The sequence below is a fragment of the Schistocerca gregaria genome, unplaced genomic scaffold (assembly GCF_023897955.1).
Source record: "Schistocerca gregaria isolate iqSchGreg1 unplaced genomic scaffold, iqSchGreg1.2 ptg000166l, whole genome shotgun sequence".
In the NCBI taxonomy this organism is placed as follows: Eukaryota; Metazoa; Arthropoda; class Insecta; order Orthoptera; family Acrididae; genus Schistocerca; species Schistocerca gregaria.
This window is the reverse complement of record NW_026061722.1, coordinates 1,370,236-2,523,668: the sequence shown is the minus strand read 5'-3', so window position 1 is coordinate 2,523,668 and position 1,153,433 is coordinate 1,370,236. Positions and strand designations below refer to the sequence as shown.

Below are 1,153,433 nucleotides of genomic sequence, written 5' to 3'. Positions count from 1 at the left end.
GCTTTAAGTCGATTCGATAACAAATGACGAAAACGGACGGATTTCTCAGGTTTTTACTACATATGGACACATTTCACATTCTCCCGTGCAACTCGGCTGCTAGTCCTCCTTTCATGCAGAATCTTAAGGTCCTAGCTCATGTCCAAGGCACCAAAGCCAGCTAAAAAGTCAATAATCGATACCTAAAACTTGAATTGTACTACTTCTTACTGGCTGTTACATCATCATAGAAGCTTCATCTGTGTTCTACTATGGTGCTTTTAGTGTCTCCGCATACCGCAGCACGCGACATAGCTTTGCAGACGATAAGTACAACCGTTTCAGAGAGAAGAGCGGCCAATGTGACGATCTGGCTTTAAGTCGATTCGATAACAAATGACGAAAACGAACGGATTTCTCAGGTTTTTACTTCATATGAACACTTTTCACATTCTCCCGTGCAACTCGGCTGCTAGTCCTCCTTTCATGCAGAATCTTAAGGTCCTAGCTCATGTCCAAGGCACCAAAGCCAGCTAAAAAGTCAATAATCAGTACCTAAAACTTGAATTGTACTACTTCTTACTGGCTATTACATCGACTTAGAAGCTTCATCTGTGTTCTACTATGGTGATTTTATTGTCTACGCATACCGCAGCACGCGACATAGCTTTGCAGACGATAAGTAGAACCGTTTCAGAGAGAAGAGCAGCCAATGTGACGATCTGGCTTTAAGTCGATTCGATAACAAATGACGAAAACGGACGTATTTCTCAGGTTTTTAGTACATATGAACACATTTCATATTCTCCCGTGCAAAACGGCTGTTAGTCCTCCTTTCATGCAGAATCTTAAGGTCCTAGCTCATGTCCAAGGCACCGAAGCCAGCTAAAAAGTCAATAATCGATACCTAAAACTTGAATTGTACTACATCTTACTGGCTATTACGTCAACTTAGAAGCTTCATCTGTGTTCTACCATGGTGCTTTTAGTGTCTCCGCACACCGCAGTACGCGACATAGCTTTGCAGACGATAAGTACAACCGTTTCAGAGAAAAGAGGGGCCAATGTGACGATCTGGCTTTAAGTCGATTCGATAACAAATGACGAAAACGGACGGATTTCTCAGGTTTTTACTACATATGAACACTTTTCACATTCTCCCGTACAACGCGGCTGCTAGTCCTCCTTTCATGCAGAATCTTAAGGTCCTAGCTCATGTCCAAGGCACCAAAGCCAGCTAGAAAGTCAATAATCAGTACCTAAAACTTGAATTGTACTACTTCTTCCTGGCTATTACATCATCTTAGAAGCTTCATCTGTGTTCTACTATGGTGCTTTTAGTGTCTACGCATACCGCAGCACGCGACAAAGCTTCCCAGACGATAAGTACAACCGTTTCAGAGAGAAGAGCAGCCAATGTGACGATCTGGCTTTAAGTCGATTCGATAACAAATGACGAAAACGGACGTATTTCTCAGGTTTTTAGTACATATGAACACATTTCATATTCTCCCGTACAACGCGGCTGCTAGTCCTCCTTTCATGCAGAATCTTAAGGTCCTAGCTCATGTCCAAGGCACCAAAGCCAGCTAAAAAGTCAATAATCGATACCTAAAACTTGAATTGTACTACTTCTAACTGGCTATTACATCATCATAGAAGCTTCATCTGTGTTCTACTATGGTGCTTTTAGTGTCTCCGCATACCGCAGCACGCGACATAGCTTTGCAGAAGATAAGTACAACCGTTTCAGAGAGAAGAGCGGCCAATGTGACGATCTGGCTGTAAGTCGATTCGATAACAAATGATGAAAACGGACGGATTTCTCAGGTTTCTACTACATATGAACACTTTTCACATTCTCCCATCCAACGCGGCTGCTAGTCCTCCTTTTATGCAGAATCTTAAGGTCCTAGCTCATGTCCAAGGCACCAAAGCCAGCTAAAACGTCAATAATCGATACCTAAAACTTGAATTGTACTACTTCCTACTGGCTATTACATCATCATAGAAGCTTCATCTGTGTTCTACTATGGTGCTTTTAGTGTCTCCGCATACCGTAGCACGCGACATAGCTTTGCAGACGATAAGTACAACCGTTTCAGAGAGAAGAGCGGCCAATGTGACGATCTGGCTTTAAGTCGATTCGATAACAAATGATGAAAACGGACGGATTTCTCAGGTTTTTACTACATATGAACACCTTTCACATTCTCCCGTGCAACTCGGCTGCTAGTCCTCCTTTCATGCAGAATCTTAAGGTCCTAGCTCATGCCCAAGGCACCAAAGCCAGCTAAAAAGTCAATAATCGATACCTAAAACTTGAATTGTACTACTTCTTACTGGCTATACATCATCATAGAAGCTTCATCTGTGTTCTACTATGGTGCTTTTAGTGTCTCCGCATACCGCAGCACGCGACATAACTTTCCAGACGATAAGTACAACCGTTTCAGAGAGAAGAGCGGCCAATGTGACGATCTGGCTTTAAGTCGATTCGATAACAAATGACGAAAACGGACGGATTTCTCAGGTTTTTACTACATATGGACACTTTTCACATTCTCCCGTGCAACTCGGCTGCTAGTCCTCCTTTCATGCAGAATCTTAAGGTCCTAGCTCATGTCCAAGGCACCAAAGCCAGCTAAAAAGTCAATAATCGATACCTAAAACTTGAATTGTACTACTTCTTACTGGCTGTTACATCATCATAGAAGCTTCATCTGTGTTCTACTATGGTGCTTTTAGTGTCTCCGCATACCGCAGCACGCGACATAGCTTTGCAGACGATAAGTACAACCGTTTCAGAGAGAAGAGCGGCCAATGTGACGATCTGGCTTTAAGTCGATTCGATAACAAATGACGAAGACGGACGGATTTCTCAGGTTTTTACTACATATGAACACTTTTCACATTCTCCCGTGCAACTCGGCTGCTAGTCCTCCTTTCATGCAGAATCTTAAGGTCCTAGCTCATGTCCAAGGCACCAAAGCCAGCTAAAAAGTCAATAATCAGTACCTAAAACTTGAATTGTACTACTTCTTACTGGCTATTACATCGACTTAGAAGCTTCATCTGTGTTCTACTATGGTGATTTTATTGTCTCCGCATACCGCAGCACGCGACATAGCTTTGCAGACGATAAGTACAACCGTTTCAGAGAGAAGAGCGGCCAATGTGACGATCGGGCTTTAAGTCGATTCGATAACAAATGACGAAAACGGACGGATTTCCCAGGTTTCTACTACATATGAACACATTTCACATTCTCCCGTGCAAACGGCTGCTAGTCCTCCTTTCATGCAGAATCTTAAGGTCCTAGCTCATGTCCAAGGCACCAAAGCCAGCTAAAAATTCAATAATCAGTACCTAAAACTTGAATTGTACTACTTCTTACTGGCTATTACATCATCTTAGAAGCTTCATCTGTGTTCTACTATGGTGCTTTTAGTGTCTCCGCATACCGCAGCACGCGACAAAGCTTTCCAGACGATAAGTACAACCGTTTCAGAGAGAAGAGCAGCCAATGTGACGATCTGGCTTTAAGTCGATTCGATAACAAATGACGAAAACGGACGTATTTCTCAGGTTTTTAGTACATATGAACACATTTCATATTCTCCCGTACAACGCGGCTGCTAGTCCTCCTTTCATGCAGAATCTTAAGGTCCTAGCTCATGTCCAAGGCACCAAAGCCAGCTAAAAAGTCAATAATCGATACCTAAAACTTGAATTGTACTACTTCTAACTGGCTATTACATCATCATAGAAGCTTCATCTGTGTTCTACTATGGTGCTTTTAGTGTCTCCGCATACCGCAGCACGCGACATAGCTTTGCAGACGATAAGTACAACCGTTTCAGAGAGAAGAGCGGCCAATGTGACGATCTGGCTGTAAGTCGATTCGATAACAAATGACGAAAACGGACGGATTTCTCAGGTTTTTACTACATATGAACACCTTTCACATTCTCCCGTGCAACCCGGCTGCTAGTCCTCCTTTCATGCAGAATCTTAAGGTCCTAGCTCATGCCCAAGGCACCAAAGCCAGCTAAAAAGTCAATAATCCATACCTAAAACTTGAATTGTACTACTTCTTATTGTCTATTACATCAACTTAGAAGCTTCATCTGTGTTCTACTATGGTGAATTTAGTGTCTCCGCTTACCGCAGCACGCGACATAGCTTTGCAGACGATAAGTACAACCGTTTCAGAGAGAAGAGCGGCCAATGTGACGATCTGGCTTTAAGTCGATTCGATAACAAATGACGAAAACGGACCGATTTCTCAGGTTTCTACTACATATGAACACATTTCACATTCTCCCGTGCAAAACATCTGCTACTCCTCCTTTCATGCAGAATCTTAAGGTCCTAGCTCACGTCCAAGGCACCAAAGCCAGCTAAAAAGTCAATAATCGATACCTAAAACTTGAATTGTACTACTTCTTACTGGCTATTACATCATCTTAGAAGCTTCATCTGTGTTCTACTATGGTGCTTTTAGTGTCTCCGCATACCGCAGCACGCGACAAAGCTTTCCAGACGATAAGTACAACCGTTTCAGAGAGAAGAGCAGCCAATGTGACGATCTGGCTTTAAGTCGATTCGATAACAAATGACGAAAACGGACGGATATCTCAGGTTTTTACTACATATGAACACTTTTCACTTTGTCCGCTGCAACTCGGCTGCTAGTCGTCCTTTTGATGCAGAATCTTAAGGTCCTAGCTCATGTCCAAGGCACCAAAGCCAGCTAAAAAATCAATAATCGATACCTAAAACTTGAATTGTACTACTTCTTACTGGCTATTACATCAACTTAGAAGCTTCATCTGTGTTCTAGATGGTGCTTTTAGTGTCTCCGCATACCGCAGCACGCGACATAGCTTTGAAGACGATAAGTACAACCGTTTAAAAGAGAAGAGCGGCCAATGTGACGATCTGGCTTTAAGTCGATTCGATAACAAATGACGAAAACGGACGGATTTCTCAGGTTTTTACTACATATGAATACTTTTCACATTCTCCCGTGCAACTCGGCTGCTAGTCCTCATTTAATGCAGAATCTTAAGGTACTAGCTCATGTCCAAGGCACCAAAGCCAGCTAAAAAGTCAATAATCGATACCTAAAACTTGAATTGTACTACATCTTACTGGCTATTACATCGACTTAGAAGCTTCATCTGTGTTCTACTATGGTGATTTTATTGTCTCCGCATACCGCAGCACGCGACATAGCTTTGCAGACGATAAGTACAACCGTTTCAGAGAGAAGAGCAGCCAATGTGACGATCTGGCTTTAAGTCGATTCGATAACAAATGACGAAAACGGACGGATTTCTCAGGTTTTTACTACATATGAACACTTTTCACATTCTCCCGTGCATCTCGGCTGCTAGTCCTCCTTTCATGCAGAATCTTAAGGTCCTAGCTCATGTCCAAGGCTTCAAAGCCAGCTAAAAAGTCAATAATCAGTACCTAAAACTTGAATTGTACTACTTCTTACTGGCTATTACATCATCTTAGAAGCTTCATCTGTGTTCTACTATGGTGCTTTTAGTGTCTCCGCATACCGCATCACGCGACATAGCTTTGCAGGCGATAAGTACAACCGTTTCAGAGAGAAGAGCGGCCAATGTGACGATCTGGCTTTAAGTCGATTCGATAATAAATGACGAAAACGGACGGATTTCTCAGGTTTTTACTACATATGAACACTTTTCACATTCTCCCATTCAACGCGGCTGCTAGTCCTCCTTTCATGCAGAATCTTAAGGTCCTAGCTCATGTCCAAGGCACCAAAGCCAGCTAAAAAGTCAATAATCGATACCTAAAACTTGAATTGTACTACTTCTTACTGGCTATTACATCATCATAGAAGCTTCATCTGTGTTCTACTATGGTGCTTTTAGTGTCTCCGCACACCGCAGCACGCGACATAGCTTTGCAGACGATAAGTACAACCGTTTCAGAGAGAAGAGCGGCCAATGTGACGATCTGCCTTTAAGTCGATTCGATAACAAAGGACGAAAACGGACGGATTTCTCAGGTTTTTACTACATATGAACACCTTTCACATTCTCCCGTGCTACTCGGCTGCTAGTCCTCCTTTCATGCAGAATCTTAAGGTCCTAGCTCATGCCCAAGGCACCAAAGCCAGCTAAAAAGTCAATAATCCATACCTAAAACTTGAATTGTACTACTTCTTATTGTCTATTACATCAACTTAGAAGCTTCATCTGTGTTCTACTATGTTGATTTTAGTGTCTCCGCATACCGCAGCACGCGACATAGCTTTGCAGACGATAAGTACAACCGTTTCAGAGAGAAGAGCGGCCAATGTGACGATCTGGCTTTAAGTCGATTCGATAACAAATGTCGAAAACGGACGGATTTCTCAGGTTTCTACTACATATGAACACTTTTCACATTCTCTCATCCAACGCGGCTGCTAGTCCTCCTTTCATGCAGAATCTTAAGGTCCTAGCTCATGTCCAAGGCACCAAAGCCAGCTAAAAAGTCAATAATCGATACCTAAAACTTGAATTGTACTACTTCTTACTGGCTGTTACATCATCATAGAAGCTTCATCTGTGTTCTACTATGGTGCTTTTAGTGTCTCCGCATACCGCAGCACGTGACATAGCTTTGCAGACGATAAGTACAACCGTTTCAGAGAGAAGAGCGGCCAATGTGACGATCTGGCTTTAAGTCGATTCGATAACAAATGACGAAAACGGACGGATTTCTCAGGTTTTTACTACATATGAACACTTTTCACATTCTCCCGTGCACCTCGGCTGCTAGTCCTCCTTTCATGCAGAATCTTAAGGTCCTAGCCCATGCCCAAGACACCAAAGCCAGCTAAAAAGTTAATAATCCATACCTAAAACTTGAATTGTACTACTTCTTACTGGCTATTACATCGACTTAGAAGCTTCATCTGTGTTCTACTATGGTGATTTTATTGTCTCCGCATACCGCAGCACGCGACATAGCTTTGCAGACGATAAGTACAACCGTTTCAGAGAGAAGAGCGGCCAATGTGACGATCTGGCTTTAAGTCGATTCGATAACAAATGACGAAAACGGACGGATTTCTCAGGTTTCTACTACATATGAACACATTTCACATTCTCCCGTGCAAAACGGCTGCTAGTCCTCCTTTCATGCAGAATCTTAAGGTCCTAGCTCATGTCCAAGGCACCAAAGCCAGCTAAAAAGTCAATAATCGATACCTAAAACTTGAATTGTACTACTTCTTACTGGCTATTACATCATCTTAGAAGCTTCATCTGTGTTCTACTATGGTCCTTTTAGTGTCTCCGCATACCGCAGCACGCGACAAAGCTTTCCAGACGATAAGTACAACCGTTTCAGAGAGAAGAGCAGCCAATGTGACGATCTGGCTTTAAGTCGATTCGATAACAAATGACGAAAACGGACGGATTTCTCAGGTTTTTACTACATATGAACACTTTTCACTTTGTCCCGTGCAACTCGGCTGCTAGTCCTCCTTTTGATGCAGAATCTTAAGGTCCTAGCTCATGTCCAAGGCACCAAAGCCAGCTAAAAAATCAATAATCGATACCTAAAACTTGAATTGTACTACTTCTTACTGGCTATTACATCAACTTAGAAGCTTCATCTGTGTTCTACTATGGTGCTTTTAGTGTCTCCGCATACCGCAGCACGCGACATAGCTTTGAAGACGATAAGTACAACCGTTTCAGAGAGAAGAGCGGCCAATGTGACGATCTGGCTTTAAGTCGATTCGATAACAAATGACGAAAACGGACGGATTTCTCAGGTTTTTACTACATATGAATACTTTTCACATTCTCCCGTGCAACTCGGCTGCTAGTCCTCCTTTAATGCAGAATCTTAAGGTCCTAGCTCATGTCCAAGGCACCAAAGCCAGCTAAAAAGTCAATAATCCATACCTAAAACTTGAATTGTACTACTGCTTACTGGCTATTACATCATCTTAGAAGCTTCATCTGTGTTCTACTATGGTGCTTTTAGTGTCTCCGCATACCGCAGCACGCGAGAAAGCCTTCCAGACGATAAGTACAACCGTTTCAGAGAGAAGAGCAGCCAATGTGACGATCTGGCTTTAAGTCGATTCGATAACAAATGACGAAAACGGACGGATTTCTCAGGTTTTTACTACATATGAACACTTTTCACATTGTCCCGTGCAACTCGGCTGCTAGTCCTCCTTTAATGCAGAATCTTAAGGTCCTAGCTCATGTCCAAGGCACCAAAGCCAGCTAAAAAGTCAATAATCGATACCTAAAACTTGAATTGTACTTCATCTTACTGGCTATTACATCAACTTAGAAGCTTCATCTGTGTTCTACCATGGTGCTTTTAGTGTCTCCGCACACCGCAGTACGCGACATAGCTTTGCAGACGATAAGTACAACCGTTTCAGAGAGAAGAGCGGCCAATGTGACGATCTGGCTTTAAGTCGATTCGATAACAAATGACGAAAACGGACGGATTTCTCATGTTTTTACTACATATGAACACTTTTCACATTCTCCCGTGCAACTCGGCTGCTAGTCCTCCTTTCATGCAGAATCTTAAGGTCCTAGCTCATGTCCAAGGCACCAAAGCCAGCTAAAAAGTCAATAATCAGTACCTAAAACTTGAATTGTACTACTTCTTACTGGCTATTACATCATCTTAGAAGCTTCATCTGTGTTCTACTATGTTGATTTTAGTGTCTCCGCATACCGCAGCACGCGACATAGCTTTGCAGACGATAAGTACAACCGTTTCAGAGAGAAGAGCGGCCAATGTGACGATCTGGCTTTAAGTCGATTCGATAACAAATGACGAAAACGGACGGATTTCTCAGGTTTTTACTACATATGAACACTTTTCACATTCTCCCATCCAACGCGGCAGCTAGTCCTCCTTTCATGCAGAATCTTAAGGTCCTAGCTCATGTCCAAGGCACCAAAGCCAGCTAAAAAGTATATAATCGATACCTAAAACTTGAATTGTACTACTTCTTACTGGCTATTACATCATCATAGAAGCTTCATCTGTGTTCTACTATGGTGCTTTTAGTGTCTCCGCATACCGCAGCACGCGACATAGCTTTGCAGACGATAAGTACAACCGTTTCAGAGAGAAGAGCGGCCAATGTGACGATCTGGCTTTAAGTCGATTCGATAACAAATGACGAAAACGGACGGATTTCTCAGGTTTTCACTACATATGAACACCTTTCACATTCTCCCGTGCAACTCGGCTTCTAGTCCTCCTTTCATGCAGAATCTTAAGGTCCTAGCTCATGCCCAAGGCACCAAAGCCAGCTAAAAAGTCAATAATCCATACCTAAAACTTGAATTGTACTACTTCTTACTGGCTATTACATCATCTTAGAAGCTTCATCTGTGTTCTACTATGGTGCTTTTAGTGTCTCCGCATACCGCAGCACGCGACAAAGCTTTCCAGACGATAAGTACAACCGCTTCAGAGAGAAGAGCAGCCAATGTGACGATCTAGCTTTAAGTCGATTCGATAACAAATGACGAAAACGGACGGATTTCTCAGGTTTTTACTACATATGAACACTTTTCACATTGTCCCGTGCAACTCGGCTGCTAGTCCTCCTTTTGATGCAGAATCTTAAGGTCCTAGCTCATGTCCAAGTCACCAAAGCCAGCTAAAAAATCAATAATCGATACCTAAAACTTGAATTGTACTACTTCTTACTGGCTATTACATCAACTTAGAAGCTTCATCTGAGTTCTACTATGGTGCTTTTAGTGTCTCCGCATACCGCAGCACGCGACATAGCTTTGAAGACGATAAGTACAATCGTTTCAGAGAGAAGAGCGGCCAATGTGACGATCTGGCTTGAAGTCGATTCGATAACAAATCACGAGACGGACGGATTTCTCAGGTTTTTACTACATATGAATACTTTTCACATTCTCCCCTGCAACTCGGCTGCTAGTCCTCCTTTAATGCAGAATCTTAAGGTCCTAGCTCATGTCCAAGGCACCAAAGGCAGCTAAAAAGTCAATAATCGATACCTAAAACTTGAATTGTACTACATCTTACTAACTATTACATCAACTTAGAAGCTTCATCTGTGTTCTACCATGGTGCTTTTAGTGTCTCCGCACACCGCAGTACGCGACATAGCTTTGCAGACGATAAGTACAACCGTTTCAGAGAAAAGAGGGGCCAATGTGACGATCTGGCTTTAAGTCGATTCGATAACAAATGACGAAAACGGACGGATTTCTCAGGTTTTTACTACATATGAACACATTTCACATTCTCCCGTACAACGCGGCTGCTAGTCCTCCTTTCATGCAGAATCTTAAGGTCCTAGCTCATGTCCAAGGCACCAAAGCCAGCTAAAAAGTATATAATCGATACCTAAAACTTGAATTGTACTACTTCTTACTGGCTATTACATCAACTTAGAAGCTTCATCTGTGTTCTACTATGGTGCTTTTAGTGTCTCCGCATACCGCATCACGCGACATAGCTTTGCAGGCGATAAGTACAACCGTTTCAGAGAGAAGAGCGGCCAATGTGACGATCTGGCTTTAAGTCGATTCGATAACAAATGACGAAAACGGACGGATTTCTCAGGTTTTTACTACATATGAACACTTTTCACATTCTCCCATCCAACGCGGCTGCTAGTCCTCCTTTCATGCAGAATCTTAAGGTCCTAGCTCATGTCCAAGGCACCAAAGCCAGCTAAAAAGTCAATAATCGATACCTAAAATTTGAATTGTACTACTTCTTACTGGCTATTACATCATCTTAGAAGCTTCATCTGTGTTCTACTATGGTGCTTTTAGTGTCTCCGCATACCGCAGCACGCGACAAAGCTTTCCAGACGATAAGTACAACCGTTTCAGAGAGAAGAGCGGCCAATGTGACGATCTGGCTTTAAGTCGATTCGATAACAAATGACGAAAATGGACGGATTTCTCAGGTTTTTACTACATATGAATACTTTTCACATTCTCCCGTGCAACTCGGCTGCTAGTCCTACTTTAATGCAGAATCTTAAGGTCCTAGCTCATGTCCAAGGCACCAAAGCCAGCTGAAAAGTCAATAATCGATACCTAAAACTTGAATTGTACTACTTGTTACTGGCTATTACATCAACTTAGAAGCTTCATCTGTGTTCTACTATGGTGCGTTTAGAGTCTCCGCATACCGCAGCACGCGACATAGCTTTGCAGACGATAAGTACAACCGTTTCAGAGAGAAGAGCGGCCAATGTGACGATCTGGCTTTAAGTCGATTCGATAACAAATGACGAAAACGGACGGATTTCTCAGATTTTTACTACATATGAACACTTTTCACATTCTCCCGTGCAACTCGGCTGATAGTCCTCCTTTCATGCAGAATCTTAAGGTCCTAGCTCATGTCCAAGGCACCAAAGCCAGCTAAAAAATCAATAATCGATACCTAAAACTTGAATTGTACTACTTCTTACTGGCTATTACATCAACTTAGAAGCTTCATCTGTGTTCTACTATGGTGCTTTTAGTGTCTCCGCATACCGCAGCACGCGACATAGCTTTGAAGACGATAAGTACAACCGTTTCAGAGAGAAGAGCGGCCAATGTGACGATCTGGCTTTAAGTCGATTCGATAACAAATGACGAAAACGGACGGATTTCTCAGGTTTTTACTACATATGAATACTTTTCACATTCTCCCGTGCAACTCGGCTGCTAGTCCTCCTTTAATACAGAATCTTAAGGTCCTAGCTCATGTCCAAGGCACCAAAGCCAGCTAAAAAGTCAATAATCGATACCTAAAACTTGAATTGTACTTCATCTTACTGGCTATTACATCAACTTAGAAGCTTCATCTCTGTTCTACCATGGTGCGTTTAGTGTCTCCGCACACCGCAGTACGCGACATAGCTTTGCAGACGATAAGTACAACCGTTTCAGAGAAAAGAGGGGCCAATGTGACGATCTGGCTTTAAGTCGATTCGATAACAAATGACGAAAACGGACGGATTTCTCAGGTTTTTACTACATATGAACACTTTTCACATTCTCCCATCCAACGCGGCTGCTATTCCTCCTTTCATGCAGAATCTTAAGGTCCTAGCTCATGTCCAAGGCACCAAAGCCAGCTAAAAAGTCAATAATCCATACCTAAAACTTGAATTGTACTACTGCTTACTGGCTATTACATCATCTTAGAAGCTTCATCTGTGTTCTACTATGGTGCTTTTAGTGTCTCCGCATACCGCAGCACGCGAGAAAGCCTTCCAGACGATAAGTACAACCGTTTCAGAGAGAAGAGCAGCCAATGTGACGATCTGGCTTTAAGTCGATTCGATAACAAATGACGAAAACGGACGGATTTCTCAGGTTTTTACTACATATGAACACTTTTCACATTGTCCCGTGCAACTCGGCTGCTAGTCCTCCTTTAATGCAGAATCTTAAGGTCCTAGCTCATGTCCAAGGCACCAAAGCCAGCTAAAAAGTCAATAATCGATACCTAAAACTTGAATTGTACTGCATCTTACTGGCTATTACATCAACTTAGAAGCTTCATCTGTGTTCTACCATGGTGCTTTTAGTGTCTCCGCACACCGATGTACGCGACATAGCTTTGCAGACGATAAGTACAACCGTTTCAGAGAGAAGAGCGGCCAATGTGACGATCTGGCTTTAAGTCGATTCGATAACAAATGACGAAAACGGACGGATTTCTCATGTTTTTACTACATATGAACACTTTTCACATTCTCCCGTGCAACTCGGCTGCTAGTCCTCCTTTCATGCAGAATCTTAAGGTCCTAGCTCATGTCCAAGGCACCAAAGCCAGCTAAAAAGTCAATAATCAGTACCTAAAACTAGAATTGTACTACTTCTTACTGGCTATTACATCATCTTAGAAGCTTCATCTGTGTTCTACTATGTTGATTTTAGTGTCTCCGCATACCGCAGCACGCGACATAGCTTTGCAGACGATAAGTACAACCGTTTCAGAGAGAAGAGCGGCCAATGTGACGATCTGGCTTTAAGTCGATTCGATAACAAATGACGAAAACGGACGGATTTCTCAGGTTTTTACTACATATGAACACTTTTCACATTCTCCCATCCAACGCGGCAGCTAGTCCTCCTTTCATGCAGAATCTTAAGGTCCTAGCTCATGTCCAAGGCACCAAAGCCAGCTAAAAAGTATATAATCGATACCTAAAACTTGAATTGTACTACTTCTTACTGGCTATTACATCATCATAGAAGCTTCATCTGTGTTCTACTATGGTGCTTTTAGTGTCTCCGCATACCGCAGCACGCGACATAGCTTTGCAGACGATAAGTACAACCGTTTCAGAGAGAAGAGCGGCCAATGTGACGATCTGGCTTTAAGTCGATTCGATAACTAATGACGAAAACGGACGGATTTCTCAGGTTTTCACTACATATGAACACCTTTCACATTCTCCCGTGCAACTCGGCTTCTAGTCCTCCTTTCATGCAGAATCTTAAGGTCCTAGCTCATGCCCAAGGCACCAAAGCCAGCTAAAAAGTCAATAATCCATACCTAAAACTTGAATTGTACTACTTCTTACTGGCTATTACATCATCTTAGAAGCTTCATCTGTGTTCTACTATGGTGCTTTTAGTGTCTCCGCATACCGCAGCACGCGACAAAGCTTTCCAGACGATAAGTACAACCGCTTCAGAGAGAAGAGCAGCCAATGTGACGATCTAGCTTTAAGTCGATTCGATAACAAATGACGAAAACGGACGGATTTCTCAGGTTTTTACTACATATGAACACTTTTCACATTGTCCCGTGCAACTCGGCTGCTAGTCCTCCTTTTGATGCAGAATCTTAAGGTCCTAGCTCATGTCCAAGTCACCAAAGCCAGCTAAAAAATCAATAATCGATACCTAAAACTTGAATTGTACTACTTCTTACTGGCTATTACATCAACTTAGAAGCTTCATCTGAGTTCTACTATGGTGCTTTTAGTGTCTCCGCATACCGCAGCACGCGACATAGCTTTGAAGACGATAAGTACAACCGTTTCAGAGAGAAGAGCGGCCAATGTGACGATCTGGCTTGAAGTCGATTCGATAACAAATCACGAGACGGACGGATTTCTCAGGTTTTTACTACATATGAATACTTTTCACATTCTCCCCTGCAACTCGGCTGCTAGTCCTCCTTTAATGCAGAATCTTAAGGTCCTAGCTCATGTCCAAGGCACCAAAGGCAGCTAAAAAGTCAATAATCGATACCTAAAACTTGAATTGTACTACATCTTACTAACTATTACATCAACTTAGAAGCTTCATCTGTGTTCTACCATGGTGCTTTTAGTGTCTCCGCACACCGCAGTACGCGACATAGCTTTGCAGACGATAAGTACAACCGTTTCAGAGAAAAGAGGGGCCAATGTGACGATCTGGCTTTAAGTCGATTCGATAACAAATGACGTAAACGGACGGATTTCTCAGGTTTTTACTACATATGAACACATTTCACATTCTCCCGTACAACGCGGCTGCTAGTCCTCCTTTCATGCAGAATCTTAAGGTCCTAGCTCATGTCCAAGGCACCAAAGCCAGCTAAAAAGTATATAATCGATACCTAAAACTTGAATTGTACTACTTCTTACTGGCTATTACATCAACTTAGAAGCTTCATCTGTGTTCTACTATGGTGCTTTTAGTGTCTCCGCATACCGCATCACGCGACATAGCTTTGCAGGCGATAAGTACAACCGTTTCAGAGAGAAGAGCGGCCAATGTGACGATCTGGCTTTAAGTCGATTCGATAACAAATGACGAAAACGGACGGATTTCTCAGGTTTTTACTACATATGAACACTTTTCACATTCTCCCATCCAACGCGGCTGCTAGTCCTCCTTTCATGCAGAATCTTAAGGTCCTAGCTCATGTCCAAGGCACCAAAGCCAGCTAAAAAGTCAATAATCGATACCTAAAATTTGAATTGTACTACTTCTTACTGGCTATTACATCATCTTAGAAGCTTCATCTGTGTTCTACTATGGTGCTTTTAGTGTCTCCGCATACCGCAGCACGCGACAAAGCTTTCCAGACGATAAGTACAACCGTTTCAGAGAGAAGAGCGGCCAATGTGACGATCTGGCTTTAAGTCGATTCGATAACAAATGACGAAAATGGACGGATTTCTCAGGTTTTTACTACATATGAATACTTTTCACATTCTCCCGTGCAACTCGGCTGCTAGTCCTACTTTAATGCAGAATCTTAAGGTCCTAGCTCATGTCCAAGGCACCAAAGCCAGCTGAAAAGTCAATAATCGATACCTAAAACTTGAATTGTACTACTTGTTACTGGCTATTACATCAACTTAGAAGCTTCATCTGTGTTCTACTATGGTGCGTTTAGAGTCTCCGCATACCGCAGCACGCGACATAGCTTTGCAGACGATAAGTACAACCGTTTCAGAGAGAAGAGCGGCCAATGTGACGATCTGGCTTTAAGTCGATTCGATAACAAATGACGAAAACGGACGGATTTCTCAGATTTTTACTACATATGAACACTTTTCACATTCTCCCGTGCAACTCGGCTGATAGTCCTCCTTTCATGCAGAATCTTAAGGTCCTAGCTCATGTCCAAGGCACCAAAGCCAGCTAAAAAGTATATAATCGATACCTAAAACTTGAATTGTACTACTTCTTACTGGCTATTACATCAACTTAGAAGCTTTATCTGTGTTCTACTATGGTGCTTTTAGTGTCTCCGCATACCGCAGCACGCGACATAGCTTTGCAGACGATAAGTACAACCGTTTCAGAGAGAAGAGCGGCCAATGTGACGATCTGGCTTTAAGTCGATTCGATAACAAATGACGAAAACGGACGGATTTCTCAGGTTTTTACTACATATGAACACTTTTCACATTCTCCCCTGCAACTCGGCTGCTAGTCCTCCTTTCATGCAGAATCTAAAGGTCCTAGCTCATGTCCAAGGCACCAAAGCCAGCTAAAAAGTCAATAATCGATACCTAAAACTTGAATTGTACTACTTCTTACTGGCTATTACATCATCTTAGAAGCTTCATCTGTGTTCTACTATGGTGCTTTTAGTGTCTCCGCATACCGCAGCACGCGACAAAGCTTTCCAGACGATAAGTACAACCGTTTCAGAGAGAAGAGCAGCCAATGTGACGATCTGGCTTTAAGTCGATTCGATAACAAATTACGAAAAGGGACGGATTTCTCAGGTTTTTACTACATATGAACACTTTTCACATTGTCCCGTGCAACTCGGCTGCTAGTCCTCCTTTTGATGCCGAATCTTAAGGTCCTAGCTCATGTCCAAGGCACCAAAGCCAGCTAAAATGTATATAATCGATACCTAAAACTTGAATTGTACTACTTCTTACTGGCTATTACATCAACTTAGAAGCTTCATCTGTGTTCTACTATGGTGCTTTTAGTGTCTCCGCATACCGCAGCACGCGACAAAGCTTTCCAGACGATAAGTACAACCGTTTCAGAGAGAAGAGCGGCCAATGTGACGATCTGGCTTTATGTCGATTCGATAACAAATGAAGAAAACGGACGGATTTCTCAGGTTTTTACTACATATGAACACCTTTCACATTCTCCCGTGCAACTCTGCTGCTAGTCCTCCTTTCATGCAGAATCTTAAGGTCCTAGCCCATGCCCAAGACACCAAAGCCAGCTAAAAAGTCAATAATCGATACCTAAAACTTGAATTGTACTACTTGTTACTGGTTATTACATCAACTTAGAAGCTTCATCTGTGTTCTACTATGGTGCGTTTAGAGTCTCCGCATACCGCAGCACGCGACATAGCTTTGCAGACGATAAGTACAACCGTTTCAGAGAGAAGAGCGGCCAATGTGACGATCTGGCTTTAAGTCGATTCGATAACAAATGACGAAAACGGACGGATTTCTCAGATTTTTACTACATATGAACACTTTTCACATTCTCCCGTGCAACTCGGCTGATAGTCCTCCTTTCATGCAGAATCTTAAGGTCCTAGCTCATGTCCAAGGCACCAAAGCCAGCTAAAAAGTATATAATCGATACCTAAAACTTGAATTGTACTACTTCTTACTGGCTATTACATCAACTTAGAAGCTTTATCTGTGTTCTACTATGGTGCTTTTAGTGTCTCCGCATACCGCAGCACGCGACATAGCTTTGCAGACGATAAGTACAACCGTTTCAGAGAGAAGAGCGGCCAATGTGACGATCTGGCTTTAAGTCGATTCGATAACAAATGACGAAAACGGACGGATTTCTCAGGTTTTTACTACATATGAACACTTTTCACATTCTCCCCTGCAACTCGGCTGCTAGTCCTCCTTTCATGCAGAATCTAAAGGTCCTAGCTCATGTCCAAGGCACCAAAGCCAGCTAAAAAGTCAATAATCGATACCTAAAACTTGAATTGTACTACTTCTTACTGGCTATTACATCATCTTAGAAGCTTCATCTGTGTTCTACTATGGTGCTTTTAGTGTCTCCGCATACCGCAGCACGCGACAAAGCTTTCCAGACGATAAGTACAACCGTTTCAGAGAGAAGAGCAGCCAATGTGACGATCTGGCTTTAAGTCGATTCGATAACAAATTACGAAAACGGACGGATTTCTCAGGTTTTTACTACATATGAACACTTTTCACATTGTCCCGTGCAACTCGGCTGCTAGTCCTCCTTTTGATGCCGAATCTTAAGGTCCTAGCTCATGTCCAAGGCACCAAAGCCAGCTAAAATGTATATAATCGATACGTAAAACTTGAATTGTACTACTTCTTACTGGCTATTACATCAACTTAGAAGCTTCATCTGTGTTCTACTATGGTGCTTTTAGTGTCTCCGCATACCGCAGCACGCGACAAAGCTTTCCAGACGATAAGTACAACCGTTTCAGAGAGAAGAGCGGCCAATGTGACGATCTGGCTTTAAGTCGATTCGATAACAAATGACGAAAACGGACGGATTTCTCAGGTTTTTACTACATATGAACACTTTTCACATTCTCCCATCCAACGCGGCTGCTAGTCCTCCTTTCATGCAGAATCTTAAGGTCCCAGCTCACGTCCAAGGCACCAAAGCCAGCTAAAAAGTCAATAATCGATACCTAAATCTTGAATTGTACTACTTCTTACTGGCTATTACATCATCATAGAAGCTTCATCTGTGTTCTACTATGGTGCTTTTAGTGTCTCCGCATACCGCAGCACGCGACATAGCTTTGCAGACGATAAGTACAACCGTTTCAGAGAGAAGAGCGGCCAATGTGACTATCTGGCTTTAAGTCGATTCGATAACAAATGAAGAAAACGGACGGATTTCTCAGGTTTTTACTACATATGAACACCTTTCACATTCTCCCGTGCAACTCTGCTGCTAGTCCTCCTTTCATGCAGAATCTTAAGGTCCTAGCCCATGCCCAAGACACCAAAGCAGGCTAAAAAGTCAATAATCCATACCTAAAACTTGAATTGTACTACTTCTTATTGTCTATTACATCAACTTGGAAGCTTCATCTGTGTTCTACTATGTTGATTTTAGTGTCTCCGCATACCGCAGCACGCGACATAGCTTTGCAGACGATAAGTACAACCGTTTCAGAGAAAAGAGCGGCCAATGTGACGATCTGGCTTTAAGTCGATTCGATAACAAATGACGAAAACGGACCGATTTCTCAGGTTTTTACTACATATGAACACTTTTCACATTCTCCCCTGCAACTCGGCTGCTAGTCCTCCTTTCATGCAGAATCTTAAGGTCCTAGCTCATGTCCAAGGCACCAAAGCCAGCTAAAAAGTCAATAATCGATACCTAAAACTTAAATTGTAATACTTCTTACTGTCTATTACATCATCTTAGAAGCTTCATCTGTGTTCTACTATGGTGCTTTTAGTGTCTCCGCATACCGCAGCACGCGACATAGCTTTGCAGGCGATAAGTACAACCGTTTCAGAGAGAAGAGCGGCCAATGTGACGATCTGGCTTTAAGTCGATTCGATAACAAATGACGAAAACGGACGGATTTCTCAGGTTTTTACTACATATGAACACTTTTCACATTCTCCCATCCAACGCGGCTGCTAGTCCTCCTTTCATGCAGAATCTTAAGGTCCTAGCTCATGTCCAAGGCACCAAAGCCAGCTAAAAAGTCAATAATCGATACCTAAAACTTGAATTGTACTACTTCTTACTGGCTATTACATCATCTTAGAAGCTTCATCTGTGTTCTACTATGGTGCTTTTAGTGTCTCCGCATACCGCAGCACGCGACAAAGCTTTCCAGACGATAAGTACAACCGTTTCAGAGAGAAGAGCAGCCAATGTGACGATCTGGCTTTAAGTCGATTCGATAACAAATGACGAAAACGTACGGATTTCTCAGGTTTTTACTACATATGAACACTTTTCACATTGTCCCGTGCAACTCGGCTGCTAGTCCTCCTTTTGATGCAGAATCTTAAGGTCCTAGCTCATGTCCAAGGCACCAAAGCCAGCTAAAAAATCAATAATCGATACCTAAAACTTGAATTGTACTACTTCTTACTGGCTATTACATCAACTTAGAAGCTTCATCTGTGTTCTACTATGGTGCTTTTAGTGTCTCCTCATACCGCAGCACGCGACATAGTTTTGAAGACGATAAGTACAACCGTTTCAGAGAGAAGAGCGGCCAATGTGACGATCTGGCTTTAAGTCGATTCGATAACAAATGACGAAAATGGACGGATTTCTCAGGTTTTTACTACATATGAATACTTTTCACATTCTCCCGTGCAACTCGGCTGCTAGTCCTACTTTAATGCAGAATCTTAAGGTCCTAGCTCATGTCCAAGGCACCAAAGCCAGCTGAAAAGTCAATAATCGATACCTAAAACTTGAATTGTACTACTTGTTACTGGCTATTACATCAACTTAGAAGCTTCATCTGTGTTCTACTATGGTGCGTTTAGAGTCTCCGCATACCGCAGCACGCGACATAGCTTTGCAGACGATAAGTACAACCGTTTCAGAGAGAAGAGCGGCCAATGTGACGATCTGGCTTTAAGTCGATTCGATAACAAATGACGAAAACGGACGGATTTCTCAGGTTTTTACTACATATGAACACTTTTCACATTCTCCCGTGCTACTCGGCTGATAGTCCTCCTTTCATGCAGAATCTTAAGGTCCTAGCTCATGTCCAAGGCACCAAAGCCAGCTAAAAAGTATATAATCGATACCTAAAACTTGAATTGTACTACTTCTTACTGGCTATTACATCAACTTAGAAGCTTTATCTGTGTTCTACTATGGTGCTTTTAGTGTCTCCGCATACCGCAGCACGCGACATAGCTTTGCAGACGATAAGTACAACCGTTTCAGAGAGAAGAGCGGCCAATGTGACGATCTGGCTTTAAGTCGATTCGATAACAAATGACGAAAACGGACGGATTTCTCAGGTTTTTACTACATATGAACACTTTTCACATTCTCCCCTGCAACTCGGCTGCTAGTCCTCCTTTCATGCAGAATCTTAAGGTCCTAGCTCATGTCCAAGGCACCAAAGCCAGCTAAAAAGTCAATAATCGATACCTAAAACTTGAATTGTACTACTTCTTACTGGCTATTACATCATCTTAGAAGCTTCATCTGTGTTCTACTATGGTGCTTTTAGTGTCTCCGCATACCGCAGCACGCGACAAAGCTTTCCAGACGATAAGTACAACCGTTTCAGAGAGAAGAGCAGCCAATGTGACAATCTGGCTTTAAGTCGATTCGATAACAAATTACGAAAACGGACGGATTTCTCAGGTTTTTACTACATATGAACACTTTTCACATTGTCCCGTGCAACTCGGCTGCTAGTCCTCCTTTTGATGCAGAATCTTAAGGTCCTAGCTCATGTCCAAGGCACCAAAGCCAGCTAAAATGTATATAATCGATACCTAAAACTTGAATTGTACTACTTCTTACTGGCTATTACATCAACTTAGAAGCTTCATCTGTGTTCTACTATGGTGCTTTTAGTGTCTCCGCATACCGCATCACGCGACATAGCTTTGCAGACGATAAGTACAACCGTTTCAGAGATAAGAGCGGCCAATGTGACGATCTGGCTTTAAGTCGATTCGATAACAAATCACGAAAACGGACGGATTTCTCAGGTTTTTACTACATATGAACACTTTTCACATTCTCCCATCCAACGCGGCTGCTAGTCCTCCTTTCATGCAGAATCTTAAGGTCCCAGCTCATGTCCAAGGCACCAAAGCCAGCTAAAAAGTAAATAATCGATACCTAAAACTTGAATTGTACTACTTCTTACTGGCTATTACATCATCATAGAAGCTTCATCTGTGTTCTACTATGGTGCTTTTAGTGTCTCCGCATACCGCAGCACGCGACATAGCTTTGCAGACGACAAGTACAACCGTTTCAGAGAGAAGAGCGGCCAATGTGACGATCTGGCTTTAAGTCGATTCGATAACAAATGACGAAAACGGACGGATTTCTCAGGTTTTTACTACATATGAACACCTTTCACATTCTCCCGTGCAACTCTGCTGCTAGTCCTCCTTTCATGCAGAATCTTAAGGTCCTAGCTCATGCCCAAGGCACCAAAGCCAGCTAAAAAGTCAATAATCGATACCTAAAACTTGAATTGTACTTCTTCTTATTGTCTATTACATCAACTTGGAAGCTTCATTTGTGTTCTACTATGTTGATTTTAGTGTCTCCGCATACCGCAGCACGCGACATAGCTTTGCAGACGATAAGTACAACCGTTTCAGAGATAAGAGCGGCCAATGTGACGATCTGGCTTTAAGTCGATTCGATAACAAATGACGAAAACGGTCGGATTTCTCAGGTTTTTACTACATATGAACACTTTTCACATTCTCCCATCCAACGCGGCTGCTAGTCCTCCTTTCATGCAGAATCTTAAGGTCCCAGCTCATGTCCAAGGCACCAAAGCCAGCTAAAAAGTCAATAATCGATACCTGAATCTTGAATTGTACTACTTCTTACTGGCTATTACATCATCATAGAAGCTTCATCTGTGTTCTACTATGGTGCTTTTAGTGTCTCCGCATACCGCAGCACGCGACATAGCTTTGCAGACGATAAGTTCAACCGTTTCAGAGAGAAGAGCGGCCAATGTGACTATCTGGCTTTAAGTCGATTCGATAACAAATGACGAAAACGGACGGATTTCTCAGGTTTTTACTACATATGAACACCTTTCACATTCTCCCGTGCAACTCTGCTGCTAGTCCTCCTTTCATGCAGAATCTTAAGGTCCTAGCCCATGCCCAAGACACCAAAGCCAGCTAAAAAGTCAATAATCCATACCTAAAACTTGAATTGTACTACTTCTTATTGTCTATTACATCAACTTGGAAGCTTCATCTGTGTTCTACTATGTTGATTTTAGTGTCTCCGCATACCGCAGCACGCGACATAGCTTTGCAGACGATAAGTACAACCGTTTCAGAGAGAAGAGCGGCCAATGTGACGATCTGGCTTTAAGTCGATTCGATAACAAATGACGAAAACGGACGGATTTCTAAGGTTTTTACTACATATGAACACTTTTCACATTCTCCCGTGCAACTCGGCTGCTAGTCCTCCTCTAATGCAGGATCTTAAGGTCCTAGCTCATGTCCAAGGCACCAAAGCCAGCTAAAAAGTCAATAATCGATACCTAAAACTTGAATTGTACCACTTCTTACTGGCTATTACATCAACTTAGAAGCTTCATCTGTGTTCTACTATGGTGCTTTTAGAGTCTCCGCATACCGCAGCACGCGACATAGCTTTGCAGACGATAAGTACAACCGTTTCAGAGAGAAGAGCGGCCAATGTGACGATCTGGCTTTAAGTCGATTCGATAACAAATGACGAAAATGGACGTTTTTCTAAGGTTTTTACTACATATGAATACATACCACATTCTCCCGTGCAACTCGGCTTCTAGTCCTCCTTTCATGCAGAATGTTAAGGTCCTAGCTCATGTCCAAGGCAACAAAGCCAGCTAAAAAGTATATAATCGATACCTAAAACTTGAATTGTACTACTTCTTTCTGGCTATTACATTAACTTAGAAGCTTCATCTGTGTTCTACTATGGTGCTTTTTGTGTCTCCGCATACCGCATCACGCGACATAGCTTTCCAGACGATAAGTACAACCGTTTCAGAGAGAAGAGCGGCCAATGTGACGATCTGGCTTTAAGTCGATTCGATAACAAATGACGAAAACGGACGGATTTCTCAGGTTTTTACTACATATGAACACTTTTCACATTCTCCCGTGCAACTCGGCTTCTAATCCTCCTTTCATGCAGAATCTTAAGGTCCTAGCTCATGTCCAAGGCACCAAAGCCAGCTAAAAAGTCAATAATCGATACCTAAAACATGAATTGTACTACTTCTTACTGGCTATTACATCATCTTAGAAGCTTCATCTGTGTTCTACTATGGTGCCTTTAGTGTCTCCGCATACCGCAGCACGCGACAAAGCTTTCCAGACGATAAGTACAACCGTTTCAGAGAGAAGAGCAGCCAATGTGACGATCTGGCTTTAAGTCGATTCGATAACAAATGACGAAAACGGACGGATTTCTCAGGTTTTTACTACATATGAACACTTTTCACATTGTCCAGTGCAACTCGGCTGCTAGTCCTCGTTTTGATTTTAGAATCTTAAGGTCCTAGCTCATGTCCAAGGCACCAAAGCCAGCTAAAAAATCAATAATCGATACCTAAAACTTGAATTGTACTACTTCTTACTGGCTATTACATCAACTTAGAAGCTTCATCTGTGTTCTACTATGGTGCTTTTACTGTCTCCGCATACCGCAGCACGCGACATAGCTTTGAAGACGATAAGTATAACCGTTTCAGAGAGAAGAGCGGCCAATGTGACGATCTGGATTTAAGTCGATTCGATAACAAATGACGAAAACGGAAGGATTTCTCAGGTTTTTACTACATATGAACACTTTTCACATTCTCCTATCCAACGCGGCTGCCAATCCTCCTTTCATGCAGAATCTTAAGGTCCTAGCTCATGTCCAAGGCACCAAAGCCAGCTAAAAAGTCAATAATCGATACCTAAAACTTGAATTGTACTACTTCTTACTGGCTATTACATCATCTTAGAAGCTTCATCTGTGTTCTACTATGGTGCTTTTAGTGTCTCCGCATACCGCAGGACGCGACAAAGCTTTCCAGACGATAAGTACAACCGTTTCAGAGAGAAGAGCAGCCAATGTGACGATCTGGCTTTAAGTCGATTCGATAACAAATTACGAAAACGGACGGATTTCTCAGGTTTTTACTACATATGAACACTTTTCACATTGTCCCGTGCAACTCGGCTGCTAGTCCTCCTTTTGATGCAGAATCTTAAGGTCCTAGCTCATGTCCAAGGCACCAAAGCCAGCTAAAATGTATATAATCGATACCTAAAACTTGAATTGTACGACTTCTTACTGGCTATTACATCAACTTAGAAGCTTCATCTGTGTTCTACTATGGTGCTTTTAGTGTCTCCGCATACCGCATCACGCGACATAGCTTTGCAGACGATAAGTACAACCGTTTCAGAGATAAGAGCGGCCAATGTGACGATCTGGCTTTAAGTCGATTCGATAACAAATCACGAAAACGGACGGATTTCTCAGGTTTTTACTACATATGAACACTTTTCACATTCTCCCATCCAACGCGGCTGCTAGTCCTCCTTTCATGCAGAATCTTAAGGTCCCAGCTCATGTCCAAGGCACCAAAGCCAGCTAAAAAGTAAATAATCGATACCTAAAACTTGAATTGTACTACTTCTTACTGGCTATTACATCATCATAGAAGCTTCATCTGTGTTCTACTATGGTGCTTTTAGTGTCTCCGCATACCGCAGCACGCGACATAGCTTTGCAGACGACAAGTACAACCGTTTCAGAGAGAAGAGCGGCCAATGTGACGATCTGGCTTTAAGTCGATTCGATAACAAATGACGAAAACGGACGGATTTCTCAGGTTTTTACTACATATGAACACCTTTCACATTCTCCCGTGCAACTCTGCTGCTAGTCCTCCTTTCATGCAGAATCTTAAGGTCCTAGCTCATGCCCAAGGCACCAAAGCCAGCTAAAAAGTCAATAATCGATACCTAAAACTTGAATTGTACTTCTTCTTATTGTCTATTACATCAACTTGGAAGCTTCATTTGTGTTCTACTATGTTGATTTTAGTGTCTCCGCATACCGCAGCACGCGACATAGCTTTGCAGACGATAAGTACAACCGTTTCAGAGATAAGAGCGGCCAATGTGACGATCTGGCTTTAAGTCGATTCGATAACAAATGACGAAAACGGTCGGATTTCTCAGGTTTTTACTACATATGAACACTTTTCACATTCTCCCATCCAACGCGGCTGCTAGTCCTCCTTTCATGCAGAATCTTAAGGTCCCAGCTCATGTCCAAGGCACCAAAGCCAGCTAAAAAGTCAATAATCGATACCTAAATCTTGAATTGTACTACTTCTTACTGGCTATTACATCATCATAGAAGCTTCATCTGTGTTCTACTATGGTGCTTTTAGTGTCTCCGCATACCGCAGCACGCGACATAGCTTTGCAGACGATAAGTTCAACCGTTTCAGAGAGAAGAGCGGCCAATGTGACTATCTGGCTTTAAGTCGATTCGATAACAAATGACGAAAACGGACGGATTTCTCAGGTTTTTACTACATATGAACACCTTTCACATTCTCCCGTGCAACTCTGCTGCTAGTCCTCCTTTCATGCAGAATCTTAAGGTCCTAGCCCATGCCCAAGACACCAAAGCCAGCTAAAAAGTCAATAATCCATACCTAAAACTTGAATTGTACTACTTCTTATTGTCTATTACATCAACTTGGAAGCTTCATCTGTGTTCTACTATGTTGATTTTAGTGTCTCCGCATACCGCAGCACGCGACATAGCTTTGCAGACGATAAGTACAACCGTTTCAGAGAGAAGAGCGGCCAATGTGACGATCTGGCTTTAAGTCGATTCGATAACAAATGACGAAAACGGACGGATTTCTAAGGTTTTTACTACATATGAACACTTTTCACATTCTCCCGTGCAACTCGGCTGCTAGTCCTCCTCTAATGCAGGATCTTAAGGTCCTAGCTCATGTCCAAGGCACCAAAGCCAGCTAAAAAGTCAATAATCGATACCTAAAACTTGAATTGTACCACTTCTTACTGGCTATTACATCAACTTAGAAGCTTCATCTGTGTTCTACTATGGTGCTTTTAGAGTCTCCGCATACCGCAGCACGCGACATAGCTTTGCAGACGATAAGTACAACCGTTTCAGAGAGAAGAGCGGCCAATGTGACGATCTGGCTTTAAGTCGATTCGATAACAAATGACGAAAATGGACGTTTTTCTAAGGTTTTTACTACATATGAATACATACCACATTCTCCCGTGCAACTCGGCTTCTAGTCCTCCTTTCATGCAGAATGTTAAGGTCCTAGCTCATGTCCAAGGCAACAAAGCCAGCTAAAAAGTATATAATCGATACCTAAAACTTGAATTGTACTACTTCTTTCTGGCTATTACATTAACTTAGAAGCTTCATCTGTGTTCTACTATGGTGCTTTTTGTGTCTCCGCATACCGCATCACGCGACATAGCTTTGCAGACGATAAGTACAACCGTTTCAGAGAGAAGAGCGGCCAATGTGACGATCTGGCTTTAAGTCGATTCGATAACAAATGACGAAAACGGACGGATTTCTCAGGTTTTTACTACATATGAACACTTTTCACATTCTCCCGTGCAACTCGGCTTCTAATCCTCCTTTCATGCAGAATCTTAAGGTCCTAGCTCATGTCCAAGGCACCAAAGCCAGCTAAAAAGTCAATAATCGATACCTAAAACATGAATTGTACTACTTCTTACTGGCTATTACATCATCTTAGAAGCTTCATCTGTGTTCTACTATGGTGCCTTTAGTGTCTCCGCATACCGCAGCACGCGACAAAGCTTTCCAGACGATAAGTACAACCGTTTCAGAGAGAAGAGCAGCCAATGTGACGATCTGGCTTTAAGTCGATTCGATAACAAATGACGAAAACGGACGGATTTCTCAGGTTTTTACTACATATGAACACTTTTCACATTGTCCAGTGCAACTCGGCTGCTAGTCCTCGTTTTGATTTTAGAATCTTAAGGTCCTAGCTCATGTCCAAGGCACCAAAGCCAGCTAAAAAATCAATAATCGATACCTAAAACTTGAATTGTACTACTTCTTACTGGCTATTACATCAACTTAGAAGCTTCATCTGTGTTCTACTATGGTGCTTTTACTGTCTCCGCATACCGCAGCACGCGACATAGCTTTGAAGACGATAAGTATAACCGTTTCAGAGAGAAGAGCGGCCAATGTGACGATCTGGATTTAAGTCGATTCGATAACAAATGACGAAAACGGAAGGATTTCTCAGGTTTTTACTACATATGAACACTTTTCACATTCTCCTATCCAACGCGGCTGCCAATCCTCCTTTCATGCAGAATCTTAAGGTCCTAGCCCATGTCCAAGGCACCAAAGCCAGCTAAAAAGTCAATAATCGATACCTAAAACTTGAATTGTACTACTTCTTACTGGCTATTACATCATCTTAGAAGCTTCATCTGTGTTCTACTATGGTGCTTTTAGTGTCTCCGCATACCGCAGCACGCGACAAAGCTTTCCAGACGATAAGTACAACCGTTTCAGAGAGAAGAGCAGCCAATGTGACGATCTGGCTTTAAGTCGATTCGATAACAAATTACGAAAACGGACGGATTTCTCAGGTTTTTACTACATATGAACACTTTTCACATTGTCCCGTGCAACTCGGCTGCTAGTCCTCCTTTTGATGCACAATCTTAAGGTCCTAGCTCATGTCCAAGGCACCAAAGCCAGCTAAAATGTATATAATCGATACCTAAAACTTGAATTGTACTACTTCTTACTGGCTATTACATCAACTTAGAAGCTTCATCTGTGTTCTACTATGGTGCTTTTAGTGTCTCCGCATACCGCATCACGCGACATAGCTTTGCAGACGATAAGTACAACCGTTTCAGAGATAAGAGCGGCCAATGTGACGATCTGGCTTTAAGTCGATTCGATAACAAATCACGAAAACGGACGGATTTCTCAGGTTTTTACTACATATGAACACTTTTCACATTCTCCCATCCAACGCGGCTGCTAGTCCTCCTTTCATGCAGAATCTTAAGGTCCCAGCTAATGTCCAAGGCACCAAAGCCAGCTAAAAAGTAAATAATCGATACCTAAAACTTGAATTGTACTACTTCTTACTGGCTATTACATCATCATAGAGGCTTCATCTGTGTTCTACTATGGTGCTTTTAGTGTCTCCGCATACCGCAGCACGCGACATAGCTTTGCAGACGATAAGTACAACCGTTTCAGAGAGAAGAGCGGCCAATGTGACGATCTGGCTTTAAGTCGATTCGATAACAAATGACGAAAACGAACGGATTTCTCAGGTTTTTACTACATATGAACACCTTTCACATTCTCCCGTGCAACTCTGCTGCTAGTCCTCCTTTCATGCAGAATCTTAAGGTCCTAGCTCATGCCCAAGGCACCAAAGCCAGCTAAAAAGTCAATAATCCATACCTAAAACTTGAATTGTACTACTTCTTATTGTCTATTACATCAACTTGGAAGCTTCATTTGTGTTCTACTATGTTGATTTTAGTGTCTCCGCATACCGCAGCACGCGACATAGCTTTGCAGACGATAAGTACAACCGTTTCAGAGATAAGAGCGGCCAATGTGACGATCTGGCTTTAAGTCGATTCGATAACAAATGACGAAAACGGACGGATTTCTCAGGTTTTTTCTACATATGAACACTTTTCACATTCTCCCATCCAACGCGGCTGCTAGTCCTCCTTTCATGCAGAATCTTAAGGTCCCAGCTCATGTCCAAGGCACCAAAGCCAGCTAAAAAGTCAATAATCGATACCTAAATCTTGAATTGTACTACTTCTTACTGGCTAGTACATCATCATAGAAGCTTCATCTGTGTTCTACTATGGTGCTTTTAGTGTCTCCGCATACCGCAGCACGCGACATAGCTTTGCAGACGATAAGTACAACCGTTTCAGAGAGAAGAGCGGCCAATGTGACTATCTGGCTTTAAGTCGATTCGATAACAAATGACGAAAACGGACGGATTTCTCAGGTTTTTACTATATATGAACACCTTTCACATTCTCCCGTGCAACTCTGCTGCTAGTCCTCCTTTCATGCAGAATCTTAAGGTCTTAGCCCATGCCCAAGACACCAAAGCCAGCTAAAAAGTCAATAACCCATACCTAAAACTTGAATTGTACTACTTCTTATTGTCTATTACATCAACTTGGAAGCTTCATCTGTGTTCTACTATGTTGATTTTAGTGTCTCCGCATACCGCAGCACGCGACATAGCTTTGCAGACGATAAGTACAACCGTTTCAGAGAGAAGAGCGGCCAATGTGACGATCTGGCTTTAAGTCGATTCGATAACAAATGACGAAAACGGACGGATTTCTCAGGTTTTTACTACATATGAACACTTTTCACATTCTCCCCTGCAACTCGGCTGCTAGTCCTCCTTTCATGCAGAATCTAAAGGTCCTAGCTCATGTCCAAGGCACCAAAGCCAGCTAAAAAGTCAATAATCGATACCTAAAACTTGAATTGTACTACTTCTTACTGGCTATTACATCAACTTAGAAGCTTCATCTGTGTTCTACTATGGTGCTTTTAGTGTCTCCGCATACCGCAGCACGCGACATAGCTTTGCAGACGACAAGTACAACCGTTTCAGAGAGAAGAGCGGCCAATGTGACGATCTGGCTTTAAGTCGATTCGATAACAAATGACGAAAACGGACGGATTTCTCAGGTTTTTACTACATATGAACACCTTTCACATTCTCCCGTGCAACTCTGCTGCTAGTCCTCCTTTCATGCAGAATCTTAAGGTCCTAGCTCATGCCCAAGGCACCAAAGCCAGCTAAAAAGTCAATAATCCATACCTAAAACTTGAATTGTACTACTTCTTATTGTCTATTACATCAACTTGGAAGCTTCATTTGTGTTCTACTATGTTGATTTTAGTGTCTCCGCATACCGCAGCACGCGACATAGCTTTGCAGACGATAAGTACAACCGTTTCAGAGATAAGAGCGGCCAATGTGACGATCTGGCTTTAAGTCGATTCGATAACAAATGACGAAAACGGACGGATTTCTCAGGTTTTTACTACATATGAACACTTCTCACATTCTCCCATCCAACGCGGCTGCTAGTCCTCCTTTCATGCAGAATCTTAAGGTCCCAGCTCATGTCCAAGGCACCAAAGCCAGCTAAAAAGTCAATAATCGATACCTAAATCTTGAATTGGACTACTTCTTACTGGCTATTACATCATCATAGAAGCTTCATCTGTGTTCTACTATGGTGCTTTTAGTGTCTCCGCATACCGCAGCACGCGACATAGCTTTGCAGACGATAAGTACAACCGTTTCAGAGAGAAGAGCGGCCAATGTGACTATCTGGCTTTAAGTCGATTCGATAACAAATGACGAAAACGGACGGATTTCTCAGGTTTTTACTACATATGAACACCTTTCACATTCTCCCGTGCAACTCTGCTGCTAGTCCTCCTTTCATGCAGAATCTTAAGGTCCTAGCCCATGCCCAAGACACCAAAGCCAGCTAAAAAGTCAATAACCCATACCTAAAACTTGAATTGTACTACTTCTTATTGTCTATTACATCAACTTGGAAGCTTCATCTGTGTTCTACTATGTTGATTTTAGTGTCTCCGCATACCGCAGCACGCGACATAGCTTTGCAGACGATAAGTACAACCGTTTCAGAGAGAAGAGCGGCCAATGTGACGATCTGGCTTTAAGTCGATTCGATAACAAATGACGAAAACGGACGGATTTCTCAGGTTTTTACTACATATGAACACTTTTCACATTCTCCCCTGCAACTCGGCTGCTAGTCCTCCTTTCATGCAGAATCTAAAGGTCCAAGCTCATGTCCAAGGCACCAAAGCCAGCTAAAAAGTCAATAATCGATACCTAAAACTTGAATTGTACTACTTCTTACTGGCTATTACATCATCTTAGAAGCTTCATCTGTGTTCTACTATGGTGCTTTTAGTGTCTCCGCATACCGCAGCACGCGACAAAGCTTTCCAGACGATAAGTACAACCGTTTCAGAGAGAAGAGCAGCCAATGTGCCGATCTGGCTTTAAGTCGATTCGATAACAAATTACGAAAACGGACGGATTTCTCAGGTTTTTACTACATATGAACACTTTTCACATTGTCCCGTGCAACTCGGCTGCTAGTCCTCGTTTTGATTTTAGAATCTTAAGGTCCTAGCTCATGTCCAAGGCACCAAAGCCAGCTAAAATGTATATAATCGATACCTAAAACTTGAATTGTACTACTTCTTACTGGCTATTACATCAACTTAGAAGCTTCATCTGTGTTCTACTATGGTGCTTTTAGTGTCTCCGCATACCGCATCACGCGACATAGCTTTGCAGACGATAAGTACAACCGTTTCAGAGATAAGAGCGGCCAATGTGACGATCTGGCTTTAAGTCGATTCGATAACAAATCACGAAAACGGACGGATTTCTCAGGTTTTTACTACATATGAACACTTTTCACATTCTCCCATCCAACGCGGCTGCTAGTCCTCCTTTCATGCAGAATCTTAAGGTCCCAGCTCATGTCCAAGGCACCAAAGCCAGCTAAAAAGTAAATAATCGATACCTAAAACTTGAATTGTACTACTTCTTACTGGCTATTACATCATCATAGAAGCTTCATCTGTGTTCTACTATGGTGCTTTTAGTGTCTCCGCATACCGCAGCACGCGACATAGCTTTGCAGACGACAAGTACAACCGTTTCAGAGAGAAGAGCGGCCAATGTGACGATCTGGCTTTAAGTCGATTCGATAACAAATGACGAAAACGGACGGATTTCTCAGGTTTTTACTACATATGAACACCTTTCACATTCTCCCGTGCAACTCTGCTGCTAGTCCTCCTTTCATGCAGAATCTTAAGGTCCTAGCTCATGCCCAAGGCACCAAAGCCAGCTAAAAAGTCAATAATCCATACCTAAAACTTGAATTGTACTACTTCTTATTGTCTATTACATCAACTTGGAAGCTTCATTTGTGTTCTACTATGTTGATTTTAGTGTCTCCGCATACCGCAGCACGCGACATAGCTTTGCAGACGATAAGTACAACCGTTTCAGAGATAAGAGCGGCCAATGTGACGATCTGGCTTTAAGTCGATTCGATAACAAATGACGAAAACGGACGGATTTCTCAGGTTTTTACTACATATGAACACTTTTCACATTCTCCCATCCAACGCGGCTGCTAGTCCTCCTTTCATGCAGAATCTTAAGGTCCCAGCTCATGTCCAAGGCACCAAAGCCAGCTAAAAAGTCAATAATCGATACCTAAATCTTGAATTGTACTACTTCTTACTGGCTATTACATCATCATAGAAGCTTCATCTGTGTTCTACTATGGTGCTTTTAGTGTCTCCGCATACCGCAGCACGCGACATAGCTTTGCAGACGATAAGTACAACCGTTTCAGAGAGAAGAGCGGCCAATGTGACTATCTGGCTTTAAGTCGATTCGATAACAAATGACGAAAACGGACGGATTTCTCAGGTTTTTACTACATATGAACACCTTTCACATTCTCCCGTGCAACTCTGCTGCTAGTCCTCCTTTCATGCAGAATCTTAAGGTCCTAGCCCATGCCCAAGACACCAAAGCCAGCTAAAAAGTCAATAATCCATACCTAAAACTTGAATTGTACTACTTCTTATTGTCTATTACATCAACTTGGAAGCTTCATCTGTGTTCTACTATGTTGATTTTAGTGTCTCCGCATACCGCAGCACGCGACATAGCTTTGCAGACGATAAGTACAACCGTTTCAGAGAGAAGAGCGGCCAATGTGACGATCTGGCTTTAAGTCGATTCGATAACAAATGACGAAAACGGACGGATTTCTCAGGTTTTTACTACATATGAACACTTTTCACATTCTCCCCTGCAACTCGGCTGCTAGTCCTCCTTTCATGCAGAATCTTAAGGTCCTAGCTCATGTCCAAGGCACCAAAGCCAGCTAAAAAGTCAATAATCGATACCTAAAACTTAAATTGTACTACTTCTTACTGTCTATTACATCATCTTAGAAGCTTCATCTGTGTTCTACTATGGTGCTTTTAGTGTCTCCGCATACCGCAGCACGCGACATAGCTTTGAAGACGATAAGTACAACCGTTTCAGAGAGAAGAGCGGCCAATGTGACGATCTGGCTTTAAGTCGATTCGATAACAAATGACGAAAACGGACGGATTTCTCAGGTTTTTACTACATATGAATACTTTTCACATTCTCCCGTGCAACTCGGCTGCTAGTCCTCCTCTAATGCAGGATCTTAAGGTCCTAGCTCATGTCCAAGGCACCAAAGCCAGCTAAAAAGTCAATAATCGATACCTAAAACTTGAATTGTACCACTTCTTACTGGCTATTACATTAACTTAGAAGCTTCATCTGTGTTCTACTATGGTGCTTTTAGAGTCTCCGCATACCGCAGCACGCGACATAGCTTTGCAGACGATAAGTACAACCGTTTCAGAGAGAAGAGCGGCCAATGTGACGATCTGGCTTTAAGTCGATTCGATAACAAATGACGAAAATGGACGTTTTTCTAAGGTTTTTACTACATATGAATACATACCACATTCTCCCGTGCAACTCGGCTTCTAGTCCTCCTTTCATGCAGAATGTTAAGGTCCTAGCTCATGTCCAAGGCAACAAAGTCAGCTAAAAAGTATATAATCGATACCTAAAACTTGAATTGTACTACTTCTTTCTGGCTATTACATTAACTTAGAAGCTTCATCTGTGTTCTACTATGGTGCTTTTAGTGTCTCCGCATACCGCATCACGCGACATAGCTTTCCAGACGATAAGTACAACCGTTTCAGAGAGAAGAGCGGCCAATGTGACGATCTGGCTTTAAGTCGATTCGATAACAAATGACGAAAACGGACGGATTTCTCAGGTTTTTACTACATATGAACACTTTTCACATTCTCCCGTGCAACTCGGCTTCTAATCCTCCTTTCATGCAGAATCTTAAGGTCCTAGCTCATGTCCAAGGCACCAAAGCCAGCTAAAAAGTCAATAATCCATACCTAAAACATGAATTGTACTACTTCTTACTGGCTATTACATCATCTTAGAAGCTTCATCTGTGTTCTACTATGGTGCCTTTAGTGTCTCCGCATACCGCAGCACGCGACAAAGCTTTCCAGACGATAAGTACAACCGTTTCAGAGAGAAGAGCAGCCAATGTGACGATCTGGCTTTAAGTCGATTCGATAACAAATGACGAAAACGGACGGATTTCTCAGGTTTTTACTACATATGAACACTTTTCACATTGTCCAGTGCAACTCGGCTGCTAGTCCTCGTTTTGATTTTAGAATCTTAAGGTCCTAGCTCATGTCCAAGGCACCAAAGCCAGCTAAAAAATCAATAATCGATACCTAAAACTTGAATTGTACTACTTCTTACTGGCTATTACATCAACTTAGAAGCTTCATCTGTGTTCTACTATGGTGCTTTTACTGTCTCCGCATACCGCAGCACGCGACATAGCTTTGAAGACGATAAGTATAACCGTTTCAGAGAGAAGAGCGGCCAATGTGACGATCTGGATTTAAGTCGATTCGATAACAAATGACGAAAACGGAAGGATTTCTCAGGTTTTTACTACATATGAACACTTTTCACATTCTCCTATCCAACGCGGCTGCTAGTCCTCCTTTCATGCAGAATCTTAAGGTCCTAGCTCATGTCCAAGGCACCAAAGCCAGCTAAAAAGTCAATAATCGATACCTAAAACTTGAATTGTACTACTTCTTACTGGCTATTACATCATCTTAGAAGCTTCATCTGTGTTCTACTATGGTGCTTTTAGTGTCTCCGCATACCGCAGCACGCGACAAAGCTTTCCAGACGATAAGTACAACCGTTTCAGAGAGAAGAGCAGCCAATGTGACGATCTGGCTTTAAGTCGATTCGATAACAAATTACGAAAACGGACGGATTTCTCAGGTTTTTACTACATATGAACACTTTTCACATTGTCCCGTGCAACTCGGCTGCTAGTCCTCCTTTTGATGCAGAATCTTAAGGTCCTAGCTCATGTCCAAGGCACCAAAGCCAGCTAAAATGTATATAATCGATACCTAAAACTTGAATTGTACTACTTCTTACTGGCTATTACATCAACTTAGAAGCTTCATCTGTGTTCTACTATGGTGCTTTTAGTGTCTCCGCATACCGCAGCACGCGACATAGCTTTGCAGACGATAAGTACAACCGTTTCAGAGATAAGAGCGGCCAATGTGACGATCTGGCTTTAAGTCGATTCGATAACAAATCACGAAAACGGACGGATTTCTCAGGTTTTTACTACATATGAACACTTTTCACATTCTCCCATCCAACGCGGCTGCTAGTCCTCCTTTCATGCAGAATCTTAAGGTCCCAGCTAATGTCCAAGGCACCAAAGCCAGCTAAAAAGTAAATAATCGATACCTAAAACTTGAATTGTACTACTTCTTACTGGCTATTACATCATCATAGAGGCTTCATCTGTGTTCTACTATGGTGCTTTTAGTGTCTCCGCATACCGCAGCACGCGACATAACTTTGCTGACGATAAGTACAACCGTTTCAGAGAGAAGAGCGGCCAATGTGACGATCTGGCTTTAAGTCGATTCGATAACAAATGACGAAAACGGACGGATTTCTCAGGTTTTTACTACATATGAACACCTTTCACATTCTCCCGTGCAACTCTGCTGCTAGTCCTCCTTTCATGCAGAATCTTAAGGTCCTAGCTCATGCCCAAGGCACCAAAGCCAGCTAAAAAGTCAATAATCCATACCTAAAACTTGAATTGTACTACTTCTTATTGTCTATTACATCAACTTGGAAGCTTCATTTGTGTTCTACTATGTTGATTTTATTGTCTCCGCATACCGCAGCACGCGACATAGCTTTGCAGACGATAAGTACAACCGTTTCAGAGATAAGAGCGGCCAATGTGACGATCTGGCTTTAAGTCGATTCGATAACAAATGACGAAAACGGACGGATTTCTCAGGTTTTTACTACATATGAACACTTTTCACATTCTCCCATCCAACGCGGCTGCTAGTCCTCCTTTCATGCAGAATCTTAAGGTCCCAGCTCATGTCCAAGGCACCAAAGCCAGCTAAAAAGTCAATAATCGATACCTAAATCTTGAATTGTACTACTTCTTACTGGCTATTACATCATCATAGAAGCTTCATCTGTGTTCTACTATGGTGCTTTTAGTGTCTCCGCATACCGCAGCACGCGACATAGCTTTGCAGACGATAAGTACAACCGTTTCAGAGAGAAGAGCGGCCAATGTGACTATCTGGCTTTAAGTCGATTCGATAACAAATGACGAAAACGGACGGATTTCTCAGGTTTTTACTACATATGAACACCTTTCACATTCTCCCGTGCAACTCTGCTGCTAGTCCTCCTTTCATGCAGAATCTTAAGGTCCTAGCCCATGCCCAAGACACCAAAGCCAGCTAAAAAGTCAATAACCCATACCTAAAACTTGAATTGTACTACTTCTTATTGTCTATTACATCAACTTGGAAGCTTCATCTGTGTTCTACTATGTTGATTTTAGTGTCTCCGCATACCGCAGCACGCGACATAGCTTTGCAGACGATAAGTACAACCGTTTCAGAGAGAAGAGCGGCCAATGTGACGATCTGGCTTTAAGTCGATTCGATAACAAATGACGAAAACGGACGGATTTCTCAGGTTTTTACTACATATGAACACTTTTCACATTCTCCCCTGCAACTCGGCTGCTAGTCCTCCTTTCATGCAGAATCTTAAGGTCCTAGCTCATGTCCAAGGCACCAAAGCCAGCTAAAAAGTCAATAATCGATACCTAAAACTTAAATTGTACTACTTCTTACTGTCTATTACATCATCTTAGAAGCTTCATCTGTGTTCTACTATGGTGCTTTTAGTGTCTCCGCATACCGCATCACGCGACATAGCTTTGAAGACGATAAGTACAACCGTTTCAGAGAGAAGAGCGGCCAATGTGACGATCTGGCTTTAAGTCGATTCGATAACAAATGACGAAAACGGACGGATTTCTCAGGTTTTTACTACATATGAACACTTTTCACATTCTCCCGTTCAACTCGGCTGCTAGTCCTCCTCTAATGCAGGATCTTAAGGTCCTAGCTCATGTCCAAGGCACCAAAGCCAGCTAAAAAGTCAATAATCGATACCTAAAACTTGAATTGTACCACTTCTTACTGGCTATTACATCAACTTAGAAGCTTCATCTGTGTTCTACTATGGTGCTTTTAGAGTCTCCGCATACCGCAGCACGCGACATAGCTTTGCAGACGATAAGTACAACCGTTTCAGAGAGAAGAGCGGCCAATGTGACGATCTGGCTTTAAGTCGATTCGATAACAAATGACGAAAATGGACGTTTTTCTAAGGTTTTTACTGCATATGAATACATACCACATTCTCCCGTGCAACTCGGCTTCTAGTCCTCCTTTCATGCAGAATGTTAAGGTCCTAGCTCATGTCCAAGGCAACAAAGCCAGCTAAAAAGTATATAATCGATACCTAAAACTTGAATTGTACTACTTCTTTCTGGCTATTACATTAACTTAGAAGCTTCATCTGTGTTCTACTATGGTGCTTTTAGTGTCTCCGCATACCGCATCACGCGACATAGCTTTCCAGACGATAAGTACAACCGTTTCAGAGAGAAGAGCGGCCAATGTGACGATCTGGCTTTAAGTCGATTCGATAACAAATGACGAAAACGGACGGCTTTCTCAGGTTTTTACTACATATGAACACTTTTCACATTCTCCCCTGCAACTCGGCTGCTAGTCCTCCTTTCATGCAGAATCTTAAGGTCCTAGCTCATGTCCAAGGCACCAAAGCCAGCTAAAAAGTCAATAATCGATACCTAAAACTTAAATTGTACTACTTCTTACTGTCTATTACATCATCTTAGAAGCTTCATCTGTGTTCTACTATGGTGCTTTTAGTGTCTCCGCATACCGCAGCACGCGACATAGCTTTGAAGACGATAAGTACAACCGTTTGAGAGAGAAGAGCGGCCAATGTGACGATCTGGCTTTAAGTCGATTCGATAACAAATGACGAAAACGGACGGATTTCTCAGGTTTTTACTACATATGAATACTTTTCACATTCTCCCGTGCAACTCGGCTGCTAGTCCTCCTCTAATGCAGGATTTTAAGGTCCTAGCTCATGTCCAAGGCACCAAAGCCAGCTAAAAAGTCAATAATCGATACCTAAAACTTGAATTGTACCACTTCTTACTGGCTATTACATCAACTTAGAAGCTTCATCTGTGTTCTACTATGGTGCTTTTAGAGTCTCCGCATACCGCAGCACGCGACATAGCTTTGCAGACGATAAGTACAACCGTTTCAGAGAGAAGAGCGGCCAATGTGACGATCTGGCTTTAAGTCGATTCGATAACAAATGACGAAAATGGACGTTTTTCTAAGGTTTTTACTACATATGAATACATACCACATTCTCCCGTGCAACTCGGCTTCTAGTCCTCCTTTCATGCAGAATGTTAAGGTCCTAGCTCATGTCCAAGGCAACAAAGCCAGCTAAAAAGTATATAATCGATACCTAAAACTTGAATAATACTACTTCTTTCTGGCTATTACATTAACTTAGAAGCTTCATCTGTGTTCTACTATGGTGCTTTTAGTGTCTCCGCATACCGCATCACGCGACATAGCTTTCCAGACGATAAGTACAACCGTTTCAGAGAGAAGATCGGCCAATGTGACGATCTGGCTTTAAGTCGATTCGATAACAAATGACGAAAACGGACGGATTTCTCAGGTTTTTACTACATATGAACACTTTTCACATTCTCCCGTGCAACTCGGCTTCTAATCCTCCTTTCATGCAGAATCTTAAGGTCCTAGCTCATGTCCAAGGCACCAAAGCCAGCTAAAAAGTCAATAATCCATACCTAAAACATGAATTGTACTACTTCTTACTGGCTATTACATCATCTTAGAAGCTTCATCTGTGTTCTACTATGGTGCCTTTAGTGTCTCCGCATACCGCAGCACGCGACAAAGCTTTCCAGACGATAAGTACAACCGTTTCAGAGAGAAGAGCAGCCAATGTGACGATCTGGCTTTAAGTCGATTCGATAACAAATGACGAAAACGGACGGATTTCTCAGGTTTTTACTACATATGAACACTTTTCACATTGTCCAGTGCAACTCGGCTGCTAGTCCTCGTTTTGATTTTAGAACCTTAAGGTCCTAGCTCATGTCCAAGGCACCAAAGCCAGCTAAAAAATCAATAATCGATACCTAAAACTTGAATTGTACTACTTCTTACTGGCTATTACATCAACTTAGAAGCTTCATCTGTGTTCTACTATGGTGCTTTTACTGTCTCCGCATACCGCAGCACGCGACATAGCTTTGAAGACGATAAGTATAACCGTTTCAGAGAGAAGAGCGGCCAATGTGACGATCTGGATTTAAGTCGATTCGATAACAAATGACGAAAACGGAAGGATTTCTCAGGTTTTTACTACATATGAACACTTTTCACATTCTCCTATCCAACGCGGCTGCTAGTCCTCCTTTCATGCAGAATCTTAAGGTCCTAGCTCATGTCCAAGGCACCAAAGCCAGCTAAAAAGTCAATAATCGATATCTAAAACTTGAATTGTACTACTTCTTACTGGCTATTACATCATCTTAGAAGCTTCATCTGTGTTCTACTATGGTGCTTTTAGTGTCTCCGCATACCGCAGCACGCGACAAAGCTTTCCAGACGATAAGTACAACCGTTTCAGAGAGAAGAGCAGCCAATGTGACGATCTGGCTTTAAGTCGATTCGATAACAAATTACGAAAACGGACGGATTTCTCAGGTTTTTACTACATATGAACACTTTTCACATTGTCCCGTGCAACTCGGCTGCTAGTCCTCCTTTTGATGCAGAATCTTAAGGTCCTAGCTCATGTCCAAGGCACCAAAGCCAGCTAAAATGTATATAATCGATACCTAAAACTTGAATTGTACTACTTCTTACTGGCTATTACATCAACTTAGAAGCTTCATCTGTGTTCTACTATGGTGCTTTTAGTGTCTCCGCATACCGCATCACGCGACATAGCTTTGCAGACGATAAGTACAACCGTTTCAGAGATAAGAGCGGCCAATGTGACGATCTGGCTTTAAGTCGATTCGATAACAAATCACGAAAACGGACGGATTTCTCAGGTTTTTACTACATATGAACACTTTTCACATTCTCCCATCCAACGCGGCTGCTAGTCCTCCTTTCATGCAGAATCTTAAGGTCCCAGCTAATGTCCAAGGCACCAAAGCCAGCTAAAAAGTAAATAATCGATACCTAAAACTTGAATTGTACTACTTCTTACTGGCTATTACATCATCATAGAGGCTTCATCTGTGTTCTACTATGGTGCTTTTAGTGTCTCCGCATACCGCAGCACGCGACATAACTTTGCAGACGATAAGTACAACCGTTTCAGAGAGAAGAGCGGCCAATGTGACGATCTGGCTTTAAGTCGATTCGATAACAAATGACGAAAACGGACGGATTTCTCAGGTTTTTACTACATATGAACACCTTTCACATTCTCCCGTGCAACTCTGCTGCTAGTCCTCCTTTCATGCAGAATCTTAAGGTCCTAGCTCATGCCCAAGGCACCAAAGCCAGCTAAAAAGTCAATAATCCATACCTAAAACTTGAATTGTACTACTTCTTATTGTCTATTACATCAACTTGGAAGCTTCATTTGTGTTCTACTATGTTGATTTTAGTGTCTCCGCATACCGCAGCACGCGACATAGCTTTGCAGACGATAAGTACAACCGTTTCAGAGATAAGAGCGGCCAATGTGACGATCTGGCTTTAAGTCGATTCGATAACAAATGACGAAAACGGACGGATTTCTCAGGTTTTTACTACATATGAACACTTTTCACATTCTCCCATCCAACGCGGCTGCTAGTCCTCCTTTCATGAAGAATCTTAAGGTCCCAGCTCATGTCCAAGGCACCAAAGCCAGCTAAAAAGTCAATAATCGATACCTAAATCTTGAATTGTACTACTTCTTACTGGCTATTACATCATCATAGAAGCTTCATCTGTGTTCTACTATGGTGCTTTTAGTGTCTCCGCATACCGCAGCACGCGACATAGCTTTGCAGACGATAAGTACAACCGTTTCAGAGAGAAGAGCGGCCAATGTGACTATCTGGCTTTAAGTCGATTCGATAACAAATGACGAAAACGGACGGATTTCTCAGGTTTTTACTACATATGAACACCTTTCACATTCTCCCGTGCAACTCTGCTGCTAGTCCTCCTTTCATGCAGAATCTTAAGGTCCTAGCCCATGCCCAAGACACCAAAGCCAGCTAAAAAGTCAATAACCCATACCTAAAACTTGAATTGTACTACTTCTTATTGTCTATTACATCAACTTGGAAGCTTCATCTGTGTTCTACTATGTTGATTTTAGTGTCTCCGCATACCGCAGCACGCGACATAGCTTTGCAGACGATAAGTACAACCGTTTCAGAGAGAAGAGCGGCCAATGTGACGATCTGGCTTTAAGTCGATTCGATAACAAATGACGAAAACGGACGGATTTCTCAGGTTTTTACTACATATGAACACTTTTCACATTCTCCCGTGCAACTCGGCTGCTAGTCCTCCTTTCATGCAGAATCTTAAGGTCCTAGCTCATGTCCAAGGCACCAAAGCCAGCTAAAAAGTCAATAATCGATACCTAAAACTTAAATTGTACTACTTCTTACTGTCTATTACATCATCTTAGAAGCTTCATCTGTGTTCTACTATGGTGCTTTTAGTGTCTCCGCATACCGCATCACGCGACATAGCTTTGAAGACGATAAGTACAACCGTTTCAGAGAGAAGAGCGGCCAATGTGACGATCTGGCTTTAAGTCGATTCGATAACAAATGACGAAAACGGACGGATTTCTCAGGTTTTTACTACATATGAATACTTTTCACATTCTCCCGTTCAACTCGGCTGCTAGTCCTCCTCTAATGCAGGATCTTAAGGTCCTAGCTCATGTCCAAGGCACCAAAGCCAGCTAAAAAGTCAATAATCGATACCTAAAACTTGAATTGTACCACTTCTTACTGGCTATTACATCAACTTAGAAGCTTCATCTGTGTTCTACTATGGTGCTTTTAGAGTCTCCGCATACCGCAGCACGCGACATAGCTTTGCAGACGATAAGTACAACCGTTTCAGAGAGAAGAGCGGCCAATGTGACGATCTGGCTTTAAGTCGATTCGATAACAAATGACGAAAATGGACGTTTTTCTCAGGTTTTTACTACATATGAATACATACCACATTCTCCCGTGCAACTCGGCTTCTAGTCCTCCTTTCATGCAGAATGTTAAGGTCCTAGCTCATGTCCAAGGCAACAAAGCCAGCTAAAAAGTATATAATCGATACCTAAAACTTGAATTGTACTACTTCTTTCTGGCTATTACATTAACTTAGAAGCTTCATCTGTGTTCTACTATGGTGCTTTTAGTGTCTCCGCATACCGCATCACGCGACATAGCGTTCCAGACGATAAGTACAACCGTTTCAGAGAGAAGAGCGGCCAATGTAACGATCTGGCTTTAAGTCGATTCGATAACAAATGACGAAAACGGACGGCTTTCTCAGGTTTTTACTACATATGAACACTTTTCACATTCTCCCCTGCAACTCGGCTGCTAGTCCTCCTTTCATGCAGAATCTTAAGGTCCTAGCTCATGTCCAAGGCACCAAAGCCAGCTAAAAAGTCAATAATCGATACCTAAAACTTAAATTGTACTACTTCTTACTGTCTATTACATCATCTTAGAAGCTTCATCTGTGTTCTACTATGGTGCTTTTAGAGTCTCCGCATACCGCAGCAAGCGACATAGCTTTGAAGACGATAAGTACAACCGTTTCAGAGAGAAGAGCGGCCAATGTGACGATCTGGCTTTAAGTCGATTCGATAACAAATGACGAAAACGGACGGATTTCTCAGGTTTTTACTACATATGAATACTTTTCACATTCTCCCGTTCAACTCGGCTGCTAGTCCTCCTCTAATGCAGGATCTTAAGGTCCTAGCTCATGTCCAAGGCACCAAAGCCAGCTAAAAAGTCAATAATCGATACCTAAAACTTGAATTGTACCACTTCTTACTGGCTATTACATCAACTTAGAAGCTTCATCTGTGTTCTACTATGGTGCTTTTAGAGTCTCCGCATACCGCAGCACGCGACATAGCTTTGCAGACGATAAGTACAACCGTTTCAGAGAGAAGAGCGGCCAATGTGACGATCTGGCTTTAAGTCGATTCGATAACAAATGACGAAAATGGACGTTTTTCTAAGGTTTTTACTACATATGAATACATACCACATTCTCCCGTGCAACTCGGCTTCTAGTCCTCCTTTCATGCAGAATGTTAAGGTCCTAGCTCATGTCCAAGGCAACAAAGCCAGCTAAAAAGTATATAATCGATACCTGAAACTTGAATTGTACTACTTCTTTCTGGCTATTACATTAACTTAGAAGCTTCATCTGTGTTCTACTATGGTGCTTTTAGTGTCTCCGCATAACGCATCACGCGACATAGCTTTCCAGACGATAAGTACAACCGTTTCAGAGAGAAGAGCGGCCAATGTGACGATCTGGCTTTAAGTCGATTCGATAACAAATGGCGAAAACGGACGGATTTCTCAGGTTTTTACTACATATGAACACTTTTCACATTCTCCCGTGCAACTCGGCATCTAATCCTCCTTTCATGCAGAATCTTAAGGTCCTAGCTCATGTCCAAGGCACCAAAGCCAGCTAAAAAGTCAATAATCGATACCTAAAACATGAATTGTACTACTTCTTACTGGCTATTACATCATCTTAGAAGCTTCATCTGTGTTCTACTATGGTGCCTTTAGTGTCTCCGCATACCGCAGCACGCGACAAAGCTTTCCAGACGATAAGTACAACCGTTTCAGAGAGAAGAGCAGCCAATGTGACGATCTGGCTTTAAGTCGATTCGATAACAAATGACGAAAACGGACGGATTTCTCAGGTTTTTACTACATATGAACACTTTTCACATTCTCCCGTGCAACTCGGCATCTAATCCTCCTTTCATGCAGAATCTTAAGGTCCTAGCTCATGTCCAAGGCACCAAAGCCAGCTAAAAAGTCAATAATCGATACCTAAAACTTGAATTGTACTACTTCTTAATGGCTATTACATCAACTTAGAAGCTTCATCTGTGTTCTACTATGGTGCTTTTACTGTCTCCGCATACCGCAGCACGCGACATAGCTTTGAAGACGATAAGTATAACCGTTTCAGAGAGAAGAGCGGCCAATGTGACGATCTGGATTTAAGTCGATTCGATAACAAATGACGAAAACGGAAGGATTTCTCAGGTTTTTACTACATGTGAACACTTTTCACAGTCTCCTATCCAACGCGGCTGCTAGTCCTCCTTTCATGCAGAATCTTAAGGTCCTAGCTCATGCCCACGGCACCAAAGCCAGCTAAAAAGTCAATAATCCATACCTAAAACTTGAATTGTGTTACTTCTTAATGTCTATTACATCATCTTAGAAGCTTCATCTGTGTTCTACTATGGTGCTTTTAGTGTCTCCGCACACCGCAGCACGCGACAAAGCTTTCCAGAAGATAAGTACAACCGTTTCAGAGAGAAGAGCAGCCAATGTGACGATCTGGCTTTAAATCGATTCGATAACAAATGACGAAAACGGACGGATTTCTCAGGTTTTTACTACATATGAACACTTTTCACATTGTCCCGTGCAACTCGGCTGCTAGTCCTCCTTTTGATGCAGAATCTTAAGGTCCTAGCTCATGTCCAAGGCACCAAAGCCAGCTAAAAAGTCAATAATATGTACCTAAAACTTGAATTATACTACTTCTTACTGGCTATTACATCGACTTAGAAGCTTCATCTGTGTTCTGCTATGGTGCTTTTATTGTCTCCGTATACCGCAGCACGCGACATAGCTTTGAAGACGATAAGTACAACCGTTTCAGAGAGAAGAGCGGCCAATGTGACGATCGGGCTTTAAGTCGATTCGATAACAAATGACGAAAACGGACGGATTTCTCAGGTTTCTACTACATATGAACACATTTCACATTCTCCCGTGCAACGCGGCTGCTAGTCCTCCTTTCATGCAGAATCTTAAGGTCCTAGCTCATGTCAAAGGCTCCAAAGCCAGCTAAAAAGTCAATAATCGATACCTAAAACTTGAATTGTACTACTTCTTACTGGCTATTACATCAACTTAGAAGCTTCATCTGTGTTCTACCATGGTGCTTTTAGTGTCTCCGCACACCGCAGCACGCGACATAGCTTTGCAGACGATAAGTACAACCGTTTCAGAGAAAAGAGGGGCCAATGTGACGATCTGGCTTTAAGTCGATTCGATAACAAATGACGAAAACGGACGGATTTCTCAGGTTTTTACTACATATGAACACTTTTCACATTCTCCCGTGCAACTCGGCTGCTAGTCCTCCTTTCATGCAGAATCTTAAGGTCCTAGCTCATGTCCAAGGCACCAAAGCCAGCTAAAAAGTCAATAATCGATACCTAAAACTGGAATTGTACTACTTCTTACTGGCTATCAAATCAACTTAGAAGCTTCATCTGTGTTCTACTATGGTGCTTTTAGTGTCTCCGCATACCGCAGCACGCGACATAGCTTTGCAGACGATAAGTACAACCGTTTCAGACAGAAGAGCGGCCAATGTGACGATCTGGCTTTAAGTCGATTCGATAACAAATGACGAAAACGGACGGATTTCTCAGGTTTTTACTACATATGAACACTTTTCACATTGTCCCGTGCAACTCGGCTGCTAGTCCTCCTTTTGATGCAGAATCTTAATGTCTTAGCTCATGTCCAAGGCACCAAAGCCAGCTAAAAAATCAATAATCGATACCTAAAACTTGAATTGTACTACTTCTTACTGGCTATTACATCAACTTAGAAGCTTCATCTGTGTTCTACTATGGTGCTTTTAGTGTCTCCGCACACCGCATCACGCGACATAGCTTTGCAGGCGATAAGTACAACCGTTTCAGAGAGAAGAGCGGCCAATGTGACGATCTGGCTTTAAGTCGATTCGATAACAAATGACGAAAACGGACGGATTTCTCAGGTTTTTACTACATATGAACACTTTTCACATTCTCCTATCCAACGCGGCTGCTAGTCCTCCTTTCATGCAGAATCTTAAGGTCCTAGCTCATGTCCAAGGCACCAAAGCCAGCTAAAAAGTCAATAATCGATACCTAAAACTTGAATTGTACTACTTCTTACTGGCTATTACATCATCATAGAAGTTTCATCTGTGTTCTACTATGGTGCTTTTAGTGTCTCCGCATACCGCAGCACGCGACATAGCTTTGCAGACGATAAGTACAACCGTTTCAGAGAGAAGAGCGGCCAATGTGACGATCTGGCTTTAAGTCGATTCGATAACAAATGACAAAAACGGACGGATTTCTCAGGTTTTTACTACATATGAACACTTTTCACATTCTCCCGTGCAACTCGGCTGCTCGTCCTCCTTTCATGCAGAATCTTAAGGTCCTAGCTCATGTCCAAGGCACCAAAGCCAGCTAAAAAGTCAATAATCAGTACCTAAAACTTGAATTGTACTACTTCCTACTGGCTATTACATCGACTTAGAAGCTTCATCTGTGTTCTACTATGGTGATTTTATTGTCTCCGCATACCGCAGCACGCGACATAGCTTTGAAGACGATAAGTACAACCGTTTCAGAGAGAAGAGCGGCCAATGTGACGATCGGGCTTTAAGTCGATTCGATAACAAATGACGAAAACGGACGGATTTCTCAGGTTTCTACTACATATGAACACATTTCACATTCTCCCGTGCAACGCGGCTGCTAGTCCTCCTTTCATGCAGAATCTTAAGGTCCTAGCTCATGTCCACGGCACCAAAGCCAGCTAAAAAGTCAATAATAAGTACCTAAAACTTGAACTGTACTACTTCTTACTGGTTATTACATCAACTTAGAAGCTTCATCTGTGTGCTACTACGGTGCTTTTAGTTTCTCCGCATACCGCAGCACGCGACATAGTTTTGCAGACGATAAGTACAACCGTTTCAGAGAGAAGAGCAGCCAATGTGACGATCTGGCTTTAAGTCGATTCGATAACAAATGACGAAAACGGACGGATTTCTCAGGTTTTTACTACATATGAACACTTTTCACATTGTCCCGTGCAACTTGGCTGCTAGTCCTCATTTTGATGCAGAATCTTAAGGTCCTAGCTCATGTCCAAGGCACCAAAGCCAGCTAAAAAATCAATAATCGATACCTAAAACTTGAATTGTACTACTTCTTACTGGCTACTACATCAACTTAGAAGCTTCATCTGTGTTCTACTATCGTGCTTTTAGTGTCTCCGCATACCGCAGCACGCGACATAGCTTCGAAGACGATAAGTACAACCGTTTCAGAGAGAAGAGCGGCCAATGTGACGATGTGGCTTTAAGTCGATTCGATAACAAATGACTAAAACGGACGGATTTCTCAGGTTTTTACTACATATGAATACTTTTCACATTCTCCCTTGCAACTCGGCTGCTAGTCCTCCATTCATGCAGAATCTTAAGGTCCTAGCTCAAGTCCAAGGCACCAAAGCCAGCTAAATAGTCAATAATCGATACCTAATAGTTGAATTGTACTACTTCTTACTGGCTATTACATCAACTTAGAAGCTTCATCTGTGTTCTACTATGGTGCTTTTAGAGTCTCCGCATACCGCAGCACGCGACATAGCTTTGCAGGCGATAAGTACAACCGTTTCAGAGAGAAGAGCGGCCAATGTGACGATCTGGCTTTAAGTCGATTCGATAACAAATGACGAAAACGGACGGATTTCTCAGGTTTTTACTACATATGAACACCTTTCACATTCTCCTATCCAACGCGGCTGCTAGTCCTCCTTTCATGCAGAATCTTAAGGTCCTAGCTCATGTCCAAGGCACCAAAGCCAGCTAAAAAGTCAATAATCGATACCTAAAACTTGAATTGTACTACTTCTTACTGGCTATTACATCATCATAGAAGCCTCATCTGTGTTCTACCATGGTGCTTTTAGTGTCTCCGCACACCGCAGCACGCGACATAGCTTTGCAGACGATAAGTACAACCGTTTCAGAGAAAAGGGGGGCCAAAGTGACGATCTGGCTTTAAGTCGATTCGATAACAAATGACGAAAACGGACGGATTTCTCAGGTTTTTACTACATGTGAACACTTTTCACATTGTCCCGTGCAACTCGGCTGCTAGTCCTCCTTTTGATGCAGAATCTTAAGGTCCTAGCTCATGTCCAAGGCACCAAAGCCAGCTAAAAAATCAATAATCGATACCTAAAACTTGAATTGTACTACTTCTTACTGGCTATTACATCAACTTAGAAGCTTCATCTGTGTTCTACTATGGTGCTTTTAGTGTCTCCGCATACCGCAGCACGCGACATAGCTTTGAAGACGATAAGTACAACTGTTTCAGAGAGAAGAGCGGCCAATGTGACGATGTGGCTTTAAGTCGATTCGATAACAAATGACGAAAACGGACGGATTTCTCAGGTTTTTACTACATATGAACACTTTTCACATTCTCCCGTGCAACTCGGCTGCTAATCCTCCTTTCATGCAGATTCTTAAGGTCCTAGCTCATGTCCAAGGCATCAATGCCAGCTTAAAAGTCAATAATCAATACCTAAACTTGAATTGTACTACTTCTTACTGGTTATTACTTCAAATTAGAAGCTTCATCTGTGTTCTACTGTGGTGGTTTTAGTGTCTCCGCCTACCGCAGCATACGACATAGCTTTGCAGACGATAAGTACAACCGTTTCAGAGAGAAGAGCGGCCAATGTGTCGATCTGGCTTTAGGTCGATTCGATAACAAGTGACAAAGACGGATGGATTTCTCAGGTTTTTACTACATATGAACACTTTTCACATTCTCCCGTGCAAATCGGCGGCTGATCCTCCTTTCATGCAGAATCTTAAGGTCCTAGCTCATGTCCAAGGCACAAAAGCCAGCTAAAAAGTCAATAATCAGTACCTAAAACTTGAATTGTACTACTTCTTACTGGCTATTACATCAAATTCGAACCTTCATCTGAGTTCTACTATGGTGCTTTTAGTGTCTCCGCATACCGCAGCACGCGACATAGCTTTGCAGACGATAAGTACAACCGTTTCAGAGAGAAGAGCAGCCAATGTGACGATCTGGCTTTAAGTCGATTCGATAACAAATGACGAAAACGGACGGATTTCTCAGGTTTTTACTACATATGAACACTTTTCACATTCTCCCGTGCAACTCGGCTGCTCTTCCTCCTTCCATGCAGAATCTTAAGGTCCTAGCTCATGTCCAAGGGACCAAAGCCAGCTAAAATGTCAATAAACGATACCTCAAACTTGAATTGTACTACTTCTTACTGGCTATTACATCATCATAGAAGCTTCATCTGTGTTCTACTATGGTGCTTTTAGTGTCTCCGCATACCGCAGCACGCAACATAGCTTTGCAGACGATAAGTACAACCGTTTCAGAGAGAAGAGCGGCAAATGTGACGATCTGGCTTTAAGGCGATTCGATAACAAATGACGAAAACGGACGGATTTCTCAGGTTTTTACTACATATGAAAACTTTTCATATTGTCCCGTGCAACTCGGCTGCTAGTCCTCCTTTCATGCAGAATCTTAAGGTCCTAGCTCATGTCCAAGGCACCAAAATTCATCTAAGAAGTCAATAATCGATACCTAAAACTTGAATTGTACTACTTATTACGGGCTATCAAATCAACTTAGAAGCTTCATCTGTGTTCTAGTATGGTGATTTTATTGTCTCCGCATACCGCAGCACGCGACATAGCTTTGCAGACGATAAGTACAACCGTTTGAGAGAGAAGAGCGGCCAATGTGACGATCGGGCTTTAAGTCGATTCGATAACAAATGACGAAAACGGACGGATTTCTCAGGTTTCTACTACATATGAACACATTTCACATTCTCCCATCCAACGCGGCTGCTAGTCCTCCTTTCATGCAGAATCTTAAGGTCCTAGCTCATGTCCAAGGCACCAAAGACAGCTAAAAAGTCAATAATCGATACCTAAAATTTGAATTGTACTACTTCTTACTGGCTATTACATCAACTTAGAAGCTTCATCTGTGTTCTACTATGGTGTTTTTAGTGTCTCCGCATACCGCAGCACGCGACATAGCTTTGCAGACGATAAGTAGAACCGTTTCAGGGAGAAGAGCGGCCAATGTGACGATCTGGCTTTAAGTCGATTCGATAACAAATGACGAAAACGGACGGATTTCTCAGGTTTTTACTACATATGAACACTTTTCACATGCTCCCGTGCAACTCGGCTGCTAGTCCTCCTTTCATGCAGAATCTTAAGGTCCTAGCTCATGTCCAAGGCACCAAAGCCAGCTAAAAAGTCAATAATCGATACCTAAAACTTGAATTGTACTACTTCTTACTGGCTATTACATCAACTTAGAAGCTTCATCTGTGTTCTACTATGGTGCTTTTAGTGTCTCCGCATACCGCAGCACGCGACATAGCTTTGCAGACGATAAGTACAACCGTTTCAGAGAGAAGAGCGGCCAATGTGACGATCTGGCTTTAAGTCGATTCGATAACAAATGACGAAAACGGACGGATTTCTCAGGTTTTTACTACATATGAACACTTTTCACATTCTCCCGTGCAACTCGGCTGCTAGTCCTCCTTCCATGCAGAATCTTAAGGTCCTAGCTCATGTCCAAGGGACCAAAGCGAGCTAAAAAGTCAATAATCGATACCTCAAACTTGAATTGTACTACTTCTTACTGGCTATTACATCATCATAGAAGCTTCATCTGTGTTCTACTATGGTGCTTTTAGTGTCTCCGCATACCGCAGCACGCAACATAGCTTTGCAGACGATAAGTACAACCGTTTCAGAGAGAAGAGCGGCAAATGTGACGATCTGGCTTTAAGGCGATTCGATAACAAATGACGAAAACGGACGGATTTCTCAGGTTTTTACTACATATGAACACTTTTCATATTGTCCCGTGCAACTCGGCTGCTAGTCCTCCTTTCATGCAGAATCTTAAGGTCCAAGCTCATGTCCAAGGCACCAAAATTCATCTAAGAAGTCAATAATCGATACCTAAAACTTGAATTGTACTACTTATTACGGGCTATCAAATCAACTTAGAAGCTTCATCTGTGTTCTAGTATGGTGATTTTATTGTCTCCGCATACCGCAGCACGTGACATAGCTTTGCAGACGATAAGTACAACCGTTTGAGAGAGAAGAGCGGCCAATGTGACGATCGGGCTTTAAGTCGATTCGATAACAAATGACGAAAACGGACGGATTTCTCAGGTTTGTACTACATATGAACACATTTCACATTCTCCCATCCAACGCGGCTGCTAGTCCTCCTTTCATGCAGAATCTTAAGGTCCTAGCTCATGTCCAAGGCACCAAACAGCAAAAAAGTCAATAATCGATACCTAAAATTTGAATTGTACTACTTCTTACTGGCTATTACATCAACTTAGAAGCTTCATCTGTGTTCTACTATGGTGCTTTTAGTGTCTCCGCATACCGCAGCACGCGACATAGCTTTGCAGACGATAAGTAGAACCGTTTCAGGGAGAAGAGCGGCCAATGTGACGATCTGGCTTTAAGTCGATTCGATAACAAATGACGAAAACGGAAGGATTTCTCAGGTTTTTACTACATATGAACACTTTTCACATTCTCCCGTGCAACTCGGCTGCTAGTCCTCCTTTCATGCAGAATCTTAAGGTCCTAGCTCATGTCCAAGGCACCAAAGCCAGCTAAGAAGTCAATAATCGATACCTAAAACTTGAATTGTACTACTTCTTACTGGCTATTACATCAACTTAGAAGCTTCATCTGTGTTCTACTATGGTGCTTTCAGTGTCTCCGCATACCGCAGCACGCGACATAGCTTTGAAGACGATAAGTACAACCGTTTCAGAGAGACGAGCGGCCAATGTGACGATCTGGCTTTAAGTCGATTCGATAACAAATGACGAAAACGGACGGATTTCTCAGGTTTTTACTACATATGAACACTTTTCACATTCTCCCGTGCAACTCGGCTGCTAGTCCTCCTTTCATGCAGAATCTTAAGGTCCTAGCTCATGTCCAAGGCACCAAAGCCAGCTAAAAAGTCAATAATCGATACCTAAAACTTGAATTGTACTACTTCTTACTGGCTACTACATCATCTTAAAAGCTTCATCTGTGTTCTACTATGGTGCTTTTAGTGTCTCCGCATACCGCAGCACGCGACATAGCTTTGAAGACGATAAGTACAACCGTTTCAGAGAGAAGAACAGCCAATGTGACGATCTGGCTTTAAGTCGATTTGATAACAAATGACGAAAACGGACGGATTTCTCAGGTTTTTACTACATATGAACACATTTCACATTCTCCCGTACAACGCGGCTGCTAGTCCTCCTTTCATGCAGAATCTTAAGGTCCTAGCTCATGTCCAAAGCACCAAAGCCAGCTAAAAAGTTAATAATCAATACCTAAAACTTGAATTGTACTACTTCTTACTGGCTATCACATCAACTTAGAAGCTTCATCTGTGTTGTACTATGGTGCTTTTAGTGTCTCCGCATACCGCAGCACGCGACATAGCTTTGAAGACGATAAGTACAACCGTTTCAGAGAGAAGAGCGGCCAGTGTGACGATCTGGCTTTAAGTCGATTCGATAACAAATGACGAAAACGGACGGATTTCTCAGGTTTTTACTACATATGAGCACTTTTCACATTGTCCCGTGCAAGTCGGCTGCTAATCCTCCTTTCATGCAGATTCTTAAGGTCCTAGCTCATGTCCAAGGCATCAAAGCCAGCTTAAAAGTCAATAATCATTACCTAAAACTGGAATTGTACTACTTCTTACTGGCTATTACATCAAATTAGAAGCTTCATCTGTGTTCTACTGTGGTGGTTTTAGTGTCTCCGCCTACCGCAGCATACGACATAGCTTTGCAGAAGATAAGTACAACCGTTTCAGAGAGAAGAGCGGCCAAGTGACGTTCTGGCATTAAGGCGATTCGATAACAAATGACAAAAAGGGACGGATTTCTCAGGGTTTTACTACGTATGAACACTTTTCACATTGTCCCGTGCAACTCGGCTGCTAGTCCTCCTTTTCATGCAGAATCTTAAGATCCTAGCTCATGTCCAAGGCACCAAAGCCAGCTAAAAAATCAATACTCGATACCTAAAACTTGAATTGTACTATTTCTTACTGGCTATTACATCAACTTAGAAGCTTCATCTGTGTTCTACTATGGTGCTTTTAGTGTCTCCGCATACCGCAGCACGCGACATAGCTTTGAAGACGATAAGTACAACCGTTTCAGAGAGAAGAGCGGCCAATGTGACGATCTGGCTTTAAGTCGATTCGATAACAAATGACGAAAACGGACAGATTTCTCAGGTTTTTACTACATATGAGCACTTTTCACATTGTCCCGTGCAACTCGGCTGCTAATCCTCCTTTCATGCAGATTCTTAAGGTCCTAGCTCATGTCCAAGGCATCAAAGCCAGCTTAAAAGTCAATAATCATTACCTAAAACTGGCATTGTACTACTTCTTACTGGCTATTACATCAAATTAGAAGCTTCATCTGTGTTCTACTGTGGTGGTTTTAGTGTCTCCGCCTACCGCAGCATACGACATAGCTTTGCAGACGATAAGTACAACCGTTTCAGAGAGAAGAGCGGCCAATATGACGATCTGGCTTTAAGTCGATTCGATAACAAATGACGAAAACGGACGGATTTCTCAGGTTTTTACTACATATGAACACTTTTCACATTCTCCCGTGCAACTCGACTGCTAGTCCTCCTTTCATGCAGAATCTTAAGGTCCTAGCTTATGTCCAAGGCACCAAAGCCAGCTAAAAAGTCAATAATCGATATCTAAAACTTGAATTGTACTACTTCTTACTGGCTATTACATCAACTTAGATGCTTAATCTGTGTTCTACTATGGTGCTTTCAGTGTCTCCGCATACCGCAGCACGCGACATAGCTTTGCAGACGATAAGTACAACCGTTTCAGAGAGAAGAGCGGCCAAGTGACGATCTGGCATTAAGGCGATTCGATAACAAATGAGGAAAACGGACGGATTTCTCAGGTTTTTACTACATATGAACACTTTTCATATTGTCCCATGCAACTCGGCAGCTAGTCCTCTTTTCATGCAGAACCTTTAAGTCCTAGCTCATGTCCAAGGCACCAAATCCATCTAAGAAGTCGATAATCGATACCTTAAACTTGAATTGTACTACTTCTTACTGGCTATTACATCAACTTAGAAGCTTCATGTGTGTTCTACTATGGTGCTTTTAGTGTCTCCGCATACCGCAGCACGCGACATAGCTTTGCAGACGATAAGTAGAACCGTTTCAGGGAGAAGAGCGGCCAATGTGACGATCTGGCTTTAAGTCGATTCGATAACAAATGACGAAAACGGAAGGATTTCTCAGGTTTTTACTACATATGAACACTTTTCACATTCTCCCGTGCAACTCGGCTGCTAGTCCTCCTTTCATGCAGAATCTTAAGGTCCTAGCTCATGTCCAAGGCACCAAAGCCAGCTAAGAAGTCAATAATCGATACCTAAAACTTGAATTGTACTACTTCTTACTGGCTATTACATCAACTTAGAAGCTTCATCTGTGTTCTACTATGGTGCTTTCAGTGTCTCCGCATACCGCAGCACGCGACATAGCTTTGAAGACGATAAGTACAACCGTTTCAGAGAGACGAGCGGCCAATGTGACGATCTGGCTTTAAGTCGATTCGATAACAAATGACGAAAACGGACGGATTTCTCAGGTTTTTACTACATATGAACACTTTTCACATTCTCCCGTGCAACTCGGCTGCTAGTCCTCCTTTCATGCAGAATCTTAAGGTCCTAGCTCATGTCCAAGGCACCAAAGCCAGCTAAAAAGTCAATAATCGATACCTAAAACTTGAATTGTACTACTTCTTACTGGCTACTACATCATCTTAAAAGCTTCATCTGTGTTCTACTATGGTGCTTTTAGTGTCTCCGCATACCGCAGCACGCGACATAGCTTTGAAGACGATAAGTACAACCGTTTCAGAGAGAAGAACAGCCAATGTGACGATCTGGCTTTAAGTCGATTTGATAACAAATGACGAAAACGGACGGATTTCTCAGGTTTTTACTACATATGAACACATTTCACATTCTCCCGTACAACGCGGCTGCTAGTCCTCCTTTCATGCAGAATCTTAAGGTCCTAGCTCATGTCCAAAGCACCAAAGCCAGCTAAAAAGTTAATAATCAATACCTAAAACTTGAATTGTACTACTTCTTACTGGCTATCACATCAACTTAGAAGCTTCATCTGTGTTGTACTATGGTGCTTTTAGTGTCTCCGCATACCGCAGCACGCGACATAGCTTTGAAGACGATAAGTACAACCGTTTCAGAGAGAAGAGCGGCCAGTGTGACGATCTGGCTTTAAGTCGATTCGATAACAAATGACGAAAACGGACGGATTTCTCAGGTTTTTACTACATATGAGCACTTTTCACATTGTCCCGTGCAAGTCGGCTGCTAATCCTCCTTTCATGCAGATTCTTAAGGTCCTAGCTCATGTCCAAGGCATCAAAGCCAGCTTAAAAGTCAATAATCATTACCTAAAACTGGAATTGTACTACTTCTTACTGGCTATTACATCAAATTAGAAGCTTCATCTGTGTTCTACTGTGGTGGTTTTAGTGTCTCCGCCTACCGCAGCATACGACATAGCTTTGCAGAAGATAAGTACAACCGTTTCAGAGAGAAGAGCGGCCAAGTGACGTTCTGGCATTAAGGCGATTCGATAACAAATGACGAAAACGGACGGATTTCTCAGGTTTTTACTACATATGAACACTTTTCATATTGTCCCATGCAACTCGGCAGCTGGTCCTCTTTTCATGCAGAATCTTTAAGTCCTAGCTCATGTCCAAGGCACCAAAGCCAGCTAAAAGGTCAATATTCAATACCTAAAACTTGAACTGTACTACTTCTTACTGGCTATTACATCAACTTAGAAGCATGATCTGTGTTCTACTATGGTGTTTTTAGTGTCTCCGCATGCCGCAGCACGCGACATAGCTTTGCAGACGATAAATACAACCGTTTCAGAGAGAAGAGCGGCCAATGTGACGATCGGGCTTTAAGTCGATTCGATAACAAATGACGAAAACGGACGGATTTCTCAGGTTTCTACTACATATGAACACATTTCACATTCTCCCATCCAACGCGGCTGCTAGTCCTCCTTTCATGCAGAATCTTAAGGTCCTAGCTCATGTCCAAGGCACCAAAGCCAGCTAAGAAGTCAATAATCGATACCTAAAACTTGAATTGTACTACTTCTTACTGGCTATTACATCAACTTAGAAGCTTCATCTGTGTTCTACTATGGTGCTTTCAGTGTCTCCGCATACCGCAGCACGCGACATAGCTTTGAAGACGATAAGTACAACCGTTTCAGAGAGACGAGCGGCCAATGTGACGATCTGGCTTTAAGTCGATTCGATAACAAATGACGAAAACGGACGGATTTCTCAGGTTCTTACTACATATGAACACTTTTCACATTCTCCCCTGCAACTCGGCTGCTAGTCCTCCTTTCATGCAGAATCTTAAGGTCCTAGATCATGTCCAAGGCACCAAAGCCAGCTAAAAAGTCAATAATCAATACCTAAAACTTGAATTGTACTACTTCTTACTGACTACTACATCATCTTAGAAGCTTCATCTGTGTTCTACTATGGTGTTTTTAGTGTCTCCGCATACCGCAGCACGCGACAAAGCTTTCCAGACGATAAGTACAACCGTTTCAGAGAGAAGAGCAGCCAATGTGACGATCTGGCTTTAAGTCGATTTGATAACAAATGACGAAAACGGACGGATTTCTCAGGTTTTTACTACATATAAACACATTTCACATTCTCCCGTACAACGCGGCTGCTAGTCCTCCTTTCATGCAGAATCTTAAGGTCCTAGCTCATGTCCAAGGCACCAAAGCCAGCTAAAAATCAATAATCAATACCTAAAACTTGAATTGTACTACTTCTTACTGGCTATCACATCAACTTAGAAGCTTCATCTGTGTTGTACTATGGTGCTTTTAGTGTCTCCGCCTACCGCAGCACGCGACATAGCTTTGAAGACGATAAGTACAACCGTTTCAGAGAGAAGAGCGGCCAATGTGACGATCTGGCTTTAAGTCGATTCGATAACAAATGACAAAAAGGGACGGATTTCTCAGGGTTTTACTACGTATGAACACTTTTCACATTGTCCCGTGCAACTCGGCTGCTAGTCCTCCTTTTCATGCAGAATCTTAAGATCCTAGCTCATGTCCAAGGCACCAAAGCCAGCTAAAAAATCAATACTCGATACCTAAAACTTGAATTGTACTATTTCTTACTGGCTATTACATCAACTTAGAAGCTTCATCTGTGTTCTACTATGGTGCTTTTAGTGTCTCCGCATACCGCAGCACGCGACATAGCTTTGAAGACGATAAGTACAACCGTTTCAGAGAGAAGAGCGGCCAATGTGACGATCTGGCTTTAAGTCGATTCGATAACAAATGACGAAAACGGACAGATTTCTCAGGTTTTTACTACATATGAGCACTTTTCACATTGTCCCGTGCAACTCGGCTGCTAATCCTCCTTTCATGCAGATTCTTAAGGTCCTAGCTCATGTCCAAGGCATCAAAGCCAGCTTAAAAGTCAATAATCATTACCTAAAACTGGCATTGTACTACTTCTTACTGGCTATTACATCAAATTAGAAGCTTCATCTGTGTTCTACTGTGGTGGTTTTAGTGTCTCCGCCTATCGCAGCATACGACATAGCTTTGCAGACGATAAGTACAACCGTTTCAGAGAGAAGAGCGGCCAATATGACGATCTGGCTTTAAGTCGATTCGATAACAAATGACGAAAACGGACGGATTTCTCAGGTTTTTACTACATATGAACACTTTTCACATTCTCCCGTGCAACTCGACTGCTAGTCCTCCTTTCATGCAGAATCTTAAGGTCCTAGCTTATGTCCAAGGCACCAAAGCCAGCTAAAAAGTCAATAATCGATATCTAAAACTTGAATTGTACTACTTCTTACTGGCTATTACATCAACTTAGATGCTTAATCTGTGTTCTACTATGGTGCTTTCAGTGTCTCCGCATACCGCAGCACGCGACATAGCTTTGCAGACGATAAGTACAACCGTTTCAGAGAGAAGAGCGGCCAAGTGACGATCTGGCATTAAGGTGATTCGATAACAAATGAGGAAAACGGACGGATTTCTCAGGTTTTTACTACATATGAACACTTTTCATATTGTCCCATGCAACTCGGCAGCTAGTCCTCTTTTCATGCAGAACCTTTAAGTCCTAGCTCATGTCCAAGGCACCAAATCCATCTAAGAAGTCGATAATCGATACCTTAAACTTGAATTGTACTACTTCTTACTGGCTATTACATCATCATAGAAGCTTCATATGTGTTCTACTATGGTGCTTTTAGTGTCTCCGCATACCGCAGCACGCGACATAGGTTTGCAGACGATAAGTACAACCGTTTCAGAGAGAAGAGCGGCCAATGTGACAATCTGGCTTTAAGTCGATTCGATAACAAATGACGAAAACGGACGGATTTCTCAGGTTTTTACTACATATGAACACTTTTCACAATCTCCCGTGCAACTCGGCTGCTAGTCCTCCTTTCATGCTGAATCTTAAGGTCCTAGCCGATGTCCAAGGCAACAAATCCATCTAAGAAGTCAATAATCGATACCTTTAACTTGAATTGTACTACTTCTTACTGGCTATTACATCAACTTAGAAGCTTCATGTGTGTTCTACTATGGTGCTTTTAGTGTCTCCGCATACCGCAGCACGCGACATAGCTTTGCAGACGATAAGTACTACCGTTTCAGAGAGAATAGCGGCCAATGTGACGATCTGGCTTTAAGTCGATTCGATAACAAATGACGAAAACGGACGGATTTCTCAGGTTTTTACTACATATGAACACTTTTCACATTCACCTGTGCAAATCGGCTGCTACTCCTCCTTTCATCCAGAATCTTAAGGTCCAAGCTCATCTCCAAGGCACCAAAGCCAGCAAAAAGTCAATAATCGATACCTAAAACTTGAACTGTCCTACTTCTTACTGGCTATTACATCATCTTAGAAGCTTCATATGTGTTCTACTATGGTGCTTTTAGTGTCTCCGCATACCGCAGCACGCGACAAAGCTTTCCAGACGATAAGTACAACCGTTTCAGAGAGAAGAGCAGCCAATGTGACGATCTGGCTTTAAGTCGATTTGATAACAAATGACGAAAACGGACGGATTTCTCAGGTTTTTACTACATATGAACACATTTCACATTCTCCCGTACAACGCGGCTGCTAGTCCTCCTTTCATGCAGAATCTTAAGGTCCTAGCTCATGTCCAAGGCACCAAAGACAGCTAAAAAGTCAATAATCAATACCTAAAACTTGAATTTTACTACTTCTTACTGGCTATCACATCAACTTGGAAGCTTCATCCGTGTTGTACTATGGTGCTTTTTGTGTCTCTGCATACCGCAGCACGCGACATAGCTTTGCAGACGATAAGTACAACCGTTTCAGAGAGAAGAGCGGCCAATATGACGATCTGGCTTTAAGTCGATTCGATAACAAATGACGAAAACGGACGGATTTCTCAGGTTTTTACAACATATGAACACTTTTCACATTCTCCCGTGCAACTCGGCTGCTAGTCCTCCTTTCATGCAGAATCTTAAGGTCCTAGCTCATGTCCAAGGCACCAAAGCCAGCTAAAAAGTCAATAATCGATACCTAAAACTTGAATTGTACTACTTCTTACTGGCTATTACATCAACTTAGATGCTTAATCTGTGTTCTACTATGGTGCTTTCAGTGTCTCCGCATACCGCAGCACGCGACATAGCTTTGCAGACGATAAGTACAACCGTTTCAGAGAGAAGAGCGGCCAAGTGACGATCTGGCTTTAAGGCGATTCGATAACAAATGAGGAAAACGGACGGATTTCTCAGGTTTTTACTACATACGAACACTTTTCATATTGTCCCATGCAACTCGGCAGCTAGTCCTCTTTTCATGCAGAATCTTTAAGTCCTAGCTCATGTCCAAGGCACCAAATCCATGTAAGAAGTCAATAATCGATACCTTAAACTTGAATTGTACTACTTCTTACTGGCTATTACATCATCCTAGAAGCTTCATATGTGTTCTACTATGGTGCTTTTAGTGTCTTCGCATACCGCAGCACGCGACATAGCTTTGCAGACGATAAGTACAACCGTTTCAGAGAGAAGAGCGGCCAATGTGACAATCTGGCTTTAAGTCGATTCGATAACAAATGACGAAAACGGACGGATTTCTCAGGTTTTTACTATATATGAACACTTCTCACATTCTCCCGTGCAACTCGGCTGCTAGTCCTCCTTTCATGCAGAATCTTAAGGTCCTAGCTCATGTCCGAGGCAACAAATCCATCTAAGAAGTCAATAATCGATACCTTCAACTTGAATTGTACTACTTTTTACTGGCTATTACATCAAATTAGAAGCTTCATCTGTGTTCTACTGTGGTGGTTTTAGTGTCTCCGCCTACCGCAGCATACGACATAGCTTTGCAGACGATAAGTACAACCGTTTCAGAGAGAAGAGCGGCCAATGTGACGATCTGGCTTTAAGTCGATTCAATAACAAATGACGAAAACGGACGGATTTCTCAGGTTTTTACTACATATGAACACTTTTCACATTCTCCCGTGCAACTCGGCTGCTACTCCTCCTTTCATCCAGAATCTTAAGGTCCAAGCTCATCTCCAAGGCACCAAAGCCAGCAAAAAAGTCAATAATCGATACCTAAAACTTGAACTGTCCTACTTCTTACTGGCTATTACATCATCTTAGAAGCTTCATATGTGTTCTACTATGGTGGTTTTAGTGTCTCCGCATACCGCAGCATACGACATAGCTTTGCAGACGATAAGTACAACCGTTTCAGAGAGAAGAGCGGCCAATATGACGATCTGGCTTTAAGTCGATTCGATAACAAATGACGAAAACGGACGGATTTCTCAGGTTTTTACTACATATGAACACTTTTCACATTCTCCCGTGCAACTCGGCTGCTAGTCCTCCTTTCATGCAGAATCTTAAGGTCCTAGCTCATGTCCAAGGCACCAAAGCCAGCTAAAAAGTCAATAATCGATACCTAAAACTTGAATTGTACTACTTCTTACTGTCTATTACATCAACTTAGATGCTTAATCTGTGTTCTACTATGGTGCTTTCAGTGTCTCCGCATACCGCAGCACGCGACATAGCTTTGAAGACGATAAGTACAACCGTTTCAGAGAGAAGAGCGGCCAAGTGACGATCTGGCTTTAAGGCGATTCGATAACAAATGACGGAAACGGACGGATTTCTCAGGTTTTTACTACATATGAACACTTTTCATATTGTCCCATGCAACTCGGCAGCTAGTCCTCTTTTCATTCAGAATCTTTAAGTCCTAGCTCATGTCCAAGGCACCAAATCCATCTAAGAAGTCGATAATCGATACCGTAAACTTGAATTGTACTACTTCTTACTGGCTATTACATCAAATTAGAAGCTTCATATGTGTTCTACTATGGTGCTTTTAGTGTCTCCGCATACCGCAGCACGCGACATAGCTTTGCAGACGATAAGTACAACCGTTTCAGAGAGAAGAGCGGCCAATGTGACAATCTGGCTTTAAGTCGATTCGATAACAAATGACGAAAACGGACGGATTTCTCAGGTTTTTACTACATATGAACACTTCTCAAATTCTCCCGTGCAACTCGGCTGCTAGTCCTCCTTTCATGCAGAATCTTAAGGTCCTAGCTCATGTCCAAGGCAACAAATCCATCTAAGAAGTCAATAATCGATACCTTTAACTTGAATTGTACTACTTTTTACTGGCTATTACATCAAATTAGAAGCTTCATCTGTGTTCTACTGTGGTGGTTTTAGTGTCTCCGCCTACCGCAGCATACAACATAGCTTTGCAGACGATAAGTACAACCGTTTCAGAGAGAAGAGCGGCCAATGTGACGATAAGGCTTTAAGTCGATTCGATAACAAATGACGAAAACGGACGGATTTCTCAGGTTGTTACTACATATGAACACATTTCACATTCTCCCGTGCAACTCGGCTACTACTCCTCCTTTCATCCAGAATCTTAAGGTCCAAGCTCATCTCCAAGGTACCAAAGCCAGCAAAAAAGTCATTAATCGATACCTAAAACTTGAACTGTCCTACTTCTTACTGGCTATTACATCATCTTAGAAGCTTCATATGTGTTCTACTATGGTGGTTTTAGTGTCTCCGCATACCGCAGCACGCGACATAGCTTTGCAGACGATAAGTACAACCGTTTCAGAGCGAAGAGCGGCCAATGTGACGATCTGGCTTTAAGTCGATTTGATAACAAATGACGAAAACGGACGGACTTCTCAGGTTTTTACTACATATGAACACATTTCACATTCTCCCGTACAACGCGGCTGCTAGTCCTCCTTTCATGCAGAATCTTAAGGTCCTAGCTCATGTCCAAGGCACCAAAGCCAGCTAAAAAGTCAATAATCAATACCTAAAACTTGAATTGTACTACTTCTTACTGGCTTTCACATCAACTTAGAAGCTTCATCTGTGTTGTACTATGGTGCTCTTAGTGTCTCCGCATACCGCAGCACGCGACATAGCTTTGAAGACGATAAGTACAATCGTTTCAGAGAGAAGAGCGGCCAATGTGACGATCTGGCTTTAAGTCGATTCGATAACAAATGACGAAAAGGGACGGATTTCTCATGTTTTTACTACGTATGAACACTTTTCACATTGTCCGATGCAACTCGGCTGCTAGTCCTCCTTTCATGCAGAATCTTAAGGTCCTAGCTCATGTCCAAGGCAACAAATCCATCTAAGAAGTCAATAATCGATACCTTTAACTTGAATTGTACTACTTCTTACTGGCTATTACATCAACTTAGAAGCTTCATATGTGTTCTACTATGGTGCTTTTAGTGTCTCCGCATACCGCAGCACGCGACATAGCTTTGCAGACGATAAGTACAACCGTTTCAGAGAGAAGAGCGGCCAATGTGACGATCTGGCTTTAAGTCGATTCGATAACAAATGACGAAAACGGACGGATTTCTCAGGTTTTTACTACATATGAACACTTTACACATTCTCCCGTGCAACTCGGCTGCTAGTCCTCCTGCATGTAAAATCTTAAGTTCCTAGCTCATGTCCAAGGCACCAAACAAGGGTAAAAAGTCAATAACCGATTCCAAAAACTTGAATTGTACTATTTCTTACTGGCTATTACATCATCTTAGAAGCTACATCTGTGTTCTACTATGGTGCTTTTAGTGTCTCCGAATACCGCAGTACCCGACATAGCTTTGCAGACGATAAATACAACCGTTTCAGAGAGCAGAGCGGCCAATGTGACGATTTGGCTTTAAGTCGATTCGTTAAAAATGACGAAATCGGACGGATTTCTCAGGTTTTTACTCTATTTGAACACTTTTCACATTCTCCCGTGCTGCTCGGCTGCTTGTCCTCCTTTCATGCAGAATCTTAAGGTCCCAGCTCATGTCCAAGGCACCAAAGCCAGCTAAAAAGTCAATAATCGATACCTAAAACTTGAATTGTACTACTTCTTACTGGCTATTACATCAACTTAGAAGCTTCATCTGTGTTCTACTATGGTGCTTTTAGTGTCTCCGCATAGCGCAGCACGAGACATAGCTTTGCAGACGATAAGTACAACCGTTTCAGAGAGAAGAGCGGCCAATGTGACAATCTGGCTTTAAGTCGATTCGATAACAAATGACGAAAACGGACGGATTTCTCAGGTTTTTACTACATATAAACACTTTTCACATTCTCCTGTGTAACTCGGCTGCTAGTCCTCCTTTCATGCAGAATCTTAAGGTCCTAGCTCATGTCCAAGGCACCAAGGCCTGCTAAAAAGTCAATAATCGATACCTAAAACTTGAATTCTACTACTTCTTCCTTTGTATTACATCAACTTAGAAGCTTCATCTGTGTTCTACTATGGTGCTTTTAGTGTCTCCGCATACCGCAGCACGCGACATAGCTCTGCACACGATAAGTACAACCGTTTCAGAGAGAAGAGTGGCCAATGTGACGATCTGGCTTTATGTCGTTTCGATAACAAATGACGAAAACGGACGGATTTCTCAGGTTTTTACTACATATGAACACTTTACACATTCTCCCGTGCAACTCGGCTGATAGTCCTCCTGCATGTAAAATCTTAAGTTCCTAGCTCATGTCCAAGGCACCAAACAAGGGTAAAAAGTCAATAACCGATTCCTAAAACTTGAATTGTACTATTTCTTACTGGCTATTACATCATCTTAGAAGCTACATCTGTGTTCTACTATGGTGCTTTTAGTGTCTCCGAATACCGCCATTCGCGACATAGCTTTTAGACGATAAGTACAACCGTTTCAGAGAGCAGAGCGGCCAATGTGACGATTTGGCTTTAAGTCGATTCGATAACAAATGACGAAAACGGACGGATTTCTCAGGTTTTTAATCTATTTGAACACTTTTCACATTCTCCCGTGCAACTCGGCTGCTAGTCCTCCTTCTATGCAGAATCTCAAGGTCCTAGCTCATGTCCAAGGCATCAAAGCCGGCTAAAAAGTCAATAATCAATACCTAAAACTTCAATTCTACTACTTCTTACTGGCTATTACATCAAATTAAAAGCTTCATCTGTGTTCTACTGTGGTGGTTTTAGTGTCTCCGCCTACCGCAGCATACGACATAGCTTTGCAGACGATAAGTACAACCGGTTCAGAGAGAAGAGTGGCCAATGTGATGATCTGGCTTTAAGTCGATTCTATAACAAATGACGAAAACGGACGGATTTCTCAGGTTTTTACTACATATGAACACTTTTCACATTCTCCCGTGCAACTCGGCTGCTAGTCCTCCTTTCATGCGGAATCTTAAGGTCCTAGCTCATGTCCAAGGCACCAAAGCCAGCTAAAAAGTCAATAATCGATACCTAAAACTTGAATTGTACTACTTCTTACTGGCTATTACATCAACTTAGAAGCTTCATCTGTGTTCTACTATGCTGCTTTTAGTGTCTCCGCATACCGCAGCACGCGACATAGCTTTGAAGACGATAAGTACAACCGTTTCAGAGAGAAGAGCGGCCAATGTGACGATCTGGCTTTAAGTCGATTCGATAACAAATGACGAAAACGGACGGATTTCTCAGGTTTTTACTACATATGAACACTTTTCACATTCTCCCGTGCAACTCGGCTGCTAGTCCTCCTTTCATGCAGAATCTTAAGGTCCTAGCTCATGTCCAAGGCACCAAAGCCAGCTAAAAAGTCAATAATCGATACCTAAAACCTGAATTGTACTACTTCTTACTGGCTATTACATCATCTTAGAAGCTTCATCTGTGTTCTACTATGGTGCATTTAGTGTCTCCGCATACCGCAGCACGCGACAAAGCTCTCCAGACGATAAGTACAACCGTTTCAGAGAGAAGAGCAGCCAATGTGACGATCTGGCTTTAAGTCGATTTGATAACAAATGACGAAAACGGACGGATTTCTCAGGTTTTTACTACATATAAACACTTTTCACATTCTCCTGTGTAACTCGGCTGCTAGTCCTCCTTTCATGCAGGATCTTAACGTCCTAGCTCATGTCCAAGGCACCAAAGCCAGCCAAAATGTCAATAATCAGTAACTAAAACTTGAATTGTACTACTTCTTACTGGCTATTACATCAACTTGGAAGTGTCATCTGTGTTCTACTATGTTGCTTTTAGTGTCTCTGCATACCGCAGCACGCGACATAGCTCTGCACACGATAAGTACAACGGCTTCAGAGAGAAGAGCGGCCAATGTGACGATCTGGCTTTAAGTCGATTCGATAACAAATGACGAAAACGGACGGATTTCTCAGGTTTTTACTACATATCAACACTTTACACATTCTCCCGTGCAACTCGGCTGCTAGTCCTCCTGCATGTAAAATCTTAAGTTCCTAGCTCACGTCCAAGGCACCAAACAAGGGTAAAAAGTCAATAACCGATTCCTAAAACTTGAATTGTACTATTTCTTACTGGCTATTACATCATCTTAGAAGCTACATCTGTGTTCTACAATGGTGCTTTTAGTGTCTCCGAATACCGCCGTTCGCGACATAGCTTTGCAGACGATAAGTACAACCGTTTAAGAGAGAAGAGCGGCCAATGTGACGATCTGGCTTTAAGTCGATTCGATAACAAATGACGAAAACGGACGGATTTCTCAGGTTTTTACTACATATGAACACTTTTCACATTCTCCCGTGCAACTCGGCTGCTAGTCCTCCTTCTATGCAGAATCTTAAGGTCCTAGCTCATGTCCAAGGCATCAAAGCCAGCTAAAAAGTCAATAATCAATACCTAAAACTTCAATTGTACTACTTCTTACTGGCTATTACATCAAATTAGAAGCTACATCTGTGTTCTACTGTGGTGGTTTTAGTGTCTCCGCCTACCGCAACATACGACATAGCTTTGCAGACGATAAGTGAGACCGTTTCAGAGAGAAGTGTGGCCCATGTGACGATCTGGCTTTAAGTCGATTCGATAACAAATGACGAAAACGGACGGATTTCTCAGGTTTTTACTACATATGAACACTTTTCACATTCTCCCGTGCAACTCGGCTGCTAGTCCTCCTTTCATGCAGAATCTTAAGGTCCTAGCTCATGTCCAAGGCACCAAAGCCAGCTAAAAAGTCAATAATCGATATTTAAAACTTGAATTGTACTACTTCTTACTGGCTATTACATCAACTTAGAAGCTTCATCGGTGTTCTACTATGGTGATTTTAGTGTCTCCGCATACCGCAGCACGCGACATAGCTTTGAAGACGATAAGTACAACCGTTTCAGAGAGAAGAGCGGCCAATGTGACGATCTGGCTTTAAGTCGATTCGATAACAAATGACGAAAACGGACCGATTTCTCTGGTTTTTACTACATATGAACACTTTTCACATTCTCCCCTGCAACTCGGCTGCTAGTCCTCCTTTCATGCAGAATCTTAAGGTCCTAGCTCATGTCCAAGGCACCAAAGTCAGCTAAAAAGTCAATAGTCGATACCTAAAACTTGAATTGTACTACTTCTTACTGGCTATTACATCATCTTAGAAGCTTCATCTGTGTTCTACTATGGTGCTTTTAGTGTCTCCGCATACCGCAGCACGCAACAAAGCTTTCCAGACGATAAGTACATCCGTTTCAGAGAGAAGAGCAGCCAATGTGACGATCTGGCTTTAAGTCGAATCGATAACAAGTGACGAAAACGGACGGATTTCTCAGGTTTTTACTACATATGAACACATTTCACATTCTCCCGTACAACGCGGCTGCTAGTCCTCCTTTCATGCAGAATCTTAAGGTCCTAGCTCATATCCAAGGCACCAAAGCCAGCTAAAAAGTCAATAATCGATACTTAAAACTTGAATTGTACTACTTCTTACTGGCTATTACATCAACTTAGAAGCTTCATCTGTGTTCTACTATGGTGCTTTTAGTGTCTCCGCATACCGCAGCACGCGACATAGCTTTGAAGACGATAAGTACAACCGTTTCAGAGAGAAGAGCGGCCAATGTGACGATCTGGCTTTAAGTCGATTCGATAACAAATGACGAAAACGGACGGATTTCTCAGGTTTTTACTACATATGAACACTTTTCACATTCTCCCGTGCAACTCGGCTGCTAGTCCTCCTTTCATGCAGAATCTTAAGGTCCTAGCTCATGTCCAAGGCACCAAAGCCAGCTAAAAAGTCAACAATCGATACCTAAAACTTGAATTGTACTACTTCTTACTGGCTATTACATCAACTTAGAAGCTTCATCTATGTTCTACTATGGTGCTTTTAGTGTCTCCGCATACCGCATCACGCGACATAGCTTTGCAGACGATAAGTACAACCGTTTCAGAGAGAAGAGCGGCCAATGTGACGATCCGGCTTTAAGTCGATTCGATAACAAATGACGAAAACGGACGGATTTCTCAGGCTTTTACTACATATGAACACTTTTCACATTCTTCCGTACAACTCGGCTGCTATTCCTCCTTTCATGCAGAATCTTAAGGTAATAGCTCATGTCCAAGGCACCAAAGCCAGCTAAAAAGTCAATAATCGATACCTAAAACTTGAATTGTACTACTTCTTACTGGCTATTACATCATCATAGAAGCTTCATCTGTGTTCTACTATGGTGCTTTTAGTGTCTCCGCATACCGCATCACGCGACATAGCTTTGCAGACCATAAGTACAACCGTTTCAGAGAGAAGAGCGGCCAATGTGACGATCCGGCTTTAAGTCGATTCGATAACAAATGACGAAAACGGACGGATTTCTCAGGTTTTTACTACTTATGAACACTTTTCACATTCTTCCGTGCAACTCGGCTGCTATTCCTCCTTTCATGCAGAATCTTAAGGTAATAGCTCATGTCCAAGGCACCAAAGCCAGCTAAAAAGTCAATAATCGATACCTAAAACTTGAATTGTACTACTTCTTACTGGCTATTACATCATCTTAGAAGCTTCATCTGTGTTCTACTATGGTGCTTTTAGTGTCTCCGCATACCGCAGCACGCGACATAGCTTTGCAGACGATAAGTACAACCGTTTCAGAGAGAAGAGCGGCCAATGTGACGATCTGGCTTTAAGTCGATTCGATAACAAATGGCGAAAACGGACGGATTTCTCAGGTTTTTACTACATATAAACACTTTTCACATTCTCCTGTGTAACTCGGCTGCTAGTGCTTTTTCATGTAGAATCTTAAGGTCCTAGCTCATGTCCAAGGCTCCAAAGCCAGCTAAAAAGTCAATAATCAGTAGCTAAAACTTGAATTGTACTACATCTTACTGGCTATTAAATCAACTTAGAAGCTTCATCTGTGTTCTACTATGGTGCTTTTAGTGTCTCCGCATACCGCAGCATGCGACATAGCTTTGCAGACGATAAGTACAACCGTTTCGGAGGGAAGAGCGGCCAATGTGACGATCTGGCTTTAAGTCGATTCGATAACAAATGACGAAAACGGTCGGATTTCTCAGGTTTTTACTACATATGAACACTTTTCACATTCTCCTGGGCAACTCGGCTGCTAGTCCTCCTTTCATGCAGAATCGTAAGGTCCTAGCTCATGTCCAAGGCACCAAATCCATCTAAGAAGTCAATAATCGATACCTTAAACTGGAAGTGTACTACTTCTTACTGGCTATTACATCAACTTAGAAGCTTCATCTGTGTTCTACTATGGTGCTTTTAGTGTCTCCGCATACCGCATCACGCGACATAGCTTTGCAGGCGATAAGTACAACCGTTTCAGAGAGAAAAGCGGCCAATGTGACGATCGGGCTTTAAGTCGATTCGATAACAAATGACAAAAACGGACGGATTTCTCAGGTTTTTACTACATATGAACACATTTCACATTCTCCTGTGCTACGCGACTTCTAGTCCTCCTTTCATGCAGAATCCTAAGGTCCTAGCTCATGTCCAAGGCACCAAATCCATCTAAGAAGTCAATAATCGATACCTTAAACTTGAAGTGTACTACTTCTTACTGGCTATTACATCAACTTAGAAGCTTCATCTGTGTTCTACTATGGTGCTTTTAGTTTCTCCGCATACCGCAGCACGCGACACAGCTTTGCAGACGATAAGTACAACCGTTTCAGAGAGAAGAGCGGCCAATGTGACAATCAGGCTTTAAGTCGATTCGATAACAAATGACGAAAACGGACGGATATCTCAGGTTTTTACTACATATGAACACTTTTCACATTCTCCCGTGCAACTCGGCTGCTAGTCCTCCTTTCATGCAGAATCTTAAGGTAATAGCTCATGTCCATGGCACCAAAGCCAGCTAAAAAGTCAATAATCAGAAGCTAAAACTTGAATTGTACTACATCTTACTGGCTATTACATCAACTTAGATACTTCATCGGTGTTCTACTATGGTGCTTTTAGTGTCTCCGCATACCGCAGCATGCGACATAGCTTTGCAGACGATAAGTACAACCGTTTCGGAGGGAAGAGCGGCCAATGTGACGATCTGGCTTTAAGTCGATTCGATAACAATTGACGAAAACGGACGGATTTCTCAGGTTTTTACTACATATGAACACTTTTCACATTCTCCCGTGCAACTCGGCTGCTAGTCCTCCTTTCATGCAGAATCATAAATTATAGATCATGTCCAAGGCACCAAAGCCAGCTAAAAAGTCAATAATCGATACCTAAAACTTGAATTGTACTACTTCTTACTGGCTATTACATCAACTTGGAAGCTTCATCTGTGTTCTACTATGGTGCTTTTAGTGTCTCCGCATAGCGCAGCACGCGACACAGCATTGCAGACGATAAGTACAACCGTTTCTGAGTGAAGAGCGGCCAATGTGACAATCTAGCTTTAAGTCGATTCGATAACAAATGACGAAAACGGACGGATTTCTCAGGTTTTTACTACATATGAACACTTTTCAAATTCTCCCGTGCAACTTGGCTGCTAGTCCTCCTTTCATGCAGAATATTAAGGTCCTAGCTCATGTCCAAAGCATCAAAGCCAGCTAAAAAGTCAATCATCGATAACTAAAACTTGAATTGTACTACTTCTTACTGGCTATTACATCAACTTAGAAGCTTCATCTGTGTTCCACTATGGTGATTTTAGTGTCCCCGCATGCCGCAGCACGCGACATAGCTTTGCAGACGATAAGTACAACCGTTTCAGAGAGGAGAGCGGCCAATGTGACGATCTGCCTTTAAGTCGATTCGATAACAAATGACGAAAAAGAACGGATTTCTCAGGTTTTTACTACATATGAACACTTTTCAAATTCTCCCGTGCAACTCGGATGCTAGTCCTCCTTTCATGCAGAATCTTAAGGTCCTAGCTGATGTCCAAGGCGTCAAAGCCAGCTAAAAAGTCAATAATCGATACCTAAAACTTGAATTGTACTACTTCTTACTGGCTATTACATCAACTTAGAAGCTTCATCTGTGTTCCACTATGGTGCTTTTAGTGTCTCCGCATACCGCAGCACGCGACATAGCTTTGCAGACGATAAGTACAACCGTTTCAGAGAGGAGAGCGGCCAATGTGACGATCTGGCTTTAAGTCGATTCGATAACAATTGACGAAAACGGACGGATTTCTCAGGTTTTTACTACATATGAACACTTTTCACATTCTCCCGTGCAACTCGGCTGCTAGTCCTCCTTTCATGTAGAATCATAAATTATAGATCATGTCCAAGGCACCAAAGCCAGCTAAAAAGTCAATAATCGATACCTAAAACTTGAATTGTACTACTTCTTACTGGCTATTACATCAACTTAGAAGCTTCATCTGTGTTCTACTATTGTGCTTTTAGTGTCTCCGCATAGCGCAGCACGCGACACAGCATTGCAGACGATAAGTACAACCGTTTCTGAGTGAAGAGCGGCCAATGTGACAATCTGGCTTTAAGTCGATTCGATAACAAATGACGAAAACGGACGGATTTCTCAGGTTTTTACTACATATGAACACTTTTCAAATTCTCCCGTGCAACTTGGCTGCTAGTCCTACTTTCATGCAGAATATTAAGGTCCTAGCTCATGTCCAAAGCATCAAAGCCAGCTAAAAAGTCAATAATCGATAACTAAAACTTGAATTGTACTACTTCTTACTGGCTATTACATCAACTTAGAAGCTTCATCTGTGTTCCACTATTGTGATTTTAGTGTCCCCGCATGCCGCAGCACGCGACATAGCTTTGCAGACGATAAGTACAACCGTTTCAGAGAGAAGAGCGGCCAATGTGACGATCTGGCTTTAAGTCGATTCGATAACAAATGACGAAAACGAACGGATTTCTCAGGTTTTTACTACATATGAACACTTTACACATTCTCCCGTGCAACTCGTCTGCTAGTCCTCCTGCATGTAAAATCTTAAGTTCCTAGCTCATGTCCAAGGCACCAAACAAGGGTAAAAAGTCAATAACCGATTCCTAAAACTTGAATGGTACTATTTCTTACTGGCTATTACATCATCTTAGAAGCTACATCTGTGTTCTACTATGGTGCTTTTAGTGTCTCCGAATACCGCAGTACGCGACATAGCTTTGCAGACGATAAGTACAACCGTTTCGGAGACAAGAGCGGCCAATGTGACGATCTGGCTTTAAGTCGATTCGATAACAAATGACGAAAACGGACGGATTTCTCAGGTTTTTACTACATATTAACACTTTTCACATTCTCCTGGGCAACTCGGCTGCTAGTCCTCCTTTCATGCAGAATCTTAAGGTCCTAGCTCATGTCCAAGGCACCAAAGCCAGCTAAAAAGTCAATAATCAGTAACTAAAACTTGAATTGTACTACTTCTTACTGGCTATTACATCAACTTGGAAGTGTCATCTGTGTTCTACTATGGAGCTTTTAGTGTCTCTGCATACCGCAGCACGCGACACAGCTCTGCAGACGATAAGTACAACCGTTTCCGAGAGAAGAGCGGCCAATTTGACGATCTGGCTTTAAGTCGATTCGATAACAAATGACGAAAACGGACGGATTTCTCAGGTTTTTACTACATATGAACACTTTTCACATTCTCCCGTGCAACTCGGCTGCTAGTCCTCCTTTAATGCAGAATCTTAAGGTCCTAGCTCATCTCCAAGGCACCAAAGCCAGCTAAAAAGTAAATAATCGGTACCTAAGACTTGAATTGTACTACTTCTTACTGGCTATTACATCATCTTAGAAGTTTCATATGTGTTCTATTATGGTGCTTTTAGTGTCTCCGCATACCGCAGCTCGCGACATAGCTTTGCAGACGATAAGTACAACCGTTTCAGAGAGAATAGCGGCCAAGGTGACAATCTGGCTTTAAGTCGATTCGATAACAAATGACGAAAACGGACGGATTTCTCAGGTTTTTACTACATATGAACACTTTTCACATTCTCCCGTGCAACGCGGCTGCTAGTCCTCCTTTCATGCAGAATCTTAAGGTCCTAGCTCATGTCCAAGGCACCAAAGCCAGCTAAAAAGTCAATAATCAATACCTAAAACTTGAATTGTACTACTTCTTACTGGCTATTACATCAACTTAGAAGCTTCATCTGTGTTCTACTATGGTGCTTTTAGTTTCTCCGCATACCGCAGCACGCGACACAGCTTTGCAGACGATAAGTACAACCGTTTCAGAGAGAAGAGCGGCCAATGTGACAATCAGGCTTTAAGTCGATTCGATAACAAATGACGAAAACGGACGGATTTCTCAGGTTTTTACTACATATGAACACTTTTCAAATTCTCCCGTGCAACTCGGCTGCTAGTCCTCCTTTCATGCAGAATCTTAAGGTCCTACCTCATGTCCAAGGCACCAAAGCCAGCTAAAAAGTCAATAATCATTAACTAAAACTTGAATTGTACTACTTCTTACTGGCTATTACTTCAACTTGGAAGTGTCATCTGTGTTCTACTATGGTGCTTTTAGTGTCTCTGCATACCGCAGCACGCGACGTAGCTCTGCAGACGATAAGTACAACCGTTTCAGAGAGAAGAGCGGCCAATGTGACGATTTGGCTTTAAGTCGATTCGATAAAAATGATGAAAACGGACGGATTTCTCAGGTTTTTACTCCATTTTAACACTTTTCACATTCTCCCGTGCAACTCGGCTGCTATTGCTCCTTTCATGCAGAATCTTAAGGTCCTAGCTCATGTCCAAGGCAACAAAGCCAGCTAAAAAGTCAATAATCAGAAGCTAAAACTTGAATTGTACTACACCTTACTGGCTATTACATCAACTTAGAAGCTTCATCGGTGTTCTACTATAGTGCTTTTAGTGTCTCCGCATACCGCAGCATGCGACATAGCTTTGCAGACGATAAGTACAACCGTTTCACAGAGAAGAGCGGCCAAGGTGACAATCTGGCTTTAAGTCGATTCAATAACAAATGACGAAAACGGACGGATTTCTCAGGTTTTTACTACATATGAACACTTTTCAAATTCTCCCGTGCAACTCGGCTGCTAGTCCTCCTTTCATGGAGAATCTTAAGGTCCTAGCTCATGTCCAAGGCATCAAAGCCAGCTAAAAAGTCAATAATCGATACCTAAAACTTGAATTGTACTACTTCGTACTGGCTATTACATCATCTTAGAAGCTTCATATGTGTTCTACTATGGTGCTTTTAGTGTCTCCGCATACCGCAGCATGCGACATAGCTTTGCAGACGATAAGTGCAACCGTTTCGGAGACAAGAGCGGCCAATGTGACGATCTGGCTTTAAGTCGATTCGATAACAAATGACGAAAACGGACGGATTTCTCAGGTTTTTACTACATATTAACACTTTTCACATTCTCCTGGGCAACTCGGCTGCTAGTCCTCCTTTCATGCAGAATCTTAAGGTCCTAGCTCATGTCCAAGGCACCAAAGCCAGCTAAAAAGTCAATAATCAGTAACTAAAACTTGAATTGTACTACTTCTTACTGGCTATTACATCAACTTGGAAGTGTCATCTGTGTTCTACTATGGAGCTTTTAGTGTCTCTGCATACCGCAGCACGCGACACAGCTCTGCAGACGATAAGTACAACCGTTTCCGAGAGAAGAGCGGCCAATTTGACGATCTGGCTTTAAGTCGATTCGATAACAAATGACGAAAACGGACGGATTTCTCAGGTTTTTACTACATATGAACACTTTTCACATTCTCCCGTGCAACTCGGCTGCTAGTCCTCCTTTAATGCAGAATCTTAAGGTCCTAGCTCATCTCCAAGGCACCAAAGCCAGCTAAAAAGTAAATAATCGGTACCTAAAACTTGAATTGTACTACTTCTTACTGGCTATTACATCATCTTAGAAGTTTCATATGTGTTCTATTATGGTGCTTTTAGTGTCTCCGCATACGGCAGCTCGCGACATAGCTTTGCAGACGATAAGTACAACCGTTTCAGAGAGAAGAGCGGCCAAGGTGACAATCTGGCTTTAAGTCGATTCGATAACAAATGACGAAAACGGACGGATTTCTCAGGTTGGTTTTTACTACATATGAACACTTTTCACATTCTCCCGTGCAACGCGGCTGCTAGTCCTCCTTTCATGCAGAATCTTAAGGTCCTAGCTCATGTCCAAGGCACCAAAGCCAGCTAAAAAGTCAATAATCAATACCTAAAACTTGAATTGTACTACTTCTTACTGGCTATTACATCAACTTAGAAGCTTCATCTGTGTTCTACTATGGTGCTTTTAGTTTCTCCGCATACCGCAGCACGCGACACAGCTTTGCAGACGATAAGTACAACCGTTTCAGAGAGAAGAGCGGCCAATGTGACAATCAGGCTTTAAGTCGATTCGATAACAAATGACGAAAACGGACGGATTTCTCAGGTTTGTACTACATATGACCACTTTTCACATTCTCCTGGGCAACTCGGCTGCTACTCCTCCCTTCATGCAGAATCTTAAGGTCCTACCTCATGTCCAAGGCACCAAAGCCAGCTAAAAAGTCAATAATCAGTAACTAAAACTTGAATTGTACTACTTCTTACTGGCTATTACTTCAACTTGGAAGTGTCATCTGTGTTCTACTATGGTGCTTTTAGTGTCTCTGCATACCGCAGCACGCGACGTAGCTCTGCAGACGATAAGTACAACCGTTTCAGAGAGAAGAGCGGCCAATGTGACCATCTGGCTTTAAGTCGATTCGATAACAAATGACGAAAACGGACGGATTTCTCAGGTTTTTACTACATATGAACACATTTCACATTCTCCTGTGCAACTCGGCTGCTAGTCCTCCTTTCATGCAGAATCTTAAGGTCCTAGCTCATTATCCAAGGCACCAAAGCCACATAAAAATTCATTAATCGATACCTAAAACTTGAATTGTACTACTTCTTACTGGCTATTACATCAACTTAGAAGCTTCATCTGTGTTCTACTATGGTGATTTTAGTGTCCCCGCATACCGCAGCACGCGACATAGCTTTGCAGACGATAAGTACAACCGTTTCAGAGAGAAGAGCGGCCAATGTGACCATCTGGCTTTAAGTCGATTCGATAACAAATGACGAAAACGGACGGATTTCTCAGGTTTTTACTACATATGAACACATTTCACATTCTCCTGTGCAACTCGGCTGCTAGTCCTCCTTTCATGCAGAATCTTAAGGTCCTAGCTCATGTCCAAGGCTCCAAAGCCAGCTAAAAAGTCAATAATCAGTAGCTAAAACTTGAATTGTACTACATCCTACTGGCTATTACATCAACTTAGAAGCTTCATCGGTGTTTTACTATGGTGCTTTTAGTGTCTCCGCATACCGCAGCATGCGACATAGCTTTGCAGACGATAAGTACAACCGTTTCAGAGAGAAGAGTGGCCAGTGTGACGATCTGCCTTTAAGTCGATTCGATAACAAATGACAAAAACGGACGGCTTTCTCACGTTTTTACTACATATGAACACTCTTCACATTCTCCCGTGCAACTCGGCTGCTAGTCCTCCTTTCATGCAGAATCTTAAGGTCCTAGCTCATGTCCAAGGTACCAAAGCCAACATAAAAGTCAATAATCGATACCAAAAACTTGAATTCTACTACTTCTTACTGGCTATTACATCAACTTAGAAGCTTCATCGGTGTTCTACTATGGTGCTTTTAGTGTCTCCGCATACCGCAGCATGCGACATAGCTTTGCAGACGATAAGTACAACCGTTTCGGAGAGAAGAGCGGCCAATGTGACGATCTGGCTTTAAGTCGATTCGATAACAAATGACGAAAACGGACGGATTTTTCAGGTTTTTACTACATATGAACACTTTTCACCTTCTCCTGGGCAACTCGGCAGCTAGTCCTCCTTTCATGCAGAATCTTAAGGTCCTAACTCATGTCCAAGGCACCAAAGCCAGCTAAAAAGTCAATAATCAGTAACTAAAACTTGAATTGTACTACTTCTTACTGGCTATTACATCAACTTGGAAGTGTCATCTGTGTTCTACTATGGTGCTTTAGTGTCTCTGCATACCGCAGCACGCGACATAGCTCTGCAGACGATAAGTACAAACGTTTCAGAGAGAAGAGCGGAAAATGTGACGATCTGGCTCTAAGTCGATTCGATAACAAATGACGAAAACGAACGGATTTCTCAGGTTTTTACTACAAATGAACACTTTACACATTCTCCCGTGCAACTCGGCTGCTAGTACTCCTGCATGTAAAATCTTAAGTTCCTAGCTCATGTCCAAGGCACCAAACAAGGGTAAAAAGTCAATAACCGGTTCCTAAAACTTGAATTGTACTACTTCTTACTGGCTATTACATCAACTTGGAAGTGTCATCTGTGTTCTACTATGGTGCTTTTAGTGTCTCTGCATACCGCAGCACGCGACGTAGCTCTGAAGACGATAAGTACAACCGTTTCAGAGAGAAGAGCGGCCAATGTGACGATTTGGCTTTAAGTCGATTCGATAAAAATGACGAAAACGGACGGATTTCTCAGGTTTTTACTCTATTTGAACACTTTTTACATTCTCCCGTGCAACTCGGCTGCTAGTCCTCCTTTCATGCAGAATCTTAAGGTCCTAGCTCATGTCCAAGGCACCAAAGCCAGCTAAAAATTCAATAATCAATACCTAAAACTTGAATTGTACTACTTCTTACTGGCTATTACATCAACTTAGAAGCTTCATCTGTGTTCTACTATGGAGATTTTAGTGTCTCCGCATACCGCAGCACGCGACATAGAATTGCAGACGATAAGTACAACCGTTTCAGAGAGAAGAGCGGCCAATGTGACGATCGGGCTTTAAGTCGATTCGATAACAAATGACGAAAACGGACGGATTTCTCAGGTTTTTACTACATATGAACACTTTTCACATTCTCCCGTGCAACTCGGCTGCAAGTCCTCCTTTCATGCAGAATCTTAAGGTCCTAGCTCATGTCCAAGGCACCAAAGCCAGCTAAAAAGTCAATAATCGATAACTAAAGCTTGAATTGTACTAGTTCTTACTGGCTATTACATCAACTTAGAAGCTTCATCTGTGTTCTACTATGATGATTTTCGTGTCTCCGCATACCGCAGCACGCGATATAATTTTGCAGACGATCAGTACAACCGTTTCAGAGAGAAGAGCGGCCAATGTGACGATCTGGCTTTAAGTCGATTCGATAACAAATGACGAAAACGGACGGATTTCTCGGGTTTTTACTACATATGAACACTTTTCACATTCTCCCGTGCAACTCGGCTGCTAGTCCTCCTTTCATGCAGAATCTTAAGGTCCTAGCTCATGTCCAAGGCACCAAAGCCAGCTAAAAAGTCAATAATCAGTACATAAAAATTGAATTTTACTACTTCTTACTGGCTATTACATCAACTTGGAAGTATCATCTGTGTTCTACAATGGTGCTTTTAGTGTCTCTGCATACCGCAGCACGCGACATAGCTCTGCAGACGGTAAGTACAAAAGTTTAAGAGAGAAGAGCGGCCAATGTGACCATCTGGCTTTAAGTCGATTCGATAACAAATGACGAAAACGAAGGGATTTCTCAGGTTTTTACTACATATGAACACTTTACACATTCTCCCGTGCAACTCGGCTGCTAGTCCTCCTTTCATGCAGAATCTTATGGTGCTACCTCATGTCCAAGTCACCAAACAAGGGTAAAAAGTCAATAACCGATTCCTAAAACTTGAATTGTACTATTTCTTACTGCCTATTACATCATCTTAGAAGCTTCATCTGTGTTCTACTATGGTGCTTTTAGTGTCTCCGAATACCGCAGTACGCGACATAGCTTTGCAGACGATAAGTACAACCGTTTCAGAGAGAAGAGCGGCCAATGTGACGATTTGGCTTTAAGTCGATTCGATAACAAATGACGAAAACGAACGGATTTCTCAGGTTTTTACTCTATATGAACACTTTTCACATTCTCCCGTGCAATTAGGCTGCTAGTCCTCCTTTCATGCAGAATCTTATGGTCCTAGCTCATGTCCAAGGCACCAAAGCCAGCTAAAAAGTCAATAATCTGTACCTAAAAGTTGAATTTTACTATTTCTTACTGGCTATTACATTAATTTGGAAGTATCATCTGTGTTCTACTATGGTGCTTTTAGTGTCTCTGCATACCGCAGCACGCGACATAGCTCTGCAGACGGTAAGTACAACCGTTTCAGAGAGAAGAGCGGCCAATGTGACCACCTGGCTTTAAGTCGATTCGATAACAAATGACGAAAACGAACGGATTTCTCAGGTTTTTACTACATATGAACACTTTTCACATTCTCCCGTGTAACTCGGCTGCTAGTCCTCGATTCATGCAGAATCTTAAGGTCCTAGCTCATGTCCAAGGCACCAAAGCCAGCTAAAGAGTCAATAATCAGTACCTAAAACTTGAGTTTTACTACTTCTTACTGGCTATTACATCAACTTGGAAGTATCATCTGTGTCCTACTATGGTGCTTTTAGTGTCTCTGCATACCGCAGCACGCGACATAGCTCTGCAGACGGTAAGTACAACCGTTTCAGAGAGAAGAGCGGCCAATGTGACCATCTGGCTTTAAGTCGATTCGATAACAAATAACGAAAACGAACGGATTTCTCAGGTTTTTACTCTATATTAACACTTTTCACATTCTCCCGTGCAATTAGGCAGCTAGTCCTCCTTTCATGCAGAATCTTAAGGTCCTAGCTCATGTCCAAGGCACCAAAGCCAGCTAAAAAGTCAATAATCGATACCTAAAACTTGAATTGTACTAGTTCTTACTGGCTATTACATCAACTTAGAAGCTTCATCTGTGTTCTACTATGATGATTTTCGCGTCTCCGCATACCGCAGCACGCGACATAGTTTTGCAGACGATAAGTACAACCGTTTCAGAGAGAAGAGCGGCCAATGTGACCATCTGGCTTTAAGTCGATTCGATAACAAATGACGAAAACGAACGGATTTCTCAGGTTTTTACTACATATGAACACTTTTCACATTCTCCCGTGCACCTCGGCTGCTAGTCCTCCTTTTATGCAGAATCTTAAGGTCCTAGCTCATGTCCAAGGCACCAAAGCCAGCTAAAAAGTCAATAATCAGTACCTAAAACTTGAATTTTACTACTTCTTACTGGCTATTACATCAACTTGGAAGTATCATCTGTGTTCTGCTATGGTGCTTTTAGTGTCTCTGCATACCGCAGCACGCGACATAGCTCTGCAGACTGTAAGTACAACCGTTTCAGAGAGAATATCGGCCAACGTGACCATCTGGCTTTAAGTCGATTGGATAACAAATGACGAAAACGAACGGATTTCTCAGGTTTTTACTCTATATTAACACTTTTCACATTCTCCCGTGCAATTAGGCAGCTAGTCTTCCTTTCATGCAGAATCTTAAGGTCCTAGCTCATGTCCAAGGCACCAAAGCCAGCTAAAAAGTCAATAATCGATACCTAAAACTTGAATTGTACTAGTTCTTACTGGCTATTACATCAACTTAGAAGCTTCATCTGTGTTCTACTATGATGATTTTCGTGTCTCCGCATACCGCAGCACGCGACACAGTTTTGCAGACGATCAGTACAACCGTTTCAGAGAGAAGAGCGGCCAATGTGACGATCTGGCTTTAAGTCGATTCGATAACAAATGACGAAAACGGACGGATTTCTCAGGTTTTTACTACATATGAACACTTTTCACATTCTCCCGTGCAACTCGGCTGCTAGTCCTCCTTTCATGCAGAATCTTAAGGTCCTAGCTCATGTCCAAGGCACCAAAGCCAGCTACAAAGTCAATAATCAGTACATAAACATTGAATTTTACTACTTCTTACTGGCTATTACATCAACTTGGAAGTATCATCTGTGTTCTACAATGGTGCTTTTAGTGTCTCTGCATACCGCAGCACGCGACATAGCTCTGCAGACGGTAAGTACAAAAGTTTCAGAGAGAAGAGCGGCCAATGTGACCATCTGGCTTTAAGTCGATTCGATAACAAATGACGAAAACGAAGGGATTTCTCAGGTTTTTACTACATATGAACACTTTACACATTCTCCCGTGCAACTCGGCTGCTAGTCCTCCTTTCATGCAGAATCTTAAAGTGCTAGCTCATGTCCAAGTCACCAAACAAGGGTAAAAAGTCAATAACCGATTCCTAAAACTTGAATTGTACTATTTCTTACTGCCTATTACATCATCTTAGAAGCTTCATCTGTGTTCTACTATGGTGCTTTTAGTGTCTCCGAATACCGCAGTACGCGACATATCTTTGCAGACGATAAGTACAACCGTTTCAGAGAGAAGAGCGGCCAATGTGATGATTTGGCTTTAAGTCGATTCGATAACAAATGACGAAAACGAACGGATTTCTCAGGTTTTTACTCTATATGAACACTTTTCACATTCTCCCGTGCAATTAGGCTGCTAGTCCTCCTTTCATGCAGAATCTTAAGGTCCTAGCTCATGTCCAAGGCACCAAAGCCAGCTAAAAAGTCAATAATCTGTACCTAAAAGTTGAATTTTACTATTTCTTACTGGCTATTACATTAACTTGGAAGTATCATCTGTGTTCTACTATGGTGCTTTTAGTGTCTCTGCATACCGCAGCACGCGACATAGCTCTGCAGACGGTAAGTACAACCGTTTCAGAGAGAAGAGCGGCCAATGTGACCATCTGGCTTTAAGTCGATTCGATAACAAATGACGAAAACGAACGGATTTCTCAGGTTTTTACTACATATGAACACTTTTCACATTCTCCCGTGTAACTCGGCTGCTAGTCCTCCTTTCATGCAGAATCTTAAGGTCCTAGCTCATGTCCAAGGCACCAAAGCCAGCTAAAGAGTCAATAATCAGTACCTAAAACTTGAGTTTTACTACTTCTTACTGGCTATTACATCAACTTGGAAGTATCATCTGTGTTCTACTATGGTGCTTTTAGTGTCTCTGCATACCGCAGCACGCGACATAGCTCTGCAGACGGTAAGTACAACCGTTTCAGAGAGAAGAGCGGCCAATGTGACGATCTGGCTTTAAGTCGATTCGATAACAAATGACGAAAACGGACGGGTTTCTCAGGTTTTTACTACATTTGAACACTTTTACATTCTCCCGTGCAACTCGGCTGCTAGTCCTCCTTTCATGCAGAATTTTAAGGTCCTAGCTCATGTCCAAGGCACCAAAGCCAGCTAAAAAGTCAATAACCGGTACCTAAAACTTGAATTGTACTACTTAATACTGGCTATTACATCAACTTAGAAGCTTCATCTGTGTTCTACTATGGTGCTTTTAGTGTCTCCGCATAGCGCAGCACGCGACATAGCTTTGCAGACGATAAGTACAACCGTCTCAGAGAGAAGAGCGGCCAATGTGACGATCTGGCTTTAAGTCGATTCGATAACAAATGACGAAAACGGACGGTTTTCTTAGGTTTTTACTACATATCAACAGTTTTCACATTCTCCCGTGCAACTCGGCTGCTAGTCCTCCTTTCATGCAGAATCTTAAGGTCCTAGCTCATGTCCAAGGCACCAAAGCCAGCTAAAAAGTCAATAACGATACCTAAAACTTGAATTGTACTATTTCTTACTGGCTATTACATCAACTTAGAAGCTTCATCTGTGTTCTACTATGGTGCTTTTAGTGTCTCCGCATACCGCAGCACGCGACATAGCTTTGCAGACGATAAGTACAACGGTTTCAGAGAGAAGAGCGGCCAATGTGACGATCTGGCTTTAAGTCGATTCGATAAAAAATGACGAAAAAGGACGGATGTCTCAGGTTTTTACTACATATGAACACCTTTCATATTCTCCCGTGCAACTGGGCTGCTAGTCCTCCTTTTATGCAGAATCTTAAGGTCCTAGCTCATGTCCAAGGCACCAAAGACAGCTAAAAAGTCAATAATCGATACCTAAAACTTGAATTGGACTACTTCTACTGGCTATTACATCAACTTAGAAGCTTCATCTGTGTTCTACTATGGTGCTTTTAGTGTCTCCGCATACCGCAGCACGCGACATAGCTTTGCAGACGATAAGTACAACCGTTTCAGAGAGAAGAGCAACCAATGTGACGATCTGGCTTTAAGTCGATTCGATAACAAATCACGAAAACGGACGGATTTCTCAGGTTTTTACTACATATGAACACTTTTCACATTCTCCCGTGCAACTCGGCTGCTACTCCTCCTTTCATGAAGAATCTTAAGGTCCTAGCTCATGTCCAAGGCACCAAAGCCAGCTAAAAAGTCAATAATCAATACCTAAAACTTGAATTGTACAACTTATTACTTTCTATTACATCATCTTAGAAGCTTCATCTGTGTTCTACTATGGTGCTTTTAGTGCCTCCGCACACCGCAGCACGCGACATAGCTTTGCAGACGATAAGTACAACCGTTTCAGAGAGAAGAGCGGCCAATGTGACGATCTGGCTTTCAGTCGATTCGATAACAAATGACGAAAACGGACGGATTTCTCAGGTTTTTACTACATATGAACACTTTTCACATTGTCCCGTGCAACTCGGCTGCTAGTCCGCCTTTTTTGCAGAATCTTAAGGTCCTAGCTCATGTCCAAGGCACCAAAGTCAGCTAAAAAGTCAATAATCGATACCTAAAACTTGAATTGGACTACTTCTTACTGGCTATTACATCAACTTAGAAGCTTCGTCTGTGTTCTACTATGGTGCTTTTAGTGTCTCCGCATACCGCAGCACGCGACATAGCTTTGCAGACGATAAGTACAACGGTTTCAGAGAGAAGAACGGCAAATGTGACGATCTGGCTTTAAGTCGATTCGATAACAAATGACGAATACGGACGGATTTCTCAGGTTTTTACTACATATGAACACTTTTCACATTCTCCCGTGCAACTCGGGTGCTAGTCCTCCTTTCATGCAGAATCTTAAGGTCATAGCTCATGTCCAAGGCACCAAAGCCAGCTAAAAAGTCAATACGTATACCTAAAACTTGAATTCTACTATTTCTTACTGGCTATTATATCATCTTAGAAGCTTCATCTGTGTTCTACTATGGTGCGTTTAGTGTCTCCGAATACAACAGTACGCGACATAGCTTTGCAGACGATAAGTACAACCGTTTCAGAGAGAAGAGCGGCGATGTGACGATCTGGCTATAAGTCGATTCGATAACAAATGACGAAAACGGACCGATTTCTCAGGTTTTTACTACATATGAACACCTTTCACATTCTCCCGTGTAACTCGGCTGCTAGTTTTTCTTTCATGCAGAATCTTAAGGTCCTAGATCATGTCCAAGGCACCAAAGCCAGCTAAAAAGTCAATAATCAATATCTAAAACTTGAATTGTACTACTTCTTACTGGCTATTACATCAACTTAGAAGTTTCATCTGTGTTCTACTATGGTGCTTTTAGTGTCTCCGCATACCGCAGCACGCGACATAGCTTTACAGACGATAAGTACAACGGATTCAGAGAGAAGAACGGCAAATGTGACGATCTGGCTTTAAGTCGATTCGATAACAAATGACGAAAACGGACGGATTTCTGAGGTTTTTACTACATATGAACACTTTTCAAATTCTCCCGTGCAACTCGAGTGCTAGTCCTCCTTTCATGCTGAATCTTAAGGTCATAGTTCATGTGCAAGGCGCCAAACAAGGGTAAAAAGACAATAACCGATTCCTAAAACTTGAATTGTACTATTTCTTACAGCCTATTACATCATCTTAGAAGCTTCATCTGTGTTCTACTATGGAGCTTTTAGTGTCTCCGAATACCGCTGTACGCGACATAGCTTTGCAGACGGTAAGTACAACCGTTTCAGAGAGAAGAGCGGCCAATGTGACGATTTGGCTTTAAGTCGATTCGATAACAAATGACGAAAACGAACGGATTTCTCAGGTTTTTACTCTATATGAACACTTTTCACATTCTCCCGTGCAATTAGGCTGCTATTCCTCCTTTCATGCAGAATCTTAAGGTCCTACCTCATGTCCAAGGCACCAAAGCCAGCTAAAAAGTCAATAATCAGTACCTAAAAGTTGAATTTTACTATTTCTTACTGGCTATTACATTTACTTGGAAGTATCATCTGTGTTCTACTATGGTGCTTTTAGTGTCTCTGCATACCGCAGCACGCGACATAGTTTTGCAGACGGTAAGTACAACCGTTTCAGAGAGAAGAGCGGCCAATGTGACCATCTGGCTTTAAGTCGATTCGATAACAAATGACGAAAACGAACGGATGTCTCAGGTTTTTACTACATATGAACACTTTTCACATTCTCCCGTGCAACTCGGCTTCTAGTCCTCCTTTTATGCAGAATCTTAAGGTCCTAGCTCATGTCCAAGGCACCAAAGCCAGCTAAAAAGTCAATAATCAGTACCTAAAACTTGAATTTTACTACTTCTTACTGGCTATTACATCAACTTGGAAGTATCATCTGTGTTCTACTATGGTGCTTTTAGTGTCTCTGCATACCGCAGCACGCGACATAGCTCTGCAGACGGTAAGTACAACCGTTTCAGAGAGATGAGCGGCCATCGTGACCATCTGGCTTTAAGTCGATTCGATAACAAATGACGAAAACGAACGGATTTCTCAAGTTTTTACTCTATATTAACACTTTTCACATTCTCCCGTGCAATTAGGCAGCTAGTCCTCCTTTCATGCAGAATCTTAAGGTCCTAGCTCATGACCGAGGCACCAAACCCAGCTAAAAAGTCAATAATCGATACCTAAAACTTGAATTGTACTAGTTCTTACTGGCTATTACATCAACTTAGAAGCTTCATCTGTGTTCTACTATGATGATTTTCGTGTCTCCGCATACCGCAGCACGCGACATAGTTTTGCAGACGATCAGTACAACCGTTTCAGAGAGAAGAGCGGCCAATGTGACGATCTGGCTTTAAGTCGATTCGATAACAAATGACGAAAACGGACGGGTTTCTCAGGTTTTTACTACATTTGAACACTTTTACATTCTCCCGTGCAACTCGGTTGCTAGTCCTCCTTTCATGCAGAATCTTAAGGTCCTAGCTCATGTCCAAGGCACCAAAGCCAGCTAAAAAGTCAATAACCGGTACCTAAAACTTGAATTGTACTACTTAATACTGGCTATTACATCAACTTAGAAGCTTCATCTGTGTTCTACTATGGTGCTTTTAGTGTCTCCGCATAGCGCAGCACGCGACATAGCTTTGCAGACGATCAGTACAACCGTCTCAGAGAGAAGAGCGGCCAATGTGACGATCTGGCTTTAAGTCGATTCGATAACAAATGACGAAAACGAACGGTTTTCTCAGGTTTTTACTACATATGAACAGTTTTCACATTCTCCCGTGCAACTCGGCTGCTAGTCCTCCTTTCATGCAGAATCTTAAGGTCCTAGCTCATGTCCAAGGCACCAAAGCCAGCTAAAAAGTCAATAACGATACCTAAAACTTGAATTGTACTATTTCTTACTGGCTATTACATCAACTTAGAAGCTTCATCTGTGTTCTACTATGGTGCTTTTAGTGTCTCCGCATACCGCAGCACGCGACATAGCTTTGCAGACGATAAGTACAACGGTTTCAGAGAGAAGAGCGGCCAATCTGACGATCTGGCTTTAAGTCGATTCGATAACAAATGACGAAAAAGGACGGATGTCTCAGGTTTTTACTACATATGAACACCTTTCATATTCTCCCGTGCAACTGGGCTGCTAGTCCTCCTTTTATGCAGAATCTTAAGGTCCTAGCTCATGTCCAAGGCACCAAAGACAGCTAAAAAGTCAATAATCAATACCTAAAACTTGAATTGTACAACTTATTACTTTCTATTACATCATCTTAGAAGCTTCATCTGTGTTCTACTATGGTGCTTTTAGTGCCTCCGCACACCGCAGCACGCGACATAGCTTTGCAGACGATAAGTACAACCGTTTCAGAGAGAAGAGCGGCCAATGTGACGATCTGGCTTTAAGTCGATTCGATAACAAATGACGAAAACGGACGGATTTCTCAGGTTTTTACTACATATGAACACTTTTCACATTGTCCCGTGCAACTCGGCTGCTAGTCCTCCTTTCATGTAGAATCTCAAGGTCCTAGCCCATGTCAAAGGCACCAAAGCCAGCTAAAAAGTCAATAATCGATACCTAAAACTTGAATTGTACTACTTCTTACTGGCTATTACATCAACTTAGAAGCTTCATCTGTGTTCTACTATGGTGATTTAAGTGTCTCCACATGCCGCAGCATGCGACATAGCTTTGCAGACGATAAGTACAACCGTTTCAGAGAGAAGAGCGGTCAATGTGACCATCTGGCTTTAAGTCAATTCGATAACAAATGACGAAAACGAACGGTTTTCTCAGGTTTTTACTACATATGAACAGTTTTCACATTCTCCCGTGCAACTCGGCTGCTAGTCCTCCTTTCATGCAGAATCTTAAGGTCCTAGCCCATGTCCAAGGCAACAAAGCCAGCTAAAAAGTCAATAAGTATACCTAAAACTTGAATTCTACTATTTCTTACTGGCTATTATATCATCTTAGAAGCTTCATCTGTGTTCTACTATGGTGCGTTTAGTGTCTCCGAATACAACAGTACGCGACATAGCTTTGCAGACGATAAGTACAACCGTTTCAGAGAGAAGAGCGGCCAATGTGACGATCTGGCTATAAGTCGATTCGATAACAAATGACGAAAACGGACGGATATCTCAGGTTTTGACTACATATGAACACTTTTCACATTCTCCCGTGCAACTCGGCTGCTAGTCCTCCTTTCATGCAGAATCTTAAGGTCCTAGCTCATGTCCAAGGCTCCAAAGTCACCTAAAAAGTCAATAATCGATACCTAAAACTTGAATTCTACTACTTCTTACTGGCTATTACATCAACTTAGAAGCTTCATCTGTGTTCTACTATGGTGCTTTTAGTGTCTCCGAATACCGCAGTACGCGACATAGCTTTGCAGACGATAAGAACAACCATTTCAGAGAGCAGAGCTGCCAATGTGATAATTTGGCTTTAAGTCGATTCGATAACAAATGACGAAAACGGACCGATTTCTCAGGTTGGTTTTTACTACATATGAACACTTTTCACATTCTCCCGTGCAACTCGGCTGCTAGTCCTTCTTTCATGCAGAATCTTAAGGTCCTAGATCATGTCCAAGGCACCAAAGCCAGCTAAAAAGTCAATAATCAATATCTAAAACTTGAATTGTACTACTTCTTACTGGCTATTACATCAACTTAGAAGTTTCATCTGTGTTCTACTATGGTGCTTTTAGTGTCTCCGCATACCGCAGCACGCTACATAGCTTTGCAGACGATAAGTACAACGGATTCAGAGAGAAGAACGGCAAATGTGACGATCTGGCTTTAAGTCGATTCGATAACAAATGACGAAAACGGACGGATTTCTGAGGTTTTTACTACATATGAACACTTTTCACATTCTCCCGTGCAACTCGGCTGCTAGTCCTCCTTTCATGCTGAATCTTAAGGTCATAGCTCATGTCCAAAGCACCAAAGCCAGCTACAAAGTCAATAACTATACCTAAAACTTGAATTGTACTATTTCTTACTGGCTATTATATCATCTTAGAAGCTTCATCTGTGTTCTACTATGGTGCGTTTAGTGTCTCCGAATACCGCAGTACGCGACATAGCTTTGCAGACGATAAGTACAAACGTTTCAGGGAGCAGAGCGGCCAATGTGCCGATTTGGCTTTAAGTCGATTCGATAACAAATGACGAAAACGGACGGATTTCTCAGGTTTTTACTACATTTGAACACTTTTCACATTCTCCCGTGCAACTCGGCTGCTAGTCCTACTTTCATGCTGAATCTTAAGGTCCTAGCTCATGTCCAAGGCACCAAAGCCAGCTAAAAAGTCAATAATCGATACCTAAAACTTGAATTGTACTACTTCTTACTGGCTATTACATCAACTTAGAAGCTTTATCTGTGTTCTACTATGAGGATTTTCGTGTCTCCGCATACCGCAGCACGCGACATAACTTTGCAGACAATAAGTACAACCGTTTCAGAGAGAAGAGTGGCCAATGTGACGATCTGGCTTTAAGTCGATTCGATAACAAATGACGAAAACGGACGGATTTCTCAGGTTCTTACTACATATGAGCACTTTTCACATCCTCCCGTGCAACTCGGCTGCTAGTCCTTCTTTCATGCAGAATCTTAAGGTCCTAGATCATGTCCAAGGCCCCAAAGCCAGCTAAAGAGTCAATAATCAATATCTAAAACTTGAATTGTACTACTTCTTACTGGCTATTACATCAACTTAGAAGCTTCATCTGTGTTCTACTATGGTGCTTTTAGTGTCTCCGCATATCGCAGCACGCGACATAGCTTTGCAGACGATAAGTACAACGGTTTCAGAGAGAAGAGCGGCCAATGTGACGATCTGGCTTTAAGTCGACTCGATAACAAATGACGCAAACGGACGGATTTCTCAGGTTTTTACTAGATATGAACACTTTTCACATTCTCCCGTGCAACTCGGCTGCTAGTCCTCCTTTCACGCAGAATCTTAAGGTCCTGGCTCATGTCCAAGTCACCAAAGCCAGCTAAAAAGTCAATAATCGATACCTAAAACTTGAATTGGACTACTTCTTACTGGCTATTACATCAACTTAGATGCTTCATCTGTGTTCTACTATGGTGATTTTAGTGTCTCCGAATACCGCAGTACGCGACATAGCTTTGCAGACGATAAGTACAACCGTTCAGAGAGAAGATCGGCCAATGTGACGATCTGGCTTTAAGTCGATTCCATAACAAATGACGAAAACGGACGGATTTCTCAGGTTTTTACTACATATGAACGCTTTTCACATTCTCCCGTGCAACTCGGCTGCTAGTCCTCCTTTTATGCAGAATCTTAAGGTCCTAGCTCATGTCCAAGGCACCAAAGCCAGCTAAAAAGTCAATAATCGATACCTAAAACTTGAATTGGGCTACTTCTTACTGGCTATTACATCAACTTAGAACCTTCATCAATGTTCTACTACGGTGCTTTTAGTTTCTCCGCATACCGCAGCACGCGACACAGCTTTGCAGACGATAAGTACAACCGTTTTAGAGAGAAGAGCGGCCAATGTTACGATCTGGCTTTAAGTCGATTCGATAACAAATGACGAAAACGGACGGATGTCTCAGGTTTTTACTACATATGAACACTTTTCACATTCTCCCGTGCAACTCGGCTGCTAGTCCTCCTTTTATGCAGAATCTTAAGGTCCTAGCTCATGTCCAAGTCACCAAAGCCAGCTAAAAAGTCAATAATCAATATCTACAACTTGAATTGTACTACTTCTTACTGGCTATTACATCAACTTAGAAGCTTCATCTGTGTTCTACTATGGTGCGTTTAGTGTCTCCGAATAGCGCAGTAAGCGACATAGCTTTGCAGACGATAAGTACAACGGTTTCAGAGAGAACTACGGCAAATGTGACGATCTGGCTATAAGTCGATTCGATAACAAATGACGAAAACGGACCGATTTCTCAGGTTTTTACTACATATGAACACCTTTCACATTCTCCCGTGCAACTCGGCTGCTAGTCCTAATTTCATGCAGAATCTTAAGGTCCTAGCTCATGTCCTAGGCACCGAAGCCAGCTAAAAAGTCAATAATCGATACCTAAAACTTGAATTATACTACTTCTTACTGGCTATTACGTCAACTTAAAAGATTCATCTGTGGTCTACTATGGTGCTTTTAGTGTCTCCGCATACCGCAGCACGCGACATAGCTTTGCAGACGATAAGTACAACGGTTTCAGAGAGAAGAGCGGCCAATGTGACGATCTGGCTTTAAGTCTATTCGATAACAAATGACGAAAACGGACGGATTTCTCAGGTTTTTACTACATATGAACACTTTTCACATTCTCCCGTGCAACTGGGCAGCTAGTCCTCCTTTCATGCAGAATCTCAAGGTCCTTGCTCATGTCCAAGGCACCAAAGCCAGCTAAAAAGTCAATAATCGATACCTAGAACTTGAATTGTACTACCTCTTACTGGCTATTACATCAACTTAGAAGCTTCATCTGTGTTCTACTATGGTGCTTTTAGTGTCTCCACATACCGCAGCACGCGACATAGCTTTGCAGACGATAAGTACAACCGTTTCAGAGAGAAGAGCGGCCAATGTGACCATCTGGCTTTAAGTCGATTCGATAACAAATGACGAAAACGGACGGATATCTCAGGTTTTGACTACATATGAACACTTTTCACATTCTCCCGTGCAACTCGGCTGCTAGTCCTCCTTTCATGCAGAATCTTAAGGTCCTAGCTCATGTCCAAGGCTCCAAAGCCACCTAAAAAGTCAATAATCGATACCTAAAACTTGAATTCTACTACTTCTTACTGGCTATTACATCAACTTAGAAGCTTCATCTGTGTTCTACTATGGTGCTTTTAGTGTCTCCGAATACCGCAGTACGCGACATAGCTTTGCAGACGATAAGAACAACCGTTTCAGAGAGCAGAGCTGCCAATGTGATGATTTGGCTTTAAGTCGATTCGATAACAAATGACGAAAACGGACCGATTTCTCAGGTTGGTTTTTACTACATATGAACACTTTTCACATTCTCCCGTGCAACTCGGCTGCTAGTCCTTCTTTCATGCAGAATCTTAAGGTCCTAGATCATGTCCAAGGCACCAAAGCCAGCTAAAAAGTCAATAATCAATATCTAAAACTTGAATTGTACTACTTCTTACTGGCTATTACATCAACTTAGAAGCTTCATCTGTTTTCTACTATGGTGCTTTTAGTGTCTCCGCATACCGCAGCACGCGACATAGCTTTGCAGACGATAAGTAGAACCGTTTCAGGGAGAAGAGCGGCCAATGTGACGATCTGGCTTTAAGTCGATTCGATAACAAATGACGAAAACGGACGGATTTCTCAGGTTTTTACTACATATGAACACTTTTCACATTCTCCCGTGCAACTCGAGTGCTAGTCCTCCTTTCATGCAGAATCTTAACGTCATAGCTCATGTCCAAGGCACCAAAGCCAGCTAAAAAGTCAATAATCGATACCTAAAACTTGAATTGTACTACTTCTTACTGGCTATTACATCAACTTAGAAGCTTTATCTGTGTTCTACTATGAGGATTTTCGTGTCTCCGCATACCGCAGCACGCGACATAACTTTGCAGACAATAAGTACAACCGTTTCAGAGAGAAGAGTGGCCAATGTGACGATCTGGCTTTAAGTCTATTCGATAACAAATGACGAAAACGGACGGATTTCTCAGGTTCTTACTACATATGAACACTTTTCACATTCTCCCGTGCAACTCGGCTGCTAGTCCTCCTTTCATGCAGAATCTTAAGGTCCTGGCTCATGGCCAAGGCACCAAAGCCAGCTAAAATGTCAATAACCGATACCTAAAAACTGAATTGTACTACTTCTTACTGGCTATTACATCATCTTAAAAGCTTCATCTGTGTTCTACTATGGTGCTTTTAGTCTCTCCGCATATCGCAGCACGCGACATAGCTCTGCAGACGATAAGTACAACGGTTTCAGAGAGAAGAGCGGCAAATGTGACGATCTGGCTTTAAGTCGATTCGATAACAAATGACGCAAACGGACGGATTTCTCAGGTTTTTACTAGATATGAACACTTTTCACAGTCTCCCGTGCAACTCGGGTGCTAGTCCTCCTTTCATGCAGAATCTTAAGGTCCTGGCTCATGTCCAAGTCACCAAAGCCAGCTAAAAAGTCAATAATCGATACCTAAAACTTGAATTGGACTACTTCTTACTGGCTATTACATCAACTTAGAAGCTTCATCTGTGTTCTACTATGGTGATTTTAGTGTCTCCGCATACCGCAGCACGCGACATAGCTTTTCAGACGATAAGTACAACCGTTTTAGAGGGAAGATCGGCCAATGTGACGATCTGGCTTTAAGTCGATTCGATAACAAATGACGAAAACGGACGGATTTCTCAGGTTTTTACTACATATGAACACTTTTCACATTCTCCCGTGCAACTCGGCTGCTAGTCCTCCTTTTACGCAGAATCTTAAGGTCCTAGCTCATGTCCAAGGCACCAAAGCCAGCTAAAAAGTCAATAATCGACACCTAAAACTTGAATTGGACTACTTCTTACTGGCTATTACATCAACTTAGAACCTTCATCAATGTTCTACTACGGTGCTTTTAGTTTCTCCGCATACCGCAGCACGCGACACAGCTTTGCAGACGATAAGTACAACCGTTTTAGAGAGAAGAGCGGCCAATGTTACGATCTGGCTTTAAGTCGATTCGATAACAAATGACGAAAACGGACGGATGTCTCAGGTTTTTACTACATATGAACACTTTTCACATTCTCCCGTGCAACTCGGCTGCTAGTCCTCCTTTTATGCAGAATCTTAAGGTCCTAGCTCATGTCCAAGGCACCAAAGCCAGCTAAAAAGTCAATAATCAATATCTAAAACTTGAATTGTACTACTTCTTACTGGCTATTACATCAACTTAGAAGCTTCATCTGTGTTCTACTATGGTGCGTTTAGTGTCTCCGAATACCGCAGTACGCGACATAGCTTTGCAGACGATAAGTACAACCGTTTCAGAGAGCAGAGCGGCCAATGTGACGATTTGGCTTTAAGTCGATTCGATAACAAATGACGAAAACGGACTGATTTCTCAGGTTTTTACTACATATAAACACTTTTCACATTCTCCCGTGCAACTCGGCTGCTAGTCCTCCTTTCATGCAGAATCGTAAGGTCCTAGCTCATGTCCAAGGCACCAAAGCCAGCTAAAAAGTCAATAATCGATACCTAAAACTTGAATTGTACTAGTTCTTACTGGCTATTACATCAACTTAGAAGCTTTATCTGTGTTCTACTATGGTGTTTTTAGTGTCTCCGAATACCGCAGTACGTGACATAGCTTTGCAGACGATAAGTACAACCGTTTCAGAGAGAAGAGCGACCAATGTGACCATCTGGCTTTAAGTCGATTCGATAACAAATGACGAAAACGGACGGATTTCTCAGGTTTTTACTACATATGAACACTTTTCACATTCTCCCGTGCAACTCGGCTGCTAGTTCTCCTTTCATGCAGAATCTTAAGGTCCTAGCTCATGTCCAAGTCACCAAAGCCATCTAAAAAGTCAATAATCGATACCTAAAACTTGAATTGGACTACTTCTTACTGGCTATTACATCAACGTAGATGCTTCATCTATGTTCTACTACGGTGCTTTTAGTTTCTCCGCATACCGCAGCACGCGACACAGCTTTGCAGACGATAAGTACAACCGTTTTAGAGAGAAGAGCGGCTAATGTTACGATCTGGCTTTAAGTCGATTCGATAACAAATGACGAAAACGGACGGATGTCTCAGGTTTTTACTACATATGAACACTTTTCACATTCTCCCGTGCAACTCGGCTGCTAGTCCTCCTTTTATGCAGAATCTTAAGGTCCTAGCTCATGTCCAAGGCACCAAAGCCAGCTAAAAAGTCAATAATCGATACCTAAAACTTGAATTGGACTACCTCTTACTGGCTATTACATCAACTTAGAACCTTCATCTATGTTCTACTACGGTGCTTTTAGTTTCTCCGCATACCGCAGCACGCGACATAGTTTTGCAGACGATAAGTACAACCGTTTCAGAGAGAAGAGCGGCCAATGTGACGATCTGGCTTTAACTCGATTGGATAAAAAAATGACGAAAACGGACGGATTTCTCAGATTTTTACTACATATGAACACTTTTCACATTCTCCCGGGCTACTCGGCTGCTAGTCCTTCTTTCATGCAGAATCTTAAGGTCCTAGATCATGTCCAAGGCACCAAAGCCAGCTAAAAAGTCACTAATCAATATCTAAAACTTGAATTGTACTACTTCTTACTGGCTATTACATCAACTTAGAAGCTTCATCTGTGTTCTACTATGGTGCTTTTAGTGTCTCCGCATATCGCAGCACGCGACATAGCTTTGCAGACGATAAGTACAACGGTTTCAGAGAGAAGAGCGGCCAATGTGACGATTTGGCTTTAAGTCGATTCGATAACAAATGACGAAAACGGACGGATTTCGCAGGTTTTTATTACTTATGAACACTTTTCACATTCTCCCGTGCAACTCGGCTGCTAGTCCTCATTTCATGCAGATTCTTAAGGTCCTAGCTCATGTCCAAGGCACCAAAGCCAGCTAAAAAGTCAATAACGATATCTAAAACTTGAATTGTACTATTTCTTACTGGCTATTACATCATCTTAGAAGCTTCATCTGTGTACTACTATGGTGCGTTTAGTGTCTCCGAATACCGCAGTACGCGACATAGCTTTGCAGACGATAAGTACAACCGTTTCAGAGAGCAGAGCGGCCAATGTGACGATTTGGCTTTAAGTCGATTCGATAACAAATGACGAAAACGGACGGATTTCTCAGGTTTTTACTACATATAAACACTTTTCACATTCTCCCGTGCAACTCGGCTGCTAGTCCTCCTTTCATGCAGAATCGTAAGGTCCTAGCTCATATCCAAGGCACCAAAGCCAGCTAAAAAGTCAATAATCGATACCTAAAACTTGAATTGTACTAGTTCTTACTGGCTATTACATCAACTTAGAAGCTTTATCTGTGTTCTACTATGATGACTTTCGTGTCTCCGCATACCGCAGCACGCGACATTGCTTTGCAGACAACAAGTACAACCGTTTCAGAGAGAAGAGTGACCAATGTGACGATCTGGCTTTAAGTCGATTCGATAACAAATGACGAAAACGGACGGATTTCTCAGGTTTTTACTACATATGAACACTTTTCACATTCTCCCGTGCAACTCTGCTCCTAGTCCTCCTTTCATGCAGAATCTTAAGGTCCTAGCTCATGTCCAAGGGACCAAAGCGAGCCAAAAAGTCAATAACCGATACCTAAAAATTGAATTGTACAACTTCTTACTGGCTATTACATCATCTTAGAAGCTTCATCTGTGTTCTACTATGGTGTTTTTAGTGTCTCCGAATACCGCAGTACGTGACATAGCTTTGCAGACCATAAGTACAACCGTTTCAGAGAGAAGAGCGGCCAATGTGACCATCTGGCTTTAAGTCGATTCGATAACAAATGACGAAAACGGACGGATTTCTCAGGTTTTTACTACATATGAACACTTTCCACATTTTCCCGTGCAACTCGGCTGCTAGTCCTCCTTTCATGCAGAATCTTAAGGTCCTAGCTCATGTCCAAGGCACCGAAGCCAGCTAAAAAGTCAAAAATCGATAAATAAAACTTGAATTCTACTACTTCTTACTGGCTATTGCATCAACTTACAAGCTTCATCTGTGTTCTACTATGGTGCTTTTAGTGTCTCCCCATACCGCAGCACGCGACGTAGGTTTGCAGACGATAAGTACAACGGTTTCAGAGAGAAGAGCGGCCAATGTGACGATCTGGCTTTAAGTCGATTCGATAACAAATGACGAAAACGGACGGATTTCTCAGGTTTTTACTACGTATGAACACTTCTCACATTCACCCGTGCAACTCCTCTGCTAGTCCTCCTTTCATGCAGTATCTTAAGGTCCTAGCTCATGTCCAAGGCATCAAAGCCAGCTAAAAAGTCAATAATCGATAACTAAAACTTGAATTGTACTACTTCTTACTGGCTATTACATCAACTTAGAAGCTTCATCTGTGCTCTACCATGAAGATTTTCTTGTCTCCGCATACCGCAGCACGCGACATAGCTTTGCAGACGATATGTACAACCGTTCAGAGAGAAGAGCGGCCAATGTGACGATCTGTCTTTAAGTCGATTCGACAACAAATGACGAAAACGGTCGGATTTCTCAGGTTTTTACTACATATGAACACTTTTCACATTCTCCCGTGCAACTCGGCTGCTAGTCCTCCTTTCATGCAGAATCTTAAGGTCCTAGCTCATGTCCAAGTCACCAAAGCCAGCTAAAATAACAATAATCGATACCAAAAACTTCAATTGGACTACTTCTTACTGGCTATTACATCAACTTAGATGCTTCATCTGTGTTCTACTATGGTGATTTTAGTGTCTCCGCATACCGCAGCACGCGACATAGCTTTGCAGACGATAAGTACAACCGTTTCAGAGAGATGAGCGGCCAATGTGACGATCTGGCAATAAGTCGCTTGGATAACAAATGACGAAAACGGACGGATTTCTTAGGTTTTTACTACATGCGAACACTTTTCACATTCTCCCGTGCAACTCGGCTGCTAGTCCTCCTTTCATGCAGAATCTCAAGGTCCTAGCTCATGTCCAAGGCACCAGGGCAGCTAAAAGGTCAATAATCAATACTTAAAACTTGAATTGTACTACTTCTTACTGGCTATTACATCAACTTAGAAGCTTCATCTGTGTTCTACTATGGTGCTTTTAGTGTCTCCGCATACCGCAGCAGGCGACATAGCTTTGCAGACGATAAGTACAACCGTTTCAGAGAGAAGAGCGGTCAATGTGACGTTCTGGCTTTAAGACGATTCGATAACAAATGACGAAAACGGACGGATTTCTTGGGTTTTTACTACATATGAACACTTTTCACATTCTCCCGTGCAACTCGGCAGCTAGTCCTCCTTTCATGCAGAAACTTAAGGTCCTAGCTTTTGTCCAAGGCACCAAAGCCAGCTAAAAAGTCAATAACCGATACCTAAAACTTGAATTGTACTAGTTCTTACTGGCTATTACATCAACTTAGAAGCTTCATCTGTGTTCTACTATGGTGCTTTTAGTGTCTCCGCATACCGCAGCATGCGACATAGCTTTGTAGACGATAAGTACAACCGTTTCAGAGAGAAGAGCGGCCAATGTGACGATCTGGCTTCAAGTCGATTCGATAACAAATGACGAAAACGGACTTATTTCTAAGGTTTTTATTACATATGAACACTTTTCACATTCTCCCGTGCAACTCGGTTGCTAGTACTCCTTTCATGCAGAATCTTAAGGTCCTAGCTCATGTCCAAGTCACCAAAGCCAGCTAAAAAGTCAATAATCGATACCTAAATTTGAATTGGACTACTTCTTACTGGCTATTACAACAACTTAGTTGCTTCATCCGTGTTCTACTATGGTGATTTTAATGTCTCCGCATACCGCAGCACGCGACATAGCTTTGTAGACGATAAGTACAACCGTTTCAGAGAGAAGAGCGGTCAATGTGACGATCTGGCTTTAAGACGATTCGATAACAAATGACGAAAACGGACGGATTTCTTGGGTTTTTACTACATATGAACACTTTTCACATTCTCCCGTGCAACTCGGCAGCTAGTCCTCCTTTCATGCAGAATCTTAAGGTCCTAGCTCATGTCCAAGGCACCAAAGCCAGCTAAAAAGTCAATAACCGATACCTAAAACTTGAATTGTACTACTTCTTACTGGCTATTACATCAACTTAGAAGCTTCATCTGTGTTCTACTATGGTGCTTTTAGTGTCTCCGCATACCGCAGCACGCGACATAGCTTTGTAGACGATAAGTACAACCGTTTCAGAGAGAAGAGCGGCCAATGTGACGATCTGGCTTTAAGTCGATTCGATAACAAATGACGAAAACGGACTTATTTCTAAGGTTTTTATTACATATGAACACTTTTCACATTCTCCCGTGCAATTCGGTTGCTAGTCCTCCTTTCATGCAGAATCTTAAGGTCATAGCCCATGTCCAAGGCACCAAAGCCAGCTAAAAAGTCAATAACGATATCTAAAACTTGAATTGTACTATTTCTTACTGGCTATTACATCATCTTAGAAGCTTCATCTGTGTTCTACTATGGTGCTTTTAGTGTCTCCGCATACCGCAGCACGCGACACAGCTTTGCAGACGATAAGTACATCCGTTTCAGAGAGAAGAGCGGCCAATGTTACGATCTGGCTTTAAGTCGACTCGATAACAAGTGACGAAAACGGACGGATTTCTCAGGTTTTTACTACATATCAACAGTTTTCACATTCTCCCGTGCAACTCGGCTGCTAGTCCTCCTTTCATGCAGAATCTTAAGGTCCTAGCTCATGTCCAAGGCATCAAAGATAGCTACAAAGTCAGTAATCGATAACTAAAACTTCAATTGTACTACTTCTTACTGGCTATTACATCAACTTAGAAGCTTCATCTGTGTTCTACCATGGTGCTTTTAGTGTCTCCGCATACCGCAGCACGCGACATAGCTTTGCAGACGATAAGTACAACCGTTTCAGAGAGAAGAGTGGTCAATGTGACGATCTGGCTTTAAGACGATTCGATAACAAATGACGAAAACGGACGGATTTCTTAGGTTTTTACTACATATGAACACTTTTCACATTCTCCCGTGCAACTCGGCAGCTAGCCCTTTCATGCAGAATCTTAAGGTCCTAGCTCATGTCCAAGGCACCAAAGCCAGCTAAAAAGTCAATAACCGATACCTAAAACTTGAATTGTACTACTTCTTACTGGCTATTACATCAACTTAGAAGCTTCATCTGTGTTCTACTGTGGTGCTTTTAGTGTCTCCGCATACCGCAGCACGCGACATAGCTTTGTAGACGATAAGTATAAATGACGAAATCGAACGGTTTTCTCAGGTTTTTACTACATGCGAACACTTTTCACATTCTCCCGTGCAACTCGGCTGCTAGTCCTCCTTTCATGCAGAATCTGAAGGTCCTAGCTCATGTCCAAGGCATCAAAGCCAGCTACAAAGTCAGTAATCGATAACTAAAAATTCAATTGTACTACTTCTTACTGGCTATTACATCAAATTAGAAGCTTCATCTGTGTTCTACTATGGTGCTTTTAGTGTCTCCGCATACCGCAGCACGCGACATAGCTTTGTAGACGATAAGTACAACAGTTTCAGAGAGAAGAGCGGCCACTGTGACGATCTGGCTTTAAGTCGATACGATAACAAATGACGAAAACGGACGGATTTCTCAGGTTTTTATTACATATGAACACTTTTCACATTCTCCCGTGCAACTCGGCTGCTAGTCCTCCTTTCATGCAGAATCTTAAGGTCCTAGCTAATGTCCAAAGCACCAAAGCCAGCTAAAATGTCAATAATCAATACCTAAAACTTGAATTCTACTACTTCTTACTGGCTATTACATCAACTTAGAAGCTTCATCTCTGTTCTACTATGGTGCTTTTAGTGTCTCCACATAACGCAGCACGCAACATAGCTTTGCAGAAGATAAGTACAACCGTTTCAGAGAGAAGTGCGGCCAATGTGACGATCTGGCTTTAAGTCGATTCGATAACAAATGACGAAAATGGACGGATGTCTCAGGTTTTTACTACATTTGAACACTTTTCATGTTCTCCCGTGCAACTGGGCTGCTAGTCCTCCTTTTACGCAGAATCTTAAGGTCCTAGCTCATGTCCAAGGCACCAAAGCCAGCTAAAAAGTCAATAATCTATACCTAAAACTTGAATTGGACTACTTCTTACTGGCTATTACATCAACTAAGAAGCTTCATCTGTGTTCTACTACGGTGCTTTTAGTTTCTCCGCATACCGCAGCACGCGATATAGTTTTGCAGACGATAAGCACAACCGTTTCAGAGAGAAGAGCGGCCAATGTGACGATCTGGCTAAAAGTCGATTCGATAACAAATGACGAAAACGGACGGATTTCTCAGGTTTTTACTACATATGAACACTTTTCACACTTTCCCGTGCAACTCGGCTGCTAGTCCTCCATTCACGCAGAATCTCAAGGTCGTAGCTCATGTCCAAGGCACCAAAGCCAACTAAAAAGTCAATAATCGATACCTAAAACTTGAATTGTACTACTTCTTACTGGCTATTACATCAACTTAGAAGCTTCATCTGTGTTCTACTATGGTGCTTTTAGTGTCTCCGCATACCGCAGCACGCGACATAGCTTTGTAGACGATAAGTACAACCGTTTCAGAGAGAAGAGCGGCCAATGTGACGATCTGGCTTTCAGTCGATTCGATAACAAATGACGAAAACGGACGGATTTCTCAGGTTTTTATGACATATGAACACTTTTCACATTCTCCCGTGCAACTCGGTTTCTAGTCCTCCTATCATGCAGAATCTTAAGGTCCTAGCTCATGTCCAAGTCACCAAAGCCAGCTAAAAAGTCAATAATCGATACCTAAAACTTGAACTGTACTACTTCTTACTGGCTATTACATCAACTTAGAAGCTTCATCTGTGTTCTACTACGGTGCTTTTAGTTTCTCCGCATACCGCAGCACGCGACATAGTTTTGCAGACGATAAGCACAACCGTTTCAGAGAGAAGAGCGGCCAATGTGACGATCTGGCTTTAAGTCGATTCGATAACAAATGACGAAAACGGACGGATTTCTCAGGTTTTTACTACATGCAAACACTTTTCACATTCTCCCGTGCAACTCTGCTGCTAGTCCTCCTTTCACGCAGAATCTCAAGGTCCTAGTTCATGTCCAAAGCACCAAAGCCAGCTAAAAAGTCAATAATCGATACCTAAAATTTGAATTGTACTACTTCTTACTGGCTATTACACCAACTTAGAAGCTTCATCTGTGTTCTACTACGGTGCATTTAGTTTCTCCGCATACCGCAGCACGCGACACAGCTTTGCAGACGATAAGTACAACCGTTTCAGAGAGAAGAGCGGCCAATGTGACGATCTGGCTTTAAGTCGATTCGATAACAAATGACGAAAACGGACGGATTTCTCAGGTTTTTACTACATATGAACACTTTTCACATTCTCTCGTGCAGCTCGGCTGCTACTCCTCCTTTTATGCAGAATCTTAAGGTCCTAGCTCATGTCCAAGGCACCAATGCCAGCTAAAAGGTCAATATTCATTACCTAAAACTTGAATTGTACTACTTCTTACTGGCTATTACAAACATCTTAGGAGCTTCATCTGTGTTCTACTATGGTGCTTTTAGTGTCTCCGAATACCGCAGTACGCGACATAGCTTTGCAGACGATACGTACAACCGTTTCAGAGAGAAGAGCGGCCAATGTGTTGATCTGGCTTTAAGTCGATTCGATAGCAAATGACGAAAACGGACGGATTTCTCAGGTTTTCACTACATCTGAACACTTTTCACATTCTCCCGTGCAACTCGGCTGCTAGTCCTCCTTTCATGCAGAATGTTAAAGTCCTAGCTCATGTCCAAGGCACCAAAGCCAGCTAAAAAGTCAATAATCGATACCTAACTTCTTACTGGCTATTACATCAACTTAGAAGCTTCATCTGTGTTCTACTACGGTGCTTTTAGTTTCTCCGCATTTCGCAGCACGCGGCACAGCTTTGCAGACGATAAGTACAACCGTTTCAGAGAGAAGAGCGGCCAATGTGACGATCTGGCTTTAAGTCGATTCGATAACTAATGACGAAAACGGACGGATTTCTCAGGTTTTTTCTACATATGAACACTTTTCAAATTCTCCCGTGCAACTCGGCTGCTAGTCCTACTTTCATGCAGAATCTTAAGGTAATAGCTCATGTCCAAGGCACCAAAGCCAGCTAAGTAGTCAATAATCGATACCTAAAACTTAAATTGTACTACTTCTTACTGGCTATTACATCAACTTAGAAGCTTCATCTCTGTTCTACTATGGTGCTTTTAGTGCCTCCGCGTAGCGCAGCACGCGACATAGCTTTGCAGACGATAAGCACAACCGTTTCAGAGAGAAGAGCGGCAAATGTGACGATCTGGCTTTAAGTCGATTCGATAACAAATGACGAAAACGGACGGATTTCTCAGGTTTTTACTGCATATGAACACTTTTCACATTCTCCCGTGCAACTGGGCTGCTAGTCCTCCTTTTATGCAAAAAACTTAAGGTCCTAGCTTATGTCCAAGGTACCGAAGCCAGCTAAAAAGTCAATAATCGATACCTAAATCTTGAATTGGACTACTTCTTACTGGCTATTGCATCAACTTAGTAGCTTCACCTGTGTTCTACTATGGTGATTTTAGTGTCTCCACATACCGCAGCACGTGACAGAGCTTTGCAGACGATACGTACAAGCGTTTCAGAGAGAAGGGCAGCCAATGTGACTATCTGGCTTTCAGTCGATTCGATAACAAATGACGAAAACGGACGAATTTCACCGGTTTTTACTACATATAAACTCTTTTCACATTCTCCCGTGCAACTCGGCTGATACTCCTCCTTTCATGCAGAATCTTAAGATCCTAGCTCATGTCCAAGGCACCAAAGCCGGCTAAGAAGTCAATAATCGAAACCTTAAACTTGAATTGCACTACTTCTTACTGGCTATTACATCAACGTAGAAGTTTCATTTGTGTTCTACTATGGTGCTTTTAGTGTCTCCGCATAGCGCAGCACGCGACATAGCTTTGCAGACAGTAAATACAACCGTTTCAGAGAGAAGAGCGGCCAATGTGACGATCTGGCTTTAAGTCGATTCGATAACAAATGACGAAAACGGACGGATTTCTCAGGTTTTTACTACATATGAACACTTTTCACATTCTCCCGTGCAACTCGGCTGCTAGTCTTACTTTCATGCAGAATCTTAAGGTAATAGCTCATGTCCAAGGCACCAAAGCCAGCTAAGAAGTCAATAATCGATACCTAAAACTTGAATTGTACTACTTCTTACTGGCTATTACATTAACTTAGAAGCTTCATCTGTGTTCTACTATGGTGCTTTTAGTGCCTCCGCGTAGCGCAGCACGCGACATAGCTTTGCAGACGATAAGTACAACCGTTTCAGAGAGAAGAGCGGCCAATGTGACGATCTGGCTTTAACTCGATTCGATAACAAATGACGAAAACGGACGGATTTCTCAGGTTTTTACTACATATGAACACTTTTCACATTCTCCCGTGCAAGTCGGCTGCTAGTCCTAATTTCATGCAGAATCTTAAGGTCCTAGCTCATGTCCAAGGCACCAAAGCCAGCTAAAAAGTCAATAACCGATACCTATAACTTGAATTGTACTACTTCTTACTGGCTATTACATCATCTTAGGAGCTTCATCTGTGTTTTACTATGGTGCTTTTAGTGTCTCCGAATACCGCAGTACGCGACATAGCTTTGCAGACGATACGTACAACCGTTTCAGAGAGAAGAGCGGCCAATGTGACGATCTGGCTTTAAGTCGATTCGATAACAAATGACGAAAACGGACGGATTTCTCAGGTTTTTACTACATATGAACACTTTTCACATTCTCTCGTGCAGCTCGGCTGCTTGTCCTCCTTTCATGCAGAACCTTAAGGTCCTAGCTCATGTCCAAGGCACCAAAGCCAGCTAAAAGGTCAATATTCATTACCTAAAACTTGAATTGTACTACTTCTTACTGGCTATTACATCATCTTAGGAGCTTCATCTGTGTTCTACTATGGTGCTTTTAGTGTCTCCGAATACCGCAGTACGCGACATAGCTTTGCAGACGATACGTACAACCGTTTCAGAGAGAAGAGCGGCCAATATGACGATCTGGCTTTAAGTCGATTCGATAGCAAATGACGAAAACGGACGGATTTCTCAGGTTTTTACTACATATGAACACTTTTCACATTCTCCCGTGCAACTCGGCTGCAAGTCCTCCTTTCATGCAGAATGTTAAGGTCCTAGCTCATGTCCAAGGCACCAAAGCCAGCTAAAAAGTCAATAATCGATACCTAACTTCTTACTGGCTATTACATCAACTTAGAAGCTTCATCTGTGTTCTACTACGGTGCATTTAGTTTCTCCGCATACCGCAGCACGCGACACAGCTTTGCAGACGATAAGTACAACCGTTTCAGAGAGAAGAGCGGCCAATGTGACGATCTGGCTTTAAGTCGATTCGATAACAAATGACGAAAACGGACGGATTTCTCAGGTTTTTACTACATATGAACACTTTTCACATTCTCTCGTGCAGCTCGGCTGCTAGTCCTCCTTTCATGCAGAACCTTAAGGTCCTAGCTCATGTCCAAGGCACCAAAGCCAGCTAAAAGGTCAATATTCATTACCTAAAACTTGAATTGTACAACTTCTTACTGGCTATTACATCATCTTATGAGCTTCATCTGTGTTCTACTATGGTGCTTTTAGTGTCTCCGAATACCGCAGTACGCGACATAGCTTTGCAGACGATACGTACAACCGTTTCAGAGAGAAGAGCGGCCAATATGACGATCTGGCTTTAAGTCGATTCGATAGCAAATGACGAAAACGGACGGATTTCTCAGGTTTTCACTACATCTGAACACTTTTCACATTCTCCCGTGCAACTCGGCTGCTAGTCCTCCTTTCATGCAGAATGTTAAAGTTCTAGCTCATGTCCAAGGCACCAAAGCCAGCTAAAAAGTCAATAATCGATACCTAACTTCTTACTGGCTATTACATCTGTGTTCTACTACGGTGCTTTTAGTTTCTCCGCATACCGCAGCACGCGGCACAGCTTTGCAGACGATGAGTACAACCGTTTCAGAGAGAAGAGCGGCCAATGTGACGATCTGGCTTTAACTCGATTCGATAACTAATGACGAAAACGGACGGATTTCTCAGGTTTTTACTACATATGAACACTTTTCAAATTCTCCCGTGCAACTCGGCTGCTAGTCCTACTTTCATGCAGAATCTTAAGGTAATAGCTCATGTCCAAGGCACCAAAGCCAGCTAAGTAGTCAATAATCGATACCTAAAACTTAATTTGTACTACTTCTTACTGGCTATTACATCAACTTAGAAGCTTCATCTCTGTTCTACTATGGTGCTTTTAGTGCCTCCGCGTAGCGCAGCACGCGACATAGCTTTGCAGACGATAAGCACAACCGTTTCAGAGAGAAGAGCGGCCAATGTGACGATCTGGGTTTAGGTCGATTCGATATCAAATGACGAAAACGGACGGATTTCTCAGGTTTTTACTACATATGAACACTTCACATTCTCCCGTGCAACTCGGCTGCTAGTCCTCCTTTCATGCAGAATCTTAAGGTCCTAGCTCATGTCCAAAGCACCAAAGCCAGCTAAAAGGTCAATATTCATTACCTAAAACTTGAATTGTACTACTTCTTTCTGGCTATTACATCATCTTAGGAGCTTCATCTGTGTTCTACTATGGTGCTTTTAGTGTCTCCGAATACCGCAGTACGCGACATAGCTTTGCAGACGATAAGTACAACCGTTTCAGAGAGCAGAGCGGCCAATGTGATGATCTGGCTTTAAGTCGATTCGATAACAAATAACGAAAACGGACGGATTTCTCAGGTTTTTACTACATATGAACACTTTTCACATTCTCCCGTGCAACTCGGCTGCTAGTCCACCTTTCATGCAGAATCTTAAGGTCCTTGCTCATGTCCAATGCACCAAAGCCAGCTAAAAGGTCAATATTCAATACCTAAATCTTGAATTGGACTACTTCTCACTGGCTATTGCATCAACTTAGCAGCTTCATCTGTGTTCTACTATGGTGATTTTAGTGTCTCCGCATACCGTAGCACGCGATATAGCTTTGTAGACGATAAGTACAACCGTTTCAGAGGGACGAGCGGCCAATGTGACGATCTGGCTTTAAGTCGATTCGATAACAAATGACGAAAACGGACGGATTTCTCAGGTTTTTATTACATATGAACACTTTTCACATTCTCCCGTGCAACTCGGCTGCTAGTCCTCCTTTCATGCAGAATATTAAGGTCCTAGCTCATGTCCAAGGCACCAAAGCCATCTAAATATTCAATATTCAGTTCCTAAAACTTGAATTGTACTACTTCTTACTGGCTATTACTTCAACTTAGAAGCTTCATCTCTGTTCTACTATGGTGCTTTTAGTGTCTCCACATACCGCAGCACGCGACATAGCTTTGCAGAAGATAAGTACAACCGTTTCAGAGAGAAGAGCGGCCAATGTGAAGATCTGGCTTTAAGTCGATTCGATAACAAATGACGAAAACGGACGGATTTCTAAGGTTTTTACTACATATGAGCACTTTTCACATTCTCCCGTGCAACTCGGCTGATAGTCCTCCTTTCATGCAGAATCTTAAGGTCCTAGCTCATGTCCAAGGCACCAAAGACAGCTAAAAAGTCAATAATTGATACCTAAAACTTGAACTGTACTACTTCTTACTGACTATTGCATCAACTTAGAAGCTTCATCTGTGTTCTACTATGATGATTTTCGTGTCTCCGCATACCGCAGCACGCGACATAGCTTTGCAGACGATAAGTACAACCGTTTCACGGAGAGAGTGGCCAATGTGACGATCTGGCTTTAAGTCGATTCGATACAAATGACGAAAACGGACGGATTTCTAAGGTTTTTACTACATATGAACACTTTTCACATTCTCCCATGCAACTCGGCTGCTAGTCCTCCTTTCATCCAGAACGTTAAGGTCCTAGCTCATGTCCAATGCACCAAAGCCAACTAAAAAGTCAATAATCGATACCTAAAACTTGAACTGTACTACTTGTTACTGGCTATTACATCAACTTTAAAGCTTCATATGTGTTCTACTATGGTGCTTTTAGTGTCTCCGCATACCGCAGCACGCGACATAGCTTTGCAGACGATAAGTACAACCGTTTCAGAGAGAAGAGCGGCCAATGTGACGATCTGGCTTTAAGTCGATTCGATAACAAATGACGAAAACGGACGGATTTCTCAGGTTTTTACTACATATGAGCACTTTTCACATTCTCCCGTGCAACTGGGCTGCTAGTCCTCCTTTTATGCAGAATCTTAAAGTCCTAGCTCATGTCCAAGGCACCAAAGCCAGCTAAAAAGTCAATAGTCGATACCTAAGACTTGAATTGGACTACTTCTTACAGGCTATTACATCAACTTAGAAGCTTCATCTGTGTTCTACTATGATGATTTTCGTGTCTCCGCATACCGCAGCACGTGACATAGCTTTGCAGACGATAAGTACAACCGTTTCACGGAGAAGAGTGGCCAATGTGACGATCTGGCTTTAAGTTGCTGATAACAAATGACGAAAACGGACGGATTTCTCAGGTTTTTACTACATATGAACACTTTTCACATTCTAAAGTGCAACTCGGCTGCTAGTCCTCCTTTCATGCAGAATCTTAAGGTCCTAGCTCATGTCCAAGGCACCAAAGCCAGCTAAAAAGTCAATAATCGATACCTAAAACTTGAATTCTACTTCTTCTTACTGGCTGTTACATCAACTTCGAAGCTTCATCTCTGTTCTACTATGGTGCTTTTAGTGTCTCCACATACCGCAGCACGCGACATAGTTTTGCAGAAGATAAGTACAACCGTTTCAGAGAGAAGAGCGGCCAATGTGAAGATCTGGCTTTAAGTCGATTCGATAACAAATGACGAAAACGGACGGATTTCTAAGGTTTTTACTACATATGAACACTTTTCACATTCTCCCGTGCAACTCGGCTGATAGTCCTCCTTTCATGCAGAATCTTAAGGTCCTAGCTCATGTCCAAGGCACCAAAGACAGCTAAAAAGTCAATAATTGATACCTAAAACTTGAACTGTACTACTTCTTACTGACTATTGCATCAACTTAGAAGCTTCATCTGTGTTCTACTATGATGATTTTCGTGTCTCCGCATACCGCAGCACGCGACATAGCTTTGCAGTCGATAAGTACAACCGTTTCACGGAGAGAGTGGCCAATGTGACGATCTGGCTTTAAGTCGATTCGATACAAATGACGAAAACGGACGGATTTCTAAGGTTTTTACTACATATGAACACTTTTCACATTCTCCCATGCAACTCGGCTGCTAGTCCTCCTTTCATCCAGAACGTTAAGGTCCTAGCTCATGTCCAATGCACCAAAGCCAGCTAAAAAGTCAATAATCGATACCTAAAACATGAACTGTACTACTTGTTACTGGCTATTACATCAACTTTAACGCTTCATATGTGTTCTACTATGGTGCTTTTAGTGTCTCCGCATACCGCAGCACGCGACATAGCTTTGCAGACGATAAGTACAACCGTTTCAGAGAGAAGAGCGGCCAATGTGACGATCTGGCTTTAAGTCGATTCGATAACAAATGACGAAAACGGACGGATTTCTCAGGTTTTTACTACATATGAGCACTTTTCACATTCTCCCGTGCAACTGGGCTGCTAGTCCTCCTTTTATGCAGAATCTTAAAGTCCTAGCTCATGTGCAAGGCACCAAAGCCAGCTAAAAAGTCAATAGTCGATACCTAAGACTTGAATTGGACTACTTCTTACAGGCTATTACATCAACTTAGAAGCTTCATCTGTGTTCTACTATGATGATTTTCGTGTCTCCGCATACCGCAGCACGTGACATAGCTTTGCAGACGATAAGTACAACCGTTTCACGGAGAAGAGTGGCCAATGTGACGATCTGGCTTTAAGTTGCTGATAACAAATGACGAAAACGGACGGATTTCTCAGGTTTTTACTACATATGAACACTTTTCACATTCTACCGCGCAACTCGGCTGCTAGTCCTCCTTTCATGCAGAATCTTAAGGTCCTTGCTCATGTCCAAGGCACCAAAGCCAGCTAAGAAGTGAATAATCGATACCTAAAACTTGAATTGTACTACTTCTTACTGGCTATTACATCATCTTAGGAGCTTCATCTGTGTGCTACTACGGTGCTTTTAGCTTCTCCGCATACCGCAGCACGCGACACAGCTTTGCAGACGATAAGTACAACCGTTTCAGAGAGAAGAGCGGCCAATGTGACGATCTGGCTTTAAGTCAATTCGATAACAAATGACGAAAAAGGACGGATTTCTCAGGTTTTTACTACATATGAACACTTTTCACGTTCTGCCGTGCAACTCGACTGCTAGTCCTCCTTTCATGCAGAATCTTAAGGTCCTAGCTCATGTCCAAGGCACCAAAGCCAGCTAAAAGTTCAATATTCAATACCTAAAACTTGAACTGTACTACTTCTTACTGGCTATTACATCAACTTAGAAGCTTGATCTGTGTTCTACTATGGTGTTTTTAGTGTCTCCGCATACCGCAGCACGCGACATAGCTTTGCAGACGATAAATACAACCGTTTCAGAGAGAAGAGCGGCCAATGTGACGATCTGGCTTTAAGTCGATTCGGTAACAAATGACGAAAACGGACGGATTTCTCAGGTTTTTACTACATATGAACACTTTTCACATTCTCCCGTGCAACTCGGCTGTTGGTCCTCCTTTCATGCAGAATCTTAAGGTCCTAGCTCATGTCCAAGGCACCAAAGCCAGCTAAAAGGTCAATATTCATTACCTAAAACTTGAATTCTACTACTTCTTACTGGCTATTACATCATCTTAGGAGCTTTATCTGTGTTCTACTATGGTTCATTTAGTGTCTCCGAATACCGTAGTACGCGACAAATCTTTGCAGACGATAAGTACAACCTTTTCAGAGAAAAGAGCGGCCAATGTGACGATATTGCTTTTAGCCGATTCGATAACAAATGACGAAAACGGACGGATTTCTCAGTTTGTTACTACATATGAACACTTTTCACATTCTCCCGTGCAACTGGGCTGCTAGTCCTCCTTTTATGCAGAATCTTAAGGTCATGGCTCATGTCCAAGGCACGAAAGCCAGCTAAAAAGTCAATAATCGATACCTAAATATTGAATAGGACTACTTATTACTGTCTATTACATCAACTTTGAAGCTTCATCTGTGTTCTACTATGGTGCTTTTCCTGTTTCCGCCTACGGCAACACGCGACATAGCTTTGCAGACGATAAGCACAACCGTTTCAGAGAGAAGAGCGGCCAATGTGACGATCTGGCTTTCAGTCGATTCGATAACAAATGACGAAAACGGACGAATTTCTCCGGTTTTTACTACATATAAACACTTTTCACATTCTCCCGTGCAACTCGGCTGCTACTCCTCCTTTCATGCAGATTCTTAAGGTCCTAGCTCATGTACAAGGCACCAAAGCCAGCTAAGAAGTCAATAATCGATACCTAAAACTTGAATTGTACTACTTCTTACTGGCTATTACATCAACTTAGAAGCTTCATCTGTGTTCTACTATGGTGCTTTTAGTGTCTCCGCATAGCGCAGCACGCGACATAGCTTTGCAGACGATAAATACAACCGTTTCAGAGAGAAGAGCGGCCAATGTGACGATCTGGCTTTAAGTCGATTCGATAACAAATGACGAAAACGGACGGATTTCTCATTTTTTTATTACATATGAACACTTTTCACATTCTCCCGTGCAACTCGGCTGCTAGTCCTCCTTTCATGCAGAATCTTAAGGTCCTTGCTCATGTCCAAGGCACCAAAGCCAGCTAAAAGGTCAATATTCAATACCTAAATCTTGAATTGGACTACTTCTTACTGGTTATTGCATCAACTTACTGGCTTCATCTGTGTTCTACTATGGTGATTTTAGTGTCTCCGCATACCGCAGCACGCGACATAGCTTTTCAGACGATAAGTACAAGCGTTTCAGAGAGAAGAGCGGCCAATGTGACGATCTGGCTTTAAGTCGATTCGATAACAAATGACGAAAACGGACGAATCTCTCAGGTTTTTACTACATATGAACACTTTTCAGATTCTCCCGTGCAACTCGGCTGCTAGTCCTCCTTTCATGCAGAATGTTAAGGTCCTAGCTCATGTCCAATGCACCAAAGCCAGCTAAAAAGTCAATAATCCATACCTAAAACTTGAACTGTACTACTTGTTACTGGCTATTACATCAACTTTGAAGCTTCATATGTGTTCTACTATGGTGCTTTTAGTGTCTCCGCATACCGCAGCACGAGACATAGCTTTGCAGACGATAAGTACAACCGTTTCAGAGAGAAGAGCGGCCAATATGACGATCTGGCTTTAACTCGATTCGATAACAAATCACGAAAACGGATTTCTCAGGTTTTTACTACATATGAGCACTTTTCACATTCTCCCGTGCAACTGGGCTGCTAGTCCTCCTTTTATGCAGAATCTTAAGGTCCCAGCTCATGTCCAAGGCACCAAAGCCAGCTAAAAAGTCAATAATCGATACCTAAAACTTGAATTGGCCTACTTCTTTCTGGCTATTACATCAACTTAGAAGCTTCATCTGTGTTCTACTATGGTGCTTTTAGTGTCTCAGCATACCGCAGCACGCGACATAGCTTTGCAGACGATAAGTACAACCGTTTCAGAGAGAAGAGCGGCCAATATGACGATCTGGCTTTAACTCGATTCGATAACAAATGACGAAACCGGACGGATTTCTCAGGTATTTACTACATATGAACACTTTTCACATTCTCCCGAGCAACGCGGCTGCTAGTCCTCCTTTCATGCAGAATGTTAAGGTCCTAGCTCATTTCCAAGGCACCAAAGCAAGCTAAAAAGTCAATAATCGATACCTAACTTCTTACTGGCTATTACATCAACTTAGAAGCTTCATCTGTGTTCTACTACGGTGCTTTTTGTTTCTCCGCATACCGCAGCACGCGACACAGCTTTGCAGACGATAAGTACAACCGTTTCAGAGAGAAGAGCGGCCAATGTGACGATCTGGCTTTAAGTCAATTCGATGACAAATGACGAAAACGGACGGATTTCTCAGGTTATTACTACATATGAACACTTTTCACATTCTGCCGTGCAACTCGGCTGCTAGTCCTCCTTTCATGCAGAATCTTAAGGTCGTAGCTCATGTCCAAGGCACCAAAGCCAGCTAAAAGGTCAATATTCAATACCTAAAACTTGAACTGTACTACTTCTTACTGGCTATTACATCAACTTAGAAGCATGATCTGTGTTCTACTATGGTGTTTTTAGTGTCTCCGCATACCGCAGCACGCGACATAGCTTTGAAAACGATAAATACAACCGTTTCAGAGAGAAGAGCGGCCAATGTGACGATCTGGCTTTAAGTCGATTCGATAACAAATGACGAAAACGGACGGATTTCTCAGGTTTTTACTACATATGAACACTTTTCACATTCTCCCGTGCAACTCGGCTGCTAGTCCTCCTTTCATGCAGAATTTCAAGGTCCTAGCTCATGTCCAAGGCACCAAAGCCAGTTAAAAAGTCAATAATCGATATCTAAAACTTGAATTGTACTACTTCTTACTGGCTATTACATCAACTTAGAAGCTTCTTCTGTGTTCTACTATGGTGCTTTTAGTGTCTCCGCATACCGCAGCACGCGACAAATCTTTGCAGACGATAAGTACAACCTTTTCAGAGAGAAGAGCGGCCAATGTGACGATCTTGCTATAAGTCGATTCGATAACAAATGACGAAAACGGACGGATTTCTCAGGTTTTTACTACATATGAACACTTTTCACATTCTCCCGTGCAACTGGGCTGCTAGTCCTCCTTTTATGCAGAATCTTAAGGTCATGGCTCATGTCCAAGGCACGAAAGCTAGCTAAAAAGTCAATAATCGATACCTAAAACTTGAATAGGACTACTTATTACTGTCTATTACATCAACTTAGAAGCTTCATCTGTGTTCTACTATGGTGCTTTTCCTGTTTCCGCCTACGGCAAGACGCGACATAGCTTTGCAGACGATAAGCACAAACGTTTCAGAGAGAAGAGCGGCTAATGTGACGATCTGGCTTTATGTCGATTCGATAACAAATGACGAAAAAGGACGGATTTCTCAGGTTTTTACTACATATGAACACTTTTCACATTCTTCCGTGCAACTCGGCTGCTAGTCCTCCTTTCATGCAGAATCTTAAGGTCCTAGCTCATGTCCAAGGCACCAAAGCCAGCTAAAAGGTCCATATTCAATACCTAAAACTTGAATTGTACTACTTCTTACTGGCTATTACATCAACTTAGAAGCTTCATCTGTGTTCTACTATGGTGATTTTAGTGTCTCCGCATACCGCAGCCCGCGACATAGCTTTGCAGACGATAAGTACAACCGTTTCAGAGAGAAGAGCGGCCAATGTGACGATCTGGCTTGAAGTCGATTCGATAACAAATGACGAAAACGGACGGATTTCTCAGGTTTTTACTACATATGAACACTTTTCACATTCTCCCGTGCAACTCGGCTGCTAGTCCTCCTTTCATGCAGAATCTTAAGGTCCTAGCTCATGTCCAAGGCACCAAAGCCAGCTAAAAAGTCAATAACCGATACCTAAAACTTGAAATGTACTACTTCTTACTGGCTATTACGTCATCTTAGGAGCTTCATCTGTGTTCTACTGTGGTGCTTTTAGTGTCTCCGCATAGCGCAGCACGCGACATAGCTTTGCAGACGATAAGTACAACCGTTTCAGAGAGAAGAGCGGCCAATGTGACGATCTGACTTTAAGTCGATTCAATAACAAATGACGAAAACGGACGGATGTCTCAGGTTTTTACTACATGTGAACACTTTTCACATTCTCCCGTGCAACTGGGCAGCTAGTCCTCCTTTTATGCAGAATCTTAAAGTCCTAGCTCATGTCCAAGGCAAAAGCCAGCTAAAAAGTCAATAATCGATTCCTAAAACTTGAATTGTACTACTTCTTACTGGCTATTACATCAACTTAGATGCTTCATCTGTGTTCTACTATGGTGATTTTAGTGTCTCAGCATACCGCAGCACGCGACATAGCTTTGCAGACGATAAGTACAACCGTTTCAGAGAGAAGAGCGGCCAATGTGACGATCTGGCTTTAAGCCGATTCAATAACAAATGACGAAAACGGACGGATGTCTCAGGTTTTTACTACATGTGAACACTTTTCACATTCTCCCGTGAGACTAGGCTGCTAGTCCTCATTTTATGCAGAATCTTTAAGTCATAGCTCATGTCCAAGGCACCAAAGCCAGCTAAAAAGTCAATAATCGATATCTAAAACTTGAATTGTGCTACTTCTTACTGGCTATTACATCAACTTAGAAGCTTGATCTGTGTTCTACTATGGTGCTTTTAGTGTCTTAGCATACCGCAGCACGCGACATAGGTTTGCAGACGATAAGTACAACCGTTTCAGAGAGAAGGGCGGCCAATGTGACGATCTGGCTTTAAGTCGATTCGATAACAAATGACGAAAACGGACGGATTTCTCATGATTTTACTACATATGAACACTTTTCACATTCTCCCGTGCAACTCGGCTGCTAGTCCTCCTTTCATGCAGAAGCTTAAGGTCCTAGCTCATGTCCAAGGCACCAAAGCCAGCTAAAAAGTCAATAATAGATTCCTAAAACTTGAATTGTACTACTTCTTACTGGCTATTACATTACCTTAGATGCTTCATCTGTGTTCTACTATGGTGATTTTAGTGTCTCCACATGCCGCTGCACGCGACATAGCTTTGCAGACGATATGTACAACCGTTTCAGAGAGAAGAGCGGCTTATGTGACCATCTGGCTTTAAGTCGATTCGATAACAAATGACGAAAACGGACGGATTTCTCAGGTTTTTACTACATATGAACAATTTTCACATTCTCCCGTGCAACTCGGCTGCTAGTCCTCCTTTCATGCAGAATGTAGAGGTCTTATCTCATGTCCAAGGCACCAAAACCAGTTAAAAAGTCAATAATCGATACATAAATCTTGAATTGGACTACATCTTACCGGCTATTACGTCAACTTAGAAGCTTCATCTGTGTTCTACTATGGTGCTTTTCCTGTTTACGCCTACGACAACACGCGACATAGCTTTGCAGACGATAAGCACAACCGTTTCAGAGAGAAGAGCGGCCAATTTGACGACCTGGCTTTAAGTCGATTCGATAACGAATGACGAAAAAGGACGGATTTCTCAGGTTATTACTACATATGAACACTTTTCACATTCTCCCGTGCAACTCGGCTTCTAGTCCTCCATTCATGCAGAATCTTAAGGTCCTAGCTCATGTCCAAGGAACCAAAGCCAGCTAAAAGTTCCATATTCAATACCTATAACTTGAATTGTACTACTTCTTACTGGCTATTACATCAACTTAGAAGCTTGATCTGTGTTCTACTATGGTGCTTTTAGTGTCTCCTCACACCGCAGCACGCGACATAGCTTTGCAGACGATAAGTACAACCGTTTCAGAGAGAAGAGCGGCCAATGTGACGATCTGGCTTTATGTCGATTCGATAACAAATGACGAAAACGGACGGATTTCTCAGGTTTTTACTACATATGAACACTTTTCACATTCTCCCGTGCAACTCGGCTGCTAGTCCTCCTTTCATGCAGAATCTTAAGGTCCTAGCTCATGTCCAAGGCACCAAAGCCAGCTTAAAAGTCAATAATCGATTCCTAAAACTTGAATTGTACTACTTCTTACTGGCTATTACATCAACTTAGATGCTTCATCTGTGTTCTACTATGGTGATTTTAGTGTCTCCACATACCAGTGCACGCGACAATCTTTGCAGACGATATGTACAACCGTTTCAGAGAGAAGAGCGGCCAATGTGACGATCTGGCTTTAAGTCGATTCGATAACAAATGACGAAAACGGACGGATTTCTCAGGTTTTTACTACATATAAACACTTTTCACATTCTCACGTGCAACTCGGCTGCTAGTCCTCCTTTCATGCAGAATCTTAAGGTCCTAGCTCATGTCCAAGGTACCGAAGCCAGCTAAAAAGTCAATAATCGATACCTAAAACTTGAATTGTTCTACTTCTTACTGGCTATTGCATCAACTTAGAAGCTTCATCTGTGTTCTACTATGGTGATTTTCCTGTTTCCGCCTACGGCAACACGCGACATAGCTTTGCAGACGATAAGCACAACCGTTTCAGAGAGAAGAGCGGCCAATGTGACGATCGGGCTTTAAGTCGATTCGATAACAAATGACGAAAACGGACGGATTTCTCAGGTTTTTACTACATATGAACACTTTTCACATTCTCAGGTGCAACTCTGCTGATAGTCCTCCTTTCATGCAAAATCTTAAGTTCCTAGCTCGTGTCCAAGGCACCAAAGAAGGGTAAATAGTCAATAACCGATACCTAAAACTTGAATTGTACTACTTCTTACTGGCTATTACATCAACTTAGAAGCATCATCTGTGATCTACTATGGTGCTTTTAGTGTCTCCGCATACCGCAGCACGCGACATAGCTTTGCAGACGATAAGTACAACCGTTTCAGAGAGAAGAGCTGCCAATGTGACGATCTGGCTATAAGTCTATTGAATAACAAATGACGAAAACTGACGGATGTCTCAGGTTTTTACTACATGTGAACACTTTTCACATTCTCCTGTGCAACTGGGCTGCTAGTCCTCCTTTTATGCAGAATCTTAAAGTCCTAGCTCATGTCCAAGGCACGAAAGCCAGCTAAAAAGTCAATAATCGATTCCTAAATCTTGAATTGGACTACTTCTTACTGGCTATTACATCAACTTAGAAGCTTCATCTGTGTTCTACTATGGTGCTTTTCCTGTTTCCGCCTACGGCAACACGCGACATAGCTTTGCAGACTATAAGCACAACTGTTTCAGAGAGAAGAGCGGCCAATGTGACGATCTGGCTTTAAGTCGATTCGATAACAAATGACGAAAAAGGACGGATTTCTCAGGTTATTACTACATATGAACACTTTTCACATTCTCCCGTGGAACTCGGCTGCTAGTCCTTATTTCATGCAGAATCTTAAGGTCCTAGCTCATGTCCTAGGCACCAAAGCCAGCTAAAAGGTCCATATTCAATACCTAAAACTTGAATTGTACTACTTCTTACTGGCTATTACATCAACTTAGAAGCTTCATCTGTGTTCTACTATGGTGATTTTAGTGTCTCCGCATACCGCAGCACGCGACATAGCTTTGCAGACGATAAGTACAACCGTTTCAGAGAGAAGAGCGGCCAATGAGACGATCTGGCTTTAAGTCGATTCGATAACAAATGACGAAAACGGACGGATTTCTCAGGTTTTTACTACATATGAACACTTTTCACATTCTCCCGTGCAACTCGGATGCTAGTCCTCCTTTCATGCAGAATGTCAAGGTCCTAGCTCATGGCCAAGGCACCAAAGCCAGTTAAAAAGTCAATAATCGATACCTAATACTTGAATTGTACTACTTCTTACTGGCTATTACATCAACTTAGAAGCTTCGTCTGTGTTCTACTATGGTGCTTTTCCTGTTTCCGCCTACGGCAACACGTGACATAGCTTTGCAGACGATAAGTACAACCGTTTCAGAGAGAAGAGCGGCCAATGTGACGATCTGGTTTTAAGTCGATTCGATAACAAATGACGAAAACGGACTGATTTCTCAGGTTTTTACTACATATGAAAACTTTTCACATTCTCCCGTGCAACTCGGCTGCTAGTCCTCCTTTCAGTCAGAATCTTAAGGTCCTAGCTCATGTCCAAGGAACCAAAGCCAGCTAAAAAGTCAATAATCAATACCTAAAACTTGAATTGTACTACTTCTTACTGGCTATTACATCAACTTAGAAGCTTTATCTGTGTTCTACCAAGGTGCTTTTAGTTTCTCCGCATACCGCAGCACGCGACATAGTTTTGCGGACGATAAGTACAACCGTTTCAGAGAGAAGAGCGGCCAATGTGACGATCTGGCTTTAAGTCGTTTCGATAACAAATGACGAAAAAGGACGGATTTCTCAGGTTATTACTACATATGAACACTTTTCACATTCTCCCGTGCAACTCGGCTGCTAGTCCTCCTTTTATGCAGAATCTTAAAGTCCTAGCTCATGTCGAAGGCACCAAAGCCAGCTAAAAAGTCAATAATCGATACCTAAAACTTGAATTGTACTACTTGTTACTGGCTATTACATCAACTTAGAAGCTTCATCTGTGTTCTATTATGGTGCTTTTCCTGTTTCCGCCTACGGCAACACGCGACATAGCTTTGCAGATGATAAGTACAACCGTTTCAGAGAGAAGAGCGGCCAATGTGACGATCTGGATTTAAGTCCATTCGATAACAAATGACGAAAACGGACGGATTTCTCAGGTTTTTACTAAATATGAACACTTTTCACATTCTCCCGTGCAACTCGGCTGCTAGTCCTCCTTTCATGCAGAATCTTAAGGTCCTAGCTCATGTCCAAAGCACCAAAGCCAGCTAAAAAGTCAATAACCGATACCTAAAACTTGAATTGTACTTCTTCTTACTGGCTATTACAACATCTTAGTAGCTTCATCTGTGTTCTACTATGGTGCTTTTAGTGTCTCCGAATACCGCAGTACGCGACATAGCTTTGCAGACGATAAGTACAACCGTTTCAGAGAGAAGAGCGGCCAATGTGACGATCTGGCTTTAAGTCGATTCGATAACAAATGACGAAAACGGACGGATTTCTCAGGTTTTTACTACTTATGTACACTTTTCACATTCTCTCGTGCAACTCGGCTGCTAGTCCTCCATTCATGCAGAATCTTAATGTCCTAGCTCATGTCCAAGGCACCAAAGCCAGCCAAAAAGTCAATAATCAATACCTAAAACTTGAATTGTACTACTTCTTACTGGCTATTACATCAACTTACAAGCTTCATCTGTGTTCTACTACGGTGCTTTTAGTTTCTCCGCATACCGCAGCACGCGACACAGTATTGCAGACGATAAGTACAACCGTTTCAGAGAGAAGAGCGGCCAATGTGACGATCTGGCTTTAAGTCGTTTCGATAACAAATGACGAAAACGGACGGATTTCTCAGGTTTTTACTACATATGAACAATTTTCACATTCTCCCGCGGAACTCGGCTGCTAGTCCACCTTTCATGCAGAATCTTAAGGTCCTAGCTTATGTCCAATGCACCAAAGCTACCTAAAAAGTCAATAATCGATACCTAAAACTTGAATTGTACTACATCTTACTTTATATTACTTCAACTTAGAAGCTTCATCTGTGTTCTACTGTGGTGATTTTAGTGTCACCGCATACCGCAGCACGTGACATAGCTTTGCAGACGATAAGTACAACCGTGTCAGAGAGAAGAGCGGCTAATGTGACGATCTGGCTTTATGTCGATTCGATAACAAATGACGAAAACGGACGGATTTCTCAGGTTTTTACTACATATGAACACTTTTCACATTCTCCCGTGCAACTCGGCTGCTAGTCCTCCTTTCATGCAGAATCTTAAGGTCCTAGCTCATGTCCAAGGCACCTAAGCCAGCTAAAAGGTCCATATTCAATACCTAAAACTTGAATTGTACTACTTCTTACTGGCTATTACATCAACTTAGAAGCTTGATCTGTGTTCTACTATGGTGCTTTTAGTGTCTCAGCATACCGCAGCACGCGACCTAGCTTTTTAGACGATAAGTACAACCGTTTCAGAGAGAAGAGCGGCCAATGTGACGATCTGGCTTTAAGTCAATTCGATAACAAATGACGAAAACGGACGGATTTCTCAGGTTTTTACTACATATGAACACTTTTCACACTCTCCCGTGCAACTGGGCTGCTAGTCCTCCTATTATGCAGAATCTTAAAGTCCTAGCTCATGTCCAAGGCACGAAAGCCAGCTAAAAAGTCAATAATCGATTCCTAAAACTTGAATTGGACTACTTCTTACTGGCTATTACATCAACTTAGAAGCTTCATCTGTGTTCTACTATGGTGCTTTTCCTGTTTCCGCCTACGGCAACACGCGACATAGCTTTGCAGACGATAAGCACAACTGTTTCAGAGAGAAGTGCGGCCAATGTGACGATCTGGCTTTAAGTCGATTCGATAACAAATGACGAAAAAGGACGGATTTCTCAGGTTATTACTACATATGAACACTTTTCACATTCTCCCGTGGAACTCGGCTGCTAGTCCTTATTTCATGCAGAATCTTAAGGTCCTAGCTCATGTCCTAGGCACCAAAGCCAGCTAAAAGGTCCATATTCAATACCTAAAACTTGAATTGTACTACTTCTTACTGGCTATTACATCAACTTAGAAGCTTGATCTGTGTTCTACTATGGTGCTTTTAGTGTCTCAGCATGCCGCAGCACGCGACATAGCTTTGCAGACGATAAGTACAACCGTTTCAGAGAGAAGAGCGGCCAATGTGACGATCTGGCTTTAAGTCGGTTCGATAACAAATGACGAAAACGGACGGATTTCTCAGGTTTTTACTACATATGAACACTTTTCACATTCTGACGTGCAACTCGGCTGCTAGTCCTCCTTTCATGCAGAATCTTAAGGTCCTAGCTCATGTCCAAGGTACCGAAGCCAGCTAAAAAGTCAATAATCGATACCAAAAACTTGAATTGTTCTACTTCTTACTGGCTATTGCATCAACTTAGAAGCTTCATCTGTGTTCTACTATGGTGATTTTAGTGTCTCCGCATACCGCAGCACGCGACATAGCTTTGCAGATGATAAGTACAACCGTTTCAGAGAGAAGAGCGGCCAATGAGACGATCTGGCTTTAGGTCGATTCGATAACAAATGACGAAAACGGACGGATTTCTCATGTTTTTACTACATATGAACACTTTTCACATTCTCCCGTGCAACTCGGCTGCTAGTCCTCCTTTCATGCAGAATGTCAAGGTCCTAGCTCATGGCCAAGGCACCAAAGCCAGTTAAAAAGTCAATAATCGATACCTAATACTTGAATTGTACTACTTCTTACTGGCTATTACATCAACTTAGAAGCTTCGTCTGTGTTCTACTATGGTGCTTTTCCTGTTTCCGCATACGGCAACACGTGACATAGCTTTGCAGACGATAAGTACAACCGTTTCAGAGAGAAGAGCGGCCAATGTGACGATCTGGTTTTAAGTCGATTCGATAACAAATGACGAAAACGGACTGATTTCTCAGGTTTTTACTACATATGAACACTTTTCAAATTCTCCCGTTCAACTCGGCTGCTAGTCCTCCTTTCATGCAGAATCTTAAGGTCCTAGCTCATGTCCAAGGTACCGAAGCCAGCTAAAAAGGCAATAATCGATACCTAAAACTTGAATTGTTCTACTTCTTACTGGCTATTGCATCAACTTAGAAGCTTCATCTGTGTTCTACTATGGTGCTTTTAGTGTCTCCGCATACCGCAGCACGCGACATAGCTTTGCAGACGATAAGTACAACCGTTTCAGAGAGAAGAGCGGCCAATGTGACGAACTGGCTTTAAGTCGATTCGATAACAAATGACGAAAACGGACGGATTTCTGAGGTTTTTACTACATATGAACTCTTTTCACATTCTCCCGTGCAACTCGGCTGCTAGTCCTCCTTTCATGCAGAATGTCAAGGTCCTAGCTCATGGCCAAGGCACCAAAGACTGTTAAAAAGTCAATAATCTATACCTAAAACTTGAATTGTACTACTTCTTACTGGCTATTACATCAACTTAGAAGCTTCGTCTGTGTTATACTATGGTGCTTTTAGTGTCTCAGCATACCGCAGTACGCGACATAGCTTTGCAGACGATAAGTACAACCGTTTCAGAGAGAAGAGCGGCCAATGTGACGATCTGGCTTTAAGTCGATTGGATAACAAATGACGAAAACGGACGGATTTCTCAGGTGTTTGCTACATATGAACACTTTTCACATTCTCCCGTGCAACTCGGCTGCTGGTCCTCCTATTATGCAGAATCTTAAAGTCCTAGCTCATGTCCAAGGCACCAAAGCCAGCTAAAAAGTCAATAATCGATACCTAAAACTTGAATTGGACTACTTCTTACTGGGTATTACATCAACTTAGAAGCTTCATCTGTGTTCTATTATGGTGCTTTTCCTGTTTCCGCCTACGGCAACACGCGACATAGCTTTGAAGACGATAAGTACAACCGGTTCAGAGAGAAGAGCGGCCAATGTGACGATCTGGCTTTAAGTCGATTCGATAACAAATGACGAAAACGGACGGATTTCTGAGGTTTTTACTACATATGAACACTTTTCACATTCTCCCGTGCAACTCGGCTGCTAGTCCTCCTTTCATGAAGAATGTTAAGGTCCTAGCTCATGTCCAAGGGTCCAAAGCCAGCTAAAAAGTCAATAATCTTTACCTTAAACTTGAATTGTACTACTTCTTACTGGGTATTACATCAACTTAGAAGCTTCATCTGTGTTCTACTATGGTGCTTTTAGTGTCTCCGCATACCGCAGCACGCGACATAGTTTTGCAGACGATAAGTACAACCGTTTCAGAGAGAAGAGCGGCCAATGTGACGATCTGGCTTTAAGTCGATTCGCTAACAAATGACGAAAAAGGACGGATTTCTAAGTTTATTACTACATATGAACACTTTTCACATTCTCCCGTGCAACTCGGCTGCTAGTCCTCCTATCATGCAGAATCTTAAGGTCCTAGCTCATGTCCAAGGCACCAAAGCCATCTAAAAGGTCCATATTCAACACCTAAAACTTGAATTGTACTACTTCTTACTGGCTATTACATCAACTTAGAAGCTTGATCTGTGTTCTACTATGGTGCTTTTAGTGTCTCAGCATGCCGCAGCACGCGACATAGCTTTTCAGACGATTAGTACAACCGTTTCAGAGAGAAGAGCGGCCAATGTGACGATCTGTCTTTAAGTCGAATCGATAACAAATGACGAAAACGGACGGATTACTCAGGTTTTTACTACATATGAACACTTTTCACATTCTCTCGTGCAACTCGGCTGCTAGTCCTCCATTCATGCAGAATCTTAATGTCCTAGCTCATGTCCAAGGCACCAAAGCCAGCCAATAAGTCAATAATCAATACCTAAAACTTGAATTGTACTACTTCTTACTGGCTATTACATCAACTTACAAGCTTCATCTGTGTTCTACTACGGTGCTTTTAGTTTCTCCGCATACCGCAGCACGCGACACAGTATTGCAGACGATAAGTACAACCGTTTCAGAGAGAAGAGCGGCCAATGTGACGATCTGGCTTTAAGTCGATTCGATAACAAATGACGAAAACGGACGGATTTCTCAGGTTTTTACTACATATGAACAATTTTCACATTCTCCCGTGGAACTCGGCTGCTAGTCCACCTTTCATGCAGAATCTTAAGGTCCTAGCTTATGTCCAATGCACCAAAGCTAGCTAAAAAGTCAATAATCGATACCTAAAACTTGAATTGTACTACATCTTATTTTATATTACTTCAACTTAGAAGCTTCATCTGTGTTCTACTGTGGTGATTTTAGTGTCACCGCATACCGCAGCACGTGACATAGCTTTGCAGACGATAAGTACAACCGTTTCAGAGAGAAGAGCGGCTAATGTGACGATCTGGCTTTATGTCGATTCGATAACAAATGACGAAAACGGACGGATTTCTCAGGTTATTACTACATATGAACACTTTTCACATTCTCCCGTGCAACTCGGCTGCTAGTCCTCCTTTCATGCAGAATCTTAAGGTCCTAGCTCATGTCCAAGGCACCTAAGCCAGCTAAAAGGTCCATATTCAATACCTAAAACTTGAATTGTACTACTTCTTACTGGCTATTACATCAACTTAGAAGCTTGATCTGTGTTCTACTATGGTGCTTTTAGTGTCTCAGCATACCGCAGCACGCGACCTAGCTTTGCAGACGATAAGTACAACCGTTTCAGAGAGAAGAGCGGCCAATGTGACGATCTGGCTTTAAGTCAATTCGATAACAAATGACGAAAACGGACGGATTTCTCAGGTTTTTACTACATATGAACACTTTTCACATTCTCCCGTGCAACTGGGCTGCTACTCCTCTTATTATGCAGAATCTTAAAGTCCTAGCTCATGTCCAAGGCACGAAAGCCAGCTAAAAAGTCAATAATCGATTCCTAAATCTTGAATTGGACTACTTCTTACTGGCTATTACATCAACTTAGAAGCTTCATCTGTGTTCTACTATGGTGCTTTTCCTGTTTCCGCCTACGGCAACACGCGACATAGCTTTGCAGACGATAAGCACAACTGTTTCAGAGAGAAGAGCGGCCAATGTGACGATCTGGCTTTAAGTCGATTCGATAACAAATGACGAAAAAGGACGGATTTCTCAGGTTATTACTACATATGAACACTTTTCACATTCTCCCGTGGAACTCGGCTGCTAGTCCTTATTTCATGCAGAATCTTAAGGTCCTAGCTCATGGCCAAGGCACCAAAGCCAGTTAAAAAGTCAATAATCGATACCTAATACTTGAATTGTACTACTTCTTACTGGCTATTACATCAACTTAGAAGCTTCGTCTGTGTTCTACTATGGTGCTTTTCCTGTTTCCGCCTACGGCAACACGTGACATAGCTTTGCAGACGATAAGTACAACCGTTTCAGAGAGAAGAGCGGCCAATGTGACGATCTGGTTTTAAGTCGATTCGATAACAAATGACGAAAACGGACTGATTTCTCAGGTTTTTACTACATATGAACACTTTTCAAATTCTCCCGTTCAACTCGGCTGCTAGTCCTCCTTTCATGCAGAATCTTAAGGTCCTAGCTCATGTCCAAGGTACCGAAGCCAGCTAAAAAGGCAATAATCGATACCTAAAACTTGAATTGTTCTACTTCTTACTGGCTATTGCATCAACTTAGAAGCTTCATCTGTGTTCTACTATGGTGCTTTTAGTGTCTCCGCATACCGCAGCACGCGACATAGCTTTGCAGACGATAAGTACAACCGTTTCAGAGAGAAGAGCGGCCAATGTGACGAACTGGCTTTAAGTCGATTCGATAACAAATGACGAAAACGGACGGATTTCTGAGGTTTTTACTACATATGAACTCTTTTCACATTCTCCCGTGCAACTCGGCTGCTAGTCCTCCTTTCATGCAGAATGTCAAGGTCCTAGCTCATGGCCAAGGCACCAAAGACTGTTAAAAAGTCAATAATCTATACCTAAAACTTGAATTGTACTACTTCTTACTGGCTATTACATCAACTTAGAAGCTTCGTCTGTGTTATACTATGGTGCTTTTAGTGTCTCAGCATACCGCAGTACGCGACATAGCTTTGCAGACGATAAGTACAACCGTTTCAGAGAGAAGAGCGGCCAATGTGACGATCTGGCTTTAAGTCGATTGGATAACAAATGACGAAAACGGACGGATTTCTCAGGTGTTTGCTACATATGAACACTTTTCACATTCTCCCGTGCAACTCGGCTGCTGGTCCTCCTATTATGCAGAATCTTAAAGTCCTAGCTCATGTCCAAGGCACCAAAGCCAGCTAAAAAGTCAATAATCGATACCTAAAACTTGAATTGGACTACTTCTTACTGGGTATTACATCAACTTAGAAGCTTCATCTGTGTTCTATTATGGTGCTTTTCCTGTTTCCGCCTACGGCAACACGCGACATAGCTTTGAAGACGATAAGTACAACCGGTTCAGAGAGAAGAGCGGCCAATGTGACGATCTGGCTTTAAGTCGATTCGATAACAAATGACGAAAACAAACGGATTTCTCAGGTTTTTACTACATATGAACACTTTTCACATTCTCCCGTGCAACTCGGCTGCTAGTCCTCCTTTCATGCAGAATCTTAAGGTCCTAGCTCATGTCCAAAGCACCAAAGCCAGCTAAAAAGTCAATAACCGATACCTAAAACTTGAATTGTACTTCTTCTTACTGGCTATTACAACATCTTAGTAGCTTCATCTGTGTTCTACTATGGTGCTTTTAGTGTCTCCGAATACCGCAGTACGCGACATAGCTTTGCAGACGATAAGTACAACCGTTTCAGAGAGAAGAGCGGCCAATGTGACGATCTGGCTTTAAGTCGATTCGATAACAAATGACGAAAACGGACGGATTTCTCAGGTTTTTACTACTTATGAACACTTTTCACATTCTCCCGTGCAACTCGGCTGCTAGTCCTCCTTTCATGAAGAATGTTAAGGTCCTAGCTCATGTCCAATGCACCAAAGCCAGCTAAAAAGTCAATAATCGATACCTAAAACTTGAATTGTACTACTTCTTACTGGATATTACATCAACTTAGAAGCTTCATCTGTGTTCTACTGTAGTGATTTTAGTGTCTCCGCATACCGCAGCACGTGACATAGCTTTGCAGACGATAAGTACAACCGTTTCAGAGAGAAGAGCGGCCAATGTGACGATCTGGCTTTAAGTCGATTCGATAACAAATGACGAAAACGGACGGATTTCTGAGGTTTTTACTACATATGAACACTTTTCACATTCTCCCGTGCAACTCGGCTGCTAGTCCTCCTTTCATGAAGAATGTTAAGGTCCTAGCTCATGTCCAAGGGTCCAAAGCCAGCTAAAAAGTCAATAATCTTTACCTTAAACTTGAATTGTACTACTTCTTACTGGGTATTACATCAACTTAGAAGCTTCATCTGTGTTCTACTATGGTGCTTTTAGTGTCTCCGCATACCGCAGCACGCGACATAGTTTTGCAGACGATAAGTACAACCGTTTCAGAGAGAAGAGCGGCCAATGTGACGATCTGGCTTTAAGTCGATTCGCTAACAAATGACGAAAAAGGACGGATTTCTAAGTTTATTACTACATATGAACACTTTTCACATTCTCCCGTGCAACTCGGCTGCTAGTCCTCCTATCATGCAGAATCTTAAGGTCCTAGCTCATGTCCAAGGCACCAAAGCCATCTAAAAGGTCCATATTCAACACCTAAAACTTGAATTGTACTACTTCTTACTGGCTATTACATCAACTTAGAAGCTTGATCTGTGTTCTACTATGGTGCTTTTAGTGTCTCAGCATGCCGCAGCACGCGACATAGCTTTTCAGACGATTAGTACAACCGTTTCAGAGAGAAGAGCGGCCAATGTGACGATCTGTCTTTAAGTCGAATCGATAACAAATGACGAAAACGGACGGATTACTCAGGTTTTTACTACATATGAACACTTTTCACATTCTCTCGTGCAACTCGGCTGCTAGTCCTCCATTCATGCAGAATCTTAATGTCCTAGCTCATGTCCAAGGCACCAAAGCCAGCCAAAAAGTCAATAATCAATACCTAAAACTTGAATTGTACTACTTCTTACTGGCTATTACATCAACTTACAAGCTTCATCTGTGTTCTACTACGGTGCTTTTAGTTTCTCCGCATACCGCAGCACGCGACACAGTATTGCAGACGATAAGTACAACCGTTTCAGAGAGAAGAGCGGCCAATGTGACGATCTGGCTTTAAGTCGATTCGATAACAAATGACGAAAACGGACGGATTTCTCAGGTTTTTACTACATATGAACAATTTTCACATTCTCCCGTGGAACTCGGCTGCTAGTCCACCTTTCATGCAGAATCTTAAGGTCCTAGCTTATGTCCAATGCACCAAAGCTAGCTAAAAAGTCAATAATCGATACCTAAAACTTGAATTGTACTACATCTTATTTTATATTACTTCAACTTAGAAGCTTCATCTGTGTTCTACTGTGGTGATTTTAGTGTCACCGCATACCGCAGCACGTGACATAGCTTTGCAGACGATAAGTACAACCGTTTCAGAGAGAAGAGCGGCTAATGTGACGATCTGGCTTTATGTCGATTCGATAACAAATGACGAAAACGGACGGATTTCTCAGGTTATTACTACATATGAACACTTTTCACATTCTCCCGTGCAACTCGGCTGCTAGTCCTCCTTTCATGCAGAATCTTAAGGTCCTAGCTCATGTCCAAGGCACCTAAGCCAGCTAAAAGGTCCATATTCAATACCTAAAACTTGAATTGTACTACTTCTTACTGGCTATTACATCAACTTAGAAGCTTGATCTGTGTTCTACTATGGTGCTTTTAGTGTCTCAGCATACCGCAGCACGCGACCTAGCTTTGCAGACGATAAGTACAACCGTTTCAGAGAGAAGAGCGGCCAATGTGACGATCTGGCTTTAAGTCAATTCGATAACAAATGACGAAAACGGACGGATTTCTCAGGTTTTTACTACATATGAACACTTTTCACATTCTCCCGTGCAACTGGGCTGCTACTCCTCTTATTATGCAGAATCTTAAAGTCCTAGCTCATGTCCAAAGCACGAAAGCCAGCTAAAAAGTCAATAATCGATTCCTCAATCTTGAATTGGACTACTTCTTACTGGCTATTACATCAACTTAGAAGCTTCATCTGTGTTCTACTATGGTGCTTTTCCTGTTTCCGCCTACGGCAACACGCGACATAGCTTTGCAGACGATAAGCACAACTGTTTCAGAGAGAAGAGCGGCCAATGTGACGATCTGGCTTTAAGTCGATTCGATAACAAATGACGAAAAAGGACGGATTTCTCAGGTTATTACTACATATGAACACTTTTCACATTCTCCCGTGGAACTCGGCTGCTAGTCCTTATTTCATGCAGAATCTTAAGGTCCTAGCTCATGGCCAAGGCACCAAAGCCAGTTAAAAAGTCAATAATCGATACCTAATACTTGAATTGTACTACTTCTTACTGGCTATTACATCAACTTAGAAGCTTCGTCTGTGTTCTACTATGGTGCTTTTCCTGTTTCCGCCTACGGCAACACGTGACATAGCTTTGCAGACGATAAGTACAACCGTTTCAGAGAGAAGAGCGGCCAATGTGACGATCTGGTTTTAAGTCGATTCGATAACAAATGACGAAAACGGACTGATTTCTCAGGTTTTTACTACATATGAACACTTTTCAAATTCTCCCGTTCAACTCGGCTGCTAGTCCTCCTTTCATGCAGAATCTTAAGGTCCTAGCTCATGTCCAAGGTACCGAAGCCAGCTAAAAAGGCAATAATCGATACCTAAAACTTGAATTGTTCTACTTCTTACTGGCTATTGCATCAACTTAGAAGCTTCATCTGTGTTCTACTATGGTGCTTTTAGTGTCTCCGCATACCGCAGCACGCGACATAGCTTTGCAGACGATAAGTACAACCGTTTCAGAGAGAAGAGCGGCCAATGTGACGAACTGGCTTTAAGTCGATTCGATAACAAATGACGAAAACGGACGGATTTCTGAGGTTTTTACTACATATGAACTCTTTTCACATTCTCCCGTGCAACTCGGCTGCTAGTCCTCCTTTCATGCAGAATGTCAAGGTCCTAGCTCATGGCCAAGGCACCAAAGACTGTTAAAAAGTCAATAATCTATACCTAAAACTTGAATTGTACTACTTCTTACTGGCTATTACATCAACTTAGAAGCTTCGTCTGTGTTATACTATGGTGCTTTTAGTGTCTCAGCATACCGCAGTACGCGACATAGCTTTGCAGACGATAAGTACAACCGTTTCAGAGAGAAGAGCGGCCAATGTGACGATCTGGCTTTAAGTCGATTGGATAACAAATGACGAAAACGGACGGATTTCTCAGGTGTTTGCTACATATGAACACTTTTCACATTCTCCCGTGCAACTCGGCTGCTGGTCCTCCTATTATGCAGAATCTTAAAGTCCTAGCTCATGTCCAAGGCACCAAAGCCAGCTAAAAAGTCAATAATCGATACCTAAAACTTGAATTGGACTACTTCTTACTGGGTATTACATCAACTTAGAAGCTTCATCTGTGTTCTATTATGGTGCTTTTCCTGTTTCCGCCTACGGCAACACGCGACATAGCTTTGAAGACGATAAGTACAACCGGTTCAGAGAGAAGAGCGGCCAATGTGACGATCTGGCTTTAAGTCGATTCGATAACAAATGACGAAAACAAACGGATTTCTCAGGTTTTTACTACATATGAACACTTTTCACATTCTCCCGTGCAACTCGGCTGCTAGTCCTCCTTTCATGCAGAATCTTAAGGTCCTAGCTCATGTCCAAAGCACCAAAGCCAGCTAAAAAGTCAATAACCGATACCTAAAACTTGAATTGTACTTCTTCTTACTGGCTATTACAACATCTTAGTAGCTTCATCTGTGTTCTACTATGGTGCTTTTAGTGTCTCCGAATACCGCAGTACGCGACATAGCTTTGCAGACGATAAGTACAACCGTTTCAGAGAGAAGAGCGGCCAATGTGACGATCTGGCTTTAAGTCGATTCGATAACAAATGACGAAAACGGACGGATTTCTCAGGTTTTTACTACTTATGAACACTTTTCACATTCTCCCGTGCAACTCGGCTGCTAGTCCTCCTTTCATGAAGAATGTTAAGGTCCTAGCTCATGTCCAATGCACCAAAGCCAGCTAAAAAGTCAATAATCGATACCTAAAACTTGAATTGTACTACTTCTTACTGGATATTACATCAACTTAGAAGCTTCATCTGTGTTCTACTGTAGTGATTTTAGTGTCTCCGCATACCGCAGCACGTGACATAGCTTTGCAGACGATAAGTACAACCGTTTCAGAGAGAAGAGCGGCCAATGTGACGATCTGGCTTTAAGTCGATTCGATAACAAATGACGAAAACGGACGGATTTCTGAGGTTTTTACTACATATGAACACTTTTCACATTCTCCCGTGCAACTCGGCTGCTAGTCCTCCTTTCATGAAGAATGTTAAGGTCCTAGCTCATGTCCAAGGGTCCAAAGCCAGCTAAAAAGTCAATAATCTTTACCTTAAACTTGAATTGTACTACTTCTTACTGGGTATTACATCAACTTAGAAGCTTCATCTGTGTTCTACTATGGTGCTTTTAGTGTCTCCGCATACCGCAGCACGCGACATAGTTTTGCAGACGATAAGTACAACCGTTTCAGAGAGAAGAGCGGCCAATGTGACGATCTGGCTTTAAGTCGATTCGCTAACAAATGACGAAAAAGGACGGATTTCTAAGTTTATTACTACATATGAACACTTTTCACATTCTCCCGTGCAACTCGGCTGCTAGTCCTCCTATCATGCAGAATCTTAAGGTCCTAGCTCATGTCCAAGGCACCAAAGCCATCTAAAAGGTCCATATTCAACACCTAAAACTTGAATTGTACTACTTCTTACTGGCTATTACATCAACTTAGAAGCTTGATCTGTGTTCTACTATGGTGCTTTTAGTGTCTCAGCATGCCGCAGCACGCGACATAGCTTTTCAGACGATTAGTACAACCGTTTCAGAGAGAAGAGCGGCCAATGTGACGATCTGTCTTTAAGTCGAATCGATAACAAATGACGAAAACGGACGGATTACTCAGGTTTTTACTACATATGAACACTTTTCACATTCTCTCGTGCAACTCGGCTGCTAGTCCTCCATTCATGCAGAATCTTAATGTCCTAGCTCATGTCCAAGGCACCAAAGCCAGCCAAAAAGTCAATAATCAATACCTAAAACTTGAATTGTACTACTTCTTACTGGCTATTACATCAACTTACAAGCTTCATCTGTGTTCTACTACGGTGCTTTTAGTTTCTCCGCATACCGCAGCACGCGACACAGTATTGCAGACGATAAGTACAACCGTTTCAGAGAGAAGAGCGGCCAATGTGACGATCTGGCTTTAAGTCGATTCGATAACAAATGACGAAAACGGACGGATTTCTCAGGTTTTTACTACATATGAACAATTTTCACATTCTCCCGTGGAACTCGGCTGCTAGTCCACCTTTCATGCAGAATCTTAAGGTCCTAGCTTATGTCCAATGCACCAAAGCTAGCTAAAAAGTCAATAATCGATACCTAAAACTTGAATTGTACTACATCTTATTTTATATTACTTCAACTTAGAAGCTTCATCTGTGTTCTACTGTGGTGATTTTAGTGTCACCGCATACCGCAGCACGTGACATAGCTTTGCAGACGATAAGTACAACCGTTTCAGAGAGAAGAGCGGCTAATGTGACGATCTGGCTTTATGTCGATTCGATAACAAATGACGAAAACGGACGGATTTCTCAGGTTATTACTACATATGAACACTTTTCACATTCTCCCGTGCAACTCGGCTGCTAGTCCTCCTTTCATGCAGAATCTTAAGGTCCTAGCTCATGTCCAAGGCACCTAAGCCAGCTAAAAGGTCCATATTCAATACCTAAAACTTGAATTGTACTACTTCTTACTGGCTATTACATCAACTTAGAAGCTTGATCTGTGTTCTACTATGGTGCTTTTAGTGTCTCAGCATACCGCAGCACGCGACCTAGCTTTGCAGACGATAAGTACAACCGTTTCAGAGAGAAGAGCGGCCAATGTGACGATCTGGCTTTAAGTCAATTCGATAACAAATGACGAAAACGGACGGATTTCTCAGGTTTTTACTACATATGAACACTTTTCACATTCTCCCGTGCAACTGGGCTGCTACTCCTCTTATTATGCAGAATCTTAAAGTCCTAGCTCATGTCCAAGGCACGAAAGCCAGCTAAAAAGTCAATAATCGATTCCTAAATCTTGAATTGGACTACTTCTTACTGGCTATTACATCAACTTAGAAGCTTCATCTGTGTTCTACTATGGTGCTTTTCCTGTTTCCGCCTACGGCAACACGCGACATAGCTTTGCAGACGATAAGCACAACTGTTTCAGAGAGAAGAGCGGCCAATGTGACGATCTGGCTTTAAGTCGATTCGATAACAAATGACGAAAAAGGACGGATTTCTCAGGTTATTACTACATATGAACACTTTTCACATTCTCCCGTGGAACTCGGCTGCTAGTCCTTATTTCATGCAGAATCTTAAGGTCCTAGCTCATGGCCAAGGCACCAAAGCCAGTTAAAAAGTCAATAATCGATACCTAATACTTGAATTGTACTACTTCTTACTGGCTATTACATCAACTTAGAAGCTTCGTCTGTGTTCTACTATGGTGCTTTTCCTGTTTCCGCCTACGGCAACACGTGACATAGCTTTGCAGACGATAAGTACAACCGTTTCAGAGAGAAGAGCGGCCAATGTGACGATCTGGTTTTAAGTCGATTCGATAACAAATGACGAAAACGGACTGATTTCTCAGGTTTTTACTACATATGAACACTTTTCAAATTCTCCCGTTCAACTCGGCTGCTAGTCCTCCTTTCATGCAGAATCTTAAGGTCCTAGCTCATGTCCAAGGTACCGAAGCCAGCTAAAAAGGCAATAATCGATACCTAAAACTTGAATTGTTCTACTTCTTACTGGCTATTGCATCAACTTAGAAGCTTCATCTGTGTTCTACTATGGTGCTTTTAGTGTCTCCGCATACCGCAGCACGCGACATAGCTTTGCAGACGATAAGTACAACCGTTTCAGAGAGAAGAGCGGCCAATGTGACGAACTGGCTTTAAGTCGATTCGATAACAAATGACGAAAACGGACGGATTTCTGAGGTTTTTACTACATATGAACTCTTTTCACATTCTCCCGTGCAACTCGGCTGCTAGTCCTCCTTTCATGCAGAATGTCAAGGTCCTAGCTCATGGCCAAGGCACCAAAGACTGTTAAAAAGTCAATAATCTATACCTAAAACTTGAATTGTACTACTTCTTACTGGCTATTACATCAACTTAGAAGCTTCGTCTGTGTTATACTATGGTGCTTTTAGTGTCTCAGCATACCGCAGTACGCGACATAGCTTTGCAGACGATAAGTACAACCGTTTCAGAGAGAAGAGCGGCCAATGTGACGATCTGGCTTTAAGTCGATTGGATAACAAATGACGAAAACGGACGGATTTCTCAGGTGTTTGCTACATATGAACACTTTTCACATTCTCCCGTGCAACTCGGCTGTTGGTCCTCCTATTATGCAGAATCTTAAAGTCCTAGCTCATGTCCAAGGCACCAAAGCCAGCTAAAAAGTCAATAATCGATACCTAAAACTTGAATTGGACTACTTCTTACTGGGTATTACATCAACTTAGAAGCTTCATCTGTGTTCTATTATGGTGCTTTTCCTGTTTCCGCCTACGGCAACACGCGACATAGCTTTGAAGACGATAAGTACAACCGGTTCAGAGAGAAGAGCGGCCAATGTGACGATCTGGCTTTAAGTCGATTCGATAACAAATGACGAAAACAAACGGATTTCTCAGGTTTTTACTACATATGAACACTTTTCACATTCTCCCGTGCAACTCGGCTGCTAGTCCTCCTTTCATGCAGAATCTTAAGGTCCTAGCTCATGTCCAAAGCACCAAAGCCAGCTAAAAAGTCAATAACCGATACCTAAAACTTGAATTGTACTTCTTCTTACTGGCTATTACAACATCTTAGTAGCTTCATCTGTGTTCTACTATGGTGCTTTTAGTGTCTCCGAATACCGCAGTACGCGACATAGCTTTGCAGACGATAAGTACAACCGTTTCAGAGAGAAGAGCGGCCAATGTGACGATCTGGTTTTAAGTCGATTCGATAACAAATGACGAAAACGGACTGATTTCTCAGGTTTTTACTACATATGAACACTTTTCAAATTCTCCCGTTCAACTCGGCTGCTAGTCCTCCTTTCATGCAGAATCTTAAGGTCCTAGCTCATGTCCAAGGTACCGAAGCCAGCTAAAAAGGCAATAATCGATACCTAAAACTTGAATTGTTCTACTTCTTACTGGCTATTGCATCAACTTAGAAGCTTCATCTGTGTTCTACTATGGTGCTTTTAGTGTCTCCGCATACCGCAGCACGCGACATAGCTTTGCAGACGATAAGTACAACCGTTTCAGAGAGAAGAGCGGCCAATGTGACGAACTGGCTTTAAGTCGATTCGATAACAAATGACGAAAACGGACGGATTTCTGAGGTTTTTACTACATATGAACTCTTTTCACATTCTCCCGTGCAACTCGGCTGCTAGTCCTCCTTTCATGCAGAATGTCAAGGTCCTAGCTCATGGCCAAGGCACCAAAGACTGTTAAAAAGTCAATAATCTATACCTAAAACTTGAATTGTACTACTTCTTACTGGCTATTACATCAACTTAGAAGCTTCGTCTGTGTTATACTATGGTGCTTTTAGTGTCTCAGCATACCGCAGTACGCGACATAGCTTTGCAGACGATAAGTACAACCGTTTCAGAGAGAAGAGCGGCCAATGTGACGATCTGGCTTTAAGTCGATTGGATAACAAATGACGAAAACGGACGGATTTCTCAGGTGTTTGCTACATATGAACACTTTTCACATTCTCCCGTGCAACTCGGCTGCTGGTCCTCCTATTATGCAGAATCTTAAAGTCCTAGCTCATGTCCAAGGCACCAAAGCCAGCTAAAAAGTCAATAATCGATACCTAAAACTTGAATTGGACTACTTCTTACTGGGTATTACATCAACTTAGAAGCTTCATCTGTGTTCTATTATGGTGCTTTTCCTGTTTCCGCCTACGGCAACACGCGACATAGCTTTGAAGACGATAAGTACAACCGGTTCAGAGAGAAGAGCGGCCAATGTGACGATCTGGCTTTAAGTCGATTCGATAACAAATGACGAAAACAAACGGATTTCTCAGGTTTTTACTACATATGAACACTTTTCACATTCTCCCGTGCAACTCGGCTGCTAGTCCTCCTTTCATGCAGAATCTTAAGGTCCTAGCTCATGTCCAAAGCACCAAAGCCAGCTAAAAAGTCAATAACCGATACCTAAAACTTGAATTGTACTTCTTCTTACTGGCTATTACAACATCTTAGTAGCTTCATCTGTGTTCTACTATGGTGCTTTTAGTGTCTCCGAATACCGCAGTACGCGACATAGCTTTGCAGACGATAAGTACAACCGTTTCAGAGAGAAGAGCGGCCAATGTGACGATCTGGCTTCAAGTCGATTCGATAACAAATGACGAAAACGGACGGATTTCTCAGGTTTTTACTACTTATGAACACTTTTCACATTCTCCCGTGCAACTCGGCTGCTAGTCCTCCTTTCATGAAGAATGTTAAGGTCCTAGCTCATGTCCAATGCACCAAAGCCAGCTAAAAAGTCAATAATCGATACCTAAAACTTGAATTGTACTACTTCTTACTGGATATTACATCAACTTAGAAGCTTCATCTGTGTTCTACTGTAGTGATTTTAGTGTCTCCGCATACCGCAGCACGTGACATAGCTTTGCAGACGATAAGTACAACCGTTTCAGAGAGAAGAGCGGCCAATGTGACGATCTGGCTTTAAGTCGATTCGATAACAAATGACGAAAACGGACGGATTTCTGAGGTTTTTACTACATATGAACACTTTTCACATTCTCCCGTGCAACTCGGCTGCTAGTCATCCTCTCATGAAGAATGTTAAGGTCCTAGCTCATGTCCAAGGGTCCAAAGCCAGCTAAAAAGTCAATAATCTTTACCTTAAACTTGAATTGTACTACTTCTTACTGGGTATTACATCAACTTAGAAGCTTCATCTGTGTTCTACTATGGTGCTTTTAGTGTCTCCGCATACCGCAGCACGCGACATAGTTTTGCAGACGATAAGTACAACCGTTTCAGAGAGAAGAGCGGCCAATGTGACGATCTGGCTTTAAGTCGATTCGCTAACAAATGACGAAAAAGGACGGATTTCTAAGTTTATTACTACATATGAACACTTTTCACATTCTCCCGTGCAACTCGGCTGCTAGTCCTCCTTTCATGCAGAATCTTAAGGTCCTAGCTCATGTCCAAGGCACCAAAGCCATCTAAAAGGTCCATATTCAACACCTAAAACTTGAATTGTACTACTTCTTACTGGCTATTACATCAACTTAGAAGCTTGATCTGTGTTCTACTATGGTGCTTTTAGTGTCTCAGCATGCCGCAGCACGCGACATAGCTTTTCAGACGATTAGTACAACCGTTTCAGAGAGAAGAGCGGCCAATGTGACGATCTGTCTTTAAGTCGAATCGATAACAAATGACGAAAACGGACGGATTACTCAGGTTTTTACTACATATGAACACTTTTCACATTCTCTCGTGCAACTCGGCTGCTAGTCCTCCATTCATGCAGAATCTTAATGTCCTAGCTCATGTCCAAGGCACCAAAGCCAGCCAAAAAGTCAACAATCAGTACCTAAAACTTGAATTGTACTACTTCTTACTGGCTATTACATCAACTTACAAGCTTCATCTGTGTTCTACTACGGTGCTTTTAGTTTCTCCGCATACCGCAGCACGCGACACAGTATTGCAGACGATAAGTACAACCGTTTCAGAGAGAAGAGCGGCCAATGTGACGATCTGGCTTTAAGTCGATTCGATAACAAATGACGAAAACGGACGGATTTCTCAGGTTTTTACTACATATGAACAATTTTCACATTCTCCCGTGGAACTCGGCTGCTAGTCCACCTTTCATGCAGAATCTTAAGGTCCTAGCTTATGTCCAATGCACCAAAGCTAGCTAAAAAGTCAATAATCGATACCTAAAACTTGAATTGTACTACATCTTATTTTATATTACTTCAACTTAGAAGCTTCATCTGTGTTCTACTGTGGTGATTTTAGTGTCACCGCATACCGCAGCACGTGACATAGCTTTGCAGACGATAAGTACAACCGTTTCAGAGAGAAGAGCGGCTAATGTGACGATCTGGCTTTATGTCGATTCGATAACAAATGACGAAAACGGACGGATTTCTCAGGTTATTACTACATATGAACACTTTTCACATTCTCCCGTGCAACTCGGCTGCTAGTCCTCCTTTCATGCAGAATCTTAAGGTCCTAGCTCATGTCCAAGGCACCTAAGCCAGCTAAAAGGTCCATATTCAATACCTAAAACTTGAATTGTACTACTTCTTACTGGCTATTACATCAACTTAGAAGCTTGATCTGTGTTCTACTATGGTGCTTTTAGTGTCTCAGCATACCGCAGCACGCGACCTAGCTTTGCAGACGATAAGTACAACCGTTTCAGAGAGAAGAGCGGCCAATGTGACGATCTGGCTTTAAGTCAATTCGATAACAAATGACGAAAACGGACGGATTTCTCAGATTTTTACTACATATGAACACTTTTCACATTCTCCCGTGCAACTGGGCTGCTACTCCTCTTATTATGCAGAATCTTAAAGTCCTAGCTCATGTCCAAGGCACGAAAGCCAGCTAAAAAGTCAATAATCGATTCCTAAATCTTGAATTGGACTACTTCTTACTGGCTATTACATCAAGTTAGAAGCTTCATCTGTGTTCTACTATGGTGCTTTTCCTGTTTCCGCCTACGGCAACACGCGACATAGCTTTGCAGACGATAAGCACAACTGTTTCAGAGAGAAGAGCGGCCAATGTGACGATCTGGCTTTAAGTCGATTCGATAAGAAATGACAAAAAAGGACGGATTTCTCAGGTTATTACTACATATGAACACTTTTCACATTCTCCCGTGCAACTCGGCTGCTAGTCCTTATTTCATGCAGAATCTTAAGGTCCTAGCTCATGTCCTAGGCACCAAAGCCAGCTAAAAGGTCCATATTCAAACCTAAAACTTGAATTGTACTACTTCTTACTGGCTATTACATCAACTTAGAAGCTTGGTCTGTGTTCTACTATGGTGCTTTTAGTGTCTCAGCATGCCGCAGCACGCGACATAGCTTTCCAGACGATAAGTACAACCGTTTCAGAGAGAAGAGCGGCCAATGTGACGATCTGGCTTTAAGTCGGTTCGATAACAAATGACGAAAACGGACGGATTTCTCAGGTTTTTACTACATATGAACACTTTTCACATTCTGACGTGCAACTCGGCTGCTAGTCCTCCTTTCATGCAGAATCTTAAGGTCCTAGCTCATGTCCAAGGTACCGAAGCCAGCTAAAAAGTCAATAATCGATACCAAAAACTTGTATTGTTCTACTTCTTACTGGCTATTGCATCAACTTAGAAGCTTCATCTGTGTTCTACTATGGTGATTTTAGTGTCTCCGCATACCGCATCACGCGACATAGCTTTGCAGACGATAAGTACAACCGTTTCAGAGAGAAGAGCGGCCAATGAGACGATCTGGCTTTAAATCGATTCGATAACAAATGACGAAAACGGACGGATTTCTCATGTTTTTACTACATATGAACACTTTTCACATTCTCCCGTGCAACTCGGCTGCTACTCCTCCTTTCATGCAGAATGTCAAGGTCCTAGCTCATGGCCAAGGCACCAAAGCCAGTTAAAAAGTCAATAATCGATACCTAATACTTCAATTGTACTACTTCTTACTGGCTATTACATCAACTTAGAAGCTTGGTCTGTGTTCTACTATGGTGCTTTTCCTGTTTCCGCCTACGGCAACACGTGACATAGCTTTGCAGACGATAAGTACAACCGTTTCAGAGAGAAGAGCGGCCAATGAGACGATCTGGCTTTAAATCGATTCGATAACAAATGACGAAAACGGACGGATTTCTCATGTTTTTACTACATATGAACACTTTTCACATTCTCCCGTGCAACTCGGCTGCTAGTCCTCCTTTCATGCAGAATCTTAAGGTCCTAGCTCATGTCCAAGGAACCAAAGCCAGCTAAAAAGTCAATAATCAATACCTAAAACTTGAATTGTACTACTTCTTACTGGCTATTACATCAACTTAGAAGCTTCATCTGTGTTCAACCACGGTGCTTTTAGTTTCTCCCCATACCGCAGCACGCGACATAGTTTTGCGGACGATAAGTACAACCGTTTCAGAGAGAAGAGTGGCCAATGTGACGATCTGGCTTTAAGTCGATTCGATAACAAATGACGAAAAAGGACGGATTTCTCAGGTTATTACTACATATGAACACTTTTCACATTCTCCCGTGCAACTCGGCTGCTAGTCCTCCTTTTATGCAGAATCTTAAAGTCCTAGCTCATGTCCAAGGCACCAAAGCCAGCTAAAAAGTCAATAATCGATACCTAAAACTTGAATTGTACTACTTCTTACTGGCTATTACATCAACTTAGAAGCTTCATCTGTGTTCTCTTATGGTGCTTTTCCTGTTTCCGCCTACGGCAACACGCGACATAGCTTTGCAGATGATAAGTACAACCGTTTCAGAGAGAAGAGCGGCCAATGTGAGGATCTGGATTTAAGTCGATTCGATAACAAATGACGAAAACGGACGGATTTCTCAGGTTTTTACTACATATGAAAACTTTTCACATTCTCCCGTGCAACTCGGCTGCTAGTCCTCCTTTCATGAAGAATGTTAAGGTCCTAGCTCATGTCCAATGCACCAAAGCCAGCTAAAAAGTCAATAATCGACACCTAAAACTTGAATTGTACTACTTCTTACTGGATATTACATCAACTTAGAAGCTTCATCTGTGTTCTACTGTGGTGATTTTAGTGTCTCCGCATACCGCAGCACGTGACATAGCTTTGCAGACGATAAGTACAACCGTTTCAGAGAGAAGAGCGGCCATTGTGACGATCTGGCTTTAAGTCGATTCGATAACAAATGACGAAAACGGACGGATTTCTGAGGTTTTTACTACATATGAACACTTTTCACATTCTCCCGTGCAACTCGGCTGCTAGTCCTCCTTTCATGAAGAATGTTAAGGTCCTAGCTCATGTCCAAGGGTCCAAAGCCAGCTAAAAAGTCAATAATCGATACCTTAAACTTGAATTGTACTACTTCTTACTGGCTATTACATCAACTTAGAAGCTTCATCTGTGTTCTACTATGGTGCTTTTAGTGTCTCCACATACCGCAGCACGCGACATAGCTTTGCAGACGATACGTACAACCGTTTCAGAGAGAAGAGCGGCCAATGTGACGATCTGGCTTTAAGTCGATTAGATAACAAATGACAACAACGGACGGATTTCTCAGGTTTTTACTACATATAAACACTTTTCACACTCTCCCGTGCAACTTGGCTGCTAGTTCTCCTTTCATGCAGAATCTTAAGGTCCTAGCTCATGTCCAAGGCACCAAAGCCAGCTAAAAAGTCAATAATCAATACCTAAAACTTGAATTGTACTACTTCTTACTGGCTATTACATCAACTTAGAAGCTTCATCTGTGTTCTACTATGGTGCTTTTAGGGTCTCCGCATACCGCAGCAGGCGACATAGCTTTGCAGACGATAAGTACAACCGTTTCAGAGAGAAGAGCGGCAAATGTGACGATCTGGCTTTAAGTCGATTCGATAACAAATGATGAAAACGGACGGATTTCGCAGGTTTTTACTACTTATGAACACTTTTCACATTCTCCCGTGCAACTCGGCTGCTAGTCCTCATTTCATGCAGATTCTTAAGGTCCTAGCTCATGTCCAAGGCACCAAAGCCAGCTAAAAAGTCAATAATCGATACCTAAAACTTGAATTGTACTACTTCTTACTGGCTATTACGTCAACTTAGAAGCTTCATCTGTGTTCTACTGTGGTGCTTTTTGTGTCACCGCATACCGCAGCACGCGACATAGCTCTGCAGACGATAAGTACAACCGTTTCAGAGAGAAGAGCGGCCAATGTGACGATCTGGCTTTAAGTCGATTCGATAACAAATGACGAAATCGGACGGATTTCTCAGGTGTTTACTACATATGAACACTTTTTACATTCTCCCATGCAACTCGGCTGCTAGTCCTCCTTTCATGCATTATCTTAAGGTCCTAGCTCATGTCCAAGGCACCAAAGCCAGCTAAAATGTCAATAATCAATACCTAAAACTTGAATTGTACTACTTCTTACTGGCTATTACATCAACTTATAAGCTTCATCTGTGTTCTACTATGGTGCTTTTAGTGTCTCCGCATACCGCAGCACGCGACATAGCTTTGCAGACGATAAGTACAATGGTTCCAGATAGAAGAGCGGCCAATGTGACGATCTGGCTTTAAGTCGATTCGATAACAAATGACGAAAACGGACGGATTTCTCAGGTTTTTACTACATATGAACACTTTTCACATTCTCCCGTGCAACTCGGCTGCTAGTCCTCCTTTCATGCAGAATCTTAAGGTCCTAGCTCATGTCCAAGGCACCAAAGCCAGCTATAAAGTAAATAATCAGTACCTAAAATTTGATTTATACTACTTCTTACTGGCTATTACATCAACTTAGAAGCTTCATCTGTGTTCTACTGTGGTGCCTTTAGTGTCTCCGCATACCGCAGCACGCGACATAGCTTTGCAGACGATAAGTACAACCGTTTCAGAGAGAAGAGCGGCCAATGTGACGATTTGGCATTAAGTCGATTCGATAACAAATGTCGAAAACGGACGGATTTCTCAGGTTTTTACTACATATAAACACTTTTCACGTTCTCCCGTGCAACTCGGCTGCTAGTTCTCCTTTCATGCAGAATGTTAAGGTCCTAGCTCATGTCCAAGGAACCAAAGTAAGCTAAAATGTCAATTATCAATACCTAAAACTTGAAGTGTACTACACCTTACTGGCTATTACATCAACTTAGAAGCTTCATCTGCGTTCTACTATGGTGCTTTTAGTGTCTCCACATACCGCAGCACGCGACATAGCTTTGCAGACGATAAGTACAACCGTTTCAGAGAGAAGAGCGGCCAATGTGACGATCTGGCTTTAAGTCGATTCGATAACAAATGACGATAACGGACGGATTTCTCAGGTTTTTACTACATATGAACACTTTTCACACTGTCCCGTGCAACTCGGCTGCTAGTCCTCCTTTCATGCCGAATCTCAAGGTCCTAGCTCATGTCCAAGGCACCAAAGCCAGCTAAAAAGTCAATAAACGTTACCTAAAACTTGAGTTGTACTACTTCTTACTGGCTATTACATCAACTTAGAAGCTTCATCTGTGTTTTACTATGGTGGTTTTAGTGTCTCCGCATACCGCAGCACACGTCATAGCTTTGCAGACGATAAGTACAACCGTTTCAGAGAGAAGAGCGGCCAATGTGACGATCTGGCTTTAAGTCGATTCGATAACAAATGACGAAAACGGACGGATTTCTCAGGTTTTTACTACATATGAACACTTTTCACATTCTCCCGTGCAACTCGGCTGCTAGTCCTCCTTTCATGCAGATTCTTAAGGTCCTAGCTCATGTCCAAGGCACCAAAGCCAGCTAAAAAGTTAATAATCAATTTCTAAAACTTGAATTGTACTACTTCTTACTGGCTGTTACATCAACTTAGAAGCTTCATCTGTGTTCTACTATGGTGCTTTTAGTGTCTCCGCATACCGCAGCACGCGACATAGCTTTGCAGACGATAAGTACAACCGTTTCAGAGAGAAGAGCGGCCAATGTGACGATCAGGCTTTAAGTCGATTCGATAACAAATGACGAAAACGGACGGATTTCTCAGGTTTTTACTACATATGAACACTTTTCACATTCTCCCGTGCAACTCGGCTGCTAGTCCTCCTTTCATGCAGAATCTTAAGGTCCTAGCTCATGTCCAAGGCACCAAAGCCAGCTATAAAGTAAATAATCAGAACCTAAAATTTGTATTGTACTACTTCTTACTCGCTATTACATCAAATTAGAAGCTTCATCTGTGTTCTACTATGGTGCTTTTAGTGTCTCCGCATACCGCAGCACGCGACATAGCTTTGCAGACGATAAGTACAAACGTTTCAGAGAGAAGAGCGGCCAATGTGACGATCTGGCTTTAAGTCGATTCGATAACAAATGACGAAAACGGACGGATTTCTCAGGTTGTTACTACATATGAACACTTTTCACATTCTCCCGTGCAACTCGGCTGCTAATCCTCCTTTCATGCAGATTCTTAAGGTCCTAGCTCATGTCCAAGGCATCAAAGCCAGCTTAAAAATCAATAATCAATACCTAAAACTTGAATTGCACTACTTCCTACTGGCTATTACATTGACTTAGAAGCTCCATCGGTGTTCTACTATGATGCTTTTAGTGTCTCCGCATAACGCAGCACGCTACATAGCTTTGAGGATGATAAGTACAACCGTTTCAGAGAGAAGAGCGGCCAATGTGACGATCTGGCTTTAAGTTGATTCGATAACAAATGACGAAAACGGACGGATATCTCAGGTTTTTACTACATATGAACACTTTTCACATTTTCACGTGCAACTCGGCTGCTAGTCCTCCTTTCATGCAGAATCTTAAGGTCCTAGCTCATGTCCAAGGCACCAAAGCCAGCTATAAAGTAAATAATCAGTACCTAAAACTTGTATTTTACTACTTCTTACTGGCTATTACATTTACTTGAATCTTCATCTGTGTTCTACTATGGTGCTTTTCGTGTCTCCGCATACCGCAGCACGCGAAATAGCTTCGCAGACGATAAGTACAACCGTTTCAGAGAGAAGAGCGGCCAATGTTACGATGTGGCTTTAAGTCGATTCGATAACAAATGACGAAAACGGACGGATTTCTCAGGTTTTTACTACATATGAACACTTTTCACATTCTCCCGTGCAACTCGGCTGCTAGTCCTCCTTTCATGAAGAATCTTAAGGTCCTAGCTCATTTCCAAGGCACCAAAGCCAGCTAAGAAGTCAATAATCGAAACCTAAAACTTGAATTGCACTACTTCCTACTGGCTATTACATCAACTGAGAAGCTTCATCTGTGTTCTACTATGGTGCTTTTAGTGTCTCCACATATCGCAGCACGCGACATAGCTTTGCAGACGATAAGTACAACCGTTTCAGAGAGAAGAGCGGCCAATGTGACGATCTTGTTTTAACTCGATTCGATAACAAATGTCGAAAACGGACGGATTTCTCAGGTTTTTACTACATATGAACACTTTTCACATTCTCCCGTGCAACTCGGCTGCTAGTTCTCCTTTCATGCAGAATCTTAAGGTCCTAGCTCATGTCCAAGGAACCAAAGCCTGCTAAAATGTCAATAATCAATACCTAAAACTTGAATTGTACTACTTCTTACTGGCTATTTTATCAACTTAGAAGCTTCATCTGTGTTCTACTATGGTGCTTTTAGTGTCTCCGCATACCGCAGCACGCGACATAGCTTTGCAGACGATAAGTACAACCGTTTCAGAGAGAAGAGCGGCCAAGTGACGATCTGGCTTTAAGTCGATTCGATAACAAATTACGAAAACGGACGGATTTCTCAGGTTTTTACTACATATGAACACTTCTCACATTCTCCCGTGCAACTCGGCTGCTAGTCCTCCTTTCATGCAGATACGTAAGGTCCTAGCTCATGTCCAAGCCACAAAAAGCCAGCTAAAAAGTCAATAATCGGTACCTAAAACTTGAATTGTACTATTTCTTAGTGGCTATTACGTCAACTTAGAATCTTCATCTGCGTTCTACTATGGTGCTTTAAGTGTCTCCGCATACCGCAGCACGCGACATAGCTCTGCAGACGATAAGTACAACCGTTTCAGAGAGAGGAGCGGCCAATGTGACGATCTGGCTTTAAGTCGATTCGATAACAAATGACGAAAACGGACGGATTTCTCAGGTTGTTACTACATATGAACACTTTTCACATTCTCCCGTGCAACTCGGCTGCTAATCCTCCTTTCATGCAGATTCTTAAGGTCCTAGCTCATGTCCAAGGCATCAAAGCCAGCTTAAAAGTCAATAATCAATACCTAAAACTTGAATTGTACTACTTCTTACTGGCTATCACATCAACTTAGAAGCTTCACTGTGTCCTACTATGGTGCTTTTAGTGTCTCCGCATACCGCAGCACGCGACATAGCTTTGAGGACGATAAGTACAACCGTTTCAGAGAGAAGAGCGGCCAATGTGGCGATCTGGCTTTAAGTCGATTCTATAACAAATGACGAAAACGGACGGATTTCTCAGGTTTTTACTACATATGAACACTTTTCACTTTCTACCATGCAACTCGGCTGCTAGTCCTCCTTTCATGCAGAATCTTAAGGTCCTATCTCACTTCCAAGGCAGCAAAGCCAGCTAAGAAATCAATAATCGATACCTAAAACTTGAATTGCACTACTTCCTACTGGCTATTACATTAACTTAGAAGCTTCATCTGTGTTCTACTATGATGCTTTTAGTGTCTCCGCATAACGCAGCACGCTACATAGCTTTGCGGACGATAAGTACAACCGTTTCAGAGAGAAGAGCGGCCAATGTGACGATCTGGCTTTAAGTCGATTCGATAACAAATGACGAAAACGGACGGATTTCTCAGGTTTTTACTACATATGAACACTTTTCACATTCTCCCGTGCAACTCGGCTGCTAGTCCTCCTTTCATGCAGAATCTTAAGGTCCTAGCTCTTGTCCAGATAACCAAAGCCAGCTAAAAAGTCAATAATCGATACCTAAAACTTGAATTGTACTACTTCTTACTGGCAATTACATCATCTTAGAGGCTTCATCTGTGTTCTGCTATGGTGCTTTTAGAGTCTCCGCATACCGCAGCACGCGACATAGTTTTGCAGACGAAAAGTACAACCGTTTCAGAGAGAAGAGCGGCCAATGTGACGATCTGGCTTTAAGTCGATTCGATAACAAATGATGAAATGGGACGGATTTCTCAGGTTTTTACTACATATGAAAACTTTTCACATTCTCCCGTGCAACTCGGCTGCTAGTCCTCCTTTTGATGCAGAATCTGAAGGTCCTAGCTCATGTCCAAGGCACCAAAGCCAGCTAAAAAGTCAATAATCGATACCTAAAACTTGAAGTGTACTACTTCTTACTGGCTATTATATCAACTTAGAAGCTTCATCTGTGTTCTACTATGGTGATTTTATTGTCTCCGCATACTGGAGCACGCGACATAGCTTTGCAGACGATAAGTACAACCGTTTCAGAGAGAAGAGCGGCCGAGTACGAACTGGCTTTTAGTCGATTCGATAACATATGACGAAAACGGACGGATTTCTCAGGTTTTTACTACATATGAACACTTTTCACATTCTACCATGCAACTCGACTGCTAGTCCTCCTTTCATGCAGAATCTTAAGGTCCTATCTCATTTCCAAGGCAGCAAAGCCAGCTAAGAAATCAATAATCGATACCTAAAACTTGAATTGCACTACTTCCTACTGGCTATTACATTAACTTAGAAGCTTGATCTGTGTTCTACTATGATGCTTTTAGTGTCTCCGCATAACGCAGCACGCTACATAGCTTTGAGGACGATAAGTACAACCGTTTCAGAGAGAGAAGAGCGGCCAATGTGACGATCTGGCTTTAAGTCGATTCGATAACAAATGACGAAGACGGACGGATTTCTCCGGTTTTCACTACATATGAACACTTTTCACAATTTCACGTGCAACTCGGCTGCTAGTCCTCCTTTCATGCAGAATCTTAAGGTCCTAGCTCATGTCCAAGGCACCAAAGCCAGCTATAAAGTAAATAATCAGTACCTAAAACTTGTATTTTACTACTTCTTACTGGCTATTACATTTACTTAAATCTTCATCTGTGTTCTACTATGGTGCTTTTCGTGTCTCCGCATACCGCAGCACGCGAAATAGCTTCGCAGACGATAAGTTCAACCGTTTCAGAAAGAAGAGCGGCCAATGTTACGATGTGGCTTTAAGTCGATTCGATAACAAATGACGAAAACGGACGGATTTCTCAGGTTTTTACTACATATGAACACTTTTCACATTCTCCCGTGCAACTCGGCTGCTAGTCCTCCTTTCATGCAGAATCTTAAGGTCCTAGCTCATTTCCAAGGCACCAAAGCCAGCTAAGAAGTCAATAATCGAAACCTAAAACTTGAATTGCACTACTTCCTACTGGCTATTACATCAACTGAGAAGCTTCATCTGTGTTCTACTATGGTGCTTTTAGTTTCTCCACATATCGCAGCACGCGACATAGCTTTGCAGACGATAAGTACAACCGTTTCAGAGAGAAGAGCGGCCAATGTGACGATCTGGTTTTAACTCGATTCGATAACAAATGTCGAAAACGGACGGATTTCTCAGGTTTTTACTACATATGAACACTTTTCACATTCTCCCGTGCAACTCGGCTGCTAGTTCTCCTTTCATGCAGAATCTTAAGGTCCTAGCTCATGTCCAAGGAATCAAAGCCTGCTAAAATGTCAATAATCAATACCTAAAACTTGAATTGTACTACTTCTTACTGGCTATTTTATCAACTTAGAAGCTTCATCTGTGTTCTACTATGGTGCTTTTAGTGTCTCCGCATACCGCAGCACGCGACATAGCTTTGCAGACGATAAGTACAACCGTTTCAGAGAGAAGAGCGGCCAAGTGACGATCTGGCTTTAAGTCGATTCGATAACAAATGACGAAAACGGACGGATTTCTCAGGTTTGTACTACTTATGAAACCTTTTCACATTCTCCCGTGCAACTCGGCTGCTGGTCCTCCTTTTGATGCAGAATCTGAAGGTCCTAGCTCATGTCCAAGGCACCAAAGCCAGCTAAAAAGTCAATAATCGATACCAAAAACTTGAAGTGTACTACTTCTTACTGGCTATTATATCAACTTAGAAGCTTCATCTGTGTTCTACTATTGTGATTTTATTGTCTCCGCATACCACAGCACGCGACATAGCTTTGCAGACGATAAGTACAACCGTTTCAGAGAGAAGAGCGGCCAATGTGACGATCGGGCTTTAAGTCGATTCGATAACAAATGACGAAAACGGACGGATTTCTCAGGTTTCTACCACATATGAACACATTTCACATTCTCCAGTGCAACGCGGCTGCTAGTCCTCCTTTAATGCAGAATCTTAAGGTCCTAGCTCATGTCCAGAGCACCAAAGCCAGCTAAAAAGTCAATAATCGATACCTAGAACTTGAATTGTACTACTTCTTACTGGCTATTACATTAACTTAGAAGCTTCATCTGTGTTCTACTATGGTGCTTTTAGTGTCTCCGCATAACGCAGCACGCTACATAGCTTTGCAGACGATAAGTACAACCGTTTCAGAGAGAAGAGCGGCCAATGTGACGATCTGGCTTTAAGTCGATTCGATAACAAATGACGAAAACGGGCGGATTTCTCAGGTTTTTACTACATATGAACACTTTTCACATTGTCCCGTGCAACGCGGCTGCCAGTCCTCCTTTCATGCAGAATCTTAATGTCCTAGCTCATGTCCAGATCACCAAAGCCAACTAAAAAGTCAATAATCGATACCTAAAACTTGAATTGTACTACTTCTTACAGGCAATTACATCATCTTAGAGGCTTCATCTGTGTTCTGCTATGGTGCTTTTAGAGTCTCCGCATACCGCAGCACGCGACATAGATTTGCAGACGAAAAGTACAACCGTTTCAGAGAGAAGAGCGGCCAATGTGACGATCTGGGTTTAAGTCGATTCGATAACAAATGACGAAAACGGACGGATTTCTCAGGTTTTTACTACATATGAACACTTTTCACATTCTCCCGTGCAACACGGCTGCTAGTCCTCCTTTTGATGCAGAATCTTAAGGTCCTAGCTCATGTCCAGATCACCAAAGCCAGCTAAAAAGTCAATAATCGATACCTAAAACTTGAATTGTACTACTTCTTACTGGCTATTACATCATCTTAGAAGCTTCATCTGTGTTCTACTATGGTGATTTTATTGTCTCCGCATACCGCAGCACGCGACATAGCTTTGCAGACGATAAGTACAACCGTTTCAGAGAGAAGAGCGGCCAATGTGACGATCGGGCTTTAAGTCGATTCGATAACAAATGACGAAAACGGACGGATTTCTCAGGTTTCTACTACATATGAACACATTTCACATTCTCCCGTGCAACGCGGCTGCTAGTCCTCCTTTCATCCAGAATCTTAAGGTCCTACCTCATCTCCAAGGCACCAAAGCCAGCTAAAAAGTCAATAATTGATACCTAATACTTGAATTGTACTACTTCTTACTGGCTATTACATCAACTTAGAAGCTTCATCTGTGTTCTACTATGGTGCTTTTAGTGTCTCCGCATACCGCAGCACGCGACATAGCTTTCCAGACGATAAGTACAACCGTTTCAGAGAGAAGAGCGGCCAATGTGACGATCTGGCTTTAAGTCGATTCGATAACAAATGACGAAAACGGACGGATTTCTCAGGTTTTTACTACATATGAACACTTTTCACATTCTCCCGTGCAACTCGGCTGCTAGTCCTCCTTTCATGCAGAATCTTAAGGTCCTAGCTCATGTCCAGATCACCAAAGCCAGCTAAAAAGTCAATAATCGATACATAAAACTTGAATTATACTACTTCTTACTGGCTATTACATCATCTTAGAAGCTTCAACTGTGTTCTACTATGGTGATTTTCTAGTCTCCGCATACCGCAGCACGCGACATAGCTTTGCAGACGATAAGTACAACCGTTTCAGAGAAAGGAGGGGCCAATTTGACGATCTGGCTTTAAGTCGATTCGATAACAAATGACGAAAACGGACAGATTTCTCAGGTTTTTACTACATATGAACACTTTTCACATTCTCCCGTGCAGCTCGGCTGCTAGTCCTCCTTTCATGCAGAATCTTAAGGTCCTAGCTCATGTCCAAGGCACCAAAGCCAGCTAAAAAGTCAATAATCACTACCTAAAACTTGAATTGTACTACTTCTTACTGGCTATTACATCAACTTAGAAGCTTCATCAGTGTTCTACTATGGTGCCTTTAGTGTCTCCGCATACCGCAGCACGCGACATAGCTTTGCAGACGATAAGTACAACCGTTTCAGAGGGAAGAGCGGCCATTTTGACGATCGGGCTTTAAGTCGATTCGATAACAAATGACGAAAACGGACGGATTTCTCAGGTTTTTACTACATATGAACACTTTTCACATCGTCCCGTGCAACTCGGCTGCTAGTCCTCCTTTCATGCAGAATCTTAATGTCCTAGCTAATGTCCAGATCACCAAAGCCAGCTAAAAAGTCAATAATCGATACCTAAAACTTGAATTGTACTACTTCTTACTGGCTATTACATCATCTTAGAAGCTTCATCTGTGTTCTACTATGGTGCTTTTAGTGTCTCCACATACCGCAGCACGCGACATAGCTTTGCAGACGATAAGTACAACCGTTTCAGAGGGAAGAGCGGCCATTTTGACGATCGGGCTTAAAGTCGATTCGATAACAAATGACGAAAACGGACGGATTTCTCAGGTTTTTACTACATATGAACACTTTTCACATTGTCCCGTGCAACGCGGCTGCCAGTCCTCCTTTCATGCAGAATCTTAATGTCCTAGCTCATGTCCAGATCACCAAAGCCAGCTAAAAAGTCAATAATCGATACCTAAAACTTGAATTGTACTACTTCTTACTGGCAATTACATCATCTTAGAGGCTTCATCTGTGTTCTGCTATGGTGCTTTTAGAGTCTCCGCATACCGCAGCACGCGACATAGCTTTGCAGACGAAAAGTACAACCGTTTCAGAGAGAAGAGCGGCCAATGAGACGATCTGGCTTTAAGTCGATTCGATAACAAATGACGAAATCGGACGGATTTCTCAGGTTTTTACTACATATGAAACCTTTTCACATTCTCCCGTGCAACTCGGCTGCTGGTCCTCCTTTTGATGCAGAATCTGAAGGTCCTAGCTCATGTCCAAGGCACCAAAGCCAGCTAAAAAGTCAATAATCGATACCAAAAACTTGAAGTGTACTACTTCTTACTGGCTATTATATCAACTTAGAAGCTTCATCTGTGTTCTACTATGGTGATTTTATTGTCTCCGCATACCACAGCACGCGACATAGCTTTGCAGACGATAAGTACAACCGTTTCAGAGAGAAGAGCGGCCAATGTGACGATCGGGCTTTAAGTCGATTCGATAACAAATGACGAAAACGGACGGATTTCTCAGGTTTCTACCACATATGAACACATTTCACATTCTCCAGTGCAACGCGGCTGCTAGTCCTCCTTTAATGCAGAATCTTAAGGTCCTAGCTCATGTCCAGAGCACCAAAGCCAGCTAAAAAGTCAATAATCGATACCTAGAACTTGAATTGTACTACTTCTTACTGGCTATTACATTAACTTAGAAGCTTCATCTGTGTTCTACTATGATGCTTTTAGTGTCTCCGCATAACGCAGCACGCTACATTCCTTTGAGGACGATAAGTACAACCGTTTCAGAGAGAGAAGAGCGGCCAATGTGACGATCTGGCTTTAAGTCGATTCGATAACAAATGACGAAAACGGACGGATTTCTCCGGTTTTTACTACATATGAACACTTTTCACATTTTCACGTGCAACTCGGCTGCTAGTCCTCCTTTCATGCAGAATCTTAAGGTCCTAGCTCATGTCCAAGGCACCAAAGCCAGCTAAAAAGTCCATAATCGATACCTAAAACTTGAATTGTACTACTTCTTACTGGCTATTACATTAAATTAGATGCTTGATCTGTGTTTTACTATGGTGGTTTTAGTGTCTCCGCATACCGCAGCACGCGACATAGCTTTGCAGACGATAAGTACAACCGTTTCAGAGAGAAGAGCGGCCAATGTGACGATCTGGCTTTAAGTCGATTCGATAACAAATGACGAAAACGGACGGATTTCTCAGGTTTTTACTACATATGAACACTTTTCACATTGTCCCGTGCAACTCGGCTGCTAGTCCTCCTTTCATGCAGAATCTTAAGGTTCTAGCTCATGACCAAGGCACCAAAGCCAGCTAAAAAGTCAATAATCGATAAATAAAACTTGAATTGTACTACTTCTTACTGGCAATTACATCATCTTAGAGGCTTCATCTGTGTTCTGCTACGGTGCTTTTACAGTCTCCGCATACCGCAGCACGCGACATAGCTTTGAGGACGATAAGTACAACCGTTTCAGAGAGAGGAGCGACCAATGTGACGTTCTGGCATTAAGTCGATTCGATAACAAATGACGAAAACGGACGGATTTCTCAGGTTTTTACTACATATGAACACTTTTCACATTCTCCCGTGCAACTCGGCTGCTAGTCCTCCTTTCATCCAGAATCTTAAGGTCCTACCTCATCTCCAAGGCACCAAAGCCAGCTAAAAAGTCAATAATCGATACCTAAAACTTGAAGTGTACTACTTCTTACTGGCTATTATATCAACTTAGAAGCTTCATCTGTGTTCTACTATGGTGATTTTATTGTCTCCGCATACCACAGCACGCGACATAGCTTTGCAGACGATAAGTACAACCGTTTCAGAGAGAAGAGCGGCCAATGTGACGATCGGGCTTTAAGTCGATTCGATAACAAATGACGAAAACGGACGGATTTCTCAGGTTTCTACCACATATGAACACATTTCACATTCTCCAGTGCAACGCGGCTGCTAGTCCTCCTTTAATGCAGAATCTTAAGGTCCTAGCTCATGTCCAGAGCACCAAAGCCAGCTAAAAAGTCAATAATCGATACCTAGAACTTGAATTGTACTACTTCTTACTGGCTATTACATCAACTTAGAAGCTTCATCTGTGTTCTACTATGGTGCTTTTAGTGTCTCCGCATACCGCAGCACGCGACATAGCTTTGAGGACGATAAGTACAACCGTTTCAGTTAGAGGAGCGGCCAATGTGACGTTCTGGCATTAAGTCGATTCGATAACAAATGACGAAGACGGACGGATTTCTCAGGTTTTTACTACATATGAACACTTTTCACATTCTCCCGTGCAACTCGGCTGCTAGTCCTCCTTTTGATGCAGAATCTTATGGTCCTAGCTCATGTCCAGATCACCAAAGCCAGCTAAAAAGTCAATAATCGATACCTAAAACTTGAATTGTACTACTTCTTACTGGCTATTACATCATCTTAGAAGCTTCATCTGTGTTCTACTATGGTGATTTTATTGTCTCCGCATACCGCAGCACGCGACATAGCTTTGCAGACGATAAGTACAACCGTTTCAGAGAGAAGAGCGGCCAATGTGACGATCGGGCTTTAAGTCGATTCGATAACAAATGACGAAAACGGACGGATTTCTCAGGTTTCTACTACATATGAACACATTTCACATTCTCCCGTGCAACGCGGCTGCTAGTCCTCCTTTAATGCAGAATCTTAAGGTCCTAGCTCATGTCCAAGGCACCAAAGCCAGCTAAAAAGTCAATAATTGATACCTAATACTTGAATTGTACTACTTCTTACTGGCTATTACATCAACTTAGAAGCTTCATCTGTGTTCTACTATGGTGCTTTTAGTGTCTCCGCATACCGCAGCACGCGACATAGCTTTCCAGACGATAAGTACAACCGTTTCAGAGAGAAGAGCGGCCAATGTGACGATCTGGCTTTAAGTCGATTCGATAACAAATGACGAAAACGGACGGATTTCTCAGGTTTTTACTACATATGAACACTTTTCACATTCTCCCGTGCAACTCGGCTGCTAGTCCTCCTTTCATGCAGAATCTTAAGGTCCTAGCTCATGTCCAGATCACCAAAGCCAGCTAAAAAGTCAATAATCGATACATAAAACTTGAATTATACTACTTCTTACTGGCTATTACATCATCTTAGAAGCTTCATCTGTGTTCTACTATGGTGATTTTCTAGTCTCCGCATACCGCAGCACGCGACATAGCTTTGCAGACGATAAGTACAACCGTTTCAGAGAAAGGAGGGGCCAATGTGACGATCTGGCTTTAAGTCGATTCGATAACAAATGACGAAAACGGACAGATTTCTCAGGTTTTTACTACATATGAACACTTTTCACATTCTCCCGTGCAGCTCGGCTGCTAGTCCTCCTTTCATGCAGAATCTTAAGGTCCTAGCTCATGTCCAAGGCACCAAAGCCAGCTAAAAAGTCAATAATCAGTACCTAAAACTTGAATTGTACTACTTCTTACTGGCTATTACATCAACTTAGAAGCTTCATCTGTGTTCTACTATGGTGCTTTTAGTGTCTCCGCATACCGCAGCATGCGACATAGCTTTGCAGACGATAAGTACAACCGTTTCAGAGAGAAGAGCAGCCAAGTGACGTTCTGGCTTTAAGTCGATTCGATAACAAATGACGAAAACGGACGGATTTCTCAGGTTTTTACTACATGTGAACATTTTTCACATTCTCCCGTGCAACTCGGCTGCTAGTCCTCCTTTCATGCAGAATCTTAAGGTCCTAGCTCATGTCCAAGGCACCAAAGCCAGCTAAGAAGTCAATAATCAATACATAAAACTTGAATTGTGCTACTTCTTACTGGCTATTACATCAACTTAGAAGCTTCATCTGTGTTCTACTATGGTGCTTTTACAGTCTCCGCATACCGCAGCACGCGACATAGCTTTGCAGACGATAAGTACAACCGTTTCAGAGAGAAGAGCGGCCAATGTGACGATCTGGCTTTAAGTCGATTCGATATCAAATGACGAAAACGGACGGATTTCTCAGGTTTAACTACATATGAACACTTTTCACATTCTCCCGTGCAACTCGGCTGCTAGATCGCCTTTCATGCAGAATCTTAAGGTCCTAGCTCATGTCCAACGCACCAAAGACAGCTAAAAAGTCAATAATCGATACCTAAAACTTGAATTGTACTACTTCTTACTGGCTATTACATCAACTTAGAAGCTTCATCAGTGTTCTACTATGGTGCTTTTAGTGTCTCCGCATACCGCAGCACGCGATATAGCTTTGCAGACGATAAGTACAACCGTTTCAGAGGGAAGAGCGGCCATTTTGACGATCGGGCTTTAAGTCGATTCGATAACAAATGACGAAAACGGACGGATTTCTCAGGTTTTTACTACATATGAACACTTTTCACATTGTCCCGTGCAACTCGGCTTCTAGTCCTCCTTTCATGCAGAATCTTAATGTCCTAGCTCATGTCCAGATCACCAAAGCCAGCTAAAAAGTCAATAATCGATACCTAAAACTTGAACTGTACTACTTCTTACTGGCTATTACATCATCTTAGGAGCTTCATCTGTGTTCTACTATGGTGCTTTTAGTGTCTCCGCATACCGCAGCACGCGACATAGCTTTGCAGACGATAAGTACAACCGTTTCAGAGGGAAGAGCGGCCATTTTGACGATCGGGCTTTAAGTCGATTCGATAACAAATGACGAAAACGGACGGATTTCTCAGGTTTTTACTACATATGAACACTTTTCACATTGTCCCGTGCAACGCGGCTGCCAGTCCTCCTTTCATGCAGAATCTTAATGTCCTAGCTCATGTCCAAGGCACCAAAGCCAGCTAAAAAGTCAATAATCACTACCTAAAACTTGAATTGTACTACTTCTTACTGGCTATTACATCAACTTAGAAGCTTCATCTGTGTTCTACTATGGTGATTTTATTGTCTCCGCATACCACAGCACGCGACATAGCTTTGCAGACGATAAGTACAACCGTTTCAGAGAGAAGAGCGGCCAATGTGACGATCGGGCTTTATGTCGATTCGATAACAAATGACGAAAACGGACGGATTTCTCAGGTTTCTACCACATATGAACACATTTCACATTCTCCAGTGCAACGCGGCTGCTAGTCCTCCTTTAATGCAGAATCTTAAGGTCCTAGCTCATGTCCAGAGCACCAAAGCCAGCTAAAAAGTCAATAATCGATACCTAGAACTTGAATTGTACTACTTCTTACTGGCTATTACATTAAATTAGAAGCTTCATCTGTGTTCTACTATGATGCTTTTAGTGTCTCCGCATAACGCAGCACGCTACATTCCTTTGAGGACGATAAGTACAACAGTTTCAGAGAGAGAAGAGCGGCCAATGTGACGATCTGGCTTTAAGTCGATTCGATAACAAATGACGAAAACGGACGGATTTCTCCGGTTTTTACTACATATGAACACTTTTCACATTTTCACGTGCAACTCGGCTGCTAGTCCTCCTTTCATGCAGAATCTTAAGGTCCTAGCTCATGTCCAAGGCACCAAAGCCAGCTAAAAAGTCCATAATCGATACCTAAAACTTGAATTGTACTACTTCTTACTGGCTATTACATTAAATTAGATGCTTGATCTGTGTTTTACTATGGTGGTTTTAGTGTCTCCGCATACCGCAGCACGCGACATAGCTTTGCAGACGATAAGTACAACCGTTTCAGAGAGAAGAGCGGCCAATGTGACGATCTGGCTTTAAGTCGATTCGATAACAAATGACGAAAACGGACGGATTTCTCAGGTTTTTACTACATATGAACACTTTTCACATTGTCCCGTGCAACTCGGCTGCTAGTCCTCCTTTCATGCAGAATCTTAAGGTTCTAGCTCATGACCAAGGCACCAAAGCCAGCTAAAAAGTCAATAATCGATAAATAAAACTTGAATTGTACTACTTCTTACTGGCTATTACATCAACTTAGAAGCTTCATCTGTGTTCTACTATGGTGCTTTTAGTGTCTCCGCATACCGCAGCACGCGACATAGCTTTGAGGACGATAAGTACAACCGTTTCAGTTAGAGGAGCGGCCAATGTGACGTTCTGGCATTAAGTCGATTCGATAACAAATGACGAAAACGGACGGATTTCTCAGGTTTTTACTACATATGAACACTTCTCACATTCTCCCGTGCAACTCGGCTGCTAGTCCTCCTTTTGATGCAGAATCTTATGGTCCTAGCTCATGTCCAGATCACCAAAGCCAGCTAAAAAGTCAATAATCGATACCTAATACTTGAATTGTACTACTTCTTACTGGCTATTACATCAACTTAGAAGCTTCATCTGTGTTCTACTATGGTGCTTTTAGTGTCTCCGCATACCGCAGCACGCGACATAGCTTTCCAGACGATAAGTACAACCGTTTCAGAGAGAAGAGCGGCCAATGTGACGATCTGGCTTTAAGTCGATTCGATAACAAATGACGAAAACGGACGGATTTCTCAGGTTTTTACTACATATGAACACTTTTCACATTCTCCCGTGCAACTCGGCTGCTAGTCCTCCTTTCATGCAGAATCTTAAGGTCCTAGCTCATGTCCAGATCACCAAAGCCAGCTAAAAAGTCAATAATCGATACATAAAACTTGAATTATACTACTTCTTACTGGCTATTACATCATCTTAGAAGCTTCATCTGTGTTCTACTATGGTGATTTTCTAGTCTCCGCATACCGCAGCACGCGACATAGCTTTGCAGACGATAAGTACAACCGTTTCAGAGAAAGGAGGGGCCAATTTGACGATCTGGCTTTAAGTCGATTCGATAACAAATGACGAAAACGGACAGATTTCTCAGGTTTTTACTACATATGAACACTTTTCACATTCTCCCGTGCAGCTCGGCTGCTAGTCCTCCTTTCATGCAGAATCTTAAGGTCCTAGCTCATGTCCAAGGCACCAAAGCCAGCTAAAAAGTCAATAATCAGTACCTAAAACTTGAATTGTACTACTTCTTACTGGCTATTACATCAACTTAGAAGCTTCATCTGTGTTCTACTATGGTGCTTTTAGTGTCTCCGCATACCGCAGCATGCGACATAGCTTTGCAGACGATAAGTACAACCGTTTCAGAGAGAAGAGCAGCCAAGTGACGTTCTGGCTTTAAGTCGATTCGATAACAAATGACGAAAACGGACGGATTTCTCAGGTTTTTACTACATGTGAACATTTTTCACATTCTCCCGTGCAACTCGGCTGCTAGTCCTCCTTTCATGCAGAATCTTAAGGTCCTAGCTCATGTCCAAGGCACCAAAGCCAGCTAAGAAGTCAATAATCAATACATAAAACTTGAATTGTGCTACTTCTTACTGGCTATTACATCAACTTAGAAGCTTCATCTGTGTTCTACTATGGTGCTTTTACAGTCTCCGCATACCGCAGCACGCGACATAGCTTTGCAGACGATAAGTACAACCGTTTCAGAGAGAAGAGCGGCCAATGTGACGATCTGGCTTTAAGTCGATTCGATATCAAATGACGAAAACGGACGGATTTCTCAGGTTTTAACTACATATGAACACTTTTCACATTCTCCCGTGCAACTCGGCTGCTAGATCGCCTTTCATGCAGAATCTTAAGGTCCTAGCTCATGTCCAACGCACCAAAGACAGCTAAAAAGTCAATAATCGATACCTAAAACTTGAATTGTACTACTTCTTACTGGCTATTACATCAACTTAGAAGCTTCAATAGTGTTCTACTATGGTGCTTTTAGTGTCTCCGCATACCGCAGCACGCGACATAGCTTTGCAGACGATAAGTACAACCGTTTCAGAGGGAAGAGCGGCCATTTTGACGATCGGGCTTTAAGTCGATTCGATAACAAATGACGAAAACGGACGGATTTCTCAGGTTTTTACTACATATGAACACTTTTCACATTGTCCCGTGCAACTCGGCTGCTAGTCCTCCTTTCATGCAGAATCTTAATGTCCTAGCTCATGTCCAGATCACCAAAGCCAGCTAAAAAGTCAATAATCGATACCTAAAACTTGAATTGTACTACTTCTTACTGGCTATTACATCATCTTAGGAGCTTCATCTGTGTTCTACTATGGTGCTTTTAGTGTCTCCGCATACCGCAGCACGCGACATGGCTTTGCAGACGATAAGTACAACCGTTTCAGAGGGAAGAGCGGCCATTTTGACGATCGGGCTTTAAGTCGATTCGATAACAAATGACGAAAACGGACGGATTTCTCAGGTTTTTACTACATATGAACACTTTTCACATTGTCCCGTGCAACGCGGCTGCCAGTCCTCCTTTCATGCAGAATCTTAATGTCCTAGCTCATGTCCAAGGCACCAAAGCCAGCTAAAAAGTCAATAATCACTACCTAAAACTTGAATTGTACTACTTCTTACTGGCTATTACATCAACTTAGAAGCTTCATCTGTGTTCTACTATGGTGCTTTTAGTGTCTCCGCATACCGAAGCACGAGACATAGCTTTGCAGACGATAAGTACAACCGTTTCAGAGAGAAGAGCGGCCAATGTGACGATCTGGCTTTAAATCGATTCGATAACAAATGACGAAAACGGACGGATTTCTCAGGTTTTTACAACATATGAACACTTTTCACATTCTCCCGTGCAACTCGGCTGCTAGTCCTCATTTCATGCAGATTCTTAAAGGCCTAGCTCATTTCCAAGGCACCAAAGCCAGCTAAAACGTCAATAATCAATACCTAAAAATTGAATTGTACTAATTCTTACTGGCTATCACATCAACTTAGAAGCTTCATCTGTGTTCTATTGTGGTGGTTTTAGTGTCTCCACATACCGCAGCATACGACATAGCTTTGCAGACGATAAGTACAACCGTTTCAGAGAGAAGAGCGGCCAATGTGACGATCGGGCTTTAAGTCGATTCGATAACAAATGACGAAAAGGGACGGATTTCTCAGGTTTTTACTACATATGAACACATTTCACATTCTCCCATGCAACGCGGCTGCTAGTCCTCCTTTCATGCAGAATCTTAAGGTCCTAGCTCATGTCCAAGGCACCAAAGCCAGCTAAAAAGTCAATAATCGATACCTAAAACTTGAATTGTACTACTTCTTACTGGCTATTACATCAAGTTAGAAGCTTCATCTGTGTTCTACTATGGTGCTTTTAGTGTCTCCGCATACCGCAGCACGAGACATAGCTTTGCAGACGATAAGTACAACCGTTTCAGGGATAAGATCGGCCAAGTGACGATCTGGCTTTAAGTCGATTCGATAACAAATGACGAAAACTGACGGATTTCTCAGGTTTTTACTACATATGAACACGTTTCACATTCTCCCGTGCAACTCGGCCGCTAGTCCTCCTTTCATGGAGAATCTTAAGGTCCTAGCTCATGTCCAAGGCACCAAAGCCAGCTAAACAGTTAATAATCGATACCTAAAACTTGAATTGTACTACTTCTTACTGGCTATTACATTAACTTAGAAGCTTCATCTGTGTTCTACTATGGTGCTTTTAGTGTCTCCGCATACCGCAGCACGCGACATAGCTTTGCAGACGATAAGTACAACCGTTTCAGAGAGAAGAGCGGCAAATGTGACGATCTGGCTTTAAGTCGATTCGATAACAAATGACGAAAACGGACGGATTTCTCAGGTTTTTACTACATATGAACACTTTACACACTCTCCCGTGCAACTCGGCTGCTAGTCCTTCTTTCATGCAGATTCTTAAGGTCCTAGCTCATGTCCAAGGCACCAAAGCCAGCTAAAAAGTCAATAATCGATACCTAAAACTGAATTGTACTACTTCTTAGTGGCTATTACGTCAACTTAGAATCTTCATCTGTGCTCTACTGTGGTGCTTTTAGTGTCTCCGCATACCGCAGCATACGACATAGCTTTGCAGACGATAAGTACAACCGTTTCAGAGAGAAGAGCGGCCAATGTTACGATCTGGCTTTAAATCGATTCGATAACAAATGACGAAAACGGACGGATTTCTCAGGTTTTTACAACATATGAACAGTTTTCACATTCTCCCGTGCAACTCGGCTGCTAGTCCTCCTTTCATGCAGATTCTTAAGGGCCTAGCTCATGTCCAACGCACCAAAGCCAGCTAAAAAGTCAATAATCAATACCTAAAAATTGAATTGTACTACTTCTTACTGGCTATCACATCAACTTAGAAGCTTCATCTGTGTTCTATTGTGGTGGTTTTAGTGTCTCCACATACCGCAGCATACGACATAGCTTTGCAGACGATAAGTACAACCGTTTCAGAGAGAAGAGCGGCCAATGTGACGATCGGGCTTTAAGTCGATTCGATAACAAATGACGCAAACGGACGGATTTCTCAGGTTTTTACTACATATGAACACATTTCACATTCTCCCGTGCAACGCGGCTGCTAGTAATCCTTTCATGCAGAATCTTAAGGTCCTAGCTCATGTCCAAGGCACCAAAGCCAGCTAAAAAGTCAATAATCGATACCTAAAACTTGAATTGTACTACTTCTTACTGGCTATTACATCAACTTAGAAGCTTCATCTGTGTTCTACTATGGTGCATTTAGTGTCTCCGCACACCGCAGCACGCGACATAGCTTTGCAGACGATATGTACAACCGTTTCAGAGAGAAGAGCGGCCAATGTGACGATCTGGCTTTAAGTCGATTCGATAACAAGTGAAGAAAACGGACGGATTTCTCAGGTTTTTACTACATACGAACATTTTTCACATTCTCCCGTGTAACTCGGCTGCTAGTCCTCCTTTCATGCAGAAACTTAAGGTCCTAGCCCATGTCCAAGGCACCAAAGTAAGCTAAAAAGTAAATAATCAGTACCTAAAACTTGAATTGTACTACTTCTTACTGCCTATTACATCAACTTAGAAGCTTCATCTGTGTTCTACTATGGTGCTTTTAGTGTCTCCGCATACCGCAGCACGAGACATAGCTTTGCAGACGATAAGTACAACGGCTTCAGGGATAAGATCGGCCAAGTGACGATCTGGCTTTAAGTCGATTCGATATCAAATGACGAAAACTGAAGGATTTCTCAAGTTTTTACTACATATGAACACGTTTCACATTCTCCCGTGCAACTCGGCTGCTAGTCCTCCTTTCATGGAGAATCTTAAGGTCCTAGATCATGCCCAAGGCACCAAAGCCAGCTAAAAAGTCAATAATCGATACCTAAAACTTGAATTGTACTACTTCTTACTGGCTATTACATCAACTTAGAAGCTTCATCTGTGTTCTACTGTGGTGGTTTTAGTGTCTCCGCATACCGCAGCATACGACATAGCTTTGCAAACGATAAGTACAATTGTTTCAGAGAGAAGAGCGGCCAATGTGACGATCGGGCTTTAAGTCGATTCGATAACAAATGACGAAAACGGACGGATTTCTCAGGTTTCTACTACATATGAACACGTTTCACATTCTCCCGTGCAACGCGGCTGCTAGTCCTCCTTCTATGCAGAATATTAAGGTCCTAGCTCACGTCCAAGGCACCAAAGCCAGCTAAATAGTCAATAACTGATACCTAAAACTTGAATTGTACTACTTCTTACTGGCTATTACATCAACTTAGAAGCTTCATCTGTGTTCTACTATGGTGCTTTTAGTGTCTCCGCACACCGCAGCACGCGACATAGCTTTGCAGACGATAAGTACAACTGTTTCAGAGAAAAGAGGGGCCAATGTGACGATCTGGCTTTAAGTCGATTCGATAACAAATGAAGAAAACGGACAGCTTTCTCAGGTTTTTACTACATATGAACACTTTTCACACCCTCCCGTGCAGCTCGGCTGGTAGTCCTCTTTTCATGCAAATCTTAACTTCCTAGCTCATGTCCAAGGCACCAAAGCCAGCTAAAAAGTAAATAATCAGTACCTAAAACTTGAAATGTACTACTCCTTACTGGCTATTACATCAACTTAGAAGCTTCAACTGTGTTCTACTATGGTGCTTTTAGTGTCTCCGCATACCGCAGCACGCGACATAGCTTTGCAGACGATAAGTACAACCGTTTCTGATGGAAGAGCGGCCATTGTGACGATCGGGCTTTAAATCGATTCGATAACAAATGACGAAAACGGACGGATTTCTCAGGTTTTTACAACATATGAACACTTTTCACATTCTCCCGTGCAACGCGGCTGCTAGTCCTCCTTTCACGCAGAATCTTAAGGTCCTAGCTCATGTCCAAGGCACCAAAGCCAGCTAAAAAGTCAATAATCGATACCTAAAACTTGAATTGTACTACTTCTTACTGGCTATTACATCAACTTAGAATCTTCATCTGTGTTCTACTATGGTGCATTTAGTGTCTCCAGATACCGCAGCATACGACATAGCTTTGCAGACGATAAGTACAACCGTTTCAAGGGAGAGGAGCGGCCAATGTCACGATCGGGCTTTAAGTCGATTAGATAACAAATGACGCAAACGGACGGATTTCTCAGGTTTTTACTACATATGAACACATTTCACATTCTCCCGTGCAACGCGGCTGCTAGTCCTCCTTTCATGCAGAATCGTAAGGTCCTAGCTCATGTCCAAGGCACCAAAGCCAGCTAAAAAGTCAATAATCGATACCTAAAACTTGAATTGTACTACTTCTTACTGGCTATTACATCAACTTAGAATCTTCATCTGTGTTCTACTATGGTGCATTTAGTGTCTCCGCACACCGCAGCACGCGACATAGCTTTGCAGACGATATGTACAACCGTTTCAGAGAGAAGAGCGGCCAATGTGACGATCTGGCTTTAAGTCGATTCGATAACAAGTAAAGAAAACGGACGGATTTCTCAGGTTTTTACTACATACGAACATTTTTCACATTCTCCCGTGTAACTCGGCTGCTAGTCCTCCTTTCATGCAGAAACTTAAGGTCCTAGCCCATGTCCAAGGCACCAAAGTAAGCTAAAAAGTAAATAATCAGTACCTAAAACTTGAATTGTACTACTTCTTACTGGCTATTACATCAACTTAGAAGCTTCATCTGTGTTCTACTATTGTGCTTTTAGTGTCTCCGCATACCGCAGCACGAGACATAGCTTTGCAGACGATAAGTACAACCGCTTCAGGGATAAGATCGGCCAAGTGACGATCTGGCTTTAAGTCGATTCGATAACAAATGACGAAAACTGAAGGATTTCTCAAGTTTTTACTACATATGAACACGTTTCACATTCTCCCGTGCAACGCGGCTGCTAGTCCTCCTTCTATGCAGAATCTTATGGTCCTAGCTCATGTCCAAGGCACCAAAGCCAGCTAAAAAGTCAATAATCAGTACCTAAAACTTGAATTTTACTACTTCTTACTTGCTATTACATTTTCTTAAAAGCTTCATCTGTGTTCTACTATGGTGCTTTTCGTGTCTCCGCATACCGCAGCACGCGAAATAGCTTTGCAGACGATAAGTACAACCGTTTCAGAGAGAAGAATGGCCAATGTTACGATCTGGCTTTAAGTCGATTCGATAACAAATGACGAAAACGGACGGATTTCTCAGGTTTTTACTACATTTGAACACTTTTTTCATTCTCCCGTGCAACTCGGCTGCTAGTCCTCCTTTCATGCAGATTCTTAAGGTCCTAGCACATGTCCAAGGCACCAAAGCCAGCTAAAAAGTCAATAATCAATACCTAAAACTTGAATTGTACTACTTCTTACTGGCTATTACATCAACTTAGAAGATTCATCTGTGTTCTACTGTGGTGGTTTTAGTGTCTCCGCATACCGCAGCATACGACATAGCTTTGCAAACGATAAGTACAAACGTTTCAGAGAGAAGAGCGGCCAATGTGACGATCGGGCTTTAAGTCGATTCGATAACAAATGACGAAAACGAACGGATTTCTCAGGTTTCTACTACATATGAACACATTTCACATTCTCCCGTGCAACGCGGCTGCTAGTCCTCCTTCTATGCAGAATCTTAAGGTCCTAGCTCATGTCCAAGGCACCAAAGCCAGCTAAAAAGTCAATAATCGATAGCTAAAACTTGAATTGTACTACTTCTTACTGGCTATTACATCAACTTAGAAGCTTCATCTGTGTTCTACTATGGTGCTTTTAGTGTCTCCGCACACCGCAGAACGCGACATAGCTTTGCAGACGATAAGTACAACCGTTTCAGGGATAAGAGCGGCCAAGTGACGATCTGGCTTTAAGTCGATTCGATAACAAATGACGAAAACTGACGGATTTCTCAGGTTTTTACTACATATGAACACGTTTCACATTCTCAAGTGCAACTCGGCAGATAGTCCTCCTTTCATGGAGAATCTTAGGGTCCTAGATTATGTCCAAGGCACCAAAGCCAGCTAAACAGTCAATAATCGATACCTAAAACTTGAATTGTACTATTTCTTACTGGCTATTACATCAACTTAGAAGCTTCATCTGTGTTCTACTATGGTGCTTTTAGAGTCTCCGCGTACCGCAGCACGCGACATAGCTTTGAAGACGATAAGTACAACCGTTTCAGAGAGAAGAGCGGCCAATGTGACAATCTGGCTTTAAGTCGATTCGATAACAAATGATGAAAACGGACGGATTTCACAGGTTTTTAGTACATATGAACACTTTTCACATTCTCCCGTGCAACTCGGCTGCTAGTCCTCCTTTCATGCAGAACCTTATGGTCATAGCTCATGTCCAAGGCACCAAAGCCAGCTAAAAAGTCAATAATCGATACCTAAAACTTGAAATGTACTACTTCTTACTGGCTATTACATCGACTTAAAACTACATCTGTGTTCTACTATGGTGATTTTATTGTCTCCACATACCACAGCACGCGACATAGCTTTGCAGATGATAAGTACAACCGTTTCAGAGAGAAGAGCTTCCAATGTGACGATCGGGCTTTAAGTCGATTCGATAACAAATGACGAAAACGGACGGATTTCTCAGGTTTCTACTACATATGAACACATTTCACATTCTCCCGTGCAACGCGGCTACTAGTCATCCTTTCATGCAGAATCTTAAGGTCCTGGCTCATGTCCAAGGCACCAAAGCCAGCTAAAAAGTCAATAATCGATAACTAAAACTTGAATTGTACTACTTCTTACTGGCTATTACATCAACTTAGAAGCTTCGTCTGTGTTCTACTATGGTGCTTTTAGTGCCTCCGCACACCGCAGCACGCGACATAGCTTTGCAGACGAAAAGTACTACCGTTTCAGAGAAAAGAGGTGCCAATGTGACGATCTGGCTTTAAGTCGATTCGATAACAAATGACGAAAGCGGACGGATTTCTCAGGTTTTTACTACATATGAACACTTTCCACATTCTCCCGTGCAACTCGGCTGCTAGTCCTCCTTTTGATGCAGAATCTTAAGGTCCTAGCTCATGTCCAAGGCACCAAAGCCAGCTAAAAAATCAATAATCGATACCTAAAACTTGAATTGTACTACTTCTTACTGGCTATTACATCAACTTAGAAGCTTCATCTCTGTTCTACTATGGTGCTTTTAGTGTCTCCGCATACCGCAGCACGCGACATAGCTTTGAAGACGATACGTACAACCGTTTCAGAGAGAAGAGCGGCCAATGTGACGATCTGGCTTTAAGTCGATTCGATAACAAATGACGAAAACGGACGGATTTCTCAGGTTTTTACTACATATGAACACTTTTCACATTCTCCCGTGCAAGTCGGCTGCTAGTCCTCCTTTCATCTAGTATCTTAAGGTCCTAGCTCATGTCCAAGGCACGAAAGCCAGCTAAAAAGTCAATAATCGATACCTAAAACTTGTATTGTACTACTTCTTACTGGCTATTACATCAACTTAGAAGCTTCATCCGTGTTCTACTATGGTGCTTTTAGTGTCTCCGCATACCGCAGCACGCGACATAGCTTTGCAGACGATAAGTACAACCTTCCAGAGAGAAGAGCGGCCAATGTGACGATCTGGCTTTAAGTCGATTCGATCATAAATGACGAAAACGGACGGATTTCTCAGGTTTTTACTACATATGAACACATTTCACATTCTCCCGTGCAACTCGGCTGCTAGTCCTCCTTTCATGCTGAATCTTAAGGTCATAGCTCATGTCCAACGCACCAAAGCCAGCTAAAAGGTCAATAATCGATACCTAAAACTTGAATTGTACTACTTCTTACTGGCTATTACATCGACTTAAAACTTCATCTGTGTTCTACTATGGTGATTTTATTGTCTCCACATACCGCAGCACGCGACATAGCTTTGCAGACGATAAGTACAACAGTTTCAGAGAGAAGAGCGGCCAATGTGACGATCGGGCTTTAAGTCGATTCGATAACAAATGACGAAAACGTACGGATTTCTCAGGTTTCTACTACATATGAACACATTTCACATTCTCCCGTGCAACGCGGCTGCTAGTCCTCCTATCATGCAGAATCTTAAGGTCCTAGCTCATGTCCAAGGCACCAAAGCCAGCTAAAATTCAATAATCGATACCTAAAACTTCAGTTGTACTACTTCTTACTGGCTATTACATCAACTTAGAAGCTTCATCTGTTTTATACTATGGTGCTTTTAGTGTCTGCGCATACCGCAGCAATCGACATAGCTTTGCAGACGATAAGTACAACCGTTTCAGAGAGAAGAGCGGCCAATGTGACGATCTGGCTTTAAGTCGATTCGATAACAAATGACGAAAACGGACGGATTTCTCAGGTTTTTACTACATATGAACACTTTTCAGATTCTCCCGTGCAACTCGGCTGCTAGTCCTCCTTTCATGCAGAATCTTAAGGTCCTAGCTCATGCCCAAGGCACCAAAGCCAGCTAAAAAGTCAATAATCCATACCTAAAACTTGAATTGTACTACTTCTTATTGTCTATTACATCATATTAGAAGCTTCATCTGTGTTCTACTATTGTGATTTTAGTGTCTCCGCATACCGCAGCACGCGACATAGCTTTGCAGACGATAAGTACAACCGTTTCAGAGAGAAGAGCGGCCAATGTGACGATCGGGCTTTAAGTCGATTCGATAACAAATGACGAAAACGGACGGATTTCTCAGGTTTGTACTACATATGAACACATTTCACTTTCTCCCGTGCAACGCGGCTGCTAGTCCTCCTTTCATGCAGAATCTTAATGTCCTAGCTCATGTCCAAGGCACCAAAGCCAGCTAAAAAGTAAATAATCAGTACCTAAATCTTGAATTGTACTACTTCTTACTGGCTATTACATCAACTTAGAAGCTTCATCTGTGTTCTACTATGGTGCTTTTAGAGTCTCCGCATACCGCAGCACGCGACATAGCTTTGCAGACGATAAGTACAACCGTTTCAGAGAGAAGAGCGGCCAATGTGACGATCTGGCTTTAAGTCGATTCGATAACAAATGACGAAAACGGACGGATTTCTCAGGTTTTTACCACATATGAACACTTTTCACATTCTTCCCTGCAGCTCGCCTGCTAGTCCTCCTTTCATGCAGATTCTTAAGGTCCTAGCTCATGTCCAAGGCATGAAAGCCAGCTAAAAAGTCAATAATCGATACCTAAAACTTGAATTGTACTATTTCTTACTGGCTATTACATCAAATTAGAAGCTTCATCTGTGTTCTACTGTGGTGGTTTCAGTGTCTCCGCCTACCGCGGCATACGACATAGCTTTGCAGACGATAAGTACAACCGTTTCAGAGAGAAGAGCGGCCAATGTGACGATCTGGCTTTAAGGCGATTCGATAACAAATGACGAAAACGGACGGCTTTCTCGGGTTTAGACTACATATGAACACTTTTCATATTGTCCCGTGCAACTCGGCTGCTAGTCCTCCTTTCATGCAGAATCTTAAGGTCCTAGCTCATGTCCAAGGCACCAAATCCATCTAAGACGTCAATAATCGATACCTAAAACTTGAATTGTACTACTTCTTACTGGCTATTACATCGACTTAGAAGCTTCATCTGTGTTCTACTATGGTGCTTTTATTGTCTCCGCATACCGCAGCACGCGACTTAGCTTTGCAGACGATAAGTACAACCGTTTCCGAGAGAAGAGCGACCAATGTGACGATCGGGCTTTAAGTCGATTCGATAACAAATGACGAAAACGGTCGGATTTCTCAGGTTTCTACTACATATGAACACATTTCACTCTCTCCCGTGCAACGCGGCTGCTAGTCCTCCTTTCATGCAGAATCTTAAGGTCCTAGCTCATGTCCAAGGCACCAAAGCCAGCTAAAAAGTCAATAATCGATACCTAAAACTTGAATTGTACTACTTCTTACTGGCTATTACATCAACTTAGAAGCTTCATCTGTGTTCTACTATGGTGCTTTTAGTGTCTCCGCATACCGCAGCACGCGACATAGCTTTGCAGACGATAAGTACAACCGTTTCAGAGAGAAGAGCGGCCAATGTGACGATCGGGCTTTAAGTCGATTCGATAACAAATGACGAAAACGGACGGATTTCTCAGGTTTCTACTACATATGAACACATTTCACATTCTCCCGTGCAACGCGGCTGCTATTCCTCCTATCATGCAGAATCTTAAGGTCCTAGCTCATGTCCAAGGCACCAAAGCCAGCTAAAAAGTCAATAATCGATACCTAAAACTTGAATTGTACTATTTCTTACTGGCTATTACATCAAATTAGAAGCTTCATCTGCGTTCTACTGTTGTGGTTTCAGTGTCTCCGCCTACCGCAGCACGCGACATAGCTATGCAGACGATAAGTACAACCGTTTCAGAGAGAAGAGCGGCCAATGTGACGATCTGGCTTTAAGCCGATTCGATAACAAATGACGAAAACGGACGGATTTCTCAGGTTTTTACTACATATGAACACTTTTCACATTCTCCCGTGCAACTCGGCTGCTAGTCCTCCTTTCATGCAGAATCTTAAGGTCCTAGCTCATGTCCAAGGCACCAAAGCCAGCTAAAAAGTCAATAATCGATACCTAAAACTTGAATTGTACTACTTCTTACTGGCTATTACATCAACTTAGAAGCTTCATCTGTGTTCTACTATGGTGCTTTTAGTGTCTCCGCATACCGCAGCACGCGACATAGCTTTGCAGACGATAAGTACAACCGTTTCAGAGAGAAGAGCGGCCAATGTGACGATCGGGCTTTAAGTCGATTAGATAACAAATGACGAAAACGGACGGATTTCTCAGGTTTCTACTACATATGAACACATTTCACATTCTCCCGTGCAACGCGGCTGCTAGTCCTCCTTCTATGCAGAATCTTAAGGTCCTAGCTCATGTCCAAGGCACCAAAGCCAGCTAAAAAGTCAATAATCGATAGCTAAAACTTGAATTGTACTACTTCTTACTGGCTATTACATCAACTTAGAAGCTTCATCTGTGTTCTACTATGGTGCTTTTAGTGTCTCCGCACACCGCAGAACGCGACATAGCTTTGCAGACGATAAGTACAACCGTTTCAGGGATAAGAGCGGCCAAGTGACGATCTGGCTTTAAGTCGATTCGATAACAAATGACGAAAACTGACGGATTTCTCAGGTTTTTACTACATATGAACACGTTTCACATTCTCAAGTGCAACTCGGCAGATAGTCCTCCTTTCATGGAGAATCTTAGGGTCCTAGATTATGTCCAAGGCACCAAAGCCAGCTAAACAGTCAATAATCGATACCTAAAACTTGAATTGTACTATTTCTTACTGGCTATTACATCAACTTAGAAGCTTCATCTGTGTTCTACTATGGTGCTTTTAGAGTCTCCGCGTACCGCAGCACGCGACATAGCTTTGAAGACGATAAGTACAACCGTTTCAGAGAGAAGAGCTTCCAATGTGACGATCGGGCTTTAAGTCGATTCGATAACAAATGACGAAAACGGACGGATTTCTCAGGTTTCTACTACATATGAACACATTTCACATTCCCCCGTGCAACGCGGCTACTAGTCATCCTTTCATGCAGAATCTTAAGGTCCTGGCTCATGTCCAAGGCACCAAAGCCAGCTAAAAAGTCAATAATCGATAACTAAAACTTGAATTGTACTACTTCTTACTGGCTATTACATCAACTTAGAAGCTTCGTCTGTGTTCTACTATGGTGCTTTTAGTGCCTCCGCACACCGCAGCACGCGACATAGCTTTGCAGACGAAAAGTACTACCGTTTCAGAGAAAAGAGGGGCCAATGTGACGATCTGGCTTTAAGTCGATTCGATAACAAATGACGAAAGCGGACGGATTTCTCAGGTTTTTACTACATATGAACACTTTCCACATTCTCCCGTGCAACTCGGCTGCTAGTCCTCCTTTTGATGCAGAATCTTAAGGTCCTAGCTCATGTCCAAGGCACCAAAGCCAGCTAAAAAATCAATAATCGATACCTAAAACTTGAATTGTACTACTTCTTACTGGCTATTACATCAACTTAGAAGCTTCATCTCTGTTCTACTATGGTGCTTTTAGTGTCTCCGCATACCGCAGCACGCGACATAGCTTTGAAGACGATACGTACAACCGTTTCAGAGAGAAGAGCGGCCAATGTGACGATCTGGCTTTAAGTCGATTCGATAACAAATGACGAAAACGGACGGATTTCTCAGGTTTTTACTACATATGAACACTTTTCACATTCTCCCGTGCAAGTCGGCTGCTAGTCCTCCTTTCATCTAGTATCTTAAGGTCCTAGCTCATGTCCAAGCCCCGAAAGCCAGCTAAAAAGTCAATAATCGATACCTAAAACTTGTATTGTACTACTTCTTACTGGCTATTACATCAACTTAGAAGCTTCATTCGTGTTCTACTATGGTGCTTTTAGTGTCTCTGCATACCGCAGCACGCGACATAGCTTTGCAGACGATAAGTACAACCTTCCAGAGAGAAGAGCGGCCAATGTGACGATCTGGCTTTAAGTCGATTCGATCATAAATGACGAAAACGGACGGATTTCTCAGGTTTTTACTACATATGAACACATTTCACATTCTCCCGTGCAACTCGGCTGCTAGTCCTCCTTTCATGCTGAATCTTAAGGTCATAGCTCATGTCCAACGCACCAAAGCCAGCTAAAAGGTCAATAATCGATACCTAAAACTTGAATTGTACTACTTCTTACTGGCTATTACATCGACTTAAAACTTCATCTGTGTTCTACTATGGTGATTTTATTGTCTCCACATACCGCAGCACGCGACATAGCTTTGCAGACGATAAGTACAACCGTTTCAGAGAGAAGAGCGGCCAATGTGACGATCGGGCTTTAAGTCGATTCGATAACAAATGACGAAAACGTACGGATTTCTCAGGTTTCTACTACATATGAACACATTTCACATTCTCCCGTGCAACGCGGCTGCTAGTCCTCCTATCATGCAGAATCTTAAGGTCCTAGCTCATGTCCAAGGCACCAAAGCCAGCTAAAATTCAATAATCGATACCTAAAACTTCAGTTGTACTACTTCTTACTGGCTATTACATCAACTTAGAAGCTTCATCTGTTTTATACTATGGTGCTTTTAGTGTCTGCGCATACCGCAGCAATCGACATAGCTTTGCAGACGATAAGTACAACCGTTTCAGAGAGAAGAGCGGCCAATATGACGATCTGGCTTTAAGTCGATTCGATAACAAATGACGAAAACGGACGGATTTCTCAGGTTTTTACTACATATGAACACTTTTCAGATTCTCCCGTGCAACTCGGCTGCTAGTCCTCCTTTCATGCAGAATCTTAAGGTCCTAGCTCATGCCCAAGGCACCAAAGCCAGCTAAAAAGTCAATAATCCATACCTAAAACTTGAATTGTACTACTTCTTATTGTCTATTACATCATATTAGAAGCTTCATCTGTGTTCTACTATTGTGATTTTAGTGTCTCCGCATACCGCAGCACGCGACATAGCTTTGCAGACGATAAGTACAACCGTTTCAGAGAGAAGAGCGGCCAATGTGACGATCGGGCTTTAAGTCGATTCGATAACAAATGACGAAAACGGACGGATTTCTCAGGTTTTTACTACATATGAACACATTTCACTTTCTCCCGTGCAACGCGGCTGCTAGTCCTCCTTTCATGCAGAATCTTAATGTCCTAGCTCATGTCCAAGGCACCAAAGCCAGCTAAAAAGTAAATAATCAGTACCTAAATCTTGAATTGTACTACTTCTTACTGGCTATTACATCAACTTAGAAGCTTCATCTGTGTTCTACTATGGTGCTTTTAGAGTCTCCGCATACCGCAGCACGCGACATAGCTTTGCAGACGATAAGTACAACCGTTTCAGAGAGAAGAGCGGCCAATGTGACGATCTGGCTTTAAGTCGATTCGATAACAAATGACGAAAACGGACGGATTTCTCAGGTTTTTACCACATATGAACACTTTTCACATTCTTCCCTGCAGCTCGCCTGCTAGTCCTCCTTTCATGCAGATTCTTAAGGTCCTAGCTCATGTCCAAGGCATGAAAGCCAGCTAAAAAGTCAATAATCGATACCTAAAACTTGAATTGTACTATTTCTTACTGGCTATTACATCAAATTAGAAGCTTCATCTGTGTTCTACTGTGGTGGTTTCAGTGTCTCCGCCTACCGCGGCATACGACATAGCTTTGCAGACGATAAGTACAACCGTTTCAGAGAGAAGAGCGGCCAATGTGACGATCTGGCTTTAAGGCGATTCGATAACAAATGACGAAAACGGACGGATTTCTCAGGTTTCTACTACATATGAACACATTTCACATTCTCCCGTGCAACGCGGCTGCTATTCCTCCTATCATGCAGAATCTTAAGGTCCTAGCTCATGTCCAAGGCACCAAAGCCAGCTAAAAAGTCAATAATCGATACCTAAAACTTGAATTGTACTATTTCTTACTGGCTATTACATCAAATTAGAAGCTTCATCTGCGTTCTACTGTTGTGGTTTCAGTGTCTCCGCCTACCGCAGCACGCGACATAGCTATACAGACGATAAGTACAACCGTTTCAGAGAGAAGAGCGGCCAATGTGACGATCTGGCTTTAAGCCGATTCGATAACAAATGACGAAAACGGACGGATTTCTCAGGTTTTTACTACATATGAACACTTTTCACATTCTCCCGTGCAACTCGGCTGCTAGTCCTCCTTTCATGCAGAATCTTAAGGTCCTAGCTCATGTCCAAGGTACCAAAGCCAGCTAAAAAGTCAATAATCGATACCTAAAACTTGAATTGTACTACTTCTTACTGGCTATTACATCAACTTAGAAGCTTCATCTGTGTTCTACTATGGTGCTTTTAGTGTCTCCGCATACCGCATCACGCGACATAGCTTTGCAGGCGATAAGTACAACCGTTTCAGAGAGAAGAGCGGCCAATGTGACGATCTGGCTTTAAGTCGATTCGATAACAAATGACGAAAACGGACGGATTTCTCAGGTTTTTACTACATATGAACACTTTTCACATTCTCCCCTGCAACTCGGCTGCTAGTCCTCCTTTCATGCAGAATCTTAAGGTCCTAGCTCATGTCCAAGGCACCAAATCCATCTAAGAAGTCAATAATCGATACCTATAACTTGAGTTGTACTACTTCTTACTGGCTATTACATCAACTTAGTAGCTTCATCTATTTTATACTATGGTGCTTTTAGTGTCTGCGCATACCGCAGCACGCGACATAGCTTTGCAGGCGATAAGTACAACCGTTTCAGAGAGAAGAGCGGCCAATGTGTCGATCTGGCTTTAAGTCGATTCGATAACAAATGACGAAAACGGACGGATTTCTCAGGTTTTTACTACATATGAACACTTTTCACATTCTCCCGTGCAACTCGACTGCTTGTCCTCCTTTCATGCAGAATCTTAAGGTCCTAGCTCATGCCCAAGGCACCAAAGCCAGCTAAAAAGTAAATAATCAGTACCTAATACTTCAATTGTACTACTTCTTACTGGCTATTACATCAAATTAGAAGCTTCATCTGTGTTCTACTATGGTGCTTTTAGTGTCTCCGCATACCGCAGCACGCGACACAGCTTTGCAGACGATAAGTAGAACCGTTTCAGAGAGAAGAGCGGCCAATGTGACTATCTGCCTTTAAGTCGATTCTATAACAATTGACGAAAACGGACGGATTTCTCAGGTTTTTACTACATATGAACACTTTTCACATTCTCCCGTGCAACTCGGCTGCTAGTCCTCCTTTCATGCAGAATCTTAAGGTCCTAGCTCATGTCCAAGGCACCAAAGCCAGCTAAAAAGTCAATAATCGATACCTAAAACTTGAATTGTACTACTTCTTACTGGCTATTACATCCACTTAGAAGCTTCATCTGTGTTCTACTATGGTGCTTCTAGTGTCTCCACATACCGCAGCACGCGACATAGCTTTGCAGACGATAAGTACAACCGTTTCAGAGAGAAGAGCGGCCAATGTGACGATCGGGCTTTAAGTCGATTCGATAACAAATGACGAAAACGGACGGATTTCTCAGGTTTCTACTACATATGAAAACATTTCACATTCTCCCGTGCAACGCGGCTGCTAGTCCTCCTATCATGCAGAAACTTAAGGTCCTAGCTCATGTCCAAGGCACCAAAGCCAGCTAAAAAGTCAATAATCGATACCTAAAACTTCAGTTGTACTACTTCTTACTGGCTATTACATCAACTTAGAAGCTTCATCTGTTTTATACTATGGTGCTTTTAGTGTCTGCACATACCGCAGCACGCGACATAGCTTTGCAGACGATAAGTACAATCGTTTCAGAGAGAAGAGCGGCCAATGTGACGATCTGGCTTTAAGTCGATTCGATAACAAATGACGAAAACGGACGGATTTCTCAGGTTTAGACTACATATGAACACTTTTCATATTGTCCCGTGCAACTCGGCTGCTAGTCCTCCTTTCATGCAGAATCTTAAGGTCCTAGCTCATGTCCAAGGCACCAAAGCCAGCTAAAAAGTCAATAATCGATACCTTAAACTTGAATTGCACTACTTCTTACTGGCTATTACATCGACTTAGAAGCTTCATCTGTGTTCTACTATGGTGCTTTTATTGTCTCCGCATACCGCAGCACGCGACTTAGCTTTGCAGACGATAAGTACAACCGTTTCCGAGAGAAGAGCGGCCAATGTGACGATCGGGCTTTAAGTCGATTCGATAACAAATGACGAAAACGGACGGATTTCTCAGGTTTCTACTACATATGAACACATTTCACTCTCTACCGTGCAACGCGTCTGCTAGTCCTCCTTTCATGCAGAATCTTAAGGTCCTAGCTCATGTCCAAGGCACCAAAGCCAGCTAAAAAGTCAATAATCGATACCTAAAACTTGAATTGTACTACTTCTTACTGGCTATTACATCAACTTAGAAGCTTCATCTGTGTTCTACTATGGTGCTTTTAGTGTCTCCGCATACCGCAGCACGCGACATAGCTTTGCAGACGATAAGTACAACCGTTTCAGAGAGAAGAGCGGCCAATGTGACGATCGGGCTTTAAGTCGATTCGATAACAAATGACGAAAACGGACGGATTTCTCAGGTTTCTACTACATATGAACACATTTCACATTCTCCCGTGCAACGCGGCTGCTATTCCTCCTATCATGCAGAATCTTAAGGTCCTAGCTCATGTCCAAGGCACCAAAGCCAGCTAAAAAGTCAATAATCGATACCTAAAACTTGAATTGTACTATTTCTTACTGGCTATTACATCAAATTAGAAGCTTCATCTGCGTTCTACTGTTGTGGTTTCAGTGTCTCCGCCTACCGCAGCACGCGACATAGCTATGCAGACGATAAGTACAACCGTTTCAGAGAGAAGAGCGGCCAATGTGACGATCTGGCTTTAAGCCGATTCGATAACAAATGACGAAAACGGACGGATTTCTCAGGTTTTTACTACATATGAACACTTTTCACATTCTCCCGTGCAACTCGGCTGCTAGTCCTCCTTTCATGCAGAATCTTAAGGTCCTAGCTCATGTCCAAGGAACCAAAGCCAGCTAAAAAGTCAATAATCGATACCTAAAACTTGAATTGTACTACTTCTTACTGGCTATTACATCAACTTAGAAGCTTCATCTGTGTTCTACTATGGTGCTTTTAGTGTCTCCGCATACCGCATCACGCGACATAGCTTTGCAGGCGATAAGTACAACCGTTTCAGAGAGAAGAGCGGCCAATGTTACGATCTGGCTTTAAGTCGATTCGATAACAAATGTAGAAAACGGACGGATTTCTCAGGTTTTTACTACATATGAACACTTTTCACATTCTCCCCTGCAACTCGGCTGCTAGTCCTCCTTTCATGCAGAATCTTAGGGTCCTAGGTCATGTCCAAGGCACCAAAGCCAGCTAAAAAGTCAATAATCGATACCTAAAACTTTAATTGTACTACTTCTTACTGGCTATTACATCATCATAGAAGCTTCATCTGTGTTCTACTATGGTGCTTTTAGTGTCTCCGCATACCGCAGCACGCGACATAGCTTTGCAGACGATAAGTACAACCGTTTCAGAGAGAAGAGCGGCCAATGTGACGATCTGGCTTTAAGTCGATTCGATAACAAATGACGAAAACGGACGGATTTGACAGGTTTTTACTACATATGAACACTTTTCACATTCTCCCGTGCAACTCGACTGCTAGTCCTCCTTTCATGCAGAATCTTAAGGTCCTAGCTCATGCCCAAGGCACCAAAGCCAGCTAAAAAGTAAATAATCAGTACCTAATACTTGAATTGTACTACTTCTTACTGGCTATTACATCAACTTAGAAGCTTCATCTCTGTTCTACTATGGTGCTTTTAGTGTCTCCGCATACCGCAGCACGCGACACAGCTTTGCAGACGATAAGTAGAACCGTTTCAGAGAGAAGAGCGGCCAATGTGACGATCTGCCTTTAAGTCGATTCGATAACAATTGACGAAAACGGACGGATTTCTCAGGTTTTTACTACATATGAACACTTTTCACATTCTCCCGTGCAACTCGGCTGCTAGTCCTCCTTTCATGCAGAATCTTAAGGTCCTAGCTCATGTCCAAGGCACCAAAGCCAGCTAAAAAGTCAATAATCGATACCTAAAACTTGAATTGTACTACTTATTACTGGCTATTACATCCACTTAGAAGCTTCATCTGTGTTCTACTATGGTGCTTTTAGTGTCTCCACATACCGCAGCACGCGACATAGCTTTGCAGACGATAAGTACAACCGTTTCAGAGAGAAGAGCGGCCAATGTGACGATCGGGCTTTAAGTCGATTCGATAACAAATGACGAAAACGGACGGATTTCTCAGGTTTCTACTACATATGAACACATTTCACATTCTCCCGTGCAACGCGGCTGCTAGTCCTCCTATCATGCAGAATCTTAAGGTCCTAGCTCATTTCCAAGGCACCAAAGCCAGCTAAAAAGTCAATAATCGATACCTAAAACTTCAGTTGTACTACTTCTTACTGGCTATTACATCAACTTAGAAGCTTCATCTGTTTTATACTATGGTGCTTTTAGTGCAGCACATACCGCAGCACGCGACATAGCTTTGCAGACGATAAGTACAACCGTTTCAGAGAGAAGAGCGGCCAATGTGACGATCTGGCTTTAAGTCGATTCGATAACAAATGACGAAAACGGACGGATTTCTCAGGTTTTTACTACGTATGAACACTTTTCACATTCTCCCGTGCAACTCGGCTGCTAGTCCCCCTTTCATGCAGAATCTTAAGGTCCTAGCTCATGCCCAAGGCACCAAAGCCAGCTAAAAAGTCAGTAATCCATACCTAAAACTTGAATTGTACTACTTCTTATTGTCTATTACATCATCTTAGAAGCTTCATCTGTGTTCTACTATGGTGATTTTAGTGTCTCCGCATACCGCAGCACGCGACATAGCGTTGCAGACGATAAGTACAACCGTTTCAGAGAGAAGAGCGGCCAATGTGACGATCGGGCTTTAAGTCGATTCGAAAACAAATGACGAAAACGGACGGATTTCTCAGGTTTTTACTACATATGAACACATTTCACATTCTCCCGTGCAACGCGGCTGCTAGTCCTCCTCTCATTCAGAATCTTAATGTCCTAGCTCATGTCCAAGGCACCAAAGCCAGCTAAAAAGTAAATAATCAGTACCTAAAACTTGAATTGTACTACTTCTTACTGGCTATTACATCAACTTAGAAGCTTCATCTGTGTTCTACTATGGTGCTTTTAGAGTCTCCGCATACCGCAGCACGCGACATAGCTTTGCAGACGATAAGTACAACCGTTTCACAGAGAAGAGCGGCCAATGTGACGATCGGGCTTTAAGTCGATTCGATAACAAATGACGAAAACGGACGGATTTCTCAGGTTTTTACTACATATGAACACATTTCACTTTCTCCCGTGCAACGCGGCTGCTAGTCCTCCTTTCATGCAGAATCTTAATGTCCTAGCTCATGTCCAAGGCACCAAAGCCAGCTAAAAAGTAAATAATCAGTACCTAAATCTTGAATTGTACTACTTCTTACTGGCTATTACATCAACTTAGAAGCTTCATCTGTGTTCTACTATGGTGCTTTTAGAGTCTCCGCATACCGCAGCACGCGACATAGCTTTGCAGACGATAAGTACAACCGTTTCAGAGAGAAGAGCGGCCAATGTAACGATCTGGCTTTAAGTCGATTCGACAACAAATGACGAAAACGGACGGATTTCTCAGGTTTTTACTACATATGAACACTTTTCACATTCTTCCCTGCAACTCGGCAGCTAGTCCTCCTTTCATGCAGATTCTTACGGTCCTAGCTCATGTCCAAGGCACCAAATCCATCTAAGAAGTCAATAATCGATACCTAAAACTTGAATTGTACTACTTCTTACTGGCTATTACATCGACTTAGAAGCTTCATCTGTGTTCTACTATGGTGATTTAATTGTCTCCGCATACCGCAGCACGCGACTTAGCTTTGCAGACGATAAGTACAACCGTTTCAGAGAGAAGAGCGGCCAATGTGACGATCGGGCTTTAAGTCGATTCGATAACAAATGACGAAAACGGACGGATTTCTCAGGTTTCTACTACATATGAACACATTTCACTCTCTCCCGTGCAACGCGGCTGCTAGTCCTCCTTTCATGCAGAATCTTAAGGTCCTAGCTCATGTCCAAGGCACCAAAGCCAGCTAAAAAGTCAATAATCGATACCTAAAACTTGAATTGTACTACTTCTTACTGGCTATTACATCAACTTAGAAGCTTCATCTGTGTTCTACTATGGTGCTTTTAGTGTCTCCGCATACCGCAGCACGCGACATAGCTTTGCAGACGATAAGTACAACCGTTTCAGAGAGAAGAGCGGCCAATGTGACGATCGGGCTTTAAGTCGATTCGATAACAAATGACGAAAACGGACGGATTTCTCAGGTTTCTACTACATATGAACACATTTCACATTCTCCCGTGCAACGCGGCTGCTATTCCTCCTATCATGCAGAATCTTAAAGTCCTAGCTCATGTCTAAGGCACCAAAGCCAGCTAAAAAGTCAATAATCGATACCTAAAACTTGAATTGTACTATTTCTTACTGGCTATTACATCAAATTAGAAGCTTCATCTGTGTTCTACTGTGGTGGTTTCAGTGTCTCGCCTACCGCAGCACGCGACATAGCTTTGCAGACGATAAGTACAACCGTTTCAGAGAGAAGAGCGGCCAATGTGACGATCTGGCTTTAAGCCGATTCGATAACAAATGACGAAAACCGACGGATTTCTCAGGTTTTTACTACATATGAACACTTTTCACATTCTCCCGTGCAACTCGGCTGCTAGTCCTCCTTTCATGCAGAATCTTAAGGTCCTAGCTCATGTCCAAGGTACCAAAGCCAGCAAAAAGTCAATAATCGATACCTAAAACTTGAATTGTACTACTTCTTACTGGCTATTACATCAACTTAGAAGCTTCATCTGTGTTCTACTATGGTGCTTTTAGTGTCTCCGCATACCGCATCACGCGACATAGCTTTGCATGCGATAAGTACAACCGTTTCAGAGAGAAGAGCGGCCAATGTGACGATCTGGCTTTAAGTCGATTCGATAACAAATGACGAAAACGGACGGATTTCTCAGGTTTTTACTACATATGAACACTTTTCATATTGTCCCGTGCAACTCGGCTGCTAGTCCTCCTTTCATGCAGAATCTTAAGGTCCTGGCTCATGTCCAAAGCACCAAATCCATCTAAGAAGTCAATAATCGATACCTAAAACTTGAGTTGTACTACTTCTTACTGGCTATTACATCAACTTAGAAGCTTCATCTGTTTTATACTATGGTGCTTTTAGTGTCTGCGCATACCGCAGCACGCGACATAGCTTTGCAGACGATAAGTACAACCGTTTCAGAGAGAAGAGCGGCCAATGTGACGATCTGCCTTTAAGTCGATTCGATAACAAATGACGAAAACGGACGGATTTCTCAGGTTTTTACTACATATGAACACTTTTCACATTCTCCCGTGCAACTCGGCTGCTAGTCCTCCTTTCATGCAGAATCTTAAGGTCCTAGCTCATGCCCAAGGCACCAAAGCCAGCTAAAAAGTAAATAATCAGTACCTAATACTTGAATTGTACTACTTCTTACTGGCTATTACATCAACTTAGAAGCTTCATCTGTGTTCTACTATGGTGCTTTTAGTGTCTCCGCATACCGCAGCACGCGACATAGCTTTGCAGACGATAAGTAGAACCGTTTCAGAGAGAAGAGCGGCCAATGTGACGATCTGCCTTTAAGTCGATTCGATAACAATTGACGAAAACGGACGGATTTCTCAGGTTTTAACTACATATGAACACTTTTCACATTCTCCCGTGCAACTCGGCTGCTAGTCCTCCTTTCATGCAGAATCTTAAGGTCCTAGCTCATGTCCAAGGCACCAAAGCCAGCTAAAAAGTCAATAATCGATACCTAAAACTTGAATTGTACTACTTCTTACTGGCTATTACATCCACTTAGAAGCTTCATCTGTGTTCTACTATGGTGCTTTTAGTGTCTCCACATACCGCAGCACGCGACATAGCTTTGCAGACGATAAGTACAACCGTTTCAGAGAGAAGAGCGGCCAATGTGACGATCGGGCTTTAAGTCGATTCGATAACAAATGACGAAAACGGACGGATTTCTCAGGTTTCTACTACATATGAACACATTTCACATTCTCCCGTGCAACGCGGCTGCTAGTCCTCCTATCATGCAGAATCTTAAGGTCCTAGCTCATGTCCAAGGCACCAAAGCCAGCTAAAAAGTCAATAACCGATACCTAATACTTCAGTTGTACTACTTCTTACTGGCTATTACATCAACTTAGAAGCTTCATCTGTTTTATACTATGGTGCTTTTAGTGTCTGCGCATACCGCAGCACGCGACACAGCTTTGCAGACGATAAGTACAACCGTTTCAGAGAGAAGAGCGGCCAATGTGACGATCTGGCTTTAAGTCGATTCGATAACAAATGACGAAAACGGACGGATTTCTCAGGTTTTTACTACATATGAACACTTTTCAGATTCTCCCGTGCAACTCGGCTGCTAGTCCTCCTTTCATGCAGAATCTTAAGGTCCTAGCTCATGCCCAAGGCACCAAAGCCAGCTAAAAAGTCAGTAATCCATACCTAAAACTTGAATTGTACTACTTCTTATTGTCTATTACATCATCTTAGAAGCTTCATCTGTGTTCTACTATGGTGATTTTAGTGTCTCCGCATACCGCAGCACGCGACATAGCTTTGCAGACGATAAGTACAACCGTTTCAGAGAGAAGAGCGGCCAATGTGACGATCGGGCTTTAAGGGATTCGAAAACAAATGACGAAAACGGACGGATTTCTCAGGTTTTTACTACATATGAACACATTTCACATTCTCCCGTGCAACGCGGCTGCTAGTCCTCCTTTCATGCAGAATCTTAATGTCCTAGCTCATGTCCAAGGCACCAAAGCCAGGTAAAAAGTAAATAATCAGTACCTAAAACTTGAATTGTACTACTTCTTACTGGCTATTACATCAACTTAGAAGCTTCATCTGTGTTCTACTATGGTGCTTTTAGAGTCTCCGCATACCGCAGCACGCGACATAGCTTTGCAGACGAAAGTACAACCGTTTCAGAGAGAAGAGCGGCCAATGTGACGATCTGGCTTTAAGTCGATTCGATAACAAATGACGAAAACGGACGGATTTCTCAGGTTTTTACTACATATGAACACTTTTCACACTCTTCCCTGCAACACGGCTGCTAGTCCTCATTTCATGCAGATTCTTAAGGTCCTAGCTCATGTCCAAGGCATCAAAGCCAGCTAAAAAGTCAATAATAGATACCTAAAACTTGAATTGTACTATTTCTTACTGGCTATTACATCAAATTAGAAGCTTCATCTGTGTTCTACTGTGGTGGTTTCAGTGTCTCCGCCTACCGCAGCATACGACATAGCTTTGCAGACGATAAGTACAACCGTTTCAGAGAGAAGAGCGGCCAATGTGACGATCTGGCTTTAAGTCGATTCGATAACAAATGACGAAAACGGACGGATTTCTCAGGTTTTTACTACATATGAACACTTTTCACATTCTCACGTGCAACTCGGCTGCTAGTCCTCCTTTCATGCACAATCTTAAGGTCCTAGCTCATGTCCAAGGCACCAAAGCCAGCTAAAAAGTCAATAATCGATACCTAAAACTTGAATTGTACTACTTCTTACTGGCTATTACATCAACTTAGAAGCTTCATCTGTGTTCTACTATGGTGCTTTTAGTGTCTCCGCATACCGCAGCACGCGACATAGCTTTGAAGACGATAAGTACAACCGTTTCAGAGAGAAGAGCGGCCAATGTGACGATCTGGCTTTTAGTCGATTCGATAACAAATGACGATAACGGACGGATTTCTCAGGTTTTTACTACATATGAACACTTTTCACATTCTCCCCTGCAACTTGGCTGCTAGTCCTCCTTTCTTGCAGAATCTTATGGTCCTAGCTCATGTCCAAGGCAACAAAGCCAGCTAAAAAATCAATAATCGATACCTAAAACTTGAATTGTACTACTTCTTACTGGCCATTACATCAACTTAGAAGCTTCATCTGTGTTCTACTATGGTGCTTTTAGTGTCTCCGCATACCGCATCACGCGACATAGCTTTGAAGACGATAAGTACAAACCGTTTGAGAGAGAAGAGCGGCCAATGTGACGATCTGGCTTTAAGTCGATTCGATAACAAATGACGAAAACGGACGGATTTCTCAGGTTTTTACTACATATGAACACTTTTCATATTGTCCCGTGCAACTCGGCTGCTAGTCCTCCTTTCATGCAGAATCTTAAGGTCCTAGCTCATGTCCAAGGCACCAAATCCATCTAAGAAGTCAATAATCGATACCTAAAACTTGAGTTGTACTACTTCTTACTGGCTATTACATCAACTTAGAAGCTTCATCTGTTTTATACTATGGTGCTTTTAGTGTCTCCGCATACCGCAGCACGCGACATAGCTTTGCAGACGATAAGTACAACCGTTTCAGAGAGAAGAGCGGCCAATGTGACGATCTGGCTTTAAGTCGATTCGATAACAAATGACGAAAACGGACGGATTTCTCAGGTTTTTACTACATATGAACACTTTTCACATTCTCCCGTGCAACTCGGCTGCTAGTCCTCCTCTCATGCAGAATCTTAAGGTCCTAGCTCATGCCCAAGGCACCAAAGCCAGCTAAAAAGTAAATAATCAGTACCTAATACTTGAATTGTACTACTTCTTACTGGCTATTACATCAACTTAGAAGCTTCATCTGTGTTCTACTATGGTGCTTTTAGTGTCTCCGCATACCGCAGCACGCGACATAGCTTTGGAGACGATAAGTAGAACCGTTTCAGAGAGAAGAGCGGCCAATGTGACGATCTGCCTTTAAGTCGATTCGATAACAATTGACGAAAACGGACGGATTTCTCAGGATTTTACTACATATGAACACTTTTCAGATTCTCCCGTGCAACTCGGCTGCTAGTAGTCCTTTCATGCAGAATCTTAAGGTCCTAGCTCATGCCCAAGGCACCAAAGCCAGCTAAAAAGTCAGTAATCCATACCTAAAACTTGAATTGTACTACTTCTTATTGTCTATTACATCATCTTAGAAGCTTCATCTGTGTTCTACTATGGTGATTTTAGTGTCTCCGCATACCGCAGCACGCGACATAGCTTTGCAGACGATAAGTACAACCGTTTCAGAGAGAAGAGCGGCCAATGTGACGATCGGGCTTTAAGTCGATTTGAAAACAAATGATGAAAACGGACGGATTTCTCAGGTTTTTACTACATATGAACACATTTCACATTCTCCCGTGCAACGCGGCTGCGTGTCTTCCTTTCATGCAGAATCTTAATGTCCTAGCTCATGTCCAAGGCACCAAAGCCAGCTAAAAAGTAAATAATCAGTACCTAAAACTTGAATTGTACTACTTCTTACTGGCTATTACATCAACTTAGAAGCTTCATCTGTGTTCTACTATGGTGCTTTTAGAGTCTCCGCATACCGCAGCACGCGACATAGCTTTGCAGACGATAAGTACAACCGTTTCAGAGAGAAGAGCGGCCAATGTGACGATCTGGCTTTAAGTCGATTCGATAACAAATGACGAAAACGGACGGATTTCTCAGGTTTTTACTACATATGAACACTTTTCACATACTCCCCTGCAACTCGGCTGCTAGTCCTCCTTTCATGCAGATTCTTAAGGTCCTAGCTCCTGTCCAAGGCATCAAAGCCAGCTAAAAAGTCAATAATCATTACCTAAAACTTGAATTGTACTATTTCTTACTGGCTATTACATCAAATTAGAAGCTTCATCTGTGTTCTACTGTGGTGGTTTCATTGTCTCCGCCTACCGCAGCATACGACATAGCTTTGCAGACGATAAGTACAACCGTTTCAGAGAGAAGAGCGGCCAATGTGACGATCTGGCTTTAAGGCGATTCGATAACAAATGACGAAAACGGACGGATTTCTCAGGTTTAGACTACATATGAACACTTTTCATATTGTCCCGTGCAACTCGGCTGCTAGTCCTCCTTTCATGCAGAATCTTAAGGTCCTAGCTCATGTCCAAGGCACCAAATCCATCTAAGAAGTCAATAATCGATACCTAAAACTTGAATTGTACTACTTCTTACTGGCTATTACATCGACTTAGAAGCTTCATCTGTGTTCTACTATGGTGATTTTATTGTCTCCGCATACCGCAGCACGCGACTTAGCTTTGCAGACGATAAGTACAACCGTTTCAGAGAGAAGTGCGGCCAATGTGACGATCGGGCTTTAAGTCGATTCGATAACAAATGACGAAAACGGACGGATTTCTCAGGTTTCTACTACATATGAACACATTTCACACTCTCCCGTGCAACGCGGCTGCTAGTCCTCCTTTCATGCGGAATCTTAAGGTCCTAGCTCATGTCCAAGGCACCAAAGCCAGCTAAAAAGTCAATAATCGATACCTAAAACTTGAATTGTACTACTTCTTACTGGCTATTACATCAACTTAGAAGCTTCATCTGTGTTCTACTATGGTGCTTTTAGTGTCTCCGCATACCGCAGCACGCGACATAGCTTTGCAGACGATAAGTACAACCGTTTCAGAGAGAAGAGCGGCCAATGTGACGATCGGGCTTTAAGTCGATTCGATAACAAATGACGAAAACGGACGGATTTCTCAGGTTTCTACTACATATGAACACATTTCACATTCTCCCGTGCAACGCGGCTGCTATTCCTCCTATCATGCAGAATCTTAACGTCCTACCTCATGTCCAAGGCACCAAAGCCAGCTAAAAAGTCAATAATCGATACCTAAAACTTGAATTGTACTATTTCTTACTGGCTATTACATCAAATTAGAAGCTTCATCTGTGTTCTACTGTGGTGGTTTCAGTGTCTCCGCCTACCGCAGCACGCGACATAGCTTTGCAGACGATAAGTACAACCGTTTCAGAGAGAAGAGCGGCCAATGTGACGATCTGGCTTTAAGCCGATTCGATAACAAATGACGAAAACGGACGGATTTCTCAGGTTTTTACTACATATGAACACTTTTCACATTCTCCCGTGCAACTCGGCTGCTAGTCCTCCTTTCATGCAGAATCTTAAGGTCCTAGCTCATGTCCAAGGTACCAAAGCCAGCTAAAAAGTCAATAATCGATACCTAAAACTTGAATTGTACTACTTCTTACTGGCTATTACATCAACTTAGAAGCTTCATCTGTGTTCTACTATGGTGCTTTTAGTGTCTCCGCATACCGCATCACGCAACATAGCTTTGCAGGCGATAAGTACAACCGTTTCAGAGAGAAGAGCGGCCAATGTGACGATCTGGCTTTAAGTCGATTCGATAACAAATGACGAAAACGGACTGATTTCTCAGGTTTTTACTACATATGAACACTTTTCACATTCTCCCCTGCAACTCGGCTGCTAGTCCTCCTTTCATGCAGAATCTTAAGGTCCTAGGTCATGTCCAAGGCACCAAAGCCAGCTAAAAAGTCAATAATCGATACCTAAAACTTTAATTGTACTACTTCTTACTGGCTATTACATCATCATAGAAGCTTCATCTGTGTTCTACTATGGTGCTTTTAGTGTCTCCGCATACCGCAGCACGCGACATAGCTTTGCAGACGATAAGTCGACCGTTTCAGAGAGAAGAGCGGCCAATGTGACGATCTGGCTTTAAGTCGATTCGATAACAAATGACGAAAACGGACGGATTTCCCAGGTTTTTACTACATATGAACACTTTTCATATTGTCCCGTGCAACTCGGCTGCTAGTCCTCCTTTCATGCAGAATCTTAAGGTCCTAGCTCATGTCCAAGGCACCAAATCCATCTAAGAAGTCAATAATCGATACCTAAAACTTGAGTTGTACTACTTCTTACTGGCTATTACATCAACTTAGAAGCTTCATGTGTTTTATACTATGGTGCTTTAAGTGTCTGCGCATACCGCAGCACGCGACATAGCTTTGCAGACGATAAGTACAACCGTTTCAGAGAGAAGAGCGGCCAATGTGACGATCTGGCTTTAAGTCGATTCGATAACAAATGACGAAAACGGACGGATTTCTCAGGTTTCTACTACATATGAACACTTTTCACATTCTCCCGTGCAACGCGGCTGCTAGTCCTCCTATCATGCAGAATCTTAAGGTCCTAGCTCATGTCCAAGGCACCAAAGCCAGCTAAAAAGTCAATAATCGATACCTAAAACTTCAGTTGTACTACTTCTTACTGGCTATTACATCAACTTAGAAGCTTCATCTGTTTTATACTATGGTGCTTTTAGTGTCTGCGCATACCGCAGCACGCGACATAGCTTTGCAGACGATAAGTACAACCGTTTCAGAGAGAAGAGCGGCCAATGTGACGATCTGGCTTTAAGTCGATTCGATAACAAATGACGAAAACGGACGGATTTCTCAGGTTTTTACTACATATGAACACTTTTCACATTCTCCCGTGCAACTCGGCTGCTAGTCCTCCTTTCATGCAGAATCTTAAGGTTCTAGCTCATGCCCAAGGCACCAAAGCCAGCTAAAAAGTCAGTAATCCATACCTAAAACTTGAATTGTACTACTTCTTATTGTCTATTACATCATCTTAGAAGCTTCATATGTGTTCTACTATGGTGATTTTAGTGTCTCCGCATACCGCAGCACGCGACATAGCTTTGCAGACGATAAGTACAACCGTTTCAGAGAGAAGAGCGGCCAATGTGACGATCTGGCTTTAAGTCGATTCGAAAACAAATGACGCAAACGGACGGATTTCTCAGGTTTTTACTACATATGAACACTTTTCACATTCTCCCGTGCAACGCGGCTGCTAGTCCTCCTTTCATGCAGAATCTTAATGTCCTAGCTCATGTCCAAGGCACCAGAGCCAGCTAAAAAGTAAATAATCAGTACCTAAAACTTGAATTGTACTACTTCTTACTGGCTATTACATCAACTTAGAAGCTTCATCTGTGTTCTACTATGGTGCTTTTAGAGTCTCCGCATACCGCAGCACGCGACATATCTTTGCAGACGATAAGTACAACCGTTTCAGAGAGAAGAGCGGCCAATGTGACAATCTGGCTTTAAGTCGATTCGATAACAAATGACGAAAACGGACGGATTTCTCAGGTTTTTACTACATATGAACACTTTTCACACTCTTCCCTGCAACACGGCTGCAAGTCCTCCTTTCATGCAGATTCTTAAGGTCCTAGATCATGTCCAAGGCATCAAAGCCAGCTTAAAAGTCAATAATCGATACCTAAAACTTGAATTGTACAATTTCTTACTGGCTATTACATCAAATTAGAAGCTTCATCTGTGTTCTACTGTGGTGGTTTCAGTGTCTCCGCCTACCGCAGCATACGACATAGCTTTGCAGACGATAAGTACAACCGTTTCAGAGAGAAGAGCGGCCAATGTGACGATCTGGCTTTAAGTCGATTCGATAACAAATGACGAAAACGGACGGATTTCTCAGGTTTTTACTACATATGAACACTTTTCACATTCTCCCGTGCAACTCGGCTGCTAGTCCTCCTATCATGCAGAATGTTAAGGTCCTAGCTCATGTCCAAGGCACCAAAGAGAGCTAAAAAGTCAATAATCGATACCTAAAACTTGAATTGTACTACTTCTTACTGGCTATTACATCAACTTAGAAGCTTCATCTGTGTTCTACTATGGTGCTTTTAGTGTCTCCGCATACCGCAGCACGCGACATAGCTTTGAAGACGATAAGTACAACCGTTTCAGAGAGAAGAGCGGCCAATGTGACGATCTGGCTTTAAGTCGATTCGATAACAAATGACGAAAACGGACGGATTTCTCAGGTTTTTACTTTTCACATTCTCCCCTGCAACTTGGCTGCTAGTCCTCCTTTCTTACAGAATCTTAAGGTCCTAGCTCATGTCCAAGGCAACAAAGCCAGCTAAAAAATCAATAATTGATACCTACAACTTGAATTGTACTACTTCTTACTGGCTATTACATCAACTTAGAAGCTTCATCTGTGTTCTACTATGGTGCTTTTAGTGTCTCCGCATACCGCAGCACGTGACATAGCTTTGAAGACGATAAGTACAACCGTTTCAGAGAGAAGAGCGGCCAATGTGACGATCTGGCTTTAAGTCGATTCGATAACAAATGACGAAAACGGACGGATTTCTCAGGTTTTTACTACATTTGAATACTTTTCATATTCTCCCGTGCAACTCGGCTGCTAGTCCTCCTTTCATGCAGAATCTTAAGGTCCTAGCTCATGTCCAAGGCACCAAAGCGAGCTAAAAAGTCAATAATCGATACCTAAAACTTGAATTGTAATACTTCTTACTGGCTATTACATCAACTTAGAAGCTTCATCTGTGTTCTACTATGGTGCTTTTAGTGTCTCCGCATACCGCATCACGCGACATAGCTTTGCAGGCGATAAGTACAACCGTTTCAGAGAGAAGAGCGGCCAATGTGACGATCTGGCTTTAAGTCGATTCGATAACAAATGACGAAAACGGACGGATTTCTCAGGTTCTTACTACATATGAACAGTTTTCACATTCTCCCGTGCAACTCAAGTGCTAGTCCTCCTTTCATGCAGAATCTTAAGGTCCTAGCTCATGTCCAAGGCACCAAAGCCAGCTAAAAAGTCAATAATCGATACCTAAAACTTCAGTTGAACTACTTCTTACTGGCTATTACATCAACTTAGAAGCTTCATCTGTTTTATACTATGGTGCTTTTAGTGTCTGCGCATACCGCAGCACGCGACATAGCTTTGCAGACGATAAGTACAACCGTTTCAGAGAGAAGAGCGGCCAATGTGACGATCTGGCTTTAAGTCGATTCGATAACAAATGACGAAAACGGACGGATTTCTCAGGTTTTTACTACATATGAACACTTTTCACATTCTCCCGTGCAACTCGGCTGCTAGTCCTCCTTTCATGCAGAATCTTAAGGTTCTAGCTCATGCCCAAGGCACCAAAGCCAGCTAAAAAGTCAGTAATCCATACCTAAAACTTGAATTGTACTACTTCTTATTGTCTATTACATCATCTTAGAAGCTTCATATGTGTTCTACTATGGTGATTTTAGTGTCTCCGCATACCGCAGCACGCGACATAGCTTTGCAGACGATAAGTACAACCGTTTCAGAGAGAAGAGCGGCCAATGTGACGATCTGGCTTTAAGTCGATTCGAAAACAAATGACGCAAACGGACGGATTTCTCAGGTTTTTACTACATATGAACACTTTTCACATTCTCCCGTGCAACGCGGCTGCTAGTCCTCCTTTCATGCAGAATCTTAATTTCCTAGCTCATGTCCAAGGCACCAGAGCCAGCTAAAAAGTAAATAATCAGTACCTAAAACTTGAATTGTACTACTTCTTACTGGCTATTACATCAACTTAGAAGCTTCATCTGTGTTCTACTATGGTGCTTTTAGAGTCTCCGCATACCGCAGCACGCGACATATCTTTGCAGACGATAAGTACAACCGTTTCAGAGAGAAGAGCGGCCAATGTGACAATCTGGCTTTAAGTCGATTCGATAACAAATGACGAAAACGGACGGATTTCTCAGGTTTTTACTACATATGAACACTTTTCACACTCTTCCCTGCAACACGGCTGCAAGTCCTCCTTTCATGCAGATTCTTAAGGTCCTAGATCATGTCCAAGGCATCAAAGCCAGCTTAAAAGTCAATAATCGATACCTAAAACTTGAATTGTACAATTTCTTACTGGCTATTACATCAAATTAGAAGCTTCATCTGTGTTCTACTGTGGTGGTTTCAGTGTCTCCGCCTACCGCAGCATACGACATAGCTTTGCAGACGATAAGTACAACCGTTTCAGAGAGAAGAGCGGCCAATGTGACGATCTGGCTTTAAGTCGATTCGATAACAAATGACGAAAACGGACGGATTTCTCAGGTTTTTACTACATATGAACACTTTTCACATTCTCCCGTGCAACTCGGCTGCTAGTCCTCCTATCATGCAGAATGTTAAGGTCCTAGCTCATGTCCAAGGCACCAAAGAGAGCTAAAAAGTCAATAATCGATACCTAAAACTTGAATTGTACTACTTCTTACTGGCTATTACATCAACTTAGAAGCTTCATCTGTGTTCTACTATGGTGCTTTTAGTGTCTCCGCATACCGCAGCACGCGACATAGCTTTGAAGACGATAAGTACAACCGTTTCAGAGAGAAGAGCGGCCAATGTGACGATCTGGCTTTAAGTCGATTCGATAACAAATGACGAAAACGGACGGATTTCTCAGGTTTTTACTTTTCACATTCTCCCCTGCAACTTGGCTGCTAGTCCTCCTTTCTTACAGAATCTTAAGGTCCTAGCTCATGTCCAAGGCAACAAAGCCAGCTAAAAAATCAATAATTGATACCTACAACTTGAATTGTACTACTTCTTACTGGCTATTACATCAACTTAGAAGCTTCATCTGTTTTATACTATGGTGCTTTTAGTGTCTGCGCATACCGCAGCACGCGACATAGCTTTGCAGACGATAAGTACAACCGTTTCAGAGAGAAGAGCGGCCAATGTGACGATCTGGCTTTAAGTCGATTCGATAACAAATGACGAAAACGGACGGATTTCTCAGGTTTTGACTACATATGAACACTTTTCACACTCTTCCCTGCAACACAGCTGCTAGTCCTCCTTTCATGCAGATTCTTAAGGTCCTAGCTCATGTCCAAGGCATCAAAGCCAGCTAAAAAGTCAATAATCGATACCTAAAACTTGAATTGTACAATTTCTTACTGGCTATTACATCAAATTAGAAGCTTCATCTGTGTTCTACTGTGGTGGTTTCAGTGTCTCCGCCTACCGCAGCATACGACATAGCTTTGCAGACGATAAGTACAACCGTTTCAGAGAGAAGAGCGGCCAATGTGACGATCTGGCTTTAAGTCGATTCGATAACAAATGACGAAAACGGACCGATTTCTCAGGTTTTTACTACATATGAACACTTTTCACATTCTCCCGTGCAACTCGGCTGCTAGTCCTCCTTTCATGCAGAATGTTAAGGTCCTAGCTCATGTCCAAGGCACCAAAGCCAGCTAAAAAGTCAATAATCGATACCTAAAACTTGAATTGTACTACTTCTTACTTGCTATTACATCAACTTAGAAGCTTCATCTGTGTTCTACTATGGTGCTTTTAGTGTCTCCGCATACCGCAGCACGCGACATAGCTTTGAAGACGATAAGTACAACCGTTTCAGAGAGAAGAGTGGCCAATGTGACGATCTGGCTTTAAGTCGATTCGATAACAAATGACGAAAACGGACGGATTTCTCAGGTTTTTACTACATATGAACACTTTTCACATTCTCCCCTGCAACTTGGCTGCTAGTCCTCCTTTCTTGCAGAATGTTAAGGTCCTAGCTCACGTCCAAGGCAACAAAGCCAGCTAAAAAATCAATAATTGATACCTACAACTTGAATTGTACTACTTCTTACTGGCTATTACATCAACTTAGAAGCTTCATCTGTGTTCTACTATGGTGCTTTTAGTGTCTCCGCATACCGCAGCACGTGACATAGCTTTGCAGACGATAAGTACAACCGTTTCAGAGAGAAGAGCGGCCAATGTGACGATCTGGCTTTAAGTCGATTCGATAACAAATGACGAAAACGGACGGATTTCTCAGGTTTTTACTACATTTGAATACTTTTCATATTCTCCCGTGCAACTCGGCTGCTAGTCCTCCTTTCATGCAGAATCTTAAGGTCCTAGCTCATGTCCAAGGCACCAAAGCGAGCTAAAAAGTCAACAATCGATACCTAAAACTTGAATTGTAATACTTCTTACTGGCTATTACGTCAACTTAGAAGCTTCATCTGTGTTCTACTATGGTGCTTTTAGTGTCTCCGCATACCGCATCACGCGACATAGCTTTGCATTCGATAAGTACAACCGTTTCAGAGAGAAGAGCGGCCAATGTGACGATCTGGCTTTAAGTCGATTCGATAACAAATGACGAAAACGGACGGATTTCTCAGGTTCTTACTACATATGAACAGTTTTCACATTCTCCCGTGCAACTCAAGTGCTAGTCCTCCTTTCATGCAGAATCTTAAGGTCCTAGCTCATGTCCAAGGCACCAAAGCCAGCTAAAAAGTCAATAATCGATACCTAAAACTTCAGTTGTACTACTTCTTACTGGCTATTACATCAACTTAGAAGCTTCATCTGTTTTATACTATGGTGCTTTTAGTGTCTGCGCATACCGCAGCACGCGACATAGCTTTGCAGACGATAAGTACAACCGTTTCAGAGAGAAGAGCGGCCAATGTGACGATCTGGCTTTAAGTCGATTCTATAACAAATGACGAAAACGGACGGATTTCTCAGGTTTTTACTACATATGAACACTTTTCAGATTCTCCCGTGCAACTCGGCTGCTAGTCCTCCTTTCATGCAGAATCTTAAGGTTCTAGCTCATGCCCAAGGCACCAAAGCCAGCTAAAAAGTCAGTAATCCATACAGAAAACTTGAATTGTACTACATCTTATTGTCTATTACATCATCTTAGAAGCTTCATCTGTGTTCTACTATGGTGATTTTAGTGTCTCCGCATACCGCAGCACGCGACATAGCTTTGCAGACGATAAGTACAACCGTTTCAGAGAGAAGAGCGGCCAATGTGACGATCGGGCTTTAAGTCGATTCGAAAACAAATGACGAAAACGGACGGATTTCTCAGGTTTTTACTACATATGAACACATTTCACATTCTCCCGTGCAACTCGGCTGCTAGTTCTCCTTTCATGCAGAATCTTAATGTCCTAGCTCATGTCCAAGGCACCAAAGCCAGCTAAAAAGTAAATAATCAGTACCTAAAACTTGAATTGTACTACTTCTTACTGGCTATTACATCAACTTAGAAGCTTCATCTGTGTTCTACTATGGTGCTTTTAGAGTCTCCGCATACCGCAGCACGCGACATAGCTTTGCAGACGATAAGTACAACCGTTTCAGAGAGAAGAGCGGCCAATGTGACAATCTGGCTTTAAGTCGATTCGATAACAAATGACGAAAACGGACGGATTTCTCAGGTTTTTACTACATATGAACACTTTTCACACTCTTCCCTGCAACACGGCTGCTAGTCCTCCTTTCATGCAGATTCTTAAGGTCCTAGCTCATGTCCAAGGCATCAAAGCCAGCTAAAAAGTCAATAATCGATACCTAAAACTTGAATTGTACAATTTCTTACTGGCTATTACATCAAATTAGAAGCTTCATCTGTGTTCTACTGTGGTGGTTTCAGTGTCTCCGCCTACCGCAGCATACGACATAGCTTTGCAGACGATAAGTACAACCGTTTCAGAGAGAAGAGCGGCCAATGTGACGATCTGGCTTTAAGTCGATTCGATAACAAATGACGAAAACGGACGGATTTCTCAGGTTTTTACTACATATGAACACTTTTCACATTCTCCCGTGCAACTCGGCTGCTAGTCCTCCTTTCATGCAGAATGTTAAGGTCCTAGCTCATGTCCAAGGCACCAAAGCCAGCTAAAAAGTCAATAATCGATACCTAAAACTTGAATTGTACTACTTCTTACTGGCTATTACATCAACTTAGAAGCTTCATCTGTGTTCTACTATGGTGCTTTTAGTGTCTCCGCATACCGCAGCACGCGACATAGCTTTGAAGACGATAAGTACAACCGTTTCAGAGAGAAGAGCGGCCAATGTGACGATCTGGCTTTAAGTCGATTCGATAACAAATGACGAAAACGGACGGATTTCTCAGGTTTTTACTACATATGAACACTTTTCACATTCTCCCCTGCAACGTGGCTGCTAGTCCTCCTTTCTTGCAGAATCTTAAGGTCCTAGCTCATGTCCAAGGCAACAAAGCCAGCTAAAAAATCAATAATTGATACCTACAACTTGAATTGTACTACTTCTTACTGGCTATTACATCAACTTAGAAGCTTAATCTGTGTTCTACTATGGTGCTTTTAGTGTCTCCGCATACCGCAGCACGTGACATAGCTTTGAAGACGATAAGTACAACCGTTTCAGAGAGAAGAGCGGCCAATGTGACGATCTGGCTTTAAGTCGATTCGATAACAAATGACGAAAACGGACGGATTTCTCAGGTTTTTACTACATTTGAATACTTTTCATATACTCCCGTGCAACTCGGCTGCTAGTCCTCCTTTCATGCAGAATCTTAAGGTCCTAGCTCATGTCCAAGGCACCAAAGCGAGCTAAAAAGTCAATAATCGATACCTAAAACTTGAATTGTAATACTTCTTACTGGCTATTACATCAACTTAGAAGCTTCATCTGTGTTCTACTATGGTGCTTTTAGTGTCTCCGCATACCGCATCACGCGACATAGCTTTGCAGGCGATAAGTACAACCGTTTCAGAGAGAAGAGCGGCCAATGTGACGATCTGGCTTTAAGTCGATTCGATAACAAATGACGAAAACGGACGGATTTCTCAGGTTCTTACTACATATGAACACTTTTCACATTCTCCCGTGCAACTCAAGTGCTAGTCCTCCTTTCATGCAGAATCTTAAGGTCCTAGCTCATGTCCAAGGCACCAAAGCCAGCTAAAAAGTCAATAATCGATACCTAAAACTTCAGTTGTACTACTTCTTACTGGCTATTACATCGACTTAGAAGCTTCATCTGTTTTATACTATGGTGCTTTTAGTGTCTGCGCATACCGCAGCACGCGACATAGCTTTGCAGACGATAAGTACAACCGTTTCAGAGAGAAGAGCGGCCAATGTGACGATCTGGCTTTAAGTCGATTCGATAACAAATGACGAAAACGGACGGATTTCTCAGGTTTTTACTACATATGAACACTTTTCACACTCTTCCCTGCAACACAGCTGCTAGTCCTCCTTTCATGCAGATTCTTAAGGTCCTAGCTCATGTCCAAGGCATCAAAGCCAGCTAAAAAGTCAATAATCGATACCTAAAACGTGAATTGTACAATTTCTTACTGGCTATTACATCAAATTAGAAGCTTCATCTGTGTTCTACTGTGGTGGTTTCGGTGTCTCCGCCTACCGCAGCATACGACATAGCTTTGCAGACGATAAGTACAACCGTTTCAGAGAGAAGAGCGGCCAATGTGACGATCTGGCTTTAAGTCGATTCGATAACAAATGACGAAAACGGACGGATTTCTCAGGTTTTTACTACATATGAACTCTTTTCACATTCTCCCGTGCAACTCGGCTGCTAGTCCTCCTTTCATGCAGAATGTTAAGGTCCTAGCTCATGTCCAAGGCACCAAAGCCAGCTAAAAAGTCAATAATCGATACCTAAAACTTGAATTGTACTACTTCTTACTGGCTATTACATCAACTTAGAAGCTTCATCTGTGTTCTACTATGGTGCTTTTAGTGTCTCCGCATACCGCAGCACGCGACATAGCTTTGAAGACGATAAGTACAACCGTTTCAGAGAGAGGAGTGGCCAATGTGACGATCTGGCTTTAAGTCGATTCGATAACAAATGACGAAAACGGACGGATTTCTCAGGTTTTTACTACATATGAACACTTTTCACATTCTCCCCTGCAACTTGGCTGCTAGTCCTCCTTTCTTGCAGAATCTTAAGGTCCTAGCTCATGTCCAAGGCAACAAAGCCAGCTAAAAAATCAATAATTGATACCTACAACTTGAATTGTACTACTTCTTACTGGCTATTACATCAACTTAGAAGCTTCATCTGTGTTCTACTATGGTGCTTTTAGTGTCTCCGCATACCGCAGCACGTGACATAGCTTTGCAGACGATAAGTACAACCGTTTCAGAGAGAAGAGCGGCCAATGTGACGATCTGGCTTTAAGTCGATTCGATAACAAATGACGAAAACGGACGGATTTCTCAGGTTTTTACTACATTTGAATACTTTTCATATTCTCCCGTGCAACTCGGCTGCTAGTCCTCCTTTCATGCAGAATCTTAAGGTCCTAGCTCATGTCCAAGGCACCAAAGCGAGCTAAAAAGTCAACAATCGATACCTAAAACTTGAATTGTAATACTTCTTACTGGCTATTACATCAACTTAGAAGCTTCATCTGTGTTCTACTATGGTGCTTTTAGTGTATCCGCATACCGCATCACGCGACATAGCTTTGCATTCGATAAGTACAACCGTTTCAGAGAGAAGAGCGGCCAATGTGACGATCTGGCTTTAAGTCGATTCGATAACAAATGACGAAAACGGACGGATTTCTCAGGTTCTTACTACATATGAACACTTTTCACATTCTCCCGTGCAACTCGGCTGCTAGTCCTCCTTTCATGCAGAATCTTAAGGTCCTAGCTCATGCCCAATGCACCAAATCCAGCTAAAAAGACAATAATCCATACCTAAAACTTGAATTGTTCTACTTCTTATTGTCTATTACATCATCTTAGAAGCTTCATCTGTGTTCTAATATGGTGATTTTAGTGTCTCCGCATACCGCAGCACGCGACATAGCTTTGCAGACGATAAGTACAACCGTTTCAGAGAGAAGAGCGGCCAATGTGACGATCGGGCTTTAAGTCGATTCGAAAACAAATGACGAAAACGGACGGATTTCTCAGGTTTTTACTACATATGAACACATTTCACATTCTCGCGTGCAACGCTGCTGCTAGTCCTCCTTTCATGCAGAATCTTAATGTCCTAGCTCATGTCCAAGGCACAAAGCCAGCTAAAAAGTCAATAATCGATACCTAAAACATTAATTGTACTACTTCTTACTGGCTATTACATCATCATAGAAGCTTCATCTGTGTTCTACTATGGTGCTTTTAGTGTCACCGCATACCGCAGCACGCGACATAGCTTTGCAGACCATAAGTACAACCGTTTCAGAGAGAAGAGCGGCCAATGTGACGATTTGGATTTTAAGTCGATTCGATATCAAATGACGAAAACGGACGGATTTCTCAGGTTTTTACTACATATGAACACTTTTCACATTCTCCCGTGCAACTCGGCTGCTAGTCCTCCTTTCTTGCAGAATCTTAAGGTCCTAGCTCATGTCCAAGGCAACAAAGCCAGCTAATAAATCAATAATCGATACCTAAAACTTGAATTGTACTACTTCTTACTGGCTATTACATCAACCTAGAAGCTTCATCTGTGTTCTACTATGGTGCTTTTAGTGTCTCCACATACCGCAGCACGCGACATAGCTTTGAAGACGATAAGTACAACCGTTTCAGAGAGAAGAGCGGCCAATGTGACGATCTGGCTTTAAGTCGATTCGATAACAAATGACGAAAACGGACGGATTTCTCAGGTTTTTACTACATTTGAATACCTTTCATATTCTCCCGTGCAACTCGGCTGCTAGTCCTCCTTTCATGCAGATTCTTAAGGTCCTAGCTCATGTCCAAGGCACCAAAGCCAGCTAAAAAGTGAATAATCGATACCTAAAACTTGAATTGTAATACTTCTTACTGGCTATTACATCAACTTAGAAGCTTCATCTGTGTTCTACTATGGTGCTTTTAGTGTCTCCGCATACCGCATCACGCGACATAGCTTTGCAGGCGATAAGTACAAACGTTTCAGAGAGAAGAGCGTCCAATGTGACGATCTGGCTTTAAGTCGATTCGATAACAAATGACGAAAACGGACGGATTTCTCAGGTTTTTACTACATATGAACACTTTTCACATTCTCCCATCCAACGCGGCTGCTAGTCCTCCTTTCATGCAGAATCTTAAGGTCCTAGCCCATGTCCAAGGCACCAAAGCCAGCTAAAAAGTCAATAATCGATACCTAAAACTTGAATTCTACTACTTCTTACTGGCTATTACATCATCATAGAAGCTTCATCTGTGTTCTACTATGGTGCTTTTAGTGTCTCCGCATACCGCAGCACGCGACATAGCTTTGCAGACGATAAGTACAACCGTTTCAGAGAGAAGAGCGGCCAATGTGACGATCTGGCTTTAAGTCGATTCCATATCAAATGACGAAAACGGACGGATTTCTCAGGTTTTTACTACATATGAACACTTTTCACATTCTCCCGTGCAACTCGGCTGCTAGTCCTCCTTTCATGCGGAATCTTAAGGTCCTAGCTCATGTCCAAGGCACCAAAGCCAGCTAAAAAGTCAATAATCGATACCTAAAACTTGAATTGTACTACTTCTTACTGGCTATTACATCAACTTAGAAGCTTCATCTGTGTTCTACTATGGTGCTTTTAGTGTCTCCGCATACCGCAGCACGCGACATAGCTTTGAAGACGATAAGTACAACCGTTTCAGAGAGAAGAGCGGCCAATGTGCCGATCTGGCTTTAAGTCGATTCGATAACAAATGACGATAACGGACGGATTTCTCAGGTTTTTACTACATATGATCACTTTTCACATTCTCCCCTGCAACTTGGCTGCTAGTCCTCCTTTCTTGCAGAATCTTAAGGTCCTAGCTCATGTCCAAGGCAACAAAGCCAGCTAAAAAATCAATAATCGATACCTAAAACTTGAATTGTACTACTTCTTACTGGCTATTACATCAACTTAGAAGCTTCATCTGTGTTCTACTATGGTGCATTTAGTGTCTCCGCATACCGCAGCACGCGACATAGCTTTGAAGACGATAAGTACAACCGTTTCAGAGAGAAGAGCGGCCAATGTGACGATCTGGCTTTAAGTCGATTCGATAACAAATGACGAAAACGGACGAATTTCTCACGTTTTTACTACATTTGAATACTTTTCATATTCTCCCGTGCAACTCGGCTGCTAGTCCTTCTTTCATGCAGAATCTTAAGGTCCTAGCTCATGTCCAAGGCACCAAAGCCAGCTAAAAAGTCAATAATCGATACCTAAAACTTGAATTGTAATACTTCTTACTGGCTATTACATCAACTTAGAAGCTTCATCTGTGTTCTACTATGGTGCTTTTAGTGTCTCCGCATACCGCATCACGCGACATAGCTTTGCAGGCGATAAGTACAAACGTTTCAGAGAGAAGAGCGGCCAATGTGACGATCTGGCTTTAAGTCGATTCGATAACAAATGACGAAAACGGACGGATTTCTCAGGTTTTTACTACATATGAACACTTTTCACATTCTCCTATCCAACGCGGCTGCTAGTCCTCCTTTCATGCAGAATCTTAAGGTCCTAGCTCATGTCCAAGGCACCAAAGCCAGCTAAAAAGTCAATAATTGATACCTAAAACTAGAATTGTACTACTTCTTACTGGCTATTACATCAACTTAGAAGCTTCATCTGTGTTCTACTATGGTGCTTATAGTGTCTCCGCCTACCGCAGCACGCGACATAGCTTTGCAGACGATAAGTACAACCGTTTCAGAGAGAAGAGCGGCAATGTGACGATCTGGCTTTAAGTAGATTCGAAAACAAATGACGAAAACGGACGGATTTCTCGGGTTTTTACTACATATGAACACTTTTCACATTCTCCCGTGCAACTCGGCTGCTAGTCCTTCTTTCATGCAGAATCTTAAGGTCCTAGCTCATGTCCAAGGCACCAAAGCCAGCTAAAAAGTCAATAATATGTACCTAAAACTTGAATTGTACTACATCTTACTGGCTATTACATCGACTTAGAAGCTTCATCTGTGTTCTACTATGGTGATTTTATTGTCTCCGCATACCGCAGCACGCGACATAGCTTTGCAGACGATAAGTACAACCGTTTCAGAGAGAAGAGCGGCCAATGTGACGATCGGGCTTTAAGTCGATTCGATAACAAATGACGAAAACGGACGGATTTCTCAGGTTTCTACTACATATGAACACATTTCACATTCTCCCGTGCAACACGGCTGCTAGTCCTCATTTAATGCAGAATCTTAAGGTCCTAGCTCATGTCCAATGCGCCAAAGCCAGCTAAAAAGTCAATAATCGATACCTAAAACTTGAATTGTACTACTTCTTACTGGCTATTACATCAACTTAGAAGTTTCATCTGTGTTCTACCATGGTGCTTTTAGTGTCTCCGCACACCGCAGTACGCGACATAGCTTTGCAGACGATAAGTACAACCGTTTCAGAGAAAAGAGGGGCCAATGTGACGATCTGGCTTCAAGTCGATTCGATAACAAATGACGAAAACGGACGGATTTCTCAGGTTTTTACTACATATGAACACTTTTCACATTCTCCCGTGCAACTCGGCTGCTAGTCCTCCTTTCATGCAGAATCTTAAGGTCCTAGCTCATGTCCAAGGCACCAAAGCCAGCTAAAAAGTCGATAATCGATACCTTAAACTTGAATTGTACTACTTCTTACTGGCTATTACATCATCATAGAAGCTTCATATGTGTTCTACTATGGTGCTTTTAGTGTCTCCGCATACCGCAGCACGCGACATAGCTTTGCAGACGATAAGTACAACCGTTTCAGAGAGGAGAGCGGCCAATGTGACGATCTGGCTTTAAGTCGATTCGATAACAAATGACGAAAACGAACGGATTTCTCAGGTTTTTACTACATATGAACACTTTCCACATTCGCCCATGCAACTCGGCTGCTAGTCCTCCTTTCATGCAGAATCTTCAGGTCCTAGCTCATGTCCAAGGCACCAAAGCCAGCTAAAAAGTCAATAATCAGTACCTAAAACTTGAATTGTACTACTTCTTACTGGCTATTACATCGACTTAGAAGCTTCATCTGTGTTCTACTATGGTGATTTTATTGTCTCCGCATACCGCAGCACGCGACATAGCTTTGCAGGCGATAAGTACAACCGTTTCAGAGAGAAAAGCGGCCAATGTGACGATCGGGCTTTAAGTCGATTCGATAACAAATGACGAAAACGGACGGATTTCTCAGGTTTTTACTACATATGAACACATTTCACATTCTCCCGTGCAACGCGGCTTCTAGTCCTCCTTTCATGCAGAATCTTAAGGTCCTAGCACATGTCCAAGGCACCAAAGCCAGCTAAAAAGTAAATAATCAGTACCTAAAACTTGAATTGTACTACTTCTTACTGGCTATTACATCAACTTAGAAGCTTCATCTGTGTTCTACTATGGTGCTTTTAGAGTCTCCGCATACCGCAGCACGCGACATAGCTTTGCAGACGATAAGTACAACCGTTTCCGAGAGAAGAGCGGCCAATGTGACGATCTGGCTTTAAGTCGATTCGATAACAAATGACGAAAACGGACGGATTTCTCAGGTTTTTACTACATATGAACACTTTCCACATTCGCCCATGCAACTCGGCTGCTAGTCCTCCTTTCATGCAGAATCTTCAGGTCCTAGCTCATGTCCAAGGCACCAAAGCCAGCTAAAAAGTCAATAATCGATACCTAAAACTTCAGTTGTACTACTTCTTACTGGCTATTACATCGACTTAGAAGCTTCATCTGTTTTATACTATGGTGCTTTTAGTGTCTGCGCATACCGCAGCACGCGACATAGCTTTGCAGACGATAAGTACAACCGTTTCAGAGAGAAGAGCGGCCAATGTGACGATCTGGCTTTAAGTCGATTCGATAACAAATGACGAAAACGGACGGATTTCTCAGGTTTTTACTACATATGAACACTTTTCACACTCTTCCCTGCAACACAGCTGCTAGTCCTCCTTTCATGCAGATTCTTAAGGTCCTAGCTCATGTCCAAGGCATCAAAGCCAGCTAAAAAGTCAATAATCGATACCTAAAACGTGAATTGTACAATTTCTTACTGGCTATTACATCAAATTAGAAGCTTCATCTGTGTTCTACTGTGGTGGTTTCGGTGTCTCCGCCTACCGCAGCATACGACATAGCTTTGCAGACGATAAGTACAACCGTTTCAGAGAGAAGAGCGGCCAATGTGACGATCTGGCTTTAAGTCGATTCGATAACAAATGACGAAAACGGACGGATTTCTCAGGTTTTTACTACATATGAACTCTTTTCACATTCTCCCGTGCAACTCGGCTGCTAGTCCTCCTTTCATGCAGAATGTTAAGGTCCTAGCTCATGTCCAAGGCACCAAAGCCAGCTAAAAAGTCAATAATCGATACCTAAAACTTGAATTGTACTACTTCTTACTGGCTATTACATCAACTTAGAAGCTTCATCTGTGTTCTACTATGGTGCTTTTAGTGTCTCCGCATACCGCAGCACGCGACATAGCTTTGAAGACGATAAGTACAACCGTTTCAGAGAGAGGAGTGGCCAATGTGACGATCTGGCTTTAAGTCGATTCGATAACAAATGACGAAAACGGACGGATTTCTCAGGTTTTTACTACATATGAACACTTTTCACATTCTCCCCTGCAACTTGGCTGCTAGTCCTCCTTTCTTGCAGAATCTTAAGGTCCTAGCTCATGTCCAAGGCAACAAAGCCAGCTAAAAAATCAATAATTGATACCTACAACTTGAATTGTACTACTTCTTACTGGCTATTACATCAACTTAGAAGCTTCATCTGTGTTCTACTATGGTGCTTTTAGTGTCTCCGCATACCGCAGCACGTGACATAGCTTTGCAGACGATAAGTACAACCGTTTCAGAGAGAAGAGCGGCCAATGTGACGATCTGGCTTTAAGTCGATTCGATAACAAATGACGAAAACGGACGGATTTCTCAGGTTTTTACTACATTTGAATACTTTTCATATTCTCCCGTGCAACTCGGCTGCTAGTCCTCCTTTCATGCAGAATCTTAAGGTCCTAGCTCATGTCCAAGGCACCAAAGCGAGCTAAAAAGTCAACAATCGATACCTAAAACTTGAATTGTAATACTTCTTACTGGCTATTACATCAACTTAGAAGCTTCATCTGTGTTCTACTATGGTGCTTTTAGTGTATCCGCATACCGCATCACGCGACATAGCTTTGCATTCGATAAGTACAACCGTTTCAGAGAGAAGAGCGGCCAATGTGACGATCTGGCTTTAAGTCGATTCGATAACAAATGACGAAAACGGACGGATTTCTCAGGTTCTTACTACATATGAACACTTTTCACATTCTCCCGTGCAACTCGGCTGCTAGTCCTCCTTTCATGCAGAATCTTAAGGTCCTAGCTCATGCCCAATGCACCAAATCCAGCTAAAAAGACAATAATCCATACCTAAAACTTGAATTGTTCTACTTCTTATTGTCTATTACATCATCTTAGAAGCTTCATCTGTGTTCTAATATGGTGATTTTAGTGTCTCCGCATACCGCAGCACGCGACATAGCTTTGCAGACGATAAGTACAACCGTTTCAGAGAGAAGAGCGGCCAATGTGACGATCGGGCTTTAAGTCGATTCGAAAACAAATGACGAAAACGGACGGATTTCTCAGGTTTTTACTACATATGAACACATTTCACATTCTCGCGTGCAACGCTGCTGCTAGTCCTCCTTTCATGCAGAATCTTAATGTCCTAGCTCATGTCCAAGGCACAAAGCCAGCTAAAAAGTCAATAATCGATACCTAAAACATTAATTGTACTACTTCTTACTGGCTATTACATCATCATAGAAGCTTCATCTGTGTTCTACTATGGTGCTTTTAGTGTCACCGCATACCGCAGCACGCGACATAGCTTTGCAGACCATAAGTACAACCGTTTCAGAGAGAAGAGCGGCCAATGTGACGATTTGGATTTTAAGTCGATTCGATATCAAATGACGAAAACGGACGGATTTCTCAGGTTTTTACTACATATGAACACTTTTCACATTCTCCCGTGCAACTCGGCTGCTAGTCCTCCTTTCTTGCAGAATCTTAAGGTCCTAGCTCATGTCCAAGGCAACAAAGCCAGCTAATAAATCAATAATCGATACCTAAAACTTGAATTGTACTACTTCTTACTGGCTATTACATCAACCTAGAAGCTTCATCTGTGTTCTACTATGGTGCTTTTAGTGTCTCCACATACCGCAGCACGCGACATAGCTTTGAAGACGATAAGTACAACCGTTTCAGAGAGAAGAGCGGCCAATGTGACGATCTGGCTTTAAGTCGATTCGATAACAAATGACGAAAACGGACGGATTTCTCAGGTTTTTACTACATTTGAATACCTTTCATATTCTCCCGTGCAACTCGGCTGCTAGTCCTCCTTTCATGCAGATTCTTAAGGTCCTAGCTCATGTCCAAGGCACCAAAGCCAGCTAAAAAGTGAATAATCGATACCTAAAACTTGAATTGTAATACTTCTTACTGGCTATTACATCAACTTAGAAGCTTCATCTGTGTTCTACTATGGTGCTTTTAGTGTCTCCGCATACCGCATCACGCGACATAGCTTTGCAGGCGATAAGTACAAACGTTTCAGAGAGAAGAGCGTCCAATGTGACGATCTGGCTTTAAGTCGATTCGATAACAAATGACGAAAACGGACGGATTTCTCAGGTTTTTACTACATATGAACACTTTTCACATTCTCCCATCCAACGCGGCTGCTAGTCCTCCTTTCATGCAGAATCTTAAGGTCCTAGCCCATGTCCAAGGCACCAAAGCCAGCTAAAAAGTCAATAATCGATACCTAAAACTTGAATTCTACTACTTCTTACTGGCTATTACATCATCATAGAAGCTTCATCTGTGTTCTACTATGGTGCTTTTAGTGTCTCCGCATACCGCAGCACGCGACATAGCTTTGCAGACGATAAGTACAACCGTTTCAGAGAGAAGAGCGGCCAATGTGACGATCTGGCTTTAAGTCGATTCCATATCAAATGACGAAAACGGACGGATTTCTCAGGTTTTTACTACATATGAACACTTTTCACATTCTCCCGTGCAACTCGGCTGCTAGTCCTCCTTTCATGCGGAATCTTAAGGTCCTAGCTCATGTCCAAGGCACCAAAGCCAGCTAAAAAGTCAATAATCGATACCTAAAACTTGAATTGTACTACTTCTTACTGGCTATTACATCAACTTAGAAGCTTCATCTGTGTTCTACTATGGTGCTTTTAGTGTCTCCGCATACCGCAGCACGCGACATAGCTTTGAAGACGATAAGTACAACCGTTTCAGAGAGAAGAGCGGCCAATGTGCCGATCTGGCTTTAAGTCGATTCGATAACAAATGACGATAACGGACGGATTTCTCAGGTTTTTACTACATATGATCACTTTTCACATTCTCCCCTGCAACTTGGCTGCTAGTCCTCCTTTCTTGCAGAATCTTAAGGTCCTAGCTCATGTCCAAGGCAACAAAGCCAGCTAAAAAATCAATAATCGATACCTAAAACTTGAATTGTACTACTTCTTACTGGCTATTACATCAACTTAGAAGCTTCATCTGTGTTCTACTATGGTGCATTTAGTGTCTCCGCATACCGCAGCACGCGACATAGCTTTGAAGACGATAAGTACAACCGTTTCAGAGAGAAGAGCGGCCAATGTGACGATCTGGCTTTAAGTCGATTCGATAACAAATGACGAAAACGGACGAATTTCTCACGTTTTTACTACATTTGAATACTTTTCATATTCTCCCGTGCAACTCGGCTGCTAGTCCTTCTTTCATGCAGAATCTTAAGGTCCTAGCTCATGTCCAAGGCACCAAAGCCAGCTAAAAAGTCAATAATCGATACCTAAAACTTGAATTGTAATACTTCTTACTGGCTATTACATCAACTTAGAAGCTTCATCTGTGTTCTACTATGGTGCTTTTAGTGTCTCCGCATACCGCATCACGCGACATAGCTTTGCAGGCGATAAGTACAAACGTTTCAGAGAGAAGAGCGGCCAATGTGACGATCTGGCTTTAAGTCGATTCGATAACAAATGACGAAAACGGACGGATTTCTCAGGTTTTTACTACATATGAACACTTTTCACATTCTCCTATCCAACGCGGCTGCTAGTCCTCCTTTCATGCAGAATCTTAAGGTCCTAGCTCATGTCCAAGGCACCAAAGCCAGCTAAAAAGTCAATAATTGATACCTAAAACTAGAATTGTACTACTTCTTACTGGCTATTACATCAACTTAGAAGCTTCATCTGTGTTCTACTATGGTGCTTATAGTGTCTCCGCCTACCGCAGCACGCGACATAGCTTTGCAGACGATAAGTACAACCGTTTCAGAGAGAAGAGCGGCAATGTGACGATCTGGCTTTAAGTAGATTCGAAAACAAATGACGAAAACGGACGGATTTCTCGGGTTTTTACTACATATGAACACTTTTCACATTCTCCCGTGCAACTCGGCTGCTAGTCCTTCTTTCATGCAGAATCTTAAGGTCCTAGCTCATGTCCAAGGCACCAAAGCCAGCTAAAAAGTCAATAATATGTACCTAAAACTTGAATTGTACTACATCTTACTGGCTATTACATCGACTTAGAAGCTTCATCTGTGTTCTACTATGGTGATTTTATTGTCTCCGCATACCGCAGCACGCGACATAGCTTTGCAGACGATAAGTACAACCGTTTCAGAGAGAAGAGCGGCCAATGTGACGATCGGGCTTTAAGTCGATTCGATAACAAATGACGAAAACGGACGGATTTCTCAGGTTTCTACTACATATGAACACATTTCACATTCTCCCGTGCAACACGGCTGCTAGTCCTCATTTAATGCAGAATCTTAAGGTCCTAGCTCATGTCCAATGCGCCAAAGCCAGCTAAAAAGTCAATAATCGATACCTAAAACTTGAATTGTACTACTTCTTACTGGCTATTACATCAACTTAGAAGTTTCATCTGTGTTCTACCATGGTGCTTTTAGTGTCTCCGCACACCGCAGTACGCGACATAGCTTTGCAGACGATAAGTACAACCGTTTCAGAGAAAAGAGGGGCCAATGTGACGATCTGGCTTCAAGTCGATTCGATAACAAATGACGAAAACGGACGGATTTCTCAGGTTTTTACTACATATGAACACTTTTCACATTCTCCCGTGCAACTCGGCTGCTAGTCCTCCTTTCATGCAGAATCTTAAGGTCCTAGCTCATGTCCAAGGCACCAAAGCCAGCTAAAAAGTCGATAATCGATACCTTAAACTTGAATTGTACTACTTCTTACTGGCTATTACATCATCATAGAAGCTTCATATGTGTTCTACTATGGTGCTTTTAGTGTCTCCGCATACCGCAGCACGCGACATAGCTTTGCAGACGATAAGTACAACCGTTTCAGAGAGGAGAGCGGCCAATGTGACGATCTGGCTTTAAGTCGATTCGATAACAAATGACGAAAACGAACGGATTTCTCAGGTTTTTACTACATATGAACACTTTCCACATTCGCCCATGCAACTCGGCTGCTAGTCCTCCTTTCATGCAGAATCTTCAGGTCCTAGCTCATGTCCAAGGCACCAAAGCCAGCTAAAAAGTCAATAATCAGTACCTAAAACTTGAATTGTACTACTTCTTACTGGCTATTACATCGACTTAGAAGCTTCATCTGTGTTCTACTATGGTGATTTTATTGTCTCCGCATACCGCAGCACGCGACATAGCTTTGCAGGCGATAAGTACAACCGTTTCAGAGAGAAAAGCGGCCAATGTGACGATCGGGCTTTAAGTCGATTCGATAACAAATGACGAAAACGGACGGATTTCTCAGGTTTTTACTACATATGAACACATTTCACATTCTCCCGTGCAACGCGGCTTCTAGTCCTCCTTTCATGCAGAATCTTAAGGTCCTAGCACATGTCCAAGGCACCAAAGCCAGCTAAAAAGTAAATAATCAGTACCTAAAACTTGAATTGTACTACTTCTTACTGGCTATTACATCAACTTAGAAGCTTCATCTGTGTTCTACTATGGTGCTTTTAGAGTCTCCGCATACCGCAGCACGCGACATAGCTTTGCAGACGATAAGTACAACCGTTTCCGAGAGAAGAGCGGCCAATGTGACGATCTGGCTTTAAGTCGATTCGATAACAAATGACGAAAACGGACGGATTTCTCAGGTTTTTACTACATATGAACACTTTTCACATTCTTCCCTGCAACTCGGCTGCTAGTCCTCCTTTCATGCAGATTCTTAAGGTCCTAGCTCATGTCCAAGGCATCAAAGCCAGCTAAAAAGTCAATAATCGATACCTAAAACTTGAATTGTACTACTTCTTACTGGCTATTACATCAACTTAGAAGCTTCATCTGTGTTCTACTATGGTGCTTTTAGTGTCTCCGCATACCTCATCACGCGACATAGCTTTGCAGGCGATAAGTACAACCGTTTCAGAGAGAAGAGCGGCCAATGTGACGATCGGGCTTTAAGTCGATTCGATAACAAATGACGAAAACGGACGGATTTCTCAGGTTTTTACTACATATGAACACATTTCACATTCTCCCGTGCAACGCGGCTGCTAGTCCTCCTTTCATGCAGAATCTTAAGGTCCCAGCTCATGTCCAAGGCACCAAAGCCAGCTAAAAAGTAAATAATCAGTACCTAAAACTTGAATTGTACTACTTCTTACTGGCTATTACATCAACTTAGAAGCTTCATCTGTGTTCTACTATGGTGCTTTTAGAGTCTCCGTATACCGCAGCACGCGACATAGCTTTGCAGACGATAAGTACAACCGTTTCAGAGAGAAGAGCGGCCAATGTGACGATCTGGCTTTAAGTCGATTCGATAACAAATGACGAAAACGGACGGATTTCTCAGGTTTTTACTACATATGAACACTTTTCACATTCTTCCCTGCAACTCGGCTGCTAGTCCTCCTTTCATGCAGATTCTTAAGGTCCTAGCTCATGTCCAAGGCATCAAAGCCAGCTAAAAAGTCAATAATCGATACCTAAAACTTGAATTGTACTACTTCTTACTGGCTATTACATCAAATTAGAAGCTTCATCTGTGTTCTACTGTGGTGGTTTCAGTGTCTCCGCCTACCGCAGCATACGACATAGCTTTGCAGACGATAAGTACAAGCGTTTCAGAGAGAAGAGCGGCCAATGTGACGATCTGGCTTTACGTCGATTCGATAACAAATGACGAAAACGGACGGATATCTCAGGTTTTTACTACATATGAACACTTTTCACATTCTCCCGTGCAAATCGGCTGCTAGTCCTCCTTTCATGCAGAATCATAAGGTCCTAGCTCATGTCCAAGGCACCAAAGCCAGCTAAAAAGTCAATAATCGATTCCTAAAACTTGAATTGTACTACTTCTTACTGGCTATTACATCAACTTAGAAGCTTTATCTGTGTTCTACTATGGTGCTTTTAGTGTCTCAAAATACCGCAGCACGCGACATAGCTTTGCAGACGATAAGTACAACCGTTTCAGAGAGAAGAGCGGCCAATGTGACGATCTGGCTTTAAGTCGATTCGATAACAAATGACGAAAACGGACGGATTTCTCAGGTTTTTACTACATATGAACACTATTCACATTCTCCCATCCAACGCGGCTGCTAGTCCTCCTTTCATGCAGAATCTTAAGGTCCTAGCTCATGTCCAAGGCACCAAAGCCAGCTAAAAAGTCAATAATCGATACCTAAAACTTGAATTGTACTACTTCTTACAGGCTATTACATCATCATAGAAGCTTCATCTGTGTTCTACTATGGTGCTTTTAGTGTCTCCGCATACCGCAGCACGCGACATAGCTTTGCAGACGATAAGTACAACCGTTTCAGAGAGAAGAGCGGCCAATGTGACGATCTGGCTTTAAGGCGATTCGATAACAAATGACTAAAACGGACGGATTTCTCTGGTTTTTACTACATATGAACACTTTTCATATTGTCCCGTGCAACTCGGCTGCTAGTCCTCCATTCATGCAGAATCTTAACATCCTAGCTCATGTCCAAGGCACCAAATCCATCTAAGAAGTCAATAATCGATACCTAAAACGTGAATTGTACTACTTCTTACTGGCTATTACATCGACTTAGAAGCTTCATCTGTGTTCTACTATGGTGATTTTATTGTCTCCGCATACCGCAGCACGCGACATAGCTTTGCAGACGATAAGTACAACCGTTTCAGAGAGAAGAGCGGCCAATGTGACGATCTGGCTTTAAGTCGATTCGATAACAAATGACGAAAACGGACGGATTTCTCAGGTTTCTACTACATATGAACACATTTCACATTCTCCCGTGCAACTCGGCTGCTAGTCCTCCTTTCATGCAGAATCTTAAGGTCCTAGCTCATGTCCAAGGCACCAACGCCAGCTAAAAAGTAAATAATCAGTACCTAAAACTTGAATTGTACTACTTCTTACTGGCTATTACTTCAACTTATAAGCTTCATCTGTGTTCTACTATGGTGCTTTTAGTGTCTCCGCATACCGCAGCACGCGACATAGCTTTGCAGACGATAAGTAGAACCGTTTCAGAGAGAAGAGCGGCCAATGTGACGATCTGGCTTTAAGTCGATTCGATAACAAATGACGAAAACGGACGGATTTCTCAGGTTTTTACTACATATGAACACTATTCACATTCTCCCATCCAACGCGGCTGCTAGTCCTCCTTTCATGCAGAATCTTAAGGTCCTAGCTCATGTCCAAGGCATCAAAGCCAGCTAAAAAGTCAATAATCGATACCTAAAACTTGAATTGTACTACTTCTTACTGGCTATTACATCAAATTAGAAGCTTCATCTGTGTTCTACTGTGGTGGTTTCAGTGTCTCCGCCTACCGCAGCATACGACATAGCTTTGCAGACGATAAGTACAAGCGTTTCAGAGAGAAGAGCGGCCAATGTGACGATCTGGCTTTACGTCGATTCGATAACAAATGACGAAAACGGACGGATATCTCAGGTTTTTACTACATATGAACACTTTTCACATTCTCCCGTGCAAATCGGCTGCTAGTCCTCCTTTCATGCAGAATCATAAGGTCCTAGCTCATGTCCAAGGCACCAAAGCCAGCTAAAAAGTCAATAATCGATTCCTAAAACTTGAATTGTACTACTTCTTACTGGCTATTACATCAACTTAGAAGCTTTATCTGTGTTCTACTATGGTGCTTTTAGTGTCTCAAAATACCGCAGCACGCGACATAGCTTTGCAGACGATAAGTACAACCGTTTCAGAGAGAAGAGCGGCCAATGTGACGATCTGGCTTTAAGTCGATTCGATAACAAATGACGAAAACGGACGGATATCTCAGGTTTTTACTACATATGAACACTTTTCACATTCTCCCGTGCAACTCGGCTGCTAGTCCTCCTTTCATGGAGAATCTTAAGGTCCTAGCTCATGTCCAAGGCACCAAAGCCAGCTAAGAAGTCAATAATCGAGACCTAAAACTTGAATTGTACTACTTCTTACCGGCTATTACATCAACTTAGAAGCTTCATCTGTGTTCTACTATGGTGCTTTTAGTGTTTCCGCATACCGCAGCACGCGACATAGCTTTGCAGACGATAAGTACAACCGTTTCAGAGAGAAGAGCGGCCAATGTGACGATCTGGCTTTAAGTCGATTCGATAACAAATGACGAAAACGGACGGATTTCTCAGGTTTTTACTACATATGAACACTTTTCACATTCTCCCGTGCAACTCGGCTGCTAGTCCTCCTTTCATGCAGAATCTTAAGGTCCTAGCTCATGTCCAAGGCACCAAAGCCAGCTAAAAAGTCGATAATCGATACCTTAAACTTGAATTGTACTACTTCTTACTGGCTATTACATCATCATAGAAGCTTCATACGTGTTCTACTATGGTGCTTTTAGTGTCTCCGCATACCGCAGCACGCGACATAGCTTTGCAGACGATAAGTACAACCGTTTCAGAGAGGAGAGCGGCCAATGTGACGATCTGGCTTTAAGTCGATTCGATAACAAATGACGAAAACGGACGGATTTCTCAGGTTTTTACTACATATGAACACTTTCCACATTCGCCCATGCAACTCGGCTGCTAGTCCTCCTTTCATGCAGAATCTTCAGGTCCTAGCTCATGTCCAAGGCACCAAAGCCAGCTAAAAAGTCAATAATCAGTACCTAAAACTTGAATTGTACTACTTCTTACTGGCTATTACATCGACTTAGAAGCTTCATCTGTGTTCTACTATGGTGATTTTATTGTCTCCGCATACCGCAGCACGCGACATAGCTTTGCAGGCGATAAGTACAACCGTTTCAGAGAGAAAAGCGGCCAATGTGACGATCGGGCTTTAAGTCGATTCGATAACAAATGACGAAAACGGACGGATTTCTCAGGTTTTTACTACATATGAACACATTTCACATTCTCCCGTGCAACGCGGCTTCTAGTCCTCCTTTCATGCAGAATCTTAAGGTCCTAGCACATGTCCAAGGCACCAAAGCCAGCTAAAAAGTAAATAATCAGTACCTAAAACTTGAATTGTACTACTTCTTACTGGCTATTACATCAACTTAGAAGCTTCATCTGTGTTCTACTATGGTGCTTTTAGAGTCTCCGCATACCGCAGCACGCGACATAGCTTTGCAGACGATAAGTACAACCGTTTCCGAGAGAAGAGCGGCCAATGTGACGATCTGGCTTTAAGTCGATTCGATAACAAATGACGAAAACGGACGGATTTCTCAGGTTTTTACTACATATGAACACTTTTCACATTCTTCCCTGCAACTCGGCTGCTAGTCCTCCTTTCATGCAGATTCTTAAGGTCCTAGCTCATGTCCAAGGCATCAAAGCCAGCTAAAAAGTCAATAATCGATACCTAAAACTTGAATTGTACTACTTCTTACTGGCTATTACATCAACTTAGAAGCTTCATCTGTGTTCTACTATGGTGCTTTTAGTGTCTCCGCATACCTCATCACGCGACATAGCTTTGCAGGCGATAAGTACAACCGTTTCAGAGAGAAGAGCGGCCAATGTGACGATCGGGCTTTAAGTCGATTCGATAACAAATGACGAAAACGGACGGATTTCTCAGGTTTTTACTACATATGAACACATTTCACATTCTCCCGTGCAACGCGGCTGCTAGTCCTCCTTTCATGCAGAATCTTAAGGTCCCAGCTCATGTCCAAGGCACCAAAGCCAGCTAAAAAGTAAATAATCAGTACCTAAAACTTGAATTGTACTACTTCTTACTGGCTATTACATCAACTTAGAAGCTTCATCTGTGTTCTACTATGGTGCTTTTAGAGTCTCCGTATACCGCAGCACGCGACATAGCTTTGCAGACGATAAGTACAACCGTTTCAGAGAGAAGAGCGGCCAATGTGACGATCTGGCTTTAAGTCGATTCGATAACAAATGACGAAAACGGACGGATTTCTCAGGTTTTTACTACATATGAACACTTTTCACATTCTTCCCTGCAACTCGGCTGCTAGTCCTCCTTTCATGCAGATTCTTAAGGTCCTAGCTCATGTCCAAGGCATCAAAGCCAGCTAAAAAGTCAATAATCGATACCTAAAACTTGAATTGTACTACTTCTTACTGGCTATTACATCAAATTAGAAGCTTCATCTGTGTTCTACTGTGGTGGTTTCAGTGTCTCCGCCTACCGCAGCATACGACATAGCTTTGCAGACGATAAGTACAAGCGTTTCAGAGAGAAGAGCGGCCAATGTGACGATCTGGCTTTACGTCGATTCGATAACAAATGACGAAAACGGACGGATATCTCAGGTTTTTACTACATATGAACACTTTTCACATTCTCCCGTGCAAATCGGCTGCTAGTCCTCCTTTCATGCAGAATCATAAGGTCCTAGCTCATGTCCAAGGCACCAAAGCCAGCTAAAAAGTCAATAATCGATTCCTAAAACTTGAATTGTACTACTTCTTACTGGCTATTACATCAACTTAGAAGCTTTATCTGTGTTCTACTATGGTGCTTTTAGTGTCTCAAAATACCGCAGCACGCGACATAGCTTTGCAGACGATAAGTACAACCGTTTCAGAGAGAAGAGCGGCCAATGTGACGATCTGGCTTTAAGTCGATTCGATAACAAATGACGAAAACGGACGGATTTCTCAGGTTTTTACTACATATGAACACTATTCACATTCTCCCATCCAACGCGGCTGCTAGTCCTCCTTTCATGCAGAATCTTAAGGTCCTAGCTCATGTCCAAGGCACCAAAGCCAGCTAAAAAGTCAATAATCGATACCTAAAACTTGAATTGCACTACTTCTTACAGGCTATTACATCATCATAGAAGCTTCATCTGTGTTCTACTATGGTGCTTTTAGTGTCTCCGCATACCGCAGCACGCGACATAGCTTTGCAGACGATAAGTACAACCGTTTCAGAGAGAAGAGCGGCCAACGTGACGATCTGGCTTTAAGTCGATTCGATAACAAATGAGGAAAACGGACGGATTTCTCAGGTTTTTACTACATATGAACACTTTTCACATTCTCCCGTGCAACTCTGCTGCTAGTCCTCCTTTCATGCAGAATCTTAAGGTCCTAGCTCATGTCCAAGGCAACAAAGCCAGCTAAAAACTCAATAATCAGTACCTAAAACTTGAATTGTACTACTTCTTACTGGCTATTACATCAACTTAGAAGCTTCATCTGTGTTCTACTATGGTGCTTTTAGTGTATCCGCATACCGCAGCACGCGACATAGCTTTGCAGACGATAAGTACAACCGTTTCAGAGAGAAGAGCGGCCAAGTGACGATCTGGCTTTAAGGCGATTCGATAACAAATGACTAAAACGGACGGATTTCTCTGGTTTTTACTACATATGAACACTTTTCATATTGTCCCGTGCAACTCGGCTGCTAGTCCTCCATTCATGCAGAATCTTAACATCCTAGCTCATGTCCAAGGCACCAAATCCATCTAAGAAGTCAATAATCGATACCTAAAACTTGAATTGTACTACTTCTTACTGGCTATTACATCGACTTAGAAGCTTCATCTGTGTTCTACTATGGTGATTTTATTGTCTCCGCATACCGCAGCACGCGACATAGCTTTGCAGACGATAAGTACAACCGTTTCAGAGAGAAGAGCGGCCAATGTGACGATCTGGCTTTAAGTCGATTCGATAACAAATGACGAAAACGGACGGATTTCTCAGGTTTCTACTACATATGAACACATTTCACATTCTCCCGTGCAACTCGGCTGCTAGTCCTCCTTTCATGCAGAATCTTAAGGTCCTAGCTCATGTCCAAGGCACCAACGCCAGCTAAAAAGTAAATAATCAGTACCTAAAACTTGAATTGTACTACTTCTTACTGGCTATTACTTCAACTTATAAGCTTCATCTGTGTTCTACTATGGTGCTTTTAGTGTCTCCGCATACCGCAGCACGCGACATAGCTTTGCAGACGATAAGTAGAACCGTTTCAGAGAGAAGAGCGGCCAATGTGACGATCTGGCTTTAAGTCGATTCGATAACAAATGACGAAAACGGACGGATATCTCAGGTTTTTACTACATATGAACACTTTTCACATTCTCCCGTGCAACTCGGCTGCTAGTCCTCCTTTCATGGAGAATCTTAAGGTCCTAGCTCATGTCCAAGGCACCAAAGCCAGCTAAGAAGTCAATAATCGATACCTAAAACTTGAATTGTACTACTTCTTACCGGCTATTACATCAACTTAGAAGCTTCATCTGTGTTCTACTATGGTGCTTTTAGTGTTTCCGCATACCGCAGCACGCGACATAGCTTTGCAGACGATAAGTACAACCGTTTCAGAGAGAAGAGCGGCCAATGTGACGATCTGGCTTTAAGTCGATTCGATAACAAATGACGAAAACGGACGGATTTCTCAGGTTTTTACTACATATGAACACTTTTCACATTCTTCCCTGCAACTCGGCTGCTAGTCCTCCTTTCATGCAGATTCTTAAGGTCCTAGCTCATGTCCAAGGCATCAAAGCGAGCTAAAAAGTCAATAATCGATACCTAAAACTTGAATTGCACTACTTCTTACAGGCTATTACATCATCATAGAAGCTTCATCTGTGTTCTACTATGGTGCTTTTAGTGTCTCCGCATACCGCAGCACGCGACATAGCTTTGCAGACGATAAGTACAACCGTTTCAGAGAGAAGAGCGGCCAATGTGACGATCTGGCTTTAAGTCGATTCGATAACAAATGAGGAAAACGGACGGATTTCTCAGGTTTTTACTACATATGAACACTTTTCACATTCTCCCGTCCAACTCTGCTGCTAGTCCTCCTTTCATGCAGAATCTTAAGGTCCTAGTTCATGTCCAAGGCAACAAAGCCAGCTAAAAGGTCAAAACCAGTACCTAAAACTTGAATTGTACTACTTCTTACTGGCTATTACATCAACTTAGAAGCTTCATCTGTGTTCTACTATGGTGCTTTTAGTGTATCCGCATACCGCAGCACGCGACATAGCTTTGCAGACGATAAGTACAGCCGTTTCAGAGAGAAGATCGGCCAAGTGACGATCTGGCTTTAAGGCGATTCGATAACAAATGACTAAAACGGACGGATTTCTCAGGTTTTTACTACATATGAACACTTTTCATATTGTCCCGTGCAACTCGGCTGCTAGTCCTCCTTTCATGCAGAATCTTAACATCCTAGCTCATGTCCAAGGCACCAAATCCATCTAAGAAGTCAATAATCGATACCTAAAACTTGAATTGTACTACTTCTTACTGGCTATTACATCGACTTAGAAGCTTCATCTGTGTTCTACTATGGTGATTTTATTGCCTCCGCATACCGCAGCACGCGACATAGCTTTGAAGACGATAAGTACAACCGTTTCAGAGAGAAGAGCGGCCAATGTGACGATCTGGCTTTAAGTCGATTCGATAACAAATGACGAAAACGGACGGATTTCTCAGGTTTCTACTACATATGAACACATTTCACATTCTCCCGTGCAACTCGGATGCTAGTCCTCCTTTCATGCAGAATCTTAAGGTCCTAGCTCATGTCCAAGGCACCAAAGCCAGCTAAAAAGTAAATAATCAGTACCTAAAACTTGAATTGTACTACTTCTTACTGGCTATTACATCAACTTAGAAGCTTCAACTGTGTTCTACTATGGTGCTTTTAGTGTCTCCGCATACCGCAGCACGCGACATAGCTTTGCAGACGATAAGTACAGCCGTTTCAGAGAGAAGAGCGGCCAAGTGACGATCTGGCTTTAAGGCGATTCGATAACAAATGACGAAAACGGACGGATTTCTCATTTTTTTACTACATATGAACACTTTTCATATTGTCCCGTGCAACTCGGCTGCTAGTCCTCCTTTCATGCAGAATCTTAACATCCTAGCTCATGTCCAAGGCACCAAATCCATCTAAGAAGTCAATAATCGATACCTAAATCTTGAATTGTACTACTACTTACTGGCTATTACATCGACTTAGAAGCTTCATCTGTGTTCTACTATGGTGATTTTATTGTCTCCGCATAGCGCATCACGCGACATAGCTTTGGAGGCGATAAGTACAACCGTTTCAGAGAGAAGAGCGGCCAATGTGACGATCTGGCTTTAAGTCGATTCGATAACAAATGACGAAAACGGACGGATTTCTCAGGTTTTTACTACATATGAACACTTTTCACATTCTCCCGTGCAACTCGGCTGCTAGTCCTCCTTTCATGCAGAATCTTAGGGTCCTAGCTAATGTCCAAGGCACCAAAGCCAGCTAAAAAGTAGATAATCAGTACCTAAAACTTGAATTGTACTACTTCTTACTGGCTATTACATCAACTTAGGAGCTTCGTCTGTGTTCTACTATGGTGCTTTTAGTGTCTCCGCATACCGCAGCACGCGACATAGCTTTGCAGACGATAAGTAGAACCGTTTCAGAGAGAAGAGCGGCCAATGTGACGATCTGGCTTTAAGTCGATTCGATAACAAATGACGAAAACGGACGGATTTCTCAGGTGTTTACTACATATGAACACTTTTCACATTCTCCCGTGCAACTCGGCTGCTAGTCCTCCTTTCATGCAGAATCTTAAGGTCCTAGCTCATGTCCAAGGCACCAAAGCCAGCTAAGAAGTCAATAATCGATACCTAAAACTTGAATTGTACTACTTCTCACTGGCTATTACATCAACTTAGAAGCTTCATCTGTGTTCTACTATGGTGCTTTTAGTGTTTCCGCATACCGCAGTACGCGACATAGCTTTGCAGACGATAAGTACAACCGTTTCAGAGAGAAGAGCGGCCAATGTGACGATCTGGCTTTAAGTCGATTCGATAACAAATGACGAAAACGGACGGATTTCTCAGGTTTTTACTACATATGAACACTTTTCACATTCTCCCGTGCAACTCGGCTGCTAGTCCTCCTTTCATGCAGAATCTTAAGGTCCTAGCTCATGTCCAAGGCACCAAAGCCAGCTAAAAAGTCAATAATCAGTACCTAAAACTTGAATTGTACTACTTCTTACTGGCTATTACATCGACTTAGAAGCTTCATCTGTGTTCTACTATGGTGATTTTATTGTCTCCGCATACCGCAGCACGCGACATAGCTTTGCAGACGATAAGTACAACCGTTTCAGAGAGAAGAGCGGCCAATGTGACGATCGAGCTTTAAGTCGATTCGATAACAAATGACGAAAACGGACGGATTTCTCAGGTTTCTACTACATATGAACACATTTCACATTCTCCCGTGCAACGCGACTGCTAGTCCTCCTTTAATGCAGAATCTTAAGGTCCTAGCTCATGTCCAAGGCACCAAAGCCAGCTAAATAGTCAATAATGGATACCTAAAACTTGAATTGTACTACTTCTTACTGGCTATTACATCAACTTAGAAGCTTCATCTGTGTTCTACCATGGTGCTTTTAGTGTCTCCGCACACCGCAGTACGCGACATAGCTTTGCAGACGATAAGTACAACCGTTTCAGAGAAAAGAGGGGCCAATGTGACGATCTGGCTTTAAGTCGATTCGATAACAAATGACGAAAACGGACGGATTTCTCAGGTTTTTACTACATATGAACACTTTTCACATTCTCCCGTGCAACTCGGCTGCTAGTCCTCCTTTCATGCAGAATCTTAAGGTCCTAGCTCATGTCCAAGGCACCAAAGCCAGCTAAAAAGTCAATAATCGATACCTAAAACTTGAATTGTACTACTTCTTACTGGCTATTACATCATCTTAGAAGCTTCATCTGTGTTCTACTATGGTGCTTTCAGTGTCTCCGCGTACCGCAGCACGCGACAAAGCTTTCCAGACGATAAGTACAACCGTTTCAGAGAGAAGAGCATCCAATGTGACGATCTGGCTTTAAGTCGATTCGATAACAAATGACGAAAACGGACGTATTTCTCAGGATTTTACTACATATGAACACATTTCACATTCTCCCGTACAACGCGGCTGCTAGTCCTCCTTTCATGAAGAATCTTAAGGTCCTAGCTCATGTCCAAGGCACCAAAGCCAGCAAAAAAGTCAATAATCGATACCTAAAACTTGAATTGTACTACTTCTTACTGGCTATTACATCAACTTAGAAGCTTCATCTGTGTTCTACTATGGTGCTTTTAGTGTATCCGCATACCGCATCACGAGACATAGCTTTGCAGGCGATAAGTACAACCGTTTCAGAGAGAAGAGCGGCCAATGTGACGATCGGGCTTTAAGTCGATTCGATAACAAATGACGAAAACGGACGGATTTCTCAGGTTTTTACTACATATGAACACATTTCACATTCTCCCGTGCAACGCGGCTGCTGGTCCTCCTTTCATGCAGAATCTTAAGGTCCTAGCTCATGTCCAAGGCTCCAAAGCCAGCTAAAAAGTAAATAATCAGTACCTAAAACTTGAATTGTACTACTTCTTACTGGCTATTACATCAACTTAGAAGCTTCATCTGTGTTCTACTATGGTGCTTTTAGAGGCTCCGCATACCGCAGCACGCGACATAGCTTTGCAGACGATAAGTACAACCGTTTCAGAGAGAAGAGCGGCCAATGTGACGATCTGGCTTTAAGTCGATTCGATAACAAATGACGAAAACGGACGGATTTCTGAGGTTTTTACTACATATGAACACTTTTCACATTCTTCCCTGCAACTCGGCTGCTAGTCCTCCTTTCATGCAGATTCTTAAGGTCCTAGCTCATGTCCAAGGCATCAAAGCCAGCTAAAAAGTCAATAATCGATACCTAAAACGTGAATTGTACTACTTCTTACTGGCTATTACATCAAATTAGAAGCTGCATCTGTGTTCTACTGTGGTGGTTTCAGTGTCTCCGCCTACCGCAGCATACGACATAGCTTTGCAGACGATAAGTACAACCGTTTCAGAGAGAAGAGCGGCCAATGTGACGATCTGGCTTTAAGTCGATTCGATAACAAATGACGAAAACGGACGGATTTCTCAGGTTTTTACTACATGTGAACACTTTTCACATTCTCCCGTGCAACTCGGCTGCTAGTCCTCCTTTCATGCAGAATCTTAAGGTCCTAGCTCATGTCCAAGGCACCAAAGCCAGCTAAGAAGTCAATAATCGATACCTAAAACTTGAATTATACTACTTCTTACTGGCTATTACATCAACTTAGAAGCTTCATCTGTGTTCTACTATGGTGCTTTTAGTGTCTCCGCATACCGCATCACGCGACATAGCTTTGCAGGCGATAAGTACAACCGTTTCAGAGAGAAGAGCGGAAAATGTGACGATCTGGCTTTATGTCGATTCGATAACAAATGACGAAAACGGACGGATTTCTCAGGTTTTTACTACATATGAACACTATTCACATTCTCCCATCCAACGCGGCTGCTAGTCCTCCTTTCATGCAGAATCTTAAGGTCCTAGCTCATGTCCAAGGCACCAAAGCCAGCTAAAAAGTCAATCATCGATACCTAAAACTTGAATTGTACTACTTCTTACTGGCTATTACATCAACTTAGAAGCTTCAACTGTGTTCTACTATGGTGCTTTTAGTGTCTCCGCATACCGCAGCACGCGACATAGCTTTGCAGACGATAAGTACAGCCGATTCCGAGAGAAGAGCGGCCAAGTGACGATCTGGCTTTAAGGCGATTCGATAACAAATGACGAAAACGGACGGATTTCTCATTTTTTTACTACATATGAACACTTTTCATATTGTCCCGTGCAACTCGGCTGCTAGTCCTCCTTTCATGCAGAATCTTAACTTCCTAGCTCATGTCCAAGGCACCAAATCCATCTAAGAAGTCAATAATCGATACCTAAATCTTGAATTGTACTACTACTTACTGGCTATTACATCGACTTAGAAGCTTCATCTGTGTTCTACTATGGTGATTTTATTGTCTCCGCATACCGCATCACGCGACATAGCTTTGCAGGCGATAAGTACAACCGTTTCAGAGAGAAGAGCGGCCAATGTGACGATCTGGCTTTAAGTCGATTCGATAACAAATGACGAAAACGGACGGATTTCTCAGGTTTTTACTACATATGAACACTTTTCACATTCTCCCGTGCAACTCGGCTGCTAGTCCTCCTTTCATGCAGAATCTTAAGGTCCTAGCTCATGTCCAAGGCACCAAAGCCAGCTAAAAAGTAGATAATCAGTACCTAAAACTTGAATTGTACTACTTCTTACTGGCTATTACATCAACTTAGAAGCTTCATCTGTGTTCTACTATGGTGCTTTTAGTGTCTCCGCATACCGCAGCACGCGACTTAGCTTTGCAGACGATAAGTACAACCGTTTCAGAGAGAAGAGCGGCCAATGTGACGATCTGGCTTTAAGTCGATTCGATAACAAATGACGAAAACGGACGGATTTCTCAAGTTTTTACTACATATGAACACTTTACACATTCTCCCGTGCAACTCGACTGCTAGTCCTCCTTTCATGCAGAATCTTAAGGTCCTAGCTCATGTCCAAGGCACCAAAGCCAGCTAAGAAGTCAATAATCGATACCTAAAACTTGAATTGTACTACTTCTTACTGGCTATTACATCATCATAGAAGCTTCATCTATGTTCTACTATGGTGATTTTAGTGTCTCCGCATACCGCAGCACGCGACAAAGCCTTCCAGACGATAAGTACAACCGTTTCAGAGACAAGAGCGGCCAATGTGACGATCTGGCTTTAAGTCGATTCGATAACAAATGACGAAAACGGACGGATTTCTCAGGTTTTTACTACATATGAACACTTTTCACATTCTCCCGTGCAACTCGGCTGCTAGTCCTCCTTTCATGCAGAATCTTAAGGTCCTAGCTCATGTCCAAGGCACCAAAGCCAGCTAAAAAGTCAATAATCGATACCTAAAACTTGAATTGTACTACTTCCTACTGGCTATTACATCATCATAGAAGCTTCATCTATGTTCTACTATGGTGATTTTAGTGTCTCCGCATACCGCAGCACGCGACATAGCTTTCCAGACGATAAGTACAACCGTTTCAGAGAGAAGAGCGGCCAATGTGACGATCTGGCTTTAAGTCGATTCGATAACAAATGACGAAAACGGACGGATTTCTCACGTTTTTACTACATATGGACACTTTTCACATTCTCCCGTGCAACAGGGCTGCTAGTCCTCCTTTCATGCAGAATCTTAAGGTCCTAGCTCATGTCCAAGGCACCAAAGCCATCTAAGAAGTCAATAATCGATACCTAAAACTTGAATTGTACTACTTCTTACTGGCTATTACATCAACTTAGAAGCTTCATCTGTGTTCTACTATGGTGCTTTTAGTGTCTCCGCATACCGCAGCACGCGACAAAGCTTTCCAGACGATAAGTACAACGGTTTCAGAGAGAAGAGCAGCCAATGCGACGATCTGGCTTTAAGTCGATTCGATAACAAATGACGAAAACGGACGGATTTCTCAGGTTTTTACTACATATGAACACTTTTCACATTCTCCCCTGCAACTCGGCTGCTAGTCCTCCTTTCATGCAGAATCTTAAGGTCCTAGCTCATGTCCAAGGCACCAAAGCCAGCTAAAAAGTCAATAATCGATACCTAAAACTTGAATTGTACTAATTCTTACTGGCTATTACATCATCTTAGAAGCTTCTTCTGTGTTCTACTATGGTGCTTTTAGTGTCTCCGCATACCGCAGCACGCGACAAAGCCTTCCAGACGATAAGTACAACCGTTTCAGAGACAAGAGCGGCCAATGTGACGATCTGGCTTTAAGTCGATTTGATAACAAATGACGAAAACGGACGGATTTCTCAGGTTTTTACTACATATGAACACTTTTCACATTCTCCCATCCAACGCGGCTGCTAGTCCTCCTTTCATGCAGAATCTTAAGGTCCTAGCTCATGTCCAAGGCACCAAAGCCAGCTAAAAAGTCAATAATCGATACCTAAAACTTGAATTGTACTACTTCTTACTGGCTGTTACATCATCATAGAAGCTTCATCTGTGTTCTACTATGGTGCTTTTAGTGTCTCCGCATACCGCAGCACGCGACATAGCTTTGCAGACGATAAGTACAACCGTTTCAGAGAGAAGAGCGGAAAATGTGACGATCGGGCTTTAAGTCGATTCGATAACAAATGACGAAAACAGACGGATTTCTCAGGTTTCTACTACATATGAACACATTTCACATTCTCCCGTGCAAAACGGCTGCTAGTCCTCCTTTCATGCTGAATCTTAAGGTCCTAGCTCATGCCCAAGTCACCAAAGCCAGCTAAATAGTCAATAATCCATACCTAAAACTTGAATTGTACTACTTCTTATTGTCTATTACATCAACTTAGAAGCTTCATCTGTGTTCTACTATGGTGATTTTAGTGTCTCCGCATACCGCAGCACGCAACATAGCTTTGCAGACGATAAGTACAACCGTTTCAGAGAGAAGAGCGGCCAATGTGACGATCTGGCTTTAAGTCGATTCGATAACAAATGACGAAAACGGACGGATTTCTCAGGTTTCTACAACATATGAACACATTTCACATTCTCCCGTGCAAAACGGCTGCTACTCCTCCTTTAATGCAGAATCTTAAGGTCCTAGCTCATGTCCAAGGCACCAAAGCCAGCTAAAAAGTCAATAATCGATACCTAAAACTTGAATTGTACTACTTCTTACAGGCTATTACATCATCTTTGAAGCTTCATCTGTGTTCTACTATGGTGCTTTTAGTGTCTCCGCATACCGCAGCACGCGACAAAGCTTTCCAGACGATAAGTACAACCGTTTCAGAGAGAAGAGCAGCCAATGTGACGATCTGCCTTTAAGTCGATTCGATAACAAATGACGAAAACAGACGGATTTCTCAGGTTTTTACTACATATGAACACTTTTCACATTGTCCCGTGCAACTCGGCTGCTAGTCCTCCTTTTGATGCAGAATCTTAAGGTCCTAGCTCATGTCCAAGGCACCAGAGCCAGCTAAAAAAATCAATAATCGATACCTAAAACTTGAATTGTACTACTTCTTACTGGCTATTACATCAACTTAGAAGCTTCATCTGTGTTCTACTATGGTGCTTTTAGTGTCTCCGCATACCGCAGCACGCGACATAGCTTTGAAGGCGATAAGTACAACCGTTTCAGAGAGAAGAGCGGCCAATGTGACGATCTGGCTTTAAGTCGATTCGATAACAAATGACGAAAACGGACGGATTTCTCAGGTTTTTACTACATATGAACACTTTCCACATTCTCCCGTGCAACTCGGCTGCTAGTCCTCCTTTCATGCAGAATCTTAAGGTCCTAGCTCATGTCCAAGGCACCAAAGCCAGCTAAAAAGTCAATAATCAGTACCTAAAACTTGAATTGTACTACTTCTTACTGGCTATTACATCATCTTAGAAGCTTCATCTGTGTTCTACTATGGTGCTTTTAGTGTCTCCGCATACCGCAGCACGCGACAAAGCTTTCCAGACGATAAGTGCAACCGTTTCAGAGAGAAGAGCAGCCAATGTGACGATCTGGCTTTAAGTCGATTCGATAACAAATGAAGAAAACGGACGTATATCTCAGGTTTTTACTACAAATGAACACATTTCACATTCTCCCGTACAACGCGGCTGCTAGTCCTCCTTTAATGCAGATTCTTAAGGTCCTAGCTCATGTCCAAGGCATCAAAGATAGCTAAAAAGGCAATAATCGATACCTAAAACTTGAATTGTACTACTTCTTACTGGCTATTACATCAAATTAGAAGGTGCATCTGTGTTCTACTGTGGTGGTTTCAGTGTCTCCGCCTACCGCAGCATACGACATAGCTTTGCAGACGATAAGTACAACCGTTTCAGAGAGAAGAGCGGCCAATGTGACGATCTGGCTTTAAGTCGATTCGATAACAAATGACGAAAACGGACGGATTTCTCAGGTTTTTACTACATGTGAACACTTTTCACATTCTCCCGTGCAACTCGCCTGCTAGTCCTCCTTTCATGCAGAATCTTAAGGTCCTAGCTCATGTCCAAGGCACCAAAGCCAGCTAAAAAGTCAATAATCAGTACCTAAAACTTGAATTGTACTACTTCTTACTGGCTATTACATCGACTTAGAAGCTTCATCTGTGTTCTACTATGGTGATTTTATTGTCTCCGCATACCGCACCACGCGACATAGCTTTGCAGACGATAAGTACAACCGTTTCAGAGAGAAGAGCAGCCAATGTGACGATCGGGCTTTAAGTCGATTCGATAACAAATGACGAAAACGGACGGATTTCTCAGGTTTTTACTACATATGAACACTTTTCACATTCTTCCCTGCAACTCGGCTGCTAGTCCTCCTTTCATGCAGATTCTTAAGGTCCTAGCTCATGTCCAAGGCATCAAAGCCAGCTAAAAAGTCAATAATCGATAACTAAAACTTGAATTGTACTACTTCTTACTGGCTATTACATCAAATTAGAAGGTGCATCTGTGTTCTACTGTGGTGGTTTCAGTGTCTCCGCCTACCGCAGCATACGACATAGCTTTGCAGACGATAAGTACAACCGTTTCAGAGAGAAGAGCGGCCAATGTGACGATCTGGCTTTAAGTCGATTCGATAACAAATGACGAAAACGGACGGATTTCTCAGGTTTTTACTACATGTGAACACTTTTCACATTCTCCCGTGCAACTCGCCTGCTAGTCCTCCTTTCATGCAGAATCTTAAGGTCCTAGCTCATGTCCAAGGCACCAAAGCCAGCTAAAAAGTCAATAATCGATACCTAAAACTTGAATTGTACTACTTCTTACTGGCTATTACATCAACTTAGAAGCTTCAACTGTGTTCTACTATGGTGCTTTTAGTGTCTCCGCATACCACAGCACGCGACATAGCTTTGCAGACGATAAGTACAGCCGTTTCAGAGAGAAGAGCGGCCAAGTGACGATCTGGCTTTAAGGCGGTTCGATAACAAATGACGAAAACGGACGGATTTCTCATTTTTTTACTACATATGAACACTTTTCATATTGTCCCGTGCAACTCGGCTGCTAGTCCTCCTTTCATGCAGAATCTTAACTTCCTAGCTCATGTCCAAGTCACCAAATCCATCTAAGAAGTCAATAATCGATACCTAAATCTTGAATTGTACTGCTACTTACTGGCTATTACATCGACTTAGAAGCTTCATCTGTGTTCTACTATGGTGATTTTATTGTCTCCGCATACCGAATCACGCGACAAAGTTTTGCAGCCGATAAGTACAACCGTTTCAGAGAGAAGAGCGGCCAATGTGACGATCTGGCTTTAAGTCGATTCGATAACAAATGACGAAAACGGACGGATTTCTCAGGTTTTTACAACATATGAACACTTTTCACATTCTCCCGTGCAACTCGGCTGCTAGTCCTCCTTTCATGCAGAATCTTAAGGTCCTAGCTCATGTCCAAGGCACCAAAGCCAGCTAAAAAGTAGATAATCAGTACCTAAATTTTGAATTGTACTACTTCTTACTGGCTATTACATCAACTTAGAAGCTTCATCTGTGTTCTACTATGGTGCTTTTAGTGTCTCCGCATACCGCAGCACGCGACATAGCTTTGCAGACGATAAGTACAACCGTTTCAGAGAGAAGAGCGGCCAATGTGACGATCTGGCTTTAAGTCGATTCGATAACAAATGACGAAAACGGACGGATTTCTCAGGTTTTTACTACATATGAACACTTTTCACATTCTCCCGTGCAACTCGGCTGCTAGTCCTCCTTTCATGCAGAATCTTAAGGTCCTAGCTCATGTCCAAGGCACCAAAGCCAGCTAAGAAGTCAATAATCGATACCTAAAACTTGAATTGTACTACTTCTTACTGGGTATTACATCAACTTAGAAGCTTCATCTGTGTTCTACTATGGTGCTTTTAGTGTCTCCGCATACCGCAGCACGCGACATAGCTTTGAAGACGATAAGTACAACCGTTTCAGAGAGAAGAGCGGCCAATGTGACGATCTGGCTTTAAGTCGATTCGATAACAAATGACGAAAACGGACGGATTTCTCAGGTTTTTACTACATATGAGCACTTTTCACCTTCTCCCCTGCAACTCGGCTGCTAGTCCTCCTTTCATGCAGAATCTTAAGGTCTTAGCTCAAGTCCAAGGCACCAAAGCCAGCTAAAAAGTCAATAATCGATACCTAAAACTTGAATTGTACTAATTCTTACTGGCTATTACATCATCTTAGAAGCTTCTTCTGTGTTCTACTATGGTGCTTTTAGTGTCTCCGCATACCGCAGCACGCGACAAAGCTTTCCAGACGATAAGTACAACCGTTTCAGAGAGAAGAGCGGCCAATGTGACGATCGGGCTTTAAGTCGATTCGATAACAAATGACGAAAACGGATGGATTTCTCAGGTTTTTACTACATATGAACACTTTTCACATTGTCCCGTGCAACTCGGCTGCTAGTCCGCCTTTTGATGCAGAATCTTAAGGTCCTAGCTCATGTCCAAGGCACCAAAGCCAGCCAAAAAATCAATAATCGATACCTAAAACTTGAATTGTACTACATCTTACTGGCTATTACATCAACTTAGAAGCTTCATCTGTGTTCTACTATGGTGCTTTTAGTGTCTCCGCATACCGAAGCACGCGACATAGCTTTGAAGACGATAAGTACAACTGTTTCAGAGAGAAGAGCGGCCAATGTGACGATCTGGCTTTAAGTCGATTCGATAACAAATGACGAAAACGGACGGATTTCTCAGGTTTTTACTACATATGAATACTTTTCACATTCTCCCGTGCAACTCGGCTGCTAGTCCTCCTTTCATGCAGAATCTTAAGGTCGTAGCTCATGTCCAAGGCACCAAAGCCAGCTAAAAAGTCAATAATCAATACCTAAAACTTGAATTGTACTACTTCTTACTGGCTAATACATCAACTTAGAAGCTTCATCTGTGTTCTACTATGGTGCTTTTAGTGTCTCCGCATACCGCATCACGCGACATAGCTTTGCAGGCGATAAGTACAACCGTTTCAGAGAGAAGAGCGGCCAATGTGACGATCTGGCTTTAAGTCGATTCGATAACAAATGACGAAAACGGACGGATTTCTCAGGTTTTTACTACATATGAACACTTTTCACATTCTCCCATCCAACGCGGCTGCTAGTCCTCCTTTCATGCAGAATCTTAAGGTCCTAGCTCATGTCCAAGGCACCAAAGCCAGCTAAAAAGTCAATAATCGATACCTAAAACTTGAATTGTACTACTTCTTACTGGCTATTACATCATCATAGAAGCTTCATCTATGTTCTACCATGGTGCTTTTAGTGTCTCCGCATACCGCAGCACGCGACATAGCTTTGCAGACGATAAGTACAACCGTTTCAGAGAGAAGAGCGGCCAATGTGACGATCTGGCTTTAAGTCGATTCGATAACAAATGACGAAAACGGACGGATTTCTCAGGTTTCTACTACATATGAACACATTTCACATTCTCCCGTGCAAAACGGCTGCTACTCCTCCTTTAATGCAGAATCTTAAGGTCCTAGCTCATGTCCAAGGCACCAAAGCCAGCTAAAAAGTCAATAATCGATACCTAAAACTTGAATTGTACTACATCTTACTGGCTATTACATCAACTTAGAAGCTTCATCTGTGTTCTATCATGGTTCTTTTAGTGTCTCCGCACACCGCAGTACGCGACATAGCTTTGCAGACGATAAGTACAACCGTTTCAGAGAAAAGAGGGGCCAATGTGACGATCTGGCTTTAAGTCGATTCGATAACAAATGACGAAAACTGACGGATTTCTCAGGTTTTTACTACATATGAACACTTTTCACATTCTCCCGTGCAACTCGGCTGCTAGTCCTCCTTTCATGCAGAATCTTAAGGTCCTAGCTCATGTCCAAGGCACCAAAGCCAGCTAAAAAGTCTATAATCAGTACCTAAAACTTGAATTGTACTACTTCTTACTGGCTATTACATCATCTTAGAAGCTTCATCTGTGTTCTACTATGGTGCTTTTAGTGTCTCCGCATACCGCAGCACGCGACAAAGCTTTCCAGACGATAAGTGCAACCGTTTCAGAGAGAAGAGCAGCCAATGTGACGATCTCGCTTTAAGTCGATTCGATAAGAAATGACGAAAACAGACGTATATCTCAGGTTTTTACTACATATGAACACATTTCACATTCTCCCGTACAACGCGGCTGCTAGTCCTCCTTTAATGCAGAATCTTAAGGTCCTAGCTCATGTCCAAGGCACCAAAGCCAGCTAAAAAGTATATAATCGATACCTAAAACTTGACTTGTACTACTTCTTACTGGCTATTACATCAACTTAGAAGCTTCATCTGTGTTCTACTATGGTGCTTTTAGTGTCTCCGCATACCGCATCACGCGACATAGCTTTGCAGGCGATAAGTACAACCGTTTCAGAGAGAAGAGCGGCCAATGTGACGATCTGGCTTTAAGTCGATTCGATAACAAATGACGAAAACGGACGGATTTCTCAGGTTTTTACTACATATGAATACTTTTCACATTCTCCCGTGCAACTCGGCTGCTAGTCCTCCTTTAATGCAGAATCTTAAGGTCCTAGCTCATGTCCAAGGCACCAAAGCCATCTAAAAAGTCAATAATCAGTACCTAAAACTTGAATTGTACTACTTCTTACTGGCTATTACATCGACTTAGAAGCTTCATCTGTGTTCTACTATGGTGATTTTATTGTCTCCGCATACCGCAGCACGCGAGATAGCTTTGCAGACGATAAGTACAACCGTTTCAGAGAGAAGAGCGGCCAATGTGACGATCGGGCTTTAAGTCGATTCGATAACAAATGACGAAAACGGACGGATTTCTCAGGTTTTTACTACATATGAACACTTTTCACATTCTTCCCTGCAACTCGGCTGCTAGTCCTCCTTTCATGCAGATTCTTAAGGTCCTAGCTCATGTCCAAGGCATCAAAGCCAGCTAAAAATTCAATAATCGATACCTAAAACTTGAATTGTACTACTTGTTACTGGCTATTACATCAAATTAGAAGCTGCATCTGTGTTCTACTGTGGTGGTTTCAGTGTCTCCGCCTACCGCAGCATACGACATAGCTTTGCAGACGATAAGTACAACCGTTTCAGAGAGAAGAGCGGACAATGTGACGATCTGGCTTTAAGTCGATTCGATAACAAATGACGAAAACGGACACATTTCTCAGGTTTTTACTACATGTGAACACTTTTCACATTCTCCCGTGCAATTCGGCTGCTAGTCCTCCTTTCATGCAGAATCTTAAGGTCCTAGCTCATGGCCAAGGCACCAAAGCCAGCTAAAAAGTCAATAATCGATACCTAAAACTTGAATTATACTACTTCTTACTGGCTATTACATCAACTTAGAAGCTTCATCTGTGTTCTACTATGGTGCTTTTAGTGTCTCCGCATACCGCATCACGCGACATAGCTTTGCAGGCGATAAGTACAACCGTTTCAGAGAGAAGAGCGGAAAATGTGACGATCTGGCTTTAAGTCGATTCGATAACAAATGACGAAAACAGACGTATATCTCAGGTTTTTACTACATATGAACACATTTCACATTCTCCCGTACAACGCGGCTGCTAGTCCTCCTTTCATGCAGAATCTTAAGGTCCTAGCTCATGTCCAAGGCACCAAAGCCAGCTAAAAAGTATATAATCGATACCTAAAACTTGACTTGTACTACTTCTTACTGGCTATTACATCAACTTAGAAGCTTCATCTGTGTTCTACTATGGTGCTTTTAGTGTCTCCGCATACCGCATCACGCGACATAGCTTTGCAGGCGATAAGTACAACCGTTTCAGAGAGAAGAGCGGCCAATGTGACGATCTGGCTTTAAGTCGATTCGATAACAAATGACGAAAACGGACGGATTTCTCAGGTTTTTACTACATATGAATACTTTTCACATTCTCCCGTGCAACTCGGCTGCTAGTCCTCCTTTAATGCAGAATCTTAAGGTCCTATCTCATGTCCAAGGCACCAAAGCCATCTAAAAAGTCAATAATCAGTACCTAAAACTTGAATTGTACTACTTCTTACTGGCTATTACATCGACTTAGAAGCTTCATCTGTGTTCTACTGTGGTGGTTTCAGTGTCTCCGCCTACCGCAGCATACGACATAGCTTTGCAGACGATAAGTACAACCGTTTCAGAGAGAAGAGCGGACAATGTGACGATCTGGCTTTAAGTCGATTCGATAACAAATGACGAAAACGGACGGATTTCTCAGGTTTTTACTACATGTGAACACTTTTCACATTCTCCCGTGCAATTCGGCTGCTAGTCCTCCTTTCATGCAGAATCTTAAGGTCCTAGCTCATGTCCAAGGCACCAAAGCCAGCTAAAAAGTCAATAATCGATACCTAAAACTTGAATTATACTACTTCTTACTGGCTATTACATCAACTTAGAAGCTTCATCTGTGTTCTACTATGGTGCTTTTAGTGTCTCCGCATACCGCATCACGCGACATAGCTTTGCAGGCGATAAGTACAACCGTTTCAGAGAGAAGAGCGGAAAATGTGACGATCTGGCTTTAAGTCGATTCGATAACAAATGACGAAAACGGACGGATTTCTCAGGTTTTTACTACATATGAACACTATTCACATTCTCCCATCCAACGCGGCTGCTAGTCCTCCTTTCATGCAGAATCTTAAGGTCCTAGCTCATGTCCAAGGCACCAAAGCCAGCTAAAAAGTCAATAATCGATACCTAAAACTTGAATTGTACTACTTCTTACTGGCTATTACATCAACTTAGAAGCTTCAACTGTGTTCTACTATGGTGCTTTTAGTGTCTCCGCATACCGCAGCACGCGACATAGCTTTGCAGACGATAAGTACAGCCGTTTCAGAGAGAAGAGCGGCCAAGTGACGATCTGGCTTTAAGGCGATTCGATAACAAATGACGAAAACGGACGGATTTCTCATTTTTTTACTACATATGAACACTTTTCATATTGTCCCGTGCAACTCGGCTGCTAGTCCTCCTTTCATGCAGAATCTTAACATCCTAGCTCATGTCCAAGGCACCAAATCCATCTAAGAAGTCAATAATCGATACCTAAATCTTGAATTGTACTACTACTTACTGGCTATTACATCGACTTAGAAGCTTCATCTGTGTTCTACTATGGTGATTTTATTGCCTCCGCATAGCGCATCACGCGACATAGCTTTGGAGGCGATAAGTACAACCGTTTCAGAGAGAAGAGTGGCCAATGTGACGATCTGGCTTTAAGTCGATTCGATAACAAATGACGAAAACGGACGGATTTCTCAGGTTTTTACTACATATGAACACTTTTCACATTCTCCCGTGCAACTCGGCTGCTAGTCCTCCTTTCATGCAGAATCTTAGGGTCCTAGCTCATGTCCAAGGCACCAAAGCCAGCTAAAAAGTAGATAATCAGTACCTAAAACTTGAATTGTACTACTTCTTACTGGCTATTACATCAACTTAGGAGCTTCGTCTGTGTTCTACTATGGTGCTTTTAGTGTCTCCGCATACCGCAGCACGCGACATAGCTTTGCAGACGATAAGTAGAACCGTTTCAGAGAGAAGAGCGGCCAATGTGACGATCTGGCTTTAAGTCGATTCGATAACAAATGACGAAAACGGACGGATTTCTCAGGTTTTTACTACATATGAACACTTTTCACATTCTCCCGTGCAACTCTGCTGCTAGTCCTCCTTTCATGCAGAATCTTAAGGTCCTAGCTCATGTCCAAGGCACCAAAGCCAGCTAAGAAGTCAATAATCGATACCTAAAACTTGAATTGTACTACTTCTTACTGGCTATTACATCAACTTAGAAGCTTCATCTGTGTTCTACTATGGTGCTTTTAGTGTCTCCGCATACCGCAGCACGCGACATAGCTTTGAAGACGATAAGTACAACCGTTTCAGAGAGAAGAGCGGCCAATGTGACGATCTGGCTTTAAGTCGATTCGATAACAAATGACGAAAACGGACGGATTTCTCAGGTTTTTACTACATATGAGCACTTTTCACCTTCTCCCCTGCAACTCGGCTGCTAGTCCTCCTTTCATGCAGAATCTTAAGGTCTTAGCTCAAGTCCAAGGCACCAAAGCCAGCTAAAAAGTCAATAATCGATACCTAAAACTTGAATTGTACTAATTCTTACTGGCTATTACATCATCTTAGAAGCTTCTTCTGTGTTCTACTATGGTGCTTTTAGTGTCTCCGCATACCGCAGCACGCGATAAAGCTTTCCAGACGATAAGTACAACCGTTTCAGAGAGAAGAGCGGCCAATGTGACGATCGGGCTTTAAGTCGATTCGATAACAAATGACGAAAACGGACGGATTTCTCAGGTTTTTACTACATATGAACACTTTTCACATTTTCCCGTGCAACTCGGCTGCTAGTCCGCCTTTTGATGCAGAATCTTAAGGTCCTAGCTCATGTCCAAGGCACCAAAGCCAGCCAAAAAATCAATAATCGATACCTAAAACTTGAATTGTACTACATCTTACTGGCTATTACATCAACTTAGAAGCTTCATCTGTGTTCTACTATGGTGCTTTTAGTGTCTCCGCATACCGCAGCACGCGACATAGCTTTGAAGACGATAAGTAAAACTGTTTCAGAGAGAAGAGCGGCCAATGTGACGATCTGGCTTTAAGTCGATTCGATAACAAATGACGAAAACGGACGGATTTCTAAGGTTTTTACTACATATGAATACTTTTCACATTCTCCCGTGCAACTCGGCTGCTAGTCCTCCTTTCATGCAGAATCTTAAGGTCCTAGCTCATGTCCAAGGCAACAAAGCCAGCTAAAAAGTCAATAATCAATACCTAAAACTTGAATTGTACTACTTCTTACTGGCTAATACATCAACTTAGAAGCTTCATCTGTGTTCTACTATGGTGCTTCTAGTGTCTCCGCATACCGCATCACGCGACATAGCTTTGCAGGCGATAAGTACAACCGTTTCAGAGAGAAGAGCGGCCAATGTGACGATCTGGCTTTAAGTCGATTCGATAACAAATGACGAAAACGGACGGATTTCTCAGGTTTTTACTACATATGAACACTTTTCACATTCTCCCATCCAACGCGGCTGCTAGTCCTCCTTTCATGCAGAATCGTAAGGTCCTAGCTCATGTCCAAGGCACCAAAGCCAGCTAAAAAGTCAATAATCGATACCTAAAACTTGAATTGTACTACTTCTTACTGGCTATTACATCATCATAGAAGCTTCATCTATGTTCTACTATGGTGCTTTTAGTGTCTCCGCATACCGCAGCACGCGACATAGCTTTGCAGACGATAAGTACAACCGTTTCAGAGAGAAGAGCGGCCAATGTGACGATCTGGCTTAAAGTCGATTCGATAACAAATGACGAAAACGGACGGATTTCTCAGGTTTCTACTACATATGAACACATTTCACATTCTCCCGTGCAAAACGGCTGCTAGTCCTCCTTTCATGCAGAATCTTAAGGTCCTAGCTCATGTCCAAGGCACCAAAGCCAGCTAAAAAGTCAATAATCGATACCTAAAACTTGAATTGTACTACATCTTACTGGCTATTACATCAACTTAGAAGCTTCATCTGTGTTCTACCATGGTTCTTTTAGTGTCTCCGCACACCGCAGTACGCGACATAGCTTTGCAGACGATAAGTACAACCGTTTCAGAGAAAAGAGGGGCCAATGTGACGATCTGGCTTTAAGTCGATTCGATAACAAATGACGAAAACTGACGGATTTCTCAGGTTTTTACTACATATGAACACTTTTCACATTCTCCCGTGCAACTCGGCTGCTAGTCCTCCTTTCATGCAGAATCTTAAGGTCCTAGCTCATGTCCAAGGCACCAAAGCCAGCTAAAAAGTCTATAATCAGTACCTAAAACTTGAATTGTACTACTTCTTACTGGCTATTACATCATCTTAGAAGCTTCATCTGTGTTCTACTATGGTGCTTTTGGTGTCTCCGCATACCGCAGCACGCGACAAAGCTTTCCAGACGATAAGTGCAACCGTTTCAGAGAGAAGAGCAGCCAATGTGACGATCTCGCTTTAAGTCGATTCGATAAGAAATGACGAAAACAGACGTATATCTCAGGTTTTTACTACATATGAACACATTTCACATTCTCCCGTACAACGCGGCTGCTAGTCCTCCTGTAATGCAGAATCTTAAGGTCCTAGCTCATGTCCAAGGCACCAAAGCCAGCTAAAAAGTATATAATCGATACCTAAAACTTGACTTGTACTACTTCTTACTGGCTATTACATCAACTTAGAAGCTTCATCTGTGTTCTACTATGGTGCTTTTAGTGTCTCCGCATACCGCATCACGCGACATAGCTTTGCAGGCGATAAGTACAACCGTTTCAGAGAGAAGAGCGGCCAATGTGACGATCTGGCTTTAAGTCGATTCGATAACAAATGACGAAAACGGACGGATTTCTCAGGTTTTTACTACATATGAATACTTTTCACATTCTCCCGTGCAACTCGGCTGCTAGTCCTCCTTTAATGCAGAATCTTAAGGTCCTAGCTCATGTCCAAGGCACCAAAGCCATCTAAAAAGTCAATAATCAGTACCTAAAACTTGAATTGTACTACTTCTTACTGGCTATTACATCGACTTAGAAGCTTCATCTGTGTTCTACTATGGTGATTTTATTGTCTCCGCATACCGCAGCACGCGAGATAGCTTTGCAGACGATAAGTACAACCGTTTCAGAGAGAAGAGCGGCCAATGTGACGATCGGGCTTTAAGTCGATTCGATAACAAATGACGAAAACGGACGGATCTCTCAGGTTTTTACTACATATGAACACTTTTCACATTCTTCCCTGCAACTCGGCTGCTAGTCCTCCTTTCATGCAGATTCTTAAGGTCCTAGCTCATGTCCAAGGCATCAAAGCCAGCTAAAAATTCAATAATCGATACCTAAAACTTGAATTGTACTACTTGTTACTGGCTATTACATCAAATTAGAAGCTGCATCTGTGTTCTACTGTGGTGGTTTCAGTGTCTCCGCCTACCGCAGCATACGACATAGCTTTGCAGACGATAAGTACAACCGTTTCAGAGAGAAGAGCGGACAATGTGACGATCTGGCTTTAAGTCGATTCGATAACAAATGACGAAAACGGACGCATTTCTCAGGTTTTTACTACATGTGAACACTTTTCACATTCTCCCGTGCAATTCGGCTGCTAGTCCTCCTTTCATGCAGAATCTTAAGGTCCTAGCTCATGGCCAAGGCACCAAAGCCAGCTAAAAAGTCAATAATCGATACCTAAAACTTGAATTATACTACTTCTTACTGGCTATTACATCAACTTAGAAGCTTCATCTGTGTTCTACTATGGTGCTTTTAGTGTCTCCGCATACCGCATCACGCGACATAGCTTTGCAGGCGATAAGTACAACCGTTTCAGAGAGAAGAGCGGAAAATGTGACGATCTGGCTTTAAGTCGATTCGATAACAAATGACGAAAACAGACGTATATCTCAGGTTTTTACTACATATGAACACATTTCACATTCTCCCGTACAACGCGGCTGCTAGTCCTCCTTTCATGCAGAATCTTAAGGTTATAGCTCATGTCCAAGGCACCAAAGCCAGCTAAAAAGTATATAATCGATACCTAAAACTTGACTTGTACTACTTCTTACTGGCTATTACATCAACTTAGAAGCTTCATCTGTGTTCTACTATGGTGCTTTTAGTGTCTCCGCATACCGCATCACGCGACATAGCTTTGCAGGCGATAAGTACAACCGTTTCAGAGAGAAGAGCGGCCAATGTGACGATCTGGCTTTAAGTCGATTCGATAACAAATGACGAAAACGGACGGATTTCTCAGGTTTTTACTACATATGAATACTTTTCACATTCTCCCGTGCAACACGGCTGCTAGTCCTCCTTTAATGCAGAATCTTAAGGTCCTATCTCATGTCCAAGGCACCAAAGCCATCTAAAAAGTCAATAATCAGTACCTAAAACTTGAATTGTACTACTTCTTACTGGCTATTACATCGACTTAGAAGCTTCATCTGTGTTCTACTATGGTGATTTTATTGTCTCCGCATACCGCAGCACGCGACATAGCTTTGCAGACGATAAGTACAACCGTTTCAGAGAGAAGAGCGGCCAATGTGACGATCGGGCTTTAAGTCGATTCGATAACAAATGACGAAAACGGACGGATTTCTCAGGTTTTTACTACATATGAACACTTTTCACATTCTTCCCTGCAACTCGGCTGCTAGTCCTCCTTTCATGCAGATTCTTAAGGTCCTAGCTCATGTCCAAGGCATCAAAGCCAGCTAAAAATTCAATAATCGATACCTAAAACTTGAATTGTACTACTTGTTACTGGCTATTACATCAAATTAGAAGCTGCATCTGTGTTCTACTGTGGTGGTTTCAGTGTCTCCGCCTACCGCAGCATACGACATAGCTTTGCAGACGATAAGTACAACCGTTTCAGAGAGAAGAGCGGACAATGTGACGATCTGGCTTTAAGTCGATTCGATAACAAATGACGAAAACGGACGGATTTCTCAGGTTTTTACTACATGTGAACACTTTTCACATTCTCCCGTGCAATTCGGCTGCTAGTCCTCCTTTCATGCAGAATCTTAAGGTCCTAGCTCATGTCCAAGGCACCAAAGCCAGCTAAAAAGTCAATAATCGATACCTAAAACTTGAATTATACTACTTCTTACTGGCTATTACATCAACTTAGAAGCTTCATCTGTGTTCTACTATGGTGCTTTTAGTGTCTCCGCATACCGCATCACGCGACATAGCTTTTCAGGCGATAAGTACAACCGTTTCAGAGAGAAGAGCGGAAAATGTGACGATCTGGCTTTAAGTCGATTCGATAACAAATGACGAAAACGGACGGATTTCTCAGGTTTTTACTACATATGAACACTATTCACATTCTCCCATCCAACGCGGCTGCTAGTCCTCCTTTCATGCAGAATCTTAAGGTCCTAGCTCATGTCCAAGGCACCAAAGCCAGCTAAAAAGTCAATAATCGATACCTAAAACTTGAATTGTACTACTTCTTACTGGCTATTACATCAACTTAGAAGCTTCAACTGTGTTCTACTATGGTGCTTTTAGTGTCTCCGCATACCGCAGCACGCGACATAGCTTTGCAGACGATAAGTACAGCCGTTTCAGAGAGAAGAGCGGCCAAGTGACGATCTGGCTTTAAGGCGATTCGATAACAAATGACGAAAACGGACGGATTTCTCATTTTTTTACTACATATGAACACTTTTCATATTGTCCCGTGCAACTCGGCTGCTAGTCCTCCTTTCATGCAGAATCTTAACATCCTAGCTCATGTCCAAGGCACCAAATCCATCTAAGAAGTCAATAATCGATACCTAAATCTTGAATTGTACTACTACTTACTGGCTATTACATCGACTTAGAAGCTTCATCTGTGTTCTACTATGGTGATTTTATTGTCTCCGCATAGCGCATCACGCGACATAGCTTTGGAGGCGATAAGTACAACCGTTTCAGAGAGAAGAGCGGCCAATGTGACGATCTGGCTTTAAGTCGATTCGATAACAAATGACGAAAACGGACGGATTTCTCAGGTTTTTTACTACATATGAACACTTTTCACATTCTCCCGTGCAACTCGGCTGCTAGTCCTCCTTTCATGCAGAATCTTAGGGTCCTAGCTCATGTCCAAGGCACCAAAGCCAGCTAAAAAGTAGATAATCAGTACCTAAAACTTGAATTGTACTACTTCTTACTGGCTATTACATCAACTTAGGAGCTTCGTCTGTGTTCTACTATGGTGCTTTTAGTGTCTCCGCATACCGCAGCACGCGACATAGCTTTGCAGACGATAAGTAGAACCGTTTCAGAGAGAAGAGCGGCCAATGTGACGATCTGGCTTTAAGTCGATTCGATAACAAATGACGAAAACGGACGGATTTCTCAGGTTTTTACTACATATGAACACTTTTCACATTCTCCCGTGCAACTCTGCTGCTAGTCCTCCTTTCATGCAGAATCTTAAGGTCCTAGCTCATGTCCAAGGCACCAAAGCCAGCTAAGAAGTCAATAATCGATACCTAAAACTTGAATTGTACTACTTCTTACTGGCTATTACATCAACTTAGAAGCTTCATCTGTGTTCTACTATGGTGCTTTTAGTGTCTCCGCATACCGCAGCACGCGACATAGCTTTGAAGACGATAAGTACAACCGTTTCAGAGAGAAGAGCGGCCAATGTGACGATCTGGCTTTAAGTCGATTCGATAACAAATGACGAAAACGGACGGATTTCTCAGGTTTTTACTACATATGAACACTTTTCACATTCTCCGCTGCAACTCGGCTGCTAGTCCTCCTTTCATGCAGAATCTTAAGGTCCTAGCTCATGTCCAAGGCACCAAAGCCAGCTAAAAAGTCAATAATCGATACCTAAAACTTGAATTGTACTAATTCTTACTGGCTATTACATCATCTTAGAAGCTTGTTCTGTGTTCTACTATGGTGCTTTTAGTGTCTCCGCATACCGCAGCACGCGACAAAGCTTTCCAGACGATAAGTACAACCGTTTCAGAGACAAGAGCAGCCAATGTGACGATCTGGCTTTAAGTCGATTCGATAACAATTGACGAAAACGGATGGATTTCTCAGGTTTTTACTACATATGAACACTTTTCACATTGTCCCGTGCAACTCGGCTGCTAGTCCGCCTTTTGATGCAGAATCTTAAATTCCTAGCTCATGTCCAAGGCACCAAAGCCAGCTAAAAAATCAATAATCGATACCTAAAACTTGAATTGTACTACTTCTTACTGGCTATTACATCAACTTAGAAGCTTCATCTGTGTTCTACTATGGTGCTTTTAGTGACTCCGCATACCGCAGCACGCGACATAGCTTTGAAGACGATAAGTACAACCGTTTCAGAGAGAAGAGCGGCCAATGTGACGATCTGGCTTTAAGTCGATTCGATAACAAATGACGAAAACGGACGGATTTCTCAGGTTTTTACTACATATGAATACTTTTCACATTCTCCCGTGCAACTCGGCTGCTAGTCCTCCTTTCATGCAGAATCTTAAGGTCCTAGCTCATGTCCAAGGCACCAAAGCCAGCTAAAAAGTCAATAATCAATACCCAAAACTTGAATTGCACTACTTCTTACTGGCTAATACATCAACTTAGAAGCTTCATCTGTGTTCTACTAAGGTGCTTTTAGTGTCTCCGCATACCGCATCACGCGACATAGCTTTGCAGGCGATAACTACAACCGTTTCAGAGAGAAGAGCGGCCAATGTGACGATCTGCTTTAAGTCGATTCGATAACAAATGACGAAAACGGACGGATTTCTCAGGTTTTTACTACATATGAACACTTTTCACATTCTCCCGTGCAACTCGGCTGCTAGTCCTCCTTTCATGCAGAATCTTAAGGTCCTAGCTCATGTCCAAGGCACCAAAGCCAGCTAAAAAGTCAATAATCAGTACCTAAAACTTGAATTGTACTACTTCTTACTGGCTATTACATCAACTTAGAAGCTTCATCTGTGTTCTACTATGGTGCTTTTAGTGTCTCCGCATACCGCAGCACGCGACATAGCTTTGAAGGCGATAAGTACAACCGTTTCAGAGAGAAGAGCGGCCAATGTGACGATCTGGCTTTAAGTCGATTCGATAACAAATGACGAAAACGGACGGATTTCTCAGGTTTTTACTACATGTGAACACTTTTCACATTCTCCCGTGCAATTCGGCTGCTAGTCCTCCTTTCATGCAGAATCTTAAGGTCCTAGCTCATGTCCAAGGCACCAAAGCCAGCTAAAAAGTCAATAATCGATACCTAAAACTTGAATTGTACTACTTCTTACTGGCTATTACATCATCTTAGAAGCTTCATCTGTGTTCTACTATGGTGCTTTTAGTGTCTCCGCATACCGCAGCACGCGACAAAGCTTTCCAGACGATAAGTGCAACCGTTTCAGAGAGAAGAGCAGCCAATGTGACGATCTCGCTTTAAGTCGATTCGATAAGAAATGACGAAAACAGACGTATATCTCAGGTTTTTACTACATATGAACACATTTCACATTCTCCCGTACAACGCGGCTGCTAGTCCTCCTTTAATGCAGAATCTTAAGGTCCTAGCTCATGTCCAAGGCACCAAAGCCAGCTAAAAAGTATATAATCGATACCTAAAACTTGACTTGTACTACTTCTTACTGGCTATTACATCAACTTAGAAGCTTCATCTGTGTTCTACTATGGTGCTTTTAGTGTCTCCGCATACCGCATCACGCGACATAGCTTTGCAGGCGATAAGTACAACCGTTTCAGAGAGAAGAGCAGCCAATGTGACGATCTGGCTTTAAGTCGATTCGATAACAAATGACGAAAACGGACGGATTTCTCAGGTTTTTACTACATATGAACACTTTTCACATTCTTCCCTGCAACTCGGCTGCTAGTCCTCCTTTCATGCAGATTCTTAAGGTCCTAGCTCATGTCCAAGGCATCAAAGCCAGCTAAAAATTCAATAATCGATACCTAAAACTTGAATTGTACTACTTGTTACTGGCTATTACATCAAATTAGAAGCTGCATCTGTGTTCTACTGTGGTGGTTTCAGTGTCTCCGCCTACCGCAGCATACGACATAGCTTTGCAGACGATAAGTACAACCGTTTCAGAGAGAAGAGCGGACAATGTGACGATCTGGCTTTAAGTCGATTCGATAACAAATGACGAAAACGGACGCATTTCTCAGGTTTTTACTACATGTGAACACTTTTCACATTCTCCCGTGCAATTCGGCTGCTAGTCCTCCTTTCATGCAGAATCTTAAGGTCCTAGCTCATGGCCAAGGCACCAAAGCAAGCTAAAAAGTCAATAATCGATACCTAAAACTTGAATTATACTACTTCTTACTGGCTATTACATCAACTTAGAAGCTTCATCTGTGTTCTACTATGGTGCTTTTAGTGTCTCCGCATACCGCATCACGCGACATAGCTTTGCAGGCGATAAGTACAACCGTTTCAGAGAGAAGAGCGGAAAATGTGACGATCTGGCTTTAAGTCGATTCGATAACAAATGATGAAAACAGACGTATATCTCAGGTTTTTACTACATATGAACACATTTCACATTCTCCCGTACAACGCGGCTGCTAGTCCTCCTTTCATGCAGAATCTTAAGGTCCTAGCTCATGTCCAAGGCACCAAAGCCAGCTAAAAAGTATATAATCGATACCTAAAACTTGACTTGTACTACTTCTTACTGGCTATTACATCAACTTAGAAGCTTCATCTGTGTTCTACTATGGTGCTTTTAGTGTCTCCGCATACCGCATCACGCGACATAGCTTTGCAGGCGATAAGTACAACCGTTTCAGAGAGAAGAGCGGGAAATGTGACGATCTGGCTTTAAGTCGATTCGATAACAAATGACGAAAACGGACGGATTTCTCAGGTTTTTACTACATATGAACACTTTTCACATTCTCCCGTGCAACTCTGCTGCTAGTCCTCCTTTCATGCAGAATCTTAAGGTCCTAGCTCATGTCCAAGGCACCAAAGCCAGCTAAGAAGTCAATAATCGATACCTAAAACTTGAATTGTACTACTTCTTACTGGCTATTACATAAACTTAGAAGCTTCATCTGTGTTCTACTATGGTGCTTTTAGTGTCTCCGCATACCGCAGCACGCGACATAGCTTTGAAGACGATAAGTACAACCGTTTCAGAGAGAAGAGCGGCCAATGTGACGATCTGGCTTTAAGTCGATTCGATAACAAATGACGAAAACGGACGGATTTCTCAGGTTTTTACTACATATGAACACTTTTCACATTCTCCGCTGCAACTCGGCTGCTAGTCCTCCTTTCATGCAGAATCTTAAGGTCCTAGCTCATGTCCAAGGCACCAAAGCCAGCTAAAAAGTCAATAATCGATACCTAAAACTTGAATTGTACTAATTCTTACTGGCTATTACATCATCTTAGAAGCTTGTTCTGTGTTCTACTATGGTGCTTTTAGTGTCTCCGCATACCGCAGCACGCGACAAAGCTTTCCAGACGATAAGTACAACCGTTTCAGAGACAAGAGCAGCCAATGTGACGATCTGGCTTTAGGTCGATTCGATAACAATTGACGAAAACGGATGGATTTCTCAGGTTTTTACTACATATGAACACTTTTCACATTGTCCCGTGCAACTCGGCTGCTAGTCCGCCTTTTGATGCAGAATCTTAAATTCCTAGCTCATGTCCAAGGCACCAAAGCCAGCTAAAAAATCAATAATCGATACCTAAAACTTGAATTGTACTACTTCTTACTGGCTATTACATCAACTTAGAAGCTTCATCTGTGTTCTACTATGGTGCTTTTAGTGACTCCGCATACCGCAGCACGCGACATAGCTTTGAAGACGATAAGTACAACCGTTTCAGAGAGAAGAGCGGCCAATGTGACGATCTGGCTTTAAGTCGATTCGATAACAAATGACGAAAACGGACGGATTTCTCAGGTTTTTACTACATATGAATACTTTTCACATTCTCCCGTGCAACTCGGCTGCTAGTCCTCCTTTCATGCAGAATCTTAAGGTCCTAGCTCATGTCCAAGGCACCAAAGCCAGCTAAAAAGTCAATAATCAGTACCTAAAACTTGAATTGTACTACTTCTTACTGGCTATTACATCAACTTAGAAGCTTCATCTGTGTTCTACTATGGTGCTTTTAGTGTCTCCGCATACCGCAGCACGCGACATAGCTTTGAAGGCGATAAGTACAACCGTTTCAGAGAGAAGAGCGGCCAATGTGACGATCTGGCTTTAAGTCGATTCGATAACAAATGACGAAAACGGACGGATTTCTCAGGTTTTTACTACATATGAACACTTTTCACATTCTCCCCTGCAACTCGGCTGCTAGTCCTCCTTTCATGCAGAATCTTAAGGTCCTAGCTCATGTCCAAGGCACCAAAGCCAGCTAAAAAGTCAATAATCGATACCTAAAACTTGAATTGTACTAATTCTTACTGGCTATTACATCATCTTAGAAGCTTGTTCTGTGTTCTACTATGGTGCTTTTAGTGTCTCCGCATACCGCAGCACGCGACAAAGCTTTCCAGACGATAAGTACAACCGTTTCAGAGACAAGAGCAGCCAATGTGACGATCTGGCTTTAAGTCGATTCGATAACAAATGACGAAAACTGACGGATTTCTCAGGTTTTTACTACATATGAACACTTTTCACATTCTCCCGTGCAACTCGGCTGCTAGTCCTCCTTTCATGCAGAATCTTAAGGTCCTAGCTCATGTCCAAGGCACCAAAGCCAGCTAAAAAGTCTATAATCAGTACCTAAAACTTGAATTGTACTACTTCTTACTGGCTATTACATCATCTTAGAAGCTTCATCTGTGTTCTACTATGGTGCTTTTAGTGTCTCCGCATACCGCAGCACGCGACAAAGCTTTCCAGACGATAAGTGCAACCGTTTCAGAGAGAAGAGCAGCCAATGTGACGATCTCGCTTTAAGTCGATTCGATAAGAAATGACGAAAACAGACGTATATCTCAGGTTTTTACTACATATGAACACATTTCACATTCTCCCGTACAACGCGGCTGCTAGTCCTCCTTTAATGCAGAATCTTAAGGTCCTAGCTCATGTCCAAGGCACCAAAGCCAGCTAAAAAGTATATAATCGATACCTAAAACTTGACTTGTACTACTTCTTACTGGCTATTACATCAACTTAGAAGCTTCATCTGTGTTCTACTATGGTGCTTTTAGTGTCTCCGCATACCGCATCACGCGACATAGCTTTGCAGGCGATAAGTACAACCGTTTCAGAGAGAAGAGCGGCCAATGTGACGATCTGGCTTTAAGTCGATTCGATAACAAATGACGAAAACGGACGGATTTCTCAGGTTTTTACTACATATGAACACTTTTCACATTCTCCCGTGCACCTCGGCTGCTAGTCCTCCTTTAATGCAGAATCTTAAGGTCCTAGCTCATGTCCAAGGCACCAAAGCCATCTAAAAAGTCAATAATCAGTACCTAAAACTTGAATTGTACTACTTCTTACTGGCTATTACATCGACTTAGAAGCTTCATCTGTGTTCTACTATGGTGATTTTATTGTCTCCGCATACCGCAGCACGCGAGATAGCTTTGCAGACGATAAGTACAACCGTTTCAGAGAGAAGAGCGGCCAATGTGACGATCGGGCTTTAAGTCGATTCGATAACAAATGACGAAAACGGACGGATTTCTCAGGTTTTTACTACATATGAACACTTTTCACATTCTTCCCTGCAACTCGGCTGCTAGTCCTCCTTTCATGCAGATTCTTAAGGTCCTAGCTCATGTCCAAGGCATCAAAGCCAGCTAAAAATTCAATAATCGATACCTAAAACTTGAATTGTACTACTTGTTACTGGCTATTACATCAAATTAGAAGCTGCATCTGTGTTCTACTGTGGTGGTTTCAGTGTCTCCGCCTACCGCAGCATACGACATAGCTTTGCAGACGATAAGTACAACCGTTTCAGAGAGAAGAGCGGACAATGTGACGATCTGGCTTTAAGTCGATTCGATAACAAATGACGAAAACGGACGGATTTCTCAGGTTTTTACTACATGTGAACACTTTTCACATTCTCCCGTGCAATTCGGCCGCTAGTCCTCCTTTCATGCAGAATCTTAAGGTCCTAGCTCATGTCCAAGGCACCAAAGCCAGCTAAAAAGTCAATAATCGATACCTAAAACTTGAATTGTACTACTTCTTACTGGCTATTACATCATCTTAGAAGCTTCATCTGTGTTCTACTATGGTGCTTTTAGTGTCTCCGCATACCGCAGCACGCGACAAAGCTTTCCAGACGATAAGTGCAACCGTTTCAGAGAGAAGAGCAGCCAATGTGACGATCTCGCTTTAAGTCGATTCGATAAGAAATGACGAAAACAGACGTATATCTCAGGTTTTTACTACATATGAACACATTTCACATTCTCCCGTACAACGCGGCTGCTAGTCCTCCTTTAGTGCAGAATCTTAAGGTCCTAGCTCATGTCCAAGGCACCAAATCCAGCTAAAAAGTATATAATCGATACCTAAAACTTGACTTGTACTACTTCTTACTGGCTATTACATCAACTTAGAAGCTTCATCTGTGTTCTACTATGGTGCTTTTAGTGTCTCCGCATACCGCATCACGCGACATAGCTTTGCAGGCGATAAGTACAACCGTTTCAGAGAGAAGAGCGGCCAATGTGACGATCTGGCTTTAAGTCGATTCGATAACAAATGACGAAAACGGACGGATTTCTCAGGTTTTTACTACATATGAATACTTTTCACATTCTCCCGTGCAACTCGGCTGCTAGTCCTCCTTTAATGCAGAATCTTAAGGTCCTAGCTCATGTCCAAGGCACCAAAGCCATCTAAAAAGTCAATAATCAGTACCTAAAACTTGAATTGTACTACTTCTTACTGGCTATTACATCGACTTAGAAGCTTCATCTGTGTTCTACTATGGTGATTTTATTGTCTCCGCATACCGCAGCACGCGAGATAGCTTTGCAGACGATAAGTACAACCGTTTCAGAGAGAAGAGCGGCCAATGTGACGATCGGGCTTTAAGTCGATTCGATAACAAATGACGAAAACGGACGGATTTCTCAGGTTTTTACTACATATGAACACTTTTCACATTCTTCCCTGCAACTCGGCTGCTAGTCCTCCTTTCATGCAGATTCTTAAGGTCCTAGCTCATGTCCAAGGCATCAAAGCCAGCTAAAAATTCAATAATCGATACCTAAAACTTGAATTGTACTACTTGTTACTGGCTATTACATCAAATTAGAAGCTGCATCTGTGTTCTACTGTGGTGGTTTCAGTGTCTCCGCCTACCGCAGCATACGACATAGCTTTGCAGACGATAAGTACAACCGTTTCAGAGAGAAGAGCGGACAATGTGACGATCTGGCTTTAAGTCGATTCGATAACAAATGACGAAAACGGACGGATTTCTCAGGTTTTTACTACATGTGAACACTTTTCACATTCTCCCGTGCAATTCGGCTGCTAGTCCTCCTTTCATGCAGAATCTTAAGGTCCTAGCTCATGTCCAAGGCACCAAAGCCAGCTAAAAAGTCAATAATCGATACCTAAAACTTGAATTATACTACTTCTTACTGGCTATTACATCAACTTAGAAGCTTCATCTGTGTTCTACTATGGTGCTTTTAGTGTCTCCGCATACCGCATCACGCGACATAGCTTTGCAGGCGATAAGTACAACCGTTTCAGAGAGAAGAGCGGAAAATGTGACGATCTGGCTTTAAGTCGATTCGATAACAAATGATGAAAACAGACGTATATCTCAGGTTTTTACTACATATGAACACATTTCACATTCTCCCGTACAACGCGGCTGCTAGTCCTCCTTTCATGCAGAATCTTAAGGTCCTAGCTCATGTCCAAGGCACCAAAGCCAGCTAAAAAGTATATAATCGATACCTAAAACTTGACTTGTACTACTTCTTACTGGCTATTACATCAACTTAGAAGCTTCATCTGTGTTCTACTATGGTGCTTTTAGTGTCTCCGCATACCGCATCACGCGACATAGCTTTGCAGGCGATAAGTACAACCGTTTCAGAGAGAAGAGCGGCCAATGTGACGATCTGGCTTTAAGTCGATTCGATAACAAATGACGAAAACGGACGGATTTCTCAGGTTTTTACTACATATGAATACTTTTCACATTCTCCCGTGCAACTCGGCTGCTAGTCCTCCTTTAATGCAGAATCTTAAGGTCCTATCTCATGTCCAAGGCACCAAAGCCATCTAAAAAGTCAATAATCAGTACCTAAAACTTGAATTGTACTACTTCTTACTGGCTATTACATCGACTTAGAAGCTTCATCTGTGTTCTACTATGGTGATTTTATTGTCTCCGCATACCGCAGCACGCGAGATAGCTTTGCAGACGATAAGTACAACCGTTTCAGAGAGAAGAGCGGCCAATGTGACGATCGGGCTTTAAGTCGATTCGATAACAAATGACGAAAACGGACGGATTTCTCAGGTTTTTACTACATATGAACACTTTTCACATTCTTCCCTGCAACTCGGCTGCTAGTCCTCCTTTCATGCAGATTCTTAAGGTCCTAGCTCATGTCCAAGGCATCAAAGCCAGCTAAAAATTCAATAATCGATACCTAAAACTTGAATTGTACTACTTGTTACTGGCTATTACATCAAATTAGAAGCTGCATCTGTGTTCTACTGTGGTGGTTTCAGTGTCTCCGCCTACCGCAGCATACGACATAGCTTTGCAGACGATAAGTACAACCGTTTCAGAGAGAAGAGCGGACAATGTGACGATCTGGCTTTAAGTCGATTCGATAACAAATGACGAAAACGGACGGATTTCTCAGGTTTTTACTACATGTGAACACTTTTCACATTCTCCCGTGCAATTCGGCTGCTAGTCCTCCTTTCATGCAGAATCTTAAGGTCCTAGCTCATGTCCAAGGCACCAAAGCCAGCTAAAAAGTCAATAATCGATACCTAAAACTTGAATTATACTACTTCTTACTGGCTATTACATCAACTTAGAAGCTTCATCTGTGTTCTACTATGGTGCTTTTAGTGTCTCCGCATACCGCATCACGCGACATAGCTTTGCAGGCGATAAGTACAACCGTTTCAGAGAGAAGAGCGGAAAATGTGACGATCTGGCTTTAAGTCGATTCGATAACAAATGACGAAAACGGACGGATTTCTCAGGTTTTTACTACATATGAACACTATTCACATTCTCCCATCCAACGCGGCTGCTAGTCCTCCTTTCATGCAGAATCTTAAGGTCCTGGCTCATGTCCAAGGCACCAAAGCCAGCTAAAAAGTCAATAATCGATACCTAAAACTTGAATTGTACTACTTCTTACTGGCTATTACATCAACTTAGAAGCTTCAACTGTGTTCTACTATGGTGCTTTTAGTGTCTCCGCATACCGCAGCACGCGACATAGCTTTGCAGACGATAAGTACAGCCGTTTCAGAGAGAAGAGCGGCCAAGTGACGATCTGGCTTTAAGGCGATTCGATAACAAATGACGAAAACGAACGGATTTCTCATTTTTTTACTACATATCAACACTTTTCATATTGTCCCGTGCAACTCGGCTGCTAGTCCTCCTTTCATGCAGAATCTTAACATCCTAGCTCATGTCCAAGGCACCAAATCCATCTAAGAAGTCAATAATCGATACCTAAATCTTGAATTGTACTACTACTTACTGGCTATTACATCGAATTAGAAGCTTCATCTGTGTTCTACTATGGTGATTTTTTTGTCTCCGCATAGCGCATCACGCGACATAGCTTTGGAGGCGATAAGTACAACCGTTTCAGAGAGAAGAGCGGCCAATGTGACGATCTGGCTTTAGGTCGATTCGATAACAAATGACGAAAACGGACGGATTTCTCAGGTTTTTACTACATATGAACACTTTTCACATTCTCCCGTGCAACTCGGCTGCTAGTCCTCCTTTCATGCAGAATCTTAGGGTCCTAGCTCATGTCCAAGGCACCAAAGCCAGCTAAAAAGTAGATAATCAGTACCTAAAACTTGAATTGTACTACTTCTTACTGGCTATTACATCAACTTAGGAGCTTCGTCTGTGTTCTACTATGGTTCTTTTAGTGTCTCCGCATACCGCAGCACGCGACATAGCTTTGCAGACGATAAGTAGAACCGTTTCAGAGAGAAGAGCGGCCAATGTGACGATCTGGCTTTAAGTCGATTCGATAACAAATGACGAAAACGGACGGATTTCTCAGGTTTTTACTACATATGAACACTTTTCACTTTCTCCCGTGCAACTCTGCTGCTAGTCCTCCTTTCATGCAGAATCTTAAGGTCCTAGCTCATGTCCAAGGCACCAAAGCCAGCTAAGAAGTCAATAATCGATACCTAAAACTTGAATTGTACTACTTCTTACTGGCTATTACATCAACTTAGAAGCTTCATCTGTGTTCTACTATGGTGCTTTTAGTGTCTCCGCATACCGCAGCACGCGACATAGCTTTGAAGACGATAAGTACAACCGTTTCAGAGAGAAGAGCGGCCAATGTGACGATCTGGCTTTAAGTCGATTCGATAACAAATGACGAAAACGGACGGATTTCTCAGGTTTTTACTACATATGAACACTTTTCACATTCTCCCCTGCAACTCGGCTGCTAGTCCTCCTTTCATGCAGAATCTTAAGGTCCTAGCTCATGTCCAAGGCACCAAAGCCAGCTAAAAAGTCAATAATCGATACCTAAAACTTGAATTGTACTAATTCCTACTGGCTATTACATCATCTTAGAAGCTTGTTCTGTGTTCTACTATGTTGCTTTTAGTGTCTCCGCATACCGCAGCACGCGACAAAGCTTTCCAGACGATAAGTACAACCGTTTCAGAGACAAGAGCAGCCAATGTGACGATCTGGCTTTAAGTCGATTCGATAACAATTGACGAAAACGGATGGATTTCTCAGGTTTTTACTACATATGAACACTTTTCACATTGTCCCGTGCAACTCGGCTGCTAGTCCGCCTTTTGATGCAGAATCTTAAAATCCTAGCTCATGTCCAAGGCACCAAAGCCAGCTAAAAAATCAATAATCGATACCTAAAACTTGAATTGTACTACTTCTTACTGGCTATTACATCAACTTAGAAGCTTCATCTGTGTTCTACTATGGTGCTTTTAGTGACTCCGCATACCGCAGCACGCGACATAGCTTTGAAGACGATAAGTACAACCGTTTCAGAGAGAAGAGCGGCCAATGTGACGATCTGGCTTTAAGTCGATTCGATAACAAATGACGAAAACGGACGGATTTCTCAGGTTTTTACTACATATGAATACTTTTCACATTCTCCCGTGCAACTCGGCTGCTAGTCCTCCTTTCATGCAGAATCTTAAGGTCCTAGCTCATGTCCAAGGCACCAAAGCCAGCTAAAAAGTCAATAATCAATACCCAAAACTTGAATTGTACTACTTCTTACTGGCTAATACATCGACTTAGAAGCTTCATCTGTGTTCTACTAAGGTGCTTTTAGTGTCTCCGCATACCGCATCACGCGACATAGCTTTGCAGGCGATAAGTACAACCGTTTCAGAGAGAAGAGCGGCCAATGTGACGATCTGCTTTAAGTCGATTCGATAACAAATGACGAAAACGGACGGATTTCTCAGGTTTTTACTACATATGAACACTTTTCACATTCTCCCGTGCAACTCGGCTGCTAGTCCTCCTTTCATGCAGAATCTTAAGGTCCTAGCTCATGTCCAAGGCACCAAAGCCAGCTAAAAAGTCAATAATCAGTACCTAAAACTTGAATTGTACTACTTCTTACTGGCTATTACATCAACTTAGAAGCTTCATCTGTGTTCTACTATGGTGCTTTTAGTGTCTCCGCATACCGCAGCACGCGACATGGCTTTGAAGGCGATAAGTACAACCGTTTCAGAGAGAAGAGCGGCCAATGTGACGATCTGGCTTTAAGTCGATTCGATAACAAATGACGAAAACGGACGGATTTCTCAGGTTTTTACTACATATGAACACTTTTCACATTCTCCCCTGCAACTCGGCTGCTAGTCCTCCTTTCATGCAGAATCTTAAGGTCCTAGCTCATGTCCAAGGCACCAAAGCCAGCTAAAAAGTCAATAATCGATACTTAAAACTTGAATTGTACTAATTCTTACTGGCTATTACATCATCTTAGAAGCTTGTTCTGTGTTCTACTATGGTGCTTTTAGTGTCTCCGCATACCGCAGCACGCGACAAAGCTTTCCAGACGATAAGTACAACCGTTTCAGAGACAAGAGCAGCCAATGTGACGATCTGGCTTTAAGTCGATTCGATAACAAATGACGAAAACGGATGGATTTCTCAGGTTTTTACTACATATGAACACTTTTCACATTGTCCCGTGCAACTCGGCTGCTAGTCCGCCTTTTGATGCAGGATCGTAAGGTCCTAGCTCATGTCCAAGGCACCAAAGCCAGCTAAAAAATCAATAATCGATGCCTAAAACTTGAATTGTACTACTTCTTACTGGCTATTACATCAACTTAGAAGCTTCATCTGTGTTCTACTATGGTGCTTTTAGTGTCTCCGCATACCGCAGCACGCGACATAGCTTTGAAGACGATAAGTACAACCGTTTCAGAGAGAAGAGCGGCCAATGTGACGATCTGGCTTTAAGTCGATTCGATAACTAATGACGAAAACGGACGGATTTCTCAGGTTTTTACTACATATGAATACTTTTCACATTCTCCCGTGCAACTCGGCTGCTAGTCCTCCTTTCATGCAGAATCTTAAGGTCCTAGCTCGTGTCCAAGGCACCAAAGCCAGCTAAAAAGTCAATAATCAATACCCAAAACTTGAATTGTACTACTTCTTACTGGCTAATACATCAACATAGAAGCTTCATCTGTGTTCTACTATGGTGCTTTTAGTGTCTCCGCATACCGCATCACGCGACATAGCTTTGCAGGCGATAAGTACAACCTTTTCAGAGAGAAGAGCGGCCAATGTGACGTTCTGCTTTAAGTCGATTCGATAACAAATGACGAAAACGGACGGATTTCTCAGGTTTTTACTACATATGAACACTTTTCACATTCTCCCGTGCAACTCGGCTGCTAGTCCTCCTATCATGCAGAATCTTAAGGTCCTAGCTCATGTCCAAGGCACCAAAGCCAGCTAAAAAGTCAATAATCAGTACCTAAAACTTGAATTGTACTACTTCTTACTGGCTATTACATCATCTTAGAAGCTTCATCTGTGTTCTACTATGGAGCTTTTAGTGTCTCCGCATACCGCAGCACGCGACAAAGCTTTCCAGACGATAAGTACAACCGTTTCAGAGAGAAGAGCAGCCAATGTGACGATCTGGCTTTAAGTCGATTCGATAACAAATGACGAAAACGGACGTATTTCTCAGGTTTTTACTACATATGAACACATTTCATATTCTCCCGTACAACGCGGCTGCTAGTCCTCCTTTCATGCAGAATCTTAAGGTCCTAGCTCATGTCCAAGGCACCAAATCCAGCTAAAAAGTCAATAATCGATACCTAAAACTTGAATTGTACTACTTCTAACTGGCTATTACATCATCATAGAAGCTTCATCTGTGTTCTACTATGGTGCTTTTAGTGTCTCCGCATACCGCAGCACGCGACATAGCTTTGCAGACGATAAGTACAACCGTTTCAGAGAGAAGAGCGGCCAATGTGACGATCTGGCTGTAAGTCGATTCGATAACAAATGACGAAAACGGACGGATTTCTCAGGTTTTTACTACATATGAACACCTTTCACATTCTCCCGTGCAACTCGGCTGCTAGTCCTGCTTTCATGCAGAATCTTAAGGTCCTAGCTCATGCCCAAGGCACCAAAGCCAGCTAAAAAGTCAATAATCCATACCTAAAACTTGAATTGTACTACTTCTTATTGTCTATTACATCAACTTAGAAGCTTCATCTGTGTTCTACTATGGTGCTTTTAGTGTCTCCGCATACCGCAGCACGCGACATAGCTTTGCAGACGATAAGTACAACCGTTTCAGAGAGAAGAGCGGCCAATGTGACGATCTGGCTTTAAGTCGATTCGATAACAAATGACGAAAACGGACGGATTTCTCAGGTTTCTACTACATATGAACACATTTCACATTCTCCCGTGCAAAACGGCTGCTACTCATCCTTTAATGCAGAATCTTAAGGTCCTAGCTCATGTCCAAGGCACCAAAGCCAGCTAAAAAGTCAATAATCGATACCTAAAACTTGAATTGTACTACATCTTACTGGCTATTACATCATCTTAGAAGCTTCATCTGTGTTCTACTATGGTGCTTTTAGTGTCTCCGCATACCGCAGCACGCGACAAAGCTTTCCAGACGATAAGTACAACCGTTTCAGAGAGAATAGCAGCCAATGTGACGATCTGGCTTTAAGTCGATTCGATAACAAATGACGAAAACGGACGGATTTCTCAGGTTTTTACTACATATGAATACTTTTCACTTTCTCCCGTGCAACTCGGCTGCTGGTCCTCCTTTAATGCAGAATCTTAAGGTCCTAGCTCATGTCCAAGGCACCAAAGCCAGCTAAAAAGTCAATAATCGATACCTAAAACTTGAATTGTACTACATCTTACTGGCTATTACATCAACATAGAAGCTTCATCTGTGTTCTACCATGGTGCTTTTAGTGTCTCCGCACACCGCAGTACGCGACATAGCTTTGCAGACGATAAGTACAACCGTTTCAGAGAAAAGAGGGGCCAATGTGACGATCTGGCTTTAAGTCGATTCGATAACAAATGACGAAAACGGACGGATTTCTCAGGTTTTTACTACATATGAACACTTTTCACATTCTCCCGTGCAACTCGGCTGCTAGTCCTCCTTTCATGCAGAATCTTAAGGTCCTTGCTCATGTCCAAGGCACCAAAGCCAGCTAAAAAGTCAATAATCAGTACCTAAAACTTGAATTGTACTACTTCTTACTGGCTATTACATCATCTTAGAAGCTTCATCTGTGTTCTACTATGGTGCTTTTAGTGTCTCCGCATACCGCAGCACGCGACATAGCTTTCCAGACGATAAGTTCAACCGTTTCAGAGAGAAGAGCAGCCAATGTGACGATCTGGCTTTAAGTCGATTCGATAACAAATGACGAAAACGGACGTATATCTCAGGTTTTTACTACATATGAACACATTTCACATTCTCCCGTACAACGCGGCTGCTAGTCCTCCTTTCATGCAGAATCTTAAGGTCCTAGCTCATGTCCAAGGCACCAAAGCCAGCTAAAAAGTATATAATCGATACCTAATACTTGAATTGTACTACTTCTTACTGGCTATTACATCAACTTAGAAGCTTCATCTGTGTTCTACTATGGTGCTTTTAGTGTCTCCGCATACCGCATCACGCGACATAGCTTTGCAGGCGATAAGTACAACCGTTTCAGAGAGAAGAGCGGCCAATGAGACGATCTGGCTTTAAGTCGATTCGATAACAAATGACGAAAACGGACGGATTTCTCAGGTTTTTACTACATATGAATACTTTTCACATTCTCCCGTGCAACTCGGCTGCTAGTCCTCCTTTAATGCAGAATCTTAAGGTCCTAGCTCATGTCCAAGGCACCAAAGCCAGCTAAAAAGTCAATAATCAGTACCTAAAACTTGAATTGTACTACTTCTTACTGGCTATTACATCGACTTAGAAGCTTCATCTGTGTTCTACTATGGTGATTTTATTGTCTCCGCATACCGCAGCACGCGACATAGCTTTGCAGACTATAAGTACAACCGTTTCAGAGAGAAGAGCGGCCAATGTGACGATCTGGCTGTAAGTCGATTTGATAACAAATGACGAAAACGGACGGATTTCTCAGGTTTTTACTACATATGGACACCTTTCACATTCTCCCGTGCAACTCGGCTGCTAGTCCTCCTTTCATGCAGAATCTTAAGGTCCTAGCTCATGCCCAAGGCACCAAAGCCAGCTAAAAAGTCAATATTCAGTACCTAAAACTTGAATTGTACTACTTCTTCTTGTCTATTACATCAACTTAGAAGCTTCATCTGTGTTCTACCATGGTGCTTTTACTGTCTCCGCATACCGCATCACGCGACATAGCTTTGCAGGCGATAAGTACAACCGTTTCAGAGAGAAGAGCGGCCAATGTGACGATCTGGCTTTAAGTCGATTCGATAACAAATGATGAAAACGGACGGATTTCTCAGGTTTCTACTACATATGAACACTTTTCACATTCTCCCATCCAACGCGGCTGCTAGTCCTCCTTTTATGCAGAATCTTAAGGTCCTAGCTCATGTCCAAGGCACCAAAGCCAGCTAAAACGTCAATAATCGATACCTAAAACTTGAATTGTACTACTTCCTACTGGCTATTACATCATCATAGAAGCTTCATCTGTGTTCTACTATGGCGCTTTTAGTGTCTCCGCAAACCGTAGCACGCGACATAGCTTTGCAGACGATAAGTACAACCGTTTCAGAGAGAAGAGCGGCCAATGTGACGATCTGGCTTTAAGTCGATTCGATAACAAATGATGAAAACGGACGGATTTCTCAGGTTTTTACTACATATGAACACCTTTCACATTCTCCCGTGCAACTCGGCTGCTAGTCCTCCTTTCATGCAGAATCTTAAGGTCCTAGCTCATGCCCAAGGCACCAAAGCCAGCTAAAAAGTCAATAATCGATACCTAAAACTTGAGTTGTACTACTTCTTACTGGCTATACATCATCATAGAAGCTTCATCTGTGTTCTACTATGGTGCTTTTAGTGTCTCCGCATACCGCAGCACGCGACATAGCTTTCCAGACGATAAGTACAACCGTTTCAGAGAGAAGAGCGGCCAATGTGACGATCTGGCTTTAAGTCGATTCGATAACAAATGACGAAAACGGACGGATTTCTCAGGTTTTTACTACATATGAACACTTTTCACATTCTCCCGTGCAACTCGGCTGCTAGTCCTCCTTTCATGCAGAATCTTAAGGTCCTAGCTCATGTCCAAGGCACCAAAGCCAGCTAAAAAGTCAATAATCGATACCTAAAACTTGAATTGTACTACATCTTACTGGCTATTACATCAACTTAGAAGCTTCATCTGTGTTCTACCATGGTGCTTTTAGTGTCTCCGCACACCGCAGTACGCGACATAGCTTTGCAGACGATAAGTACAACCGTTTCAGAGAAAAGAGGGGCCAATGTGACGATCTGGCTTTAAGTCGATTCGATAACAAATGACGAAAACGGACGGATTTCTCAGGTTTTTACTACATATGAACACTTTTCACATTCTCCCGTGCAACTCGGCTGCTAGTCCTCCTTTCATGCAGAATCTTAAGGTCCTAGCTCATGTCCAAGGCACCAAAGCCAGCTAAAAAGTCAATAATCAGTACCTAAAACTTGAATTGTACTACTTCTTCCTGGCTATTACATCATCTTAGAAGCTTCATCTGTGTTCTACTATGGTGCTTTTAGTGTCTCCGCATACCGCAGCACGCGACAAAGCTTTCCAGACGATAAGTACAACCGTTTCAGAGAGAAGAGCAGCCAATGTGACGATCTGGCTTTAAGTCGATTCGATAACAAATGACGAAAACGGACGTATTTCTCAGGTTTTTAGTACATATGAACACATTTCATATTCTCCCGTACAACGCGGCTGCTAGTCCTCCTTTCATGCAGAATCTTAAGGTCCTAGCTCATGCCCAAGGCACCAAAGCCAGCTAAAAAGTCAATAATCGATACCTAAAACTTGAATTGTACTACTTCTTACTGGCTATTACATCATCATAGAAGCTTCATCTGTGTTCTACTATGGTGCTGTTAGTGTCTCCGCATACCGTAGCACGCGACATAGCTTTGCAGACGATAAGTACAACCGTTTCAGAGAGAAGAGCGGCCAATGTGACGATCTGGCTTTAAGTCGATTCGATAACAAATGATGAAAACGGACGGATTTCTCAGGTTTTTACTACATATGAACACCTTTCACATTCTCCCGTGCAACTCGGCTGCTAGTCCTCCTTTCATGCAGAATCTTAAGGTCCTAGCTCATGCCCAAGGCACCAAAGCCAGCTAAAAAGTCAATAATCGATACCTAAAACTTGAATTGTACTACTTCTTACTGGCTATACATCATCATAGAAGCTTCATCTGTGTTCTACTATGGTGCTTTTAGTGTCTCCGCATACCGCAGCACGCGACATAGCTTTCCAGACGATAAGTACAACCGTTTCAGAGAGAAGAGCGGCCAATGTGACGATCTGGCTGTAAGTCGATTCGATAACAAATGACGAAAACGGACGGATTTCTCAGGTTTTTACTACATATGGACACTTTTCACATTCTCCCGTGCAACTCGGCTGCTAGTCCTCCTTTCATGCAGAATCTTAAGGTCCTAGCTCATGTCCAAGGCACCAAAGCCAGCTAAAAAGTCAATAATCAATACCTAAAACTTGAATTGTACTACTTCTTACTGGCTGTTACATCATCATAGAAGCTTCATCTGTGTTCTACTATGGTGCTTTTAGTGTCTCCGCATACCGCAGCACGCGACATAGCTTTGCAGACGATAAGTACAACAGTTTCAGAGAGAAGAGCGGCCAATGTGACGATCTGGCTTTAAGTCGATTCGATAACAAATGACGAAAACGGACGGATTTCTCAGGTTTTTACTACATATGAACACTTTTCACATTCTCCCATCCAACGCGGCTGCTAGTCCTCCTTTCTTGCAGAATCTTAAGGTCCTAGCTCATGTCCAAGGCACCAAAGCCAGCTAAAAAGTCAATAATCGATACCTAAAACTTGAATTGTACTACTTCTTACTGGCTATTACATCATCATAGAAGATTCATCTGTGTTCTACTATGGTGCTTTTAGTGTCTCCGCATACCGCAGCACGCGACATAGCTTTGCAGACGATAAGTACAACCGTTTCAGAGAGAAGAGCGGCCAATGTGGCGATCTGGCTTTAAGTCGATTCGATAACAAATGACTAAAACGGACGGATTTCTCAGGTTTTTACTACATATGAACACCTTTCACATTCTCCCGTGCAACTCGGCTGCTAGTCCTCCTTTCATGCAGAATCTTAAGGTCCTAGCTCATGCCCAAGGCACCAAAGCCAGCTAAAAAGTCAATAATCCATACCTAAAACTTGAATTGTACTACTTCTTATTGTCTATTACATCAACTTAGAAGCTTCATCTGTGTTCTACTATGTTGATTTTAGTGTCTCCGCATACCGCAGCACGCGACATAGCTTTGCAGACGATAAGTACAACCGTTTCAGAGAGAAGAGCGGCCAATGTGACGATCTGGCTTTCAGTCGATTCGATAACAAATGACGAAAACGGACGGATTTCTCAGGTTTTTACCACATATGAACACTTTTCACATTCTCCCATCCAACGCGGCTGCTAGTCCTCCTTTCATGCAGAATCTTAAGGTCCTAGCTCATGTCCAAGGCACCAAAGCCAGCTAAAAAGTCAATAATCAGTACCTAAAACTTGAATTGTACTACTTCTTCCTGGCTATTACATCATCTTAGAAGCTTCATCTGTGTTCTACTATGGTGCTTTTAGTGTCTCCGCATACCGCAGCACGCGACAAAGCTTTCCAGACGATAAGTACAACCGTTTCAGAGAGAAGAGCAGCCAATGTGACGATCTGGCTTTAAGTCGATTCGATAACAAATGACGAAAACGGACGGATTTCTCAGGTTTTTACTACATATGAACACTTTTCATATTCTCCCGTACAACGCGGCTGCTAGTCCTCCTTTCATGCAGAATCTTAAGGTCCTAGCTCATGTCCAAGGCACCAAAGCCAGCTAAAAAGTCAATAATCGATACCTAAAACTAGAATTTTACTACTTCTAACTGGCTATTACATCATCATAGAAGCTTCATCTGTGTTCTACTATGGTGCTTTTAGTGTCTCCGCATACCGCAGCACGCGACATAGCTTTGCAGACGATAAGTACAACCGTTTCAGAGAGAAGAGCGGCCAATGTGACGATCTGGCTGTAAGTCGATTCGATAACAAATGACGAAAACGGACGGATTTCTCAGGTTTTTACTACATATGAACACCTTTCACATTCTCCCGTGCAACCCGGCTGCTTGTCCTCCTTTCATGCAGAATCTTATGGTCCTAGCTCATGCCCAAGGCACCAAAGCCAGCTAAAAAGTCAATAATCCATACCTAAAACTTGAATTGTACTACTTCTTATTGTCTATTACATCAACTTAGAAGCTTCATCTGTGTTCTACTATGGTGAATTTAGTGTCTCCGCATACCGCAGCACGCGACATAGCTTTGCAGACGATAAGTACAACCGTTTCAGAGAGAAGAGCGGCCAATGTGACGATCTGGCTTTAAGTCGATTCGATAACAAATGACGAAAACGGACGGATTTCTCAGGTTTCTACTACATATGAACACATTTCACATTCTCCCGTGCAAAACGGCTGCTACTCCTCCTTTAATGCAGAATCTTAAGGTCCTAGCTCATGTCCAAGGCACCAAAGCCAGCTAAAAAGTCAATAATCGATACCTAAAACTTGAATTGTACTACTTCTTACTGGCTATTACATCATCTTAGAAGCTTCATCTGTGTTCTACTATGGTGCTTTTAGTGTCTCCGCATACCGCAGCACGCGACAAAGCTTGACAGACGATAAGTACAACCGTTTCAGAGAGAAGAGCAGCCAATGTGACGATCTGGCTTTAAGTCGATTCGATAACAAATGACGAAAACGGACGGATTTCTCAGGTTTCTACTACATATGAACACTTTTCACTTTGTCCCGTGCAACTCGGCTGCTAGTCCTCCTTTTGATGCAGAATCTTAAGGTCCTAGCTCATGTCCAAGGCACCAAAGCCAGCTAAAAAGTCAATAATCGATACCTAAAACTTGAATTGTACTACATCTTACTGGCTATTACATCAACTTAGAAGCTTCATCTGTGTTCTACCATGGTGCGTTTAGTGTCTCCGCACACCGCAGTACGCGACATAGCTTTGCAGACGATAAGTACAACCGTTTCAGAGAAAAGAGGGGCCAATGTGACGATCTGGCTTTAAGTCGATTCGATAACAAATGACGAAAACGGACGGATTTCTCAGGTTTTTACTACATATGAACACTTTTCACATTCTCCCGTGCAACTCGGCTGCTAGTCCTCCTTTCATGCAGAATCTTAAGGTCCTAGCTCATGTCCAAGGCTTCAAAGCCAGCTAAAAAGTCAATAATCAGTACCTAAAACTTGAATTGTACTACTTCTTACTGGCTATTACATCATCTTAGAAGCTTCATCTGTGTTCTACTATGGTGCTTTTAGTGTCTCCGCATACCGCAGCACGCGACAAAGCTTTCCAGACGATAAGTGCAACCGTTTCAGAGAGAAGAGCAGCCAATGTGACGATCTGGCTTTAAGTCGATTCGATAACAAATGACGAAAACGGACGGATTTCTCAGGTTTTTACTACATATGAACACTTTTCACATTCTCCCGTACAACGCAGCTGCTAGTCCTCCTTTCATGCAGAATCTTAAGGTCCTAGCTCATGTCCAAGGCACCAAAGCCAGCTAAAAAGTATATAATCGATACCTAAAACTTGAATTGTACTACTTCTTACTGGCTATTACATCAACTTAGAAGCTTCATCTGTGTTCTACTATGGTGCTTTTAGTGTCTCCGCATACCGCATCACGCGACATAGCTTTGCAGGCGATAAGTACAACCGTTTCAGAGAGAAGAGCGGCCAATGTGACGATCTGGCTTTAAGTCGATTCGATAATAAATGACGAAAACGGACGGATTTCTCAGGTTTTTACTACATATGAACACTTTTCACATTCTCCCATCCAACGCGGCTGCTAGTCCTCCTTTCATGCAGAATCTTAAGGTCCTAGCTCATGTCCAAGGCACCAAAGCCAGCTAAAAAGTCAATAATCGATACCTAAAACTTGAATTGTACTACTTCTTACTGGCTATTACATCATCATAGAAGCTTCATCTGTGTTCTACTATGGTGCTTTTAGTGTCTCCGCACACCGCAGCACGCGACATAGCTTTGCAGACGATAAGTACAACCGTTTCAGAGAGAAGAGCGGCCAATGTGACGATCTGCCTTTAAGTCGATTCGATAACAAATGACGAAAACGGACGGATTTCTCAGGTTTTTACTACATATGAACACCTTTCACATTCTCCCGTGCAACTCGGCTGCTACTCCTCCTTTCATGCAGAATCTTAAGGTCCTAGCTCATGCCCAAGGCACCAAAGCCAGCTAAAAAGTCAATAATCCATACCTAAAACTTGAATTGTACTACTTCTTATTGTCTATTACATCAACTTAGAAGCTTCATCTGTGTTCTACTATGTTGATTTTAGTGTCTCCGCATACCGCAGCACGCGACATAGCTTTGCAGACGATAAGTACAACCGTTTCAGAGAGAAGAGCGGCCAATGTGACGATCGGGCTTTAAGTCGATTCGATAACAAATGACGAAAACGGACGGATTTCTCAGGTTTCTACTACATATGAACACATTTCACATTCTCCCGTGCAAAACGGCTGCTAGTCCTCCTTTCATGCAGAATCTTAAGGTCCTAGCTCATGTCCAAGGCACCAAAGCCAGCTAAAAAGTCAATAATCGATACCTAAAACTTGAATTGTACTACATCTTACTGGCTATTACATCAACTTAGAAGCTTCATCTGTGTTCTACCATGGTGCTTTTAGTGTCTCCGCACACCGCAGTACGCGACATAGCTTTGCAGACGATAAGTACAACCGTTTCAGAGAGAAGAGCAGCCAATGTGACGATCTGGCTTTAAGTCGATTCGATAACAAATGACGAAAACGGACGTATTTCTCAGGTTTTTAGTACATATGAACACATTTCATATTCTCCCGTACAACGCGGCTGCTAGTCCTCCTTTCATGCAGAATCTTAAGGTCCTAGCTCATGTCCAAGGCACCAAAGCCAGCTAAAAAGTCAATAATCGATACCTAAAACTTGAATTGTACTACTTCTAACTGGCTATTACATCATCATAGAAGCTTCATCTGTGTTCTACTATGGTGCTTTTAGTGTCTCCGCATACCGCAGCACGCGACATAGCTTTGCAGACGATAAGTACAACCGTTTCAGAGAGAAGAGCGGCCAATGTGACGATCTGGCTGTAAGTCGATTCGATAATAAATGACGAAAACGGACGGATTTCTCAGGTTTTTACTACATATGAACACTTTTCACATTCTCCCATCCAACGCGGCTGCTAGTCCTCCTTTCATGCAGAATCTTAAGGTCCTAGCTCATGTCCAAGGCACCAAAGCCAGCTAAAAAGTCAATAATCGATACCTAAAACTTGAATTGTACTACTTCTTACTGGCTATTACATCATCATAGAAGCTTCATCTGTGTTCTACTATGGTGCTTTTAGTGTCTCCGCACACCGCAGCACGCGACATAGCTTTGCAGACGATAAGTACAACCGTTTCAGAGAGAAGAGCGGCCAATGTGACGATCTGCCTTTAAGTCGATTCGATAACAAATGACGAAAACGGACGGATTTCTCAGGTTTTTACTACATATGAACACCTTTCACATTCTCCCGTGCAACTCGGCTGCTACTCCTCCTTTCATGCAGAATCTTAAGGTCCTAGCTCATGCCCAAGGCACCAAAGCCAGCTAAAAAGTCAATAATCCATACCTAAAACTTGAATTGTACTACTTCTTATTGTCTATTACATCAACTTAGAAGCTTCATCTGTGTTCTACTATGTTGATTTTAGTGTCTCCGCATACCGCAGCACGCGACATAGCTTTGCAGACGATAAGTACAACCGTTTCAGAGAGAGGAGCAGCCAATGTGACGATCTGGCTTTAAGTCGATTCGATAACAAATGACGAAAACGGACGTATTTCTCAGGTTTTTAGTACATATGAACACATTTCATATTCTCCCGTACAACGCGGCTGCTAGTCCTCCTTTCATGCAGAATCTTAAGGTCCTAGCTCATGTCCAAGGCACCAAAGCCAGCTAAAAAGTCAATAATCGATACCTAAAACTTGAATTGTACTACTTCTAACTGGCTATTACATCATCATAGAAGCTTCATCTGTGTTCTACTATGGTGCTTTTAGTGTCTCCGCATACCGCAGCACGCGACATAGCTTTGCAGACGATAAGTACAACCGTTTCAGAGAGAAGAGCGGCCAATGTGACGATCTGGCTGTAAGTCGATTCGATAACAAATGACGAAAACGGACGGATTTCTCATGTTTTTACTACATATGGACACCTTTCACATTCTCCCGTGCAACTCGGCTGCTAGTCCTCCTTTCATGCAGAATCTTAAGGTCCTAGCTCATGCCCAAGGCACCAAAGCCAGCTAAAAAGTCAATAATCCATACCTAAAACTTGAATTGTACTACTTCTTATTGTCTATTACATCAACTTAGAAGCTTCATCTGTGTTCTACTATGGTGATTTTAGTGTCTCTGCATGCCGCAGCACGCGACATAGCTTTGCAGACGATAAGTACAACCGTTTCAGAGAGAAGAGCGGCCAATGTGACGATCTGGCTTTAAGTCGATTCGATAACAAATGACGAAAACGGACGGATTTCTCAGGTTTCTACTACATATGAACACATTTCACATTCTCCCGTGCAAAACGGCTGCTACCCCTTCTTTAATGCAGAATCTTAAGGTCCTAGCTCATGTCCAAGGCACCAAAGCCAGCTAAAAACTCAATAATCGATACCTAAAACTTGAATTGTACTACTTCTTACTGGCTATTACATCATCTTAGAAGCTTCATCTGTGTTCTACTATGGTCCTTTTAGTGTCTCCGCATACCGCAGCACGCGACAAAGCTTTCCAGACGATAAGTACAACCGTTTCAGAGAGAAGAGCAGCCAATGTGACGATCTGGCTTTAAGTCGATTCGATAACAAATGACGAAAACGGACGGATTTCTCAGGTTTTTACTACATATGAACACTTTTCACATTCTCCCGTGCAACTCGGCTGCTAGTCCTCCTTTCATGCAGAATCTTAAGGTCCTAGCTCATGTCCAAGGCACCAAAGCCAGCTAAAATGTCAATATTCAGTACCTAAAACTTGAATTGTACTACTTCTTACTGGCTATTACATCATCTTAGAAGCTTCATCTGCGTTCTACTATGGTGCTTTTAGTGTCTCCGCATACCGCAGCACGCGACGAAGCTTTCCAGACGATAAGTGCAACCGTTTCAGAGAGAAGAGCAGCCAATGTGACGATCTGGCTTTAAGTCGATTCGATAACAAATGATGAAAACGGACGGATTTCTCAGGTTTCTACTACATATGAACACTTTTCACATTCTCCCATCCAACGCGGCTGCTAGTCCTCCTTTTATGCAGAATCTTAAGGTCCTAGCTCATGTCCAAGGCACCAAAGCCAGCTAAAACGTCAATAATCGATACCTAAAACTTGAATTGTACTACTTCCTACTGGCTATTACATCATCATAGAAGCTTCATCTGTGTTCTACTATGGCGCTTTTAGTGTCTCCGCAAACCGTAGCACGCGACATAGCTTTGCAGACGATAAGTACAACCGTTTCAGAGAGAAGAGCGGCCAATGTGACGATCTGGCTTTAAGTCGATTCGATAACAAATGATGAAAACGGACGGATTTCTCAGGTTTTTACTACATATGAACACCTTTCACATTCTCCCGTGCAACTCGGCTGCTAGTCCTCCTTTCATGCAGAATCTTAAGGTCCTAGCTCATGCCAAGGCACCAAAGCCAGCTAAAAAGTCAATAATCAGTACCTAAAACTTGAATTGTACTACTTCTTACTGGCTATTACATCGACTTAGAAGCTTCATCTGTGTTCTACTATGGTGATTTTATTGTCTCCGCATACCGCAGCACGCGACATAGCTTTGCAGACTATAAGTACAACCGTTTCAGAGAGAAGAGCGGCCAATGTGACGATCTGGCTGTAAGTCGATTTGATAACAAATGACGAAAACGGACGGATTTCTCAGGTTTTTACTACATATGGACACCTTTCACATTCTCCCGTGCAACTCGGCTGCTAGTCCTCCTTTCATGCAGAATCTTAAGGTCCTAGCTCATGCCCAAGGCACCAAAGCCAGCTAAAAAGTCAATATTCAGTACCTAAAACTTGAATTGTACTACTTCTTCTTGTCTATTACATCAACTTAGAAGCTTCATCTGTGTTCTACCATGGTGCTTTTACTGTCTCCGCATACCGCATCACGCGACATAGCTTTGCAGGCGATAAGTACAACCGTTTCAGAGAGAAGAGCGGCCAATGTGACGATCTGGCTTTAAGTCGATTCGATAACAAATGATGAAAACGGACGGATTTCTCAGGTTTCTACTACATATGAACACTTTTCACATTCTCCCATCCAACGCGGCTGCTAGTCCTCCTTTTATGCAGAATCTTAAGGTCCTAGCTCATGTCCAAGGCACCAAAGCCAGCTAAAACGTCAATAATCGATACCTAAAACTTGAATTGTACTACTTCCTACTGGCTATTACATCATCATAGAAGCTTCATCTGTGTTCTACTATGGCGCTTTTAGTGTCTCCGCAAACCGTAGCACGCGACATAGCTTTGCAGACGATAAGTACAACCGTTTCAGAGAGAAGAGCGGCCAATGTGACGATCTGGCTTTAAGTCGATTCGATAACAAATGATGAAAACGGACGGATTTCTCAGGTTTTTACTACATATGAACACCTTTCACATTCTCCCGTGCAACTCGGCTGCTAGTCCTCCTTTCATGCAGAATCTTAAGGTCCTAGCTCATGCCCAAGGCACCAAAGCCAGCTAAAAAGTCAATAATCGATACCTAAAACTTGAGTTGTACTACTTCTTACTGGCTATACATCATCATAGAAGCTTCATCTGTGTTCTACTATGGTGCTTTTAGTGTCTCCGCATACCGCAGCACGCGACATAGCTTTCCAGACGATAAGTACAACCGTTTCAGAGAGAAGAGCGGCAAATGTGACGATCTGGCTTTAAGTCGATTCGATAACAAATGACGAAAACGAACGGATTTCTCAGGTTTTTACTACATATGAACACTTTTCACATTCTCCCGTGCAACTCGGCTGCTAGTCCTCCTTTCATGCAGAATCTTAAGGTCCTAGCTCATGTCCAAGGCACCAAAGTCAGCTAAAAAGTCAATAATCAGTACCTAAAACTTGAATTGTACTACTTCTTACTGGCTATTACATCGACTTAGAAGCTTCATCTGTGTTCTACTATGGTGATTTTATTGTCTCCGCATACCGCAGCACGCGACATAGCTTTGCAGACGATAAGTACAACCGTTTCAGAGAGAAGAGCGGCCAATGTGACGATCGGGCTTTAAGTCGATTCGATAACAAATGACGAAAACGGACGGATTTCTCAGGTTTCTACTACATATGAACACATTTCACATTCTCCCGTGCAAAACGGCTGCTAGTCCTCCTTTCATGCAGAATCTTAAGGTCCTAGCTCATGTCCAAGGCACCAAAGCCAGCTAAAAAGTCAATAATCGATACCTAAAACTTGAATTGTACTACATCTTACTGGCTATTACATCAACTTAGAAGCTTCATCTGTGTTCTACCATGGTGCTTTTAGTGTCTCCGCACACCGCAGTACGCGACATAGCTTTGCAGACGATAAGTACAACCGTTTCAGAGAAAAGAGGGGCCAATGTGACGATCTGGCTTTAAGTCGATTCGATAACAAATGACGAAAACGGACGGATTTCTCAGGTTTTTACTACATATGAACACTTTTCACATTCTCCCGTGCAACTCGGCTGCTAGTCCTCCTTTCATGCAGAATCTTAAGGTCCTAGCTCATGTCCAAGGCACCAAAGCCAGCTAAAAAGTCAATAATCAGTACCTAAAACTTGAATTGTACTACTTCTTCCTGGCTATTACATCATCTTAGAAGCTTCATCTGTGTTCTACTATGGTGCTTTTAGTGTCTCCGCATACCGCATCACGCGACATAGCTTTGCAGGCGATAAGTACAACCGTTTCAGAGAGAAGAGCGGCCAATGTGACGATCTGGCTTTAAGTCGATTCGATAAGAAATGATGAAAACGGACGGATTTCTCAGGTTTCTACTACATATGAACACTTTTCACATTCTCCCATCCAACGCGGCTGCTAGTCCTCCTTTTATGCAGAATCTTAAGGTCCTAGCTCATGTCCAAGGCACCAAAGCCAGCTAAAACGTCAATAATCGATACCTAAAACTTGAATTGTACTACTTCCTACTGGCTATTACATCATCATAGAAGCTTCATCTGTGTTCTACTATGGCGCTTTTAGTGTCTCCGCAAACCGTAGCACGCGACATAGCTTTGCAGACGATAAGTACAACCGTTTCAGAGAGGAGAGCGGCCAATGTGACGATCTGGCTTTAAGTCGATTCGATAACAAATGATGAAAACGGACGGATTTCTCAGGTTTTTACTACATATGAACACCTTTCACATTCTCCCGTGCAACTCGGCTGCTAGTCCTCCTTTCATGCAGAATCTTAAGGTCCTAGCTCATGCCCAAGGCACCAAAGCCAGCTAAAAAGTCAATAATCGATACCTAAAACTTGAGTTGTACTACTTCTTACTGGCTATACATCATCATAGAAGCTTCATCTGTGTTCTACTATGGTGCTTTTAGTGTCTCCGCATACCGCAGCACGCGACATAGCTTTCCAGACGATAAGTACAACCGTTTCAGAGAGAAGAGCGGCCAATGTGACGATCTGGCTTTAAGTCGATTCGATAACAAATGACGAAAACGGACGGATTTCTCAGGTTTTTACTACATAAGGACACTTTTGACATTCTCCCGTGCAACTCGGCTGCTAGTCCTCCTTTCATGCAGAATCTTAAGGTCCTAGCTCATGTCCAAGGCACCAAAGCCAGCTAAAAAGTCAATAATCGATACCTAAAACTTGAATTGTACTACTTCTTACTGGCCGTTACATCATCATAGAAGCTTCATCTGTGTTCTAATATGGTGCTTTTAGTGTCTCCGCATACCGCAGCACGCGACATAGCTTTGCAGACGATAAGTACAACCGTTTCAGAGAGAAGAGCGGCAAATGTGACGATCTGGCTTTAAGTCGATTCGATAACAAATGACGAAAACGAACGGATTTCTCAGGTTTTTACTACATATGAACACTTTTCACATTCTCCCGTGCAACTCGGCTGCTAGTCCTCCTTTCATGCAGAATCTTAAGGTCCTAGCTCATGTCCAAGGCACCAAAGCCAGCTAAAAAGTCAATAATCAGTACCTAAAACTTGAATTGTACTACTTCTTACTGGCTATTACATCGACTTAGAAGCTTCATCTGTGTTCTACTATGGTGATTTTATTGTCTCCGCATACCGCAGCACGCGACATAGCTTTGCAGACGATAAGTACAACCGTTTCAGAGAGAAGAGCGGCCAATGTGACGATCGGGCTTTAAGTCGATTCGATAACAAATGACGAAAACGGACGGATTTCTCAGGTTTCTACTACATATGAACACATTTCACATTCTCCCGTGCAAAACGGCTGCTAGTCCTCCTTTCATGCAGAATCTTAAGGTCCTAGCTCATGTCCAAGGCACCAAAGCCAGCTAAAAAGTCAATAATCGATACCTAAAACTTGAATTGTACTACATCTTACTGGCTATTACATCAACTTAGAAGCTTCATCTGTGTTCTACCATGGTGCTTTTAGTGTCTCCGCACACCGCAGTACGCGACATAGCTTTGCAGACGATAAGTACAACCGTTTCAGAGAAAAGAGGGGCCAATGTGACGATCTGGCTTTAAGTCGATTCGATAACAAATGACGAAAACGGACGGATTTCTCAGGTTTTTACTACATATGAACACTTTTCACATTCTCCCGTGCAACTCGGCTGCTAGTCCTCCTTTCATGCAGAATCTTAAGGTCCTAGCTCATGTCCAAGGCACCAAAGCCAGCTAAAAAGTCAATAATCAGTACCTAAAACTTGAATTGTACTACTTCTTCCTGGCTATTACATCATCTTAGAAGCTTCATCTGTGTTCTACTATGGTGCTTTTAGTGTCTCCGCATACCGCAGCACGCGACAAAGCTTTCCAGACGATAAGTACAACCGTTTCAGAGAGAAGAGCAGCCAATGTGACGATCTGGCTTTAAGTCGATTCGATAACAAATGACGAAAACGGACGTATTTCTCAGGTTTTTAGTACATATGAACACATTTCATATTCTCCCGTACAACGCGGCTGCTAGTCCTCCTTTCATGCAGAATCTGAAGGTCCTAGCTCATGCCCAAGGCACCAAAGCCAGCTAAAAAGTCAATAATCGATACCTAAAACTTGAATTGTACTACTTCTTACTGGCTATACATCATCATAGAAGCTTCATCTGTGTTCTACTATGGTGCTTTTAGTGTCTCCGCATACCGCAGCACGCGACATAGCTTTCCAGACGATAAGTACAACCGTTTCAGAGAGAAGAGCGGCAAATGTGACGATCTGGCTTTAAGTCGATTCGATAACAAATGACGAAAACGAACGGATTTCTCAGGTTTTTACTACATATGAACACTTTTCACATTCTCCCGTGCAACTCGGCTGCTAGTCCTCCTTTCATGCAGAATCTTAAGGTCCTAGCTCATGTCCAAGGCACCAAAGCCAGCTAAAAAGTCAATAATCAGTACCTAAAACTTGAATTGTACTACTTCTTACTGGCTATTACATCGACTTAGAAGCTTCATCTGTGTTCTACTATGGTGATTTTATTGTCTCCGCATACCGCAGCACGCGACATAGCTTTGCAGACGATAAGTACAACCGTTTCAGAGAGAAGAGCGGCCAATGTGACGATCGGGCTTTAAGTCGATTCGATAACAAATGACGAAAACGGACGGATTTCTCAGGTTTCTACTACATATGAACACATTTCACATTCTCCCGTGCAAAACGGCTGCTAGTCCTCCTTTCATGCAGAATCTTAAGGTCCTAGCTCATGTCCAAGGCACCAAAGCCAGCTAAAAAGTCAATAATCGATACCTAAAACTTGAATTGTACTACATCTTACTGGCTATTACATCAACTTAGAAGCTTCATCTGTGTTCTACCATGGTGCTTTTAGTGTCTCCGCACACCGCAGTACGCGACATAGCTTTGCAGACGATAAGTACAACCGTTTCAGAGAAAAGAGGGGCCAATGTGACGATCTGGCTTTAAGTCGATTCGATAACAAATGACGAAAACGGACGGATTTCTCAGGTTTTTACTACATATGAACACTTTTCACATTCTCCCGTGCAACTCGGCTGCTAGTCCTCCTTTCATGCAGAATCTTAAGGTCCTAGCTCATGTCCAAGGCACCAAAGCCAGCTAAAAAGTCAATAATCAGTACCTAAAACTTGAATTGTACTACTTCTTCCTGGCTATTACATCATCTTAGAAGCTTCATCTGTGTTCTACTATGGTGCTTTTAGTGTCTCCGCATACCGCATCACGCGACATAGCTTTGCAGGCGATAAGTACAACCGTTTCAGAGAGAAGAGCGGCCAATGTGACGATCTGGCTTTAAGTCGATTCGATAACAAATGATGAAAACGGACGGATTTCTCAGGTTTCTACTACATATGAACACTTTTCACATTCTCCCATCCAACGCGGCTGCTAGTCCTCCTTTTATGCAGAATCTTAAGGTCCTAGCTCATGTCCAAGGCACCAAAGCCAGCTAAAACGTCAATAATCGATACCTAAAACTTGAATTGTACTACTTCCTACTGGCTATTACATCATCATAGAAGCTTCATCTGTGTTCTACTATGGCGCTTTTAGTGTCTCCGCAAACCGTAGCACGCGACATAGCTTTGCAGACGATAAGTACAACCGTTTCAGAGAGGAGAGCGGCCAATGTGACGATCTGGCTTTAAGTCGATTCGATAACAAATGATGAAAACGGACGGATTTCTCAGGTTTTTACTACATATGAACACCTTTCACATTCTCCCGTGCAACTCGGCTGCTAGTCCTCCTTTCATGCAGAATCTTAAGGTCCTAGCTCATGCCCAAGGCACCAAAGCCAGCTAAAAAGTCAATAATCGATACCTAAAACTTGAGTTGTACTACTTCTTACTGGCTATAGATCATCATAGAAGCTTCATCTGTGTTCTACTATGGTGCTTTTAGTGTCTCCGCATACCGCAGCACGCGACATAGCTTTCCAGACGATAAGTACAACCGTTTCAGAGAGAAGAGCGGCCAATGTGACGATCTGGCTTTAAGTCGATTCGATAACAAATGACGAAAACGGACGGATTTCTCAGGTTTTTACTACATAAGGACACTTTTGACATTCTCCCGTGCAACTCGGCTGCTAGTCCTCCTTTCATGCAGAATCTTAAGGTCCTAGCTCATGTCCAAGGCACCAAAGCCAGCTAAAAAGTCAATAATCGATACCTAAAACTTGAATTGTACTACTTCTTACTGGCTGTTACATCATCATAGAAGCTTCATCTGTGTTCTAATATGGTGCTTTTAGTGTCTCCGCATACCGCAGCACGCGACATAGCTTTGCAGACGATAAGTACAACCGTTTCAGAGAGAAGAGCGGCAAATGTGACGATCTGGCTTTAAGTCGATTCGATAACAAATGACGAAAACGAACGGATTTCTCAGGTTTTTACTACATATGAACACTTTTCACATTCTCCCGTGCAACTCGGCTGCTAGTCCTCCTTTCATGCAGAATCTTAAGGTCCTAGCTCATGTCCAAGGCACCAAAGCCAGCTAAAAAGTCAATAATCAGTACCTAAAACTTGAATTGTACTACTTCTTACTGGGTATTACATCGACTTAGAAGCTTCATCTGTGTTCTACTATGGTGATTTTATTGTCTCCGCATACCGCAGCACGCGACATAGCTTTGCAGACGATAAGTACAACCGTTTCAGAGAGAAGAGCGGCCAATGTGACGATCGGGCTTTAAGTCGATTCGATAACAAATGACGAAAACGGACGGATTTCTCAGGTTTCTACTACATATGAACACATTTCACATTCTCCCGTGCAAAACGGCTGCTAGTCCTCCTTTCATGCAGAATCTTAAGGTCCTAGCTCATGTCCAAGGCACCAAAGCCAGCTAAAAAGTCAATAATCGATACCTAAAACTTGAATTGTACTACATCTTACTGGCTATTACATCAACTTAGAAGCTTCATCTGTGTTCTATCATGGTGCTTTTAGTGTCTCCGCACACCGCAGTACGCGACATAGCTTTGCAGACGATAAGTACAACCGTTTCAGAGAAAAGAGGGGCCAATGTGACGATCTGGCTTTAAGTCGATTCGATAACAAATGACGAAAACGGACGGATTTCTCAGGTTTTTACTACATATGAACACTTTTCACATTCTCCCGTGCAACTCGGCTGCTAGTCCTCCTTTCATGCAGAATCTTAAGGTCCTAGCTCATGTCCAAGGCACCAAAGCCAGCTAAAAAGTCAATAATCAGTACCTAAAACTTGAATTGTACTACTTCTTCCTGGCTATTACATCATCTTAGAAGCTTCATCTGTGTTCTACTATGGTGCTTTTAGTGTCTCCGCATACCGCAGCACGCGACAAAGCTTTCCAGACGATAAGTACAACCGTTTCAGAGAGAAGAGCAGCCAATGTGACGATCTGGCTTTAAGTCGATTCGATAACAAATGACGAAAACGGACGTATTTCTCAGGTTTTTAGTACATATGAACACATTTCATATTCTCCCGTACAACGCGGCTGCTAGTCCTCCTTTCATGCAGAATCTTAAGGTCCTAGCTCATGCCCAAGGCACCAAAGCCAGCTAAAAAGTCAATAATCGATACCTAAAACTTGAATTGTACTACTTCTTACTGGCTATTACATCATCATAGAAGCTTCATCTGTGTTCTACTATGGTGCTGTTAGTGTCTCCGCATACCGTAGCACGCGACATAGCTTTGCAGACGATAAGTACAACCGTTTCAGAGAGAAGAGCGGCCAATGTGACGATCTGGCTTTAAGTCGATTCGATAACAAATGATGAAAACGGACGGATTTCTCAGGTTTTTACTACATATGAACACCTTTCACATTCTCCCGTGCAACTCGGCTGCTAGTCCTCTTTTCATGCAGAATCTTAAGGTCCTAGCTCATGCCCAAGGCACCAAAGCCAGCTAAAAAGTCAATAATCGATACCTAAAACTTGAATTGTACTACTTCTTACTGGCTATACATCATCATAGAAGCTTCATCTGTGTTCTACTATGGTGCTTTTAGTGTCTCCGCATACCGCAGCACGCGACATAGCTTTCCAGACGATAAGTACAACCGTTTCAGAGAGAAGAGCGGCCAATGTGACGATCTGGCTGTAAGTCGATTCGATAACAAATGACGAAAACGGACGGATTTCTCAGGTTTTTACTACATATGGACACTTTTCACATTCTCCCGTGCAACTCGGCTGCTAGTCCTCCTTTCATGCAGAATCTTAAGGTCCTAGCTCATGTCCAAGGCACCAAAGCCAGCTAAAAAGTCAATAATCGATACCTAAAACTTGAATTGTACTACTTCTTACTGGCTGTTACATCATCATAGAAGCTTCATCTGTGTTCTACTATGGTGCTTTTAGTGTCTCCGCATACCGCAGCACGCGACATAGCTTTGCAGACGATAAGTACAACAGTTTCAGAGAGAAGAGCGGCCAATGTGACGATCTGGCTTTAAGTCGATTCGATAACAAATGACGAAAACGGACGGATTTCTCAGGTTTTTACTACATATGAACACTTTTCACATTCTCCCATCCAACGCGGCTGCTAGTCCTCCTTTCTTGCAGAATCTTAAGGTCCTAGCTCATGTCCAAGGCACCAAAGCCAGCTAAAAAGTCAATAATCGATACCTAATACTTGAATTGTACTACTTCTTACTGGCTATTACATCATCATAGAAGATTCATCTGTGTTCTACTATGGTGCTTTTAGTGTCTCCGCATACCGCAGCACGCGACATAGCTTTGCAGACGATAAGTACAACCGTTTCAGAGAGAAGAGCGGCCAATGTGGCGATCTGGCTTTAAGTCGATTCGATAACAAATGACTAAAACGGACGGATTTCTCAGGTTTTTACTACATATGAACACCTTTCACATTCTCCCGTGCAACTCGGCTGCTAGTCCTCCTTTCATGCAGAATCTTAAGGTCCTAGCTCATGCCCAAGGCACCAAAGCCAGCTAAAAAGTCAATAATCCATACCTAAAACTTGAATTGTACTACTTCTTATTGTCTATTACATCAACTTAGAAGCTTCATCTGTGTTCTACTATGTTGATTTTAGTGTCTCCGCATACCGCAGCACGCGACATAGCTTTGCAGACGATAAGTACAACCGTTTCAGAGAGAAGAGCGGCCAATGTGACGATCTGGCTTTCAGTCGATTCGATAACAAATGACGAAATCGGACGGATTTCTCAGGTTTTTACCACATATGAACACTTTTCACATTCTCCCATCCAACGCGGCTGCTAGTCCTCCTTTCATGCAGAATCTTAAGGTCCTAGCTCATGTCCAAGGCACCAAAGCCAGCTAAAAAGTCAATAATCAGTACCTAAAACTTGAATTGTACTACTTCTTCCTGGCTATTACATCATCTTAGAAGCTTCATCTGTGTTCTACTATGGTGCTTTTAGTGTCTCCGCATACCGCAGCACGCGACAAAGCTTTCCAGACGATAAGTACAACCGTTTCAGAGAGAAGAGCAGCCAATGTGACGATCTGGCTTTAAGTCGATTCGATAACAAATGACGAAAACGGACGGATTTCTCAGGTTTTTACTACATATGAACACTTTTCATATTCTCCCGTACAACGCGGCTGCTAGTCCTCCTTTCATGCAGAATCTTAAGGTCCTAGCTCATGTCCAAGGCACCAAAGCCAGCTAAAAAGTCAATAATCGATACCTAAAACTAGAATTTTACTACTTCTAACTGGCTATTACATCATCATAGAAGCTTCATCTGTGTTCTACTATGGTGCTTTTAGTGTCTCCGCATACCGCAGCACGCGACATAGCTTTGCAGACGATAAGTACAACCGTTTCAGAGAGAAGAGCGGCCAATGTGACGATCTGGCTGTAAGTCGATTCGATAACAAATGACGAAAACGGACGGATTTCTCAGGTTTTTACTACATATGAACACCTTTCACATTCTCCCGTGCAACTCGGCTGCTTGTCCTCCTTTCATGCAGAATCTTATGGTCCTAGCTCATGCCCAAGGCACCAAAGCCAGCTAAAAAGTCAATAATCCATACCTAAAACTTGAATTGTACTACTTCTTATTGTCTATTACATCAACTTAGAAGCTTCATCTGTGTTCTACTATGGTGAATTTAGTGTCTCCGCATACCGCAGCACGCGACATAGCTTTGCAGACGATAAGTACAACCGTTTCAGAGAGAAGAGCGGCCAATGTGACGATCTGGCTTTAAGTCGATTCGATAACAAATGACGAAAACGGACGGATTTCTCAGGTTTCTACTACATATGAACACATTTCACATTCTCCCGTGCAAAACGGCTGCTACTCCTCCTTTAATGCAGAATCTTAAGGTCCTAGCTCATGTCCAAGGCACCAAAGCCAGCTAAAAAGTCAATAATCGATACCTAAAACTTGAATTGTACTACTTCTTACTGGCTATTACATCATCTTAGAAGCTTCATCTGTGTTCTACTATGGTGCTTTTAGTGTCTCCGCATACCGCAGCACGCGACAAAGCTTGACAGACGATAAGTACAACCGTTTCAGAGAGAAGAGCAGCCAATGTGACGATCTGGCTTTAAGTCGATTCGATAACAAATGACGAAAACGGACGGATTTCTCAGGTTTCTACTACATATGAACACTTTTCACTTTGTCCCGTGCAACTCGGCTGCTAGTCCTCCTTTTGATGCAGAATCTTAAGGTCCTAGCTCATGTCCAAGGCACCAAAGCCAGCTAAAAAGTCAATAATCGATACCTAAAACTTGAATTGTACTACATCTTACTGGCTATTACATCAACTTAGAAGCTTCATCTGTGTTCTACCATGGTGCGTTTAGTGTCTCCGCACACCGCAGTACGCGACATAGCTTTGCAGACGATAAGTACAACCGTTTCAGAGAAAAGAGGGGCCAATGTGACGATCTGGCTTTAAGTCGATTCGATAACAAATGACGAAAACGGACGGATTTCTCAGGTTTTTACTACATATGAACACTTTTCACATTCTCCCGTGCAACTCGGCTGCTAGTCCTCCTTTCATGCAGAATCTTAAGGTCCTAGCTCATGTCCAAGGCTTCAAAGCCAGCTAAAAAGTCAATAATCAGTACCTAAAACTTGAATTGTACTACTTCTTACTGGCTATTACATCATCTTAGAAGCTTCATCTGTGTTCTACTATGGTGCTTTTAGTGTCTCCGCATACCGCAGCACGCGACAAAGCTTTCCAGACGATAAGTGCAACCGTTTCAGAGAGAAGAGCAGCCAATGTGACGATCTGGCTTTAAGTCGATTCGATAACAAATGACGAAAACGGACGGATTTCTCAGGTTTTTACTACATATGAACACTTTTCACATTCTCCCGTACAACGCAGCTGCTAGTCCTCCTTTCATGCAGAATCTTAAGGTCCTAGCTCATGTCCAAGGCACCAAAGCCAGCTAAAAAGTATATAATCGATACCTAAAACTTGAATTGTACTACTTCTTACTGGCTATTACATCAACTTAGAAGCTTCATCTGTGTTCTACTATGGTGCTTTTAGTGTCTCCGCATACCGCATCACGCGACATAGCTTTGCAGGCGATAAGTACAACCGTTTCAGAGAGAAGAGCGGCCAATGTGACGATCTGGCTTTAAGTCGATTCGATAATAAATGACGAAAACGGACGGATTTCTCAGGTTTTTACTACATATGAACACTTTTCACATTCTCCCATCCAACGCGGCTGCTAGTCCTCCTTTCATGCAGAATCTTAAGGTCCTAGCTGATGTCCAAGGCACCAAAGCCAGCTAAAAAGTCAATAATCGATACCTAAAACTTGAATTGTACTACTTCTTACTGGCTATTACATCATCATAGAAGCTTCATCTGTGTTCTACTATGGTGCTTTTAGTGTCTCCGCACACCGCAGCACGCGACATAGCTTTGCAGACGATAAGTACAACCGTTTCAGAGAGAAGAGCGGCCAATGTGACGATCTGCCTTTAAGTCGATTCGATAACAAATGACGAAAACGGACGGATTTCTCAGGTTTTTACTACATATGAACACCTTTCATATTCTCCCGTGCAACTCGGCTGCTACTCCTCCTTTCATGCAGAATCTTAAGGTCCTAGCTCATGCCCAAGGCACCAAAGCCAGCTAAAAAGTCAATAATCCATACCTAAAACTTGAATTGTACTACTTCTTATTGTCTATTACATCAACTTAGAAGCTTCATCTGTGTTCTACTATGTTGATTTTAGTGTCTCCGCATACCGCAGTACGCGACATAGCTTTGCAGACGATAAGTACAACCGTTTCAGAGAGAAGAGCGGCCAATGTGACGATCGGGCTTTAAGTCGATTCGATAACAAATGACGAAAACGGACGGATTTCTCAGGTTTCTACTACATATGAACACATTTCACATTCTCCCGTGCAAAACGGCTGCTAGTCCTCCTTTCATGCAGAATCTTAAGGTCCTAGCTCATGTCCAAGGCACCAAAGCCAGCTAAAAAGTCAATAATCGATACCTAAAACTTGAATTGTACTACATCTTACTGGCTATTACATCAACTTAGAAGCTTCATCTGTGTTCTACCATGGTGCTTTTAGTGTCTCCGCACACCGCAGTACGCGACATAGCTTTGCAGACGATAAGTACAACCGTTTCAGAGAAAAGAGGGGCCAATGTGACGATCTGGCTTTAAGTCGATTCGATAACAAATGACGAAAACGGACGGATTTCTCAGGTTTTTACTACATATGAACACTTTTCACATTCTCCCGTGCAACTCGGCTGCTAGTCCTCCTTTCATGCAGAATTGTAAGGTCCTAGCTCATGTCCAAGGCACCAAAGCCAGCTAAAAAGTCAATAATCCATACCTAAAACTTGAATTGTACTACTTCTTCCTGGCTATTACATCATCTTAGAAGCTTCATCTGTGTTCTACTATGGTGCTTTTAGTGTCTCCGCATACCGCAGCACGCGACAAAGCTTTCCAGACGATAAGTACAACCGTTTCAGAGAGAAGAGCAGCCAATGTGACGATCTGGCTTTAAGTCGATTCGATAACAAATGACGAAAACGGACGTATTTCTCAGGTTTTTAGTACATATGAACACATTTCATATTCTCCCGTACAACGCGGCTGCTAGTCCTCCTTTCATGCAGAATCTTAAGGTCCTAGCTCATGTCCAAGGCACCAAAGCCAGCTAAAAAGTCAATAATCGATACCTAAAACTTGAATTGTACTACTTCTAACTGGCTATTACATCATCATAGAAGCTTCATCTGTGTTCTACTATGGTGCTTTTAGTGTCTCCGCATACCGCAGCACGCGACATAGCTTTGCAGACGATAAGTACAACCGTTTCAGAGAGAAGAGCGGCCAATGTGACGATCTGCCTGTAAGTCGATTCGATAACAAATGACGAAAACGGACGGATTTCTCATGTTTTTACTACATATGGACACCTTTCATATTCTCCCGTGCAAGTCGGCTGCTAGTCCTCCTTTCATGCAGAATCTTAAGGTCCTAGCTCATGCCCAAGGCACCAAAGCCAGCTAAAAAGTCAATAATCCATACCTAAAACTTGAATTGTACTACTTCTTACTGGCTATTACATCATCTTAGAAGCTTCATCTGTGTTCTACTATGGTCCTTTTAGTGTCTCCGCATACCGCAGCACGCGACAAAGCTTTCCAGACGATATGTACAACCGTTTCAGAGAGAAGAGCAGCCAATGTGACGATCTGGCTTTAAGTCGATTCGATAACAAATGACGAAAACGGACGGATTTCTCAGGTTTTTACTACATATGAACACTTTTCACTTTGTCCCGTGCAACTCGGCTGCTAGTCCTCCTTTCATGCAGAATCCTAAGGTCCTAGCTCATGTCCAAGGCACCAAAGCCAGCTAAAAAATCAATAATCGATACCTAAAACTTGAATTGTACTACTTCTTACTGGCTATTACATCAACTTAGAAGCTTCATCTGTGTTCTACTATGGTGCTTTTAGTGTCTCCGCATACCGCAGCACGCGACATAGCTTTGAAGACGATAAGTACAACCGTTTCAGAGAGAAGAGCGGCCAATGTAACGATCTGGCTTTAAGTCGATTCGATAACAAATGACGAAAACGGACGGATTTCTCAGGTTTTTACTACATATGAATACTTTTCACATTCTCCCGTGCAACTCGGCTGCTAGTCCTCCTTTAATACAGAATCTTAAGGCCTAGCTCATGTCCAAGGCACCAAAGCCAGCTAAAAAGTCAATAATCGATACCTAAAACTTGAATTGTACTACATCTTACTGGCTATTACATCAACTTAGAAGCCTCATCTCTGTTCTACCATGGTGCGTTTAGTGTCTCCGCACACCGCAGTACGCGACATAGCTTTGCAGACGATAAGTACAACGGTTTCAGAGAAAAGAGGGGCCAATGTGACGATCTGGCTTTAAGTCGATTCGATAACAAATGACGAAAACGGACGGATTTCTCAGGTTTTTACTACATATGAACACTTTTCACATTCTCCCGTGCAACTCGGCTGCTAGTCCTCCTTTCATGCAGAATCTTAAGGTCCTAGCTCATGTCCAAGGCACCAAAGCCAGCTAAAATGTCAATATTCAGTACCTAAAACTTGAATTGTACTACTTCTTACTGGCTATTACATCATCTTAGAAGCTTCATCTGCGTTCTACTATGGTGCTTTTAGTGTCTCCGCATACCGCAGCACGCGACGAAGCTTTCCAGACGATAAGTGCAACCGTTTCAGAGAGAAGAGCAGCCAATGTGACGATCTGGCTTTAAGTCGATTCGATAACAAATGACGAAAACGGACGGATTTCTCTGGTTTTTACTACATATGAATACTTTTCACATTCTCCCGTGCAACTCGGCTGCTAGTCCTCCTTTAATGCAGAATCTTAAGGTCCTAGCTCATGTCCAAGGCACCAAAGCCAGCTAAAAAGTCAATAATCGATACCTAAAACTTGAATTGTACTACATCTTACTGGCTATTACATCAACTTAGAAGCTTCATCTGTTTTCTACCATGGTGCTTTTAGTGTCTCCGCACACCGCAGTACGCGACATAGCTTTGCAGACGATAAGTACAACCGTTTCAGAGAAAAGAGGGGCCAATGTGACGATCTGGCTTTAAGTCGATTCGATAACAAATGACGAAAACGGACGGATTTCTCAGGTTTTTACTACATATGAACACTTTTCACATTCTCCCGTGCAACTCGGCTGATAGTCCTCCTTTCATGCAGAATCTTAAGGCCCTAGCTCATGTCCAAGGCACCAAAGCCAGCTAAAAAGTCAATAATCAGTACCTAAAACTTGGATTGTACTACTTCTTACTGGATATTACATCAACTTAGAAGCTTCATCTGTGTTCTACTATGGTGCTTTTAGTGTCTCCGCACACCGCAGCACGCGACATAGCTTTGCAGACGATAAGTACAACCGTTTCAGAGAGAAGAGCGGCCAATGTGACGATCTGCCTTTAAGTCGATTCGATAACAAATGACGAAAACGGACGGATTTCTCAGGTTTCTACTACATATGAACACTTTTCACATTCTCCCATCCAACGCGGCTGCTAGTCCTCCTTTCATGCAGATTCTTAAGGTCCTAGCTCATGTCCAAGGCACCAAAGCCAGCTAAAAAGTCAATAATCGATACCTAAAACTTGAATTGTACTACTTCTTACTGGCTGTTACATCATCATAGAAGCTTCATCTGTGTTCTACTATGGTGCTTTTAGTGTCTCCGCATACCGCAGCACGTGACATAGCTTTGCAGACGATAAGTACAACCGTTTCAGAGAGAAGAGCGGCCAATGTGACGATCTGGCTTTAAGTCGATTCGATAACAAATGACGAAAACGGACGGATTTCTCAGGTTTTTACTACATATGAACACTTTTCACATTCTCCCGTGCAACTCGGCTGGTAGTCCTCCTTTCATGCAGAATCTTAAGGTCCTAGCTCATGTCCAAGGCACCAAAGCCAGCTAAAAAGTCAATAATCAGTACCTAAAACTTGAATTGTACTACTTCTTACTGGCTATTACATCGACTTAGAAGCTTCATCTGTGTTCTACTATGGTGATTTTATTGTCTCCGCATACCGCAGCACGCGACATAGCTTTGCAGACGATAAGTACAACCGTTTCAGAGAGAAGAGCGGCCAATGTGACGATCGGGCTTTAAGTCGATTCGATAACAAATGACGAAAACGGACGGATTTCTCAGGTTTCTACTACATATGAACACATTTCACATTCTCCCGTGCAAAACGGCTGCTAGTCCTCCTTTCATGCAGAATCTTAAGGTCCTAGCTCATGTCCAAGGCACCAAAGCCAGCTAAAAAGTCAATAATCGATACCTAAAACTTGAATTGTACTACATCTTACTGGCTATTACATCAACTTAGAAGCTTCATCTGTGTTCTACCATGGTGCTTTTAGTGTCTCCGCACACCGCAGTACGCGACATAGCTTTGCAGACAATAAATACAACCGTTTCAGAGAAAAGAGGGGCCAATGTGACGATCTGGCTTTAAGTCGATTCGATAACAAATGACGAAAACGGACGGATTTCTCAGGTTTTTACTACATATGAACACTTTTCACATTCTCCCGTGCAACTCGGCTGATAGTCCTCCTTTCATGCAGAATCTTAAGGTCACAACTCATGTCCAAGGCACCAAAGCCAGCTAAAAAGTCAATAATCAGTACCTAAAACTTGGATTGTACTACTTCTTACTGGATATTACATCAACTTAGAAGCTTCATCTGTGTTCTACTATGGTGCTTTTAGTGTCTCCGCACACCGCAGCACGCGACATAGCTTTGCAGACGATAAGTACAACCGTTTCAGAGAGAAGAGCGGCCAATGTGACGATCTGCCTTTAAGTCGATTCGATAACAAATGACGAAAACGGACGGATTTCTCAGGTTTTTACTACATATGAACACCTTTCACATTCTCCCGTGCAACTCGGCTGCTAGTCCTCCTTTCATGCAGAATCTTAAGGTCCTAGCTCATGCCCAAGGCACCAAAGCCAGCTAAAAAGTCAATAATCCATACCTAAAACTTGAATTGTACTACTTCTTATTGTCTATTACATCAACTTAGAAGCTTCATCTGTGTTCTACTATGTTGATTTTAGTGTCTCCGCATACCGCAGCACGCGACATAGCTTTGCAGACGATAAGTACAACCGTTTCAGAGAGAAGAGCGGCCAATGTGACGATCTGGCTTTAAGTCGATTCGATAACAAATGACGAAAACGGACGGATTTCTCAGGTTTCTACTACATATGAACACTTTTCACATTCTCCCATCCAACGCGGCTGCTAGTCCTCCTTTCATGCAGATTCTTAAGGTCCTAGCTCATGTCCAAGGCACCAAAGCCAGCTAAAAATCAATAATCGATACCTAAAACTTGAATTGTACTACTTCTTACTGGCTGTTACATCATCATAGAAGCTTCATCTGTGTTCTACTATGGTGCTTTTAGTGTCTCCGCATACCGCAGCACGTGACATAGCTTTGCAGACGATAAGTACAACCGTTTCAGAGAGAAGAGCGGCCAATGTGACGATCTGGCTTTAAGTCGATTCGATAACAAATGACGAAAACGGACGGATTTCTCAGGTTTTTACTACATATGAACACTTTTCACATTCTCCCGTGCAACTCGGCTGATAGTCCTCCTTTCATGCAGAATCTTAAGGCCCTAGCTCATGTCCAAGGCACCAAAGCCAGCTAAAAAGTCAATAATCAGTACCTAAAACTTGGATTGTACTACTTCTTACTGGATATTACATCAACTTAGAAGCTTCATCTGTGTTCTACTATGGTGCTTTTAGTGTCTCCGCACACCGCAGCACGCGACATAGCTTTGCAGACGATAAGTACAACCGTTTCAGAGAGAAGAGCGGCCAATGTGACGATCTGCCTTTAAGTCGATTCGATAACAAATGACGAAAACGGACGGATTTCTCAGGTTTCTACTACATATGAACACTTTTCACATTCTCCCATCCAACGCGGCTGCTAGTCCTCCTTTCATGCAGATTCTTAAGGTCCTAGCTCATGTCCAAGGCACCAAAGCCAGCTAAAAAGTCAATAATCGATACCTAAAACTTGAATTGTACTACTTCTTACTGGCTGTTACATCATCATAGAAGCTTCATCTGTGTTCTACTATGGTGCTTTTAGTGTCTCCGCATACCGCAGCACGTGACATAGCTTTGCAGACGATAAGTACAACCGTTTCAGAGAGAAGAGCGGCCAATGTGACGATCTGGCTTTAAGTCGATTCGATAACAAATGACGAAAACGGACGGATTTCTCAGGTTTTTACTACATATGAACACTTTTCACATTCTCCCGTGCAACTCGGCTGGTAGTCCTCCTTTCATGCAGAATCTTAAGGTCCTAGCTCATGTCCAAGGCACCAAAGCCAGCTAAAAAGTCAATAATCAGTACCTAAAACTTGAATTGTACTACTTCTTACTGGCTATTACATCGACTTAGAAGCTTCATCTGTGTTCTACTATGGTGATTTTATTGTCTCCGCATACCGCAGCACGCGACATAGCTTTGCAGACGATAAGTACAACCGTTTCAGAGAGAAGAGCGGCCAATGTGACGATCGGGCTTTAAGTCGATTCGATAACAAATGACGAAAACGGACGGATTTCTCAGGTTTCTACTACATATGAACACATTTCACATTCTCCCGTGCAAAACGGCTGCTAGTCCTCCTTTCATGCAGAATCTTAAGGTCCTAGCTCATGTCCAAGGCACCAAAGCCAGCTAAAAAGTCAATAATCGATACCTAAAACTTGAATTGTACTACATCTTACTGGCTATTACATCAACTTAGAAGCTTCATCTGTGTTCTACCATGGTGCTTTTAGTGTCTCCGCACACCGCAGTACGCGACATAGCTTTGCAGACAATAAATACAACCGTTTCAGAGAAAAGAGGGGCCAATGTGACGATCTGGCTTTAAGTCGATTCGATAACAAATGACGAAAACGGACGGATTTCTCAGGTTTTTACTACATATGAACACTTTTCACATTCTCCCGTGCAACTCGGCTGATAGTCCTCCTTTCATGCAGAATCTTAAGGTCACAACTCATGTCCAAGGCACCAAAGCCAGCTAAAAAGTCAATAATCAGTACCTAAAACTTAGATTGTACTACTTCTTACTGGATATTACATCAACTTAGAAGCTTCATCTGTGTTCTACTATGGTGCTTTTAGTGTCTCCGCACACCGCAGCACGCGACATAGCTTTGCAGACGATAAGTACAACCGTTTCAGAGAGAAGAGCGGCCAATGTGACGATCTGCCTTTAAGTCGATTCGATAACAAATGACGAAAACGGACGGATTTCTCAGGTTTTTACTACATATGAACACCTTTCACATTCTCCCGTGCAACTCGGCTGCTAGTCCTCCTTTCATGCAGAATCTTAAGGTCCTAGCTCATGCCCAAGGCACCAAAGCCAGCTAAAAAGTCAATAATCCATACCTAAAACTTGAATTGTACTACTTCTTATTGTCTATTACATCAACTTAGAAGCTTCATCTGTGTTCTACTATGTTGATTTTAGTGTCTCCGCATACCGCAGCACGCGACATAGCTTTGCAGACGATAAGTACAACCGTTTCAGAGAGAAGAGCGGCCAATGTGACGATCTGGCTTTAAGTCGATTCGATAACAAATGACGAAAACGGACGGATTTCTCAGGTTTCTACTACATATGAACACTTTTCACATTCTCCCATCCAACGCGGCTGCTAGTCCTCCTTTCATGCAGATTCTTAAGGTCCTAGCTCATGTCCAAGGCACCAAAGCCAGCTAAAAAGTCAATAATCAGTACCTAAAACTTGAATTGTACTACTTCTTACTGGCTATTACATCGACTTAGAAGCTTCATCTGTGTTCTACTATGGTGATTTTATTGTCTCCGCATACCGCAGCACGCGACATAGCTTTGCAGACGATAAGTACAACCGTTTCAGAGAGAAGAGCGGCCAATGTGACGATCGGGCTTTAAGTCGATTCGATAACAAATGACGAAAACGGACGGATTTCTCAGGTTTCTACTACATATGAACACATTTCACATTCTCCCGTGCAAAACGGCTGCTAGTCCTCCTTTCATGCAGAATCTTAAGGTCCTAGCTCATGTCCAAGGCACCAAAGCCAGCTAAAAAGTCAATAATCGATACCTAAAACTTGAATTGTACTACTTCTTACTGGATATTACATCAACTTAGAAGCTTCATCTGTGTTCTACTATGGTGCTTTTAGTGTCTCCGCACACCGCAGCACGCGACATAGCTTTGCAGACGATAAGTACAACCGTTTCAGAGGGAAGAGCGGCCAATGTGACGATCTGCCTTTAAGTCGATTCGATAACAAATGACGAAAACGGACGGATTTCTCAGGTTTTTACTACATATGAACACCTTTCACATTCTCCCGTGCAACTCGGCTGCTAGTCCTCCTTTCATGCAGAATCTTAAGGTCCTAGCTCATGCCCAAGGCACCAAAGCCAGCTAAAAAGTCAATAATCCATACCTAAAACTTGAATTGTACTACTTCTTATTGTCTATTACATCAACTTAGAAGCTTCATCTGTGTTCTACTATGTTGATTTTAGTGTCTCCGCATACCGCAGCACGCGACATAGCTTTGCAGACGATAAGTACAACCGTTTCAGAGAGAAGAGCGGCCAATGTGACGATCGGGCTTTAAGTCGATTCGATAACAAATGACGAAAACGGACGGATTTCTCAGGTTTCTACTACATATGAACACATTTCACATTCTCCCGTGCAAAACGGCTGCTAGTCCTCCTTTCATGCAGAATCTTAAGGTCCTAGCTCATGTCCAAGGCACCAAAGCCAGCTAAAAAGTCAATAATCGATACCTAAAACTTGAATTGTACTACATCATACTGGCTATTACATCAACTTAGAAGCTTCATCTGTGTTCTACCATGGTGCTTTTAGTGTCTCCGCACACCGCAGTACGCGACATAGCTTTGCAGACGATAAATACAACCGTTTCAGAGAAAAGAGGGGCCAATGTGACGATCTGGCTTTAAGTCGATTCGATAACAAATGACGAAAACGGACGGATTTCTCAGGTTTTTACTACATATGAACACTTTTCACATTCTCCCGTGCAACTCGGCTGCTAGTCCTCCTTTCATGCAGAATCTTAAGGTCCTAACTCATGTCCAAGGCACCAAAGCCAGCTAAAAAGTCAATAATCAGTACCTAAAACTTGGATTGTACTACTTCTTACTGGATATTACATCAACTTAGAAGCTTCATCTGTGTTCTACTATGGTGCTTTTAGTGTCTCCGCACACCGCAGCACGCGACATAGCTTTGCAGACGATAAGTACAACCGTTTCAGAGGGAAGAGCGGCCAATGTGACGATCTGCCTTTAAGTCGATTCGATAACAAATGACGAAAACGGACGGATTTCTCAGGTTTTTACTACATATGAACACCTTTCACATTCTCCCGTGCAACTCGGCTGCTAGTCCTCCTTTCATGCAGAATCTTAAGGTCCTAGCTCATGCCCAAGGCACCAAAGCCAGCTAAAAAGTCAATAATCCATACCTAAAACTTGAATTGTACTACTTCTTATTGTCTATTACATCAACTTAGAAGCTTCATCTGTGTTCTACTATGTTGATTTTAGTGTCTCCGCATACCGCAGCACGCGACATAGCTTTGCAGACGATAAGTACAACCGTTTCAGAGAGAAGAGCGGCCAATGTGACGATCTGGCTTTAAGTCGATTCGATAACAAATGACGAAAACGGACGGATTTCTCAGGTTTCTACTACATATGAACACTTTTCACATTCTCCCATCCAACGCGGCTGCTAATCCTCCTTTCATGCAGATTCTTAAGGTCCTAGCTCATGTCCAAGGCACCAAAGCCAGCTAAAAAGTCAATAATCGATACCTAAAACTTGAATTGTACTACTTCTTACTGGCTGTTACATCATCATAGAAGCTTCATCTGTGTTCTACTATGGTGCTTTTAGTGTCTCCGCATACCGCAGCACGTGACATAGCTTTGCAGACGATAAGTACAACCGTTTCAGAGAGAAGAGCGGCCAATGTGACGATCTGGCTTTAAGTCGATTCGATAACAAATGACGAAAACGGACGGATTTCTCAGGTTTTTACTACATATGTACATTTTTCACATTCTCCCGTGCAACTCGGCTGCTAGTCCTCCTTTCATGCAGAATCTTAAGGTCCTAGCTCATGTCCAAGGCACCAAAGCCAGCTAAAAAGTCAATAATCAGTACCTAAAACTTGAATTGTACTACTTCTTACTGGCTATTACATCGACTTAGAAGCTTCATCTGTGTTCTACTATGGTGATTTTATTGTCTCCGCATACCGCAGCACGCGACATAGCTTTGCAGACGATAAGTACAACCGTTTCAGAGAGAAGAGCGGCCAATGTGACGATCGGGCTTTAAGTCGATTCGATAACAAATGACGAAAACGGACGGATTTCTCAGGTTTCTACTACATATGAACACATTTCACATTCTCCCGTGCAAAACGGCTGCTAGTCCTCCTTTCATGCAGAATCTTAAGGTCCTAGCTCATGTCCAAGGCACCAAAGCCAGCTAAAAAGTCAATAATCGATACCTAAAACTTGAATTGTACTACTTCTTACTGGCTGTTACATCATCATAGAAGCTTCATCTGTGTTCTACTATGGTGCTTTTAGTGTCTCCGCATACCGCAGCACGTGACATAGCTTTGCAGACGATAAGTACAACCGTTTCAGAGAGAAGAGCGGCCAATGTGACGATCTGGCTTTAAGTCGATTCGATAACAAATGACGAAAACGGACGGATTTCTCAGGTTTTTACTACATATGTACATTTTTCACATTCTCCCGTGCAACTCGGCTGCTAGTCCTCCTTTCATGCAGAATCTTAAGGTCCTAGCTCATGTCCAAGGCACCAAAGCCAGCTAAAAAGTCAATAATCAGTACCTAAAACTTGAATTGTACTACTTCTTACTGGCTATTACATCGACTTAGAAGCTTCATCTGTGTTCTACTATGGTGATTTTATTGTCTCCGCATACCGCAGCACGCGACATAGCTTTGCAGACGATAAGTACAACCGTTTCAGAGAGAAGAGCGGCCAATGTGACGATCGGGCTTTAAGTCGATTCGATAACAAATGACGAAAACGGACGGATTTCTCAGGTTTCTACTACATATGAACACATTACACATTCTCCCGTGCAAAACGGCTGCTAGTCCTCCTTTCATGCAGAATCTTAAGGTCCTAGCTCATGTCCAAGGCACCAAAGCCAGCTAAAAAGTCAATAATCGATACCTAAAACTTGAATTGTACTACATCTTACTGGCTATTACATCAACTTAGAAGCTTCATCTGTGTTCTACCATGGTGCTTTTAGTGTCTCCGCACACCGCAGTACGCGACATAGCTTTGCAGACGATAAGTACAACCGTTTCAGAGAAAAGAGGGGCCAATGTCACGATCTGGCTTTAAGTCGATTCGATAACAAATGACGAAAACGGACGGATTTCTCAGGTTTTTACTACATATGAACACTTTTCACTTTGTCCCGTGCAACTCGGCTGCTAGTCCTCCTTTTGATGCAGAATCCTAAGGTCCTAGCTCACGTCCAAGGCACCAAAGCCAGCTAAAAAATCAATAATCGATACCTAAAACTTGAATTGTACTACTTCTTACTGGCTATTACATCAACTTAGAAGCTTCATCTGTGTTCTACTATGGTGCTTTTAGTGTCTCCGCATACCGCAGCACGCGACATAGCTTTGAAGACGATAAGTACAACCGTTTCAGAGAGAAGAGCGGCCAATGTGACGATCTGGCTTTAAGTCGATTCGATAACAAATGACGAAAACGGACGGATTTCTCAGGTTTTTACTACATATGTACATTTTTCACATTCTCCCGTGCAACTCGGCTGCTAGTCCTCCTTTCATGCAGAATCTTAAGGTCCTAGCTCATGTCCAAGGCACCAAAGCCAGCTAAAAAGTCAATAATCAGTACCTAAAACTTGAATTGTACTACTTCTTACTGGCTATTACATCGACTTAGAAGCTTCATCTGTGTTCTACTATGGTGATTTTATTGTCTCCGCATACCGCAGCACGCGACATAGCTTTGCAGACGATAAGTACAACCGTTTCAGAGGGAAGAGCGGCCAATGTGACGATCGGGCTTTAAGTCGATTCGCTAACAAATGACGAAAACGGACGGATTTCTCAGGTTTCTACTACATATGAACACATTTCACATTCTCCCGTGCAAAACGGCTGCTAGTCCTCCTTTCATGCAGAATCTTAAGGTCCTAGCTCATGTCCAAGGCACCAAAGCCAGCTAAAAAGTCAATAATCGATACCGAAAACTTGAATTGTACTACATCTTACTGGCTATTACATCAACTTAGAAGCTTCATCTGTGTTCTACCATGGTGCTTTTAGTGTCTCCGCACACCGCAGTACGCGACATAGCTTTGCAGACAATAAATACAACCGTTTCAGAGAAAAGAGGGGCCAATGTGACGATCTGGCTTTAAGTCGATTCGATAACAAATGACGAAAACGGACGGATTTCTCAGGTTTTTACTACATATGAACACTTTTCACATTCTCCCGTGCAACTCGGCTGATAGTCCTCCTTTCATGCAGAATCTTAAGGTCCTAGCTCATGTCCAAGGCACCAAAGCCAGCTAAAAAGTCAATAATCAGTACCTAAAACTTGGATTGTACTACTTCTTACTGGATATTACATCAACTTAGAAGCTTCATCTGTGTTCTACTATGGTGCTTTTAGTGTCTCCGCACACCGCAGCACGCGACATAGCTTTGCAGACGATAAGTACAACCGTTTCAGAGAGAAGAGCGGCCAATGTGACGATCTGCCTTTAAGTCGATTCGATAACAAATGACGAAAACGGACGGATTTCTCAGGTTTTTACTACATATGAACACCTTTCACATTCTCCCGTGCAACTCGGCTGCTAGTCCTCCTTTCATGCAGAATCTTAAGGTCCTAGCTCATGCCCAAGGCACCAAAGCCAGCTAAAAAGTCAATAATCCATACCTAAAACTTGAATTGTACTACTTCTTATTGTCTATTACATCAACTTAGAAGCTTCATCTGTGTTCTACTATGTTGATTTTAGTGTCTCCGCATACCGCAGCACGCGACATAGCTTTGCAGACGATAAGTACAACCGTTTCAGAGAGAAGAGCGGCCAATGTGACGATCTGGCTTTAAGTCGATTCGATAACAAATGACGAAAACGGACGGATTTCTCAGGTTTCTACTACATATGAACACTTTTCACATTCTCCCATCCAACGCGGCTGCTAGTCCTCCTTTCATGCAGATTCTTAAGGTCCTAGCTCATGTCCAAGGCACCAAAGCCAGCTAAAATGTCAATAATCGATACCTAAAACTTGAATTGTACTACTTCTTACTGGCTGTTACATCATCATAGAAGCTTCATCTGTGTTCTACTATGGTGCTTTTAGTGTCTCCGCATACCGCAGCACGTGACATAGCTTTGCAGACGATAAGTACAACCGTTTCAGAGAGAAGAGCGGCCAATGTGACGATCTGGCTTTAAGTCGATTCGATAACAAATGACGAAAACGGACGGATTTCTCAGGTTTCTACTACATATGAACACTTTTCACATTCTCCCATCCAACGCGGCTGCTAGTCCTCCTTTCATGCAGAATCTTAAGGTCCTAGCTCATGCCCAAGGCACCAAAGCCAGCTAAAAAGTCAATAATCCATACCTAAAACTTGAATTGTACTACTTCTTATTGTCTATTACATCAACTTAGAAGCTTCATCTGTGTTCTACTATGTTGATTTTAGTGTCTCCGCATACCGCAGCACGCGACATAGCTTTGCAGACGATAAGTACAACCGTTTCAGAGAGAAGAGCGGCCAATGTGACGATCTGGCTGTAAATCGATTCGATAACAAATGACGAAAACGGACGGATTTCTCAGGTTTCTACTACATATGAACACTTTTCACATTCTCCCATCCAACGCGGCTGCTAGTCCTCCTTTCATGCAGATTCTTAAGGTCCTAGCTCATGTCCAAGGCACCAAAGCCAGCTAAAAAGTCAATAATCGATACCTAAAACTTGAATTGTACTACTTCTTACTGGCTGTTACATCATCATAGAAGCTTCATCTGTGTTCTACTATGGTGCTTTTAGTGTCTCCGCATACCGCAGCACGTGACATAGCTTTGCAGACGATAAGTACAACCGTTTCAGAGAGAAGAGCGGCCAATGTGACGATCTGGCTTTAAGTCGATTCGATAACAAATGACGAAAACGGACGGATTTCTCAGGTTTTTACTACATATGAACACTTTTCACATTCTCCCGTGGAACTCGGCTACTAGTCCTCCTTTCATGCAGAATCTTAAGGTCCTAGCTCATGTCCAAGGCACCAAAGCCAGCTAAAAAGTCAATAATCAGTACCTAAAACTTGAATTGTACTACTTCTTACTGGCTATTACATCGACTTAGAAGCTTCATCTGTGTTCTACTATGGTGATTTTATTGTCTCCGCATACCGCAGCACGCGACATAGCTTTGCAGACGATAAGTACAACCGTTTCAGAGAGAAGAGCGGCCAATGTGACGATCGGGCTTTAAGTCGATTCGATAACAAATGACGAAAACGGACGGATTTCTCAGGTTTCTACTACATATGAACACATTTCACATTCTCCCGTGCAAAACGGCTGCTAGTCCTCCTTTCATGCAGAATCTTAAGGTCCTAGCTCATGTCCAAGGCACCAAAGCCAGCTAAAAAGTCAATAATCGATACCTAAAACTTGAATTGTACTACATCATACTGGCTATTACATCAACTTAGAAGCTTCATCTGTGTTCTACCATGGTGCTTTTAGTGTCTCCGCACACCGCAGTACGCGACATAGCTTTGCAGACGATAAATACAACCGTTTCAGAGAAAAGAGGGGCCAATGTGACGATCTGGCTTTAAGTCGATTCGATAACAAATGACGAAAACGGACGGATTTCTCAGGTTTTTACTACATATGAACACTTTTCACATTCTCCCGTGCAACTCGGCTGATAGTCCTCCTTTCATGCAGAATCTTAAGGTCCTAACTCATGTCCAAGGCACCAAAGCCAGCTAAAAAGTCAATAATCAGTACCTAAAACTTGGATTGTACTACTTCTTACTGGATATTACATCAACTTAGAAGCTTCATCTGTGTTCTACTATGGTGCTTTTAGTGTCTCCGCACACCGCAGCACGCGACATAGCTTTGCAGACGATAAGTACAACCGTTTCAGAGGGAAGAGCGGCCAATGTGACGATCTGCCTTTAAGTCGATTCGATAACAAATGACGAAAACGGACGGATTTCTCAGGTTTTTACTACATATGAACACCTTTCACATTCTCCCGTGCAACTCGGCTGCTAGTCCTCCTTTCATGCAGAATCTTAAGGTCCTAGCTCATGCCCAAGGCACCAAAGCCAGCTAAAAAGTCAATAATCCATACCTAAAACTTGAATTGTACTACTTCTTATTGTCTATTACATCAACTTAGAAGCTTCATCTGTGTTCTACTATGTTGATTTTAGTGTCTCCGCATACCGCAGCACGCGACATAGCTTTGCAGACGATAAGTACAACCGTTTCAGAGAGAAGAGCGGCCAATGTGACGATCGGGCTTTAAGTCGATTCGATAACAAATGACGAAAACGGACGGATTTCTCAGGTTTCTACTACATATGAACACATTTCACATTCTCCCGTGCAAAACGGCTGCTAGTCCTCCTTTCATGCAGAATCTTAAGGTCCTAGCTCATGTCCAAGGCACCAAAGCCAGCTAAAAAGTCAATAATCGATACCTAAAACTTGAATTGTACTACATCATACTGGCTATTACATCAACTTAGAAGCTTCATCTGTGTTCTACCATGGTGCTTTTAGTGTCTCCGCACACCGCAGTACGCGACATAGCTTTGCAGACGATAAATACAACCGTTTCAGAGAAAAGAGGGGCCAATGTGACGATCTGGCTTTAAGTCGATTCGATAACAAATGACGAAAACGGACGGATTTCTCAGGTTTTTACTACATATGAACACTTTTCACATTCTCCCGTGCAACTCGGCTGATAGTCCTCCTTTCATGCAGAATCTTAAGGTCCTAACTCATGTCCAAGGCACCAAAGCCAGCTAAAAAGTCAATAATCAGTACCTAAAACTTGGATTGTACTACTTCTTACTGGATATTACATCAACTTAGAAGCTTCATCTGTGTTCTACTATGGTGCTTTTAGTGTCTCCGCACACCGCAGCACGCGACATAGCTTTGCAGACGATAAGTACAACCGTTTCAGAGGGAAGAGCGGCCAATGTGACGATCTGCCTTTAAGTCGATTCGATAACAAATGACGAAAACGGACGGATTTCTCAGGTTTTTACTACATATGAACACCTTTCACATTCTCCCGTGCAACTCGGCTGCTAGTCCTCCTTTCATGCAGAATCTTAAGGTCCTAGCTCATGCCCAAGGCACCAAAGCCAGCTAAAAAGTCAATAATCCATACCTAAAACTTGAATTGTACTACTTCTTATTGTCTATTACATCAACTTAGAAGCTTCATCTGTGTTCTACTATGTTGATTTTAGTGTCTCCGCATACCGCAGCACGCGACATAGCTTTGCAGACGATAAGTACAACCGTTTCAGAGAGAAGAGCGGCCAATGTGACGATCTGGCTTTAAGTCGATTCGATAACAAATGACGAAAACGGACGGATTTCTCAGGTTTCTACTACATATGAACACTTTTCACATTCTCCCATCCAACGCGGCTGCTAATCCTCCTTTCATGCAGATTCTTAAGGTCCTAGCTCATGTCCAAGGCACCAAAGCCAGCTAAAAAGTCAATAATCGATACCTAAAACTTGAATTGTACTACTTCTTACTGGCTGTTACATCATCATAGAAGCTTCATCTGTGTTCTACTATGGTGCTTTTAGTGTCTCCGCATACCGCAGCACGTGACATAGCTTTGCAGACGATAAGTACAACCGTTTCAGAGAGAAGAGCGGCCAATGTGACGATCTGGCTTTAAGTCGATTCGATAACAAATGACGAAAACGGACGGATTTCTCAGGTTTTTACTACATATGTACATTTTTCACATTCTCCCGTGCAACTCGGCTGCTAGTCCTCCTTTCATGCAGAATCTTAAGGTCCTAGCTCATGTCCAAGGCACCAAAGCCAGCTAAAAAGTCAATAATCAGTACCTAAAACTTGAATTGTACTACTTCTTACTGGCTATTACATCGACTTAGAAGCTTCATCTGTGTTCTACTATGGTGATTTTATTGTCTCCGCATACCGCAGCACGCGACATAGCTTTGCAGACGATAAGTACAACCGTTTCAGAGAGAAGAGCGGCCAATGTGACGATCGGGCTTTAAGTCGATTCGATAACAAATGACGAAAACGGACGGATTTCTCAGGTTTCTACTACATATGAACACATTTCACATTCTCCCGTGCAAAACGGCTGCTAGTCCTCCTTTCATGCAGAATCTTAAGGTCCTAGCTCATGTCCAAGGCACCAAAGCCAGCTAAAAAGTCAATAATCGATACCTAAAACTTGAATTGTACTACATCTTACTGGCTATTACATCAACTTAGAAGCTTCATCTGTGTTCTACCATGGTGCTTTTAGTGTCTCCGCACACCGCAGTACGCGACATAGCTTTGCAGACGATAAGTACAACCGTTTCAGAGAAAAGAGGGGCCAATGTCACGATCTGGCTTTAAGTCGATTCGATAACAAATGACGAAAACGGACGGATTTCTCAGGTTTTTACTACATATGAACACTTTTCACATTCTCCCGTGCAACTCGGCTGCTAGTCCTCCTTTCATGCAGAATTGTAAGGTCCTAGCTCATGTCCAAGGCACCAAAGCCAGCTAAAAAGTCAATAATCCATACCTAAAACTTGAATTGTACTACTTCTTCCTGGCTATTACATCATCTTAGAAGCTTCATCTGTGTTCTACTATGGTGCTTTTAGTGTCTCCGCATACCGCAGCACGCGACAAAGCTTTCCAGACGATAAGTACAACCGTTTCAGAGAGAAGAGCAGCCAATGTGACGATCTGGCTTTAAGTCGATTCGATAACAAATGACGAAAACGGACGGATTTCTCAGGTTTTTACTACATATGAACACTTTTCACTTTGTCCCGTGCAACTCGGCTGCTAGTCCTCCTTTTGATGCAGAATCCTAAGGTCCTAGCTCACGTCCAAGGCACCAAAGCCAGCTAAAAAATCAATAATCGATACCTAAAACTTGAATTGTACTACTTCTTACTGGCTATTACATCAACTTAGAAGCTTCATCTGTGTTCTACTATGGTGCTTTTAGTGTCTCCGCATACCGCAGCACGCGACATAGCTTTGAAGACGATAAGTACAACCGTTTCAGAGAGAAGAGCGGCCAATGTGACGATCTGGCTTTAAGTCGATTCGATAACAAATGACGAAAACGGACGGATTTCTCAGGTTTTTACTACATATGTACATTTTTCACATTCTCCCGTGCAACTCGGCTGCTAGTCCTCCTTTCATGCAGAATCTTAAGGTCCTAGCTCATGTCCAAGGCACCAAAGCCAGCTAAAAAGTCAATAATCAGTACCTAAAACTTGAATTGTACTACTTCTTACTGGCTATTACATCGACTTAGAAGCTTCATCTGTGTTCTACTATGGTGATTTTATTGTCTCCGCATACCGCAGCACGCGACATAGCTTTGCAGACGATAAGTACAACCGTTTCAGAGAGAAGAGCGGCCAATGTGACGATCGGGCTTTAAGTCGATTCGATAACAAATGACGAAAACGGACGGATTTCTCAGGTTTCTACTACATATGAACACATTTCACATTCTCCCGTGCAAAACGGCTGCTAGTCCTCCTTTCATGCAGAATCTTAAGGTCCTAGCTCATGTCCAAGGCACCAAAGCCAGCTAAAAAGTCAATAATCGATACCGAAAACTTGAATTGTACTACATCTTACTGGCTATTACATCAACTTAGAAGCTTCATCTGTGTTCTACCATGGTGCTTTTAGTGTCTCCGCACACCGCAGTACGCGACATAGCTTTGCAGACGATAAGTACAACAGTTTCAGAGAAAAGAGGGGCCAATGTCACGATCTGGCTTTAAGTCGATTCGATAACAAATGACGAAAACGGACGGATTTCTCAGGTTTTTACTACATATGAACACTTTTCACATTCTCCCGTGCAACTCGGCTGCTAGTCCTCCTTTCATGCAGAATTGTAAGGTCCTAGCTCATGTCCAAGGCACCAAAGCCAGCTAAAAAGTCAATAATCCATACCTAAAACTTGAATTGTACTACTTCTTCCTGGCTATTACATCATCTTAGAAGCTTCATCTGTGTTCTACTATGGTGCTTTTAGTGTCTCCGCATACCGCAGCACGCGACAAAGCTTTCCAGACGATAAGTACAACCGTTTCAGAGAGAAGAGCAGCCAATGTGACGATCTGGCTTTAAGTCGATTCGATAACAAATGACGAAAACGGACGTATTTCTCAGGTTTTTAGTACATATGAACACATTTCATATTCTCCCGTACAACGCGGCTGCTAGTCCTCCTTTCATGCAGAATCTTAAGGTCCTAGCTCATGTCCAAGGCACCAAAGCCAGCTAAAAAGTCAATAATCGATACCTAAAACTTGAATTGTACTACTTCTAACTGGCTATTACATCATCATAGAAGCTTCATCTGTGTTCTACTATGGTGCTTTTAGTGTCTCCGCATACCGGAGCACGCGACATAGCTTTGCAGACGATAAGTACAACCGTTTCAGAGAGAAGAGCGGCCAATGTGACGATCTGGCTGTAAGTCGATTCGATAACAAATGACGAAAACGGACGGATTTCTCAGGTTTTTACTACATATGAACACCTTTCACATTCTCCCGTGCAACTCGGCTGCTAGTCCTCCTTTCATGCAGAATCTTAAGGTCCTAGCTCATGCCCAAGGCACCAAAGCCAGCTAAAAAGTCAATAATCCATACCTAAAACTTGAATTGTACTACTTCTTATTGTCTATTACATCAACTTAGAAGCTTCATCTGTGTTCTACTATGGTGATTTTAGTGTCTCCGCATACCGCAGCACGCGACATAGCTTTGCAGACGATAAGTACAACCGTTTCAGAGAGAAGAGCGGCCAATGTGACGATCTGGCTTTAAGTCGATTCGATAACAAATGACGAAAACGGACGGATTTCTCAGGTTTCTACTACATATGAACACATTTCACATTCTCCCGTGCAAAACGGCTGCTACCCCTCCTTTAATGCAGAATCTTAAGGTCCTAGCTCATGTCCAAGGCACCAAAGCCAGCTAAAAAGTCAATAATCGATACCTAAAACTTGAATTGTACTACTTCTTACTGGCTATTACATCATCTTAGAAGCTTCATCTGTGTTCTACTATGGTCCTTTTAGTGTCTCCGCATACCGCAGCACGCGACAAAGCTTTCCAGACGATAAGTACAACCGTTTCAGAGACAAGAGCAGCCAATGTGACGATCTGGCTTTAAGTCGATTCGATAACAAATGACGAAAACGGATGGATTTCTCAGGTTTTTACTACATATGAATACTTTTCACATTCTCCCGTGCAACTCGGCTGCTAGTCCTCCTTTAATACAGAATCTTAAGGTCCTAGCTCATGTCCAAGGCACCAAAGCCAGCTAAAAAGTCAATAATCGATACCTAAAACTTGAATTGTACTACATCTTACTGGCTATTACATCAACTTAGAAGCCTCATCTCTGTTCTACCATGGTGCGTTTAGTGTCTCCGCACACCGCAGTACGCGACATAGCTTTGCAGACGATAAGTACAACGGTTTCAGAGAAAAGAGGGGCCAATGTGACGATCTGGCTTTAAGTCGATTCGATAACAAATGACGAAAACGGACGGATTTCTCAGGTTTTTACAACATATGAACACTTTTCACATTCTCCCGTGCAACTCGGCTGCTAGTCCTCCTTCCATGCAGAATCTTAAGGTCCTAGCTCATGTCCAAGGCACCAAAGCCAGCTAAAATGTCAATATTCAGTACCTAAAACTTGAATTGTACTACTTCTTACTGGCTATTACATCATCTTAGAAGCTTCATCTGTGTTCTACTATGGTGCTTTTAGTGTCTCCGCATACCGCAGCACGCGACGAAGCTTTCCAGACGATAAGTGCAACCGTTTCAGAGAGAAGAGCAGCCAATGTGACGATCTGGCTTTAAGTCGATTCGATAACAAATGACGAAAACGGACGGATTTCTCTGGTTTTTACTACATATGAATACTTTTCACATTCTCCCGTGCAACTCGGCTGCTAGTCCTCCTTTAATGCAGAATCTTAAGGTCCTAGCTCATGTCCAAGGCACCAAAGCCAGCTAAAAAGTCAATAATCGATACCTAAAACTTGAATTGTACTACATCTTACTGGCTATAACATCAACTTAGAAGCTTCATCTGTTTTCTACCATGGTGCTTTTAGTGTCTCCGCACACCGCAGTACGCGACATAGCTTTGCAGACGATAAGTACAACCGTTTCAGAGAAAAGAGGGGCCAATGTGACGATCTGGCTTTAAGTCGATTCGATAACAAATGACGAAAACGGACGGATTTCTCAGGTTTTTACTACATATGAACACTTTTCACATTCTCCCGTGCAACTCGGCTGATAGTCCTCCTTTCATGCAGAATCTTAAGGTCCTAGCTCATGTCCAAGGCACCAAAGCCAGCTAAAAAGTCAATAATCAGTACCTAAAACTTGGATTGAACTACTTCTTACTGGCTATTACATCATCTTAGAAGCTTCATCTGTGTTCTACTATGGTGCTTTTAGTGTCTCCGCATACCGCAGCACGCGACAAAGCTTTCCAGACGATAAGTGCAACCGTTTCAGAGAGAAGAGCAGCCAATGTGACGATCTGGCTTTAAGTCGATTCGATAACAAATGACGAAAACGGACGTATATCTCAGGTTTTTACTACATATGAACACATTTCACATTCTCCCGTACAACGCGGCTGCTAGTCCTCCTTTCATGCAGAATCTTAAGGTCCTAGCTCATGTCCAAGGCACCAAAACCAGCTAAAAAGTATATAATCGATACCTAAAACTTGAATTGTACTACATCTTAAAGGCTATTACATCAACTTAGAAGCTTCATCTGTGTTCTACTATGATGCTTTTAGTGTCTCCGCATACCGCATCACGCGACATAGCATTGCAGGCGATAAGTACAACCGTTTGAGAGAGAAGAGCGGCCAATGTGACGATCTGGCTTTAAGTCGATTCGATAACAAATGACGAAAACGGACGGATTTCTCAGGTTTTTACTACATATGAACACTTTTCACATTCTCCCATCCAACGCGGCTGCTAGTCCTCCTTTCATGCAGAATCTTAAGGTCCTAGCTCATGTCCAAGGCACCAAAGCCAGCTAAAAAGTCAATAATCGATACCTAAAACTTGAATTTTACTATTTCTTACTGGCTATTACATCATCATAGAAGATTCATCTGTGTTCCACTATGGTGCTTTTAGTGTCTCCGCATACCGCAGCACGCGACATAGCTTTGCAGACGATAAGTACAACCGTTTCAGAGAGAAGAGCGGCCAATGTGGCGATCTGGCTTTAAGTCGATTCGATAACAAATGACTAAAACGGACGGATTTCTCAGGTTTTTACTACATATGAACACTTTTCACATTCTCCCGTGCAACTCGGCTGCTAGTCCTCCTTTCATGCAGAATCTTAAGGTCCTAGCTCATGCCCAAGGCACCAAAGCCAGCTAAAAAGTCAATAATCCATACCTAAAACTTGAATTGTACTACTTCTTATTGTCTATTACATCAACTTAGAAGCTTCATCTGTGTTCTACTATGTTGATTTTAGTGTCTCCGCATACCGCAGCACGCGACATAGCTTTGCAGACGATAAGTACAACCGTTTCAGAGAGAAGAGCGGCCAATGTGACGATCTGGCTTTCAGTCGATTCGATAACAAATGACGAAAACGGACGGATTTCTCAGGTTTTTACCACATATGAACACTTTTCACATTCTCCCATCCAACGCGGCTGCTAGTCCTCCTTTCATGCAGAGTCTTAAGGTCCTAGCTCATGTCCAAGGCACCAAAGCCAGCTAAAAAGTAAATAATCGATACCTAAAACTTGAATTGTACTACTTCTTACTGGCTATTACATCATCTTAGAAGCTTCATCTGTGTTCTACTATGGTGCTTTTAGTGTCTCCGCATACCGCAGCACGCGACAAAGCCTTCCAGACGATAAGTACAACCGTTTCAGAGAGAAGAGCAGCCAATGTGACGATCTGGCTTTAAGTCGATTCGATAACAAATGACGAAAACGGACGGATTTCTCAGGTTTTTACTACATATGAACACTTTTCACATTGTCCCGTGCAACTCGGCTGCTAGTCCTCCTTTAATGCAGAATCTTAAGGTCCTAGCTCATGTCCAAGGCACCAAAGCCAGCTAAAAAGTCAATAATCGATACCTAAAACTTGAATTGTACTACATCTTACTGGCTATTACATCAACTTAGAAGCTTCATCTGTGTTCTACCATGGTGCTTTTAGTGTCTCCGCACACCGCAGTACGCGACATAGCTTTGCAGACGATAAGTACAACCGTTTCAGAGAAAAGAGGGGCCAATGTGACGATCTGGCTTTAAGTCGATTCGATAACAAATGACGAAAACGGACGGATTTCTCAGGTTTTTACTACATATGAACACTTTTCACATTCTCCCGTGCAACTCGGCTGCTAGTCCTCCTTTCATGCAGAATCTTAAGGTCCTAGCTCATGTCCAAGGCACAAAAGCCAGCTAAAAAGTCAATAATCAGTACCTAAAACTTGAATTGTACTACTTCTTACTGGCTATTACATCATCTTAGAAGCTTCATCTGTGTTCTACTATGTTGATTTTAGTGTCTCCGCATACCGCAGCACGCGACATAGCTTTGCAGACGATAAGTACAACCGTTTCAGAGAGAAGAGCGGCCAATGTGACGATCTGGCTTTAAGTCGATTCGATAACAAATGACGAAAACGGACGGATTTCTCAGGTTTTTACTACATATGAACACTTTCCACATTCTCCCATGCAACTCGGCTGCTAGTCCTCCTTTCATGCAGAATCTTAAGGTCCTAGCTCATGTCCAAGGCACCAAAGCCAGCTAAAAAGTATATAATCGATACCTAAAACTTGAATTGTACTACTTCTTACTGGCTATTACATCATCATAGAAGCTTCATCTGTGTTCTACTATGGTGCTTTTAGTGTCTCCGCATACCGCAGCACGCGACATAGCTTTGCAGACGATAAGTACAACCGTTTCAGAGAGAAGAGCGGCCAATGTGACGATCTGGCTTTAAGTCGATTCGATAACAAATGACGAAAACGGACGGATTTCTCAGGTTTTTACTACATATGAACACCTTTCACATTCTCCCGTGCAACTCGGCTTCTAGTTCTCCTTTTATGCAGAATCTTAAGGTCCTAGCTCATGCCCAAGGCACCAAAGCCAGCTAAAAAGTCAATAATCCATACCTAAAACTTGAATTGTACTACTTCTTACTGGCTATTACATCATCATAGAAGCTTCATCTGTGTTCTACTATGGTGCTTCTAGTGTCTCCGCATACCGCAGCACGCGACAAAGCTTTCCAGACGATAAGTACAACCGTTTCAGAGAGAAGAGCAGCCAATGTGACGATGTAGCTTTAAGTCGATTCGATAACAAATGACGAAAACGGACGGATTTCTCAGGTTTTTACTACATATGAACACTTTTCACATTGTCCCGTGCAACTCGGCTGCTAGTCCTCCTTTTGATGCAGAATCTTAAGGTCCTAGCTCATGTCCAAGTCACCAAAGCCAGCTAAAAAATCAATAATCGATACCTAAAACTTGAATTGTACTACTTCTTACTGGCTATTACATCAACTTAGAAGCTTCATCTGTGTTCTACTATGGTGCTTTTAGTGTCTCCGCATACCGCAGCACGCGACATAGCTTTGAAGACGATAAGTACAACCGTTTCAGAGAGAAGAGCGGCCAATGTGATGATCTGGCTTTAAGTCGATTCGATAACAAATCACGAAAACGGACGGATTTCTCAGGTTTTTACTACATATGAATACTTTTCACATTCTCCCGTGCAACTCGGCTGCTAGTCCTCCTTTAATGCAGAATCTTAAGGTCCTAGCTCATGTCCAAGGCACCAAAGGCAGCTAAAAAGTCAATAATCGATACCTAAAACTTGAATTGTACTACATCTTACTGGCTATTACATCAACTTAGAAGCTTCATCTGTGTTCTACCATGGTGCTTTTAGTGTCTCCGCACACCGCAGTACGCGACATAGCTTTGCAGACGATAAGTACAACCGTTTCAGAGAAAAGAGGGGCCAATGTGACGATCTGGCTTTAAGTCGATTCGATAACAAATGACGAAAACGGACGGATTTCTCAGGTTTTTACTACATATGAACACTTTTCACATTCTCCCGTGCAACTCGGCTGCTAGTCCTCCTTTCATGCAGAATCTTAAGGTCCTAGCTCATGTCCAAGGCACCAAAGCCAGCTAAAAAGTCAATAATCAGTACCTAAAACTTGAATTGTACTACTTCTTACTGGCTATTACATCATCTTAGAAGCTTCATCTGTGTTCTACTATGGTGCTTTTAGTGCCTCCGCATACCGCAGCACGCGACAAAGCTTTCCAGACGATAAGTGCAACCGTTTCAGAGAGAAGAGCAGCCAATGTGACGATCTGGCTTTAAGTCGATTCGATAACAAATGACGAAAACGGACGTATATCTCAGGTTTTTACTACATATGAACACATTTCACATTCTCCCGTACAACGCGGCTTCTAGTCCTCCTTTCATGCAGAATCTTAAGGTCCTAGCTCATGACCAAGGCACCAAAGCCAGCTAAAAAGTATATAATCGATACCTAAAACTTGAATTGTACTACTTCTTACTGGCTATTACATCAACTTAGAAGCTTCATCTGTGTTCTACTATGGTGCTTTTAGTGTCTCCGCATACCGCATCACGCGACATAGCTTTGCAGGCGATAAGTACAACCGTTTCAGAGAGAAGAGCGGCCAATGTGACGATCTGGCTTTAAGTCGATTCGATAACAAATGACGAAAACGGACGGATTTCTCAGGTTTTTACTACATATGAACACTTTTCACATTCTCCCATCCAACGCGGCTGCTAGTCCTCCTTTCATGCAGAATCTAAAGGTCCTAGCTCATGTCCAAGGCACCAAAGCCAGCTAAAAAGTCAATAATCGATACCTAAAACTTGAATTGTACTACTTCTTACTGGCTATTACATCATCTTAGAAGCTTCATCTGTGTTCTACTATGGTGCTTTTAGTGTCTCCGCATACCGCAGCACGCGACAAAGCTTTCCAGACGATAAGTACAACCGTTTCAGAGAGAAGAGCAGCCAATGTGACGATCTGGCTTTAAGTCGATTCGATAACAAATGACGAAAACGTACGGATTTCTCAGGTTTTTACTACATATGAACACTTTTCACATTCTCCCGTGCAACTCGGCTGCTAGTCCTCCTTTTGATGCAGAATCTTAAGGTCCTAGCTCATGTCCAAGGCACCAAAGCCAGCTAAAAAATCAATAATCGATACCTAAAACTTGAATTGTACTACTTCTTACTACCTATTACATCAACTTAGAAGCTTCATCTGTGTTCTACTATGGTGCTTTTAGTGTCTCCGCATACCGCAGCACGCGACATAGTTTTGAAGACGATAAGTGCAACCGTTTCAGAGAGAAGAGCGGCCAATGTGACGATCTGGCTTTAAGTCGATTCGATAACAAATGACGAAAATGGACGGATTTCTCAGGTTTTTACTACATATGAACACTTTTCACATTCTCCCGTGCAACTCGGCTGATAGTCCTCCTTTCATGCAGAATCTTAAGGTCCTAGCTCATGTCCAAGGCACCAAAGCCAGCTAAAAAGTATATAATCGATACCTAAAACTTAAAATGTACTACTTCTTACTGGCTATTACATCAACTTAGAAGCTTTATCTGTGTTCTACTATGGTGCTTTTAGTGTCTCCGCATACCGCAGCACGCGACATAGCTTTGCAGACGATAAGTACAACCGTTTCAGAGAGAAGAGCGGCCAATGTGACGATCTGGCTTTAAGTCGATTCGATAACAAATGACGAAAACGGACGGATTTCTCAGGTTTTTACTACATATGAACACTTTTCACATTCTCCCCTGCAACTCGGCTGCTAGTCCTCCTTTCATGCAGAATCTAAAGGTCCTAGCTCATGTCCAAGGCACCAAAGCCAGCTAAAAAGTCAATAATCGATACCTAAAACTTGAATTGTACTACTTCTTACTGGCTATTACATCATCTTAGAAGCTTCATCTGTGTTCTACTATGGTGCTTTTAGTGTCTCCGCATACCGCAGCACGCGACAAAGCTTTCCAGACGATAAGTACAACCGTTTCAGAGAGAAGAGCAGCCAATGTGACGATCTGGCTTTAAGTCGATTCGATAACAAATGACGAAAACGGACGGATTTCTCAGGTTTTTACTACATATGAACACTTTTCACATTGTCCCGTGCAACTCGGCTGCTAGTCCTCCTTTTGATGCAGAATCTTAAGGTCCTAGCTCATGTCCAAGTCACCAAAGCCAGCTAAAAAATCAATAATCGATACCTAAAACTTGAATTGTACTACTTCTTACTGGCTATTACATCAACTTAGAAGCTTCATCTGTGTTCTACTATGGTGCTTTTAGTGTCTCCGCATACCGCAGCACGCGACATAGCTTTGAAGACGATAAGTACAACCGTTTCAGAGAGAAGAGCGGCCAATGTGACGATCTGGCTTTAAGTCGATTCGATAACAAATCACGAAAACGGACGGATTTCTCAGGTTTTTACTACATATGAATACTTTTCACATTCTCCCGTGCAACTCGGCTGCTAGTCCTCCTTTAATGCAGAATCTTAAGGTCCTAGCTCATGTCCAAGGCACCAAAGGCAGCTAAAAAGTCAATAATCGATACCTAAAACTTGAATTGTACTACATCTTACTGGCTATTACATCAACTTAGAAGCTTCATCTGTGTTCTACCATGGTGCTTTTAGTGTCTCCGCACAACGCAGTACGCGACATAGCTTTGCAGACGATAAGTACAACCGTTTCAGAGAAAAGAGGGGCCAATGTGACGATCTGGCTTTAAGTCGATTCGATAACAAATGACGAAAACGGACGGATTTCTCAGGTTTTTACTACATATGAACACTTTTCACATTCTCCCGTGCAACTCGGCTGCTAGTCCTCCTTTCATGCAGAATCTTAAGGTCCTAGCTCATGTCCAAGGCACCAAAGCCAGCTAAAAAGTCAATAATCAGTACCTAAAACTTGAATTGTACTACTTCTTACTGGCTATTACATCATCTTAGAAGCTTCATCTGTGTTCTACTATGGTGCTTTTAGTGCCTCCGCATACCGCAGCACGCGACAAAGCTTTCCAGACGATAAGTGCAACCGTTTCAGAGAGAAGAGCAGCCAATGTGACGATCTGGCTTTAAGTCGATTCGATAACAAATGACGAAAACGGACGTATATCTCAGGTTTTTACTACATATGAACACATTTCACATTCTCCCGTACAACGCGGCTTCTAGTCCTCCTTTCATGCAGAATCTTAAGGTCCTAGCTCATGACCAAGGCACCAAAGCCAGCTAAAAAGTATATAATCGATACCTAAAACTTGAATTGTACTACTTCTTACTGGCTATTACATCAACTTAGAAGCTTCATCTGTGTTCTACTATGGTGCTTTTAGTGTCTCCGCATACCGCATCACGCGACATAGCTTTGCAGGCGATAAGTACAACCGTTTCAGAGAGAAGAGCGGCCAATGTGACGATCTGGCTTTAAGTCGATTCGATAACAAATGACGAAAACGGACGGATTTCTCAGGTTTTTACTACATATGAACACTTTTCACATTCTCCCATCCAACGCGGCTGCTAGTCCTCCTTTCATGCAGAATCTAAAGGTCCTAGCTCATGTCGAAGGCACCAAAGCCAGCTAAAAAGTCAATAATCGATACCTAAAACTTGAATTGTACTACTTCTTACTGGCTATTACATCATCTTAGAAGCTTCATCTGTGTTCTACTATGGTGCTTTTAGTGTCTCCGCATACCGCAGCACGCGACAAAGCTTTCCAGACGATAAGTACAACCGTTTCAGAGAGAAGAGCAGCCAATGTGACGATCTGGCTTTAAGTCGATTCGATAACAAATGACGAAAACGTACGAATTTCTCAGGTTTTTACTACATATGAACACTTTTCACATTCTCCCGTGCAACTCGGCTGCTAGTCCTCCTTTTGATGCAGAATCTTAAGGTCCTATCTCATGTCCAAGGCACCAAAGCCAGCTAAAAAATCAATAATCGATACCTAAAACTTGAATTGTACTACTTCTTACTACCTATTACATCAACTTAGAAGCTTCATCTGTGTTCTACTATGGTGCGTTTAGAGTCTCCGCATACCGCAGCACGCGACATAGCTTTGCAGATGATAAGTACAACCGTTTCAGAGAGAAGAGCGGCCAATGTGACGATCTGGCTTTAAGTCGATTCGATAACAAATGACGAAAACGGACGGATTTCTCAGGTTTTTACTACATATGAACACTTTTCACATTCTCCCGTGCAACTCGGCTGATAGTCCTCCTTTCATGCAGAATCTTAAGGTCCTAGCTCATGTCCAAGGCACCAAAGCCAGCTAAAAAGTATATAATCGATACCTAAAACTTGAATTGTACTACTTCTTACTGGCTATTACATCAACTTAGAAGCTTTATCTGTGTTCTACTATGGTGCTTTTAGTGTCTCCGCATACCGCAGCACGCGACATAGCTTTGCAGACGATAAGTACAACCGTTTCAGAGAGAAGAGCGGCCAATGTGACGATCTGGCTTTAAGTCGATTCGATAACAAATGACGAAAACGGACGGATTTCTCAGGTTTTTACTACATATGAACACTTTTCACATTCTCCCCTGCAACTCGGCTGCTAGTCCTCCTTTCATGCAGAATCTAAAGGTCCTAGCTCATGTACAAGGCACCAAAGCCAGCTAAAAAGTCAATAATCGATACCTAAAACTTGAATTGTACTACTTCTTACTGGCTATTACATCATCTTAGAAGCTTCATCTGTGTTCTACTATGGTGCTTTTAGTGTCTCCGCATACCGCAGCACGCGACAAAGCTTTCCAGACGATAAGTACAACCGTTTCAGAGAGAAGAGCAGCCAATGTGACGATCTGGCTTTAAGTCGATTCGATAACAAATGACGAAAACGGACGGATTTCTCAGGTTTTTACTACATATGAACACTTTTCACATTGTCCCGTGCAACTCGGCTGCTAGTCCTCCTTTTGATGCAGAATCTTAAGGTCCTATCTCATGTCCAAGGCACCAAAGCCAGCTAAAAAATCAATAATCGATACCTAAAACTTGAATTGTACTACTTCTTACTGGCTATTACATCAACTTAGAAGCTTCATCTGTGTTCTACTATGGTGCTTTTAGTGTCTCCGCATACCGCATCACGCGACATAGCTTTGCAGACGATAAGTACAACCGTTTCAGAGATAAGAGCGGCCAATGTGACGATCTGGCTTTAAGTCGATTCGATAACAAATGACGAAAACGGACGGATTTCTCAGGTTTTTACTACATATGAACACTTTTCACATTCTCCCATCCAACGCGGCTGCTAGTCCTCCTTTCATGCAGAATCTTAAGGTCCCAGCTCATGTCCAAGGCACCAAAGCCAGCTAAAAAGTCAATAATCGATACCTAAAACTTGAATTGTACTACTTCTTACTGGCTATTACATCATCATAGAAGCTTCATCTGTGTTCTACTATGGTGCTTTTAGTGTCTCCGCATACCGCAGCACGCGACATAGCTTTGCAGACGATAAGTACAACCGTTTCAGAGAGAAGAGCGGCCAATGTGACTATCTGGCTTTAAGTCGATTCGATAACAAATGACGAAAACGGACGGATTTCTCAGGTTTTTACTACATATGAACACCTTTCACATTCTCCCGTGCAACTCTGCTGCTAGTCCTCCTTTCATGCAGAATCTTAAGGTCCTAGCTCATGTCCAAGGCACCAAAGCCAGCTAAAAAGTCAATAATCCATACCTAAAACTTGAATTGTACTACTTCTTATTGTCTATTACATCAACTTGGAAGCTTCATCTGTGTTCTACAATGTTGATTTTAGTGTCTCCGCATACCGCAGCACGCGACATAGCTTTGCAGACGATAAGTACAACCGTTTCAGAGATAAGAGCGGCCAATGTGACGATCTGGCTTTAAGTCGATTCGATAACAAATGACGAAAACGGACGGATTTCTCAGGTTTTTACTACATATGAACACTTTTCACATTCTCCCATCCAACGCGGTTGCTATTCCTCCTTTCATGCAGAATCTTAAGGTCCCAGCGCATGTCCAAGGCACCAAAGCCAGCTAAAAAGTCAATAATCGATACCTAAAACTTGAATTGTACTACTTCTTACTGGCTATTACATCATCATAGAAGCTTCATCTGTGTTCTACTATGGTGCTTTTAGTGTCTCCGCATACCGCAGCACGCGACATAGCTTTGCAGACGATAACTACAACCGTTTCAGAGAGAAGAGCGGCCAATGTGACTATCTGGCTTTAAGTCGATTCGATAACAAATGACGAAAACGGACGTATATCTCAGGTTTTTACTACATATGAACACATTTCACATTCTCCCGTACAACGCGGCTTCTAGTCCTCCTTTCATGCAGAATCTTAAGGTCCTAGCTCATGACCAAGGCACCAAAGCCAGCTAAAAAGTATATAATCGATACCTAAAACTTGAATTGTACTACTTCTTACTGGCTATTACATCAACTTAGAAGCTTCATCTGTGTTCTACTATGGTGCTTTTAGTGTCTCCGCATACCGCATCACGCGACATAGCTTTGCAGGCGATAAGTACAACCGTTTCAGAGAGAAGAGCGGCCAATGTGACGATCTGGCTTTAAGTCGATTCGATAACAAATGACGAAAACGGACGGATTTCTCAGGTTTTTACTACATATGAACACTTTTCACATTCTCCCATCCAAAGCGGCTGCTAGTCCTCCTTTCATGCAGAATCTAAAGGTCCTAGCTCATGTCCAAGGCACCAAAGCCAGCTAAAAAGTCAATAATCGATACCTAAAACTTGAATTGTACTACTTCTTACTGGCTATTACATCATCTTAGAAGCTTCATCTGTGTTCTACTATGGTGCTTTTAGTGTCTCCGCATACCGCAGCACGCGACAAAGCTTTCCAGACGATAAGTACAACCGTTTCAGAGAGAAGAGCAGCCAATGTGACGATCTGGCTTTAAGTCGATTCGATAACAAATGACGAAAACGTACGGATTTCTCAGGTTTTTACTACATATGAACACTTTTCACATTCTCCCGTGCAACTCGGCTGCTAGTCCTCCTTCCATGCAGAATCTTAAGGTCCTATCTCATGTCCAAGGCACCAAAGCCAGCTAAAAAATCAATAATCGATACCTAAAACTTGAATTGTACTACTTCTTACTACCTATTACATCAACTTAGAAGCTTCATCTGTGTTCTACTATGGTGCTTTTAGTGTCTCCGCATACCGCAGCACGCGACATAGTTTTGAAGATGATAAGTACAACCGTTTCAGAGAGAAGAGCGGCCAATGTGACGATCTGGCTTTAAGTCGATTCGATAACAAATGACGAAAACGGACGGATTTCTCAGGTTTTTACTACATATGAACACTTTTCACATTCTCCCGTGCAACTCGGCTGATAGTCCTCCTTTCATGCAGAATCTTAAGGTCCTAGCTCATGTCCAAGGCACCAAAGCCAGCTAAAAAGTATATAATCGATACCTAAAACTTGAATTGTACTACTTCTTACTGGCTATTACATCAACTTAGAAGCTTTATCTGTGTTCTACTATGGTGCTTTTAGTGTCTCCGCATACCGCAGCACGCGACATAGCTTTGCAGACGATAAGTACAACCGTTTCAGAGAGAAGAGCGGCCAATGTGACGATCTGGCTTTAAGTCGATTCGATAACAAATGACGAAAACGGACGGATTTCTCAGGTTTTTACTACATATGAACACTTTTCACATTCTCCCCTGCAACTCGGCTGCTAGTAATCCTTTCATGCAGAATCTAAAGGTCCTAGCTCATGTCCAAGGCACCAAAGCCAGCTAAAAAGTCAATAATCGATACCTAAAACTTGAATTGTACTACTTCTTACTGGCTATTACATCATCTTAGAAGCTTCATCTGTGTTCTACTATGGTGCTTTTAGTGTCTCCGCATACCGCAGCACGCGACAAAGCTTTCCAGACGATAAGTACAACCGTTTCAGAGAGAAGAGCAGCCAATGTGACGATCTGGCTTTAAGTCGATTCGATAACAAATGACGAAAACGGACGGATTTCTCAGGTTTTTACTACATATGAACACTTTTCACATTGTCCCGTGCAACTCGGCTGCTAGTCCTCCTTTTGATGCAGAATCTTAAGGTCCTATCTCATGTCCAAGGCACCAAAGCCAGCTAAAAAATCAATAATCGATACCTAAAACTTGAATTGTACTACTTCTTACTGGCTATTACATCAACTTAGAAGCTTCATCTGTGTTCTACTATGGTGCTTTTAGTGTCTCCGCATACCGCATCACGCGACATAGCTTTGCAGACGATAAGTACAACCGTTTCAGAGATAAGAGCGGCCAATGTGACGATCTGGCTTTAAGTCGATTCGATAACAAATGACGAAAACGGACGGATTTCTCAGGTTTTTACTACATATGAACACTTTTCACATTCTCCCATCCAACGCGGCTGCTAGTCCTCCTTTCATGCAGAATCTTAAGCTCCCAGCTCATGTCCAAGGCACCAAAGCCAGCTAAAAAGTCAATAATCGATACCTAAAACTTGAATTGTACTACTTCTTACTGGCTATTACATCATCATAGAAGCTTCATCTGTGTTCTACTATGGTGCTTTTAGTGTCTCCGCATACCGCAGCACGCGACATAGCTTTGCAGACGATAAGTACAACCGTTTCAGAGAGAAGAGCGGCCAATGTGACTATCTGGCTTTAAGTCGATTCGATAACAAATGACGAAAACGGACGGATTTCTCAGGTTTTTACTACATATGAACACCTTTCACATTGTCCCGTGCAACTCTGCTGCTAGTCCTCCTTTCATGCAGAATCTTAAGGTCCTAGCTCATGTCCAAGGCACCAAAGCCAGCTAAAAAGTCAATAATCCATACCTAAAACTTGAATTGTACTACTTCTTATTGTCTATTACATCAACTTGGAAGCTTCATCTGTGTTCTACTATGTTGATTTTAGTGTCTCCGCATACCGCAGCACGCGACATAGCTTTGCAGACGATAAGTACAACCGTTTCAGAGATAAGAGCGGCCAATGTGACGATCTGGCTTTAAGTCGATTCGATAACAAATGACGAAAACGGACGGATTTCTCAGGTTTTTACTACATATGAACACTTTTCACATTCTCCCATCCAACGCGGTTGATATTCCTCCTTTCATGCAGAATCTTAATGTCCCAGCGCATGTCCAAGGCACCAAAGCCAGCTAAAAAGTCAATAATCGATACCTAAAACTTGAATTGTACTACTTCTTACTGGCTATTACATCATCATAGAAGCTTCATCTGTGTTCTACTATGGTGCTTTTAGTGTCTCCGCATACCGCAGCACGCGACATAGCTTTGAAGACGATAAGTACAACCGTTTCAGAGAGAAGAGCGGCCAATGTGACGATCTGGCTTTAAGTCGATTCGATAACAAATGACGAAAATGGACGTTTTTCTAAGGTTTCTACTACATATGAATACATACCACATTCTCCCGTGCAACTCGGCTTCTAGTCCTCCTTTCATGCAGAATGTTAAGGTCCTAGCTCATGTCCAAGGCACCAAAGCCAGCTAAAAAGTCAATAATCGATACCTAAAACTTGAATTGTACCACTTCTTACTGGCTATTACATCAACTTAGAAGCTTCATCTGTGTTCTACTATGGTGCTTTTAGAGTCTCCGCATACCGCAGCACGCGACATAGCTTTGCAGACGATAAGTACAACCCTTTCAGAGAGAAGAGCGGCCAATGTGACGATCTGGCTTTAAGTCGATTCGATAACAAATGACGAAAACGGACGGATTTCTCAGGTTTTTACTACATATGAACACTTTTCACATTCTCCCATCCAACGCGGCTGCTAGTCCTCCTTTCATGCAGAATCTTAAGGTCCCAGCTCATGTCCAAGGCACCAAAGCCAGCTAAAAAGTCAATAATCGATACCTAAAACTTGAATTGTACTACTTCTTACTGGCTATTACATCATCATAGAAGCTTCATCTGTGTTCTACTATGGTGCTTTTAGTGTCTCCGCATACCGCAGCACGCGACATAGCTTTGCAGACGATAAGTACAACCGTTTCAGAGAGAAGAGCGGCCAATGTGACTATCTGGCTTTAAGTCGATTCGATAACAAATGACGAAAACGGACGGATTTCTCAGGTTTTTACTACATATGAACACCTTTCACATTCTCCCGTGCAACTCTGCTGCTAGTCCTCCTTTCATGCAGAATCTTAAGGTCCTAGCTCATGTCCAAGGCACCAAAGCCAGCTAAAAAGTCAATAATCCATACCTAAAACTTGAATTGTACTACTTCTTATTGTCTATTACATCAACTTGGAAGCTTCATCTGTGTTCTACTATGTTGATTTTAGTGTCTCCGCATACCGCAGCACGCGACATAGCTTTGCAGACGATAAGTACAACCGTTTCAGATATAAGAGCGGCCAATGTGACGATCTGGCTTTAAGTCGATTCGATAACAAATGACGAAAACGGACGGATTTCTCAGGTTTTTACTACATATGAACACTTTTCACATTCTCCCATCCAACGCGGTTGCTATTCCTCCTTTCATGCAGAATCTTAAGGTCCCAGCGCATGTCCAAGGCACCAAAGCCAGCTAAAAAGTCAATAATCGATACCTAAAACTTGAATTGTACTACTTCTTACTGGCTATTACATCATCATAGAAGCTTCATCTGTGTTCTACTATGGTGCTTTTAGTGTCTCCGCATACCGCAGCACGCGAAATAGCTTTGCAGACGATAACTACAACCGTTTCAGAGAGAAGAGCGGCCAATGTGACTATCTGGCTTTAAGTCGATTCGATAACAAATGACGAAAACGGACGGATTCCTCAGGTTTTTACTACATATGAACACTTTTCACATTCTCCTATCCAACGCGGCTGCTAGTCCTCCTTTCATGCAGAATCTTAAGGTCCTAGCTCATGTCCAAGGCACCAAAGCCAGCTAAAAAGTCAATAATCGATACCTAAAACTTAAATTGTACTACTTCTTACTGTCTATTACATCATCTTAGAAGCTTCATCTGTGTTCTACTATGGTGCTTTTAGTGTCTCCGCATACCGCAGCACGCGACATAGCTTTGAAGACGATAAGTACAACCGTTTAAGAGAGAAGAGCGGCCAATGTGACGATCTGGCTTTAAGTCGATTCGATAACAAATGACGAAAACGGACGGATTTCTCAGGTTTTTACTACATATGAATACTTTTCACATACTCCCGTGCAACTCGGCTGCTAGTCCTCCTCTAATGCAGAATCTTAAGGTCCTAGCTCATGTCCAAGGCACCAAAGCCAGCTAAAAAGTCAATAATCGATACCTAAAACTTGAATTGTACCACTTCTTACTGGCTATTACATCAACTTAGAAGCTTCATCTGTGTTCTACTATGGTGTTTTTAGTGTCTCCGCATACCGCAGCACGCGACATAGCTTTGCAGACGATAAGTACAACCGTTTCAGAGAGAAGAGCGGCCAATGTGACGATCTGGCTTTAAGTCGATTCGATAACAAATGACGAAAATGGACGTTTTTCTAAGGTTTCTACTACATATGAATACATACCACATTCTCCCGTGCAACTCGGCTTCTAGTCCTCCTTTCATGCAGAATGTTAAGGTCCTAGCTCATGTCCAAGGCACCAAAGCCAGCTAAAAAGTCAATAATCGATACCTAAAACTTGAATTGTACCACTTCTTACTGGCTATTACATCAACTTAGAAGCTTCATCTGTGTTCTACTATGGTGCTTTTAGAGTCTCCGCATACCGCAGCACGCGACATAGCTTTGCAGACGATAAGTACAACCGTTTCAGAGAGAAGAGCGGCCAATGTGACGATCTGGCTTTAAGTCGATTCGATAACAAATGACGAAAATGGACGTTTTTCTAAGGTTTCTACTACATATGAATACATACCACATTCTCCCGTGCAACTCGGCTTCTAGTCCTCCTTTCATGCAGAATGTTAAGGTCCTAGCTCATGTCCAAGGCAACAAAGCCAGCTAAAAAGTATATAATCGATACCTAAAACTTGAATTGTACTACATCTTTCTGGCTATTACATTAACTTAGAAGCTTCATCTGTGTTCCACTATGGTGCTTTTAGTGTCTCCGCATACCGCATCACGCGACATAGCTTTCCAGACGATAAGTACAACCGTTTCAGAGAGAAGAGCGGCCAATGTGACGATCTGGCTTTAAGTCGATTCGATAACAAATGACGAAAACGGACGGATTTCTCAGGTTTTTACTACATATGAACACTTTTCACATTCTCCCGTGCAACTCGGCTTCTAATCCTCCTTTCATGCAGAATCTTAAGGTCCTAGCTCATGTCCAAGGCACCAAAGCCAGCTAAAAAGTCAATAATCGATACCTAAAACTTGAATTGTACTACTTCTTACTGGCTATTACATCATCTTAGAAGCTTCATCTGTGTTCTACTATGGTGCCTTTAGTGTCTCCGCATACCGCAGCACGCGTCAAAGCTTTCCAGACGATAAGTACAACCGTTTCAGAGAGAAGAGCAGCCAATGTGACGATCTGGCTTTAAGTCGATTCGATAACAAATGACGAAAACGGACGGATTTCTCAGGTTTTTACTACATATGAACACTTTTCACATTGTCCCGTGCAACTCGGCTGCTAGACCTCCTTTTGATTTTAGAATCTTAAGGTCCTAGCTCATGTCCAAGGCACCAAAGCCAGCTAAAAAATCAATAATCGATACCTAAAACTTGAATTGTACTACTTCTTACTGGCTATTACATCAACTTAGAAGCTTCATCTGTGTTCTACTATGGTGCTTTTAGTGTCTCCGCATACCGCAGCACGCGACATAGCTTTGAAGACGATAAGTATAACCGTTTCAGAGAGAAGAGCGGCCAATGTGACGATCTGGCTTTAAGTCGATTCGATAACAAATGACGAAAACGGACGGATTTCTCAGGTTTTTACTACATATGAACACCTTTCACATTCTCCCGTGCAACTCGGCTGCTAGTCCTCCTTTCATGCAGAATCTAAAGGTCCTAGCTCATGCCCACGGCACCAAAGCCAGCTAAAAAGTCAATAATCCATACCTAAAACTTGAATTGTACTACTTCTTAATGGCTATTACATCATCTTAGAAGCTTCATCTGTGTTCTACTATGGTGCTTTTAGTGTCTCCGCATACCGCAGCACGCGACAAAGCTTTCCAGACGATAAGTACAACCGTTTCAGAGAGAAGAGCAGCCAATGTGACGATCTGGCTTTAAATCGATTCGATAACAAATGACGAAAACGGACGGATTTCTCAGGTTTTTACTACATATGGACACTTTTCACATTGTCCCGTGCAACTCGGCTGCTAGTCCTCCTTTCATGCAGAATCTTAAGGTCCTAGCTCATGTCCAAGGCACCAAAATTCATCTAAGAAGTCAATAATCGATACCTAAAACTTGAATTGTACTACTTATTACGGGCTATCAAATCAACTTAGAAGCTTCATCTGTGTTCTACCATGGTGCTTTTAGTGTCTCCGCACACCGCAGCACGCGACATAGCTTTGCAGACGATAAGTACAACCGTTTCAGAGAAAAGAGGGGCCAATGTGACGATCTGGCTTTAAGTCGATTCGATAACAAATGACGAAAACGGACGGATTTCTCAGGTTTTTACTACATATGAAAACTTTTCACATTCTCCCGTGCAACTCGGCTGCTAGTCCTCCTTTCATGCAGAATCTTAAGGTCCTAGCTCATGTCCAAGGCACCAAAGCCAGCTAAAAAGTCAATAATCGATACCTAAAACTGGAATTGTACTACTTCTTACTGGCTATCACATCAACTTAGAAGCTTCATCTGTGTTCTACTATGGTGCTTTTAGTGTCTCCGCATACCGCAGCACGCGACATAGCTTTGCAGACGATAAGTACAACCGTTTCAGACAGAAGAGCGGCCAATGTGACGATCTGGCTTTAAGTCGATTCGATAACAAATGACGAAAACGGACGTATTTCTCAGGTTTTTACTACATATGAACACTTTTCACATTCTCCCGTGCAACTCGGCTGCTAGTCCTCCTTTTGATGCAGAATCTTAAGGTCTTAGCTCATGTCCAAGGCACCAAAGCCAGCTAAAAAATCAATAATCGATACCTAAAACTTGAATTGTAGTACTTCTTACTGGCTATTACATCAACTTAGAAGCTTCATCTGTGTTCTACTATGGTGCTTTTAGTGTCTCCGCATACCGCAGCACGCGACATAGCTTTGAAGACGATAAGTACAACCGTTTCAGAGAGTAGAGCGGCCAATGTGACGATATGGCTTTAAGTCGATTCGATAACAAATGACGAAAACGGACGGATATCTCAGGTTTTTACTACATATGAATACTTTTCACATTCTCTCGTGCAACTCGGCTGCTAGTTCTCCTTTAATGCAGAATCTTAAGGTCCTAGCTCATGCCCAAGACACCAAAGCCAGCTGAAAAGTCAATAATCGATACCTAAAACTTGAATTGTACTACTTCTTACTGGCTATTACATCAACTTAGAAGCTTCATCTGTGTTCTACTATGGTGCTTTTAGTGTCTCCGCAAACCGCAGCACGCGACATAGCTTTGAAGACGATAAGTACAACCGTTTCAGAGAGTAGAGCGGCCAATGTGACGATATGGCTTTAAGTCGATTCGATAACAAATGACAAAAACGGACGGATTTCTCAGGTTTTTACTACATATGAACACCTTTCACATTCTCCCATGCTACTCTGCTGCTAGTCCTCCTTTCATGCAGAATCTTAAGGTCCTAGCTCATGTCCAAGGCACCAAAGCCAGCTAAAAAAGTCAATAATCCATACCTAAAACTTGAATTGTACTACTTCTTATTGTCTATTACATCAACTTGGAAGCTTCATCTGTGTTCTACTATGTTGATTTTAGTGTCTCCGCTTACCGCAGCACGCGACATAGCTTTGCAGACGATAAGTACAACCGTTTCAGAGATAAGAGCGGCCAATGTGACGATCTGGCTTTAAGTCGATTCGATAACAAATGACGAAAACGGACGGATTTCTCAGGTTTTTACTACATATGAACACTTTTCACATTCTCCCATCCAACGCGGTTGCTAGTCCTCCATTCATGCAGAATCTTAAGGTCCCAGCGCATGTCCAAGGCACCAAAGCCAGCTAAAAAGTCAATAATCGATACCTAAAACTTGAATTGTACTACTTCTTACTGGCTATTACATCATCATAGAAGCTTCATCTGTGTTCTACTATGGAGCTTTTAGTGTCTCCGCATACCGCAGCACGCGAGATAGCTTTGCAGACGATAACTACAACCGTTTCAGAGAGAAGAGCGGCCAATGTGAAGATCTGGCTTTAAGTCGATTCGATAACAAATGACGAAAACGGACGGATTTCTCAGGTTTTTACTACATATGAACACTTTTCACATTCTCCTATCCAACGCGGCTGCTAGTCCTCCTTTCATGCAGAATCTTAAGGTCCTAGCTCATGTCCAAGGCACCAAAGCCAGCTAAAAAGTCAATAATCGATACCTAAAACTTGAATTGTACTACTTCTTACTGTCTATTACATCATCTTAGAAGCTTCATCTGTGTTCTACTATGGTGCTTTTAGTGTCTCCGCATACCGCAGCACGCGACATAGCTTTGAAGACGATAAGTACAACCGTTTCAGAGAGAAGAGCGGCCAATGTGACGATCTGGCTTTAAGTCGATTCGATAACAAATGACGAAAACGGACGGATTTCTCAGGTTTTTACTACATATGAATACTTTTCACATACTCCCGTGCAACTCGGCTGCTAGTCCTCCTCTAATGCAGAATCTTAAGGTCCTAGCTCATGTCCAAGGCACCAAAGCCAGCTAAAAAGTCAATAATCGATACCTAAAACTTGAATTGTACCACTTCTTACTGGCTATTACATCAACTTAGAAGCTTCATCTGTGTTCTACTATGGTGCTTTTAGAGTCTCCGCATACCGCAGCACGCGACATAGCTTTGCAGACGATAAGTACAACCGTTTCAGAGAGAAGAGCGGCCAATGTGACGATCTGGCTTTAAGTCGATTCGATAACAAATGACGAAAATGGACGTTTTTTAAGGTTTTTACTACATATGAATACATACCACATTCCCCCGTGCAACTCGGCTTCTAGTCCTCCTTTCATGCAGAATGTTAAGGTCCTAGCTCATGTCCAAGGCAACAAAGCCAGCTAAAAAGTATATAATCGATACCTAAAACTTGAATTGTACTACATCTTTCTGGCTATTACATTAACTTAGAAGCTTCATCTGTGTTCCACTATGGTGCTTTTAGTGTCTCCGCATACCGCATCACGCGACATAGCTTTCCAGACGATAAGTACAACCGTTTCAGAGAGAAGAGCGGCCAATGTGACGATCTGGCTTTAAGTCGATTCGATAACAAATGACGAAAACGGACGGATTTCTCAGGTTTTTACTACATATGAACACTTTTCACATTCTCCCGTGCAACTCGGCTTCTAATCCTCCTTTCATGCAGAATCTTAAGGTCCTAGCTCATGTCCAAGGCACCAAAGCCAGCTAAAAAGTCAATAATCGATACCTAAAACTTGAATTGTACTACTTCTTACTGGCTATTACATCATCTTAGAAGCTTCATCTGTGTTCTACTATGGTGCCTTTAGTGTCTCCGCATACCGCAGCACGCGTCAAAGCTTTCCAGACGATAAGTACAACCGTTTCAGAGAGAAGAGCAGCCAATGTGACGATCTGGCTTTAAGTCGATTCGATAACAAATGACGAAAACGGACGGATTTCTCAGGTTTTTACTACATATGAACACTTTTCACATTGTCCCGTGCAACTCGGCTGCTAGACCTCCTTTTGAATTTAGTATCTTAAGGTCCTAGCTCATGTCCAAGGCACCAAAGCCAGCTAAAAAATCAATAATCGATACCTAAAACTTGAATTGTACTACTTGTTACTGGCTATTACATCAACTTAGAAGCTTCATCTGTGTTCTACTATGGTGCTTTTAGTGTCTCCGCATACCGCAGCACGCGACATAGCTTTGAAGACGATAAGTATAACCGTTTCAGAGAGAAGAGTGGCCAATGTGACGATCTGGCTTTAAGTCGATTCGATAACAAATGACGAAAACGGAAGGATTTCTCAGGTTTTTACTACATATGAACACTTTTCACATTCTCCTATCCAACGCGGCTGCTAGTCCTCCTTTCATGCAGAATCTTATAGTCCTAGCTCATGTCCTAGGCACCAAAGCCAGCTAAAAAGTCAATAATAAGTACCTAAAACTTGAATTATACTACTTCTTACTGGCTATTACATCGACTTAGAAGCTTCATCTGTGTTCTGCTATGGTGATTTTATTGTCTCCGCATACCGCAGCACGCGACATAGCTTTGCAGACGATAAGTACAACCGTTTCAGAGAGAAGAGCGGCCAATGTGACGATCTGGCTTTAAGTCGATTCGATAACAAATGACGAAAACGGACGGATTTCTCAGGTTTTTACTACATATGAACACTTTTCACATTCTCCCGTGCAACTCGGCTGCTAGTCCTCCTTTCATGCAGAATCTTAAGGTCCTAGCTCATGTCCAAGGCACCAAAGCCAGCTAAAAAGTCAATAATCGATACCTAAAACTGGAATTGTACTACTTCTTACTGGCTATCACATCAACTTAGAAGCTTCATCTGTGTTCTACTATGGTGCTTTTAGTGTCTCCGCATACCGCAGCACGCGACATAGCTTTGCAGACGATAAGTACAACCGTTTCAGACAGAAGAGCGGCCAATGTGACGATCTGGCTTTAAGTCGATTCGATAACAAATGACGAAAACGGACGGATTTCTCAGGTTTCTACTACATATGAACACATTTCACATTCTCCCGTGCAACGCGGCTGCTAGTCCTCCTTTCATGCAGAATCTTAAGGTCCTAGCTCATGTCCAAGGCACCAAAGCCAGCTAAAAAGTCAATAATAAGTACCTAAAACTTGAACTGTACTACTTCTTACTGGTTATTACATCAACTTAGAAGCTTCATCTGTGTTCTACTATGGTGCTTTTAGTTTCTCCGCATACCGCAGCACGCGACATAGTTTTGCAGACGATAAGTACAACCGTTTCAGAGAGAAGGGCAGCCAATGTGACGATCTGGCTTTAAGTCGATTCGATAACAAATGATGAAAACGGACGGATTTCTCAGGTTTTTACTACATATGAACACTTTTCACATTGTCCCGTGCAACTCGGCTGCTAGTCCTCATTTTGATGCAGAATCTTAAGGTCCTAGCTCATGTCCAAGGCACCAAAGCCAGCTAAAAAATCAATAATCGATACCTAAAACTTGAATTGTACTACTTCTTACTGGCTACTACATCAACTTAGAAGTTTCATCTGTGTTCTACTATCGTGCTTTTAGTGTCTCCGCATACCGCAGCACGCGACATAGCTTTGAAGACGATAAGTACAACCGTTTCAGAGAGAAGAGCGGCCAATGTGACGATGTGGCTTTAAGTCGATTCGATAACAAATGACTAAAACGGACGGATTTCTCAGGTTTTTAGTACATATGAATACTTTTCACATTCTCCCTTGCAACTCGGCTGCTAGTCCTCCATTCATGCAGAATCTTAAGGTCCTAGCTCATGTCCAAGGCACCAAAGCCAGCTAAATAGTCAATAATCGATACCTAAAACTTGAATTGTACTACTTCTTACTGGCTATTACATCAACTTAGAAGCTTCATCTGTGTTCTACTATGGTGATTCTATTGTCTCCGCATACCGCAGCACGCGACATAGCTTTGCAGACGATAAGTACAACCGTTTCAGAGAGAAGAGCGGCCAATGTGACGATCTGGCTTTAAGTCGATTCGATAACAAATGACGAAAACGGACGGATTTCACAGGTTTCTACTACATATGAACACATTTCAGATTCTCCCGTGCAACGCGGCTGCTAGTCCTCCTTTCATGCAGAATCTTAAGGTCCTAGCTCATGTCCAAGGCACCAAAGCCAGCTAAAAAGTCAATAATCGATACGTAAAACTTGAATTGTACTACTTCTTACTGGCTATTACATCAACTTAGAAGCTTCATCTGTGTTCTACCATGGTGCTTTTAGTGTGTCCGCACACCGCAGCACGCGACATAGCTTTGCAGACGATAAGTACAACCGTTTCAGAGAAAAGAGGGGCTAATGTGACGATCTGGCTTTAAGTCGATTCGATAACAAATGACGAAAACGGACGGATTTCTCAGGTTTTTACTACATATGAACACTTTTCACATTCTCCCGTGCAACTCAGCAGCTAGTCCTCCTTTCATGCAGAATCTTAAGGTCCTAGCTCATGTCCAAGGCACCAAAGCCAGCTAAAAAGTCAATAATCAGTACCTAAAACTTGAATTGTACTACTTCCTACTGGCTATTACATCGACTTAGAAGCTTCATCTGTGTTCTACTATGGTGATTTTATTGTCTCAGCATACCGCAGCACGCGACATAGCTTTGCAGACGATAAGTACAACCGTTTCAGAGAGAAGAGCGGCCAATGTGACGATCGGGCTTTAAGTCGATTCGATAACAAATGACGAAAACGGACGGATTTCTCAGGTTTCTACTACATATGAACACATTTCACATTCTCCCGTGCAACGCGGCTGCTAGTCCTCCTTTCATGCAGAATCTTAAGGTCCTAGCTCATGTCCAAGGCACCAAAGCCAGATAAAAAGTCATTAATCGATACCTAAAACTTGAATTGTACTACTTCTTACTGAATATTACATCAACTTAGAAGCTTCATCTGTGTTCTACCATGGTGCTTTTAGTGTCTCCGCACACCGCAGCACGCGACATAGCTTTGCAGACGATAAGTACAACCGTTTCAGAGAAAAGAGGGGCCAATGTGACGATCTGGCTTTAAGTCGATTCGATAACAAATGACGAAAACGGACGGATTTCTCAGGTTTTTACTACATATGAACACTTTTCACATTCTCCCGCGCACCTCGGCTGCTAGTCCTCCTTTCATGCAGAATCTTAAGGTCCTAGCTCATGTCCAAGGCACCAAAGCCAGCTAAAAAGTATATAATCGATACCTAAAACTTGAATTGTACTACTTCTTACTGGCTATTACATCATCTTAGAAGCTTCATCTGTGTTCTAATATGGTGCTTTTAGTGTCTCCGCATACCGCAGCACGCGGAAAAGCTTTCCAGACGATAAGTACAACCGTTTCAGAGAGAAGAGCAGTCAATGTGACGATCTGGCTTTAAGTCGATTCGATAACAAATGACGAAACGGACGGATTTCTCAGGTTTTTACTACATATGAACACTTTTCACATTCTCCCGTACAACGCGGCTGCTAGTCCTCCTTTCATGCAGAATCTTAAGGTCCTAGCTCATGTCAAAGGCACCAAAGCCAGCTAAAAAGTCAATAATCGATACCGAAAACTTGAATTGTACTACTTCTTACTGGCTATTACATCAAATTAGAAGCTTCATCTGTGTTCAATTGTGGTGGTTTTAGTGTCTCCGCCTACCGCAGCATACGACATAGCTTTGCAGACGATAAGTACAACCGTTTCAGAGAGAAGAGCGGCCAATGTGACGATCTGGCTTTAAGTCGATTCGATAACAAATGACGAAAACGGACGGATTTCTCAGGTTTTTACTACATATGAACACTTTTCACATTCTCCCGTGCAACTCGGCTGCTAGTCCTCCTTTCATGCAGAATCTTAAGGTCCTAGCTCATGTCCAAGGCACCAAAGCCAGCTAAAAAGACAATAATCAGTACCTAAAACTTGAATTGTACTACTTCTTACTGGCTATTACATCGACTTAGAAGCTTCATCTGTGTTCTACTATGGTGATTTTATTGTCTCCGCATACCGCAGCACGCGACATAGCTTTGCAGACGATAAGTACAACCGTTTCAGAGAGAAGACCGGCCAATGTGACGATCGGGCTTTAAGTCGATTCGATAACAAATGACGAAAACGGACGGATTTCTCAGGTTTCTACTACATATGTACACATTTCACATTCTCCCGTGCAAAGCGGCTGCTAGTCCTCCTTTCATGAAGAATCTTAAGGTCCTAGCTCATGTCCAAGGCACCAAAGCCAGATAAAAAGTCAATAATCGATACCTAAAACTTGAATTGTACTACTTCTTACTGGCTATTACATCAACTTAGAAGCTTCATCTGTGTTCTACCATGGTGCTTTTAGTGTCTCCGCACACCGCAGCACGCGACATAGCTTTGCAGACGATAAGTACAACCGTTTCAGAGAAAAGAGGGGCCAATGTGACGATCTGGCTTTAAGTCGATTCGATAACAAATGACGAAAACGGACGGATTTCTCAGGTTTTTACTACATATGAACACTTTTCACATTCTCCCGTGCATCTCGGCTGCTATTCCTCCTTTCATGCAAAATCTTAAGGTAATAGCTCATGTCCAAGGCACCAAAGCCAGCTAAAAAGTCAATAATCGATACCTAAAACTTGAATTGTACTACTTCTTACTGGCTATTACATCAAATTAGAAGCTTCATCTGTGTTCTACTATGGTGCTTTTAGTGCCTCCGCATACCGCAGCACGCGACATAGCTTTGTAGACGATAAGTACAACCGTTTCAGAGAGAAGAGCGGCCAATGTGACGATCTGGCTTTAAGTCGATTCGATAACAAATGACGAAAACGGACTTAATTCTAAGGTTTTTATTACATATGAACACTTTTCACATTCTCCCGTGCAACTCGGTTGCTAGTCCTCCTTTCATGCAGAATCTTAAGGTCCTAGCTCATGTCCAAGTCACCAAAGCCAGCTAAAAAGTCAATAATCGATACCTAAATTTGAATTGGACTACTTCTTACTGGCTATTACATCAACTTAGATGCTTCATCCGTGTTCTACTATGGTGATTTTAGTGTCTCCGCATACCGCAGCACGCGAAATAGCTTTGCAGACGATAAGTACTACCGTTTCAGAGAGAAGAGCGGCCAATGTGACGATCGGGCTTTAAGTCGATTCGATAACAAATGACGAAAACGGACGGATATCTCAGGTTTCTACTACTCATGAACACATTTCACATTCTCCCGTGCAACTCGGCTGCTAGTCCTCCTTTCATGCAGAATCTTAAGGTACTAGCTCATGTCCAAGGCACCAAAGCCAGCTAAAAAGTCAATAATCGATACCTAAAACTTGAATTGTACTACTCCTTACTGGCTATTACATCAACTTAGAAGCTTCATCTGTGTTCTACCATGGTGCTTTTAGTGTCTCCGCACACCGCAGCACGCGACATAGCTTTGCAGACGATAAGTACAACCGTTTCAGAGAAAAGAAGGGCCAATGTGACGATCTGGCTTTAAGTCGATTCGATAACAAATGACGAAAACGGACGGATTTCTCAGGTTTTTACTACATATGAACACTTTTCACATTCTCCCGTACAACTGGGCTGCTAGTCCTCCTTTCATGCAGAATCTTAAGGTCCTAGCTCATGTCCATGGCACCAAAGCCAGCTAAAAAGTCAATAATCAATACCTAAAACTTGAATTGTACTACTTCTTACTGGCTATCACATCAACTTAGAAGCTTCATCTGTGTTCTACTATGGTGCTTTTAGTGTCTCCGCATACCGCAGCACGCGACATAGCTTTGCAGACGATAAGTACAACCGTTTCAGAGAGAAGAGCGGCCAATGTGACGATCTGGCTTTAAGTCGATTCGATAACAAATGACGAAAACGGACGGATTTCTCAGGTTTTTACTACATATGAACACTTTTCACATTCTCCCGTGCAACTCGGCTGCTAGTCCTCCTTTCATGCAGAATCTTAAGGTCGTAGCTCATGTCCAAGGCACCAAAGCCAGCTAAAAAATCAATAATCGATACCTAAAACTTGAATTGTACTACTTTTTACTGGCTATTACATCAAATTAGAAGCATCATCTGTGTTCAATTGTGGTGGTTTTAGTGTCTCCGCCTACCGCAGCATACGACATAGCTTTGCAGACGATAAGTACAACCGTTTCAGAGAGAAGAGCGGCCAATGTGACGACCTGGCTTTAAGTCGATTCGATAACAAATGACGAAAACGGACGGATTTCTCAGGTTTTTACTACATATGAACACTTTTCACATGCTCCCGTGCAACTCGGCTGCTAGTCCTCCTTTCATGCAGAATCTTAAGGTCCTAGCTTATGTCCAAGGCACCAAAGCCAGCTAAAAAGTCAATAATCGATACCTAAAACTTGAATTGTACTACTTCTTACTGGCTATTACATCAACTTAGAAGCTTCATCTGTGTTCTACTATGGTGCTTTTAGTGTCTCCGCATACCGCAGCACGCGACATAGCTTTGAAGACGATAAGTACAACCGTTTCAGAGAGAAGAGCGGCCAATGTGACGATCTGGCTTTAAGTCTATTCGATAACAAATGACGAAAACGGACGGATTTCTCAGGTTTTTACTACATATGAACACTTTTCACATTCTCCCGTGCAACTCGGCTGCTAGTCCTCCTTCCATGCAGAATCTTAAGGTCCTAGCTCATCTCCAAGGGACCAAAGCCAGCTAAAAAGTCAATAAACGATACCTCAAACTTGAATTGTACTACTTCTTACTGGCTATTACATCATCATAGAAGCTTCATCTGTGTTCTACTATGGTGCTTTTAGTGTCTCCGCATACCGCAGCACGCAACATAGCTTTCCAGACGATAAGTACAACCGTTTCAGAGAGAAGAGCGGCAAATGTGACGATCTGGCTTTAAGGCGATTCGATAACAAATGACGAAAACGGACGGATTTCTCAGGTTTTTACTACATATGAACACTTTTCATATTGTCCCGTGCAACTCGGCTGCTAGTCCTCCTTTCATGCAGAATCTTAAGCTCCTAGCTCATGTCCAAGGCACCAAAATTCATCTAAGAAGTCAATAATCGATACCTAAAACTTGAATTGTACTACTTATTACGGGCTATCAAATCAACGTAGAAGCTTCATCTGTGTTCTAGTATGGTGATTTTATTGTCTGAGCATACCGCAGCACGCGACATAGCTTTGCAGACGATAAGTACAACCGTTTGAGAGAGAAGAGCGGCCAATGTGACGATCGGGCTTTAAGTCAATTCGATAACAAATGACGAAAACGGACGGATTTCTCAGGTTTCTACTACATATGAACACATTTCACATTCTCCCATCCAACGCGGCTGCTAGTCCTCCTTTCATGCAGAATCTTAAGGTCCTAGCTCATGTCCAAGGCACCAAAGACAGCTAAAAAGTCAATAATCGATACCTAAAATTTGAATTGTACTACTTCTTACTGGCTATTACATCAACTTAGAAGCTTCATCTCTTCATCTGTGTTCTACTATGGTGCTTTTAGTGTCTCCGCGTACCGCAGCACGCGACATAGCTTTGCAGACGATAAGTAGAACCGTTTCAGGGAGAAGAGCGGCCAATGTGACGATCTGGCTTTAAGTCGATTCGATAACAAATGACGAAAACGGACGGATTTCTCAGGTTTTTACTACGTATGAACACTTTTCACATTGTCCCGTGCAACTCGGCTGCTAGTCCTCCTTTTCATGCAGAATCTTAAGATCCTAGCTCATGTCCAAGGCACCAAAGCCAGCTAAAAAATCAATAATCGATACCTAAATCTTGAATTGTACTACTTCTTACTGGCTATTACATTAACTTAGAAGCTTCATCTGTGTTCTACTATGGTGCTTTTAGTGTCTCCGCATACCGCAGCACGCGACATAGCTTTGAAGACGATAAGTACAACCGTTTCAGAGAGAAGAGCGGCCAATGTGACGATCTGGCTTTAAGTCGATTCGATAACAAATGACGAAAACGGACAGATTTCTCAGGTTTTTACTACATATGAGCACTTTTCACATTGTCCCGTGCAACTCGGCTGCTAATCCTCCTTTCATGGAGATTCTTAAGGTCCTAGCTCATGTCCAAGGCATCAAAGCCAGCTTAAAAGTCAATAATCATTACCTAAAACTGGAATTGTACTACTTCTTACTGGCTATTACATCAAATTAGAAGCTTCATCTGTGTTCTACTGTGGTGGTTTTAGTGTCTCCGCCTACCGCAGCATACGACATAGCTTTGCAGACGATAAGTACAACCGTTTCAGAGAGAAGAGCGGCCAATATGACGATCTGGCTTTAAGTCGATTCGATAGCAAATGACGAAAACGGACGGATTTCTAAGGTTTTTACTACATATGAACACTTTTCACATTCTCCCGTGCAACTCGACTGCTAGTCCTCCTTTCATGCAGAATCTTAAGGTCCTAGCTTATGTCCAAGGCACCAAAGCCAGCTAAAAAGTCAATAATCGATATCTAAAACTTGAATTGTACTACTTCTTACTGGCTATTACATCAACATAGATGCTTAATCTGTGTTCTACTATGGTGCTTTCAGTGTCTCCGCATACCGCAGCACGCGACATAGCTTTGCAGACGATAAGTACAACCGTTTCAGAGAGAAGAGCGGCCAAGTGACGATCTGGCATTAAGGCGATTCGATAACAAATGACGAAAACGGACGGATTTCTCAGGTTTTTCCTACATATGAACACTTTTCATATTGTCCCATGCAACTCGGCAGCTAGTCCTCTTTTCATGCAGAACCTTTAAGTCCTAGCTCATGTCCAAGGCACCAAATCCATCTAAGAAGTCGATAATCGATACCTTAAACTTGAATTGTACTACTTCTTACTGGCTATTACATCATCATAGAAGCTTCATATGTGTTCTACTATGGTGCTTTTAGTGTCTCCGCATACCGCAGCAGGCGACATAGCTTTGCAGACGATAAGTACAACCGTTTCAGAGAGAAGAGCGGCCAATGTGACAATCTGGCTTTAAGTCGATTCGATAACAAATGACGAAAACGGACGGATTTCTCAGGTTTTTACTACATATGAACACTTCTCACATTCTCCCGTGCAACTCGGCTGCTAGTCCTCCTTTCATGCAGAATCTTAAGGTCCTAGCTCATGTCCAAGGCAACAAATCCATCTAAGAAGTCAATAATCGATACCTTTAACTTGAATTGTACTACTTCTTACTGGCTATTACATCAACTTAGAAGCTTCATGTGTGTTCTACTATGGTGCTCTTAGTGTCTCCGCATACCGCAGCACGCGACATAGCTTTGCAGACGATAAGTACTACCGTTTCAGAGAGAAGAGCGGCCAATGTGACGATCTGGCTTTAAGTCGATTTGATAACAAATGACGAAAACGGACGGATTTCTCAGGTTTTTACTACATATGAACACTTTTCACATTCTCCCGTGCAAATCGGCTGCTACTCCTCCTTTCATACAGAATCTTAAGGTCCAAGCTCATCTCCAAGGCACCAAAGCCAGCAAAAAAGTCAATAATCGATACCTAAAACTTGAACTGTCCTACTTCTTACTGGCTATTACATCATCTTAGAAGCTTCATATGTGTTCTACTATGGTGCATTTAGTGTCTCCGCATACCGCAGCACGCGACATAGCTTTGAAGACGATAAGTACAACCGTTTCAGAGAGAAGAGCGGCCAATGTGTCGATCTGGCTTTAAGTCGATTCGATAACAAATGACGAAAACGGACAGATTTCTCAGGTTTTTACTACATATGAGCACTTTTCACATTGTCCCGTGCAACTCGGCTGCTAATCCTCCTTTCATGCAGATTCTTAAGGTCCTAGCTCATGTCCAAGGCATCAAAGCCAGCTTAAAAGTCAATAATCATTACCTAAAACTGGAATTGTACTACTTCTTACTGGCTATTACATCAAATTAGAAGCTTCATCTGTGTTCTACTGTGGTGGTTTTAGTGTCTCCGCATACCGCAGCACGCGACATAGCTTTGCAGACGATAAGTACAACCGTTTCAGAGAGAAGAGCGGCCAATGTGACAATCTGGCTTTAAGTCGATTCGATAACAAATGACGAAAACGGACGGATTTCTCAGGTTTTTACTACATATGAACGCTTCTCACATTCTCCCGTGCAACTCGGCTGCTAGTCCTTCTTTCATGCAGAATCTTAAGGTCCTAGCTCATGTCCAAGGCAACAAATCCATCTAAGAAGTCAATAATCGATACCTTTAACTTGAATTGTACTACGTCTTACTGGCTATTACATCAACTTAGAAGCTTCATGTGTGTTCTACTATGGTGCTTTTAGTGTCTCCGCATACCGCAGCACGCGACATAGCTTTGCAGACGATAAGTACTACCGTTTCAGAGAGAAGAGCGGCCAATGTGACGATCTGGCTTTAAGTCGATTTGATAACAAATGACGAAAACGGACGGATTTCTCAGGTTTTTACTACATATGAACACTTTTCACATTCTCCCGTGCAAATCGGCTGCTACTCCTCCTTTCATCCAGAATCTTAAGGTCCAAGCTCATCTCCAAGGCACCAAAGCCAGCAAAAAAGTCAATAATCGATACCTAAAACTTGAACTGTCCTACTTCTTACTGGCTATTACATCATCTTAGAAGCTTCATATGTGTTCTACTATGGTGCTTTCAGTGTCTCCGCATACCGCAGCACGCGACATAGCTTTGCAGACGATAAGTACAACCGTTTCAGAGAGAAGAGCGGCCAAGTGACGATCTGGCTTTAAGGCGATTCGATAACAAATGAGGAAAACGGACGGATTTCTCAGGTTTTTACTACATATGAACACTTTTCATATTGTCCCATGCAACTCGGCAGCTAGTCCTCTTTTCATGCAGAATCTTAAGGTCCTAGCTCATGTCCAAGGCAACAAATCCATCTAAGAAGTCAATAATCGATACCTTTAACTTGAATTGTACTACTTTTTACTGGCTATTACATCAAATTAGAAGCTTCATCTGTGTTCTACTGTGGTGGTTTTAGTGTCTCCGCCTACCGCAGCATACGACATAGCTTTGCAGACGATAAGTACAACCGTTTCAGAGAGAAGAGCGGCCAATGTGACAATCTGGCTTTAAGTCGATTCGATAACAAATGACGAAAACGGACGGATTTCTCAGGTTTTAACTACATATGAACACTTCTCAAATTCTCCCGTGCAACTCGGCTGCTAGTCCTCCTTTCATGCAGAATCTTAAGGTCCTAGCTCATGTCCAAGGAAACAAATCCATCTAAGAAGTCAATAATCGATACCTTTAACTTGAATTGTACTACTTTTTACTGGCTATTACATCAAATTAGAAGCTTCATCTGTGTTCTACTGTGGTGGTTTTAGTGTCTCCGCCTACCGCAGCATACGACATAGCTTTGCAGACGATAAGTACAACCGTTTCAGAGAGAAGAGCGGCCAATGTGACGATAGGGCTTTAAGTCGATTCGATAACAAATGACGAAAACGGACGGATTTCTCAGGTTGTTACTACATATGAACACATTTCACATTCTCCCGTGCAACTCGGCTACTACTCCTCCTTTCATCCAGAATCTTAAGGTCCAAGCTCATCTCCAAGGTACCAAAGCCAGCAAAAAAGTCAATAATCGATACCTAAAACTTGAACTGTCCTACTTCTTACTGGCTATTACATCATCTTAGAAGCTTCATATGTGTTCTACTATGGTGGTTTTAGTGTCTCCGCATACCGCAGCACGCGACATAGCTTTGCAGACGATAAGTACAACCGTTTCAGAGAGAAGAGCGGCCAATGTGACGATCTGGCTTTAAGTCGATTTGATAACAAATGACGAAAACGGACGGATTTCTCAGGTTTTTACTACATATGAACACATTTCACATTCTCCCGTACAACGCGGCTGCTAGTCCTCCTTTCATGCAGAATCTTAAGGTCCTAGCTCATGTCCAAGGCACCAAAGCCAGCTAAAAAGTCAATAATCAATACCTAAAACTTGAATTGTACTACTTCTTACTGGCTTTCACATCAACTTAGAAGCTTCATCTGTGTTGTACTATGGTGCTCTTAGTGTCTCCGCATACCGCAGCACGCGACATAGCTTTGAAGACGATAAGTACAATCGTTTCAGAGAGAAGAGCGGCCAATGTGACGATCTGGCTTTAAGTCGATTCGATAACAAGTGACGAAAAGGGACGGATTTCTCAGGTTTTTACTACGTATGAACACTTTTCACATTGTCCGATGCAACTCGGCTGCTAGTCCTCCTTTCATGCAGAATCTTAAGGTCCTAGCTCATGTCCAAGGCAACAAATCCATCTAAGAAGTCAATAATCGATACCTTTAACTTGAATTGTACTACTTCTTACTGGCTATTACATCAACTTAGAAGCTTCATATGTGTTCTATTATGGTGCTTTTAGTGTCTCCGCATACCGCAGCACGCGACATAGCTTTGCAGACGATAAGTACAACCGTTTCAGAGAGAAGAGCGGCCAATGTGACGATCTGGCTTTAAGTCGATTCGATAACAAATGACGAAAACGGACGGATTTCTCAGGTTTTTACTACATATGAACACTTTACACATTGTCCCGTGCAACTCGGCTGCTAGTCCTCCTGCATGTAAAATCTTAAGTTCCTAGCTCATGTCCAAGGCACCAAACAAGGGTAAAAAGTCAATAACCGATTCCTAAAACTTGAATTGTACTATTTCTTACTGGCTATTACATCATCTTAGAAGCTACATCTGTGTTCTACTATGGTGCTTTTAGTGTCTCCGAATACCGCAGTACCCGACATAGCTTTGCAGACGATAAATACAACCGTTTCAGAGAGCAGAGCGGCCAATGTGACGATTTGGCTTTAAGTCGATTCGATAAAAATGACGAAATCGGACGGATTTCTCAGGTTTGTACTCTATTTGAACACTTTTCACATTCTCCCGTGCTGCTCGGCTGCTTGTCCTCCTTTCATGCAGAATCTTAAGGTCCTAGCTCATGTCCAAGGCACCAAAGCCAGCTAAAAAGTCAATAATCGATACCTAAAACTTGAATTGTACTACTTCTTACTGGCTATTACATCAACTTAGAAGCTTCATCTGTGTTCTACTATGGTGCTTTCAGTGTCTCCGCATAGCGCAGCACGAGACATAGCTTTGCAGACGATAAGTACAACCGTTTCAGAGAGAAGAGCGGCCAATGTGACGATCTGGCTTTAAGTCGATTCGATAACAAATGACGAAAACGGACGGATTTCTCAGGTTTTTACTACATATTAACACTTTTCACATTCTCCTGTGTAACTCGGCTGCTAGTCCTCCTTTCATGCAGAATCTTAAGGTCCTAGCTCATGTCCAAGGCTCCAAAGCCAGCTAAAAAGTCAATAATCAGTAGCTAAAACTTGAATTTACTACATCTTACTGGCTATTACATCAACTTAGAAGCTTCATCTGTGTTCTACTATGGTGCTTTTAGTGTCTCCGCATACCGCAGCATGCGACATAGCTTTGCAGACGATAAGTACAACCGTTTCGGAGGGAAGAGCCGCCAATGTGACGATCTGGCTTTAAGTCGATTCGATAACAAATGACGAAAACGGACGGATTTCTCAGGTTTTTACTACATATAAACACTTTTCACATTCTCCTGTGTAACTCGGCTGCTAGTCCTCCTTTCATGCAGAGTCTTAAGGTCCTAGCTCATGTCCAAGGCACCAAGGCCTGCTAAAAAGTCAATAATCGATACCTAAAACTTGAATTGTACTACTTCTTACTGGCTATTACATCAACTTAGAAGCTTCATCTGTGTTCTACTATGGTGCTTTTAGTGTCTCCGCATACCGCAGCACGCGACATAGCTCTGCACACGATAAGTACAGCCGTTTCAGAGAGAAGAGCGGCCAATGTGACGATCTGGCTTTAAGTCGTTTCGATAACAAATGACGAAAACGGACGGATTTCACAGGTTTTTACTACATATGAACACTTTACACATTCTCCCGTGCAACTCGGCTGATAGTCCTCCTGCATGTAAAATCTTAAGTTCCTAGCTCATGTCCAAGGCACCAAACAAGGGTAAAAAGTCAATAACCGATTCCTAAAACTTGAAGTGTACTATTTCTTACTGGCTATTACATCATCTTAGAAGCTACATCTGTGTTCTACTATGGTGCTTTTAGTGTCTCCGAATGCCGCCGTTCGCGACATAGCTTTTAGACGATAAGTACAACCGTTTCAGAGAGCAGAGCGGCCAATGTGACGATTTGGCTTTAAGTCGATTCGATAAAAATGACGAAAATGGACGGATTTCTCAGGTTTTTAATCTATTTGAACACTTTTCACATTCTCCCGTGCAACTCGGCTGCTAGTCCTCCTTTCATGCAGAATCTTAAGGTCCTAGCTCATGTCCAAGGCTCCAAAGCCAGCTAAAAAGTCAATAATCAGTAGCTAAAACTTGAATTGTACTACATCCTACTGGCTATTACATCAACTTAGAAGCTTCATCTGTGTTCTACTATGGTGCTTTTAGTGTCTCCGCATACCGCAGCATGCGACATAGCTTTGCAGACGATAAGTACAACCGTGTCGGAGGGAAGAGCCGCCAATGTGACGATCTGGCTTTAAATCGATTCGATAACAAATGACGAAAACGGACGGATTTCTCAGGTTTTTACTACATATAAACACTTTTCACATTCTCCTGTGTAACTCGGCTGCTAGTCCTCCTTTCATGCAGAATCTTAAGGTCCTAGCTCATGTCCAAGGCACCAAGGCCTGCTAAAAAGTCAATAATCGATACCTAAAACTTGAATTGTACTACTTCTTACTGGCTATTACATCAACTTAGAAGCTTCATCTGTGTTCTACTATGGTGCTTTTAGTGTCTCCGCATACCGCAGCACGCGACATAGCTCTGCACACGATAAGTACAGCCGTTTCAGAGAGAAGAGCGGCCAATGTGACAATCTGGCTTTAAGTCGTTTCGATAACAAATGACGAAAACGGACGGATTTCTCAGGTTTTTACTACATATGAACACTTTACACATTCTCCCGTGCAACTCGGTTGATAGTCCTCCTGCATGTAAAATCTTAAGTTCCTAGCTCATGTCCAAGGCACCAAACAAGGGTAAAAAGTCAATAACCGATTCCTAAAACTTGAATTGTACTATTTCTTACTGGCTATTACATCATCTTAGAAGCTACATCTGTGTTCTACTATGGTGCTTTTAGTGTCTCCGAATACCGCCGTTCGCGACATAGCTTTTAGACGATAAGTACAACCGTTTCAGAGAGCAGAGCGGCCAATGTGACGATTTGGCTTTAAGTCGATTCGATAAAAATGACGAAAATGGACGGATTTCTCAGGTTTTTAATCTATTTGAACACTTTTCACATTCTCCCGTGCAACTCGGCTGCTAGTCCTCCTACTATGCAGAATCTTAAGGTCCTAGCTCATGTCCAAGGCATCAAAGCCGGCTAAAAAGTCAATAATCAATACCTAAAACTTCAATTGTACTACTTCTTACTGGCTATTACATCAAATTAAAAGCTTCATCTGTGTTCTACTGTGGTGGTTTTAGTGTCTCCGCCTACCGCAGCATACGACATAGCTTTGCAGACGATAAGTACAACCGTTTCAGAGAGAAGTGTGGCCAATGTGACGATCTGGCTTTAAGTCGATTCGATAACAAATGACGAAAACGGACGGATTTCTCAGGTTTTTACTACATATGAACACTTTTCACATTCTCCCGTGCAACTCGGCTGCTAGTCCTCCTTTCATGCAGAATCTTAAGGTCCTAGCTCATGTCCAAGGCACCAAAGCCAGCTAAAAAGTCAATAATCGATACCTAAAACTTGAATTGTACTACTTCTTACTGGCTATTACATCATCTTAGAAGCTTCATCTGTGTTCTACTATGGTGCATTTAGTGTCTCCGCATACCGCAGCACGCGACAAAGCTTTCCAGACGATAAGTACAACCGTTTCAGAGAGAAGAGCAGCCAATGTGACGATCTGGCTTTAAGTCGATTTGATAACAAATGACGAAAACGGACGGATTTCTCAGGTTTTTACTACATATAAACACTTTTCACATTCTCCAGTGTAACTCGGCTGCTAGTCCTCCTTTCATGCAGAATCTTAACGTCCTAGCTCAGGTCCAAGGCACCAAAGCCAGCTAAAATGTCAATAATCAGTAACTAAAACTTGAATTGTACTACTTCTTACTGGCTATTACATCAACTTGGAAGTGTCATCTGTGTTCTACTATGTTGCTTTTAGTGTCTCTGCATACCGCAGCACGCGACATAGCTCTGCACACGATAAGTACAACGGCTTCAGAGAGAAGAGCGGCCAATGTGACGATCTGGCTTTAAGTCGATTCGATAACAAATGACGAAAACGGACGGATTTCTCAGGTTTTTACTACATATGAACACTTTACACATTCTCCCGTGCAACTCGGCTGCTAGTCCTCCTGCATGTAAAATCTTAAGTTCCTAGCTCACGTCCAAGGCACCAAACAAGGGTAAAAAGTCAATAACCGATTCCTAAAACTTGAATTGTACTATTTCTTACTGGCTATTACATCATCTTAGAAGCTACATCTGTGTTCTACCATGGTGCTTTTAGTGTCTCCGAATACCGCCGTTCGCGACATAGCTTTGCAGACGATAAGTACAACCGTTTAAGAGAGAAGAGCGGCCAATGTGACGATCTGGCTTTAAGTCGATTCGATAACAAATGACGAAAACGGACGGATTTCTCAGGTTTTTACTACATATGAACACTTTTCACATTCTCCCGTGCAACTCGGCTGCTAGTCCTCCTTCTATGCAGAATCTTAAGGTCCTAGCTCATGTCCAAGTCATCAAAGCCAGCTAAAAAGTCAATAATCAATACCTAAAACTTCAATTGTACTACTTCTTACTGGCTATTACATCAAATTAGAAGCTACATCTGTGTCCTACTGTGGTGGTTTTAGTGTCTCCGCCTACCGCAGCATACGACATAGCTTTGCAGACGATAAGTACAACCGTTTCAGAGAGAAGTGTGGCCAATGTGACGATCTGGCTTTAAGTCGATTCGATAACAAATGACGAAAACGGACGGATTTCTCAGGTTTTTACTACATATGAACACTTTTCACATTCTCCCGTGCAACTCGGCTGCTAGTCCTCCTTTCATGCAGAATCCTAAGGTCCTAGCTCATGTCCAAGGCACCAAAGCCAGCTAAAAAGTCAATAATCGATACTTAAAACTTGAATTGTACTACTTCTTACTGGCTATTACATCAACTTAGAAGCTTCATCTGTGTTCTACTATGGTGCTTTTAGTGTCTCCGCATACCGCAGCACGCGACATAGCTTTGAAGACGATAAGTACAACCGTTTCAGAGAGAAGAGCGGCCAATGTGACGATCTGGCTTTAAGTCGATTCGATAACAAATGACGAAAACGGACGGATTTCTCAGGTTTTTACTACATATGAACACTTTTCACATTCTCCCGTGCAACTCGGCTGCTAGTCCTCCTTTCATGCAGAATCTTAAGGTCCTAGCTCATGTCCAAGGCACCAAAGTCAGCTAAAAAGTCAATAGTCGATACCTAAAACTTGAATTGTACTACTTCTTACTGGCTATTACATCATCTTAGAAGCTTCATCTGTGTTCTACTATGGTGCTTTTAGTGTCTCCGCATACCGCAGCACGCAACAAAGCTTTGCAGACGATAAATACAACCGTTTCAGAGAGAAGAGCAGCCAATGTGACGATCTGGCTTTAAGTCGATTTGATAACAAGTGACGAAAACGGACGGATTTCTCAGGTTTTTACTACATATGAACACATTTCACATTCTCCCGTACAACGCGGCTGCTAGTCCTCCTTTCATGCAGAATCTTAAGGTCCTAGCTCATATCCAAGGCACCAAAGCCAGCTAAAAAGTCAATAATCGATACTTAAAACTTGAATTGTACTACTTCTTACTGGCTATTACATCAACTTAGAAGCTTCATCTGTGTTCTACTATGGTGCTTTTAGTGTCTCCGCATACCGCAGCACGCGACATAGCTTTGAAGACGATAAGTACAACCGTTTCAGAGAGAAGAGCGGCCAATGTGACGATCCGGCTTTAAGTCGATTCGATAACAAATGACGAAAACGGACGGATTTCTCAGGTTTTTACTACTTATGAACACTTTTCACATTCTTCCGTGCAACTCGGCTGCTATTCCTCCTTTCATGCAGAATCTTAAGGTAATAGCTCATGTCCAAGGCACCAAAGCCAGCTAAAAAGTCAATAATCGATACCTAAAACTTGAATTGTACTACTTCTTACTGGCTATTACATCATCATAGAAGCTTCATCTGTGTTCTACTATGGTGCTTTTAGTGTCTCCGCATACCGCAGCACGCGACATAGCTTTGCAGACGATAAGTACAACCGTTTCAGAGAGAAGAGCGGCCAAGTGACGATCTGGCTTTAAGGCGATTCGATAACAAATGACGAAAACGGACGGATTTCTCAGGTTTTTACTACATATGAACACTTTTCACATTCTCCCGTGCAACTCGGCTGCTACTCCTCCTTTCATCCAGAATCTTAAGGTCCAAGCTCATCTCCAAGGCACCAAAGCCAGCTACAAAGTCAATAATCGATACCTAAAACTTGAACTGTCCTACTTCTTACTGGCTATTACATCATCTTAGAAGCTTCATATGTGTTCTACTATGGTGCTTTTAGTGTCTCCGCATACCGCAGCACGCGACATAGCTTTGCAGACGATAAGTACAACCGTTTCAGAGAGAAGAGCGGCCAATGTGACGATCTGGCTTTAAGTCGATTCGATAACAAATGACGAAAACGGAAGGATTTCTCAGGTTGGTTTTTACTACATATGGACACTTTTCACATTCTCCCGTGCAACGCGGCTGCTAGTCCTCCTTTCATGCAGAATCTTAAGGTCCTAGCTCATGTCCAAGGCACCAAAGCCAGCTAATAAGTCAATAAACGATACCTAAAACTTGAATTGTACTACTTCTTACTGGCTATTACATCAACTTAGAAGCTTCATCTGTGTTCTACTATGGTGCTTTTAGTTTCTCCGCATACCGCAGCACGCGACACAGCTTTGCAGACGATAATTACAACCGTTTCAGAGAGAAGAGCGGCCAATGTGACAATCAGGCTTTAAGTCGATTCGATAACAAATGACGAAAACGGACGGATTTCTCAGGTTTTTACTACATATGAACACTTTTCACATTCTCCCGTGCAACTCCGCTGCTACTCCTCCTTTCATCCAGAATCTTAAGGTCCTACCTCATCTCCAAGGCACCAAAGCCAGCTAAAAAGTCAATAATCGATACCTAAAACTTGAACTGTCCTACATCTTACTGGCTATTACATCATCTTAGAAGCTTCATATGTGTTCTACTATGGTGCTTTTAGTGTTTCCGCATACCGCAGCACGCGACATAGCTTTGCAGACGATAAGTACAACCGTTTCAGAGAGAAGAGCGGCCAATGTGACGATCTGGCTTTAAGTCGATTCGATAACAAATGACGAAAACGGACGGATTTCTCAGGTTTTTACTACATATAAACACTTTTCACATTCTCCTGTGTAACTCGGCTGCTAGTCCTCCTTTCATGCAGAATCTTAAGGTCCTAGCTCATGTCCAAGACTCCAAGGCCAGCTAAAAATTCAATAATCAGTAGCTAAAACTTGAATTGTACTACAACTTACTGGCTATTACATCAACTTAGAAGCTTCATCTGTGTTCTACTATGGTGCTTTTAGTGTCTCCGCATACCGCAGCATGCGATATAGCTTTGCAGACGCTAAGTACAACCGTTTCGGAGGGAAGAGCAGCCAATGTGACGATCTGGCTTTAAGTCGATTCGATAACAAATGACGAAAACCGACGGATTTCTCAGGTTTTTACTACATATAAACACTTTTCACATTCTCCTGTGTAACTCGGCTGCTAGTCCTCTTTTCATGCAGAATCTTAAGGTCCTAGCTCATGTCCAAGGCACCAAAGCCAGCTAAAAAGTCAATAATCAGTAACTAAAACTTGAATTGTACTACTTCTTACTGGCAATTACATCAACTTGGAAGTGTCATCTGTGTTCTACTATGTTGCTTTTAGTGTCTCTGCATAGCGCAGCACGCGACATAGCTCTGCACACGATAAGTACAACCGTTTCAGAGAGAAGAGTGGCCAATGTGACGATCTGTCTTTAAGTCGATTTGATAACAAATGACGAAAACGGACCGATTTCTCAGGTTGTTACTACATATGAACACTTTTCATATTGTCCCGTGCAACTCGGCAGCTAGTCCTCTTTTCATGCAGAATCTTAAAGTCCTAGCTCATGTCCAAGTCACCAAATCCATCTAAGAAGTCGATACGATACCTTAAACTTGAATTGTACTACTTCTTACTGGCTATTACATCATCATAGAAGCTTCATATGTGTTCTACTATGGTGATTTTAGTGTCTCCGCATACCGCAGCACGCGACATAGCTTTGCAGACGGTAAGTACAACCGTTTCAGAGAGAAGAGCGGCCAGTGTGACGATCTGGCTTTAAGTCGATTCGATAAAAATGACGAAAACGGACGGATTTCTCAGGTTTTTACTCTATTTGAACACTTTTCACATTCTCCCGTGCAACTCGGCTGCTCTGTCCTCGTTTCATGCAGAATCTTAAGGTCCTAGCTCATGTCCAAGGCACCAAAGCCAGCTAAAAAGTCAATAATCGATACCTAAAACTTGAATTGTACTACTACTTACTGGCTATTACATCAACTTAGAAGCTTCATCTGTGTTCTACTATGGTGCTTTTAGTGTCACCGCATAGCGCAGCACGCGACATAGCATTGCAGACGATAAGTACAACCGTTTCAGAGAGAAGAGCGGCCAATGTGACAATCTGGCTTTAAGTCGATTCGATAACAAATGACGAAAACGGACGGATTTCTCAGGTTTTTACTACATATGAACACTTTTCAAATTCTCCCATGCAACTCGGCTGCTAGTCCTCCTTTCATGCAGAATCTTAAGGTCCTAGCTCATGTCCAAGGCACCAAAGCCAGCTAAAAAGTCAATAAACGATACCTAAAACTTGAATTGTACTACTTCTTACTGGCTATTACATCAACTTAGAAGCTTCATCTGTGTTCTACTATGGTGCTTTTAGTTTCTCCGCATACCGCAGCACGCGACACAGCTTTGCAGACGATAATTACAACCGTTTCAGAGAGAAGAGCGGCCAATGTGACAATCAGGCTTTAAGTCGATTCGATAACAAATGACGAAAACGGACGGATTTCTCAGGTTTTTACTACATATGAACACTTTTCACATTCTCCCGTGCAACTCGGCTGCTACTCCTCCTTTCATCCAGAATCTTAAGGTCCTACCTCATCTCCAAGGCACCAAAGCCAGCTAAAAAGTCAATAATCGATACCTAAAACTTGAACTGTCCTACTTCTTACTGGCTATTACATCATCTTAGAAGCTTCATATGTGTTCTACTATGGTGCTTTTAGTGTTTCCGCATACCGCAGCACGCGACATAGCTTTGCAGACGATAAGTACAACCGTTTCAGAGAGAAGAGCGGCCAATGTGACGATCTGGCTTTAAGTCGATTCGCTAACAAATGACGAAAACGAAGGGATTTCTCAGGTTTTTACTACATATGAACACTTTACACATTGTCCCGTGCAACTCGGCTGCTAGTCCTCCTGCATGTTAAATCTTAAGTTCCTAGCTCATGTCCAAGGCACCAAACAAGGGTAAAAAGTCAATAACCGATTCCTAAAACTTGAATTGTTCTATTTCTTACTGGCTATTACATCATCTTAGAAGCTACATCTGCGTTCTACTATGGTGCTTTTAGTGTCTCCGAATACCGCAGTACGCGACATAGTTTTGCAGACGATAAATACAACCGTTCCAGAGAGCAGAGCGGCCAATGTGACGATTTGGCTTTAAGTCGATTCGATAAAAATGACGAAAACGGACGGATTTCTCAGGTTTTTACTCTATTTGAACACTTTTCACATTCTCCCGTGCAACTCGGCTGCTTGTCCTCCTTTCATGCAGAATCTTAAGGTCCTAGCTCATGTCCAAGGCACCAAAGCCAGCTAAAAAGTCAATAATCGATACCTAAAACTTGAATTGTACTACTTCTTACTGGCTATTACATCAACTTAGAAGCTTCATCTGTGTTCTACTATGGTGCTTTTAGTGTCACCGCATAGCGCAGCACGCGACATAGCATTGCAGACGATAAGTACAACCGTTTCAGAGAGGAGAGCGGCCAATGTGACAATCTGGCTTTAAGTCGATTCGATAACAAATGACGAAAACGGACGGATTTCTCAGGTTTTTACTACATATGAACACTTTTCAAATTCTCCCATGCAACTCGGCTGCTAGTCCTCCTTTCATGCAGAATCTTAAGGTCCTAGCTCATGTCCAAGGCATCAAAGCCAGCTAAAAAGTCAATAATCGATACCTAAAACTTGAATTGTTCTACTTCTTACTGGCTATTACATCAACTTAGAAGCTACATCTGCGTTCTACTATGGTGCTTTTAGTGTCTCCGAATACCGCAGTACGCGACATAGTTTTGCAGACGATAAATACAACCGTTCTAGAGAGCAGAGCGGCCAATGTGACGATTTGGCTTTAAGTCGATTCGATAAAAATGACGAAAACGGACGGATTTCTCAGGTTTTTACTCTATTTGAACACTTTTCACATTCTCCCGTGCAACTCGGCTGCTTGTCCTCCTTTCATGCAGAATCTTAAGGTCCTAGCTCATGTCCAAGGCACCAAAGCCAGCTAAAAAGTCAATAATCGATACCTAAAACTTGAATTGTACTACTTCTTACTGGCTATTACATCAACTTAGAAGCTTCATCTGTGTTCTACTATGGTGCTTTTAGTGTCACCGCATAGCGCAGCACGCGACATAGCATTGCAGACGATAAGTACAACCGTTTCAGAGAGAAGAGCGGCCAATGTGACAATCTGGCTTTAAGTCGATTCGATAACAAATGACGAAAACGGACGGATTTCTCAGGTTTTTACTACATATGAACACTTTTCAAATTCTCCCATGCAACTCGGCTGCTAGTCCTCCTTTCATGCAGAATCTTAAGGTCCTAGCTCATGTCCAAGGCATCAAAGCCAGCTAAAAAGTCAATAATCGATACCTAAAACTTGAATTGTACTACTTCTTACTGGCTATTACATCAACTTAGAATCTTCATCTGTGTTCCACTAGGGTGATTTTAGTGTCCCCGCATGCCGCAGCACGCGACATAGCTTTGCAGACGATAAGTACAACCGTTTCAGAGAGAAGAGCGGCCAATGTGACGATCTGGCTTTAAGTCGATTCGATAACAAATGACGAAAACGGACGGATTTCTCAGGTTTTTACTACATATAAACACTTTTCACATTCTCCTGTGTAACTCGGCTGCTAGTCCTCCTTTCATGCAGAATCTTAAGGTCCTAGCTCATGTCCAAGACTCCAAGGCCAGCTAAAAAGTCAATAATCAGTAGCTAAAACTTGAATTGTACTACAACTTACTGGCTATTACATCAACTTAGAAGCTTCATCTGTGTTCTACTATGGTGCTTTTAGTGTCTCCGCATACCGCAGCATGCGATATAGCTTTGCAGACGATAAGTACAACCGTTTCGGAGGGAAGAGCAGCCAATGTGACGATCTGGCTTTAAGTCGATTCGATAACAAATGACGAAAACGGACGGATTTCTCAGGTTTTTACTACATATAAACACTTTTCACATTCTCCTGTGTAACTCGGATGCTAGTCCTCTTTTCATGCAGAATCTTAAGGTCCTAGCTCATGTCCAAGGCACCAAAGCCAGCTAAAAAGTCAATAATCAGTAACTAAAACTTGAATTGTACTACTTCTTACTGGCAATTACATCAACTTGGAAGTGTCATCTGTGTTCTACTATGTTGCTTTTAGTGTCTCTGCATAGCGCAGCACGCGACATAGCTCTGCACACGATAAGTACAACCGTTTCAGAGAGAAGAGTGGCCAATGTGACGATCTGTCTTTAAGTCGATTTGATAACAAATGACGAAAACGGACCGATTTCTCAGGTTGTTACTACATCTGAACACTTTTCATATTGTCCCGTGCAACTCGGCAGCTAGTCCTCTTTTCATGCAGAATCTTAAAGTCCTAGCTCATGTCCAAGTCACCAAATCCATCTAAGAAGTCGATACGATACCTTAAACTTGAATTGTACTACTTCTTACTGGCTATTACATCATCATAGAAGCTTCATATGTGTTCTACTATGATGATTTTAGTGTCTCCGCATACCGCAGCACGCGACATAGCTTTGCAGACGGTAAGTACAACCGTTTCAGAGAGAAGAGCGGCCAGTGTGACGATCTGGCTTTAAGTCGATTCGATAAAAATGACGAAAACGGACGGATTTCTCAGGTTTTTACTCTATTTGAACACTTTTCACATTCTCCCGTGCAACTCGGCTGCTCTGTCCTCGTTTCATGCAGAATCTTAAGGTCCTAGCTCATGTCCAAGGCACCAAAGCCAGCTAAAAAGTCAATAATCGATACCTAAAACTTGAATTGTACTACTTCTTACTGGCTATTACATCAACTTAGAAGCTTCATCTGTGTTCTACTATGGTGCTTTTAGTGTCACCGCATAGCGCAGCACGCGACATAGCATTGCAGACGATAAGTACAACCGTTTCAGAGAGAAGAGCGGCCAATGTGACAATCTGGCTTTAAGTCGATTCGATAACAAATGACGAAAACGGACGGATTTCTCAGGTTTTTACTACATATGAACACTTTTCAAATTCTCCCATGCAACTCGGCTGCTAGTCCTCCTTTCATGCAGAATCTTAAGGTCCTAGCTCATGTCCAAGGCACCAAAGCCAGCTAAAAAGTCAATAAACGATACCTAAAACTTGAATTGTACTACTTCTTACTGGCTATTACATCAACTTAGAAGCTTCATCTGTGTTCTACTATGGTGCTTTTAGTTTCTCCGCATACCGCAGCACGCGACACAGCTTTGCAGACGATAATTACAACCGTTTCAGAGAGAAGAGCGACCAATGTGACAATCAGGCTTTAAGTCGATTCGATAACAAATGACGAAAACGGACGGATTTCTCAGGTTTTTACTACATATGAACACTTTTCACATTCTCCCGTGCAACTCGGCTGCTACTCCTCCTTTCATCCAGAATCTTAAGGTCCTACCTCATCTCCAAGGCACCAAAGCCAGCTAAAAAGTCAATAATCGATACCTAAAACTTGAACTGTCCTACTTCTTACTGGCTATTACATCATCTTAGAAGCTTCATATGTGTTCTACTATGGTGCTTTTAGTGTTTCCGCATACCGCAGCACGCGACATAGCTTTGCAGACGATAAGTACAACAGTTTCAGAGAGAAGAGCGGCCAATGTGACGATCTGGCTTTAAGTCGATTCGCTAACAAATGACGAAAACGAAGGGATTTCTCAGGTTTTTACTACATATGAACACTTTACACATTGTCCCGTGCAACTCGGCTGCTAGTCCTCCTGCATGTTAAATCTTAAGTTCCTAGCTCATGTCCAAGGCACCAAACAAGGGTAAAAAGTCAATAACCGATTCCTAAAACTTGAATTGTTCTATTTCTTACTGGCTATTACATCATCTTAGAAGCTACATCTGCGTTCTACTATGGTGCTTTTAGTGTCTCCGAATACCGCAGTACGCGACATAGTTTTGCAGACGATAAATACAACCGTTCCAGAGAGCAGAGCGGCCAATGTGACGATTTGGCTTTAAGTCGATTCGATAAAAATGACGAAAACGGACGGATTTCTCAGGTTTTTACTCTATTTGAACACTTTTCACATTCTCCCGTGCAACTCGGATGCTTGTCCTCCTTTCATGCAGAATCTTAAGGTCCTAGCTCATGTCCAAGGCACCAAAGCCAGCTAAAAAGTCAATAATCGATACCTAAAACTTGAATTGTACTACTTCTTACTGGCTATTACATCAACTTAGAAGCTTCATCTGTGTTCTACTATGGTGCTTTTAGTGTCACCGCATAGCGCAGCACGCGACATAGCATTGCAGACGATAAGTACAACCGTTTCAGAGAGAAGAGCGGCCAATGTGACAATCTGGCTTTAAGTCGATTCGATAACAAATGACGAAAACGGACGGATTTCTCAGGTTTTTACTACATATGAACACTTTTCAAATTCTCCCATGCAACTCGGCTGCTAGTCCTCCTTTCATGCAGAATCTTAAGGTCCTAGCTCATGTCCAAGGCATCAAAGCCAGCTAAAAAGTCAATAATCGATACCTAAAACTTGAATTGTACTACTTCTTACTGGCTATTACATCAACTTAGAAGCTTCATCTGTGTTCCACTAGGGTGATTTTAGTGTCCCCGCATGCCGCAGCACGCGACATAGCTTTGCAGACGATAAGTACAACCGTTTCAGAGAGAAGAGCGGCCAATGTGACGATCTGGCTTTAAGTCGATTCGATAACAAATGACGAAAACGGACGGATTTCTCAGGTTTTTACTACATATAAACACTTTTCACATTCTCCTGTGTAACTCGGCTGCTAGTCCTCCTTTCATGCAGAATCTTAAGGTCCTAGCTCATGTCCAAGACTCCAAGGCCAGCTAAAAAGTCAATAATCAGTAGCTAAAACTTGAATTGTACTACAACTTACTGGCTATTACATCAACTTAGAAGCTTCATCTGTGTTCTACTATGGTGCTTTTAGTGTCTCCGCATACCGCAGCATGCGATATAGCTTTGCAGACGATAAGTAGAACCGTTTCGGAGGGAAGAGCAGCCAATGTGACGATCTGGCTTTAAGTCGATTCGATAACAAATGACGAAAACGGACGGATTTCTCAGGTTTTTACTACATATAAACACTTTTCACATTCTCCTGTGTAACTCGGCTGCTAGTCCTCTTTTCATGCAGAATCTTAAGGTCCTAGCTCATGTCCAAGGCACCAAAGCCAGCTAAAAAGTCAATAATCAGTAACTAAAACTTGAATTGTACTACTTCTTACTGGCAATTACATCAACTTGGAAGTGTCATCTGTGTTCTACTATGTTGCTTTTAGTGTCTCTGCATAGCGCAGCACGCGACATAGCTCTGCACACGATAAGTACAACCGTTTCAGAGAGAAGAGTGGCCAATGTGACGATCTGTCTTTAAGTCGATTTGATAACAAATGACGAAAACGGACCGATTTCTCAGGTTGTTACTACATCTGAACACTTTTCATATTGTCCCGTGCAACTCGGCAGCTAGTCCTCTTTTCATGCAGAATCTTAAAGTCCTAGCTCATGTCCAAGTCACCAAATCCATCTAAGAAGTCGATACGATACCTTAAACTTGAATTGTACTACTTCTTACTGGCTATTACATCATCATAGAAGCTTCATATGTGTTCTACTATGATGATTTTAGTGTCTCCGCATACCGCAGCACGCGACATAGCTTTGCAGACGGTAAGTACAACCGTTTCAGAGAGAAGAGCGGCCAGTGTGACGATCTGGCTTTAAGTCGATTCGATAAAAATGACGAAAACGGACGGATTTCTCAGGTTTTTACTCTATTTGAACACTTTTCACATTCTCCCGTGCAACTCGGCTGCTCTGTCCTCGTTTCATGCAGAATCTTAAGGTCCTAGCTCATGTCCAAGGCACCAAAGCCAGCTAAAAAGTCAATAATCGATACCTAAAACTTGAATTGTACTACTTCTTACTGGCTATTACATCAACTTAGAAGCTTCATCTGTGTTCTACTATGGTGCTTTTAGTGTCACCGCATAGCGCAGCACGCGACATAGCATTGCAGACGATAAGTACAACCGTTTCAGAGAGAAGAGCGGCCAATGTGACAATCTGGCTTTAAGTCGATTCGATAACAAATGACGAAAACGGACGGATTTCTCAGGTTTTTACTACATATGAACACTTTTCAAATTCTCCCATGCAACTCGGCTGCTAGTCCTCCTTTCATGCAGAATCTTAAGGTCCTAGCTCATGTCCAAGGCATCAAAGCCAGCTAAAAAGTCAATAATCGATACCTAAAACTTGAATTGTACTACTTCTTACTGGCTATTACATCAACTTAGAAGCTTCATCTGTGTTCCACTAGGGTGATTTTAGTGTCCCCGCATGCCGCAGCACGCGACATAGCTTTGCAGACGATAAGTACAACCGTTTCAGAGAGAAGAGCGGCCAATGTGACGATCTGGCTTTAAGTCGATTCGATAACAAATGACGAAAACGGACGGATTTCTCAGGTTTTTACTACATATAAACACTTTTCACATTCTCCTGTGTAACTCGGCTGCTAGTCCTCCTTTCATGCAGAATCTTAAGGTCCTAGCTCATGTCCAAGGCTCCAAGGCCAGCTAAAAGTCAATAATCGGTAGCTAAAACTTGAATTGTACTACATCTTACTGGCTATTACATCAACTTAGAAGCTTCATCTGTGTTCTACTATGGTGCTTTTAGTGTCTCCGCATACCGCAGCATGCGACATAGCTTTGCAGACGATAAGTACAACCGTTTCGGAGGGAAGAGCAGCCGATGTGACGATCTGGCTTTAAGTCGATTCGATAACAAATGACGAAAACGGACGGATTTCTCAGGTTTTTACTACATATAAACACTTTTCACATTCTCCTGTGTAACTCGGCTGCTAGTCCTCTTTTCATGCAGAATCTTAAGGTCGTAGCTCATGTCCAAGGCACCAAAGCCAGCTAAAAAGTCAATAATAAGTAACTAAAACTTGAATTGCACTACTTCTTACTGGCTATTACATCAACTTGGAAGTGTCATCTGTGTTCTACTATGTTGCTTTTAGTGTCTCTGCATAGCGCAGCACGCGACATAGCTCTGCACACGATAAGTACAACCGTTTCAGAGAGAAGAGTGGCCAATGTGACGATCTGGCTTTAAGTCGATTCGATAACAAATGACGAAAACGGACGGATTTCTCAGGTTTTTAATACATATGAACACTTTTCACATTCTCCCGTGCAACTCGGCTGCTAGTCCTCCTTTCATGCCGAATCTTAAGGTCCTAGCTCATGTCCAAGGCACCAAAGCCAGCTAAAAAGTCAATAATCGATACCTAAAACTTGAAGTGTACTACTTCTTACTGGCTATTACACCAACTTAGAAGCTTCATCTGTGTTCTACTATGGTGCTTTTAGTGTCTCCCCATACCGCATCACGCGACATAGCTTTGCAGACGATAAGTACAACCGTTTCAGAGAGAAGAGCAGCCAATGTGACGATCTGGCTTTAAGTCGATTCGATAACAAATGACGAAAACGGACGGATTTCTCAGGTTTTTACTACATATGAACACTTTTCACATTCTCCCGTGCAACTCGGCTGCTAGTCCTCCTTTCATGCAGAATCTTAAGGTAACAGCTCATGTCCAAGGCACCAAAGCCAGCTATAAAGTCAATAATCGATACCTAAAACTTGAATTGTACTACTTCTTACTGGCTATTACATCATCATAGAGGCTTCATCTGTGTTCTACTATGGTGCTTTTAGTGTCTCCGCATACCGCAGCACGCGACATAGCTTTGCAGACGATAAGTACAACCGTTTCAGAGAGAAGAGCTTCCAATGTGACGATCTGGCGAGTCGATAACAAATGACGAAAACGGACGGATTTCTCAGGTTTTTACTACATATGAACACTTTCCACATTCTCCCGTGCAACTCGGCTGCTACTCCTCCTTTCATGCAGAATCTTATGTTCCAAGCTCATCTCCAAGGCACCAAAGCTAGCTAAAAAGTCAATAATCGTTACCTAAAACTTGAATTGTACTACTTCTTACTGGCTATTACATCTTCTTAGAAGCTTCATATGTGTTCTACTATGGTGCTTTTAGTGTCTCCGCATACCACAGCACGCGACATAGCTTTGCAGACGATAAGTACAACCGTTTCAGAGAGAAGAGCGGCCAATGAGACGATCTGGATTTAAGTCGATTCGATAACAAATGGCGAAAACGGACGGATTTCTCAGGTTTTTACTTCATATAAACACTTTTCACATTCTCCTGTGTAACTCGGCTGCTAGTGCGCTTTCATGTAAAATCTTAAGGTCGTAGCTCATGTCCAAGGCTCCAAAGCCAGCTAAAAAGTCAATAATCAGTAGCTAAAACTTGAATTGTACTACATCTTACTGGCTATTACATCAACTTAGATGCTTCATCTGTGTTCTACTATGGTGCTTTTAGTGTCTCCGCATACCGCAGCATGCGACATAGCTTTGCAGACGATAAGTACAACCGTTTCGGAGGGAAGAGCGGCCAATGTGACGATCTGGCTTCAAGTCGATTCGATAACAAATGACGAAAACGGTCGGATTTCTCAGGTTTTTACTACATATGAACACTTTTCACATTCTCCTGGGCAACTCGGCTGCTAGTCCTCCTTTCATGCAGAATCTTAAGGTCCTAGCTCATGTCCAAGGCACCAAATCCATCTAAGAAGTCAATAATCGATACCTTAAACTTGAAGTGTACTACTTCTTACTGGCTATTACATCAACTTTGAAGCTTCATCTGTGTTCTACTATGGTGCTTTTAGTGTCTCCGCATACCGCATCACGCGACATAGCTTTGCAGGCGATAAGTACAACCGTTTCAGAGAGAAAAGCGGCCAATGTGACGATCGGGCTTTAGGTCGATTCGATAACAAATGACGAAAACGGACGCATTTCTCAGGTTTTTACTACATATGAACACATTTCACATTCTCCCGTGCAACGCGACTTCTAGTCCTCCTTTCATGCAGAATCCTAAGGTCCTAGCTCATGTCCAAGGCACCAAATCCATCTAAGAAGTCAATAATCGATACCTTAAACTTGAAGTGTACTACTTCTTACTGGCTATTACATCAACTTAGAAGCTTCATCTGTGTTCTACTATGGTGCTTTTAGTTTCTCCGCATACCGCAACACGCGACACAGCTTTGCAGACGATAAGTACAACCGTTTCAGAGAGAAGAGCGGCCAATGTGACAATCAGGCTTTAAGTCGATTCGATAACAAATGACGAAAACGGACGGATTTCTCAGGTTTTTACTACATATGAACACTTTTCAAATTCTCCCATGCAACTCGGCTGCTAGTCATCCTTTCATGCAGAATCTTAAGGTCCTAGCTCACGTCCAAGGCATCAAAGCCAGCTAAAAAGTCAATAATCGATACCTAAAACTTGAATTGTACTAATTCTTACTGGCTATTACATCAACTTAGAAGCTTCATCTGTGTTCCAATATGGTGCTTTTAGTGTCTCCGTATACCGCAGCACGCGACATAGCTTTGCAGACGATAAGTACAACCGTTTCAGAGAGGAGAGCGGCCAATGTGACGATCTGGCTTTAAGTCGATTCGATAACAAATGACGAAAACGGACGGACTTCTCAGGTTTTTACTACATATGAACACTTTTCACATTCTCCCGTGCAACTCGGCTGCTAGTCCTCCTTTCATGCAGAATCTTAAGGTAATAGCTCATGTCCATGGCACCAAAGCCAGCTAAAAAGTCAATAATCGATACCTAAAACTTGAATTGTACTACACCTTACTGGCTATTACATCAACTTAGATACTTCATCGGTGTTCTACTATGGTGCTTTTAGTGTCTCCGCATACCGCAGCATGCGACATAGCTTTGCAGACGATAAGTACAACCGTTTCGGAGGGAAGAGCGGCCAATGTGACGATCTGGCTTTAAGTCGATTCGATAACAAATGACGAAAACGGACGGATTTCTCAGGTTTTTACTACATATGAACACTTTTCAAATTCTCCCGTGCAACTCGGATGCTAGTCCTCCTTTCATGCAGAATCTTAAGGTCCTAGCTGATGTCCAAGGCGTTAAAGCCAGCTAAAAGGTCAATAATCGATACCTAAAACTTGAATTGTACTACTTCTTACTGGCTATTACATCAACTTAGAAGCTTCATCTGTGTTCTACTATGGTGCTTTTAGTGTCTCCGCATAGCGCAGCACGCGACACAGCATTGCAGACGATAAGTACAACCGTTTCTGAGTGAAGAGCGGCCAATGTGACAATCAGGCTTTAAGTCGATTCGATAACAAATGACGAAAACGGACGGATTTCTCAGGTTTTTACTACATATGAACACTTTTCAAATTCTCCCGTGCAACTTGGCTGCTAGTCCTCCTTTCATGCAGAATATTAAGGTCCTAGCTCATGTCCAAAGCATCAAAGCCAGCTAAAAAGTCAATAATCGATAACTAAAACTTGAATTGTACTACTTCTTACTGGCTATTAAATCAACTTAGAAGCTTCATCTGTGTTCCACTATGGTGATTTTAGTGTCCCCGCATGCCGCAGCACGCGACATAGCTTTGCAGACGATAAGTACAACCGTTTCAGAGAAAAGAGCGGCCAATGTGACGATCTGGCTTTAAGTCGATTCGATAACAAATGACGAAAACGAACGGATTTCTCAGGTTTTTACTACATATGAACACTTTACACATTCTCCCGTGCAACTCGTCTGCTAGTCCTCCTGCATGTAAAATCTTAAGTTCCTAGCTCATGTCCAAGGCACCAAACAAGGGTAAAAAGTCAATAACCGATTCCTAAAACTTGAATGGTACTATTTCTTACTGGCTATTACATCATATTAGAAGCTACATCTGTGTTCTACTATGGTGCTTTTAGTGTCTCCGAATACCGCAGTACGCGACATAGCTTTGCAGACGATAAGTACAACCGGTTGCAGAGAGCAGAGCGGCCAATGTGACGATTTGGCTTTAATTCGATTCGATAAAAATGACGAAAACGGACGGATTTCTCAGGTTTTTACTCTATTTGAACACTTTTCACATTCTCCCGTGCAACTCGGCTGCTAGTCCTCCTTTCATGCAGAATCTTAAGGTAATAGCTCATGTCCAAGGCACCAAAGCCAACTAAAAAGTCAATAATCAGAAGCTAAAACTTGAATTGTACTACACCTTACTGGCTATTACATCAACTTAGAAGCTTCATCGGTGTTCTACTATAGTGCTTTTAGTGTCTCCGCATACCGCAGCATGCGACATAGCTTTGCAGACGAAATGTACAACCGTTTCGGAGGGAAGAGCGGCCAATGTGACGATCTGGCTTTAAGTCGATTCGATAACAAATGACGAAACCGGACGGATTTCTCAGGTTTTTACTACATATGAACACTTTTCACATTCTCCCGTGCAACTCGGCTGCTAGACCTCCTTTCATGCAGAATCTTAAGGTAATAGCTCATTTCCAAGGCACCAAAGCCAACTAAGAAGTCAAAAATCGATACCTAAAACTTGAATTGTACTACTTCTTACTGGCTATTACATCAACTTTGAAGCTTCATCTGTGTTCTAGTATGGTGATTTTAGTGTCCCCGCATACCGCAGCACGCGACATAGCTTTACAGACGATAAGTACAACCGTTTCAGAGAGAAGAGCGGCCAATGTGACGATTTGGCTTTAAGTCGATTCGATAACAAATGACCAAAACGGACGGATTTCTCAGGTTTTTACTACATATGAACACTTTTCAGATTCTCCCGTGCAACTCGGCTGTTAGTCCTCCTTTCATGCAGAATCTTAAGGTCCTAGCTCATGTCCAAGGCACCAAAGCCAGCTAAAAAGTCAATAATAGATACCTAAAACGTGAATTGTACTACTTCTTATTGGCTATTACATCAACTTAGAAGCTTCATCTATGTTCTACTATGGTGCTTTTAGTTTCTCCGCATACCGCAGCACGTGACACAGCTTTGCAGACGATAAGTACAACCGTTTCAGAGAGAAGAGCGGCCAATGTGACAATCAGGCGTTAAGTCGATTCGATAACAAATGACGTAAACGGACGGATTTCTCAGGTTTATACTACATATGAACACTTTTCAAATTCTCCCGTGCAACTCGGATGCTAGTCCTCCTTTCATGCAGAATATTAAGGTCCTAGCTCATGTCCAAGGTATCAAAGCCAGCTAAAAAGTCAATAATCGATAACTAAAACTTGAATTGTACTACTTCTTACTGGCTATTACATCAACTTAGAAGCTTCATGTGTGTTCCACTATGGTGATTTTAGTGTCCCCGCATGCCGCAGCACGCGACATAGCTTTGCAGACGATAAGTACAATGGTTTCAGAGAAAAGAGCGGCCAATGTGACGATCTGGCTTTAAGTCGATTCGATAACAAATGACGAAAACGAACGGATTTCTCAGGTTTTTACTACATATGAACACTTTACACATTCTCCCGTGCAACTCGTCTGCTAGTACTCCTGCATGTAAATTCTTAAGTTCCTAGCTCATGTCCAAGGCACCAAACAAGGGTAAAAAGTCAATAACCGATTCCTAAAACTTGAATGGTACTATTTCTTACTGGCTATTACATCATCTTAGAAGCTACATCTGTGTTCTACTATGGTGCTTTTAGTGTCTCCGAATACCGCAGTACGCGACATAGCTTTGCAGACGATCAGACGATAAGTACAACCGTTTCAGAGAGCAGAGCGGCCAATGTGACGATTTGGCTTTAAGCCGATTCGATAAAAATGAAGAAAACGGACGGATTTCTCAGGTTTTTACTCTATTTTAACACTTTTCACATTCTCCCGTGCAACTCGGCTGCTATTCCTCCTTTCATGCAGAATCTTAAGGTCCTAGCTCATGTCCAAGGCAACAAAGCCAGCTAAAAAGTCAATAATCGATACCTAAAACTTGAATTGTACTACTTCTTACTGGCTATTACATCAACTTAGAAGCTTCATCTGTGTTCTACTATGGTGCTTTTAGTGTCTCCGCATAGCGCAGCACGCGACATAGCATTGCAGACGATAAGTACAACCGTTTCAGAGAGAAGAGCGGCCAATGTGACAATCTGGCTTTAAGTCGATTCGATAACAAATGACGAAAACGGACGGATTTCTCAGGTTTTTACTACATATGAACACTTTTCAAATTCTCCCGTGCAACTCGGCTGCTAGTCCTCCTTTCATGGAGAATCTTAAGGTCCTAGCTCATGTCCAAGGCATCAAAGCCAGCTAAAAAGTCAATAATCGATACCTAAAACTTGAATTGTACTACTTCTTACTGGCTACTACATCATCTTAGAAGCTTCATATGTGTTCTACTATGGTGCTTTTAGTGTCTCCGCATACCGCAGCATGCGACATAGCTTTGCAGACGATAAGTACAACCATTTCGGAGACAAGAGCGGCCAATGTGACGATCTGGCTTTAAGTCGATTCGATAACAAATGACGAAAACGGACGGATTTCTCAGGTTTTTACTACATATTAACACTTTTCACATTCTCCTGGGCAACTCGGCTGCTAGTCCTCCTTTCATGCAGAATCTTAACGTCCTAGCTCATGTCCAAGGCACCAAAGCCAGCTAAAAAGTCAATAATCAGTAACTAAAACTTGAATTGTACTACTTCTTACTGGCTATTACATCAACTTGGAAGTGTCATCTGTGTTCTACTATGGAGCTTTTAGTGTCTCTGCATACCGCAGCACGCGACATATCTCTGCAGACGATAAGTACAACCGTTTCCGAGAGAAGAGCGGCCAATTTGACGATCTGGCTTTAAGTCGATTCGATAACAAATGACGAAAACGGACGGATTTCTCAGGTTTTTACTACATATGAACACTTTTCACATTCTCCCGTGCAACTCGGCTGCTAGTCCTCCTTTAATGCAGAATCTTAAGGTCCTAGCTCATCTCCAAGGCACCAAAGCCAGCTAAAAAGTAAATAATCGGTACCTAAAACTTGAATTGTACTACTTCTTACTGGCTATTACATCATCTTAGAAGTTTCATATGTGTTCTATTATGGTGCTTTTAGTGTCTCCGCATACCGCAGCTCGCGACATAGCTTTGCAGACGATAAGTACAACCGTTTCAGAGAGAAGAGCGGCCAAGGTGACAATCTGGCTTTAAGTCGATTCGATAACAAATGACGAAAACGGACGGATTTCTCAGGTTGGTTTTTACTACATATGAACACTTTTCACATTCTCCCGTGCAACGCGGCTGCTAGTCCTCCTTTCATGCAGAATCTTAAGGTCCTAGCTCATGTCCAAGGCACCAAAGCCAGCTAAAAAGTCAATAATCAATACCTAAAACTTGAATTGTACTACTTCTTACTGGCTATTACATCAACTTAGAAGCTTCATCTGTGTTCTACTATGGTGCTTTTAGTTTCTCCGCATACCGCAGCACGCGACACAGCTTTGCAGACGATAAGTACAACCGTTTCAGAGAGAAGAGCGGCCAATGTGACAATCAGGCTTTAAGTCGATTCGATAACAAATGACGAAAACGGACGGATTTCTCAGGTTTGTACTACATATGACCACTTTTCACATTCTCCTGGGCAACTCGGCTGCTACTCCTCCTTTCATGCAGAATCTTAAGGTCCTACCTCATGTCCAAGGCACCAAAGCCAGCTAAAAAGTCAATAATCAGTAACTAAAACTTGAATTGTACTACTTCTTACTGGCTATTACTTCAACTTGGAAGTGTCATCTGTGTTCTACTATGGTGCTTTTAGTGTCTCTGCATACCGCAGCACGCGACGTAGCTCTGCAGACGATAAGTACAACCGTTTCAGAGAGAAGAGCGGCCAATGTGACGATTTGGCTTTAAGTCGATTCGATAAAAATGATGAAAACGGACGGATTTCTCAGGTTTTTACTCTATTTGAACACTTTTCACATTCTCCCGTGCAACTCGGCTGCTAGTCCTCCTTTCATGCAGAATCTTAAGGTCCTAGCTCATTATCCAAGGCACCAAAGCCACATAAAAATTCATTAATCGATACCTAAAACTTGAATTGTACTACTTCTTACTGGCTATTACATCAACTTAGAAGCTTCATCTGTGTTCTACTATGGAGATTTTAGTGTCTCCGCATACCGCAGCACGCAACATAGCATTGCAGACGATAAGTACAACCGTTTCAGAGAGAAGAGCGGCCAATGTGACGATCGGGCTTAAAGTCGATTCGATAACAAATGACGAAAACGGACGGATTTCTCAGGTTTTTACTACATATGAACACTTTTCACATTCTCCCATGCAACTCGGCTGCTAGTCCTCCTTTCATGCAGAATCTTAAGGTAATAGCTCATGTCCAAGGCACCAAAGCCAACTAAGAAGTCAATAATCGATACCTAAAGCTTGAATTGTACTACTTCTTACTGGCTATTACATCAACTTAGAAGCTTCATCTGTGTTCTACTATGGTGATTTTAGTGTCCCCGCATACCGCAGCACGCGACATATCTTTGCAGACGATAAGTACAACCGTTTCAGAGAGAAGAGCGGCCAATGTGACGATTTGGCTTTAAGTCGATTCGATAACAAATGACGAAAACGGACGGATTTCTCAGGTTTTTACTACATATGAACACTTTTCACATTCTCCTGTGCAACTCGGCTGCTAGTCCTCCTTTCATGCAGAATCTTAAGGTCCTAGCTCATGTCCAAGGCTCCAAAGCTAGCTAAAAAGTCAATAATCAGTAGCTAAAACTTGAATTGTACTACATCCTACTGGCTATTACATCAACTTAGAAGCTTCATCGGTGTTTTACTATGGTGCTTTTAGTGTCTCCGCATACCGCAGCATGCGACATAGCTTTGCAGACGATAAGTACAACCGTTTCAGAGAGAAGAGTGGCCAGTGTGACGATCTGCCTTTAAGTCGATTCGATAACAAATGACAAAAACGGACGGATTTCTCACGTTTTTACTACATATGAACACTTTTCACATTCTCCCGTGCAACTCGGCTCCTAGTCCTCCTTTCATGCAGATTCTTAAGGTCCTAGCTCATGTCCAAGGTACCAAAGCCAACATAAAAGTCAATAATCGATACCAAAAACTTGAATTCTACTACTTCTTACTGGCTATTACATCAACTTAGAAGCTTCATCGGTGTTCTACTATGGTGCTTTTAGTGTCTCCGCATACCGCAGCATGCGACATAGCTTTGCAGACGATAAGTACAACCGTTTCGGAGAGAAGAGCGGCCAATGTGACGATCTGGCTTTAAGTCGATTCGATAACAAATGACGAAAACGGACGGATTTTTCAGGTTTTTACTACATATGAACACTTTTCACATTCTCCTGGGCAACTCGGCTGCTAGTCCTCCTTTCATGCAGAATCTTAAGGTCCTAGCTCATGTCCAAGGCACCAAAGCCAGCTAAAAAGTCAATAATCAGTAACTAAAACTTGAATTGTACTACTTCTTACTGGCTATTACATCAACTTGGAAGTGTCATCTGTGTTCTACTATGGTGCTTTTAGTGTCTCTGCATACCGCAGCACGCGACATAGCTCTGCAGACGATAAGTACAACCGTTTCAGAGAGAAGAGCGGAAAATGTGACGATCTGGCTCTAAGTCGATTCGATAACAAATGACGAAAACGAACGGATTTCTCAGGTTTTTACTACAAATGAACACTTTACACATTCTCCCGTGCAACTCGGCTGCTAGTCCTCCTGCATGTAAAATCTTAAGTTCCTAGCTCATGTCCAAGGCACCAAACAAGGGTAAAAAGTCAATAACCGGTTCCTAAAACTTGAATTGTACTACTTCTTACTGGCTATTACATCAACTTGGAAGTGTCATCTGTGTTCTACTATGGTGCTTTTAGTGTCTCTGCATACCGCAGCACGCGACGTAGCTCTGAAGACGATAAGTACAACCGTTTCAGAGAGAAGAGCGGCCAATGTGACGATTTGGCTTTAAGTCGATTCGATAAAAATGACGAAAACGGACGGATTTCTCAGGTTTTTACTCTATTTGAACACTTTTCACATTCTCCCGTGCAACTCGGCTGCTAGTCCTCCTTTCATGCAGAATCTTAAGGTCCTAGCTCATGTCCAAGGCACCAAAGCCAGCTAAAAATTCAATAATCAATACCTAAAACTTGAATTGTACTACTTCTTACTGGCTATTACATCAACTTAGAAGCTTCATCTGTGTTCTACTATGGAGATTTAAGTGTCTCCGCATACCGCAGCACGCGACATAGAATTGCAGACGATAAGTACAACCGTTTCAGAGACAAGAGCGGCCAATGTGACGATCGGGCTTTAAGTCGATTCGATAACAAATGACGAAAACGGACGGATTTCTCAGGTTTTTACTACATATGAACACTTTTCACATTCTCCCGTGCAATTAGGCTGCTAGTCCTCCTTTCATGCAGAATCTTAAGGTCCTAGCTCATGTCCAAGGCACCAAAGCCAGCTAAAAAGTCAATAATCAGTACCTAAAACTTGAATTTTACTACTTCTTACTGGCTATTACATCAACTTGGAAGTATCATCTGTGTTCTACTATGGTGCTTTTAGTGTCTCTGCATACCGCAGCACGCGACATAGCTCTGCAGACGATAAGTACAACCGTTTCAGAGAGATGAGCGGCCAACGTGACCATCTGGCTTTAAGTCGATTGGATAACAAATGACGAAAACGAACGGATTTCTCAGGTTTTTACTCTATATTAACACTTTTCACATTCTCCCGTGCAATTAGGCAGCTAGTCCTCCATTCATGCAGAATCTTAAGGTCCTATCTCATGTCCAAGGCACCAAAGCCAGCTAAAAAGTCAATAATCGATAACTAAAACTTGAATTGTACTAGTTCTTACTGGCTATTACATCAACTTAGAAGCTTCATCTGTGTTCTACTATGATGATTTTCGTGTCTCCGCATACCGCAGCACGCGACATAGTTTTGCAGACGATCATTACAACCGTTTCAGAGAGAAGAGCGGCCAATGTGACGATCTGGCGTTAAGTCGATTCGATAACAAATGACGAAAACGGACGGATTTCTCAGGTTTTTACTACATATGAACACTTTTCACATTCTCCCATGCAACTCGGCTGCTAGTCCTCCTTTCATGCAGAATCTTAAGGTCCTAGCTCATGTCCAAGGCACCAAAGCCAGCTAAAAAGTCAATAATCAGTACATAAAAATTGAATTTTACTACTTCTTACTGGCTATTACATCAACTTGGAAGTATCATCTGTGTTCTACAATGGTGCTTTTAGTGTCTCTGCATACCGCAGCACGCGACATAGCTCTGCAGACGGTAAGTACAAAAGTTTCAGAGAGAAGAGCGGCCAATGTGACCATCTGGCTTTAAGTCGATTCGATAACAAATGACGAAAACGAAGGGATTTCTCAGGTTTTTACTACATATGAACACTTTACACATTCTCCCGTGCAACTCGCCTGCTAGTCCTCCTTTCATGCAGAATCTTAAGGTGCTAGCTTATGTCCAAGTCAACAAACAAGGGTAAAAAGTCAATAACCGATTCCTAAAACTTGAATTGTACTATTTCTTACTGCCTATTACATCATCTTAGAAGCTTCATCTGTGTTCTACTATGGTGCTTTTAGTGTCTCCGAATACCGCAGTACGCGACATAGCTTTGCAGACGATAAGTACAACCGTTTCAGAGAGAAGAGCGGCCAATGTGATGATTTGGCTTTAAGTCGATTCGATAACAAATGACGAAAACGAACGGATTTCTCAGGTTTTTACTCTATATGAACACTTTTCACATTCTCCCGTGCAATTAGGCTGCTAGTCCTCCTTTCATGCAGAATCTTAAGGTCCTAGCTCATGTCCAAGGCACCAAAGCCAGCTAAAAAGTCAATAATCTGTACCTAAAAGTTGAATTTTACTATTTCTTACTGGCTATTACATTAACTTGGAAGTATCATCTGTGTTCTACTATGGTGCTTTTAGTGTCTCCGCATAGCGCAGTACGCGACATAGCTTTGCAGGCGATAAGTACAACCGTCTCAGAGAGAAGAGCGGCCAATGTGACAATCTGGCTTTAAGTCGATTCGATAACAAATCACGAAAACGGACGGATTTCTCAGGTTTTTACTACATATGAACCCTTTTCACATTCTCCCGTGCAACTCGGCTGCTAGTCCTCCTTTCATGCAGAATTTTAAGGTCCTAGCTCATGTCCAAGGCACCAAAGCCAGCTAAAAAGTCAATAACAGGTACCTAAAACTTGAATTGTACTACTTAATACTGGCTATTACATCAACTTAGAAGCTTCATCTGTGTTCTACTATGGTGCTTTTAGTGTCTCCGCATAGCGCAGCACGCGACATACCTTTGCAGACGATAAGTACAACCGTCTCAGAGAGAAGAGCGGCCAATGTGACGATCTGGCTTTAAGTCGATTCGATAACAAATGACGAAAAAGGACGGATGTCTCAGGTTTTTACTACATATGAACACCTTTCGTATTCTCCCGTGCTACTGGGCTGCTAGTCCTTCTTTTATGCAGAATCTTAAGGTCCTAGCTCATGTCCAAGGCACCAAAGACAGCTAAAAAGTCAATAATCGATACCTAAAACTTGAATTGGACTACTTCTTACTGGCTATTACATCAACTTAGAAGCTTCATCTGTGTTCTACTATGGTGCTTTTAGTGTCTCCGCATACCGCAGCACGCGACATAGCTTTGCAGACGATAAGTACAACCGTTTCAGAGAGAAGAGCGGCCAATGAGACGATCTGGCTTTAAGTCGATTCGATAACAAATGACGAAAACGGACGGATTTCTCAGGTTTTTACTACATATGAACACTTTTCACATTGTCCCGTGCAACTCGGCTGCTAGTCCGCCTTTTTTGCAGAATCTTAAGGTCCTAGCTCATGTCCAAGGCACCAAAGCCAGCTAAAAAGTCAATAATCGATACCTAAAACTTGAATTGGACTACTTCTTACTGGCTATTACATCAACTTAGAAGCTTCGTCTGTGTTCTACTATGGTGCTTTTAGTGTCTCCGCATACCGCAGCACGCGACATAGCTTTGCAGACGATAAGTACAACGGTTTCAGAGAGAAGAACGGCAAATGTGACGATCTGGCTTTAAGTCGATTCGATAACAAATGACGAATACGGACGGATTTCTCAGGTTGTTACTACATATGAACACTTTTCACATTCTCCCGTGCAACTCGGGTGCTAGTCCTCCTTTCATGCAGAATCTTAAGGTCATAGCTCATGTCCAAGGCACCAAAGCCAGCTAAAAAGTCAATACGTATACCTAAAACTTGAATTCTACTATTTCTTACTGGCTATTATATCATCTTAGAAGCTTCATCTGTGTTCTACTATGGTGCGTTTAGTGTCTCCGAATACAACAGTACGCGACATAGCTTTGCAGACGATAAGTACAACCGTTTCAGAGAGAAGAGCGGCCAATGTGACGATCTGGCTATAAGTCGATTCGATAACAAATGACGAAAACGGACCGATTTCTCAGGTTTTTACTACATATGAACACCTTTCACATTCTCCCGTGCAACTCAGCTGCTAGTTTTTCTTTCATGCAGAATCTTAAGGTCCTAGATCATGTCCAAGGCACCAAAGCCAGCTAAAAAGTCAATAATCAATATCTAAAACTTGAATTGTACTACTTCTTACTGGCTATTACATCAACTTAGAAGTTTCATCTGTGTTCTACTATGGTGCTTTTAGTGTCTCCGCATACCGCAGCACGCGACATAGCTTTGCAGACGATAAGTACAACGGATTCAGAGAGAAGAACGGCAAATGTGACGATCTGGCTTTAAGTCGTTTCGATAACAAATGACGAAAACGGACGGATTTCTGAGGTTTTTACTACATATGAACACTTTTCAAATTCTCCCGTACAACTCGAGTGCTAGTCCTCCTTTCATGCAGAATCTTAAGGTCCTAGCTCATGTCCAAGGCACCAAAGCCAGCTAAAGAGTCAATAATCAGTACCTAAAACTTGAATTTTACTACTTCTTACTGGCTATTACATCAACTTGGAAGTATCATCTGTGTTCTACTATGGTGCATTTAGTGTCTCTGCATACCGCAGCACGCGACATAGCTCTGCAGACGGTAAGTACAACCGTTTCAGAGAGAAGAGCGGCCAATGTGACCATCTGGCTTTAAGTCGATTCGATAACAAATGAGGAAAACGAACGGATTTCCCAGGTTTTTACTCTATATTAACACTTTTCACATTCTCCCGTGCAATTAGGCAGCTAGTCCTCCTTTCATGCAGAATCTTAAGGTCCTAGCTCATGTCCAAGGCACCAAAGCCAGCTAAAACGTCAATAATCGATACCTAAAACTTGAATTGTACTAGTTCTTACTGGCTATTACATCAACTTAGAAGCTTCATCTGTGTTCTACTATGATGATTTTCGTGTCTCCGCATACCGCAGCACGCGACATAGTTTTGCAGACGATAAGTACAACCGTTTCAGAGAGAAGAGCGGCCAATGTGACGATCTGGCTTTAAGTCGATTCGATAACAAATGACGAAAACGGACGGGTTTCTCAGGTTTTTACTACATTTGAACACTTTTACATTCTCCCGTGCAACTCGGCTGCTAGTCCTCCTTTCATGCAGAATCTTAAGGTCCTAGCTCATGTCCAAGGCACCAAAGCCAGCTAAAAAGTCAATAACCGGTAACTAAAACTTGAATTGTACTACTTAATACTGGCTATTACATCAACTTAGAAGCTTCATCTGTGTTCTACTATGGTGCTTTTAGTGTCTCCGCATAGCGCAGCACGCGACATAGCTTTGCAGACGATAAGTACAACCGTCTCAGAGAGAAGAGCGGCCAATGTGACGATCTGGCTTTAAGTCGATTCGATAACAAATGACGAAAACGAACGGTTTTCTCAGGTTTTTACTACATATGAACAGTTTTCACATTCTCCCGTGCAACTCGGCTGCTAGTCCTCCTTTCATGCAGAATCTTAAGGTCCTAGCTCATGTCCAAGGCACGAAAGCCAGCTAAAAAGTCAATAACGATACCTAAAACTTGAATTGTACTATTTCTTACTGGCTATTACATCAACTTAGAAGCTTCATCTGTGTTCTACTATGGTGCTTTTAGTGTCTCCGCATACCGCAGCACGCGACATAGCTTTGCAGACGATAAGTACAACCGTTTCAGAGAGAAGAGCAACCAATGTGACGATCTGGCTTTAAGTCGATTCGATAACAAATCACGAAAACGGACGGATTTCTCAGGTTTTTACTACATATGAACACTTTTCACATTCTCCCGTGCAACTCGGCTGCTACTCCTCCTTTCATGAAGAATCTTAAGGTCCTAGCTCATGTCCAAGGCACCAAAGCCAGCTAAAAAGTCAATAATCAATACCTAAAACTTGAATTGTACAACTTATTACTTTCTATTACATCATCTTAGAAGCTTCATCTGTGTTCTACTATGGTGCTTTTAGTGCCTCCGCACACCGCAGCACGCGACATAGCTTTGCAGACGATAAGTACAACCGTTACAGAGAGAAGAGCGGCCAATGTGACGATCTGGCTTTAAGTCGATTCGATAACAATTGACGAATACGGACGGATTTCTCAGGTTTTTACTACATATGAACACTTTTCACATTCTCCCGTGCAACTCGGGTGCTAGTCCTCCTTTCATGCAGAATCTTAAGGTCATAGCTCATGTCCAAGGCACCAAAGCCAGCTAAAAAGTCAATAAGTATACCTAAAACTTGAATTCTACTATTTCTTACTGGCTATTATATCATCTTAGAAGCTTCATCTGTGTTCTACTATGGTGCGTTTAGTGTCTCCGAATACAACAGTACGCGACATAGCTTTGCAGACGATAAGTACAACCGTTTCAGAGAGAAGAGCGGCCAATGTGACGATCTGGCTATAAGTCGATTCGATAACAAATGACGAAAACGGACCGATTTCTCAGGTTTTTACTACATATGAACACCTTTCACATTCTCCCGTGCAACTCGGCTGCTAGTCCTAATTTCATGCAGAATCTTAAGGTCCTAGCTAATGTCCTAGGCAACGAAGCCAGATAAAAAGTCAATAATCGATACCTAGAACTTGAATTATACTACCTCTTACTGGCTATTACATCAACTTAGAAGCTTCATCTGTGTTCTACTATGGTGATTTTAGTGTCTCCACATACCGCAGCACGCGACATAGCTTTGCAGACGATAAGTACAACCGTTTCAGAGAGAAGAGCGGCCAATGTGACCATCTGGCTTTAAGTCGATTCGATAACAAATGACGAAAACGGACAGATATCTCAGGTTTTGACTACATATGAACACTTTTCACATTCTCCCGTGCAACTCGGCTGCTAGTCCTCCTTTCATGCAGAATCTTAAGGTCCTAGCTCATGTCCAAGGCTCCAAATCACCTAAAAAGTCAATAATCGATACCTAAAACTTGAATTCTACTACTTCTTACTGGCTATTACATCAACTTAGAAGCTTCATCTGTGTTCTACTATGGTGCTTTTAGTGTCTCCGAATACCGCAGCACGCGACATAGCTTTTCAGACGATAAGTACAACCGTTTTAGAGAGAAGATCGGCCAATGTGACGATCTGGCTTTAAGTCGATTCGATAACAAATGACGAAAACGGACGGATTTCTCAGGTTCTTACTACATATGAGCACTTTTCACATTCTCCCGTGCAAATCGGCTGCTAGTCCTCCTTTCATGCAGAATCTTAAGGTCCTTGTCATGTCCAAGGCACCCAAGCCAGCTAAAATGTCAATAACCGATACCTAAAAATTGAATTGTACTACTTCTTACTGGCTATTACATCATCTTAAAAGCTTCATCTGTGTTCTACTATGGTGTTTATAGTGTCTCCGAATATCGCAGTACGCGTCATAGCTTTGCAGACGATAAGTACATCCGTTTCAGAGAGAAGAGCGGCCAATGTGACGATCTGGCTTTAAGTCGATTGGACAACAAATGACGAAAACGGACGGATTTCTCAGGTTTTTACTACATATGAACACTTTTCACATTCTCCCGTGCAACTCGGCTGCTAGTCCTTCTTTCATGCAGAATCTTAAGGTCCTAGATCATGTCCAAGGCCCCAAAGCCAGCTAAAGAGTCAATAATCAATATCTAAAACTTGAATTGTACTACTTCTTACTGGCTATTACATCAACTTAGAAGCTTCATCTGTGTTCTACTATGGTGCTTTTAGTGTCTCCGCATATCGCAGCACGCGACGTAGCTTTGCAGACGATAAGTAGAACGGTTTCAGAGAGAAGAGCGGCCAATGTGACGATCTGGCTTTAAGTCGATTCGATAACAAATGACGCAAACGGACGGATTTCTCAGGTTTTTACTGGATATGAACACTTTTCACATTCTCCCGTGCAACTCGGGTGCTAGTCCTCCTTTCATGCAGAATCTTAAGGTCCTGGCTCATGTCCAAGTCACCAAAGCCAGCTAAAAAGTCAATAATCGATAACTAAAACTTGAATTGGACTACTTCTTACTGGCTATTACATCAACTTAGATGCTTCATCTGTGTTCTACTATGGTGATTTTAGTGTCTCCGCATACCGCAGCACGCGACATAGCTTTTCAGACGATAAGTACAACCGTTTTAGAGAGAAGATCGGCCAATGTGACGATCTGGCTTTAAGTCGATTCGATAACAAATGACGAAAACGGACGGATTTCTCAGGTTTTTACTACATATGAACACTTTTCACATTCTCCCGTGCAACTCGGCTGCTAGTCCTCCTTTTATGCAGAATCTTAAGGTCCTAGCTCATGTCCAAGGCACCAAAGCCAGCTAAAAAGTCAATAATCGATACCTAAAACTTGAATTGGGCTACTTCTTACTGGCTATTACATCAACTTAGAACCTTCATCAATGTTCTACTACGGTGCTTTTAGTTTCTCCGCATACCGCAGCACGCGACACAGCTTTGCAGACGATACGTACAACCGTTTTAGAGAGAAGAGCGGCCAATGTTACGATCTGGCTTTAAGTCGATTCGATAACAAATGACGAAAACGGACGGATGTCTCAGGTTTTTACTACATATGAACACTTTAAACATTCTCCCGTGCAACTCGGCTGCTAGTCCTCCTTTTATGCAGAATCTTAAGGTCCTAGCTCATGTCCAAGGCACCAAAGCCAGCTAAAAAGTCAATAATCAATATCTAAAACTTGAATTGTACTACTTCTTACTGGCTATTACATCAACTTAGAAGCTTCATCTGTGTTCTACTATGGTGCGTTTAGTGTCTCCGAATACCGCAGTACGCGACATAGCTTTGCAGACGATAAGTACAACGGTTTCAGAGAGAAGAACGGCAAATGTGACGATCTGGCTTTAAGTCGATTCGATAACAAATGACGAATACGGACGGATTTCTCAGGTTTTTACTACATATGAACACTTTTCACATTCTCCCGTGCAACTCGGGTGCTAGTCCTCCTTTCATGCAGAATTTTAAGGTCATAGCTCATGTCCAAGGCACCAAAGCCAGCTAAAAAGTCGATAAGAATACCTAAAACTTGAATTCTACTATTTCTTACTGGCTATTATATCATCTTAGAAGCTTCATCTGTGTTCTACTATGGTGCGTTTAGTGTCTCCGAATACAACAGTACGCGACATAGCTTTGCAGACGATAAGTACAACCGTTTCAGAGAGAAGAGCGGCCAATGTGACGATCTGGCTATAAGTCGATTCGATAACAAATGACGAAAACGGACGGATATCTCTGGTTTTGACTACATATGAACACTTTTCACATTCTCCCGTGCAACTCGGCTGCTAGTCCTCCTTTCATGCTGAATCTTAAGGTCCTAGCTCATGTCCAAGGCTCCAAAGCCACCTAAAAAGTCAATAATCGATACCTAAAACTTGAATTCTACTACTTCTTACTGGCTATTACATCAACTTAGAAGCTTCATCTGTGTTCTACTATGGTGCTTTTAGTGTCTCCGAATACCGCAGTACGCGACATAGCTTTGCAGACGATAAGAACAACCGTTTCAGAGAGCAGAGCTGCCAATGTGATGATTTGGCTTTAAGTCGATTCGATAACAAATGACGAAAACGGACCGATTTCTCAGGTTGGCTTTTACTACATATGAACACTTTTCACATTCTCCCGTGCAACTCGGCTGCTAGTCCTTCTTTCATGCAGAATCTTAAGGTCCTATATCATGTCCAAGGCACCAAAGCCAGCTAAAAAGTCAATAATCGATACCTAAAACTTGAATTGTACTATTTCTTACTGGCTATTACATCATCTTAGAAGCTTCATCTGTGTTCTACTATGGTGCGTTTAGTGTCTCCGAATACCGCAGTACGAGACATAGCTTTGCAGACGATAAGTACAACCGTTCAGAGAGAAGAGCGGCCAATGTGACGATCTGGCTTTAAGTCGATTCGATAACAAATGACGAAAACGGACGGATTTCTCAGGTTTTTACTACATATGAACACTTTTCACATTCTCCCGTGCAACTCGGCTGCTAGTCCTCCTTTCATGCAGAATCTTAAGGTCCTGGCTCATGTCCAAGTCACCAAAGCCAGCTAAAAAGTCAATAATCGATACCTAAAACTTGAATTGGACTACTTCTTACTGGCTATTACATCAACTTAGATGCTTCATCTGTGTTCTACTATGGTGATTTTAGTGTCTCCGCATACCGCAGCACGCGACATAGCTTTTCAGACGATAAGTACAACCGTTTTAGAGAGAAGATCGGCCAATGTGACGATCTGGCTTTAAGTCGATTCGATAACAAATGACGAAAACGGACGGATTTCTCAGGTTTTTACTACATATGAACACTTTTCACATTCTCCCGTGCAACTCGGCTGCTAGTCCTCCTTTTATGCAGAATCTTAAGGTCCTAGCTCATGTCCAAGGCACCAAAGCCAGCTAAAAAGTCAATAATCAATATCTAAAACTTGAATTGTACTACTTCTTACTGGCTATTACATCAACTTAGAAGCTTCATCTGTGTTCTACTATGGTGCGTTTAGTGTCTCCGAATACCGCAGTACGCGACATAGCTTTGCAGACGATAAGTACAACCGTTTCAGAGAGCAGAGCGGCCAATGTGACGATTTGGCTTTAAGTCGATTCGATAACAAATGACGAAAACGGACGGATTTCTCAGGTTTATACTACATATAAACACTTTTCACATTCTCCCGTGCAACTCGGCTGCTAGTCCTCCTTTCATGCAGAATCGTAAGGTCCTAGCTCATGTCCAAGGCACCAAAGCCAGCTAAAAAGTCAATAATCGATACCTAAAACTTGAATTGTACTAGTTCTTACTGGCTATTACATCAACTTAGAAGCTTTATCTGTGTTCTACTATGGTGTTTTTAGTGTCTCCGAATACCGCAGTACGTGACATAGCTTTGCAGACGATAAGTACAACCGTTTCAGAGAGAAGAGCGACCAATGTGACCATCTGGCTTTAAGTCGATTCGATAACAAATGACGAAAACGGACGGATTTCTCAGGTTTTTACTACATATGAACACTTTTCACATTCTCCCGTGCAACTCGGCTGCTAGTCCTCCTTTCATGCAGAATCTTAAGGTCCTAGCTCATGTCCAAGTCACCAAAGCCATCTAAAAACTCACTAATCAATATCTAAAACTTGAATTGTACTACTTCTTACTGGCTATTACATCAACTTAGAAGCTTCATCTGTGTTCTACTATGGTGCTTTTAGTTTCTCCGCATACCGCAGCACGCGACATAGTTTTGCAGACGATAAGTACAACCGTTTCAGAAAGAAGAGCGGCCAATGTGACGATCTGGCTTTAACTCGATTGGATAAAAAAATGACGAAAACGGACGGATTTCTCAGATTTTTACTACATATGAACACTTTTCACATTCTCCCGGGCAACTCGGCTGCTAGTCCTTCTTTCATGCAGAATCTTAAGGTCCTAGATCATGTCCAAGGCACCAAAGCCAGCTAAAAAGTCACTAATCAATATCTAAAACTTGAATTGTACTACTTCTTACTGGCTATTACATCAACTTAGAAGCTTCATCTGTGTTCTACTATGGTGCTTTTAGTGTCTCCGCATATCGCAGCACGCGACATAGCTTTGCAGACGATAAGTACAACGGTTTCAGAGAGAAGAGCGGCCAATGTGACGATCTGGCTTTAAGTCGATTCGATAACAAATGACGAAAACGGACGGATTTCTCAGGTTTTTACTACATATAAACACTTTTCACATTCTCCCGTGCAACTCGGCTGCTAGTCCTCCTTTCATGCGGAATCGTAAGGTCCTAGCTCATATCCAAGGCACCAAAGCCAGCTAAAAAGTCAATAATCGATACCTAAAACTTGAATTGTACTACTTCTTACTGGCTATTACATCAACTTAGAAGCTTCATCTGTGTTCTACTATGGTGCTTTTAGTGTCTCCGAATACCGCAGTACGCGACATAGCTTTGCAGACGATAAGAACAACCGTTTCAGAGAGCAGAGCTGCCAATGTGATGATTTGGCTTTAAGTCGATTCGATAACAAATGACGAAAACGGACCGATTTCTCAGGTTGGCTTTTACTACATATGAACACTTTTCACATTCTCCCGTGCAACTCGGCTGCTAGTCCTTCTTTCATGCAGAATCTTAAGGTCCTATATCATGTCCAAGGCACCAAAGCCAGCTAAAAAGTCAATAATCGATACCTAAAACTTGAATTGTACTATTTCTTACTGGCTATTACATCATCTTAGAAGCTTCATCTGTGTTCTACTATGGTGCGTTTAGTGTCTCCGAATACCGCAGTACGAGACATAGCTTTGCAGACGAGAAGTACAACCGTTCAGAGAGAAGAGCGGCCAATGTGACGATCTGGCTTTAAGTCGATTCGATAACAAATGACGAAAACGGACGGATTTCTCAGGTTTTTACTACATATGAACACTTTTCACATTCTCCCGTGCAACTCGGCTGCTAGTCCTCCTTTCATGCAGAATCTTAAGGTCCTGGCTCATGTCCAAGTCACCAAAGCCAGCTAAAAAGTCAATAATCGATACCTAAAACTTGAATTGGACTACTTCTTACTGGCTATTACATCAACTTAGATGCTTCATCTGTGTTCTACTATGGTGATTTTAGTGTCTCCGCATACCGCAGCACGCGACATAGCTTTTCAGACGATAAGTACAACCGTTTTAGAGAGAAGATCGGCCAATGTGACGATCTGGCTTTAAGTCGATTCGATAACAAATGACGAAAACGGACGGATTTCTCAGGTTTTTACTACATATGAACACTTTTCACATTCTCCCGTGCAACTCGGCTGCTAGTCCTCCTTTTATGCAGAATCTTAAGGTCCTAGCTCATGTCCAAGGCACCAAAGCCAGCTAAAAAGTCAATAATCAATATCTAAAACTTGAATTGTACTACTTCTTACTGGCTATTACATCAACTTAGAAGCTTCATCTGTGTTCTACTATGGTGCGTTTAGTGTCTCCGAATACCGCAGTACGCGACATAGCTTTGCAGACGATAAGTACAACCGTTTCAGAGAGCAGAGCGGCCAATGTGACGATTTGGCTTTAAGTCGATTCGATAACAAATGACGAAAACGGACGGATTTCTCAGGTTTATACTACATATAAACACTTTTCACATTCTCCCGTGCAACTCGGCTGCTAGTCCTCCTTTCATGCAGAATCGTAAGGTCCTAGCTCATGTCCAAGGCACCAAAGCCAGCTAAAAAGTCAATAATCGATACCTAAAACTTGAATTGTACTAGTTCTTACTGGCTATTACATCAACTTAGAAGCTTTATCTGTGTTCTACTATGGTGTTTTTAGTGTCTCCGAATACCGCAGTACGTGACATAGCTTTGCAGACGATAAGTACAACCGTTTCAGAGAGAAGAGCGACCAATGTGACCATCTGGCTTTAAGTCGATTCGATAACAAATGACGAAAACGGACGGATTTCTCAGGTTTTTACTACATATGAACACTTTTCACATTCTCCCGTGCAACTCGGCTGCTAGTCCTCCTTTCATGCAGAATCTTAAGGTCCTAGCTCATGTCCAAGTCACCAAAGCCATCTAAAAACTCACTAATCAATATCTAAAACTTGAATTGTACTACTTCTTACTGGCTATTACATCAACTTAGAAGCTTCATCTGTGTTCTACTATGGTGCTTTTAGTTTCTCCGCATACCGCAGCACGCGACATAGTTTTGCAGACGATAAGTACAACCGTTTCAGAAAGAAGAGCGGCCAATGTGACGATCTGGCTTTAACTCGATTGGATAAAAAAATGACGAAAACGGACGGATTTCTCAGATTTTTACTACATATGAACACTTTTCACATTCTCCCGGGCAACTCGGCTGCTAGTCCTTCTTTCATGCAGAATCTTAAGGTCCTAGATCATGTCCAAGGCACCAAAGCCAGCTAAAAAGTCACTAATCAATATCTAAAACTTGAATTGTACTACTTCTTACTGGCTATTACATCAACTTAGAAGCTTCATCTGTGTTCTACTATGGTGCTTTTAGTGTCTCCGCATATCGCAGCACGCGACATAGCTTTGCAGACGATAAGTACAACGGTTTCAGAGAGAAGAGCGGCCAATGTGACGATCTGGCTTTAAGTCGATTCGATAACAAATGACGAAAACGGACGGATTTCTCAGGTTTTTACTACATATAAACACTTTTCACATTCTCCCGTGCAACTCGGCTGCTAGTCCTCCTTTCATGCGGAATCGTAAGGTCCTAGCTCATATCCAAGGCACCAAAGCCAGCTAAAAAGTCAATAATCGATACCTAAAACTTGAATTGTACTAGTTCTTACTGGCTATTACATCAACTTAGAAGCTTTATCTGTGTTCTACTATGATGACTTTCGTGTCTCCGCATACCGCAGCACGCGACATTGCTTTGCAGACAACAAGTACAACCGTTTCAGAGAGAAGAGTGACCAATGTGACGATCTGGCTTTAAGTCGATTCGATAACAAATGACGAAAACGGACGGATTTCTCAGGTTTTTACTACATATGAACACTTTCCACATTTTCCCGTGCAACTCGGCTGCTAGTCCTCCTTTCATGCAGAATCTTAAGGTCCTAGCTCATGTCCAAGGCACCGAAGCCAGCTAAAAAGTCAAAAATCGATAAATAAAACTTGAATTCTACTACTTCTTACTGGCTATTGCATCAACTTAGAAGCTTCATCTGTGTTCTACTATGGTGCTTTTAGTGTCTCCCCATACCGCAGCACGCGACATAGGTTTGCAGACGATAAGTACAACGGTTTCAGAGAGAAGAGCGGCCAATGTGACGATCTGGCTTTAAGTCGATTCGATAACAAATGACGAAAACGGACGGATTTCTCAGGTTTTTACTACGTATGAACACTTCTCACATTCGGCCGTGCAACTCCTCTGCTAGTCCTCCTTTCATGCAGTATCTTAAGGTCCTAGCTCATGTCCAAGGCATCAAAGCCAGCTAAAAAGTCAATAATCGATAACTAAAACTTGAATTGTACTACTTCTTACTGGCTATTACATCAACTTAGAAGCTTCATCTGTGTTCTACTATGAAGATTTTCTTGTCTCCGCATACCGCAGCACGCGACATAGCTTTGCAGACGATATGTACAACCGTTCAGAGAGAAGAGCGGCCAATGTGACGATCTGGCTTTAGGTCGATTCGATAACAAATGACGAAAACGGTCGGATTTCTCAGGTTTTTACTACATATGAACACTTTTCACATTCTCCCGTGCAACTCGGCTGCTAGTCCTCCTTTCATGCAGAATCTTAAGGTCCTAGCTCATGTCCAAGTCACCAAAGCCAGCTAAAATGTCAATAATCGATACCAAAAACTTCAATTGGACTACTTCTTACTGGCTATTACATCAACTTAGATGCTTCATCTGTGTTCTACTATGGTGATTTTAGTGTCTCCGCATACCGCAGCACGCGACATAGCTTTGCAGACGATAAGTACAACCGTTTCAGAGAGAAGAGCGTCAAATGTGACGATCTGGCTATAAGTCGATTGGATAACAAATGATGAAAACGGACGGATTTCTTAGGTTTTTACTACATGCGAACACTTTTCACATTCTCCCGTGCAACTCGGCTGCTACTCCTCCTTTCATGCAGAGTCTCAAGGTCCTAGCTCATGTCCAAGGCACCAGGGCAGCTAAAAGGTCAATAATCAATACTTAAAACTTGAATTGTACTACTTCTTACTGGCTATTACATCAACTTAGAAGTTTCATCTGTGTTCTACTATGGTGCTTTTAGTGTCTCCGCATACCGCAGCAGGCGACATAGCTTTGCAGACGATAAGTACAACCGTTTCAGAGAGAAGAGCGGTCAATGTGACGTTCTGGCTTTAAGACGATTCGATAACAAATGACGAAAACGGACGGATTTCTTGGGTTTTTACTACATATGAACACTTTTCACATTCTCCCGTGCAACTCGGCAGCTAGTCCTCCTTTCATGCAGAATCTTAAGGTCCTAGCTTTTGTCCAAGTCACCAAAGCCAGCTAAAAAGTCAATAACCGATACCTAAAACTTGAATTGTACTAGTTCTTACTGGCTATTACATCAACTTAGAAGCTTCATCTGTGTTCTACTATGGTGCTTTTAGTGTCTCCGCATACCGCAGCATGCGACATAGCTTTGTAGACGATAAGTACAACCGTTTCAGAGAGAAGACCGGCCAATGTGACGATCTGGCTTTAAGTCGATTCGATAACAAATGACGAAAACGGACGGATTTCTCAGGATTTAATTACATATGAAGACTTTTCACATTCTCCCGTGCAACTCGGCTGCTAGTTCTCCTTTCATGCTGAATCTTAAGGTCCTAGCTCATGTCCAAGGCACCAAAGCCAGCTAAAAAGTCAATAATCAATACCTAAAACTTGAATTCTACTACTTCTTACTGGCTATTACATCAACTTAGAAGCTTCATCTCTGTTCTACTATGGTGCTTTTAGTGTCTCCGAATACCGCAGCACGCGACATAGCTTTGCAGAAGATAAGTACAACCGTTTCAGAGAGAAGAGCGGCCAGTGTGACGATCTGGCTTTAAGTCGATTCGATAACAAATGACGAAAACGGACGGATTTCTCAGGTTTTTACTACATATGAACACTTTTCACATTCTCCCGGGCAACTCGGCTGCTAGTCCTTCTTTCATGAAGAATCTTAAGGTCCTAGATCATGACCAAGGCACCAAAGCCAGCTAAAAAGTCAATAATCAATATCTAAAACTTGAATTGTACTGCTTCTTACTAACTATTACATTAACTTAGAAGCTTCATCTGTGTTCTACTATGGTGCTTTTAGTGTCTCCGCATATCGCAGCACGCGACATAGCTTTGCAGACGATAAGTACAACGGTTTCAGAGAGAAGAGCGGTCAATGTGACGATCTGGCTTTAAGACGATTCGATAACAAATGACGAAAACGGACGGATTTCTTGGGTTTTTACTACATATGAACACTTTTCACATTCTCCCGTGCAACTCGGCAGCTAGTCCTCCTTTCATGCAGAATCTTAAGGTCCTAGCTCATGTCCAAGGCACCAAAGCCATCTAAAATGTCAATAACCGATACCTAAAACTTGAATTGTACTACTTCTTACTGGCTATTACATCAACGTAGAAGCTTCATCTGTGTTCTACTATGGTGCTTTTAGTGTCTCCGCATACCGCAGCACGCGACATAGCTTTGTAGACGATAAGTACAACCGTTTCAGAGATAAGAGTGGCCAATGTGACGATCTGGCTATAAGTCGATTCGATAACAAATGACGAAAACGGACGGATTTCTCAGGTTTTTACTACATGCGAACACTTTTCACATTCTCCCGTGCAACTCGGCTGCTAGTCCTCCTTTCATGCAGAATCTCAAGGTCCTAGCTCATGTCCAAGGCACCAAGGCAGCTAAAAGGTCAATAATCAATACTTAAAACTTGAATTGTACTACTTCTTACTGGCTATTACATCAACTTAGAAGCTTCATCTGTGTTCTACTATGGTGCTTTTAATGTCTCCGCATACCGCAGCACGCGACATAGCTTTGCAGACGATAAGTACAACCGTTTCAGAGAGAAGAGCGGTCAATGTGACGATCTGGCTTTAAGACGATTCGATAACAAATGACGAAAACGGACGGATTTCTTGGGTTTTTACTACATATGAACACTTTTCACATTCTCCCGTGCAACTCGGCAGCTGGTCCTCCTTTCATGCAGAATCTTAAGGTCCTAGCTCATGTCCAAGGCACCAAAGCCAGCTAAAAAGTCAATAACCGATACCTAAAACTTGAATTGTACTACTTCTTACTGGCTATTACATCAACTTAGAAGCTTCATCTGTGTTCTACTATGGTGCTTTTAGTGTCTCCGCATACCGCAGCACGCGACATAGCTTTGTAGACGATAAGTACAACCGTTTCAGAGAGAAGAGCGGCCAATGTGACGATCTGGCTTTAAGACGATTCGATAACAAATGACGAAAACGGACGGATTTCTTGGGTTTTTACTACATATGAACACTTTTCACATTCTCCCGTGCAACTCGGCAGCTAGTCCTCCTTTCATGCAGAATCTTAAGGTCCTAGCTCATGTCCAAGGCACCAAAGCCAGCTAAAAAGTCAATAACCGATACCTAAAACTTGAATTGTACTACTTCTTACTGGCTATTACATCAACTTAGAAGCTTCATCTGTGTTCTACTATGGTGCTTTTAGTGTCTCCGCATACCGCAGCACGCGACATAGCTTTGTAGACGATAAGTACAACCGTTTCAGAGAGAAGAGCGGCCAATGTGACGATCTGGCTTTAAGTCGATTCGATAACAAATGACGAAAACGGACTTATTTCTAAGGTTTTTATTACATATGAACACTTTTCACATTCTCCCGTGCAACTCGGTTGCTAGTCCTCCTTTCATGCAGAATCTTAAGGTCCTAGCTCATGTCCAACTCACCAAAGCCAGCTAAAAAGTCAATAATCGATACCTAAATTTGAATTGGACTACTTCTTACTGGCTATTACAACAACTTAGTTGTTTCATCCGTGTTCTACTATGGTGATTTTAGTGTCTCCGCATACCGCAGCACGCGAAATAGCTTTGCAGACGATAAGTACAACCGTTTCAGAGAGAAGAGCGGCCAATGTGACGATCTGGCTTTAAGTCGATTCGATAACAAATGACGAAAACGGACGGATTTCTCAGGATTTTATTACATATGAACACTTTTCACATTCTCCCGTGCAACTCGGCTGCTAGTCCTCCTTTCATGCAGAATCTTAAGGTCCTAGCTCATGTCCAAGGCACCAAAGCCAGTTAAAAAGTGAATAATCAATACCTAAAACTTGAATTCTACTACTTCTTACTGGCTATTACATCAACTTAGAAGCTTCATCTCTGTTCTACTATGGTGCTTTTAGTGTCTCCACATACCGCAGCACGCGACATAGCTTTCAGAGAGAAGAGCGGCCAATGTGACGATCTGGCTAAAAGTCGATTCGATAACAAATGACGAAAACGGACGGATTTCTCAGGTTTTTACTACATGTGAACACTTTTCACATTCTCCCGTGCAACTCGGCTGCTAGTCCTCCTTTCATGCAGAATCTTAAGGTCCTAGCTCATGTCCAAGGCACCAAAGCCAGTTAAAAAGTGAATAATCAATACCTAAAACTTGAATTCTACAACTTCTTACTGGCTATTACATCAACTTAGAAGCTTCATCTGTGTTCTACTATGGTGATTTTAGTGTATCCGCATACCGCAGCACGCGACATAGCTTTGCAGACGATAAGTATATCCGTTTCAGAGAGAAGTTCGGCCAATGTTACGATCTGGCTTTAAGTCGATTCGATAACAAGTGACGAAAACGGACGGATTTCTCAGGTTTTTACTACATATCAACAGTTTTCACATTCTCCCGTGCAACTCGGCTGCTAGTCCTCCTTTCATGCAGAATCTTAAGGTCCTAGCTCATGTCCAAGGCATCAAAGCCAGCTACAAAGTCAGTAATCGATAACTAAAACTTCAATTGTACTACTTCTTACTGGCTATTACATCAACTTAGAAGCTTCATCTGTGTTCTACCATGGTGCTTTTAGTGTCTCCGCATACCGCAGCACGCGACATAGCTTTGCAGACGATAAGTACAACCGTTTCAGAGAGAAGAGTGGTCAATGTGACGATCTGGCTTTAAGACGATTCGATAACAAATGACGAAAACGGACGGATTTCTTAGGTTTTTACTACATATGAACACTTTTCACATTCTCCCGTGCAACTCGGCAGCTAGCCCTTTCATGCAGAATCTTAAGGTCCTAGCTCATGTCCAAGGCACCAAAGCCAGCTAAAAAGTCAATAACCGATACCTAAAACTTGAATTGTACTATTTCTTACTGGCTATTACATCAACTTAGAAGCTTCATCTGTGTTCTACTATGGTGCTTTTAGTGTCTCCGCATACCGCAGCACGCGACATAGCTTTGTAGACGATAAGTATAAATGACGAAATCGAACGGATTTCTCAGGTTTTTACCACATGCGAACACTTTTCACATTCTCCCGTGCAACTCGGCTGCTAGTCCTCCTTTCATGCAGAATCTGTAGGTCCTAGCTCATGTCCAAGGCATCAAAGCCAGCTACAAAGTCAGTAATCGATAACTAAAAATTCAATTGTACTACTTCTTACTGGCTATTACATCAACTTAGAAGCTTCATCTGTGTTCTACTATGGTGCTTTTAGTGTCTCCGCATACCGCAGCACGCGACATAGCTTTGTAGACGATAAGTACAACCGTTTCAGAGAGAAGAGCGGCCAATGTGACGATCTGGCTTTATGTCGATTCGATAACAAATGAAGAAAACGGACGGATGTCTCAGGTTTTTACTACATGTGAGCACTTTTCATGTTCTCCCGTGCAACTGGGCTGCTAGTCCTCCTTTTATGCAGAATCTTAAGGTCCTAGCTCATGTCCAAGGCACCAAAGCCAGCTAAAAAGTCAATAATCTATACCTAAAACTTGAATTGGACTACTTCTTACTGGCTATTACATCAACTAAGAAGCTTCATCTGTGTTCTACTACGGTGCTTTTAGTTTCTCCGCATACCGCAGCACGCGATATATTTTTGCAGACGATAAGCACAACCGTTTTAGAGAGAAGAGCGGCCAATGTGACGATCTGGCTAAAAGTCGATTCGATAACAAATGACGAAAACGGACGGATTTCTCAGGTTTTTACTACATATGAACACTTTTCACACTTTCCTGTGCAACTCGGCTGCTAGTCCTCCTTTCATGCAGAATCTTAAGGTCCTAGCTCATGTCCAAGGCACCAAAGCCAGCTAAAAGTTCAATATTCAATACCTAAAACTTGAATTGTACTACTTCTTACTGGCTATTACATCAACTTAGAAGCTTGATCTGTGTTGTACTATGGTGCTTTTAGTGTCTCAGCATACCGCAGCACGCGACATAGCTTTGCAGACGATAAGTACAACCGTTTCAGAGAGAAGAGCGGCCAATGTGACGATCTGGCTTTATGTCGATTCGATAACAAATGAAGAAAACGGACGGATTTCTCAGGTTTTTACTACATGCGAACACTTTTCACATTCTCCCGTGCAACTCTGCTGCTAGTCCTCCATTCACGCAGAATCTCAAGGTCGTAGCTCATGTCCAAGGCACCAAAGCCAACTGAAAAGTCAATAATCGATACCTAAAACTTGAATTGTACTACTTCTTACTGGCTATTACATCAACTTAGAAGCTTCATCTGTGTTCTACTATGGTGCTTTTAATGTCTCCGCATACCGCAGCACGCGACATAGCTTTGTAGACGATAAGTACAACCGTTTCAGAGAGAAGAGCGGCCAATGTGACGATCTGGCTTTCAGTCGACTCGATAACAAATGACGAAAACTGACGGATTTCTCAGGTTTTTATGACATATGAACACTTTTCACATTCTCCCGTGCAACTCGGTTTCTAGTCCTCCTATCATGCAGAATCTTAAGGTCCTAGCTCATGTCCAAGTCACCAAAGCCAGCTAAAAAGTCAATAATCGATACCTAAAACTTGAACTGTACTACTTCTTACTGGCTATTACATCAACTTAGAAGCTTCAACTGTGTTCTACTACGGTGCTTTTAGTTTCTCCGCATACCGCAGCACGCGACATAGTTTTGCAGACGATAAGCACAACCGTTTCAGAGAGAAGAGCGGCCAATGTGACGATCTGGCTTTAAGTCGATTCGATAACAAATGACGAAAACGGACGGATTTCTCAGGTTTTTACTAAATGCGAACACTTTTCACATTCTCCCGTGCAACTCTGCTGCTAGTCCTCCTTTCATGAAGAATGTTAAGGTCCTAGCTCATGTCCAATGCACCAAAGCCAGCTAAAAAGTCAATAATCGATACCTAAAACTTGAATTGTACTACTTCTTACTGGATATTACATCAACTTAGAAGCTTCATCTGTGTTCTACTGTGGTGATTTTAGTGTCTCCGCATACCGCAGCACGTGACATAGCTTTGCAGACGATAAGTACAACCGTTTCAGAGAGAAGAGCGGCCAATGTGACGATCTGGCTTTAAGTCGATTCGATAACAAATGACGAAAACGGACGGATTTCTGAGGGTTTTACTACATATGAACACTTTTCACATTCACCCGTGCAACTCGGCTGCTAGTCCTCCTTTCATGAAGAATGTTAAGGTCCTAGCTCATGTCCAAGGGTCCAAAGCCAGCTAAAAAGTCAATAATCGATACCTTAAACTTGAATTGTACTACTTCTTACTGGGTATTACATCAACTTAGAAGCTTCATCTGTGTTCTACTATGGTGCTTTTAGTGTCTCCGCATACCGCAGCACGCGACATAGTTTTGCAGACGATAAGTACAACCGTTTCAGAGAGAAGAGCGGCCAATGTGACGATCTGGCTTTAAGTCGATTCGCTAACAAATGACGAAAAAGGACGGATTTCTAAGTTTATTACTACATATGAACACTTTTCACATTCTCCCGTGCAACTCGGCTGCTAGTCCTCCTTTCATGCAGAATCTTAAGGTCCTAGCTCATGTCCAAGGTACCGAAGCCAGCTAAAAAGACAATAATCGATACCTAAAACTTGAATTGTTCTACTTCTTACTGGCTATTGCATCAACTTAGAAGCTTCATCTGTGTTCTACTATGGTGATTTTAGTGTCTCCACATACCGCAGCACGCGACATAGCTTTGCAGACGATAAGTACAACCGTTTCAGAGAGAAGAGCGGCCAATGTGACGATCTGGCTTTAAGTCGATTCGATAACAAATGACGAAAACGGACGGATTTCTCAGGTTTTTACTACATATGAACACTTTTCACATTCTCCCGTGGAACTCGGCTGCTAGTCCACCTTTCATGCAGAATCTTAAGGTCCTAGCTCATGTCCAATGCACCAAAGCCAGCTAAAAAGTCAATAATCGATACCTAAAACTTGAATTGTACTACTTCTTACTGGCTATTACATCAACTTAGAAGCTTCGTCTGTGTTCTACTATGGTGCTTTTAGTGTCTCCACATAGCGCAGCACGCGACATAGCTTTGCAGACGATAAGTACAACCGTTTCAGAGAGAAGAGCGGCCAATGTGACGATCTGGCTTTACGTCGATTCGATAACAAATGACGAAAACGGACGGATTTCTCAGGTTTTTACCTACATATGAACACTTTTGACATTCTCCCGTGCAACTCGGCTGCTAGTCCTCCTTTCATGCAGAATCTTAAGGTCCTAGCTCATGTCCAAGGCACCAAAGCCAGCTAAAAAGTCAATAACCGATACCTAAAACTTCAATTGTACTACTTCTTACTGGCTATTACATCAACTTAGAAGCTTCATCTGTGTTCTACTACGGTGCTTTTAGTTTCTCCGCATACCGCAGCACGCGACATAGTTTTGCAGACGATAAGTACAACCGTTTCAGAGAGAAGAGCGGCCAATGTGACGATCTGGCTTTAAGTCGATTCGATAACAAATGAGGAAAACGGACGGATTTCTCAGGTTTTTACTACATATGAACACTTTTCACATTCTCCCGTGCAACTCGGCTGCTAGTCCTCCTTTCATGCAGAATCTTAAGGACCTAGCTCATGTCCAAGGCACCAAAGCCAGCTAAAAAGTCAATAACCGATACCTAAAACTTGAATTGTACTACTTCTTACTGGCTATTACCTCATCTTAGGAGCTTCATCTGTGTTCTACTATGGTGCTTTTAGTGTCTCCGAATACCGCAGTACGCGACATAGCTTTGCAGACGATAAGTACAACCGTTTCAGAGAGAAGAGCGGCCAATGTGACGATCTGGCTTTAAGTCGATTCGATAACAAATGACGAAAACGAACGGATTTCTCAGGTTTATACTACATATGACCACTTTTCACATTCTCCCGTGCAACTCGGCTGCTAGTCCTCCTTTCATGCAGAATCTTAAGGTCCTAGCTCATGTCCAAATCACCAAAGCCAGCTAAAAAGTCAATAATCAATACCTAAAACTTGAATTGTACTACTTCTTACTGGCTATTACATCAACTTAGAAGCTTCATCTGTGTTCTACTACGGTGCTTTTAGTTTCTCCGCATACCGCAGCACGCGACATAGTTTTGCAGACGATAGGTACAACCATTTCAGAGAGAAGAGCTGCCAATGTGACGATCTGGCTTTAAGTCGATTCGATAACAAATGACGAAAAAGAACGGCTTTCTCAGGTTATTACTACATATGAACACTTTTCACATTCTCCCCTGCAACTCGGCTGCTAGTCCTCCTATTATGCAGAATCTTAAAGTCGTAGCTCATGTCCAAGGCACCAAAGCCAGCTAAAAAGTCAATAATCGATACCTAAAACTTGAATTGTACTACTTCTTACTGGGTATTACATCAACTTAGAAGCTTCATCTGTGTTCTATTATGGTGCTTTTCCTGTTTCCGCCTAAAGCAACTCGCGACATAGCTTTGCAGACGATAAGTACAACCGTTTCAGAGAGAAGAGCGGCCAATGTGACGATCTGGCTTCAAGTCGATTCGATAACAAATGAGGAAAACGGACGGATTTCTCAGGTTTTTACTACATATGAACACTTCTCACATTCTCCCGTGCAACTCGGCAGCTAGCCCTCCTTTCATGCAACATCTTAAGGTCCTAGCTCATGTCCAAAGCACCAAAGCCAGCTAAAAAGTCAATAACCGATACCTAAAACTTGAATTGTACTTCTTCTTAATGGCTATTACATCAGCTTAGTAGCTTCATCTGTGTTCTACTATGGTGCTTTTAGTGTCTCCGAATACCGCAGTACGCGACATAGCTTTGCAGACGATAAGTACAACCGTTTCAGAGAGAAGAGCGGCCAATGTGACGATCTGGCTTTAAGTCGATTCGATAACAAATGACGAAAACGGACGGATTTCTCAGGTTTTTACTACTTATGAACACTTTTCACATTCTCCCGTGCAACTCGGCTGCTAGTCCTCCTTTCATGAAGAATGTTAAGGTCCTAGCTCATGTCCAATGCACCAAAGCCAGCTAAAAAGTCAATAATCGATACCTAAAACTTGAATTGTACTACTTCTTACTGGATATTACATCAACTTAGAAGCTTCATCTGTGTTCTACTGTGGTGATTTTAGTGTCTCCGCATACCGCAGCACGTGACATAGCTTTGCAGACGATAAGTACAACCGTTTCAGAGAGAAGAGCGGCCAATGTGACCATCTGGCTTTAAGTCGATTCGATAACAAATGACGAAAACGGACGGATTTCTGAGGGTTTTACTACATATGAACACTTTTCACATTCTCCCGTGCAACTCGGCTGCTAGTCCTCCTTTCATGAAGAATGTTAAGGTCCTAGCTCATGTCCAAGGGTCCAAAGCCAGCTAAAAAGTCAATAATCGATACCTTAAACTTGAATTGTACTACTTCTTACTGGGTATTACATCAACTTAGAAGCTTCATCTGTGTTCTACTATGGTGCTTTTAGTGTCTCCGCATACCGCAGCACGCGACATAGTTTTGCAGACGATAAGTACAACCGTTTCAGAGAGAAGAGCGGCCAATGTGACGATCTGGCTTTAAGTCGATTCGCTAACAAATGACGAAAAAGGACGGATTTCTAAGTTTATTACTACATATGAACACTTTTCACATTCTCCCGTGCAACTCGGCTGCTAGTCCTCCTTTCATGCAGAATCTTAAGGTCCTAGCTCATGTCCAAGGCACCAAAGCCATCTAAAAGGTCCATATTCAACACCTAAAACTTGAATTGTACTACTTCTTACTGGCTATTACATCAGCTTAGAAGCCTCATCTGTGTTCTACTATGGTGCTTTTAGTGTCTCAGCATGCCGCAGCACGCGACATAGCTTTTCAGACGATTAGTACAACCGTTTCAGAGAGAAGAGCGGCCAATGTGACGATCTGTCTTTAAGTCGAATCGATAACAAATGACGAAAACGGACAGATTACTCAGGTTTTTACTACATATGAACACATTTCACATTCTCCCGCGCAACTCGGCTGCTAGTCCTCCTTTCATGCAGAATCTTAAAGTCCTAGCTCATGTCCAAGGCACCAAAGCCAGCTAAAAAGTCAATAATCGATTCCTAAAACTTGAATTGTACTACTTCTTACTGGCTATTACATCAACTTCGATGCTTCATCTGTGTTCTACTATGGTGATTTTAGTGTCTCCACATACCGCAGCACGTGACATAGCTTTGCAGACGATATTTACAAACGTTTCAGAGAGAAGAGCGGCCAATGTGACCATCTGGCTTTAAGTAGATTCGATAACAAATGACGAAAACGGACGGATTTCTCAGGTTTTTAATACATATGAACACTTTTCACATTCTGACGTGCAACTCGGCTGCTAGTCCTCCTTTCATGCAGAATCTTAAGGTCCTAGCTCATGTCCAAGGTACCGAAGCCAGCTAAAAAGACAATAATCGATACCTAAAACTTGAATTGTTCTACTTCTTACTGGCTATTGCATCAACTTAGAAGCTTCATCTGTGTTCTACTATGGTGATTTTAGTGTCTCCACATACCGCAGCACGCGACATAGCTTTGCAGACGATAAGTACAACCGTTTCAGAGAGAAGAGCGGCAAATGTGACGATCTGGCTTTAAGTCGATTCGATAAAAAATGACGAAAACGGACGGATTTCTCAGGTTTTTACTACATATGAACACTTTTCACATTCTCCCGTGCAACTCGGCTGCTAGTCCTCCTTTCATGCAGAATCTTAAGGTCCTAGCTCATGTCCAAGGCACCAAAGCCAGCTAAAAAGTCAATAATCGATACCTAAAACTTGAATTGTACTACTTCTTACTGGCTATTACATCAACTTAGAAGCTTCATCTGTGTTCTACTACGGTGCTTTTAGTTTCTCCGCATACCGCAGCACGCGACATAGTTTTGCAGACGATAAGTACAACCGTTTCAGAGAGAAGAGCGGCCAATGTGACGATCTGGCTTTAAGTCGATTCGATAACAAATGAGGAAAACGGACGGATTTCTCAGGTTTTTACTACATATGAACACTTTTCACATTCTCCCGTGCAACTCGGCTGCTAGTCCACCTTCCATGCAGAATCTTAAGGTCCTAGCTCATGTCCAATGCACCAAAGCCAGCTAAAAAGTCAATAATCGATACCTAAAACTTGAATTGTACTACTTCTTACTGGCTATTACATCAACTTAGAAGCTTCGTCTGTGTTCTACTATGGTGCTTTTAGTTTCTCCGCATACCGCAGCACGCGACATAGTTTTGCAGACGATAAGTACAACCGTTTCAGAGAGAAGAGCGGCCAATGTGACGATCTGGATTTAAGTCGATTCGATAACAAATGAGGAAAACGGACGGATTTCTCAGGTTTTTACTACATATGAACACTTTTCACATTCTCCCGTGCAACTCGGCTGCTAGTCCTCCTTTCATGCAGAATCTTAAGGACCTAGCTCATGTCCAAGGCACCAAAGCCAGCTAAAAAGACAATAACCGATACCTAAAACTTGAATTGTACTACCTCTTACTGGCTATTACCTCATCTTAGGAGCTTCATCTGTGTTCTACTATGGTGCTTTTAGTGTCTCCGAATACCGCAGTACGCGACATAGCTTTGCAGACGATAAGTACAACCGTTTCAGAGAGAAGAGCGGCCAATGTGACGATCTGGCTTTAAGTCGATTCGATAACAAATGACGAAAAAGGACGGATTTCTCAGGTTTATACTACATATGACCACTTTTCACATTCTCCCGTGCAACTCGGCTGCTAGTCCTCCTTTCATGCAGAATCTTAAGGTCCTAGCTCATGTCCAAATCACCAAAGCCAGCTAAAAAGTCAATAATCAATACCTAAAACTTGAATTGTACTACTTCTTACTGGCTATTACATCAACTTAGAAGCTTCATCTGTGTTCTACTACGGTGCTTTTAGTTTCTCCGCATACCGCAGCACGCGACATAGTTTTGCAGACGATAGGTACAACCGTTTCAGAGAGAAGAGCGGCCAATGTGACGATCTGGTTTTACGTCGATTCGATAACAAATGACGAAAGCGGACGGATTTCTCAGGTTTTTACTACATATGAACACTTTTCACATTCTCCCGTGGAACTCGGCTGCTAGTCCACCTTTCATGCAGAACCTTAAGGTCCTAGCTCATGTCCAATGCACCAAAGCCAGCCAAAAAGTCAATAATCGATACCTAAAACTTGAATTGTACTACTTCTTACTGGCTATTACATCAACTTAGAAGCTTCATCTGTGTTCTACTACGGTGCTTTTAGTTTCTCCGCATACTGAAGCACGCGACATAGTTTTGCAGACGATAAGTACAACCGTTTCAGAGAGAAGAGCGGCCAATGTGACGATCTGGCTTTAAGTCGATTCGATAACAAATGACGAAAACGGACGGATTTCTCAGGTTTTTACCTACATATGAACACTTTTCACATTCTCCCGTGGAACTCGGCTGCTAGTCCACCTTTCATGCAGAATCTTAAGGTCCTAGCTCATGTCCAATGCACCAAAGCCAGCTAAAAAGTCAATAATCGATACCTAAAACTTGAATTGTACTACTTCTTACTGGCTATTACATCAACTTAGAAGCTTCATCTGTGTTCTACTACGGTGCTTTTAGTTTCTCCGCATACCGCAGCACGCGACATAGTTTTGCAGACGATAAGTACAACCGTTTCAGAGAGAAGAGCGGCCAATGTGACGATCTGGCTTTAAGTCGATTCGATAACAAATGACGAAAACGGACGGATTTCTCAGGTTTTTACTACATATGAACACTTTTCACATTCTCCCGTGGAACTCGGCTGCTAGTCCACCTTTCATGCAGAATCTTAAGGTCCTAGCTCATGTCCAATGCACCAAAGCCAGCTAAAAAGTCAATAATCGATACCTAAAACTTGAATTGTACTACTTCTTACTGGCTATTACATCAACTTAGAAGCTTCGTCTGTGTTCTACTATGGTGCTTTTAGTGTCTCCACATAGCGCAGCACGCGACATAGCTTTGCAGACGATAAGTACAACCGTTTCAGAGAGAAGAGCGGCCAATGTGACGATCTGGCTTTACGTCGATTCGATAACAAATGATGAAAACGGACGGATTTCTCAGGTTTTTACCTACATATGAACACTTTTGACATTCTCCCGTGCAACTCGGCTGCTAGTCCTCCTTTCATGCAGAATCTTAAGGTCCTAGCTCATGTCCAAGGCACCAAAGCCAGCTAAAAAGTCAATAACCGATACCTAAAACTTGAATTGTACTACTTCTTACTGGCTATTACATCAACTTAGAAGCTTCATCTGTGTTCTACTACGGTGCTTTTAGTTTCTCCGCATACCGCAGCAAGCGACATAGTTTTGCAGACGATAAGTACAACCGTTTCAGAGAGAAGAGCGGCCAATGTGACGATCTGGCTTTAAGTCGATTCGATAACAAATGAGGAAAACGGACGGATTTCTCAGGTTTTTACTACATATGAACACTTTTCACATTCTCCCGTGCAACTCGGCTGCTAGTCCTCCTTTCATGCAGAATCTTAAGGACCTAGCTCATGTCCAAGGCACCAAAGCCAGCTAAAAAGTCAATAACCGATACCTAAAACTTGAATTGTACTACTTCTTACTGGCTATTACCTCATCTTAGGAGCTTCATCTGTGTTCTACTATGGTGCTTTTAGTGTCTCCGAATACCGCAGTACGCGACATAGCTTTGCAGACGATAAGTACAACCGTTTCAGAGAGAAGAGCGGCCAATGTGACGATCTGGCTTTAAGTCGATTCGATAACAAATGACGAAAACGAACGGATTTCTCAGGTTTATACTACATATGACCACTTTTCACATTCTCCCGTGCAACTCGGCTGCTAGTCCTCCTTTCATGCAGAATCTTAAGGTCCTAGCTCATGTCCAAATCACCAAAGCCAGCTAAAAAGTCAATAATCAATACCTAAAACTTGAATTGTACTACTTCTTACTGGCTATTACATCAACTTAGAAGCTTCATCTGTGTTCTACTACGGTGCTTTTAGTTTCTACGCATACCGCAGCACGCGACATAGTTTTGCAGACGATAGGTACAACCATTTCAGAGAGAAGAGCTGCCAATGTGACGATCTGGCTTTAAGTCGATTCGATAACAAATGACGAAAAAGAACGGATTTCTCAGGTTATTACTACATATGAACACTTTTCACATTCTCCCGTGCAACTCGGCTGCTAGTCCTCCTATTATGCAGAATCTTAAAGTCGTAGCTCATGTCCAAGGCACCAAAGCCAGCTAAAAAGTCAATAATCGATACCTAAAACTTGAATTGGACTACTTCTTACTGGGTATTACATCAACTTAGAAGCTTCATCTGTGTTCTATTATGGTGCTTTTCCTGTTTCCGCCTAAAGCAACTCGCGACATAGCTTTGCAGACGATAAGTACAACCGTTTCAGAGAGAAGAGCGGCCAATGTGACGATCTGGCTTCAAGTCTATTCGATAACAAATGAGGAAAACGGACGGATTTCTCAGGTTTTTACTACATATGAACACTTCTCACATTCTCCCGTGCAACTCGGCAGCTAGCCCTCCTTTCATGCAAAATCTTAAAGTCCTAGCTCATGTCCAAAGCACCAAAGCCAGCTAAAAAGTCAATAACCGATACCTAAAACTTGAATTGTACTTCTTCTTAATGGCTATTACATCAGCTTAGTAGCTTCATCTGTGTTCTACTATGGTGCTTTTAGTGTCTCCGAATACCGCAGTACGCGACATAGCTTTGCAGACGATAAGTACAACCGTTTCAGAGAGAAGAGCGGCCAATGTGACGATCTGGCTTTAAGTCGATTCGATAACAAATGACGAAAACGGACGGATTTCTCAGGTTTTTACTACTTATGAACACTTTTCACATTCTCCCGTGCAACTCGGCTGCTAGTCCTCCTTTCATGAAGAATGTTAAGGTCCTAGCTCATGTCCAATGCACCAAAGCCAGCTAAAAAGTCAATAATCGATACCTAAAACTTGAATTGTACTACTTCTTACTGGATATTACATCAACTTAGAAGCTTCATCTGTGTTCTACTGTGGTGATTTTAGTGTCTCCGCATACCGCAGCACGTGATATAGCTTTGCAGACGATAAGTACAACCGTTTCAGAGAGAAGACCGGCCAATGTGACGATCTGGCTTTAAGTCGATTCGATAACAAATGACGAAAACGGACGGATTTCTGAGGGTTTTACTACATATGAACACTTTTCACATTCTCCCCGTGCAACTCGGCTGCTAGTCCTCCTTTCATGAAGAATGTTAAGGTCCTAGCTCATGTCCAAGGGTCCAAAGCCAGCTAAAAAGTCAATAATCGATACCTTAAACTTGAATTGTACTACTTCTTACTGGGTATTACATCAACTTAGAAGCTTCATCTGTGTTCTACTATGGTGCTTTTAGTGTCTCCGCATACCGCAGCACGCGACATAGTTTTGCAGACGATAAGTACAACCGTTTCAGAGAGAAGAGCTTCCAATGTGACGATCTGGCTTTAAGTCGATTCGCTAACAAATGACGAAAAAGGACGGATTTCTAAGTTTATTACTACATATGAACACTTTTCACATTCTCCCGTGCAACACGGCTGCTAGTCCTCCTTTCATGCAGAATCTTAAGGTCCTAGCTCATGTCCAAGGCACCAAAGCCATCTAAAAGGTCCATATTCAACACCTAAAACTTGAATTGTACTACTTCTTACTGGCTATTACATCAGCTTAGAAGCCTCATCTGTGTTCTACTATGGTGCTTTTAGTGTCTCAGCATGCCGCAGCACGCGACATAGCTTTTCAGACGATTAGTACAACCGTTTCAGAGAGAAGAGCGGCCAATGTGACGATCTGTCTTTAAGTCGAATCGATAACAAATGACGAAAACGGACGGATTACTCAGGTTTTTACTACATATGAACACATTTCACATTCTCCCGCGCAACTCGGCTGCTAGTCCTCCTTTCATGCAGAATCTTCAAGTCCTAGCTCATGTCCAAGGCACCAAAGCCAGCTAAAAAGTCAATAATCGATTCCTAAAACTTGAATTGTACTACTTCTTACTGGCTATTACATCAACTTCGATGCTTCATCTGTGTTCTACTATGGTGATTTTAGTGTCTCCACATACCGCAGCACGTGACATAGCTTTGCAAACGATATTTACAAACGTTTCAGAGAGAAGAGCGGCCAATGTGACCATCTGGCTTTAAGTAGATTCGATAACAAATGACGAAAACGGACGGATTTCTCAGGTTTTTAATACATATGAACACTTTTCACATTCTGACGTGCAACTCGGCTGCTAGTCCTCCTTTCATGCAGAATCTTAAGGTCCTAGCTCATGTCCAAGGTACCGAAGCCAGCTAAAAAGACAATAATCGATACCTAAAACTTGAATTGTTCTACTTCTTACTGGCTATTGCATCAACTTAGAAGCTTCATCTGTGTTCTACTATGGTGATTTTAGTGTCTCCACATACCGCAGCACGCGACATAGCTTTGCAGACGATAAGTACAACCGTTTCAGAGAGAAGAGCGGCAAATGTGACGATCTGGCTTTAAGTCGATTCGATAACAAATGACGAAAACGGACGGATTTCTCAGGTTTTTACTACATATGAACACTTTTCACATTCTGACGTGCAACTCGGCTGCTAGTCCTCCTTTCATGCAGAATCTTAAGGTCCTAGCTCATGTCCAAGATACCGAAGCCAGCTAAAAAGACAATAATCGTTACCTAAAACTTGAATTTTTCTACTTCTTACTGGCTATTGCATCAACTTAGAAGCTTCATCTGTGTTCTACTATGGTGATTTTAGTGTCTCCGGATACCGCAGCACGAGACATAGCTTTGAAGACGATAAGTACAACCGTTTCAGAGAGAAGAGCGGCCAATGTGACGATCTGGCTTTAAGTCGATTCGATAACAAATGACGAAAACAGACGGATTTCTCAGGTTTGTACTACATATGAACACTTTTCACATTCTCCCGTGCAACTCGGCTGCTAGTCCTCCTTTCATGCAGAATCTTAAGGTCCTAGCTCATGTCCAAGGCACCAAAGCCAGCTAAAAAGTCAATAATCGATACGTAAAACTTGAATTGTACTACTTCTTACTGGCTATTACATCAACTTAGACGCTTCATCTGTGTTCTACTACGGTGCTTTTAGTTTCTCCGCATACCGCAGCACGCGACATAGTTTTGCAGACGATAAGTACAACCGTTTCAGAGAGAAGACCGGCCAATGTGACGATCTGGCTTTAAGTCGATTCGATAACAAATGAGGAAAACGGACGGATTTCTCAGGTTTTTACTACATATGAACACTTTTCACATTCTCCCGTGCAACTCGGCTGCTAGTCCTCCTTTCATGCAGAATCTTAAGGACCTAGCTCATGTCCAAGGCACCAAAGCCAGCTAAAAAGTCAATAACCGATACCTAAAACTTGAATTGTACTACTTCTTACTGGCTATTACCTCATCTTAGGAGCTTCATCTGTGTTCTACTATAGTGCTTTTAGTGTCTCCGAATACCGCAGTACGCGACATAGCTTTGCAGACGATAAGTACAACCGTTTCAGAGAGAAGAGCGGCCAATGTGACGATCTGGCTTTAAGTCGATTCGATAACAAATGACGAAAACGAACGGATTTCTCAGGTTTATACTACATATGACGACTTTTCACATTCTCCCGTGCAACTCGGCTGCTAGTCCTCCTTTCATGCAGAATCTTAAGGTCCTAGCTCATGTCCAAATCACCAAAGCCAGCTAAAAAGTCAATAATCAATACCTAAAATTTGAATTGTACTACTTCTTACTGGCTATTACATCAACTTAGAAGCTTCATCTGTGTTCTACTACGGTGCTTTTAGTTTCTCCGCATACCGCAGCACGCGACATAGTTTTGCAGACGATAGGTACAACCATTTCAGAGAGAAGAGCTGCCAATGTGACGATCTGGCTTTAAGTCGATTCGATAACAAATGACGAAAAAGAACGGATTTCTCAGGTTATTACTACATATGAACACTTTTCACATTCTCCCGTGCAACTCGGCTGCTAGTCCTCCTATTATGCAGAATCTTAAGGTCGTAGCTCATGTCCAAGGCACCAAAGCCAGCTAAAAAGTCAATAATCGATACCTAAAACTTGAATTGGACTACTTCTTACTGGGTATTACATCAACTTAGAAGCTTCATCTGTGTTCTATTATGGTGCTTTTCCTGTTTCCGCCTAAAGCAACTCGCGACATAGCTTTGCAGACGATAAGTACAACCGTTTCAGAGAGAAGAGCGGCCAATGTGACGATCTGGCTTCAAGTCGATTCGATAACAAATGAGGAAAACGGACGGATTTCTCAGGTTTTTACTACATATGAACACTTCTCACATTCTCCCGTGCAACTCGGCAGCTAGCCCTCCTTTCATGCAAAATCTTAAGGTCCTAGCTCATGTCCAAAGCACCAAAGCCAGCTAAAAAGTCAATAACCGATACCTAAAACTTGAATTGTACTTCTTCTTAATGGCTATTACATCAGCTTAGTAGCTTCATCTGTGTTCTACTATGGTGCTTTTAGTGTCTTCGAATACCGCAGTACGCGACATAGCTTTGCAGACGATAAGTACAACCGTTTCAGAGAGAAGAGCGGCCAATGTGACGATCTGGCTTTAAGTCGATTCGATAACAAATGACGAAAACGGACGGATTTCTCAGGTTTTTACTACTTATGAACACTTTTCACATTCTCCCGTGCAACTCGGCTGCTAGTCCTCCTTTCATGCAGAATCTTAAGGACCTAGCTCATGTCCAAGGCACCAAAGCCAGCTAAAAAGTCAATAACCGATACCTAAAACTTGAATTGTACTACTTCTTACTGGCTATTACCTCATCTTAGGAGCTTCATCTGTGTTCTACTATAGTGCTTTTAGTGTCTCCGAATACCGCAGTACGCGACATAGCTTTGCAGACGATAAGTACAACCGTTTCAGAGAGAAGAGCGGCCAATGTGACGATCTGGCTTTAAGTCGATTCGATAACAAATGACGAAAACGAACGGATTTCTCAGGTTTATACTACATATGACGACTTTTCACATTCTCCCGTGCAACTCGGCTGCTAGTCCTCCTTTCATGCAGAATCTTAAGGTCCTAGCTCATGTCCAAATCACCAAAGCCAGCTAAAAAGTCAATAATCAATACCTAAAATTTGAATTGTACTACTTCTTACTGGCTATTACATCAACTTAGAAGCTTCATCTGTGTTCTACTACGGTGCTTTTAGTTTCTCCGCATACCGCAGCACGCGACATAGTTTTGCAGACGATAGGTACAACCATTTCAGAGAGAAGAGCTGCCAATGTGACGATCTGGCTTTAAGTCGATTCGATAACAAATGACGAAAAAGAACGGATTTCTCAGGTTATTACTACATATGAACACTTTTCACATTCTCCCGTGCAACTCGGCTGCTAGTCCTCCTATTATGCAGAATCTTAAGGTCGTAGCTCATGTCCAAGGCACCAAAGCCAGCTAAAAAGTCAATAATCGATACCTAAAACTTGAATTGGACTACTTCTTACTGGGTATTACATCAACTTAGAAGCTTCATCTGTGTTCTATTATGGTGCTTTTCCTGTTTCCGCCTAAAGCAACTCGCGACATAGCTTTGCAGACGATAAGTACAACCGTTTCAGAGAGAAGAGCGGCCAATGTGACGATCTGGCTTCAAGTCGATTCGATAACAAATGAGGAAAACGGACGGATTTCTCAGGTTTTTACTACATATGAACACTTCTCACATTCTCCCGTGCAACTCGGCAGCTAGCCCTCCTTTCATGCAAAATCTTAAGGTCCTAGCTCATGTCCAAAGCACCAAAGCCAGCTAAAAAGTCAATAACCGATACCTAAAACTTGAATTGTACTTCTTCTTAATGGCTATTACATCAGCTTAGTAGCTTCATCTGTGTTCTACTATGGTGCTTTTAGTGTCTTCGAATACCGCAGTACGCGACATAGCTTTGCAGACGATAAGTACAACCGTTTCAGAGAGAAGAGCGGCCAATGTGACCATCTGGCTTTAAGTCGATTCGATAACAAATGACGAAAACGGACGGATTTCTGAGGGTTTTACTACATATGAACACTTTTCACATTCTCCCGTGCAACTCGGCTGCTAGTCCTCCTTTCATGAAGAATGTTAAGGTCCTAGCTCATGTCCAAGGGTCCAAAGCCAGCTAAAAAGTCAATAATCGATACCTTAAACTTGAATTGTACTACTTCTTACTGGGTATTACATCAACTTAGAAGCTTCATCTGTGTTCTACTATGGTGCTTTTAGTGTCTCCGCATACCGCAGCACGCGACATAGTTTTGCAGACGATAAGTACAACCGTTTCAGAGAGAAGAGCGGCCAATGTGACGATCTGGCTTTAAGTCGATTCGCTAACAAATGACGAAAAAGGACGGATTTCTAAGTTTATTACTACATATGAACACTTTTCACATTCTCCCGTGCAACTCGGCTGCTAGTCCTCCTTTCATGCAGAATCTTAAGGTCCTAGCTCATGTCCAAGGCACCAAAGCCATCTAAAAGGTCCATATTCAACACCTAAAACTTGAATTGTACTACTTCTTACTGGCTATTACATCAGCTTAGAAGCCTCATCTGTGTTCTACTATGGTGCTTTTAGTGTCTCAGCATGCCGCAGCACGCGACATAGCTTTTCAGACGATTAGTACAACCGTTTCAGAGAGAAGAGCGGCCAATGTGACGATCTGTCTTTAAGTCGAATCGATAACAAATGACGAAAACGGACGGATTACTCAGGTTTTTACTACATATGAACACATTTCACATTCTCCCGCGCAACTCGGCTGCTAGTCCTCCTTTCATGCAGAATCTTAAAGTCCTAGCTCATGTCCAAGGCACCAAAGCCAGCTAAAAAGTCAATAATCGATTCCTAAAACTTGAATTGTACTACATCTTACTGGCTATTACATCAACTTCGATGCTTCATCTGTGTTCTAATATGGTGCTTTTAGTGTCTCCACATACCGCAGCACGTGACATAGCTTTGCAGACGATATTTACAAACGTTTCAGAGAGAAGAGCGGCCAATGTGACCATCTGGCTTTAAGTAGATTCGATAACAAATGACGAAAACGGACGGATTTCTCAGGTTTTTAATACATATGAACACTTTTCACATTCTGACGTGCAACTCGGCTGCTAGTCCTCCTTTCATGCAGAATCTTAAGGTCCTAGCTCATGTCCAAGATACCGAAGCCAGCTAAAAAGACAATAATCGTTACCTAAAACTTGAATTGTTCTACATCTTACTGGCTATTGCATCAACTTAGAAGCTTCATCTGTGTTCTACTATGGTGATTTTAGTGTCTCCACATACCGCAGCACGCGACATAGCTTTGCAGACGATAAGTACAACCGTTTCAGAGAGAAGAGCGGCCAATGTGACGATCTGGCTTTAAGTCGATTCGATAACAAATGACGAAAACGGACGGATTTCTCAGGTTTTTACTACATATGAACACTTTTCACATTCTCCCGTGCAACTCGGCTGCTAGTCCTCCTTTCATGCAGAATCTTAAGGTCCTAGCTCATGTCCAAGGCACCAAAGCCAGCTAAAAAGTCAATAATCGATACCTAACACTTGAATTGTACTACTTCTTACTGGCTATTACATCAACTTAGAAGCTTCATCTGTGTTCTACTACGGTGCTTTTAGTTTCTCCGCATACCGCAGCACGCGACATAGTTTTGCAGACGATAAGTACAACCGTTTCAGAGAGAAGAGCGGCCAATGTGACGATCTGGCTTTAAGTCGATTCGATAACAAATGACGAAAACGAACGGATTTCTCAGGTTTTTACTACATATGAACACTTTTGACATTCTCCCGTGCAACTCGGCTGCTAGTCCACCTTTCATGCAGAATCTTAAGGTCCTAGCTCATGTCCAATGCACCAAAGCCAGCTAAAAAGTCAATAATCGATACCTAAAACTTGAATTGTACTACTTCTTACTGGCTATTACATCAACTTAGAAGCTTCGTCTGTGTTCTACTATGGTGCTTTTAGTGTCTCCACATAGCGCAGCACGCGACATAGCTTTGCAGACGATAAGTACAACCGTTTCAGAGAGAAGAGCGGCCAATGTGACGATCTGGCTTTACGTCGATTCGATAACAAATGACGAAAACGGACGGATTTCTCAGGTTTTTACTACATATGAACACTTTTCAAATTCTCCTGTGGAACTCGGCTGCTAGTCCACCTTTCATGCAGAAACTTAAGGTCCTAGCTCATGTCCAAGGCACCAAAGCCAGCTAAAAAGTCAATAATCGATACCTAAAACTTGAATTGTACTACTTCTTACTGGCTATTACATCAACTTAGAAGCTTCATCTGTGTTCTACTACGGTGCTTTTAGTTTCTCCGCATACCGCAGCACGCGACATAGTTTTGCAGACGATAAGTACAACCGTTTCAGAGAGAAGAGCGGCCAATGTGACGATCTGGCTTTAAGTCGATTCGATAACAAATGACGAAAACGGACGGATTTCTCAGGTTTTTACCTACATATGAACACTTTTCACATTCTCCCGTGGAACTCGGCTGCTAGTCCACCTTTCATGCAGAATCTTAAGGTCCTAGCTCATGTCCAATGCACCAAAGCCAGCTAAAAAGTCAATAATCGATACCTAAAACTTGAATTGTACTACTTCTTACTGGCTATTACATCAACTTAGAAGCTTCATCTGTGTTCTACTACGGTGCTTTTAGTTTCTCCGCATACCGCAGCACGCGACATAGTTTTGCAGACGATAAGTACAACCGTTTCAGAGAGAAGAGCGGCCAAAGTGACGATCTGGCTTTAAGTCGATTCGATAACAAATGACGAAAACGGACGGATTTCTCAGGTTTTTACTACATATGAACACTTTTCACATTCTCCCGTGGAACTCGGCTGCTAGTCCACCTTTCATGCAGAATCTTAAGGTCCTAGCTCATGTCCAATGCACCAAATCCAGCTAAAAAGTCAATAATCGATACCTAAAACTTGAATTGTACTACTTCTTACTGGCTATTACATCAACTTAGAAGCTTCGTCTGTGTTCTACTATGGTGCTTTTATTGTCTCCACATAGCGCAGCACGCGACATAGCTTTGCAGACGATAAGTACAACCGTTTCAGAGAGAAGAGCGGCCAATGTGACGATCTGGCTTTACGTCGATTCGATAACAAATGACGAAAACGGACGGATTTCTCAGGTTTTTACCTACATATGAACACTTTTGACATTCTCCCGTGTAACTCGGCTGCTAGTCCTCCTTTCATGCAGAATCTTAAGGTCCTAGCTCATGTCCAAGGCACCAAAGCCAGCTAAAAAGTCAATAACCGATACCTAAAACTTGAATTGTACTACTTCTTACTGGCTATTACATCAACTTAGAAGCTTCATCTGTGTTCTACTACGGTGCTTTTAGTTTCTCCGCATACCGCAGCACGCGACATAGTTTTGCAGACGATAAGTACAACCGTTTCAGAGAGAAGAGCGGCCAATGTGACGATCTGGCGTTAAGTCGATTCGATAACAAATGACGAAAACGGACGGATTTCTCAGGTTTTTACTACATATGAACACTTTTCACATTCTCCCGTGGAACTCGGCTGCTAGTCCACCTTTCATGCAGAATCTTAAGGTCCTAGCTCATGTCCAATGCACCAAAGCCAGCTAAAAAGTCAATAATCGATACCTAAAACTTGAATTGTACTACTTCTTACTGGCTATTACATCAACTTAGAAGCTTCGTCTGTGTTCTACTATGGTGCTTTTAGTGTCTCCACATAGCGCAGCACGCGACATAGCTTTGCAGACGATAAGTACAACCGTTTCAGAGAGAAGAGCGGCCAATGTGACGATCTGGCTTTAAGTCGATTCGATAACAAATGACGAAAACGGACGGATTTCTCAGGTTTTTACTACATATGATCACTTTTCACATTCTCCCGTGGAACTCGGCTGCTAGTCCACCTTTCATGCAGAATCTTAAGGTCCTAGCTCATGTCCAATGCACCAAAGCCAGCTAAAAAGTCAATAATCGATACCTAAAACTTGAATTGTACTACTTCTTACTGGCTATTACATCAACTTAGAAGCTTCGTCTGTGTTCTACTATGGTGCTTTTAGTGTCTCCACATAGCGCAGCACGCGACATAGCTTTGCAGACGATAAGTACAACCGTTTCAGAGAGAAGAGCGGCCAATGTGACGATCTGGCTTTACGTCGATTCGATAACAAATGACGAAAACGGACGGATTTCTCAGGTTTTTACTACATATGAACACTTTTCACATTCTCCCGTGCAACTCGGCTGCTAGTCCTCCTTTCATGCAGAATCTTAAGGTCCTAGCTCATGTCCAAGGCACCAAAGCCAGCTAAAAAGTCAATAACCGATACCTAAAACTTGAATTGTACTACTTCTTACTGGCTATTACATCAACTTAGAAGCTTCATCTGTGTTCTACTACGGTGCTTTTAGTTTCTCCGCATACCGCAGCACGCGACATAGTTTTGCAGACGATAAGTACAACCGTTTCAGAGAGAAGAGCGGCCAATGTGACGATCTGGCTTTAAGTCGATTCGATAACAAATGACGAAAACGGACGGATTTCTCAGGTTTTTACTACATATAAACACTTTTCACATTCTCCCGTGGAACTCGGCTGCTAGTCCACCTTTCATGCAGAATCTTAAGGTCCTAGCTCATGTCCAATGCACCAAAGCCAGCTAAAAAGTCAATAATCGATACCTAAAACTTGAATTGTACTACTTCTTACTGGCTATTACATCAACTTAGAAGCTTCGTCTGTGTTCTACTATGGTGCTCTTAGTGTCTCCACATAGCGCAGCACGCGACATAGCTTTGCAGACGATAAGTACAACCGTTTCAGAGAGAAGAGCGGCCAATGTGACGATCTGGCTTTAAGTCGATTCGATAACAAATGACGAAAACGGACGGATTTCTCAGGTTTTTACTACATATGAACACTTTTCACATTCTCCCGTGCAACTCGGCTGCTAGTCCTCCTTTCATGCAGAATCTTAAGGTCCTAGCTCATGTCCAAGGCACCAAAGCCAGCTAAAAAGTCAATAACCGATACCTAAAACTTGAATTGTACTACTTCTTACTGGCTATTACATCAACTTAGAAGCTTCGTCTGTGTTCTACTATGGTGCTTTTAGTGTCTCCACATAGCGCAGCACGCGACATAGCTTTGCAGACGATAAGTACAACCGTTTCAGAGAGAAGAGCGGCCAATGTGACGATCTGGCTTTACGTCGATTCGATAACAAATGACGAAAACGGAGGGATTTCTCAGGTTTTTACTATATATGAACACTTTTGACATTCTCCCGTGCAACTCGGCTGCTAGTCCTCCTTTCATGAAGAATCTTAAGGTCCTAGCTCATGTCCAAGGCACCAAAGCCAGCTAAAAAGTCAATAACCGATACCTAAAACTTGAATTGTACTACTTCTTACTGGCTATTACATCAACTTAGAAGCTTCATCTGTGTTCTACTACGGTGCTTTTAGTTTCTCCGCATACCGCAGCACGCGACATAGTTTTGCAGACGATAAGTACAACCGTTTCAGAGAGAAGAGCGGCCAATGTGACGATCTGGCTTTAAGTCGATTCGATAACAAATGACGAAAACGGACGGATTTCTCAGGTTTTTACTACATATCAACACTTTTCACATTCTCCCGTGGAACTCGGCTGCTAGTCCACCTTTCATGCAGAATCTTAAGGTCCTAGCTCATGTCCAATGCACCAAAGACAGCTAAAAAGTCAATAATCGATACCTAAAACTTGAATTGTACTACTTCTTACTGGCTATTACATCAACTTAGAAGCTTCGTCTGTGTTCTACTATGGTGCTTTTAGTGTCTCCACATAGCGCAGCACGCGACATAGCTTTGCAGACGATAAGTACAACCGTTTCAGAGAGAAGAGCGGCCAATGTGACGATCTGGCTTTACGTCGATTCGATAACAAATGACGAAAACGGACGGATTTCTCAGGTTTTTACTACATATGAACACTTTTCACATTCTCCCGTGCAACTCGGCTGCTAGTCCTCCTTTCATGCAGAATCTTAAGGTCCTAGCTCATGTCCAAGGCACCAAAGCCAGCTAAAAAGTCAATAACCGATACCTAAAACTTGAATTGTACTACTTCTTACTGGCTATTACATCAACTTAGAAGCTTCATCTGTGTTCTACTACGGTGCTTTTAGTTTCTCCGCATACCGCAGCACGCGACATAGTTTTGCAGACGATAAGTACAACCGTTTCAGAGAGAAGAGCGGCCAATGTGACGATCTGGCTTTAAGTCGATTCGATAACAAATGACGAAAACGGACGGATTTCTCAGGTTTTTACTACATATGAACACTTTTCACATTCTCCCGTGGAACTCGGCTGCTAGTCCACCTTTCATGCAGAATCTTAAGGTCCTAGCTCATGTCCAATGCACCAAAGCCAGCTAAAAAGTCAATAATCGATACCTAAAACTTGAATTGTACTACTTCTTACTGGCTATTACATCAACTTAGAAGCTTCGTCTGTGTTCTACTATGGTGCTTTTAGTGTCTCCACATAGCGCAGCACGCGACATAGCTTTGCAGACGATAAGTACAACCGTTTCAGAGAGAAGAGCGGCCAATGTGACGATCTGGCTTTAAGTCGATTCGATAACAAATGACGAAAACGGACGGATTTCTCAGGTTTTTACTACATATGAACACTTTTCACATTCTCCCGTGCAACTCGGCTGCTAGTCCTCCTTTCATGCAGAATCTTAAGGTCCTAGCTCATGTCCAAGGCACCAAAGCCAGCTAAAAAGTCAATAACCGATACCTAAAACTTGAATTGTACTACTTCTTACTGGCTATTACATCAACTTAGAAGCTTCGTCTGTGTTCTACTATGGTGCTTTTAGTGTCTCCACATAGCGCAGCACGCGACATAGCTTTGCAGACGATAAGTACAACCGTTTCAGAGAGAAGAGCGGCCAATGTGACGATCTGGCTTTACGTCGATTCGATAACAAATGACGAAAACGGAGGGATTTCTCAGGTTTTTACTATATATGAACACTTTTGACATTCTCCCGTGCAACTCGGCTGCTAGTCCTCCTTTCATGCAGAATCTTAAGGTCCTAGCTCATGTCCAAGGCACCAAAGCCAGCTAAAAAGTCAATAACCGATACCTAAAACTTGAATTGTACTACTTCTTACTGGCTATTACATCAACTTAGAAGCTTCATCTGTGTTCTACTACGGTGCTTTTAGTTTCTCCGCATACCGCAGCACGCGACATAGCTTTGCAGACGATAAGTACAACCGTTTCAGAGAGAAGAGCGGCCAATGTGACGATCTGGCTTTAAGTCGATTAGATAACAAATGACGAAAACGGACGGATTTCTCAGGTTTTTACTACATATGAACACTTTTCACATTCTCCCGTGCAACTCGGCTGCTAGTCCTCCTTTCATGCAGAATCTTAAGGTCCTAGCTCATGTCCAAGGCACCAAAGCCAGCTAAAAAGTCAATAATCGATACCTAAAACTTGAATTGTACTACATCTCACTGGCTATTACATCAAATTAGAAGCTTCATCTGTGTTCTACTACGGTGCTTTTAGTTTCTCCGCATACCGCAGCACGCGACATAGTTTTGCAGACGATAAGTACAACCGTTTCAGAGAGAAGAGCGGCCAATGTGACGATCTGGCTTTAAGTCGATTCGATAACAAATGACGAAAACGGACGGATTTCTCAGGTTTTTACTACATATGAACACTTTTCACATTCTCCCGTGGAACTCGGCTGCTAGTCCACCTTTCACGCAGAATCTTAAGGTCCTAGCTCATGTCCAATGCACCAAAGCCAGCTAAAAAGTCAATAATCGATACCTAAAACTTGAATTGTACTACTTCTTACTGGCTATTACATCAACTTAGAAGCTTCGTCTGTGTTCTACTATGGTGCTTTTAGTGTCTCCACATAGCGCAGCACGCGACATAGCTTTGCAGACGATAAGTACAACCGTTTCAGAGAGAAGAGCGGCCAATGTGACGATCTGGCTTTACGTCGATTCGATAACAAATGACGAAAACGGACGGATTTCTCAGGTTTTTACCTACATATGAACACTTTTGACATTCTCCCGTGCAACTCGGCTGCTAGTCCTCCTTTCATGCAGAATCTTAAGGTAATAGCTCATGTCCAAGGCACCAAAGCCAGCTAAAAAGTCAATAACCGATATCTAAAACTTGAATTGTACTACTTCTTACTGGCTATTACATCATCTTAGGAGCTTCATCTGTGTTCTACTATGGTGCTTTTAGTGTCTCCGAATATCGCAGTACGCGACATAGCTTTGGAGACGATAAGTACAACCGTTTCAGAGAGAAGAGCGGCCAATGTGACGATCTGGCTTTAAGTCGATTCGATAACAAATGACGAAAACGAACGGATTTCTCAGGTTTTTAATATATATGACCACTTTTCACATTCTCCCGTGCAACTCGGCTGCTAGTCCTCCTTTCATGCAGAATCTTAAGGTCCTAGCTCAAGTCCAAGGCAGCAAAGCCAGCTAAAAAGTCAATAATCAATACCTAAAACTTGAATTGTACTACTTCTTACTGGCTATTACATCAACTTAGAAGCTTCATCTGTGTTCTACTACGGTGCTTTTAGTTTCTCCGCGTACCGCAGCACGCGACATAGTTTTGCAGACGATAAGTACTACCATTTCAGACAGAAGAGCTGCCAATGTGACGATCTGGCTTTAAGTCGATTCGATAACAAATGACGAAAACGGACGGATTTCTTAGGTTTTTACTACATATGAACACTTTTCACATTCTCCCGTGCAACTGGGCTGCTAGTTCTCCTTTTATGCAGAATCTTAAAGTCCTAGCTCATGTCCAAGGCACCAAAGCCAGCTAAAAAGTCAATAATCGATTCCTAAAACTTGAATTGTACTACTTCTTACTGGCTATTACATCAACTTAGATGCTTCATCTGTGTTCTACTATGGTGATTTTAGTGTCTCCACATACCGCTGCACGCGACATAGCTTTGCAGACGATATGTACAAACGTTTCAGAGAGAAGAGCGGCCAATGTGACCATCTGGCTTTAAGTAGATTCGATAACAAATGACGAAAACGGTCGGATTTCTCAGGTTTTTACTACATATGAACACTTTTCACATTCTGACGTGCAACTCGGATGCTAGTCCTCCTTTCATGCAGAATCTTAAGGTCCTAGCTCATGTCCAAGGTACCGAAGCCAGCTAAAAAGACAATAATCGATACCTAAAACTTGAATTGTTCTACTTCTTACTGGCTATTGCACCAACTTAGAAGCTTCATCTGTGTTCTACTATGGTGATTTTAGTGTCTCCGCATACCGCAGCACGCGACATATCGTTGCAGACGATAAGTACAACCGTTTCAGAGAGAAGAGCGGCCAATGTGACGATCTGGCTTTAAGTCGATTCGATAACAAATGACGAAAACGGACGGATTTCTCAGGTTTTTACTACATATGAACACTTTTCACATTCTCCCGTGCAACTCGGCTGCTAGTCCTCCTTTCATGCAGAATGTCAAGGTCCTAGCTCATGGCCAAGGCACCAAAGCCAGTTAAAAAGACAATAATCGATACCTAAAACTTGAATTGTACTTCTTCTTACTGGCTATTAAATCAACTTAGAAGCTTCGTCTGTGTTCTACTATGGTGCTTTTCCTGTTTCCGCCTACGGCAACACGTGACATAGCTTTGCAGACGATAAGTACAACCGTTTCAGAGAGAAGAGCGGCCAATGTGACGATCTGGCTTTAAGTCGATTCGATAACAAATGACGAAAACGGACGGAATTCTCAGGTTTTTACTACATATGAACACTTTTCACATTCTCCCGTGCAACTCGGCTGCTAGTCCTCCTTTCATGCAGAATCTTAAGGACCTAGCTCATGTCCAAGGCACCAAAGCCAGCTAAAAAGTCAATAACCGATACCTAAAACTTGAATTGTACTACTTCTTACTGGCTATTACCTCATCTTAGGAGCTTCATCTGTGTTCTACTATGGTGCTTTTAGTGTCTCCGAATACCGCAGTACGCGACATAGCTTTGCAGACGATAAGTACAACCGTTTCAGAGAGAAGAGCGGCCAATGTGACGATCTGGCTTTAAGTCGATTCGATAACAAATAACGAAAACGGATGGAATTATAATGTTTTTACTACATATGAACACTTTTCACATTCTCCCGTGCAACTCGGCTGCTAGTCCTCCTTTCATGAAGAATGTTAAGGTCCTAGCTCATGTCCAAGGGACCAAAGCCAGCTAAAAAGGCAATAATCGATGCCTTAAACTTGAATTATACTACTTCTTACTGGCTATTACATCAACTTAGAAGCTTCATCTGTGTTCTACTATGGTGCTTTTAGTGTCTCCGCATACCGCAGCACGCGACATAGCTTTGCAGACGATAAGTACATCCGTTTCACAGAGAAGAGCGGCCAATGTGACGATCTGGCTTTAAGTCGATTCGATAACAAATGACGAAAACGGACGGATTTCTCAGGTTTTTACTACATTTGAACTGTTTTCACATTCTCCCGTGCAACTCGGCTGCTAGTCCTCCTTTCATGCAGAATATTAAGGTCCTAGCTCATGTCCAAGGCACCAAAACCAGCTAAAAATTCAATATTCAGTACCTTATACTTGAATTTTACTACTTCATACTGGCTATTACATCAACTTAGATGCTTGATCTGTGTTCTACTATGGTGCTTTTAGTGTCTCAGCATACCGCAGCACGCGACATAGCATTGCAGACGATAAGTACAACCGTTTCAGAGAGAAGAGCGGCCAATGTGACGATTTGGCTTTAAGTCGATTCGATAACAAATGACGAAAACGGACGGATTTCTCAGGTTATTACTACATATGAACACTTTTCACATTCTCCCGTGCAATTCGGTTGCAAGTCCTCCTTTCATGCAGAATCTTAAGGTCCTAGCTCATGTCCAAGGCACCAAAGCCAGCTAAAAAGTCAATAATCGATACCTAAAACTTGAATTGTACTACTTCTTACTGGATATTACATCAACTTAGAAGCTTCATCTGTGTTCTACTGTGGTGATTTTAGTGTCTCCGCATACCGCAGTGTGACATAGCTTTGCAGACGATAAGTACAACCGTTCAGAGAGAAGAGCGGCCAATGTGACAATCTGGCTTTAACTCGATTCGATAACAAATGACGAAAACGGACGGATTTCTCAGGTTTTTAATACATTTGAACAGTTTTCACATTCTCCCGTGCAACTCGGCTGCTAGTCCACCTTTCACGCAGAATATTAAGGTCCTAGCTCATGTCCAATGCACCAAAGCCAGCTAAAAACTCAATAATCGATACCTAAAACTTGAATTGTACTACTTCTTACTGGATATTACATCAACTTAGAAGCTTCATCTGTGTTCTACTGTGGTGATTTTAGTGTCTCCGCATACCGCAGCACGTGACATAGCTTTGCAGACGATAAGTACAACCGTTTCAGAGAGAAGAGCGGCCAATGTGACGATCTGGCTTTAAGTCGATTCGATAACAAATGACGAAAACGGACGGATTTCTAAGGTTTTTACTACATATGAACACTTTTCACATTCTCCCGTGCAACTCGGCTGCTAGTCCTCCTTTCATGCAGAATCTTAAGGTCCTAGCTCATGTCCAAGGGACCAAAGCCAGCTAGAAAGTCAATAATCGATACCTTAAACTTGAATTGTACTACTTCTTACTGGGTATTACATCAACTTAGAAACTTCATCTGTGTTCTACTATGGTGCTTTTAGTGTCTCCGCATAGCGCAGCACGCGACATAGCTTTGCAGACGATAAGTACAACCGTTTCAGAGAGAAGAGCGGCCAATGTGACGATGTGGCATTAAGTCGATTCGATAACAAATGACGAAAACGGACGGATTTCTCAGGTTTTTACTACATATGAACACTTTTCCCATTCTACCGTGCAACTGGGCTGCTGGTCCTCCTTTTATGCAGAATCTTAAAGTCCTAGCTCATGTCCAAGGCACGAAAGCCAGCTAAAAAGTCAATAATCGATACCTAAATCTTGAATTGGACTACTTCTTACTGGCTATTACATCAACTTAGAAGCTTCATCTGTGTTCCACTATGGTGCTTTTCCTGTTTCCGCCTACGGCAACACGCGACATAGCTTTGCAGACGATAAGCACAACCGTTTCAGAGAGAAGAGCGGCCAATGTGACGATCTGGCTTTAAGTCGATTCGCTAACAAATGACGAAAAAAGACGGATTTCTCAGGTTATTACTACATATGAACACTTTTCACATTCTCCCGTGCTACTCGGCTGCTAGTCCTCCTTTCATGCAGAATCTTAAGGTCCTAGCTCATGTCCAAGGCACCAAAGCCAGCTAAAAGGTCCATATTCAATACCTAAAACTTGAATTGTACTACTTCTTACTGGCTATTACATCAACTTAGAAGCTTGATCTGTGTTCCACTATGGTGATTTTAGTGTCTGAACATACCGCTGCACGCTACATAGCTTTGCAGGCGATATGTACAAACGTTACAGAGAGAAGAGCGGCCAATGTGACCATCTGGCTTTAAGTCGATTCGATAACAAATGACGAAAACGGACGGATTTCTCAGGTTTTTACTACATATGAACACTTTTCACATTCTGACGTGCAACTCGGCTGCTAGTCCTCCTTTCATGCAGAATCTTAAGGTCCTAGCTCATGACCAAGGTACCGAAGCCAGCTAAAAAGACAATAATCGATACCTAAAACTTGAATTGTTCTACTTCTTACTGGCTATTGCATCAACTTAGAAGCTTCATCCGTGTTCTACTATGGTGATTTTAGTGTCTCCGCATACCGCAGCACGCGACATAGCTTTGCAGACGATAGGTACAACCGTTTCAGAGAGAAGAGCGGCCAATGTGACGATCTGGCTTTAAGTCGATTCGATAACAAATGACGAAAACGGACGGATTTCTCAGGTTTTTACTACATATGAACACTTTTCACATTCTCCCGTGGAACTCGGCTGCTAGTCCTCCTTTCATGCAGAATCTTAAGGTCCTAGCTCATGTCCAAGGCACCAAAGCCAGCTAAAAAGTCAATAATCGATACGTAAAACTTGAATTGTACTACCTCTTACTGGCTATTACATCAACTTAGAAGCTTCATCTGTGTTCTACTACGGTGCTTTTAGTTTCTCCGCATACCGCAGCACGCGACATAGTTTTGCAGACGATAAGTACAACCGTTTCAGAGAGAAGAGCGGCCAATGTGACGATTTGTCTTTAAGTCGATTCGATAACAAATGACGAAAACGGACGGATTTCTAAGGTTTTTACTACATATAAACACTTTTCACATTCTCCCGTGCAACTCGGCTGCTAGTCCTCCTTTCATGAAGAATGTTAAGGTCCTAGCTCATGTCCAAAGCACCAAAGCCAACTAAAAGGTCAATATTCAATACCTAAAACTTGAATTGTACTACTTCTTACTGGCTATTACATCAACTTAGAAGCTTGATCTGTGGTCTACTATGGTGCTTTTAGTGTCTCAGCATGCCGCAGCACGCGACATAGCTTTGCAGACGATAAGTACAACCGTTTCAGAGAGAAGAGCGGCCAATGTGACGATCTGGCTTTAAGTCGATTCGGTAACAAATGACGAAAACGGACGGATTTCTCAGGTTTTTACTACATATGAACACTTTTCACATTCTCCCGTGCAACTCGGCTGCTAGTCCTCCTTACATGCAGAATCTTAAAGTCCTAGCTCATGTCCAAGGCACCAAAGCCAGCTAAAAAGTCAATAATCGATTCCTAAAACTTGAATTGTACAACTTCTTACTGGCTATTACATCAACTTAGATGCTTCATCTGTGTTCTACTATGGTGATTTTAGTGTCTCCACATACCGCTGCACGCGACATAGCTTTGCAGACGATATGTACAACCGTTTCAGAGAGGAGAGCGGCCAATGTGACGATCTGGCTTTAAGTCGATTCGATAACAAATGACGAAAACGGACGGATTTCTCAGGTTTTTACTACATATGAACACTTTTCACATTCTCCCGTGCAACTCGGCTGCTAGTCCACCTTTCATGCAGAATCTTAAGGTCCTAGCTCATGTCCAATGCACCAAAGCCAGCTAAAAAGTCGATAATCGATACCTAAAACTTGAATTGTACTACTTCTTCCTGGATATTACATCAACTTAGAAGCTTCAACTGTGTTCTGCTGTGGTGATTTTAGTGTCTCCGCATACCGCAGCACGTGACATAGCTTTGCAGACGATAAGTACAACCGTTTCAGAGAGAAGAGCGGCCAATGTGACGATCTGTCTTTAAGTCGATTCGATAACAAATGACGAAAACGGACGGATTTCTAAGGTTTTTACTACATATGAACACCTTTCACATTCTCCCGTGCAACTCGGCTGCTAGTCCTCCTTTCATGAAGAATGTTAAGGTCCTAGCTCATGTCCAAAGCACCAAAGCCAGCTAAAAAGTCAATAATCGATACCTTGAACTTGAAATGTACTACTTCTTACTGGGTATTACATCAACTTAGAAGCTTCATCTGTGTTCTACTATGGTGCTTTTAGTGTCTCCGCATACCGCAACACGCGACATAGCTTTGCAGACGATAAGTACAACCGTTTCAGAGAGGAGAGCGGCCAATGTGACGATCTGGCTTTAAGTCGATTCGATAACAAATGACGAAAACGGACGGATTTCTCTGGTTTTTACTACATATGAACACTTTTCACATTATCCCATGCAACTGGGCTGCTAGTCCTCCTTTTATGCAGAATCTTAAAGTATTGGCTCATGTCCAAGGCACGAAAGCCAGCTAAAAAGTCAATAATCGATACCTAAATCTTGAATTGGACTACTTCTTACTGGCTATTACATCAACTTAGAAGCTTCATCTGTGTTCTACTATGGTGCTTTTCCTGTTTCCGCCTACGGCAACACGCGACATAGCATTGCAGACTATAAGCACAACCGGATCAGAGAGAAGAGCGGCCAATGTGACGATCTGGCTTTAAGTCGATTCTCTAACAAATGACGAAAAAGGACGGATTTCTCAGGTTATTACTACATATGAACTCTTTTCACATTCTCCCGTGCAACTCGGCTGCTAGTCCTCCTTTCATGCAGAATCTTAAGGTCCTAGCTCATGTCCAAGGCACCAAAGCCAACTAAAAGGTCAATATTCAATACCTAAAACTTGAATTGTACTACTTCTTACTGGCTATTACATCAACTTAGAAGCTTGATCTGTGGTCTACTATGGTGCTTTTAGTGTCTCAGCATGCCGCAGCACGCGACATAGCTTTGCAGACGATAAGTACAACCGTTTCAGAGAGAAGAGCGGCCAATGTGACGATCTGGCTTTAAGTCGATTCGGTAACAAATGACGAAAACGGACGGATTTCTCAGGTTTTTACTACATATGAACACTTTTCACATTCTCCCGTGCAACTCGGCTGCTAGTCCTCCTTTCATGAAGAATGTTAAGGTCCTAGCTCATGTCCAAAGCACCAAAGCCAGCTAAAAAGTCAATAATCGATACCTTGAACTTGAAATGTACTACTTCTTACTGGGTATTACATCAACTTAGAAGCTTCATCTGTGTTCTACTATGGTGCTTTTAGTGTCTCCGCATACCGCAACACGCGACATAGCTTTGCAGACGATAAGTACAACCGTTTCAGAGAGGAGAGCGGCCAATGTGACGATCTGGCTTTAAGTCGATTCTCTAACAAATGACGAAAAAGGACGGATTTCTCCGGTTATTACTACATATGAACTCTTTTCACATTCTCCCGTGCAACTCGGCTGCTAGTCCTCCTTTCATGCAGAATATTAAGGTCCTAGCTCATGTCCAAGGCACCAAAGCCAACTAAAAGGTCAATATTCAATACCTAAAACTTGAATTGTACTACTTCTTACTGGCTATTACATCAACTTAGAAGCTTGATCTGTGGTCTACTATGGTGCTTTTAGTGTCTCAGCATGCCGCAGCACGCGACATAGCTTTGCAGACGATAAGTACAACCGTTTCAGAGAGAAGAGCGGCCAATGTGACGATCTGGCTTTAAGTCGATTCGGTAACAAATGACGAAAACGGACGGATTTCTCAGGTTTTTACTACATATGAACACTTTTCACATTCTCCCGTGCAACTCGGCTGCTAGTCCTCCTTACATGCAGAATCTTAAAGTCCTAGCTCATGTCCAAGGCACCAAAGCCAGCTAAAAAGTCAATAATCGATTCCTAAAACTTGAATTGTACAACTTCTTACTGGCTATTACATCAACTTAGATGCTTCATCTGTGTTCTACTATGGTGATTTTAGTGTCTCCACATACCGCTGCACGCGACATAGCTTTGCAGACGATATGTACAACCGTTTCAGAGAGGAGAGCGGCCAATGTGACGATCTGGCTTTAAGTCGATTCGATAACAAATGACGAAAACGGACGGATTTCTCAGGTTTTTACTACATATGAACACTTTTCACATTCTCCCGTGCAACTCGGCTGCTAGTCCACCTTTCATGCAGAATCTTAAGGTCCTAGCTCATGTCCAATGCACCAAAGCCAGCTAAAAAGTCGATAATCGATACCTAAAACTTGAATTGTACTACTTCTTCCTGGATATTACATCAACTTAGAAGCTTCATCTGTGTTCTGCTGTGGTGATTTTAGTGTCTCCGCATACCGCAGCACGTGACATTGCTTTGCAGACGATAAGTACAACCGTTTCAGAGAGAAGAGCGGCCAATGTGACGATCTGTCTTTAAGTCGATTCGATAACAAATGACGAAAACGGACGGATTTCTAAGGTTTTTACTACATATGAACACTTTTCACATTCTCCCGTGCAACTCGGCTGCTAGTCCTCCTTTCAGGAAGAATGTTAAGGTCCTAGCTCATGTCCAAAGCACCAAAGCCAGCTAAAAAGTCAATAATCGATACCTTGAACTTGAAATGTACTACTTCTTACTGGGTATTACATCAACTTAGAAGCTTCATCTGTGTTCTACTATGGTGCTTTTAGTGTCTCCGCATACCGCAACACGCGACATAGCTTTGCAGACGATAAGTACAACCGTTTCAGAGAGGAGAGCGGCCAATGTGACGATCTGGCTTTAAGTCGATTCGATAACAAATGACGAAAACGGACGGATTTCTCTGGTTTTTACTACATATGAACACTTTTCACATTATCCCATGCAACTGGGCTGCTAGTCCTCCTTTTATGCAGAATCTTAAAGTATTAGCTCATGTCCAAGGCACGAAAGCCAGCTAAAAAGTCAATAATCGATACCTAAATCTTGAATTGGACTACTTCTTACTGGCTATTACATCAACTTAGAAGCTTCATCTGTGTTCTACTATGGTGCTTTTCCTGTTTCCACCTACGGCAACACGCGACATAGCATTGCAGACTATAAGCACAACCGGATCAGAGAGAAGAGCGGCCAATGTGACGATCTGGCTTTAAGTCGATTCTCTAACAAATGACGAAAAAGGACGGATTTCTCAGGTTATTACTACATATGAACTCTTTTCACATTCTCCCGTGCAACTCGGCTGCTAGTCCTCCTTTCATGCAGAATCTTAAGGTCCTAGCTCATGTCCAAGGCACCAAAGCCAACTAAAAGGTCAATATTCAATACCTAAAACTTGAATTGTACTACTTCTTACTGGCTATTACATCAACTTAGAATCTTCATCTGTGTTCTACTATGGTGCATTTAGTGTCTCAGCATGCCGCAGCACGCGACATAGCTTTGCAGACGATAAGTACAACCGTTTCAGAGAGAAGAGCGGCCAATGTGACGATCTGGCTTTAAGTCGATTCGGTAACAAATGACGAAAACGGACGGATTTCTCAGGTTTTTACTACATATGAACGCTTTTCACATTCTGACGTGCAACTCGGCTGCTAGTCCTCCTTTCATGCAGAATCTTAAGGTCCTAGCTCATGTCCAAGGTACCGAAGCCAGCTAAAAAGGTAATAATCGATACCTAAAACTTGAATTGTTCTACTTCTTACTGGGTATTGCATCAACTTAGAAGCTTCATCTGTGTTCTACTATGGTGATTTTAGTGTCTCCGCATACCGCAGCACGCGACATAGCTTTGCAGACGGTAAGTACAACCGTTTCAGAGAGAAGAGCGGCCAATGTGACGATCTGGCTTTAAGTCGATTGGATAACAAATGACGAAAACGGACGGATTTCTCAGGTTTTTACTACATATGAACACTTTTCACATTCTCCCGTGCAACTCGGCTGCTAGTCCTCCTTTCATGCAGAATCTTAAGGTCCTAGCTCATGTCCAAGGTACCAAAGCCAGCTAAAAAGTCAATAATCGATACCTAAAACTTGAATTGTTCTACTTCTTACTGGGTATTGCATCAACTTAGAAGCTTCATCTGTGTTCTACTATGGTGATTTTAGTGTCTCCGCATACCGCAGCACGCGACATACCTTTGCAGACGGTAAGTACAACCGTTTCAGAGAGAAGAGCGGCCAATGTGACGATCTGGCTTTAAGTCGATTGGATAACAAATGACGAAAACGGACGGATTTCTCAGGTTTTTACTACATATGAACACTTTTCACATTCTCCCGTGCAACTCGGCTGCTAGTCCTCCTTTCATGCAGAATCTTAAGGTCCTAGCTCATGTCCAAGGCACCAAAGCCAGCTAAAAAGTCAATAATCAATACCTAAAACTTGAATTGTACTACTTCTTACTGGCTATTACATCAACTTAGAAGCTTCATCTGTGTTCTACTACGTTGCTTTTAGTTTCTCCGCATACCGCCGCACGCGACATAGTTTTGCAGACGATAAGTACAACCGTTTCAGAGAGAAGAGCGGCCAATGTGACGATCTGGCTTTAAGTCGATTCGATAACAAATGACGAAAACGGACGGATTTCTCAGGTTTTTACTACATATGAACACTTTTCACATTCTCCCGTGGAACTCGGCTGCTAGTCCACCTTTCATGCAGAATCTTAAGGTCCTAGCTCATGTCCAATGCACCAAAGCCAGCTGAAAAGTCAATAATCGATACCTAAAACTTGAAATATACTACTTCTTACTGGGTATTACATCAACTTAGAAGCTTCATCTGTGTTCTACTATGGTGCTTTTAGAGTCTCCGCATACCGCAGCACGCGACATTGCTTTGCAGACGATAAGTACAACCGTTTCAGAGAGAAGAGCGGCCAATGTGACGATCTGGCTTTAAGTCGATTCGCTAACAAATGACGAAAAAGGACGGATTTCTCAGGTTTTTACTACATATGAACGCTTTTCACATTCTGACGTGCAACTCGGCTGCTAGTCCTCCTTTCATGCAGAATCTTAAGGTCCTAGCTCATGTCCAAGGCACCAAAGCCAGCTAAAAAGTCAATAATCGATTCCTAAAACTTGAATTGTACAACTTCTTACTGGCTATTACATCAACTTAGATGCTTCATCTGTGTTCTACTATGGTGATTTTAGTGTCTCCACATACCGCTGCACGCGACGTAGCTTTGCAGACGATATGTACAAACGTTTCAGAGAGAAGAGCGGCCAATGTGACCATCTGGCTTTAAGTCGATTCGATAACAAATGACGAAAACGGATGGATTTCTCAGGTTTTTACTACATATGAACGCTTTTCACATTCTGACGTGCAACTCGGCTGCTAGTCCTCCTTTCATGCAGAATCTTAAGGTCCTAGCTCATGTCCAAGGCACCAAAGCCAGCTAAAAAGTCAATAATCGATTCCTAAAACTTGAATTGTACAACTTCTTACTGGCTATTACATCAACTTAGATGCTTCATCTGTGTTCTACTATGGTGATTTTAGTGTCTCCACATACCGCTGCACGCGACGTAGCTTTGCAGACGATATGTACAAACGTTTCAGAGAGAAGAGCGGCCAATGTGACCATCTGGCTTTAAGTCGATTCGATAACAAATGACGAAAACGGATGGATTTCTCAGGTTTTTACTACATATGAACGCTTTTCACATTCTGACGTGCAACTCGGCTGCTAGTCCTCCTTTCATGCAGAATCTTAAGGTCCTAGCTCATGTCCAAGGTACCGAAGCCAGCTAAAAAGTCAATAATCGATACCTAAAACTTGAATTGTTCTACTTCTTACTGGCTATTGCATCAACTTAGAAGCTTCATCTGTGTTCTACTATGGTGATTTTAGTGTCTCCGGATACCGCAGCACGAGACATAGCTTTGAAGACGATAAGTACAACCGTTTCAGAGAGAAGAGCGGCCAAAGTGACGATCTGGCTTTAAGTCGATTCGATAACAAATGACGAAAACGGACGGATTTCTCAGGTTTTTACTACATATGAACACTTTTCACATTCTCCCGTGCAACTGGGCTGCTGGTCCTCCTTTTATGCAGAATCTTAAAGTCCTAGCTCATGTCCAAGGCACCAAAGCCAGCTAAAAAGTCAATAATCGATTCCTAAAACTTGATTTGTACTACGTCTTACTGGCTATTACATCAACTTAGATGCTTCATCTGTGTTCTACTAAGGTGATTTTAGTGTCTGAACATACCGCTGCACGCTACATAGCTTTGCAGACGATATGTACAAACGTTTCAGAGAGAAGAGCGGCCAATGTGACCATCTGGCTTTAAGTCGATTCGATAACAAATGACGAAAACGGACGGATTTCTCAGGTTTTTACTACATATGAACACTTTTCACATTCTGACGTGCAACTCGGCTGCTAGTCCTCCTTTCATGCAGATTCTTAAGGTCCTAGCTCATGTCCAAGATACCGAAGCCAGCTAAAAAGACAATAATCGTTACCTAAAACTTGAATTGTTCTACTTCTTACTGGCTATTGCATCAACTTAGAAGCTTCATCTGTGTTCTACTATCATGATTTTAGTGTCTCCGGATACCGCAGCACGAGACATAGCTTTGAAGACGATAAATACAACCGTTTCAGAGAGAAGAGCGGTCAATGTGACGATCTGGCTTTAAGTCGATTCGATAACAAATGACGAAAACGGACGGATTTCTCAAGTTTTTACTACATATGAACACTTTTCACATTCTCCCGTGCAACTGGGCTGCTGGTCCTCCTTTTATGCAGAATCTTAAAGTCCTAGCTCATGTCCAAGGCACCAAAGCCAGCTAAAAAGTCAATAATCGATTCCTACGACTTGATTTGTACTACGTCTTACTGGCTATTACATCAACTTAGATGCTTCATCTGTGTTCTACTATGGTGATTTTAGTGTCTGAACATACCGCTGCAAATTACATAGCTTTGCAGACGATATGTACAAACGTTTCAGAGAGAAGAGCGGCCAATGTGACCATCTGGCTTTAAGTCGATTCGATAACAAATGACGAAAACGGATGGATTTCTCAGGTTTTTACTACATATGAACGCTTTTCACATTCTGACGTGCAACTCGGCTGCTAGTCCTCCTTTCATGCAGAATCTTAAGGTCCTAGCTCATGTCCAAGGTACCGAAGCCAGCTAAAAAGTCAATAATCGATACCTAAAACTTGAATTGTTTTACTTCTTACTGGGTATTGCATCAACTTAGAAGCTTCATCTGTGTTCTACTATGGTGATTTTAGTGTCTCCGCATACCGCAGCACGCGACATAGCTTTGCAGACGGTAAGTACAACCGTTTCAGAGGGAAGAGCGGCCAATGTGACGATCTGGCTTTAAGTCGATTCGATAACAAATGACGAAAACGGACGGATTTCTCAGGTTTTTACTACATATGAACACTTTTCACATTCTCCCGTGCAACTCGGCTGCTAGTCCTCCTTTCATGCAGAATCTTAAGGTCCTAGCTCATGTCCAAGGCACCAAAGCCAGCTAAAAAGTCAATAATCAATACCTAAAACTTGAATTGTACTACTTCTTACTGGCTATTACATCAACTTAGAAGCTTCATCTGTGTTCTACTACGTTGCTTTTAGTTTCTCCGCATACCGCAGCACGCGACATAGTTTTGCAGACGATAAGTACAACCGTTTCAGAGAGAAGAGCGGCCAATGTGACGATCTGGCTTTAAGTCGATTCGATAACAAATGACGAAAACGGACGGATTTCTCAGGTTTTTACGACATATGAACACTTTTCACATTCTCCCGTGGAACTCGGCTGCTAGTCCACCTTTCATGCAGAATCTTAAGGTCCTAGCTCATGTCCAATGCACCAAAGCCAGCTGAAAAGTCAATAATCGATACCTAAAACTTGAAATATACTACTTCTTACTGGGTATTACATCAACTTAGAAGCTTCATCTGTGTTCTACTATGGTGCTTTTAGTGTCTCCGCATACCGCAGCACGCGACATAGCTTTGCAGACGATAAGTACAACCGTTTCAGAGAGAAGAGCGGCCAATGTGACCATCTGGCTTTAAGTCGATTCGATAACAAATGACGAAAACGGATGGATTTCTCAGGTTTTTACTACATATGAACGCTTTTCATATTCTGACGTGCAACTCGGCTGCTAGTCCTCCTTTCATGCAGAATCTTAAGGTCCTAGCTCATGTCCAAGGTACCGAAGCCAGCTAAAAAGTCAATAATCGATACCTAAAACTTGAATTGTTCTACTTCTTACTGGGTATTGCATCAACTTAGAAGCTTCATCTGTGTTCTACTATGGTGATTTTAGTGTCTCCGCATACCGCAGCACGCGACATAGCTTTGCAGACGGTAAGTACAACCGTTTCAGAGAGAAGAGCGGCCAATGTGACGATCTGGCTTTAAGTCGATTGGATAACAAATGACGAAAACGGACGGATTTCTCAGGTTTTTACTACATATGAACACTTTTCACATTCTCCCGTGCAACTCGGCTGCTAGTCCTCCTTTCATGCAGAATCTTAAGGTCCTAGCTCATGTCCAAGGCACCAAAGCCAGCTAAAAAGTCAATAATCAATACCTAAAACTTGAATTGTACTACTTCTTACTGGCTATTACATCAACTTAGAAGCTTCATCTGTGTTCTACTACGTTACTTTTAGTTTCTCCGCATACCGCTGCACGCGACATAGTTTTGCAGACGATAAGTACAACCGTTTCAGAGAGAAGAGCGGCCAATGTGACGATCTGGCTTTAAGTCGTTTCGATAACAAATGACGAAAACGGACGGATTTCTCAGGTTTTTACTACATATGAACACTTTTCACATTCTCCCGTGGAACTCGGCTGCTAGTCCACCTTTCATGCAGAATCTTAAGGTCCTAGCTCATGTCCAATGCACCAAAGCCAGCTGAAAAGTCAATAATCGATACCTAAAACTTGAAATATACTACTTCTTACTGGGTATTACATCAACTTAGAAGCTTCATCTGTGTTCTACTATGGTGCTTTTAGAGTCTCCGCATACCGCAGCACGCGACATAGCTTTGCAGACGATAAGTACAACCGTTTCAGAGAGAAGAGCGGCCAATGTGACGATCTGGCTTTAAGTCGATTCGCTAACAAATGACGAAAAAGGACGGATTTCTCAGGTTTTTACTACATATGAACGCTTTTCACATTCTGACGTGCAACTCGGCTGCTAGTCCTCCTTTCATGCAGAATCTTAAGGTCCTAGCTCATTTCCAAGGCACCAAAGCCAGCTAAAAAGTCAATAATCGATTCCTAAAACTTGAATTGTACAACTTCTTACTGGCTATTACATCAACTTAGATGCTTCATCTGTGTTCTACTATGGTGATTTTAGTGTCTCCACATACCGCTGCACGCGACGTAGCTTTGCAGACGATATGTACAAACGTTTCAGAGAGAAGAGCGGCCAATGGGACCATCTGGCTTTAAGTCGATTCGATAACAAATGACGAAAACGGATGGATTTCTCAGGTTTTTACTACATATGAACGCTTTTCACATTCTGACGTGCAACTCGGCTGCTAGTCCTCCTTTCATGCAGAATCTTAAGGTCCTAGCTCATGTCCAAGGCACCAAAGCCAGCTAAAAAGTCAATAATCGATTCCTAAAACTTGAATTGTACAACTTCTTACTGGCTATTACATCAACTTAGATGCTTCATCTGTGTTCTACTATGGTGATTTTAGTGTCTCCACATACCGCTGCACGCGACGTAGCTTTGCAGACGATATGTACAAACGTTTCAGAGAGAAGAGCGGCCAATGTGACGATCTGGCTTTAAGTCGATTCGATAACAAATGACGAAAACGGACGGATTTCTCAGGTTTTTACTACATATGAACACTTTTCACATTCTCCCGTGCAACTCGGCTGCTGGTCCTCCTTTTATGCAGAATCTTAAAGTCCTAGCTCATGTCCAAGGCACCAAAGCCAGCTAAAAAGTCAATAATCGATTCCTAAAACTTGATTTGTACTACGTCTTACTGGCTATTACATCAACTTAGATGCTTCATCTGTGTTCTACTAAGGTGATTTTAGTGTCTGAACATACCGCTGCACGCTACATAGCTTTGCAGACGATATGTACAAACGTTTCAGAGAGAAGAGCGGCCAATGTGACCATCTGGCTTTAAGTCGATTCGATAACAAATGACGAAAACGGACGGATTTCTCAGGTTTTTACTACATATGAACACTTTTCACATTCTGACGTGCAACTCGGCTGCTAGTCCTCCTTTCATGCAGAATCTTAAGGTCCTAGCTCATGTCCAAGATACCGAAGCCAGCTAAAAAGACAATAATCGTTACCTAAAACTTGAATTGTTCTACTTCTTACTGGCTATTGCATCAACTTAGAAGCTTCATCTGTGTTCTACTATGGTGATTTTAGTGTCTCCGGATACCGCAGCACGAGACATAGCTTTGAAGACGATAAGTACAACCGTTTCAGAGAGAAGAGCGGCCAATGTGACGATCTGGCTTTAAGTCGATTCGATAACAAATGACGAAAACGGACGGATTTCTCAGGTTTGTACTACATATGAACACTTTTCACATTCTCCCGTGCAACTCGGCTGCTAGTCCTCCTTTCATGCAGAATCTTAAGGTCCTAGCTCATGTCCAAGGCACAAAAGCCAGCTAAAAAGTCAATAATCGATACGTAAAACTTGAATTGTACTACTTCTTACTGGCTATTACATCAACTTAGACGCTTCATCTGTGTTCTACTACGGTGCGTTTAGTTTCTCCGCATACCGCAGCACGGGACATAGTTTTGCAGACGATAAGTACAACCGTTTCAGAGAGAAGAGCGGCCAATGTGACGATCTGGCTTTAAGTCGATTGGATAACAAATGACGAAAACGGACGGATTTCTCAGGTTTTTACTACATATGAACACTTTTCACATTCTCCCGTGCAACTCGGCTGCTAGTCCTCCTTTCATGCAGAATCTTAAGGTCCTAGCTCATGTCCAAGGTACCGAAGCCAGCTAAAAAGGTAATAATCGATACCTAAAACTTGAATTGTTCTACTTCTTACTGGGTATTGCATCAACTTAGAAGCTTCATCTGTGTTCTACTATGGTGATTTTAGTGTCTCCGCATACCGCAGCACGCGACATAGCTTTGCAGACGGTAAGTACAACCGTTTCAGAGAGAAGAGCGGCCAATGTGACGATCTGGCTTTAAGTCGATTGGATAACAAATGACGAAAACGGACGGATTTCTCAGGTTTTTACTACATATGAACACTTTTCACATTCTCCCGTGCAACTCGGCTGCTAGTCCTCCTTTCATGCAGAATCTTAAGGTCCTAGCTCATGTCCAAGGTACCAAAGCCAGCTAAAAAGTCAATAATCGATACCTAAAACTTGAATTGTTCTACTTCTTACTGGGTATTGCATCAACTTAGAAGCTTCATCTGTGTTCTACTATGGTGATTTTAGTGTCTCCGCATACCGCAGCACGCGACATACCTTTGCAGACGGTAAGTACAACCGTTTCAGAGAGAAGAGCGGCCAATGTGACGATCTGGCTTTAAGTCGATTGGATAACAAATGACGAAAACGGACGGATTTCTCAGGTTTTTACTACATATGAACACTTTTCACATTCTCCCGTGCAACTCGGCTGCTAGTCCTCCTTTCATGCAGAATCTTAAGGTCCTAGCTCATGTCCAAGGCACCAAAGCCAGCTAAAAAGTCAATAATCAATACCTAAAACTTGAATTGTACTACTTCTTACTGGCTATTACATCAACTTAGAAGCTTCATCTGTGTTCTACTACGTTGCTTTTAGTTTCTCCGCATACCGCCGCACGCGACATAGTTTTGCAGACGATAAGTACAACCGTTTCAGAGAGAAGAGCGGCCAATGTGACGATCTGGCTTTAAGTCGATTCGATAACAAATGACGAAAACGGACGGATTTCTCAGGTTTTTACTACATATGAACACTTTTCACATTCTCCCGTGGAACTCGGCTGCTAGTCCACCTTTCATGCAGAATCTTAAGGTCCTAGCTCATGTCCAATGCACCAAAGCCAGCTGAAAAGTCAATAATCGATACCTAAAACTTGAAATATACTACTTCTTACTGGGTATTACATCAACTTAGAAGCTTCATCTGTGTTCTACTATGGTGCTTTTAGAGTCTCCGCATACCGCAGCACGCGACATTGCTTTGCAGACGATAAGTACAACCGTTTCAGAGAGAAGAGCGGCCAATGTGACGATCTGGCTTTAAGTCGATTCGCTAACAAATGACGAAAAAGGACGGATTTCTCAGGTTTTTACTACATATGAACGCTTTTCACATTCTGACGTGCAACTCGGCTGCTAGTCCTCCTTTCATGCAGAATCTTAAGGTCCTAGCTCATGTCCAAGGCACCAAAGCCAGCTAAAAAGTCAATAATCGATTCCTAAAACTTGAATTGTACAACTTCTTACTGGCTATTACATCAACTTAGATGCTTCATCTGTGTTCTACTATGGTGATTTTAGTGTCTCCACATACCGCTGCACGCGACGTAGCTTTGCAGACGATATGTACAAACGTTTCAGAGAGAAGAGCGGCCAATGTGACCATCTGGCTTTAAGTCGATTCGATAACAAATGACGAAAACGGATGGATTTCTCAGGTTTTTACTACATATGAACGCTTTTCACATTCTGACGTGCAACTCGGCTGCTAGTCCTCCTTTCATGCAGAATCTTAAGGTCCTAGCTCATGTCCAAGGCACCAAAGCCAGCTAAAAAGTCAATAATCGATTCCTAAAACTTGAATTGTACAACTTCTTACTGGCTATTACATCAACTTAGATGCTTCATCTGTGTTCTACTATGGTGATTTTAGTGTCTCCACATACCGCTGCACGCGACGTAGCTTTGCAGACGATATGTACAAACGTTTCAGAGAGAAGAGCGGCCAATGTGACCATCTGGCTTTAAGTCGATTCGATAACAAATGACGAAAACGGATGGATTTCTCAGGTTTTTACTACATATGAACGCTTTTCACATTCTGACGTGCAACTCGGCTGCTAGTCCTCCTTTCATGCAGAATCTTAAGGTCCTAGCTCATGTCCAAGGTACCGAAGCCAGCTAAAAAGTCAATAATCGATACCTAAAACTTGAATTGTTCTACTTCTTACTGGCTATTGCATCAACTTAGAAGCTTCATCTGTGTTCTACTATGGTGATTTTAGTGTCTCCGGATACCGCAGCACGAGACATAGCTTTGAAGACGATAAGTACAACCGTTTCAGAGAGAAGAGCGGCCAAAGTGACGATCTGGCTTTAAGTCGATTCGATAACAAATGACGAAAACGGACGGATTTCTCAGGTTTTTACTACATATGAACACTTTTCACATTCTCCCGTGCAACTGGGCTGCTGGTCCTCCTTTTATGCAGAATCTTAAAGTCCTAGCTCATGTCCAAGGCACCAAAGCCAGCTAAAAAGTCAATAATCGATTCCTAAAACTTGATTTGTACTACGTCTTACTGGCTATTACATCAACTTAGATGCTTCATCTGTGTTCTACTAAGGTGATTTTAGTGTCTGAACATACCGCTGCACGCTACATAGCTTTGCAGACGATATGTACAAACGTTTCAGAGAGAAGAGCGGCCAATGTGACCATCTGGCTTTAAGTCGATTCGATAACAAATGACGAAAACGGACGGATTTCTCAGGTTTTTACTACATATGAACACTTTTCACATTCTGACGTGCAACTCGGCTGCTAGTCCTCCTTTCATGCAGATTCTTAAGGTCCTAGCTCATGTCCAAGATACCGAAGCCAGCTAAAAAGACAATAATCGTTACCTAAAACTTGAATTGTTCTACTTCTTACTGGCTATTGCATCAACTTAGAAGCTTCATCTGTGTTCTACTATCATGATTTTAGTGTCTCCGGATACCGCAGCACGAGACATAGCTTTGAAGACGATAAATACAACCGTTTCAGAGAGAAGAGCGGTCAATGTGACGATCTGGCTTTAAGTCGATTCGATAACAAATGACGAAAACGGACGGATTTCTCAAGTTTTTACTACATATGAACACTTTTCACATTCTCCCGTGCAACTGGGCTGCTGGTCCTCCTTTTATGCAGAATCTTAAAGTCCTAGCTCATGTCCAAGGCACCAAAGCCAGCTAAAAAGTCAATAATCGATTCCTACGACTTGATTTGTACTACGTCTTACTGGCTATTACATCAACTTAGATGCTTCATCTGTGTTCTACTATGGTGATTTTAGTGTCTGAACATACCGCTGCAAATTACATAGCTTTGCAGACGATATGTACAAACGTTTCAGAGAGAAGAGCGGCCAATGTGACCATCTGGCTTTAAGTCGATTCGATAACAAATGACGAAAACGGATGGATTTCTCAGGTTTTTACTACATATGAACGCTTTTCACATTCTGACGTGCAACTCGGCTGCTAGTCCTCCTTTCATGCAGAATCTTAAGGTCCTAGCTCATGTCCAAGGTACCGAAGCCAGCTAAAAAGTCAATAATCGATACCTAAAACTTGAATTGTTTTACTTCTTACTGGGTATTGCATCAACTTAGAAGCTTCATCTGTGTTCTACTATGGTGATTTTAGTGTCTCCGCATACCGCAGCACGCGACATAGCTTTGCAGACGGTAAGTACAACCGTTTCAGAGGGAAGAGCGGCCAATGTGACGATCTGGCTTTAAGTCGATTCGATAACAAATGACGAAAACGGACGGATTTCTCAGGTTTTTACTACATATGAACACTTTTCACATTCTCCCGTGCAACTCGGCTGCTAGTCCTCCTTTCATGCAGAATCTTAAGGTCCTAGCTCATGTCCAAGGCACCAAAGCCAGCTAAAAAGTCAATAATCAATACCTAAAACTTGAATTGTACTACTTCTTACTGGCTATTACATCAACTTAGAAGCTTCATCTGTGTTCTACTACGTTGCTTTTAGTTTCTCCGCATACCGCAGCACGCGACATAGTTTTGCAGACGATAAGTACAACCGTTTCAGAGAGAAGAGCGGCCAATGTGACGATCTGGCTTTAAGTCGATTCGATAACAAATGACGAAAACGGACGGATTTCTCAGGTTTTTACGACATATGAACACTTTTCACATTCTCCCGTGGAACTCGGCTGCTAGTCCACCTTTCATGCAGAATCTTAAGGTCCTAGCTCATGTCCAATGCACCAAAGCCAGCTGAAAAGTCAATAATCGATACCTAAAACTTGAAATATACTACTTCTTACTGGGTATTACATCAACTTAGAAGCTTCATCTGTGTTCTACTATGGTGCTTTTAGTGTCTCCGCATACCGCAGCACGCGACATAGCTTTGCAGACGATAAGTACAACCGTTTCAGAGAGAAGAGCGGCCAATGTGACCATCTGGCTTTAAGTCGATTCGATAACAAATGACGAAAACGGATGGATTTCTCAGGTTTTTACTACATATGAACGCTTTTCATATTCTGACGTGCAACTCGGCTGCTAGTCCTCCTTTCATGCAGAATCTTAAGGTCCTAGCTCATGTCCAAGGTACCGAAGCCAGCTAAAAAGTCAATAATCGATACCTAAAACTTGAATTGTTCTACTTCTTACTGGGTATTGCATCAACTTAGAAGCTTCATCTGTGTTCTACTATGGTGATTTTAGTGTCTCCGCATACCGCAGCACGCGACATAGCTTTGCAGACGGTAAGTACAACCGTTTCAGAGAGAAGAGCGGCCAATGTGACGATCTGGCTTTAAGTCGATTGGATAACAAATGACGAAAACGGACGGATTTCTCAGGTTTTTACTACATATGAACACTTTTCACATTCTCCCGTGCAACTCGGCTGCTAGTCCTCCTTTCATGCAGAATCTTAAGGTCCTAGCTCATGTCCAAGGCACCAAAGCCAGCTAAAAAGTCAATAATCAATACCTAAAACTTGAATTGTACTACTTCTTACTGGCTATTACATCAACTTAGAAGCTTCATCTGTGTTCTACTACGTTACTTTTAGTTTCTCCGCATACCGCTGCACGCGACATAGTTTTGCAGACGATAAGTACAACCGTTTCAGAGAGAAGAGCGGCCAATGTGACGATCTGGCTTTAAGTCGTTTCGATAACAAATGACGAAAACGGACGGATTTCTCAGGTTTTTACTACATATGAACACTTTTCACATTCTCCCGTGGAACTCGGCTGCTAGTCCACCTTTCATGCAGAATCTTAAGGTCCTAGCTCATGTCCAATGCACCAAAGCCAGCTGAAAAGTCAATAATCGATACCTAAAACTTGAAATATACTACTTCTTACTGGGTATTACATCAACTTAGAAGCTTCATCTGTGTTCTACTATGGTGCTTTTAGAGTCTCCGCATACCGCAGCACGCGACATAGCTTTGCAGACGATAAGTACAACCGTTTCAGAGAGAAGAGCGGCCAATGTGACGATCTGGCTTTAAGTCGATTCGCTAACAAATGACGAAAAAGGACGGATTTCTCAGGTTTTTACTACATATGAACGCTTTTCACATTCTGACGTGCAACTCGGCTGCTAGTCCTCCTTTCATGCAGAATCTTAAGGTCCTAGCTCATTTCCAAGGCACCAAAGCCAGCTAAAAAGTCAATAATCGATTCCTAAAACTTGAATTGTACAACTTCTTACTGGCTATTACATCAACTTAGATGCTTCATCTGTGTTCTACTATGGTGATTTTAGTGTCTCCACATACCGCTGCACGCGACGTAGCTTTGCAGACGATATGTACAAACGTTTCAGAGAGAAGAGCGGCCAATGGGACCATCTGGCTTTAAGTCGATTCGATAACAAATGACGAAAACGGATGGATTTCTCAGGTTTTTACTACATATGAACGCTTTTCACATTCTGACGTGCAACTCGGCTGCTAGTCCTCCTTTCATGCAGAATCTTAAGGTCCTAGCTCATGTCCAAGGCACCAAAGCCAGCTAAAAAGTCAATAATCGATTCCTAAAACTTGAATTGTACAACTTCTTACTGGCTATTACATCAACTTAGATGCTTCATCTGTGTTCTACTATGGTGATTTTAGTGTCTCCACATACCGCTGCACGCGACGTAGCTTTGCAGACGATATGTACAAACGTTTCAGAGAGAAGAGCGGCCAATGTGACGATCTGGCTTTAAGTCGATTCGATAACAAATGACGAAAACGGACGGATTTCTCAGGTTTTTACTACATATGAACACTTTTCACATTCTCCCGTGCAACTCGGCTGCTGGTCCTCCTTTTATGCAGAATCTTAAAGTCCTAGCTCATGTCCAAGGCACCAAAGCCAGCTAAAAAGTCAATAATCGATTCCTAAAACTTGATTTGTACTACGTCTTACTGGCTATTACATCAACTTAGATGCTTCATCTGTGTTCTACTAAGGTGATTTTAGTGTCTGAACATACCGCTGCACGCTACATAGCTTTGCAGACGATATGTACAAACGTTTCAGAGAGAAGAGCGGCCAATGTGACCATCTGGCTTTAAGTCGATTCGATAACAAATGACGAAAACGGACGGATTTCTCAGGTTTTTACTACATATGAACACTTTTCACATTCTGACGTGCAACTCGGCTGCTAGTCCTCCTTTCATGCAGAATCTTAAGGTCCTAGCTCATGTCCAAGATACCGAAGCCAGCTAAAAAGACAATAATCGTTACCTAAAACTTGAATTGTTCTACTTCTTACTGGCTATTGCATCAACTTAGAAGCTTCATCTGTGTTCTACTATGGTGATTTTAGTGTCTCCGGATACCGCAGCACGAGACATAGCTTTGAAGACGATAAGTACAACCGTTTCAGAGAGAAGAGCGGCCAATGTGACGATCTGGCTTTAAGTCGATTCGATAACAAATGACGAAAACGGACGGATTTCTCAGGTTTGTACTACATATGAACACTTTTCACATTCTCCCGTGCAACTCGGCTGCTAGTCCTCCTTTCATGCAGAATCTTAAGGTCCTAGCTCATGTCCAAGGCACAAAAGCCAGCTAAAAAGTCAATAATCGATACGTAAAACTTGAATTGTACTACTTCTTACTGGCTATTACATCAACTTAGACGCTTCATCTGTGTTCTACTACGGTGCGTTTAGTTTCTCCGCATACCGCAGCACGGGACATAGTTTTGCAGACGATAAGTACAACCGTTTCAGAGAGAAGAGCGGCCAATGTGACGATCTGGCTTTAAGTCGATTCGATAACAAATGACGAAAACGGACGGATTTCTCAGGTTTTTACTACATATGAACACTTTTCACATTCTCCCGTGCAACTGGGCTGCTAGTCATCCTTTTATGCAGAATCTTATAGTCCTAGCTCATGTCCAAGGCACGAAAGCCAGCTAAGAAGTCAATAATCGATACCTAAATCTTGAACTGGACTACTTCTTACTGGGTATTACATCAACTTCGAAGCTTCATCTGTGTTCTACTATGGTGATTTTAGTGTGTCAGCATACCGCAGCACGCGACATAGCTTTGCAGACGATAAGTACAACCGTTTCAGGGACAAGAGCGGACAATGTGACGATCTGGCTTTAAGTCGATTCGATAACAAATGACGAAAACGGACGTATTTCTCAGGTTTTACTACATATGAACACTTTTCACATTCTCCCGTGCAACTCGGCTGTTAGTCCTCCTTCATGCAAAATCTTAAGTTCCTAGCTCGTGTCCAAGGCACCAAAGAAGGGTAAACAGTCAATAACCGATACCTAAACTTGAATTGTACTACTTCTTACTGGCTATTACATCAACTTAGAAGCATCATCTGTGTTCTACTATGGTGCTTTTAGTGTTTCCGCATACCGCAGCACGCGACATAGCTTTGCAGACGATAAGTACAACCGTTTCAGAGAGAAGAGCGGAAAATGTGACGATCTGGCTTTAAGTCAATTCGATAACAAATGACGAAAACGGACGGATGTCTCAGGTTTTTACTACATATGAACACTTTTCACTCTCTCCCGTGCAACTGGGCAGCTAGTCCTCCTTTTATGCAGAATCTTAAAGTCCCAGCTCATGTCCAAGGCACCTAAGCCAGCTAAAAAGTCAATAATCGATACCTAAAACTTGAATTGGACTACTTCTTACTGGCTATTACATCAACTTAGATGCTTCATCTGTGTTCTACTATGGTGATTTTAGTGTCTGAACATACCGCTGCACGTTACATAGCTTTGCAGGCGATATGTACAAACGTTTCAGAGAGAAGAGCGGCCAATGTGACCATCTGGCTTTAAGTCGATTCGATAACAAATGACGAAAACGGACGGATTTCTCAGGTTTTTACTACATATGAACACTTTTCACATTCTGACGTGCAACTCGGCTGCTAGTCCTCCTTTCATGCAGAATCTTAAGGTCCTAGCTCATGTCCAAGATACCGAAGCCAGTTAAAAAGACAATAATCGTTACCTAAAACTTGAATTTTTCTACTTCTTACTGGCTATTGCATCAACTTAGAAGCTTCATCTGTGTTCTACTATGGTGATTTTAGTGTCTCCGGATACCGCAGCACGAGACATAGCTTTGAAGACGATAAGTACAACCGTTTCAGAGAGAAGAGCGGCCAATGTGACGATCTGGATTTAAGTCGATTCGATAACAAATGACGAAAACGGACGGATTTCTCAGGTTTGTACTACATATGAACACTTTTCACATTCTCCCGTGCAACTCGGCTGCTAGTCCTCCTTTCATGCAGAATCTTAAGGTCCTAGCTCATGTCCAAGGCACCAAAGCCAGCTAAAAAGTCAATAATCGATACGTAAAACTTGAATTGTACTACTTCTTACTGGCTATTACATCAACTTAGACGCTTCATCTGTGTTCTACTACGGTGCTTTTAGTTTCTTCGCATACCGCAACACGCGACATAGCTTTGCAGACGATAAGTACAACCGTTTCAGAGAGAAGAGCGGCCAATGTGACCATCTGGCTTTAAGTCGATTCGATAACAAATGACGAAAACGGACGGATTTCTCAGGTTTTTACTACATATCAACGCTTTTCACATTCTGACGTGCAACTCGGCTGCTAGTCCTCCTTTCATGCAGAATCTTAAGGTCCTAGCTCATGTCCAAGGCACCAAAGCCAGCTAAAAAGTCAATAATCGATTCCTAAAACTTGAATTGTACAACTTCTTACTGGCTATTACATCAACTTAGATGCTTCATCTGTGTTCTACTATGGTGATTTTAGTGTCTCCACATACCGCTGCACGCGACGTAGCTTTGCAGACGATATGTACAAACGTTTCAGAGAGAAGAGCGGCCAATGTGACCATCTGGCTTTAAGTCGATTCGATAACAAATGACGAAAACGGATGGATTTCTCAGGTTTTTACTACATATGAACGCTTTTCACATTCTGACGTGCAACTCGGCTGCTAGTCCTCCTTTCATGCAGAATCTTAAGGTCCTAGCTCATGTCCAAGGTACCGAAGCCAGCTAAAAAGTCAATAATCGATACCTAAAACTTGAATTGTTCTACTTCTTACTGGGTATTGCATCAACTTAGAAGCTTCATCTGTGTTCTACTATCGTGATTTTAGTGTCTCCGGATACCGCAGCACGAGACATAGCTTTGAAGACGATAAGTACAAACGTTTCAGAGAGAAGAGCGGCCAATGTGACCATCTGGCTTTAAGTCGATTCGATAACAAATGACGAAAACGGACGGATTTCTCAGGTTTTTACTACATATGAACACTTTTCACATTCTGACGTGCAACTCGGCTGCTAGTCCTCCTTTCATGCAGAATCTGAAGTTTCTAGCTCATGTCCAAGATACCGAAGCCAGCTAAAAAGACAATAATCGTTACCTAAAACTTGAATTGTTCTACTTCTTACTGGCTATTGCATCAACTTAGAAGCTTCATCTGTGTTCTACTATGGTGATTTTAGTGTCTCCGGATACCGCAGCACGAGACATAGCTTTGAAGACGATAAGTACTACCGTTTCAGAGAGAAGAGCGGCCAATGTGACGATCTGGCTTTAAGTCGATTCGATAACAAATGACGAAAACGGACGGATTTCTCAGGTTTTTACTACATATGAACACTTTTCACATTCTCCCGTGCAACTGGGCTGCTGGTCCTCCTTTTATGCAGAATCTTAAAGTCCTAGCTCGTGTCCAAGGCACCAAAGCCAGCTGAAAAGTCAATAATCGATTCCTAAAACTTGATTTGTACTACGTCTTACTGGCTATTACATCAACTTAGATGCTTCATCTGTGTTCTACTATGGTGATTTTAGTGTCTCCACATACCGCTGCACGCGACGTAGCTTTGCAGACGATATGTACAAACGTTTCAGAGAGAAGAGCGGCCAATGTGACCATCTGGCTTTAAGTCGATTCGATAACAAATGACGAAAACGGATGGATTTCTCAGGTTTTTACTACATATGAACACTTTTCACATTCTCCCGTGCAACTCGGCTGCTAGTCCTACTTTCATGCAGAATCTTAAGGTCCTAGCTCATGTCCAAGGCACCAAAGCCAGCTAAAAAGTCAATAATCAATACCTAAAACATGAATTGTACTACTTCTTACTGGCTATTACATCAACTAAGAAGCTTCATCTGTGTTCTACTACGTTGCTTTTAGTTTCTCCGCATACCGCAGCACGCGACATAGTTTTGCAGACGATAAGTACAACCGTTTCAGAGAGAAGAGCGGCCAATGTGACGATCTGGCTTTAAGTCGTTTCGATAACAAATGACGAAAACGGACGGATTTCTCAGGTTTTTACTACATATGAACACTTTTCACATTCTCCCGTGGAACTCGGCTGCTAGTCCACCTTTCATGCAGAATCTTAAGGTCCTAGCTCATGTCCAATGCACCAAAGCCAGCTGAAAAGTCAATAATCGATACCTAAAACTTGAAATATACTACTTCTTACTGGGTATTACATCAACTTAGAAGCTTCATCTGTGTTCTACTATGGTGCTTTTAGAGTCTCCGCATACCGCAGCACGCGACATAGCTTTGCAGACGATAAGTACAACCGTTTCAGAGAGAAGAGCGGCCAATGTGACGATCTGGCTTTAAGTCGATTCGCTAACAAATGACGAAAAAGGACGGATTTCTCAGGTTTTTACTACATATGAACGCTTTTCACATTCTGACGTGCAACTCGGCTGCTAGTCCTCCTTTCATGCAGAATCTTAAGGTCCTAGCTCATGTCCAAGGCACCAAAGCCAGCTAAAAAGTCAATAATCGATTCCTAAAACTTGAATTGTACAACTTCTTACTGGCTATTACATCAACTTAGATGCTTCATCTGTGTTCTACTATGGTGATTTTAGTGTCTCCACATACCGCTGCACGCGACGTAGCTTTGCAGACGATATGTACAAACGTTTCAGAGAGAAGAGCGGCCAATGTGACCATCTGGCTTTAAGTCGATTCGATAACAAATGACGAAAACGGATGGATTTCTCAGGTTTTTACTACATATGAACGCTTTTCACATTCTGACGTGCAACTCGGCTGCTAGTCCTCCTTTCATGCAGAATCTTAAGGTCCTAGCTCATGTCCAAGGCACCAAAGCCAGCTAAAAAGTCAATAATCGATTCCTAAAACTTGAATTGTACAACTTCTTACTGGCTATTACATCAACTTAGATGCTTCATCTGTGTTCTACTATGGTGATTTTAGTGTCTCCACATACCGCTGCACGCGACGTAGCTTTGCAGACGATATGTACAAACGTTTCAGAGAGAAGAGCGGCCAATGTGACCATCTGGCTTTAAGTCGATTCGATAACAAATGACGAAAACGGATGGATTTCTCAGGTTTTTACTACATATGAACGCTTTTCACATTCTGACGTGCAACTGGGCTGCTGGTCCTCCTTTTATGCAGAATCTTAAAGTCCTAGCTCATGTCCAAGGCACCAAAGCCAGCTAAAAAGTCAATAATCGATTCCTAAAACTTGATTTGTACTACGTCTTACTGGCTATTACATCAACTTAGATGCTTCATCTGTGTTCTACTAAGGTGATTTTAGTGTCTGAACATACCGCTGCACGCTACATAGCTTTGCAGACGATATGTACAAACGTTTCAGAGAGAAGAGCGGCCAATGTGACCATCTGGCTTTAAGTCGATTCGATAACAAATGACGAAAACGGACGGATTTCTCAGGTTTTTACTACATATGAACACTTTTCACATTCTGACGTGCAACTCGGCTGCTAGTCCTCCTTTCATGCAGAATCTTAAGGTCCTAGCTCATGTCCAAGATACCGAAGACAGCTAAAAAGACAATAATCGTTACCTAAAACTTGAATTGTTCTACTTCTTACTGGCTATTGCATCAACTTAGAAGCTTCATCTGTGTTCTACTATGGTGATTTTAGTGTCTCCGGATACCGCAGCACGAGACATAGCTTTGAAGACGATAAGTACAACCGTTTCAGAGAGAAGAGCGGCCAATGTGACGATCTGGCTTTAAGTCGATTCGATAACAAATGACGAAAACGGACGGATTTCTCAGGTTTGTACTACATATGAACACTTTTCACATTCTCCCGTGCAACTCGGCTGCTAGTCCTCCTTTCATGCAGAATCTTAAGGTCCTAGCTCATGTCCAAGGCACAAAAGCCAGCTAAAAAGTCAATAATCGATACGTAAAACTTGAATTGTACTACTTCTTACTGGCTATTACATCAACTTAGACGCTTCATCTGTGTTCTACTAGGGTGCGTTTAGTTTCTCCGCATACCGCAGCACGGGACATAGTTTTGCAGACGATAAGTACAACCGTTTCAGAGAGAAGAGCGGCCAATGTGACGATCTGGCTTTAAGTCGATTCGATAACAAATGACGAAAACGGACGGATTTCTCAGGTTTTTACTACATATGAACACTTTTCACATTCTCCCGTGCAACTGGGCTGATAGTCATCCTTTTATGCAGAATCTTATAGTCCTAGCTCATGTCCAAGGCACGAAAGCCAGCTAAGAAGTCAATAATCGATACCTAAATCTTGAATTGGACTACTTCTTACTGGGTATTACATCAACTTCGAAGCTTCATCTGTGTTCTACTATGGTGATTTTAGTGTGTCAGCATACCGCAGCACGCGACATAGCTTTGCAGACGATAAGTACAACCGTTTCAGGGACAAGAGCGGACAATGTGACGATCTGGCTTTAAGTCGATTCGATAACAAATGACGAAAACGGACGTATTTCTCAGGTTTTACTACATATGAACACTTTTCACATTCTCCCGTGCAACTCGGCTGTTAGTCCTCCTTCATGCAAAATCTTAAGTTCCTAGCTCGTGTCCAAGGCACCAAAGAAGGGTAAACAGTCAATAACCGATACCTAAACTTGAATTGTACTACTTCTTACTGGCTATTACATCAACTTAGAAGCATCATCTGTGTTCTACTATGGTGCTTTTAGTGTTTCCGCATACCGCAGCACGCGACATAGCTTTGCAGACGATAAGTACAACCGTTTCAGAGAGAAGAGCGGAAAATGTGATGATCTGGCTTTAAGTCAATTCGATAACAAATGACGAAAACGGACGGATGTCTCAGGTTTTTACTACATATGAACACTTTTCACTCTCTCCCGTGCAACTGGGCAGCTAGTCCTCCTTTTATGCAGAATCTTAAAGTCCCAGCTCATGTCCAAGGCACCTAAGCCAGCTAAAAAGTCAATAATCGATACCTAAAACTTGAATTGGACTACTTCTTACTGGCTATTACATCAACTTAGATGCTTCATCTGTGTTCTACTATGGTGATTTTAGTGTCTGAACATACCGCTGCACGTTACATAGCTTTGCAGACGATATGTACAAACGTTTCAGAGAGAAGAGCGGCCAATGTGACCATCTGGCTTTAAGTCGATTCGATAACAAATGACGAAAACGGACGGATTTCTCAGGTTTTTACTACATATGAACACTTTTCACATTCTGACGTGCAACTCGGCTGCTAGTCCTCCTTTCATGCAGAATCTTAAGGTCCTAGCTCATGTCCAAGATACCGAAGCCAGTTAAAAAGACAATAATCGTTACCTAAAACTTGAATTTTTCTACTTCTTACTGGCTATTGCATCAACTTAGAAGCTTCATCTGTGTTCTACTATGGTGATTTTAGTGTCTCCGGATACCGCAGCACGAGACATAGCTTTGAAGACGATAAGTACAACCGTTTCAGAGAGAAGAGCGGCCAATGTGACGATCTGGATTTAAGTCGATTCGATAACAAATGACGAAAACGGACGGATTTCTCAGGTTTGTACTACATATGAACACTTTTCACATTCTCCCGTGCAACTCGGCTGCTAGTCCTCCTTTCATGCAGAATCTTAAGGTCCTAGCTCATGTCCAAGGCACCAAAGCCAGCTAAAAAGTCAATAATCGATACGTAAAACTTGAATTGTACTACTTCTTACTGGCTATTACATCAACTTAGACGCTTCATCTGTGTTCTACTACGGTGCTTTTAGTTTCTTCGCATACCGCAACACGCGACATAGCTTTGCAGACGATAAGTACAACCGTTTCAGAGAGAAGAGCGGCCAATGTGACCATCTGGCTTTAAGTCGATTCGATAACATATGACGAAAACGGACGGATTTCTCAGGTTTTTACTACATATGAACGCTTTTCACATTCTGACGTGCAACTCGGCTGCTAGTCCTCCTTTCATGCAGAATCTTAAGGTCCTAGCTCATGTCCAAGGCACCAAAGCCAGCTAAAAAGTCAATAATCGATTCCTAAAACTTGAATTGTACAACTTCTTACTGGCTATTACATCAACTTAGATGCTTCATCTGTGTTCTACTATGGTGATTTTAGTGTCTCCACATACCGCTGCACGCGACGTAGCTTTGCAGACGATATGTACAAACGTTTCAGAGAGAAGAGCGGCCAATGTGACCATCTGGCTTTAAGTCGATTCGATAACAAATGACGAAAACGGATGGATTTCTCAGGTTTTTACTACATATGAACGCTTTTCACATTCTGACGTGCAACTCGGCTGCTAGTCCTCCTTTCATGCAGAATCTTAAGGTCCTAGCTCATGTCCAAGGCACCAAAGCCAGCTAAAAAGTCAATAATCGATTCCTAAAACTTGAATTGTACAACTTCTTACTGGCTATTACATCAACTTAGATGCTTCATCTGTGTTCTACTATGGTGATTTTAGTGTCTCCACATACCGCTGCACGCGACGTAGCTTTGCAGACGATATGTACAAACGTTTCAGAGAGAAGAGCGGCCAATGTGACCATCTGGCTTTAAGTCGATTCGATAACAAATGACGAAAACGGATGGATTTCTCAGGTTTTTACTACATATGAACGCTTTTCACATTCTGACGTGCAACTCGGCTGCTAGTCCTCCTTTCATGCAGAATCTTAAGGTCCTAGCTCATGTCCAAGGCACCAAAGCCAGCTAAAAAGTCAATAATCGATTCCTAAAACTTGAATTGTACAACTTCTTACTGGCTATTACATCAACTTAGATGCTTCATCTGTGTTCTACTATGGTGATTTTAGTGTCTCCACATACCGCTGCACGCGACGTAGCTTTGCAGACGATATGTACAAACGTTTCAGAGAGAAGAGCGGCCAATGTGACCATCTGGCTTTAAGTCGATTCGATAACAAATGACGAAAACGGATGGATTTCTCAGGTTTTTACTACATATGAACGCTTTTCACATTCTGACGTGCAACTGGGCTGCTGGTCCTCCTTTTATGCAGAATCTTAAAGTCCTAGCTCATGTCCAAGGCACCAAAGCCAGCTAAAAAGTCAATAATCGATTCCTAAAACTTGATTTGTACTACGTCTTACTGGCTATTACATCAACTTAGATGCTTCATCTGTGTTCTACTAAGGTGATTTTAGTGTCTGAACATACCGCTGCACGCTACATAGCTTTGCAGACGATATGTACAAACGTTTCAGAGAGAAGAGCGGCCAATGTGACCATCTGGCTTTAAGTCGATTCGATAACAAATGACGAAAACGGACGGATTTCTCAGGTTTTTACTACATATGAACACTTTTCACATTCTGACGTGCAACTCGGCTGCTAGTCCTCCTTTCATGCAGAATCTTAAGGTCCTAGCTCATGTCCAAGGCACAAAAGCCAGCTAAAAAGTCAATAATCGATACGTAAAACTTGAATTGTACTACTTCTTACTGGCTATTACATCAACTTAGACGCTTCATCTGTGTTCTACTAGGGTGCGTTTAGTTTCTCCGCATACCGCAGCACGGGACATAGTTTTGCAGACGATAAGTACAACCGTTTCAGAGAGAAGAGCGGCCAATGTGACGATCTGGCTTTAAGTCGATTCGATAACAAATGACGAAAAGGGACGGATTTCTCAGGTTTTTACTACATATGAACACTTTTCACATTCTCCCGTGCAACTGGGCTGATAGTCATCCTTTTATGCAGAATCTTATAGTCCTAGCTCATGTCCAAGGCACGAAAGCCAGCTAAGAAGTCAATAATCGATACCTAAATCTTGAATTGGACTACTTCTTACTGGGTATTACATCAACTTCGAAGCTTCATCTGTGTTCTACTATGGTGATTTTAGTGTGTCAGCATACCGCAGCACGCGACATAGCTTTGCAGACGATAAGTACAACCGTTTCAGGGACAAGAGCGGACAATGTGACGATCTGGCTTTAAGTCGATTCGATAACAAATGACGAAAACGGACGTATTTCTCAGGTTTTACTACATATGAACACTTTTCACATTCTCCCGTGCAACTCGGCTGTTAGTCCTCCTTCATGCAAAATCTTAAGTTCCTAGCTCGTGTCCAAGGCACCAAAGAAGGGTAAACAGTCAATAACCGATACCTAAACTTGAATTGTACTACTTCTTACTGGCTATTACATCAACTTAGAAGCATCATCTGTGTTCTACTATGGTGCTTTTAGTGTTTCCGCATACCGCAGCACGCGACATAGCTTTGCAGACGATAAGTACAACCGTTTCAGAGAGAAGAGCGGAAAATGTGATGATCTGGCTTTAAGTCAATTCGATAACAAATGACGAAAACGGACGGATGTCTCAGGTTTTTACTACATATGAACACTTTTCACTCTCTCCCGTGCAACTGGGCAGCTAGTCCTCCTTTTATGCAGAATCTTAAAGTCCCAGCTCATGTCCAAGGCACCTAAGCCAGCTAAAAAGTCAATAATCGATACCTAAAACTTGAATTGGACTACTTCTTACTGGCTATTACATCAACTTAGATGCTTCATCTGTGTTCTACTATGGTGATTTTAGTGTCTGAACATACCGCTGCACGTTACATAGCTTTGCAGACGATATGTACAAACGTTTCAGAGAGAAGAGCGGCCAATGTGACCATCTGGCTTTAAGTCGATTCGATAACAAATGACGAAAACGGACGGATTTCTCAGGTTTTTACTACATATGAACACTTTTCACATTCTGACGTGCAACTCGGCTGCTAGTCCTCCTTTCATGCAGAATCTTAAGGTCCTAGCTCATGTCCAAGATACCGAAGCCAGTTGAAAAGACAATAATCGTTACCTAAAACTTGAATTTTTCTACTTCTTACTGGCTATTGCATCAACTTAGAAGCTTCATCTGTGTTCTACTATGGTGATTTTAGTGTCTCCGGATACCGCAGCACGAGACATAGCTTTGAAGACGATAAGTACAACCGTTTCAGAGAGAAGAGCGGCCAATGTGACGATCTGGATTTAAGTCGATTCGATAACAAATGACGAAAACGGACGGATTTCTCAGGTTTGTACTACATATGAACACTTTTCACATTCTCCCGTGCAACTCGGCTGCTAGTCCTCCTTTCATGCAGAATCTTAAGGTCCTAGCTCATGTCCAAGGCACCAAAGCCAGCTAAAAAGTCAATAATCGATACGTAAAACTTGAATTGTACTACTTCTTACTGGCTATTACATCAACTTAGACGCTTCATCTGTGTTCTACTACGGTGCTTTTAGTTTCTTCGCATACCGCAACACGCGACATAGCTTTGCAGACGATAAGTACAACCGTTTCAGAGAGAAGAGCGGCCAATGTGACCATCTGGCTTTAAGTCGATTCGATAACATATGACGAAAACGGACGGATTTCTCAGGTTTTTACTACATATGAACGCTTTTCACATTCTGACGTGCAACTCGGCTGCTAGTCCTCCTTTCATGCAGAATCTTAAGGTCCTAGCTCATGTCCAAGGCACCAAAGCCAGCTAAAAAGTCAATAATCGATTCCTAAAACTTGAATTGTACAACTTCTTACTGGCTATTACATCAACTTAGATGCTTCATCTGTGTTCTACTATGGTGATTTTAGTGTCTCCACATACCGCTGCACGCGACGTAGCTTTGCAGACGATATGTACAAACGTTTCAGAGAGAAGAGCGGCCAATGTGACCATCTGGCTTTAAGTCGATTCGATAACAAATGACGAAAACGGATGGATTTCTCAGGTTTTTACTACATATGAACGCTTTTCACATTCTGACGTGCAACTCGGCTGCTAGTCCTCCTTTCATGCAGAATCTTAAGGTCCTAGCTCATGTCCAAGGTACCGAAGCCAGCTAAAAAGTCAATAATCGATACCTAAAACTTGAATTGTTCTACTTCTTACTGGGTATTGCATCAACTTAGAAGCTTCATCTGTGTTCTACTATGGTGATTTTAGTGTCTCCGGATACCGCAGCACGAGACATAGCTTTGAAGACGATAAGTACAAACGTTTCAGAGAGAAGAGCGGCCAATGTGACCATCTGGCTTTAAGTCGATTCGATAACAAATGACGAAAACGGACGGATTTCTCAGGTTTTTACTACATATGAACACTTTTCACATTCTGACGTGCAACTCGGCTGCTAGTCCTCCTTTCATGCAGAATCTGAAGTTTCTAGCTCATGTCCAAGATACCGAAGCCAGCTAAAAAGACAATAATCGTTACCTAAAACTTGAATTGTTCTACTTCTTACTGGCTATTGCATCAACTTAGAAGCTTCATCTGTGTTCTACTATGGTGATTTTAGTGTCTCCGGATACCGCAGCACGAGACATAGCTTTGAAGACGATAAGTACTACCGTTTCAGAGAGAAGAGCGGCCAATGTGACGATCTGGCTTTAAGTCGATTCGATAACACATGACGAAAACGGACGGATTTCTCAGGTTTTTACTACATATGAACACTTTTCACATTCTCCCGTGCAACTGGGCTGCTGGTCCTCCTTTTATGCAGAATCTTAAAGTCCTAGCTCATGTCCAAGGCACCAAAGCCAGCTAAAAAGTCAATAATCGATTCCTAAAACTTGATTTGTACTACGTCTTACTGGCTATTACATCAACTTAGATGCTTCATCTGTGTTCTACTATGGTGATTTTAGTGTCTGAACATACCGCTGCACGTTACATAGCTTTGCAGACGATATGTACAAACGTTTCAGAGAGAAGAGCGGCCAATGTGACCATCTGGCTTTAAGTCGATTCGATAACAAATGACGAAAACGGACGGATTTCTCAGGTTTTTACTACATATGAACACTTTTCACATTCTGACGTGCAACTCGGCTGCTAGTCCTCCTTTCATGCAGAATCTTAAGGTCCTAGCTCATGTCCAAGATACCGAAGCCAGCTAAAAAGACAATAATCGTTACCTAAAACTTGAATTTTTCTACTTCTTACTGGCTATTGCATCAACTTAGAAGCTTCATCTGTGTTCTACTATGGTGATTTTAGTGTCTCCGGATACCGCAGCACGAGACATAGCTTTGAAGACGATAAGTACAACCGTTTCAGAGAGAAGAGCGGCCAATGTGACGATCTGGCTTTAAGTCGATTCGATAACAAATGACGAAAACGGACGGATTTCTCAGGTTTGTACTACATATGAACACTTTTCACATTCTCCCGTGCAACTCGGCTGCTAGTCCTCCTTTCATGCAGAATCTTAAGGTCCTAGCTCATGTCCAAGGCACCAAAGCCAGCTAAAAAGTCAATAATCGATACGTAAAACTTGAATTGTACTACTTCTTACTGGCTATTACATCAACTTAGACGCTTCATCTGTGTTCTACTACGGTGCTTTTAGTTTCTCCGCATACCGCAGCACGGGACATAGTTTTGCAGACGATAAGTACAACCGTTTCAGAGAGAAGAGCGGCCAATGTGACGATCTGGCTTTAAGTCGATTCGATAACAAATGACGAAAACGGACGGATTTCTCAGGTTTGTACTACATATGAACACTTTTCACATTCTCCCGTGCAACTCGGCTGCTAGTCCTGCTTTCATGCAGAATCTTAAGGTCCTAGCTCATGTCCAATGCACCAAAGCCAGCTAAAAAGTCGATAATCGATACCTAAAACTTGAATTGTACTACTTCTTCCTGGATATTACATCAACTTAGAAGCTTCATCTGTGTTCTGCTGTGGTGATTTTAGTGTCTCCGCATACCGCAGCACGTGACATAGCTTTGCAGACGATAAGTACAACCGTTTCAGAGAGAAGAGCGGCCAATGTGACGATCTGGCTTTAAGTCGATTCGATAACAAATGACGAAAACGGACGGATGTCTCAGGTTTTTACTACATATGAACACTTTTCACATTCTCCCGTGCAACTCGGCTGCTAGTCCTCCTTTCATGAAGAATGTTAAGGTCCTAGCTCATGTCCAAGGCACCAAAGCCAGCTAAAAAGTCAATAATCGATACCTTAAACTTGAAATGTACTACTTCTTACTGGGTATTACATCAACTTAGAAGCTTCATCTGTGTTCTACTATGGTGCTTTTAGTGTCTCCACATACCGCAACACGCGACATAGCTTTGCAGACGATAAGTACAACCGTTTCAGAGAGAAGAGCGGTCAATGTGACGATCTGGCTTTAAGTCGATTCGATAACAAATGACGAAAACGGACGGATTTCTCAGGTTTTTACTACATATGAACACTTTTCACATTCTCCCGTGCAACTGGGCTGCTAGTCATCCTTTTATGCAGAATCTTATAGTCCTAGCTCATGTCCAAGGAACGAAAGCCAGCTAAGAAGTCAATAATCGATACCTAAATCTTGAATTGGACTACTTCTTACTGGCTATTACATCAACTTAGAAGCTTCATCTGTGTTCTATTATGGTGCTTTTCCTGTTTCCGCATACCGCAACAAGCGACATAGATTTGCAGACGATAAGTACAACCGTTTCAGAGAGAAGAGCGGCCAATGTGACGATCTGGCTTTAAGTCGATTCGATAACAAATGACGAAAACGGACGGATTTCTCAGGTTTTTACTACATATGAACACTTTTCACATTCTCCCGTGCAACTGGGCTGCTGGTCCTCCTTTTATGCAGAATCTTAAAGTCCTAGCTCGTGTCCAAGGCACCAAAGCCAGCTAAAAAGTCAATAATCGATTCCTAAAACTTGATTTGTACTACGTCTTACTGGCTATTACATCAACTTAGATGCTTCATCTGTGTTCTACTATGGTGATTTTAGTGTCTCCACATACCGCTGCACGCGACGTAGCTTTGCAGACGATATGTACAAACGTTTCAGAGAGAAGAGCGGCCAATGTGACCATCTGGCTTTAAGTCGATTCGATAACAAATGACGAAACCGGATGGATTTCTCAGGTTTTTACTACATATGAACGCTTTTCACATTCTGACGTGCAACTCGGCTGCTAGTCCTCCTTTCATGCAGAATCTTAAGGTCCTAGCACATGTCCAAGGTACCGAAGCCAGCTAAAAAGACAATAATCGTTACCTAAAACTTGAATTGTCCTACTTCTTACTGGCTATTGCATCAACTTAGAAGCTTCATCTGTGTTCTACTATGGTGATTTTAGTGTCTCCGGATACCGCAGCACGAGACATAGCTTTGAAGACGATAAGTACTACCGTTTCAGAGAGAAGAGCGGCCAATGTGACGATCTGGCTTTAAGTCGATTCGATAACACATGACGAAAACGGACGGATTTCTCAGGTTTTTACTACATATGAACACTTTTCACATTCTCCCGTGCAACTGGGCTGCTGGTCCTCCTTTTATGCAGAATCTTAAAGTCCTAGTTCATGTCCAAGGCACCAAAGCCAGCTAAAAAGTCAATAATCGATTCCTAAAACTTGATTTGTACTACGTCTTACTGGCTATTACATCAACTTAGATGCTTCATCTGTGTTCTACTATGGTGATTTTAGTGTCTGAACATACCGCTGCACGTTACATAGCTTTGCAGACGATATGTACAAACGTTTCAGAGAGAAGAGCGGCCAATGTGACGATCTGGCTTTAAGTCGATTCGATAACAAATGACGAAAACGGACGGATTTCTCAGGTTTGTACTACATATGAACACTTTTCACATTCTCCCGTGCAACTCGGCTGCTAGTCCTCCTTTCATGCAGAATCTTAAGGTCCTAGCTCATGTCCAAGGCACCAAAGCCAGCTAAAATGTCAATAATCGATACGTAAAACTTGAATTGTACTACTTCTTACTGGCTATTACATCAACTTAGACGCTTCATCTGTGTTCTACTACGGTGCTTTTAGTTTCTCCGCATACCGCAGCACGGGACATAGTTTTGCAGACGATAAGTACAACCGTTTCAGAGAGAAGAGCGGCCAATGTGACGATCTGGCTTTAAGTCGATTCGATAACAAATGACGAAAACGGACGGATTTCTCAGGTTTGTACTACATATGAACACTTTTCACATTCTCCCGTGCAACTCGGCTGCTAGTCCTCCTTTCATGCAGAATCTTAAGGTCCTAGCTCATGCCCAATGCACCAAAGCCAGCAAAAAAGTCGATAATCGATACCTAAAACTTGAATTGTACTACTTCTTCCTGGATATTACATCAACTTAGAAGCTTCATCTGTGTTCTGCTGTGGTGATTTTAGTGTCTCCGCATACCGCAGCACGTGACATAGCTTTGCAGACGATAAGTACAACCGTTTCAGAGAGAAGAGCGGCCAATGTGACGATCTGGCTTTAAGTCGATTCGATAACAAATGACGAAAACGGACGGATTTCTAAGGTTTTTACTACATATGAACACTTTTCACATTCTCCCGTGCAACTCGGCTGCTAGTCCTCCTTTCATGAAGAATGTTAAGGTCCTAGCTCATGTCCAAGGCACCAAAGCCAGCTAAAAAGTCAATAATCGATACCTTAAACTTGAAATGTACTACTTCTTACTGGGTATTACATCAACTTAGAAGCTTCATCTGTGTTCTAGTATGGTGCTTTTAGTGTCTCCACATACCGCAACACGCGACATAGCTTTGCAGATGATAAGTACAACCGTTTCAGAGAGAAGAGCGGTCAATGTGACGATCTGGCTTTAAGTCGATTCGATAACAAATGACGAAAACGGACGGATTTCTCAGGTTTTTACTACATATGAACACTTTTCACATTCTCCCCTGCAACTGGGCTGCTAGTCATCCTTTTATGCAGAATCTTATAGTCCTAGCTCATGTCCAAGGAACGAAAGCCAGCTAAGAAGTCAATAATCGATACCTAAATCTTGAATTGTACTACTTCTTACTGGCTATTACATCAACTTAGAAGCTTCATCTGTGTTCTATTATGGTGCTTTTCCTGTTTCCGCATACCGCAACACGCGACATAGATTTGCAGACGATAAGTACAACCGTTTCAGAGAGAAGAGCGGCCAATGTGACGATCTGGCTTTAAGTCGATTCGATAACAAATGACGAAAACGGACGGATTTCTCAGGTTTTTACTACATATGAACACTTTTCACATTCTCCCGTGCAACTGGGCTGCTGGTCCTCCTTTTATGCAGAATCTTAAAGTCCTAGCTCGTGTCCAAGGCACCAAAGCCAGTTAAAAAGTCAATAATCGATTCCTAAAACTTGATTTGTACTACGTCTTACTGGCTATTACATCAACTTAGATCCTTCATCTGTGTTCTACTATGGTGATTTTAGTGTCTGAACATACCGCTGCACGTTACATAGCTTTGCAGACGATATGTACAAACGTTTCAGAGAGAAGAGCGGCCAATGTGACCATCTGGCTTTAAGTCGATTCGATAACAAATGACGAAAACGGACGGATTTCTCAGGTTTTTACTACATATGAATACTTTTCACATTCTGACGTGCAACTCGGCTGCTAGTCCTCCTTTCATGCAGAATCTTAAGGTCCTAGCTCATGTCCAAGATACCGAAGCCAGCTAAAAAGACAATAATCGTTACCTAAAACTTGAATTTTTCTACTTCTTACTGGCTATTGCATCAACTTAGAAGCTTCATCTGTGTTCTACTATGGTGATTTTAGTGTCTCCGGATACCGCAGCACGAGACATAGCTTTGAAGACGATAAGTACAACCGTTTCAGAGAGAAGAGCGGCCAATGTGACGATCTGGCTTTAAGTCGATTCGATAACAAATGACGAAAACGGACGGATTTCTCAGGTTTGTACTACATATGAACACTTTTCACATTCTCCCGTGCAACTCGGCTGCTAGTCCTCCTTTCATGCAGAATCTTATGGTCCTAGCTCATGTCCAAGGCACCAAAGCCAGCTAAAAAGTCAATAATCGATACGTAAAACTTGAATTGTACTACTTCTTACTGGCTATTACATCAACTTAGACGCTTCATCTGCGTTCTACTACGGTGCTTTTAGTTTTTCCGCATACCGCAGCACGGGACATAGTTTTGCAGACGATAAGTACAACCGTTTCAGAGAGAAGAGCGGCCAATGTGACGATCTGGCTTTAAGTCGATTCGATAACAAATGACGAAAACGGACGGATTTCTCAGGTTTTTACTACATATGAACACTTTTCACATTCTCCCGTGGAACTCGGCTGCTAGTCCACCTTTCATGCAGAATCTTAAGGTCCTAGCTCATGTCCAATGCACCAAAGCCAGCTAAAAAGTCGATAATCGATACCTAAAACTTGAATTGTACTACTTCTTCCTGGATATTACATCAACTTAGAAGCTTCATCTGTGTTCTGCTGTGGTGATTTTAGTGTCTCCGCATACCGCAGCACGTGACATAGCTTTGCAGACGATAAGTACAACCGTTTCAGAGAGAAGAGCGGCCAATGTGACGATCTGGCTTTAAGTCGATTCGATAACAAATGACGAAAACGGACGGATTTCTAAGGTTTTTACTACATATGAACACTTTTCACATTCTCCCGTGCAACTCGGCTGCTAGTCCTCCTTTCATGAAGAATGTTAAGGTCCTAGCTCATGTCCAAGGCACCAAAGCCAGCTAAAAAGTCAATAATCGATACCTTAAACTTGAAATGTACTACTTTTTACTGGGTATTACATCAACTTAGAAGCTTCATCTGTGTTCTACTATGGTGTTTTTAGTGTCTCCGCATACCGCAACACGCGACATAGCTTTGCACACGATAAGTACAACCGTTTCAGAGACAAGAGCGGCCAATGTGACGATCTGGCTTTAAGTCGATTCGATAACAAATGAGGAAAACGGACGGATTTCTCAGGTTTTTACTACATATGAACACTTTTCACATTCTCCCGTGCAACTGGGCTGCTAGTCATCCTTTTATGCAGAATCTTATAGTCCTAGCTCATGTCCAAGGCACGAAAGCCAGCTAAGAAGTCAATAATCGATACCTAAATCTTGAATTGGACTACTTCTTACTGGCTATTACATCAACTTCGAAGCTTCATCTGTGTTCTACTATGGTGATTTTAGTGTGTCAGCATACCGCAGCACGCGACATAGCTTTGCAGACGATAAGTACAACCGTTTCAGGGACAAGAGCGGACAATGTGACGATCTGGCTTTAAGTCGATTCGATAACAAATGACGAAAACGGACGTATTTCTCAGGTTTTACTACATATGAACACTTTTCACATTCTCCCGTGCAACTCGGCTGTTAGTCCTCCTTCATGCAAAATCTTAAGTTCCTAGCTCCTGTCCAAGGCACCAAAGAAGGGTAAACAGTCAATAACCGATAACTAAAACTTGAATTGTACTACTTCTTACTGGCTATTACATCAACTTAGAAGCATCATCTGTGTTCTACTATGGTGCTTTTAGTGTTTCCGCATACCGCAGCACGCGACATAGCTTTGCAGACGATAAGTACAACCGTTTCAGAGAGAAGAGCGGAAAATGTGACGATCTGGCTTTAAGTCAATTCGATAACAAATGACGAAAACGGACGGATGTCTCAGGTTTTTACTACATATGAACACTTTTCACACTCTCCCGTGCAACTGGGCAGCTAGTCCTCCTTTTATGCAGAATCTTAAAGTCCCAGCTCATGTCCAAGGCACCTAAGCCAGCTAAAAAGTCAATAATCGATACCTAAAACTTGAATTGGACTACTTCTTACTGGCTATTACATCAAATTAGAAGCTTCATCTGTGTTCTATTATGGTGCTTTTAATGTTTCCGCCTACGGCAACACGCGACATAGCTTTGCAGACGATAAGTACCACCGTTTCAGAGAGAAGAGCGGCCAATGTGACGATCTGGCTTTAAGTCGATTCGATAACAAATGACGAAAACGGACGGATTTCTCAGGTTTGTACTACATATGAACACTTTTCACATTCTCCCGTGGAACTGGGCTGCTAGTCCTCCTTTCATGCAGAATCTTAAGGTCCTAGCTCATGTCCAATGCACCAAAGCCAGCTGAAAAGTCAATAATCGATACCTAAAACTTGAATTGTACTACTTCTTACTGGATATTACATCATCTTAGAAGCTTCATCTGTGTTCTACTGCGGTGATTTTAGTGTCACCACATACCGCAGCACGTGACATAGCTTTGCAGACGATAAGTACAACCGTTTCAGAGAGAAGAGCGGCCAATGTGACGATCTGGCTTTAAGTCGATTCGATAACAAATGACGAAAAAGGACGGATTTCTCAGGTTATTACTACATATGAACACTTTTCACATTCTCCCGTGCAACTCGGCTGCTAGTCCTCCTTTCATGCAGAATCTTAAGGTCCTAGCTCATGTCCAAGGCACCAAAGCTAGCTAAAAAGTCAATATTCGATACCTAAAACTTGAATTGTACTACTTCTTATTGGGTATTACATCAACTTAGAAGCTTCATCTGTGTTCTATTAAGGTGCTTTTAGTGTCTCAGCATACCGCAGCACGCGACATAGCTTTGCAGACGATAAGTACAACCGTTTCAGAGAGAAGAGCGGCCAATGTGACGATCTGGCTTTAAGTCAATTCGATAACAAATGACGAAAACGGACGGATGTCTCAGGTTTTTACTTCATATGAACACTTTTCACATTCTCCCGTGCAACTGGGCTGCTAGTCCTCCTTTTATGCAGAATCTTAAAGTCCTAGCTCATGTCCAAGGCACCTAAGCCAGCTAAAAAGTCAATAATCGATACCTAAAACTTGAATTGTACTTCTTCTTACTGGCTATTACATCATCTTAGAAGCTTCATCTGTGTTCTACTATCGTGCTTTTAGTGTCTCCGGATACCGCAGCACGAGACATAGCTTTGAAGACGATAAGTACAACCGTTTCAGAGAGAAGAGCGGCCAATGTGACGATCTGGCTTTAAGTCGATTCGATAACAAATGACGAAAACGGACGGATTTCTCAGGTTTGTACTACATATGAACACTTTTCACATTCTCCCGTGCAACTCGGCTGCTAGTCCTCCTTTCATGCAGAATCTTATGGTCCTAGCTCATGTCCAAGGCACCAAAGCCAGCTAAAAAGTCAATAATCGATACGTAAAACTTGAATTGTACTACTTCTTACTGGCTATTACATCAACTTAGACGCTTCATCTGCGTTCTACTACGGTGCTTTTAGTTTTTCCGCATACCGCAGCACGGGACATAGTTTTGCAGACGATAAGTACAACCGTTTCAGAGAGAAGAGCGGCCAATGTGACGATCTGGCTTTAAGTCGATTCGATAACAAATGACGAAAACGGACGGATTTCTCAGGTTTTTACTACATATGAACACTTTTCACATTCTCCCGTGGAACTCGGCTGCTAGTCCACCTTTCATGCAGAATCTTAAGGTCCTAGCTCATGTCCAATGCACCAAAGCCAGCTAAAAAGTCGATAATCGATACCTAAAACTTGAATTGTACTACTTCTTCCTGGATATTACATCAACTTAGAAGCTTCATCTGTGTTCTGCTGTGGTGATTTTAGTGTCTCCGCATACCGCAGCACGTGACATAGCTTTGCAGACGATAAGTACAACCGTTTCAGAGAGAAGAGCGGCCAATGTGACGATCTGGCTTTAAGTCGATTCGATAACAAATGACGAAAACGGACGGATTTCTAAGGTTTTTACTACATATGAACACTTTTCACATTCTCCCGTGCAACTCGGCTGCTAGTCCTCCTTTCATGAAGAATGTTAAGGTCCTAGCTCATGTCCAAGGCACCAAAGCCAGCTAAAAAGTCAATAATCGATACCTTAAACTTGAAATGTACTACTTTTTACTGGGTATTACATCAACTTAGAAGCTTCATCTGTGTTCTACTATGGTGTTTTTAGTGTCTCCGCATACCGCAACACGCGACATAGCTTTGCACACGATAAGTACAACCGTTTCAGAGACAAGAGCGGCCAATGTGACGATCTGGCTTTAAGTCGATTCGATAACAAATGAGGAAAACGGACGGATTTCTCAGGTTTTTACTACATATGAACACTTTTCACATTCTCCCGTGCAACTGGGCTGCTAGTCATCCTTTTATGCAGAATCTTATAGTCCTAGCTCATGTCCAAGGCACGAAAGCCAGCTAAGAAGTCAATAATCGATACCTAAATCTTGAATTGGACTACTTCTTACTGGCTATTACATCAACTTCGAAGCTTCATCTGTGTTCTACTATGGTGATTTTAGTGTGTCAGCATACCGCAGCACGCGACATAGCTTTGCAGACGATAAGTACAACCGTTTCAGGGACAAGAGCGGACAATGTGACGATCTGGCTTTAAGTCGATTCGATAACAAATGACGAAAACGGACGTATTTCTCAGGTTTTACTACATATGAACACTTTTCACATTCTCCCGTGCAACTCGGCTGTTAGTCCTCCTTCATGCAAAATCTTAAGTTCCTAGCTCCTGTCCAAGGCACCAAAGAAGGGTAAACAGTCAATAACCGATAACTAAAACTTGAATTGTACTACTTCTTACTGGCTATTACATCAACTTAGAAGCATCATCTGTGTTCTACTATGGTGCTTTTAGTGTTTCCGCATACCGCAGCACGCGACATAGCTTTGCAGACGATAAGTACAACCGTTTCAGAGAGAAGAGCGGAAAATGTGACGATCTGGCTTTAAGTCAATTCGATAACAAATGACGAAAACGGACGGATGTCTCAGGTTTTTACTACATATGAACACTTTTCACACTCTCCCGTGCAACTGGGCAGCTAGTCCTCCTTTTATGCAGAATCTTAAAGTCCCAGCTCATGTCCAAGGCACCTAAGCCAGCTAAAAAGTCAATAATCGATACCTAAAACTTGAATTGGACTACTTCTTACTGGCTATTACATCAAATTAGAAGCTTCATCTGTGTTCTATTATGGTGCTTTTAATGTTTCCGCCTACGGCAACACGCGACATAGCTTTGCAGACGATAAGTACCACCGTTTCAGAGAGAAGAGCGGCCAATGTGACGATCTGGCTTTAAGTCGATTCGATAACAAATGACGAAAACGGACGGATTTCTCAGGTTTGTACTACATATGAACACTTTTCACATTCTCCCGTGGAACTGGGCTGCTAGTCCTCCTTTCATGCAGAATCTTAAGGTCCTAGCTCATGTCCAATGCACCAAAGCCAGCTGAAAAGTCAATAATCGATACCTAAAACTTGAATTGTACTACTTCTTACTGGATATTACATCATCTTAGAAGCTTCATCTGTGTTCTACTGCGGTGATTTTAGTGTCACCACATACCGCAGCACGTGACATAGCTTTGCAGACGATAAGTACAACCGTTTCAGAGAGAAGAGCGGCCAATGTGACGATCTGGCTTTAAGTCGATTCGATAACAAATGACGAAAAAGGACGGATTTCTCAGGTTATTACTACATATGAACACTTTTCACATTCTCCCGTGCAACTCGGCTGCTAGTCCTCCTTTCATGCAGAATCTTAAGGTCCTAGCTCATGTCCAAGGCACCAAAGCTAGCTAAAAAGTCAATATTCGATACCTAAAACTTGAATTGTACTACTTCTTATTGGGTATTACATCAACTTAGAAGCTTCATCTGTGTTCTATTAAGGTGCTTTTAGTGTCTCAGCATACCGCAGCACGCGACATAGCTTTGCAGACGATAAGTACAACCGTTTCAGAGAGAAGAGCGGCCAATGTGACGATCTGGCTTTAAGTCAATTCGATAACAAATGACGAAAACGGACGGATGTCTCAGGTTTTTACTTCATATGAACACTTTTCACATTCTCCCGTGCAACTGGGCTGCTAGTCCTCCTTTTATGCAGAATCTTAAAGTCCTAGCTCATGTCCAAGGCACCTAAGCCAGCTAAAAAGTCAATAATCGATACCTAAAACTTGAATTGTACTTCTTCTTACTGGCTATTACATCATCTTAGAAGCTTCATCTGTGTTCTACTATCGTGCTTTTAGTGTCTCCGAATACCGCTGTACGCGACATGGCTTTGCAGACGATAAGTACAACCGTTTCAGAGAGAAGAGCGGCCAATGTGACGATCTGGCTTTAAGTCGATTCGATAACAAATGACGAAAACGGACGGATTTCTCAGGTTTGTACTACATATGAACACTTTTCTCATTCTCCCGTGCAACTCGGCTGCTAGTTCTCCTTTCATGCAGAATCTTAAGGTTCTAGCACATGTCCAAGGCACCAAAGCCAGCAAAAAGGTCAATATTCAATACCTAAAACTTGAATTGTACTACTTCTTACTGGCTATTACATCAACTTAGAAGCTTCATCTGTGTTCTACTGTGGTGATTTTAGTGTCTCCGCATACCGCAGCACGTGACATAGCTTTGCAGACGACAAGTACAACCGTTTCAGAGAGAAGAGCGACCAATGTGACGATCTGGCTTTAAGTCGATTCGATAACAAATGACGAAAACGGACGGATTTCTAAGGTTTTTACTACATATGAACACTTTTCACATTCTCCCGTACAACGCGGCTGCTAGTCCTCCTTTCATGCAGAATATTAAGGTCCTAGCTCATGTCCAAGGCACCAAAACCAGCTAAAAAGTCAATAATCAATACCTAAAACTTGAATTGTACTACTTCTTACTGGCTATTACATCAACTTAGAAGCTTCATCTGTGTTCTACTACGGTGCTTTTAGCTTCTCCGCATACCGCAGCACGCGACATAGTTTTGCAGACGATAAGTACAACCGTTTCAGAGAGAAGAGCGGCCAATGTGACGATGTGGCTTTAAGTCGATTCGATAACAAATGACGAAAACGGTCGGATGTCTCATTTTTTTACTACATATGAACAATTTTCACATTCTCCCGTGCAACTCGGCTGCTAGTCCTCCTTTCATGCAGAATCTTAAGGTCCTAGCTCATGTCCAAGGCACCAAAGCCAACTTAAAGGTCAATATTCAATACCTAAAACTTGAATTGTACTACTTCTTACTGGCTATTACATCAACTTAGAAGCTTGATCTGTATTCTACTATGGTCCTTTTAGTGTCTCAGCATATCGCAGCACGCGACATAGCTTTGCAGACGATAAGTACAACCGTTTCAGGGAGAAGAACGGCCATTTTGACGATCTGGCTTTAAGTCGATTCGATAACAAATGACGAAAACGGACCGATTTCTCAGGTTTTTACTTTATATGAACACTTTTCACATTCTCCCGTGGAACTGGGCTGCTAGTCCTCCTTTCATGCAGAATCTTAAGGTCCTAGCTCATGTCCAAGGCATCAAAGCCAGCTAAAAAGTCAATAATCTATACCTAAAACTTGAATTGGACTACTCCTTACTGGCTATTACATCAACTTAGAAGCTTCATCTGTGTTCTATTATGGTGCTTTTCCTGTTTCCGCCTACGGCAACACGCGACATAGCTTTGCAGACGATAAGCAGAACCGTTTCAGAGAGAAGAGCGGCCAATGTGACGATCTGGCTTTAAGTCGATTCGATAACAAATGACGAAAACTGACGGATTTCTCAGGTTTTTAATACATATGAACACTTTTCACATTCTCCCGTGCAACTCGGCTGCTAGTCCTCCTTTCATGCAGAATCTTAAGGTCCTAGCTCATGTCCAAGGCACCAAAGCCAGCTAAAAAGTCAATAACCGATACCTAAAACTTGAATTGTACTTCTTCTTACTGGCTATTACATCATCTTAGAAGCTTCATCTGTGTTCTACTATGGTGCTTTTAGTGTCTCCGAATACCGCAGTACGCGACATAGCGTTGCAGACGATAAGTACAACCGTTTCAGAGACAATAGCGGACAATGTGACGATCTGGCTTTAAGTCGATTCGATAACAAATGACGAAAACTGACGGATTTCTAAGGTTTTTACTACATATGAACACTTTTCACATTCTCCCGTGCAACTCGGCTGCTTGTCCTCCTTTCATGCAGAATCTTAAGGTCCTAGCACATGTCCAAGGCACCAAAGCCAGCAAAAAGGTCAATATTCAATACCTAAAACTTGAATTGTACTACTTCTTACTGGCTATTACATCAACTTAGAAGCTTCATCTGTGTTCTACTGTGGTGATTTTAGTGTCTCCGCATACCGCAGCACGTGACATAGCTTTGCAGACGACAAGTACAACCGTTTCAGAGAGAAGAGCGGCCAATGTGACGATCTGGCTTTAAGTCGATTCGATAACAAATGACGAAAACGGACGGATTTCTAAGGTTTTTACTACATATGAACACTTTTCACATTCTCCCGTGCAACTCGGCTGCTAGTCCTCCTTTCATGAAGAATGTTAAGGTCCTAGCTCATGTCCAAGGCACGAAAGCCAGCTAAAAAGTCAATAATCGATATCTTAAACTTGAATTGTACTACTTCTTACTGGGTATTACATCAACTTAGAAGCTTCATCTGTGTTCTACTATGGTGCTTTTAGTGTCTCCGCATACCGCAACACGCGACATAGCTTTGCAGACGATAAGTACAACCGTTTCAGAGAGAAGAGCGGCCAATGTGACGATCTGGCTTTAAGTCGATTCGATAACAAATGACGAAAACGGACGTATTTCTCATGTTTTTACTACATTTGAACAGTTTTCACATTCTCCCGTGCAACTCGGCTGCTAGTCCTCCTTTCATGCAGCATATTAAGGTCCTAGCTCATGTCCAAGGCACCAAAGCCAGCTAAAAAGTCAATAATCGATACCTAAAACTTGAATTGTACTACTTCTTACTGGATATTACATCAACTTAGAAGCTTCATCTGTGTTCTACTGTGGTGATTTTAGTGTCTCCGCATACCGCAGCACGTGACATAGCTTTGCAGACGATAAGTACAACCGTTTCAGAGAGAAGAGCTGCCAATGTGACGATCTGGCTTTAAGTCGATTCGATAACAAATGAGGAAAACGGACGGATTTCTCAGGTTTTTACTACATTTGAACAGTTTTCACATTCTCCCGTGCAACTCGGCTGCTAGTCCACCTTTCATGCAGAATATTAAGGTCCTAGCTCATGTCCAATGCACCAAAGACACCTAGAAAGTCAATAATCGATACCTAAAACTTGAATTGTACTACTTCTTACTGGATATTACATCAACTTAGAAGCTTCATCTGTGTTCTACTGTGGTGATTTTAGTGTCTCCGCATACCGCAGCACGTGACATTGCTTTGCAGACGATAAGTACAACCGTTTCAGAGAGAAGAGCGGCCAATGTGACGATCTGGCTTTAAGTCGATTCGCTAACAAATGACGAAAAAGGACGGGTTTCTCAGGTTATTACTACATATGATCACTTTTCACATTCTGCCGTGCAACTCGGCTGCTAGTCCTACTTTCATGCAGAATCTTAAGGTCCTAGCTCATGTCCAAGGCACCAAAGCGAGCTAAAAGGTCCATATTCAATACCTAAAACTTGAATTGTACTACTTCTTACTGGATATTACATCAACTTAGAAGCTTGATCTGTGGTCTACTATGGTGCTTTTAGTGTCTCAGCATCCCGCAGCACGCGACATAGCTTTGCAGACGATAAGTACTACCGTTTCAGAGAGAAGAGCGGCCAATGTGACGATCTGGCTTTAAGTCGATTCGATAACAAATGACGAAAACGTACGGATTTCTCAGGTTTTTACTACATATGAACACTTTTCACATTCTCCCGTGCAACTCGGCTGCTAGTCCTCCTTACATGCAGAATCTTAAAGTCCTAGCTCATGTCCAAGGCACAAAAAGCTAGCTAAAAAGTCAATAATCGATTCCTAAAACTTGAATTGTACTACTTCTTACTGGCTATTACATCAACTTAGATGCTTCATCTGTGTTCTACTATGGTGATTTTAGTGTCTCCACATACCGCTGCACGCGACATAGCTTTGCAGACGATATGTACAAACGTTTCAGAGAGAAGAGCGGCCCATGTGACCATCTGGCGTTAAGTCGATTCGATAACAAATGACGAAAACGGACGGATTTCTCAGGTTTTTACTACATATGAACACTTTTCACATTCTGACGTGCAACTCGGCTGCTAGTCCTCCTTTCATGCAGAATCTTAAGGTCCTAGCTCTTGTCCAAGGTACCGAAGCCAGCTAAAGAGTCAATAATCGATACCTAAAACTTGAATTGTTCTACTTCTTACTGGCTATTGCATCAACTTAGAAGCTTCATCTGTGTTCTACTATGGTGATTTTAGTGTCTCCGCATACCGCAGCACGCGACATAGCTTTGCAGACGGTAAGTACAACCGTTTCAGAGAGAAGAGCGGCCAATGTGACGATCTGGCTTTAAGTCGATTCGATAACAAATGACGAAAACGGACGGATTTCTCAGGTTTTTACTACATATGAACACTTTTCAGATTCTCCCGTGCAACTGGGCTGCTAGTCATCCTTTTATGCAGAATCTTATAGTCCTAGCTCATGTCCAAGGCACGAAAGCCAGCTAAGAAGTCAATAATCGATACCTAAATCTTGAATTGGACTACTTCTTACTGGCTATTACATCAACTTCGAAGCTTCATCTGTGGTCTACTATGGTGATTTTAGTGTGTCAGCATACCGCAGCACGCGACATAGCTTTGCAGACGATAAGTACAACCGTTTCAGGGACAAGAGCGGACAATGTGACGATCTGGCTTTAAGTCGATTCGATAACAAATGACGAAAACGGACGTATTTCTCAGGTTTTACTACATATGAACACTTTTCACATTCTCCCGTGCAACTCGGCTGTTAGTCCTCCTTCATGCAAAATCTTAAGTTCCTAGCTCGTGTCCAAGGCACCAAAGAAGGGTAAACAGTCAATAACCGATACCTAAAACTTGAATTGTACTACTTCTTACTGGCTATTACATCAACTTAGAAGCATCATCTGTGTTCTACTATGGTGCTTTTAGTGTTTCCGCATACCGCAGCACGCGACATAGCTTTGCAGACGATAAGTACAACCGTTTCAGAGAGAAGAGCGGAAAATGTGACGATCTGGCTTTAAGTCAATTCGATAACAAATGACGAAAACGGACGGATGTCTCAGGTTTTTACTACATATGAACACTTTTCACACTCTCCCGTGCAACTGGGCAGCTAGTCCTCCTTTTATGCAGAATCTTAAAGTCCCAGCTCATGTCCAAGGCACCTAAGCCAGCTAAAAAGTCAATAATCGATACCTAAAACTTGAATTGGACTACTTCTTACTGGCTATTACATCAACTTAGAAGCTTCATCTGTGTTCTATTATGGTGCTTTTCCTGTTTCCGCCTACGGCAACACGCGACATAGCTTTGCAGACGATAAGTACCACCGTTTCAGAGAGAAGAGCGGCCAATGTGACGATCTGGCTTTAAGTCGATTCGATAACAAATGACGAAAACGGACGGATTTCTCAGGTTTGTACTACATATGAACACTTTTCACATTCTCCCGTGGAACTCGGCTGCTAGTCCTCCTTTCATGCAGAATCTTAAGGTCCTAGCTCATGTCCAATGCACCAAAGCCAGCTGAAAAGTCAATAATCGATACCTAAAACTTGAATTGTACTACTTCTTACTGGATATTACATCATCTTAGAAGCTTCATCTGTGTTCTACTGCGGTGATTTTAGTGTCACCACATACCGCAGCACGTGACATAGCTTTGCAGACGATAAGTACAACCGTTTCAGAGAGAAGAGCGGCCAATGTGACGATCTGGCTTTAAGTCGATTCGATAACAAATGACGAAAAAGGACGGATTTCTCAGGTTATTACTACATATGAACACTTTTCACATTCTCCCGTGCAACTCGGCTGCTAGTCCTCCTTTCATGCAGAATCTTAAGGTCCTAGCTCATGTCCAAGGCACCAAAGCTAGCTAAAAAGTCAATATTCGATACCTAAAACTTGAATTGTACTACTTCTTATTGGGTATTACATCAACTTAGAAGCTTCGTCTGTGTTCTATTAAGGTGCTTTTAGTGTCTCAGCATACCGCAGCACGCGACATAGCTTTGCAGACGATAAGTACAACCGTTTCAGAGAGAAGAGCGGCCAATGTGACGATCTGGCTTTAAGTCAATTCGATAACAAATGACGAAAACGGACGGATGTCTCAGGTTTTTACTTCTTATGAACACTTTTCACATTCTCCCGTGCAACTGGGCTGCTAGTCCTCCTTTTATGCAGAATCTTAAAGTCCTAGCTCATGTCCAAGGCACCTAAGCCAGCTAAAAAGTCAATAATCGATACCTAAAACTTGAATTGTACTTCTTCTTACTGGCTATTACATCATCTCAGAAGCTTCATCTGTGTTCTACTATCGTGCTTTTAGTGTCTCCGAATACCGCAGTACGCGACATCTCTTTGCAGACGATAAGTACAATCGCTTCAGAGAGAAGAGCGGCCAATGTGACGATCTGGCTTTAAGTCGATTCGATAACAAATGACGAAAGCGGACGGATTTCTCAGGTTTGTACTACATATGAACACTTTTCTCATTCTCCCGTGCAACTCGGCTGCTAGTTCTCCTTTCATGCAGAATCTTAAGGTCCTAGCACATGTCCAAGGCACCAAAGCCAGCAAAAAGGTCAATATTCAATACCTAAAACTTGAATTGCACTACTTCTTACTGGCTATTACATCAACTTAGAAGCTTCATCTGTGTTCTACTGTGGTGATTTTAGTGTCTCCGCATACCGCAGCACGTGACATAGCTTTGCAGACGACAAGTACAACCGTTTCAGAGAGAAGAGCGACCAATGTGACGATCTGGCTTTAAGTCGATTCGATAACAAATGACGAAAACGGACGGATTTCTAAGGTTTTTACTACATATGAACACTTTTCACATTCTCCCGTGCAACGCGGCTGCTAGTCCTCCTTTCATGCAGAATATTAAGGTCCTAGCTCATGTCCAAGGCACCAAAACCAGCTAAAAAGTCAATAATCAATACCTAAAACTTGAATTGTACTACTTCTTACTCGCTATTACATCAACTTAGAAGCTTCATCTGTGTTCTACTACGGTGCTTTTAGTTTCTCCGCATACCGCAGCACGCGACATAGTTTTGCAGACGATAAGTACAACCGTTTCAGTGAGAAGAGCGGCCAATGTGACGATGTGGCTTTAAGTCGATTCGATAACAAATGACGAAAACGGACGGATGTCTCATTTTTTTACTACATATGAACAATTTTCACATTCTCCCGTGCAACTCGGCTGCTAGTCCTCCTTTTATGCAGAATCTTAAGGTCCTAGCTCATGTCCAAGGCACCAAAGCCAACTAAAAGGTCAATATTCAATACCTAAAACTTGAATTGTACTACTTCTTACTGGCTATTACATCAACGTAGAAGCTTGATCTGTATTCTACTATGGTCCTTTTAGTGTCTCAGCATATCGCAGCACGCGACATAGCTTTGCAGACGATAAGTACAACCGTTTCAGGGAGAAGAGCGGCCATTTTGACGATCTGGCTTTAAGTCGATTCGATAACAAATGACGAAAACGGACCGATTTCTCAGGTTTTTACTTTATATGAACACTTTTCAAATTCTCCCGTGCAACTCGGCTGCTAGTCCTCCTTTCATGCAGAATCTTAAGGTCCTAGCTCATGTCCAAGGCATCAAAGCCAGCTAAAAAGTCAATAATCTATACCTAAAACTTGAATTGTTCTACTCCTTACTGGCTATTACATCAACTTAGAAGCTTCATCTGTGTTCTATTATGGTGCTTCTCCTGTTTCCGCCTACGGCAACACGCGACATAGCTTTGCAGACGATAAGCAGAACCGTTTCAGAGAGAAGAGCGGCCAATGTGACGATCTGGCTTTAAGTCGATTCGATAACAAATGACGAAAACTGACGGATTTCTCAGGTTTTTACTACATATGAACACTTTTCACATTCTCCCGTGCAACTCGGCTGCTAGTCCTCCTTTCATGCAGAATCTTAAGGTCCTAGCTCATGTCCAAGGCACCAAAGCCAGCTAAAAAGTCAATAACCGATACCTAAAACTTGAATTGTACTTCTTCTTACGGGCTATTACATCATCTTAGAAGCTTCATCTGTGTTCTACTATGGTGCTTTTAGTGTCTCCGAATACCGCAGTACGCGACATAGCTTTGCAGACGATAAGTACAACCGTTTCAGGGACAAAAGCGGCCAATGTGACGATCTGGCTTTAAGTCGATTCGATAACAAATGACGAAAACTGACGGATTTCTCAGGTTTTTACTACATATGAACACTTTTCACATTCTCCCGTGCAACTCGGCTGCTTGTCCTCCTTTCATGCAGAATCTTAAGGTACTAGCACATGTCCAAGGCACCAAAGCCAGCAAAAAGGTCAATATTCAATACCTAAAACTTGAATTGTACTACTTCTTACTGGCTATTACATCAACATAGAAGCTTCATCTGTGTTCTACTGTGGTGATTTTAGTGTCTCCGCATACCGCAGCACGTGACATAGCTTTGCAGACGACAAGTACAACCGTTTCAGAGAGAAGAGCGCCCAATGTGACGATCTGGCTTTAAGTCGATTCGATAACAAATGACGAAAACGGACGGATTTCTAAGGTTTTTACTACATATGAACACTTTTCACATTCTCCCGTGCAACTCGGCTGCTAGTCCTCCTTTCATGAAGAATGTTAAGGTCCTAGCTCATGTCCAAGGCACCAAAGCCAGCTAAAAAGTCAATAATCGATATCTTAAACTTGAATTGTACTACTTCTTACTGGGTATTACATCAACTTAGAAGCTTCATCTGTGTTCTACTATGGTGCTTTTAGTGTCTCCGCATACCGCGACACGCGACATAGCTTTGCAGGCGATAAGTACAACCGTTTCAGAGAGAAGAGCGGCCAATGTGACGATCTGGCTTTAAGTCGATTCGATAACAAATGACGAAAACGGACGTATTTCTCATGTTTTTACTACATTTGAACAGTTTTCACATTCTCCCGTGCAACTCGGCTGCTAGTCCTCCTTTCATGCAGCATATTAAGGTCCTAGCTCATGTCCAAGGCACCAAAGCCAGCTTAAAAGTCAATAATCGATAATTAAAACTTTTAATTGTACTACTTCTTACTGGATATTACATCAACTTAGAAGCTTCATCTGTGTTCTACTGTGGTGATTTTAGTGTCTCCGCATACCGCAGCACGTGACATAGCTTTGCAGACGATAAGTACAACCGTTTCAGAGAGAAGAGCGGCCAATGTGACGATCTGGCTTTAAGTCGATTCGATAACAAATGAGGAAAACGGACGGATTTCTCAGGTTTTTACTACATTTGAACAGTTTTCACATTCTCCCGTGCAACTCGGCTGCTAGTCCACCTTTCATGCAGAATATTAAGGTCCTAGCTCATGTCCAATGCACCAAAGACACCTAAAAAGTCAATAATCGATACCTAAAACTTGAATTGTACTACTTCTTACTGGATATTACATCAACTTAGAAGCTTCATCTGTGTTCTACTGTGGTGATTTTAGTGTCTCCGCATACCGCAGCACGTGACATTGCTTTGCAGACGATAAGTACAACCGTTTCAGAGAGAAGAGCGGCCGATGTGACGATCTGGCTTTAAGTCGATTCGCTAACAAATGACGAAAAAGGACGGGTTTCTCAGGTTATTACTACATATGATCACTTTTCACATTCTCCCGTGCAACTCGGCTGCTAGTCCTACTTTCATGCAGAATCTTAAGGTCCTAGCTCATGTCCAAGGCACCAAAGCGAGCTAAAAGGTCCATATTCAATACCTAAAACTTGAATTGTACTACTTCTTACTGGATATTACATCAACTTAGAAGCTTGATCTGTGGTCTACTATGGTGCTTTTAGTGTCTCAGCATCCCGCAGCACGCGACATAGCTTTGCAGACGATAAGTACAACCGTTTCAGAGAGAAGAGCGGCCAATGTGACGATCTGGCTTTAAGTCGATTCGATAACAAATGACGAAAACGTACGGATTTCTCAGGTTTTTACTACATATGAACACTTTTCACATTCTCCCGTGCAACTCGGCTGCTAGTCCTCCTTACATGCAGAATCTTAAAGTCCTAGCTCATGTCCAAGGCACAAAAAGCTAGCTAAAAAGTCAATAATCGATTCCTAAAACTTGAATTGTACTACTTCTTATTGGGTATTACATCAACTTAGATGCTTCATCTGTGTTCTACTATGGTGATTTTAGTGTCTCCACAAACCGCTGCACGCGACATAGCTTTGCAGACGATATGTACAAACGTTTCAGAGAGAAGAGCGGCCCATGTGACCATCTGGCTTTAAGTCGATTCGATAACAAATGACGAAAACGGACGGATTTCTCAGGTTTTTACTACATATGAACACTTTTCACATTCTGACGTGCAACTCGGCTGCTAGTCCTCCTTTCATGCAGAATCTTAAGGTCCTAGCTCTTGTCCAAGGTACCGAAGCCAGCTAAAGAGTCAATAATCGATACCTAAAACTTGAATTGTTCTACTTCTTACTGGCTATTGCATCAACTTAGAAGCTTCATCTGTGTTCTACTATGGTGATTTTAGTGTCTCCGCATACCGCAGCACGCGACATAGCTTTGCAGACGGTAAGTACAACCGTTTCAGAGAGAAGAGCGGCCAATGTGACGATCTGGCTTTAAGTCGATTCGATAACAAATGACGAAAACGGACGGATTTCTCAGGTTTGTACTACATATGAGCACTTTTCACATTCTCCCGTGCAACTCGGCTGCTAGTCCTCCTTTCATGCAGAATCTTAAGGTCCTAGCTCATGTCCAAGGCACCAAAGCCAACTAAAAAGTCAATAACCGATACCTAAAACTTGAATTGTACTACTTCTTACTGGCTACTACATCATCTTAGGAGCTTCATCTGTGTTCTACTTTGGTGCTTTTAGTGTTACCGAATACCGCAGTACGCGACATAGCTTTGCAGACGATAAGTACAACCGTTTCAGAGAGAAGAGCGGCCAATGTGACGATCTGGCTTTAAGTCGATTCGATAACAAATGACGAAAACGGACGGATTTCTCAGGTTTTTACTACATATGAACACTTTTCACCATCTCCCGTGCAACTCGGCTGCTAGTCCTCCTTTCATGCAGAATCTTAAGGTCCTAGCTCATGTCCAAGGCACCAAAGCCAGCTAAAAAGTCAATAATCAATACGTAAAACTTGAATTGTACTACTTCTTACTGGCTATTACATCAACTTAGAAGCTTCATCTGTGTTCTACTACGTTGCTTTTAGTTTCTCCGCATACCGCAGCACGCGACATAGCTTTGCAGACGATAAGTACAACCGTTTCAGAGAGAAGAGCGCACAATGTGACGATCTGGCTTTAAGTCGATTCGATAACAAATGACGAAAACGTACGGATTTCTCAGGTTTTTACTACATATGAACACTTTTCACATTCTCCCGTGCAACGCGGCTGCTAGTCCTCCTTACATGCAGAATCTTAAAGTCCTAGCTCATGTCCAAGGCACAAAAAGCTAGCTAAAAAGTCAATAATCGATTCCTAAAACTTGAATTGTACTACTTCTTACTGGCTATTACATCAACTTAGATGCTTCATCTGTGTTCTACTATGGTGATTTTAGTGTCTCCACAAACCGCTGCACGCGACATAGCTTTGCAGACGATATGTACAAACGTTTCAGAGAGAAGAGCGGCCCATGTGACCATCTGGCTTTAAGTCGATTCGATAACAAATGACGATAACGGACGGATTTCTCAGGTTTTTACTACATATGAACACTTTTCACATTCTGACGTGCAACTCGGCTGCTAGTCCTCCTTTCATGCAGAATCTTAAGGTCCTAGCTCTTGTCCAAGGTACCGAAGCCAGCTAAAGAGTCAATAATCGATACCTAAAACTTGAATTGTTCTACTTCTTACTGGCTATTACATCAACTTAGAAGCTTCATCTGTGTTCTACTATGGTAATTTTAGTGTCTCCGCATACCGCAGCACGCGACATAGCTTTGCAGACGGTAAGTACAACCGTTTCAGAGAGAAGAGCGGCCAATGTGACGATCTGGCTTTAAGTCGATTCGATAACAAATGACGAAAACGGACGGATTTCTCAGGTTTGTACTATATATGAGCCCTTTTCACATTCTCCCGTGCAACTCGGCTGCTAGTCCTCCTTTCATGCAGAATCTTAAGGTCCTAGCTCATGTCCAAGGCACCAAAGCCAGCTAAAAAGTCAATAACCGATACCTAAAACTTGAATTGTACTACTTCTTACTGGCTACTACATCATCTTAGGAGCTTCATCTGTGTTCTACTTTGGTGCTTTTAGTGTTTCCGAATACCGCAGTACGCGACATAGCTTTGCAGACGATAAGTACAACCGTTTCAGAGAGAAGAGCGGCCAATGTGACGATCTGGCTTTAAGTCGATTCGATAACAAATGACGAAAACGGACGGATTTCTCAGGTTTTTACTACATATGAACACTTTTCACATTCTCCCGTGCAACTCGGCTGCTAGTCCTCCTTTCATGCAGAATCTTAAGGTCCTAGCTCATGTCCAAGGCACCAAAGCCAGCTAAAAAGTCAATAATCAATACGTAAAACTTGAATTGTACTACTTCTTACTGGCTATTACATCAACTTAGAAGCTTCATCTGAGTTCTACTACGTTGCTTTTAGTTTCTCCGCATACCGCAGCACGCGACATAGCTTTGCAGACGATAAGTACAACCGTTTCAGAGAGAAGAGCGCACAATGTGACGATCTGGCTTTAAGTCGATTCGATAACAAATGACGAAAACGGACGGATTCCTCAGGTTTTTACTACATATGAACACTTTTCACATTCTCCCGTGGAACTCGGCTGCTAGTCCACCTTTCATGCAGAATCTTAAGGTCCTAGCTCATGTCCAATGCACCAAAGCCAGCTGAAAAGTCAATAATCGATACCTAAAACTTGAATTGTACTACTTCTTACTGGATATTACATCATTTTAGAAGCTTCATCTGTGTTCTACTGCGGTGATTTTAGTGTCACCACATACCGCAGCACGTGACATAGCTTTGCAGACGATAAGTACAACCGCTTCAGAGAGAAGAGCGGCCAATGTGACGATCTGGCTTTAAGTCGATTCGATAACAAATGACGAAAACTGACGGATTTCTCAGGTTTTTACTACATATGAACACTTTTCACATTCTCCCGTGCAACTCGGCTGCTAGTCCTCCTATCATGCAGAATCTTAAGGTCCTAGCTCATGTCCAAGGCACCAAAGCCAGCTAAAAAGTCAATAACCGATACCTAAAACTTGAATTGTACTTCTTCTTACTGGCTATTACATCATCTTAGAAGCTTCATCTGTGTTCTACTATGGTGCTTTTAGTGTCTCCGAATACCGCAGTACGCGACATAGCTTTGCAGACGATAAGTACAACCGTTTCAGGGACAAAAGCGGCCAATGTGACGATCTGGCTTTAAGTCGATTCGATAACAAATGACGAAAACTGACGGATTTCTCAGGTTTTTACTACATATGAACACTTTTCACATTCTCCCGTGCAACTCGGCTGCTTGTCCTCCTTTCATGCAGAATCTTAAGGTACTAGCACATGTCCAAGGCTCCAAAGCCAGCAAAAAGGTCAATATTCAATACCTAAAACTTGAATTGTACTACTTCTTACTGGCTATTACATCAACTTAGAAGCTTCATCTGTGTTCTACTGTGGTGATTTTAGTGTCTCCGCATACCGCAGCACGTGACATAGCTTTGCAGACGACAAGTACAACCGTTTCAGAGAGAAGAGCGGCCAATGTGACGGTCTGGCTTTAAGTCGATTCGATAACAAATGACGAAAACGGACGGATTTCTAAGGTTTTTACTACATATGAACACTTTTCACATTCTCCCGTGCAACTCGGCTGCTAGTCCTCCTTTCATGAAGAATGTTAAGGTCCTAGCTCATGTCCAAGGCACCAAAGCCAGCTAAAAAGTCAATAATCGATATCTTAAACTTGAATTGTACTACTTCTTACTGGGTATTACATCAACTTAGAAGCTTCATCTGTGTTCTACTATGGTGCTTTTAGTGTCTCCGCATACCGCGACACGCGACATAGCTTTGCAGGCGATAAGTACAACCGTTTCAGAGAGAAGAGCGGCCAATGTGACGATCTGGCTTTAAGTCGATTCGATAACAAATGACGAAAACGGACGGATTTCTCAGGTTTTTACTACATATGAACACTTTTCACATTCTCCCGTGCAACTCGGCTGCTAGTCCTCCTTTCATGCAGAATCTTAAGGTCCTAGCTCATGTCCAAGGCACCAAAGCCAGCTAAAAAGTCAATAACCGATACCTAAAACTTGAATTGTACTTCTTCTTACTGGCTATTACATCATCTTAGAAGCTTCATCTGTGTTCTACTATGGTGCTTTTAGTGTCTCCGAATACCGCAGTACGCGACATAGCTTTGCAGGCGATAAGTACAACCGTTTCAGAGAGAAGAGCGGCCAATGTGACGATCTGGCTTTAAGTCGATTCGATAACAAATGACGAAAACTGACGGATTTCTCAGGTTTTTACTACATATGAACACTTTTCACATTCTCCCGTGCAACTCGGCTGCTTGTCCTCCTTTCATGCAGAATCTTAAGGTACTAGCACATGTCCAAGGCACCAAAGCCAGCAAAAAGGTCAATATTCAATACCTAAAACTTGAATTGTACTACTTCTTACTGGCTATTACATCAACTTAGAAGCTTCATCTGTGTTCTACTGTGGTGATTTTAGTGTCTCCGCATACCGCAGCACGTGACATAGCTTTGCAGACGACAAGTACAACCGTTTCAGAGAGAAGAGCGGCCAATGTGACGGTCTGGCTTTAAGTCGATTCGATAACAAATGACGAAAACGGACGGATTTCTAAGGTTTTTACTACATATGAACACTTTTCACATTCTCCCGTGCAACTCGGCTGCTAGTCCTCCTTTCATGAAGAATGTTAAGGTCCTAGCTCATGTCCAAGGCACCAAAGCCAGCTAAAAAGTCAATAATCGATATCTTAAACTTGAATTGTACTACTTCTTACTGGGTATTACATCAACTTAGAAGCTTCATCTGTGTTCTACTATGGTGCTTTTAGTGTCTCCGCATACCGCGACACGCGACATAGCTTTGCAGGCGATAAGTACAACCGTTTCAGAGAGAAGAGCGGCCAATGTGACGATCTGGCTTTAAGTCGATTCGATAACAAATGACGAAAACGGACGGATTTCTCAGGTTTTTACTACATATGAACACTTTTCACATTCTCCCGTGCAACTCGGCTGCTAGTCCTCCTTTCATGCAGAATCTTAAGGTCCTAGCTCATGTCCAAGGCACCAAAGCCAGCTAAAAAGTCAATAATCAATACGTAAAACTTGAATTGTACTACTTCTTACTGGCTATTACATCAACTTAGAAGCTTCATCTGTGTTCTACTACGTTGCTTTTAGTTTCTCCGCATACCGCAGCACGCGACATAGCTTTGCAGACGATAAGTACAACCGTTTCAGAGAGAAGAGCGCACAATGTCACGATCTGGCTTTAAGTCGATTCGATAACAAATGACGAAAACGGACGGTTTCCTCAGGTTTTTACTACATATGAACACTTTTCACATTCTCCCGTGGAACTCGGCTGCTAGTCCACCTTTCATGCAGAATCTTAAGGTCCTAGCTCATGTCCAATGCACCAAAGCCAGCTGAAAAGTCAATAATCGATACCTAAAACTTGAATTGTACTACTTCTTACTGGATATTACATCATTTTAGAAGCTTCATCTGTGTTCTACTGCGGTGATTTTAGTGTCACCACATACCGCAGCACGTGACATAGCTTTGCAGACGATAAGTACAACCGCTTCAGAGAGAAGAGCGGCCAATGTGACGATCTGGCTTTAAGTCGATTCGATAACAAATGACGAAAAAGGACGGATTTCTCAGGTTATTACTACATATGAACACTTTATACATTCTCCCGTGCAACTCGGCTGCTAGTCCTCCTTTCATGCAGAATCTTAAGGTCCTAGCACATGTCCAAGGCACCAAAGCCAGCTAAAAAGTCAATATTCGATACCTAAAACTTGAATTGTACTACTTCTTATTGGGTATTACATCAACTTCGAAGCTTCATCTGTGTTCTACTATGGTGCTTTTAGTGTCTCCACATACCGCAGCACGCGACATAGCTTTGCAGACGATAAGTACAACCGTTTCAGTGAGAAGAGCGGCCAATGTGACGATCTGGCTTTAAGTCAATTCGATAACAAATGACGAAAACGGACGGATTTCTCAGGTTTTTACTACATATGAACACTTTTCACATTCTCCCGTGCAACTCGGCTGCTAGTCCTCCTTTCATGCAGAATCGTAAGGTCCTAGCTCATGTCCAAGGCACCAAAGCCAGCTAAAAGGTCAATATTCAATACCTAAAACTTGAATTGTACTACTTCTTACTGGCTATTACACCAACTTCGAAGCTTCATCTGTGTTCTACTATGGTGCTTTTAGTGTCTCAGCATACCGCAGCACGCGACATAGCTTTGCAGACGATAAGTACAACCGTTTCAGAGAGAAGAGCGGCCAATGTGACGATCTGGCTTTAAGTCGATTCGATAACAAATGACGAAAACGGACGTATTTCTCAGGTTTTACTACATATGAACACTTTTCACATTCTCCCGTGCAACTCGGCTGCTAGTCCTCCTTACATGCAGAATCTTAAAGTCCTAGCTCATGTCCAAGGCACAAAAAGCTAGCTAAAAAGTCAATAATCGATTCCTAAAACTTGAATTGTACTACTTCTTACTGGCTATTACATCAACTTAGATGCTTCATCTGTGTTCTACTATGGTGATTTTAGTGTCTCCACATACCGCTGCACGCGACATAGTATTGCAGACGATATGTACAAACGTTTCAGAGAGAAGAGCGGCCAATGTGACCATCTGGCTTTAAGTCGATTCGATAACAAATGACGAAAACGGACGGATTTCTCAGATTTTTACTACATATGAACACTTTTCACATTCTCCCGTGCAAATCGGCTGCTAGTCCTCCTTTCATGCAGAATCTTAAGGTCCTAGCTCATGTCCAAGGTACCAAAGCCAGCTAAAGAGTCAATAATCGATACCTAAATCTTGAATTGTTCTACTTCTTACTGGCTATTGCATCAACTTAGAAGCTTCATCTGTGTTCTACTATGGTGCTTTTAGTGTTTCCGAATACCGCAGTACGCGACATAGCTTTGCAGACGATAAGTACAACCGTTTCAGGGAGAAGAGCGGCCAATGTAACGATCTGGCTTTAAGTCGATTCGATAACAAATGACGAAAACGGACGGATTTCTCAGGTTTTTACTACATATGAACACTTTTCACATTCTCCCGTGCAACTCGGCTGCTAGTCCTCCTTTCATGCAGAATCTTAAGGTCCTAGCTCATGTCCAAGGCACCAAAGCCACCTAAAAATCAATAATCAATACGTAAAACTTGAATTGTACTACTTCTTACTGGCTATTACATCAACTTAGAAGCTTCATCTGTCTTCTACTGTGGTGATTTTTGTGTCTCCGCATACCGCAGCACGTGACATAGCTTTGCAGACGACAAGTACAACCGTTTTAGAGAGAAGAGCGGCCAATGTGACGATCTGGCTTTAAGTCGATTCGATAACAAATGACGAAAACGGACGGATTTCTAAGGTTTTTACTACATATGAACACTTTTCAAACTCTCCCGTGCAACTCGGCTGCTAGTCCTCCTTTCATGAAGAATGTTAAGGTCCTAGCTCATGTCCAAGGCACCAAAGCCAGCTAAAAAGTCAATAATCGATACCTTAAACTTGAATTGTACTACTTCTTACTGGGTATTACATCAACTTAGAAGCTTCATCTGTGTTCTACTATGGTGCTTTTAGTGTCTCCGCATACCGCAACACGCGCCATAGCTTTGCAGACGATAAGTACAACCGTTTCAGAGAGAAGAGCAGTCAATGTGACGATCTGGCTTTAAGTCGATTCGATAACAAATGACGAAAACGGACGTATTTCTCAGGTTTTTACTACATTTGAACAGTTTTCACATTCTCCCGTGCAACTCGGTTGCTAGTCCTCCTTTCATGCAGCATTTTAAGGTCCTAGCTCATGTCCAAGTCACCAAAGCCAGCTAAAAAGTCAATAATCGATACCTAAAACTTGAATTGTACTACTTCTTACTGGATATTACATCAACTTAGAAGCTTCATCTGTGTTCTACTGTGGTGATTTTAGTGTCTCCGCATACCGCAGCACGAGACATAGCTTTGCAGACGATAAGTACAACCGTTTCAGAGAGAAGAGCGGCCAATGTGACGATCTGGCTTTAAGTAGATTCGATAACAAATGACGAAAACGGACGGATTTCTCAGGTTTTTACTACATTTGAACAGTTTTCACATTCTCCCGTGCAACTCGGCTGCTAGTCCTCCTTTCATGCAGAATCTTAAGGTCCTAGCTCATGTCCAAGGCACCAAAGCCAGCTAAAAAGTCAATATTCGATACCTAAAACTTGAATTGTACTACTTCTTATTGGGTATTACATCAACTTAGAAGCTTCATCTGTGTTCTATTAAGGTGCTTTTAGTGTCTCCACATACCGCAGCACGCGACATAGCTTTGCAGACGATAAGTACAACCGTTTCAGTGAGAAGAGCGGCCAATGTGACGATCTGGCTTTAAGTCAATTCGATAACATATGACGAAAACGGACGGATTTCTCAGGTTTTTACTACATATGAACACTTTTCACATTCTCCCGTGCAACTCGGCTGCTAGTCCTCCTTTCATGCAGAATCGTAAGGTCCTAGCTCATGTCCAAGGCACCAAAGCCAGCTAAAAGGTCAATATTCAATACCTAAAACTTGAATTGTACTACTTCTTACTGGCTATTACATCAACTTAGAAGCTTCATCTGTGTTCTACTATGGTGCTTTTAGTGTCTCCGCATACCGCAGCACGCGACATAGCTTTGCAGACGATAAGTACAACCGTTTCAGAGAGAAGAGCGGAAAATGTACGATCTGGCTTTAAGTCAATTCGATAACAAATGACGAAAACGGACGGATGTCTCAGGTTTTTACTACATATGAACACTTTTCACATTCTCCCGTGCAACTGGGCTGCTAGTCCTCCTTTTATGCAGAATCTTAAAGTCCTAGCTCATGTCCAAGGCACCAAAGCCATCTAAAAAGTCAATAATCGATACCTAAAACTTGAATTGGACTACTTCTTACTGGCTATTACATCAACTTAGAAGCTTCATCTGTGTTCTATTATGGTGGTTTTCCTGTTTCCGCCTACGGCAACACGCGACATAGCTTTGCAGACGATAAGTACAACCGTTTCAGAGAGAAGAGCGGCCAATGTGACGATCTGGCTTTAAGTCGATTCGATAACAAATGACGAAAACGGACGGATTTCTCAGGTTTTTACTACATATGAACACTTTTCACATTCTCCCGTGCAACTCGGCTGCTAGTCCTCCTTTCATGCAGAATCTTAAGGTATTAGCACATGTCCAAGGCACCAAAGCCAACAAAAAGGTCAATATTCAATACATAAAACTTGAATTGTACTACTTCTTACTGGCTATTACATCAACTTAGAAGCTTGATCTGTATTCTACTATTGTGCTTTTGGTGTTTCAGCATATCGCAGCACGCGACATAGCTTTGCAGACGATAAGTACAACCGTTTCAGAGAGAAGAGCGGCAAATGTGACTATCTGGCTTTAAGTCGATTCGATAACAAATGACGAAAACGGACGGATTTCTCGGGTTTTTACTACATGTTAAGACTTTTCACATTCTCCCGTGCAAATCGGCTGCTAGTCCTCCTTTCATGCAGAATGTTAAGGTCCTAGCTCATGTCCAAGGCACCAAAGCCTGCTATAAAGTCAATCATCCATACCTAAAACTTGAATTGTACTACTTCTTACTGGCTATTACATCAACTTAGAAGCTTCATCTGTGTTTTACTATGGTGCTTTTAGTGTCTCCGCATACCGCAGCACGCGACATAGCTTTGCAGACGATAAGTACAACTGTTTCAGAGAGAAGAGCGGCCAATGTGACGATCTGGCTTTAAGTCGATTCGATAACAAATGACGAAAACGGACGGATTTCTCAGGTTTTTACTACATATGAACACTTTTCACATTCTCCTGTGCAACTCGGCTGCTAGTCCTCCTTTCATGCAGAATCTTAAGGTCCCAGCTCAAGTCCAAGGCCCCAAAGCCAGCTAAAAAGTCAATATTCAATACCTAAAACTTGAATTGTACTACTTCTTACTGGCTATTACATCAACTTAGAAGCTTCATCTGTGTTCTGCTATGGTGCTTTTAGTGTCTCAGCATGCCCTCAGCACGCGACATAGCTTTGCAGACGATAAGTACAACTGTTTCAGAGAGAAGAGCGGCCAATGTGACGATGTGGCTTTAAGTCGATTCGATAACAAATGACGAAAACGGACGGATGTCTCATTTTTTTACTACATATGAACATTTTTCACATTCTCCCGTGCAACTCGGCTGCTAGTCCTCCTTTTATGCAGAATCTTAAAGTCCTAGCTCATGTCCAAGGCACCAAAGCCATCTAAAAAGTCAATAATCGATACCTAAAACTTGAATTGGACTACTTCTTACTGGCTATTACATCAACTTAGAAGCTTCATCTGTGTTCTATTATGGTGGTTTTCCTGTTTCCGCCTACGGCAACACGCGACATAGCTTTGCAGACGATAAGTACAACCGTTTCAGAGAGAAGAGCGGCCAATGTGACGATCTGGCTTTAAGTCGATTCGATAACAAATGACGAAAACGGACGGATTTCTCAGGTTTGTACTACATATGAACACTTTTCACATTCTCCCGTGCAACTCGGCTGCTAGTCCTCCTTTCATGCAGAATCTTAAGGTCCTAGCTCATGTCCAAGGCACCAAAGCCAGCTAAAAAGTCAATATTCGATACCTAAAACTTGAATTGTACTACTTCTTATTGGGTATTACATCAACTTAGAAGCTTCATCTGTGTTCTATTAAGGTGCTTTTAGTGTCTCCACATACCGCAGCACGCGACATAGCTTTGCAGACGATAAGTACAACCGTTTCAGTGAGAAGAGCGGCCAATGTGACGATCTGGCTTTAAGTCAATTCGATAACATATGACGAAAACGGACGGATTTCTCAGGTTTTTACTACATATGAACACTTTTCACATTCTCCCGTGCAACTCGGCTGCTAGTCCTCCTTTCATGCAGAATCGTAAGGTCCTAGCTCATGTCCAAGGCACCAAAGCCAGCTAAAAGGTCAATATTCAATACCTAAAACTTGAATTGTACTACTTCTTACTGGCTATTACATCAACTTAGAAGCTTCATCTGTGTTCTACTATGGTGCTTTTAGTGTCTCCGCATACCGCAGCACGCGACATAGCTTTGCAGACGATAAGTACAACCGTTTCAGAGAGAAGAGCGGAAAATGTACGATCTGGCTTTAAGTCAATTCGATAACAAATGACGAAAACGGACGGATGTCTCAGGTTTTTACTACATATGAACACTTTTCACATTCTCCCGTGCAACTGGGCTGCTAGTCCTCCTTTTATGCAGAATCTTAAAGTCCTAGCTCATGTCCAAGGCACCAAAGCCATCTAAAAAGTCAATAATCGATACCTAAAACTTGAATTGGACTACTTCTTACTGGCTATTACATCAACTTAGAAGCTTCATCTGTGTTCTACTACGTTGCTTTTAGTTTCTCCGCATACCGCAGCACGCGACATAGCTTTGCAGACGATAAGTACAACCGTTTCAGAGAGAAGAGCGCACAATGTCACGATCTGGCTTTAAGTCGATTCGATAACAAATGACGAAAACGGACGGTTTCCTCAGGTTTTTACTACATATGAACACTTTTCACATTCTCCCGTGGAACTCGGCTGCTAGTCCACCTTTCATGCAGAATCTTAAGGTATTAGCACATGTCCAAGGCACCAAAGCCAACAAAAAGGTCAATATTCAATACATAAAACTTGAATTGTACTACTTCTTACTGGCTATTACATCAACTTAGAAGTTTCATCTGTGTTCTACTATGGTGCTTTTAGTTTCTCCGCATACCGCAGCACGCGACATAGTTTTGCAGACGATAAGTACAACCGTTTCAGAGAGAAGAGCGGCCAATGTGACGATGTGGCTTTAAGTCGATTCGATAACAAATGACGAAAACGGACGGATGTCTCATTTTTTTACTACATATGAACATTTTTCACATTCTCCCGTGCAACTCGGCTGCTAGTCCTCCTTTCATGCAGAATCTTATGGTCCTAGCTCATGTCCAAGGCACCAAAGCCAGCTAAAAGGTCAATATTCAATACCTAAAACTTGAATTGTACTACTTCTTACTGGCTATTACATCAACTTAGAAGCTTGATCTGTATTCTACTATTGTGCTTTTGGTGTTTCAGCATATCGCAGCACGCGACATAGCTTTGCAGACGATAAGTACAACCGTTTCAGAGAGAAGAGCGGCAAATGTGACTATCTGGCTTTAAGTCGATTCGATAACAAATGACGAAAACGGACGGATTTCTCGGGTTTTTACTACATGTTAAGACTTTTCACATTCTCCCGTGCAAATCGGCTGCTAGTCCTCCTTTCATGCAGAATGTTAAGGTCCTAGCTCATGTCCAAGGCACCAAAGCCTGCTATAAAGTCAATCATCCATACCTAAAACTTGAATTGTACTACTTCTTACTGGCTATTACATCAACTTAGAAGCTTCATCTGTGTTTTACTATGGTGCTTTTAGTGTCTCCGCATACCGCAGCACGCGACATAGCTTTGCAGACGATAAGTACAACTGTTTCAGAGAGAAGAGCGGCCAATGTGACGATCTGGCTTTAAGTCGATTCGATAACAAATGACGAAAACGGACGGATTTCTCAGGTTTTTACTACATATGAACACTTTTCACATTCTCCTGTGCAACTCGGCTGCTAGTCCTCCTTTCATGCAGAATCTTAAGGTCCCAGCTCAAGTCCAAGGCCCCAAAGCCAGCTAAAAAGTCAATATTCAATACCTAAAACTTGAATTGTACTACTTCTTACTGGCTATTACATCAACTTAGAAGCTTCATCTGTGTTCTGCTATGGTGCTTTTAGTGTCTCAGCATGCCCTCAGCACGCGACATAGCTTTTCAGACGATAAGTACAACTGTTTCAGAGAGAAGAGCGGCCAATGTGACGATGTGGCTTTAAGTCGATTCGATAACAAATGACGAAAACGGACGGATGTCTCATTTTTTTACTACATATGAACATTTTTCACATTCTCCCGTGCAACTCGGCTGCTAGTCCTCCTTTTATGCAGAATCTTAAAGTCCTAGCTCATGTCCAAGGCACCAAAGCCATCTAAAAAGTCAATAATCGATACCTAAAACTTGAATTGGACTACTTCTTACTGGCTATTACATCAACTTAGAAGCTTCATCTGTGTTCTATTATGGTGGTTTTCCTGTTTCCGCCTACGGCAACACGCGACATAGCTTTGCAGACGATAAGTACAACCGTTTCAGAGAGAAGAGCGGCCAATGTGACGATCTGGCTTTAAGTCGATTCGATAACAAATGACGAAAACGGACGGATTTCTCAGGTTTGTACTACATATGAACACTTTTCACATTCTCCCGTGCAACTCGGCTGCTAGTCCTCCTTTCATGCAGAATCTTAAGGTCCTAGCTCATGTCCAAGGCACCAAAGCCAGCTAAAAAGTCAATAACCGATACCTAAAACTAGAATTGTACTTCTTCTTACTGGTTATTACATCATCTTAGAAGCTTGCTCTGTGTTCTACTATGGTGCTTTTAGTGTCTCCGAATACCGCAGTACGCGACATAGCTTTGCAGACGATAAGTACAACCGTTTCAGAGAGAAGAGCGGCCAATGTGACGATCTGGCTTTAAGTCGATTCGATAACAAATGACGAAAACGGACGGATTTCTCAGGTTTTTACTACATATGAACACTTTTCACATTCTCCCGTGCAACTCGGCTGCTAGTCCTCCTTTCATGCAGAATCTTAAGGTATTAGCACATGTCCAAGGCACCAAAGCCAACAAAAAGGTCAATATTCAATACATAAAACTTGAATTGTACTACTTCTTACTGGCTATTACATCAACTTAGAAGTTTCATCTGTGTTCTACTATGGTGCTTTTAGTTTCTCCGCATACCGCAGCACGCGACATAGTTTTGCAGACGATAAGTACAACCGTTTCAGAGAGAAGAGCGGCCAATGTGACGATGTGGCTTTAAGTCGATTCGATAACAAATGACGAAAACGGACGGATGTCTCATTTTTTTACTACATATGAACATTTTTCACATTCTCCCGTGCAACTCGGCTGCTAGTCCTCCTTTCATGCAGAATCTTAAGGTCCTAGCTCATGTCCAAGGCACCAAAGCCAGCTAAAAGGTCAATATTCAATACCTAAAACTTGAATTGTACTACTTCTTACTGGCTATTACATCAACTTAGAAGCTTGATCTGTATTCTACTATTGTGCTTTTGGTGTTTCAGCATATCGCAGCACGCGACATAGCTTTGCAGACGATAAGTACAACCGTTTCAGAGAGAAGAGCGGCCAATGTGACGATCTGGCTTTACATCGATTCAATAACAAATGATGAAAACGGACGGATGTCTCAGGTTTTTACTACATATGAACACTTTTCACATTCTCCCGTGCAACTCGGCTGCTAGTCCTCCTTTCATGCAGAATCTTTAAGGTCCTAGCTCATGTCAAAGGCACCAAAGCCAGCTAAAAAGTCAATAATCGATACCTAAAACTTGAATTGGACTACTTCTTACTGGCTATTACATCAACTTAGAAGCTTCATCTCTGTTCTATTATGGTGCTTTTCCTGTTTCCGCCTACGGCAACACGCGACATAGCTTTGCAGACGATAGGTACAACCATTTCAGAGAGAAGATCGGCCAATGTGACGATCTGGCTTTAAGTCGATTCGATAACAAATGACGAAAACGGACGTATTTCTCTGGTTTTTACTACATATGAACACTTTTCACATTCTCCCGTGCAACTCGGCTGCTAGTCCTCCTTTCATGCAGAATCTTAAGGTCCTAGCTCATGTCCAAGGCTTCAAAGCCAGCTAAAAAGTCAATAACCGATACATAAAACTTGAATTGGACTACTTCTTACTGGCTATTACATCAACTTAGAAGCTTCATCTGTGTTCTATTATGGTGCTTTTCCTGTTTCCGCCTACGGCAACACGCGACATAGCTTTGCAGACGATAAGTACAACCGTTTCAGAGAGAAGATCGGCCAATGTGACGATCTGGCTTTTAAGTCGATTCGATAACAAATGACGAAAACGGACGGATTTCTCAGGTTTTTACTACATATGAACACTTTTCACATTCTCCTGTGCAACTCGGCTGCTAGTCCTCCTTTCATGCAGAATGTTAAGGTCCTAGCTCATGTCCAAGGCACCAAAGCCAGCTATAAAGTCAATAATCGATACCTAAAACTTGAATTGTACTACTTCTTACTGGCTATTACATCAACTTAGAAGCTTCATCTGTGTTTTACTATGGTGCTTTTAGTGTCTCCGCATACCGCAGCACGCGACATAGCTTTGCAGACGATAAGTACAACTGTTTCAGAGAGAAGAGCGGCCAATGTGACGATCTGGCTTTAAGTCGATTCGATAACAAATGACGAAAACGGACTGATTTCTCAGGTTTTTACTACATATGAACACTTTTCACATTCTCCTGTGCAACTCGGCTGCTAGTCCTCCTTTCATGCAGAATCTTAAGGTCCTAGCTCAAGTCCAAGGCACCAAAGCCAGCTAAAAAGTCAATATTCAATACCTAAAACTTGAATTGTACTACTTCTTACTGGCTATTACATCAACTTAGAAGCTTCATCTGTGTTCTGCTATGGTGCTTTTAGTGTCTCAGCATGCCGCAGCACGCGACATAGCTTTGCAGACGATAAGTACAACTGTTTCAGAGAGAAGAGCGGCCAATGTGACTATGTGGCTTTAAGTCGATTCGATAACAAATGACGAAAACGGACGTATGTCTCATTTTTTTACTACATATGAACATTTTTCACATTCTCCCGTGCAACTCGGCTGCTAGTCCTCCTTTTATGCAGAATCTTAAAGTCCTACCTCATGTCCAAGGCACCAAAGCCATCTAAAAAGTCAATAATCGATACCTAAAACTTGAATTGGACTACTTCTTACTGGCTATTACATCAACTTAGAAGCTTCATCTGTGTTCTATTATGGTGGTTTTCCTGTTTCCGCCTACGGCAACACGCGACATAGCTTTGCAGACGATAAGTACAACCGTTTCAGAGAGAAGAGCGGCCAATGTGACGATCTGGCTTTAAGTCGATTCGATAACAAATGACGAAAACGGACGGATTTCTCAGGTTTGTACTACATATGAACACTTTTCACATTCTCCCGTGCAACTCGGCTGCTAGTCCTCCTTTCATGCAGAATCTTAAGGTCCTAGCTCATGTCCAAGGCACCAAAGCCAGCTAAAAAGTCAATAACCGATACCTAAAACTAGAATTGTACTTCTTCTTACTGGTTATTACGTCATCTTAGAAGCTTGATCTGTGTTCTACTATGGTGCTTTTAGTGTCTCCGAATACCGCAGTACGCGACATAGCTTTGCAGACGATAAGTACAACCGTTTCAGAGAGAAGAGCGGCCAATGTGAGGATCTGGCTTTAAGTCGATTCGATAACAAATGACGAAAACGGACGGATTTCTCAGGTTTTTACTACATATGAACACTTTTCACATTCTCCCGTGCAACTCGGCTTCTAGTCCTCCTTTCATGCAGAATCTTAAGGTAACAGCTCATGTCCAAGGCACCAAAGCCAGCTAAAAACTCAATAATCGATACCTAAAACTTGTATTGTACTACTTCTTACTGGATATTACATCAACTTAGAAGCTACATCTGTGTTCTACTGTGGTGCTTTTAGTGTCTCCGAATACCGCAGTACGCGACATAGCTTTGCAGACGATAATTACAACCGTTTCAGAGAGAAGAGCGGCCAATGTGACGATCTGGCTTTACATCGATTCAATAACAAATGATGAAAACGGACGGATGTCTCAGGTTTTTACTACATATGAACACTTTTCACATTCTCCCGTGCAACTCGGCTGCTAGTCCTCCTTTCATGCAGAATCTTAAGGTCCTAGCTCATGTCCAAGGCAACAAAGCCAGCTAAAAAGTCAATAATCTATACCTAAAACTTGAATTGGACTACTTCTTACTGGCTATTACATCAACTTAGAAGCTTCATCTGTGTTCTATTATGGTGCTTTTCCTGTTTCCGCCTACGGCAACACGCGACATAGCTTTGCAGACGATAAGTACAACCATTTCAGAGAGAAGATCGGCCAATGTGACGATCTGGCTTTAAGTCGATTCGATAACAAATGACGAAAACGGACGTATTTCTCTGGTTTTTACTACATATGAACACTTTTCACATTCTCCCGTGCAACTCGGCTGCTAGTCCTCCTTTCATGCAGAATCTTAAGGTCCTAGCTCATGTCCAAGGCACCAAAGCCAGCTAAAAAGTCAATAACCGATACATAAAACTTGAATTGGACTACTTCTTACTGGCTATTACATCAACTTAGAAGCTTCATCTGTGTTCTATTATGGTGCTTTTCCTGTTTCCGCCTACGGCAACACGCGACATAGCTTTGCAGACGATAAGTACAACCGTTTCAGAGAGAAGATCGGCCAATGTGACGATCTGGCTTTTAATTCGATTCGATAACAAATGACGAAAACGGACGGATTTCTCAGGTTTTTACTACATATGAACACTTTTCACATTCTAACGTGCAACTCGGCTGCTAGTCCTCCTTTTCATGCAGAATCTTAAGGTCCTATCTCATGTCCAAGGCACCAAAGCCAGCTAAAAAGTCAATAACCGATACCTAAAACTTGAATTGTGCTACTTTTTACTGGCTATTACATCATTTTAGAAGCTTCATTTGTGTTCTACTATGGTGCTTTTAGTGTCTCCGAATACCGCAGTACGCGACATAGCTTTGCAGACGATAAGTACAAGCGTTTCAGAGAGAAGAGCGGCCAATGTGACGATCTGGCTTTGAGTCGATTCGATAACAAATGACGAAAACGGAGGGATTTCAAAGGTTTTTACTACATATGAACACTTTTCACATTCTCCCGTGCATCTCGGCTGCTAGTCCTCCTTTCATGCAGAATCTTAAGGTCCTAGCTCATGTCCAAGGCACCAAAGCCAGCTAAAAAGTCAATAATCAATACCTAAAACTTGAATTGTACTGCTTCTTACTGGCTATTACATCAACTTAGAAGCTTCATCTGTGTTCTACTACGGTGCATTTAGTTTCGCCGCATACCGCAGCACGCGACATAGTTTTGCAGACGATAAGTACAACCGTTTCAGAGAGAAGAGCGGCCAATGTGACGATCTGGCTTTAAGCCGATTCGATAACAAATGACGAAAACAGACGGATTTCTCAGGTTTTTACTACATATGAACACTTTTCACATTCTGCCGTGCAACTTGGCTGCTAGTCCTCCTTTCATGCAGAATCTTAAGGTCCTAGCTCATGTCCAAGGCACCAAAGCCAGCTAAAAAGTCAATAATCGATACCTAAAACTAGAATTGTACTACTTCTTACTGGCTAATACATCAACTTAGAAGCTTCATCTGTGTTCTACTACGGTGTTTTTAGTGTCTCAGCATACCGCAGCACGCGACATAGCTTTGCAGACGATAAGTACAACCGTTTCAGAGAGAGGAGCGGCCAATGTGACGATCTGGCTTTAAGTCGATTCGAAAATAAATGACGAAAACGGACGGATTTCTCAGGTATTTACTACATATGAACACTTTTCACATTCTCCCGTGCAACTCGGCTGCTAGTCCTCCTTTCATGCAGAATCTTAAGGTCCTAGCTCATGTCCAAGGCACTAAAGCCAGCTAAAAAGTCAATAATCAATACCTAAAACTTGAATTGTACTAATTCTTACTGGGTATTACATCAACTTACAAGCTTCATCTGTGTTCTACTATGGTGCTTTTAGTGTCTCCGCATACCGCAGCACGCGACATAGCTTTGCAGACGATAAGTACAAGCGTTTCAGAGAGAAGAGCGGCCAATGTGACGATCTGGCTTGAAGTCGATTCGATAACCAATGACGAAAACAGACGTATTTCTCAGGTTTTTACTACATTTGAACACTTTTCACATTGTCTCATGCAACTCGGCTGCTAGTCCTACTTTCATGCAGAATATTAAGGTCCTAGCTCATGTCCAAGGCACCAAAGCCAGCTAAAAATTCAATATTCAATACCTAAAACTTGAATTGTACTACTTCTTACTGGCTATTACATCAACTTAGAAGCTTCATCTGTGTTCTACTATAGTGCTTTTAGTGTCTCAGCATACCGCAGCACGCGACATAGCTTTGCAGACGATAAGTACAACCGTTTCAGAGAGAAGAGCGGCCTATGTGACGATCTGGCTTTAAGTCGATTCGATAACAAATGACGAAAACGGACGGATTTCTCAGGTTTTTATTACATATGAACACTTTTCACATTCTCCCGTGCAACTCGGCTGCTAGTCCTCCTTTCATGCAGAATCTTAAGGTCCTAGCTCATGTCCAAGGCACCAAAGCCAGCTAAAAAGTAAATAATCGATACCCAAATCTTGAATTGGATTACTTCTTACTGGCTATTACATCAACTTAGATGCTTCATCTGTTCCTACTATGGTGATTTTAGTGTCTCCGCATACCACAGCTCGCGACATAGCTTTGCAGACGATAAGTACAACCGTTTCAGAGAGAAGAGCGGCCAATGTGACGATCTGGCTTTAAGTCTATTCGATAACAAATGACGAAAACGGACGGATTTCTCAGGTTTTTACTACATATGAACACTTTTAAAATTCTCCCGTGCAACTCGGCAGCTAGTCCTCCTTTCATGCAGAATCTTAAGGTCCTAGCACATGTCCAAGGCACCAAAGCCAGCAAAAAGCTCAATATTCAATACCTAAAACTGGAATTGTACTACTTCTTACTGGCTGTTACATCAACTTAGAAGCTTCATCTGTGTTCTACTGTGGTGATTTTAGTGTCTCCGCATACCGCAGCACGCGACATAGCTTTGCAGACGATAAGTACAACCGTTTCAGAGAGAAGAGCGGCTAATGTGACGATCTGGCTTTAAGTCGATTCGATAACAAATGACGAAAACGGACGGATTTCTAAGGTTATTACTACATATGAACACTTTTCACATTCTCCCGTGCAACTCGGTTGCTAGTCCTCCTTTCATGCAGAATATTAAGATCCTAGCTCATGTCCAAGGCACCAAAGCCAGCTAAAAAGTCAATAATCAATACCTAAAACTTGAATTGTACTACTTCTTACTGGCTATTACATCAACTTAGAAGCTTCATCTGTGTTCTACTACGGTGCTTTTAGTTTCTCCGCATACCGCAGCACGCGACATAGTTTTGCAGACGATAAGTACAACCGATTCAGAGAGAAGAGCGGCCAATGTGACGATGTGGCTTTAAGTCGATTCGATAACAAATGACGAAAACGGACGGATGTCTCATTTTTTTACTACATATGAACACTTTTCACATTCTCCCGTGCAACTCGGCTGCTAGTCCTCCTTTCATGCAGAACCTTAAGGTCCTAGCTCATGTCCAAGGCACCAAAGCTAGCTAAAAGGTCAATATTCAATACCTAAAACTTGAATTGTACTACTTCTTACTGGCTATTACATCAACTTAGAAGCGTGATCTGTGTTCTACTATGGTGCTTTTAGTGTCTCAGCATACCGCTGCACGCGACATAGCTTTTCAGACGATAAGTACAACCGTTTCAGAGAGAAGAGCGGCCAATGTGACGATCTGGCTTTAAGTCGATTCGATAACAAATGACGAAAACGGACGGATTTCTCAGGTTTTTACTACATATGAACACTTTTCACATTCTCCCGTGAAACTCGGCTGCTAGTCCTCCTTTCATGCATTATCTTAAGGTCCTAGCTCATGACCAAGGCACCAAAGCCAGCTAAAAAGTAAATAATCGATACCTAAAACTTGAATTGTACTACTTCTTACTGGATATTACATCAACTTAGAAGCTTCATCTGTGTTCTACTGTGGTGCTTTTAGTGTCTCCGAATACCGCAGTACGCGACATAGCTTTGCAGACGATAAGTACAACCATTTCAGAGAGCAGAGCGGCCAATGTGACGATCTGGCTTTACGTCGATTCGATAACAAATGACGAAAACGGTCGGATGTCTCAGGTTTTTATTACATATGAACACTTTTCACATTCTCCCGTGCAACTCGGCTGCTAGTCCTCCTTTCATGCAGAATCTTAAGGTCCTATCTCATGTCCAAGGCACCAAAGCCAGCTAAAAGTTCAATATTCAATACCTAAAACTTGAATTGTACTACCTCTTAATGGCTATTACCTCAACTTAGAAGCTTCATCTGTGTTCTACTATGGTGCTTGTAGTGTCTCAGCATACCGCAACACACGACAAAGCTTTGCAGACGATAAGTACAACCGTTTCAGAGAGAAGAGCGGCCAATGTGTCGATCTGGCTTTAAATCGATGCGATAACAAATGACGAAAACGGACGGATTTCTCAGGTTTTTACTACATATGAACACTTTTCACATTCTCCCGTGCAACTCGGCTGCTAGTCCTCCTTTCATGCAGAATCTTAAGGTCTTAGCTCATGTCCAAGGCACCAAAGCCAGCTAAAAAGTCAATAATCAATACCTAAAACTTGAATTGTACTACTTCTTACTGGCTATTACATCAACTTAGAAGCTTCATGTGTGTTCTCCTACGGTGGTTTTAGTTTCTCCGCATACCGCAGCACGCGACATTGTTTTGCAGACGATAAGTACAACCGTTTCAGAGAGAAGAGCGGCCAATGTGACGATCTGGCTTTAAGTCGATTCGATAACAAATGACCAAAACGGACGGATTTCTCAGGTTTTTACTACATATGAACACTTTTCACATTCTCCCGTGCAACTCGGCTGCTAGTCCTCCTTTCATGCAGAATCTTAAGGTCCTAGCTCATGTCCAAAGCACCAAAGCCAGCTAAAAGGTCAATCTTCAATACCTAAAACTTGAATTGTACTACTTCTTACTGGCTATTACATCAACTTAGAACCTTGATCTGTGTTCTACTATGGTGCTTTTAGTGTCTCAGCATACCGCAGCACGCGACATAGCTTTGCAGACGATAAGTATATCCGTTTCAGAGAGAAGATCGGCCAATGTGACGATCTGGCTTTAAGTCGATTCGATAACAAATGACGAAAACGGACGGATTTCTCAGGTTTTTACTACATATGAACATTTTCACATTCTCCCGTGCAACTTGGCTGCTAGTCCTCCTTTCATGCAGAATCTTAAGGTCCTAGCTCATGTCCAAGGCACCAAAGCCAGCTAAAAAGTCAATAATCAATACCTAAAACTTGAATTGTACTACTTCTTACTGGCTAATACATCAACATAGAAGCTTCATCTGTGTTCTACTACGGTGCTTTTAGTTTCTCCGTATACCGCAGCACGCGACATAGTTTCGTAGACGATAAGTACAACCGTTTCAGAGAGAAAAGCGGCCAATGTGACGATGTGGCTTTAAGTCGATTCGATAACAAATGACGAAAACGGTCGGATGTCTCAGGTTTTTATTACATATGAACACTTTTCACATTCTCCCGTGCAACTCGGCTGCTAGTCCTCCATTCATGCAGAATCTTAAGGTCCTATCTCATGCCCAAGGCACCAAAGCCAGCTAAAAGTTCAATATTCAATACCTAAAACTTGAATTGTACTACCTCTTACTGGCTATTACCTCAACTTAGAAGCTTCATCTGTGTTCTACTATGGTGCTTGTAGTGTCTCAGCATACCGCAGCACGCGACAAAGCTTTGCAGACGATAAGTACAACCGTATCAGAGAGAAGAGCGGCCAATGTGTCGATCTGGCTTTAAGTCGATGCGATAACAAATGACGAAAACGGACGGATTTCTCAGGTTTTTACTACATATGAACACTTTTCACATTCTCCCGTGCAACTCGGCTGCTAGTCCTCCTTTCATGCAGAATCTTATGGTCCTAGCTCATGTCCGAGGCACCAAAGCCAGCTAAAAAGTCAATAATCAATACCTAAAACTTGAATTGTACTACTTCTTACTGGCTATTACATCAACTTAGAAGCTTCATGTGTGTTCTCCTACGGTGGTTTTAGTTTCTCCGCATACCGCAGCACGCGACATAGTTTTGCAGACGATAAGTACAAGCGTTTCAGAGAGAAGAGCGGCCAATGTGACGATCTGGCTTTAAGTCGATTCGATAACAAATGACGAAAACTGACGGATTTCTCAGGTTTTTACTAGATATGAACACTTTTCACATTCTGCCGTGCAACTCGGCTGCTAGTCCTCCTTTCATGCAGGATCTTAAGGTCCTAGCTCATGGTCAAGGCACCAAAGCCAGCTAAAAAGTCAATAACCGATACCTAAAACTTGAATTGGACTACTTCTTACTGTCTATTACATCAACTTAGAAGCTTCATCTGTGTTCTATTATGGTGCTTTTCCTGTTTCCGCCTACGGCAACACGCGACATAGCTTTCCAGACGATAAGTACAACCGTTTCAGAGAGAAGATCGGCCAATGTGACGATCTGGCTTTAAGTCGATTCGGTAACAAATGACGAAAACGGACGGATTTCTCAGGTTTTTACTACATATGAACACTTTTCACATTCTCCCGTGCAACTCGGCTGCTAGTCCTCCTTTCATGCAGAATCTTAAGCTCCTAGCTCATGTCCAAGGCACCAAAGCCAGCTAAAAAGTCAATAATCAATACCTAAAACCTGAAATGTACTGCTTCTTACTGGCTATTACATCAACTTAGAAGCTTCATCTGTGTTCTACTACGTTGCTTTTAGTTTCTCCGCATACCGCAGCACGCGACATAGTTTTGCAGACGATAAGTACAACCGTTTCAGAGAGAAGAGCGGCCAATGTGACGATCTGGCTTTAAGTCGATTCGATAACAAATGACCAAAACGGACGGATTTCTCAGGTTTTTACTACATATGAACACTTTTCACATTCTCCCCTGCAACTCGGCTGCTAGACCTCCTTTCATGCAGAATCTTAAGGTCCTAGCTCATGTCCAAAGCACCAAAGCCAGCTAAAAGGTCAATATTCAATACCTAAAACTTGAATTGTACTACTTCTTACTGGCTATTACATCAACTTAGAATCTTGATCTGTGTTCTACTATGGTGCATTTAGTGTCTCAGCATACCGCAGCACGCGACATAGCTTTGCAGACGATAAGTATATCCGTTTCAGAGAGAAGATCGGCCAATGTGACGATCTGGCTTTAAGTCGATTCGATAACAAATGACCAAAACGGACGGATTTCTCAGGTTTTTACTACATATGAACACTTTTCACATTCTCCCGTGCAACTCGGCTGCTAGTCCTCCTTTCATGCAGAATCTTAAGGTCCTAGCTCATGTCCAAGGCACCAAAGCCAGCTAAAAAGTCAATAACCGATACCTAAAACTTGAATTGTACTACTTCTTACAGGGTATTACATCAACTTAGAAGCTTCATCTGTGTTCTACTATGGTGCTTTTAGTGTCTCCGAATACCGCAGTACGCGACATAGCTTTGCAGACGATAAGTACAACCGTTTCAGAGAGCAGAGCGGTCAATGTGACGATCTGGCTTTAAGTCGATTCGATAACAAATGACGAAGACCGACGGATTTCTCAGGTTTTTACTACATATGAACACTTTTCACATTCTCCCGTGCAACTCGGCTGCTAGTCCTCCTTTCATGCAGAATCTTAAGGTCCTAGCTCATGTCCAAGGCACCAAAGCCAGCTAAAAATTCAATATTCAATACCTAAAACTTGAATTGTACTACTTCTTACTGGATATTACATCAACTTAGAAGCTTCATCTGTGTTCTACTAAGGTGCTTGTAGTGTCTCAGCATACCGCAGCACGCGACATAGCTTTGCAGACTATAAGTACAACCATTTCAGAGAGCAGAGCGGCCAATGTGACGATCTGGCTTTACGTCGATTCGATAACAAATGACGAAAACGGTCGGATGTCTCAGGTTTTTATTCCATATGAAGACTTTTCACATTCTCCCGTGCAACTCGGCTGCTAGTCCTCCTTTCATGCAGAACCTTAAGGTCCTATCTAATGTCCAAGGCACCAAAGCCAGCTAAAAGGTCAATATTCAATACCTAAAACTTGAATTGTACTACCTCTTACTGGCTATTACCTCAACTTAGAAGCTTCATCTGTGTTCTACTATGGTGCTTGTAGTGTCTCAGCATACCGCAGCACGCGACAAAGCTTTGCAGACGATAAGTACAACCGTTTCAGAGAGAAGAGCGGCCAATGTGTCGATCTGGCTTTAAGTCGATGCGATAACAAATGACGAAAACGGACGGATTTCTCAGGTTTTTACTACATATGAACACTTTTCACATTCTCCCGTGCAACTTGGCTGCTAGTCCTCCTTTCATGCAGAATCATAAGGTCCTAGCTCATGTCCAAGGCACCAAAGCCAGCTAAAAAGTCAATAATCAATACCTAAAACTTGAATTGTACTACTTCTTACTGGCTAATACATCAACTTAGAAGCTTCATCTGTGTTCTACTACGGTGCTTTTAGTGTCTCAGCATACCGCAGCACGCGACATAGCTTTGCAGACGATAAGTTCAACCGTTTCAGAGAGAAGAGCGGCCAATGTGACGATCTGGCTTTAAGTCGATTCTATAACAAATGACGAAAACGGACGGATTTCTCAGGAATTTACTACATATGAACACTTTTCACATTCTCCCGTGCAACTCGGCTGCTAGTCCTCCTTTCATGCAGAGTCTTAAGGTCCTAGCTCATGTCCAAGGCACCAAAGCCAGCTAAAAAGTCAATAATCAATACCTAAAACTTGAATTGTACTAATTCTTACTGGGTATTACATCAACTTACAAGCTTCATCTGTGTTCTACTATGGTGCTTTTAGTGTCGCCGTATACCGCAGCACGCGACATAGCTTTGCAGACGATAAGTACAAGCGTTTCAGAGAGAAGAGCGGCCAGTGTGACGATCTGGCTTGAAGTCGATTCGATAACCAATGACGAAAACAGACGTATTTCTCAGGTTTTTACTACATTTGAACACTTTTCACATTCTCCCGTGCAACTTGGCTGCTAGTCCTCCTTTCATGCAGAATCTTAAGGTCCTAGCTCATGTCCAAGGCACCAAAGCCAGCTAAAAAGTCAATAATCAATACCTAAAACTTGAATTGTACTACTTCTTACTAGCTAATACATCAACATAGAAGCTTCATCTGTGTTCTACTACGGTGCTTTTAGTTTCTCCGTATACCGCAGCTCGCGACATAGTTTTGTAGACGATAAGTACAACCGTTTCAGAGAGAAAAGCGGCCAATGTGACGATGTGGCTTTAAGTCGATTCGATAACAAATGACGAAAACGGTCGGATGTCTCAGGTTTTTATTACATATGAACACTTTTCACATTCTCCCGTGCAACTCGGCTGCTAGTCCTCCTTTCATGAAGAATCTTAAGGTCCTATCTCATGCCCAAGGCACCAAAGCCAGCTAAAAGGTCAATATTCAATACCTAAAACTTGAATTGTACTACCTCTTACTGGCTATTACCTCAACTTAGAAGCTTCATCTGTGTTCTACTATGGTGCTTGTAGTGTCTCAGCATACCGCAGCACGCGACAAAGCTTTGCAGACGATAAGTACAACCGTTTCAGAGAGAAGAGCGGCCAATGTGTCGATCTGGCTTTAAGTCGATGCGATAACAAATGACGAAAACGGACGGATTTCTCAGGTTTTTACTACATATGAACACTTTTCACATTCTCCCGTGCAACTCGGCTGCTAGTCCTCCTTTCATGCAGAATCTTATGGTCCTAGCTCATGTCCAAGGCACCAAAGCCAGCTAAAAAGTCAATAATCAATACCTAAAACTTGAAATGTACTGCTTCTTACTGGCTATTACATCAACTTAGAAGCTTCATCTGTGTTCTACTACGTTGCTTTTAGTTTCTCCGCATACCGCAGCACGCGACATAGTTTTGCAGACGATAAGTACAACCGTTTCAGAGAGAAGAGCGGCCAATGTGACGATCTGGCTTTAAGTCGATTCGATAACAAATGACGAGAACGGACGGATTTCTCAGGTTTTTACTAGATATGAACACTTTTCACATTCTGCCGTGCAACTCGGCTGCTAGTCCTCCTTTCATGCAGGATCTTAAGGTCCTAGCTCATGGTCAAGGCACCAAAGCCAGCTAAAAAGTCAATAACCGATACCTAACACTTGAATTGGACTACTTCTTACTGTCTATTACATCAACTTAGAAGCTTCATCTGTGTTCTATTATGGTGCTTTTCCTGTTTCCGCCTACGGCAACACGCGACATAGCTTTGCAGACGATAAGTACAACCGTTTCAGAGAGAAGATCGGCCAATGTGACGATCTGGCTTTAAGTCGATTCGGTAACAAATGACGATAACGGACGGATTTCTCAGGTTTTTACTACATATGAACACTTTTCACATTCTCCCGTGCAACTCGGCTGCTAGTCCTCCTTTCATGCAGAATCTTAAGGTCCTAGCTCATGTCCAAGGCACCAAAGCCAGCTAAAAAGTCAATAATCAATACCTAAAACTTGAAATGTACTGCTTCTTACTGGCTATTACATCAACTTAGAAGCTTCATCTGTGTTCTACTACGTTGCTTTTAGTTTCTCCGCATACCGCAGCACGCGACATAGTTTTGCAGACGATAAGTACAACCGTTTCAGAGAGAAGAGCGGCCAATGTGACGATCTGGCTTTAAGTCGATTCGATAACAAATGACCAAAACGGACGGATTTCTCAGGTTTTTACTACATATGAACACTTTTCACATTCTCCCGTGCAACTCGGCTGCTAGTCCTCCTTTCATGCAGAATCTTAAGGTCCTAGCTCATGTCCAAGGCACCAAAGCCAGCTAAAAAGTCAATAACCGATACCTAAAACTTGAATTGTACTACTTCTTACTGGATATTACATCAACTTAGAAGCTTCATCTGTGTTCTACTATGGTGCTTGTAGTGTCTCAGCATACCGCAGCACGCGACATAGCTTTGCAGACTATAAGTACAACCATTTCAGAGAGCAGAGCGGCCAATGTGACGATCTGGCTTTACGTCGATTCGATAACAAATGACGAAAACGGTCGGATGTCTCAGGTTTTTATTCCATATGAACACTTTTCACATTCTCCCGTGCAACTCGGCTGCTAGTCCTCCTTTCATGCAGAACCTTAAGGTCCTATCTAATGTCCAAGGCACCAAAGCCAGCTAAAAGGTCAATATTCAATACCTAAAACTTGAATTGTACTACCTCTTACTGGCTATTACCTCAACTTAGAAGCTTCATCTATGTTCTACTATGGTGCTTGTAGTGTCTCAGCATACCGCAGCACGCGACAAAGCTTTGCAGACGATAAGTACAACCGTTTCAGAGAGAAGAGCGGCCAATGTGTCGATCTGGCTTTAAGTCGATGCGATAACAAATGACGAAAACGGACGGATTTCTCAGGTTTTTACTACATATGAACACTTTTCACATTCTCCCGTGCAACTTGGCTGCTAGTCCTCCTTTCATGCAGAATCATAAGGTCCTAGCTCATGTCCAAGGCACCAAAGCCAGCTAAAAAGTCAATAATCAATACCTAAAACTTGAATTGTACTACTTCTTACTGGCTAATACATCAACTTAGAAGCTTCATCTGTGTTCTACTACGGTGCTTTTAGTGTCTCAGCATACCGCAGCACGCGACATAGCTTTGCAGACGATAAGTTCAACCGTTTCAGAGAGAAGAGCGGCCAATGTGACGATCTGGCTTTAAGTCGATTCGATAACAAATGACGAAAACGGACGGATTTCTCAGGTATTTACTACATATGAACACTTTTCACATTCTCCCGTGCAACTCGGCTGCTAGTCCTCCTTTCATGCAGAATCTTAAGGTCCTAGCTCATGTCCAAGGCACCAAAGCCAGCTAAAAAGTCAATAATCAATACCTAAAACTTGAATTGTACTAATTCTTACTGGGTATTACATCAACTTACAAGCTTCATCTGTGTTCTACTATGGTGCTTTTAGTGTCGCCGTATACCGCAGCATGCGACATAGCTTTGCAGACGATAAGTACAAGCGTTTCAGAGAGAAGAGCGGCCAGTGTGACGATCTGGCTTGAAGTCGATTCGATAACCAATGACGAAAACAGACGTATTTCTCAGGTTTTTACTACATTTGAACACTTTTCACATTGTCTCATGCAACTCGGGTGCTAGTCCTCCTTTCATGCAGAATATTAAGGTCCTAGCTCATGTCCAAGGCACCAAAGCCAGCTAAAAATTCAATATTCAATACCTAAAACTTGAATTGTACTACTTCTTACTGGCTATTACATCAACTTAGATGCTTCATCTGTGTTCTACTACGTTGCTTTTAGTTTCTCCGCATACCGCAGCACGCGACATAGTTTTGCAGACGATAAGTACAACCGTTTCAGAGAGAAGAGCGGCCAATGTGACGATCTGGCTTTAAGTCGATTCGATAACAAATGACGAAAACAGACGGATTTCTCAGGTTTTTACTACATATGAACACTTTTCACATTCTCCCGTGCAACTTGGCTGCTAGTCCTCCTTTCATGCAGAATCTTAAGGTCCTAGCTCATGTCCAAGGCACCAAAGCCAGCTAAAAAGTCAATAATCAATACCTAAAACTTGAATTGTACAACTTCTTACTGGCTAATACATCAACTTAGAAGCTTCATCTGTGTTCTACTACGGTGCTTTTAGTGACTCAGCATACCGCAGCACGCGACATAGCTTTGCAGACGATAAGTACAACCGTTTCAGAGAGAAGAGCGGCCAATGTGACGATCTGGCTTTAAGTCGATTAGATAACAAATGACGAAAACGGACGGATTTCTCAGGTATTTACTACATATGAACACTTTTCACATTCTCCCGTGCAACTCGGCTGCTAGTCCTCCTTTCATGCAGAATCTTAAGGTCCTAGCTCATGTCCAAGGCACCAAAGCCAGCTAAAAAGTCAATAATCACTACCTAAAACTTGAATTGTACTAATTCTTACTGGGTATTACATCAACTTACAAGCTTCATCTGTGTTCTACTATGGTGCTTTTAGTGTCTCCGCATACCGCAGCACGCGACATAGCTTTGCAGACGATAAGTACAAGCGTTTCAGAGAGAAGAGCGGCCAATGTGACGATCTGGCTTGAAGTCGATTCGATAACCAATGACGAAAACGGACGTATTTCTCAGGTTTTTACTACATTTGAACACTTTTCACATTGTCTCATGCAACTCGGCTGCTAGTCCTCCTTTCATGCAGAATATTAAGGTCCTAGCTCATGTCCAAGGCACCAAAGCCAGCTAAAAATTCAATATTCAATACCTAAAACTTGAATTGTACTACTTCGTACTGGCTATTACATCAACTTAGAAGCTTCATCTGTGTTCTACTATGGTGCTTTTAGTGTCTCAGCATACCGCAGCACGCGACATAGCTTTGCAGACGATAAGTACAACCGTTTCAGAGAGAAGAGCGGCCAATGTGACGATCTGGCTTTAAGTCGATTCGATAACAAATGACGAAAACGGACGGATGTCTCAGGTTTTTACTACATATGAACACTTTTCACATTCTCCCGTGCAACTCGGCTGCTAGTCCTCCTTTCATGCAGAATCTTAAGGTCCTAGCTCATGTCCAAGGCACCAAAGCCAGCTAAAAAGTCAATAATCGATACCTAAAACTTGAATTGTACTACTTCTTACTGGCTATTACATTAACTTAGAAGCTTCATCTGTGTTCTACTATGGTGCTTTTAGTGTCTCCGCATACCGCAGCACGCGACATAGCTTTGTAGACGATAAGTACAATCGTTTCAGAGAGAAGAGCGGCCAATGTGACGATCTGGCTTTAAGTCAATTCGATAACAAATGACGAAAACGGACGGATTTCTCAGGTTTTTATTACATATGAACACTTTTCACATTCTCCCGTGCAAATTGGCTGCTAGTCCTCCTTTCATGCAGAATCTTAAGGTCCTAGCTCATGTCCAAGGCACCAAAGCCAGCTAAAAAGTAAATAATCGATACCCAAATCTTGAATTGGATTATTTCTTACTGGCTATTACATCAACTTAGATGCTTCATCTGTTCCTACTATGGTGATTTTAGTGTCTCCGCATACCACAGCTCGCGACATAGCTTTGCAGACGATAAGTACAACCGTTTCAGAGAGAAGAGCGGCCAATGTGACGATCTGGCTTTAAGTCTATTCGATAACAAATGACGAAAACGGACGGATTTCTCAGGTTTTTACTACATATGAACACTTTTCAAATTCTCCCGTGCAACTCGGCAGCTAGTCCTCCTTTCATGCAGAATCTTAAGGTCCTAGCACATGTCCAAGGCACCAAAGCCAGCAAAAAGGTCAATATTCAATACCTAAAACTGGAATTGTACTACTTCTTACTGGCTGTTACATCAACTTAGAAGCTTCATCTGTGTTCTACTGTGGTGATTTTAGTGTCTCCGCATACCGCAGCACGCAACATAGCTTTGCAGACGATAAGTACAACCGTTTCAGAGAGAAGAGCGGCTAATGTGACGAACTGGCTTTAAGTCGATTCGATAACAAATGACGAAAACGGACGGACTTCTAAGGTTTTTACTACATATGAACACTTTTCACATTCTCCCGTGCAACTCGGCTGCTAGTCCTCCTTTCATGCAGAATATTAAGATCCTAGCTCATGTCCAAGGCACCAAAGCCAGCTAAAAAGTCAATAATCAATACCTAAAACTTGAATTGTACTACTTCTTACTGGCTATTAGATCAACTTAGAAGCTTCATCTGTGTTCTACTACGGTGCTTTTAGTTTCTCCGCATACCGCAGCACGCGACATAGTTTTGCAGACGATAAGTACAACCGTTTCAGAGAGAAGAGCGGCCAATGTGACGATGTGGCTTTAAGTCGATTCTATAACAAATGACGAAGACGGACGGATGTCTCATTTTTTTACTACATATGAACACTTTTCACATTCTCCCGTGAAACTCGGCTGCTAGTCCTCCTTTCATGCAGAACCTTAAGGTCCTAGCTCATGTCCAAGGCACCAAAGCCAGCTAAAAGGTCAATATTCAATACCTAAAACTTGAATTGTACTACTTCTTACTGGATATTACATCAACTTAGAAGCTTCATCTGTGTTCTACTGTGGTGCTTTTAGTGTCTTCGAATACCGCAGTACGCGACATAGCTTTGCAGACGATAAGTACAACCATTTCAGAGAGCAGAGCGGCCAATGTGACGATCTGGCTTTACGTCGATTCGATAACAAATGACGAAAACGGTCGGATGTCTCAGGTTTTTATTACATATGAACACTTTTCACATTCTCCCGTGCAACTCGGCTGCTAGTCCTCCTTTCATGCAGAATCTTAAGGTCTTATCTCATGTCCAAGGCACCAAAGCCAGCTAAAAGGTCAATATTCAATACCTAAAACTTGAATTGTACTACCTCTTACTGGCTATTACCTCAACTTAGAAGCTTCATCTGTGTTCTACTATGGTGCTTGTAGTGTCTCAGCATACCGCAGCACGTGACAAAGCTTTGCAGACGATAAGTACAACCGTTTCAGAGAGAAGAGCGGCCAATGTGACGATCTGGCTTTAAGTCGATTCGATAACAAATGACGAAAACGGACGGATTTCTCAGGTTTTTACTACATATGAACACTTTTCACATTCTGCCGTGCAACTCGGCTGCTAGTCCTCCTTTCATGCAGAATCTTAAGGTCCTAGCTCATGGTCAAGGCACCAAAGCCAGCTAAAAAGTCAATAACCGATACCTAAAACTTGAATTGGACTACTTCTTACTGGCTATTACATCAACTTAGAAGCTTCATCTGTGTTCTATTATGGTGCTTTTCCTGTTTCCGTCTACGGCAACACGCGACATAGCTTTGCAGACGATAAGTACAACCGTTTCAGAGAGAAGATCGGCCAATGTGACGATCTGGCTTTAAGTCGATTCGGTAACAAATGAGGAAAACGGACTGATTTCTCAGGTTTTTACTACATATGAACACTTTTCACATTCTCCCGTGCAACTCGGCTGCTAGTCCTCCTTTCATGCAGAATCTTAAGGTCTTAGCTCATGTCCAAGGCACCAAAGCCAGCTAAAAAGTCAATAACCGATACCTAAAACTTGAATTGTACTACTTCTTACCGGCTATTACATCATTTTAGAAGCTTCATCTGTGTTCTACTATGTTGCTTTTAGTGTCTCCGAATACCGCAGTACGCGACATAGCTTTGCAGACGATAAGTACAACCGTTTCAGAGAGAAGAGCGGCCAATGTGACGATCTGGCTTTAAGTCGATTCGATAACAAATGACGAAAACGGACGGATTTCTCAGGTTTTTACTACATATGAACACTTTTCACATTCTCCCGTGCAACTCGGCTGCTAGTCCTCCTTTCATGCAGAATCTTAAGGTCCTAGCTCATGTCCAAGGCACCAAAGCCAGCTAAAAAGTCAATAATCAATACCTAAAACTTGAAATGTACTGCTTCTTACTGGCTATTACATCAACTTAGAAGCTTCATCTGTGTTCTACTACGTTGCTTTTAGTTTCTCCGCATACCGCAGCACGCGACATAGTTTTGCAGACGATAAGTACAACCGTTTCAGAGAGAAGAGCGGCCAATGTGACGATCTGGCTTTAAGTCGATTCGATAACAAATGACGAAAACGGACGGATTTCTCAGGTTTTTACTACATAAGTACACTTTTCACATTCTGCCGTGCAACTCGGCTGCTAGTCCTCCTTTCATGCAGAATCTTAAGGTCCTAGCTCATGGTCAAGGCACCAAAGCCAGCTAAAAAGTCGATAACCGATACCTAAAACTTTAATTGGACTACTTCTTACTGGCTATTACATCAACTTAGAAGCTTCATCTGTGTTCTATTATGGTGCTTTTCCTGTTTCCGCCTACGGCAACACGCGACATAGCTTTGCAGACGATAAGTACAACCTTTTCAGAGAGAAGATCGGCCAATGTGACGATCTGGCTTTAAGTCGATACGGTAACAAATGAGCAAAACGGACTGATTTCTCAGGTTTTTACTACATATGAACACTTTTCACATTCTCCCGTGCAACTCGGCTGCTAGTCCTCCTTTCATGCAGAATCTTAAGGTCCTAGCTCATGTCCAAGGCACCAAAGCCAGCTAAAAAGTCAATATCAATACCTAAAACTTGAAATGTACTGCTTCTTACTGGTTATTACATCAACTTAGAAGCTTCATCTGTGTTCTACTACGTTGCTTTTAGTTTCTCCGCATACCGCAAGCACGCGACATAGTTTTGCAGACGATAAGTACAACCGTTTCAGAGAGAAGAGCGGCCAATGTGACGATCTGGCTTTAAGTCGATTCGATAACAAATGACGAAAACGGACGGATTTCTCAGGTTTTTACTACATATGAACACTTTTCACATTCTCCCGTGCAACTTGGCTGCTAGTCCTCCTTTCATGCAGAATCTTAAGGTCCTAGCTCATGTCGAAGGCACCAAAGCCAGCTAAAAAGTCAATAATCAATACCTAAAACTTGAATTGTACTACTTCTTACTGGCTAATACATCAACATAGAAGGTTCACCTGTGTTCTACTACGGTGCTTTTAGTTTCTCCGTATACCGCAGCACGCGACATAGTTTTGTAGACGATAAGTACAACCGTTTCAGAGAGAAAAGCTGCCAATGTGACGATGTGGCTTTAAGTCGATTCGATAACAAATGACGAAAACGGACGGATGTCTCAGGTTTTTACTACATATTAACACTTTTCACATTCTCCCGTGCAACTTGGCTGCTAGTCCTCCTTTCATGCAGAATCTTAAGGTCCTAGCTCATGTCCAAAGCACCAAAGCCAGCTAAAAATTCAATATTCAATACCTAAAACTTGAATTGTACTACCTCTTACTGGCTATTACATCAACTTAGAACCTTGATCTGTGTTCTACTATGGTGCTTTTAGTGTCTCAGCATACCGCAGCACGCGACATAGCTTTGCAGACGATAAGTATATCCGTTTCAGAGAGAAGAGCGGCCAATGTGACGATCTGGCTTTAAGTCGATTCGATAACAAATGACGAAAACGGACGGATTTCTCAGGTTTTTACTACATATGAACACTTTTCACATTCTCCCGTGAAACTCGGCTGCTAGTCCTCCTTTCATGCAGAATATTAAGGTCCTAGCTCATATCCAAGGCACCAAAGCCAGCTAAAAATTCAATATTCAATACCTAAAACTTGAATTTTACTACTTCTTACTGGATATTACATCAACTTAGAAGCTTCATCTGTGTTCTACTATGGTGCTTGTAGTGTCTCAGCATACCGCAGCACGCGACATAGCTTTGCAGACGATAAGTACAACCGTTTCAGAGAGCAGAGCGGTCAATGTGACGATCTGGCTTTAAGTCGATTCGATAACAAATGACGAAAACGGACGGATTTCTCAGGTTTTTACTACATATGAACACTTTTCACATTCTCCCGTGAAACTCGGCTGCTAGTCCTCCTTTCATGCAGAATATTAAGGTCCTAGCTCATATCCAAGGCACCAAAGCCAGCTAAAAATTCAATATTCAATACCTAAAACTTGAATTTTACTACTTCTTACTGGATATTACATCAACTTAGAAGCTTCATCTGTGTTCTACTATGGTGCTTGTAGTGTCTCAGCATACCGCAGCACGCGACATAGCTTTGCAGACGATAAGTACTACCATTTCAGAGAGCAGAGCGGCCAATGTGACGATCTGGCTTTACGTCGATTCGATAACAAATGACGAAAACGGTCGGATGTCTCAGGTTTTTATTACATATGAACACTTTTCACATTCTCCCGTGCAACTCGGCTGCTAGTCCTCCTTTCATGCAGAATCTTAAGGTCTTATCTCATGTCCAAGGCACCAAAGCCAGCTAAAAGGTCAATATTCAATACCTAAAACTTGAATTGTACTACCTCTTACTGGCTATTACCTCAACTTAGAAGCTTCATCTGTGTTCTACTATGGTGCTTGTAGTGTCTCAGCATACCGCAGCACGCGACAAAGCTTTGCAGACGATAAGTACAACCGTTTCAGAGAGAAGAGCGGCCAATGTGACGATCTGGCTTTAAGTCGATTCGATAACAAATGACGAAAACGGACGGATTTCTCAGGTTTTTACTACATATGAACACTTTTCACATTCTGCCGTGCAACTTGGCTGCTAGTCCTCCTTTTATGCAGAATCTTAAGGTCCTAGCTCATGGTCAAGGCACCAAAGCCAGCTAAAAAGTCAATAACCGATACCTAAAACTTGAATTGGACTACTTCTTACTGGCTATTACATCAACTTAGAAGCTTCATCTGTGTTCTATTATGGTGCTTTTCCTGTTTCCGTCTACGGCAACACGCGACATAGCTTTGCAGACGATAAGTACAACCGTTTCAGAGAGAAGATCGGCCAATGTGACGATCTGGCTTTAAGTCGATTCGGTAACAAATGAGGAAAACGGACTGATTTCTCAGGTTTTTACTACATATGAACACTTTTCACATTCTCCCGTGCAACTCGGCTGCTAGTCCTCCTTTCATGCAGAATCTTAAGGTCTTAGCTCATGTCCAAGGCACCAAAGCCAGCTAAAAAGTCAATAACCGATACCTAAAACTTGAATTGTACTACTTCTTACCGGCTATTACATCATTTTAGAAGCTTCATCTGTGTTCTACTATGTTGCTTTTAGTGTCTCCGAATACCGCAGTACGCGACATAGCTTTGCAGACGATAAGTACAACCGTTTCAGAGAGAAGAGCGGCCAATGTGACGATCTGGCTTTAAGTCGATTCGATAACAAATGACGAAAACGGACGGATTTCTCAGGTTTTTACTACATATGAACACTTATCACATTCTCCCGTGCAACTCGGCTGCTAGTCCTCCTTTCATGCAGAATCTTAAGGTCCTAGCTCATGTCCAAGGCACCAAAGCAAGCTAAAAAGTCAATAATCAATACCTAAAACTTGAAATGTACTGCTTCTTACTGGCTATTACATCAACTTAGAAGCTTCATCTGTGTTCTACTACGTTGCTTTTAGTTTCTCCGCATACCGCAGCACGCGACATAGTTTTGCAGACGATAAGTACAACCGTTTCAGAGAGAAGAGCGGCCAATGTGACAATCTGGCTTTAAGTCGATTCGATAACAAATGACGAAAACGGACGGATTTCTCAGGTTTTTACTACATAAGTACACTTTTCACATTCTGCCGTGCAACTCGGCTGCTAGTCCTCCTTTCATGCAGAATCTTAAGGTCCTAGCTCATGGTCAAGGCACCAAAGCCAGCTAAAAAGTCGATAACCGATACCTAAAACTTGAATTGGACTACTTCTTACTGGCTATTACATCAACTTAGAAGCTTCATCTGTGTTCTATTATGGTGCTTTTCCTGTTTCCGCCTACGGCAACACGCGACATAGCTTTGCAGACGATAAGTACAACCTTTTCAGAGAGAAGATCGGCCAATGTGACGATCTGGCTTTAAGTCGATACGGTAACAAATGAGGAAAACGGACTGATTTCTCAGGTTTTTACTACATATGAACACTTTTCACATTCTCCCGTGCAACTCGGCTGCTAGTCCTCCTTTCATGCAGAATCTTAAGGTCCTAGCTCATGTCCAAGGCACCAAAGCCAGCTAAAAAGTCAATATCAATACCTAAAACTTGAAATGTACTGCTTCTTACTGGCTATTACATCAACTTAGAAGCTTCATCTGTGTTCTACTACGTTGCTTTTAGTTTCTCCGCATACCGCAAGCACGCGACATAGTTTTGCAGACGATAAGTACAACCGTTTCAGAGAGAAGAGCGGCCAATGTGACGATCTGGCTTTAAGTCGATTCGATAACAAATGACCAAAACGGACGGATTTCTCAGGTTTTTACTACATATGAACACTTTTCACATTCTCCCGTGCAACTTGGCTGCTAGTCCTCCTTTCATGCAGAATCTTAAGGTCCTAGCTCATGTCGAAGGCACCAAAGCCAGCTAAAAAGTCAATAATCAATAACTAAAACTTGAATTGTACTACTTCTTACCGGCTAATACATCAACATAGAAGGTTCACCTGTGTTCTACTACGGTGCTTTTAGTTTCTCCGTATACCGCAGCACGCGACATAGTTTTGTAGACGATAAGTACAACCGTTTCAGAGAGAAAAGCTGCCAATGTGACGATGTGGCTTTAAGTCGATTCGATAACAAATGACGAAAACGGACGGATGTCTCAGGTTTTTACTACATATTAACACTTTTCACATTCTCCCGTGCAACTTGGCTGCTAGTCCTCCTTTCATGCAGAATCTTAAGGTCCTAGCTCATGTCCAAAGCACCAAAGCCAGCTAAAAATTCAATATTCAATACCTAAAACTTGAATTGTACTACCTCTTACTGGCTATTACATCAACTTAGAACCTTGATCTGTGTTCTACTATGGTGCTTTTAGTGTCTCAGCATACCGCAGCACGCGACATAGCTTTGCAGACGATAAGTATATCCGTTTCAGAGAGAAGAGCGGCCAATGTGACGATCTGGCTTTACGTCGATTCGATAACAAATAACGAAAACGGTCGGATGTCTCAGGTTTTTATTACATATGAACACTTTTCACATTCTCCCGTGCAACTCGGCTGCTAGTCCTCCTTTCATGCAGAATCTTAAGGTCCTATCTTATGTCCAAGGCACCAAAGCCAGCTAAAAGGTCAATATTCAATACCTAAAACTTGAATTGTACTACCTCTTACTGGCTATTACCTCAACTTAGAAGCTTCATCTGTGTTCTACTATGGTGCTTGTAGTGTCTCAGCATACCGCAGCACGTGACAAAGCTTTGCAGACGATAAGTACAACCGTTTCAGAGAGAAGAGCGGCCAATGTGTCGATCTGGCTTTAAGTCGATTCGATAACAAATGACGAAAACGGACGGATTTCTCAGGTTTTTACTACATATGAACATTTTTCACATTCTCCCGTGCAACTCGGCTGCTAGTCCTCCTTTCATGCAGAATCTTAAGGTCCTAGCTCATGTCCAAGGCACCAAAGCCAGCTAAAAAGTCAATAATCAATACCTAAAACTTGAATTGTACTACTTCTTACTGGCTATTACATCAACTTAGAAGCTTCATGTGTGTTCTCCTACGGTGGTTTTAGTTTCTCCGCATACCGCAGCACGCGACATAGTTTTGCAGACGATAAGTACAACCGTTTCAGAGAGAAGAGCGGCCAATGTGACGATCTGGCTTTACGTCGATTCGATAACAAATGACGAAAACGGACGGATTTCTCAGGTTTTTACTACATATGAACACTTTTCACATTCTCCCGTGCAACTCGGCTGCTAGTCCTCCTTTCATGCAGAATATTAAGGTCCTAGCTCATATCCAAGGCACCAAAGCCAGCTAAAAATTCAATATTCAATACCTAAAACTTGAATTTTACTACTTCTTACTGGATATTACATCAACTTAGAAGCTTCATCTGTGTTCTACTATGGTGCTTGTAGTGTCTCAGCATACCGCAGCACGCGACATAGCTTTGCAGACGATAAGTACAACCGTTTCAGAGAGCAGAGCGGTCAATGTGACGATCTGGCTTTAAGTCGATTCGATAACAAATGACGAAAACGGACGGATTTCTCAGGTTTTTACTACATATGAACACTTTTCACATTCTCCCGTGCAACTCGGCTGCTAGTCCTCCTTTCATGCAGAATATTAAGGTCCTAGCTCATATCCAAGGCACCAAAGCCAGCTAAAAATTCAATATTCAATACCTAAAACTTGAATTTTACTACTTCTTACTGGATATTACATCAGCTTAGAAGCTTCATCTGTGTTCTACTATGGTGCTTGTAGTGTCTCAGCATACCGCAGCACGCGACATAGCTTTGCAGACGATAAGTACTACCATTTCAGAGAGCAGAGCGGCCAATGTGACGATCTGGCTTTACGTCGATTCGATAACAAATAACGAAAACGGTCGGATGTCTCAGGTTTTTATTACATATGAACACTTTTCACATTCTCCCGTGCAACTCGGCTGCTAGTCCTCCTTTCATGCAGAATCTTAAGGTCCTATCTTATGTCCAAGGCACCAAAGCCAGCTAAAAGGTCAATATTCAATACCTAAAACTTGAATTGTACTACCTCTTACTGGCTATTACCTCAACTTAGAAGCTTCATCTGTGTTCTACTATGGTGCTTGTAGTGTCTCAGCATACCGCAGCACGTGACAAAGCTTTGCAGACGATAAGTACAACCGTTTCAGAGAGAAGAGCGGCCAATGTGTCGATCTGGCTTTAAGTCGATTCGATAACAAATGACGAAAACGGACGGATTTCTCAGGTTTTTACTACATATGAACATTTTTCACATTCTCCCGTGCAACTCGGCTGCTAGTCCTCCTTTCATGCAGAATCTTAAGGTCCTAGCTCATGTCCAAGGCACCAAAGCCAGCTAAAAAGTCAATAATCAATACCTAAAACTTGAATTGTACTACTTCTTACTGGCTATTACATCAACTTAGAAGCTTCATGTGTGTTCTCCTACGGTGGTTTTAGTTTCTCCGCATACCGCAGCACGCGACATAGTTTTGCAGACGATAAGTACAACCGTTTCAGAGAGAAGAGCGGCCAATGTGACGATCTGGCTTTAAGTCGATTCGATAACAAATGACGAAAACGGACGGATTTCTCAGGTTTTTACTACATATGAACACTTTTCACATTCTGCCGTGCAACTGGGCTGCTAGTCCTCCTTTCATGCAGAATCTTAAGGTCCTAGCTCATGGTCAAGGCACCAAAGCCAGCTTAAAAGTCAATAACCGATACCTAAAACTTGAATTGGACTACTTCTTACTGGCTATTACATCAACTTAGAAGCTTCATCTGTGTTCTGTTATGGTGCTTTTCCTGTTTCCGCCTACGGCAACACGCGACATAGCTTTGCAGACGATAAGTACAACCGTTTCAGAGAGAAGATCGGCCAATATGACGATCTGGCTTTAAGTCGATTCGGTAACAAATGACGAAAAAGGACGGATTTCTCAGGTTTTTACTACATATGAACACTTTTCACATTCTCCCGTGCAAATCGGCTGCTAGTCCTCCTTTCATGCAGAATCTTAAGGTCCTAGCTCATGTCCAAGGCACCAAAGCCAGCTAAAAAGTCAATAACCGATACCTAAAACTTGAATTGTACTACTTCTTACTGGCTATTACATCATTTTAGAAGCTTCATCTGTGTTCTACTATGTTGCTTTTAGTGTCTCCGAATACCGCAGCACGCGACATAGCTTTGCAGACGATAAGTACAACCATTTCAGAGAGCAGAGCGGCCAATGTGACGATCTGGCTTTACGTCGATTCGATAACAAATGACGAAAACGGTCGGATGTCTCAGGTTTTTATTACATATGAACACTTTTCACATTCTCCCGTGCAACTCGGCTACTAGTCCTCCTTTCATGCAGAATCTTAAGGTCCTATCTCATGTCCAAGGCACCAAAGCCATCTAAAAGGTCAATATTCAATACCTAAAACTTGAATTGTGCTACCTCTTACTGGCTATTACCTCAACTTAGAAGCTTCATCTGTGTTCTACTATGGTGCTTGTAGTGTCTCAGCATACCGCAGCACGCGACAAAGCTTTGCAGACGATAAGTACAACCGTTTCAGAGAGAAGAGCGGCCAAAGTGTCGATCTGGCTTTAAGTCGATGCGATAACAAATTGACGAAAACGAACGGATTTCTCAGGTTTTTACTACATATGAACACTTTTCACATTCTCCCGTGCAACTCGGCTGCTAGTCCTCCTTTCATGCAGAATCTTAAGGTCCTAGCTCATGTCCAAAGCACCAAAGCCAGCTAAAAAGTCAATAATCAATACCTAAAACTTGAATTGTACTACTTCTTACTGGCTATTACATCAACTTAGAAGCTTCATGTGTGTTCTCCTACGGTGGTTTTAGTTTCTCCGCATACCGCAGCACGCGACATAGTTTTGCAGACGATAAGTACAACCGTTTCAGAGAGAAGAGCGGCCAATGTGACGATCTGGCTTTAAGTCGATTCGATAACAAATGACGAAAACGGACGGATTTCTCAGGTTTTTACTAAAATTGAACACTTTTCACATTCTGCCAGTGGAACCCGGCTGCTAGTCCTCCTTTCATGCAGAATCTTAAGGTCCTAGCTCATGGTCAAGGCACCAAAGCCAGCTAAAAAGTCAATAACCGATACCTAAAACTTGAATTGGACTACTTCTTACTGGCTATTACATCAACTTAGAAGCTTCATCTGTGTTCTATTATGGTGCTTCTCCTGTTTCCGCCTACGGCGACACGCGACATAGCTTTGCAGACGATAAGTACAACCGTTTCTGAGAGAAGATCGGCCAATGTGACGATCTGGCTTTAAGTCGATTCGGTAACAAATGACGAAAACGGACGGATTTCTCAGGTTTTTACTACATATGAACACTTTTCACATTCTCCCGTGCAACTCGGCTGCTAGTCCTCCTTTCATGCAGAATCTTAAGGTCCTAGCTCATGTCCAAGGCACCAAAGCCAGCTAAAAAGTCAATAACCGATACCTAAAACTTAAATTGTACTACTTCTTACTGGCTATTACATCATTTTAGAAGCTTCATCTGTGTTCTACTATGTTGCTTTTAGTGTCTCCGAATACCGCAGTACGCGACATAGCTTTGCAGACGATAAGTACAACCGTTCCAGAGAGAAGAGCGGCCAATGTGACGATCTGGCTTTAAGTCGATTCGATGACAAATGACCAAATCGGACGGATTTCTCAGGTTTTTACTACATATGAACACTTCTCACATTCTCCCGTGCAACTCGGCTGCTAGTCCTCCTTTCATGCAGAATATTAAGGTCCTAGCTCATGTCCAAGGCACCAAAGCCAGCTAAAAATTCAATATTCAATACCTAAAACTTGAATTGTACTACTTCTTACTGGATATTACATCAACTTAGAAGCTTCATCTGTGTTCTACTATGGTGCTTGTAGTGTCTCAGCATTCCGCAGCACGCGACATAGCTTTGCAGACGATAAGTACAACCGTTTCAGAGAGAAGAGCGGCCAATGTGACGATCTGGCTTTAAGTCGATTCGATAACAAATGACGAAAACGGACGGATGTCTCAGGTTTTTACTGCATATGAACACTTTTCACATTCTCCCGTGCAACTCGGCTGCTAGTCCTCCTTTCATGCAGAATCTTAAGGTCCTAGCTCATGTCCAAGGCACCAAAGCCAGCTAAAAAGTCAATAACCGATACCTAAAACTTGAATTTTACTACTTCTTACTGGATATTACATCAACTTAGAAGCTTCATCTGTGTTCTACTATGGTGCTTGTAGTGTCTCCACATACCGCAGCACGCGACATAGCTTTGCAGACGATAAGTACAACCATTTCAGAGAGCAGAGCGGCCAATGTGACGATCTGGCTTTACGTCGATTCGATAACAAATAACGAAAACGGTCGGATGTCTCAGGTTTTTATTACATATGAACACTTTTCACATTCTCCCGTGCAACTCGGCTGCTAGTCCTCCTTTCATGCAGAATCTTAAGGTCCTATCTCATGTCCAAGGCACCAAAGCCAGCTAAAAGGTCAATATTCAATACCTAAAACTTGAATTGTACTACCTCTTACTGGCTATTACCTCAACTTAGAAGCTTCATCTGTGTTCTACTATGGTGCTTGTAGTGTCTCAGCATACCGCAGCACGCGACAAAGCTTTGCAGACGATAAGTACAACCGTTTCAGAGAGAAGAGCGGCCAATGTGTCGATCTGGCTTTAAGTCGATTCGATAACAAATGACGAAAATGGACGGATTTCTCAGGTTTTTACTACATATGAACATTTTTCACATTCTCCCGTGCAACTCGGCTGCTAGTCCTCCTTTCATGCAGAATCTTAAGGTCCTAGCTCATGTCCAAGGCACCAAAGCCAGCTAAAAAGTCAATAATCAATACCTAAAACTTGAATTGTACTACTTCTTACTGGCTATTACATCAACTTAGAAGCTTCATCTGTGTTCTATTATGGTGCTTTTCCTGTTTCCGCCTACGGCAACACGCGACATAGCTTTGCAGACGATAAGTACAACCGTTTCAGAGAGAAGATCGGCCAATGTGACGATCTGGCTTTAGGTCGATTCGGTAACAAATGACGAAAAAGGACGGATTTCTCAGGTTTTTACTACATATGAACACTTTTCACATTCTCCCGTGCAACTCGGCTGCTAGTCCTCCTTTCATGCAGAATCTTAAGGTCCTAGCTCATGTCCAAGGCACCAAAGCCAGCTAAAAAGTCAATAACCGATACCTAAAACTTGAATTGTACTACTTCTTACTGGCTATTACATCATTTTAGAAGCTTCATCTGTGTTCTACTATGTTGCTTTTAGTGTCTCCGAATACCGCAGTACGCGACATAGCTTTGCAGACGATAAGTACAACCGTTTCAGAGAGAAGAGCGGCCAATGTGACGATCTGGCTTTAAGTCGATTCGATAACAAATGACGAGAACGGACGGATTTCTCAGGTTTTTAATACATATGAACACTTTTCACATTCTCCCGTGCAAATCGGCTGCCAGTCCTCCTTTCATGCAGAATCTTAAGGTCCTAGCTCATGTCCAAGGCACCAAAGCCAGCTAAAAAGTCAATAATCGATACCTAAAACTTGAATTATACTATATCTTACTGGCTATTACATCAACTTAGAAGCATCATCTGTGTTCTACTATGGTGCTTTTACGGTCTCCGCATACCGCAGAACGCCACATAGCTTTGCAGACGGTAAGTACAACCGTTTCAGAGAGAAGAGCGGCCAATGTGACGATCTGGCTTTAAGTCGATTCGGTAACAAATGAGGAAAACGGACTGATTTCTCAGGTTTTTACTACATATGAACACTTTTCACATTCTGCCAGTGGAACCCGGCTGCTAGTCCTCCTTTCATGCAGAATCTTAAGGTCCTAGCTCATGTCCAAGGCACCAAATCCAGCTAAAAAGTCAATAACCGATACCTAAAACTTAAATTGTACTACTTCTTACTGGCTATTACATCATTTTAGAAGCTTCATCTGTGTTCTACTATGTTGCTTTTAGTGTCTCCGAATACCGCAGTACGCGACATAGCTTTGCAGACGATAAGTACAACCGTTTCAGAGAGAAGAGCGGCCAATGTGACGATCTGGCTTTAAGTCGATTCGATAACAAATGACCAAATCGGACGGATTTCTCAGGTTTTTACTACATATGAACACTTCTCACATTCTCCCGTGCAACTCGGCTGCTAGTCCTCCTTTCATGCAGAATATTAAGGTCCTAGCTCATGTCCAAGGCACCAAAGCCAGCTAAAAATTCAATATTCAATACCTAAATCTTGAATTGTACTACTTCTTACTGGATATTACATCAACTTAGAAGCTTCATCTGTGTTCTACTATGGTGCTTGTAGTGTCTCAGCATACCGCAGCACGCGACATAGCTTTGCAGACGATAAGTACAACCGTTTCAGAGAGAAGAGCGGCCAATGTGACGATCTGGCTTTAAGTCGATTCGATAACAAATGACGAAAACGGACGGATGTCTCAGGTTTTTACTGCATATGAACACTTTTCACATTCTCCCGTGCAACTCGGCTGCTAGTCCTCCTTTCATGAAGAATGTTAAGGTCCTAGCTCATGTCCAAGGCACCAAAGCCAGCTAAAAAGTCAATATTCGATACCTAAAACTTGAATTCTACTACTTCTTACTGGCTATTACATCAACTTAGAAGCTTAATCTGTGTTCTACTATGGTGCTTTTAGTGTCTCCGCATAACGCAGCACGCGACATAGCTTTGTAGACGATAAGTACAACCGTTTCAGAGAGAAGAGCGGCCAATGTGTCGATCTGGCTCTAAGTCGATTCGATAACATATGACAGAAAACGAACGGATTTCTCAGGTTTTTACTACATATGAACACTTTTCACATTCTCCCGTGCAACTCGGCTGCTAGTCCTCCTTTCATGCAGAATCTTAAGGTCCTAGCCCATGTCCAAGGCACCAAAGCCAGCTAAAAAGTCAATAACCGATACCTAAAACTTGAATTGTACTACTCCTTACTGGCTATTACATCAACTTAGAAGCTTCATCTGTGTTCTACTATGGTGCTTTTAGTGTCTCCGCATACTGCAGCACGCGACATAGCTTTGTAGACGATAAGTACAACCGTTTCACAGAGAAGAGCGGCCAATGTGACGATATGGCTTTAAGTCGATTAGAAAAGAAATGACGAAAATGCACGGATGTCTCATTTTTTTACTACATATGAACACTTTTCACATTCTCCCGTGCAACTCGGCTGCTAGTCCTCCTTTCATGCAGAACCTTAAGGTCCTAGCTCATGTCCAAGGCACCAAAGCCAGCTAAAAGGTCAATATTCAATACCTAAAACTTGATTTGTACTACTTCTTACTGGATATTACATCAACTTAGAAGCTTCATCTGTGTTCTACTATGGTGCTTGTAGTGTCTCAGCATTCCGCAGCACGCGACATAGCTTTGCAGACGATAAGTACAACCGTTTCAGAGAGAAGAGCGGCCAATGTGACGATCTGGCTTTAAGTCGATTCGATAACAAATGACGAAAACGGACGGATGTCTCAGGTTTTTACTGCATATGAACACTTTTCACATTCTCCCGTGCAACTCGGCTGCTAGTCCTCCTTTCATGCAGAATCTTAAGGTCCTAGCTCATGTCCAAGGCACCAAAGCCAGCTAAAAAGTCAATAACCGATACCTAAAACTTGAATTTTACTACTTCTTACTGGATATTACATCAACTTAGAAGCTTCATCTGTGTTCTACTATGGTGCTTGTAGTGTCTCCACATACCGCAGCACGCGACATAGCTTTGCAGACGATAAGTACAACCATTTCAGAGAGCAGAGCGGCCAATGTGACGATCTGGCTTTACGTCGATTCGATAACAAATAACGAAAACGGTCGGATGTCTCAGGTTTTTATTACATATGAACACTTTTCACATTCTCCCGTGCAACTCGGCTGCTAGTCCTCCTTTCATGCAGAATCTTAAGGTCCTATCTCATGTCCAAGGCACCAAAGCCAGCTAAAAGGTCAATATTCAATACCTAAAACTTGAATTGTACTACCTCTTACTGGCTATTACCTCAACTTAGAAGCTTCATCTGTGTTCTACTATGGTGCTTGTAGTGTCTCAGCATACCGCAGCACGCGACAAAGCTTTGCAGACGATAAGTACAACCGTTTCAGAGAGAAGAGCGGCCAATGTGTCGATCTGGCTTTAAGTCGATTCGATAACAAATGACGAAAATGGACGGATTTCTCAGGTTTTTACTACATATGAACATTTTTCACATTCTCCCGTGCAACTCGGCTGCTAGTCCTCCTTTCATGCAGAATCTTAAGGTCCTAGCTCATGTCCAAGGCACCAAAGCCAGCTAAAAAGTCAATAATCAATACCTAAAACTTGAATTGTACTACTTCTTACTGGCTATTACATCAACTTAGAAGCTTCATCTGTGTTCTATTATGGTGCTTTTCCTGTTTCCGCCTACGGCAACACGCGACATAGCTTTGCAGACGATAAGTACAACCGTTTCAGAGAGAAGATCGGCCAATGTGACGATCTGGCTTTAGGTCGATTCGGTAACAAATGACGAAAAAGGACGGATTTCTCAGGTTTTTACTACATATGAACACTTTTCACATTCTCCCGTGCAACTCGGCTGCTAGTCCTCCTTTCATGCAGAATCTTAAGGTCCTAGCTCATGTCCAAGGCACCAAAGCCAGCTAAAAAGTCAATAACCGATACCTAAAACTTGAATTGTACTACTTCTTACTGGCTATTACATCATTTTAGAAGCTTCATCTGTGTTCTACTATGTTGCTTTTAGTGTCTCCGAATACCGCAGTACGCGACATAGCTTTGCAGACGATAAGTACAACCGTTTCAGAGAGAAGAGCGGCCAATGTGACGATCTGGCTTTAAGTCGATTCGATAACAAATGACGAGAACGGACGGATTTCTCAGGTTTTTAATACATATGAACACTTTTCACATTCTCCCGTGCAAATCGGCTGCCAGTCCTCCTTTCATGCAGAATCTTAAGGTCCTAGCTCATGTCCAAGGCACCAAAGCCAGCTAAAAAGTCAATAATCGATACCTAAAACTTGAATTATACTATATCTTACTGGCTATTACATCAACTTAGAAGCATCATCTGTGTTCTACTATGGTGCTTTTACGGTCTCCGCATACCGCAGAACGCCACATAGCTTTGCAGACGGTAAGTACAACCGTTTCAGAGAGAAGAGCGGCCAATGTGACGATCTGGCTTTAAGTCGATTCGGTAACAAATGAGGAAAACGGACTGATTTCTCAGGTTTTTACTACATATGAACACTTTTCACATTCTGCCAGTGGAACCCGGCTGCTAGTCCTCCTTTCATGCAGAATCTTAAGGTCCTAGCTCATGTCCAAGGCACCAAATCCAGCTAAAAAGTCAATAACCGATACCTAAAACTTAAATTGTACTACTTCTTACTGGCTATTACATCATTTTAGAAGCTTCATCTGTGTTCTACTATGTTGCTTTTAGTGTCTCCGAATACCGCAGTACGCGACATAGCTTTGCAGACGATAAGTACAACCGTTTCAGAGAGAAGAGCGGCCAATGTGACGATCTGGCTTTAAGTCGATTCGATAACAAATGACCAAATCGGACGGATTTCTCAGGTTTTTACTACATATGAACACTTCTCACATTCTCCCGTGCAACTCGGCTGCTAGTCCTCCTTTCATGCAGAATATTAAGGTCCTAGCTCATGTCCAAGGCACCAAAGCCAGCTAAAAATTCAATATTCAATACCTAAATCTTGAATTGTACTACTTCTTACTGGATATTACATCAACTTAGAAGCTTCATCTGTGTTCTACTATGGTGCTTGTAGTGTCTCAGCATACCGCAGCACGCGACATAGCTTTGCAGACGATAAGTACAACCGTTTCAGAGAGAAGAGCGGCCAATGTGACGATCTGGCTTTAAGTCGATTCGATAACAAATGACGAAAACGGACGGATGTCTCAGGTTTTTACTGCATATGAACACTTTTCACATTCTCCCGTGCAACTCGGCTGCTAGTCCTCCTTTCATGAAGAATGTTAAGGTCCTAGCTCATGTCCAAGGCACCAAAGCCAGCTAAAAAGTCAATATTCGATACCTAAAACTTGAATTCTACTACTTCTTACTGGCTATTACATCAACTTAGAAGCTTAATCTGTGTTCTACTATGGTGCTTTTAGTGTCTCCGCATAACGCAGCACGCGACATAGCTTTGTAGACGATAAGTACAACCGTTTCAGAGAGAAGAGCGGCCAATGTGTCGATCTGGCTCTAAGTCGATTCGATAACATATGACAGAAAACGAACGGATTTCTCAGGTTTTTACTACATATGAACACTTTTCACATTCTCCCGTGCAACTCGGCTGCTAGTCCTCCTTTCATGCAGAATCTTAAGGTCCTAGCCCATGTCCAAGGCACCAAAGCCAGCTAAAAAGTCAATAACCGATACCTAAAACTTGAATTGTACTACTCCTTACTGGCTATTACATCAACTTAGAAGCTTCATCTGTGTTCTACTATGGTGCTTTTAGTGTCTCCGCATACTGCAGCACGCGACATAGCTTTGTAGACGATAAGTACAACCGTTTCACAGAGAAGAGCGGCCAATGTGACGATGTGGCTTTAAGTCGATTAGAAAAGAAATGACGAAAATGCACGGATGTCTCATTTTTTTACTACATATGAACACTTTTCACATTCTCCCGTGCAACTCGGCTGCTAGTCCTCCTTTCATGCAGAACCTTAAGGTCCTAGCTCATGTCCAAGGCACCAAAGCCAGCTAAAAGGTCAATATTCAATACCTAAAACTTGATTTGTACTACTTCTTACTGGCTATTACATCAACTTAGAAGCGTGATCTGTGTTCTACTATGGTGCTTTTAGTGTCTCAGCATACCGCAGCACGCGACATAGCTTTGCAAACGATAAGTACAACCGTTTCAGTGAGAAGAGCGGCCAATGTGACGATCTGGCTTTAAGTCGATTCGATAACAAATGACGAAAACGGACGGATTTCTCAGGTTTTTACTACATATGAACACTTTTCACATTCTCCCGTGAAACTCGGCTGCTAGTCCTCCTTTCATGCAGAATCTTAAGGTCCTAGCTCATGTCCAAGGCACCAAAGCCAGCTAAAAAGTCAATAATCGATACCTAAAACTTGAATTGTACTACTTCTTACTGGATATTACATCAACTTAGAAGCTTCATCTGTGTTCTACTGTGGTGCTTTTAGTGTCTCCGAATACCGCAGTACGCGACATAGCTTTGCAGACGATAAGTACAACCATTTCAGAGAGCAGAGCGGCCAATGTGACGATCTGGCTTTACGTCGATTCGATAACAAATGACGAAAACGGACGGATGTCTCAGGTTTTTATTACATATGAACACTTTTCTCATTCTCCCGTGCAACTCGGCTGCTAGTCCTCCTTTCATGGAGAATCTTAAGGTCCTATCTCATGTCCAAGGCACCAAAGCCAGCTAAAAGGTCAATGTTCAATACCTAAAACTTGAATTATACTACCTCTTACTGGCTATTACCTCAACTTAGAAGCTTCATCTGTGTTCTACTATGGTGCTTGTAGTGTCTCAGCATACCGCAGCACGCGACAAAGCTTTGCAGACGATAAGTACAACCGTTTCAGAGAGAAGAGCGGCCAACGTGTCGATCTGGCTTTAAGTCGGTGCGATAACAAATGACGAAAACGGACGGATTTCTCAGGTTTTTACTACATATGAACACTTTTCACATTCTCCCGTGCTACTCGGCTGCTAGTCCTCCTTTCATGCAGAATCTTAAGGTCCTAGCTCATGTCCAAGGCACCAAACCCAGCTAAAAGGTCAATATTCAATACCTAAAACTTGAATTGTACTACTTCTTACTGGATATTACATCAACTTAGATGCTTGATCTGTGTTCTACTATGGTGCTTTTAGTGTCTCAGCATACCGCAGCACGCGACATAGCTTTGCAGACGATAAGTACATCCGTTTCAGAGAGAAGATCGGCCAATGTGACGATCTGGCTTTAAGTCGATTCGATAACAAATTACGAAAACGGACGGATTTCTCAGGTTTTTACTACATATGAACACTTTTCACATTCTCCCATGCAACTCGGCTGCTAGTCCTCCTTTCATGCAGAATCTTAAGGTCCTAGCTCATGTCCAAGGCACCAAAGCCAGCTATAAAGTCAATAAGCGATACCTAAAACTTGAATTCCACTACTTCTTACTGGCTATTACATCAACTTAGAAGCTTCATCTGTGTTCTACTATGGTGCTTTTAGTGTCTCCACATACCGCAGCACGCGATATAGCTTTGCAGACGATAAGTACAAGCGTTTCAGAGAGAAGAGCGGCCAATGTGACGATCTGGCTTTAAGTCGATTCGATAACAAATGACGAAAACGGACGGATGTCTCAGGTTTTTACTACATATGAACACTTTTCACATTCTCCCCTGCAACTCGGCTGCTAGTCCTCCTTTAATGCAGAATCTTAAGGTCCTAGCTCATGTCCAAAGCACCAAAGCCAGCTAAAAGGTCAATATTCAATACCTAAAACTTGAATTGTACTACTTCTTACTGGCTATTACATCAACTTAGTACCTTGATCTGTGTTCTACTATGGTGCTTTTAGTGTCTCAGCATACCGCAGCACGCGACATAGCTTTGCAGACGATAAGTACAACCATTTCAGAGAGCAGAGCGGCCAATGTGACGATCTGGCTTTACGTCGATTCGATAACAAATGACGAAAACGGACGGATGTCTCAGGTTTTTATTACATATGAACACTTTTCACATTCTCCCGTGCAACTCGGCTGCTAGTCCTCCTTTCATGCAGAATCTTAAGGTCCTATCTCATGTCCAAGGCACCAAAGCCAGCTAAAAGGTCAATATTCAATACCTAAAACTTGAATTGTACTACTTCTTACTGGCTATTACATCATTTTAGAAGCTTCATCTGTGTTCTACAATGGTGCTTTTAGTGTCTCCGAATACCGCAGTACGCGACATAGCTTTGCAGACGATAAGTACAACCGTTTCAGAGAGAAGAGCGGCCAATGTGACGATCTGGCTTTAAGTCGATTCGATAACAAATGACGAAAACCGACGGATTTCTCAGGTTTTTACTACATATGAACACTTTTCACATTCTGCCGTGCAACTCGGCTGCTAGTCCTCCTTTCATGCAGAATATTAAGGTCCTAGCTCATGTCCAAGGCACAAAAGCCAGCTAAAAATTCAATATTCAATACCTAAATCTTGAATTGTACTACTTCATACTGGATATTACATCAACTTAGAAGCTTGATCTGTGTTCTACTATGGTGCTTGTAGTGTCTCAGCATACCGCAGCACGCGACATAGCTTTGCAGACGATATGTACAACCGTATCAGAGAGAAGAGCGGCCAATGTGACGATCTGGCTTTAAGTCGATTCGATAACAAATGAGGAAAACGGACGGATGTCTCAGGTTTTCACTGCATATGAACACTTTTCACATTCTACCGTGCAACTCGGCTGCTAGTCCTCCTTTCATGCAGAATCTGAAGGTCCTAGCTCATGTCCAAGGCACCAAAGCCAGCTAAAAAGTCAATAATCGATACCTAAAACTTGAATTCTACTACTTCTTACTGGCTATTACATCAACTTAGAAGCTTCATCTGTGTTCTACTATGGTGCTTTTAGTGTCTCCGCATAACGCAGCACGCGACATAGCTTTGTAGACGATAAGTACTACCGTTTCAGAGAGAAGAGCGGCCAATGTGTCGATCTGGCTCTAAGTCGATTCGATAACAAATGACGAAAACGGACGGACCTCTCAGGTTTTTACTACATAAGAACACTTTTCACATTCTCCCGTGAAACTCGGCTGCTAGTCCTCCTTTCATGCAGAATCTTAAGGTCCTAGCTCATGTCCAAGGCACCAAAGCCAGCTAAAAAGTCAATAATCGATACCTAAAACTTGAATTGTACTACTTCTTACTGGATATTACATCAACTTAGAAGCTTCATCTGCGTTCTACTGTGGTGCTTTTAGTGTCTCCGAATACCGCAGTACGCGACATAGCTTTGCAGACGATAAGTACAACCATTTCAGAGAGCAGAGCGGCCAATGTGACGATCTGGCTTTACATCGATTCGATAACAAATGACGAAAACGGACGGATGTCACAGGTTTTTATTACATATGAACACTTTTCACACTCTCCCGTGCAACTCGGCTGCTAGTCCTATTTTCATGCAGAATCTTAAGGTCCTATGTCATGTCCAAGGCACCAAAGCCAGCTAAAAGGTCAATATTCAATACCTAAAACTTGAATTGTACTACCTCTTACTGGCTATTACCTCAACTTAGAAGCTTCATCTGTGTTCTACTATAGTGCTTGTAGTGTCTCAGCACACCGCAGCACGCGACAAAGCTTTGCAGACGATAAGTACAACCGTTTCAGAGAGAAGAGCGGCCAATGTGTCGATCTGGCTTTAAGTCGATGCGATAACAAATGACGAAAACGGACGGATTTCTCAGGTTTTTACTACATATGAACACTTTTCACATTCTCCCGTGCAACTCGGCTGCTAGTCCTCCTTTCATGCAGAATCTTAAGGTCCTAGCTCATGTCCAAGGCACCAAAGCCAGCTAAAAAGTCAATAATCAATACCTAAAACTTGAATTGTACTACTACTTACTGGCTATTACATCAACTTAGAAGCTTCATGTGTGTTCTCCTACGATGGTTTTAGTTTCTCCGCATACCGCAGCACGCGACATAGTTTTGCAGACGATAAGTACAAGCGTTTCAGAGAGAAGAGCGGCCAATGTGACGATCTGGCTTTAAGTCGATTCCATAACAAATGACGAAAACGGACGGATTTCTCAGGTTTTTACTACATATGAACACTTTTCACATTCTGCCGTGCAACTCGGCTGCTAGTCCTCCTTTCATGCAGACTCTTAAGGTCCTAGCTCATGGTCAAGGCACCAAAGCCAGCTAAAAAGTCAATAACCGATACCTAAAACTTGAATTGGACTACTTCTTACTGGCTATTACATCAACTTAGAAGCTTCATCTGTGTTCTACTATGGTGCTTTTCCTGTTTCCGCCTACGGCAACACGCGACATAGCATTGCAGACGATAAGTACAACCGTTTCAGAGAGAAGATCGGCCAATGTGACGATCTGGCTTTAAGTCGATTCGGTAACAAATGACGAAAACGGACGGATTTCTCAGGTTTTTACTACATATGAACTCTTTTCACATTCTCCCGTGCAACTCGGCTGCTAGTCCTCCTTCCATGCAGAATCTTAAGGTCCTAGCTCATGTCCAAGGCACCAAAGCCAGCTAAAAAGTCAATAATCAATACCTAAAACTTGAAATGTACTGCTTCTTACTGGCAATTACATCAACTTAGAAGCTTCATCTGTGTTCTACTACGTTGCTTTTAGTTTCTCCGCATACCGCAGCACGCGACATAGTTTTGCAGACGATAAGTACAACTGTTTCAGAGAGAAGAGCGGCCAATGTGACGATCTGGCTTTAAGTCGATTCGATAACAAATGACGAAAACGGACGGATGTCTCAGGTTTTCACTGCATATGAACACTTTTCACATTCTCCCGTGCAACTCGGCTGCTAGTCCTCCTTTCATGCAGAATCTTAAGGTCCTAGCTCATGTCCAAGGCACCAAAGCCAGCTAAAAAGTCAATAATCAATACCTAAAACTTGAATTGTACTACTTCTTACTGGATATTACATCAACTTGGAAGCTTCATCTGTGTTCTACTGTGGTGCTTTTAGTGTCTCCGAATACCGCAGTACGCGACATAGCTTTGCAGACGATAAGTACAACCATTTCAGAGAGCAGAGCGGCCAATGTGACGATCTGGCTTTACGTCGATTCGATAACAAATGACGAAAACGGACGGATGTCTCAGGTTTTTATTACAGATGAACACTTTTCACATTCTCCCGTGCAACTCGGCTGCTAGTCCTCCTTTCATGCAGAATCTTAAGGTCCTATCTCATGTCCAAGGCACCAAAGCCAGCTAAAAGGTCAATATTCAATACCTAAAACTTGAATTGTACTACCTCTTACTGGCTATTACCTCAACTTAGAAGCTTCATCTGTGTTCTACTATAGTGCTTGTAGAGTCTCAGCATACCGCAGCACGCGACAAAGCTTTGCAGACGATAAGTACAACCGTTTCAGAGAGAAGAGCGGCCAATGTGTCGATCTGGCTTTAAGTCGATTCGATAACAAATGACGAAAACGGACGGATTTCTCAGGTTTTTACTACATATGAACACTTTTCACATTCTCCCGTGCAACTCGGCTGCTAGTCCTCCTTTCATGCAGAATCTTAAGGTCCTAGCTCATGTCCAAGGCACCAAAGCCAGCTAAAAAGTCAATAATCAATACCTAAAACTTGAATTGTACTACTTCTTACTGGCTATTACATCAACTTAGAAGCTTCATGTGTGTTCTCCTACGATGGTTTTAGTTTCTCCGCATACCGCAGCACGCGACATAGTTTTGCAGCCGATAAGTACAAGCATTTCAGAGAGAAGAGCGGCCAATGTGACGATCTGGCTTTAAGTTGATTCGATAACAAATGACGAAAACGGACGGATTTCTCAGGTTTTTACTACATATGAACACTTTTCACATTCTCCCGTGCAACTCGGCTGCTAGTCCTCCTTTCATGCAGAATCTTAAGTCCTAGCTCATGTCCAAGGCACCAAAGCCAGCTAAAAAGTCAATAACCGATACCTAAAACTTGAATTGAACTACTCCTTACTGGCTATTACATCAACTTAGAAGCATCATCTGTGTTCTACTATGGTGCTTTTAGTGTCTCCGAATACCGCAGTACGCGACATAGCTTTGCAGACGATAAGTACAACCGTTTCACAGAGAAGAGCGCCCAATGTGACGATGTGGCTTTAAGTCGATTAGAAAAGAAATGATGAAAATGGACGGATGTCTCATTTTTTTACTACATATGAACACTTTTCACATTCTCCCGTGCAACTCGGCTGCTAGTCCTCCTTTCATGCAGAAACTTAAGGTCCTAGCTCATGTCCAAGGCACCAAAGCCAGCTAAAAGGTCAATATTCAATACCTAAAACTTGATTTGTACTACTTCTTACTGGCTATTACATCAACTTAGAAGCGTGATCTGTGTTCTACTATGGTGCTTTTAGTGTCTCAGCATACCGCAGCACGCGACATAGCTTTGCAAACGATAAGTACAACCGTTTCAGAGAGAAGAGCGGCCAATGTGACGATCTGGCTTTAAGTCGATTCGATAACAAATGACGAAAACGGACGGATTTCTCAGGTTTTTACTACATATGAACACTTTTCACATTCTCCCGTGAAACTCGGCTGCTAGTCCTCCTTTCATGCAGAATCTTAAGGTCCTAGCTCATGTCCAAGGCACCAAAGCCAGCTAAAAAGTCAATAATCGATACCTAAAACTTGAATTGTACTACTTCTTACTGGATATTACATCAACTTAGAAGCTTCATCTGTGTTCTACTGTGGTGCTTTTAGTGTCTCCGAATACCGCAGTACGCGACATAGCTTTGCAGACGATAAGTACAACCATTTCAGAGAGCAGAGCGGCCAATGTGACGATCTGGCTTTACGTCGATTCGATAACAAATGACGAAAACGGACGGATGTCTCAGGTTTTTATTACATATGAACACTTTTCACATTCTCCCGTGCAACTCTGCTGCTAGTCCTCCTTTCATGCAGAATCTTAAGGTCCTAGCTCATGTCCAAGGCACCAAAGCCAGCTAAAAAGTCAATAACCGATGCCTAAAACTTGAATTGTACTACTTCTTACTCGCTAATACATCAACTTAGAAGCTTCATCTGTGTTCTACTACGGCGCTTTTAGTTTCTCCGTATACCGCAGCACGCGACATAGTTTTGTAGACGATAAGTACAACCGTTTCAGAGAGAAGAGCGGCCAATGTGACGATGTGGCTTTAAGTCGATTCGATAACAAATGACGAAAACGGACGGATGTCTCAGGTTTTTACTACATATGAACACTTTCCACATTCTCCCGTGCTATTCGGCTGCTAGTCCTCCTTTCATGCAGAATATTAAAGTCCTAGCTCATGTCCAAGGCACCAAAGCCAGCTAAAAAGTCAATAATCAATACCTAAAACTTGAAATGTACTGCTCCTTACTGGTTATTACATCAACTTAGAAGCTTCATCTGTGTTCTACTACGTTGCTTTTAGTTTCTCCGCATACCGCAGCACGCGACATAGTTTTGCAGACGATAAGTACAACCGTTTCAGAGAGAAGAGCGGCCAATGTGACGATGTGGCTTTACGTCGATTCGATAACAAATGACGAAAACGGACGGATGTCTCAGGTTTTTATTACATATGAACACTTTTCACATTCTCCCGTGCAACTCGGCTGCTAGTCCTCCTTTCATGCAGAATCTTAAGGTCCTATCTCATGTCCAAGGCACCAAAGCCAGCTAAAAGGTCAATGTTCAATACTTAAAACTTGAATTGTACTACCTCTTACTGGCTATTACCTCAACTTAGAAGCTTCATCTGTGTTCTACTATGGTGCTTGTAGTGTCTCAGCATACCGCAGCACGCGACAAAGCTTTGCAGACGATAAGTACAACCGTTTCAGAGAGAAGAGCGGCCAATGTGTCGATCTGGCTTTAAGTCGGTGCGATAACAAATGACGAAAACGGACGGATTTCTCAGGTTTTTACTACATATGAACACTTTTCACATTCTCCCGTGCTACTCGGCTGCTAGTCCTCCTTTCATGCAGAATCTTAAGGTCCTAGCTCATGTCCAAGGCACCAAAGCCAGCTAAAAGGTCAATATTCAATACCTAAAACTTGAATTGTACTACTTCTTACTGGCTATTACATCAACTTAGAACCTTGATCTGTGTTCTACTATGGTGCTTTTAGTGTCTCAGCATACCGCAGCACGCGACATAGCTTTGCAGACGATAAGTACATCCGTTTCAGAGAGAAGATCGGCCAATGTGACGATCTGGCTTTAAGTCGATTCGATAACAAATTACGAAAACGGACGGATTTCTCAGGTTTTTACTACATATGAACACTTTTCACATTCTCCCATGCAACTCGGCTGCTAGTCCTCCTTTCATGCAGAATCTTAAGGTCCTAGCTCATGTCCAAGGCACCAAAGCCAGCTATAAAGTCAATAAGCGATACCTAAAACTTGAATTCCACTACTTCTTACTGGCTATTACATCAACTTAGAAGCTTCATCTGTGTTCTACTATGGTGCTTTTAGTGTCTCCACATACCGCAGCACGCGACATAGCTTTGCAGACGATAAGTACAAGCGTTTCAGAGAGAAGAGCGGCCAATGTGACGATCTGGCTTTAAGTCGATTCGATAACAAATGACGAAAACGGACGGATATCTCAGGTTTTTACTACATATGAACACTTTTCACATTCTCCCCTGCAACTCGGCTGCTAGTCCTCCTTTCATGCAGAATCTTAAGGTCCTAGCTCATGTCCAAAGCACCAAAGCCAGCTAAAAGGTCAATATTCAATACCTAAAACTTGAATTGTACTACTTCTTACTGGCTATTACATCAACTTAGAACCTTGATCTGTGTTCTACTATGGTGCTTTTAGTGTCTCAGCATACCGCAGCACGCGACATAGCTTTGCAGACGATAAGTACATCCGTTTCAGAGAGAAGATCGGCCAATGTGACGATCTGGCTTTAAGTCGATTCGATAACAAATGACGAAAACGGACGGATTTCTCAGATTTTTACTACATATGAACACTTTTCACATTCTCCCGTGCAACTCGGCTGCTAGTCCTCCTTTCATGCAGAATCTTAAGGTCCTAGCTCATGTCCAAGGCACCAAAGCCAGCTAAAAAGTCAATAATCGATACATAAAACTTGAATTGTACTACTTCTTACTGGATATTACATCAACTTAGAAGCTTCATCTGTGTTCTACTGTGGTGCTTTTAGTGTCTCCGAATACCGCAGTACGCGACATAGCTTTGCAGACGATAAGTACAACCATTTCAGAGAGCAGAGCGGCCAATGTGACGATCTGGCTTTACGTCGATTCGATAACAAATGACGAAAACGGACGGATTTCTCAGGTTTTTACTACATATGAACACTTTTCACATTCTCCCGTGCAACTCGGCTGCTAGTCCTCCTTTCATGCAGAATCGTAAGGTCCTACCTCATGTCCAAGGCACCAAAGCCAGCTAAAAAGTCAATAACCGATACCTAAAACTTGAATTGTACTACTTCTTATTGGCTATTACATCATTTTAGAAGCTTCATGTGTGTTCTACTATGGTGCTTTTAGTGTCTCCGAATACCGCAGTACGCGACATAGCTTTGCAGACGATAAGTACAACCGTTTCAGAGAGCAGAGCGGGCAATGTGACGATCTGGCTTTAAGTCGATTCGATAACAGATGACGAAAACGGACGGATTTCTCAGGTTCTTACTACATATGAACACTTTTCACATTCTCCCGTGCAACTCGGCTGCTAGTCCTCCTTTCATGCCGAATATTAAGGTCCTAGCTCATGTCCAAGGCACCAAAGCCAGCTAAAAATTCAATATTCAATACCTAAAACTTGAATTGTACTACTTCATACTGGATATTACATCAACTTAGAAGCTTGATCTGTGTTCTACTATGGTGCTTGTAGTGTCTCAGCATACCGCAGCACGCGACATAGCTTTGCAGACGATATGTACAACCGTATCAGAGAGAAGAGCGGCCAATGTGACGATCTGGCTTTAAGTCGATTTGATAACAAATGACGAAAACGGACGGATGTCTCAGGTTTTCACTGCATATGAACACTTTTCACATTCTCCCGTGCTACTAGGCTGCTAGTCCTCCTTTCATGCAGAATCTTAAGGTCCTAGCTCATGTCCAAGGCACCAAAGCCAGCTAAAAAGTCAATAATCGATACCTAAAACTTGAATTCTACTACTTCTTACTGGCTATTACATCAACTTAGAAGCTTCATCTGTGTTCTACTATGGTGCTTTTAGTGTCTCCGCATAACGCAGCACGCGACATAGCTTTGTAGACGATAAGTACAACCGTTTCAGAGAGAAGAGCGGCCAATATGTCGATCTGGATCTAAGTCGATTCGATAACAAATGACGAAAACGGACGGACCTCTCAGGTTTTTAATACATATGAAAACTTTTCACATTCTCCCGTGCAACTCGGCTGCTAGTCCTCCTTTCATGCAGAATCTTAAGGTCCTAGCTCATGTCCAAGGCACCAAAGCCAGCTAAAAAGTCAATAATCGATACCTAAAACTTGAATTGTACTACTTCTTACTGGATTTTACATCAACTTAGAAGCTTCAGCTGTGTTCTACTGAGGTGCTTTTAGTGTCTCCGAATACCGCAGTACGCGACATAGCTTTGCAGACGATAAGTACAACCATTTCAGAGAGCAGAGCGGAAAATGTGACGATCTGGCTTTACGTCGATTCGATAACAAATGACGAAAACGGACGGATGTCTCAGGTTTTTATTACATATGAACACTTTTCACATTCTCCCGTGCAACTCGGCTGCTAGTCCTCCTTTCATGCAGAATCTTAAGGTCCTATCTCATGTCCAAGGCACCAAAGCCAGCTAAAAGGTCAATATTCAATACCTAAAACTTGAATTGTACTACCTCTTACTGGCTATTACCCCAACTTAGAAGCTTCATCTGTGTTCTACTATGGTGCTTGTAGTGTCTCAGCATACCGCAGCACGCGACAAAGCTTTGCAGACGATAAGTACAACCGTTTCAGAGAGAAGAGCGGCCAATGTGTCGATCTGGCTTTAAGTCGATGCGATAACAAATGACGAAAACGGACGGATTTCTCAGGTTTTTACTACATATGAACACTTTTCACATTCTCCCGTGCAACTCGGCTGCTAGTCCTCCTTTCATGCAGAATCTTAAGGTCCTAGCTCATGTCCAAGGCACCAAAGCCAGCTAAAAAGTCAATAATCAATACCTAAAACTTGAATTGTACTACTTCTTACTGGCTATTACATCAACTTAGAAGCTTGATCTGTGTTCTACTATGGTGCTTGTAGTGTCTCAGCATACCGCAGCACGCGACATAGCTTTGCAGACGATATGTACAACCGTATCAGAGAGAAGAGCGGCCAATGTGACGATCTGGCTTTAAGTCGATTCCATAACAAATGACGAATACGGACGGATGTCTCAGGTTTTTACTACATATGAACACTTTTCACATTCTCCCCTGCAACTCGGCTGCTAGTCCTCCTTTCACGCAGAATCTTAAGGTCCTAGCTCATGTCCAAAGCACCAAAGCCAGCTAAAAGGTCAATATTCAATACCTAAAACTTGAATAGTACTACTTCTTACTGGCTATTACATCAACTTAGAACCTTGATCTGTGTTCTACTATGGTGCTTTTAGTGTCTCAGCATACCGCAGCACGCGACATAGCTTTGCAGACGATAAGTACATCCGTTTCAGAGAGAAGATCGGCCAATGTGGCGATCTGGCTTTACGTCGATTCGATAACAAATGACGAAAACGGACGGATTTCTCAGGTTTTTACTACATATGAACACTTTTCACATTCTCCCGTGCAACTCGGCTGTTAGTCCTCCTTTCATGCAGAATCGTAAGGTCCTACCTCATGTCCAAGGCACCAAAGCCAGCTAAAAAGTCAATAACCGATACCTAAAACTTGAATTGTACTAGTCCTTACTGGCTATTACATCATTTTAGAAGCTTCATCTGTGTTCTACTATGGTGCTTTTAGTGTCTCCGAATACCGCAGTACGCGACATAGCTTTGCAGACGATAAGTACAACCGTTTCAGAGAGCAGAGCGGGCAATGTGACGATCTGGCTTTAAGTCGATTCGATAACAAATGACGAAAACGGACGGATTTCTCAGGTTCTTACTACATATGAACACTTTACACATTCTCCCGTGCAACTCGGCTGCTAGTCCTCCTTTCATGCAGAATATTAAGGTCCTAGCTCATGTCCAAGGCACCAAAGCCAGCTAAAAATTCAATATTCAATACCTAAATCTTGAATTGTACTACTTCATACTGGATATTACATCAACTTAGAAGCTTGATCTGTGTTCTACTATGGTGCTTGTAGTGTCTCAGCATACCGCAGCACGCGACATAGCTTTGCAGACGATATGTACAACCGTATCAGAGAGAAGAGCGGCCAATGTGACGATCTGGCTTTAAGTCGATTCGATAACAAATGAGGAAAACGGACGGATGTCTCAGGTTTTCACTGCATATGAACACTTTTCACATTCTACCGTGCAACTCGGCTGCTAGTCCTCCTTTCATGCAGAATCTGAAGGTCCTAGCTCATGTCCAAGGCACCAAAGCCAGCTAAAAAGTCAATAATCGATACCTAAAACTTGAATTCTACTACTTCTTACTGGCTATTACATCAACTTAGAAGCTTCATCTGTGTTCTACTATGGTGCTTTTAGTGTCTCCGCATAACGCAGCACGCGACATAGCTTTGTAGACGATAAGTACTACCGTTTCAGAGAGAAGAGCGGCCAATGTGTCGATCTGGCTCTAAGTCGATTCGATAACAAATGACGAAAACGGACGGACCTCTCAGGTTTTTAATACATATGAACACTTTTCACATTCTCCCGTGCAACTCGGCTGCTAGTCCTCCTTTCATGCAGAATCTTAAGGCCCTAGCTCATGTCCAAGGCACCAAAGCCAGCTAAAAAGTCAATAATCAATACCTAAAACTTGAATTGTACTAATTCTTACTGGGTATTACATCAACTTAGAAGCTTCATCTGTGTTCTACTATGGTGCTTTTAGTGTCTCAGCATACCGCAGCACGCGACATAGCTTTGCAGACGATAAGTACAACCGTTTCAGAGAGAAGAGCGGCCAATGTGACGATCTGGCTTTAAGTCGATTCGATAACAAATGACGAAAACGGACGGATTTCTCAGGTTTTTACTACATAAGAACACTTTTCACATTCTCCCGTGAAACTCGGCTGCTAGTCCTCCTTTCATGCAGAATCTTAAGGTCCTAGCTCATGTCCAAGGCACCAAAGCCAGCTAAAAAGTCAATAATCGATACCTAAAACTTGAATTGTACTACTTCTTACTGGATATTACATCAACTTAGAAGCTTCATCTGCGTTCTACTGTGGTGCTTTTAGTGTCTCCGAATACCGCAGTACGCGACATAGCTTTGCAGACGATAAGTACAACCATTTCAGAGAGCAGAGCGGCCAATGTGACGATCTGGCTTTACATCGATTCGATAACAAATGACGAAAACGGACGGATGTCACAGGTTTTTATTACATATGAACACTTTTCACACTCTCCCGTGCAACTCGGCTGCTAGTCCTATTTTCATGCAGAATCTTAAGGTCCTATGTCATGTCCAAGGCACCAAAGGCAGCTAAAAGGTCAATATTCAATACCTAAAACTTGAATTGTACTACCTCTTACTGGCTATTACCTCAACTTAGAAGCTTCATCTGTGTTCTACTATAGTGCTTGTAGTGTCTCAGCACACCGCAGCACGCGACAAAGCTTTGCAGACGATAAGTACAACCGTTTCAGAGAGAAGAGCGGCCAATGTGTCGATCTGGCTTTAAGTCGATGCGATAACAAATGACGAAAACGGACGGATTTCTCAGGTTTTTACTACATATGAACACTTTTCACATTCTCCCGTGCAACTCGGCTGCTAGTCCTCCTTTCATGCAGAATCTTAAGGTCCTAGCTCATGTCCAAGGCACCAAAGCCAGCTAAAAAGTCAATAATCAATACCTAAAACTTGAATTGTACTACTACTTACTGGCTATTACATCAATTTAGAAGCTTCATGTGTGTTCTCCTACGATGGTTTTAGTTTCTCCGCATACCGCAGCACGCGACATAGTTTTGCAGACGATAAGTACAAGCGTTTCAGAGAGAAGAGCGGCCAATGTGACGATCTGGCTTTAAGTCGATTCCATAACAAATGACGAAAACGGACGGATTTCTCAGGTTTTTACTACATATGAACACTTTTCACATTCTGCCGTGCAACTCGGCTGCTAGTCCTCCTTTCATGCAGACTCTTAAGGTCCTAGCTCATGGTCAAGGCACCAAAGCCAGCTAAAAAGTCAATAACCGATACCTAAAACTTAAATTGGACTACTTCTTACTGGCTATTACATCAACTTAGAAGCTTCATCTGTGTTCTATTATGGTGCTTTTCCTGTTTCCGCCTACGGCAACACGCGACATAGCATTGCAGACGATAAGTACAACCGTTTCAGAGAGAAGATCGGCCAATGTGACGATCTGGCTTTAAGTCGATTCGGTAACAAATGACGAAAACGGACGGATTTCTCAGGTTTTTACTACATATGAACTCTTTTCACATTCTCCCGTGCAACTCGGCTGCTAGTCCTCCTTTCATGCAGAATCTTAAGGTCCTAGCTCATGTCCAAGGCACCAAAGCCAGCTAAAAAGTCAATAACCGATACCTAAAACTTGAATTGTACTACTTCTTACTGGCTAATACATCAACTTAGAAGCTTCATCTGTGTTCTACTACGTTGCTTTTAGTTTCTCCGTATACCGCAGCACACGACATAGTTTTGTAAACGATAAGTACAACCGTTTCAGAGAGAAGAGCGGCCAATGTGACGATGTGGCTTTAAGTCGATTCGATAACAAATGACGAAAACGGACGGACCTCTCAGGTTTTTACTACATATGAACACTTTTCACATTCTCCCGTGCTACTCGGCTGCTAGTCCTCCTTCCATGCAGAATCTTAAGGTCCTAGCTCATGTCCAAGGCACCAAAGCCAGCTAAAAAGTCAATAATCAATAAATAAAACTTGAAATGTACTGCTTCTTACTGGCAATTACATCAACTTAGAAGCTTCATCTGTGTTCTACTACGTTGCTTTTAGTTTCTCCGCATACCGCAGCACGCGACATAGTTTTGCAGACGATAAGTACAACTGTTTCAGAGAGAAGAGCGGCCAATGTGACGATCTGGCTTTAAGTCGATTCGATAACAAATGACGAAAACGGACGGATGTCTCAGGTTTTCACTGCATATGAACACTTTTCACATTCTCCCGTGCAACTCGGCTGCTAGTCCTCCTTTCATGCAGAATCTTAAGGTCCTAGCTCATGTCCAAGGCACCAAAGCCAGCTAAAAAGTCAATAATCAATACCTAAAACTTGAATTGTACTACTTCTTACTGGATATTACATCAACTTAGAAGCTTCATCTGTGTTCTACTGTGGTGCTTTTAGTGTCTCCGAATACCGCAGTACGCGACATAGCTTTGCAGACGATAAGTACAACCATTTCAGAGAGCAGAGAGGCCAATGTGACGATCTGGCTTTACGTCGATTCGATAACAAATGACGAAAACGGACGGATGTCTCAGGTTTTTATTACAGATGAACACTTTTCACATTCTCCCGTGCAACTCGGCTGCTAGTCCTCCTTTCATGCAGAATCTTAAGGTCCTATCTCATGTCCAAGGCACCAAAGCCAGCTAAAAGGTCAATATTCAATACCTAAAACTTGAATTGTACTACCTCTTACTGGCTATTACCTCAACTTAGAAGCTTCATCTGTGTTCTACTATAGTGCTTGTAGAGTCTCAGCATACCGCAGCACGCGACAAAGCTTTGCAGACGATAAGTACAACCGTTTTAGAGAGAAGAGCGGCCAATGTGTCGATCTGGCTTTAAGTCGATTCGATAACAAATGACGAAAACGGACGGATTTCTCAGGTTTTTACTACATATGAACACTTTTCACATTCTCCCGTGCAACTCGGCTGCTAGTCCTCCTTTCATGCAGAATCTTAAGGTCCTAGCTCATGTCCAAGGCACCAAAGCCAGCTAAAAAGTCAATAATCAATACCTAAAACTTGAATTGTACTACTTCTTACTGGCTATTACATCAACTTAGAAGCATCATCTGTGTTCTACTATGGTGCTTTTAGTGTCTCCGAATACCGCAGTACGCGACATAGCTTTGCAGACGATAAGTACAACCGTTTCACAGAGAAGAGCGCCCAATGTGACGATGTGGCTTTAAGTCGATTAGAAAAGAAATGATGAAAATGGACGGATGTCTCATTTTTTTACTACATATGAACACTTTTCACATTCTCCCGTGCAACTCGGCTGCTAGTCCTCCTTTCATGCAGAAACTTAAGGTCCTAGCTCATGTCCAAGGCACCAAAGCCAGCTAAAAGGTCAATATTCAATACCTAAAACTTGATTTGTACTACTTCTTACTGGCTATTACATCAACTTAGAAGCGTGATCTGTGTTCTACTATGGTGCTTTTAGTGTCTCAGCATACCGCAGCACGCGACATAGCTTTGCAAACGATAAGTACAACCGTTTCAGAGAGAAGAGCGGCCAATGTGACGATCTGGCTTTAAGTCGATTCGATAACAAATGACGAAAACGGACGGATTTCTCAGGTTTTTACTACATATGAACACTTTTCACATTCTCCCGTGAAACTCGGCTGCTAGTCCTCCTTTCATGCAGAATCTTAAGGTCCTAGCTCATGTCCAAGGCACCAAAGCCAGCTAAAAAGTCAATAATCGATACCTAAAACTTGAATTGTACTACTTCTTACTGGATATTACATCAACTTAGAAGCTTCATCTGTGTTCTACTGTGGTGCTTTTAGTGTCTCCGAATACCGCAGTACGCGACATAGCTTTGCAGACGATAAGTACAACCATTTCAGAGAGCAGAGCGGCCAATGTGACGATCTGGCTTTACGTCGATTCGATAACAAATGACGAAAACGGACGGATGTCTCAGGTTTTTATTACATATGAACACTTTTCACATTCTCCCGTGCAACTCTGCTGCTAGTCCTCCTTTCATGCAGAATCTTAAGGTCCTAGCTCATGTCCAAGGCACCAAAGCCAGCTAAAAAGTCAATAACCGATACCTAAAACTTGAATTGTACTACTTCTTACTCGCTAATACATCAACTTAGAAGCTTCATCTGTGTTCTACTACGGCGCTTTTAGTTTCTCCGTATACCGCAGCACGCGACATAGTTTTGTAGACGATAAGTACAACCGTTTCAGAGAGAAGAGCGGCCAATGTGACGATGTGGCTTTAAGTCGATTCGATAACAAATGACGAAAACGGACGGATGTCTCAGGTTTTTACTACATATGAACACTTTTCACATTCTCCCGTGCTATTCGGCTGCTAGTCCTCCTTTCATGCAGAATATTAAGGTCCTAGCTCATGTCCAAGGCACCAAAGCCAGCTAAAAAGTCAATAATCAATACCTAAAACTTGAAATGTACTGCTCCTTACTGGTTATTACATCAACTTAGAAGCTTCATCTGTGTTCTACTACGTTGCTTTTAGTTTCTCCGCATACCGCAGCACGCGACATAGTTTTGCAGACGATAAGTATAACCGTTTCAGAGAGAAGAGCGGCCAATGTGACGATGTGGCTTTACGTCGATTCGATAACAAATGACGAAAACGGACGGATGTCTCAGGTTTTTATTACATATGAACACTTTTCACATTCTCCCGTGCAACTCGGCTGCTAGTCCTCCTTTCATGCAGAATCTTAAGGTCCTATCTCATGTCCAAGGCACCAAAGCCAGCTAAAAGGTCAATGTTCAATACCTAAAACTTGAATTGTACTACCTCTTACTGGCTATTACCTCAACTTAGAAGCTTCATCTGTGTTCTACTATGGTGCTTGTAGTGTCTCAGCATACCGCAGCACGCGACAAAGCTTTGCAGACGATAAGTACAACCGTTTCAGAGAGAAGAGCGGCCAATGTGTCGATCTGGCTTTAAGTCGGTGCGATAACAAATGACGAAAACGGACGGATTTCTCAGGTTTTTACTACATATGAACACTTTTCACATTCTCCCGTGCTACTCGGCTGCTAGTCCTCCTTTCATGCAGAATCTTAAGGTCCTAGCTCATGTCCAAGGCACCAAAGCCAGCTAAAAGGTCAATATTCAATACCTAAAACTTGAATTGTACTACTTCTTACTGGCTATTACATCAACTTAGAACCTTGATCTGTGTTCTACTATGGTGCTTTTAGTGTCTCAGCATACCGCAGCACGCGACATAGCTTTGCAGACGATAAGTACATCCGTTTCAGAGAGAAGATCGGCCAATGTGACGATCTGGCTTTAAGTCGATTCGATAACAAATTACGAAAACGGACGGATTTCTCAGGTTTTTACTACATATGAACACTTTTCACATTCTCCCATGCAACTCGGCTGCTAGTCCTCCTTTCATGCAGAATCTTAAGGTCCTAGCTCATGTCCAAGGCACCAAAGCCAGCTATAAAGTCAATAAGCGATACCTAAAACTTGAATTCCACTACTTCTTACTGGCTATTACATCAACTTAGAAGCTTCATCTGTGTTCTACTATGGTGCTTTTAGTGTCTCCACATACCGCAGCACGCGACATAGCTTTGCAGACGATAAGTACAAGCGTTTCAGAGAGAAGAGCGGCCAATGTGACGATCTGGCTTTAAGTCGATTCGATAACAAATGACGAAAACGGACGGATATCTCAGGTTTTTACTACATATGAACACTTTTCACATTCTCCCCTGCAACTCGGCTGCTAGTCCTCCTTTCATGCAGAATCTTAAGGTCCTAGCTCATGTCCAAAGCACCAAAGCCAGCTAAAAGGTCAATATTCAATACCTAAAACTTGAATTGTACTACTTCTTACTGGCTATTACATCAACTTAGAACCTTGATCTGTGTTCTACTATGGTGCTTTTAGTGTCTCCGAATACCGCAGTACGCGACATAGCTTTGCAGACGATAAGTACAACCGTTTCAGAGAGCAGAGCGGGCAATGTGACGATCTGGCTTTAAGTCGATTCGATAACAGATGACGAAAACGGACGGATTTCTCAGGTTCTTACTACATATGAACACTTTTCACATTCTCCCGTGCAACTCGGCTGCTAGTCCTCCTTTCATGCCGAATATTAAGGTCCTAGCTCATGTCCAAGGCACCAAAGCCAGCTAAAAATTCAATATTCAATACCTAAAACTTGAATTGTACTACTTCATACTGGATATTACATCAACTTAGAAGCTTGATCTGTGTTCTACTATGGTGCTTGTAGTGTCTCAGCATACCGCAGCACGCGACATAGCTTTGCAGACGATATGTACAACCGTATCAGAGAGAAGAGCGGCCAATGTGACGATCTGGCTTTAAGTCGATTTGATAACAAATGACGAAAACGGACGGATGTCTCAGGTTTTCACTGCATATGAACACTTTTCACATTCTCCCGTGCTACTAGGCTGCTAGTCCTCCTTTCATGCAGAATCTTAAGGTCCTAGCTCATGTCCAAGGCACCAAAGCCAGCTAAAAAGTCAATAATCGATACCTAAAACTTGAATTCTACTACTTCTTACTGGCTATTACATCAACTTAGAAGCTTCATCTGTGTTCTACTATGGTGCTTTTAGTGTCTCCGCATAACGCAGCACGCGACATAGCTTTGTAGACGATAAGTACAACCGTTTCAGAGAGAAGAGCGGCCAATATGTCGATCTGGATCTAAGTCGATTCGATAACAAATGACGAAAACGGACGGACCTCTCAGGTTTTTAATACATATGAAAACTTTTCACATTCTCCCGTGCAACTCGGCTGCTAGTCCTTCTTTCATGCAGAATCTTAAGGTCCTAGCTCATGTCCAAGGCACCAAAGCCAGCTAAAAAGTCAATAATCGATACCTAAAACTTGAATTGTACTACTTCTTACTGGATTTTACATCAACTTAGAAGCTTCAGCTGTGTTCTACTGTGGTGCTTTTAGTGTCTCCGAATACCGCAGTACGCGACATAGCTTTGCAGACGATAAGTACAACCATTTCAGAGAGCAGAGCGGCCAATGTGACGATCTGGCTTTACGTCGATTCGATAACAAATGACGAAAACGGACGGATGTCTCAGGTTTTTATTACATATGAACACTTTTCACATTCTCCCGTGCAACTCGGCTGCTAGTCCTCCTTTCATGCAGAATCTTAAGGTCCTATCTCATGTCCAAGGCACCAAAGCCAGCTAAAAGGTCAATATTCAATACCTAAAACTTGAATTGTACTACCTCTTACTGGCTATTACCTCAACTTAGAAGCTTCATCTGTGTTCTACTATGGTGCTTGTAGTGTCTCAGCATACCGCAGCACGCGACAAAGCTTTGCAGACGATAAGTACAACCGTTTCAGAGAGAAGAGCGGCCAATGTGTCGATCTGGCTTTAAGTCGATGCGATAACAAATGACGAAAACGGACGGATTTCTCAGGTTTTTACTACATATGAACACTTTTCACATTCTCCCGTGCAACTCGGCTGCTAGTCCTCCTTTCATGCAGAATCTTAAGGTCCTAGCTCATGTCCAAGGCACCAAAGCCAGCTAAAAAGTCAATAATCAATACCTAAAACTTGAATTGTACTACTTCTTACTGGCTATTACATCAACTTAGAAGCTTGATCTGTGTTCTACTATGGTGCTTGTAGTGTCTCAGCATACCGCAGCACGCGACATAGCTTTGCAGACGATATGTACAACCGTATCAGAGAGAAGAGCGGCCAATGTGACGATCTGGCTTTAAGTCGATTCCATAACAAATGACGAAAACGGACGGATTTCTCAGGTTTTTACTACATATGAACACTTTTCACATTCTGCCGTGCAACTCGGCTGCTAGTCCTCCTTTCATGCAGAATCTTAAGGTCCTAGCTCATGGTCAAATCACCAAAGCCAGCTAAAAAGTCAATAACCGATACCTAAAACTTGAATTGGACTACTTCTTACTGGCTATTACATCAACTTAGAAGCTTCATCTGTGTTCTATTATGGTGCTTTTCCTGTTTCCGCCTACGGCAACACGCGACATAGCTTTGCAGACGATAAGTACAACCGTTTCAGAGAGAAGATCGGCCAATGTGACGATCTGGCTTTAAGTCGATTCGGTAACAAATGACGAAAACGGACGGATTTCTCAGGTTTTTACTACATATGAACACTTTTCACATTCTCCCGTGCAACTCGGCTGATAGTCCTCCTTTCATGCAGAATCTTAAGGTCCTAGCTCATGTCCAAGGCACCAAAGCCAGCTAAAAAGTCAATAACCGATACCTAAAACTTGAATTGTACTACTTCTTACTGGCTAATACATCAACTTAGAAGCTTCATCTGTGTTCTACTATGGTGCTTTTAGTTTCTCCGTATACCGCAGCACGCGACATAGTTTTGTAGACGATAAGTACAACCGTTTCAGAGAGAAGATCGGCCAATGTGACGATCTGGCTTTAAGTCGATTCGGTAACAAATGACGAAAACGGACGGATTTCTCAGGTTTTTACTACATATGAACACTTTTCACATTCTCCCGTGCAACTCGGCTGATAGTCCTCCTTTCATGCAGAATCTTAAGGTCCTAGCTCATGTCCAAGGCACCAAAGCCAGCTAAAAAGTCAATAATCAATACCTAAAACTTGAAATGTACTGCTTCTTACTGGCTATTACATCAACTTAGAAGCTTCATCTGTGTTCTACTACGTTGCTTTTAGTTTCTCCGCATACCGCAGCACGCGACATAGTTTTGCAGACGATAAGTACAACCGTTTCAGAGAGAAGAGCGGCCAATGTGACGATCTGGCTTTAAGTCGATTCGATAACAAATGACGAAAACGGACGGATGTCTCAGGTTTTCACTGCATATGAACACTTTTCACATTCTCCCGTGCAACTCGGCTGCTAGTCCTCCTTTCAGGCAGAATCTTAAGGTCCTAGCTCATGTCCAAGGCACCAAAGCCAGCTAAAAAGTCAATAATCAATACCTAAAACTTGAATTGTACTAATTCTTACTGGGTATTACATCAACTTAGAAGCTTCATCTGTGTTCTACTATGGTGCTTTTAGTGTCTCAGCATACCGCAGCACGCGACATAGCTTTGCAGACGATAAGTACAACCGTTTCAGAGAGAAGAGCGGCCAATGTGACGATCTGGCTTTAAGTTGATTCGATAACAAATGACGAAAACGGACGGATTTCTCAGGTTTTTACTACATATGAACACTTTTCACATTCTCCCGTGAAACTCGGCTGCTAGTCCTCCTTTCATGCAGAATCTTAAGGTCCTAGCTCATGTCCAAGGCACCAAAGCCAGCTAAAAAGTCAATAATCGATACCTAAAACTTGAATTGTACTACTTCTTACTGGATATTACATCAACTTAGAAGCTTCATCTGTGTTCTACTGTGGTGCTTTTAGTGTGTCCGAATACCGCAGTACGCGACATAGCTTTGCAGACGATAAGTACAACCATTTCAGAGGGCAGAGCGGCCAATGTGACGATCTGGCTTTACGTCGTTTCGATAACAAATGACGAAAACGGACGGATGTCTCAGGTTTTTATTACATATGAACACTTTTCACATTCTCCCGTGCAACTCGGCTGCTAGTCCTCCTTTCATGCAGAATCTTAAGGTCCTATCTCATGTCCAAGGCACCAAAGCCAGCTAAATGGTCAATATTCAATACCTAAAACTTGAATTGTACTACCTCTTACTGGCTATTACCTCAACTTAGAAGCTTCATCTGTGTTCTACTATAGTGCTTGTAGTGTCTCAGCATACTGCAGCACGCGACAAAGCTTTGCAGACGATAAGTACAACCGTTTCAGAGAGAGGAGCGGCCAATGTGTCGATCTGGCTTTAAGTCGATTCGATAACAAATGACGAAAACGGACGGATTTCTCAGGTTTTTACTACATATGAACACTTTTCACATTCTCCCGTGCAACTCGGCTGCTAGTCCTCCTTTCATGCAGAATCTTAAGGTCCTAGCTCATGTCCAAGGCACCAAAGCCAGCTAAAAAGTCAATAATCAATACCTAAAACTTGAATTGTACTACTTCTTACTGGCTATTACATCAACTTAGAAGCTTCATGTGTGTTCTCCTACGATGGTTTTAGTTTCTCCGCATACCGCAGCACGCGACATAGCTTTGCAGACGATAAGTACAAGCGTTTCAGAGAGAAGAGCGGCCAATGTGACGATCTGGCTTTAAGTCGATTCGATAACAAATTACCAAAACGGACGGATTTCTCAGGTTTTTACTACATATGAACACTTTTCACATTCTCCCCTGCAACTCGGCTGCTAGTCCTCCTTTCATGCAGAATCTTAAGGTCCTAGCTCATGTCCAAAGCACCAAAGCCAGCTAAAAGGTCAATATTCAATACCTAAAACTTGAATTGTACTACTTCTTACTGGCTATTACATCAACTTAGAAGCTTGATCTGTGTTCTACTATGGTGCTTTTAGTGTCTCCGCATACCGCAGCACGCGACATAGCTTTGCAGACGATAAGTACATCCGTTTCAGAGAGAAGATCGGCCAATGTGACGATCTGGCTTTAAGTCGATTCGATAACAAATGAAGAAAACGGACGGATTTCTCAGGTATTTACTACATATGAACACTTTTCACATTCTCCCGTGCAACTCGGCTGCTAGTCCTCCTTTCATGCAGAATCTTAAGGTCCTAGCTCATGTCCAAGGCACCAAAGCCAGCTAAAAAGTCAATAATCGATACCCAAAACTTGAATTCCACTACTTCGTACTGGCTATTACATCAACTTAGAAGCTTGATCTGTGTTCTACTGTGGTGCTTTTAGTGTCTCCACATACAGCAGCACGCGACATAGCTTTGCAGACGATAAGTACAAGCGTTTCAGAGAGAAGAGCGGCCAATGTGACGATCTGGCTTTAAGTCGATTAGATAACAAATGACGAAAACGGACGGATTTCTAAGGTTTTTACTACATATGAACACTTTTCACATTCTCCCCTGCAACTCAGCTGCTAGTCCTCCCTTCATGCAGAATCTTAAGGTCCTAGCTCATGTCCAAAGCACCAAAGCCAGCTAAAAGGTCAATATTCAATACCTAAAACTTGAATTGTACTACTTCTTACTGGCTATTACATCAACTTAGAAGCTTGATCTGTGTTCTACTATGGTGCTTTTAGTGTCTCAGCATACCGCAGCACGCGACATAGCTTTGCAGACGATAAGTACATCCGTTTCAGAGAGAAGATCGGCCAATGTGACGATCTGGCTTTAAGTCGATTCGTTAACAAATGACGAAAACGGACGGATTTCTCAGGTTTTTACTACATATGAACACTTTTCACATTCTCCCGTGCAACTCGGCTGCTAGTCCTCCTTTCATGCAGAATCTTAAGGTCCTAGCTCATGTCCAAGGCACCAAAGCCAGCTAAAAAGTCAATAACCGATACCTAAAACTTGAATTGTACTACTTCCTACTGGCTATTACATCATTTTAGAAGTTTCATCTGTGTTCTACTATGCTGCTTTTAGTGTCTCCGAATACCGCAGTACGCGACATAGCTTTGCAGACGATAAGTACAACCGTTTCAGAGAGCAGAGCGGTCAATGTGACGATCTGGCTTTAAGTCGATTCGATAACAAATGACGAAAACGGACGGATTTCTCAGGTTTTTACTACAGATGAACACTTTTCACATTCTCCCGTGCAACTCGGCTGCTAGTCCTCCTTTCATGCAGAATATTAAGGTCCTAGCTCATGCCCAAGGGACCAAAGCCAGCTAAAAATTCAATATTCAATACCTAAAACTTGAATTGTACTACTTCTTACTGGATATTACATCAACTTAGAAGCTTCATCTGTGTTCTACTATGGTGCTTGTAGTGTCTCAGCATACCGCAGCACGCGACATAGCTTTGCAGACGATAAGTACAACCGTTTCAGAGAGAAGAGCGGCCAATGTGACGATCTGGCTTTAAGTCGATTCGATAACAAATGACGAAAACGGACGGATGTCTCAGGTTTTTACTGCATATGAACACTTTTCACATTCTCCCGTGCAACTCGGCTACTAGTCCTCCTTTCATGCAGAATCTTAAGGTCCTAGCTCATGTCCAAGGCACCAAAGCCAGCTAAAAAGTCAATAATCAATACCTAAAACTTAGATTGTACTACTTCTTACTGGATATTACATCAATTTAGAAGCTTCATCTGTGTTCTACTATGGTGCTAGTAGTGTCTCAGCATACCGCAGCACGCGACATAGCTTTGCAGACGATAAGTACAACCGTTTCAGAGAGAAGAGCGGCCAATGTGTCGATCTGGCTCTAAGTCGATTCGATAACAAATGACGAAAACGGACGGATTTCTCAGGTTTTTACTACATATGAACACTTTTCACATTCTCCCGTGCAACTCGGCTGCTAGTCCTCCTTTCATGCAGAATCTTAAGGTCCTAGCTCATGTCCAAGGCACCAAAGCCAGCTAAAAAGTCAATAATCAATACATAAAACTTGAATTGTACTACTTCTTACTGGATATTACATCAACTTAGAAGCTTCATCTGTGTTCTACTATGGTGCTTTTAGTGTCTCCGCATACCGCAGCACGCGACATAGCTTTGCAGACGATAAGTACAACCGTTTCAGGGAGAAGAGCGGCCAATGTGACGATCTGGCTTTAAGTCGATTCGATAACAAATGACGAAAACAGACGTATTTCTCAGGTTTCTACTACATTTGACCACTTTTCACATTCTCTCATGCAACTCGGCTGCTAGTCCTCTTTTCATGCAGAATATTATGGTCCTAGCTCATGTCCAAGGCACCAAATCCAGCTAAAAATTCAATATTCAATTCCTGAAACTTGAATTGTACTACTTCTTAATGGCTATTACATCAACTTAGAAGCTTCATCTGTGTTCTACTGTGGTGCTTGTAGTGTCTCAGCATACCGCAGCAGGCGACATAGCTTTGCAGACGATAAGTACCACCGTTTCAGAGAGAAGAGCGGCCAATGTGACGATCTGGCTTTAAGTCGATTCGATAACAAATGAGGAAAACGGACGGATTTCTCAGGTTTTTACTACATATGAACACTTTTCACATCCTCCCATGCAACTCGGCTGCTAGTCCTCCTTTCATGCAGAATCTTAAGGTCCTAGCTCATGTCAACGGCACCAAAGCCAGCTAAAAAGTCAATAATCGATACCTAAAACTTGAATTCTAGTACTTCTTACTGGCTATTACATAAACTTAGAAGCTTCATCTGTGTTCTACTACGGTGCTTTTAGTTTCTCCGCATACCGCAGCACGCGACATGGTTTTGCAGACGATAAGTACAACCGTTTCAGAGAGAAGAGCGGCCAATGTGACGATCTGGCTTTAAGTCGATTCGATAACAAATGACGAAAACGGACGGATTTCTCAGGTTTTTACTACATATGAACACTTTTCACATTCTCCCGTGCAACTTGGCTGCTAGTCCTCCTTTCATGCAGAATCTTAAGGTCCTAGCTCATGTCCAAGGCACCAAAGCCAGGTAAAAAGTCAATAATCAATACCTAAAACTTGAATTGCACACTTCTTACTGTCTAATACATCAACTTAGAAGCTTCATCTGTGTTCTACTACGGTGCTTTTAGTTTCTCCGCATACCGCAGCACGCGACATAGTTTTGCAGACGATAAGTACAATCGTTTCAGAGAGAAGAGCGGCCAATGTGACGATGTGGCTTTAAGTCGATTCGATAACAAATGAAGAAAACGGACGGATGTCTCAGGTTTTTACTACGTATGAACACTTTTCACATTCTCCCGTGCAACTCGGCTGCTAGTCCTCCTTTCATGCAGAATCTTAAGGTCCTAGCTCATGTCCAAGGCACCAAAGCCAGCTAAAAGGTCGATATTCAATACCTAAAACTTGAATTGTACTACTTCTTACTGGCTATTACATCAACTTAGAAGCTTGATCTGTGTTCTACTATGGTGCTTTTAGTGTCTCCGCATACCGCAGCACGCGACATAGTTTTGCAGACGATAAGTACAACCGTTTCAGAGAGAAGAGCGGCCAATGTGACGATCTGGCTTTAAGTCGATTCGATAACAAATGACGAAAACGGATGGATGTCTCAGGTTTTTACTACATATGAACACTTTTCACATTTTCCCGTGCAACTCGGCTGCTAGTCCTCCTTTCATGCAAAATCTTAAGGTCCTAGCTCATGTCCAAGGCACCAAAGCAAGCTAAAAGGCCAATATTCAGTACCTAAAACTTGAATTGTACTACCTCTTACTGGCTAGTACATCAACTTAGAAGCTTCATCTGTGTTCTACTATGGTGCTTGTAGTGTCTCAGCATACCGCAGCACGCGACATAGCTTTGCAGACGATAAGTACAACCGTTTCAGAGAGAAGAGCGGCCAATGTGTCGATCTGGCTTTAAGTCGATTCGATAACAAATGACGAAAACGGACGGATTTCTCAGGTTTTTACTACATATGAAAACTTTTCACATTCTCCCGTGCAACTGGGCTGCTAGTCCTCCTTTCATGCAGAATCTTAAGGTCCTAGCTCATGTCCAAGGCACCAAAGCCAGCTAAAAAGTCAATAATTGATACCCAAAACTTGAATTGGATTACTTCTTACTGGCTATTACATCAACTTAGATGCTTCATCTGTGTTCTACTATGGTGATTTTAGTGTCTCCACATACCGCAGCACGCTACATAGCTTTGCAGACGATAAGTACAACCGTTTCAGAGAGAAGAGCGGCCAATGTGACGATCTGGCTTTAAGTCGATTCGATAACAAATGACGAAAACGGACGGATTTCTCTGGTTTTTACTACATATGAACACTTTTCACATTCTCCCCTGCAACTCGGCTGCTAGTCCTCCTTTAATGCAGAATCTTAAGGTCCTAGCTCATGTCCAAGGCAACAAAGCCAGCTAAAAAGTCAATAATCGATACCTAAAACTAGAATTGTACTACTTCTTACTGGCTATTACATCAACTTAGAAGCTTCATGTGTTTTCTCCTACGGTGGTTTTAGTTTCTCCGCATACCGCAGCACGCGACATAGTTTTGCAGACGATAAGTACAATCGTTTCAGAGAGAAGAGCGGCCAATGTGACGATCTGGCTTTAAGTCGATTCGATAACAAATGACGAAAACGGACGGATGTCTCAGGTTTTTACTACATATGAACACTTTTCACATTCTCCCGTGCAACTCGGCTGCTAGTCCTCCTTTCATGCAGAATCTTAAGGTCCTAGCTCATGTCCTAGGCACCGAAGCCAGCTAAAAGGTCAATATTCAGTACCTAAAACTTGAATTGTACTACCTCTTACTGGCTAGTACATCAACTTAGAAGCTTCATCTGTGTTCTACTATGGTGCTTGTAGTGTCTCAGCATACCGCAGCACGCGACATAGCTTTGCAGACGATAAGTACAAGCGTTTCAGAGAGAAGAGCGGCCAATGTGTCGATCAGGCTTTAAGTCGATTCGATAACAAATGACGAAAACGGACGGATTTCTCAGGTTTTTTCTACATATGAAAACTTTTCACATTCTCCCGTGCAACTCGGCTGCTAGTCCTCCTTTCATGCAGAATCTTAAGGGCCTAGCTCATGTCCAAGGCACCAAAGCCAGCTAAAAAGTCAATAATCGATACTCAAAACTTGAATTGGATTACTTCTTACTGGCTATTACATCAACTTAGATGCTTCATCTGTTTCCTACTATGGTGCTTTTAGTGTCTCCACATAACGCAGCACGCAACAAAGCTTTGCAGACGATAAGTACAACCGTTTCAGAGAGAAGAGCGGCCAATGTGACGATCTGGCTTTAAGTCGATTCGATAACAAATGACGAAAACGGACAGATTTCTCAGGTTATTACTACATATGAACACTTTTCACATTCTCCCATGCAACTCGGCTGCTAGTCCTCCTTTCATGCCGAAATTTAAGGTCCTAGCTCATGTCCAAGGCACCAAAGACAGCGAAAAAGTCAATAATCGATACCTAAAACTTGAATTGTACTACTTCTTACTGGCTATTACATCAACTTAGAAGCTTCATCTGTGTTCTACTATGGTGCTTTTAGTGTCTCCGCATACCGCAGCACACGACATAGCTTTGCAGACGATAAGTACAACCGTTTCAGAGAGAAGAGCGGCCAATGTGACGATCTGGCTTTAAGTCGATTCGATAACAAATGACGAAAACAGACGGATGTCTCAGGTTTTTACTACATATGAACACTTTTCACATTCTCCCGTGCAACTCGATTGCTAGTCCTCCTTTCATGCAGAATATTAAGGTCCTAGCTCATGTCCAAGGCACCAAAGCCAGCTAAAAAGTCAATAATCGATACCTAAAACTTGAAATGGACTACTTCTTACTGGCTATTACATCAACTTAGAAGCTTCATCAGTGTTCTACTATGATGCTTTTCCTGTTTCCGCCTACGGCAACACGCGACATAGCTTTGCAAACGATAAGTACAAGCGTTTCCGGGAGCAGAACGGCCAATGTGACGATCTGGCTTTAAGTCGATTCGATAACAAATGACGAAAACGGACGGATTTCTAAGGTTTTTACTACATATGAACACTTTTCACATTCTCCCGTGCAACGCGGCAGCTAGTCCTCCTTTCATGCAGAATGATAAGGTCCTAGCTCATGTCCAAGGCACCAAAGCCAGCTAAAACGTCAATAATCGATACCTAAAACTTGAATTGGACTACTTCTTACTGGCTATTACATCAACTTAGAAGCTTCATCTGTGTTCTACTACGGTGCTTTTCCTGTTTCCGCCTACGGCAACACGCGACACAGCTTTGCAGACGATAAGTACAAGCGTTTCCGAGAGCAGAACGGCCAATGTGACGATCTGGCTTTAAGTCGATTCGATAACAAATGACGAAAACGGACGGATTTCTCTGGTTTTTAATACATATGAACATTTTTCACATTCACCCCTGCAACTCGGCTGCTAGTCCTCCTTCCATGCAGAATCTTAAGGTCCTAGCTCATGTCCAAGGCACCAAAGCCAGCTAAAAAGTCAATAATCGATACCTAAAACTAGAATTGTACTACTTCTTACTGGCTATTACATCAACTTAGAAGCTTGATCTGTGTTCTACTATGGTGATTTTAGTGTCTCCGCATACCGCAGAACGCGACATAGCTTTGCAGACGATAAGTACAACCGTTTCAGAGAGATGGGCGGCCAATGTGACGATCTGGCTTTAAGTCGATTCGATAACAAATGACCAAAACGGACGGATTTCTCAGGTTTTTACTACATATGAACACTTTTCACATTCTCCCCTGCAACTCGGCTGCTAGTCCTCCTTTCATGCAGAATCTTAAGGTCCTAGCTCATGTCCAAGGCACCAAAGCCAGCTAAAAAGTCAATAATCGATACCTAAAACTTGAGTTGGACTACTTCTTACTGGCTATTACATCAACTTAGAAGCTTCATCTGTGTTCTACTATGGTGCTTTTCCTGTTTCCGCCTACGGCAACACGCGACATAGCTTTGCAGACGATAAGTACAACCGTTTCCGAGAGCAGAGCGGCCAATGTGACGATCTGGCTTTAAGTCGATTCGATAACAAATGACGAAAACAGACGGATGTCTCAGGTTTTTACTACATATGAACACTTTTCACATTCTCCCGTGCAACTCGATTGCTAGTCCTCCTTTCATGCAGAATATTAAGGTCCTAGCTCATGTCCAAGGCACCAAAGCCAGCTAAAAAGTCAATAATCGATACCTAAAACTTGAATTGGATTACTTCTTACTGGCTATTACATCAACTTAGATGCTTCATCTGTGTTCTACTATGGTGATTTTAGTGTCTCCGCTTACCGCAGCACGCGACATAGCATTGCAGACGATAAGTACAACCGTTTCAGAGAGAAGAGCGGCCAATGTGACGATGGCTTTAAGTCGATTCGATAACAAATGACGAAAATGGACGGATTTCTAAGGTTTTTACTACATATGAACACTTTTCACATTCTCCCGTGCAACGCGGCAGCTAGTCCTCCTTTCATGCAGAATGATAAGGTCCTAGCTCATGTCCAAGGCACCAAAGCCAGCTAAAAAGTCAATAATCGATACCTAAAACTTGAATTGGACTACTTCTTACTGGCTATTACATCAACTTAGAAGCTTCATCTGTGTTCTACTACGGTGCTTTTCCTGTTTCCGCCTACGGCAACACGCGACATAGCTTTGCAGACGATAAGTACAAGCGTTTCCGAGAGCAGAACGGCCAATGTGACGATCTGGCTTTAAGTCGATTCGATAACAAATGACGAAAACGGACGGATTTCTCTGGTTTTTAATACATATGAACATTTTTCACATTCACCCCTGCAACTCGGCTGCTAGTCCTCCTTCCATGCAGAATCTTAAGGTCCTAGCTCATGTCCAAGGCACCAAAGCCAGCTAAAAAGTCAATAATCGATACCTAAAACTAGAATTCTACTACTACTTACTGGCTATTACATCAACTTAGAAGCTTGATCTGTGTTCTACTATGGTGATTTTAGTGTCTCCGCATACCGCAGAACGCGACATAGCTTTGCAGACGATAAGTACAACCGTTTCAGAGAGATGGGCGGCCAATGTGACGATCTGGCTTTAAGTCGATTCGATAACAAATGACCAAAACGGACGGATTTCTCAGGTTTTTACTACATATGAACACTTTTCACATTCTCCCCTGCAACTCGGCTGCTAGTCCTCCTTTCATGCAGAATCTTAAGGTCCTAGCTCATGTCCAAGGCACCAAAGCCAGCTAAAAAGTCAATAATCGATACCTAAAACTTGAGTTGGACTACTTCTTACTGGCTATTACATCAACTTAGAAGCTTCATCTGTGTTCTACTATGGTGCTTTTCCTGTTTCCGCCTACGGCAACACGCGACATAGCTTTGCAGACGATAAGTACAACCGTTTCCGAGAGCAGAGCGGCCAATGTGACGATCTGGCTTTAAGTCGATTCGATAACAAATGACGAAAACAGACGGATGTCACAGGTTTTTACTACATATGAACACTTTTCACATTCTCCCGTGCAACTCGATTGCTAGTCCTCCTTTCATGCAGAATATTAAGGTCCTAGCTCATGTCCAAGGCACCAAAGCCAGATAAAAAGTCAATAATCGATACCTAAAACTTGAATTGGATTACTTCTTACTGGCTATTACATCAACTTAGATGCTTCATCTGTGTTCTACTATGGTGATTTTAGTGTCTCCGCTTACCGCAGCACGCGACATAGCATTGCAGACGATAAGTACAACCGTTTCAGAGAGAAGAGCGGCCAATGTGACGATGGCTTTAAGTCGATTCGATAACAAATGACGAAAATGGACGGATTTCTAAGGTTTTTACTACATATGAACACTTTTCACATTCTCCCGTGCAACGCGGCAGCTAGTCCTCCTTTCATGCAGAATGTTAAGGTCCTAGCTCATGTCCAAGGCACCAAAGCCAGCTAAAAAGTAAATAATCGATACCTAAAACATGAATTGGACTACTTCTTACTGGCTATTACATCAACTTAGAAGCTTCATCTGTGTTCTACTACGGTGCTTTTCCTGTTTCCGCCTACGGCAACACGCGACATAGCTTTGCAGACGATAAGTACAACCGTTTCCGAGAGCACAGCGGGCAATGTGACGATCTTACTTTAAGTCGATTCGATAACAAATGACGAAAACGGACGGATTTCACAGGTTTTTACTACATATGAACACTTTTCACATTCTCCCCTGCAACTCGGCTGCCAGTCCTCCTTTCATGCAGAATCGTAAGGTCCTAGCTCATGTCCAAGGCATCAAAGCCAGCTAAAAAGTCAATAATCGATACCTAAAACTTGAATTGGACTACTTCTTACTGGCTGTTACATCAACTTAGAAGCTTCATCTGTGTTCTACTACGGTGCTTTTCCTGTTTCCGCCTACGGCAACACGCGACATAGCTTTGCAGACGATAAGTACAAGCGTTTCAGAGAGAAGAGCGGCCAATGTGTCGATCAGGCTTTAAGTCGATTCGATAACAAATGACGAAAACGGACGGATTTCTCAGGTTTTTTCTACATATGAAAACTTTTCACATTCTCCCGTGCAACTCGGCTGCTAGTCCTCCTTTCATGCAGAATCTTAAGGGCCTAGCTCATGTCCAAGGCACCAAAGCCAGCTAAAAAGTCAATAATCGATACTCAAAACTTGAATTGGATTACTTCTTACTGGCTATTACATCAACTTAGATGCTTCATCTGTTTCCTACTATGGTGCTTTTAGTGTCTCCACATAACGCAGCACGCAACAAAGCTTTGCAGACGATAAGTACAACCGTTTCAGAGAGAAGAGCGGCCAATGTGACGATCTGGCTTTAAGTCGATTCGATAACAAATGACGAAAACGGACAGATTTCTCAGGTTATTACTACATATGAACACTTTTCACATTCTCCCATGCAACTCGGCTGCTAGTCCTCCTTTCATGCCGAAATTTAAGGTCCTAGCTCATGTCCAAGGCACCAAAGACAGCGAAAAAGTCAATAATCGATACCTAAAACTTGAATTGTACTACTTCTTACTGGCTATTACATCAACTTAGAAGCTTCATCTGTGTTCTACTATGGTGCTTTTAGTGTCTCCGCATACCGCAGCACACGACATAGCTTTGCAGACGATAAGTACAACCGTTTCAGAGAGAAGAGCGGCCAATGTGACGATCTGGCTTTAAGTCGATTCGATAACAAATGACGAAAACAGACGGATGTCTCAGGTTTTTACTACATATGAACACTTTTCACATTCTCCCGTGCAACTCGATTGCTAGTCCTCCTTTCATGCAGAATATTAAGGTCCTAGCTCATGTCCAAGGCACCAAAGCCAGCTAAAAAGTCAATAATCGATACCTAAAACTTGAAATGGACTACTTCTTACTGGCTATTACATCAACTTAGAAGCTTCATCAGTGTTCTACTATGATGCTTTTCCTGTTTCCGCCTACGGCAACACGCGACATAGCTTTGCAAACGATAAGTACAAGCGTTTCCGGGAGCAGAACGGCCAATGTGACGATCTGGCTTTAAGTCGATTCGATAACAAATGACGAAAACGGACGGATTTCTAAGGTTTTTACTACATATGAACACTTTTCACATTCTCCCGTGCAACGCGGCAGCTAGTCCTCCTTTCATGCAGAATGATAAGGTCCTAGCTCATGTCCAAGGCACCAAAGCCAGCTAAAACGTCAATAATCGATACCTAAAACTTGAATTGGACTACTTCTTACTGGCTATTACATCAACTTAGAAGCTTCATCTGTGTTCTACTACGGTGCTTTTCCTGTTTCCGCCTACGGCAACACGCGACACAGCTTTGCAGACGATAAGTACAAGCGTTTCCGAGAGCAGAACGGCCAATGTGACGATCTGGCTTTAAGTCGATTCGATAACAAATGACGAAAACGGACGGATTTCTCTGGTTTTTAATACATATGAACATTTTTCACATTCACCCCTGCAACTCGGCTGCTAGTCCTCCTTCCATGCAGAATCTTAAGGTCCTAGCTCATGTCCAAGGCACCAAAGCCAGCTAAAAAGTCAATAATCGATACCTAAAACTAGAATTGTACTACTTCTTACTGGCTATTACATCAACTTAGAAGCTTGATCTGTGTTCTACTATGGTGATTTTAGTGTCTCCGCATACCGCAGAACGCGACATAGCTTTGCAGACGATAAGTACAACCGTTTCAGAGAGATGGGCGGCCAATGTGACGATCTGGCTTTAAGTCGATTCGATAACAAATGACCAAAACGGACGGATTTCTCAGGTTTTTACTACATATGAACACTTTTCACATTCTCCCCTGCAACTCGGCTGCTAGTCCTCCTTTCATGCAGAATCTTAAGGTCCTAGCTCATGTCCAAGGCACCAAAGCCAGCTAAAAAGTCAATAATCGATACCTAAAACTTGAGTTGGACTACTTCTTACTGGCTATTACATCAACTTAGAAGCTTCATCTGTGTTCTACTATGGTGCTTTTCCTGTTTCCGCCTACGGCAACACGCGACATAGCTTTGCAGACGATAAGTACAACCGTTTCCGAGAGCAGAGCGGCCAATGTGACGATCTGGCTTTAAGTCGATTCGATAACAAATGACGAAAACAGACGGATGTCTCAGGTTTTTACTACATATGAACACTTTTCACATTCTCCCGTGCAACTCGATTGCTAGTCCTCCTTTCATGCAGAATATTAAGGTCCTAGCTCATGTCCAAGGCACCAAAGCCAGCTAAAAAGTCAATAATCGATACCTAAAACTTGAATTGGATTACTTCTTACTGGCTATTACATCAACTTAGATGCTTCATCTGTGTTCTACTATGGTGATTTTAGTGTCTCCGCTTACCGCAGCACGCGACATAGCATTGCAGACGATAAGTACAACCGTTTCAGAGAGAAGAGCGGCCAATGTGACGATGGCTTTAAGTCGATTCGATAACAAATGACGAAAATGGACGGATTTCTAAGGTTTTTACTACATATGAACACTTTTCACATTCTCCCGTGCAACGCGGCAGCTAGTCCTCCTTTCATGCAGAATGATAAGGTCCTAGCTCATGTCCAAGGCACCAAAGCCAGCTAAAAAGTCAATAATCGATACCTAAAACTTGAATTGGACTACTTCTTACTGGCTATTACATCAACTTAGAAGCTTCATCTGTGTTCTACTACGGTGCTTTTCCTGTTTCCGCCTACGGCAACACGCGACATAGCTTTGCAGACGATAAGTACAAGCGTTTCCGAGAGCAGAACGGCCAATGTGACGATCTGGCTTTAAGTCGATTCGATAACAAATGACGAAAACGGACGGATTTCTCTGGTTTTTAATACATATGAACATTTTTCACATTCACCCCTGCAACTCGGCTGCTAGTCCTCCTTCCATGCAGAATCTTAAGGTCCTAGCTCATGTCCAAGGCACCAAAGCCAGCTAAAAAGTCAATAATCGATACCTAAAACTAGAATTCTACTACTACTTACTGGCTATTACATCAACTTAGAAGCTTGATCTGTGTTCTACTATGGTGATTTTAGTGTCTCCGCATACCGCAGAACGCGACATAGCTTTGCAGACGATAAGTACAACCGTTTCAGAGAGATGGGCGGCCAATGTGACGATCTGGCTTTAAGTCGATTCGATAACAAATGACCAAAACGGACGGATTTCTCAGGTTTTTACTACATATGAACACTTTTCACATTCTCCCCTGCAACTCGGCTGCTAGTCCTCCTTTCATGCAGAATCTTAAGGTCCTAGCTCATGTCCAAGGCACCAAAGCCAGCTAAAAAGTCAATAATCGATACCTAAAACTTGAGTTGGACTACTTCTTACTGGCTATTACATCAACTTAGAAGCTTCATCTGTGTTCTACTATGGTGCTTTTCCTGTTTCCGCCTACGGCAACACGCGACATAGCTTTGCAGACGATAAGTACAACCGTTTCCGAGAGCAGAGCGGCCAATGTGACGATCTGGCTTTAAGTCGATTCGATAACAAATGACGAAAACAGACGGATGTCACAGGTTTTTACTACATATGAACACTTTTCACATTCTCCCGTGCAACTCGATTGCTAGTCCTCCTTTCATGCAGAATATTAAGGTCCTAGCTCATGTCCAAGGCACCAAAGCCAGATAAAAAGTCAATAATCGATACCTAAAACTTGAATTGGATTACTTCTTACTGGCTATTACATCAACTTAGATGCTTCATCTGTGTTCTACTATGGTGATTTTAGTGTCTCCGCTTACCGCAGCACGCGACATAGCATTGCAGACGATAAGTACAACCGTTTCAGAGAGAAGAGCGGCCAATGTGACGATGGCTTTAAGTCGATTCGATAACAAATGACGAAAATGGACGGATTTCTAAGGTTTTTACTACATATGAACACTTTTCACATTCTCCCGTGCAACGCGGCAGCTAGTCCTCCTTTCATGCAGAATGTTAAGGTCCTAGCTCATGTCCAAGGCACCAAAGCCAGCTAAAAAGTAAATAATCGATACCTAAAACATGAATTGGACTACTTCTTACTGGCTATTACATCAACTTAGAAGCTTCATCTGTGTTCTACTACGGTGCTTTTCCTGTTTCCGCCTACGGCAACACGCGACATAGCTTTGCAGACGATAAGTACAACCGTTTCCGAGAGCACAGCGGGCAATGTGACGATCTTACTTTAAGTCGATTCGATAACAAATGACGAAAACGGACGGATTTCACAGGTTTTTACTACATATGAACACTTTTCACATTCTCCCCTGCAACTCGGCTGCCAGTCCTCCTTTCATGCAGAATCGTAAGGTCCTAGCTCATGTCCAAGGCATCAAAGCCAGCTAAAAAGTCAATAATCGATACCTAAAACTTGAATTGGACTACTTCTTACTGGCTGTTACATCAACTTAGAAGCTTCATCTGTGTTCTACTACGGTGCTTTTCCTGTTTCCGCCTACGGCAACACGCGACATAGCTTTGCAGACGATAAGTACAAGCGTTTCCGAGAGCAGAACGGCCAATGTGACGATCTGGCTTTAAGTCGATTCGATAACAAAAGACGAAAACGGACGGATATCTCTGGTTTTTACTACATATGAACATTTTTCACATTCTCCCCTGCAACTCGGCTGCTAGTCCTCCTTCCATGCAGAATCTTAAGGTCCTAGCTCATGTCCAAGGCACCAAAGCCAGCTAAAAAGTCAATAATCGATACCTAAAACATGAATTGTACTACTTCTTACTGGCTATTACATCAACTTAGAAGCTTGATCTGTGTTCTACTATGGTGATATTAGTGTCTCCGCATACCGCAGAACGCGACATAGCTTTGCAGACGATAAGTACAAACGTTTCAGAGAGAAGAGCGGCGAATGTGACGATCTGGCTTTAAGTCGATTCGATAACAAATGACGAAAACGGAAGGATTTCTAAGGTTTTTACTACATATGAACACTTTTCACATTCTCGCGTGCAACGCGGCAGCTAGTCCTCCTTTCATGCAGAAATTTAAGGTCCTAGCTCATATCCAAGGCACCAAAGCCAGCGAAATAGTCAATAATCGATACCTAAAACTTGAATTGTACTACTTCTTACTGGCAATTACATCAACTTAGAAGCTTCATCTGTGTTCTACTATGGTGCTTTTAGTGTCTCCACATACCGCAGCACGCTACATAGCTTTGCAGACGATAAGTACAACCGTTTCAGAGAGAAGAGCGGCCAATGTGACGATCTGGCTTTAAGTCGATTCGATAACAAATGACGAAAACGGACTGATTTCTCAGGATTTTACTACATATGAACACTTTTCACATTCTCCCGTGCAACTCGGCTGCTAGTCCTCCTTTCATGCAGAATCTTAAGGTCCTAGCTCATGTCCAAGGCACCAAAGCCAGCTAAAAAGTCAATAATCGATACCTAAAACTTGAATTGGATTACTTCTTACTGGCTATTACATCAACTTAGATGCTTCATCTGTGTTCTACTATGGTGATTTTAGTGTCTCCGCTTACCGCAGCACGCGACATAGCATTGCAGACGATAAGTACAACCGTTTCAGAGAGAAGAGCGGCCAATGTGACGATCTGGCTTTAAGTCGATTCGATAACAAATGAGGAAAATGGACGGATTTCTAAGGTTTTTACTACATATGAACACTTTTCACATTCTCCCGTGCAACGCGGCAGCTAGTCCTCCTTTCATGCAGAATGTTAAGGTCCTAGCTCATGTCCAAGGCACCAAAGCCAGCTAAAAAGTCAATAATCGATACCTAAAACTTGAATTGGACTACTTCTTACTGGCTATTACATCAACTTAGAAGCTTCATCTGTGTTCTACTACGGTGCGTTTCCTGTTTCCGCCTACGGCAACACGCGACATAGCTTTGCAGACGATAAGTACAAGCGTTTCCGAGAGCACAGCGGGCAATGTGACGATCTGACTTTAAGTCGATTCGATAACAAATGACGAAAACGGACGGATTTCTCAGGTTTTTACTACATATGAACACTTTTCACATTCTCCCCTGCAACTCGGCTGCCAGTCCTCCTTTCATGCAGAATCGTAAGGTCCTAGCTCATGTCCAAGGCACCAAAGCCAGCTAAAAAGTCAATAATCGATACCTAAAACTTGAAATGGACTATTTCTTACTGGCTATTACATCAACTTAGAAGCTTCATCTGTGTTCTACTATGATGCTTTTCCTGTTTCCGCCTACGGCAACACGCGACATAGCTTTGCAGACGATAAGTACAAGCGTTTCCGAGAGCAGAACGGCCAATGTGACGATCTGGCTATAAGTCGATTCGATAACAAATGACGAAAATGGACGGATTTCTCTGGTTTTTACTACATATGAACATTTTTCACATTCTTCCCTGCAACTCGGCTGCTAGTCCTCCTTTCATGCAGAATCTTAAGGTCCTAGCTCATGTCCAAGGCACCAAAGCCAGCTAAAAAGTCAATAATCGACACCTAAAACTTGAATTGTACTACTTCTTACTGTCTATTACATCAACTTAGAAGCTTGAACTGTGTTCTACTATGGTGAGTGCAGTGTCTCCGGATACCGCAGCACGCGACATAGCTTTGCAGACGATAAGTACAAGCGTTTCGGAGAGAAGAGCGGCCAATATGACGATCTGGCTTTAAGTCGATTCGATAACAAATGACGAAAATGGACGGATTTCTAAGGTTTTTACTACATATGAACACTTTTCACATTCTCCCGTGCAACTCGAGTGCTAGTCCTCCTTTCATGCAGAATATTAAGGTCCTAGCTCATGTCCAAGGCACCAAAGCCAGCTAAAAAGTCAATAATCGATACCTAAAACTTGAATTGGATTACTTCTTACTGGCTATTACATCAACTTAGATGCTTCATCTGTGATCTACTATGGTGATTTTAGTGTCTCCGCTTACCGCAGCACGCGACATAGCATTGCAGACGATAAGTACAACCGTTTCAGAGAGAAGAGCGGCCAATGTGACGATCTGGCTTTAAGTCGATTCGATAACAAATGACGAAAATGGACGGATTTCTAAGGTTTTTACTACATATGAACACTTTTCACATTCTCCCGTGCAACGCGGCAGCTAGTCCTCCTTTCATGCAGAATGTTAAGGTCCTAGCTCATGTCCAAGGCACCAAAGCCAGCTAAAAAGTCAATAATCGATACCTAAAACTTGAATTGGACTACTTCTTACTGGCTATTACATCAACTTAGAAGCTTCATCTGTGTTCTACTACGGTGCTTTTCCTGTTTCCGCCTACGGCAACACGCGACATAGCTTTGCAGACGATAAGTACAACCGTTTCCGAGAGCACAGCAGGCAATGTGACGATCTGACTTTAAGTCGATTCGATAACAAATGACGAAAACGGACGGATTTCTCAGGTTTTTACTACATATGAACACTTTTCACATTCTCCCCTGCAACTCGGCTGCCAGTCCTCCTTTCATGCCGAATCGTAAGGTCCTAGCTCATGTCCAAGGCACCAAAGCCAGCTAAAAAGTCAATAATCGATACCTAAAACTTGAAATGGAATACTTCTTACTGGCTATTACATCAACTTAGAAGCTTGATCTGTGTTCTACTATGGCGATTTTAGTGTCTCCGCATACCGCAGAACGCGACATAGCTTTGCAGACGATATGTACAACCGTTTGAGAGAGATGGGCGGCCAATGTGACGATCTGGCTTTAAGTCGATTCGATAACAAATGACCAAAACGGACGGATTTCTCAGGTTTTTACTACATATGAACACTTTTCACATTCTCCCCTGCAACTCGGCTGCTAGTCCTCCTTTCATGCAGAATCTTAAGGTCCTAGCTCATGTCCAAGGCACCAAAGCCAGCTAAAAAGTCAATAATCGATACCTAAAGCTTGAATTGGACTACTTCTTACTGGCTATTACATCAACTTAGAAGCTTCATCTGTGTTCTACTATGGTGCTTTTCCTGTTTCCGCCTACGGCAACACGCGACATAGCTTTGCAGACGATAAGTACAACCGTTTCCGAGAGCAGAGCGGCCAATGTGACGATCTGGCTTTAAGTCGATTCGATAACAAATGACGAAAACGACGGATTTCTCAGGTTTTTACTACATATGAACACTTTTCACATTCTCCCCTGCAACTCGGCTGCTAGTCCTCCTTTCATGCAGAATCTTAAGGTCCTAGCTCATGTCCAAGACACCAAAGCCAGCTAAAAAGTCAATAATCGATATCTAAAACTTGAATTGTACTACTTCTTATTGGCTATTACATCAACTTAGAAGCTTGAACTGTGTTCTACTATGGTGAGTGCAGTGTCTCCGGATACCGCAGCACGCGACATAGCTTTGCAGACGATAAGTACAAGCGTTTCGGAGAGAAGAGCGGCCAATGTGACGATCTGGCTTTAAGTCGATTCGATAACAAATGACGAAAATGGACGAATTTCTAAGGTTTTTACTACATATGAACACTTTTCACAATCTCCCGTGCAACGCGGCAGCTAGTCCTCCTTTCATGCAGAATGTTAAGGTCCTAGCTCATGTCCAAGGCACCAAAGCCAGCTAAAAAGTCAATAATCGATACCTAAAACTTGAATTGGACTACTTCTTACTGGCTATTACATCAACTTAGAAGTTTCATCTGTGTTCTACTACGGTGCTTTTCCTGTTTCCGCCTACGGCAACACGCGACATAGCTTTGCAGACGATACGTACAACCGTTTCCGAGAGCACAGCGGGCAATGTGACGATCTGACTTTAAGTCGATTCGATAACAAATGACGAAAACGGACGGATTTCTCAGGTTTTTACTACATATGAACACTTTTCACATTCTCCCCTGCAGCTCGGCTGCCAGTCCTCCTTTCATGCAGAATCGTAAGGTCCTAGCTCATGTCCAAGGCACCAAAGCCAGCTAAAAAGTCAATAATCGATACCTAAAACTTGAAATGGACTACTTCTTACTGGCTATTACATCAACTTAGAAGCTTCATCTGTGTTCTACTATGATGCTTTTCCTGTTTCCGCCTACGGCAACACGCGACATAGCTTTGCAGACGATAAGTACAAGCGTTTCCGAGAGCAGAACGGCCAATGTGACGATCTGGCTTTAAGTCGATTCGATAACAAATGACGAAAACGGACGGATTTCTAAGGTTTTTACTACATATGAACACTTTTCACATTCTCCCGTGCAACGCGGCAGCTAGTCCTCCTTTCATGCAGAATGATAAGGTCCTAGCTCATGTCCAAGGCACCAAAGCCAGCTAAAAAGTCAATAATCGATACCTAAAACTTGAATTGGACTACTTCTTACTGGCTATTACATCAACTTAGAAGCTTCATCTGCGTTCTACTACGGTGCTTTTCCTGTTTCCGCCTACGGCAACACGCGACATAGCTTTGCAGACGATAAGTACAAGCGTTTCCGAGAGCAGAACGGCCAATGTGACGATCTGGCTTTAAGTCGATTCGATAACAAATGACGAAAACGGACGTATTTCTCTGGTTTTTACTACATATGAACACTTTTCACAATCTCCCGTGCAACGCGGCAGCTAGTCCTCCTTTCATGCAGAATGTTAAGGTCCTAGCTCATGTCCAAGGCACCAAAGCCAGCTAAAAAGTCAATAATCGATACCTAAAACTTGAATTGGACTACTTCTTACTGGCTATTACATCAACTTAGAAGCTTCATCTGTGTTCTACTATGATGCTTTTCCTGTTTCCACCTACGGCAACACGCGACATAGCTTTGCAGACGATAAGTACAACCGTTTCCGAGAGCACAGCGGGCAATGTGACGATCTGACTTTAAGTCGATTCGATAACAAATGACGAAAACGGACGGATTTCTCAGGTTTTTACTACATATGAACACTTTTCACATTCTCCCCTGCAACTCGGCTGCCAGTCCTCCTTTCATGCAGAATCGTAAGGTCCTAGCTCATGTCCAAGGCACCAAAGCCAGCTAAAAAGTCAATAATCGATACCTAAAACTTGAAATGGACTACTTCTTACTGGCTATTACATCAACTTAGAAGCTTCATCTGTGTTCTACTATGATGCTTTTCCTGTTTCCGCCTACGGCAACACGCGACATAGCTTTGCAGACGATAAGTACAAGCGTTTCCGAGAGCAGAACGGCCAATGTGACGATCTGGCTCTAAGTCGATTCGATAACAAATGACGAAAACGGACGGATTTCTAAGGTTTTTACTACATATGAACACTTTTCACATTCTCCCGTGCAACGCGGCAGCTAGTCCTCCTTTCATGCAGAATGATAAGGTCCTAGCTCATGTCCAAGGCACCAAAGCCAGCTAAAAAGTCAATAATCGATACCTAAAACTTGAATTGGACTACTTCTTACTGGCTATTACATCAACTTAGAAGCTTCATCTGTGTTCTACTACGGTGCTTTTCCTGTTTCCGCCTACGGCAACACGCGACATAGCTTTGCAGACGATAAGTACAAGCGTTTCCGAGAGCAGAACGGCCAATGTGATGATCTGGCTTTAAGTCGATTCGATAACAAATGACGAAAACGGACGGATTTCTCTGGTTTTTACTACATATGAACACTTTTCACATTCTCCCCTGCAACTCGGCTGCTAGTCCTCCTTTCATGCAGAATCTTAAGGTCCTAGCTCATGTCCAAGGCACCAAAGCCAGCTAAAAAGTCAATAATCGATACCTAAAACTTGAATTGGACTACTTCTTACTGGCTATTACGTCAAATTAGAAGCTTCATCTGTGTTCTACTATGGTGCTTTTCCTGTTTCCTCCTACGGCAACACGCGACATAGCTTTGCAGACGATAAGTACAACCGTTTCCGAGAGCAGAGCGGCTAATGTGACGATCTGGCTTTAAGTCGATTCGATAACAAATGACGAAAACGGGCGGATTTCTAAGGTTTTTACTACATATGAACACTTTTAACATTCTCCCGTGCAACTCGGCTGCTAGTCCTCCTTTCATGCAGAATGTTAAGGTCCTAGCTCATGTCCAAGGCACCAAAGCCAGCTAAAAAGTCAATAATCGATACCTAAAACATGAATTGTACTACTTCCTACTGGCTATTACATGAACTAAAAAAGCTGCATCTGTGTTCTACTATGGTGATTTTAGTGTCTCCGCATACCGCAGCACGCGACATTGCTTTGCAGACGATAAGTACAAGCGTTTCAGAGAGAAGAGCGGCCAATGTGACGATCTGGCTTTAAGTCGATTCGATAACAAATGACGAAAACGGAAGGATTTCTAAGGTTTTTACTACATATGAACACTTTTCACATTCTCCCGTGCAACGCGGCTGCTAGTCCTCCTTTCATGCAGAAATTTAAGGTCCTAGCTTATGTCCAAGGCACCAAAGCCAGCGAAAAAGTCAATAATCGATACCTAAAACTTGAATTGTACTACTTCTTACTGGCAATTACATCAACTTAGAAGCTTCATCTGTGTTCTACTATGGTGCTTTTAGTGTCTCCACATACCGCAGCACGCGACATAGCTTTGCAGACGATAAGTACAACCGTTTCAGAGAGAAGAGCGGCCAATGTGACGATCTGGCTTTAAGTCGATTCGATAACAAATGACGAAAACGGACTGATTTCTCAGGATTTTACTACATATGAACACTTTTCACATTCTCCCCTGCAACTCGGCTGCTAGTCCTCCTTTCATGCAGAATCTTAAGGTCCTAGCTCATGTCCAAGGCACCAAAGGAAGCTAAAAAGTCAATAATCGATACCTAAAACTTGAATTGGATTACTTCTTACTGGCTATTACATCAACTTAGATGCTTCATCTGTGTTCTACTATGGTGATTTTAGTGTCTCCGATTACCGCAGCACGCGACATAGCATTGCAGACGATAAGTACAACCGTTTCAGAGAGAAGAGCGGCCAATGTGACGATCTGGCTTTAAGTCGATTCGATAACAAATGACGAAAATGGACGGATTTCTAAGGTTTTTACTACATATGAACACTTTTCACATTCTCCCCTGCAACTCGGCTGCCAGTCCTCCTTTCATGCAGAATCGTAAGGTCCTAGCTCATGTCCAAGGCACCAAGGCCAGCTAAAAAGTCAATAATCGATAGCTAAAACTTGAATTGGACTACTTCTTACTGGCTATTACATCAACTTAGAAGCTTCATCTGTGTTCTACTACGGTGCTTTTCCTGTTTCCGCCTACGGCAACACGCGACATAGCTTTGCAGACGATAAGTACAAACGTTTCCGAGAGCACAGCGGGCAATGTGACGATCTGACTTTAAGTCGATTCGATAACAAATGACCAAAACGGACGGATTTCTCAGGTTTTTACTACATATGAACACTTTTCACATTCTCCCGTGCAACTCGGCTGCCAGTCCTCCTTTCATGCAGAATCGTAAGGTCCTAGCTCATGTCCAAGGCACCAAGGCCAGCTAAAAAGTCAATAATCGATACCTAAAACTTGAATTGGACTACTTCTTACTGGCTATTACATCAACTTAGAAGCTTCATCTGTGTTCTACTATGATGCTTTTCCTGTTTCCGCCTACGGCAACACGCGATATAGCTTTGCAGACGATAAGTACAACCGTTTCCGAGAGCAGAGCGGCCAATGTGACGATCTGGCTTTAAGTCGATTCGATAACAAATGACGAAAACGGACGGATTTCTAAGGTTTTTACTACATATGAACACTTTTAACATTCTCCCGTGCAACTCGGCTGCTAGTCCTCCTTTCATGCAGAATGTTAAGGTCCTAGCTCATGTCCAAGGCACCAAAGCCAGCTAAAAAGTCAATAATCGATACCTAAAACGTGAATTGTACTACTTCTTACTGGCTATTACATGAACTTAAAAGCTTCATCTGTGTTCTACTATGGTGGTTTTAGTATCTCCGCATACCGCAGCACGCGACATAGCTTTGCAGACGATAAGTACAAGCGTTTCAGAGAGAAGAGCGGCCAATGTGACGATCTGGCTTTAAGTCGATTCGATATCAAATGACGAAAACGGAAGGATTTCTAAGGTTTTTACTACATATGAACACTTTTCACATTCTCCCGTGCAACGAGGCTGCTAGTCCTCCTTTCATGCAGAAATTTAAGGTCCTAGCTCATGTCCAAGGCACCAAAGCCAGCGAAAAAGTCAATAATCGATACCTAAAACTTGAATTGTACTACTTCTTACTGGCAATTACATCAACTTAGAAGCTTCATCTGTGTTCTACTATGGTGCTTTTAGTGTCTCCACATACCGCAGCACGCGACATAGCTTTGCAGACGATAAGTACAACCGTTTCAGAGAGAAGAGCGGCCAATGTGACGATCTGGCTTTAAGTCGATTGGATAACAAATGACGAAAACGGACTGATTTCTCAGGATTTTACTACATATGAACACTTTTCACATTCTCCCGTGCAACTCGGCTGCTAGTCCTCCTTTCATGCAGAATCTTAAGGTCCTAGCTCATGTCCAAGGCACCAAAGCCAGCTGAAAAGTCAATAATCGATACCTAAAACTTGAATTGGATTACTTCTTACTGGCTATTACATCAACTTAGATGCTTCATCTGTGTTCTACTATGGTGATTTTAGTGTCTCCGCTTACCGCAGCACGCGACATAGCATTGCAGACGATAAGTACAACCGTTTCAGAGAGAAGAGCGGCCAATGTGACGATCTGGCTTTAAGTCGATTCGATAACAAATGACGAAAATGGACGGATTTCTAAGGTTTTTACTACATATGAACACTTTTCACATTCTCCCGTGCAACACGGCAGCTAGTCCTCCTTTCATGCAGAATGTTAAGGTCCTAGCTCATGTCCAAGGCACCAAAGCCAGCTAAAAAGTCAATAATCGATACCTAAAACTTGAATTGGACTACTTCTTACTGGCTATTACATCAACTTAGAAGCTTCATCTGCGTTCTACTACGGTGCTTTTCCTGTATCCGCCTACGGCAACACGCGACATAGCTTTGCAGACGATAAGTACAACCGTTTCCGAGAGCACAGCGGGCAATGTGACTATCTGACTTTAAGTCGATTCGATAACAAATGACGAAAACGGACGGATTTCTCAGGTTTTTACTACATATGAACACTTTTCACATTCTCCCCTGCAACTCGGCTGCCAGTCCTCCTTTCATGCAGAATCGTAAGGTCCTAGCCCATGTCCAAGGCACCAAAGCCAGCTAAAAAGTCAATAATCGATACCTAAAACTTGAATTGGACTACTTCTTACTGGCTATTACATCAACTTAGAAGCTTCATCTGTGTTCTACTACGGTGCTTTTCCTGTTTCCGCCTACGGCAACACGCGACATAGCTTTGCAGACGATAAGTACAAGCGTTTCCGAGAGCAGAACGGCCAATGTGATGATCTGGCTTTAAGTCGATTCGATAACAAATGACGAAAACGGACGGATTTCTCTGGTTTTTACTACATATGAACACTTTTCACATTCTCCCCTGCAACTCGGCTGCTAGTCCTCCTTTCATGCAGAATCTTAAGGTCCTAGCTCATGTCCAAGGCACCAAAGCCAGCTAAAAAGTCAATAATCGATACCTAAAACTTGAATTGGACTACTTCTTACTGGCTATTACGTCAAATTAGAAGCTTCATCTGTGTTCTACTATGGTGCTTTTCCTGTTTCCTCCTACGGCAACACGCGACATAGCTTTGCAGACGATAAGTACAACCGTTTCCGAGAGCAGAGCGGCTAATGTGACGATCTGGCTTTAAGTCGATTCGATAACAAATGACGAAAACGGGCGGATTTCTAAGGTTTTTACTACATATGAACACTTTTAACATTCTCCCGTGCAACTCGGCTGCTAGTCCTCCTTTCATGCAGAATGTTAAGGTCCTAGCTCATGTCCAAGGCACCAAAGCCAGCTAAAAAGTCAATAATCGATACCTAAAACATGAATTGTACTACTTCTTACTGGCTATTACATGAACTAAAAAAGCTGCATCTGTGTTCTACTATGGTGATTTTAGTGTCTCCGCATACCGCAGCACGCGACATTGCTTTGCAGACGATAAGTACAAGCGTTTCAGAGAGAAGAGCGGCCAATGTGACGATCTGGCTTTAAGTCGATTCGATAACAAATGACGAAAACGGAAGGATTTCTAAGGTTTTTACTACATATGAACACTTTTCACATTCTCCCGTGCAACGCGGCTGCTAGTCCTCCTTTCATGCAGAAATTTAAGGTCCTAGCTTATGTCCAAGGCACCAAAGCCAGCGAAAAAGTCAATAATCGATACCTAAAACTTGAATTGTACTACTTCTTACTGGCAATTACATCAACTTAGAAGCTTCATCTGTGTTCTACTATGGTGCTTTTAGTGTCTCCACATACCGCAGCACGCGACATAGCTTTGCAGACGATAAGTACAACCGTTTCAGAGAGAAGAGCGGCCAATGTGACGATCTGGCTTTAAGTCGATTCGATAACAAATGACGAAAACGGACTGATTTCTCAGGATTTTACTACATATGAACACTTTTCACATTCTCCCCTGCAACTCGGCTGCTAGTCCTCCTTTCATGCAGAATCTTAAGGTCCTAGCTCATGTCCAAGGCACCAAAGGAAGCTAAAAAGTCAATAATCGATACCTAAAACTTGAATTGGATTACTTCTTACTGGCTATTACATCAACTTAGATGCTTCATCTGTGTTCTACTATGGTGATTTTAGTGTCTCCGATTACCGCAGCACGCGACATAGCATTGCAGACGATAAGTACAACCGTTTCAGAGAGAAGAGCGGCCAATGTGACGATCTGGCTTTAAGTCGATTCGATAACAAATGACGAAAATGGACGGATTTCTAAGGTTTTTACTACATATGAACACTTTTCACATTCTCCCCTGCAACTCGGCTGCCAGTCCTCCTTTCATGCAGAATCGTAAGGTCCTAGCTCATGTCCAAGGCACCAAGGCCAGCTAAAAAGTCAATAATCGATAGCTAAAACTTGAATTGGACTACTTCTTACTGGCTATTACATCAACTTAGAAGCTTCATCTGTGTTCTACTACGGTGCTTTTCCTGTTTCCGCCTACGGCAACACGCGACATAGCTTTGCAGACGATAAGTACAAACGTTTCCGAGAGCACAGCGGGCAATGTGACGATCTGACTTTAAGTCGATTCGATAACAAATGACCAAAACGGACGGATTTCTCAGGTTTTTACTACATATGAACACTTTTCACATTCTCCCGTGCAACTCGGCTGCCAGTCCTCCTTTCATGCAGAATCGTAAGGTCCTAGCTCATGTCCAAGGCACCAAGGCCAGCTAAAAAGTCAATAATCGATACCTAAAACTTGAATTGGACTACTTCTTACTGGCTATTACATCAACTTAGAAGCTTCATCTGTGTTCTACTATGATGCTTTTCCTGTTTCCGCCTACGGCAACACGCGATATAGCTTTGCAGACGATAAGTACAACCGTTTCCGAGAGCAGAGCGGCCAATGTGACGATCTGGCTTTAAGTCGATTCGATAACAAATGACGAAAACGGACGGATTTCTAAGGTTTTTACTACATATGAACACTTTTAACATTCTCCCGTGCAACTCGGCTGCTAGTCCTCCTTTCATGCAGAATGTTAAGGTCCTAGCTCATGTCCAAGGCACCAAAGCCAGCTAAAAAGTCAATAATCGATACCTAAAACGTGAATTGTACTACTTCTTACTGGCTATTACATGAACTTAAAAGCTTCATCTGTGTTCTACTATGGTGGTTTTAGTATCTCCGCATACCGCAGCACGCGACATAGCTTTGCAGACGATAAGTACAAGCGTTTCAGAGAGAAGAGCGGCCAATGTGACGATCTGGCTTTAAGTCGATTCGATATCAAATGACGAAAACGGAAGGATTTCTAAGGTTTTTACTACATATGAACACTTTTCACATTCTCCCGTGCAACGAGGCTGCTAGTCCTCCTTTCATGCAGAAATTTAAGGTCCTAGCTCATGTCCAAGGCACCAAAGCCAGCGAAAAAGTCAATAATCGATACCTAAAACTTGAATTGTACTACTTCTTACTGGCAATTACATCAACTTAGAAGCTTCATCTGTGTTCTACTATGGTGCTTTTAGTGTCTCCACATACCGCAGCACGCGACATAGCTTTGCAGACGATAAGTACAACCGTTTCAGAGAGAAGAGCGGCCAATGTGACGATCTGGCTTTAAGTCGATTGGATAACAAATGACGAAAACGGACTGATTTCTCAGGATTTTACTACATATGAACACTTTTCACATTCTCCCGTGCAACTCGGCTGCTAGTCCTCCTTTCATGCAGAATCTTAAGGTCCTAGCTCATGTCCAAGGCACCAAAGCCAGCTGAAAAGTCAATAATCGATACCTAAAACTTGAATTGGATTACTTCTTACTGGCTATTACATCAACTTAGATGCTTCATCTGTGTTCTACTATGGTGATTTTAGTGTCTCCGCTTACCGCAGCACGCGACATAGCATTGCAGACGATAAGTACAACCGTTTCAGAGAGAAGAGCGGCCAATGTGACGATCTGGCTTTAAGTCGATTCGATAACAAATGACGAAAATGGACGGATTTCTAAGGTTTTTACTACATATGAACACTTTTCACATTCTCCCGTGCAACACGGCAGCTAGTCCTCCTTTCATGCAGAATGTTAAGGTCCTAGCTCATGTCCAAGGCACCAAAGCCAGCTAAAAAGTCAATAATCGATACCTAAAACTTGAATTGGACTACTTCTTACTGGCTATTACATCAACTTAGAAGCTTCATCTGCGTTCTACTACGGTGCTTTTCCTGTATCCGCCTACGGCAACACGCGACATAGCTTTGCAGACGATAAGTACAACCGTTTCCGAGAGCACAGCGGGCAATGTGACTATCTGACTTTAAGTCGATTCGATAACAAATGACGAAAACGGACGGATTTCTCAGGTTTTTACTACATATGAACACTTTTCACATTCTCCCCTGCAACTCGGCTGCCAGTCCTCCTTTCATGCAGAATCGTAAGGTCCTAGCCCATGTCCAAGGCACCAAAGCCAGCTAAAAGGTCAATAATCGATACCTAAAACTTGAAATGGACTACTTCTTACTGGCTATTACATCAACTTAGAAGCTTCATCTGTGTTCTACTATGATGCTTTTCCTGTTTCCGCCTACGGCAACACGCGACATAGCTTTGCAGACGATAAGTACAAGCGTTTCCGAGAGCAGAACGGCCAATGTGACGATCTGGCTTTAAGTCGATTCGATAACAAATGACGAAAATGGACGGATTTCTGTGGTTTGTACTACATATGAACATTTTTCACATTCTTCCCTGCAACTCGGCTGCTAATCCTCCTTTCATGCAGAATCATAGGGTCCTAGCTCATGTCCAAGGCACCAAAGCCAGCTAAAAAGTCAATAATCGATACCTAAAACTTGAATTGTACTACTTCTTACTGTCTATTACATCAACTTAGAAGCTTGAACTGTGTTCTACTATGGTGAGTGCAGTGTCTCCGGATACCGCAGCACGCGACATAGCTTTGCAGACGATAAGTACAACCGTTTCAGAGAGAAGAGCGGCCAATGTGACGATCTGGCTTTAAGTCGATTCGATAACAAATGACGAAAACGGACGGATTTCTCAGGTTTTTACTACATATGAACACTTTTCACATTCTCCCGTGCAACTCGGCTGCTAGTCCTCCTTTCATGCAGATTCTTAAGGTGCTAGCTCATGTCCAAGGCACCAAAGCCAGCTAAAAAGTCAATAATCGATTCCTAAAACATGAATTCCACTACTTCTTACTGGCTATTACATCAACTTAGAAGCTTCATCTGTGTTCTACTATGGTGCTTTTAGTGTCTCCACATACCGCAGCACGCGACATAGCTTTGCAGACGATAAGTACAAGCGTTTCAGAGAGAAGAGCGGCCAATGTGACGATCTGGCTTTAAGTCGATTCGATAACAAATGACAAAAACGGACGGATTTCTCGGGTTTTTACTACATATGAACACTTTTCACATTCTCCCCTGCAACTCGGCTGCTAGTCCTCCTTTCATGCAGAATCTTAAGGTCCTTGCTCATGTCCAAGGCACCAAAGCCAGCTAAAAAGTCAATAATCGACACCTAAAACTTGAATTGGACTACTTCTTACTGGCTATTACATCAACTTAGAAGCTTCGTCTGTGTTCTACAATGGTGCTTTTCCTGTTTCCGCCTACGGCAACACGCGACATAGCTTTGCAGACGATAAGTACAACCGTTTCCGAGAGCAGAGCGGCCAATGTGACGATCTGGCTTTAAGTCGATTCGATAACAATCGACGAAAACGGACGGATTTCTAAGGTTTTTACTACATATGAACACTTTTAACATTCTCCCGTGCAACTCGGCTGCTAGTCCTCCTTTCATGCAGAATGTTAAGGTCCTAACTCATGTCCAAGGCACCAAAGCCAGCTAAAAAGTCAATAATCGATACCTAAAACATGAATTGTACTACTTCTTACTGGCTATTACATCAACTTAAAAGCTTCATCTGTGTTCTACTATGGTGATTTTAGTGTCTCCGCATACCGCAGCACGCGACATAGCTTTGCAGACGATAAGTACAAGCGTTTCAGAGAGAAGAGCGGCCAATGTGACGATCTGGCTTTAAGTCGATTCGATAACAAATGACGAAAACGGACGGATTTCTAAGGTTTTTACTACATATGAACACTTTTCACATTCTCCCGTGCAACGCGGCTGCTAGTCCTCCTTTCATGCAGAATCTTAAGGTCCTTGCTCATGTCCAAGGCACCAAAGCCAGCTAAAAAGTCAATAATCGACACCTAAAACTTGAATTGGACTACTTCTTACTGGCTATTACATCAACTTAGAAGCTCCGTCTGTGTTCTACAATGATGCTTTTCCTGTTTCCGCCTACGGCAACACGCGACATAGCTTTGCAGACGATAAGTACAACCGTTTCCGAGAGCAGAGCGGCCAATGTGACGATCTGGCTTTAAGTCGATTCGATAACAAATGACGAAAACGGACGGATTTCTAAGGTTTTTACTACATATGAACACTTTTAACATTCTCCCGTGCAACTCGGCTGCTAGTCCTCCTTTCATGCAGAATGTTAAGGTCCTAGCTCATGTCCAAGTCACCAAAGCCAGCTAAAAAGTCAATAATCGATACCTAAAACTTGAATTGTACTACTTCTTACTGGCAATTACATCAACTTAGAAGCTTCATCTGTGTTCTACTATGGTGCTTTTAGTGTCTCCACATACCGCAGCACGCGACATAGCTTTGCAGACGATAAGTACAACCGTTTCAGAGAGAAGAGCGGCCAATGTGACGATCTGGCTTTAAGTCGATTCGATAACAAATGACGAAAACGGACTGATTTCTCAGGATTTTACTACATATGAACACTTTTCACATTCTCCCGTGCAACTCGGCTGCTAGTCCTCCTTTCATGCAGAATCTTAAGGTCCTAGCTCATGTCCAAGGCACCAAAGCCAGCTAAAAAGTCAATAATCGATACCTAAAACTTGAATTGTACTACTTCTTACTGTCTATTACATCAACTTAGAAGCTTGAACTGTGTTCTACTATGGTGAGTGCAGTGTCTCCGGATACCGCAGCACGCGACATAGCTTTGCAGACGATAAGTACAAGCGTTTCAGAGAGAAGAGCGGCCAATGTGACGATCTGGCTTTAAGTTGATTCGATAACAAATGACGAAAACGGACGGATTTCTAAGGTTTTTACTACATATGAACACTTTTAACATTCTCCCGTGCAACTCGGCTGCTAGCCCTCCTTTCATGCGGAATCTTAAGGTCCTAGCTCATGTCCAAGGCACCAAAGCCAGCTAAAAAGTCAATAATCGATACCTAAAACATGAATTGTACTACTTCTTACTGGCTATTACATCAACTTAAAAGCTTCATCTGTGTTCTACTATGGTGAATTTAGTGTCTCCGCATACCGCAGCACGCGACATAGCTTTGCAGACGATAAGTACAAGCGTTTCAGAGAGAAGAGCGGCCAATGTGACGATCTGGCTTTAAGTCGATTCGATAACAAATGACGAAAACGGAAGGATTTCTAAGGTTTTTACTACATATGAACACTTTTCACATTCTCCCGTGCAACGCGGCTGCTAGTAATCCTTTCATGCAGAAATTTAAGGTCCTAGCTCATGTCCAAGGCAACAAAGCCAGCTAAAAAGTCAATAATCGATACCTAAAACTTGAATTGTACTACTTCTTACTGGCTATTACATCAACTTAGAAGCTTCATCTGTGTTCTACTATGGTGATTTTAGTGTCTATACATACCGCAGCACGCGACATAGCTTTGCAGACGATAAGTACAACCGTTTCAGAGAGAAGAGCGGCCAATGTGACGATCTGGCTTTAAGTCGATTCGATAACAAATGACGAAAACGGACGGATTTCTCAGGTTTTTACTACATATGAACACTTTTCACATTCTCCCGTGCAACCCGGCTGCTAGTCCTCCTTTCATGCAGAATCTTAAGGTGCTAGCTCATGTCCAAGGCACCAATGCCAGCTAAAAAGTCAATAATCGATTCCTAAAACTTGAATTCCACTACTTCTTACTGGCTATTACGTCAACTTAGATGCTTCATCTGTGTTCTACTATGGTGATTTTAGTGTCTCCGCTTACCGCAGCACGCGACATAGCATTGCAGACGATAAGTACAACCGTTTCAGAGAGAAGAGCGGCCAATGTGACGATCTGGCTTTAAGTCGAATCGATAACAAATGACGAAAATGGACGAATTTCTAAGGTTTTTACTACATATGAACACTTTTCACATTCTCCCGTGCAACGCGGCAGCTAGTCCTCCTTTCATGCAGAATGTTAAGGTCCTAGCTCATGTCCAAGGCACCAAAGCCAGCTAAAAAGTCAATAATCGATACCTAAAACTTGAATTGGACTACTTCTTACTGGCTATTACATCAACTTAGAAGCTTCATCTGTGTTCTACTACGGTGCTTTTCCTGTATCCGCCTACGGCAACACGCGACATAGCTTTGCAGACTATAAGTACAACCGTTTCCGAGAGCACAGCGGGCAATGTGACGATCTGACTTTAAGTCGATTCGATAACAAATGACGAAAACGGACGGATTTCTCAGGTTTTTACTACATATGAACACTTTTAACATTCTCCCCTGCAACTCGGCTGCCAGTCCTCCTTTCATGCAGAATCGTAAGGTCCTAGCTCATGTCCAAGGCACCAAAGCCAGCTAAAAAGTCAATAATCGATACCTAAAACTTGAAATGGACTACTTCTTACTGGCTATTACATCAACATAGAAGCTTCATCTGTGTTCTACTATGATGCTTTTCCTGTTTCCGCCTAAGGCAACACGCGACATAGCTTTGCAGACGATAAGTACAAGCGTTTCCGAGAGCAGAACGGCCAATGTGACGATCTGGCTTTAAGTCGATTCGATAACAAATGACGAAAATGGACGGATTTCTGTGGTTTGTACTACATTTGAACATTTTTCACATTCTTCCCTGCAACTCGGCTGCTAGTCCTCCTTTCATGCAGAATCATAAGGTCCTAGCTCATGTCCAAGGCACCAAAGCCAGCTAAAAAGTCAATAATCGATACCTAAAACTTGAATTGTACTACTTCTTACTGTCTATTACATCAACTTAGAAGCTTGAACTGTGTTCTACTATGGTGAGTGCAGTGTCTCCGGATACCGCAGCACGCGACATAGCTTTGCAGACGATAAGTACAAGCGTTTCGGAGAAAAGAGCGGCCAATGTGACGATCTGGCTTTAAGTCGATTCGATAACAAATGACGAAAATGGACGGATTTCTAAGGTTTTTACTACATATGAACACTTTTCACATTCTCCCGTGCAACTCGGCTGCTAGTCCTCCTTTCATGCAGAATATTAAGGTCCTAGCTCATGTCCAAGGCAACAAAGCCAGCTAAAAAGTCAATAATCGATACCTAAAACATGAATTGTACTACTTCTTACTGGCTATTACATGAACTTAAAAGCTTCATCTGTGTTCTACTATGGTGATTTAAGTGTCTCCGCATACCGCAGCACGCGACATAGCTTTGCAGACGATAAGTACAAGCGTTTCAGAGAGAAGAGCGGCCAATGTGACGATCTGGCTGTAAGTCGATTCGATAACAAATGACGAAAACGGAAGGATTTCTAAGGTTTTTACTACATATGAACACTTTTCACATTCTCCCGTGCAACGCGGCTGCTAGTCCTCCTTTCATGCAGAAATTTAAGGTCCTAGCTCATGTCCAAGGCACCAAAGCCAGCGAAAAAGTCAATAATCGATACCTAAAACTTGAATTGTACTACTTCTTACTGGCAATTACATCAACTTAGAAGCTTCATCTGTGTTCTACTATGGTGCTTTTAGTGTCTCCACATACCGCAGCACGCGACATAGCTTTGCAGACGATAAGTACAACCGTTTCAGAGAGAAGAGCGGCCAATGTGACGATCTGGCTTTAAGTCGATTCGATAACAAATGACGAAAATGGACGGATTTCTAAGGTTTTTACTACATATGAACACTTTTCACATTCTCCCGTGCAACTCGGCTGCTAGTCCTCCTTTCATGCAGAATGTTAAGGTCCTAGCTCATGTCCAAGGCAACAAAGCCAGCTAAAAAGTCAATAATCGATACCTAAAACTTGAATTGTACTACTTCTTACTGGCTATTACATCAACTTAGAAGCTTCATCTGTGTTCTACTATGGTGCTTTTCGTGTCTCCACATACCGCAGCACGCGACATAGCTTTGCAGACGATAAGTACAAGCGTTTCAGAGAGAAGAGCGGCCAATGTGACGATCTGGCTTTAAGTTGATTCGATAACAAATGACGAAAACGGACGGATTTCTAAGGTTTTTACTACATATGAACACTTTTAACATTCTCCCGTGCAACTCGGCTGCTAGCCCTCCTTTCATGCGGAATCTTAAGGTCCTAGCTCATGTCCAAGGCACCAAAGCCAGCTAAAAAGTCAATAATCGATACCTAAAACATGAATTGTACTACTTCTTACTGGCTATTACATCAACTTAAAAGCTTCATCTGTGTTCTACTATGGTGAATTTAGTGTCTCCGCATACCGCAGCACGCGACATAGCTTTGCAGACGATAAGTGCAAGCGTTTCAGAGAGAAGAGCGGCCAATGTGACGATCTGGCTTTAAGTCGATTCGATAACAAATGACGAAAACGGAAGGATTTCTAAGGTTTTTACTACATATGAACACTTTTCACATTCTCCCGTGCAACGCGGCTGCTAGTCCTCCTTTCATGCAGAAATTTAAGGTCCTAGCTCATGTCCAAGGCAACAAAGCCAGCTAAAAAGTCAATAATCGATACCTAAAACTTGAATTGTACTACTTCTTACTGGCTATTACATCAACTTAGAAGCTTCATCTGTGTTCTACTATGGTGATTTTAGTGTCTCCACATACCGCAGCACGCGACATAGCTTTGCAGACGATAAGTACAACCGTTTCAGAGAGAAGAGCGGCCAATGTGACGATCTGGCTTTAAGTCGATTCGATAACAAATGACGAAAACGGACGGATTTCTCAGGTTTTTACTACATATGAACACTTTTCACATTCTCCCGTGCAACCCGGCTGCTAGTCCTCCTTTCATGCAGAATCTTAAGGTGCTAGCTCATGTCCAAGGCACCAATGCCAGCTAAAAAGTCAATAATCGATTCCTAAAACTTGAATTCCACTACTTCTTACTGGCTATGACATCAACTTAGAAGCTTCATCTGTGTTGTACTATGGTGATTTTAGTGTCTCCGCTTACCGCAGCACGCGACATAGCATTGCAGACGATAAGTACAACCGTTTCAGAGAGAAGAGCGGCCAATGTGACGATCTGGCTTTAAGTCGAATCGATAACAAATGACGAAAATGGACGAATTTCTAAGGTTTTTACTACATATGAACACTTTTCACATTCTCCCGTGCAACGCGGCAGCTAGTCCTCCTTTCATGCAGAATGTTAAGGTCCTAGCTCATGTCCAAGGCACCAAAGCCAGCTAAAAAGTCAATAATCGATACCTAAAACTTGAATTGGACTACTTCTTACTGGCTATTACATCAACTTAGAAGCTTCATCTGTGTTCTACTACGGTGCTTTTCCTGTATCCGCCTACGGCAACACGCGACATAGCTTTGCAGACGATAAGTACAACCGTTTCCGAGAGCACAGCGGGCAATGTGACGATCTGACTTTAAGTCGATTCGATAACAAATGACGAAAACGGACGGATTTCTCAGGTTTTTACTACATATGAACACTTTTCACATTCTCCCCTGCAACTCGGCTGCCAGTCCTCCTTTCATGCAGAATCGTAAGGTCCTAGCTCATGTCCAAGGCACCAAAGCCAGCTAAAAAGTCAATAATCGATACCTAAAACTTGAAATGGACTACTTCTTACTGGCTATTACATCAACTTAGAAGCTTCATCTGTGTTCTACTATGATGCTTTTCCTGTTTCCGCCTACGGCAACACGCGACATAGCTTTGCAGACGATAAGTACAAGCGTTTCCGAGAGCAGAACGGCCAATGTGACGATCTGGCTTTAAGTCGATTCGATAACAAATGACGAAAATGGACGGATTTCTGTGGTTTGTACTACATATGAACACTTTTCACATTCTTCCCTGCAACTCGGCTGCTAGTCCTCCTTTCATGCAGAATCATAAGGTCCTAGCTCATGTCCAAGGCACCAAAGCCAGCTAAAAAGTCAATAATCGATACCTAAAACTTGAATTGTACTACTTCTTACTGTCTATTACATCAACTTAGAAGCTTGAACTGTGTTCTACTATGGTGAGTGCAGTGTCTCCGGATACCGCAGCACGCGACATAGCTTTGCAGACGATAGGTACAAGCGTTTCGGAGAGAAGAGCGGCCAATGTGACGATCTGGCTTTAAGTCGATTCGATAACAAATGACGAAAATGGACGGATTTCTAAGGTTTTTACTACATATGAACACTTTTCACATTCTCCCGTGCAACTCGGCTGCTAGTCCTCCTTTCATGCAGAATGTTAAGGTCCTAGCTCATGTCCAAGGAAACAAAGCCAGCTAAAAAGTCAATAATCGATACCTAAAACTTGAATTGTACTACTTCTTACTGGCTATTACATCAACTTAGAAGCTTCATCTGTGTTCTACTATGGTGCTTTTCGTGTCTCCACATACCGCAGCACGCGACATAGCTTTGCAGACGATAAGTACAAGCGTTTCAGAGAGAAGAGCGGCCAATGTGACGATCTGGCTTTAAGTCGATTCGATAACAAATGACGAAAACGGACGGATTTCTAAGGTTTTTACTACATATGAACACTTTTAACATTCTCCCGTGCAACTCGGCTGCTAGTCCTCCTTTCATGCAGAATCTTAAGGTCCTAGCTCATGTCCAAGGCACCAAAGCCAGCTAAAAAGTCAATAATCGATTCCTAAAACTTGAACTCCACTACTTCTTACTGGCTATTACATCAACTTAGAAGCTTCATCTGTGTTCTACTATGGTGCTTTTAGTGTCTCCACATACCGCAGCACGCGACATAGCTTTGCAGACGATAAGTACAAGCGTTTCAGAGAGAAGAGCGGCCAATGTGACGATCTGGCTTTAAGTCGATTCGATAACAAATGACAAAAACGGACGGATTTCTCGGGTTTTTACTACATATGAACACTTTTAACATTCTCCCGTGCAACTCGGCTGCTAGTCCTCCTTTCATGCAGAACGTTAAGGTCCTAGCTCATGTCCAAGGCACCAAAGCCAGCTAAAAAGTCAATAATCGATACCTAAAACATGAATTGTACTACTTCTTACTGGCTATTACATCAACTTAAAAGCTTCATCTGTGTTCTACTATGGTGAATTTAGTGTCTCCGCATACCGCAGCACGCGACATAGCTTTGCAGACGATAAGTACAAGCGTTTCAGAGAGAAGAGCGGCCAATGTGACGATCTGGCTTTAAGTCGATTCGATAACAAATGACGAAAACGGAAGGATTTCTAAGGTTTTTACTACATATGAACACTTTTCACATTCTCCCGTGCAACGCGGCTGCTAGTCCTCCTTTCATGCAGAAATTTAAGGTCCTAGCTCATGTCCAAGGCACCAAAGCCAGCGAAAAAGTCAATAATCGATACCTAAAACTTGAATTGTACTACTTCTTACTGGCAATTACATCAACTTAGAAGCTTCATCTGTGTTCTACTATGGTGCTTTTAGTGTCTCCACATACCGCAGCACGCGACATAGCTTTGCAGACGATAAGTACAACCGTTTCAGAGAGAAGAGCGGCCAATGTGACGATCTGGCTTTAAGTCGATTCGATAACAAATGACGAAAACGGACTGATTTCTCAGGATTTTACTACATATGAACACTTTTCACATTCTCCCGTGCAACTCGGCTGCTAGTCCTCCTTTCATGCAGAATCTTAAGGTCCTAGCTCATGTCCAAGGCACCAAAGCCAGCTAAAAAGTCAATAATCGATACCTAAAACTTGAATTGGATTACTTCTTACTGGCTATTACATCAACTTAGATGCTTCATCTGTGTTCTACTATGGTGATTTTAGTGTCTCCGCTTACCGCAGCACGCGACATAGCATTGCAGACGATAAGTACAACCGTTTCAGAGAGAAGAGCGGCCAATGTGACGATCTGGCTTTAAGTCGATTCGATAACAAATGACGAAAATGGACGGATTTCTAAGGTTTTTACTACATATGAACACTTTTCACATTCTCCCGTGCAACAGGGCAGCTAGTCTAGCTTTCATGCAGAATGTTAAGGTCCTAGCTCATGTCCGAGGCACCAAAGCCACCTAAAAAATCAATAATCGATACCTAAAACTTGAATTGGACTACTTCTTACTGGCTATTACATCAACTTAGAAGCTTCATCTGTATTCTACTACGGTGCTTTTCCTGTATCCGCCTACGGCAACACGCGACATAGCTTTGCAGACGATAAGTACAACCGTTTCCGAGAGCACAGCGGGCAATGTGACAATCTGACTTTAAGTCGATTCGATAACAAATGACGAAAACGGACGGATTTCTCAGGTTTTTACTACATTTAAACACTTTTCACATTCTCCCCTGCAACTCGGCTGCCAGTCCTCCTTTCATGCAGAATCGTAAGGTCCTAGCTCATGTCCAAGGCACCAAAGCCAGCTGAAAAGTCAATAATCGATACCTAAAACTTGAAATGGACTACTTCTTACTGGCTATTACATCAACTTAGAAGCTTCATCTGTGTTCTACTATGATGCTTTTCCTGTTTCCGCCTACGGCAACACGCGACATAGCTTTGCAGACGATAAGTACAAGCGTCTCCGAGAGCAGAACGGCCAATGTGACGATCTGGCTTTAAGTCGATTCGATAACAAATGACGAAAATGGACGGATTTCTGTGGTTTGTACTACATATGAACATTTTTCACATTCTTCCCTGCAACTCGGCTGCTAGTCCTCCTTTCATGCAGAATCATAAGGTCCTAGCTCATGTCCAAGGCACCAAAGCCAGCTAAAAAGTCAATAATAGATACCTAAAACTTGAATTGTACTACTTCTTACTGTCTATTACATCAACTTAGAAGCTTGAACTGTGTTCTACTATGGTGAGTGCAGTGTCTCCGGATACCGCAGCACGCGACATAGCTTTGCAGAAGATAAGTACAAGCGTTTCGGAGAGAAGAGCGGCCAATGTGACGATCTGGCTTTAAGTCGATTCGATAACAAATGACGAAAATGGACGGATTTCTAAGGTTTTTACTACATATGAACACTTTTCACATTCTCCCGTGCAACTCGGCTGCTAGTCCTCCTTTCATGCAGAATGTTAAGGTCCTAGCTCATGTCCAAGGCAACAAAGCCAGCTAAAAAGTCAATAATCGATACCTAAAACTTGAATTGTACTACTTCTTACTGGCTATTACATCAACTTAGAAGCTTCATCTGTGTTCTACTATGGTGCTTTTCGTGTCTCCACATACCGCAGCACGCGACATAGCTTTGCAGACGATAAGTACAAGCGTTTCAGAGAGAAGAGCGGCCAATGTGACGATCTGGCTTTAAGTTGATTCGATAACAAATGACGAAAACGGACGGATTTCTAAGGTTTTTACTACATATGAACACTTTTAACATTCTCCCGTGCAACTCGGCTGCTAGCCCTCCTTTCATGCGGAATCTTAAGGTCCTAGCTCATGTCCAAGGCACCAAAGCCAGCTAAAAAGTCAATAATCGATACCTAAAACATGAATTGTACTACTTCTTACTGGCTATTACATCAACTTAGAAGCTTCATCTGTGTTCTACTATGGTGCTTTTCGTGTCTCCACATACCGCAGCACGCGACATAGCTTTGCAGACGATAAGTACAAGCGTTTCAGAGAGAAGAGCGGCCAATGTGACGATCTGGCTTTAAGTCGATTCGATAACAAATGACGAAAACGGACGGATTTCTAAGGTTTTTACTACATATGAACACTTTTAACATTCTCCCGTGCAACTCGGCTGCTAGTCCTCCTTTCATGCAGAATCTTAAGGTCCTAGCTCATGTCCAAGGCACCAAAGCCAGCTAAAAAGTCAATAATCGATTCCTAAAACTTGAACTCCACTACTTCTTACTGGCTATTACATCAACTTAGAAGCTTCATCTGTGTTCTACTATGGTGCTTTTAGTGTCTCCACATACCGCAGCACGCGACATAGCTTTGCAGACGATAAGTACAAGCGTTTCAGAGAGAAGAGCGGCCAATGTGACGATCTGGCTTTAAGTCGATTCGATAACAAATGACAAAAACGGACGGATTTCTCGGGTTTTTACTACATATGAACACTTTTCACATTCTCCCCTGCAACTCGGCTGCTAGTCCTCCTTTCATGCAGAATCTTAAGGTCCTTGCTCATGTCCAAGGCACCAAAGCCAGCTAAAAAGTCAATAATCGACACCTAAAACTTGAATTGGACTACTTCTTACTGGCTATTACATCAACTTAGAAGCTCCGTCTGTGTTCTACAATGGTGCTTTTCCTGTTTCCGCCTACGGCAACACGCGACATAGCTTTGCAGACGATAAGTACAACCGTTTCCGAGAGCAGAGCGGCCAATGTGACGATCTGGCTTTAAGTCGATTCGATAACAAATGACGAAAACGGACGGATTTCTAAGGTATTTACTACATATGAACACTTTTAACATTCTCCCGTGCAACTCGGCTGCTAGTCCTCCTTTCATGCAGAACGTTAAGGTCCTAGCTCATGTCCAAGGCACCAAAGCCATCTAAAAAGTCAATAATCGATACCTAAGCCATGAATTGTACTACTTCTTACTGGCTATTACATCAACTTAAAAGCTTCATCTGTGTTCTACTATGGTGAATTTAGTGTCTCCGCATACCGCAGCACGCGACATAGCTTTGCAGACGATAAGTACAAGCGTTTCAGAGAGAAGAGCGGCCAATGTGACGATCTGGCTTTAAGTCGATTCGATAACAAATGACGAAAACGGAAGGATTTCTAAGGTTTTTACTACATATGAACACTTTTCACATTCTCCCGTGCAACGCGGCTGCTATTCCTCCTTTCATGCAGAAATTTAAGGTCCTAGCTCATGTCCAAGGCACCAAAGCCAGCGAAAAAGTCAATAATCGATACCTAAAACTTGAATTGTACTACTTCTTACTGGCAATTACATCAACTTAGAAGCTTCATCTGTGTTCTACTATGGTGCTTTTAGTGTCTCCACATACCGCAGCACGCGACATAGCTTTGCAGACGATAAGTACAACCGTTTCAGAGAGAAGAGCGGCCAATGTGACGATCTGGCTTTAAGTCGATTCGATAACAAATGACGAAAACGGACTGATTTCTCAGGATTTTACTACATATGAACACTTTTCACATTCTCCCGTGCAACTCGGCTGCTAGTCCTCCTTTCATGCAGAATCTTAAGGTCCTAGCTCATGTCCAAGGCACCAAAGCCAGCTAAAAAGTCAATAATCGATACCTAAAACTTGAATTGGATTACTTCTTACTGGCTATTACATCAACTTAGATGCTTCATCTGTGTTCTACTATGGTGATTTTAGTGTCTCCGCTTACCGCAGCACGCGACATAGCATTGCAGACGATAAGTACAACCGTTTCAGAGAGAAGAGCGGCCAATGTGACGATCTGGCTTTAAGTCGATTCGATAACAAATGACGAAAATGGACGGATTTCTAAGGTTTTTACTACATATGAACACTTTTCACATTCTCCCGTGCAACGCGGCAGCTAGTCTAGCTTTCATGCAGAATGTTAAGGTCCTAGCTCATGTCCAAGGCACCAAAGCCAGCTAAAAAGTCAATAATCGATACCTAAAACTTGAATTGGACTACTTCTTACTGGCTATTACATCAACTTAGAAGCTTCATCTGTATTCTACTACGGTGCTTTTCCTGTATCCGCCTACGGCAACACGCGACATAGCTTTGCAGACGATAAGTACAACCGTTTCCGAGAGCACAGCGGGCAATGTGACGATCTGACTTTAAGTCGATTCGATAACAAATGACGAAAACGGACGGATTTCTCAGGTTTTTACTACATTTAAACACTTTTCACATTCTCCCCTGCAACTCGGCTGCCAGTCCTCCTTTCATGCAGAATCGTAAGGTCCTAGCTCATGTCCAAGGCACCAAAGCCAGCTGAAAAGTCAATAATCGATACCTAAAACTTGAAATGGACTACTTCTTACTGGCTATTACATCAACTTAGAAGCTTCATCTGTGTTCTACTATGATGCTTTTCCTGTTTCCGCCTACGGCAACACGCGACATAGCTTTGCAGACGATAAGTACAAGCGTTTCCGAGAGCAGAACGGCCAATGTGACGATCTGGCTTTAAGTCGATTCGATAACAAATGACGAAAATGGACGGATTTCTGTGGTTTGTACTACATATGAACATTTTTCACATTCTTCCCTGCAACTCGGCTGCTAGTCCTCCTTTCATGCAGAATCATAAGGTCCTAGCTCATGTCCAAGGCACCAAAGCCAGCTAAAAAGTCAATAATCGATACCTAAAACTTGAATTGTACTACTTCTTACTGTCTATTACATCAACTTAGAAGCTTCATCTGTGTTCTACTATGGTGCTTTTCGTGTCTCCACATACCGCAGCACGCGACATAGCTTTGCAGACGATAAGTACAAGCGTTTCAGAGAGAAGAGCGGCCAATGTGACGATCTGGCTTTAAGTCGATTCGATAACAAATGACGAAAACGGACGGATTTCTAAGGTTTTTACTACATATGAACACTTTTAACATTCTCCCGTGCAACTCGGCTGCTAGTCCTCCTTTCATGCAGAATCTTAAGGTCCTAGCTCATGTCCAAGGCACCAAAGCCAGCTAAAAAGTCAATAATCGATACCTAAAACATGAATTGTACTACTTCTTACTGGCTATTACATCAACTTAAAAGCTTCATCTGTTTTCTACTATGGTGAATTTAGTGTCTCCGCATACCGCAGCACGCGACATAGCTTTGCAGACGATAAGTACAAGCGTTTCAGAGAGAAGAGCGGCCAATGTGACGATCTGGCTTTAAGTCGATTCGATAGCAAATGACGAAAACGGAAGGATTTCTAAGGTTTTTACTACATATGAACACTTTTCACATTCTCCCGTGCAACGCGGGTGCTAGGCCTCCTTTCATGCAGAAATTTAAGGTCCTAGCTCATGTCCAAGGCAACAAAGCCAGCTAAAAAGTCAATAATCGATACCTAAAACTTGAATTGTACTACTTCTTACTGGCTATTACATCAACTTAGAAGCTTCATCTGTGTTCTACTATGGTGATTTTAGTGTCTCCACATACCGCAGCACGCGACATAGTTTTGCAGACGATAAGTACAACCGTTTCAGAGAGAAGAGCGGCCAATGTGACGATCTGGCTTTAAGTCGATTCGATAACAAATGACGAAAACGGACGGATTTCTCAGGTTTTTACTACATATGAACACTTTTAACATTCTCCCGTGCAACTCGGCTGCTAGTCCTCCTTTCATGCAGAATCTTAAGGTGCTAGCTCATGTCCAAGGCACCAAAGCCAGCTAAAAAGTCAATAATCGATTCCTAAAACTTGAATTCCACTACTTCTTACTGGCTACTACATCAACTTAGAAGCTTCATCTGTGTTCTACTATGGTGCTTTTAGTGTCTCCACATACCGCAGCACGCGACATAGCTTTGCAGACGATAAGTACAAGCGTTTCAGAGAGAAGAGCGGCCAATGTGACGATCTGGCTTTAAGTCGATTCGATAACAAATGACAAAAACGGACGGATTTCTCGGGTTTTTACTACATATGAACACTTTTCACATTCTCCCCTGCAACTCGGCTGCTAGTCCTCCTTTCATGCAGAATCTTAAGGTCCTTGCTCATGTCCAAGGCACCAAAGCCAGCTAAAAAGTCAATAATCGACACCTAAAACTTGAATTGGACTACTTCTTACTGGCTATTACATCAACTTAGAAGCTTCGTCTGTGTTCTACAATGGTGCTTTTCCTGTTTCCGCCTACGGCAACACGCGACATAGCTTTGCAGACGATATGTACAACCGTTTCCGAGAGCAGCGCGGCCAATGTGACGATCTGGCTTTAAGTCGATTCGATAACAAATGACGAAAACGGACGGATTTCTAAGGTTTTTACTACATATGAACACTTTTAACGTTCTCCCGTGCAACTCGGCTGCTAGTCCTCCTTTCATGCAGAATGTTAAGGTCCTAGCTCATGTCCAAGGCACCAAAGCCAGCTAAAAAGTCAATAATCGATACCTAAAACATGAATTGTACAACTTCTTACTGGCTATTACATGAACTTAAAAGCTTCATCTGTGTTCTACTATGGTGATTTTAGTGTCTCCGCATACCGCAGCATGCGACATAGCTTTGCAGACGATAAGTACAAGCGTTTCAGAGAGAAGAGCGGCCAATGTGACGATCTGGCTTTAAGTCGATTCGATAACAAATGACGAAAACGGAAGGATTTCTAAGGTTTTTACTACATATGAACACTTTTCACATTCTCCCGTGCAACGCGGCTGCTAGTCCTCCTTTCATGCAGAAATTTAAGGTCCTAGCTCATGTCCAAGGCACCAAAGCCAGCGAAAAAGTCAATAATCGATACCTAAAACTTGAATTGTACTACTTCTTACTGGCAATTACATCAACTTAGAAGCTTCATCTGTGTTCTACTATGCTGCTTTTAGTGTCTCCACATACCGCAGCACGCGACATAGCTTTGCAGACGATAAGTACAACCGTTTCAGAGAGAAGAGCGGCCAATGTGACGATCTGGCTTTATGTCGTTTCGATAACAAATGACGAAAACGGACTGATTTCTCAGGATTTTACTACATATGAACACTTTTCACATTCTCCCGTGCAACTCGGCTGCTAGTCCTCCTTTCATGCAGAATCTTAAGGTCCTAGCTCATGTCCAAGGCACCAAAGCCAGCTAAAAAGTCAATAATCGATACCTAAAACTTGAATTGGATTACTTCTTACTGGCTATTACATCAACTTAGATGCTTCATCTGTGTTCTACTATGGTGATTTTAGTGTCTCCGCTTACCGCAGCACGCGACATAGCATTGCAGACGATAAGTACAACCGTTTCAGAGAGAAGAGCGGCCAATGTGACGATCTGGCTTTAAGTCGATTCGATAACAAATGACGAAAATGGACGGATTTCTAAGGTTTTTACTACATATGAACACTTTTCACATTCTCCCGTGCACCGCGGCAGCTAGTCCTCCTTTCATGCAGAATGTTAAGGTCCTAGCTCATGTCCAAGGCACCAAAGCCAGCTAAAAAGTCAATAATCGATACCTAAAACTTGAATTGGACTACTTCTTACTGGCTATTACATCAACTTAGAAGCTTCATCTGTGTTCTACTACGGTGCTTTTCCTGTATCCGCCTACGGCAACACGCGACATAGCTTTGCAGACGATAAGTACAACCGTTTCCGAGAGCACAGCGGGCAATGTGACGAGCTGACTTTAAGTCGATTCGATAACAAATGACGAAAACGGACGGATTTCTCAGGTTTTTACTACATATGAACACTTTTCACATTCTCCCCTGCAACTCGGCTGCCAGTCCTCCTTTCATGCAGAATCGTAAGGTCCTAGCTCATGTGCAAGGCACCAAAGCCAGCTGAAAAGTCAATAATCGATACCTAAAACTTGAATTGTACTACTTCTTACTGGCTATTACATCAACTTAGAAGCTTCATCTGTGTTCTACTATGGTGCTTTTCGTGTCTCCACATACCGCAGCACGCGACATAGCTTTGCAGACGATAAGTACAAGCGTTTCAGAGAGAAGAGCGGCCAATGTGACGATCTGGCTTTAAGTTGATTCGATAACAAATGACGAAAACGGACGGATTTCTAAGGTTTTTACTACATATGAACACTTTTAACATTCTCCCGTGCAACTCGGCTGCTAGTCCTCCTTAAATGCAGAATCTTAAGGTCCTAGCTCATGTCCAAGGCACCAAAGCCAGCTAAAAAGTCAATAATCGATACCTAAAACATGAATTGTACTACTTCTTACTGGCTATTACATCAACTTAAAAGCTTCATCTGTGTTCTACTATGGTGAATTTAGTGTCTCCGCATACCGCAGCACGCGACATAGCTTTGCAGACGATAAGTACAAGCGTTTCAGAGAGAAGAGCGGCCAATGTGACGATCTGGCTTTAAGTCGATTCGATAACAAATGACGAAAACGGAAGGATTTCTAAGGTTTTTACTACATATGAACACTTTTCACATTCTCCCGTGCAACGCGGCTGCTAGTCCTCCTTTCATGCAGAAATTTAAGGTCCTAGCTCATGTCCAAGGCAACAAAGCCAGCTAAAAAGTCAATAATCGATACCTAAAACTTGAATTGTACTACTTCTTACTGGCTATTACATCAACTTAGAAGCTTCATCTGTGTTCTACTATGGTGATTTTAGTGTCTCCACATACCGCAGCACGCGACATCACTTTGCAGACGATAAGTACAACCGTTTCAGAGAGAAGAGCGGCCAATGTGACGATCTGGCTTTAAGTCGATTCGATAACAAATGACGAAAACGGACGGATTTCTAAGGTTTTTACTACATATGAACACTTTTCACATTCTCCCGTGCAACCCGGCTGCTAGTCCTCCTTTCATGCAGAATCTTAAGGTGCTAGCTCATGTCCAAGGCACCAAAGCCAGCTAAAAAGTCAATAATCGATTCCTAAAACTTGAATTCCACTACTTCTTACTGGCTATTACATCAACTTAGAAGCTTCATCTGTGTTCTACTATGGTGCTTTTAGTGTCTCCACATACCGCAGCACGCGACATAGCTTTGCAGACGATAAGTACAAGCGTTTCAGAGAGAAGAGCGGCCAATGTGGCGATCTGGCTTTAAGTCGATTCGATAACAAATGACAAAAACGGACGGATTTCTCGGGTTTTTACTACATATGAACACTTTTCACATTCTCCCCTGCAACTCGGCTGCTAGTCCTCCTTTCATGCAGAATCTTAAGGTCCTTGCTCATGTCCAAGGCACCAAAGCCAGCTAAAAAGTCAATAATCGATACCTAAAACTTGAATTGGACTACTTCTTACTGGCTATTACATCAACTTAGAAGCTTCGTCTGTGTTCTACAATGGTGCTTTTCCTGTTTCCGCCTACGGCAACACGCGACATAGCTTTGCAGACGATAAGTACAACCGTTTCCGAGAGCAGAGCGGCCAATGTGACGATCTGGCTTTAAGTCGATTCGATAACAAATGACGAAAATGGACGGATTTCTAAGGTTTTTACTACATATGAACACTTTTCACATTCTCCCGTGCAACGCGGCAGCTAGTCCTCCTTTCATGCAGAATGTTAAGGTTCTAGCTCATGTCCAAGGCACCAAAGCCAGCTAAAAAGTCAATAATCGATACCTAAAACTTGAATTGGACTACTTCTTACTGGCTATTACATCAACTTGGAAGCTTCATCTGTGTTCTACTACGGTGCTTTTCCTGTTTCCGCCTACGGCAACACGCGACACAGCTTTGCAGACGATAAGTACAACCGTTTCCGAGAGCACAGCGGGCAATGTGACGATCTGGCTTTAAGTCGATTCGATAACAAATGATGAAAACGGACGGATTTCTCAGGTTTTTACTACATATGAACACTTTTCACATTCTCCCCTGCAACTCGGCTGCCAGTCCTCCTTTCATGCAGAATCATAAGGTCCTAGCTCATGTCGAAGGCACCAAAGCCAGCTAAAAAGTCAATAATCGATACCTAAAACTTGAATTGTACTACTTCTTACTGTCTATTACATCAACTTAGAAGCTTGAACTGTGTTCTACTATGGTGAGTGCAGTGTCTCCGGATACCGCAGCGCGCGACATAGCTTTGCAGACGATAAGTACAAGCGTTTCGGAGAGAAGAGCGGCCAATGTGACGATCTGGCTTTAAGTCGATTCGATAACAAATGACGAAAATGGACGGATTTCTAAGGTTTTTACTACATATGAACACTTTTCACATTCTCCCGTGCAACTCGGCTGCTAGTCCTCCTTTCATGCAGAATGTTAAGGTCCTAGCTCATGTCCAAGGCAACAAAGCCAGCTAAAAAGTCAATAATCGATACCTAAAACTTGAATTGTACTACTTCTTACTGGCTATTACATCAACTTAGAAGCTTCATCTGTGTTCTACTATGGTGCTTTTCGTGTCTCCACATACCGCAGCACGCGACATAGCTTTGCAGACGATAAGTACAAGCGTTTCAGAGAGAAGAGCGGCCAATGTGACGATCTGGCTTTAAGTTGATTCGATAACAAATGACGAAAACGGACGGATTTCTAAGGTTTTTACTACATATGAACACTTTTAACATTCTCCCGTGCAACTCGGCTGCTAGTCCTCCTTTCATGCAGAATCTTAAGGTCCTAGCTCATGTCCAAGGCACCAAAGCCAGCTAAAAAGTCAACAATCGATACCTAAAACATGAATTGTACTACTTCTTACTGGCTATTACATCAACTTAAAAGCTTCATCTGTGTTCTACTATGGTGAATTTAGTGTCTCCGCATACCGCAGCACGCGACATAGCTTTGCAGACGATAAGTACAAGCGTTTCAGAGAGAAGAACGGCCAATGTGACGATCTGGCTTTAAGTCGATTCGATAACAAATGACGAAAACGGACGGATTTCTAAGGTTTTTACTACATATGAACACTTTTCACATTCTCCCGTGCAACGCGGCTGCTAGTCCTCCTTTCATGCAGAAATTTAAGGTCCTAGCTCATGTCCAAGGCAACAAAGCCAGCTAAAAAGTCAATAATCGATACCTAAAACTTGAATTGTACTACTTCTTACTGGCTATTACATCAACTTAGAAGCTTCATCTGTGTTCTACTATGGTGATTTTAGTGTCTCCACATACCGCAGCACGCGACATAGCTTTGCAGACGATAAGTACAACCGTTTCAGAGAGAAGAGCGGCCAATGTGACGATCTGGCTTTAAGTCGATTCGATAACAAATGACGAAAACGGACGGATTTCTAAGGTTTTTACTACATATGAACACTTTTCACATTCTCCCGTGCAACCCGGCTGCTAGTCCTCCTTTCATGCAGAATCTTAAGGTGCTAGCTCATGTCCAAGGCACCAAAGCCAGCTAAAAAGTCAATAATCGATTCCTAAAACTTGAATTCCACTACTTCTTACTGGCTATTACATCAACATAGAAGCTTCATCTGTGTTCTACTATGGTGCGTTTAGTGTCTCCACATACCGCAGCACGCGACATAGCTTTGCAGACGATAAGTACAAGCGTTTCAGAGAGAAGAGCGGCCAATGTGACGATCTGGCTTTAAGTCGATTCGATAACAAATGACAAAAACGGACGGATTTCTCGGGTTTTTACTACATATGAACACTTTTCACATTCTCCCCTGCAACTCGGCTGCTAGTCCTCCTTTCATGCAGAATCTTAAGGTCCTTGCTCATGTCCAAGGCACCAAAGCCAGCTAAAAAGTCAATAATCGATTCCTAAAACTTGAATTCCACTACTTCTTACTGGCTATTACATCAACTTAGAAGCTTCGTCTGTGTTCTACAATGGTGCTTTTCCTGTTTCCGCCTACGGCAACACGCGACATAGCGTTGCAGACGATAAGTACAACCGTTTCCGAGAGCAGAGCGGCCAATGTGACGATCTGGCTTTAAGTCGATTCGATAACAAACGACGAAAATGGACGGATTTCTAAGGTTTTTACTACATATGAACACTTTTCACATTCTCCCGTGCAACGCGGCAGCTAGTCCTCCTTTCATGCAGAATGTTAAGGTCCTAGCTCATGTCCAAGGCACCAAAGCCAGCTAAAAAGTCAATAATCGATACCTAAAACTTGAATTGGACTACTTCTTACTGGCTATTACATCAACTTGGAAGCTTCATCTGTGTTCTACTACGGTGCTTTTCCTGTTTCCGCCTACGGCAACACGCGACACAGCTTTGCAGACGATAAGTACAACCGTTTCCGAGAGCACAGCGGGCAATGTGACGATCTGGCTTTAAGTCGATTCGATAACAAATGATGAAAACCGACGGATTTCTCAGGTTTTTACTACATATGAACACTTTTCACATTCTCCCCTGCAACTCGGCTGCCAGTCCTCCTTTCATGCAGAATCGTAAGGTCCTAGCTCATGTCCAAGGCACCAAAGCCAGCTAAAAAGTCAATAATCGATACCTAAAACTTGAAATGGACTACTTCTTACTGGCTATTACATCAACTTAGAAGCTTCATCTGTGTTCTACTATGATGCTTTTCCTGTTTCCGCCTACGGCAACACGCGACATAGCTTTGCAGACGATAAGTACAAGTGTTTCCGAGAGCAGAACGGCCAATGTGACGATCTGGCTTTAAGTCGATTCGATAACAAATGACGAAAATGGACGGATTTCTCTGGTTTTTACTACATATGAACATTTTTCACATTCTTCCCTGCAACTCGGCTGCTAGTCCTCCTTTCATGCAGAATCTTAAAGTCCTAGCTCATGTCCAAGGCACCAAAGCCAGCTAAAAAGTCAATAATCGATACCTAAAACTTGAATTGTACTACTTCTTACTGGCTATTACATCAACTTAGAAGCTTGAACTGTGTTCTACTATGGTGAGTGCAGTGTCTCCGGATACCGCAGCACGCGACATAGCTTTGCAGACGATAAGTACAAGCGTTTCGGAGAGAAGAGCGGCCAATGTGACGATCTGGCTTTAAGTCGATTCGATAACAAATGACGAAAATGGACGGATTTCTAAGGTTTTTACTACATATGAACACTTTTCACATTCTCCCGTGCAACTCGGCTGCTAGTCCTCCTTTCATGCAGAATGTTAAGGTCCTAGCTCATGTCCAAGGCAACAAAGCCAGCTAAAAAGTCAATAATCGATACCTAAAACATGAATTGTACTACTTCTTACTGGCTATTACATCAACTTAGAAGCTTCATCTGTGTTCTACTATGGTGCTTTTCGTGTCTCCACATACCGCAGCACGCGACATAGCTTTGCAGACGATAAGTACAAGCGTTTCAGAGAGAAGAGCGGCCAATGTGACGATCTGGCTTTAAGTCGATTCGATAACAAATGACGAAAACGGACGGATTTCTAAGGTTTTTACTACATATGAACACTTTTAACATTCTCCCGTGCAACTCGGCTGCTAGTCCTCCTTTCATGCAGAATCTTAAGGTCCTAGCTCATGTCCAAGGCACCAAAGCCAGCTAAAAAGTCAATAATCGATACCTAAAACATGAATTGTACTACTTCTTACTGGCTATTACATCAACTTAAAAGCTTCATCTGTTTTCTACTATGGTGAATTTAGTGTCTCCGCATACCGCAGCACGCGACATAGCTTTGCAGACGATAAGTACAAGCGTTTCAGAGAGAAGAGCGGCCAATGTGACGATCTGGCTTTAAGTCGATTCGATAGCAAATGACGAAAACGGAATTATTTCTAAGGTTTTTACTACATATGAACACTTTTCACATTCTCCCGTGCAACGCGGCTGCTAGGCCTCCTTTCATGCAGAAATTTAAGGTCCTAGCTCATGTCCAAGGCAACAAAGCCAGCTAAAAAGTCAATAATCGATACCTAAAACTTGAATTGTAATACTTCTTACTGGCTATTACATCAACTTAGAAGCTTCATCTGTGTTCTACTATGGTGATTTTAGTGTCTCCACATACCGCAGCACGCGACATAGCTTTGCAGACGATAAGTACAACCGTTTCAGAGAGAAGAGCGGCCAATGTGACGATCTGGCTTTAAGTCGATTCGATAACAAATGACGAAAACGGACGGATTTCTAAGGTTTTTACTACATATGAACACTTTTCACATTCTCCCGTGCAACCCGGCTGCTAGTCCTCCTTTCATGCAGAATCTTAAGGTGCTAGCTCATGTCCAAGGCACCAAAGCCAGCTAAAAAGTCAATAATCGATTCCTAAAACTTGAATTCCACTACTTCTTACTGGCTATTACATCAACTTAGAAGCTTCATCTGTGTTCTACTATGGTGCTTTTAGTGTCTCCACATACCGCAGCACGCGACATAGCTTTGCAGACGATAAGTACAAGCGTTTCAGAGAGAAGAGCGGCCAATGTGACGATCTGGCTTTAAGTCGATTCGATAACAAATGACAAAAACGGACGGATTTCTCGGGTTTTTACTACATATGAACACTTTTCACATTCTCCCCTGCAACTCGGCTGCTAGTCCTCCTTTCATGCAGAATCTTAAGGTCCTTGCTCATGTCCAAGGCACCAAAGCCAGCTAAAAAGTCAATAATCGATACCTAAAACTTGAATTGGACTACTTCTTACTGGCTATTACATCAACTTAGAAGCTTCGTCTGTGTTCTACAATGGTGCTTTTCCTGTTTCCGCCTACGGCAACACGCGACATAGCTTTGCAGACGATAAGTACAACTGTTTCCGAGAGCAGAGCGGCCAATGTGACGATCTGGCTTTAAGTCGATTCGATAACAAATGACGAAAATGGACGGATTTCTAAGGTTTTTACTACATATGAACACTTTTCACATTCTCCCGTGCAACGCGGCAGCTAGTCCTCCTTTCATGCAGAATGTTAAGGTCCTAGCTCATGTCCAAGGCACCAAAGCCAGCTAATAAGTCAATAATCGATACCTAAAACTTGAATTGGACTACTTCTTACTGGCTATTACATCAACTTGGAAGCTTCATCTGTGTTCTACTACGGTGCTTTTCCTGTTTCCGCCTACGGCAACACGCGAGACAGCTTTGCAGACGATAAGTACAACCGTTTCCGAGAGCACAGCGGGCAATGTGACGATCTGGCTTTAAGTCGATTCGATAACAAATGATGAAAACGGACGGATTTCTCAGGTTTTTACTACATATGAACACTTTTCACATTCTCCCCTGCAACTCGGCTGCCAGTCCTCCTTTCATGCAGAATCGTAAGGTCCTAGCTCATGTCCAAGGCACCAAAGCCAGCTAAAAAGTCAATAATCGATACCTAAAACTTGAAATGGACTACTTCTTACTGGCTATTACATCAACTTAGAAGCTTCATCTGTGTTCTACTATGATGCTTTTCCTGTTTCCGCCTACGGCAACACGCGGCATAGCTTTGCAGACGATAAGTACAAGTGTTTCCGAGAGCAGAACGGCCAATGTGACGATCTGGCTTTAAGTCGATTCGATAACAAATGACGAAAATGGACGGATTTCTCTGGTTTTTACTACATATGAACATTTTTCACATTCTTCCCTGCAACTCGGCTGCTAGTCCTCCTTTCATGCAGAATCTTAAAGTCCTAGCTCATGTCCAAGGCAACAAAGCCAGCTAAAAAGTCAATAATCGATACCTAAAACTTGAATTGTACTACTTCTTACTGGCTATTACATCAACTTAGAAGCTTGAACTGTGTTCTACTATGGTGAGTGCAGTGTCTCCGGATACCGCAGCACGCGACATAGCTTTGCAGACGATAAGTACAAGCGTTTCGGAGACAAGAGCGGCCAATGTGACGATCTGGCTTTAAGTCGATTCGATAACAAATGACGAAAATGGACGGATTTCTAAGGTTTTTACTACATATGAACACTTTTCACATTCTCCCGTGCAACTCGGCTGCTAGTCCTCCTTTCATGCAGAATGTTAAGGTCCTAGCTCATGTCCAAGGCAACAAAGCCAGCTAAAAGTCAATAATCGATACCTAAAACATGAATTGTACTACTTCTTACTGGCTATTACATCAACTTAGAAGCTTCATCTGTGTTCTACTATGGTGCTTTTCGTGTCTCCACATACCGCAGCACGCGACATAGCTTTGCAGACGATAAGTACAAGCGTTTCAGAGAGAAGAGCGGCCAATGTGACGATCTGTCTTTAAGTCGATTCGATAACAAATGACGAAAACGGACGGATTTCTAAGGTTTTTACTACATATGAACACTTTTAACATTCTCCCGTGCAACTCGGCTGCTAGTCCTCCTTTCATGCAGAATCTTAAGGTCCTAGCTCATGTCCAAGGCACCAAAGCCAGCTAAAAAGTCAATAATCGATACCTAAAACATGAATTGTACTACTTCTTACTGGCTATTACATCAACTTAAAAGCTTCATCTGTTTTCTACTATGGTGAATTTAGTGTCTCCGCATACCGCAGCACGCGACATAGCTTTGCAGACGATAAGTACAAGGGTTTCAGGGAGAAGAGCGGCCAATGTGACGATCTGGCTTTAAGTCGATTCGATAGCAAATGACGAAAACGGAAGGATTTCTAAGGTTTTTACTACATATGAACACTTTTCCCATTCTCCCGTGCAACGCGGCTGCTAGGCCTCCTTTCATGCAGAAATTTAAGGTCCTAGCTCATGTCCAAGGCAACAAAGCCAGCTAAAAAGTCAATAATCGATACCTAAAACTTGAATTGTACTACTTCTTACTGGCTATTACATCAACTTAGAAGCTTCATCTGTGTTCTACTATGGTGATTTTAGTGTCTCCACATACCGCAGCACGCGACATAGCTTTGCAGACGATAAGTACAACCGTTTCAGAGAGAAGAGCGGCCAATGTGACGATCTGGCTTTAAGTCGATTCGATAACAAATGACGAAAACGGACGGATTTCTCAGGTTTTTACTATATATGAACACTTTTCACATTCTCCCGTGCAACTCGGCTGCTAGTCCTCCTTTCATGCAGAATCTTAAGGTGCTAGCTCATGTCCAAGGCACCAAAGCCAGCTAAAAAGTCAATAATCGATTCCTAAAACTTGAATTCCACTACTTCTTACTGGCTTTAACATCGACTTAGAAGCTTCATCTGTGTTCTACTATGGTGCTTTTAGTGTCTCCACATACCGCAGCACGCGACATAGCTTTGCAGACGATAAGTACAAGCGTTTCAGAGAGAAGAGCGGCCAATGTGACGATCTGGCTTTAAGTCGATTCGATAACAAATGACAAAAACGGACGGATTTCTCGGGTTTTTACTACATATGAACACTTTTCACATTCTCCCCTGCAACTCGGCTGCTAGTCCTCCTTTCATGCAGAATCTTAAGGTCCTTGCTCATGTCCAAGGCACCAAAGCCAGCTAAAAAGTCAATAATCGACACCTAAAACTTGAATTGGACTACTTCTTACTGGCTATTACATCAACTTAGAAGCTTCGTCTGTGTTCTACAATGGTGCTTTTCCTGTTTCCGCCTACGGCAACACGCGACATAGCTTTGCAGACGATAAGTACAAGCGTTTCAGAGAGAAGAGCGGCCAATGTGACGATCTGGCTTTAAGTCGATTCGATAACAAATGACAAAAACGGACGGATTTCTCGGGTTTTTACTACATATGAACACTTTTCACATTCTCCCCTGCAACTCGGCTGCTAGTCCTCCTTTCATGCAGAATCTTAAGGTCCTTGCTCATGTCCAAGGCACCAAAGCCAGCTAAAAAGTCAATAATCGACACCTAAAACTTGAATTGGACTACTTCTTACTGGCTATTACATCAACTTAGAAGCTTCGTCTGTGTTCTACAATGGTGTTTTCCTGTTTCCGCCTACGGCAACACGCGACATAGCTTTGCAGACGATAAGTACAACCGTTTCCGAGAGCAGAGCGGCCAATGTGACGATCTGGCTTTAAGTCGATTCGATAACAAATGACGAAAACGGACGGATTTCTAAGGTTTTTACTACATATGAACACTTTTAACATTCTCCCGTGCAACTCGGCTGCTAGTCCTCCTTTCATGCAGAATGTTAAGGTCCTAGCTCATGTCCAAGGCACCAAAGCCAGCTAAAAAGTCAATAATCGATACCTAAAACATGAATTGTACTACTTCTTACTGGCTATTACATGAAGTTAAAAGCTTCATCTGTGTTCTACTATGGTGATTTTAGTGTCTCCGCATACCGCAGCATGCGACATAGCTTTGCAGACGATAAGTACAAGCGTTTCAGAGAGAAGAGCGGCCAATGTGACGATCTGGCTTTAAGTCGATTCGATAACAAATGACGAAAACGGAAGGATTTCTAAGGTTTTTACTACATATGAACACTTTTCACATTCTCCCGTGCAACGCGGCTGCTAGTCCTCCTTTCATGCAGAAATTTAAGGTCCTAGCTCATGTCCAAGGCACCAAAGCCAGCTAAAAAGTCAATAATCGATACCTAAAACTTGAATTGGACTACTTCTTACTGGCTATTACATCAACTTGGAAGCTTCATCTGTGTTCTACTACGGTGCTTTTCCTGTTTCCGCCTACGGCAACACGCGACACAGCTTTGCAGACGATAAGTACAACCGTTTCCGAGAGCACAGCGGGCAATGTGACGATCTGGCTTTAAGTCGATTCGATAACAAATGATGAAAACGGACGGATTTCTCAGGTTTTTACTACATATGAACACTTTTCACATTCTCCCCTGCAACTCGGCTGCCAGTCCTCCTTTCATGCAGAATCGTAAGGTCCTAGCTCATGTCCAAGGCACCAAAGCCAGCTAAAAAGTCAATAATCGATACCTAAAACTTGAAATGGACTACTTCTTACTGGCTATTACATCAACTTAGAAGCTTCATCTGTGTTCTACTATGATGCTTTTCCTGTTTCCGCCTACGGCAACACGCGACATAGCTTTGCAGACGATAAGTACAAGTGTTTCCGAGAGCAGAACGGCCAATGTGACGATCTGGCTTTAAGTCGATTCGATAACAAAAGACGAAAATGGACGGATTTCTCTGGTTTTTACTACATATGAACATTTTTCACATTCTTCCCTGCAACTCGGCTGCTAGTCCTCCTTTCATGCAGAATCTTAAAGTCCTAGCTCATGTCCAAGGCACCAAAGCCAGCTAAAAAGTCAATAATCGATACCTAAAACTTGAATTGTACTACTTCTTACTGGCTATTACATCAACTTAGAAGCTTGAACTGTGTTCTACTATGGTGAGTGCAGTGTCTCCGGATACCGCAGCACGCGACATAGCTTTGCAGACGATAAGTACAAGCGTTTCGGAGATAAGAGCGGCCAATGTGACGATCTGGCTTTAAGTCGATTCGATAACAAATGACGAAAATGGACGGATTTCTAAGGTTTTTACTACATATGAACACTTTTCACATTCTCCCGTGTAACTCGGCTGCTAGTCCTCCTTTCATGCAGAATGTTAAGGTCTTAGCTCATGTCCAAGGCACCAAAGCCAGCTACAAAGTCAATAATCGATACCTAAAACATGAATTGTACTACTTCTTACTGGCTATTACATCAACTTAAAAGCTTCATCTGTTTTCTACTATGGTGAATTTAGTGTCTCCGCATACCGCAGCACGCGACATATCTTTGCAGACGATAAGTACAAGCGTTTCAGAGAGAAGAGCGGCCAATGTGACGATCTGGCTTTAAGTCGATTCGATAGCAAATGACGAAAACGGAAGGATTTCTAAGGTTTTTACTACATATGAACACTTTTCACATTCTCCCGTGCAACGCGGCTGCTAGGCCTCCTTTCATGCAGAAATTTAAGGTCCTAGCTCATGTCCAAGGCAACAAAGCCAGCTAAAAAGTCAATAATCGATACCTAAAACTTGAATTGTACTACTTCTTACTGGCTATTACATCAACTTAGAAGCTTCATCTGTGTTCTACTATGACGATTTTAGTGTCTCCACATACCGCAGCACGCGACATAGCTTTGCAGACGATAAGTACAACCGTTTCAGAGAGAAGAGCGGCCAAGGTGACGATCTGGCTTTAAGTCGATTCGATAACAAATGACGAAAACGGACGGATTTCTAAGGTTTTTACTACATATGAACACTTTTGACATTCTCCCGTGCAACCCGGCTGCTAGTCCTCCTTTCATGCAGAATCTTAGGTGCTAGCTCATGTCCAAGGCACCAAAGCCAGCTAAAAAGTCAATAATCGATTCCTAAAACTTGAATTCCACTACTTCTTACTGGCTATTACATCAACTTAGAAGCTTCATCTGTGTTCTACTATGGTGCTTTTAGTGTCTCCACATACCGCAGCACGCGACATAGCTTTGCAGACGATAAGTACAAGCGTTTCAGAGAGAAGAGCGGCCAATGTGACGATCTGGCTTTAAGTCGATTCGATAACAAATGACGAAAACGGACGGATTTCCCGGGTTTTTACTACATATGAACACTTTTCACATTCTCCCCTGCAACTCGGCTGCTAGTCCTCCTTTCATGCAGAATCTTAAGGTCCTTGCTCATGTCCAAGGCACCAAAGCCAGCTAAAAAGTCAATAATCGATACCTAAAACTTGAATTGGACTACTTCTTACTGGCTATTACATCAACTTAGAAGCTTCGTCTGTGTTCTACAATGGTGCTTTTCCTGTTTCCGCCTACGGCAACACGCGACATAGCTTTGCAGACGATAAGTACAACCGTTTCCGAGAGCAGAGCGGCCAATGTGACGATCTGGCTTTAAGTCGATTCGATAACAAATGACGAAAATGGACGGATTTCTAAGGTTTTTACTACATATGAACACTTTTCACATTCTCCCGTGCAACGCGGCAGCTAGTCCTCCTTTCATGCAGAATGTTAAGGTCCTAGCTCATGTCCAAGGCACCAAAGCCAGCTAATAAGTCAATAATCGATACCTAAAACTTGAATTGGACTACTTCTTACTGGCTATTACATCAACTTGGAAGCTTCATCTGTGTTCTACTACGGTGCTTTTCCTGTTTCCGCCTACGGCAACACGCGACACAGCTTTGCAGACGATAAGTACAACCGTTTCCGAGAGCACAGCGGGCAATGTGACGATCTGGCTTTAAGTCGATTCGATAACAAATGATAAAAACGGACGGATTTCTCAGGTTTTTACTACATATGAACACTTTTCACATTCTCCCCTGCAACTCGGCTGCCAGTCCTCCTTTCATGCAGAATCGTAAGGTCCTAGCTCATGTCCAAGGCACCAAAGCCAGCTAAAAAGTCAATAATCGATACCTAAAACTTGAAATGGACTACTTCTTACTGGCTATTACATCAACTTAGAAGCTTCATCTGTGTTCTACTATGATGCTTTTCCTGTTTCCGCCTACGGCAACACGCGACATAGCTTTGCAGACGATAAGTACAAGTGTTTCCGAGAGCAGAACGGCCAATGTGACGATGTGGCTTTAAGTCGATTCGATAACAAATGACGAAAATGGACGGATTTCTCTGGTTTTTACTACATATGAACATTTTTCACATTCTTCCCTGCAACTCGGCTGCTAGTCCTCCTTTCATGCAGAATCTTAAAGTCCTAGCTCATGTCCAAGGCACCAAAGCCAGCTAAAAAGTCAATAATCGATACCTAAAACTTGAATTGTACTACTTCTTACTGGCTATTACATCAACTTAGAAGCTTGAACTGTGTTCTACTATGGTGAGTGCAGTGTCTCCGGATACCGCAGCACGCGACATAGCTTTGCAGACGATAAGTACAAGCGTTTCGGAGAGAAGAGCGGCCAATGTGACGATCTGGCTTTAAGTCGATTCGATAACAAATGACGAAAATGGACGGATTTCTAAGGTTTTTACTACATATGAACACTTTTCACATTCTCCCGTGCAACTTGGCTGCTAGTCCTCCTTTCATGCAGAATGTTAAGGTCCTAGCTCATGTCCAAGGCAACAAAGCCAGCTAAAAAGTCAATAATCGATACCTAAAACTTGAATTGTACTACTTCTTACTGGCTATTACATCAACTTAGAAGCTTCATCTGTGTTCTACTATGGTGATTTTAGTGTCTCCACATACCGCAGCACGCGACATAGCTTTGCAGACGATAAGTACAACCGTTTCAGAGAGAAGAGCGGCCAATGTGACGATCTGGCTTTAAGTCGATTCGATAACAAATGACGAAAACGGACGGATTTCTCAGGTTTTTACTACATATGAACACTTTTCACATTCTCCCGTGCAACTCGGCTGCTAGTCCTCCTTTCATGCAGAATCTTAAGGTGCTAGCTCATGTCCAAGGCACCAAAGCCAGCTAAAAAGTCAATAATCGATTCCTAAAACTTGAATTCCACTACTTCTTACTGGCTATTACATCAACTTAGAAGCTTCATTTGTGTTCTACTATGGTGCTTTTAGTGTCTCCACATACCGCAGCACGCGACATAGCTTTGCAGACGATAAGTACAAGCGTTTCAGAGAGAAGAGCGGCCAATGTGACGATCTGGCTTTAAGTCGATTCGATAACAAATGACAAAAACGGACGGATTTCTCGGGTTTTTACTACATATGAACACTTTTCACATTCTCCCGTGCAACTCGGCTGCTAGTCCTCCTTTCATGCAGAATCTTAAGGTGCTAGCTCATGTCCAAGGCACCAAAGCCAGCTAAAAAGTCAATAATCGATACCTAAAACTTGAATTGGACTACTTCTTACTGGCTATTACATCAACTTAGAAGCTTCGTCTGTGTTCTACAATGGTGCTTTTCCTGTTTCCGCCTACGGCAACACGCGACATAGCTTTGCAGACGATAAGTACAACCGTTTCCGAGAGCAGAGCGGCCAATGTGACGATCTGGCTTTAAGTCGATTCGATAACAAATGACGAAAATGGACGGATTTCAAAGGTTTTTACTACATATGAACACTTTTCACATTCTCCCGTGCAACGCGGCAGCTAGTCCTCCTTTCATGCAGAATGTTAAGGTCCTAGCTCATGTCCAAGGCACCAAAGCCAGCTAATAAGTCAATAATCGATACCTAAAACTTGAATTGGACTACTTCTTACTGGCTATTACATCAACTTGGAAGCTTCATCTGTGTTCTACTACGGTGCTTTTCCTGTTTCCGCCTACGGCAACACGCGACACAGCTTTGCAGACGATAAGTACAACCGTTTCCGAGAGCACAGCGGGCAATGTGACGATCTGGCTTTAAGTCGATTCGATAACAAATGATGAAAACGGACGGATTTCTCAGGTTTTTACTACATATGAACACTTTTCACATTCTCCCGTGCAACTCGGCTGCTAGTCCTCCTTTCATGCAGAATGTTAAGGTCCTAGCTCATGTCCAAGGCAACAAAGCCAGCTAAAAAGTCAATAATCGATACCTAAAACATGAATTGTACTACTTCTTACTGGCTATTACATCAACTTAGAAGCTTCATCTGTGTTCTACTATGGTGATTTTAGTGTCTCCACATACCGCAGCACGCGACATCACTTTGCAGACGATAAGTACAACCGTTTCAGAGAGAAGAGCGGCCAATGTGACGATCTGGCTTTAAGTCGATTCGATAACAAATGACGAAAACGGACGGATTTCTAAGGTTTTTACTACATATGAACACTTTTCACATTCTCCCGTGCAACCCGGCTGCTAGTCCTCCTTTCATGCAGAATCTTAAGGTGCTAGCTCATGTCCAAGGCACCAAAGCCAGCTAAAAAGTCAATAATCGATTCCTAAAACTTGAATTCCACTACTTCTTACTGGCTATTACATCAACTTAGAAGCTTCATCTGTGTTCTACTATGGTGCTTTTAGTGTCTCCACATACCGCAGCACGCGACATAGCTTTGCAGACGATAAGTACAAGCGTTTCAGAGAGAAGAGCGGCCAATGTGGCGATCTGGCTTTAAGTCGATTCGATAACAAATGACAAAAACGGACGGATTTCTCGGGTTTTTACTACATATGAACACTTTTCACATTCTCCCCTGCAACTCGGCTGCTAGTCCTCCTTTCATGCAGAATCTTAAGGTCCTTGCTCATGTCCAAGGCACCAAAGCCAGCTAAAAAGTCAATAATCGATACCTAAAACTTGAATTGGACTACTTCTTACTGGCTATTACATCAACTTAGAAGCTTCGTCTGTGTTCTACAATGGTGCTTTTCCTGTTTCCGCCTACGGCAACACGCGACATAGCTTTGCAGACGATAAGTACAACCGTTTCCGAGAGCAGAGCGGCCAATGTGACGATCTGGCTTTAAGTCGATTCGATAACAAATGACGAAAATGGACGGATTTCTAAGGTTTTTACTACATATGAACACTTTTCACATTCTCCCGTGCAACGCGGCAGCTAGTCCTCCTTTCATGCAGAATGTTAAGGTTCTAGCTCATGTCCAAGGCGCCAAAGCCAGCTAAAAAGTCAATAATCGATACCTAAAACTTGAATTGGACTACTTCTTACTGGCTATTACATCAACTTGGAAGCTTCATCTGTGTTCTACTACGGTGCTTTTCCTGTTTCCGCCTACGGCAACACGCGACACAGCTTTGCAGACGATAAGTACAACCGTTTCCGAGAGCACAGCGGGCAATGTGACGATCTGGCTTTAAGTCGATTCGATAACAAATGATGAAAACGGACGGATTTCTCAGGTTTTTACTACATATGAACACTTTTCACATTCTCCCCTGCAACTCGGCTGCCAGTCCTCCTTTCATGCAGAATCATAAGGTCCTAGCTCATGTCGAAGGCACCAAAGCCAGCTAAAAAGTCAATAATCGATACCTAAAACTTGAATTGTACTACTTCTTACTGTCTATTACATCAACTTAGAAGCTTGAACTGTGTTCTACTATGGTGAGTGCAGTGTCTCCGGATACCGCAGCGCGCGACATAGCTTTGCAGACGATAAGTACAAGCGTTTCGGAGAGAAGAGCGGCCAATGTGACGATCTGGCTTTAAGTCGATTCGATAACAAATGACGAAAATGGACGGATTTCTAAGGTTTTTACTACATATGAACACTTTTCACATTCTCCCGTGCAACTCGGCTGCTAGTCCTCCTTTCATGCAGAATGTTAAGGTCCTAGCTCATGTCCAAGGCAACAAAGCCAGCTAAAAAGTCAATAATCGATACCTAAAACTTGAATTGTACTACTTCTTACTGGCTATTACATCAACTTAGAAGCTTCATCTGTGTTCTACTATGGTGCTTTTCGTGTCTCCACATACCGCAGCACGCGACATAGCTTTGCAGACGATAAGTACAACCGTTTCAGAGAGAAGAGCGGCCAATGTGACGATCTGGCTTTAAGTTGATTCGATAACAAATGACGAAAACGGACGGATTTCTAAGGTTTTTACTACATATGAACACTTTTAACATTCTCCCGTGCAACTCGGCTGCTAGTCCTCCTTTCATGCAGAATCTTAAGGTCCTAGCTCATGTCCAAGGCACCAAAGCCAGCTAAAAAGTCAACAATCGATACCTAAAACATGAATTGTACTACTTCTTACTGGCTATTACATCAACTTAAAAGCTTCATCTGTGTTCTACTATGGTGAATTTAGTGTCTCCGCATACCGCAGCACGCGACATAGCTTTGCAGACGATAAGTACAAGCGTTTCAGAGAGAAGAACGGCCAATGTGACGATCTGGCTTTAAGTCGATTCGATAACAAATGACGAAAACGGACGGATTTCTAAGGTTTTTACTACATATGAACACTTTTCACATTCTCCCGTGCAACGCGGCTGCTAGTCCTCCTTTCATGCAGAAATTTAAGGTCCTAGCTCATGTCCAAGGCAACAAAGCCAGCTAAAAAGTCAATAATCGATACCTAAAACTTGAATTGTACTACTTCTTACTGGCTATTACATCAACTTAGAAGCTTCATCTGTGTTCTACTATGGTGATTTTAGTGTCTCCACATACCGCAGCACGCGACATAGCTTTGCAGACGATAAGTACAACCGTTTCAGAGAGAAGAGCGGCCAATGTGACGATCTGGCTTTAAGTCGATTCGATAACAAATGACGAAAACGGACGGATTTCTAAGGTTTTTACTACATATGAACACTTTTCACATTCTCCCGTGCAACCCGGCTGCTAGTCCTCCTTTCATGCAGAATCTTAAGGTGCTAGCTCATGTCCAAGGCACCAAAGCCAGCTAAAAAGTCAATAATCGATTCCTAAAACTTGAATTCCACTACTTCTTACTGGCTATTACATCAACATAGAAGCTTCATCTGTGTTCTACTATGGTGCGTTTAGTGTCTCCACATACCGCAGCACGCGACATAGCTTTGCAGACGATAAGTACAAGCGTTTCAGAGAGAAGAGCGGCCAATGTGACGATCTGGCTTTAAGTCGATTCGATAACAAATGACAAAAACGGACGGATTTCTCGGGTTTTTACTACATATGAACACTTTTCACATTCTCCCCTGCAACTCGGCTGCTAGTCCTCCTTTCATGCAGAATCTTAAGGTCCTTGCTCATGTCCAAGGCACCAAAGCCAGCTAAAAAGTCAATAATCGATTCCTAAAACTTGAATTCCACTACTTCTTACTGGCTATTACATCAACTTAGAAGCTTCGTCTGTGTTCTACAATGGTGCTTTTCCTGTTTCCGCCTACGGCAACACGCGACATAGCGTTGCAGACGATAAGTACAACCGTTTCCGAGAGCAGAGCGGCCAATGTGACGATCTGGCTTTAAGTCGATTCGATAACAAACGACGAAAATGGACGGATTTCTAAGGTTTTTACTACATATGAACACTTTTCACATTCTCCCGTGCAACGCGGCAGCTAGTCCTCCTTTCATGCAGAATGTTAAGGTCCTAGCTCATGTCCAAGGCACCAAAGCCAGCTAAAAAGTCAATAATCGATACCTAAAACTTGAATTGGACTACTTCTTACTGGCTATTACATCAACTTGGAAGCTTCATCTGTGTTCTACTACGGTGCTTTTCCTGTTTCCGCCTACGGCAACACGCGACACAGCTTTGCAGACGATAAGTACAACCGTTTCCGAGAGCACAGCGGGCAATGTGACGATCTGGCTTTAAGTCGATTCGATAACAAATGATGAAAACCGACGGATTTCTCAGGTTTTTACTACATATGAACACTTTTCACATTCTCCCCTGCAACTCGGCTGCCAGTCCTCCTTTCATGCAGAATCGTAAGGTCCTAGCTCATGTCCAAGGCACCAAAGCCAGCTAAAAAGTCAATAATCGATACCTAAAACTTGAAATGGACTACTTCTTACTGGCTATTACATCAACTTAGAAGCTTCATCTGTGTTCTACTATGATGCTTTTCCTGTTTCCGCCTACGGCAACACGCGACATAGCTTTGCAGACGATAAGTACAAGTGTTTCCGAGAGCAGAACGGCCAATGTGACGATGTGGCTTTAAGTCGATTCGATAACAAATGACGAAAATGGACGGATTTCTCTGGTTTTTACTACATATGAACATTTTTCACATTCTTCCCTGCAACTCGGCTGCTAGTCCTCCTTTCATGCAGAATCTTAAAGTCCTAGCTCATGTCCAAGGCACCAAAGCCAGCTAAAAAGTCAATAATCGATACCTAAAACTTGAATTGTACTACTTCTTACTGGCTATTACATCAACTTAGAAGCTTGAACTGTGTTCTACTATGGTGAGTGCAGTGTCTCCGGATACCGCAGCACGCGACATAGCTTTGCAGACGATAAGTACAAGCGTTTCGGAGAGAAGAGCGGCCAATGTGACGATCTGGCTTTAAGTCGATTCGATAACAAATGACGAAAATGGACGGATTTCTAAGGTTTTTACTACATATGAACACTTTTCACATTCTCCCGTGCAACTCGGCTGCTAGTCCTCCTTTCATGCAGAATGTTAAGGTCCTAGCTCATGTCCAAGGCAACAAAGCCAGCTAAAAAGTCAATAATCGATACCTAAAACATGAATTGTACTACTTCTTACTGGCTATTACATCAACTTAGAAGCTTCATCTGTGTTCTACTATGGTGCTTTTCGTGTCTCCACATACCGCAGCACGCGACATAGCTTTGCAGACGATAAGTACAAGCGTTTCAGAGAGAAGAGCGGCCAATGTGACGATCTGGCTTTAAGTCGATTCGATAACAAATGACGAAAACGGACGGATTTCTAAGGTTTTTACTACATATGAACACTTTTAACATTCTCCCGTGCAACTCGGCTGCTAGTCCTCCTTTCATGCAGAATCTTAAGGTCCTAGCTCATGTCCAAGGCACCAAAGCCAGCTAAAAAGTCAATAATCGATACCTAAAACATGAATTGTACTACTTCTTACTGGCTATTACATCAACTTAAAAGCTTCATCTGTTTTCTACTATGGTGAATTTAGTGTCTCCGCATACCGCAGCACGCGACATAGCTTTGCAGACGATAAGTACAAGCGTTTCAGAGAGAAGAGCGGCCAATGTGACGATCTGGCTTTAAGTCGATTCGATAGCAAATGACGAAAACGGAATTATTTCTAAGGTTTTTACTACATATGAACACTTTTCACATTCTCCCGTGCAACGCGGCTGCTAGGCCTCCTTTCATGCAGAAATTTAAGGTCCTAGCTCATGTCCAAGGCAACAAAGCCAGCTAAAAAGTCAATAATCGATACCTAAAACTTGAATTGTAATACTTCTTACTGGCTATTACATCAACTTAGAAGCTTCATCTGTGTTCTACTATGGTGATTTTAGTGTCTCCACATACCGCAGCACGCGACATAGCTTTGCAGACGATAAGTACAACCGTTTCAGAGAGAAGAGCGGCCAATGTGACGATCTGGCTTTAAGTCGATTCGATAACAAATGACGAAAACGGACGGATTTCTAAGGTTTTTACTACATATGAACACTTTTCACATTCTCCCGTGCAACCCGGCTGCTAGTCCTCCTTTCATGCAGAATCTTAAGGTGCTAGCTCATGTCCAAGGCACCAAAGCCAGCTAAAAAGTCAATAATCGATACCTAAAACTTGAATTGGACTACTTCTTACTGGCTATTACATCAACTTAGAAGCTTCGTCTGTGTTCTACAATGGTGCTTTTCCTGTTTCCGCCTACGGCAACACGCGACATAGCTTTGCAGACGATAAGTACAACTGTTTCCGAGAGCAGAGCGGCCAATGTGACGATCTGGCTTTAAGTCGATTCGATAACAAATGACGAAAATGGACGGATTTCTAAGGTTTTTACTACATATGAACACTTTTCACATTCTCCCGTGCAACGCGGCAGCTAGTCCTCCTTTCATGCAGAATGTTAAGGTCCTAGCTCATGTCCAAGGCACCAAAGCCAGCTAATAAGTCAATAATCGATACCTAAAACTTGAATTGGACTACTTCTTACTGGCTATTACATCAACTTGGAAGCTTCATCTGTGTTCTACTACGGTGCTTTTCCTGTTTCCGCCTACGGCAACACGCGAGACAGCTTTGCAGACGATAAGTACAACCGTTTCCGAGAGCACAGCGGGCAATGTGACGATCTGGCTTTAAGTCGATTCGATAACAAATGATGAAAACGGACGGATTTCTCAGGTTTTTACTACATATGAACACTTTTCACATTCTCCCCTGCAACTCGGCTGCCAGTCCTCCTTTCATGCAGAATCGTAAGGTCCTAGCTCATGTCCAAGGCACCAAAGCCAGCTAAAAAGTCAATAATCGATACCTAAAACTTGAAATGGACTACTTCTTACTGGCTATTACATCAACTTAGAAGCTTCATCTGTGTTCTACTATGATGCTTTTCCTGTTTCCGCCTACGGCAACACGCGGCATAGCTTTGCAGACGATAAGTACAAGTGTTTCCGAGAGCAGAACGGCCAATGTGACGATCTGGCTTTAAGTCGATTCGATAACAAATGACGAAAATGGACGGATTTCTCTGGTTTTTACTACATATGAACATTTTTCACATTCTTCCCTGCAACTCGGCTGCTAGTCCTCCTTTCATGCAGAATCTTAAAGTCCTAGCTCATGTCCAAGGCAACAAAGCCAGCTAAAAAGTCAATAATCGATACCTAAAACTTGAATTGTACTACTTCTTACTGGCTATTACATCAACTTAGAAGCTTGAACTGTGTTCTACTATGGTGAGTGCAGTGTCTCCGGATACCGCAGCACGCGACATAGCTTTGCAGACGATAAGTACAAGCGTTTCGGAGACAAGAGCGGCCAATGTGACGATCTGGCTTTAAGTCGATTCGATAACAAATGACGAAAATGGACGGATTTCTAAGGTTTTTACTACATATGAACACTTTTCACATTCTCCCGTGCAACTCGGCTGCTAGTCCTCCTTTCATGCAGAATGTTAAGGTCCTAGCTCATGTCCAAGGCAACAAAGCCAGCTAAAAGTCAATAATCGATACCTAAAACATGAATTGTACTACTTCTTACTGGCTATTACATCAACTTAGAAGCTTCATCTGTGTTCTACTATGGTGCTTTTCGTGTCTCCACATACCGCAGCACGCGACATAGCTTTGCAGACGATAAGTACAAGCGTTTCAGAGAGAAGAGCGGCCAATGTGACGATCTGTCTTTAAGTCGATTCGATAACAAATGACGAAAACGGACGGATTTCTAAGGTTTTTACTACATATGAACACTTTTAACATTCTCCCGTGCAACTCGGCTGCTAGTCCTCCTTTCATGCAGAATCTTAAGGTCCTAGCTCATGTCCAAGGCACCAAAGCCAGCTAAAAAGTCAATAATCGATACCTAAAACATGAATTGTACTACTTCTTACTGGCTATTACATCAACTTAAAAGCTTCATCTGTTTTCTACTATGGTGAATTTAGTGTCTCCGCATACCGCAGCACGCGACATAGCTTTGCAGACGATAAGTACAAGGGTTTCAGGGAGAAGAGCGGCCAATGTGACGATCTGGCTTTAAGTCGATTCGATAGCAAATGACGAAAACGGAAGGATTTCTAAGGTTTTTACTACATATGAACACTTTTCCCATTCTCCCGTGCAACGCGGCTGCTAGGCCTCCTTTCATGCAGAAATTTAAGGTCCTAGCTCATGTCCAAGGCAACAAAGCCAGCTAAAAAGTCAATAATCGATACCTAAAACTTGAATTGTACTACTTCTTACTGGCTATTACATCAACTTAGAAGCTTCATCTGTGTTCTACTATGGTGATTTTAGTGTCTCCACATACCGCAGCACGCGACATAGCTTTGCAGACGATAAGTACAACCGTTTCAGAGAGAAGAGCGGCCAATGTGACGATCTGGCTTTAAGTCGATTCGATAACAAATGACGAAAACGGACGGATTTCTCAGGTTTTTACTATATATGAACACTTTTCACATTCTCCCGTGCAACTCGGCTGCTAGTCCTCCTTTCATGCAGAATCTTAAGGTGCTAGCTCATGTCCAAGGCACCAAAGCCAGCTAAAAAGTCAATAATCGATTCCTAAAACTTGAATTCCACTACTTCTTACTGGCTTTAACATCGACTTAGAAGCTTCATCTGTGTTCTACTATGGTGCTTTTAGTGTCTCCACATACCGCAGCACGCGACATAGCTTTGCAGACGATAAGTACAAGCGTTTCAGAGAGAAGAGCGGCCAATGTGACGATCTGGCTTTAAGTCGATTCGATAACAAATGACAAAAACGGACGGATTTCTCGGGTTTTTACTACATATGAACACTTTTCACATTCTCCCCTGCAACTCGGCTGCTAGTCCTCCTTTCATGCAGAATCTTAAGGTCCTTGCTCATGTCCAAGGCACCAAAGCCAGCTAAAAAGTCAATAATCGACACCTAAAACTTGAATTGGACTACTTCTTACTGGCTATTACATCAACTTAGAAGCTTCGTCTGTGTTCTACAATGGTGCTTTTCCTGTTTCCGCCTACGGCAACACGCGACATAGCTTTGCAGACGATAAGTACAAGCGTTTCAGAGAGAAGAGCGGCCAATGTGACGATCTGGCTTTAAGTCGATTCGATAACAAATGACAAAAACGGACGGATTTCTCGGGTTTTTACTACATATGAACACTTTTCACATTCTCCCCTGCAACTCGGCTGCTAGTCCTCCTTTCATGCAGAATCTTAAGGTCCTTGCTCATGTCCAAGGCACCAAAGCCAGCTAAAAAGTCAATAATCGACACCTAAAACTTGAATTGGACTACTTCTTACTGGCTATTACATCAACTTAGAAGCTTCGTCTGTGTTCTACAATGGTGTTTTCCTGTTTCCGCCTACGGCAACACGCGACATAGCTTTGCAGACGATAAGTACAACCGTTTCCGAGAGCAGAGCGGCCAATGTGACGATCTGGCTTTAAGTCGATTCGATAACAAATGACGAAAACGGACGGATTTCTAAGGTTTTTACTACATATGAACACTTTTAACATTCTCCCGTGCAACTCGGCTGCTAGTCCTCCTTTCATGCAGAATGTTAAGGTCCTAGCTCATGTCCAAGGCACCAAAGCCAGCTAAAAAGTCAATAATCGATACCTAAAACATGAATTGTACTACTTCTTACTGGCTATTACATGAAGTTAAAAGCTTCATCTGTGTTCTACTATGGTGATTTTAGTGTCTCCGCATACCGCAGCATGCGACATAGCTTTGCAGACGATAAGTACAAGCGTTTCAGAGAGAAGAGCGGCCAATGTGACGATCTGGCTTTAAGTCGATTCGATAACAAATGACGAAAACGGAAGGATTTCTAAGGTTTTTACTACATATGAACACTTTTCACATTCTCCCGTGCAACGCGGCTGCTAGTCCTCCTTTCATGCAGAAATTTAAGGTCCTAGCTCATGTCCAAGGCACCAAAGCCAGCTAAAAAGTCAATAATCGATACCTAAAACTTGAATTGGACTACTTCTTACTGGCTATTACATCAACTTGGAAGCTTCATCTGTGTTCTACTACGGTGCTTTTCCTGTTTCCGCCTACGGCAACACGCGACACAGCTTTGCAGACGATAAGTACAACCGTTTCCGAGAGCACAGCGGGCAATGTGACGATCTGGCTTTAAGTCGATTCGATAACAAATGATGAAAACGGACGGATTTCTCAGGTTTTTACTACATATGAACACTTTTCACATTCTCCCCTGCAACTCGGCTGCCAGTCCTCCTTTCATGCAGAATCGTAAGGTCCTAGCTCATGTCCAAGGCACCAAAGCCAGCTAAAAAGTCAATAATCGATACCTAAAACTTGAAATGGACTACTTCTTACTGGCTATTACATCAACTTAGAAGCTTCATCTGTGTTCTACTATGATGCTTTTCCTGTTTCCGCCTACGGCAACACGCGACATAGCTTTGCAGGCGATAAGTACAAGTGTTTCCGAGAGCAGAACGGCCAATGTGACGATCTGGCTTTAAGTCGATTCGATAACAAAAGACGAAAATGGACGGATTTCTCTGGTTTTTACTACATATGAACATTTTTCACATTCTTCCCTGCAACTCGGCTGCTAGTCCTCCTTTCATGCAGAATCTTAAAGTCCTAGCTCATGTCCAAGGCACCAAAGCCAGCTAAAAAGTCAATAATCGATACCTAAAACTTGAATTGTACTACTTCTTACTGGCTATTACATCAACTTAGAAGCTTGAACTGTGTTCTACTATGGTGAGTGCAGTGTCTCCGGATACCGCAGCACGCGACATAGCTTTGCAGACGATAAGTACAAGCGTTTCGGAGATAAGAGCGGCCAATGTGACGATCTGGCTTTAAGTCGATTCGATAACAAATGACGAAAATGGACGGATTTCTAAGGTTTTTACTACATATGAACACTTTTCACATTCTCCCGTGTAACTCGGCTGCTAGTCCTCCTTTCATGCAGAATGTTAAGGTCTTAGCTCATGTCCAAGGCACCAAAGCCAGCTACAAAGTCAATAATCGATACCTAAAACATGAATTGTACTACTTCTTACTGGCTATTACATCAACTTAAAAGCTTCATCTGTTTTCTACTATGGTGAATTTAGTGTCTCCGCATACCGCAGCACGCGACATATCTTTGCAGACGATAAGTACAAGCGTTTCAGAGAGAAGAGCGGCCAATGTGACGATCTGGCTTTAAGTCGATTCGATAGCAAATGACGAAAACGGAAGGATTTCTAAGGTTTTTACTACATATGAACACTTTTCACATTCTCCCGTGCAACGCGGCTGCTAGGCCTCCTTTCATGCAGAAATTTAAGGTCCTAGCTCATGTCCAAGGCAACAAAGCCAGCTAAAAAGTCAATAATCGATACCTAAAACTTGAATTGTACTACTTCTTACTGGCTATTACATCAACTTAGAAGCTTCATCTGTGTTCTACTATGACGATTTTAGTGTCTCCACATACCGCAGCACGCGACATAGCTTTGCAGACGATAAGTACAACCGTTTCAGAGAGAAGAGCGGCCAAGGTGACGATCTGGCTTTAAGTCGATTCGATAACAAATGACGAAAACGGACGGATTTCTAAGGTTTTTACTACATATGAACACTTTTGACATTCTCCCGTGCAACCCGGCTGCTAGTCCTCCTTTCATGCAGAATCTTAAGGTGCTAGCTCATGTCCAAGGCACCAAAGCCAGCTAAAAAGTCAATAATCGATTCCTAAAACTTGAATTCCACTACTTCTTACTGGCTATTACATCAACTTAGAAGCTTCATCTGTGTTCTACTATGGTGCTTTTAGTGTCTCCACATACCGCAGCACGCGACATAGCTTTGCAGACGATAAGTACAAGCGTTTCAGAGAGAAGAGCGGCCAATGTGACGATCTGGCTTTAAGTCGATTCGATAACAAATGACGAAAACGGACGGATTTCCCGGGTTTTTACTACATATGAACACTTTTCACATTCTCCCCTGCAACTCGGCTGCTAGTCCTCCTTTCATGCAGAATCTTAAGGTCCTTGCTCATGTCCAAGGCACCAAAGCCAGCTAAAAAGTCAATAATCGATACCTAAAACTTGAATTGGACTACTTCTTACTGGCTATTACATCAACTTAGAAGCTTCGTCTGTGTTCTACAATGGTGCTTTTCCTGTTTCCGCCTACGGCAACACGCGACATAGCTTTGCAGACGATAAGTACAACCGTTTCCGAGAGCAGAGCGGCCAATGTGACGATCTGGCTTTAAGTCGATTCGATAACAAATGACGAAAATGGACGGATTTCTAAGGTTTTTACTACATATGAACACTTTTCACATTCTCCCGTGCAACGCCGCAGCTAGTCCTCCTTTCATGCAGAATGTTAAGGTCCTAGCTCATGTCCAAGGCACCAAAGCCAGCTAATAAGTCAATAATCGATACCTAAAACTTGAATTGGACTACTTCTTACTGGCTATTACATCAACTTGGAAGCTTCATCTGTGTTCTACTACGGTGCTTTTCCTGTTTCCGCCTACGGCAACACGCGACACAGCTTTGCAGACGATAAGTACAACCGTTTCCGAGAGCACAGCGGGCAATGTGACGATCTGGCTTTAAGTCGATTCGATAACAAATGATAAAAACGGACGGATTTCTCAGGTTTTTACTACATATGAACACTTTTCACATTCTCCCCTGCAACTCGGCTGCCAGTCCTCCTTTCATGCAGAATCGTAAGGTCCTAGCTCATGTCCAAGGCACCAAAGCCAGCTAAAAAGTCAATAATCGATACCTAAAACTTGAAATGGACTACTTCTTACTGGCTATTACATCAACTTAGAAGCTTCATCTGTGTTCTACTATGATGCTTTTCCTGTTTCCGCCTACGGCAACACGCGACATAGCTTTGCAGACGATAAGTACAAGTGTTTCCGAGAGCAGAACGGCCAATGTGACGATGTGGCTTTAAGTCGATTCGATAACAAATGACGAAAATGGACGGATTTCTCTGGTTTTTACTACATATGAACATTTTTCACATTCTTCCCTGCAACTCGGCTGCTAGTCCTCCTTTCATGCAGAATCTTAAAGTCCTAGCTCATGTCCAAGGCACCAAAGCCAGCTAAAAAGTCAATAATCGATACCTAAAACTTGAATTGTACTACTTCTTACTGGCTATTACATCAACTTAGAAGCTTGAACTGTGTTCTACTATGGTGAGTGCAGTGTCTCCGGATACCGCAGCACGCGACATAGCTTTGCAGACGATAAGTACAAGCGTTTCGGAGAGAAGAGCGGCCAATGTGACGATCTGGCTTTAAGTCGATTCGATAACAAATGACGAAAATGGACGGATTTCTAAGGTTTTTACTACATATGAACACTTTTCACATTCTCCCGTGCAACTTGGCTGCTAGTCCTCCTTTCATGCAGAATGTTAAGGTCCTAGCTCATGTCCAAGGCAACAAAGCCAGCTAAAAAGTCAATAATCGATACCTAAAACTTGAATTGTACTACTTCTTACTGGCTATTACATCAACTTAGAAGCTTCATCTGTGTTCTACTATGGTGATTTTAGTGTCTCCACATACCGCAGCACGCGACATAGCTTTGCAGACGATAAGTACAACCGTTTCAGAGAGAAGAGCGGCCAATGTGACGATCTGGCTTTAAGTCGATTCGATAACAAATGACGAAAACGGACGGATTTCTCAGGTTTTTACTACATATGAACACTTTTCACATTCTCCCGTGCAACTCGGCTGCTAGTCCTCCTTTCATGCAGAATCTTAAGGTGCTAGCTCATGTCCAAGGCACCAAAGCCAGCTAAAAAGTCAATAATCGATTCCTAAAACTTGAATTCCACTACTTCTTACTGGCTATTACATCAACTTAGAAGCTTCATTTGTGTTCTACTATGGTGCTTTTAGTGTCTCCACATACCGCAGCACGCGACATAGCTTTGCAGACGATAAGTACAAGCGTTTCAGAGAGAAGAGCGGCCAATGTGACGATCTGGCTTTAAGTCGATTCGATAACAAATGACAAAAACGGACGGATTTCTCGGGTTTTTACTACATATGAACACTTTTCACATTCTCCCGTGCAACTCGGCTGCTAGTCCTCCTTTCATGCAGAATCTTAAGGTCCTAGCTCATGTCCAAGGCACCAAAGCCAGCTAAAAAGTCAATAATCGATACCTAAAACTTGAATTGGACTACTTCTTACTGGCTATTACATCAACTTAGAAGCTTCGTCTGTGTTCTACAATGGTGCTTTTCCTGTTTCCGCCTACGGCAACACGCGACATAGCTTTGCAGACGATAAGTACAACCGTTTCCGAGAGCAGAGCGGCCAATGTGACGATCTGGCTTTAAGTCGATTCGATAACAAATGACGAAAATGGACGGATTTCAAAGGTTTTTACTACATATGAACACTTTTCACATTCTCCCGTGCAACGCGGCAGCTAGTCCTCCTTTCATGCAGAATGTTAAGGTCCTAGCTCATGTCCAAGGCACCAAAGCCAGCTAATAAGTCAATAATCGATACCTAAAACTTGAATTGGACTACTTCTTACTGGCTATTACATCAACTTGGAAGCTTCATCTGTGTTCTACTACGGTGCTTTTCCTGTTTCCGCCTACGGCAACACGCGACACAGCTTTGCAGACGATAAGTACAACCGTTTCCGAGAGCACAGCGGGCAATGTGACGATCTGGCTTTAAGTCGATTCGATAACAAATGATGAAAACGGACGGATTTCTCAGGTTTTTACTACATATGAACACTTTTCACATTCTCCCGTGCAACTCGGCTGCTAGTCCTCCTTTCATGCAGAATGTTAAGGTCCTAGCTCATGTCCAAGGCAACAAAGCCAGCTAAAAAGTCAATAATCGATACCTAAAACATGAATTGTACTACTTCTTACTGGCTATTACATCAACTTAGAAGCTTCATCTGTGTTCTACTATGGTGCTTTTCGTGTCTCCACATACCGCAGCACGCGACATAGCTTTGCAGACGATAAGTACAAGCGTTTCAGAGAGAAGAGCGGCCAATGTGACGATCTGGCTTTAAGTCGATTCGATAACAAATGACGAAAACTGACGGATTTCTAAGGTTTTTACTACATATGAACACTTTTAACATTCTCCCGTGCAACTCGGCTGCTAGTCCTCCTTTCATGCAGAATCTTAAGGTCCTAGCTCATGTCCAAGGCACCAAAGCCAGCTAAAAAGTCAATAATCGATACCTAAAACATGAATTGTACTACTTCTTACTGGCTATTACATCAACTTAAAAGCTTCATCTGTTTTCTACTATGGTGAATTTAGTGTCTCCGCATACCGCAGCACGCGACATAGCTTTGCAGACGATAAGTACAAGCGTTTCAGAGAGAAGAGCGGCCAATGTGACGATCTGGCTTTAAGTCGATTCGATAGCAAATGACGAAAACGGAAGGATTTCTAAGGTTTTTACTACATATGAACACTTTTCACATTCTCCCGTGCAACGCGGCTGCTAGGCCTCCTTTCATGCAGAAATTTAAGGTCCTAGCTCATGTCCAAGGCAACAAAGCCAGCTAAAAAGTCAATAATCGATACCTAAAACTTGAATTGTACTACTTCTTACTGGCTATTACATCAACTTAGAAGCTTCATCTGTGTTCTACTATGGTGATTTTAGTGTCTCCACATACCGCAGCACGCGACATAGCTTTGCAGACGATAAGTACAACCGTTTCAGAGAGAAGAGCGGCCAATGTGACGATCTGGCTTTAAGTCGATTCGATAACAAATGACGAAAACGGACGGATTTCTCAGGTTTTTACTACATATGAACACTTTTCACATTCTCCCGTGCAACTCGGCTGCTAGTCCTCCTTTCATGCAGAATCTTAAGGTGCTAGCTCATGTCCAAGGCACCAAAGCCAGCTAAAAAGTCAATAATCGATTCCTAAAACTTGAATTCCACTACTTCTTACTGGCTATTACATCAACTTAGAAGCTTCATCTGTGTTCTACTATGGTGCTTTTAGTGTCTCCACATACCGCAGCACGCGACATAGCTTTGCAGACGATAAGTACAAGCGTTTCAGAGAGAAGAGCGGCCAATGTGACGATCTGGCTTTAAGTCGATTCGATAACAAATGACAAAAACGGACGGATTTCTCGGGTTTTTACTACATATGAACACTTTTCACATTCTCCCCTGCAACTCGGCTGCTAGTCCTCCTTTCATGCAGAATCTTAAGGTCCTTGCTCATGTCCAAGGCACCAAAGCCAGCTAAAAAGTCAATAATCGACACCTAAAACTTGAATTGGACTACTTCTTACTGGCTATTACATCAACTTAGAAGCTTCGTCTGTGTTCTACAATGGTGCTTTTCCTGTTTCCGCCTACGGCAACACGCGACATAGCTTTGCAGACGATAAGTACAACCGTTTCCGAGAGCAGAGCGGCCAATGTGACGATCTGGCTTTAAGTCGATTCGATAACAAATGACAAAAACGGACGGATTTCTCGGGTTTTTACTACATATGAACACTTTTAACATTCTCCCGTGCAACTCGGCTGCTAGTCCTCCTTTCATGCAGAATGTTAAGGTCCTAGCTCATGTCCAAGGCACCAAAGCCAGCTAAAAAGTCAATAATCGATACCTAAAACATGAATTGTACTACTTCTTACTGGCTATTACATGAACTTAAAAGCTTCATCTGTGTTCTACTATGGTGATTTTAGTGTCTCCGCATACCGCAGCATGCGACATAGCTTTGCAGACGATAAGTACAAGCGTTTCAGAGAGAAGAGCGGCCAATGTGACGATCTGGCTTTAAGTCGATTCGATAACAAATGACGAAAACGGAAGGATTTCTAAGGTTTTTACTACATATGAACACTTTTCACATTCTCCCGTGCAACGCGGCTGCTAGTCCTCCTTTCATGCAGAAATTTAAGGTCCTAGCTCATGTCCAAGGCACCAAAGCCAGCTAAAAAGTCAATAATCGATACCTAAAACTTGAATTGGACTACTTCTTACTGGCTATTACATCAACTTGGAAGCTTCATCTGTGTTCTACTACGGTGCTTTTCCTGTTTCCGCCTACGGCAACACGCGACACAGCTTTGCAGACGATAAGTACAACCGTTTCCGAGAGCACAGCGGGCAATGTGACGATCTGGCTTTAAGTCGATTCGATAACAAATGATGAAAACGGATGGATTTCTCAGGTTTTTACTACATATGAACACTTTTCACATTCTCCCCTGCAACTCGGCTGCCAGTCCTCCTTTCATGCAGAATCGTAAGGTCCTAGCTCATGTCCAAGGCACCAAAGCCAGCTAAAAAGTCAATAATCGATACCTAAAACGTGAATTGTACTACTTCTTACTGGCTATTACATCAACTTAGAAGCTTGAACTGTGTTCTACTATGGTGAGTGCAGTGTCTCCGGATACCGCAGCACGCGACATAGCTTTGCAGACGATAAGTACAAGCGTTTCGGAGAGAAGAGCGGCCAAAGTGACGATCTGGCTTTAAGTCGATTCGATAACAAATGACGAAAATGGACGGATTTCTAAGGTTTTTACTACATATGAACACTTTTCACATTCTCCCGTGCAACTCGGCTGCTAGTCCTCCTTTCATGCAGAATGTTAAGGTCCTAGCTCATGTCCAAGGCAACAAAGCCAGCTAAAAAGTCAATAATCGATACCTAAAACATGAATTGTACTACTTCTTACTGGCTATTACATCAACTTAGAAGCTTCATCTGTGTTCTACTATGGTGCTTTTCGTGTCTCCACATACCGCAGCACGCGACATAGCTTTGCAGACGATAAGTACAAGCGTTTCAGAGAGAAGAGCGGCCAATGTGACGATCTGGCTTTAAGTCGATTCGATAACAAATGACGAAAACGGACGGATTTCTAAGGTTTTTACTACATATGAACACTTTTAACATTCTCCCGTGCAACTCGGCTGCTAGTCCTCCTTTCATGCAGAATCTTAAGGTCCTAGCTCATGTCCAAGGCACCAAAGCCAGCTAAAAAGTCAATAACCGATACCTAAAACTTGAATTGTACTACTTCTTACAGGGTATTACATCAACTTAAAAGCTTCATCTGTTTTCTACTATGATGAATTTAGTGTCTCCGCATACCGCAGCACGCGACATAGCTTTGCAGACGATAAGTACAAGCGTTTCAGAGAGAAGAGCGGCCAATGTGACGATCTGGCTTTAAGTCGATTCGATAGCAAATGACGAAAACGGAAGGATTTCTAAGGTTTTTACTACATATGAACACTTTTCACATTCTCCCGTGCAACGCGGCTGCTAGGCCTCCTTTCATGCAGAAATTTAAGGTCCTAGCTCATGTCCAAGGCAACAAAGCCAGCTAAAAAGTCAATAATCGATACCTAAAACTTGAATTGTACTACTTCTTACTGGCTATTACATCAACTTAGAAGCTTCATCTGTGTTCTACTATGGTGATTTTAGTGTCTCCACATACCGCAGCACGCGACATAGCTTTGCAGACGATAAGTACAACCGTTTCAGAGAGAAGAGCGGCCAATGTGACGATCTGGCTTTAAGTCGATTCGATAACAAATGACGAAAACGGACGGATTTCTCAGGTTTTTACTACATATGAACACTTTTCACATTCTCCCGTGCAACTCGGCTGCTAGTCCTCCTTTCATGCAGAATCTTAAGGTGCTAGCTCATGTCCAAGGCACCAAAGCCAGCTAAAAAGTCAATAATCGATTCCTAAAACTTGAATTCCACTACTTCTTACTGGCTATTACATCAACTTAGAAGCTTCATCTGTGTTCTACTATGGTGCTTTTAGTGTCTCCACATACCGCAGCACGCGACATAGCTTTGCAGACGATAAGTACAAGCGTTTCAGAGAGAAGAGCGGCCAATGTGACGATCTGGCTTTAAGTCGATTCGATAACAAATGACAAAAACGGACGGATTTCTCGGGTTTTTACTACATATGAACACTTTTCACATTCTCCCCTGCAACTCGGCTGCTAGTCCTCCTTTCATGCAGAATCTTAAGGTCCTTGCTCATGTCCAAGGCACCAAAGCCAGCGAAAAAGTCAATAATCGACACCTAAAACTTGAATTGGACTACTTCTTACTGGCTATTACATCAACTTAAAAGCTTCGTCTGTGTTCTACAATGGTGCTTTTCCTGTTTCCGCCTACGGCAACACGCGACATAGCTTTGCAGACGATAAGTACAACCGTTTCCGAGAGCAGAGCGGCCAATGTGACGATCTGGCTTTAAGTCGATTCGATAACAAATGACGAAAACGGACGGATTTCTAAGGTTTTTACTACATATGAACACTTTTAACATTCTCCCGTGCAACTCGGCTGCTAGTCCTCCTTTCATGCAGAATGTTAAGGTCCTAGCTCATGTCCAAGGCACCAAAGCCAGCTAAAAAGTCAATAATCGATACCTAAAACATGAATTGTACTACTTCTTACTGGCTATTACATGAACTTAAAAGCTTCATCTGTGTTCTACTATGGTGATTTTAGTGTCTCCGCATACCGCAGCATGCGACATAGCTTTGCAGACGATAAGTGCAAGCGTTTCAGAGAGAAGAGCGGCCAATGTGACGATCTGGCTTTAAGTCGATTCGATAACAAATGACGAAAACGGAAGGATTTCTAAGGTTTTTACTACATATGAACACTTTTCACATTCTCCCGTGCAACGCGGCTGCTAGTCCTCCTTTCATGCAGAAATTTAAGGTCCTAGCTCATGTCCAAGGCACCAAAGCCAGCTAAAAAGTCAATAATCGATACCTAAAACTTGAATTGGACTACTTCTTACTGGCTATTACATCAACTTGGAAGCTTCATCTGTGTTCTACTACGGTGCTTTTCCTGTTTCCGCCTACGGCAACACGCGACACAGCTTTGCAGACGATAAGTACAACCGTTTCCGAGAGCACAGCGGGCAATGTGACGATCTGGCTTTAAGTCGATTCGATAACAAATGATGAAAACGGACGGATTTCTCAGGTTTTTACTACATATGAACACTTTTCACATTCTCCCCTGCAACTCGGCTGCCAGTCCTCCTTTCATGCAGAATCGTAAGGTCCTAGCTCATGTCCAAGGCACCAAAGCCAGCTAAAAAGTCAATAATCGATACCTAAAACTTGAAATGGACTACTTCTTACTGGCTATTACATCAACTTAGAAGCTTCATCTGTGTTCTACTATGATGCTTTTCCTGTTTCCGCCTACGGCAACACGCGACATAGCTTTGCAGACGATAAGTACAAGTGTTTCCGAGAGCAGAACGGCCAATGTGACGATCTGGCTTTAAGTCGATTCGATAACAAATGACGAAAATGGACGGATTTCTCTGGTTTTTACTACATATGAACATTTTTCACATTCTTCCCTGCAACTCGGCTGCTAGTCCTCCTTTCATGCAGAATCTTAAAGTCCTAGCTCATGTCCAAGGCACCAAAGCCAGCTAAAAAGTCAATAATCGATACCTAAAACTTGAATTGTACTACTTCTTACTGGCTATTACATCAACTTAGAAGCTTGAACTGTGTTCTACTATGGTGATTTTCGTGTCCCCACATACCGCAGCACGCGACATAGCTTTGCAGACGATAAGTACAAGCGTTTCGGAGAGAAGAGCGGCCAATGTGACGATCTGGCTTTAAGTCGATTCGATAACAAATGACGAAAATGGACGGATTTCTAAGGTTTTTACTACATATGAACACTTTTCACATTCTCCCGTGCAACTCGGCTGCTAGTCCTCCTTTCATGCAGAATGTTAAGGTCCTAGCTCATGTCCAAGGCAACAAAGCCAGCTAAAAAGTCAATAATCGATACCCAAAACATGAATTGTACTACTTCTTACTGGCTATTACATCAACTTAGAAGCTTCATCTGTGTTCTACTATGGTGCTTTTCGTGTCCCCACATACCGCAGCACGCGACATAGCTTTGCAGACGATAAGTACAAGCGTTTCAGAGAGAAGAGCGGCCAATGTGACGATCTTGCTTTAAGTCGATTCGATAACAAATGACAAAAACGGACGGATTTCTCGGGTTTTTACTACATATGAACACTTTTAACATTCTCCCGTGCAACTCGGCTGCTAGTCCTCCTTTCATGCAGAATGTTAAGGTCCTAGCTCATGTCCAAGGCACCAAAGCCAGCTAAAAAGTCAATAATCGATACCTAAAACATGAATTGTACTACTTCTTACTGGCTATTACATCAACTTAAAAGCTTCATCTGTTTTCTACTATGGTGAATTTAGTGTCTCCGCATACCGCAGCACGCGACATAGCTTTGCAGACGATAAGTACAAGCGTTTCAGAGAGAAGAGCGGCCAATGTGACGATCTGGCTTTAAGTCGATTCGATAGCAAATGACGAAAACGGAAGGATTTCTAAGGTTTTTACTACATATGAACACTTTTCACATTCTCCCGTGCAACGCGGCTGCTAGGCCTCCTTTCATGCAGAAATTTAAGGTCCTAGCTCATGTCCAAGGCAACAAAGCCAGCTAAAAAGTCAATAATCGATACCTAAAACTTGAATTGTACTACTTCTTACTGGCAATTACATCAACTTAGAAGCTTCATCTGTGTTCTACTATGGTGATTTTAGTGTCTCCACATACCGCAGCACGCGACATAGCTTTGCAGACGATAAGTACAACCGTTTCAGAGAGAAGAGCGGCCAATGTGACGATCTGGCTTTAAGTCGATTCGATAACAAATGACGAAAACGGACGGATTTCTAAGGTTTTTACTACATATGAACACTTTTCACATTCTCCCGTGCAACGCGGCAGCTAGTCCTCCTTTCATGCAGAATGTTAAGGTCCTAGCTCATGTCCAAGGCACCAAAGCCAGCTAATAAGTCAATAATCGATACCTAAAACTTGAATTGGACTACTTCTTACTGGCTATTACATCAACTTGGAAGCTTCATCTGTGTTCTACTACGGTGCTTTTCCTGTTTCCGCCTACGGCAACACGCGACACAGCTTTGCAGACGATAAGTACAACCGTTTCCGAGAGCACAGCGGGCAATGTGACGATCTGGCTTTAAGTCGATTCGATAACAAATGATGAAAACGGACGGATTTCTCAGGTTTTTACTACATATGAACACTTTTCACATTCTCCCCTGCAACTCGGCTGCCAGTCCTCCTTTCATGCAGAATCGTAAGGTCCTAGCTCATGTCCAAGGCACCAAAGCAAGCTAAAAAGTCAATAATCGATACCTAAAACTTGAAATGGACTACTTCTTACTGGCTATTACATCAACTTAGAAGCATCATCTGTGTTCTACTATGATGTTTTTCCTGTTTCCGCCTACGGCAACACGCGACATAGCTTTGCAGACGATAAGTACAAGTGTTTCCGAGAGCAGAACGGCCAATGTGACGATCTGGCTTTAAGTCGATTCGATAACAAATGACGAAAATGGACGGATTTCTCTGGTTTTTACTACATATGAACATTTTTCACATTCTTCCCTGCAACTCGGCTGCTAGTCCTCCTTTCATGCAGAATCTTAAAGTCCTAGCTCATGTCCAAGGCACCAAAGCCAGCTAAAAAGTCAATAATCGATACCTAAAACTTGAATTGTACTACTTCTTACTGGCTATTACATCAACTTAGAAGCTTGAACTGTGTTCTACTATGGTGAGTGCAGTGTCTCCGGATACCGCAGCACGCGACATAGCTTTGCAGACGATAAGTACAAGCGTTTCGGAGAGAAGAGCGGCCAATGTGACGATCTGGCTTTAAGTCGATTCGATAACAAATGACGAAAATGGACGGATTTCTAAGGTTTTTACTACATATGAACACTTTTCACATTCTCCCGTGCAACTCGGCTGCTAGTCCTCCTTTCATGCAGAATGTTAAGGTCCTAGCTCATGTCCAAGGCAACAAAGCCAGCTAAAAAGTCAATAATCGATACCTAAAACATGAATTGTACTACTTCTTACTGGCTATTACATCAAATTAGAAGCTTCATCTGTGTTCTACTATGGTGCTATTCGTGTCTCCACATACCGCAGCACGCGACATAGCTTTGCAGACGATAAGTACAACCGTTTCAGAGAGAAGAGCGGCCAATGTGACGATCTGGCTTTAAGTCGATTCGATAACAAATGACGAAAACGGACGGATTTCTAAGGTTTTTACTACATATGAACACTTTTAACATTCTCCCGTGCAACTCGGCTGCTAGTCCTCCTTTCATGCAGAATCTTAAGGTCCTAGCTCATGTCCAAGGCACCAAAGCCAGCTAAAAAGTCAATAATCGATACCTAAAACATGAATTGTACTACTTCTTACTGGCTATTACATCAACTTAAAAGCTTCATCTGTTTTCTACTATGGTGAATTTAGTGTCTCCGCATACCGCAGCACGCGACATAGTTTTGCAGACGATAAGTACAACCGTTTCAGAGAGAAGAGCGGCCAATGTGACGATCTGGCTTTAAGTCGATTCGATAGCAAATGACGAAAACGGAAGGATTTCTAAGGTTTTTACTACATATGAACACTTTTCACATTCTCCCGTGCAACGCGGCTGCTAGGCCTCCTTTCATGCAGAAATTTAAGGTCCTAGCTCATGTCCAAGGCAACAAAGCCAGCTAAAAAGTCAATAATCGATACCTAAAACTTGAATTGTACTACTTCTTACTGGCTATTACATCAACTTAGAAGCTTCATCTGTGTTCTACTATGGTGATTTTAGTGTCTCCACATACCGCAGCACGCGACATAGCTTTGCAGACGATAAGTACAACCGTTTCAGAGAGAAGAGCGGCCAATGTGACGATCTGGCTTTAAGTCGATTCGATAACAAATGACGAAAACGGACGGATTTCTCAGGTTTTTACTACATATGAACACTTTTCACATTCTCCCGTGCAACTCGGCTGCTAGTCCTCCTTTCATGCAGAATCTTAAGGTGCTAGCTCATGTCCAAGGCACCAAAGCCAGCTAAAAAGTCAATAATCGATTCCTAAAACTTGAATTCCACTACTTCTTACTGGCTATTACATCAACTTAGAAGCTTCATCTGTGTTCTACTATGGTGCTTTTAGTGTCTCCACATACCGCAGCACGCGACATAGCTTTGCAGACGATAAGTACAAGCGTTTCAGAGAGAAGAGCGGCCAATGTGACGATCTGGCTTTAAGTCGATTCGATAACAAATGACAAAAACGGACGGATTTCTCGGGCTTTTACTACATATGAACACTTTTCACATTCTCCCCTGCAACTCGGCTGCTAGTCCTCCTTTCATGCAGAATCTTAAGGTCCTTGCTCATGTCCAAGGCACCAAAGCCAGCTAAAAAGTCAATAATCGACACCTAAAACTTGAATTGGACTACTTCTTACTGGCTATTACATCAACTTAGAAGCTTCGTCTGTGTTCTACAATGGTGCTTTTCCTGTTTCCGCCTACGGCAACACGCGACATAGCTTTGCAGACGATAAGTACAACCGTTTCCGAGAGCAGAGCGGCCAATGTCACGATCTGGCTTTAAGTCGATTCGATAACAAATGACGAAAACGGACGGATTTCTAAGGTTTTTACTACATATGAACACTTTTAACATTCTCCCGTGCAACTCGGCTGCTAGTCCTCCTTTCATGCAGAATGTTAAGGTCCTAGCTCATGTCCAAGGCACCAAAGCCAGCTAAAAAGTCAATAATCGATACCTAAAACATGAATTGTACTGCTTCTTACTGGCTATTACATGAACTTAAAAGCTTCATCTGTGTTCTACTATGGTGATTTTAGTGTCTCCGCATACCGCAGCATGCGACATAGCTTTGCAGACGATAAGTACAAGCGTTTCAGAGAGAAGAGCGGCCAATGTGACGATCTGGCTTTAAGTCGATTCGATAACAAATGACGAAAACGGAAGGATTTCTAAGGTTTTTACTACATATGAACACTTTTCACATTCTCCCGTGCAACGCGGCTGCTAGTCCTCCTTTCATGCAGAAATTTAAGGTCCTAGCTCATGTCCAAGGCACCAAAGCCAGCGAAAAAGTCAATAATCGATACCTAAAACTTGAATTGTACTACTTCTTACTGGCAATTACATCAACTTAGAAGCTTCATCTGTGTTCTACTATGGTGCTTTTAGTGTCTCCACATACCGCAGCACGCGACATAGCTTTGCAGACGATAAGTACAACCGTTTCAGAGAGAAGAGCGGCCAATGTGACGATCTGGCTTTAAGTCGATTCGATAACAAATGACGAAAACGGACTGATTTCTCAGGATTTTACTACATATGAACACTTTTCACATTCTCCCGTGCAACTCGGCTGCTAGTCCTCCTTTCATGCAGAATCTTAAGGTCCTAGCTCATGTCCAAGGCACCAAAGCCAGCTAAAAAGTCAATAATCGATACCTAAAACTTGAATTGGATTACTTCTTACTGGCTATTACATCAACTTAGATGCTTCATCTGTGTTCTACTATGGTGATTTTAGTGTCTCCGCTTACCGCAGCACGCGACATAGCATTGCAGACGATAAGTACAACCGTTTCAGAGAGAAGAGCGGCCAATGTGACGATCTGGCTTTAAGTCGATTCGATAACAAATGACGAAAATGGACGGATTTCTAAGGTTTTTACTACATATGAACACTTTTCACATTCTCCCGTGCAACGCGGCAGCTAGTCCTGCTTTCATGCAGAATGTTAAGGTCCTAGCTCATGTCCAAGGCACCAAAGCCAGCTAAAAAGTCAATAATCGATACCTAAAACTTGAATTGGACTACTTCTTACTGGCTATTACATCAACTTAGAAGCTTCATCTGTGTTCTACTACGGTGCTTTTCCTGTATCCGCCTACGGCAACACGCGACATAGCTTTGCAGACGATAAGTACAACCGTTTCCGAGAGCACAGCGGGCAATGTGACGATCTGACTTTAAGTCGATTCGATAACAAATGACGAAAACGGACGGATTTCTCAGGTTTTTACTACATATGAACACTTTTCACATTCTCCCCTGCAACTCGGCTGCCAGTCCTCCTTTCATGCAGAATCGTAAGGTCCTAGCTCATGTCCAAGGCACCAAAGCCAGCTGAAAAGTCAATAATCGATACCTAAAACTTGAAATGGACTACTTCTTACTGGCTATTACATCAACTTAGAAGCTTCATCTGTGTTCTACTATGATGCTTTTCCTGTTTCCGCCTACGGCAACACGCGACGTAGCTTTGCAGACGATAAGTACAAGCGTTTCCGAGAGCAGGACGGCCAATCTGACGATCTGGCTTTAAGTCGATTCGATAACAAATGACGAAAATGGACGGATTTCTGTGGTTTGTACTACATATGAACATTTTTCACATTCTTCCCTGCAACTCGGCTGCTAGTCCTCCTTTCATGCAGAATCATAAGGTCCTAGCTCATGTCCAAGGCACCAAAGCCAGCTAAAAAGTCAATAATCGATACCTAAAACTTGAATTGTACTACTTCTTACTGTCTATTACATCAACTTAGAAGCTTGAACTGTGTTCTACTATGGTGAGTGCAGTGTCTCCGGATACCGCAGCACGCGACATAGCTTTGCAGACGATAAGTACAAGCGTTTCGGAGAGAAGAGCGGCCAATGTGACGATCTGGCTTTAAGTCGATTCGATAACAAATGACGAAAATGGACGGATTTCTAAGGTTTTTACTACATATGAACACTTTTCACATTCTCCCGTGCAACTCGGCTGCTAGTCCTTCTTTCATGCAGAATGTTAAGGTCCTAGCTCGTGTCCAAGGCAACAAAGCCAGCTAAAAAGTCAATAATCGATACCTAAAACTTGAATTGTACTACTTCTTACTGGCTATTACATCAACTTAGAAGCTTCATCTGTGTTCTACTATGGTGCTTTTCGTGTCTCCACATACCGCAGCACGCGACATAGCTTTGCAGACGATAAGTACAAGCGTTTCAGAGAGAAGAGCGGCCAATGTGACGATCTGGCTTTAAGTTGATTCGATAACAAATGACGAAAACGGACGGATTTCTAAGGTTTTTACTACATATGAACACTTTTAACATTCTCCCGTGCAACTCGGCTGCTAGTCCTCCTTTCATGCAGAATGTTAAGGTCCTAGCTCATGTCCAAGGCAACAAAGCCAGCTAAAAAGTCAATAATCGATACCTAAAACATGAATTGTACTACTTCTTACTGGCTATTACATCAACTTAAAAGCTTCATCTGTGTTCTACTATGGTGAATTTAGTGTCTCCGCATACCGCAGCACGCGACATAGCTTTGCAGACGATAAGTACAAGCGTTTCAGAGAGAAGAGCGGCCAATGTGACGATCTGGCTTTAAGTCGATTCGATAACAAATGACGAAAACGGAAGGATTTCTAAGGTTTTTACTACATATGAACACTTTTCACATTCTCCCGTGCAACGCGGCTGCTAGTCCTCCTTTCATGCAGAAATTTATGGTCCTAGCTCATGTCCAAGGCAACAAAGCCAGCTAAAAAGTCAATAATCGATACCTAAAACTTGAATTGTACTACTTCTTACTGGCTATTACATCAACTTAGAAGCTTCATCTGTGTTCTACTATGGTGATTTTAGTGTCTCCACATACCGCAGCACGCGACATAGCTTTGCAGACGATAAGTACAACCGTTTCAGAGAGAAGAGCGGCCAATGTGACGATCTGGCTTTAAGTCGATTCGATAACAAATGACGAAAACGGACGGATTTCTAAGGTTTTTACTACGTATGAACACTTTTCACATTCTCCCGTGCAACCCGGCTGCTAGTCCTCCTTTCATGCAGAAACTTAAGGTGCTAGCTCATGTCCAAGGCACATAAGCAGCTAAAAAGTCAATAATCGATTCCTAAAACTTGAATTCCACTACTTCTTACTGGCTATTACATCAACTTAGAAGCTTCATCTGTGTTCTACTATGGTGCTTTTAGTGTCTCCACATACCGCAGCACGCGACATATCTTTGCAGACGATAAGTACAAGCGTTTCAGAGAGAAGAGCGGCCAATGTGACGATCTGGCTTTAAGTCGATTCGATAACAAATGACAAAAACGGACGGATTTCTCGGGTTTTTACTACATATGAACACTTTTCACATTCTCCCCTGCAACTCGGCTGCTAGTCCTCCTTTCATGCAGAATCTTAAGGTCCTTGCTCATGTCCAAGGCACCAAAGCCAGCTAAAAAGTCAATAATCGATACCTAAAACTTGAATTGGACTACTTCTTACTGGCTATTACATCAACTTAGAAGCTTCGTCTGTGTTCTACAATGGTGCTTTTCCTGTTTCCGCCTACGGCAACACGCGACATAGCTTTGCAGACGATAAGTACAACCGTTTCCGAGAGCAGAGCGGCCAATGTGACGATCTGGCTTTAAGTCGATTCGATAACAAATGACGAAAATGGACGGATTTCTAAGGTTTTTACTACATATGAACACTTTTCACATTCTCCCGTGCAACGCGGCAGCTAGTCCTCCTTTCATGCAGAATGTTAAGGTCCTAGCTCATGTCCAAGGCACCAAAGCCAGCTAAAAAGTCAATAATCGATACCTAAAACTTGAATTGGACTACTTCTTACTGGCTATTACATCAACTTGGAAGCTTCATCTGTGTTCTACTACGGTGCTTTTCCTGTTTCCGCCTACGGCAACACGCGACACAGCTTTGCAGACGATAAGTACAACCGTTTCCGAGAGCACAGCGGGCAATGTGACGATCTGGCTTTAAGTCGATTCGATAACAAATGATGAAAATGGACGGATTTCTCAGGTTTTTACTACATATGAACACTTTTCACATTCTCCCCTGCAACTCGGCTGCCAGTCCTCCTTTCATGCAGAATCGTAAGGTCCTAGCTCATGTCCAAGGCACCAAAGCCAGCTAAAAAGTCAATAATCGATACCTAAAACTTGAAATGGACTACTTCTTACTGGCTATTACATCAACTTAGAAGCTTCATCTGTGTTCTACTATGATGCTTTTCCTGTTTCCGCCTACGGCAACACGCGACATAGCTTTGCAGACGATATGTACAAGTGTTTCCGAGAGCAGAACGGCCAATGTGACGATCTATCTTTAAGTCGATTCGATAACAAATGACGAAAATGGACGGATTTCTCTGGTTTTTACTACATATGAACATTTTTCACATTCTTCCCTGCAACTCGGCTGCTAGTCCTCCTTTCATGCAGAATCTTAAAGTCCTAGCTCATGTCCAAGGCACCAAAGCCAGCTAAAAAGTCAATAATCGATACCTAAAACTTGAATTGTACTACTTCTTACTGGCTATTACATCAACTTAGAAGCTTGAACTGTGTTCTACTATGGTGAGTGCAGTGTCTCCGGATAACGCAGCACGCGACATAGCTTTGCAGACGATAAGTACAAGCGTTTCGGAGAGAAGAGCGGCCAATGTGACGATCTGGCTTTAAGTCGATTCGATAACAAATGACGAAAATGGACGGATTTCTAAGGTTTTTACTACATATGAACACTTTTCACATTCTCCCGTGCAACTCGGCTGCTAGTCCTCCTTTCATGCAGAATCTTAAGGTCCTAGCTCATGTCCAAGGCACCAAAGCCAGCTAAAAAGTCAATAATCGATACCTAAAACATGAATTGTACTACTTCTTACTGGCTATTACATCAACTTAAAAGCTTCAACTGTGTTCTACTATGGTGATTTTAGTGTCTCCGCTTATTGCAGCACGCGACATAGCTTTGCAGACGATAAGTACAAGCGTTTCAGAGAGAAGAGCGGCCAATGTGACGATCTGGCTTTAAGTCGATTCGATAACAAATGACGAAAACGGAAGGATTTCTATGGTTTTTACTACATATGAACACTTTTCACATTCTCCCGTGCAACGCGGCTGCTAGTCCTCCTTTCATGCAGAAATTTAAGTTACTAGCTCATGTCCAAGGCAACAAAGCCAGCTAAAAAGTCAATAATCGATACCTAAAACTTGAATTGTACTACTTCTTACTGGCTATTACATCAACTTAGAAGCTTCATCTGTGTTCTACTATGGTGATTTTAGTGTCTCCACATACCGCAGCACGCGACATAGCTTTGCAGACGATAAGTACAACCGTTTCAGAGAGAAGAGCGGCCAATGTGACGATCTGGCTTTAAGTCGATTCGATAACAAATGACGAAAACGGACGGATTTCTCAGGTTTTTACTGCATATGAACACTTTTCACATTCTCCCGTGCAACTCGGCTGCTAGTCCTCCTTTCATGCAGAATCTTAAGGTGCTAGCTCATGTCCAAGGCACCAAAGCCAGCTAAAAAGTCAATAATCGATACCTAAAACTTGAATTCCACTACTTCTTACTGGCTATTACATCAACTTAGAAGCTTCATCTGTGTTCTACTATGGTGCTTTTAGTGTCTCCACATACCGCAGCACGCGACATAGCTTTGCAGACGATAAGTACAAGCGTTTCAGAGAGAAGAGCGGCCAATGTGACGATGTGGCTTTAAGTCAATTCGATAACAAATGACCAAAACGGACGGATTTCTCAGGTTTTTACTACAAATGAACACTTTTCACATTCTCCCCTGCAAGTCGGCTGCTAGTCCTCCTTTCATGCAGAATCTTAAGGTCCTAGCTCATGTCAAGGCACCAAAGCCAGCTAAAAAGTCAATAATCGATACCTAAAACTTGAATTGGACTACTTCTTACTGGCTATTACATCAACTTAGAAGCTTCGTCTGTGTTCTACAATGGTGCTTTTCCTGTTTCCGCCTACGGCAACATGCGACATAGCTTTGCAGACGATTAGTACAACCGTTTCCGAGAGCAGAGCGGCCAATGTGACGATCTGGCTTTAAGTCGATTCGATAACAAATGACGAAAACGGACGGATTTCTCAGGTTTTTACTACATATGAACACTTTTCACATTCTCCCCTGCAACTCGTCTGCTAGTCCTCCTTTCATGCAGAATCTTAAGGTCCTAGCTCATGTCCAAGGCACCAAAGCCAGCTATAAAGTCAATAATCGATACCTAAAACATGAATTGTACTACCTCTTACTGGCTATTACATCAACTTAAAAGCTTCATCTGTGTTCTACTATGGTGATTTTAGTGTCTCCGCATACCGCAGCACGCGACATAGCTTTGCAGACGATAAGTACAACCGTTTCAGAGAGAAGAGCGGCCAATGTGACGATCTGGCTTTAAGTCGATTCGATAACAAATGACGAAAACGGAAGTATTTCTAAGGTTTTTACTACATATGAACACTTTTCACATTCTCCCGTGCAACGCGGCTGCTAGTCCTCCTTTCATGCAGAAATTTAAGGTCCAAGCTCATGTCCAAGGCACCAAAGCCAGCTAAAGAGTCAATAATCGATACCTAAAACTTGAATTGTACTACTTCTTACTGGCAATTACATCAACTTAGAAGCTTCATCTGTGTTCTACTATGGTGCTTTTAGTGTCTCCACATACCGCAGCACGCGACATAGCTTTGCAGACGATAAGTACAACCGTTTCAGAGAGAAGAGCGGCCAATGTGACGATCTGGCTTTAAGTCGATTCGATAACAAATGACGAAAACGGACTGATTTCTCAGGATTTTACTACATATGAAAACTTTTCACATTCTCCCGTGCAACTCGGCTGCTAGTCCTCCTTTCATGCAGAATCTTAAGGTCCTTGCTCATGTCCAAGGCACCAAAGCCAGCTAAAAAGTCAATAATCGATACCTAAAACTTGAATTGGACTACTTCTTACTGGCTATTACATCAACTTAGAAGCTTCATCTGTGTTCTACTACGGTGCTTTTCCTGTTTCCGCCTATGGCAACACGCGACATAGCTTTGCAGACGATAAGTACAACCGTTTCCGAGAGCACAGCGGGCAATGTGACGATCTGGCTTTAAGTCGATTCGATAACAAATTATGAAAACGGACGGATTTCTCAGGTTTTTACTACATATGAACACTTTTCACATTCTCCCCTGCAACTCGGCTGCCAGTCCTCCTTTCATGCAGAATCGTAAGGTCCTAGCTCATGTCCAAGGCACCAAAGCCAGCTAAAAAGTCAATAATCGATACCTAAAACTTGAAATGGACTACTTCTTACTGGCTATTACATCAACTTAGAAGCTTCATCTGTGTTCTACTATGATGCTTTTCCTGTTTCCGCCTACGGCAACACGCGACATAGCTTTGCAGACGATAAGTACAAGCGTTTCCGAGAGCAGAACGGCCAATGTGACGATCTGGCTTTAAGTCGATTCGATAACAAATGACGAAAATGGACGGATTTCTCTGGTTTTTACTACATATGAACATTTTTCACATTCTTCCCTGCAACACGGCTGCTAGTCCTCCTTTCATGCAGAATCTTAAGGCCCTAGCTCATGTCCAAGGCACCAAAGCCAGCTAAAAAGTCAATAATCGATACCTAAAACTTGAATTGTACTACTTCTTACTGGCTATTATATCAACTTAGATGCTTGAACTGTGTTCTACTATGGTGAGTGCAGTGTCTCCGGATACCGCAGCACGCGACATAGCTTTGCAGACGATAAGTACAAGCGTTTCGGAGAGAAGAGCGGCCAATGTGACGATCTGGCTTTAAGTCGATTCGATAACAAATGACGAAAATGGACGGATTTCTAAGGTTTTTACTACATATGAACACTTTTCACATTCTCCCGTGCAACTCGGCTGCTAGTCCTCCTTTCCTGCAGAATGTTAAGGTCCTAGCTCATGTCTAAGGCAACAAAGCCAGCTAAAAAGTCAATAATCGATACCTAAAACGTGAATTGTACTACTTCTTACTGGCTATTACATCAGCGTAGAAGGTTCATCTGTGTTCTACTATGGTGCTTTTAGTGTCTATACATACCGCAGTAAGCGACATAGCTTTGCAGACGATAAGTACAACCGTTTCTGAGAGAAGAGCGGCCAATGTGACGATCTGGCTTTAAGTCGATTCGATAACAAATGACGAAAACGGACGGATTTCTCAGGTTTTTACTACATATGAACACTTTTCACATTCTCCCTTGCAACTCGGCTGCTAGTCCTCCTTTCATGCAGAATCTTAAGGTCCTAGCTCATGTCCAAGGCACCAAAGCCAGCTAAAAAGTCAATAATCGATACCTAAAACTTGAATTCTACTACTTCTTACTGGCTATTACATCAACTTAGAAACTTCATCTGTGTTCTACTATGGTGATTTTAGTGTCTCCGCATACCGAAGCACGCGACATAGTTTTGCAGACGATAAGTACAACCGTTTCAGAGAGAAGAGCGGCCAATGTGACGATCTGGCTTTAAGTCGATTCGATAACAAATGACGAAAACTGACGGATTTCTCAGGTTTTTAATACATATGAACACTTTTCACATTCTCCCGTGCAACTCGGCTGCTAGTCCGTCTTTTATGCAGAATCTTAAAGTCCTAGCTCATGTCCAAGGCACCAAAGCCAGCTAAAAAGTCAATAATCGATACCTAAATCTTGAATTGGACTACTTCTTACTGGCTATTACGTCAACTTAGAAGCTTCATCTGTGTTCTACTATGGTGATTTTAGTGTCTCCGCATACCGCAGCACGCGACATAGCTTTGCAGACGATAAGTACAACTTTTTCAGAGAGAAGAGCGGCCAATGTGACGATCTGGCTTTAAGTCGATTCGATAACAAATGACGAAAGTGGACGGATTTCTCAGGTTTTTACTACATATGAACACTTTTCACATTCTCCCATGCAAATCGGCTGCTAGTCCTCCTTTCATGCAAAATGTTAAGGTCCTAGCTCGTGTCCAAGGCACCAAAGCCAGCTAAAAAGTCAATAATCGATACCTAAAACTTGAATTGTACTACTTCTTCCTGGCTATTACATCAACTTAGAAGCTTCATCTGTGTTCTACTATGGTGCTTTTAGTGTCTCCACATACCGCAGCACGCGACATAGCTTTGCAGACGATAAGTACAACCGTTTCAGAGAGAAGAGCGGCCAATGTGACGATCTGGCTTTAAGTCGATTCGATAACAAATGACGAAAACGGACGGATTTCTAAGGTTTTTACTACGTATGAACACTTTTCACATTCTCCCGTGCAACCCGGCTGCTAGTCCTCCTTTCATGCAGAAACTTAAGGTGCTAGCTCATGTCCAAGGCACATAAGCCAGCTAAAAAGTCAATAATCGATTCCTAAAACTTGAATTCCACTACTTCTTACTGGCTATTACATCAACTTAGAAGCTTCATCTGTGTTCTACTATGGTGCTTTTAGTGTCTCCACATACCGCAGCACGCGACATATCTTTGCAGACGATAAGTACAAGCGTTTCAGAGAGAAGAGCGGCCAATGTGACGATCTGGCTTTAAGTCGATTCGATAACAAATGACAAAAACGGACGGATTTCTCGGGTTTTTACTACATATGAACACTTTTCACATTCTCCCCTGCAACTCGGCTGCTAGTCCTCCTTTCATGCAGAATCTTAAGGTCCTTGCTCATGTCCAAGGCACCAAAGCCAGCTAAAAAGTCAATAATCGATACCTAAAACTTGAATTGGACTACTTCTTACTGGCTATTACATCAACTTAGAAGCTTCGTCTGTGTTCTACAATGGTGCTTTTCCTGTTTCCGCCTACGGCAACACGCGACATAGCTTTGCAGACGATAAGTACAACCGTTTCCGAGAGCAGAGCGGCCAATGTGACGATCTGGCTTTAAGTCGATTCGATAACAAATGACGAAAATGGACGGATTTCTAAGGTTTTTACTACATATGAACACTTTTCACATTCTCCCGTGCAACGCGGCAGCTAGTCCTCCTTTCATGCAGAATGTTAAGGTCCTAGCTCATGTCCAAGGCACCAAAGCCAGCTAAAAAGTCAATAATCGATACCTAAAACTTGAATTGGACTACTTCTTACTGGCTATTACATCAACTTGGAAGCTTCATCTGTGTTCTACTACGGTGCTTTTCCTGTTTCCGCCTACGGCAACACGCGACACAGCTTTGCAGACGATAAGTACAACCGTTTCCGAGAGCACAGCGGGCAATGTGACGATCTGGCTTTAAGTCGATTCGATAACAAATGATGAAAACGGACGGATTTCTCAGGTTTTTACTACATATGAACACTTTTCACATTCTCCCCTGCAACTCGGCTGCCAGTCCTCCTTTCATGCAGAATCGTAAGGTCCTAGCTCATGTCCAAGGCACCAAAGCCAGCTAAAAAGTCAATAATCGATACCTAAAGCTTGAAATGGACTACTTCTTACTGGCTATTACATCAACTTAGAAGCTTCATCTGTGTTCTACTATGATGCTTTTCCTGTTTCCGCCTACGGCAACACGCGACATAGCTTTGCAGACGATATGTACAAGTGTTTCCGAGAGCAGAACGGCCAATGTGACGATCTATCTTTAAGTCGATTCGATAACAAATGACGAAAATGGACGGATTTCTCTGGTTTTTACTACATATGAACATTTTTCACATTCTTCCCTGCAACTCGGCTGCTAGTCCTCCTTTCATGCAGAATCTTAAAGTCCTAGCTCATGTCCAAGGCACCAAAGCCAGCTAAAAAGTCAATAATCGATACCTAAAACTTGAATTGTACTACTTCTTACTGGCTATTACATCAACTTAGAAGCTTGAACTGTGTTCTACTATGGTGAGTGCAGTGTCTCCGGATAACGCAGCACGCGACATAGCTTTGCAGACGATAAGTACAAGCGTTTCGGAGAGAAGAGCGGCCAATGTGACGATCTGGCTTTAAGTCGATTCGATAACAAATGACGAAAATGGACGGATTTCTAAGGTTTTTACTACATATGAACACTTTTCACATTCTCCCGTGCAACTCGGCTGCTAGTCCTCCTTTCATGCAGAATCTTAAGGTCCTAGCTCATGTCCAAGGCACCAAAGCCAGCTAAAAAGTCAATAATCGATACCTAAAACATGAATTGTACTACTTCTTACTGGCTATTACATCAACTTAAAAGCTTCAACTGTGTTCTACTATGGTGATTTTAGTGTCTCCGCTTATCGCAGCACGCGATATAGCTTTGCAGACGATAAGTACAAGCGTTTCAGAGAGAAGAGCGGCCAATGTGACGATCTGGCTTTAAGTCGATTCGATAACAAATGACGAAAACGGAAGGATTTCTATGGTTTTTACTACATATGAACACTTTTCACATTCTCCCGTGCAACGCGGCTGCTAGTCCTCCTTTCATGCAGAAATTTAAGTTACTAGCTCATGTCCAAGGCAACAAAGCCAGCTAAAAAGTCAATAATCGATACCTAAAACTTGAATTGTACTACTTCTTACTGGCTATTACATCAACTTAGAAGCTTCATCTGTGTTCTACTATGGTGATTTTAGTGTCTCCACATACCGCAGCACGCGACATAGCTTTGCAGACGATAAGTACAAGCGTTTCAGAGAGAAGAGCGGCCAATGTGACGATGTGGCTTTAAGTCAATTCGATAACAAATGACCAAAACGGACGGATTTCTCAGGTTTTTACTACAAATGAACACTTTTCACATTCTCCCCTGCAAGTCGGCTGCTAGTCCTCCTTTCATGCAGAATCTTAAGGTCCTAGCTCATGTCAAGGCACCAAAGCCAGCTAAAAAGTCAATAATCGATACCTAAAACTTGAATTGGACTACTTCTTACTGGCTATTACATCAACTTAGAAGCTTCGTCTGTGTTCTACAATGGTGCTTTTCCTGTTTCCGCCTACGGCAACATGCGACATAGCTTTGCAGACGATTAGTACAACCGTTTCCGAGAGCAGAGCGGCCAATGTGACGATCTGGCTTTAAGTCGATTCGATAACAAATGACGAAAACGGACGGATTTCTCAGGTTTTTACTACATATGAACACTTTTCACATTCTCCCCTGCAACTCGTCTGCTAGTCCTCCTTTCATGCAGAATCTTAAGGTCCTAGCTCATGTCCAAGGCACCAAAGCCAGCTAAAAAGTCAATAATCGATACCTAAAACTTGAATTGTACTACTTCTTACTGGCTATCACATCAACTTAGAAGCTTGAACTGTGTTCTACTATGGTGAGTGCAGTGTCTCCGCATATCGCAGCACGCGACATAGCTTTGCAGACGATAAGTACAAGCGTTTCAGAGAGAAGAGCGGCCAATGTGACGATCTGGCTTTAAGTCGATTCGATAACAAATGACGAAAACGGACGGATTTCTAAGGTTTTTACTACATATGAACACTTTTCACATTCTCCCGTGCAACTCGGCTGCTAGTCCTCCTTTCATGCAGAATGTTAAGGTCCTAGCTCATGTCCAAGGCACCAAAGCCAGCTATAAAGTCAATAATCGATACCTAAAACATGAATTGTACTACCTCTTACTGGCTATTACATCAACTTAAAAGCTTCATCTGTGTTCTACTATGGTGATTTTAGTGTCTCCGCATACCGCAGCACGCGACATAGCTTTGCAGACGATAAGTACAACCGTTTCAGAGAGAAGAGCGGCCAATGTGACGATCTGGCTTTAAGTCGATTCGATAACAAATGACGAAAACGGAAGTATTTCTAAGGTTTTTACTACATATGAACACTTTTCACATTCTCCCGTGCAACGCGGCTGCTAGTCCTCCTTTCATGCAGAAATTTAAGGTCCAAGCTCATGTCCAAGGCACCAAAGCCAGCTAAAGAGTCAATAATCGATACCTAAAACTTGAATTGTACTACTTCTTACTGGCAATTACATCAACTTAGAAGCTTCATCTGTGTTCTACTATGGTGCTTTTAGTGTCTCCACATACCGCAGCACGCGACATAGCTTTGCAGACGATAAGTACAACCGTTTCAGAGAGAAGAGCGGCCAATGTGACGATCTGGCTTTAAGTCGATTCGATAACAAATGACGAAAACGGACGGATTTCTCAGGTTTTTACTACATATGAACACTTTTCACATTCTCCCCTGCAACTCGGCTGCCAGTCCTCCTTTCATGCAGAATCGTAAGGTCCTAGCTCATGTCCAAGGCACCAAAGCCAGCTAAAAAGTCAATAATCGATACCTAAAACTTGAAATGGACTACTTCTTACTGGCTATTACATCAACTTAGAAGCTTCATCTGTGTTCTACTATGATGCTTTTCCTGTTTCCGCCTACGGCAACACGCGACATAGCTTTGCAGACGATAAGTACAAGCGTTTCCGAGAGCAGAACGGCCAATGTGACGATCTGGCTTTAAGTCGATTCGATAACAAATGACGAAAATGGACGGATTTCTCTGGTTTTTACTACATATGAACATTTTTCACATTCTTCCCTGCAACACGGCTGCTAGTCCTCCTTTCATGCAGAATCTTAAGGCCCTAGCTCATGTCCAAGGCACCAAAGCCAGCTAAAAAGTCAATAATCGATACCTAAAACTTGAATTGTACTACTTCTTACTGGCTATTATATCAACTTAGATGCTTGAACTGTGTTCTACTATGGTGAGTGCAGTGTCTCCGCATATCGCAGCACGCGACATAGCTTTGCAGACGATAAGTACAAGCGTTTCGGAGAGAAGAGCGGCCAATGTGACGATCTGGCTTTAAGTCGATTCGATAACAAATGACGAAAATGGACGGATTTCTAAGGTTTTTACTACATATGAACACTTTTCACATTCTCCCGTGCAACTCGGCTGCTAGTCCTCCTTTCCTGCAGAATGTTAAGGTCCTAGCTCATGTCTAAGGCAACAAAGCCAGCTAAAAAGTCAATAATCGATACCTAAAACGTGAATTGTACTACTTCTTACTGGCTATTACATCAGCGTAGAAGGTTCATCTGTGTTCTACTATGGTGCTTTTAGTGTCTATACATACCGCAGTAAGCGACATAGCTTTGCAGACGATAAGTACAACCGTTTCTGAGAGAAGAGCGGCCAATGTGACGATCTGGCTTTAAGTCGATTCGATAACAAGTGACGAAAACGGACGGATTTCTCAGGTTTTTACTACATATGAACACTTTTCACATTCTCCCTTGCAACTCGGCTGCTAGTCCTCCTTTCATGCAGAATCTTAAGGTCCTAGCTCATGTCCAAGGCACCAAAGCCAGCTAAAAAGTCAATAATCGATACCTAAAACTTGAATTCTACTACTTCTTACTGGCTATTACATCAACTTAGAAACTTCATCTGTGTTCTACTATGGTGATTTTAGTGTCTCCGCATACCGAAGCACGCGACATAGTTTTGCAGACGATAAGTACAACCGTTTCAGAGAGAAGAGCGGCCAATGTGACGATCTGGCTTTAAGTCGATTCGATAACAAATGACGAAAACTGACGGATTTCTCAGGTTTTTAATACATATGAACACTTTTCACATTCTCCCGTGCAACTCGGCTGCTAGTCCGCCTTTTATGCAGAATCTTAAAGTCCTAGCTCATGTCCAAGGCACCAAAGCCAGCTAAAAAGTCAATAATCGATACCTAAATCTTGAATTGGACTACTTCTTACTGGCTATTACGTCAACTTAGAAGCTTCATCTGTGTTCTACTATGGTGATTTTAGTGTCTCCGCATACCGCAGCACGCGACATAGCTTTGCAGACGATAAGTACAACTTTTTCCGAGAGCACAGCGGGCAATGTGACGATCTGGCTTTAAGTCGATTCGATAACAAATTATGAAAACGGACGGATTTCTCAGGTTTTTACTACATATGAACACTTTTCACATTCTCCCCTGCAACTCGGCTGCCAGTCCTCCTTTCATGCAGAATCGTAAGGTCCTAGCTCATGTCCAAGGCACCAAAGCCAGCTAAAAAGTCAATAATCGATACCTAAAACTTGAAATGGACTACTTCTTACTGGCTATTACATCAACTTAGAAGCTTCATCTGTGTTCTACTATGATGCTTTTCCTGTTTCCGCCTACGGCAACACGCGACATAGCTTTGCAGACGATAAGTACAAGCGTTTCCGAGAGCAGAACGGCCAATGTGACGATCTGGCTTTAAGTCGATTCGATAACAAATGACGAAAATGGACGGATTTCTCTGGTTTTTACTACATATGAACATTTTTCACATTCTTCCCTGCAACACGGCTGCTAGTCCTCCTTTCATGCAGAATCTTAAGGCCCTAGCTCATGTCCAAGGCACCAAAGCCAGCTAAAAAGTCAATAATCGATACCTAAAACTTGAATTGTACTACTTCTTACTGGCTATTATATCAACTTAGATGCTTGAACTGTGTTCTACTATGGTGAGTGCAGTGTCTCCGGATACCGCAGCACGCGACATAGCTTTGCAGACGATAAGTACAAGCGTTTCGGAGAGAAGAGCGGCCAATGTGACGATCTGGCTTTAAGTCGATTCGATAACAAATGACGAAAATGGACGGATTTCTAAGGTTTTTACTACATATGAACACTTTTCACATTCTCCCGTGCAACTCGGCTGCTAGTCCTCCTTTCCTGCAGAATGTTAAGGTCCTAGCTCATGTCTAAGGCAACAAAGCCAGCTAAAAAGTCAATAATCGATACCTAAAACGTGAATTGTACTACTTCTTACTGGCTATTACATCAGCGTAGAAGGTTCATCTGTGTTCTACTATGGTGCTTTTAGTGTCTATACATACCGCAGTAAGCGACATAGCTTTGCAGACGATAAGTACAACCGTTTCTGAGAGAAGAGCGGCCAATGTGACGATCTGGCTTTAAGTCGATTCGATAACAAATGACGAAAACGGACGGATTTCTCAGGTTTTTACTACATATGAACACTTTTCACATTCTCCCTTGCAACTCGGCTGCTAGTCCTCCTTTCATGCAGAATCTTAAGGTCCTAGCTCATGTCCAAGGCACCAAAGCCAGCTAAAAAGTCAATAATCGATACCTAAAACTTGAATTCTACTACTTCTTACTGGCTATTACATCAACTTAGAAACTTCATCCGTGTTCTACTATGGTGATTTTAGTGTCTCCGCATACCGAAGCACGCGACATAGTTTTGCAGACGATAAGTACAACCGTTTCAGAGAGAAGAGCGGCCAATGTGACGATCTGGCTTTAAGTCGATTCGATAACAAATGACGAAAACTGACGGATTTCTCAGGTTTTTAATACATATGAACACTTTTCACATTCTCCCGTGCAACTCGGCTGCTAGTCCGCCTTTTATGCAGAATCTTAAAGTCCTAGCTCATGTCCAAGGCACCAAAGCCAGCTAAAAAGTCAATAATCGATACCTAAATCTTGAATTGGACTACTTCTTACTGGCTATTACGTCAACTTAGAAGCTTCATCTGTGTTCTACTATGGTGATTTTAGTGTCTCCGCATACCGCAGCACGCGACATAGCTTTGCAGACGATAAGTACAACTTTTTCAGAGAGAAGAGCGGCCAATGTGACGATCTGGCTTTAAGTCGATTCGATAACAAATGACGAAAGTGGACGGATTTCTCAGGTTTTTACTACATATGAACACTTTTCACATTCTCCCATGCAAATCGGCTGCTAGTCCTCCTTTCATGCAAAATGTTAAGGTCCTAGCTCGTGTCCAAGGCACCAAAGCCAGCTAAAAAGTCAATAATCGATACCTAAAACTTGAATTGTACTACTTCTTCCTGGCTATTACATCAACTTAGAAGCTTCATCTGTGTTCTACTATGGTGCTTTTAGTGTCTCCGCATACCGCAACACGCGACATAGCTTTGCAATCGATAAGTACAACCGTTTCAGAGAGAAGAGCGGCTAATGTGACGATCTGGCTTTAAGTCGATTCGATAACAAATGACGAAAACGGACGGATTTCTCGGGTTTTTACTACATATGAACACTTTTCACATTCTTCCATGCAAATCGGCTGCTAGTCCTCCTTTCATGCAGAATGTTAAGGTCCTAGCTCATGTCCAAGGCACCAAAGCCAGCTAAAAAGTCAATAATCGATACCTAAAACGTGAATTGTACTACTTCTTCCTGGCTATTACGTCAACTTAGAAGCTTCATCTGTGTTCTACTCTGGTGATTTTAGTGTCTCCGCATACCGCAGCACGCGACATAGCTTTGCAGACGATAAGTACAAGCGTTTCAGAGAGAAGAGCGGCCAATGTGACGATCTGGCTTTAAGTCGATTCGATAACAAATGACGAAAACGGACGAATTTCTCAGGTTTTTACTACATATGAACACTTTTCACATTCTCCCGTGCTACTCGGCTGCTAGTCCTCCTTTCATGCAGAATCGTAAGGTCCTAGCTCATGTCCAAGGCACCAAAGCTAGCTAAAAAGTCAATAATCGATACCTAAAACTTAAATTGTACTACTTCTTACTGGCTATTACATCAGCTTAGAAGCCTCATCTGTGTTCTACTATGGTGATTTTAGTGTCTCCGCATACCGCAGCACTCGACGTAGCTTTGTAGACGATAAGTACAACCTTTTCAGAGAGAAGAGCGAACAATGTGACGACCTGGCTTTAAGTCGTTCGATAACAAATGACGAAAACGGACGGATTTCTCAAGTATTTTTTTACATATGAACACTTTTCACATTCTCCCGTGCAACTCGGCTGCTAGTCCTCCTTTCATGCAGAATCTTAAGGCCGTAGCTCATGTCCAAGGCACCAAAGCCAGCTAAAAAGTCAATAATCGATACCTAAAACTTGAATTGGATTACTTCTTACTGGCTATTACATCAACTTAGATGCTTCATCTGTTTCCTACTATGGTGATTTTAGTGTCTCCGCATACCACAGCTCGCGACATAGCTTTGCAGACGATAAGTACAAGCGTTTCAGAGAGAAGAGCGGCAAATAAGACGATGTGGCTTTAAGTCGATTCGATAACAAATGACGAAAACGGACGAATTTCTCAGTTTTTTACTACATATGAACACTTTTCACATTCTCCCGTGCAACTCGGCTGCTAGTCCTCCTTTCATGCAGAATTTTAAGGTACTAGCTCATGTCCAAGGCACCAAAGCCAGCTAAAAAGTCAATAATCGATACCTAAAACTTGAATTGTACTACTTCTTACTGGCTATTACATCAACTTAGAAGCTCCATCTGTGTTCTACTATGGTGCTTTTAGTGTCTCCGCATACCGCAGCACGCGACATAGCTTTGCAGACGGTAAGTACAACCGTTTCAGAGAGAAGAGCGGCCAATGTGACGATCTGGCTTTAAGTCGATTCGATCACAAATGACGAAAACGGACGGATGTCTCAGGTTTTTAATACATATGAACACTTTTCACATTCTCCCGTGCAACTGGGCTGCGAGTCCTCCTTTTATGCAGAATCATAAAGTCCTAGGTCATGTCCAAGGCACAAAAAACCAGCTAAAAAGTCAATAATCGATACCTAAATCTTGAATTGGTCTACCTCTTACTGGCTATTACATCAACTTAGAAGCTTCATCTGTGTTCTACTATGGTGCTTTTCTGTTTCCGCCTACGGCAAAACGCGACATTGCTTTGCAGACGATAAGTACAACCGTTTCAAGAGCAGAGCGGCCAATGTGACGATCTGGCTTTAAGTCGATTCGATAACAAATGACGAAAACGGACGGATTACTCAGGTTTTTACTTCATATGAACACTTTTTACATTCTCCCCTGCAACTCGGCTGCTAGTCCTCCTTTCATGCAGAATCTTAAGGTCCTAGCTCATGTCCAAGGCACCAAAGCCAGCTAAAAAGTCAATAATCGATACCTAAAACTTGAATTCTACTACTTCTTACTGGCTATTACATCAACTTAGAAACTTCATCTGTGTTCTACTATGGTGATTTTAGTGTCTCCGCATACCGAAGCACGCGACATAGTTTTGCAGACGATAAGTACAACCGTTTCAGAGAGAAGAGCGGCCAATGTGACGATCTGGCTTTAAGTCGATTCGATAACAAATGACGAAAACTGACGGATTTCTCAGGTTTTTAATACATATGAACACTTTTCACATTCTCCCGTGCAACTCGGCTGCTAGTCCGCCTTTTATGCAGAATCTTAAAGTCCTAGCTCATGTCCAAGGCACCAAAGCCAGCTAAAAAGTCAATAATCGATACCTAAATCTTGAATTGGACTACTTCTTACTGGCTATTACATCAACTTAGAAGCATCATCTGTGTTCTACTATGGTGCTTTTAGTGTCTCCGCATACCGCAGCACGCGGCATAGCTCTGTAGACGATAAGTACAACCGTTTCAGAGAGAAGAGCGGCCAATGTGACGATCTGGCTTTAAGTCGATTCGATAACAAATGACGAAAACGGACGGATTTCTCAGGTTTTTACTACATATGAACACTTTTCACATTCTCCCGTGCAACTCGGCTGCTAGTCCTCCTTCATGCAAAATCTTAATTTCCTAGCTCGTGTCCAAGGCACCAAGGAAGGGTAAAAAGTCATTAACTGATACCTAAAACTTTAATTATACTACTTCTTACTGGCTATTACATCAACTTAGAAGCTTCATCTGTGTTCTACTATGGTGCTTTTAGTGTGTCCGCATACCGCAGCACGCGACATAGCTTTGCAGACGATAAGTACAACTTTTTCAGAGAGAAGAGCGGCCAATGTGACGATCTGGCTTTAAGTCGATTCGATAACAAATGACGAAAGTGGACGGATTTCTCAGGTTTTTACTACATATGAACACTTTTCACATTCTCCCATGCAAATCGGCTGCTAGTCCTCCTTTCATGCAAAATGTTAAGGTCCTAGCTCGTGTCCAAGGCACCAAAGCCAGCTAAAAAGTCAATAATCGATACCTAAAACTTGAATTGTACTACTTCTTCCTGGCTATTACATCAACTTAGAAGCTTCATCTGTGTTCTACTATGGTGCTTTTAGTGTCTCCGCATACCGCAACACGCGACATAGCTTTGCAATCGATAAGTACAACCGTTTCAGAGAGAAGAGCGGCTAATGTGACGATCTGGCTTTAAGTCGATTCGATAACAAATGACGAAAACGGACGGATTTCTCGGGTTTTTACTACATATGAACACTTTTCACATTCTTCCATGCAAATCGGCTGCTAGTCCTCCTTTCATGCAGAATGTTAAGGTCCTAGCTCATGTCCAAGGCACCAAAGCCAGCTAAAAAGTCAATAATCGATACCTAAAACGTGAATTGTACTACTTCTTCCTGGCTATTACGTCAACTTAGAAGCTTCATCTGTGTTCTACTCTGGTGATTTTAGTGTCTCCGCATACCGCAGCACGCGACATAGCTTTGCAGACGATAAGTACAAGCGTTTCAGAGAGAAGAGCGGCCAATGTGACGATCTGGCTTTAAGTCGATTCGATAACAAATGACGAAAACGGACGAATTTCTCAGGTTTTTACTACATATGAACACTTTTCACATTCTCCCGTGCTACTCGGCTGCTAGTCCTCCTTTCATGCAGAATCGTAAGGTCCTAGCTCATGTCCAAGGCACCAAAGCTAGCTAAAAAGTCAATAATCGATACCTAAAACTTAAATTGTACTACTTCTTACTGGCTATTACATCAGCTTAGAAGCCTCATCTGTGTTCTACTATGGTGATTTTAGTGTCTCCGCATACCGCAGCACTCGACGTAGCTTTGTAGACGATAAGTACAACCTTTTCAGAGAGAAGAGCGAACAATGTGACGATCTGGCTTTAAGTCGATTCGATAACAAATGACGAAAACGGACGGATTTCTCAAGTATTTTTTTACATATGAACACTTTTCACATTCTCCCGTGCAACTCGGCTGCTAGTCCTCCTTTCATGCAGAATCTTAAGGCCGTAGCTCATGTCCAAGGCACCAAAGCCAGCTAAAAAGTCAATAATCGATACCTAAAACTTGAATTGGATTACTTCTTACTGGCTATTACATCAACTTAGATGCTTCATCTGTTTCCTACTATGGGGATTTTAGTGTCTCCGCATACCACAGCTCGCGACATAGCTTTGCAGACGATAAGTACAAGCGTTTCAGAGAGAAGAGCGGCAAATAAGACGATGTGGCTTTAAGTCGATTCGATAACAAATGACGAAAACGGACGAATTTCTCAGTTTTTTACTACATATGAACACTTTTCACATTCTCCCGTGCAACTCGGCTGCTAGTCCTCCTTTCATGCAGAATTTTAAGGTACTAGCTCATGTCCAAGGCACCAAAGCCAGCTAAAAAGTCAATAATCGATACCTAAAACTTGAATTGTACTACTTCTTACTGGCTATTACATCAACTTAGAAGCTCCATCTGTGTTCTACTATGGTGCTTTTAGTGTCTCCGCATACCGCAGCACGCGACATAGCTTTGCAGACGGTAAGTACAACCGTTTCAGAGAGAAGAGCGGCCAATGTGACGATCTGGCTTTAAGTCGATTCGATCACAAATGACGAAAACGGACGGATGTCTCAGGTTTTTAATACATATGAACACTTTTCACATTCTCCCGTGCAACTGGGCTGCGAGTCCTCCTTTTATGCAGAATCATAAAGTCCTAGGTCATGTCCAAGGCACAAAAAACCAGCTAAAAAGTCAATAATCGATACCTAAATCTTGAATTGGTCTACCTCTTACTGGCTATTACATCAACTTAGAAGCTTCATCTGTGTTCTACTATGGTGCTTTTCTGTTTCCGCCTACGGCAAAACGCGACATTGCTTTGCAGACGATAAGTACAACCGTTTCAAGAGCAGAGCGGCCAATGTGACGATCTGGCTTTAAGTCGATTCGATAACAAATGACGAAAACGGACGGATTACTCAGGTTTTTACTTCATATGAACACTTTTTACATTCTCCCCTGCAACTCGGCTGCTAGTCCTCCTTTCATGCAGAATCTTAAGGGCCTAGCTCATGTCCAAGGCACCAAAGCCAGCTAAAAAGTCAATAATCGATACCTAAAACTTGAATTCAACTACTTCTTACTGGCTATTACATCAACTTAGAAGCTTCATCTGTGTTCTACTATGGTGCTTTTAGTGTGTCCACATACCGCAGCACGCGACATAGCTTTGCAGACGATAAGTACAACCGTTTCAGAGAGAAGTGCGGCCAATGTGACGATCTGGCTTTAAGTCGATTCGATAACAAATTACGAAAACGGTCGGATTTCTAAGGTTTTTACTACATATGAACACTTTTCACGTTCTCCCGTGCAACTCGGCTGCTAGTAATCCTTTCATGCAGAATGTTAAGGTCCTAGCTCATGTCCAAGGCACCAAAGCCAGCTAAAAAGTCAATAATCGATACCTAAGACTTGAATTGTACTACTTCTTACTGGCTATTACATTAACTAAGAAGCTTAATCTGTGTTCTACTATGGTGCTTTTAGTGTCTCCGCATACCGCAGCACGCGACATAGCTTAGTAGACGATAAGTACAACTGTTTCCGAGAGAAGAGCGGCCAATGTGACGATCTGGCTTTAATTGGATTCGATAACAAATGACGAAAACGGACGGATTTCTTAGGTTTTTATTACATATGAACACTTTTCACATTCTCCCGTGCAACTCGGCTGCTAGTCCTCCTTTCATGCAGAATCGTAAGGTCCTAGCTCATGTCCAAGGCACCAAAGCCAGCTAAAAAGTCAATTATCGATACCTAAAACTTGAATTGTACTACTTCTTACGGGCTATTACATTAACTTAGAAGCTTCATCTGTGTTCTACTATGGTGCTTTTAGTGTCTCCGCATACCGCAGCACGCGACATAGCTTAGTAGACGATAAGTACAACCGTTTCCGAGAGCAGAGCGGCCAATGTGACGATCTGGCTTTAAGTCGATTCGATAACAAATGACGAAAACGGACGGATTTCTCAGGTTTTTATTACATATGAACACTTTTCACATTCTCCCGTGCAACTCGGCTGCTAGTCCTCCTTTCATGCTAAATCTTAAGGTCCTAGCTCATGTCCAAGGCACCAAAGCCAGCTAAAAAGTCAATAATCGATACCTAAAACTTGAATTGGATTACTTCTTACTGGGTATTACATCAACTTAGATGCTTCATCTATTTCCTACTATTGTGATTTTAGTGTCTCCGCATACCGCAGCTCGCGACATAGCTTTGCAGACGATAAATACAAGCGTTTCAGAGAGAAGAGCGGCCAATGTGACGATCTGGCTTTAAGTCGATTCGATAACAAATGACGAAAACGGACGAATTTCTCAGGTTTTTACTACATATGAACACTTTTCACATTCTCCCGTGCTATTCGGCTGCTAGTCCTCCTTTCATGCTGAATCTTAAGGTCCTAGCTCACGTCCAAGGCACCAAAGCTAGCTAAAAAGTCAAAAATCGATACCTAAAACTTGAATTGTACTACTTCTTACTGGCTATTACATCAACTTAGAAGCTTCATCTGTGTTCTACTATGCTGCTTGTAGTGTCTCAGCATACCGCAGCATGCGACATAGCTTCGCAGACGATAAGTACAACCGTTTCAGAGAGAAGAGCGACCAATGTGACGATCTGGCTTTAAGTCGATTCGATAAAGAATGACGAAAACGGACGGATATCTCAGGTATTTTTATTCATATGAACACTTTTCACATTCTCCCGTGCAACGCGGCTGCTAGTCCTCCTTACATGCAGAATCTTAAGGTCCTAGCTCATGTCGAAGGCACCAAAGCCAGCTAAAAAGTCAATAATCGATACCTAAAACTTGACTTGTACTACTTCTTACTGGCTATTACATCAACTTAGAAGCTTCATCTGTGTTCTACTATGGTGCTTTTAGTGTCTCCACATACCGAAGCACGTGACATAGCTTTGTAGACGATAAGTACAACCGTTTCAGAGAGAAGAGCGGCCAATGTGACGATCTGACTTTAAGTCGATTCGATAACAAATGACGAAACCGGACGGATTTCTCAGGTTTTTATTACATATGAACACTTTTCACATTCTCCCGTGCAACTCGGCTGCTAGTCCTCCTTTCATGCAGAATCTTAAGGTCCTAGCTCATGTCCAAGGCATCAAAGCCAGCTAAAAAGTCAATAATCGATACCTAAAACTTTAATTGTACTACTTCTTACTGGCTATTACATCAACTTAGAAGCTTCATCTGTGTTCTACTATGGTGCTTTTAGTGTTTCCACATACCGAAGCACGTGACATAGCTTTGTAGACGATAAGTACAACCGTTTCAGAGAGAAGAGCGGCCAATATGACGATCTGGCTTTAAGTCGATTCGATCACAAATGACGAAAACGGACGGATGTCTCAGGTTTTTAATACATATGAACACTTTTCACATTCTCCCGTGCAACTGGGCTGCGAGTCCTCCTTTTATGCAGAATCATAAAGTCCTAGCTCATGTCCAAGGCACAAAAAACCATCTAAAAAGTCAATAATCGATACCTAAATCTTGAATTGTACTACTTCTTACTGGCTATTACATTAACTTAGAAGCTTAATCTGTGTTCTACTATGGTGCTTTTAGTGTCTCCGCATACCGCAGCACGCGACATAGCTTAGTAGACGATAAGTACAACCGTTTCCGAGAGCAGAGCGGCCAATGTGACGATCTGGCTTTAAGTGGATTCGATAACAAATGACGAAAACGGACGGATTTCTCAGTTTTTTATTACATATGAACACTTTTCACATTCTCCCGTGCAACTCGGCTGCTAGTCCTCCTTTCATGCAGAATCGTAAGGTCCTAGCTCATGTCCAAGGCACCAAAGCCTGCTAAAAAGTCAATAATCGATACCTAAAACTTGAATTGTACTACTTCTTACTGGCTATTACATTAACTTAGAAGCTTCATCTGTGTTCTACTATGGTGCTTTTAGTGTCTCCGCATACCGCAGCACGCGACATAGCTTAGTAGACGATAAGTACAACCGTTTCCGAGAGCAGAGCGGCCAATGTGACGATCTGGCTTTAAGTCGATTCGATAACAAATGACGAAAACGGACGGATTTATCAGGTTTTTATTACATATGAACACTTTTCACATTCTCCCGTGCAACTCGGCTGCTAGTCCTCCTTTCATGCTAAATCTTAAGGTTCTAGCTCATGTCCAAGGCACCAAAGCCAGCTAAAAAGTCAATAATCGATACCTAAAACTTGAATTGGATTACTTCTTACTGGCTATTACATCAACTTAGATGCTTCATCTGTTTCCTACTATTGTGATTTTAGTGTCTCCGCATGCGACATAGCTTTGCAGACGATAAGTACAACCGTTTCAGAGAGAAGAGCGACCAATGTGACGATCTGGCTTTAAGTCGATTCGATAGCAAATGACGAAAACGGACGGATATCTCAGGTATTTTTTTACATATGAACACTTTTCACATTCTCCCGTGCAACTCGGCTGCTAGTCCTCCTTACATGCAGAATCTTAAGGTCCTAGCTCATGTCGAAGGCACCAAAGCCAGCTAAAAAGTCAATAATCGATACCTAAAACTTGAATTGTACTACTTCTTACTGGCTATTACATCAACTTAGAAGCTTCATCTGTGTTCTACTATGGTGCTTTTAGTGTCTCCACATACCGAAGCACGTGACATAGCTTTGTAGACGATAAGTACAACCGTTTCATAGAGAAGAGCGGCCAATGTGACGATCTGACTTTAAGTCGATTCGATAACAAATGACGAAAACGGACGGATTACTCAGGTTTTTACTTCATATGAACACTTTTTACATTCTCCCCTGCAACTCGGCTGCTAGTCCTCCTTTCATGCAGAATCTTAAGGTCCTAGCTCATGTCCAAGGCACCAAAGCCAGCTAAAAAGTCAATAATCGATACCTAAAACTTGAATTGTACTACTTCTTACTGGCTATTACATCAACTTAGAAGCTTCATCTGTGTTTTACTATGCTGCTTGTAGTGTCTCAGCATACCGCAGCATGCGACATAGCTTTGCAGACGATAAGTACAAGCGTTTCAGAGAGAAGAGCGGCCAATATGACGATTTGGCTTTAAGTCGATTCGATAACAAATGACGAAAACAGACGAATTTCTCAGGTTTTTACTACATATGATCACTTTTCACATTCTCCCGTGTTACTCGGCTGCTAGTCCTCCTTTCATGCAGAATCTTAAGGTCCTAGCTCATGTCCAAGGCACCAAAGCTAGCTAAAAAGTCAATAATCGATACCCAAAACTTGAATTGTACTACTTCTTACTGGCTGTTACATCAACTTAGAAGCTTCATCTGTGTTCTACTATGCTGCTTGTAGTGTCTCAGCATCAACTTAGAAGCTTCATCTGTGTTCTACTATGCTGCATGTAGTGTCTCAGCATACCGCAGCATGCGACATAGCTTTGCAGACGATAAGTACAAGCGTTTCAGAGAGAAGAGCGGCAAATAAGACTATGTGGCTTTAAGTCGATTCGATAACAAATGACGAAAACGGACGAATTTCCCAGGTTTTTACTACATATGAACACTTTTCACATTCTCCCGTGCTACTCGGCTGCTAGTCCTCCTTTCATGCAGAATCTTAAGGTCCTAGCTCATGTCCAAGGCACCAAAGCCAGCTAAAAAGTCAATAATCGATACCTAAAACTTGAATTGTACTACTTCTTACTGGCTATTACATTAACTTAGAAGCTTGGTCTGTGTTCTACTATGGTTATTTTAGTGTCTCCGCATACCGCAGCACGCGACATAGCTTTGCAGACGATAAGTACAAGCGTTTCGGAGATAAGAGCGGCCAATGTGACTATCTGGCTTTAAGTCGATTCGATAACAAATGACGAAAACGGACGGATGTCTCAGGTTTATACTGCATATGAACACTTTTCACATTCTTCCATGCAACTCGGCTGCTAGTCCTCCTTACATTCAGAATCTTAAGGTCCTAGCTCATGTCGAAGGCACCAAAGCCAGCTAAAAAGTCAATAATCGATACCTAAAACTTGAATTGTACTACTTCTTACTGGCTATTACATCAACTTAGAAGCTTCATCTGTGTTCTACTATGCTGCTTGTAGTGTCTCAGCATACCGCAGCATGCGACATAGCTTTGCAGACGATAAGTACAAGCGTTTAAGAGAGAAGAGCGGCCAATGTGACGATCTGGCTTTAAGTCGATTCGATAACAAATGACGAAAACGGACGAATTTCCCAGGTTTTTACTACATATGAACACGTTTCACATTCTCCCGTGCTACTCGGCTGCTAGTCCTCCTTTCATGCAGAATCTTAAGGTCATAGCTCATGTCGAAGGCACCAATGCTAGCTAAAAAGTTAATAATCGATACCTAAAACTTGTATTGTACTACTTCTTACTGGCTATTACATCAACTTAGAAGCTTCATCTGTGTTCTACTATGGTGCTTTTAGTGTCTCCACATACCGCAGCACGCGACATAGCTTTGCAGACGATAAGTACAACCGTTCCAGAGAGAAGAGCGGCCAATGTGACGATCTGGCTTTAAGTCGATTCGATAACAAATGACGAAAACGGACGGATTTCTAAGGTTTTTACTACATATGAACACTTTTCACATTCTCCCGTGCAACTCGGCTGCTAGTCCTCCTTTCATGCAGAATCTTAAGGTCCTAGCTCATGTCCAAGGCACCAAAGCCAGCTAAAAAGTCAATAATCGATACCTAAAACTTGAATTGGATTACTTCTTACTGGGTATTACATCAACTTAGATGCTGTTTCCTACTATTGTGATTTTAGTGTCTCCGCATACCGCAGCTCGCGACATAGCTTTGCAGACGATAAATACAAGCGTTTCAGAGAGAAGAGCGGCCAATGTGACGATCTGGCTTTAAGTCGATTCGATAACAAATGACGAAAACGGACGAATTTCTCAGGTTTTTACTACATATGAACACTTTTCACATTCTCCCGTGCTATTCGGCTGCTAGTCCTCCTTTCATGCTGAATCTTAAGGTCCTAGCTCACGTCCAAGGCACCAAAGCTAGCTAAAAAGTCAAAAATCGATACCTAAAACTTGAATTGTACTACTTCTTACTGGCTATTACATCAACTTAGAAGCTTCATCTGTGTTCTACTATGCTGCTTGTAGTGTCTCAGCATACCGCAGCATGCGACATAGCTTCGCAGACGATAAGTACAACCGTTTCAGAGAGAAGAGCGACCAATGTGACGATCTGGCTTTAAGTCGATTCGATAAAGAATGACGAAAACGGACGGATATCTCAGGTATTTTTTTTCATATGAACACTTTTCACATTCTCCCGTGCAACGCGGCTGCTAGTCCTCCTTACATGCAGAATCTTAAGGTCCTAGCTCATGTCGAAGGCACCAAAGCCAGCTAAAAAGTCAATAATCGATACCTAAAACTTGACTTGTACTACTTCTTACTGGCTATTACATCAACTTAGAAGCTTCATCTGTGTTCTACTATGGTGCTTTTAGTGTCTCCACATACCGAAGCACGTGACATAGCTTTGTAGACGATAAGTACAACCGTTTCAGAGAGAAGAGCGGCCAATGTGACGATCTGACTTTAAGTCGATTCGATAACAAATGACGAAACCGGACGGATTTCTCAGGTTTTTATTACATATGAACACTTTTCACATTCTCCCGTGCAACTCGGCTGCTAGTCCTCCTTTCATGCAGAATCTTAAGGTCCTAGCTCATGTCCAAGGCATCAAAGCCAGCTAAAAAGTCAATAATCGATACCTAAAACTTTAATTGTACTACTTCTTACTGGCTATTACATCAACTTAGAAGCTTCATCTGTGTTCTAATATGGTGCTTTTAGTGTCTCCACATACCGAAGCACGTGACATAGCTTTGTAGACGATAAGTACAACCGTTTCAGAGAGAAGAGCGGCCAATATGACGATCTGGCTTTAAGTCGATTCGATCACAAATGACGAAAACGGACGGATGTCTCAGGTTTTTAATACATATGAACACTTTTCACATTCTCCCGTGCAACTGGGCTGCGAGTCCTCCTTTTATGCAGAATCATAAAGTCCTAGCTCATGTCCAAGGCACAAAAAACCATCTAAAAAGTCAATAATCGATACCTAAATCTTGAATTGGTCTACTTCTTACTGGCTATTACATCAACTTAGAAGCTTCATCTGTGTTCTACTATGGTGCTTTTAGTGTGTCCACATACCGCAGCACGCGACATAGCTTTGCAGACGATAAGTACAACCGTTTCAGACAGAAGAGCGGCCAATGTGACGATCTGGCTTTAAGTCGATTCGATAACAAATTACGAAAACGGACGGATTTCTAAGGTTTTTACTACATATGAACACTTTTCACGTTCTCCCGTGCAACTCGGCTGCTAGTAATCCTTTCATGCAGAATGTTAAGGTCCTAGCTCATGTCCAAGGCACCAAAGCCAGCTAAAAAGTCAATAATCGATACCTAAGACTTGAATTGTACTACTTCTTACTGGCTATTACATTAACTTAGAAGCTTAATCTGTGTTCTACTATGGTGCTTTTAGTGTCTCCGCATACCGCAGCACGCGACATAGCTTAGTAGACGATAAGTACAACCGTTTCCGAGAGCAGAGCGGCCAATGTGACGATCTGGCTTTAAGTCGATTCGATAACAAATGACGAAAACGGACGGATTACTCAGTTTTTTACTTCATATGAACACTTTTTACATTCTCCCCTGCAACTCGGCTGCTAGTCCTCCTTTCATGCAGAATCTTAAGGTCCTAGCTCATGTCCAAGGCACCAAAGCCAGCTAAAAAGTCAATAATCGATACCTAAAACTTGAATTGTACTACTTCTTACTGGCTATTACATCAACTTAGAAGCTTCATCTGTGTTTTACTATGCTGCTTGTAGTGTCTCAGCATACCGCAGCATGCGACATAGCTTTGCAGACGATAAGTACAAGCGTTTCAGAGAGAAGAGCGGCCAATATGACGATCTGGCTTTAAGTCGATTCGATAACAAATGACGAAAACAGACGAATTTCTCAGGTTTTTACTACATATGATCACTTTTCACATTCTCCCGTGTTACTCGGCTGCTAGTCCTCCTTTCATGCAGAATCTTAAGGTCCTAGCTCATGTCCAAGGCACCAAAGCTAGCTAAAAAGTCAATAATCGATACCCAAAACTTGAATTGTACTACTTCTTACTGGCTGTTACATCAACTTAGAAGCTTCATCTGTGTTCTACTATGCTGCTTGTAGTGTCTCAGCATCAACTTAGAAGCTTCATCTTTGTTCTACTATGCTGCTTGTAGTGTCTCAGCATACCGCAGCATGCGACATAGCTTTGCAGACGATAAGTACAAGCGTTTCAGAGAGAAGAGCGGCAAATAAGACTATGTGGCTTTAAGTCGATTCGATAACAAATGACGAAAACGGACGAATTTCCCAGGTTTTTACTACATATGAACACTTTTCACATTCTCCCGTGCTACTCGGCTGCTAGTCCTCCTTTCATGCAGAATCTTAAGGTCCTAGCTCATGTCCAAGGCACCAAAGCCAGCTAAAAAGTCAATAATCGATACCTAAAACTTGAATTGTACTACTTCTTACTGGCTATTACATTAACTTAGAAGCTTGGTCTGTGTTCTACTATGGTTATTTTAGTGTCTCCGCATACCGCAGCACGCGACATAGCTTTGCAGACGATAAGTACAAGCGTTTCGGAGATAAGAGCGGCCAATGTGACTATCTGGCTTTAAGTCGATTCGATAACAAATGACGAAAACGGACGGATGTCTCAGGTTTATACTGCATATGAACACTTTTCACATTCTTCCATGCAACTCGGCTGCTAGTCCTCCTTACATGCAGAATCTTAAGGTCCTAGCTCATGTCGAAGGCACCAAAGCCAGCTAAAAAGTCAATAATCGATACCTAAAACTTGAATTGTACTACTTCTTACTGGCTATTACATCAACTTAGAAGCTTCATCTGTGTTCTACTATGCTGCTTGTAGTGTCTCAGCATACCGCAGCATGCGACATAGCTTTGCAGACGATAAGTACAAGCGTTTAAGAGAGAAGAGCGGCCAATGTGACGATCTGGCTTTAAGTCGATTCGATAACAAATGACGAAAACGGACGAATTTCCCAGGTTTTTACTACATATGAACACGTTTCACATTCTCCCGTGCTACTCGGCTGCTAGTCCTCCTTTCATGCAGAATCTTAAGGTCATAGCTCATGTCGAAGGCACCAATGCTAGCTAAAAAGTTAATAATCGATACCTAAAACTTGTATTGTACTACTTCTTACTGGCTATTACATCAACTTAGAAGCTTCATCTGTGTTCTACTATGGTGCTTTTAGTGTCTCCACATACCGCAGCACGCGACATAGCTTTGCAGACGATAAGTACAACCGTTCCAGAGAGAAGAGCGGCCAATGTGACGATCTGGCTTTAAGTCGATTCGATAACAAATGACGAAAACGGACGGATTTCTAAGGTTTTTACTACATATGAACACTTTTCACATTCTCCCGTGCAACTCGGCTACTAGTCCTCCTTTCATGCAGAATCTTAAGGTCCTAGCTCATGTCCAAGGCACCAAAGCCAGCTAAAAAGTCAATAATCGATACCTAAAACTTGAATTGTACTACTTCTTCCTGGCTATTACATCAACTTAGAAGCTTCATCTGTGTTCTACTACGGTGTATTTAGTTTCTCCGCATACCGCAGCACGCGACATAGTTTTACAGACGATAAGTACAACCGTTTCAGAGAAAAGAGCGGCCAATGTGACGATCTGGCTTTAAGTCGATTCGATAACAAATGACGAAAACGGACGGATTTTTCAGGTTTTTACTACATATGAACACTTTTCACATTCTCCCGTGCAACTCAGATGATAGTCCTCCTTCATGCTAAATCTTAATTTCCTAGCTCGTGTCCAAGGCACCAAAGAAGGGTAAAAGTCATTAACCGATACCTAAAACTTTAATTGTACTACTTCTTACTGGCTATTACATCAACTTAGAAGCTTCATCTGTGTTCTACTATGGTGCTTTTATTGTGTCCGCATACCGCAGCACGCGACATAGCTTTGCAGACGATAAATACAACTTTTTCAGAGAGAAGAACGGCCATTGTGACGATCTGGCTTTAAGTCGATTCGATAACAAATGACCGAAACGGTCGGATTTCTCAGGTTTTTACTACATATGAACACTTTTCACATTCTCCCGTGCAACTCGGCTGCTAGTCCTCCTTTCATGCAGAATCATAAGGTCCTAGCTCATGTCCAAGGTACCAAAGCCAGCAAAAAAGTCAATAATCGATACCAAAAACTTGAATTCTACAACTTCTTGCTGGCTATTACATCAACTTAGAAGCTTCATCTGTGATCTCATATGGTGCTTTTAGTGTCTCCACATACCGCAGCACGTGAAATAGCTTTGTAGACAATAAGTACAACCGTTTCAGAGAGAAGTGCGGCCAATTTGACGATCTGACTTTAAGTCGATTCGATAACAAATGACGAAAACGGACGGATTTCTCAGGTTTTTACTACATATGAACACTTTTCACATACTCCCGTGCAACTCGGCTGCTAGACCTCCTTTCATGCAGAATCTTAAGGTCCTAGTTCATGTCCAAGGCACCAAAGCCAACTAAAAAGTCAATAATCGATACCTAAAACTAGAATTGTACTACTTCTTACTGGCTATTACATCAACTTAGAAGCTTCATCTGTGTTCTACTATGGTGCTTTTCTGTTTCCGCCTACGGCAACAAGCGACATAGCTTTGCAGACGATAAGTACAAGCGTTTCAGGGAGAAGAGCGGCAAATAAGACGATCTGGCTTTAAGTCGATTCGATAACAAATGACGAAAACGGACCGATTTCTCAGGTTTTTACTACATATGAACACTTTTCACATTCTCCCTTGCAACTCGGCTGCTAGTCCTCCTTTCATGCAGAATCTTAAGGTCCTAGCTCATGTCCAAGGCACCAAAGCCAGCTAAAAAGTCAATAATCTATACCTAAAACTTGAATTGTACTACTTCTTACTGGCTATTACATCAACTTAGAAGCTTCATCTGTGTTCTACTATGGTGCTTTTAGTGTCTCCGCATACCGCAGCACGCGACATAGCTTTGCAGACGATAAGTACAACCGTTTCAGAGAGAAGAGCGGCCAATGTGACGATCTGGCTTTAAGTCGATTCGATAACAAATGACGAAAGTGGACGGATTTCTCAGGTTTTTACTACATATGAACACTTTTCACATACTCCCGTGCAACGCGGCCGCTAGTCCTCGTTTCATGCAGAATCATAAGGTCCTAGCTCATGTCCAAGGCACCAAAGCCAGCTAAAAAGTCAATAATCGATACCTAAATCTTGAATTGGACTACTTCTTACTGGCTATTACATCAACTTTGAAGCATCATTTGTGTTCTACTATGGTTCTTTTAGTGTCTCCGCATATCGCTGCACGCGACATAGCTTTGTAGACGATAAGTACAACCGTTTCAGAGAGAAGAGCGGCCAATGTGACGATCTGGCTTTAAGTCGATTCGATAACAAATGACGAAAACGGACCGATTTCTCAGGTTTTTACTACATATGAACACTTTTCACATTCTCCCTTGAAACTAGGCTGCTAGTCCTCCTTTCATGCAGAATCTTAAGGTCCTAGCTCATGTCCAAGGCACCAAAGCCAGCTAAAAAGTCAATAATCAATACCTAAAACTTGAATTGTACTACTTCTTCCTGGCTATTACGTCAACGTAGAAGCTACATCTGTGTTCTACTACGGTGCTTTTAGTTTCTCCGCATACCGCAGCACGCGACATAGTTTTGCAGACAATATGTACAACCGTTTCAGAGAGAAGAGCGGCCATTGTGACGATCTGGCTTTAAGTCGATACGATAACAAATGACGAAAACGGACGGATTTCTCAGGTTTTTACTACTTATGAACACTTTTCGCATTCTCCCGTGCAACTCGGCTGCTAGTCCTCCCTCATGCAAAATCTTAAGTTCCTAGCTCGTGTCCAAGGCACCAAAGAAGGGTAAAAAGTCAATAACCGATACCTATAACTTTAATTGTACTACTTCTTACTGGCTATTACATCAACTTAGAAGCTTCATCTGTGTTCTGCTATGGTGCTTTTAGTGTCTCCGCATATCGCAGCTCGCGACATAGCTTTGTAGTTGATAAGTACAACCGTTTCAGAGAGAAGAGCGGCCAATGTGACGATCTTGCTTTAAGTAGATTCGATAACAAATGACGAAAACGGACGGATTTCTCAGGTTTTTACTACATATGAACACTTTTCACATTCTCCCGTGCAACTCGGCTGCTAGTCCTCCTTTCATGCAGAATCATAAGGTCCTAGCTCATATCCAAGGCACCAAAGCTAGCTAAATGTCAATAATCGATACCTAAAACTTTAATTGTACTACTTCTTACTGGCTATTACATCAACTTAGAAGCTTCATCTGTGTTCTACTATGGTGGTTTTAGTGTCCCCGCATACCGCAGCACGCGACATAGCTTTGCAATCGATAAGTACAACCGTTTCAGAGTGAAGAGCGGCCAATGTGACAATCTGGCTTTAAGTCGATTCGATAACAAATGACGAAAACGGACGGATGTCTCAGGTTTTTAATACATATGAACACTTTTCACATTCTCCCGTGCAACTGGGCTGCTAGTCCACCTTTTATGCAGAATCATAAAGTCCTAGCTCATGTCCAAGGCAAAAAAAAAACCAGCTAAAAAGTCAATAATCGATACCTAAAACTTGAATTGTACTACTTCTTACTGGCTATTACATCAACTTAGAAGTTTCATCTATGTTTTACTATGCTGTTTGTAGTGTCTCAGCATACCGCAGCATGCGACATAGCTTTGCAGACGATAAGTACAAGCGTTTCAGAGAGAAGAGCGGCCAATGTGACGATCTGGCTTTAAGTCGATTCGATAACAAATGACGAAAACAGACGAATTTCTCAGGTTTTTACTACATATGATCACTTTTCACATTCTCCCGTGCTACTCGGCTGCTAGTCCTCCTTTCATGCAGAATCTTAAGGTCCTAGCTCATGTCCAAGGCACCAAATCTAGCTAAAAAGTCAATAATAGATACCTAAAACTTGAATTGTACTACTTCTTACTGGCTATTACATCAACTTAGAAGCTTCATCTGTGTTCTACTATGCTGCTTGTAGTGTCTCAGCATACCGCAGCATGCGACATAGCTTTGCAGACGATAAGTACAAGCGTTTCAGAGAGAAGAGAGGCAAATAAGACGATGTGGCTTTAAGTCGATTCGATAACAAATGACGAAAACGGACGAATTTCCCAGGTTTTTACTACATATGAACACTTTTCACATTCTCCCGTGCAACTCGGCTGCTAGTCCTCCTTTCATGCAGAATCTTAAGGTCCTAGCTCATGTCCAAGGCACCAAAGCCAGCTAAAAAGTCAATAATCGATACCTAAAACTTGAATTGGACTACTTCTTACTCGCTATTACATCAACTTAGAAGCTTCATCTGTGTTCTACTATGGTGGTTTTAGTGTCTCCGCATACCGCAGCACGCGACATAGCTTTGCAATCGATAAGTACAACCGTTTCAGAGTGAAGAGCGGCCAATGTGACAATCTGGCTTTAAGTCGATTCGATAACAAATGACGAAAACGGACGGATGTCTCAGGTTTTTACTACTTATGAACACTTTTCGCATTCTCCCGTGCAACTCGGCTGCTAGTCCTCCCTCATGCAAAATCTTAAGTTCCTAGCTCGTGTCCAAGGCACCAAAGAAGGGTAAAAAGTCAATAACCGATACCTATAACTTTAATTGTACTACTTCTTACTGGCTATTACATCAACTTAGAAGCTTCATCTGTGTTCTGCTATGGTGCTTTTAGTGTCTCCGCATATCGCAGCTCGCGACATAGCTTTGTAGTTGATAAGTACAACCGTTTCAGAGAGAAGAGCGGCCAATGTGACGATCTTGCTTTAAGTAGATTCGATAACAAATGACGAAAACGGACGGATTTCTCAGGTTTTTGCTACATATGAACACTTTTCACATTCTCCCGTGCAACTCGGCTGCTAGTCCTCCTTTCATGCAGAATCATAAGGTCCTAGCTCATATCCAAGGCACCAAAGCTAGCTAAATGTCAATAATCGATACCTAAAACTTTAATTGTACTACTTCTTACTGGCTATTACATCAACTTAGAAGCTTCATCTGTGTTCTACTATGGTGGTTTTAGTGTCTCCGCATACCGCAGCACGCGACATAGCTTTGCAATCGATAAGTACAACCGTTTCAGAGTGAAGAGCGGCCAATGTGACAATCTGGCTTTAAGTCGATTCGATAACAAATGACGAAAACGGACGGATGTCTCAGGTTTTTAATACATATGAACACTTTTCACATTCTCCCGTGCAACTGGGCTGCTAGTCCACCTTTTATGCAGAATCATAAAGTCCTAGCTCATGTCCAAGGCAAAAAGAAAACCAGCTAAAAAGTCAATAATCGATACCTAAAACTAGAATTGGACTACTTCTTACTCGCTATTACATCAACTTAGAAGCTTCATCTGTGTTCTACTATGGTGCTTTTATTGTGTCCACGTACCGCAGCACGCGACATAGCTTTGCAGACGATAAGTACAACTTTTTCAGAGAGAAGAGCGGCCAATGTGACGATCTGGCTTTAAGTCGATTCGATAACAAATGATGAAAACGGACGGATTTCTAAAGTTTTTACTACATATGAACACTTTTCACATTCTCCCGTGCAACTCGGCTGCTAGTCCTCCTTTCATGCAGAATTTTAAGGTACTAGCTCATGTCCAAGGCACCAAAGCCAGCTAAAAAGTCAATAATCGATACCTAAAACTTGAATTGTACTACTTCTTACTGGCTATTACATCAACTTTGAAGCTCCATCTGTGTTCTACTATGGTGCTTTTAGTGTCTCCGCATACCGCAGCACGCGACATAGCTTTGCAGACGATAAGTACAACCGTTTCAGAGAGAAGAGCGGCCAATGTGACGATCTGGCTTTAAGTCGATTCGATCACAAATGACGAAAACGGACGGATGTCTCAGGTTTTTAATACATATGAACACTTTTCACATTCTCCCGTGCATCTGGGCTGCGAGTCCTCCTTTTATGCAGAATCATAAAGTCCTAGCTCAAGTCCAAGGCACAAAAAACCAGCTAAAAAGTCAATAATCGATACCTAAATCTTGAATTGGTCTACTTCTTACTGGCTATTACATCAACTTAGAAGCTTCATCTGTGTTCTACTATGGTGCTTTTCTGTTTCCGCCTACGGCAAAACGCGACATTGCTTTGCAGACGATAAGTACAACCGTTTCAAGAGCAGAGCGGCCAATGTGACGATCTGGCTTTAAGTCGATTCGATAACAAATGACGAAAACGGACGGATTACTCAGGTTTTTACTTCATATGAACACTTTTTACATTCTCCCCTGCAACTCGGCTGCTAGTCCTCCTTTCATGCAGAATCTTAAGGTCCTAGCTCATGTCCAAGGCACCAAAGCCAGCTAAAAAGTCAATAATCGATACCTAAAACTTGAATTCAACTACTTCTTACTGGCTATTACATCAACTTAGAAGCTTCATCTGTGTTCTACTATGGTGCTTTTAGTGTGTCCACATACCGCAGCATGCGACATAGCTTTGCAGACGATAAGTACAACCGTTTCAGAGAGAAGAGCGGCCAATGTGACGATCTGGCTTTAAGTCGATTCGATAACAAATTACGAAAACGGACGGATTTCTAAGATTTTTACTACATATGAACACTTTTCACGTTCTCCCGTGAAACTCGGCTGCTAGTAATCCTTTCATGCAGAATGTTAAGGTCCTAGCTCATGTCCAAGGCACCAAAGCCAGCTAAAAAGTCAATAATCGATACCTAAGACTTGAATTGTACTACTTCTTACTGGCTATTACATTAACTTAGAAGCTTAATCTGTGTTCTACTATGGTGCTTTTAGTGTCTCCGCATACCGCAGCACGCGACATAGCTTAGTAGACGATAAGTACAACCGTTTCCGAGAGCAGAGCGGCCAATGTGACGATCTGGCTTTAAGTCGATTCGAAAACAAATGACGAAAACGGACGGATTTCTCAGGTTTTTATTACATATGAACACTTTTCACATTCTCCCGTGCAACTCGGCTGCTAGTCCTCCTTTCATGCTAAATCTTAAGGTCCTAGCTCATGTCCAAGGCACCAAAGCCAGCTAAAAAGTCAATAATCGATACCTAAAACTTGAATTGGATTACTTCTTACTGGCTATTACATCAACTTAGATGCTTCATCTGTTTCCTACTATTGTGATTTTAGTGTCTCCGCATACCGCAGCTCGCGACATAGCTTTGCAGACGATAAATACAAGCGTTTCAGAGAGAAGAGCGGCCAATGTGACGATCTGGCTTTAAGTCGATTCGATAACAAATGACGAAAACGGACGGATATCTCAGGTATTTTTTTACATATGAACACTTTTCACATTCTCCCGTGCAACGCGGCTGCTAGTCCTCCTTACATGCAGAATCTTAAGGTCCTACCTCATGTCGAAGGCACCAAAGCCAGCTAAAAAGTCAATAATCGATACCTAAAACTTGAATTGTACTACTTCTTACTGGCTATTACATCAACTTAGAAGCTTCATCTGTGTTCTACTATGGTGCTTTTAGTGTCTCCACATACCGAAGCACGTGACATAGCTTTGTAGACGATAAGTACAACCGTTTCAGAGAGAAGAGCGGCCAATGTGACGATCTGACTTTAAGTCGATTCGATAACAAATGACGAAAACGGACGGATTTCTCAGGTTTTTATTACATATGAACACTTTTCACATTCTCCCGTGCAACTCGGCTGCTAGTCCTCCTTTCATGCAGAATCGTAAGGTCCTAGCTCATGTCCAAGGCACCAAAGCCAGCTAAAAAGTCAATAATCGATACCTAAAACTTGAATTGTACTACTTCTTACGGGCTATTACATTAACTTAGAAGCTTCATCTGTGTTCTACTATGGTGCTTTTAGTGTCTCCGCATACCGCAGCACGCGACATAGCTTAGTAGACGATAAGTACAACCGTTTCCGAGAGCAGAGCGGCCAATGTGACGATCTGGCTTTAAGTCGATTCAAAAACAAATGACGAAAACGGACGGATTTCTCAGGTTTTTATTACATATGAACACTTTTCACATTCTGCCGTGCAACTCGGCTGCTAGTCCTCCTTTCATGCTAAATCTTAAGGTCCTAGCTCATGTCCAAGGCACCAAAGCCAGCTAAAAAGTCAATAATCGATACCTAAAACTTGAATTGGATTACTTCTTACTGGCTATTACATCAACTTAGATGCTTCATCTGTTTCCTACTATTGTGATTTTAGTGTCTCCGCATACAGCAGCTCGCGATATAGCTTTGCAGACGATAAATACAAGCGTTTCAGAGAGAAGAGCGGCCAATGTGACGATCTGGCTTTAAGTCGATTCGATAACAAATGACGAAAACGGACGGATATCTCAGGTATTTTTTTACATATGAACACTTTTCACATTCTCCCGTGCAACGCGGCTGCTAGTCCTCCTTACATGCAGAATCTTAAGGTCCTAGCTCATGTCGAAGGCACCAAAGCCAGCTAAAAAGTCAATAATCGATACCTAAAACTTGAATTGTACTACTTCTTACTGGCTATTACATCAACTTAGAAGCTTCATCTGTGTTCTACTATGGTGCTTTTAGTGTCTCCACATACCGAAGCACGTGACATAGCTTTGTAGACGATAAGTACAACCGTTTCAGAGAGAATAGCGGCCAATGTGACGATCTGGCTTTAAGTCGAATCGATCACAAATGACGAAAACGGACGGATGTCTCAGGTTTTTAATACATATGAACACTTTTCACATTCTCCCGTGCAACTGGGCTGCGAGTCCTCCTTTTATGCAGAATCATAAAGTCCTAGCTCATGTCCAAGGCAAAAAAAACCATCTAAAAAGTCAATAATCGATACCTAAATCTTGAATTGGTCTACTTCTTACTGGCTATTACATCAACTTAGAAGCTCCATCTGTGTTCTACTATGGTGCTTTTCTGTTTCCGCCTACGGCAAAACGCGACATTGCTTTGCAGACGATAAGTACAACCGTTTCAAGAGCAGAGCGGCCAATGTGACGATCCGGCTTTAAGTCGATTCGATAACAAATTACGAAAACGGACGGATTTCTAAGGTTTTTACTACATATGAACACTTTTCACGTTCTCCCGTGCAACTCGGCTGCTAGTAATCCTTTCATGCAGAATGTTAAGGTCCTAGCTCATGTCCAAGGCACCAAAGCCAGCTAAAAAGTCAATAATCGATACCTAAGACTTGAATTGTACTACTTCTTACTGGCTATTACATCAACTTAGATGCTTCATCTGTTTCCTACTATTGTGATTTTAGTGTCTCCGCATACCGCAGCTCGCGACATAGCTTTGCAGACGATAAATACAAGCGTTTCAGAGAGAAGAGCGGCCAATGTGACGATCTGGCTTTAAGTCGATTCGATAACAAATGACGAAAACGGACGGATATCTCAGGTATTTTTTTACATATGAACACTTTTCACATTCTCCCGTGCAACGCGGCTGCTAGTCCTCCTTACATGCAGAATCTTAAGGTCCTAGCTCATGTCGAAGGCACCAAAGCCAGCTAAAAAGTCAATAATCGATACCTAAAACTTGAATTGTACTACTTCTTACTGGCTATTACATCAACTTAGAAGCTTCATCTGTGTTCTACTATGGTGCTTTTAGTGTCTCCACATACCGAAGCACGTGACATAGCTTTGTAGACGATAAGTACAACCGTTTCAGAGAGAAGAGCGGCCAATGTGACGATCTGACTTTAAGTCGATTCGATAACAAATGACGAAAACGGACGGATTTCTCAGGTTTTTATTACATATGAACACTTTTCACATTCTCCCGTGCAACTCGGCTGCTAGTCCTCCTTTCATGCAGAATCTTAATGTCCTAGCTCATGTCCAAGGCATCAAAGCCAGCTAAAAAGTCAATAATCGATAACTTTAATTGTACTACTTCTTACTGGCTATTACATCAACTTAGAAGCTTCATCTGTGTTCTACTATGGTGCTTTTAGTGTCTCCACATACCGAAGCACGTGACATAGCTTTGTAGACGATAAGTACAACCGTTTCAGAGAGAAGAGCGGCCAATGTGACGATCTGGCTTTAAGTCGAATCGATCACAAATGACGAAAACGGACGGATGTCTCAGGTTTTTAATACATATGAACACTTTTCACATTCTCCCGTGCAACTGGGCTGCGAGTCCTCCTTTTATGCAGAATCATAAAGTCCTAGCTCATGTCCAAGGCAAAAAAAACCATCTAAAAAGTCAATAATCGATACCTAAATCTTGAATTGGTCTACTTCTTACTGGCTATTACATCAACTTAGAAGCTCCATCTGTGTTATACTATGGTGCTTTTCTGTTTCCGCCTACGGCAAAACGCGACATTGCTTTGCAGACGATAAGTACAACCGTTTCAAGAGCAGAGCGGCCAATGTGACGATCCGGCTTTAAGTCGATTCGATAACAAATGACGGAAACGGACGGATTACTCAGGTTTTTACTTCATATGAACACTTTTTACATTCTCCCCTGCAACTCGGCTGCTAGTCCTCCTTTCATGCAGAATCTTAAGGGCCTAGCTCATGTCCAAGGCACCAAAGCCAGCTAAAAAGTCAATAATCGATACCTAAAACTTGAATTCAACTACTTCTTACTGGCTATTACATCAACTTAGAAGCTTCATCTGTGTTCTACTATGGTGCTTTTAGTGTGTCCACATACCGCAGCACGCGACATAGCTTTGCAGACGATAAGTACAACCGTTTCAGAGAGAAGAGCGGCCAATGTGACGATCTGGCTTTAAGTCGATTCGATAACAAATTACGAAAACGGACGGATTTCTAAGGTTTTTACTACATATGAACACTTTTCACGTTCTCCCGTGCAACTCGGCTGCTAGTAATCCTTTCATGCAGAATGTTAAGGTCCTAGCTCATGTCCAAGGCACCAAAGCCAGCTAAAAAGTCAATAATCGATACCTAAGACTTGAATTGTACTACTTCTTACTGGCTATTACATTAACTTAGAAGCTTAATCTGTGTTCTACTATGGTGCTTTTAGTGTCTCCGCATACCGCAGCACGCGACATAGCTTAGTAGACGATAAGTACAAACGTTTCCGAGAGCAGAGCGGCCAATGTGACGATCTGGCTTTAAGTGGATTCGATAACAAATGACGAAAACGGACGGATTTCTCAGGTTTTTATTACATATGAACACTTTTCACATTCTCCCGTGCAACTCGGCTGCTAGTCGTCCTTTCATGCAGAATCGTAAGGTCCTAGCTCATGTCCAAGGCACCAAAGCCAGCTAAAAAGTCAATAATCTATACCTAAAACTTGAATTGTACTACTTCTTACTGGCTATTACATTAACTTAGAAGCTTCATCTGTGTTCTACTATGGTGCTTTTAGTGTCTCCGCATACCGCAGCACGCGACATAGCTTAGTAGACGATAAGTACAACCGTTTCCGAGAGCAGAGAGGCCAATGTGACGAAATGGCTTTAAGTCGATTCGATAACAAATGACGAAAACGGACGGATTTATCAGGTTTTTATTACATATGAACACTTTTCACATTCTCCCGTGCAACTCGGCTGCTAGTCCTCCTTTCATGCAGAATGTTAAGGTCCTAGCTCATGTCCAAGGCACCAAAGCCAGCTAAAAAGTCAATAATCGATACCTAAAACTTGAATTGGATTACTTCTTACTGGCTATTACATCAACTTAGATGCTTCATCTGTTTCCTACTATTGTGATTTTAGTGTCTCCGCATACCGCAGCATGCGACATAGCTTTGCAGACGATAAGTACAACCGTTTCAGAGAGAAGAGCGACCAATGTGACGATCTGGCTTTAAGTCGATTCGATAGCAAATGTCGAAAACGGACGGATATCTCAGGTATTTTTTTACATATGAACACTTTTCACATTCTCCCGTGCAACTCGGCTGCTAGTCCTCCTTACATGCAGAATCTTAAGGTCCTAGCTCATGTCGAAGGCACCAAAGCCAGCTAAAAAGTCAATAATCGATACCTAAAACTTGAATTGTACTACTTCTTACTGGCTATTACATCAACTTAGAAGCTTCATCTGTGTTCTACTATGGTGCTTTTAGTGTCTCCACATACCGAAGCACGTGACATAGCTTTGTAGACGATAAGTACAACCGTTTCAGAGAGAAGAGCGGCCAATGTGACGATCTGACTTTAAGTCGATTCGATAACAAATGACGAAAACGGACGGATTACTCAGGTTTTTACTTCATATGAACACTTTTTACATTCTCCCCTGTACTCGGCTGCTAGTCCTCCTTTCATGCAGAATCTTAAGGTCCTAGCTCATTTCCAAAGCACCAATGCCAGCTAAAAAGTCAATAATCGATACCTAAAACTTGAATTGTACTACTTCTTACTGACTGTTACATCAACTTAGAAGCTTCATCTGTGTTCTACTATGCTGCTTGTAGTGTCTCAGCATCAGCTTAGAAGCTTCATCTGTGTTCTACTATGCTGCTTGTAGTGTCTCAGCATACCGCAGCATGCGACATAGCTTTGCAGACGATAAGTACAAGCGTTTCAGAGAGAAGAGCGGCAAATAAGACGATGTGGCTTTAAGTCGATTCGATAACAAATGACGAAAACGGACGAATTTCCCAGGTTTTTACTACATATGAACACTTTTCACATTCTCCCGTGCTACTCGGCTGCTAGTCCTCCTTTCATGCAGAATCTTAAGGTCCTAGCTCATGTCCAAGGCACCAAAGCCAGCTAAAAAGTCAATAATCGATACCTAAAACTTGAATTGTACTACTTCTTACTGGCTATTACATCAACTTAGAAGCTTGGTCTGTGTTCTACTATGGTTATTTTAGTGTCTCCGCATACCGCAGCACGCGACATAGCTTTGCAGACGATAAGTACAAGCGTTTCGGAGATAAGAGCGGCCAATGTGACTATCTGGCTTTAAGTCGATTCGATAACAAATGACGAAAACGGACGGATGTCTCAGGTTTATACTGCATATGAACACTTTTCACATTCTTCCGTGCAACTCGGCTGCTAGTCCTCCTTACATGCAGAATCTTAAGGTCCTAGCTCATGTCCAAGGCACTAAAGCTAGCTAAAAAGTCAATAATCGATACCTAAAACTTGAATTGTACTACTTCTTACTGGCTATTACATCAACTTAGAAACTTCATCTGTGTTCTACTATGCTGCTTGTAGTGTCTCAGCATACCGCAGCATGCGACATAGCTTTGCAGACGATAAGTACAACCGTTTCAGAGAGAAGAGCGGCCAATGTGACGATCTGGCTTTAAGTCGATTCGACAACAAATGACGAAAACGGACGAATTTCCCAGGTTTTTACTACATATGAACACGTTTCACATTCTCCCGTGCTACTCGGCTGCTAGTCCTCCTTTCATGCAGAATCTTAAGGTCCTAGCTCATGTCCAAGGCACCAATGCTAGCTAAAAAGTCATTAATCGATACCTAAAACTTGTATTGTACTACTTCTTACTGGCTATTACATCAACTTAGAAGCTTCATCTGTGTTCTACTATGGTGCTTTTAGTGTCTCCACATACCGCAGCACGCGACATAGCTTTGCAGACGATAAGTACAACCGTTTCAGAGAGAAGAGCGGCCAATGTGACGATCTGGCTTTAAGTCGATTCCATAACAAATGACGAAAACGGACGGATTTCTAAGGTTTTTACTACATATGAACACTTTTCACATTCTCCCGTGCAACTCGGCTGCTAGTCCTCCTTTCATGCAGAATCTTAAGGTCCTAGCTCATGTCCAAGGCACCAAAGCCAGCTAAAAAGTCAATAATCGATACCTAAAACTTGAATTGTACTACTTCTTCCTGGCTATTACATCAACTTAGAAGCTTCATCTGTGTTCTACTACGGTGTATTTAGTTTCTCCGCATACCGCAGCACGCGACATAGTTTTACAGACGATAAGTACAACCGTTTCAGAGAAAAGAGCGGCCAATGTGACGATCTGGCTTTAAGTCGATTCGATAACAAATGACGAAAACGGACGGATTTCTCAGGTTTTTACTACATATGAACACTTTTCACATTCTCCAGAGCAACTCGGCTGATAGTCCTCCTTCATGGAAAATCTTAATTTCCTAGCTCGTGTCCAAGGCACCACAGAAGGGTAAAAGTCATTAACCGATACCTAAAACTTTAATTGTACTACTTCTTACTGGCTATTACATCAACTTAGAAGCTTCATCTGTGTTCAACTATGGTGCTTTTATTGTGTCCCCATACCGCAGCACGCGACATAGCTTTGTAGACGATAAGTACAACCGTTTCAGAGAGAAGAGCGGCCAATGTGACGATCTGGCTTTAAGTCGATTCGATAACAAATGACGAAAACGGACAGATTTCTCAGGTTTTTACTACATATGAACACTTTTCACATTCTCCCTTGCAACTCGGCTGCTAGTCCTCCTTTCATGCAGAATCTTAAGGTCCTAGCTCATGTCCAAGGCACCAAAGCCAGCTAAAAAGTCAATAATCTATACCTAAAACTTGAATTGTACTACTTGTTACTGGCTATTACATCAACTTAGAAGCTTCATCTGTGTTCTACTATGGTGCTTTTAGTGTCTCCGTATACCGCAGCACGCGACATAGCTTTGCAGACGATAAGTACAACCGTTTCAGAGAGAAGAGCGGCCAATGTGACGATCTGGCTTTAAGTCGATTCGATAACAAATGACGAAAATGGACGGATTTCTCAGGTTTTTACTACATATGAACACTTTTAACATACTCCCGTGCAACGCGGCCGCTAGTCCTCGTTTCATGCAGAATCATAAGGTCCTAGCTCATGTCCAAGGCACCAAAGCCAGCTAAAAAGTCAATAATCGATACCTAAATCTTGAATTGGACTACTTCTTACTGGCTATTACATCAACTTAGAAGCATCATTTGTGTTCTACTATGGTTCTTTTAGTGGGTCCGCATATCGCAGCACGCGACATGGCTTTGTAGACGATAAGTACAACCGTTTCAGAGAGAAGAGCGGCCAATGTGACGATCTGGCTTTAAGTCGATTCGATAACAAATGACGAAAACGGACAGATTTCTCAGGTTTTTACTACATATGAACACTTTTCACATTCTCCCTTGCAACTAGGCTGCTAGTCCTCGTTTCATGCAGAATCTTAAGGTCCTAGGTCATGTCCAAGGCACCAAAGCCAGCTAAAAAGTCAATAATCAATACCTAAAACTTGAATTGTACTACTTCTTCCTGGCTATTACGTCAACGTAGAAGCTACATCTGTGTTCTACTACGGTGCTTTTAGTTTCTCCGCATACCGCAGCACGCGACATAGTTTTGCAGACAATATGTACAACCGTTTCAGAGAGAAGAGCGGCCATTGTGACGATCTGGCTTTAAGTCGATACGATAACAAATGAGGAAAACGGACGGATTTCTCAGGTTTTTACTACATATGAACACTTTTCACATTCTCCCGTGCAACTCGGCTGCTAGTCCTCCCTCATGCAAAATCTTAAGTTCCTAGCTCGTGTCCAAGGCACCAAAGAAGGGTAAAAAGTCAATAACCGATACCTATAACTTTAATTGAACTACTTCTTACTGGCTATTACATCAACTTAGAAGCTTCATCTGTGTTCTACTATGCTGCTTGTAGTGTCTCAGCATACCGCAGCATGCGACATAGCTTTGCAGACGATAAGTACAAGCGTTTCAGAGAGAAGAGCGGCCAATGTGACGATCTGGCTTTAAGTCGATTCGAAAACAAATGACGAAAACGGACGAAATTCTCAGGTTTTTACTACTTATGAACACTTTTCACATTCTCCCGTGCAACTCGGCTGCTAGTCCTCCTTTCATGCAGAATCTTAAGGTCCTAGCTCATGTCCAAGGCACCAAAGCTAGCTAAAAAGTCAATAATCGATACCTAAAACTTGAATTGTACTACTTCTTACTGGCTATTACATCATCGTAGAAGCTTCATCTGTGTTCTACTATGGTGTTTTTAGTGCCTACGCTAACCGCAGCACGCGACATAGCATTGCAGACGATAAGTACAACTTTTTCAGAGAGAAGAGCGGCCAATTTGACGATCTGGCTTTAAGTCGATTCGATAACAAATGACGAAAACGGACGGATGTCTCAGGTTTTTACTACATATGAACACTTTTCACATACTCCCGTGCAACGCGGCCGCTAGTCCTCGTTTCATGCAGAATCATAAGGTCCTAGCTCATGTCCAAGGCACCAAAGCCAGCTAAAAAGTCAATAATCGATACCTAAATCTTGTATTGGACTACTTCTTACTGGCTATTACATCAACTTAGAAGCATCAATTGTGTTCTACTATGGTCCTTTTAATGTCTCTGCATATCGCAGCACGCGACATAGCTTTGTAGACGATAAGTACAACCGTTTCAGAGAGAAGAGCGGCCAATGTGATGATCTGGCTTTAAGTCGATTCGATGACAAATGACGAAAACGGACGGATTTCTCAGGTTTTTACTACATATGAACACTTTTCACATTCTCCGGTGCAACTCGGCTGCTAGTCCTCCCTCATGCAAAATCTTAAGTTCCTAGCTCATGTCCAAGGCACCAAAGAAGGGTAAAAAGTCAATAACCGATACCTAAAACTTTAATTGTACTACTTCTTACTGGCTATTACATCAACTTAGAAGCTTCATCTGTGTTCTACTATGGTGCTTTTAGTGTCTCCGCATACCGCAGCACGTGACATAGCTTTGCAGACGATAAGTACAACCGTTTCAGAGAGAAGAGCGGCCAATGTGACGATCTGGCTTTAAGTCGATTCGATAACAAATGATGAAAACGGACGGATGTGTCAGGTTTTTAATACATATGAACAATTTTCACATTCTCCCGTGCAACTGGGCTGCTAGTCCTCCTTTTATGCAGAATCTTAAAGTCCTAGCTCATGTCCAAGGCACCAAAGCCAGCTAAAAAGTTAATAATCGATACCTAAAACTTGAATGGTATTACTTCTTACTGGCTATTACAGCAACTTAGAAGATTCATCTGTGTTCTACTATGGTGATTTTAGTGTTTCCGCATACCGCAGCACGCGACATAGCTTTGTAGAGGATAAGTACAACCGTTTCAGAGAGAAGAGCGGCCAATGTGACGATCTTGCTTTAAGTAGATTCGATAACAAATGACGAAAACGGACGGATTTCTCAGGTTTTTGCTACATATGAACACTTTTCACATTCTCCCGTGCAACTCGGCTGCTAGTCCTCCTTTCATGCAGAATCATAAGGTCCTAGCTCATGTCCAAGGCACCAAAGCTAGCTAAATGTCAATAATCGATACCTAAAACTTGAATTGTACTACTTCTTACTGGCTATTACATCAACTTAGAAGCTTCATCTGTGTTCTACTATGGTGCTTTTAGTGTCTCCGCATACCGCAGCACGCGACATAGGTTTGCAATCGATAAGTACAACCGTTTCAGAGTGAAGAGCGGCTAATGTGACGATCTGGCTTTAAGACGATTCGATAACAAATGACGAAAACGGACGGATTTCTCGGGTTTTTACTACATATGAACACTTTTCACATTCTCCCATGCAAATCGGCTGCTAGTCCTCCTTTCATGCAGAATGTTAAGGTCCTAGCTCATGTCCAAGGCACCAAAGCCAGCTAAAAAGTCAATAGTCGATACCTAAAACTTGAATTGTACTACTTCTTCCTGGCTATTACGTCAAATTAGAAGCTTCATCTGTGTTCTACTATGGTGCTTTTATTGTCTCCGCATACCGCAGCATGCGACATAGCTTTGCAGACGATAAGTACAACCGTTTCAGAGGGAAGAGCGGCCAATGTGACGATCTGGCTTTAAGTCGATTCGAAAACAAATGACGAAAACGGACGAATTTCTCAGATTTTTACTACTTATGAACACTTTTCACATTCTCCCGTGCAACTCGGCTGCTAGTCCTCCTTTCATGCAGAATCTTAAGGTCCTAGCTCATGTCCAAGGCACCAAAGCTAGCTAAAAAGTCAATAATCGATACCTAAAACTTGAATTGTACTACTTCTTACTGGCTATTACATCAACTTAGAAGCTTCGTCTGTGTTCTACTATGGTGCTTTTAGTGCCTCCGCATACCGCAGCACGCGACATAGCATTGCAGACGATAAGTACAAGCGTTTCAGAGAGAAGAGCGGCCAATGTGACGATCTGGCTTTAAGTCGATTCGATAACAAATGACGAAAACGGAAGGATTTCTCAGTTTTTTACTACATATGAACACTTTTCACATTCTCCCGTGCAACTCGGCTGATAGTCCTCCTTCATGCAAAATCTTAATTTCCTAGAACGTGTCCAAGGCACCAAAGAAGGGTAAAAAGTCATTAACTGATACCTAAAACTTTAATTGTACTACTTCTTACTGGCTATTACATCAACTTAGAAGCTTCATCTGGGTTCTACTATGGTGCTTTTAGTGTGTCCGCATACCGCAGCACGCGACATAGCTTTGCAGACGATAAGTACAACTTTTTCAGAGAGAAGAGCGGCCAATGTGACGATCTGGCTTTAAATCGATTCGATAACAAATAACGAAAATGGACGGATATCTCAGGTTTTTACTACATATGAACACTTTTCACATTCTCCCGTGCAACTCGGCTGCTAGCCCTCCTTTCATGCAGAATATTAAGGTCCTAGCTCATGTCCAAGGCACCAAAGCCAGCTACAAATTCAATATTCAATACCTAAAACTTGAATTGTACTACTTCTTACTGGCTATTACATCAACTTAGAAGCTTGATCTGTGTTCTACTGTGGTGATTTTAGTGTCTCAGCATACCGCAGCACGCGACATAGCTTTGCAGACGATAAGTACAAGCGTTTCAGAGAGAAGAGCGGCCAATGTGACGATCTGGCTTTAAGTCGATTCGATAACAAATGACGAAAACGGACGGATGTCTCAGGTTTTTACTACATATGAACACTTTTCACATTCTCCCGTGCAACTCGGCTGATAGTCCTCCTTCATGCAAAATCTTAATTTCATAGAACGTGTCCAAGGCACCAAAGAAGGGTAAAAAGTCATTAACTGATACCTAAAACATTAATTGTACTACTTCTTACTGGCTATTACATCAACTTAGAAGCTTCATCTGGGTTCTACTATGGTGCTTTTAGTGTGTCCGCATACCGCAGCACGCGACATAGCTTTGCAGACGATAAGTACAACTTTTTCAGAGAGAAGAGCGGCCAATGTGACGATCTGGCTTTAAGTCGATTCGATAACAAATAACGAAAATGGACGGATATCTCAGGTTTTTACTACATATGAACACTTTTCACATTCTCCCGTGCAACTCGGCTGCTAACCCTCCTTTCATGCAGAATATTAACGTCCTAGCTCATGTCCAAGGCACCAAAGCCAGCTACAAATTCAATATTCAATACCTAAAACTTGAATTGTACTACTTCTTACTGGCTATTACATCAACTTAGAAGCTTGATCTGTGTTCTACTGTAGTGATTTTAGTGTCTCAGCATACCGCAGCACGCGACATAGCTTTGCAGACGATAAGTACAACCGTTTCAGAGAGAAGAGCGGCCAATGTGACGATCTGGCTTTAAGTCGATTCGATAACAAATGACGAAAACGGACGGATTTCTGAGGTTTTTACTACATATGAACACTTTTCACATTCTCCCGTGCAACTCGGCTGCTAGTCCTCCTTTCATGCAGAATCATAAGGTCCTAGCTCATGTCCAAGGCACCAAAGCTAGCTAAGAAGTCAATAATCGATACCTAAAACCTGAATTGTACTACTTCTTACTGGCTATTACATCAACTTAGAAGCTTCATCTGTGTTCTACTATGGTGCTTTTAGTGTCTCCGCATACCGCAGCATGCGACATAGCTTTGCAATCGATAAGTACAACCGTTTCAGAGAGAAGAGCGGCTAATTTAACGATCTGGCTTTAAGTCGATTCGATAACAAATGACGAAAACGGACGGATTTCTCGGGTTTTTACTACATATGAACACTTTTCACATTCTCCCATGCAAATCGGCTGCTAGTCCTCCTTTCATGCAGAATGTTAAGGTCCTAGCTTTTGTCCAAGGCACCAAAGCCAGCTAAAAAGTCAATAACCGACACCTAAAACTTGAATTGTACTACTTCTTCCTGGCTATTACGTCAACTTAGAAGCTTCATCTGTGTTCTACTATGGTGCTTTTAGTGTCTCCGCATACCGCAGCACGCGACATAGCTTTGCAGACGATAAGTACAACCGTTTCAGAGAGAAGAGCGGCCAATGTGACGATCTGGCTTTAAGTCGATTCGATAACAAATGACGAAAACGGACGAATTTCTTAGGTTTTTACTACATATGAACACTTTTCACATTCTCCCGTCCAACTCGGCTGCTAGTCCTCCTTTCATGCAGAATCTTAAGGTCCTAGCTCATGTCCAAGGCAACAAAGCAAGCTAAAAAGTCAATAATCGATACCTAAATCTTGAATTGGACTACTTCTTACTGGCTATTACATCAACTTAGAAGTTTCATCTGTGTTCTACCATGGTGCTTTTCCTGTTTCCGCCTACGGCAACACGCGACATAGCTTTGCAGACGATAAGTACAACCGTTTCAGAGAGAAGAGCGGCCAATGTGACGATCTGGCTTTAAGTCGATTCGATAACAAATGACGAAAACGGACCGATTTCTCAGGTTTTTACTACATATGAACACTTTTCACATTCGCCCGTGCAACTCGGCTGCTAGTCCTCCTTTATTGCAGAATCTTAAGGTCCTAGCTCATGTCCAAGGCACCAAAGCCAGCTAAAAAGTCAATAATCGATACCTAAAACTTGAATGGTATTACATCTTACTGGCTATTACAGCAACTTAGAAGTTTCATCTGTGTTCTACTATGGTGCTTTTAGAGCCTCCGCATACCGCAGCACGCGACATAGCTTTGCAGACGATAAGTACAACCGTTTCCGAGAGCAGAGCGGCCAATGTGACGATCTGGCTTTAAGTCGATTCGATAACAAATGACGAAACCGGACGGATTTCTCAGGTTTTTACTACATATGAACACTTTTCACATTCTCCCGTGCAACTCGGCTGCTAGTCCTCCTTCATGCAAAATCTTAAGTTCCTAGCTCGTGTCCAAGGCACCAAAGAAGTGTAAGAAGTCAATAACCGATACCTAAAACTTGAATTTTACTTCTTCTTACTGGCTATTACATCAACTTAGAAGCTTCATCTGTGTTCTACTACGGTGCTTTTAGTGTGTCCGCATACCGCAGCACGCGACATAGCTTTGCAGACGATAAGTACAACCGTTTCAGATAGAAGAGCGGCCAATGTGACGATCTGGCTTTAAGTCGATTCGATAACAAATGACGAAAACGGACGGATGTCTCAGGTTTTCACTGCATATGAACACTTTTCACATTCTCCCTTGCAACTCGGCTACTAGTCCTCCTTTCATGCAGTATCTTAACGTCCTAGCTCATGTCCAAGGCACCAAAGCCAGCTAAAAAGTCAATAATCGATACCTAAAAATTGAATTGGACTACTTCTTACTGGCTATTACATCAACTTAGAAGCTTCATCTGTGTTCTACTATGGTGCTTTTAGTGTCTCCGCATACCGCAGCACGCGACATAGCTTTGCAGACGATAAGTACAACCGTTTCAGAGAGAAGAGCGGCCAATGTGACGATCTGGCTTTAAGTCGATTTGATAACAAATGACGAAAACGGACGGATGTCCCAAGTTTTTAATACATATGAACACTTTTCACATTCTCCCGTGCAAATGGGCTGCTAGTCCTCCTTTTATGCAGAATCTTAAAGTCCTAGCTCATGTCCAAGGCACCAAAGCCAGCTAAAAAGTCAATAATCGATACCTAAAACTTGAATGGTATTACTTCTTACTGGCTATTACAGCAACTTAGAAGCTTCATCTGTGTTCTACTATGGTGCTTTTAGAGCCTCCGCATACCGCAGCACGCGACATAGCTTTGCAGGCGATAAGTACAACCGTTTCCGAGAGCAGAGCGGCTAATGTGACGATCTGGCTTTAAGTCGATTCGATAACAAATGACGAAACCGGACGGATTTCTCAGGTTTTTACTTCATATGAACACTTTTTACATTCTCCCCTGCAACTCGGCTGCTAGTCCTCCTTTCATGCAGAATCTTAAGGTCCTAGCTCATGTCCAAGGCACCAAAGCCAGCTAAAAAGTCAATAATCCATACCTAAAACTTGAATTGTACTACTTCTTACTGGCTATTACATCAACTTAGAAGGTTCATCTGTGTTCTACTACGGTGATTTTAGTGTTTCCGCATACCGCAGCACGCGACATAGCTTTGCAGACGATAAGTACAAGTGTTTCAGAGAGAAGAGCGGCCAGTGTGACGATCTGGCTTTAAGTCGATTCGATAACAAATGACGAAAACGGACCGATTTCTCAGGTTTTTACTACATACGAACACGTTTCACATTCTCCCTTGCAACTCGGCTGCTAGTCCTCCTTTCATGCAGAATCTTAAGGTCCTAGCTCATGTCCAAGGTACCAAAGCCAGCTAAAAAGTCAATAATCGATACCTAAATCTTGAATTGACTACTTCTTACTTGCTATTACATCAACTTAGAAGCATCATTTGTGTTCTACTATGGTGCTTTTAGTGTCTCCGCATATCGCAGCACGCGACATAGCTTTGTAGACGATATGTACAACCGTTTCAGAGAGAAGAGCGGCCAATGTGACGATCTGGCTTTAAGTCGATTCGATAACAAATGACGAAAACGGACCGATTTCTCAGGTTTTTACTACATATGAACACTTTTCCCATTCTCCCTTGCAACTAGGCTGCTAGTCCTCCTTTCATGCAGAATCTTAAGGTCCTAGCTCATGTACAAGTCACCAAAGCCAGCTAAAAAGTCAATAATCAATACCTAAAACTTGAATTGTACTACTTCTTCCTGGCTATTACGTCAACGTAGAAGCTACATCTGTGTTCTACTACGGTGCTTTTAGTTTCTCCGCATACCGCAGCACGCGACATAGTTTTGCAGACGATAAGTACAACCGTTTCAGAGAGAAGAGCGGCCATTGTGACGATCTGGCTTTAAGTGATTCGATAACAAATGACGAAAACGGACAGATTTCTCAGGTTTTTACTACATATGAACACTTTTCACATTCTCCCGTGCAACTCGGCTGCTGGTCCTCCCTCATGCAAAATCTTAAGTTCCTAGCTCGTGTCCAAGGCACCAAAGAAGGGTAAAAAGTCAATAACCGATACCTAAAACTTTAATTGTACTACTTCTTACTGGCTATTACATCAACTTAGAAGCTTCATCTGTGTTCTACTATGGTGCTTTTATTGTCTCCGCATATCGCAGCTCGCGACATAGCTTTGTAGAGGATAAGTACAACCGTTTCAGAGAGAAGAGCGGCCAATGTGACGATCTTGCTTTAAGTAGATTCGATAACACATGACGAAAACGGACGGATTTCTCAGGTTTTTACTACATATGAACACTTTTCACAGTCTCCCTTGCAACTCGGCTGCTAGTCCTCCTTTCATGCAGAATCATAAGGTCCTAGCTCATGTCCAAGGCACCAAAGCTAGCTAAATGTCAATAATCGATACCTAAAACTTGAATTGTACTACTTCATACTGGCTATTACATCAACTTAGAAGCTTCATCTGTGTTCTACTATGGTGGTTTTAGTGTCTCCGCATACCGCAGCACGCGACATAGCTTTGCAATCGATAAGTACAACCGTTTCAGAGTGAAGAGCGGCTAATGTGACGATCTGGCTTTAAGACGATTCGATAACAAATGACGAAAACGGACGGATTTCTCGGGTTTTTACTACATATGAACACTTTTCACATTCTCCCATGCAAATCGGCTGCTAGTCCTCCTTTCATGCAGAATGTTAAGGTCCTAGCTCATGTCCAAGGCACCAAAGCCAGCTAAAAAGTCAATAGTCGATACCTAAAACTTGAATTGTACTACTTCTTACTGGCTATTACATCAACTTAGAAGCTTCATCTGTGTTCTACTATGGTGCTTTTAGTGTCTCCGCATACCGCAGCATGCGACATAGCTTTGCAATCGATAAGTACAACCGTTTCAGAGAGAAGAGCGGCTAATTTGACGATCTGGCTTTAAGTCGATTCGATAACAAATGACGAAAACGGACGGATTTCTCGAGTTTTTACTACATATGAACACTTTTCACATTCTCCCATGCAAATCGGCTGCTAGTCCTCCTTTCATGCAGAATGTTAAGGTCCTAGCTTTTGTCCAAGGCACCAAAGCCAGCTAAAAAGTCAATAACCGACACCTAAAACTTGAATTGTACTACTTCTTCCTGGCTATTACGTCAACTTAGAAGCTTCATCTGTGTTCTACTATGGTGCTTTTAGTGTCTCCGCATACCGCAGCACGCGACATAGCTTTGCAGACGATAAGTACAACCGTTTCAGAGAGAAGAGCGGCCAATGTGACGATCTGGCTTTAAGTCGATTCGATAACAAATGACGAAAACGGACGAATTTCTTAGGTTTTTACTACATATGAACACTTTTCACATTCTCCCGTCCAACTCGGCTGCTAGTCCTCCTTTCATGCAGAATCTTAAGGTCCTAGCTCATGTCCAAGGCAACAAAGCAAGCTAAAAAGTCAATAATCGATACCTAAATCTTGAATTGGACTACTTCTTACTGGCTATTACATCAACTTAGAAGTTTCATCTGTGTTCTACCATGGTGCTTTTCCTGTTTCCGCCTACGGCAACACGCGACATAGCTTTGCAGACGATAAGTACAACCGTTTCAGAGAGAAGAGCGGCCAATGTGACGATCTGGCTTTAAGTCGATTCGATAACAAATGACGAAAACGGACCGATTTCTCAGGTTTTTACTACATATGAACACTTTTCACATTCGCCCGTGCAACTCGGCTGCTAGTCCTCCTTTATTGCAGAATCTTAAGGTCCTAGCTCATGTCCAAGGCACCAAAGCCAGCTAAAAAGTCAATAATCGATACCTAAAACTTGAATGGTATTACATCTTACTGGCTATTACAGCAACTTAGAAGTTTCATCTGTGTTCTACTATGGTGCTTTTAGAGCCTCCGCATACCGCAGCACGCGACATAGCTTTGCAGACGATAAGTACAACCGTTTCCGAGAGCAGAGCGGCCAATGTGACGATCTGGCTTTAAGTCGATTCGATAACAAATGACGAAACCGGACGGATTTCTCAGGTTTTTACTACATATGAACACTTTTCACATTCTCCCGTGCAACTCGGCTGCTAGTCCTCCTTCATGCAAAATCTTAAGTTCCTAGCTCGTGTCCAAGGCACCAAAGAAGTGTAAGAAGTCAATAACCGATACCTAAAACTTGAATTTTACTTCTTCTTACTGGCTGTTACATCAACTTAGAAGCTTCATCTGTGTTCTACTACGGTGCTTTTAGTGTGTCCGCATACCGCAGCACGCGACATAGCTTTGCAGACGATTAGTACAACCGTTTCAGAGAGAAGAGCGGCCAATGTGACGATCTGGCTTTAAGTCGATTCGATAACAAATGACGAAAACGGACGGATGTCTCAGGTTTTCACTGCATATGAACACTTTTCACATTCTCCCTTGCAACTCGGCTACTAGTCCTCCTTTCATGCAGTATCTTAACGTCCTAGCTCATGTCCAAGGCACCAAAGCCAGCTAAAAAGTCAATAATCGATACCTAAAAATTGAATTGGTCTACTTCTTACTGGCTATTACATCAACTTAGAAGCTTCATCTGTGTTCTACTATGGTGCTTTTAGTGTCTCCGCATACCGCAGCACGCGACATAGCTTTGCAGACGATAAGTACAACCGTTTCAGAGAGAAGAGCGGCCAATGTGACGATCTGGCTTTAAGTCGATTTGATAACAAATGACGAAAACGGACGGATGTCCCAAGTTTTTAATACATATGAACACTTTTCACATTCTCCCGTGCAAATGGGCTGCTAGTCCTCCTTTTATGCAGAATCTTAAAGTCCTAGCTCATGTCCAAGGCACCAAAGCCAGCTAAAAAGTCAATAATCGATACCTAAAACTTGAATGGTATTACTTCTTACTGGCTATTACAGCAACTTAGAAGCTTCATCTGTGTTCTACTATGGTGCTTTTAGAGCCTCCGCATACCGCAGCACGCGACATAGCTTTGCAGGCGATAAGTACAACCGTTTCCGAGAGCAGAGCGGCTAATGTGACGATCTGGCTTTAAGTCGATTCGATAACAAATGACGAAACCGGACGGATTTCTCAGGTTTTTACTTCATATGAACACTTTTTACATTCTCCCCTGCAACTCGGCTGCTAGTCCTCCTTTCATGCAGAATCTTAAGGTCCTAGCTCATGTCCAAGGCACCAAAGCCAGCTAAAAAGTCAATAATCCATACCTAAAACTTGAATTGTACTACTTCTTACTGGCTATTACATCAACTTAGAAGGTTCATCTGTGTTCTACTACGGTGATTTTAGTGTTTCCGCATACCGCAGCACGCGACATAGCTTTGCAGACGATAAGTACAAGTGTTTCAGAGAGAAGAGCGGCCAGTGTGACGATCTGGCTTTAAGTCGATTCGATAACAAATGACGAAAACGGACCGATTTCTCAGGTTTTTACTACATACGAACACGTTTCACATTCTCCCTTGCAACTCGGCTGCTAGTCCTCCTTTCATGCAGAATCTTAAGGTCCTAGCTCATGTCCAAGGTACCAAAGCCAGCTAAAAAGTCAATAATCGATACCTAAATCTTGAATTGACTACTTCTTACTTGCTATTACATCAACTTAGAAGCATCATTTGTGTTCTACTATGGTGCTTTTAGTGTCTCCGCATATCGCAGCACGCGACATAGCTTTGTAGACGATATGTACAACCGTTTCAGAGAGAAGAGCGGCCAATGTGACGATCTGGCTTTAAGTCGATTCGATAACAAATGACGAAAACGGACCGATTTCTCAGGTTTTTACTACATATGAACACTTTTCCCATTCTCCCTTGCAACTAGGCTGCTAGTCCTCCTTTCATGCAGAATCTTAAGGTCCTAGCTCATGTACAAGTCACCAAAGCCAGCTAAAAAGTCAATAATCAATACCTAAAACTTGAATTGTACTACTTCTTCCTGGCTATTACGTCAACGTAGAAGCTACATCTGTGTTCTACTACGGTGCTTTTAGTTTCTCCGCATACCGCAGCACGCGACATAGTTTTGCAGACGATAAGTACAACCGTTTCAGAGAGAAGAGCGGCCATTGTGACGATCTGGCTTTAAGTGATTCGATAACAAATGACGAAAACGGACAGATTTCTCAGGTTTTTACTACATATGAACACTTTTCACATTCTCCCGTGCAACTCGGCTGCTGGTCCTCCCTCATGCAAAATCTTAAGTTCCTAGCTCGTGTCCAAGGCACCAAAGAAGGGTAAAAAGTCAATAACCGATACCTAAAACTTTAATTGTACTACTTCTTACTGGCTATTACATCAACTTAGAAGCTTCATCTGTGTTCTACTATGGTGCTTTTATTGTCTCCGCATATCGCAGCTCGCGACATAACTTTGTAGAGGATAAGTACAACCGTTTCAGAGAGAAGAGCGGCCAATGTGACGATCTTGCTTTAAGTAGATTCGATAACATATGACGAAAACGGACGGATTTCTCAGGTTTTTACTACATATGAACACTTTTCACAGTCTCCCTTGCAACTCGGCTGCTAGTCCTCCTTTCATGCAGAATCATAAGGTCCTAGCTCATGTCCAAGGCACCAAAGCTAGCTAAATGTCAATAATCGATACCTAAAACTTGAATTGTACTACTTCATACTGGCTATTACATCAACTTAGAAGCTTCATCTGTGTTCTACTATGGTGGTTTTAGTGTCTCCGCATACCGCAGCACGCGACATAGCTTTGCAATCGATAAGTACAACCGTTTCAGAGTGAAGAGCGGCTAATGTGACGATCTGGCTTTAAGACGATTCGATAACAAATGACGAAAACGGACGGATTTCTCGGGTTTTTACTACATATGAACACCTTTCACATTCTCCCATGCAAATCGGCTGCTAGTCCTCCTTTCATGCAGAATGTTAAGGTCCTAGCTCATGTCCAAGGCACCAAAGCCAGCTAAAAAGTCAATAGTCGATACCTAAAACTTGAATTGTACTACTTCTTCCTGGCTATTACGTCAAATTAGAAGCTTCATCTGTGTTCTACTATGGTGCTTTTATTGTCTCCGCATACCGCAGCATGCGACATAGCTTTGCAGACGATAAGTACAACCGTTTCAGAGAGAAAAGCGGCCAATGTGACGATCTGGCTTTAAGTCGATTCGATAACAAATGACGAAAACGGACGAATATCTTAGGTTTTTACTACATATGAACACTTTTCACATTCTCCCGTGCAACTCGGCTGCTAGTCCTCCTTTCATGCAGAATCTTAAGGTCCTAGCTCATGTCCAAGGCACCAAAGCCAGCTAAAAAGTCAATAATCAATACCTAAAACTTGAATTGTACTACTTCTTACTGGCTATTACATCAACTTAGAAGCTTCATCTGTGTTCTACTATGCTGCTTGTAGTGTCTCAGCATACCGCAGCATGCGACATAGCTTTGCAGACGATAAGTACAAGCGTTTCAGAGAGAAGAGCGGCCAATGTGACGATCTGGCTTTAAGTCGATTCGATAACAAATGACGAAAACGGACGGATTTCTCAGGTTTTTACTACATATGAACACTTTTCACATTCTCCCGTGCAACTCGGCTGCTAGTCCTCCTTTCATGCAGAATCATAAGGTCCTAGCTCATGTCCAAGGCACCAAAGCTAGCTAAAAGACAATAATCGATACCTAAAACTTGAATTGTACTACTTCTTACTGGCTATTACATCAACTTAGAAGCTTGATCTGTGTTCTACTATGGTGCTTTTAGTGTCTCCGCATACCGCAGCACGCGACATAGCTTTGCAATCGATAAGTACAACCGTTTCAGAGAGAAGAGCGACTAATTTGACGATCTGGCTTTAAGTCGATTCGATAACAAATGACGAAAACGGACGGATTTCTCGGGTTTTTACTACATATGAACACATTTCACATTCTCCCGTGCAACTCGGTTGCTAGTCCTCCTTTCATGCAGAATCTTAAGGTCACAGCTCATGTCCAAGACACAAAAGCCAGTTAAAAGGTCAATATTCAATACCTAATACTTGTATTGTACTACTTCTTACTGGCTATTACATCAACTTAGAAGCTTGATCTGTGTTCTACTACAGTGCTTTTAGTGTCTCAGCATACCGCAGCACGCGACATTGCTTTGCAGACGTTAAGTACAACCGTTTCAGAGGGAAAAGCGGCCAATGTGTCGATCGGGCTTTAAGTCGATTCGATAACAAATGACGAAAACGGACGGATTTCTCAGGTATTTTTTTACATATGAACACTTTTCACATTCTCCTGGGCAACTCGGCTGCTAGTCCTCCTTTCATGCAGAATCTTAACGTCCTAGCTCATGTCCAAGGCACCAAAGCCAGCTAAAAAGTCAATAATCGATACCTAAAACTTGAATTGGACTACTTCTTTCTGGCTATTACTTCAACTTAGATGCTTCATCTGTGTTCTACTATGGTGATTTTAGTGTCTCCGCATGCCGCAGCACGCGACATAGCTTTGCAGACGATAAGTACAACCGTTTCAGAGAGAAGAGCGGCCAATGTGACGATCTGGCTTTAAGTCGATTCGATAACAAATGACGAAAACGGACGGAGTTCTCAGGTTTTTACTACATTTGAACACTTTTCACATTCTCCCGTGCAACTCGGCTGCTAGTCCTCCTTCATGCAAAATCTTAATTTCCTATCTTGTGTCCAAGGCAACAAAGAAGGGTAAAAAGTCATTAACTGATTCCTAAAACTTTAATTGTACTACTTCTTACTGGCTATTACATCAACTTAGAAGCTTCATCTGTGTTCTACTATGGTGCTTTTCCTGTTTCCGCCTATGGCAACACGCGACATAGCTTTGCAGACGATAAGTACAACCCTTTCCGAGAGCAGAGCGGCCAATGTGACGATCTGGCATTAAGTCGATTCGATAACAAATGACGAAAACGGATGGATTTCTCAGGTTTTTACTACATATGAACACTTTTCACATTCTCCCGTGCAACTCGGCTGCTAGTCCTCCTTTATTGGAGAATCTTAAAGTCCTAGCTCATGTCCAAGGCACCAAAACCAGCTAAAAAGTCAATAATCGATACCTAAAACGCGAATTGTACTACTTCTTACTGCTTATTACATCAATTTAGAAGCTTCATCTGTGTTCTACTATGGTGCTTTTAGTGTCTCCGCATACCGCAGCACGCGACATAGCTTTGCAGACGATAAGTACAACCGTTTCAGAGAGAAGAGCGGCCAATGTGACGATCTGGCTTTAAGTCGATTCGATAACAAATGACGAAAACGGACGGATTTATCAGGTCTTTACTACATATGAACACTTTTCACATTCTCCCGTGCAACTCGGCTGATAGTCCTCCTTCATGCAAAATCTTAATTCTCTAGCTCGTGTCCAAGGCACCAAAGAAGGGTAAATGTCATTAACCGATACCTAAAACTTTAATTGTACTGCTTCTTACTGGCTATTACATCATATTAGAAGCTTCATCTGTGTTCTACTATGGTGCTTTTCCTGTTTCCGCCTATGGCAACACGCGACATAGCTTTGCAGACGATAAGTACAACCGTTTCCGAGAGCAGAGCGGCCAATGTGACGATCTGCCATTAAGTCGATTCGATAACAAATGACGAAAACGGACGGATTTCTCAGGTTTTTACTACATATGAACACTTTTCACATTTTCCCCTACAACTCGGCTGCTAGTCCTCCTTTCTTGCAGAATCTTAAGGTCCTAGCTCATGTCCAAGGCACCAAAGCCAGCTAAAAAGTCAATAATCGATACCTAAAACTTGAATTGGACTACTTCTTACTGGCTATTACATCAACTTAGAAGCTTCATCTGTGTTCTACTATGGTGCCTTTCCTGTTTCCGCCTACGGCAACACGCGACATAGCTTTGCAGACGATAAGTACATCCGTTTCCGAGAGCAGAGCGGCCAATGTGACGATCTGGCTTTAAGTCGATTCGATAACAAATGACGAAAACGGACGAATTTCTCAGGTTTTTACTACATATGAACACTTTTCACATTCTCCCATGCTACTCGGCTGCTAGTCCTCCTTACATGCTGAATCTTAAGGTCCTAGCTCATGTCCAAGGCACCAAAGCTAGCTAAAAAGTCAATAATCGATACCTAAAACTTGAATTGTACTACTTCTTACTGGCTATTACATCAACTTAGATGCTTCATCTGTGTTCTACTATGGTAATTTTAGTGTCTTCACATACCGCAGCACGCGACATAGCTTTGCAGACGATAAGTACAACCGTTTCAGAGAGAAGAGCGGCCAATGTGACGATCTGGCTTTAAGTCGATTCGATAACAAATGCGAAAACGGATGGATTTCTAAGGTTTTTACTACATATGAACACTTTTCACATTCTCCCGTGCAACTCGGATGCTAGTCCTCCTTTCATGCAGAATTTTAAGGTACTAGCTCATGTCCAAGGCTCAAAGCCAGCTAAAAAGTCAATAATCGATACCTAAAACTTGAATTGTACTACTTCTTACTGGCTATTACATCGACTTAGAAGCTCCATCTGTGTTCTACTACGGTGCTTTTAGTGTCTCCGCATACCGCAGCACGCGACATAGCTTTGCAGACGATAAGTACAGCCGTTTCAGAGTGAAGAGCGGCCAATGTGACGATCTGGCTTTAAGTCGATTCGATCACAAATGACGAAAACGGACGGATGTCTCAGTTTTTTAATACATATGAACACTTTTCACATTCTCCCGTGCAACTGGGCTGCTAGTCCTCCTTTTATGCAGAATCTTAAAGTCCTAGCTCATGTCCAAGGCACCAAAGCCAGCTAAAAAGTCAATAATCGATACCTAAATCTTGAATTGGTCTACTTCTTACTGGCTATTACATCAACTTAGAAGCTTCATCTTTCTACTATGGTGCTTTTCTGTTTCCGCCTACGGCAAAACGCGACATTGCTTTGCAGACGATAAGTGCAACCGTTTCCGAGAGCAGAGCGGCCAATGTGATGATCTGGCTTTAAGTCGATTCGATAACAAATGACGAAAACGGACGGATTACTCAGGTTTTTACTTCATATGAACACTTTTTACATTCTCCCCTGCAACTCGGCTGCTAGTCCTCCTTTCATGCAGAAACTTAAGGTCCTATCTCATGTCCAAGGCACCAAAGCCAGCTAAAAAGTCAATAATCGATACCTAAAACTTGAATTGTACTACTTCTTACTGGCTATTACATCAACTTAGAAGCTTCATCTGTGTTTTACTATGCTGCTTGTAGTGTCTCAGCATACCGCAGCATGCGACATAGCTTTGCAGACGATAAGTACAAGCGTTTCAGAGAGAAGAGCGGCCAATGTGACGATCTGGCTTTAAGTCGATTCGATAACAAATGACGAAAACGGACGAATTTCTCAGGTTTTTACTACATATGATCACTTTTCACATTCTCCCGTGCTACTCGGCTGCTAGTCCTCCTTTCATGCAGAATCTTAAGGTCCTAGCTCATGTCCAAGGCACCAAAGCTAGCTAAAAAGTCAATAATCGATACCTAAAACTTGAATTGCACTAATTCTTACTGGCTATTACATCAACTTAGAAGCTTCATCTGTGTTCTACTATGCTGCCTGTAGTGTCTCAGCATACCGCAGCATGCGACATAGCTTTGCAGACGATAAGTACACGCGTTTCAGAGAGAAGGATGGCCAATAAGACGATGTGGCTTTAAGTCGATTCGATAACAAATGACGAAAACGGACGAATTTCCCAGGTTTTTACTACATATGAACACTTTTCACATTCTCCCGTGCTACTCGGCTGCTAGTCCTCCTTTCATGCAGAATGTTAAGGTCATAGCTCATGTCCGAGGCACCAAAGCTAGCTAAAAAGTCAATACTCGATACCTAAAACTTGAATTGTACTACTTCTTACTGGCTATTACATCAACTTAGTAGCTCCATCTGTGTTCTTTTATGGTGATTTTAGTGTCTCCGCATACCGCAGCACGCGACATAGCTTTGCAGACGATAAGTACAACTTTTTCAGAGAGAAGAGCGGCCAATGTGACGATCTGGCTTTAAGTCGATTCGATAACAAATGACGAAAACGTACGGATTTCTCAGGTTTTTACTACATATGAACACTTTTCACATTCTCCCATGCAACTCGGCTGCTAGTCCTCCTTTCATGCAGAATCTTAAGGTCTTAGCTCATGTCCAAGGTACCAAAGCCAGCTAAAAAGTCAATAATGGATACCTAAAACCTGAATTGTACTACTTCTTACTGGCTATTACATCAACTTAGAAGCTTCATCTGTGTTCTACTATGGTGCTTTTAGTGTCTCCGCATACCGCAGCACGCGACATAGCTTTGCAGACGATAAGTACAACCGTTTCAGGGAGAAGAGCGGCCAATGTGACGATCTGGCTTTAAGTCGATTCGATAACAAATGACGAAAACGGACGGATTTCTAAGGTTTTTACTACATATGAACACTTTTCACATTCTCCCGTGCAACTCGGCTGGTAGTAATCCTTTCATGCAGAATGTTAAGGTCCTAGCACATGTCCAAGGCACCAAAACCAGCTAAAAAGTCAATAATCGATACCTAAAACTTGAATTGTACTACTTCTTCCTGGCTATTACATCAACTTAGAAGCTTCATCTGTGTTCTGCTACGGTGCTTTCAGTTTCTCCGCATACCGCAGCACGCGACATAGTTTTACAGACGATAAGTACAACCGTTTCATAGAGAAGAGCGGCCAATGTGACGATCTGGCTTTAAGTCGATTCGATAACAGATGACGAAAACGTACGGATTTCTCAGGTTTTTACTACATATGAACACTTTTCACATTCTCCCGTGCAACTCGGCTGATAGTCCTCCTTCATGCAAAATCATAATTTCCTAGCTCGTGTCCAAGGCACCAAAGAAGGGTAAATGTCATTAACCGATACCTAAAACTTTAATTGTACTACTTCTTACTGGCTATTACATCAACTTAGAAGCTTCATCTGTGTTCTACTATGGTGCTTTTCCTGTTTCCGCCTATGGCAACACGCGACATAGCTTTGCAGACGATAAGTACAACCGTTTCCGAGAGCAGAGCGGCCAATGTGACGAACTGCCATTAAGTCGATTCGATAACAAAAGACGAAAACGGACGGATTTCTCAGGTTTTTACTACATATGAACACTTTTCACATTTTCCCCTGCAACTCGGCTGCTAGTCCTCCTTTCATGCAGAATCTTAAGGTCCTAGCTCATGTCCAAGGCACCAAAGCCAGCTAAAAAGTCAATAATCGATACCTAAAACTTGAATTGGACTACTTCTTACTGGCTATTACATCAACTTAGTAGCTTCATCTGTGTTCTACTATGCTGCTTGTAGTGTCTCAGCATACCGCAGCATGCGACATAGCTTTGCAGACGATAAGTACAAGCGTTTCAGAGATAAGAGCGACCAATGTGACGATCTGGCTTTAAGTCGATACGATAACAAATGACGAAAACGGACGGATTTCTCAGGTATTTTTTTACATATGAACACTTTTCACATTCTCCCGTGCAACTCGGCTGCTAGTCCTCCTTACATGCAGAATCTTAAGGTCCTAGCTCATGTCGAAGGCACCAAAGCCAGCTAAAAAGTCAATAATCGAAACCTAAAACTTGAATTGGTCTACTTCTTACTGGCTACTACATCAACTTAGGAGCTTCATCTGTGTTCTACTGTGGTGCTTTTCTGTTTCCGCCTACGGCAAAACGCGACATTGCTTTGCAGACGATAAGTGCAACCGTTTCCGAGAGCAGAGCGGCCAATGTGATGATCTGGCTTTAAGTCGATTCGATAACAAATGACGAAAACGGACGGATTACTCAGGTTTTTACTTCATATGAACACTTTTTACATTCTCCCCTGCAACTCGGCTGCTAGTCCTCCTTTCATGCAGAATCTTAAGGTCCGATCTCATGTCCAAGGCACCAAAGCCAGCTAAAAAGTCAATAATCGATACCTAAAACTTGAATTGTACTACTTCTTACTGGCTATTACATCAACTTAGAAGCTTCATCTGTGTTTTACTATGCTGCTTGTAGTGTCTCAGCATACCGCAGCATGCGACACAGCTTTGCAGACGATAAGTACAAGCGTTTCAGAGAGAAGAGCGGCCAATGTGAGGATCGGTCTTTAAGTTAATTCGATAACAAATGACCAAAAAGGGACGAATTTCTAAGGTTTTTACTACATATGATCACTTGTCACATTCTCCCGTGCTACTCGGCTGCTAGTCCTCCTTTCATGCAGAATCTTAAGGTCCTAGCTCATGTCCAGCTAAAAAGTCAATAATCGAAACCTAAAACTTGAATTGTAGTAATTCTTACTGGCTATTACATCAACTTAGTAGCTCCATCTGTGTTCTACTATGGTGATTTTAGTGTCTCCGCATACCGCAGCACGCGACATAGCTTTGTAGACGGTAAGTACAACCGTTTCAGAGAGAAGAGCGGCCAATGTGACGATCTGGCTTTAAGTCGATTCGATAACAAATGACGAAAACGGACGAATTTCTCAGGTTTTTACTACATAGGAACACTTTTCACAGTCTCCCGTGCTACTCGGCTGCTAGTCCTCCTTTCATGCAGAATCTTAAGGTCCTAGCTCATGTCCAAGGCACCAAAGCCAGCTAAAAAGTCAATAATCGATACCTAAAACTTGAATTGGACTACTTCTTACTCGCTATTACATCAACTTAGAAGCTTCATCTGTGTTCTACTATGGTGCGTTTCCTGTTTCCGCCTACGGCAACACGCGGCTTAGCTTTGCAGACGATAAGTACAACCGTTTCCGAGAGCAGAGCGGCCAATGTGACGATCTGGCTTTAAGTCGATTCGATAACAAATGACGAAAACGGACGGATTTCTCAGGTTTTTACTTCATATGAACACTTTTTACATTCTCCCCTGCAACTCGGCTGCTAGTCCTCCTTTCATGCAGAATCTTAAGGTCCTAGCTCATGTCCAAGGCACCAAAGCCAGCTAAAAAGTCAATAATCGAAACCTAAAACTTGAATTGTACTACTTCTTACTGGCTATTACATCAACTTAGGAGCTTCATCTGTGTTTTACTATGCTGCTTGTAGTGTCTCAGCATACTGCAGCATGCGACATAGCTTTGCAGACGATAAGTACAAGTGTTTCAGAGAGAAGAGCGGCCAATGTGACGATCTGGCTTTAAGTCGATTCGAAAACAAATGACGAAAACGGACGAATTTCTCAGGTTTTTACTATATATGATCACTTTTCACATTCTCCCGTGCTACTCGGCTGCTAGTCCTCCTTGCATGCAGAATCTTAAGGTCCTAGCTCATGTCCAAGGCACCAAAGCTAGCTAAAAGGTAAATAATCGATACCTAAAACTTGAATTGTACTACTTCTTACTGGCTATTACATCAACTTAGAAGCTTCATCTGTGTTCTACCATGCTGCTTGTAGTGTCTCAGCATACCGCAGCATGCGACATAGCTTTGCAGACGATAAGTACAAGCGTTTCAGAGAGAAGAGCGGCCAATAAGACGATGTGGCTTTAAGTCGATTCGATAACAAATGACGAAAACGGACGAATTTACCAGGTTTTTACTACATATGAACACTTTTCACATTCTCCCGTGCTACTCGGCTGCTAGTCCTCCTTTCATGCAGAATCTTAAGGTCCTAGCTCATGTCCAAGGCACCAAAGCCAGCTAAAAAGTCAATAATCGATACCTAAAACGTGAATTGGACTACTTCTTACTCGCTATTACATCAACTTAGAAGCTTCATCTGTGTTCTACTATGGTGCTTTTCCTGTTTCCGCCTACGGCAACACACGACATAGCTTTGCAGACGATAAGTACAACTTTTTCAGAGAGAAGAGCGGCCAATGTGACGATCTGGCTTTAAGTCGATTCGATAACAAATGACGAAAACGTACGGATTTCTCAGGTTTTTACTACATATGAACACTTTTCACATTCTCCCGTGCAACTCGGCTGCTAGTCCTCCTTTCATGCAGAATCTTAAGGTCCTAGCTCATGTCCAAGGTACCAAAGCCAGCTAAAAAGTCAATAATGGATACCTAAAACTTGAATTGTACTACTTCTTACTGGCTATTACATCAACTTAGAAGCTTCATCTGTGTTCTACTATGGTGCTTTTAGTGTCTCAGTATACCGCAGCACGCGACATAGCTTTGCAGACGATAAGTACAACCGTTTCAGAGAGAAGAGCGGCCAATGTGACGATCTGGCTTTAAGTCGATTCGATAACAAATGACGAAAACGGACGGATTTCTCAGGTTTTTACTTCATATGAACACTTTTTACATTCTCCCCTGCAACTCGGCTGCTAGTCCTCCTTTCATGCTGAATCTTAAGGTCCTAGCTCATGTCCAAGGCACCAAAGCCAGCTAAAAAGTCAATAATCGATACCTAAAACTTGAATTGTACTACTTCTTACTGGCTATTACATCAACTTAGAAGCTTCATCTGTGTTTTACTATGCTGCTTGTAGTGTCTCAGCATACCGCAGCATGCGACATAGCTTTGCAGACGATAAGTACAAGTGTTTCAGAGAGAAGAGCGGCCAATGTGACGATCTGGCTTTAAGTCGATTCGATAACAAATGACGAAAACGGACGAATTTCTCAGGTTTTTACTATATATGATCACTTTTCACATTCTCCCGTGCTACTCGGCTGCTAGTCCTCCTTGCATGCAGAATCTTAAGGTCCTAGCTCATGTCCAAGGCACCAAAGCTAGCTAAAAAGTCAATAATCGATACCTAAAACTTGAATTGTACTACTTCTTACTGGCTATTACATCAACTTAGAAGCTTCATCTGTGTTCTACTATGCTGCTTGTAGTGTCTCAGCATACCGCAGCATGCGACATAGCTTTGCAGACGATAAGTACAAGCGTTTCAGAGAGAAGAGCGGCCAATAAGACGATGTGGCTTTAAGTCGATTCGATAACAAATGACGAAAACGTACGGATTTCTCAGGTTTTTACTACATATGAACACTTTTCACATTCTCCCGTGCAACTCGGCTGCTAGTCCTCCTTTCATGCAGAATCTTAAGGTCCTAGCTCATGTCCAAGGTACGAAAGCCAGCTAAAAAGACAATAATGGATACCTAAATCTTGAATTGTACTACTTCTTACTGGCTATTACATCAACTTAGAAGCTTCATCTGTGTTCTACTATGGTGCTTTTAGTGTCTCCGCATACCGCAGCACGCGACATAGCTTTGCAGACGATAAGTACAACCGTTTCAGAGAGAAGAGCTGCCAATGTGACGATATGGCTTTAAGTCGATTCGATAACAAATGACGAAAACGGACGGATTTCTCAGGTTTTTACTTCATATGAACACTTTTTACATTCTCCCCTGCAACTCGGCTGCTAGTCCTCCTTTCATGCAGAATCTTAAGGTCCTAGCTCATGTCCAATGCACCAAAGCCAGCTAAAAAGTCAATAATCGATACCTAAAACTTGAATTGTACTACTTCTTACTGGCTATTACATCAACTTAGAAGCTTCATCTGTGTTTTACTATGCTGCTTGTAGTGTCTCAGCATACCGCAGCATGCGACATAGCTTTGCAGACGATAAGTACAAGTGTTTCAGAGAGAAGAGCGGCCAATGTGACGATCTGGCTTTAAGTCGGTTCGATAACAAATGACGAAAACGGACGAATTTCTCAGGTTTTTACTATATATGATCACTTTTCACATTCTCCCGTGCTACTCGGCTGCTAGTCCTCCTTGCATGCAGAATCTTAAGGTCCTAGCCCATGTCCAAGGCACCAAAGCTAGCTAAAAAGTCAATAATCGATACCTAAATCTTGAATTGTACTACTTCTTACAGGCTATTACATCATCTTAGAAGCTTCATCTGTGTTCTACTATGCTGCTTGTAGTGTCTCAGCATACCGCAGCATGCGACATAGCTTTGCAGACGATAAGTACAAGCGTTTCAGAGAGAAGAGCGGCCAATAAGACGATGTGGCTTTAAGTCGATTCGATAACAAATGACGAAAACGGACGGATTTCTCAGGTTTTTACTTCATATGAACACATTTTACATTCTCCCCTGCAACTCGGCTGCTAGTCCTCCTTTCATGCAGAATCTTAAGGTCCTAGCTCATGTCCAAGGCACCAAATCCAGCTAAAAAGTCAATAATCGATACCTAAAACTTGAATTGTACTACTTCTTACTGGCTATTACATCAACTTAGAAGCTTCATCTGTGTTTTACTATGCTGCTTGTAGTGTCTCAGCATACCGCAGCATGCGACATAGCTTTGCAGACGATAAGTACAAGTGTTTCAGAGAGAAGAGCGGCCAATGTGACGATCTGGCTTTAAGTCGGTTCGATAACAAATGACGAAAACGGACGAATTTCTCAGGTTTTTACTATATATGATCACTTTTCACATTCTCCCGTGCTACTCGGCTGCTAGTCCTCCTTGCATGCAGAATCTTAAGGTCCTAGCTCATGTCCAAGGCACCAAAGCCAGCTAAAAAGTCAATAATCGATACCTAAAACTTGAATTGGACTACTTCTTACTGGCTATTACATCAACTTAGAAGCTTCATCTGTGTTCTACTATGCTGCTTGTAGTGTCTCAGCATACCGCAGCATGCGACATAGCTTTGCAGACGATAAGTACAAGCGTTTCAGAGAGAAGAGCGGCCAATAAGACGATGTGGCTTTAAGTCGATTCGATAACAAATGACGAAAACGTACGGATTTCTCAGGTTTTTACTACATATGAACACTTTTCACATTCTCCCGTGCAACTCGGCTGCTAGTCCTCCTTTCATGCAGAATCTTAAGGTCCTAGCTCATGTCCAAGGTACGAAAGCCAGCTAAAAAGACAATAATGGATACCTAAAACTTGAATTGTACTACTTCTTACTGGCTATTACATCAACTTAGAAGCTTCATCTGTGTTCTACTATGGTGCTTTTAGTGTCTCCGCATACCGCAGCACGCGACATAGCTTTGCAGACGATAAGTACAACCGTTTCAGAGAGAAGAGCGGTCAATGTGACGATATGGCTTTAAGTCGATTCGATAACAAATGACGAAAACGGACGGATTTCTCAGGTTTTTACTTCATATGAACACTTTTTACATTCTCCCCTGCAACTCGGCTGCTAGTCCTCCTTTATTGCAGAATCTTAAGGTCCTAGCTCATGTCCAAGGCACCAAAGCCAGCTAAAAAGTCAATAATCGATACCTAAAACTTGAATTGTACTACTTCTTACTGGCTATTACATCAACTTAGAAGCTTCATCTGTGTTTTACTATGCTGCTTGTAGTGTCTCAGCATACCGCAGCATGCGACATAGCTTTGCAGACGATAAGTACAAGTGTTTCAGAGAGAAGAGCGGCCAATGTGACGATCTGGCTTTAAGTCGGTTCGATAACAAATGACGAAAACGGACGAACTTCTCAGGTTTTTACTATATATGATCACTTTTCACATTCTCCCGTGCTACTCGGCTGCTAGTCCTCCTTTCATGCAGAATCTTAACGTCCTAGCTCATGTCCAAGGCACCAAAGCCAGCTAAAAAGTCAATAATCGATACCTGAAACTTGAATTGGACTACTTCTTACTCGCTATTACATCAACTTAGAAGCTTCATCTGTGTTCTACTATGGTGCTTTTCCTGTTTCCGCCTACGGCAACACGCGACATAGCTTTGCAGACGATAAGTACAACTTTTTCAGAGAGAAAAGCGGTCAATGTGACGAACTGGCTTTAAGTCGATTCGATAACAAATGACGAAAACGTACGGATTTCTCAGGTTTTTACTACATATGAACACTTTTCACATTCTCCCGTGCAACTCGGCAGCTAGTCCTCCTTTCATGCAGAATCTTAAGGTCTTAGCTCATGTCCAAGGTACCAAAGCCAGCTAAAAAGTCAATAATGGATACCTAAAACTTGAATTGTACTACTTCTTACTGGCTATTACATCAACTTAGAAGCTTCATCTGTGTTCTACTATGGTGCTTTTAGTGTCTCCGCATACCGCAGCACGCGACATAGCTTTGCAGACGATAAGTACAACCGTTTCAGAGAGAAGAGCTGCCAATGTGACGATCTGGCTTTAAGTCGATTCGATAACAAATGACGAAACCGGACGGATTTCTAAGGTTTTTACTACATATGAACACTTTTCACATTCTCCCGTGCAACTCGGCTGGTAGTAATCCTTTCATGCAGAATGTTAAGGTCCTAGCTCATGTCCAAGGCACCAAAGCCAGCTAAAATGTCAATAATCGATACCTAAAACTTGAATTGTACTACTTCTTCCTGGCTATTACATCAACTTAGAAGCTTCATCTGTGTTCTGCTACGGTGCTTTTAGTTTCTCCGCATACCGCAGCACGCGACATAGTTTTACAGACGATAAGTACAACCGTTTCAGAGAGAAGAGCGGCCAATGTGACGATCTGGCTTTAAGTCGATTCGATAACAAATGACGAAAACGGACGGATTTCTCAGGTTTTTACTACATATGAACACTTTTCACATTCTCCCGTGCAACTCGGCTGCTAGTCCTCCTTTCATGCAGAATCTTAAGGTCCTAGCTCATGTCCAAGGCACCAAAGAATGGTAAAAAGTCAATAATCGATACCTAAGACTTGAATTGTACTACATCTTACTGGATATTACTTCAACTTAGAAGCTTCATCTGTGTTCTGCTATGGTGCTTTTAGTGTCTCCGAATATCGCAGCACGCGACATAGCTTTGCAGTCGATAAGTACAACCGTTTCAGAGAGAAGAGCAGCCAATGTGACGATCTGGCTTTAAGTCGATTCGATAACAAATGACGAAAACGGACGGATTTCTAAGGTTTTTACTACATATGAACAATTTTCGCATTCTCCCGTGCATCTCGGCTGCTAGTCCTCCTTCCATGCAGAATGTTAAGGTCCTATCTCATGTCCAAGGCACCAAAGCCAGCTAAAAAGTCAATAATCGATACCTAAAACTTGAATTTTACTACTTCTTACTGGGTATTACATCAACTTAGAAGCTTAATGGGTGTTCTATTATGTTGCTTTTAGTGTCTCCGCATACCGCATCATGCGACATAGCATTGCAAACGATAAGTACAACCGTTTCAGAGAGAAGAGCGGCCAATGTGACGATCTGGCTTTAAGTCGATTCGATAACAAATGACGAAAACTGACGGATTTCTCAGGTTTTTACTACATTTGAACACTTTTCACATTCCCCCATGCAACTCGGCTGCTAGTCCTCCTTTCATGCAGAATCTTAAGGTCCTAGCTCATGTCCAAGGCACCAAAGCCAGCTAAAAGTTCCATATTCAATACCTAAAACTTGAATTGTACTACTTCTTACTGGCTATTACATCAACTTAGAAGCTTCATCTGTGTTCTATTATGGTGCTTTTAGTGTCTCAGCATACCGCAGCACGCGACATAGCTTTGCAGACGATAAGTACAACCGTTTCAGAGAGAAGAGCGGCCAATGTGTCGATCTGGCTTTAAGTCGATTCGATAACAAATGACGAAAACGGACGGATGTCTCAGGTTTTTACTACATATGAACACGTTTCACATTCTCCCGTGCAACTCGGCTGCTAGTCCTCCTTTCATGCAGAATCTTAAGGTCCTAGCTCATGTCCAAGGCACCAAAGCCAGCTAAAAAGTCAATAATCGATACCTAAAACTTGAATTGTACTACTTCTTACTGGCTATTACATCAACTTAGAAGCTTCATCTGTGTTCTACTATGGTGCTTTTAGTGTGTCCACATACCGCAGCACGCGACATAGCTTTGCAGACGATACGTACAACCGTTTCAGAGAGGAGAGCGGCCAATGTGACTATCTGGCTTTAAGTCGATTCGATAACAAATGACGAAAACAGACGGATGTCTCAGGTTTTTACTACATATGAACACTTTTCACATTCTCCCATGCAACTCGGCTGCTAGTCCTCCTTTAATGCAGAATCTTAAGGTCATAGCTCATGTCAAAGGCACCAAAGCCAGCTAAAAAGTCAATAATCGATACCTAAAACTTGAATTGGATTACTTCTTACTGGCTGTTACATCAATTTAGATGCTTCATCTGTGTTCTACTATGGTGATTTTAGTGTCTCCGCATACCGCAGCACGCGACATAGCTTTGCAGACGATAAGTGCAACCGTTTCAGAGAGAAGAGCAGCCAATGTGACGATCTGGCTTTAAGTCGATTCGATAACAAATGACGAAAACGGACGGATTTCTAAGGTTTTTACTACATATGAACACTTTTCGCATTCTCCCGTGCATCTCGGCTGCTAGTCCTCCTTTCATGCAGAATGTTAAGGTCCTATCTCATGTCCAAGGCACCAAAGCCAGCTAAAAAGTCAATAATCGATACCTAAAACTCTAATTTTACTACTTCTTACTGGGTATTACATCAACTTAGAAGCTTAATGGGTGTTCTACTATGTTGCTTTTAGTGTCTCCGCATACCGCATCATGCGACATAGCTTTGCAGACGATAAGTACAACCGTTTCAGAGAGAATAGCGGCCAATGTGACGATCTGGCTTTAAGTCGATTCGATAACAAATGACGAAAACGGACGTATTTCTCAGGTTTTTACTACATTTGAACACTTTTCACATTCCCCCCTGCAACTCGGCTGTTAGTCCTCCCTTCATGCAGAATATTAAGGTCCTAGCTCATGTCCAAGGCACCAAAACCCAGCTAAAAAGTCAATAATCGATATCTAAATCTTGAATTGGACTACTTCTTACTGGCTATTACATCAACTTAGAAGCTTCATCTGTGTTCTACTATGGTGCTTTTCCTGTTTCCGCCTACGGCAACATGCGACATACCTTTGAAGACGATAAGTACAACCGTTTCAGAGAGAAGAGCGGCCAATGTGACGATCTGGCTTTAAGTCGATTCGATAACAAATGACGAAAACGGACGGATGTCTCAGGTTTTTACTGCATATGAACACTTTTCACATTCCCCCATGCAACTCGGCTGCTAGTCCTCCTTTCATGCAGAATCTTAAGGTCCTAGCTCATGTCCAAGGCACCAAAGCCAGCTAAAAGTTCCATATTCAATACCTAAAACTTGAATTGTACTACTTCTTACTGGCTATTACATTAACTTAGAAGCTTCATCTGTGTTCTATTATGGTGCTTTTAGTGTCTCAGCATACCGCAGCACGCGACATAGCTTTGCAGACGATAAGTACAACCGTTTCAGAGAGAAGAGCGGCCAATGTGACGATCTGGCTATAAGTCGATTCGATAACAAATGACGAAAACGGACGGATTTCTCAGGTTTTTACTACATATGAACACTTTTCACATTCTTCCATCCAACTCGGCTGCTAGTACTCCTCTCATGCAGAGTCTTATGGTCCTAGCTCATGTCCAAGGCAGGAAAGCCAGCTAAAAAGTCAATAATCGATACCTAAAACATGAATTGTACTACTTCTTACTGGCTATTACATCAACTTGGAAGCTTCATCTGTGTTCTACTATGGTGCTTTTAGTGTCTCTGCATACCGCAGCACGCGACATAGCTGTGCAGACGATAAGTACTAGCGTTTCAGAGAGAAGAGCGGCCAATGTGACGATCTGGCTTTAAGTCGATTCGATAACAAATGACGAAAACGGACGGATTTCTCAGGTTTTTACTACATATGAACACTTTTCACATTCTCCCGTGCAACTCGGCTGCTAGTCCTCCTTCATGCGAAATCTTAAGTTCCTAGCTCGTGTCCAAGGCACCAAAGAAGTGTAAAAAGTCAATAACCGATACATAAAACTTGAATTTTACTTCTTCTTACTGGCTATTACATCAACTTAGAAGCTTCATCTGTGTTCTACTAATGTGCTTTTAGTGTGTCCGCATACCGCAGCACGCGACATAGCTTTGCAGACGATAAGTACAACCGTTTCAGAGAGAAGAGCAGCCAATGTGACGATCTGGCTTTAAGTCGATTCGATAACAAATGACGAAAACGGACGGATTTCTAAGGTTTTTACTACACATGAACACTTTTCGCATTCTCCCGTGCATCTCGGCTGCTAGTCCTCCTTTCATGCAGAATGTTAAGTTCCTATCTCATGTCCAAGGCACCAAAGCCAGCTAAAAAGTCAATAATCGATACCTAAAACTTGAATTTTACTACTTCTTACTGGGTATTACATCAACTTAGAAGCTTAATGGGTGTTCTACTATGGTGCTTTTAGTGTCTCCGCATACCGCAGCACGCGACATAGCTTTGCAGACGATAAGTACAACCGTTTCAGAGAGAAGAGCGGCCAATGTGACGATCTGGCTTTAAGTCGATTCGATAACAAATGACGAAAACGGACGTATTTCTCAGGTTTTTACTGCATATGAACACTTTTCACATTCTCCCGTGCAACTCGGCTGCTAGTCCTCCTTTCATGCAGAATCTTAAGGTCCTAGCTCATGTCCAAGGCACCAAAGCCAGCTAAAAGTTCCATATTCAATACCTAAAACTTGAATTGAACTACTTCTTACTGGCTATTACATCAACTTAGAAGCTTCATCTGTGTTCTACTATGGTGCTTTTAGTGTGTCCGCATACCGCAGCACGCGACATAGCTTTGCAGGCGATAAGTACAACCGTTTCAGAGAGAAGAGCGGCCAATGTGACGATCTGGCTTTAAGTCGATTCGATAACAAATGACGAAAACGGACGGATGTCTCAGGTTTTTACTACATATGAACACTTTTCACATTCTCCCGTGCAACTCGGCTGCTAGTCCTCCTTTCATGCAGAATCTTCAGGTCCTAGCTCATGTCCAAGGCACCAAAGCCAGCTAAAAAGTCAATAATCGATACCTAAAACTTGAATTGGATTACTTCTTACTGGCTATTACATCAACTTAGATGCTTCATCTGTGTTCTACTATGGTGATTTTAGTGTCTCCGCATACCGCAGCACGCGACATAGCTTTGCAGACGATAAGTGCAACCGTTTCAGAGAGAAGAGCAGCCAATGTGACGATCTGGATTTAAGTCGATTCGATAACAAATGACGAAAACGGACGGATTTCTCAGGTTTTTACTACATATGAACACTTTTCACACTCTCCCATGCAACTCGGCTGCTAGTCCTCCTTTAATGCAGAATCTTAAGGTCCTAGCTCATGTCCAAGGCACCAAAGCCAGCTAAAAGGTCAATATTCAATACCTAAAACTTGAATTGGATTACTTCTTACTGGCTATTACATACTTAGATGCTTCATCTGTGTTCTACTATGGTGCTTTTAGTGTGTCCGCATACCGCAGCACGCGACATAGCTTTGCAGACGATAAGTACAACCGTTTCAGAGAGAAGAGCGGCCAATGTGACGAACTGGCTTTAAGTCGATTCGATAACAAATGACGAAAACGGACGGATGTCTCAGGTTTTTACTGCATATGAACACTTTTCACAATCTTCCGTGCAACTCGGCTGCTAGTCCTCCTTTCATGCAGAATCTTAAGGTCCTAGCTCATGTCCAAGGCACCAAAGCCAGCTAAAAAGTCAATAATCGATACCTAAAACTTGAATTGGATTACTTCTTACTGGCTATTAAATCAACTTAGATGCTTCATCTGTGTTCTACTATGGTGATTTTAGTGTCTCCGCATACCGCAGCACGCGACATAGCTTTGCAGACGATAAGTGCAACCGTTTCAGAGAGAAGAGCAGCCAATGTGACGATCTGGCTTTAAGTCGATTCGATAACAAATGACGAAAACGGACGGATTTCTCAGGTTTTTACTACATATGAACACTTTTCACATTCTCCCATGCAACTCTGCTGCTAGTTCTCCTTTAATGCAGAATCTTAAGGTCCTAGCTCATGTCCAAGGCACCAAAGCCAGCTAAAAAGTCAATAATCGATACCTAAAACTTGAATGGTATTACTTCTTACTGGCTATTACATCAACTTAGATGCTTCATCTGTGTTCTACTATGGTGATTTTAGTGTCTCCGCATACCGCAGCACGCGACATAGCTTTGCAGACGATAGGTACAAGCGTTTCAGAGAGAAGAGCGGCCAATGTGACAATCTGGCTTTAAGTCGATTCGATAACAAATGACGAAAACGGACGGATTTCTAAGGTTTTTACTACATATGAACACTTTTCACGTTCTCCCGTGCAACTCGGCTGCTAGTCCCCTTTTCATGCAGAATGTTAAGGTCCTAGCTCATGTCCAAGGCACCAAAGCCAGCTAAAAAGTCAATAATCGATAACTAAAACTTGAATTTTACTACTTCTTACTGGGTATTACATCTACTTAGAAGCTTAATCTGTGTTCTACTATGGTGCTTTTAGTGTCTCCGCATACCGCAGCACGCGACATAGCTTTGCAGACGATAAGTACAACCGTTTCAGAGAGAAGAGCGGCCAATGTGACGATCTGGCTTTAAGTCGATTCGATAACAAATGACGAAAACGGACGTATTTCTCAGGTTTTTACTACATTTGAACACTTTTCACATTCCCCCATGCAACTCGGCTGCTAGTCCTCCTTTCATGCAGAATCTTAAGGTCCTAGCTCATGTCCAAGGCACCAAAGCCAGCTAAAAAGTCAATAATCGATACCTAAAACTTGAGTTGGATTACTTCTTACTGGCTATTAAATCAACTTAGATGCTTCATCTGTGTTCTACTATGGTGATTTTAGTGTCTCCGCATACCGCAGCACGCGACATAGCTTTGCAGACGATAAGTGCAACCGTTTCAGAGAGAAGAGCAGCCAATGTGACGATCTGGCTTTAAGTCGATTCGATAACAAATGACGAAAACGGACGGATTTCTCAGGTTTTTACTACATATGAACGCTTTTCACATTCTCCCATGCAACTCTGCTGCTAGTTCTCCTTTAATGCAGAATCTTAAGGTCCTAGCTCATGTCCAAGGCACCAAAGCCAGCTAAAAAGTCAATAATCGATACCTAAAACTTGAATGGTATTACTTCTTACTGGCTATTACATCAACTTAGATGCTTCATCTGTGTTCTACTATGGTGATTTTAGTGTCTCCGCATACCGCAGCACGCGACATAGCTTTGCAGACGATAAGTACAAGCGTTTCAGAGAGAAGAGCGGCCAATGTGACAATCTGGCTTTAAGTCGATTCGATAACAAATGACGAAAAAGGACGGATTTCTAAGGTTTTTACTACATATGAACACTTTTCACGTTCTCCCGTGCAACTCGGATGCTAGTCCCCCTTTCATGCAGAATGTTAAGGTCCTAGCTCATGTCCAAGGCACAAAAGCCAGCTAAAAAGTCAATAATCGATAACTAAAACTTGAATTTTACTACTTCTTACTGGGTATTACATCTACTTAGAAGCTTAATCTGTGTTCTACTATGGTGCTTTTAGTGTCTCCGCATACCGCAGCACGCGACATAGCTTTGCAGACGATAAGTACAACCGTTTCAGAGAGAAGAGCGGCCAATGTGACGATCTGGCTTTAAGTCGATTCGATAACAAATGACGAAAACGGACGTATTTCTCAGGTTTTTACTACATTTGAACACTTTTCACATTCCTCCATGCAACTCGGCTGCTAGTCCTCCTTTCATGCAGAATCTTAAGGTCCTAGCTCATGTCCAAGGCACCAAAGCCAGCTAAAAAGTCAATAATCGATACCTAAATCTTGAATTTTACTACTTCTTACTGGCTATTACATCAACTTAGAAGCTTCATCTGTGTTCTACTATGGTGCTTTTCCTGTTATCGCCTACGGCAACACGCGACATACCTTTGAAGACGATAAGTACAACCGTTTCAGAGAGAGGAGCGGCCAATGTGACGATCTGGCTTTAAGTCGGTTCGATAACAAATGACGAAAACGGACGGATTTCTCAAGTTTTAACTACATATGAACACTTTTCACATTCTCCCGTGCAACTCGGCTGCTAGTCCTCCTTTCATGCAGAATCTTAAGGTCCTAGCTCATGTCCAATGCACCAAAGCCAGCTTAAAGTTCCATGTTCAATACCTAAAACTTGAATTGTACTACTTCTTACTGGCTATTACATCAACTTAGAAGCTTCATCTGTGTTCTATTATGGTGCTTTTAGTGTCTCAGCATACCGCAGCATGCGACATAGCTTTGCAGACGATAAGTACAACCGTTTCAGAGAGAAGAGCGGCCAATGTGTCGATCTGGCTTTAAGTCGATTCGTTAACAAATGACGAAAACAGACGGATTTCTCAGGTTTTTACTACACATGAACACTTTTCACATTCTCCCGTGGAACTCGGCTGCTAGTCCGCCTTTCATGTAGAATCTTAAGGTCCTAGCTCATGTCCAAGGCACCAAAGCCAGCTAAAAAGTCAATAATCGATACCTAAAACTTGAATTCAACTATTTCTTACTGGCTATTACATCAACTTAGAAGCTTGATCTGTGTTCTACTATGGTGATTTTAGTGTCTCCGCATACCGCAGCACGCGACATAGTTTTGCAGACGATAAGTACAACCGTTTCAGAGAGAAGAGTGGCCAATGTGACGATCTAGCTTTAAGTCGATTCGATAACAAATGACGAAAACGGACGGATTTCTCAGGTTTTTACTACATATGAACACTTTTCACATTCTCCCATGCAACTCTGCTGCTAGTTCTCCTTTAATGCAGAATCTTAAGGTCCTAGCTCATGTCCAAGGCACCAAAGCCAGCTAAAAAGTCAATAATCGATACCTAAAACTTGAATGGTATTACTTCTTACTGGCTATTACATCAACTTAGATGCTTCATCTGTGTTCTACTATGGTGATTTTAGTGTCTCCGCATACCGCAGCACGCGACATAGCTTTGCAGACGATAGGTACAAGCGTTTCTGAGAGAAGAGCGGCAAATGTGACAATCTGGCTTTAAGTCAATTCGATAACAAATGACGAAAACGGACGGATTTCTAAGGTTTTTACTACATATGAACACTTTTCACGTTCTCCCGTGCAACTCGGCTGCTATTCCTCCTTTCATGCAGAATGTTAAGGTCCTAGCTCATGTCCAAGGCACCAAAGCCAGCTAAAAGGTCAATAATCGATAACTAAAACTTTAATTTTACTACTTCTTACTGGGTATTACATCAACTTAGAAGCTTGATCTGTGTTCTACTATGGTGCTTTTAGTGTCTCCGCATACCGCAGCACGCGACATAGCTTTGCAGACGATAAGTACAACCGTTTCAGAGAGAAGAGCGCCCAATGTGACGATCTGGCTTTAAGTCGATTCGATAACAAATGACGAAAACGGACGTATTTCTCAGGTTTTTACTACATTTGAACACTTTTCACATTCCCCCATGCCACTCGGCTGCTAGTCCTCCTTTCATGCAGAATCTTAAGGTCCTAGCTCATGTCCAAGGCAAGAAAGCCAGCTAAAAAGTCAATAATCGGTACCTAAATCTTGAATTGGACTACTTCTTACTGGCTATTACATCAACTTAGAAGCTTCATCTGTGTTCTACTATGGTGCTTTTCCTGTTTCCGCCTACGGCAACACGCGACATACCTTTGAAGACGATCAGTACAACCGTTTCAGAGAGAAGAGCGGCCAATGTGACGATCTGGCTTTAAGTCGATTCGATAACAAATGACGAAAACGGACGGATTTCTCAAGTTTTAACTACATATGAACACTTTTCACATTCTCCCGTGCAACTCAGCTGCTAGTCCTCCTTTCATGCAGAATCTTAAGGTCCTAGCTCATGTCCAAGGCACCAAAGCCAGCTAAAAGTTCCATATTCAATACCTAAAACTTGAATTGTACTACTTCTTACTGGCTATTACATCAACTTAGATGCTTCATCTGTGTTCTACTATGGTGATTTCAGTGTCTCAGCATACCGCAGCACGCGACATAGCTTTGCAGACGAGAAGTACAACCGTTTCAGAGAGAAGAGCGGCCAATGTGACGATCTGGCTTTAAGTCAATTCGATAACAAATGACGAAAACGGACGGATTTCTCAGGTTTTTACTACATATGAACACTTTTCACATTCTCCCGTGCAACTCGGCTGCTAGTCCTCCTTCATGCAGAATCTTAAGGTCCTAGCTCATGTCCAAGGCACCAAAGCCAGCTAAAAAGTCAATAATCGGTACCTAAATCTTGAATTGGACTACTTCTTACTGGCTATTACATCAACTTAGAAGCTTCATCTGTGTTCTACTATGGTGCTTTTCCTGTTTCCGCCTACGGCAACACGCGACATACCTTTGAAGACGATCAGTACAACCGTTTCAGAGAGAAGAGCGGCCAATGTGACGATCTGGCTTTAAGTCGATTCGATAACAAATGACGAAAACGGACGGATTTCTCAAGTTTTAACTACATATGAACACTTTTCACATTCTCCCGTGCAACTCAGCTGCTAGTCCTCCTTTCATGCAGAATCTTAAGGTCCTAGCTCATGTCCAAGGCACCAAAGCCAGCTAAAAAGTCAATAATCGATACCTAAAACTTGAATGGTATTACTTCTTACTGGCTATTACATCAACTTAGATGCTTCATCTGTGTTCTACTATGGTGATTTTAGTGTCTCCGCATACCGCAGCACGCGACATAGCTTTGCAGACGATAGGTACAAGCGTTTCTGAGAGAAGAGCGGCAAATGTGACAATCTGGCTTTAAGTCAATTCGATAACAAATGACGAAAACAGACGGATTTCTAAGGTTTTTACTACATATGAACACTTTTCACGTTCTCCCGTGCAACTCGGCTGCTATTCCTCCTTTCATGCAGAATGTTAAGGTCCTAGCTCATGTCCAAGGCACCAAAGCCAGCTAAAAGGTCAATAATCGATAACTAAAACTTTAATTTTACTACTTCTTACTGGGTATTACACCAACTTAGAAGCTTGATCTGTGTTCTACTATGGTGCTTTTAGTGTCTCCGCATACCGCAGCACGCGACATAGCTTTGCAGACGATAAGTACAACCGTTTCAGAGAGAAGAGCGCCCAATGTGACGATCTGGCTTTAAGTCGATTCGATAACAAATGACGAAAACGGACGTATTTCTCAGGTTTTTACTACATTTGAACACTTTTCACATTCCCCCATGCCACTCGGCTGCTAGTCCTCCTTTCATGCAGAATCTTAAGGTCCTAGCTCATGTCCAAGGCACCAAAGCCAGCTAAAAAGTCAATAATCGGTACCTAAATCTTGAATTGGACTACTTCTTACTGGCTATTACATCAACTTAGAAGCTTCATCTGTGTTCTACTATGGTGCTTTTCCTGTTTCCGCCTACGGCAACACGCGACATACCTTTGAAGACGATCAGTACAACCGTTTCAGAGAGAAGAGCGGCCAATGTGACGATCTGGCTTTAAGTCGATTCGATAACAAATGACGAAAACGGACGGATTTCTCAAGTTTTAACTACATATGAACACTTTTCACATTCTCCCGTGCAACTCAGCTGCTAGTCCTCCTTTCATGCAGAATCTTAAGGTCCTAGCTCATGTCCAAGGCACCAAAGCCAGCTAAAAGTTCCATATTCAATACCTAAAACTTGAATTGTACTACTTCGTACTGGCTATTACATCAACTTAGAAGCTTCATCTGTGTTCTGTTATGGTGCCTTTAGTGTCTCAGCATACCGCAGCACGCGACATAGCTTTGCAGACGATAAGTACAACCGTTTTAGAGAGAAGAGCGGCCAATGTGTCGATCTGGCTTTAAGTCGATTCGATAACAAATGACGAAAACGGACGGATTTCCCAGGTTTTTACTACATATGAACACTTTTCACTTTCTCCCGTGCAACTCGGCTGCGAGTCCTCCTTTCATGCAGAATCTTAAGGTCCTAGCTCATGTCCAAGTCACCAAAGCCAGCTAAAAAGTCAATAATCGATACCTAAAACTTGAATTGGACTACTTCTTACTGGCTATTACATCAACTTAGATGCTTCATCTGTGTTCTACTATGGTGATTTCAGTGTCTCAGCATACCGCAGCACGCGACATAGCTTTGCAGACGAGAAGTACAACCGTTTCAGAGAGAAGAGCGGCCAATGTGACGATCTGGCTTTAAGTCAATTCGATAACAAATGACGAAAACGGACGGATTTCTCAGGTTTTTACTACATATGAACACTTTTCACATTCTCCCGTGCAACTCGGCTGCTAGTCCTCCTTCATGCAAAGTCTTAAGTTCCTAGCTCGTGTCCAAGGCACCAAAGAAGGTTAAAAAGTCAATAACAGATACCTAAAACTTGAATTTTACTACTTCTTACTGGCTATTAAATCAACTTAGAAGCTTCATCTGTGTTCTACTATTGTGCTTTTAGTGTATCCGCATATCGCAGCACGCGACATAGCTTTGCAGACGATAAGTACAACCGTTTCAGTGAGAAGAGCGGCCAATGTGACGATCTGGCTTTAAGTCGATTCGATAACAAATGACGAAAACGGACGGATGTCTCAGGTTTTTACTGCATATGAACAGTTTTCACATTCTCCCATGCAACTCGGCTGCTAGTCCTCCTTTCATGCAGAATCGTAAGGTCCTAGTTCATGTCCAAGTCACCAAAGCCAGCTAAAAAGTCAATAATCGATAGGTAAAACTTGAATTGGATTACTTCTTACTGGCCATTACATCAACTTAGAAGCTTGATCTGTGTTCTACTATGGTGATTTTAGTGTCTCCGCATACCGCAGCACGCGACATAGCTTTGCAGACGATAAGTACAACCGTTTCAGAGAGAAGAGCGGCCAATGTGACGATCTGGCTTTAAATCGATTCGATAACAAATGACGAAAACGGACGGATTTCTCAGGTTTTTACTACGTATGAACACTTTTCACATTCTCCCATGCAACTCGGCTGCTAGTCCTCCTTTCATGCAGAATCTTAAGGTCCTAGCTCATGTCCAAGGCACCAAAGCCAGCTAAAAAGTCAATAATCGATACTTAAAACTTGAATTGTACTACTTCTTACTGGCTATTACATCAACTTAGAAGCTTCATCTGTGTTCTACTATGGTGATTTTAGTGTCTCCGCATACCGCAGCACGCGACATAGCTTTGCAGATGATAAGTACAAGCGTTTCAGAGAGAAGAGCGGCCAATGTGACGATCTTGCTTTAAGTCGATTCGATAACAAATGACGAAAACGGACGGATTTCTCAGGTTTTTACTACATATGAACACATTTCACATTCTCCCGTGCAACTCGGCTGCTAGTCCTCCTTTCATGCAGAATCTTAAGGTCCTAGCTCATGTCCAAGGCACCAAAGCCAGCTAAAAAGTCAATAATCGATACCTAAAACTTGAATTCTACTACTTCTTACTGGCTATTACATCAACTTAGAAGCTTCATCTGTGTTCTACTATGGTGCTTTTACTCTCTCCACATACCGCAGCACGCGACATAGCTTTGCAGGCGATAAGTACAACCGTTTCAGTGAGAAGAGCGGCCAATGTGACGATCTGGCTTTAAGTCGATTCGATAACTAATGACGAAAACGGACGGATTTCTAAGGTTTTTATTACATATGAACAGTTTTCACATTCTCCCATGGAACTCGGCTGCTGGTCCTCCTTTCATGCAGAATGTTAAGGTCCTAGCTCATGTTCAAGGCACCAAAGCCAGCTAAAAAGTCATTAATCGATACCTAAAACTTGAATTGTACAACTTCTTACTGGCTATTACATCAACTTAGAAGCTTCATCTGTGTTCTACTATAGTGATTTTAGTGTCTCCACATACCGCAGTACGCGACATAGCTTTGCAGCGATAAGTACAAGCGTTTCAGAGAGAAGAGCGGCCAATGTGACGATCTGGCTTTAAGTCGATTCGATAACAAATGACGAAAACGGACGGATTTCTTAGGTTTTTACTACATATGAAAACTTTTCACATTCTCCCATGCAACTCGGCTGCTAGTCCTCCTTTCATGCAGAATCTTAAGGTCCTAGCTTATGTCCAAGGCACCAAAGCCAGCTAAAAAGTCAATAATCGATACCTAAATCTTGAATTGGACTACTTCTTACTGGCTATTACATCAACTTAGAAGCTTCATCTGTGTTCTACTATGGTGCTTTTAGTGTCTCCGCATACCGCAGCACGCGACATAGCTTTGCAGACGATAAGTACAACCGTTTCAGAGAGAAGAGCGGCCAATGTGACGATCTGGCTTTAAGTCGATTCGATAACAAATGACGAAAACGGACGGATGTCTCAGATTTTTACTAGATATGAACACTTTTCACATTCTCCCGTGCAACTGGGCTGCTAGTCCACCTTTTATGCAGAATCTTAAAGTATTAGCTCATGTCCAAGGCACCAAAGCCAGCTATAAAGTCAATAATCGATACCTAAAACTTGAATTGTACTACTTCTTACTGGCTATTACATCAACTTAGAAACTTCATCTGTGTTCTACTATGGTGCTTTTTCTGTATCCGCCTACGGCAACACGCGACATAGCTTTGCAGACGAGAAGTACAACCATTTCAGAGAGAAGAGCGGCCAATGTGACGATCTGGCTTTAAGTCGATTCGATAACAAATGACGAAAACGGACGGATTTCTAAGGTTTTTACTACATATGAACACTTTTCACATTCTCCCGTGCAACTCGGCTGCTAGCCCTCCTTTCATGCAGAATCGTAAGGTCCTAGCTCATGTCCAAGGCACCAAAGCCAGCTAAAAAGTCAATAATCGATACCTAAAACTTGAATTGTACTAATTCTTACTGGCTATTACATCAACTTAGAAGCTTCATCTGTGTTCTACTATGGTGCTTTTAGTGTCTCCACATACCGCAGCACGCGACATAGCTTTGCAGACGATAAGTACAACCGTTTCAGAGAGAAGAGCGGCCAATGTGACGATCTGGCTTTAAGTCGATTCGATAACAAATGACGAAAACGGACGGATTTTTAAGGTTTTTATTACATATGAACACTTTTCACATTCTCCCGTGCAACTTGGCTGCTAGTCCGCCTTTCATGCAGAATCGTAAGGTCCTAGCTCATGTCCAAGGCACCAAAGCCAGCTAAAAAGTCAATAATCGATACCTAAAACTTGAATTGTACTACTTCTTACTGGCTATTACATCAACTTAGAAGCTTCATCTGTGTTCTACTATGGTGCTTTTAGTGTCTCCGCATACCGCAGCACGCGACATAGCTTTGGAGACGATAAGTACAACCGTTTCAGAGAGAAGAGCGGCCAATGTAACGATCTGGCTTTAAGTCGATTCGATAACAAATGACGAAAACGGACGGATGTCTCAGGTTTTTACTACATATGAACACTTTTCACATTCTCCCGTGCAACTGGGCTGCTAGTCCTCCTTTTATGCAGAATCTTAAAGTCCTAGTTCATGTCCAAAGCACAAAAGCCAGCTAAAAAGTCAATAATCGATACCTAAAACTTGAATTGTACTACTTCTTACTGGCTATTACATCAACTTTGAAGCTTCATGTGTGTTCTACTATGGTGCTTTTCCTGTTTCCGCCTACGGCAACACGCGACATAGCTTTGCAGACGATAAGTACAACCGTTCCCGGGAGCAGAGCGGCCAATTTGACGATCTGGCTTTAAGTCGATTCGATAACAAATGACGAAAACGGACGGATTTCTCAGGTTTTTACTACATGCGAACAATTTTCACATTCTCCCGTGCAACTCGGCTGCTAGTCCTCCTTTCATGCTGAATCTTGTGGTCCTAGCTCATGTCCAAGGCACAAAAGCCAGCTAAAAAGTAAATAATCGATACCTAAAACTTGAATTGTACTACTTCTTACTGGGTATTACATCAACTTAGAAGATTCATCTGTGTTCTACTATTGTGCTTTTAGTGTCTCCGCATACCGCAGCACGCGACATAGCTTAGCAGACGATAAGTACAAGCGTTTCAGAGAGAAGAGCGGCCATTGTGACGATCTGGCTATAAGTCGATTCGATAACAAATGACGAAAACGGACGGATTTCTCAAGTTTTAACTACATTTGAACACTTTTCACATTCTCATGTGCAACTCGGCTGCTAGTCCTCCTTTCATGCAGAATCTTAAGGTCCTAGCTCATGTCCAAGGCACCAAAGCCAGCTAAAAAGTCAATAATCGATACCTAAAACTTGAATTGTACTACTTCTTACTGGCCATTCCATCAACTTAGAAGCTTCATCTGTGTTCTACTATGGTGCTTTTAGTGTCTCCGCAAATCGCAGAACGCGACATAGCTTTGCAGACGATAAGTACAACCGTTTCAGAGAGAAGAGCGGCCAATGTGACGATCTGGCTTTAAGTCGATTCGATAACAAATGACGAAAGCGGACGGATTTGTCAGGTTTTTACTACATATGAACACTTTTCTCATTCTCCCGTGCAACTCGGCTGCTAGTCCTCCTTTCATGCAGAATCATAAAGTCCTAGCTCATGTCCAATGCACCAAAGCCAGCTAAAATTCAATAATCGATACCTAAAACTTGAATCGTACTACTTCTTACTGGCTATTACATCAACTTAGAAGCTTCATCTGTGTTCTACTATGGTGCTTTTAGTGTCTCCGCATACCGCAGCACGCGACATAGCTTTGCAGACGATAAGTACAACCGTTTCAGAGAGAAGAGCGTCCAATGTGACGATTTGGCTTTAAGTCGATTCGATAACAAATGACGAAAACGGACGGATTTCTCAGGTTTTTACTAGATATGAACAGTTTTCACATTCTCCCGTGCAACTCGGCTGCTAGTCCTCCTTTCATACAGAATGTTAAGGTCCTAGCTCATGTCCAAGGCACCAAAGCCAGCTAAAAAGTCAATAATCGATACCTAAAACTTGAATTGGACTACTTCTTACTGGTTATTACATCAACTTAGAAGCTTCATCTGTGTTCTACTGTGGTGATTTTAGTGTCTCCAGATCCCGCAGCACGTGACATAGCTTTGCAGACGATAAGTACAACCGATTCAGAGAGGAGAGCGGCCAATCTGACGATCTGGCTTTAAGTCGATTCGATAACAAATGACGAAAACGGACGGATTACTCAGGTTTTTACTACATTTGAACACTTTTCACATTCTCCCATGCAACTCGGCTGCTAGTCCTCCTTTAATGCAGAATCTTAAGGTCCTAGCTCATGTCCAAGGCACCAAAGCCAGCTAAAAAGTCAATAATCGATACCTAAATCTTGAATTGGACTACTTCTTACTGGCTATTACATCAACGTAGATGCTTCATCTGTGTTCTACTATGGTGCTTTTCCTGTTTCCGCCTACGGCAACACGCGACATACCTTTGAAGACGATAAGTACAACCGTTTCAGAGAGAAGAGCGGCCAATGTGACGATCTGGCTTTAAGTCGATTCGATAACAAATGACGAAAACGGACGGATTTCTCAGGTTTTAACTACATATGAACACTTTTCACATTCTCCCGTGCAACTCGGCTGCTAGTCCTCCTTTCATGCAGAATCTTAAGGTCCTAGCTCATGTCCGAGGCACCAAAGCCAGCTAAGAAGTCAATAATCGATACCTAAAACTCGAATTGTACTACTTCTTACTGGATATTACATCAACTTAGAAGCGTCATCTGTGTTCTACTGTGGTGATTTTAGTGTCTCCGCATACCGCAGCACGCGACATAGCTTTGCAGACGATAAGTACAACCATTTCAGAGAAAAGAGCGGCCAATTTGACGATCTGGCTTTAAGTCGATTCGATAAGAAATGACGAAAACGGACGGATTACTCAGGTTTTTACAACATATGAACACTATTCACATTCTCCCGTGCAACTCGGCTGCTAGTCCTCCTTTCATGCAGAGTCTTAAGGTCCTAGCTCGAGTCCAAGTCACCAAAGCCAGCTAAAAAGTCAATAATCGATACCTAAAACTTGAAATGGACTACTTCTTACTGGCTATTACATCAACTTAGATGCTTCATCTGTGTTCTACTATGGTGATTTCAATGTCTCCGCATACCGCAGCACGCGACATAGCTTTGCAGACGAGAAGTACAACCGTTTCAGAGAGAAGAGCGGCCAATGTGACGATCTGGCTTTAAGTCGATTCGATAACAAATGACGAAAACGGACGGATTTCTCAGGTTTTTACTACATATGAACACTTTTCACATTCTCCCGTGCAACTCGGCTGCTAGTCCTCTTTCATGAAAAGTCTTAACTTCCTAGCTCGTGTCTAAGGCACCAAAGAAGGTTAAAAAGTCAATAACCGATACCTAAAACTTGAATTTTACTACTTCTTACTGGCTATTACATCAACTTAGAAGCTTCATCTGTGTTCTACTATTGTGCTTTTAGTGTGTCCGCATACCGCAGCACGTGACATAGCTTTGCCGACGATAAGTACAACCGTTTCATGGAGAAGAGCGGCCAATGTGACGATCTGGCTTTAATTCGATTCGATAACAAATGACGAAAACGGACGGATGTCTCAGGTTTTTACTACATATGAACACTTTTCACATTCTCCCGTGCAACTCGGCTGCTAGTCCTCTTTCATGAAAAGTCTTAACTTCCTAGCTCGTGTCTAAGGCACCAAAGAAGGTTAAAAAGTCAATAACCGATACCTAAAACTTGAATTTTACTACTTCTTACTGGCTATTACATCAACTTAGAAGCTTCATCTGTGTTCTACTATTGTGCTTTTAGTGTGTCCGCATACCGCAGCACGTGACATAGCTTTGCCGACGATAAGTACAACCGTTTCAGGGAGAAGAGCGGCCAATGTGACGATCTGGCTTTAATTCGATTCGATAACAAATGACGAAAACGGACGGATGTCTCAGGTTTTTACTGCATATGAACACTTTTCACATTCTCCCATGCAACTCGGCTGCTAGTCCTCCTTTCATGCAGAATCTTAAGGTCCTAGCTCATGTCCAAGTCACCAAAGCCAGCTAAAAAGTCAATAATCGATAGCTAAAACTTGAATTGGATTACTTCTTACTGGCTATTACATCAACTTAGATGCTTCATCTGTGTCCTACTATGGTGATTTTAGTGTCTCCGCATACCGCAGCACGCGACATAGCTTTGCAGACGATAAGTACAACCGGTTCAGAGAGAAGAGCGGCCAATGTGACGATCTGGCTTTAAGTCGATTCGATAACAAATGACGAAAACGGACGGATTTCTAAGGTTTTTACTACATATGAACACTTTTCACATTCTCCCGTGCAACTCGGCTGCTAGCCCTCCTTTCATGCAGAATCGTAAGGTCCTAGCTCATGTCCAAGGCACCAAAGCCAGCTAAAAAGTCAATAATCGATACCTAAAACTTGAATTGTACTACTTCTTACTGGCTATTACATCAACTTAGAAGCTTCATCTGTGTTCTACTATGGTGCTTGTAGTGTCTCCACATACCGCAGCACGCGACATAGCTTTGCAGACGATAAGTACAACCGTTCCCGAGAGCAGAGCGGCCAATGTGACGATCTGGCTTTAAGTCGATTCGATAACAAATGACGAAAACGGACGGATTTCTCAGGTTTTTACTACATATGAACAATTTTCACATTCTCCCGTGCAACTCGGCTGCTAGTCCTCCTTTCATGCTGAATCTTGTGGTCCTAGCTCATGTCCAAGGCACCAAAGCCAGCTAAAAAGTAAATAATCGATACCTAAAACTTGAATTGTACTACTTCTTACTGGGTATTACATCAACTTACAAGATTCATCTGTGTTCTACTATTGTGCTTTTAGTGTCTCCGCATACCGCAGCACGCGACATAGCTTAGCAGACGATAAGTACAAGCGTTTCAGAGAGAAGAGCGGCCATTGTGACGATCTGGCTATAAGTCGATTCGATAACAAATGACGAAAACGGACGGATTTCTCAAGTTTTAACTACATTTGAACACTTTTCACATTCTCATGTGCAACTCGGCTGCTAGTCCTCCTTTCATGCAGAATCTTAAGGTCCTAGCTCATGTCCAAGGCACCAAAGCCAGCTAAAAAGTCAATAATCGATACCTAAAACTTGAATTGTACTACTTCTTACTGGCCATTCCAACAACTTAGAAGCTTCATCTGTGTTCTACTATGGTGCTTTTAGTGTCTCCGCAAATCGCAGAACGCGACATAGCTTTGCAGACGATAAGTACAACCGTTTCAGAGAGAAGAGCGGCCAATGTGACGATCTGGCTTTAAGTCGATTCGATAACAAATGACGAAAGCGGACGTTTTTGTCAGGTTTTTACTACATATGAACACTTTTCTCATTCTCCCGTGCAACTCGGCTGCTAGTCCTCCTTTCATGCAGAATCATAAGATCCTAGCTCATGTCCAATGCACCAAAGCCAGCTAAAATTCAATAATCGATACCTAAAACTTGAATTGTACTACTTCTTACTGGCTATTACATCAACTTAGAAGCTTCATCTGTGTTCTACTATGGTGCTTTTAGTGTCTCCGCATACCGCAGCACGCGACATAGCTTTGCAGACGATAAGTACAACCGTTTCAGAGAGAAGAGCGTCCAATGTGACGATTTGGCTTTAAGTCGATTCGATAACAAATGACGAAAACGGACGGATTTCTCAGGTTTTTACTAGATATGAACAGTTTTCACATTCTCCCGTGCAACTCGGCTGCTAGTCCTCCTTTCATACAGAATGTTAAGGTCCTAGCTCATGTCCAAGGCACCAAAGCCAGCTAAAAAGTCAATAATCGATACCTAAAACTTGAATTGGACTACTTCTTACTGGTTATTACATCAACTTAGAAGCTTCATCTGTGTTCTACTGTGGTGATTTTAGTGTCTCCAGATCCCGCAGCACGTCACATAGCTTTGCAGACGATAAGTACAACCGATTCAGAGAGGAGAGCGGCCAATCTGACGATCTGGCTTTAAGTCGATTCGATAACAAATGACGAAAACGGACGTATTTCTCAGGTTTTTACTACATATGAACACTTTTCACATTCTCCCGTGCAACTCGGCTGCTAGTCTCCCTTTCATGCAGAATGTTAAAGTCCTAGGTCATGTCCAAGGCACCAAAGCCAGCCATAAAGTCAATAATCGATACCTAAAACTTGAATTGTACTACGTCTTACTGGGTATTACATCAACTTAGAAGCTTCATCTGTGTTCTACTATGGTGCTTTTAGTGTCTCCGCATACCGCAGCACGCGACATAGCTTAGCAGACGATAAGTACAACCGTTTCAGAGAGAAGAGCGGCCAATGTGACGATCTGGCTTTAAGTCGATTCGATAACAAATGACGAAAATTGACGGATTTTTTAGGTTTTTACTACATATGAACACTTTACACTTTCTCCCGTGCAACTCGGATGCTAGTCCTCCTTTCATGCTGAATCTTAAGGTCCTAGCTCTTGTCCAAGGCACCAAAGCCAGCTAAAGATCAATATTCAATACCTAAAACTTGAATTGTACCACTTCTTACTGGCTATTACATCAACTTAGAAGCTTGATCTGTGTTCTACTATGGTGCTTTAGTGTCTCTGCATACCGCAGCACGCGACATAGCTTTGCAGACGATAAGTACAACCGTTTCAGAGAGAAGAGCGGCCAATGTGACGATCTGGCTATAAGTCGATTCGATAACAAATGACGAAAACGGACGGATTTCTCAAGTTTTAACTACATTTGAACACTTTTCACATTCTCATGTGCAACTCGGCTGCTAGTCCTCCTTTCATGCAGAATCTTAAGGTCCTAGCTCATGTCCAAGGCACCAAAGCCAGCTAAAAAGTCAATAATCGATACCTAAAACTTGAATTGTACTACTTCTTACTGGCCATTCCAACAACTTAGAAGCTTCATCTGTGTTCTACTATGGTGCTTTTAGTGTCTCCGCAAATCGCAGAACGCGACATAGCTTTGCAGACGATAAGTACAACCGTTTCAGAGAGAAGAGCGGCCAATGTGACGATCTGGCTTTAAGTCGATTCGATAACAAATGACGAAAGCGGACGGATTTGTCAGGTTTTTACTACATATGAACACTTTTCTCATTCTCCCGTGCAACTCGGCTGCTAGTCCTCCTTTCATGCAGAATCATAAGGTCCTAGCTCATGTCCAATGCACCAAAGCCAGCTAAAATTCAATAATCGATACCTAAAACTTGAATTGTACTACTTCTTACTGGCTATTACATCAACTTAGAAGCTTCATCTGTGTTCTACTATGGTGCTTTTAGTGTCTCCGCATACCGCAGCACGCGACATAGCTTTGCAGACGATAAGTACAACCGTTTCAGAGAGAAGAGCGTCCAATGTGACGATTTGGCTTTAAGTCGATTCGATAACAAATGACGAAAACGGACGGATTTCTCAGGTTTTTACTAGATATGAACAGTTTTCACATTCTCCCGTGCAACTCGGCTGCTAGTCCTCCTTTCATACAGAATGTTAAGGTCCTAGCTCATGTCCAAGGCACCAAAGCCAGCTAAAAAGTCAATAATCGATACCTAAAACTTGAATTGGACTACTTCTTACTGGTTATTACATCAACTTAGAAGCTTCATCTGTGTTCTACTGTGGTGATTTTAGTGTCTCCAGATCCCGCAGCACGTGACATAGCTTTGCAGACGATAAGTACAACCGATTCAGAGAGGAGAGCGGCCAATCTGACGATCTGGCTTTAAGTCGATTCGATAACAAATGACGAAAACGGACGTATTTCTCAGGTTTTTACTACATATGAACACTTTTCACATTCTCCCGTGCAACTCGGCTGCTAGTCTCCCTTTCATGCAGAATGTTAAAGTCCTAGGTCATGTCCAAGGCACCAAAGCCAGCTATAAAGTCAATAATCGATACCTAAAACTTGAATTGTACTACGTCTTACTGGGTATTACATCAACTTAGAAGCTTCATCTGTGTTCTACTATGGTGCTTTTAGTGTCTCCGCATACCGCAGCACGCGACATAGCTTAGCAGACGATAAGTACAACCGTTTCAGAGAGAAGAGCGGCCAATGTGACGATCTGGCTTTAAGTCGATTCGATAACAAATGACGAAAATGGACGGATTTCTCAGGTTTTTACTACATATGAACACTTTACACTTTCTCCCGTGCAACTCGGATGCTAGTCCTCCTTTCATGCTGAATCTTAAGGTCCTAGCTCTTGTCCAAGGCACCAAAGCCAGCTAAAGATCAATATTCAATACCTAAAACTTGAATTGTACCACTTCTTACTGGCTATTACATCAACTTAGAAGCTTGATCTGTGTTCTACTATGGTGCTTTAGTGTCTCTGCATACCGCAGCACGCGACATAGCTTTGCAGACGATAAGTACAACCGTTTCAGAGAGAAGAGCGGCCAATGTGACGATCTGGCTTTAAGTCGATTCGATAACAAATGACGAAAATGGACGGATTTCTCAGGTTTTTACTACATATGAACACTTTTCACATTCTCCCGTGCAACTCGGCTGCTATTCCTCCTTTCATGCAGAGTCTTAAGGTCCTAGCTCATGTCCAAGGCACCAAAGCCAGCAAAAAAGTCAATAATCGATACCTAAAACATGAATTGTACTACTTCTTACTGGCTATTACATCAACTTAGAAGTTTCATCTGTGTTCTACTATGCTGCTTTAGTGTCTCTGCATACCGCAGCACGCGACATAGCTTTGCAGACGATAAGTACAAGCGTTTCAGAGAGAAGAGCGGCCAATGTGACGATCGGGCTTTAAGTCGATTCGATAACAAATGACGAAAACGGACGGATTTCTAAGGTTTTTACTACATATGAACACTTTTCACATTCTCCCGTGCAACTCGGCTGCTAGCCCTCCTTTCATGCAGAATCGTAAGGTCCTAGCTCATGTCCAAGGCACCAAAGCCAGCTAAAAAGTCAATAATCGAAACCTAAAACTTGAATTGTACTACTTCTTACTGGCTATTACATCAACTTAGAAGCTTCATCTGTGTTCTACTATGGTGCTTTTAGTGTCTCCACATACCGCAGCACGCGACATAGCTTTGCAGACGATAAGTACAACCGTTTCAGAGAGAAGAGCGGCCAATGTGAAGATCTGGCTTTAAGTCGATTCGATAACAAATGACGAAAACGGACGGATTTTTAAGGTTTTTATTACATATGAACACTTTTCACATTCTCCCGTGCAACTCGGCTGCTAGTCCTCCTTTCATGCAGAATCGTAAGGTCCTAGCTCATGTCCAAGGCACCAAAGCCAGCTAAAAAGTCAATAATCGATACCTAAAACTTGAATTGTAATACTTCTTACTGGCTATTACATCAACTTAGAAGCTTCATCTGTGTTCTACTATGGTGCTTTTAGTGTCTCCGCATACCGCAGCACGCGACATAGCTTTGCAGACGAAAAGTACAACCATTTCAGAGAGAAGAGCGGCCAATGTGACGATCTGGCTTTAAGTCGATTCGATAACAAATGACGAAAACGGACGGATGTCTCAGGTTTTTACTACATATGAACACTTTTCACATTCTCCCGTGCAACTGGGCTGCTAGTCCTCCTTTTATGCAGAATCTTAAAGTCCTAGTTTATGTCCAAAGCACCAAAGCCAGCTAAAAAGTCAATAATCGATACCTAAAACTTGAATTGTACTACTTCTTACTGGCTATTACATCAACTTAGAAGCTTCATGTGTGTTCTACTATGGTGCTTTTCCTGTTTCCGCCTACGGCAACACGCGACATAGCTTTGCAGACGATAAGTACAACCGTTCCCGAGAGCAGAGCGGCCAATGTGACGATCTGGCTTTAAGACGATTCGATAACAAATGACGAAAACGGACGGATTTCTCAGGTTTTTACTACATATGAACAATTTTCACATTCTCCCGTGCAACTCGGCTGCTAGCCCTCCTTTCATGCAGAATCTTGAGGTCCTAGCTCATGTCCAAGGCACCAAAGCCAGCTAAAAAGTAAATAATCGATACCTAAAACTTGAATTGTACTACTTATTACTGGGTATTGCATCAACTTAGAAGATTCATCTGTGTTCTACTATTGTGCTTTTAGTGTCTCCGCATACCGCAGCACGCGACATAGCTTAGCAGACGTTCAGTACAAGCGTTTCAGAGAGAAGAGCGGCCATTGTGACGATCTGGCTATAAGTCGATTCGATAACAAATGACGAAAGCGGACGGATTTCTCAGGTTTTTACTACATATGAACACTTTTCTCATTCTCCCGTGCAACTCGGCTGCTAGTCCTCCTTTCATGCAGAATCATAAGGTCCTAGCTCATGTCCAAGGCACCAAAGCCAGCTAAAAAGTCAATAATCGATACCTAAAACTTGAATTGTACTACTTCTTACTGGCTATTACATCAACTTAGAAGCTTCATCTGTGTTCTACTATGGTGCTTTTCGTGTCTCAGCATACCGCAGCACGCGAAATAGTTTTGCGGACGATAAGTACAACCGTTTCAGAGAGAAGAGCGGCCAATGTGACGATCTGGCTTTAAGTCGATTCGATAACAAATGACGAAAACGGACCGATTTCTCAGGTTTTTACTACATATGAACACTTTTCATATTCTCCTGTGCAACTCGGCTGCTAGTCCTCCTGTCGTGCAGAATCTTAAGGTCCTAGCTCATGTCCAAGGCACTAAAGCCAGCTAAAAAGTCAATAATCGATACCTAAAACTTGAATTGGATTACTTCTTACTGGCTATTACATCAACTTAGAAGCTTCATCTGTGTTCTACTATGGTGCTTTTAGTGTCTCCGCATACCGCAGCACGCGACATAGCTTTGTAGACGATAAGTACAACCGTTTCAGAGAGAAGAGCGGCCAATGTGACGATCTGGCTTTAAGTAGATTCGATAACAAATGACGAAAGCGGACGGATTTCTCAGGTTTTTACTACATATGACCACTTTTCTCATTCTCCCGTGCAACTCGGCTGCTAGTCCTCCTTTCATGCAGAATCATAAGGTACTAGCTTATGTCCAAGGCACCAAAGCCAGCTAAAACGTCAATAATCGATACCTAAAACTTGAATTGTACTACTTCTTACTGGCTATAACATCAACTTAGAAGCTCCATCTGTGTTCTACTATGGTGCTTTTAGTGTCTCCGCATACCACAGCACGCGACATAGCTTTGCAATCGATAAGTACAACCGTTTCAGAGAGAAGAGCGGCCAATGTGGCGATCTGGCTTTAAGGCGATTCGATAACAAATGACGAAAACGGACCGATTTCTCAGGTTTTTACTACATATGAACACTTTTCACATTCTCCCGTGCAACTCGGCTGCTAGTCCTCCTTTCATTCTGAATGTTAAGGTCCTAGCTCATGTCCAAAGCACCAAAGCCTGCTAAAGATCAATAATCGATACCTAAAACTTGAATTGTACTACGTCTTACTGGGTATTACATCAACTTAGAAGCTTCATCTGTGTTCTACTACGGTGCTTTTAGTGTCTCCGCATACCGCAGCACGCGACATAGCTTTGCAGACGAAAAGTACAAGCGTTTCAGAGAGAAGATCGGAAAATGTGACGATCTGGCTTTAAGTCGATTCGATAACAAATGACGGAAATGGTAGGATTTCTCGGGTTTTTACTACATTTGAAGACTTTTCACATTCCCCCGTGCAACTCGGCTGCTAGTCCTCCTTCATGCAAAATCTTAAGTTCCTAGCTCGTGTCCAAGGCAAAAAAAAGGGTAAAATGTCAATAACCGATAGCTAAAACTTGAATTGTACTAATTTTTACTGGCTATTACATCAACTTAGAAGCTTCATCTGTGTTCTACTATGGTGCTTTTAGTGTCTCCGCATATCGCAGCACGCGACATAGCATTGCAATCGATAAGTACAACCGTTTCAGAGAGAAGAGCGGCCAATGTGACGATCTGGCTTTAAGTCGATTCGATAACAAATGACGAAAATGGAAGGATTTCTCGGGTTTTTACTACATATGAACACTTTTCACATTCTCCAGTGCAACTCGGCTGCTAGTCCTCCTTCATGCAAAGTCTTAAGTTCCCGGTTAATGTCCAAGGCACAAAATCCAGCTAAAAATTCAATATTCAATACCTAAAACTCGAATTGTATTACTTCTTACTGGCTATTACATCAACTTAGAAGCTTGATCTGTGTTCTACTATGGTGCTTTTAGTGTCTCAGCATACCGCAGCACGCGACATAGCTTTGCAGACGATAAGTACAAGTGTTTCAGAGAGAAGAGCGGCCAATGTGACGATCTGGCTTTAAGTCGATTCGATAACAAATGACGAAAACGGACGGATTTCTCAGGTTTTTACTACATTTGAACACTTTTCACATTCTCCCGTGCAACTCGGCTGCTAGTCCTCCTTTCATGCTGAATATTAAGGTCCTAGCTCATGTCCAAGGCACAAAATCCAGCAAAAAATTCAATATTCAATAACTAAAACTCGAATTTTACTACTTCTTACTGGCTATTACATCAACTTAGAAGCTTCATCTGTGTTCTACTATGGTTCCTTTAGTGTATCAGCATACCGCAGCACGCGACATAGCTTTGCAGACGATAAGTACAACCGTTTCAGAGAGAAGAGCGGCCAATGTGACGATCTGGCTTTAAGTCGATTCGATATCAAATGACGAAAACGGACGGATGTCTAGGTTTTTACCACATATGAACACTTTTCTCATTCTCCCGTCCAACTCCGCTGCTAATCCTCCTTTCATGCAGAATCTTAAGGACCTAGCTCATGTCCAAGGCACCAAAGCCAGCTAAAAAGTCAATAATCGATACTTAAAACTTGAATTGTACTACTTCTTACTGGCTATTACATCAACTTAGAAGCTTCATCTGTGTTCTACGATGGTGCTTTTAGTGTCTCCGCATACCGCAGCACGAGATATAGCTTTGCAGACGATAAATGTAACCGTTTCAGACAGAAGTGCGGCTAATGTGACGATCTGGCTTTATGTCGATTCGATAACAAATGAGGAAAACGGACGGATTTCTCAGGTTATAACTACATATGAACACTTTTCACATTCTCCCGTGCAACTCGGCTGCTAGTCCTCCTTTCATGCAGAATGTTAAGGTCCTAGCTCGTGTCCAAGGCACCAAAGCCAGCTAAAAAGTCAATAATCGATACCTAAAACTTTAATTTTACTACTTCTTACTGGATATTGCATCAACTTAGAAGCCTCATCTGTGTTCTACTACGGTGATTTTAGTGTCTCCGCACACCGCAGCACGCGACATTGCTTTGTAGCCGATAAGTACAACCGTTTCAGAGAGATGAGCGGTCAATGTGACGATCTGGCATTAAGTCGGTTCGATAACAAATGTTGAAAACGGACCGATTTCTCACGTTTTTACTACATATGAACACTATTCACATTCTCCCGTGCAACTCGGCTGCTCGTCCTCCTTTTATGCAGTATGTTAAGGTCCTAGCTCAAGTCCAAGGCACCAAAGCCAGCTAAAAAGTAAATAATCGATACCTAAAACTTGAATTGTACTATATCTTACTGGCTATTACATCAACTTAGAAGCTTCATCTGTGTTCTACTATGGCGCTTTTACTGTCTCCGCATACCGCAGCACGCGACATAGCTTTGCAGACGATATGTACAACCGTTTCAGAGAGAAGAGCGGCCAATGTGACGATCTGGCTTTAAGTCGATTCGATAACAAATGACGAAAACGGACGGATTTCTCAGGTTTTTACTACATTTGAACACTTTTCACATTCTCCCGTGCAACTCGGCTGCTAGTCCTCCTTTCATGCTGAATATTAAGGTCCTAGCTCATGTCCAAGGCACAAAATCCAGCAAAAAATTCAATATTCAATAACTAAAACTCGAATTTTACTACTTCTTACTGGCTATTACATCAACTTAGAAGCTTCATCTGTGTTCTACTATGGTTCCTTTAGTGTATCAGCATACCGCAGCACGCGACATAGCTTTGCAGACGATAAGTACAACCGTTTCAGAGAGAAGAGCGGCCAATGTGACGATCTGGCTTTAAGTCGATTCGATATCAAATGACGAAAACGGACGGATGTCTAGGTTTTTACCACATATGAACACTTTTCATATTCTCCCGTCCAACTCCGCTGCTAATCCTCCTTTCATGCAGAATCTTAAGGACCTAGCCCATGTCCAAGGCACCAAAGCCAGCTAAAAAGTCAATAATCGATACCTAACACTTGAATTGTACTACTTCTTACTGGCTATTACATCAACTTAGAAGCTTCATCTGTGTTCTACGATGGTGCTTTTAGTGTCTCCGCATACCGCAGCACGAGATATAGCTTTGCAGACGATAAATGTAACCGTTTCAGACAGAAGTGCGGCTAATGTGACGATCTGGCTTTATGTCGATTCGATAACAAATGAGGAAAACGGACGGATTTCTCAGGTTATAACTACATATGAACACTTTTCACATTCTCCCGTGCAACTCGGCTGCTAGTCCTCCTGTCATGCAGAATGTTAAGGTCCTAGCTCGTGTCCAAGGCACCTAAGCCAGCTAAAAAGTCAATAATCGATACCTAAAACTTTAATTATACTACTTCTAACTGGATATTGCATCAACTTAGAAGCCTCATCTGTGTTCTACTACGGTGATTTTAGTGTCTCCGCACACCGCAGCACGCGACATTGCTTTGTAGACGATAAGTACAACCGTTTCAGAGAGATGAGCGGCCAATGTGACGATCTGTCTTAAAGTCGGTTCGATAACAAAAGACGAAAACGGACCGATTTCTCAGGTTTTTACTACATATGAACACTTTTCACATTCTCCCGTGCAACACGGCTGCTCGTCCTCCTTTTATGCAGTATGTTAAGGTCCTAGCTCAAGTCCAAGGCACCAAAACCAGCTAAAAAGTAAATAATCGATACCTAAAACTTGAATTGTACTATATCTTACTGGCTATTACATCAACTTAGAAGCTTCATCTGTGTTCTACTATGGTGCTTTTACTGTCTCCGCATACCGCAGCACGCGACATAGCTTTGCAGACGATATGTACAACCGTTTCAGAGAGAAGAGCGGCCAATGTGACGATCTGGCTTTAAGTCGATTCGATAACAAATGACGAAAACGGACGGATATCTCAGGTATTTTTTTACATATGAACACTTTTCACATTCTCCTGGGCAACTCGGCTGCTAGTCCTCCTTTAATGCAGAATCGTAACGTCCTAGCTCATGTCCAAGCACCAAAGCCAGCTAAAAATTCAATATTGAATACCTAAAACTTGAATTGTACTACTTCTTACTGGCTATTACATCAACTTAGAAGCTTCATCTGTGTTCTACTATGGTGCTTTTAGTGTATCCGCATACCGCAGCACGCGACATAGCTTTGCAATCGATAAGTACAACCGTTTTAGAGAGAAGAGCGGCGAATGTGACGATCTGGCTTTAAGTCGATTCGATAACAAATGACGAAAACGGACGTATTTCTCAGGTTTTTACTACATTTGAAGACTTTTCACATTCTCCCGTGCAACTCGGCTGCTAGTCCTCCTTTCATGCAGAATATTAAGGTCCTAGCTCATGTCCAAGGCACCAAAGCCAGCTAAAAATTCAATATTCAATACCTAAAACTTGAATTGTACTACTTCTTACTGGCTATTACATCAACTTAGAAGTTTGATCTGTGTTCTACTATGGTGCTTTTAGTGGCTCAGCATACCGCAGCACGCGTCATAGCTTTGCAGACGATAAGTACCACCGTTTCAGAGAGAAGAGCGTCCAATGTGACGATCTGGCTTTAAGTCGATTCGATAACAAATGACGATAACGGACGGGTGTCTCAGGTTTTTACTACATATGAACACCTTTCACATTCTCCCGTGCAACTCCGCTGCTAATCCTCCGTTCATGCAGAATCTTAAGGTCCTAGCTCATGTCCAAGGCACCAAAGATAGCTAAAAAGTCAATAATCGATACCTAAAACTTGAATTGTACTACCTCTTACTGGCTATTACATCAACTTAGAAGCTTCATCTGTGTTCTACTATGGTGCTTTTAGTGTCTCCGCATACCGCAGCACGCGACATAGCTTTGCAATCGATAAGTACAACCGTTTCAGAGAGCAGAGCGGCCAATCTGACGATCTGGCTTTAAGTCGATTCGATAACAAATGACGAAAACGGACAGATTTCTCAGGTTTTTACTACATATGAACACTTTTCACATTCTCCCGTGCAACTCCGCTGCTAATCCTCCTTTCATGCAGAATCTTAAGGTCATAGCTCATGTCCAAGGCACCAAAGCCAGCTAAAAAGTCAATAATCGATACCTAAAACTTGAACTGTACTACTTCTTACTGGCTATTACATCAACTTAGAAGCTTCATCTGTGTTCTACTATGGTGCTTTTAGTGTCTCCGCATACCGCAGCACGCGACATAGCTTTGCAATGGATAAGTACAACCGTTTCAGAGAGAAGAGCGGCCAATGTGACGATCTGGCTTTAAGTCGATTCGATAACAAATGACGAAAACGGACGGATTTCTCGGGTTTTTACTACATGTGAAGACTTTTCACATTCTCCCGTGCAAATCGGCTGCTAGTCCTCCTTTCATGCAGAATGTTAAGTTCTTAGCTCATGTCCAAAGCACCAATGCCAGCTAAAAAGTCAATAATCGATACCTAAAACTTGAATTGTACTACTTCTTACTGGCTATTACATCAACTTAGAAGCTTCATCTGTGTTCTACTATGGTGATTTTTGTGTCTCCGCATACCGCAGCACGCGACATAGCTTTGCAGACGATAAGTACAACCGTTTCAGAGAGAAGAGCGGCCAATGAGACGATCTGGCATTAAGTCGATTCGATAACAAATGACGAAAACGGACGGATTTCTCGGGTTTTTACTACATGTGAAAACTTTTCACATTCTCCCGTGCAAATCGGCTGCTAGTCCTCTTTCATGCAGAATGTTAAGGTCCTAGCTCATGTCCAAGGCACGAAAGTCAGCTAAAAAGTCAGTAATTGATACCTAAAACTTGAATTGTACTACTTCTTCCTTTCTATTACATCAACTTAGAAGCTTCATCTGTGTTCTACTATGGTGCTTTTAGTGTCTCAGCATACCGCAGCACACGACATAGCTTTGCAGACGATAAGTACAAGCGTTTCAGAGAGAAGAGCGGCCAATGTGACGATCTGGCTTTAAGTCGATTCAATAACAAATGACGAAAACGGACGGATTTCTCAGGTTTTTACTACATTTGAACACTTTTCACATTCTCCCGTGCAACTCGGATGCTAGTCCTCCTTTCATGCAGAATATTAAGGTCCTAGCTCATGTCCAAAGCACCAAAGCCAGCTAAAAATTCAACATTGAATACCTAAAACTTGAATTGTACTACTTCTTACTGGAAATTACATCAACTTAGAAGCTTCATCTGTGTTGTACTATGGTGCTCATAGTGTCTCAGCATACCGCAGCACGCGACATAGCTTTGCAGACGATAAGTACAACCGTTTCAGAGAGAAGAGCGGCCAATGTGACGATCTAGCTTTAAGTCGATTCGATAACAAATGACGAAAACGGATGGATTTCTCAGGTTTTTACTACATTTGAACACTTTTCACATTCTCCCGTGCAACTCGGATGCTAGTCCTCCATTCATGCAGAATATTAAGGTCCTAGCTCATGTCCAAGGCACCAAAGCCAGCTAAAAATTCAATATTCAATACCTAAAACTTGAATTGTACTACTTCTTACTGGCAATTACATCAACTTGGAAGCTTCATCTGTGTTCTACTATGGTGCTTTTAGTGTCTCCGCATACCGCAGCACGCGACATAGTTTTGCAGTCGATAAGTACAACCGTTTCAGAGAGAAGAGCGGCCAATGTGACGATCTGGCTTTAAGTCGATTCGATAACAAATGACGAATACGGACGGATTTCTCGGGTTTTTACTACATGTGAAGACTTTTCACATTCTCCCGTGCAAATCGGCTGCTAGTCCTCCTTTCATGCAGAATGTTAAGGTCCTAGCTCATGTCCAAGGCACCGAAGCCAGCTAAAAAGTCAATAATCGATACCTAAAACTTGAATTTTACTACTTCTTACTGGCTATTACATCAACTTAGAAGCTTCATCTGTGTCCTACTATGGTGCTCATAGTGTCTCAGCATACCGCAGCACGCGACATAGCATTGCAGACGATAAGTACAACCGTTTCAGAGAGAAGAGCGGCCAATGTGACGATCTGGCTTTAAGTCGATTCGATAACAAATGACGAAAACGGACGGATTACTCAGGTTTTTACTACATTTGAACACTTTTCACATTCTCCCGTGCAACTCGATGCTACTCCTCCTTTCATGCAGAATATTAAGGTCCTAGCTTATGTCCAAAGCACCAAAGCCAGCTAAAAATTCAATATTGAATACCTAAAACTTGAATTGTACTACTTCTTACTGGAAATTACATCAACTTAGAAGCTTCATCTGTGTTATACTATGGTGCTCATAGTGTCTCAGCATACCGCAGAACGCGACATAGCTTTGCAGACGATAAGTACAACCGTTTCAGAGAGAAGAGCGGCCAATGTGACGATCTGGCTTTAAGTCGATTCGATTACAAATGTTGAAAACGGACCGATTTCTCAGGTTTTTACTACGTATGAACACTTTTCACATTCTCCCGTGCAACAGGGCTGCTAGTCCTCCTTTCATGCAGAATATTAAGTTCCTAGCTCATGTCCAAGGCACCAAAGCCAGCTAAAAATTCAATATTGAATACCTAAAATTTGAATTGTACTACTTCTTACTGACTATTACATCAACTTAGAAGCTACATCTGTGTTCTACTATGGTGCTTTTAGTGTCTCCGCATACCGCAGCACGCGACATAGCTTTGCAATCGATAAGTACAACCGTTTCAGAGAGAAGAGCGGCCAATGTGACGATCTGGCTTTAAGTCGACTCGATAACAAATGACGAAAACGGACGGATTTCTCAGGTTTTTACTACATATGAACACTTTTCACATTCTCCCGTGCAACTCGGCTGCTAGTCCTCCTTTCATGCAGAGTCTTAAGGTCCTAGCTCATGTCCAAGGCACCAAAGCCAGCTAAAAAGTCAATAATCGATACCTAAAACTTGAATTTTACTACTTCTTACTGGCTATTACATCAACTTAGAAGCTTCATCTGTGTCCTACTATGGTGCTCATAGTGTCTCAGCATACCGCAGCACGCGACATAGCATTGCAGACGATAAGTACAACCGTTGCAGAGAGAAGAGCGGCCAATGTGACGATCTGGCTTTAAGTCGATTCGATAACAAATGACGAAAACGGACCGATTTCTCAGGTTTTTACTACATATGAACACTTTTCACATTCTCCCGTGCAACAGGGTTGCTAGTCCTCCTTTCATGCAGAATCTTAAGGTCCTACCTCATGTCCAAGGCACCAAAGCCAGCTAAAAATTCAATATTGAATACCTAAAACTTGAATTGTACTACTTCTTACTGAAAATTACATCAACTTAGAAGCTTCATCTGTGCTCTACTATGGTGCTCATAGTGTCTCAGCATACCGCAGCACGCGACATAGCATTGCAGACGATAAGTACAACCGTTTCAGAGAGAAGAGCGGCCAATGTGACGATCTGGCTTTAAGTCGATTCGATAACAAATGACGAAAACGGACGGATTTCTCAGGTTTTTACTACATATGAACACTTTTCACATTCTCCCGTGCAACAGGGCTGCTAGTCCTCCTTTCATGCAGAATCTTATGGTCCTAGCTCATGTCCAAGGCACCAAAGCCAGCTAAAAATTCAATATTGAATACCTAAAATTTGAATTGTACTACTTCTTACTTTCTATTACATCAACTTAGAAGCTTCATCTGTGTTCTACTATGGTGCTTTTAGTGTCTCCGCATACCGCAGCACGCGACATAGCTTTGCAATCGATAAGTACAAACGTTTCAGAGAGAAGTGCGGCCAATGTTACGATCTGGCTTTAAGTCGATTCGATAACAAATGACGAAAACGGACGGACTTCTCGGGTTTTTACTACATGTTAAGACTTTTCACATTCTCCCGTGCAAATCGGCTGCTAGTCCTCCTTTCATGCAGAATGTTAAGGTCCTAGCTCATGTCCAAAGCACCAAAGTCAGCTAAAAAGTCAGTAATTGATACCTAAAACTTGAATTGTACTACTTCTTCCTTTCTATTACATCAACTTAGAAGCTTCATCTGTGTTCTACTATGGTGCTTTTAGTGTCTCAGCATACCGCAGCACGCGACATAGCTTTGCAGACGATAAGTACAAGCGTTTCAGAGAGAAGAGCGGCCAATGTGACGAACTGGCTTTAAGTCGATTCGATAACAAATGACGAAAACGGACGGATTTCTCAGGTTTTTACTACATTTGAATACTTTTCACATTCTCCCGTGCAACTCGGATGCTAGTCCTCCTCTCATGCAGAATATTAAGGTCCTAGCTCATGTCCAAAGCACCAAAGCCAGCTAAAAATTCAATATTGAATACCTAAAACTTGAATTGTACTACTTCTTACTGGAAATTACATCAACTTAGAAGCTTCATCTGTGTTCTACTATGGTGCTCATAGTGTCTCAGCATACCGCAGCACGCGACATAGCTTTGCAGACGATAAGTACAACCGTTTCAGAGAGAAGAGCGGCCAATGTGACGATCTAGCTTTAAGTCGATTCGATAACAAATGACGAAAACGGACGGATTTCTCAGGTTTTTACTACATTTGAACACTTTTCACATTCTCCCGTGCAACTCGGATGCTAGTCCTCCTTTCATGCAGAATCTTAAGGTCCTAGCTCATGTCCAAGGCACCAAAGCCAGCTAAAAATTCAATATTCAATACCTAAAACTTGAATTGTACTACTTCTTACTGGCTATTACTTCAACCTAGAAGCTTCATCTGTGTTCTACTATGGTGCTTTTAGTGTCTCCGCATACCGCAGCACGCGACATAGTTTTGCAGTCGATAAGTACAACCGTTTCAGAGAGAAGAGCGGCCAATGTGACGATCTGGCTTTAAGTCGATTCGATAACAAATGACGAATACGGACGGATTTCTCGGGTTTTTACTACATGTGAAGACTTTTCACATTCTCCCGTGCAAATCGGCTGCTAGTCCACCTTTCATGCAGAATGTTAAGGTCCTAGCTCATGTCCAAGGCACCAAAGCCAGCTAAAAAGTCAATAATCGATAGCTAAAACTTGAATTTTACTACTTCTTACTGGCTATTACATCAACTTAGAAGCTTCATCTGTGTCCTACTATGGTGCTCATAGTGTCTCAGCATACCGCAGCACGCGACATAGCATTGCAGACGATAAGTACAACCGTTTCAGAGAGAAGAGCGGCCAATGTGACGATCTGGCTTTAAGTCGATTCGATAACAAATGACGAAAACGGACGGATTTCTCAGGTTTTTACTACATATGAACACTTTTCACATTCTCCCGTGCAACAGGGCTGCTACTCCTCCTTTCATGCAGAATCTTAAGGTCCTAGCTCATGTCCAAGGCACCAATGCCAGCTAAAAATTCAATATTGAATACCTAAAATTTGAATTGTACTACTTCTTACTTTCTATTACATCAACTTAGAAGCTTCATCTGTGTTCTACTATGGTGCTTTTAGTGTCTCCGCATACCGCAGCACGCGACATAGCTTTGCAATCGATAAGTACAACCGTTTCAGAGAGAAGAGCGGCCAATGTGACGATCTGGCTTTAAGTCGATTCGATAACAAATGACGAATACGGACGGATTTCTCGGGTTTTTACTACATGTGAAGACTTTTCACATTCTCCCGTGCAAATCGGCTGCTAGTCCTCCTTTCATGCAGAATGTTAAGGTCCTAGCTCATGTCCAAGGCACCAAAGCCAGCTAAAAAGTCAATAATCGATACCTAAAACTTGAATTTTACTACTTCTTACTGGCTATTACATCAAATTAGAAGCTTCATCTGTGTCCTACTATGGTGCTCATAGTGTCTCAGCATACCGCAGCACGCGACATAGCATTGCAGACGATAAGTACAACCGTTTCAGAGAGAAGAGCGGCCAATGTGACGATCTGGCTTTAAGTCGATTCGATAACAAATGACGAAAACGGACGGATTTCTCAGGTTTTTACTACATATGAACACTTTTCACACTCTCCCGTGCAACTCCGCTGCTAATCCTCCGTTCATGCAGATTCTTAAGGTCCTAGCTCATGTGCAAGGCACCAAAGATAGCTAAAAAGTCAATAATCGATACCTAAAACTTGAATTATACTACTTCTTACTGGCTATTACATCAACTTAGAAGCTTCATCTGTGTTCTACTATGGTGATTTTAGTGTCTCCGCATACCGCAGCACGTGACATAGCTTTGCAGACGATAAGTACAACCGTTTCAGAGAGAAGAGCGGCCAATGTGACGATCAGGCTTTAAGTCGATTCGATAACAAATGACGCAAACGGACGGATTTCTCAGGTTTTTACTACATTTGAACACTTTTCTCATTCTCCCGTGCAACTCGGATGCTAGTCCTCCTTTCATGCAGAATATTAAGGTCCTAGCTCATGTCCAAGGCACCAAAGCCAGCTAAAAATTCAATATTCAATACCTAAAACTTGAATTGTACTACTTCTTCCTTTGTATTACATCAACTTAGAAGCTTCATCTGTGTTCTGCTATGGTGCTTTTAGTGTCTCCGCATACCGCATCACGCGACATAGCTTTGCAGACGATAAGTACGAGCGTGTCAGAGAGAAGAGCGGTCAATGTGACGATCTGGCTTTAAGTCGATTCGATAACAAATGACGAAAACGGACGGATGTCTCAGGTTTTTACTACGTATGAACACTATTCACATTCTCCCGTGCAACTCGGCTGCTAGTCCTCCTTTCATGCAAAATCTTAATTTCCTAGCTGATGTCCAAGGCACCAAAGAAGGGTAAAAAGTCAATAACCGATACCTAAAACTTGAATTGTACTACTTCTTACTGGCTATTACATCAACTTAGAAGCTTCATCTGTGTTCTACTATGGTACTTTTAGTGTCTCCGCATACCGCAGCACGCGACATATCTTTGCAGACTATAAGTACAACCGTTTCAGAGAGAAGAGCGGCCAATGTGACGATATGACTTTAAGTCGATTCGATAACAAATGACGAAAACGGACGGATTTCTCAGGTTTTTACTACATTTGAACACTTTTCACATTTTCCCGTGCAACTCGGCTGCTAGTCCTCCTTTCATGCAGAATCTTAAGGTCCTAGCTCATGTCCAAGGCACCAAAGCCAGCTAAAACGTCAATAATCGATAACTAAAACTTGTATTGTACTACTTCTTACTGGCCATTACTTCAACTTAGAAGTTTCATCTGTGTTCTACTATGGTGCTTTTAGTGTCTACGCATACCGCAGCACGCGACATAGCTTTGCAATCGATAAGTACAACCGTTTCAGAGAGAAGAGCGGCCAATGTGACGATCTGGCTTTAAGTCGATTCGATAACAAATGACGAAAACGGACGGATTTCTCAGGTTTTTACTACATATGAACACTTTTCACATTCTCCCGTGCAACAGGGCTGCTAGTCCTCCTTTCATGCAGAATCTTAAGGTCCTAGCTCATGTCCAAGGCACCAAAGCCAGCTAAAAATTCAATATTGAATACCTAAAACTTGAATTGTACTACTTCTTACTGAAAATTACATCAACTTAGAAGCTTCATCTGTGCTCTACTATGGTGCTCATAGTGTCTCAGCATACCGCAGCACGCGACATAGCTTTGCAGACGATAAGTACAACCGTTTCAGAGAGAAGAGCGGCTAATGTGACGATCTAGCTTTAAGTTGATTCGATAACAAATGACGAAAACGGACGGATTTCTCACGTTTTTACTACATATGAACACTTTTCACATTCTCCCGTGCAACTCCGCTGCTAATCCTCCGTTCATGCAGAATCTTAAGGTCCTAGCTCATGTCCAAGGCACCAAAGCCAGCTAAAAATTCAATATTGAATACCTAAAACTTTAATTGTACTACGTCTTACTGGCTATTACATCAACTTAGAAGCTTCATCTGTGTTCTACAATGGTGCTTTTAGTGTCTCCGCATACCGCAGCATGCGACATAGTTTTGCAGTCGATAAGTACAACCGTTTCAGAGAGAAGAGCGGCCAATGTGACGATCTGGCTTTAAGTTGATTCGATAACAAATGACGAATACGGACGGATTTCTCGGGTTTTTACTACATGTGAAGACTTTTCACATTCTCTCGTGCAAATCGGCTGCTAGTCCTCCTTTCATGCAGAAAGTTAAGGTCCTAGCTCATGTCCAAGGCACCAAAGCCAGCTAAAAAGTCAATAATCGATACCTAAAACTTGAATTGTACTACTTCTTCCTTTGTATTACATCAACTTAGAAGCTTCATCTGTGTTCTACTATGGTGCTTTTAGTGTCTCCGCATACCGCAGCACGCGACATAGCTTTGCAGACGATAACTACGAGCGTTTCAGAGAGAAGAGCGGTCAATGTGACGATCTGGCTTTAAGTCGATTCGATAACAAATGACGAAAACGGACGGCTGTTTCAGGTTTTTACTACATATGAACACTATTCACATTCTCCCGTGCAACTCGGCTGCTAGTCCTCCTTTCATGCAAAATCTTAATTTCCTAGCTGATGTCCAAGGCACCAAAGAAGGGTAAAAAGTCAATAATCGATACCTAAAACTTGAATTGTACTACTTCTTACTGGCTATTACATCCACTTAGAAGCTTCATCTGTGTTCTACTATGGTGCTTTTAGTGTCTCCGCATACCGCAGCACGCGACATAGCTTTGCAGACGATAAGTTAAACCGTTTCAGAGAGAAGAGCGGCCAATGTGCCGATATGACTTTAAGTCGATTCGATAACAAATGACGAAAACGGACGGATTTCTCAGGTTTTTACTACATTTGAACACTTTTCACATTCTCCTGTGCAACTCGGCTGCTAGTCCTCCTTTCATGCAGAATCTTAAGGTCCTAGCTCAAGTCCAAGGCACCAAAGCCAGCTAAAAAGTCAATATTCAATACCTAAAACTTGAATTGTACTACTTCTTACTGGCTATTACATCAACTTAGAAGCTTCATCTGTGTTCTGCTATGGTGCTTTTAGTGTCTCAGCATGCCGCAGCACGCGACATAGCTTTGCAGACGTTAAGTACAACCGTTTCAGAGAGAAGAGCGGCCAATGTGACGATCTGGCTTTAAGTCGATTCGATAACAAATGACGAAAACGGACGGATTTCTCAGGTTTTTACTACATATGAACACTTTTCACATTCTCCCGTGCAACTCGGCTGCTAGTCCTCCTTCATGCAAAATCTTAATTTCCTAGCTCATGTCCAAAGCACGAAAGAAGGGTAAAAAGTCAATAACCGATACCTAAAACTTTAATTGTACTACTTCTTACTGGCTATTACATCAACTTAGAAGCTTCATCTGTGTTCTACTATGGTGCTTTTAGTGTGTCCGCATACCGCAGAACGCCACAAAGCTTTGCAGACGATAAGTACAACCGTTTCAGAGAGAAGAGCGGCCAATGTGACGATCTGGCTTTAAATTGATTCGATAACAAATGACGAAAACGGACGGATGTCTCAGGTTTTTACTACATATGAACACTTTTCAAATTCTCCCGTGCAACTCGGCTGCTAGTCCTCCTTCATGCAATATCTTAATTTCCTAGCTCATGTCCAAGGCACCAAAGAAGGGTAAAAAGTCAATAACCGATACCTAAAACTTGAATTGTACTACTTCTTACTGGCTATTACATCAACCTAGAAGCTTCATCTGTGTTCTACTATGGTGCTTTTAGTGTGTCCGCATACCGCAGCACGCGACATAGCTTTGCAGACGATAAGTACAACTTTTTCAGAGAGAAGAGCGGCCAATGTGACGATCTGGCTTGAAGTCGATTCGATAACTAATGACGAAAACGGACGGATTTCTCAGGTTTTTACTACGTATGAACACTTTTCACATTCTCCCGTGCAACTCGGCTGCTAGTCCTCATTTCATGCAGAATCTTAAGGTCCTAGCTCATGTCCAAGGCACCAAAGCCAGCTAAAAAGTCAATAATCGATACCTAAAACTTGAATTGTACTACTTCTTACTGGCTATTACATCAACTTAGAAGCTTCATCTGTGTTCTACTATGGTGCTTTTAGTGTCTCCGCATACCGCAGCACGCGACATAGCTTTGCAATCAATAAGTACAACCGTTTCAGAGAGAAGAGCGGCCAATGTGACGATCTGGCTTTAAGTCGATTCGATAACAAATAACGAAAACGGACGGATATCTCAGGTTTTTACTACATATGAACACTTTTCACATTCTCCCGTGCAAATCGGCTGCCAGTCCTCCTTTCATGCAGAATCTTAAGGTCCTAGCTCATATCCAAGGCACCAAAGCCAGCTAAAAAGTCAATAATCGATACCTAAAACTTGAATTGTTCTATATCTTACTGGCTATTACATCAACTTAGAAGCATCATCTGTGTTCTACTATGGTGCTTTTACTGTCTCCGCATACCGCAGAACGCCACATAGCTTTGCAGACGATAAGTACAACCGTTTCAGAGAGAAAAGCGGTCAATGTGACGATCTGGCTTTAAGTCGATTCGATAACAAATGACGAAAACGGACGGATGTCTCAGGTTTTTACTACATATGAACGCTATTCACATTCTCCCGTGCAACTCGGCTGCTAGTCCTCCTTCATGCAAAATCTTAATTTCCTAGCTGATGTCCAAGGCACCAAAGAAGGGTAAAAAGTCAATAACCGATACCTAAAACTTGAATTGTACTACTTCTTACTGGAAATTACATCAACTTAGAAGCTTCATATGTGTTCTACTATGATGCTCATAGTGTCTCAGCATACCGCAGCACGCGACATAGCTTTGCAGACGATAAGTACAACCGTTTCAGAGAGAAGAGCGGCCAATGTGACGATCTGGCTTTAAGTCGATCCGATAACAAATGACGAAAACGGACCGATTTCTCAGGTTTTTGCTACATATGAACACTTTCCACATTCTCCCGTGCAACTCCGCTGCTAATCCTCCGTTCATGCAGATTCTTAAGGTCCTAGCTCATGTCCAAGGCACCAAAGCCAGCTAAAAATTCAATATTCAATACCTAAAACTTGAATTGTACTACTTCTTACTGGCTATTACATCAACTTAGAAGCTTCATCTGTGTTCTACTATGGTGCTTTTAGTGTCTCCGCATACCGCAGCATGCGACATAGGTTTGCAGTCGATAAGTACAACCGTTTCAGAGAGAAGAGCGGCCAATGTGACGATCTGGCTTTAAGTCGATTCGATAACAAATGACGAATACGGACGGATTTCTCGGGTTTTTACTACATGTAAAGACTTTTCACATTCTCCCGTGCAAATCGGCTGCTAGTCCTCCTTTCATGCAGAATGTTAAGGCCCTAGCTCATGTCCAAGTCACTAAAGCCAGCTAAAAAGTCAATAATCGATACCTAAAACTTGAATTGTACTACTTCTTCCTTTGTATTACATCAACTTAGAAGCTTCATCTGTGTTCTGCTATGGTGCTTTTAGTGTCTCCGCATACCGCAGCACGCGACATAGCTTTGCAGACGATAAGTACGAGCGTTTCAGAGAGAAGAGCGGCCAATGTGACGATCTGGCTTTAAGTCGATTCGATAACAAATGACGAAAACGGACGGATTTCTCAGGTTTTTACTACATATGAACACTTTTCACATTCTCCCGTGCAACTCGGCTGCTAGTCCTCCTTCATGCAAAATCTTAATTTCCTAGCTCATGTCCAAAGCACCAAAGAAGGGTAAAAAGTCAATAACCGATACCTAAAACTTTAATTGTACTACTTCTTACTGGCTATTACATCAACTTAGAAGCTTCATCTGTGTTCTGCTATGGTGCTTTTAGTGTCTCCGCATACCGCAGCACGCGACATAGCTTTGCAGACGATAAGTACGAGCGTTTCAGAGAGAAGAGCGGTCAATGTGACGATCTGGCTTTAAGTCGATTCGATAACAAATGACGAAAACGGACGGATGTCTCAGGTTTTTACTACATATGAACACTATTCACATTCTCCCGTGCAACTCGGCTGCTAGTCCTCCTTTCATGCAAAACCTTAATTTCCTAGCTGATGTCCAAGGCACCAAAGAAGGGTAAAAAGTCAATAACCGATACCTAAAACTTGAATTGTACTACTTCTTACTGGCTATTACATCAACTTAGAAGCTTCATCTGTGTTCTACTATGGTGCTTTTAGTGTCTCCGCATACCGCAGCACGCGACATATCTTTGCAGACGATAAGTACAACCGTTTCAGAGAGAAGAGCGGCCAATGTGACGATATGACTTTAAGTCGATTCGATAACAAATGACGAAAACGGACGGATTTCTCAGGTTTTTACTACATTTGAACACTTTTCACATTTTCCCGTGCAACTCGCCTGCTAGTCCTCCTTTCATGCAGAATCTTAAGGTCCTAGCTCATGTCCAAGGCACCAAAGCCAGCTAAAACGTCAATAATCGATAACTAAAACTTGTATTGTACTACTTCTTACTGGCTATTACATCAACTTAGAAGTTTCATCTGTGTTCTACTATGGTGCTTTTAGTGTATCAGCATACCGTAGCACGCGACATAGCTTTGCAGACGATAAGTACAAGTGTTTCGGAGAGAAGAGCGGCCAATGTTACGATCTGGCTTCAAGTCGATTCGATAACAAATGACGAAAACGGACGGATGTCTCAGGTTTTTACTACATATGAACACTATTCACATTCTCCCGTGCAACTCGGCTGCTAGTCCTCCTTTCATGCAAAATCTTAATTTCCTAGCTGATGTCCAAGGCACCAAAGAAGGGTAAAAAGTCAATAACCGATACCTAAAACTTGAATTGTACTACTTCTTACTGGCTATTACATCAACTTAGAAGCTTCATCTGTGTTCTACTATGGTGTTTTTAGTGTCTCCGCATACCGCAGCACGCGACATAGCTTTGCAATCGATAAGTACAACCGTTTCAGAGAGAAGAGCGGCCAATGTGACGATCTGGCTTTAAGTCGATTCGATAACAAATGACGAAAACGGACGGATTTCTCAGGTTTTTACTACATATGAACACTTTTCACATTCTCCCGTGCAAATCGGCTGCTATTCCTATTTTCATGCAGAATGTTAAGTTCCTAGCTCATGTCCAAGGCACCAAAGCCAGCTAAAAGGTCAATAATCGATACCTAAAACTTGAATTGTACTACTTCTTCCTGGCTATTACATCAACATAGAAGCTTCATCTGTGTTCTACTATGGTGCTTTTAGTGTATCAGCATACCGTAGCACGCGACATAGCTTTGCAGACGATAAGTACAAGTGTTTCGGAGAGAAGAGCGGCCAATGTGACGATCTGGCTTTAAGTCGATTCGATAACAAATGACGAAAACGGACCGATTTCTCAGGTTTTTACTACATATGAACACTTTTCACATTCTCCCGTGCAACAGGGCTGCTAGTCCTCCTTTCATGCAGAATCTTAAGGTCCTAGCTCATGTCCAAGGCACCAAAGCAAGCTAAAAATTCAATATTGAATACCTAAAACTTGAATTGTACTACTTCTTACTGAAAATTACATCAACTTAGAAGCTTCATCTGCGTTCTACTATGGTGCTTTTAGTGTCTCCGCATACCGCAGCACGCGACATAGCTTTGCAATCGATAAGTACAACCGTTTCAGAGAGCAGAGCGGCCAATCTGACGATCTGGCTTTAAGTCGATTCGATAACAAATGACGAATACGGACGGATTTCTCGGGTTTTTACTACATGTTAAGACTTTTCACATTCTCCCGTGCAAATCGGCTGCTAGTCCTCCTTTCATGCAGAATGTTAAGGTCCTAGCTCATGTCCAAGGCACCAAAGCCAGCTAAAAAGTCAATAATCGATACCTAAAACTTGAATTGTACTACTTCTTCATTTGTATTACATCAACTTAGAAGCTTCATCTGTGTTCTACTATGGTGCTTTTAGTGTCTCCGCATACCGCAGCACGCGACATAGCTTTGCAATTGATAAGTACAACCGTTTCAGAGAGAAGAGCGGCCAATGTGACGATCTGGCTTTAAGTCGATTCGATAACAAATGAAGAAAACGGACGGATTTCTCAGGTTTTTACTACATATGAACACTTTTCACATTCTCCCGTGCAAATCGGCTGCTATTCCTATTTTCATGCAGAATGTTAAGGTCCTAGCTCATGTCCAAGGCACCAAAGCCAGCTAAAAGGTCAATAATCGATACCTAAAACTTGAATTGTACTACTTCTTCCTGGCTATTACATCAACATAGAAGCTTCATCTGTGTTCTACTATGGTGCTTTTAGTGTATCAGCATACCGTAGCACGCGACATAGCTTTGCAGACGATAAGTGCAAGAGTTTCGGAGAGAAGAGCGGCCAATGTGACGATCTGGCTTTAAGTCGGTTCGATAACAAATGACGAAAACGGACGGATTTCTCAGGTTTTTGCTACATATGAACACTTTTCACATTCTCCTGTGCAACTCGGCTGCTAGTCCTCCTTTCATGCAGAATCTTAAGGTCCTAGCTCAAGTCCAAGGCACCAAAGCCAGCTAAAAAGTCAATATTCAATACCTAAAACTTGAATTGTACTACTTCTTACTGGCTATTACATCAACTTAGAAGCTTCATCTGTGTTCTGCTATGGTGCTTTTAGTGTCTCAGCATGCCGCAGCACGCGACATAGCTTTGCAGACGATAAGTACAACCGTTTCAGAGAGAAGAGCGGCCAATGTGACGATCTGGCTTTAAGTCGATTCGATAACAAATGACGAAAACGGACGGATTTCTCGGGTTTTTACTACATGTTAAGACTTTTCACTTTCTCCCGTGCAAATCGGCTGCTAGTCCTCCTTTCATGCAGAATGTTAAGGTCCTAGCTCATGTCCAAGGCACCAAAGCCAGCTATAAATGACGAAAACGGACGGATGTCTCAGGTTTTTACTACATATGAACACTATTCACATTCTCCCGTGCAACTCGGCTGCTAGTCCTCCTTCATGCAAAATCTTAATTTCCTAGCTGATGTCCAAGGCACCAAAGAAGGGTAAAAAGTCAATAACCGATACCTAAAACTTGAATTGTACTACTTCTTACTGGCTATTACATCAACTTAGAAGCTTCATCAGTGTTCTACTATGGTGCTTTTAGTGTGTCCGCATACCGCAGCTCGCGACATAGCTTTGCAGACGATAAGTACAAGTGTTTCGGAGAGAAGAGCGGCCAATGTGACGATCTGGCTTTAAGTCGATTCAATAACAAATGACGAAAACGGACGGATTTCTCAGGTTTTTACTAAATATGAACACTTTTCACCTTCTCCCGTGCAACTCGGCTGCTAGTCCTCCTTTCATGCAGAATCTTAAGGTCCTAGCTCAAGTCCAAGGCACCAAAGCCAGCTAAAAAGTCAATATTCAACACCTAAAACTTGAATTGTACTACTTCTTACTGGCTATTACATCAACTTAGAAGCTTCATCTGTGTTCTGCTATGGTGCTTTTAGTGTCTCAGCATGCCGCAGCACGCGACATAGCTTTGCAGACGATAAGTACAACCGTTTCAGAGAGAAGAGCGGCCAATGTGACGATCTGGCTTTAAGTCGATTCGATAACAAATGACGAAAACGGACGGATTTCTCAGGTTTTTACTACATATGAACACTTTTCACATTCTCCCGTGCAACTCGGCTGCTAGTCCTCCTTCATGCAAAATCTTAATTTCCTAGCTCATGTCCAAAGCACCAAAGAAGGGTAAAAAGTCAATAACCGATACCTAAAACTTTAATTGTACTACTTCTTACTGGCTATTACATCAACTTAGAAGCTTCATCTGTGTTCTACTATGGTGCTTTTAGTGTGTCCGCATACCGCAGAACGCCACAAAGCTTTGCAGACGATAAGTACAACCGTTTCAGAGAGAAGAGCGGCCAATGTGACGATCTGGCTTTAAGTTGATTCGATAACAAATGACGAAAACGGACGGATGTCTCAGGTTTTTACTACATATGAACACTTTTCACATTCACCCGTGCAACTCGGCTGCTAGTCCTCCTTCATGCAATATCTTAATTTCCTAGCTCATGTCCAAGGCACCAAAGAAGGGTAAAAAGTCAATAACCGATACCTAAAACTTGAATTGTACTACTTCTTACTGGCTATTACATCAACTTAGAAGCTTCATCTGTGTTCTACTATGGTGCTTTTAGTGTGTCCGCATACCGCAGCACGCGACATAGCTTTGCAGACGATAAGTACAACTTTTTCAGAGAGAAAAGCGGCCAATGTGACGATCTGGCTTTAAGTCGATTCGATAACTAATGACGAAAACGGACGGATTTCTCAGGTTTTTACTACGTATGAACACTTTTCACATTCTCCCGTGCAACTCGGCTGCTAGTCCTCATTTCATGCAGAATCTTAAGGTCCTAGCTCATGTCCAAGGCACCAAAGCCAGCTAAAAAGTCAATAATCGATACCTAAAACTTGAATTGTACTACTTCTTACTGGCTATTACATCAACTTAGAAGCTTCATCTGTGTTCTACTATGGTGCTTTTAGTGTCTCCGCATACCGCAGCACGCGACATAGCTTTGCACACGATAAGTACAACCGTTTCAGAGAGAAGAGCGGCCAATGTGACGATCTGGCTTTAAGTCGATTCGATAACAAATGACGAGAACGGACGGATTTCTCAGGTTTTTAATACATATGAACACTTTTCACATTCTCCCGTGCAAATCGGCTGCCAGTCCTCCTTTCATGCAGAATCTTAAGGTCCTAGCTCATGTCCAAGGCACCAAAGCCAGCTAAAAAGTCAATAATCGATACCTAAAACTTGAATTGTACTATATCTTACTGGCTATTACATCAACTTAGAAGCATCATCTGTGTTCTACTATGGTGCTTTTACGGTCTCCGCATACCGCAGAACGCCACATAGCTTTGCAGACGGTAAGTACAACCGTTTCAGAGAGAAGAGCGGCCAATGTGACGATCTGGCTTTAAGTCGATTCGATAACAAATGACGAAAACGGACGGATGTCTCAGGTTTTTACTACATATGAACACTATTCACATTCTCCCGTGCAACTCGGCTGCTAGTCCTCCTTCATGCAAAATCTTAATTTCCTAGCTGATGTCCAAGGCACCAAAGAAGGGTAAAAAGTCAATAACCGATACCTAAAACTTGAATTGTACTACTTCTTACTGGCTATTACATCAACTTAGAAGCTTCATCTGTGTTCTACTATGGTGCTTTTAGTGTGTCCGCATACCGCAGCACGCGACATAGCTTTGCAGACGATAAGTACAACCGTTTCAGAGAGAAGAGCGGCCAATGTGACGATCTGGCTTTAAGTCGATTCGATAACAAATGACGAAAACGGACGTATGTCTCAGGTTTTTAGACATTTGAACACTTTTCACATTCTCCCGTGCAACAGCTCTGCTATTCCTCCTTTCATGCAGAATCTTAAGGTCCTAGCTCATGTCCAAGGCACCAAAGCCAGCTAAAAAGTCAATAATCGATACCTAAAACTTGAATTGTACTACTTCTTACTGGCTATTACATCAACTTAGAAGCTTCATCTGTGTTCTACTATGGTGCTTTTAGTGTGTCCGCATACCGTAGCACGCGACATAGCTTTGCAATCGATAAGTACAACCGTTTCAGAGAGAAGAGCGGGCAATATGACGATCTGGCTTTAAGTCGATTCGATAACAAATGACGAAAACGGACGGATTTCTCAGGTTTTTACTACATATGAACACTTTTCACATTCTCCCGTGCAAATCGGCTGCCAGTCCTCCTTTCATGCAGAATCTTAAGGTCCTAGCTCATGTCCAAGGCACCAAAGCCAGCTAAAAAGTCAATAATCGATACATAAAACTTGAATTGTACTATATCTTACTGGCTATTACATCAACTTAGAAGCATCATCTGTGTTCTACTATGGTGCTTTTACTGTCTCCGCATACCGCAGAACGCCACATAGCTTTGCAGACGATAAGTACAACCGTTTCAGAGAGAAGAGCGGCCAATGTGACGATCTGGCTTTAAGTCGATTCGATAACAAATGACGAAAACGGACGGATGTCTCAGGTTTTTACTACATATGAACACTTTTCACATTCTCCCGTGCAACTCGGCTGCTAATCCTCCTTCATGCAAAATCTTAATTTCCTAGCTCATGTCCAAGGCACCAAAGAAGGGTAAAAAGTCAGTAACCGATACCTAAAACTTGAATTGTACTACTTCTTACTGCCTATTACATCAACTTAGAAGCTTCATCTGTGTTCTACTATGGTGCTTTTAGTGTGTCCGCATACCGCAGCACGCGACATAGCTTTGCAGACGATAAGTACAACTTTTTCAGAGAGAAGAGCGGCCAATGTGACGATTTGGCTTAAAGTCGATTCGATAACTAATGACGAAAACGGACGGATTTCTCAGGTTTTTACTACGTATGAACACTTTTCACATTCTCCCGTGCAACTCGGCTGCTAGTGCTCTTTTATGCAGAATGTTAAGGTCCTAGCTCATGTCCAAGGCACCAAAGCCAGCTAAAAAGTCAATAATCGATACCTAAAACTTGAATTGTACTACTTCTTACTGGCTATTACATCAACTTAGAAGCTTCATCTGTGTTCTACTATGGTGCTTTTAGTGTCTCCGCATACCGCAGCACGCGACATAGTTTTGCAATCGATAAGTACAACCGTTTCAGAGAGAAGAGCGGCCAATGTGACGATCTGGCATTAAGTCGATTCGATAACAAATGACGAAAACGGACGGATTTCTCAGGTTTTTACTACATATGAACACTTTTCACATTCTCCCATGCAAATCGGCTGCCAGTCCTCATTTCATGCAGAATCTTAAGGTCCTAGCTCATGTCCAAGGCTCCAAAGAATGGTAAAAAGTCAATAATCGATACCTAAGACTTGAATTGTACTACATCTTACTGGATATTACTTCAACTTAGAAGCATCATCTGTGTTCTACTATGGTGCTTTTACTGTCTCCGCATACCGCAGAACGCCACATAGCTTTGCAGACGATAAGTACAACCGTTTCAGAGAGAAGAGCGGTCAATGTGACGATCTGGCTTTAAGTCGATTCGATAACAAATGACGAAAACGGACGGATGTCTCAGGTTTTTACTACATATGAACACTATTCACATTCTCCCGTGCAACTCGGCTGCTAGTCCTCCTTCATGCAAAATCTTAATTTCCTAGCTGATGTCCAAGGCACCAAAGAAGGGTAAAAAGTCAATAACCGATACCTGAAACTTGAATTGTACTACTTCTTAGTGGAAATTACATCAACTTAGAAGCTTCATCTGTGTTCTACTATGGTGCTCATAGTGTCTCAGCATACCGCAGCACGCGACATAGCTTTGCAGACGATAAGTACAACCGTTTCAGAGAGAAGAGCGGCCAATGTGACGATCTGGCTTTAAGTCGATTCGATAACAAATGACGAAAACTGACCGATTTCTCAGGTTTTTACTACATATGAACACTTTTCACATTCTCCCGTGCAACAGCTCTGCTATTCCTCCTTTCATGCAGAATGTTAAGGTCCTAGCTCATGTCCAAGGCACCAAAGCCAGCTAAAAAGTCAATAATCGATACCTAAAACTTGAATTGTACTACTTCTTACTGGCTATTACATCAACTTAGAAGCTTCATCTGTGGTCTACTATGGTGATTTTAGTGTCTCCGCATACCGCAGTACGCGACATAGCTTTGCAGACGATAAGTACAACCGTTTCAGAGAGAAGAGCGGCCAATGTGACGATCTGGCTTTAAGTCGATTCGATAACAAATGACGAAAACGGACGGATTTCTCAGGTTTGTACTACATATGAACACTTTTCACATTCTCCCGTGCAACAGGGCTGCTAGTCCTCCTTTCATGCAGAATCTTAAGGTCCTAGCTCATGTCCAAGGCACCAAAGCCAGCTGAAAAGTCAATAATCGATACCAAAAACTTTAATTGTACTACTTCTTACTGGCTATTACATCATCTTAGAAACTTCATCTGTGTTCTACTATGGTGCTTTTAGTGTCTCCGCATACCGCAGCACGCGACATAGCTTTGCAGACGATAAGTACAACCGTTTCAGAGAGAAGAGCGGCCAATGTGACGATCAGGCTTTAAGTCGATTCGATAACAAATGACGAAAACGGACGGATTTCTCAGGTTTTTACTACATTTGAACACTTTTCACATTCTCCCGTGCAACTCGGATGCTAGTCCTCCTTTCATGCAGAATATTAAGGTCCTAGCTCATGTCCAAGGCACCAAAGCCAGCTAAAAATTCAATATTCAATACCTAAAACTTGAATTGTACTACTTCTTACTGGCTATTACATCAACTTAGAAGCTTCATCTGTGTTCTACTATGGTGCTTTTAGTGTCTCCGCATACCGCAGCACGCGACATAGTTTTGCAGTCGATAAGTACAACCGTTTCAGAGAGAAGAGCGGCCAATGTGACGATCTGGCTTTAAGTCGATTCGATAACAAATGACGAATACGGACGGATTTCTCGGGTTTTTACTACATGTGAAGACTTTTCACATTCTCCCGTGCAAATCGGCTGCTAGTCCTCCTTTCATGCAGAATGTTAAGGTCCTAGCTCATGTCCAAGGCACCAAAGCCAGCTAAAAAGTCATTAATCGATACCTAAAACTTGAATTGTACTACTTCTTCCTTTGTATTACATCAACTTAGAAGCTTCATCTGTGTTCTACTATGGTGCTTTTAGTGTCTCCGCATACCGCAGCACGCGACATAGCTTTGCAATAGATAAGTACAACCGTTTTAGAGAGAAGAGCGGCCAATGTGACGATCTGGCTTTAAGTCGATTCGATAACAAATGAAGAAAACGGACGGATTTCTCAGGTTTTTACTACATATGAACACTTTTCACATTCTCCCGTGCAAATCGGCTGCTATTCCTATTTTCATGCAGAATGTTAAGGTCCTAGATCATGTCCAAGGCACCAAAGCCAGCTAAAAGGTCAATAATCGATACCTAAAAGTTGAATTGTACTACTTCTTCCTGGCTATTACATCAACATAGAAGCTTCATCTGTGTTCTACTATGGTGCTTTTAGTGTATCAGCATACCGTAGCACGCGACATAGCTTTGCAGACGATAAGTACTAGTGTTTCGGAGAGAAGAGCGGCCAATGTGACGATCTGGCTTGAAGTCGATTCGATAACTAATGACGAAAACGGACGGATTTCTCAGGTTTTTACTACATTTGAACACTTTTCACATTCTCCCGTGCAAATCGGCTGCCAGTCCTCCTTTCATGCAGAATCTTAAGGTCCTAGCTCATGTCCAAGGCACCAAAGCCAGCTAAAAAGTCAATAATCGATACCTAAAACTTGAATTGTACTATATCTTACTGGCTATTACATCAACTTAGAAGCATCACCTGAGTTCTAATATGGTGCTTTTACTGTCTCCGCATACCGCAGAACGCCACATAGCTTTGAAGACGATAAGTACAACTGTTTCAGAGAGAAGAGCGGCCAATGTGACGATCTGGCTTTAAGTCGAATCGATAACAAATGACGAAAACGGACGGATGTCTCAGGTTTTTACTACATATGAACACTATTCACATTCTCCCGGGCAACTCGGCTGCTAGTCCTCCTTCATGCAAAATCTTAATTTCCTAGCTCATGTCCAAGGCACCAAAGAAGGGTAAAAAGTCAATAACCGATACCTAAAACTTGAATTGTACTACTTCTTACTGGCTATTACATCAACTTAGAAGCTTCATCTGTGTTCTACTATGGTGCTTTTAGTGTGTCCGCATACCGCAGCACGCGACATAGCTTTGCAGACGATAAGTACAACTTTTTCAGAGAGAAGAGCGGCCAATGTGACGATCTGGCTTGAAGTCGATTCGATAACTAATGACGAAAACGGACGGATTTCTCAGGTTTTTACTACATATGAACACTTTTCACATTCTCCCGTGCAAATCGGCTGCCAGTCCTCCTTTCATGCAGAATGTTAAGGTCATAGCTCATGTCCAAGGCACCAAAGCCAGCTAAAAAGTCAATAATCGATACCTAAAACTTGAATTGTAGTATATCTTACTGGCAATTACATCAACTTAGAAGCATCATCTGTGTTCTACTATGGTGCTTTTACTGTCTCCGCATACCGCAGAACGCCACATAGCTTTGCAGACGATAAGTACAACCCTTTCAGAGAGACGAGCGGTCAATGTGACGATCTGGCTTTAAGTCGATTCGATAACAAATGACGAAAACGGACGGATGTCTCAGGTTTTTTCTACGTATGAACATTTTTCACATTCTCCCGTTACACTCGGCTGCTAGTCCTCCTTTCATGCAGAATCTTAAGGTTCTAGCTCATGTCCAAGGTACCAAAGCCAGCTGAAAAGTCAATAATCGATACCTAAAACTTGAATTGTACTACTTCTTACTGGCTATTACATCAACTTGTAAGCTTCATCTGTGTTCTACTATGGTGATTTTAGTGTCTCCGCATACCGCAGCACGCGACATAGCTTTGCAGACGATAAGTACAACCGTTTCTGAGAGAAGAGCGGCCAATGAGACGATATGGCTTTAAGTCGATTCGATAACAAGTGACGAAAACGGACCGATTTCTCAGGTTGTTACTACATATGAACACTTTTCACATTCTCCCGTGCAACTTGGCTCCTCGTCCTCCTTTCATGCAGAATCTTAAGGTCCTAGCTCATGTCCAAGGCACCAAAGCCAGCTAAAAAGTCAATAATCGATACCTAAAACTTGAATTGTACTATATCTTACTGGCTATTACATCAATTTAGAAGCATCATCTGTGTTCTACTATGGTGCTTTTACTGTCTCCGCATACCGCAGAACGCCACATAGCTTTGCAGACGATAAGTACAACCGTTTCAGAGAGATGAGCGGCCAATGTGACGATCTGGCTTTAAGTCGATTCGATAACAAATGACGAAAACGGACGGATGTCTCAGGTTTTTACTACATATGAACACTATTCACATTCTCCCGTGCAACTCGGCTGCTAGTCCTCCTTCATGCAAAATCTTAAGGTCCTAGCTCATGTCCAAGGCACCAAAGACAGCTATAAAGTCAATAACCGATACCTAAAACTTGAATTGAACTACTTCTTACTGGCTATTACATCAACTTAGAAGCTTCATCTGTGTTCTACTATGGTGCTTTTAGTGTGTCCGCATACCGCAGCACGCGACATAGCTTTGCAGACGATAAGTACAACTTTTTCAGAGAGAAGAGCGGCCAATGTGACGATCTGGCTTGAAGTCGATTCGATAACTAATGACGAAAACGGACGGATTTCTCATGTTTCTACTACGTATGAACACTTTTCATATTCTCCCGTGCAACTCGGCTGCTAGTCCTCCTTTCATGCAGAATCTTAAGGTCCTAGCTCATGTCCAAGGCACCAAAGACAGCTAAAAAGTCAATAATCGATACCTAAAACTTGAATTGTACTACTTCTTCCTTTGTATTACATCAACTTAGAAGCTTCATCTGTGTTCTACTATGGTGCTTTTAGTGTCTCCGCATACCGCAGCACGCGACATAGCTTTGCAGACGATAAGTACAACTTTTTCAGAGAGAAGAGCGGTCAATGTGACGATCTGGCTTGAAGTCGATTCGATAACTAATGACGAGAACGGACGGATTTCTCATGTTTTTACTACATATGAACTCTTTTCACATTCTCCCGTGCAAATCGGCTGCTATCCCTATTTTCATGCAGAATGTTAAGGTATTAGCTCATGTCCAAGGCACCAAAGCCAGCTAAAAGGTCAATAATCGATACCTAAAACTTGAATTGTACTACATCTTCCTGGCTATTACATCAACATAGAAGCTTCATCTGTGTTCTACTATGGTGCTTTTAGTGTATCAGCATACCGTAGCACGCGACATAGCTTTGCAGACGATAAGTACAAGTGTTTCGGAGAGAAGAGCGGCCAATGTGACGATCTGGCTTAAAGTCGATTCGATAACAAATGACGAAAACGGACGGATTTCTCAGGTTTTTACTAAATATGAACACTTTTCACATTCTCCCGTGCAACTCGGCTGCTAGTCCTCCTTTCATGCAGAATCTTAAGGTCCTAGCTCATGTCCAAGGCACCAAAGCCAGCTAAAAAGTCAATAATCGATACCTAAAACTTGAATTGTACTACTTCTTACTGGCTATTACATCAACTTAGAAGCTTCATCTGTGTTCTACTATGGTGCTTTAAGTGTCTCCGCATACCGCAGCACGCGACATAGCTTTGCAGACGATAAGTACAACTTTTTCAGAGAGAAGAGCGGCCAATGTGACGATCTGGCTTGAAGTCGATTCGATAACTAATGACGAAAACGGACCGATTTCTCAGGTTTTTACTACATATGAACACTTTTCACATTCTCCCGTGCAACAGCTCTGCTATTCCTCCTTTCATGCAGAATGTTAAGGTCCTAGCTCATGTCCAAGGCACCAAAGCCAGCTAAAAAGTCAATAATCGATACCTAAAACTTGAATTGTACTACTTCTTACTGGCTATTACATCAACTTAGAAGCTTCATCTGTGTTCTACTATGGTGATTTTAGTGTCTCCGCATACCGCAGTAAGCGACATAGCTTTGCAGACGATAAGTACAACCGTTTCAGAGAGAAGAGCGGCCAATGTGACGATCTGGCTTTAAGTCGATTCGATAACAAATGACGAAAACGGACGGATTTCTCAGGTTTGTACTACATATGAACACTTTTCACATTCTCCCGTGCAACAGGGCTGCTAGTCCTCCTTTCATGCAGAATCTTAAGGTCCTAGCTCATGTCCAAGGCACCAAAGCCAGCTGAAAAGTCAATAATCGATACCAAAAACTTTAATTGTACTACTTCTTACTGGCTATTACATCATCTTAGAAGCTTCATCTGTGTTCTACTATGGTGCTTTTAGTGTCTCCGCATACCGCAGCACGCGACATAGCTTTGCAGACGATAAGTACAACCGTTTCAGAGAGAAGAGCGGCCAATGTGACGATCAGGCTTTAAGTCGATTCGATAACAAATGACGAAAACGGACGGATTTCTCAGGTTTTTACTACATTGGAACACTTTTCACATTCTCCCGTGCAACTCGGATGCTAGTCCTCCTTTCATGCAGAATATTAAGGTCCTAGCTCATGTCCAAGGCACCAAAGCCAGCTAAAAATTCAATATTCAATACCTAAAACTTGAATTGTACTACTTCTTACTGGCTATTACATCAACTTAGAAGCTTCATCTGTGTTCTACTATGGTGCTTTTAGTGTCTCCGCATACCGCAGCACGCAACATAGTTTTGCAGTCGATAAGTACAACCGTTTCAGAGAGAAGAGCGGCCAATGTGACGATCTGGCTTTAAGTCGATTCGATAACAAATGACGAATACGGACGGATTTCTCGGGTTTTTACTACATGTGAAGACTTTTCACATTCTCCCGTGCAAATCGGCTGCTAGTCCTCCTTTCATGCAGAATGTTAAGGTCCTAGCTCATGTCCAAGGCACCAAAGCCAGCTAAAAAGTCATTAATCGATACCTAAAACTTGAATTGTACTACTTCTTCCTTTGTATTACATCAACTTAGAAGCTTCATCTGTGTTCTACTATGGTGCTTTTAGAATCTCCGCATACCGCAGCACGCGACATAGCTTTGCAATAGATAAGTACAACCGTTTTAGAGAGAAGAGCGGCCAATGTGACGATCTGGCTTTAAGTCGATTCGATAACAAATGAAGAAAACGGACGGATTTCTCAGGTTTTTACTACATATGAACACTTTTCACATTCTCCCGTGCAACTCGGCTGCTAGTCCTCCTTCATGCAAAATCTTAATTTCCTAGCTGATGTCCAAGGCACCAAAGAGGGGTAAAAAGTCAATAACTGATACCTAAAACTTGAATTGTACTACTTCTTACTGGAAATTACATCAACTTAGAAGCTTCAACTGTGTTCTACTATGGTGATCATAGTGTCTCAGCATACCGCAGCACGCGACATAGCTTTGCAGACGATAAGTACAACCGTTTCAGAGAGAAGAGCGGCCAATGTGACGATCTGGCTTTAAGTCGATTCGATAACAAATGACGAAAACGGACCGATTTCTCAGGTTTTTACTACATATGAACACTTTTCACATTCTCCGTGCAACAGGGCTGCTAGTCTTCCTTTCATGCAGAATCTTAAGGTCCTAGCTCATGTCCAAGGCACCAAAGCCAGCTGAAAAGTCAATAATCGACACCAAAAACTTTAATTGTACTACTTCTTACTGGCTATTACATCATCTTAGAAGCTTCATCTGTGTTCTACTATGGTGCTTTTAGTGACTCCGCATCTCGGAGCACGCGACATAGCTTTGAAGTCGATAAGTACAACCGTTTCAGAGTTAAGAGCGGCTAATGTGACGATCTGGCTTTAAGTCGATTCGATAACAATGACGATAACGAACGGATTTCTAAGGTTTTTACTACATATGAACACTTTTCACATTCTCCCGTACAACGCGGCTGCTAGTCCTCCGTTCATGCAGAATTTTAAGGTCCTAGCTCATGTCCAAGGCACCAAAGAATGGTAAAAAGTCAATAATCGATACCTAAGACGTGATTTGTACTACATCCTACTATATATTACTTCAACTTAGAAGTTTCATCTGTGTTCTACTATGGTGATTTTAGTGTCTCCGCATACCGCAGCACGCGACATAGCTTTGCAGACGATAAGTACAACCGTTTCAGAGAGAAGAGCGGCCAATGTGACGATCTGGCATTAAGTCGATTCGATAACAAATGGCGGAAATGGACGGATTTCTCAGGTTTTTACGACATAAGAACACTTTTCACATTCTCCCGTGCAACTCGGCTTCTAGACCTCCTTTCATGCAGAATCTTAAGGTCCTAACTCATGTCCAAGGCACCAAACTCAGCTAAAAACTCAATAATCGATACCTAAAACTGGAATTGTACTACTTCTTAATGACTATTACATCATCTTAAAAGCTTCATCTGCGTTCTACTATGGTGCTTTTAGTGTCTCCGCATACCGCAGCACGCGACATAGCTTTGCAGTCGATAAGTACAACCGTTTCAGGGAGAAGAGCGGCTAATGTGACGATCTGGCTTTAAGTCGATTCGATAACAAATGACGATAACGAACAGATTTCTCAGGTTTTTACTACATAGGAACACTTTTCACATTCTCCCGTTCAACTCGGCTGCTAGTCCTCCTTTCATGCAGAATCTTAAGGTCCTAGCTCATGTCCAAGGCACCAAAGCCAGCTAGAAAGTCAATAATCGATACCTACAACTTGAATTGTACTACTTCTTACTGGATATTACATCAACTTAGAAGCTTCATCTGTGTTCTACTATGGTGCTTTTAGTGTCTCCGCATACCGCAGCACGACACGTAGCTTGGCAGACGATAAGTACCACCGTTTCAAAGAGAAGAGCGGCCAATGTGACGATCTGGCTTTAAGTCGATTCGACAACAAATGACGAAAACGGACGGATTTCTCAGGTTTTTACTACATATGAACACTTTTCACATTCTCACGTGCAACGCGGCTGCTAGACCTCCTATCATGCAAAATCTTAAGTTCCTAGCTCATGCCCAAGGCACCAAAGAAGGGTAAAAAGTCAACAATCGATACTTAAAACTTGAATTGTACTACTTCTTACTGGCTATTACATCAACTTAGAAGCTTCATCTGTGTTCTACTATGGTGCTTTTAGTGTCTCCGCATGCCGCAGCACTCGACATAGCTTTGCAGACGATAAGTACAACCGTTTCAGAGAGAAGAGCGGCCAATGTTACGATCTGGCTTTAAGTCGATTCGATAACAAATGTTGAACACGGACGGATTTCTCTGGTTTTTACTACATATGAACACTTTTCACATTCTCCCGTGCAACTCGGCTGCTAGTCCTCCTTTCATGCAGAATCTTAAGGTCCTAGCTCATGTCCAAAGCACCAAAGCCAGCTAAAAAGTCAATAATCGATACCTAAAACTTGAATGGTACTACTTCTTACTGGCTATTACATCAACTTAGAAGCTTCATCTGTGTTCTACTATGGTGCCTTTAGTGTCTCCGCATACCGCAGCACGCGACATAGCTTTGCAGTCGATAAGTACAACCGTTTCAGAGAGAATTGCGGCTAATGTGACGATCTTGCTTTAAGTCGATTCGATAACAAATGACGAAAACGGACGGATTTCTCAGGTTTTTACTACATATGAACACTTTTTACATTCTCCCGTGCAACTCGGCTGCTAGTCCTCCTTTCATGCAGAATCATAAATTATAGATCATGTCCAAGGCACCAAAGCCAGCTAAAAAGTCAATAATCGATACCTAAAACTTGAATTGTACTACTTCTTACTGGCTATTACATCAACTTAGAAGCTTCATCTGTGTTCTACTATGGTGCTTTTAGTGTCTCCGCATAGCGCAGCACGCGACACAGCATTGCAGACGATAAGTACAACCGTTTCTGAGTGAAGAGCGGCCAATGTGACAATCTGGCTTTAAGTCGATTCGATAACAAATGACGAAAACGGACGGATTTCTCAGGTTTTTACTAAATATGAACACTTTTCACATTCTCCCGTGCAACTCGGCTGCTAGTCCTCCTTTCATGCAGAATCTAAAGGTCCTAGCTCATGTCCAAGGCACCAAAGCCAGCTAAAAAGTCAATAAACGATACCTAAAACTTGAATTGTACTACTTCTTACTGGCTATTACATCAACTTAGAAGCTTCATCTGTGTTTTACTATGGTGCTTTTAGTGTCTCCACATACCGCAGCACGCGACGTAGCTTTGCAGAAGATAAGTACAACCGTTTCAGAGAGAAGAGCGGCCAATGTGACGATCTGGCTTTAAGTCGATTCGATAACAAATGACGAAAACGGACGGATTTCTCAGGTTTTTACTACATATGAACACTTTTTCACATTCTCCCGTGCAACTCGGCTGCTAGTCCTCCTTCATGCAAAATCTTAATTTCCTAGCTCATGTCCAAAGCACCAAAGAAGGGTAAAAAGTCAATAACCGATACCTAAAACTTTAATTGTACTACTTCTTACTGGCTATTACATCAACTTAGAAGCTTCATCTGTGTTCTACTATGGTGCTTTTAGTGTGTCCGCATACCGCAGAACGCCACAAAGCTTTGCAGACGATAAGTACAACCGTTTCAGAGAGAAGAGCGGCCAATGTGACGATCTGGCTTTAAGTTGATTCGATAACAAATGACGAAAACGGACGGATGTCTCAGGTTTTTACTACATATGAACACTTTTCACATTCTCCCGTGCAACTCGGCTGCTAGTCCTCCTTTCATGCAGAATCATAAATTATAGATCATGTCCAAGGCACCAAAGCCAGCTAAAAAGTCAATAATCGATACCTAAAACTTGAATTGTACTACTTCTTACTGGCTATTACATCAACTTAGAAGCTTCATCTGTGTTCTACTATGGTGCTTTTAGTGTCTCCGCATAGCGCAGCACGCGACACAGCATTGCAGACGATAAGTACAACCGTTTCTGAGTGAAGAGCGGCCAATGTGACAATCTGGCTTTAAGTCGATTCGATAACAAATGACGAAAACGGACGGATTTCTCAGGTTTTTACTAAATATGAACACTTTTCACATTCTCCCGTGCAACTCGGCTGCTAGTCCTCCTTTCATGCAGAATCTAAAGGTCCTAGCTCATGTCCAAGGCACCAAAGCCAGCTAAAAAGTCAATAAACGATACCTAAAACTTAAATTGTACTACTTCTTACTGGCTATTACATCAACTTAGAAGCTTCATCTGTGTTTTACTATGGTGCTTTTAGTGTCTCCACATACCGCAGCACGCGACGTAGCTTTGCAGACGATAAGTACAACCGTTTCAGAGAGAAGAGCGGCCAATGTGACGATCTGGCTTTAAGTCAATTCGATAACAAATGACGAAAACGGACGGATTTCTCAGGTTTTTACTACATATGAACACTTTTCACATTCTCCTGTGCAACTCGGCTGCTAGTCCTCCTTTCATGCAGAATCTTAAGGTCCTAGCTCAAGTCCAAGGCACCAAAGCCAGCTAAAAAGTCAATATTCAATACCTAAAACTTGAATTGTACTACTTCTTACTGGCTATTACATCAACTTAGAAGCTTCATCTGTGTTCTGCTATGGTGCTTTTAGTGTCTCAGCATGCCGCAGCACGCGACATAGCTTTGCAGAAGATAAGTACAACCGTTTCAGAGAGAAGAGCGGCCAATGTGACGATCTGGCTTTAAGTCGATTCGATAACAAATGACGAAAACGGACGGATTTCTCAGGTTTTTACTACATATGAACACTTTTCACATTCTCCCGTGCAACTCGGCTGCTAGTCCTCCTTCATGCAAAATCTTAATTTCCTAGCTCATGTCCAAAGCACCAAAGAAGGGTAAAAAGTCAATAACCGATACCTAAAACTTTAATTGTACTACTTCTTACTGGCTATTACATCAACTTAGAAGCTTCATCTGTGTTCTACTATGGTGCTTTTAGTGTGTCCGCATACCGCAGAACGCCACAAAGCTTTGCAGACGATAAGTACAACCGTTTCAGAGAGAAGAGCGGCCAATGTGACGATCTGGCTTTAAGTTGATTCGATAACAAATGACGAAAACGGACGGATGTCTCAGGTTTTTACTACATATGAACACTTTTCACATTCTCCCGTGCAACTCGGCTGCTAGTCCTCCTTCATGCAATATCTTAATTTCCTAGCTCATGTCCAAGGCACCAAAGAAGGGTAAAAAGTCAATAACCGATACCTAAAACTTGAATTGTACTACTTCTTACTGGCTATTACATCAACTTAGAAGCTTCATCTGTGTTCTACTATGGTGCTTTTAGTGTGTCCGCATACCGCAGCACGCGACATAGCTTTGCAGACGATAAGTACAACTTTTTCAGAGAGAAGAGCGGCCAATGTGACGATCTGGCTTGAAGTCGATTCGATAACTAATGACGAAAACGGACCGATTTCTCAGGTTTTTACTACATATGAACACTTTTCACATTCTCCCATGCAAATCGGCTGCCAGTCCTCCTTTCATGCCAAATCGTAAGGTCCTAGCTCATGTCCAAGGCACCAAAGCCAGCTAAAAAGTCAATAATCGATACCTAAAACTTGAATTGTACTATATCTTACTGGCTATTACATCAACTTAGAAGCATCATCTGTGTTCTAGTATGGTGCTTTTACTGTCTCCGCATACCGCAGAACGCCACATAGCTTTGCAGACGATAAGTACAACCGTTTCAGAGAGAAGAGCGGTCAATGTGACGATCTGGCTTTAAGTCGATTCGATAACAAATGACGAAAACTTACAGATGTCTCAGGTTTTTACTACATATGAACACTATTCACATTCTCCCGTGCAACTCGGCTGCTAGTCCTCCTTCATGCAAAATCTTAATTTCCTAGCTGATGTCCAAGGCACCAAAGAGGGGTAAAAAGTCAATAACTGATACCTAAAACTTGAATTGTACTACTTCTTACTGGAAATTACATCAACTTAGAAGCTTCATCTGTGTTCTACTATGGTGCTCATAGTGTCTCAGCATACCGCAGCACGCGACATAGCTTTGCAGACGATAAGTACAACCGTTTCAGAGAGAAGAGCGGCCAATGTGACGATCTGGCTTTAAGTCGATTCGATAACAAATGACGAAAACGGACCGATTTCTCAGGTTTTTACTACATATGAACACTTTTCACATTCTCCCGTGCAACAGGGCTGCTAGTCCTCCTTTCATGCAGAATCTTAAGGTCCTAGCTCATGTCCAAGGCACCAAAGCCAGCTGAAAAGTCAATAATCGACACCAAAAACTTTAATTGTACTACTTCTTACTGGCTATTACATCATCTTAGAAGCTTCATCTGTGTTCTACTATGGTGCTTTTAGTGACTCCGCATCTCGGAGCACGCGACATAGCTTTGAAGTCGATAAGTACAACCGTTTCAGAGTTAAGAGCGGCTAATGTGACGATCTGGCTTTAAGTCGATTCGATAACAATGACGATAACGAACGGATTTCTAAGGTTTTTACTACATATGAACACTTTTCACATTCTCCCGTACAACGCGGCTGCTAGTCCTCCGTTCATGCAGAATTTTAAGGTCCTAGCTCATGTCCAAGGCACCAAAGAATGGTAAAAAGTCAATAATCGATACCTAAGACGTGATTTGTACTACATCCTACTATATATTACTTCAACTTAGAAGTTTCATCTGTGTTCTACTATGGTGATTTTAGTGTCTCCGCATACCGCAGCACGCGAAATAGCTTTGCAGACGATAAGTACAACCGTTTCAGAGAGAAGAGCGGCCAATGTGACGATCTGGCATTAAGTCGATTCGATAACAAATGGCGGAAATGGACGGATTTCTCAGGTTTTTACGACATAAGAACACTTTTCACATTCTCCCGTGCAACTCGGCTTCTAGACCTCCTTTCATGCAGAATCTTAAGGTCCTAACTCATGTCCAAGGCACCAAACTCAGCTAAAAAGTCAATAATCGATACCTAAAACTGGAATTGTACTACTTCTTAATGACTATTACATCATCTTAAAAGCTTCATCTGCGTTCTACTATGGTGCTTTTAGTGTCTCCGCATACCGCAGCACGCGACATAGCTTTGCAGTCGATAAGTACAACCGTTTCAGGGAGAAGAGCGGCTAATGTGACGATCTGGCTTTAAGTCGATTCGATAACAAATGACGATAACGAACGGATTTCTCAGGTTTTTACTACATAGGAACACTTTTCACATTCTCCCGTTCAACTCGGCTGCTAGTCCTCCTTTCATGCAGAATCTTAAGGTCCTAGCTCATGTCCAAGGCACCAAAGCCAGCTAGAAAGTCAATAATCGATACCTACAACTTGAATTGTACTACTTCTTACTGGATATTACATCAACTTAGAAGCTTCATCTGTGTTCTACTATGGTGCTTTTAGTGTCTCCGCATGCCGCAGCACTCGACATAGCTTTGCAGACGATAAGTACAACCGTTTCAGAGAGAAGAGCGGCCAATGTTACGATCTGGCTTTAAGTCGATTCGAAAACAAATGTCGAACACGGACTGATTTCTCTGATTTTTACTACATATGAACACTTTTCATATTCTCCCGTGCAACTCGGCTGCTAGTCCTCCTTTCATGCAGAATCTTAACGTCCTAGCTCATGTCCAAGGCACCAAAGCCAGCTAAAAAGTCAATAATCAATACCTAAAACTTGAATTGTACTACTTCTTACAGACTATTACATCAACTTAGAAGCTTCTCTGTGTTCTACTATGGTGCTTTTAGTGTCTCCGCATACCGCAGCACGCGACATAGTTTTGCAGTCGATAAGTACAACCGTTTGAGAGAGAAGAGCGGCCAATGTGACGATCTGGCTTTAAGTCGATTCGATAACAAATGTCGAACACGGACGGATTTCTCTGGTTTTTACTACATATGAACACTTTTCACATTCTCACGTGCAACGCGGCTGCTAGACCTCCTATCATGTAAAATCTTAAGTTCCTAGCTCATGCCCAAGGCACCAAAGAAGGGTAAGAAGCAACAATCGATACCTAAAACTTGAATTGTACTACTACTTACTGGCTATTACATCAACTTAGAAGCTTCATCTGTGTTCTACTATGGTGCTTTTAGTGTCTCCGCATGCCGCAGCACTCGACATAGATTTGCAGACGATAAGTACAACCGTTTCAGAGAGAAGAGCGGCCAATGTGACGATCTGGCTTTAAGTCGATTCGATAACAAATGTTGAACACGGACGGATTTCTCTGGTTTTTACTACATATGAACACTTTTCACATTCTCCCGTGCAACTCGGCTGCTAGTCCTCCTTTCATGCAGAATCTTAAGGTCCTAGCTCATGTCCAAAGCACCAAAGCCAGCTAAAAAGTCAATAATCGATACCTAAAACTTGAATGGTACTACTTCTTACTGGCTATTACATCAACTTAGAAGCTTCATCTGTGTTCTACTATGGTGCCTTTAGTGTCTCCGCATACCGCAGCACGCGACATAGCTTTGCAGTCGATAAGTACAACCGTTTCAGAGAGAATTGCGGCTAATGTGACGATCTTGCTTTAAGTCGATTCGATAACAAATGACGAAAACGGACGGATTTCTCAGGTTTTTACTACATATGAACACTTTTTACATTCTCCCGTGCAACTCGGCTGCTAGTCCTCCTTTCATGCAGAATCATAAATTATAGATCATCTCCAAGGCACCAAAGCCAGCTAAAAAGTCAATAATCGATACCTAAAACTTGAATTGTACTACTTCTTACTGGCTATTACATCAACTTAGAAGCTTCATCTGTGTTCTACTATGGTGCTTTTAGTGTCTCCGCATAGCGCAGCACGCGACACAGCATTGCAGACGATAAGTACAACCGTTTCTGAGTGAAGAGCGGCCAATGTGACAATCTGGCTTTAAGTCGATTCGATAACAAATGACGAAAACGGACGGATTTCTCAGGTTTTTACTAAATATGAACACTTTTCACATTCTCCCGTGCAACTCGGCTGCTAGTCCTCCTTTCATGCAGAATCTAAAGGTCCTAGCTCATGTCCAAGGCACCAAAGCCAGCTAAAAAGTCAATAAACGATACCTAAAACTTGAATTGTACTACTTCTTACTGGCTATTACATCAACTTAGAAGCTTCATCTGTGTTTTACTATGGTGCTTTTAGTGTCTCCACATACCGCAGCACGCGACATAGCTTTGCAGACGATAAGTACAACCGTTTCAGAGAGAAGAGCGGCCAATGTGACGATCTGGCTTTAAGTCAATTCGATAACAAATGACGAAAACGGACGGATTTCTCAGGTTTTTACTACATATGAACACTTTTCACATTCTCCTGTGCAACTCGGCTGCTAGTCCTCCTTTCATGCAGAATCTTAAGGTCCTAGCTCAAGTCCAAGGCACCAAAGCCAGCTAAAAAGTCAATATTCAATACCTAAAACTTGAATTGTACTACTTCTTACTGGCTATTACATCAACTTAGAAGCTTCATCTGTGTTCTGCTATGGTGCTTTTAGTGTCTCAGCATGCCGCAGCACGCGACATAGCTTTGCAGACGATAAGTACAACCGTTTCAGAGAGAAGAGCGGCCAATGTGACGATCTGGCTTTAAGTCGATTCGATAACAAATGACGAAAACGGACGGATTTCTCAGGTTTTTACTACATATGAACACTTTTCACATTCTCCCGTGCAACTCGGCTGCTAGTCCTCCTTCATGCAAAATCTTAATTTCCTAGCTCATGTCCAAAGCACCAAAGAAGGGTAAAAAGTCAATAACCGATACCTAAAACTTTAATTGTACTACTTCTTACTGGCTATTACATCAACTTAGAAGCTTCATCTGTGTTCTACTATGGTGCTTTTAGTGTGTCCGCATACCGCAGAACGCCACAAAGCTTTGCAGACGATAAGTACAACCGTTTCAGAGAGAAGAGCGGCCAATGTGACGATCTGGCTTTAAGTTGATTCGATAACAAATGACGAAAACGGACGGATGTCTCAGGTTTTTACTACATATGAACACTTTTCACATTCTCCCGTGCAACTCGGCTGCTAGTCCTCCTTCATGCAATATCTTAATTTCCTAGCTCATGTCCAAGGCACCAAAGAAGGGTAAAAAGTCAATAACCGATACCTAAAACTTGAATTGTACTACTTCTTACTGGCTATTACATCAACTTAGAAGCTTCATCTGTGTTCTACTATGGTGCTTTTAGTGTGTCCGCATACCGCAGCACGCGACATAGCTTTGCAGACGATAAGTACAACTTTTTCAGAGAGAAGAGCGGCCAAGGTGACGATCTGGCTTGAAGTCGATTCGATAACTAATGACGAAAACGGACGGATTTCTCAGGTTTTTACTACGTATGAACACTTTTCACATTCTCCCGTGCAACTCGGCTGCCAGTCCTCATTTCATGCAGAATCTTAAGGTCCTAGCTCATGTCCAAGGCACCAAAGCCAGCTAAAAAGTCAATAATCGATACCTAAAACTTGAATTGTACTATATCTTACTGGCTATTACATCAACTTAGAAGCATCATCTGTGTTCTACTATGGTGCTTTTAGTGTCTCCGCATACCGCAGCACGTGACATAGCTTTGCAATCGATAAGTACAACCGTTTCAGAGAGAAGAGCGGCCAATGTGACGATCTGGCTTTAAGTCGATTCGATAACAAATAACGAAAACGGACGGATATCTCAGGTTTTTACTACATATGAACACTTTTCACATTCTCCCGTGCAAATCGGCTGCCAGTCCTCCTTTCATGCAGAATCTTAAGGTCCTAGCTCATGTCCAAGGCACCAAAGCCAGCTAAAAAGTCAATAATCGATACCTAAAACTTGAATTGTTCTATATCTTACTGGCTATTACATCAACTTAGAAGCATCATCTGTGTTCTACTATGGTGCTTTTACTGTCTCCGCATACCGCTGAACGCCACATAGCTTTGCAGACGATAAGTACAACCGTTTCAGAGAGAAGAGCGGTCAATGTGACGATCTGGCTTTAAGTCGATTCGATAACAAATGACGAAAACGGACGGATGTCTCAGGTTTTTACTACATATGAACACTATTCACATTCTCCCGTGCAACTCGGCTGCTAGTCCTCCTTCATGCAAAATCTTAATTTCCTAGCTGATGTCCAAGGCACCAAAGAAGGGTAAAAAGTCAATAACCGATACCTAAAACTTGAATTGTACTACTTCTTACTGGAAATTACATCAACTTAGAAGCTTCATATGTGTTCTACTATGATGCTCATAGTGTCTCAGCATACCGCAGCACGCGACATAGCTTTGCAGACGATAAGTACAACTGTTTCAGAGTGAAGAGCGGCCAATGTGGCGATCTGGCTTTAAGTCGATTCGATAACAAATGACGAAAACGGACGGATTTCTCAGGTTTTTACTACATATGAACACTTTTCACATTCCCCTGTGCAACTCGGCTGCTAGTCCTCCTTTCATGCAGAATCTTAAGGTCCTAGCTCAAGTCCAAGGCACCAAAGCCAGCTAAAAAGTCAATATTCAATACCTAAAACTTGAATTGTACTACTTATTACTGGCTATTACATCAACTTAGAAGCTTCATCTGTGTTCTGCTATGGTGCTTTTAGTGTCTCAGCATGCCGCAGCACGCGACATAGCTTTGCACACGATAAGTACAACCGTTTCAGAGAGAAGAGCGGCCAATTTGACGATCTGGCTTTAAGTCGATTCGATAACAAATGACGAGAACGGACGGATTTCTCAGGTTTTTAATACATATGAACACTTTTCACATTCTCCCGTGCAAATCGGCTGCCAGTCCTCCTTTCATGCAGAATCTTAAGGTCCTAGCTCATGTCCAAGGCACCAAAGCCAGCTAAAAAGTCAATAATCGATACCTAAAACTTGAATTGTACTATATCTTACTGGCTATTACATCAACTTAGAAGCATCATCTGTGTTCTACTATGGTGCTTTTACTGTCTCCGCATACCGCAGAACACCACATAGCTTTGCAGACGATAAGTACAACCGTTTCAGAGAGAAGAGCGGCCAATGTGACGATCTGGCTTTAAGTCGATTCGATAACAAATGACGAAAACGGACGGATGTCTCAGGTTTTTACTACATATGAACACTATTCACATTCTCCCGTGCAACTCGGCTGCTAGTCCTCCGTGATGCAAAATCTTAATTTCCTAGCTGATGTCCAAGGCACCAAAGAAGGGTAAAAAGTCAATAACCGATACCTAAAACTTGAATTGTACTACTTCTTACTGGCTATTACATCAACTTAGAAGCTTCATCTGTGTTCTACTATGGTGCTTTTAGTGTGTCCGCATACCGCAGCACGCGACATAGCTTTGCAGACGATAAGTACAAGTGTTTCGGAGAGAAGAGCGGCCAATGTGTCGATCTGGCTTTAAGTCGATTCGATAACAAATGACGAAAACGGACGGATTTCTCAGGTTTTTACTAAATATGAACACTTTTCACATTCTCCCGTGCAACTCGGCTGCTAGTCCTCCTTTCATGCAGAATCTAAAGGTCCTAGCTCATGTCCAAGGCACCAAAGCCAGCTAAAAAGTCAATAAACGATACCTAAAACTTGAATTGTACTACTTCTTACTGGCTATTACATCAACTTAGAAGCTTCATCTGTGTTTTACTATGGTGCTTTTAGTGTCTCCACATACCGCAGCACGCGACATAGCTTTGCAGACGATAAGTACAACCGTTTCAGAGAGAAGAGCGGCCAATGTGACGATCTGGCTTTAAGTCAATTCGATAACAAATGACGAAAACGGACGGATTTCTCAGGTTTTTACTACATATGAACACTTTTCACATTCTCCTGTGCAACTCGGCTGCTAGTCCTCCTTTCATGCAGAATCTTAAGGTCCTAGCTCAAGTCCAAGGCACCAAAGCCAGCTAAAAAGTCAATATTCAATACCTAAAACTTGAATTGTACTACTTCTTACTGGCTATTACATCAACTTAGAAGCTTCATCTGTGTTCTGCTATGGTGCTTTTAGTGTCTCAGCATGCCGCAGCACGCGACATAGCTTTGCAGACGATAAGTACAACCGTTTCAGAGAGAAGAGCGGCCAATGTGACGATCTGGCTTTAAGTCGATTCGATAACAAATGACGAAAACGGACGGATTTCTCAGGTTTTTACTACATATGAACACTTTTCACATTCTCCCGTGCAACTCGGCTGCTAGTCCTCCTTCATGCAAAATCTTAATTTCCTAGCTCATGTCCAAAGCACCAAAGAAGGGTAAAAAGTCAATAACCGATACCTAAAACTTTAATTGTACTACTTCTTACTGGCTATTACATCAACTTAGAAGCTTCATCTGTGTTCTACTATGGTGCTTTTAGTGTGTCCGCATACCGCAGAACGCCACAAAGCTTTGCAGACGATAAGTACAACCGTTTCAGAGAGAAGAGCGGCCAATGTGACGATCTGGCTTTAAGTTGATTCGATAACAAATGACGAAAACGGACGGATGTCTCAGGTTTTTACTACATATGAACACTTTTCACATTCTCCCGTGCAACTCGGCTGCTAGTCCTCCTTCATGCAATATCTTAATTTCCTAGCTCATGTCCAAGGCACCAAAGAAGGGTAAAAAGTCAATAACCGATACCTAAAACTTGAATTGTACTACTTCTTACTGGCTATTACATCAACTTAGAAGCTTCATCTGTGTTCTACTATGGTGCTTTTAGTGTGTCCGCATACCGCAGCACGCGACATAGCTTTGCAGACGATAAGTACAACTTTTTCAGAGAGAAGAGCGGCCAAGGTGACGATCTGGCTTGAAGTCGATTCGATAACTAATGACGAAAACGGACGGATTTCTCAGGTTTTTACTACGTATGAACACTTTTCACATTCTCCCGTGCAACTCATCTGCCAGTCCTCATTTCATGCAGAATCTTAAGGTCCTAGCTCATGTCCAAGGCACCAAAGCCAGCTAAAAAGTCAATAATCGATACCTAAAACTTGAATTGTACTACTTCTTACTGGCTATTACATCAACTTAGAAGCTTCATCTGTGTTCTACTATGGTGCTTTTAGTGTCTCCGCATACCGCAGCACGTGACATAGCTTTGCAATCGATAAGTACAACCGTTTCAGAGAGAAGAGCGGCCAATGTGACGATCTGGCTTTAAGTCGATTCGATAACAAATAACGAAAACGGACGGATATCTCAGGTTTTTACTACATATGAACACTTTTCACATTCTCCCGTGCAAATCGGCTGCCAGTCCTCCTTTCATGCAGAATCTTAAGGTCCTAGCTCATGTCCAAGGCACCAAAGCCAGCTAAAAAGTCAATAATCGATACCTAAAACTTGAATTGTTCTATATCTTACTGGCTATTACATCAACTTAGAAGCATCATCTGTGTTCTACTATGGTGCTTTTACTGTCTCCGCATACCGCAGAACGCCACATAGCTTTGCAGACGATAAGTACAACCGTTTCACAGAGAAGAGCGGTCAATGTGACGATCTGGCTTTAAGTCGATTCGATAACAAATGACGAAAACGGACGGATGTCTCAGGTTTTTACTACATATGAACACTATTCACATTCTCCCGTGCAACTCGGCTGCTAGTCCTCCTTCATGCAAAATCTTAATTTCCTAGCTGATGTCCAAGGCACCAAAGAAGGGTAAAAAGTCAATAACCGATACCTAAAACTTGAATTGTACTACTTCTTACTGGAAATTACATCAACTTAGAAGCTTCATATGTGTTCTACTATGATGCTCATAGTGTCTCAGCATACCGCAGCACGCGACATAGCTTTGCAGACGATAAGTACAACTGTTTCAGAGAGAAGAGCGGCCAATGTGACGATCTGGCTTTAAGTCGATTCGATAACAAATGACGAAAACGGACGGATTTCTCAGGTTTTTACTACATATGAACACTTTTCACATTCCCCTGTGCAACTCGGCTGCTAGTCCTCCTTTCATGCAGAATCTTAAGGTCCTAGCTCAAGTCCAAGGCACCAAAGCCAGCTAAAAAGTCAATATTCAATACCTAAAACTTGAATTGTACTACTTATTACTGGCTATTACATCAACTTAGAAGCTTCATCTGTGTTCTGCTATGGTGCTTTTAGTGTCTCAGCATGCCGCAGCACGCGACATAGCTTTGCACACGATAAGTACAACCGTTTCAGAGAGAAGAGCGGCCAATTTGACGATCTGGCTTTAAGTCGATTCGATAACAAATGACGAGAACGGACGGATTTCTCAGGTTTTTAATACATATGAACACTTTTCACATTCTCCCGTGCAAATCGGCTGCCAGTCCTCCTTTCATGCAGAATCTTAAGGTCCTAGCTCATGTCCAAGGCACCAAAGCCAGCTAAAAAGTCAATAATCGATACCTAAAACTTGAATTGTACTATATCTTACTGGCTATTACATCAACTTAGAAGCATCATCTGTGTTCTACTATGGTGCTTTTACTGTCTCCGCATACCGCAGAACGCCACATAGCTTTGCAGACGATAAGTACAACCGTTTCAGAGAGAAGAGCGGCCAATGTGACGATCTGGCTTTAAGTCGATTCGATAACAAATGACGAAAACGGACGGATGTCTCAGGTTTTTACTACATATGAACACTATTCACATTCTCCCGTGCAACTCGGCTGCTAGTCCTCCGTGATGCAAAATCTTAATTTCCTAGCTGATGTCCAAGGCACCAAAGAAGGGTAAAAAGTCAATAACCGATACCTAAAACTTGAATTGTACTACTTCTTACTGGCTATTACATCAACTTAGAAGCTTCATCTGTGTTCTACTATGGTGCTTTTAGTGTGTCCGCATACCGCAGCACGCGACATAGCTTTGCAGACGATAAGTACAAGTGTTTCGGAGAGAAGAGCGGCCAATGTGTCGATCTGGCTTTAAGTCGATTCGATAACAAATGACGAAAACGGACGGATTTCTCAGGTTTTTACTAAATATGAACACTTTTCACATTCTCCCGTGCAACTCGGCTGCTAGTCTTCCTTTCATGCAGAATCTAAAGGTCCTAGCTCATGTCCAAGGCACCAAAGCCAGCTAAAAAGTCAATAAACGATACCTAAAACTTGAATTGTACTACTTCTTACTGGCTATTACATCAACTTAGAAGCTTCATCTGTGTTTTACTATGGTGCTTTTAGTGTCTCCACATACCGCAGCACGCGACATAGCTTTGCAGACGATAAGTACAACCGTTTCAGAGAGAAGAGCGGCCAATGTGACGATCTGGCTTTAAGTCGGTTCGATAACAAATGACGAAAACGGACGGATTTCTCAGGTTTTTACTACATATGAACACTTTTCACATTCTCCTGTGCAACTCGGCTGCTAGTCCTCCTTTCATGCAGAATCTTAAGGTCCTAGCTCAAGTCCAAGGCACCAAAGCCAGCTAAAAAGTCAATATTCAATACCTAAAACTTGAATTGTTCTACTTCTTACTGGCTATTACATCAACTTAGAAGCTTCATCTGTGTTCTGCTATGGTGCTTTTAGTGTCTCAGCATGCCGCAGCACGCGACATAGCTTTGCAGACGATAAGTACAACCGTTTCAGAGAGAAGAGCGGCCAATGTGACGATCTGGCTTTAAGTCGATTCGATAACAAATGACGAAAACGGACGGATTTCTCAGGTTTTTACTACATATGAACACTTTTCACATTCTCCCGTGCAACTCGGCTGCTAGTCCTCCTTCATGCAAAATCTTAATTTCCTAGCTCATGTCCAAAGCACCAAAGAAGGGTAAAAAGTCAATAACCGATACCTAAAACTTTAATTGTACTACTTCTTACTGGCTATTACATCAACTTAGAAGCTTCATCTGTGTTCTACTATGGTGCTTTTAGTGTGTCCGCATACCGCAGCACGCGACATAGCTTTGCAGACGATAAGTACAACTTTTTCAGAGAGAAGAGCGGCCAATGTGACGATCTGGCTTGAAGTCGATTCGATAACTAATGACGAAAACGGACGGATTTCTCAGGTTTTTACTACGTATGAACACTTTTCACATTCTCCCGTGTAACTCGGCTGCTAGTCCTCATTTCATGCAGAATCTTAAGGTCCTAGCTCATGTCCAAGGCACCAAAGCCAGCTAAAAAGTCAATAATCGATAACTAAAACTTGAATTGTACTACTTCTTACTGGCTATTACATCAACTTAGAAGCTTCATCAGTCTTCTACTATGGTGCTTTTAGTGTCTCCGCATACCGCAGCACGCGACATAGCTTTGCAATCGATAAGTACAACCGTTTCAGAGAGAAGAGCGGCCAATGTGACGATCTGGCTTTAAGTCGATTCGATAACAAATAACGAAAACGGACGGATATCTCAGGTTTTTACTACATATGAACACTTTTCACATTCTCCCGTGCAACTCGGCTGCTAGTCCTCCTTCATGCAAAATCTTAATTTCCTAGCTGATGTCCAAGGCACCAAAGAAGGGTAAAAAGTCAATAACCGATACCTAAAACTTGAATTGTACTACTTCTTACTGGAAATTACATCAACTTAGAAGCTTCATATGTGTTCTACTATGATGCTCATAGTGTCTCAGCATACCGCAGCACGCGACATAGCTTTGCAGACGATAAGTACAACCGTTTCAGAGAGAAGAGCGGCCAATGTGACGATCTGGCTTTAAGTCGATCCGATAACAAATGACGAAAACGGACCGATTTCTCAGGTTTTTACTACATATGAACACTTTTCACATTCTCCCGTGCAACAGGGCTGCTAGTCCTCCTTTCATGCAGAATCTTAAGGTCCTAGCTCATGTCCAAGGCACCAAAGCCAGCTAAAAATTCAATATTGAATACCTAAAATTTGAATTGTACTACTTCTTACTGGCTATTACATCAACTTAGAAGCTTCATCTGTGTTCTACTATGGTGCTTTTAGTGTCTCCGCATACCGCAGCACGCGACATAGCTTTGCAATCGATAAGTACAACCGTTTCAGAGAGAAGAGCGGCAAATGTGACGATATGGCTTTAAGTCGATTCGATAACAAATGACGAAAACGGACGGATTTCTCGGGTTTTTTTTACATGTTAAGACTTTTCACATTCTCCCGTGCAAATCGGCTGCTAGTCCTCCTTTCATGCAGAATGTTAAGGTCCTAGCTCATGTCCAAGGCACCAAAGCCAGCTATAAAGTCAATAATCGATACCTAAAACTTGAATTGTACTACCTCTTACTGGCTATTACATCAACTTAGAAGCTTCATCTGTGTTCTACTATGGTGATTTTAGTGTCTCCGCATACCGCAGTACGCGACATAGCTTTGCAGACGATAAGTACAACCGTTTCAGAGAGAAGAGCGGCCAATGTGACGATCTGGCTTTAAGTCGATTCGATAACAAATGACGAAAACGGACGGATTTCTCAGGTTTTTACTACATATGAACACTTTTCACATTCTCCCGTGCAACAGGGATGCTAGTCCTCCTTTCATGCAGAATCTTAAGGTCCTAGGTCATGTCCAAGGCACCAAAGCCAGCTAAAAATTCAATATTGAATACCTAAAACTTGATTTGTACTACTTCTTACTGGAAATTACATCAACTTATAAGCTTCATCTGTGTTCTACTATGGTGCTCATAGTGTCTCAGCATACCGCAGCACGCGACATAGCTTTGCAGACGATAAGTACAACCGTTTCAGAGAGAAGAGCGGCCAATGTGACGATCTAACTTTAAGTTGATTCGATAACAAATGACCAAAACGGACGGATTTCTCAGGTTTTTACTACATATGAACACTTTTCACATTCTCCCATGCAAATCGGCTGCCAGTCCTCCTTTCATGCAGAATCTTAAGGTCCTAGCTCATGTCCAAGGCACCAAAGCCAGCTAAAAAGTCAATAATCGATACCTAAAACTTGAATTGTACTCTATCTTACTGGCTATTACATCAACTTAGAAGCATCATCTGTGTTCTACTATGGTGCTTTTACTGTCTCCGCATACCGCAGCACGCGACATAGCTTTGCAATCGATAAGTACAACCGTTTCAGAGAGAAGAGCGGCAAATGTGACGATCTGGCTTTAAGTCGATTCGATAACAAATGACGAAAACGGACGGATTTCTCGGGTTTTTACTACATGTTAAGACTTTTCACATTCTCCCGTGCAAATCGGCTGCTAGTCCTCCTTTCATGCAGAATTTTAAGGTCCTAGCTCATGTCCAAGGCACCAAAGCCAGCTATAAAGTCAATAATCGATACCTAAAACTTGAATTGTACTATATCTTACTGGCTATTACATCAACTTAGAAGCATCATCTGTGTTCTACTATGGTGCTTTTACTGTCTCCGCATACCGCAGAACGCCACATAGCTTTGCAGACGATAAGTACAACCGTTTCAGAGAGAAGAGCGGTCAATGTGACGATCTGGCTTTAAGTCGATTCGATAACAAATGACGAAAACGGACGGATGTCTCAGGTTTTTACTACATATGAACACTATTCACATTCTCCCGTGCAACTCGGCTGCTAGTCCTATTTCATGCAAAATCTTAATTTCCTAGCTGATGTCCAAGGCACCAAAGAAGTGTAAAAAGTCAATAACCGATACCTAAAACTTGAATTGTACTACTTCTTACTATCTATTACATCAACTTAGAAGCTTCATATGTGTTCTACTATGATGCTCATAGTGTCTCAGCATACCGCAGCACGCGACATAGCTTTGCAGTCGATAAGTACAACCGTTTCAGAGAGAAGAGCGGCCAATGTGACGATCTGGCTTTAAGTCGATCCGATAACAAATGACGAAAACGGACGGATTTCTCAGGTTTTTACTACATATGAACACTTTTCACATTCTCCCGTGCAACAGGGCTGCTAGTCCTCCTTTCATGCAGAATCTTAAGGTCCTAGCTCATGTCCAAGGCACCAAAGCCAGCTAAAAATTCAATATTGAATACCTAAAATTTGAATTGTACTACTTCTTACTGGCTATTACATCAACTTAGAAGCTTCATCTGTGTTCTACTATGGTGCTTTTAGTGTCTCCGCATACCGCAGCACGCGACATAGCTTTGCAATCGATAAGTACAACCGTTTCAGAGAGAAGAGCGGCAAATGTGACGATCTGGCTTTAAGTCGATTCGATAACAAATGACGAAAACGGACGGATTTCTCGGGTTTTTACTACATGTTAAGACTTTTCACATTCTCCCGTGCAAATCGGCTGCTAGTCCTCCTTTCATGCTGAATGTTAAGGTCCTAGCTCATGTCCAAGGCACCAAAGCCAGCTATAAAGTCAATAATCGATACCTATAACTTGAATTGTACTACTTCTTACTGGCTATTACATCAAGTTAGAAGCTTCATCTGTGTTCTACTATGGTGATTTTAGTGTCTCCGCATACCGCAGTACTCGACATAGCTTTGCAGACGATAAGTACAACCGTTTCAGAGAGAAGAGCGGCCAATGTGACGATCTGGCTTTAAGTCAATTCGATAACAAATAACGAAAACGGACGGATTTCTCAGGTTTTTACTACATATGAACACTTTTCACATTCTCCCGTGCAACAGGGCTGCTAGTCCTCCTTTCATGCAGAATCTTAAGGTCCTAGGTCATGTCCAAGGCACCAAAGCCAGCTAAAAATTCAATATTGAATACCTAAAACTTGAATTGTACTTCTTCTTACTGGAAATTACATCAACTTAGAAGCTTCATCTGTGTTCTACTATGGTGCTCATAGTGTCTCAGCATACCGCAGCACGCGACATAGCTTTGCAGACGATAAGTACAACCGTTTCAGAGAGAAGAGCGGCCAATGTGACGATCTAGCTTTAAGTTGATTCGATAACAAATGACGAAAACGGACGGATTTCTCAGGTTTTTACTACATATGAACACTATTCACATTCTCCCGTGCAACTCCGCTGCTAATCCTCCGTTCATGCAGAATCTTAAGGTCCTAACTCATGTGCAAGGCACCAAAGATAGCTAAAAAGTCAATAATCGATACCTAAAACTTGAATTGTACTACTTCTTACTGGCTATTACATCAACTTAGAAGCTTCATCTGTGTTCTACTATGGTGCTTTTAGTGTCTCCGCATACCGCAGCACGCGACATATCTTTGCAGACGATAAGTACAACCGTTTCAGAGAGAAGAGCGGCCAATGTGACGATATGACTTTAAGTCGATTCGATAACAAATGACGAAAACGGACGGATTTCTCAGGTTTTTACTACATTTGAACACTTTTCACATTTTCCCGTGCAACTCGCCTGCTAGTCCTCCTTTCATGCAGAATCTTAAGGTCCTAGCTCATGTCCAAGGCACCAAAGCCAGCTAAAAAGTCAATAATCGATACCTAAAACTTGAATTGTACTACTTCTTACTGGCTATTACATCAACTTAGAAGCTTCATCTGTGTTCTACTATGGTGCTTTTAGTGTCTCCGCATACCGCAGCACGCGACATAGCTTTGCAATCGATAAGTACAACCGTTTCAGAGAGAAGAGCGGCCAATGTGACGATCTGGCTTTAAGTCGATTCGATAACAAATAACGAAAACGGACGGATATCTCAGGTTTTTACTACATATGAACAGTTTTCACATTCTCCCGTGCAAATCGGCTGCCAGTCCTCCTTTCATGCAGAATCTTAAGGTCCTAGCTCATGTCCAAGGCACCAAAGCCAGCTAAAAAGTCAATAATCGATACCTAAAACTTGAATTGTACTATATCTTACTTTCTATTACATCAACTTAGAAGCATCATCTGTGTTCTACTATGGTGCTTTTACTGTCTCCGCATACCGCAGAACGCCACATAGCTTTGCAGACGATAAGTACAACCGTTTCAGAGAGAAGAGCGGTCAATGTGACGATCTGGCTTTAAGTCGATTCGATAACAAATGACGAAAACGGACGGATGTCTCAGGTTTTTATTACATATGAACACTATTCACATTCTCCCGTGCAACTCGGCTGCTAGTCCTCCTTCATGCAAAATCTTAATTTCCTAGCTGATGTCCAAGGCACCAAAGAAGGGTAAAAAGTCAATAACCGATACCTAAAACTTGAATTGTACTACTTCTTACTGGAAATTACATCAACTTAGAAGCTTCATATGTGTTCTACTATGATGCTCATAGTGTCTCAGCATACCGCAGCACGCGACATAGCTTTGCAGACGATAAGTACAACCGTTTCAGAGAGAAGAGCGGCCAATGTGACGATCTGGCTTTAAGTCGATCCGATAACAAATGACGAAAACGGACCGATTTCTCAGGTTTTTACTACATATGAACACTTTTCACATTCTCCCGTGCAACAGGGCTGCTAGTCCTCCTTTCATGCAGAATCTTAAGGTCTTAGCTCATGACCAAGGCACCAAAGCCAGCTAAAAATTCAATATTGAATACCTAAAATTTGAATTGTACTACTTCTTACTGGCTATTACATCAACTTAGAAGCTTCATCTGTGTTCTACTATGGTGCTTTTAGTGTCTCCGCATACCGCAGCACGCGACATAGCTTTGCAATCGATAAGTACAACCGTTTCAGAGAGAAGAGCGGAAAATGTGACGATCTGGCTTTAAGTCGATTCGATAACAAATGACGAAAACGGACGGATGTCTCAGGTTTTTACTATATATGAACACTATTCACATTCTCCCGTGCAACTCGGCTGCTAGTCCTCCTTCATGCAAAATCTTAATTTCCTAGCTGATGTGTAAGGCACCAAAGAAGGGTAAAAAGTCAATAACCGATACCTAAAACTTGAATTGTACTACTTCTTACTGGAAATTACATCAACTTAGAAGCTTCATATGTGTTCTACTATGATGCTCATAGTGTCTCAGCATACCGCAGCACGCGACATAGCTTTGCAGACGGTAAGTACAACCGTTTCAGAGAGAAGAGCGGCCAATGTGACGATCTGGCTTTAAGTCGATTCGATAACAAATGACGAAAACGGACGGATTTCTCAGGTTTTTACTACATATGAACACTTTTCACATTCTCCCCGTGCAACTCGGCTGCTAGTCCTCATTTCATGCAGAATCTTAAGGTCCTAGCTCATGTCCAAGGCACCAAAGCCAGCTAAAAAGTCAATAATCGATACCTAAAACTTGAATTGTACTACTTCTTACTGGCTATTACATCAACTTAGAAGCTTCATCTGTGTTCTACTATGGTGCTTTTAGTGTCTCCGCATACCGCAGCAAGCGACATAGCTTTGCAATCGATAAGTACAACCGTTTCAGAGAGAAGAGCGGTCAATGTGACGATCTGGCTTTAAGTCGATTCGATAACAAATGACGAAAACGGACGGATGTCTCAGGTTTTTACTACATATGGACACTATTCACATTCTCCCGTGCAACTCGGCTGCTAGTCCTCCTTCATGCAAAATCTTAATTTCCTAGCTGATGTCCAAGGCACCAAAGAAGGGTAAAAAGTCAATAACCGATACCTAAAACTTGAATTGTACTACTTCTAACTGGAAATTACATCAACTTAGAAGCTTCATATGTGTTCTACTATGATGCTCATAGTGTCTCAGCATACCGCAGCACGCGACATAGCTTTGCAGACGATAAGTACAACCGTTTCAGAGAGAAGAGCGGCCAATGTGACGATCTGGCTTTAAGTCGATCCGATAACAAATGACGAAAACGGACCGATTTCTCAGGTTTTTACTACATATGAACACTTTTCACATTCTCCCGTGCAACAGGGCTGCTAGTCCTCCTTTCATGCAGAATCTTAAGGTCCCAGCTCATGTCCAAGGCACCAAAACCAGCTAAAAATTCAATATTGAATACCTAAAATTTGAATTGTACTACTTCTTACTGGCTATTACATCAACTTAGAAGCTTCATCTGTGTTCTACTATGGTGCTTTTAGTGTCTCCGCATACCGCAGCACGCGACATAGCTTTGCAATCGATAAGTACAACCGTTTCAGAGAGAAGAGCGGCAAATGTGACGATCTGGCTTTAAGTCGATTCGATAACAAATGACGAAAACGGACGGATGTCTCAGGTTTTTACTACATATGAACACTATTCACATTCTCCCGTGCAACTCGGCTGCTAGTCCTCCTTCATGCAAAATCTTAATTTCCTAGCTGATGTCCAAGGCACCAAAGAAGGGTAAAAAGTCAATAACCGATACCAAAAACTTGAATTGTACTACTTCTTACTGGAAATTACATCAACTTAGAAGCTTCATATGTGTTCTACTATGATGCTCATAGTGTCTCAGCATACCGCAGCACGCGACATAGCTTTGCAGACGGTAAGTACAACCGTTTCAGAGAGAAGAGCGGCCAATGTGACGATCTGGCTTTAAGTCGATTCGATAACAAATGACGAAAACGGACGGATTTCTCAGGTTTTTACTACATATGAACACTTTTCACATTCTCTCGTGCAACAGGGCTGCTAGTCCTCCTTTCATGCAGAATCTTAAGGTCCTAGGTCATGTCCAAGGCACCGAAGCCAGCTAAAAATTCAATATTGAATACCTAAAACTTGAATTGTACTACTTCTTACTGGAAATTACATCAACTTAGAAGCTTCATCTGTGTTCTACTATGGTGCTCATAGTGTCTCAGCATACCGCAGCACGCGACATAGCTTTGCAGACGATAAGTACAACCGTTTCAGAGAGAAGAGCGGCCAATGTGACGATCTAGCTTTAAGTTGATTCGATAACAAATGACCAAAACGGACGGATTTCTCAGGTTTTTACTACATATGAACACTTTTCACATTCTCCCGTGCAACTCCGCTGCTAATCCTCCGTTCATGGAGAATCTTAAGGTCCTAGCTCATGTGCAAGGCACCAAAGATAGCTAAAAAGTCAATAATCGATACCTAAAACTTGAATTGTACTACTTCTTACTGGCTATTACATCAACTTAGAAGCTTCATTTGTGTTCTACTATGGTGCTTTTAGTGTCTCCGCATACCGCAGCACGCGACATAGCTTTGCACACGATAAGTACAACCGTTTCAGAGAGAAGAGCGGCCAATGTGAAGATCTGGCTTTAAGTCGATTCGATAACAAATGACGAGAACGGACGGATTTCTCAGGTTTTTAATACATATGAACACTTTTCACATTCTCCCGTGCAAATCGGCTGCCAGTCCTCCTTTCATGCAGAATCTTAAGGTCCTAGCTCATGTCCAAGGCACCAAAGCCAGCTAAAAAGTCAATAATCGATACCTAAAACTTGAATTGTACTATATCTTACTGGCTATTACATCAACTTAGAAGCATCATCTGTGTTCTACTATGGTGCTTTTACTGTCTCCGCATACCGCAGAACGCCACATAGCTTTGCAGACGATAAGTACAACCGTTTCAGAGAGAAGAGCGGCCAATGTGACGATCTGGCTTTAAGTCGATTCGATAACAAATGACGAAAACGGACGGATGTCTCAGGTTTTTACTACATATGAACACTATTCACATTCTCCCGTGCAACTCGGCTGCTAGTCCTCCTTCATGCAAAATCTTAATTTCCTAGCTGATGTCCAAGGCACCAAAGAAGGGTAAAAAGTCAATAACCGATACCTAAAACTTGAATTGTACTACTTCTTACTGGAAATTACATCAACTTAGAAGCTTCATATGTGTTCTACTATGATGCTCATAGTGTCTCAGCATACCGCAGCACGCGACATAGCTTTGCAGACGATAAGTACAACCGTTTCAGAGAGAAGAGCGGCCAATGTGACGATCTGGCTTTAAGTCGATCCGATAACAAATGACGAAAACGGACCGATTTCTCAGGTTTTTACTACATATGAACACTTTTCACATTGTCCCGTGCAACAGGGCTGCTAGTCCTCCTTTCATGCTGAATCTTAAGGTCCTAGCTCATGTCCAAGGCACCAAAGCCAGCTAAAAATTCAATATTGAATACCTAAAATTTGAATTGTACTACTTCTTACTGGCTATTACATCAACTTAGAAGCTTCATCTGTGTTCTACTATGGTGCTTTTAGTGTCTCCGCATACCGCAGCACGCGACATAGCTTTGCAATCGATAAGTACAACCGTTTCAGAGAGAAGAGCGGCAAATGTGACGATCTGGCTTTAAGTCGATTCGATAACAAATGACGAAAACGGACGGATTTCTCGGGTTTTTACTACATGTTAAGACTTTTCACATTCTCCCGTGCAAATCGGCTGCTAGTCCTCCTTTCATGCAGAATGTTAAGGTCCTAGCTCATGTCCAAGGCACCAAAGCCAGCTATAAAGTCAATAATCGATACCTAAAACTTGAATTGTACTACTTCTTACTGGCTATTACATCAACTTAGAAGCTTCATCTGTGTTCTACTATGGTGATTTTAGTGTCTCCGCATACCGCAGTACGCGACATAGCTTTGCAGACGATAAGTACAACCGTTTCAGAGAGAAGAGCGGCCAATGTGACGATCTGGCTTTAAGTCGATTCGATAACAAATGACGAAAACGGACGGATTTCTCAGGTTTTTACTACATATGAACACTTTTCACATTCTCCCGTGCAACTCGGCTGCTAGTCCTCCTTTCATGCAGAATCTTAAGGTCCTAGGTCATGTCCAAGGCACCAAAGCCAGCTAAAAAGTCAATAATCGATACCTAAAACTTGAATTGTACTATATCTTACTGGCTATTACATCAACTTAGAAGCATCATCTGTGTTCTACTATGGTGCTTTTACTGTCTCCGCATACCGCAGAACGCCACATAGCTTTGCAGACGATAAGTACAACCGTTTCAGAGAGAAGAGCGGCCAATGTGACGATCTGGCTTTAAGTCGATTCGATAACAAATGACGAAAACGGACGGATGTCTCAGGTTTTTACTACATATGAACACTATTCACATTCTCCCGTGCAACTCGGCTGCTAGTCCTCCTTCATGCAAAATCTTAATTTCCTAGCTGATGTCCAAGGCACCAAAGAAGGGTAAAAAGTCAATAACCGATACCTAAAACTTGAATTGTACTACTTCTTACTGGCTATTACATCAACTTAGAAGCTTCATCTGTGTTCTACTATGGTGCTTTTAGTGTGTCCGCATACCGCAGCACGCGACATAGCTTTGCAGACGAGAAGTACAACTGTTTCAGAGAGAAGAGCGGCCAATATGACGATCTGGCTTTAAGTCGATTCGATAACAAATGACGAAAACGGACGGATTTCTCAGGTTTTTACTACATATGAACACTTTTCACTTTCTCCTGTGCAACTCGGCTGCTAGTCCTCCTTTCATGCAGAATCTTAAGGTCCTAGCTCAAGTCCAAGGCACCAAAGCCAGCTAAAAAGTCAATATTCAATACCTAAAACTTGAATTGTACTACTTCTTACTGGCTATTACATCAACTTAGAAGCTTCATCTGTGTTCTGCTATGGTGCTTTTAGTGTCTCAGCATGCCGCAGCACGCGACATAGCTTTGCACACGATAAGTACAACCGTTACAGAGAGAAGAGCGGCCAATGTGACGATCTGGCTTTAAGTCGATTCGATAACAAATGACGAGAACGGACGGATTTCTCAGGTTTTTAATACATATGAACACTTTTCACATTCTCCCGTGCAAATCGGCTGCCAGTCCTCCTTTCATGCAGAATCTTAAGGTCCTAGCTCATGTCCAAGGCACCAAAGCCAGCTAAAAAGTCAATAATCGATACCTAAAACTTGAATTGTACTATATCTTACTGGCTATTACATCAACTTAGAAGCATCATCTGTGTTCTACTATGGTGATTTTAGTGTCTCCGCATACCGCAGTACGCGACATAGCTTTGCAGACGATAAGTACAACCGTTTCAGAGAGAAGAGCGGCCAATGTGACGATCTGGCTTTAAGTCGATTCGATAACAAATGACGAAAACGGACGGATGTCTCAGGTTTTTACTACATATGAACACTATTCACATTCTCCCGTGCAGCTCGGCTGCTAGTCCTCCTTCATGCAAAATCTTAATTTCCTAGCTGATGTCCAAGGCACCAAAGAAGGGTAAAAAGTCAATAACCGATACCTAAAACTTGAATTGTACTACTTCTTACTGGCTATTACTTCAACTTAGAAGCTTCATCTGTGTTCTACTATGGTGCTTTTAGTGTGTCCGCATACCGCAGCACGCGACATAGCTTTGCAGACGATAAGTACAACTTTTTCAGAGAGAAGAGCGGCCAATGTGACGATCTGGCTTGAAGTCGATTCGATAACTAATGACGAAAACGGACGGATTTCTCATGTTTTTACTACGTATGAACACTTTTCACATTCTCCCGTGCAACTCGGCTGCTAGTCCTCCTTTCATGCAGAATCTTAAGGTCCTAGCTCATGTCCAAGGCACCAAAGCCAGCTAAAAAGTCAATAATCGATACCTAAAACTTGAATTGTACTACTTCTTACTGGCTATTACATCAACTTAGAAGCTTCATCTGTGTTCTACTATGGTGCGTTTAGTGTCTCCGCATACCGCAGCACGCGACATAGCTTTGCAATCGATAAGTACAACCGTTTCAGAGAGAAGAGCGGCCAATGTGACGATCTAGCTTTAAGTTGATTCGATAACAAATGACGAAAACGGACGGATTTCTCATGTTTTTACTACATATGAACACTTTTCACATTCTCCCGTGCAACTCCGCTGCTAATCCTCCGTTCATGCAGAATCTTAAGGTCCTAGCTCATGTGCAAGGCACCAAAGATAGCTAAAAAGTCAATAATCGATACCTAAAACTTGAATTGTACTAATTCTTACTGGCTATTACATCAACTTAGAAGCTTCATCTGTGTTCTACTATGGTGATTTTAGTGTCTCCGCATACCGCAGCACGCGACAAAGCTTTGCAGACGAAAAGTACAACCGTTTCAGAGAGAAGAGCGGCCAATGTGACGATCTGGCTTTAAGTCGATTCGATAACAAATGACGAAAACGGACGGATTTCTCAGGTTTTTACTTCATTTGAACACTTTTCACATTCTCCCGTGCAACTCGGATGCTAGTCCTCCTTTCATGCAGAATATTAAGGTCCTAGCTCATGTCCAAGGCACCAAAGCCAGCTAAAAATTCAATATTCAATACCTAAAACTTGAATTGTACTACTTCTTACTGTCTATTACATAAACTTAGAAGCTTCATCTGTGTTCTACTATGGTGCTTTTAGTGTCTCCGCATACCGCAGCACGCGACATAGTTTTGCAGTCGATAAGTACAACCGTTTCAGAGAGAAGAGCGGCCAATGTGACGATCTGGCTTTAAGTCGATTCGATAACAAATGACGAAAACGGATGGATTTCTCAGGTTTTTTCCTACATTTGAACACTTTTCACATTTTTCCGTGGAACTAGGCTGCTAGTCCTCCTTTCATGCAGAATCTTAAGGTCCTAGCTCATGTCCAAGGCACCAAAGCCAGCTAAAACGTCAATAATCGATAACTAAAACTTGTATTGTACTACTTCTTACTGGCTATTACATCAACTTAGAAGTTTCATCTGTGTTCTACTATGGTGCTTTTAGTGTCTCCGCATACCGCAGCACGCGACATAGCTTTGCAATCGATAAGTACAACCGTTTCAGAGAGAAGAGCGGCCAATGTGACGATCTGGCTTTAAGTCGATTCGATAACAAATGACGAAAACGGACGGATTTCTCAGGTTTTAACTACATATGAACACTTTTCACATTCTCCTGTGCAACTCGGCTGCTAGTCCTCCTTTCATGCAGAATCTTAAGGTCCTAGCTCAAGTCCAAGGCACCAAAGCCAGCTAAAAAGTCAATATTCAATACCTAAAACTTGAATTGTACTATATCTTCCTGGCTATTACATCAACTTAGAAGCATCATCTGTGTTCTACTATGGTGCTTTTACTGTCTCCGTATACCGCAGAACGCCACATAGCTTTGCAGACGATAAGTACAACCGTTTCAGAGAGAAGAGCGGCCAATGTGACGATATGGCTTTAAGTCGATTCGATAACAAATGACGAAAACGGACGGATGTCTCAGGTTTTTACTACATATGAACACTATTCACATTCTCCCGTGCAACTCGGCTGCTAGTCCTCCTTCATGCAAAATCTTAATTTCCTAGCTGATGTCCAAGGCACCAAAGAAGGGTAAAAAGTCAATAACCGATACCTAAAACTTGAATTGTACTACTTCTTACTGGCTATTACTTCAACTTAGAAGCTTCATCTGTGTTCTACTATGGTGCTTTTAGTGTGTCCGCATACCGCAGCACGCGACATAGCTTTGCAGACGATAAGTACAACTTTTTCAGAGAGAAGAGCGGCCAATGTGACGATCTGGCTTGAAGTCGATTCGATAACTAATGACGAAAACGGACGGATTTCTCATGTTTTTACTACGTATGAACACTTTTCACATTCTCCCGTGCAACTCGGCTGCTAGTCCTCCTTTCATGCAGAATCTTAAGGTCCTAGCTCATGTCCAAGGCACCAAAGCCAGCTAAAAAGTCAATAATCGATACCTAAAACTTGAATTGTACTACTTCTTACTGGCTATTACATCAACTTAGAAGCTTCATCTGTGTTCTACTATGGTGCTTTTAGTGTCTCCGCATACCGCAGCACGCGACATAGCTTTGCAATCGATAAGTACAACCGTTTCAGAGAGAAGAGCGGCCAATGTGACGATCTAGCTTTAAGTTGATTCGATAACAAATGACGAAAACGGACGGATTTCTCATGTTTTTACTACATATGAACACTTTTCACATTCTCCCGTGCAACTCCGCTGCTAATCCTCCGTTCATGCAGAATCTTAAGGTCCTAGCTCATGTGCAAGGCACCAAAGATAGCTAAAAAGTCAATAATCGATACCTAAAACTTGAATTGTACTAATTCTTACTGGCTATTACATCAACTTAGAAGCTTCATCTGTGTTCTACTATGGTGATTTTAGTGTCTCCGCATACCGCAGCACGCGACAAAGCTTTGCAGACGAAAAGTACAACCGTTTCAGAGAGAAGAGCGGCCAATGTGACGATCTGGCTTTAAGTCGATTCGATAACAAATGACGAAAACGGACGGATTTCTCAGGTTTTTACTACATTTGAACACTTTTCACATTCTCCCGTGCAACTCGGATGCTAGTCCTCCTTTCATGCAGAATATTAAGGTCCTAGCTCATGTCCAAGGCACCAAAGCCAGCTAAAAATTCAATATTCAATACCTAAAACTTGAATTGTACTACTTCTTACTGTCTATTACATAAACTTAGAAGCTTCATCTGTGTTCTACTATGGTGCTTTTAGTGTCTCCGCATACCGCAGCACGCGACATAGTTTTGCAGTCGATAAGTACAACCGTTTCAGAGAGAAGAGCGGCCAATGTGACGATCTGGCTTTAAGTCGATTCGATAACAAATGACGAAAACGGATGGATTTCTCAGGTTTTTTCCTACATTTGAACACTTTTCACATTTTTCCGTGGAACTAGGCTGCTAGTCCTCCTTTCATGCAGAATCTTAAGGTCCTAGCTCATGTCCAAGGCACCAAAGCCAGCTAAAACGTCAATAATCGATAACTAAAACTTGTATTGTACTACTTCTTACTGGCTATTACATCAACTTAGAAGTTTCATCTGTGTTCTACTATGGTGCTTTTAGTGTCTCCGCATACCGCAGCACGCGACATAGCTTTGCAATCGATAAGTACAACCGTTTCAGAGAGAAGAGCGGCCAATGTGACGATCTGGCTTTAAGTCGATTCGATAACAAATGACGAAAACGGACGGATTTCTCAGGTTTTTACTACATATGAACACTTTTCACATTCTCCTGTGCAACTCGGCTGCTAGTCCTCCTTTCATGCAGAATCATAAGGTCCTAGCTCAAGTCCAAGGCACCAAAGCCAGCTAAAAAGTCAATATTCAATACCTAAAACTTGAATTGTACTACTTCTTACTGGCTATTACATCAACTTAGAAGCTTCATCTGTGTTCTGCTATGGTGCTTTTAGTGTCTCAGCATGCCGCAGCACGCGACATAGCTTTGCAGACGATAAGTACAACCGTTTCAGAGAGAAGAGCGGCCAATGTGACGATCTGGCTTTAAGTCGATTCGGTAACAAATGACGAAAACGGACGGATTTCTCAGGTTTTTACTACATATGAACACTTTTCACATTCTCCCGTGCAACTCGGCTGCTAGTCCTCCTTCATGCAAAATCTTAATTTCCTAGCTCATGTCCAAAGCACCAAAGAAGGGTAAAAAGTCAATAACCGATACCTAAAACTTTAATTGTACTACTTCTTACTGGCTATTACATCAACTTAGAAGCTTCATCTGTGTTCTACTATGGTGCTTTTAGTGTCTCCGCATACCGCAGCACGCGACATAGCTTTGCAATCGATAAGTACAACCGTTTCAGAGAGAAGAGCGGCCAATGTGACGATCTAGCTTTAAGTTGATTCGATAACAAATGACGAAAACGGACGGATTTCTCATGTTTTTACTACATATGAACACTTTTCACATTCTCCCGTGCAACTCCGCTGCTAATCCTCCGTTCATGCAGAATCTTAAGGTCCTAGCTCATGTGCAAGGCACCAAAGATAGCTAAAAAGTCAATAATCGATACCTAAAACTTGAATTGTACTAATTCTTACTGGCTATTACATCAACTTAGAAGCTTCATCTGTGTTCTACTATGGTGATTTTAGTGTCTCCGCATACCGCAGCACGCGACAAAGCTTTGCAGACGAAAAGTACAACCGTTTCAGAGAGAAGAGCGGCCAATGTGACGATCTGGCTTTAAGTCGATTCGATAACAAATGACGAAAACGGACGGATTTCTCAGGTTTTTACTACATTTGAACACTTTTCACATTCTCCCGTGCAACTCGGATGCTAGTCCTCCTTTCATGCAGAATATTAAGGTCCTAGCTCATGTCCAAGGCACCAAAGCCAGCTAAAAATTCAATATTCAATACCTAAAACTTGAATTGTACTACTTCTTACTGGCTATTACATAAACTTAGAAGCTTCATCTGTGTTCTACTATGGTGCTTTTAGTGTCTCCGCATACCGCAGCACGCGACATAGTTTTGCAGTCGATAAGTACAACCGTTTCAGAGAGAAGAGCGGCCAATGTGACGATCTGGCTTTAAGTCGATTCGATAACAAATGACGAAAACGGATGGATTTCTCAGGTTTTTTCCTACATTTGAACACTTTTCACATTTTTCCGTGGAACTGGGCTGCTAGTCCTCCTTTCATGCAGAATCTTAAGGTCCTAGCTCATGTCCAAGGCACCAAAGCCAGCTAAAACGTCAATAATCGATAACTAAAACTTGTATTGTACTACTTCTTACTGGCTATTACATCAACTTAGAAGTTTCATCTGTGTTCTACTATGGTGCTTTTAGTGTTTCCGCATACCGCAGCACGCGACATAGCTTTGCAATCGATAAGTACAACCGTTTCAGAGAGAAGAGCGGCCAATGTGACGATCTGGCTTTAAGTCGATTCGATAACAAATGACGAAAACGGACGGATTTCTCAGGTTTTTACTACATATGAACACTTTTCACATTCTCCTGTGCAACTCGGCTGCTAGTACTCCTTCATGCAAAATCTTAATTTCCTAGCTCATGTCCAAAGCACCAAAGAAGGGTAAAAAGTCAATAACCGATACCTAAAACTTTAATTGTACTACTTCTTACTGGCTATTACATCAACTTAGAAGCTTCATCTGTGTTCTACTATGGTGCTTTTAGTGTGTCCGCATACCGCAGCACGCGACATAGCTTTGCAGACGATAAGTACAACTTTTTCAGAGAGAAGAGCGGCCAATGTGACGATCTGGCTTGAAGTCGATTCGATAACTAATGACGAAAACGGACGGATTTCTCATTTTTTTACTACGTACGAACACTTTTCACATTCTCCCGTGCAACTCGGCTGCTAGTCCTCCTTTCATGCAGAATCTTAAGGTCCTAGCTCATGTCCAAGGCACCAAAGCCAGCTAAAATGTCAATAATCGATACCTAAAACTTGAATAGTACTACTTCTTACTGGCTATTACATCAACTTAGAAGCTTCATCTGTGTTCTACTATGGTGCTTTTAGTGTGTCCGCATACCGCAGCACGCGACATAGCTTTGCAGACGATAAGTACAACTTTTTCAGAGACAAGAGCGGCCAATGTGACGATTTGGCTTAAAGGCGATTCGATAACTAATGACGAAAACGGACGGATTTCTCAGGTTTTTACTACGTATGAACACTTTTCACATTCTCCCGTGCAACTCGGCTGCTAGTCCTCTTTCATGCAGAATGTTAAGGTCCTAGCTCATGTCCAAGGCACCAAAGCCAGCTAAAAAGTCAATAATCGATACCTAAAACTTGAATTGTACTACTTCTTACTGGCTATTACATCAACTTAGAAGCTTCATCTGTGTTCTACTATGGTGCTTTTAGTGTCTCCGCATACCGCAGCACGCGACATAGTTTTGCAATCGATAAGTACAACCGTTTCAGAGAGAAGAGCGGCCAATGTGACGATCTGGCTTTAAGTCGATTCGATAACAAATGACGAAAACTGACCGATTTCTCAGGTTTTTACTACATATGAACACTTTTCACATTCTCCCATGCAAATCGGCTGCCAGTCCTCCTTTCATGCAGAATCTTAAGGTCCTAGCTCATGTCCAAGGCACCAAAGCCAGCTAAAAAGTCAATAATCGATACCTAAAACTTGAATTGTTCTATATCTTACTGGCTATTACATCAACTTAGAAGCATCATCTGTGTTCTACTATGGTGCTTTTACTGTCTCCGCATACCGCAGAACGCCACATAGCTTTGCAGACGATAAGTACAACCGTTTCAGAGAGAAGAGCGGTCAATGTGACGATCTGGCTTTAAGTCGATTCGATAACAAATGACGAAAACGGACGGATGTCTCAGGTTTTTACTACATATGAACACTATTCACATTCTCCCGTGCAACTCGGCTGCTAGTCCTCCTTCATGCAAAATCTTAATTTCCTAGCTGATGTCCAAGGCACCAAAGAAGGGTAAAATGTCAATAACCGATACCTAAAACTTGAATTGTACTACTTCTTACTGGAAATTACATCAACTTAGAAGCTTCATCTGTGTTCTACTATGGTGCTCATAGTGTCTCAGCATACCGCAGCACGCGACATAGCTTTGCAGACGATAAGTACAACCGTTTCAGAGAGAAGAGCGGCCAATGTGACGATCTGGCTTTAAGTCGATTCGATAACAAATGACGAAAACTGACCGATTTCTCAGGTTTTTACTACATATGAACACTTTTCACATTCTCCCGTGCAACAGCTCTGCTATTCCTCCTTTCATGCAGAATGTTAAGGTCCTAGCTCATGTCCAAGGCACCAAAGGCAGCTAAAAAGTCAATAATAGATACCTAAAACTTGAATTGTACTACTTCTTACTGGCTATTACATCAACTTAGAAGCTTCATCTGTGTTCTACTATGGTGATTTTAGTGTCTCCGCATACCGCAGTACGCGACATAGCTTTGCAGACGATAAGTACAACCGTTTCAGAGAGAAGAGCGGCCAATGTGACGATCTGGCTTTAAGTCGATTCGATAACAAATGACGAAAACGGACGGATTTCTCAGGTTTGTACTACATATGAACACTTTTCACATTCTCCCGTGCAACAGGGCTGCTAGTCCTCCTTTCATGCAGAATCTTAAGGTCCTAGCTCATGTCCAAGGCACCAAAGCCAGCTGAAAAGTCAATAATCGATACCAAAAACTTTAATTGTACTACTTCTTACTGGCTATTACATCATCTTAGAAGCTTCATCTGTGTTCTACTATGGTGCTTTTAGTGTCTCCGCATCTCGGAGCACGCGACATAGCTTTGCAGTCGATAAGTACAACCGTTTCAGAGTGAAGAGCGGCTGATGTGACGATCTGGCTTTAAGTCCATTCGATAACAATGACGATAACGAACGGATTTCTAAGGTTTTTACTACATATGAACACTTTTCACATTTTCCCGTGCAACTCCGCTGCTAATCCTCCGTTCATGCAGAATCTTAAGGTCCTAGCTCATGTGCAAGGCACCAAAGATAGCTAAAAAGTCAATAATCGATACCTAAAACTAGAATTGTACTACTTCTTACTGGCTATTACATCAACTTAGAAGCTTCATCTGTGTTCTACTATGGTGCTTTTAGTGTCTCCGCATACCGCAGCACGCGACATAGCTTTGCAGTCGATAAGTACAACCGTTTCAGAGAGAAGAGCGGCCAATGTGACGATCAGGCTTTAAGTCGATTCGATAACAAATGACGAAAACGGACGGATTTCTCAGGTTTTTACTACATTTGAACACTTTTCACATTCTCCCGTGCAACTCGGATGCTAGTCCTCCTTTCATGCAGAATATTAAGGTCCTAGCTTATGTCCAAGGCACCAAAGCCAGCTAAAAATTCAATATTCAATACCTGAAACTTGAATTGTACTACTTCTTACTGGCTATTACATCAACTTAGAAGCTTCATCTGTGTTCTACTATGGTGCTTTTAGTGTCTCCGCATACCGCAGCACGCGACATAGTTTTGCAATCGATAAGTACAACCGTTTCAGAGAGAAGAGCGGCCAATGTGACGATCTGGCTTTAAGTCGATTCGATAACAAATGACGAAAACGGACGGATTTCTCAGGTTTTTACTACATATGAACACTTTTCACATTCTCCCATGCAAATCGGCTGCCAGTCCTCCTTTCATGCAGAATCTTAAGGTCCTAGCTCATGTCCAAGGCATCAAAGAATGGTAAAAAGTCAATAATCGATACCTAAGACTTGAATTGTACTACATCTTATTGGATATTACTTCAACTTAGAAGCATCATCTGTGTTCTACTATGGTGCTTTTACTGTCTCCGCATACCGCAGAACGCCACATAGCTTTGCAGACGATAAGTGCAACCGTTTCAGAGAGAAGAGCGGTCAATGTGACGATCTGGCTTTAAGTCGATTCGATAACAAATGACGAAAACGGACGGATGTCTCAGGTTTTTACTACATATGAACACTATTCACATTCTCCCGTGCAACTCGGCTGCTAGTCCTCCTTCATGCAAAATCTTAATTTCCTAGCTGATGTCCAAGGCACCAAAGAAGGGTAAAAAGTCAATAACCGATACCTAAAACTTGAATTGTACTACTTCTTACTGGAAATTACATCAACTTAGAAGCTTCATCTGTGTTCTACTATGGTGCTTTTAGTGTCTCAGCATACCGCAGCATGCGACATAGCTTTGCAGACGATAAGTACAACCGTTTCAGAGAGAAGAGCGGCCAATGTGACGATCAGGCTTTAAGTCGATTCGATAACAAATGACGAAAACGGACGGATTTCTCAGGTTTTTACTACATTTGAACACTTTTCACATTCTCCCGTGCAACTCGGATGCTAGTCCTCCTTTCATGCAGATATATTTAGGTCCTAGCTTATGTCCAAGGCACCAAAGCCAGCTAAAAATTCAATATTCAATTCCTAAAACTTGAATTGTACTACTTCTTACTGGCTATTACATCAACTTAGAAGCTTCATCTGTGTTCTACTATGGTGCTTTTAGTGTCTCCGCATACCGCAGCACGCGACATAGTTTTGCAATCGATAAGTACAACCGTTTCAGAGAGAAGAGCGGCCAATGTGACGATCTGGCTTTAAGTCGATTCGATAACAAATGACGAAAACGGACGGATTTCTCAGGTTTTTACTACATATGAACACTTTTCACATTCTCCCATGCAAATCGGCTGCCAGTCCTCCTTTCATGCAGAATCTTAAGGTCCTAGCTCATGTCCAAGGCATCAAAGAATGGTAAAAAGTCAATAATCGATACCTAAGACTTGAATTGTACTACATCTTACTGGATATTACTTCAACTTAGAAGCATCATCTGTGTTCTACTATGGTGCTTTTACTGTCTCCGCATACCGCAGAACGCCACATAGCTTTGCAGACGATAAGTGCAACCGTTTCAGAGAGAAGAGCGGTCAATGTGACGATCTGGCTTTAAGTCGATTCGATAACAAATGACGAAAACGGACGGATGTCTCAGGTTTTTACTACATATGAACACTATTCACATTCTCCCGTGCAACTCGGCTGCTGGTCCTCCTTCATGCAAAATCTTAATTTCCTAGCTGATGTCCAAGGCACCAAAGAAGGGTAAAAAGTCAATAACCGATACCTAAAACTTGAATTGTACTACTTCTTACTGGAAATTACATCAACTTAGAAGCTTCATCTGTGTTCTACTATGGTGCTTTTAGTGTCTCAGCATACCGCAGCATGCGACATAGCTTTGCAGACGATAAGTACAACCGTTTCAGAGAGAAGAGCGGCCAATGTGACGATCTGGCTTTAAGTCGATTCGATAACAAATGACGAAAACTGACCGATTTCTCAGGTTTTTACTACATATGAACACTTTTCACATTCTCCCGTGCAACAGCTCTGCTATTCCTCCTTTCATGCAGAATGTTAAGGTCCTAGCTCATGTCCAAGGCACCAAAGGCAGCTAAAAAGTCAATAATAGATACCTAAAACTTGAATTGTACTACTTCTTACTGGCTATTACATCAACTTAGAAGCTTCATCTGTGTTCTACTATGGTGCTTTTAGTGTCTCCGCATACCGCAGCACGCGACATATCTTTGCAGACGATAAGTACAACCGTTTCAGAGAGAAGAGCGGCCAATGTGACGATATGACTTTAAGTCGATTTGATAACAAATGACGAAAACGGACGGATTTCTCAGGTTTTTACTACATTTGAACACTTTTCACATTTTCCCGTGCAACTCGCCTGCTAGTCCTCCTTTCATGCAGAATGTTAAGGTCCTAGCTCATGTCCAAGGCACCAAAGCCAGCTAAAAAGTCATTAATCGATACCTAAAACTTGAATTGTACTACTTCTTCCTTTGTATTACATCAACTTAGAAGCTTCATCTGTGTTCTACTATGGTGCTTTTAGTGTCTCCGCATACCGCAGCACGCGACATAGCTTTGCAATCGATAAGTACAACCGTTTTAGAGAGAAGAGCGGCCAATGTGACGATCTGGCTTTAAGGCGATTCGATAACAAATGACGAAAACGGACGGATTTCTCAGATTTTTACTACATATGAACACTTTTCACATTCTCCCGTGCAAATCGGCTGCTATTCCTATTTTCATGCAGAATGTTAAGGTCCTAGCTCATGTCCAAGGCACCAAAGCCAGCTTAAAGGTCAATAATCGATACCTAAAACTTGAATTGTACTACTTCTTACTGGCTATTACATCAACATAGAAGCTTCATCTGTGTTCTACTATAGTGCTTTTAGTGTATCAGCATACCGTAGCACGCGACATAGCTTTGCAGACGACAAGTACTAGTGTTTCGGAGAGAAGAGCGGCCAATGTGACGATCTGGCTTGAAGTCGATTCGATAACTAATGACGAAAACGGACGGATTTCTCAGGTTTTTACTACATTTGAACACTTTTCACATTCTCCCGTGCAAATCGGCTGCCAGTCCTCCTTTCATGCAGAATCTTAAGGTCCTAGCTCATGTCCAAGGCACCAAAGCCAGCTAAAAAGTCAATAATCGATACCTAAAACTTGAATTGTACTATATCTTACTAGCTATTACATCAACTTAGAAGCATCATCTGTGTTCTAATATGGTGCTTTTACTGTCTCCGCATACCGCAGAACGCCACATAGCTTTGCAGACAATAAGTACAACCGTTTCAGAGAGAAGAGCGGCCAATGTGACGATCTGGCTTTAAGTCGATTCGATAACAAATGACGAAAACGGACGGATGTCTCAGGTTTTTACTACATATGAACACTATTCACATTCTCCCGTGCAACTCGGCTGCTAGTCCTCCTTCATGCAAAATCTTAATTTCCTAGCTCATGTCCAAGGCACCAAAGAAGGGTAAAAAGTCAATAACCGATACCTAAAACTTTAATTGTACTACTTCTTACTGGCTATTACATCAACTTAGAAGCTTCATCCGTGTTCTACTATGGTGCTTTTAGTGTGTCCGCATACCGCAGCACGCGACATAGCTTTGCAGACGATAAGTACAACTTTTTCAGAGAGAAGAGCGGCCAATGTGACGATCTGGCTTGAAGTCGATTCGATAACTAATGACGAAAACGGACGGATTTCTCAGGTTTTTACTACATTTGAACACTTTTCACATTCTCCCGTGCAAATCGGCTGCCAGTCCTCCTTTCATGCAGAATCTTAAGGTCCTAGCTCATGTCCAAGGCACCAAAGCCAGCTAAAAAGTCAATAATCGATACCTAAAACTTGAATTGTACTATATCTTACTGGCTATTACATCAACTTAGAAGCATCATCTGTGTTCTACTATGGTGCTTTTACTGTCTCCGCATACCGCAGAACGCCACATAGCTTTGCAGACGATAAGTACAACCGTTTCAGAGAGAAGAGCGGTCAATGTGACGATCTGGCTTTAAGTCGATTCGATAACAAATGACGAAAACGGACGGATGTCTCAGGTTTTTACTACATATGAACACTATTCACATTCTCCCGTGCAACTCGGCTGCTAGTCCTCCTTCATGCAAAATCTTAATTTCCTAGCTGATGTCCAAGGCACCAAAGAAGGGTAAAAAGTCAATAACCGATACCTAAAACTTGAATTGTACTACTTCTTACTGGCTATTACATCAACTTAGAAGCTTCATCTGTGTTCTACTATGGTGCTTTTAGTGTGTCCGCATACCGCAGCACGCGACATAGCTTTGCAATCGATAAGTACAACCGTTTCAGAGAGAAGAGCGGCCAATGTGACGATCTGGCTTTAAGTCGATTCGATAACAAATGACGAAAACGGACGGATTTCTCAGGTTTTTACTACATATGAACACTTTTCACATTCTCCTGTGCAACTCGGCTGCTAGTCCTCCTTTCATGCAGAATCTTAAGGTCCTAGCTCAAGTCCAAGGCACCAAAGCCAGCTAAAAAGTCAATATTCAATACCTAAAACTTGAATTGTACTACTTCTTACTGGCTATTACATCAACTTAGAAGCTTCATCTGTGTTCTGCTATGGTGCTTTTAGTGTCTCAGCATGCCGCAGCACGCGACATAGCTTTGCAGACGATAAGTACAACCGTTTCAGAGAGAAGAGCGGCCAATGTGACGATCTGGCTTTAAGTCGATTCGATAACAAATGACGAAAACGGACGGATTTCTCAGGTTTTTACTACATATGAACACTTTTCACATTCTCCCGTGCAACTCGGCTGCTAGTCCTCCTTCATGCAAAATCTTAATTTCCTAGCTCATGTCCAAAGCACCAAAGAAGGGTAAAAAGTCAATAACCGATACCTAAAACTTTAATTGTACTACTTCTTACTGGCTATTACATCAACTTAGAAGCTTCATCTGTGTTCTACTATGGTGCTTTTAGTGTGTCCGCATACCGCAGCACGCGACATAGCTTTGCAGACGATAAGTACAACTTTTTCAGAGACAAGAGCGGCCAATGTGACGATTTGGCTTAAAGTCGATTCGATAACTAATGACGAAAACGGACGGATTTCTCAGGTTTTTACTACGTATGAACACTTTTCACATTCTCCCGTGCAACTCGGCTGCTAGTCCTCTTTCATGCAGAATGTTAAGGTCCTAGCTCATGTCCAAGGCACCAAAGGCAGCTAAAAAGTCAATAATAGATACCTAAAACTTGAATTGTACTACTTCTTACTGGCTATTACATCAACTTAGAAGCTTCATCTGTGTTCTACTATGGTGATTTTAGTGTCTCCGCATACCGCAGTACGCGACATAGCTTTGCAGACGATAAGTACAACCGTTTCAGAGAGAAGAGCGGCCAATGTGACGATCTGGCTTTAAGTCGATTCGATAACAAATGACGAAAACGGACGGATTTCTCAGGTTTGTACTACATATGAACACTTTTCACATTCTCCCGTGCAACAGGGCTGCTAGTCCTCCTTTCATGCAGAATCTTAAGGTCCTAGCTCATGTCCAAGGCACCAAAGCCAGCTGAAAAGTCAATAATCGATACCAAAAACTTTAATTGTACTACTTCTTACTGGCTATTACATCATCTTAGAAGCTTCATCTGTGTTCTACTATGGTGCTTTTAGTGTCTCCGCATCTCGGAGCACGCGACATAGCTTTGCAGTCGATAAGTACAACCGTTTCAGAGTGAAGAGCGGCTAATGTGACGATCTGGCTTTAAGTCGATTCGATAACAATGACGATAACGAACGGATTTCTAAGGTTTTTACTACATATGAACACTTTTCACATTTTCCCGTGCAACTCCGCTGCTAATCCTCCGTTCATGCAGAATCTTAAGGTCCTAGCTCATGTGCAAGGCACCAAAGATAGCTAAAAAGTCAATAATCGATACCTAAAACTAGAATTGTACTACTTCTTACTGGCTATTACATCAACTTAGAAGCTTCATCTGTGTTCTACTATGGTGCTTTTAGTGTCTCCGCATACCGCAGCACGCGACATAGCTTTGCAGACGATAAGTACAACCGTTTCAGAGAGAAGAGCGGCCAATGTGACGATCAGGCTTTAAGTCGATTCGATAACAAATGACGAAAACGGACGGATTTCTCAGGTTTTTACTACATTTGAACACTTTTCACATTCTCCCGTGCAACTCGGATGCTAGTCCTCCTTTCATGCAGAATATTATGGTCCTAGCTTATGTCCAAGGCACCAAAGCCAGCTAAAAATTCAATATTCAATACCTGAAACTTGAATTGTACTACTTCTTACTGGCTATTACATCAACTTAGAAGCTTCATCTGTGTTCTACTATGGTGCTTTTAGTGTCTCCGCATACCGCAGCACGCGACATAGTTTTGCAATCGATAAGTACAACCGTTTCAGAGAGAAGAGCGGCCAATGTGACGATCTGGCTTTAAGTCGATTCGATAACAAATGACGAAAACGGACGGATTTCTCAGGTTTTTACTACATATGAACACTTTTCACATTCTCCCATGCAAATCGGCTGCCAGTCCTCCTTTCATGCAGAATCTTAAGGTCCTAGCTCATGTCCAAGGCATCAAAGAATGGTAAAAAGTCAATAATCGATACCTAAGACTTGAATTGTACTACATCTTACTGGATATTACTTCAACTTAGAAGCATCATCTGTGTTCTACTATGGTGCTTTTACTGTCTCCGCATACCGCAGAACGCCACATAGCTTTGCAGACGATAAGTGCAACCGTTTCAGAGAGAAGAGCGGTCAATGTGACGATCTGGCTTTAAGTCGATTCGATAACAAATGACGAAAACGGACGGATGTCTCAGGTTTTTACTACATATGAACACTATTCACATTCTCCCGTGCAACTCGGCTGCTAGTCCTCCTTCATGCAAAATCTTAATTTCCTAGCTGATGTCCAAGGCACCAAAGAAGGGTAAAAAGTCAATAACCGATACCTAAAACTTGAATTGTACTACTTCTTACTGGAAATTACATCAACTTAGAAGCTTCATCTGTGTTCTACTATGGTGCTTTTAGTGTCTCCGCATACCGCAGCACGCGACATAGTTTTGCAATCGATAAGTACAACCGTTTCAGAGAGAAGAGCGGCCAATGTGACGATCTGGCTTTAAGTCGATTCGATAACAAATGACGAAAACGGACGGATTTCTCAGGTTTTTACTACATATGAACACTTTTCACATTCTCCCATGCAAATCGGCTGCCAGTCCTCCTTTCATGCAGAATCTTAAGGTCCTAGCTCATGTCCAAGGCATCAAAGAATGGTAAAAAGTCAATAATCGATACCTAAGACTTGAATTGTACTACATCTTACTGGATATTACTTCAACTTAGAAGCATCATCTGTGTTCTACTATGGTGCTTTTACTGTCTCCGCATACCGCAGAACGCCACATAGCTTTGCAGACGATAAGTGCAACCGTTTCAGAGAGAAGAGCGGTCAATGTGACGATCTGGCTTTAAGTCGATTCGATAACAAATGACGAAAACGGACGGATGTCTCAGGTTTTTACTACATATGAACACTATTCACATTCTCCCGTGCAACTCGGCTGCTAGTCCTCCTTCATGCAAAATCTTAATTTCCTAGCTGATGTCCAAGGCACCAAAGAAGGGTAAAAAGTCAATAACCGATACCTAAAACTTGAATTGTACTACTTCTTACTGGAAATTACATCAACTTAGAAGCTTCATCTGTGTTCTACTATGGTGCTTTTAGTGTCTCAGCATACCGCAGCATGCGACATAGCTTTGCAGACGATAAGTACAACCGTTTCAGAGAGAAGAGCGGCCAATGTGACGATCTGGCTTTAAGTCGATTCGATAACAAATGACGAAAACGGACGGATGTCTCAGGTTTTTACTACATATGAACACTATTCACATTCTCCCGTGCAACTCGGCTGCTAGTCCTCCTTCATGCAAAATCTTAATTTCCTAGCTGATGTCCAAGGCACCAAAGAAGGGTAAAAAGTCAATAACCGATACCTAAAACTTGAATTGTACTACTTCTTACTGGAAATTACATCAACTTAGAAGCTTCATCTGTGTTCTACTATGGTGCTTTTAGTGTCTCAGCATACCGCAGCATGCGACATAGCTTTGCAGACGATAAGTACAACCGTTTCAGAGAGAAGAGCGGCCAATGTGACGATCAGGCTTTAAGTCGATTCGATAACAAATGACGAAAACGGACGGATTTCTCAGGTTTTTACTACATTTGAACACTTTTCACATTCTCCCGTGCAACTCGGATGCTAGTCCTCCTTTCATGCAGATATATTTAGGTCCTAGCTTATGTCCAAGGCACCAAAGCCAGCTAAAAATTCAATATTCAATTCCTAAAACTTGAATTGTACTACTTCTTACTGGCTATTACATCAACTTAGAAGCTTCATCTGTGTTCTACTATGGTGCTTTTAGTGTCTCCGCATACCGCAGCACGCGACATAGTTTTGCAATCGATATGTACAACCGTTTCAGAGAGAAGAGCGGCCAATGTGACGATCTGGCTTTAAGTCGATTCGATAACAAATGACGAAAACTGACCGATTTCTCAGGTTTTTACTACATATGAACACTTTTCACATTCTCCCGTGCAACAGCTCTGCTATTCCTCCTTTCATGCAGAATGTTAAGGTCCTAGCTCATGTCCAAGGCACCAAAGGCAGCTAAAAAGTCAGTAATAGATACCTAAAACTTGAATTGTACTACTTCTTACTGGCTATTACATCAACTTAGAAGCTTCATCTGTGTTCTACTATGGTGCTTTTAGTGTCTCCGCATACCGCAGCACGCGACATAGTTTTGCAGTCGATAAGTACAACCGTTTCAGAGAGAAGAGCGGCCAATGTGACGATCTGGCTTTAAGTCGATTCGATAACAAATGACGAATACGGACGGATTTCTCGGGTTTTTACTACATGTGAAGACTTTTCTCATTCTCTCGTGCAAATCGGCTGCTAGTCCTCCTTTCATGCAGAATGTTAAGGTCCTAGCTCATGTCCAAGGCACCAAAGCCAGCTAAAAAGTCATTAATCGATACCTAAAACTTGAATTGTACTACTTCTTCCTTTGTATTACATCAACTTAGAAGCTTCATCTGTGTTCTACTATGGTGCTTTTAGTGTCTCCGCATACCGCAGCACGCGACATAGCTTTGCAATCGATAAGTACAACCGTTTTAGAGAGAAGAGCGGCCAATGTGACGATCTGGCTTTAAGGCGATTCGATAACAAATGACGAAAACGGACGGATTTCTCAGATTTTTACTACATATGAACACTTTTCACATTCTCCCGTGCAAATTGGCTGCTATTCCTATTTTCATGCAGAATGTTAAGGTCCTAGCTCATGTCCAAGGCACCAAAGCCAGCTTAAAGGTCAATAATCGATACCTAAAACTTGAATTGTACTACTTCTTACTGGCTATTACATCAACATAGAAGCTTCATCTGTGTTCTACTATAGTGCTTTTAGTGTATCAGCATACCGTAGCACGCGACATAGCTTTGCAGACGATAAGTACTAGTGTTTCGGAGAGAAGAGCGGCCAATGTGACGATCTGGCTTGAAGTCGATTCGATAACTAATGACGAAAACAGACGGATTTCTCAGGTTTTTACTACATTTGAACACTTTTCACATTCTCCCGTGCAAATCGGCTGCCAGTCCTCCTTTCATGCAGAATCTTAAGGTCCTAGCTCATGTCCAAGGCACCAAAGCCAGCTAAAAAGTCAATAATCGATACCTAAAACTTGAATTGTACTATATCTTACTAGCTATTACATCAACTTAGAAGCATCATCTGTGTTCTAATATGGTGCTTTTACTGTCTCCGCATACCGCAGAACGCCACATAGCTTTGCAGACAATAAGTACAACCGTTTCAGAGAGAAGAGCGGCCAATGTGACGATCTGGCTTTAAGTCGATTCGATAACAAATGACGAAAACGGACGGATGTCTCAGGTTTTTACTACATATGAACACTATTCACATTCTCCCGTGCAACTCGGCTGCTAGTCCTCCTTCATGCAAAATCTTAATTTCCTAGCTCATGTCCAAGGCACCAAAGAAGGGTAAAAAGTCAATAACCGATACCTAAAACTTTAATTGTACTACTTCTTACTGGCTATTACATCAACTTAGAAGCTTCATCCGTGTTCTACTATGGTGCTTTTAGTGTGTCCGCATACCGCAGCACGCGACATAGCTTTGCAGACGATAAGTACAACTTTTTCAGAGAGAAGAGCGGCCAATGTGACGATCTGGCTTGAAGTCGATTCGATAACTAATGACGAAAACGGACGGATTTCTCAGGTTTTTACTACATTTGAACACTTTTCACATTCTCCCGTGCAAATCGGCTGCCAGTCCTCCTTTCATGCAGAATCTTAAGGTCCTAGCTCATGTCCAAGGCACCAAAGCCAGCTAAAAAGTCAATAATCGATACCTAAAACTTGAATTGTACTATATCTTACTGGCTATTACATCAACTTAGAAGCATCATCTGTGTTCTACTATGGTGCTTTTACTGTCTCCGCATACCGCAGAACGCCACATAGCTTTGCAGACGATAAGTACAACCGTTTCAGAGAGAAGAGCGGCCAATGTGACGATCTGGCTTTAAGTCGATTCGATAACAAATGACGAAAACGGACGGATGTCTCAGGTTTTTACTACATATGAACACTATTCACATTCTCCCGTGCAACTCGGCTGCTAGTCCTCCTTCATGCAAAATCTTAATTTCCTAGCTGATGTCCAAGGCACCAAAGAAGGGTAAAAAGTCAATAACCGATACCTAAAACTTGAATTGTACTACTTCTTACTGGCTATTACATCAACTTAGAAGCTTCATCTGTGTTCTACTATGGTGCTTTTAGTGTGTCCGCATACCGCAGCACGCGACATAGCTTTGCAGACGATAAGTACAACTTTTTCAGAGAGAAGAGCGGCCAATGTGACGATCTGGCTTTAAGTCGATTCGATAACAAATGACGAGAGCGGACGGATTTCTCAGGTTTTTACTACATATGAACACTTTTCACATTCTCCCGTGCAAATCGGCTGCCAGTCCTCCTTTCATGCAGAATCTTAAGGTCCTAGCTCATGTCCAAGGCACCAAAGCCAGCTAAAAAGTCAATAATCGATACCTAAAACTTGAATTGTACTATATCTTACTGGCTATTACATCAACTTAGAAGCATCATCTGTGTTCTACTATGGTGCTTTTACTGTCTCCGTATACCGCAGAACGCCACATAGCTTTGCAGACGATAAGTACAGCCGTTTCAGAGAGAAGAGCGGCCAATGTGACGATCTGGCTTTAAGTCGATTCGATAACAAATGACGAAAACGGACGGATGTCTCAGGTTTTTACTACATATGAACACTATTCACATTCTCCCGTGCAACTCGGCTGCTAGTCCTCCTTCATGCAAAATCTTAATTTCCTAGCTGATGTCCAAGGCACCAAAGAAGGGTAAAAAGGCAGTAACCGATACCTAAAACTTGAATTGTACTACTGCTTACTGGCTATTACATCAACTTAGAAGCTTCATCTGTGTTCTACTATGGTGCTTTTAGTGTGTCCGCATACCGCAGCACGCGACATAGCTTTGCAGACGATAAGTACAACTTTTTCAGAGAGAAGAGCGGCCAATGTGACGATCTGGCTTGAAGTCGATTCGATAACTAATGACGAAAACGGACGGATTTCTCATGTTTTTACTACGTATGAACACTTTTCACATTCTCCCGTGCAACTCGGCTGCTAGTCCTCCTTTCATGCAGAATCTTAAGGTCCTAGCTCATGTCCAAGGCACCAAAGCCAGCTAAAAATTCAATATTCAATACCTAAAACTTGAATTGGACTACTTCTTACTGGCTATTACATAAACTTAGAAGCTTCATCTGTGTTCTACTATGGTGCTTTTAGTGTCTCCGCATACCGCAGCACGCGACATAGTTTTGCAGTCGATAAGTACAACCGTTTCAGAGAGAAGAGCGGCCAATGTGACGATCTGGCTTTAAGTCGATTCGATAACAAATGACGAAAACGGACGGATTTCTGAGGTTTTTACTACATTTGAACACTTTTCACATTTTTCCGTGCAACTAGGGTGCTAGTCCTCCTTTCATGCAGAATCTTAAGGTCCTAGCTCATGTCCAAGGCACCAAAGCCAGCTAAAACGTCAATAATCGATAACTAAAACTTGTATTGTACTACTTCTTACTGGCTATTACATCAACTTAGAAGTTTCATCTGTGTTCTACTATGGTGCTTTTAGTGTCTCCGCATACCGCAGCACGCGACATAGCTTTGCAATCGATAAGTACAACCGTTTCAGAGAGAAGAGCGGCCAATGTGACGATCTGGCTTTAAGTCGATTCGATAACAAATGACGAAAACGGACGGATTTCTCAGGTTTTTACTACATATGAACACTTTTCACATTCTCCCGTGCAACTCGGCTGCTAGTCCTCCTTCATGCAAAATCTTAATTTCCTAGCTCATGTCCAAAGCACCAAAGAAGGGTAAAAAGTCAATAACCGATACCTAAAACTTTAATTGTACTACTTATTACTAGCTATTACATCAACTTATAAGCTTCATCTGTGTTCTACTATGGTGCTTTTAGTGTGTCCGCATACCGCAGCACGCGACATAGCTTTGCAGACGATAAGTACAACTTTTTCAGAGAGAAGAGCGGCCAATGTGACGATCTGGCTTGAAGTCGATTCGATAACTAATGACGAAAACGGACGGATTTCTCAGGTTTTTACTACGTATGAACACTTTTCACATTCTCCCGTGCAACTCGGCTGCTAGTCCTCCTTTCATGCAGAATCTTAAGGTCCTAGCTCATGTCCAAGGCACCAGAGCCAGCTAAAAAGTCAATAATCGATACCTAAAACTTGAATTGTACTACTTCTTACTGGCTATTACATCAACTTAGAAGCTTCATCTGTGTTCTACTATGGTGCTTTTAGTGTGTCCGCATACCGCAGCACGCGACATAGCTTTGCAATCGATAAGTACAACCGTTTCAGAGAGAAGAGCGGGCAATGTGACGATCTGGCTTTAAGTCGATTCGATAACAAATGACGAAAACGGACGGATTTCTCAGGTTTTTACTACATATGAACACTTTTCACATTCTCCCGTGCAAATCGGCTGCCAGTCCTCCTTTCATGCAGAATCTTAAGGTCCTAGCTCATGTCCAAGGCACCAAAGCCAGCTAAAAAGTCAATAATCGATACCTAAAACTTGAATTGTACTATATCTTACTGGCTATTACATCAACTTGGAAGCATCATCTGTGTTCTACTATGGTGCTTTTACTGTCTCCGCATACCGCAGAACGCCACATAGCTTTGCAGACGATAAGTACAACCGTTTCAGAGAGAAGAGCGGCCAATGTGACGATCTGGCTTTAAGTCGATCCGATAACAAATGACGAAAACGGACGGATGTCTCAGGTTTTTACTACATATGAACACTTTTCACATTCTCCCGTGCAACTCGGCTGCTAATCCTCCTTCATGCAAAATCTTAATTTCCTAGCTCATGTCCAAGGCACCAAAGAAGGGTAAAAAGTCAATAACCGATACCTAAAACTTGAATTGTACTACTTCTTACTGGCTATTACATCAACTTAGAAGCTTCATCTGTGTTCTACTATGGTGCTTTTAGTGTGTCCGCATACCGCAGCACGCGACATAGCTTTGCAGACGATAAGTACAACTTCTTCAGAGAGAAGAGTGGCCAATGTGACGATTTGGCTTAAAGTCGATTCGATAACTAATGACGAAAACGGACGGATTTCTCAGGTTTTTACTACGTGTGAACACTTTTCACATTCTCCCGTGCAACTCGGCTGCTAGTCCTCTTTCATGCAGAATGTTAAGGTCCTAGCTCATATCCAAGGCACCAAAGCCAGCTAAAAAGTCAATAATCGATACCTAAAACCTGAATTGTACTACTTCTTACTGGCTATTACATCAACTTAGAAGCTTCATCTGTGTTCTACTATGGTGCTTTTAGTGTCTCCGCATACCGCAGCACGCGACATAGTTTTGCAATCGATAAGTACAACCGTTTCAGAGAGAAGAGCGGCCAATGTGACGATCTGGCTTTAAGTCGATTCGATAACAAATGACGAAAACGGACGGATTTCTCAGGTTTTTACTACATATGAACACTTTTCACATTCTCCCATGCAAATCGGCTGCCAGTCCTCCTTTCATGCAGAATCTTAAGGTCCTAGCTGATGTCCAAGGCACCAAAGAATGGTAAAAAGTCAATAATCGATACCTAAGACTTGAATTGTACTACATCTTACTGGATATTACTTCAACTTAGAAGCATCATCTGTGTTCTACTATGGTGTTTTTACTGTCTCCGCATACCGCAGAACGCCACATAGCTTTGCAGACGATAAGTACAACCGTTTCAGAGAGAAGAGCGGTCAATGTGACGATCTGGCTTTAAGTCGATTCGATAACAAATGACGAAAACGGCGGATGTCTCAGGTTTTTACTACATATGAACACTATTCACATTCTCCCGTGCAACTCGGCTGCTAGTCCTCCTTCATGCAAAATCTTAATTTCCTAGCTGATGTCCAAGGCACCAAAGAAGGGTAAAAAGTCAATAACCGATACCTAAAACTTGAATTGTACTACTTCTTACTGGAAATTACATCAACTTAGAAGCTTCATCTGTGTTCTACTATGGTGCTTATAGTGCCTCAGCATACCGCAGCACGCGACATAGCTTTGCAGACGATAAGTACAACCGTTTCAGAGAGAAGAGCGGCCAATGTGACGATCTGGCTTTAAGTCGATTCGATAACAAATGACGAAAACTGACCGATTTCTCAGGTTTTTACTACATATGAACACTTTTCACATTCTCCCGTGCAACAGCTCTGCTATTCCTCCTTTCATGCAGAATGTTAAGGTCCTAGCTGATGTGCAAGGCACCAAAGATAGCTAAAAAGTCAATAATCGATACCTAAAACTTGAATTGTACTACTTCTTACTGGCTATTACATCAACTTAGAAGCTTCATCTGTGTTCTACTATGGTGCTTTTAGTGTCTCCGCATACCGCAGCACGCGACATAGCTTTGCAGACGATAAGTACAACCGTTTCAGAGAGAAGAGCGGCCAATGTGACGATCAGGCTTTAAGTCGATTCGATAACAAATGACGAAAACGGACGGATTTCTCAGGTTTTTACTACATTTAACACTTTTCACATTCTCCCGTGCAACTCGGATGCTAGTCCTCCTTTCATGCAGAATATTAAGGTCCTAGCTCATGTCCAAGGCACCAAAGCCAGCTAAAAATTCAATATTCAATACCTAAAACTTGAATTGTACTACTTCTTACTGGCTATTACATCAACATAGAAGCTTCATCTGTGTTCTACTATGGTGCTTTTAGTGTCTCCGCATACTGCAGCACGCGACATAGTTTTGCAGTCGATAAGTACAACCGTTTCAGAGAGAAGAGCGGCCAATGTGACGATCTGGCTTTAAGTCGATTCGATAACAAATGACGAATACGAACGGATTTCTCGGGTTTTTACTACATGTGAAGACTTTTCACATTCTCCCGTGCAAATCGGCTGCTAGTCCTCCTTTCATGCAGAATGTTAAGGTCCTAGCTCATGTCCAAGGCACCAAAGCCAGCTAAAAAGTCATTAATCGATACCTAAAACTTAAATTGTACTACTTCTTCCTTTGTATTACATCAACTTAGAAGCTTCATCTGTGTTCTACTATGGTGCTTTTAGTGTCTCCGCATACCGCAGCACGCGACATAGCTTTGCAATCGATAAGTACAACCGTTTTAGAGAGAAGAGCGGCCAATGTGACGATCTGGCTTTAAGTCGATTCGATAACAAATGACGAAAACGGACGGATTTCTCAGGTTTTTACTACATATGAACACTTTTCACATTCTCCCGTGCAAATCGGCTGCTATTCCTATTTTCATGCAGAATGTTAAGGTCCTAGCTCATGTCCAAGGCACCAAAGCCAGCTAAAAGGTCAATAATCGATACCTAAAACTTGAATTGCACTACTTCTTCCTGTGCTATTACATCAACATAGAAGCTTCATCTGTGTTCTACTATGGTGCTTTTAGTGTATCAGCATACCGTAGCACGCGACAAAGCTTTGCAGACGATAAGTACTAGTGTTTCGGAGAGAAGAGCGGCTAATGTGACGATCTGGCTTGAAGTCGATTCGATAACTAATGACGAAAACGGACGGATTTCTCAGGTTTTTACTACATTTGAACACTTTTCACATTCTCCCGTGCAAATCGGCTGCCAGTCCTCCTTTCATGCAGAATCTTAAGGTCCTAGCTCATGTCCAAGGCACCAAAGCCAGCTAAAAAGTCAATAATCGATACCTAAAACTTGAATTGTACTATATCTTACTAGCTATTACATCAACTTAGAAGCATCATCTGTGTTCTAATATGGTGCTTTTACTGTCTCGGCATACCGCAGAACGCCACATAGCTTTGCAGACAATAAGTACAACCGTTTCAGAGAGAAGAGCGGCCAATGTGACGATCTGGCTTTAAGTCGATTCGATAACAAATGACGAAAACGGACGGATGTCTCAGGTTTTTACTACATATGAACACTATTCACATTCTCCCGTGCAACTCGGCTGCTAGTCCTCCTTCATGCAGAATCTTAATTTCCTAGCTCATGTCCAAGGCACCAAAGAAGGGTAAAAAGTCAATAACCGATACCTAAAACTTTAATTGTACTACTTCTTACTGGCTATTACATCAACTTAGAAGCTTCATCTGTGTTCTACTATGGTGCTTTTAGTGTGTCCGCATACCGCAGCACGCGACATAGCTTTGCAGACGATAAGTACAACTTTTTCAGAGAGAAGAGCGGCCAATGTGACGATCTGGCTTGAAGTCGATTCGATAACTAATGACGAAAACGGACGGATTTCTCAGGTTTTTACTACATTTGAACACTTTTCACATTCTCCCGTGCAAATCGGCTGCCAGTCCTCCTTTCATGCAGAATCTTAAGGTCCTAGCTCATGTCCAAGGCACCAAAGCCAGCTAAAAAGTCAATAATCGATACCTAAAACTTGAATTGTACTATATCTTACTGGCTATTACATCAACTTAGAAGCATCATCTGTGTTCTAATATGGTGCTTTTACTGTCTCCGCATACCGCAGAACGCCACATAGCTTTGCAGACGATAAGTACAACCCTTTCAGAGAGACGAGCGGTCAATGTGACGATCTGGCTTTAAGTCGATTCGATAACAAATGACGAAAACGGACGGATGTCTCAGGTTTTTACTACATATGAACACTATTCACGTTCTCCCGTGCAACTCGGCTGCTAGTCCTCCTTCATGCAAAATCTTAATTTCCTAGCTGATGTCCAAGGCACCAAAGAAGGGTAAAAAGTCAATAACCGATACCTAAAACTTGAATTGTACTTCTTCTTACTGGCTATTACATCAACTTAGAAGCTTCATCTGTGTTCTACTATGGTGCTTTTAGTGTGTCCGCATACCGCAGCACGCGACATAGCTTTGCAGACGATAAGTACAAGTGTTTCAGACAGAAGAGCGGCCAATGTGACGACCTGGCTAGAAGAAGATTCGATAAAAAATGACGAAAACGGACGGAATTCTAGGTTTTTACTACATATGAACACTTTTCATATTCTCCCGTGCAACTCCGCAGCAAATCCTCCTTTCATGCAGAAGCTTAAGGTCCTAGCTCATGTCCAAGGCACCAAAGCCAGCTAAAAAGTCAATAATCGATACCTAAAACTTGAATTGTACTACTTCTTACTGGCTATTACATCAACTTAGAAGCTTCATCTGTGTTCTACTATGGAGCTTTTACTGTCTCCGCATACCGCAGCACGCGACATAGCTTTGCAGACGATAAGTACAACCGTTTCAGAGAGAAGAGCGGCCAATGTGACAATCTGGCTTTAAGTATATTCGATAACGAATGACGTAAACGGACGGATGTCTCAGGTTTTTTCTACATATGAACATTTATCACATTCTCCCGTTACACTCGGCTGCTAGTCCTCCTTTCATGCAGAATCTTAAGGTTCTAGCTCATGTCCAAGGTACCAAAGCCAGCTGAAAAGTCAATAACCGATACCTAAAACTTGAATTGTACTACTTCTTACTGGAAATTACATCAAATTAGAAGCTTCATCTGTGTTCTACTATGGTGCTCATAGTGTCTCAGCATACCGCAGCACGCGACGTAGCTTTGCAGACGATAAGTACAACCGCTTCTGAGAGAAGAGCGGCCAATGAGACGATCTGGCTTTAAGTCGATTCGATAACAAGTGACGAAAACGGACCGATTTCTCAGGTTTTTACTACATATGAACACTTTTCACATTCTCCCGTGCAACTTGGCTCCTCGTCCTCCTTTCATGCAGAATCTTAAGGTCCTAGCTCATGTCCAAGGCACCAAAGCCAGCTAAAAATTCAATATTCAATACCTAAAACTTGAATTGTACTACTTCTTACTGGCTATTACATCAACTTAGAAGCTTCATCTGTGTCCTACTATGGTGCTTTTAGTGTCTCCGCATACCGCAGCACGCGACATATCTTTGCAGACGATAAGTACTACCGTTTCAGAGAGAAGAGCGGCCAATGTGACGATCTGGCTTTACGTCGATTCGATAACAAATGACGAAACCGGAAGGATTTCTCAGGTTTTTACTGCATATGAACACTTTTCACATTCTCCCGTGCAAATCGGCTGCTAGTCCTCCTTTCATGCAGAATCATAAGGTCCTAGCTCATGTCCAAGGCACCAAAGCCAGCTAAAAAGTCAATAATCGATACCTAAAACTTGAATTGTACTACTTCTTACTGGCTATTACATCAACTTAGAAGCTTTATCTGTGTTCTACTATGGTGCTTTTAGTGTCTCAGAATACCGCAGCACGCGACATAGCTTTGCAGACGATAAGTACAACCGTTTCAGAGAGAAGAGCGGCCAATGTGACGATCAGGCTTGAAGAAGATTCGATAACAAATGACGAAAACGGACGGATTTCTAGGTTTTTACTACATATGAACACTTTTCATATTCTCCCGTGCAACTCCGCTGCTAATCCTCCTTTCATGCAGAAGCTTAAGGTCCTAGCTCATGTCCAAGGCACCAAAGCCAGCTAAAAAGTCAATAATCGATACCTAAAACTTGAATTGTACTACTTCTTACTGGCTATTACATCAAATTAGAAGCTTCATCTGTGTTCTACTATGGTGCTTTTACTGTCTCCGCAGACCGCAATACGCGACATAGGTTTGCACACGATAAGTACAACCGTTTCAGAGAGAAGAGCGGCCAATGTGACAATCTGGCTTTAAGTATATTCGATAACGAATGACGTAAACGGACGGATGTCTCAGGTTTTTTCTACATATGAACATTTTTCACATTCTCCCGTTACACTCGGCTGCTAGTCCTCCTTTCATGCAGAATCTTAAGGTTCTAGCTCATGTCCAAGGTACCAAAGCCAGCTGAAAAGTCAATAATCGATACCTAAAACTTGAATTGTACTACTTCTTACTGGCTATTACATCAACTTGTAAGCTTCATCTGTGTTCTACTATGGTGTTTTTAGTGTCTCCGCATACCGCAGCACGCGACATAGCTTTGCAGACGATAAGTACAACCGTTTCTGAGAGAAGAGCGGCCAATGAGACGATCTGGCTTTAAGTCGATTCGATAACAAGTGACGAAAACGGACCGATTTCTCAGGTTTTTACTACATATGAACACTTTTCACATTCTCCCGTGCAACTTGGCTCCTCGTCCTCCTTTCATGCAGAATCTTAAGGTCCTAGCTCATGTCCAAGGCACCAAAGCCAGCTAAAAATTCAATATGCAATACCTAAAACTTGAATTGTACTACTTCTTACTGGCTATTACATCAACTTAGAAGCTTCATCTGTGTTCTACTATGGTGCTTTTAGTGTCTCAGCATACCGCAGAACGCCACATAGCTTTGCAGACGATAAGTACAAGTGTTTCAGAGAGAAGAGCGGCCAATGTGACGACCTGGCTTTAAGTCGATTCGATAACAAATGACGAAAACGTACGGATTTCTCAGGTTTTTACTACATATGAACACTTTTCACATTCTCCCGTGCAACTGGGCTGCTAGTCCTCCTTTCATGCAGAATGTTAAGGTCGTAGCTCATGTCCAAGGCACCAAAGCCAGCTAAAAAGTCAATAATCGATACCTAAAACTTGAACTGTACTACTTCTTACTGGCTATTACATCAACGTAGAAGCTTCATCTGTGTTCTACTATGGTGCTTTTAGTGTCTCCGCATACCGCAGCACGCGACATAGCTTTGCAATCGATAAGTACAACCGTTTCAGAGAGAAGAGCAGCTAATTTGACGATCTGGCTTTAAGTCGATTCGATAACAAATGACGAAAACGGACGGATTTATCGGGTTTTTACTACATATAAACACTTTTCACATTCTCGCATGCAAATCGGCTGGTAGTCCTCCTTTCATGCAGAATTTTAAGGTCCTAGCTCATGTCCAAGGCACCAAAGCCAGCTAAAAAGTCAATAAACGATATCTAAAACTTGAATTGTGCTACTTCTTCCTGGCTATTACAACAACTTAGAAGCTTCATCTGTGTTCTACTTTGGTGCTTTTAGTGTCTCCGCATACCGCAGCACGCGACATAGCTTTGCAGACGATAAGTACAAGTGTTTCAGAGAGAAGAGCGGCCAATGTGACGATCTGGCTTTAAGTCGATTCGATAACAAATGACGAAAACGGACGGATTTCTCAGGTTTTTTCTACATATGAACACTTTTCACATTCTCCCGTGCAACTCGGCTGCCAGTCCTCCTTTCATGCAGAATCTTAAGGTCCTAGCTCATGTCCAAGGCACCAAAGCCAGCTAAAAAGTCAATAATCGATACCTAAAACTTGAATTGTACTACTTCTTACTGGCTATTACATCAACTTAGAAGCTTCATCTGTGTCCTACTATGGTGCTTTTAGTGTCTCCGCATACCGCAGCACGCGACATATCTTTGCAGACGATAAGTACTACCGTTTCAGAGAGAAGAGCGGCCAATGTGACGATCTGGCTTTACGTCGATTCGATAACAAATGACGAAACCGGAAGGATTTCTCAGGTTTTTACTACATATGAACACTTTTCACATTCTCCCGTGCAAATCGGCTGCTAGTCCTCCTTTCATGCAGAATCATAAGGTTCTAGCTCATGTCCAAGGCACCAAAGCCAGCTAAAAAGTCAATAATCAATACCTAAAACTTGAATTGTACTACTTCTTACTGGCTATTACATCAACATAGAAGCTTCATCTGTGTTCTACTATGGTGCTTTTAGTGTCTCAGAATACCGCAGCACGCGACATAGCTTTGCAGACGATAAGTACAACCGTTTCAGAGAGAAGAGCGGCCAATGTGACGATCTGGCTTGAAGAAGATTCGATAACAAATGACGAAAACGGACGGATTTCTAGGTTTTTACTACATATGAACACTTTTCATATTCTCCCGTGCAACTCCGCAGCTAATCCTCCTTTCATGCAGACGCTTAAGGTCCTAGCCCATGTCCAAGGCACCAAAGCCAGCTAAAGTCAATAATCGATACCTAAAACTTGATTTGTACTACTTCTTACTGGCTATTACATCAAATTAGAAGCTTCATCTGTGTTCTACTATGGTGCTTTTACTGTCTCCGCAGACCGCAATACGCGACATAGGTTTGCACACGATAAGTACAACCGTTTCAGAGAAGAAGAGCGGCCAATGTGACGATCTGGCTTTAAGTAGATTCGATAACAAATGACGTAAACGGACGGATGTCCCAGGTTTTTACTACATATGAACATTTTTCACATTCTCCCGTCAAGTCGGCTGCTAGTCCTCCTTTCATGCAGAATCTTAAGGTCCTAGCTCATGTCCAAGGTACCAAAGCCAGCTGAAAAGTCAATAATCGATACCTAAAACTTGAATTGTACTACATCTTACTGGCTATTACATAACTTAGAAGCTTCATCTGTGTTCTACTATGGTGATTTTAGTGTCCCCGCATACCGCAGCACGCGACATAGCTTCGCAGACGATAAGTACAACCGTTTCAGAGAGAAGAGCGGCCAATGAGACGATCTGGCTTTAAGTCGATTCGATAACAAATGACGAAAACGGACGGATATCTCAGGTTTTTACTACATATGAACACTTTTCACATTCCCCCGTGCAACTCGGCTGCTAGTCCTCCTTTCATGCAGAATCTTAAGGTCCTAGCTCATGTCCAAGGCACCAAAGCCAGCTAAAAAGTCAATAATCGATACCTAAAACTTGAATTGTACTACTTCTTACTGGCTATTACATCAACTTAGAAGCATCATCTGTGTTCTACTATGGTGCTTTTACTGTCTCCGCATACCGCAGAACGCCACATAGCTTTGCAGACGATAAGTACAACCGTTTCAGAGAGAAGAGCGGCCAATGTGACGATCTGGCTTAAAGTCGATTCGATAACAAATGACGAAAACGGACGGATTTCTCAGGTTTTTACTACGTATGAACACTTTTCACATTCTCCCGTGCAACTCGGCTGCTAGTCCTCCTTTCATGCAGAATCTTAAGGTCCTAGCTCATGTCCAAGGCACCAAAGCCAGCTAAAAAGTCAATAATCGATACCTAAAACTTGAATTGTACTACTTCTTATTGGCTATTACATCAACTTAGAAGCTTCATCTGTGTTCTACTATGGTGCTTTTAGTGTGTCCGCATACCGCAGCACGCGACATAGCTTTGCAATCGATAAGTACAACCGTTTCAGAGAGAAGAGCGGCCAATGTGACGATCTGGCTTTAAGTCGATTCGATAACAAATGACGAGAACGGACGGATTTCTCAGGTTTTTACTACATATGAACAGTTTTCACATTCTCCCGTGCAAATCGGCTGCTAGTCCTCCTTTCATGCAGAATCTTAAGGTCCTAGCTCATGTCCAAGGCACCAAAGCCAGCTAAAAAGTCAATAATCGATACCTAAAACTTGAATTGTACTATATCTTACTGGCTATTACATCAACTTAGAAGCATCATCTGTGTTCTACTATGGTGCTTTTACTGTCTCCGCATACCGCAGGACGCCACATAGCTTTGCAGACGATAAGTACAACCGTTTCAGAGAGAAGAGCGGCCAATGTGACGATCTGGCTTTAAGTCGATTCGATAACAAATGACGAAAACGGACGGATGTCTCAGGTTTTTACTACATATGAACACTATTCACATTCTCCCGTGCAACTCGGCTGCTAGTCCTCCTTCATGCAAAATCTTAAATTCCTAGCTGATGTCCAAGGCACCAAAGAAGGGTAAAAAGTCAATAACCGATACCTAAAACTTGAATTGTACTACTTCTTACTGGCTATTACATCAACTTAGAAGCTTCATCTGTGTTCTACTATGGTGCTTTTAGTGTGTCCGCATACCGCAGCACGCGACATAGCTTTGCAGACGATAAGTACAACTTTTTCAGAGAGAAGAGCGGCCAATGTGACGATCTGGCTTGAAGTCGATTCGATAACTAATGACGAAAACGGACGGATATCTCATGTTTTTACTACGTATGAACACTTTTCACATTCTCCCGTGCAACTCGGCTGCTAGTCCTCCTTTCATGCAGAATCTTAAGGTCCTAGCTCATGTCCAAGGCACCAAAGCCAGCTAAAAAGTCAATAATCGATACCTAAAACTTGAATTGTACTACTTCTTCCTTTGTATTACATCAACTTAGAAGCTTCATCTGTGTTCTACTATGGTGCTTTTAGTGTCTCCGCATACCGCAGCACGCGACATAGCTTTGCAGACGATAACTACGAGCGTTTCAGAGAGAAGAGCGGCCAATGTGACGATCTGACTTTAAGTCGATTCGATAACAAATGACGAAAACGGACGGATTTCTCAGGTTTTTACTACATTTGAACACTTTTCACATTTTCCCGTGCAACTAGGCTGCTAGTGCTCCTTTCATGCAGAATCTTAAGGTCCTAGCTCATGTCCAAGGCACCAAAGCCAGGTAAAACGTCAATAATCGATAACTAAAACTTGTATTGTACTACTTCTTACTGGCTATTACATCAACTTAGAAGTTTCATCTGTGTTCTACTATGGTGCTTTTAGTGTCTCCGCATACCGCAGCACGCGACATAGCTTTGCAATCGATAAGTACAACCGTTTCAGAGAGAAGAGCGGCCAATGTGACGATCTGGCTTTAAGTCGATTCGATAACAAATGACGAAAACGGACGGATTACTCAGGTTTTTACTACATATGAACTCTTTTCACATTCTCCCGTGCAAATCGGCTGCTATCCCTATTTTCATGCAGAATGTTAAGGTATTAGCTCATGTCCAAGGCACCAAAGCCAGCTAAAAGGTCAATAATCGATACCTAAAACTTGAATTGTACTACTTCTTCCTGGCTCTTACATCAACATAGAAGCTTCATCTGTGTTCCACTATGGTGCTTTTAGTGTATCAGCATACCGTAGCACGCGACATAGCTTTGCAGACGATAAGTACAAGTGTTTCGGAGAGAAGAGCGGCCAATGTGACGATCTGGCTTTAAGTCGATTCGATAACAAATGACGAAAACGGACGGATGTCTCAGGTTTTTACTACATATGAACACTATTCACATTCTCCCGTGCAACTCGGCTGCTAGTCCTCCTTCATGCAAAATCTTAATTTCCTAGCTGATGTCCAAGGCACCAAAGAAGGGTAAAAAGTCAATAACCGATACCTAAAACTTGAATTGTACTACTTCTTACTGGCTATTACATCAACTTAGAAGCTTCATCTGTGTTCTACTATGGTGCTTTTAGTGTGTCCGCATACCGCAGCACGCGACATAGCTTTGCAGACGATAAGTACAACTTTTTCAGAGAGAAGAGCGGCCAATGTGACGATCTGGCTTGAAGTCGATTCGATAACTAATGACGAAAACGGACGGATATCTCATGTTTTTACTACGTATGAACACTTTTCACATTCTCCCGTGCAACTCGGCTGCTAGTCCTCCTTTCATGCAGAATCTTAAGGTCCTAGCTCATGTCCAAGGCACCAAAGCCAGCTAAAAAGTCAATAATCGAAGCCTAAAACTTGAATTGTACTACTTCTTCCTTTGTATTACATCAACTTAGAAGCTTCATCTGTGTTCTACTATGGTGCTTTTAGTGTGTCCGCATACCGCAGCACGCGACATAGCTTTGCAATCGATAAGTACAACCGTTTCAGAGAGAAGAGCGGCCAATGTGACGATCTGGCTTTACGTCGATTCGATAACAAATGACGAAACCAGAAGGATTTCTCAGGTTTTTACTACATATGAACACTTTTCACATTCTCCCGTGCAAATCGGCTGCTAGTCCTCCTTTCATGCAGAATCATAAGGTTCTAGCTCATGTCCAAGGCACCAAAGCCAGCTAAAAAGTCAATAATCGATACCTAAAACTTGAATTGTACTACTTCTTACTGGCTATTACATCAACATAGAAGCTTTATCTGTGTTCTACTATGGTGCTTTTAGTGTCTCAGAATACCGCAGCACGCGACATAGCTTTGCAGACGATAAGTACAACCGTTTCAGAGAGAAGAGCGGCCAATGTGACGATCTGGCTTGAAGAAGATTCGATAACAAATGACGAAAACGGACGGATTTCTAGGTTTTTACTACATATGAACACTTTTCATATTCTCCCGTGCAACTCCGCAGCTAATCCTCCTTTCATGCAGAAGCTTAAGGTCCAATCCCATGTCCAAGGCACCAAAGCCAGCTAAAAAGTCAATAATCGATACCTAAAACTTGAATTGTACTACTTCTTACTGGCTATTACATCAACTTAGAAGCTTCATCTGTGTTCTACTATGGTGCTTTTAGTGTGTCCGCATACCGCAGCACGCGACATAGCTTTGCAGACGATAAGTACAACTTTTTCAGAGAGAAGAGCGGCCAATGTGACGATCTGGCTTGAAGTCGATTCGATAACTAATGACGAAAACGGACGGATATCTCATGTTTTTACTACGTATGAACACTTTTCACATTCTCCCGTGCAACTCGGCTGCTAGTCCTCCTTTCATGCAGAATCTTAAGGTCCTAGCTCATGTCCAAGGCACCAAAGCCAGCTAAAAAGTCAATAATCGATACCTAAAACTTGAATTGTACTACTTCTTCCTTTGTATTACATCAACTTAGAAGCTTCATCTGTGTTCTACTATGGTGCTTTTAGTGTGTCCGCATACCGCAGCACGCGACATAGCTTTGCAATCGATAAGTACAACCGTTTCAGAGAGAAGAGCGGCCAATGTGACGATCTGGCTTTACGTCGATTCGATAACAAATGACGAAACCGGAAGGATTTCTCAGGTTTTTACTACATATGAACACTTTTCACATTCTCCCGTGCAAATCGGCTGCTAGTCCTCCTTTCATGCAGAATCATAAGGTTCTAGCTCATGTCCAAGGCACCAAAGCCAGCTAAAAAGTCAATAATCGATACCTAAAACTTGAATTGTACTACTTCTTACTGGCTATTACATCAACATAGAAGCTTTATCTGTGTTCTACTATGGTGCTTTTAGTGTCTCAGAATACCGCAGCACGCGACATAGCTTTGCAGACGATAAGTACAACCGTTTCAGAGAGAAGAGCGGCCAATGTGACGATCTGGCTTGAAGAAGATTCGATAACAAATGACGAAAACGGACGGATTTCTAGGTTTTTACTACATATGAACACTTTTCATATTCTCCCGTGCAACTCCGCAGCTAATCCTCCTTTCATGCAGAAGCTTAAGGTCCTATCCCATGTCCAAGGCACCAAAGCCAGCTAAAAAGTCAATAATCGATACCTAAAACTTGAATTGTACTACTTCTTACTGGCTATTACATCAACTTAGAAGCTTCATCTGTGTTCTACTATGGTGCTTTTAGTGTGTCCGCATACCGCAGCACGCGACATAGCTTTGCAATCGATAAGTACAACCGTTTCAGAGAGAAGAGCGGCCAATGTGACGATCTGGCTTTACGTCGATTCGATAACAAATGACGAAACCGGAAGGATTTCTCAGGTTTTTACTACATATGAACACTTTTCACATTCTCCCGTGCAAATCGGCTGCTAGTCCTCCTTTCATGCAGAATCATAAGGTTCTAGCTCATGTCCAAGGCACCAAAGCCAGCTAAAAAGTCAATAATCGATACCTAAAACTTGAATTGTACTACTTCTTACTGGCTATTACATCAACATAGAAGCTTTATCTGTGTTCTACTATGGTGCTTTTAGTGTCTCAGAATACCGCAGCACGCGACATAGCTTTGCAGACGATAAGTACAACCGTTTCAGAGAGAAGAGCGGCCAATGTGACGATCTGGCTTGAAGAAGATTCGATAACAAATGACGAAAACGGACGGATTTCTAGGTTTTTACTACATATGAACACTTTTCATATTCTCCCGTGCAACTCCGCAGCTAATCCTCCTTTCATGCAGAAGCTTAAGGTCCTATCCCATGTCCAAGGCACCAAAGCCAGCTAAAAGGTCAATAATCGATACCTAAAACTTGAATTGTACTACTTCTTACTGGCTATTACATCAACTTAGAAGCTTCATCTGTGTTCTACTATGGTGCTTTTAGTGTGTCCGCATACCGCAGCACGCGACATAGCTTTGCAATCGATAAGTACAACCGTTTCAGAGAGAAGAGCGGCCAATGTGACGATCTGGCTTTAAGTCGATTGGATAACAAATGACGAGAACGGACGGATTTCTCAGGTTTTTACTACATATGAACAGTTTTCACATTCTCCCGTGCAAATCGGCTGCTAGTCCTCCTTTCATGCAGAATCTTAAGGTCCTAGCTCATGTCCAAGGCACCAAAGCCAGCTAAAAAGTCAATAATCGATACCTAAAACTTGAATTGTACTATATCTTACTGGCTATTACATCAACTTAGAAGCATCATCTGTGTTCTACTATGGTGCTTTTACTGTCTCCGCATACCGCAGGACGCCACATAGCTTTGCAGACGATAAGTACAACCGTTTCAGAGAGAAGAGCGGCCAATGTGACGATCTGGCTTTAAGTCGATTCGATAACAAATGACGAAAACGGACGGATGTCTCAGGTTTTTACTACATATGAACACTATTCACATTCTCCCGTGCAACTCGGCTGCTAGTCCTCCTTCATGCAAAATCTTAAATTCCTAGCTGATGTCCAAGGCACCAAAGAAGGGTAAAAAGTCAATAACCGATACCTAAAACTTGAATTGTACTACTTCTTACTGGCTATTACATCAACTTAGAAGCTTCATCTGTGTTCTACTATGGTGCTTTTAGTGTGTCCGCATACCGCAGCACGCGACATAGCTTTGCAGACGATAAGTACAACTTTTTCAGAGAGAAGAGCGGCCAATGTGACGATCTGGCTTGAAGTCGATTCGATAACTAATGACGAAAACGGACGGATATCTCATGTTTTTACTACGTATGAACACTTTTCACATTCTCCCGTGCAACTCGGCTGCTAGTCCTCCTTTCATGCAGAATCTTAAGGTCCTAGCTCATGTCCAAGGCACCAAAGCCAGCTAAAAAGTCAATAATCGATACCTAAAACTTGAATTGTACTACTTCTTCCTTTGTATTACATCAACTTAGAAGCTTCATCTGTGTTCTACTATGGTGCTTTTAGTGTCTCCGCATACCGCAGCACGCGACATAGCTTTGCAGACGATAACTACGAGCGTTTCAGAGAGAAGAGCGGCCAATGTGACGATCTGACTTTAAGTCGATTCGATAACAAATGACGAAAACGGACGGATTTCTCAGGTTTTTACTACATTTGAACACTTTTCACATTTTCCCGTGCAACTAGGCTGCTAGTGCTCCTTTCATGCAGAATCTTAAGGTCCTAGCTCATGTCCAAGGCACCAAAGCCAGCTAAAACGTCAATAATCGATAACTAAAACTTGTATTGTACTACTTCTTACTGGCTATTACATCAACTTAGAAGTTTCATCTGTGTTCTACTATGGTGCTTTTAGTGTCTCCGCATACCGCAGCACGCGACATAGCTTTGCAATCGATAAGTACAATCGTTTCAGAGAGAAGAGCGGCCAATGTGACGATCTGGCTTTAAGTCGATTCGATAACAAATGACGAAAACGGACGGATTACTCAGGTTTTTACTACATATGAACTCTTTTCACATTCTCCCGTGCAAATCGGCTGCTATCCCTATTTTCATGCAGAATGTTAAGGTATTAGCTCATGTCCAAGGCACCAAAGCCAGCTAAAAGGTCAATAATCGATACCTAAAACTTGAATTGTACTACTTCTTCCTGGCTCTTACATCAACATAGAAGCTTCATCTGTGTTCCACTATGGTGCTTTTAGTGTATCAGCATACCGTAGCACGCGACATAGCTTTGCAGACGATAAGTACAAGTGTTTCGGAGAGAAGAGCGGCCAATGTGACGATCTGGCTTTAAGTCGATTCGATAACAAATGACGAAAACGGACGGATGTCTCAGGTTTTTACTACATATGAACACTATTCACATTCTCCCGTGCAACTCGGCTGCTAGTCCTCCTTCATGCAAAATCTTAATTTCCTAGCTGATGTCCAAGGCACCAAAGAAGGGTAAAAAGTCAATAACCGATACCTAAAACTTGAATTGTACTACTTCTTACTGGCTATTACATCAACTTAGAAGCTTCATCTGTGTTCTACTATGGTGCTTTTAGTGTGTCCGCATACCGCAGCACGCGACATAGCTTTGCAGACGATAAGTACAACTTTTTCAGAGAGAAGAGCGGCCAATGTGACGATCTGGCTTGAAGTCGATTCGATAACTAATGACGAAAACGGACGGATATCTCATGTTTTTACTACGTATGAACACTTTTCACATTCTCCCGTGCAACTCGGCTGCTAGTCCTCCTTTCATGCAGAATCTTAAGGTCCTAGCTCATGTCCAAGGCACCAAAGCCAGCTAAAAAGTCAATAATCGATACCTAAAACTTGAATTGTACTACTTCTTCCTTTGTATTACATCAACTTAGAAGCTTCATCTGTGTTCTACTATGGTGCTTTTAGTGTGTCCGCATACCGCAGCACGCGACATAGCTTTGCAATCGATAAGTACAACCGTTTCAGAGAGAAGAGCGGCCAATGTGACGATCTGGCTTTACGTCGATTCGATAACAAATGACGAAACCGGAAGGATTTCTCAGGTTTTTACTACATATGAACACTTTTCACATTCTCCCGTGCAAATCGGCTGCTAGTCCTCCTTTCATGCAGAATCATAAGGTTCTAGCTCATGTCCAAGGCACCAAAGCCAGCTAAAAAGTCAATAATCGATACCTAAAACTTGAATTGTACTACTTCTTACTGGCTATTACATCAACATAGAAGCTTTATCTGTGTTCTACTATGGTGCTTTTAGTGTCTCAGAATACCGCAGCACGCGACATAGCCTTGCAGACGATAAGTACAACCGTTTCAGAGAGAAGAGCGGCCAATGTGACGATCTGGCTTGAAGAAGATTCGATAACAAATGACGAAAACGGACGGATTTCTAGGTTTTTACTACATATGAACACTTTTCATATTCTCCCGTGCAACTCCGCAGCTAATCCTCCTTTCATGCAGAAGCTTAAGGTCCTATCCCATGTCCAAGGCACCAAAGCCAGCTAAAAAGTCAATAATCGATACCTAAAACTTGAATTGTACTACTTCTTACTGGCTATTACATCAAATTAGAAGCTTCATCTGTGTTCTACTATGGTGCTTTTACTGTCTCCGCAGACCGCAATACGCGACATAGCTTCGCAGACGATAAGTACAACCGTTTCAGAGAGAAGAGCGGCCAATGAGACGATCTGGCTTTAAGTCGATTCGATAACAAATGACGAAAACGGACGGATATCTCAGGTTTTTACTACATATGAACACTTTTCACATTCCCCCGTGCAACTCGGCTGCTAGTCCTCCTTTCATGCAGAATCTTAAGGTCCTAGCTCATGTCCAAGGCACCAAAGCCAGCTAAAAAGTCAATAATCGATACCTAAAACTTGAATTGTACTACTTCTTACTGGCTATTACATCAACTTAGAAGCATCATCTGTGTTCTACTATGGTGCTTTTACTGTCTCCGCATACCGCAGAACGCCACATAGCTTTGCAGACGATAAGTACAACCGTTTCAGAGAGAAGAGCGGCCAATGTGACGATCTGGCTTTAAGTCGATTCGATAACAAATGACGAAAACGGACGGATTTCTCAGGTTTTTACTACGTATGAACACTTTTCACATTCTCCCGTGCAACTCGGCTGCTAGTCCTCCTTTCATGCAGAATCTTAAGGTCCTAGCTCATGTCCAAGGCACCAAAGCCAGCTAAAAAGTCAATAATCGATACCTAAAACTTGAATTGTACTACTTCTTATTGGCTATTACATCAACTTAGAAGCTTCATCTGTGTTCTACTATGGTGCTTTTAGTGTGTCCGCATACCGCAGCACGCGACATAGCTTTGCAATCGATAAGTACAACCGTTTCAGAGAGAAGAGCGGCCAATGTGACGATCTGGCTTTAAGTCGATTGGATAACAAATGACGAGAACGGACGGATTTCTCAGGTTTTTACTACATATGAACAGTTTTCACATTCTCCCGTGCAAATCGGCTGCTAGTCCTCCTTTCATGCAGAATCTTAAGGTCCTTGCTCATGTCCAAGGCACCAAAGCCAGCTAAAAAGTCTATAATCGATACCTAAAACTTGAATTGTACTATATCTTACTGGCTATTACATCAACTTAGAAGCATCATCTGTGTTCTACTATGGTGCTTTTACTGTCTCCGCATACCGCAGAACGCCACATAGCTTTGCAGACGATAAGTACAACCGTTTCAGAGAGAAGAGCGGCCAATGTGACGATCTGGCTTTAAGTCGATTCGATAACAAATGACGAAAACGGACGGATGTCTCAGGTTTTTACTACATATGAACACTATTCACATTCTCCCGTGCAACTCGGCTGCTAGTCCTCCTTCATGCAAAATCTTAATTTCCTAGCTGATGTCCAAGGCACCAAAGAAGGGTAAAAAGTCAATAACCGATACCTAAAACTTGAATTGTACTACTTCTTACTGGCTATTACATCAACTTAGAAGCTTCATCTGTGTTCTACTATGGTGCTTTTAGTGTGTCCGCATACCGCAGCACGCGACATAGCTTTGCAGACGATAAGTACAACTTTTTCAGAGAGAAGATCGGCCAATGTGACGATCTGGCTTGAAGTCGATTCGATAACTAATGACGAAAACGGACGGATATCTCATGTTTTTACTACGTATGAACACTTTTCACATTCTCCCGTGCAACTCGGCTGCTAGTCCTCCTTTCATGCAGAATCTTAAGGTCCTAGCTCATGTCCAAGGCACCAAAGCCAGCTAAAAAGTCAATAATCGATACCTAAAACTTGAATTGTACTACTTCTTCCTTTGTATTACATCAACTTAGAAGCTTCATCTGTGTTCTACTATGGTGCTCTAAGTGTCTCCGCATACCGCAGCACGCGACATAGCTTTGCAGACGATAACTACGAGCGTTTCAGAGAGAAGAGCGGCCAATGTGACGATCTGACTTTAAGTCGATTCGATAACAAATGACGAAAACGGACGGATTTCTCAGGTTTTTACTACATTTGAACACTTTTCACATTTTCCCGTGCAACTAGGCTGCTAGTGCTCCTTTCATGCAGAATCTTAAGGTCCTAGCTCATGTCCAAGGCACCAAAGCCAGCTAAAACGTCAATAATCGATAACTAAAACTTGTATTGTACTACTTCTTACTGGCTATTACATCAACTTAGAAGTTTCATCTGTGTTCTACTATGGTGCTTTTAGTGTCTCCGCATACCGCAGCACGCGACATAGCTTTGCAATCGATAAGTACAACCGTTTCAGAGAGAAGAGCGGCCAATGTGACGATCTGGCTTTAAGTCGATTCGATAACAAATGACGAAAACGGACGGATTACTCAGGTTTTTACTACATATGAACTCTTTTCACATTCTCCCGTGCAAATCGGCTGCTATCCCTATTTTCATGCAGAATGTTAAGGTATTAGCTCATGTCCAAGGCACCAAAGCCAGCTAAAAGGTCAATAATCGATACCTAAAACTTGAATTGTACTACTTCTTCCTGGCTCTTACATCAACATAGAAGCTTCATCTGTGTTCCACTATGGTGCTTTTAGTGTATCAGCATACCGTAGCACGCGACATAGCTTTGCAGACGATAAGTACAAGTGTTTCGGAGAGAAGAGCGGCCAATGTGACGATCTGGCTTTAAGTCGATTCGATAACAAATGACGAAAACGGACGGATGTCTCAGGTTTTTACTACATATGAACACTATTCACATTCTCCCGTGCAACTCGGCTGCTAGTCCTCCTTCATGCAAAATCTTAATTTCCCAGCTGATGTCCAAGGCACCAAAGAAGGGTAAAAAGTCAATAACCGATACCTAAAACTTGAATTGTACTACTTCTTACTGGCTATTACATCAACTTAGAAGCTTCATCTGTGTTCTACTATGGTGCTTTTAGTGTGTCCGCATACCGCAGCACGCGACATAGCTTTGCAGACGATAAGTACAACTTTTTCAGAGAGAAGAGCGGCCAATGTGACGATCTGGCTTGAAGTCGATTCGATAACTAATGACGAAAACGGACGGATATCTCATGTTTTTACTACGTATGAACACTTTTCACATTCTCCCGTGCAACTCGGCTGCTAGTCCTCCTTTCATGCAGAATCTTAAGGTCCTAGCTCATGTCCAAGGCACCAAAGCCAGCTAAAAAGTCAATAATCGATACCTAAAACTTGAATTGTACTACTTCTTCCTTTGTATTACATCAACTTAGAAGCTTCATCTGTGTTCTACTATGGTGCTTTTAGTGTGTCCGCATACCGCAGCACGCGACATAGCTTTGCAATCGATAAGTACAACCGTTTCAGAGAGAAGAGCGGCCAATGTGACGATCTGGCTTTAAGTCGATTCGATAACAAATGACGAAAACGGACGGATTTCTCAGGTTTTTACTACATATGAACACTTTTCACATTCTCCCGTGCAAATCGGCTGCCAGTCCTCCTTTCATGCAGAATCTTAAGGTCCTAGCTCATGTCCAAGGCACCAAAGCCAGCTAAAAAGTCAATAATCGATACCTAAAACTTGAATTGTACTATATCTTACTGGCTATTACATCAACTTAGAGGCATCATCTGTGTTCTACTATGGTGCTTTTAGTGTCTCCGCATACCGCAGAACGCCACATAGCTTTGCAGACGATAAGTACTACCGTTTCAGAGAGAAGAGCGGCTAATGTGACGATCTGGCTTTAAGTCGATTCGATAACAAATGACGATAACGAACGGATTTCTCAGGTTTTTACTACATAGGAACACTTTTCACATTCTCCCGTTCAACTCGGCTGCTAGTCCTGCTTTCATGCAGAATCTTAAGGTCCTAGCTCATGTCCAAGGCACCAAAGCCAGCTAGAATGTCAATAATCGATATCTACAACTTGAATTGTACTACTTCTTAGTTGCTATTACATCAACTTAGAAGCTTCATCTGTGTTCTACTATGGTGCTTTTAGTGTCTCCGCATACCGCAGCACGACACGTAGCTTTGCAGACGATAAGTACCACCGTTTCAAAGAGAAGAGCGGCCGATGTGACGATCTGGCTTAGAGTCGATTCGACAACAAATGACGAAACGGACGGATTTCTCAGGTTTTTACTACATATGAACACTTTTCACATTCTCACGTGCAACGCGGCTGCTAGACCTCCTATCATGCAAAATCTTAAGATCCTAGCTCATGCACAAGGCACCAAAGAAGGGTAAAAAGTCAACAATCGATACTTAAAACTTGAATTGTACTACTTCTTACTGGCTATTACATCTACTTAGAAGCTTCATCTGTGTTCTACTATGGTGCTTTTAGTGTCTCCGCATGCCGCAGCACTCGACATAGCTTTGCAGACGATAAGTACAACCGTTTCAGAGAGAAGAGCGGCCGATGTGACGATCTGGCTTTAAGTCGATTCGATAACAAATGTCGAACACGGACGGATTTCTCTGGATTTTACTACATATGAACACTTTTCACATTCTCCCGTGCAACTCGGCTGCTAGTCCTCCTTTCATGCAGAATCTTAAGGTCCTAGCTCATGTCCAAGGCACCAAAGCCAGCTAAAAAGTCAATAATCGATACCTAAAACTTGAATGGTACTACTTCTTACTGGCTATTACATCAACTTAGAAGCTTCATCTGTGTTCTACTATGGTGCTTTTAGTGTCTCCGCATACCGCAGCACGCGACATAGCTTTGCAGTCGATAAGTACAACCGTTTCAGAGAGAATTGCGGCTAATGTGACGATCTGGCTTTAAGTCGATTCGATAACAAATGACGAAAACGGACGGATGTCTCAGGTTTTTACTACATATGAACACTTTTCAAATTCTCCCGTACAACTCGGCTGCTAGACCTCCTTTCATGCAGAATCTTAAGGTCCTAACTCATATCCAAGGCACCAAAGTCAGCTAAAAAGTCAATAATCGATACTTATAACTTTAATTGTACTACATTTACTGACTATTACATCATCTTAGAAGCTTCATCTGTGTTCTACTATGGTGCTTTTAGTGTCTCCGAATATCGCAGCACGCGACATAGCTTTGCAGTCGATAAGTACAACCGTTTCAGAGAGAAGAGCGGCTAATGTGACGATCTGGCTTTAAGTCGATTCGATAACAAATGACGATAACGAACGGATTTCTCAGGTTTTTACTACATATGAACACTTTTTACATTCTCCCGTGCAACTCGGCTGCTAGTCCTCCTTTCATGCAGAATGTTAAGGTCCTAGCTCATGTCCAAGGCACCAAAGCCAGCTAAAAAGTCAATAATCGATACCTAAAACTTGAATTGTACTACTTCTTACTGGCTATTACATCAACTTAGAAGCTTCATCTGTGTCCTACTATGGTGCTTTTAGTGTCTCCGCATACCGCAGCACGCGACATATCTTTGCAGACGATAAGTACTACCGTTTCAGAGAGAAGAGCGGCCAATGTGACGATCTGGCTTTACGTCGATTCGATAACAAATGACGAAACCGGAAGGATTTCTCAGGTTTTTACTACATATGAACACTTTTCACATTCTCCCGTGCAAATCGGCTGCTAGTCCTCCTTTCATGCAGAATCATAAGGTCCTAGCTCATGTCCAAGGCACCAAAGCCAGCTAAAAAGTCAATAATCGATACCTAAAACTTGAATTGTACTACTTCTTACTGGCTATTACATCAACTTAGAAGCTTCATCTGTGTTCTACTATGGTGCTTTTAGTGTGTCCGCATACCGCAGCACGCGACATAGCTTTGCAGACGATAAGTACAACTTTTTCAGAGAGAAGAGCGGCCAATGTGACGATCTGGCTTGAAGTCGATTCGATAACTAATGACGAAAACGGACGGATATCTCATGTTTTTACTACGTATGAACACTTTTCACATTCTCCCGTGCAACTCGGCTGCTAGTCCTCCTTTCATGCAGAATCTTAAGGTCCTAGCTCATGTCCAAGGCACCAAAGCCAGCTAAAAAGTCAATAATCGATACCTAAAACTTGAATTGTACTACTTCTTCCTTTGTATTACATCAACTTAGAAGCTTCATCTGTGTTCTACTATGGTGCTTTTAGTGTGTCCGCATACCGCAGCACGCGACATAGCTTTGCAATCGATAAGTACAACCGTTTCAGAGAGAAGAGCGGCCAATGTGACGATCTGGCTTTAAGTCGATTCGATAACAAATGACGAAAACGGACGGATTTCTCAGGTTTTTACTACATATGAACACTTTTCACATTCTCCCGTGCAAATCGGCTGCCAGTCCTCCTTTCATGCAGAATCTTAAGGTCCTAGCTCATGTCCAAGGCACCAAAGCCAGCTAAAAAGTCAATAATCGATACCTAAAACTTGAATTGTACTATATCTTACTGGCTATTACATCAACTTAGAGGCATCATCTGTGTTCTACTATGGTGCTTTTAGTGTCTCCGCATACCGCAGAACGCCACATAGCTTTGCAGACGATAAGTACTACCGTTTCAGAGAGAAGAGCGGCTAATGTGACGATCTGGCTTTAAGTCGATTCGATAACAAATGACGATAACGAACGGATTTCTCAGGTTTTTACTACATAGGAACACTTTTCACATTCTCCCGTTCAACTCGGCTGCTAGTCCTGCTTTCATGCAGAATCTTAAGGTCCTAGCTCATGTCCAAGGCACCAAAGCCAGCTAGAAAGTCAATAATCGATATCTACAACTTGAATTGTACTACTTCTTAGTTGCTATTACATCAACTTAGAAGCTTCATCTGTGTTCTACTATGGTGCTTTTAGTGTCTCCGCATACCGCAGCACGACACGTAGCTTTGCAGACGATAAGTACCACCGTTTCAAAGAGAAGAGCGGCCGATGTGACGATCTGGCTTAGAGTCGATTCGACAACAAATGACGAAACGGACGGATTTCTCAGGTTTTTACTACATATGAACACTTTTCACATTCTCACGTGCAACGCGGCTGCTAGACCTCCTATCATGCAAAATCTTAAGATCCTAGCTCATGCACAAGGCACCAAAGAAGGGTAAAAAGTCAACAATCGATACTTAAAACTTGAATTGTACTACTTCTTACTGGCTATTACATCTACTTAGAAGCTTCATCTGTGTTCTACTATGGTGCTTTTAGTGTCTCCGCATGCCGCAGCACTCGACATAGCTTTGCAGACGATAAGTACAACCGTTTCAGAGAGAAGAGCGGCCGATGTGACGATCTGGCTTTAAGTCGATTCGATAACAAATGTCGAACACGGACGGATTTCTCTGGATTTTACTACATATGAACACTTTTCACATTCTCCCGTGCAACTCGGCTGCTAGTCCTCCTTTCATGCAGAATCTTAAGGTCCTAGCTCATGTCCAAGGCACCAAAGCCAGCTAAAAAGTCAATAATCGATACCTAAAACTTGAATGGTACTACTTCTTACTGGCTATTACATCAACTTAGAAGCTTCATCTGTGTTCTACTATGGTGCTTTTAGTGTCTCCGCATACCGCAGCACGCGACATAGCTTTGCAGTCGATAAGTACAACCGTTTCAGAGAGAATTGCGGCTAATGTGACGATCTGGCTTTAAGTCGATTCGATAACAAATGACGAAAACGGACGGATGTCTCAGGTTTTTACTACATATGAACACTTTTCAAATTCTCCCGTACAACTCGGCTGCTAGACCTCCTTTCATGCAGAATCTTAAGGTCCTAACTCATATCCAAGGCACCAAAGTCAGCTAAAAAGTCAATAATCGATACTTATAACTTTAATTGTACTACATTTACTGACTATTACATCATCTTAGAAGCTTCATCTGTGTTCTACTATGGTGCTTTTAGTGTCTCCGAATATCGCAGCACGCGACATAGCTTTGCAGTCGATAAGTACAACCGTTTCAGAGAGAAGAGCGGCTAATGTGACGATCTGGCTTTAAGTCGATTCGATAACAAATGACGATAACGAACGGATTTCTCAGGTTTTTACTACATATGAACACTTTTTACATTCTCCCGTGCAACTCGGCTGCTAGTCCTCCTTTCATGCAGAATGTTAAGGTCCTAGCTCATGTCCAAGGCACCAAAGCCAGCTAAAAAGTCAATAATCGATACCTAAAACTTGAATTGTACTACTTCTTACTGGCTATTACATCAACTTAGAAGCTTCATCTGTGTCCTACTATGGTGCTTTTAGTGTCTCCGCATACCGCAGCACGCGACATATCTTTGCAGACGATAAGTACTACCGTTTCAGAGAGAAGAGCGGCCAATGTGACGATCTGGCTTTACGTCGATTCGATAACAAATGACGAAACCGGAAGGATTTCTCAGGTTTTTACTACATATGAACACTTTTCACATTCTCCCGTGCAAATCGGCTGCTAGTCCTCCTTTCATGCAGAATCATAAGGTCCTAGCTCATGTCCAAGGCACCAAAGCCAGCTAAAAAGTCAATAATCGATACCTAAAACTTGAATTGTACTACTTCTTACTGGCTATTACATCAACTTAGAAGCTTCATCTGTGTTCTACTATGGTGCTTTTAGTGTGTCCGCATACCGCAGCACGCGACATAGCTTTGCAGACGATAAGTACAACTTTTTCAGAGAGAAGAGCGGCCAATGTGACGATCTGGCTTGAAGTCGATTCGATAACTAATGACGAAAACGGACGGATATCTCATGTTTTTACTACGTATGAACACTTTTCACATTCTCCCGTGCAACTCGGCTGCTAGTCCTCCTTTCATGCAGAATCTTAAGGTCCTAGCTCATGTCCAAGGCACCAAAGCCAGCTAAAAAGTCAATAATCGATACCTAAAACTTGAATTGTACTACTTCTTCCTTTGTATTACATCAACTTAGAAGCTTCATGTGTGTTCTACTATGGTGCTTTTAGTGTGTCCGCATACCGCAGCACGCGACATAGCTTTGCAATCGATAAGTACAACCGTTTCAGAGAGAAGAGCGGAAAATGTGACGATCTGGCTTTAAGTCGATTCGATAACAAATGACGAAAACGGACGGATTTCTCAGGTTTTTACTACATATGAACACTTTTCACATTCTCCCGTGCAAATCGGCTGCCAGTCCTCCTTTCATGCAGAATCTTAAGGTCCTAGCTCATGTCCAAGGCACCAAAGCCAGCTAAAAAGTCAATAATCGATACCTAAAACTTGAATTGTACTATATCTTACTGGCTATTACATCAACTTAGAGGCATCATCTGTGTTCTACTATGGTGCTTTTAGTGTCTCCGCATACCGCAGAACGCCACATAGCTTTGCAGACGATAAGTACAACCGTTTCAGAGAGAAGAGCGGCTAATGTGACGATCTGGCTTTAAGTCGATTCGATAACAAATGACGATAAACACGCGATCTAGTGTGTTTTTACTACATAGGAACACTTTTCACATTCTCCCGTTCAACTCGGCTGCTAGTCCTGCTTTCATGCAGAATCTTAAGGTCCTAGCTCATGTCCAAGGCACCAAAGCCAGCTAGAAAGTCAATAATCGATATCTACAACTTGAATTGTACTACTTCTTAGTTGCTATTACATCAACTTAGAAGCTTCATCTGTGTTCTACTATGGTGCTTTTAGTGTCTCCGCATACCGCAGCACGACACGTAGCTTTGCAGACGATAAGTACCACCGTTTCAAAGAGAAGAGCGGCCGATGTGACGATCTGGCTTAGAGTCGATTCGACAACAAATGACGAAAACGGACGGATTTCTCAGGTTTTTACTACATATGAACACTTTTCACATTCTCACGTGCAACGCGGCTGCTAGACCTCCTATCATGCAAAATCTTAAGATCCTAGATCATGCACAAGGCACCAAAGAAGGGTAAAAAGTCAACAATCGATACTTAAAACTTGAATTGTACTACTTCTTACTGGCTATTACATCTACTTAGAAGCTTCATCTGTGTTCTACTATGGTGCTTTTAGTGTCTCCGCATGCCGCAGCACTCGACATAGCTTTGCAGACGATAAGTACAACCGTTTCAGAGAGAAGAGCGGCCGATGTGACGATCTGGCTTTAAGTCGATTCGATAACAAATGTCGAACACGGACGGATTTCTCTGGATTTTACTACATATGAACACTTTTCACATTCTCCCGTGCAACTCGGCTGCTAGTCCTCCTTTCATGCAGAATCTTAAGGTCCTAGCTCATGTCCAAGGCACCAAAGCCAGCTAAAAAGTCAATAATCGATACCTAAAACTTGAATGGTACTACTTCTTACTGGCTATTACATCAACTTAGAAGCTTCATCTGTGTTCTACTATGGTGCTTTTAGTGTCTCCGCATACCGCAGCACGCGACATAGCTTTGCAGTCGATAAGTACAACCGTTTCAGAGAGAATTGCGGCTAATGTGACGATCTGGCTTTAAGTCGATTCGATAACAAATGACGAAAACGGACGGATGTCTCAGGTTTTTACTACATATGAACACTTTTCAAATTCTCCCGTACAACTCGGCTGCTAGACCTCCTTTCATGCAGAATCTTAAGGTCCTAACTCATATCCAAGGCACCAAAGTCAGCTAAAAAGTCAATAATCGATACTTATAACTTTAATTGTACTACATTTACTGACTATTACATCATCTTAGAAGCTTCATCTGTGTTCTACTATGGTGCTTTTAGTGTCTCCGAATATCGCAGCACGCGACATAGCTTTGCAGTCGATAAGTACAACCGTTTCAGAGAGAAGAGCGGCTAATGTGACGATCTGGCTTTAAGTCGATTCGATAACAAATGACGATAACGAACGGATTTCTCAGGTTTTTACTACATATGAACACTTTTTACATTCTCCCGTGCAACTCGGCTGCTAGTCCTCCTTTCATGCAGAATGTTAAGGTCCTAGCTCATGTCCAAGGCACCAAAGCCAGCTAAAAAGTCAATAATCGATACCTAAAACTTGAATTGTACTACTTCTTACTGGCTATTACATCAACTTAGAAGCTTCATCTGTGTCCTACTATGGTGCTTTTAGTGTCTCCGCATACCGCAGCACGCGACATATCTTTGCAGACGATAAGTACTACCGTTTCAGAGAGAAGAGCGGCCAATGTGACGATCTGGCTTTACGTCGATTCGATAACAAATGACGAAACCGGAAGGATTTCTCAGGTTTTTACTACATATGAACACTTTTCACATTCTCCCGTGCAAATCGGCTGCTAGTCCTCCTTTCATGCAGAATCATAAGGTCCTAGCTCATGTCCAAGGCACCAAAGCCAGCTAAAAAGTCAATAATCGATACCTAAAACTTGAATTGTACTACTTCTTACTGGCTATTACATCAACATAGAAGCTTTATCTGTGTTCTACTATGGTGCTTTTAGTGTCTCAGAATACCGCAGCACGCGACATAGCTTTGCAGACGATAAGTACAACCGTTTCAGAGAGAAGAGCGGCCAATGTGACGATCTGGCTTGAAGAAGATTCGATAACAAATGACGAAAACGGACGGATTTCTAGGTTTTTACTACGTATGAACACTTTTCACATTCTCCCGTGCAACTCGGCTGCTAGTCCTCCTTTCATGCAGAATCTTAAGGTCCTAGCTCATGTCCAAGGCACCAAAGCCAGCTAAAAAGTCAATAATCGATACCTAAAACTTGAATTGTACTACTTCTTACTGGCTATTACATAACTTAGAAGCTTCATCTGTGTTCTACTGTGGTGATTTTAGTGTCCCCGCATACCGCAGCACGCGACATAGCTTCGCAGACGATAAGTACAACCGTTTCAGAGAGAAGAGCGGCCAATGAGACGATCTGGCTTTAAGTCGATTCGATAACAAATGACGAAAACGGACGGATTTCTCAGGTTTTTACTACATATGAACACTTTTCACATTCCCCCGTGCAACTCGGCTGCTAGTCCTCCTTTCATGCAGAATCTTAAGGTCCTAGCTCATGTCCAAGGCACCAAAGCCAGCTAAAAAGTCAATAATCGATACCTAAAACTTGAATTGTACTACTTCTTACTGGCTATTACATCAACTTAGAAGCATCATCTGTGTTCTACTATGGTGCTTTTACTGTCTCCGCATACCGCAGAACGCCACATAACTTTGCAGACGATAAGTACAACCGTTTCAGAGAGAAGAGCGGCCAAGGTGACGATCTGGCTTTAAGTCGATTCGATAACAAATGACGAAAACGGACGGATTTCTCAGGTTTTTACTACGTATGAACACTTTTCACATTCTCCCATGCAACTCGGCTGCTAGTCCTCCTTTCATTGAGAATCTTAAGGTCCTAGCTCATGTCCAAGGCACCAAAGCCAGCTAAAAAGTCAATAATCGATACCTAAAACTTGAATTGTACTACTTCTTATTGGCTATTACATCAACTTAGAAGCTTCATCTGTGTTCTACTATGGTGCTTTTAGTGTGTCCGCATACCGCAGCACGCGACATAGCTTTGCAATCGATAAGTACAACCGTTTCAGAGAGAAGAGCGGCCAATGTGACGATCTGGCTTTAAGTCGATTCGATAACAAATGACGAGAACGGACGGATTTCTCAGGTTTTTACTACATATGAACACTTTTCACATTCTCCCGTGCAAATCGGCTGCTAGTCCTCCTTTCATGCAGAATCTTAAGGTCCTAGCTCATGTCCAAGGCACCAAAGCCAGCTAAAAAGTCAATAATCGATACCTAAAACTTGAATTGTACTATATCTTACTGGCTATTACATCAACTTAGAAGCATCATCTGTGTTCTACTATGGTGCTTTTACTGTCTCCGCATACCGCAGAACGCCACATAGCTTTGCAGACGATAAGTACAACCGTTTCAGAGAGAAGAGCGGCCAATGTGACGATCTGGCTTTAAGTCGATTCGATAACAAATGACGAAAACGGACGGATGTCTCAGGTTTTTACTACATATGAACACTATTCACATTCTCCCGTGCAACTCGGCTGCTAGTCCTCCTTCATGCAAAATCTTAATTTCCTAGCTGATGTCCAAGGCACCAAAGAAGGGTAAAAAGTCAATAACCGATACCTAAAACTTGAATTGTACTACTTCTTACTGGCTATTACATCAACTTAGAAGCTTCATCTGTGTTCTACTATGGTGCTTTTAGTGTGTCCGCATACCGCAGCACGCGACATAGCTTTGCAGACGATAAGTACAACTTTTTCAGAGAGAAGAGCGGCCAATGAGACGATCTGGCTTTAAGTCGATTCGATAACAAATGACGAAAACGGACGGATTTCTCAGGTTTTTACTACATATGAACACTTTTCACATTCCCCCGTGCAACTCGGCTGCTAGTCCTCCTTTCATGCAGAATCTTAAGGTCCTAGCTCATGTCCAAGGCACCAAAGCCAGCTAAAAAGTCAATAATCGATACCTAAAACTTGAATTGTACTACTTCTTACTGGCTATTACATCAACTTAGAAGCATCATCTGTGTTCTACTATGGTGCTTTTAGTGTGTCCGCATACCGCAGCACGCGACATAGCTTTGCAATCGATAAGTACAACCGTTTCAGAGAGAAGAGCGGCCAATGTGACGATCTGGCTTTAAGTCGATTCGATAACAAACGACGAGAACGGACGGATTTCTCAGGTTTTTACTACATATGAACACTTTTCACATTCTCCCGTGCAAATCGGCTGCTAGTCCTCCTTTCATGCAGAATCTTAAGGTCCTAGCTCATGTCCAAGGCACCAAAGCCAGCTAAAAAGTCAATAATCGATACCTAAAACTTGAATTGTACTACTTCTTCCTTTGTATTACATCAACTTAGAAGCTTCATCTGTGTTCTACTATGGTGCTTTTAGTGTCTCCGCATACCGCAGCACGCGACATAGCTTTGCAGACGATGACTACGAGCGTTTCAGAGAGAAGAGCGGCCAATGTGACGATCTGGCTTTAAGTCGATTCGATAACAAATGACGAAAACGGACGGATTACTCAGGTTTTTACTACATATGAACTCTTTTCACATTCTCCCGTGCAAATCGGCTGCTATCCCTATTTTCATGCAGAATGTTAAGGTATTAGCTCATGTCCAAGGCACCAAAGCCAGCTAAAAGGTCAATAATCGATACCTAAAACTTGAATTGTACTACTTCTTCCTGGCTATTACATCAACATAGAAGCTTCATCTGTGTTCTACTATGGTGCTTTTAGTGTATCAGAATACCGTAGCACGCGACATAGCTTTGCAGACGATAAGTACAAGTGTTTCGGAGAGAAGAGCGGCCAATGTGACGATCTGGCTTAAAGTCGATTCGATAACAAATGACGAAAACGGACGGATTTCTCAGGTTTTTACTAAATATGAACACTTTTCACATTCTCTCGTGCAACTCGGCTGCTAATCCTCCTTCATGCAAAATCTTAATTTCCTAGCTCATGTCCAAGGCACCAAAGAAGGGTAAAAAGTCAATAACCGATACCTAAAACTTGAATTGTACTACTTCTTACTATCTATTACATCAACTTAGAACCTTCATCTGTGTTCTACTATGGTGCTTTTAGTGTCTCCGCATACCGCAGCACGCGACATAGCTTTGCAATCGATAAGTACAACCGTTTCAGAGAGAAGAGCGGCCAATGTGACGATCTGGCTTTAAGTCGATTCGATAACAAATAAAGAAAACGGACGGATTTCTCAGGTTTTTACTACATATGAACACTTTTCACATTCTCCCATGCAAATCGGCTGCCAGTCCTCCTTTCATGCAGAATCGTAAGGTCCTAGCTCATGTCCAAGGCATCAAAGCCAGCTAAAAAGTCAATAATCGATACCTAAAACTTGAATTGTACTATATCTTACTGGCTATTACATCAACTTAGAAGCATCATCTGTGTTCTACTATGGTGCTTTTACTGTCTCCGCATACCGCAGAACGCCACATAGCTTTGCAGACGATAAGTACAACCGTTTCAGAGAGAAGAGCGGTCAATGTGACGATCTGGCTTTAAGTCGATTCGATAACAAATGACGAAAACTTACGGATGTCTCAGGTTTTTACTACATATGAACACTATTCACATTCTCCCGTGCAACTCGGCTGCTAGTCCTCCTTCATGCAAAATCTTAATTTCCTAGCTGATGTCCAAGGCACCAAAGAAGGGTAAAAAGTCAATAACTGATACCTAAAACTTGAATTGTACTACTTCTTACTGGAAATTACATCAACTTAGAAGCTTCATCTGTGATCTACTATGGTGCTCATAGTGTCTCAGCATACCGCAGCACGCGACATAGCTTTGCAGACGATAAGTACAACCGTTTCAGAGAGAAGAGCGGCCAATGTGACGATCTGGCTTTAAGTCGATTCGATAACAAATGACGAAAACGGACCGATTTCTCAGGTTTTTACTACATATGAACACTTTTCACATTCTCCCGTGCAACAGGGCTGCTAGTCCTCCTTTCATGCAGAATCTTAAGGTCCTAACTCATGTCCATGGCACGAAAGCCAGCTAAAAAGTCAATAATCGATACCTAAAACTGGAATTGTACTACTTCTTAATGACTATTACATCATCTTAGAAGCTTCATCTGCGTTCTACTATGGTGCTTTTAGTGTCTCCGCATACCGCAGCACGACACGTAGCTTTGCAGACGATAAGTACCACCGTTTCAAAGAGAAGAGCGGCCAATGTGACGATCTGGCTTAAAGTCGATTCGACAACAAATGACGAAAACGGACGGATTTCTCAGGTTTTTACTACATATGAACACTTTTCACATTCTCACGTGCAACGCGGCTGCTAGACCTCCTATCATGCAAAATCTTAAGTTCCTAGCTCATGCCCAAGGCAACAAAGAAGGGTAAAAAGTCAACAATCGATACTTAAAACTTGAATTGAACTACTTCTTACTGGCTATTACATCTACTTAGAGCTTCATCTGTGTTCTACTATGGTGCTTTTAGTGTCTCCGCATGCCGCAGCACGCGACATAGCTTTGCAGACGATAAGTACAACCGTTTCAGAGAGAAGAGCGGCCAATGTGACGATCTGGCTTTAAGTCGATTCGATAACAAATGTCGAACACGGACGGATTTCTCTGGATTTTACTACATATGAACACTTTTCACATTCTCCCGTGCAACTCTGCTGCTAGTCCTCCTTTCATGCAGAATCTTAAGGTCCTAGCTCATGTGCAAGGCACCAAAGCCAGCTAAAAAGTCAATAATCGATACCTAAAACTTGAATGGTACTACTTCTTACTGGCTATTACATCAACTTAGAAGCTTCATCTGTGTTCTACTATGGTGCTTTTAGTGTCTCCGCATACCGCAGCACGCGACATAGCTTTGCAATCGATAAGTACAACCGTTTCAGAGAGAAGAGCGGCCAATGTGACGATCTGGCTTTAAGTCGATTCGATAACAAATGACGAAAACGGACGGATGTCTCAGGTTTTTACTACATATGAACACTTTTCAAATTCTCCCGTACAACTCGGCTGCTAGACCTCCTTTCATGCAGAATCTTAAGGTTCTAACTCATATCCAAGGCACCAAAGTCAGCTAAAAAGTCAATAATCGATACTTATAACTTTAATTGTACTACATTTACTGACTATTACATCATCTTAGAAGCTTCATCTGTGTTCTACTATGGTGCTTTTAGTGTCTCCGCATACTGCAGCACGCGACATAGCTTTGCAGTCGATAAGTACAACCGTTTCAGAGAGAAGAGCGGCTAATGTGACGATCTGGCTTTAAGTCGATTCGATAACAAATGACGATAACGAACGGATTTCTCAGGTTTTTACTACATATGAACACTTTTTACAATCTCCCGTGCAACTCGGCTGCTAGTCCTCCTTTCATGCAGAATCTTAAGGTCCTAGCTCATGTCCAAAGCACCAAAGCCAGCTAAAAAGTCAATAATCGATACCTAAAACTTGAATGGTACTACTTCTTACTGGCTATTACATCAACTTAGAAGCTTCATCTGTGTTCTACTATGATGCTTTTAGTGTCTCCGCATACCGCAGCACGCGACATAGCTTTGCAGACAATAAGTACAACCGTTTCAGAGAGAAGAGCGGCCAATGTGACGATCTGGCTTTAAGTCGATTCGACAACAAATGACGAAAACGGACCGATTTCTCAGGTTTTTACTACATATGAACACTTTTCACATTCTCACGTGCAACGCGGCTGCTAGACCTCCTATTATGCAAAATCTTAAGTTCCTGGCTCATGCCCAAGGCACCAAAGAAGTGTAAGAAGTCAACAATCGATACTTAAAACTTGAATTGTACTACTTCTTACTGGCTATTACATCAACTTGGAAGCTTCATCTGTGTTTTACTATGGTGCTTTTAGTGTCTCCGCAAACCGCAGCAATCGACATAGCATTGCAGACGATAAGTACAACCGTTTCAGAGAGAAGAGCGGCCAATGTGACGATCTGGCTTTAAGTCGATTCGATAACAAATGTCGAACACGGACGGATTTCTCTGGTTTTTACTACATATGAACACTTTTCACATTCTCCCGTGCAACTCGGCTGCTAGTCCTCCTTTCATGCAGAATCTTAAGGTCCTAGCTCATGTCCAAGGCACCAAAGCCAGCTAAAAAGTCAATAATCGATACCTAAAACTTGAATGGTACTACTTCTTACTGGCTATTACATCAACTTAGAAGCTACATCTGTGTTCTACTATGGTGCTTTTAGTGTCTCCGCATACCGCTGCACGCGACATAGCTTTGCAGTCGATAAGTACAACCGTTTCAGAGAGAATTGCGGCTAATGTGACGATCTGGCTTTAAGTCGATTCGATAACAAATGACGAAAACGGACGGATTTCTCTGGTTTTTACTACATATGAACACTTTTCACATTCTCCCGTACAACTCGCCTGCTAGACCTCCGGTCATGCAGAATCTTAAGGTCCTAACTCATGTCCAACGCACCAAAGTCAGCTAAAAAGTCAATAATCGATACTTAAAACTTGAATTGTACTACTTCTTACTGACTATTACATCATCTTAGAAGCTTCATCTGTGTTCTACTATGGTGCTTTTAGTGTCTCCGCATACCGCAGCACGCGACATAGCTTTGCAGTCGATAAGTACAACCGTTTCAGAGAGAAGAGCGGCTAATGTGACGATCTTGCTTTAAGTCGATTCGATAACAAATGACGATAACGGACAGATTTCTCAGGTTTTTACTACATATGAACACTTTTTACATTCTCCCGTGCAACTCGGCTGCTAGTCCTCCTTTCATGCAGAATCTTAAAGTCCTAGCTCATGTCCAAGGCACCAAAGCCAGCTAAAAAGTGAATAAACGATACCTAAAACTTGAATGGTACTACTTCTTACTGGCTATTATATCAACTTAGAAGCTTCATCTGTGTTCTACTATGGTGCTTTTAGTGTCTCCACATACCGCAACACGCGACATAGCTTTGCAGTCGATAAGTACAACTGTTTCAGAGAGAAGAGCGGCTAATGTGACGATCTGGCTTTAAGGCGATTCGATAACAAATGACGATAACGAACGGATTTCTCAGGTTTTTACTACATATGAACACTTTTTACATTCTCCCCTGCAACTCGGCTGCTAGTCCTCCTTTCATGCAGAATCTTAAGGTCCTAGCTCATGTCCAAGGCACCAAACCCACCTAAAAAGTCAATAATCGATACCTAAAACTTGAATTGTACTACTTCTTACTGGCTATTACATCAACTTAGAAGCTTCATCTGTGTTCTACTATGGTGCTTTTAGTGTCTCCGCATACCGCAGCATGCGACATAGCTTTGCAGTCGATAAGTACAACCGTTTCAGAGAGAATTGCGGCTAATGTGACGATCTGGCTTTAAGTCGATTCGATAGCAAATGACGAAAACGGACGGATTTCTCAGGTTTTTACTACATATGAACACTTTACAAATTCTCCCGTACAACTCGGCTGCTAGACCTCCTTTCATGCAGAATCTTAAGGTCCTAACTCATATCCAAGGCACCAAAGTAAGCTAAAAAGTCAATAATCGATACTTATAACTTTAATTGTACTACTTCTTACTGACTATTACATCATCTTAGAAGCTTCATCTGTGTTCTACTATGGTGCTTTTAGTGTCTCCGCATACTGCAGCACGCGACATAGCTTTGCAGTCGATAAGTACAACCGTTTCAGAGAGAAGAGCGGCTAATGTGACGATCTGGCTTTAAGTCGATTCGATAACAAATGACGATAACGAACGGATTTCTCAGGTTTTTACTACATATGAACACTTTTTACATTCTCCCCTGCAACTCGGCTGCTAGTCCTCCTTTCATGCAGAATCTTAAGGTCCTAGCTCATGTCCAAGGCACCAAACCCACCTAAAAAGTCAATAATCGATACCTAAAACTTGAATTGTACTACTTCTTACTGCCTATTACATCAACTTAGAAGCTTCATCTGTGATCTACTATGGTGCTTTTAGTGTCTCCGCATACCGCAGCACGCGACATAGCTTTGCAGTCGATAAGTACAATCGTTTCAGAGAGAAGAGCGGCTAATGTGACGATCTGGCTTTAAGGCGATTCGATAACAAAAGACGATAACGAACGGATTTCTCAGGTTTTTACTACATATGAACACTTTTTACATTCTCCCCTGCAACTCGGCTGCTAGTCCTCCTTTCATGCAGAATCTTAAGGTCCTAGCTCATGTCCGAGGCACCAAACCCACCTAAAAAGTCAATAATCGATACCTAAAACTTGAATTGTACTACTTCTTACTGGCTATTACATCAACTTAGAAGCTTCATCTGTGTTCTACTATGGTGCTTTTAGTGTCTCCGCATACCGCAGCACGCGACATAGCTTTGCAGTCGATAAGTACAACCGTTTCAGAGAGAATTGCGGCTAATGTGACGATCTGGCTTTAAGTCGATTCGATAGCAAATGACGAAAACGGACGGATTTCTCAGGTTTTTACTACATATGAACACTTTTTACATTCTCCCCTGCAACTCGGCTGCTAGTCCTCCTTTCATGCAGAATCTTAAGGTCCTAGCTCATGTCCGAGGCACCAAACCCACCTAAAAAGTCAATAATCGATACTTATAACTTTAATTGTACTACTTCATACTGACTATTACATCATCTTAGAAGCTTCATCTGTGTTCTACTATGGTGCTTTTAGTGTCTCCGCATACCGCAGCACGCGACATAGCTTTGCAGACGATAAGTACAACCGTTTCAAAGAGAAGAGCGCCAATGTGACGATCTGGCTTTAAGACGATTCGATAACAAATGACGAAAACGGACGGATTTCTCAGGTTTTTACTACATATGAACACTTTTCACATTCTCCCAAGCAACTCGGCTGCTAGTCCTCCGTTCATGCAGAATTTTAAGGTCCTAGCTCATGTCCAAGGCACCAAAGAATGGTAAAAAGTCAATAATCGATACCTAAGACTTGAATTGTACTACATCTTACTGGATATTACTTCAACTTAGAAGCTTCATCTGTGTTCTGCTATGGTGCTTTTAGTGTCTCCGAATATCGCAGCACGCGACATAGCTTTGCAGTCGATAAGTACAACCGTTTCAGAGAGAAGAGCGGCTAATGTGACGATCTGGCTTTAAGGCGATTCGATAACAAATGACGATAACGAACGGATTTCTCAGGTTTTTACTACATATGAACACTTTTTACATTCTCCCCTGCAACTCGGCTGCTAGTCCTCCGTTCATGCAGAATTTTAAGGTCCTAGCTCATGTCCAAGGCACCAAAGAATGGTAAAAAGTCAATAATCGATACCTAAGACTTGAATTGTACTACTTCTTACTGCCTATTACATCAACTTAGAAGCTTCATCTGTGATCTACTATGGTGCTTTTAGTGTCTCCGCATACCGCAGCACGCGACATAGCTTTGCAGACGATAAGTACAACTGTTTCAGAGAGAAGAGCGGCCAATGTGACGATCTGGCTTTACGTCGATTCGATAACAAATGACGAAAACGGACGGATTTCTCAGGTTTTTACTACATATGAACACTTTTCACTTTCTCCCTCGCAACTCGGCTGCTAGTCCTCCTTTCTTGCAGAATCTTAAGGCCCTAGCTCATGTCCAAGACACCAAAGCCAGCTAAAAAGTCAATAATCGATACCTAAAACTTGAATTGTACTACTTCTTACTGGCTATTACATCAACTTAGAAGCTTCATCTGTGTTCTACTATGGTGCTTTTAGTGTCTCCGCATACCGCAGCACGCGACACAGCTTTGCAGACGATAAGTACAACCGTTTCAGAGAGAAGAGCGGCCAATGTGACGATCTGGCTTTAAGTCGATTCGATAACAAATGACGAAAACCTAAGGATTTCTCAGGTTTTTACTACATATGAACATTTTCCACATTCTCCAGTGCAACTCGGCTGCTAGTCCTCCTTTCATGCAGAATTTTAAGGTCCTAGCTCATGTTCAAGTCACCAAAGCAAGCTAAGAATTTAATAATCGATACCTATAACAGGAATTGTACTACTTCTTACTGGGTATTACATCAGCTTACAAGCTTCATCTGTGTTCTACTATGGTGCTTTTAGTGTCTCCGCATACCGCAGCACGCGACATAGCTTTGCAGACGATAAGTACAACCGTTTCAGAGAGAAGGGCGGACAATGTGAAGATCTGGCTTTAAGTCGATTCGATAACAAATGACGAAAACGGACGGATTTCTCAGGGTTTTACTACATATGAACACTTTTCACATTCTGCCGTGCAACGCGGCTGCTAGTCCTCGTTTCATGCAGAATCTTAAGGTCTTAGCTCATGTCCAAGTCACCAAAGCCAGCTAAAAATTTAATAATCGATACCTAACACTTGAATTGTACTACTTCTTACTGGCTATTACATCATCTTAGAAGCTTCATCTGTGTTCTACTATGGTGCTTTTAGTGTCTCCGCATACCGCAGCACGCGACATAGCTTTGCAGACGATAAGTACAACCGTTTCAAAGAGAAGAGCGCCAATGTGACGATCTGGCTTTAAGACGATTCGATAACAATTGACGAAAACGGACGGATTTCTCAGGTTTTTACTACATATGAATACTTTTCACATTCTCCCAAGCAACTCGGCTGCTAGTCCTCCGTTCATGCAGAATTTTAAGTTCCTAGCTCATGTCCAAGGCACCAAATAATGGTAAAAAGTCAATAATCGATACCTAAGACTTGAATTGTACTACATCTTACTGGATATTACTTCAACTTAGAAGCTTCATCTGTGTTCTACTATGGTGCTTTTAGTGTCTCCGAATATCGCAGCACGCGACATAGCTTTGCAGTCGATAAGTACAACCGTTTCAGAGAGAAGAGCGGCTAATGTGACGATCTGGCTTTAAGGCGATTCGATAACAAATGACGATAACGAACGGATTTCTCAGGTTTTTACTACATATGAACACTTTTTACATTCTCCCCTGCAACTCGGCTGCTAGTCCTCCGTTCATGCAGAATTTTAAGGTCCTAGCTCATGTCCAAGGCACCAAAGAATGGTAAAAAGTCAATAATCGATACCTAAGACTTGAATTGTACTACTTCTTACTGCCTATTACATCAATTTAGAAGCTTCATCTGTGATCTACTATGGTGCTTTTAGTGTCTCCGCATACCGCAGCACGCGACATAGCTTTGCAGACGATAAGTACAACTGTTTCAGAGAGAAGAGCGGCCAATGTGACGATCTGGCTTTACGTCGATTCGATAACAAATGACGAAAACGGACGGATTTCTCAGGTTTTTACTACATATGAACACTTTTCACTTTCTCCCTCGCAACTCGGCTGCTAGTCCTCCTTTCTTGCAGAATCTTAAGGCCCTAGCTCAAGTCCGAGACACCAAAGGCAGCTAAAAAGTCAATAATCGATACCTAAAACTTGAATTGTACTACTTCTTACTGGCTATTACATCAACTTAGAAGCTTCATCTGTGTTCTACTATGGTGCTTTTAGTGTCTCCACATACCGCAGCACGCGACATAGCTTTGCAGACGATAAGTACAACCGTTTCAGAGAGAAGAGCGGCCAATGTGACGATCTGGCTTTAAGTCGATTCGATAACAAATGACGAAAACGTAAGGATTTCTCAGGTTTTTACTACATATGAACATTTTCCACATTCTCCAGTGCAACTCGGCTGCTAGTCCTCCTTTCATGCAGAATCTTAAGGTCCTAGCTCATGTTCAAGTCACCAAAGCAAGCTAAGAATTTAATAATCGATACCTATAACATGAATTGTACTACTTCTTACTGGGTATTACATCAACTTAGAAGCTTCATCTGTGTTCTACTATGATGCTTTTAGTGTCTCCGCATACCGCAGCACGCGACATAGCTTTGCAGACGATAAGTACAACCGTTTCAGAGAGAAGAGCGGCCAATGTGACGATCTGGCTTTAAGTCGATTCGATAACAAGTGACGAAAACGGACGGATTTCTCAGGTTTTTACTACATATGAACACTTTTCACATTCTCCGTGCATCTCGGCTGCTAGTCCTCCTTTCATGCAGAATCTTAAGGTCCTAGCTCATATCCAAGGCACCAAGGGCAGCTAAAAAGTCAATAATCGATACCTAAAACGTGAATTGTACTACTTCTTACTGACTATTACATCATCTTAGAAGCTTCATCTGTGTTTTACTATGGTGGTTTTAGTGACTCCGCATACCGCAGCACGCGACATAGCTTTGCAGTCGATAAGTACAATCGTTTCAGAGAGAAGAGCGGCTAAGGTGACGATCTGGCTTTAAGTCGATTCGATAACAAATGACGATAACGAACAGAATTCTAAGGCTTTTACTACATATGATCACTTTTTACATTCTGCCCTGCAACTCGGCTGCTAGTCCTCCTTTCATGCAGAATCTTAAGGTCCTAGCTCATGTCCAAGGCACCAAGGGCAGCTAAAAAGTCAATAATCGATACCAAAAACTTGAAATGTACTACTTCTTACTGGCTATTACATCATCTTAGAAGCTTCATCTGTGTTCTACTATGGTGCTTTTAGTGTCTCCACATACCGCAGCACGCGACATAGCTTTGCAGACGATAAGTACAACCGTTTCAGAGAGAAGAGCGGCCAATGTGACGATCTGGCTTTAAGTCGATTCGATAACAAATGACGATAACGAACAGAATTCTCAGGCTTTTACTACATATGATCACTTTTTACATTTTCCCCTGCAACTCGGCTGCTAGTCCTCCTTTCATGCAGAATCTTAAGGTCCTAGCTCATGTCCAAGGCACCAAGGGCAGCTAAAAAGTCAATAATCGATACCTAAAACTTGAATTGTACTACTTCTTACTGGCTATTACATCAACTTAGAAGCTTCATCTGTGTTCTACTATGATGCTTTTAGTGTCTCCGCATACCGCAGCACGCGACATAGCTTTGCAGACGATAAGTACAACCGTTTCAGAGAGAAGAGCGGCAAATATGACGATCTGGCTTTAAGTCGATTCGATAACAAATGACGAAAACGGACGGGGTTCTCAGGTTTTTACTACATATAAACACTTTTCACATTCTCCCGTGCAACTCGGCTGCTAGTCCTCGTTTCATGCAGAATCTTAAGGTCTTAGCTCATGTCCAAGTCACCAAAGCCAGCTAAAAAGTCAATAATCGATACCTAACACTTGAATTGTACTACTTCTTACTGGCTATTACATCATCATAGAAGCTTCATCTGTGTTCTACTATGGTGCTTTTAGTGTCTCCGCATACCGCAGCACGCGACATAGCTTTGCACACGATAAGTACAACCGTTTCAAAGAGAAGAGCGCCAATGTGACGATCTGGCTTTAAGACGATTCGATAACAAATGACGATAACGAACGAATTTCTCAGGTTTTTACTACATATGAACACTTTTTACATTCTCCCCTGCAACTCGGCTGCTAGTCCTCCGTTCATGCAGAATTTTAAGGTCCTAGCTCATGTCCAAGGCACCAAAGAATGGTAAAAAGTCAATAATCGATACCTAAGACTTGAATTGTACTACTTCTTACTGCCTATTACATCAACTTAGAAGCTTCATCTGTGATCTACTATGGTGCTTTTAGTGTCTCCGCATACCGCAGCACGCGACATAGCTTTGCAGACGATAAGTACAACTGTTTCAGAGAGAAGAGCGGCCAATGTGACGATCTGGCTTTACGTCGATTCGATAACAAATGACGAAAACGGACGGATTTCTCAGGTTTTTACTACATATGAACACTTTTCACTTTCTCCCTCGCAACTCGGCTGCTAGTCCTCCTTTCTTGCAGAATCTTAAGGCCCTAGCTCATGTCCAAGGCACCAAAGCCAGCTAAAAAGTCAATAATCGATACCTAAAACTTGAATTGTACTACTTCTTACTGGCTATTACATCAACTTAGAAGCTTCATCTGTGTTCTACTATGGTGCTTTTAGTGTCTCCGCATACCGCAGCACGCGACATAGCTCTGCAGACGATAAGTACAACCGTTTCAGAGAGAAGAGCGGCCAATGTGACGATCTGGCTTTAAGTCGATTCGATAACAAATGAAGAAAACGGACGGATTTCTCAGGTTTTTACTACATATGAACATTTTCCACATTCTCCAGTGCAACTCGGCTGCTAGTCCTCCTTTCATGCAGAATCTTAAGGTCCTAGCTCATGTTCAAGTCACCAAAGCAAGCTAAGAATTTAATAATCGATACCTATAACAGGAATTGTACTACTTCTTACTGGGTATTACATCAGCTTACAAGCTTCAACTGTGTTCTACTATGGTGCTTTTAGTGTCTCCGCATACCGCAGCACGCGACATAGCTTTGCAGACGATAAGTACAACCGTTACAGAGAGAAGGGCGGACAATGTGAAGATCTGGCTTTAAGTCGATTCGATAACAAATGACGAAAACGGACGGATTTCTCAGGTTTTTACTACATATGAACACTTTTCACATTCTGCCGTGCAACTCGGCTAGTAGTCCTCGTTTCATGCAGAATCTTAAGGTCTTAGCTCATGTCCAAGTCACCAAAGCCAGCTAAAAATTTAATAATCGATACCTAACACTTGAATTGTACTACTTCTTACTGGCTATTACATCATCTTAGAAGCTTCATCTGTGTTCTACTATGGTGGTTTTAGTGTCTCCGCATACCGCAGCACGCGACATAGCTTTGCAGACGATAAGTACAACCGTTTCAAAGAGAAGAGCGCCAATGTGACGATCTGGCTTTAAGACGATTCGATAACAAATGACGAAAACGGACGGATTTCTCAGGTTTTTACTACATATGAACACTTTTCACATTCTCCCAAGCAACTCGACTGCTAGTCCTCCGTTCATGCAGAATTTTAAGTTCCTAGCTCATGTCCAAGGCACCAAAGAATGGTAAAAAGTCAATAATCGATACCTAAGACTTGAATTGTACTACATCTTACTGGATATTACTTCAACTTAGAAGCTTCATCTGTGTTCTACTATGGTGCTTTTAGTGTCTCCGAATATCGCAGCACGCGACATAGCTTTGCAGTCGATAAGTACAACCGTTTCAGAGAGAAGGGCGGCTAATGTGACGATCTGGCTTTAAGGCGATTCGATAACAAATGACGATAACGAACGGATTTCTCAGGTTTTTACTACATATGAACACTTTTTACATTCTCCCCTGCAACTCGGCTGCTAGTCCTCCGTTCATGCAGAATTTTAAGGTCCTAGCTCATGTCCAAGGCACCAAAGAATGGTAAAAAGTCAATAATCGATACCTAAGACTTGAATTGTACTACTTCTTACTGCCTATTACATCAACTTAGAAGCTTCATCTGTGATCTACTATGGTGCTTTTAGTGTCTCCGCATACCGCAGCACGCGACATAGCTTTGCAGACGATAAGTACAACTGTTTCAGAGAGAAGAGCGGCCAATGTGACGATCTGGCTTTACGTCGATTCGATAACAAATGACGAAAACGGACGGATTTCTCAGGTTTTTACTACATATGAACACTTTTCACTTTCTCCCTCGCAACTCGGCTGCTAGTCCTCCTTTCTTGCAGAATCTTAAGGCCCTAGCTCATGTCCAAGACACCAAAGCCAGCTAAAAAGTCAATAATCGATACCTAAAACTTGAATTGTACTACTTCTTACTGGCTATTACATCAACTTAGAAGCTTCATCTGTGTTCTACTATGGTGCTTTTAGTGTCTCCACATACCGCAGCACGCGACATAGCTTTGCAGACGATAAGTACAACCGTTTCAGAGAGAAGAGCGGCCAATGTGACGATCTGGCTTTAAGTCGATTCGATAACAAATGACGAAAACGTAAGGATTTCTCAGGTTTTTACTACATATGAACATTTTCCACATTCTCCAGTGCAACTCGGCTGCTAGTCCTCCTTTCATGCAGAATCTTAAGGTCCTAGCTCATGTTCAAGTCACCAAAGCAAGCTAAGAATTTAATAATCGATACCTATAACAGGAATTGTACTACTTCTTACTGGGTATTACATCAGCTTACAAGCTTCAACTGTGTTCTACTATGGTGCTTTTAGTGTCTCCGCATACCGCAGCACGCGACATAGCTTTGCAGACGATAAGTACAACCGTTACAGAGAGAAGGGCGGACAATGTGAAGATCTGGCTTTAAGTCGATTCGATAACAAATGACGAAAACGGACGGATTTCTCAGGTTTTTACTACATATGAACACTTTTCACATTCTGCCGTGCAACTCGGCTAGTAGTCCTCGTTTCATGCAGAATCTTAAGGTCTTAGCTCATGTCCAAGTCACCAAAGCCAGCTAAAAATTTAATAATCGATACCTAACACTTGAATTGTACTACTTCTTACTGGCTATTACATCATCTTAGAAGCTTCATCTGTGTTCTACTATGGTGGTTTTAGTGTCTCCGCATACCGCAGCACGCGACATAGCTTTGCAGACGATAAGTACAACCGTTTCAAAGAGAAGAGCGCCAATGTGACGATCTGGCTTTAAGACGATTCGATAACAAATGACGAAAACGGACGGATTTCTCAGGTTTTTACTACATATGAACACTTTTCACATTCTCCCAAGCAACTCGACTGCTAGTCCTCCGTTCATGCAGAATTTTAAGTTCCTAGCTCATGTCCAAGGCACCAAAGAATGGTAAAAAGTCAATAATCGATACCTAAGACTTGAATTGTACTACATCTTACTGGATATTACTTCAACTTAGAAGCTTCATCTGTGTTCTACTATGGTGCTTTTAGTGTCTCCGAATATCGCAGCACGCGACATAGCTTTGCAGTCGATAAGTACAACCGTTTCAGAGAGAAGGGCGGCTAATGTGACGATCTGGCTTTAAGGCGATTCGATAACAAATGACGATAACGAACGGATTTCTCAGGTTTTTACTACATATGAACACTTTTTACATTCTCCCCTGCAACTCGGCTGCTAGTCCTCCGTTCATGCAGAATTTTAAGGTCCTAGCTCATGTCCAAGGCACCAAAGAATGGTAAAAAGTCAATAATCGATACCTAAGACTTGAATTGTACTACTTCTTACTGCCTATTACATCAACTTAGAAGCTTCATCTGTGATCTACTATGGTGCTTTTAGTGTCTCCGCATACCGCAGCACGCGACATAGCTTTGCAGACGATAAGTACAACTGTTTCAGAGAGAAGAGCGGCCAATGTGACGATCTGGCTTTACGTCGATTCGATAACAAATGACGAAAACGGACGGATTTCTCAGGTTTTTACTACATATGAACACTTTTCACTTTCTCCCTCGCAACTCGGCTGCTAGTCCTCCTTTCTTGCAGAATCTTAAGGCCCTAGCTCATGTCCAAGACACCAAAGCCAGCTAAAAAGTCAATAATCGATACCTAAAACTTGAATTGTACTACTTCTTACTGGCTATTACATCAACTTAGAAGCTTCATCTGTGTTCTACTATGGTGCTTTTAGTGTCTCCACATACCGCAGCACGCGACATAGCTTTGCAGACGATAAGTACAACCGTTTCAGAGAGAAGAGCGGCCAATGTGACGATCTGGCTTTAAGTCGATTCGATAACAAATGACGAAAACGTAAGGATTTCTCAGGTTTTTACTACATATGAACATTTTCCACATTCTCCAGTGCAACTCGGCTGCTAGTCCTCCTTTCATGCAGAATCTTAAGGTCCTAGCTCATGTTCAAGTCACCAAAGCAAGCTAAGAATTTAATAATCGATACCTATAACTTGAATTGTACTACTTCTTACTGGGTATTACATCAGCTTAGAAGCTTCATCTGTGTTCTACTATGGTGCTTTTAGTGTCTGCGCATACCGCAGCACGCGACATAGCTTTGCAGTCAATAAGTACAACCGTTTCAGAGAGAAGAGCGGCTAATGTGACGATCTGGCTTTAAGTCGATTCGATAACAAATGACGATAACGAACGGATTTCTCAGGTTTTTACTACATATGAACACTTTTTACATTCTCCCCTGCAACTCGGCTGCTAGTCCTCCTTTCATGCAGAATCTTAAGGTCCTAGCTCATGTCCAAGGCACCAAAGCCACCTAAAAAGTCAATAATCGATACCTAAAACTTGAATTGTACTACTTCTTACTGGCTATTACATCAACTTAGAAGCTTCATCTGTGTTCTACTATGATGCTTTTAGTGTCTCCGCATACCGCAGCACGCGACATAGCTTTGCAGACGATAAGTACAACCGTTTCAGAGAGAAGAGCGGCCAATGTGACGATCTGGCTTTAAGTCGATTCGATAACAAGTGACGAAAACGGACGGATTTCTCAGGTTTTTACTACATATGAACACTTTTCACATTCTCCGTGCATCTCGGCTGCTAGTCCTCCTTTCATGCAGAATCTTAAGGTCCTAGCTCATGTCCAAGGCACCAAGGGCAGCTAAAAAGTCAATAATCGATACCTAAAACGTGAATTGTACTACTTCTTACTGACTATTACATCATCTTAGAAGCTTCATCTGTGTTTTACTATGGTGGTTTTAGTGTCTCCGCATACCGCAGCACGCGACATAGCTTTGCAGTCGATAAGTACAATCGTTTCAGAGAGAAGAGCGGCTAAGGTGACGATCTGGCTTTAAGTCGATTCGATAACAAATGACGATAACGAACAGAATTCTAAGGCTTTTACTACATATGATCACTTTTTACATTCTGCCCTGCAACTCGGCTGCTAGTCCTCCTTTCATGCAGAATCTTAAGGTCCTAGCTCATGTCCAAGGCACCAAGGGCAGCTAAAAAGTCAATAATCGATACCAAAAACTTGAAATGTACTACTTCTTACTGGCTATTACATCATCTTAGAAGCTTCATCTGTGTTCTACTATGGTGCTTTTAGTGTCTCCGCATACCGCAGCACGCGACATAGCTTTGCAGACGATAAGTACAACCGTTTCAAAGAGAAGAGCGCCAATGTGACGCTCTGGCTTTAAGACGATTCGATAACAAATGACGAAAACGGACGGATTTCTCAGGTTTTTACTACATATGAACACTTTTCACATTCTCCCAAGCAACTCGGCTGCTAGTCCTCCGTTCATGCAGAATTTTAAGGTCCTAGCTCATGTCCAAGGCACCAAAGAATGGTAAAAAGTCAATAATCGATACCTAAGACTTGAATTGTACTACATCTTACTGGATCTTACTTCAACTTAGAAGCTTCATCTGTGTTCTACTATGGTGCTTTTAGTGTCTCCGAATATCGCAGCACGCGATATAGCTTTGCAGTCGATAAGTACAACCGTTTCAGAGAGAAGAGCGGCTAATGTGACGATCTGGCTTTAAGGCGATTCGATAACAAATGACGATAACGAACGGATATCTCAGGTTTTTACTACATATGAACACTTTTTACATTCTCCCCTGCAACTCGGCTGCTAGTCCTCCGTTCATGCAGAATTTTAAGGTCCTAGCTCATGACCAAGGCACCAAAGAATGGTAAAAAGTCAATAATCGATACCTAAGACTTGAATTGTACTACTTCTTACTGGCTATTACATCAACTTAGAAGCTTCATCTGTGTTCTACTATGGTGCTTTTAGTGTCTCCGCATACCGCAGCACGCGACATAGCTTTGCAGACGATAAGTACAACCGTTTCAGAGAGAAGAGCGGCCAATGTGACGATCTGGCTTTAAGTCGATTCGATAACAAATGAAGAAAACGGACGGATTTCTCAGGTTTTTACTACATATGAACATTTTCCACATTCTCCAGTGCAACTCGGCTGCTAGTCCTCCTTTCATGCAGAATCTTAAGGTCCTAGCTCATGTTCAAGTCACCAAAGCAAGCTAAGAATTTAATAATCGATACCTATAACATGAATTGTACTACTTCTTACTGGGTATTACATCAGCTTACAAGCTTCATCTGTGTTCTACTATGGTGCTTTTAGTGTCTGCGCATACCGCAGCACGCGACATAGCTTTGCAGTCGATAAGTACAACCGTTTCAGAGAGAAGAGCGGCTAATGTGACGATCTGGCTTTAAGTCGATTCGATAACAAATGACGATAACGAACGGATTTCTCAGGTTTTTACTACATATGAACACTTTTTACATTCTCCCCTGCAACTCGGCTGCTAGTCCTCCTTTCATGCAGAATCTTAAGGTCCTAGCTCATGTCCAAGGCACCAAAGCCACCTAAAAAATCAATAATCGATACCTAAAACTTGAATTGTACTACTTCTTACTGGCTATTACATCAACTTAGAAGCTTCATCTGTGTTCTACTATGATGCTTTTAGTGTCTCCGCATACCGCAGCACGCGACATAGCTTTGCAGACGATAAGTACAACCGTTTCAGAGAGAAGAGCGGCCAATGTGACGATCTGGCTTTAAGTCGATTCGATAACAAGTGACGAAAACGGACGGATTTCTCAGGTTTTTACTACATATGAACACTTTTCACATTCTCCGTGCATCTCGGCTGCTAGTCCTCCTTTCATGCAGAATCTTAAGGTCCTAGCTCATGTCCAAGGCACCAAGGGCAGCTAAAAAGTCAATAATCGATACCTAAAACGTGAATTGTACTACTTCTTACTGACTATTACATCATCTTAGAAGCTTCATCTGTGTTTTACTATGGTGGTTTTAGTGTCTCCGCATACCGCAGCACGCGACATAGCTTTGCAGTCGATAAGTACAATCGTTTCAGAGAGAAGAGCGGCTAAGGTGACGATCTGGCTTTAAGTCGATTCGATAACAAATGACGATAACGAACAGAATTCTAAGGCTTTTACTACATATGATCACTTTTTACATTCTGCCCTGCAACTCGGCTGCTAGTCCTCCTTTCATGCAGAATCTTAAGGTCCTAGCTCATGTCCAAGGCACCAAGGGCAGCTAAAAAGTCAATAATCGATACCAAAAACTTGAAATGTACTACTTCTTACTGGCTATTACATCATCTTAGCAGCTTCATCTGTGTTCTACTATGGTGCTTTTAGTGTCTCCGCATACCGCAGCACGCGACATAGCTTTGCAGACGATAAGTACAACCGTTTCAAAGAGAAGAGCGCCAATGTGACGCTCTGGCTTTAAGACGATTCGATAACAAATGACGAAAACGGACGGATTTCTCAGGTTTTTACTACATATGAACACTTTTCACATTCTCCCAAGCAACTCGGCTGCTAGTCCTCCGTTCATGCAGAATTTTAAGGTCCTAGCTCATGTCCAAGGCACCAAAGAATGGTAAAAAGTCAATAATCGATACCTAAGACTTGAATTGTACTACATCTTACTGGATATTACTTCAACTTAGAAGCTTCATCTGTGTTCTACTATGGTGCTTTTAGTGTCTCCGAATATCGCAGCACGCGACATAGCTTTGCAGTCGATAAGTACAACCGTTTCAGAGAGAAGAGCGGCTAATGTGACGATCTGGCTTTAAGGCGATTCGATAACAAATGACGATAACGAACGGATATCTCAGGTTTTTACTACATATGAACACTTTTTACATTCTCCCCTGCAACTCGGCTGCTAGTCCTCCGTTCATGCAGAATTTTAAGGTCCTAGCTCATGTCCAAGGCACCAAAGAATGGTAAAAAGTCAATAATCGATACCTAAGACTTGAATTGTACTACTTCTTACTGGCTATTACATCAACTTAGAAGCTTCATCTGTGTTCTACTATGGTGCTTTTAGTGTCTCCGCATACCGCAGCACGCGACATAGCTTTGCAGACGATAAGTACAACCGTTTCAGAGAGAAGAGCGGCCAATGTGACGATCTGGCTTTAAGTCGATTCGATAACAAATGAAGAAAACGGACGGATTTCTCAGGTTTTTACTACATATGAACATTTTCCACATTCTCCAGTGCAACTCGGCTGCTAGTCCTCCTTTCATGCAGAATCTTAAGGTCCTAGCTCATGTTCAAGTCACCAAAGCAAGCTAAGAATTTAATAATCGATACCTATAACATGAATTGTACTACTTCTTACTGGGTATTACATCACCTTACAAGCTTCATCTGTGTTCTACTATGGTGCTTTTAGTGTCTCCGCATACCGCAGCTCGCGACATAGCTTTGCAGACGATAAGTACAACCGTTTCAGAGAGAAGGGCGGACAATGTGAAGATCTGGCTTTAAGTCGATTCGATAACAAATGACGAAAACGGACGGATTTCTCAGGTTTTTACTACATATGAACACTTTTCACTTTCTCCCTCCAAACTCGGCTGCTAGTCCTCCTTTCTTGCAGAATCTTAAGGCCCTAGCTCATGTCCAAGGCACCAAAGCCACCTAAAAAGTCAATAATCGATACCTAAAACTTGAATTGTACTACTTCTTACTGGCTATTACATCAACTTAGAAGCTTCATCTGTGTTCCACTATGATGCTTTTAGTGTCTCCGCATACCGCAGCACGCGACATAGCTTTGCAGACGATAAGTACAACCGTTTCAAAGAGAAGAGCGCCAATGTGACGCTCTGGCTTTAAGACGATTCGATAACAAATGACGAAAACGGACAGATTTCTCGGGTTTTTACTACATATGAACACTTTTCACATTCTCCCAAGCAACTCGGCTGCTAGTCCTCCGTTCATGCAGAATTTTAAGGTCCTAGCTCATGTCCAAGGCACCAAAGAATGGTAAAAAGTCAATAATCGATACCTAAGACTTGAATTGTACTACATCTTACTGGATATTACTTCAACTTAGAAGCTTCATCTGTGTTCTACTATGGTGCTTTTAGTGTCTCCGAATATCGCAGCACGCGACATAGCTTTGCAGTCGATAAGTACAACCGTTTCAGAGAGAAGGGCGGCTAATGTGACGATCTGGCTTTAAGGCGATTCGATAACAAATGACGATAACGAACGGATTTCTCAGGTTTTTACTACATATGAACACTTTTCTCATTCTCCCGTGCAACTCGGCTGCTAGTCCTCGTTTCATGCAGAATCTTAAGGTCTTAGCTCATGTCCAAGTCACCAAAGCCAGCTAAAAAGTCAATAATCGATTCCTAACACTTGAATTGTACTACTTCTTACTGGCTATTACATCATCTTAGAAGCTTCATCTGTGTTCTACTATGGTGCTTTTAGTGTCTCCGCATACCGCAGCTCGCGACATAGCTTTGCAGACGATAAGTACAACCGTTTCAAAGAGAAGAGCGCCAATTTGACGATCTGGCTTTAAGACGATTCGATAACAAATGACGAAAACGGACGGATTTCTCAGGTTTTTACTACATATGAACACTTTTCACATTCTCCCAAGCAACTCGGCTGCTAGTCCTCCGTTCATGCAGAATTTTAAGTTCCTAGCTCATGTCCAAGGCACCAAAGAATTGTAAAAAGTCAATAATCGATACCCAAGACTTGAATTGTACTACATCTTACTGGATATTACTTCAACTTAGAAGCTTCATCTGTGTTCTACTATGGTGCTTTTAGTGTCTCCGAATATCGCAGCACGCGACATAGCTTTGCAGTCGATAAGTACAACCGTTTCAGAGAGAAGAGCGGCTAATGTGACGATCTGGCTTTAAGGCGATTCGATAACAAATGACGATAACGAACGGATTTCTCAGGTTTTTACTACATATGAACACTTTTTACATTCTCCCCTGCAACTCGGCTGCTAGTCCTCCGTTCATGCAGAATTTTAAGGTCCTAGCTCATGTCCAAGGCACCAAAGAATGGTAAAAAGTCAATAATCGATACCTAAGACTTGAATTGTACTACATTTTACTGCCTATTACATCAACTTAGAAGCTTCATCTGTGATCTACTATGGTGCTTTTAGTGTCTCCGCATACCGCAGCACGCGACATAGCTTTGCAGACGATAAGTACAACTGTTTCAGAGAGAAGAGCGGCCAATGTGACGATCTGGCTTTACGTCGATTCGATAACAAATGACGAAAACGGACGGGTTTCTCAGGTTTTTACTACATGTGAACACTTTTCACTTTCTCCCTCGCAACTCGGCTGCTAGTCCTCCTTTCTTGCAGAATCTTAAGGCCCTAGCTCATGTCCAAGTCACCAAAGCCAGCTTAAAAGTCAATAATCGATACCTAAAACTTGAATTGTACTACTTCTTACTGGCTATTACATCAACTTAGAAGCTTCATCTGTGTTCTACTATGGTGCTTTTAGTGTCTCCGCATACCGCAGCACGCGACATAGCTTTGCAGACGATAAGTACAACAGTATCAGAGAGAAGAGCGGCCAATGTGACGATCTGGCTTTAAGTCGATTCGATAACAAATGACGAAAACGTAAGGATTTCTCAGGTTTTTACTACATATGAACATTTTCCACATTCTCCAGTGCAACTCGGCTGCTAGTCCTCCTTTCATGCAGAATCTTAAGGTCCTAGCTCATGTTCAAGTCACCAAAGCAAGCTAAGAATTTAATAATCGATACCTATAACATGAATTGTACTACTTCTTACTGGGTATTACATCAGCTTAGAAGCTTCATCTGTATTCTACTATGGTGCTTTTAGTGTCTCCGCATACCGCAGCACGCGACACAGCTTTGCAGTCGATAAGTACAACCGTTTCAGAGAGAAGAGCGGCTAATGTGACGATCTGGCTTTAAGTCGATTCGATAACAAATGACGATAACGAACGGATTTCTCAGGTTTTTACTACATATGAACACTTTTTACATTCTCCCCTGCAACTCGGCTGCTAGTCCTCCTTTCATGCAGAATCTTAAGGTCCTAGCTCATGTCCAAGGCACCAAAGCCCCCTAAAAAGTCAATAATCGATACCTAAAACTTGAATTGTACTACTTCTTACTGACTATTACATCATCTTAGAAGCTTCATCTGTGTTTTACTATGGTGGTTTTAGTGTCTCCGCATACCGCAGCACGCGACATAGCTTTGCAGTCGATAAGTACAATCGTTTCAGAGAGAAGAGCGGCTAAGGTGACGATCTGGCTTTAAGTCGATTCGATAACAAATGACGATAACGAACAGAATTCTCAGGCTTTTACTACATATGATCACTTTTTACATTCTGCCCTGCAACTCGGCTGCTAGTCCTCCTTTCATGCAGAATCTTAAGGTCCTAGCTCATGTCCAAGGCACCAAGGGCAGCTAAAAAGTCAATAATCGATACCAAAAACTTGAAATGTACTACTTCTTACTGGCTATTACATCATCTTAGAAGCTTCATCTGTGTTCTACTATGGTGCTTTTAGTGTCTCCGCATACCGCAGCACGCGACATAGCTTTGCAGACGATAAGTACAACCGTTTCAAAGAGAAGAGCGCCAATGTGACGCTCTGGCTTTAAGACGATTCGATAACAAATGACGAAAAAGGACGGATTTCTCAGGTTTTTACTACATATGAACACTTTTCACATTCTCCCAAGCAACTCGACTGCTAGTCCTCCGTTCATGCAGAATTTTAAGGTCCTAGCTCATGTCCAAGGCACCAAAGAATGGTAAAAAGTCAATAATCGATACCTAAGACTTGAATTGTACTACATCTTACTGGATATTACTTCAACTTAGAAGCTTCATCTGTGTTCTACTATGGTGCTTTTAGTGTCTCCGAATATCGCAGCACGCGACATAGCTTTGCAGTCGATAAGTACAACCGTTTCAGAGAGAAGAGCGGCTAATGTGACGATCTGGCTTTAAGGCGATTCGATAACAAATGACGATAACGAACGGATTTCTCAGGTTTTTACTACATATGAACACTTTTTACATTCTCCCCTGAAACTCGGCTGCTAGTCCTCCGTTCATGCAGAATTTTAAGGTCCTAGCTCATGTCCAAGGCACCAAAGCCACCTAAAAAGTCAATAATCGATACCTAAAACTTGAATTGTACTACTTCTTACTGGCTATTACATCAACTTAGAAGCTTCATCTGTGTTCTTCTATGATGCTTTTAGTGTCTCCGCATGCCGCAGCACGCGACATAGCTCTGCAGACGATAAGTACAACCGTTTCAGAGAGAAGAGCGGCCAATGTGACGATCTGGCTTTAAGTCGATTCGATAACAAATGACGAAAACGGACGGATTTCTCAGGTTTTTACTACATATGAACACTTTTCACATTCTCCCAAGCAACGCGGCTGCTAGTCCTCCGTTCATGCAGAATTTAAGGGTCCTAGCTCATGTCCAAGGCACCAAAGAATGGTAAAAAGTCAATAATCGATACCTAAGACTTGAATTGTACTACATCTTACTGGATATTACTTCAACTTAGAAGCTTCATCTGCGTTCTACTATGGTGCTCTTAGTGTCTCCGAATATCGCAGCACGCGACATAGCTTTGCAGTCGATAAGTACAACCGTTTCAAAGAGAAGAGTGGCTAATGTGACGATCTGGCTTTAAGGCGATTCGATAACAAATGACGATAACGAACGGATTTCTCAGGTTTTTACTACATATGAACACTTTTTACATTCTCCCCTGCAACTCGGCTGCTAGTCCTCCGTTCATGCAGAATTTTAAGGTCCTAGCTCATGTCCAAGGCACCAAAGAATGGTAAAAAGTCAATAATCGATACCTAAGACTTGAATTGTACTACTTCTTACTGCCTATTACATCAACTTAGAAGCTTCATCTGTGATCTACTATGGTGCTTTTAGTGTCTCCGCATACCGCAGCACGCGACATAGCTTTGCAGACGATAAGTACAACCGTTTCAGAGTGAAGAGCGGCCAATGTGACGATCTGGCTTTACGTCGATTCGATAACAAATGACGAAAACGGACGGATTTCTCAGGTTTTTACTACATATGAACATTTTTCACTTTCTCCCTCGCAACTCGGCTCCTAGTCCTCCTTTCTTGCAGAATCTTAAGGCCCTAGCTCATGTCCAAGACACCAAAGCCAGCTAAAAAGTCAATAATCGATACATAAAACTTGAATTGTACTACTTCTTAGTGGCTATTACATCAACTTAGAAGCTTCATCTGTGTTCTACTATGGTGCTTTTAGTGTCTCCGCATACCGCAGCACGCGACATAGCTTTGCAGACGATAAGTACAACCGTTTCAGAGAGAAGAGCGTCCAATGTGACGATCTGGCTTTAAGTCGATTCGATAACAAATGAGGAAAACGTAAGGATTTCTCAGGTTTTTACTACATATGAACATTTTCCACATTCCCCAGTGCAACTCGGCTGCTAGTCCTCCTTTCATGCAGAATCTTAAGGTCCTAGCTCATGTTCAAGTCACCAAAGCAAGCTAAGAATTTAATAATCGATACCTATAACATGAATTGTACTACTTCTTACTGGGTATTACATCAGCTTAGAAGCTTCATCTGTGTCTACTATGGTGCTTTTAGTGTCTCCGCATACCGCAGCACGCGACATAGCTTTGCAGTCGATAAGTACAACCGTTTCAGAGAGAAGAGCGGCTAGTGTGACGATCTGGCTTTAAGTCGATTCGATAACAAATGACGATAACGAACGGATTTCTCTGGTTTTTACTACATACGAACACTTTTTATATTCTCCCCTGCAACTCGGCTGCTAGTCCTCCTTTCATGCAGAATCTTAAGGTCCTAGCTCATGTCCAAGGCACCAAAGCCACCTAAAAAGTCAATATAGGATACCTAAAACTTGAATTGTACTACTTCTTACTGGCTATTACATCAACTTAGAAGCTTCATCTGTGTTCTACTATGATGCTTTTAGTGTCTCCGCATACCGCAGCGCGCGACATAGCTTTGCAGACGATAAGTACAACCGTTTCAGAGAGAAGAGCGGCCAATGTGACGATCTGGCTTTAAGTCGATTCGATAACAAATGACGATAACGAACGGATTTCTCAGGCTTTTACTACATATGAACACATTTTACATTCTCCCCTGCAACTCGGCTGCTAGTCCTCCTTTCATGCAGAATCTTAAGGTCCTAGCTCATGTCCAAGGCACCAAGGGCAGCTAAAAAGTCAATAATCGATACCTAAGACTTGAATTGTACTACATCTTACTGGATATTACTTCAACTTAGAAGCTTCATCTGTGTTCTACTATGGTGCTTTTAGTGTCTCCGCATACCGCAGCACGCGACATAGCTTTGCAGACGATAAGTACAACCGTTTCAGAGAGAAGAGCGGCCAATGTGACGATCTGGCTTTAATTCAATTCGATAACAAATGACGAAAACGGAGGATTTCACAGGTTTTTACTACATATGAACATTTTCCACATTCTCCAGTGCAACTTGGCTGCTAGTCCTCCTTTCATGCAGAATCTTAAGGTCCTAGCTCATGTTCAAGTCACCAAAGCAAGCTAAGAAGTCAATAATCGATACCTATAACATGAATTGTACTACTTCTTACTGGCTATTACATCAACTTGGAAGCTTCATCTGTGTTCTACTATGGTGCTTTTAGTGTCTGCACATACCGCAGCACGCGACATAGCTTTGCAGACGATAAGTACAACCGTTTCAGAGAGAAGAGCGGCTAAGGTGACGATCTGGCTTTAAGTCGATTCGATAACAAATGACGATAACGAACAGAATTCTCAGGCTTTTACTACATATGATCACTTTTTACATTCTGCCCTGCAACTCGGCTGCTAGTCCTCCTTTCATGCAGAATCTTAAGGTCCTAGCTCATGTCCAAGGCACCAAGGGCAGCTAAAAAGTCAATAATCGATACCAAAAACTTGAAATGTACTACTTCTTACTGGCTATTACATCATCTTAGAAGCTTCATCTGTGTTCTACTATGGTGCTTTTAGTGTCTCCGCATACCGCAGCACGCGACATAGCTTTGCAGACGATAAGTACAACCGTTTCAAAGAGAAGAGCGCCAATGTGACGCTCTGGCTTTAAGACGATTCGATAACAAATGACGAAAAAGGACGGATTTCTCAGGTTTTTACTACATATGAACACTTTTCACATTCTCCCAAGCAACTCGGCTGCTAGTCCTCCGTTCATGCAGAATTTTAAGGTCCTAGCTCATGTCCAAGGCACCAAAGAATGGTAAAAAGTCAATAATCGATACCTAAGACTTGAATTGTACTACATCTTACTGGATATTACTTCAACATAGAAGCTTCATCTGTGTTCTACTATGGTGCTTTTAGTGTCTCCGAATATCGCAGCACGCGACATAGCTTTGCAGTCGATAAGTACAACCGTTTCAGAGAGAAGAGCGGCTAATGTGACGATCTGGCTTTAAGGCGATTCGATAACAAATGACGATAACGAACGGATTTCTCAGGTTTTTACTACATATGAACACTTTTTACATTCTCCCCTGAAACTCGGCTGCTAGTCCTCCGTTCATGCAGAATTTTAAGGTCCTAGCTCATGTCCAAGGCACCAAAGCCACCTAAAAAGTCAATAATCGATACCTAAAACTTGAATTGTACTACTTCTTACTGGCTATTACATCAACTTAGAAGCTTCATCTGTGTTCTACTATGATGCTTTTAGTGTCTCCGCATACCGCAGCACGCGACATAGCTCTGCAGACGATAAGTACAACCGTTTCAGAGAGAAGAGCGGCCAATGTGACGATCTGGCTTTAAGTCGATTCGATAACAAATGACGAAAACGGACGGATTTCTCAGGTTTTTACTACATATGAACACTTTTCACATTCTCCCAAGCAACGCGGCTGCTAGTCCTCCGTTCATGCAGAATTTAAGGGTCCTAGCTCATGTCCAAGGCACCAAAGAATGGTAAAAAGTCAATAATCGATACCTAAGACTTGAATTGTACTACATCTTACTGGATATTACTTCAACTTAGAAGCTTCATCTGCGTTCTACTATGGTGCTTTTAGTGTCTCCGAATATCGCAGCACGCGACATAGCTTTGCAGTCGATAAGTACAACCGTTTCAGAGAGAAGAGTGGCTAATGTGACGATCTGGCTTTAAGGCGATTCGATAACAAATGACGATAACGAACGGATTTCTCAGGTTTTTACTACATATGAACACTTTTTACATTCTCCCCTGCAACTCGGCTGCTAGTCCTCCGTTCATGCAGAATTTTAAGGTCCTAGCTCATGTCCAAGGCACCAAAGAATGGTAAAAAGTCAATAATCGATACCTAAGACTTGAATTGTACTACTTCTTACTGCCTATTACATCAACTTAGAAGCTTCATCTGTGATCTACTATGGTGCTTTTAGTGTCTCCGCATACCGCAGCACGCGACATAGCTTTGCAGACGATAAGTACAACCGTTTCAGAGAGAAGAGCGGCCAATGTGACGATCTGGCTTTACGTCGATTCGATAACAAATGACGAAAACGGACGGATTTCTCAGGTTTTTACTACATATGAACACTTTTCACTTTCTCCCTCGCAACTCGGCTGCTTGTCCTCATTTCTTTCAGAATCTTAAGGCCCTAGCTCATGTCCAAGACACCAAAGCCAGCTAAAAAGTCAATAATCGATACATAAAACTTGAATTGTACTACTTCTTACTGGCTATTACATCAACTTAGAAGCTTCATCTGTGTTCTACTATGGTGCTTTTAGTGTCTCCGCATACCGCAGCACGCGACATAGCTTTGCAGACGATAAGTACAACCGTTTCAGAGAGAAGAGCGTCCAATGTGACGATCTGGCTTTAAGTCGATTCGATAACAAATGACGAAAACGTAAGGATTTCTCAGGTTTTTACTACATATGAACATTTTCCACATTCCCCAGTGCAACTCGGCTGCTAGTCCTCCTTTCATGCAGAATCTTAAGGTCCTAGCTCATGTTCAAGTCACCAAAGCAAGCTAAGAATTTAATAATCGATACCTATAACATGAATTGTACTACTTCTTACTGGGTATTACATCAGCTTAGAAGCTTCATCTGTGTCTACTATGGTGCTTTTAGTGTCTCCGCATAACGCAGCACGCGACATAGCTTTGCAGTCGATAAGTACAACCGTTTCAGAGAGAAGAGCGGCTAGTGTGACGATCTGGCTTTAAGTCGATTCGATAACAAATGACGATAACGAACGGATTTCTCTGGTTTTTACTACATACGAACACTTTTTATATTCTCCCCTGCAACTCGGCTGCTAGTCCTCCTTTCATGCAGAATCTTAAGGTCCTAGCTCATGTCCAAGGCACCAAAGCCACCTAAAAAGTCAATAATCGATACCTAAAACTTGAATTGTACTACTTCTTACTGGCTATTACATCAACTTAGAAGCTTCATCTGTGTTCTACTATGATGCTTTTAGTGTCTCCGCATACCGCAGCGCGCGACATAGCTTTGCAGACGATAAGTACAACCGTTTCAGAGAGAAGAGCGGCCAATGTGACGATCTGGCTTTAAGTCGATTCGATAACAAATGACGATAACGAACGGATTTCTCAGGCTTTTACTACATATGAACACATTTTACATTCTCCCCTGCAACTCGGCTGCTAGTCCTCCTTTCATGCAGAATCTTAAGGTCCTAGCTCATGTCCAATGCACCAAGGGCAGCTAAAAAGTCAATAATCGATACCTAAGACTTGGATTGTACTACATCTTACTGGATATTACTTCAACTTAGAAGCTTCATCTGTGTTCTACTATGGTGCTTTTAGTGTCTCCGCATACCGCAGCACGCGACATAGCTTTGCAGACGATAAGTACAACCGTTTCAGAGAGAAGAGCGGCCAATGTGACGATCTGGCTTTAATTCAATTCGATAACAAATGACGAAAACGGAGGATTTCACAGGTTTTTACTACATATGAACATTTTCCACATTCTCCAGTGCAACTTGGCTGCTAGTCCTCCTTTCATGCAGAATCTTAAGGTCCTAGCTCATGTTCAAGTCACCAAAGCAAGCTAAGAAGTCAATAATCGATACCTATAACATGAATTGTACTACTTCTTACTGGCTATTACATCAACTTGGAAGCTTCATCTGTGTTCTACTATGGTGCTTTTAGTGTCTGCACATACCGCAGCACGCGACATAGCTTTGCAGACGATAAGTACAACCGTTTCAGAGAGAAGAGCGGCCAATGTGACGATCTGGCTTTAAGTCGATTCAATAACAAATGACGAAAACGGACGTATTTCTCAGGTTTTTACTATATATTAACACTTTTCACATTCTTCCGTGCAACTTGGCTGTTAGTCGTCCTTTCATGCAGAATTTTAAGGTCCTAGCTCATGTCCAAGGCACCAAAGCCAGCTAAAAAGTCAATAATCGATACCTATAACTTGAATTGTACTACTTCTTACTGGCTTTTACATCAACTTAGAAGCTTCATCTGTGTTCTACTATGGTGCTTTTAGTGTCTCCGCATACCGCAGCACGCGACATAGCTTTGCAGACGATAAGTACAACCGTTTTAGAGAGTAGAGCGCACAATGTGACGATCTGGCTTTAAGTCGATTCGATAACAAATGAGGAAAACTGACGGATGTCTCTGGTTTTTACTACATATGAACACTTTTCACATTCTCCCGTGCAACTCGGCTGCCTAGTCCTCCTTTCATGCAGAATCTTAAGGTCCTAGCTCATGTCCAAGGCACCAAAGCAAGCTAAGAATTTAATAATCGATAACTGTAACATGAATTGTACTACTTCTTACTGGGTATTACATCAGCTTAGAAGCTTCATCTGTGTTCTACAATGGTGCTTTTAGTGTCTCCGCATACCGCAGCACGCGACATAGCTTTGCAGTCGATAAGAACAATCGTTTCAGAGAGAAGAGCGGCTAAGGTGACGATCTGGCTTTAAGTCGATTCGATAACAAATGACGATAACGAACAGAATTCTCAGGCTTTTACTACATATGATCACTTTTTATATTCTCCCCTGCAACTCGGCTGCTAGTCCTCCTTTCATGCAGAATCTTAAGGTCCTAGCTCATGTCCAAGGCACCAAGGGCAGCTAAAAAGTCAATAATCGATACCTAAAAGTTGAATTGTACTACTTCTTACTGGCTATTACATCAACTTAGAAGCTTCATCTGTGTTCTACTATGATGCTTTTAGTGTCTCAGAATACCGCAGCACGCGACATAGCTTTGCAGACGATAAGTACAACCGTTTCAGAGAGAAGAGCGGCCAATGTGACGATCTGGCTTTAAGTCGATTCGATAACAAATGACGAAAACGTAAGGATTTCTCAGGTTTTTACTACATATGAACACTTTTCGCATTCTCCCGTGCAACTCGGCTGCTAGTCCTCGTTTCATGCAGAATCTTAAGGTCCTAGCTCATGTCCAAGGCACCAAAGAATGGTAAAAAGTCAATAATCGATACCTAAGACTTGAATTGTACTACATCTTACTGGATATTACTTCAACTTAGAAGCTTCATCTGTGTTCTACTATGGTGCTTTTAGTGTCTCCGAATATCGCAGCACGCGACATAACTTTGCAGTCGATAAGTACAACCGTTTCAGAGAGAAGAGCGGCTAATGTGACGACCTGGCTTTAAGGCGATTCGATAACAAATGACGATAACGAACGGATTTCTCAGGTTTTTACTACATATGAACACTTTTCACATTCTCCCCTGCAACTCGGCTGCTAGTCCTCCGTTCATGCAGAATTTTAAGGTCCTAGCTCATGTCCAAGGCACCAAAGAATGGTAAAAAGTCAATAATCGATACCTAAGACTTGAATTGTACTACTTCTTACTGCCTATTACATCAACTTAGAAGCTTCATCTGTGATCTACTATGGTGCTTTTAGTGTCTCCGCATACCGCAGCACGCGACATAGCTTTGCAGACGATAAGTACAACTGTTTCAGAGAGAAGAGCGGCCAATGTGACGATCTGGCTTTACGTCGATTCGATAACAAATGACGAAAACGGACGGATTTCTCAGGTTTTTACTACATATGAACACTTTTCACTTTCTCCCTCGCAACTCGGCTGCTAGTCCTCCTTTCTTGCAGAATCTTAAGGCCCTAGCTCATGTCCAAGACACCAAAGCCAGCTAAAGAGTCAATAATCGATACCAAAAACTTGAATTGTACTACTTCTTACTGGCTATTACATCAACTTAGAAGCTTCATCTGTGTTCTACTATGGTGCTTCTAGTGTCTCCGCATACCGCAGCACGCGACATAGCTTTGCAGACGATAAGTACAACCGTTTCAGAGAGAAGAGCGGCCAATGTGACGATCTGGCTTTAAGTCGATTCGATAACAAATGACGAAAACGTAAGGATTTCTCAGGTTTTTACTACATATGAACATTTTCCACATTCTCCCCTGCAACTCGGCTGCTAGTCCTCCTTTCATGCAGAATCTTAAGGTCCTAGCTCATGTCCAAGGCACCAAAGCCACCTAAAAAGTCAATAATCGATACCTAAAACTTGAATTGTACTACTTCTTACTGGCTATTACATCAACTTAGAAGCTTCATCTGTGTTCTACTATGATGCTTTTAGTGTCTCCGCATACCGCAGCACGCGACATAGCTTTGCAGACGATAAGTACAACCGTTTCAGAGAGAAGAGCGGCCAATGTGACGATCTGGCTTTAAGTCGATTCGATAACAAGTGACGAAAACGGACGGATTTCTCAGGTTTTTACTACATATGAACACTTTTCACATTCTCCCAAGCAACTCGGCTGCTAGTCCTCCGTTCATGCAGAATTTAAGGGTCCTATCTCATGTCCAAGGCACCAAAGAATGGTAAAAAGTCAATAATCGATACCTAAGACTTGAATTGTACTACATCTTACTGGATATTACTTCAACTTAGAAGCTTCATCTGCGTTCTACTATGGTGCTTTTAGTGTCTCCGAATATCGCAGCACGCGACATAGCTTTGCAGTCGATAAGTACAACCGTTTCAGAGAGAAGAGTGGCTAATGTGACGATCTGGCTTTAAGGCGATTCGATAACAAATGACGATAACGAACGGATTTCTCAGGTTTTTACTACATATGAACACTTTTTACATTCTCCCCTGCACCTCGGCTGCTAGTCCTCCGTTCATGCAGAATTTTAAGGTCCTAGCTCATGTCCAAGGCACCAAAGAATGGTAAAAAGTCAATAATCGATACCTAAGACTTGAATTGTACTACTTCTTACTGCCTATTACATCAACTTAGAAGCTTCATCTGTGATCTACTATGGTGCTTTTAGTGTCTCCGCATACCGCAGCACGCGACATAGCTTTGCAGACGATAAGTACAACTGTTTCAGAGAGAAGAGCGGCCAACGTGACGATCTGGCTTTACGTCGATTCGATAACAAATGACGAAAACGGACGGATTTCTCAGGTTTTTACTACATATGAACACTTTTCACTTTCTCCCTCGCAACTCGGCTGCTAGTCCTCTTTTCTTGCAGAATCTTAAGGCCCTAGCTCATGTCCAAGACACCAAAGCCAGCTAAAAAGTCAATAATCGATACCTAAAACTTGAATTGTACTACTTCTTACTGGCTATTACATCAACTTAGAAGCTTCATCTGTGTTCTACTATGGTGCTTTTAGTGTCTCTGCACACCGCAGCACGTGACATAGCTTTGCAGACGATAAGTACAACAGTTTCAGAGAGAAGAGCGGCCAATGTGACGATCTGGCTTTAAGTCGATTCGATAACAAATGACGAAAACGTAAGGATTTCTCAGGTTTTTACTACATATGAACATTTTCCACATTCCCCAGAGCAACTCGGCTGCTAGTCCTCCTTTCATGCAGAATCTTAAGGTCCTAGCTCATGTTCAAGTCACCAAAGCAAGCTAAGAATTTAATAATCGATACCTATAACATGAATTGTACTACTTCTTACTGGGTATTACATCAGCTTAGAAGCTTCATCTGTGTTCTACTATGGTGCTTTTAGTGTCTCCGCATACCGCAGCACGCGACATAGCTTTGCAGTCGATAAGTACAACCGTTTCAGAGAGAAGAGCGGCTAATGTGACGATCTGGCTTTAAGCCGATTCGATAACAAATGACGATAACGAACGTATTTCTCAGGTTTTTACTACATATGAACACTTTTCACATTCTCCCGTGCAACTCGGCTGCTAGTCCTCCTTTCATGCAGAATCTTAAGGTCCTAGCTCATGTCCAAGGCACCAAGGGCAGCTAAAAAGTCAATAATCGATACCTAAAACTTGAATTGTACTACTTCTTACTGACTATTACATCATCTTAGAAGCTTCATCTGTGTTTTACTATGGTGGTTTTAGTGTCTCCGCATACCGCAGCACGCGACATAGCTTTGCAGTCGATAAGTACAATCGTTTCAGAGAGAAGAGCGGCCAATGTGACGATCTGGCTTTAAGTCGATTCGATAACAAATGACGATAACGAACGGATTTCTCAGGCTTTTACTACATATGAACACTTTTTACATTCTCCGCTGCAACTCGGCTGCTAGTCCTCCTTTCATGCAGAATCTTAAGGTCCTAGCTCATGTCCAAGGCACCAAGGGCAGCTAAAAAATCAATAATCGATACCTAAAACTTGAATTGTACTAATTCTTACTGGCTATTACATCAACTTAGAAGCTTCATCTGTGTTCTACTATGGTGCTTTTAGTGTCTCCGCATACCGCAGCACGCGACATAGCTTTGCAGACGATAAGTACAACCGTTTCAGAGAGAAGAGCGGCCAATGTGACGATCTGGCTTTAAGTCGATTCGATAACAAATGACGAAAACGGACGGATTTCTCAGGTTTTTACTACATATGAACACTTTTCACATTCTCCCGTGCAACTCGGCTGCTAGTCCTCCTTTCATGCAGAATCTTAAGGTCTTAGCTCATGTCCAAGTCACCAAAGCCAGCTAAAAAGTCAATAATCGATACCTAACACTTGTATTGTACTACTTCTTACTGGCTATTACATCATCTTAGAAGCTTCATCTGTGTTCTACTATGGTGCTTTTAGTGTCTCCGCATACCGCAGCACGCGACATAGCTTTGCAGACGATAAGTACAACCGTTTCAGAGAGAAGAGCGCCAATGTGACGATCTGGCTATAAGACGATTCGATAACAAATGACGAAAACGGACGGATTTCTCAGGTTTTTACTACATATGAACACTTTTCACATTCTCCCAAGCAATTCGGCTGCTAGTCCTCCGTTCATGCAGTATTTTAAGGTCCTAGCTCATGTCCAAGGCACCAAAGCCAGCTACAAAGTCAATAATCGATACCTAAAACTTGAATTGTACTACTTCTTACTGGCTATTACATCAACTTAGAAGCTTCATCTGTGTTCTACTATGGTGCTTTAAGTGTCTGCGCATACCGCAGCACGCGACATAGCATTGCAGATGATAAGTACAACAGCGTCAGAGGGGAAGAGCGGCCAATGTGACGATCTGGCTATAAGACGATTCGATAACAAATGACGAAAACGGACGGATCTCTTAGGTTTTTACTACATATGAACACTTTTCACAAACTCCCGTGCAACTCGGCTGCTAGTCCTCCTTTCATGCAGAATCTTAAGGTCCTAGCTCATGTCCAAGGCACCAAAGCCAGCTACAAAGTCAATAATCGATACCTAAAACTTGAATTGTACTACTTCTTACTGGCTATTACATCAACTTAGAAGCTTCATCTGTGTTCTACTATGGTGCTTTAAGTGTCTGCGCATACCGCAGCACGCGACATAGCATTGCAGATGATAAGTACAACAGCGTCAGAGGGGAAGAGCGGCCAATGTGACGATCTGGCTTTAAGTCGATTCCATAACAAATGACGAAAACGGACGGATTTCTCAGGCTTTTATTACATATGAACACTTTTCACATTCTCCCGTGCAACTCGGCTGCTAACCCTCCTTTCATGCAGAATCTTAAGGTCCTAGCTCATGTCCAAGGCACCAAAGCCAGCTAAAAAGTCAATAATCGATACCTAAAACTTGAATTATACTATCTCTTACCAGCTACTACATCAACTTAGAACCTTCATCTGTGTTCTACTATGGTGCTTTTAGTGTCTCCACATGCCGCAGCACGCGACATAGCATTGCAGACGATAAGTACAACCGTTTCAGAGAGAAGAGCAGCCAATGTTACGATCTGGCTTTAAGACGAATCGATAAACAATGACGAAAACGTATGGATTTCTCAGGTTTTTACTACATATGAACACTTTTCACATTCTCCCGTACAACTCGGCTGCTAGTCCTTCTTTCATGCAGAATCTTAAGGTCCTAGCTCATGTCCAAGGCACCAAAGCCAGCTACAAAGTCAATAATCGATACCTAAAACTTGAATTGTACTACTTCTTACTGGCTATTACATCAACTTAGAATCTTCATCTGTGTTCTACTATGGTGCTTTTAGTGTCTCCACATACCGCAGCAAGCGACATAGCTTTGCAGACGATAAGTACAACCGTTTCAGAGTGGAGAGCGGCCAATGTGACGATCTGGCTTTAAGTCGATTCGTTAACAAATGACGATGGCGAACGGATCTCTTAGGTTTTTACTACATATGAACACTTTTCACAATCTCCCGTGCAACTCGGCTGCTAGTCCTCCTTTCATGCAGAATCTTAAGGTCCTAGCTCATGTCCAAGGCACCAAAGCCTGCTACAAAGTCAATAATCGATACCTAAAACTTGAATTGTACTACTTCTTACTGGCTATTACATCAACTTAGGAGCTTCATCTGTGTTCTACTATGGTGCTTTAAGTGTCTACGCATACCGCAGCACGCGACATAGCATTGCAGATGATAAGTACAACAGCGTCAGAGGGAAGAGCGGCCAATGTGACGATCCGGTTTTAAGTCGATTCGATTACATATTACGAAAATGGACGGATTTCTCAGGTTTTTACTACATATGAAAACTATTCACATCCTTCCGTGCAACTCGCCTGCTAGTCCTCCTTTCATGTAGATTCTTAAGGTCCTAGCTCATGTCCAAGGCACCAAAGCCAGCTAACAAGTCAATAATCGATACCTAAAACTTGAATTGTACTACCTCTTACTAGCTATTACATCAACTTAGAACCTTCATCTGTGTTCTACTATGGTGCTTTTAGTGTCTCCACATGCCGCAGCACGCGACATAGCTTTGCAGACGATAAGTACAACCGTTTCAGAAAGAAGAGCAGCCAATGTGACGATCTGGCTTTAAGACGAATCGATAACCAATGACGAAAACGCATGGATTTCTCAGGTTTTTACTACATATGAACACTTTTCACATTCTCCCGTACAACTCGGCTGCTAGTCCTTCTTTCATGCAGAATCTTAAGGTCCTAGCTCATGTCCAAGGCACCAAAGCCAGCTACAAAGTCAATAATCGATACCTTAAACTTGAATTGTACTACTTCTTACTGGCTATTACATCAACTTAGAAGCTTCATCTGTGTTCTACTATGGTGCATTTAGTGTCTCTACATACCGCAGCACGCGACATAGCTTTGCAGACGATAAGTACAACCGTTTCAGAGAGGAGAGCGGCCAATGTAACGTTCTGGCTTTAAGTCGATTCGTTAACAAATGACGATGGCGAACGGATCTCTCAGGTTTTTACTACATATGAACACTTTTCACAATCTCCCGTGCAACTCGGCTGCTAGTCCTCCTTTCATGCAGAATCTTAAGGTCCTACCTCATGTCCAAGGCACCAAAGCCAGCTGAAAGTCAGTAATCGATAAGTAAAACTTGAATTGTACTACTTCTTACTGGCTATTACATCAACTTAGAAGCTTCATCCGTGTTTTACTATGGTATTTTTAGTGTCTCCGCATACCGCAGCACACGACATAGCTTTGCAGACGATAAGTACAACCGTTTTAGAGAGAAGGGCGGACAATGTGACGATCTGGCTTATAGTCGATTCGATAACAAAAGACGAAAACGGTCGGATTTCTCAGGTTAAAACTACATATTATCACATTTCACATTCTCCCGTGCAACTTTTCTGCTAGTCCTCCTCTCATGCAGATTCGTAAGGTCATAGCTCATGTCCAAGGCACCAAAGCCAGCTAAAAAGTCAATAATCGATACCTAAAACTTGAATTGTACTACTTCTTACTGGCTATTACATCAACTTAGAAGCTTCATCTGTGTTCTGCTATGGTGCTTTTAGTGTCTCCACATACCGCAGCACGCGACATAGCTTTGCAGACGATAAGTACAACCGTTTCAGAGAGAAGAGCGGCCAATGTGACGATCTGGCTTTAAGTCGATTCGATAACAAATGACGAAAACGGACGGGTTTCTCAGGTTTTTACTACATATGAACACCTTTCACATTCTCCTGTGCAACTCGGCTGCTAGTCCCCCTTTCATGCACATTCTTAAGGTCCTAGCTCATGTCCAAGGCACCAAAGCCAGCTAAAAAGTCAATAATCGATATCTAAAATTTAAATTGTACTACTTCTTACTAGCTATTACATCAACTTAGAAGCTTCATCTGTGTTCTACTATGGTGCTTTTAGTGTCTCCACATACCGCAGCACGCGACATAGATTTGCAGACGGTAAGTACAACCGTTTCAGAGAGAAGAGCGGCCAATGTGACGATCTGGCTTTAAGTCGATTCGATAACAAAAGACGAAAACGGACGGATTTCTCAGGTTAATACTACATATTAACACTTTTCACTTTCTCCTGTGCACCTTTTCTGCTAGTCCTCCTCTCATGCAGATTCGTAAGGACATAGCTCATGTCCAAGGCACCAAAGCCAGCTAAAAAGTCAATAATCGATACCTAAAACTTGAATTGTACCACTTCTTACTGGCTATTACATCAACTTAGAAGCTTTATCTGTGTCCTACTATGGTGATTTTAGTGTCTCCGCATACCACAGCATGTGACATAGCTTTGCAGACGATAAGTACAACCGTTTCAGAGAGAAGAGCGGCCAATGTGACGATCTGGCTTTAAGTCGATTCGATAACAAATGACGAAAACGGACGGATTTCTCAGGTTTTTACTACATATGAACACTTTTCACATTCTCCCGTGCAACTCGGCTGCTAGTCCTCCTTTCATGCCGAATCTTAAGGTCCTAGCTCATGTCCAAGGCACCAAAGCCAGCTAAAAATTCAATAATCGATACCCAAATCTTGAATTGTACTACTTCTTACTGGATATTACATCAACTTAGAAGCTTCATCTGTGTTCTACTATGGTTATTTTGGTGTCTCCGCATACCGCAGCACGCGACATAGCTTTGAAGACGATAAGTACAACCGTTTCAGAGAGAAGAGTGGCCAATGTGACGATCCGGCTTTAAGTCGATTCGATAACAAATGACGAAAATGGACGGATTTCTCAGGTTTTTACTACATATGAAAACTTTTCACATCCTAACGTGCAGCACGGCTGCTAGTCCTCCTTTCATGCAGAATCTTAAGGTCCTAGCTCATGTCCAAGGCACCAAAGCCAGCTACAAAGTCAATAATCGATACCTAAAACTTGAATTGTACTACTTCTTACTGGCTATTACATCAACTTAGAAGCTTCATCTGTGTTCTACTATGGTGCATTTAGTGTCTCTACATACCGCAGCACGCGACATAGCTTTGCAGACGATAAGTACAACCGTTTCAGAGAGGAGAGCGGCCAATGTGACGATCTGGCTTTAAGTCGATTCGTTAACAAATGACGATGGCGAACGGATCTCTCAGGTTTTTACTACATATGTACACTTTTCACAATCTCCCGTGCAACTCGGCTGCTAGTCCTCCTTTCATGCAGAATCTTAAGGTCCTAGCTCATGTCCATGGCACCAAACCCAGCTGAAAGTCAGTAATCGATAAGTAAAACTTGAATTGTACTACTTCTTACTGGCTATTACATCAACTTAGAAGCTTCATCTGTGTTCTACTATGGTGCTTTTAGTGTCTCTGCACACCGCAGCACGCGACATAGCTTTGCAGACTGTTTCAGAGAGAAGAGCGGCCAATGTGACGATCTGGCTTTAAGTCGATTCGATAACAAATGACGAAAACGGTCGGATTTCTCAGGTTTTTACTACATATGAACATTTTCCACATTCCCCAGAGCAACTCGGCTGCTAGTCCTCCTTTCATGCAGAATCTTAAGGTCCTAGCTCATGTTCAAGTCACCAAAGCAAGCTAAGAATTTAATAATCGATACCTATATCATGAATTGTACTACTTCTTACTGGGTATTACATCAGCTTAGAAGCTTCATCTGTGTTCTACTATGGTGCTTTTAGTGTCTCCGCATACCGCAGCACGCGACATAGCTTTGCAGTCGATAAGTACAACCGTTTCAGAGAGAAGAGCGGCTAATGTGACGATCTGGCTTTAAGCCGATTCGATAACAAATGACGATAACGAACGTATTTCTCAGGTTTTTACTACATATGAACACTTTTCACATTCTCCCGTGCAACTCGGCTGCTAGTCCTCCTTTCATGCAGAATCTTAAGGTCCTAGCTCATGTCCAAGGCACCAAGGGCAGCTAAAAAGTCAATAATCGATACCTAAAATTTGAATTGTACTACTTCTTACTGACTATTACATCATCTTAGAAGCTTCATCTGTGTTTTACTATGGTGGTTTTAGTGTCTCCGCATACCGCAGCACGCGACATAGCTTTGCAGTCGATAAGTACAATCGTTTCAGAGAGAAGAGCGGCCAATGTGACGATCTGGCTTTAAGTCGATTCGATAACAAATGACGATAACGAACGGATTTCTCAGGCTTTTACTACATATGAACACTTTTTACATTCTCCGCTGCAACTCGGCTGCTAGTCCTCCTTTCATGCAGAATCTTAAGGTCCTAGCTCATGTCCAAGGCACCAAGGGCAGCTAAAAAGTCAATAATCGATACCTAAAACTTGAATTGTACTAATTCTTACTGGCTATTACATCAACTTAGAAGCTTCATCTGTGTTCTACTATGGTGCTTTTAGTGTCTCCGCATACCGCAGCACGCGACATAGCTTTGCAGACGATAAGTACAACCGTTTCAGAGAGAAGAGCGGCCAATGTGACGATCTGGCTTTAAGTCGATTCGATAACAAATGACGAAAACGGACGGATTTCTCAGGTTTTTACTACATATGAACACTTTTCACATTCTCCCGTGCAACTCGGCTGCTAGTCCTCCTTTCTTGCAGAATCTTAAGGTCTTAGCTCATGTCCAAGTCACCAAAGCCAGCTAAAAAGTCAATAATCGATACCTAACACTTGAATTGTACTACTTCTTACTGGCTATTACATCATCTTAGAAGCTTCATCTGTGTTCTACTATGGTGCTTTTAGTGTCTCCGCATACCGCAGCACGCGACATAGCTTTGCAGACGATAAGTACAACCGTTTCAGAGAGAAGAGCGCCAATGTGACGATCTGGCTATAAGACGATTCGATAACAAATGACGAAAACGGACGGATTTCTCAGGTTTTTACTACATATGAACACTTTTCACATTCTCCCAAGCAATTCGGCTGCTAGTCCTCCGTTCATGCAGTATTTTAAGGTCCTAGCTCATGTCCAAGGCACCAAAGAATGGTAAAAAGTCAATAATCGATACCTAAGACTTGAATTGTACTACATCTTACTGGATATTACTTCAACTTAGAAGCTTCATCTGTGTTCTACTATGGTGCTTTTAGTGTCTCCACATACCGCAGCACTCGACATAGCTTTGCAGACGATAAGTACAACCGTTTCAGAGAGAAGAGCGGCCAATGTGACTGTCTGGCTTTAAGTCGATTCGATAACAAATGACGAAAACGGTCGGATTTCTCAGGTTTTTACTACATGTGAATACTTTTCACATTCTCACGTGCAAGGCGGCTGTTAGTCCTCCTTTCATGCAGAATCTTAAGGTCCTAGCTCATGTCCAAGGAACCAAAGCCAGCTAAAAAGTCTATAATCGATACCTAAAACTTGACTTGTACTACTTCTTACTGGCTATTACATCAACTTAGAATCTTCATCTGTGTTCTACTATGGTGCTTTTAGTGTCTCCACATACCGCAGCACGCGACATAGCTTTGCAGACGATAAGTACAACCGTCTCCGAGAGGAGAGCGGCCAATGTGACGATCTGGCTTTAAGTCGATTCGTTAACAAATGACGATGGCGAACGGATCTCTTAGGTTTTTACTACATATGAACACTTTTCACAATCTCCCGTGCAACTCGGCTGCTAGTCCTCCTTTCATGCAGAATCTTAAGGTCCTAGCTCATGTCCAAGGCACCAAAGCCAGCTACAAAGTCAATAATCGATACCTAAAACTTGAATTGTACTACTTCTTACTGGCTATTACATCAACTTAGAAGCTTCATCTGTGTTCTACTATGGTGCTTTAAGTGTCTGCGCATACCGCAGCACGCGACATAGCATTGCAGATGATAAGTACAACAGCGTCAGAGGGGAAGAGCGGCCAATGTGACGATCTGGCTTTAAGTCGATTCCATAACAAATGACGAAAACGGACGGATTTCTCAGGCTTTTATTACATATGAACACTTTTCACATTCTCCCGTGCAACTCGGCTGCTAACCCTCCTTTCATGCAGAATCTTAAGGTCCTAGCTCATGTCCAAGGCACCAAAGCCAGCTAAAAAGTCAATAATCGATACCTAAAACTTGAATTGTACTATCTCTTACTAGCTACTACATCAACTTAGAACCTTCATCTGTGTTCTACTATGGTGCTTTTAGTGTCTCCACATGCCGCAGCACGCGACATAGCATTGCAGACGATAAGTACAACCGTTTCAGAGAGAAGAGCAGCCAATGTGACGATCTGGCTTTAAGACGAATCGATAACCAATGACGAAAACGTATGGATTTCTCAGGTTTTTACTACATATGAACACTTTTCACATTCTCCCGTACAACTCGGCTGCTAGTCCTTCTTTCATGCAGAATCTTAAGGTCCTAGCTCATGTCCAAGGCACCAAAGCCAGCTACAAAGTCAATAATCGATACCTAAAACTTGAATTGTACTACTTCTTACTGGGTATTACATCAACTTAGAATCTTCATCTGTGTTCTACTATGGTGCTTTTAGTGTCTCCACATACCGCAGCAAGCGACATAGCTTTGCAGACGATAAGTACAACCGTTTCAGAGTGGAGAGCGGCCAATGTGACGATCTGGCTTTAAGTCGATTCGTTAACAAATGACGATGGCGAACGGATCTCTTAGGTTTTTACTACATATGAACACTTTTCACAATCTCCCGTGCAACTCGGCTGCTAGTCCTCCTTTCATGCAGAATCTTAAGGTCCTAGCTCATGTCCAAGGCACCAAAGCCTGCTACAAAGTCAATAATCGATACCTAAAACTTGAATTGTACTACTTCTTACTGGCTATTACATCAACTTAGGAGCTTCATCTGTGTTCTACTATGGTGCTTTAAGTGTCTACGCATACCGCAGCACGCGACATAGCATTGCAGATGATAAGTACAACAGCGTCAGAGGGAAGAGCGGCCAATGTGACGATCCGGTTTTAAGTCGATTCGATTACATATTACGAAAATGGACGGATTTCTCAGGTTTTTACTACATATGAAAACTATTCACATCCTTCCGTGCAACTCGCCTGCTAGTCCTCCTTTCATGTAGATTCTTAAGGTCCTAGCTCATGTCCAAGGCACCAAAGCCAGCTAACAAGTCAATAATCGATACCTAAAACTTGAATTGTACTACCTCTTACTAGCTATTACATCAACTTAGAACCTTCATCTGTGTTCTACTATGGTGCTTTTAGTGTCTCCACATGCCGCAGCACGCGACATAGCTTTGCAGACGATAAGTACAACCGTTTCAGAAAGAAGAGCAGCCAATGTGACGATCTGGCTTTAAGACGAATCGATAACCAATGACGAAAACGCATGGATTTCTCAGGTTTTTACTACATATGAACACTTTTCACATTCTCCCGTACAACTCGGCTGCTAGTCCTTCTTTCATGCAGAATCTTAAGGTCCTAGCTCATGTCCAAGGCACCAAAGCCAGCTACAAAGTCAATAATCGATACCTTAAACTTGAATTGTACTACTTCTTACTGGCTATTACATCAACTTAGAAGCTTCATCTGTGTTCTACTATGGTGCATTTAGTGTCTCTACATACCGCAGCACGCGACATAGCTTTGCAGACGATAAGTACAACCGTTTCAGAGAGGAGAGCGGCCAATGTGACGTTCTGGCTTTAAGTCGATTCGTTAACAAATGACGATGGCGAACGGATCTCTCAGGTTTTTACTACATATGAACACTTTTCACAATCTCCCGTGCAACTCGGCTGCTAGTCCTCCTTTCATGCAGAATCTTAAGGTCCTACCTCATGTCCAAGGCACCAAAGCCAGCTGAAAGTCAGTAATCGATAAGTAAAACTTGAATTGTACTACTTCTTACTGGCTATTACATCAACTTAGAAGCTTCATCCGTGTTTTACTATGGTATTTTTAGTGTCTCCGCATACCGCAGCACACGACATAGCTTTGCAGACGATAAGTACAACCGTTTTAGAGAGAAGGGCGGACAATGTGACGATCTGGCTTATAGTCGATTCGATAACAAAAGACGAAAACGGTCGGATTTCTCAGGTTAAAACTACATATTATCACATTTCACATTCTCCCGTGCAACTTTTCTGCTAGTCCTCCTCTCATGCAGATTCGTAAGGTCATAGCTCATGTCCAAGGCACCAAAGCCAGCTAAAAAGTCAATAATCGATACCTAAAACTTGAATTGTACTACTTCTTACTGGCTATTACATCAACTTAGAAGCTTCATCTGTGTTCTGCTATGGTGCTTTTAGTGTCTCCACATACCGCAGCACGCGACATAGCTTTGCAGACGATAAGTACAACCGTTTCAGAGAGAAGAGCGGCCAATGTGACGATCTGGCTTTAAGTCGATTCGATAACAAATGACGAAAACGGACGGGTTTCTCAGGTTTTTACTACATATGAACACCTTTCACATTCTCCTGTGCAACTCGGCTGCTAGTCCCCCTTTCATGCACATTCTTAAGGTCCTAGCTCATGTCCAAGGCACCAAAGCCAGCTAAAAAGTCAATAATCGATATCTAAAATTTAAATTGTACTACTTCTTACTAGCTATTACATCAACTTAGAAGCTTCATCTGTGTTCTACTATGGTGCTTTTAGTGTCTCCACATACCGCAGCACGCGACATAGATTTGCAGACGGTAAGTACAACCGTTTCAGAGAGAAGAGCGGCCAATGTGACGATCTGGCTTTAAGTCGATTCGATAACAAAAGACGAAAACGGACGGATTTCTCAGGTTAATACTACATATTAACACTTTTCACTTTCTCCTGTGCACCTTTTCTGCTAGTCCTCCTCTCATGCAGATTCGTAAGGACATAGCTCATGTCCAAGGCACCAAAGCCAGCTAAAAAGTCAATAATCGATACCTAAAACTTGAATTGTACCACTTCTTACTGGCTATTACATCAACTTAGAAGCTTTATCTGTGTCCTACTATGGTGATTTTAGTGTCTCCGCATACCACAGCATGTGACATAGCTTTGCAGACGATAAGTACAACCGTTTCAGAGAGAAGAGCGGCCAATGTGACGATCTGGCTTTAAGTCGATTCGATAACAAATGACGAAAACGGACGGATTTCTCAGGTTTTTACTACATATGAACACTTTTCACATTCTGCCGTGCAACTCGGCTGCTAGTCCTCCTTTCATGCCGAATCTTAAGGTCCTAGCTCATGTCCAAGGCACCAAAGCCAGCTAAAAATTCAATAATCGATACCCAAATCTTGAATTGTACTACTTCTTACTGGATATTACATCAACTTAGAAGCTTCATCTGTGTTCTACTATGGTTATTTTGGTGTCTCCGCATACCGCAGCACGCGACATAGCTTTGAAGACGATAAGTACAACCGTTTCAGAGAGAAGAGTGGCCAATGTGACGATCCGGCTTTAAGTCGATTCGATAACAAATGACGAAAATGGACGGATTTCTCAGGTTTTTACTACATATGAAAACTTTTCACATCCTAACGTGCAGCACGGCTGCTAGTCCTCCTTTCATGCAGAATCTTAAGGTCCTAGCTCATGTCCAAGGCACCAAAGCCAGCTACAAAGTCAATAATCGATACCTAAAACTTGAATTGTACTACTTCTTACTGGCTATTACATCAACTTAGAAGCTTCATCTGTGTTCTACTATGGTGCATTTAGTGTCTCTACATACCGCAGCACGCGACATAGCTTTGCAGACGATAAGTACAACCGTTTCAGAGAGGAGAGCGGCCAATGTGACGATCTGGCTTTAAGTCGATTCGTTAACAAATGACGATGGCGAACGGATCTCTCAGGTTTTTACTACATATGAACACTTTTCACAATCTCCCGTGCAACTCGGCTGCTAGTCCTCCTTTCATGCAGAATCTTAAGGTCCTAGCTCATGTCCATGGCACCAAACCCAGCTGAAAGTCAGTAATCGATAAGTAAAACTTGAATTGTACTACTTCTTACTGACTATTACATCAACTTAGAAACTTCATCCGTGTTTTACTATGGTATTTTTAGTGTCTCCGCATACCGCAGCACACGACATAGCTTTGCAGACGATAAGTACAACCGTTTCAGAGGGAAGAGCGGCCAATGTGACGATCTGGCTTTAAGTCGATTCGATAACAAATGACGAAAACGTAAGGATTTCTCAGGTTTTTACTACATATGAACATTTTCCACATTCCCCAGAGCAACTCGGCTGCTAGTCCTCCTTTCATGCAGAATCTTAAGGTCCTAGCTCATGTTCAAGTCACCAAAGCAAGCTAAGAATTTAATAATCGATACCTATAACATGAATTGTACTACTTCTTACTGGGTATTACATCAGCTTAGAAGCTTCATCTGTGTTCTACTATGGTGCTTTTAGTGTCTCCGCATACCGCAGCACGCGACATAGCTTTGCAGTCGATAAGTACAACCGTTTCAGAGAGAAGAGCGGCTAATGTGACGATCTGGCTTTAAGTCGATTCGATAACAAATGACGATAACGAACGTATTTCTCAGGTTTTTACTACATATGAACACTTTTCACATTCTCCCGTGCAACTCGGCTGCTAGTCCTCCTTTCATGCAGAATCTTAAGGTCCTAGCTCATGTCCAAGGCACCAAGGGCAGCTAAAAAGTCAATAATCGATACCTAAAACTTGAATTGTACTACTTCTTACTGACTATTACATCATCTTAGAAGCTTCATCTGTGTTTTACTATGGTGGTTTTAGTGTCTCCGCATACCGCAGCACGCGACATAGCTTTGCAGTCGATAAGTACAATCGTTTCAGAGAGAAGAGCGGCCAATGTGACGATCTGGCTTTAAGTCGATTCGATAACAAATGACGATAACGAACGGATTTCTCAGGCTTTTACTACATATGAACACTTTTTACATTCTCCCCTGCAACTCGGCTGCTAGTCCTCCTTTCATGCAGAATCTTAAGGTCCTAGCTCATGTCCAACGCACCAAGGGCAGCTAAAAAGTCAATAATCGATACCTAAAACTTGAATTGTACTACTTCTTACTGGCTATTACATCAACTTAGAAGCTTCATCTGTGTTCTACTATGGTGCTTTTAGTGTCTCCGCATACCGCAGCACGCGACATAGCTTTGCAGACGATAAGTACAACCGTTTCAGAGAGAAGAGCGGCCAATGTGACGATCTGGCTTTAAGTCGATTCGATAACAAATGACGAACACGGACGGATTTCTCAGGTTTTTACTACATATGAACACTTTTCACATTCTCCCGTGCAACTCGGCTGCTAGTCCTCCTTTCATGCAGAATCTTAAGGTCTTAGCTCATGTCCAAGTCACCAAAGCCAGCTAAAAAGTCAATAATCGATACCTAACACTTGAATTGTACTACTTCTTACTGGCTATTACATCATCTTAGAAGCTTCATCTGTGTTCTACTATGGTGCTTTTAGTGTCTCCGCATACCGCAGCACGCGACATAGCTTTGCAGACGATAAGTACAACCGTTTCAGAGAGAAGAGCGCCAATGTGACGATCTGGCTTTAAGACGATTCGATAACAAATGACGAAAACGGACGGATTTCTCAGGTTTTTACTACATATGAACACTTTTCACATTCTCCCAAGCAACTCGCTTGCTAGTCCTCCGTTCATGCAGTATTTTAAGGTCCTAGCTCATGTCCAAGGCACCAAAGAATGGTAAAAAGTCAATAATCGATACCTAAGACTTGAATTGTACTACATCTTACTGGATATTACTTCAACTTAGAAGCTTCATCTGTGTTCTACTATGGTGCTTTTAGTGTCTCCACATACCGCAGCACTCGACATAGCTTTGCAGACGATACGTACAACCGTTTCAGAGAGAAGAGCGGCCAATGTGACTATCTGGCTTTAAGTCGATTCGATAACAAATGACGAAAACGGTCGGATTTCTCAGGTTTTTACTACATGTGAACACTTTTCACATTCTCACGTGCAAGGCGGCTGTTAGTCCTCCTTTCATGCAGAATCTTAAGGTCCTAGCTCATGTCCAAGGAACCAAAGCCAGCTAAAAAGTCTATAATCGATACCTAAAACTTGACTTGTACTACTTCTTACTGGCTATTACATCAACTTAGAATCTTCATCTGTGTTCTACTATGGTGCTTTTAGTGTCTCCACATACCGCAGCACGCGACATAGCTTTGCAGACGATAAGTACAACCGTCTCCGAGAGGAGAGCGGCCAATGTGACGATCTGGCTTTAAGTCGATTCGTTAACAAATGACGATGGCGAACGGATCTCTTAGGTTTTTACTACATATGAACACTTTTCACAATCTCCCGTGCAACTCGGCTGCTAGTCCTCCTTTCATGCAGAATCTTAAGGTCCTAGCTCATGTCCAAGGCACCAAAGCCAGCTACAAAGTCAATAATCGATACCTAAAACTTGAATTGTACTACTTCTTACTGGCTACTACATCAACTTTGAAGCTTCATCTGTGTTCTACTATGGTGCTTTAAGTGTCTGCGCATACCGCAGCACGCGACATAGCATTGCAGATGATAAGTACAACAGCGTCAGAGGGAAGAGCGGCCAATGTGACGATCTGGCTTTAAGTCGATTCCATAACAAATGACGAAAACGGACGGAATTCTCAGGTTTTTATTACATATGAACACTTTTCACATTCTCCCGTGCACCTCGGCTGCTAACCCTCCTTTCATGCAGAATCTTAAGGTCCTAGCTCATGTCCAAGGCACCAAAGCCAGCTAAAAAGTCAATAATCGATACCTAAAACTTGAATTGTACTACCTCTTACTAGCTACTACATCAACTTAGAACCTTCATCTGTGTTCTACTATGGTGCTTTTAGTGTCTCCACATGCCGCAGCACGCGACATAGCATTGCAGACGATAAGTACAACCGTTTCAGAGAGAAGAGCAGCCAATGTGACGATCTGGCTTTAAGACGAATCGATAACCAATGAAGAAAACGTATGGATTTCTCAGGTTTTTACTACATATGAACACTTTTCACATTCTCCCGTACAACTCGGCAGCTAGTCCTGCTTTCATGCAGAATCTTAAGGTCCTAGCTCATGTCCAAGGCACCAAAGCCAGCTACAAAGTCAATAATCGATACCTTAAACTTGAATTGTACTACTTCTTACTGGCTATTACATCAACTTAGAATCTTCATCTGTGTTCTACTATGGTGCTTTTAGTGTCTCCACATACCGCAGCAAGCGACATAGCTTTGCAGACGATAAGTACAACCATTTCAGAGTGGAGAGCGGCCAATGTGACGATCTGGCTTTAATTCGATTCGTTAACAAATGACGATGGCGAACGGATCTCTTAGGTTTTTACTACATATGAACACTTTTCACAATCTCCCGTGCAACTCGGCTGCTAGTCCTCCTTTCATGCAGAATCTTAAGGTCCTAGCTCATGTCCAAGGCACCAAAGCCTGCTACAAAGTCAATAATCGATACCTAAAACTTGAATTGTACTACTTCTTACTGGCTATTACATCAACTTAGAAGCTTCATCTGTGTTCTACTATGGTGCTTTAAGTGTCTACGCATACCGCAGCACGCGACATAGCATTGCAGATGATAAGTACAACAGCGTCAGAGGGAAGAGCGGCCAATGTGACGATCCGGTTTTAAGTCGATTCGATTACATATTACGAAAATGGACGGATTTCTCAGGTTTTTACTACATATGAAAACTATTCACATCCTTCCGTGCAACTCGGCTGCTAGTCCTCCTTTCATGCAGATTCTTAAGGTCCTAGCTCATGTCCAAGGCACCAAAGCCAGCTAACAAGTCAATAATCGATACCTAAAACTTGAATTGTACTACCTCTTACTAGCTATTACATCAACTTAGAACCTTCATCTGTGTTCTACTATGGTGCTTTTAGTGTCTCCACATGCCGCAGCACGCGACATAGCTTTGCAGACGATAAGTACAACCGTTTCAGAGAGAAGAGCAGCCAATGTGACGATCTGGCTTTAAGACGAATCGATAACCAATGACGAAAACGCATGGATTTCTCAGGTTTTTACTACATATGAACACTTTTCACATTCTCCCGTACAACTCGGCTGCTAGTCCTTCTTTCATGCAGAATCTTAAGGTCCTAGCTCATGTCCAAGGCACCAAAGCCAGCTACAAAGTCAATAATCGATACCTTAAACTTGAATTGTACTACTTCTTACTGGCTATTACATCAACTTAGAAGCTTCATCTGTGTTCTACTATGGTGCATTTAGTGTCTCTACATACCGCAGCACGCGACATAGCTTTGCAGACGATAAGTACAACCGTTTCAGAGAGGAGAGCGGCCAATGTGACGATCTGGCTTTAAGTCGATTCGTTAACAAATGACGATGGCGAACGGATCTCTCAGGTTTTTACTACATATGAACACTTTTCACAATCTCCCGTGCAACTCGGCTGCTAGTCCTCCTTTCATGCAGAATCTTAAGGTCCTAGCTCATGTCCAAGGCACTAAAGCCAACTGAAAGTCAGTAATCGATAAGTAAAACTTGAATTGTACTACTTCTTACTGGCTATTACATCATCTTAGAAGCTTCATCTGTGTTCTACTATGGTGCTTTTAGTGTCTCCGCATACCGCAGCACGCGACATAGCTTTGCAGACGATAAGTACAACCGTTTCAAAGAGAAGAGCGCCAATGTGACGATCTGGCTTATAGTCGATTCGATAACAAAAGACGAAAACGGACGGATTTCTCAGGTTAAAACTACATATTATCACATTTCACATTCTCCCGTGCAACTTTTCTGCTAGTCCTCCTCTCATGCAGATTCGTAAGGTCATAGCTCATGTCCAAGGCACCAAAGCCAGCTAAAAAGTCAATAATCGATACCTAAAACTTGAATTGTACTACTTCTTACTGGCTATTACATCAACTTAGAAGCTTCATCTGTGTTCTACTATGGTGCTTTTAGTGTCTCCACATACCGCAGCACTCGACATAGCTTTGCAGACGATACGTACAACCGTTTCAGAGAGAAGAGCGGCCAATGTGACTATCTGGCTTTAAGTCGATTCGATAACAAATGACGAAAACGGTCGGATTTCTCAGGTTTTTACTACATGTGAACACTTTTCACATTCTCACGTGCAAGGCGGCTGTTAGTCCTCCTTTCATGCAGAATCTTAAGGTCCTAGCTCATGTCCAAGGAACCAAAGCCAGCTAAAAAGTCTATAATCGATACCTAAAACTTGACTTGTACTACTTCTTACTGGCTATTACATCAACTTAGAATCTTCATCTGTGTTCTACTATGGTGCTTTTAGTGTCTCCACATACCGCAGCACGCGACATAGCTTTGCAGACGATAAGTACAACCGTCTCCGAGAGGAGAGCGGCCAATGTGACGATCTGGCTTTAAGTCGATTCGTTAACAAATGACGATGGCGAACGGATCTCTTAGGTTTTTACTACATATGAACACTTTTCACAATCTCCCGTGCAACTCGGCTGCTAGTCCTCCTTTCATGCAGAATCTTAAGGTCCTAGCTCATGTCCAAGGCACCAAAGCCAGCTACAAAGTCAATAATCGATACCTAAAACTTGAATTGTACTACTTCTTACTGGCTATTACATCAACTTAGAAGCTTCATCTGTGTTCTACTATGGTGCTTTAAGTGTCTGCGCATACCGCAGCACGCGACATAGCATTGCAGATGATAAGTACAACAGCGTCAGAGGGAAGAGCGGCCAATGTGACGATCTGGCTTTAAGTCGATTCCATAACAAATGACGAAAACGGACGGAATTCTCAGGTTTTTATTACATATGAACACTTTTCACATTCTCCCGTGCACCTCGGCTGCTAACCCTCCTTTCATGCAGAATCTTAAGGTCCTAGCTCATGTCCAAGGCACCAAAGCCAGCTAAAAAGTCAATAATCGATACCTAAAACTTGAATTGTACTACCTCTTACTAGCTACTACATCAACTTAGAACCTTCATCTGTGTTCTACTATGGTGCTTTTAGTGTCTCCACATGCCGCAGCACGCGACATAGCATTGCAGACGATAAGTACAACCGTTTCAGAGAGAAGAGCACCCAATGTGACGATCTGGCTTTAAGACGAATCGACAACCAATGAAGAAAACGTATGGATTTCTCAGGTTTTTACTACATATGAACACTTTTCACATTCTCCCGTACAACTCGGCAGCTAGTCCTGCTTTCATGCAGAATCTTAAGGTCCTAGCTCATGTCCAAGGCACCAAAGCCAGCTACAAAGTCAATAATCGATACCTTAAACTTGAATTGTACTACTTCTTACTGGCTATTACATCAACTTAGAATCTTCATCTGTGTTCTACTATGGTGCTTTTAGTGTCTCCACATACCGCAGCAAGCGACATAGCTTTGCAGACGATAAGTACAACCGTTTCAGAGTGGAGAGCGGCCAATGTGACGATCTGGCTTTAAGTCGATTCGTTAACAAATGACGATGGCGAACGGATCTCTTAGGTTTTTACTACATATGAACACTTTTCACAATCTCCCGTGCAACTCGGCTGCTAGTCCTCCTTTCATGCAGAATCTTAAGGTCCTAGCTCATGTCCAAGGCACCAAAGCCTGCTACAAAGTCAATAATCGATACCTAAAACTTGAATTGTACTACTTCTTACTGGCTATTACATCAACTTAGAAGCTTCATCTGTGTTCTACTATGGTGCTTTAAGTGTCTACGCATACCGCAGCACGCGACATAGCATTGCAGATGATAAGTACAACAGCGTCAGAGGGAAGAGCGGCCAATGTGACGATCCGGTTTTAAGTCGATTCGATTACATATTACGAAAATGGACGGATTTCTCAGGTTTTTACTACATATGAAAACTATTCTCATCCTTCCGTGCAACTCGGCTGCTAGTCCTCCTTTCATGCAGATTCTTAAGGTCCTAGCTCATGTCCAAGGCACCAAAGCCAGCTAACAAGTCAATAATCGATACCTAAAACTTGAATTGTACTACCTCTTACTAGCTATTACATCAACTTAGAACCTTCATCTAAGTTCTACTATGGTGCTTTTAGTGTCTCCACATGCCGCAGCACGCGACATAGCTTTGCAGACGATAAGTACAACCGTTTCAGAGAGAAGAGCAGCCAATGTGACGATCTGGCTTTAAGACGAATCGATAACCAATGACGAAAACGCATGGATTTCTCAGGTTTTTACTACATATGAACACTTTTCACATTCTCCCGTACAACTCGGCTGCTAGTCCTTCTTTCATGCAGAATCTTAAGGTCCCAGCTCATGTCCAAGGCACCAAAGCCAGCTACAAAGTCAATAATCGATACCTTAAACTTGAATTGTACTACTTCTTACTGGCTATTACATCAACTTAGAAGCTTCATCTGTGTTCTACTATGGTGCATTTAGTGTCTCTACATACCGCAGCACGCGACATAGCTTTGCAGACGATAAGTACAACCGTTTCAGAGAGGAGAGCGGCCAATGTGACGATCTGGCTTTAAGTCGATTCGTTAACAAATGACGATGGCGAACGGATCTCTCAGGTTTTTACTACATATGAACACTTTTCACAATCTCCCGTGCAACTCGGCTGCTAGTCCTCCTTTCATGCAGAATCTTAAGGTCCTAGCTCATGTCCAAGGCACCAAAGCCAACTGAAAGTCAGTAATCGATAAGTAAAACTTGAATTGTACTACTTCTTACTGGCTATTACATCAACTTAGAAGCTTCATCCGTGTTTTACTATGGTATTTTTAGTGTCTCCGCATACCGCAGCACACGACATAGCTTTGCAGACGATAAGTACAACCGTTTTAGAGAGAAGGGCGGACAATGTGACGATCTGGCTTATAGTCGATTCGATAACAAAAGACGAAAACGGACGGATTTCTCAGGTTAAACCTACATATTATCACATTTCACATTCTCCCGTGCAACTTTTCTGCTAGTCCTCCTCTCATGCAGATTCGTAAGGTCATAGCTCATGTCCAAGGCACCAAAGCCAGCTAAAAAGTCAATAATCGATACCTAAAACTTGAATTGTACTACTTCTTACTGGCTATTACATCAACTTAGAAGCTTCATCTGTGTTCTGCTATGGTGCTTTTAGTGTCTCCACATACCGCAGCACGCGACATAGCTTTGCAGACGATAAGTACAACCGTTTCAGAGAGAAGAGCGGCCAATGTGACGATCTGGCTTTAAGTCGATTCGATAACAAATGACGAAAACGGACGGGTTTCTCAGGTTTTTACTACATATGAACACCTTTCACATTCTCCTGTGCAACTCGGCTGCTAGTCCCCCTTCCATGCACATTCTTAAGGTCCTAGCTCATGTCCAAGGCACCAAAGCCAGCTAAAAAGTCAATAATCGATATCTAAAATTTAAATTGTACTACTTCTTACTAGCTATTACATCAACTTAGAAGCTTCATCTGTGTTCTACTATGGTGCTTTTAGTGTCTCCACATACCGCAGCACGCGACATAGATTTGCAGACGGTAAGTACAACCGTTTCAGAGAGAAGAGCGGCCAATGTGACGATCTGGCTTTAAGTCGATTCGATAACAAATGACGAAAACGGACGGATTTCTCAGGTTTTTACTACATATGAACACTTTTCACATTCTCCCGTGCAACTCGGCTGCTAGTCCTCCTTTCATGAAGAATCTTAAGGTCCTAGCTCATGTCCAAGGCACCAAAGCCAGCTAAAAATTCAATAATCGATACCCAAATCTTGAATTGTACTACATCTTACTGGATATTACATCAACTTAGAAGCTTCATCTGTGTTCTACTATGGTTATTTTGGTGTCTCCGCATACCGCAGCACGCGACATAGCTTTGAAGACGATAAGTACAACCGTTTCAGAGAGAAGAGTGGCCAATGTGACGATCCGGCTTTAATTCGATTCGATAACAAATGACGAAAATGGACGGATTTCTCAGGTTTTTACTACATATGAAAACTTTTCACATCCTAACGTGCAGCACGGCTGCTAGTCCTCCTTTCATGCAGAATCTTAAGGTCCTAGCTCATGTCCAAGGCACCAAAGCCAGCTAAACACTTAATAATCGATACCTAAAACTGGTATTGTACTAATTCTTACTGGCTATTACATCATCTTAGAAGCTTCATCTCTGTTCTACTATGGTGCTTTTAGTGTCTCCGCATACCGCAGCACGCGACATAGCTTTGCAGACGATAAGTACAACCGTTTCAGAGAGAAGAGCTTCCAATGTGACGATCTGGCTTTAAGTCGATTCGATAACAAATGACGAAAACGGACGGATTTCTCAGGTTCTTATTACATATGAACACTTTTCACATTCTCTCGTGCAATTCGGCTGCTAGTCCTCCTTTCATGCAGAATCTTAAGGTCCTAGCTCATGTCCAAGGCACCAAAGCCAGCTAAAAAGTCAATAATCGATACCTAAAACTGGTATTGTACTAATTCTTACTGGCTATTACATCATCTTAGAAGCTTCATCTGTGTTCTACTCTGGTCCTTTTAGTGTCTCTGCATACCGCAGCACGCGACATACCTTTCAGACGATAAGTACAACCGTTTCGGAGAGAAGAGCGGCCAATGTGACGATCTGGCTTTAAGTCGATTCGATAACAAATGACGAAAACGGACGGGTTTCCCAGGTTTTTACTACATATGAACACTTTTCACATTCTCCTGTGCAACTCGGCTGCTAGTCCCCCTTTCATGCACATTCTTAAGGTCCTAGCTCATGTCCAAGGCACCGAAGCCAGCTAAAAAATCAATAATCCATATCTAAAATTTAAATTGTACTACTTCTTACTAGCTATTACATCAACTTAGAAGCTTCATCTGTGTTCTACTATGGTGCTTTTAGTGTCTCCACATACCGCAGCACGCGACATAGATTTGCAGACGATAAGTACAACCGTTTCAGAGAGAAGAGCGGCCAATGTGACGATCTGGCTTTAAGTCGATTCGATAACAAAAGACGAAAACGGACGGATTTCTCAGGTTAATACTACATATTAACACTTTTCACATTCTCCTGTCCAACTTTTCTGCTAGTCCTCCTCTCATGCAGATTCGTAAGGACATAGCTCATGTCCACGGCACCAAAGCCAGCTAAAAAGTCAATAATCGATACCTAAAACTTGAATTGTACCACTTCTTACTGGCTATTACATCAACTTAGAAGCTTTATCTGTGTCCTACTATGGTGATTTTAGTGTCTCCGCATACCACAGCACGTGACATAGCTTTGCAGACGATAAGTACAACCGTTTCAGAGAGAAGAGCGGCCAATGTGACGATCTGGCTTTAAGTCGATTCGATAACAAATGACGAAAATTGACGGATTTCTCAGGTTTTTACTACATATGAACACTGTTCACATTCTCCCGTGCAACTCGGCTGCTAGTCCTCCTTTCATGCCGAATCTTAAGGTCCTAGCTCATGTCCAAGGCACCAAAGCCAGCTAATAATTCAATAATCGATGCCCAAATCTTGAATTGTACTACTTCTTACTTTCTATTACATCAACTTAGAAGCTTCATCTGTGTTCTACTATGGTTATTTTGGTGTCTCCGCATACCGCAGCACGCGACATAGCTTTGCAGACGATAAGTACAACCGTTTCAGAGACAAGAGTGGCCAATGTGACGATCCGGCTTTAAGTCGATTCGATAACAAATGACGAAAACGGACGGATTTCTCAAGATTTTACTACATATGAACACTTTTCACTTTCTCCCGTGCAACTCGGCTGCTAGTCCTCCTTTCATGCAGAATCTTAAGGTCCTAGCTCATGTCCAAGGCACCAAAGCCAGCTAAAAAGTCAATAATCGATATCTAAAATTTCAATTGTACTACTTCTTACTAGCTATTACATCAACTTAGAAGCTTCATCTGTGTTCTACTATGCTGCTTTTAGTGTCTCCGCATAATGCAGCACGCGACATAGCTTTGCAGACGATAAGTGCAACCGTTTCAGAGAGAAGAGCGCCCAATGTGACGATCAGGCTTTAAGTCGATTCTATAACAAACGACGAAAACGGACGGATTTCTCAGGTTTTTACTACATATGAACACTTTTCACATTCTCCAGTGCAACTCGGCTGCTAGTTCTCCTTTCATGCCGAATCTTATGGTCCTAGCTCATGTCCAAGGCACCAAAGCCAGCTAAAAAGTCAATAATCGATATCTAAAATTTCAATTGTACTTCTTCTTACTAGCTATGACATCAACATAGAAGCTTCATCTGTGTTCTAGTATGGTGCTTATAGTGTCTCCACATACCGCAGCACGCGACATAGCTTTGCAGACGATATGTACAACCGTTTCAGAGAGAATAGATGCCAATGTGACGACCTGGCTTTAAGTCGATTCCATAAAAAATGACGAAAACGGACGGATTTCTCAGGTTTTTACTACATATGAACACTTTTCACAATCTCCCATGCAATTCGGCTGCTAGTCCTCCTTTCATGGAGAATCTTAAGGTCCTAGCTCATGTGCAAGGCACCAAAGCCAGCTAAACACTTAATAATCGATACCTAAAACTGGTATTGTACTAAATCTTACTGGCTATTACATCATCTTAGAAGCTTCATCTGTGTTCTACTATGGTGCTTTTAGTGTCTCCGCATACCGCAGCACGCGACATAGCTTTGCAGACGATAAGTACAACCGTTTCAGAGAGAAGAGCGTACAATGTGACGATCTGGCTTTAAGTCGATTCGATAACAAATGACGAAAACAGACGGATTTCTCAGGTTAAATCTACATATTAACACATTTCACATTCTCCCGTGCAACTTTTCTGCTAGTCCTCCTCTCATGCAGATTCGTAAGGTCATAGCTCATGTCCAAGGCACCAAAGCCAGCTAAAAAGTCAATAATCGATACCTAAAACTTGAATTGTACTACTTCTTACTGGCTATTACATCAACTTAGAAGCTTCATCTGTGTTCTGCTATGGTGCTTTTAGTGTCTCCACATAACGCAGCACGCGACATAGCTTTGCAGACGATAAGTACAACCGTTTCAGAGAAGAGCGGCCAATGTGACGATCTGGCTTTAAGTCGATTCGATAACAAATGACGAAAACGCACGGATTTCTCAGATTTTTACTACATATGAACACTTTTCACATTCTCCCGTGCAACTCGGCTGCTAGTCCTCCTTTCATGCCGAATCTTATGGTCCTAGCTCATGTCCAAGGCTCCAAAGCCAGCTAAAAAGTCAATAATCGATATCTAAAATTTCAATTGTACTACTTCTTACTAGCTATGACATCAACATAGAAGCTTCATCTGTGTTCTAGTATGGTGCTTTTAGTGTCTCCACATACCGCAGCACGCGACATAGCTTTGCAGACGATATGTACAACCGTTTCAGAGAGATGAGATGCCAATGTGACGACCTGGCTTTAAGTCGATTCCATAAAAAATGACGAAAACGGACGGATTTCTCAGGTTTTTACTACATATGAACACTTTTCACAATCTCCCATGCAATTCGGCTGCTAGTCCTCCTTTCATGCAGAATCTTATGGTCCTAGCTCATGTGCAAGGCACCAAAGCCAGCTAAACACTTAATAATCGATACCTAAAACTGGTATTGTACTAATTCTTAATGGCTATTACATCATCTTAGAAGCTTCATCTCTGTTCTACTATGGTGCTTTTAGTGTCTCCGCATACCGCAGCACGCGACATAGCTTTGCAGGCGATAAGTACAACCGTTTCAGAGAGAAGAGCTTCCAATGTGACGATCTGGCTTTAAGTCGATTCGATAACAAATGACGAAAACGGACGGATTTCTCAGGTTTTTATTACATATGAACACTTTTCACATTCTCTCGTGCAATTCGGCTGCTAGTCCTCCTTTCATGCAGAATCTTAAGGTCCTAGCTCATGTCCAAGGCACCAAAGCCAGCTAAAAAGTCAATAATCGATACCTAAATTTGGTATTGTACTAATTCTTACTGGCTATTACATCATCTTAGAAGCTTCATCTGTGTTCTACTCTGGTCCTTTTAGTGTCTCTGCATACCGCAGCACGCGACATACCTTTCAGACGATAAGTACAACCGTTTCGGAGAGAAGAGCGGCCAATGTGACGATCTGGCTTTAAGTCGATTCGATAACAAATGACGAAAACGGACGGGTTTCCCAGGTTTTTACTACATATGAACACTTTTCACATTCTCCTGTGCAACTCGGCTGCTAGTCCCCCTTTCATGCACATTCTTAAGGTCCTAGCTCATGTCCAAGGCACCGAAGCCAGCTAAAAAATCAATAATCGATATCGAAAATTTAAATTGTACTACTTCTTACTAGCTATTACATCAACTTAGAAGCTTCATCTGTGTTCTACTATGGTGCTTTTAGTGTCTCCACATACCGCAGCACGCGACATAGATTTGCAGACGATAAGTACAACCGTTTCAGAGAGAAGAGCGGCCAATGTGACGATCTGGCTTTAAGTCGATTCGATAACAAAAGACGAAAACGGACGGATTTCTCAGGTTAATACTACATATTAACACTTTTCACATTCTCCTGTCCAACTTTTCTGCTAGTCCTCCTCTCATGCAGATTCGTAAGGACATAGCTCATGTCCACGGCACCAAAGCCAGCTAAAAAGTCAATAATCGATACCTAAAACTTGAATTGTACCACTTCTTACTGGCTATTACATCAACTTAGAAGCTTTATCTGTGTCCTACTATGGTGATTTTAGTGTCTCCGCATACCACAGCACGTGACATAGCTTTGCAGACGATAAGTACAACCGTTTCAGAGAGAAGAGCGGCCAATGTGACGATCTGGCTTTAAGTCGATTCGATAACAAATGACGAAAATTGACGGATTTCTCAGGTTTTTACTACATATGAACACTGTTCACATTCTCCCGTGCAACTCGGCTGCTAGTCCTCCTTTCATGCCGAATCTTAAGGTCCTAGCTCATGTCCAAGGCACCAAAGCCAGCTAAAAATTCAATAATCGATGCCCAAATCTTGAATTGTACTACTTCTTACTTTCTATTACATCAACTTAGAAGCTTCATCTGTGTTCTACTATGGTTATTTTGGTGTCTCCGCATACCGCAGCACGCGACATAGCTTTGCAGACGATAAGTACAACCGTTTCAGAGACAAGAGTGGCCAATGTGACGATCCGGCTTTAAGTCGATTCGATAACAAATGACGAAAACGGACGGATTTCTCAGGATTTTACTACATATGAACACTTTTCACTTTCTCCCGTGCAACTCGGCTGCTAGTCCTCCTTTCATGCAGAATCTTAAGGTCCTAGCTCATGTCCAAGGCACCAAAGCCAGCTAAAAAGTCAATAATCGATATCTAAAATTTCAATTGTACTACTTCTTACTAGCTATTACATCAACTTAGAAGCTTCATCTGTGTTCTACTATGCTGCTTTTAGTGTCTCCGCATACTGCAGCACGCGACATAGCTTTGCAGACGATAAGTGCAACCGTTTCAGAGAGAAGAGCGCCCAATATGACGATCAGGCTTTAAGTCGATTCTATAACAAACGACGAAAACGGACGGATTTCTCAGGTTTTTACTACATATGAACACTTTTCACATTCTCCAGTGCAACTCGGCTGCTAGTTCTCCTTTCATGCCGAATCTTATGGTCCTAGCTCATGTCCAAGGCACCAAAGCCAGCTAAAAAGTCAATAATCGATATCTAAAATTTCAATTGTACTTCTTCTTACTAGCTATGACATCAACATAGAAGCTTCATCTGTGTTGTAGTATGGTGCTTATAGTGTCTCCACATACCGCAGCACGCGACATAGCTTTGCAGACGATATGTACAACCGTTTCAGAGAGAATAGATGCCAATGTGACGACCTGGCTTTAAGTCGATTCCATAAAAAATGAGGAAAACGGACGGATTTCTCAGGTTTTTACTACATATGAACACTTTTCACAATCTCCCATGCAATTCGGCTGCTAGTCCTCCTTTCATGGAGAATCTTAAGGTCCTAGCTCATGTGCAAGGCACCAAAGCCAGCTAAACACTTAATAATCGATACCTAAAACTGGTATTGTACTAAATCTTACTGGCTATTACATCATCTTAGAAGCTTCATCTGTGTTCTACTATGGTGCTTTTAGTGTCTCCGCATACCGCAGCACGCGACATAGCTTTGCAGACGATAAGTACAACCGTTTCAGAGAGAAGAGCGTACAATGTGACGATCTGGCTTTAAGTCGATTCGATAACAAATGACGAAAACGGACGGATTTCTCAGGTTTTTATTACATATGAACACTTTTCACATTCTCCCGTGCAACTCGGCTGCTAGTCCTCCTTTCATGCCGAATCTTAAGGTCCTAGCTCATGTCCAAGGCACCAAAGCCAGCTAAAAATTCAATAATCGATGCCCAAATCTTGAATTGTACTACTTCTTACTGGCTATTACATCAACTTAGAAGCTTCATCTGTGTTCTACTATGGTTATTTTGGTGTCTCCGCATACCGCAGCACGCGACATAGCTTTGCAGACGATAAGTACAACCGTTTCAGAGAGGAGAGCGGCCAATGTGACGATCTGGCTTTAAGTCGATTCGTTAACAAATGACGATGGCGAACGGATCTCTCAGGTTTTTACTACATATGAACACTTTTCACAATCTCCCGTGCAACTCGGCTGCTAGTCCTCCTTTCATGCAGAATCTTAAGGTCCTAGCTCATGTCCATGGCAACAAAGCCAGCTGAAACGTAAATAATCGATACCTAAAACTTGAATTGTACTACCTCTTACTGGCTATTACATCAACTTAGAAGCTTCATCTGTGTTCTACTATGGTGCTTTTAGTGTCTCCGCATACTGCAGCACGCGACATAGCTTTGCAGACGATAAGTGCAACCGTTTCAGAGAGAAGAGCGGCCAATGTGACGATCAGGCTTTAAGTCGATTCTATAACAAACGACGAAAACGGACGGATTTCTCAGGTTTTTACTCCATATGAACACTTTTCACATTCTCCAGTGCAACTCGGCTGCTAGTCCCGCTTTCATGCAGAATCTTAAGGTCCTAGCTCATGTCCAAGGCACCAAAGCCAGCTAAAAAGTCAATAATCGATACCTAAAACTAGAATTGTACTACTTCTTACTGGCTATTACATCAACTTAGAAGCTTCATCTGTGTTCTACTATGGTGCTTTTAGTGTCTCCGCATACCGCAGCACGCGACATAGCTTTCAGACGATAAGTACAGCCGTTTCAGAGAGAAGGGCGGACAATGTTAAGATCTGGCCTTCAGTCGACTCGATAACAAAAGACGAAAACGGACGGATTTGTCAGGTTAATACTACATATGAGCACATTTCACATTCTCCCATGCAACTTTTCTGCTAGTCTCCCTCTCATGCAGATTCTTAGGGTCCTAGCTCATGTCCAAGGCACCAAAGCCAGCTAAAAAGTCAATAATCGATACCTAAAACTTGAATTGTACTACTTCTTACTGGCTATTACATCAACTTAGAAGCTTCATCTGAGTCCTACTAAGGTGATTTTAGTGTCTCCACATACCGCAGCACGCGACATAGCTTTTCAGACGATAAGTACAACCGTTTCAGAGAGAAGAGCGGCCAATGTGACGATCCGGCTTTAAGTCGATTCGGTAATATATGACGATAACGAACGTATTTCTCAGGTTTTTACTACATATGAACACTTTTCACATTCTCCTATGCATCTCGGCTGCTAGTCCTCCTTTCATGCAGAATCTTAAGGTCCTAGCTCATGTCCAAGGCACCAAAGCCAGCTAAAAAGTCAATAATCGATACCTAAAACTTGAATTGTACTACTTCTTACTGGCTATTACATCAACTTAGAAGCTTCATCTGAGTGCTACTAAGGTGATTTTAGTGTCTCCACATACCGCAGCACGCGACATAGCTTTTCAGACGATAAGTACAACCGTTTCAGAGAGAAGAGCGGCCAATGTGACGATCCGGCTTTAAGTCGATTCGGTAATATATGACGATAACGAACGTATTTCTCAGGTTTTTACTACATATGAACACTTTTCACATTCTCCTATGCATCTCGGATGCTAGTCCTCCTTTCATGCAGAATCTTAAGGTCCTAGCTCATGTCCAAGGCACCAAAGCCAGCTAAAATTTAATAATCGATACCTTAAACTTTAATTGTACTACCTCTTACTGGCTATTACATCAACTTAGAAGCTTCATCTGTGTTCTACTATGGTGATTTTAGTGTCTCCACATACCGCAGCACTCGACATAGCTTTGCAGACGATAAGTACAACCGTTTCAGAGAGAAGAGCGGCCAATGTGACGATCTGGCTTTAAGACGATTCGATAACCAATGACGAAAACGTACGGATTTCTCGGGTTTTTACTACATATGAACACTTTTCACTTTCTCCCGTGCAACTCGGCTGCTAGTCCTCCTTTCATGCAGAATCTTAAGGTCCTAGCTCATGTCCAAGGCACCAAAGCCAGCTAAAAAGTCAATAATCGATATCTAAAATTTCAATTGTACTACTTCTTACTAGCTATTACATCAACTTAGAAGCTTCATCTGTGTTCTACTATGCTGCTTTTAGTGTCTCCGCATACTGCAGCACGCGACATAGCTTTGCAGACGATAAGTGCAACCGTTTCAGGGAGAAGGGCGGCCAATGTCACGATCTGGCTTTAGGTCGATTCGATAACAAATGACGAAAACGGAAGGATTTCTCAGGTTTTTACTACATATGAACACTTTTCATATTCTCCCAGGCAAGTCAGCTGCTAGTCCTCCTTTCATGCAGAATCTTAAGGTCCTAGGTCATGTCCAAGTCACGAAAGCCAGCTAATACGTCAATAATCGATACCTAAAACTTGAATTGTACTACCTCTTACTGGCTATTACATCAACTTAGAAGCTTCATCTGTGTTCTGCTATGGTGATTTTAGTGTCTCCACATACCGCAGCACTCGACATAGCTTTGCAGACGATAAATACAACCGTTTCAGAGAGAAGAGCGGCCAATGTGACGATCTGGCTTTAAGACGATTCGATAACCAATGACGAAAACGTACGGATTTCTCGGGTTTTTACCACATATGAACACTTTTCACTTTCTCCCGTGCAACTCGGCTGCTAGTCCTCCTTTCATGCAGAATCTTAAGGTCCTAGCTCATGTCCAAGGCACCAAAGCCAGCTAAAAAGTCAATAATCGATACCTAAAACTGGAATTGTACTACTTCTTACTGGCTATTACATCAACTTAGAAGCTTCATCTGTGTTCTACTATGGTGCTTTTAGTGTCTCCGCATACCGCAGCACGCGACATAGCTTTCAGACGATAAGTACAGCCGTTTCAGAGAGAAGGGCGGACAATGTTAAGATCTGGCCTTCAGTCGACTCGATAACAAAAGACGAAAACGGACGGATTTCTCAGGTTAATACTACATATGAGCACATTTCACATTCTCCCATGCAACTTTTCTGCTAGTCTCCCTCTCATGCAGATTCTTAGGGTCCTAGCTCATGTCCAAGGCACCAAAGCCAGCTAAAAAGTCAATAATCGATACCTAAAACTTGAATTGTACTACTTCTTACTGGCTATTACATCAACTTAGAAGCTTCATCTGAGTCCTACTAAGGTGATTTTAGTGTCTCCACATACCGCAGCACGCGACATAGCTTTTCAGACGATAAGTACAACCGTTTCAGAGAGAAGAGCGGCCAATGTGACGATCCGGCTTTAAGTCGATTCGGTAATATATGACGATAACGAACGTATTTCTCAGGTTTTTACTACATATGAACACTTTTCACATTCTCCTATGCATCTCGGCTGCTAGTCCTCCTTTCATGCAGAATCTTAAGGTCCTAGCTCATGTCCAAGGCACCAAAGCCAGCTAAAATTTAATAATCGATACCTTAAACTTTAATTGTACTACCTCTTACTGGCTATTACATCAACTTAGAAGCTTCATCTGTATTCTACTATGGTGATTTTAGTGTCTCCACATACCGCAGCACTCGACATAGCTTTGCAGACGATAAGTACAACCGTTTCAGAGAGAAGAGCGGCCAATGTGACGATCTGGCTTTAAGACGATTCGATAACCAATGACGAAAACGTACGGATTTCTCGGGTTTTTACTACATATGAACACTTTTCACTTTCTCCCGTGCAACTCGGCTGCTAGTCCTCCTTTCATGCAGAATCTTAAGGTCCTAGCTCATGTCCAAGGCACCAAAGCCAGCTAAAAAGTCAATAATCGATATCTAAAATTTCAATTGTACTACTTCTTACTAGCTATTACATCAACTTAGAAGCTTCATCTGTGTTCTACTATGCTGCTTTTAGTGTCTCCGCATACTGCAGCACGCGACATAGCTTTGCAGACGATAAGTGCAACCGTTTCAGAGAGAAGGGCGGCCAATGTCACGATCTGGCTTTAGGTCGATTCGATAACATATGACGAAAACGGAAGGATTTCTCAGGTTTTTACTACATATGAACACTTTTCATATTCTCCCAGGCAAGTCAGCTGCTAGTCCTCCTTTCATGCAGAATCTTAAGGTCCTAGGTCATGTCCAAGTCACGAAAGCCAGCTAATACGTCAATAATCGATACCTAAAACTTGAATTGTACTACCTCTTACTGGCTATTACATCAACTTAGAAGCTTCATCTGTGTTCTACTATGGTGATTTTAGTGTCTCCACATACCGCAGCACTCGACATAGCTTTGCAGACGATAAATACAACCGTTTCAGAGAGAAGAGCGGCCAATGTGACGATCTGGCTTTAAGACGATTCGATAACCAATGACGAAAACGTACGGATTTCTCGGGTTTTTACCACATATGAACACTTTTCACTTTCTCCCGTGCAACTCGGCTGCTAGTCCTCCTTTCATGCAGAATCTTAAGGTCCTAGCTCATGTCCAAGGCACCAAAGCCAGCTAAAAAGTCAATAATCGATACCTAAAACTGGAATTGTACTACTTCTTACTGGCTATTACATCAACTTAGAAGCTTCATCTGTGTTCTACTATGGTGCTTTTAGTGTCTCCACATACCGCAGCACGCGACATAGCTTTCAGACGATAAGTACAGCCGTTTCAGAGAGAAGGGCGGACAATGTTACGATCTGGCCTTTAGTCGACTCGATAACAAAAGACGAAAACGGACGGATTTCTCAGGTTAATACTACATATGAGCACATTTCACATTCTCCCGTGCAACTTTTCTGCTAGTCTCCCTCCCATGCAGATTCTTAGGGTCCTAGCTCATGTCCAAGGCACCAAAGCCAACTAAAAAGTCAATAATCGATACCTAAAACTTGAATTGTACTACTTCTTACTGGCTATTACATCAACTTAGAAGCTTCATCTGTGTCCTACTAAGGTGATTTTAGTGTCTCCACATACCGCAGCACGCGACATAGCTTTGCAGACGATAAGTACAACCGTTTCAGAGAGAAGAGCGGCCAATGTGACGATCCGGCTTTAAGTCGATTCGGTAATATATGACGATTACGAACGGATTTCTCAGGTTTTTACTACATATGAACACTTTTCACATTCTCCCATGCATCTCGGCTGCTAGTCCTCCTTTCATGCAGAATCTTAAGGTCCTAGCTCATGTCCAAGGCACCAAAGCCAGCTAAAAATTTAATAATCGACACCTTAAACTTGAATTATACTACCTCTTACTGGCTATTACATCAACTTATAAGCTTCATCTGTGTTCTACTATGGTGCTTTTAGTGTCTCCACCTACCGCAGCACTCGACATAGCTTTGCAGACGATAAGTACAACCGTTTCAGAGAGAAGAGCGTCCAATGTGACGATCTGGCTTTAAGTCGATTCGATAACAAATGACGAAAACGGTCGGATTTCTCAGGTTTTTACTACATATGAACACTTTTCACATTCGCACGTGCAAGGCGGCTGTTAGTCCTCCTTTCATGCAGAATCTTAAGGTCCTAGCTCATGTCCAAGGCACCAAAGCCAGCTAAAAAGTCAATAATCGATATCTAAAACTGGAATTGTACTACTTCTTACTAGCTATTACATCAACTTAGAAGCTTCATCTGTGTTCTACTATGCTGCTTTTAGTGTGTCCACAAACCTCAGCACGCGACATAGCATTGCAGACGATAAGTACAACAGCGTCAGAGGAAAGAGCGGCCAATGTGACGATCTGGCTTTAAGTCGATTCCATAACAAATGACGAAAACGGACGGATTTCTCAGGTTTTTACTACATATGAACACTTTTCACATTCTCCCGTGCAACTCGGCTGCTAACCCTCCTTTCATGCAGAATCTTAAGGTCCTAGCTCATGTCCAAGTCACCAAAGCCAGCTAAAAGCCAATAATCAATACCCAAAACTGGTATTGTACTAATTCTTACTGGCTATTACATCATCTTAGAAGCTTCATCTGTGTTCTACTATGGTGCTTTTAGTGTCTCCACATGCCGCAGCACGCGACATAGCTTTGCAGACGATAAGTACAACCGTTTCAGAGAGAAGAGCAGCCAATGTGACGATTGGCTTTAAGACGAATCGATAACCAATGACGAAAACGTATGGATTTCTCAGGTTTTTACTACATATGAACACTTTTCACATTCTCCCGTACAACTCGGCTGCTAGTCCTTCTTTCATGCAGAATCTTAAGGTCCTAGCTCATGTCCAAGGCACCAAAGCCAGCTAAAAAGTCAATAATCGATACCTAAAACTTGAATTGTACTACTTCTTCCTGGCTATTACATCAACTTAGAAGCTTCATCTGTGTTCTACTATGGTGATTTTAGTGTCTCCACATACCGCAGCACTCGACATAACTTTGCAGACGATAAGTACAACCGTTTCAGAGAGAAGAGCGGCCAATGTGACGATCAGGCTTTAAGTCGATTCGATAACCAATGACGAAAACGTATGGATTTCTCAGGTTTTTACTACATATGAACACTTTTCACATTCTCCCGTACAACTCGGCTGCTAGTCCTTCTCTCATGCAGAATCTTAAGGTCCTAGCTCATGTCCAAGGCACCAAAGCCAGCTACCAAGTCAATAATCGATACCTAAAACTTGAATTGTACTACTTCTTACTGGCTATTACATCAACTTAGAAGCTTCATCTGTGTTCTACTATGGTGCATTTGGTGTCTCTACATACCGCAGCACGCTACATAGCTTTGCAGACGATAAGTACAACCGTTTCAGAGAGGAGAGCGGCCAATGTGACGATCTGGCTTTAAGTCGATTCGTAAACAAATGACGATGGCGAACGGATCTCTCAGGTTTTTACTACAAATGAACACTTTTCACAATCTCCCGTGCAACTCGGCTGCTAGTCCTCCTTTCATGCAGAATCTTAAGGTCCTAGCTCATGTCCAAGGCACCAAAGCCAGCTAAAAAGTCAATAATCGATACTTAAACCTTGAATTGTACTACCTCTTACTAGCTATTACGTCAACTTAGAAGCTTCATCTGTGTTCTACTATGGTGCTTTTAGTGTCTCCACATACCGCAGCACGCGACATAGCTTTGCAGACGATAAGTACAACCGTTTCAGAGAAAAGAGCAGCCAATGTGACGATCTTGCTTTAAGACGAACCGATAACCAATGACGAAAACGTATGGATTTCTCAGGTTTTTACTACATATGAACACCTTTCACATTCTCCCTTAAACTCGGCTGCTAGTCCTTCTTTCATGCAGAATCTTAAGGTCCTAGCTCATGTCCAAGGCACCAAAGCCAGCTACAAAGTCAAAAATCGATACCTAATACTTGAATTGTACTACTTCTTACAGGCTATTACATCAACTTAGAAGCTTCATCTGTGTTCTACTATGGTGCATTTAGTGTCTCTGCATACCGCAGCACGCGACATAGCTTTGCAGACGATAAGTACAACCGTTTCAGAGAGGAGAGCGGCCAATGTGACGATCTGGCTTTAAGTCGATTCCATAACAAATGACGAAAACGGACGGATTTCTCAGGTTTTTACTACATATGAACACTTTTCACATTCTCCCGTGCAACTCAGCTGCTAGCCCTCCTTTCATGCAGAATCTTAAGGTCCTAGCTCATGTCCAAGGCACCAAAGCCAGCTAAAAGTCAATAATCTATACCAAAAACTGGTATTGTACTAATTCTTACTGGCTATTACATCAACTTAGAAGCTTCATCTGTGTTCTACTATGGTGCTTTTAGTGTCTCCACATACCGCAGCACTCGACATAGCTTTGCAGACGATAAGTACAACCGTTTCAGAGAGAAGAGCGTCCAATGTGACGATCTGGCTTTAAGTCGATTCGATAACAAATGACGAAAACGGTCGGATTTCTCAGGTTTTTACTACATATGAACACTTTTCACATTCTCACGTGCAAGGCGGCTGTTAGTCCTCCTTTCATGCAGAATCTTAAGGTCCTAGCTCATGTCCAAGGCACCAAAGCCAGCTAAAAAGTCAATAATCGATATCTAAAACTGGAATTGTACTACTTCTTACTAGCTATTACATCAACTTAGAAGCTTCATCTGTGTTCTACTATGCTGCTTTTAGTGTGTCCACAAACCGCAGCACGCGACATAGCATTGCAGACGATAAGTACAACAGCGTCAGAGGAAAGTGCGGCCAATGTGACGATCTGGCTTTAAGTCGATTCCATAACAAATGACAAAAACGGACGGATTTCTCAGGTTTTTACTACATATGATCACTTTTCAGATTCTCCCGTGCAACTCGGCTGCTAACCCTCCTTTCATGCAGAATCTTAAGGTCCTAGCTCATCTCCAAGTCACCAAAGCCAGCTAAAAGTCAATAATCGATACCCAAAACTGGTATTGTACTAATTCTTACTGGCTATTACATCATCTTAGAAGCTTCATCTGTGTTCTACTATGGTGCTTTTAGTGTCTCCATATGCCGCAGCACGCGACATAGCTTTGCAGACGATAAGTACAACCGTTTCAGAGAGAAGAGCAGCCAATGTGACGATTGGCTTTAAGACGAATCGATAACCAATGAAGAAAACGTATGGATTTCTCAGGTTTTTACTACATATGAACACTTTTCACATTCTCCCGTACAACTCGGCTGCTAGTCCTTCTTTCATGCAGAATCTTAAGGTCCTAGCTCATGTCCAAGGCACCAAAGCCAGCTACCAAGTCAATAATCGATACTTAAACCTTGAATTGTACTACTTCTTACTGGCTATTACATCAACTTAGAAGCTTCATCTGTGTTCTACTATGGTGCATTTAGTGTCTCTACATACCGCAGCACGCTACATAGCTTTGCAGACGATAAGTACAACCGTTTCAGAGAGGAGAGCGGCCAATGTGACGATCTGGCTTTAAGTCGATTCGTTAACAAATGACGATGGCGAACGGATCTCTCAGGTTTTTACTACATATGAACACTTTTCACAATCTCCCGTGCAACTCGGCTGCTAGTCCTCCTTTCATGCAGAATCTTAAGGTCCTAGCTCATGTCCAAGGCACCAAAGCCAGCTAAAAAGTCAATAATCGATACTTAAACCTTGAATTGTACTACCTCTTACTAGCTATTACGTCAACTTAGAAGCTTCATCTGTGTTCTACTATGGTGCTTTTAGTGTCTCCACATACCGCAGCACGCGACATAGCTTTGCAGACGATAAGTACAACCGTTTCAGAGAAAAGAGCAGCCAATGTGACGACCTTGCTTTAAGACGAATCGATAACCAATGACGAAAACGTATGGATTTCTCAGGTTTTTACTACATATGAACACTTTTCACATTCTCCCGTGCAACTCAGCTGCTAGCCCTCCTTTCATGCAGAATCTTAAGGTCCTAGCTCATGTCCAAGGCACCAAAGCCAGCTAAAAGTCAGTAATCTATACCTAAAACTGGTATTGTACTAATTCTTACTGGCTATTACATCATCTTAGAAGCTTCATCTGTGTTCTACTATGGTGCTTTTAGTGTCTCCGCATACCGCCGCACGCGACATAGCTTTCAGACGATAAATACAACCGTTTCGGAGAGAAGAGCGGGCAATGTGAAGATCTGCTTTAAGTCGATTCGATAACAAATGACGAAAACCGACGGATTTCTCAGGTTTTTACCACATATGAACACTTTTCACATTCTCCCGTGCAACTCGGCTGCTAGTCCTCCTTTCATGCAGAATCTTAAGGTCCTAGCTCATGTCCAAGGCACCAAAGCCAGCTAAAAAGTCAATAATCGATACCTAAAACTTGAGTTGTACTAATTCTTACTGGCTATTACATCAACGTAGAAGCTTCATCTGTGTTCTAATATGGTGCCTTAAGTGTCTCCGCATACCGCAGTACGCGACATAGCTTTGCAGACGATAATTACAACAGCGTCAGAGGGAAGAGCGGCCAATGTGACGATCTGGCTTTAAGTCGATTCCATAACAAATGACGAAAAAGAACGGATTTCTCAGGTTTTTACTACATATGAACAGTTTTCACATTCTCCCGTGCAACTCAGCTGCTAACCCTCCTTTCATGCAGAATCATTAAGGGCCTAGCTCATGTGCAAGGCACCAAAGCCAGCTAAAAGTCAATAATCGATACCTAAAACTGGTATTGTACTAATTCTTACTGGCTATTACATCATCTTAGAAGCTTCATTTTTGTTCTAATATGGTGCTTTTAGTGTCTCCGCATACCGCAGCACGCGACATAGCTTTGCAGACGATAAGTACAACCGTTTCGGAGAGAATGGCTACCAATGTGACGATCTGGATTTAAGTCGATTCGATAACAAATGACAAAACGGACGGACTTCTCAGGTTTTTACTACATATGAACACTTTTCACATTCTCCCGTGCAACTCGGCTGCTAGTCCTCCTTTCATGCAGAATCTTAAGGTCCTAGCTCATGTCCAAGGCACCAAAGCCAGCTAAAAAGTCAATAATCGATATCTAAAATTCCAATTGTACTACTTCTTACTAGCTATTACATCAACTTAGAAGCTTCATCTGTGTTCTACTATGGTGCTTTTAGTGTCTCCGCATACCGCAGCACGCGACATAGCTTTGCAGACGATAAGTACAACCGTTTCAGAGAGAAGAGCGGCCAATGTCACGATCCGGTTTTAAGTCGATTCGATAACAAATGACGAAAATGGACCGATTTCTCAGGTTTTTACTACATATGAAAACTTTTCACATTCTCCCGTGCAACTCGGCTGCTAGTCCTCCTTTCATGCAGAATCTTAAGGTCCTAGCTCATGTCCAACGCACCAAAGCCAGCTAAAAGTCAATAATCGATACCTAAAACTGGTATTGTACTAATTCTTACTGGCTATTACATCATCTTAGAAGCTTCATCTGTGTTCTACTATGGTGCTTTTAGTATCTCCGCATACCGCAGCACGCGACATAGCTTTCAGACGATAAGTACAACCGTTTCGGTGAGAAGAGCGGCCAATGTGACGATCTGGCTTTAAGTCGATTCGATAACAAATGACAAAACGGACGGACTTCTCAGGTTTTTACTACATATGAACACTTTTCACATTCTCCCGTGCAACTCGGCTGCTAGTCCTCCTTTCATGCAGAATCTTAAGGTCCTAGCTCATGTCCAAGGCACCAAAGCCAGCTAAAAAGTCAATAATCGATATCTAAAATTCCAATTGTACTACTTCTTACTAGCTATTACATCAACTCAGAAGCTTCATCTGTGTTCTACTATGGTGCTTTTAGTGTCTCCGCATACCGCAGCACGCGACATAGTTTTGCAGACGATAAGTACAACCGTTTCAGAGAAAAGAGCAGCCAATGTGACGATCTGGCTTTAAGACGAATCGATAACCAATGACGAAAACGTATGGATTTCTCATGTTTTTACTACATATGAACACTTTTCACATTCTCCCGTACAACTCGGCTGCTAGTCCTTCTTTCATGCAGAATCTTAAGGTCCTAGCTCATGTCCGAGGCACCAAAGCCAGCTACAAAGTCAATAATCGATACCTAAAACTTGAATTGTACTACTTCTTACTAGCTATTACATCAACTTAGAAGGTTCATCTGTGTTCTACTATGCTGCTTTTAGTGTGTCCACAAACCGCAGCACGCGACATAGCATTGCAGACGATAAGTACAACAGCGTCAGAGGAAAGAGCGGCCAATGTGACGATCTGGCTTTAAGTCGATTCCATAACAAATGACGAAAACGGACGGATTTCTCAGGTTTTTACTACATATGAACACTTTTCACATTCTCCAGTGCAACTCGGCTGCTAACCCTCCTTTCATGCAGAATCTTAAGGTCCTAGCTCATGTCCAAGTCACCAAAGCCAGCTAAAAGTCAATAATCGATACCCAAAACTGGTATTGTACTAATTCTTACTGGCTATTACATCATCTTAGAAGCTTCATCTGTGTTCTACTATGGTGCTTTTAGTGTCTCCACATGCCGCAGCACGCGACATAGCTTTGCAGACGATAAGTACAACCGTTTCAGAGAAAAGAGCACCCAATGTGACGATCTTGCTTTAAGACGAATCGATAACCAATGAAGAAAACGTATGGATTTCTCAGGTTTTTACTACATATGAACACTTTTCACATTCTCCCGTACAACTCGGCTGCTAATCCTTCTTTCATGCAGAATCTTAAGGTCCTAGCTCATGTCCAAGGCACCAAAGCCAGCTAAAAAGTCAATAATCGATACTTAAACCTTGAATTGTACTACCTCTTACTAGCTATTACGTCAACTTAGAAGCTTCATCGGTGTTCTACTATGGTGCTTTTAGTGTCTCCACATACCGCAGCACGCGACATAGCTTTGCAGACGATAAGTACAACCGTTTCAGAGAAAAGAGCAGCCAGTGTGACGAACTTGCTTTAAGACGAATCGATAACCAATGACGAAAACGTATGGATTTCTCAGGTTTTTACTACATATGAACACTTTTCACATTCTCCCTTAAACTCGGCTGCTAGTCCTTCTTTCATGCAGAATCTTAAGGTCCTAGCTCATGTCCAAGGCACCAAAGCCAGCTACAAAGTCAAAAATCGACACCTAAAACTTGAATTGTACTACTTCTTACAGGCTATTACATCAACTTAGAAGCTTCATCTGTGTTCTACTATGGTGCATTTAGTGTCTCTGCATACCGCAGCACGCGACATAGCTTTGCAGACGATAAGTACAACCGTTTCAGAGAGGAGAGCGGCCAATGTGACGATCTGGCTTTAAGTCGATTCCATAACAAATGACGAAAACGGACGGATTTCTCAGGTTTTTACTACATATGAACACTTTTCACATTCTCCCGTGCAACTCAGCTGCTAGCCCTCCTTTCATGCAGAATCTTAAGGTCCTAGCTCATGTCCAAGGCACCAAAGCCAGCTAAAAGTCAATAATCTATACCAAAAACTGGTATTGTACTAATTCTTACTGGCTATTACATCAACTTAGAAGCTTCATCTGTGTTCTACTATGGTGCTTTTAGTGTCTCCACATACCGCAGCACTCGACATAGCTTTGCAGACGATAAGTACAACCGTTTCAGAGAGAAGAGCGTCCAATGTGACGATCTGGCTTTAAGTCGATTCGATAACAAATGACGAAAACGGTCGGATTTCTCAGGTTTTTACTACATATGAACACTTTTCACATTCTCACGTGCAAGGCGGCTGTTAGTCCTCCTTTCATGCAGAATCTTAAGGTCCTAGCTCATGTCCAAGGCACCAAAGCCAGCTAAAAAGTCAATAATCGATATCTAAAACTGGAATTGTACTACTTCTTACTAGCTATTACATCAACTTAGAAGCTTCATCTGTGTTCTACTATGGTGCTTTTAGTATCTCCGCATACCGCAGCACGCGACATAGCTTTCAGACGATAAGTACAACCGTTTCGGTGAGAAGAGCGGCCAATGTGACGATCTGGCTTTAAGTCGATTCGATAACAAATGACAAAACGGACGGACTTCTCAGGTTTTTACTACATATGAACACTTTTCACATTCTCCCGTGCAACTCGGCTGCTAGTCCTCCTTTCATGCAGAATCTTAAGGTCCTAGCTCATGTCCAAGGCACCAAAGCCAGCTAAAAAGTCAATAATCGATATCTAAAATTCCAATTGTACTACTTCTTACTAGCTATTACATCAACTCAGAAGCTTCATCTGTGTTCTACTATGGTGCTTTTAGTGTCTCCGCATACCGCAGCACGCGACATAGTTTTGCAGACGATAAGTACAACCGTTTCAGAGAAAAGAGCAGCCAATGTGACGATCTGGCTTTAAGACGAATCGATAACCAATGACGAAAACGTATGGATTTCTCATGTTTTTACTACATATGAACACTTTTCACATTCTCCCGTACAACTCGGCTGCTAGTCCTTCTTTCATGCAGAATCTTAAGGTCCTAGCTCATGTCCGAGGCACCAAAGCCAGCTACAAAGTCAATAATCGATACCTAAAACTTGAATTGTACTACTTCTTACTAGCTATTACATCAACTTAGAAGGTTCATCTGTGTTCTACTATGCTGCTTTTAGTGTGTCCACAAACCGCAGCACGCGACATAGCATTGCAGACGATAAGTACAACAGCGTCAGAGGAAAGAGCGGCCAATGTGACGATCTGGCTTTAAGTCGATTCCATAACAAATGACGAAAACGGACGGATTTCTCAGGTTTTTACTACATATGAACACTTTTCACATTCTCCAGTGCAACTCGGCTGCTAACCCTCCTTTCATGCAGAATCTTAAGGTCCTAGCTCATGTCCAAGTCACCAAAGCCAGCTAAAAGTCAATAATCGATACCCAAAACTGGTATTGTACTAATTCTTACTGGCTATTACATCATCTTAGAAGCTTCATCTGTGTTCTACTATGGTGCTTTTAGTGTCTCCACATGCCGCAGCACGCGACATAGCTTTGCAGACGATAAGTACAACCGTTTCAGAGAAAAGAGCACCCAATGTGACGATCTTGCTTTAAGACGAATCGATAACCAATGAAGAAAACGTATGGATTTCTCAGGTTTTTACTACATATGAACACTTTTCACATTCTCCCGTACAACTCGGCTGCTAATCCTTCTTTCATGCAGAATCTTAAGGTCCTAGCTCATGTCCAAGGCACCAAAGCCAGCTAAAAAGTCAATAATCGATACTTAAACCTTGAATTGTACTACCTCTTACTAGCTATTACGTCAACTTAGAAGCTTCATCGGTGTTCTACTATGGTGCTTTTAGTGTCTCCACATACCGCAGCACGCGACATAGCTTTGCAGACGATAAGTACAACCGTTTCAGAGAAAAGAGCAGCCAGTGTGACGAACTTGCTTTAAGACGAATCGATAACCAATGACGAAAACGTATGGATTTCTCAGGTTTTTACTACATATGAACACTTTTCACATTCTCCCTTAAACTCGGCTGCTAGTCCTTCTTTCATGCAGAATCTTAAGGTCCTAGCTCATGTCCAAGGCACCAAAGCCAGCTACAAAGTCAAAAATCGACACCTAAAACTTGAATTGTACTACTTCTTACAGGCTATTACATCAACTTAGAAGCTTCATCTGTGTTCTACTATGGTGCATTTAGTGTCTCTGCATACCGCAGCACGCGACATAGCTTTGCAGACGATAAGTACAACCGTTTCAGAGAGGAGAGCGGCCAATGTGACGATCTGGCTTTAAGTCGATTCCATAACAAATGACGAAAACGGACGGATTTCTCAGGTTTTTACTACATATGAACACTTTTCACATTCTCCCGTGCAACTCAGCTGCTAGCCCTCCTTTCATGCAGAATCTTAAGGTCCTAGCTCATGTCCAAGGCACCAAAGCCAGCTAAAAGTCAATAATCTATACCAAAAACTGGTATTGTACTAATTCTTACTGGCTATTACATCAACTTAGAAGCTTCATCTGTGTTCTACTATGGTGCTTTTAGTGTCTCCACATACCGCAGCACTCGACATAGCTTTGCAGACGATAAGTACAACCGTTTCAGAGAGAAGAGCGTCCAATGTGACGATCTGGCTTTAAGTCGATTCGATAACAAATGACGAAAACGGTCGGATTTCTCAGGTTTTTACTACATATGAACACTTTTCACATTCTCACGTGCAAGGCGGCTGTTAGTCCTCCTTTCATGCAGAATCTTAAGGTCCTAGCTCATGTCCAAGGCACCAAAGCCAGCTAAAAAGTCAATAATCGATATCTAAAACTGGAATTGTACTACTTCTTACTAGCTATTACATCAACTTAGAAGCTTCATCTGTGTTCTACTATGCTGCTTTTAGTGTGTCCACAAACCGCAGCACGCGACATAGCATTGCAGACGATAAGTACAACAGCGTCAGAGGAAAGTGCGGCCAATGTGACGATCTGGCTTTAAGTCGATTCCATAACAAATGACGAAAACGGACGGATTTCTCAGGTTTTTACTACATATGAACACTTTTCACATTCTCCCGTGCAACTCGGCTGCTAACCCCTCCTTTCATGCAGAATCTTAAGGTCCTAGCTCATGTCCAAGTCACCAAAGCCAGCTAAAAGTCAATAATCGATACCCAAAACTGGTATTGTACTAATTCTTACTGGCTATTACATCATCTTAGAAGCTTCATCTGAGTTCTACTATGGTGCTTTTAGTGTCTCCACATGCCGCAGCACGCGACATAGCTTTGCAGACGATAAGTACAACCGTTTCAGAGAGAAGAGCAGCCAATGTGACGATTGGCTTTAAGACGAATCGATAACCAATGAAGAAAACGTATGGATTTCTCAGGTTTTTACTACATATGAACACTTTTCACATTCTCCCGTACAACTCGGCTGCTAGTCCTTCTTTCATGCAGAATCTTAAGGTCCTAGCTCATGTCCAAGGCACCAAAGCCAGCTACCAAGTCAATAATCGATACTTAAACCTTGAATTGTACTACTTCTTACTGGCTATTACATCAACTTAGAAGCTTCATCTGTGTTCTACTATGGTGCATTTAGTGTCTCTACATACCGCAGCACGCTACATAGCTTTGCAGACGATAAGTACAACCGTTTCAGAGAGGAGAGCGGCCAATGTGACGATCTGGCTTTAGGTCGATTCGTTAACAAATGACGATGGCGAACGGATCTCTCAGGTTTTTACTACATATGAACACTTTTCACAATCTCCCGTGCAACTCGGCTGCTAGTCCTCCTTTCATGCAGAATCTTAAGGTCCTAGCTCATGTCCAAGGCACCAAAGCCAGCTAAAAAGTCAATAATCGATACTTAAACCTTGAATTGTACTACCTCTTACTAGCTATTACGTCAACTTAGAAGCTTCATCTGTGTTCTACTATGGTGCTTTTAGTGTCTCCACATACCGCAGCACGCGACATAGCTTTGCAGACGATAAGTACAACCGTTTCAGAGAAAAGAGCAGCCAATGTGACGACCTTGCTTTAAGACGAATCGATAACCAATGACGAAAACGTATGGATTTCTCAGGTTTTTACTACATATGAACACTTTTCACATTCTCCCGTGCAACTCAGCCGCTAGCCCTCCTTTCATGCAGAATCTTAAGGTCCTAGCTCATGTCCAAGGCACCAAAGCCAGCTAAAAGTCAATAATCTATACCTAAAACTGGTATTGTACTAATTCTTACTGGCTATTACATCATCTTAGAAGCTTCATCTGTGTTCTACTATTGTGCTTTTAGTGTCTCCGCATACCGCCGCACGCGACATAGCTTTCAGACGATAAGTACAGCCGTTTCAGAGAGAAGGGCGGACAATGTTAAGATCTGGCCTTCAGTCGACTCGATAACAAAAGACGAAAACGGACGGATTTCTCAGGTTAATACTACATATGAGCACATTTCACATTCTCCCATGCAACTTTTCTGCTAGTCTCCCTCTCATGCAGATTCTTAGGGTCCTAGCTCATGTCCAAGGCACCAAAGAAAGCTAAAAAGTCAATAATCGATACCTAAAACTTGAATTGTACTACTTCTTACTGGCTATTACATCAACTTAGAAGCTTCATCTGAGTCCTACTAAGGTGATTTTAGTGTCTCCACATACCGCAGCACGCGACATAGCTTTTCAGACGATAAGTACAACCGTTTCAGAGAGAAGAGCGGCCAATGTGACGATCCGGCTTTAAGTCGATTCGGTAATATATGACGATAACGAACGTATTTCTCAGGTTTTTACTACATATGAACACTTTTCACATTCTCCTATGCATCTCGGCTGCTAGTCCTCCTTTCATGCAGAATCTTAAGCTCCTAGCTAATGTCCAAGGCACCAAAGCCAGCTAAATTTTAATAATCGATACCTTAAACTTTAATTGTACTACCTCTTACTGGCTATTACATCAACTTAGAAGCTTCATCTGTATTCTACTATGGTGATTTTAGTGTCTCCACATACCGCAGCACTCGACATAGCTTTGCAGACGATAAGTACAACCGTTTCAGAGAGAAGAGCGTCCAATGTGACGATCTGGCTTTAAGACGATTCGATAACCAATGACGAAAACGTACGGATTTCTCGGGTTTTTACTACATATGAACACTTTTCACTTTCTCCCGTGCAACTCGGCTGCTAGTCCTCCTTTCATGCAGAATCTTAAGGTCCTAGCTCATGTCCAAGGCACCAAAGCCAGCTAAAAAGTCAATAATCGATATCTAAAATTTCAATTGTACTACTTCTTACTAGCTATTACATCAACTTAGAAGCTTCATCTGTGTTCTACTATGCTGCTTTTAGTGTCTCCGCATACTGCAGCACGCGACATAGCTTTGCAGACGATAAGTGCAACCGTTTCAGAGAGAAGGGCGGCCAATGTCACGATCTGGCTTTAGGTCGATTCGATAACAAATGACGAAAACGGAAGGATTTCTCAGGTTTTTACTACATATGAACACTTTTCATATTCTCCCAGGCAAGTCAGCTGCTAGTCCTCCTTTCATGCAGAATCTTAAGGTCCTAGGTCATGTCCAAGTCACGAAAGCCAGCTAATACGTCAATAATCGATACCTAAAACTTGAATTGTACTACCTCTTACAGGCTATTACATCAACTTAGAAGCTTCATCTGTGTTCTACTATGGTGATTTTAGTGTCTCCACATACCGCAGCACTCGACATAGCTTTGCAGACGATAAATACAACCGTTTCAGAGAGAAGAGCGGCCAATGTGACGATCTGGCTTTAAGACGATTCGATAACCAATGACGAAAACGTACGGATTTCTCGGGTTTTTACCACATATGAACACTTTTCACTTTCTCCCGTGCAACTCGGCTGCTAGTCCTCCTTTCATGCAGAATCTTAAGGTCCTAGCTCATGTCCAAGGCACCAAAGCCAGCTAAAAAGTCAATAATCGATACCTAAAACTGGAATTGTACTACTTCTTACTGGCTATTACATCAACTTAGAAGCTTCATCTGTGTTCTACTATGGTGCTTTTAGTGTCTCCACATACCGCAGCACGCGACATAGCTTTCAGACGATAAGTACAGCCGTTTCAGAGAGAAGGGCGGACAATGTTACGATCTGGCCTTTAGTCGACTCGATAACAAAAGACTAAAACGGACGGATTTCTCAGGTTAATACTACATATGAGCACATTTCACATTCTCCCGTGCAACTTTTCTGCTAGTCTCCCTCTCATGCAGATTCTTAGGGTCCTAGCTCATGTCCAAGGCACCAAAGCCAGCTAAAAAGTCAATAATCGATACCTAAAACTTGAATTGTACTACTTCTTACTGGCTATTACATCAACTTAGAAGCTTCATCTGTGTCCTACTAAGGTGATTTTAGTGTCTCCACATACCGCAGCACGCGACATAGCTTTGCAGACGATAAGTACAACCGTTTCAGAGAGAAGAGCGGCCAATGTGACGATCCGGCTTTAAGTCGAATCGGTAATATATGACGATTACGAACGGATTTCTCAGGTTTTTACTACATATGAACACTTTTCACATTCTCCCATGCATCTCGGCTGCTAGTCCTCCTTTCATGCAGAATCTTAAGGTCCTAGCTCATGTCCAAGGCACCAAAGCCAGCTAAAAATTTAATAATCGATACCTTAAACTTGAATTATACTACCTCTTACTGGCTATTACATCAACTTATAAGCTTCATCTGTGTTCTACTATGGTGCTTTTAGTGTCTCCACATACCGCAGCACTCGACATAGCTTTGCAGACGATAAGTACAACCGTTTCAGAGAGAAGAGCGTCCAATGTGACGATCTGGCTTTAAGTCGATTCGATAACAAATGACGAAAACGGTCGGATTTCTCAGGTTTTTACTACATATGAACACTTTTCACATTCTCACGTGCAAGGCGGCTGTTAGTCCTCCTTTCATGCAGAATCTTAAGATCCTAGCTCATGTCCAAGGCACCAAAGCCAGCTAAAAAGTCAATAATCGATATCTAAAACTGGAATTGTACTACTTCTTACTAGCTATTACATCAACTTAGAAGCTTCATCTGTGTTCTACTATGCTGCTTTTAGTGTGTCCACAAACCGCAGCACGCGACATAGCATTGCAGACGATAAGTACAACAGCGTCAGAGGAAAGAGCGGCCAATGTGACGATCTGGCTTTAAGTCGATTCCATAACAAATGACGAAAACGGACGGATTTCTCAGGTTTTTACTACATATGAACACTTTTCACATTCTCCCGTGCAACTCGGCTGCTAACCCTCCTTTCATGCAGAATCTTAAGGTCCTAGCTCATGTCCAAGTCACCAAAGCCAGCTAAAAGTCAATAATCAATACCCAAAACTGGTATTGTACTAATTCTTACTGGCTATTACATCATCTTAGAAGCTTCATCTGTGTTCTACTATGGTGCTTTTAGTGTCTCCACATGCAGCAGCACGCGACATAGCTTTGCAGACGATAAGTACAACCGTTTCAGAGAGAAGAGCAGCCAATGTGACGATTGGCTTTAAGACGAATCGATAACCAATGACGAAAACGTATGGATTTCTCAGGTTTTTACTACATATGAACACTTTTCACATTCTCCCGTACAACTCGGCTGCTAGTCCTTCTTTCATGCAGAATCTTAAGGTCCTAGCTCATGTCCAAGGCACCAAAGCCAGCTAAAAAGTCAATAATCGATACCTAAAACTTGAATTGTACTACTTCTTCCTGGCTATTACATCAACTTAGAAGCTTCATCTGTGTTCTACTATGGTGATTTTAATGTCTCCACATACCGCAGCACTCGACATAACTTTGCAGACGATAAGTACAACCGTTTCAGAGAGAAGAGCGGCCAATGTGACGATCAGGCTTTAAGTCGATTCGATAACCAATGACGAAAACGTATGGATTTCTCAGGTTTTTACTACATATGAACACTTTTCACATTCTCCCGTACAACTCGGCTGCTAGTCCTTCTCTCATGCAGAATCTTAAGGTCCTAGCTCATGTCCAAGGCACCAAAGCCAGCTACCAAGTCAATAATCGATACCTAAAACTTGAATTGTACTACTTCTTACTGGCTATTACATCAACTTAGAAGCTTCATCTGTGTTCTACTATGGTGCATTTGGTGTCTCTACATACCGCAGCACGCTACATAGCTTTGCAGACGATAAGTACAACCGTTTCAGAGAGGAGAGCGGCCAATGAGACGATCTGGCTTTAAGTCGATTCGTTAACAAATGACGATGGCGAACGGATCTCTCAGGTTTTTACTACAAATGAACACTTTTCACAATCTCCCGTGCAACTCGGCTGCTAGTCCTCCTTTCATGCAGAATCTTAAGGTCCTAGCTCATGTCCAAGGCACCAAAGCCAGCTAAAAAGTCAATAATCGATACTTAAACCTTGAATTGTACTACCTCTTTCTAGCTATTACGTCAACTTAGAAGCTTCATCTGTGTTCTACTATGGTGCTTTTAGTGTCTCCACATACCGCAGCACGCGACATAGCTTTGCAGACGATAAGTACAACCGTTTCAGAGAAAAGAGCAGCCAATGTGACGATCTTGCTTTAAGACGAACCGATAACCAATGACGAAAACGTATGGATTTCTCAGGTTTTTACTACATATGAACACCTTTCACATTCTCCCTTAAACTCGGCTGCTAGTCCTTCTTTCATGCAGAATCTTAAGGTCCTAGCTCATGTCCAAGGCACCAAAGCCAGCTACAAAGTCAAAAATCGATACCTAATACTTGAATTGTACTACTTCTTACAGGCTATTACATCAACTTAGAAGCTTCATCTGTGTTCTACTATGGTGCATTTAGTGTCTCTGCATACCGCAGCACGCGACATAGCTTTGCAGACGATAAGTACAACCGTTTCAGAGAGGAGAGCGGCCAATGTGACGATCTGGCTTTAAGTCGATTCCATAACAAATGACGAAAACGGACGGATTTCTCAGGTTTTTACTACATATGAACACTTTTCACATTCTCCCGTGCAACTCAGCTGCTAGCCCTCCTTTCATGCAGAATCTTAAGGTCCTAGCTCATGTCCAAGGCACCAAAGCCAGCTAAAAGTCAATAATCTATACCAAAAACTGGTATTGTACTAATTCTTACTGGCTATTACATCAACTTAGAAGCTTCATCTGTGTTCTACTATGGTGCTTTTAGTGTCTCCACATACCGCAGCACTCGACATAGCTTTGCAGACGATAAGTACAACCGTTTCAGAGAGAAGAGCGTCCAATGTGACGATCTGGCTTTAAGTCGATTCGATAACAAATGACGAAAACGGTCGGATTTCTCAGGTTTTTACTACATATGAACACTTTTCACATTCTCACGTGCAAGGCGGCTGTTAGTCCTCCTTTCATGCAGAATCTTAAGGTCGTAGCTCATGTCCAAGGCACCAAAGCCAGCTAAAAAGTCAATAATCGATATCTAAAACTGGAATTGTACTACTTCTTACTAGCTATTACATCAACTTAGAAGCTTCATCTGTGTTCTACTATGCTGCTTTTAGTGTGTCCACAAACCGCAGCACGCGACATAGCATTGCAGACGATAAGTACAACAGCGTCAGAGGAAAGTGCGGCCAATGTGACGATCTGGCTTTAAGTCGATTCCATAACAAATGACGAAAACGGACGGATTTCTCAGGTTTTTACTACATATGAACACTTTTCAGATTCTCCCGTGCAACTCGGCTGCTAACCCTCCTTTCATGCAGAATCTTAAGGTCCTAGCTCATGTCCAAGTCACCAAAGCCAGCTAAAAGTCAATAATCGATACCCAAAACTGGTATTGTACTAATTCTTACTGGCTATTACATCATCTTAGAAGCTTCATCTGTGTTCTACTATGGTGCTTTTAGTGTCTCCACATGCCGCAGCACGCGACATAGCTTTGCAGACGATAAGTACAACCGTTTCAGAGAGAAGAGCAGCCAATGTGACGATTGGCTTTAAGACGAATCGATAACCAATGAAGAAAACGTATGGATTTCTCAGGTTTTTACTACATATGAACACTTTTCACATTCTCCCGTACAACTCGGCTGCTAGTCCTTCTTTCATGCAGAATCTTAAGGTCCTAGCTCATGTCCAAGGCACCAAAGCCAGCTACCAAGTCAATAATCGATACTTAAACCTTGAATTGTACTACTTCTTACTGGCTATTACATCAACTTAGAAGCTTCATCTGTGTTCTACTATGGTGCATTTAGTGTCTCTACATACCGCAGCACGCTACATAGCTTTGCAGACGATAAGTACAACCGTTTCAGAGAGGAGAGCGGCCAATGTGACGATCAGGCTTTAAGTCGATTCGTTAACAAATGACGATGGCGAACGGATCTCTCAGGTTTTTACTACATATGAACACTTTTCACAATCTCCCGTGCAACTCGGCTGCTAGTCCTCCTTTCATGCAGAATCTTAAGGTCCTAGCTCATGTCCAAGGCACCAAAGCCAGCTAATAAGTCAATAATCGATACTTAAACCTTGAATTGTACTACCTCTTACTAGCTATTACGTCAACTTAGAAGCTTCATCTGTGTTCTACTATGGTGCTTTTAGTGTCTCCACATACCGCAGCACGCGACATAGCTTTGCAGACGATAAGTACAACCGTTTCAGAGAAAAGAGCAGCCAATGTGACGACCTTGCTTTAAGACGAATCGATAACCAATGACGAAAACGTATGGATTTCTCAGGTTTTTACTACATATGAACACTTTTCACATTCTCCCGTGCAACTCAGCTGCTAGCCCTCCTTTCATGCAGAATCTTAAGGTCCTAGCTCATGTCCAAGGCACCAAAGCCAGCTAAAAGTCAATAATCTATACCTAAAACTGGTATTGTACTTATTCTTACTGGCTATTACATCATCTTAGAAGCTTCATCTGTGTTCTGCTATGGTGCTTTTAGTGTCTCCGCATACCGCCGCACGCGACATAGCTTTCAGACGATAAATACAACCGTTTCGGAGAGAAGAGCGGGCAATGTGAAGATCTGCTTTAAGTCGATTCGATAACAAATGACGAAAACCGATGGATTTCTCAGGTTTTTACCACATATGAACACTTTTCACATTCTCCCGTGCAACTCGGCTGCTAGTCCTCCTTTCATGCAGAATCTTAAGGTCCTAGCTCATGTCCAAGGCACCAAAGCCAGCTAAAAAGTCAATAATCGATACCTAAAACTTGAGTTGTACTAATCCTTACTGGCTATTACATCAACGTAGAAGCTTCATCTGTGTTCTAATATGGTGCCTTAAGTGTCTCCGCATACCGCAGTACGCGACATAGCATTGCAGACGATAATTACAACAGCGTCAGAGGGAAGAGCGGCCAATGTGACGATCTGGCTTTAAGTCGATTCCATAACAAATGACGAAAAAGAACGGATTTCTCAGGTTTTTACTACATATGAACACTTTTCACATTCTCCCATGCAACTCAGCTGCTAACCCTCCTTTCATGCAGAATCATTAAGGGCCTAGCTCATGTGCAAGGCACCAAAGCCAGCTAAAAGTCAATAATCGATACCTAAAACTGGTATTGTACTAATTCTTACTGGCTATTACATCATCTTAGAAGCTTCATTTGTGTTCTACTATGGTGCTTTTAGTGTCTCCGCATACCGCAGCACGCGACATAGCTTTGCAGACGATAAGTACAACCGTTTCGGAGAGAATGGCGGCCAATGTGACGATCTGGATTTAAGTCGATTCGATAACAAATGACAAAACGGACGGACTTCTCAGGTTTTTACTACATATGAACACTTTTCACATTCTCCCGTGCAACTCGGCTGCTAGTCCTCCTTTCATGCAGAATCCTAAGGTCCTAGCTCATGTCCAAGGCACCAAAGCCAGCTAAAAAGTCAATAATCGATATCTAAAATTCCAATTGTACTACTTCTTACTAGCTATTACATCAACTTAGAAGCTTCATCTGTGTTGTACTATGGTGCTTTTAGTGTCTCCGCATACCGCAGCACGCGACATAGCTTTGCAGACGATAAGTACAACCGTTTCAGAGAGAAGAGCGGCCAATGTGACGATCCGGTTTTAAGTCGATTCGAAAACAAATGACGAAAATGGACCGATTTCACAGGTTTTTACTACATATGAAAACTTTTCACATTCTCCCGTGCAACTCGGCTGCTAGTCCTCCTTTCATGCAGAATCTTAAGGTCCTAGCTCATGTCCAACGCACCAAAGCCAGCTAAAAGTCAATAATCGATACCTAAAACTGGTATTGTACTAATTCTTACTGGCTATTACATCATCTTAGAAGCTTCATCTGTGTTCTACTATGGTGCTTTTAGTATCTCCGCATACCGCAGCACGCGACATAGCTTTCAGACGATAAGTACAACCGTTTCGGTGAGAAGAGCGGCCAATGTGACGATCTGGCTCTAAGTCGATTCGATAACAAATGACAAAACGGACGGACTTCTCAGGTTTTTACTACATATGAACACTTTTCACATTCTCCCGTGCAACTCGGCTGCTAGTCCTCCTTTCATGCAGAATCTTAAGGTCCTAGCTCATGTCCAAGGCACCAAAGCCAGCTAAAAAGTCAATAATCGATATCTAAAATTCCAATTGTACTACTTCTTACTAGCTATTACATCAACTCAGAAGCTTCATCTGTGTTCTACTATGGTGCTTTTAGTGTCTCCGCATACCGCAGCACGCGACATAGTTTTGCAGACGATAAGTACAACCGTTTCAGAGAGAAGAGCGGCCAATGTCACGATCCGGTTTTAAGTCGATTCGATAACAAATGACGAAAATGGACCGATTTCTCAGGTTTTTACTACATATGAAAACTTTTCACATTCTCCCGTGCAACTCGGCTGCTAGTCCTCCTTTCATGCAGAATCTTAAGGTCCTAGCTCATGTCCAAGGCACCAAAGCCAGGTAAAAAGTCAATAATCGATACTTAAAACTTGAATTGTACTACCTCTTACTAGCTATTACGTCAACTTAGAAGCTTCATCTGTGTTCTACTATGGTGCTTTTAGTGTCTCCACATACCGCAGCACGCGACATAGCTTTGCAGACGATAAGTACAACCGTTTCAGAGAAAAGAGCAGCCAATGTGACGATCTGGCTTTAAGACGAATCGATAACCAATGACGAAAACGTATGGATTTCTCATGTTTTTACTACATATGAACACTTTTCACATTCTCCCGTACAACTCGGCTGCTAGTCCTTCTTTCATGCAGAATCTTAAGGTCCTAGCTCATGTCCGAGGCACCAAAGCCAGCTACAAAGTCAATAATCGATACCTAAAACTTGAATTGTACTACTTCTTACTAGCTATTACATCATCTTAGAAGCTTCATCTGTGTTCTACTATGCTGCTTTTAGTGTGTCCACAAACCGCAGCACGCGACATAGCATTGCAGACGATAAGTACAACAGCGTCAGAGGAAAGAGCGGCCAATGTGACGATCTGGCTTTAAGTCGATTCCATAACAAATGACGAAAACGGACGGATTTCTCAGGTTTTTACTACATATGAACACTTTTCACATTCTCCAGTGCAACTCGGCTGCTAACCCTCCTTTCATGCAGAATCTTAAGGTCCTAGCTCATGTCCAAGTCACTAAAGCCAGCTAAAAGTCAATAATCGATACCCAAAACTGGTATTGTACTAATTCTTACTGGCTATTACATCATCTTAGAAGCTTCATCTGTGTTCTACTATGGTGCTTTTAGTGTCTCCACATGCCGCAGCACGCGACATAGCTTTGCAGACGATAAGTACAACCGTTTCAGAGAAAAGAGCACCCAATGTGACGATCTTGCTTTAAGACGAATCGATAACCAATGAAGAAAACGTATGGATTTCTCAGGTTTTTACTACATATGAACACTTTTCACATTCTCCCGCACAACTCGGCTGCTAATCCTTCTTTCATGCAGAATCTTAAGGTCCTAGCTCATGTCCAAGGCACCAAAGCCAGCTAAAAAGTCAATAATCGATACTTAAACCTTGAATTGTACTACCTCTTACTAGCTATTACGTCAACTTAGAAGCTTCATCGGTGTTCTACTATGGTGCTTTTAGTGTCTCCACATACCGCAGCACGCGACATAGCTTTGCAGACGATAAGTACAACCGTTTCAGAGAAAAGAGCAGCCAGTGTGACGAACTTGCTTTAAGACGAATCGATAACCAATGACGAAAACGTATGGATTTCTCAGGTTTTTACTACATATGAACACTTTTCACATTCTCCCTTAAACTCGGCTGCTAGTCCTTCTTTCATGCAGAATCTTAAGGTCCTAGCTCATGTCCAAGGCACCAAAGCCAGCTACAAAGTCAAAAATCGATACCTAAAACTTGAATTGTACTACTTCTTACAGGCTATTACATCAACTTAGAAGCTTGATCTGTGTTCTACTATGGTGCATTTAGTGTCTCTGCATACCGCAGCACGCGACATAGCTTTGCAGACGATAAGTACAACCGTTTCAGAGAGGAGAGCGGTCAATGTGACGATCTGGCTTTAAGTCGATTCCATAACAAATGACGAAAACGGACGGATTTCTCAGGTTTTTACTACATATGAACACTTTTCACATTCTCCCGTGCAACTCAGCTGCTAGCCCTCCTTTCATGCAGAATCTTAAGGTCCTAGCTCATGTCCAAGGCACCAAAGCCAGCTAAAAGTCAATAATCTATACCAAAAACTGGTATTGTACTAATTCTTACTGGCTATTACATCAACTTAGAAGCTTCATCTGTGTTCTACTATGGTGCTTTTAGTGTCTCCACATACCGCAGCACTCGACATAGCTCTGCAGACGATAAGTACAACCGTTTCAGAGAGAAGAGCGTCCAATGTGACGATCTGGCTTTAAGTCGATTCGATAACAAATGACGAAAACGGTCGGATTTCTCAGGTTTTTACTACATATGAACACTTTTCACATTCTCACGTGCAAGGCGGCTGTTAGTCCTCCTTTCATGCAGAATCTTAAGGTCCTAGCTCATGTCCAAGGCACCAAAGCCAGCTAAAAAGTCAATAATCGATATCTAAAACTGGAATTGTACTACTTCTTACTAGCTATTACATCAACTTAGAAGCTTCATCTGTGTTCTACTATGCTGCTTTTAGTGTGTCCACAAACCGCAGCACGCGACATAGCATTGCAGACGATAAGTACAACAGCGTCAGAGGAAAGTGCGGCCAATGTGACGATCTGGCTTTAAGTCGATTCCATAACAAATGACGAAAACGGACGGATTTCTCAGGTTTTTACTACATATGAACACTTTTCACATTCTCCCGTGCAACTCGGCTGCTAACCCCTCCTTTCATGCAGAATCTTAAGGTCCTAGCTCATGTCCAAGTCACCAAAGCCAGCTAAAAGTCAATAATCGATACCCAAAACTGGTATTGTACTAATTCTTACTGGCTATTACATCATCTTAGAAGCTTCATCTGTGTTCTACTATGGTGCTTTTAGTGTCTCCACATGCCGCAGCACGCGACATAGCTTTGCAGACGATAAGTACAACCGTTTCAGAGAGAAGAGCAGCCAATGTGACGATTGGCTTTAAGACGAATCGATAACAAATGAAGAAAACGTATGGATTTCTCAGGTTTTTACTACATATGAACACTTTTCACATTCTCCCGTACAACTCGGCTGCTAGTCCTTCTTTCATGCAGAATCTTAAGGTCCTAGCTCATGTCCAAGGCACCAAAGCCAGCTACCAAGTCAATAATCGATACTTAAACCTTGAATTGTACTACTTCTTACTGGCTATTACATCAACTTAGAAGCTTCATCTGTGTTCTACTATGGTGCATTTAGTGTCTCTACATACCGCAGCACGCTACATAGCTTTGCAGACGATAAGTACAACCGTTTCAGAGAGGAGAGCGACCAATGTGACGATCTGGCTTTAAGTCGATCCGTTAACAAATGACGATGGCGAACGGATCTCTCAGGTTTTTACTACATATGAACACTTTTCACAATCTCCCGTGCAACTCAGCTGCTAGCCCTCCTTTCATGCAGAATCTTAAGGTCCTAGCTCATGTCCAAGGCACCAAAGCCAGCTAAAAGTCAATAATCTATACCTAAAACTGGTATTGTACTAATTCTTACTGGCTATTACATCATCTTAGAAGCTTCATCTGTGTTCTACTATGGTGCTTTTAGTGTCTCCGCATACCGCAGCACGCGACATAGCTTTGCAGACGATAAGTACAACCGTTTCGGAGAGAATGGCGGCCAATGTGACAATCTGGATTTAAGTCGATTCGATAACAAATGACAAAACGGACGGACTTCTCAGGTTTTTACTACATATGAACACTTTTCACATTCTCCCGTGCAACTCGGCTGCTAGTCCTCCTTTCATGCAGAATCTTAAGGTCCTAGCTCATGTCCAAGGCACCAAAGCCAGCTAAAAAGTCAATAATCGATATCTAAAATTCCAATTGTACTACTTCTTACTAGCTATTACATCAACTTAGAAGCTTCATCTGTGTTCTACTATGGTGCTTTTAGTGTCTCCGCATACCGCAGCACGCGACATAGCTTTGCAGACGATAAGTACAACCGTTTCAGAGAGGAGAGCGGCCAATGCGACGATCTGGCTTTAAGTCGATTCCATAACAAATGACGAAAACGGACGGATTTCTCAGGTTTTTACTACATATGAACACTTTTCACATTCTCCCGTGCAACTCAGCTGCTAGCCCTCCTTTCATGCAGAATCTTAAGGTCCTAGCTCATGTCCAAGGCACCAAAGCCAGCTAAAAGTCAATAATCGATACCTAAAACTGGTATTGTACTAATTCTTACTGGCTATTACATCATCTTACAAGCTTCATCTGTGTTCTACTATGGTGCTTTTAGTGTCTCCGCAAACCGCAGCACGCAACATAGCTTTCAGACGATAAATACAACCGTTTCGGAGAGACGAGCGGGCAATGTGACGATCTGGCTTTAAGTCGATTCGATAACAAATAACGAAAACCGACGGATTTCTCAGGTTTTTACCACATATGAACACTTTTCACATTCTCCCGTGCAACTCGGCTGCTAGTCCTCCTTTCATGCAGAATCTTAAGGTCCTAGCTCATGTCCAAGGCACCAAAGCCAGCAAAAAAGTCTATAATCGATATCTATAATTCCAATGGTACTACTTCTTACTAGCTATTACATCAACTTAGAAGCTTCATCTGTGTTCTACTATGGTGCTTTTAGTGTCTCCGCATACCGCAGCACGCGACATAGCTTTGCAGACGATAAGTACAACCGTTTCAGAGAGAAGAGCGGCCAATGTCACGATCCGGTTTTAAGTCGATTCGATAACAAATGACGAAAATGGACCGATTTCTCAGGTTTTTACTACATATGAAAACTTTTCACATTCTCCCGTGCAACTCGGCTGCTAGTCCTCCTTTCATGCTGAATCTTAAGGTCCTAGCTCATGTCCAACGCACCAAAGCCAGCTAAAAGTCAATAATCGATACCTAAAACTGGTATTGTACTAATTCTTACTGGCTATTACATCATCTTAGAAGCTGCATCTGTGTTCTACTATGGTGCTTTTAGTGTCTCCGCATACCGCAGCACGCGACATAGCTTTCAGACGATAAGTACAACCGTTTCGGAGAGAAGAGCGGCCAATGTGACGATCTGGCTTTAAGTCGATTCGATAACAAATGACAAAACGGACGGACTTCTCACGTTTTTACTACATATGAACACTTTTCACATTCTCCCGTGCAACTCGGCTGCTAGTCCTCCTTTCATGCAGAATCTTAAGGTCCTAGCTCATGTCCAACGCACCAAAGCCAGCTAAAAGTCAATAATCGATACCTAAAACTGGTATTGTACTAATTCTTACTGGCTATTACATCATCTTAGAAGCTGCATCTGTGTTCTACTATGGTGCTTTTAGTGTCTCCGCATACCGCAGCACGCGACATAGCTTTCAGACGATAAGTACAACCGTTTCGGAGAGAAGAGCGGCCAATGTGACGATCTGGCTTAAGTCGATTCGATAACAAATGACAAAACGGACGGACTTCTCACGTTTTTACTACATATGAACACTTTTCACATTCTCCCGTGCAACTCGGCTGCTAGTCCTCCTTTCATGCAGAATCTTAAGGTCCTAGCTCATGTCCAAGGCACCAAAGCCAGCTAAAAAGTCAATAATCCATATCTAAAATTCCAATTGTACTACTTCTTACTAGCTATTACATCAACGTAGAAGCTTCATCTGTGTTCTACTATGGTGCTTTTAGTGTCTCCGCATACCGCAGCACGCGACATAGCTTTGCAGACGATAAGTACAACCGTTTCAGAGAGAAGAGCGGCCAATGTCACGATCCGGTTTTAAGTCCATTCGATAACAAATGACGAAAATGGACCGATTTCTCAGGTTTTTACTACATATGAAAACTTTTCACATTCTCCCGTGCAACTCGGCTGCTAGTCCTCCTTTCATGCAGAATCTTAAGGTCCTAGCTCATGTCCAATTCACCAAAGCCAGCTAAAAAGTCAATAATCGGTACTTAAAACTTGAATTGTACTACCTCTTACTGGCTATTACATCAACTTAGAAGCTTCATCTGTGTTCTACTATGGTGCATTTAGTGTCTCTGCATACCGCAGCACGCGACATAGCTTTGCAGACGATAAGTACAACCGTTTCAGAGAGGAGAGCGGCCAATGTGACGATCTGGGTTTAAGTCGATTCCATAACAAATGACGAAAACGGACGGATTTCTCAGGTTTTTACTACATATGAACACTTTTCACATTCTCCCGTGCAACTCAGCTGCTAGCCCTCCTTTCATGCAGAATCTTAAGGTCCTAGCTCATGTCCAAGGCACCAAAGCCAGCTAAAAGTCAATAATCGATAAGTAAAACTTGAATTGTACTACTTCTTACTGGCTATTACATCAAATTAGAAGCTTGATCTGTGGTCTACTATGGTGCCTTTAGTGTCTCCACATGCCGCAGCAATGCGACATAGCTTTGCAGACGATAAGTACAACCGTTTCAGAGAGTAGAGCGGAAAATGTGACGATCTAGCTTTAAGTCGATTCGATAACAAATGACGATGGCGAACGGATCTCTCAGGTTTTTACTACATATGAGCACTTTTCACATTCTCTCGTGCAACTTGGCTGCTAGTCCTCCTCTCATGCAGATTCTTAGGGTCCTAGTTCATGTCCAAGGCACCAAAGCCAGCTAAAAAGTCAATAATCGATACCTAAAACTTGAATTGTACTACTTCTTACTGGCTATTAAATCAACACAGAAGCTTCATCTGTGTTCTACTATGGTGCTTTTAGTGTGTCCGCATACCGCAGCACGCGACATAGCTTTGCAGACGATAAGTACAACCGTTCCAGAGAGAAGGGCGCCAATGTGACGATCTGGTTTTACGTCTATTCGATAGCAAATGACGAAAACGAACGGATTTCTCAGGTTTTTACTACATATGAACACTTTTCACATTCTCCCGTGCAACTCGGCTGCTAGTCCTCCTTTCATGCAGAATCTTAAGGTCCTAGCTCATGTCCAACGGACCAAAGCCAGCTAAAAGTCAATAATCGATACCTAAAACTGGTATTGTACTAATTCTTACTGGCTATTACATCATCTTAGAAGCTTCATCTGTGTTCTACTATGGTGCTTTTAGTATCTCCGCATACCGCAGCACGCGACATAGCTTTCAGACGATAAGTACAACCGTTTCGGAGAGAAGAGCGGCCAATGTGACGATCTGGCTTTAAGTCGATTCGATAACAAATGAAAAAACGGACGGACTTCTCAGGTTTTTACTACATATGAACACTTTTCACATTCTCCCGTGCAACTCGGCTGCTAGTCCTCCTTTCATGCAGAATCTTAAGGTCCTAGCTCATGTCCAAGGCACCAAAGCCAGCTAAAAAGTCAATAATCGATATCTAAAATTCCAATTGTACTACTTCTTACTAGCTATTACATCAACTCAGAAGCTTCATCTGTGTTCTACTATGGTGCTTTTAGTGTCTCCGCATACCGCAGCACGCGACATAGTTTTGCAGACGATAAGTACAACCGTTTCAGAGAGAAAAGCGGCCAATGTCACGATCCGGTTTTAAGTCGATTCGATAACAAATGACGAAAATGGACCGATTTCTCAGGTTTTTACTACATATGAAAACTTTTCACATTCTCCCGTGCAACTCGGCTGCTAGTCCTCCTTTCATGCAGAATCTTAAGGTCCTAGCTCATGTCCAAGGCACCAAAGCCAGGTAAAAAGTCAATAATCGATACTTAAAACTTGAATTGTACTACCTCTTACTAGCTATTACGTCAACTTAGAAGCTTCATCTGTGTTCTACTATGGTGCTTTTAGTGTCTCCACATACCGCAGCACGCGACATAGCTTTGCAGACGATAAGTACAACCGTTTCAGAGAAAAGAGCAGCCAATGTGACGATCTGGCTTTAAGACGAATCGATAACCAATGACGAAAACGTATGGATTTCTCATGTTTTTACTACATATGAACACTTTTCACATTCTCCCGTACAACTCGGCTTCTAGTCCTTCTTTCATGCAGAATCTTAAGGTCCTAGCTCATGTCCGAGGCACCAAAGCCAGCTACAAAGTCAATAATCGATACCTAAAACTTGAATTGTACTACTTCTTACTGGCTATTACATCAACTTAGAAGCTTCATCTGTGTTCTGCTATGGTGCATTTAGTGTCTCTGCATACCGCAGCACGCGACATAGCTTTGCAGACGATAAGTACAACCGTTTCAGAGAGGAGAGCGGCCAATGCGACGATCTGGCTTTAAGTCGATTCCATAACAAATGACGAAAACGGACGGATTTCTCAGGTTTTTACTACATATGAACACTTTTCACATTCTCCCGTGCAACTCAGCTGCTAGCCCTCCTTTCATGCAGAATCTTAAGGTCCTAGCTCATGTCCAAGGCACCAAAGCCAGCTAAAAGTCAATAATCGATACCTAAAACTGGTATTGTACTAATTCTTACTGGCTATTACATCATCTTACAGGCTTCATCTGTGTTCTACTATGGTGCTTTTAGTGTCTCCGCATACCGCAGCACGCAACATAGCTTTCAGACGATAAATACAACCGTTTCGGAGAGACGAGCGGGCAATGTGACGATCTGGCTTTAAGTCGATTCGATAACAAATAACGAAAACCGACGGATTTCTCAGGTTTTTACCACATATGAACACTTTTCACATTCTCCCGTGCAACTCGGCTGCTAGTCCTCCTTTCATGCAGAATCTTAAGGTCCTAGCTCATGTCCAAGGCACCAAAGCCAGCTAAAAAGTCAATAATCGATATCTATAATTCCAATGGTACTACTTCTTACTAGCTATTACATCAACTTAGAAGCTTCATCTGTGTTCTACTATGGTGCTTTTAGTGTCTCCGCATACCGCAGCACGCGACATAGCTTTGCAGACGATAAGTACAACCGTTTCAAAGAGAAGAGCGGCCAATGTCACGATCCGGTTTTAAGTCGATTCGATAACAAATGATGAAAATGGACCGATTTCTCAGGTTTTTACTACATATGAAAACTTTTCACATTCTCCCGTGCAACTCGGCTGCTAGTCCTCCTTTCATGCTGAATCTTAAGGTCCTAGCTCATGTCCAACGCACCAAAGACAGCTAAAAGTCAATAATCGATACCTAAAACTGGTATTGTACTAATTCTTACTGGCTATTACATCATCTTAGAAGCTGCATCTGTGTTCTACTATGGTGCTTTTAGTGTCTCCGCATACCGCAGCACGCGACATAGCTTTCAGACGATAAGTACAACCGTTTCGGAGAGAAGAGCGGCCAATGTGACGATCTGGCTTTAAGTCGATTCGATAACAAATGACAAAACGGACGGACTTCTCACGTTTTTACTACATATGAACACTTTTCACATTCTCCCGTGCAACTCGGCTGCTAGTCCTCCTTTCATGCAGAATCTTAAGGTCCTAGCTCATGTCCAAGGCACCAAAGCCAGCTAAAAAGTCAATAATCCATATCTAAAATTCCAATTGTACTACTTCTTACTAGCTATTACATCAACGTAGAAGCTTCATCTGTGTTCTACTATGGTGCTTTTAGTGTCTCCGCATACCGCAGCACGCGACATAGCTTTGCAGACGATAAGTACAACCGTTTCAGAGAGAAGAGCGCCAATGTGACGATCTGGTTTTACGTCTATTCGATAGCAAATGACGAAAACGAACGGATTTCTCAGGTTTTTACTACATATGAACACTTTTCACATTCTCCCTTGCAATTCGGCTGCTAGTCCTCCTTTCATGCAGAATCTTAAGGTCCTAGCTCATGTCCAAGGCACCAAAGCCAGCTGAAAAGTCAATAATCGATACCTAAAACTTGAATTGTACTACTTCTTACTGGCTATTACATAATCTTAGAAGCTTCATCTGTGTTGTACTATGGTGCTTTTAGTGTGTCCACAAACAGCACGCACGCGACATAGCTTTGCAGACGATAAGTACAACCGTTTTAGAGAGCAGAGCGGCCAATGTGACGATCTGGCTTTAAGTCGATTCCATAACAAATGACGAAAACGGACGGATTTCTCAGTTTTTTACTACGTATGAACACTTTTCACATTGTCCCGTGCAACTCGGCTGCTAGTCCTCCTTTCATGCAGAATCTAATGGTCCTAGCTCATGTCCAAGGCACCAAAGCCAGCTAAAAAGTCAATAATCGATACCTAAAACTTGAGTTGTACTACTTCTTACTGGCTATTACATCAACTTAGAAGCTTCATCTGTGTTCTGCTATGGTGCTTTTAGAGTCTCCACATACCGCAGCACTGCGACATAGCTTTGCGGACGATAAGTACAACCGTTTCAGAGAGAAGAGCGGCCAATGTGACGATCTGGCTTTAAGTCGATTCGATAACAAATGACGAAAACGGACGGATTTCACAGGTTTTTACTACATATGAACACTTTTCACATTCTCCCATGCAACTCGGCTGCTAGTCCTCCTTTTATGTAGAATCTTAAGGTCCTAGCTCATGTCCAAGGCACCAAAGCCTGCTAAAAAGTCAATAATCGATACCTAAAACTTGAAGTGTACTACATCTTACTGGCTATTACATCAACTTAGAAGCTTCATCTGTGTTCTACTATGGTGCTTTTAGTGTCTCCGCATACCGCAGCACGCGACATAGCTTTGCAGACGATAAGTACAACCGTTTCAGAGAGAAGAGCGCCAATGTGACGATCTGGTTTTACGTCTATTCGATAGCAAATGACGAAAACGAACGGATTTCTCAGGTTTTTACTACATATGAACACTTTTCACAATCTCCCGTGCAATTCGGCTGCTAGTCCTCCTTTCATGCAGAATCTTAATGTCCTAGCTCATGTCCAACGCACCAAAGCCAGCTAAAAAGTCAATAATCGATTCCTAAAACTTGAATTGTACTACTTCTTACTGGCTATTACATCATCTTAGAAGCTTCATCTGTTTTGTACTATGGTGCTTTTAGTGTGTCCACAAACCGCAGCACGCGACATAGCTTTGCAGACGATAAGTACAACCGTTTCAGAGAGAAGAGCGGCCAATGTGACGATCTGGCTTTAAGTCGATTCCATAACAAATGACGAAAACGGACGGATTTCTCAGTTTTTTAATACATATGAACACTTTTCACAATCTCCCATGCAATTCGGCTGCTAGTCCTCCTTTCATGCAGAATCTTAATGTCCTAGCTCATGTCCAAGGCACCAAAGCCAGCTAAAAAGTCAGTAATCGATACCTAAAACTGGTATTGTACTAATCCTTACTGGCTATTACATCAACTTAGAAGCATCATCTGTGTTCTACTATGGTGATTTTAGTGTCTCCGCATACCGCAGCACGCGACATATCTTTGCAGACGATAAGTACAACCGTTTCAGAGAGAAGAGTGGCCAATGTGTCGATCTGGCTTTAAGTCGATTCGATAACAAATGACGAAAACGGACGGATTTCTCAGGTTTTTACTCCATATGAACACTTTTCACATTTTCCCGTGCAATTCGGCTGGTGGTCCTCCTTTCATGCAGAATCTTAAGGTCCTAGCTCATGTCCAAGGCACCAAAGCCAGCTAAAAAGTCAATAATCGATACCTAAAACTTGAATTGTACTGCTTCTTACTGGCTATTACATCATCTTAGAAGCTTCATCTGTGTTGTACTATGGTGCTTTTAGTGTGTCCACAAACCGCAGCACGCGACATAGCTTTGCAGACGATAAGTACAACCGTTTCTGAGAGATGAGCGGCCAATGTGACGATCTGGCTTTAAGTCGATTCGATAACAAATGACGAAACGGACGGATTTCTCAGGTTTTTACTACATATGAACACTTTTCACAAATTTCCGTGCAATTCGGCTGCTAGTCCTCCTTTCATGCAGAATCTTAAGGTCCTAGATCATGTCCAAGGCTCCAAAGCCAGCTAAAAAGTCAATAATCGATACCTAAAACTGGTACTATTTCTTACTGGCAATTACATCATCTTAGAAGCTTCATCTGTGTTCTACTATGGTGCTTTTAGTCTCTCCGCATACCACAGCACGCGACATAGCTTTCAGACGATAAGTACAACCGTTTCAGAGAGAAGAGCGGCCAATGTGACGATCTGGCTTTAGGTCGATTCGATAACAAATGATGGAAGCGGACGGATTTCTCAGGTTTTTACTACATATGAACACTTTTCACATTCTCCCATCCAACTCGGCTGCTAGTCCTCCTTTCATGCAGAATCTTAAGGTCCTAGCTCATGTCCAAGGCACCAAAGCCAGCTAAAAAGTCAATAATCGATACCTAAAACTGGTCATGTACTAACCTTACTGGCTATTACATCATCTTTGAAGCTTCATCTGTGTTCTACTATGGTGCTTTTAGTGTCTTCGCATACCCCAGCACGCGACGTAGCTTTCAGACGATAAGTACAACCGTTTCAGAGAGAGGAGCGGCCAATGTGACGATCTGGCTTTAAGTCGATTCAATAACAAATGACGAAAACGTACGGATTTCTCAGGTTTTTACTACATATGAACACTTTTCACATCCTCCTGTGCAACTCGGCTGCTAGTCCTCCGTTCATGCAGAATCTTAGGGTACTAGCTCATGTCCAAGGCACCAAAGCCTGCTAAAAAGTCAATAATCGATACCTAAAACTGGTATTGTACTAATTCTTACTGGCTATTACATCATCTTATAAGCTTCATCTGTGTTTTACTATGGTGCTTTTAGTGTCTCCGCATACCGCACCACGCGACATAGCTTTCAGACGATAAGTACAACCGTTTCAGAGAGAAGAGCGGCCAATGTGACGATCTGGCTTTAAGTCGATTCGACAACAAATGACGAAAACGGACGGATTTCTCAGGTTTTTACTACATGTGAACACTTTTCACATTCTCCCATGCAACTCGGCTGCTTGTCCTCCTTTCATGCAGAATCTTATGGTCCTAGCTCATGTCCAAGGCACCAAAGCCAGCTAAAAAGTCAATAATCGATACCTAAAACTTGAGTTGTACTACTTCTTACTAGCTATTACATCTACTTAGAAGTTTCGTCTGTGTTCTACAATGGTGCTTTTAGTGTCTCCACATACCGCAGCACGCGACATAGCTTTGCAGACGATAAGTACAACCGTTTCAGAGAGAAGAGCGGCTAATGTGACGATCTGGCTTTCAGTCGATTCGATAACAAATGACGAAAACGGACGGATTTCTCAGGTTTTTACTACATATGAACACTTTTCACATTCTCCCTTGCTACTCGGCTGCTAGTCCTCCTTTCATGCAGAATCTTAAGGTCCTAGCTCATGTCCAAGGCACCAAAGAATGGTAAAAAGTCAATAATCGATATCTAAAATTTCACTTGCACTACTTCTTACTGGTTATTACATCAACTTAGAAGCTTCATCTGTGTTTTACTATGGTGCTTTTAGTGCCTCCACATACCGCAGCACGCGACATAGCTTTGCAGACGATAAGTACAACCGTTTCAGAGAGAAGAGCGGCCAATGTGACGATCTGGCTTTAAGTCGATTCGATAACAAATGACGAAAACGGACGGATTTCTCAGGTTTTTACTACATATGAACACTTTTCACCTTCTCCCGTGCAACTTGGCTGCTAGTCCTCCTTTCATGCAGAATCTTAAGGTCTTAGCTCACGTCCAATGCACCAAAGCCAGCTAAAAAGTCAAAAATCGATACCTAAAACTTGGATTGTACTACTTCTTACTGGCTATTACATCATCTTAGAAGCTTCATCTGTGTTCTACTATGGTGCTTTTAGTGTCTCCGCATACCGCAGCACGCGACATAGCTTTGCAGACGATAAGTACAACCGTTTCAGAGAGAAGAGCGGCCAATGTGACGATCTGGCTTTAAGTAGATTCCATAACAAATGACGAATACGGACGAATTTCTCAGGTTTTTACTACATATGAACACTTTTCACACTCTCTCGTGCAACTCGGCATGCTAGTCCTCGTTTCATGCAGAATCTTATGGTCCTAGCTCATGTCCAAGGCACCAAAGCCACCTAAAAAGTCAATAATCGATACCTAAATCTGGTATTGTACTATTTCTTACTGGCTATTACATCATCTTAGATGCTTCATCTGTGTTCTACTATTGGTCTTTTAGTGTCTCCGCATACTGCAGCAAGCGACATAGCTTTCAGACAATAAGTACAACCGTTTCAGAGAGAAGAGCAGCTAATGTGACGACCTGGCTTTAAGTCGATTCGATAACAAATGACGAATACGGACGGATTTCTCAGGTTTTTACTACATTTGAACACTTTTCACATTGTCTCGTGCAACTCGGCTGCTAGTCCTCGTTTCATGCAGAATCTTATGGTCCTAGCTCATGTCCAAGGCACCAAAGCCAGCTAAAAAGTCAATAATCGATACCTAGAACTTGAGATGTACTACTTCTTACTGGCTATTACATCAACTTAGAAGCTTCATCTGTGTTCTAGTATGGTGCTTTTAGTGTCTCCGCATACCGCAGCACGCGACATAGCTTTGCAGACGATAAGTACAACCGTTTGAGAGCGAAGAGAGGCCAATATGACGATCTTTCTTTAAGGCGATTCGATAACAAATGACGAAAACGGACGGATGTCTCAGGTTTTTACTACATATGAACACTTTTCACATTCTCCTGTGCAACGCGGCAGCTAGTCCTCCTTTCATGCAGAGTCTTAAGGTCCTAGCTCACGTCCAATGCACCAAGGCCAGCTAAAAAGTCAATAATTGATACCTGAAACTTGAATTGTACTACTTCTTACTGGCTATTACATCAACTTAGAAGCTACATCTGAGTTCTACTATGGTGCTTTTAGTGTCTCCACAAACCGCAGCATGCGACATAGCTTTGCAGACGATAAGTACAACCGTTTCAGAGAGAAGAGCGGCCAATGTGACGATCTGGCTTTAAGTCGATTCCATACCAAATGACGAATACAGACGGATTTCTCAGGTTTTTACTACATATGAACACTTTTCACAATCTCGCGTGCAATTCGGCTGCTAGTCCTCCTTACATGCAGAATCTTAAGGTCCTAGCTCATGTCCAAGGCACCAAATCAAGCTAAAAAGTCAATAATCGATACCTAAATCTGGTATTGTACTAATTCTTACTGGCTATTACATCATCTTGGAAGCTTCATCTATGTTCTACTATGGTGCTTTTCGAGTCTCCACATACCGCAACACGCGACATACCTTTGCAGACGATATGTACAACCGTTTCAGAGAGAAGAGCGGCCAATGTGACGACCTGGCTTTCAGTCGATTCGATAACAAATGACGAAAACGGACGGATTTCTCAGGTTTTTACTACACATGAACACTTTTCACATCCTCCCGTGCAACTCGGCTGCTAGTCCTCCATTCATGCAGAACCTTAAGGTCCTAGCTCATGTCCAAGGCACCAAAGCCAGCTAAAATGTCAATAATCGATACCTAAACCTGGTATTGTACTAATTCTTACTAGCTATTACATCAACTTAGAAGCTTCATCAATGTTCTACTATGGTGATTTTAGTGTCCCCGCATATCGCAGCACGCGACATAGCTTTGCAGACGATATGTACAACCGTTTCAGAGAGAAGAGCGGACAATGTGACGACCTGGCCTTAAATCGATTTCGTAACAAATGAATAAAACGGACGGATTTCTCAGGGTTTTACTACATATGAACACTTTTCACATTCTCCCGTGCAATTCGGCTGCTAGTACTCCTTTCATGCAGAATCTTAAGGTCCTAGCTCATGTCCAAGGCACCAAAGCCAGCTAAAAAGTCAATAACCGATACGTAAAACTGGTATTGTACTAATTCTTACTGGCTATTACATCATCGTAGAAGCTTCATCTGTGTTCTACTATGGTGCTTTTAGTGTCTCCGCATACCGCAGCACGCGACATAGCTTTCAGACGATAAGTACAACCGTTTCAGAGAGAAGAGCGGCCAATGCGACGATCTGGCTTTAAGTCGATTCGATAACAAATGACGAAAACGGACGGATTTCTCAGGTTTTTAATACACATGAACACGTTTCACATTCTCTCATGCAACTCGGCTGCTAGTCCTCCTTTCATGCAGAATCTTAAGGTCCTAGCTCACGTCCAATGCACCAAGGCCAGCGAAAAAGTCAATAATCGATACCTAAAACTTGAATTGTACTACTTCTTACTGGCTATTACATCAACTTAGAAGCTTCATCTGTGTTCTACTATGGTGCTTTTAGTGTCTCCACAAACTGCAGCACGCGACATAGCTTTGCAGACGATAAGTACAACCGTTTCAGAGAGAAGAGCGGCCAATGTGACGATCTGGCTTTAAGTCGATTCCATACCAAATGACGAATACAGACGGATTTCTCAGATTTTTACTACATATGAACACTTTTCACATTCTCGCGTGCAACTCGGCTGCTAGTCCGCGTTTCATGCAGAATCTTATGGTCCTAGCTCATGTCCAAGGCACCAAAGCCAGCTAAAAACTCAATAATCGATACCTAGAACTTCAGATGTACTACTTCTTACTGGCTATTACATCAACTTAGAAACTTCAGCTGTGTTCAACTATGGTGCTTTTAGAGTCTCCACATACCGCAACACGCGACATAGCTTTGCAGACGATATGTACAACCGTTTCAGACAGAAGATCGGCCAATGTGTCGACCTGGCTTTAAGTCGATTCGATAACAAATGACGAAAACGGACGAATTTCTCAGGTTTTTACTACATATGAACACTTTTCACATTCTCCCGTGCAACTCACCTGCTAGTGCTCCTTTCATGCAGAATCTTAAGGTCCTAGCTCATGTCCAAGGCACCATGGCCAGCTAAAAATTCAAAAATCTAAACTTAAAACTTGAATTGTACTACTTCTTACTGGTTATTACATCAACTTAGAAGCTTCATCTGTGTTCTACAATGGTGCTTTTAGTGTCTCCGCATACCGCAGCACGCGACATAGCTTTGCAGACGATAAGTACAACCGTTTCAGAGCGAAGAAAGGCCAATATGACGATCTGGCTTTAAGGCGATTCGATAACAATTGACGAAAACGGACGGATTTCTCAGGTTTTTACTACATATGTACACTTTTCACATCCTCCCATGCAACTCGGCTGCTAGTCCTCCTTTCATGCAGAGTCTTAAGGTCCTAGCTCATGTCCAAGGCACCAAAGCCAGCTAAAAAGTCAATAATCGATACTTAAAACTTGAATTCTACTACTTCTTACTGGCAATTACATCATCTTAGAAGCTTCATCTGTGTTCTACTATGGTGCTTTTAGTGTCTCCACAAACAGCAGCACGCAACATAGCTTTGCAGACAATAAGTACAACCGTTTCAGAGAGAAGAGCGGCCAATGTGATGATCTGGCTTTAAGTCGATTCCATAACAAATGACGTATACGGACGGATTTCTCAGGTTTTTACTACATATGATCACTTTTCACAATCTCGCGTGCAATTCGGCTGCTAGTCCTCCTTTCATGCAGAATCTTAAGGTCCTAGCTCATGTCGAAGGCACCAAATCCAGCTAAAAAGTCAATAATCGATACCTAAATCTGGTATTGTACTAATTCTTACTAGCTATTACATCAACTTAGAAGCTTCATCATTGTTCTACTATGGTGATTTTAGTGTCCCCGCATATCGCAACAGGCGAAATAGCTCTGCAGACGATATGTACAACCGTTTCAGAGAGAAGAGCGGACAATGTGACGTCCTGGCTTTAAATCGATTCCATAACAAATGAAGAGAACGGACGGATTTCTCAGGTTTTCACTACATATGAACACTTTTCACATTCTCCCTTGCTACTCGGCTGCTAGTCCTCCTTTCATGCAGAATCTTAAGGTCCTAGCTCACGTCCAATGCACCAAGGCCAGCTAAAAAGTCAATAATCGATACCTAAATCTGGTATTCTACTAATTCTTACTGGCTATTACATCATCTTAGAAGCTTCATCTGTGTTCTACTATGGTGCTTTTAGTGTCTCCGCATACCGCAGCACGCGACATAGCTTTCAGACTATAAGTACAACCGTTTCAGAGAGAAGAGCGACCAATGCGACGATCTGGCTTTAAGTCGATTCGATAACAAATGACGAAAACGGACGAATTTCTCAGGTTTTTACTACATATGAACACGTTTCACATTCTCCCATGCCACTCGGCTGCTAGTCCTCCTTTCATGCAGAATCTTATGGTCCTAGCTCATGTCCAAGGCACCAAATATAGCTAAAAAGTCAATAATCGATACCTAAAACTCGAGTTGTACTACTTCTTACTGATGATTACATCAACTTAGAAGCTTCATCTGTGTTCGACAATGGTGCTTTTAGCGTCTCCACATACCGCAGCACGCGACATAGCTTTGCAGACGATAAGTACAACCTTTTCAGAGAGAAGAGCGGCCAATGTGACGATCTGGCTTTAAGTCGATTCGATAACAAATGACGAAAACGGACGGATTTCTCAGTTTTTTAATACATATGAACACTTTTCACATTCTCCCTTGCTACTCGGCTGCTAGTCCTCCTTTCATGCAGAGTCTTAAGGTCCTAGCTCACGTCCAATGCACCAAGGCCAGCTAAAAATTCAATAATCGATACCTGAAACTTGGATTGTACTACTTCTTACTGGCTATTACATCAACTTAGAAGCTTCATCTGTGTTCTACTATGGTGCTTTTAGTGTCTCCACAAACCGCAGCACGCGACATAGCTTTGCAGACGATAAGTACAACCGTTTCAGAGAGAAGAGCGGCCAATGTGACGATCTGGCTTTAAGTCGATTCCATACCAAATGACGAATACAGACGGATTTCTCAGGTTTTTACAACATATGAACACTTTTCACAATCTCGCGTGCAATTCGGCTGCTAGTCCTCCTTTCATGCAGAATCTTAAGGTCCTAGCTCATGTCCAAGGCACCAAATCCAGCTGAAAATTAAATAATCGATACCTAAATCTGGTATTGTACTAATTCTTACTGGCTATTACACCATCTTAGAAGCTTCATCTGTGTTCTACTATGGTGCTTTTAGTGTCTCCGCATACCGCAGCACGAGACATAGCTTTCAGACTATAAGTACAACCGTTTCAGAGAGAAGAGCGGCCAATGCGACGATCTGGCTTTAAGTCGATTCGATAACAAATGACGAAAACGGACGAATTTCTCAGGTTTTTACTACATATGAACACGTTTCACATTCTCCCATGCAACTCGGCTGCTAGTCCTCCTTTCATGCAGAATCTTATGGTCCTAGCTCATGTCCAAGGCACCAAAGCCAGCTAAAAAGTCAATAATCGATACCTAAAACTTGAGTTTACTACTTCTTACTGACTATTACATCAACTTAGAAGCTTCATCTGTGTTCGACAATGGTGCTTTTAGTGTCTCCACATACCGCAGCACGCGACATAGCTTTGCAGACGATAAGTACAACCGTTTCAGAGAGAAGAGCGGCCAATGTGACGATCTGGCTTTAAGTCGATTCGATAACAAATGACGAAAACGGACGGATTTCTCAGGTTTTTACTACATATGAACACTTTTCACATTCTCCCTTGCTACTCGGCTGCTAGTCCTCCTTTCAAGCAGAGTCTTAAGGTCCTAGCTCACGTCCAATGCACCAAGGCCAGCTAAAAATTCAATAATCGATACCTGAAACTTGAACTGTACTACTTCTTACTGGCTATTACATCAACTTAGAAGGTTCATCTGTGTTCTACTATGGTGCTTTTAGTGTCTCCACAAACCGCAGCACGCGACATAGCTTTGCAGACGATAAGTACAACCGTTTCAGAGAGGAGAGCGGCCAATGTGACGATCTGGCTTTAAGTCGATTCCATACCAAATGACGAATACAGACGGATTTCTCTGGTTTTTACTACATATGAACACTTTTCACAATCTTGCGTGCAATTCGGCTGCTAGTCCTCCTTTCATGCAGAATCTTAAGGTCCTAGCTCATGTCCAAGGCACCAAAGCCAGCTAAAAAGTCAATAATCGATACCTAGAACTTGAGTTGTACTACTTCTTACTGGCTATTATATCAACTTACAAGCATCATCTGTGTTCTACTATGGTGCTTTTAGTGTCTCCGCATACTGGAGCACGCGACATAGCTTTCAGACGATAAGTACAACCGTTTTAGCGAGAAGAGCGGCGAATGTGACGATCTGGCTTTAAGTCGATTCGATAACAAATGACGAAAACGGACGAATTTCTCAGGTTTTTACTACATATGAACACGTTTCACATTCTCCCATGCAACTCGGCTGCTAGTCCTCCTTTCATGCAGAATCTTATGGTCCTAGCTCATGTCCAAGGCACCAAAGCCAGCTAAAAAGTCAATAATCGATACCTAGAACTTGAGTTGTACTACTTCTTACTGGCTATTATATCAACTTACAAGCATCATCTGTGTTCTACTATGGTGCTTTTAGAGTCTCCACATACCGCAACACGTGACATAGCTTTGCAGACGATATGTACAACCGTTTCAGAGAGAAGAGCGGCCAATGTGACGACCTGGCTTTAAGTCGATTCGATAACAAATGACGAAAACGGACGGATTTCTCAGGTTTTTACTACATATTAACACTTTTCACATCCTCCCGTGCAACTCTTCTGCTAGTCCTCCTTTCAAGCAGAATCTTAAGGTCCTAGCTCATGTCCAAGGCACCAAAGCCTGCTAAAAAGTCAATAATCGATACCTAAAACTGGTATTGTACTAATTCTTACTGGCTATTTCATCATCTTAGAAGCTTCATCTGTGTCCTACTATGGTGCTTTTAGTGTCTCCGCATTCCGCAGCACTCGATATAGCTTTCAGACGATATGTACAACCGTTTCAGAGAGAAGAGCGGACAATGTGACGACCTGGCTTTAAATCGATTCAGTAACAAATGAAGAAAACGGACGGATTTCTCAGGTTTTTACTACATATGAACACTTTTCACATTCTCCCGTGCAATTCGGCTGCTAGAACTCCTTTCATGCAGAAATTTAAGGTCCTAGATCATGTCCAAGGCACCAAATCCAGCTGAAAATTCAATAATCGATACCTAAATCTGGTATTGTACTAATTCTTACTGGCTATTACATCGTCTTAGAATCTTCATCTGTGTTCTACTATGGCGCTTTTAGTGTCTCCGCATACCGCAGCACGCGACATAGCTTTGCAGACGATAAGTACAAGCGTTTCAGAGAGAAGAGCGGCCAATGTGACGATATGGCTTTAAGTCGATTCGATAACAAATGACGAAAACGGACGGATTTCTCCGGTTTTTACTACATATGAACACTTTTCACATTCTCCCGTGCAACTCGGCTGCTAGTCCTCCTTTCATGCAGAATCTTATGGTGCTAGCTCATGTCCAAGGCACCAAAGCCAGCTAAAAAGTCAATAATCGATACCTAGAACTTGAGTTGTACTACTTCTTACTGGCTATTACATCAACTTACAAGCATCATCTGTGTTCTACTATGGTGCTTTTAGAGTCTCCACATACCGCAACACGTGACATAGCTTTGCAGACGATATGTACAACCGTTTCAGAGAGAAGAGCGGCCAATGTGACGATCTGGCTTTAAGTCGATTCGATACCAAATGACGAAAACGGACGGATTTCTCAGGTTTTTACTACATATGAACACTTTTCACATCCTCCCGTGCAACTCGGCTGCTAGTCCTCCTTTCATGCAGAATCTTAAGGTCCTAGCTCATGTCCAAGGCACCAAAGCCTGCTAAAAAGTCAATAATCGATACCTAAAACTGGTATTGTACTAATTCTTACTGGCTATTTCATCATCTTAGAAGCTTCATCTGTGTCCTACTATGGTGCTTTTAGTGTCTCCGCATACCGCAGCACGCGACATAGCTTTCAGACGATAAGTACAACCGTTTCAGAGAGGAGAGCGGCCAATGTGACGATCTGGCTTTAAGTCGATTCGATAACAAATGACGAAAACGGACGGATTTCTCAGGATTTTACTACATATGAACACTTTTCACATTCTCCCGTGCAACTCGGCTTCTAGTCCTCCTTTCTTGCAGATTCTTATGGTCCTAGCTATGTCCAAAGCACCAAGCCAGCTAAAAAGTCAATAATCGATACCTAAAACTTGAGTTGTACTACTTCTTACTGGCTATTACATCAACTTAGAAGCTTCATCTGTGTTCTACTATGGTGCTTTTAGTGTCTCCACATACCGCAGCACGCGACATAGCTTTGCAGACAATAAGTACAACCGTTTCAGAGAGTTGAGTTGCCAATGTGACGATCCGGCTTTAAGTCGATTCGATAACAAATGACGACAATGGGCGGATTTCTCAGGTTTTTACTACACATGAACACTTTTCACATCCTCCCGGGCAACTCGGCTGCTAGTCCTCCTTTCATGCAGAATCTTAAGGTCGTAGCTCATGTCCAAGGCACCAAAGCCAGCTAAAAAGTCAATAATCGATACTTAAAACTTGAATTATACTACTTCTTATTGGCTATTACATCATCTTAGAATCTTCATCTGTGTTCTACTATAGTGCTTTTAGTGTCTCCGCATACCGCAGCACGCGACATAGCTTTGCAGACGATAAGTACAACCGTTTCAGAGAGAAGAGCGACCAATTTGACGACCTGGCTTTAAGTCGATTCCGTAACAAATGACGAAAACGGAGGGATTTCTCAGGTTTTTACTACATATGAACACTTTTCACATCCTCCCATGTAACTCGGCTGCTAGTCCTCCTTTCATGCAGAATCTTATGGTCCTAGCTCATGTCCATGGCACCAAAGCAAGCTAAAAAGTCAATAATCGATAGCTAGAACTTGAGTTGTACTACTTCTTACTGGCTATTACATCAACTTACATGCATTATCTGTGTTCTACTATGGTGCTTTTAGAGTCTCCACATACCGCAAACACGCGACATAGCTTTGCAGACGATATGTACAACCGTTCCAGAGAGAAGAGCGGCCAATGTGACGACCTGGCTTTAAGTCGATTCGATAACAAATGACGAAAACGGACGGATTTCGCAGGTTTTTACTACATATGAACACTTTTCACATCCTCCCATGTAACTCGGCTGCTAGTCCTCCTTTCATGCAGAATCTTAAGGTCCTACCTCATGTCCAAGGCACCAAAGCCTGCTAAAAAGTCAATAATCGATACTTAAAACTGGTATTGTACTAATTCTTACTGGCTATTTCATCATCTTAGAAGCTTCATCTGTGTCCTACTATGGTGCTTTTAGTGTCTCCGCATACCGCAGCACGCGACATAGCTTTCAGACGATAAGTACAACCGTTTCAGAGAGAAGAGTGGCCAATGTGACGATCTGGCTTTAAGTCGATTCGATAACAAATCACGAAAACGGACGGATTTCTCAGGTTTTTACTACATATGAACACTTTTCACATTCTCCCATGCAACTCGGCTGCTAGTCCTCCTTTCATGCAGAATCTTATGGTGCTAGCTCATGTCCAAGGCACCAAAGCCAGCTAAAAAGTCAATAATCGATACCTAGAACTTGAGTTGTACTAGTTCTTACTGGCTATTACATCAACTTACAAGCATCATCTGTGTTCTACTATGGTGCTTTTAGAGTCTCCACATACCGCAACACGTGACATAGCTTTGCAGACGATATGTACAACCGTTTCAGAGAGAAGAGCGGCCAATGTGACGACCTGGCTTTAAGTCGATTCGATAACAAATGACGAAAACGGACGGATTTCTCAGGTTTTTACTACATATGAACACTTTTCACATTCTCCCGTGCAACTCGGCTGCTAGTCCTCCTTTCATGCAGAATCTTAAGGTCCTAGCTCATGTCCAAGGCACCAAAGCCTGCTAAAAAGTCAATAATCGATACCTAAAACTGGTATTGTACTAATTCTTACTGGCTATTTCATCATCTTAGAAGCTTCATCTGTGTCCTACTATGGTGCTTTTAGTGTCTCCGCATACCGCAGCACGCGACATAGCTTTCAGACGATAAGTACAACCGTTTCAGAGAGGAGAGCGGCCAATGTGACGATCTGGCTTTAAGTCGATTCGATAACAAAGGACGAAAACGGACGGATTTCTCAGGATTTTACTACATATGAACACTTTTCACATTCTCCCGTGCAACTCGGCTGCTAGTCCTCCTTTCTTGCAGAATCTTATGGTCCTAGCTATGTCCAAAGCACCAAAGCCAGCTAAAAAGTCAATAATCGATACCTAAAACTTGAGTTGTACTACTTCTTACTGGCTATTACATCAACTTAGAAGCTTCATCTGTGTTCTACTATGGTGCTTTTAGTGTCTCCACATACCGCAGCACGCGACATAGCTTTGCAGACGATAAGTACAACCGTTTCAGAGAGTTGAGTTGCCAATGTGACGATCCGGCTTTAAGTCGATTCGATAACAAATGACGAAAATGGGCGGATTTCTCAGGTTTTTACTACACATGAACACTTTTCACATCCTCAGGGGCAACTCGGCTGCTAGTCCTCCTTTCATGCAGAATCTTAAGGTCGTAGCTCATGTCCAAGGCACCAAAGCCAGCTAAAAAGTCAATAATCGATACTTAAAACTTGAATTGTACTACTTCTTACTGGCTATTACATCATCTTAGAATCTTCATCTATGTTCTACTATAGTGCTTTTAGTGTCTCCGCATACCGCAGCACGCGACATAGCTTTGCAGACGATAAGTACAACCGTTTCAGAGAGAAGAGAAACCAATGTGACGATCTGGCTTTAAATCGATTCCGTAACAAATGACGAAAACGGAGGGATTTCTCAGGTTTTTACTACATATGAACACTTTTCACATCCTCCCATGTAACTCGGCTGCTAGTCCTCCTTTCATGCAGAATCTTAAGGTCGTAGCTCATGTCCAAGGCACCAAAGCCTGCTAAAAAGTCAATAATCGATACTTAATACTGGTATTGTACTAATTCTTACTGGCTATTTCATCATCGTAGAAGCTTCATCTGTGTCCTACTATGGTGCTTATAGTGTCTCCGCATACCGCAGCACGCGACATAGCTTTCAGACGATAAGTACAACCGTTTCAGAGAGAAGAGTGGCCAATGTGACGATCTGGCTTTAAGTCGATTCGATAACAAATGACGAAAACGGACGGATTTCTCAGGTTTTTACTACATATGAACACTTTTCACATTCTCCCGTGCAACTCGGCTGCTAGTCCTCCTTTCATGCAGAATCTTAAGGTCCTACCTCATGTCCAAAGCACCAAAGCCAGCTAAAAAGTCAATAACCGATACGTAAAACTGGTATTGTACTAATTCTTACTGGCTATTACATCATCGTAGAAGCTTCATATGTGTTCTACTATGGTGCTTTTAGTGTCTCCGCATACCGCAGCACGCGACATAGCTTTCAGACGATAAGTACAACCGTTTCAGAGAGAAGAGCGGCCAATGCGACGATCTGGCTTTAAGTCGATTCGAAAACAAATGACGAAAACGGACGGATTTCTCAGGTTTTTAATACATATGAACACGTTTCACATTCTCCCATGCAACTCGGCTGCTAGTCCTCCTTTCATGCAGAATCTTAAGGTCCTAGTTCACGTCCAATGCACCAAGGCCAGCTAAAAAGTCAATAATCGATACCTAAAACTTGAATTGTACTACTTCTTACTGGCAATTACATCAACTTAGAAGCTTCATCTGTGTTCTACTATGGTGCTTTTAGTGTCTCCACAAACCGCAGCACGCGACATAGCTTTGCAGACGATAAGTACAACCGTTTCAGAGAGAAGAGCGGCCAATGTGACGATCTGGCTTTAAGTCGATTCCATACCAAATGACGAATACAGACGGATTTCTCAGGTTTTTACTACATATGAACACTTTTCACAATCTCGCGTGCAATTCGGCTGCTAGTCCTCCTTTCATGCAGAATCTTAAGGTCCTAGCTCATGTCCAAGGCACCAAAGCCTATTAAAAAGTCAATAATCGATACCTAAAACTGGTATTGTACTAATTCTTACTGGCTATTTCATCATCTTAGAAGCTTCATCTGTGTCCTACTATGGTGCTTTTAGTGTCTCCGCATACCGCAGCACGCGACATAGCTTTCAGACGATAAGTACAACCGTTTCAGAGACGAGAGCGGCCAATGTGACGATCTGGCTTTATGTCGATTCGATAACAAATGACGAAAACGGACGGATTTCTCAGGTTTTTACTACATATGAACACTTTTCACATTATCCCGTGCAACTCGGCTGCTAGTCCTCCTTTCATGCAGAATCTTATGGTCCTAGCTATGTCCAAGGCACCAAAGCCAGCTAAAAAGTCAATAATCGATACCTAAATCTTGAGTTGTACTACTTCTTACTGGCTATTACATCAACTTAGAAGCTTCATCTGTGTTCTACTATGGTGCTTTTAGTGTCTCCACATACCGCAGCACGCGACATAGCTTTGCAGACGATAAGTACAACCGTTTTAGAGAGTTGAGTTGCCAATGTGACGATCCGGCTTGAAGTCGATTCGATAACAAATGACGAAAATAGGCGGATTTCTCAGGTTTTTACTACATATGAACACCTTTCACATCCTCCCGGGCAACTCGGCTGCTAGTCCTCCTTTCATGCAGAATCTTATGGTCCTAGCTATGTCCAAGGCACCAAAGCCAGCAAAAAGTCATTAATCGATACTTAAAACTTGAATTGTACTACTTCTTACTGGCTATTACATCATCTTAGAATCTTCATCTGTGTTCTACTATAGTGCTTTTAGTGTCTCCGCATACCGCAGCACGCGACATAGCTTTGCAGACGATAAGTACAACCGTTTCAGAGAGAAGAGCGACCAATGTGACGACCTGGCTTGAAGTCGATTCCGTAACAAATGACGAAAACGGACGGATTACTCAGGTTTTTACTACATATGAACACTTTTCTCATTCTCCCGATCAACTCGGCTGCTAGTCCTCCTTTCATGCAGAATCTTATGGTCCTAGCTCATGTCCATGGCACCAAAGCCAGCTAAAAAGTCAATAATCGATACCTAGAACTTGAGTTGTACTAGTTCTTACTGGCTATTACATCAACTTACAAGCATCATCTGTGTTCTACTATGGTGCTTTTAGAGTCTCCACATACCGCAAACACGCGACATAGCTTTGCAGACGATATGTACAACCGTTTCAGAGAGAAAAGCGGCCAATGTGACGACCTGGCTTTAAGTCGATTCGATAACAAATGACGAAAACGGACGGATTTCTCAGGTTTTTAATACATATGAACACGTTTCACATTCTCCCATGCAACTCGGCTGCTAGTCCTCCTTTCATGCAGAATCTTAAGGTCCTAGCTCACGTCCAATGCACCAAGGCCAGCTAAAAAGTCAATAATCGATACCTAAAACTTGAATTGTACTACTTCTTACTGGCTTTTACATCAACTTAGAAGCTTCATCTGTGTTCTACTATGGTGCTTTTAGTGTCTCCACAAACCGCAGCACGCGACATAGCTTTGCAGACGATAAGTACAACCGTTTCAGAGAGAAGAGCGGCCAATGTGACGATCTGGCTTTAAGTCGATTCCATACCAAATGACGAATACAGACGGATTTCTCAGGTTTTTACTACATATGAACACTTTTCACAATCTCGCGTGCAATTCGGCTGCTAGTCCTCCTTTCATGCAGAATCTTAAGGTCCTAGCTCATGTCCAAGGCACCAAAGCCTATTAAAAAGTCAATAATCGATACCTAAAACTGGTATTGTACTAATTCTTACTGGCTATTTCATCATCTTAGAAGCTTCATCTGTGTCCTACTATGGTGCTTCTAGTGTCTCCGCATACCGCAGCACGCGACATAGCTTTCAGACGATAAGTACAACCGTTTCAGAGAGGAGAGCGGCCAATGTGACGATCTGGCTTTAAGTCGATTCGATAACAAATGACGAAAACGGACGGATTTCTCAGGTTTTTACTACATATGAACACTTTTCACATTATCCCGAGCAACTCGGCTGCTAGTCCTCCTTTCATGCAGAATCTTATGGTCCTAGGTATGTCCAAGGCACCAAAGCCAGCTAAAAAGTCAATAATCGATACCTAAAACTTGAGTTGTACTACTTCTTACTGGCTATTACATCAACTTAGAAGCTTCATCTGTGTTCTACTATGGTGCTTTTAGTGTCTCCACATACCGCAGCACGCGACATAGCTTTGCAGACGATAAGTACAACCGTTTCAGAGAGTTGAGTTGCCAATGTGACGATCCGGCTTTAAGTCGATTCGATAACAAATGACGAAAATGGGCGGATTTCTCAGGTTTTTACTACATATGAACACCTTTCACATCCTCCCGGGCAACTCGGCTGGTAGTCCTCCTTTCATGCAGAATCTTAAGGTCCTAGCTTACGTCCAATGCACCAAGGCCAGCTAAAAAGTCAATAATCGATACCTAAAACTTGAATTGTACTACTTCTTACTGGCTATTACATCAACTTAGAAGCTTCATCTGTGTTCTACTATGGTGCTTTTAGTGTCTCCACAAACCGCAGCACGCGACATAGCTTTGCAGACGATAAGTACAACCGTTTCAGAGAGAAGAGCGGCCAATGTGACGATCTGGCTTTAAGTCGATTCCATACCAAATGACGAATACAGACGGATTTCTCAGGTTTTTACTACATATGAACACTTTTCACAATCTCGCGTGCAATTCGGCTGCTAGTCCTCCTTTCATGCAGAATCTTAAGGTCCTAGCTCATGTCCAAGGCACCAAAGCCTATTAAAAAGTCAATAATCGATACCTAAAACTGGTATTGTACTAATTCTTACTGGCTATTTCATCATCTTAGAAGCTTCATCTGTGTCCTACTATGGTGCTTTTAGTGTCTCCGCATACCGCAGCACGCGACATAGCTTTCAGACGATAAGTACAACCGTTTCAGAGAGGAGAGCGGCCAATGTGACGATCTGGCTTTAAGTCGATTCGATAACAAATGACGAAAACGGACGGATTTCTCAGGTTTTTACTACATATGAACACTTTTCACATTATCCCGAGCAACTCGGCTGCTAGTCCTCCTTTCATGCAGAATCTTATGGTCCTAGGTATGTCCAAGGCACCAAAGCCAGCTAAAAAGTCAATAATCGATACCTAAAACTTGAGTTGTACTACTTCTTACTGGCTATTACATCAACTTAGAAGCTTCATCTGTGTTCTACTATGGTGCTTTTAGTGTCTCCACATACCGCAGCACGCGACATAGCTTTGCAGACGATAAGTACAACCGTTTCAGAGAGTTGAGTTGCCAATGTGACGATCCGGCTTTAAGTCGATTCGATAACAAATGACGAAAATGGGCGGATTTCTCAGGTTTTTACTACATATGAACACCTTTCACATCCTCCCGGGCAACTCGGCTGCTAGTCCTCCTTTCATGCAGAATCTTATGGTCCTAGCTATGTCCAAGGCACCAAAGCCAGCTAAAAAGTCAATAATCGATACTTAAAAGTTGAATTGTACTACTTCTTACTGGCTATTACATCATCTTAGAATCTTCATCTATGTTCTACTATAGTGCTTTTAGTGTCTCCGCATACCGCAGCACGCGACATAGCTTTGCAGACGATAAGTACAACCGTTTCAGAGAGAAGAGCGGCCAATGCGACGATCTGGCTTTAAGTCGATTCGATAACAAATGACGAAAACGGACGGATTTCTCAGGATTTTACTACATATGAACACTTCTCACATTCTCCCGTGCAACTCGGCTGCTAGTCCTCCTTTCTTGCAGATTCTTATGGTCCTAGCTATTTCCAAAGCACCAAGCCAGCTAAAAAGTCAATAATCGATACCTAAAACTTGAGTTGTACTACTTCTTACTGGCTATTACATCAACTTAGAAGCTTCATCTGTGTTCTACTATGGTGCTTTTAGTGTCTCCACATACCGCAGCACGCGACATAGCTTTGCAGACAATAAGTACAACCGTTTCAGAGAGTTGAGTTGCCAATGTGACGATCCGGCTTTAAGTGGATTCGATAACAAATGACGACAATGGGCGGATTTCTCAGGTTTTTACTACACATGAACACTTTTCACATCCTCCCGGGCAACTCGGCTGCTAGTCCTCCTTTCATGCAGAATCTTAAGGTCGTAGCTCATGTCCAAGGCACCAAAGCCAGCTAAAAAGTCAATAATCGATACTTAAAACTTGAATTGTACTACTTCTTATTGGCTATTACATCATCTTAGAATCTTCATCTGTGTTCTACTATAGTGCTTTTAGTGTCTCCGCATACCGCAGCACGCGACATAGCTTTGCAGACGATAAGTACAACCGTTTCAGAGAGAAGAGCGACCAATTTGACGACCTGGCTTTAAGTCGATTCGATAACAAATGACGAAAACGGACGGATTTCGCAGGTTTTTACTACATATGAACACTTTTCACATCCTCCCATGTAACTCGGCTGCTAGTCCTCCTTTCATGCAGAATCTTAAGGTCCTACCTCATGTCCAAGGCACCAAAGCCTGCTAAAAAGTCAATAATCGATACTTAAAACTGGTATTGTACTAATTCTTACTGGCTATTTCATCATCTTAGAAGCTTCATCTGTGTCCTACTATGGTGCTTTTAGTGTCTCCGCATACCGCAGCACGCGACATAGCTTTCAGACGATAAGTACAACCGTTTCAGAGAGAAGAGTGGCCAATGTGACGATATGGCTTTAAGTCGATTCGATAACAAATGACGAAAACGGACGGATTTCTCAGGTTTTTACTACATATGAACACTTTTCACATTCTCCCGTGCAACTCGGCTGCTAGTCCTCCTTTCATGCAGAATCTTATGGTGCTAGCTCATGTCCAAGGCACCAAAGCCAGCTAAAAAATCAATAATCGATACCTAGAACTTGAGTTGTACTAGTTCTTACTGGCTATTACATCAACTTACAAGCATCATCTGTGTTCTACTATGGTGCTTTTAGAGTCTCCACATACCGCAACACGTGACATAGCTTTGCAGACGATATGTACAACCGTTTCAGAGAGAAGAGCGGCCAATCTGACGACCTGGCTTTAAGTCGATTCGATAACAAATGACGAAAACGGACGGATTTCTCAGGTTTTTACTACATATGAACACTTTTCACATTCTCCCGTGCAAGTCGGCTGCTAGTCCTCCTTTCATGCAGAATCTTAAGGTCCTAGCTCATGTCCAAGGCACCAAAGCCTGCTAAAAAGTCAATAATCGATACCTAAAACTGGTATTGTACTAATTCTTACTGGCTATTTCATCATCTTAGAAGCTTCATCTGTGTCCAACTATGGTGCTTTTAGTGTCTCCGCATACCGCAGCACGCGACATAGCTTTCAGACGATAAGTACAACCGTTTCAGAGAGGAGAGCGGCCAATGTGACGATCTGGCTTTAAGTCGATTCGATAACAAATGACGAAAACGGACGGATTTCTCAGGATTTTACTACATATGAACACTTTTCACATTCTCCCGTGCAACTCGGCTGCTAGTCCTCCTTTCTTGCAGAATCTTATGGTCCTAGCTATGTCCAAAGCACCAAAGCCAGCTAAATAATCAATAATCGATACCTAAAACTTGAGTTGTACTACTTCTTACTGGCTATTACATCAACTTAGAAGCTTCATCTGTGTTCTACTATGGTGCTTTTAGTGTCTCCGCATACCGCAGCACGCGACATAGCTTTGCAGACAATAAGTACAACCGTTTCAGAGAGTTGAGTTGCCAATGTGACGATCCGGCTTTAAGTCGATTCGATAACAAATGACGAAAATGGGCGGATTTCTCAGGTTTTTACTACACATGAACACTTTTCACATCCTCCCGGGCAACTCGGCTGCTAGTCCTCCTTTCATGCAGAATCTTAAGGTCGTAGTTCATGTCCAAGGCACCAAAGCCAGCTAAAAAGTCAATAATCGATACTTAAAACTTGAATTGTACTACTTCTTACTGGCTATTACATCATCTTAGAATCTTCATCTGTGTTCTACTATAGTGCTTTTAGTGTCTCCGCATACCGCAGCACGCGACATAGCTTTGCAGACGATAAGTACAACCGTTTCAGAGAGAAGAGCGACCAATGTGACGACCTGGCTTTAAGTCGATTCCGTAACAAATGACGAAAACGGAGGGATTTCTCAGGTTTTTACTACATATGAACACTTTTCACATCCTCCCATGTAACTCGGCTGCTAGTCCTCCTTTCATGCAGAATCTTAAGGTCGTAGCTCATGTCCAAGGCACCAAAGCCTGCTAAAAAGTCAATAATCGATACTTAATACTGGTATTGTACTAATTCTTACTGGCTATTTCATCATCTTAGAAGCTTCATCTGTGTCCTACTATGGTGCTTTTAGTGTCTCCGCATACCGCAGCACGCGACATAGCTTTCAGACGATAAGTACAACCGTTTCAGAGAGAAGAGTGGCCAATGTGACGATCTGGCTTTAAGTCGATTCGATAACAAATGACGAAAACGGACGGATTTCTCAGGTTTTTAATACATATGAACACTTTTCACATCCTCCCATGTAACTCGGCTGCTAGTCCTCCTTTCATGCAGAATCTTAAGGTCCTACCTCATGTCCAAAGCACCAAAGCCAGCTAAAAAGTCAATAACCGATACGTAAAACTTGAATTGTACTACTTCTTACTGGCAATTACATCAACTTAGAAGCTTCATCTGTGTTCTACTATGGTTCTTTTAGTGTCTCCACAAACCGCAGCACGCGACATAGCTTTGCAGACGATAAGTACAACCGTTTCAGAGAGAAGAGCGGCCAATGTGACGATCTGGCTTTAAGTCGATTCCATACCAAATGACGAATACAGACGGATTTCTCAGGTTTTTACTACATATGAACACTTTTCACAATCTCGCGTGCAATTCGGCTGCTAGTCCTCCTTTCATGCAGAATCTTAAGGTCCTAGCTCATGTCCAAGGCACCAAAGCCTATTAAAAAGTCAATAATCGATACCTAAAACTGGTATTGTACTAATTCTTACTGGCTATTTCATCATCTTAGAAGCTTCATCTGTGTCCTACTATGGTGCTTTTAGTGTCTCCGCATACCGCAGCACGCGACATAGCTTTCAGACGATAAGTACAACCGTTTCAGAGAGGAGAGCGGCCAATGTGACGATCTGGCTTTAAGTCGATTCGATAACAAATGACGAAAACGGACGGATTTCTCAGGTTTTTACTACATATGAACACTTTTCACATTATCCCGTGCAACTCGGCTGCTAGTCCTCCTTTCATGCAGAATCTTATGGTCCTAGCTATGTCCAAGGCACCAAAGCCAGCTAAAAAGTCAATAATCGATACCTAAAACTAGAGTTGTACTACTTCTTACTGGCTATTACATCAACTTAGAAGCTTCATCTGTGTTCTACTATGGTGCTTTTAGTGTCTCCACATACCGCAGCACGCGACATAGCTTTGCAGACGATAAGTACAACCGTTTTAGAGAGTTGAGTTGCCAATGTGACGATCCGGCTTTAAGTCGATTAGATAACAAATGACGAAAATGGGCGGATTTCTCAGGTTTTTACTACATATGAACACCTTTCACATCCTCCCGGGCAACTCGGCTGCTAGTCCTCCTTTCATGCAGAATCTTATGGTCCTAGCTATGTCCAAGGCACCAAAGCCAGCTAAAAAGTCAATAATCGATACTTAAAACTTGAATTGTACTACTTCTTACTGGCTATTACATCATCTTAGAATCTTCATCTGTGTTCTACTATAGTGCTTTTAGTGTCTCCGCATACCGCAGCACGCGACATAGCTTTGCAGACGATAAGTACAACCGTTTCAGAGAGAAGAGCGACCAATGTGACGACCTGGCTTGAAGTCGATTCCGTAACAAATGACGAAATCGGACGGATTACTCAGGTTTTTACTACATATGAACACTTTTCTCATTCTCCCGATCAACTCGGCTGCTAGTCCTCCTTTCATGCAGAATCTTAAGGTCCTAGCTCATGTCCATGGCACCAAAGCCAGCTAAAAAGTCAATAATCGATACCTAGAACTTGAGTTGTACTACTTCTTACTGGCTATTACATCAACTTACAAGCATCATCTGTGTTCTACTATGGTGCTTTTAGAGTCTCCACATACCGCAAACACGCGACATAGCTTTGCAGACGATAAGTACAACCGTTTCAGAGAGAAGAGCGGCCAATGTGACGATCTGGCTTTAAGTCGATTCCATACCAAATGACGAATACAGACGGATTTCTCAGGTTTTTACTACATATGAACACTTTTCACAATCTCGCGTGCAATTCGGCTGCTAGTCCTCCTTTCATGCAGAATCTTAAGGTCCTAGCTCATGTCCAAGGCACCAAAGCCTATTAAAAAGTCAATAATCGATACCTAAAACTGGTATTGTACTAATTCTTACTGGCTATTTCATCATCTTAGAAGCTTCATCTGTGTCCTACTATGGTGCTTTTAGTGTCTCCGCATACCGCAGCACGCGACATAGCTTTCAGACGATAAGTACAACCGTTTCAGAGAGGAGAGCGGCCAATGTGACGATCTGGCTTTAAGTCGATTCGATAACAAATGACGAAAACGGACGGATTTCTCAGGTTTTTACTACATATGAACACTTTTCACATTATCCCGAGCAACTCGGCTGCTAGTCCTCCTTTCATGCAGAATCTTATGGTCCTAGGTATGTCCAAGGCACCAAAGCCAGCTAAAAAGTCAATAATCGATACCTAAAACTTGAGTTGTACTACTTCTTACTGGCTATTACATCAACTTAGAAGCTTCATCTGTGTTCTACTATGGTGCTTTTAGTGTCTCCACATACCGCAGCACGCGACATAGCTTTGCAGACGATAAGTACAACCGTTTCAGAGAGTTGAGTTGCCAATGTGACGATCCGGCTTTAAGTCGATTCGATAACAAATGACGAAAATGGGCGGATTTCTCAGGTTTTTACTACATATGAACACCTTTCACATCCTCCCGGGCAACTCGGCTGCTAGTCCTCCTTTCATGCAGAATCTTATGGTCCTAGCTATGTCCAAGGCACCAAAGCCAGCTAAAAAGTCAATAATCGATACTTAAAAGTTGAATTGTACTACTTCTTACTGGCTATTACATCATCTTAGAATCTTCATCTATGTTCTACTATAGTGCTTTTAGTGTCTCCGCATACCGCAGCACGCGACATAGCTTTGCAGACGATAAGTACAACCGTTTCAGAGAGAAGAGCGGCCAATGCGACGATCTGGCTTTAAGTCGATTCGATAACAAATGACGAAAACGGACGGATTTCTCAGGATTTTACTACATATGAACACTTCTCACATTCTCCCGTGCAACTCGGCTGCTAGTCCTCCTTTCTTGCAGATTCTTATGGTCCTAGCTATTTCCAAAGCACCAAGCCAGCTAAAAAGTCAATAATCGATACCTAAAACTTGAGTTGTACTACTTCTTACTGGCTATTACATCAACTTAGAAGCTTCATCTGTGTTCTACTATGGTGCTTTTAGTGTCTCCACATACCGCAGCACGCGACATAGCTTTGCAGACAATAAGTACAACCGTTTCAGAGAGTTGAGTTGCCAATGTGACGATCCGGCTTTAAGTGGATTCGATAACAAATGACGACAATGGGCGGATTTCTCAGGTTTTTACTACACATGAACACTTTTCACATCCTCCCGGGCAACTCGGCTGCTAGTCCTCCTTTCATGCAGAATCTTAAGGTCGTAGCTCATGTCCAAGGCACCAAAGCCAGCTAAAAAGTCAATAATCGATACTTAAAACTTGAATTGTACTACTTCTTATTGGCTATTACATCATCTTAGAATCTTCATCTGTGTTCTACTATAGTGCTTTTAGTGTCTCCGCATACCGCAGCACGCGACATAGCTTTGCAGACGATAAGTACAACCGTTTCAGAGAGAAGAGCGACCAATTTGACGACCTGGCTTTAAGTCGATTCCGTAACAAATGACGAAAACGGAGGGATTTCTCAGGTTTTTACTACATATGAACACTTTTCACATCCTCCCATGTAACTCGGCTGCTAGTCCTCCTTTCATGCAGAATCTTATGGTCCTAGCTCATGTCCATGGCACCAAAGCAAGCTAAAAAGTCAATAATCGATAGCTAGAACTTGAGTTGTACTACTTCTTACTGGCTATTACATCAACTTACAAGCATTATCTGTGTTCTACTATGGTGCTTTTAGAGTCTCCACATACCGCAAACACGCGACATAGCTTTGCAGACGATATGTACAACCGTTTCAGAGAGAAGAGCGGCCAATGTGACGACCTGGCTTTAAGTCGATTCGATAACAAATGACGAAAACGGACGGATTTCGCAGGTTTTTACTACATATGAACACTTTTCACATCCTCCCATGTAACTCGGCTGCTAGTCCTCCTTTCATGCAGAATCTTAAGGTCCTACCTCATGTCCAAGGCACCAAAGCCTGCTAAAAAGTCAATAATCGATACTTAAAACTGGTATTGTACTAATTCTTACTGGCTATTTCATCATCTTAGAAGCTTCATCTGTGTCCTACTATGGTGCTTTTAGTGTCTCCGCATACCGCAGCACGCGACATAGCTTTCAGACGATAAGTACAACCGTTTCAGAGAGAAGAGTGGCCAATGTGACGATATGGCTTTAAGTCGATTCGATAACAAATGACGAAAACGGACGGATTTCTCATGTTTTTACTACATATGAACACTTTTCACATTCTCCCGTGCAACTCGGCTGCTAGTCCTCCTTTCATGCAGAATCTTATGGTGCTAGCTCATGTCCAAGGCACCAAAGCCAGCTAAAAAATCAATAATCGATACCTAGAACTTGAGTTGTACTAGTTCTTACTGGCTATTACATCAACTTACAAGCATCATCTGTGTTCTACTATGGTGCTTTTAGAGTCTCCACATACCGCAACACGTGACATAGCTTTGCAGACGATATGTACAACCGTTTCAGAGAGAAGAGCGGCCAATCTGACGACCTGGCTTTAAGTCGATTCGATAACAAATGACGAAAACGGACGGATTTCTCAGGTTTTTACTACATATGAACACTTTTCACATTCTCCCGTGCAAGTCGGCTGCTAGTCCTCCTTTCATGCAGAATCTTAAGGTCCTAGCTCATGTCCAAGGCACCAAAGCCTGCTAAAAAGTCAATAATCGATACCTAAAACTGGTATTGTACTAATTCTTACTGGCTATTTCATCATCTTAGAAGCTTCATCTGTGTCCAACTATGGTGCTTTTAGTGTCTCCGCATACCGCAGCACGCGACATAGCTTTCAGACGATAAGTACAACCGTTTCAGAGAGGAGAGCGGCCAATGTGACGATCTGGCTTTAAGTCGATTCGATAACAAATGACGAAAACGGACGGATTTCTCAGGATTTTACTACATATGAACACTTTTCACATTCTCCCGTGCAACTCGGCTGCTAGTCCTCCTTTCTTGCAGAATCTTATGGTCCTAGCTATGTCCAAAGCACCAAAGCCAGCTAAATAATCAATAATCGATACCTAAAACTTGAGTTGTACTACTTCTTACTGGCTATTACATCAACTTAGAAGCTTCATCTGTGTTCTACTATGGTGCTTTTAGTGTCTCCACATACCGCAGCACGCGACATAGCTTTGCAGACAATAAGTACAACCGTTTCAGAGAGTTGAGTTGCCAATGTGACGATCCGGCTTTAAGTCGATTCTATAACAAATGACGAAAATGGGCGGATTTCTCAGGTTTTTACTACACATGAACACTTTTCACATCCTCCCGGGCAACTCGGCTGCTAGTCCTCCTTTCATGCAGAATCTTAAGGTCGTAGTTCATGTCCAAGGCACCAAAGCCAGCTAAAAAGTCAATAATCGATACTTAAAACTTGAATTGTACTACTTCTTACTGGCTATTACATCATCTTAGAATCTTCATCTGTGTTCTACTATAGTGCTTTTAGTGTCTCCGCATACCGCAGCACGCGACATAGCTTTGCAGACGATAAGTACAACCGTTTCAGAGAGAAGAGCGACCAATGTGACGACCTGGCTTTAAGTCGATTCCGTAACAAATGACGAAAACGGAGGGATTTCTCAGGTTTTTACTACATATGAACACTTTTCACATCCTCCCATGTAACTCGGCTGCTAGTCCTCCTTTCATGCAGAATCTTAAGGTCGTAGCTCATGTCCAAGGCACCAAAGCCTGCTAAAAAGTCAATAATCGATACTTAATACTGGTATTGTACTAATTCTTACTGGCTATTTCATCATCTTAGAAGCTTCATCTGTGTCCTACTATGGTGCTTTTAGTGTCTCCGCATACCGCAGCACGCGACATAGCTTTCAGACGATAAGTACAACCGTTTCAGAGAGAAGAGTGGCCAATGTGACGATCTGGCTTTAAGTCGATTCGATAACAAATGACGAAAACGGACGGATTTCTCAGGTTTTTAATACATATGAACACTTTTCACATCCTCCCATGTAACTCGGCTGCTAGTCCTCCTTTCATGCAGAATCTTAAGGTCCTACCTCATGTCCAAAGCACCAAAGCCAGCTAAAAAGTCAATAACCGATACGTAAAACTTGAATTGTACTACTTCTTACTGGCAATTACATCAACTTAGAAGCTTCATCTGTGTTCTACTATGGTTCTTTTAGTGTCTCCACAAACCGCAGCACGCGACATAGCTTTGCAGACGATAAGTACAACCGTTTCAGAGAGAAGAGCGGCCAATGTGACGATCTGGCTTTAAGTCGATTCCATACCAAATGACGAATACAGACGGATTTCTCAGGTTTTTACTACATATGAACACTTTTCACAATCTCGCGTGCAATTCGGCTGCTAGTCCTCCTTTCATGCAGAATCTTAAGGTCCTAGCTCATGTCCAAGGCACCAAAGCCTATTAAAAAGTCAATAATCGATACCTAAAACTGGTATTGTACTAATTCTTACTGGCTATTTCATCATCTTAGAAGCTTCATCTGTGTCCTACTATGGTGCTTTTAGTGTCTCCGCATACCGCAGCACGCGACATAGCTTTCAGACGATAAGTACAACCGTTTCAGAGAGGAGAGCGGCCAATGTGACGATCTGGCTTTAAGTCGATTCGATAACAAATGACGAAAACGGACGGATTTCTCAGGTTTTTACTACATATGAACACTTTTCACATTATCCCGTGCAACTCGGCTGCTAGTCCTCCTTTCATGCAGAATCTTATGGTCCTAGCTATGTCCAAGGCACCAAAGCCAGCTAAAAAGTCAATAATCGATACCTAAAACTAGAGTTGTACTACTTCTTACTGGCTATTACATCAACTTAGAAGCTTCATCTGTGTTCTACTATGGTGCTTTTAGTGTCTCCACATACCGCAGCACGCGACATAGCTTTGCAGACGATAAGTACAACCGTTTTAGAGAGTTGAGTTGCCAATGTGACGATCCGGCTTTAAGTCGATTAGATAACAAATGACGAAAATGGGCGGATTTCTCAGGTTTTTACTACATATGAACACCTTTCACATCCTCCCGGGCAACTCGGCTGCTAGTCCTCCTTTCATGCAGAATCTTATGGTCCTAGCTATGTCCAAGGCACCAAAGCCAGCTAAAAAGTCAATAATCGATACTTAAAACTTGAATTGTACTACTTCTTACTGGCTATTACATCATCTTAGAATCTTCATCTGTGTTCTACTATAGTGCTTTTAGTGTCTCCGCATACCGCAGCACGCGACATAGCTTTGCAGACGATAAGTACAACCGTTTCAGAGAGAAGAGCGACCAATGTGACGACCTGGCTTGAAGTCGATTCCGTAACAAATGACGAAAACGGACGGATTACTCAGGTTTTTACTACATATGAACACTTTTCTCATTCTCCCGATCAACTCGGCTGCTAGTCCTCCTTTCATGCAGAATCTTAAGGTCCTAGCTCATGTCCATGGCACCAAAGCCAGCTAAAAAGTCAATAATCGATACCTAGAACTTGAGTTGTACTACTTCTTACTGGCTATTACATCAACTTACAAGCATCATCTGTGTTCTACTATGGTGCTTTTAGAGTCTCCACATACCGCAAACACGCGACATAGCTTTGCAGACGATATGTACAACCGTTTCAGAGAGAAGAGCGGCCAATGTGACGACCTGGCTTTAAGTCGATTCGATAACAAATGACGAAAACGGACGGATTTCGCAGGTTTTTACTACATATGAACACTTTTCACATCCTCCCGTGTAACTCGGCTGCTAGTCCTCCTTTCATGCAGAATCTTAAGGTACTACCTCATGTCCAAGGCACCAAAGCCTGCTAAAAAGTCAATAATCGATACTTAAAACTGGTATTGTACTAATCCTTACTGGCTATTTCATCATCTTAGAAGCTTCATCTGTGTCCTACTATGGTGCTTTTAGTGTCTCCGCATACCGCAGCACGCGACATAGCTTTCAGACGATAAGTACAACCGTTTCAGAGAGAAGAGTGGCCAATGTGACGATCTGGCTTTAAGTCGATTCGATAACAAATGACGAAAACGGACGGATTTCTCAGGTTTTTACTACATATGAACACTTTTCACATTCTCCCGTGCAACTCGGCTGCTAGTCCTCCTTTCATGCAGAATCTTATGGTCCTAGCTATGTCCAAGGCACCAAAGCCAGCTAAAAAGTCAATAATCGATACTTAAAACTTGAATTGTACTACTTCTTACTGGCTATTACATCATCTTAGAATCTTCATCTGTGTTCTACTATAGTGCTTTTAGTGTCTCTGCATACCGCAGCACGCGACATAGCTTTGCAGACGATAAGTACAACCGTTTCAGAGAGAAGAGCGACCAATGTGACGACCTGGCTTGAAGTCGATTCCGTAACAAATGACGAAAACGGACGGATTACTCAGGTTTTTACTACATATGAACACTTTTCTCATTCTCCCGATCATCTCGGCTGCTAGTCCTCCTTTCATGCAGAATCTTATGGTCCTAGCTCATGTCCATGGCACCAAAGCCAGCTAAAAAGTCAATAATCGATACCTAGAACTTGAGTTGTACTACTTCTTACTGGCTATTACATCAACTTACAAGCATCATCTGTGTTCTACTATGGTGCTTTTAGAGTCTCCGCATACCGCAGCACGCGACATAGCTTAAAGACGATAAGTACAACCGTTTCAGAGAGAAGAGCGGCCAATGCGACGATCTGGCTTTAAGTCGATTCGATAACAAATGACGAAAACGGACGGATTTCTCAGGTTTTTAATACATATGAACACGTTTCACATTCTCCCATGCAACTCGGCTGCTAGTCCTCCTTTCATGCAGAATCTTAAGGTCCTAGCTCACGTCCAATGCACCAAGGTCAGCTAAAAAGTCAATAATCGATACCTAAAACTTGAATTGTACTACTTCTTACTGGCTATTACATCAACTTAGAAGCTTCATCTGTGTTCTACTATGGTGCTTTTAGTGTCTCCACAAACCGCAGCACGCGACATAGCTTTGCAGACGATAAGTACAACCGTTTCAGAGAGAAGAGCGGCCAATGTGACGATCTGGCTTTAAGTCGATTCCATACCAAATGACGAATACAGACGGATTTCTCAGGTTTTTACTACATATGAACACTTTTCACAATCTCGCGTGCAATTCGGCTGCTAGTCCTCCTTTCATGCAGAATCTTAAGGTCCTAGCTCATGTCCAAGGCACCAAAGCCTATTAAAAAGTCAATAACCGATACCTAAAACTGGTATTGTACTAATTCTTACTGGCTATTTCATCATCTTAGAAGCTTCATCTGTGTCCTACTATGGTGCTTTTAGTGTCTCCGCATACCGCAGCACGCGACATAGCTTTCAGACGATAAGTACAACCGTTTCAGAGAGGAGAGCGGCCAATGTGACGATCTGGCTTTAAGTCGATTCGATAACAAATGACGAAAACGGACGGATTTCTCAGGTTTTTACTACATATGAACACTTTTCACATTATCCCGTGCAACTCGGCTGCTAGTCCTCCTTTCATGCAGAATCTTATGGTCCTAGGTATGTCCAAGGCACCAAAGCCAGCTAAAAAGTCAATAATCGATACCTAAAACTTGAGTTGTACTACTTCTTACTGGCTATTACATCAACTTAGAAGCTTCATCTGTGTTCTGCTATGGTGCTTTTAGTGTCTCCACATACCGCAGCACGCGACATAGCTTTGCAGACGATAAGTACAACCGTTTCAGAGAGTTGAGTTGCCAATGTGACGATCCGGCTTTAAGTCGATTCGATAACAAATGACGAAAATGGGCGGATTTCTCAGGTTTTTACTACATATGAACACATTTCACATCCTCCCGGGCAACTCGGCTGCTAGTCCTCCTTTCATGCAGAATCTTATGGTCCTAGCTATGTCCAAGGCACCAAAGCCAGCTAAAAAGTCAATAATCGATACTTAAAACTTGAATTGTACTACTTCTTACTGGCTATTACATCATCTTAGAATCTTCATCTGTGTTCTACTATAGTGCTTTTAGTGTCTCCGCATACCGCAGCACGCGACATAGCTTTGCAGACGATAAGTACAACCGTTTCAGAGAGAAGAGCGGCCAATGCGACGATCTGGCTTTAAGTCGATTCGATAACAAATGATGAAAACGGACGGATTTCTCAGGTTTTTAATACATATGAACACGTTTCACATTCACTCATGCAACTCGGCTGCTAGTCCTCCTTTCATGCAGAATCTTAAGGTCCTAGCTCACGTCCAATGCACCAAGGCCAGCTAAAAAGTCAATAATCGATACCTAAAACTTGAATTGTACTACTTCTTACTGGCAATTACATCAACTTAGAAGCTTCATCTGTGTTCTACTATGGTGCTTTTAGTGTCTCCGCATACCGCAGCACGCGACATAGCTTTCAGACGATAAGTACAACCGTTTCAGAGAGAAGAGCGGCCAATGTGACGATATGGCTTTAAGTCGATTCGATAACAAATGACGAAAACGGACGGATTTCTCCGGTTTTTACTACATATGAACACTTTTCACATTCTCCCGTGCAACTCGGCTGCTAGTCCTCCTTTCATGCAGAATCTTATGGTGCTAGCTCATGTCCAAGGCACCAAAGCCAGCAAAAAAGTCAATAATCGATACCTAGAACTTGAGTTGTACTACTTCTTACTGGCTATTACATCAACTTACAAGCATCATCTGTGTTCTACTATGGTGCTTTTAGAGTCTCCGCATACCGCAACACGTGACATAGCTTTGCAGACGATATGTACAACCGTTTCAGAGAGAAGAGCGGCCAATGTGACGATCTGGCTTTAAGTCGATTCGATAACAAATGACGAAAACGGACGGATTTCTCAGGTTTTTACTACATATGAACACTTTTCACATCCTCCCGTGCAACTCGGCTGCTAGTCCTCCTTTCATGCAGAATCTTAAGGTCCTAGCTCATGTCCAAGGCACCAAAGCCTGCTAAAAAGTCAATAATCGATACCTAAAACTGGTATTGTACTAATTCTTACTGGCTATTTCATCATCTTAGAAGCTTCATCTGTGTCCTACTATGGTGCTTTTAGTGTCTCCGCATACCGCAGCACGCGACATAGCTTTCAGACGATAAGTACAACCGTTTCAGAGAGGAGAGCGGCCAATGTGACGATCTGGCTTTAAGTCGATTCGATAACAAATGACGAAAACGGACGGATTTCTCAGGATTTTACTACATATGAACACTTTTCACATTCTCCCGTGCAACTCGGCTGCTAGTCCTCCTTTCTTGCAGATTCTTATGGTCCTAGCTATGTCCAAAGCACCAAGCCAGCTAAAAGGTCAATAATCGATACCTAAAACTTGAGTTGTACTACTTCTTACTGGCTATTACATCAACTTAGAAGCTTCATCTGTGTTCTACTATGGTGCTTTTAGTGTCTCCACATACCGCAGCACGCGACATAGCTTTGCAGACAATAAGTACAACCGTTTCAGAGAGTTGAGTTGCCAATGTGACGATCCGGCTTTAAGTCGATTCGATAACAAATGACGAAAATGGGCGGATTTCTCAGGTTTTTACTACACATGAACACTTTTCACATCCTTCCGGGCAACTCGGCTGCTAGTCCTCCTTTCATGCAGAATCTTAAGGTCGTAGCTCATGTCCAAGGCACCAAAGCCAGCTAAAAAGTCAATAATCGATACTTAAAACTTGAATTGTACTACTTCTTATTGGCTATTACATCATCTTAGAATCTTCATCTGTGTTCTACTATAGTGCTTTTAGTGTCTCCGCATACCGCAGCACGCGACATAGCTTTGCAGACGATAAGTACAACCGTTTCAGAGAGAAGAGTGGCCAATGTGACGATCTGGCTTTAAGTCGATTCGATAACAAATGACGAAAACGGACGGATTTCTCAGGTTTTTACTACATATGAACACTTTTCACATTCTCCCGTGCAACTCGGCTGCTAGTCCTCCTTTCATGCAGAATCTTATGGTGCTACCTCATGTCCAAGGCACCAAAGCCAGCTAAAAAGTCAATAATCGATACCTAGAACTTGAGTTGTACTAGTTCTTACTGGCTATTACATCAACTTACAAGCATCATCTGTGTTCTACTATGGTGCTTTTAGAGTCTCCACATACCGCAACACGTGACATAGCTTTGCAGACGATATGTACAACCGTTTCAGAGAGAAGAGCGGCCAATGTGACGACCTGGCTTTAAGTCGATTCGATAACAAATGACGAAAACGGACGGATTTCTCAGGTTTTTACTACATATGAACACTTTTCACATTCTCCCGTGCAACTCGGCTGCTAGTCCTCCTTTCATGCAGAATCTTAAGGTCCTAGCTCATGTCCAAGGCACCAAAGCCTGCTAAAAAGTCAATAATCGACACCTAAAACTGGTATTGTACTAATTCTTACTGGCTATTTCATCATCTTAGAAGCTTCATCTGTGTCCTACTAGGGTGCTTTTAGTGTCTCCGCATACCGCAGCACGCGACATAGCTTTCAGACGATAAGTACAACCGTTTCAGAGAGAAGAGTGGCCAATGTGACGATCTGGCTTTTAGTCGATTCGATAACAAATGACGAAAACGGACGGATTTCTCAGGTTTTTACTACATATGAACACTTTTCACATTCTCCCGTGCAACTCGGCTGCTAGTCCTCCTTTCATGCAGAATCTTAAGGTCCTACCTCATGTCCAAAGCACCAAAGCCAGCTAAAAAGTCAATAACCGATACGTAAAACTGGTATTGTACTAATTCTTACTGGCTATTACATCATCGTAGAAGCTTCACATGTGTTCTACTATGGTGCTTTTAGTGTCTCCGCATAACGCAGCACGCGACATAGCTTTCAGACGATAAGTACAACCGTTTCAGAGAGAAGAGCGGCCAATGCGACGATCTGGCTTTAAGTCGATTCGATAACAAATGACGAAAACGGACGGATTTCTCAGGTTTTTAATACATATGAACACGTTTCACATTCTCCCATGCAACTCGGCTGCTAGTCCTCCTTTCATGCAGAATCTTAAGGTCCTAGCTCACGTCCAGTGCACCAAGGCCAGCTAAAAAGTCAAAAATCGATACCTAAAACTTGAATTGTACTACTTCTTACTGGCAATTACATCAACATAGAAGCTTCATCTGTGTTCTACTATGGTGCTTTTAGTGTCTCCACAAACCGCAGCACGCGACATAGCTTTGCAGACGATAAGTACAACCGTTTCAGAGAGAAGAGCGGCCAATGTGACGATCTGGCTTTAAGTCGATTCCATACCAAATGACGAATACAGACGGATTTCTCAGGTTTTTACTACATATGAACACTTTTCACAATCTCCCGTGCAATTCGGCTGCTAGTCCTCCTTTCATGCAGAATCTTAAGGTCCTAGCTCATGTCCAAGGCACCAAAGCCTATTAAAAAGTCAATAATCGATACGTAAAACTGGTATTGTACTAATTCTTACTGGCTATTTCATCATCTTAGAAGCTTCATCTGTGTCCTACTATGGTGCTTTTAGTGTCTCCGCATACCGCAGCACGCGACATAGCTTTCAGACGATTAGTACAACCGTTTCAGAGAGGAGAGCGGCCGATGTGACGATCTGGCTTTAAGTCGATTCGATAACAAATGACGAAAACGGACGGATTTCTCAGGTTTTTACTACATATGAACACTTTTCACATTATCCCGTGCAACTCGGCTGCTAGTCCTCCTTTCATGCAGAATCTTATGGTCCTAGCTATGTCCAAGGCACCAAAGCCAGCTAAAAAGTCAATAATCGATACCTAAAACTTGAGTTGTACTACTTCTTACTGGCTATTACATCAACTTAGAAGCTTCATCTGTGTTCTACTATGGTGCTTTTAGTGTCTCCACATACCGCAGCACGCGACATAGCTTTGCAGACGATAAGTACAACCGTTTTAGAGAGTTGAGTTGCCAATGTGACGATCCGGCTTTAAGTCGATTCGATAACAAATGACGAAAATGGGCGGATTTCTCAGGTTTTTACTACATATGAACACCTTTCACATCCTCCCGGGCAACTCGGCTGCTAGTCCTCCTTTCATGCAGAATCTTATGGTCCTAGCTATGTCCAAGGCACCAAAGCCAGCTAAAAAGTCAATAATCGATACTTAAAACTTGAATTGTACTACTTCTTACTGGCTATTACATCATCTTAGAATCTTCATCTGTGTTCTACTATAGTGCTTTTAGTGTCTCCGCATACCGCAGCACGCGACATAGCTTTGCAGACGATAAGTACAACCGTTTCAGAGAGAAGAGCGACCAATGTGACGACCTGGCTTGAAGTCGATTCCGTAACAAATGACGAAAACGGACGGATTACTCAGGTTTTTACTACATATGAACACTTTTCTCATTCTCCCGATCAACTCGGCTGCTAGTCCTCCTTTCATGCAGAATCTTATGGTCCTAGCTCATGTCCATGGCACCAAAGCCAGCTAAAAAGTCAATAATCGATACCTAGAACTTGAGTTGTACTACTTCTTACTGGCTATTACATCAACTTACAAGCATCATCTGTGTTCTACTATGGTGCTTTTAGAGTCTCCACATATCGCAAACACGCGACATAGCTTTGCAGACGATATGTACAACCGTTTCAGAGAGAAGAGCGGCCAATGTGACGACCTGGCTTTAAGTCGATTCGATAACAAATGACGAAAACGGACGGATTTCGCAGGTTTTTACTACATATGAACACTTTTCACATCCTCCCGTGTAACTCGGCTGCTAGTCCTCCTTTCATGCAGAATCTTAAGGTCCTACCTCATGTCCAAGGCACCAAAGCCTGCTAAAAAGTCAATAATCGATACTTAAAACTGGTATTGTACTAATCCTTACTGGCTATTTCATCATCTTAGAAGCTTCATCTGTGTCCTACTATGGTGCGTTTAGTGTCTCCGCATACCGCAGCACGCGACATAGCTTTCAGACGATAAGTACAACCGTTTCAGAGAGAAGAGTGGCCAATGTGACGATCTGGCTTTAAGTCGATTCGATAACAAATGACGAAAACGGACGGATTTCTCAGGTTTTTACTACATATGAACACTTTTCACATTCTCCCGTGCAACTCGGCTGCTAGTCCTCCTTTCATGCAGAATCTTATGGTCCTAGCTATGTCCAAGGCACCAAAGCCAGCTAAAAAGTCAATAATCGATACTTAAAACTTGAATTGTACTACTTCTTACTGGCTATTACATCATCTTAGAATCTTCATCTGTGTTCTACTATAGTGCTTTTAGTGTCTCCGCATACCGCAGCACGCGACATAGCTTTGCAGACGATAAGTACAACCGTTTCAGAGAGAAGAGCGACCAATGTGACGACCTGGCTTGAAGTCGATTCCGTAACAAATGACGAAAACGGACGGATTACTCAGGTTTTTACTACATATGAACACTTTTCTCATTCTCCCGATCAACTCGGCTGCTAGTCCTCCTTTCATGCAGAATCTTATGGTCCTAGCTCATGTCCATGGCACCAAAGCCAGCTAAAAAGTCAATAATCTTTACCTAGAACTTGAGTTGTACTACTTCTTACTGGCTATTACATCAACTTACAAGCATTATCTGTGTTCTACTATGGTGCTTTTAGAGTCTCCGCATACCGCAGCACGCGACATAGCTTAAAGACGATAAGTACAACCGTTTCAGAGAGAAGAGCGGCCAATGCGACGATCTGGCTTTAAGTCGATTCGATAACAAATGACGAAAACGGACGGATTTCTCAGGTTTTTAATACATATGAACACGTTTCACATTCTCCCATGCAACTCGGCAGCTAGTCCTCCTTTCATGCAGAATCTTAAGGTCCTAGCTCACGTCCAATGCACCAAGGCCAGCTAAAAAGTCAATAATCGATACCTAAAACTTGAATTGTACTACTTCTTACTGGCTATTACATCAACTTAGAAGCTTCATCTGTGTTCTACTATGGTGCTTTTAGTGTCTCCACAAACCTCAGCACGCGACATAGCTTTGCAGACGATAAGTACAACCGTTTCAGAGAGAAGAGCGGCCAATGTGACGATCTGGCTTTAAGTCGATTCCATACCAAATGACGAATACAGACGGATTTCTCAGGTTTTTACTACATATGAACACTTTTCACAATCTCGCGTGCAATTCGGCTGCTAGTCCTCCTTTCATGCAGAATCTTAAGGTCCTAGCTCATGTCCAAGGCACCAAAGCCTATTAAAAAGTCAATAATCGATACCTAAAACTGGTATTGTACTAATTCTTACTGGCTATTTCATCATCTTAGAAGCTTCATCTGTGTCCTACTATGGTGCTTTTAGTGTCTCCGCATACCGCAGCACGCGACATAGCTTTCAGACGATAAGTACAACCGTTTCAGAGAGGAGAGCGGCCAATGTGACGATCAGGCTTTAAGTCGATTCGATAACAAATGACGAAAACGGACGGATTTCTCAGGTTTTTACTACATATGAACACTTTTCACATTATCCCGTGCAACTCGGCTGCTAGTCCTCCTTTCATGCAGAATCTTATGGTCCTAGGTATGTCCAAGGCACCAAAGCCAGCTAAAAAGTCAATAATCGATACCTAAAACTTGAGTTGTACTACTTCTTACTGGCTATTACATCAACTTAGAAGCTTCATCTGTGTTCTACTATGGTGCTTTTAGTGTCTCCACATACCGCAGCACGCGACATAGCTTTGCAGACGATAAGTACAACCGTTTCAGAGAGTTGAGTTGCCAATGTGACGATCCGGCTTTAAGTCGATTCGATAACAAATGACGAAAATGGGCGGATTTCTCAGGTTTTTACTACATATGAACACCTTTCACATCCTCCCGGGCAACTCGGCTGCTAGTCCTCCTTTCATGCAGAATCTTATGGTCCTAGCTATGTCCAAGGCACCAAAGCCAGCTAAAAAGTCAATAATCGATACTTAAAACTTGAATTGTACTACTTCTTACTGGCTATTACATCATCTTAGAATCTTCATCTGTGTTCTACTATAGTGCTTTTAGTGTCTCCGCACACCGCAGCACGCGACATAGCTTTGCAGACGATAAGTACAACCGTTTCAGAGAGAAGAGCGGCCAATGCGACGATCTGGCTTTAAGTCGATTCGATAACAAATGACGAAAACGGACGGATTTCTCAGGTTTTTAATACATATGAACACGTTTCACATTCTCCCATGCAACTCGGCTGCTAGTCCTCCTTTCATGCAGAATCTTAAGGTCCTAGCTCACGTCCAATGCACCAAGGCCAGCTAAAAAGTCAATAATCGATACCTAAAACTTGAATTGTACTACTTCTTACTGGCTATTACATCAACTTAGAAGCTTCATCTGTGTTCTACTATGGTGCTTTTAGTGTCTCCACAAACCGCAGCACGCGACATAGCTTTGCAGACGATAAGTACAACCGTTTCAGAGAGAAGAGCGGCCAATGTGACGATCTGGCTTTAAGTCGATTCCATACCAAATGACGAATACAGACGGATTTCTCAGGTTTTTACTACATATGAACACTTTTCACAATCTCGCGTGCAATTCGGCTGCTAGTCCTCCTTTCATGCAGAATCTTAAGGTCCTAGCTCATGTCCAAGGCACCAAAGCCTGCTAAAAAGTCAATAATCGATACCTAAAACTGGTATTGTACTAATTCTTACTGGCTATTTCATCATCTTAGAAGCTTCATCTGTGTCCTACTATGGTGCTTTTAGTGTCTCCGCATACCGCAGCACGCGACATAGCTTTCAGACGATAAGTACAACCGTTTCAGAGAGGAGAGCGGCCAATGTGACGATCTGGCTTTAAGTCGATTCGATAACAAATGACGAAAACGGACGGATTTCTCAGGTTTTTACTACATATGAACACTTTTCACATTCTCCCATGCAACTCGGCTGCTAGTCCTCCTTTCATGCAGAATCTTATGGTCCTAGCTATGTCCAAGGCACCAAAGCCAGCTAAAAAGTCAATAATCGATACCTAAAACTTGAGTTGTACTACTTCTTACTGGCTATTACATCAACTTGGAAGCTTCATCTGTGTTCTACTATTGTGCTTTTAGTGTCTCCACATACCGCAGCACGCGACATAGCTTTGCAGACGATAAGTACAACCGTTTCATAGAGTTGAGTTGCCAATGTGACGATCCGGCTTTAAGTCGATTCGATAACAAATGACGAAAATGGGCGGATTTCTCAGGTTTTTACTACATATGAACACCTTTCACATCCTCCCGGGCAACTCGGCTGCTAGTCCTCCTTTCATGCAGAATCTTAAGGTCCTAGCTCATGTCCAAGGCACCAAAGCCAGCTAAAAAGTCAATAATCGATACTTAAAACTTGAATTGTACTACATCTTACTGGCTATTACATCATCTTAGAATCTTCATCTGTGTTCTACTATAGTGCTTTTAGTGTCTCCGCATACCGCAGCACGCGACATAGCTTTGCAGACGATAAGTACAACCGTTTCAGAGAGAAGAGCGACCAATGTGACGACCTGGCTTGAAGTCGATTCCGTAACAAATGACGAAAACGGACGGATTACTCAGGTTTTTACTACATATGAACACTTTTCTCATTCTCCCGATCAACTCGGCTGCTAGTCCTCCTTTCATGCAGAATCTTATGGTCCTAGCTCATGTCCATGGCACCAAAGCCAGCTAAAAAGTCAATAATCGATACCTAGAGCTTGAGTTGTACTACTTCTTACTGGCTATTACATCAACTTACAAGCATCATCTGTGTTCTACTATGGTTCTTTTAGAGTCTCCACATACCGCAAACACGCGACATAGCTTTGCAGACGATATGTACAACCGTTTCAGAGAGAAGAGCGGCCAATGTGACGACCTGGCTTTAAGTCGATTCGATAACAAATGACGAAAACGGACGGATTTCGCAGGTTTTTACTACATATGAACATTTTTCACATCCTCCCGTGTAACTCGGCTGCTAGTCCTCCTTTCATGCAGAATCTTAAGGTCCTACCTCATGTCCAAGGCACCAAAGCCTGCTAAAAAGTCAATAATCGATACTTAAAACTGGTATTGTACTAATTCTTACTGGCTATTTCATCATCTTAGAAGCTTCATCTGTGTCCTACTATGGTGCTTTTAGTGTCTCCGCATACCGCAGCACGCGACATAGCTTTCAGACGATAAGTACAACCGTTTCAGAGAGAAGAGTGGCCAATGTGACGATCTGGCTTTAAGTCGATTCGATAACAAATGACGAAAACGGACGGATTTCTCAGGTTTTTACAACATATGAACACTTTTCACATTCTCCCGTGCAACTCGGCTGCTAGTCCTCCTTTCATGCAGAATCTTAAGGTCCTAGCTCATGTCCAAGGCACGAAAGCCAGCAAAAAGTACATAATCGATACCTAAAACTTGAATTGTACTACTTCTTACTTGCTATTACATCAACTTAGAAGCTTAATCTGCGTTCTACTATGGTGCTTTTAGTGTCTCCGCATACCGCAGCACGCAACATAGCTTTGCAGACGATAAGTACAACCGTTTCAGAGAGAACCGCGGCCAATGTGACGATCTGGCTTTAAGTCGATTCGATAACAATTGACGAAAACGGACGGATTTCTCAGGTTTTTACTACATATGAACACTTTTCACATACTCCCGTGCAACGCGGCTGCTAGTCCTCCTTTCATGCGAAATCTTAAGGTCCTAGCTCATGTCCAAGGCACCAAAGCCAGCTAAAAAGTCAATAATCGATACCTAAAACTTGAGTTGTACTACTTTTCACTGGCTATCACATCAACTTAGAAGCTTCATCTGTGTTCTACTATGGTGCTTTTAGTGTCTCCGCATACCGCAGCACGCGACATAGCTTTGCAGACGATAAGTACAACCGTTTCAGAGAGAAGAGCGGGCAATGTGACAATCTGGCTTCAAGTTGATTCGATAACAAATGACGAAAACGGACGGATTTCTCAGGTTTTTACTACATATGAACACTTTTAACATTCTCCCATGCAACTCGGCTGCTAGTCCTCCTTTCATGCAGAATCTTAAGGACATAGCTCATGTCCAAGGCACCAAAGCCAGCTAAAAAGTCAATAATCGATATCTAAAACTTGAATTGTACTACTTCTTACTGGCTATTACATCAACTCTGAAGCTTCATCTGTGTTCTACTATGGTGCTTTCAGTGTCTCTGAATACTGCAGCACGCGACATAGCTTTGCAGACGATAAGTACAACCGTTTCAGAGAGAAGAGCGGCCAATGTGACGCACTGCTTTAAGTCGATTCGATAATAAATTACGAAAACGGACGGATTTCTCAGGTTTTTACTACATATGAACACTTTTCGTATCCTCCCGTGCAACTCGGCTGCTAGTCCTCCTTTCATGCAGAATCTTAAGGTCCTAGCTCATGTCCAAGGCACCAAAGCCAGCTAAAACGTCAATATTCGATACCTAAAACTTGAATTGTACTACTCCTTACTGACTATTAAATCAACTTAGAAGCTTCTTCTGTGTTCTACTATGGTGCTTTTAGTGTCTCCGCATATCGCAGCACGCGATATAGCTTTGCAGACGATAAGTACAACCGTTTCAGAGAGAAGAGCGGCCAATGTGACGATCTGGCTTCAAGTTGATTCGATAACAAATGACGAAAACGGACGGATTTCTCAGGTTTTTACTACATATGAACACTTTTCACATACTCCCGAATAACTCGGCTGCTAGTCCTCCTTTCATGCAGAATCTTAAGGTCCTAGCTCAGGTCCAATGCACCAAAGCCAGCTAAAAAGTCAATAATCGATACCTAAAACTTGAATTGTACTATTTCTGACTGGCTATTACATCAACTTAGAAGCTTCATCTGTGTTCTACTATGGTGCTTTAAGTGTCTCCGCATACCGCAGCACGCGACATAGCTTTGCAGACGATAAGTACAACCGTTTCAGAGAGAAGAGCGGCCAATGTGACGCGCTGCTTGAAGTCGATTCGATAATAAATTACGAAAACGGACGGATTCCTCACGTTTTTACTACATATGAACACTTTTCACATTCTCCCTTGCAACTCGGCTGCTAGTCCTCCATTCATGCAGAATCTTAAGGTCCTAGCCTGTGTCAGAGGCACCAAAGCCAGCAAAAAGTCCATAATCGATACCTAAAACTTGAATTGTACTACTTCTTACTGGCTATTTCATCAACTTAAAAGCTTAATCTGTGTTCTACTATAGTGCTTTTAGTGTCTCCGCATACCGCAGCACGCGACATAGCTTTGCAGACGATAAGTACAACCGTTTCAGAGAGAAGAGCGGCCAATGTGACGCACTGCTTTAAGTCGATTCGATAATAAATTACGAGAACGGTCGGATTTCTCAGGTTTTTACTACATATGAACACTTTTCACATCCTACCGGGCAACTCGGCTGCTAGTCCTCCTTTCATGCAGAATCTTAAGGTCCTAGCTCATGTCCAAGGCACCAAAGCCAGCTAAAAAGTCAATAATCGATACCTAAAACTTGAATTGTACTACTTCTTACTGGCTATTACATCAACTTAGAAGCTTAATCTGTGTTCTACTATGGTGCTTTTAGTGTCTCCGCATACCGCAGCACGCGACATAGCTTTGCAGACGATAAGTACAACCGTTTCAGAGAGAAGAGCGGCCAATGTGACGCACTGCTTGAAGTCGATTCGATAATAAATTACGAAAACGGACGGGTTCCGCACGTTTTTACTACATATGAACACTTTTCACATTCTCCCTTGCAACTCGGCTGCTAGTCCTCCTTTCATGCAGAATCTTAAGGTAATAGCTCGTGTCCAAGGCACCAAAGCCAGCTAAAAAGTCAATAATCGATACCTAAAACTTGAATTGTACTACTTCAAACTTGCTATTACATCAACTTAGAAGCTTCACCTGTGTTCCACTATGGTTATTTTAGTGCCTCCGCATACCGGAGCACGTGACATAGTTTTGTAGACGATAAGTACAACCGTTTCATATAGAGGAGCGGCCAATGTGACGATCTGGCTTCAAGTTGATTCGATAACAAATGACGAAAACGGACGGATTTCTCAGGTTTTTACTACATATGAACACTTTTCACATTATCCCATGTAACTCGGCTGCTAGTCCTCCTTTCATGCAGAATCTTAAAGACCTAGCTCATGTCCAAGGCACCAAAGCCAGCTAAAAAGTCAATAATCGATACCTAAAACTTGAATTGTACTACTTCTTACTGGCTATTACATCAACTTAGAAGCTTAATCTGTGTTCTACTATAGTGCTTTTAGTGTCTCCGCATACCGCAGCACGCGTCATAGCTTTGCAGACGATAAGTACAACCGTTTCAGAGAGAAGAGCGGCCAATGTGACGATCTGGCTTTCAGTCGATTCGATAACAAATGACGAAAACGGACGGATTCCTCACGTTTTTACTACATATGAACACTTTTCACATTCTCCCTTGCAACTGGGCTGCTAGTCCTCCTTTCATGCAGAATCTTAAGGTCCTAGCTCATGTCCAAGGCACCAAAGCCAGCAAAAAGTCCATAATCGATACCTAAAACTTGAATTGTACTACTTCTTACTTGCTATTACATCAACTTAGAAGCTTAATCTGTGTTCTACTATGGTGCTTTTAGTGTCTCCGCATACCGCAGCACGCGACATAGCTTTGCAGACGATAAGTACAACCGTTCCAGAGAGAAGAGCGGCCAATGTGACGATCTGGCTTTAAGTCGATTCGATAACAAATGACGAAAATGGACGGATTTCTCAGGGTTTTACTACATATGAACACTTTTCACATACTCCCGTGCAACGCGGCTGCTAGTCCACCTTTCATGCGAAATCTTAAGGTCCTAGCTCATGTCCAAGACACCAAAGCTAGCTAAAAAGTCAATAATCGATACCTAAAACTTGAGCTGTACCACTTCTCACTGGCTATCACATCATCTTAGAAGCTTCATCTGTGTTCTACTATGGTGCTTTTAGTGTCTCCGCATACCGCAGCACGCGACATAGCTTTGCAGACGATAAGTACAACCGTTTCAGAGAGAAGAGGGGCCAATGTGACGATCTGGCTTGAAGTCGATTCGATAACAAATGACGAAAACGGACGGATTTCTCAGGTTCTTACTACATATGAACACTTTTCGCATCCTCCCGTGCAACTCGGCTGCTAGTCCTCCTTTCATGCGGAATCTTAAGGTCCTAGCTCATGTCCAAGGCACCAAAGCCAGCTAAAAAGTCAATATTCGATACCTAAAACTTCAATTGTACTACTCCTTACTGGCTATTACATCAACTTAGAAGCTTCATCTGTGTTCTACTATGGTGCTTTTAGTGTCTCCGCATACCGCAGAACGCGACATAGCTTTGCAGACAATAAGTACAACCGTTTCAGAGAGAAGAGCGGGCAATGTGACGATCTGGCTTCAAGTTGATTCGATAACAAATGACGAAAACGGACGGATTTCTCAGGTTTTTACTACATATGAACACTTTTCACATTCTCCCATGCAACTCGGCTGCTAGTCCTCCTTTCATGCAGAATCTTAAGGACATAGCTCATGTCCAAGGCACCAAAGCCAGCTAAAAAGTCAATAATCGATATCTAAAACTTGAATTGTACTACTTCTTACTGGCTATTACATCAACTCTGAAGCTTCATCTGTGTTCTACTATGGTGCTTTCAGTGTCTCTGAATACTGCAGCACGCGACATAGCTTTGCAGACGATAAGTACAACCGTTTCAGAGAGAAGAGCGGCCAATGTGACGCACTACTTTAAGTCGATTCGATAATAAATTACGAAAACGGACCGATTTTTCAGGTTTTTACTACATATGAACACTTTTCGTATCCTCCCGTGCAACTCGGCTGCTAGTCCTCCTTTCATGCAGAATCTTAAGGTCCTAGCTCATGTCCAAGGCACCAAAGCCAGCTAAAAAGTCAATATTCGATACCTAAAACTTGAATTGTACTACTCCTTACTGGCTATTACATCAACTTAGAAGCTTCTTCTGTGTTCTACTATGGTGCTTTTAGTGTCTCCGCATATCGCAGCACGCGACATAGCTTTGCAGACGATAAGTACAACCGTTTCAGAGAGAAGAGCGGCCAATGTGACGATCTGGCTTCAAGTTGATTCGATAACAAATGTTGAAAACGGACGGATTTCTCAGGTTTTTACTACATATGAACACTTTTCACATACTCCCGATCAACTCGGCTGCTAGTCCTCCTTTCATGCAGAATCTTAAGGTCCTAGCTCAGGTCCAAGGCACCAAAGCCAGCTAAAAAGTCAATAATCGATACCTAAAACTTGAATTGTACTATTTCTGACTGGCTATTACAGCAACTTAGAAGCTTCATCTGTGTTCTACTATGGTGCTTTAAGTGTCTCCGCATACCGCAGCATGCGACATAGCTTTGCAGACGATAAGTACTACCGTTTCAGAGAGAATAAGGGCCAATGTGACGATCTGGCTTTTAGTCAATTCGATTACAAATGACGAAAATGGACGGATTTCTCAGGTTTTTACTACATATGAACACTTTATACACACTCCCGTGCAACGCGGCTGCTAGTCCTCCTTTCATGCAGAATCTTAAGGTCCTAGCTCATGTCCAAGGCACCAAAGCCATCTAAAAAGTCAATAATCGATACCTAAATCTTGAATTGTACTACTTCTTACTGGGTATTACATGAACTTTGAAGCTTCATCTGTGTTCTACTATGGTGCTTTCAGAGTCTCCGCATACCGTAGCACGCGACATAGCTTTGCAAACGATAAGTACAACCGTTTCAGAGAGAAGAGCGGCCAATGTGACGATCTGGCTTTAAGTCGATTCGATAACAAATGACGAAAACGGACGGATTTCTCAGGTTTTTACTACATATGAACACTTTTCGCATCCTCCCGTGCAACTCGGCTGCTAGTCCTCCTTTCATGCAGAATCTTAAAGACATAGATCATGACCAGGGCACCAAAGCCAGCTAAAAAGTCAATTATCGATACCTAAAACTTGAATTGTACTACTTCTTACTGGCTATTACATCAACTTAGAAGCTTCATCTGTGTTCCGCTATGGTGATTTTAGTGCCTCCGCATACCCCAGCACGCGACATAGCTTTGCAGACGATAAGTACAACCGTTTCAGAGAGAAGAGGGGCAAATGTGACGATCTGGTTTTAAGTGGATTCGATAACAAATGACAAAAACGAACGGATTTCTCAGGTTTTTACTACATATGAACACTTTTAACATTGTCCCTTGCAACTCGGCTGCTAGTCCTCCTTTCATACTGAATCCTAAGGTCCTAGCTCATGTCCAAGGCACCAAAGCCAGCAAAAAGTCCATAATCGATACCTAAAACCTGAATTGTACTACTTCTTACTATCAATTACGTCAACTTAGAAGCTTAATCTGTGTTCTACTATGGTGCTTTTAGTGTCTCCGCATACCACAGCACGCGACATAGCTTTGCAGACGATAAGTACAACCGTTTCAGAGAGAAGAGCGGCCAATGTGACGCACTGCTTTAAGTCGATTCTATAATAAATTACGAAAACGGACGGATTTCTCAGGTTTTTACTACATATGAACACTTTTCACATACTCCCGATCAACTCGGCTGCTAGTCCTTTCATGCAGAATCTTAAGGTCCTAGCTCAGGTCCAGGGCACCAAAGCCAGCTAAAAAGTCAATAATCGATACCTAAAACTTGAATTGTACTACTTCTGACTGGCTATTACATCAACTTAGAAGCTTCATCTATGTTCTACTATGGTGCTTTTAGTGTCTCCGCATACCGCAGCACGCGACATAGCTTTGCAGACGATAAGTACAACCGTTTCAGAGAGAAGAGTGGCCAATGTGACGATCTGGCTTGAAGTCGATTCGGTAATAAATTACGTAAACGGACAGATTTCTCAGGATTTTACTACACATGAACACTTTCGCATTCTCCCGTTCAACTCGGCTGCTAGTCCTCCTTTCATGCAGAATCTTAAGGTCCTAGCTCATGTCCAAGGCTCCAAAGCCAGCTAGAAAGTCAATATTCGATACCTAAAACTTGAATTGTACTACTCCTTACTGGCTATTCCATCAACTTAGGTGCTTCATCTGTGTTCTACTATGGTGCTTTTAGTGTCTCCGCATACCGCATCACGCGACATAGCTTTGCAGACGATAAGTACAACCGTTTCAGATAGAGGAGCGGCCAATGTGACGATCTGGCTTTAAGTCGATTCGATAACAAATGACGAAAATGGACGGATTTCTCAGGTTTTTACTACATATAAACACTTATCACATACTCCCGTGCAACGCGGCTGCTAGTCCTCCTTTCATGCAGAATCTTAAGGTCCTAGCTCATGTCCAATGTACCAAAGCCAGCTAAATTATCAATAATCTATACCTAAATCTTGAATTGTACTACTCCTTATTGGCCATTACGTCAACATAGAAGCTTCATCTGTGTTCTACTATAGTGCTTTTAGTGTCTCCGCATACCGAAGCACGCGACATAGCTTTGCAGACGATAAGTACAACCGTTTCAGAGAGAAGAGCGTCCAATGTGACGATCTGGCTTTAAGTCGATTCGATAACAAATGACGAAAACGAACGTATTTCTCAGGTTTTTACTACATATGAACACTTTTCACATACTCCCGATCAACTCGGCTGCTAGTCCTCCTTTCATGCAGAATCTTAAGGTCCTAGCTCAGGTCCAGGGCACCAAAGCCAGCTAAAAAGTCAATAATCGATACCTAAAACTTGAATTGTACTACTTCTGACTGGCTATTACATCAACTTAGAAGCTTCATCTATGTTCTACTATGGTGCTTTTAGTGTCTCCGCATACCACAGCACGCGACATAGCTTTGCAGACGATAAGTACAACCGTTTCAGAGAGAAGAGTGGCCAATGTGACGATCTGGCTTTAAGTCGATTCGATAACAAATGACGAAAACGAACGGATTTCTCAGGTTTTTACTACATATGAACACTTTTAACATTCTCCCTTACAACTCGGCAGCTAGCCCTCCTTTCATGCAGAATCTTAAGGTCCTACCTCATGTCCAAGGCACCAAAGCCAGCAAAAAGTCAATAATCGATACCTAAAACTTGAATTATACTACTTCTTACTGGCTATTACATCAACTTAGAAGCTTAATCTGTGTTCTACTATGGTGCTTTTAGTGTCTCCGCATACCGCAGCACGCGACATAGCTTTGCAGACGATAAGTACAACCGTTTCAGAGAGAAGAGCGGCCAATGTGACGATCTGGCTCTAAGTCGATTCGATAATAAATTGCGAAAACGGAATGATTTCTCAGGTTTTTACTACACATGAACACTTTTCGCCTTCTCCCGTTTAACTCGGCTGCTAGTCCTCCTTTCATGCAGAATCTTAAGGTCCTAGCTCATGTCCAAGGCACCAAAGCCAGCTACAAAGTCAATAATCGTTACCTAAAACTTGAATTGTACTACTTCTTACTGGCTATTACATCAATTTAGAAGCTTCATCTGTGTTCATTTATGGTGATTTTAGTGTCTCCGCATACCGCAGCACGCGACATAGCTTTGCAGACGATAAGTACAACCGGTTCAGAGAGAAGAGCGGCCAATGTGACGATCTGGCTTTAAGTCGATTCGATAACAAATGACGAAAATGGATGGATTTCTCAGGTTTTTACTACATATAAACACTTTTCACGTACTCCCGTACAACGCGGCTGCTAGTCCTCCTTTCATGCAGAATCTTAAGGTCCTAGCTCATGTCCAAGGCACCAAAGCCATCTAAAAAGTCAATAATCGATACCTAAAACTTGAATTGTACTACTTCTTACTGGCTATTACATCAACTTAGAGGCTTCATCTGTGTTCCGCTATGGTGATTTTAGTGACTCCGCATACCGCAGCACGCGACATAGCTTTGCAGACGATAAGTACAACCGTTTCACAGAGAAGAGGGGCCAATATGACGATCTGGCTTTAAGTCGATTCGATAACAAATGACTAAAATGGACGGATTTCTCAGGTTTATACTACATATGAACACTTTTCACATACTCCCGTCCAACGCAGCTGCTAGTCCTCCTTTCATGCAGAATCTTAAGGTCCTAGCTCATGTCCAAGGCACCAAAGCCAGCAAAAAGTCCATAATCGATACCAAAAACTTGAATTGTACTACTTCTTACTGGCTATTACATCAACTTAGAAGCTTAATCTGTGTTCTACTATGGTGCTTTTAGTGTCTCCGCATACCGCAGCACGCGACATAGCTTTGCAGACGATAAGTACAACCGTTTCAGAGAGAAGAGCGGCCAATGTGACGATCTGGCTTTAAGTCGATTCGATAACAAATGACGAAAACGGATGGATTTCTCAGGTTTTTACTACATATGAACACTTTTCACATTCTCCCATGCAACTCGGCTGCTAGTCCTCCTTTCATGCAGAATCATAAGGACCTAGCTCATGCCAAAGGCACCAAAGCCAGCTAAAAAGTCAATAATCGATACCTAAAACTTGAATTGTACTTCTTCTTACTGGCTATTACATCAACTTAGAAGCTTCATCTGTGTTCTACTATGGTGCTTTTAGTGTCTCCGCATACCGCAGCACGCGACATAGCTTTGCAGACGATAAGTACAACCGTTTCAGAGAGAAGAGCGGCCAATGTGACGCACTGCTTTAAGTCGATTCGATAACAAATGACGAAAATGGACAGATTTCTCAGGTTTTTACTACATATGAACACTTTTCACATACTCCCGTGCAACGCGGCTGCTACTCCTCCTTTCATGCGGAATCTTAAGGTCCTAGCTCATGTCCAAGGCACAAAAGCCAGATAAAAAGTCAATATTCGATACCTAAAACTTGAGTTGTACTACATCTCACTGGCTATCACATCAACTTAGAAGCTTCATCTGTGTTCTACTATGGTGCTTTTAGTGTCTCCGCATACTGCAGCACGCTACATAGCTTTGCAGACGATAAGTACAACCGTTTCAGCGGGGAGAGGGGCAAATGTGACGATCTGGTTTTAAGTCGATTCGATAACAAATGACGAAAACGGACGGATATCTCAGGTTTTTACTACATACGAACACTTTTTACATTCTCCCGTGCAACTCGGCTGCTAGTCCTCCTTTCATGCAGAATCGTAAGGTCCTAGCTCTTGACCAAGGCACCAAATCCAGCAAAAAAGTCAATAATCGATACCTAAATCTTGAATTGTACTACTTCTTACTGGCTATTACATCAACTTTGAAGCTTCATCTGTTTTCTACTATGGTGCTTTTAGTGTCTCCGCATACCGCAGCACGCGACATAGCTTTGCAGACGATAAGTACAACCGTTTCAGAGAGAAGAGCGGCCAATGTGACGCACTGCTTTAAGTCGATTCGATAATAAATTACGAAAACGGACGGATTTCTCAGGTTTTTACTACATATGAACACTTTTCGCATCCTCGAGTGCAACTCGGCTGCTAGTCCTCCTTTCATGCAGAATCATAAGGTCCTAGCTCATGTCCAAGGCACCAAAGCCAGCTAAAAAGTCAATATTCGACACCTAAAACTTGAATTGTACTACTCCTTACTGGCTATTACATCAACTTAGAAGCTTCAGCTGTGTTCTACTATGGTGCTTTTAGTGTCTCCGCCTACTGCAGCACGCGACATAGCTTTGCAGACGATAAGTACAACCGTTTCAGAGAGGAGAGGTTCCGATGTGACGATGTGGCTTTACGTCGATTCGATAACAAATGACGAAAACGGACGGATTTCTCAGGTTTTTACTACATATGAACACTTTTTACATTCTCCCGTGCAACCCGGCTGCTACTCCTCCTTTCATGCAGAATCGTAAGATCCTAGCTCATGTCCAAGGCACCAAAGCCAGCAAAAAAGTCAATAATCGATACCTAAATCTTGAATTTTAGTACTTCTTACTGGCTATTACATCAACTTTGAAGCTTCATCTGTGTTCTACTATAGTGCTTTTAGTGTCTCCGCATACCGCAGCACGCGACATAGCTTTGCAGACGATAAGTACAACCGTTTCAGAGTGAAGAGCGGCCAATGTGACGATCTGGCTTTAAGTCGATTCGATAACAAATGACAAAAACGGACGGATTTCTCAGGTTTTTACTATATATGAACACTTTTCACATTCTCACATGCAACTCGGCTGCTAGTCCTCCTTTCATGCAGAATCATTAGGTGATAGCTCATGTCCAAGGCAAAAATGCAAGCTGAAAAGTAATAATCGATACCTAAAACTTGAATTGTACTACTTCTTACTGGCTATTACATCAACTTAGAAGCTTCATCTGTGTTCTACTACGGTGCTTTTAGTGTCTCCGCATACCGCAGCACGCGACATAGCTTTGTAGACGATAAGTACAACCGTTTCAGAGAGAAGATCGGCCAATGTGACGATCAGGCTTCAAGTTGATTCGGTAACAAATGACGAAAACGGACGGATTTCTCAGGTTTTCACTACATATGAACACTTTTCACATACTCCCGTGCAACGCTGCCGCTAGTCCTCCTTTCATGCAGAATATTAAGGTCCTAGCTCATGTCCAAGGCACCAAAGCCAGCTACAAAGTTAATAATCGATACCTAAAACTTGAATTGTACTACTTCTCACTGGCTATCACATCAACTTAGAAGCTTCATCTGTGTTCTACTATGGTGCTTTTAGTGTCTCCGCATACTGTAGCACGCGACATAGCTTTGCAGACGATAAGTACAACCGTTTCAGAGAGGAGAGGGGCCAATGTGATGATCTGGCTTTAAGTCGATTCGATAACAAATGACGAAAACGGACGGATTTCTCAGGTTTTTACTACATATGAACACTATTTACATTCTCCCGTGCAACTCGGATGCTAGTCCTCCTTTTATGCAGAATCGTAATGTCCTAGCTCATGTCCAAGGCACCAAAGCTAGCAAAAAAGTTAATAATCGATACCTAAATCTTGAATTGTACTACTTCTTACTGGCTATTACATTAACTTTGAAGCTTCATCTGTGTTCTACTATGGTGCTTTTAGTGTCTCCGCATACCGCAGCACGCGACATAGCTTTGCAGACGATAAGTACAACCGTTTCAGAGAGAAGAGCGGCCAATGTGACGCACTGCTTTAAGTCGATTCGATAATAAATTACGAAAACGGACGGATTTCTCAGGTTTTTACTACATATGAACACTTTTCGCATCCTCCCGTGCAACTCGGCTGCTAGTCCTCCTTTCATGCAGAGTCTTAAGGTCCTAGCTCATGTCCAAGGCACCAAAGCCATCTAAAAAGTCAATATTCGATACCTAAAACGTGAATTGTACTACTCCTTACTGGCTATTACATCAACTTAGAAGCTTAATCTGTGTTCTACTATTTTGCTTTTAGTGTCTCCGCATTCCGCAGCACGCGACATAGCTTTGCAGACGATAAGTACAACCGTTTCAGAGAGAAGAGCGGCCAATGTGACGATCTGGCTTCAAGTTGATTCGATAACAAATGACGAAAACGGACGGATTTCTCTGGTTTTTACTACATATGAACACTTTTCACATTCTCCCATGCAACTCGGCTGCTAGTCCTCCTTTCATGCTGAATCTTAAGGACATAGCTCATGACCAAGGCACCAAAGCCAGCAAAAAGTCAATAATCGATACCTAAAACTTGAATTGTACTACTTCTTACTGGCTATTACATCAACTTAGAAGCTTAATCTGTGTTCCACTATGGTGATTTTAGTGTCTCCGCATACCGCAGCACGCGACATAGCTTTGCAGACGATAAGTACAACCGTTTCAGAGAGGAGAGCGACCAATGTGACGATTTGGCTTTGAGTCGATTCGATAACAAATGACGAAAACGAACGGATTTCTCAGGTTTTTAATACATATGAACACTTTTCACATTCTCCCGTGCAACTCGGCTGCTAGTCCTCGTTTCATGCAGAATCTTAAGGCCCCAGCTCATGTCCAAGGCACCAAAGAAGGGTAAAAAGTCAATAATCGATACCTAAATCTTGAATTGTACTACTTCTTACTGGCTATTACATCAACTTAGACGCTTCATCTGTGTTCTACTATGGTGCTTTATGTATCTCCGCATACCGCAGCACACGACATAGCTTTGCAGACGATAAGTACAACCGTTTCAGAGAGAAGAGCGGCCAATGTAACGATCTGGCTTTAAGTCGATTCGATAACAAATGACGAAAACGGACGGATTTCTCAGTTTTCTACTACATATGAACAATTTTTACTTTCTCCCGTGCAACTCGGCTGCTAGTCCTCCTTTCATGCAGAATATTAAGGTCCTAGCTCATGTCCAAGGCACCAAAGCCAGGTACAAAGTCAATAATCGATACCTAAAACTTGAATTGTACTACTTCTCACTGGCTATCACATCAACATAGAAGCTTCATCTGTGTTCTACTATGGTGCTTTTAGTGTCTCCGCATACTGCAGCACGCGACATAGCTTTGCAGACGATAAGTACAATCGTTTCAGAGAGGAGAGGGGCCAATGTGATGATCTGGCTTTAAGTCGATTCGATAACAAATGACGAAAACGGACGGATTTCTCAGGTTTTTACTACATTTGAACACTATTTACATTCTCCCGTGCAACTCGGCTGCTAGCCCTCCTTTTATGCAGAATCGTAATGTCCTAGCTCATGTCCAAGGCACCAAAGCTAACAAAAAAGTTAATAATCGATACCTAAATCTTGAATTGTACTACTTCTTACTGGCTATTACATTAACTTTGAAGCTTCATCTGTGTTCTACTATGGTGCTTTTAGTGTCTCCGCATACCGCAGCACGCGACATAGCTTTGCAGACGATAAGTACAACCGTTTCAGAGAGAAGAGCGGCCAATGTGACGCACTGCTTTAAGTCGATTCGATAATAAATTACGAAAACGGACGGATTTCTCAGGTTTTTACTACATATGAACACTTTTCGCATCCTCCCGTGCAACTCGGCTGCTAGTCCTCCTTTCATGCAGAGTCTTAAGGTCCTAGCTCATGTCCAAGGCACCAAAGCCATCTAAAAAGTCAATATTCGATACCTAAAACGTTAATTGTACTACTCCTTACTGGCTATTACATCAACTTAGAAGCTTAATCTGTGTTCTACTATGGTGCTTTTAGTGTCTCCGCATTCCGCAGCACGCGACATAGCTTTGCAGACGATAAGTACAACCGTTTCAGAGAGAAGAGCGGCCAATGTGACGATCTGGCTTCAAGTTGATTCGATAACAAATGACGAAAACGGACGGATTTCTCAGGTTTTTACTACATATGAACACTTTTCACCTTCTCCCATGCAACTCGGCTGCTAGTCCTCCTTTCATGCTGAATCTTAAGGACATAGCTCATGTCCAAGGCACAAAAGCCAGCTAAAAAGTCAATAATCGATACCTAAAACTTGAATTGTACTACTCCTTACTGGCTATTACATCAACTTAGAAGCTTAATCTGTGTTCTACTATGGTGCTTTTAGTGTCTCCGCATACCGCAGCACGCGACATAGCTTTGCAGACGATACGTACATCCGTTTCAGAGAGAAGAGCGTGCAATGTGACGATCTGGTTTCAAGTTGATTCGATAACAAATGACGATAACGGACGGACTTCTCAGATTTTTACTACATATGAACACTTTCCAAATTTTCCCATGCAACTCGGCTGCTAGTCCTCCTTTCATGCAGAATATTAAGGACATAGTTCATGTCCAAGGCACCAAAGCCAGCTAAAAAGTCAATAATCGATACCTAAAACTTGAATTGTACTACCCCTTACTGGCTATTACATCAACTTAGAAGCTTTATCTGTGTTCTACTGTGGTGCTTTTAGTGTCTCCGCATACCGCAGCACACGACATAGCTTTGCAGACGATAAGTACAACCGTTTCAGAGAGATGAGCGGCCAATGTGACGCACTGCTTTAAGGCGATTCGATAATAAATTACAAAAACGGACGGATTTCTCAGGTTTTTACTACATATGAACACTTTTCACATTCTCCCATGCATCTCGGCTGCTAGGCCTCCTTTCATGGAGAATCTTAAGGACATAGCTCATGTCCAAGGCACCAAAGCCAGCTAAAAAGTAAATAATCGATACTTAAACTTGAATTGTACTACTTCTTACTGGCTATTACATCAACTTAGAAGCTTCATCTGTGTTCCACTATGGTGATTTTAGTGTCTCCGCATTCCGCAGCACGCGACATAGCTTTGCAGACGATAAGTACAACCGTTTCAGAGAGAAGAGCGGCCAATGTGACGATCTGGCTTTAAGTCGATTCGATAACAAATGACGAAAATGGACGGATTTCTCAGGTTTTTACTACATATGAACACTTTTCACATACTCCCGTACAGCGCAGCTGCTAGTCCTCCTTTTATGCAGAATCTTAAGGTCCTAGCTCATGTCCAAGGCACCAAGGCCAGCTAAAAAGTCAATAATCGATACCTAAAACTTGAATTGTACTACATCTCACTGGCTATCACATCAACTTAGAAGCTTCATCTGTGTTCTACTATGGTGCTTTTAGTGTCTCCACATACTGCAGCACGCGACATAGCTTTGCAGACGATAAGTACAACCGTTTCAGAGAGAAGGGCGGCCAATGTGACGCACTGCTTTAAGTCGATTCGATAATATATTCCGAAAACGGACGGATTTCTCAGGTTTTTACTACATATGAAAACTTTTCGCATTCTCCCGTGCAACTCGGCTGCTAGTCCTCCTTTCATGCAGAATCTTAAGGTCCTAGCTCAAGTCCAAGGCACCAAAGCCAGCAAAAAATTCAATATTCAATACTTAAAACTTGAATTGTACTGCTCCTTATTGGTTATTACATCAACTTAGAAGCTTCATCTGTGTTCTACTATGGTGCTTTTAGTGTCTCCGCATACCGCAGCACGCGACATAGCTTTGCAGACGATAAGTACAACCGTTTCAGAGAGAAGAGCGGCCAATGTGACGATCTGGATTTAAGTCGATTCGATAACAAATGAATAAAAGGGGACGGATTTCTCAGGTTTTTACTACATATGAACACCTTTCACATTCTCCCATGCAACTCGGCTGCTAGTCCTCCTTTCATGCAGAATCTTAAGGACATAGCTCATGTCCAAGTCACCAAAGCCAGCTAAAAAGTCAATAATCGATACCTAAAACTTGAATTGTACTACTTCTTACTGGCTATTACATCAACTTAGAAGCTTCATCTGTGTTCCACTATGGTGATTTTAGTGTCTCCGCATACCGCAGCACGCGACATAGCTTTGCAGACGATAAGTACAACCGTTTCAGAGAGAAGAGCGGCCAATGTGACGATCTGGCTTTAAGTCGATTCGATAATAAATTGCGAAAACGGAATGATTTCTCAGGTTTTTACTACACATGAACACTTTTCGCATTCTCCCGTTCAACTCGGCTGCTAGTCCTCCTTTCATGCAGAATCTTAAGGTCCTAGCTCATGTCCAACGGTCCAAAGCCAGCTACAAAGTCAATAATCGTTACCTAAAACTTGAATTGTACTACCTCTTACTGGCTATTACATCAATTTAGAAGCTTCATCTGTGTTCTACTATGGTGATTTTAGTGTCTCCGCATACCGCAGCACGCGACATAGCTTTGCAGACGATAAGTACAACCGTTTCAGAGAGAAGAGCGGCCAATGTGACGATCTGGCTTTAAGTCGATTCGATAACAAATGACGAAAATGGACGGATTTCTCAGGTTTTTACTACATATAAACACTTTTCACGTACTCCCGTGCAACTCGGCTGCTAGTCCTCCTATCATGCAGAATCTTAAGGTCCTAGCTCATGTCCAAGGCACCAAAGCCAGCTAAAAAGTCAATAATCGATACCTAAAACTTGAATTGTACTACTTCTTACTGGCTATTACATCAACTTAGAGGCTTCATCTGTGTTCCGCTATGGTGATTTTAGTGACTCCGCATACCGCAGCACGCGACATAGCTTTGCAGACGATAAGTACAACCGTTTCAGAGAGAAGAGGGGCCAATGTGACGATCTGGCTTTAAGTCGATTCGATAACAAATGACTAAAATGGACGGATTTCTCAGGTTTTTACTACATATGAACACTTTTCACATTCTCCCGTCCAACGCAGCTGCTAGTCCTCCTTTCATGCAGAATCTTAAGGTCCTAGCTCATGTCCAAGGCACCAAAGCCAGCAAAAAGTCCATAATCGATACCAAAAACTTGAATTGTACTACTTCTTACTGGCTATTACATCAACTTAGAAGCTTAATCTGTGTTCTACTATGGTGCTTTTAGTGTCTCCGCATACCGCAGCACGCGACATAGCTTTGCAGACGATAAGTACAACCGTTTCAGAGAGAAGAGCGGCCAATGTGACGAATTGGCTTTAAGTCGATTCGATAACAAATGACGAAAACGGATGGATTTCTCAGGTTTTTACTACATATGAACACTTTTCACATTCTCCCATGCAACTCGGCTGCTAGTCCTCCTTTCATGCACAATCATAAGGACCTAGCTCATGCCAAAGGCACCAAAGCCAGCTAAAAAGTCAACAATCGATACCTAAAACTTGAATTGTACTTCTTCTTACTGCCTATTACATCAACTTAGAAGCTTCATCTGTGTTCTACTATGGTGCTTTTAGTGTCTCCGCATACCGCAGCACGCGACATAGCTGTGCAGACGATAAGTACAACCGTTTCAGAGAGAAGAGCGGCCAATGTGACGATCTGGCTTTAAGTTGATTCGATAACAAATGACGAAAATGGACGGATTTCTCAGGTTTTTACTACATATGAACACTTTTCACATGCTCCCGTGCAACGCGGCTGCTAGTCCTCCTTTCATGCGGAATCTTAAGGTCCTAGCTCATGTCCAAGGCACCTAAGCCAGCTACAAAGTCAACAATCGATACCTAAAACTTGAATTGTACTACTCCTTACTGGCTATTACATCAACTTAGAAGCTTCATCTGTGTTCCACTATGGTGCTTTTAGTGTCTCCGCATACCGCAGCACGCGACATAGCTTTGCAGACGATACGTACATCCGTTTCAGAGAGAAGAGCGTGCAATGTGACGATCTGGTTTCAAGTTGATTCGATAACAAATGACGATAACGGACGGACTTCTCAGATTTTTACTACATATGAACACTTTCCAAATTCTCCCATGCAACTCGGCTGCTAGTCCTCCTTTCATGCAGAATCTTAAGGACATAGTTCATGTCCAAGGCACCAAAGCCAGCTAAAAAGTCAATAATCGATACCTAAAACTTGAATTGTACTACCCCTTACTGGCTATTACATCAACTTAGAAGCTTTATCTGTGTTCTACTGTGGTGCTTTTAGTGTCTCCGCATACCGCAGCACACGACATAGCTTTGCAGACGATAAGTACAACCGTTTCAGAGAGAAGGGCGGCCAATGTGACGCACTGCTTTAAGTCGATTCGATAATATATTCCGAAAACGGACGGATTTCTCAGGTTTTTACTACATATGAAAACTTTTCGCATTCTCCCGTGCAACTCGGCTGCTAGTCCTCCTTTCATGCAGAATCTTAAGGTCCTAGCTCAAGTCCAAGGCACCAAAGCCAGCAAAAAATTCAATATTCAATACTTAAAACTTGAATTGTACTGCTCCTTATTGGTTATTACATCAACTTAGAAGCTTCATCTGTGTTCTACTATGGTGCTTTTAGTGTCTCCGCATACCGCAGCACGCGACATAGCTTTGCAGACGATAAGTACAACCGTTTCAGAGAGAAGAGCGGCCAATGTGACGATCTGGATTTAAGTCGATTCGATAACAAATGAATAAAAGGGGACGGATTTCTCAGGTTTTTACTACATATGAACACCTTTCACATTCTCCCATGCAACTCGGCTGCTAGTCCTCCTTTCATGCAGAATCTTAAGGACATAGCTCATGTCCAAGTCACCAAAGCCAGCTAAAAAGTCAATAATCGATACCTAAAACTTGAATTGTACTACTTCTTACTGGCTATTACATCAACTTAGAAGCTTCATCTGTGTTCCACTATGGTGATTTTAGTGTCTCCGCATACCGCAGCACGCGACATAGCTTTGCAGACGATAAGTACAACCGTTTCAGAGAGAAGAGCGGCCAATGTGACGATCTGGCTTTAAGTCGATTCGATAATAAATTGCGAAAACGGAATGATTTCTCAGGTTTTTACTACACATGAACACTTTTCGCATTCTCCCGTTCAACTCGGCTGCTAGTCCTCCTTTCATGCAGAATCTTAAGGTCCTAGCTCATGTCCAACGGTCCAAAGCCAGCTACAAAGTCAATAATCGTTACCTAAAACTTGAATTGTACTACTTCTTACTGGCTATTACATCAATTTAGAAGCTTCATCTGTGTTCTACTATGGTGATTTTAGTGTCTCCGCATACCGCAGCACGCGACATAGCTTTGCAGACGATAAGTACAACCGTTTCAGAGAGAAGAGCGGCCAATGTGACGATCTGGCTTTAAGTCGATTCGATAACAAATGACGAAAATGGACGGATTTCTCAGGTTTTTACTACATATAAACACTTTTCACGTACTCCCGTGCAACTCGGCTGCTAGTCCTCCTATCATGCAGAATCTTAAGGTCCTAGCTCATGTCCAAGGCACCAAAGCCAGCTAAAAAGTCAATAATCGATACCTAAAACTTGAATTGTACTACTTCTTACTGGCTATTACATCAACTTAGAGGCTTCATCTGTGTTCCGCTATGGTGATTTTAGTGACTCCGCATACCGCAGCACGCGACATAGCTTTGCAGACGATAAGTACAACCGTTTCAGAGAGAAGAGGGGCCAATGTGACGATCTGGCTTTAAGTCGATTCGATAACAAATGACTAAAATGGACGGATTTCTCAGGTTTTTACTACATATGAACACTTTTCACATTCTCCCGTCCAACGCAGCTGCTAGTCCTCCTTTCATGCAGAATCTTAAGGTCCTAGCTCATGTCCAAGGCACCAAAGCCAGCAAAAAGTCCATAATCGATACCAAAAACTTGAATTGTACTACTTCTTACTGGCTATTACATCAACTTAGAAGCTTAATCTGTGTTCTACTATGGTGCTTTTAGTGTCTCCGCATACCGCAGCACGCGACATAGCTTTGCAGACGATAAGTACAACCGTTTCAGAGAGAAGAGCGGCCAATGTGACGAATTGGCTTTAAGTCGATTCGATAACAAATGACGAAAACGGATGGATTTCTCAGGTTTTTACTACATATGAACAGTTTTCACATTCTCCCATGCAACTCGGCTGCTAGTCCTCCTTTCATGCACAATCATAAGGACCTAGCTCATGCCAAAGGCACCAAAGCCAGCTAAAAAGTCAACAATCGATACCTAAAACTTGAATTGTACTTCTTCTTACTGCCTATTACATCAACTTAGAAGCTTCATCTGTGTTCTACTATGGTGCTTTTAGTGTCTCCGCATACCGCAGCACGCGACATAGCTGTGCAGACGATAAGTACAACCGTTTCAGAGAGAAGAGCGGCCAATGTGACGATCTGGCTTTAAGTTGATTCGATAACAAATGACGAAAATGGACGGATTTCTCAGGTTTTTACTACATATGAACACTTTTCACATGCTCCCGTGCAACGCGGCTGCTAGTCCTCCTTTCATGCGGAATCTTAAGGTCCTAGCTCATGTCCAAGGCACCTAAGCCAGCTACAAAGTCAACAATCGATACCTAAAACTTGAATTGTACTACTCCTTACTGGCTATTACATCAACTTAGAAGCTTCATCTGTGTTCCACTATGGTGCTTTTAGTGTCTCCGCATACCGCAGCACGCGACATAGCTTTGCAGACGATACGTACATCCGTTTCAGAGAGAAGAGCGTGCAATGTGACGATCTGGTTTCAAGTTGATTCGATAACAAATGACGATAACGGACGGACTTCTCAGATTTTTACTACATATGAACACTTTCCAAATTCTCCCATGCAACTCGGCTGCTAGTCCTCCTTTCATGCAGAATCTTAAGGACATAGTTCATGTCCAAGGCACCAAAGCCAGCTAAAAAGTCAATAATCGATACCTAAAACTTGAATTGTACTACCCCTTACTGGCTATTACATCAACTTAGAAGCTTTATCTGTGTTCTACTGTGGTGCTTTTAGTGTCTCCGCATACCGCAGCACACGACATAGCTTTGCAGACGATAAGTACAAACGTTTCAGAGAGATGAGCGGCCAATGTGACGCACTGCTTTAAGGCGATTCGATAATAAATTACGAAAACGGACGGATTTCTCAGGTTTTTACTACATATGAACACTTTTCACATTCTCCCATGCATCTCGGCAGCTAGGCCTCCTTTCATGGAGAATCTTAAGGACATAGCTCATGTCCAAGGCACCAAAGCCAGCTAAAAAGTAAATAATCAATACTTAAACTTGAATTGTACTACTTCTTACTGGCTATTACATCAACTTAGAAGCTTCATCTGTGTTCCACTATGGTGATTTTAGTGTCTCCGCATTCCGCAGCACGCGACATAGCTTTGCAGACGATAAGTACAACCGTTTCAGAGAGAAGAGCGGCCAATGTGACGATCTGGCTTTAAGTCGATTCGATAACAAATGACGAAAATGGACGGATTTCTCAGGTTTTTACTACATATGAACACTTTTCACATACTCCCGTACAGCGCAGCTGCTAGTCCTCCTTTTATGCAGAATCTTAAGGTCCTAGCTCATGTCCAAGGCACCAAGGCCAGCTAAAAAGTCAATAATCGATACCTAAAACTTGAATTGTACTACATCTCACTGGCTATCACATCAACTTAGAAGCTTCATCTGTGTTCTACTATGGTGCTTTTAGTGTCTCCACATACTGCAGCACGCGACATAGCTTTGCAGACGATAAGTACAACCGTTTCAGAGAGAAGGGCGGCCAATGTGACGATCTGGATTTAAGTCGATTCGATAACAAATGAATAAAAGGGGACGGATTTCTCAGGTTTTTACTACATATGAACACTTTTCACATACTCCCGTCCAACGCAGCTGCTAGTCCTCCTTTCATGCAGAATCTTAAGGTCCTAGCTCATGTCCAAGGCACCAAAGCCAGCAAAAAGTCAATAATCGTTACCTAAAACTTGAATTGTACTACTTCTTACTGGCTATTACATCAATTTAGAAGCTTCATCTGTGTTCTACTATGGTGATTTTAGTGTCTCCGCATACCGCAGCACGCGACATAGCTTTGCAGACGATAAGTACAACCGTTTCAGAGAGAAGAGCGGCCAATGTGACGATCTGGCTTTAAGTCGATTCGATAACAAATGACGAAAATTGACGGATTTCTCAGGTTTTTACTACATATAAACACTTTTCACGTACTCCCGTGCAACTCGGCTGCTAGTCCTCCTATCATGCAGAATCTTAAGGTCCTAGCTCATGTCCAAGGCACCAAAGCCAGCTAAAAAGTCAATAATCGATACCTAAAACTTGAATTGTACTACTTCTTACTGGCTATTACATCAACTTAGAGGCTTCATCTGTGTTCCGCTATGGTGATTTTAGTGACTCCGCATACCGCAGCACGCGACATAGCTTTGCAGACGATAAGTACAACCGTTTCAGAGAGAAGAGGGGCCAATGTGACGATCTGGCTTTAAGTCGATTCGATAACAAATGACTAAAATGGACGGATTTCTCAGTTTTTTACTACATATGAACACTTTTCACATACTCCCGTCCAACGCAGCTGCTAGTCCTCCTTTCATGCAGAATCTTAAGGTCCTAGCTCATGTCCAAGGCACCAAAGCCAGCAAAAAGTCCATAATCGATACCAAAAACTTAAAATGTACTACTTCTTACTGGCTATTACATCAACTTAGAAGCTTAATCTGTGTTCTACTATGGTGCTTTTAGTGTCTCCGCATACCGCAGCACGCGACATAGCTTTGCAGACGATAAGTACAACCGTTTCAGAGAGAAGAGCGGCCAATGTGACGAATTGGCTTTAAGTCGATTCGATAACAAATGACGAAAACGGATGGATTTCTCAGGTTTATACTACATATGAACACTTTTCACATTCTCCCATGCAACTCGGCTGCTAGTCCTCCTTTCATGCAGAATCATAAGGACCTAGCTCATGCCAAAGGCACCAAAGCCAGCTAAAAAGTCAACAATCGATACCTAAAACTTGAATTGTACTTCTTCTTACTGGCTATTACATCAACTTAGAAGCTTCATCTGTGTTCTACTATGGTGCTTTTAGTGTCTCCGCATACCGCAGCACGCGACATAGCTGTGCAGACGATAAGTACAACCGTTTCAGAGAGAAGAGCGGCCAATGTGACGATCTGGCTTTAAGTTGATTCGATAACAAATGACGAAAATTGACGGATTTCTCAGGTTTTTACTACATATAAACACTTTTCACGTACTCCCGTGCAACTCGGCTGCTAGTCCTCCTATCATGCAGAATCTTAAGGTCCTAGCTCATGTCCAAGGCACCAAAGCCAGCTAAAAAGTCAATAATCGATACCTAAAACTTGAATTGTACTACTTCTTACTGGCTATTACATCAACTTAGAGGCTTCATCTGTGTTCCGCTATGGTGATTTTAGTGACTCCGCATACCGCAGCACGCGACATAGCTTTGCAGACGATAAGTACAACCGTTTCAGAGAGAAGAGGGGCCAATGTGACGATCTGGCTTTAAGTCGATTCGATAACAAATGACTAAAATGGACGGATTTCTCAGTTTTTTACTACATATGAACACTTTTCACATACTCCCGTCCAACGCAGCTGCTAGTCCTCCTTTCATGCGGAATCTTAAGGTCCTAGCTCATGTCCAAGGCACCTAAGCCAGCTACAAAGTCAACAATCGATACCTAAAACTTGAATTGTACTACTCCTTACTGGCTATTACATCAACTTAGAAGCTTCATCTGTGTTCCACTATGGTGCTTTTAGTGTCTCCGCATACCGCAGCACGCGACATAGCTTTGCAGACGATACGTACATCCGTTTCAGAGAGAAGAGCGTGCAATGTGACGATCTGGTTTCAAGTTGATTCGATAACAAATGACGATAACGGACGGACTTCTCAGATTTTTACTACATATGAACACTTTCCAAATTCTCCCATGCAACTCGGCTGCTAGTCCTCCTTTCATGCAGAATCTTAAGGACATAGTTCATGTCCAAGGCACCAAAGCCAGCTAAAAAGTCAATAATCGATACCTAAAACTTGAATTGTACTACCCCTTACTGGCTATTACATCAACTTAGAAGCTTTATCTGTGTTCTACTGTGGTGCTTATAGTGTCTCCGCATACCGCAGCACACGACATAGCTTTGCAGACGATAAGTACAACCGTTTCAGAGAGATGAGCGGCCAATGTGACGCACTGCTTTAAGGCGATTCGATAATAAATTACGAAAACGGACGGATTTCTCAGGTTTTTACTACATATGAACACTTTTCACATTCTCCCATGCATCTCGGCAGCTAGGCCTCCTTTCATGGAGAATCTTAAGGACATAGCTCATGTCCAAGGCACCAAAGCCAGCTAAAAAGTAAATAATCAATACTTAAACTTGAATTGTACTACTTCTTACTGGCTATTACATCAACTTAGAAGCTTCATCTGTGTTCCACTATGGTGATTTTAGTGTCTCCGCATTCCGCAGCACGCGACATAGCTTTGCAGACGATAAGTACAACCGTTTCAGAGAGAAGAGCGGCCAATGTGACGATCTGGCTTTAAGTCGATTCGATAACAAATGACGAAAATGGACGGATTTCTCAGGTTTTTACTACATATGAACACTTTTCACATACTCCCGTACAGCGCAGCTGCTAGTCCTCCTTTTATGCAGAATCTTAAGGTCCTAGCTCATGTCCAAGGCACCAAGGCCAGCTAAAAAGTCAATAATCGATACCTAAAACTTGAATTGTACTACATCTCACTGGCTATCACATCAACTTAGAAGCTTCATCTGTGTTCTACTATGGTGCTTTTAGTGTCTCCACATACTGCAGCACGCGACATAGCTTTGCAGACGATAAGTACAACCGTTTCAGAGAGAAGGGCGGCCAATGTGACGATCTGGATTTAAGTCGATTCGATAACAAATGAATAAAAGGGGACGGATTTCTCAGGTCTTTACTACATATGAACACTTTTCACATACTCCCGTCCAACGCAGCTGCTAGTCCTCCTTTCATGCAGAATCTTAAGGTCCTAGCTCATGTCCAAGGCACCAAAGCCAGCAAAAAGTCAATAATCGTTACCTAAAACTTGAATTGTACTACTTCTTACTGGCTATTACATCAATTTAGAAGCTTCATCTGTGTTCTACTATGGTGATTTTAGTGTCTCCGCATACCGCAGCACGCGACATAGCTTTGCAGACGATAAGTACAACCGTTTCAGAGAGAAGAGCGGCCAATGTGACGATCTGGCTTTAAGTCGATTCGATAACAAATGACGAAAATTGACGGATTTCTCAGGTTTTTACTACATATAAACACTTTTCACGTACTCCCGTGCAACTCGGCTGCTAGTCCTCCTATCATGCAGAATCTTAAGGTCCTAGCTCATGTCCAAGGCACCAAAGCCAGCTAAAAAGTCAATAATCGATACCTAAAACTTGAATTGTACTACTTCTTACTGGCTATTACATCAACTTAGAGGCTTCATCTGTGTTCCGCTATGGTGATTTTAGTGACTCCGCATACCGCAGCACGCGACATAGCTTTGCAGACGATAAGTACAACCGTTTCAGAGAGAAGAGGGGCCAATGTGACGATCTGGCTTTAAGTCGATTCGATAACAAATGACTAAAATGGACGGATTTCTCAGTTTTTTACTACATATGAACACTTTTCACATACTCCCGTCCAACGCAGCTGCTAGTCCTCCTTTCATGCAGAATCTTAAGGTCCTAGCTCATGTCCAAGGCACCAAAGCCAGCAAAAAGTCCATAATCGATACCAAAAACTTAAAATGTACTACTTCTTACTGGCTATTACATCAACTTAGAAGCTTAATCTGTGTTCTACTATGGTGCTTTTAGTGTCTCCGCATACCGCAGCACGCGACATAGCTTTGCAGACGATAAGTACAACCGTTTCAGAGAGAAGAGCGGCCAATGTGACGAATTGGCTTTAAGTCGATTCGATAACAAATGACGAAAACGGATGGATTTCTCAGGTTTATACTACATATGAACACTTTTCACATTCTCCCATGCAACTCGGCTGCTAGTCCTCCTTTCATGCAGAATCATAAGGACCTAGCTCATGCCAAAGGCACCAAAGCCATCTAAAAAGTCAACAATCGATACCTAAAACTTGAATTGTACTTCTTCTTACTGGCTATTACATCAACTTAGAAGCTTCATCTGTGTTCTACTATGGTGCTTTTAGTGTCTCCGCATACCGCAGCACGCGACATAGCTGTGCAGACGATAAGTACAACCGTTTCAGAGAGAAGAGCGGCCAATGTGACGATCTGGCTTTAAGTTGATTCGATAACAAATGACGAAAATGGACGGATTTCTCAGGTTTTTACTGCATATGAACACTTTTCACATACTCCCGTGCAACGCGGCTGCTAGTCCTCCTTTCATGCGGAATCTTAAGGTCCTAGCTCATGTCCAAGGCACCAAAGCCAGCTACAAAGTCAATAATCGATATCTAAAACTTGAGTTGTACTACTTCTTACTGGCTATTACATCAACGTAGAAGCTTAATCTTTGTTCTACTATGGTGCTTTTAGTGTCTCCGCATACCTCAGCACGCGACATAGCTTTGCAGACGATAAGTACAACCGTTTCAGAGAGAAGAGCGGCCAATGTGACGCACTGCTTTATGTCGATTCGATAATTAATTACGAAAACGGACGGATTTCTCAGGTTTTTACTACATATGAACACTTTTCGCATCCTCCCGTGCAACTCGGCTGCTAGTCCTCCTTTCATGCCGAATCTTAAGGTCCTAGCTCATATCCGAGGCACCAAAGCCAGCTAAAAAGTCAATAATCGATACCTAAAACTTGAATTGTACTACTTCTTACTGGGTATTACATCAACTTAGAAGCTTAATCTGTGTTCTACTATGGTGCTTTTAGTGTCTCCGCATACCGCAGCACGCGACATAGCTTTGCAGACAATAAGTACAACCGTTTCAGAGAGAAGAGCGGCCAATGTGACGAATTGGCTTTAAGTCGATTCGATAACAAATGACGAAAACGGATGGATTTCTCAGGTTTATACTACATATGAACACTTTTCACATTCTCCCATGCAACTCGGCTGCTAGTCCTCCTTTCATGCAGAATCATAAGGACCTAGCTCATGCCAAAGGCACCAAAGCCATCTAAAAAGTCAACAATCGATACCTAAAACTTGAATTGTACTTCTTCTTACTGGCTATTACATCAACTTAGAAGCTTCATCTGTGTTCTACTATGGTGCTTTTAGTGTCTCCGCATACCGCAGCACGCGACATAGCTGTGCAGACGATAAGTACAACCGTTTCAGAGAGAAGAGCGGCCAATGTGACGATCTGGCTTTAAGTTGATTCGATAACAAATGACGAAAATGGACGGATTTCTCAGGTTTTTACTGCATATGAACACTTTTCACATACTCCCGTGCAACGCGGCTGCTAGTCCTCCTTTCATGCGGAATCTTAAGGTCCTAGCTCATGTCCAAGGCACCAAAGCCAGCTACAAAGTCAATAATCGATACCTAAAACTTGAGTTGTACTACTTCTTACTGGCTATTACATCAACGTAGAAGCTTAATCTTTGTTCTACTATGGTGCTTTTAGTGTCTCCGCATACCTCAGCACGCGACATAGCTTTGCAGACGATAAGTACAACCGTTTCAGAGAGAAGAGCGGCCAATGTGACGCACTGCTTTATGTCGATTCGATAATTAATTACGAAAACGGACGGATTTCTCAGGTTTTTACTACATATGAACACTTTTCGCATCCTCCCGTGCAACTCGGCTGCTAGTCCTCCTTTCATGCCGAATCTTAAGGTCCTAGCTCATATCCGAGGCACCAAAGCCAGCTAAAAAGTCAATAATCGATACCTAAAACTTGAATTGTACTACTTCTTACTGGGTATTACATCAACTTAGAAGCTTAATCTGTGTTCTACTATGGTGCTTTTAGTGTCTCCGCATACCGCAGCACGCGACATAGCTTTGCAGACAATAAGTACAACCGTTTCAGAGAGAAGAGCGGCCAATGTGACGCACTGGTTTAAGTCGATTCGATAATAAATTACGAAAACGGACGGATTTCTCAGGTTATTACTACATATGAACACTTTTCGCATCCTCCCGTGCAACTCGGCTGCTAGTCCTCCTTTCATGCAGAATCTTACGGTCCTAGCTCATGTCCAAGGCACCAAAGCCAGCTAAAAAGTCAATATTCGACACCTAAAACTTGAATTGTACTACTCCTTACTGGCTATCACATCAACTTAGAAGCTTCATCTGTGTTCTACTATGGTGCTTTTAGTGTCTCCGCATACTGCTGCACGCGACATAGCTTTGCAGACGATAAGTACAACCGTTTCAGAGAGAAGAGCGGAAAATGTGACGCACTGCTTGAAGTCGATTCGATAATAAATTACGAAAACGGACGGATTCCTCACGTTTTTACTACATATGTACACTTTTCGCATCCTCCCGTGCAACTCGGCTGCTAGTCCTCCTTTCATGCAGAATCTTAAGGTCCTAGCTCATGTCCAATGCACCAAAGCCAGCGAAAAAGTCAATAATCGATACCTAAAACTTGAATTGTACTACTTCTTACTTGGTATTACATCAACTTAGAAGCTTAATCTGTATTCTACTATGGTGCTTTTAGTGTCTCCGCATACCGCAGCAGGCGACATAGCTGTGCAGACGATAAATACAACCGTTTCAGAGAGTAGAGCGGCCAATGTGACGATCTGGCTTTAAGTCGATTCAAAAAAAAATGACGAAAATGGACGGAGTTCTCAGGTTTTTACTACATATGAACACTTTTCACATACTCCCGTGCAACTCGGCTGCTAGTCCTCCTTTCATGCAGAATCTTACGGTCCTAGCTCATGTCCAAGGCACCAAAGCCAGCTAAAAAGTCAATATTCGACACCTAAAACTTGAATTGTACTACTCCTTACTGGCTATTACATCAACTTAGAAGCTTCATCTGTGTTCTACTATGGTGCTTTTAGTGTCTCCGCATACTGCAGCACGCTACATAGCTTTGCAGACGATAAGTACAACGGTTTCAGCGAGGAGAGGGGCCAATGTGACGATCTGGCTTTAAGTCGATTCGATAACAAATGACGAAAACGGACGGATTTCTCAGGTTTTTACTACATATGAACACTTTTTACATTCTCCCGTGCAACTCGGCTGCTAGTCCTCCTTTCATGCAGAATCGTAAGGTCCTAGCTCTTGACCAAGGCACCAAATCCAGCAAAAAAGTCAATAATCGATACCTAAATCTTGAATTGTACTACTTCTTACTGGCTATTACATCAACTTTGAAGCTTCATCTGTTTTCTACTCTGGTGCTTTTAGTGTCTCCGCATACCGCAGCACGCGACATGGCTTTGCAGACGATAAGTACAACCGTTTCAGAGAGAAGAGCGGCCAATGTGACGCACTGCTTTAAGTCAATTCGATAATAAATTACGAAAACGGACGGATTTCTCAGGTTTTTACTACATATGAACACTTTTCGCATCCTCGAGTGCAACTCGGCTGCTAGTCCTCCTTTCATGCAGAATCATAAGGTCCTAGCTCATGTCCAAGGCACCAAAGCCAGCTAAAAAGTCAATATTCGACACCTAAAACTTGAATTGTACTACTCCTTACTGGCTATTACATCAACTTAGAAGCTTCAGCTGTGTTCTACTATGGTGCTTTTAGTGTCTCCGCCTACTGCAGCACGCGACATAGCTTTGCAGACGATAAGTACAACCGTTTCAGAGAGGAGAGGTTCCAATGTGACGATCTGGCTTTACGTCGATTCGATAACAAATGACGAAAACGGACGGATTTCTCAGGTTTTTACTACATATGAACACTTTTTACATTCTCCCGTGCAACTCGGCTGCTACTCCTCCTTTCATGCAGAATCGTAAGGTCCTAGCTCATGTCCAAGGCACCAAAGCCTGCAAAAAAGTCAATAATCGATACCTAAATCTTGAATTTTACTACTTCTTACTGGCTATTACATCAACTTTGAAGCTTCATCTGTGTTCTACTATGGTGCTTTTAGTGTCTCCGCATACCGCAGCACGCGACATAGCTTTGCAGACGATAAGTACAACCGTTTCAGAGTGAAGAGCGGTCAATGAGACGATCTGGCTTTAAGTCGATTCGATAACAAATGACAAAAACGGACGGATTTCTCAGGTTTTTACTATATATGAACACTTTTCACATTCTCACATGCAACTCGGCTGCTAGTCCTCCTTTCATGCAGAATCATTAGGTCCTAGCTCATGTCCAAGGCAAAAATGCAAGCTGAAAAGTAATAATCGATACCTAAAACTTGAATTGTACTACTTCTTACTGGCTATTACATCAACTTAGAAGCTTAATCTGTGTTCTACTACGGTGCTTTTAGTGTCTCCGCATACCGCAGCACGCGACATAGCTTTGCAGACGATAAGTACAACCGTTTCAGAGAGAAGAGCGGCCAATGTGGAGCACTGCTTTAAGTCGATTCGATAAGAAATTAAGAAAACGTACGGATTTCTCAGGTTTTTACTACATATGAACACTTTTCGCATCCTCCCGTGCAACTCGGCTGCTAGTCCTCCTTTCATGCAGAATCTTAAGGTCCTAGCTCATGTCCAGGGCACGAAAGCCAGCTAAAAGCTCAATATTCGATACCTAAAACTTGAATTGTACTACTCCTTACTGGCTATTACATCAACTTAGAAGCTTCATCTGTGTTCTACTATGGTGCTTTTAGTGTCTCCGCTTACCGCAGCACACGACATAGCTTTGCAGACGATAAGTACAACCGTTTCAGAGAGAAGATCGGCCAATGTGACGATCAGGCTTCAAGTTGATTCGGTAACAAATGACGAAAACGGACGGATTTCTCAGGTTTTCACTACATATGAACACTTTTCACATACTCCCGTGCAACGCTGCTGCTAGTCCTCCTTTCATGCAGAATATTAAGGTCCTAGCTCATGTCCAAGGCACCAAAGCCAGCTACAAAGTCAATAATCGATACCTAAAACTTGAATTGTACTACTTCTCACTGGCTATCACATCAACTTAGAAGCTTCATCTGTGTTCTACTATGGTGCTTTTAGTGTCTCCGCATACTGCAGCACGCGACATAGCTTTGCAGACGATAAGTACAACCGTTTCAGAGAGGAGAGGGGCCAATGTGATGATATGGCTTTTAAGTCGATTCGATAACAAATGACGAAAACGGACGGATTTCTCAGGTTTTTACTACATATGAACACTATTTACATTCTCCCGTGCAACTCGGCTGCTAGTCCTCCTTTTATGCAGAATCGTAATGTCCTAGCTCATGTCCAAGGCACCAAAGCTAGCAAAAAAGTTAATAATCGATACCTAAATCTTGAATTGTACTACTTCTTACTGGCTATTACATTAACTTTGAAGCTTCATCTGTGTTCTACTATGGTGCTTTTAGTGTCTCCGCATACCGCTGCACGCGACATAGCTTTGCAGACGATAAGTACAACCGTTTCAGAGAGAAGAGCGGCCAATGTGACGCACTGCTTTAAGTCGATTCGATAATAAATTACGAAAACGGACGGATTTCTCAGGTTTTTACTACATATGAACACTTTTCGCATCCTCCCGTGCAACTCGGCTGCTAGTCCTCCTTTCATGCAGAGTCTTAAGGTCCTAGCTCATGTCCAAGGCACCAAAGCCATCTAAAAAGTCAATATTCGATACCTAAAACGTTAATTGTACTACTCCTTACTGGCTATTACATCAACTTAGAAGCTTAATCTGTGTTCTACTATGGTGCTTTTAGTGTCTCCGCATTCCGCAGCACGCGACATAGCTTTGCAGACGATAAGTACAACCGTTTCAGAGAGAAGAGCGGCCAATGTGACGATCTGGCTTCAAGTTGATTCGATAACAAATGACGAAAACGGACGGATTTCTCAGGTTTTTACTACATATGAACACTTTTCACATTCTCCCATGCAACTCGGCTGCTATTCCTCCTTTCATGCTGAATCTTAAGGACATAGCTCATGACCAAGGCACCAAAGCCAGCTAAAAAGTCAATAATCGATACCTAAAACTTGAATTGTACTACTTCTTACTGGCTATTACATCAACTTAGAAGCTTCATCTGTGTTCCACTATGGTGATTTTAGTGTCTCCGCATACCGCAGCACGCGACATAGCTTTGCAGACGATAAGTACAACCGTTTCAGAGAGGAGAGCGACCAATGTGACGATTTGGCTTTGAGTCGTTTCGATAACAAATGACGAAAACGAACGGATTTCTCAGGTTTTTAATACATATGAACACTTTTCACATTCTCCCGTGCAACTCGGCTGCTAGTCCTCGTTTCATGCAGAATCTTAAGGCCCCAGCTCATGTCCAAGGCACCAAAGAAGGGTAAAAAGTCAATAATCGATACCTAAATCTTGAATTGTACTACTTCTTACTGGCTATTACATCAACTTAGAAGCTTCATCTGTGTTCTACTATGGTGATTTTAGTGTCTCCGCATACCGCAGCACGCGACATGGCTTTGCAGGCGATAAGTACAACCGTTTCAGAGAGGAGAGCGACCAATGTGACGATTTGGCTTTGAGTCGACTCGATAACAAATGACGAAAACGAACAGACTTCTCAGGTTTTTAATACATATGAACACTTTTCACATTCTCCCGTGCAACTCGGCTGCTGGTCCTCGTTTCATGCAGAATCTTAAGGCCCCAGCTCATGTCCAAGGCACCAACGAAGGGTAAAAAGTCAATAATCGATACCTAAATCTTGAATTGTACTACTTCTTACTGGCTATTCCATCAACTTAGAAGCTTCATCTGTGTTCTACTATGGTGCTTTATGTATCTCCGCATACCGCAGCACACGACATAGCTTTGCAGACGATAAGTACAACCGTTTCAGAGAGAAGAGCGGCCAATGTAACGATCTGGCTTTAAGTCGATTCGATAACAAATGACGAAAGCGGACGGATTTCTCAGTTTTCTACTACATATGAACAATTTTTACTTTCTCCCGTGCAACTCGGCTGCTAGTCCACCTTTCATGCAGAATATTAAGGTCCTAGCTCATGTCCAAGGCACCAAAGCCAGCTACAAAGTCAATAATCGATACCTAAAACTTGAATTGTACTACTTCTCACTGGCTATCACATCAACATAGAAGCTTCATCTGTGTTCTACTATGGTGCTTTTAGTGTCTCCGCATACTGCAGCACGCGACATAGCTTTGCAGACGATAAGTACAACCGTTTCAGAGAGGAGAGGGGCCAATGTGATGATCTGGCTTTAAGTCGATTCGATAACAAATGACGAAAACGGACGGATTTCTCAGGTTTTTACTACATATGAACACTATTTACATTCTCCCGTGCAACTCGACTGCTAGTCCTCCTTTTATGCAGAATCGTAAGGTCCTAGCTCATGTCCAAGGCACCAAAGCCAGCAAAAAAGTCAATAATCGATACCTAAATCTTGAATTGTACTACTTCTTACTGGCTATTACATCAACATAGAAGCTTCATCTGTGTTCTACTATGGTGATTTTAGTGTCTCCGCATACCGCAGCACGCGACATAGCTTTGCAGACGATAAGTACAACCGTTTCAGAGAGAAGAGCGGCCAATGTAACGACCTGGCTTTAAGTCGATTCGATAACAAATGACGAAAACGGACGGATTTCTCAGGTTTTTACTACATATGAACTCTTTTCACATTCTCCCATGCAACTCGGCTGCTAGTCCTCCTTCCATGCGGAATCATAAGGTCCTAGCTCATGTCCAAGGCACAAAAGCCAGCTAAAAAGTCAATAATCGATACCTAAAACTTGAATTGTACTACTTCTTACTGGCTATTACAACTTAGAAGCTTCATCTGTGTTCTACTATGGTGCTTTTAGTGTCTCCGCATACCGCAGCACGCGACATAGCTTTGCAGACGATAAGTACAACCGCTTCAGAGAGAAGAGCGGCCAATGTGACGCACTGCTTTAAGTCGATTCGATAATAAATTACGAAAACGGACGGATTTCTCAGGTTTTTACTACATATGAAAACTTTTCGCATTCTCCCGTGCAACTCGGCTGCTAGTCCTCCTTTCATGCAGAATCGTAAGGTCCTAGCTCATGTCCAAGGCACCAAAGCCTGCAAAAAAGTCAATAATCGATACCTAAATCTTGAATTTTACTACTTCTTACTGGCTATTACATCAACTTTAAAGCTTCATCTGTGTTCTACTATGGTGCTTTTAGTGTCTCCGCATACCGCAGCACGCGACATAGCTTTGCAGACGATAAGTACAACCGTTTCAGAGTGAAGAGCGGTCAATGAGACGATCTGGCTTTAAGTCGATTCGATAACAAATGACAAAAACGGACGGATTTCTCAGGTTTTTACTATATATGAACACTTTTCACATTCTCACATGCAACTCGGCTGCTAGTCCTCCTTTCATGCAGAATCATTAGGTCCTAGCTCATGTCCAAGGCAAAAATGCAAGCTGAAAAGTAATAATCGATACCTAAAACTTGAATTGTACTACTTCTTACTGGCTATTACATCAACTTAGAAGCTTAATCTGTGTTCTACTACGGTGCTTTTAGTGTCTCCGCATACCGCAGCACGCGACATAGCTTTGCAGACGATAAGTACAACCGTTTCAGAGAGAAGAGCGGCCAATGTGGAGCACTGCTTTAAGTCGATTCGATAAGAAATTAAGAAAACGTACGGATTTCTCAGGTTTTTACTACATATGAACACTTTTCGCATCCTCCCGTACAACTCGGCTGCTAGTCCTCCTTTCATGCAGAATCTTAAGGTCCTAGCTCATGTCCAGGGCACGAAAGCCAGCTAAAAGCTCAATATTCGATACCTAAAACTTGAATTGTACTACTCCTTACTGGCTATTACATCAACTTAGAAGCTTCATCTGTGTTCTACTATGGTGCTTTTAGTGTCTCCGCTTACCGCAGCACACGACATAGCTTTGCAGACGATAAGTACAACCGTTTCAGAGAGAAGATCGGCCAATGTGACGATCAGGCTTCAAGTTGATTCGGTAACAAATGACGAAAACGGACGGATTTCTCAGGTTTTCACTACATATGAACACTTTTCACATACTCCCGTGCAACGCTGCTGCTAGTCCTCCTTTCATGCAGAATATTAAGGTCCTAGCTCATGTCCAAGGCACCAAAGCCAGCTACAAAGTCAATAATCGATACCTAAAACTTGAATTGTACTACTTCTCACTGGCTATCACATCAACTTAGAAGCTTCATCTGTGTTCTACTATGGTGCTTTTAGTGTCTCCGCATACTGCAGCACGCGACATAGCTTTGCAGACGATAAGTACAACCGTTTCAGAAAGGAGAGGGGCCAATGTGATGATATGGCTTTTAAGTCGATTCGATAACAAATGACGAAAACGGACGGATTTCTCAGGTTTTTACTACATATGAACACTATTTACATTCTCCCGTGCAACTCGGCTGCTAGTCCTCCTTTTATGCAGAATCGTAATGTCCTAGCTCATGTCCAAGGCACCAAAGCTAGCAAAAAAGTTAATAATCGATACCTAAATCTTGAATTCTACTACTTCTTACTGGCTATTACATTAACTTTGAAGCTTCATCTGTGTTCTACTATGGTGCTTTTAGTGTCTCCGCATACCGCTGCACGCGACATAGCTTTGCAGACGATAAGTACAACCGTTTCAGAGAGAAGAGCGGCCAATGTGACGCACTGCTTTAAGTCGATTCGATAATAAATTACGAAAACGGACGGATTTCTCAGGTTTTTACTACATATGAACACTTTTCGCATCCTCCCGTGCAACTCGGCTGCTAGTCCTCCTTTCATGCAGAGTCTTAAGGTCCTAGCACATGTCCAAGGCACCAAAGCCATCTAAAAAGTCAATATTCGATACCTAAAACGTTAATTGTACTACTCCTTACTGGCTATTACATCAACTTAGAAGCTTAATCTGTGTTCTACTATGGTGCTTTTAGTGTCTCCGCATTCCGCAGCACGCGACATAGCTTTGCAGACGATAAGTACAACCGTTTCAGAGAGAAGAGCGGCCAATGTGACGATCTGGCTTCAAGTTGATTCGATAACAAATGACGAAAACGGACGGATTTCTCAGGTTTTTACTACATATGAACACTTTTCACATTCTCCCATGCAACTCGGCTGCTATTCCTCCTTTCATGCTGAATCTTAAGGACATAGCTCATGACCAAGGCACCAAAGCCAGCTAAAAAGTCAATAATCGATACCTAAAACTTGAATTGTACTACTTCTTACTGGCTATTACATCAACTTAGAAGCTTCATCTGTGTTCCACTATGGTGATTTTAGTGTCTCCGCATACCGCAGCACGCGACATAGCTTTGCAGACGATAAGTACAACCGTTTCAGAGAGGAGAGCGACCAATGTGACGATTTGGCTTTGAGTCGTTTCGATAACAAATGACGAAAACGAACGGATTTCTCAGGTTTTTAATACATATGAACACTTTTCACATTCTCCCGTGCAACTCGGCTGCTAGTCCTCGTTTCATGCAGAATCTTAAGGCCCCAGCTCATGTCCAAGGCACCAAAGAAGGGTAAAAAGTCAATAATCGATACCTAAATCTTGAATTGTACTACTTCTTACTGGCTATTACATCAACTTAGAAGCTTCATGTGTGTTCTACTATGGTGCTTTATGTATCTCCGCCTACCGCAGCACACGACATAGCTTTGCAGACGATAAGTACAACCGTTTCAGAGAGGAGAGGGGCCAATGTGATGATCTGGCTTTAAGTCGATTCGATAACAAATGACGAAAACGGACGGATTTCTCAGGGTTTTACTACATATGAACACTATTTACATTCTCCCGTGCAACTCGGCTGCTAGTCCTCCTTTTATGCAGAATCGTAATGTCCTAGCTCATGTCCAAGGCACCAAAGCTAGCAAAAAAGTTAATAATCGATACTTATATCTTGAATTGTACTACTTCTTACTGGCTATTACATTAACTTTGAAGCTTCATCTGTGTTCTACTATGGTGCTTTTAGTGTCTCCGCATACCGCAGCACGCGACATAGCTTTGCAGACGATAAGTACAACCGTTTCAGAGAGAAGAGCGGCCAATGTGACGCACTGCTTTAAGTCGATTCGATAATAAATTACGAAAACGGACGGATTTCTCAGGTTTTTACTACATATGAACACTTTTCGCATCCTCCCGTGCAACTCGGCTGCTAGTCCTCCTTTCATGCAGAGTCTTAAGGTCCTAGCTCATGTCCAAGGCACCAAAGCCATCTAAAAAGTCAATATTCGATACCTAAAACGTGAATTGTACTACTCCTTACTGGCTATTACATCAACTTAGAAGCTTAATCTGTGTTCTACTATGGTGCTTTTAGTGTCTCCGCATTCCGCAGCACGCGACATAGCTTTGCAGACGATAAGTACAACCGTTTCAGAGAGAAGAGCGGCCAATGTGACGATCTGGCTTCAAGTTGATTCGATAACAAATGACAAAAACGGACGGATTTCTCAGGTTTTTACTATATATGAACACTTTTCACATTCTCACATGCAACTCGGCTGCTAGTCCTCCTTTCATGCAGAATCATTAGGTCCTAGCTCATGTCCAAGGCAAAAATGCAAGCTGAAAAGTAATAATCGATACCTAAAACTTGAATTGTACTACTTCTTACTGGCTATTACATCAACTTAGAAGCTTAATCTGTGTTCTACTACGGTGCTTTTAGTGTCTCCGCATACCGCAGCACGCGACATAGCTTTGCAGACGATAAGTACAACCGTTTCAGAGAGAAGAGCGGCCAATGTGGAGCACTGCTTTAAGTCGATTCGATAAGAAATTAAGAAAACGTACGGATTTCTCAGGTTTTTACTACATATGAACACTTTTCGCATCCTCCCGTACAACTCGGCTGCTAGTCCTCCTTTCATGCAGAATCTTAAGGTCCTAGCTCATGTCCAGGGCACGAAAGCCAGCTAAAAGCTCAATATTCGATACCTAAAACTTGAATTGTACTACTCCTTACTGGCTATTACATCAACTTAGAAGCTTCATCTGTGTTCTACTATGGTGCTTTTAGTGTCTCCGCTTACCGCAGCACACGACATAGCTTTGCAGACGATAAGTACAACCGTTTCAGAGAGAAGATCGGCCAATGTGACGATCAGGCTTCAAGTTGATTCGGTAACAAATGACGAAAACGGACGGATTTCTCAGGTTTTCACTACATATGAACACTTTTCACATACTCCCGTGCAACGCTGCTGCTAGTCCTCCTTTCATGCAGAATATTAAGGTCCTAGCTCATGTCCAAGGCACCAAAGCCAGCTACAAAGTCAATAATCGATACCTAAAACTTGAATTGTACTACTTCTCACTGGCTATCACATCAACTTAGAAGCTTCATCTGTGTTCTACTATGGTGCTTTTAGTGTCTCCGCATACTGCAGCACGCGACATAGCTTTGCAGACGATAAGTACAACCGTTTCAGAAAGGAGAGGGGCCAATGTGATGATATGGCTTTTAAGTCGATTCGATAACAAATGACGAAAACGGACGGATTTCTCAGGTTTTTACTACATATGAACACTATTTACATTCTCCCGTGCAACTCGGCTGCTAGTCCTCCTTTTATGCAGAATCGTAATGTCCTAGCTCATGTCCAAGGCACCAAAGCTAGCAAAAAAGTTAATAATCGATACCTAAATCTTGAATTCTACTACTTCTTACTGGCTATTACATTAACTTTGAAGCTTCATCTGTGTTCTACTATGGTGCTTTTAGTGTCTCCGCATACCGCTGCACGCGACATAGCTTTGCAGACGATAAGTACAACCGTTTCAGAGAGAAGAGCGGCCAATGTGACGCACTGCTTTAAGTCGATTCGATAATAAATTACGAAAACGGACGGATTTCTCAGGTTTTTACTACATATGAACACTTTTCGCATCCTCCCGTGCAACTCGGCTGCTAGTCCTCCTTTCATGCAGAGTCTTAAGGTCCTAGCACATGTCCAAGGCACCAAAGCCATCTAAAAAGTCAATATTCGATACCTAAAACGTTAATTGTACTACTCCTTACTGGCTATTACATCAACTTAGAAGCTTAATCTGTGTTCTACTATGGTGCTTTTAGTGTCTCCGCATTCCGCAGCACGCGACATAGCTTTGCAGACGATAAGTACAACCGTTTCAGAGAGAAGAGCGGCCAATGTGACGATCTGGCTTCAAGTTGATTCGATAACAAATGACGAAAACGGACGGATTTCTCAGGTTTTTACTACATATGAACACTTTTCACATTCTCCCATGCAACTCGGCTGCTATTCCTCCTTTCATGCTGAATCTTAAGGACATAGCTCATGACCAAGGCACCAAAGCCAGCTAAAAAGTCAATAATCGATACCTAAAACTTGAATTGTACTACTTCTTACTGGCTATTACATCAACTTAGAAGCTTCATCTGTGTTCCACTATGGTGATTTTAGTGTCTCCGCATACCGCAGCACGCGACATAGCTTTGCAGACGATAAGTACAACCGTTTCAGAGAGGAGAGCGACCAATGTGACGATTTGGCTTTGAGTCGTTTCGATAACAAATGACGAAAACGAACGGATTTCTCAGGTTTTTAATACATATGAACACTTTTCACATTCTCCCGTGCAACTCGGCTGCTAGTCCTCGTTTCATGCAGAATCTTAAGGCCCCAGCTCATGTCCAAGGCACCAAAGAAGGGTAAAAAGTCAATAATCGATACCTAAATCTTGAATTGTACTACTTCTTACTGGCTATTACATCAACTTAGAAGCTTCATGTGTGTTCTACTATGGTGCTTTATGTATCTCCGCCTACCGCAGCACACGACATAGCTTTGCAGACGATAAGTACAACCGTTTCAGAGAGGAGAGGGGCCAATGTGATGATCTGGCTTTAAGTCGATTCGATAACAAATGACGAAAACGGACGGATTTCTCAGGGTTTTACTACATATGAACACTATTTACATTCTCCCGTGCAACTCGGCTGCTAGTCCTCCTTTTATGCAGAATCGTAATGTCCTAGCTCATGTCCAAGGCACCAAAGCTAGCAAAAAAGTTAATAATCGATACTTATATCTTGAATTGTACTACTTCTTACTGGCTATTACATTAACTTTGAAGCTTCATCTGTGTTCTACTATGGTGCTTTTAGTGTCTCCGCATACCGCAGCACGCGACATAGCTTTGCAGACGATAAGTACAACCGTTTCAGAGAGAAGAGCGGCCAATGTGACGCACTGCTTTAAGTCGATTCGATAATAAATTACGAAAACGGACGGATTTCTCAGGTTTTTACTACATATGAACACTTTTCGCATCCTCCCGTGCAACTCGGCTGCTAGTCCTCCTTTCATGCAGAGTCTTAAGGTCCTAGCTCATGTCCAAGGCACCAAAGCCATCTAAAAAGTCAATATTCGATACCTAAAACGTGAATTGTACTACTCCTTACTGGCTATTACATCAACTTAGAAGCTTAATCTGTGTTCTACTATGGTGCTTTTAGTGTCTCCGCATTCCGCAGCACGCGACATAGCTTTGCAGACGATAAGTACAACCGTTTCAGAGAGAAGAGCGGCCAATGTGACGATCTGGCTTCAAGTTGATTCGATAACAAATGACGAAAACGGACGGATTTCTCAGGTTTTTACTACATATGAACACTTTTCACATTCTCCCATGCAACTCGGCTGCTAGTCCTCCTTTCATGCGGAATCTTAAGGTCCTAGCTCATGTCCAAGGCACCAAAGCCAGCTGCAAAGTCAATAATCGATACCTAAAACTTGAGTTGTACTACTTCTTACTGGCTATTACATCAACGTAGAAGCTTAATCTTTGTTCTACTATGGTGCTTTTAGTGTCTCCGCATACCGCAGCACGCGACATAGCTTTGCAGACGATAAGTACAACCGTTTCAGAGAGAAGAGCGGCCAATGTAACGACCTGGCTTTAAGTCGATTCGATAACAAATGACGAAAACGGACGGATTTCTCAGGTTTTTACTACATATGAACTCTTTTCACATTCTCCCATGCAACTCGGCTGCTAGTCCTCCTTCCATGCGGAATCATAAGGTCCTAGCTCATGTCCAAGGCACAAAAGCCAGCTAAAAAGTCAATAATCGATACCTAAATCTTGAATTGTACTACTTCTTACTGGCTATTACTTCAACATAGAAGCTTCATCTGTGTTCTACTATGGTGATTTTAGTGTCTCCGCATACCGCAGCACGCGACATGGCTTTGCAGACGATAAGTACAACCGTTTCAGAGAGGAGAGCGACCAATGTGACGATTTGGCTTTGAGTCGACTCGATAACAAATGACGAAAACGAACAGATTTCTCAGGTTTTTAATACATATGAACACTTTTCACATTCTCCCGTGCAACTCGGCTGCTGGTCCTCGTTTCATGCAGAATCTTAAGGCCCCAGCTCATGTCCAAGGCACCAAAGAAGGGTAAAAAGTCAATAATCGATACCTAAATCTTGAATTGTACTACTTCTTACTGGCTATTCCATCAACTTAGAAGCTTCATCTGTGTTCTACTATGGTGCTTTATGTATCTCCGCATACCGCAGCACACGACATAGCTTTGCAGACGATAAGTACAACCGTTTCAGAGAGAAGAGCGGCCAATGTAACGATCTGGCTTTAAGTCGATTCGATAACAAATGACGAAAACGGACGGATTTCTCAGGTTTTTACTACATATGAACTCTTTTCACATTCTCCCATGCAACTCGGCTGCTAGTCCTCCTTCCATGCGGAATCATAAGGTCCTAGCTCATGTCCAAGGCACAAAAGCCAGCTAAAAAGTCAATAATCGATACCTAAAACTTGAATTGTACTACTTCTTACTGGCTATTACAACTTAGAAGCTTCATCTGTGTTCTACTATGGTGCTTTTAGTGTCTCCGCATACCGCAGCACGCGACATAGCTTTGCAGACGATAAGTACAACCGCTTCAGAGAGAAGAGCGGCCAATGTGACGCACTGCTTTAAGTCGATTCGATAATAAATTACGAAAACGGACGGATTTCTCAGGTTTTTACTACATATGAAAACTTTTCGCATTCTCCCGTGCAACTCGGCTGCTAGTCCTCCTTTCATGCAGAATCGTAAGGTCCTAGCTCATGTCCAAGGCACCAAAGCCAGCTAAAAATTCTTTATTCGATACCTAAAACTTGAATTGTACTACATCTCACTGGCTATCACATCAACTTAGAAGCTTCATCTGTGTTCTACTATGGTGCTTTAGTGTCTCCACATACTGCAGCACGCGACATAGCTTTGCAGACGATAAGTACAATCGTTTCAGAGAGAAGAGCGGCCAATGTGACGCACTGCTTTAAGTCGATTCGATAATATATTCCGAAAACGGACGGATTTCTCAGGTTTTTACTAAATATGAAAACTTTTCGCATTCTCCCGTGCAACTCGGCTGCTAGTCCTCCTTTCATGCAGAATCTTAAGGTCCTAGCTCAAGTCCAAAGCACCAAAGCCAGCAAAAAATTCAATATTCAGTACCTAAAACTTGAATTGTACTGCTCCTTATTGGCTATTACATCAACTTAAAAGCTTCATCTGTGTTCTACTATGGTGCTTTTAGTGTCTCCGCATACCGCAGCACGCGACATAGCTTTGCAGACGATAAGTACAACCGTTTCAGAGAGAAGAGCGGCCAATGTAACGACCTGGCTTTAAGTCGATTCGATAACAAATGACGAAAACGGACGGATTTCTCAGGTTTTTACTACATATGAACTCTTTTCACATTCTCCCATGCAACTCGGCTGCTAGTCCTCCTTCCATGCGGAATCATAAGGTCCTAGCTCATGTCCAAGGCACAAAAGCCAGCTAAAAAGTCAATAATCGATACCTAAATCTTGAATTGTACTACTTCTTACTGGCTATTACTTCAACATAGAAGCTTCATCTGTGTTCTACTATGGTGATTTTAGTGTCTCCGCATACCGCAGCACGCGACATGGCTTTGCAGACGATAAGTACAACCGTTTCAGAGAGGAGAGCGACCAATGTGACGATTTGGCTTTGAGTCGACTCGATAACAAATGACGAAAACGAACAGATTTCTCAGGTTTTTAATACATATGAACACTTTTCACATTCTCCCGTGCAACTCGGCTGCTGGTCCTCGTTTCATGCAGAATCTTAAGGCCCCAGCTCATGTCCAAGGCACCAAAGAAGGGTAAAAAGTCAATAATCGATACCTAAATCTTGAATTGTACTACTTCTTACTGGCTATTCCATCAACTTAGAAGCTTCATCTGTGTTCTACTATGGTGCTTTATGTATCTCCGCATACCGCAGCACACGACATAGCTTTGCAGACGATAAGTACAACCGTTTCAGAGAGAAGAGCGGCCAATGTAACGATCTGGCTTTAAGTCGATTCGATAACAAATGACGAAAGCGGACGGATTTCTCAGTTTTCTACTACATATGAACAATTTTTACTTTCTCCCGTGCAACTCGGCTGCTAGTCCACCTTTCATGCAGAATATTAAGGTCCTAGCTCATGTCCAAGGCACCAAAGCCAGCTACAAAGTCAATAATCGATACCTAAAACTTGAATTGTACTACTTCTCACTGGCTATCACATCAACATAGAAGCTTCATCTGTGTTCTACTATGGTGCTTTTAGTGTCTCCGCATACTGCAGCACGCGACATAGCTTTGCAGACGATAAGTACAACCGTTTCAGAGAGGAGAGGGGCCAATGTGATGATCTGGCTTTAAGTCGATTCGATAACAAATGACGAAAACGGACGGATTTCTCAGGTTTTTACTACATATGAACACTATTTACATTCTCCCGTGCAACTCGGCTGCTAGTCCTCCTTTTATGCAGAATCGTAAGGTCCTAGCTCATGTCCAAGGCACCAAAGCCAGCAAAAAAGTCAATAATCGATACCTAAATCTTGAATTGTACTACTTCTTACTGGCTATTACATCAACATAGAAGCTTCATCTGTGTTCTACTATGGTGATTTTAGTGTCTCCGCATACCGCAGCACGCGACATAGCTTTGCAGACGATAAGTACAACCGTTTCAGAGAGAAGAGCGGCCAATGTAACGACCTGGCTTTAAGTCGATTCGATAACAAATGACGAAAACGGACGGATTTCTCAGGTTTTTACTACATATGAACTCTTTTCACATTCTCCCATGCAACTCGGCTGCTAGTCCTCCTTCCATGCGGAATCATAAGGTCCTAGCTCATGTCCAAGGCACAAAAGCCAGCTAAAAAGTCAATAATCGATACCTAAAACTTGAATTGTACTACTTCTTACTGGCTATTACAACTTAGAAGCTTCATCTGTGTTCTACTATGGTGCTTTTAGTGTCTCCGCATACCGCAGCACGCGACATAGCTTTGCAGACGATAAGTACAACCGCTTCAGAGAGAAGAGCGGCCAATGTGACGCACTGCTTTAAGTCGATTCGATAATAAATTACGAAAACGGACGGATTTCTCAGGTTTTTACTACATATGAAAACTTTTCGCATTCTCCCGTGCAACTCGGCTGCTAGTCCTCCTTTCATGCAGAATCGTAAGGTCCTAGCTCATGTCCAAGGCACCAAAGCCAGCTAAAAATTCTTTATTCGATACCTAAAACTTGAATTGTACTACATCTCACTGGCTATCACATCAACTTAGAAGCTTCATCTGTGTTCTACTATGGTGCTTTAGTGTCTCCACATACTGCAGCACGCGACATAGCTTTGCAGACGATAAGTACAATCGTTTCAGAGAGAAGAGCGGCCAATGTGACGCACTGCTTTAAGTCGATTCGATAATATATTCCGAAAACGGACGGATTTCTCAGGTTTTTACTAAATATGAAAACTTTTCGCATTCTCCCGTGCAACTCGGCTGCTAGTCCTCCTTTCATGCAGAATCTTAAGGTCCTAGCTCAAGTCCAAAGCACCAAAGCCAGCAAAAAATTCAATATTCAGTACCTAAAACTTGAATTGTACTGCTCCTTATTGGCTATTACATCAACTTAGAAGCTTCATCTGTGTTCTACTATGGTGCTTTTAGTGTCTCCGCATACCGCAGCACGCGACATAGCTTTGCAGACGATAAGTACAACCGTTTCAGAGAGAAGAGCGGCCAATGTGACGATCTGGATTTAAGTCGATTCGATAACAAATGAATAAAAGGGGACGGATTTCTCAGGTTTTTACTACATATGAACACCTTTCACATTCTCCCATGCAACTCGGCTGCTAGTCCTCCTTTCATGCAGAATCTTATGGACATAGCTCATGTGCAAGTCACCAAAGCCAGCTAAAAAGTCAATAATCGATACCTAAAACTTGAATTGTACTACTTCTTACTGGCTATTACATCAACTTTGAAGCTTCATCTGTGTTCCACTATGGTGATTTTAGTGTCTCCGCATACCGCAGCACGCGACATAGCTTTGCAGACGATAAGTACAAACGTTTCAGAGAGAAGAGGGGCCGATGTGACGATCTGGCTTTCAGTCGATTCGATAACAAATGACGAAACTGGACGGTTTTCTCAGGTTTTTACTACATATGAACACTTTTCACATACTCCCGTGCAACGCGGCTGCTAGTCCTGATTTCATGCAGAATCGTAAGGTCCTAGCTCATGTCCAAGGCACCAAAGCCAGCTAAAAAGTCAATATTCGATACCTAAAACTTGAATTGTATTACTTCCTACTGGCTATTACATCAACTTAGAAGCTTCATCTGTGTTCTACTATGGTGCTTTTAGTGTCTCCGCATACCGCAGCACGCGACATTGCTTTGCAGACGATAAGTACAACCGTTTCAGAGAGAAGAGCGGCCAATGTGACGCACTGCTTTAAGTCGATTCGATAATAATTTACGAAAACGGACCGATTTCTCAGGTTTTTACTACATATGAACACTTTTCGCATCCTCCCGTGCAACTTGGCTGCTAGTCCTTCTTTCATGCAGAATCGGAAGGTCCTAGCTCATGTCCAAGGCACCAAAGCCAGCTAAAAAGTCAATAATCGATACCTAAAACTTGAATTGTACTACATCTCACTGGCTATCACATCAACTTAGAAGCTTCATCTGTGTTCTACTATGGTGCTTTTAGTGTCTCCAAATACTGCAGCACGCGACATAGCTTTGCAGACGATAAGTACAACCGTTTCAGAGAGAAGAGCGGCCAATGTGACGCATTGCTTTAAGTCGATTCGATAATATATTCCGAAAACGGACGGATTTCTCAGGTTTTTACTACATATGAAAACTTTTCGCATTCTCCCGTGCAACTCGGCTGCTAGTCCTCCTTTCATGCAGAATCTTAAGGTCCTAGCTCAAGTCCAAGGCACCAAAGCCAGCTAAAAATTCAATATTCGATACCTAAAACTTGAATTGTACTACTCCTTACTGGCTATTACATCAACTTAGAAGCTTCATCTGTGTTCTACTATGGTGCTTTTAGTGTCTCCGCATACCGCAGCACGCGACATAGCTTTGCAGACGATAAGTACAACCGTTTCAGAGAGAAGAGCGGCCAATGTGACGATCTGGCTATAAGTCGATTCGATAACAAATGAATAAAAGGGGACGGATTTCTCAGGTTTTTACTACATATGAACACTTTTCACATACTCCCATGCAACGCGGCTGCTAGTCCTCCTTTCATGCACAATCGTAAGGTCCTAGCTCATGTCCAAGGCACCAAAGCCAGCTAATAATTCTTTATTCGATACCTAAAACTTGAATTGTACTACATCTCACTGGCTATCACATCAACTTAGAAGCTTCATCTGTGTTCTACTATGGTGCTTTTAGTGTCTCCACATACTGCAGCACGCGACATAGCTTTGCAGACGATAAGTACAACCGTTTCAGAGAGAAGAGCGGCCAATGTGACGCACTGCTTTAAGTCGATCCGATAATATATTCCGAAAACGGACGGATTTCTCAGGTTTTTACTACATATGAAAACTTTTCGCATTCTCCCGTGCAACTCGGCTGCTAGTCCTCCTTTCATGCAGAATCTTAAGGTCCTAGCTCAAGTCCAAGGCACCAAAGCAAGCAAAAAATTCAATATTCAATACCTAAAACTTGAATTGTACTGCTCCTTATTGGCTATTACATCAACTTAGAAGCTTCATCTGTGTTCTACTATGGTGCTTTTAGTGTCTCCGCATACCGCAGCACGCGACATAGCTTTGCAGACGATAAGTACAACCGTTTCAGAGAGAAGAGCGCACAATGTGACGATCTGGATTTAAGTCGCTTCGATAACAAATGAATAAAAGGGGACGGATTTCTCAGGTTTTTACTACATATGAACACCTTTCACATTCTCCCATGCAACTCGGCTGCTAGTCCTCCTTTCATGCAGAATCTTAAGGACATAGCTCATGTGCAAGTCACCAAAGCCAGCTAAAAAGTCAATAATCGATACCTAAAACTTGAATTGTACTACTCCTTACTGGCTATTACATCAACTTAGAAGCTTCATCTGTGTTCTACTATGGTGCTTTTAGTGTCTCCGCATACCGCAGCACGCGACATAGCTTTGCAGACGATAAGTACAAACGTTTCAGAGAGAAGAGGGGCCGATGTGACGATCTGGCTTTCAGTCGATACGATAACAAATGACGAAAATGGACGGTTTTCTCAGGTTTTTACTACATATGAACACTTTTCACATACTCCCGTGCAACGCGGCTGCTAGTCCTGATTTCATGCAGAATCGTAAGGTCCTAGCTCATGTCCAAGGCACCAAAGCCAGCTAAAAAGTCAATATTCGATACCTAAAACTTGAATTGTATTACTTCCTACTGGCTATTACATCAACTTAGAAGCTTCATCTGTGTTCTACTATGGTGCTTTTAGTGTCTCCGCATACCGCAGCACGCGACATAGCTTTGCAGACGATAAGTACAACCGTTTCAGAGAGAAGAGCGGCCAATGTGACGATCTGGCTTTCAGTCGATTCGATAACAAATGACGAAAATGGACGGTTTTCTCAGGTTTTTACTACATATGAACACTTTTCACATACTCCCGTGCAACGCGGCTGCTAGTCCTGATTTCATGCAGAATCGTAAGGTCCTAGCTCATGTCCAAGGAACCAAAGCCAGCTAACAAGTCAATATTCGATACCTAAAACTTGAATTGTATTACTTCCTACTGGCTATTACATCAACTTAGAAGCTTCATCTGTGTTCTACTATGGTGCTTTTAGTGTCTCCGCATACCGCAGCACGCGACATTGCTTTGCAGACGATAAGTACAACCGTTTCAGAGAGAAGAGCGGCCAATGTGACGCACTGCTTTAAGTCGATTCGATAATAATTTACGAAAACGGACGGATTTCTCAGGTTTTTACTACATATGAACACTTTTCGCATCCTCCCGTGCAACTTGGCTGCTAGTCCTCCTTTCATGCAGAATCGTAAGGTCCTAGCTCATGTCCAAGGCACCAAAGCCAGCTAAAAAGTCAACAATCGATACCTAAAACTTGAATTGTACTACGTCTCACTAGCTATCACATCAACTTAGAAGCTTCATCTGTGTTCTACTATGGTGCTTTTAGTGTCTCCAAATACTGCAGCACGCGACATAGCTTTGCAGACGATAAGTACAACCGTTTCAGACAGAAGAGCGGCCAATGTGACGCACTGCTTTAAGTCGATTCGATAATATATTCCAAAACGGACGGATTTCTCAGGTTTTTACTACATATGAAAACTTTTCGCATTCTCCCGTGCAACTCGGCTGCTAGTCCTCCTTTCATGCAGAATCTTAAGGTCCTAGCTCAAGTCCAAGGCACCAAAGCCAGCTAAAAATTCAATATTCGATACCTAAAACTTGAATTGTACTACTCCTTACTGGCTATTACATCAACTTAGAAGCTTCATCTGTGTCCTACTATGGTGCTTTTAGTGTCTCCGCATACCGCAGCACGCGACATAGCTTTGCAGACGATAAGTACAACCGTTTCAGAGAGAAGAGCGGCCAATGTGACGATCTGGCTATAAGTCGATTCGATAACAAATGAATAAAAGGGGACGGATTTCTCAGGTTTTTACTACATATGAACACTTTTCACATACTCCCGTGCAACGCGGCTGCTAGTCCTCCTTTCATGCACAATCGTAAGGTCCTAGCTCATGTCCAAGGCACCAAAGCCAGCTAAAAAGTCAATAATCGATACCTAAATCTTGAATTGTACTACTTCTTACTGGCTATTACATCAACTTAGAAGCTTCATCTGTGTTCCACTATGGTGCTTTATGTATCTCCGCATACCGCAGCACACGACATAGCTTTGCAGACGATAAGTACAACCGTTTCAGAGAGAAGAGCGGCCAATGTAACGATCTGGCTTTAAGTCGATTCGATAACAAATGACGAAAACGGACGGATTTCTCAGTTTTCTACTACATATGAACAATTTTTACTTTCTCCCGTGCAACTCGGCTGCTAGTCCTTCTTTCATGCAGAATCGTAAGGTCCTAGCTCATGTCCAAGGCACCAAAGCCAGCAAAAAAGTCAATAATCGATACCTAAATCTTGAATTGTACTACTTCTTACTGGCTATTACATCAACATAGAAGCTTCATCTGTGTTCTACTATGGTGATTTTAGTGTCTCCGCATACCGCAGCACGCGACATAGCTTTGCAGACGATAAGTACAACCGTTTCAGAGAGAAGAGCGGCCAATGTAACGACCTGGCTTTAAGTCGATTCGGTAACAAATGACGAAAACGGACGGATTTCTCAGGTTTTTACTACATATGAACTCTTTTCACATTCTCCCATGCAAATCGGCTGCTAGTCCTCCTTCCATGCGGAATCATAAGGTCCTAGCTCATGTCCAAGGCACAAAAGCCAGCTAAAAAGTCAATAATCGATACCTAAAACTTGAATTGTACTACTTCTTACTGGCTATTACAACTTAGAAGCTTCATCTGTGATCTACTATGGTGCTTTTAGTGTCTCCGCATACCGCAGCACGCGACATAGCTTTGCAGACGATAAGTACAACCGTTTCAGAGAGAAGAGCGGCCAATGTGACGCACTGCTTTAAGTCGATTCGATAATAAATTACGAAAACGGACGGATTTCTCAGGTTTTTACTACATATGAAAACTTTTCGCATTCTCCCGTGCAACTCGGCTGCTAGTCCTCCTTTCATGCAGAATCGTAAGGTCCTAGCTCATGTCCAAGGCACCAAAGCCAGCTAAAAATTCTTTATTCGATACCTAAAACTTAAATTGTACTACATCTCACTGGCTATCACATCAACTTAGAAGCTTCATCTGTGTTCTACTATGGTGCTTTTAGTGTCTCCACATACTGCAGCGCGCGACATAGCTTTGCAGACGATAAGTACAACCGTTTCAGAGAGAAGAGCGGCCAATGTGACGCACTGCTTTAAGTCGATTCGATAATATATTCCGAAAACGGACGGATTTCTCAGGTTTTTACTACATATGAAAACTTTTCGCATTCTCCCGTGCAACTCGGCTGCTAGTCCTCCTTTCATGCAGAATCTTAAGGTCCTAGCTCAAGTCCAAGGCACCAAAGCCAGCAAAAAATTCAATATTCAATACCTAAAACTTGAATTGTACTGCTCCTTATTGGCTATTACATCAACTTAGAAGCTTCATCTGTGTTCTACTATGGTGCTTTTAGTGTCTCCGCATACCGCAGCACGCGACATAGCTTTGCAGACGATAAGTACAACCGTTTCAGAGAGAAGAGCGGCCAATGTGACGATCTGGATTTAAGTCGATTCGATAACAAATAAATAAAAGGGGACGGATTTCTCAGGTTTTTACTACATATGAACACCTTTCACATTCTCCCATGCAACTCGGCTGCTAGTCCTCCTTTCATGCGGAATCTTAAGGACATAGCTCATGTCCAAGTCACCAAAGCCAGCTAAAAAGTCAATAATCGATACCTAAAACTTGAATTGTACTACTTCTTACTGGCTATTACATCAACTTAGAAGCTTCATCTGTGTTCCACTATGGTGATTTTAGTGTCTCCGCATACCGCAGCACGCGACATAGCTTTAAAGACGATAAGTACAAACGTTTCAGAGAGAAGAGGGGCCAATGTGACGATCTGGCTTTCAGTCGATTCGATAACAAATGACGAAAATGGACGGTTTTCTCAGGTTTTTACTACATATGAACACTTTTCACATACTCCCGTGCAACGCGGCTGCTAGTCCTGATTTCATGCAGAATCGTAAGGTCCTAGCTCATGTCCAAGGCACCAAAGCCAGCTAAAAAGTCAATATTCGATACCTAAAACTTGAATTGTATTACTTCCTACTGGCTATTACATCAACTTAGAAGCTTCATCTGTGTTCTACTATGGTGCTTTTAGTGTCTCCGCATACCGCAGCACGCGACATTGCTTTGCAGACGATAAGTACAACCGTTTCAGAGAGAAGAGCGGCCAATGTGACGCACTGCTTTAAGTCGATTCGATAATATATTCCGAAAACGGACGGATTTCTCAGGTTTTTACTACATATGAAAACTTTTCGCATTCTCCCGTGCAACTCGGCTGCTAGTCCTCCTTTCATGCAGAATCTTAAGGTCCTAGCTCAAGTCCAAGGCACCAAAGCCAGCTAAAAATTCAATATTCGATACCTAAAACTTGAATTGTACTACTCCTTACTGGCTATTACATCAACTTAGAAGCTTCATCTGTGTTCTACTATGGTGCTTTTAGTGTCTCCGCATACCGCAGCACGCGACATAGCTTTGCAGACGATAAGTACAACCGTTTCAGAGAGAAGAGCGGCTAATGTGACGATCTGGCTATAAGTCGATTCGATAACAAATGAATAAAAGGGGACGGATTTCTCAGGTTTTTACTACATATGAACACTTTTCACACACTCCCGTGCAACGCGGCTGCTAGTCCCCCTTTCATGCACAGTCTTAAGGTCCTAGCTCATGTCCAAGGCACCAAAGCCAGCTAAAAAGTCAATAATCGATACCTAAAACTTGAATTGTACTACTTCTCACTGGCTAACACATCAGCTTAGAAGCTTCATCTGTGATCTACTATGGTGCTTTTAGTGACTCCGCGTACCGCAGCACGCGACATAGCTTTGCAGACGATAAGTACAACCGTTTCAGAGAGAAGAGGGGCCAATGTGACGATCTGGCTTTAAGTCGATTCGATAACAAATGACGAAAACGGACGGATTTCTCAGGTTTTTACTACATATGAACACTTTTTACATTCTCCCGTGCAACTCGCCTGCTAGTCCTCCTTTCATGCAGAATCGTGAGGTCCTACCTCATGTCCAAGGCACCAAAGCCAGCTAAAAAGTCAATATTCGATACCTAAAACTTGAATTGTACTACTTCTTACTGGCTATTACATCAACTTAGAAGCTTCATCTGTGTTCTACTATGGTGCTTTTAGTGACTCCGCATACCGCAGCACGCGACATTGCTTTGCAGACGATAAGTACAACCGTTTCAGAGAGAAGAGCGGCCAATGTGACGCACTGCTTTAAGTCGATTCGATAATAAATTACAAAAACGGACGGATTTCTCAGGTTTTTACTACATATGAACACTTTTCGCATCCTCCCGTGCAACTTGGCTGCTAGTCCTCCTTTCATACTGACTCGTAAGGTCCTAGCTCATGTCCAAGGCACCAAAGCCAGCAAAAAAGTCAATAATCGATACCTAAATCTTGAATTGTACTACTGCTTACTGGCTATTACATCAACTTAGAAGTTTCATCTGTGTTCTACTATGGTGCTTTTAGTGACTCCGCATACCGCAGCACGCGACATAGCTTTGCAGACGATAAGTACAACCGTTTCAGAGACAAGAGCGGGCAATGTGACGATCTGGCTTCAAGTTCACTCGATAACAAATGACGAAATTGGACGGTTTTCTCAGGTTTTTACTACATATGAACACTTTTCACATACTCCCGTGCAACGCCGCTGCTAGTCCTCCTTTCATGCAGAATCGTAAGGTCCTAGCTCGTGTCCAAGGCACCAAAGCCAGCAAAAAAGTCAATAATCGATACCTAAACCTTGAATTTTACTACTTCTTACTGGTTATTACATCAACTTAGAAGCTTCATCTGTGTTCTACTATGGTGCTTTTAGTGTCTCCGCATACCGCAGCACGCGACATAGCTTTGCAGACGATAAGTACAACCGTTTCAGAGAGAAGAGCGGCCAATGTGACGATCTGCTTTAAGTCGATTCGATAACAAATGACGAAAACGGACGGATTTCTAATTTTTTTACTACATATGAACACTATTCACATTCTCCCATGCATCTCGGCTGCTAGTCCTCCTTTCATGCAGTATCATTAGGTCCTAGCTCATGTCCAAGGCATAAAAGCCAGCTAAAAAGTCAATAATCGATACCTAAAACTTGAATTGTACTACTTCGTACTGGCTATTACATCAACTTTGAAGCTTCATCTGTGTTCTACTATGGTGCTGTTAGTGTCTCCGCATACCGCAGCACGCGACATAGCTTTGCAGACGATAAGTACAACCGTTTCAGAGAGAAGAGCGGCCAATGTGACGATCTGGCTTTAAGTCGATTCGATAACAAATGACGAAAACGGACGGATTTCTCAGGTTTTTACTACATATGAACACTTTTCACATTCTCCCATGCAACTCGGCTGCTAGTCCTCCTTTCATGCAGAATCATAAGGTCCTAGCTCATGTCCAAGGCAGAAAAGCCAGCTAAAAAGTCAATAATCGATACCTAAAACTTGAATTGTACTACTTCTTACTGGCTATTACATCAACTTAGAAGCTTAATCTGTGTTCTACTATGGTGCTTTTAGTGTCTCCGCATACCGCAGCACGCGACATAGCTTTGCAGACGATAAATACAACCGTTTCAGAGAGAAGAGCGGCCAATGTGACGATCTGCTTTGTCGATTCGATAACAAATGACGAAAACGGACGGATTTCTCATTTTTTTATTACAGATGAACACTATTCACATTCTCCCATGCATCTCGGTTGCTAGTCCTCCTTTCATGCTGAATCATAAGGTCCTAGCTCATGTCCAAGGCATAAAAGCCAGCTAAAAAGTCAATAATCGATACCTAAAACTTGAATTGTACTACTTCTCACTGGCTATCACATCAACTTAGAAGCTTCATCCGTGTTCTACTATGGTGCTTTTAGTGTCTCCGCATACTGCAGCACGCGACATAGCTTTGCAGACGATAAGTACAACCGTTTCAGAGAGAAGAGCGGCCAATGTGACGCACTGCTTTCAGTCGATTCCATAACAAATGACGAAAATGGACGGATTTCTCAGGTTTTTACTACATATGAACACTTGTCACATAGTCCCGTGCAACGCGGCTGCTAATCCTCCTTTCATGCAGAATCTTAAGGTCCTAGCTCATGTCCAAGGCGCCAAAGCCAGCTAAAAAGTCAATATTCGATACCTAAAACTTGAATTGTACTACTCCTTACTGGCTATTACATCAACTTAGTAGCTTCATCTGTGTTCTACTATGGTGCTTTTAGTGTCTCCGCATACCGCAGCACGCGACATAGCTTTGCAGACGATAAGTACAACCGTTTCAGAGAGAAGAGCGGCCAATGTGACGCACTGCTTTAAGTCGTTTCGATAATAAATTACGAAAACGGACGGATTTCTCAGGTTTTTACTACATATGAACACTTTTCGCATCCTCCCGTGCAACTCGGCTGCTAGTCCTCCTTTCATGCAGAATCTTAAGGTCCTAGCTCATGTCCAAGGCGCCAAAGCCAGCTAAAAAGTCAATATTCGATACCTAAAACTTGAATTGTACTACTCCTTACTGGCTATTACATCAACTTAGAAGCTTCATCTGTGTTCTACTATGGTGCTTTTAGTGTCTCCGCATACCGCAGCACGCGACATAGCTTTGCAGACGATAAGTACAACCGTTTTAGAGAGAAGAGGGGCCAATGTGACGAACTGGCTTAAGGTCGATTCGATAACAAATGACGAAAATGGACGGATTTCTCAGGTTTTTACTACATATGAACACTTTTCACATACTCCCGATCAACTCGGCTGCTAGTCCTCCTTCCGTGCGGAATCATAAGGTCCTAGCTCATGTCCAAGGCACAAAAGCCAGCTAAAAGGTCAATAATCGATACCTAAAACTTGAATTCTACTACTTCTTACTTGCTATTACATCAACTTAGAAGCTTAATCTGTATTCTGCTATGGTGCTTCTAGTGTCTCCGCATACCGCAGCACGCGACATTGCTTTGCAGACGATAAGTACAACCGTTTCAGAGAGAAGAGGGGCCCATGTGACGATCTGGCTTTAAGTCGATTCGATAAAAAATGACCAAAACGGACGGAGTTCTCAGGTTTTTACTACATATGAACACTTTTTACATCCTCCCGTGCAACGCGGCTGCTAGTCCTCCTTTCATGCAGAATCGTTAGGTCCTAGCTCATGTCCAAGGCACAAAAGCCAGCTAAAAAGTCAATAATCGATACCTAAAACTTCAATTGTACTACGTCTCACTGGCTATCACATCAACTTAGAAGCTTCATCTGTGTTCTACTATGGTGCGTTTAGTGTCTCCGCATACTACAGCACGCGACATAGCTTTGCAGACGATAAGTACAACCGTTTCAGAGAGAAGAGGGGCCCATGTGACGATCTGGCTTTAAGTCGATTCGATAACAAATGACGAAAACGGACGGATTTCTCAGGTTTTTACTACATATGAACACTTTTTACATTCTCCCGTGCAACTCGGCTGCTACTCCTCCTTTCATGCAGAATCTTAAGGACATAGCTCATGTCCAAGGCACCAAAGCCAGCAAAAAAGTCAATAATCGATACCTAAATCTTGAATTGTACTACTTCTTACTGGCTATTAAATCAACTTTGAAGCTTCATCTGTGTTCTACTATGGTGCTTTTAGTGTCTCCGCATACCGCAGCACGCGACATAGCTTTGCAGACGATAAGTACAACCGTTTCAGAGAGAAGAGCGGCCAATGTGACGAGATGGCTTTAAGTCGATTCGATAACAAATGACGAAAACGGACGGATTTCTCAGGTTTTTACTACGTATGAACACTTTTCACATTCTCCCATGTAACTCGGCTGCTAGTCCTCCTTTCATGCAGAATCATAAGGTGATAGCTCATGTCCAAGGCACAAAAGCCAGCTAAAAAGTCAATAATCGATACCTAAAACTTTAATTGTACTACTTCTCACTGGTTATCACATCAACTTAGAAGCTTCATCTGCGTTCTACTATGGTGCTTTTAGTGTCTCCGCATACTGCAGCACGCGACATAGCTTTGCAGACGAAATGTACAACCGTTTCAGAGAGAAAAGCGGGCATTGTGACGATCTGGCTTCAAGTTGATTCGATAACAAATGACTAAAACGGACGGATTTCTCAGGTTTTTACTACATATGAACACTTTCCACATTCTCCAATGCAACTCGGCTGCTAGTCCTCCTTTCATGCAGAATCGTAAGGTCCTAGCTCATGTCCAAGGCACCAAAGCCAGCAAAAAAGTCAATAATCGATACCTAAATCTTGAATTGTACTACTTCTTACTGGCTATTACATCAACTTTGAAGCTTCATCTGTGTTCTACTATGGTGCTTTTAGTGTCTCCGCATACTGCAGCACGCGACATAGCTTTGCAGACGATAAGTACAACCGTTTCAGAGAGAATAGCGGGCAATGTGACGATCTGGCTTCAAGTTGATTCGATAACAAATGACTAAAACGGACGGATTTCTCAGGTTTTTACTACATATGAACACTTTCCACATTCTCCAATGCAACTCGGCTGCTAGTCCTCCTTTCATGCAGAATCATAAGGACATAGCTCATGTCCAAGGCACCAAAGCCAGCTAAAAAGTCAATAATCGATACCTAAATTGACTACATCTTACTAGCTGTTACATCAACTTAGAAGCTTCATCTGTGTTCCACTATGGTGATTTTAGTGTCTCCGCATACCGCAGCACGCGACATAGCTTTGCAGACGATAAGTACAACCGTTTCAGAGAGAAGAGAGGCCAATGTGACGATCTGGCTTTAAGTCGATTCGATAACAAATTACGAAAACGGACGGATTTCTCAGGTTTTTACTACATATGAACACTTTTTACATTCTCCCGTGCAACTCGGCTGCTAGTCCTCCTTTCATGCAGAATCGTAAGGACCTAGCTCATGTCCAAGGCACCAAAGCAACCAAAAAAGTCAATAATCGATACCTAAATCTTGAATTGTACTACTTCTTACTGGCTATTACATCAACTTTGAAGCTTCATCTGTATTCTACTATGGTGCTTTTAGTGTCTCCGCATACCGCAGCACGCGACATAGCTTTGCAGACGATAGGTACAACCGTTTCAGAGAGAAAAGCGGGCAATGTGACGATCTGGCTTCAAGTTGATTCGATAACAAATGACTAAAACGGACGGATTTCTCAGGTTTTTACTACATATGAACACTTTCCACATTCTCCAATGCAACTCGGCTGCTAGTCCTCCTTTCATGCAGAATCATAAGGACATAGCTCATGTCCAAGGCACCAAAGCCAGCTAAAAAGTCAATAATCGATACCTAAATTGACTACATCTTACTAGCTGTTACATCAACTTAGAAGCTTCATCTGTGTTCCACTATGGTGATTTTAGTGTCTCCGCATACCGCAGCACGCGACATAGCTTTGCAGACGATAAGTACAACCGTTTCAGAGAGAAGAGAGGCCAATGTGACGATCTGGCTTTAAGTCGATTCGATAACAAATTACGAAAACGGACGGATTTCTCAGGTTTTTACTACATATGAACACTTTTTACATTCTCCCGTGCAACTCGGCTGCTAGTCCTCCTTTCATGCTGAATCGTAAGGTCCTAGCTCATGTGAAAGGCACCAAAGCCAGCAAAAAAGTCAATAATCGATAACTATATCTTTAATTGTACTACTTCTTACTGGCTATTACATCAACTTTGAAGCTTCATCTGTATTCTACTATGGTGCTTTTAGTGTCTCCGCATACCGCAGCACGCGACATAGCTTTGCAGACGATAAGTACAACCGTTTCAGAGAGAAGAACGGCCAATGTGACAATCTGGCCTTAAGTCGATTCGATAACAAATGACGAAAACGAATGCATTTTTCAGGTTTTTACTACATATGAACACTTTTCACATTCTCCCAAGCAATTCGGCTGCTAGTCCTCCTTCCGTGCGGAATCATAAGGTCCTAGCTCATGTCCAAGGCACAAAAGCCAGCTAAAAGGTCAATAATCGATACCTAAATCTTGAATTGTACTACTTCTTACTGGCTATTACATCAACTTAGAAGCTTAATCTGTGTTCTACTATGGTGCTTTTAGTGTCTCCGCATACCGCAGCACGCGACATAGCTTTGCAGACGATAAGTACAACCGTTTCAGAGAGAAGAGCGGCCAATGTGACGCACTGCTTTAAGTCGATTCGATAATAAATGACGAAAAAGGACGGATTTCTCAGGTTTTTACTACATATGAACACTTTTCGCATCCTCCCGTGCAACTCGGCTGCTAGTCCTCCTTTCATGCAGAATCTTAAGGTCCTAGCCCATGTCCAAGGCACCAAAGCCAGCTAAAAAGTCAATAATCGGTACCTAAAACTTGAATTGTACTACTTCTCACTGGCTATCACATCAACTTAGAAGCTTCATCTGTGTTCTACTATGGTGCTTTTAGTGTCTCCGCATACTGCAGCATGCGACATAGCTTTGCAGACGATAAGTACAACCGTTTCAGAGAGAAGAGTGTCCAATGTGACGATCTGCTTTGTCGATTCGATAACAAATGACGAAAACGGACGGATTTCTCATTTTTTTTACTACAGATGAACACTATTCACATTCTCCCATGCATCTCGGCTGCTAGTCCTCCTTTCATGCTGAATCATAAGGTCCTAGCTCATGTCCAAGGCATAAAAGCCAGCTAAAAAGTCAACAATCGATACCTAAAACTTGAATTGTACTACTTCTCACTGGCTATCACATCAACTTAGAAGCTTCATCCGTGTTCTACTATGGTGCTTTTAGTGTCTCCGCATACTGCAGCACGCGACATAGCTTTGCAGACGATAAGTACAACCGCTTCAGAGAGAAGAGCGGCCAATGTGACGCACTGCTTTAAGTCGATTCGATAATATATTCCGAAAACGGACGGATTTCTCAGGTTTTTACTACATATGTACACTTTTCGCATCCTCCCGTGCCACTCGGCTGCTAGTAATCCTTTCATGCACAATCATAAGGTCCTACCTCATGTCCAACGCACCAAAGCCAGCTAAAAAGTCAATTTTCGATACGTAAAACTTGAATTGTACTACTCCTTACTGGCTATTACATCAACTTAGAAGCTTCATCTGTGTTCTACTATGGTGCTTTTAGTGACTCCGCATACCGCAGCACGCGACATAGCTTTGCAGACGATAAGTACAACCGTTTCAGAGAGAAGAGCGGGCCATATGACGATCTGGCTTGAAGTTGATTCGATAACAACTGACGAAAAAGGATGGATTTCTCAGGTTTTTACTACATATGAACACTCTTCACATTCTCCCATTCAACTCGGCTGCTAGTCCTCCTTTCATGCAGAATCTTAAGGACATAGCTCATGTCCAAGGCACCAAAGCCAGCTAAAAAGTCAATAATCGATACCTAAAACTTGAATTGTACTACTTCTTACTGGCTATTACATCAACTTTGAAGCTTCATCTGTGTTCTACTATGGTGCTTTTAGTGTCTCCGCATACCGCAGCACGCGACATAGCTTTGCAGACGATAAGTACAACCGTTTCAGAGAGAAGAGGGGCCAATGTGACGATCTGGCTTTAAGTCGATTCGATAGCAAATGACGAAAACGGACGGATTTCTCAGGTTTTTACTACATATGAACACTTTTCACATTCTCCAATGTAACTCGGCTGCTAGTCCTCCTTTCATGCAGAATCATAAGGTCCTAGCTCATGTCCAAGGCACAAAAGCCAGCTAAAAAGTCAATAATCGATACCTAAAACTTAAATTGTACTACTTCTCACTGGCTATCACATCAACTTAGAAGCTTCATCTGCGTTCTACTATGGAGCTTTTAGTGTCTCCGCATACTGCAGCACGCGACATAGCTTTGCAGACGAAATGTACAACTGTTTCAGAGAGAAAAGCGGGCAATGTGACGATCTGGCTTCAAGTTCATTCGATAACAAATGACTAAAACGGACGGATTTCTCAGGTTTTTACTACATATGAACACTTTCCACATTCTCCAATGCAACTCGGCTGCTAGTCCTCCTTTCATGCAGAATCGTAAGGTCCTAGCTCATGTCCAAGGCACCAAAGCCAGCAAAAAAGTCAATAATCGATACCTAAATATTGAATTGTACTACTTCTTACTGGCTATTACATCAACTTTGAAGCTTCATCTGTGTTCTACTATGGTGCTTTTAGTGTCTCCGCATACTGCAGCACGCGACATAGCTTTGCAGACGATAAGTACAACCGTTTCAGAGAGAAAAGCGGGCAATGTGACGATCTGGCTTCAAGTTGATTCGATAACAAATGACTAAAACGGACGGATTTCTCAGGTTTTTACTACATATGAACACTTTCCACATTCTCCAATGCAACTCGACTGCTAGTCCTCCTTTCATGCAGAATCATAAGGACATAGCTCATGTCCAAGGCACCAAAGCCAGCTAAAAAGTCAATAATCGATACCTAAATTGACTACATCTTACTAGCTGTTACATCAACTTAGAAGCTTCATCTGTGTTCCACTATGGTGATTTTAGTGTCTCCGCATACCGCAGCACGCGACATAGCTTTGCAGACGATAAGTACAACCGTTTCAGAGAGAAGAGAGGCCAATGTGACGATTTGGCTTTCAGTCGATTCGATAACAAATTACGAAAACGGACGGATTTCTCAGGTTTTTACTACATATGAACACTTTTTACATTGTCCCGTGCAACTCGGCTGCTAGTCCTCCTTTCATGCAGAATCGTAAGGTCCTAGCTCATGTCCAAGGCACCAAAGCCAGCAAAAAAGTCAATAATCGATACCTAAATCTTGAATTGTACTACTTCTTACTGGCTATTACATCAACTTTGAAGCTTCATCTGTATTCTACTATGGTGCTTTTAGTGTCTCCGCATACCGCAGCACGCGACATAGCTTTGCAGACGATAAGTACAACCGTTTCAGAGAGAAGAGCGGCCAATGTGACAATCTGGCCTTAAGTCGATTCGATAACAAATGACGAAAACGGACGCATTTTTCAGGTTTTTACTACATATGAACACTTTTCACATTCTCCCAAGCAATTCGGCTGCTAGTCCTCCTTCCGTGCGGAATCATAAGGTCCTAGCTCATGTCCAAGGCACAAAAGCCAGCTAAAAGGTCAATAATCGATACCTAAAACTTGAATCGTACTACTTCTTACTGGCTATTACATCAACTTAGAAGCTTCATCTGTGTTCTACTATTGTGCTTTTAGTGTCTCCGCATACCGCAGCACGCCACATAGCTTTGCAGACGATAAGTACAACCGTTTCAGAGAGAAGAGCGGCCAATGTGACGCACTGCTTTAAGTCGATTCGATAAAAAATTACGAAAACGGACGGATTTCTCAGGTTTCTACTACAGAAGAACACTTTTCGCATCCTCCGTGCAACTCGGCTGCTAGTCCTCCTTTCATGCAGAATCTTAAGGTCCTAGCTCATGTCCAAGGCACCAAAGCCAGCTAAAAAGTCAATATTCGATACCTAAAGCTTGAATTGTACTACTCCTTACTGGCTATTACATGAACTTAGAAGCTTCATCTGTGTTCTACTATTGTTCTTTTAGTGTCTCCGCATACCGCAGCACGCGACATAGCTTTGCAGACGATAAGTACAACCGTTTCAGAGAGAAGAGCGGGCCATATGACGATCTGGCTTGAAGTTGATTCGATAACAACTGACGAAAAAGGAGGATTTCTCAGGTTTTTACTACATATGAACACTCTTCACATTCTCCCATTCAACTCGGCTGCTAGTCCTCCTTTCATGCAGAATCTTAAGGACATAGCTCATGTCCAAGGCACCAAAGCCAGCTAAAAAGTCAATAATCGATACCTAAAACTTGAATTGTACTACTTCTTACTGGCTATTACATCAACTTTGAAGCTTCATCTGTGTTCTACTATGGTGCTTTTAGTGTCTCCGCATACCGCAGCACGCGACATAGCTTTGCAGACTATAAGTACAACCGTTTCAGAGAGAAGAGGGGCCAATGTGACGATCTGGCTTTAAGTCGATTCGATAGCAAATGACGAAAACGGACGGATTTCTCAGGTTTTTACTACATATGAACACTTTTCACATTCTCCAATGTAACTCGGCTGCTAGTCCTCCTTTCATGCAGAATCATAAGGTCCTAGCTCATGTCCAAGGCACAAAAGCCAGCTAAAAAGTCAATAATCGATACCTAAAACTTTAATTGTACTACTTCTCACTGGCTATCACATCAACTTAGAAGCTTCATCTGCGTTCTACTATGGAGCTTTTAGTGTCTCCGCATACTGCAGCACGCGACATAGCTTTGCAGACGAAATGTACAACTGTTTCAGAGAGAAAAGCGGGCAATGTGACGATCTGGCTTCAAGTTGATTCGATAACAAATGACTAAAACGGACGGATTTCTCAGGTTTTTACTACAAATGAACACTTTCCACATTCTCCAATGCAACTCGGCTGCTAGTCCTCCTTTCATGCAGAATCGTAAGGTCCTAGCTCATGTCCAAGGCACAAAAGCCAGCAAAAAAGTCAATAATCGATACCTAAATCTTGAATTGTACTACTTCTTACTGGCTATTACATCAACTTTGAAGCTTCATCTGTGTTCTACTATGGTGCTTTTAGTGTCTCCGCATACTGCAGCACGCGACATAGCTTTGCAGACGATAAGTACAACCGTTTCAGAGAGAAAAGCGGGCAATGTGACGATCTTTCTTCAAGTTGATTCGATAACAAATGACTAAAACGGACGGATTTCTCAGGTTTTTACTACATATGAACACTTTCCACATTCTCCAATGCAACTCGGCTGCTAGTCCTCCTTTCATGCAGAATCATAAGGACATAGCTCATGTCCAAGGCACCAAAGCCAGCTAAAAAGTCAATAATCGATACCTAAATTGACTACATCTTACTAGCTGTTACATCAACTTAGAAGCTTCATCTGTGTTCCACTATGGTGATTTTAGTGTCTCCGCATATCGCAGCACGCGACATAGCTTTGCAGACGATAAGTACAACCGTTTCAGAGAGAAGAGAGGCCAATGTGACGATTTGGCTTTCAGTCGATTCGATAACAAATTACGAAAACGGACGGATTTCTCAGGTTTTTACTACATATGAACACTTTTTACATTCTCCCGTGCAACTCGGCTGCTAGTCCTCCTTTCATGCAGAATCGTATGGTCCTAGCTCATGTCCAAGGCACCAAAGCCAGCAAAAAAGTCAATAATCGATACCTAAATCTTGAATTGTACTACTTCTTACTGGCTATTACATCAACTTTGAAGCTTCATCTGTATTCTACTATGGTGCTTTTAGTGTCTCCGCATACCGCAGCACGCGACATAGCTTTGCAGACGATAAGTACAACCGTTTCAGAGAGAAGAGCGGCCAATGTGACAATCTGGCCTTAAGTCGTTCGATAACAAGTGACGAAAACGGACGCATTTTTCAGGTTTTTACTACATATGAACACTTTTCACATTCTCCCAAGCAATTCGGCTGCTAGTCCTCCTTCCGTGCGGAATCATAAGGTCCTACCTCATGTCCAAGGCACAAAAGCCAGCTAAAAGGTCAATAATCGATACCTAAAACTTGAATTGTACTACTTCTTACTGGCTATTACATCAACTTAGAAGCTTCATCTGTGTTCTACTATTGTGCTTTTAGTGTCTCCGCATACCGCAGCACGCCACATAGCTTTGCAGACGATAAGTACAACCGTTTCAGAGAGAAGAGCGGCCAATGTGACGCACTGCTTTAAGTCGATTCGATAATAAATTACGAAAACGGACGGATTTCTCAGGTTTCTACTACAGATGAACACTTTTCGCATCCTCCGTGCAACTCGGCTGCTAGTCCTCCTTTCATGCAGAATCTTAAGGTCCTAGCTCATGTCCAAGGCACCAAAGCCAGCTAAAAAGTCAATATTCGATACCTAAAACTTGAATTGTACTACTCCTTACTGGCTATTACATGAACTTAGAAGCTTCATCTGTGTTCTACTATTGTTCTTTTAGTGTCTCCGCATACCGCAGCACGCGACATAGCTTTGCAGACGATAAGTACAACCGTTTCAGCGAGAAGAGGGGCTAATGTGCCGATCTGGCTATAAGCCGATTGGATAACAAATGACGAAAATGGACGGATTTCTCAGGTTTTTACTACATATGAACACTTTTCACATACTCCCGTGCAACGCGGCTGCTAGTCCTCCATTCATGCAGAATGTTAAGGTCCTAACTCATGTCCAAGGCACAAAAGCCAGATAAAAAGTCAATAATCGATACCTAAAACTTGAATTGTACTACTTCTTACTGGCTATTGCATCAACTTAGAAACTTCATCTGTGTTCTACTATGGTGCTTTTAGTGTCTCCGCATACCGCAGCACGCGACATAGCTTTGCAGACGATAAGTACAACCGTTTCAGAGAGAAGAGCGGCCAATGTGACGATCTGGCTTTAAGTCGATTCGATAACAAATGACGAAAACGGATGGATTTCTCAGGTTTTTACTACATATGAACACTTTTCACATTCTTCCATGCAACGCGGCTGCTAGTCCTCCTTTCATGCACAATCTTAAGGTCCTACCTCATGTCCAAGGCACCAAAGCCAGCTAAAACGTCTATTATTGATACCTAAAGCTTGAATTGTACTACTTCTTACTGGCTATTACATCAACTTAGAAGCTTCATCTGTATTCTACTATGGTGCTTTTAGTGTCTCCGCATACCGCAGCACGCGACATAGCTTTGCAGACGATAAGTACAACCGTTTCAGAGAGAAGAGGGGCCCATGTGACGATCTGGCTTTAAGTCGATTCGATAGCAAATGACGAAAACGGACGGATTTCTCAGGTTTTTACTACATATGAACACTTTTTACATTCCCCCGTGCAACTCGGCTGCTAGTCCTCCTTTCATGCAGAATCGTAGGGTCCTAGCTCATGTTCAAGGCACCAAAGCCAGCAAAAAAGTCAATAATCGATACCTAAATCTTGAATTGTACTACTTCTTACTGGCTATTACATCAACTTTGAAGCTTCATCTGTGTTCTACTATGGTGCTTTTAGTGTCTCCGCATACCGCAGCACGCGACATAGCTTTGCAGACTATAAGTACAACCGTTTCAGAGAGAAGAGGGGCCAATGTGACGATCTGGCTTTAAGTCGATTCGATAGCAAATGACGAAAACGGACGGATTTCTCAGGTTTTTACTACATATGAACACTTTTCACATTCTCCAATGTAACTCGGCTGCTAGTCCTCCTTTCATGCAGAATCATAAGGTCCTAGCTCATGTCCAAGGCACAAAAGCCAGCTAAAAAGTCAATAATCGATACCTAAAACTTTAATTGTACTACTTCTCACTGGCTATCACATCAACTTAGAAGCTTCATCTGCGTTCTACTATGGAGCTTTTAGTGTCTCCGCATACTGCAGCACGCGACATAGCTTTGCAGACGAAATGTACAACTGTTTCAGAGAGAAAAGCGGGCAATGTGACGATCTGGCTTCAAGTTGATTCGATAACAAATGACTAAAACGGACGGATTTCTCAGGTTTTTACTACAAATGAACACTTTCCACATTCTCCAATGCAACTCGGCTGCTAGTCCTCCTTTCATGCAGAATCGTAAGGTCCTAGCTCATGTCCAAGGCACAAAAGCCAGCAAAAAAGTCAATAATCGATACCTAAATCTTGAATTGTACTACTTCTTACTGGCTATTACATCAACTTTGAAGCTTCATCTGTGTTCTACTATGGTGCTTTTAGTGTCTCCGCATACTGCAGCACGCGACATAGCTTTGCAGACGATAAGTACAACCGTTTCAGAGAGAAAAGCGGGCAATGTGACGATCTTTCTTCAAGTTGATTCGATAACAAATGACTAAAACGGACGGATTTCTCAGGTTTTTACTACATATGAACACTTTCCACATTCTCCAATGCAACTCGGCTGCTAGTCCTCCTTTCATGCAGAATCATAAGGACATAGCTCATGTCCAAGGCACCAAAGCCAGCTAAAAAGTCAATAATCGATACCTAAATTGACTACATCTTACTAGCTGTTACATCAACTTAGAAGCTTCATCTGTGTTCCACTATGGTGATTTTAGTGTCTCCGCATATCGCAGCACGCGACATAGCTTTGCAGACGATAAGTACAACCGTTTCAGAGAGAAGAGAGGCCAATGTGACGATTTGGCTTTCAGTCGATTCGATAACAAATTACGAAAACGGACGGATTTCTGAGGTTTTTACTACATATGAACACTTTTTACATTCTCCCGTGCAACTCGGCTGCTAGTCCTCCTTTCATGCAGAATCGTATGGTCCTAGCTCATGTCCAAGGCACCAAAGCCAGCAAAAAAGTCAATAATCGATACCTAAATCTTGAATTGTACTACTTCTTACTGGCTATTACATCAACTTTGAAGCTTCATCTGTATTCTACTATGGTGCTTTTAGTGTCTCCGCATACCGCAGCACGCGACATAGCTTTGCAGACGATAAGTACAACCGTTTCAGAGAGAAGAGCGGCCAATGTGACAATCTGGCCTTAAGTCGTTCGATAACAAGTGACGAAAACGGACGCATTTTTCAGGTTTTTACTACATATGAACACTTTTCACATTCTCCCAAGCAATTCGGCTGCTAGTCCTCCTTCCGTGCGGAATCATAAGGTCCTACCTCATGTCCAAGGCACAAAAGCCAGCTAAAAGGTCAATAATCGATACCTAAAACTTGAATTGTACTACTTCTTACTGGCTATTACATCAACTTAGAAGCTTCATCTGTGTTCTACTATTGTGCTTTTAGTGTCTCCGCATACCGCAGCACGCCACATAGCTTTGCAGACGATAAGTACAACCGTTTCAGAGAGAAGAGCGGCCAATGTGACGCACTGCTTTAAGTCGATTCGATAATAAATCACGAAAACGGACGGATTTCTCAGGTTTCTACTACAGATGAACACTTTTCGCATCCTCCGTGCAACTCGGCTGCTAGTCCTCCTTTCATGCAGAATCTTAAGGTCCTAGCTCATGTCCAAGGCACCAAAGCCAGCTAAAAAGTCAATATTCGATACCTAAAACTTGAATTGTACTACTCCTTACTGGCTATTACATGAACTTAGAAGCTTCATCTGTGTTCTACTATTGTTCTTTTAGTGTCTCCGCATACCGCAGCACGCGACATAGCTTTGCAGACGATAAGTACAACCGTTTCAGCGAGAAGAGGGGCTAATGTGCCGATCTGGCTATAAGCCGATTGGATAACAAATGACGAAAATGGACGGATTTCTCAGGTTTTTACTACATATGAACACTTTTCACATACTCCCGTGCAACGCGGCTGCTAGTCCTCCATTCATGCAGAATGTTAAGGTCCTAACTCATGTCCAAGGCACAAAAGCCAGATAAAAAGTCAATAATCGATACCTAAAACTTGAATTGTACTACTTCTTACTGGCTATTGCATCAACTTAGAAACTTCATCTGTGTTCTACTATGGTGCTTTTAGTGTCTCCGCATACCGCAGCACGCGACATAGCTTTGCAGACGATAAGTACAACCGTTTCAGAGAGAAGAGCGGCCAATGTGACGATCTGGCTTTAAGTCGATTCGATAACAAATGACGAAAACGGATGGATTTCTCAGGTTTTTACTACATATGAACACTTTTCACATTCTTCCATGCAACGCGGCTGCTAGTCCTCCTTTCATGCACAATCTTAAGGTCCTACCTCATGTCCAAGGCACCAAAGCCAGCTAAAACGTCTATTATTGATACCTAAAGCTTGAATTGTACTACTTCTTACTGGCTATTACATCAACTTAGAAGCTTCATCTGTATTCTACTATGGTGCTTTTAGTGTCTCCGCATACCGCAGCACGCGACATAGCTTTGCAGACGATAAGTACAACCGTTTCAGAGAGAAGAGGGGCCCATGTGACGATCTGGCTTTAAGTCGATTCGATAGCAAATGACGAAAACGGACGGATTTCTCAGGTTTTTACTACATATGAACACTTTTTACATTCCCCCGTGCAACTCGGCTGCTAGTCCTCCTTTCATGCAGAATCGTAGGGTCCTAGCTCATGTTCAAGGCACCAAAGCCAGCAAAAAAGTCAATAATCGATACCTAAATCTTGAATTGTACTACTTCTTACTGGCTATTACATCAACTTTGAAGCTTCATCTATGTTGTACTATGGTGCTTTTAGTGTCTCCGCATACTGCAGCACGCGACATAGCTTTGCAGACGAAATGTACAACTGTTTCAGAGAGAAAAGCGGGCAATGTGACGATCTGGCTTCAAGTTCATTCGATAACAAATGACTAAAACGGACGGATTTCTCAGGTTTTTACTACATATGAACACTTTCCACATTCTCCAATGCAACTCGGCTGCTAGTCCTCCTTTCATGCAGAATCGTAAGGTCCTAGCTCATGTCCAAGGCACCAAAGCCAGCAAAAAAGTCAATAATCGATACCTAAATATTGAATTGTACTACTTCTTACTGGCTATTACATCAACTTTGAAGCTTCATCTGTGTTCTACTATGGTGCTTTTAGTGTCTCCGCATACTGCAGCACGCGACATAGCTTTGCAGACGATAAGTACAACCGTTTCAGAGAGAAAAGCGGGCAATGTGACGATCTGGCTTCAAGTTGATTCGATAACAAATGACTAAAACGGACGGATTTCTCAGGTTTTTACTACATATGAACACTTTCCACATTCTCCAATGCAACTCGACTGCTAGTCCTCCTTTCATGCAGAATCATAAGGACATAGCTCATGTCCAAGGCACCAAAGCCAGCTAAAAAGTCAATAATCGATACCTAAATTGACTACATCTTACTAGCTGTTACATCAACTTAGAAGCTTCATCTGTGTTCCACTATGGTGATTTTAGTGTCTCCGCATACCGCAGCACGCGACATAGCTTTGCAGACGATAAGTACAACCGTTTCAGAGAGAAGAGAGGCCAATGTGACGATTTGGCTTTCAGTCGATTCGATAACAAATTACGAAAACGGACGGATTTCTCAGGTTTTTACTACATATGAACACTTTTTACATTGTCCCGTGCAACTCGGCTGCTAGTCCTCCTTTCATGCAGAATCGTAAGGTCCTAGCTCATGTCCAAGGCACCAAAGCCAGCAAAAAAGTCAATAATCGATACCTAAATCTTGAATTGTACTACTTCTTACTGGCTATTACATCAACTTTGAAGCTTCATCTGTATTCTACTATGGTGCTTTTAGTGTCTCCGCATACCGCAGCACGCGACATAGCTTTGCAGACGATAAGTACAACCGTTTCAGAGAGAAGAGCGGCCAATGTGACAATCTGGCCTTAAGTCGATTCGATAACAAATGACGAAAACGGACGCATTTTTCAGGTTTTTACTACATATGAACACTTTTCACATTCTCCCAAGCAATTCGGCTGCTAGTCCTCCTTCCGTGCGGAATCATAAGGTCCTAGCTCATGTCCAAGGCACAAAAGCCAGCTAAAAGGTCAATAATCGATACCTAAAACTTGAATCGTACTACTTCTTACTGGCTATTACATCAACTTAGAAGCTTCATCTGTGTTCTACTATTGTGCTTTTAGTGTCTCCGCATACCGCAGCACGCCACATAGCTTTGCAGACGATAAGTACAACCGTTTCAGAGAGAAGAGCGGCCAATGTGACGCACTGCTTTAAGTCGATTCGATAAAAAATTACGAAAACGGACGGATTTCTCAGGTTTCTACTACAGAAGAACACTTTTCGCATCCTCCGTGCAACTCGGCTGCTAGTCCTCCTTTCAATCTGTCTCGCGTGTGTCTAGCTCATGTCCAAGGCACCAAAGCCAGCTAAAAAGTCAATATTCGATACCTAAAGCTTGAATTGTACTACTCCTTACTGGCTATTACATGAACTTAGAAGCTTCATCTGTGTTCTACTATTGTTCTTTTAGTGTCTCCGCATACCGCAGCACGCGACATAGCTTTGCAGACGATAAGTACAACCGTTTCAGAGAGAAGAGCGGGCCATATGACGATCTGGCTTGAAGTTGATTCGATAACAACTGACGAAAAAGGATGGATTTCTCAGGTTTTTACTACATATGAACACTCTTCACATTCTCCCATTCAACTCGGCTGCTAGTCCTCCTTTCATGCAGAATCTTAAGGACATAGCTCATGTCCAAGGCACCAAAGCCAGCTAAAAAGTCAATAATCGATACCTAAAACTTGAATTGTACTACTTCTTACTGGCTATTACATCAACTTTGAAGCTTCATCTGTGTTCTACTATGGTGCTTTTAGTGTCTCCGCATACCGCAGCACGCGACATAGCTTTGCAGACTATAAGTACAACCGTTTCAGAGAGAAGAGGGGCCAATGTGACGCTCTGGCTTTAAGTCGATTCGATAGCAAATGACGAAAACGGACGGATTTCTCAGGTTTTTACTACATATGAACACTTTTCACATTCTCCAATGTAACTCGGCTGCTAGTCCTCCTTTCATGCAGAATCATAAGGTCCTAGCTCATGTCCAAGGCACAAAAGCCAGCTAAAAAGTCAATAATCGATACCTAAAACTTTAATTGTACTACTTCTCACTGGCTATCACATCAACTTAGAAGCTTCATCTGCGTTCTACTATGGAGCTTTTAGTGTCTCCGCATACTGCAGCACGCGACATAGCTTTGCAGACGAAATGTACAACTGTTTCAGAGAGAAAAGCGGGCAATGTGACGATCTGGCTTCAAGTTGATTCGATAACAAATGACTAAAACGGACGGATTTCTCAGGTTTTTACTACATATGAACACTTTCCACATTCTCCAATGCAACTCGGCTGCTAGTCCTCCTTTCATGCAGAATCGTAAGGTCCTAGCTCATGTCCAAGGCACAAAAGCCAGCAAAAAAGTCAATAATCGATACCTAAATCTTGAATTGTACTACTTCTTACTGGCTATTACATCAACTTTGAAGCTTCATCTGTGTTCTACTATGGTGCTTTTAGTGTCTCCGCATACTGCAGCACGCGACATAGCTTTGCAGACGATAAGTACAACCGTTTCAGAGAGAAAAGCGGGCAATGTGACGATCTTTCTTCAAGTTGATTCGATAACAAATGACTAAAACGGACGGATTTCTCAGGTTTTTACTACATATGAACACTTTCCACATTCTCCAATGCAACTCGGCTGCTAGTCCTCCTTTCATGCAGAATCATAAGGACATAGCTCATGTCCAAGGCACCAAAGCCAGCTAAAAAGTCAATAATCGATACCTAAATTGACTACATCTTACTAGCTGTTACATCAACTTAGAAGCTTCATCTGTGTTCCACTATGGTGATTTTAGTGTCTCCGCATATCGCAGCACGCGACATAGCTTTGCAGACGATAAGTACAACCGTTTCAGAGAGAAGAGAGGCCAATGTGACGATTTGGCTTTCAGTCGATTCGATAACAAATTACGAAAACGGACGGATTTCTCAGGTTTTTACTACATATGAACACTTTTTACATTCTCCCGTGCAACTCGGCTGCTAGTCCTCCTTTCATGCAGAATCGTATGGTCCTAGCTCATGTCCAAGGCACCAAAGCCAGCAAAAAAGTCAATAATCGATACCTAAATCTTGAATTGTACTACTTCTTACTGGCTATTACATCAACTTTGAAGCTTCATCTGTATTCTACTATGGTGCTTTTAGTGTCTCCGCATACCGCAGCACGCGACATAGCTTTGCAGACGATAAGTACAACCGTTTCAGAGAGAAGAGCGGCCAATGTGACAATCTGGCCTTAAGTCGTTCGATAACAAGTGACGAAAACGGACGCATTTTTCAGGTTTTTACTACATATGAACACTTTTCACATTCTCCCAAGCAATTCGGCTGCTAGTCCTCCTTCCGTGCGGAATCATAAGGTCCTACCTCATGTCCAAGGCACAAAAGCCAGCTAAAAGGTCAATAATCGATACCTAAAACTTGAATTGTACTACTTCTTACTGGCTATTACATCAACTTAGAAGCTTCATCTGTGTTCTACTATTGTGCTTTTAGTGTCTCCGCATACCGCAGCACGCCACATAGCTTTGCAGACGATAAGTACAACCGTTTCAGAGAGAAGAGCGGCCAATGTGACGCACTGCTTTAAGTCGATTCGATAATAAATTACGAAAACGGACGGATTTCTCAGGTTTCTACTACAGATGAACACTTTTCGCATCCTCCGTGCAACTCGGCTGCTAGTCCTCCTTTCATGCAGAATCTTAAGGTCCTAGCTCATGTCCAAGGCACCAAAGCCAGCTAAAAAGTCAATATTCGATACCTAAAACTTGAATTGTACTACTCCTTACTGGCTATTACATGAACTTAGAAGCTTCATCTGTGTTCTACTATTGTTCTTTTAGTGTCTCCGCATACCGCAGCACGCGACATAGCTTTGCAGACGATAAGTACAACCGTTTCAGCGAGAAGAGGGGCTAATGTGCCGATCTGGCTATAAGCCGATTGGATAACAAATGACGAAAATGGACGGATTTCTCAGGTTTTTACTACATATGAACACTTTTCACATACTCCCGTGCAACGCGGCTGCTAGTCCTCCATTCATGCAGAATGTTAAGGTCCTAACTCATGTCCAAGGCACAAAAGCCAGATAAAAAGTCAATAATCGATACCTAAAACTTGAATTGTACTACTTCTTACTGGCTATTGCATCAACTTAGAAACTTCATCTGTGTTCTACTATGGTGCTTTTAGTGTCTCCGCATACCGCAGCACGCGACATAGCTTTGCAGACGATAAGTACAACCGTTTCAGAGAGAAGAGCGGCCAATGTGACGATCTGGCTTTAAGTCGATTCGATAACAAATGACGAAAACGGATGGATTTCTCAGGTTTTTACTACATATGAACACTTTTCACATTCTTCCATGCAACGCGGCTGCTAGTCCTCCTTTCATGCACAATCTTAAGGTCCTACCTCATGTCCAAGGCACCAAAGCCAGCTAAAACGTCTATTATTGATACCTAAAGCTTGAATTGTACTACTTCTTACTGGCTATTACATCAACTTAGAAGCTTCATCTGTATTCTACTATGGTGCTTTTAGTGTCTCCGCATACCGCAGCACGCGACATAGCTTTGCAGACGATAAGTACAACCGTTTCAGAGAGAAGAGGGGCCCATGTGACGATCTGGCTTTAAGTCGATTCGATAGCAAATGACGAAAACGGACGGATTTCTCAGGTTTTTACTACATATGAACACTTTTTACATTCCCCCGTGCAACTCGGCTGCTAGTCCTCCTTTCATGCAGAATCGTAGGGTCCTAGCTCATGTTCAAGGCACCAAAGCCAGCAAAAAAGTCAATAATCGATACCTAAATCTTGAATTGTACTACTTCTTACTGGCTATTACATCAACTTTGAAGCTTCATCTATGTTGTACTATGGTGCTTTTAGTGTCTCCGCATACCGCAGCACGCGACATAGCTTTGCAGACGATAAGTACAACCGTTTCAGATATAAGAGCGGCCAATGTGACGATCTGGCTTTAAGTCGATTCGATAACAAATGACGGAAACGGACGGATTTCTCAGGTTTTTACTACATATGAACACTTTTCACATTCTCCCATGCAACTCGGCTGCTAGTCCTCGTTTCATGCAGAATGTTAAGGTCCTAGCTCATGTCCAAGGTACAAAAGCCAGATAAAAAGTCAATAATCGATAAATATAACTTGAATTGTACTACTTCTTACTGGCTATTACATCAACTTAGAAACTTCATCTGTGTTCCACTATGGTGCTTTTAGTGTCTCCGCATACCGAAGCACGCGACATAGCTTTGCAGACGATAAGTACAACCGTTTCAGAGAGAAGAGCGGCAGATGTGACGCACTGCTTTAAGTCGATTCCATAATAAATTACCAACACGGACGTATTTCTCAGGTTTTTACTGCATATGAACACTTTTCGCATCCTCCGATGCAACTCGGCTGCTAGTCCTCCTTTCATGCAGAATCTTAAGGTCCTAGCTCATGTCCAAGGCACCAAAACCAGCTAAAAAATCAATATTCGATACCTAAAACTTGAATTGTACTACTCCTTACTGGCTATTACATCAACTTAGAAGCTTCATCTGTGTTCTACTATGGTGCTTTTAGTGTCTCCTCATACCGCAGCATGCGACATAGCTTTGCAGACGATAAGTACAACCGTTTCAGAGAGAGGAGGGGCCAATGTGACGAACTGGCTTTAAGTCGATTCGATAACAAATGACGAAAATGGACGGATTTCTCAAGTTTTTACTACATATGAACACTTTTTACATACTCCCGTGCAACGCGGCTGCTAGTCCTCCCTTCATGCAGAATCGTAAGGTCCTAGCTCATGTCCAAGGCACCAAAGCCAGCTAAAAAGTCAATAATCGATACCTAAAACTTGAATTGTACTACTTCTCAGTGGCTATGACATCAACTTAGAAGCTTCATCTCTGTTCTACTATGGTGCTTTTAGTGTCTCCGCATACTGCAGCACGCGACATAGCCTTGCAGACGATAAGTACAACCGTTTCAGAGAGAAGAGCGGCCAATGTGACGATCTGGCTTTAAGTCGATTCGATAACAAATGACGAAAACGGATGGATTTCTCAGGTTTTTACTACATATGAACACTTTTCACATTCTTCCATGCAACTCGGCTGCTAGTCCTCCTTTCATGCAGAATCATAAGGACCTAACTCATGTCAAAGGCACCAAAGCCATCAAAAACGTCAATAATCGATTCCTAAAACTTGAATTTTACTACTTCTTACTGGCTATTACATCAACTTAGAAGCTTCATCTGTGTTCCACTATGGTGATTTTAGTGTCTCCGCATACCGCTGCATACGACATAGCTTTGCAGACGATAAGTACAACCGTTTCAGAGAGAAGAGCGACCAATGTGACGATGTGGCTTTAAGTCGATTCGGTAATAAATTACGAAAACGGACGGATTTCTCAGGTTTTTACTACATATGAACATTTTCACATTCTCCGTGCAACACGGCTGCTAGTCCTCCTCTCATGCACAATCTTAAGGTCCTGCCTCAAGTCCAAGGCACCAAAGCCAGATAAAAAGTCAATAATCGATACCTAAAACTTGAATTGCACTACTTCTCACTGGCTATCACATCTACTTAGAAGCTTCATCTGTGTTCTACTATGGTGCTTTTAGTGTCTCTGCATACTGCAGCACGCGACATAGCTTTGCAGACGATAAGTACAACCGTTTCAGAGAGAAGAGGGGCCAATGTGACGATCTGGCTTTAAGTCGATTCGATAACAAATGACGGAAACGGACGGATTTCTCAGGTTTTTACTACATATGAACACTTTTCACATTCTCCCATGCAACTCGGCTGCTAGTCCTTTTTTCATGCAGAATGTTAAGGTCCTAGCTCATGTCCAAGGCACAAAAGCCAGATAAAAAGTCAATAATCGATAAATAAAACTTGAATTGTACTACTTCTTACTGGCTATTACATCAACTTAGAAACTTCATCTGTGTTCCACTATGGTGCTTTTAGTGTCTCCGCATACCGCAGCACGCGACATAGCTTTGCAGACGATAAGTACAACCGTTTCAGAGAGAAGAGCGGCAGATGTGACGCACTGCTTTAAGTCGATTCCATAATAAATTACGAAAACGGACGTATTTCTCAGGTTTTTACTACATATGAACACTTTTCGCATCCTCCAATGCAACTCGGCTGCTAGTCCTCCTTTCATGCAGAATCTTAAGGTCCTAGCTCATGTCCAAGGCATCAAAGCCAGCTAAAAAATCAATATTCGATACCTAAAACTTGAATTGTACTACTCCTTACTGGCTATTACATCAACTCAGAAGCTTCATCTGTGTTCCACTCTGGTGATTTTAGTGTCTCCGCATACCGCAGCACGCGACATAGCTTTGCAGACGATAAGTACAACCGTTTCAGAGAGAAGAGCGACCAATGTGACGACCTGGCTTTAAGTCGATTCGATAACAAATGACGAAAACGGACGGATTTCTCAGGTTTTTACTACATATGAACACTTTTCACATTCTCCGTGGAACGCGGCTGCTAGTCCTCCTTTCATGCAGAATCTTAAGGTCCTAGCTCATGTCCAAGGCAACATAGCCAGCGAAAAGTCAATAATCGATACCTAAAACTTGAATTGTACTACCTCTTACTGGCTATTACGCTATTACATCAACTTAGAAGCTTAACCTGTGTTCTAGAATGGTGCTTTTAGTGTCTCCGCATACCGCAGCACACGACATAGCTTTGCAGACGATAAGTACAACCGTTTCAGAGAGAAGAGCGGCCAATGTGACGATCTGGCTTTAAGTCGATTCGATAACAAATGACGAAAACGGACGGATTTCTCAGGTGTTTACTACATATGAACACTTTTTACATTCCCCCGTGCATCTCGGCTGCTAGTCCTCCTTTCATGCAGAATGTTAAGGTCCTAGCTCATGTCCAAGGCACAAAAGCCAGATAAAAAGTCAATAATCGATAAATAAAACTTGAATTGTACTACTTCTTACTGGCTATTACATCAACTTAGAAACTTCATCTGTGTTCTACTATGGTGCTTTTAGTGTCTCCGCATACCGCAGCACGCGACATAGCTTTGCAGACGATAAGTACAACCGTTTCAGAGAGAAGAGCGGCCAATGTGACGCACTGTTTTAAGTCGATTCCATAATAAATTACGAAAACGGACGTATTTCTCAGGTTTTTACTACATATGAACACTTTTCGCATCCTCCGATGCAACTCGGCTGCTAGTCCTCCTTTCATGCAGAATCTTAAGGTCCTAGCTCATGTCCAAGGCACCAAAGCCAGCTAAAAAATCAATATTCGATACCTAAAACTTGAATTGTACTACTCCTTACTGGCTATTACATCAACTTAGAAGCTTCATCTGTGTTCCACTCTGGTGATTTTAGTGTCTCCGCATACCGCAGCACGCGACATAGCTTTGCAGACGATAAGTACAACCGTTTCAGAGAGAAAAGCGACCAATGTGACGATCTGGCTTTAAGTCGATTCGATAACAAATGACGAAAACGGACGGATTTCTCAGGTTTTTACTACATATGAACACTTTTCACATTCTCCGTGGAACGTGGCTGCTAGTCCTCCTTTCATGCAGAATCTTAAGGTACTAGCTCATGTCCAAGGCAACATAGCCAGCAAAAAGTCAATAATCGATACCTAAAACTTGAATTGTACTACCTCTTACTGGCTATTACATCAACTTAGAAGCTTAACCTGTGTTCTAGAATGGTGCTTTTAGTGTCTCCGCATACCGCAGCACACGACATAGCTTTGCAGACGATAAGTACAACCGTTTCAGAGAGAAGAGCGGCCAATGTGACGATCTGGCTTTAAGTCGATTCGGTAACAAATGACGAAAACGGACGGATTTCGCAGGTTTTTACTACATATGAACACTTTTCTTATTCTCCCTTTCAACTCGGCTGCTAGTCCTCCTTTCATGCAGAATCTTAAGGACATAGCTCATGTCCAAGGCACCAAAGCCAGCTAAAAAGTCAATAATCGAAACCTAAAACTTGAATTGTACTACTTCTTACTGGCTATTACATCAACTTAGAAGCTTCATCTGTGTTCCACTATGGTGATTTTAGTGTCTCCGCATACCGCAGCACGCGACATAGCTTTGCAGACGATAAGAACAACCGTTTCAGAGAGAAGAGGGGCCAATGTGACGATCTGGCTATAAGTCGATTCGATAACAAATGACGAAAATGGACGTATATATCAGGTTTTTACTACATATGAACACTTTTCACATACTCCCGTGCAACGCGGCTGCTAGTCCTCCTTTCATGCAGAATCTTTAGGTCCTAGCTCATGTCCAAGGCACCAAAGCCAGCTAAAAGTCAATAATCGATACCTAAAAGTTGAATTGTACTACGTCTCACTGGCTATCACATCAACTTACAAGCTTCATCTGTGTTCTACTATGGTACTTTTAGTGTCTCCGCATACTGCAGCACGCGACATAGCTTTGCAGACGATAAGTACAACCGTTTCACAGAGAAGAGGGGCCCATGTGTCGATCTGGCTTTAAGTCGATTCGATAACAAATGACGAAAACGGACGGATTTCTCAGGTTTTTACTACATATGAACACTTTTCACATTCTCCCATGTAACTCGGCTGCTAGTCCTCCTTTCATGCAGAATCATAAGGTCCTAGCTCATGTCCAAGGCACAAAAGCCAGCTAAAAAGTCAATAATCGATACCTAAAACTTTAATTGTACTACTTCTCACTGGCTATCACATCAACTTAGAAGCTTCATCTGCGTTCTACTATGGTGCTTTTAGTGTCTCCGCATACCGCAGCACGCGACATAGCTTTGCAGTCGATAAGTACAACCGTTTCAGAGAGAAAAGCGGGCAATGTGACGATCTGGCTTCAAGTTGATTCGATAACAAATGACTAAAACGGACGGATTTCTCAGGTTTTTACTACATATGAACACTTTCCACATTCTCCAATGCAACTCGGCTGCTAGTCCTCCTTTCATGCAGAATCTTAAGGACATAGCTCATGTCCAAGGCACCAAAGCCAGCTAAAAAGTCAATAATCGATACCTAAATTGACTACATCTTACTAGCTATTACATCAAATTAGAAGCTTCATCTGTGTTCCACTATGGTGATTTTAGTGTCTCCGCATACCGCAGCACGCGACATAGCTTTGCAGACGATAAGTACAACCGTTTCAGAGAGAAGAGAGGCCAATGTGACGATCTGGCTTTAAGTCGATTCGATAACAAATGACGAAAATGGACGGATTTCTCAGGTTTTTACTACATATGAACACTTTTTACATTCTCCCGTGCAACTCGGCTGCTAGTCCTCCTTTCATGCAGAATCGTAAGGTCCTAGCTCATGTCCAAGGCACCAAAGCCAGCAAAAAAGTCAATAATCGATACCTAAATCTTGAATTGTACTACTTCTTACTGGCTATTACATCAACTTTGAAGCTTCATCTGTATTCTACTATGGTGCTTTTAGTGTCTCCGCATACCGCAGCACGCGACATAGCTTTGCAGACGATAAGTACAACCGTTTCAGAGAAAAGAGCGGCTAATGTGCCGATCTGGCTATAAGCCGATTGGATAACAAATGACGAAAATGGACGGATTTCTCAGGTTTTTACTACATATGAACACTTTTCACATACTCCCGTGCAACGCGGCTGCTAGTCCTCCTTTCATGCAGAATGTTAAGGTCCTAACTCATGTCCAAGGCACAAAAGCCAGATAAAAAGTCAATAATCGATACCTAAAACTTGAATTGTACTACTTCTTACTGGCTATTACATCAACTTAGAAACTTCTTCTGTGTTCTACTATGGTGCTTTTAGTGTCTCCGCATACCGCAGCACGCGACATAGCTTTGCAGACGATAAGTACAACCGTTTCAGAGAGAAGAGCGGCCAATGTGACTATCTGGCTTTAAGTCGATTCGATAACAAATGACGAAAACGGATGGATTTCTCAGGTTTTTACTACATATGAACACTTTTCGCATTCTTCCAGGCAACTCGGCTGCTAGTCCTCCTTTCATGCAGAATCTTAAGGTAATAGCTCATGTACAAGGCACCAAAGCCATCAAAAAAGTCAATAATCGATTCCTAAAACTTGAATTTTACTACTTCTTACTGGGTATTACATCAACTTAGAAGCTTCATCTGTGTTCCACTATGGTGATTCTAGTGTCTCCGCATACCGCTGCACGCGACATAGCTTTGCAGACGATAAGTACAACCGTTTCAGAGAGAAGAGCGACCAATGTGACGATCTGGCTTTAAGTCGATTCGATAATAAATTACGAAAACGGACGGATTTCTCAGGTTTTTACTACATATGAACACTTTTCACATTCTCCGTGCAACGCGGCTGCTAGTCCTCCTTTCATGCACAATCTTAAGGTCCTACCTCATGTCCAAGGCACCAAAGCCAGCTAAAACGTCTATTATCGATACCTAAAACTTGAATTGTACTACTTCTTACTGGCTATTACTTCAACTTAGAAGCTTCATCTGTATTCTACTATGGTGCTTTTAGTGTCTCCGCATACCGCAGCACGCGACATAGCTTTGCAGACGATAAGTACAACCGTTTCAGAGAGAAGAGAGGCCAATGTGACGATCTGGCTTCAAGTCGATTCGATAACAAATGACGAAAATGGACGGATTTCTCAGGTATTTACTACATATGAACACTCTTTACATACTCCCGTGCAACGCGGCTGCTAGTCCTCCTTTCATGCACAATCTTAAGGTCCTACCTCAAGTCCAAGGCACCAAAGCCAGCTAAAAAGTCAATAATCGATACCTAAAACTTGAATTGCACTACTTCTCACTGGCTATCACATCTACTTAGAAGCTTCATCTGTGTTCTACTATGGTGCTTTTAGTGTCTCCGCATACTGCAGCACGCGACATAGCTTTGCAGACGATAAGTACAACCGTTTCAGAGAGAAGAGGGGCCAATGTGCCGATCTGGCTATAAGCCGATTGGAAACAAATGACGAAAATGGACGGATTTCTCAGGTTTTTACTACATATGAACACTTTTCACATACTCCCGTGCAACGCGGCTGCTAGTCCTCCATTCATGCAGAATGTTAAGGTCCTAACTCATGTCCAAGGCACAAAAGCCAGATAAAAAGTCAATAATCGATACCTAAAACTTGAATTGTACTACTTCTTACTGGCTATTACATCAACTTAGAAACTTCTTCTGTGTTCTACTATGGTGCTTTTAGTGTCTCCGCATACCGCAGCACGCGACATAGCTTTGCAGACGATAAGTACAACCGTTTCAGAGAGAAGAGAGGCCAATGTGACGATCTGGCTTCAAGTCGATTCGATAACAAATGACGAAAATGGACGGATTTCTCAGGTATTTACTACATATGAACACTCTTTACATACTCCCGTGCAACGCGGCTGCTAGTCCTCCTTTCATGCACAATCTTAAGGTCCTACCTCAAGTCCACGGCACCAAAGCCAGCTAAAAAGCCAATAATCGATACCTAAAACTTGAATTGCACTACTTCTCACTGGCTATCACATCTACTTAGAAGCTTCATCTGTGTTCTACTATGGTGCTTTTAGTGTATCCGCATACTGCAGCACGCGACATAGCTTTGCAGACGATAAGTACAACCGTTTCAGAGAGAAGAGGGGCCAATGTGACGATCTGGCTTTAAGTCGATTCGATAACAAATGACGAAAACGGACGGATTTCTCAGGTTTTTACTACATATGAACACTTTTTACATTCCCCCGTGCAACTCGGATGCTAGTCCTCCTTTCATGCAGAATCGTTGGGTCCTAGCTCATGTTCAAGGCACCAAAGCCAGCAAAAAAGTCAATAATCGATACCTAAATCTTGAATTGTACTACTTCTTACTGGCTATTACATCAACTTAGAAGCTTCATCTATGTTCTACTATGGTGCTTTTAGTGTCTCCGCATACCGCAGCACGCGACATAGCTTTGCAGACGATAAGTACAACCGTTTCAGATATAAGAGCTGCCAATGTGACGATCTGGCTTTAAGTCGATTCGATAACAAATGACGGAAACGGTCGGATTTCTCAGGTTTTTACTACATATGAACACTTTTCACATTCTCCCATGCAACTCGGCTGCTAGTCCTCCTTTCATGCAGAATGTTAAGGTCCTAGCTCATGTCCAAGGCACAAAAGCCAGATAAAAAGTCAATAATCGATAAATAAAACTTGAATTGTACTACTTCTTACTGGCTATTACATCAACTTAGAAACTTCATCTGTGTTCTACTATGGTGCTTTTAGTGTCTCCGCATACCGCAGCACGCGACATAGCTTTGCAGACGATAAGTACAACCGTTTCAGAGAGAAGAGCGCCAGATGTGACGCACTGCTTTAAGTCGATTCCATAATAAATTACGAAAACGGACGTATTTCTCAGGTTTTTACTACATATAAACACTTTTCGCATCCTCCCATGCAACTCGGCTGCTAGTCCTATTTTCATGCAGAATCTTAAGGTCCTAGCTCATGTCCAAGGCACCAAAGCCAGCTAAAAAATCAATATTCGATACCTAAAACTTGAATTGTACTACTCCTTACTGGCTATTACATCAACTTAGAAGCTTCATCTGTGTTCTACTATGGTGCTTTTAGTGTCTCCGCATACCGCAGCACGCGACATAGCTTTGCAGACGATAAGTACAACCGTTTCAGAGAGAAGAGGGGCCAATGTGACGAACTGGCTTTAAGTCGATTCGATAACAAATGACGAAAATGGACGGATTTCTCAGGTTTTTACTACATATGAACACTTTTCACATACTCCCGTGCAACGCGGTTGCTAGTCCTCCTTTCATGCAGAATCGTAAGGTCCTAGCTCATGTCCAAGGCACCAAAGCCAGCTAAAAAGTCAATAATCGATACCTAAAACTTGAATTGTACTACTTCTCAGTGGCTATCACATCAACTTAGAAGCTTCATCTCTGTTCTACTATGGTGCTTTTAGTGTCTCCGCATACTGCAGCACGCGACGTAGCCTTGCACACGATAAGTACAACCGTTTCAGAGAGAAGAGCGGCCAATGTGACGATCTGGCTTTAAGTCGATTCGATAACAAATGACGAAAACGGACGGATTTCTCATTTTCTTACTGCATATGAACACTATACACATTCTCCCATGCATCTCGGCTGCTAGTCCTCCTTCCATGCAGAATAATAAGGTCCTACCTCATGTCCAAGGCACAAAAGCCAGCTAAAAAGTCAATAATCGATACCTAAAACTTGAATTGTACTACTTCTTACTGGCTATTACATCAACATAGAAGCTTAATCTGTGTTCTACTATGGTGCTTTTAGTGTCTCCGCATACCGCAGCACGCGACATAGCTTTGCAGACGATAAGTACAACCGTTTCAGAGAGAAGAGCGACCAATGTGACGATCTGGCTTTAAGTCGATTCGATAACAAATGACGAAAACGGACGGATTTCTCAGGTTTTTACTACATATGAACACTTTTCACATTCTCCCATGCAACTCGGCTGCTAGTTCTCCTTTCATGCAGAATCTTAAGGTCCTAGCTAATGGCCAAGTTGCCAAAGCCAGCTAAAACGTCAATTATCGATACCTAAAACTTGAATTGTACTACTTCTTACTGGCTATTACATCAACTTAGAAGCTTCATCTGTATTCTACTATGGTGCTTTTAGTGTCTCCGCATACCGCAGCACGCGACATAGCTTTGCAAGCGATAAGTACAACTGTTTCAGAGAGAAGAGCGGCCAATGTGACGATCTGGGTTCAAGTCGATTCGATAACAAATGACGAAAACGGACGGATTTCTCAGGTTTTTACTAAATATGAACACTTTTCACATTGTCCCATACAACTCGGCTGCTAGTCCTCCTTTCATGCAGAATCTTAAGGTCCTAGCTCATGTCCAAGGCACCAAAGCCAGCAAAAAAGTCTATAATCGATACGTAAATCTAGAATTGTACTACTTCTTACTGGCTATTACATCAACTTAGAAGCTTCATCTGTGTTCTACTATGGTGCTTTTAGTGTCTACGCATACCGCAGCACGCGACGTAGCTTTGCACACGATAAGTACAACCGTTTCAGAGAGAAGAGCGGCCAATGTGACGATCTGGCTTTAAGTCGATTCCATAACAAATTACGAAAACGGACGGATTTCTCAGGTTTTTACTACATATGAACACTTTTCACATTCTCCCATGCAACTCGGCTGCTAGTCCTCCTTTCATGCAAAATCTTAAGATCCTAGCTCATGTCCAAGTCACCAAAGCCAGCTAAAAAGTCAATAATCGATACGTAAATCTTGAATTGTACTACTTCTTACTGGCTATTACATCAACTTAGAAGCTTCGTCTGTGTTCTAGTATGGTGCTTTTAGTGTCTCTGCATACCGCAGCACGCGACATAGCTTTGCAGACGTTAAGTACAACCGTTTCAGAGAGAAGAGCGGCCAATGTGACGATCTGGCTTTAAGTCTATTCGATAACAAATGACGAAAACGGACGGATTTCTCAGGTTTTTACTACATATGAACACTTGTCACATACTCCCATGCAACGCGGCTGCTAGTCCTCCTTTCATGCAGAATCTTAATGTCCTAGCTCATTTCCAAGGCACCAAAGATAGGTAAAAAGTCAATAATCCATACCTAAAACTTGAATTGTACTACTTCTCACTGGCTATCACATCAACTTAGAAGCTTCATCTGTGTTCTACTATGGTGCTTTTAGTGTCTCCGCATACTGCAGCACGCGACATAGCTTTGCAGACGATAAGTACAACCGTTTCAGAGAGAAGAGGGGCCAATGTGACTATCTGGCTTTAAGTCGATTCGATAACAAATGACGAAAACGGATGGATTTCTCAGGTTTTTACTACATATGAACACATTTCGCATTCTTCCAGGCAACTCGGCTGCTAGTCCTCCTTTCATGCAGAATCTTAAGGTAATAGCTCATGTACAAGGCACCAAAGCCATCAAAAAAGTCAATAATCGATTCCTAAAACTTGAATTTTACTACTTCTTACTGGCTATTACATCAACTTAGAAGCTTCATCTGTGTTCCACTATGGTGATTCTAGTGTCTCCGCATACCGCTGCACGCGACATAGCTTTGCAGACGATAAGTACAACCGTTTCAGAGAGAAGAGCGACCAATGTGACGATCTGGCTTTAAGTCGATTCGATAATAAATTACGAAAGCGGACGGATTTCTCAGGTTTTTACTACATATGAACACTTTTCACATTCTCCGTGCAACGCGGCTGCTAGTCCTCCTTTCATGCACAATCTTTAGGTCCTACCTCATGTCCAAGGCACCAAAGCCAGCTAAAACCTCTATTATCGATACCTAAAACTTGAATTGTACTACTTCTTACTGGCTATTACTTCAACTTAGAAGCTTCATCTGTATTCTAATATGGTGCTTTTAGTGTCTCCGCATACCGCAGCACGCGACATAGCTTTGCAGACGATAAGTACAACCGTTTCAGAGAGAAGAGAGGCCAATGTGACGATCTGGCTTCAAGTCGATTCGATAACAAATGACGAAAATGGACGGATTTCTCAGGTATTTAATACATATGAACACTCTTTACATACTCCCGTGCAACGCGGCTGCTAGTCCTCCTTTCATGCACAATCTTAAGGTCCTACCTCAAGTCCAAGGCACCAAAGCCAGCTAAAAAGCCAATAATCGATACCTAAAACTTGAATTGCACTACTTCTCACTGGCTATCACATCTACTTAGAAGCTTCATCTGTGTTCTACTATGGTGCTTTTAGTGTATCCGCATACTGCAGCACGCGACATAGCTTTGCAGACGATAAGTACAACCGTTTCAGAGAGAAGAGGGGCCAATGTGACGATCTGGCTTTAAGTCGATTCGATAACAAATGACGAAAACGGACGGATTTCTCAGGTTTTTACTACATATGAACACTTTTTACATTCCCCCGTGCAACTCGGATGCTAGTCCTCCTTTCATGCAGAATCGTTGGGTCCTAGCTCATGTTCAAGGCACCAAAGCCAGCAAAAAAGTCAATAATCGATACCTAAATCTTGAATTGTACTACTTCTTACTGGCTATTACATCAACTTAGAAGCTTCATCTATGTTCTACTATGGTGCTTTTAGTGTCTCCGCATACCGCAGCACGCGACATAGCTTTGCAGACGATAAGTACAACCGTTTCAGATATAAGAGCTGCCAATGTGACGATCTGGCTTTAAGTCGACTCGATAACAAATGACGGAAACGGTCGGATTTCTCAGGTTTTTACTACATATGAACACTTTTCACATTCTCCCATGCAACTCGGCTGCTAGTCCTCCTTTCATGCAGAATGTTAAGGTCCTAGCTCATGTCCAAGGCACAAAAGCCAGATAAAAAGTCAATAATCGATAAATAAAACTTGAATTGTACTACTTCTTACTGGCTATTACATCAACTTAGAAACTTCATCTGTGTTCTACTATGGTGCTTTTAGTGTCTCCGCATACCGCAGCACGCGACATAGCTTTGCAGACGATAAGTACAACCGTTTCAGAGAGAAGAGCGCCAGATGTGACGCACTGCTTTAAGTCGATTCCATAATAAATTACGAAAACGGACGTATTTCTCAGGTTTTTACTACATATAAACACTTTTCGCATCCTCCCATGCAACTCGGCTGCTAGTCCTATTTTCATGCAGAATCTTAAGGTCCTAGCTCATGTCCAAGGCACCAAAGCCAGCTAAAAAATCAATATTCGATACCTAAAATTTGAATTGTACTACTCCTTACTGGCTATTACATCAACTTAGAAGCTTCATCTGTGTTCTACTATGGTGCTTTTAGTGTCTCCGCATACCGCAGCACGCGACATAGCTTTGCAGACGATAAGTACAACCGTTTCAGAGAGAAGAGGGGCCAATGTGACGAACTGGCTTTAAGTCGATTCGATAACAAATGACGAAAATGGACGGATTTCTCAGGTTTTTACTACATATGAACACTTTTCACATACTCCCGTGCAACGCGGTTGCTAGTCCTCCTTTCATGCAGAATCGTAAGGTCCTAGCTCATGTCCAAGGCACCAAAGCCAGCTAAAAAGTCAATAATCGATACCTAAAACTTGAATTGTACTACTTCTAAGTGGCTATCACATCAACTTAGAAGCTTCATCTCTGTTCTACTATGGTGCTTTTAGTGTCTCCGCATACTGCAGCACGCGACGTAGCCTTGCACACGATAAGTACAACCGTTTCAGAGAGAAGAGCGGCCAATGTGACGATCTGGCTTTAAGTCGATTCGATAACAAATGACGAAAACGGACGGATTTCTCATTTTCTTACTGCATATGAACACTATACACATTCTCCCATGCATCTCGGCTGCTAGTCCTCCTTCCATGCAGAATAATAAGGTCCTACCTCATGTCCAAGGCACAAAAGCCAGCTAAAAAGTCAATAATCGATACCTAAAACTTGAATTGTACTACTTCTTACTGGCTATTACATCAACATAGAAGCTCAATCTGTGTTCTACTATGGTGCTTTTAGTGTCTCCGCATACCGCAGCACGCGACATAGCTTTGCAGACGATAAGTACAACCGTTTCAGAGAGAAGAGCGGAAAATGTGACGCACTGCTTTAAGTCGATTCGATAATAAATTACGAAAACGGACGGATTTCTTAAGTTTTTACTACATAAGAACACTTTTCGCATCCTCCCGTGCAACTCGGCTGCTAGTCCTCCTTTCATGCAGAATCTTAAGCACCTAGCTCATGCCAAAGGCACCAAAGCCAGCTAAAAAGTCAATAATCGATTCCTAAATCTTGAATTGTACTACTTCTTACTGGCTATTACATCAACTTAGAAGCTTCATCTGTGTTCCACTCTGGTGATTTTAGTGTCTCCGCATACCGCAGCACGCGACATAGCTTTGCAGACGATAAGTACAACCGTTTCAGAGAGAAGAGCGACCAATGTGACGATCTGGCTTTAAGTCGATTCGATAACAAATGACGAAAACGTACGGATTTCTCAGGTTTTTACTACATATGAACACTTTTCACATTCTCCGTGCAACGCGGCTGCTAGTCCTCCTTTCATGCAGAATCTTAAGGTCCTAGCTCATGTCCAAGGCAACATAGCCAGCAAAAAGTCAATAATCGATACCTAAAACTTGAATTGTACTACCTCTTACTGGCTATTACATCAACTTAGAAGCTTAACCTGTGTTCTAGTATGGTGCTTTTAGTGTCTCCGCATACCGCAGCACACGACATAGCTTTGCAGACGATAAGTACAACCGTTTCAGAGAGAAGAGCGGCCAATGTGACGATCTGGCTTCAAGTCGATTCGATAACAAATGACGAAAACGGACGGATTTCTCAGGTTTTTACTAAATATGAACACTTTTCACATTGTCCCATACAACTCGGCTGCTAGTCCTCCTTTCATGCAGAATCTTAAGGTCCTAGCTCATGTCCAAGGCACCAAAGCCAGCAAAAAAGTCTATAATCGATACGTAAATCTAGAATTGTACTACTTCTTACTGGCTATTACATCAACTTAGAAGCTTCATCTGTGTTCTACTATGGTGCTTTTAGTGTCTACGCATACCGCAGCACGCGACGTAGCTTTGCACACGATAAGTACAACCGTTTCAGAGAGAAGAGCGGCCAATGTGACGATCTGGCTTTAAGTCGATTCCATAACAAATTACGAAAACGGACGGATTTCTCAGGTTTTTACTACATATGAACACTTTTCACATTCTCCCATGCAACTCGGCTGCTAGTCCTCCTTTCATGCAAAATCTTAAGATCCTAGCTCATGTCCAAGTCACCAAAGCCAGCTAAAAAGTCAATAATCGATACGTAAATCTTGAATTGTACTACTTCTTACTGGCTATTACATCAACTTAGAAGCTTCGTCTGTGTTCTAGTATGGTGCTTTTAGTGTCTCTGCATACCGCAGCACGCGACATAGCTTTGCAGACGTTAAGTACAACCGTTTCAGAGAGAAGAGCGGCCAATGTGACGATCTGGCTTTAAGTCTATTCGATAACAAATGACGAAAACGGACGGATTTCTCAGGTTTTTACTACATATGAACACTTGTCACATACTCCCATGCAACGCGGCTGCTAGTCCTCCTTTCATGCAGAATCTTAATGTCCTAGCTCATTTCCAAGGCACCAAAGATAGGTAAAAAGTCAATAATCCATACCTAAAACTTGAATTGTACTACTTCTCACTGGCTATCACATCAACTTAGAAGCTTCATCTGTGTTCTACTATGGTGCTTTTAGTGTCTCCGCATACTGCAGCACGCGACATAGCTTTGCAGACGATAAGTACAACCGTTTCAGAGAGAAGAGGGGCCAATGTGACGATCTGGCTTTAAGTCGATTCGATAACAAATATCGAAAACGGACGGATTTCTCAGGTTTTTACTACATATGAACACTTTTTACATTATCCCGTGCAACTCGGCTGCTAGTCCTCCTCTCATGCAGAATCTTAAGGTAATAGCTCATGTACAAGGCACCAAAGCCAGCTAAAAAGTCAATATTCGACACCTATAACTTGAATAGTACTACTCCCTACTGGCTATTACATCAACTTAGAAGCTTCATCTGTGTTCTACTACGGTGATTTTAGTGTCTCCGCATACCGCAGCACGCGACATAGCTTTCAGACGATAAGTACAAACCGATTCAGAGAGAAGAGCGGCCAATGTGACGATCTGGCTTTAAGTCGATTCGATAACAAATGACGGAAACGGACGGATTTCTCAGGTTTTTACTACATATGAACACTTTTCACATTCTCCCATGCTACTCGGCTGCTAGTCCTCCTTTCATGCAGGATCTTAAGGTCCTAGCTCATGTCCAAAGCACCAAAGCCATCTAAAAAGTCAATAATCGATACCTAAAACTTGAATTGTACTACTTCTCACTGGCTATCACATCAACTTAGAAGCTTCATCTCTGTTCTACCATGGTGCTTTTAGTGTCTCCGCATACTGCAGCACGCGACATAGCTTTGCAGACGATAAGTACAACCGTTTCAGAGAGAAGAGCGGCCAATGTGACGCACTGCTTTAAGTCGATTCGATAATAAATTACGAAAACAGACGAATTTCTCAGGTTTTTACTACATATGAACACTTTTCGCATCCTCCCGTGCAACTCGGCTGCTAGTCTTCCTTTCATGCAGAATCTTAAGGTCCTAGCCCATGTCCAATGCACCAAAGCCTGCTATAAAGTCAATATTCGACACCTAAAACTTGAATTGTACTACTCCTTACTGGCTATTACATCAACTTAGAAGCTTCATCTGTGTTCTACTATTGTGCTTTTAGTGTCTCCGCATACCGCAGCACGCGACATAGCTTTGCAGACGTTAAGTACAACCGTTTCAGAGAGAAGAGCGGCCAATGTGACGATCAGGCTTTAAGTCGATTTGATAACAAATGACGAAAACGGATGGATTTCTCAGGTTTTTACTACATATGAACACTTTTCACATTCTCCCATGCAACTCGGCTGCTAGTCTTCCTTCCATGCAGAATCAAAAGGACGTAGCTCATGCCAAAGGCACCAAAGCCAGCAAAAAAGTCTATAATCGATACGTAAATCTAGAATTGTACTACTTCTTACTGGCTATTACATCAACTTAGAAGCTTCATCTGTGTTCTACTATGGTGCTTTTAGTGTCTACGCATACCGCAGCACGCGACGTAGCTTTGCACACGATAAGTACAACCGTTTCAGAGAGAAGAGCGGCCAATGTGACGATCTGGCTTTAAGTCGATTCCATAACAAATTACGAAAACGGACGGATTTCTCAGGTTTTTACTACATATGAACACTTTTCACATTCTCCCATGCAACTCGGCAGCTAGTCCTCCTTTCATGCAAAATCTTAAGATCCTAGCTCATGTCCAAGTCACCAAAGCCAGCTAAAAAGTCAATAATCGATACGTAAATCTTGAATTGTACTACTTCTTACTGGCTATTACATCAACTTAGAAGCTTCGTCTGTGTTCTAGTATGGTGCTTTTAGTGTCTCTGCATACCGCAGCACGCGACATAGCTTTGCAGACGTTAAGTACAACCGTTTCAGAGAGAAGAGCGGCCAATGTGACGATCTGGCTTTAAGTCTATTCGATAACAAATGACGAAAACGGACGGATTTCTCAGGTTTTTACTACATATGAACACTTGTCACATACTCCCATGCAACGCGGCTGCTAGTCCTCCTTTCATGCAGAATCTTAATGTCCTAGCTCATTTCCAAGGCACCAAAGATAGGTAAAAAGTCAATAATCCATACCTAAAACTTGAATTGTACTACTTCTCACTGGCTATCACATCAACTTAGAAGCTTCATCTGTGTTCTACTATGGTGCTTTTAGTGTCTCCGCATACTGCAGCACGCGACATAGCTTTGCAGACGATAAGTACAACCGTTTCAGAGAGAAGAGGGGCCAATGTGACGATCTGGCTTTAAGTCGATTCGATAACAAATATCGAAAACGGACGGATTTCTCAGGTTTTTACTACATATGAACACTTTTTACATTATCCCGTGCAACTCGGCTGCTAGTCCTCCTCTCATGCAGAATCTTAAGGTAATAGCTCATGTACAAGGCACCAAAGCCAGCTAAAAAGTCAATATTCGACACCTATAACTTGAATAGTACTACTCCCTACTGGCTATTACATCAACTTAGAAGCTTCATCTGTGTTCTACTACGGTGATTTTAGTGTCTCCGCATACCGCAGCACGCGACATAGCTTTCAGACGATAAGTACAACCGATTCAGAGAGAAGAGCGGCCAATGTGACGATCTGGCTTTAAGTCGATTCGATAACAAATGACGGAAACGGACGGATTTCTCAGGTTTTTACTACATATGAACACTTTTCACATTCTCCCATGCTACTCGGCTGCTAGTCCTCCTTTCATGCAGAATCTTAAGGTCCTAGCTCATGTCCAAAGCACCAAAGCCATCTAAAAAGTCAATAATCGATACCTAAAACTTGAATTGTACTACTTCTCACTGGCTATCACATCAACTTAGAAGCTTCATCTCTGTTCTACCATGGTGCTTTTAGTGTCTCCGCATACTGCAGCACGCGACATAGCTTTGCAGACGATAAGTACAACCGTTTCAGAGAGAAGAGCGGCCAATGTGACGCACTGCTTTAAGTCGATTCGATAATAAATTACGAAAACAGACGAATTTCTCAGGTTTTTACTACATATGAACACTTTTCGCATCCTCCCGTGCAACTCGGCTGCTAGTCTTCCTTTCATGCAGAATCTTAAGGTCCTAGCCCATGTCCAATGCACCAAAGCCTGCTATAAAGTCAATATTCGACACCTAAAACTTGAATTGTACTACTCCTTACTGGCTATTACATCAACTTAGAAGCTTCATCTGTGTTCTACTATTGTGCTTTTAGTGTCTCCGCATACTGCAGCACGCGACATAGCTTTGCAGACGTTAAGTACAACCGTTTCAGAGAGAAGAGCGGCCAATGTGACGATCAGGCTTTAAGTCGATTTGATAACAAATGACGAAAACGGATGGATTTAGCAGGTTTTTACTACATATGAACACTTTTCACATTCTCCCATGCAACTCGGCTGCTAGTCTTCCTTCCATGCAGAATCAAAAGGACGTAGCTCATGCCAAAGGCACCAAAGCCAGCAAAAAAGTCAATAATCGATACGTAAATCTTAAATTGTACTACTTCTTACTGGCTATTACATCAACTTAGAAGCTTCATCTGTGTTCTACTATGGTGCTTTTAGTGTCTACGCATACCGCAGCACGCGACATAGCTTTGCAGACGATAAGTACAGCCGTTTCAGAGAGAAGAGCGGCCAATGTGACGATCTGGCTTTAAGTCGATTCCATAACAAATTACGAAAACGGACGGATTTCTCAGGTTTTTACTACATATGAACACTTTTCACATTCTCCCATGCAACTCGGCTGCTAGTCCTCCTTTCATGCAGAATCTTAAGGTACTAGCTCATGTCCAAGGCACCAAAGCCAGCTAAAAAGTCAATAACGATACCTAAAACTTGAATTGTACTACTTCTTACTGGCTATTACATCAACTTAGAAGTTTCGTCTGTGTTCTACTATGGTGCTTTTAGTGTCTCCGCATACCGCAGCACGCGACATAGCTTTGCAGACGTTAAGTACAACCGTTTCAGAGAGAAGAGCGGCCAATGTGAAGATCTGGCTTTAAGTTTATTCGATAACAAATGACGAAAACGGACGGATTTCTCAGGTTTTTACTACATATGAACATGCAACGCGGCTGCTAGTCCTCCTTTCATGCAGAATCTTAATGTCCTAGCTCATTTCCAAGGCATCAAAGATAGCTAAAAAGTCAATAATCCATAACCTAAAACTTGAATTGTACTACTTCTTACTGGCTATTACATCAACTTAGAAGCTTCATCTGTGTGTCCACTATGGTGATTTTAGTGTCTTCGCATACCGCAGCACGCGACATAGCTTTGCAGACGATAAGTATAACCGTTTCAGAGTGAAGAGCGGCTAATGTGACGATCTTGCTTCAAGTCGATTCGATAACAAATGACGAAAACGGACGGATTTCTCAGGTTTTTACTACATATGAACACTTTTCACATTGTCCCATACAACTCGGCTGCTACTCCTCCTTTCATGCAGAATCTTAAGGTCCTAGCTCATGTCCAAGGCACAAAAGCCAGCAAAAAAGTCATTAATCGATAGGTAAATCTTGAATTGTACTACTTCTTACTGGCTATTACATCAACTTAGAAGCTTCATCTGTGTTCTACTATGATGCTTTTAGTGTCTACGCATACCGCAGCACGCGACATAGCTTTGCAGACGATAAGTACAACCGTTTCAGAGAGAAGCGCGGCCAATGTGGCGATCTGGCTTTAAGTCGATTCCATAACAAATTACGAAAACGGACGGATTTCTCAGGTTTTTACTACATATGAACACTTTTCACATTCTCCCTTGCAACTCGGCTGCTAGTCCTCCTTTCATGCAGAATCGTAAGGTCCTAGCTCATGTCCAAGTCACCAAAGCCAGCTAAAAAGTCAATAATCGATACCTAAACCTTGAATTGTACTACTTCTTACTGGCTATTACATCAACTTAGAAGCTTCATCTGTGTTCTACTATGGTGCTTTTAGTGTCTCCGTATACCGCAGCACGCGACATAGCTTTGCAGACGATAAGTACAACCGTTTCAGAGAGAAGATCGGCCAATGTGACGATCTGGCTTTAAGTCGATTCGATGACAAATGACGAAAATGGACGGGTTCCTCAGGTTTTTACAACGTGTGAACACTTTTCACATTCTCCCGTACAACTCGGCTGCTACTCCTCCTTTCATGCAGAATCTTAAGGTCCTAGCTCATGTCCAAGGCACCAAAGCCAGCTAAAAAGTCAATAATCGATACTTAAAACTTGAATTGTACTACTTCTTAATGGCTATTACATCAACGTAGATGCTTCATCTGTGATCCACTATGGTGCTTTTAGTGTCTCCGCATACCGCAGCACGCGACATAGCTTTGCAGACGATAAATGTAACCGTTTCAGAGAGAAGAGCGACCAATATGACGATCTGGCTTTAAGTCGATTTGATAAGAAATGACGAAAATGGACGGATTTCTCAGGTTTTTACTACATATGAACACTTTTCACTTTCTCCCGTGCAACGCAGCTGCTAGTTCTCCTTTGATGCAAAATCTTAAGGTCCTAGCTCATGTCCAAGGCCCCAAAGCCAGCAAAAATTCAATAATCGATATCTAAAACGTCATTGTACTACTTCTTACTGCCTATTACATCAACTTAGAAGTTTCATCTGTGTTCTACTATGGTGCTGTTAGTGTCTCCGCATACCGCAGCACGCGACATAGCTTTGCAGACGATAAATGTAACCGTTTCAGACAGAAGAGCGACCAATTTGACGATCTGGCTTTAAATCGATTTGATAAGAAATGAACAAAACGAACGGATTTCTCAGGTTTTTACAACATATGAACACTTTTCACATTCTCCCGTGCAACGCAGCTGCTAGTCCTCCTTTGATGCAAAGTCTTAAGTTCCTAGCTCATGTCCAAGACCCCAAAGCCAGCTAAAAAGTCAATAATCGATATCTAAAACGTTATTGTACTACTTCTAACTGGCTATTACATCAACTTAGAAGTTTCATCAGTGTTCTACTATGGTGCTGTTAGTGTCTCCGCATATCGCAGCACGCGACATAGCTTTGCAGACGATAAATGTAACCGTTTCAGGGAGAAGAGCGACCAATGTGACGATCTGGCTTTAAGTCGATTTGATCAGAAAGGACAAAAACGGACGGATTTCTCAGGTTTTTACTACACATGAACACTTTTCACATTCTCCCGTGCAACGCAGCTGCTAGTCCTCCTTTGATGCAAAGTCTTAAGGTCCTAGCTCATGTCCAAGACACCAATGCCAGCTAAAAATTCAATAATCGATATCTAAAACGTTATTGTACTACTTTTTACTGGCTATTACATCAACTTAGAAGTTTCATCATTGTTCTACTATGGTGCTGTTAGTGTCTCCGCATACCGCAGCACGCGACATAGCTTTGCAGTCTATAAATGTAACCGTTTCAGAGAGAAGAGCGACCAATGTGACGATCTGGCTTTAAGTCGATTTGATAAGAAATGACGAAAACGGACGGATTTCTCAGGTTTTTACTACAAATGAACACTTTTCACATTCTCCCGTGCAACGCAGCTGCTAGTTCCCTATGGATGCAAAATCTTAAGGTCCTAGCTCATGTCCACGACCCCAAAGCCAGCTAAAAAGTCAATAATCGGTATCTATAACGTTATTGTACTACTTCTTACTGGCTATTACATCAACTTAGAAGTTTCATCTGTTTTCTACTATGGTGCTGTTAGTGTCTATGCATACCGCAGTACGCGACATAGCTTTGCAGACGATAAATGTAACCGTTTCAGAGAGAAGAGCGACCAATGTGACGATCTGGCTTTAAGTCGATTTGATAAGAAATGACGAAAACGGACGGATGTCTCAGGTTTTTACTACATATGAACACTTTTCACATTCTCCCGTGCAACGCAGCTGCTAGTCCTCCTTTGATGCAAAGTCTTAAGTTCCTAGCTCATGTCCAAGACCCCAAAGCCAGCTAAAAAGTCAATAATCGATATCTAAAACGTTATTGTACTACTTCTTACTGGCTATTACATCAACTTAGAAGTTTCATCAGTGTTCTACTATGGTGCTGTTAGTGTCTCCGCATATCGCAGCACGCGACATAGCTTTGCAGACGATTAATGTAACCGTTTCAGGGAGTAGAGCGACCAATGTGACGATCTGGCTTTAAGTCGATTTGATCAGAAATGACAAAAACGGACGGATTTCTCAGGTTTTTACTACACATGAACACTTTTCACATTCTCCCGTGCAACGCAGCTGCTAGTCCTCCTTTGATGCAAAGTCTTAAGGTCCTAGCTCATGTCCAAGACACCAATGCCAGCTAAAAAGTCAATAATCGATATCTAAAACGTTATTGTACTACTTTTTACTGGCTATTACATCAACTTAGAAGTTTCATCATTGTTCTACTATGGTGCTGTTAGTGTCTCCGCATACCGCAGCACGCGACATAGCTTTGCAGTCTATAAATGTAACCGTTTCAGAGAGAAGAGCGACCAATGTGACGATCTGGCTTTAAGTCGATTTGATAAGAAATGACGAAAACGGACGGATTTCTCAGGTTTTTACTACAAATGAACACTTTTCACATTCTCCCGTGCAACGCAGCTGCTAGTTCCCTATGGATGCAAAATCTTAAGGTCCTAGCTCATGTCCACGACCCCAAAGCCAGCTAAAAAGTCAATAATCGGTATCTATAACGTTATTGTACTACTTCTTACTGGCTATTACATCAACTTAGAAGTTTCATCTGTTTTCTACTATGGTGCTGTTAGTGTCTATGCATACCGCAGTACGCGACATAGCTTTGCAGACGATAAATGTAACCGTTTCAGAGAGAAGAGCGACCAATGTGACGATCTGGCTTTAAGTCGATTTGATAAGAAATGACGAAAACGGACGGATGTCTCAGGTTTTTACTACATATGAACACTTTTCACATTCTCCCGTACAACGCAGCTGCTAGTTCTCTTTTGATGCAAAATCTTAAGGTCCTAGCTCATGTCCAAGACCCCAAAGCCAGCTAAAAAGTCAATAATCGATATATAAAACGTTATTATACTACTTCTTACTGGCTATTACATCAACTTAGAAGTTTCATCAGTGTTCTACTATGGTGCTGTTAGTCTCTCCGCATACCGCAGCACGCAACATAGCTTTGCAGACGATAAATGTAACCAATGTAACCGTTTCAGAGAGAAGAGCGACCAATGTGACGATCTGGCTTTAAGTCGATTTGATAAGAAATGACGAAAACGGACGGATTTCTCAGGTTTTTACTACACATGAACACTTTTCACATTCTCCCGTGGAACACAGCTGCTAGTCTTCCTTTGATGCAATGTCTTAAGGGCCTAGCTCATGTCCAAGACCCCAAAGCCAGCTAAAAAGTCAATAATCGATATCTAAAACTTTATTGTACTACTTCTTACTGGCTATTACATCAACTTAGAAGTTTCATCAGTCTTCTACTATGGTGCTGTTAGTGTCTCCGCATACCGCAGCACGCGACATAGCTTTGCAGACGATAAATGTAACCGTTTCAGAGAGAAGAGCGACCAATGTGACGATCTGGCTTTAAGTCGATTTGATAAGAAATGACGAAAACGGACGGATTTCTCATGTTTTTACTACATATGAACACTTTTCACATTCTCCCGTGCAACACAGCTGCTAGTTCTCCATTGATGCAAAATCTTAAGGTCCTAGCTCACGTCCAATGCACCAAAGCCAGCTAAAAAGTCAATAATCGAAATCTAAAACGTTATTGTACTACTTCTTACTGGCTATTACATCATCTTAGAAGTTTCATCTGTTTTCTACTATGGTGCTGTTAGTCTCTCCGCATACCGCAGCACGCGACATAGCTTTGCAGACGATAAATGTAACCGTTTCAGAGAGAAGAGCGACCAATGTGACGATCTGGCTTTAAGTCGATTTGATAAGAAGAATGACGAAAACGGACGGATGTCTCAGGTTTTTACTACATATGAACACTTTTCACATTCTCCCGTGCAACGCAGCTGCTAGTCCTCCTTTGATGCAAAGCCTTAAGGTCCTAGCTCATGTCCTAGACACCAAAGCCAGCTAAAAAGTCAATAATCGATATCTAAAACGTTATTGCACTACTTCTTACTGGCTGTTACATCAACTTAGAAATTTCATCTGTGTTCTACTATGGTGCTGTTAGTGTCTCCGCATACCGCAGCACGCGACATAGCTCTGTAGACGAGTAATGTAACCTTTTCAGAGAGAAGAGCGTCCAATGTAACGTCCTGGCTTTAAGTCGATTTGATAAGAAATTACGAAAACGGACGGATTTCTCAGGTTTGTACTGCATATGAATACTTTTCACATTCTCCCGTGCAACGGAGCATCAAGTCCTTCTTTGATGCAAAATTTTAAGGTCCTAGCTCATGTCCAAGGCCCCAATGCCAGCTAAAAAGTCAATAATCAATATCTAAAACGTTATTGTACTACTTCTTACTGGCTATTACATCAACTTAGAAGCTTCTTCTGCGTTACTATGGTGCTGTTAGTGTCTCGGCATACCGCAGCACGAGACATAGCTTTGCAGGCGATAAATGGTACCGTTTCAGAGATAAGAGCGGCCATTGTAACGTTCTGGCTTTAAGTCGATTTGATAAGAAATGACGAAAACGGACGTATTTCTCAGGTTTGTATTACATGTGAACTCTTTTCACATTCTCCCGTGCAACGCAGCTGCTAGTCCTCCTTTGATGCAAAATCTTAAGGCCCTAGCTCATGTCCAAGGCCCCAAAGCCAGCTAAAAAGTCAATAATCGATATCTAAAACGTTATTGTACTACTTCTTACTGGCAATTACATCAACTTAGAAGCTTCTTCTGTTTTACTATGGTGCTGTTAGTGTCTCGGCATACCGCGGCACGCGACATAGCTTTGCAGGCGATAAATGGTACCGTTTCAGAGAGAAGGGCGGCCAATGTAACGTTCTGGCTTTAATTTGATTTGATAAGAAATGACGAAAACGGACGGATTTCTCAGGTTTTTACTACATATGAACACTTTTCACATTCTCCCGTGCAACGCAGCTGCTAGTCCTCCTTTGATGCAAAGTCTTAAGGTCCTAGCTCATTTCCAAGACCCCAAAGGAAGCTAAGAAGTCAATAATCGATATCTGAAACGTTATTGCAATACTTCTTACTGCCTATTACATCAACTTAGAAGTTTCATCAGTGTTCTACTATGGTACTGTTAGTGTCTCTGCATACCGCAGCACGCGATATAGCTTTGCAGACGATAAATGTAACCGTTTCAGAGAGAAGAGCGACCAATGTGACGTCCTGGCTTTAAGTCGATTTGATAAGAAATGACGAAAACGGACGGATTTCTCAGGTTTTTACAACATATGAACACTTTTCACATTCTCCCGTGCAACGCAGCTGCTAGTCCTCCTTTGATGCAAAGTCTTAAGGTTCTAGCTCATGTCCAAGACCCCAAAGCCAGCTAAAAAGTCAATAATCGATAATTAAAACGTTATTGTACTACTTCTTACTGGCTATTACATCAACTTAGAAGTTTCATCTGTGTTCTACGATGGTGCTGTTAGAGTATCCGCAAACCGCAGCACGCGACATAGCTTTGCACATGATAAATGTAACAGTTTCAGAGAGAAGAGCGACCAATGTGACGAACTTGCTTTAAGTCGATTTGATAAGAAATGACGAAAACGAACGGATTTCTCAGGTTTTTACTACAAATGAACACTTTTCACATTCTCCCGTGCAACGCAGCTGCTAGTCCTCCTTTGATGCAAAATCTTAAGGCCGTAGCTCATGGTCAAGGCCCCAAAGCCAGCTAAAAAGTCAATAATCGATATCTAAAACGTTATTGTACTACTTCTTACTGGCAGTGTTATCAACTTAGAAGCTTCTTCTGTGTTCTACTATGGTGCTGTTAGTGTCTCGGCATACCGCAGCACGCGACATAGCTTTAAAGGAGATAAATGGTACCGTTTCATAGGGAAGAGCGGCCATTGTAACGTTCTGGCTTTAACTCGATTTGATAAGAAATGACGAAAACGGACGGATTTCTCAGGTTTGTACTACATGTGAACACTTTTCCCATTCTCCCGTGCAACGCAGCTGCTAGTCCTCTTTTGATGCAAGATCTTAAGGCCCTAGCTCATGTCCAAGACCACAAAGCCAGCTAAAAAGTCAATAATCGATATCTAAAACGTTATTGCACTACTTCTTACTGGCTATTACTTCAACTTAGAAGTTTCACCAGGGTTCTACTATGGTACTGTTAGTGTCTCTACATACCGCAGCACGCGATATAGCTTTGCAGATGGTTAAATGTAACAGTTACAGAGAGAAGAGCGACAAATGTGACGGTCTTGCTTTAAGTCGATTTGGTAAGAAATGACGAAAACGGACGGATTTCTCAGGTTTTTACTACACATGAACACTTTTCACATTCTCCCGTGCAACGCAGCTGCTAGTTCTCCTTTGATGCAAAATCTTAAGGTCCTAGCTCATGTCCAAGGCCCCAAAGCCAACTAAAAATTCAATAATCGGTATCTAAAACGTTATTGCACTACTTCTTACTGGCTATTACATCAACTTAGGAGTTTCATCTGATTTCTACTATGGTTCTGTTAGTGTCTCCGCATACCGCAGCACGCGACATAGCTTTGCAGACGATAAATGTAACCGTTTCAGAGAGAAGAGCGACCAATGTGACGATCTGGCTTTAAGTCGATTTGATAAGAAATGACGAAAACGAACGGATTTCTCAGGTTTTTACTACATATGAACACTTTTCACATTCTCCCGTGCAACGCAGCCGCTAGTCCTCCTTTGATGCAAAATCTTAATGCCGTAGCTCATGTTCAAGGCCCCAAAGCCAGCTAAAAAGTCAATAATCGATATCTAAAACGTTATCGTGCTACTTCTTACTGGCTATTACATCAACTTAGAAGCTTCTTCTGTATTCTACTATGGTGCCTATATTGTCTCCGCATACCACAGCACGCGACATAGCTTTGCAGACGATAAATGTAACCGTTACAGAGAGAATAGCGGCCAATGTAACGTTCTGGCTTTAAGTCGATTTGATAACAGATGAGGAAAACGGACGGATTTCTCAGGTTTTTACTACTTATCAACACTTATCACATGCTCCCGAGCAACGCGGCTGCTGGTCCTCCTTTAATGCAAAATCATAATGTCCTAGCTCATGTACATGACACCAAAGACGGCTAAAGGGACAATAATCGATAACTAATACGTGAATTGTAATACTTCTTACTAGTTATGACATCAGCTTAGAAGCTTCTTCTGTGTTCCACTATGGTGCTTTTAGTGCCTCCGCATATCGCATCACGCGTAATAGCTTTGTAGACGATAAATGTAACCGTTTCAGAGAGAAGAGCGACCAACGTGACGTTCTGGGTTTAAGTCGATTCGATAACAAATGACAAAAACGGACGGATATCTCAGGTTGTTACTACATATGAACACTTTTCACATTCTCCCGTGCAACGCGTCTGCTAGACTCCCCATCAAGCAAAATCTTAAGGTCCTAGCTCATGTCCAAGGCACCAAAGAAGGGTAAAAGGTCAATATTCGATAACTAAAACTTGAATTGTAGTGTTTCTTACTGGCTATTACATCAACTTAGAAGCTTCTTCTGTGATCTGCTATCGTGCTTTTAGTGTCTAGCCCATACCGCAGAACACAACACAGCTTTGCAGACGATAAATGAAACCGTTTCAGAGAGAGGAGTGGCCAATGTAACGATCTGGCTTTAAATCGATTTGATAACAAATGGCGAAAATGGCAGATGTCTCAGGTTTTTAGCACAAATGAACACTTTTCAAATTACCCGTGCAAAGCGGCTGCTAGTCCTTCATCATGCAAAAACTTTAGGTCCTAGCACAAGTCCAAGGCGCCAAACCCGTCTAAAAAGTCAATAATCGATTACTAACACGTGAATTGTACTACTTCTTACTGGCTATTACTTCAACTTAGAAACTTCTTCTGTGTTCTACTATGGTGCCTTTAGTGTCTCCGCAAGCCGCAGCACGCGACATAGCTATGCAGACGATAAATGTAACCGTTTCAGAGGCAAGAGCGGGCAGTGTGACGATCTGGCTTTAAGTCGATTTGATAACAGATGAGGAAAACGGACGGATATCTCACGTTTTTACTATATATGAACACTTTTCACATTCTCCCGTGCAACGCAGCTGCTAGTCCTCCTTAGATGCAAAATCTGAAGGTCCTACCTCATGTCCAAGGCTCCAAAGCCAGCTAAAAAGTCAATAATCGATATCTAAAACGTTATTGTACTACTTCTTACTGGCAATTACATCAACTTAGAAGCTTCTTCTGTGTTCTACTATGGTGCTGTTAGTGTCTCGGCATACCGCAGCACGCGACATAGCTTTGCAGGAGATAAATGGTACCGTTTCAGAGAGAAGAGCGGCCAATGTAACGTTCTGGCTTTAAGTCGATTTGATAAGAAATGACGAAAACGGACGGATTTCTTAGGTTTGTACTACATGTGAACACTTTTCACATTCTCCCGTGCAACGCAGCTGCTAGTTCTCCTTTGATGCAAAGTCTGAAGGTCCTAGCTCATGTCCAAGGCCCCAAAGCCAGCTAAAAAGTCAATAATCGATATCTAAAACGTTATCGTCCTACTTCTTACTGGCTATTACATCAACTTAGAAGCTTCTTCTGTATTCTACTATGGTGCCTATATTGTCTTCGCATACCACAGCAGGCGACATAACTTTGCAGACGATAAATGTAACCGTTACAGAGTGAATAGCGGCCAATGTAACGTTCTGGCTTTAAGTCGATTTGATAACAGATGAGGAAAACGGACGGATTTCTCAGGTTTTTACTACTTATCAACACTTTTCACATTCTCGCCTGTGCAACGCAGCTGCTAACCCTCCTTTCATGCGCAAATCTTAATGTCACTGCTTATGTCCAAGGCACGAAAGACGGCTAAATAGTCAATAATCGATAACTAAAACTTGAATTGTACTACATCTTACTGGCTATTACATCAACTTAGAAGCTGCTTCTGTGTTCTACTATGGTGCTTTTAGTATCTCTGCATACCGCAGCACTCGACATAGCTTTGCAGACGATAAATGTAACCGTTTCAGAGAGAAGAGCGGCCAGTGTGACGATCTGGCTTTAAGTCGATTCGATAACAAATGACGAAAACCGTCGGATATCTCAGGTTTTTACTATATATGAACACTTTTCACATTCTCCCGTGCAACGCAGCTGCTAGTCCTCCTTTGATGCAAAATCTTAATGCCCTAGCTCATGTCCAAGGCCCCAAAGCCAGCTAAAAAGTCAATAATCGATATCTAAAACGTTATTGTACTATTTCTTACTGGCAATTACATCAACTTAGAAGCTTCTTCCGTGTTCTACTATGGTGTTGTTAGTGTCTCGGCATACCGCAGCACGCGACATAGCTTTGCAAGCGTTAAATGTTACCGTTTCAGATAGAAGAGCGGCCAGTGTGATGATCTGGCTTTAAGTCGATTCGATAACAAATGACGAAAACGGACGGATATCTCAGGTTTTTATTATATATGAACACTTTTCACATTCTCCCGTGCTACGCAGCTGCTAGTCCTCCTTAGATGCAAAATCTGAAGGTCCTAGCTCATGTCCAAGGCCCCAAACCCAGCTAAAAAGTGAATAATCGATATCTAAAACGTTATTGTACTATTTCTTACTGGCTATTACATCAACTTAGAAGCTTCTTCTGTGTTCTAGTATGGTGCATTTATTGTCTAAGCATACCACAGCACCCGACATAGCTGTGAAGACGATAAATGTAACCGTTACAAAGAGAATCGCGGCCAATGTAACATTCTGGCTTTAAGACGATTTGATAAGAGATGAGGAAAACGGACGGATTTCTCAGGTTTTTACTACTTATCAACACTTATCACATTCTCCCGAGCAACGCGGCTGCTGGTCCTCCTTTAATGCAAAATCTTAATGTCCTAGCTCATGTACAAGACACCAAGGACGGCTAAAGGGACAATAATCGATAACTAATACGTGAATTGTAATACTTCTTACTAGCTATTACATCAGCTTAGAAGCTTCTTCTGTGTTCCACTATGGTGCTTTTAGTGCCTCCGCATATCGCATCACGCGTCATAGCTTTGTAGACGATAAATGTAACCGTTTCAGATTCAAGAGCGGGCAGTGTGACGATCTGGCTTTAATTCGATTCGATAAGAAAAAACGAAAACGGCCTGATTTCTCAGGTTTTTACTACATATAAACACTTTTCACATTCTCTCGTGCAACGTGGCTGCCAGACTTCCCATCAAGCAAGCACCAAAGAAAGGTAAGAGGTAAATAATCAATAACTAAAACTTGAATTGTACTGTTTCTTACTAGCTATTACGTCAACTTAGAAGCTTCTTCTGTGTTCTACTATGGTGCTTTACGTGTCGAGCCCATACCGCAGCACACGACATAGCTTTGCAGACGATAAATGAAACCGTTTCAGAGAGAAGAGCGGCCAATGTGACGAACTGGCTTTAAGTCGAATGGTTAACAAATGACGAAAACGGACGGACTTCTCAGGTTTTTACTATATATATGAACACTTTTTACATACTCCCGTGCAAAGTGGCTGCTAGACATCCCTTTATGCAAAATCTTAAGGTCCTAGCTAATGTCCAAATCACCAAAGAAGGGTAAAAGGTCAATAATCGATAACTATAACTTGAATTGTACTATTTCTAACTTGCTATTACATCAACTTTGAAGCTTCTTCTGTGTTCTGCTATGATGCTTTTAGTGTCTCGCGCATACCGCAACACGCGACATAGCTTTGCACACTATAAATATAACCGTTTCAGAGAGAAGAGCGGCCAATGTGACGATCTGGCTTTAAGTCTATACGATAACAAATGACGAAAACGGACAGATTTCGCAGGTTTTTACTACTTATGAACACTTTTCAAATTACCCGTGCAAAGCGGCTGCTAGTCCTTCATTATGCAAAAACTTAAGGTCCTAGTTCAAATCCAAGGCGCCAAAGCCGTCTAAAAAGTCAATAATCGATAACTAAAATGTGAATTGTACTACATCTTACTGGCTATTACATCAACTTAGAAGCTACTTCTGTGTTCTACTATGGTGCTTTTAGTGTCTCCGTATACTGCAGCAAGCGACATACCTTTGCAGACAATAAATTTAATGGTTTCAGAGAGAAGAACGGCCAATGTAACAATCTGGCTTCAAGTCGATTTGATAACAAATGACGAAACCGGACCGATATCTCAGGTTTTTACTCCATAAGAACACTTTTCACATTCTTCCTTGCAACGCGGCTGCTAGTCCTCCTTTCATGCAAAATTTTAAGGTCCTAGCTCATGCCCAAGGCAACAAAGCCGGCTAAAAAGTCAATAATCGATAACTAAAACTTGAATTATACTTCTTCTTACTGGCTTCTACATCAGCTTAGAAACTTCACGTGTGTTCTATTATGGTGCTTTTAGTGCCTCCGCATACCTCAGCACGCGACATAGCTTTGCAGACTATAAATAAAACCGTTTCAGAGAGAAGAGCGGCCAATGTGACGATCTGGCTTTAAGTCGATTCGATAACAAATGTCGAAAACGGACGGATTTCTCATGTTTTTAGTACATATGAACACTTTTCACAATCTCAATAGCAACGCGGCACGCAGCACGCGACATGGCTTTGCAAGCGATAAATGAAACCGTTTCAGAGAGAAGAGCGGCCAATGTAACGATCTGGCTTTAAGTCGATATGATAACAAATGACGAAAACGGACGGATATCTCAGGTTTTTACTACGTATGAACACTTTTCACATTCTCGCGTGCAACGCAGCTGCTAGTCCTCCATTTATGCAAAATCGTAAGGTCCTTGCTCGTGTCCAAGGTACCAAAGAAGGCTAAAATGATAGTAATCGACAACTGAATCTTGAATTGCACTGCTTCTTACTGGCTATTACATAAACTTAGAAACTTCTTCTGTGCTCTATTTTGGTGCTTTTAGTGTCTCCGTATACTGCAGCACGCGACATAGCTTTGCACACGATAAATGTAACCGTTTCAGAGAGAAGAGCTGCCAATATTCGATCTGGCATTAAGTCGGTTCGATTGCAAATGACGAAAACGGGCGAATTTCTCAGGTTTTTGCTAGATGTGAACACTTTCCACATTCTCCTGTGCGATGTGGCTGATAGACCTTCCTTCATGCAAAATCATAAGATTCTAGCGCATGTACAAGGCACCAATGCCGGCTAAAAAGTCATTAATCAATAACTAAAACTTGAATTTGACTGCTTCTTACTGGTTATTACGTCAACTTAGAAACTTCTTCTGTGTTCTACTATCGTGGCTTTAGTGTCTCCGCATTCCGCAGCACGCGACATAGCTTTGCACACGATGAATGTAACCGTTTTAGAGAGAAGACCGGCCAATGTGACGATCTGGCTTTAAGTCGATACGATAAAAAATGACGAAAACGGGCGGATTTCTTAGGTTTTTAGTACATATGAACACTTTTCACATTCTCTCGTGTAACGTGGCTCATCAGACCTTGATTAATGCCAAATTTTACGGTAGTCGGTCATTTCACTGGCACCAAAGCCGGCTAATAAATCAATAATCGATAACTAAACCTGAATTGTACTGTTTCCTAAGGGCTAATTACATCAACCTAGAAGCGTCTTCTGTGTTCTACTGTGTTGTTTTTAGTGTCTCCGCATTCCTTAGCACGCAACATAAGTTTGCAGACGATAAATGTAACCGTTTCAGAGAGAAGAGCGGCCAATGTAACAATCTGGCTTTAAGTCGATTTGATAACAAATGACGAAAACGGACGGATATCTCAGGTTTTAACTACATAAGAACACTTTTCAAATTCTCCCGTGCAACGCGGCTGCTAGTCCTCCTTTCATGCAGAATCTTAAGGTCCTAGCTCGTGTCCAAGGCACCAAAGCCGGCTAAAAAGTGAATAATCGATAACAAAAACTTGAATTGAACTACGTGTTACTGGCTACTACATCAACTTGGAAGTTTCCTATGTGTTCTAGTATAGTGCTTTTAGTGTCTCCGCATACCGCAGCACGTGACAGTTCTTTGGAGACGATAAACGTAACCGTTTCAGAGAGAAGAGCGGCCAATGTAACGATCTGGCTTAAAGTCGATTTGATAAAAAATGACGAAAACGGACTGATATCTCAGGTTTTTACTACATAAGAAGACTTTTCACATTATCCCGTGCAACGCTTCTGCTAGTCCTCCTTTCATGCAAAATCTTAAGGTCCAAGCTCAAGTCCAAGGCACCAAAGCCGGCTAAAAAGTCAATAATCGAAAGCTAATACTTGAATTGTACTGCTTCTTACTGGGTATTACATGAACTTAGAAGCTTCTTCTGTGTTCTACTATGGTGTATTTAGTGTCTCCGCATACCGCAGCACGCGACATAGCTTTGCACACGATCAATGTAACCGTTTCAGAAAAAAGAGCGGAAAATGTGACGATCTGGCACTACGTCGATTCGATAGCAAATGACTATAACGGTCGGATTTCTCAGGTTTTTACTAGATATGAACACTTTTCACGTTCTCCCGTGCAACGTGGCCGCTAGACCTCCTTTCATACTAAATATTAAGGTCCTAGCTCATGTACAATGCACTGAAGCCATCTAAAAATTCTATAACTGACAACTGAAACTTGAATTGTACTGCTTCTTACTTGCTATTACATCAACTTAGAAGCTTCTTCTCTGTTCTACTATGGTGCTTTTAGTGTCTCCGCATACTGCAGCACGCGACATAGCTTTGCACACGATAAATGTAATCGTTTCAGAGAGAAGAGCGGCCAATGTGACGATCTGTAATTAAGTCGATTGGATAGCAAATGACGAAAACGAGCGGATTTCTCAGGTTTTTACTAGATGTGAACACTTTTCACGTTCTCCCGTGCAACGTGGCAGCTAGATCTACGTTCTTACTAAAACGTAAGGTCCTAGCTCATGTCCAGTGCATTAAAGCCATCTAAAAAGTCAATACTCGGTAACTAATACTTGAATTGTACAGCTGCTTACTGGCTATTAGATCAACTTAGAAGCTTCTTCTCTGTTCTACTATGGTGCTTTTAGTGTCTCCGACTACCGCAGCAAGCGACATAGCATGGCACACGATAAATGTAACCGTTTCAGAAAGAAGAGTGGAAAATGTGACGATCTGGCATTAATTCGATTCGATAGCAAATGACGATAACGGGCGGATTTCTCAGGTTTTTACTAGATGTGAACACTTTTCACATTCTCCCGTGCGATATGGCTCATAGACCTCCCTTCATACTAAATCGTAAGGTCCTAGCTCATGTCGAATGCACTAAAGCCTTCTAAAAATTCACTAATCGATAACTAATACTTCAATTGTACAGTTGCTTACTGGCTATTACATCAACTTAGAAGCTTCTTCTGTGTTCTACTATGGTGCTTTTAGTGTCTCCGCATACCGCAACACGCGACATAAGTTTGCACACGATAAATGTAACCGTTTCAGAGGGAAAACGGCCAATGTGACGATCTGGCATTACGTCGATTCGAAAGCAGATGACGAAAACGGGCGGATTTCTTAGGTTTTTACTGCACATAAAAACTTCTCACTTTCTCCCGTGCAACGTGGCTGCCAGACCTCCCTTCATGCCAAATCTTAAGGTCCTAGCTCATGTCCAAGGCACCAAAGCCGGCTAAAAATTCAATAATCGATAACTAAAACTTGAATTGTACTGCTTCTTACTGGCTATTACACCAAATTAAAAGCTTCTTCTGTGTTTTACTATGGTGCTTTTAGTGTCTCCGCAAACCGCAGCACGCTACATAGCTATGCAAACAATAAATGTAACCGTTTCAGAGAGGAAACGGCCAATGTGACGATCTGGCATTACGTGGATTCGAAAGCAGATGTGAAAACGGGCGGATTTCCTTGGTTTTTAGTACATATGAACACTTTTCACATTCTCTCGTGTAACGTGGCTGCCAGACCTTGTTTAATGCCAAATCTTAAGGTAGTCGGTAATTTCACTGGCACCAAAGCCGGCTAATAAATCATCTACATCTACATCTACATGACTACTCTGCAATTCGCATTTAAGTGCTTTTCAGAGGGTTCATCGAACCACAATCATACTATCTCCTACTGTTCCACTCCCGAACAGCGAGCGGGAAAAACGAACAGCTACACCTTTCTGTTCGAGCTCTGATTTCTCTTATTTTATTTTGATGATCATTCCTACCTATGTAGGTTGGGCTCAACAAAATATTTTCGCATTCGGAAGAGAAAGTTGGTGACTGAAATTTCGTAAAAAGGTCTCGCCATGACGAAAAACGTCTATGCTGTAATGACTTCCATCCCAACTCGTGTATCATATCTGCCACACTCTCTCCCCTATAACGCGATAATACAAAACGAGCTGCCCGTTTTTGCACCCTTTCGATGTCCTCCGTCAATCCCACCTGGTAAGGATCCCACACCGCGCAGCAATATTCTAACAGAGGACGAACGAGTGTAGTGTAAACTGTCTCTTTAGTGGACTTCTTGCATCTTCTAAGTGTCCTGCCAATGAATTGCAACCTTTGGCTGGCCCTCCCGACAATATTATCTATGTGGTCCTTCCAACTGAAGTTGTTCGTAATTTTAACATCCAGGTACTTAGTTGAATTGACAGCCTTGAGAATTGTACTATTTATCGAGTAATCGAATTCCAACGGATTTCTTTTGGAACTCATGTGGATCATCTCACACTTTCCGTTATTTAGCGTCAGCTGCCACCTGACAAACCATACAGCAATCTTTTCTAAATCGCTTTGCAGCTGATACTGGTCTTCGGATGACCTTACTAGACGTTAAATTACAGCATCATCTGCGAACAGTCTAAGAGAACTGCTCAGATTGTCACCCAGGTCATTTATATAGATCAGGAACAGTAGAGGTCCCAGGACGCTTCCCTGGGGAACACCTGATATCACTTTAGTTTTACTCGATGATTTGCCATCTATTACTACGAACTGCGACCTTCCTGACAGGAAATCACGAATCCAGTCGCACAACTGACACGATACCCCATAGCTCCGCAGCTTGATTAGAAGTCGCTTGTGGGGAACGGTGTCAAAAGCTTTCCGGAAATCTAGAAATACGGAATCAACTTGAGATCCCCTGTCGATAGCGGCCATTACTTCGTGCGAATAAAGAGCTAGCTGCGTTGCACAAGAGCGATGTTTTCTGAAGCCATGCTGATTACGTGTCAATAGATCGTTCCCTTCGAGGTGATTCATAATGTTTGAATACAGTATATGCTCCAAAACCCTACTGCAAACCGACGTCAATGATATAGGTCTGTAGTTAAATGGATTACTCCTACTATCCTTCTTGAACACTGGTGCGACCTGCGCAATTTTCCAATCTGTAGGTATAGATCTATCGGTGAGCGGGCGGTTGTATATGAGTGCTAAGTAGGGAGCTATAGTATCAGCGTAATCTGAAAGAACCTAATCGGTATACAATCTGGACCTGAAGACTTGCCCGTATCAAGCGATTTGAGTTGCTTCGCAACCCCTAAGGTATCTACTTCTAAGAAACTCATGCTAGCAGATGTTCGTGTTTCAAATTCTGGAATATTCCATTCGTCTTCCCTGGTGAAGGAATTTCGGAAAACTGCGTTCAATAACTCCGCTTTAGCAGCACAGTCGTCGATAACAGTACCATCGGCACTGCGCAGCGAAGGTATTGACTGCGTCTTGCCGCTTGTCTACTTTACATACGACCAGAATTTCTTCGGATTTTCTACCAAATTTCGAGACGATGTTTCGTTGTGGAACCTATTAAAGGCATCTCGCATCGAAGTACGTGCCAAATTTCGCGCGTCTGTAAATTTTAGCCCATCTTCGGGATTTCGCGTTCTTCTGAACTTCGCATGTTTTTTCCGTTGCCTCTGCAACAGCGTTCGGACTTTTTTTGTGTACCACGGGGGATCCGTTCCATCTCTTACCAATTTATGAGGTATGAATATCTCAATTGCTGTTGCTACTATGTCTTTGAATTTGAGCCACATCTCGTCTACATTCGCATAGTCAGTTCGGAAGGAATGGAAATTGTCTTTTAGGAAGGCTTCTAGTGGCACTTTATCCGCTTTTTTAAATAAAATTATTTTGCGTTTGTTTCTGATGGATTTGGAAGAAATGGTATTGAGCCTAGCTACAATGACCTTGTGATCACTAATCCCTGTATCAGTCATGATGCTCTCTATCAGCTCTGGATTGTTTGTGGTCAAGAGGTCAAGTGTGTTTTCGCAACCATTTACAATTCGCGTGGGTTCGTGGACTAACTGCTCGAAATAATTTTCGGAGAATGCATTTAGGACAATCTCGGAAGACGTTTTCTGCCTACCACCGGTTTTGAACAAGTATTTTTGCCAACATACCGAGGGTAGGTTGAAATCCCCACCAACTATAACCGTATGAGTTGGGTATTTATTTGTTACGAGACTCAAACTTTCTCTGAACTGTTCTGCAACTGTATCATCGGAGTCTGGGGGTCGGTAGAAGGAGCTAATTGTTAACTTAATTCGGCTTTTAAGTATAACCTCCACCCACACCAATTCACACGGAGTATCTACTTCGACTTCACTACAAGATAAACCACTACTGACAGACACAAACACTCCACCACCAATTCTGCCTAATCTATCTTTCCTGAACACCGTCTGAGACTTCGTAAAAATTTCTGCAGAACTTATTTCAGGCTTTAGCCAGCTTTCTGTACCTATAACGATATCAGCTTCTGTGCTTTCTATTAGCGCTTGAAGCTCAGGGACTTTTCCAGCGCACCTACAACAATTTACAACTATAATTCCGACTGTTCCTTGATCCAAGCACGTCCTGTAATTGCCAAGCACCCTTTGACATTGCAGCCCATCCCGCACTTTCCCGAGGCCTTCTAACCTAAAAAACCGCCCAGTCCACGCCACACAGCCTCCGCTACCCGTGTAGCCGCCAGCTGAGTGTAGTGAACTCCTGACCTATTCAGCGGAACCCGCAACCCCACCAGCCTATGGCGCAAGTCAATGAATCTGCAGCCAATAAGGTTGCAAAACCGTCTGAGCCTCTGATTCAGACCCTCCATCCGGCTCTGCACCAAAGGTCCGCAGTCGGTTTTCTCAACGATGCTGCAGATGGTCAGCTCTGCCTTCATCTCGTAAGAAAGACCGGCAGCCTTCACCAAATCAGATAGCCGCTGGAATCCAGAGAGAATTTCCTCTGATCCAAAGCGACACACGTCATTAGTGCCGACATGTGCCACCACCTGCAGCTGGCTGCACCCTGTGCTCTTCATGGCATCCGGAATGACCCTTTCCACATCAGGAATTACTCCTCCCGGAATGCACACGAAGTGCACACTGGATTTCTTCTCCTCCTTAGCCGCCGTATCCCTAAGGGGCCCCATTACGCGCCTAACATTGGAGATCCCAACTAATCGATAACTAAAACCTGAATTGTACTGTTTCCTACGGGCTAATTACATCAACCTAGAAGCTTCCTCTATGTTCTACTGTGTTGTTTTTAGTGTCTCAGCATTCCTTAGCACGCGACATAAGTTTGCAGACGATAAATGTAACCGTTTCAGAGAGAAAAGCTGCCAATGTAACGCTCTGGCAATACGTCGATTTGATAGCAAATGACGAAAACGGGCTTATTTCTTAGGTTTTTACTACATATGAACACTTTTCACATTCTCTCGTGTAACGTGGCTTTTAGGCCTCTCTTCATGCAAAATCTTAAGGTCGTCGGTAATGTCAAGGCACCAAAGCCGGATAATAAGTCAATAATCGATTACTAAAACTTAAAGTTTAGTGCTTCTTACTGGCTGATTACATCAACTTATAAGCTTCTTCTGTGTTTTACTGTGTTGCTATTAGTACCTCCACATAGCGCAGCACACAACAGAAGTTTTCAGACGATGAAGGTAACCACTTCACAGAGAAATTCCAAATTCTGTGTCTGTGTCTACTGCCTGCTCATATTGTTTAAAGCAGGTTGCTCTAAATGCCCAGTGGATCTGATTCCCTTGATACCCATTCTAAACAATCTCGGATTGGGAAAGACCAAGCTCTGCTTATACTTATAGTCTGAGAAGTTGACATATCTTAGACAGTAAAATATGATGGTTAAAGATGTCCACTGAGTATTCCCATATACACTGAAGTTAGCTTTGAACAACAAATTATTAATTGGCCACCTACTCTTGACTCAATAGCTACTAAGATCTTTCACTGGTGAAGGAGGTGACAACGTTGTTACGTCCATTAGAGGCTTCTGTAGTTTGCTGAGAATGATGTGATATAATTGTGCCTTGTGATTTTCTGTGGAGTTCCAGAGTAAGTTCTACACTGGTGCAGGACATCCATTATTGCTGTTCTCATTCGAGGCAATCCTGGATTCTAAATCTCAAGCACCAGAGGATTAGAAACAGCAATGCAACCTCTGTCTTCCTGGCTGTCCACTATTTCAAAGTGCTGTGGTTGACAGTCTCTTCTCATTGTGCAGTGCTTGTAGATTATTGTAAATGGATAAACTGCAATATTTAGAACATCTCATTCTAAACTTTCTAAAGAACGAGACTTTTCTGTCACGACCACTTTTTGTGTGAGGTGATAAATACCAGGAATTTGGTTGTATTTTGAGAACCTAATGGTGACATACATTAGTGTCTGTGTAAATTAATGGAACTGGATTTTTCCTGAGGTCGGCAGTTTTCCGAAGGTCGACGTTTTCCCACGAGGTCGGCGTTTTACCCCGAGGTCGACGTTTTTCCCTCGAGGTCTGCGTTTTTCCCCGAGGTCGGCGTTTTTTCCCTAGGTCTGCGTTTTTGCACTGAGGTCGGATCGGCGATTTTTTCCCCGAGGTCTAGAAATCTATCGGTATATTGAAAATCCAAAGTATTTTGATGTATATCGAACTATACTGATATGTCAAGTCAACTTGAAACATATATCCGACCACTAGATATCGGTATTTATCGAGATAGCGATATATTTCGATATACCTATTTATTTCGAGAATCGTTTTCTTAGGGGTACAGATTTTTTTCAAGACGTCCATTCTTTCCCATTATCGATTCATTTCGATATATCGACTTATGTCGAAGCACTCATTATATCGAGATGTCGATTTATTTCGAGATATCTATCTATATTGAGGCATCCATTTATTTCGAGGTATCAATTGATTTCGAAGTATCCGTTTATGTCGAGATATCGATTTAGTTTGATATACCGAAACAAATCGGGTTGTCTGTTTATTTCGAGCTATCGATATATTATTCCATGTATCGGTGTACTTCAGATATCGATTCCTTTCGAGATATCGATATATTTCAAGAAACCTCTATATCTCAAGTAATCCATAAATTTCTAGATATTGTATTTTTAGAGATATCTTTATATTACTAGGTACCAATATATTTCAAGATATCGATATATTTCTATACCTCGATTTATCTCGAGAGGTCCGTGAGATTCGAGATATCGATCTATATGGTAAGCTGAAATGCGTCTAGATGTCGATATATTTCGGGATATCTAATCATTTCGATGTAGCTGTCTTTTGGAGGTGTCGATTTATTTCGAAGTTTCGATTTTTTTCATGGTGTCGATTTATTTCGAGGTTGCGATTTATTTCGGGTTGGCGATTTATTTCTGGGTGTGGATTTATTTCGAGGTGTCGATATATTTCGAGGTGACGATATATTTCGACGTTACTTGTCAACTGCATCAGCTTCGAACCTATTTCGTACAGAGTGGTGCGACTGCATACCTCAGAAGGCGACATTGATATCCAGACGATGAATGTAAACGTTTCCGAGAGAAAAGCGTCCAATGTGACGAATTGGCACTACGTCATTATGAAAACAAATGACGGAAACGTGAGGTTTCTGCCACTCAAAGTGCTGCCAACTTTCACCCCACCCCCTCCTCACTCTCCCCAGTCGTGGCGATCAGCTGGTGTGATAGAAATGGACACAGGAAAGTAATAACGTTCCATGAAATCCCATTCTAGGGAGGTTCAAGGGTAAATGTTCCAGACGGTTTATTTGCATTAAGACACGCATACTGGACATCTACAATGTCACATCTGCCAGATCGTTTCTATTGTCAGCAGTGGAAAACAAAACAGCGTACTGAAAAAGCCATAGTGAGACGCGGTTTTTGGTAGACGAAATAATTGGAATACTCTAGGCACTGATAATGATGATCTAATGAGAATTCTGGTATTGTTTTGAAAGATGCATTTAAATATGCATTGAACGTAGCTCCAAATTATTTTGAGAATTATAATTGCGGTATGATGGATCTACATTGGAGATTTGGTAATGCAAAACATTTCGATCTGAGAATACTTTACGTGATGGAACGGCATTGACCTTGTGTGTCATTAGGGTAAAGTTAATTTGCCGCCATTAACATAAAATTTATCCGCCATTAACATAAAATCTATTTTTCAGCTTACTTCAATAAGGACTCACTTCAGATGATTGGACAACTAAAGAGAACTCAAACCGTTATTTTAATAGTATTCGTAGGTCCAATGCAGCATTTACCGTGGACAGTCCCTGAGTCAAGACTGTCAGTTTTATGTAGGGAGCACTCCTTTAAGAAAGCACTCCGTGTTCAGGCCACAAGTGGCCAATCAGGACCATCCGACCGCCACGTCATTCTCACTGAGGGTGGAGGAGGAGCTGGCTCTCCCACTCGTTGTGGTAGTTTCCTTTGACTGGAGCCGCTACTATTCGGTCGAGTAGTTCCTCAATTGGCATCGCAAGGCTGAGTGCAACCCGAAAAATGGAAACAGCGCATAGCGGCCCGGATGGTCACCCATCCAAGTGCCGACCACGCCCGAAAGTGCTAAACTTCAGTGATCTGACGGGAACCGGTGTATCCACTGCGGCAAGGCCGTTGCCCCTACCACTTTTACATGATATTTTTGATCGTAGATCAGGTCTGATGGCTGGAAAGAATGGACATTTACCATGTTATGCACATTTATATTTTCACTACGTCGACACAGCTGGTCCAATTTCGACCAGCGGTGATGGTAGCCATAATGATCGAGCCAAGCATCCTGTGTACATTGGTTGCACCCAAGTGTGTGGGGATCACAGCATTCGTGACATTTAAATTTGTTACTTCTTTGCTACTATATTCGCAATAAATTTTGCAGACAGTATCCGCATATGACGCTGAATGCACCTACAAAATTATATCATTGTACGACACATGTTTCAGGAGATACGTCATAAAAACTCAGGACAAGGCCAGACGCTGCATAGTACGGACGTGGACGCACAGCTGTAAATAAATGCCTGGTCAACACCAAGCTTTTCCGCTAGTCATCTATAAAGATAAAAAATCCCCAATATTGTCCACCAGCATATTTTTGAAAAACCTTTATTTTGTCATCCATTTTTTTTTCCTGTAAAAATCGTAAAAGCCGCATCATTGTGTTTTTAAAAATCGTTTCCTATTGTCATCTCTTTTTATGTATTTTAAACCATTTATCGCTTGTGTAACCTGTGGCTACAAGTCCATTCCCTTTATGGGGTAATCGAAATAATGAACAACGGAAAAAAGTGTGGGTCAATTTCTTCCTCATTTTTCGGAACTTTTGATAATAGTAAATCGTTGGCTCTTTGAGGGCGTGGTAGGTACATACAAGAGATTAGTGTAAGATTAGAATTTGGGTTAGATACAGTGCCAGGAGGTTCTGTTTCTATCTGGCTAGCTTCAAAGTACTTCACCATCTACTAAGTGATGCGTTTCATTGTGAATGGTGTGGTCTGTGCTAGGTCTACCCTTTACTCCACAATGCTGTTCCTTCGATGCTATTAAAACCAGGATGTTATCAAAATATATGCACAGTGGCAGACTGGAGTCTGCAGAAATATTTCCAGTGGTGGGGAGGGGGGAAGGCGCGTCGGGGCTGGAGTGCATGATTCTGAAACTGGCACTCTGTGTACAAATCAGCTGGTCAGTTACGAGGTGCATCAAGCTACAAGACCCTAACTCTATAAGCGCTACAACTGGTCAAAGCTAAGGTTTAGCAGTATTGTGGAGAATTCTTATCTGGAAGAGTATGAGTATACTGTAACGAATAAAAACTCTTTACTCCAGATTCCAAGGATGGTTAGGGGCGACGGGTGAAAGTGCCCTTTTGCCTATCCTCCCCTCCCCACCTCCTCCCCTCCCCCTCCCCTTCCCCCTCGCGGACGCCAATGGCTGGCCCGTTCATTTTGAGAACATCAGAGTTGCAGTAACCTTTCTGAGAAACTGTTCTAGATGTCCTTGCGCGTCAATCTTACCACTCACAACAGCAGTGGGAATGTCGGTTATCGCTCAAACAACTGGTTTTCGGCTCTTATCAGTTTCCCAGCCTCACTTTAACCTAATTGTTAAAGCCCGTCACAATACCAGTTCTTGTAATAACCGATTTTCAGTATTTTATTTACATTATTTCCTCTTGTAAACGTAGAAATCAAACAAAGATAAAAATTTTTACTTTCTCAGTTTCTTGATAAATGGAATCAAAACGTCAAATACATATATGATGACCTGCAGCCGTCCAGAACGAAATTAGAATTATATTAATACCGTCAGCTGCTCACGGGTGTCGATATATATCAACGGGGACAGGTGACAATGTGTGCCTGTCTGGGACTCGAACCCGGGATCTCCTGCTTACATGGCAGGCTCTCTGCCCATCTGAGCCACCGAGGGCACAGACGATAGTGTGACTGCAGGTACTATCTCGCGCACGCTTCCCGCGAGACTCACATTCTCACCTTCCATGTCCACGCACTACATTCGTAGTGTCCCACACCAACACATTCATTACTCGTGGAACACATTCTTACCAAGTCCCGTAACAGTTCGGGGAATACTTGTGCATCTTCACAGAAGAAGGTCATGGCTGGTGTTGCCAGAACCATATACTTATATGGATATGGACATGTCTTCCACGAGGAATGAGTGTGTTGGAGTGGGACTCTACGACTGTAGTGTATGGACATTCAAGGTAAGAATGTGAGTCTCGCAGGAGGCGTGCGCGAGATAGTCCCTGCAGTCGAACCATACACTGTGCCCTCGGTGGCCTAGATGCATAGAGCGTCTGTCATTTTAGCAAGAGATCCCGGGTTCGAGTCCCGGTCGTGGCACACATTTTCACTTGTCCACGTTGATATTTATCAACGCCCGTGAGCAACTGACGGTATTAATATAATTCTAATTTCTTTAAATTAAATAGTCCAATAAAACTTTGTCCGCTGTTCGCTGTTTCTCTCAAAATATAGCGAGTACTTCTATACCACAGAAAACTGCCAGTATTATCCTACTGATTTTAGTTTTTAGAACTCTGCTCAAAAATTATATTTAAATCGGTTATCACAGCACTATGCGGGCATTACGTATAATCCAGCGATAAAGAGTGGAAACTGCGGCAGGAGAACTCTCTTTTTCGTTTTAATTTCTCTGTTAACGGCTAAAAGCAGACAACGTAGACACAGGCAGCAGATCAGGCACTTTCTAATTTTATCCCGAACTATGAATGATTTGTAAAATTTTAACTTTTTTCCTTGTATGATGTCGCAAGTCGACCAAATCGACCATTGTGCTTCACTCGTACTGCATATCGTAAAATACTTCCAGGCTTCCAGATGGTGCCATTCTGTGTTACAACTGACGTTCGACAACAGCGAGAAACTGCGTCCATTCTCGCGCACTGCTTGTATAACAGGCACAGTATTGTCTCGGCAATGTTGGACCAATTCACTTGTTGCTCGTTTCTATCAGCAGTGTTATTAAAGTGGCATACATCACTTTTCCCATTTTTTCTGTAATAACGCAGTATTTAAGAGCTATGGAAATCTTACGAATAAAAATTACTCGTCTTTTTTAAAAAAGGTTTATTTGAAAACTAAAAATTTTACTACGACAACTGTGGCTAATTGGTATATCTGTTTTTACGTGGTTATGAGGAAAATATAAAAAGATACTTGTTATAACCGAGAGCAAACAAATACCGAAAGACATCGGTTATTCAGAACTAAAATACCCATGTCGTTTTAACTGATCGGTTTTTCTATCTCTAAACTGCAGTGTCTCCACAGAAAAGTGTGTCGTTCCATCAATGTACATAGCAACGTTGAGATATGTATGTGTTTATGCCCAATATCGGCAAATGGAAACACGAAGAGGTAATAAGCACATGAGCGATAGAATTTATTTCACAGTCAGAAAAGTCGAGTGACAGACAAGACTGAATCACTGTAATAGAAATTATATGGAAAGCTGTGTAAAGGAAAATTTCCAGTTCTTTCGTGGATTCCAAAATTGAAGCAAATTCCGGGACATCAAGGTGACATAGTCTTATACGGATAGTATTCCATGACTAACGTAATTGGCCCACATACTGTACTGGTATACTGATAATATTACACTACTAAGGTAATTTACCTGAAATAATTTACAAACATGTTACTATAACATTCGCTACTACTCATTACGCTAATTGACCTTCAGCCATTAAGCGCAAGCGCAGATCTCAGTTATGATACGTGCGCCATCCAAAAATTTATCAGGGTGGTAACTCAACACAACTACAAACGATCATTGTGTGCAAAATAAATAGAACACCTCATAAGAAGAACATGACGGGTTTGAATCATTCCCACCGCAAAGGATGAAAAAATCAGGCTTGCACATAAGACCACTTGATAACTAACCAGAAATTCAGATTAGTTGTAGCTTCGGTGACAATCGCCTTTTTTACATTTTCCCCGTAAACTAGATAATTATGAAACGTAACAACTACTCTAAAATATCTGCAGCAACGGACTTGCCGCGGAGGTGGCATCGGTTCACGTGAGATCACCGAAGTTAAGTGCGTTGTCGGGCGTTGAAGGCACTTGGATGGGTGATCATCCAGGCCGCCTCATGATGCCAATCGAGGAGCTACTCGACCCAATAGTAGCGGCTCCGGTCAAAGAAAACCATCATAACGACCGGGAGAACAGTGTGCTGATCCCCGCCCCTCCTGTTCACATCCTCCACAGATGATGACACGGCGGTCGGATGGTGCTGTCCCAGTAGGTCACTCGTGGCCTGAAGACGGAGTACTTATAAAGCAACTACTCTCCAGTGGATGGTCGAACTACTGAGACCTTGATGCCTGGTATCAATAACAGATGGCAGCACAAGAGGTTGGCTTACGCCTACTGCCGAATTTTGCGATCTGTCGTAAGCCTGCGTAAGCACGTGGGGCCTTCCGTCTTAAGTGCAAGCATATCCATTGCGTTTTCTGCCGCGCGACTTGAGTGGAGTGTTTCATTATTTCTGAAATATTATAGAAATGTTTTTCGTTGTATATCCTCACCATCGGTACTGAATTTACTGTAAAAGTACTTGCTCACTTTTCGGAACTTCCGTTCATAGTAAATCGATACTATTTGAAGCCGTGGTAGACACGAGTCTAGTGTGCTTCACCTTCAGCACCTTCTGTGTCAGTCTCGGTTCCTATGTCCCTGATTTCACAACGAACAGTTCGTTGTCTACTGAGTATACTGTCTGTTGCACGACACTATCCCTCCCACGCTGCTAAATGTAGGTCGTCGGCAAAATATGACTGCAGTGGAACAAGGGCGTCTGCAGAAATTTCCCCAGGAGGTGGTGGTGGCATTGTTAGTGGTGTGTGTGTGTGTGTGTGTGTGTGTGTGTGTGTGTGCGTGTGTGTGTGTGTTTGTGTGGAGGCCATTACTATGAAATTCACACAGTCCAGACCGCCAAGGAAAATAAACCTTGAGATTTGGAAAGGTTGTTGATCTTATACCGCTTATACTGCATATTTCGAAATTCCACCTCTAAGGGGGATACACAGGAAATGAAAGGATTTTTGAAACATGTAGCTATTAAGGTAATTTTGAAGCTAGGCAGACGAAAATTTGTATCTGGTTTCTAGGTCAGAAATAAAGAAATATGTGTTCCAGTATTATTGGGAATTTAACCTCTATGAGGTGAAATAGTAGGTGAACATTTTATCTTGAGATAAAAAATTATGGAAGGACTATGGAAGTATTTTTAAGGCTATATCTACGAAAATTGGTATTTGACTTCAAGGTTACAAATAAGAAAATACGTATTTTCGTGTTTTTGGAAGTTCAACCCCTAAGGGGATGAAATAGAGTGAGCTGGTGCGTTTCTGGCGCCAGTTTCCGTCGATCGATGTTTCGATCTTTGAGTCGCGGTCCAGAGGACACTGCTCGCTAACCGACTGTAGTAGTTCTCTGTGCGGCCCAACATCGGGCTTACCGCGCTTACACTGGACACAGTTGCCAACAAATCGCATGCCATCGCCATATAGGTTGGGCCAAAACATGTGTTCCCGAACTCTGTTCAAGGTCTTGTAGAACCCCAAATGATCCCCTACCGCCGAATCGTGGAAATATCTGAGTGCCATGCTAACTCGTTCCTGTGGAATACAGACCTTCCCTTCACCACGGTTGTCTTCCCCTTTACACAAGACACCCCCCCCCCCCCCAACCCCACCCCCCGAAGACCTCGCCATCCGCCAACTGCTGCCGAATCGGTCCCCACCCGGGGTCCTCTCCTGTTTGCCGGCTAAGTCGCAGAAGAAGCCGGGTGTCTCGGAGAGAAGGAAATTGACCCCCAGATCCGGCTCCACGTGGCCCTTGCCTTCCCCAGACTCTGCCGCGAACATACGGATAAGAGCGTCGCCAATTTATTGTCTCTGCCACTAATATGGTGAACCTGGAGATAAGTCTCGTCATCTTAACTTCGGTATGATTTTTAGCGATCTTATTAATCAAAGTTTAAGGGCTGGCACTGGCCAAGTAACTCACGGAGGCTCATTGGTTTCAGTCCAGTTGTATTGCTCACCTGTTCTTCAGATAGGGTTGTGTAGTTTATGTCTCAGAAAATTGTCTGCTCTTGATGTGTGTTGTGTTAGAGATAACTGGCAGCGGTCGACGCTAGCATACTGGGAGCAGAGCACCACGGCGGCAGAGAGATATTTGAGGCCATGTCCTCTCCTTTACATCTTGGGTTATGTTGTCACTTTTGCGTGATTCCATCTTTCCGGTGCTGAACTATAGCATCCAAAGTTCAATTGCATTGCCATGTTGAGTATATTTCCATGTCATTCTCTGCCTCGTGGATCTCTTGTATTGATTTGAATCCTTGGTCTGCTCGCGTCTATCGCCAATTCACACGAAATATTGAAGCAACCTTTTTTTAAGGGTATTGTCATATAGTCATGTTCTAGTTGTAATCATTCTAAGAATATTGTTGATTAATCAACTGAGTAAGTAAATTTGAAGGTCCGTTTAGTCAAAATTAAAGGACCCCCTTAATTGTTTTAGTCATTTTTATACAGTTTTGTTTAGGAAAGTTGGCAAGCCGAACGTTAAATATCTGTATTCTTACGCTTAATCTGTTTCTCCCCTGATTGCAAGTAGTGAGAGTTCTGCTATGAATTTTATGGACATTTGTGCTATTTAAGTAAAGCTTTACCTAAGTATATATACCTAGTCATATTCAAATTTCAAGTTTTACGGGTCTCGTTCCACTTAACGAAATTTATTTATTATTTGTCCAACTGATCTGGCCTTGTGATTTTATAATGCTTTTGATTGTAATAAAATATGTAGCAACTACAACGGATTACTATTGTGATTTTGGTGTGTCACTACCATACCCCATATCACAGAGGATGAAATGTTTCATGAAATATATGAAAACCTGTTTTTGATACATTCAACGATTAAGAGGGTGGAATATAGGATGTAATGTTTTATGAAAGTATTTCAGTGCGAAAGAGTTTTTAAAGCGAAATCTATGAATATTGTGTTATAGAAAACTACGTGTTTCACTGTTTTTGGAACTACAACCTCCAAGAAGGTGCAATAGGGGCACAGGTTTCACTGACCCATAGCCTTCCAGCCCAACCTGCAAAGTATACGGACTTGAAATTTGATGAAGGTGTAAATCTTACGCTGAAAGCATCATTTAAGAAGAGATTGTTCGAAATTTCACTCCTATGGGGGTGAAACATGGGTTGAAAGTCTTTTTTTTAAATATGTCCCTATGTCCCTATTGAAGCTATAACTACAAAACTACGAAAATTGACATTTGGTGTCTCAGTCAGATACAAAAAAGAAACAGGTTTTTAGCATTTTCCGAAATTCTTCCATTGGGGGATAAAATAATTAGTGAAGATTTTTTGAAAATAAATCATTATTAAAGAACTACTGAAGCATTTTTATAGCTACATCTATGAAAATAGGTATTAGACATCTCGGTTGGATGTAAAAAAAAATGTGTTTCGTTGCTTTTGGAAATTTAACTCACTAATAGAGTGAAATAGGGGATGTAATGTTTTATGAAATATTTCACTATGAAAGCATTTTTAGAATTAAATGGATGAAGATTTGAATTTGGCTCCTCGGCTCTAAATAGAAGAATACGTGTTTAATTGTTTTTGAAAACCCAACCCCTAAAGGGTGTGAGATGTTTCAGAAAATGGTTCATTATGAAAGGATTGCTAAATATATCTGACAATTCGTATTCGGCTAATATGTTACAATTTTTAAAAACTACGTGTTTTTCTGGTTTTGGAACTTCGAGCATAAGGGGATGAAAATTTTAATGAAATATTTATTGCGTTATATTAAAATATTTTAAATCTGCATCTATGAAAACCGGTATTTCACTTCTCAATTAGATATAAAGAAATATGCGTTAGGGAATGAAAGACTGTACGGAGATATCACCACAAGAATACAAACGGCTTGATTAACAAAAACCTTGGACTCCAGCTGTCAGCATTGCTTTTTGATCATTCAGTAAAAGACCATGCTTCAACGGCGCTAAGTTTAGAAAGTTTAGAAAGTGTTGCAGTTTATAAAAGACATAAAAAAAACGATTAAAGAAAAAAATTCTTTGCAGACCATGAACGGTCTACGCAAGTAAAGAAGCGGATGATAAGCTAGCTCTTTATGCAAATGAGTTGGTCACTTTAAGTTCCGAGACATGTCAAGCAGCAGGAACGGAATCCTATAGTTGCTACGATTGGCTAAAGGAAAAGTTTTGCAGAATCACTCGAAATCACTTCTGCAAGTGGCTAAGAATCTCGTAATGAATAAAAATTCTGTACTGAGAATTCCAAGGTGGGAGAGGCGAGATTCCTCCCCCCCCCCCCTTCCCCCTCCTCACAATGCTATCCTTCTTTACCTACAGCAAAAAATAAATAAATAAATTAATTAATAAAACTAGAGAAATTTCTACTGTGAAACTATTTGCATACAAGAGAACGGCCCTTGAAATTTAACTCTTCAAAGTTTTAAGCCCTGCTCATTCCGGATATTGATTAGAAAGTGTTAATCCACATGTGAAACCTGAGTATATAATCCCTGTGACATTTGATCAACGGTGTTCCATAAGGACAGGTTCTCATTCAAAACGTTCGAAAATTCAATTTCTTTGTAGTTGCATTTTTTAAAGGTGTACTTGTCTAGACTCTTGGAACAGAAAGTTTTTTTTTTAATCCGTGCTTTACAAAAGTTTCTACAGTCCATTGTTTGAAGCAGTGTCACGGCTGCCATGAGCCGCGCGGGGTACCCGCCATGTGTCCAACGCCTTGTCACGGTTCGCGCGGCTCCCCCTGTTGGAGGTTCGAGTCCTCCCTCGGGCATGGTTGTGTGTGTGTTGTCCTTAGCATAAGTTACTGTAAGTAGTGTGTAAACATAGGGACTGATGGTTCAAATGGCTCTGAGCACTTTGGGACTTAACATCTGAGGTCATCAGTTTCCTAGAACTTAGAACGACTTAAACCTAACTAAATTAAGGACATCACACACACCCATGCTCGAGGCAGGATTTGAACCTGCGACCGTAGCGGTCGCGTGGCTCCCGACTGAAGTGCCTACAACCGCTCGGCCACATCGGCCGGTCTATCATGTATTCTAGAAGAGCTGTACGGTCGTCAGTGGCGCCTGTTCTTTCTAGAACAGTTACTATCTTCATATCTATGGTTAAACGTCACCCAGCCATTGACCTTCGTCTGTGCGAATGCGCACAGGCTACCGGAAATCTTACGGGAATCGTCACCTTAGTGTGAGCCAGTAATGAGTGGATGGACAAATACCTATTAAGTACATTACGTAATCGGATTGTGGGCGGTTCGGGGTGTGAGTCTCACGGGAAGCGTGCGAGGGATAAATTCCTGCAGTCGTGCTGTTCATTTGTGCCCTCGATAGCTCAGATGGATTGAGCGTCTGCCTTGTAAGCAGGAGATCCTGGGTTCGAGTCCCAGTAGCGGCACACTTTTCAGCTGTCCCCATCGAAGTATATCAACAACACCTGTCGGCAGCTGAGGGTTTCAATTAATTATCAGTTGTGTAGGTGATTCGATGAACCCTTTGCCAGGCACTTAAATGTGTTTTGCAGGGTATCCATATAGATGTAGATGATAACTCGTCCCGTGTCGCACGTGCTCAAAATGATTCATACTGCAGAATGCATGCAAACATACTCACCGAAAATACGGACGAATATCAAGTGCAGGCTGCCGAGTGCTGCATATCCAGCTTTGACAGATCGGCTTTTCCTGCCAAGAAGAACAGGAAGTTGCTGTCTAGGAACAATCAGAGGTAGAGGAAGGGTTGATAAATACTCCTTGACTTGCAGACTAAACGTAAATAACGAAAATACATTTTTGGTAAAAATTGGTCAAAACATAATCGGTTGCCCTCCGTATTGGATTAGCTGTTTTGAATATTGAAAATCTGACTTCAGATTCGTTTTCAGCGACATTAAAAATATATATGTAACACTCAGTTCATGCAAATCGAAGTAATAATATAACTAAATGTTTTCCCTACACTTTGAACACATTTTTTTCGGGTAACTATTTTCTCAGAACGGCATGCAGCATAAATTAAAAGTGGTTCGTTCTCTTAACATCTACCTCTGACCCCTAAAAGTAAACACTTTTCTTAGGAACTTATAGCTATAATATGACATTTGTTAATATTAACTAATTTTTGTGTAGGCATAAGGCGTGAAACAAACCCTCAAAAATCGAACTCAAAGTTCGAATTAGCACTGTATCGTTAAATTTAAGGTTGTTTCATTGCGGTTAGGTATACGCTCCCATAAATTTTATGTTTTATCGACTGATGTTATCCATTTTCAATTTCAGAGGAATAATGTAGTATCAACTGATGTTACCCATTTTTGAATTCAGGTAACATATGAGGTGCCACACTGCACGCGCTCTGCGTACTCCAGTCTCGCAGGCCCTTGATCAAATCATAATTACGGGCGCCATTTTTTATTGAAAATCTAAAATTAAGCTCATAGTATTATCACTCGTAATTCCCAAACAGATCTTTCGAATGTATTTCCATTGTCTCAAAAAGAATTTCAAATGTACCCTTTTTTGCTCATTTGTATGAGAACCTGGCCGTAACGCCGGAATATAGTCACGAGATTTTTTTTCAGAGACGCTGTACGTTCGCGAGAAGACTTTCGTTCTGCGCGTGTCGAAGGACATTCCTCAGATATTACTGTGTGTGTGCTACTCAGTCGTGCCATTTAAGTGTACATCTTTGCATAGTTTTCTTTCACGATGTAAACAGTGTTCCGCTCAGTTGCTAACTGGCCAGTGAGTGGTTCCGAAGGTATCGGATGTGCGGTGCGTTCGGTCTGCTAGGACAACAGCAGACTAGCGTGGTGCGATGGCAGAAGCAGACACTGAGGGAGCTAGCTGCTGGGACGCCAGCGAACAATTTATGCCAAGTAAGACGAAGAGGACTATTCCTATATTACGAGCCGTCTCAAAAGTGTTTACCATTGGTAAATCTTGCTGTTGAGTCTGACAAAACTGGCAGTTTTGCCTAGAGATACATTAGAGAGAGCTACAGGAAATCCCTCCACCCCCCTCAATGAATTTTTGGTTGTGATGACAGGCCGATTGGTAGTGTAGCCCGAGATCTAAGTTAGGTTGGAAGGTGGTAATTTGATTGAGAGTTGTTTACGCCAACGATTATGAATGCCGACTAAACGTTGTGCGAGCAGATTGCCCTGTAGCGTAGCCTAGCGTTTCCGTCCGCGCCACATTTAACACACTTTCTCTAACTGTGTACAAAAGTCTCACAACAGCCACGATAACTACGTTTCTGGTGGGGGGAGGGTAGAGTCCACTATGTAACTTTCACTGCAAATTTTAGTAACCGCATAAACTAACCGAAATAGAAGCGTAATTTTAACTATATTTCCTTTTGTGGGAAAATAATGGTTCTCCTCTTTCGGCAGCAACTGTAATATGTAGGCGACTTATTAGTTTTTTTTAACTCTGAATCATGATCTCAATAGACGCAGTGCTTTTTTTACGTTACTTGATTTGTGGTCTATAGTAAACAATGCAACGAATTGGTAAATTCTTTGAAGTTTGACGTGTGTTACATAGACGACGTCTGCAATGTTCGTAAGGCCAAGTTTGCATATATTCGGTGTCTGTTTTTTTGGCCATGTACTGTATAATTAAAGGGAGGAGGATTATGTTCAAGGAGCAGTGCATTAGCAGTCTATGGAGAAATTGAGAATTTGGATCTAAAGAACGGCATGCTCGGGCAGTTCGTGCTATTCTGTTGACCACTGTGTAATTCGGACACAGTGATCATTGCCTCTCCCTCGTAACCAGGGGACTCGGGTGCTAATCCTGGTCTGGCACAAATTTTCAACAGTGCCCATTGACTAAAGTCTGTGCCCATTGTCAGCTAATGTCATTGTTTCGGTGTTAAATTGTATTTTGTTCACGATACGTAGTTTGGCTTTTTCATGGATAACAGCTTTGAAAAGCGTACAGGTTATATTGATATTTGCTCGTCGTTAGTCCAAGGCAACTATAGCGATTTATAAACACAGTTGTAGTTCGTATTAAGCCTACATACGTAATTGTGTCCTGTGTTTCTTTACCAAGAACTACTTCGTAAGTAATTCCCTGTAGTGGTATTTTGTTTTAGTATTTTGTTTAAATATTTATAGACTGCAGGCTTGGATGAAATATGAAACACATGTCCGAAGTTCCTGTTGATACTGCAGATACTGTTTCATCCGTACTAGGGGCCAAAACATTTCATCTAATACAGAAGGACACAATTTGTCTCGAGATTTAGCAATTTTTCGTAATAGAGGCCTTGCTTCGATATATTTTTCTCTAATTCTTGTTTGGTTTTAATCTTAAAACACACTAACTCTTCCACCACTTATTCGATATGTGGTTTTTCCATTTCGTAGCCTAGAGTTCCTAAACGGTCGATAATATTAATGATTTCCTTTCTCAATTATATTTTCTGTAAATCTCCTGTTTATGATTATTGCTAACATGTTTCACGTTCTCACTTTTATTATTTTTATTTTTCTAGTTTTGTGCCTTGTAGCCAAATTTTCTTTGAATCTGGTTTTTAATTCTGAAATAGTAACAGTTGAAGGTCAAGAGAAGATTGCGGTCTATTTGAGGAGAGTGGCTTGGAGATTTTTTATAACAGACGTATACAGGTCATGGGGATCCTTACCTATATACATTTACTTCGAGTGTGATGTAGCCCATTCTCTTGTCATGATCTCGGCTGTATCGTAGCACATTGTCTCGGTTAGGTTGGAGATTTCTGTTGAGAGTTGCCGAAGTCAACGAAAGTGATTACAAAGTAAAGACTGTGCTAACAGAACGATCTGTAGCGTAGTCCAACACGTTCTTTCTGTCCTTTTAAAGCCTCTTTTAATTAAAAATAACTAAAGCTGCAAGATACAATCACAAAAACTGTATTACGTAATAGAGTAATCCCAGACTATTGTTGTGTAAGTTGTGTGCGTACACTATTTTTTTTGTCAGTGAATATACATTTTTTTACTCATTTGCTGGGTTTCAATTTTCCCCGTTTTCTGGCAAAAAACCTTTTCCTGTGAAGGGCCCATTAGCTTGTCGGTTATATTTGTGACTTTCTCGACGGTCAGTAATTTCCTGATAGTCCATCCACCGGCGTCATTGTTAACATCGGATATAGATTTTAGTATTAGGAAGGCTAATATGAAGCTAATGCATAAGTAGGTCTAATAATTAATAAAAATAGGAATGCGGGTAAGCTACTACAAACAGCATAGTGAACGCATTGTTGTGGCCAAGATAGCCACGAATCCCACGCCTACCAAAGCCGTAAAAGTAGTCCGCAGATGATGAAGAAATTGATGAAATGTGTGATGAGATAAAGGAAATCATTCGGATAGTGATGGGAGATGAAAATTTAATATTAATGGGTGACTGGAATTCGACAGTAGGAAATGGAAGAAAAGGAAACGTAGTAGGTGAATATGGAATGGGGGCAAAAAATGAAAGAGGAAGCCGCCTGGTAGGTTTTTGCCCAGAGCATAACTTAATCATAGCTAACACTTGGTTCAAAAATCATGAAAGAAGATTGTATACGTGGAAGAGACCTGGAGATACTGCAATATTTCATATATATTATATAATGGTAAGACAGAGATTTAGGAACCAGATTTTAAATTGTAAGACATTTCCAGGGGCAAATGTGGACTCTGATCACAATATATTGATTATGAACTGTAGATTAAACTGAAGAAACTGGAAAAAGGTGGGAATTTAAGGAGATGGGACCTGAAAGAACTGACAGAATCAGAAGTTGTAGAGTGTTTCAGGAAGATCATTAGGGAACGATCTACGGGAATGGGGGAAAGTAATACAGTGTGATGAGGGATCTGAGTGGTGTACTGTCAAGGGGGAGGGGGTTCCTCAGGGATCAGTGTTGGGGCCGCTCCAGTTCCTTATTTATATAAATGATATGCCCTCAAGTATTATGGGTAACTCTAAAATATTTCTGTTTGCTGATGACAGTAGCTTGGTAGTAAAGGATGTTGGGTGCAACATTGACTACGTTTCAAGTAGTGCAGTACATGACCTCAGTCCATGGCTTGTAGAAAATAAACTAACGTTAAATCACAGTAAGCTTCAGTTTTTACATTTTCTAACACACAATTCAACAAAACCTGACGTTTTAATTTCACAGCATGGGCATATGATTGGTGAAACTGAACGGTTCACATTCCTAGGTGTTCAAATAAATAGTAAGATGTCGTGGAAAGCCCACGTTCAGGATCTTGTTCAAAGACTTAATACTGCCATTTTCACTATTGGAACGGTGCCGAAAGTGAGTGATACTTCGACAAGTAAATTAGTCTACTTTGCTTATTTCCATTCACTTATGTCGTATGGTATTATGTTTTTGGGTAACTCTTCCCATTCTAGATGGATATTTTTGGCTCAGAAACTGGAGGTTCGGGCAAAAAGTGGTGTGAGTTCACGAACCTCTTGTCGACTTCTGTTCAGGGAGTCTGGGTATTTTGACCTTGGCCTCTCAATATGTATATTCCTTATTGTCGTTTCTTGTTACCGATATTAGTTTATTTCCAACAATAAGCAGCTTTCACTCGGTTAATACTCGGGAGAAATCAAACCTCCATTTGGATCGGACTTCCTTAACTCTTGTGCAAAAATGTGTGAGTATACTGCTGCATCCATTTACAATAAGCTGCCACTCGAATTCAAAAATCTTAGCTGTAATCCACGCGCTTTCAAATCGAAACTGGAGTGTTTCCTCATGGGTCACTCCTTTTATTCTGTCGAGGAGTTAATTGAAAAATTAAGCTGATTCTCATTGTACTGCTGATAGCGTTTGCTTAAACTTATGGACTGATTTTCTCTCAGGTTCATGAACATGTATTTTTATCTGTTATTACTTTTATGTTGTAAGTTCATGTGTCGCCCTAACCGCCGTCTGCTTCACGTCTGCTGTGCAGCGAGCTACCTTAATTTAAGTATTAACTCTATTTTTCTTACTTGTCACTTCTTCTTCCGTGTGTTTTTGCTTTTAGGAAGCTTTAATTGTCGAGTGCTAGTAATAGTGTTACATAGATTTCGTGTTTGTTTTGAATACAGTCAGAGAGAGTCCTTTTAGTCAGCCATAGTGCCAGTAGTGCTAGTGTTTGTTTTGAATACAGTCCAGAGACAGGTAGTGCTATTTTCATTGTTTTCCACAAGAAGTGGTTAGCAATCACAGTTTAGTCAGTAATCAATCGCCTTTAGTGAATTAGCAGTCTACTTAAAAGTTGATTAAGTCTCTTCGGTAAATTGATTCCTTAGGATGGATAGGATGTGTGACTGCTGTGTACGGACGCTGGCCACTCTTCGCGAACAGCTGAGCGTGTTGATGGCCGCGGTCAGCCGTCTTCAGGCTGCTGCCTCGGAGTGTAGCGGCAGTGGGGAGTCTGGTGCGTCGCATGGTGCACCCCAGGTATTAGATGCTTCACCCACTGTCCCTGCTGTCGAGAGATCTTCGCGGGTACCGGGCGCGGTTGGGCCACCCTCTCCCCACGGGGAGTGGCGGGTTCAGTGGCGTTCGCGGCGCACGAGGCGGAGGGTCAATGTGGAGGCTGGCCGTGTGGCATCGCCCGCTCTGCCTGTGAATGGACATGTGGCTGCTCCTTCAGCAAGGTCCGAGCAGGCACACGGGGGGAGGGGTTTATTAGTTATTGGGAGCTCCAACGTTAGGCTAGTGATGGAGCCCCTTAGGGAAATGTTATAGTTCTGGGAGGAGATTTTAATTTTGCTGGATATAGACTGGGAGACTCAAACGTTCATAACGGGTGGCAGGGACAAAGAATCCATTGAAATATTTTTAAGTGCTTTATCTGAATACTACCTTGAGCAGTTAAACAGAGAACCGACTCGTGGCGATAATATATTAGACCTTCTGGTGACAAACAGACCCGAACTATTTGAATCAGTTAATGCAGAACAGGGAATCAGCGATCATAAAGCGGTTACTGCATCGACGATTTCAGCCGTAAATAGAAATATTAAAAAGGTAATAAGATTTTTCTGTTTAGCAAAAGTGACAAAAAGCAGATTACAGAGTACCTGACGGCTCAACACAAAAGTTTTGTCTCAAGTACAGATAGTGTTGAGGGTCAGTGGACAAAGTTCAAAACCATCGAACAATATGCGTTAGATGAGTATGTGCCAAGGAAGATCGTAAGAAATGGAAAAGAGCCACCGTGGTACAACAACCCAGTTAGAAAACTGCTGCGGAAGCAAAGGGAACTTCACAGCAAACATAAACATAGCCAAAGCCTTGCAGACAAACAAAAATTACGCGAAGCGAAATGTAGTGTAAGGAGGGCTATGCGAGAGGCTTCCAATGAATTCGAAAGTAAAGTTCTATGTACTGACTTGGCAGAAAATCCTAAGAAATTTTGGTCCTATGTCAAAGCGGTAGGTGGATCAAAACAAAATGTCCAGACACTCTGTGACCAAAATGGTACTGAAACAGAGGATGACAGACTAAAGGCCGAAATACTAAATGTCTTCTTCCAAAGCTGTTTCACAGAGGAAGACTGCACTGTGCTTCCTTCTCTTGAAGTCGCACAGTTGACAAAATGGTAGATATCGAAATAGACGACAGAGGGATAGAGAAACAATTAAAATCGCTCAAAAGAGGAAAGGCCTCTGGTCCTGATGGGATACCAGTTTGATTTTACACAGAATACGCGAAGGAACTTGCCCCCTTCTTGCAGCGGTGTACCGTAGGTCTCTAGAAGAGCGAAGCGTTCCAAAGGATTGGAAAAGGGCACAGGTCATCCCCGTTTTCAAGAAGGGACGTCGAACGGATGTGCAGAACTATAGACCTATATCTCTAACGTCGATCAGTTGTAGAATTTTGGAACACGTATTATGTTCGAGTATAATGCCTTTGCTGGAGACTAGAAATCTACTCTGTAGGAATCAGCATGGGTTTCGAAAAAGACGGCCGTGTGAAACCCAGCTCGCGCTATTCGTCCACGAGACTCAGAGGGCCTTAGACACGGGTTCACAAGTAGATGCCGTGTTTCTTGACTTCCGCAAGGCGTTTGACACAGTTCCCCACAGTCGTTTAATGAACAAAGTAAGAGCATACGGACTATCAGATCAGTTGTGTGCTTGGATCGAGGAGTTCCTAGATAACAGAACGCAGCATGTCATTCTCAATGGAGAGAAGTCTTCCGAAGTAAGAGTGATTTCAGGTGTGCCGCAGGGGAGTGTCATAGGACCGTTGCTATTCACAATATTCATAAATGACCTGGTGGATGACATCGGAAAGTCTCTGAGGCTTTTTGCAGATGATGCTGTGGTGTATCGAGAGGTTGCAACAATGGAAAATTGTACTGATATGCAGGAGGATCTGCAGCGAACTGACGCATGGTGCACGGAATGGCAATTGAATCTCAATGTAGACAAGTGTAATGTGATGCGAATGTATAGAAAGATAGGTCCCTTATCATTTAGCTACAAAATAGCAGGTCAGCAACTGGAAGCAGTTAATTCCATAAATTATCTGGGAGTACGCATTAGGAGTGATTTAAAATGGAATGTTCATATAAAGTTGATCGTCGGTAAAGCAGATGCCAGACTGAGATTCATTGGAAGAATCCTAAGGAAATGCAATCCGACAACAAAGGAAGTAGGTTACAGTACGCTTGTTCGCCCACTGCTTGAATACTGCTCAGCAGTGTGGGATCCACACCAGATAGGTTTGATAGAAGAGATAGAGAAGATCCAACGGAGAGCAGCGCGCTTCGTTGCAGGATCATTTAGTAATCGCGAAAGCGTTACGGAGATGATAGATAACCTACAGTGGAAGACTCTGCAGGAGAGACGCTCCGTAGCTTTGCATGGGCTTTTGTTGAAGTTTCGAGAACATACCTTCACCGAAGAGTCAAACAGTGTATTGCTCCCTCCTACTTATATTTCGCGAAGAGACCACGAGGATAAAATCAGAGAGATTAGAGCCCACACAGAAGCATACCGAGAATCCTTCTTTCCACGTACAATACGAGACTGGAATAGAAGGGAGAACGGATAGAGGTACTCAGGGTACCCTCCGCCACACACCGTTAGGCGGCTTGCGGAGTACGGATGTAGATGTAGATACTGACACGTTCCATGACCTTGAAGATTTGCTCCTCAATTTGGGCCTACGGAACTTGACATGCGCAGAGAAAGAGGGTAACAGAAGATATATTGAATTTAATTTATGAAAGGAGAAAATACAAAAATGCAGTAAATTAAGCCGGCAAAAAGAAATACTAATGTCTCAAAATGAGATCGACAGGAAGTGCAAAATGGCTAAGCAGGGATATCTAGAGGACAAACGTAAGGATGTAGAGGCGCATATCACTAGGGGTAAGATAGATACTGCCTACAGGAAAATTAAAGAGACCTTTAGAGAAACGAGATTCACTTGTATGCATATCAAGAGCTCAGATGGAAACCCTGTTATCAGCAAAGAAGGGAATGCAGAAAGGTGGAAGGTGTATATAGAGGATCTATACAAGGGCAGTGTACTTCAGGACAATATAATGGAAATGGAAGAGGATGTAGATGAAGATGAAATGGGAGATGACATACTGCGTGAAGAGTTTGACAGAGCACTGAAAGACCTTAATCGAAACAAGATCCCGGGAGTAGGCAACATTCCATTAGAACTACTGACAGCCTTGGGAGACCCAACTCTGACAGAACGTTACCGTCTGATGAGCGAGATGCATGAGACAGCCAAAATACCGTCAGACTTCAAGAAGAATGAAATAATTCCAATTTCAAAGAAAGCAGGTGTTGACAGATGTGAAAATTAGCGAACTATCAGTTTAATAAGTCACAGCTGCAAAATACTAACGCAAATTCTTTACAGACGAATGGAAAAAATGGTAGAAGCCGACCTCAGGGAAGACCAGTTAGGATTCCGTAGAAATACTGGATCATGTGAGGCAATACTGACCCTACGACTTACCTTATTAAGTAGATTAAGGAAAGGCAAACCTACGTTTCTAACATTTGTAGACTTAGAGAAATCTTTTGACAATGTTGACTGGAATACTCTCTTTCAAATTCTGAAGGTGGCAGGGGTAAAATACAGGGAGCGAATTCAATTTACAATTTGTACAGAAAGCAGGTGGCAGTTATAAGAGTCAAGGGATATGAAATTGAAGCAGTGGTTGGGAAGGGAATGAGACAGGGTTGTAGACTATCCCCAGTGTTATTCAATCTGTTTATTGAGCAAGCAGTAAAGGAAACAAAAGAAAAATTCTGAGTAGAAATTAAAATCCATGGATAAGAAACTAAAACCTTGAGGTTTGCCGATGACTTTGTAATTCAGAGACAGCAAAGAACCTAGAAGAGTAGCTGAACAGAATGAAGTGTCCTGAAGGGATGATATAAGATCAGCATCAATAAAAGCAAAACGAGGATAATGGAATGTAGTCGAATTAAGGTGGGTGATGCTGAGGGAATTAGATTAGGAAATGAGACATTTAAAGTAGTAAAGGAGTTTTGCTATTTAGGGAGCAAAATAACTGATGACGGTCGAAGTAGAGAGGATATAAAATGTAGACTGTCAATGGTAAGAAAAGTGTTGCTAAAGAAGAAAAATTTGCTAACATCGAGTATAGCTTTAGGTATCAGGAAGTCTTTTCTCCGAGTATTTGTATGCAGTGTAGCCACGTATGGAGGTGAATAATGGACAATAAATAGTTTGAACATGAAGAGAATAGAAGCTTTCGAAATGTGGTGCTACAGAAGAATGCTGAAGATTAGATGGGTAGATCACATAACTAATGTGGAGGTATTGAATAGGATACGGGAGAAGAGAACTTTGTGGCACAACTTGACTAGAAGATGGGGTCGGATAGTAGGACACGTTCTGAGGCATTAAGGGATCACGAATTTAATATTGGAGGGCAGCGTGGAGGGTAAAAATCGAGGAGGGAGTCCAGGAGATGAATACACTAAACAGATTCACAAGGATGTAGGTTGCAGTGGGTACTGGGAGATGAAGCTTCCAGACGATACAGTAGCATGGAGAGCTGCATCAAACCAGTCTGTGGACTGAAGACAACAACAACAACAACAAGGTATTTGTGTGATGTGTAACCTTCAACAGAAGTGGGGCAGACAAGAGGATTAGATTATATGTACTTTCCATTGAAATTGATCCATAATGGGGAGATACTCAATGGGAAAATAATATGCTAATTTACTATCCACAGACCGCAAATGGACTGATCATGAACGAGGAATGAAAATTTAGTCACACTTCTGATTGTACACGTATTATTTGACCCCCCCCCTCTCTCTCTCTCTCTCTCTCTCTCTCTCTCTCTCTCTCTCTCTCTCTCTCTCTCTCTCTCTCTCTCTCTCTCTCTCTCTCACACACACACACACACACACACACACACTCTCAATCGCGCGCGCGCGCTAGTTCTAATAAATAATTCAATTCATTAATGGTGTCGGAAGAGATGGTTAGCAAGAAATCCTTTAGGCTCCTCGTAAACTGAAATCTGTCAGTAGTAAAGCTTTTTGTGGCTGCCGGCAAGTTATTGAAAACATCGTTCTCCTTAATGATGGAGACTTTCTTGCACCAAAGTAGTTAACTTACCAATTTTTGTGGAGATTATTCACTTCTAGTTATGACTTCATGAAATGAGCTGTTGATTTGAAAATATTCATTTGTTTTTAAACACAATATTCACGGGGAGAACGTATCTTCCATCTCCACCATGTTAACTGATCTATTTGTATGATCCTTATTCTAAGTTGTGTTATATTAACGGTAAAACACAAAACATTACTTACATGCATTTCCACTGTTTTCCAACAAGCTAACAATTTTTCATGAATAATATATTAATACTGAAATTTTTAGAAAAAATTTTGAAAGAGAGGTTTTGCAGGCAAATTTCAAAAATAAAAAGACCATAGTGTTCATTATAATACAACTTCTCCATGGTTTTTAATTCCTACTCCGAAGTTTTCTTTTGTTTTCTTTACTGCTTGCTCAGCAAACAGATTGAATAACATCGGAGATAGGCTACAACCCTGTCTCACTCCCTTCCCAACCACTGCATCCCTTTCATATCCCTCGACTCTTCATGCCCTCGAGTAAGAAAACTGACCGTTAGAATTCCATGGTTCTGGGATAAATGGTTTGAGAGGAAAGGTACATTTAGTTAGAAAAGTTACGGAAAATTTAAAGTTGCATTGCACTTAACGTCGTACATGCACTCATTTAAATTCATAGTTTCTTTCACTTTCCAATAGTATGCATGCTGTACAAAAACATAACATTTGTTTCATGATATTTACTTTTTTATTTCTTGCAAGTCTTCTAGAACTTCTCTCGAAAACTTTGTGGGTAGATCTTGGCATTTGTTTTGTTCAGAAACGTTATTACTGTAGCAAAAAACTGACTACGAGACAAGAAAAAATGTATTCAATAGGTGAAAGCTCAAAAACTACGGGTAAAATGTCCCTAGGCTTATCATCTCAAAGAAGAGATGGCACAGAGAAACAAGTGGGCATGTCTTACATAGCAAGCTGCCATTTAAACCGACGTTTTAGTACCTTCAAATAAGGATTTGGAATAAAATACTTTCATATTCGCACTAAGTGTAAATCAAACTGGTACAGTCACCAATAAACAAAATTATTTTCATTGTTTTCGGGGTTCCTTTTGCCTTTCGGAATAAATATATTGCGAATCAGCAGTTAACATGCCTGGTTCCCCAAACAGGAGACGACTAGAAACTTCCGAAATGTGGTGGTGTAGAAGAATGCTAAAAAAGTTTTGATCGAATAGCTGATGGGGAGATACGAAATCAGATTAGGGAGCAGAGAAATTAATGGCACAAATTGACAAAAAGAAGCGATCGTGGGTAAATGTCATATTTCGATTCCACCCATCCGCTGTGACCCACGACGTTCTGCATTACTTTGATTAGTTGCATTTCGAAGGATACCAGTGGCCTTATTAAATGTCAACTGCGATTGCCTTCGTTTCTAGAGCAATTTATAATGTTCGTTAACTATGATTTTTTTCGGAATATATCGTAATGAACTCTGGGAGGAACCACAGAACACAGCTTAAATTGTCGTTGAAGAAACGAGTAGTGATTGTATTTTTATCTTTCTTATCCGACACGTTGGGGAATCCAAGGTATAATGGGGTACACAGTTGAAAACTTTGATTAAATGTACAAAATTGATAAATAAGAGAGTTACAAATTTTTATATGAACACATTATGATGTATTAATCACAAAAATATAAGAACATTGCCATAAAATAAAACAACAATATTTTCTCACTCAAAAACAAATTTATATCATTTGCACGCGGCAGAATGGGGTGGTAAATACAAGTGATTACAAAAACGTATAAAATTATCGGAAATGCAGAAAATATTGGCTTGCTCGGTATTTTTTTTAGTTTAAAGTGAGTATTAATGTCAAACTACAGTTTTCATGTATCGTATCCTTTTCTTGAGGCTGTTTACAAAATTCACACACGGGGAGACACTCATCATCTTCGCTATCTATTCCTGCACAAGAATCGTGTGTCCATTTTTTGCACGTGGAAAAAGCGACCCAACCTCCAACTGATTTTGAATATAACCCACCACAATATACACACTGACAGTCAGAACTTACCTCATAATCACTCTCGTTAGTATAGTATTCTTACTCCTTTCTTCCATTTATCTTCAGGCTCTTTCTCTCGTTTTTGAGTTCTTAATTTTATTCTCTTTCGCAAAAAGTTTTCTGTTTGCTCTTTCTTCTTTGTCAAAGTTCTTTTTTCTATTTCTCCCATTAATGACTTTTAACTCTTTTTTGTACGGCGAATCAGTTAAAACAACGTAGTTCCCCCTTTTCAGTCTCGCTCTTTTCTTGCTTTCGTTAACTTTTGACAAGAAAATCAGAATCTCAGGTGAAATATGAAATGAGGAGGTTGTGTTGTCAGTTGTCATCCAAGAGCACCCAAGATTAGAACAATTAGCCCCAATAACTTTGTTATTCTTAGGCGGCAGTTCATTGTAACAATTCGCTGAAACCTCGTCCCCTTGATTATCCAGCCCGTTTGAGTCGTCTTTTTCAGCTGGTGTGCTAGTTGGAGGCAATTCAAATTGTTCAGATATAATAACCCCTTCATCTGACGGCCTATCACGTCCGCTGTCAGTTGTGTGTGCCGATAGGAAGTGTGCGTCTTGAATATGGATGGGTCCGTGGGCCATATTGCAGTAGCTTCGAAACCTTTAATAGCGGTTTTCATTGTTGCGCTTTAGACGAAAGCTGAACCAAAAAGCGTTGAAATTTGAAAGATAGTTACGACTTTCCCTGCGTGGCTTCGCAGCCATTTTCGAAGCTGATCACTATAACGAGGATTTATAAAACAAACATCAAGCGGCTGAAGTCTGTGAGAGCAATGTGGTGGTGAAGAAACGCCACTCTCCCTCGCGTAGTCCATAACGTCATTGTTCGTGGTATGAGCTGAGTGGCCATCTGATATAAGGAGAACTGGGACGTGCTTTGATGTCTTAGAAAATACCACTAATTGTGGAAACCATACAAAGAATGACTCTGTGGCCATCCATGCGGTGCTGTGGACCTCAGCGCAACCTCCTGCTGTCAGTCCTAACTCAAATTCTTTCTGCTTCTTCTTTAGTGGAAAAATAATCGTAGGAGGAATGTCAGCTCCGCTTGCTGACGTACTAATGAGGATGGTTGCAGTTTCGCCCCTTTCTGCAGAGGTTAACGATCGCACTGGACGGTTCCCTTTGCAAGCTGCGATGTTCGATTGGTTTTTAGCATTAACCGAGACGCCTGTTTCATCACAATTAGTTATTTGAGAAGTCATTAGTTTGTGATTGTCAGTTACATTTGTTAGCAACGAAAAAAACCTATCGACAGCTACTTTATTAAAATCAATGATTCTTGTACCAGATAATGCTTCGGGCTTGCGAACAAACCCGCATTTGCTTCTTCATTGTTTCGTGATGTAATAAAGATTTCGATTTGTTTTGCTCGAAATTTTCGAAAAGGTATCTGTAAAAACGTGCAAAAATTGAAATGGCAAAACTGTGCACCTGCCGAAATACGAGTGCGTATACTCATTTGAAAACATTTTCCTACACCGCTTCTGATACGCTAGAGGTTACCGCACAGTAAACAACAATTGTAGTTGACCGTTTGCCTGCATCGTATAAAGTACGGCCAATAAAATATTTTTGTAGAGGGGACACATCATCTCATTCTAAATGGAGAGTTCATCTATACGTGTAAAAGTAACCACTTGTGCCAGAGGGAAGTGTGTTGGGAGCCTTATTGTTCCTGTTGTATATTAACATTACAGATAATATAAGTAAGCTCACATATTTCGAAAATGATGCCGATATCGACATTGAGGTAACAAAGGTCGTGTGAAGCGATATGCACATACAGGGGATAGTAAAAATGTGACCACCTATACTTGCATCTACATGGATACTCTGCAAGTCACATTTAAGTGCATGGCACATTGTTCATCGAACCACCTTCACAAGTCTCTATTATTCCAATCTCGCATAGCACCCGGAAAGAATGATCACCTGTGTCTTTCCATACGAGCTCTGACTTCCCTTATTTTATCGTTGTGGTCGTTTCTACCTACGTAGGTCGGTGTCAACAAAATATTTTCGCATTCGGAGGAAAAAGTTGGTGATTGGAATTTCGTGAGAAGATACTGTCGCAACGAAAAACGCTTTTCTTTTAATGATGTCCAGCCCAAATCCAGTATCATTTGTGTGACACACTCTCTCATATTTCGCGATAATAGAAAACGTGCTGCCTTTCTTTGGACTTTTTCGATCTACTCCGTAAGTCCTATCTTGTAAGGATCCCACATCTTCCAGCAGTATTCTAAAAGAGGACGGAGAAGCGTAGTGTAGGCAGTCTCCTTTGTAGGTCTGTTACGTTTTATAAGTGTCGTGCCAATAAAACGCAGTCTTTGGTTAGCCTTAACCGCAACATTTTCTATGTGTTCTTTCCAATTTAAGTTGTTCGTTATTGTATAATAATAATGGCGTGTGACGAGGGCCTCCCATCGGGTAGCCCGTTCGCCTGGTGCAAGTCTTTCGATTTGACGCCACTTCGGCGACTTGCGCGTCGATGGGGATGAAATGATGATTAGTACAACACAACACCCAGTCCCTGAGCGGACAAAATCTCCGACCCAGCCGGGAATCTAACCCGGTCTTTTAGGATTGACAGTCTGTCGTGCTGACCACTCAGCTACCGCGGGCGGACGTTAGTTATTGTAACACCTAGTTATTTAGTTGACTTTACGGCTTTTAGATTAGACTGCAACTTCTCTGATAGTGATTCGTCCATTCTGCTTCACCAGCAATATTGCGGGATCAGTAACGACCTGATTTGCGGATATTGCGGGCGTACCTTAACTGGCTTCTGTCTTCATTGATTAGCGGCTACCTTTGAAATGGTTGTACCACTCCTTTAGCCCTGCAGTACCCATTACTTTGTCCACAAACACACGATGGTTTCAACTTGAGAATTGCCAAGCTTGGAGCCAAATCTAGTGTAAAGACGTCATTTTGCTCAGAATACTAAATCCAACGTGTACCACTTGCAAGCGTTCCAAAGTAGTGGAGAAAATCAGGTATGTGTGCTAAATATGCGTGAAAACATGAGCGCATGCGCGCCCTGATACCATTGTTGATTTCAACAATTAAAAAAGGTCGGATATTTTTTGAATAGCTCATGTATATAAGCCATCGCCAGTGATGTCGAAAGAGCAAGATACCCCTAACTACGGCAGTTGTATAGGTAGTTCGAATGGAGCGGTCTATTGTCTGACGTATCTCCATAACAGCTCCGAACCGAATACCCCAAAGTTCGACAAATGGTTCAAATGACTCTGAGCACTATGGGTCTTAACATCTATCGTCATCAGTCCCCTAGAACTTAGAACTACTTAAACATAACTAACCTAAGGACATCACACAACACCCAACCATCACGAGGCAGACAAAATCCCTGACCCCGCCGTGAATCGAACCCCGGAACCCAGACGCGGAAAGCGAGAACGCTACCTTCACGTCAGGAATCAAGCTGAGCTCAGAAGGGCGCAAGTCCGGGGTTGTCTCTGGCTGATACTGATCTTCGGCCTGACGTGGCTGCTTGTCCTGTTCCAGGGGTTGCCCCTCAGTCTGCAAGATCCGAGCAGTCGCAGAGGGTGGTCTTACTGGTAGTTGGGAGCTCCAACGTCAGGCGCGTAATGGGGCCCCTTAAGGATATGGCAGCAAGAGAGGCGAAGAAAACCAATGTGCAATCCGTGTGCATACCGGGGTGGGTCATTCCAGATGTGGAAAGGGTCCTTCCGGATGCCATGAAGGTACAGGTTGCACCCATTTGCAGGTGGTCGCTCATGTCGGCACCAATGATGTGTGTCGCTATGAAGACTGCCAGTCTCGCTAGCTGGATGAAAGCAGAGGTCACCATCTGCAGCATCGTCGATAGGACTGACTGCTGACCTTTGGTAAAGAGCTGAGTAAAGGGTCTGAATCAGAGGCTGAGATTGTTCTGCGACCGTGTGGGCTGCAGATTCCTCGACTTGAGCCATAGGGTGGTGGGGTTTCGGGTTCCGCTGGATAGGTCAGGAGTCAACTACACGCAACAAGCGGCTACACGGGTAGCAGGGGTTGTGTGGCGTGGGCTGGGCGGTTTTTTAGGTTAGATGGCATTGGGCAAGTACAAAAAGGGCGGCAGCCTCAACGAGTTCGGGGCAAAGCAGGACATGAGGGGACCAAGCAGCAATCGGTATTGTAATGGTAAACTGTCGAAGCTGCGTTGGTAAAGTACCGGAACTTCAAGCGCTGATAGAAAGTACCGAAGCTGAAATCGTTATAGGTACAGAAAGCTGACTGAAACCAGAGAGAAATTCTGCCGAAATTTTTACAAAGGTACAGACAGGTAGAAAGGATAGATTGCATGCAACCGGTGGTGGAGAGTTAGTCGCTGTTAGTAGAAGTTTATCCTGTAGTGAATTAGAAGTGGATAGTTCCTGTGAATTATTATGGGTGGAGGTTACACGCAACAGCCGAGCTAGGTTAATAATTGGCTCCTTTTACCGACTTCCCGATCCAGCAGCATTAGTGGCAGAACAACTGAGAGAAAATTTGGAATACATTTCACATCAATTTTCTCAGCAAGTTATAGTCTTAGGTAGAGATTTCAATTTACCAGATATAGACTGGGACACTCAGATGTTTAGGATGGGTCGTAGGGACAGAGCATCGAGTGACATTATACTGAGTGCGCTATCGGAAAATTACCTCGAGCAATTAAACAGAGAACCGACTCGTGGAGATAACATCTTGGACCTACTGATAACAAACAGACCCGAACTTTTCGACTCTGTATGTGCAGAACAGGGAATCAGTGATCATAAGGCTGCTGCAACATCCCTGAATATGGAAGTTAATAGGAATATAAAAAGAGGGAGGAAGGTTTACGTGTTTAGCAAGAGTAATAGAAGGCAGATTTCAGTCTACCTAACAGATCAAAACGAAAATTTCTGTTCTGACACTGACAATGTTGCGTATTTATGGAAAAAGTTCAAGGCAATCGTAAAATGCGTTTTAGACAGGTACGTGTAGAGTAAAACTGTGAGGGACGGGATAAACCCACCGTGGTTCAACAACAAAGTTAGGAAACTACTGCGAAAGCAAAGACAGCTTCACTCCAAGTATAACCGCAGCCAAAACCTCTCAGACAAACAGAAGCTAAACGATGTCAAAGTTAGCGTAAGGAGGGCTATGCGTGAAGCGTTCAGTGAATTCGAAAGTAAAATTCTATGTACCGACTTGACAGAATATCCTAGAAAGTTCTGGTCTCACGTTAAATCAGTAAGTGGTTGGAAACAGCATGTCCAGACACTCCGGGGTGATGATGGCATTGAAACAGAGGATGACAGGCGTAAAGCTGAAATACTAAACACCTTTTTCCAAAGATGTTTCATAGAGGAAGACCGCACTGCAGTTCCTTCTCTAAATCCTAGCACAAACGAGAAAATGGCTGACATCGAAATAAGTGTCCAAGGAGTAGAAAAGCAACTGGAATCACTCAACAGAGGAAAGTCCACTGGACCTGACGGGGTACCAATTCGATTCTACACAGTACGAGAAAGAACTTGCCCTCCCTTCTAACAGCTGTGTACCGCCAGTCTCTAGGGGAACGGAAGGCTCCAAATGATTGGAAAAGAGCACAGGTAGTCCGAGTCTTCAAGAAGGGTCGTAGAGCAGATGCGCAAAACTATACACCTATATCTCTGACGTCGATCTGTTGTAGAATTTTAGAACATGTTTTTTGCTCGAGTATCATGTAGTTTTTGGAAACCCAGAATCTACTCTGTAGGAATCAACACGGATTCCGGAAACATCCATCGTGTGAGACCCAACTCACTTTATTTGTTCATGAGACCCAGAAAATATTAGATACAGGCTCCCAGGTAGATGCTATTTTTCTCGACTTCCGGAAGGCGTTAGATTCAGTTCCGCACTGTCGCCTGATAAGTAAAGTAAGAGCCCACGGAATATCGGACCAGCTCTGTGGCTGGATTGAAGAGTTTTAACAAACAGAACACAGCATGTTGTTATCACTGGAGAGACGTCTACAGACGTTAAAATAATCTCTGGCGTGCCACAGGGAAGTGTTATGGGACCATTACTTTTCACAATATATATAAATGAGGTAGTAGATAATGTCGGAAGTTCCATGCGGTTTTTCGTGGATGATTCTGTAGCATACACAGAAGTTGCAGCATTAGAAAATTGTAGCGAAATGCCGGAAGATCTGCAGCGGATAGGCCCTTGGTGCAGGGAGTGGCAACTGACCCTTAACATATACAAATGTAATGTATTGCGAATACATAGAAAGAAGGATCCTTTATTGTATGATTATATGATAGCGGATCAAACACTGGTCTCAGTTACTTCTGTAAAATATCTCGGAGTATGCGTGCGGAACTTTTTGAAGTGGAATGATCATATAAAATTAACTGTTGGTAAGGCGCGTACCAGGTTGAGATCCATTGCGAGAGTCCTTAGAAACTGTAGTTCATCAACAAAGGAGGTGGCTTACAAAACACTCGTTGGACCTATACTTGAGTATTGCTCATCGGTGTGGGATCCGTACCAGATCGGGTTTGCGGAGGAGATAGAGAAGATTCAAAGAAGAGCGGCGCGTTTCGTCACAGGGTTATTTGGTAACCGTGATAGCGTTACGGAGATGTTTGACAAACTCAAGTGCCAGACTCTGCAAGAGAGCCGCTCTTCATCGCGGTGTAGCTTGCTCGCCAGATTTCGAGAGGGTGCGTTTCTGGATGAGGTATCGAATATATTGCTTCCCCCTACTTATACCTCCAGAGGAGATTACGAATGTAAAATTAGAGAGATTAGAGAGAGCACAGGGGCTTTCAGACAGTCTTTCCTCCCGCGAACCATACGCGACTGGAACAGGAAAGGGAGGTAATGACAGTGGCACGTAAAGTGCCCTCCGCCACACACCGTTGGGTGGCTTGCGGAGTATAAATATAGATGTAGATGAGTGTGGTGCGTGATGCGGCGCTCCCCATCCCCATATACCGATCAAATCAGTCGCGACTTGAACCGAGCGTGCCCGAACATTGTCCTACAAAATGATGTCCGCCTCCTGCAGAAACCGACGCCGCTTCTTTCTCTCAGTTGCTTTTCTGCTTTGTAACACAGTCTGTTTCGTTTTCGAGTCCAAACCGCTTAACAGATATTGTTCAAATTTGGCATTGAGACAGTTTGAACTCTGAGAAAGAACATAGCCCACTTTAAAAAGCAAGAAAAATTTTTTTTTGCATCAGTGAACGTAAACTACATTAAAACTTACTTATTTTGCTTGTATAACTTAAGAATTCTATAATGTATAAGTACTTCAGTAGTCGCCGTGCGGGATAGTCTCTCAAACGAAATTGCTCCCACGTCCGAGGCCTTTCAATATCACGTCTTCCATTCCGTTTGTAGTTCAGAATATTTGGGGCAGTCTGGGACGTAGCTTTCTCACCAGTCTTCACGATATTTTTGAATTTTTTAGTTTCTGTTGAAAATACTTAATTTTTCTCTAGTATCTTCATTCCTAATCATTTCTTGTTGTGCAGCTCTTCGAATTTCTTAGGAACCTCATCTCTGCCGTGTGATTTTTTTTGCTTTTTTTTAACCATGTTTTCGCTTTCATAGCATAATACAGGAACCGGGACCACGTTATAGAATTTCGGAACAATCTTTTTGTACTTTATTGCCCAATATTCAGATAATAGTGTCACAGACAGCTTAGAATTTGTGTAATTTATTTTAAGTATCAGAGTAAAAATCAGATCTTACAGCGTAGCCTAAGTGAAAGATTAAGAGACCAGTTCTAAAGCAGGATTATCCAAAACTAGTTTTAAAATGACTGAGTATTTTCCTCGGAGTGCATTTATTTTCGTTTTATTACTAGAAATTTTAAAGTTGTATTCATTGCATATTTCGTTCAGGTGGTATATAGATCTTTGGAGGTCATTTCGTGAACGTGAATCATGTCATCTACAAACAGAAGCACAATCAGGTATTTCTCATTCGTTATCCCAATTCTTTTGTCTTGTCGTAGTTCCTGCTTTCATTTATGAAGAACGAAGTCAATGTAAATACTAAAAATGCTGACTTAATCTGCTCATTTAAATGTATACCGAACGAGCTGCCGCAGTGGTTAGTACATGGTATGATGATGATGATGATGATGATGATTGGTTTTTGGGGCGCTTAACTGCACGGTTATCAGCGCCTGTACAAAGCCCCAACCTTTACACAGTCCAGTTTCGCCACCTTCACGAATGATGATGAAATGATGGCATCAGAGACACCTACTTCCCGGGCGGAGAACGCAACCCAGCCGTGAATCGAACCCGGAATCCCATCACCAGCAACGCTAGCTTATACACGACGAGCTGTCAACTAGTACACTAGACTCGCATTCGGGAGGATGACGTTGAAATCCGCATCCGGCCATCCTGATACGTTTTCCGTAACTTTCCTGAATCGCTCCAAGCAAATGCTGGGATGATTCCTTTGAAAGGGAACGGCGGACTTCTTTTACCCTTCCCTGACGCATTGCCAACTCCTGCTCCGTCTCTAATGACCTCGACATCGATAGCACATTAAACGCAATCCTCCTTCCGTCCTTCATTTAAAGGCATAGGTTTACGCAATAAGTCGGGCGTTAAAAGTTACAAACTGCGTACTCGTCTAAGGCAGCATAATTTCATGGAGCGCAAATTATCGAGACTATATTCACCGAGCATTTGTGAAAGGCAGCACGTGGCGACTTCCAACAAACTTCACACATAATTTCGAAACTTGGCGAAACTTTTTTTCCCCTCTGACATCCCTGACAGAATGATGAAAGGAAAAAGACTTTTATCACTTCTACATTTTCGCTGTTCGTGCAGTAAAGTGTCAGCATCAGGCTTGATGTTTCACTTCATTACTTCTTTACTACTCACTTTATTCGCAACACATTTGTCAGACAGTATCCACATACGTCGCCAAATGTACCTGAAAATTATAGAATTGTACAACACCTAGTTCAGTACATAAATATTGAGTCGTTTTCGAAAAACTAGCTTCTCTTACAACAGAGCGTCTTCAACTGCAAAGGGTTATGTTTCTTCAGGTCAAGTTTTTAACACATTAACTGATACGGAAAGAGAACGAACTTCTGAAGGTGGTTTACATATGGGACTTACCGTTTTGAGACAGCAATTTGGAGAGGAGAAGGGGCGGTGGTTACGCGGTCTATTTGGATCTTCAGTGTTTCCGCAAATGATGCTGTTGCCTGTAATAAAGTTCTGTTTGAAAGAAGCCACGCCCTCATAAGATTTCAGTGTAGTGCAAAGCATGACAACTTAGTTGAAATGTTCCCGAAATGTAAAATTGTTCGGTTCACAAAACGATATAACCTTATCCTACGAGTATAGTGCAGCGAGTCAAACTCGCTATCGCTCAACCCACATGAATACCTGGGTGTAAAAATTTCTAGAGATTTGAAATGGAACCGTCACATAGTCGCAGTCTTAGGGAAATACGGTGGCTGGCTGCAATTCGTTGGTAGAATTCTAGGAAAATACAATCGGTGTACAAAAGAAATTGCTTACAAATCACGCTTGCGACCCATCCCCCAATATTGCTCGAGATTCTTGGATCCTAATCAGATACAACTGCCCGGCGATACTGAATGTATACAGAGAAGGGCGGCACGAATGGTCACAGGTTTTTTGACCCGTTGGAGAATGTCACACAGTTTCTGATCAAATTGAACAGGCAGGCGCTTGGAAACAAACGTAAAATATCCAGAGAAAGTCTACTTGGAATATTTCCGGAGGAATCCTTAACTGTTGAATATAGGCGAATGGTGGTGAATGGAGGGAATGACTGCGAATGCTCGTTCGATTTGCGTTCTCTTCCGTAGGCTGCGATGCAAACTAATCCTGGTAATATTCCCGGTGTGAGATGTAGTTGGCAGCTCTGTAAATGCTGACCGGTGAGTCGCTTAAAGCCCAGGTGAAATTAATCTCGGAGGGACACATCACGCTCCCAACCGACTAAGCATATCCCCTAAGGATCGCCTAGAGCCTGTGACTAGTGCATTGAATGTAAATACGGAAAACTGCAAAAACTCACTTTTTGAACTATTTGTAATTCCATTAACTAGTTTTGTAACCTTTACAGACTCATCTTCAAATGTGGCACACAGAATTTCCGTCTCTCTGACGTGGAGACAGGGCGACAGTAACATGGTGACATGTGTCGGAAAACCAATTATTCCACTTACTGACTAACGGGCAGTTCATGGTAGACACAGACTATCCCGTGGAAGAGCAAAGTATCGCGAGGAGACCTAATTAGAAAGTTTCTAGAACTGACGTTACATGATGAAAGTAGGAATGGAATATACTGAAACCGCCTACGTATTGTAACTGTAGGAAGCGTGAAGACCAGAAGAGACTAAGCACAGCACACACAGAGGCTTTTAAGCAGCCACAGTTCGCACGCTCCATACGTCAGTGGAGTGGGAATAAGTCCTAATAACTGGTATACTGGCAAGTTCCATCTGTCACGCAATTCACGGTCATTTATAGACTACAAATTATAAGCTGCCTATGTTTTGTTTAAATTTGGATTACATGAAAATGGGCGTTTTGCAAAATGTCCTACATAAGTCTCCTCTTCATCAACACCACCACCATGAGTGTTCTGCCCTAGGGCAGGTCTTCACATGTAGCTCTCCATGCAGTCCCATCATTTGTTACCCTCTTGTTTTCTCACAACTATTTTCTGTTCTTACGCTGTCCATCACCTGGTATGTTCATCGTCTTCTTCTTCTTCTTCTTCTTCTTCTTCTTCTTCTTCTTGCATTCACCGTTTCCTCCATACCATCAATAAACAATCTCTTCTCATTCAGTGTCCATGCCAATTGTGTTTGCTCATCTGCTACCTTTAAAATTTCTCTCTGTTCTCCCACTCAACACCACCTCGTTTCTCACTGTGCCTGCCTATTTTATCCCCTATCAACGCACCCACATAAAAGCCTCCTGTTATGAAACGTCTCGTTGGCAATTGCTATACGTATTTTCACCTCCATATTACTTCCAATGTCGTCCATAATAGCACGTCGCAGTTATCTAAAAACACTAAATTGTTGTGTATCTTCCTGCCTAACATTATAGTTGTTCTTGCTTTTCTTGCACCTATCACCGGACATTTTGCGATTTTCTTATTATTTATCATTCCAATTTACTCACGCCTCTTGTTCAATTCTTTTAACATTTCAGTCATACTTCTTTCGCTCTCTGCCAATAACACCACATGATCCGCGAGTCTAATACATTCTGCTCTCCTAACAACAACCCGCTCCCGTCTATGTCGTTTCAAACGTTTTTGAATGACATGCTCCAAATATATTTACACACTAAGGAGAATAAACGTATCCCGGAGGACTTACCCCAGCGCGATGGAAATCGATACACGTGATGTTCATTCATGCCCAATAGTATCCGAACGACCTGAATTGAAATTCGCCTGATTCACATGCAACCCACATAGCGCAACTGTCTAGCAGGTCTCCTTATCGCTCCTTGGTACAGTCGTTTGACTATTGAAAGTGGTTCCAACAAGTCACCACGAGAAAAAACTGTTCTGTATCGCAATAACTCAAGATGTAAAGTAATACCACGATACTACAAATATCACGGAACACCTTATCACAGATAAGACTGCCCTTAAGGCTTGTAGCTCACATTTATTACAATAAATGACATACCTGACATTTTACCACTCTCATTATTACGTCAGATAGGTAATGCACGTAGTAAATTCGTCGTATTCATGATTTACTCTTCAAAGTAACATACCGTACTTATTATTTAACACAAAATAAGATTAAAAATTAAAGGTATTCACGAGCAGCTAATTGAGAATATCTATGAACTTCAAATGACACGACGAACCGTCTCGTTCTGCATATGGATGCAAACTCAGGTCATGCAGACTAAGCAATGATTTCGTGCCTGACGGATACTAACTGCCACTCCTGATTAGGCATACAGAGAGTGATATACCTCGATTTTAGACAAAGCCAGTTTGCAAATTCCATCTTTAAATTACATATCGCAAGTATTTTTGCCGGACGCGAATTTATTGTCCCTGTAACGAACGACGAGAGATGTTGAATCTTGGTTCTTAACAAGTAACTTACGTGAATTGCCGTGAGGTAAGGCTTTGTATTGGGCAGGGATTCGAACTCGGAACTTAATCGGATAGATATCGACGCACAATCAACTGTGACATTTCGGATTTTCTCGGCAGTAGCTAGATGTTTTAACTGAAATGACGAGACGAAACATTAATTTTTTTCCTTCCCAAGACCCCAACCCGGCATCTATCGCTGTTATATTCTAGAGAAAACGAACGTTAAATATGGGTTTGTTGCACCAGCAGCGACATGTGAGCGTGTTGGAACTAGAAATAATATGACGAAGAGTTCGGTGCTCACTGGGAATACAGCTCCACACATCATATCGCTTTTGACTACACACAAAGATACGTCAGCTTCCGAATTTTTGTCCAGCTCGGACTAACATCTTGAACTTACAGTGATCTCGCAAATAGTTCTGTGTCTCACTGGGTGTCAAAAACGTCACATATCGTTAGTGTTGACAACGAATGAAAATACATTAAACATTAAAATAATTATCCACCAGCAGATAGGTGTTCTCATGCTAGAGCTTGATAATACATAATGAAATCTATAGTGCCGGGCCAGGATTCGAACCCATTCACGCGCAGTATGTGGAGACGTTGAGGAATCTGCAGTTCTGAACAAACAACAAATAGTAGCCGTGCTGTATTCTCACGAAGGGATCAAATTGAGCGTTAAGTACGGTCTAAGTTGCATTCCCAGTTCAGAACCGATTTTATCGACATACAGAAGCTCAGATAAAATATGGACTAAATGTCCTGTGAGCCTACATAGCGTTTGTTTCGTCACTAGAAATAAATAACAAGTATAAGAAAGGTTTCTACGTGTCGCCGCTCCAGTCTTTATTGTGATTCATCCTAACGTCTACTTTGTAGTAAAGGAATATCATTTTTTATGTCAATTTCAGACCACAATGTCATTGTATCTTCTTCACTTGGTGTTGCCAGAAGAGAATGGAATCTGTCTCTTCTTATCTAAAATCATTGACAGAAGTTGGAATCGAACCCAGTCCATAGATATTCAAGCATATTATAAGTATGTGGCTCATTTTTCTATCGTAACGCCGTTGCACCACACTGGATGAGAATTGACACACAGGCTTCCTGTAGTAATTTGCAGCAGGTTCAGTAAATTCATTTACTTGGTTGACCGAATCACAATGAACTAGCTGCCTCGACTACCCAGTGCATAAATTCGACCGAAATAAAATCACGTACCTGCCACCTACACAGAACAGCCAACAGTGTAGGATGCACAAATTTGAAAAGGAAGTGTTTCTTTCCACTTGAGCTACTGTATTGCGCCATCTCTTTGTTGAAAACGTCGTGCAGTACAAATGTCGCATTTCATAAGTAAAGTTTTGTATTCCTAGAAACCCAAAATTTGCTTGTCAGCGGCGGGAAGAGGAGTTACCCGTTGTGCAGCATTGTAAGTTTTCACCATTGAACTATGAGCCGAAAGTATTTTTTTGCGATTTCCTTATCGATGTTTTATCTGACTGTTAGTAGCTCTTTCACAGAAGGGATAAAAACGTTACAGTCAGTGAGACTGGAAGTGCGAACCATAACAGATGCTATTTCTCAGGTCACCGCATTACCATAGAGCTGGAGTAGAAGTACGTGTCTTAGCTTACTCTTACGAGATCGATAATGTCTAGCACTCGTAAACCGCTATTTAAAGGACGAGATTAGTTGCGATTTCCACGTGCAACGACTTTCCTGGGCTGAAAACCGTAAATTTACAATCTTTTGTTACACGTAAAGTGATAATAAATCAGATTATTCAATGGAAATGACAGGTAAAATCAAGTGAACTTTGAGGATAAATTCCGTGCACACCAGGAAGCAACTGGTCGATCACAGAGTTGCCAAACATACGTTGCCTTGTTGTCAAATCTCAGTTACAGTACCAGCAGAAAGAAGACGAACCGATGTGATCGTACAGCGGGCTGGGAAGTGACCATAGCTGGTGTCTCCAAGTCGCGGTTGCTACGGCCTGGAATACGTAATGCGTCTGATTCGCATTTCTGTAACTAGGTTTAGGGACTGGAGCGTGGTTACTAATAATACTCGGAACTGACTGAAAACTAAGCATCATATATCAGTAACTCTCACAGTTATTTTTATATTTATTTCGTAAGTGTACTAAAAACTAAGAAGCTCATTCAGAGACGTTTTCATGCCTCGCCGATAGTCGAGCAAAACAAACAAATAAAGAAAAAAAGAATGTGTGTGTGTATGATAGAGAGAGAGAGAGAGAGAGAGAGAGAGAGAGAGAGAGAGAGAGAGAGAGAGAGAGAGAGAGAGAGAGAGAAATCAAAAAGAATGAGAGAGAGTAAGAAATTGTTGTAAAGAAATTGAATCATGGTATGTAAAGAAATCTTTCATTAAAATCACACGTTACACGTCATTACGAAATATCGTATTCATGATCTATGAAACAAGAATTGATCTAATGTAATCTAATCATATCATATTGATGGCTATCCATGAAGAGTCATGAATTACCGAAATTTTTACCAATACCAGTAATGAAATCTAAACTTGAAAATAAAAGACGACAATTTTTTTTAATAAACCGGGACTCCTAACAAGACAATTTCGTCCCTGTTAACTAACCACGAAAGATGTCTGATATACCTCCATGCTCAAGTAACAAAGTGCGCATGCATTTAAAGATTAAGTGCATGATGTGAAGTTATATGACGGAGATACGAACCCAACACGTAATCGTATTGTTAATTAAGTAAAATCAAATTTACGTATCGGTTTTTCTTACCAGCTGCTAGGTGTTTGAATCTAAACTAAGGATACAAACTTTTGTACCTAAGCGACAATCTAACTACACGCCTACCGTGCATCCACAAATATAGCTTAAATATCAGTTGCTTACTCACCAACGGTAAGGTGTGTGCGTGTTTGACAAGAAATAATGACACCTATTGCGATTGTTGGCAACACATGAATAGACATTAAAAGCGCACGTTGGTTTTCACTAGCGGGACGGTGTGCACGTTATAGGGCTTGAACTGAAACTATGAATATTTTTGTATTGGATCAGGATTCGGACCCACATACTTACCTTTGGAGGAGACCTAGAGAAGGTTGCAGTCTTGCGAAAAGGGACGAAATGGTTGAACTATAATGTCCCGAGAGATTCAGATCCTCGAAAGAGGAGAAACGAATTCGAATCACAGTCCAGCACCAAATTTTTCAACGTCTCTAGTTCAATCAATTACAAGTAAAATAAGAGCCCCATCCTTTAAATGGCTATCGGTTCATAAAATAAAATAAAATTTTCTAATGTAAGTAAGTTTACTGGCGACTGTATTTCTGTTTACGATGACTTCCGCTATGTCATTTCCCAACGTAACCTGGCTCTGCCCAGTTGGTAATGATGGAACGTGATTTGTATTGCGAATTCTGGATTATAACGTCTTTCTTTTGAGGTTACCAGACGTAAAGTAAATCTGTTTGTGCTTCTTAAAAGTAAATGTCTGAACCAACGCATTGCTCCTGTGATAGTTCCACCAGGCCATTGTGCCCATATTTCCCAGCCCCAGGAGTGAGCTGCAACGGATGATGTGCTGAGCTTACAAAAGTAGTCACGGTGGAAAAAACGCGAGTCTATTAAATGTTTAAGTAGGAACAAGCTTCTGACGCGGAGATTATGCTATTCTCATGTCAGCAGGATGTAAAGACCCTTGTAGGCATCATAGGCTCGATGTGAAGCCATTTTGAAATGTTCACAAATTCAGATATTTTCTTAGTTCGTGAAGATCCACTGGGAAGTGTGAAGTTACCGGATAATTGGATTATTACCGTCATTATTACTATCATTTTCTTCATGCCGCTGCTGGAACACTGTACTTGAATATCAGTTCGTGCCTTTTGGTCACTATACAAGTAGTTTCCCAAGAAGAGGTTCTTTCTCTGTCTACAGAATTCTTTTCATGTTAATATCTATGAGTAATTACTCATAGATTACATTAAAACTAAAGTAATCGATGAAGACGTTACTTGATAACAATAACACTCTGCCTTTCTTCTATTACTTGCGCCTAGAAATGGCTGTCGAGTACTGCCAAACCAAAAGCCAAGAGATCTTACTGCCTGCCGATATACGCCGCTGGCAATTTTTCCGTATGATTTGGTCGACGTGACCTGTTTCAAGTTGTGTATGACAGAGAATGTTTTAGAAAATCAATTGTTTTCCTTTGCAATAAAGAAAAAGATTTTCATTCTAAGCTATCCAAGTTCAAAATTTTTGGAATATTAGTTCCAGTTTAATATTCGCTTCTATAATGTAGGAAAGTATTTCGCACTTGCAAAACTCGGATCCGGCCCACTGACCTTACACTCAGCCGCCGGCCATAAATTCTGGCTCAGAGTGACACCAGATTAAGTAACCTAATTTAGCGAAGATTATTTGCCAGTGCTCTCTCTCACCGGAAAATACGCAGTTCTCTCATTAATTGGGCTCCATTAGTACACTGTAACAGTAATTTCTGTGTGTCTGCAATGCATACGGATTGTGGAATTTAGCGGTGCTCTCTCTTCCACTTCTTTATACAATATGACTGACCTAAACGGGCCCTTTATCGTTACAGGCCCTGAGCAGTGCTACATCATACTGACAACAGTAATGTTCTTATACTGACAATCTGACTGGTCGTTTTACCTGATGTTGTAATCATTTAAATAAGACAACATGACCTTCCAGTGGGAGACATTTCGTTCTCCCTTTTCCTTCTGTGACATTTTTCCGTAATCTATTTGCCTTCCAATCAGCGAAATGCGGTAGAGTACGGCCGGTAAACGATTTACAAATCACGATTTAGTCCCGTTAAGACGGTTTCTTCAAACATTGTCGTTGCTAAAGGAATTTACTTTCGTCTTAAATCGTCTCAAGCAGCAACGTTCACAGACATCCCAAATACGTAAAAGCTCATTATCCTGGTACGAAGTTTGTAAAACAAACTTCCCACAGTTTGTGTCAGGTTGATCTTTTCGTCTGATAGCACTGCCTAAGTATCACAAGTAGTGTCCCTGTAGCTGTGGGAATCATTGGTTAATAACGAGTTTAACACCAATGGGTATAGTATTGCTAAATATTCAAATTAATTATCAACCCAAGTCTGAGTTTATCCGCAGACTGTAGCGATTTTATAATACTGAAGCTAGACTTTGTATCCTTGTCCTCCTTGAGTGGGCATTGGAAGGCGTTTGCACACACGAACACAACACTATGAATACTTCGAACGCCATAGTTAACGTTGCTCTCATAAACTACTTTTGTTATTTTAATTCTTCTAGGTGTTCAGGATGCAATATGTGTTGTAGATACAGCCTTAGAGCAAAACATTGACCGCCGAGCCGTCCACATAAGGTGGACAACACAGTCGTGCTCCTCTCAGGATACTGTGTCCGGCAGTAAGTTCGATCTGCAACATTGTAGACTGCGGCACCTCCCAGAGGAAGTCTTGAGTTCAGTCTCAGTACATTATTCTTGACTAAGGCCGTAGTCTTGAGGTAAAACGTGAGACTAGCTAATATGACGTCTGGCGACCGGAAGCAGACAACGACAAAATTTTTATCGCCCCTTTCCTCTCGGTGCTGAAGCTATGCGTGTAATTCAAGCGAATCTACAATATATTTCGCTTTGTGTCACACTGGTAATAATAGTTTGGTTCAAAAATGTTTTAGCGAAAGATTTCTTTACCGAGCATCTGCCTCTGAACACCGCATGCGTCTGAGTTCTCTGGGACCCGTTTGCTGCCTACCGGCGGGGGCTGAGGCACTGCGCTGCCTTCTGCCGACAACATCTGCTCCACTCCACACTCTCAACCATGTAAAATGTTTTAATGTTGTTGAGTAGTGACCCATAAAATCTGTCTACGATTTGTGTTTCATTCTTGATAGCAAAGGAGGCACAAAACCGTTTTTATTTGATGATTATTTTATTACATTAGAATGCAGTACATCAATGTGACACAGAATTAATTTCATTGTTTCTGATCCAGTGCGCTATAATTAAAGCGTCCCATTCTGTTCTTTTCCTTGCACAGGAGATTCTTGAAATAATTTATTATTGTCATGGATTCATATGTGTTACTCAAGGCACAGGGAGTAAATGCAATGTAATGTTTGGTTTCTTTCTTTGATTTTCTATGGTAAATGGATGAAAAAGATTGCGTCAATTCCTATCAGAACCTGCTCTATAGCTACTAAGGCAAATTGCTTCTTTTGAGGTCCATAAATTAATTAATGGAGAAGTGAACGCTGTTCACAAATGATATTTAGAATATTCAATTGGATTTAAGACGACAAAACTGCCACATTTGAAGCTACCCAGAGAAAAGGCAAGTTGCTAGAGACACTGTCAGCACATGTCTGCAGGAAAGTTTAGCATAGAGTAATCAAGAGGCTCATTTCCTTCATACTTATCACCCTGGAATGTGAGTCTTAAGTGAAGAACAATATTGAAGTTCGTATCGTTGATGATCGATTCGAATTTCTTCAGAGACGCTGGTATTGCGAAGCAGCTTGGAAGTCAGAACGCCATGATCTATGACGATTAACACAACTTACTGAGTCGAGCTACCAAGAAGATTTGATGTGTAAAGGTTTTCTTCCGATTTCGATACAGAATTTTTTCTGGAAATTCGCAGCTCCTTAAAAAAAAAAGCTCGCACACGATGGTCCCTACCTCAGTTGGAACTGACGACTGATTGAGCCGTTCTGACACGAGACATGGGCGGTACCACCGGGTTACAGACACACTGCTACCTTTGCACCACTCTCATCATGGTATTGGTCGCTCAGCCTCATAACGCATCGTGAAAGATAATAAAAGTTGCCACTTATGTGAAGAATAGCATTTCTTTAGCCAAAAAATTGAATTTTCTGCCTCAGTATCTTAGTTTACGTAAGGATTATACAGCATGAGCCATTCAAATGGAAAGGTAATATCAAGTAAATTTAGTGAGCCAATTCAGTACCATAGGCGGAAGTGATTGCATTGTCACAGTGTTGCCTAATGTTTGTGACGATGTTGCCAAATCTCAGGTGTGCTAGGAACAGCTGTGTAGCGGTATGCGTGGAGAATCCCCTGCTCGTGTCTTACGGGGATATGGAGAGGAACCGCAGGGTTTGGTTAGGATGCAGCGTTTTCTCCTAGCAGTTGTGTCAAACATTAAGGTGTATAATCTTCCATCACGATTACAGTTTCCTACAAAAAATATACAAATAAAACACTTACCTTGTTTCTTTCCGACAAAAGATTATTTCAGTACGATAAAAAGTTTTTGGAAATCTCTTATGCCCACCTGTCACCAAAGTAAGATAAACACTTTGCACCTCGAAATCGATTGCATGTATGTGCAGTCTTGCGATGCTTAAATAACGCTCAAAGGACATTTAGTCCATATTTTATCTGAGCTTCTGTATGTCGATAAAATCGGTTCTGAACTGGGAATGCAACTTAGACCGTACTTAACGCTCAATTTGATCCCTTCGTGAGAATACAGCACGGCTACTATTTGTTGTTTGTTCAGAACTGCAGATTCCTCAACATCTCCACATACTGCGCGTGAATGGGTTCGAATCCTGGCCCGGCACTATAGATTTCATTATGTATTATCAAGCTCTAGCATGAGAACACCTATCTGCTGGTGGATAATTATTTTAATGTTTAATGTATTTTCATTCGTTGTCAACACTAACGATATGTGACGTTTTGACACCCAGTGAGACACAGGACTATTTGCGAGATCACTGTAAGTTCAAGATGTTAGGCCGAGCTGGACAAAAATTCGGAAGCTGACGTATCTTTGTGTGTAGTCAAAAGCGATATGATGTGTGGAGCTGTATTCCCAGTGAGCACTGAACTCTTCGTCATATTATTTCTAGTTCCAACACGCTCACATGTCGCTGCTGGTGCAACAAACCCATATTTAACGTTCGTTTTCTCTAGAATATAACAGCGATAGATGCCGGGTTTGAGTCTTGGGAAGGAAAAAAATGTATGTTTCGTCTCGTCATTTCAGTTAAAACATCTAGCTACTGCCGAGAAAATCCGAAATGTCACAGTTGATTGTGCGTCGATATCTATTCGATTAAGTTCTGAGTTCGAATCCCTGCCCAGTACAAAGCCTTACCTCACGGCAATTCAAGTAAGTTACTTGTTAAGAACCAAGATTCAACATCTCTCGTCGTTCGTTAACAGGGACAATAGGTGCTGGGTAGGAATTCGCGTCCGGCAAAAATACTTGCGCTATGTAATTTAAAGTTGGTATTTGCAAACTGGCTCAGTCTAAAATCGAGGTATATCACTCTCTGTATGCCTAATCACGAGTGACTGTTAGTTTCCGTCAGGCACGAAATCTTTGCTTAGTCTGCATGACCTGAGTTTGCATCCATATGCAGAACGAGACGGTTCGTCGTGTCATTTGAAGTTCATAAATATTCTCAATTAGCTGCTCGTGAATACCTTTAATTTTTAATCTTATTTTGTGTTAAATAATAAGTACGGTATGTTACTTTGAAGAGTAAATCATGAATACGACGAATTTACTACGTGCATTACCTATCTGACGTAATAATGAGAGTGGTAAAATGTCAGGTATGTCATTTATTGTAATAAATGTGAGCTACAAGCCTTAAGGGCAGTCTTATCTGTGATAAGGTGTTCCGTGATATTTGTAGTATCGTGGTATTACTTTACATCTTGAGTTATTGCGATACAGAACAGTGTTTTCTTGTGGTGATTTGTTGGAACCATTTTCAATAGTCAAAAGACTGTACCAAGGAGCGATAAGGGGACCTGCTAGACAGTTGCGTTATGTGGGTTGCATGTGAATCAGGCGAAATTCAATTCGGGCGTTAGGATAGTTTTGAGCATCACTGTACGTGTAGGGGCAAATGAATGATTAGAGTTGAAGAAAAACTGGATGATTAATTCAAGACAAAGAGATTCACAAATTGATAAGTCGATAATGTGTTGGGCCACCTCTGGCAGTTACTAGGCTTGACATTGACTTATAAAGTTAGTGGATACCCTCCTGATGGATATGGTACCAAATTCAGTTCAGTTGGTTCATTACATCGCCAAAATCGCGACCTGCTTTAAAGAGCCTGCCCATTGTGCTCCAAATGTTCAAAATTGGTGAGAGATATGGCTATCTTGCTGAGCAATGTATTGCCTTGCATGTACAAACACGTAGATCTCCGTGTGTGGTGCGTAAATTGTCGGCAGGCACCTCACTTATTGTCCCGAGCAGAGTTCAAGCCGCCATAGAGACAAAGGTTGGACAAACTGCATATTAATGTCCACTAATAGGTGTCTGTACACTCATTGATAGGATAGTGTATTTCGAAATGTTAGCAGATAAAGCTTACGTGGGGCGAGTCGTAGAATCTCTAAAAAGAGACACCTCTGGCAACACTAGTTGAAAGTGGCCTTCAAACTAGCCGTGCTGCGCTCTCTACCTCCGGCTATTCTCGTGGCCGTCAGAGCGGCCGTAGCCGAGACGCCCCCTGGGTAAACGCTACGGACGTCTGCAGTCGCGCCTCACGATCTGTCACAAATTATGGAATGTATTCGCAGATACCAATTGTAACACGACAACGGCTATACAGTTTGCTGGAAACGTACAGGATGTTCTGAAATTCCCATCACTACCTGCTAGAATTTGTAGAGGGGACTGAGTACATAATACTCATATTTTAAATTGTAACCCGTCTCCCGAGACGTACCGTATACTAGAACCATTTGAAAACATGTTGGTAAGGCTGTCACATTGACAAGTAATTTGTTACACTGTGGAATCAAAGAAATATCGTTTATGGCCCCCGCGAGCACGCAGAAGTGCCTCAACACGCCGTGGCATGGACTCTACTGATGGCTGAAGTCGCGCAGCAGGGAACTGACACCATGAAACCTGCAGAGCTGCCCATAAATCCGTAACAGTAAGAGGGAGCAGAGATCTCCTCTGATCAACACTTTGCAAGGCATTCCAGATATGGTAGTTAATGCTATAAAATTTACTAGAGACGTACAGTATGTTTGGGGAGTTTGGTGGCCAGCGAAAGTGTTTAAGCTCGGAAGAGTGTTCCTGCAGCCACTCTGTAGCAATTGTGGTTGTGTGGGCCGCTCCTTTGTCCTGCTGGAATTACCCACTTCCGTCGGAATCCACAATGGACACGAATGGATGCAGGTGATTAGACAGAATGTATCTAGACGTGTCAGGGATCCCACATAACTCCGAATGCGCACGCTCTACAACGTCACAGAGCCTCCACCAGCTTGAACAGTTTCCAGCTGACATGCAGGGTCCATGGAGTCATGATGTCGTATTCATACCCATACACTTCCATACTGTATATACATTTTGAAATGAGACACGTCCAACCAGGCAATATGTTTCGAGTCATCAACAGTCCAATGTTCGTACCGATGGGCCCAAATGAGGCGTAAAGCTTTGTGCTGTGCAGCGAGCAAGGGTACACGAGTGGGCCTTCGGCTCTGAAAGCCCATGTAGATGATGTTTCCATGAATGGTTCGCATGCTGATACTTGTTGATGGTCAAGCATTGAAATTTTCAGTTATTTTCGGAAGGGTTGCACTTTCGCCACTCTGAACGATTCTCTTCAGATTCCATTCTTGCAGGATTTTTTTTCTGGCCGCAGAGATGTTGGAGATTTATTGTTTTACTGGATTGCTGATATTCAGGGTGCCCTCGTGAAATGGTCGTACAGGAAAATCCCCACTTCATCGCTACCTCGTAGATGCTGTGTCCCATCGGTCTTGCGCCAAGTATAAAACCACGTTCAAAGTCATTTAAATCTTGATAACCTGCCATTGTAGCAGCAGTAACCGATCTAACAACTACGGTAGACACATGTCTTACATAGGCGTTGCCGGCGGCAGCACCATATTAAGCCTGTTTACATATCTCTGTGTTTGAATACGCATTATTATAATAGTTTCTTTGGCATTTCAGTGTAGATGTGGCCGAGTACATCTCTTGTTCTACAGTTTCACTCTTTAATAACCAAAGAATCAAAAAAATCGGTCTTCAGAGACACTGTTTTTACAGGAGGGCCTTTTCCAATTTGAAATTAGAATGATATTATTTCCTTCAGCTGCTGACGGGCGTTGATAGATATCAACGAAGACAGGTGAAAATGTGTGCCCCGACCGGAACTTGAACCAGGGATCTCCTGCTTACATGGCAGTCGATCTATCCATCTGAGCCACCGACGGCACAGAGGATAGTGAGACTACAGGAATTATCTCGCGCACGCCTCCTGCGAGACCCACTTTCTCACCTATGTATGACCACACACTACATTCGTAGCGTCCTTTCGGACATGTCCGAAAGAACAGACACCATATCCATATATATATATTTTCCAATTCGCGTGCGCTGCGTCTCCACAGGCACCACACACGCACCTGATGACGTTGAAGGCACCCTTACTCGAAGACGTTGTGCAATGGTAACGAAAAGCGTGTGGGGAGGAGTCAGACGCTGTGGACAACGATCTTGATAAACGCGACCAGCAGCTCTTCCAGTACTGTGAGCTTCGCCACACAGAATACTCGTGTCGGTATATTCGGCAAAAGTGTACTCAGCAATGTTCCTCTAACACTCACAGAAACATGAACGAGACTCGAACCAGGTCAGAGAGGAGACAGCTGTCAAATGACATCATACGATCCGACGTAAGTAACCCCCCTCCCCCCCCCCAGTGATTATAACCCTGTTGCATACCACATTAGCGAAGGTGTATTCATACGGCTGTAGCACGGATATACCTTTCCATACATGGGCTCCTCTTCAAAATATCATTACTCATTTCCCTAGAAGTTTTTAACGTGATTTTGGAACATCCTGTATCTCTCCAGTAACTATACAGCTGTTTCCAGAATTAGTTCCCTCTGGAGCGGAGTGTGCGCCGATATGAAACTTCCCGGCAGATTAAAACTCTTTGCGGGACCAAGATTCGAACTCGCTACCTTTGCCTTTCATGGGCAAGTGCTCTACCATCTGAGCTACCCAAACACGACTCACGCCCCGTCTAAACAGCTTTACTTCTGCAGTACCTCGTCTCCTACCTACAGCTGTTGTACCACATTCGAAATATACGGATGTATTTCAGAATTTCGGCGTAATGCTACTTCGCAGAAACATGGCTGAATTTTCCTGTATATTGTTATCATTAAAACCAAGCACCGTCTCTGTCTCCATATCAAAAAGTATTAGGTAATATTTTCATCATTTCTAGCACTATTAAAGTTGGTAGGTGTAGGAAAAAATACTACTATCATTCTGAAAATATCGTTGAGAAGCGATAGAATTCCTACAAACAAATTTAAGAAAATCATTTTGGGTACTAGGCCGTGTCATTATACAACAGTGAAACAACTAAAATAACGACATTTCGACCATCATTTGAACGATCCTCTTCAGAGCGAATACATGCCACGAAATTTCAAATCAGCAGCATCGAAATGAAAGGTCGATTTGGAAACAATTTCTATTTCTTCTTTCTTATCTTCGATTAATTTCCCAAATATCTCGTTCGTTTCGTATGTTGCTTTCTTTATACAAGGTGTTCAACATTTCTAGAGCTTGCAATTTTACCTAGTAACTCATGCATGCAAACGTCATCTAACGAGGCTACAGAGCATCAAAATACAGGCACCAGCCCCGGCGAATGTATGTAAGTAGAGTGTGATGCCGTGATTATTTATCAATTTGATCATGTATCATGTTCCGGAAGTTACAAGGGAATATCGTTATCATACCTCTGACGGCGGAATACAAGTACTGGTACTGTTGTTGCTAACTTTCATAGGTGGTAGTATGGATCAAAGTAAGAAAAAAATGTCCGGTAAACATGGGCTACAAAATGCATACCTGAGGCGCTATGAGCACCTGTTCAACAGTGGAGATATGTTTTATGCTAGCGAAGATGACCAAGTCCTCACAGCTCTTAAGGTATGCATTTTACAGCCCATGTGTACTGGACATTCGGTCCATACTACCACCTCTGAAAGTTTCCTGCCCTACATCTTAGCTGCAACACTACCGGTACATACTGTTACACGTAACAGGAATGTCTTCTCTTCCAATTTTTCGTTATAGGGACATAACCTCAAATTTATCCATCTCCATCATCATAGAAAATTCCTAACATCTTCATTGGATCTCCCTGTGTACACACATTTTACAGACTACAGCGCCTGTAACTTTGATACTCTGTAGCCTCGCTGGATGACGTTTCCAGACATCGATTCCCAGGTAGGTCCCCTCTACAAACGCGATAAGTGTGTCGCACGACGTGTGAAACTTTCTGTATGCAAACTCACTCTCTCTCTCCCTCCTCAACTATCAACTACCAGCTTTCTTATAAGTCTTACATCTGCTGGCTGATTTTTGGCAGAGCTCTAGATAACATGCCGCTCAGTGTATTTTATCGCTGGTTGCATCTTAAATTCAAACTATATTTTGGTCAAAACTGTGAAAAGTTATTTTCTACATCTATAGATGTTATAAATATGGGTTGAATTTCTTCAACCGATCTCTAGCGGCTAGTGTGTTCGATTTTCCTATAGCTCGTCTCCTCTAATGTGTTCCATTCCTCTGTAAATATTTTGGATCAGTATTTTCAGCCAGGACGTATGAAAGAGATGGTTCGGTAGTATTCACAATTATCACTATTTGCCATATTTGGTGTTATTTTTTTCGTTTATTCTGAAGATTTAGCAGCATATCAGCGAGCATAGATGTTGAGCAGTGAAGCAGCAAACGCCGACAGAGTGAGTCCTCGCCGATGCTGATAGAGCCCTCTGGTAGCGAAGCTCTGCACTACAGGCAACGAAGTGTGTGAGGTACTAGTAGCGACACGTAGCAGCGAAGTGATGAACCGCAAAATGGCCGCGAATATTGAGTGACTTAAATGTCTAGTTGCTGTTTATTTCTTCCTTTACACTATTATTACAAAACAGACTACGGCATCACTGCTCGGTTTGTCTGTTACCGTATTTTTGTGTATTTCACACATTACAAAATAATTCTGTTCTCGTAACATATAATGCAAACTACATCTCGAGCGACATTAATGTATGCAGCATGTTACATTCATCATTACCTCTTCGTAATTTAGTATTACTAATAGTTTTGTCCACAGTTTTAAGCATTAAAAATGGATATGTGGCTCGGAACAGGGCTACTGTTATATTAAATGTTAACAAAATAATCGCACGGTATAGTGAGTTAAAGAATATTGAACAGCAACGAGAACTGTAAGTAAGTTTATGCAATGCAACGTTAGTGATATAATAGTACAACAGTAATAGACGTTTGTCATCCATTTTTCCTATCTTACAGTTTCACTCATTACTGATGGCAAATGCCTTGCAGAGAAGGTAACATTCTGCATCTTCGGCTAAGGCCTTTACAATCTCTTTCATTCAACCAGACTTAACTCATAGAAGTAATAACATAATTTCTTTTCTGATCCAAAAGATACTGTTACATAAAGTAGAGGCAGAGAGGTTGTCATATAACTATTAATCGAAATATTATATCAAATATATGGGCTTGTTAGTGAAATCCCCAAGAAATTCCTCTTGTTAACGTTAAGTATTATCTGTTTGATTCAGCATTCAGCTCACATCAAACCACGAGAAATAAAGTTTTTCATACAAAAAAGAGTTTATCTCTTTAGTGACCTGTGTCACATCAAACATCTCATTTTGATACTAGAATAATTTGAGAAAAAAGAAGGCCTTTGTTCGTTTTTGAAAATGCAATTAGTGAAAAGTATTTTTAAAAGATATTGTCAACTATTACGAAACGATTTCTTATACAGGATTTATTTACCACATAGTCAATCATGATACTAAAAATAACACAGCGTTGGCTTGTGATTTGCTATTGATGTAATATTTTGTATTTTCTTATGACGTTGAAATAATTATTGCTTTTTCAGCACTGAGAATGTGTGAAATACAGTATGTAATATATGAATCAGTATGATAACCTTTTTTTCGAATATTCACTGGTAACTACAGGAAAATGGCACATGTTTGTGTATTAACCTCAGCAATATTCAGTACACGAAGGAAAACAAAATCTTTTTTTTTTTTTTTTTTTTTTGTAAGGGTTTTATTTCATAGTTGTAATCCTACAAATATACCAAGCAGTTTCTTTTGATAGTGAGATATATTAAATACCTTAAAATATATGTAGATGAAGTCTGGTGAAGAAAGTGTGCGAATCAAAATTTTAAATGTTTGTAGCAGCATAATCAGGTACAGTTTGTAGTGTGGGAGTGAGCTCCACGTGGGATCCAAAGCACGGACCCCACGGGGGTGCCTGACATGCGCCACATGCCAAGGCCGAGGTGGAGGCTAGTGTTCGGAAGTCTGAAAATTCCAGCGCCGGCCGGGGATTGAACCCCGGCCCGGCTGGGGCGAATAGCCCCAGCCGAGGCGCTGGAACGTTTCAGACCCCCTTACCACTAGACCACCGGGGACCCCGGCTGTTTCCTGCTCTGGAGTCCAGCTAGTGGTCGTGCACTTCCTGCTGTCCTCCGTGTTTACACCGAGGCAGCAGTGGCGTGGTGTAACAGGAAGTGTTTACCTGCGTCCGCTGGATGTCCACTTAGTGTGGGACTTATTTACCCGGCTGACGTTCGTGTCGCTATAAAGTCCTTAGTTGAGTTACAATTATTTCCAGAGACCGAAATCTGTCTATGCAGTTCCACACAGTCGCGTCTCACTATTTGAACCTCTGTAATTCGATCGTGTTGTCAAGACCCATGTAAGAACTTCTGTTTACCGAAGAAACCTCCTGTGTTCGGTACATTCCATAAACGGAAGCGACTGTCATAACAGACAGCCCCGTAAACATTTCGTAATGAAGTGCCAGCCGGTACGTAATACTCGATATCTGGAATTGTTTTATCGGTTATTAAGATAATCGTTTCATCTCTAAACACTTTGAAAAATTTACGTGTTTTCTCAATAAAGCATAAGCACAGTACATAGATCCGCCGTGAAAATGACATCGAAGAAGTACAAGTGTTCGAGTGCCACAGAAAAGAAGTTTGTCCTTGAAGGTGTGGAACGAAGAGCAGTACAAAAGTAAGATGTCACGTTTCGGGATTCGCTCATACTCGCTGTAGACACTCCAGAAGCAGGAAAATAAGTTTGATGATGTCTCATGAGGAGCGAGGAATAAATTCACTCTCATATAACTACAGTACGAGATGCCTCGCCGCCTCTTAAAGGGTGTCATGGGCTTCTGCGGCCGTGAGTCAACGTGGTGTTTCTGGCCACATACATTTTAGCTGCGGTTTCTCCGACCTGCAAAGGAAGCCGCGACAATGGGGAGGCTCTGCCTGTTGTTTTGTAATAAGATCGCCCCTCCACATTTTATCTAGGCTTAAGGCTGTGCATAGCCGTGTTTAAAAAAATATTATTTTTTACATTTTCTGTTCTACAACATTACTTCTGTCTTATTTTACGAACTTTTCGTACGAATGACGTAAATTTTAAACTCCTTAAATCCACCAAGTCATTATGTATTCTTAAAATATCTTTTAACTCCTTTTCAACACGGATTTATTTTTAATCTCTTTCACTGAAGAGGCTAACCGACGGATTACATTTTTTTAAATTTCAGGTATTGATTTTATTACATTCTCCTTTAGCATATTGATCAGAAATTGTAGGTTCAGATACCTTTGCCTGATTGAGTATCGTTTGCTATGCCAAACTTCGACAGTATTCATGGTCCTGTGCATCGAATTGATGACGGTAGATAGCTGACCGAAATCACTTCGAAATAAATTCTCTGAACGCAGATGTGTTAGCTATCGAGGTGTTACCTAACGCAACTGAAGAATGAATTTATTTCGATATAATTTCGGTCGACTGTCTGTCTTCACCAATTCCACATTTCAGATGGTGTACTAGGATTTTCCATCTATTGACTGACTATATAGTCTACGAATTCATGACCTTTTCGTCACCGGGCATTTACTACGCTGTTACCATCCATGCATCATCAAGGCAGTCCGGTGGAAGATGTGCTCTACAGCATACATGCGGCAAGACAATCGAACTACTTCTTCATCCCTGTATTTCTCCACTAATCCATTGCAGTTAATATCCATCTGACAACTTGGTTTTAGTTGTATATTGGCCACTGGTCAATCTCTCTTCATTGTAAATATAAATACGCATTGTCACCATATATCACCAGCATAACGTTTAATACAGATGTACATTACAAAGATCATCACTTAAAAATACAGCATACTTTGCTCTGAAACAATTTTTTGGATTTTTGTGCTTATAACACGACGGCGTGCTGAGAAGATAATGACTCGGTCTGTTTTATTTGATGAAGTCAGTAACATTCTACATCTTTACTTTGGATATCTGCAGCCCTCTGATTTTGCGTAAGGAGCGTTTTGTAACAAGTGTTTATCCTTATTTTGGATAGTTACCTCTCTTATCTGAGTGACTATGTTGGTGGGTGAGAAAGAGCTCACAAAACTAAAAGAACGAATTCGAAGACTTCGTCCGCATGTGGAGCACACTCTCCTTGAGCACGGCAGTGCCAAACTACACACGATCGCTGCGGCATCTGCAGCAAGCCGACGTCCTTGCACTGCCGTCGATCATCCTACACACAGTCTCGATTTTCGTCTATCGCAAAACTAAGAAAACCTTTGAGCACTTCAGTTGTTTCAAGCGGTGCAAGCAGAGGTAAGGTTGTGGCTCTGTTAACATAGTCAAACAGTACACTGTGACGGTGTCAACAAAATAGTATCTAGTTGGGGAAATTTTGCTGGTTCCGAGGGTGAGTGTCTTGAGAAATAAATTTATAGACGTGAAGAATACAATGTAGAATGTTAATGAAGTTTGTTTTATTTAAAAAGCTTTGAGAGTTTTCACGTAAAACATCTGTCGACATTACTTTTCAGTGCGTCCTCGTACGGTGGATGTCTGAGAAAATAAATACATTGATTAAAATAAGTGGTGACATGAGTGCTGTTAAGAGCACTAGGTTCAAAAAATTTTAACTGTATGCCAATTGCAGATTAATTTTAATGGCAGCTAGCGCGATTATATGAGTGGAGTATTAAATTTAATGGTGAGCATTTATGTAATTTTTAAGCATTGTCATTCTTCCTCTCTTAAGTACCTCGTCCTCCAGTAACACTGCCGATCGATAGCATGATCTGTTGTCCGTCCATGGTTTTTCAGAACATTGATTCAGTGCTGAACCCAAACTGCTGGTTTGAGTTATTTAGCCAGGTTAATCCTATGCGTCGTGAATCACATATTCCATTAATCTTTCAAAAAATGGTTCATATGGCTCTGAGCACTATGGGACTTAACATCTGAGCTCATCAGTCCCCTAGAACCTACAACTACTTAAACCTAAGTAACCTAAGGACATCACACACACCCATTTCCAGAGCAGGATTCGAACCTGCGACCGTAGCGGTCGCACGGTTCCAGACTGAAGCGCCTAGAAACGCTCGTCCAGACTGCCGGCCATTAATGTTTCCTTGAATTATTAATTTCAACAGGTTTTATTTGTTGTTGCGGAATTGCGCTACCAAAACAATCGAGTTCTGCTCTCTGGATGCTGTTGAGAATTTCTACATTTTCGTACCGCCGTACTTTTGACTAAATCTGTCGATGGTATCCTCAATATTTTTCCATACGATCGCATTTCAAATGCCTAATACAGTCCATGACTCAGCTCCATAGAGTAGTAGAGTGCGAATCCTAATGACTGCTCTGAAGGTTCTCAGCAGTCGCTACGGACTAAATGACTTCAGGGGACTCGGTTCATTGGCTACAAGTCTTTTAGTAATTCTGCAGATTTTCCTTTGGACTAAGTGCGAGGTAGTCCCTCGTTACTTAGATCGTGCAGTTTTCAGACCGTTTGTGTTACTATGGCTACACTACTAACAGTGTGTCGACCACCGTATCAGTAGATATAATGAAACGGCGGCACTCTTTCGTTATGTCTTACAAGGAGATTTCTCCAGGGGTAGGATCGACTTTCTGTAACCATCTATACGGTTATGTAGGTTAAGCACCCAAGTATCACACAGTGCAGCCATTCATCCTGGTGGGTAGACGTTTTCGAGGAACTGACGAGAAAAGAAATTCGGAATTTTGTGTGAGACTCAATAACGTGAAGAAAGCCGAATGACCTAGGTAGGTTGTGAGGGTATTGGAAAGGATACTAGCTTCACATGCATGAGGTTGTGGGTTCGAATCTCACCAGAGGAAGAAATCTATGCTAGGTGTTTATCGAAGTGATATTGATAATCATTTTCATTCAACTGATGTAAATATATTTTTTTTTATTTCCGCTCCTCGGTCACGTGATTCAATAGTGATATGAACTTCTTCATTTGGTCTAATTTTTCTTCTTATCATCCATTTTCCACTGGAAATATTTGTTCGTGAACTTTTAATTATCTTCATGTACTAATTCCGATTTAATTTCTCCTATTTTTATGGCCCTGTGTTTTCGTTATTGTGTTCATTATATCGATTTCTCACATTGCTTGAATTTTGTTTTACTTAGAAAACCTTCTCTCATTCATATCATCATCTACCATACATATCCATAGTACACAAAGAATTTAGGTAATGTTTTAAATATTTGTATGTCGATTACCATGCAGAAAAAGGCACGTCTTGTAATGAAAAATACGTTTTTCACGTTAATGCACAGTCAATATAAATAGATTATTTCGTCTTTTGTTTTTTTAATTAATTTATCGGAGATTTGAAGTAATTGAATAGTCAAACAGATAGGTACAATAAAATACACATTCACAAAAATTCCGATTGGAAGAAGAATGATGCAAAGAAAAATGAAACAAATGGAAAAGTTCATACGGTGATTAAAACGATGTGACAAAGGAATAGAACGAAAGAAATTACATTTAAAACAATAAATTGAGTAAAAATAGGCACCAAAGTCATTTCGATAAGGATTTTAAAAAAATTTTACTGCACCTGACGAGGCATGGTTAAGCTTCTGTCCTAACCATTATGACACGCAACAAGACTATGGAATAAGACTTCCTTAACGCTATATAGCATGACGCAAAATTCCAAACTCTTCTGCGTCAGTTACTTGCAAACGGAGGCCCACCTGGATGCAGGGTCTGATACTGGGGGGTCTTGAGTTACACTACCGCTTATTTGGTTTCAAAAAGTCGACCCCACCGCTGGGGAGCTCTCCATGTTGGTTTTAAGAGTAACAAACGGCACATTTCGAAAGAACAGTAATGTCGCAGTCCAAAAGAAGCCACTAGCGGTGGCTCCTGCAAACTTAAAAGACGGCTCTAGCAAAGGCAAAAAAAAAAAAAAAAAAAAAAAAAAAAAAAAAAATTACTGTAGTAAGTAACCTGGCAACGTTACACACACGTTTAACCAACAGAACAACAACGAAATAATAATAATACCAAGCAACAAACCTAGCAACCAATACAACTGGATACAGATCACAAGTATACACAACATTTCCTACCAGATGCCCAGATTTAAAATTTTTAACAGAACAACGACTAGCTGATCAGATCCGTGTAATAATCAGAATTAGAAAACATCAAACAACGAGAACAACAAATACTGGAACAAAATAATGCCCAATCAGAAGAAGAAGAAAATAATACAGTAATGGACTCACACATCCCAGAGCAAACAAACAAAGAACAACACGCATCAATTAAACAATCAGAGGAAAACGAAATCTTAAGACTGCCACCAGAACAAGTACAAATAGAACACGAAGTGACACACATGTTAGATATAAAAGAAAAATTTCAGCTGACATATATAGAATACAAAGACACAAATACAGACATTAGACCATTGTTGCATACACCGCCAAATAACCCACAAGTCGAAACAACAATAAAAACTATCAACACAATCATACACAACAAAATAAATGGAAACACAACTATGGGAGAGTTACAACTACTGGTTTAAATAGGAGCACTCTCTACACTAAATTTACACACTAGACAGACATCAGAACCAACCAACACACAGAAGAAACCCACAAAACCTGCATGGCAACACAGGCTACAGATCGGAATAGAAAAACTGAGAGAAGACATCAGACAGCTAACACAATTTCTAAGAAAAGAAATATCATATAAAAAACCAAAAAGGTTAGGTAAAATCTCACAACAAGAAGCGATAGAGCAATTAGATGAAAAGAAGCAGAAATTAGAAGCATTGGCCAAACGACTTAGAACATACAAAAAAAGTGAAAATAGAAGGAAACAAAACCAAACATTCAACACAAACCAAAAGAAATTTTACCAGACAATAGATAACACACGCATTAAAATAGACAATCCACCAAACATAACAGACATGGAACACTTCTGGAACAACATATGGTCAAACCCGGTACAACATAAAAGACATGCACGGTGGATACAAGCGAAAACAGAGACATAAAAGATGATACCACAAATGCCTGAAGTGATAATTTTGCAACATGAAGCGACCAAAGCAATTAATTCTACACACAATTGGAAAACCACTGGAAAAGATAAAATAGCAAATTTCTGCCTAAAGAAGTTCACGTCAACACATTCACATCTAACTAAATAATTTAACAGTTACATTGCAGACCCATACACATTCCCTGATACACATACACAAGGAATAACTTGTCTGAAACCTAAAGATCAAGCACACACAGCAAACCCAGCAATTTATTGCCCCATGACATGCCTACCAACAATATACTAAATATTAACTTCAGTCATTACACAGAAAATAACGATACATACAACACAGAACAAAATTATAAATGAAGAACAAAAAGGCTGTTGCAAAGGAGCACGAGTATGTAAAGAGCACCTGATAATAGATGCAGAGGTAACATATCAAGCTAAAACTAAACAAAGGACGCTACACTACACATACATTGATTACTGAAAAGGTTTTGATAGTGTACCCCACTCATGGTTACTATAAATATTGGAAATATACAAAGTAGATCCTAAATTGATACAGTTCCTAAACATAGTAATGAAAAACGACACTTAATATCCAAACAAATTCAAATAATATCACATCACAGCCAATACAGATTAAGCGTCGAATATACTAAGGAGACTCATTAAGTCCTTTCTGGTTCTGCCTTGCTCTGAACCCACTATCCAACATGCTAAATAATACAAATTATGGATACAATATTACTGGAACATACCCACACATGGATGATCTAAAACTACTGGCAGCAACAAATCAACAACTCAACCAATTACTAAAGATAACATAAGTATTCAGCAATTATATAAATATGGCTTTTGGAACAGACAAATGTAAGAAAAATAGCATAGACAAGGGAAAACACACTAAACAAGAAGATTACATATTGGATAACCACAGCGACTGCATAGAAGCGCTGGAATAATCAGATGCCTATAAATATCTAGGATGCAGACAAAAAATAGGAATACATAAGACAAATATTAAATTTAGGAGAGTATATTTTATGTTGTACAACTTCATGTGGTTGTCCCGTACCTCATATTGTCACATTATGACAGTTCACCTCTCCATGTAAATGGAGTGTTGCCTCGTCACTAAACACTAACTGTGGGAGAAAACAGCCATGCTCCACCTTGCCAAGAGTGAAATTACGGAACTTCACACGATGTTAGCACCCTCACGAACAGCTCGCAGTACCTGAATTTAATATTGTTTGATGCAGAAACGTCGACGCATAGACGCCAGACGGACATCGGGGGCGTGCTGAGCTGTCGAGCTGCATGGCGAACGGATTTCTGCGGACCCCTCGTGAAACTGTGGCGGATGCGTTCGACGTCTGTATCATTCACTCGGGGACAGCCCGGCGGTTTGCCTTTATGCAAACATTCTGTTTCTCTTAACGCTAGGATGCATGGTGCCGAAAACACACGTGAATGCATATGCAGGGCCTCCAAGGCCCTGACCTAATTTAAAATTTTCCTCTTTCCACATATCACATATTCATTCTTTGGAGTTAAATTTCGTTCTGTCAAATTTTTTGTCATATCGCAAGATTCCTAAGATACAGTGACAGGATCCGGTGGGCCTGATTAACATTTCTTTTATATAAAACTCTAAGAGTGAATTTTTATTAGTTACTTTCCTTTACAAACAACATATACAAATTATTTTATTAATTCACTTATAACTTGCAGTTTACATTTTAAAACACTTATTACAACCAATTTCTTCAATTAAAACATGCTCATTATTCACAGTATTATGTGTATAGGCAATATTTTTATAAAAAGTTATTATTCATTGTTCACATAAAATTGCATCTTTCTTAGTTTTCAACATGTGACAAACAAGAAGCACAAAGAACGCCACTATGTTCCTTACAAAAGTTGGGTTTGCACTTAATGCATGTCATAGCACTTTTCCTGTGTTTCTTATATGGACAATAATTGCATCTTCTTCTTTTTCCTGAAACATGTAGTTGGTTTGGCAATATGACATGTTCGCATATCATCAACGATTTTCTTTGGAAGATTAGGGATCTGAATATGAAGTTCCATTAGAGGTCTTACCATTTCCTCTGCTAAACCTCTTAGGAACAAACGCCTTTTATTACTTCTTCCACTATGGTATGTCAGATGTTGGGCGGAAAATAAAATTTCAGTGGTCATTGCAGAGATGTCCATCATATTCATCCATAATGCAAATGGACATCTTCTCGTTCGTCTCTTGCAAGTGTAATAACGAATATTCTGGTCCATTTATCTACTCCACCCTTCGTAGAGTTATAGAAGTTTATTGCATCTGGTTTCTTTTTTGCATGAGTTTCATCAATGTTTCTGTCGTATTGCATTGTGCTAATGAGAACTATAGACTTCTTCTTATTGGGAAGATAACTCACCATTGTAATGACACCTATAAATGCAAACAAAGAGGAATGAATTGCTCTTGAGACAGATGGTTTCATCTCATTAGGAATTTCTGGTTTATTTTGTTTGATTGTTCCCACCACTGTAATTTGCTTCTGAAGCACACTAGTAAAGAAGTTGTCAACGGTAATATTTTTTGATGATCATTGAATGCTTTTAGCAAGATCTTTCACTACATTCAATCCAAGATTTTTCTGAATAAATTCATGGGGCTTCCTTCTCGTGTAAACAGTTCCCTCTAAAGCATATGATCACATAACAAAAATATTTTTATGCCACACTTGGCTGGTTCAGAGGGCATATACTGGGTGAAGCTGCATCTTCCACGGATTAGGACTAGCTGTTCGTCAACTGTGAGCGAATGATTGGGATTCATTCTATTTCTACACTTGTCAAGAAATAGTTCCCATACATAGCGAACTGCTGCATCATCTGCAGATCGAGCTTCACGGGTACGCCTGTCATCAAATCTAATCATTCTCCTTATATCCTCGAATCTATTTACTGGCAAGGTAGCCTTCTATGTAGGATTTTCCTTTTCATCCTAGAATAATTCTCTAATAAGGACATCCCAAGTCTTCTCATCACCAGAAAGCAGTAAAAGACCAAGAAAACCCACCATTCCAGGAAGCAAAACGTTTTTCCACGTAAAGCAGCCACTCTTCTGCCTTCAATATTTGTGCAGATGATCATTTCCTTGGAGATGAAATAGTCCCAGGCATCCTTAGGTTTACAGGTATTCAAACCAAGGGCTGGACTAGGTGCCTTCTTTACGATGTTATGGACAGGCGTACGAAAAGTTGCAGGAGGATCTAATTTCCAAATCGCTCCATTCCGACTAATGTATGTGTGGTCTTCTATACCTTTTTGTGGTGGTGCTCCATTTTCAGACTCTGATGAAGTAATATTATCGGAAGGACTGCCATCTGCCTCAGTATTCACATCTGCAGGTTCATTGGCTAATTCTTCACTACTTGCATCTTCAAATATATTTCCTTCCTCGCAAGAATCATCTTCTTCAGACCACTGAGCCACAACACTTCTAGAGCTTGCAGTTTTACTTAGAAACTCATGCCTGCGAACGTCACCCACCGACGCTGTGGAGCATCAAAGTCACAGGCGCCAGCTCCGGTAAATGTATGTATATGCAAGATGATCCGTGATTGTGTTACAAACTTCCTAGCATGATGGAAACAGACAAATGTATCGATTTGAGGTAAGGGCCCCTGTACCGGAAACAAACGTGTTGAAAGTTGTAAGTGAAAATCGTTATCCTGCCTCTGACAGTGGAATACGTGTACTGGTACTGTTGTTGCTAGGATTGTAGGGTAGGCAACGTTCAGAGGCGGCAGTATAGACCGAAACAAGAAAAAAAGTGCAGTAAACATGGACTCTAAACTGCATAATTCTGGAGCTGTAAGCACTTGTTCAATAGTGGAGATGGCTTTCACGCAAGCGATGATGAACAAGTGCTCATGGTTCATGAAGTATGCATCTTACAGCCTATGTGTACTGCACATTGTTTTCTTCTTTCGTTCCATACCACCGCCTCTGCAAGTTTCCTGTCCTACATCCTAGCAACAACGATAACGTTACATGCTGTCAGAGGTAACAGAAAGGTTTTCTGTTATAATTTTCCGGTGCAAGGACATAATCACAAATGTACGCATTTATCCATCTGCATCATCTTAGAAAGTTTGTAACATCTTCGTGGGATCCATCTATTTTTGTAGATGCCGGTTCCTATAACTTTGACGTTCTGTAGCATCGCAAGATGACGTTTTCAGAAGTAGATTCCTATGTAAAACTTGATCAGTTAAATCGCCTGTACAGTCCCGAGTAGTGTGAAACACCCTGCATATAGAATGAATAACATCAGGCAATGGACTAGAACGCTGTCTCACTCACTTCTCACGTATTGCCTTACTTTTATGTCCTTCGACTTGTACAGCCTCTGTCTCATTTCTGGTGGAGTTCTAAGTAATGTTTCTCTCGCTATATTTTATTCCTGGTTGCATCTTAAATTCAAACTGCATATTCTGGTCAACAATGTCAAAAGTTTCTGTATCTAAAGATGTTATAGATATGGGTTCTGTTCATTCCAAATGGATTTTCCTCTAGATCGGCTTCGGTAAGGTGCTCCCTTCCGCTCTAAATAGTTTGTAGCAGTATTTTCAGCAAGCAGTTATAATAGTGGTGGTTTCGCTGATCACGATTTGCCTTATGTAGCATTGGTGCTATTACGCTTCTCGTTTAGTGTGAGGATTTAGCGGGTATCTCAGCTGGCGTACTCGTTCAGGAGTGGAGCAGCAAATCCCGGCAGAGTGAGTCGTCGCCAGCTCCGCTAGAGCCCTCTGGTAGCGAAGCCCTGCGCTACAGACAACTGACTGTGTGAGGGACCAGTAGCGACACCTAGCAGCGATGTGGTGAAAAGGAAATAGTATTGCTAAAAGTTTATCCACGCCTTTTAGCATTTAGAATGGAGATATGGCACGGAATTTAATAGCAAAAGAAAACAGCTATAGTAGCAGTCTCTCTCTCGCAATGCAACAATAGTACAACAACAATAGACCAACTGAATCTGTAGAGGTAGTAATAAAATTTCTTTTCTGACCTGCAAGATACTTTTATATAAAGCTGAGCCTGAGAGGTTGTCATGAAACTACCAACAGAAATATTATATGAGACATGTAGACCTGTCAGTAAAATTCGTTTTTTTAAATGTTAACTGTTTAATTTAGCATTCAGCTGACATAAGACCAGGAGAATTCTCCTGTATCATACAAACAAAGAGTTTATCTCATTAGTGACCTGTATCCTATCTTAATCTCATTTAGACACTTGAATAATTTGAAAAAAAGGCCTGTGTTTGTTTTGAAACTACAATTGCTGACAATATACACTTATAAATGGCACTGAGTGTGAACGGTTACGAAACGATTTCTGATACAGAATTTATTTATTATCGTATAATCAATCCTGATAATAAAAAGAAAAGGCAGACTGAGACACCTGAAAATATCTTGTGTGATGGTATTGATATAATACTTTGCATTTCTTTGACATTGAGATAATTTATTCAGTATTATAGCCAAACTTACTTTCATAATTACCTACAAGAAAATGAAAGCTGTTTTGGTATTTATCTTAGCAGCATTTAGCACAAAAAGGAAAATAAAACTTATTAGTTTTTTTAGTGAGGATTTCATTTCATTGTTGCAATCCTACAAATGTTCATGATACTATGCAGTTTCTTGCGACAGTGAGATGTCTTATGTAGAAAGTACCTGGAAAATATATGTAGATGTGGTCTGGTGAAGAAAGTGTGCGTATTGAAATTTAAAATAAGTGATTGCAGCAGCATAATGAGGTATATTTTGTAGTGAGGGAGTGAGCTCCACGTGGGATCCGAAGCACGGACCCCACGGGGGTGCCCGGCATGCGCCACATGCCAGGGCAGAGGTGGAGGCTAGTGTTCGGAAATCTGAAAATTCCAGCGCCGGCCGGGGATTGAACCCCGGCCCGGCTGGGGCGAATAGCCCCAGCCGAGGCGCTGGAACGTTCCAGACCCCCTTACCACTAGACCACCGGGGACCCCGGCCGTTTCCTGCTCTGAACTCGGTCTGGTAGTCCTGTCACACTTCCTGTTGTCGGCTGTGTTTACATTGGACGCTGAGTGGCATAGTGTAGCCGGCAACATTAGAACGCTGTGAGGGGGAAGTGTTTACCTCCGACTAGTAGCTGTCCCCCCTACCCAGGTGAAGTAGCTTTACAGTTACCAAAGACATTTGAAATCAGCCTTTGCGACTGTATGCAGTCGACGGTTGTTAATCGTTTGTTTCAACCTGTTCCCAAATGCCTCGAGAAAACCGAAGCAACTTCTTCACTAATCGAGGCGACTGTCATATGAAAACGACCCGCAGACATTCTATAATTACAAGTCAACGCCTAGCTTACACCAGATAATTCTGTCTGTTTCATCAGTTGTTTTAACAGTGCACGAAATACCACAGCATATTATTAATCCGTTGCAAATAAATTTCTGTGTGTCCAGTTCAGGTCTGCGCCGTAGATTTTTCGTGAGAACGTCGGGATAAAATCGTAACA

General features: G+C 42.2%; 1 non-coding gene across 1 annotated transcript; it reads left to right on the top strand.

The window, feature by feature from the left end:
- Nucleotides 1-1,099,807: 1,099,807 nt before the first annotated feature.
- On the top strand, nucleotides 1,099,808-1,099,882 carry Trnat-ugu (transfer RNA threonine (anticodon UGU)). The gene has a single exon. It is a non-coding gene; the product is annotated as a tRNA-Thr (tRNA).
- Nucleotides 1,099,883-1,153,433: the final 53,551 nt, after the last annotated feature.